At 38.6% G+C, this 1,109,884-nt stretch overlaps 5 protein-coding genes across 25 annotated transcripts; 2 read left to right on the top strand and 3 right to left on the bottom strand.

Moving 5' to 3' along the window:
* Positions 1-36,443: 36,443 nt before the first annotated feature.
* Dnajc15 (DnaJ heat shock protein family (Hsp40) member C15) lies at positions 36,444-89,596 on the top strand. Its single transcript, XM_047552943.1, has 6 exons — positions 36,444-36,586; positions 62,903-62,954; positions 65,780-65,853; positions 75,734-75,810; positions 81,200-81,270; positions 89,353-89,596. The coding sequence occupies exons 1-6, from the start codon at positions 36,488-36,490 to the stop codon at positions 89,421-89,423; spliced, it is 444 nt and encodes a 147-aa protein (XP_047408899.1). The 5' UTR covers positions 36,444-36,487; the 3' UTR covers positions 89,424-89,596.
* An 89,112-nt stretch (positions 89,597-178,708) lies between these two features.
* Enox1 (ecto-NOX disulfide-thiol exchanger 1) lies at positions 178,709-710,404 on the bottom strand. 12 transcript variants are annotated; one of them, XM_047554186.1, is made up of 19 exons: positions 710,160-710,280; positions 607,063-607,188; positions 591,629-591,694; positions 506,416-506,521; positions 443,559-443,701; positions 381,096-381,239; positions 380,112-380,249; positions 335,667-335,840; positions 334,248-334,454; positions 330,490-330,723; positions 320,257-320,469; positions 302,668-302,774; positions 298,728-298,845; positions 275,666-275,850; positions 249,242-249,349; positions 245,092-245,148; positions 218,529-218,631; positions 209,114-209,199; positions 178,709-179,361 (listed from the first exon to the last, which is right to left on the bottom strand). In XM_047554186.1, the coding sequence occupies exons 6-19, from the start codon at positions 381,163-381,165 to the stop codon at positions 179,230-179,232; spliced, it is 1,932 nt and encodes a 643-aa protein (XP_047410142.1). In that variant the 5' UTR covers positions 381,166-381,239; positions 443,559-443,701; positions 506,416-506,521; positions 591,629-591,694; positions 607,063-607,188; positions 710,160-710,280; the 3' UTR covers positions 178,709-179,229. The 12 variants fall into 12 exon arrangements, with proteins under 12 accessions (XP_047410142.1, XP_047410143.1, XP_047410144.1 ...); XM_047554187.1 differs by having other exon boundaries at positions 443,559-443,698; XM_047554188.1 differs by lacking the exon at positions 607,063-607,188 and having other exon boundaries at positions 710,160-710,282.
* A 51,914-nt stretch (positions 710,405-762,318) lies between these two features.
* On the bottom strand, positions 762,319-799,348 carry Ccdc122 (coiled-coil domain containing 122). Of its 5 annotated transcripts, none has more exons than XM_047553633.1 (6): positions 798,741-799,348; positions 788,927-789,019; positions 788,299-788,414; positions 780,281-780,679; positions 779,406-779,522; positions 762,319-763,266 (listed from the first exon to the last, which is right to left on the bottom strand). In XM_047553633.1, exons 1-6 carry the CDS (start codon positions 799,273-799,275, stop codon positions 763,117-763,119), a joined length of 1,410 nt encoding a protein of 469 aa, XP_047409589.1. In that variant the 5' UTR covers positions 799,276-799,348; the 3' UTR covers positions 762,319-763,116. The 5 variants fall into 5 exon arrangements, with proteins under 5 accessions (XP_047409589.1, XP_047409591.1, XP_047409590.1 ...); XM_047553635.1 differs by having other exon boundaries at positions 798,737-798,871; XM_047553634.1 differs by lacking the exon at positions 779,406-779,522.
* Lacc1 (laccase domain containing 1) lies at positions 798,663-809,974 on the top strand. 6 transcript variants are annotated; one of them, XM_047553639.1, is made up of 7 exons: positions 798,663-798,932; positions 799,960-800,575; positions 801,175-801,353; positions 802,156-802,321; positions 807,215-807,440; positions 808,541-808,701; positions 809,714-809,974. In XM_047553639.1, the coding sequence occupies exons 2-6, from the start codon at positions 800,014-800,016 to the stop codon at positions 808,698-808,700; spliced, it is 1,293 nt and encodes a 430-aa protein (XP_047409595.1). In that variant the 5' UTR covers positions 798,663-798,932; positions 799,960-800,013; the 3' UTR covers position 808,701; positions 809,714-809,974. The 6 variants fall into 6 exon arrangements, with proteins under 6 accessions (XP_047409595.1, XP_047409594.1, XP_047409598.1 ...); XM_047553638.1 differs by lacking the exon at positions 798,663-798,932 and adding an exon at positions 798,963-799,225; XM_047553643.1 differs by lacking the exon at positions 798,663-798,932 and adding an exon at positions 799,015-799,035.
* A 260,178-nt stretch (positions 809,975-1,070,152) lies between these two features.
* Smim2 (small integral membrane protein 2) lies at positions 1,070,153-1,071,080 on the bottom strand. Its single transcript, XM_053743406.1, is given in 3 exon segments — positions 1,070,153-1,070,163; positions 1,070,850-1,070,918; positions 1,070,921-1,071,080. Coding segments are annotated over 3 exon segments (240 nt in total).
* Positions 1,071,081-1,109,884: the final 38,804 nt, after the last annotated feature.

Raw genomic sequence — 1,109,884 nt, 5'->3', positions numbered from 1 at the left:
GACCTATGAAACATTTTTAAAGATGCCCAGATGATTCAAATTTCTGCCAGACTGCTCACCATGGTCACAATGCTGGCTATACAAAGATGCTATAAGGCTTTTTCTGTATTCCAGGACACTGATAAACAAATACTAATGCCACCCTGGGATAAATGAAATTACAGGTAGAAGTGTTAGGTAGACAGAGGAAAAACCTAGGGACTAGTCGCCTAATTCAGGAAAAGGTACATTTAACAGTGAGCCACAAAAGGCATGGAAGTTCACAGGGGGTCATTATGATAGGGAGACAGCTTTTCCAGTCCTTTGAGACCAACTCTACCACATATTGTCCACATGACCAAGTATGATTCTCTTAATTCTTCAGAGTTCCGGTTTTCTCATCTGTACAATGTGACATGAAGTTATAGTACTCTCACTTTATGGTATATTGTGAACAATAAAGAAATAATTCACATCAGTGGTTCTTGGAGCTGATTTTGCCAGGAGCAGACACTGAGCACTGCCTGGAGTCATATTTTATTGTGAAGCCTGCAAGGAGGTGGGACTACTGGCAGCTAATGGGTTGATGCCAGGGATCCTGCCAAACATCCTAGAATGTACAGGACAGCTCCCCCACAGCATATGTTACTTATCCCCAAATGTCAACACTGCTAAGGTTGAGAAATACTGACCTACTATCAGTGATGTAGCTATCTTAGAATGGTGGTCATTTTTATGGTGACTGTGGTTTTAGCTATGTGACAGAGTCGGTGGCCAAATCATTTAACCATTAACCCAGAAAAGGGACAAGCTGTGGGAAGATGAAAGAATTTGTTTAGGGGCTGTTGGTTTTCAAGGTACACTGAGGAGTGAGAAGTACACATCTAAAGCCCAATAAAAAGAGGGCCAGTGTGGTCTTTCTGGAGGCCATCTTCTTCAAAATCATTTCTGCTGGGGAAATACCTTTGGAACATTTGCTTCAGAGGAGAAAAAATTAATTTTGGTGGTTGGATTAAATTTGACATTTGAATAAGGGAAAAGCCAAGTTAGGGAAAAACCAATTCTTCCAAAGGAGCCTATAGTAGCTGATTTCAAGAATACACGTAGCTGACCATATTTATCCTATAACACAACCATGTTCGACGCTGAAATTCCAAACATGAAATACAAGCAGAGGATAAGAGGAAGAATCTAAATTTTTAACTCTATTCACTCCTTGTTTTACCACATTCTCAGTGTTTAAGAGAGAAACACATAACCGGGTGCCATGGCACATGCCTATAATCCCAGCTGCTCTGGAGGCTGAGGCAAAAGGATGGCAAGCTCAAAGGCAGCCTCAGCAACTAGTAAGGCCCTGTCTCTAAATAAAATACAAAAAAGGGCTAGGGATGTGGCTCAGTGGTTAAGTGTCCACCAACAAAAAAAAACAGATGCATGTGATTCATTATTGCAATAGACATCTACAGGTTCCTTTAGGATACTCTATTTGTGTGGTGCCCATTCTCTTGCCTTACATGTGTGCATTTGTGTGAATTTGGGCTGACTTTCTCTTTTTTGTACTGGGTATTGAAACCAGGGGCTTTACCACTGATCTACATGCCCAGTCCTTTTTTATTTTGAGACGGGATCTCACTAAGTTGCTGAGGCTGCCCTAGAACTTACAATCGTCCTGCCTTAGCCTCCTGAGCTGCTGGGATTAAGTTTTGTGCCACTACTCTTGGCTTTGGCTGGCTTTTTACCAGGGCTATTCAAGGATATGTACTTCCGCAGAGATGTCTGCTGGAGGGAAGTAGGGGTGAGTGGGAAAGGTTTAGGGTTCCTTCCCTGCTTCAACCACTCACTTAAACCTCTTATATCTTCTACACATGGGGCTGCTAATTTTCCTTTATGTAAGAGTTCTGTGACTTTTAAGGTTTGAAAAACCACTGTACCAGACAATTACCTAGGAATATGCTTTAAGGGACATGAAAAAGATCTGAAATCTAGTGAGATTGTTATATTGCCTGAAATTTGGCCAATTAGAGATTTGTTTAGGAAATGGTTTTCATTTAAAACTTAACTGCTTTTAGGAAATAATTATTTATTCCTTTAGGTAAATGAGCAAAAGATATTTGATTGGGGAAGAGGGAAGCTGTGTGAAAAGAAAAGAAGGATGCAAAAACCCATGCAAAGGAAAATGTAAAATGAGGTATTGTTGGGGGAGTAAAGATTCAGGAATAAGATGAGCAATTTTAGTCAGCTCAATGTGCTTTAAGAGATAAGATCAAATCAAAAAAGAAAAAAAAAAACATTCCACCAGTTTGGTCTACTGCTAACCTATCTTTACTTTCCAAGGATATAAATGGAAACATATCTTATTTTAAATCAGTTACCTTAAATTTCTTTTTCATTAGTCTATGTGAATATAAATAGAAAATTGATAAAGATGCATAATCTCTGAGCCTTTTCTTTTCATAAAGTGTCTCAATGAAAAATCTGTTTCTGAAAATTCTAAGTCATTCTTTCCTAAATTTTATTATTCATTGAGAAATTAAATTAATCCAATAAATGTAGGATAGTAATTATCTTAAAGTATTTTTTTCCTCTTCTACCAAAGGAATTCTGTAAAACTCACCTAATACTGTGGATCTCTTCATTGCGTGTATGTGTGCGGTGTGTGTTTGCTTGTGTGCACATTCACACACATACATATTTATATTGTGATAATTTCCAACTTTTTAGAAAATTGTCAAACTCTTCTACCACAGAACTGTGGGATGCTGGAATGGTAAGTCACCATAAGTTCATGCAAGAAATATTTATAGAATTATAAGCATACACCACTTACTGTGTGAGCCCTTGGAGCTATTGTGAATAGGTGGAACCTGGCTATCCTGGCTTCATGTTTAAGATCATCTAACTACTTCATTTTAAACACACAAAAAACAGGAACTAGAGAAGCCTAGTGACTTTCCAGGTCATGTACAACTTAGTGGCTGAGACACAACTTGAATTTAGGCCTCTCAAGTCTAGCTTTTTTTACATTTTGGAAGAAAATAACAAAATATATTTTGGCAAAATTCGGAATTTGAAATATTTTCACTTATAATTTTCCCAATGAGCATCTGTGTGTTATGTTCCAAAACAGTATTTGTCAAAGTTCCTAAACCTATCATAATCAACACTAATAAAAACCTTAACATTCTCATTGGTCAACCCTGTGATCACATGATCAAATGATCTCTACAATGATCCTGTTTTCTAAAACTTGTCAAAATTTCGTGAGTATGGGGTTCTGGCTCAGTGGTAGAGCATTTACCTAGCATATGTGAGGCACTGGGTTCAGTTCTCAGCACCACATGAAAAAATAAATGAAATAAAGGTCTATCAACATCTGAAATTTTTTTAAAAATTTTTTGACTAGCAAAAGTATTAGATTTGAGTTAAAATGCCTTTTCCTGTTTTGTTTTGGTTTGGTTTTAGTTTTGGTTTTTTGTTTGTTTGTTTGTTTGTTTGTTTATTTTACAGTACTGGAGACTGAACCTAGGGAAACTATACCACTGTGCTTCATCCCACTCCCTTCACCCTATTTTTTGAGACAGGGTCTCACTCAATTACCCAGCCTGGCATTGAATTTGAGATCCTCCTGCTTCAGAATCCCAGGTCACTAGAATCAGAGACATGTGCCACCACACATGGCTTAAAATGTCTGTTCTTTCACAGTTAAAATAGTTATCTTTAGAATATATTACAGAGTTCTGCTTACGAACGTAACCATATACATTTTTTTCTGTGTTTCAGATCATACTGAATACTGTCACTTGGGTGAAATGTGAAATGTAGAATGTGCATTAAATAATATTTCCTATCTTCTGGTGGAAATTTCCTTTCTTGTAGGGGGAAGAATTTGTTTGTAAATTTAGATCTAAAGAATAGGAAGCACCTGCCATCTCTGGGTTCCCACGCTGTGGCTGTGTAGTAGCTGTCATGAGCTCTCTGCTGGCTGCTGTGATGGAAGGAATTTCCCTTAACTTTGGGGAAACTTCTGTAGACTCTGTCAGTCACATTGGCAGGGAGATTCCCTGAAGGATTTCTTTTACTGTGATAAATGAATCAAACAGAAACTCCCCAAAGGACTGTCCATTTATTACCCAACACCTCTGGCCTTTTCCAAAAAATTCCCCTTCTTAGGGAAGGCCTCACTTTTCTGATGTTTTAATTCTAAGCCAACAGTTTGGTGAACTTCACAGTCCCTTGTAAATATCACCAGGCATTTCATAGAATGTGTGGTCCAGGGGAATGAGTGGTGGACACAGATACAGAAGACCTGAACTTGAGACCTGTCAAAGACATTTGACTTTGTGACCTCAGGCAATCACTGCACACACTGCACTTTGGTTGTATCATTTGTAGAATGGGAATATTGATCATAATCACTCCAGTTGTCTTATATATCTCTTAGGGGTTTTTAAGGGCCAAACAAGTTAAATTATGTGAAAATGACTCATAAATTGCACTTTGGTGCAGTACAATTGGACATTATTATTTTAAAGCTGTCAGTGAAAGAGCTTTATATTCGTTTACCAACAATACTTAAATTTGTTCTCAAAGAGTTCTTAATTTTAGTTGCCATGTCTTTTTGACTTTTAATTTATAAAATATTACAAATCTATGTCTATAGTATGTTTTATCTTGAAACCCCTTTCAGAATAAAAATAAAATAGTATTTATAGTTTTATCTACCAATACCTGATACAGTAGTATAGTTTCCAGTAAAAGTCAAAAATCTTGTCATAACTGGAAGGCATTGAATCCTCCATAAACACTTGGTGACAGTGTCAAAGCCTAACATCTCTGGACACTGATCATAGTTCCATTGCTATGGATAATACCCAGGTTCTGCTTGACTTGACTTACAGGAGTCATGCAGGGAATCCCCAAGACCTATGAATGCTTCTGCATTTGTGAAATGCATAGGAAAATGAAGTAACATATAGTCTGAAGAAAGTGAATGACTCCTAGCTTCTCTACCAATGAGGGACAGTTCTCTGGGTGACTTTGCACCTAACCAGTTCTCCCCCATTTCTTATGTATAGTTCTCAAAAATAACTGTATAATGAGCTGGGAATGCAATATCTTGAATTACATGCAATATCCTTAACCAGCCTAGGCCTTGTTCCTGTCCCTCCTAAGGAAGGTAACATCTTGAGTCAGGGAAAAACTGTCTGTGACAGCCCAGGACTTGTTCCTCTCTGTCCTAGAATTATGATGTTCTTGAAAGCTTTGTCCAATGCATCATATAGATTGGAAATATATACCCCAGGACACGTTGTCTTTTGTGGTCCCTCAGCTATGGTGCAAATTGGGGCATGCACAGTCAAGATGCCATCCACCATGGGCAGGTTTCTTGAGCTTTGAAGAACCAGTTCACAAGGGAGCTGAGATTTCTGTCCTTTGCTACCCATCTGTGAGTATTAAAGTCACCTTGTATCACACTTAGGAGTGCATTCACCAGACTCAGGCAAATTACATGGTGGACCTAGGCAGTAGTCCAGGATACAGTGGGTGCAAGTATATAATGGTTGGCATAGTAATGATTTTGGTAGTCTCCACACTGTGGAGTCCTCTTTGGGGATTAGTAATTAGAGAACCCGATTCACAACCAAGACCTTCTCCCTCAAGCTTCTGGCTTTGCCAGATTAGTCCAATGTTTACATCTTGACTCAACTACTCGCAAATGAGAGATTTGGGAAAAATACTGAACATCTCAGGTCATCAGTTTCTTCAACTATAAAATGGGAATATAGACAGCTCTCAGCTTACAATGGTTTTCCATTTAATGATGGTGCAAAAGCCATGCACATCTGAAGAAACCAACTTCAAATGTTGATCTTTTCCCAGGCTATCCATAATGCAGTATGATAGTCTCTTTTGATGTCAGCAGTAACAGCAGTGAGCTGAGGGGTAACAATTGTACTCTACAGTGTGCAGTGATTTGGTAGGTTAGGTATAATAAATGCATTTTCACAGAATGTTTTCAACTTATGATGGGTTTATTGGGATGTAATCCCATCCAAAGTTGAGAAGCATCTATAATGGTCACAAACTCTACTGAATGGTGTTATTTGACATATAAGTATAAAGTGCTTCATACCATTTATCCAACAATGTATACTCAATATATATAATGATCATTATTATTGAAACTCAAAAAATCAAATGAGCTGCACAAAATACTTGAACTAAGCACTTTACACACACACACATACGAGATAACAAAATGGCTAATAAATATATTAAAAGGAATTCTACTTCATTTGCCATGGGGAAAATACAAATTAACATTATGATGAGGGATAGGGGTATAGCTCAGTAATAGAGCTCCTCCCTAGTATTCACAAATTGTTGCGTGAGAGAGTAAGGTGATTCAAGCTAGTATGATAGCAGTAGAGGTAGTGAAATGTGGCAAGATTCTGAATATCTTTTAAGAGTACAATGAACAGAATTTTGAAAGTGGGATGAACAGGAGCAGACTGGATATGAGTTTTAAAGAGAGGAATTGAGGATGATATCAAAATGGTGAGCCTCAAGAGCTAGGAAGATGGAGTTGCCATCAACCAAGTTGAGGGAGGCTATGAAGGTTATTACTGGTAGCATTGATAAGAAAAGGTGCTGTTATGAGCTCACTTTTGAAAGTGTCTCAAAGACCTGCTAAATAGACATTCAAGTGCAATATGTTGATGAGGTACAAGCATGAGTACAGAGAAGACATCCAAATTGAAGATAGAAAGTTGGATCTCATCACAGAATATATTTAAAGCCAGAGGATAGGATGAGCTTACCTAGGTTGTGAGATTAGATTGAAAAGAGAGTTTGGGTGACCTTGTCCCTAACTTTAGATTGTAGAAGCAACATTTTCTCTAAGAAGTAGAGAAGCACAGAGACTAGGGGTTTAGCACTTACAGCTCATAGGGAACTCAACAAACAAGCATGAGGTCCTGAGTTTGAACTTAAAAAGGAAGGGAAGGAGGAGGATGAGAATTAAAGATATGATAGACATATTCCAGTTCTAGAATTCTCTTCCTGCTCCAGGCTGGTCAGTTAGTAAAAATGCATGTTTCCATGAGTGGTGCGCGTTAGGGAGCCAGGCCAACGTTCCAAACACACACATGTGGACATGCAAATCTCAGGTCGAATCAAGAACATTGTCATAGCCAGGGAGGAGAAACTGGAAAACCAGATTTTTATATTTTAGCTCAGTGGTTATTCATCTTGATGAAGCTTTGGAATCATATAAGGAGTTATTTTGGCACCACTGAGGCTTGAATCTCACCCAGGGTTTAATTGATCTGGGATGTAGCCTTGATATCTGGGAGTCTACAATATTCTCCCAGTGGATTCCATGTCAGTCAAGATTGAAAACCATTGCTGTGCTTGAAGAACCTATAGTTAATAAGTCATCACTATCACTATTTTTAGACCAACTCTTTGCTTTTTATTCAGAAAGACATTACATCAAAGTTACTAAACTGGAACAGAAGGACAACTCAGAAGACTAAGAAATAGACAAAGTATAGAAAGGAGGATTGAACTACTATTTTAAATTGACTTTTGGCAGATCATTGCTTATCCCACCAAACCCAAGGCTGCCGGCACCCCTAAAAAACAACAGGGAATTTCCATGAGGGAGCACCCCAAACCATCGGTAGATGGACCAGTTGGGATTTCAAAGACAGAAGCTCTAAATGCCAGGATGACCAGTCCCAACCATTTTTTACAGGAACTTACAGAATCCTGCAGTGTATCCTCTGGAAAGACAATGAAAAAAGGGATGTTCTACCTAAATGTTTATGGTGAAGGGATTAAGATATGGAGTTTATCTGAGGGTTTAGGGTTTAACAAATTCGGAAAATTTAGTGTTTTGGAGAACCACCTAGATACTTTTATCAGTATCTGGGAATATTCAAGACCCTGACTTGAGCTCAAGCCTGTAGGAAAACCCTACATTTGGCTGGGTGATAGTACAGTCAAGACATACTGATTTTCAGTCAGAATTTAGAAAGAAAGCAGGGAGGACTGGGGAACCTGCTGTTACATCCTAAAACAGTTGGCTGAAACCACAAAGACGTATGCAAGCAGAACACCAAGTTGGACTTCTGTTGTAGTTTGTGTTAGTGTAGGTGGTGTACAGTATCATCAGTGTCATCAGCTGGTCTACAAGGGAAGGATAAGATATATGTGTGCAGAGTGTACTAAAATGTAGGCTATGGGAGTGAATGCTTGACATTTTTCAGAAGAATGTGAAAAAGTAAAAACATAAAGATTATTTGTTGATGTAAAAACTTTCTAGCTTTGGGCAGTGCTTTCATAACTCCTTCAGCGTATTTCTGGTATGTTCGTTTGCCAGAATGTAGTTCCATTTGAATTCCATGCAGTTGACCTTCCAAAGTTCACGTTGTTCTTGTGGCCAGAGAACAAGGACATAGCATTGATGAGATGGGTTTTGTGGTACAGTGTTGTGAAAAAATAAAAGCATGTTGAAGAACAAATTCACATCACCCTATAATGTAGGATGTACAAGTAAGATGCTAGAAAAGTGGTACAGTTTGTACTATGTCAGTCTTAAGTAGTGGTTTTGGTCTTTAATTTAGATTAAGACAATCCAGCAGACTTTGTCTCCAAACCTCACATATTCCTGAAGAATCTGGCCACAAAAGCAGGGTCAAGACCCAAACAAAAACACAATGTTTTCTCTTTCCTAGTTGTGTTTGTCAGCAATGCTTTTTCTGAGACAAAACCCCCTGGATCATCATGCTGTTTTTCCTTTTTGAGAGTGTATTTATCCAAGAAAAACATGCTTCTGGGTTATAGAATGCTAAGGTGGACTTTTAAACCCACTTGGAAAACAAATGGAGTAATTCAATGTATCCTGTTATAAACAGTAATAGATTGATTAGATCTTGGGTATCATCAAAAATCTGTGCTTCAAACCAGATGTTTAATTCTGGCTGAGTGCTAAGCTGTGTTCTGAAGAGATGACTGGCATCAGTATTTTAGGAATTTCAAACAAGAAATCTGCCATATTGTCTCTTCGTAAAAGTTATATGAACCTGAGCAAATTACTCTTTGGAATCTTGGTTTCCTTCTCCTACCCGTTTGCTTCTACATGATTTGGGGGTGAGATGTGATCATTCCATGTGGAAAATTATGAAGTGCTTTTTACAGTTGTTATTCAACAGTTGAAATGGCATACTGATCAACCTGAATCTATAATTAGTAACAGCATGCACTAGTGATAGAGAAGTCGTCACATGGGGGTGTGAGGAGTTCCCCAGGAGCAGAGATCTCTACACAGACTTCCAGATTCTTGATCAAATGGAAGAAAATAACTTAATGTCATATCAGGTATGAATAACAGCAAGAGATTCATTAATAAAGGAGAAAGTACACCCTTGAAAATGATAGTGCAGGTGATCTGAGATAGAGAAAAAGTGAGAGAGAGGCGCCTATTCTTGGTCTGAGGTTTTAATATTTATAGAGAGATAGTAACTGGGCAATGAACTAGAGGTGGAGCCAGGGTGGAGCTATACAACTTCACTTCAGTTTTCTTTGCACTTATTCATTGCCCTTGCATGTTCCAATCATGCTATTTCCTACATCACATCTATTAGCATCTTCAATCTCCCCCAGTAATGTGTGTCTTACCATTATAACCAGGCTAGGGTCATGTCTCTAATGCACATGCTCTCTAAAGGATTGGTGACTCCAGATGTATTGTGGTTATCTTGTGGCTTTGCTGCTTCTCCATCAGCCAATCAATGAGTTGTAGGCAAGGACACAAGCACAAGGACACAGACTGAGTTGCTCCAAATTGTTTGTTCTATATTTCAGTTGTTTATGGGCATTTCTATTTGGAGACACAGTCTTCACTCATATTCCCCAAATTCCTATTTCAGTAACATTTTTAGAGCTAATGTGTATGTTCTCAACAGGAGAGTCTAGAGATTAAAGAGAAATTTTGTATTTATCATCTTATTATTTATACTGATATAAGCTGTAAAGAATGTTATTTTCTCAATTTTAATGATAAAGAAACAACTCAGAATTATTGTGTAATAATTGATATGCAAGCACCTGTCTATATACGCATTTACTGGGCTACTTCTGTGCGTCAGACATTGTGAGGCATTTTTACTCATGTTGTGTCAGTTCCAAATCCAGGCATTGAACATAGTCCACTAAACTCCCTACTGCTCTCTGCACCTCTCTGTGTTATCATATTGGGCATTATAAAGGTGAGTAAGGAAATGAGACTTAAAAGATGTAGCAATATCATATATAAGGCTCCTATAGGTATGTAGATTAAAGATATGTGCATATAAAAATAAGAAAATATTTCTTATAATTTCATGGCAGTACATTCTCATAAATTTGATAGTTGATCTTGTAGAATTATGAAGTTCAGAAAACCATACACATAAGAAGTTAATGTTAATACAAACAAGAGTTTGTATTAGTTTCTAAGGACCACATAGCAAAGTACCCTAAACTGGATAGCTTAAAACAACAGAAATTTATTCTCTGGCAGCTCTGGAGGCTAGAATTTCAAAATAATGATGTTTGGTGGGGTTGGTTCCTTCTGGGGTGGTCTAGACTCTGCTGTTCAACAGAAATCCTTTGGCATTCCTTGGTTACCAGCTGCATCACTACAATCTCTGCCTTTACCAGCGCATGGCCTTCTTTCCTGTGTCTGTCTCCAAATCTTTGTCTCCTTATAAAAACACAAGTCCAATGGAAAATGAAGAGATTCAAGATGCAAAGTTAGAGTAACTCTGCATAAGCAGTTACTCCATGGTTTGGGATTCAAAGAGAAGGAATATTGCTTCTCATATTCTCAAATTCTCATGAGAATCTTCTGGGAAAATACAAGTTCACAGGTTAGGGATTCTGCTACTGAGCTAAACCATACAAGAGACTGTGCACCTAATTCCACACACAAACCCACCATGCTCAAACTTCAACAATACTTTAATACAAAGAATGGAAGAGACAAAACCCCACACTATCAGGTCCCACATAGGAAGAGCTGGGGTGGGGTGCCCCTCAGGTTCCACTCATGGACATCTATTCCTGCACGAAAAACAGAGAATTAACATGAAGAATGTGGACACTATACCAATAAAGTGTCTCAATCTAGATCACTTCCATACCCTGCAGAAAATACAGAGTTGTTAAGTAAAGAAGAACAATCATAGAGGGGTACCCCATATACCTGTGTATATAACACAACTGCCAAATCTCCAAGATGGACCCCACATTTTTGAGAACAACAGGGAAAATGGAACCCTCAAGCCTTGAAACAATATATACTGGATCGAAATAACTAATCATCACCAAAGTATAGGCAAGTAAACTATACTACAAAACCCACTTGGAAATATATTGAAAAAATTACAACCTGAGATTCAAGAGTGCTTTGGCAAGAGAAGGATGAACCCTAAAAATGCCCACACGTAGGAGTAGAAAAGAAATTCCAACACATGCATAAAACCCCAACACAGGACTACAAGAAATGTGAAAGAACAAGGTTACAAGATGCCTTTTAATGTTGATAATTTAACAGCAATTGACTCTAAAGTCATTGAAGTGGAAGAAATTCCAGATAAAGAATTCAAAAGAATGATTATAAAAATGATCAATGAATACCAAGAGAATGCAGAAAAACAAGTGAGTGAATTAAGGAAGTCAGAAGAGCATATGAATGAGAAATTCAGTAAGGAGATAGAGATACTAAAAAAAGAGCCAAATAGAATCTTGGAAATTAAAGACACAGTAAATCAAATAAAATGTTCAGTTAATTGCCTCTCTAAGCCAGGCATAGTGGCCCATGCCTGTAATCCCAGCAACTCAGAAGGCTGAGACAGGAGGATTGCAAGTTCAGGACCAGTCTCACCAACTTAGCAAGACCTTAAGTAACTTAGTGAGACTCTGTCTCAAAATGAAAAATAAAAAGAGCTGGTTATGTAGCTCAGTGATAAAGCATCTCTGAGTTCAATCCCCAGTACCAAAAGAAGAAAAAATGTCTCTCTAATATGGTACAGCATGCTGAAAACAGAATCTCAGAGCTGGAAAACAAAGTGACCAGCCTAAAACATTCATGCAGGATTAAAGAAAATAAGTAACCATGACCAGAATATACAAGAACTCTGGGTAGGACAACATTAAGAAACTAAATTGAAGACTCAGTGGGATTGAAGAGGGTTGTGAGACTCAGGCTTATGGCATGGAAAACCTTTTCAGGGAAATAATAACACAAAAATTTCCAAATCTTGTAAATGAGATGGACACTCAAATGCAGAATGCATTCAGAACTCCAAATAGGATCAAATAAGAATCTTGTCTCCACACATTACAATTAAAATGCCTAGCATACAGAACAAGGATAGAATTTTTAAAGCTTCAAACCAAACTGTCAGGTCACATTTGGAGTCAAGTCTATCAGAAATACTACCAATTTCTCAGCACAAATTCAAAAATTCAGGAGGGCTTGCAACACATCACTCCAAAGAATGAAAGAAAATAATTATCGAACAAGATTGCTATATCAACAAAGTCATCCTTCAGAACTGAATAAGAAATAAAAGTCTTTTGACATATGCAGAAACTGAAAGAATTCATGACTACTAGGCTGGCACTAGAAGAAAATACTTAAAGAAATGCTACATACAGAAGAACTCAAAAACAATTCCAGAACATACAAAGGTAAAAATCTTGTTTGAAGAGTAGCTAAGTAAATGAGGAACAGGGTCAAATTAAACATTAGAAATAAATTAAAATGGCAGGAATTAATAATCATCTCACTATGATAAATCACATTAAATATAAATGGTCTCAACTCTCCAATTAAAAGGCATAAGCTGGTCAGATGTATTAAAAAACAAGACTCAACCATATGTTGTTGCAAGCAACTCACAAGCAAAGACAGTCACAGGTTGAAAGTGAAAGGATAGAAATGGACATACCATGCAAATTGAGTTCCCAAACAACTAGGTGTAGCTACTCTGACCCAACAAAGCTGACTTCAAGCCAAAATTAAAAGGGACAAAGGAGGTCACTTCATACTAGTAAAAGGAACAATTCAATAAGAAAACATAATGATAGTAAATATTTATGCCCAATATGTTAATGCACCAAATTACATAAAACAGACACAATTCAACTTTAAGAGTCAGACGGAACACAGTACAATAATACTGGGTGATTTCAAAACACCTCTTTCACCAATAGATAGGTCATCCAAACATAAACTCAGTAGACACTTCACATCCAAAATGGGCTTAGCAGACATCTGTGGAATATTTCATTCAATAGCAGTCAAATTCACTTTCATCTCAGCTGCTCAAGGAATGATCTCCAAAACAGACCATATTTTAGGCCACAAAGCAACTCTTAGAAAATACGAAAAATTGGTAAAATTCCTTACATCTTATTGATCATAATGGAATGAAATTAGAAATCAACACATAAATAAAAAACAACAACAGAAACTGGGTGAAGTGGTGCATGCCTGTAATTCCAGCAGCACAGGAGGCTGAGTCAGGATGATCATGAGTTCAAAGCCAACCTCAACAACAGAAAGGCACCAAGCAACTCAGTAAGTTAAAGATCTTGTCTTTAAACAAAATACAAAATAGGACTGCAGATGTGACTCAGTGGTTGAGTGCCCCTGAGTTCAATCCCTAGTACCAAAAAATAAACTATATAAACACATGAAAATTGAACAATACACTTAGAACAATGAATTGGGGATAGAAGAAATCAGAGGAAAAAACTTTAAAATGCTTAGAATCAATCTAGAATAGTGATGCAACATATCGGAACATCTGTTACACTATGAAGATAATTCTTAGGGAAAAACTTATAGCTAAGAGTGCCTAAATAAGAAAATCACAAAGATCCCAAACAAATATACTAATGATGCATCTCAAGGCACTTGAAAAGCAAGAACAAGTTCCAAAACCAGTAGAAGGTAGGCTATAATTAAGATCAGTGGCAAAATCAGTGAAATAGAGAATAAAAAAATACAAAAGATCAACAAAGAGTTGGTTCTTTGAAAATATAAACAAAAACAAGATTGCTAGATCCTTAACCAGACTAATCAAAAGAAAAAGAAGACACAAATTAACAAAATCAGAAAGGAGAAAGGAGAAATCACTATAGACATCACAGAAATCCAGAGGGTCATTAGACACTATTTTGAAACTTATACTGCAACAAATTGGCAAACCTATAAAAAATGGATACATTTCTAGACATATATGACCTGTTTAAATTAAAAGGACAGAAAACCTAAGCAGACAAATAACTAACAGTGAGACAGAAGCATTAATAAAAAATTAAAAATAAAAAAATAAACTTCCAACAAAGAAAAACCCAGGACCAAATGGATTCTGAACTGAATTCTAACAGAACTTTAGAGAATAACTAATACCATTGCTCCTCAATTTATACCATGAAATAGAAAGAGGCAGAACACTTCCAGATTCATTCTATGAAGCCAATATCATCCTGAAACCAAAACTAGTAAGGACACAAATTTTCTTTCAAAGAAAGAAAATTAAAGACCAATATTCCTCTTGAATTTATATGCAAAAATCCTTCATAAAATATTAGCAAATCATACTCAACAACATATTGAGAAGATTGTATGTTGTGACAAAGTTGGTTTCATTCCAGGGTTTCAAGGATGGTTTAACATATGCAAATCAATAAATGTAATTCAATATAAATAGAACAAAATCACATAGTCATCTTGATAGATACAGAGAAAGACTTCAACAAAATCAGCACCCATTCATGATAAAAATACTTATGAAACAAGGGATAGAAGGAACCTAGCTCAACATCAAAAGTCTATATATGACAAACTCAAAGCCAACATCATAGTGAATAGGGAAAAACTGAAAGCATTCCCTTAAAATCCAACACAAGAAAAGGATGTCCACTCTCACCACTCCTATTTAACATAGTACTGGAAATTCTAGCCAGAGAAATTAGGCAAGAGAATGTAATAAGAGGGATAAAATTAGGAAAATAAGAAGTCAAACTATTACTGTTTGTAGAAGATATGATCCTATACTTAAAAGATCCAAAGAGCTCCACCAGAAGACCACTACAGCTAATAAGCAAATTACAGCAGGACTCAGTGACACATGCCTGTAATCCCAGCAACTCAAGAGACTGAGGCAGGAAAATCATAAGTTCAAGGCCAGTCTCAGCAACTTAATAAGACCCTGTCTCAACAAAAGGGGGAGACTAGAGATATAGGTCAGTAGTAAAGCACTCCAGATTCAATCCCTAGCACCAAACAAACAAATAAACAAGGAAAGTAGCAGCTTACTAAATCAACATACAAAAATTAATAGCTTCCCTCTACATTAATAATTAATCTGCTGAGAAAGAAATTAGGAAAACCATCCTACTCACAATAGACTCAAAACAAAACAAAAACAAAAACAAAAACAACAACAACAAAAAAAACCTCTTAGGTATAAATTAACCAAGAAGGTGAAAGAGCTCTATAATAAAAACCATGAACACTGAAGAAAGAAATTAAAGAAGACACTAAAAGATAGAAAGACCTCCCATGTTCTTGGATAGGCAGAACTAATATTGCTAAAAGAACAATTGTTAAAAGAAACAGATTAGATGCAATCCTCATCAAAATTCTAATGACATTCTTAAAGAACTAGGAAAAAATTTCTAAAATTCATTTGGAAGAACAAAAGATGCTGAAGCTAAAAAATCAATATTGGAGGGATCACATTACCCAACTTAAAATTATGCTACGGAGATATAGAAACAAACTGCATGGTACACAGATACATAGAAAAATGGTACAGAATAGAAGATGCAAGGACAAACACACAGAGATATAGTCATCTGATCCTTGACAAAGGTACCAAAAATATATACTGGGGAAAAGGCAACCTTTTTAAACAAATGGTGCTGGAAAAACTGGTTATCTGTATGTAGAACAACAAGATTGGATCCTTATATCTTCTCATCTTGCACAAAAGTCAGCTTAAAATATATCAAAGACCTAGGAATTAGACCAGAAACTATTAAACTCCTGGAAGAAAACTTAGGGTCAACATTTCAACATATAGGCACAGGAAATGACTTTCCCTGTAGTACTTCTAAAGCTTGGGATATAATACTAAGAATTAATAAATGGGACAGCATCAAATTAACAAGCTTCTGCATAGAAAAGGAAACAAAAATGTAAAGAGGGGACTTACAGAATGGGAGAAAATCTTTGCTAGTTACTCCTCTGACAGAGGATTAATATCTAGAATATATAAAGAACTCAGAAAACTTAACACCAAAAACACAACCCAAACATTAAATGGGCAAATGAATTAAGCAGGCAGTTCTCAAAAGAAGAAATACAAATGGACAACAAATGCATGAAAAAATGTTCAATATCTTTAACAATTAGGGAAATGCAACTCAAAACTACACTAAGAGTTCATCTCACTCAAGTTATATAGTAGTCATTGTTTTAGTCAGCTTTTTGCAGCTGTGACCAAAATCCCTGATAGGAACAATTAGAGGGAAAGTTTATTTGGCTCACTGTTTCAGCTGTCTCAGACTGTAGACAGCCAACTCCATAGCTCTGAACCTGAGATGAAGGAGAAAATCATGGCAGAAGAGTATGGCAAAGGAAAGCAGCTCAGGACATAGCAATCAGAAAGCAGAGAGAGCTCCGTCAACCAAAGACAAAATATAAACCTTGAAGGCACACACCCAGTGACCTAGTTCTTTCAGCCAATCTCTACCTGCCTGTGGTTACTGTTCAGTTAATTTCTATCAAGGAAGTAAAGCACTGGTTAGGTTAAGATGCTCATAACTCAGTCATTTCACATCTGAACTTTCTTTCTTTGTCTCACATGTGAGCTTTCAGGGGACACCTCATATCTAAACCATAATAACCACCAAGAATACAAAACAATAATAAATACCAGAGAGGATACAAAGAATAGGAACACTTTTACACAGTTGTTGGGGTTGTCAATTAGTAATACTATTATGAAAATCAATATGGAGGTTCCCCCAAAAGACTAGGCCTGGAACCACCATATGACCAGCTATAGTGCTCCTCAGTATTTATTCTAAAGAATTAAAGTCATCATACTATAGTGGTACATGCATACCCATGTTTATAGCAGTAAAATTCATATTTAGCAAAACTATGGAACCAGCTTAGGTGTCCATTAAAGGATGAATGAACATTAAAAAATGTGGTATATATACACAATGGAGTTTTATTCAACCATAAAGAAGAATAGAATAATGTCATCTGAAGGAAAATGAATGGAACTTGAGAACATTATGTTAAGTGAAATAAGCCATACACAGATCAAGGATTGTGTGTTTTCTCTCAATGTGGAAGCTAGAGAGGAAAAAGGAAAAGAACCTTGGCTGGGGGGAATCTATAAATATGGAAGGGAAATCAGTACAGTAGAGTACAAGCAGGAAGGAGGAGAGGGAAAAGGGAAATATTGGGAAGTGATATTGGTCAAATTATATTGTTGATTGTGTGCATGTATGAATATGTAACAACAAATCCCACCATTATGTATAATTATAATGCACCAATAAAAATATGCAAAAATAAATAAAAGGATAGAAAAAGAAAAACACACATGTAGGTTATTGGATATTGATTTCACCCTCCATCTGACCTCAACTGAACTTGATTATATCTACCAAGGCACCATTTCCTCCCCATCCCAACTCCCACTCAGTGGTCCCATTTATAACCAGGCACCATGGCACAGCCTGTAATCCTAGCTACTCAGGGGACCTAAGCAGGAGGAAGGCAAGTTTGAGGCAAACCTGGGCAAGTTAACAAGACCTGTCTCAAAATTAAAAAAAAAAAAAAAAATGGCTGGCGACATTGTACAGCATGCTTGAGTTCACTTCCCAGTAGCACAAAAACAAAATAAAACAAAAAATCATAAATAATCTGCCATTCACAGGTACCAAGGTTAGGTCTCCAACACATCTTCAGGGGAGGCACAATTCAACCCATTGGAGTATAAGTTGTAGATACCTTGCCCATTACTCCTAAAAATACTTCAGTGTATAGTTTCTATACATCAGGACACTCTTCCACATAATCACCATAAAAAAAAAACAAAAAAAAACAACATTGATACATATTACCATCTACTTCCATGGGCTCCATTCAAATGTTGCAAATTGTCCTAAAAATCCTTCATAATATAAAACCAAAAGCAAAGTCTTCCTTTTTCTGCCTATCATAAATATTCTCAGACCAATCTAGGACTATTTGGTTTCTGTGTTTCTTTGATTCTTTCAAGCTGGAAGAGTCCCCAGTTTTCCCTTATCTCTAAGAGAACATCTTTTGATGTTTTTTAAAGAGTAAAGTCCAGTAACTTTGCAGAGTGTCCTTTAATTTGTGTTTGTTTGTTGTTTCCTCAAGACTCAAATAAAGCAAAAGCAATACATTTTGGCAGGAATTCCACAGAAGAGATGCTGTTTTTTTCTCCGTACATCACATCAGGAAACTCCCGATGATGTTTGTCCCATTATTGGCTGTGTCTACTATCATCACTTGGTTAAGATGGTACATGCTGGGTTTCTTCACTGTGTGGTTATTGAATAATTAATAAGCAGTTGGTATGCAATTTGCCAGTAGATACTTTAAGGCTATGTAAATATCCAGCCCCTCATCAAACTTTTACCCACTGATTTTAGCATCCATGGGTGTTGTGTGCCTGAATAATTTATGAGTATGAAATAGTAATTTCTAACTCTATCAGTCCTTGAACACCTATTAACTGGAATTCTGCTAAAAGGAAGAGATTTCCATTCCTTTTGTATACATTTATACAAATAGGGACTTATGAATATTTATTTTATTCAATGGACTATAATCCATTACTAACATCATTTATTTATTTTTTATTTTTATTTTTTGGTACCAGAGATTTAAACCAGGGGCACTTAACCACTGAGCCACATTCCCAGTCCTGTTTTCATTTTTTATTTTGAGAAAGGGCCTCTCAAAGTTGCTTAGGGCCTCAAACGTATGATTCTTCTGCCTCAGCCTCCTGAGTCGCTGGGTTACAGGCATACACCACTATCCCTGTGAACATCATTTTATTTTGATGATCACATTTGGCCTGTGAAAGTCTTTTCATGCAATCCCTCATATCCTTTTAATATGTCTTTATCATTCTTTGAGGATTACCCTACTTTCTGGTACAAGATACTCCAGACTTACCTTATACTTTCCCTGCCTCTGACATGTAATTATTCATTTCTCCTAATAGCCTTGTTTTCTTTCAGTGAGGAACAATATCTAGAAAACAAGATTTGGAAGCAAGGTATATTCATTTGTACTGGGATGTATTTATTTTTCAGGACCTTTTCAGAAGACATACCTAGGAAATATGTATATGTATAAACACATACATGTATGATACATATGTCTCTAATACCGTATCCATGTAGATATCTATTGATCCATAAATGGCAGACATAATATTATAGACATAATTTTAAAAGTGGCTTCCCTAAAATTCTTGTCTCCTGGTTATTCAATCAAACATTAATGTAAGTACTACTGCAAAGGCATTTTTGCAAATATAATTAAACCCCAAAGTCATTTGAATTTAAGGTTATTTAGGTAAGCCTAACTTATTTAAGACCTTTTAAAACAGAGTTTTCTCCAGCTGAGAGTGTCACCAGAAGAGGTCCAAAGAGGTCCCAGAGAGGAGGACCTGAACTCAGGATGAAAGGGCCCTTGACAGCAATGCAAAAAGGAATTTCAAGATGTGTAAATTAGAAGCACAAACAGAGATTTATTCAGGAGAGCAAAGAGCATATAGTCAAGGGAGAATGCAGTCTATCTCAAGCAAAAGAGTCACTTTGGGCATCTCAGGCTCTTTCAAAGGAAATTTTGTGAGGAGTGGGCCTGGAAAGTTATGTGGGGATATCAGTCTGGTGATCACAAGATGGTTTTTGGTTGTCTGGCAATCTCAGGATCCTTAGGTTGACATTCCCATTATCTGACCAATGAATAACATTGGGAAAATACTTTATATTTTAAGTTTTATATCTTCTCTCACTTCATCTGTTCTAAAACTACATGTTCTAGAGGGCTAATTACCAGTGCACAGGGCAATTTTCATAAGCGGGTGAATTTCCAGTAACTTTAAACTTGTGAATGAAGATTTGTAGATTTCTCAGATATTCTGGATTGACAGACCTGGGAGAAGTGTTGGTTTGAGGAACGACAGTTCTGGAAGGAAAACTGTCTTGGGGAGAAGAGGTATGAGGAACTTTAGCACAGTCTTTCAGATTAAAGTATAGTCTCCATTTTCTTCCTTCTGTTTACTCTGTGTGTGTGTGTGTGTGTGTGTGCACGCACACATGAGGAGAAGGGAAGTCATAGAGATTTGACACCTAAGTGGTTTGACACTTTGCTGCTGGCTTGAAAGTGAGCAGGGTCAATGTGACAAGGAAAGCAAGGGTAACAAGTAATTTAAAATGGTCCCAACTGATAGCCAAAAAGAAAACAGAGAACTGAGTCCTACAGCTTTGAGGAACTGAATTTTGCCAGCAACCTGGATGAAATTGGAGCAGATTTTTTCCTCAGGGGCTCCACTTAAGAGACCATCCTGAAAGACACCTTGATTTTGCCTCCCTTGGATTTTGAACCTATAAAACTATGAGCTAATAAATGGAGGCTGTTTTAAGCCATTAAATTTTAATTTGTTATGGCAGCAATAGAAAATTAATAGACATTTATAAAATTATATTGAAATTTGGAATTTTCTGAATGATACCAAGAAGCATCTTTTATTATTCTTAATAAGCCCCTTTCAACAATACCTTAGTTTATGATAAAGAGGTTCTTGGAGAATAGGGGCTGGTTGCCAAAGGAACCAACTAAGTGATTGTGATTAGGGGATCTGAATTTGCAACCCCACCTCCTGACCTCTAGGAGAGGAGATGAAGATGGAGTTCATTGCCAAGGGCCAATGATTTAATCAGCCATGCTTATGTAATGAAACCGCCACAAAAATCCTAACAAAGGGGGTCTGGAGAACTTCCAGACTGGTGCACACAATGAGATTCTGGGTGTACCTCAATCCCCAACTCTTACCCTGTGCATCTCTTCCATTTGGCTATTCCTGAGTTATCCTCTATGACAAACTAGTAATAGTAAAACATTTCACTTAGCTTTGTGTGTCATTATAACAAATTATTAAACCTGAAGGTGGGGGATGTCAGGGAACCCCTGATTTATAGCATCAACCAGAAGAAGAGGTGAAAATGCAAAACTTGCAATTGAGGTCTGAACTGGCCACAATCTTGTGGGACTAAACCCTTAATGTGTGCAGTCTGCACTAATTCTGTAGTAATTAGTATCTGAATTGAATTATAAGACACAATGTCTTGAGAGTTGGAAAATCAGTTGGTATGAGAAAACCTCTCACGCATGTGGTGTCAGGAGTGTCATATGTTAGAGAGAGGACATTTTTCCTTTTATAATCATTGTGTTTAATCAGAAACATATCTCCCACACATTTCCTTTCCTTTTAGGTCAGAGAAAAGGAAAAAGTTGAATTTGGGGAAATGCAAAACATATCACGTTTTAATTATAACAGGCAAAATACATAAAGAATTTGATGTGCAGTCTTGTAGAAAAAGGCCTCCTCCCTCAACTATAAATTTGGCCGAGAGACAAGGACAAAATAATTATATATTCACCTCTGTCTTTCAATGAAGATAGAAAGAGCTTTCCATTTCAAATGTGTTTTGTTTTGTACCGCATGTGGGTTAATTAGATAAAACCATGTCATGTGCCAGATTCAATCAGCCTGAAAATAATCAGAAAACCAGGTTTGGCATTGTTTGTGCTGTTTTGGCTCCAATAGACAAAAGCACAAAATGCAAATTGGCCTCAGAAAACAACATACGTGTATTGGTGCCAGCTCTTCTTTCATGGGATTATCTCTAGCTGGCACCTGAGCAGCAAATGCTGCTCTGGGTGACCATTACACAAATCTACATGATGTATATGCCCATTTCCCTCCGTTAGACAGTGGACACCTCCATGAAGGACACTTATTTTATTGCCTTTGACATAGGCTAAAACTAGCTTGATAGTTGGCTGTCAGTCAACTGAAATTACATGTTGAAGGAAGTTCAAAAATGAATGCGTGTTTTTGTTCAGCATATACCCTCATGACTTCCATTAGGTTCATTTCTTATATTTTTTCATTGCCTGAAAGATTAAAAATAAAGCCCTGAAACCACCTCTCAGCTGTATCCTGTTCTTGTAGGTAGTTCAGTGAAATATTAAAGGAAGAAGGCAGGGAGTATTACCATTTTCCTACTTTAAGGTGGTATCAGTAGTGTTCCAACAAACAAACTAGCTCAAATTTTAGCAGATATCCAAGTAATTATAAGATGAAAAATTATTTTTAAAAATATCAAATCATCTGAATGATGATAAAGTCCAGATGAACTATTTTTTTTTCTTTTTGATATATAAACTGTCTGACCTCAATACACAGAGGAATAGGATTACACATAATTCTTCTTGTACTTTTTTTTAAAAGAATATTTTCTGGAATATTCTAGAATGGGGAATGAGTGGTGATCGTCATCTCTCTAGTGTGAGTGAAACTCCTCTTGTTCAGATCTCCAGTGACAACTTAGTTGATAAACCTAAGGGGAGCATTTTATCCTGATCTTACTTGATTCCCCTGTGGATACCTGACATTCATTACTATTGCATCCTTTTTGGAACTTGCTTGGTTTCTGAGATACCCCCCAACTCCTAGTTTCTTTTATTTTTCTGGATTCATATTTGTAGTTTCTGTTGCCCTGACTTCCACTGTTTACTCCTTTAGTCTTGGGGTCCTGATATCCATATGGTCTAATCTTCACTGCTTTAGGATTCGACTCTTATTGTTACTAGCTCAATAGTTACCAATGAAAAACCTTTAAGAATCACTTTGGAGTCTCCTCTTTTCCTTGTCCTCCTAGCTGTCCAATCCTGTCTTTTTTTATTATTATTTTTTATTTAGCTTTTAATTTTTTACAGACTGCATTTTGATTCATTGTACACAAATGGGGTACAACATTTTGTTTCTATGGTTGTACACAATGTAGATTAATACCATTCATGTAATCATACATGTACATGGGGTAATAATGTCTGTCTCATTCCACCATTTTTCATACCCCCTCCCTCTCATTTCCTTCTACATATTCTAAAGTTTCCCCATTATTCTCTGATGCCATTTTTCTATGTGTGTGTGTGTGTGTGTGTGTGTGTGTACTGGGGATTGAACCCAGAGGTGCTTTACATTGAGCTATATCTCTGGTTCTTTTTATTAAGAAAACAGGGTCTTAATAAGTTGCTTAGGTCTTTGCTGAAGCTATCTTCAAACTGGTAATCCTCCTGCCTCATCCTCCCAAGCCGCTGGAATTACAGGTGTGTACCACATCACCTAGCTTGATGCTATCTAGTTCACCTGTGTTGGACAGCTTTCCATCACTATGACAAAATAACAGAGAATGAACTTAAAAGGAAGAAAAGTTTATTTCACTTCATGTTTTCAAAAGTTTTGATTCATGGTTGCTTGGCCCCGTTGCTTTGTGCCTGTGGTAGCATAGTATATCAAAGGTGGAAGTACATGGTGGAAGAAATTGTTCACCTCACTGCAGCCCAGAAGCAAAGAAAGGAGGATGGGTCAGGGTCTCCATGTCTCCTTTGGAGGCATCTCCCAGTGACCTCACTTCTTTCTACTTGGCCGCAGCTCTTAAAGGTTCCACCATCTCCTGATAGCACTGTGGACTGGGAACAGATTTTCAATTCGTTGGCCTTTGAGGGACATTTAAGACACAAACTATAGCAATCTATTTGGATAACTTACTACACTTTGTTTGCAAATACAGAAAACACAACTAACATGTGACTTTAAAATATGGTAAGAGTTTTCTTAGCAATTTATTGGCATTTCAAAAGGTCACAAGGGATTTTTCTTGGTTAAATGAGACATGACATAATCATCTACAGCTAGGTGTGAACCTTATTTAGATCTGAACATGAACAAATTCGCTATTCACAAGTTTTAGTAGCAATCAAGGAAATCTGAATATGAACTGGGTATTAGATAATACAACAGGTTATCAATGATTTAGTTAAGTGTAACAATGAGTGTGGAAAATGTCCACATATAGCAGGAACTCACACTGAAATATTCAGAGTGAAAGTCTTTAAATTTATTAGGAAAAAAATAGATGAAGCATTGTGGCATAAAATCAACAACTGCCAAATCTGGATTTTTGGAATGTAAAGATTCATTATGTTATTTGTTGTATATTTTAAATGCTTAAACCTTTAAATACAAAATTAAAATAAAGGGAATTTTTACTCTCATAACTAAAATGTTCAGAGATGGGGGTCAACCTCATGTGATGCTTTACGTAATAATAAATAATATCATCAAGGATCTGGTTTCTTTTTAATTTATTGCTGTATTTCAATGTTTGCTTTATCATAAAACCATCTCTTTTGAATGGTAGGGGATCATATATGATGGCTTGCTGAGCAGTCCTTGTTACATCTATTTTCCTAAAAGAATTATAGTATGATTTTTTTCTTTCAAATGTGACCTGGTTTTTGATGATAAATGAATCTGTCACTCTAGTTCATGGTTGTCCAACAACTGCCAACCACAGTTAGGACTTCATGCTTCTTTGTTCGTGTCCAGCTAAAGAGAGAAGAAACTGCTTCTCCAGAAGCATTCAGTAAACCTTTCCAATACTTCCACCACCAGCACACCCAAACTCTTGAGGGATTAGAAAATAAAGATTCCCACACACAGATTTTGCAGATTAAGCTGGGATCAGGTGGAGCTCTGCTCTCTGATGGAGATGCAGATCTAAAGGGTTAGCCAGCAATCTTTATTTATATATGTCTCATTATCAGGTTAAAGACTGTGCAACTATTATTCTTTGTATTCAGGAAAGTTACAGAAACTAGGACATCCTATGTAGTTTTTCTGTATTTGCAATCCACAGTTGCAAAGTGCAATGTTAGGAACTTTGTGTAGTTCTCAAGAAAGTCCATTGTTAAAAGTTACTATAAGGCAGGCAGGAACTGGAGAAGCACAGCTGGTGAAACACTGTGGTTGTCTAGCATAAGAATTCCTCTTTTCCCAGGAGTAGTGTGCTTGATAGGTCAGAGCTTGATAGGTCAGGACTCTTGCACAGAAACTCCTCATGCAGGGCATTGCCACAGCAGCTAAGCATCCTGTGCCCTTGCACAGAAACATTCCCAGGCACGGGGCATGCACAGCCATGAAGTCATCAGAGACACCCCCCACCCCATCTCAGTCACTGCTCTCCCATCTTCTGTCACTGCTTTCCACTCTATACTCCCCAGGTCTCAGAAGGGCAAAGTGTCCATTCATGAGACAAGCATCATGGCTTGAGTGATGGCATGTATTGGTTGGGTTAGGTCAATCAGAGTCTACCCAGAAGGTAGGCAGAGAATCAATGCTAGATCCAGGTTGGGGACAGCCAAGAGGAACTGAATGTGGGGGAGAAATGAATAAAAGTCACTACACTCCTCCTTTGGTTCAGGCCTCAACATCTCTTACTCAGACTATCATGGTAACTTTCTTGTGATCTTCCTCCTTAGTTTGAGCCATCACTACAGTACTACCATAATGATCTTATAGTATATAGATCTGATCATGTCACTACTGGAGTCAACATCTTTTTGATGTCCTACCTTCACTTATAAAATAAAATTCTGAGTGCCTTTGCTTATTATATAAAGTCATTCAATATCTGGCCTTTGGTTATCTGTCCACCCTCATCCATCTTGATTCTCTTCTTTACAATCTAAGCTTTGGGAAAACAGAAAGACATGTAGTGCTGTTTGCACATGATGCCTTCTAGTACCTCCCTCCAAGTCATCCTGATTCCTGTCAAGGCAGCAAACCTGCATAATCCTTCCATTGTCCTCTAGAGAGCCAGTTTTTCTCACTCCTTCTCAGAACATCCCAGATTCCTTCTCCTTTGTGTTCACTGCAGTCTAGCCTCTTTCCTGACCAGACCAGAACAGTGGTTGGTGAGTTAACTGAAAAAAAAATTAAAAAGTTAAATCTGTATTCATAATACTAATACTACATCAAATATTACTTTTATCATTATATGTAAATAAATTTTTCAACTTTATTTTCATTCTCTTTTCCAAGGAGTTTTTAGACTTTTTCCCCCTAATATTAGTCTTCCTACTTCAGTGACATGTTAATACATAAAACACTGTGTATTACTGTAACAGATGCATTGTCTGTCTATTCATGTACTCTATATTTTCAGAGCCAAAGACTTTTATGTGGCTGTGGGTCCTTTGATTCAGTTTTGCCTTAAATTTCTTCTACAATGAAGATCCTTCCTGTAGGAGTCCTAATTGAGGTTTATTTAAAATGAAGAAGTAACAAGATATTTTAAGGGTAAACTGAGTACAGAATCACATTCAATTTTTGTGATTTTCTTTCTATGCTCACTACTCCACAGCTTTCTGTTTTAATAACTCGATTTTATCAGGTCTTTCCAAGATATTTGATCTCATTTTCATACTACCTCCCATGTGTATGCTTTATCACTACTTAATGTATAATTCAGACAACACAACTGCTGGTGGGAGTTGGGTGATAAGAAGAAAAATAGGGGGGAGAATCCAAGATGACCGACTAGAGGGAGGCTGCATTCCTTGTTGCTCCATAACTCGGGTTTCAAGCAGAGGATATCTGTTTCTTGGTGAGGCAGTTTTTGCTTCTTATCAGTCCCCTGCTGTTTACCCCATTTGTCTACTGTGATCACCTGCACTCTGCCAGCATATTGACACCTTTTTGAGTGCAGATTGCTCACTGTCAGGCGCCTATCATCTGCCATTTGCCTGCCTCTTGCCTATCCATCACCTACCTTCCACCTATCCATCACCCACCGCCCGAGGTTCACCTCCCAATCATCCAAAAGCAGTCAGCAAACTGACCACAGACAATCAGTGGAGCACCAGCTGCCTGCTACTGCCTGGAAGTTCACTGTCACAGTACCTGCAGGTTTGGTTACACGTGGCTGCCACCATTTTGAGATAACAGCCAGGTCCCATAGGACCCCTGGCCGGACTGATTGAGCCCTGTTTCCAGGATCCCTCAGCCCGAATGACCACACTCCACCTCCAGGACCCCTGCATGGCCAACCACACCCTATCTCCAGGATCTCCAGTCGACCATGCCCACACCCCAAGCTGTAGCTCCCCATTTGCCAACCCATTTGGAAGTCACAGCAGCCATCTTGGATAATCCTGGAAGCTGTATCTTCCATCTTTAGGTGGGGCAAATCCCATCCTAAGACGCCTGCTGGACATTGGAAGCTCATTGTCAGGTACCTCTCATACATCAGGCTACAGAAGACTGGGAGGTTTGAATACTATATGACTGTTATAGTGTAGATTTTCTTTTTTCTCCTTATTGAAAAAATTTTAAGTTTTTATTTCTTTACTTTTCTCGCTCTCTTTTCCTTTTGTTTACCTATTCCCTCAGAGTCTCTTTCTCCCTTTTCCCATGCTAACAACCAACTTCTTTTGATTACACTCTCACTCTTTCTATTATCTAGAACTTCTATATATTCTTGTCTTATCCCATTAACAGTTACATCCTACGTCCCTCCGCATCCTCTTTGTCCTCCATTAGAAACTGCAGACCTTATTGCAAATATATTTGTTATACTGAAGATAATAATTGAACTCATTCTGTTTATTATGACAATATTGTTAATGTCCTCATAGGGGCTATTTGGTTTTGAGTTGTATACTGTCTGAACTGGGCACTGCTAATATTGCTGTCCCCCTTAAAGAAAAGTTTTTGGAAACGTATAGGGTCACTATAAGCCTATAGGGGGGAAACTGCAATACCCCAGATATGCAGTGCTAGAGGGAAAGATACATAAACAACATGAAAAAAAAGGGGAGAAAATGACCCAAACAAATCTAGATTCTATATTAATAGAATCCAGTGACGGTATGGTAGAAGAAATGTCAGAAAAGAACTTCAGATTATGCATGATTTATGAAGCAAAGAATGAGTTAAGAGAGCACATGCAGGCAATGAATGATCATACCAATAAGAAGTTGAAAGAGCAACTGCAGGAAGAAAAAGATCATTTCAACAAAGAAATAGAGATTCTCAAAAAGAAAAAAAAGGAAATCCTTGAAATGAAGGAAACAATAAACCAAATAAAAAACTCAATGGAAAGCATCACCAACAGATAAGACCACTTGGAAGACAGACCCTCAGACAATGAAGACAAAATATTTAATCTTGAAAATAAAGTTGCCCAAACAGAGAAGATGGTAAGAAATCATGAACAGAATCTCCAAGAACTATGGGACATCATGAAAAGACCAAATTTAAGAATTACCAGGACTGAGGAAGGCACAGAGATACAAACCAAAGGAATGAACAAACTATTCAATGAAATAATATCAGAAATTTTCCAAAGCTGAAGAATAAAATGGAAAATCAAATGCAAGAGGCTTACAGAACACCAAATGCACAAAATCACAACAGATCCACACCAAGGCACATTATAACGAAAATGCTTAACATACAAAATAAGAATAGGATTTTGAAGACTGTGAGAGAAGAGCATCAGATTACATATAGGGGGAAACCAATACAAATAGCAGCAGACTTCTCAACCCAGACTCTAAAAGCTAGAAGGGCCTGGAACAACATATTTCAAGCTCTGAAAGAACATGGTTGCCAACCAAGAATCCTATACCCAGCAAAAGTAATCTTCAGAATTTAGAAATAGAAAGCCTGCACTATAGAATATTCTCAACAAAATATTCCCTGAGGAGGAAATAAAAAACAACAATGTAGGTCAGCAAAGGGAGTAACTACCTTAAAGAAAAATCCATTCAAAGGAGAACCAAGCCAAGTTAAAAACCAAAAATAAGCCCAAATGACTGGGAATACAAATCATATCTCAATAATAACCCTGAACATTAATGACCTAAACTCATCAATCAAAAGACATAGACTGGCAGAATGGATTAAAAAAAAAGACCCAACAATATGCTGCCTTCAAGAAACTCATCTCATAGAAAAAGACATCCACAGACTAAAGGTGAAAGGATGGGAAAAAACCTACCCCACACACGGACTCAGTAAAAAAGCAGGGGTTTCCATCCTTATTTCAGCTAAAGTAGACTTCAAGCCAAAGTTAGTCAGAAGGGATAAAGAAGGACATTTCATACTGCTTAAGGGAACCATAAATCAGGAAGACAAAAATGATAAAAAATATTTATGCCCCAAACAATGGTGCATCCTTGTACATCAAACAAATCCTTCTCAATTCCAGGAATCAAATAGATCACAACACAATAATTCTGGATGACTTTAACACACCGCTGTCACCACTGGATAGATCTTCCAAACAAAAACTAAACAAAGAAACCACAGAACTCAATAACACAATCAATAACCTAGACTTAATAGACATATATAGAATATTTCATCCATCCACGAGTGAATTCACTTTCTTCTCAGCAGCACATGGAACCTTCTCAAAAATAGACCATATATTATGCCACAAAGCAGCCCTTAGAAAATGCAAAAAAATAGAGATACTGCCTTGTGTTCTATCAGATCATAATGGAATGAAATTAGAAATCAATGACAAAATAAAAAACAGAAATTACTCCAATCCTGGAGATTAAATAATATACTTTTGAATGAGGCACAGATAACAGAAAACATGAGGGAGGAGATAAAAAAAAATTCTTAGAGGTCAATGAGAATGATACAACATATCAAAATCTCTGGGACAATAAAAAAGCAGTACTAACAGGAAAACTCGTTGCATGGAGCACATTCAAGAAAAGAATAAAAAGTCAACAACTAAATGACCTAACATCACAGCTCAAAGCCCTAGAAAAAGAAGAACAGAACAACACCAAAAGTAGTATAAGTCAGGAAATAATTAAAATCAGAGCTGAAATCAATGAAAATGAAACAAAAGAAACAATTCAAAAAATTGACAAAACAAAAAGTTGGTTCTTTGAAAAAGTAAACAAAATAGACAAATTCTTAACCACACTAACAAAGAGAAAGAGAGAGAAAACTCAAGTTACTAAAATTCGTGATGAAAACGGAAATATCACAAGAGACACCAGTGAGATACATAACATAGTGAGAAGTTACTTTGAAAATCTATATTCCAACAAAATAGAAAATACCGAAGACATCGACAAATTTCTAGAGACATATGCTCCTCCCAAACTGAACCAGGAGGACATACACAATTTAAACAGATCAACATCAAGCAATGAAATAGAAGAAGACATCAAAAGCCTACCATCCAAGAAAAGCCCAGGACCAGACGAATTCTCAGTCAAGTTCTACAAGACCTTCAAAGAAGAACTCAGTTCAATACTTCTCAAAGTATTCCAGGAAATAGAAAAAGAGGGTACCCCACCAAACTCATTCTGTGAAGCTAATATCACCCTCATACCCGAACCAGGCAAAGACACATCAAGAAAAGAAAATTTTAGACCAATGTCCTTGATGAATATAGATGCAAAGATCCTTAACAAAATACTGGCAAACTGTATCCAAAAACATATTAAGAAAATTGTGCACCACGATCAAGTGGGGTTCATCCCTGGAATGCAAGGATGGTTTAACATCTCTAAATCAATAAATGAAATCAATCATGTCAATAGATCTAAGGATAAGAATCATTTGGTTATTTCAATTGACACAGAAAAAGCTTTTGACAAGATACAACACCACTTCATGCTCAAAACACTAGAAAAAATAGGGATAGTAGGAACATACCTAAACATTGTGAAGGCCATTCATTTATGCTAAGCCCATGGCCAACATCATTCTTAATGGAGAAAAACTGAAAGCATTCCCTTTAAAAATGGGAACAAGACAGGGATGTCCTCTTTCAGCACTTCTATTCAACATTGTACTTGAAATATTAGCCAGAGCAGTTAGACAGACTAAAGAAATTAAAGGAATACGAATAGGAAAAGAGGAACTTAAGCTGCCACTATTTGCTGATGACATGATTCTCTATTTAGAGGATCCAAAAAACTCCTCCAGAAAACTTCTAGACCTCATCAATGAATTCAGCAAGATAGCAGGTTATAAAATCAACATGCATAAATCTAAAGCATTTTTATACAAAAGCGATGAAACATCTGAAAAAAAAATAAAATACTTGGGAATCGATCTAACCAAAGAGGTAAAAGATCTTTACAATGAAAACTCAAAACATTGAAGCAAGAAATGGAGGAAGACCTTAGAAGATGGAAAGATCTCCCATTTTCTTGGATAGGCAGAATTAATATTATCAAAATGGCCATACTTCCAAAAGCGCTATACAGATTTAACTCAATTCCAATTAAAATCCCTATGACATTTCTCATAGAAACAGAAAAAGCAATCATGAAATTTATCTGGAAAAACAAAAGACCCAGAATAGCCAAAGCAATCCTGGGTAGAAGAGTGATGAAGTCACTATACCAGACCTTAAACTCTACTATAGGGCAATAGGAACAAAAATGGCTTGGTACTGGCACCAAACTAGACAGGTAGATCAATGACACAGGATAGAAGACACACAGACACACCCACATAAGTACAGTAATCTCATACTAGACAAGGGTGCCAAAAACTTACAATGGAGAAAAGATAGTCTCTTCAACAAATGGTGCTGGGAAAACTGGAAATTCATATGCAGTAAAATGAAACTAAATCCCTATCTCTCACCCTGTACAAAACTCAACTGAAAATGGATCAAGGATCTAGGAATTAGACCTGAGACTCTTCACCAAATAGAAGAAAAAGTAGGCCGGAATCTCCATCATGTTGGCTTAGGACAAGACTTTCTTAAGAAGACCCCCATAGCGCAAGAAATAAAAGCAAGAATCAATAAATGCAATAGATTCAAACTAAAAAGTTTTTTCTCAGCACAGGAAACAATCAACAATGTGAAAAGAAAGCCTGCAGAGTGGGAGAAAATCCTTTCCACATACACTTCAGACAGAGCACTCATCTCCAAAGTTTATAAAGAACTTAAAAAACTTCACACCCCAAATACAAAGAACCCAATCAATAAATGAGCTAAGGAAATGGGCAGACACTTCACAGAAGAAGATACACAGGTGATCAACAAATATATGAAAAAGTGCTCATCTCCCCTAGTAATTAGAGAAATGCAAATTAAAACCACCCTAAGATTTCATCTAACTCCAATTAGAATGGTTATTATCAAGAACACAAGCAATAATAAGTGTTGGCATGGATGTGGGGAAAAAGGCACACTCATACATTGCTGGTGGAGTTGCAAACTGGTACAGCCACTCTGGAAAGCAGTATGGAGATTCCTCAGAAAGCTTGGAATGGACCCACCATTTGACCCAGCTATCCCACTCCTAAGTTTATACCCAAATGACTTAAAATCAGCATACTACAGTGATGCAGCCACATCAATGTTCATAGCAGTTTAATTCACAATAGCTAGGTTGTGGAACCAACCTAGATGCCCTTCAGTTGATGAATAGATAAAGAAACTATGGTATATATACACAATGGAATATTACACAGCCATAAAGAAGAATAAAATTATGGCATTTGCTGGTAAATGGATGAAGCTGGAAAATATCATGCTAATTGAAATAGGCCAAGCCCAAAAAACCAAAGGCTGAATGTTTTCTCTGACATGTGCATGACAATATATAACAATGGGAGGGGGGGGGGGAAGAGAAGAATGAAGGAACTTTGGATGATGTAGAGGAAAAAGGGGGGTGAGGGGTGGGAATGGAAAAACAGTAGAGTGAAACAGACAGTATTACCCTATATATATATGTATGATTACATAAATGGCATGAATATACATTGTGTACAACAATAGAAATGAAAAGCTGTACCCCATTTGTGTACAATGAATCAAAATGTGTAAAAATAAAAAATATTTTAATTAAAAAAAAAGAATTGGAAAATGCAGAGATATTCAAATTGCAAATTACCATTACCACTCTTTGAGATTATACCCAGGACTGTGCTAAGCACCTTGTATGCCTTAAGTCATTTTGTTTTGTGGTACATGTACACAGTAGAATATTACTCAGCGATAAAGAAGAATGAAATTATGGCATTTGCAGGTAAATTAATGGAACTGGAGATTATCATGCTAAGTGAAATAAACCAATTCTGAAAAACCAAAAATATAAAAATATAAAAAATAAAATAGGTGAAAAAGACAATATAAAGAAAATAGTAACTATCACCTTAGTAGAATTACTGAGATCCGGCACTATTCTAACAGTTTACAAATTTGACTCATTAAACCCTCACAAGGGAGGTTCTATTGTTACCCCCTTGACTGATAAGGAATCTGAGGCTCAGAGAGGTCCAGTTGTTGTTGTTGTTATGTTTATTTGCTATAAGTCCTTTAAAATCACAAAATATTAAAACACTTTTTAATCCCAGTGACTCGGGAAACTGAGGCAAGAGCCAAAAAGTTGAGAAACTGATTTGTATATGATGTTAAAAAATAATGTCCAATGTATTATTAATATTATGAATCCTCACAAGTTCAAAGTCAGTCTTGGCAACTTAGTGAGACCCTGTCTCAAAATAAAAATAAAAAAGGGCTGGGAGTATAGAAGAGTCAGAATATTTTTTTAAATTTATTTTTATTGTAAACAAATGGGAGTCAGTGGTAGAGCACCTCTGGGTTTAAGTCATAGTACAAAAATAAATAATAAATAAATAAATAAACTTTTAAAAAACTTTTTCTTCTTTAACAACGTCTATTGAACATACAGTAATCTGTCTTTGAGATGGTACAAATTTGAAATGGTACAACTAATAAAAATAACCCAATGAAAATTTAATATGGCCTCCCCTTTGAATTTTACAAAAAGCATTTGTCCTTGTTCTAGAGGAAGCCAGAAAAGTGAGTGTAGCTAAATTAGAAAGAGATCCTTGGGGATTTCGGTGCTCTTGTCTATCTTTTCTTTGCTTATGAGGGTGAGTCTATCAAAGAACCAAAGCCTGAGGGGTAAATAGTCTCTGTGGAAATTTTTCTTTAAAATGGGCTGCTTCTGTAGGAGTAGATATGCAAGGCAGCAGTAGAATGGGATCAGTCAAGTTGATAAGCAGAGAATAATGACTCAGGTTGGAGGCTGACCTGAGATACAACCCTGCCCCATTACCCACCTTGCTGTTCTCTCCCTAGCTTAGTTCTCCCTTTCCCCATATTCTTGGTTTCTGTTCTGGAAACTTCCAATCCTTGAGCAAGAACAACTGTCCTAAAAAAGGCTGTAGCTTACCTGGGTCTGACTCTAATTGCTTATTTGCTCTAGAACAGCAGCCTGTGACTGCTAGGACCTGGCTGCTACGGTATGTCATAAACCTGTGATAAACTGTAAACTCCAAGGACCCAAAGACCTTATTTGTTTGCCTTGATGTTAAAGGCCCCACACCCAGCACATTGCCTGAGACCTAACAGATGTTCAATAAATATTTATTGACTGAATAAATAAATGCCCTGGAGGCCCCAATATAATTCATTTGATTTATTTACTAGTATCCTTCATAGTTGTGGATTGGTTTAATAAAAATTAATTTCTGCAATAAGATCAGGTCTCTGAAGAGTCAGAATATTTTTAAAATTTATTTTTATTGTAAACAAATGGGATACATCTTGTTTCTCTGTTTGGAGTCAGAATATTTTTATCCCAGTCTTACATGACACCTGTTTCATTTCTTTGTGTTTGCTTCTAGTTGAAATTTTTGAAATTCTTACTCATCATTTCAGTGACTGAATGTTTACCAAATCTTCTCTGACAACCCCTCTAAAAATAGCCATTTACACCTGTAAACTCCAACTCTGTGGTTGTTGCTTCCATTCTCTCATTTCCTTCTTTTCTTTTTTTGAGGGGGAGGAAGATACTGGGATTGAAACCAAGGGTGCTCTACTACTGAGCTACATTCCCAGTCTTCTTCTTGTTGTTGTTCTAATTAGTTATACATGACAGCAGAATGCATTTTGACTCATTGTACACAAATGGAGCACAATTTCTCATTCCTCTGGTTGTACATGATGCAGAGTCACACCGGTAGTGCAATCATACATGTACACAGGGTAATAATGTCCATCTCGTTCCACCATCCTTCCCATCCCCTGGGTCCTTTCTGTTTTTATTTTGCGACAGGGTCTCACTAAGTTACCCAGGCTGGCATTGAACTTATGATCCTCCTGCCTCAGCCCAAGTAGCCCTTTTCTTTTTTTAGCCTTACAATTTCTCTGAGTCAGAATGTCGGACAAATGTTCTTCCCCTCCTACACTTAAGAAGAGATTTGAGGAGGTCAGTGAGCACTTCCAGGAACGCAAAACTGAAAGAAGAGGAAGTACAAGCTAGAACTCAGCTTTCTTCCTTTCTCCCTCTCCAGGTCTCTGTATTGCTGAACGATGCACGTGCTCAGGGCATTATCGCGGTGTCAATGTTACCTTCCCTACTAGATTGTGAAATCCTCCACGCCCTAATCTCTCAGGAATTCTAATATGAACTACACAGAGAAATGAATGACACTTAAAATCTTTAATTAAAAAATAGGGGACAAAACAAAACAAAAACAAGACTTCTCTTTGCTGATTTTACAATGGGCATAAAGGGCAAAAAAGTTGCCAAGTTGGTATAGCAGCTGGAAAACCCTATACAAGCGTCAAGTGTTGGCTAATTTTTGATCCAAAAAGCTTGACTTTAAAATTAATAATACAGTGGGTTTTTCTGCATCCAAGTTAGCACAAAAGCGGTGGGGAGTGAGATTTATGTACTCGCTTACCAGTTTCTCCTCTGTAATTTCACCATAAATGCAGCCATTCATTTATGGGGGTGGAGTAAGCAAACGGCCTCCTCCTGGGTGGGAGAACTGTGGCATTAAAGAGAAGTGTGACCAGTTGTGGGTAGGAAGAAGGGCAGGGCCCACCCTCAGGCAGCTGGCCTTCCTGTCTCCTGGCCCAGGTATCCCACCAGACCCACCTCAGACCACAAGGTTGAAGCCCAGGCCCTGGGGTGGCCTGGGATCCCCACCAAGCAATGTCCCAGAAGCCCCAGCGTTGGCTTTGGTCCTGAGGATCTGAAACAAAAAAGCCCACACGTTCCAGAACCATTGGCTTAGGGTTGACCCCTGTCTTTGATAGGGGCAAGTTGCCCCAAAAGGAAGTGAGAACTTGATTTACCATTCCTTTCATTCCATTCACCAACCTGGCCAATGAGGCAGCCACTAAAATCGCGAAATTAACCAGTCCCGACAAGTTTGTCCCTGCGGCCGCCTCGTAGAAGGCGGGGCAGCGCGGGTCCTCGGGCCACATTGCGATGGCTGCGGGTGGTGGCGTCGCTTCTACCGAGAGGCTGCGTTACGCCGAGTACTCGCCTTCCGGGAAACGGCCGGACGCCGACCTCGACTACGGACTGGTGAGCCCGACCTCGCCCGCGCCGCTCTGTACCCCCTGCGCCCTCGTCCTCCCCGCGTTCTTTCACTTTCCCTCTCTGGCAGCGCATCTGCTGGGCGGAGAGCCTGCTCCGCGTAGCTTCGACGACTGGGCGTGGAAGACAGCCCGGTGAGGGTCGCTGTCTCCTCAAGGAGCTTCCAGTCTCGTGGCACACACTGACCTGCAGCCGGCGACTGCAGAGCCAGGATGCTGAGTGCTGAGTGCTGAGTGCTGGATTATCTTGTCGCCTAGGAGACGCGAGTCGGGTCTTGCGGGGATATGATAGGGTCATAGGACTCTCCTTGGGGAACGCGGTGGTTAAAAACCACCGTCTGAAGAATGAGCAAAAACAGCCACTCCGGGAAAAGAAGAGGGAAGAGTGCTTTAAGTTAGCGGCTCCAAAGTCTGGGGCAGACAAACTGGGTTTAGTCAGAAATGGCAAGTAGTTTATTCAGGTTTCAGGTTAGAGTTGGGAAAGGGGAGTGTCCCATAGAAGCAATACAAACCACATATGTATTTTTAAGTTTTTTTGAGACATTTATTTTTTGCTCTTTTTAAACTCATGCATAAAAAATGTAAAATATTAAACATATTTATGGAGTACCGTATGATGTTTCGATACGTGTGTACATTGTGTAATGTTTAAATCAGGGTAAGCAAATCTGTCTCCTCAAACATTTATGATTTATTTACGGAAAAAACATTCAAAATTCTTTCTTTCATTCTATCGTGCAGTAGCACATCAGAACTTCTATCTAGATCTAACCTGTTACTTAGTATCCATTGACCTCTGCCCATCCCTCTCTATTCTCCTCTCTCCCCAGCTTCCGGTAACCAGCATTCTTCTTTCAACCTCTCTGAGATCATGCTATTTATATTTTCCACATATGATTGAGATCTTATAACTCTCTTGTGCTTGCCTTATTTCATTTAACATAATGATCTCCTTTTCCATCCGTATTGTGGCCAATGACAGGATTTTATTTTTTTATAGCTGAATAGTATTCCATTGTGTTTATGTACCATATATTCTTTATCCATTCATCAACTGATGGACACTCAGGTTATTTCCATTTCTTGCCTATTTTACATAATACTGCAGTGAACATGGGAGTGCAGATGTCTCATTGGCTTTTTTATTTATTTTGGTACTGGGGATTGAACCCAGGGTTACTTAACCACTGATCCACATCCCCAGCCCTTTTTATTTTTTATTTTGAGACTGGGTCTCACTGAGTTTCTGAGGCTGGCAGGATTGCTGGATTATAGGTAGTTTTATTTTCAATTGTTGAAGAACTTCCATACTGTTTTCCACAATTGCTATACTAATTCACATTTCTCCCAATAGCATGCAAGGATACCCTTTCTTGAAAACCTTGCCAGCACTCATTTACCTTTGTCTTTTTTGATTATAGCCATTATTACTGGAGTTTGGTGATATCTTTGTGATTTTGATTCACATTTCCCTGATGACAATGATGTTGACCATTTTTTAATATACCTGTTGATCACTGAGATTTTGTTTTTTGAGAAATGTCTATTTAGATTATCAATAATATTTTAAATCTGGTTATTGACTTTTTGGTATTGAGTTTTTTGAGTTCTTTATGTATCCTGTATAACTCTCTTGTCAGATATATAATTTACAAATATTTTATCTTTTCCATTGTCCCTTCACTAAGATGATTGTTTCCTCTGTTTTGAAGAAGCTTTTTAGTTTGATATAGTCCCATTTGTCAGTATTTGCTTTTGCTTTCTGTGCTTGCAGGGTCTTGTGCCCCAAATTCTGGTGGATTCCAATGCCCTGAAGCATTTCCCTGTGTTTTATTCTAGCATTTTTGTTGTTCCAGGTCCCACATTTAAGTCTTTAAGCTAGCAGGTCCTGGTGGCACCCATCTGTAATCCCAGCAACTTGGGCAGCCAATTTAGCCAGGCCCTAAGCAACTTAGTGAGACCCTATCTTAAAATAAAAAATAAAAAGAACTGGGGATGTGACTCAGTAGTAAAGCATCCCTGGGTTCTATCTCCAGTACAAAAAAAAAAAAAAAAAGAAGCTATTTGAAGTTAATTTTTTTAACTTGTAAGAGGTAGTTTAGTTTCATTCTTCTGCAGTGTATGTGTAACCATATTTAAAAAGTAAAAGAAACAGGTGGATTTAATTTTAACACTGTATTCTATTTAATCTGATACTTTTATAATATGTAATCATTATAAAACAGATATTTTATATTCTTATTTTACACTTATACAGCACATCTTATTTTGAATTAACCACATTTTTAATACTCAGTAATCCCATGTGCTAGTGGTTTTCTTATTGATCAGTGGAGTTCTCAGAGATAAAGGGGCAGGTACTAGAACATAGGAAGCATTTTATATACTATTCTATGTCCTTAGATCACAGTACCATTTTAATACCTAGAACAGCAGATGAATGACAAGTTGGGCTATTAGAGAGCCGTCTCTCAGACAGGTATGGTGTTGCACACCTGTAATCCCAGGAACTTTGTAGATTAAGGATCACAAGTTTAAGGCCAGCCTCAGCAACTTAGTGAAGCCCTAAGCAATTTAGCAAGGCCCTGTCTCAAAAATAAAAATAAAAAGATATGCTTGATATAGCTCAATGGTAAATTGCCCCTAAATTCAATCCCCAGTACAAAAAAGAAAAAAAAAAAAGTTCTCACAGACCATGTGTAAGAACAGATTAAATGGATAAAGTCTGTAAATGTGATTGTTTTATCCTTTTCCACCCCATCTTCCCTGCTACTCCAACACACAGTGATATATCTTGCCTTTAAATGCACTACTTGTTTACTAAACAAATAGTAAACTATGGTCACATTGTCTTGTGATATCTTTTATGTTCACTTGTCATTTTCCAGCATTTTTCTTAGTTTTCTAAGAGCAGAGATCCAATGTTGACTATCTATTAAGTACTCAATTTGTAAGGACTCAATTATCATTACTTGATACATTACTGATATATTCCTGGATCAGTTAGGTGGACTTACGTAATAAGATTGCAGAAAACAAGTAAATCAAGTTTACTTTCATTCAACACACCATTTCTTGAGTACTGCTAGGTGTCAGGTACCATCCTAGGGCCTTAATACATAAGTAAACAAAAAATAAAAGTTTAAAGCAGTAAACTCTTTGATTTCCTGTTCTGTGATTCATTCCTTCCACAATCCTGTGAAGAAGTTCCTCACTTAATAAACAAGAAAACAATTCTTCAGAAAGTTATAAATAAGTCACCCAAGATTATTCCCCTAATGAGTGGCAGACTTATGATTCCAAGTCCTACATTTTTCCCACTATAACTTACTGACTTCTTAGAGGTAAGACTTTCTGGATAAGGTATTCAGTCTTTGATGTAACTGCATAAGATTAGGTAGAAGGAATTTCTTTATAGAGAGTTGTGAAAAATTCTGTCAGTCTGATTTGCTAGTTTGTTGAAAGCTCTAATATTTTTATATTTTTTAGGTATTTTTACCTGGAAGGGGAGAGAACATACAGAATCAGATATTAGTTAGGAGGACTTTTTAGTAGTCTAGGCATTCGAAGGCTAAAATTTTGGGCCAGTGATACTCAACCTCTCCATCACAGTGTCCCTTTTATAGCAAATATTTTGTAAACTGTCCTATAATATCCTGAAATGAGATTTTTAAAAAATTAATATAGTATTCTAATGGAAGCATAAAAGTGAGGGGTGAGGATGTAGCTTGGCGGTAGAGTGCTTCTCTAGCAAGTGTGAGGCCCCAGGTTCAATTTCCAGTGTTGTTAAAAAAAGAAAGAAACATACATAAAGGTGAAATAAGTATTTTATTAGAAAATAATATATGACTTTAACTATGTAAATACTCAGCATGGCTATGTTAGGAGACACAATGAAGTTAAGTTTGTTGCTTATATACTGCAACAATACAAAGAATAATGTGTATGCCACAATTATAAATGCAGACTATTAGATATATTGGTATTTCAAATATCATAGGGCTGTTTTCATCAAGTTGAATTTTCCCCCCAAAGGGTATTGAACAAAATTGATTTCTTTCCCTCAAATCATATGGCATTTGTACTTAGGGAATAGTTAGTCTATAAAAACAGTGCAAAAATGATATAATTTATATATATCAAAGTTCTGGACTAAGATGATCATATACAGGCTTTTACCTACTTACGTCCAGAGGAATCTTTTAAAATCTTCAGCAATGCAGAAAGTTCTTTGTGATGTTATGTCCTCCTTCACATTTTAGGACTTCTGGAATCAGTAGTACCCTTTCCACAAAGTACTTTTCCTCCTATCCAGATTATCCTGCAACCAAGAAAGGCCTCTTGGATTTTCAGATGCTCCTGTTCTGCTTCTGGTAGGAATCACTAATCTAGTCAGTGACCAATGAGTTAGAAGATAAAATTGTTGATATCAAGTTTGGGGGAACTTGGAAGTGCTGAAAGCAATGGGAAGCTGCCAGAGTTGCGTTAGGAAAGGGAGAAAAGGCCTTGAAAATAATAGAAATTAATGTTTGTCAAGGAGCTAAAGAAAAATCTTTCATACTTTTGTGTGTGTCATCCTAAGTGCAGCTTCTTTACGTTGTTTTATTTGATCAAGTTTCTGAACTTGCTTTTAGACAAACTGTATGTATGTTTTGGAGATATATGTGAGTTTTAAAAGGGAAATAACTGAATATGGGTTCTAGTGGACAAGGACTGAGCCAATTTAAGTGTGCATCTTTAGGTTGAAGCTAGATAAAATGAGAGTAAGAGTCTAAATGCTTATTGACTGAACCTTTAAAGGCATAGAAGGCCATATTAATTAATAAGCATGGGTAATGGCTTGTAAATATCACTAACATCAGAGGTCACCTCACAAAAGGTTTAAGAGTCTCTAGGACTTCTGCACAGTAAATGGAGCCACCTCTGCAAGTTTTTCACACTCCATAAGAAGCTTCATACCATTTTTAAAATTCAAATTTATTTATTTATTATTTTAAATTTATTTACAATGAGAGGATTGAACCCAGAAGTGCTGTACCACTGAGGTACGTACCCAGTCCTTTTTAATTTTTTTTTTTTTATTTTGAGGCAGAATCTTGTTAAATTACTGAAACTGACCTCAAACTTGTGATCCTCCTGCCTCAGCCTCCAAGTCTCTGGGATTATAGGATTGTGTAATGGTGCCTTTCAGAATTTATTTGAATGTCCATAAAATATGTCTCTATTGCTGTACTTTTTGAAATAGTTTTTTTTCCTTGGGTAAGTTAACCTTAAGAGACCAAGAATTAATATTCATTGGTCCATTTAGGAGATTTAAAAGATTAAAAACGTAAGCAAAATGACTGTGTAGTACCTTGGATAAAACCACGTTTTACAGTGGTTTAATAGTCTGAGGTCATGGTCAAACTTGGCTCCAGCAGAGCTGATTCTTATAGAAAAGTAGGAAATAAGCTTTAGTTAAGAAGATAATATTAACAAATTTTAAAGCAGTTTGAACAAAACTCAATTTGTATGAGGTGGTAGCTATTTAGTTTCTAGTTTTTAGTTTCCTAAAAAGTGCAATTCCTGGTGTTATCAGGATAGACATAAGAAAATTAGCCACAACTAGACACAGTGGCTTTTGCCTGTAACCTCAGCCAATTGGGAGACGGAGGCAGGAGGATTACAAGTTCTGAACTAGCCTTGGCAACTTATTGAGAACCTGCCTCAAAATAAAAATAAAAAGCACTGAGGTGGTAGCTCAGTGTCCCTGTGAACCCAATCCTCACTACTGAAAAAAAGAAACCAAAAAATGAGCCATGTGTTTCATTATAAGCAAACATGATACTTGAAAGCTAAAAACTTGTCAGACATATTAATTATCAAACATTAATTCATTACCAAAAAATAAAAAGAAAACATTTCAAAGCTTCGCTTGGCAATCACATGGATTACATATTATACATCCATATTTTAGTTTTGATTCTTTCCTCTCCATAATACCTTATACCATAATCGGAGGCTAGAATGTAAGCTTAATGGACAGGGACTTTATTTGCTTTCTAGTATTTATTTCCAGCTTTTATATTGGTGCCCAGTATGTGATAAGTATTGGAAACAAATTGTTGAATGAATGAATATTATTTTGGAATGGGAAGAAATGAGAAAAAAATGTTCTCAATGAATGGAGGTAAGAATTTCTGGTTGCCTCATGAGTCTCACAAACAAAAGTACAAAATTCAGCTCATCTAGAATGTAGCTCAGTATGTCTCTTCCAGATATGCTTATTCTCTTTCTTCCTCTGTCTGGAATAATGCCATCATCAATTCCACTTTCTCCTTTACTCCCAACATTCTTTCAGCTAGATTGGACTCTTGGTCTTTATCATCTCTCTTCTGACCTGTAGTATTAGCCTTTAAAACCAGGTCTTTTTGCTTTAGGTCTATTTCCCTTTCCAAACATCATACGCCATCAGTTAGTTTTCCATAATACAGACTTAATAATGTTGTCATTCCTGTTCATCAGGTTACCAAGGCCCAAGCTTTTCTTGGGATGGTATACAGTTTTCTTCATGTATTGACCTCCAAATGGTTTCCCTAGCTGCATTTTCCATCCCCATAGACTGCATAGTAACTATATTGAAGCTACCTTGGGCTTCCACTGTTTCCCTCATGAAATTTCACACTTCTATCATTTTACTTTAGCTTTCTCTTCTGACTAAAATTCTTTGCCAGACAAACTTCTTCCTTTTTTAAGATTCAGTTTATGTGATTGAGGCCTTCCCTGATCCCATTTTCTCTTCCCTAGTAGAAGAAAGTTGTTTCATATTATGTATTTCCTCAGAAAGTCATACATCCTTTTATTATCATTATTTACATCCATATTTGTGGAAGGCACTTAGAATTTGAAGTCCTCAGGGCAAAAACTTTTTCTGTGGTGGGCTTTATAATTGGCACACGGATTTCACTTAGTTGTTTTTGAAACAGTTACTAACTTCGATGTGTGACTTAATGCAGATGTTTGATTCTGCTATCATATTGATATTTTTCCTCAAGGGTTCTCTTACATTTTAACCTTTAAGGGAGAACAGAAATAAGAGTTTGTAGGCACAAACTTACTGCTCTGTCTCCAGAGTTTAGCAAAAGGCCTGGCATATGGTAAATAAATCTTTGTATGTTTATATGGTACATGTTAAATAAGTATTTGTTGAATGAGTGAATAGTGTCTGTCATTCCTCTTATCATGACTACCACTCCCCTTTTAAGGAAGGAGAATAGTTTTTTCTTTTTTAATTTCCCTGTGATATGACTATTGTCTGTTTTGAACTGAAATGTTACAGTCTCAAGATAGATACTTTAGCATTTTATAACACTTTCAGGCAGTTTGTATTTATGAAGAAGGTTATTTACTGCTTATGCTGTTTTGAGAGAATAAAATGCCTTTGGGGAATTTGTAAACAATTTTCATGCCTTTTTTTCTTTTTTTCCAATAGTAACAACTATGATGGAATGGGCTGTTTTCCCAGTTTCAGAAATTTTTTGATTCATAGGAGTGGAACATTTATTTACTTTTTCTTTTTTCTTTTTTTTTTTCTGGTGTATATTTAAAACTACTAGGTGGTGGTAAGAGATATTTGACCTGACCCACTTGTTGATTCACTGGCATTATTCAAAATAATACTCTCTTTTTTGAAATATTTGTATTTTAACTGAAATTATATAATCTCTACAGGCAGGGATCAAGTTTTGAGGATCTTCATTCTCTCAGCTCCCAAAATGATGTCAGGCACATTGTTGCTGCTCCCTAAATCTTTGTTGAATATTTGTATTAACAAATGAAACTACTTTGGAGAAAAATAGAAGTTAGGAAAATGTTTAATAGAATAATGAATGGTCAGCCTTAAGGAATAAAAAACACAGTAATATAAATTAGAACCCAGGGGTGCTTAATCACTGAACCACATCCCCAGCCCTTTTTATTTTTTATATAGTGACAGGATCTCATTAAGTTGCTTAGGACCTCACTGAGTTGCTGAGGCTTCCTTGAACTTGATGTCCTCCTGCTTCAGCCTTTTGAGTCATTGTCTTTTTAACACTTCATGACGAAGAGAGACCTAAAATCTAAGCATCTAATAAATATGTGTGACTTACGGTCATAGTACTCTGACTTCTGATTTGCTTTTCATTTTATTGCTTATTGATGCTTTCAATAACACAATCTCCAGCTTAGAAACAGTTTCTGTGTTTAAAGTTTAATTTAATTTGGATTAATAAATTTTGGGGGAAAAAGTCAAATTCGTGGAAGCTATAAGCTAGGTGTTTATCTAGAGGAAATAAGTATGCAAGGATTGCTACCCCTAAGGACTGAGGACAGCAAACCTAAAGGGGTTAGTTAGTAAGCATTTTAGACTCTAGCCTATATAGCCTCTTTTATGACTACTGTGCCATACACAATACATAAACGTGGCTATGTTCCAGTAAACCTTTATTTACAAGAACAGGTGCTTTAGAATGCACATTTAGATCAAATTTGAATACCCAAGTAAAGACAGACTTTAGTAAGTGTTGTTATTTTGTTGTTGTTGTTCATTCTTTTACAGAGTTCCATTTTATTTGTTACAGTACTGGGGCTAAGTGCTGTAGTGGATACAAAGATGAATCAAACATGGATTTAGTCCTCAAGGGACGTGTCCAGTCCTCTTGACTGAGAACTCTGCAGTAGCAAGAATCATGTCTGATTCACTTTGATAAGTTCCCCTAGGGCTAAGCACAACACAGAGCAGGTTGTAGATACTTAGTAAATGTCTTTTCAAAGACAAGTGAATGAAGGAGTAAGCCATAGGTGTCACAGAAAGATATATGGATAAAATGCTTGAGTTCAGAGGAGTGATCCATTGTTTCTAGTTTGAGAAATTAAAGATTTTTGAGGGAAAGTTAGTGAATGAACTGAACCTTGAGAAAGGGGAAGAATATGAGCAAATTGGATAACCCATTTCAGCCTTTCCTTCCATTCTATAAAACTTGCTATCTCCTGTTTAGAAACAATTGGAATATCATGTAGTTCAGAATTACTCATATTCATTCTCATTTTTAAATTCCAACAGACCTCTTCCAAACAGTATGGTTATTACCTTATTTTCTCAATATAAGGATTTTTTTTTTTTCCTTTAGTATTGGGAATTGAATGCAGGACCTTGTGCTTGCTATGCAAGTGCTCTACTACTAAGCTACATCCCTAGCCTTTTTAAAATTTCATGTTGTGAGTTAGGGTCTTGCATAACTGCCCAGACTGACCTTGAACTTGCAATCCTCCTTCCTCAGCCTCTCAAGTAGCTGGGATTATAGGTGTGCACCACCTTGCTTTGCTATGGTAAGGATTTTTGACTGACATTTTATAGAACATTGTTTTAGGATCATAAAATGTTTTATTTTTCTCCTCTGGTTTGTTTGCCCTTAAACAGTTCTACCCAATTTGAAAAATTTCACATTTCTGTCCTGCTCCCATGCTATTTGTGGTCTTTTCTATTTTCATTCGTTGAAGATACAATTTGTTGAATTAATTACGTACAAGCAAATAGTGAAGGAGTAAGGAGGGGCTGTAGTTGTAATTCAGTGGTAGAGAGCTTACTTAGCATGTGTGAGGCATTGGGTTTGATCCTCAGTACCACATAAAAATAAGTAAACTAAATAAAGGTATTATGTCCATCTACAACTAAAAAATTTTTTAAAAATAGTTAAGGATTAAGTAAACTGACTTTTAGTGAATGTCTGCTGTGTACCAGTTATGTGATAGTTTCTCATAATCTGTGAAGTTAGATGCTACTTTTCACCATTTTACACATGAGAAACTTGAGGCTCAAAGAGATTAATTGTCTCAAGGTCATACTGCTAATAACTGGTAGGACTAAGATATGAAACCAGTTTTGACTCCAAAAGTCCTTGACCTTTTACTATACCACATTGCCACTTCATCTTTTAGATATCAGAAATCTGTGAAATCCAATTTCAAGAAAATGATGTACTGTCTTAATTTTTGTAGTAATTTTCAGTGTCTTCAGATGCTTCAAGATGTGCTTAAAAATTCTTCATCTTTAAAGTAGACTTAATTTTATATCATTTTAACGCAAAAAGGAAGGAATGAATAATGTGTAATAAAAATTTAAGCTGCATTACCAAACTAAGACATTTCTGCTTAAAAGGAAAATAGGCTACTGAAGAGAGTAAAAGTAGCTTTCAAAGAAAGGGATGAATTTCCAAGCATGAAGAAATAAGAAAACCTACAAAATGTTGCAGGTCAGATATATAACAGACAAAAGCCAAGAAGGAGCATTTCAGAACTTCTTGTCAGAGACTTCAAAGTCGGTATAATAAAAGCTTGTAGAAGGCCTTGATAGGAAGGAGGCTAGCCAGAGACACAGCAGGATTCTTTTTTTATGACCAGGGTGCAAATTTAAGTGCAAGGATAAAACTGAAGATACCAAAGATCAGGGCACTTGTTTTTATTGAAGAAAGAAGCATTCATTTCTAAAATGTATTTTAAAGTAGACAGGTCAGAACATTTTCTGATTTAAGAAGTTAAAAGTTGTTAAATCTTCCCTACCAGGTGGGATCTTTCTAAGATTTTTCTTCTTTCATAACTTATATCTCCTGCCCCTGATTTAAAAATAACAATTACGTAATACTATCATATAGTAATTGTAATAACTGCCATTTATTGAGTGTTCACGTGTCATGTTGTGATGTATATATATGCCCTAATTCATAAAAATTTATGCCAACCCAAGAGATTAGTTGTAATTATTATCCTCATTTTAGATTACCCTTATGAGGACCAGTGAGGAAACAGGACAAATAACTTGACTAAGGTTGTGGAGCTGACAATAGAGAGCTGAAACTCAAACTATATTTCTTTGATTCCAAAGCCTGTGACCCTACAACTTTGTTTTATTGAAAATAGGTAGGTACTAGGAATATATTAGTACTGTTAATGTTTTGGTTAACATCATTCTGGCTTCTTTTTTCTTTTTTTGCCATGCTGGGGATTGAACCCAGGGCATCATGCGTGCTGGGAAACCATTTACCCTTGAGCTATACCCCGCATCCTCTTTTGTTGCTTTTTTATATGTATAAATGCTATACATTCTTTTTTTAATGACCTACTTTTATTCTCTACTTCATATATAATCTCTAACCATTGTTCAATATAATATTTAAATTATTTAGTTGATGTATATTTTTGATTGCCTTAATTTGTTTTAATTATTCCCCTATTATTGAGTATTCATATGTTTCCAGTTTTTATATTATAAATAACACAGTGATGAACATTCTTATATACGTTTTATGCATCTTTCTGATTATTTTCTTAAAATTTTTGAATTGTAGTTACACATTGTGACAATTACCAATATCAGTTCAAGAGATTGTTCATTGAACCACTCTCCTGAAAACTTATAAGACTGAATTGCTGGTTAAAATGTAAGCTTCTCATTATTTGTAGTTTCTGTATTGGAGATATGACAGATTGCCTCATGGTACATCCAGAAGAAAGGTTGAAGAAGGAACTAGTAATTCCACTTGTATACTTATCAAACTGTTTGATTTTTTTAATCAAATATAAGAATATTAAAAATACACCTCGGGTGAGGGAGGGAGAGAGAAGATAAAACATTGTGAATGATATAGAGAATTATCACCTATAATCCCAGTGACTTGGGAGGCTAAGGTGGGGGGATCACAAGTTCAAAGCCAGCCTCAGCAATGACAAGGCACTAAGCAATTCAGTGAGACGCTGTCTCTAAATAAAATACAAAATAGGGCTGGGAATCTAGCTCAGTGGTTGAGTGCCCCTGAGTTCAATCCCCAGTACCAAAAAAAAAAAAAAAGGAAATAGAGAATTATAAAGGACTAAGGACAACAATGACCTGTGCTAGTGTCTAGTTTAACTTTAGGTAATTAGATGATACTGTGTTCTCGAGGTAATATAAAAAATGACCTAGTAATAAGCACAGGACTTTATAAGGTTTTTGTAAATGGGCATTAAAGTAGAATAGGGAGCCAGGCACAGTGGCATACACTTGTAATCCCAGTGGCTGGGGACACTGAGGCAGGAGGACTGAAAGTTCAAGGCCAGCCTTGGCAAGTTAGACCCTGTCTCAAAATTTAAAAATTAAAAAGAACTGGGGTTGTAACTCAGTGTTTGAATACCCCTGGATTTGATCCCCAGTACCACATTTTCTGGAGGCTGAGAGTGTAGCTCAGTGGTAGAGCATTTGCCTAGCACATGTGAAGCCCTCAGTTCAATCCCTAGTGCAGCCAAAAAAACAACAACAAAAAACTTTCTCAATCTAAAATACAGGAGAAATCTGCACAGTCAGGGATCTCTACAGAAGCAGAACCAAGTAATATGTATGTATGTATCTATTTCAAGGAATTGATTTATATGATTGTGTGACAACAAGTTTAAAATCTATTTGGTGGACCCCCACAGCCTGAAAACTTTCAGGTAGAAGCTGAATCTTTGTGTGTGTGTGTACACGCATACATGCATGCACATGATGCTGGGGACCATTAGAACTCAAAATCAAATGTGCAACTTGGTTTGATAAACCTTTGATATGCCCAGGAACTTCAGGTCTCTCCAAGGTATCCAGAACTAGTTTGATCATTAGGGCAAGCTTTTCTAGCCACTCACATTTGTTCACATTGTAGCTTAACGTGGCCTAAGAAAGCTTCTTCCATTGTTAAAATAAAGAGACAAGACTCACATCATTATTTTGAATAAACCCAAAGAATACTTAGATTATTCTTAAAAAAATCATTATGTACAGTGAGGATTTGAGTTAGGGGGATATTTGTTAATTATATTGCTTAGTGGAATAATATTCTTTTGAGGTAAGCCCAAGAGTTGTTTCTTGTCTTTGGATTCTGTTATATTGTTTTGCCTTTTATTTATTTATTTATTTATTTTTAATTTATTTTATTGTAAACAAATGGGATACATGTTGTTTCTGTTTGTACATGGAGTAACAGCATACCATTTGCATATTCACACATTTACATAGAGTAATGATGTTTGATTCATTCTGTTATTTGTTTCCTTCCCCCCACCCCTCTTTTCCCTCTATACAGTCCCTCCTTCCTCCATTCTTGTCCCCCTCCCACCCCCATTACGTGTCATCATCCGCTTATCAGTGAGATCATTCGTCTTTTGGATTTTTGAGATTGGCTTATCTCTCTTAACATGATATTCTCCAATTTCATCCATTTGCCTGCAAATGCCATAATTTTATTATTCTTTATAGCTGAGTAATATTCCATTGTATATATATACCACAGTTTCTTTGTCCATTCATCAATTGAAGGGCATCTAGGTTGGTTCCATAGTCTGGCTATTGTGAATTGAGCAGCTGTGAACATTGATGTGGCTGTATCTCTGTAGTATGCTGATTTTTAAATTGTGTGATTGAACCCAGGGACAGTCTAGCCATATCTCTAGTTCTTTTTACTTTCAATTTTGAGACAGGGACTAACTAAATTGCTGAGGCTGCCTTAAATTTGTTATATTCCTGCCTCAGCCTCCTTAGTAGCTGGGATTACAGGTCTATGTCACCATGCACAGCTATTTATTATTTTTTAATTTTTGTGGTGTTGTGTGTCAATCAGGACTTGCACATACTAGGCAAGTGCTCTACCACTGAGCTGCAACACCAGTCCTCTTCCCCTCCTTGTTTTTATCTGCATGTATAATGCATATCTTTCCCAAATTCTGCTGACTTACTAGTAGTTTTTTTTGTTTCCTTCCCCCCCGCCCCCTTCTACTTGCTGCTGTTTAAATTCAAGAGCTTTCTTTGTGGAAATTGAACCAAATAATAAGACAACATAGAACACTGAGTTCAGCAGAAAGTGATTTGCTTGTGATTAACCCTTGAGAATTGAGTCACTGCAAAATAACAAAGACAGAATATTTTTGAGATATCCTGCTCATTCTTCTTTTCCATTATTGAATGAAACATCCCCCATCACAGGTGTTATGAATTCCCATACTGCTTTGTTTAGGCTTTATCATATTTATCATGACCTGTTTTTAGAAAAATACATCCAAAATAGAGCTTCTTCCTCCCAAGCACTTTGTCTTTCCTGGCAGCAAAAGGCAATTTCCTTCTGCCAATTGTTCAAGACAATAACCTTGGCATCCTATATTATTCTTTCATACACCACATGTAGTCTCAGAAAATTCTGTTGGTTTTATCTTCACAATACACATCTCTGGAATCTCACCACTTTCATTTCCATCACTATCATTCTGGTCCAAGTTACCAGCATCTTTTTCTTGGATTATTTTTGTAGACATCTAACTCATCTCTGTGTCTCTGCTTTTGACCCTGAGCCATCTTTTCTCAACATGACAACTAGAGTGATTCTTAGAATTCAAGTAAGATCATCTTAGGTTTCTGCTCGAAACAATGATATCTCCTCTCACTCAGAGAAAAGCTGAAGTCCTTATGTTGATCCATAAGACCTCAGATGAACTGCTCCCTTGCGACTTCTCTGGCCTCATTTGCTGTTCCTCTTTCCCTCTAACTTTTGCTCTGTTCACACTGGCAAGCACTTGAGGCATCACCCTTCTCCTCTTCAAATTTGTTCCCTTTACCTATGGTGACCTTTCTTCAGATGTTGGCATGGCTTCTTCACTTTCTTGTTTATTTTTTAAAAGTCTCTTTTGCTAGATGCAGAGGTGTGTGCCTGTAATCCCAGCTGCTCGGGAGGCTGAGACAGGAGGATTTCAAGTTCGACAACAACTGTGGCAATTTAGTGAGACCCTGTCTTAAAACAAAAAATAAAAAGTGCCAATGATAGAGTGCTCCTGGATTCAATCCCCAGTACCAGAGGCGGGGGAAAAAGTCACTTTTCATTTTAGCTTTCTCTACTCATTCTACCTAAATTTGTTACTTTCACCTTAAAAACACACACCTACTTCTTTACCTGCATTATTTTAACCTATGGCACATATTACTATGTAAATATTATTTTCCTTTTTTCTATTGTTTGTTGTCTGTCTCTCATGATAAAATGTAGCTTTGCAAGGCAGGGATTTTGTCTGATAGTTCCCTAGAACTTAGAATCATGATTGGTACATCATAAACACTTGCTGAGTAGTTCTTTAATGAACTAATAAATAATCAGTCAATTAGTCAGAGATGGGAGGTGATCTTCAAATGGTTACTTGATTACAAACTGAGAGTCTCTTTAATGTTATTCCTTCTTGTTTTCCTAAGTGACCTGTAGATTGTTTTCATTTCACTGTTGTAAGAAAATTGACATAAGGCCCTTATCTTTATTTTCTTTGTCTTCCATGAAACATTTAGATATATTCATCCAGTCCAGGATATTTTGACTAATATTGTTCATTGTATTTTCCCATTTCAAAATATAATTTAAGTCACCCATAAGATTGTTTTATCTTATGGACATAGATAATACAAACCAAAAGGACATCTGGTTGGTCAGGAGGCTTCTTAAGATCCTTTTCATCTCATTATACAAACCTTTTGAAAACACATGATGTGCAAGGATTTTGGAAATCCATAGAGATAATATAGTTCCTACCTCCAGAAACTCACTTGCTAGAAGAGATTCAAAACAGACAGGCAAGCTGCTACGTATCTGTTCTAGTAAAGAGATCTTCTGAGTATATGGAAGCACTGAAGGGTTTTGCTCGGGTGATGAGGTGAGCAGGGAAAACTTCACTGAAAAGACTTTGAAGTTGTTTTTGAAGAATAAGAATTTCCAGCAGTGGACCAGGGAAGAACAGAAGGAGTGAGAATAAAGGTGTGAGGGTAAAGAAAGAACTAATGGAGTATCTGCCATGTTCATACAGTGTCGTGTCATTTTTCATAACCTTGTGTCAAATCATTATGAGTGTTTTATAATATAGTTATTTGTATCCCTATTTTATAGATGAGGAAATGGGTCCAGGCAGAATAGCTTAGGGTCATCAACTGATAAATGTTGAGTTAGAATTGGTGCTCAGTCCTGATTTACTTTGAAGCTCTGTAGACTTCTGGTTAGCATACCTCTCTTTCCTACCCTGCCACTCACACCCCATTCAAAGGTAAGGTGGTGGAAAATCAAGGGGCAGGTATTCATGCTTGCTACATGGATTAAAAACATGAAGGCTTATGAAAAACATGAAAGTTTAGAATTAAGAGATCCATAAAGAATGGAAGGAGTACTAATTTAAAGAATGAAGAAGATGATCCTGAGTAGCACTGAAAGATTGGCAAACCTCAGAAACCATCATTGTGTAATGATGTTTCTATAGTATGGACATTAGACTTTTTGCCAGGCAGGCTTAGCAGCTTAGGAAAAGGATTCTCTGTGGCTACTATCCTACCACCTTTAAACCAATCAATGATTTCATTGAGAATTTACCATCTGTTGGTTTCTGCAGTGCTATTATACATATACCTGGAAAATTTCGAATCCTAAATATTCATGCATTGTGTGTGGTCAGAGGAAATACAGTGAAAACTGCTTTTGGGAATTTTTTTAAAATTTCTTTTTATTTGCTCTAATTAGTTATACATGACAGTAGAATACATTTTGACACATACATAGAGTATAACTTTTCATTCTTCTGGTTATACATGATGTAGAAACATTCCGGTAGGTGTCTTACATACACCTAGGGTAATAATGTCCAATTCATTCTACAATCCTTCCTACCCCCAGGCCCCTTCCCTCCCTTCACTCCTCTCTGCTTAGTCCAGAGTACCTCTATTCTTCCCTAGCCTCCCCCCTTATTGTGTGTTAGCATCCGCATATCAGAGAAAACATTCGGCCTTTGGTTTTTTGGGATTGGCTTATTTCACTTAGCATGATATTCTCCAGCTCCATCCATTTACCCAGCAAATACCATACTTTTATTCTTCCTTAAGGCCAAGTAATACTCCACTCTGTGTGTGTGTATACCATATTTTCTTTATCCATTCATCTGTTGAAGGGCACCTAGGTTGGTTCCATAGTATAGCTCTTGTGAGTTGAACTGCTATAAACATTGATGTGGCTGCATCACTGTAATATGTTGATTTAAGTTCTTTGGGTAGAGCATTTCTCCAACATATATAAAGAACTCAAAACACTTAACACCAAAATAAATGAATAAATAAATAACCCAATCAATAAGTGGGCTAAGGAACTGAATAAACACTTCAGGCAATCAACAAATATTGAAAAAATGTTCAACATCTCTAGCAATTAGAGAAATGCAAATCAAAACTACTGTAAGAATTCATCTCACTCCAGTCAGAATGGCAATGATGAAGAATATAAACAACAATAAATGCTAGTGAGGATGTGGGGCAAAATGTACAGTCATACATTGCTGGTGAGACTGCAAATTGGTGCAACCATTATGGAAAGCAGTCTGGAGATTTCTCAGAAAAATTTTTGGCATTTTTGACAAGTGTAATTTAAAGGCATGAATTTTAAAAACTTAAATACAATTGACCAATATCACATAACATTAGCCTTGCAAGCACACTGCATCTTTGTTTTCTTTGGTGGTCCTGAGAAGATTTTTAAAAACTGAAGTTCTAAATTTGGCTTAAGTAGAAGCTTAGTTTTTTTTTTTTTTTTTCCATATGTAGAACACTGTTCCCAAACACCCATCTGCACCAGTTATAAAATAAATTTTTAAAGAAATGTGTATCTGATTTATATTTTAGTTATGTATACCCTCATATTTATAGAAAGATCAGCTTGTGCTACCAGGGGAAGAAGTGCTAACCTAGTTTTGTGTAATTGTTGTGGTTTTGAGACTCAAACCTCAAACATGTTATCCAGGTATTCTGTCACTGAACTATGTCCCCAGCTCTTAGAAGTTATTTAGATCCTCTGCATGCCTAGAAAATGTTGTTAATTTTCTGAACTATATCAATCTTCAGAGAAAATGTTCTAAACTAAAACTTGCCTGCTAAGGTTTGAGTACTGCTTGTCCCCTTCCCCCAAAACTCCATATTGAAGTTTAATCCTCATTGTGAGATGTTAAGAAGGTAGGAATGTAATATGACTATGACATGTAAGTGTAGGGTCTTGGGAGGTGGTTAGGATTAGATCAGGTAATCAAGTTGGAGCCCCATATTTGAATACTGGTAGATTTATTAGAAGATAGAGAGAGACCAGGACACACACACACAAACACACACCCTGTGCCTTGCCATTTGATGCTCTGGTGCACATCAGGGGTCTGCAAGCCAGCAGGTCATCACCAGAAATGACTCTTCACTCTTGGGGCAGAACTGTGAACCAAAATAAACATCTTTAATAACTTATCCAAACTGTGGTACTATGTTATTACATGTAGAAGAAGGACTAAAACATTACCCAAGGCAGCCTTGTGCATATTAAAGTGGGAATTTTAAAAAATCCTTACCAGGAAGCCCACCTGTAATCCCAGGGACTAGGGAGGCTGAGGCAGGAGAATCTCAAGTTTGAGACCAGTCTCAGCAATTTAGTGAGACCCTGTCTCAAACATTAAAAGAGCTGGGGATGTAGCTTGAGTTTAAATGCACTTAGATTAAATCCCCAGTATAAAAAGACAACAGCAAGAACAACAAAAACCTCAGATGGCATCCATGTTTATCACATACCAACTCCTCCACATGCTTCTGCCTGAGTATCGGAAAATATCTACCTTTCTTTATAAATCACACTACCTGATTTCTTTTATATTTTCAGCACATATCCTAATTTTCCTGAGTCAAACAAATAGCAACCTTTCTGTATTTTGTTGAATTCTCAAATGCACTATGATGTGTATCTAATCGAATGAGCAATTTTAGACACTTAACCTGTTTATTGCCTCGTTGTTAGAAAATGACTATACTTGTGGTACTAACACTATGCCTGATTCACCATTTTGCTTTTATATTGTCTTTTCAATGTCATTTTTCTCATTTTGTTACTGGCAATTTAGTTTTAAAGCATCATTGTTTGAAAAAACATTTAAAATAAAAATTTGAAGTACATCTTCATGCTTGCAACTGGGTCAGAGAACATGTTGGGTCTATCAAAGAAACAAAATAGATCTTCTTAGCCTGAGGACCAATACTGAAGTTTAAATAAAAAATAGCATCGTGATAATGAACATGTGAATTTTTTCCAATAGTAGTAAAATAGGGAAAATGTTGATGGAATTCTCTGTTTATACGGTTATGCCAAATGAACCATGAGTGTTCCAAAAACCCTATTATATGTTAGATTTTATTTTGTTTTTTAAAAATAAGGCAAAATAAAGTATGATTCTGTATGAGGTACTCGCTCAGACTTCAAATTTCTCTCCTTCTCTGTACCTATTTTGAAATTAGAAATGCAGCTTTTCCCTGTCTGGATCATTCACATATGTGGAGGTTTGGGAGGAACTGTTACTGTTTTTCGGCTCACAAATTTGTGTCTGAAAAGAAATGTCAGTGACTTTTTAGAAGATGAAAAAATGTTATGTAACATAAATATTTTTTGCTAAGAAACAAATCATGTTATTCTAGACCAATTAAAGTTTTAACTTGTTAATAGATCTAACATCTTAATATTTCAATATAAAACTTGATGAAAAGGACTTTTATTTTTATTTCAGAGTACAAAATCTAGTTGTGTGGCTTATGTGATTTTTTTTTTAATTTCAGATTAGCTTCAAAATATATTTTTGTTTGCTATCAATTGTTTATGCTCAAAAAGTATAAACTACTCTAATGTAAATTAATTAAAATATATTTCAAGAGATAATTTTAAATTCAACTCCCAATGAGGAATTTTGGTTGTAGTGAAGTGAATTTTTGATTAGCTATAGCTATGCTATACTTCATGCTTTTAGTGTGAATAAGTAAGAGTTGATTGCATAATAATTTTGGTCTTTATTAAACATCCTTATTTACTCCAATGATTACCTAATTTGCTTTAAAAGTATTTTTTTAGTTGTAGATGGACAGCATGCCTTTATTTATATGCAGTGCTAATGATCAAACCCAGTGCTTCACTCAGGTGCTCTGCCACTGAGCTACAGCCCCAGCCCCTTCAATTTGCTTTTGTTTTATTGTTATTTTTAATGGTTACAATGCCTTTTGTGTTTTTCTTTCTCTCGAATTAGTGTTTAGAAATAGAGGTTTATTTTTACTAATTTTTTAAGCAACTTATTTTTTTCGTACTGCATTGTTGAATGAATGGAAATGAAATATAACAGTTCTGCTGATGTGTATAGGAACTCAAAGATAGAGACGACCTTCTTGACTTTAGTAAGTTCTTTTTTCTGCTCTACCGGAAGTTCTTATGTTGGGGCATGTGAATTGAAGGACTTCAGGCAAACTCATGAATCCCCTCAAATTATGTATCAAAAGATTTTTGGTGTGTGTATGTTCCTGGTCCATATATTTCATTGGATTTTTTTAAGACTTGATACCTAGGAAAGCTAAAGGAGACAGAACACATCTAACTACAATTTAGTACAATAAATACAATATTATATTTTATCCTAATGATAAAATATTACGAGTATTACAGTAAGGATAAGAAAAAGATCTGTGAGAGATATAGCATAAACATTGGATGTTCAAGGACCCTCATAGGACTCATTTGATACAGACCCTAGGTTCAAATTTGCCTTCTTCCATGCAAAATCTCTTATATACAATATAATAACTGGCAGGTAATAACATTTATATGTAAAGATACTTATTGTGGTGGATGGATGACTTTTTTGAAGACAGTTCAATGAAGGGACTATTTGCAGTGATGTGGGCATGGTTTAAGGGACCCAGTAAAGAATAATGTATCACTTAGGGAAAAACAAGGGGTTGGGAACAGTTATCCACTCAGTTGAATGGGTAAGAATAGAGCTTGTGTCCTAGAACTCATTAAGAATTGTAGGCATAGAGGGGTCATTCAACAGGAACTATGGCCAAAGAAGAAACAAAGCAGGGAAAAAACACTGACTACCTTGGGTGGTTATTTCTCTCTCCTTTGTTTCTCTTGCTGGCGAAACAGAAGCTAGAGGGCAAGTAAGTACTGGATAAAAGTCTTTAGAGATAAGGGCAAAGGGAAATATAAAGCTAAGCAGAGAAGGATGGTGAATGGATCTGGGGGGATTAAACAGGAGCTTATCAACAGAGTGCTCAATACTTACTTGAATTAAATTGAATTTTTATTGTTAAATATAACTTAGCTTTACATATTGTTAGAATAAAATGAAAATGAGCAAATGCATAATGGTTTAATTTTTTTTTTTTTAATTTAAGTGCCTTTAAACCTTGAAATCAAAATCTCTGGAATTGTAGAGGCAACTATTTGTCTCATGTATTTTGAGTAGTTGAATTAGTAAAATGGTGCAATAATTATTCTATAAAATTTGAAATAAGAAAAACTCATCTTTTCTAAGACTATATATTTTAATATGCATTTTTCAGAATGTGAGTAGTTGGGGTATTTAACCTAGGAAAGACCAATTCATTTTCTAGAGCCTGCCTCAAAAAATCTTCTCTGAACATCTATAGACAGTATATATAGAAAACCTTTGCTAGTTACTCTGTTGATACAATAGTAATATCCAGAATATATAAAGAACTAAAAAAAACTTAACACCAAACAGTTAGCCCAGTGAAAAAATGGGCAGTTAGCTCAACAGGCACTTCTCAAAAGAAGAAATGCAAAAGACCAAAAAATAAATAAAAAGAAAAAGTGTTTAACATCTTTAGCATTTAGGGAAATGAAAATCAAAACTGCACTGAGATTTTATTTCACTCCAGTTAGAATGGCAGCCATCAAGAATACAAACAATAATGATAAATGTTGGAGAGTATGTGGAGGAAAAGGAAGACTTGTACAATATTGGATTGTAAATTAGTACGATCACTATTGAAGTCAGTATGTAACAGTGGTCTACTTTATGCTTTGCATGTAGCCCTTGATCCTCTGCCACTACTACTTATTTTTAAAACAGACATGCTTCTTTCTCTTCTTTTCTCCTTTCTCCTCTATAATCTCACCCCCTCCTTAATCTCAGGGGAAACCAGATTACCTTTCTTCCTCATCCTAGGACAAAATATCTGGCCTTGAGCATACACCCACCACAGGAATGAAGTAATTCAGACTTCAGGGATGATAACAAGAATATCTAAGAAATCTCCCAGATTATCAAGTGAATTGAATTATTTCTTTAAAAACCTAAAGACCCTCTGTTTCCCCTGATGGACCGAATCACAGCCTCTGGGACTGGAGTTCCCTGTTTCTCCTTTGCTAGCAAAGCAATAAAACTTTTTTCCTTTTTCTCAAAACTGTTTCCTCATTATGGGATTGGCATCAGGGACCAAGCATCAAGCTTTTGATAATGAGGAGAGGAAAGAGGAAATATTGGGAAATGATATTGACCAAATTATGTTGCTATAGCTTGTGCATGCATGATTATGTAACAATGCATCCCATTATATTGCATCAATAAAAAATCAATCTAAAAAGAAAAAAATTTCCTACACTTGAAAATATTCTTTGTTATCTTCTACAGGTTTTGTTATTTTACCATCTTACTTTTGATGTACAGTCACCTGGAATTGACTTTTGCATACAGTGAGAGAGGTCAATATTAGTATTTTCCATTTTGATATTCAGTTGACTAAATATTATTTATTAAGGGAAAAAAGCTCCTGTGTCTGGCTTGCAGTGCTACTTTCTTCATAAATCAAGTCAGTTAATAAAAAAAAAATTGAATAATCTTGTACTCAAATTTAAGAATTATAGAACTTAGTTGTACTTGTTATACCACTTTTGTTCAAAAGTACTTAGTTCATTTTTACTGATAATATTGAAAACAGTTGACATTTACTGACTAATGTGAAGGCCATGGTGTTAAGCCCATTGTGCGTATTCTTACATTTTATGTTCACAATAATCTTAGGAGATATAGGTACCATTGCTAGGTGCTTGGTATTAAGGGACAAAATAAGTTCACAAAGGGCATAGTTGTTTACATCCTGATATTTATAGTTTTACATCATTTTTATTGTTGTTGCTAGTATTCTCTGGTTGCTTTTGAAGCTGAGCACCTTTTATGAACCTCTTGTGCTAGGTAAGCTCCACCAGAGCTAGATGTCTAGCCCCTAAACATTTTTTTTTTAAATGAAATCCTTGACTTAGTCTTCTGTCCACTCTTCTAGTGTGTTTCTGTCATTTTATTTTTACTTTGGAGGAATTCTATGTGTATATTTGGATATGTGTCCATTGGTCTGTGTTGTAAATGACCTCTGCCATTCTGAGATCAGTTGAACTGGGACTAGTTCCTGTAGTTTGTTTTGTTTTGGTTTTGGGTGGCACTGAGCATTGAATCCAGTGCCTCTAGCATGCTAAGCAAATGCTCTAGTTCTTTAAATAGACATTACTTTTCTGAAAGGTAAACCACACAGCATTTTACATGCTTTGTGTTAATTGGTACACAGGACTGAAGGATGAGGGGCCTTATACCTTCTAATATTATCTAAAGGTCACCAAACGTTCTAGGTTTTATTGTCATAGGAAAGCCAGAAACTCCAAACCTTGTTTGTTGTGTTCTGACAAAAGAAATTTTAAAGTCAGACACCAAAAGCTATGCCAGAGAACTTTATTACAATCTTTATTACAAATGAAAGCAAAGTGAAAGTAAAGAAAACGCAAAGTGAGGCTTAAGCACAGAGAATGAGAGAGAGAGAGAGAGAGAGAGAGAGAGTTATTCTCCAATCAGAGAATAACAAAGGAAACAATGCTGTCTTCAAAATTTATTACCGTTTGATGTTAACCAAGATTACTGGAACTACCTTCTGTACTCTGACAATCAGTTGTCAACTCCTCCTTCACATCAGTCAGTATTCTTGACCTTAGTTGGTCCTCTCCAGAACTGTCATGGTGGTGATCCTATTTAGGGGTCTTCATCTGTAAGTCAATCCCATGTTAATGTGGGCATTGGGGTCAGTAGCCAGTCAAAAGTTATCTTAGTGCACCTGTGCAACTAAAGAAATCTTCCCTCCCAGACAAATGGAGACACCTATAGCCATAATTCCTAGCTTCATACCAACTCAATGGACCCTGTTAAGAGTTAGTCCCATTAATCCTTTTCCTCTGACGTATTTTCCCCTTAGCTCTTTTGCTTCTGTTTGTTTTCTACAAATTACTATTACCCTTTGCTTTCTTGTTCACTTTGAAAGTAGTTTAAAGAAGACCCTAAAGTAATTTAGAGAACAATTGTGACCTTACCATATATTTCACCACTCATTGCTAGCTACTATTTTATACTCTGAATCTATACTTAGTAGTAATCTCTCCTTAGAATTTAGAATGCCTAGTAAAAGGCAGGAGATGGGATGGCTGTAACCTTGCAAAAGACAACTCCCAGAGGAGCAGCCTTCATCTGCCTACCAAGACTGTAGATTTCTTAGAGAATTATTGGATATTAAAGTTAGAGCACATTTGTGCAGCTGCCCTCTCTGACCTGTTGTTTCTCATTATAGAGTCATCCCTGGAAGGTTTGGGCTTTGATTTCCTAAAAGTTGATGTGTATTTCATTACAGTACTCGAAGACAGAGCTGAAGGGCTTTTAGGTTTTAACCTCTCAAGTCTCAGCCTCCTTCTTAACATTGTCTGCACCAGTGTGAAATGTGTCCATTCTGTTCTCTAGTGAGATTATTCAAGCTTTTAAAAGAATCTTTGTTGAAGCTTATGAATTTGTCTCGCCACAAGTTAGACAAAAACGTTTCTGTGGTTTCACTTCTTAATTCTATATCCGCCAGAATTTGCTTTGGCTGCCAGTGCCTAAGAACTGAAGATAAAACTTTTATCTCATGTAAATAGAGGCAGTCCAGGGGTGCTAGGACAACTCCATGGTGGTGGGGAATAGGCTCTTTTCCTCTCTGTTTTTGTTTTTCCTTCTCTGTCCAGAGGGCTGCTCCAGGTGTAATGTGTGTGCTCCGGTCAGCAGGAGGGAAGAATAGAAAAGGACATTTCTCTCTCCCTTCCCTAGGACTTCTTAACGGTTGCACACACCACTCTGCTTAGGTCCTATAGACCAACATTTAGTTAAACATAGGCATCAAACTTCCAAGGGAGGCTTGGAATACATGTCCAACTAAAAATAGAAATTCCTGGTTTTATGAATAGATATTGGGGACAACAATTTAATTCTGCCACATAAATCATTTTTCTGTTGTGACTGAAGGTTTTTTAATCAGAATTAGTTTATGATATTTTAGATTGTGACATTCTGAACTTGGCTCTTATTTTTAAAATTTTACCTTGTCCAGAAGAGTAGGAAATTAACTAATTTTTAAATTATCATTTTTAGTAATGTTTGAAGTCTGACTTCTTTCCTAAAGATGCATCAAAGTTTTTATTAAAACTCTAAATACAGCAAATGCAGTTGAGCATTGCAAATATAAAATATGAAGGAGGAAATATACACCTTTTATCCTTATTTAATATAATAAATATATTAAACCCACTATTAAGAATTATCTGTAGTTTTTTTAACAATAGGTAATATAAAAGCTCTTGGTTAGAATGAATTCAACTATATGAAAATTAAATGCAAATATAGAATTATTTTAGTTCACCAAAAATTAGATGAGGCAAGCAGCAGATATAATCCCTTAGACACTGCAGATTTTAAGTTCTGTTCTTCACAGTAGAATATGAAGAAAATCTAGTATTTAATGTAATTATCCTCATTATTTAAGGCGATTTACTTTTAAAACAGTGTGGTGACAGAAAGTTCAATTGTCCATTATCAAAATACAGGATTTAGCCTTAAATATAAAATTGGAATGTAAGAAAAGCAGCAGGAAGGAAGAGCAGAGTAGAAAATTACAAGTAGGTAACACTGGAGTGTGAAAAATTCAAAGCCCCTTGACAAACAGGAGGTGAAGGGGAAGTGATGATCTGACCAGCTGCCTACCTGCCAGAAGGTGCTCCATCCCAGAAGACTGTGTCACAAGAAAATAAAGGGAGATGGAACAACCAGAGGCATGTTTCTTTAAACAACTCAGTAGGAGACAGTAAAATCTAAACAGCATTTGGGAAGATTGTGTACCCAATAGTACTAAGCCAATGAGGAACCAGAGGGAGGGACCTTGCCCTCTTGGGAATAAAGTGCTAATTATAACTGCTTTGGGTGTGTCTGAGAATCAGACACTTGATCTTGCAAGACTGTCACTAAAGCCTCACTTTCTTTGTACCTTCTCAGTTCATTTTTTGGCTTTGGACAGGTGTGTTTCTCACAGTATGTAACTCTACAAGTGATCATATTTCTTTCTCCACAGGCAAGAAGTTTGATAGCTGTAGGTCTGGGTGTTGCAGCTCTTGCATTTGCAGGTAAGATAAATGAAGAATATATGTCAATATTTGTTGTAGGAACAGGATTTTCAATTAGCTGTTATTTTGATTGATGAGTAGGACCTTTGTATTCTGACACTTTTGGTTTTCAGACATACATTCTCATTCTTTCCACCATCTATAGTTGCTGAACATTAGTCAGTAAAGCAAAATCTAGGTAAACTTTGTAGTGAAGAAAATTGATGAAATATGAGCTAAGAATGCTAGCCCCCATAATAGTTGGTATTCTTGGCTTTTCTTTTTTTTCTTTTTCTTTTTTTAAAAATTGAGCTATAGTGTATAATAAGAAATCTTTGATATTTTGCTATCACTCAGATAGCAGTGGTCTGTACAGAGGTCTGAGGAAATTTCTCCAGATGCAGAGGAGACCTCCCCTGGAATCTTCCACATCTTTGATTCCATGGCAGAAAAGAATTTAAGGAAGAGTCACCTTGTAGAACAAGAAGGGAGAGCTTTATTGGAAAGCAAAATGTGCATACTCAAAAAAGAGGGAGTGCAGACAAATTTCAGAGTGAGAGAGTAGAGGGTGGGTCAAGTCTTGCTCTGGGTTTTTAATATTTATAGAGTAGCTAGGGAGTTAGACTAGAGGTGGAGTCAGGACAGAATTACTTTGTTGTGCTCTAAAGTGCCCGCATCTTTTAAGCGTGCTGCTTGGTTCTTCCCAATGCCCTGTGGTTGTCTTGCAGTTTGGTTACTTTTTCATCAGCCAGGCTGCAAGCTGTAGGCAAGGATGGGTTGCTTGCTAGTTGTTTGTTTTATATTCCAGTGACTTATAGACATTTCCTTTATGAACCTCAGTGTTCTTGTTCTCTGTGTCCCTGAATTCCTGTCTCATTGAAATCTAAGGATCTCAATGACAGGGAATTCCTTTATAATCCCATGCTCACTTTTTCTTGCAAATGGGTTTATACTCTTCAACTTGTCATTTACTTCCGATTAACATAGTTATTCACTGATTTATTACTTCATCTTTTAACATATTGGTATAATTTCTTTAATAAAACCCAGGAGAATTTCTTTCACTGCCAAAATTATCTTTTTAGAAAAAAGTTATGAATATTAAAAGTAAAATAAAATTGCTAATTTAATCACTAACTTAGAGTTGTAAATTGCATAGCTATTCCCTAATTAAATGTTAATCTAAGAGTGTTTCTTCGTTGATATTTACGGTTCTAATTGTATGGATTTGATCTTGTTAATTGGATGTTTTAAGGTAAGCCTATTCCATTGTGCTTCAGTGGAGTTAAATTCCAATAGAAAAATGACAAATAAGGTCCTGTTTTGTTTTATGTGGACTTAATTTCATACAATCCTCATTTGAAATTAGAACCTTAAAAACTAGAAGTTCACCGGAGGCTAGGGATGAGTGTGAGGCTATGCGTTCAATCCTCAGTACTGCAGGGGAAAAAAAAAAGTTCAGTGGTTCAGATTCTCTTGACCTTTTTTGCCTGTACAGCCTTGTGTTGGTTATATAACTAAAGTGAACTAATTCTGAGGAGAATCATATCTCAAAAGGAATTCTGACAAACTTGTCCATAAGCCTAAGACTGTTTTAGTAGTAATATAGTAGAATAGGCATAGTTATAAAATGTAAGATTTTCATTTTAAATTAGAAAAAGATACACTTTTTCCAGGTCTTTTTTCAAAAAACTGACAAGAATTAATGTACAGACTGTACTGTTGCCAAATTCATGTTACTAATTAGAATACCAGATCTCTTCCAGAGCCAAGTAAAACTGAATAGTAGAATTTAGGAGAATATACATTTCAGTTTTTTTGGACATAGATCATCTAGTTTATGGTTAAAGGAAACCTTCAGATATCATTTCTTAAAGCCTTTATCTGCTTTTTCACTGAGAAAGGAATTCAATCATTGTGCCTGATTGTGGTTTTAAAGAATTTCAGGGTAATTTAAAAACTACAGTTTATACTATTATGTAATCAAATGATAAACTCTTCTGAAAGATCTAGGTTGTTGAGGTTTCCCAGTGGAACTCTTGATTTGCAAATAAGTGTATGGTTAGAATTTGAATTTATGTTCACAGTGTCATACAGTTTTCTGGCAAGACTTTTAAAGAAAGACACACTAGTAGAAGCCACATGTTCTCAATAGGATGCCAAAGATAAATTAGCTAAATGATATTTTATTTTGTTTTAGGTCCTTAAAATAATTTAGGACCTGTTTTATTATAGATTCTTAGTTTTCAAAACTCAGGGGAATTTTGAATATTTGCATGTCTATGAAAGGGAAATCTGAAATGGGTTTTTAGAGAATAACTATCTTCAGTAATAAATCAATAATTAACATCTTTATTAAATGTTTCACATATAATTGCTTTTTAACTTTAGAGATAACTCCATTAAAAATATCACTATGTCATGTATGTCATAAATAGTATTTGTTTTCTATGTATTTCAAAATGATTACTGTCAAAAAGCAATATTGTTAATCATTTTACTATCATAAGTATGTTTGATACTTAAAGGGACTTCTGTAGAAAGAGTACTAGGGTGTTCATTTTTTTCAATCTTACAACATGATATTATGTAAGCATTGAAAACATCTGTGATCATGAATTCAACTTGATAAATTTATTGGCTATCATAATGATATTAAAATGAAATTCTGTCCTCAGTAAATTGGAAATTTCAGAAAATATGGGTTTTCTTGTAAATTTTAAAATATTTATTGAAATAGCATATACAAAGTAAACTATCAATAAATAATATGGTAATCACCTAGAAAGTATTGATTGATATTGATTATAAAAATCATATTTACATTTCTTCCTTATATCATTTAGGTCGATATGCAGTTCAGATCTGGAAACCTCTAGAACAAGCAGTCACAGACACTGCAAGGAAGATTTCATCTCCTGTAAGTTAAATGTGACTTTACAACTAATTATTACAACTAATTATTGTGACTTTACAACTAATTATTATGCTCCAGTTAGTAGTATTACATTAATTTTTGGGTAACTTATTTTCCCTTTCTAACTACTTTTTATTTATTCCTAAACATTTAGTGAATGTCCACCATACATCAGTCTCTGTGCCAGGAGCAAGGGATAGGGGTGAAACAAAACAGACACAGTCCCTGCCTTACCCAAGAGTTTATTTCGTCTTGAAATTGAAACTCCTCTGCTTGTACCACTGTACCTGACCATCTCAAATACAAAAGTACAAGATTCCAAACTGAAATCCTGTAGGGTTTATCCATTCATGTACCAGCATCATATGGACTCTGGTGAGCTGGATATAAGGGAAGAATGAATGATAATAGTTATCTAAAAAGCTACACTTTGAACTCTGGTTTGTGACCAGTGAAGACAATTCAAAGAAAACTCATTGAAGCACTGGAGCATGAACATAGAGTTCTGGGAAATTTAAGCAGAACTGGAATAGATCGATTTGGCTTGCAGCAATTTGAGAATGAATGACTTGTTTTAGCAAAGACATTACAGGCATTTTGGGGCTTAGTTAGCCAAGAACAATGACAGCCTTTCCAAAGGATGACATGCTGACGAATAATTAAATCCAGGTTCAAAGAACTTTTAAGAGATTTTGCAACCCTGTAAATGTATGCCTGTGATTAAAGGGAGTATATGTCTATTTTGCGTTCCTATTTATATTTTGTTTGGTTAAAGTATTGCTAGGGTATTCAACATTCATTAAGTAAATACTCATTGAGCACCTACCACATGCCAGACATTGTAGGCCACAGGATCCAGTCATGAACCAGACAAAGACATTTTCCTCTAGGTGTTTATGTTTTACATTTTGTTGGCGATAAATCATAAACAAGTGAAATAGGATACACATTATCTAGAAGTGTTAAGTGCTTATAATTAGTTAAAAACGTTCCCAGAATACTGGGATTGAATCCAGGAGTGTTCTACCACTGAACTACAATCCCAGCATTTTTTAATTTTTAATTTTGAATTAAGGTCTCACTAAGTTATCAAGGCTGGCCTCCTACTTGCAATCCTCCTGCCTCAGCTTCCAGAGTAATTAGGATTACAGTTATGCACCACTGTACCCAGCTGATAAGTATTTCCCCACCCCACCCAATACTGGGGATTGAACCTTGGGCTTCACACAAATAGTCTACCACATCCCCAGCCATGTTAAGTGTTTTTAAGGAAAACCAAATGAGGGTAAGAAGTTAAAGAAGAACAACAGAAGAAACTTACATTAGATAGGCCAGGCAAACCTGAGAAGACATGGAACAGGCATGCAAGCATCTGAAGAGCTTTCTAGGCAGTGGGAACATTACGAAAGTCCTGAGGTGGAAGTGAGCTTAGCAAAAGGACTTTTTGGTTAGCTTTTCATTGCTGTAACAAATGCCAGAGAAAAACAACTTAGAGGACAAAAGATTTATTTTGGCTCGTGATTTCAGAGGTTTCAGTCCCTGATTGGCTGGCTCCATGACAGAATCATCATGGTGAAAGAGTATGGCAGGGGAAATCTGCTCTGTTCATGGCAGCCAGAAAGCACAGAAAGAAAGGAAGGGGCTAGGGATAAGACATGGTCCCTGTGGGCATGCACCTAGTGAACTGTTTCCTCCAAACATTCCATACCTGCCTGTAGTTTCCACCACCTCCCTGTAGTCATTCAGCTATCAATGGATTAATCCACTGATGACTTCAGAGACCTCATGATCCAATCACTTCCCAAAAGTCCCACCTTTAAAGTTACTGCCAAGCCTTCAATACATGAGTCTTTGGTGGACAATTAATATCCAAATCATAACAATGGGTAACTTCAGTGGAGTCTTTGAAAGGAAGAGTGGTAGATTGGGCTCAGATCCCTAGGGCCTATTGGACTATGAAAAAAAAAAAAAGTTCAAATTTTACTCTTATGGTAGAAATCCCTTGGGAGATTTTAAGCACAGTGCAATTTGCATTTTGATTATCACTGTGCCTGTGACATAGAATATTGTCTATAGTGACCCAGAGTAGAATCTGTGAAACAAGTTAGGAGTTAATGGTAATAGATGATGGTGATTCAAGATAGAGTAATGGTAATAGAAATAGTGAAATTGTTCTCTAAATGGATATTAGTTATATCCTTCCATGTTTACCAATAATAAATGAAGAGAATTTCAGGAATTATTTAATTATAAAGAAAGAGAGCAAGAAAATGAGAAAATTTTCACTGCTCAATAAGAAGCTCATAGATAAGGTAGGGTAGATTGTAGTGGTATACTTACCCTGGAACCTGCATTTTTTAAGGAGAAGAAAATGATAGCAAGTTCCCTTCCTTCTGTTTTTGGGGATTATAGGTAAGCAGTCTTGGCTTCTGACAAATCTGGCTCCTCCTCCTTTTTCACAAAGTACCACTCAAACAGTTTGCAGTGAAACATCTTAGAAAATCTTAATCATCATCATCATTTTAATTATACCTCAGTGAAGATACAAGTTTTTCAAAAGCAATTCTTTAAATATTAATCACTCCAGGGAAACTGAAAAATGAGATATGTGCATGCTTTCTCTTCACACTAATGAATCCCAAATGTCAAACTTCATAAATACAGCATTTACGGTGTTTTGATTTTGTAAATATTAATTTTTTTTAACCAAATGAGGTTACTTAAAAAAGAATAACTATAATTGTATGTCAGTCTGTCATTCCAAGGGGAATGTCCATCCCAAACTCAAGTTCCAGTGGATTGTCTTTTCATTATTGTTTTATACTTCATGTACTTCCTCTAAGCTTTAACATCTTGTTTTTAAATCTGATCTTTCTCTTTTTTTTTTCCCCATTTTGCTGGAATTTGTAATTTGTAATTTGTTTCTATGGTATGCATGGATAATAAATGTTTTAAGTTCTTCTCTGTTAAACAGTGTGTTTCTTTTGTTTTCACTGTTAATTATCACTACTAGCTCCTTGAAATTTAGTGGAGCCACCATGAGAGAACTGCAGAACTCTCTGCTGAGACTTAACCTCAGTGCCTACCCTCTGCATTCCTGCATACTCACAGCCAGATTTTCTGCTGCTCTTCTTTTCCTCTTACTCATTGTAGATTGCCTGTTGTCTTGGTTTTCTTTTGTTTGTTGTGGAGTTTTAGTTTTTTTAGTACATTTGTTTTTTAGCTCCCAAATTTTTTAGGATTTTCTCTTTATTATTGATGTTCTGAAATTTCTTAGGAATGCTTAGTGAACTGTAACTTATTTGAAAATTGTCTTTTGTTCTGTAATGTTTTCTAATATTTAAAAAAAATTTTTTCCTTCCTCCATTACCTTTCTTTTCTGCTTCTAGAACTATTATGATGATGTTGGACTTTTGAGTCTATTCTCTATGTCTCTTAACATTTTATCCCTAATTCTTTATTCCTTGTCTTTTTTGTTATACATTATTTTGACAGCTTATTTTCCAAATCACTAGGTTGGTTTTCATCAATGACCATTCTGTTACTCAGTTCATCTCAATTATATATATTGGTAATTTTTTTTTTTTTTTGATTTCTAAGAACTCTTTCTTGTTTCCTTTTTTAGCAACCCACTTTTTAAAATGAATGTGATATCCTTTTGAATAACTTTTGAGATTCTAATTAGAATTTTATCATTCTCTCTCTCTCTCTCTCTCTCTCTCTCTCTCTCTCTCTCTCTCTCTCTCTCTCTCTCTCTCTTTTAGTACTGGGAATTGTAATAACCCCACACACTTTTTTATTTTTGAGACAGGGTCTCATTAAATTGCCATCTTGAACTTGGAAACCCCCTGTCTCAGCCTCCCTAGTAGGTGGGATTATAGGTGTGTCCCACCACACCAGCTTCTCCCTGTTTTTATCTCCTTCTTCTAGAGCCAATTGTTACCAGTTCCTCTTGGCTCTTTTAGTTGTTTTTGCCTACCATGATACTGGGTGTGTTCAAAATATCTGATGATCCTTGGCTGTGGGTTTATATTTGTGAGGACTAAATTGATTAATATAAGTAATGCTCCTGGCTTTTTCCAGCAGTTTGGTAGGCTTACTTCAGTGGCTTAACTGAGTGAAAGGGTTGACAGTAGGCTATGAATACATAGGTGGATTCATCAGTAGGCCCGTCTTCCAAAACAAGAAGACCAGGGGCAGGCTTGGGATCTTCAGAGTCCAAGAGAGTCTGAGCACTTTATATATTTCTCTCCTTGCCATGGATAGCCCACTCCCTCTTCTTCTGGGTTCCAAAACAGGATCTGCTGACACTCTTCTTTCTTTATTTTTTAGGATTTACCACCCAGAGTTAGATACATTTTCTGCTTTCCTTTCGTAGCCTGAAGGTGAAAGTGTCATCTGCCAGGCCCTGTGTTCTCTGTATTAGTATAGTATTGATGGTCTATCTCTGCTGTTCTTTTTGTTTGTTCGTTTTGTTTTGTATCTTTGAATTTTTAAACTCTGAACTTAGTATTTTCTCTCTTGCTTTCCTGAGAAGAATTTCTTTCCTTCCTGGTATTCCCCCATCCCTGGTGTTTAGGACTACTGTGATTTTTCTTTTTATTTTAAATGTTTGTAGTTGTAAATTGACTGATGCCTTTATTTTAATTGTTTATTTTCATGTAGTGCTAAGGATCGAACCCAGTGCCCCACACATGCTAGGCAAGTGCTCTGCCACTGAGCTACAGTCCCAGCCCCATGAATTTTCTTTGTATGTGATCTTACCTGTTTTTCAGTCTTCCAGGATTTGTTTAAACTTTCTGGTTTGCTACTTGCCCCATTTCTTGTTTTGTAGCCCTCATACTGATTTTTTTTTTGTTTATTGAAAATATTTCTTTTCCTATTTCAAAGGCACTTTGGAAAACAAAAAGAACTTGTGATTCAGTCTGCTCTTTTGCACTATGCTCTTTTGCCTGCTTTTTAATGTATTAATGTATATTAAGCTAATGTCTATTTATCCCCAACCTTTTCTGAAAAGGGTATACCTAAGACACTTATCTTATTTAAGACTTTTAACTTTCTACATGTAAATTTGTCTTTTTGTTTGAATATAGCTTTCAATAATTAGACTTATATTGTCTTATGGTCAAGTGAAAGTCATAGGGAAAATAGATTAATTAAAATCACCCTTCTGTGGTTCTATAAATCAAATAAATTATTATAAGTAATAAAACTATATAGCTTGTGGAAAATGTATTTCTTCTCAATACTATGATGATAAAGTTCTTACCTGTTTGGAGGACTTTTTTGTTTCATGTTACTGAGTGAAATAGCTAATGATGACTGGTTTTATTTAGGTTATTTCATATCTTCTTTGGCAAAAATATGGTACTGAAGCATTTAATTCTAATTTTAGGAAGAAATTATTTTGATTTCTGTTGTTTATACTTCATCAATGTTTAAAAATCAAATAATAACTTGTTAGGACCAGTATATGTTTCCAATAGACACTATCATAAAACTAGTAGAGTCTCACCATTTTTGTTCTTGGAAATCATATTAGACAAATATAACCACTTACCTCATTTATTTGATGGTATAGTTATTTCTTATAGTAATCTAATTTTTATAGATCTGAACATTTCCTTTGACCCACCAAAGCATTGTCAGAAGTGGTTCTACAGTGCCTTAAGATGTTTATAATCTAAATAATGCAATATTGGCATATTATTATAACACTTAAAAGAACCTTTTAGTTATACTTCGTTATAAGGGAGGAGAGATACAGTGTAATAATTTTGTGCCTGCTCATAACACAGATACTAATTTAAACATAACAGATTAAAAATTATGATAATCCTATTTAAAATAGTGTGATAAAATATCTGGATTTCATGGCGTTAGAAGGCATGATTTTTCAGTGAAGAAATGGGCAACTATTTTAGGTGTTGACCTTTTGTTTTTATTTTATTTTCTCTTTGTATACTTTTCTGTATACGGCTCCCACATAATTAAGTTTCTGTCCTCAAAATGATGTTTCTTTTAGAAGGACTGTGAGAACTATGGATGTAACGATTGACTTCCTCCTAATAAGGTGTACAACTTCTTGACACTCGATTTTAAAGAACCTTTTCTGAGACTAAATTTCCACTTGGGCAAAGCTAAAAATTAAAAGAAAACATTGCACAAATACCAATACTTGCATTTAAGGTTAATGAATTTTATGACAGTAGTGAGAATAACTGGAAACATCATCAATTTTTCTTGTTATGCTGATTCAAAATTTTAGAGCTCCCTAAGGTGAAGACTCATAGAAATTTTTTTTCCTGAATAATTACCCTATGCATTAGTCTCAAACATGACATAAAAACAAAAGTAGAACACATGTGCTTCTGTAGAAATGACTGCTGTGGATCAAGTTGGTGATACTGCTATTTTGCCACAACTAAATTAGATAATCAGCTTTTATTTAGGGAGTGTTTTAGTCAGCTTTTTCTCTGCTGTAACTAAAAAACCTGACAAGAACCATTTTAGGAGACTAAAAGTTTATTTGGGGGCTCATGGTTTCAGAGGGCTCAGTTCATAGACAACTGGCTCCATTCCTTGGGACATCATGGCAGAAAAGTGTGGCAGAGTGAAGGTGCTCACCATGATGATCAGAAGGCAGAGAGAGAGACTCCACTCACCAGATACAAAATATATATCCCAAAAGCATGCCCCCTATGACCCACCTCCTCCAGTCACACCCTACCTGCCTTCAGTTACCACTCAGTTAATCCCATCAAAGGACTAATTCACTGGTAGGATTAAGGTTCTCATAACCCAGTCGTTTCTTCTCCAAACCTTCATATATTGTCTCACACATGAGCTTTTGTGAGACACCTCACATCCAGACCATAACAGAGAGTAAGGTTTGCATCCAGTTGAGATTTGGGTTTCCTAAGAGAGACATTGAAACTAGGTGTTCTTCCTCTGTTCAGTCCCCTGTTGCTTTCCACCTCTAACTTTAGCTCTACTATGTATTCTTATCTATTTATATATTCTCTCTGTATATTTAGAAAGTTATAGAACTTATCTAAGGTAGTAACCAATTCAACTTTGTTCCTCCCTCAAAACTTGGGTCAGGAGTGAAGGAATATTTGTTTTCATACTATATCTTAAATTACTTTAAAAATTTGGAATAGTAAGCAATCATATTCCTTATGATAGACTGATAGATCAATATGCCACAGACCTTGACCTATCTCACTTGAAAAATGCCTGGTACATAGTAGTTGCCAGAGTGCTTGTTGAATGAATTAATTGCCAGGAATTATTACTTAGTGGAAATTTATAACAAACTGTTCAAAGAGAAGAGTTTATGTAAATGGCTTGATCAGACTCTGGGACTCAATTAAGCTCTAATCATTTTCTTGGTTACTCTTAATTATTCCACTCTTTTGAAAATTGTATAAGTAACATGTTCATTGTAAAAATTCAGAAAGTTAAAAAGAAGAAAATTATTCATAATTCCACCACCCCAAAATAACATTTTTGTGTAAACTTTTTGTTATATATACCTTCAGATTTTATTTTATGCAAATATGCAGTAAGGCCTCTATATCCAAGGGTTCCACGTTTGTGGATTCTAACCAACTGCAGACGGAAAATATTTGGGAAAAACTGCATCTTTACTGAATGTGTATAGACTTTTTTCTCTTGTCATTATCCCCTAGATAATGTAGTATTATAATTATTTATACATAGCATTTGTATTGTACTTGGTATTTATGTCATACTAAGTAATTTAGAGATGATTTGAAGTGTACAGGAAGGTATGTGTAGGTCATATGCAAACACTATGCCATTTTCTTTAAGGAACTTGAGCATCTAAGCATTTTGGTATCATTGGGAGTGGAGGTCCTAGAGCTAATTCCTCATGAATACTATACTTAATTGTGTTTCAATACAGAAATATAGCCTTATGTTTTAGAAACATGTATATTTTCAATCATATGTGCCTGGTTGTACTTCTAATAGCTGGGTTCATACATCCTGTATCTGTTTAGACCTAGTGAAAATATTTTTACTTGCTGCCTTTATTCCTCTCCTCTTTTTGGTCTTTAATTCACCCCAACCCTCTGCATCTCTTGTCGAATTTGACCTCCTGTTTCCTAAATCTGGAGGTCAGTTCTAAGCTCACATTTTACCTTAATGATGTCTGAAGCATTTGAAACCGTTTTTCACTTCCTTACTTTGCTTACTTTGGGCTTCTTGTTTTCCTCCTCCCTTACTTCTGGGTCTTCTCAGATACCTTGACTAATTCCTCTCCAGTTCCATGTTGCTAAATAAGCATATTGTCTCTTAGGGTTCAGTTCTTATACTTCTTATCCTTAGGTGATCTGATTCAATTTTAGTGGCTTTAAATACTGTCTGTATACTGATGACTGGAATGTTATCTCTGGGTTGAGTTTCTCCATTTAGATATTTAATAGATGTTTCAAAGTTAATATATTTGAAACCATCCTCCTCATATATGTTACCATAACAAACAACTTATTCCTTCTCTAACTCATTAAATGGTAATTTGGCAGTTTTAAGCCAGGAACCTTGAAGTCATTTGTATAGTTTGGTTTAAGTCATTTTATACAGTTTGTGTTCTCTGAAAAGCAGACTGAGACAAAGATTAGTAGCTTTAAGTTTATTAGGGAGTGCTTTTAGGATCAGCAGCGCCAGAAAGAAAGAAAAAGGATGGAGGCATAAGTTAGGCTGTAGTTCGGTCCTAGCAGAGCCCACAGAAAGCTAGGATGGCTCATTGTGATTATCCCAAGTTGAGAAAGGTTCATGAGATTAAATGACATTACCTGGTAAATGAGTGTAAGTAAGGCCAAGGACTGAACCTTAGAGAACTACAATGCTTTTATCCTCTTCTCAGCCAGTGATTAGATACAGCCTACCCTAGGAAGAGGGCATGAGATTGACTGTTTTCAAGTAAGGAACTCCTCACGAGTCTGAGAGCTAAAACTTCTCTGCCAGCTGCAGCTGCAGCATCTAAGGACTTAAATCCTTCACTCCTGAATGGGGTTCTGGACAGCACACAATGGTGTCCTGTACATCATTCATAATTCTCTTTTTGTCATATCCTATATTCAGTCCACCAAGCAAATTTTAGTTCTGCTTTTAGAATATATTCAGAATCTGTCTGCTTTTCACCACCTCCTCTGTTATACCATTTTGTTGGTCTGTACCACTATCATCTCTTGCCTGTATTATTGTTATGTTCTGTTAACTGAGCTCCTGCTTCCCCCATTGCTGCTTACTATTGGCCACACAGTGAGCCTTTCAAAACAAAGTCACACTGTTACTCTTGTGTTCTGGCTTCTTCCACTTAAAAAGAAATCCTGTCTTCTCATTGCTTCACAATTGGTCCCTACTGCTTTTCTAGTCCTCTCTCCATCCTAGTTTGCACCTCTTCAGCCATGTTAACCATTCAATTCAGTTTCTCAATGTCTCATGGTTTGCTTATCTGCTATTTTGATGTACTCCCCCCTTTTTTTTTTCAGCCAGAAAAATGTCTGCCATATCAACATAAATGACTTGCTCAAGGTTATCCAAAGAGAAAGTATACTGCAGAACTTAGAAAAAGTTGAGGCATTTTGCTTCTGCAGATTTCTTGCCTCCAGTTATGTCTCAGTACAAAAAAAAAAATTAATGTGTTTTAAAGTGAAAAATTTGTGTTAACATTTCTTAGTGTTCCTTTTGGTTAGAGTTTCTTGAAAAGGATCATTGTTTAGTGCTTTCCCCCACAATTTCAAGTTGATTTCTAGAAAAATGCATTGCTCTGACTACAGCTATGTGATGGGATTGAGGTTATGCTACTTCATGCATGGAACTAATTATTTCTTGCTCTTTCTTTCCTGTACAGAGACTTTCATCCTACTATAAAGGAGGATTTGAACAGAAAATGAGCAGGCGAGAAGCTAGTCTCATTTTAGGTGTAAGGTAGGTATGCTGCGTATGTATTTTTGTTTTATGAGTAAGATTGTCTTTAAAAACGGGAAAATGTTACAATAAGGTTAAACTTAGATTTAAAATTACAAGTAGAAGAAAGAGGAGAAAACCAAATTTTTATAGTTTAAAATTTCAGTTCTAGGAAAACACACTGGTGCAGGCTTATAATCTCATCAACTCTGGAGACCGAGGCAAGAGGATCATAAGTTCTAGGCCAACTTAGCAAGACCCTGTCTCAAAATAAAAATGAATAAATAAAAAGCTCTGGGGATGTAACTTAGTGGTAGAGCACCCCTGGGTTTGTTAGGTAGCAGTTAGACATGAGCAATGGGATGTTAATCAATAATCCAAGAGTGATCAATGTGATTGTTTCTACATCTATAGGATGGATGACTATAACCAGCTTCAAGGTTTCCTTTCCTTCACTAGGTTTGATATATGTACAAAAAGACTCTGCATCCAGAGGTAAACGTGTAGGAATAATGTCTGCAAATGCCACATGCATCACAAGGGAAAGATTGATGCCTTTGTTGGAAAAGACCATGGCAGCCACTGGCTGGTCAGCAAAACCAAACTAGTTTCAACTGGACTGAGACTGAAAGTTAACTTCGCTTCATTATAATATCATTTACATTTTATTGTAATTGTGCTTTTGACCCTCCCCACCCTGTGAGTTTCTACTTCCTTATGGGTAATGGGCATATGCATGGAGATAGTTTTTATCACCTATACAAGTGTCAGTCATAGGGAGTAGGAGGAATAAATTACACAGTCCTATTTGAGTAATGATAAATTCTAGAGAACAAAGGTGCCACTATATCTCCTTAGAGACAGCCTATTTGCCTTCTATCTCTTGAGAATGTACTGTCTTTCAATAAACTTTGACTGTTTCTGCTACACTTTATCAGAACCAGGGGGCAGGGGGAGGATACTCTGAACCATTAAATAGTAGGTTCATTCATGCAAAATTAATAAATGAATGAAAGAAGTAACTTCAGTTCTCAGAGTATCCCCCTGTCCCCCATAAAAAATAATTACCTAAAATTGTGGTGTTCCTTGTTTTGTTTTGTTTTTTAACAAGAAACTATTATATATTATATAAAATTTCAAATCAATTCATCAAAATATCCCTAATTATAACACTGAATTCTCTCTGGACTCAGTGTTATAATTTTGATATTTACATATTTTTAATTATAATGCAGGTTCTTTTTCACAATTCTTTTTGTATTTCTGCAGTTTGATATCTTGCATATTTTTTTGTACTTGTTTCACCTTCGTATCCATTTAATATCTAATTTTGGACAGTATAGGAGAAAGTTAATGATTTTGTGTGTGATTATAATTTAATGTTTAAGAATATTTCCCCTCACATAAATTTATAAGCAACCATATTTGTTTGTCTTCCTTATATTCCATTACAGCCCACTCTCCAGTTTTTGTGGGAGCTGGTTATTGTATATAATCTACAAAAAAAAAATTTTGGTGATTTAATCAATATGATTAAGTAGAACAGATGATTAAAGGCCTATATTGACAAAAAATTTTAATCTTTTGTAGATCAGTACAGTTTTTAAGCCAAAACATTTTATATTTTATGAACTCGCAAGAAAAAAAGAGGGCTCCTCAATTTAGATTGGTGCTTTATTTAAATCTAAGAGATGAGAACTTTCTTACCAGAGAATTAAAAATAAGGAATAATATTAACCAGGGGAGCCAGATTAGAAAGTTAGATTTATATCCCTAACTATTCCTTGCTTAGTATTTTTCACAAGGGCATTGTTATTTTTCCTAAACTTTTTGGTCTCTCATAACATCCCATTCCTAGTTTTGAGATATGATTACAAAACACATTGTAAACCCAAGCATAAAGATTTTTAAGGGTAATCATTTAATGTTATTCAAGGCATCTCTGTTTTTAGGAGAGTCGCTTATATTATTGAATTTGCTTAATGTGCATTGAACTGAAAACTGTATGAAATATATAAGGAAAAATCAGTGATTCAAAGAACAGACTCTAATATCAGGTGGATCTGGGTGTCAATTTTACCACCTTCTAAATTCATGACCTCAGTTTATTCATCTCTAAAATAGATTAGTTTCTACTGAATAGATTTGTTGTGAAGATTAAATTATGGAATGCATATGAAATTAGTTTTATCTTTTCTGTACTTTATTTTCTTATTTTTTAAATTGGAATTAATATTTTATTCTGTTAAAATACGAACGATACTTGATATCTTGCAACTATCAGGTACTGAGTAAATGTTGACCCATCTCGTCTTATCTCTGTCATGAATGCAGAAGCTAATGTTTATTCCTAACACAGTAAATGAAAAGTTGAGGCTTATCTGCTTTCTTCTGACTGTCTTTGGTTCAGGCAGTGTTGATTATGACAAGGTACTTCAAGATGTGAATACATTGATGCCTTTTCGTTTTCTGTGGTCATTGACTCTAAACTATGTAGACTGCATAACAAATAAAGGCAAAATGGAGCGGATCCTGTTGGTGTGCTATTAAATGTATTCTGTGTGCTACTGAAAGATTTTTCACATTCTTACCTATTATATTTAATTGTGATTCCTTGATGAAATGTGTATTTGAGTCCTTGCTTTGTTTTTCCTTTCAAAAGTTTTTTGCACTAAAACTCTTACCTATAAACAAAAAGCCTAAAATATATTACTGAGCTTCCCAGAAAACTATTATTATACTTGATATTATCTAAAATCATACACATCTGTGATTTTCAAACTTTGTAAAAACATCTGTAAGACTGTTTAAACTAAATGTTAAGTCAGCTACAGTGACTGTAATCCAAATGACTCTGAAGTCTGAGACAAGAAGATTGCAAGTTTGAGGCCAACCTCAGCAACTTAGGGAGACCCTGTCTCAAAATAAAAAATAAAATTATCAGCCATTCTGAATAATATTAAGCAAATGGTAGACGACCCCTGAGTTCAATCTCTAGTACCACCCCCCAGAAAAACCCTAAATGCTAATTAAAATCCCAGTGTTTAAAAAAAAAAAAAAAAAAAAAAAAAAAGAAGAACTGCTTTATTTGCCACAAGGTAGGAAAACACCACTCAGTTTGATGCATTTCCCCACTATCAGCCAAATGTATTCTAGGGAGCAGAGTTTGAAATTCCTGATCTAAGTAGCACGGTATTGAAAAGTATACTTTCAATTTCATAGTGAAATTATATAGCAGAGGTATATCACAACTAACTATATTTAACTTTTTATACTGTTTAAAATCGAGGATTCTTCCATCTTTAATCATTACAGCAACAAACATACGTATTAAAATGTGGTAAGGTTCTAGAGATTTAAGATAGCTATAATAAAGGGAATATACCCTGTGGGCAAATGAGAATATTTTCCTCATCCTCAAAGCTCACCACTAAGAGTCTGATAATTATTATCTTAAAGACAGACTGTTTTGAATTGCCATACTTGTGCACATAAATTTTCCTTTCTATTGTTTTTTAACTTTAATCTAGTTTGGTGATTGACAGATCTGAATGTATATAAATACTTTATGGTATGGCCTCTCAAGTTGCTGGGATTACAGGCATGTGTCACCACACCCCATGCCTAGCATATTTTTATTTCTTAGTAATTGTCAGTTGAACAATATAGTGTTTATAGCCATGGTACAATGTCTACTGGTTACTTTCTCAAAATTCAGTATTCTTTGAAATCAAGCAATATCTGTTTGTCTCTCTGGGATGTACCAACAAGCCAAAAAGTAAATTTGAAATGGTCCCCCAGAAGATTTCTGTAAATAGATGTAAGGAATATCCTTAAGTCCTTATATGAAAAGACTTACTCATTTTATGCATGAAAGAATATTTTATGTGAAATTTAGCCATTAATAGCATATTTTAACATGCTTGTCCATCTGCTATTTATTATCAGGAAGTTAGAGGTAGTAAGAAACTGCTAGAGACTCCTTAACAGAATCAAGAATAGACAGCTGATAGCACAGTGGGGGAGGCATTGTTCAAAATAGACTGAAGATCTTAAGCAGCATTCTAGGGCAATTTTGAAGAAGAGCAAGCCAACCTCTGCAGATCTTGAGATTTTTTTGCATTTAGTTGATACTGATGATAATGCTCTGAATCATTCAAGAAATGTTAAATTCGAATATTTATACTGTTTTAAAAGTATGAAATGTGTATTTTATAAGCATCTTTATATCCATAATACAACTACTATTTAAACACTGTGTGCTAGGTTTTTCTAATCTTTTTACTTATATTACCTAATTTATCTTTAATTTTGGAAGGCAAGTTTTATTATGTGCATTTTACATATGAGAAAATTATAACTCAGTGTAAGTGGGCAAGATAAATTTCATAGCTAATAAGTAGTTGGAATTAGGATTGTGAATTTGTATCTGGATAACTCTAAAAGTACATGCTTTTAGCCACCTTGGTGTGGTTCATCCGTACAAATTAAATTATTTTGAGCTTCACAACTATCCTATACTTTAAGTAAGCTATTATTGGCCCCATTTGAGACCCAGAGAAGTTAAGTAGCTTAAATAAGATAGTATAGCTATTAAGTAGCAATAATAGGATTTTGTTGTTAGTGTTAATTTTTTTCCATGCCTAGAAATGTACTAATGAGAAACGTTTTCAATAATGGATAAATTAGGTTTTACTAAAATAATTTTAGGTTTATTTGACTTTCTCCTGTAACTTTATTTACAGTATTGGCTCTAATAGCAAGTTTTCCCTACAGGTTTCTCGCAGAACTAAATGAACTATGAAATAAAAGCAGTTTTGAGATCCTCTGTTGAAAGATAATAAAAGCTATTACAGATCACACACTTTGTGCCAGGCACTGTTTTAGCACTATGTAGGCATGAATTCATTTAATTTTTACAGTTGCTTTGTGAGGAATATGTTGTTACTAGTCTTATTTTCAATGAGAAAACTGAGCACAAACGTATTCCTTTGGGCTATTTTCAGAAGTCTTCTTTGAAACTGAACACAAAAATTTGACCAAGAAAATTCAGCATTTTGGCTGTGGAATCCAGATACCTTGTCCTCCACACAATGTATGATGCCTTCCTGAAAAATAAATTTAAGAGTATAGTCCGCATACTATGACTCTCCTAATCCCTAGTCAATATGTGTTTAATTTTTTTAACTGAGAATAAGGACTGACATTACAAAGGACTGAAGAAAAACTTGTGGGATTGAGTCAGTGATTTATTTTGGTTTGTGTAATTAAGTGAAAAGCTGTAATTTTGTATTTGTCCACAAGATGGTGAAATTCTCATTAGTTTTTAATTTTCTGAAATTTATATAAATCATTAATTTATAATCTGCATTTGGCATTATTTATTATGAACACTTTAATTCCTTTATAGTCCATCTGCTGGCAAGGCCAAGATTAGAATGGCTCATAGGAGAATCATGATTTTGAATCACCCAGACAAAGGTAGGTAGGATTTCCATTTGTCATAATTTGTGGATCAGAATGTGCCGTGAATTCCTTTCAGTTTAGTCAAACTCATTACAAATGACATATACTTGAGTTAGAAGTTTTTGTGCCACATGTATTGAGATTATCCTGATAAAGACTTTTAGTGTGTCATTGACTTCCAGTAGTGGATTCATATGATCAACTTTTAAGACCTTCCTTACTGGCATTTACAAACGAGTACCTGAACCTGGTTGATACTTCACCATTTTGATCAAGAAAGAAAACATGAGTTGTGAACTCTGAGGGAATAAACTGATTCGGGCACTGTGCCTTATATTTATTAAATCTTACACAAAACACAAGATTTAGAGGATTTCTTATACATCACTGAATAAAATATATTATAGAAGATTCTGAATTTTTAAATTTTATTCTGGAATGCTCTGAGGCTGAGCCATTTGTTTTTAACTGGCCAGGTTTTTAATGTAAATTTATCTTACAGAAAGACAATTATTATAACTTTAACTACACTACAGCTGCTTGATAGTTAAAGCCCATATGTTCATTACTGTTTCTGCTTTAAAATAACAGATGGTAGAAAGTTGCACTGTATTTCAGAAGTCAAAGGGTGGAGGGGAAGAGTGAAGGGTTTCTTGTATTTACAGACTTTCAGTTTTGTAATTATTTAGAAAAAAAATAAAAAACAAATTTTGGATTCCTACTCATTGTGACACCAAAATAAGGCATTCTTTTTCAGCTTTCTCCACTTAATTACTTACTATAAAAATTCTTTTCACTGAACATCATTTCTGCTGGTTTTTGCACTTGTTGTTCTTTAGTGTGAATAAATAAGAGTGTAAACTTTGAAAAGAGGTTTTGCTTAAAATTTTTAAACAGCTTCAACAGTTACTGAAAGATCCACTCAACTAATTTACTTTGCTTTGTGTGGTTTCAGAGTAATTGAGAAAGAAGTGTGTTTAAGTGCCTCCTTGAAGCCCTCTGTCTCCTAAATATCCTCTGTCCCTTCCAGGTCAAGTGAATGCCCTTGGCTCTGATTGATTGCTATAGGATCAAGCACTCATGTCTTTCAGCTGATTGACAAGTTGTTGATTGTGCCTCTTGGCAAGGAAGCAAGTTCTAAAATGTATCTGAGAGAACATGTGTCTGAGAGAACATGTATTTAGGAGCCAGTGGTGTTTAAAGAATTATTTGATTTTTTTTTCTGAGATAGTGTATTTATTAGAGGTGGCATTGTTGACTCTGGAGTACATACTGATATCCTCTTGTCTGACCCTGCGTGGGTAGCTGGGTATGGTGAATGGTCCTACAGGCAGGAAGCCAGCATTTGTCTCTAGCTTCGTCTTCCAGCTAGCATTATGACCTTGAACACTCTCTTAACCTCTCCAAATGTGAGTTTTATTACCTATAAAATAAAGTCCTTTTTGTTTGCATGATTTAATGTAATAATCTTTATAGCTACTCAATTAATGAAGAACCTGTACCATATGTTTCTGTTGAGATCACATTTTTAATTTAAGAAAGACACTCAATCCTTCCAGGTTATTATACCCTCTAGGAATGTGTTGAGGGCTGGGGATATAGCTCAGTTGGTAGAGTGCTTGCCTCGCATGTACAAAGCCCTGGGTTCAATCCCTAGCACCGCAGGAAAAAAAAAAAAAAAAGAATGTGTTGACATTATGGATATTTTTTTCTGGGTAATTGTCCATTCATCCAAAATTTAAAATATTGGAGTTTCAGTGATTTCATGGACTTCCTAAATCCCATCCATATACTCAGGAACTCAAACTTTAGTGGAAATATACTGAATTGAGGGATATTGGACTCTAACTGTGTATGATGCAGTTGGAATGGTATGCTCATAAATCTGAAAATTGTCTTTTGAGGAGAAAGATTATTTTGTTTTGAATGGGAAGAAGATAACAGATTTTAAGCAAAAACGTGTCACTGCCCTTGGATAGAGAAAGCCTAGGAGTACTAGGGGGAAAACAAGAATGGGCAACTCTTAATTTTGCCCCCTTTTAATAATTATTCACCATTTTTGCTTTGCCGGGTCACCACTAAGTCTTACAGGTAGTTAAATCCTTTACCCAGTGCTTCTGAAATTTAAAAAAGTATTTCTCCATCCCATCCTCAATAACTTTTCGGTTGGTTTTGCTACCAGCTGGTAGAATAAATTTGGAACTTCGAATGTGTGATCAACTATAATTTGTTACACATTTCATTATCAGGTTGCACAAAGAATGTGACACCAGAAAATTAAGTGTGGGAAATGGCTGAAAATAAATTCTTTGCAACTAGTTTTAAATGAGCATTCAGATGTGTTTTGGTAAAAAGTACAATTTTTGTTTTAACTTAGATAAAAAATTAGATTGCTACTTTCCTTACATTGCCAAAGAAAGAGGTTAGTTGTTATAAAAATCAATGATTTAATATTAATGCCCAATGAGGGGAGGACAAAGTAGGTAAATTTGAAAAACTATAGAATCTTAAGAGATGTCTTACATGCTGATTAATCTAGTGCTACTCAAAGTATAGTTTTTCTATTGGGCCAGCCTGTAGTTTGTCACCCTATGTGCGACAAGTTAAAAACAAATCAAAAATAAACATTTAGAAACCTTTATAACAATTTGACATAGCTGTGATGTTCAGATGTGTGATATATGTGTTGATTCACTACAGATTGAAAATTAAAGGAAAAAAAGTACTTCTTCACCATAATTTGAGAGACACTGATCTAATCAATGCTGCCTCCTGAATCAGGCCTTTGTGCTCCATCATGGGGAAAATGGTCTGTTAGCTCTTTTTAAAGATTTAGTACAGGACTTCCTAGTCCACAAGGCAAGCCCACTTCACTGGTAGCAGCTCTGCCTAACAGAAAGATGTTTTTTATATTTAGATAAAATCTGCCTGCCTGCAGTGTAGAGATTCTCCGTCTTTTTCCATTTTTACCTTTTCCAGTAAATATTCAGTATTTTCATTCTTCAGTAGCACTTGAATCAAAATTAAATTTTGATTTAATATATTTTTGAATGGATTTTTTCCTCTAATTACTCTCATTGAGGAAGCCAATTTTCACATGAAAACCTAATAGAAATATACTATAGTTTTTTATAGTATATTACATTTTAAAGCTCATATCATAAATGTTTAGAAAAAGAAGAATGTGATCACCAGGAGTCAACATGGAATCACTAAGAAAAAGTGCCTAATTAGTTTGATTTTATTTTTTAGTAAATGTACTAGACTATTCTTTTTTCCAGGTGGCCCTTCATTTTAACATCCTAGATCTACTGAATCAGAAGGTCTCTGGTTGGAGCACAGCAAATTGTATTTTACCAAGCCCTCTTATGTGGACTAAATGTTTGAGAACTGGTGCTCTTGGAATTCCAACTGAGGTCCTAGAGTGTTTGTTGGGACAGGTTCTGTTCTCTAATCACTTTCTTAGTATTTTGAAATTTCCAGAAACTTGTCTTTGCTTATCAGAAGCTTCCTGCTTTTTTCAGAAACATTCTCTTGTTTCTTAGCATTCTGCCCTATTCTAGTTTAGATTTTAGTACCTAGAGGGAAAACTCAGCCATATGTCAGGCTCCATTTTCAAGCCTGCCTTTGACAATCCTAAACAATTAAATCTACAGCTTTAGCTAACTCTCGAGATTGTAAAAAATCCCTGCTCTTGAACAAGCCAGCCTTCCTGGGTTCTTGCTTTTAATCTCTTCCCCATACCAAAAATCAGCAAGAACCCTACTTCCCCAGTTTCTTCTTCTTCCCCAAATCCTTGAACCTTCGAGTCCTTATTTCCTTATTAGTTTTTTTATAGCACTAATAAATAAGTGAGGTGTGTGTGTGTGTGTGTGTGTGTGTGTGCGCGCGCGCACGCGCTCATGTGTGGTGGTTTTATTTTTTTTAATTTGGTCTGTTTTTTGGTTGTTCAGTGTGGGCATTGATCTCTGACAAGCTACTCCATGATCTGTTTCAAAAAATAGAAGTGAAGAAGGTCACTTTTGAAAGAATGTCACAAAGTAATTGCATAGATTATTTAGATGGCTAGTACAATAATTTTAGTGAGAAACAATGGCGACCTAGTTCAGGATGGAGAGAAGCAAGTGAATTTGAAATGTATTTTGGAAACAGAATCAACAGTTATTGCTGGTTGATTTGATATAGGAAATTTACTATTTCTCCTTGATTTCCAAATCAAAGAATTGGTTTGATGTGGAGCAGTTTACTAAAATAAGAATGATTTAGAGAGGGCAAATAGATTGTAAACAGGATTGGGAGAAAAATAAAGAATATCATCTTAATGTTAAATGAAATACACAGGAGAGAATCCAAGTGGAAATGGAAAGTAGGAAGTTGAATAAATGAGTCTATACTACAGATGTGGGGTCTAGACTTAGTAATTTGGGAGTCATCAACTTAAGATGGTGCTAAAACTATTCTTAAGAGGTCATGGAAAGTGAAGTATGTATAAGGAGGAAGAAAAGTAGGGGACCAGATGTAAGAAACCCGAACATTTATAGATCAAGTTAGAAAAGGAGTAATAAGCAAAGATAAAAAGAAAAATATATAAGTAAAAATTGGTACAAAAGAAGCAAAGACATTAATATTTTTAAGGAAACTAAATGATTAACTGCACTGAATGCTGCAGAAACATTTAGATGAGGATGGAGATGGTCCATGGTATTTACAACATAGGAAGACTTCAGAGACCTTTTAAAAAAGACAGTTTCAATTGGTAGTGGATTGAGAAGTTAAAAGGATGAAGTTGAGTTAATTTATATAGACAACTTTTTTGAAAAGTTTTACAAGGAAGGAGAGAAAGGGAGTAGATTGATTGTAGGAGAGAGATGAGGCATTAAGGGCAGAATGCTGTTTTTTCTTTTGCTTTTTATTTTTCAAATATAGAAGCTTATTGCATAATTTTGAGCAGGTTTGTGTCATTGGAAATGATCAACTATAGAGATTGATGATTTAGAAAAGCTCTTAATTCAACAGGGATAAACGTAATGTTCTTTTAAGTCTCAAAAGTCAATTGTATATAAATCAGGACAGACATTTGGCAGTTTCATGTGAAAAAGAGCCATGAGTGTATGTTGATATTTCAAAGCCTATAGCAATGTAAAAGCTGCTAAAAAGTTCAGGCAATCTTAATCTGCATTAAAGGATTCTAAAGACCAGATATTGGCACAATCTTCTGCACTTGTCCTTCTTTCATTCACTCAGTTAACATTTATTTACCCAACTGTATTGAGCGAGGAGGCAGTTACATCTCACTTAGAATTCTGTGTCTATTTCCGGATGCCAGATTTTGAATACCTCCAAAATAAGTTTTAAATAGAAGCAAGGATAGGTATTTTCTTGTTGCTGATCTCAGAGCCTATATTTTCATCATTTTACTGCTAAGTATGCTATTTGCAATATTTTTTGATAACTTTTTCACATCAAAGAAGTTCCCTTCTGTTTGTAATTATTGAAAAATTTTATTATAAATGTTTTGAATTTTTACATCTGTTGATATGATTAGTTGATATTTATCTTTTCATCTATTAATGTGATGAATTACATTGATTAATTTTTGAATGTTAAAGCCAATCTTTCATTTCTGATATAAACCTAACTTGGTCATGATATTTAGTCTGATTTAATAGTGAACATTTTGATTTTGAATCTGTGCTCGTGAGTGATATGCACCTGTGGTTTCCTTTTTTGTGCTCTCTTAATTGGGATTATCAAAGATACGCTAGCCACATAAAAAAGAGTTAAAATTTATTTTCCTTTTTGAAAAATTCACCAATATATTTCTGGCTAGGATTTTATTTGTGGGAAGGTTTTTAATTACATATTCAATTTCTTTCAAGTAGACAGGATGCTTTCAATTTCCCATTTATACTAGTATCCCTTTTGATAGATTATGTTTTTCCTGTAATTTATTTTTCGTTTAAATTTTTCAGTGCTCTGGCATGAAGTTGATTAGGGGTTTTTATATGTTTGTTTTTAGAGACTAACTTTTGACTTGTTGATTCTCTCTTGAATAATTCTCTTGGCTAATTTCTTTTGTGATATCTTCCTTGATACATTAATTATTTAGAAGTATATTAAATAATTTTCAAAATCAGGGTTCCCTAGATGTGTTTGTTATTGATTTCTAGCATAATTCCTAAATGAGCAGAACTATTCAGACTCTCTGTGGTAGAAGACATGTTTCTTCAATCTCTGGTGGAATAAAAAGCTTTGGTAAAATGCAATAAAAATGAATTTATGGGAAATGAAGTTTTATAGATAGATAGATAGATTATTATATATGTATATATCTTATTAGATTCTACCAAAAGATACTACTATATCAAAAGGCTATATTTTCTAAACACTCAGTTTCTGAACACACCTGGTTGTGATTCAGTAAGAGTGTAATTCAGTCCAAACTTTCTACCATACACATAAAGACTGTTGTCATTCTGTATTAAAGAGAATTCAGCATTATTCTGAATAAACTGTCATGCTTTTCTCTAACATTGTCATCAATAAATATAATATTTAATAAGATTTTCAGTCTTCTGTGCCTTTGATTTTTTTTTTCCAGCTACTAAATGAGCACATTATGGCCTGTGATTTAAATATCCAAAATGCATATCAATCAATTAGAGGTTATGTTTAAGTTTAGTTAATGTTTTAATATTTTTTGAGGACACACATGATTCCTGACATCTCCTTGATAACTCTAAAATTGCAATCAGCTTACCAAGATTGAAATTACCTATTCCAAGGTCATTTTCAGAGATAATCATGAAATCAACTTATTTCATAATCAAGTAGGTTATAAACTGCCTTTGTAATTCTTATCATACATTCAAGGACATTGTGTGTTATATTCTATAAGTGTTTTATAGCAATTCAGATCTTACTATGAAAATGTCAGTGGTATCCTCAAGGGCAAAAAGCTAAATATAGCTTCCTCCAGCATTGCCCTTTCTAATGCAGCCTCATGTTTGTTGATCTGCTTTCTCTGCTTTCTTTTTCCTTCATAAGGTGGTATCATATCAGTAAAAGGCCTGAATAAAATCAGAACAACTTACACCTACACTGCTAGATGTAATATTGTTTGTTATGTAAAGCCTACGGAGGCTTTACGATGTTTTCAACATCTATATAGATGGTTTGCACTTAAGGGGAGAATACAAAATAAAAACCAACAGACTAGTGAACTGTAATGTGATTGTTAGCTCACACATTAAGCAATGACAGTATTCAGGACTAAAAGTTAGAGTAAGATGTTTAAATAGCTTTAATGTGACAGTTTGGGGTTAGTATTTTTGTATGTCAAATAGGCACTGTTCGTGACTTATAATGATTCTACATTTGAAATTCACCTCAGTTTTCCTCTTGCTATTTGCATTAGAAACAATTCATTGCAAAGAACTCTGAAAAAGAACTGACTTAATTTTATTTTAGGATACTCTGAATCCAAGACTACTTCTCATATTCTACTAAGATCATTTCAGAGAACAAGGAGAATTTCTTTTAATATTTTTATTATCACTCACTTATTAGTTCATTCATCTGTATTAGCAAATATGATTTTTAGGCTGTGGATGTTGCCTTTTTCACATGTATTTAATTGTTCTGGAATCATAAGACTTGACAAGACTTTAAAAATATTCTTTGGATTGATTTACTTCTTTCTTAAAGGTAATGAATATTCACTGCTTTAAAAAAAAATCATGGGAAAAGTCTTTTTTCTTTTGTTTACCTAACCATCCACTTAAGTTTAGAAAATTCTCTGGTCAGGTGTATGATTGGTAGATGTCTGAACAGTGAATGTTTGAGTGATTTTCATATTATACCTGATCATAACTCTCATTGTTTTTCTCAGAAGTTTGTTTTTTGATTGTTGCACATCTGTATACTTCATTAAACAAGTTTAATTTGTGCTGTTTGATTTCTATGCATATAAAATAATCTGTCAAAGAATGTTTGGGGAGATATGAGAATTATAATTGAATGTTTTTTCTATATCAAGGATGATTAAAAATGTCAATAATGAAGTTTGTTTTAATCTAGTTATTTTTGTCTTCTCAGGTGGATCTCCTTACTTAGCAACCAAAATCAATGAAGCAAAAGACTTGCTAGAAGCAACCACCAAACATTAATTGGTATTCAAGAGCCATGCTGAAGGAAAAATAGGGGTCTTAAAACAATAGTCCTGCAAATTAATCTAAAATATGGTCTTGATTTTCATACACATATTGACCATAACCTTTTCTTCCATCCTTAAACTACATAATAATAAAAGAGTAATAGACTTGCTTTTTATTTTCTTAAAGGAATCCTGTGAATTCTGTAGCTAGTATTTAGCCTTATTATTTTCTTTGTAATATTCATACTTTTAAAGATTTTTTTTGTTATATCAGTCCTAAACTTCCTTCTCTTCCTTCACACACATACACACACACACATTTTCACACAAAATGTACAAAAGCACTACCATCATCTCAAGTGCAGTTGGAATTTGTGAGCAAGAGTAGAAGTGTACTTTCTGCTATTATTTGTACCTTCTTTGTCCCTTGATTCTTCAGAGAAATTTGAGACTCTGCCTAGGTAATGTGCTTTGAATTTTTTTTTTTCTTTTTTTTTTGCGGTGCTGGGGATTGAACCCAGGGCCTTGTGCTTGCAAGGCAAGCACTCTACCAACTAAGCTATATCCCCAGCCCACTTTGAGTATTTTGAGACCAACATTGGCTGCCACCTCATGGGGAAATGATCTGAAATGTAATGGAATTTACTAAGTGGTGATTTGTAAAGTAGTGGTTGGGACTTTTTAAAGAACTGTGCTCTCTCAGAGACCCTATAACTGAAGCATGAGAACTTGGAGAGCCACTAAAATGATTAAAGATTTATATAATGAGCCCTCTGAGGAACAACTGAAAAGAGCTGGGAGGAAACTGAAGAGTTTATATTTAATTATAATCTTCCTCTACTGTTTGTTTATTCAATTATTCATTCTACAAATATTTATTGACCGTCTCTGACGTGTAAGGCACTGTAGTGGGTCCTCTGAGAGTTACAACTATGAACCAGCCATGGATCCTGACCCAGAGGAACTTCTCTATAGAGAATTCTGGTAGAGAGGTGCAGATGATATGTTAATGAAGTTTAAAAGAAGAAAAGAATATTTTAAACTCAGTACATGGTGGGGAGGGGCTTTGTGGGATAAGTGGCATAGAACTGGGCATTTAAAGAGATAATAACACATTCCATGTGATTGGTAAGTCAGTATTGTTTCATCTGAGATTAGAATTAGCAGAAATAGATTTATTAGTTAGCTGCAATTAGAGTGAAGAGTTTCTCAAAAGCAAGGAATGGACCAAATAGTCATGAATGGCCAGCCCTGTAGTATTGAGAATTTGAGTCACTCCAGCATGAAATTGCCTTCATTCTCATTTTCCTGCTAAACATGTGCCCGAGAGTCAAATCTGGTTTTGAATACTGTCTTCCTAAGTGATCTAGGGCGGCTACTTAATTTGCAAGTCTATAACCCTCATTATAAAATAGAGAAAAAAAAATCCTAGTAAGTTGTTGTAGGGAATAAATATGTGTAAATCATTCAGTCACGTAGCAAACATCCAAAAACCAAACTTTTATTTCACTTCTTATTACTTTGATCTTTTAGAACACCTTGGATTAAAGTTTGAGGGTATGTTCTAATAATTGTTCATTTTACTCTTGAATCTTTAATTTGCTGAGGACACATTAGAGGTAGCTCATCTCTAGTCCATGCAATGTCAACTGAGGTTGGAGGAGACTTTGTGTGGCTGCAAATTGGAACTGGTTGTTGACTGGGTTCCTCTCTGCATAGGCTTCGCCACAGGACTGCTAGAGCCTGTCACACCATAGTAGTTATACTATAGATGATAGTTGTCCAAGAGAGAGGAAGTGGAAGCTGCCAAACTTGTCTTGAGTCAGGCATCCCTTCTGTCATATTCAGTTGGCCTGAAAGTTACATAGTCTGTCTAGACAAGAAAGAGGATAGAGAGGATGGTGAAAGAATCAGTGGTCATTTTTAATATGTAACCAGGGCATGTTTGAGAATTTTTTCCCTTAATCAAGTTGGGTAAGGCATTCTTTTAAAAATAAATTAGTCAGGTACAACTACTTGGAGTATAAGCCTAGAAAGTTTCAGACAATACAGCTACAATTTTAGGCAGATATTAATTCAGTAGTAACTCTCTAAATGGCAGTGTAGTTATAAATTGGATTTTGACCAGCTACCCACCCTCAATTCCTTATTATCTATAAAAAGCTTATTTGAATGGTTACCTAGCTTCAGCAAAGATTGCTTTTATATATCTGCTGTCACTGCATATTCTGCTTAATTACACTTTTTGTTGATACTGCAGTTTTTCTTTATTTTTACATCTTAGATGCAGTCTGAGGGAACAGGGAAGACCATTTAAAAAACAACAATTACTTGACAAAATGTAAGATGGACAGTTAAAGGGGAGAATAGAGGGCCACGTAGATTATAGTCAGTGAGGCCAATCTAGACCATGAAGTCAAAAATGGAAGTCAAAAATGGAAAGAAGTTTAGTAAGGAAAAAAGAGTGTTGAGTGTAGCAGACATTGTTTTATTTAGTCTACAAAGCATTTCCTTTATTTCCTTTGAAAGGCATTTTAGTCATTTAGGATATACTGAACATTTATGTCAGGCAGTAAAAACACAAAATGATTTCATTCTTAAAATGTTTAATGTGTTAAAACTAAACAAAAAAATATATTCTTAAACATAGGTAACTTTTTTGCCTCATACTTTTTAATTAACAAGAATTATTCAGAGTTGTGTTACTTATAATTACACAGCAGGACCATAAGAGAGAACATATTTTATCTGTGTGGAAAGCTTTTGGTTGTCATAGGGAACCTTGAACACAGAAAAGAACTTCCAATGACTTATCTTTAACATGTTTCACAATTAGCTTAAGATAGTTTAATAACACATTGTAAGAGAAGATAAATCAGCCAGACCCTTAAATATATATTTTTTTAAAAAATGTTTCTTTGACTCAACTGATTCAGGATGAGCTACAGAGACTTCAATGGAAGTCAAATATCCAAGTAGACTGGCTTATTTTTGCTCAATGGGAACCCTGCTATCCACAAGCACTCTGCACCTTGCCCGGCAGTTGTCTCTGGGACACAAATCTCTGACCACAAAGATGATTTGATGGGAGTGAGTAAGTGTGTTACATCATCCCTAGGATAGAAACACAAAGATCCCTTTGTTTGGATCCTTTATATCCCACATTTTACACCTGACTCTGAATCGCTCCCCCCACCTCCTTACCTTGAGGATTTTTTAGCTTATATGGTTCACCTCATTGATGTGTCCCCTCTTGTAATGACTGAAAAAGTTCCCCTATGTCTGGATCCATATGGGCCACCAACTTCCTCGTCCAGCAGTTCTGGTGAGGGGTGAAAGGGAATTAGAAAAATAAATACTGACAGTTTGTCGATAAAGCTGGGATCAGGTGGAATGCTGCCCTCTGATGGAGAAGCAGATCTAAAGAGTTACACCAGCCATCTTTATTTATATACGTCTCATTATCAGGTTAAAGACTGTGCAAGCATTATTCTTTGTATTCAAGAAAGTTACAGTTTGTTAAGTTTGTTATTCAAGAAAGTCTGTAGCTTTTCTAAAGTTGCAATCCACAGTTGCAAAGTGCAACGTTAGAAGCTTTGCATAGCTCTCCAGAAAGCCCATTGTTAAAAGTTACTGTAAAGGGGGCAAGCTCAGTAGTTACAGAACTGGTGAAACATGGTGGTTGTCTAGCTTAAGAATTCCTCTATTCCCAGGAGCTGTGTGCCTGAGATCAAGGTCAGAACTGATAGAACTCTTGCAAGGCCTCCTCATGCAGGGCATTGCCATAGCAGCTAAGCATCCTGTGCCCTTGCACAGAAACAATCCCAGGCACCAGGCATGCTGCAGCCCTGAGGTCATCAGAGACTCCCTATCTCAGTCACTGCTCTCCCATCCTGCCATGGCTCTCCACAGCCAGACCCTTACATATCAAAAAATGTGTTTTTTTGACTCAACTATTTTGGGGCAAGCTACAGAGACTTCTGTGAGAAGTCAAATATCCAAGTAGGCTGCCTTATTTTGCACAGTGGGAACCCTGTTGTCCATAAGCACTCTGCACCTTGCCCAGCAGTCAAGCATCTGGCTACAAAGATTTGACCAGAGTAAATGTGTCACATTATCCCTCCCTTCTGATGGAAAAGCAACCCAAAGAGCATATCCCATTAACGCTAGATCAGTATCATTTATTTGTCAAAAACATTTCATGAATTATGAGCCAAAATTTTATTTATGGTGGATTGATATGCATTAAGAAATTAGAATTTTTGTTAGTATAATATATTAGCTTTGAAAGTTGAGAAGGTTCTCTGGACTCATTTTTATAGGTGGAATCTAAGTGATCTGGATCACTGCCCACCAACAAAATTGCTAGGCACAGTAGACAAAGAAAATGTTCCTCCTAATGATTTTTTATGAGCTGAGTAGCTATTGTTCCCAGCTGAGTGCTCTTTTCCTCTTTTTATTGTTGCTGAGCAAAAGAATTTATAAAAAGCTCTTTTTTTTTTTTTTTCATTAAAAACCCTGCTCAATTGAAATTCAAGTTCATTAAGTTGTGTTCATCTCTCTTCCTGCCATACTAACCCTTTCCCCCTCTGGTCTGTTCAACAATGCCTAGCAGCAGTGGTCAACATTTTAAGCCTGAACAGATTATTACATAGACATCAGTATATAGATATGCAGTCTTCAACATTAAGTGGAAGTTTAATTCCACATTGGCAGAATAGAGTCACTCAGGATGGATGTTGATCAAAAATTTCATATTAGTACCTCAACTTTCAAAGGGAAAATGACCCCTGGAAAATTAAAATGTCTGTAGCAAACTTCAGTTGTGAAGTATGGTGATAAGGTATTGGTTCTTTCTTGACATCTTCTAAGCTATAATGCCAAAGGCCAAGAAATTGAAGTTGGTTAATTTTTATAAACCCAATGTTTTAATAATAGCTAATATTTGCAGAATAGCTGTGCCATTCTACCTATGTTATCTTTTTTTTTTAAAATTTTCATAGCTATCCTGCGGTAGGAACTATATTATTCCCATTTTACAGGTGGAAAACCAAAGGCTCAGAAGAGTTTAGGAACTTTTTCAATATAGCAGCTTTTTACAGTAGTGGGACTGGGATATAAATACCATTTTGCTTGACCCTGAAGCATGTGCTCTATGAAAATAGGTTATGGAAGGATCCCGTGTCTTTGGACATCACAAGCAAGGGGTTGCATCTTTAATTCTATCCTGGAAGCTTGTGATATCTCTCCAACTGCACATAGCAAAATTTCAGTTACATAGTTATGCAGCATGGACTTCCCTGACTCAGAGGGGATAGAGGAAGCTTTGATGAGATTTTACTTGAAACATTCATGGGCAAGAGCTCTCAAGGAGAACATCCAAGGCAAGGTTCAGAAGACAGCTCATGAAATTGAAGCAGCAGACCTTGGGAAAGAAATGAAGACATAGCTCAATATATTAACGATGAGAACAAGAAGACCGAATTTATTGAAAGGAACAGAGAGGCAATGAAAAATACGGTTATGGAGTAAGACAACTGAATCGAGATAACTTGCAGCAATTGAAAGGGAATTATGGGGCTTTAGTAGAATTTTTTAAATTGTTTTTCACTATTCTCAGTTGTGGACTGAGTTATTTGTCCATGTTATGCTTTTATGCCAAAGTCAAAATTGTATTTGCAATTATAGGGTTGTCTAGTAAAATCAGTAGAACTTTCTCTGAATGTGTCTTGAGATTTTCACTTGACCATTTCCAGTGTCTGTATTTAAATGGTGAAGAGGTTTGTAACTCTTCATGACTACTATTCATAGCAGACTTGTGTGCTCCCTGAATATTAGGTACACCTGTGTTTGAAAAGAAGCACATTCCAAAATCAACTTGGTGATTTTCCATTTATCTGTTCTTGGATCATCAATGCATCTGCTCTTTCCTTCTGTGAATGTGGATGATCAAGAGTTGACTTTCCAAGTGTTCACGTTTTGGCCTCCATTCCTGTAAAGGAGGATGAGATTATCTAATGATGTTTGTCCTCTGTGGTGAGATAGGAGACTGAATTCGCATAGTCTGCATCCTAGGACGATGTATTGTGTGGTGTTGCAGAGAGCAGCGCATGCCAGGGATGCAGCTCTCCCTCATTAACCCCACTTGGATCTGAGTTACGCACTGTTCCTCAGCTTCTCAGTACTCAGGTATTCACTTTGCTGTCTTACTGTATTCCACTTGGTACTCACTGATGTACAATATTGTTTGGGCTTTTTCTCTTTCTTGTTAACAGGTAAATAAATATGTAAAGCCAATATATGAAAGTGTGGATATACTAAACTTTAAAGAAGTGAAATATTGGTGGGTTTGCTTTGTTTGAAATCATAAAGGATAAACCAAAATACTTTTATTTATATAGTTTTCCCAATATGGTTAAAATAAATTTTGACTTGCCAAAATTGAATTTACACTTTTTCTATTATAGAACTCTTGAAGATCGCCTTGTGTGTTATATAATTTCATCTACATTGTGAGCTCTTTATTAAAAGACTGAATCTTTTATATCTTTTAGACCTCTTTTGCTTCTTTATGAGATGCTGAACTTCCGTTGTCCCTCAGGACAGGGTATTGACTGGTTCACTCCTAAAGGCAGCTTAGAAACCAAAATCATTGATGTGTGGGTTTTCTCAGAAACCATATTGAAACTTGGTTTTTCACATTTCATACCAAAGTCAGTAAGGGAAAAAGTAGAAATTAGCCCCATAGTACTTTAAAACTGATTTTTAAATTTGTTTTGTGATACAAATACCGAAGAAAAGAGCCTGATTCCTTTGTTTGTTTACTTATTTCTTGCCCCAGGTATCTTCATTTCAGTTTTTGGCCTTCAGCACTTTTGGCTGCATAAAGAATTCCAAACACAGGTATTGCTGGGAGAAATGCTGACACAACCGAGTTGTCACCCCCAGAATATATTATTGAACAGGTTTGCAGAAGTGCCTCCATCCCAAACTTATGAGTAGGTGAAGAATAAGGCCATCATTTGGTTTTCAGCTTTCAAGAGGAGGAGCATACAGATGGGTGGGCGTGTCCTATTTCTCTCTGAACCTTTGATCATATTTCCCCCCTTCTCATATATGTGTGCATGGAAAAACAGACACATGCCTGTGTGCACACCCGCCCCATAAATGGATTATATCTTAATAATCGTATCTATCAAGGCTAGACGGTCAGTGTATGCTGCCATCTCTTACTTGGCCTGGGAGGGTTTCATGTCATGGGTGCTGTTGTGTGATCTGAGAACGGGGGACCAGCAGTGTTGAGGTAATATAATACAAATGGTCGGTCTACCATAAAATGGGAACTTGAATTTGTTTTGTCAGAGGAGGAATGTTTTTCACAGCCATATGGTGAGTTAAGAACAATAAACAGAATCACACGGTGAGCATGTTGTATTTGACTCTGTTGATGGGATTTAGGTTTGGAACATCAATTTTCTGTACAGACATAATTGAGTACATGCTACCATGATATGAAACCAGGCAAGAATACGTATGGTGTGTGGGATGTTAAATTTTAAGAAATTTAATGAAGGGGAAAGTCAGAAAACCTGGAAACAGATGCAAAGGGTGAAATTTGTTCATTTGAATTTTTTGCTCAAAGTCTATATGAAGCAGCTCTTCCCCACCTGCACTCATGTAAAAATGCAAAGGCAAATATGTGATTTTCATGTGTTGCCATCTTCCCTCCGGGGCTGATTTTGTAATCGAGCAGTAACACCTAAAGGACAGGCGGAGCCTCAGATCTGGGGTGAGGGTCTTGGTTCATTCCGGTTTAGTCCCTTAGGTCTCTGAGTGTCTGTTGTCAGCATGTCCCAGGGCCTCTTGTATTTAATTCCATCAAGAGAGAAGAGGGTTTTTCCCTCATAGCCTGGCCGACAGTTACTCCTGGGAAAAGAAGAACAGTCTGGTTGACAAATTTGTTCCCAGTCTAAACTGACCAGAAATAGCTGGCATGGTGAACACCTAGTTAGTGGAGGTCAGCAGTAGGTCAGGCAGTAATTGTTCAGTGCCTCATTCACTGGCGGCAGTGGGAATTGCTGTGGTATAAATTGGCTTTAGGGGACAAATTGATCAACCAAAAGAGGTTTAAAGATTTTTAGTGTTCAGGTTACTGACAAGGGTTCCAACTCTGGACTAAATGATGAAATGCGCAGCAGTTGGCTCTTTACTTTCCTTTAGGTCTGAGGGCTTCTCACCAACCCCCAACAGAAACCTGTTTTTGTTCTCCAGGCTGCTTAGCCTAAGACAGAGCTTTTGATCTTGACTGTCTAGATGTTGTAATTCACAGTGGCATTGAAACTTTTTCTCCTAATAAGCCCTTCCACCTTTGTCCTCTCCTACTCTGGGCCTTTTGTCACATTGCATCAGTTACATCTGCACCCACCAGTTACACCCCCACAGCATGGGGATCCCAGTGTGTGGCTCCTGCTGGCGCTTGTGAGCTCTGGACTCACAGCCCTGCTCCCCTGACCTCCTTGCCTCATCACTTCCTCCTGGGATCCCACTCACCCACCTACCCAGAGTGAGGCAGTGAGACTAATGAGAAAGCCTGGGGAGTAATGAGGAGATTACATGGCATGTTCTGGATTCCTTGAGGTATTTGTTCAAAGCATTTTTAATATCTTTGTGAGTCATAGCAGCTTTGATTTCTCATCCAAGATCAGTTCTGCATTTCAGGAGCCACTAGGGTCGAACAGTTCTCTTTTGTACATGGGGAAAGTGCTTCACCTACAGCCTAACAGCACAGAATTCAAAACTTTCGTAGGGGGGAGGTGTGTTTTTTTATTTGCCCGTTTGTTGTTTTTTGTTTGTTTCAAGCCCCAGTCTTGAATCTTTGCTCCATTGTGCTGAGAAATCTTCTGTTTAAATCTGCTTTGGGTAATGCTGCATTGCTTTTAAGATTTCTACTTGGAGCCCCTTGTCGTTAACCAATGTCGCAAGCACATACTCCATGGTGCATAGCATGCTCTGTGTAGCTGCTGTGCTGCAAACCTACCACACCGATGGATTTAAATTTTCTTTTGCAACCTGCCCAATCAGGTGTCCAAATATACCTTGAAACCAATTAGTATTTTCTGCAGAGCCAGGTGCAAAGCTGCCAGGTAACATCTGCAAGTGACTTGGGTTGCTCTAATGGGAACTGCACATGTTCAGCTCGATGTGAAGATGTTCTTTTGCTTGACACAGTCATCTTTGGTCTTGTTCTCCCCACTACTCCATTAGGTAGACATGTGCACACATGTGGCTGATTTGATCTGCTTTCAGAGGGGGGTGGAGCCTAGTCTTTCTCTTCTAATCAGCAGCGTCTTTCTGCTAATATTTATGCTGGTGTCTCTTGGGAAACTGTCCATCCACCCAAAGTGCTTTGGAAGGGGAGTTAGGCAACAATTCTTTATGTTTTTGTCTGGGCATTTTCTGATAATACTGTATTGTCTAATTTAAATTATCCAATAGAGACTTATCTAAGGATTTCATGTTTCCTTCCTTTTTTAAAAAAGTCCAAAGATGACAATTTTTCTCAAAGAACATACCTGAGTTCCTATAACTTTGAGGGCTGAGGACTTGGGTTCTAGTTACCTAGCTCTCTAGTTAATGCACTGTGTGACTGTGGGCAGGACACAGACTTCTGTGAAGTTTTTGAATTAGATATTTACTAACCTGCAATCTGTAGGAGTCCCACTAACCTAAGTTTAAATCCCTGATCCACTCTCTATTAGCACAGTGATCTTGGGGTAGTTTTGTAAGCTGTCTTTTGATTTCCTAACCCACAATAACATGCACCTGAGAGGGTTATTTGGAGAGTTTAAATAGATGTGCCTGTGTAGTATTTGTACACAGTAGCTCTCCCAAAATGTTCCTTTTTACTGCCTATTGTTTTTATTCCATTGGCTTTTTACTTCAAGTTCCTTCCAGGGACCCTTGGATAGGAAGGTGAGTGGGATCCCAGAGGAGGAGATGAGGCAAGGAATATAAAGTAGAATCAATATAATACTTTGTAATATAAATATTATGATAATAAGTGATATTTTAAATAATAAGTGAAAATTATCAATGATTTCAACATTCTTATTTCAACCAATTTCTTTTTTTCTGGAGTTCCTTCCAGTACCTTTTTATAGAGAGCCTTGGGAATTTGTCTTATAGAAAATGCCTGAGGACAAATGCGCAAATCCTGGGACCAAAATCAGGCAATAGCATGTTATAATGATATTGTGATGAAATTTGAACAGCTTTACCAAATAGGTAACTGTTCACCATACTATGGCTAAGGGAGAATACTTTTTTAGCAGCTGAAAACCATCCAAGAGCATTTTTTTAAAAAGAGTGCTTCTGCCAGATTTATAGCAATGCAAGATGATAATCATAGCTGTCAAATATTGGTGTTAGTGTCATTTTTTATATTACCTCTTTAAGCCTAATGACCCAATTAGCTATTTATTTTTATCCTAATTTTACACAAGGAGAGGGTTCAAGAGCTCCAGTACCTTTGACAGAGTCACACAATCAGGAGTGGGAGATCAGGATCTGCTCCAGGGTGTCTAAACCCAAAAGTCTGTCCTCTTTCTCCTTTTCTGTGGAGCATTTCCTGGGGAGCATTTCTCAGGTGACTACCAAACTTGCCCTTAAGTTTGTTTGTTTGTTTGGGGTATTTTTTTGCTCCAGGGATTAAATCCCCAGCCTTTTAAAATTTTGAGACAGTGTCTCACTTAGTTGCTTAGGGTCTTACTAAGTTGCTGAGGTTGGCCTCCAATTTGTGATTCTCCTGCCCCAGCCTCCTGAGTTGCTGGGATTGTAGGCATGCACCACTTTCCTGGTGCCCTCAAGCTTTTTAGCCTAAATTCCTGGAAACTTTGCTCCCCCACAGGAAGGCACCCATGAAACATCCAAGAGGCACTTTTGTGACAAGTAGACTCAAGTAGCCTGATCTGGAACTGGAAGAGACCTTGTAGATCTCCAAGCCTCCTTTAAACATGGCCTCATGGGACTTCCAGATCCATGGTGCTTGATCACAGCAAAGATGATCGACACTGGAAATTAAAAGAATCAGATCTTGGTGCAAGAGCAAATGTTTCCACTTTCATGTCATCTCCATTGGGAAATGGCAGAAATCTAAGAATTTAGGCTTTGGAGATAGACTAATGTGGATTTCAGTTCTGGGTCATATACATACTTGTGTGGCTTTGAACAAGTTACTTAACCACCATGAGCCTCATCTTCCTTTTCTGTAAAGTAGAGGTAAGATTATCTGCTTCACAGGATTGCTGTGAAGTGCAATAAGTTGATGGGTATAAACTGTCCATCGTGGTACCTGGTTCATGGCTGGTACTCCAGAATCATGAGTGCAGTTGATGTCCTTTCATTAGACCAGAGACTCTCCACTTGGACTGTTTCTTAGAATCACCTGGTAGCTTTTAAAAATCCCAGTGCCTAGGAAGAATGTCCACCTTTCTTGGGTGGAGCCAGCCAACAATATTTTTCAAAGTTCCTCTGTGGTTTCCCTTTCCTGCTATGGTTGAGCATCCCTGGACTAGACTTGGGCACAGTGAGGCCTGGGCATGGAGCTGGGCCTGTCTGCAAGGGCTCTGCAGGAACAGAGCTCAAGAAGGCACCAAGGGTTGGGGTGGGCTGGGGGTGGGCAGCCTGGGAAGGAGTGTAGGCGGGACTAGCCCAACCTGAATGAAGCAAATACCTTGGGACCTTTCCTTTCCTTGCAGCATTTTTATCCATGTGAAACCAGCTTGAAATGGAATTATAGAGGATCTTGAAGAAGTTTCAGGTAGGCAAGGAGGAAGGAATCAGCGGAAGGAGACTACAACTGCAGGTCTGACCATGAAGTCAGTCGGACTTTCAGTACAAGGTGACCAAAGTGATTATTTCTCTCTCCCCACCAGGGGTCAAGGACTGGCAGATTCATTTCCTTGAACAGGGTCTCCCCAAATCACCACTGGAAGGTGTGATATGGTCCTGGGGGGTTGGTCAGATATGCAGAATCCCACTCCCCACTGCAGACTACTGAATCATAATCTCTAGTGGTGGGGTCTTATGCCCTGTAATGTGATTCCACATGATTAGCAAGGAAGCTCTGCTACGGTGAAAATAGAACAAGCTTTAGGGGCAAACAGTGTGTCTGAGTTTGAGCCCTGGCTCTTTCTCATTAGCTGTGTGATCATTGAAAGGTTACTTAAGTTCTCTGAACTCCTGTTTCCTCATCCATAAGTCAGGGACAAAATGATTTACTTTAATAATGAACACTAATGAAATTGTGAGTGGAATAAAGAGGGGTCTATGGTTTGGAATAGGAAAATAATTGTCTTTATTTTCACTGACCTCTAACTGAAATTCAACATTTTCTTTGATTATGATTGTAAACATTTGGTATTGACCAGTAATTGTTACCAACAGAGCTTGTGGACATTTTCATATTACAGTTGTTGCAGATATCTCTAAGTAGCATTTGTATTCATCTACTTCAAAATTATAGTCATTTTTAGACTTGCCTCTAGATCTTGATATTTAATGCATTAATAATGAGGCACATACACTGTTACACTGTTATGAAGGTTTTTTAATTTTATGAAAATTGTATTTCAAACTAATTGGTTTCCTTTGTAATTATTTTTATTTTGAGTGTGCATTGGAAAACATTATTCTGAAAAGGGATCAATAGGCTCATGGTACAAAAAATGAAAACGTAAAAAACCCTTCTCTGCCTCATAAGTTGTTGCAATGATTAAATGATGGAATCATATGTGTCTAAAATTTGGCAGGCACTCAAATAGTAGTACCCTGATTGTCCTTCTTAACATTGTCATAGCTTGCTTTGTTCAGTCTAGTCCAAAACTTCCTCTGGGTTTTCCTGGGGGTTAGGTCAGAATGTGCACCCTGTTCACTCTGGCCTGTCACCTTTCCTGCATTTTCTGGCTAATTCTGGTTTTATTAAATAAGATTTGAGTACCCACTCTGTGCTAGAGAGGGGGAGCTAATAATTATTTATTTTTCAGAACTGGAAATCAGACCCAGAACTTCATGCATGCTGGGCAAATGCTATCACTGATCGATATCTCCATCTGTTATGGTTTGGATGTGAGGTGTCCCCCAAAAGCTCAGGTGTGAGACAATGTAAGAACACTCAGAAGTGAAATGTTTGGATTATGAGAGCCTTCACCCAATCTGTGAGTTAATCCCCTGATGGGATTAACTGAGTGGTAACAAGGCAGGTGGGGTGTGGCTGGAGGAGGTGGGTCATTTTGGGCATGACTTTGGGGTATATATTTTGTATCTGGCAGTGGAGTCTCTTTGCTTCCTGATCATCATGTGAGGTGCTTTCCTGTTCCACACTTTTCCACCATGATGTTCAGCCTCACCTTGAGCCCCAAGGAATGGAGTTGGCTGTTTATGGACTGAAACTTCTGAACTGAGCTCCCAAATAAAATTTTCCTCCACCAATTGTTCTTGTCAGGTCTTTTATTCACAGAAGAAAAACAAAACTGACTAAAGCACCATTCCAAAGAAGCTATCTAGAATCACACAACCAGTTAGTGGGAAAACTGGCATTTGACCTCCATGCAGCTGTGTATATTCCTGGTGGACCTAAGAAATTCAGATGGAGAGGGAGAGAGTGGGAACTCTTGCATCTTCCTAGCTCAAGAAGATGACAGAAGGGTACTTGTATATTCAAATGAGCATTATTAAGCACTGACTATGTACCAGGCCCATGTGAGTCACCAGGATGACCCAGCAAGGTTGCTCTTGAATCCTGCCTTTGAGAAGACCCTGTGTGCCCTGGGAGCACCGAGAACCACAAATAACCCAGAGCAAATAGTGAAGACTGAAACAAAGGTCCCCTGAGCACTTGGTGCAGTGTGCATTCTGTGATGGTGAATTTTACGTGTCAACTGGGTTGAGCCACAGCACCTGGACAGTTTGTCAAACATTATTCTGGATGTTTCTGTGAGGATGTTTTTTTGAATGAGATTAACATTTAAATTGGAGGTTGGTGCTGGAATCAAACCCTTGTGCCTGCTAAGCACACACTACCTCTGAGGTACACCCGCAATCCCTAAATTGAAGGACTTCTAAGTTGAGTGCCTCCTTTGTGTGAGCAGGAGCCAATCAGTTAACAACCTTAACAGAACAAAGACTGACCTCCTCCAAACAAAGGGAATTCTGCCCACAGATGGCCTTCGGATTTCCCATACAACATTGGCTCTTCCCTGGGAATTCAGCCTGCCAACCCACACTGCAGAGTTTGGCCTTGCCAGTTCATGACCTCATGAGTAATTCCTTAAAGTGAATTCCTGTCTGTCTATGTACATGCACATCATATTGATTCGGTTTCTCTGGAGAACTCTGACTAATGCAAAGTCCAATTGGCTACATCCATTAGTAATTATGCTCCTGTGTGCTTTACTTTTGGTTTGATTATGTCTCACATTATGCATCTCCTTTCCTGGCACTCTGGAACCCTGAGAGATTCATTTCATCTTGGATCCCTTGCAATTGTGATGCATTTCTGGGCTAACATAACCAATGCTGATTCACTGGGCACAAAACACCTGGGAGCATTGGGAAGCCTGGGGTTGGGAGGAAAAATAGCTGGCATTTATTGGGTGCCTACTGACTTCCAGACATTGAGCATGTTACATTCGTCCTAACTTCTCATTGCTCGGTGTGCAACAAGGTAAGCAGAATTGTGCCCATTGCACAGACAAAGAAACTGAGGTCTGGGGAGGGTAAGTGACTTGCCTGAATTTAATCAGCTAATAAGAATCAGAGCTGGTATCCAAACCTGAATCTCTCTTGTTTCCGAGACACCTAAAACCAAACCTGTAAAACACAAGGTGCAGTTTCCCACAAAAGTTGCCAGGCCTGTGGAAGAGGAGCAACCCAAGAGCTTCCCCCAAACAAAGGGCCCCGTAGCCACACTACCACCTAACATGAAGGATTTCTCTGTACTCACTTGAAGCCTATCAGGAAAATCACCAAACTCTCAAATAGAGGAGCCCTTCAGTCTCTAGGGAATCTTTCTATCTCAATTCTGAGCCCCAAAGCTTGGGTTCCTCCCAGGACTCTGGAACATAGACTGTCAAGGGCCACTTGATGCTCTCCATATTTCATTCCACTCTGACCCTGCCATTTTGCCTGGCTGATGAGAACATCACATGGGGCAGAGTGGAAAGCTGCCTGCAGCCCCAGGAGATTGCATCTATCTCTTGTATCCTTATCTGCGTGCTCTCTCACTCCATCAGACAAGGAAAGGAAATTGGTCTAGCGCAGTTTGCTCTCCAGAAAGCAACTTTGGCTGCTAATTCCACCAAAGAGGATGGATTTATTTGGGTGTTTCTTTCCAAAGTGAATGAACAGACCTCTTCAGAGCTGCCCAGGATTAACTGAAAGACCTGAGTTGCCATGCCAGGCCCACCTGTTGTGGGGACAGAAGCCAAATGGGGCAGATGGAATCAAAGCAGAGCCAGTGGAGAGTCTCTTAATTTAGCACCAGAGTCCTCTCTCACCCTGCCCGGGCCCTCCTGGAAATTGGAAGGACGTAAAAGGCCAAAATATGAGTGTCAGAGGAAACCATCCAGGAGCCTGTGTATGAAAAACTCACCTCCAAACTGCAGCAGTGAATTTAGAGCAAAAGAGATGAAAAACAAAACAAACGTTGGTTGTACTTATTTGCCTGGAAGGGTCTGACTTGCCTTGTCCTTTTCCTGAATGAATAGCTACCTTCTTCCTTCCAAGGACGTCCATCAGGAGCCCCACAGTGCTCCTCCCTGGCCCACCTCCCAAGGAAGACGGGGCCTTTCCTGTGCATCCTCAGCACATTGGAAACAACCTCCCTACACAGTTCTAAGCCAGTATTATGGAGTGTTTTTATTCTGACCTCACAAAAGGAGTAAAGGTGGATTACAAACCTACCATATTAAAAGGTAAAATAAACGCTTTATGTATTAAATACATATTAAAAGGTAAAATAAACCATTAAAACTGGAGATAAAATTAAGGCAAAAGGAAATAAGGGTTAGAAAAGTAAGAAAAGCTGGCAATGTTGCCTAGTGGTCAAGCGTGTGCTTTATATGCATGAGATCCTGGGTTCAGTCTCCAACACTGCAGACAAGAGAGGAACTGGAGGGGAGGGGAGGGGAGGGGAGGGGAGGGGAGGGGAGGGGAGGGAAGGGGAGGGAAGGGAAGGGAAGGGAAGGGGAGGGGAGGGAAAGGGAAGGGAAGGGGAGGCAGAAGGAGAAATAGTATAGAGGAGGCTTAGGTATAAAATACATACTCTGAGGTCTTCTCCTCAGACTTCAGGTGGGCCGTGCATGGCCTGTCCCCAAGCTCTCTGGCAGCCACCAGTTCCTTGATTCGCTCTGCTCACCATTGGTTGGGAGAGGCACAGCTTTTCCAGTTTCTGACACCTAAGATGAACTTCTGCCATGATTTCTCATAAATAGGACCCTGCCAGGGGTCATGAGCAATGTCTTCCACAATGTCCTTGGGGTGGATACTGTGGCTGTGTCATATACATCACATCACAATGCCCTTTAGAGAAAGCAGTTCTGCAGAATGGCCAATGTGAGATTTGGCTGAATGGTTTCCTGAAGCCTGGCTGGATTCACAGCTAAGCTTTACTGAATCTAGGGGAACTCAGATCTCACTTGCCTCAGTGGAGATTTGGATAAGTGTTCTGCCCTTATTCACAAATGAACATTCTTGTCATCCCTGGGTATCTGAGCACTTTCCTGGCTTTGTGGAATTCCCTAAGCTAAGTCAGAGCCTGCTTCCCTTTATAGAAGCTGTAAGAGGCAGTTACTTGCTTCCCCAGGCTTCGCTGCAGCTGGCAGGTTGGCGGATGACTGAGGTACCACCAACTAGACACACTGCCCCAGACTTATGATGATACCGGGGTGCTGAGAGTGACTGCAGAAAGATGGCCTTTTTTAGGGCAGCACCGGCAGCCACCCTGCTGGTGACATCCTGTGATAAGAGCTCTCCGTAATGAAACTGTGCTTCCCCACTCAACCTGAGTCATCATTCTGGCTGCAGGAGCCCTGAACCTGGTTTTCCCGCCCTCCTGGTGCTTCTGTGCACCTCTAAATATCTTTGTAATGAGTTTGTTTTCTGTTTAAATCAGCCTGGGTTGGTTTCAGTTGCAAGAAAGAGCCTGCCTAATGGACGCTGCTGTCTTTTTTTCAGCCTTTCACCCACCTAACATGCAGAGCATAGAAAAGTCAGACTGCTGTGAAAACCAAGGATGCATAAAGATGTTAGGACACAGCCAGGTCTGCCCACAGAGTCCCTGGGAGGCCTGGACAGAAACTCCACGAACCCTAACAAAGAGAAAACAACTTACAGATCTGTAGCACAGGCCCACATGGAGGCAGCTCAGTGCTAGACCAGGTGGAAGCCCAAAGCTTGGATCTGTACTGTCCAACATGGTAGCTAATACCCACAGGTGGCTGTTGAAATATGAATTTAAATAAGTTGACATTAAATAAAATTAAAAATTAATTTCCTCAGGGACACTAACCACATATCAAGTGCTCAGTAGCAACATGCACCTCCTGGCTACCATTTTGCAGAGCACAGATATGGAACATCTCCATCAATGCAAGAAGTTTCATAGGTAAGCACTGATCCAGAACCTTAGAATCCCAGGCAGGATTACTGCCTTATGGGGTTGATATGTCATTTCCAGTGGTTGACAAGGCTGGCAGTAGAAAGGTAGTAAGGCAGCAGTTCTATCCTGCTTCCTGGCAGGCCTCAAGTTCATCCCAGGTGTTAGGACCACAACAAACTAGGTCTGCCGAGAGAAAAGCACAGGCATGGACAGCCCCATTTACACTGCTGGGCGTTCATCATAGGTCCTTTGTACTGCTTGTGGTTGACTTGAGGGAAACAAAAGCAGAGGCAGCCTTGATGTGTCCTCACCATCAGGCTTCCCATCCTTCGCCCTGGTCCAGGCTCTACAGTCTGGGCCAACACAGAAGCTATCTCCTGTGCAGGTGTCTTCGTTCATTTTATGTTGTAATAACAAACTATAATGTACAGTTAATTCATAAAGAATAGAAGTATATTTAGCTCATGGTTCTGGAGGCTGGGAAGTCTGCATCTGCTTGGCATCTGGTGAGGATCTTCTTGGTGCATCGTAATATGGCAGAAGGCATCACATTGCAAGACAGAGCAAGCCCAGGTCAGCCCAGATCTTTCTTACTCTTCTTATACTGTCATCAATATCATCATGGAGGGCTTCATTTGATGACCTTATCTAATTATAATTACTGCCCAAAGATCCCCACCTCAAAACACCACCAATGTATGGATTTGGGGACTAAGTTTCAACTTGAACTTTAGAGGAGACACTTGAACCATAGCAATGGGGAAGTTCATTTATGTTCTCTGTCTCAACCTAGGCAGGGACTTTCTACCAATCCTAGCACAGTGTTGTACACATCAAAGTACTCAGTAAACAATCATTGGGTTGACATGGACCTGGCACAGATCCAGAAGGATTTGAAGTAGGATGGTCAGATAATTTTCATTCTGAATGTCTTCCTCTCAGATCAAGGAAAGGAGGGAAATGCTGTAATAATGATACTAATGACAATGGCACATTGATGGAAAAATGGGAATATAAAATATGCATTCATTATCATTAGAACATGCAAAAGATAGGTTACATGTGTGAAGATTTGTGGCATTATGGTAATTATTTTCTTTTCAGATTCCTGAAATATTGTTATTACCTATATCAGAGTGGTTAGGAATATGTGCAGACAGATATGGTCCTCCTCGTGAACTGGGAGAAGTAACAGTACCTACATCACTGGGCTAAGGACTAAATGAAAATGTGCAAGAAAGATTTAGCATGGCCTTTGGCACATGAAAAATGCTAGGTACAAGGTAGCAGTTCTTACTGCACTAGAAATCTGGGTGGAAAAAAGAGTAGGACATGGAATCTTCATTTTGCTGGGGCTGCTCCCGTCTCCTGTGGGTGGAGATGGGAAGTCTCTGGGCCTGGGGATGGGATTCTGGGTCCTGTCAGTTCTCCCCACAGGGCAGCCCAGTCTAGTCTCTGAACTTTCCAGCAAGGGGATGCTGCCAACCATCTCTTACCTTTTTATGCTTCTTGGTTTAAGTCCAAGGGGGTTTAGAAGGATTTTTTTTCTTTTTTTTTTTAATTTCAGGTTTGTCATATTTGCAAATGAGCTTGCCCTTTGAAGCATATCTGAACAAAGTAGGGACACTGTCCAGTTTTCTTTCTGGTGTCTGCTCTGCTCCCTTCTGTTCAAGTCCTGCAGCTGCTAATGAAGGCCTCAGCTAGCTCCCCGGGAGGGCAGAGAGCCTTCACTTTCATCTCTCTCCCTCCCTCCCTCCCTCCCTCTCACAAACACACACCCACATTCTGAGACTCTGGGGGGCTGCCCTTCTTGTCTGATCTTCCTTTTCTTCCTTTCCCCCTTCCCTTCTCCATCTTGCTGTTTTCTCCATCTTTCCCGATGACTCTTTCTCTGCATAACACTGACTCTTCTATTTCCTTTCTCTCATAGTAAGTGTGGTGCAAGTATTTGTCATTATTATGATGGTCTCTCCCTTTTTCTCTCTCTTCCTTGTCTGTCATCGTCCTATCTCTCCTGCTAACTGGCTATTTCTCTCAAAAGTTCGCTGCTCTCTCTCTCCATCTCCTGTTTTCTGTATTTCTCTCCCTTCCTCTTTCTGTGCATCTGTTTCTGATCTTCTCTTCTCCCTTGACTGTCTCTCTCTAGTTCTTTGTTTTCCTTAAATTTTCAAGGTCACACTGGGAGCTGTGGTCTAGAGAGCTGGTGGTATTAACAAGGAGCATGACCCCATGATCGCCACCTCACTTCCAGCAGGCATTGGAGAGGCTCTGCAGAAACCTGCCTGTCCTGGAGAGGATCCTCCTTCCCTAAGCCAACTGCACCTGGAAGACTTCAGCGTGCCAAGCAAGCCCTCCACCTCTGAGCTGCACCTCAACCCCTGCGTTTCCTTCTTTCTTCTTTTCTAAAGTCCTTTTTCAGGGCTGGGGAGATAGCTCAGTCGGTAGAGTACTTGCCTTACAAGCACAAGACCTTGGGTTTGAACCCCAGCACTGCGAAAAAAATAAATAAATAAAATAAAGTCCTTTTTCCTAAAGAGAAAACACTGTGAATGGGGCCCCACCTACAAAAACTTTTGGGTAAGGAAATCATGGCACAATGCTTGCAAATCAAACTTTCCAATACCCAAAGTATGGAGGCAAAAATCTTTGTAACTGTTGATTTAGTCTACATGGAGACATGCAGAATAATTGAGTAAGATATTTATAATTGAAGTATTGCACTTTATCTTCACCCTTTCACAGTCAACATTTCTATACTTCATCCCACTCTTTGTTTCTCAGAATAATTACTACTACTATTATTGTTATTATTATTATTATTATTTTGGTACTAGGGATTGAACCCAGGGGCACTCTACCACTGAGCTACATCCCTAGCACTTTATTTTTATTTTGGAATGGGTATTGCTAGTTGCAGAAACTTGTGACCCTCCTGCCCCAGTCTCCCCAGTCGCCGGGATTACAGGTGTACAATACCATGCCTGGCCAGGATGACCGTTTTTATAGTAGGACAGATGGTGCTATTATTATCTCCATTTTCTAAAATGGGAACTGAGGCTCAGCACGACGCAATGATTTGCTCACCCTCACATGCCTATTGCCCCAGGGTCCAGTATATTCATCTGCTAGAGATCACAAGCCCTCTCCTGACCCTTGGTGTCCCTGTCAGCTCTAGGACTCTGATTCCTGCCACGAATCCTCAAACAGACCAAACATGCCCAAGAGAACCTGTGTGGCTTTAACCACATCGTGCCCTTTTGAAATCATGGTCAGCAGGCCCCATGTGCTCCAGCCCATGTGCTCCAGGCTGAAGAGCAGCTCAAAGATCTAATCATGTTCTCCATCTCAGTCCCCAGCAGTGAATCTTACAGCCACACAGCAAGTGCTAAAGCAGAAACCCTGATGACAAAAGGAGCTCTCTGAGGGTTTGGTGGAATAAATTACTCAAACACTTGGGTTTCTACAAAAGCAGCAAAACTTAATTCCTGCGATGATACTGGAATAAACAAAATGTAATCTACACTATTGTCCCTGCTCATCCAAGTCTTATCATCTTTTTCCATGTAAGTAATTGAAAAAAAATTGCAGCGACCTTTAGGAGCATTATCGTATTTGGATCCAATTTGAACCACAACGTCGAATATTTCATATTGAAGGCAAGTGCGGAGCGGCTGTGAATGCAGGCAGGCTTCAAGGTGAAGCCACTTCCCTGTGCAATCGCAAATGCAAATGTTTAAAGCTACTCAACAATTTTCCCCTTGCAGCTGCCCATTTTATCTCTTGCAAAACTAGTAATGATACAAGCAGTTGATTATGGTTTACAATAGCAATAAACCTCTCAGAATTGGTTGTTTCCAAAATAAATAGCCATTCTGTTAAATGTTAAATAACAAGTCATAAACTGCTGAAAACAACCAATTTCTTGTGGATTATTGCCTGAATAAATTTTAGCCGGAATGGCAGATCATTAAGCTATGAGCACCACGGATCAAAACCATCGAATTTTTTTTTTAAATCAATCAATCAACTAATCCATCAAAGGAACTCCCAATTTATGAACTAAATCGCACCTCAAATTCTAACATATTCCTTGGAGTTTTTCCTTTGCTGGTCATAGTTAGCTTTATCCTTGCCAAAATCCTTCTTTACTTTTTCAGATATTAAAGACTACCCAGCCCAAGTTGTTAAATTGGCTCCTTCTGAGAGCATTCAGAGAAAGCCCAGCTGTATTTCTTAGGTACCACGTTTAAATTCTATAGAATTCCAATTGATAAAACACAGACCTGTCTGCTAAGCTAAATATTCGAGTCGAAGCTCAGTGGCAAATATATTTCAACTGCGGCTCTAATAGAGGCCGTTCTTGTAAGAGGAGCCAACTTCATTGGGATGATTGACAGAAGATTCCTCACCATGGCAACCAGGGTTATCTCTCTGGAATAACAACATTAACCTCCTTCATAACCAGTTTTTCATCCTTAAGTATAAAAGGCAGCTGTGTGCATCTTGTATGATCCTTTATTTTTATTTTTGAATGAACAGTTAGCACTTATATAAAAATAGGACAAGATGCTGGGAAACCAAATTAATTTTGAATTCCCCCTGAAAAAAAAAAAAAGCATGACAATGAATCTTGTAGACAGAACAGTTAAAGGGCAGGAAGGGTCCCTGTCTCTTCTGAGCACAGGGTGATGGCAGAGAGATTTCTATTCATCTGCTGCCTCTGAAATAGCCTATTGCATCGATTTGCTTTGTGTTGTTGGTAGGGGTGGTGGAGGCAACAATTTTTTTTTTTTTAAGATTTTATTCCTGCCTCATTTCTTGACCTTACAACTCCTAATACATATGTGCATGCACACCCACAAGCATGCACACACACCCTCAGCAGTGCTAAAGTGAAGAGCAATGAATGGTCTATAGGAAAATGCATATTCTTTCTGGAAAAAATATGCATATTCTATCATCTTTTTGAAAGAAATTGCTAAATGGACCCTGAACCAGTTTCAATGTTTTGTGGAGTTATAGACCTCCATGACTAGATATGTCACTGAAGCATCTCATCAGTCCCTTGCAGGAACTCGGTGCTTAATGCTGTGCACCTGACCCTCTACAGTGAGAAGTGTGGCACTTAGACCATGGGACAAAGACCGGGACGAAGAAATCCAGCCTGGAAGCCTGGCTGGGCCACTGCCAGCCCAGTCATGTTCTTTCCTTTTTTTTCCCATCTCGGATCCGTTTCTCACAGGAGTCAACCTTGTTCCATCTGCCACCTTGAAACCTTGAGTGATCTTTCTAGAGGGCTCTATATCACTTAAGGTCAGAGTCTTGAGACCTAAGGCCCTAACTTCAGTCTTAGGCTGAGGAGGGAGGAAGAAAATAGGTGCCACCTGGGCTAAAGCAAGCAGCATCAGAAATAGGGTATTTAAGAGAACAGAATGTCTCAGCCTTGAAAGGGGAGTTGGCATCCAGCAGAACTGTTCCAAGTGAATCTGTGAACTGATTTGAATTTAAGCAAAAAAAAAAAAAAAAAAAAAAAAAAAACTAGCCAAAAGGCATGACCGCTGATTTTCTAATGATGTTCTATGAAGTAATTTTGCATTAAGTTTGGATTAGGAAGAACTCTTTGTGAAACCTACTGTGCTGGACACAACTATAGAGGGTGGCTGCAGGTTCACTTCCTTTCCACCTTGATTTCACCCCACGCATCCTTCCTGCCCAGCAATAGCATCACTGCCTTTGCCCAAGTTGTGGCCCTGAGTCTCTGGGACCCACACCCCACTGCTGAGCACACTCATTCTAGTGGTCCTTCCACTCACTGATTTGGATATTATGCCTTAGGCACTGACAAGGAACCTGAGTATCACCTGAAGGACCTGATCCTGGCAAATCTGTTAAATTGCACAAGTCAAGGGGACACACCCACAGGGCAGCCTATGTCCTGGCTGCTTACCAAGAAGCCAGAATCCAGGACAGCAGCATTGTACCACATTGCTTTTCTGTCCTTCCAACCTTTCTTCCTCTCTCCCTCCTCACCCACCTCGCTAGGGTATCACCTCCCAAATAAGTACTGCATCTTAATCCTTGCCTCAGGCTTTGTATGTTGGTTGGGTTGGGGGAGGGGGGCATGTGACTGAGAAAACTACCCAGATCAGTCACACCCAGGGATGTGTGTTCTGAGGGATGCTGTGGCAACTTCTCAAAATAGCTTTTTAGGCAAAGGAGTGGGCCTTCACTTTGAAGCAACCCTAAGAGTCCCCTCTTTATTTGCTAAATGATCCCTGATTTTAGAGCCACCTGTAGAAGCTGCAAATTTCCTGAAAGCTGAGGATTTATGAAAGATTGGTTCATTGCTTTTTTTTTTTATTCCTGCCTCATATTTGAACTTACAACTCCTAATACATACATGCACACACACACACACACACACACACACAAAAAAAAAAAAAAAAAAGCATGCACACACACCCTCTGTGGTGCTAAGGTGCAGAGCAAAGAAGGCCAAACGGGCCTTTTTTCTTAATTGACAAAGAGTTTGAACTGGTTGAAAATTAAACCTAACTCACATGGAAGACATTTGCAATTAATTGCCTTAAAACAAAAAAATTTCTTTGAATAGTTAAAATAATAATAGCCACAGTAGCAACACTCACAAATTACTGGTTCTGTCTAACTGGGGAGAACTAATGCCTACTTAAAAACACATGGAGGTGACTTTGGTCTCCCTGGATCAGAGGAAAGAAAGCTGATGCTCTCCTTCTCCACTCAGCACCCCCCTCACAGCCTTGCTAAACCCTCTGCTGCATTTTAATATTTCATTGTTTACAGGTGTGTTGATTAATTCATGCACCAGTCCAGCCATCCTGTGATCTCTGGTTGGTTGCATCTGGTGCTAATAAGACAAAGTCTGAGGTCAATCCCTGAGGGAGCCAGTTAGTGTCCTTCTGCTCCCCAACCAGAGGCTGCACCCAGCTGCTCTGGTTAGAACTTGTGCTGTGCTTCATCAGGCAAAGGGCCCTAGCGGGGCAGAAGGAAGGGCATCCACAGTCTACACCATGCATCTCCCTTGGACGGGAGAAATAATGAAGGGGAAAGACAAAGACCAGCACCGGAGTTTTCCAGACTGACCTATTTAATAACCTCTAAGGTATGTGTGCATACCTTAAATTTGTCCTGCAAATTTGTGTGCATTCCTCAAATTTGTCTTTTTTCATTCAGCCAGTAGTATTTACCACACACCTAGGGTGCTTAAGGACTATGACACTTCTTGTCCCTCAATTCCCTTGAACCTTTATTTTTGATTCACTAGGACACACAATCTCCTAAAGAGGCTTGTCTGTGAACATCAGAAAATAAGTTAGGTATAATTGTAGATTTGGGTATAATGTTTTACAAAAAATACAAGAAGAAATCAGCTATTCACTCAAGTGTTTATTGACTGCCTGTCTTGGAGAAGTATAGTGAACAAAACAGATTTTTAAATTCCTTCTCTGTGGAATTTATATTCCAGTGGTGGGGCGGGGTGTGGCACAATACACAGTTTATAAGAAAAGTTAGGAAAAGTTATGTATGTTACATGCTGATAAGTGTGAAGGAAGAAGCAGGGCAGAGGTTGCTGACAAGCGATCTGAGTGGTCCAGGTAGACTTCCATGAGAAGTGACATTAGGGCAAAGACCTAAAGGGGGAGATTTCCTGAGCCATGTGGACAGCCCAGGGAAGGATCTTCAAGTCAGAGGGACCAGCCAAGGTAAGGACTGGGAATGAAACCAAGGAAAATACTGGGTATAAGCCAAGAAAAAAGGCCAGAAGGAGCATCAGGGAAGTCTCCAGGCCCTTGTAAGACTTGGGCCTTTTTTCTTGAAGGAGCTGGGAAAGGCTTCATCAAAGACATTGCTTTTGAGCTGGATCTCAAAGGCTGAGTCCTGTTCGTCTGTTCTTCTATACGGCCATTCAAGCAGGTGCACATCATTTGGGAGACAACGTGTGTGTACTGGGTGTTTGCAGACTGAGCACAGTGAGCATCTGCCTGCCCTACTCCTCTCCCACCTGTCCCTATCCACCAGCACACACCACAATCCTGGGCCTCATCCACTGCTATGGTGGAGGCCAGGCAGTGATGGAGATTACTTTGCCCACCAGCCATAGGCGGGGTGCTCAGAACAGATGCAGAAAAATAACGTATCATTTCTTGTACCAGAGAGGGATCTGTTCATGCTTGCCAAAGAAACATAAAATTACCTGACCAGGTCAACCTCACGAGGGCAAACGAGCGAGGGAGAAAGGAGATACTTCCTTGGCTCCACGCAGGAAGGTCACGTGGAGGCTAATGAAGAGCATGGGGAGGGGTAATTACGGAATAGAGAAGAGGGTGAGAGCTGAGCAGGTCTTGAAGCACAGGTGAGTGCAAGTCTGTGAACAGGAGAGTAAGATGAAACTACGTCCCTGTGTGAGCAACTGTAGAGATTTTTGCACCTGTTCAGGTTTGAGGACGAGGACTGTCTGGGCTAGAAAGGAGGGGTTGTGTTTAAAAAGAGTAGGAAAAGAGCCAGCAAAGAGAGGGGCAGATGGTGGAAGTCCTGGAACGACTCAGCAGAGAAGTTTGGACTTCGATTGAGGGCAGTTCTCTGCTTTGAATGGCAGGGTGGGAGTGGAAGAATCATGCTTGTTTCTCTTATGCATACATCTGAGTGTGGTCACCTTGCCAGATAGAAAATGCAGGAGGCCCCGTCAAATTTGAGTTTCAGATAAGCAACAGATCATATCTCAGTATAAGAATATCCCATGAAATATCTGAGACATAAATACAGGATGCCTACCTAAATTTGAATTTCAGATCAAGTATAATAATTAGTATAATTACATCCCATGCAATATTTGGGACATGGTTAAACTGAAAAAAATTGTATATGAAATTCAAATTTAACTAGACATCCTGTATTTTTGTTTGCTGACCCTGGCAACTCTAGTAGATGGTGCTGAATAAATACTGCTTACTGATGCTGCAGACTCCAAGACACAGCTCCCCACTGTTACACTAACTAACCTGAGCAGCTCTACTACCCAGGAGCTCATTTCCAGGCCCCCCTTAGCTGCTGGCCCAGCTCTCTGATGGCCCCAGTTTGTGGGTGACTTGTGAGAACTGCTGAGCCCCCAACTCTCCAAAGCTGTGGCTCTGGAACCTAGCATAGGAATCCTGACCTTTTTCTAGTAAAGCACTGGAAGTTTTGAGAATCCACAAGCGCTCCTGGTGTGTGGGTGGGCAGGAAGGCAATCCACCACCCAAGCGACGCTGACGGCGCAGGCACTGTCAGTAAGCCAAAGCAGCATGCTGCTGAAAGGGATGCCACAGGCAGCCTTCCCTCACGTGGGTGGACTCCAGCTTCCTCTCAAAACATGCTGGGCACAACGGAAAAAGCAGCAAGTTCATTCCTTTTGCTAACCTAAAGGTTTGGGGAACTGCATTATTTTCTTCTTCTTTTTTAATGCAAAGTTGGGATTGAAGCTAGTGAAATCACACCAATATGCTCTCCTTTGGGACTCTGTTAAATGTGCTCAGCATCCAACTTAAGAACTGAGTACAAAATATAAGAAGTAACAGAAGTTGCTTTTTTTTTTTTTTTCTTTCAGAAGGCTAAAAATAGTGGGCACTATCTATCATGAGTGCGGTGTATGTCCCATGGTGTTTTATCCTTATAATAAATCTGTGAGATGGCTATGATTATCCCTATTTTGCAGATTTGGAAAGGAGGCCCACCAGGCTAAGTAACATGGGCCTGATTTCAGAGCTTGGTTTCCAACCCAGGACCATATTGTCTGCTAGGTAAACCCAATACATTGCATATACTGCTGGTTGTCATCCTAGTTTGTCCTTTAAAATCTCTGAGGGAAGAAAATTCTTTGAGAAGCCATCCCTGGTTGCTCTGAAAAGACTAAACACCTTCCTCTGCTCTCGGCTGCATTCCCTCATACCTGTGCTGTAGGAAAAAAAAAAAAAAAATCACTTTTCTGTGTCCTCCAGGGTCCTGTCCAGAGGTCTACAAGAGTTGTGTGAAAGCCTTTGTCTACTTATCTGTTCCTCTTTAGTTGTAGGGCCTAGAATATTGATTAGCTCAAATACCTACTCTTTGATAGCACAGGTTAAGTATCCCATATCGGAAATGTTGGGACCAGAGTTCTCTCAGATTTTGAATTTTTTTCAGATTTTGGAATATTTGCATACACAAAACATGATATCTTAGGATGGGACCCAGGTCTAAACATAAAACTTGTTCATTTCATATGCACCTCAAATGCATAGACCATAATTTTAGTGCCCCTGCATTTTGACTACAACCTGTCACATGAGATCAGGTGTAGAACTTTCTATGGTAACGTGATGGTGCTCAGAAAGTTTCAGATTTTAGAGGAGTTCAGCTATCAGATGTTCGGATGAGGGATGTATTGTTTCTAATTCTTTTACCATGGAGTTTTAAGAGAAAAAGAAGATGCTAGTGAAAGAGGGTGAGAGATGTCAGAAGGGTTCTTGAGTCTACCTTCTCACAAAACTTCTTAGAAATGTCTACCTGTTTTTGAGAAGCTCACATGTAACCCTAAACCCCTTGCAGGAAGTAGATGGGCAAATTTCCCGCAAGATTCTGCTTCTAGGAAGAAACAAGTGCTCCTTTGTGTCCCCTGGCCTTTCGGGTGAAGAGGCATTGAAGTTGATCCTCAGGTGCCGCTTGGCTGGGACAACTGAGTGAGCCATCCCTGCCCAAAGCTCCAGTGCTACAGAAGTCTATCAGTAAAGATTACATCATTTAAACATTTTCCATCTCTGTGTTCCTCTGCAGGTCTCAGGTCCTTCGGGGGTTTTATGACTCATAGTTATTGCTCTGTCACATTAATTCTTCTCACATAGGCCATTTTTCTTATCGGGTTCTATCTGGGGTGAAGATGACTGTGACAGAAATCAGGGCTTGTTCTTGCTGACAGAGTTAAATTGGGCCCATGTTTCCTCTTCACAAGAAGAAAGTGCGAACTGCACTGAACAGCTATCTTGAGGGCACATCCAGAGCCGAGTTTGTCTCTTATGTTCATCCTTTTATTGTTTTTGTTACCATACATATTTTAGTGATGTCAGGATTTTTTTAAGGCTTTACTTGGGGGAAGCTGAAGAGAGGGTCTGTTAGCATTGGTGAGGTCAGGACAGGTTTATGCATATAAGCCTGGCTGCTTATTGATCCCATGGAGTGAGAAACCAATTGGAATATCTTGGCTGAAAGAAATATAACCCTTGACCAGCAGAAGCCATTTGTCTGCTTTCCCTGTGAAAGAAGCACATTTAAAATTCCTCACCTGGGAGGAACTTCTTGAAAAGAATATTTCATGCAAATGAATATAGTTCTTAGACTGGAATTGCAATTTAGACTTGATAAAATGATCTCGTTATGTCTGAGCATACATTTTGTTAGAAGTCACTTTAAGAACAAGCGTGGATTATTCTAGGTGTTCTTACATAGCTTGTATATGATCTATAACTTGCAGTAGGTTTTAGATGTATTTTGCTCCATATCCCTAATAAAGATTTGAAGCTTAGACCACTGAGACATTGATTTAATGCTACATTTTGCTAGGGAGGAGGCCCCAGTAAAGTTCAGAATTTTAAAATAAAGTGTTAAAATATGGTGGGAGGAAGTATAGAACAGTGCTCAGGTCCCATCCTGAAAGCTCTGTGGATAGTTGCTGGAAGACCAAATAAAACCTCCAAAAATTAAACTGAGATTTATATTTTGTACACATTTTGAATTTTAGAAAATGTTTCATCTTCCTCCAGAGGCTTGACTTTGTTTTGCTTTTTAAATCAGCTAGGTTCTGTGAAATGCATCCTCTGAGGAATGTTGAAGAAACTTTCAATCAAGATTTTCAGTTTCTAGTGCTTCAGAGGCACCAGGGGTACCCCAAACTCTCTTACAACCTGCCACTTCCGGAGGCCTGTAACTGGAGGGCAGCTGAACACATGGCATTTGATTACCTTGCTCCAGAGCCATTTCAAAAGCCAACTCTGAGGTTATGTGGGTTGTCCCTGCGAGGGACTTAGCTGCAAATCTGCTGTAGCCATACATTTTGTCAAGGATGGATAAGAGAGCATGACTTTAGAAACCTTAGAAGTTAATTTTTAAAATTATACACACACACCCCATCATCATCATCAGATTTTTTCATATTTACTTTTTAAAATTAGTTTTAATTATACATAGTAATTGGGTTCATCCTGACAAACTCATACATGCATAGAAAACAATTTCAGTTAATGACCCCAATTTTCCTCCTGTCCTCCCCCATCTCCTTCTTCCTCTACAAGACTTCCATTTGCTCCTCTATTAATTTGTATTTGATCGGTTCTCTGTTATCCTATCCTTCCCTCCCTTTTTCCTTTATTTTACTTCTAGCTTCCACTTATGAGGGAAAATCTTTTCTGAGTTTGTCTGATTTCACTTTGCATGATATTCTCCATTTCCATCCATTTACCAGCAAATGCCATGTTTTCATTCTTCCTAATGACTGAGTAGAACTCCATTGTATATATGCCACAATTTCTTAATCTATTCGTCTATTGACAGGCACATCAGATTTTGAGACACTGCCATTCAAAAAATGACTGAGACAGGGAACCTAGGCTCATAGGCAGCATATGGGATGTAGGGAGTGGTGTCTGCCCAATGTCCTTTTTCTCCTAATGTCATTAACATCAGCAAGGGTACTTTGCTAAAGCCAGATGTCATCACCTTTAGGACATCTACTGAAGACAAAGAAGTGTTTCTCAAATTCTTAAGTGCGTGTGAATCACTCTAAGAGAATCTCCTCAAAATGTAGGTTTGGTCCAGTAGACTTTGGTGGGGCCAAAATGCCTGTTCTCAAAGCTCCCAGGTAACATTCTGGCTAAGGTGCACTGGGAAGAGAATACCCAACTCTTTCTGGTGTCAACAGAACTGAGCTGACAACCTCCTTAGAGCCTGGCTATCCAAGTTTACAACACAAGGAAAGGAACCAAGGGGCGGAAACCTCCCTTTGGAGGAATGGTGTTTTGGAGATGGAATGGAGGAGGGGTAGAGACTGGGCAACCTGAGGGCATTTGCTTTATGGGAGATATGGCAGGTGCATTTGCTAGAAAGGAGGAAGACAGGAAGAACATTTCCATGGAAAGCGCTTCACCGCCACTTGTCAAACTCAAGTGTGGGAGCCAGTCCTTCTGTGACAGAATTCAGTGGTTAACTCACTTAGGGCTTCTATTTCTCCCTCATAGTTCTGCTAGCTTAAGCTGCACCTGACCCTTCAATAAATAGCTTCTACAGGTTCTACCACAGCCTGCTCATTAGCATACATTTTTCAGTTGAACACGCTATGGCACCAGCAGAAATTTCTCTCACCATTGTCTCTTAGTCCAGCCCTTTCCTGACCTTGGACAATATTCAGGGGAGGGCACATGGCTTTTCTGGTTACTTCCATGTAATGTACATTCTTATTATCAGATAGTAAAAATTCCAAAACAATCTGATATCAAAACTGAAGTCTGGCATCCTGTTTATAGCTTCTCCCTTCTCTCTGGCTCAGGCCAGACTTGGCTTCAGAGGTATGTGGGAAAGGAGGGTGAGCCATGCCATACCTTTCCCACCTGGGCAGCTGCTTCAGGATCAGGTTGGATTGGAAGGGGCAGCAAGCAGCCGGAGTAGGAGTTTTCAGTTGAGTTATGGGGACCTGCCCTCTGTGTCCAGAGCTGTCCATGAGTTCCCAGAGGGTGACTCCAACAGAAGCCCTTCCTAAGCAATGGTGGTAGCACTGGGCTGGATGTTATAGGAAATGAAGCTCCTCAAAATAACTCTCCTTGAGAGTTATTCAGTTTGCAAAGTACTTTTTTCTTTCTTGATCTCAAGTTGACCTCCCACAAGGGAAGTTGTAAGTTCTAAGTTCGGCCCTGGCCTGCAAGATGAGCTCCTGGGCCCTGAGCTATTTCCCTGGGTGACCGTGTGCAGTCAGCACATTAGCTCGCCCCAATCCAAGGAGCCTGCCCATGACAGGCTTTCCTGCAGTCTTTTGCTGAAGATCTGTAGATGAATTTTCACTTACCAAAGCCACTAAAAGTTCTGAGACCCCCTAGTAAGAACTGGTTTGATCATGTCTAAGAAGGACATGCTAGCATGCAGAAGATGATACCGGGAGAAACGAAGGAAGGAAAAGAGGAGGGGCACACCCTTCCCAGAGGTCAGACCTCAGAGGTTCTGGGTTTTGTCTGACAGGGTACATTGTGATGCTGACCCTGTGGCCGGATTGTAATCACATTTTGAGTCTTGCTGTAGAATAGGAACACAATCTTAATGCTTTGCTCTCCTTCACAAGAGGGCATCAAATTATAAAGATTGCCAGGTTATAGATGACATTGTGTCCCCTTTGACACCCCCACCCAAAAGATATGCGGATGCCCTAACCCCCAAACCTCATGTGAACTTATTTGGAAATAGGGTCAGTGTAGATAACACTCAGTTAAATGAGGTCATGCTGGAGTAGGGTGGGTCCCTAATCCAGTCTGACCAGTGCCTTTTAAGAAGACCTTGGATGGACAGAGGCACACTGGAAGAGAGCTGTGAGGGTGAGGGAAGAGCCAAAGAAAGCCAAGGATTGCTGACAATATCTAGGAAGAGACGAGAAGGAACCTTCCCTAGAGCCTTCTGAGGGAGCACAGTCCAGCCAACACCTTGCTTTCAGACTTCCGGCCTCCAGAACTTACAGATTTGTGTTGGTTTAAGCCACCCAGTTTGTGGTACTTCATTATGGCAGCCCTAGGAAACTAATACCCCCTCTGATGGCCCCTGCAGCAGGATGTAATTGCATTTCCTCGTAAGCGTATCTGATCTCACTCAATAGACTAGAAGCTTTGAAGATTCCCTAGAGCCTACGGCCTAACACAACACAGAGCATGCCAGTAAATTCTGGTTGAATGAACAAATTTTAGGACTTTAGATCTTAATGGTGTATTAAATACAAACAAAATATAAGAATTAACAAGGGAGAAATGCCCGCCTAGATTGGTGTATGTATTTTAGTCAGAACAACATTATATAAGCTGGTTTATGATTTGCATAAATGAACCATTAGGCCATAATTTGAAACTCAAACCAGTGACTCCTCTCTGCCACGTGAATGAAACAAAACAGAAGCCTTCGTCTCTGTCCTGTGTGTTAAAGATAATTGTGTTGTGTCAGTCAAATGACAGGCCCGGTCTTCACCGCCCCATAACTTCTCAGCTTCTTTTCAGGTTCTTCACTGGAGCTGGAATGACTGCCAAGGGACTTTTTCTGCCTGTGAGATTTACATTATTTGAGATTTAAAGCAAACACTATTTCAAAACGAGCAGTAACTTCAATAATTGACTGAAGTTAATGCCCCAAGGCGGAATCTCAGGTCATCAATTTAACCTACCTGGCTTTTAGTCTCCAAGAAATGACTGGCCTCTGGATCCACTGCCGTACACCTCAGAGGCCACAGCAGGGGGGTCCCGGTGCCTTGGAAAAGATTTGTGATGATAGCCTCATTGGGTCTTTATTTTTTCCTGGATTTGTTCTGAATGGCAAGTTAGCACACATGAATTGAGAGAGGGACAAGCATGTACATTCATGCATGGATCTGAACCAGCAGAGGTAAAGGGTGAGGGAAGAGGAGCCACAGTGTAATTAAAGGAGAAGATATAAGAAAAGGTATAGCAAGCAAGGTGTGGTGGCACACACCTGTAATCCAGTGACTTGGGAGGCTGAAACAGGAGGATCATGAGCTCAAAGCCGCCTCAGTAACTTCATATAGGCCCTAAGCAACTTAGTGAGACCCTGACTCTAAATATAAAAAAGGGATGGGGATATTGCTCAGTAGTTAAGCACTCCTGGGTCCAATCCTTGGTATCAAACAAAAAAGAAAACGCATAATAGAAAACCCAAATAATCAGGAAGTTTCCCAATTCCTGTCTCTTAATAATCCTTCATTCTTTGTGTTAAAGAATCTGGTCCCATTGAGCGCTGTCATTTACTTCTCAGGCAGAGGAAACTGCAAGCACAGAGACCTGGCCTGTGTTTATATTCAGGAAAAAGGAGTCACCTTTGGCTGAGGTGTGGGAAATAGAGAGGGGAGATGGGCAAGCCAAAGGAGATGAGAGCCAGGCTGTGGGCTTTGTGCTGCACAGGGGTATCCTGTTGGAGGGGTCTGAGAGGAGACAGTTGATCACAGCCCTTTAGGAAGACTAATCCCACCACGGTGTATAGGAGGGACAGGAAGAGAGGAAGGAATAGGGTGAGGAAGAAAATAAATATCAGAAGACAAGAATGGCAGCCAGGGGGTAAGTGTTAATGGCATTCACTGTTATACGCACTTTGTGTCTCTTATTCTCATGAAATCCCCACACCCTACTAGGAGAGGAGGTAAGACTCCTGTTTCTACCATTTTTTAATAGATAATGAAACCAAGGAATGGAGACATTAAGTAACGTGCCCAGGGTCATCCATCTAATCAATTCATTCAGGCAACATGGAAATCCAATGAGGGCCTGAGTTAAAGTAGGGTAGTGGCAATGGACTTGGACATCATGGAATCAGGGCCACCTGATCATGCATGATGGCAGGAGAGAAGGGGACTATTGGGAGAAGAAAAAGTAAAAAGGGTCACCCAATTTATTGCCACGGTTCTGAGGAAATAGTGGTAATGCCAATTAAAATAGGGACACCCGGAAGATGAGCTGGTTTTTGAAATGAGATGGCACATTAGTGTCGACCTCCAGCATTCTGCATTGCTCTAATCCTCCTTGTTTCCATGTGGCCCTTAAAATCCATTCTTTGTATGACAAAAAATCTCTACGTACTATAAAGCAGATCATGTTATTCCCTGCTAAAATCCTTCAATGTCTTTCCAACTAACAAATCTAAAATCTAGCTTCCTTACTACAGTTGACCAACCCTGTGTGGTCCCCAGCCCTTCTTTCTAATACCATCTCATACACTTGACCTTGGTATGCTTGCTTCAAGCTCCCTGACTTTCGTTTGTTCCCTGCATTCATGGAACCCTGCCCATCTGTGGGCTGCTGTGAGCCAGCCATTCCTTTGAATGGATCCTGTTCCAGGTTCACAGAGGCCCACTGAAATACCCCCAGGGACACCCACCTGTGCTATTTCCTTTGAAGTGTCCCCCTCCATCACCACTCATCACATTTCCCTGTTTTACCAATGACTACGGATGGAATCACGTTGATTTGTGTGTGTATTGTTTCTTATTGCCTTTATAACAGATGACCATAAACTGGTGACTTAAAACAAAAGAAATTTATCCCTCTACAGTCTTAAGGCCACAAATCCAAAATCGGCACCACTGGGGTGAAATCAAGGTGTCTGCACAGGCATGATGTTTTCAGAGACTCTCAGGAAGTATCTGTCCCTTGCCTCTTCCACATTCTGGTGACCGTTAGCATTCCTTGGCCTGTGTCCCCATTGCTTCAATCTTTGAGGTCAGAACTGTCAAATCTCTTCTGCCTCCATCTTCACATCCCCTTCTTCATATGCTTGTGTTGAAATCTTTGTCTGCCTTCCTCTTAGATGGATATATGACTACATTTAGGGCCATGATAGGCTAACAGAATCTCTCAGTGTTGACTCTTAACTTAATCACATCTGAAAAGACCCCCTTTCCATATAAGGTGACATTTATAGACTGTAAGGTTTAGGATCTGGCATCTTATGTAGCCACCTACAATTTCTGCCTCCAACCGCTTACTCTATCGAGGGAATCCACTTCATCTCAGGCACTTAGACTCATACCCCAAACAGGGCAGATACTCACTTATTATTTTTGAAATGGGCAAGTGAATTAATATAACCCAGTATATTTTCATCTGAAAAATATCTGCCCTTATATGTTATAATTTAATAAAAATACACCATGCTATTCAAACTTCTTAAAGAATAAAATAGCTTCACTACAACAGTCATTTTACATAAATGGAAACATGATTTAATGACATTTTATGAGCATTAGGCAAATCATACATTTGAATTGTTTAGATTAAATGGCTCCTTTGTGTTTGGTAGTAAGCGTCACTAAGTGTGTCTATCTCACTATTACAGTGCATCGTTCTAAATTATACAATTTTAATTATACATAATTTGAAATTTATGCTGAAATTTGGTTGAGGTACAAATACGACCTTTACATTAGCTCATTAAAGTTTTTCCAACTGATGTGACACACATAAAAATTTAGCAAAATGCTATGTTTTCAATTGGTTAAATAAAGAGAAAGAATTGAAAGACCTGGTTCTAACCCTTGTTCTTCCACTTACTGCATAATCCTGGGCAAGATATTTGATCAGTTCAAGATATGCCAGCCCCACTCTGTAAAATAGAGTTTTTGAGAAGGGGGAGATAAGATAACGCTCCTAAAATGTTCCTCTCAGTCGTGAGTCAATATTGGCTTCCTCTTCCTCCTCCTTTTCCACAAATATGTGAACATATTTTCCTAAACTAAATCACAGGGAGCATAGCATGACGTGCTAACCTATATGAACAGGGCTTGTTCCTGAGATGCTGCCCCCAGGTGCACGCTTGCATTTGGTGCCTCTGCCTGAGACAGGAGGGTAGAGGAATAAGGGGGTAGGTTGAGCCCCTGTCAGACAGGACACTCTCCTTTGGGCATCTGGGTCTCCTCTCCACAACTCAGGCTGTGTGCGAAGGCAGAGGAAAAGGAGGGGTTGCCACGATAAATGTCGAAAGAGTGGAGAGACGGAGAAGGGGACTGGTGTGTGGTGAGGACCAGGTTTTCCATAAGGGGAAGCAGGCTACATATGGATGAGTCTTTTGAAACATGAAAAAAGGGCCAGTTTACCTTCAGGCTGAGCAGGCAGCAGAGTCCGGAGTCAGAATATATGTCAAAGCAGAGTGGAAAGTGGAGTGCTTCCTGTTACCATCTTTTCTTCTGTACTTCCTTTTGTTACAGCTCACTTTATTTCATAGAATCTGAGGTCGGGAGGTGTCCTGAGAGAGAATTGGACTCGATTTCCTTCTCCATATGGAAATGTCCTTTGCAACATTCAAAACATGGCCGTCCTTTGGAGCGTTACCTGTGCTAGAATTTAGTTTCTTTAGTAATCGGTTTTTATAAAACAGAATGAAAGTAGAGTTTAGTTTTCAAGTCCCACAGAGATGGCCCTCCTTACTATGTGTGCACACATGCTGGTCTCATCTCAGATTAGACCCCTGGATCTTCTGTCCCCTGGTGGTTCCAACTATGAGAGGGGGAAGAAGAAGGAAAAGGACAACTCAGTCATGACTCCTAGGCAGGATTCAGTGCCGAAGAATAGGGAGAGGAAAGGAAGTGCTGGTTAGAAGACGACTACTGGCTTGAGAAAAGCCTTTCTGACCTTTAATGTTGTTCTTGTAAAAATAATACTAAACAAAATATTTTGTTCATGTAAGTAACCCACATGCACAGAACAACTTTAGAATTATTCCAAAAGCACTTGCACAAAAATAATAAACATGGTGGGCAGGGAGTGCTGGAGTTAAACTGTTCTGTTGACATTTGTTTTTCTCATGTTGAGGTATAAGCATTGTCCCTCTTGTTATGGTGGCTTCCATAATGCAGTCTCCAGTTGCACATCACGTTCTATGGTACAGCTCTGGAGTTGTTTAACTGGCCCCTTCCAGTTTCCTCTTTCCTCCTCGTGCTGGTCAGGGAAGCTGCCTCTGGGTATAAGTGTTTCTTAATCTGCTTTGACTTTCATCCAGCACATAAATGCTTGTCCCGATGCATTTGGAAGGGACGATGCAATTACAGTGGGTTTCCTGGGAGTAATCACAGTGGTGCTGCGGACTCTGTCTTCCGGCTTTGTGTAGAGGATATGTTAATTACACTCTGTCAAGCCACAAACTTCTATTCCCCAAGCCTCTCCTAGTAAGCACAAGCATTTGTGTTTCATGCTGCAAGGAGGTAAGTGTAAATGGTGGCTTTACATCAGCCTCAGCTGCCGATTTTGGCTCCATTGAGTTGCTGCAGTCAAGTCCCAGGGCTTGTATTGGACCAGAATGGGCTGCAGCAGACTACCAGCCTCACATCCTATGACAGCCCACCCAGGCCAGAGGGTGAACCCCGAACTCCCACTCCAGGAGGGTCAGTCCTGCTCATGCATCAACACTTCTGCCCCATCGACTCTCTGCTGGCCCTGATCCAAATGGAGCATCATGCTGCTCTGTTGTTGCCCATGAAAAATGGCAGCAGGATCTGGAAGTAGAAGGCAAACAAAGCAAAGGGATTCTAGGGGAGCCTCTATGACTTGATGCTTTCAGGAGGACAGAAAGAACTGGAGATTTAGTCTTGTTACGGAATTTTGAATCTGTTTGGATCCAGCTGGCTTGACATGGGTTATTCTGCTCTGTAAGGGACACACACACATCCTTCTAGCCCTTTAATATAAATCTTAGGTCAATAAGACTCCACCTGCTGGTTTGACTTCTGAGTCTCCAATTCTTCATCTTATGTGATCCCGACTGAACTGGGAACTATAAAACCAACCTTAGTACTTTGTCCTTAAACTTGATTCTAATAATCTTCCCTTTCTTCCCATGTGCATCCACACCCTGGACATTTTCAATCTCTTCCTTCGTCTTGTTCCCTCTAGTGTTTGGTAGAAATGATTGCTGATTTCTCTGTGGCAGATGACTTAGAGTCGACATGTGGAAGAATGCCTTTCTTCTCTTCTTGGTGAAGCTCTTATGACTTGGGCTTACACAGTGCTGCTTGTGCTCGGGGTTTCATGATGGCAGTGACAAAGTTTTACCCTGTGACTTTGGAGGCAGTGGATGGGGACACACAGGAGCCAGAGCAGGAAGGGAAGATGAAGTCAGACACACATGTGGTGACCGATAACATCTATTGATTTCCCGGTTCGTTCTTTCTCCCTCCTAGGAACAGATCTCATCTCCTAACTGCGGAGATGTGCGCCTGACCCAGGCCTAGTTAATCATCTGCCCTTTCCCTGGACAGAGCCATCAGCTGGGGCTGGGTGTGAAACCCATACAGAGTTAATCAGAGGCTATCCCTGGGATTGATTTATAGATGTCAGAAGAGAAAAGTTCTTCCTTTCTATTGGGTTTGCTAAGCAAGTGCTGCTGGCAGACATGTTGTGTTTTCTGTGAAAAACCAATCAAAGACAACCAGGAGTGAAGGACAGGAGGAAAGAGAGAGGCACTGTGGAGGCACCAAGCACTAGCATTGTCCTTGAAACCAGGATCCTTTTCATTGCTACTTCATTTAAGTGAAAATCCTTAGCATCTTTCCCAACAATGGGAGCCAGTTATTCTCCTATCTTTCATAAGCCAGTTTATGATGGGTTCTGACATACATGGCCAAAAGGGCCCTGACTAATGTACTTTCTAATGCCAGTAGGTGCCAACTTGATTTGTGAATACAGAAGAGACATTCCTTTAGGGAGTTCAGGAAATAAATAGCACAAGGACACTTTGAGGAAGATGCATGTCCTATAGGCAAGTAGAGAACATCTTCTGCCATAATAATTTGAATTCTAAAAGGGAAGTATGACCTTGTTTTATAATCAGACTGGTGAAGCCAGAAACATATGGATTCTACTCTAAAAATCTCTTACCCAAATTGGCTCCTGGTTGGATCTTCTGTACCCACCCCATGACCCAGGCCACCAGACACTGCTCAAACACACATGTAAAACAGCCTCAGAGATCACTTGAGCTGGACACGCCTGTATCTCCCCTACACTCTTCAAAGAGAAGTTTCTGAAAGAAGATTGTGAGGCTTTAATGTCAGATAAGGGTAGAGGAGAACGGGAGATAAAGGACAATGTCAAGATTTGAGATTGTGGAGGCAGGTGTTCTATGAGGCCATGAAGCTAGATAAAAAAATTATTGAGCCAGACACAGTGGTACATGCCTGTGACCCTAGCAACTCAAGAGGCTGAAGCAGAAGGATCACAAGTTTAAGGCCATCCTCAGCAACTTAGTGAGGTCTTATCTCAAAATAAAAAATAAAAAGGGCTGGGGATGTGGCTCAGTGTTTAAGTGCCCCTGGGTTCAATCCCAAGTACAAAAAAAAAAAAAAATATTGAGAAAGAGAAAGTATGTGGAAGAGAAAAATACATATTGCATAGATGGTGCATGAAGAACATTGGGATCCTTTGTTCCTGCCATATTGAGATGTGCTTGGAAATATATCTAGAACTCAGGGAAGAGTTTGAGGTCAGGACTTAAGAACCGGATGTCACAGGTATATACATGGAATTGAAGCCACAAGAGTCAAATAACCTTACCTGAGTAGATGGTCACATTTAGATTCCCATAGAAATTGCCACAGCCCAGCTGGCATAAAACAAGAGCAGTTTATTATCTCACAACTCAGAAGGCTAGAAGTCCAAAATGAAGGCGTTGCCTCCATCTCTCTGAAAGCGCTAAGGAAATCTTCTTCCTTGACCTCCTTTCTAGTTTCCAGTAGTTGTTGGGCATCCTTGGCATTCCTTGGTTTCCACCAGTATCCCTCCAATCTGCTTCCATAGACCCCTGGCTTTTTTCCTGCAAGTCTGTCTGTTTGAGGACTCTTTCTTCTTGTATAAGCACCAGTCATTTTGGATTTAGGACCCACCCTGGTCCAGTGTGACCCTACCTTAACTAATTACATCCGCCAAGACTCTGGTTCCAGATAAGGTCAAGTCCTGAGTGGACATGAATTTGGGGGTGGTATGCTTCAGTAAAATGGTGAAGAACCAAAGCCAATGGGCAGCATCATAAGAAGCACCAGCATTCTGGTGCTTAGAAGGGGAGTGTCCACCAAGAAATGAAAGGGGGAGAGAGAGAAAGAGAAAGAGGTAGTGCCTGCAAGGAGATGGAGTTGCTGTGAAGGAGTATGGAATGCATATGGGTCACTGCATGTGTCCATCAGAGTCCTGGTAATCACAGCAGGGTGATCAACCATAGAAATTTGTTCATGACCAGAAGGGCAGCCCAGAAGGTAGGACTTTCAGTGCTGCAACTGGACAGTCCCAAGGTGCAATAAGATGGTTGGCAAGGTCAGCTCAGTCCTTAGCCCTCTGATATCATGGAACAACTGAATTGTTGGAGTCTGAGGGGTCCCTCCAACACTGTGAAAGCCCCTCCAACCCTCCTTTTCTGGCAGGTACTTGAGGGCATGCTACTTAAATGAACTCAGTTTTGAGAGTTCACCTGTCTCTACCGAATGCAATAGCTGTCTTGTGCAACCTTCAGAGCACTTATCTTCAAAGCATTCAGCACGAGGCAAATGCCTCGATTTTTTTTTCCTTAAAAAGAAGCCATCAGGATGTCTGCCTCCATACAGACCTTTGGATGTATGATTTCATTATTCATGGTTGGCGCTCCTCTTCGGCTTTTGATCTGCAGTTTACAGCATGTGTGCAGAAGGAGGTTCTCTTTTCCATAAACTGATCTCTTTACCCTCTCAGCCCAGAATAACTTTCCATTTATTCCTCTGATAAAGTGTTGATGCATGAGCCGGCATATATTAAATCTGTCATGATACAAACAGTGCTAGACTTGCCCAGTCCAGAGAGCAGCAGGACCCCTGTCAGGGTGTCCCCAGGGTTCGCTACAGATGAACAGCAAAGGCGATCTGTGGAATTTTCACAGACATCCAATTCTGGAGAAGGAGGTCTTCTGAGAACAATTTGCAGGGACTATCACCAGCCCCCCACTCCATTATTAGCTTGGCAAGGTAGTTTCATAATCTCAGCCTTGACTTACGAATAAGTACTTTTACATACACATCGAAGAAACCATTCAATTAAAGTTCTTCAGTGGTTCCCCACTTTCTTCTGTGAAGAGCAGTGCCATGAACTTGGTTTCTGGCCTTCTAGCCTCTCCTTGGCTCAGGTCCCCTGTTCCACCTGCTTTCAGTTTTGCCATTGCTTTCAGTGCCTCATCTCTTGCTTCTCTCTTCACTTCATTGATCATGTTCTCAGGAAATGTGAATGTTTCTGACCTCCTGTTTCTACCTACCTGCTTACCCTGTTGCCTGGGTTAGGTCAGGGTCCTTTATTTGCTTACATAGAGCTTCTACCAGGTCCAGATGGGCAGGAGACATGACCAGAGCAAGCACCACCAATCTCTGGGTAGGTGACGAGGATCCACTGAGCCTGTGACACTCACCCTCCAAGGCTCAACTCCAAGTTCATGAACTACCTTCCCTCTCCCTGGAATTCACTTATGTGATTGTTTATGAACCAGTATGCTTCTTATAAAACAATTATTTATGAGATGTAGACAACTATCCCTTATCTATATATCTAGGTTGTTGAAGTGCTTTTGGACCAGCAAAATATTGTATTTATTTTACCTTTGAGTTTCCCCACATTGCTTAATCCTACATTCACAGATAGGCATGCTCAATAAAATGTGTTCAATTAATTTAATAAGTCATGTACAAATTACCTTTAAAGCATTTCTTATGCATTTCTGAGAAATATGTGAATCTTCATCTCTTCCCATCAATAATAATTTTAGAAAACCTAATTTCCAATGGCTTTGTTAATAATGTAATTGCAAAGCAAAGGCATTTGTCTAAATATGTGTAAGACTGTGATACTTTTGATCCCATAGAGACTCAATTCCATTCAGTTAATTCAGCAAGTGTTAATTAAGTGCCTATGATGTCCAAGGCCCCTACTGTGGCAGTAGAAAGCTTCATTTCAGTGGGATACTTTGGGATGTAAAGTCTAAAGTTTGGACTCTCAAATCTGACTTTGGTAATGACAAAAGTAAATTCTCCCATTTTTATACTACAGTCATTCATTCATTCAATAAAACTTTATTGGACACTTATTAGATATGGTTATGATCATTCTGGATTAAGTATTTTGGAAGGAGTAGTACAAAAAAAGAGAGTGTGCTTGTCCTTGACCAGTTGAAAGGAAAGCTCAGCATACGAGGTGCTTTACAGCAAAAGACCTGGGTTTGGTTTTCTGCCCTGCTCTGTCACTGAGTAGCAGAGTGAACTTAGTGAGTCACCCGATAGTTCTGGACCTCAATGTTTTGTCTGTATAGTGAGGATATTAGACTGGAGAGTGCCAAAGTAATATTTGGAATTAGAGGCCTGTTCACTTCATGGCAGAAGCAAAGAGAGTGAAGGAAGAGGGGCCAGGGTCTACATATCTCTTTTGAGGATATGCCCCTAATGACCTAACTTCCTTCCACTAAGCCCCACCTTCTAAAGGTTCTACCATGTCCCAACCTTTAACACGTAGGCCTTTGGGGGATACTGGAGATGCCAACTAGCAGAGGTAATACTTCTACAGTTAAAAGGAGGGTTGAACAGGAAGTCTTCAGACTATGATGTAGATTACATACCTGTGAAATGAAATGGGAAAGGAAACGAGATTGGAAACTTCAGAGAAAAGACAGCTCATTAGAGATGCTCTACGTTGGACAGATAAAGCCAGGTTCTTCTGTGCCTGTTGTACTCACTGTTGAGTACAACACAATCTTATAGAATATGACCTCAGCTCCAAAGCTGAGGGAGCCACTCTTCTCACAAATTCTTTCTTGAAGGGAGACCTGCCTGGGGTACCTGTGGTGGTCAAGGATCTGGTTCAGTTGTTTTCTTCTCCCCCCCTTTTTTAAATAGTTTTATATTGGCCATCCTGAGGTGACTCATAATAGGAGTTTGGTTGGGGAGGCCCCCTGTGTATCAGGCCTTTGCCACAGGCTTGCCCATTTTGCCTGACAAAGAATGCTGAATGCCAGGAGTTTGAGAACTTGGGTTCTAGACAGTCTATCCACACTTCTTTGCTTTTCAATCCAGCAAGTCTCCAAACTATGGAACTCTGTCAACTCAGATCTTGGACTGCCAACAGAGAACAACTCAGAAAAACTCATCTCCTTCCTTCCCTTCTGACAGATCTTCTCTGACTTATGTTCATCTTGTTTTCTTATAGTATCTTGCCAAAAGATGCAAGAAGTAAACCATATAACTCAACATCCTAAATTCTGAGTTTCCCTCAACACTACAGCTCTAGTAGACATGAGATTTGAATCTGAAGGCATGACAAGCAAGAGTCTGAAAACAATGTCTTGCCACCACCTAGCAATGCTACTAATACACCAGTCTATAATAGTTGGGTTCTCACTGTCCTCTGCCCTGCCACCTTAACTCAATCATTCTGTATTTTTCTTACTAGCTATGTTGTTGTATTACAACTGGATTTGAAAAGAATGTGTTTAGCTACAAGTTGCAAGGGTTTAAAATATAAAAATGTTTTTATTTACTCAAGAAGAGTCTAGATGTAGGTGGTTTCGGGGTAACTTTAGCATTTCCACGACAATTAGATTTTATCTGTCAGTTTTTTTTACTTTCTCCTCATGGTTACAAGATGGTTGCCACAACTCCAGGCACCATATTTCATGTAACCATGTCCAAAGAGCTTCACATAAGAGTATTCTCTTTGTGTGCCTCCTTACTTTGATCAAAGAGCATAAATCCTTCCCAGAGGCCTACAAACATAGTTCTATTACACTACCTTCTCTTGTAAAGGAACATGAGCCTCTAGCATTTTCACTCTTAATAGTGGGAGGAGGGAAAATAAGGAGGGGGATTTGGAGCACAGCCAGACAGCAGTGTTTGCCATGGGATCATGCCTATTGATCTCAGTCCTTCAACCTCCAACTTGAAAATAGATAAACCATCTGTTTTCTCTTCCTGGGGAGTAGCAGGTTATGAATAAATTATGCTGTCAGGGCCCAGAGAGTCCTTAAAACAAAGTACTGTCAATCCCAGGCCCTCATTTCATTAAAGCCATATTAGTTTCTATTGCTCATTTGATGGCATTTGATTGTTCCCTAGAATGGGAAGCATGGGCAGGATGGGAGAAAGGAAGAATATTACCTCAAACCTACCTTGCTACCCACTCCTTTCCCCAGTGCTGAATAATCACAAGACCCCCAGGTCCTCTAGTTATTTGGGGGGAACCAATGAGCTGAGTGCACAAATCCAGGGCAGGAGGATAGATATTTTCCAGAAATCTCTGTGCTGGAATATTGGAGAATGCCTTTGGGAGAAGATGCATTACTGATGGAGTAAATTTAGCTACCAGTGAGGAAGTTGGTGTCCCAGGAAGCATTGTGCTTCCACATGCCCCTGAAACCATTCCCTTTTAAAGGTTTCTGCCTATAACATGATTATCTCAGTATAATTTCATCTTCCTATTTTTCTTAATCTCAGAATTCTTAAGAGCATTTTAAGAAAATTTCCTTTTATTTCCAGAAGAGTCTTCCTCTAGAAGCAGCCCTGACTGGCGGCTGACCGTAGTTTAAACCAGAAAGCTTGTCAGAGTGCCTTAAAGAATCAAAGGCAGACATGTAATCATTATTGCTGTTTCTGACCTGAGTCCTGTAAATTGGCTCAGCTTTCCTTTGCCGAAGGGTTGGGGATGCAAATGCAACCAACAGCTTGTACCTCTGTGACCCTCTGGATTTCTCTCTCAATTCTTATTTTCATCTTGCCTCCTTGACTTCTCATTGCCTGCCAAACTCGTTCTATTCCATCTCTCAAACAATTTTTTGCTGTTAGCTGGTGTTTGGGGTCACTCACAGAGGACATCACTGACCACCCTAGACTCTGAACAACACTTAGTGCTTGGCTCAGATTTCCCAAGTCCACCATTCTAAGACAAGGAGATGGATTCTAACCGTTGTCCCTACACTAAACTAAAACAGGTCTTCCTCAGGAGTTTTCTGGATCTGTCTTGCACCTTTTCAGGAGCATGGCCATTTCCTCTGCTCCCCCTCCACTCTCAAGGTCTGGCCCCAGAGGTAGGAATGATGTCTGCCCTACATTCCAGGGCCCTGTCCTTGAACTCTCAACAATGCATATTGCTGGGGCTCCCATACCATCCAAACTCAGCTGAACTGGTCCATTAGCTTGAAACTGTTAATCACAAGGTATTTGTAAATCAGATGTCCAGCTGGAAGATTCAAATGCACTGACTTCAAAGCATTGTGAACCGAATTATGGACCCCAGAGCCCATCTGCCTGATCCCACATCCAGGTACTCATCCTACCCCCTGCATGATCTTGCACAAGTGACTTAATCTTTTTGTTTCTTTGTTTGCAAATGAGCATTATAATTCCTTTACAAACTTGGGGCAATGATTCAGTGAACACATAAAGCATTAAGAACATGGTGAGCAGGAAAGACCCTGTAAGAAAGATGACTTTATACTTTTGTAATATCTTCTGGCTTTGGTTTTCTGCTGCAGCAAAAAGAGGCCAGTTCCAGGGACCCTCTTGTCATCGCTATGCTCTCTGATCCCTTTCTGCATGGCCACCCCATGCTCATTGCCACCCTGATTTCATGGTTCCCCTAAATACTCTGATCTATTAAGTTGGGTATGCAGAAGATCTCTTGAAGCAATGAGGGGAATTTATAATGCAACATTACATAGCAAAGATTTAAATTCAAGATATTGATTTAAATTTAAGATGTTTTAAAGTGGTTTGGACTCCACAGTCCCCAGCCTCTTGCCTTCCCCATGTCTCTTTTCTAATTGCCTTTTCCCTGACCTTTGCTTTTCCTCTGTCTCCTTAGGGCAAAGTCCTTGGGACTTCACCTTCAGCACCAAAAATTGCAAGTACGATATTTTCTTAAAGACAGTTCTAGTTCTAAAAGAAATTCAACTTGCAGCTTTTTAAATAGCAAAAATCCACATATATGTGTTGTTGATGATAACCAGTGGTGACAATGATTTAAATGGGCACTAATCACAAAAGAGCAACTTGCAATTGTCATTAGCATGTGCTTTACAGTTTTCAAAGCACTTTCAAATTCCTTGATTTTCTTTTTTTTTCATTTAAATGAATTTCCTTTTCTGTTTATATCTGGAGGGTTTTCAAATCAGGGCCTGGTACCTCAGGACTGTCTGGGGACAAGTGCACGCAGCTCCCTGCTTTGTGTGGCTCTGCGATGCTCGTGTAACTTCCAGGAGAGACAAGGCACCATATCAATCCATAATAGACAAAGTCACTGGGGCAGTGTCTATTGATCCCAGGTCTAGGCTGGAGACCTCCGACAAAAGGGGCCACCGTGACGAGACATCACCGTTTTACTCTCTTAGTGGATACACGTATTGGGTTTCTGAAAATTCAGAGAACGGATGGGCTCATCTTCCTCTGGGATTATTGGGTCATTTCTCAGCATGTCTGAAGCCCAAATAGGAGCGAGGCCCTGATGAATCACACTCAGCATCCATGGTTCAAGCAGCAGAAATCTGAAATTTGAACAAAGATTTAAGTACTCCAAGCATACAGGCTTTCCATCTTTAAGGACTAATTCACAGTGTGCATTTTGCACATCTTTATAGGGTCATGTTGCCTTCCCTGGACCCTTACATCTTAGCAAATGAGGGGTGGAGTGACACTTATAAGTGAATGCATTCAGTGGAAAAGCTTGCCCTGACACGTATTTCATTGGGAGAGGCCATAAATATTTCCTGCACACGTCTGTATATCCATGTGATGCTTCATTTTGGAAAGCAACAATAACAACTGCGTCATTAAGCAACACAGAGGCTAATGTGTCAGCCAGCCTAGTGAGGAAGACAAACAGGGATCATCCTGTCGAGTCATGAAAAGGATGGTACTTGGGCATCAGCTGCCTGCGTGCTTGTAGGTCCTGTGGTTCAAGGTAGCTTAGGGTATATCTCTGGCAGCTCACTAGTATTGGGCCTCGCTGCTTTCCAGGGTCCCTGCCTCGACTAAAATACGAAGTTTCTGGAAGTTCACAACTTGGACCGGTCATTACCCAGGTCTTTTCAAACTCCCTGAACGACTGTTAAAAAATGGAACATACTCAGGGTGTCCCCAAGACTCTTTGCCACTGTCATAGCTTTTAAAATACTGCACTATTATTATCTCATAGAGGAGGAAAAATATCTTTTCCTTTCTCCCTCTTAGCTTTATGGCTGTGGCCTCTATCACAAAATACAGATCAATAAAGGGGAAAAAAATACACATTTAATATAAATCTTATATGGCACCAAAGCCTTCATAAGGAAACGAAGATCCAAAGAAATAGTTAAGCCTGAGTATATTTTAATAGGTCTGATGAAGAGTGAAGAGTTGTGGGGAAATACAAATAATAAACCAGAAGGCATGTAGCAAGGTCTGTTTGTCCAGATTCTTCTTTGTGTCCCTCTGTCTTCAGAGATGAGGATGCTCCTTTCCCACAGGTACAAGAAAAGCACCTCTCAGATAAGGTTCTTATAACCTGCCCCAGAGGACAGTCAGGAAGGCTTGTCTAGGTTTTATGAACTGCTTCAGGGAAGGACAGGGCAAAGTGGTAGTGACCACCCTGCTTTGGCAGTTTCCTTAAATTCCTCAGCTTAAAATACTTTGGAGTAGCACGCCTAAATCCCATCAGATGGATCACTTCTCAGTCTCCATCATTAGATCACAAACACCATGAAGACAGGCACCATGTCCTAAATATACCCAGAATCTAACACAATGCCTGGTGTATAATAACTAAGAGTTTTGCTGATTGAATAAATGAATGGCCCTGTCTCCTCAGGCCAAAGGAATCAGTTTTTGTTTTGTTTTCTTGTGCTGAGTGGTTCCCTTATGATAATGTTCATCTCCTCTAATTTCCTTCAGATCATTTTATGTCTCTTGCATTGCATGTAGGTAATGAATATTGAGATCATTTACACTTTATTTAGCCATTCTCTCCCTAAGCAGACATGACAATGAATAATTCAATCACAAAATCAAATAAAATCTAAAACGGATGTAGCATGGTTGGGAGCATGAGAGAAAGGACAATCGAGCTTGTCCTGAGGCCAGGTTTGATGGGGATGTATTAACATCCTCAGCTGAGAGAGGGTCTCAGCTGCCTGCTAGGGTGGTGTGAAATGTGAGTAACTGTGTTGTCATGACTAGAAGAAACTTGTGGCAGGTAAGGCAGGATGCTGAACATTCTAAAATGCTTGAGTCAATCCTGTGATGAAGAATTTTCAGCCCAAATGCCATTACTGCCTAAGATGAGCACCATATTTTATGTTGTAAGTTGGTTCAATTTCTGGTTATATTCTTTCCTCCTTCCACATTCTTCATTTTTCTTTCCCTTTCATCTTATTTGCTTCTTTCCTTCCCTTCTTCCATCCAATACTTACTGAATGTCCACTATAGAAAACGTATGGTGAGGTTTATGGAGATGAATCAAACATGGACTTGGCCTGGGGGATCAAAGTCATGCAGGGAAAGATATAACATGTTCTTAAAAATCAGGAGAACCAGGCAGAAAGTAATAAGTGGAAGAGAAGTAAAGGTAAAATGTTATAGGAGATTAGAGGTAGGAGAGAGATCCCTGATGTTTTCCATGAAATGCATTTTATAAATCAATACCAGGCCATGTTTTATAGTGCTCTACAGTTTATAAAGACCTTTCCTATGTATTTTCTGGTTTATTTTAATCCTCACAGTAACCTATAAAGGTACTTTTTTGCCCTGAGACTTATTCCTGATCTACTATGTACTGTGAGGGACTTGACCCTGTAGGCCACATCCCCGCCTTCTTATTAGCTGACTGACAACTGGGTTTGGCCAATAGGAAGCAGTGGTGGGAGCTTCTCCATTAAGGAACAAGTAGCTGCTTCTCTGGGGTTCTGTCTCCCCGGAGACAGCTCTATGCCTGGACTCCAGAACTCTGCCTCCTCCACCCACCAGCGTCCACTCTGCGGGGAGGTTTCCCACTGGTAAAATCTCTACTTTACCTCCTCACCTGCTTTCTACTGTCTCCATCACCTGAGCAAACAGTCCTTTGCATTATATTCCCTGTGTTGTAAATATTTAAAGGGGATTTTATTTTCCTACTTAGATTCTAAGTAGAAGGAAATTATTATTTGTAGCACTTTATAGATAAGGAGAGACTTAAATGACATTCCCAAGGTCTACCAGATATAAGAGGCAGAGCCCTGGACAGTTTCCTGACTCCAGATCCAGGCTTTTATCCATTGCCTTGTGCTGCCTCCCATAGAGATAATAGGAATGAAAAAGTCATATGGTCATGTGCCACATAATGTTTTGGTCAGTGTGGGTCCACAATACAACAGTGGTCCCATAGATCACAATGGAGGTGAAAAGTTCCTATCACCTAGGTTGCACTATGAGATCACTATCATTTACACGTTTGTGGCAATGCTGGTGTAAACAAATCTGTGTGATTCCAGTCTCTAGAAGGACAGCAATACAATTATGTACAATGTACACTTCATAATGTTAACAAATGACTGTTACTGATTTATTATATACTTACTATATTGTTTTGGTTAGCTTTTCTTTTTCACTCTGACCAAAATACCCAACAAGAACAATTTATAGAAGGAAAAGTTTATTTGGGGCTCATAGTTTCAGAGGTTTCAGTCCATAGACTGCTAACTCTATTGCTCTGGGTCTTAGGTGAGGCAGTAGGGGGAAGGGCTCAGATGAGGAAAGCTGCTCAACTCCTGGCAGGGTCAGGAAGCAGAGTAAGAGAGAAAGGGGAAGGGGCCACAAGGAGGATGTACCTTTCCAGGTCATGCCTCTAGTGGCCCACCTCTTCTAGCCATGTCCCACCTGCCTATAATTACCACCCAGTAATTCAAAGTAGGATGAGCCTATTGGGTTACAGTTCTCACAATGTAATCACTTTACCTCTGAACATTCATGTGTTAACACACAAGATTTTGGTGACAAATCATAGCACATTACACTTTTATATTATTTTAGAGTATCCTTTTACTTATAAAACAAAGGCTTACTAAGAAACTATATGCTGTGTTATTCCAGCAGCAGCCCCCACATCTCATATTTACTGGGTCTCTTGAGCTTAATTTAATCTCATGTTTCATTCATCAGGAACTGTAGGAGCAATAGGCTACATCACATATGTGCCATATAGCCTAGGAGGGTAGTAGGCTGTTTACACCATTTAAGTTTGTGTTAGCAGACTGACTCCTGTTTATCCACAAGGAAATCACCTAATGTTGCATCTCTCAGATCAGATCTCTGTGGCTTAGCAATTCAAGACTATAAAGACTTTTCCAAGGTCATATGAAAGCTCTATCTGGTTGTATTTTTTCATGTGCCTTTAAATTTGAAAGAGCTTTAAGATTTTGTGATATGACTTCTGTTGTGATTGTTTTTGGGTAAGTTAATTTATGAGCTAGATTAGGAGAATGTCACATAAGTGTGTGTGGATATTAGCCTAACATTTGACAGTTGTTCATCGTAACCTGGTAGAAAAACACATGTTGGTGTAGTCACATGCATTAGTAAGTGATTGACACAAGATAAAAAGTGGGCCTTTATGCTGTCATATTTCAAAATATTGCTGTGATTATCATGATGATCTCACCTAGGAATGAGACTTGAAAGTCATAATGAAAATGCTTTGGTTCTACAAGTTTTATAAGTACATGAATCAGAAGCACATTTATCTGGGCTACCATACCTTGCCTGCAAGAATGTTTCAATTCCTAAATGTTACCAAAGTCTTTACTAAATGTTACCAATCACTAAATTGGTTGATTTAATAATAAAATATGGAGCCCCATTCTCTGAAAAGGACTTATGAGGATGGGCTACAACTAATATTAGGGTCTTGGGGACATGGACCAGAGAGGAGTTGACTTAGGAGAGACAGACAGGAAGGGGGTTCTGTGAGCAGGCTCAATTTGAGGGGCTGCTTGTTCAAAAATCTCATTCTTACAGGCATACAGCAGGGGTTGCTTGTTCATATGATGGGCCAGACTCCTATTATTTTTCCTGGAGAAGCAACTAAATAAAAATGGGAGTACAGAAGCATCAAGTTACCCTCCAAGATGCCACATCTGTCTATAGGTAAACATATTCTACCTTAAAAGCAGAGGGGTAAAACAGGAAAAAGGGCATTTTGTGGTGGTATTTCCTTCTTTTCACACAAAACCCAATAAATAGCTTTGTTTTCTTTTTAAAGTGCATGATACTGAATACTAAATTATCTGTTTTTCTGAAGGGTTGAGTTTAGATGAGTCTATATAGAAGTCCCAATGATTCTCAATTGACATTTGGAAAATTGTGGGGTCATTTTTATTGGGCACAGTATCTTTGGGTCCTTTAGTACAAGCTAGTCATTAGGACAGTTCCATACAAAAATAACTATCCTAGAATTGCCCCACCTACCTAGAGGTGGAACATATAGTATTCTGCTGTGACTGTCTTGTTACCACCATAAAGGTCCACACTCCTTCTGAGGTTAGGGGTAGAATGGGGTCACCACTGCAAAAGAAGGGCTAGTGTATTGATCATCAAGAGAAGAGGTGATTTATCAGGGTGAAACTCACATAGTTTTGTGGGGGCAGAACATCCAAGAATACTTTTTGGAACAATGTAGGACCACCTACAAGAGAGGGTCAACATGAGATCATATTAACTTCTTTGTTGTGCTTGGAGGGGTCAACAGTCCTCAGAAGAGGGAAGCTAATTTCTTTCAGTAAATTTCTTTGAGTGGGAAAGAGCTGGCCTATTTCATTTAACTTCGCTGGAAAACAGCATTTCTCACATTGTTCCTTGCAGGTTGGTAGATGTGAGTCTCCTCAGTGGGTACATTGAAGAGGTTACTGAAGCCCTGGTGTCTGTGTGGTATAAATGAAGTGCTCCAAAGGCAGGCAGATCCTGAGAGGAAAGGAGTAACTGTGAAAAGCTCATCCACTGCTTCCCACCTGGGAGTCTGCCATTGCGACTCTGAAAGATTGAGGTATTGTGTACGGGAGGTATGGCAAGAAACTCATTAGTATTGTTTTAACTTTCTGGGTACATAGGAAGACTACTTCCCAGAACTTAGTGTAGGGCCACATGACTTGTATGGCACATAGGATGTGGGCAGAAGTGATATATGTCAATTTGAGACCTTGCCCCTAAAATCTCCTATGATATTTTTAACTCATTCTCTCTGTTATCTGACCTCATATACAGTATTGCCACTATAAGGGAACAACCAGTTCCTTGGGTTCTGCTTAAAACTGCTGAGAATAATCACCTAACCTAGATTAACTAAACTGAGGCATGAATCAGAAAGTCCTATTGATTTGAGGGTTTGTTATAATAGTGTAACCTACTTTGAAAGGGCTCCAATTAATAAATTGTTACTGATTACCTTAAGAAAGGGGTATAATGGCATATGAATAGGATCTTCTTTCTACTTGTTCATGACCTTAAAGTTCTAGAACACTGGTAGTATGTCATTCAAATTAGAAACTGATAGGAAACAGGAAAGAATACCTCATGAATCTACTAACATGGTGTTCCAGAACAATTTGGTCCTAGTGTATGAGGACCAGCCCCAGGGTTCTGTGAGACTGGAGAAGGAGAAGCAGGCAGTCAGGCCTATGATAGCCAGAGTGAGATTAATTTACTTACTGACAGACACCTGTTGCTGAAAAGCAGCAAGATCAGTTAGATACCACATTTTGGGTCAGAAAGAGGGATATATGTATAGACAAAAGTGATTTCGTTGTGGATTATCTGAAACTAATATCAAAGAGTTAGAGAGCCAGGGTCTGTTGGTAAAACTTCACATAATGATTTTTCCTATTTGTATTTTGTTGGGGATTTATGCAGGAAAAATTGACTGGATTACTCTGTGGCAATCATGGTAGTTAAGACGAATGCAGTCATGCCAAGCTGAATCTAAACACTTGGGAACATAAACACAACTAGAAAATTTGGAATAATGGACCAACAAAGATGAACTTCTAGAGGACTAAATGGAAACATCTAAGTTGTATGTTCAAAAAACCTGTCTTGCAAGTCTAGAATGCATGAGATGTATGAAATATGACTTCAAGATTTAACATTACAATAAGGTAAATATGAGTTAAAATGATGCATTTATGCAATATAATTATTCAGCGACATTTGTAGAAGTACAGAGTCTGAAACTGTAGATACCAGTTCCATTCAATTCCACAGTGATTAGAACAGTACTATATTTGCTGGTTGCTTTATTTTTGATTTTAGGTACATCCCCATAGAAAAATAGTCACCATTATGTAGGGATTTGGATTAATGGTATGAGGAGTGATTGAAAGGAACAGGTTATGATTACTCTAGAGAACATTTAAAGGGTTCTTAAAATATATACTTTTGAGACATAATTCACATACCATAAAGACTTACTCTTTTAACTTGTACAGTTCAGTGAATTTTAGTATATTCACAAGGTATTGCAATAATCACCATTATTTAATTTCAGAATATTTGCCTACCCTCCCCCACAAAAAAGCTCATACACGTTAGCAGTCACTTCTTCTTTCCTCTTCCCCAGAGTTCCTGGTAATCACTAATTTACTTTATGCATCTATGTATTTGTCCACTCTGGACATTTCATATGAATAGAATCATATAATATGTGGCATTATGTATCTGTTTTCCCTCAGTATAGTGCTTTCAATCCACTTTTTATAATGTATTGGTACTTAATTCATTTTATGACTGAATAATATTGCATAGTATGGACATACCACATTTTGTTTATCCGTTCATCAGTAGATGGATATTTAGGTTGTGTCTACTTTTTGATCATTCACAATCATGCTTCTGTGAACATTGTGCACAGTTTTTTGCATGACATTTGATTTTAGTTCTTTTCGGTATATACTTAGGAAAGGAAATGCTGGGTCACGTGACAATTTTAACTTTTTGAGGAACTGTCAAACTATTTTCGAGAGTAGCTACACTATTTTAATTCCTACCAGACATGATAAGGGTTCCAATTTCTCCACAATACTTGTTCTTGTTTATGGTTTTATAATAGTCATCCTAGTGGATGTGAACTGGAATCTCACTTTTACTTAATTTTCATTTCTTTAAAGAATTCATGCATCGTGTCCTATGCCTGTTGGCTCTTTGTATGCCTTCACTGGGGAAATATCTATTCAGATGGTTTCCTGTTTACAACATGGTGGGAGTAGAAAGGGAAAGAGCCCTGTGCAGAGGAGCCAAGTGTATGGGGTAGCCTCACTATAATACTTTTATCAGCCCGTTGAGCATTACTCTCTTTAGAGGGCAGGACCCCCAGGGTCCTAATTACTTACAATTAGGTGTCCTACTGCTGAAAGATTCCACTTCTTAAAGGTTTCACTGTCTCCCACATTGCTACTTACTCAGGGAACTAAGCTTCCAACACACGAAACTTTGGAAGTCAAATCACATCTGTACTAAAGCAGTGTCTTTTCATGAACAAAGATTTTATGAAGTCCAACATTTTTTTTACTGGGTTGCTTGTGCTTTAAGTATAATATTGGGGAAATTATTGCTCAATTGAAGGCCATGAATATTTAACCTGAATTTTCTTCATTATCTATTATATTAGTGTTTGATCCATTTTGAGTAAATATATATTGAGGAAAAAACGTGGCATGGAGGTCCAACTGGGTCTTTTTGCACATGCAGATTGTTTGCCACTTGTCGAAAAGACTGTTGTCTTTCTCACCCCCCACCATACTGGGGATTAAACCCATAGCCTCACACATGCTAGGCAAATATACTACCACTGAATCACTTCCCCACTCTTATTGAATTTGATTTTGAGACAAGGTCTTATTAAATTGCCCAGGCTGGCCTTGAACTTGCAATTCTCCCCAGCCTCCCTAGTTTCTGGGATTACAGATATGCACCACCACATCCAGCTTGAAAAGACTATTCTTTCCCCACTAAGTTGGTTCATTTCATTTATTTACACTCTAATTTCTTGTTTCCTTCTATTTGCTTTGGGTTTAATCTGCTTTGCTTTGTCTAGTTTCTAAAGGAAAAAGTGTTGGTTATTCATTTGTAATCTTCTTTCTTGTTTTTTTTATAAATATTTTTGAGTTAATTCTCTAATAGTTGCCTTATGGATTAGAATAACACTTTAATTTATTATATCTGGTTTAGATAAATGCGACTTAATTGTAGTATACAAAATCTTTGCCCCTATGTAGGGTCATTTCCTTCCCCCCTCCATTATGCTACTATTGTTATAAAAATTATAACTTTTTACATGTGTTCCAATCAATACAGAATCGTAAATGTTGCTTTATGAAGTTGTCTTTTGATAAAAATGGATTGCAATCAAAATGTTAATTTATGCTATTTTTAATATTTCTCTGTGATGTTACCTTTGTCTCTGCTCTTTAATTATCTGTGTGGATTCGAGTTACTGTCTGGTGTCCTTTCTTTTCAGTCTGGAGGCCTTCCTTTGGTATTTCTCTTAGGGTAAGTTTGCTAGCATCAGTTCTCCTAATTTTTGTTTATTCGTGCATTTTTCAGTTTCTTCATGTCTGAAGAAGAGTCTCTGGAAACAGAATCGTTGATTGACAGTCTTTTTATTTCAGCACTTTGAGCATGCGGTACTACTGCCTTCTGTCCTCTGTGGTTTCTGATGAGAAATCAGCTGTTAATTTCACTGTGGATTTCTTGCATTCTTAGTCTTACAATGGCTTAATTGTTATACGTCTATATTTGCATCTCTTTGAGTTCATCCTATTTGAAATTCATTGAGCTTCTTTGACGCATAGGTTAGTTTTTCATCAAATTTAAGAAATTTTTATCATTATTTCAATCACTATTTCACTTCCTTTCTTTCCTATTGGGTCTCTCATATGGATGGATAGATAGAAACGATAAGAGAGTTGTGTTCTTTATGGTCTCATATTTCTGAGGTGCTATTCATTTCACCTTATTTTTTTCCTAGTTCTTAAACTGGATAATCTCAATTGATTGATCTTCAACTTTGGTGGTTCTTAGTCTTCCTATTCAAATCTGCTATTGAGTCCTGCTACTGAAATCTCAATTTAGTTGTACTTTTTTTGTTACCAGAGATTGAACTCAGGGCACTCAACCACTGAGCCACATTCCCAGCCCTAATTTTTGTATTTTATTTAGAGACAAGGTCTCACTGAGTTGCTTAGTGCCTTGCTTTGCTTGAGGCTGGCTTTGAACACTCAATCCTCCTTCCTCCACCTCTGGAGCCACTGGGATTACAGGCATGTGCCACCATGCCTGGCAAGTTATTATACCTCTTGAGTTTTGATCTCTTTTATAATTTATTTCTTTAATTGAACCCAGGGATGCTCTACCACTGAGCTACATTTCTAGCCCTTTTTATTTTTTATTTCAAGATAAGTTCTTGCTAATTTGCCAGGCTGGCCTCAGACTTGCAAACTACTGCCTCAGTCTCCCAGATTATTACCTATAATCCTAGCAATTGCCTACTTCTTTTATAATTTTTGTCCTTACTAATAGCCTCTATTTGAGATATCATCTTACATTACTTTAGCTTTTTTTTTTTTTTTTTTTTTTTTTTTACACATAGTTTACTTTAGTTCTTTGGATACATTTACCTGATGTAAAGATTTTTTTTTATTTTTATTTTTTCCTTACTAGGACAACATCTGGGTTTCCTCAGGGTCAGTTTCTACTGATTGCTTTTTTAAAAAAAATTCTGTTTATTGACCATACTTTCATATTTCTTTGCATGTTTCATCACTTTATTTTGAAAACTGGATGCCTTAAAAAATATAAAGTGGCAACCTTGGAAATCAACTTCTCTCTCCTTCACCTAGGCTTACTTATTCTTGCTGCTTTCATTATTTATGTTGTTTGTGAATTTGTTTCATGAATTTTCTGAACTAATTTTATAAAGTCAGTCTGCATTTTTTGTTGTGTGTAGCCACTCAAGATTATGTTTAGTTTATTGATCAATTCAATGAACTGGGATAGCAGCCTTGTCAGAAAAAAACAAAAAAACAAAACAAAAACCTGACTCCTACTTACTCCTCATGCAAACGTTAATTTCCTATGGTTTATAGATGTGTTAAAGACAAGATCTTCTGTTCTATTGTGTTGGTTTGTCTACTTTAGCTCCAATGCTATCTCTTAATTTTAAAATAAAATTCGATACTGAGTATAGAGTATAAACTCATTATAGACTCTTTATTTTTTATTTTTTGCTCTACAGGATTGTATTGACTTGTCATCTTTTGCATTTCCATATTACTTTCCGAATCACCTTGTCAGCTCCCACAATGACATCAGCAAAATCCTGCCAGAATTTTGTTCTGAAATACATTGACTTAATAAATCAATTTAGAGAAATTGTTGTCTTGACAACATGGACTCTCTTAATATACATACAGTCACCCCTCTGTAGTCACAGGTTCCAAATTCATGATTCAACCAACTGTGGATCAAAACTTTGAAAAAGAATGCATCTGTCTGTACTAAATATGCACAGACTTTTTCTCTAAACAATAGTGTAACAGCAATTTACAATTACATTATATTCAGTATTTTAATTAATTTAGAGGTTATTTAAAGTATATGGGAAGATGTGCATAGGCTATAGGCAAATAATGCACCATTTTATGCTAAACTTCTGTTGGAAGAGTAGCTAGCAAAGATTTTATCCCATTCTGTACGTTCTTTCTTCACATCATTGTTTCCTTTGCTGTGCAGAATTGTCTTTTTTTTTTTTAATTTGATGACATCCCATTTATTAATTCTTGGTATTATTTCCTGAGCTTTAGGAGTTCTATTGAGAAAGTCCTTGCATGAGTGCCTCTATGTTGGAATATTGACCCTATAGTTGCATGGTTTCTGGTCTAATTCCTAGGTCTTTAATCCATTTTGAGTTGACTTTTGTGCAAGGTGAGAGATAAAGATCTAGTCTCATACTTCTATGTACACATAACCAGTTTTCCCAGCACCATTTGTTAAAAATGTCTTTTCTCCAATGTATGTTTTTGGCACCAATGTCAAGGATCAGATGACTATCTCTGTGTACACTTGTCTCTATGTCTTCTATTCTGTACCACATGACTCTGTTTTTATGCCAGTATCACAGTTTTTTTGCTGTAGCCCTGTAGTATACTTCGAAGCCAGATTTTGTGATACCTCCAGCATTGCTTTTTTGGCTTAGAATTGCTTTGGTTTCTCTGGGTCTCTTATTCTTTAAAATGAATTAAGACTGTTTTTTTTTTTTTTTTCTTGGACATTCTCTTGAAGAATGTCCTTGGTATTTTGATGTAATTATATTGAATTTTTTTGTTTATTTTGATAGCTTGACCATTTCAATAACATTAATTCTGCCTATCCATGAACATAGGAGGTCTTTCCATCTTCTTATGTCTTCTTCAATGTTCTGTAGTTTTCACTGTAGAGGTCTTTCACCTCTTTGATTAGATTTATTCATAGGTTTTTTTTTGTTTTGTTTTGTTTTGTTTTGTTTTTAAGGCTATTGTGAATGAGATTATTTTCCAGATTCCTTATTGGTATATAGGAAAGCTTTTGATATCTGTGTGTTGATTTTGTAACTTGTTACTTTGCTGAATTTGTTTATTTGCTCTAGCATTCTTCTGGTGGAGCTTTTGGGATCATATCAAACAGTGATAATTTAACTTCTTCCTTTCCTACTTTATCCCTTTTATTTCCTTCTCTTGCCTAATTGCTCTGGTGACAATTTAATAGGAGTGCTCAGAGTAGACATCCTTATCTTATGCCAGATTTTTAAGAAAATGCTTTCGGTTCCCCATTCAGTATGATGTTGACTGGGTTTGTTGTATATTGCCTTTATGATGTTGAGGTAAATCCCTTCTATCCCTAATTTCTTCAGCATTTTTATCATGAACAGTGCTGAATTTTGTCAAAGACTCTTTTTGCATCTATTGAGATGACTGTGATTTTTGGTTTTAATTCTATTTATGTGGCTAATTACATTTATTGATTTGCATATGTTTAGCCAACCCTGGAATAAAACCAACTTGGTCATAATGTATAATCTTCTTAATATGTTGCTGAATATGATTTGCTAATATTTTATTAAGAACTTTTGTATCTAAATTCTTCAGAGATATTGATCTTTAGTTTTCTTTCCTTGTGTTCTTATCTGGTTTTTGGTATGAGTGTGATACTGGCTTCACTGAATTAATTTGGAAAAGTTCTACCTCTTTTTCATGAAATAATTTGAGCAGCATTAACATTAGTTCTTCTTTAAAGGTCTGTTAGAATTCAGCTGAAATCTTTCTTGTCCTGTGGTTTTCTTTGTTGGAAGCCTTTTAATTATTATATCTCATTGTTGGTTATTGGTCTGTTTCTGTTTTCTTTGTCCTCTTGATTCAATTTTGGCAGGTGTATATGTTTAGAAATATATCCATTTTTTTTTTTTAAGTTTTCCAATTTATCAGAGTATAAGTTTCCAAATAGTCCCTAATGATCTTCTGGGTTTCTATGACATCTATGGTGCTTCTTCTTTCATCTCTAATTTTATTACTTTGGGTCTTCTCTTTTTCTTTTTGTTAGTTTAGCTAAAGGTTTATTAATGTTTATCTTTTCAAAGAATTATCTCTTTGTTTTATTAATTCTTTGTATGGTTTTTGGTTCTGATCTTAATTATTTCCTTTAAGTGTGGTTATTTCTAAGAGTGGTTTCCTACTATATATCTTTTTTGTGGCTAATGGAAAATTTTGAATATGTGACATATTATCCTTTGACTTTTTGAAAATTTATGGTCATTATTTCTTCAGTTGTTACCTTTGCTCTATTTTCTGCCTCTGGAACTCCAGTTATAGGTAAATTAGAGTATCAATCATGCCATCATGTTCCATATAGTTCCTAAAAGTTTTCTTCTTTCTTTTCCACATTTTGTTCCCTTTGTGTTCAGTCAATACATTTTATCTTGACTTGTTGTGTAGTTTATTAAACAACTTTTAAACTGCACTTAATTAACCTTTAAACTTACCTATTTGAGGCTTTTTATTAACAGCTTAATTTGAAATAATTCACATTTCACAGAATGTACTAATTTAAAATGTACAATTCAATGACTTTCAGTATATTTACAGTTTTGTGTCCATCACCACAATTATTTTTAGAATTTTTTGATTGCCTTCTTTGTCAGCTTTTCAAAACTGTAACAAATACCTGTGATAATTAACATAAAAAGGAAAGTTTATTTTGACTCACAATTTTGGAGGCTTTAATCCATGGGCAAGTGGCCCTGTTGCTTTGGGCCTGTGCAAGGCAGTGCATCATGGAAGGAGCACATAGCAAAGGAAACCTCTTACCTTACAGTGGTCAAGAAGTGAAAAAGGAGAGGAGGAGCTTGGTCTTTTTGCTTTCCCTAAGGATTCTACCATCTCCCAGTAATATTGTGGGCTAAGGACCAAGTCTTTAACCCATAGACTTTTGAGAGACGATCAAGATCCAAATGACAACACCCATAAAAGAAACACAGTACCCTTTACCCATACCTGTGAAATTTCCATCACACCCACCCCCAGGCAACCAGAGGTCTACTTTCTGTCTCCATAGATTTGCCTGTTCTGGATTTCACACAAATGGTAGCACAACATGTGATCTTTAGTGACTGACTTCTTTCACATAGCACAATGTTTTCAAGGTTGATCCATTTTGTATCACATATCAGTACTTCATTTCCTTATATTTATGAATAATGTTACATTGTATAAACATATCATATTGTATTCATCCATTCCTCTATAAATGGGCATTTGGGTTATTTCCAGCTCTTCAGTTTTAAATATCACAGTTTTTAGTTTTAGAATCTTAATTTGATTCCTATTATGTCTTCTAGTTTTAACTCTTCATCTGTGAATTAACTTCTTGAACATATCCATTTTCTACTTACAATAGTCAGATATTTTTTGTTCTTGTTTATGTTTCTATTATCTACTTCTCTCTGGTATTATTTTCTTGTATACCTACTTATTTGTATTGAATGTCAGAGATTTGAAATGAAAAATGGTAGAGACGCTATGACTCTGGATTGGGGCTCTGAATGATTTTCCTCCAAAGAGAATTACTTGGCTTCTGGAAATCCTTTAGGCTTGGGAGCAGATCACATCAGTCCAACTAATTTGACTTAAGTTTTGTGAGATCAAGTCCAAAAACTTGACTCAAGTTTTGGGAGATGTGGCATATTTCTGGTTAACCCTAAAATGTTAGGGTCCCAGTCCCCAAAGCACAAATGTTTACCAGGGTATTCTTCCAGTGCTGACCTCTCAGCCTGAGATTCCTGACAGCTCTTCTATATTTTTCAGATTCTTAGCTGCTATTTTTACTTTCATAAGCAGGCAAAAATTTCAAAGTGGCTCTAAATGCTCTATTTACACTTTGGGGAGTTTTTTTCCCACTTATAAGTCTTGACCCTACAAGTTTTATTTTTTTTGTAGGTTTTATGTCTTTAAAAATACTTCTTTTCATATATTTTATCCATACTTTCTGATTATTTTCAGTTGGAAGTTTTTTCCAAAACAACCTATTTAACCAATGCTGGGAGCAGAAGTTTCCCTACAAATTTGTTAAGAATCCATTTTCTCAGCTATGTGCTGAAGCAAACATTCTTACACATGGCCGATTAAAATGCAATTTAGTATACCTCTTTAAACAGTGGTGTGTCCATTAGCCCTTGGCCTTAAAGACTTTATGCTCTTTGACCCAGCAACTCCAATTCTGGGAAGAAATTAGAAAGAAATTACCAGAGTGAAGAAAGTTTTTTTTTTTTTTTTTTTTTTTTTTATTTACAAGGATATTCAATACAACATTTAATAGAGAAAATTGGCTATAAATTAAATATTCAATATTATGGACAATAAAATTATGGTACAATTATATAGACTAGGATGAGGTGAATCAAAATTATGTGTTGACAAATATTTACTGATAAAGAAAAATAAGATATAAATAAAGGGAAATAGTATTTCTTCACATATAGAATGCTAGAAAGATATAAAACAGTTTTTAATGTGCTTTAGATGGTGAGATTAAGGTTTTAAAAATGTCTTTCTATATTTTTGTATTTTCAAAAATGTTTAATATTCAGCATGTACCAATTTCATTATCAAGAAAAAAAGTCATGAAAAATATACCTAAACTTGTAATTTTATCCAATGGATTATATAAACCATTACTTTAGTACAAAGTCTTTGGCAAGCTAGAGATTCTTCACATTTTTAAAGACTTATTTTCTGTATATCACACTAAGATATTGAAAAGACACTTGCACGAAACTCTATAGGAGGATGCTGGAGAGATCCCAGTGAGCATCTTCTTTAGGTTCCATGGAGCAGTTGACTCCAGGACTCCAGTTCTCTTTTTGATAGTTGACAAAGATTTCAGCCCTTGCATCCTTGGCAGTTTTCAGACTTTTATTTATTGAAACCATAATTCTTTTTTAAAAATCATTTTATTAACATGTTTAAATTATGCATATTATTGGGGTTCAGGGTGATATTTCTTTACATGCATATAACATGCTCTGATCAAACCCAACCTCCCTTTTCCACTAGCCTTCCTCCTTTCCCACCCTCCAGTAATCACTATTCTATATTCCAGTTGCCTTTTTTTTTTTTTTTAACTTTCATATATGAGAGAGAACATGTGATACTTGTGTTTCTGTGTGTGGCTTATTTCACTTTATATAATGTCCTCTAGTTTCATCCATTTTGTTACAAATGACAGAATTTCATTCTTTATGGCTGAATAATAGTCCATTGTGCATACATACCACATTTTCTTTATCCATTTTTCCATTGATGGGCACGTAGCTCATTTCCATATCTTAACTTGAAGCAATACTTCTTTACGCAAATACAATAGATTTTTAAAAGTCTCATTTGTGAAAGGAATATTATCTAACCAGATTTTATTAATCAAGACTTTTGTTTTAAAAGTATCTGGATAATATTTGAATTTTCTTTTTGAAATTTCTAATTGTCTTTCTTAAGAACCATCTTTTTTAAAATTTATTTTTATTGTAAACAAATGGGATACATGTTGTTTCTGTTTGTACATGGAGTAACAGCATACCATTTGCATAATCATTCATTTACATAGGGTAATGATGTTTGAATCATTCTGTTATTTTTTCCTTCCCCTCCCACCCCACTTTTCCCACTATACAGTCCCTCCTTCCTCCATTCTTGCACCCCTCCCACCCTCCATTATGTGTCATCATCTGCTTATCAGTGAGATCATTCGTCCTTTGGATTTTTGAGATTGGCTTATCTCATTTAATATGATGTTCTCCAATTTCATCCATTTACCTGAAAATACCATAATTTTATTATTCTTTATAGCTGATTAATATTCCATTGTGTGTGTGTGTATATATGTGTATATATATATATATATATATATATATATGTATATATATATATATATATATATACACACCACAGTTTCTTTATCCATTCATCAGTTGAAGGGCATCTAGGTTGGTTCCACAATCTGGCTATTGTGAATTGAGCAGCTATGAACATTGATGTGGCTGTATCTCTGAAGTATGCTGATTTTAAGTCCTTTGGGTATAGGCCGAGGAGTGGGATAGCTGGGTCAAATGGTGGGTCCATTCCAAGTTTTCTAAGGAATCTCCACACTGCTTTCCAGAGTGGCTGCACTAATTTGCAGCCCCACCAAGAACCATCTTATCCTAGTATCCTTTATAAAGAAGGACACTTAAAGAGGGAGCTTATCTTCCCTGTGTGACTGAAGGGTGCAATTTGGATAATTGATTACTTGGCATCTCCATATGGGATATTTTATTTTACTTTCTTGAATTAATCTGATTTGCATGTGTAACCTTTTTTCTTTGAAATGTCGATGAACTATTCTTTTCCTCCCTGTACCCCATCATTTTACTTTCTTCCTTAGCTTGGTTTCAGAAAACTGCAATTTTATTTTATTTTATTATTATTATTTTTCCTTTAGATATAGATGGTTTGGGAACTTTCCAAAGTTTTTTATTGCTCTTCTAGGCCAACACTTTCCTCCATGTCCCTGGGACCCTAAATTCTACTCTAATTCAGTGAAATGATCTGTTTTCATATTTAAACTTTGGCCTGCAAAAGTAAGCCTTCTTAATACAGCTAGGGGGTCTACAACCCTGAAATGTTCTTCAAAACCACATTTCAATTTTATTTGAAAGCTTTTTTTATGTGTATTCCCCCAAAGCACCTTAGCTGAAAATCAAATTTTATTTTAGAGTCTTATACAGACCAATGTCTCTTTCTTGCTTCCTGCACACCAATAAAATTGTGTATTTCAATTTAACCTCAATCTGCCTGTGTTTAAAATATAAAGCTAAGGTTAAGAGCTTTCACTGCTAGCAACTCTACCTGGACATCTCAATTTCTAGACAAAACCTTTTTACAGAGAAGGTTCTTTTTATTGGTCCTACATCAATACTGCCATATATGTCAGCTTATTTTATTAATCCTGAGCTGCAGAAATATCAGCATCATTTATGAGTTAAAGTTGGTTTTAGCCTTTTAATTTTCTGAGCCTTTGTGGTATCATTTGGGTTAGCTTAGTTTCTAGGATTCCTTCTTCCTTGTGTCTCTAGTGGTGGTAGAGAGTCTCAGGACAATGAGGACTCAGCTATACACCTGGTATAGCTGACTCTCTGCTCTTGGGCCTTTGGCTTGCCTCGGCCTCTATCAGAGGAAAAGGAGAGCAGGGGAGCCCATGGGGAAGGACAGCATCTCCCTGGCCATTCCTGGTGGGGCTCTAATTGATCTGCTTTGTTGTCAGAGGATGTCTGGTCTGGTTGGGGAGAATAACTAGGCAGCCTGCAGCTGCTGGGTTGGGATCTCTGGATCTGGATGGCCCTCTATTGGGTGAGGACACAGATGCCTCACCCCTTTCCTTTTGCGTTGTTCTTCAAATGCTGGGATCCCATCCCAACTCACTTACTCCTCTTTGCGATCCTTTGGTGCCTGTTGCACTATTTGCAGATTTTATTGCGAGTTTAGCAGGAGAAGCATGAGAAATGGCTCAGCGCCATCTTGTCCAGACTGGCTGTTTTTGTTTTTGTTTTTCTTTGCTATACAATATAAAAGGTTTCTGTTACTGAGACTTCTTATTTATAAAATGACACCCTACATTCAGAAACCATATGTAATTTTCATGCCAGAATAATTCTGGGACTTGTATTCTGCTTATACAGAAAGTCAATGATGGGTTGAAACAGTGCAGAATCCATGAAATGCTGCCTGGACCAGCTCTCCAGCTGGGACTCCAGGTCTCTTACAACTCAATTTCAGGCTTCATACTAAATTTCAACATCATATGCAAATGAGCTGGACCAAAACTTATAAGTCTTTTGGAGCTAGGGTCCCGGGGACCAAGGCCATGCTGCCTTCTACCTTTTCATACTAAACAAGGAGACAGATTGGCCACGTCCGGGAACCTTCTTGCTTGGAGGGTTCAGCCCTTTCCAGGGTTGCCTCCCTCCGGAAATCTGGCTGTGTCCAGAATCTTACTCATCAAAGCAGTGGTCTCAAGTTAAGCTTACACATCACTGTTTGGCTTTAGAAATGTCTGGTGGCTCCTGGAGAACCAAGCAGAAAGGAACTGGCAGCCTGAGGTGTCTCCTGGAGAACTTGAGCCACCACTGTTAAAGTTCAGACAGAGGCGTTTGTTGTTCTTGGCTCTTCTCTTTCTTGCATATTCCACATTTTAACCATCCACAAATCCTGTCAACACCACTAATATATCCAGAATCCAGAAGCTCCTCATTGTCTCCATCACCTCTCCAGTGAGTCATTATCAACTCTCAGTGGTCAATAGCACCAGCCCACTAACTGATCTCCCCTCCTCTTGTCACTTCTCTGACACAGAAATGCAAATCAGATCATAGAATGCTTCTGATTAAATCCCTTCAATGTTTTCCATCACCTTCAGGGTCAATTTCAAAGTTCTTTAGCAGCCTACAGGGCCCTGTATATGATCTAGTCCTGACACTTCACTGGGCTCTTTTGCTTTTCTCTTCTTGCTTATTCCTTTCCAGCAACATCAGTACTGATGTCATGGCCAAATGCTCTCCACCTTTTGCCCTTTACCCTTGGATCTCCTCTGGTTGCAATGCTCTTCCCCCACATATTTGCATGGCTCACTCTTAAATGGTACAAATGATCCCCTGTCAAGCAGGTCATCACTGGTCAGTGCAGATGCTACTGATTTAATTGGGTGAGGTCCTCAAGATTATTCAATATGACCCTTCTATGGCCTCATCTTTTTAATTCCAAGATCGTAAACCTGGTAAAGAACTAAACCAGAATTCAACCATGGGTTGTCAAGTTCAAAAGCCCATGAGTTCTCTTAAGTGTTCTGCCAGGGATGGTAGGCATGTGGCATAATCGCTGTGACTCCTCACACCCATGTCCATCACTGTCTATATACCTCCTTCCTGCAGACACCTGGGCAACCCAAGAATCATCAGCACAAATGATTTTTGACCCCCAATTATTGCCAATTAAGCAGAGTTTAAGGAAATTCTTTCCCGTCCCTGGAGACTACAGTGTACCTCAAATTCCAGCACTCCCAGAAACAGAAAGATTTCCACCTATTTCTTACTCTAGCTGCAAAAGTACTTATTGAAAATGTTAGAGGAACACCTCAGTTCCCTCTATTGTGTGCCATCAGTTGAATTTGACTAGGGGAAGGGAAATGAAAAGGACTGAAATCTTTTAATACACTTTTAGGACCATTACTCAAACTTATAATAATTCTGAGATTCTCCTCTTCTAGCATTCCTTTTTTTTCCCCTTAGCATTTCGTTGATTAAAATGAATAGGAAAGGCATTAAAATGATTAAATGGCAGGCATATAGACCCAAAGAGGATCTATGAAAGCCATTTATGCTATTTAACCTTCTTAGAAGGAACTGATGGTGTTCACATTAAGAGGTTGCGCTTTGTTCCCACGGAGAAGCAGGGCTGCCCTAAGCGAGCTGTCGGGAAGCTCAAGCTAATGGTAGTTACTGGAAGCTCTGCAATCCATTGCCAAGAGAGGGCGAGGGGTCTCTTGGGTTGTGCAGCAGCTCTATTTGGATCTGGGAAGGCAGAAAAGAGGCTACCGGTAGTCCTATGGCTTGAAATGCAGCAATTAACTTCTTTACCTTGGGGTCTGTAGGTTGGATCCATGTGGTGCAGCCATCTCACACCAAAGAATAAGGTATTTCTTTTTAGGCATTTTCTCTGGCAGACAACTGAGACAAGGAGAAAAATCGTGACTTAATCTAAAAGACAACAAACAGAAGTTACCCTTAACTTGGCCTTCCATCGCCCAGGGATCTAACCTCCACCTCCTCCACCATCACTTCTCATGGCCTGGGTAGAAGCCACCCTAGCTCCAGCTTTCTGTCTGGTTCTTCTCTCTTTGTGTTCTTCTCTTTCCCACCTCTTTGTCTGGTTCGCTTCTTTTCAGGTTTCAAATCTCAATTAATTGTGAAATTTTAATTTTAATTTTATTTTTGCTGTACTGAGGATTGAACCCCAGAGTGCTCAACCACTGAGCTATATCCCCAGTCCTTTGTATTTTTTATTTTGAGATGGGGTCTTGCTAAATTGCCAAGTCTGGCCTTGAACTCCAGATCCTCCTGCTTTAGTCTCCTAAATAACTGGGTTTGCAGGCATGCAATCCCAGTGTGTAGTTCTTTTTTAAAAATGGGATTGAAAGGTCCTTGAGGACAGGGATTGTCTCCTCCTTGCCCACTGCTAAATCTGCAAAGCTTGGCTCAGCATCCAATGGCACTGGTTATGACAGCAGCATGTAGCAGGTTTGTTTTAGTTTTAGTATATCTTCTCCTTGTATCATTTTGGAAACATCCACACATTTTGGACTCATGCTTAGGTCTTAGCTCTTAATTGGATGTTGGGGATTTCCTCAGTTAAGGAACCGAATTAACAATGACCACAGCTGTTTTGAGCTATTTTTGAAAAATCTGAAAGCAACAGAGATGTTTCTAAGTTCCAGCTGCTCAGATTTTAAATCGGTAACCAACATGCTGATCTAGGAAATACCATATGCTCCAAGAAGATTCTCCCCTAGAGTATTAAAGGAATCTCCAAAACCAGGCCACGTGGCAAATGGGGGTAGGTGGGAAGCATTTTTTTGTGGTAGTGTTCATATAAAGAGAACGGATTGGATCAGCTGTTTTGGGTTTTAACAGAATTCTGTGGTGACTGAAAATGTCTGAAAAAACATCTGGCATTTTTATTAAACTCACAGCAACTATACACTTCACTAATATGTCTTGAAGGAAAGGGGCATTGCTTGGCTGGTCGATGGTGGGTTAGTTATTGTTGGGTTGGTTGCTTATTCTGGCCAGGTTTGACTTTCTAAATGCCTAACAGAGTCATAAGACTTCCATTACCTTGCCTGAAATGGGTCTTTCATGTGTACCTTGGTGCTTCCAGAGTGGGTGGCAGACCTTGCATTTCACTGTTTTTCCCAACAAGTAGTCGGCCTCGAAAAGAAAGCCATCACCCATCCCACTCAGTGCCTCACCACTGTCCTTAAGAAGTACTGATTTAAACTCAGTGGAACATTTAAGTAGTCATGAGGTCTGGCCTCACCTCACATCACTACCAAGCATTATGCACCATGGAAAAATAAGTCTAAAGCATTTGCTCTTTTTATTTCCATTTATTTTATTTTATTATTATTATTATTAATTAATTTATTTTTTTTGGTGATGTGGTACCGGGGATTGAACTCAGGGGCACTCGACCACTGAGCCACATCCCCAGTCCTAGTTTGTATTTATGTAGAGACAGGATCTCACTGAGTTGCTTAGCATCCTGCTTTTGCTGAGGTTGGCTTTGAACTTGGGATCCTCTTGCCTCAGCCTCCTGAACTGCTGGGATTATAGGCATGTGCCACCACACCTGGCTCCTTTTTATTTTAAAAAAAAAAAAAAAAAAAAAAGAATACTTTTCCTTTCTTCCCTCCTGCCTTTCTTTCTCTTTTATTCCTCCTTGCTCAGTCTGTCTCTGTTCCTGTTTCCCTCTGAGGACTGTTTTTAATCCCTCTTTGTTTCTCTCTTCCTCCCTTCTTTGTGCCACCTACATGTTTGTAGGTTGTTAACAGCACAAGGACTCCTTGCCAAGAGGAGAAACCCGGGCAGAAATCCGGGCTGCTTGCTGAGACATGAATGCTGGTGTGGGGTTTTGTCGGCCAGAGGAGGCATCTTTTTCTAATTTACACAAAAACATTTGGGGGACCTAGCAATGGTACTATTATTCCCCAGAAGGCTCCCAGAGAAAGCAGTCATTTTCTATTTTTCTCTCCACCTGTGTTTCCTCTGAATCTCAACCATTGCCCTCCTCCTCCCACCTGCTGACCAAGCCTGTGCAGGTAGGAATTGCATTTGTATTAGAAATACAGCATTAAAAAAAGGATTGCTGCAATATTCTAGGGCTTTCATCTCTTTTCTGCTGATTTTATTTTTTGTTGGGGCTCTTTTGAGTAGAAGAGCTAACCTTTCAGTTATTTCTCTTAGATGTTGAACTCTTATGTTCTCTTCTCAGTTATCTATCTAACTAAACCCTCCTAAGCTGTTGTTGATCCACTGGCAATGAAGGTAGTATTTATTTAACAATGGTGTTTGTTCCCTAATCTCTGATGGAAAATACTGAGGATGGGCTATCTTGGTATCTGCAAGCTGCCTGACAATCAGAGAACTGTGGACTGGGAAGTTCAAGTTCTGGGAATGTTCTTGAGATTGCGGTCCATTTCTAATTTTCCTTTGTGTCTGTTCCTGACATATGGTTTGACACATAACAGGAATTCATAAAGACCACTGAGTGCCTGGATGAAGAGGTGAATAAATACATTCTCTTCTCATGGCGGGTTGTATGAAGACTCACCTTATGGCTAAAAGTAGCTATTACAAATCCACTTCAAGGCAGGTGCTGACCCTTACATTCACCCGGCCAGGCCACAGGAAGATGATACCTGTTGTATTAGGTTCTTGGGAGAGTGAGAAACTGGAGCATGCTAAGGCTTGACCCAGATAAAAAACAAAGTAAATGGGGGAAGCCAGGGAGACTGGAAACCAGCTCAATAGCCACACAGCAAGGCCTCGTGCAAGCCCACACAGATCAGGAGAGCAGGAGGTATTGTTTCCTCACCATTGTTCCACCATCCTGGTGGCAGCCACTTCAGTCTTCCTCTGCTGTTCCCATTGACTGACTTGCTTTCCTCCAACCTCTCACCTCTGAGTGGTGTGTGGTCTTGGAGTATCTCTCGGTTTCTAGAAATTCTCCTTTCTGGTGACATTCAGGAGGGGATATTTCTAGGTTGGCTGGCCATATCCAGCAGAGTCCTATCGCAAAGGGCAGAGACCTAGTATTAGCTGCTTTATTGACAGTGTCCTGGATACGAGGAACCCCTCATCCAGGGACTGGAGGGGACAGGTATTTGAGTCTTCCTGGGAGGTGGTCAGAGAGCACTATCTGCATGCCTCATGAGGATTGTCTCAAACAAGCCAGATGGTTAAGGTACAATCATGTCTCATTAAGTAATGACTCAATGCTGTTTGTATTGGGAATAAACACTTTGATTACACACACACCCTTCATTCTGGTACTGGACCTTTGTTTTACATTGTCAATAAAAGGACAATGGAACAGGCAGACCAGTAGAGGGCGCACCATGGAAGCTCTCAGACAATGGCACTCACAGGTCAGATCTAGTTTTCCTTGGCTGATGGTCACATTTACTTAGCTGTGATCTCTTTCCGTCATTGACTCACAGTAGCTGAGAAAAGGTGCTAGAGGTGCCTCAAAAGGGCCAAGGAAAGTATCATACCGGAGTGTTTTATCAAAGTCAGTTGCCTTCAAGAAAATAGTTGAGAACACAGAGTCAGGCTGTTAGGGATTGGTGAAATCCTTTGACACCATGAAAGGAGGATATTGTGAAACTCGGTGCAGCCTGGCAGGACCGACCGATAATTTTATAAAATTAGACAAAATAATGACTGGAGCACGTCAGACTTTGGGGATTTGATGAGGAGTGTCGCCATCTCTTTAAGGATCGGAATGACAGCGCACATGGCGCTTTCACATGGGACTCTCATTTTGGGGAATGCACTCTTTCCACCCCCAGGCTATTTCGCAAGGCAATCACCAGAAGGAAAGCCCTGATCTTGCCTCTGTCCTCACACAGCTGGCACTCGCTGACATTTTCTCTGCCAATGTGAAGAACAAATGGGGCCGAATCTGTTCTCTGGTTCCACAGTGAGTGTCGCCATGAGTTCAGATACTGTTTTCCTTTTGGGGACTTGGCAGCTAGCCGGAGCCTCCTGCCTGGGATTGACAGGAGTGGGGAAGCATGGGGAGGCTGCCCAGGTCATTGTCCTTGTCCCCCTTGATCTTTCTCTTTAAGCGGCAGATTCAGTCACTGGTGTCATCAATCTAACATGTTACATAAACAGTAAATTCATTTTAAAAACCTGCTGCTGAGTGGCCATCTGTCTCCATTTTTGTCAATCTGCTATTTTAACTCTGCTGCTGTACTGTGAGGTTGTCTTTCACGAAAGACTCCTTGATCTGAAGGCGAACGTGTTAAACATGGAGACAAGAGCTACGGGCCAGCTGACAGCGTTTCCACCCACTAGCCTTTCATCACCAGAGCCTGGAATTTAAATCTTGTTTTGACCCAAGGTGATGATATTGATGGTTTCTATATTTTGCTGTGCTTGATTTATAGACTTTGAGATTACAGAGTGTTCCAATGTCCTGATTTATTACTTATTAGGCATGAAGAGGGCAGAGAAGTGTTATTACCACTTAAGTATTCCTGATTGGATAAACTGAGTCACAGAGTAAGCACTCAAGGACAGTCAGTGAGGAGAACTAGGAATGTGTCTCAGAGTTAGGATCTCTCTCCTGAGTTATCTCCCTTTATTTTTTTTTTTTCTTTTAACCACATAACATTTCACAGAATCTTTACACAGGGGCATTTTGCTCCCAAGGGCCAGTGTGAACACCGCAAAAAGAATTAGAACCAGCTCTGAGTTAAGTTGTGAAGAGAAGCTGGCGCCTGAACCCGGAGCCAGTTTTTAATACATAACATCCTACACTGCGTTCTCCTTGTGGTACACAGGACTTCTCTCTACTAGTCATTTTTATTAGGAGAAAAACATATTAAACAAAACCAAAAAAACCTCAACAACATAAAATCTCTGAAAGCAAGCCGAGGATGCAGACAGCAGAGAAGAGATCGTAGACGTGGAAACACTCCCTTGTGAGGGAAGCAGTTACATTATGCTCAGGCCCCGCCTGCTTGTGTCTGGATAGAACCATTTGCAAGAGCTTGGAGTGTGTTTCCCTGTACCAGTGGAGACCTTGGAAGCCATTTTGGATGACAGAAGAAGGGTCAAGGTGGAAGCAGTTTTCAGAGCCCTTCAAAATTCCCTGGTGTACATGATTGCAGCATGTCTTTTCTGTTAACATGGAAACTTCCTAAGATGAGTCAGTTCCAGTCTGCAAGTGTGGATATCAAGGAGAAAGCCGCCCTGTTGTGTCCATTCCTACAGCATCCTGGGTCATCCCCATCTGTATGCACCCCAACCCCCATCCCGCCATCTTTCTTCCAGGAAAGTGCTCAACTTGGAATGTTCTCTCTCTTGCTTTGTTCTTGTATTTGATACCATGAGCACAGCACATCTTTCTCATTGGGACTGAAAGGATCAGCTTCCCTTTGAGTAATATTTCCACCTAGTCTTGTTCCTTGGGGTGATGATTAATTTTATGTATCAATTTGGCTAGGCCGTGGTACCCAGTTGTTTGGCCCAACACTAGTCTAGATGTTGCTGTGAAGGTATTTCTCATTTAAAAAAAATTTTTTTTTCAGCCTTAAGGATTGAAATCAGGGTGCTCTACCACTGAGTTGCAACCCTAGACCTTTTTATATTTTACCTTGAGACCAAGTCTCACTAAGTTGCCCAGGCTGATCTTGAACTTGTGATCTCCTGCCTCAGCCTCCCAAGTAGCTGGGAATACAGGCATATACCACTGTGCCTGTGGGAATACCTTGAAGGTATTTCTAAGATGTGATTAATGTTTAAAGCAGAACTTGAATATAGAGATTACCCTCCATAATGTGGATGGACTTCATTGAATCTGTTGAAGGACTTAAGAGTAAAGACAGGTTTCTTTTTACCCCATTTTTTATTGGTGCTTTATAGTTGTACATAATGATGGGCATTGTTGTTACATATTAGTATATACATACAATATAACAAGATAATTTGGCTAATTTGGCTCAGCAGCACTAACCCCCACCCCCTGGTTCCTTTCCTCTAGTCTACTGATCTCCTTTTGATTTTCATGAGATCTGCCCCCCATCTTTATTTTCCTTTTTTGCCTGTTAACTTCCATATGTGAGAGAAAATGTATGACCCTTGACCTTCTGAATTTGGCTTATTTCATTTAACATAATGGTTTCAAGTTCCATCCATTTTCCTGAAAATGACATAATTTCATTCTTTATGGGTGCATATATACCACGTTTTCTTTATCCACTAATCCATTGATAGACCCCTAGGTTGGTTCCATAGTATGACTGTTGTGAATTGTGCTGCTATAAATGTGGATATGCATGCATCACCGTAGTAGATGACTTTAATTCTTTAGGATAAATAGTAAGGAGTGTTGTAGCTGGGTCATATGATGGTTCCATGCCTATGCTTTTGAGGAACCTCCATACAGATTTCCATAGTGGTTTTACTAATTTATTATCTCACCAACAGTGTAAAAAGTGTTCCTGTTTCTTCATATCCTCTCCAGCATTTATTATTATGTGTATTCTTGATAACTGTCATTCTGATTGCTGGGAGATGGAATCTCAGTGTAGTTTTGATTTGTATTTCCCTCATTGCTAATGCTATTGAAACTTTTTTCATGTATTGGTCATTTGTATTTCTTCTTTTGAGAAATGTTTAATTCATTTGGCAACTGGTTAATTGAGTTATTTTGGTTTTTCTTGGTATTAAGTTTTTTGAATTCTTTATATATTGTAGATATAATATTTCCTCTCATTCTGTAGGTTCTTTCTTCATATTCCTAATTATTTCTTTGCTGTGCAGAAAATTTTTAATTTGATGCCATCCATTTATTAACTCTTGGCATTCCTGAGCTTTAGGAGCCTGTTAGAAAGTCATTGCCTATGCCTATGTGCTGGAGTATTGATCATTTTCTTCTAGGGATTGCATAGTTTCTGGTCCAATCCTAGGGCTTTGATCCATTTTGGCTTGATTTTTTTGTGCAGGATGAAAGACAAGGTTCCAGTCTCATTCTTCTACACATGGATAACTGGTTTTCCCAGCACCATTTGTTAAAAAGGCTGAAAGTCAAGTTTCTTAATTTTGCCTGAAGACTGCAACATAGAGATTCTGCCTGAGTTTCCAGCTTGTGGACCTGCTCAGATTCAAAACTGCAACATCAACTCATACCTGAACTTCCAGCCTACTTGTCTGCCCCATAGATTTGGGTCTTGTGAGCCCCTATAATTGCCCAATCCATGCCTTAAATATAATCTATTAAATATTCATTTAACTATTTAGCCCCGTCTATATATACAAACATACTATTGGTTCTTTTTCTCTAGAAAATGCTGACTTATATACTTATTAATGCTAAACTCTGTTCTCTCTTCTCCACAGGATTGGAAGGTAATTAAAGCATTCAGGAGCTGCCCCAGCCCTGCCTCTTACTAGCTGTGTGGTTTTGAGCAAGTTGCAAACATCTCTGTGCCTCTCTTTACTCAACTGTTAAATAGGAATGAAGAGTATTTGATGCTTGGTGGTTAAGGGGGTTCATTGAGAATGTGCCTGCCACATAGTAAACACTGAGCTTATTAAACAGGCATCACAGTCTATTGAGTAGACACATAACAATGTCTATGTGTGCATTATGATGTGAGAAGAGTTGAGGAAGAGTTTGGGATGCTCTTCCCAGTTCCTGAATCATGGTTCCCAGTTTTTCAGAAGCTCTGTGTTGTAATGATAAAGGAAAGTGCCTGGGCACCTTCAAACCCTTCTTCTCCCATCTTACTGCTTCATGGTTTAAAGTAAACGAATCCTTTCAAGGGTCAGGACTTGACCCTTGAAAACTAAGACCCTTGGTGTGAACTAGTTCTATAGGGGTGGAGGTCTTGGGAAATGTGATTATATGGGTCCACAGAGAATTCATGCTGATGGGGGAAGGAACCAGAGGACATGTGCTTTGGCGATTGATCACCACTGGGAAGCAAGACTTGTGGATGTAGCACCACCTCACACCACTGGTTTCTTCCCTTATTTTGCTATTGAGTAGCCTTAAAAACTTGGCAATGGGCTCCTTATTGGAAGCCTAATGAAGAGCTATAAAACCTGGTGATGGGTTGGGGATATAGCTCAGTTGGTAGAGTGGTTGCCTTGTAAGCACAAGGCCCTGGGTTCAAATCCCCAGCACTGCAAAAAAAAAAAAAAAAAAAAAAAAAAAAAATCTGGTGAGGACAGCAGTAAAAGGTGGACAAGAGGAAACCAGAGAAAAGAGCAGCTGTAAAGGAAATCTGTAAACTGAGCAGCCATTGAAAACTCCCAGATGCCCAGCAGGGAAGGGGATTGGAGGGAAGCTGGGTATCCCATGGACATTACCTGGTGGTGGTAGGGGTGGGATCAATTTTTAACAACAGCAAAAGAATTCTTTCTTTTCTCTGATACCTTTAAATTGTTCTTAGCTAGTGGAGATATTTTGTCCCCACCCCTACCCCCCCCCCAGGGACATTTGGCAATGTCTGGATTTTTTTTTTTTTCTGATGGTCATGATGGGGTAAGGAGTACTCTTGTCATCGAGTGGGCATTTAGAACTGCACAACCTCCTACAGTGCACAAGATAGCACCATAGGAAAGTATTCAGCTCAAAATGCCAACAATGCCAAGGCTAAGGCACCTGCTCTAGAGTCCTCCCTATGCACCATTTAGCTGGTGGCGAGAAAAGTGCAGGAGTCACTGCTTGTAGGAGAACAGGAGGCCCAAATGTGTTTCTGATGTTTCCTTCAAGGTACCCGATTTCCTTGAATGCCCCCATGTGGTGCCGAGCGCCCTACCTCGCCAAAACCACACACTAGACCAGTGATTTGGGAACGAGTTTGAAATCAGTTTACCTCCTTGCCTTGGCATGATGGTGACGTGAAGCCAAGACAGATCCCAGTGACTCAGTGGCTTTGCCACTGCTATTCAGCCTCCAGGGCTTCATTTTTCTGCTTAGTGTGCGTGCAAGGTCAGAGTGGGTGAGGGCTATGGATTCTCACCTCACTGAGCCTCTTGCCATCCTTAACAAAGGCCAGATCCTCCAGAAGGAAATGTTCATGGAGGAAAGTCCCCATCTAGCTTAACGTGGTTTACAGGTGACAACCCTGCGGGGAGGGGGAAAGAACCGGAAGAAGCACACCATCTTGGTGATGAATGTTCTAAAATGAGAGTCCATGGACAAGCATTGTATTTCCTCAGAATATTAATACAGCCTTCCTGAAATGCATCACTGGGATTTCACTGAAAAATTAGAAAGGGTAAGAGAAGAGTCTCAGCTTGAAGGGTATTTTGAATATCTTAAGAGATTGAAATAAACAGATTAACAAATGAAATTGTTCAGGATCAGATTTATGACAAGGCAGTAAGTTTTAGGTCATTTTTATCTTGGCAGATGGGAAGTCTTGGAGAGTTCCTGTGCCCTTAGAGCTGTTCCCTAAAATATTTCCCAGCTTCTTCGAGCTGCAAGGGAGCTAAAGAATGGTGTTTCCACTCCTCCAAGACAAGACGTGTGCTGCTCAAGATCACTTAGGGTCTAAGCCAGGACCCAACCAGTCTCCCAACTACCAGACTGTCAATGTATTGCTCTGCTGCCATCTGGTAGGGTGTCTGGCGCACACCATTGACAGGCAGAGAGATACAAGGTGGCAGTGTTTGGAATCTGGATGAGAGACAGCATCTTCGCTTTGCCTCTCTCTCTCTTTGTGGCTTGCTTAGCTTCTTTGACACTTGGTTTTCTCAGCTGGAGCTTGAGGAAATAATTACTTTTGGGGGCTTATTTATCTGTGCCATGAAAGCTGCTAGGCTTCTCGCAGCTCCTTGTTGTGATGTAATTATTACAAGTCTTCATAACTTAGACTGGTGTTTCTCAGACTGTGATTTAGGGAACACTTGTTCTCAAGATGTGCTCACAGTTTCCTATAATTAATGTGTTTCATGGTTAAGCAAGTGCAAGAGACACCAATTAAACCCAGGTACAGGAGTTCTTGGAGCCTTTAGCAAGTTAATGGGTACTATGCACTGTGGCTCACCAGAAGATATAAGCAGTCTTATACGCATTTGTATGATCACAGAAACTTTTTTTTTAATGGAACATCTGATATCTTGTGGGATTCTAGTTTCCATATTTTAGAAATTGTGGTAGGTTGATGGTAATAATATGTCCACCCTTGTTTCTGGGCTCAGACATGGGACTTTTAGCAAATGTGAGCCAGCACAGGTTTGGGAAAGCCTTCAGCATCGAGGCTTGTGTTCTTGCTGCTCTTCATAATCATGAGTCTTCATCACAATGTTCTCTTGCTGCTTCATCATAACCATGAGTATGTGCTAGGTTTATGTGAGATGTATTATCTACTGAAAAACACTGCCTCTCCTCCCAAGATCCTTAAAGTTCTCATGTGATCATAGCATCAGGTTCAAGGGCTGGGCTCTCAGGAGGAAAACAGGTTCTAATGTGGCTCCTCGGATGCAGCTCCTTTGAGTGCAACCGTCTTAGCTGAGGTCATTAGAGACCAAGTGGACTCAAGTCTACCACCAGAAATGAGCCCCAGCCAAAAGCCAGCTGACCTAGAGAACAGGCAAGTGAGCTCACCAAGAATAGAATAGGAGGAATCCCCAACTTAAATCACTGACTTATGGATCCATGAGCCAAAAACACAATGGTGGTCTTTAAGCCACTGGTTTTGGGGTGGGTGGCTTGGATTAGCATCATTATATGTGGCAATAGAAAACTGACAAAGAATTGGAATGGAAACAGATAGAAAATTGGGATGAGCCAGGTGTGGTGGCACATGCCTGTAATCCCAGGGGCTCAGGAGGCTGAGGCAGAAGAATTGCAAGTTCAAAGCCAGCCTCAGCAATGGTGAGGAACTAAGCAACGCAATGAGACCCTGTCTCTAAAATACAAAATAGGGCTGGGGATGTGGTTCAGTGGTTGAGTACCTCTGAGTTCAATCCCTGGTAACCCCCTCTCCTCCAAAAACCAGAAAATTGGAATGTCTGCATTCTAGTTCTGACAATTCTGTTTATTGCCTGTTGCAAAATATGCTGCCAAGGTCCTGGAAGGTCTCATCTGATGATAGCATTAGGTTCAAGGGCCAAATGAGAAACAATTTGCTTTGCCAACCAAGCAGTCCTGGTCCCTCTACAGTCTCTCAGAATTTGCTTACATACTGGCCAGTTATTTCTTTAAAATTTCTCTTTCTAGTAGAATCTTATCAACATGTAGCTATATGGTTCCTGGGATGTAGATCCTGTGAGTTGAGGATGTATGAATGAAAAAGCAGCCGATTTGACCACCAAACATAATAGGGTAATAAAGAACAAAATAACTGGTAGAAAATCCCATTCAAAAAGAGGAAGAATGGAAAGCACATAAGAGGCAGTGGCTCACAGCAGTTCTGAAATCCAGCTGTGGAAAATGTTGCCGGGATCCTTTTTTTTTTTTTCTAATTTTTATTTTTATAGACTACATTTTGATTCATTGTATATAAAAGGGGTACAACTTTTCATTTCTATGGTTGTGCACAATGTAGATTCACACCATTCATGTAATCATACATGTACATAGGGTAATGATGTCTGTCTCAGTCCACTGTCTTTCCTTCCCCACCACCTCTTGCCCCATTTTCCTCTACACCATCCAGTTTCTCCATTCTTCTCTTGCCCCTGCTGCCAACCCCCATTATGTATCATCATCCACTTATCAGAGAAAACATTTGGCCTTTGGTTTTTTTGGACTTTGTTGCCAAGATCTTTGATTTCATCCTTGATCAGGCCTCAGTTCTGAAATTGACTTCCCAGTCCATTTTCTATGAATCTGTGCTGTCCCATCTGAGATGTCTTAGCTTTTCTTCCCATGTTAGCTACTTCTGTGTGTTTTATACAACTTTGTTAGCCTGCTTCCTGCCTGTGGATGTTGGGGAATTAGACATTTTTCTTGCCTTTTGAACAGTCTATTTCTTTTAGTATAAACTGGTGATCTTTCTGTCAATATATTACCCTGAACGCTTCTGTGAATTTCTTATAAATCTGATGAACCAAAAGCAACACCACTATTCTTTCAGAGAGAGCACCCTCAAGACCTAATCATTGTTATTTAGGCAAATCAGGTGTTGTGGGACAATGCTCTTAAGTCTCTTAGTGGCCTTTTTCTCTAGTTCAGATTGTTTGCTAGGCTCTGTTTTCTTTCTTTCAGGAGTCTTAATAGAAGGTTGTAAATATTTGGTTGGATCCTTGTCCCAGGATATATTTTATTTGAGAATCTTCAGGTGGAGCGGCCAAAGATGAAAAACAATTTACTTTTCCAACCAAGCAGTCCTGATCCTTCCATAGTCTCTCTGGCTGGTACTCTGGTGAGTTATTTCTCCAACTTTTCTCTTTTTAGTACAATCATATCAACATTTAGCTTATTAAAACCATGGACACTTTCAACATTCTGCCTGGAAATGTTATTGCTCAAATTGTGGTATTGCTTAGGTACTTTTTTCTGTCTTCTGAATGACTAAATTTTTCTGCCACTGCATAACCCATGTTGTCAATTTTCCATCTTCTTGTAGCTGTTGGCTCTTTTCTAGCCTTTGCCTCACTGCTTGGTCTGAAAGCCAATGTCATTTTTATTTTTGTTGTTGTTATAGCAGCACCCCAATTCTAAACCACAAATAACGTTGCGAAAAGGTTACTTCAAAATTCAGTGATCTAAATTCAGTAGCTCACAAGGCCACAGATAACCACTAAGACTGAGTTGTTCTTTTTGTCTCTGAGGTGTTCTCTTGAGGGATCAACCCATCCTTAGCTGGTCTAGGGTGACATGGTTGAATCACTTGGTTTAGCTGTATGACTATGTTCTCATAGCTGTGTCAGGGTGCATGAGTGTATACCTAATCATGCCAGAAGGAAGCATAAAAGCTAAGGTACCTGTTAAGCTTCTGTTACCACCTCATTAACCAGAGCTGGGCAAATGACTAAGTCCAGAGAGGGGAGTGGGATGAGACTACAAAGTTAGAGAGCAAGATATGTGACTGAGGATCGAACATCAAAGGGGAATTTTAACCTCCATCTACCAGAGCAATTGTTTCCACAGAGTTAAGATTTCCTGTGTAAGAAACTTGCTTCCCTGTTTCCCTGAGCAGGGCTCACTGATGTCCCTAGGGGTTAACTGTCTTAGTTTGTTTACCCTTTCTGCTTTTTTCACAAGTTTGTTTGGAATAGATTCAATATTTCTACATTTCCTGCCAGAACCATCTCTTTTTTTTGGTGTGTGTGTGTGGGGGGGGTGAAGGGGGGGGTACCAGGGATTGAACTCAGGGACACACTACCACTAAGCCACATCCCCAGCCCTATCTTGTATTTTATTAGAGACAGGGTCTCACTGAGTTGCTTAGCACCTCGCTGTTGCTGAGGCTGGCTTTGAACTTGAGATCCTCCTGCCTCAGCCTCCTGAGCTGCTGGGATTACAGGTGTGTACCACTGCTTCTGGCCAGACCATCTTTTCGAGGTAAAATTCCATACATTTATAACCTACAGGATCGAGCAGCACTCTCTTATTTGCCCTAAGTTAACCTTTCTACTAAGAAGAGTGAGTCGCTAAAAGAAATTGAGGGATGAGAGGGAAGAACCTGAAGGGACAAAAGTGATTGCTGAAAGCCGAGGGGTTTGGAAATCAAGGCAGCCGTGAACATGTGTCAGTGTGACTACCTGTGTACGTTTGCATGTTCTGTGTACCTAAGCATATGTACATTTTTATTAGTGTATGTGTGGATGTCTATGTATCTTTGTACATGGGTATTAGTGAATGCTAGGGAGCTTCTTCCCAGTTTATTAAAAAATACTACTACATTCGACCTGATAGATGAATGTATCCATTAGATGAGTGCTTGTATGGCAAAGCCCCATGGAAAAAGAAAGAAAGAAAAAACAAGAGTCGAAGGGGTCAGAAGAACAGAGGAATTGGAGGGCTTCTATATCCCATCCTACACTTTCGAAATTTCCCACAGGAATTGATGAGCATCTCTTCGCCTGTTCTCTCTCTGTATAATTCCTTAGGTCTGGATACAAGGCAAATGTAGGCAAAACATCCAAGTTGCCTTTCCATAAGTAAATATGAAACAGACATACAGGTAGAGTTTATCTCTGTAATTCTCCCATCAATATGTCCCATCCTTATTGGAGGTAGAGGGACCAGGAGAAGCTATCTAGTTTTCTCTCTCCAATATGGAGCCAGGAGATATCTAATTCCATCTGTTTTAAGAATGGGATGCTGTTCCATTTCCTCTGAAATACTTTGTTTGAAAAAAAAAAAAACATACTAGATTTCTTTGCCAAGACTCTCCTCCAAGAAGCCTGGTTTGTGTTAGGAACTTGACTGGTCATTCATCTGCATCATGAGTCCCTAAAACCTCCCAGTGAGGTTATGGGAATCTGGGGTTCTTCAGAATTCCTAATTCTAGTTCCACACAGTTCACAAAGCTCTTGGGACTGGTGGGAGAATTCCTGTTTTGTTGTATTTAAGCATTTGTTGTTTCAGAAAGGAATCAGGAAGCTGATTCTACTTGGCACCTTAGTGGTGACCTCTGGGGGGAAATACTTCACAATTGGCAGGGAACTGTGAGGCCATGATATTGAGAACTTTTGCTAGAAGAATTCTAAATCTCAGTTGACCTGGTAAGACACAGTCAATGGATATATAATTACAGAATGATTCTGTATGATAAGTATTAGTATCATCCATTTTAGGATTAAGTCTCAAAGAGATTAAATCACATGTCCATATAGCTCAGTTGGGATGATTCCAGAAGAATGCTCTTGAGCACTTCACTTGATTACCTCTGTGATTTACCCCTTCCAAAGCAGAAGGCTGTATGTTTGACTTACCAGCCCTTGGTCACAGAGCAGTAATACAGAGTGCTGGATCGCACATTGGCTCAGCCTAGATTTTCCAGGTCCCACCCCATAATGCCTTTTCTTTGGCATACATGGGACCAAAGTTTCCTTATCTGCTTAAGGAACAGACCCAGACCATGAGGTATAAAATCCTACCCAGTTGCTGTTTAACCTTAGGAAGTGACAATTATTTTCACTAAAAATTCACAGTGCTTCATTCTTGAAACTTGATTTACTGTGATTGCAAGTCATAAAAATGATGCACGATATGTTGATTTGATATAACAATTGATGTCTGTTTAATAAACGACCCACAAAGGTTTTCTAACATTATCTCCCTCTGAAGATGTTTGACTTCCCAGCCTATACTTCACAACAAATACTAGAGAAGGAAATTCTCACTTATGCATAAACATATTCAAAGGCAAAAGGTTTATTTATTGATGAGAGCCTCAAATTGACCAATTTTTAGCTTTTTCTTCTGAAAAGAAAAATGCTTTCCAAAGTGAGATTGCTACCAGATGTAGTGGATTACATAGCACTTGCACAGATATGAGAAGCAGATGAGATAGAATATTCTGGTTTCTGATTCTGTCCTGTTCTTATCTACACATTGCTCTTCTTAAGTGAACTTGACAGTGTTGTGGGCTGATATTATGATAGACTACTTTAGTAAACAAGGAAAGGGGTTTCACTCCTCACAATAGCAAATGAGCTTTATAATAGAACTTTCTTTGTGCAGGGGAAGATATTACAATTTTCAACACACAATAAATATATTTGCTAGACCAAAAAAAATGCATTTCATTACATGCAATGCACTTTCTATTGTATATTAACCACTTTTTTTTTGCTTTGTATAGTAAAGTACCATTTTCTACTGTAAAATGTCTGCAATTTATTTTTATGAGTCTGTTTTTCCTATGAAGTAGGAACATTCCATTACATATCCTGGTACCAATAAATGTACATTATTTAGGAAGTAAAATGTACAGTGTAAACATAGAGCTTCACTGTTTGGGTATCTGTGTAGAGTAGCAGCAGTTAAGATTTTGGACCAGAAGAGCTAATTTTATTAACACAATCAGTCTGTAATTACTAGATTTACTGGAGTCCTTTACTTTGATACTCTCAGCAACTATAATAAGTGTGTATGTTCTCTAAAATAATACTATTGCGTGCTCTAGCTACAGCTATAATTTTTCCTGACAATGCCTCTGCTGGGTTAAAAAAAACATAATTAATACTTTATTTAATCTTTGCATACTGAATACCTCGTTGACCATCATTCAAAATGGCAGTTGCCCAGAGCATATAGTTTCTTCACAGTGGAATGTATTTGACCCTAATTACTGTTTATGGAAATATACCAAGTAAGTAAAAAGGGAGTCATAACAGAATTCAGGCTCTACCTTTTCTTCATGATGAGGGACTGTGACTGTGTCTGCTCATTTGCCTGTGAAGAGTTGAGAGAGTCTTTGTAGGTTAGAGAATTACGGTTATCTTGCTGATATTCATTTTACACCTGAATATGTTTAGTTGACTCCTTGTAAGGTTTATGCTTGTCTTGTTTTATTATTGCATTTAGAAACATGGTATTTACAGTTTGTCAAAGGCCAGGATAGAACTATAGAGAGCAGAAAAGGCCTAGGCTACTTTGCTGGGGATGATATAAAGTATTATTGTTGTTTTTATTATTATTATTATTATGACGATGATGGTGCTAGGGATTGAACCCAGGGCCTTGCCACTGAGCTATATCCCTAGTCCTAAAGTATTATTTTTGAAGAAACAATGCCTTCAGTGTGTCTGGGTCCCTGCTGGTGTTTTTTCCTATGTTATCTTATTTAATTATCACAATAATCCTATGAAGTAGGTGTTAATATTCTCATGTGGTAAATCTGGAACCAGCCTCTCAGTGTGGTTTAGGAACATGCAGTGGTCACAAGGTGAGTGAGTGCTGGGGCTGGGGCTTCACCCTAACAACCTGAATGCTCTCCTACATAGGATTAGAAATTCTCAAATGTTGGAGCCCAGGCATAGTAAATAAATAAGTAAATAAATAAATGTGAAAATGGAAGAGGGATATGAGGTAGTGGAACCAGGCACAAGATTTCTAGTGCCCTAATAATATACATACATATTCACTATAAACTTTTTTAAACTCTGAAATGCTTATGTTTGGTGTGCTACACATAAAAGTATGTTTGTTCAACCACCAATGACAAACTGATGAAAGCTAGATGTGAACCTTTTATCATTTTGATATAAAATGAGCCAAACTGTAAGATTTTAGTACTCTGATGTCTCTTTATTTTTTTAGTTTATGAGAAGAAACTATGAGTAGTATGGTAAAATGTTCTTATGTTTGGGGGATAAACTATCTTTTATTGGGTCCAACAAATAAACACAATAGCCATTTTAAGAAAAGGGATACAAAAAACAAAACAAACAAAACAAAACAAAACAAAAAAACCAACCCAAATAAAAACCAACCTCAAAGAAAAATAGCCCCAATCCTTATCAAGAATAAATGCGATGTCCCATATATTTCATTGCACGGACATTTCTTTGAATCAGTCTCGCGTTCTGCTGTCACTACCAACTTTTTCTCCTTTGCTTGTCTGTTTTTACCACCCTTGATGAAACCAAAAAGTTGATGCAGATTGAAACAAATTCCTCTAACTTTGGAATGTTGTTTTGATGTGATATTTAAGTGTTTTCACACAGATCAATGGCTTTCTCTTTATGTAATAGGTCAAGGCTCCCTAAGCCAACACGATTTCTGGGACAAAGGAATCTTGGCCTGATGAAGGAATGATGTTCCTGTATTCATGCTACAGTGTGGATGGACCTTTAAGACAGTTTGTCAACTCAGAAAAGGCAGACACAGAAGAAGAAATGCTGTAAGATTCCACTTAGGAGATATCTAGGGGAGGGAGATTCAGGGAGATGCAAAACAGAAGTTACCAGAGACTGCAGGAGAGATGGATAGGGAGTTATTGTTTGAGTAAAGAATTTTTGATAGGAATGAAGAAAAGTTTTGGGTATAGATAGTGATGATCGATTACATAACATTGTGAATGTATTTAATGTCATGAAATTATACACTTATGAACCATTAAAATAAGTATTATATTTACCATAAGAAAAAAAAGTAAGAATTATGACAAGATATTATAACTGTGGGGCAGAAAGTTCTAGTTTTTCTTACTAGATGCAAAACCTGAATATGTTCTGATTCAACTACTTCAGAAATTTCCTTTGTAGTCTCTTCTTTCATTCCTTTGGTTCAACCACTTGATAAATAGTATTTAAAAGCAATGATACACCAAGTCACACTCTGAGGGACTGGAGTGATGAGGAAGAGCGGTCTCTTGCCCAGGGCACTGGGAGAGACAGCCACATTCACAAATGATTCAAATATACTTATGAGGGCTATAGGAGAAACACAGTGAACCCTAGTGGGAGCACAGGACAGAAGAATTGGGAATCGAGACCCCACTGGAGAGTTGATAATAGATCTGGGTTTGAAGTTCGAGTAGGAACTGGGCTGCTTATTTTGTATTTCAGTATCAGGCAGCACATCCTCACTCACATTTTCTGCCTTGGATCTGAGATATCTGCAGCCTTTTCAACTGTGATATTTTCCCCTCGTGTATTTGTAAGTAAAATGGTCCCTAGAGGCAGAAAACATCTTAGTTCATTCTTTGTCCTCTTCCTAAGTAATTATGAGTAAAACAACTTCTAAAAATAATTCAGAGTCAAAGAGATGTGCTTGGATCCCTCAAAGAGCTTGTGATGTTGTAGGGCGTGAGGTGAGGGCAGCTGGATGGTGCCTTAGGAAGCAGTCAGTGTGTGGCCACCACGCAGAGGTGGCGGACATGACCTCTGCTAGGCATGGAGAAGCTCCCTGGGGGGTGGGGTCTTTGCATTTTCCCATTTAAGGCTATGATTCTGAACATTTGGACATAGAAAGATGTACAACAGCGGAAAAGCAAAATACATTTGCTGTATTCGGGGAAGCTGAAGGGTCCTTCAGGGCCACAGGGGTCTTGAGCTTTCAATCTTCCACTTATTTTTGGAACCAAGAACACTACTTTGTTATTAATTAGATTTAGGAGGGAAAGGACTCAAGAGTCTTTGCTCCTCTACCCATGTACAAGGGGTGGTGCGGGGGCGGGGGGGAGACAGTAAAAGTTGCCATCAGAAGTCACCGGATGGGCGTTGGGCTCATGGGTGGGGTGAGAATAGATTGAGCCAGAAGCATAACCAGTGAAATGAGTATGTTTTGGAGTCGGCCCTGGGTTCCAATCTTGGACTCAAACATTACTAACTTAAAACTTCCAAATCTTATTTTCCTTATGTGACAAATGGGGATGATTCTACTGTCTTCACAGAAGGTTACCAAAAGGACTAAAGAGGATGGGAAGCAGCCATGCTTAGATTCCAGGGTACTTCACAGGACACTGTGAGACCCTTCCCCAGGTCATCTTTAAAGTCCCATCTGAACCTGAGGGTCTGTAAAATATTTTGGAGATTTTTTTTCCCTCCAAAATAAGTTATTCATATAATCAAACTTAAAATATATGACTGATATATTTCTGGACAAGTAAGATAAATAATTTCAAGTGTAAACAGATATATCACAAAGTAGATTCTCCTAGTATAGAAGCTAATCTCTAGGAATGACTTAAATGTTTTTGGAAGGTGAATCAACCATTCCATTCCTTTGAGTTGCAATTTGGGCTCAGAACCATGTGTTTTAGAAATGGTATCATCTTGTTAGATCTAATCTGAGGGCCTTTCAAGTGGCTTTTTATTATTTATTTATTTATTTATTTATTATTTTTGTAGTTGTAGATATACAGAATGCCTTTATTTTATCTATTTTTATGCAGTGCTGAGGATCAAACTCAGTGCCTCACACATGCCAGGCAAGAGCTCTGCCACTGAACTACAGCCCCAACCCTCAAGTGGCTTTGTTTATTGAGAGCTCTTAGTTAGGGTTTTACTTTCTGCATTGTGTCTTACTGCTGAAGTGACTCCCAGCAATGGCTGAGACTGTGAATTCAGGTTCAGAAACATCTAGTTAGAAAGAGCCTAGTTTGTGGTCCTTCTCTTTTATGTCCCTATAAACTTTGTCTACATAACAGGTCATTTTACTGAATCCCCCCCACCTTGTTTTTTTTTTTCAATTTTTCAGTGAACCTCTTAGTTTTTTAATTTTACAATGACATTTTTTATGAATGATGTTTTCTGCTTTGTGACTTCTGTAGCCTTGTTTGTGTTTCCTGATGAGAGAAATCTGTTAGAATGGTGTTGGCTAGGGGCATTGACAGAGGTAAGGAAGACCTCCAGTGTTTAATATGATACCGGCATTTAATCTGAATCCCAGAGCACTATTATGTCTTTCTTGTCACTCAGATCACACCATAGAGGAACTTTTGATAAAATGTCTTTTCCCAGTGAACTCTGAACACATTAGGGAAAGGATCTCTTCTTATTCATCTCTATACTTAGTGTTTACATCAATTCCAAACCAGAACACATGAAGATATTTGGGGGAATTATGAGTAAGTATCTTAAAATGTCAAGGTTTGATAAAAAGTACCCTAGGATAACAATGTCCAACAGGAAATTATGGGTACCTTTTCATATAGTGTTGAAGAATATTCACTACTTAGCTACTTTCTAAAAAAATGCTTTATTTAAATTAGTATCTTGAGTACTTGTCTTTTTTTGTGATTTTTTTTTATGTGAGAAATCAAGGGAGAAAATTTAAAGCTATAACCTACTTATCATTAAAGACACAGGGAAAGCCCAAATTCTGTCTAAACTGTTGATCCATGTATGAATTCCTTAATTCCTTTTCTAATTTATATGCTTTCTAGCAAACATCCAAATCATTCCCAAACTGAATAAATTAACTGGATACTTTATTATGCATCCATGAGGACAAAAAGATAAAATTTATGTTGATTATATTTGCTACATTTTAGCATTTTAAACAGAATCTACTCTAATACTATATAATCTCATTTGTTGATACCGTCCATGTTATAATTTTTATATTTTCCTATTTGAAAAAATGTTTTATTTCCTAATGTCACTTACGTATTTTAAATGATAGGATTTTTGATGGGACTGAGCAATGAGAAGAATGATTTCTTAAGGAAGGATTGAAATATATCAAAGAATGATTTGCCAAGCCCATATGGTAGAAGTCATATTTATTGAAAAAAATTAATATCTTTGCTATAAAATTTGTAACAGGAATATTTACTGAATGTTTATTTTGATGCATAAACCTGAATGTTACATACCAAGTACAAGACAGTAGCACTAGTTTTCCCTTTATTTACATTTTATGAAAATTGTTACGCAGCCCATGTTAAAAGAACTTATGATGGAGAATTGTTACATTAGAAAAATAATATTCTTGATAAAGCATTCTCAATGAGTCCAATCATCATTTCTGCCTCTTCAATAAGGCAAAAGTCCCTGGAACAGCATATAACTTAATTTATAAAATACAATAACCGCTCAGACACATATTCAAGTTTCTTTTGGTATGATTTTTTTTTTCCTCACTGTAAAAGTACTTTTTTCTTGTTTTTTTTTTTTTGTTTTTGTTTTTGTTTTTTATTTTGTTTTGTTTGTTTTTAAACTAAAACAGGAAGATAGACTTTCAGGAAAATGTCATTTAATGATTTCAGCTATACATTACATACACAACTCTGTAGCCTAGCAACCACCATCGCTACACCATCATTAACTTTAAATATTTTGCTTGGTGAGCTATTCTCAAATGTAGCCTATTTTAAGATCTTGCCATCATTATGATTGTGGAATCACTGGTTTTCAGAGGAAACAGATCTGTCACAGTATGAAGCTTTGTTTAGTTTAAGAACTGGTACACGATTACATTTCCACTCACAAGAGAAGCCACAGGTGTAACTGAAGTCAGGCTTTGATGGCTCCGCACAGGTCCCGTGCTGGACGGACCCAACCCTCCTGCTCTCAGGCTGCACAGCCTGGCCGCATTTGGTGTGGGTTTCCTTTCCAAGACTTCCTGCTCCTCACAGTTAGGTAGTTTTAATTCCTTCAAAGGCACACAACTTCCATCTCTTCTCCAGAGTTGCTCCCACGCCTGTGAATTCCTGTTTGAACATGCGCGGCAGCCTCATCAAAAGCATTTCGATCTCGTTGGCGGATATCTAGAAAGGAAGAGAAGTCGCTTGTGGGAAAGGAGTGCATCTTAAAGCAGGTGACAGGCTGGGTAAGCCCCCGCCCCATTCCCAGGGAGACGGACAACGTTGAGTTGTCTGTGGCTGAACAGTCTTCCTGGTAGGAGTGTGTGTAAAGCATCTAATGTAATTATCCTGGCTTCTGAGCAGCGGTTGGGCCTGGCATGAGATGAATGGACAGAAGGTTCTGGGTTTGCTCTTCCTGGCTGCTTTATTGGCAAGGCCAAGCCAAGCTTGAATAGCCATTCCTCACCATGGGTATCCTATCCTCATCTAAGGACAGAAATATTCTTTACGTCAGTGAGGAGCAGGGGCCATTACAGTGGATTTCTTGCCACCTAAACTTCTTTCTCAGATGTGAAATGCAACTACATCATGGGTGTGTGTGTGCCAGAGCCTTGCACAAGCTAGGTAAGTGCTCTATCACTGAGCCACATCCCAAGCCCTGGTGAGCTGCATCCTATCCCACACATCTTCTAGGACTGTTGGGAGAAGGCAGTGAGAATATGGGTCAAGATGCTCTGCACAGTACCCACAAAAGGAAAAGGCACTTTTCAAAGTCACACAAACCTTTTTATAATCTCTTATTAACGTGGACCAGAGAGCACAAAGCTTTATGAATGGAAACTAAACCCCAAACTTACAGCGATAAATGTCTTAGATGTAGCCATAAGATCCAGGTAGAATCTTTAGTGCAATTTTTTTTTTCTTCTCAGGTATTTTTTTAGAGTAATTTTTACACCAGCAATTCATTTTATTTTAAATGAAGTACAAATGAACCATAATCCTTCTGTCCTAATACAGTGGTTGCTCTTGTGTTCCTGTGTTTACATCCAATCCGGGTGTGTGCCTGGGGATCTCATGAAGCAAGGTGGCTAATTAGGGGTCTGATATTCTGTTTCAATCCTCTATCTACTATTGTTATGAGTTAAATGACCCTTACAAGATAATTAGTCCCTTTAAGCCTCAGCAAATGGGACTAACATTTAGAAGGATGTTGTGAAAGCTACTGATTTAGCACAGAGTTGGGCACATAGAAATGCTCCATGAATCAGAGCTATTATAATTTCTCATGGCATAATCACCATAGAGATATCATTTCAGAGGCTACACTTTCCATTTAACAATATTAAGATTCATTTAAAATAGAGACCAAATAGACCAGAAAGTCAAATCAACTGTATTTAATATTCACATGAAAAACATTTCATATGTTTTCAATACACAAAACTTGAAATAGAGGCAGTTCAGGAAAAACTGAAATAAACTGTATTCTAAAATTTTTGTATGAATTATTTTGAAATCTGAATGCATTTGGCCATAAACCGTGTTAGAAGGATGATTAGATTCCCAGTCAACCCACAGATGGCTAGTGAACAGATTATTAAGAGGTTCATAGTGGTGGTGAAGAGCACCTCTCCTTTCCATGGGTACCATGCAGAACCCCCGGGGCCCTGGTCTCACTGCCTCTCCCAACAGTCGTGTGAGGTGCAGCTCCACTTCACAGCTGAGAAAGGTGAGCGACTACAGAGGGCTGAGGGTTTTGTCAAAGGCAGATTGGGAAAGAACCAGCTCTAGACTGGGGCCTGGGCACTGGTCTGCTGGAAGTGCCCCGAGGACTGTCAGTCACTGCAGGTGAACAGCCAGGGGTGCCCTGGGGTGCATTCTTTCGAACACCAAGCACCTGGGCCGCTTGTTAGAAGAATAGCTCCTCCAGCCTCTCCTCTGGGGTCTCTGTTAGGCAGTCTGGGATGTAGCCCAGCTCACCTATTTTCAACCACCACCCCCAGTAATTCTTATGACCAGGAACCTTTCGGTCAAGAATGGGGACTTAATTCAGACAGTTACCAAGAGGACTTCCCTAGCCAGACTGTTCTCAAAACACTTGCTTTCTTTCTCACCACACTCTAATGAGATACAAAATCATTCACAAATGCAGAAACAGGCCTGGAGAGTGTAGGTGACTTGTGCAGAGTAACCAAGGCCATGTGTGTGGGGCTGGGAGCAGGTTCAGGCAGGGTCTTAATCACAGAGGCCAAGCTCCACAGGGCTAGGACTGTGCAGGGAGGACCAGAAGTAAGGTTCTCTGTCACACCTCTGTGCTCAGGGTGAATGCCAGCAGGGAGGGGACTGTGTATGGAGGGCGGGGCTCTTCTGCAGTGACTCCTGTTAGACATCTACCCACATCAGCAGCAGAAACCTGAAAGTTCCCGACTCGACTGGCTCATGCACACTTACATCCTGATGCTTGGGCACCTCTACATGAGCCATCCAGCAAAAACAGCAAGCAATCATGGGGAGCCTGGCTGGCATGTACTGAAATACAGCTAAGTCTTGTATACCATGGTATATTTTGACCTGAGCCCAGACTTCAGCCACAAAGGAAGCAGAAAGGCAGCCTCCACCACCGGCTTACTGTGTAAGGCACAGGGTGTGTGGTAAAATGCCTTATGAGATAAGGTATCATAACAACTTATGTCACAAGCAAGCTCATTAAACAAGCAAAGACACTCCTCACTTGCTGGAAGAAAAGAAGCATTGTTGCAAAAGGTTTGGGGTCCTAGTTCTGGAATGGCCACTAATCATCTTCCCATTAAATAACCAGTCTCTCAGTCTCTTTGGATCTGTTTTCTCATTTGCAACACAAGGGAATTGGAAAACAAAACAAAACAAAACAAAACAACCACTGAAGACCCTAAGGAGTTAAGACAGAGTGCTGGCCACACGTGTAGCAGGCCAGTCTAGGGAGAGACATTCAAATCTACCTGTCCACCAGGCTATGGCAAAGATCTTAAACCAGGAGAACTTGATAGGTCTTTCATGCACTTTAAAGCACAAAACAAGGGGCAATCAACACTTAGGTAGGATTTACTAGGTGCCGTGTACTGTTCTGAATCCTTTTCATATATATAGTCATGAATACAAAAAATTACACAAAAAACCTATTTTACAGAGGGTGAAACTGAGGCATAGAGATGTTAGATAAGTTGCCAAGATCACACAGGGAGTAAGTAGTGAAACTGGGATTTGAAATCCTCACGATTACTCATTTGGATAGCAATTAAACATACCTCATATGTGGACAGACCTAGAAATTAGTGTAGTGGAAACTAATCTCCTCAAATGTACTTAACTGTATGTTTCTGTTGATAGTATAACAGCCTGATTCTGCCATGAAGATATAAACATTGTGGACAGAGATGTGTCATAATTATGGAAAACACCACTTGAAGTGAAATACTATCTAAAATATCCAGTTAATAAGGCTCTCAGCTAAGTCTGGACAATTTCCTTAAATACGCTTATAATGCATGCCAGGAGAAAGATACAAGAGAAATGCTTTCGGGGTCAGTTTGATTTTTTTATTTTTGTTTTTTTAGGTCTTTCCCCTATCCTGACAAATAAACTCATGACATTGTACAATTTGGAATTTTCAAGAGAAATTTCAACCCTCTTCCTCATTTTCATCCTATGGCCAAATAATTTTTTGCCTTATAAATATCTTCATTTATCCCTTACCTTCCTATCTTTCCTATCAGTGCATTCTTGATCTGAGAACTTAGGGAATCGAAGAGTCATCACATAAAGCACACTGGCCTCACAGGCTGAGCTGCGTGGGACTGGACCCATTCAATGTCTTGTGCAGGATTTGCTTGGAATCACGTCTGAAGTCAAGGGTTCTCTCTCAAACTCTTGTTTTTCTAGGAGGGGCCCTGGGGTTCAGGGAAGGGCTGCCCCTGGTGAGTGGAGGGGCTAGATCTTGGAGCAGGGCTGTTGCTGCTGAATCAGTCCTGCTCTCAGAGGAAAGCATTTCCCTCCCACACCTCCTATGAGGAGTCAGATCTGCATGGCCAGGGAAGCCCGGGCAGCAAGGCACAGGACTGAGTTAGAGACGGGTGCTGTGGTTGTAGTCTCGCTTTCTGTGCCCCATGTGTGTGGTGCTCCACAGAGTGTGGAAGACCGCCATAGCCGGACACCTTTTCTACACTCTTACTCAGCTGGCTTTTGTTCCAAGAAATTGGTGTGGCCCATGTATTTTTACTCCTTAATATTGTCCTTGGATTCTTCCACCTGTTTAAAAATTTCTAAGTTATTCTTAAAAAAGTATTTTTTTCAATTATGGTGATTTATGCAGATTACTTACACAAATTGAATGGTGTCAGGGAACATTTTCATACAAGGATATTGTGCTTTTTGTCACCCCTCCTTTCTACCCTCTCTTCTACTTTCAGGTTCATCTTTATTTTCTTTAAGTTTCCACATATGAAAGGAAATACGATGCCTCTCTTTCTGTGCCTGGCTTGTTTCACTTAACAGGATGTTCTCCAGTTTCATTCATTTTATTGCAAATTTCATTCTTTTTTATAACATTCTGTTGTGTATATATATCAAGTTTTCCTTATCCATTCATCTGTTGATGGATGCCTAGGCTGATTCCATCTCTTTGGCTACTGTGAATAGTGCCATGATGGACGTGGGTATGTACATGTCTGTTTTATGCTAACTTCACTTCCTTTGAATTGGTATCCAGGAGTGGGATAGTGAAAACATATGGTAGTTCTATTTTTAGGATACTTTTTAGTTTTCCTGGTACTGGGATTGTACCCGAGGGCACTTTACCACTGAGCTACATCCTAGGCCCTTTTGTTTTGAGGGCAGGGTCTTTGCTAAGTTGCTGAGGCTGGTAACAAACTTGTGATCCTCCTGTATCAGCCTCCCAGTTGCTGAGATGATAGGTATGCATCTGGCCCCATTTCAGTTTTGAGGAAACTCCATACTGTTCTCCATAGTGGACTATACTAATTTACATCCTCCCAAATAGTATGTGAAAACTACTCCTTTTCCACTCCTCACCAGAATTTGTTAATTATTTGTATTTGGATAATAGCCATTCTAACTGGGGTGGGGTTGTATCTCAGTGTTGTTTTGATTTGCATTTCCCTGAGGACAAAGATGTCAAGCATTTTTTTTTTTTTTCATGTGTGCACTGGACATTTGTACTACTTCTTTTAAGACATTCTGTTCAGATCATTTGCCTGGTTTTGATGGATTAGTTGCTTGGTTAACTTTTGAGTTCTTTATATTATGGATATTAATCCTCTGTCAGATGAATAGTTGGCAAATATTTTCTCCCATTCCTTAGGATGCCTCTTCACTCTGTTGTCTCCTTTGCTATGGGGAAGCTTTTAAATTTGATCCAATCCCATTTGTCAATTCCTGCTTTTATTCTGGAACTATCAGAATCTGATTCACAAAATCACTGCCTTCATGTGACAATATCTTGCAGTGTTTGTTATCCTCTAGTTGGTTAAAAGCTTTAGATCTTACGTTAGGGTCTCTGATCCGTTTTGAGTTGTGTTCCAATGCGGACAGTCAGTCTTTTCAGCACCATTTGGTGGAGACTGTCCTTTCTTCGTCACCGTTTTTGACACATTTGGATAGTTGGATATAGATGTTAAGTTTACTTCTGGGTCCTTTATTCTATCTCATTGGTTTACAATGTATGATTTTATGCCATACCATGCTTTTTTGTTCCTATAGCTCATAGTGTATTTTGAATCAGGTATTGTGATGCCACCCAGCATTACTTTTTCTCAGGATTGCTTTGGTATTCAGGGTCTTTTGTGCCTCCCATATAAATTTTATGATTTTTTTCAGTTCCATTGAAAAATGACCAATATTTTCATGGAGACTGCAAACAATCTTCAGATTACTTTGGGCTAGTAGGTCCCTGTAACATTTGCTCCCACTCCATGAACATGGGAGATATTTCCATATTTCGTGTCTTCTTTTTTTGTTCAGGTTTTATAATTTCATGTAAAGGTCCTTTTCATTTCATTTAGGTTTTTTCCTAGGTTTTTTTTTTTTTGAAGCTATCGTGAATGGGATTTTTTTCCTGATTTCTTTCTCAGTGAGTACTGGTATATAGAAAAGTTACTAATTTTTATATGTTGATTTTTGTATCCTGAAACTTGAATTTTTCAGTTCTAAGAGGCTTTTTATGGAGTCTTAAGGTGTTTCTACTTGTAGAATTATATAATATATAAATAGGGATAATTTGCCGTCCTCCTTTCCTATTTGGATCCCTTTTCTTTCTTTCTTTAGCCTAATTGTTCTGGCTTCAACTTTCAAGTACTTATTGATAAGACCAGTCAGAGTGGACACTATTGTGTTGTTCTCGATTTCAGAGGAAATGCTTCCATTTTTTCCCATGTCGTATGGTGTTGGTGTGGGTTTGTCATATATAACTTTATTATGTGAGATATGATCCTTCTATACTAAGTTATTTAAGGATTTTATTGTGAAGGGATATGAATTTTGTTCAAATGATTAGTCAAAGATTCTGCCTGTTGAGATGATTATGTGATTTTTTAAAACTTAATTCTATTTATGTGCTGTATTAAATTGATTGGCATATGATGAATCATTCTTGCAAAACTGGAATAAAACCAACTTGATCATGGTGTATGATCTTTTAGTGTGCTACTGAATTCAATTTGCAAGGATTATGTTGAGGGTTTTTGCAACTATTCATCAAGAGTAGGGACCTACAGTTTCTTTGTTGTATCCTTATTAGGTTTTCATAGCATGATAACATTGGCTTTGTAGCACGAATTTGGAAGGGTTCCTTTCCTTTCCATCTTATGGAATAGTTTGAGGATCATTGGTATTACTTCTTCAAATGTTTGTCAAAAATTTAGCAGTGAATTCATCGATCCTGGTCCTTTATCAGGTGACTTTAAAAAATGTTTTTATTGATGCATAATAATTATACACAATAGTGGGAATCCTTATGTCATATTCTTACATGCACATACTTTGAACTATCTCATTCAACTGGGTGACTTTATTACTGCTTCAGTTTTATTACTTGCTATCTTAGAGTTTTCATATCCTTTGGTTCAATTTTGGAGAGTCATTTGTCCATAAATTTGCTATTTCTTCAAGATTTTCTAATTTATAGCATATAGTTTAACAAATTATTCCCTGAAATTCCTATGGATTCCATCAACATCTGTTATAGTATCCCCTTTTTTGTCTCTAAATTATTTGAGTTTCCTCTCTTTCTTTGGTTTAGCTAAGGCTTTGTCCGTTTGTTTATCTTTTCATAAACCAACTTTGTTTTGTTGATCCTTTGAATTGTTCTTTTAGTCACTATTTCAATCGTTTATGCTCTGAACTTTATTTCTACTGATTTGGGGTATTTTGGTTCTTGTTTTTCTAAGATACATTTTCTTGAGATGCATTGAGATTATTTAAGTTCTCTCTTTTTTTTGAAGTGAAGGCATCTGTAGCTATAAACTTGCCTCTTAGTACTGCTTTTTCTGTATCACACAATTTCTGTTATTTGTGTTTCCTTATTTCATTCTAGGAATTTTAAAATTTCTCCCCAAATTTCTTCAATGACCCAGCTTAATCATTCAAAAGTATACTGTTCAATCTCTGTGTTGGTATAATTTCTGTAGTTTCTCTTGCTATTGATTTCTAGTTTCATTCCATTATGATCTGATACAAGAAATTACCTCAGTTTTTCTTTGTATTTATTAATAATTGCCTAATATGTGACCTATTCTGGAAAAAGCCCCATGTACTGATGAAAGAGTATATATTCTGCAGCCATTTGGAATATTCTGTAGATGCCTATTAAGTCCATTTGATCTCTACTGCAATTTAACTCAGTTTCTTAACTTTTGTGTCTGGATTATCTATTGGTGAGAGTGGAGTAGTGAAGTCACTTGCTATTATGGTATTGGGACCCATTTCCTACTTTATGTCTAATAGTGTTTGTTTAATGTAATTGGGTGCTCCTGCATTCAATGAATGACCAATTTTTAGGAGCACATGGTTCTATGCCGATCAGGTATATTTAGTCTGGAGGTTTCCAGTCTGTGAGCCCAGAGCGTGGTGAATGTCCAAGTCACTGTGTCTGAGGCTGCAGCAGGGGTGCTGGTGAGGGAGGAACAATTAAACCGTCAGGTTCTGTGTTTGCGGGGGGGGAAGCTGCCAACCGAGCAATTTACCAGGCTCAATTCTGGTACCTTCAGAATTGGTCCCTGCTCAAAACCACCCATAGCTGGTGACTCGTCTTGTCAGAGCAGGTGGGATCACTGACAGCTATCACTCCTTTCCCCACTACAGCCTGTGCTCCCCTCTGTATGATCCTCCCAGCAGGTTTGTGAGAGACACTCCCCCAAGCCATAGCCATCTGGCATGACTGTCTCCTACCCATTCTATGCAGCAGGGTGATCATGGGGGTGCTGAATTGTGTTTTCTTCTGGGTTTTATGACCCCAAAGCAGTTGAGTCCTTATGATAGCACCCTTCTCAAGATGAGTTCTGGTTAAAGAGCTGTGCATTTGCTCTGCATTTGTAATGAATTTCTTCTCTAAAACCAGCTGGCTGTGCCAGAGGAGACACTGTCAGACCAAATCCCTGACCTGGACTTAAAGCTCATAGAGCCGTGGGCTTCTCCTGCAGTTAGGACTGCCAGAATGCTGTTATTACGGGCCTTTTTGTACTCTCCAGCTTCCCCTATGCTGGCAGCATTGGGTCTCCTGCCCCCGGTCGAGGAGCCAGGGATGAAGTTGCAGATTGCTTTGTACTTTTCTCAGGGTTGCCTTTCCTGATCCTCCATGCTGTTTAGTTTCTCCTCATTTCATTATTGGTTCCCAGCATTCTCTCTCTCTCCTTGGAATATGGTCTTTCCTTTGTTGCTATGAATCTCTTCTTTCACAGAGTCATATGAAAGGTACTTTCTATTTTGTCATGTGGATCTTCCTCTTCCTAACACATTCAATTTAGGAAGAACTGATTGGCTATTATATCTTTATCCGAAATGTCGAGATTAAATTCAGGGCCTCATGCATGCTAGGCAAAGGCAGTACCCCAAGCCTGATTTTCTAAAATTTAAAAGACAAAGAATAGATGAGATGTCTCTGTACAACCGAGGGTGCTTATGTGGTATTAACACCACAGAGGTCATTTATAAGATCTGCTTGGTTTATTTTCTGATCCGCTGACTTGAGCCCAAGCCCACTGCCTCCCTGCCAGGCCTCTAAGCACGTGTACCAATTGACACAAGCAGACATAAATCGATGTGGTTATTGTGACGGTCGGCTCCATATTCCCTAATATCAGGCAAGGGAAGCTGAATGTGGGGCACTGGGAAAGATGCCCACGGAAGCTGTGTCAAGGCTGTGGAGTCAGGGAAGCCAAGTGTGAAACCAGAGTTCCTCCTATAGCGTAAGCTTTTAGCCCTCAGCGCACCTTCAATCTTGTTCATTCTTGCTGTCCCTGGGCAGTGCATGGTGTCAGTACAGGCAGACACCTCGCAGTAAACATTCTCCAAACCAGACAGTGCAGACGGGGAAAGGAGAGAGGGGAGCGAGGAGGAAAACCAAGGAGATAAATGGAAGTGAGGAATTAGAAGCAGGGAAGGAGGAGAAAGAGGATAAAGAGAAAGGAAGGGGAGAATGGGAAGAAATGTGGTCCACTGGATAAACATCCCAGAGGGAAGACGCTAGAGTGAGCACAGACTCAGGGACACCTACCTGTAATCCTGGTTAACAGACTTGTTAACAGATTTAACCCTTCTCTGGCACCTACTTCACTACCTACCTTCCCTGCCCAATTTTGGGACTTTCATAGTTCATGCCTGATTATTTCATATCCATTATACCATTTTCTCAACTAGACTACTTGCTTGTTGAGAAGAGGGTTATATTTTAGGTTTCTTCTATGTCCCATCAGCCCCTGTTCCTCTGTGGCCCTAGGACAGGGAAGTGCATGAAAAGCAGTGAATTATTAGCATTCACTGGGGCCCTGGTAACCCCCTCAACTTCTTTCACTTGGGTAAGCAAATTCCTTTAAGTTCTTTGTGTAGTCAAATGGAGAGTATTAGGAGAGTATTATTACCTTGACTGTAATATGCTTTCTAGGGATGCTAAACTACCTAAAAATGTTGATTAGCCTGTCTAAGCAACCACTCATTAACATACTATAACAGGTAGCTATTAAGAACACCAGAGTGAGCTGGGTGTGTGGTGCACACCTGTAATCCCAGAGATTTGGGAGGCTGAAACAGGAGGACTTCAAGGCTAGTCTCAGCGACTTAGGGAGACTGAATCTAAGTTTAAAAAATGTGGGGGCGGGGGGGAGGGGAGACAATTCAAGATGATGGATAGAGGAAGGCTATGTTCCTGGTTGCTCTGACCAGCGTTCAAATCGTAGGACTACTGCTTCTCAATGAGGTCAATAAAGGGGATTTCACTAAAATTCAACATTGGACAGTCAGAGCATCTTAGAAACTCAGAAATTTGGGTACATTCAACAAAGAAGAAAAAGTACATTAGAGCTGAGACTGCTGAGGCAGCAGCACTGGTTTACCATGGAGGGAAACAACAGAAACCCTATAGAAAGATTTGGTATGGAAAAACTAAGATCAGAAAAGTAGCCTGCACTTAGCTGAGTCACAGGCTGCATTGTGAACTGGTGTTTGTAAAGTCCTCTGTTTCTCAACTGGAAGCTGCTGTGGGAATCAGGAGACCACAGCAAACACTGTCATCCTGTCCTGGAAAGTACCTACTGTGTGGCCCAGGGTGTTCCTAGAAGAATGTGAGTGTAACAGGCACAGAAAAGATTGTACACAGGGGAATTCAAGTCAGAAAAACAAAGGGGAACCCAACTTGCTTTCTCTTTGAATCAGATGGCTCACGTGACGAGCTGAAGTGGGCTGAGTATTCTCAGGGACTAAGCCCTGGAGGGCTGTGTTAGTGGGCACCAGAGTCTGTGGAAGATTGGTTCCCCTGCCTGGAGAGTAGAATTCTTGAGAGGCTCCTGGGATCCAGATTTCTGATAAATCAGCAACTGTTAGGTCTTAAGGGTGTGTTGATCTAATCTCTCCAGAGCAGACACCACCCAACAAAGCCCTTATGGCCTGATTAGACCTAAAACCCATTGGCTGGAATTCATCCCACAGAACTCTGCAGCAGCCCCACCCCGGGACTGCATCCATCTGGTCTGTGCAGACAAAACTCCGCCTGATAGTACTTCCCTTCCATCCTACCTTATACTGGTGAGAAGCTATTTCAACCAGCTTCAGTCTTGGGCCATGACAGCTGGCAGCTCAGTGAGGAACACAAAGGGAGGAAGGGGCTAACAACCCCAGATTTTGTGCTCCATCGCACAACCTCTCTCCCCTCCCTTCCCCTTCTCTCCTCTCCTCTCTGTATATAGCTCCAGAAAAAATGGAAAGAAAGAAGTTGGACACAGTGACCATCAATTCTCATCAACTATTTTGAACACCTTGGTAGATACAATTTTTTCATTTTTCATTAAGAATCTTTTTTTTTCCCCTTTGTGGCTGTGTGTGTTCTTAACATGCAGTTTGGTTCATGGACACACACACACAAACAAACACATACACAATACATATTTTTTCCCCTCATTTTAAAAATGTATGCATTTTTGTCTTATATTTTGAGGGTCATGGTTTTTTTCAGTTTTGTTTTTGCTTTCATGTTTCTAGTTTTCTTTTTGCCAATAGCCAAATTCTCTTCCTTTACTTTGTTTCTCCATTTTTTTTCTCTGTCCTTATAACCATCACCAGCTATAACTCTTATGCATTCTTTGTTCACTTTCTGAAATTGCAAACTCTTTTCTGCTTTCCTATCAAATTTTCTTAAAGAACTGTATTTTTACCATCTTTTAGAACTTATTGGCTTATATAACTTCTGGGTGTGGTGGCTCACACCTGCAAACTCAGTGACTCAGAAGGCTAAGGCAGGAAGATTTCAAGTTCAGAGCCAGTCTCAGCAACTTAGTGAGATTCTCTCAAAATAAGAAAGTTCTAGGGACGTGTAGTTCAGTGGGTAAGCACTCCTGGATCCAATCCTCAGTACCCCCAAACAAAATCAAAACTGCCCCTACTATTCATGCTGTGGTAATTATTACTGATGTGGATGACATAGCTGACACCTGTCCTTTGCTTTAATGCCAGATCTAGTTCATGGTTACTTATTGTGTTTGTTGTTGGCAACTGCTGACCCCACCATTTCCTGAGGTAATTAATGTCATAGTAGGACCAGGTATTTATTTTAATGCCATACATTGTTTGCATTGGTTGGTCCTATTGTTTGTTTCCCTCTATTCTATGAGGTGCTGAAGAACTACAGGGACACTATAAGTTCACAGGGTAGAGACTTCTGTGGAAGTAAACTCAATAAAAAGACAGTACACCTTGCTCTACACACAAATTGAGGACCCTCTAACCTCAGCTATATTTTAATACTAAGAACAGAAAAGACAAAAATCCAAACTAACAGTCCCAAGTAGAAATGCCTAGGAGTAGGCATTCAGTTCCCTCTCACAGATATCCACTGCTGCAGCAAACTGAGAGTGAATTAACACAAAGTCTGTGGATTCCACACCTATGAGGGTGTCTCAGCCTGGATCACTTGAGGACATTTTGGCAAGTGAAGGGTGTACCCTCAAAGGGTCATCACAGAAGAGTGGAAGAGATATCTACTCTAACAGATGCATAAAACCCAACACAGGAACACAAGAATCATGAAAAAAAAAAGGTAACATGACAGCTCCTAAAATTCATAATTAACCAACTACTGATCCACAAATATTGAAGTGGATGAAATACCAGATAAAGAATTCAAATGAATGATTATAAAAATGATCAATAAATTCCAAGAACACAAAAAAATATGCTGAATGAATTAAGGAAGTCAGTATAGGATATGAATGAGAAATTCAACAAGGGGATAGGGACACTGAAAAAGAACCCAACAGAAATCTTAGACATGAATGACAATAAATAAAATGTTCAGTTGAAAGACTCTTTAATAGAGTAGACCATGCTGAAGACAGAATTTCAGAGCTGGATGATAAAGGGGGCAGCCTTGAACATTCATACCATATTAAAAGAACCATCATCAGAACATACAAAAACTCTGGGACAACATTAAGAGACCAGAATTGAGGAGGGTTTGGAGATGAAAGTTTTCCAAACCTTGAGAATGCGATGAACATCTGGTTGCAGGAGACGTTCAGAACCCCAAATAGACAAGATCAAAAAGAAAATCTCTTCACAACACATTATAATTAAAATGCCTAACAGAGAATAAGGATAAATTTTAAAAGCCTCAGGAGAAAAATGTCAGGTCACATTTAGAGGTAAGCCAGTCAGAATCACTTCTGATTTCTCAGCACAAACTCTAAAAGCCAGGAGGGCTTAGAATGACGTGTTCCAAGTCCTAAAAGAAAATAACTGTCAACTAAGATTGCTGTATCCAGCAAAGCTATCCTTTAAAATTGAAGAGGAAATAAAAAACCTTCCAAGATAAGAATTCATGACAGCTGACAGTACATAGGAAGATGGTGGAGTAGAGGCAGTGGCTTTCCAAATTGCTCTGTGTCCTGAGACCAACATAGCACATACACAGCTTATCAGTGAGGTGGGTGATACAGGGATTTCCTACTGGACAGTCAGAGCTGCTTGGGGTCTCAGAAGGTTAGATACAATAAAATGAAGAAAACTACTTGCAGGAGTTGCCAGAGCCAACCCACTACAGGCAAAGGAAAGGGGAGTAGACAAAACTGAAGTGTGTCTTGGTACACGGAAGTCTGAGATCAAAAACACTGCCTTAACTTATCTGAACTAAGAGGTGGCAAATCATGGAGGTCCTTGATAATCACATTTGTGTGTTAAATAAATCACACTGTATTCCAACTGGCCATGGAGAACTGAGGCAGTAGTCACCTTGGGGAGAGAGTGCCCAGTGTGACATCAGTGATACTTGGGAGATCAGGGAAAAAAACAAAAAATGACCCACATACAGCCACTGTATCCTGGTGCCTAGCATGGGACATCAGTGGTGTCTGGTGGAATGTGAGAGAAATGGGCATGGAGTGGACTATACCTAGGGGGACTCCAGCTGGAAGGGCAAAGGAGAGCCTTTGTGTCTGGTGGCTCACTTGACCAGTCAAAGCAGTGTGGGCGTTGGAGCTGGTGGGTTGAATACACTTAGAAATTACACCTGGGAAGGCAGAGCACCGGGGCAAAAGTGAGTGCAGGATCAGCCCCCATACCCCATGAATGGATTTCTTGTGAGGCATCTGAAAACCAATCCCACAGAACTGATTGGCCAAAGTCTAGCTCTCAGGGCAAATCAACCTAGTCTCTCCAAAGAAGGCATCTTTCAACCTAGCCCCCAAAGACCCGATAGACCTCAGTGCCACCCGCCAGATCAGCCCCTCACAGAATATGCTGCTGGAGCAGTGCCCTTGGGGGTACATGGATCTGGTACCAAGGGTCAAAATGCAAACTGACTGTACATCTTAACCCACCCTCCCATACTGGTGAGAAGGGAAACTGAGCCTTATACCAAACAACTGCAATCTTAGGCCATTCCAACTCGCAACTCAGCAACACAACAACAGGGAGGGGTTAACATCCACCAGCCCTGCACAAGAATAACTGGTAAGAAAGATTACTGGACACTGACCACCCATTCCAAATAATTTGAACACTTCAGTGCAGAAGATTCCTTCAGTCTACACTAAGATATTGGATATCTATCTATAGAGAGACATACACACTCACACACATATAAATTTTTTTAATTCTTTCATGTGTGTGATCTGGCTATCCTTAATCTTTCATGGACATAGATGCACACATCTATCTATGTCTTATTTTCTCTTACATTCAGCATTTTAAAACCTAAATTATCTTTTCCTAGCATTATCTTGTGAGGGTTTGTGTTCATTGGATTATATATCTTAGTTTGGTTTTAGATTACTTTCATGTGTTTATTTCCCTTATTTCTCTTTCAACTTTATCTTCTCCTGCTATTGGCCTAATTCTATTGTATTTTTCTCTCCCTCGCCCAATACTGCACTTTTTCTATTTCTTCCCTTCCATCTATATAAACATCACCTGCTACTGCTCTTCTACGTTCTCTGTTTACTTTCTGAAATTGTAAAGTTCTAACTTCCTAATGTGTTTCCTCTTCCCCAAATTAACTGTACTTTTACAATAGTTCAGAACTAAATGGTTTAATAACCCTGCCCCAACTATTAATGCTAACACAATCATTGCTGCTGTGGTTGATGTAGCTGACACCTGCTACTTGCTTTAAAGTCAGAGCTAGTTCATGGTTATTGTTTTCACTGCTGACGATTGATGAACCCACCATTCCTGTTTACTGATGGCAATTAACGTTGAAGATGTCAGAGTAGGATCTGGGTATTTAATACTGTTTACTGTTTGTTGTTTGCAACAGCCGTTACTATTGTTCAGTTTGCCCCCATTCTGTGAGGTACTGAGAACCTATAGGGACACTAAAAGTTCATAGGTTAGAGATTTTGCTGTAGAACTAAATATTCCCTTACATCACTTCTAATTATGGGAGGAGACAAAAAGCCCCAATCAACAAGTACTCAAGGAGAAACAACCAGACAGGGAACTTAGGTCTCACTCGTTGACATCTACTCATTCATCAAAAATAGAAGCCCCCAGAACAAATAAATACACACAAAAGGACACACACAAAACAAGAGAAAGGGGAATCTACTTCAATTGATGCACAAGACCAAGACTTCTAAAAGTATGAGAAAACAGGCAAGGAAATCTCCCCACAAATCCACAATTCCCCAATAAAGGAACCCACTGAAAGATAGATGAGAACCCAAAGAAAGATTATAAAAACTGATATCAATGTTCAGGGAACTAAAAGAAGATCTAAGGAAGAAATTAAAAGAGCAATTACAAGAGATGACAGATCATTTTAATAAATAGAAACAACAGGGAAAAAATAACAGGGAGAACTTCTAGAAATGAAAGACAAGATCAATCAGATTACAAACTCACTTGAAAGCATCAGTAACAGATTAGGTGGTGTAGAAAATAGAACCTCAGCCCTTGAAGACAGAACTTCAGACAACTGAAGCCAGGCTGTATGATCTTGAATACACAGAAGGCAGAAAAAGGGAAAAAATATAGAGCATGACCAGAAAATACAATAACTCTGGAGAAGAGAACATGGAGATACAAATAAAGGCATAAAGAACCATTTTCAATGACATAGTTACAGAAAACTTCTCCCATATCAGAAATAAGATAGACAGCCACACAGAGGAAGCTTACAGGACACCAAATGACCCAGCCAATAGCTCCACCAAGACACATCATTAATAAAATGCCTAACATAGGAAACAAGGAAAGCATATTAAATGACACAAGAGAGGGACAGCAGGTCACATTTAGAGACAAGCAAGGCTCATTTCTGATTTCTCTTCCTTGATGCTAAAATAAAGGAGGGCCTGGAATGAGAAATTCCAAACCCTAAAAGAAAACAACTGCCAGCCAAGGTTATTATACCTAGCAAAAATTGGTTTTACATTATAAGGGGAAATAAAAATATTCCACAACAAGAATAAACTAAAAGAATTCATGAGCATCAAACCAGCACTACAAAGAATACTCAAAGAAAAACTTCACACAGAGGAACTAAAAACAATTCACACACAAAACCCCACAGGGGAGTTCAGTAGAAGAATAATCTACTAAATGAGAATTAAGTGATAAAATACAGACAGAAACCAAGATGACAGAAAAGCACAATCACATGTATATCCTAATGCTGAATGTTAATTATCTCAATTCTCCAATTAAAAGACAGATACCAGAATGGATCAAATAACAAAATCAAAGTACATGCTATTTATAAGAGACCAATCTTATAATCAAAGAGACCCAAAGGCTGAAAGTAAAAGGATGGCAAAAAACATTCTGGGCATGTGGTCCAAGAAAACAAGCAAGAATAGCTATTGCCATATTTGACAAAGTAGGTTTCAGAAAAAATTAGAAGAGACAAAGAAGGTCATATATCCTAGGGAAAAATCCAACAAGAAGATATAATTGTAGTAAACATTTATACCCCAAATGTCAATGCACCCAATTACATGGAAAAAATACTCCATGACATTAAATACCACAAAGACCCCAACATAATAACACTGAGGACTTCAATACACTCTATCAAAAATAATAAGGCAAAATGAAAAATCAAGTATCTCCAATATAAAAAACACCATAAATCAAATGGACCCTATACACATCTACAGACTACTCCACCCCCAAACAGTTGAATTTACTTTCTTTTCAGCTGTGCATGTAAATTTTTTCCAAATCATACTTTAGACCATGAAGCAAATCTTAGCAAATATTAAAAAAACGGATATAATCCTGTGTATCCTATAAGATCATAATGGAACACAGGTAGAAAGAAACAACAAGAAAAACAGAAACCACATAAACTGTATGGAGATTAAAAGGCACTCTTCATGGAGCCACCATTTGACCCAGTTTTCCCACTCCTTGGTATATACCTAAAGGACTTAAAATCAGCATACTATAGTGACTTGGCCACATCAATGTTTATAGCAGTTCAATTCACAATAGGTAAGCTATGGAACCAACCTAGGTGTCCTTCAACAAATGAATGGATAAAGAAAATGTGGTACATGTACACAACAGAATATTACTCAGCTATTAAGAAAAATGAAATTATGGCATTTGCTGGTAAATGGAACCGGAGAATATCATCCCCCCAAAACAAAGGTCAAATGTTTTCTCTGATATGTGGATGCTCACTCACAATAGGTGGAGGCAGGGGTTGGGCAGTAGAGGTTCATGGGGTTGAACAGATGGGAACCAGACATAACATTCCATATGCATATAGCACCAGTGTAACTCCACATCATGTACAATCACAAAAATGGGAAGTTGTACTTCATATAGATATGTCAAAATGCATTCTATCATGTATAACTAAATTTAAAAATTTAAAAATACTCTTAAATGAAGAATGGATCAAAGAACAGAAATCAAATGAGAAATTCTTATCAAATGAGAACAAAGACACAATACATCAAAATCTCTAAGACACTATTGAAACAAAGAGGCAAATTTATAGCACTGAAGGTCTACAAAAAAATTAGATCCCAAATAAATAAGCTTATGTTCCACCTCAAGGCCTTAGAAAAAGAACAAACTAACCCCAAAGCCAATAGAAGGAAGGAAACAAAACCAGATCTGAAATCAATGAAATTGAGAATAAAAATACAAAGCATCAGTGAAAAAAAAAAGTTGATCCTTTGAAAAATAAGATTGATAAGCCCTTAGCCAAACTAACCAAAAAAGAGAAGACCCATATTAATAAAATTAGAAATGAAATAGGAGAAATCATCAAAGACATCACAGAAATCCAGGGCATCATTAAGGACTATTTTGAAAACTTATATTCTGATAAACTGGAAAACCTAGAAGAAATGAATGCGTTTCTAGATACATACAATCTGCTCAAATTGAATTAATGAAGAAGACATAGAAAACCTAAGTAGACGAATAACTTGTAGTGAGATAGAAACAGTTATAGAAAGTCTTCAAACAAAGAAAAGTCCAGGACCAGATAGATTCTCAGATGAGTTCAACCAAACCTTTAAAGAAGAACTAATCCTAATATTCCTCAAATTATTCCATGAAATAGAAAGGGATGGAACACTTCCAAATTCGTTCTACGAAGCCTGTATCACATTCATACCCAAACCAGATAAGGATACATCAAGGAAAGAAAACCACAGTCCAATACCACTGATGAACATAGATGCAAAAATTTTAATAAGTTTGGCATGATTTGCCCATTTTTTATTAGGATCATACTGACCAAATTGGTTTTATCCCAGAGATGCAAGACTGGTTTAACATATGCAAATAAACTGGTGTAATTCACCACATAAATAAAATTCGGGACAAAAAAATCACTCATTTCAATAGATGGCAGAGAAGGCCTTCAAGAAGATTTAGCACCCATTCATGATAAAAACACTGAAAAAACTAAAACAGAAGAATTCTAACTCAATTTCATAAATGCTATATGTGAAACCCAAAACCCACCTCATAGTAAATTGGGAAAAACTAAACCATTTCCTTTAAAATCTGGAACAAGACACCATTCCTATTTAATATAGAGCTAGAAATTCTAGTCAAAGCAATTAGACGAATGGGGTAAAAACAGGAAAAGTCAAATTCTTAGTGTTTGCAAGAAGCTCCACCCAAAACTGGTAGAATTAATAAACAAGAATGGTAAAGTAATAGGTTATGAAATCAGGAAAACAATTTCATTCAAAATAGCCTAAAAAAAAAACAAACTACACTGAGATTCTATCTCACTCCAGTCAGAATGGCAATTATCAAGCATACAAGTAACAATAAATGTTGGCAAGGATGTGGGAAAAAGGTACACTCATACAATGCTTTGTGGGACTGCTAATTGGTGCAACCACTCTGGAAAGCAGTATGGAGATTCCTCAGAAAACTTGGAATGGAAGAACCATTTGACCCAGTTATCACACTTGTTTTATACCCAAAGGACTTAAAATTAGCACACTACAGTGACACAGTCGCATCAATGTTGCTAGCAGTTCAATTCACAATAGCTAAGCTATGGAACCAACCTAGGTGCCTTTCAACAGATGAATGGATAAAGGAAATGTGGTGTATATGTACACAATGGAATATTACTTGGTGATAAAGAAGAATGAAATTATGGCATTTACCAGTAAATGGCTGAAACTCGAGACTATCATGCTGTGTGAAATAAGCCAGTCCCAAAAAACCAAAGGCTTAATGTTCTTTCTTATATGTGGATGCTAACACAAAATAAGGGTGGAGGTTGTGGGGGTGCTGGGAGAATAGAAGTTCACTGGATTAGACAAAGGGAGTTGAAGGGAAGGGAGAAGGGATGGGAAATACAGAATGAACTGGACATAACTTTCCTATGTTTACACATGTATATGCAACCAGGGGAAACTCCATATCATGTACAACCACAAGAATGTGATCCTAATTAAAATAAGTTATACTTCATGTATGTATAATATGTACATTCTATTGTAATATATGTCTAAAAAGAATTTTAAAAAAGATATGTGAATGGCAAATAAAAAAGTGACCAATGTTTGACCTCATTAGCCATCAGATAGACCTATTATTATTTACCTCTAGCAGCACTTACCCCAGTTCTTCAGCTAACTTATTTTAGTAAAGAGATAAAACACTGATGGTTTTAGTGATATGCTTCACTAGTGGAATGTAGTGAAAGTAAGAAAAACAAAAAAGCAAAAAACCAAAACAAACAAACAAACAAACAACCTTCAGAATATATCTAACCAGGAAGGTAAAAGACCTCTACAATGAAACCTATAGCCTCAGAAACTATGCAAGGCCCTAAGCACTTAGGGAAACCCTGTCCTCAAAATGAAAAGGACTGGGAATGTTGCTCAGTGGGTAAGTGCCCCTGGGTTTACTCCTTGGTACCAAAACAAAAACTATAGAACATCAAAGAAGATCTCAGAAGATGGAAAGATCTCCCATGTTCATGGATAGACAGAATTTATGTTAAAATGACCATACTACCAAAAGTAATATACAGTTTCACTGCAATCCCCATCAAAATACCAATGACATTCTTCACAGAACTAGAAAAAAAAACAGTCCTGAAATTCACTTGGAAGAGTAAAAGACCTAAGCAAAGCAATTCTAAGCCAAAAAAGCAACGCTGTAGGCATCACAGCACCTGACCTCAAATAATACTACAGAGCTATAGTAACAAAAACTGGTACCAGCATAAAAATAGACACATAGACCAATGACACAGATAGAAGATGCAGAGACAAACCCACACATCCATAGTCATCTGATCCTTGTCAAAGGTGCCAAAAAACATATATTGAAAAAAAGACAACCTTTTCAAAAGATGGTGCTAGGAAAACTGGTTATGCATATAGAGAAGAATGAGACTAGGCCCTAATCTCTCACCCTGCACAAAAATCAACTTGAAATTGATCAAAACCCTAGGGAGTGAACCAGAAACTATGCAACTCCTAGAAGAAATGTACATTCAACACTCCAGCATTTAGACACAGGCTACAGCTTTCTCAATAGGATCCCTAAAGCTCAGGAATAGTTAATAAATGGGATGGCATCAAATTAAAAGCTTCTGAACAGCAAAGAAAAAAATTAAGAATGGGAGGAGAGAACCTACAGAATGGGAGAAAATCTTTGCTAGCTATTCTTCTGATAGAGGATTAATATCTGGAATATATAAATAGCTCAAAAAACAAAACCCCCAAATAACCCAATTAAAAAAAGCCCATAAATTAAACAGGCACTTCTCAAAAGAAGAATTATGAATGGCCAACAAATATGTGAAAAAATTTCCAGCATCATTAGCAATTAGGGAAATGCAAATCATAAGTACAATGGGATTCCATCTCCCAGCAGTCAGAATGACAGTCATCAAGAATACAAATAATAATAAATGCTGGAGAGGATGTGGAGAAACAGGAAAACTTTTACAGGTGGGATTGTAAGTTAGTACAACCATTATGGAAATCAGTATGGAGGTTCCTCAAAGGCCTAGGCAGGGAACCACCACAGGACACAGCTATAACACTCATTATTTATCCTAAAGAATTAAAGTCATACTATAGTGATAAATGTCTACCCATATTTATAGCAGCACAATTCACAGTAGCCAAATTATGGACCCAGCCTAGGTGTCCATCATTGGACGAATAGATAAGGAAAATGTAGTATATATGCACAATGGAGTTTCATTCAGCCATAAAGAATGAAATTACATCATTTTCAGATGGATGGAACCTTAAACCATTAGGTTAAGTGAAATAAGACAAACTCAGAAGAGCTAGGGTCATGCATTTTCTCTATGTAGAAGTTAGGAAATGAAAGATGGCAGGGGAGGGGGGGTTGGGGATATAATGAAAATCAAAGGGAGATCAGTAGAGGAAAGGGATCAGGTGGTGGGAAGAGCAGAGAGAGGGGAGTGATATTGGCCAAATTATATCGTGTGCGTGTATGAGTATATAGTGACAAATCTCATCATTATGTACAACTATAATGCACCAATAAAAAAATGTGGAGCTGAAAAAAAAAGTCCTGACCCCTTATGCTTCAAAGACTTTAACAAAATACATTTTTTGAAACAATAAAAATGTTCAGATCACCAGGGGGGAAAAAAAGGGACTGGGGCTATGGCTCAGTGGAGTATACATAATATTAAAGATTATTTGGGAGAGCAATTTTTACAAACTCCACTGACAACAATTTTACAAATGCTGACATCACCATTCGGTGATTGTCCAGGAAAGAATGCTGGATAATTAAGGCAGGATTTGAGGATTCCGGGAAGTGGAGTGTTGTGTAAAATCTGAATTTCTAGAGGTACACTTCAGTACAGAAATGCAAATGGTTTCTCCTGTGCTGGGAGATGCACACATGCCCGTGAGCACCTAATCTGCTCTCCAAACAGTGGTGCCAACCCCCAGGAAGGTCTTCCCATATCCTCCAGCATCTGTGGCCACATTTTACAGAGTCTGATTTTCAGAACCAAATTTTCCACTCTATGGGCCTTGGGAAGAGGCTGTAGGTATGTTGAGAGCCAGCAAGACACACTTGGCGAACTAACTCATAACCCCCTAAAAGCATACCCAAGTTGAGGAAGAACAGGAACCCCCTGCCTTGACCTTAGGGCAGGAAGTGTTCAACTGCCAATGCTCTGCTCCAATGCAGTAAGGGGTGGGCTTGCCGGGCAGTTCTATGCCGCAACTGGAAACTGATCAAAATAGTGTTTTTCTGTTCTGAGGAGCTACTGCCTGTGCCCATGCACAAGTTTTGTCTCAGCAAAGGTTCAGGAAGCCATTGCCCCTGGCCCTGTCCTATCTCTCTGTATGAATCTTTCTGACTTTGTCACATGATTGCGATATGAGAGAGTTGGGTGAATGAGAGTGGGTAGTTTAGAAAGGACCAAGAAGGGGAAAAGATGCAAATACCATTATCAGAAGCAGGAATAATATTTAACTGGAAAATGGCCCATTACTGGTTTTAGGGAGCTATGTGCAATTTACATGCCCAGCATAATTTAAATGAATCCCTGCCTCTCCTTCCATTCTTAATCATTCCCATCCCCATATGTGGCCTTTGGGGAAATTGTAATAAAAATAGCTACATTACAGTTCTGGGCTGAGCCTGCTTTCCTGTTCTCATCCCTACTAGGTGGGCAGAATCTAAATGTTATCTTAGAAAAATTGTGGCAATTGTGATGCTGTCAGGTCTCAAGGAAACTGTATTGTTCTTTGTGGAATTTTTACAAAGCTATTTTGTTAATCAGCGAACGCCCTGTGTTGTGGTGTCTGACAGAGCCCACTGGCTTAATACAACATTAACCAAACTCTGGGGGGACCGTGACATGCAGTTCATTCTGATTAACCAGAGGCAGGTGGACCAGGCTGCCACACCGAGAACCTCAGCATCAACAGGCTGCCAGCAGCAGCTCCAGGATTATGAGCCTTTTGGCAGTTGATGCGGATACAGGGCCCTGGTGAATACTTGGAGGGCAAACCTCTCATTATTTTGCTTTCTGCTTAAATGCCCCAAGGATATGAAATTCCAGTCTACAGTAATAATTTGCTCTCTGGATTAAAAAGTCTAAAAATCCTCTCAGCCTCACTGGGATAGAAAGAATACGTGATCCAAACCCTGGCACCCAGCAGTTTTAGAGACAGTTTTTTTTTAAAAAAAGTTGTTTTTTTTTTTTTTTTTTAACTTCAGGCCACAAGGAAAAGACCTGACAGTATTACTAGGCGTTTCAGTAAGGTGACCGAGGGTGTGGAGGGTAAAAGCGAAGAGACATTATGCGTTTCCTTTGTGAGGGAAATACTTCATCATCTTCTAAAGAAGAAGTACCAGTCTGCCCTGAGATGGAATTCCCCTTACTGAACCCTTTCCGGAAGGGTTCATCTAATGGTCCATGTGTGTGAATTCTCTTCTCTTAGAAACAACAACAAAAATCATCTGAGCTCTGTGTGGTGGTACAAATGGAATAAGAGCTTCCACCTTACCAAAATACACAGATCTGTTATTCACCAATCCCTCCCCAGGTGATTTTGCACGTGTATGTGTGTGCGTGCACACACATACACACACACACCCACTTCATGGAGGTGCAGATCATCAGCTTGCTGTGGGAAGAGAGAAGTCCACAGTCCTTGTTCTTAAATAACCACTGGATTCTGTAGCCATCTCAGTTTGTACCCAGGCAACTGCTTCTCTGCAAGTCTTCCCACTCAGAGATTTCAGAAAAGGGAGGAAAGACATGTCAACTATGCCAGGGCAAGAATCATTTCTTGAGGGCTTATTCCATGTCAGCATGTATTGGTGCAAACCATGTTCTATTTAATCCTCCAGGCAAAGGGCAATCCAGTATTAGGAAGAATGATACTGGTGATGGAAAACAAAGCAACAACAGACCCATCCTCCCAAGCTGTAAAGTGACAAAGGATCATTGTATAGCACATTCCTCTTCACTTCATCTGATTTAAACACGAGCATTTTCTGTACTTCCCTATCTATTTGAAGGGAACCCACAGAGAAAACAGTAATATGACTCCAGACTTCAAGAATTTTATGACATCATTACCTAGCTCTCATTGATAAGGGACCTATTTCTGATTTTGGATAGCTCTAGGGGTCAGAACCCCCACATATTCCCTGGGACCCCACAGGCATTCCACTGCACTGGCTCTGTGATACCTGCTTTGTAGACCCCACTTGGCACAGCAGAGTGACTCTGACTCAGACATGCTGGGTGCCTTGCCCTGCAGGGGTCAGGTGTTGCCACGTGAAGGGGAGCCAAGTGCGTGCTCTTCAGGACTGGCAGATCAGGGAGTTTGCCTTCTGATCTCCTGTCAAGGGATGGCCAGTCCCAGGGGATTTGTGGCACTGCAAGGACAAGGCAGGTGCCCTGGGATTCCTGTCACCACTCCCCGTGTGCCATGCTCAGGCACATTACTAACAGGGGGGAGGGCATTAGGGAACACCAAGGTTCCGCTGTTGCCCCACGTACAGGGCATGCTGAGGGGGCCTTGTAAACATGGGCGGCTTGCTTGTCACAGTCCACAGTCAGTGGAGGTCAGGAGAGGAACTTAGTGAGGCTTTGGCCAAGTCCTGGCTCCTTCTTCTTCCTGCGCTACAGTGGAAGGAGTGAGGAGGAGGGTAAGTCCAGTCGTGCTCTGTCTGCAGGTACGTACAGTGAGGGGTGCTGAGGTCCCCCTCCTGGGTGGGCTCTCCTGCAGTAGCAGCAGAAAGGAACACCACAGTCCCTGCTGCCACAGCTGCATCTTGTTGGACCTCGTGCTGCTGTCAGGACTGGGTGTGAGGACCACGGAGGGTGCTGCAGTTCCTGCCACCTCCCATCCCCTCACAGTGTCTAGGCCCATTCCACTGGTCAGGGGACAGATGCTTCAGGCCCCTCATCGCTCCTTGTGACAATCAGAAGCCCTCGCTAGAAACAGATCTAACAACAAAGGCACGTGAGGAAACCTCCATCACCAGAGAGGCCACCACTCCCCTTGTAGGTAGAGCATGCAGTGATAAGCCACACTCACTACTACCTGCACCACACCTGCCTGAACTACCAGAGTGTCTTGGGTAGCCTCTAATCCACCACAGTGTGCGCTGTGGCCAGATTCACTAAGAAGCTACAGGAAGACTACACTAGAGTGCCCAGCTAGAATCAGAGCCAACACTGCATAGCAAACGGACATCTGAGACACATCCTCAGGAGAAAGCTGCTTACCAAGAAGGCCACCCATAAAAGTGGTGGTGATACCTCAACTACCGGATGCACAAATCCCAATGTAGGAACATGAGAAATGTGAAAAGACAAGTAATAACAATACCTCCAAAAGTTCATACCTCTCCAGCAACGGATTCCAAAGAAACTGAAGTAGATGACATGCCTCATTAAAAATTCAAAAGGGTGATTATAAAAAAGTTCATGATCCAAGAGAAAATAGATAAAAGTTAAATGAAATTAGGGAGACAACGAACATCTATGATTTACCTAAAATTGAACCAAGGGGACATAAAAAACTTGAATAGAGTAATAAGATTACCAAATAAGTAATGTGATTAAATCAGTAATAAAAAGTCTCCCCAAAAGAAAAGGTGACTGAAGGGATTCACTGGTGAATTTTACCAAACTTTTAAAAGAACTAACCCCAATTCTTCTAAACTAGTCCACAAAATTGAAGGGGAGAAGACCCTTCCAAACTCCTTCTATGAGACCAGCATTAACCTGTTACCAAAATCTGACAAGAACACAACAATAACAACAAACTATATCCCTAAACATAGAGGCAAATATCCTCAATAAAATATTAGCAAACTGAAATTAATGATACATTAAAAAATCCTATACCAGGATCAAGCTGCTTTCATTCCAGGGATGCAAGGATGGTTTGACACATGAAGATCAATAAACATAATCCATCAGATTAATAGAATGATGGGAAAAATCACATAAAGCATCTCAGTAGATCAGTAAAAACACTTGATAAAATTCAACACCTCTTCATATTAAATGCCCTGAACAAATTAGGTTCAGGATGATCTTTCCTGAGTATAATAAAGGCTATTTGTGAGAAAGTTACAGCCAACATCATAATGGGGAACTAGAAGCATTGCCTCTGAAATCAGGTTCCAGATAAGGGTGTCTACTCTAATCACTCTTATTCAATATAGTACCAGAAATTTTAGCAAGAACAATTAGGCAAGAGAAAGGTCAAGCATACAGAGGGAGAAAATCAAATTATTCTTGTTTGCAGATGATATGAACCTGCACATAGAAAAACCTAAAGTCTTCACTAAAAGACTATTAAGTGATAAATGAATTCAATGAATTAGCAAGGTACAAAATCAACACACAAAAATCAGTAGCTTTTCTACATACCAATGTCAAATTTGCTGAGATGGAAATCATGAAAGCAATCCCATTCACAATAGCCTCAAAAATTAAGATAAAATAAAAAATACCTAGGAACAAACTTAACCAAGGAGTTGAAAGACCTCTACAATGAAAATCATAAAACACTGATAGTGCAGAAGAAAACAAAAAAAGATGGCAAGACCTCCTGTGTTCATGAATTAGAAGATTTAGTATTGTTAAAATGTTCACATTACCCAAAGCAACCTATAGATTCAAGACAATCCACATCAAAATACCAATGTCATTCTTCACAGAAATAGAAAAAAAATATTAAAATTCATATGAAAGCACAAAGGTCCTGCATAGCCAAAGCAATATTGAGCAAAAAGAACAAAGCTAGAGGTATCACAATACCCAATTTCAAGGCATACTCTAGACCCACAGTAACAAAAACAGCATGGTATTGGCATAAAAACAGACAGACACCAAATGGAACAGCATGGAGATCCCAGAAATAAATCCATACATCCACAGCCAACTGATTCTCAACAAAGGAGCCAAAAACATATGTTGGAGAAAGCACAGCCTCTTCAACAAATGGTACTGGGAAAACCAGATATCCATGTGCAAAAGACTGAAACTTGGCCCTTAATTCTTACCCTGTAAAAAAATCAACTCAAAACGAACTAGACCTACATGTAAGACCTGAAATTCTGAAATGACTATAAGAAAACATAGTAGAAACACTGATAGAAGAAATTATTTTCTGTGTAGAACTCCAAAAGTGCAGGAAGCAAAACCAGAAACTGACAAATGGGATCACATCAAATTAAAATCTTCTGCACAGCAAAAGAATCAACAGAGTGACGAGAACCTACAGAATGGGAGAAAATGTTTATTAGCTATACTGAGGATTAATATTCAGAATATATTAAGAACTCAAAAAACTTATCAACCTGATTTAAAACCTGATTTAAAAAAAAAAAAAAACAGGCAAGCAATCTGAACAGACACTTCTTCAAGAAGTAGAAATTATATATAAACATATGAAAAATTGTTCAACATCTCTATCAGAGAATGCAAATCAAAACTATGCCTTACCCCAGGTAAATCAGCTATTATTCAGAAAAACAAAATGAAGCAAAAAAAACAAAACAAAACGCTGGTGAGTATGCGGAAAAAAGGAGCTTTTATACACTGTTGGTAGAACTATAATTAGTACAGCCATTATGGAAAACTAAAAATAGAACTACCATATGATTCAACTATTCTTTTCTTGGATATATATCCAAAGGAAATGATGTCAGTATACAAAAGAGATATCTGCATATCCATGTTTACTGTGGCCCTATTCAAAATATACAACATATGGAATCAACCTAGGTGCCTGTCAATTGACAAATGGATTAAATACACACACACACACACACACACACTAGCACACAGTGGAGTATTATTCAACCATAAAGAAGGATAAAATCTGTCATTTGCAGCTAATTAGATGGAACTGGAAGATAACATGTTAAGTGAAATAAACCAAGCATAGAAAGACAACTACTGCATGTTCTCTCTCACATATGGAAGCTACAAATGTCAGCATAAAAGTAGATCAGTGATTTACTAGGTTTTGGCAGGCGGGGAGCGTGGTTGTATATGGTCAATCCATGCTGCATCCATGTGTGGAAATATCACAACAAACCCCATTGATATGTATAATTACTATGTGTTAATAAAACTTTTTAAAAAGTATTTTATATTCCCCTTTTTCACCCTGTTTTGGTTTATCATAAAAAGTCATGAACCTCGATGACTGAAAAATACTTGCAGTTCCAGATGATCTTTCTCAAAGGGGAAGTATCAGGTCCTTTTAAAGGTCAAGCAGTTCTGATCATGCATTATTACAGTTATTTGAGTTGAATAAGAACACAGGTAGCAATTTCCCTCATGCTAATCCTTGAACATTTAAAATGATTTTCGTGTGCCCATGCAGGGCCAGAGAACTGCAGTCTATGGATCTCGTCACACAAGTTCCATGAATTTTGCTCTGCCTAATTATTTCCACTTTCCTTCCAGCAGAAAGTTTCAGAGGCTTCGCTGGTGGCTCTGGTGTGCTACTCTGCGTCCCCATCCTGGACTCCCCAGGTGGCCCTGGTTAAGGATCCCACTTCATTTCAATAGTGGCCCCTCTCACGGTTCACTTGAATTCAATACATGAATCAAGCTCTTTCTGCCCCTTCTCTTTTAGCACACAAACACTGCAGTGGAATAGGAATACAGCTAATTTGCATGTGAGAAAAGCTGCCTGTCAGAGAAATGGGGGTGATGTCTAACTTTGGATGTGACCTTCGAGAGTCACAGCTGAGGATAACTTTGCAGTAATTTTTTCCACTTAGAGAATAATGCTCAAAACCAGTCATTAATATGGTTGGGAGTCATGTCAGAGCTTAGTTGAGGTGATTTTTCCTATACTGTGTGAAGTCCCCAGCATGGGGTCCCCAGAGAATATGGCCTGGGGATGCTGCCCTCTTAGGCACCCTAACTTGCTTTCTCCCCTGTTTTGGCAACTTTTAGACCAAAACTGTCATTTAAAACTGTCATTTTAAATCTCTCATTAGCTTTTCAAAAAACTTTGGCATTTGCTGAAAGTCACTGTCATGTTAGATAACTGCTTTTGTTTTTCTTTCTACAAAACCATAAACAAGTGAGAAGAAGACAACTATCTGCCAGAACCTGAAAGGAAAAGCACTGAGGATCTTCTGTGGGCTCTTCTATTTGAATGCAGCTCATGCAGACTCCACCTGCAGCCAGCAATCAACACGCAAAATTTCAGCAATGAAAGTTCAATTGAGAAAAATCATTTACCTTGGAGTCCAGCTGCTGCATGTATGACCAAAGATATTCTATATTGGCTCCAAAAGGATGGACGTGGAGAAATGTTGATATGATGCCTGAATTAAAAAAGACAAACATCGGAAATTATGTGGAGGCAAGTGAGTATCTCCGTTAAATAATGTCATCTAACCTCGATGACTTTTGTCAGACCGAGTTATGATCTTGCCATTTCTAACAGTACTCAACAAGCATTCAATAACCGCACATTCTGGAAACTGTACAGAGTGACATGGCAAACAAAATACTCCGTCCCCTGGAATGACAGTAGTTAGCAAAGCTAGACTCTGAGATAATATTTAGATGAAAAAAGGTATTTCTAAACAAAGACTCCTGGAAGCAGTTCAACTACCAATTTTATGCTTGATTTACCAATATAAAATTATAGTTATTGGAAGGATAAAATTATCTCTTTTCTTTCTCTCAATAGACTTTGCAGTGTGAAAATGGCTAATATGGCTGTGTCCAAAATCCCCCTGCCTCGAGTTTTCCTGATAATTACAGTTCTGGTTCTGAAAAGTACATAATCTATATCCTCCTAACTGCCATTGGAAGAAGTACACAGTCTCACTGTAACAACTGCTGCTTTCCCCTGGCTGTTGTTGTTGTTGAAAGGAAGGCAGCTTGCTCTCTCCTCCTCTGCTGTAATTTACAAGATCCAGGAGGAATTTAGGAACTTTAGATTATGTAGAGGGAAATGAGGAGGAGGTGGGGGTATGAAAGATGGTGGACTGAGACAGACATCATGACCCTATGTACATGTATGATTACATGAATGGTGTGAATCTACATCGTGCACAACCATAGAAACAAAAAGTTGTACCCCATTTGTGTACAATGAATCGAAATGCAGTCTGTAAATAAATAAATAAATAAAAAGGTAATTTCTAATGGGAAAAAAAAAGGGTCTGGGAATGGATGCTTTGGCTGGAGTCTGAATATAAATCAGAAGGCCTTTCCATCGTGAAAACAACTGTTAGTATAGTACTAACAAATAGACAGCGGGATGTTGGTGTCAGTGCTGAAGCAGAAAATATTACCCTCCCATCCTCCCTGTTCCTATACCCCAAATCAAAACAGTGGAGTCGACTCCACGGACTGATTTTATCATGCTTTTCGTTAAGAAGTGTTTACGCTGACTCTTTTGAGTGGAGTGGGTACCAGGGATTGAACCCAGGGGTACATAATCACTGAGCCACATCCCCAGTGCACCCCCTGCCCCCCACCCCCGCTTTTTCTAAAATTATTTTTAATTTGAATCAGGGTCTTGGTTGCTCAGGACCTCGTTAAAGTGCTGAGGCTGGCTTTGAATCTACGATCCTCCTGCCTTAGCCTCTCGAGCTGCCAGGATTACAGGCGAGCGCCATCTTGCCCAGCTTACACTGACATTTTAAAAAATTTGTTCTAATTAGTTGTACATGACAGTAGAATGCATTTTGGCACATCATACGTAAATGGAGTATAACTTCTCATTCTGACATTTTTAAGTGTTCTTTTAAACAGGTTTCAAGATGCATTAAGTCTCTTGTTCTGTTGTTGTGAACCTTGATGCTTGGGAGCCAGAGGTTAAAGGGAAGACTGTCACTTCCATAACATGCACTCAGAGAGAGCACTAGGCAAGACAAAGCCATCCTATATGTGCAGGTGCCCTTGGACTGATCTGGGATAGGGCTGCATGGTCCCCTGTTCTGTGTGCTGCTCAGGATGCTCTGGGGCGAGTGTCCACTTTTAAAGAAAAGTTCCCAGACTATCTTCAGGCTGAGGATAAAGAACAGAGCATCTAGACTGATCTTTTAAAAGCTGCATTTATAAGATTGTGAATGAAGAAGGTAGAAACAATTACGTTATCTCCCTTGCAGCTAAAAATCTCAATTTTCAGATACTGGCCTGAATTATAAAAAAAAAACTACCATTTTATTCTGAGGTGATGTTCTTTTTTTTTTTTCTTTTCTTTTTTTGATTAAAATGTCCTAATGAAATAATGGTGACCGTAAATGATAATGGATAATGATGGTAGTTTTAATATTTTTAAATGGCAACCCCCCCAAAAACATTTTCTATGCTTGTTTAAATTTTTTTTCTTTTTTTGGATCCGATTCATGTTGGTAGAGCTTCCTAGATGAACAAACAAAGCCTTTTTCAGCTCCTTTAAAGGAACTGGACTATTCCCTGAGAATGGGGAAAAGATAGCTATTACTCAAAAGCTAATGAAAATGCCCCAGCCTTTCTAACTGTAGACATCTTATGGTCCTCTGGGAGTGACCTCGAGGCTGGTGAGGGGAACACTAGGAACCAGGATGCAGAATTCAGCTGATACTGAGCTGGAGGATTTGCAAAGGGATAGACTCAACAATGGTGCTGGCTATTTCCAGGGAGCGGCAGGGGGCTCCACACATAAGAATGAGTTTCCCAGCAGTGGAAAATACAATTGTAAGTAGCTAGTTTGGGGAAGGAGAAAGAAAAGCAGGGGAAATTGTCAGTACTACTGGGCTTTTTCGAATATCTCAGAGCCTTAAAAGCTACTTTAGAAAAATATACAAACCAGCTCCGTACAACTAGTGGCAAATCTCATTAGGAAAAGCCCACTTGAATAGGCTACAGAAAAGCATTTCATCAAAACCATCTAGTTTATTCTCATTTTGAACCTCATTAACATCAAGGGAGCAGCTTTCAATTAACCAAATAGTACAAGTTTTGTTGTTGTTGCTTCATTCACTTCCTTTAAACACTTGCTTAGCTGCAAGGAGGTTCCAAGTGCTAGGGGAACGGCACTGTGTAAGACAGGGTACCTGTGCTCACAGAACGCTGATTCTAGGGGAACAACACAGAAGATGATAAACACAGAGATTAAAAATGGAGGAAATATTTCCAGATAGTGGTAAGCATAATGAAGAAAACAAACCAGTGTGAGATAGGAAGGAAACATCCATAGAAAGGCTAGGGGATGGTAAGGTATAGGCTACGGGTAGTGCAAAGGCCCTGAGACAGAAATGAGCAGGCAAGAATACACTGTGCTGAAGAATGGTACTGCATACAAGTAGAGGTAGGCGAGGCAGATCATGTAGGGTCTTATGGCCAGAGTGAGGGGTTTGGATTAATTCTAAATATAGCAGGGAACCCAAAGAGGGGCTCAAGACTGAACCCTGAAGTCTAAAATTTAAAGTTTAAATTGAAGAAAACTCAGCAAAGAAATGTGAAAGCTTGTGATCACAAGAAAGAGTGGCATCATAACGGACAAAAGAAAGCATGTCCAGAAGATTCACATCTGAATTCAACCATGCAAAGTGCAGCTGACAGAGAGGTTGTTGAGGAATTGGCAATACGGAAGTTCTCCGGTCACCTGGTGTGAGGATGCAAGCCAGGCTGGAGAGGGAGGGGCAGAAAGGGAATGGAGACTGTGAGTGCAGACACTGCTTTGCAGAGGTGATGCTTTGATGGGGAGCAGGGAAGTGGGCTGTTGGTTGAAAGAGGTTATGGGGTTCAGATAGGTTTTCCCTCTCTTTTCTTTTAAAGGTACAAGATAAGAGAGCTCAGAGGTATATGTGCTGATGCATGTGATCCTGTGCTTGCATACAAAGTCACTGTCTAAAGGGCGCAGCAGCTTTCATGATGGTCCTCATGGATTACAGAGGACTGAAGCGAAAGGACCATCTAGTCAGACCTCTGAACTGTACAGTGTGAGAACTCAGGTCAGGGTGGATAAATGCGTTGCCCTAGATCACTCGGTGGGTCAAATGCTTCAGTCCACAGATACTCAGAATGCCCTCCCGCCCCACCTGGCTTGGGACTGTTTAGAAATCAGGTACTGTGGTCGGTCGGTCACAGGGCCAATCTACTCCACTTCCATCATTTGCTCCTATGAACTCCTATGTTAAAAATTATTTCTGGGTGGGGTGGCGTACACCTGTGAATTCTGGCAACTCAAGAGGCTGAGGCAGGAGGACCACAAGTTCAAAGCCAGCTTCAGCAATTTAGCAAGGCCTTAAGCAACTTAGCAAGACTCTGTTTTAAAAACTAGAAAGGGCTAGGGATATGGCTTGGGAGTTAAGTGCCCCTATATTCAACTCTGGTTATAAAAAAATAAATTATCTCCGTTTGAACCATTCCATTTGGTAGGCACATTACTCTCTGCATAGAATAAAAAATGGAATTCTACCAGAATATACTCCCCTTCCTCAGGCCACTTGTAGTTTTCATTCCCACTTCTTTGTGTCAAGTTTAAAGTTCTGAGATTAGACTTTCCTATATCCATACTGGTTGATAGGTCTCCTGGGAAACTTCAAAACAGCCTTGACCTGTCAGCATCCCAGGGATCTCAGCTCTGCAGGTGAACAGCTGTGTCTGTATCTGGCAGGGACCAGCGGAGGCCTGACCGTGACCCAGATCAAAGGAGTCTTGCTTCATGGTGAAGCCCAGGTAAAGGCTCTGTGGACATGGAACTGCAGTGCCAGTAGGAAGGAAGCCCTGTGAAATCTGGATCTCCTGCTGAGCCACGAGGGGACAGTGGCCTGTGAACAGCTAAAGATCAATGAGATGCTTATGAACAGAAGCAAGCCCGAGAGGTAGAAAACATGGTGGTTTGGGCTGATGCTTCTCGGTGCCTTGGGATTTTGAAGTTGATTTTCTTTAAAAAGCAGTGTGTTCTGCCTATTTGGTGGGGATACAACCTGGTCTTGTATGTTGGTTGGTTTTTGTTTCATTTTTTTCTCTGTCCATCTGTCTTACTGGTCAACCAAACCCTCAGGTCATGTTTGGGTCTTTCAGTGAATTCTTCCTTGTATCTGAAATGCCTTTAACAAACTCTTATCCAATCAATCATCCTTTAGGTAGACTCCTTTCTCCTGACAAGGCATCTTGAACATACGCAGTTCTTGCTGTTTCTTATTTTAGTTCAAACCACATTCATTCAACTGCTTCCTTTCTCACTGTGAACCTTTTGAGGGATGAGATCCTCTTACCATCAACAGTTAGCATGGGTCTTGGAATGAACATATGACAGTTAGTAGTCTTCCAAACATGGTTCCAGAAGTGACGGCTGCAGTGTCACCATGGATGCAGTGTTCTTGGGAACAGAATCTGTGTGGGGCCCAAGGCAGTGCCTTTTCAACAGGCTGCCTGGGCGATTCTTCCCCACAATGAAGGCTGATCATTCTTATAGTAGGCTCTTGAAGAAGGTTTGCTGATTTATTGATATGGACATTTGCGCCTCAGAAATAAGATTTAGGTCAATGACTCGTTCTTTATGGTCAGTAGCTTTCCAAGAGGAACACACTCTCCAGATTACTTTTCTCAGGCACAGCCTAAAAATGACCTCAGTGGTAATCAATGAAAACACCAAAAAGTCACTGCTAAACTTTCTGTAAATCTTCTCTGCATTCATCTGCTCCCCGATACCTGAGTATTAGGGGAATATTCCAATTTTGACATGACTGCACATGTGTGAGACAGTGAGAGAGACGAGAACAGTGGTGTGAGGGAGTCCTGAGCGAAGACACATCTTGGGGATACACAGTATGGGTTCCTATCTGCCTAGGAGTCAGGATGTACCAAAGTCTGTCTGATCATTAGGAATTTATGGAGGGTTCTCAGAGGACCCAGGGAGGTTTGGAGGAAAAGTTAGTTTGTCAACAGTTGAAGTTGTTGGATGGTTTTGATTTTACCTGGAAGGGATTCAGTGCTGAAGAGCATTGATAGGATGCCAATCAGAGCTGCTGGCGTGGGAACTCTATTGGGTTAGTATTCAAAAGCACGAGAAGATAGGGGTATAAACCCAGTTATATTGTCAACATCTCCTCAGAGCTATTAGCTTATCAGTAAAATTCTGATTCATTCTCCTTCATAACAATTACCTAGGGGTTTCCAGTCAGCCACAGCTCCAGAGCTTCAGTCCTAAATCAGAAGTACTGACTCATTCTATCTCCAACGACTTCAGCATATGCCAGATCCAAAGTGCAGACTGTATGTGAAATGAACTAGGAGTTCTGGCACAGACACCCAGTAATGTCAAGCTGACTGAGCAAGAGGCTACTGCAGAGCTCTGAGACATCAAATGCCACCCCGCAATGCCCCAGAAAAACCTCATTCTTTAAGGTCCAGTTATATGTCAACCTATCTTCACAAGGATTGATTACAGAATAAATAGTCCCCAAATCACAATAACCAAGTGCTTCCTGAGGGTCTATTTTTAGTTGAGTTGAAACTGAGTATCTGATTCCCAGTAATTGTCAAGGAGAAAGTTTGGCAGAATGGCTGAACTCTCAGAAGATTTAGGATCCAGATCTGCAAAGCTCTAAATGTTACCAACAAAATCCCACGAATGCTCTCACAAATACCAACTCATATCCCTTGAAATGAAGACTCCAGGTTAAAAAAAAGTGCTCATGTGAATATCCGGTTGGGATATAAGCTTTTGCACAGATAAATCAGTGTCACAAATAATCAAAAATAACTGGGATTGCTTATTGCTTATGAAGTTTGGGCCTCAGTTCTATAGTCTTTGTAGGTAAAATCCATTTGAAATCATTATTGTTCACACTCCCTTTCTCTCAGGCAGTCGAGATTGGTGCCAATGTGCATTTCTTATATAACATTAATGTGTCCCAACAGAGGATTGGGTTATGTGAATTTACTGGCACACAACGTATACTATGGACTCCCATATGTGACGAAGATTTTGTCAGTTAATATTGAGGGAGATTTTCTGCTGTGCTCCTGGGATTCTAGACTGGCTCAGGGTGTCCTCTCTACATGTTTAGTTATTCCAGGGGAATTGCAGAAAGTATTTTTTTTATTTTTATTTTTGCAGAGACTATTTTTAACCCCTCCAGTTGCACCAGAAGTCTGAGGACTCTCAGAATCATTCTACCTGTGAGAATCTTCAAAACAGCTCAGCCCCAGCACCAGGAACTTCCCTTTCTCTCTTGCCTGGTCCATAGCGGTTTTGTCCCCACCATTGTCTCTATCTAGATTCCAAAAGCTGCAGGGGAGGTCTGAATGTTCCCAACATTCATGTATCTACAAAGTAGAAATGGCCAAGCTAAATTAGCAAGGTTAATGGCAGAGGGCAACTTTGTCTTTTAACAGGATCTACTGCCATTCTTAGAAACTTCTCAATTGGAGTGGGTTTTTTAAATAGGATTGTTTTCTCTTTGATTACAAAAAGGTTTAAAAACATAGATGTTGATGGATTTGAATAGGAAGAAACATCTTTTTGTCCAACTACCCTTATGTAAAGTAAAATAAAATATCAAGAAAGGTAGGGAGGAAATAGAAAATGGAGAGGGGGAAACTCCTAAGTGTAGTTAAATCAAACGCTTAAGTCTCCAGCCTTCCTTTTACCTCACCATTCTCAGGTGTTGATTCAAGATGAGTGAACTCTCGGGTTCTCTTCTGCTCAACCCCAAACTTTAAGTGGTAATAATATAGACAGGCTAGATCAAGGGACCAACAGTGAGGGGGAAAGTCCTGGAAAAGTTAGAGTTTGTTGTGCATACTTTCTACTGACGACTAATAGTACTTGACTTACTAATATTTTTGTTTCCAATACCCTTGAATTAACTAATTTCTATTTTTTCTAGCACTAAAGACATTAGCAGAGAAGGTGTGTTATCTACTCCTATTATTATATGGTATATAAAGCATTCTTTTTAAATTCAGAGGGAGGTGATTTTAAAATGTGTGTGTGTATGTGTGTGTATGTGTGTGTGTGTGTGTGTGTGTGTGTGTGTATCTCATAGATCCTAGTAAATATGTAGATTTTGACAGGAAGAAAATAAATAGATCTGTTCTCAATTTTTTTTTTAACCTTCCAGTGGTCAGAATTATTAACACTTCAACAAAAAGGAAAGTTTTCTGCAGATCATTTTGTGCTCTGTTCATATCCTAAAAGCATTATGGGTGAAATCACATGTTTGTCACACTGAGTGAAAGAGAAACAATTTTCAGAGTTGCACAGCTTTTCCAATAGGAGAGAAATCCAGTTACCAACTATATGTGGGTTCACTTGGGGTTCCTGGGACTGATGGCACATCAGCATGTCTTCTGAGATGTGCACATGGCATGTCATTACAGCTGTATATCATCAGAACAAAAAAAAAAATTGGTTTTCCTTGGAGTATCTCTAAGTTGATATCATATTCAATAACCCCGTAGTTGAAAAATCTATATATGATGGATGAAGTTTGGACTATCTTCTGAATTTAATTCCTCCTGTGCCAGCTTCTGCAGGCCCTGGTGTACCTGTCATTTTGAAGTGTTTAACTGCAACCAAGAGCTACTTTCGCCAGATAACGAACTCCAGGAGAAAAATTTTTCTCATGTGTACAACAATCTCATTCTTCACTCTTAACTGTGCCATGGAGGAGCCAGTGAATTTGGAGCCTTAGCCTGGGTTGGGTGCCAAGTCACAGCTTGAATCAAGGCTGTGGATCACAGGGTGAGGACAATGCTTCCTTCATCTGGGTTTGAGGGTTTCCGGGGCATGCAGGCTTCTAAGGTGGAGTCCCAGTCATTATAACACGTTTCCACCAAGCCTCCTCCCTGCAAGAGGAAGTACTGCTTCTGCATCCATCAATGATGGCTCTCAGAAGAAAACATCTAGAGCTTTGTCTGGCTCAGACAAAGAAAAAGTCAACCTAGAAGTGTTTTGTGGGGGCAACTGTATGGTTTAGGTAGACAGCAAATTTCTTCTCCTCCCTTAGTGGCCAGCATCTTTTATTCACTTGAGTAAATGGATTCAGAGTTGGCAGGGAATTCTGGATTAGAATACTCCGGTTTAGCCTAGTACCATAAGTCTGGATGCACCTGTCTCATGCATATTTTGGGTCTGGTCTGGGGACTGCCCTCAGGATATGGACACTGCTGAGGGTGTTCAAGGTTAAACTTCCAGGTTCAAAGCCTAGACATGTGACTTGGTTTGGAACTTTTAGACTAGAACCAACCTGGACTCCAGGTGGAAGTATGATGTTCAAATTCAGATTTGTGATATGTGAGCTGTAATCTGTTTACCTGAACTTGGTTTTATGTCTGACAACCAACTAATACATGTGGTTACAGAAGAGCAAAACCTCCATTAGTTTGTATGTCACTAATTTGGAATGTATGTAATATAGTCTTTTTTAATGTGTCTTTTAGTTGGCAATGGATCTTTATTTATTTATATGTGTTGCTGAGAATTGAACCCAGTGCCTCACACATGCTAGGCAAGTGCTCTGCCACTGAGCCCCAACCCCAGCCCTGTAATATATTATTGATGAGATTAATCTCACCTTCGACCAGAAGGCAAAGTTTAAATTGCTAACAAGCTGGAGTTGAATTAATAAAATATTATTTAAACTAATTATTCAAGACTTATTTAAGAGAATAGTTAAAGAAAACAGAATTTCCTTACCTATTAGAAGAGCTTCTTTCTCTGATTTTAAGCCTTGGCTTCTTTTCTCAATATTGTTCTCCCGGTCTTGGTTGACTAATGCAACTGTCAACACATTGATTTCCTATAGAGTTAAAAAAACAAAAGCCATATATATGTTTATGTAGATTCTATGAATTCCAATAAAAACCACCAGCTATCTTAAGCTCTATAAAAGAGGTCATCACTTCCATTTGTAAATGAATATCAAATCTTATAAATAATTGATCTATTTGTCCAACAGTAGAAAATTCTAAAACCTAGACTCCTAACTTCTTTAAGCAAACCAAGAAACTGTGTAAGTAGAAAATTTGACACAAATTATCTTAGATTTTTGTCCATGTTTTGATTAAACTCTGTTCACTATAGCTGTATTTGACTGAAGCTAATTTAACATGTTTTATTTCAAATATGAAAAATTTTCTGGGAAAGTTTATAGCACATCACATTGATTTATAATGCTATGCTAGTATCTTGAGTGAGTACATGGGGAAACAGAACCTATTGGGAATCACAGAATTGTTGGTAGGAGTATTTAAATTGAGTAGGTGTGATGTGGATCCCGATACACTATCAGAAAAGGTAGATAAAGCACAGACTGGGAAATTCTTCTCTTTGGAAACTAAGACTGAAAAATTGTACAATAACCGATTAACACATGAAACATTGACGCTGGACTATTTTTAGTTCTTTCTATGGTCTTCTTAATTTGAAGACAGAGATAAAGAATCGACTCATATCTTCCCAGTCTTGATATGAAGACTCAAAAGAGAGAGTGATTTAATAGGAATTTAAAGATCTGCATGTATGGGATAATAGAATCATTAGGGAAGTTGAGTTTTCTAGAGGGAAGATGTTCACTGAAAGATGGTTCTCCAGTGAGATCCAAGATAAAGATAGAGGTTTCCTATACAAAGTTATGTGATAGGGAAATAAAGGAAACACTATTTCCAGGAGAGTGGCTGAGGGAGAACTCTGGAAATCAGCAGAAAATGATGGGAACCTTAAAAAATCTGGAGAGTTGGAAAGGCAATCTAGAGAAAAGAGCAAGACAATTTGCAATTTCAACCCCAGCTCATGGCTGGTGAGTGGGCAGTGTGTGTAGAGGATGCAATGACTCCACAATGCCAGGGAAGGTAAGTGGCAAAGTACCAGCAACACCATCAGAGCAGCAGATGGGTGGGCCTAACTGCAGGAGAAGTCCACAGTCCTTACAGGCTTAAATCCAGTTTGGGAATTGGCTGGTCAGAGAACAACTGCTCTGCTCCAAAGAATAAACTCTCATTGGGCCTCCCCCAACCCCCAGAACACAAGCTGCTACAACAGATGCCACTGCTAGATGCCATCTTGCCTTAGGGGATGGCAGCTGGTTTCCTGAGTTGACGGCAGCTTTGAGCCTGTGTGTGCCTCACAGAGCAGAGAGAGCTTTCCTCAGCATCTTGCACCTTCAGGACCAGTGGCTGCCAGAGCCAAAAGCTCAAGTTCCAGTGGCACTTGTCCCATAGGAATGAGGGAAGGTCTCCTCACCAGTCTGCAGTCTTGAGATTGCAGTTGCCGGTATGAAAGTCCCCATATCACCTGTGCATCTGTGGGGATCTGTGAAAGGTTCAAGCTGCATCCGGTAGTCCCAGAATCATGGCCCAAAACCAAGCACTACCTATACTTGCTCTGAGGGAACTAAGGAAGTTCTCTTTCCTAGCTCATGGCCTTGTACTGAAACATTGGCATGAAAAGTCCTGATGTCACTCACACCTGTCTAGAAGACCCTGGGAAAGATTAAATTCACATTCTTTGGCTCCAAAAATTTACCTACCAGTGACCTAAATCTTGTACCACCTGCTGTATCACCTGCAGGACTTAGGAAAGGTCTCATCCTCAGCCCACAGCCTTGGAACTGCAATTGCTAGTATAAAAATCCCCAGCATCAATCATGCCCATCTCTGGAGAACAAGGGAAGTTCCCATAGTGCCCTGCAGTTTCAGGACCATCACTACCAATGCCACAAGTCTTGTCCCATCAACACTTGACCTGCATGAGCTAGGGACATTCCTATCCACATCTGACATCTCCAGACTATAGATACCCAAATACCAAGCCTTGACACAACCTGTGTTTGGACTAGGGAAGGTCTCCTCCATCTTCTTTGCTTCCAGTTTCATGGGTAACACCACAAGCCCAAATGTCACCTATGTATGCTCCAGGAGACCTAGAGGAGGTCTCCTCCACAGCTAGAGTCCTGGAACCATATCTACTATTGCCCTAGCCTCACCTGTATTTGTCTCTTAAGAATTGGAGAAGGTCCCATCTAGGTACTGCAGCTCTAGGAAGTGGTTACCTGCACTACAAGGACCAGAGCTACCCACAATAAATCCACAAAACCCAGGGAAGGTCCCCTTTACATTCCAACCTTGAGTCCATGGTTCCCAGTGCCACCAGCCCCATCATCACCTGTGCTCACATAGGGGGAAGGTTCTATTCCATCCTATGGCTCCAGAATTGAGGCTGCTGGTACCACAAGCCCTGGATATCACATTCATCCTGAGGAACCTGGAGAAAGTCTCCTTCATATCCTATGGCTCAAGGTCCATGACTGCTGACATCCTTGGGGTCACCTATGCTGCCTGCAGAATCTGGGGATGGTCCTCTTGACATTTCACACCACCAAGACTGTAACGGTTGCTACTGCAAGCCCAAGTGCCATCAGTACTTGACTCTATGGGGCCTGAGGATTTACACCTTTGAAAGCCTATGTCCACTGCAATGTTTTACAACTATTTTCATGTTCTGCTGCAGTCTAGAGAACTGAGGCATTAATGTTCTGATGTTCATCACAGTCAAAGAAATTAAACACTTTTGAACTCACCTATAATCAAAGCAAAAGTAGCCACACAGTTGACATCACACATCCCATCTAAATGGAAAGATGTTTTCCTATAAAAGCTATTACATAAAATTGGAAGAGGTGAATAGTTCACTAGATGTACATCAACATTAGGGATACAAAACACATGAACAAAAAAGACACCTCCAAAGGAACACAATAGTTCCCCAGAAACATAACATTTTTGAGGAAAAATATAAAATGCTGGAAAAAAATCAAAATAATGACCTTAATGAAATTGAGTGAGATGCAAGAGAATATAGATAGAAAAGGCACAGAAATGAGAAAAAAATTCAGGATCTGAATAAGAAGTTCACCAAAGAGGAAGAAACATGAAAAGTACCAATAAGAAATCTTGAAGCTAAAAAATCAAGCCATGAAATAAAAAATACAATTGAGAGGGTCTATACTAGATTAGAATAAGCGGAAGAGTGAATTTTTGAACTTGAGTTCAAATCTTTTGAGGTAACCCATTAGACAAAAAGAAAAAGAAAGAATTAAAAAGGATGAAGCAAGCACATGAGATTTTGTGGGACACTATTATTCACATCATGGGAATTTCAGGAGGAGAAAAGGAAAAAGGAATTGAAAACCTATTTCACAAAATAATAATTTATAAAAACTTTACAAATATTCAAAGAGATATGGACATCCAGATTTAAGTTCAAAGGAGTCCCAGACAGATTCACCAAAAACAACTTTCACCAAAGCACATTCTAGTCAAAATGCCAGAAGTACAGGATAAAGTGAGAATCCTAAAAATAGCAAGATAAAAGCATCATGTTACATATATGGGAATGCCCATTAGAATTTTAGCAAATCTGAAAGCCAGAAGAGAATTGGATGATATAATCAAAATCCTAAAAGAGGAAAACCTGTCAACTAAGAATACTATACCCAGTAAAACTATCTTTCAGAAATGATCAAATAGGATTTGTTCCAGTGTTGCAAGAATGGTTCAGCATATGCAAATTAATGAATGTGAAACAACATATCAAAGGAATGAATTCAATGAAAACCATTTGAATATCTTAACAGAGGCAGTAAAAAGCATTTGAAAAAAATTCAACATCTCAAAATAAAAACTCTCAAGAAATTAAATACAGAAGGAACATACCACACACACAAAAAAACTATAGACTATTTATGAATAACCCATAGCTAGTATCATACTGAATAGGGAAAAGCTGGAAATATTTCCTCAAAGATTTGAAACAAGACAAGTATATTCACTTTCTTTTAATATAGCACTTGAAGTCGTAGCAAGAGCATTAGTCGAGAGGAATAAGGGGCATCTGGATTGGCAATTTTGCATGTTTGCAAATTATACAATTTTATACACACACAAATCTATGCCATCAAAAGCTGTTAGAACTAATAAACTAATTCAGTAAAGTTGTAGGACACAATATCAGCATACAAAAAGTAACATTTTTATATACCAAAGATAAATTTGCCAAAAAAGAAATCAAGAGAACAATCCCCTTCACAAAAGAAAAAAAAAAAAAAAAAAAAAAAAAAGAATACATTTAACAAAGAAGTGAAAGATCTTTACAATAAAATTTGTAAAACGCTGGTGAAAAAATTATAGCAGATAAAAATGGCAAGATACTGTGGGTTCATGGATTAGTAGAACTGATGTTAAAATGAATATACTAGCTAAAATAATCTATAGGTTCAATGAAATTCTCATCAAAATACCAATGATTTTCTTCCTAAAAATAGATTAAACAATCCTAAAGTTCATGTGGCACCACAAAAGATCCAGAATAGTCTAACTGATCCTGAACAAGAAAGAAAAAAAAAAAGAAACCAAAAAATAACAAAAACAGGAAAACAAAGCTGGCGGCATCATAATACCTGACTTCCAAACATAACTGCAAAGTTATAGTAACCAAATGAGCAAGGTACTAGCATGAACAGACACACAGACCAATGGAGCAGAATAGAGAACCCAAAAGTTAATCCATGTTCACCCAGTCAACTAACTTTTTTCCGCATTTTTTCTTTTGTGATGCTGAAGGTAGAACCCAGGGGTTCCTGCAAACTAAGACAGTGCTCCACCGCTGAGGTATATTGTTTGTCCAACTAATTTTTGACAAAGGTGCCAAGAACATGCAGTGGAGAAAGAAGAGTCTCTTCAGTAAATGGCACAAGCAAAATTGAATATACAGATGCAGAAAAATGAAACCAGATCCCTTTTTCTCACTGTACACAAAAGAGAGCCAAGACCCAAATGTAAATCCTGAAATTGAATTTGCTACACAGAAATATAAAGGAGACACTTCAAGACATTGGTGTGAGCAATGATTTTTTAGATAGGACCCCAAAGGCAGACAACAAAAGTAAAAAAGAAAAGACAGTTGGGATTATATCAAACTAAGAAGATTCTGCATAGCAAATAATCAACAGAGTGAAGAGATAACCTACAGAATAGGATAAAGTATTTTCAAACTATTAATTTGACAAGAGATTAATATCCAGAATATGAGGAACTCAGAAAGTTGAATATGCATTGTCGCCGCCCATGGCAATTTGTCACCGCCTGCAGCAACACTTTGCACGGGTATAGAGGATAGAGGAACTGAGATTTGATTGCTTTGAAAGGAGAGAGAGAGAGAGAGAGAGAGAGAGAGAGAGAGAGAGAGGAAGACTTTGCTTAAGAGAGAGAGACACTTTCAGAAATCCATGTCTTCTCAGTTTTGCTGCTGCTTCTTAAAGGTGCGTCCTGCATCCTGTGAACTAAGGGTCCGTCTACCTAAGGTGCTTTAGGGATGTGTTCTGCATACTGCAATCTGTGATCTGCAACCTAAAGATGTGTTCTCAGTTCTCCGCTCTCTGCTCTATCTTCCGCCGCTGCCCCTACTCGCTGTTTCTATCTGCTTGCCGCTTCTTCTTCCTTTCTGCTAATGGCTTCTCTGTTTCTTTCTGCTAGCTGCTCCTCTTACTGTCGCTCCTTACTCCTTGTCACTTTTCTCTGCATGCTGCTGCTCCTTACTCCTTATCACTTTTCTCTGCCTGCTGCTGCTCTTTGTCACTTTTCTCTGCATGCTGCTGCTACTCTTTCTCTACTACCTACTGTCCACTTATATTCCCTCCAAGAGGCGGAGGGTGGAGCCACGCCAGTTGAGATCAGGCCAGGAGCCAGCTGCCCAATCATGAGCAGGCGCAAGCAGAAGCACTTGAGAACACCTGTGCACGAGTACCTTCAATGTGATCAAAACAGCTTCTGGCTAGCTGCCAGGCGCCATCTTCGGCGAGTTCGCATGGCATAGCCCCCAACAATGCATAAAAAACCAAACAATCCATTTAAAAATAGGCTTCAGATATGAATTGGTGTTTCTCAAAGGGAGACTTACAAATGGCAACCAGTACATGAAAAAATGTACAATTCGTCAGGCAACTGGAAATCAAAGCAAAAATGAGATATCATCCTACCCTAGTTAGAATGAGTATCATCAAAAGACAAAAAATAACAAATGCTAGTGAGATGTGAAGAAAGGGGGACTCTTATACACTGTTGGTGGTAATGTGTATTAGTGCAGCTATTATGGAAGACAGTGTGAATGCTCCTTTAAAAACTAACAACAGTACTATCACATAATCCAGAGATTTCACTCCTGGGTATATCACCAAAAAACAATGAAATCATTGCACTAAAGAGATACATGCACTCCCACGTTTACTGCAGCACTATTTGCAATAGATAAAATACAGAATCAACCTAGTTGCCCATCTGTGGGTAAATGGATAAATCAAATGTGGAATATATACACAACAGAATATTATTCAGACATCAAAAAGAAAGAAATGCTGTTATTTGCAGCAAGATGCACAGAACAGAACTGAACGTTACTGTTAAATGAAATAAGAATGACAAAGAAAGACAAGCACCATGTGTCCTCAATCATTTGTAGAAATTTAAAAACAATCCCATAGAATGGAGTGGGTTAATGGTCACTAGGGCCTGGGAAGTGGAAGGAGCGGGGGAAGGAAAGAAGTTAGATAAGGGACACCAAAAAATTCACTAGCACACAAAAATGATTTACCGCTTGAAGTGATGGAAGAGTTTATTACCCTGATTTATTACACAGTGTCTACTTGTATCCAATTACCATAAAATACCTAATAAAGATGTACAGATATTATGTCTCAATTTAAAAAAAAAAAAAAGATGATTGCCAAAGAAGGGCTAGCACATTGAGTAGGAGTTAAAAAGACCTTTCCATAAAATGGTGAGAAATCTGCTGGGGTAAGATAGTCATTAGATATGGCAAAAGAACTTGGATGGTCTGAATAAATGGTTTGGCAAGTTTTTACAGAATTGGAAATGGGTACAAGAGAGGTATTTAGCTAGTTAATAAAATTAACCAAACTTGTCACATACAAGAATTAGAAATTGCTGGGAGTATGCTGAACATGCAAAGAGTACAAACTACATCTGAAAGCATTCAAATAAAAAATAAACTCAGCACATGCCCATCAAAATAGATCTGTGAGCTTAATTTAACATGAGTTACTACTCTGTAAATCAAGAGTGATTAGAAATTGCTGGGGAGAAAAGACTACTGAGAAATTGTGGTTGGTAATATTTGGTGAGCATTTTTGAGGTTTCTTTTAAGGTCACACTTACCTACTGATGACTGAGTAATCAAGACTGAGTAAGCAGTGAAGACAGGTGAGGTAAAGAATTGAAGGAATCACAGTGATGTGATGACAGATCAGAGGGAGGATCTTGGTTGGCTAGAAGGTGTCAACTGAGACTGTCCCCATGAGAAGAGGGGTCAGAAAGAGAAATGGTCTAAGGCGAGCCTTGAATAGCTGTACATAAAATGTCATTAGAGATGAAAGGGGCTCTTATGCTTCATAAAGGGGATCTTGGGAGAGGCCCAGTGGAAACACAATTAAGAATTTTAAAATAGAACAAATCTTAAAGGTTTATGGAGATGCAATTAAAACATTTTATAAAGAGTTACAAGGATGGGAATAGGAATTCCTTTTGAGATGAAACAACACATGGTTTCTTGATGAGGTTGTCTCGATTACAGCGGAGAAGGGCTGTGTGTACACTTTATCTCCTGGGCCAGTGAGGCCAAGGAACCTGCTGAGCTTTGTTCATCGTATGCCTTAAGGACAAACAGGGCCATGCACTGGGCTTCCAGGTCTTTGAAGGTAGGATGCTAAGCGGACTGCAGGCTGAGGTTCCATAAAGATCTCACAAGGGAGGTTTAGGAAGAAAGAGGTTGGAAGAACATTAACTAGGATAATGACTCCATCATTAAAATACACAAATAATGAAATTCAGAGCTGAGTGGAAATAATATCTCTAAGAGCGGGTGATCTGTTCACAGCCTGGATGATAATTGAGGCCAAATGAAATTAACCAAAAGACTTTAGTAGACAACAGGCCCACATTAATTGCCAAGACTGAGTGGTGTCCTGGGGCCAGTACATAGTTAAGGATTCAGGTTTAGGAGGGAAATAGACTGCAGAGAACAGGCAGTATGTGGGGAGACACCAGGAGATGGGAAGGGCAGAAAAGAAAGAGTCCACCCAAAGATGCTGTTAGGCACCTGTCTTAATGTCCAAATCTGGAGTCATAAAGGGGGACTGTGAACAGGGCCCCTACAAATGCTACTGAATCAACAGCGTCTACAAGGAACTAGATAGAGCTTACCAGTAACTCTTAGATGATGTTCTAGAGTTGGGCAAATGAGGATGAAAATTCTAGAACCACCACTCTGTGAAAATATCTTGTTATTAGATACTGTGGTCTGTGTTTTGTTGACCACAAACAGTGTGCTATTGCATGGTCTTCTGCAGAGACCATGGAGTAAACACACCTCTCTGCCTGGATCCCATACTAGTCAGCAGGCTTGGTTGTGCTAGAGTCCTGAGGCTTGGTAAATACTCCAATTTGGGGGTATTTCTGAAAGTTCTGTACAGGAGGAAATGGAACTATTTTTCTGACTCCTTTAGGATGGAGAACTATCTGGGAAGTAGTACAGGCCAATGAAGCTGATCAGGTGGGCTTTAAGGAGTGTATGCACCTTATAATAAACTGACCTTAAAACAGAATTTTCATCATATAGCAATGACATGTCCAAGTATAGTAACTAGAGACTTAGGTCAATAATTCATTTAGTGAAGTGGATCAACTTGTGACTACTCAAGAATTTCTACCGTCTAAGTGTCCTGAAGTCTAAGTCTGCTGTGGACAGGGTAAAATCTCAGACTCTGGCTGACAGAATGACAGAGTTAACTGTCATTAACTCTGGATGAGTGAATGCTCAAGTCATATATTTTGCCAAAGACAAATGTTAACATTAATATGAATATATCTTTAGGGTTAGAAGATAGAATAGTGATTTTAGATAGCTACATTGTATGCTGTGCTTTTTGTTGATAAAAAAGAAGGTCTTTATTCTAAGGACTTGTGCATCATTGGTTATTTAGAAAAATAAAACTAATCTTATTTGTTTGTGTTTATAATATTGTTCACTTGAACAAGATAATTGTAATTATTGGTAATCTACAAATTTGGGGTAGTTTATGAAGGACAAAGTAGATAAGCAATATCTGTTCCTCCCCTCCATGTTTTTACTTAGTGTCTAAAAATCTAAATTACCATCTACTGTTTGTCAAAACAGCTCCATCATCATGAATGGATAAAGAGGACTGAATACACAGAATATGGAACTAAGTTATTCTCTAAACCCTTGTTGCATTTAAACTACAACTATTTTTACTTTTGGCTACCCCCAAAATATTTATTTTACATATGTATATATATATATAAATATGTTATATATATAAATATATATTATATGTATATATCACATAGATATCACATGACTATTATCTGCCAGGGAATTTGAAGTGTTTAGGGATATGGAGTCCAGAGTGTCAAGGAGTGCATTCTTACTCAGGGGCCAGCAAACAATTTTTCTAAAAGGTCTATAAGAAGGTAAAGTCAGTGGATAAAGCTAGAGAAGCAGGTATCTCAGGATGAGGGGTTTAGATTACATCTGGAAGTCTTCACAAATGAAAAATTTTCAGCAGAGAAGGTTTGTAAATAACTACATTTGAGGACGTTGGTTTGAAGGCAATGAAAGTGGAGTCAGGCACAAGAGGTTGGAGCCTACTGAAAGAGTCTAGTCAGGAGTGCAGACTGCCAACAGGAGAAATATGCAAGAGGTAGAATTTTTTAAAGAATCTGGTGACCTGGTGAATGAGACAGTGTGAGTAGGAAAACAGAGAAATCAGGAAGTATGGAAACAAGGTTGCTTAGGTTTATAAGTTTTGAACTTACTGTGTCTATGGTATCTTGTCAAAGAATGGAAGAGGTAGTAGGATATATAGGTTTTTGAACTTAGAAACAAGGTCCTCCTAGCTCTTTTAAAGGACCTTTCTCAGGTTTGTGTTTACAGCAAACACCCATGATTCTCCTGCAAAGAGCAAGCTTGATCACATTTGACATAAATAAAGTTGATTTCCCAAGTTCAGTGTTTTTTTCCTGAACACAACCCCATACATATGCAGGCATCCCTCTGGGCCCCTCTGCGGGAGATGTTCAGGTTGTAAGATCCATGAGGATAAGCCCAATGAAGGCAGGATGGCTAGTAGCACGTGATAAAACCGGAAAGGGACACTTATCAAAGTGCTTCTGGGAACAACTCCTCATAACAGAGACAGATTGGCCATGCTATTGAAGAGAAAGGGAGATAATTTTCAAGGATATCAGAGGATATATAATTTATGCTATGTCAACATACAGTTTTAAAAAGCTCTCTTCTCTCCTTCCCATTTTTACTTTCATTATCACATAGCACAAGTCCTGTATTTCTCAAAGGCATTTGTTCCAGTCCTCTTGAAAACCTTCTTCATCTGGACACATTTTCTATGCTAGTGATGGGGCAAGTGATCATTATGCACTTGGGGAGAACTGACTTTCACATCTGCTTTCTCAAAACCACTGACCCCTTTGAAGTGTTGACCCCATCTAAGCAAGTGAGGCTACATGGTCAAGTGGAAGCCAGGCTCTAATTTTGTCACAACCAACATATACATATTGGATAACATTAGGCAGAACATTTTCTTAAACCTTAATTTTCTCTTACTATTCTATGGCTATCACCTATGTGGCTGTGAGGACCAAATTTAAAACCCAAAAAAAAAAAAAAAAAACTATAAACTTCTAGGAATACATTGTAATGCCATCATTATTCACTCTTATTATTGATGGAACTGCCTGGATATAAAACAGGTCCCTAACATAGACTTGAGGTTATGAATTCAAGCAAGAAATCTGTGTAAGACTTTGACTGCAGTCATGTAAAAATAGGTATGCAAAAAATGATAACTGTGGTTCTATTTGAATAGTGGATATTTTTTCTTTTCTAAATTTCCTGTGGACATTTTGTTACACTGTTATCCCTATAATCCCAGCACATATAAGTACCATTTTGAAGAGCTGTATGTTAAGCAGAGCCCGTAGCTGAACATTTTATTAAGTAACATACTGAGTGACACCCTCCCCACAGTTACACCCTGAAAACAGACCAATACCATGTGACTTCCTCTATGGTCCTCCAAGGGTTGGTGGCTTCTATAGCTACTACTGCAAGATAAATGGGACGGTCAACAAGATCTACATGGTACAGGTTGACCATGTCACCTCCCACTAAGCCACTGGTTCCATGGCTTTGTTTTGCAGTTTGCTTGTATGCCCTACTCCTAATGTCACACCTTCATGAAAACAGGGGCCCTGCAGACAATAGTCAAGATGCCAATCAGCTAGTTTCTTATCCTTTACTCACATTTTTGTAAAATACCAAAAGTAGTCTGCTAAGTGATGTACCAGTCTCCATTAACCTTCAAGCTATTCTTCACAGGATTAGAACTGTGGGAGGAAGGAGAATGGAGACATCCCTCATACTTTTCTTTATGAGCCAGTTACTAGCATATAGCAGGCACCCAGTGGCTGATAAATGATGGAGTGGACTGCAATAGTGACAAAATGATGGATCTGGACACAGAAGATTCTGGCTGTAATTGCCAATGACCTGCTGTGTACCCTTGTTTCATTTTTTCTCTTTGTAAAAAGATCTGAAGCAGATGATCTCTACAGAGTTTTCCTGCTCCAAAGTTCTGTGCCTGTTCTGTGCCCTTTCCCTCCAGAATCAGGCCGACTTGGTACAGATAATATATACTCATCCTGGATTTCTGATGTCATTAAGAATCAGAGAAGACAGACAAAGGAAAGGGAGAAAAACAGTAAGAAACCAAATGGGTAAGAAAAGGATTAATGGGAATGAGTGACTAAACTTTAGAATGTCTCATGGTTCAAGGGAAGTAAGAATGTATCCATGTCCAAGGGTGAGCAGAATCTCAGGCATTTCCTGTGCCTTAGAAACCCCAAAGCATCATCAGACTCTCTAGCAGCCTTTGATGTTCAGGCAAACCTTAGATGCCCATCAGGCATTAGTGTCAGAGAAAGAATTTGAAAACAGACATTTGGAGTCCTGCCCTAAGCCAAGATGCAGCAATTCATCACGATGTGGCCACATTTTACATTCTGAGATGTTCCACCTCATTGGTGTTCAGGACCCAAAACACATGCATCATGGCCTTAGACAACTTTGAGAACTGTTTTCTAAGATTTTCAATTGCAAAGATTAAAATAGGTGGCGGCTGGTTACAAGTCATAAAAAATAACTTTTTAAATAAATATAGGCCAAAACTCAGTGTGGTTTAGGTGCCAGAGATTTCCAGATATTGCATTTTTCTGGTGACCATCTTCATTTATATTCATTTAACAAGCCCTGACGTGGGGCTTACTATCTGTAGATTGTATTATAAATACTTTAGAAATATGAACTCATTTAATCCTTATAACAATCCTATGAAGTCTTTTTTTTTTTTAACATATGAGGAAAACTAGGCATAGAAAGGCTAATAACTTGCCTAAGGTCATACAAGTCATAAGAAGTAGACTGAGGATTTGAACTAATTTGTCTCATTCCAGAGCCTTAACCACAGTTCCCAGTTGCCTCCTGAATGCTCCCCTGGCACCCCATTACCATCTCTGTCAACCGAAAAATATTTGGAGCATTAATGTTGAGCAGCTGCAGAGTACGGGGACAGAACCCCCTTCTGAGGGCTGCCTAGAGTCCCAGCTCACTCAGGAGTCAGCAGGGGCTCCAGGCAGGCCCAGCAAGCAGTAGTTTCTGCACAGCCACAGGAACAAAGTGGGACAAGACAGGAGGCCACTCAGCAGCCTGGTCAAGGAGCAGCATTAGCAGGGTCTGCCTGGCTGCTGCTGTTTGGTGATGACAGACTTCCCGTGGACTAGTGTGACATGTAACTGTGGTCTGTGTGACAGTAAGGGACTGCACGGGCAGAGTGCTAGGGTCAATGAAGAAAAAGATTGACACAACTGATCTCTTGGTTTGGAAGAAGTGGGTAGAGGAAGGCTGAGGTCAAAGTACACTCTGAGAAACTACTATGGGCCATGTGTAGCACTGGCCGGACAGGCAGGGGGAGAAGCAGAGAACTATGGGGCAGTCCCAGCCACACCCCACATATGTGGCATTAAGGCAGAACTGCTAATGGGAAGAGAGGGGAAAAGGGGCAACAGCAGCATAAAATATGCGTCTGTAAATGCAATGATTTTAGACATTATCTAACAATGCAAAGGAAGGATAACACAGTCCAAGTGCAAACCACAACAAAGAGGGACAGGTTAAAAAGATCTAAACAAGTTAAGTCTGGATAGGTAGCAGAGTGATGATAGCGGAAACTGAGAATGCAGAAAATCAGAAGCACTGGCTCTAATTTTAGAAATGTTGGATTTGAGGTCTTAGAAAGACAGCTGGAAATATGGGAGCCAAGCTCAGGAGACCTCCCAGCCCAGCTCTGGCTCACTCTCAGAGTCCCAGCACACACCTGTTGTCCCAGCAGAGCAGGACCATACCTAGCAGGACCCTCAAATAGCCCAAGGGGACTTTTTGTGCTCACTTGATCAATCATTCTCTGCATTGCAAGAACCCCTCCAGTACCTAGCATGGTGTCCTCCACGTAGCCCCACCAGTACTTTTTGGAATAATTACATCTGAGCTGCTTAGTAATATTTGTTGAATTAATATTATCAAACGAATCTGATACTATATACATAGAGAGATAAACTTCATGGGTGACATTGACTGGCAATCATAAGGATTTTGTCAGAACCCTTGGCCTGGAGTGATGGACAAGAAGACTATGAGAAGTACGTAGAGTGGAGAGTCAAAACAAAACAAAAAACAAGACACTGCAGTAACTTTGGGTATTTTGCATCCTTTTGGTTCCCTAAATGCATCTATTATGACATTAAAGTAATTTTTTTTACTCTCAGATTGAAGGAAGAAGTTAAATTTTGAGTTTGGATCCATTTTTGATGCTCTCAATGTTTTAAATTTAATTTTTTTAAGAAAGCAAACAGTAAACATAAAACTTTTCCTTTCCAAAGCATAAGACATTTCTTTAGTTCACAGTATTAGGAATAACTGTTAATGATTTTCTCCTTACAAATATTAAATATATAGTCCACTGAAGAGAAGTTCTAAAATATAGAAAGAAAATAAAAATGAAATTCTACTACACAGATATGAGCACTATTAATTTCAGATAATTACCTTTTATATTTTATATATAATCCTCCTTCCATATATATATAAAAATGTGTGTATGTATATGTTATTGATGTTTAGTGCTTACTTGAAAAACAGGATTATCCTGCCTATGCAATATGTAAGTAGAATATCCCACAAAAAGAACAAAGATTTTGATAGAAAAGAGTAATTTAAATTTCTTAATCTTTCTCATTAAATACTAGGAGTATCACTGCTGCTTGGGTCAGAGCTTAATTATGGCTATCAGAATTTACACCATGCTTAAACAGTGGTCTCAAGCTGGCAATTAAATGACTTTCTTTTGGCATAGTTTTGTGACAGTCATGTTAAATAAAAATGATCTAAAAATAAGGGAAAAAATCCTTTGTTTTCCAGTGACTCCACTATTTAAACTACAACGTGCAGCATTTTTAGTTTTACTGTATGCCACTGTAGACATTACCAAATGAAAAAAAAAATACTTGATTTAAAAAATGCCCCTGCATTTCTCAACATGTAAAAAATGTAACATGTAAAAAAAATGCTGTATCTATATGAGTCCATATGCTTCATAGCCTGAAAAACTGACATGAAAAATCTTAGCCAATAAAATGGAGCAGCAAACAGAAGAAACTAAAGTAAAATACTTTTTTAAAATGTATGTATGTGCAACCAGAATTAGTTGGCTTGATTTATCTTACATGATACTGACTCTATTGCTGGTAAAGATTAATTGTATTATGGTGCTCTTGGCATGTTATTTTCTCAGTTCATTTCTCAGTATGACATTTCTTATTTTTCTCTGCGACAAAGCACTCACTATCATAATTTTCACCTGCTGAGTTTACATTACTAATGATAATATTAAAATTTAGAGGGTTGTTTTGACCTTTACAGTGGTAAATTAGGTCACAAGAATGGATGGGATGAAATCTGACAAGTGGGAAAGACAGACATTTGATTATCATTAAAGTAAATCAAATTTCACAATGCCTGTTTGGCATACAGTAAGATCTTATTAGTAAACATAAAATAGCCCCCTTCCCAATATACCCACAACAAATTCTCTCTCCTTATTGCCTTCTTACATATGCCAAACATAAGAAATGGAATTCCAAGAACTAAGCATTCTGGTTTGCTGTGTATGGTGTGTGAGGGATATAGAATTTGATGTCCCATAAGTAAAAAATGAATATAAATAATGGTGATGATAATACTCATAACCCTTTCTGAAGGCTTGGTAGATGACAGGTGCTGGTACTATTGTTGTTTCCATTTTACAGACAGAAAAACTGAGACACAAATCAGGTACGTAGTTCCCTTCAATTCACACACCTGGAAAGAAGTGATATTGAGACTGGGTCCGGAGAGTTAAGACTCCAGAGCCCTTAATCTACACTGCCTTGCGCCTAAGTCACCTTCGAGGGAACCACAGCTTCTCCACCTTATCCCTTAGTCCATCTTCAAATCCTCTTGGGCAAGTTCCCTTTTCTGTCACACATTGTCTTCTTAATAGTCCATGTGCTTCGGGAGCACAGTGATTGTATGGTGAAGGAGTATACTCCCCGTGGACAGAACCGTGCCTGCTACATTGTACTGCTTGCTCGACCTATAGACCTGGATGGACCCAATTAGGTAGGACCAGTTGTGGGTCCACCAATCTTTTGTATACTCTCTAAATTGATGTGATTTCTTAGGAACAAGGGCCAAGCAATTACTAATTATGTAATTAGTAATTATATAATTATTTATTAGCCATTGGGACATCTTAGTTCTCTACAATTTGATTAGAATTTATAAAGTCTCCACCACTCTTTCATTCAACAAATATTCATTGACTATCTACTAGAATGGTAGACTTTGTGAGACAAGAATATACAAAAATGAATAATAGTGGTTTCTGCTCCCAAAGAGTGCAAGATTCAAGAGGCATAAAAAAAATATCAAAATAAAGTGCAACATAAGCTATATTAAAGGTCTGAATGCTAAAGAAGCCCAGAGTGGCACCTAACCTGGTCTGAAGAGTAGGCAGTATATTTCTTAAAGTGTGGTCTGCAGACTAGTTGCACAGGTTTTACCTGAGTACTTATTAAAAATGAAATTTCTCAGACCCCAGCCTAGTTCTACCCAATCAGAAATCATTGCGGGGGGAAGGGGTCACTACTTTGTGCTTTAAAAAGCTCTGATTCTGTTACTTACTAAAGTTGAGAAGTATTACCTTGGATGACATAAGATTCATATGCACAAAATAATTGAACAAGAAAATTTGCCAAGTTACAATCTGTAAAACAAGGAAGTTGGAGGAGGTGATACCAACCACCTCAATTCTAACTTTTAGTCTACAAACTTCTGTGCACACCTTAATGCTAACTAGAATGAAACGTGCTTGTCTCACCTAACCAGGACAAACAGATTCACAGTCCCGCCTGAGGTTGCTGGAATTCCACACAGTTCCATCATCCATCCAAGAGGAGCAGAATTTACCTGCCTATACGGGCTCCTTGCTGTGTTAGGTTCTGTGAGGGATACATACAAATTCCCTGAGGAACTTATACCTGAGTTGGGGATAAGCCTCTCAAAACTGAGGTGCTCAAAATAATTGGAAAGGTGATGAATGCAGTGGGAATGTGGAGATGATGGTAATTGATTTGGTTTGATCATACAGTAAGACCCTCCAAGCAACAGGAATTGAGCTGGGCTTAAAAACAGGTGGAAGTTGCATTGCAGGCAAAAAAGGATGACATGACAGATGAAGGAAGGTGAATTATCAATAACAAATCTAATTATTTAGAATTTTTAATGAATGGTTCACCTCACTGAATTTGAACTGTTGACTAAAGTCATTTATCCAGAAAACCAGGCCAATAGTTAATTTCAATACCAGGTCAATAGTTATTCTGTTTTTACCAAGAGGATCAATTTGAATACTGTCATATAAAATGATCAGGAATAACATCTAAGAGAATGTGTGTGTCGGGGGGTGGTGGTAGGTGTGCGGTGTAGGAATTATACCTATATGGGTATTGGGGCCTTATACATAGTGTGCACTCGCAGATCTTTCATAGTTTCATCTTTCTCAAAGATGGCATGGAAAAGAATTGCCTGAGCAAATTAGATTCCGCAAGTCTCATAAACATAAGTAGCTCATCAGCATACACTGAACAGTCTGGAAATTGTCCAGACAGAGAAAGCCACTCTGTAATCTCATGGGGAAGCTGACATAATAGAAATGACGTGATGCCGAATATCACAGCCACAAATCTTCCTACAAGGGCAATTTCGAGGCTGGGAAGGCAGAGGCATGGATGATTTGCTTGGAGGGAGTGGGGCGGGGGGGCAGTGACTAAATGAACAAAAATTTGAAAAATCAATCAATCAAATACATCAAAACTGGTGAATCTTTTCAGGGGAAACTGCAGCGTTTCAGAGAACAGCCACCTGGCAAGAGGCTACTTGCAAGTCTCCCAGTGATTTTTTTGGTATGTTTATAAGGTGCTGCTGCTGAAAGAGATGGTGACAGGCACCTAGAACCTCCCTGGCTCTGACATCTGCCTACGCAGTTCAGAATGGCAGACTCATCATTTGGGAAAGTTTCACTGTCTTTCTATAAAGAATACAACTTAAAAACATATCAGAACAGGTGATTGCCTCTTCTTTTAGTCAACAGCTTTCCTTCTAAATTCAACTTTTGCTCTCCCAAATTAGGAACACCTGGAGGGGATTTCATTGACATTGAGGCGCAGTTTGCTGATGTTCTGGAATTTTGCTATATTTAAGTTAGATTTAGAGCCACTGGTGTAAGGGTTGCAACCTTCTTGGAGGTTTGAGTAAAGTGTCCAGAAGGCTGGAAAGACCAAGAAGGAAGGCATGTGAAGCCTCAGCTGGTGGCCATGCACTTACACCTGGGCTAAGAGGAGGGTCAGGTCCTGGAGAGGGGAGTCTCCAGCCAAGCTGGAGAAGTTTTAAGGCTAGAGGGATTAGGATGTACTTCATTTAGCTGTGCACAAATTTAGGTATGTTTATTTCCAATTCCAAGTTGTGCAGTTTCATCCAGGAAACCCACCAATAATTTTACTTGCAGACTGACGCCCAAGCTTTGTGACTTGCATTTAAGAGTCTAACTTTTGTTTCAACTTTTTGTGAAGTGTGGCTATACATTCAGCCACAAACACACTCTCTTGCTAGAGTTGGCAGGGGGTCATTTGATGGTGGAAGTCACTGCTATGATGCTTGCCAGGGCTGATCCAGAAGGGCTAGTGGGCAGCAGAGAGTGACATGATAGGCAATTCTTCCTGTCCTGGTCTTCCCTGCCCTTTTTTCTTTCTATCTTTGCATCTTTTTTTTTCCCTATGTAATTTCCCTACATATTTTCTCAAGCAAATCCCACAGTCCAGTGAGTTATGGGCAGTGTGATGAATGAAGTATGGAGATGTGTATTGAAAAACAGAAGACCACCCTCTGTGGCATTACATAGCCATCTTAGGAAAGCTGGGCAGTGCTGAGCAGCGAGTCCTTGGAGAACACAGTCAGGGTGGCAAGTGGAGCCAGCTCCAGATCCAGCATGGCTGGTACATTTCACACCTCTCTTCCTGGTTTCCTGTGGTTAGCAGAAACTGAGGGGTATGAAAATCACTATGAAGCATTTAATATTCTAAACAATACAAACAGACTTCTAGGAAGCCCTTTGCCTCCTGAGTTACATACAGAGCTGAAAAGAAATGATGTTTACCTGCTGGTCATCAACCCCTTGCTATTTCAGACTGCTGGTCCTGGCACTATATTGGAGGGACTGAAGATGCTGGAGTAAAGGTAGCCCCCACAGTCTCTGCAAGGCACTAGAGCAAACTTCTGCTTCTGTCCATCTTGTGCGCTCCCGTCCCTATTCATAAATACTACTGAACAATCCTCCACTCAGTTCTGGTCAGGTGTCAGCTGCTGTCAATGCACGAGAGGCAGGAATGCTGTGAGGGAGCGCTCTAGGTTAATTCGACTTTAGAATGGTTTTTCTTACATTCACGTCCCAGTTGTACGTTTGGAGCTTACAGGTTACTGATATGTAACTTTTTTTTTTCAGTCGCTCTTCTCAATCTTACTTATTCTGGAGAGGGTGGACAAATCTCACCGGGGTGGTGGCCTGATTCCATTAGTTTTGGTCTGAGATCCACACAGAAGGCTCTATGTCCCTAGGCTATAAAGAAGACTGACAGATAGTTCACAGCACAAGACCCCCAAATATCACATCTGAGTAACCTTCATCTAAATTATTTATGAAGTATCTACCATTTTCCTTTCTCTTTAAAGTGCAAATATGCTTGAGAGATATTTTCCTCTCATGTTGAGGCACTCAGCATGCCTCTTTGAGGTAATATACAGACATTATTATGGGCTATTTATTTCATCACTTACCATGTAGGAGCTGAGCTTTAATCTTTTTAAAGAATCAGCAGATTTCCCTCTATCCCTAAATTCCAACCAAGCACAAAAGCTTCTCCATTTATAAAGTGCTTAAATGATGAATGAATTAACCAATACATTGTTACAGCACATTCGCTGCACACTATCCATGACAGCAAAAACAAATAGTATTTTAAAGTCTCACAGCAGAGATGATAAAATAAAGTAGAGCACATCTGTAGCATGAAATATTAGGCAGTCATTAAAAATCATATTAAGAAAACATATTTAATACCATGGGGGAATGCTCATGATTTTTAAAGAAAAAATATAGGCTGTAAAATTGTCCATATGATATGCTGTAAATCTGGTAAAAAATGAATATGCATGTATAGAGACAAAAAGGAAGAAAATACAAAGGAATATAAACACTAATTTCTGAGAAGATTGCAGGTGATTTTTTTTTCTTTTTTTTTCCTCTGTACTTTCAAATTTTCCCCCAAAAGAAAACAACACTTTGAAGATAAGAGTATTTGGTATTTATATGTATGTGTACTGATTCTATAAAAGTGCCAACCTTCCATTCTAAATGGCTGTATTTGCTTTATCAGGCAGGATGACCATGAACCTATCTGGGGAAGTACATTCTGTCTTCAAAATGGATAACTTTAGTTCAGATCTTGGTCTTACCTATACAGGCATCCATGTCCATGTCTGACTCTTTCACATGGTGCTGAAATTGATATTTCCTTCTCTGTTATTTTCTAACCTGGCCTGGGGGAAAAAGGAATTTTCGCTCCTCTAAACTAATTGGTCAGTGTCATTAAACATGGGCTAATCCTGTTTCCATGCCCCAGATCCAGTCTCAGCCCAGCAGGTACACCAACTCCCATCCTGACGGAAAGGTCAAACCCCAGCCTGGCTGAGGTATTTGGGCAAGAAATTTCTCTTGAGTGCTGACTGGAAGGGTGCTCCTTGGGGAGCCAGCTCTGCCCAGCCTTGACCGTTCCCTCTCTCATCCCTCCTTGGAGCTCTGTATGTGCTGGGAGTGGGGTGTACCATGGGGTCCCTTCTAGTTACCAATTTACTCAAGGGTACTGGGTTGGGATGTGTGTGTGTGTGTGTGTGTGTGTGTGTGTGTGTGTGGTTTCTTGGGTGAAATTACTGGTTTCACAACAACAGCAGAAAATGTGATGAAGCAGCTGAAAGAAGACAGCTATGGGGGGTAAAGGTGGTGGTGAAGGGGTAGGAAGGCAGCATTGTCCAGAGGAAATCAGTGATATTACAGGAGCTGCTTCAAGAGGGAGAGGTTAATTCTGGGTGTGAGCATTTGACATGTGAACAGGAGCATAAATTACAGGGTAGAAGAAATACTAGTCCACGAGAAGTCCATCTTCTTGATTTCAGGTACCTAGAGAACAAGGGTGACCTCAGCCATCTATATCTGTGGGTCCATCTCTCCCTGAAGGAGGGACAGAGTGGCTAATGATTTACCAGTTGAGTTTTCCAAGGGTCGTAAAGCTCCCTATGTAGCATTCATTGTGCCCCACGCTCATCAGGCGCCCCCCTCCCCCAGGGAGCCAATCTTCCAAGAAAGGTTTTGCTTCCAGAGTTACCTTGAACACATCATTGCCACAGTGATACTAATCTGAAAAAAAGATAACGAATGGACAATTGCATTTGTTAAGGGCAGGGCATGAAGACAAGGAGTTGGCTCCATGGTGGGGGGCAGGGACCACATGTTTAACACTCACTGAATAGGTCTCCCAAACTGAATCAGTGTCCAGTGTACAAGGCTTGAGTAATAATACCCAGTACAATGGTCACGTCTGCACCGTGAGGCAGTGCTCACAATAACCCTAGGAGGGAGTTCTGATTTTATCTTCACCTGGGAGGTGAAGGGAACAGCGATGCAGGAGTTTGGTGTATTGCTCAGGGTCACTGGGACAAGAGGTGGCAGAGCCAGTCAGGACTGCAACTGCTTAGTGCCCAGATTTGTGCTTCACCCCTGCACTCTTCTGCCTCCCTCCATGAGTATTTGTGGGTTTAATGAATAAGAGAGGGATGGCAGGTAGCATGGGAATAGACTAAGGGTTCTGTAAAGCTGGGTCAGTGTGAGACGATGAGAAGGCTCTGAGGAGAGAGTTGAGTGGAAGATGAAGGACTGTGGCATATCCGGCCCCAGGGAATGATGTCTGCTGGTCAGTCCTCACTGGGACTTTGTTGGTGCTGGTGGGATGGGTAGGGTGCACTATCGTTAAGTGTCTTATTATTCTTCCAGTTCAAGACTGGGGCCCCTCAGGCCAGGCAGCAAGTGGTTATGGAAGGAAGGATGGAGCCGGAGTTGCTCTCTCGCTTTGAGAATGCGGTCCCACTTCCCATTGGAGGTGTTCAGTGTCCCCTTGCTTAACACGCAGTACGCGTTCTCACCTCTTGCCTTGCCTGACTCAAAGATGAAAGCTGCTCTGAAATTGGGCAAAGGGCACCTGCGGAGGCTTCCTCATATACATCATTAAAATACACGGTTAACGGTGGCTTTTGGCCATGGTGTGCTAAACTTGAAGAATGTTCCTCACACAGTATCTCTTCCACACGATCCTAACACCTTTACTCTGACAGATTTAAAGACAGCGCTGAGGATTTACCTTCTTAAGGAGACAACGTGAAAAACTGAGAAGTCTTTTTCCTTTTGTGCTTTTGTTTTATTGTTGGGTGGGAGGGTGTTCTGTTTGACAGTGGAAACCGTTGGTGTCACCCATTAAACAGATTGCAAATGATTTCTTCACCTCGCTCCACCGTGTGGGAACCTAGATCCTGTAAATGAGGGATGTGGGGTGGCAGCTTTCCTATCCCAGCAACAAGGGTGCAGGAGGGATGTGCACAGAAACCTTTGAGACCCAGGGGTTCTGTACACTGTAGGCTTCAGCTGACCCTTTCTTTCACACCTGCTACTTCCCATTCCCTGTCCCCCCATTTAATCTCTTAACATGCACATTAGAGTCATGGATAGTACTGCTGCTGGGAAGGTCATTTAAAAAGATGCAAGATGAGAACAGATTTTTTTTTTAATTTAAAAGTTTGGTATCTATTACACATAATTGACATGGACCAGGCTAGTTATTTGGGGGTCCTAGGGATTAGGAGATAGCTCCAGAGAGAAATCAAAAGGAAATTTACAGTTTTGCTTTCTAGAAGAGAAACTGGGGTGTTGACTAACTGACATAGCTAAAGAAGTCATGTTGAAGGCTAGTTTTAAATGTGGGTATGTGTAAAAGTTTGGACTGATCATCTGTTATTAATATAGCCATTTCTAAATAAAAAGAAAAATAACTATTGAAAATCAGTGTCAGTCTGAACTGTGCAAATCCTCTTGGAGAACCAGGCCTTTGCAGGTGCCTTTGGTTTCTGGCAGTAAGGGTTTTAAATTAGCTTCTAGAACACCTTCCACCTGGGTAGGACCTAATAGAAAGTCTTATAACATGGAAGGGAGTGCTTTCTAAGGGTGGATCTACTTTGAAACCTCAAGAATGCAGAGCCAGGCATTGGTCAGATTCAGTAGTGCCCAGTAAATGCCTAATACATAGGCACAGGGTTCCATTATTCCATATCTACATTATACAGCCATTAAGAATCACATCTTCAAGGAACCTTTGGTGGGAAGAATAATATTTATGATACAATGAGAAATCAAAAAGGTACAAAATAGATGATATAATAACATTTAATTATTCATTTGTTTATAGATTTTTCCCATGATGTACACATCCATGACCAGAGGGAAAAATCTAAAATGATATGTGAGTGGTTATCTCTGAATCATATACAAAATTATTTTTCTTTGCCTCTGCAATTCTTCTCTATAATATGCAAACTTCAAATATATTTTTTTTAAAAAAGAAATAAGATATACTGTTTTTAAAAAGCAACTGTCAACTCTCACAAGAATACCCAGCTTAGCTGGCACCAGTCCACTGTTTAATTATTATTAATAAATGATAATGTGTAAAATTCCTGCCTCTAGATGTGAATAATTATAGTAAAAAAAAATCCATATGTCTTAGTAAACAGCCTCTGGGCTAGAGGCTTTAAACCTCATGAGCTGCATTAAAATTCGCCCTGCCTGCTACATTAAATACCACTGAGGCATGAAGAGGGAATCCACACCAGTTGGTGCACGCTCCAGGCCAGGTGTTTATGTCCACGCTTCCCTTCACACAAAAGGAAGGTGAAGTTCAGAAGGGTCAAATAGCTAGTCAGTGATCACATGGATGCAAACCCTTATTCTGATTTGAAAGCTTTGTTTTTTCAATCACCATAGGCCTGGTGGAAACTCCAGATGAAATGGAGACTTCATTTCAGACATTAAAAAATGTCTTCACAAAGTGTTTTGCTAAAACCTCTGATGCGTGACCCAAATAACTGATTTTCTTTTTTCTTATTACTTCTCTGTTCTCACATAATCTTAGAGGAAGTACTAGGGAAAATTCCAAAAGGAGACAAAATTACAGGAAAGAAAGAAAAGGAAAATTGCATGATCCAACTACTGGGAAACCACTTGACAATCTAGAAAAATTAGCCTGTTCTCTGCCCAGTGGGGAAGGGACGGCAATAGTGACTGGCAAGGACTGTCAGGCTCTGACACCTCCCTTGGTCAGGGGCCACTCCTCCACATCCCTGGCTGGAACCTCATCTCTTGATGGTCATTTCTTCTATCCTAGAGAAGTATTATTAAAATGTGGAAACTTTCCTCTAAGATCTTAAAGATGATCTCCCTTCCCTCCACCCTTATTATTTAATAATAAATGACTTTTGACATTTCTCAAGAAAAGGGCCTTCTTACTCAGAAGCTCGTGGTTACAAAGCACTCCCACATCTGTTACCTCATTTGCTTCTCACAAGATGCCTTAGAAAAGGAAAGGCAGGAAATAGGCCCATTTTATACAGATGAGGAAACTGATGCACACTGCCACTTTGTCTGGGTTACTGGTTAGATAGCAATTTCCTTGAGCGGCACAGAGGGACTGGCCCTAAGTGGAGTGGATATAAAAGTTTAGGATGTGAATGTGACAGCAGCATGTTCCTGGAACACAGAATAGTAGAGAGGGATTCTAGGGCAGGGAGGTGGGTGAAGAACTATGGCAGTAGGAAGGCAGACTCTACATATGCTACAATGTTGTAAGTGGGGAGAGCTATGTGAACAGGGTTCCTGTCACTTGTCATTCTGTCTGTCAGTCAAGTCCAAACCAGGTCCCACAGACTCTGGAAGCTTTTCTTGATTATCCAGCACAAAGAAACAGTCATGACACCTTAAGACTTTCACTGATTTAGCTCTTAGCTCATTACACATCATGATAAGTTCTTTTAGGGAAGCTTTGTCACTCTTTTTACAAATGAGGAAAATGGAGCTCAGAGAGGTTAATTGGGAAACTAATGCAATTAATTAATAAGCAGCAAAGTCTGGATTTCAAATCACACCCTGTCACAGCTGCCTCACCTTCCTGGATACGTCACCTCCCGTACATTGTCAAGTGTTCCTTGACTCCTTAGCTTGAGTTTAAGTTTCTTGAGGGCAGACAACATACTTAATGCCTCTTTGGACTCCCTGCCCCTTCCCAGGGAACTCAGCAAGGGGACCAGGAGCACAGTGGTCCTCATTAAGCATCCTGGAGTACACATCCATTGGGCTGGAACAGCACTTACAAAGAGGGATTTTTTTTTTTTTTTGATGCTCTGGTTATTAGGTTCTCTGCCGTATATAATTAAAACAAGAGAGAACATGAAATATATAATTTCTCCAAGCTGTAGCTTAATCAGGCATTCATTACCATGTCTGATTCTGTGTTATGTGAAAAGAACTGCTTAGTAAGCATTTTCTGTGATGAGGCTCATCAAATACATACAGATATCTGAGAGATCTGAAAAAAGACAAAAACCAAATGACCGAGTATGTGGAGAGACAATGATCTACAAGGTGTAATTCTCCATCTGAGACTAAAGAGTTTCCAAGGTGTGAAGAATACAATTCTCTTTTCTGGCCATCAGATACTCAGGGAACACTAAGGAAGAAAGTAATGGTGCTAACTGGGATCTTGCACCATTATACCTCATGTTCTATTAAAAAGATGGATGCATCCTGTTACTGTTTTGGATCAGAAACAGAAGAGAAGTACAATTTCAAGGGTTATTCTGGGGGAAGGAGGGTGTTCCGAGACCGCTTCAGCATGTCAATCATTTAATTACCATCTTCATTGGCAGGCAAACTTAGTAACTCTACATGATATGCGCAACTTATTACCCAATTGGGACACATTCCATTTTCCCTCCCAACACATCATCACTTTATAGCTTTGGAAAAATAAAGGGCTCAAACAAATTCAGATAGATTAGAATTTTTGATGGTGGGGATTAGTTCAAGTACTTTTAAATTGGCATGTGGTACACTAAGCAAACAACAACAGTGCCTATCTCCCACACTTCATTGCCAAAGCCTATATGATAATGTTAAGCTACTGAGAGGCAGAGCTTCTGATTTCCTTTATGTAATAAATAAAGGACCATATCTCTATGGGTTCAACTGACATCCAGTGAAAAGAGCAAATACCAGAACTGTGGTACTTACATTTGCATCCTCATGGCTGTGGCCATTGGTCTCTACCAATTCCTTCGTACCTTTTAACTGCAAATTTTTAAAGAAGAACAAAAAATGAATATGCAAGCATAACGGTTAAGTACATATATCATCTTGTTAACTCTGATTTATCTGAGGTTGCATTGTATAAAGAAAGAGGAGAAACAGATGGAGCACATAATTCTAATGAGTCTTATAGAAACCAGTTTGAGACCAATATTTTATGAAACTTGAGGGCTGGCAAAAAAGTAAATGGGACTTGGTCCTTATTTTTTTAAATAATAAGATTAGAAAGCAGTTCCATAGGCATAAAATGTATAAAATTGGTTCTTAAGAATAATAAATGATTTCATTTCCTAGTTGGATTGCTATTAATTTAAACCCTGCAGTGTTTGCAAGTTGCCACCAGCTAAATGATGTTATACTAACGATTATTTGTGAATGATGGATTTCTCAGTCATTTGAACATGCTGCAGTGCGACTGTACATGTCTTCCTCGAGTACATATTTGAATGAATGACATCACCTCTGGAGGCCTAACTGGAGAAGACAGTTTGCTTCTTTTAGTAGAGGAAGAATTGGGAAGACATCTCCTTGGCCACTGGAGCATTCAAAGAAAAGCTATTTCTTAAATGAGATTTTTAACTTGTGAACATTTGAAAATACTCCTCTCTCTCAGAAGGCTTAAGAGTAATCAGTTATCAGGAGACTTCAGGAAACCTGTAATTGGCATTTTATCCTATTCTGACACGAAGCGGGCCTTTGGAGGCAGAGAGCAAAGAAAAAGAGTAAGTGAGCCTTGCGACTGTTTGCCATCACTTCCTCCTGACCTATTCATGGTGGGAAATAAATACTTAAAATCTGAAAGAGGACTGGGAAGATAGCTCAGTTGGTAGAGTGAGTGCTTGTCTTGCAAGCACAAGGCCCTGGGTTCAATCCCCAGCACCACAAAAAGAAAAAAAAAAAAACTGAAAGAAAATAAATTTGCATATACCACCAATGTGTTTGATTCAGAACATAGGTTCTTTCTGGCTATTTGTGTGTATTAAAATGAAGGCATCTTTATTTATTTATTTTTTTTTCAAGGCAATCTTAAACTCTCAGCAAGAAAGCCACATGCCCTCCAGGCCAACAGAGGGGTTTTGCCAAAGTGGCATGAAGAATTTGTCATGCAGAATTTGAGGATGGGGCAGCTGATTATGGGGCCAAGGCTCTTTGGCTCATTGGCACACCAATTGGCTTAAGGGAAAAAAGAATTTGCCCACTCATCTTTAGGGCTACATCTTGGATGTTCTATGCATAACAAATACAACCCATACACAGGAATTAGAAAAGGGTGCTCCACACTATTCCTATAATGCACAAAAGGACTTTAAAAATTAGCTCTGCTTGCTTGGTGCTGTGGTGCATGCCTATAATTTCAGTGGCTTGGGAGGCTGAGGCAAGAGGATCGCAAGTTCAAAGCCAGCCTCAGCAACTTAGTGAGAGCCTGTCTCAAACTAAAAAAATTTAAAGGGCTGGGGAATGTGGCTCAGTGGTTAAGTGTCTATGGATTCAATCCCTGGTTTCAAAAACAAACAAAAAACCTAGTTCTTCTAGCTTAAGGTTTCCTCATCTTCTTCCTCTTTAACATTCCTCTGCTCATTTCACATTTGGTCCCAAATCTTGTGTTTTTGTGAGTTGGAGTGGGGATTGCTCAGAAGGTGGTTCTGTTCGTCTGCAGCAGAAATAAATGACTATTTGTTAAAGTCTGTTCCACCTTTCCACCTTCTACATGTTTATTTACCTGCAAAAAAATGCTAGTTGGTCTCTTTCTCCCTTTTAAAAAAACTCCTTCTTCCCTAGTCCATGTTATCCTCCAACTGTCCTCCCTTTGGATGCCACCCACTCTCTCTTCTACTTCCTGTCCACTGCTATCAGTCACTCTGCTGCTCTCTTTAGCTGAACATCTTACCCGATAGGTTTTAGGTTAATGAACAAACTCTGGATGTAGAATGTGTCCATCATTGTCAAGGAGAAGAAAGGCAGGAGTCTGTGGGGCTAGAGGGGCCTAAGCAACCTGCATTTCAGCACACAGTAAGGTCTAGGGCACAGAGAGTGATCTGACTTTCCCTGACGGGTGAGGAGTCAGCAGTGGGAGGGTCTGCCCTCAAGATCTTGTCTTTCTGGTCAGGATTCCCAACAAGTAGCAGTTGCATCAAATAGAAAAATCCAGTCTTCAGGTGGGGTTTATCTTTTTCTGTGTATGTGCCCATTTATAAAGCCATACCTAAACTCACAGTGAACTTACACAGATCCAAAGCAAGCCTCATAAAGCAATGCTGGTGGAGGTGAGGGGTGCATTTCTCAGCCTGTAGGTGGGTGGCTGGTTGCAGGGGGATTCCATGTACATTGCATGCCACCTTCTGAAAGGCAGAGAAGGGGCAGTAGGCGAGGGACTCTCAGGCAAATAGCTTGGTATTGGCAATAATGTTCAAATGCCTTTGGATTCTGTGTCTCACTGGCTCCTGAGACTTAGGTATTCTTGGTGACTTTGCTTGAAAAGGGCCCTTGCATTTAAATTAATACTGCAGATGTAAAACGCTTTCTTCTCAGTTGCATTTTCTAGGTCTTTCAGGAGTTTAGTTGTTCTGAATTCTCTTAACATTCTCTTTTTTTAAATTTAAGTCATGGAAAGTGAGATGTGATATTCCACCAATGCCTGGTAGGCACTTTGCTCTTTGAAAATGCATGCCCTAACAAGACTACATTGATAATTTCTGCACAACTCAGAATCTATTTTCATAACTGGGGTTTGGACTTCAAATCAAAATAAAGGATTTCAGACATTGAGAGAAAAGAGAAATTCACCCCTCCCCATCTCAGTTAAAACTATCTTTTAAAAAAACAAAATTAGTAGAGAAAGCAGAAAATAATGAAAGCCTAAAGTTATGACTATCTGTCCTGGAGCAAATTTGGACCAAATCAGTTCCGTTTTGCCAGAGTCTTATAGTAATATCAAGGTGGGGTAGACATTGATTTGAATTTAGACCATGTCATTATGAATTTAGTTGACTAGAGTAAAATTTTTAGTTCAGTCTAACATATCTGAAATTATATAGATTCAGACTCAGTATAAGTTATTGAGTCTTTATTATTCAATAAAGATAACCACTACTTTTATAAAACACTTTCCTCCATAGCTCTAAAAGTTTATAAACTATCTAATATCTTTGCTTTCTTGAAAAAAAATATATACCCCAAATCATTGAAAATATAAAAATCTCTTCAAAAATGACAGAGTCCCAGCTGACTAGGGCCATACTCTCTCTGCTTCATATTTTCTAAAATAATCTTCTCATAAACCACTATGTGTGAATGAAAAATTTAAAGCAACCTACATTTGACTATGGAGAGTTGAGGTTAATACTGTCTGTTAATTTTTTTTTCCCTCCTAATTACCAATCATTACTCTGTTGGCAGCAAGTGAAGGCCAGAAATCAGAAAGCATCTCAAGGACTCTCCTGGCTCCTCCAGTACAGACAGTGAGACTTAGATTTCACTCTGCTGCCTGTGGTGTGATCCATCTTAACCTGTAGTAAGACAATATTTTCCATCCACCTATCAATGTTAGGCCACACTTTCATATCAAGGAAAGCCAGAATGAAAGGATCGGATTTACAAACTTCATATGAAAGATTTGTTGCTTGTCGTGGTCAGATAAGTGCCCTGATGCAGACGGGGAAGAAACTTTTTTAATGTTGCTATGAATCAGTTCTTCTTACTCATAAGTCTGCAGAAATATCATGGGTTATGCTAAATACATTTTCCTCACTATTAGACTTACGAGGAAGCTAGCTGCTTACTTTGAAATGTATCTGCACTGCCATTATTTTAAAACTTCATCAAAATTCATTTGTCTTCTGGAAGAAATATTTACACAATGAGGGTGGGCTTGGGGAAGCTAAGTAAATGCAGGGTGGGGACAGAGAAGTTGAGAGTGACAAATTCCACAAAGCGAAGTTGCCAGTAGGATTGACAGGGTATAGCTAATTACTCCACAGATGACCTCAGTCATGCCTGTGGAAGTGGTGTGCTAGGGTGTTTGTGCCGGGGATGTTTGATTTGATGTGTCAATCAGAGCATGTTCTTGTTCACTTACTTGTTCCTGGAGGACTTTTAGTAATGCTTGTGTGTGGGACTGCTCTTCCTTTGCTTGTTCCAGTTCTGACTTTTTGTTGTTTAACTCTTCCTGGATGGTCAGCAGTTGCTGTAAAGTTAAAGAATATTTAGCATAATTAGGATAGAAGACTGAGTGAATGCAAGATACTCAAAATATCCTCAGAATGACAAGGAGATTTGTACATGTCTTAGATATTCATCCAGACATTGGTTGACTTTTTGGACATGTGTTTCCCCCCACTTTATGTTAGGACTATCTCCATCTTGGATGCACTATTAGGCTGTTTGTGTTATTCATGCATGAAACTCATTTTAGAATTTGTGAAGGTACCACTATATTTCTCTGAACAAATGCATATTTGTAAAAATATGTTGAGTTGTGTTAGTAAGCAACATGCTGGTGGATGAAGAAACTAAAGACCAGTAAAAATGTAATCGGTCAACTGGTCCAATTTTTCTTCATTTTACATAAAACAGTACAGCTAGGTACATAGTAGCTTTGGAGAGCTACTTCACCAAGTGGCAGGGACCACAAAAGATCCTTTTATTTTCTCTGTTATGATGGTGATGTTTTATTAGATCAGCAGGACTGAAGTCCAAACTGCAATCAATATATCAGCCAAGAAAACTGCTGATATAAGCTGTCAAAACACTAAGCTATGGCCTACACTGCTATTTTTAAGCAGGCCACAGAAGGGATTTTTGTAAGCCTTGAGCTCTTCTTGCCCTATCAACTGTAACTCATATGAAGGCTTGCCCTGTCTGCCAAAAGCCCAGTGCTGTCCTGCACTGACTCTCTGGGACATGGCTCTATGTTAAAATACACATAGGCAGAAGAATATATTCAAAAGCTTCAAAACAGGCCCCAGAAAACAGCTATGTCTGTTCAAAGTTTCAAGACAACAAAGGACCCATTTGAAAAGACAAAGAGCACTTTTCCTGCTGCCATACATAACAAATGCTGCATTGATGATGTGTGAACGTGTTGGTGTATTCCTGCCACCCAGGGACCTGTCTCCCACATCCAGGCTGCTTCTCCAGGGTCTTGACAAGCTGGCTGTGGAGTTGCCTGGCCAGTTCCTAACTATAAGAGCCTGAAGAAACACTGGCACTGGATTTCTCATGTTTAAGCCTACCAACTGGAAGGATTAAATTAAATCTTCAAAACTACTGGGTTTGGGGAATTTGTGGGGTAGCAAGTGCTCAGAAGACACACTGTGCTTTCCGTGGGGCTTGCTGGTGCTGATCATTACTTGGGTACTGTGTATAGGTTTGATAACATACTTTGGTTTCTTTGTCATAAACAGTTATTTCCATACAATCTCTCCAAAGCCCAGCACCTCCCATTCTACCACCCGTCCATACCATCATCACATGAGGGGATCACAGTGCCCACAGTGGATCCCTTAAGAGTCTGTGTGATTTAATTCATGCATCAAAGATTAAAGTACAGCAGCTAGGGAGCCCCTGTTGTCCTTTGGCACAGTGACAAGTGCCTACAACCACTGTGTCTGCACCGTGGGGGATGACCCTGTTCCTTCATTCTCATTCACGACTCATCCCAGAACAGCCCAAGAGGGTTGGGTGCTCTGATTTTAGCTGATGCTGAATTAATTTTTACTTTATGGTAGAGAATTTAAAATCCAATCTTTAATCCTCCTTTCAAAATGAGGGAAATGAAGGCTGGTAAATTGTCTGTAAAGGTAGACAGAGCTTCTGTTTGCTCACTGCAGCGCTTGAAGTGGTCAAATTTAGAAACGGCTGATGTCTAGTGGTGGGGGGGCTCACCACACTTATGTCCCTGTGTCTGCACAACAGAACACTGGGAAGACATTAAAAATGAGGCTGCACAAACTCGGGACACAGAAGTAGCTCACGATATTTCCATTTACAAAAAGGCTTCCATTTAATTTGGCAACTGTACCCTAAAACAGGATTCTGACACTGTCTCTGGGTGAGTAGGTTTTTGGATCTTTCTTTTAGTTTTACTTGTCAGTTTCCAAGCATATCTGTAATGAGCAAGCACTACTTTAGTAATGAGAAAAAAACCCAAATGAACTTCAGGTTGGGGACAAGACAAAGAAAGGAACACTGCTTGGATATAAATCCACTGGAGTCTTCCATTTCAACCACTCATTCACGACTCTTCACACTGTTAAAGAATACACTCCCTCCTCTCCCTGACTTCCTGTCTTAGCTTCTATCCTGTCTCATTCTTCCTTGGAAACACACTTTGATTCTTTAAAGCACTTTGACTGTATTAGTCAGCTAGGGTTAATATAAGGAAACATGACAGGCTGAGTGGTTCAAAAAACAGAAACTTTCTTTCTCATGGTTCTAGAGGCCAGAGGTTCAAGACTACCCTGGGTTTCTGGTTAGGGCTCTCCCCTTGGTTACCTTCTCTATGGCCTTTCTCCAGTATATTCTCTCTCTCTCTCTCTCTCTCTCTTTTTTTTAATCTATAGTTTTTTTTTTTAATTTTTATTTTTAGATATACAGGACAGTAGAGTATATTTTGACATATTAAACAGATATGGAGTATAACTTATTCTAATTAAGTTCCATTCTTTTTTTTTTTTTTTTTTTTTGCAGTGCTGGGGATTGAACCCGGGCCTTGTGCTTACGAGGCAAGCACTCTACCAACTGAGCTATATCCCCAGTCCAAGGACTCTATTCTTGTGGTTGCACATGATGTGGAGTTTCCCTGGTTCTGTATTCATATGTGAACAAAGGAAAGTTATGTCTGGGAATCATACTTTTCAAAAACCCAGCTTCTCTGTCATCATGACTCACATGTAGGCAATCACTTTCACGGTTTAGAACATTTAGGTTTTCATTGGGATGTATTTTTCTTATTTATATATACACTGTTGTTTTGCATGTATTTTATGGGTTTGCCATATTTCTTATTATTTACTATGTTATTAGGAAGCGTCATGTATTTAGGATCCATCATGTTAATATTCTATTGATCTAATCTATTCTTTTTAATGGCTGAATAGTATATTAAATGGGGTATAATGACCTGATTTTACCAAATCCACTGTCTCAGTGAAGGACATTCAGGTTATCTCCAATTCTCCCCTCTCTACACTGGCTGCCATGGAACATGCTGGTGTGTGTTCCTTTAGATCCTGTGGGAGAATTTTCCTGACACACATCCAGAGGTGTAACTGCTGGGTCACAGGACTGCCCTACAGAGGCCCTGTACCCACACTGCCCCACAGTGTGGCTGCAGCAGTGCCCTTACCCACCAGTGTTCCCTGAGAGCTGCTATGTGCCACAACTGCAGGAAAAACTTATTCAAGCTTTCCCATTTTTGCCAGTATTAAAATATAAAGATTCTTCACCTTTAAAAAAATTCTATTCTTCTCTGATCCCCTGTGATTATAAGCATCTTATCATGTGCTTGCAAGCTTTGGCTTTTTATTTACACTTCTCAAAAAATAATCAAGGCCAGTGGTTCTTGATTCTGGCTATCCTCTAATATTATCTAGGAAGTTTTCTTTTACTTTCTTTTTTTTTTCTTCCAATACTGATTTCTGGGCCCCAGTGGAGACCAATTAACTCCAAATATCTAAAGGTGGGATGCAGGCATTGATTGTTTTTCTAAAACCTTCCCAGATAATGCTAATGTGTAAGTAGCTGATGAGAACCTCTGTCTCTTTTCAGTGCTCATTTAATACTCAGTCTGCTGCAAGGTGACCTCCATCCCTCACCCTCTATTTAAACTCTTCTTACTAGCATCAAGAATGCTTTGGTAACTGTCAGCTCACTCTGAGGCAGGGTCTTTTCTTCTTGCCATACACTCTTTTCAGTGATCCTATTCATGCCCATGGCTTCAGCCCCAGACCTCAGAGGTTGGCGCTTTACAGAGCTCACATTATAACTCTGCCCCTCTCTTCCTACCCACCAGATGCTTAACTGACTGTTTCAAACTATGGCTGTCAGCACATTCTCCCGCCCCTCACATACCCCAAACTTCCTTACCCAGGATTCTGCCAGGCAGATTCTGACTCAATCTTTGTGTAGCTGAAAAGAGCCCATCCTCTAGGCACATGTGACCACTCAGCAGGGCGCATGCTCAGACTGTACAGCAGGAACTTGGTTTCATTCTCACTTACCCCTCTGGGGCAGTGCCCTCATCCAGGGCAGAACCTCTACAATTATACACAGTAGCCTTGAGCTCTTCCTCAATAAAGACGCCCTCAATCACTCAAGTACAGTTAGTTATCCACCTTCGATGCTCCCAAAGCATGGGATATGTCACATTTCATACCTATCTCTCCAACTAGACCATACCCACCAACAGGAAGATTAAAATCCAACACACAGTAGGTAGCAAAATAATGAATGAAAGTAGGGATGGATGAATGTCTTGGGTTTCCCTAATTTATGGGATTAAATCATGATTTAGCAAACAACAACAAAACTACCTGAGGTAGTATCACTGGGTAACTTATTGTTCTAGACATATGGATACATAAAACTTTCAAAGGAAAATAGAAGCTCCACTGAAGACATTTTGATTCATTACTCTGGTATCCTTAATCTGAATAGGAATATTCCTGTAAAGGTTAAATAATTCCAATCAATGAGTTTATAACTATGTAATTTATTCTCCATAACCTACCAAAAAGAGAACAAAACCACCAGTAGAGGGAAAAATAAAATCAACACCCTTGGATTGCTCTTTGCAGTGAACAAAATTAATGCTTTCTTTTGTTTACGAAGTATAAACTCATGAATCTAATATTTACATATTCAAAACAGTGGTGATTCAAAACTGCTATTCTTCATTTGACTAGATACCCTATAAAAACAGTGAGATAGTTCACAACCAGATAATTTAAGTCAGGCTTTTGGTCCTTTTCATTGAAATTTATGAGACTGTATAATATTCTTTCTGGCTGGAATTTTTAAGTACCAACGTGTCTCAATTATAGAAGTTCACAAGCAGCTAGAACTTAATCGGAAGTGTCTCCTGGCTGGATTGGCTGACTGCAGCATAATTTTAATTTAACATTTGAGAGTATGGCATTAAACAGATGCACTATTACATTCTTTGGTGGTTACAACTGAGTGTGTTCCAATTAGACAATTATCCATATGCCAATCAAGTGGAAACACTCTGGTGGACAATAAACAGGTAAATAAATGCCGTACCTGACACATCTTGGTATTTCCAGGTGACTGATTTAATAGGATCATTTGTAAAACTCTTTGGGGATGTAGGCTTCCATGTGTAATGGGTCTTTCTTTCTGACAAATTCGAAGAGCATTACAAATGTTATTTGGAGCCCCAGAATAAGTGAGGTCACATTTCCATTTTTTACAGATGGGAGAATCATAGGCACACAGAGGCTGAGTCATATACCTGAGGTCACAGTCTGGGAGAGACCTACCACTTGCACAGTTTCATTTTCCTCCCTCAAATTGTGCTTTCTACCTTGGCAACCACACTGCACTGTCAATTTTAAATGGAAATCAGGACATGCCAAACTTAAAACACCCCTAGCAACAATTTCCACCTAGGCATGTATCACTCCCACTTGTTAGCGAGGCTGTTGGAGACATGCTATTGTGTGTACCTCATGTGCCATGCAGTGGATTTAACTTTCCTTTAGAAATTGTGACCCCAGGCTGGGGATGTGACTCAGTGGCCTAGCAGGCATGTGGTTTTGGGGTTTGAGCCCAGTACCAAAAAGAAAGGCCAAAAAAAACTGCAACCCCTTCCTGTGTTTTTTTTGTTTTTTGTTTTTTGTTTTTTTTCCTTAAATCTTATAGTTTTGTTACCAGGGTGAAGTTTTTATACAGTTAACAGATTACATAAAGTTAGAGTCCAAGAAAGTTATAGATGGCAGTGTAAACACTCTGTATGAAATACACCAGCAACATGGCATTATAAGCTGACACTCCCAGGAATCTTTGGCAGGATGATGTGTGGCTGGGGACAGAAGCAGTGGTTGGCACAAAGTAGAGAAGACCCTAAAATAGAGCACTGATTTTGTGTTTTCCAAGGTGGCAGAGGACTAAGTGCCCTCTCTAAATTTATGCTGCTGGCAGGTCAGGAAACTCTTTTTTGTTAGGTCAGGTAACTCTTGACACCAACACACACACACACACACACACACACACACACACACACACACACATTCTCTCTCTCTCTTTCCTCAGTAGTGCTTGGCTCTCTGTTCAGTTCTAAAGCAATCTGCTAATATTCATTCATCCTTTCAATCAGCTCTGAGTTTCCTATGTGCAGAGTCCTGGGCTGGGTATCATGGAAGCCACAGAGGAAACCACCTTAAGGACCCTGTCCTCAAGATGCTGGATCATGAAGATGCTAATTAATTTAGGGAAGCAAGAAATACTCTTAATAATAGCTACAACCAATGTTGTTTTCACAAGAATCCAGGAGGTTTGGGGGAATCAGATTCAAGTTCAGGAGAACAGGCACAGGGGGATCCATTGTGAATCACAACCTGTTCTACTTATGGGAAGTAAGCCACTGAATAGTCATGATAGAAACCTGGAAACCTGTGAACTCACGGAAGGTCATCCGCTTATATTCTACATATTTTTGCTCTTTTGACTCAGTTTTAACAGATACTATTCCATTTCCATAGCTGCTGTAAATCAGATGCCCTACTCAGAAGGACATGCCTTTAAAGCTAGTAAAATGTCACTTAAGGAAAGGAGGCCAGGGACTTCCAAAGGGAATTTCCACCAAATGCCATGTGGGTATGACTGTGTCTGGATGGCTTGGTCCCAGGAGCACCTGCATCATCTGGTCTCTGTGCTGATGCCTACAAGCAACCTGCAGCGTACTGTCTGTGCACCCTGTCTCCAGCCCCATTTCTCCAATTTTTCAACCTGCAATCTGAATCACACCTGTGGCCAGCTCTGCCAGTTCCACAACCTGCCAGTCTTGAGTAGCAAGAAAACCCTCTGAACCTCTTCCCCCTTGGTATCATCCTTCACCCGACGCCTCCCCTGCCCTCCAGACCCTCCAACCCTCCATCCTGCTTCCATTCTGACTTCAGACTGTTGAGGAATGTCAGCCAGGAGCCCTCCTGATGAAGTCTCCCACCTGTGCCTGTTTTACATCTAATGCTCAGAATCCTGAGCCAATCCCCAATTGTTAGGGAATGCCTGAGGTGTGAAAAAATCAAGTGCACATCAGAACAGCCTAGGAGGAAGGCTTTGCCTAAAGGCAAACACATCAAATGGTATTTCTGAGAAAGGAGAGAAACCTGGCTCAGGGGAAGGACCATCATTTACCACCCAGTTCCTGCAAAGTTCACGCTTCTCCTTGGGAAAAAAAAAGAGAAGATTGAACAAGCTTGAATTTTCTCATCACAGGGGGTGGTAAGACTACTCAAGATCTATTCTAGTTGAAAACGTCATCTGCTTCCACCTGGGGATGAAGCTGCACTTCAATTTATGCCAAGGTATGAAAGTAACTACGCCTATGGCCTCCCTCGCTCAGGCGCGCGACCCCTGGGGGAGGAACATGGCTTGGAGAGAACTCCACCATTCCGATGACTGATACCAGAACCCTGGATCACAGAAATGAAATTGTGTTCAGAGCTAATATCCTATTACACCAGGCTATACATATTTAATTCCTTGGGTCTTTCCTCATAAATCAATTCCTCCGGGCCTTTAATCTCGTCAATATCTTTTCTGATATTGAATTTTAAATGCCATTCTCATTGCTAGGCAGAAAGGCAATCTCTTGTTCTTGATGGGATCAGCCTTCATTTACAGCCAAGGGACACCTGGAGCGTGGTCCTAGCCCCTGACCCTGCTGCCAAGATCTGAATGTCAGCCAGAGGCAAACAACCCAGGTTTAGGCCTGCTGGCTGAGAAAGGAGGTGGGAGGGTGAGGAGGGTAAAGGTGGGCAGGAAGGTGGGGGTTGCCCTTCCGGAGGTCAAGCCATTAACCATGGGGTCGTGTCTAGCAGTATGTTGGGTGCCTGAGACAGCTAATGAGAAAGCAGAAATAAGTGTCTTCAATGGTCTGGGCCCACAGGATGCCTAAGACATGAAGTGCCCTTCTCCCTCCATGGGCTGTACACGGTCAGGGACTCCATTTCCCGGGCCTGAACTGAAGGGGATGCACAGTGTATGTACTCTGAGCAAGCTCTCCTAGGATGTGCAAGATGAGAGGAAAGCAATTCTAGGGAGGAACCCCAGAGAACAGGGACTGACAGCTCAAATATATTTTCAGGTTCGCCAGGGCTGGTCTATGATGCAGTAGCACTTTCCCTGCTGTAGAGAAAGGGGAGAAAATCTGAGAATCCTTTAAGTCATGCAATTTTCCAAATAGAGGCAAGAGTGATTCTTATCAGTCTGCAAGAGCCACAGGGAGGTTGTAGAAGCACAAGAAGCTATGGAGATGCAGATCTGAGGGTCTAAGACTGTAGGAAGTGGTGTGGTCCCAAGGGCAGGGCCCTGGGGACTGTCTGTCTGGAGGAACAGTGGTACTGAATTTTGAAACAATATCAAATCTAACTGAAGGTCCATCCATTTATTATCACAGTGCATCAGCAATTTTAAGTCAAGTCAGTGATGAAATATTCCTTCCTCATACAAATCTTCAGCTGATCTAAATTTTAAACAACTGCGACCAGTACTGTTGAAATTTAGCAACACATACATCATCTTCAAATTAGCCTATTCCATTGTTTACTCTTTCACAAACATATTTTAGGTTGAAACTGATTTACCTCATTTCTCAACCTTCTCCCCTCCCTCACATTAGGACTCACCTACACTCATTCTTTTTTTAAACTCAGAATCTTTTGAGCTTGCTTCGGACACAGCATTTCCAGAGTCCCTGGAGCACTACATAGATTCTGAATTTCAGCAGTAGGTTAAAAATAAACAATGAGAGCACACTTACTACAAAGACAACAGTCTCGAACTTAAGCTACTTGGATTCATTCCACAGGTCTGCTTCAAGAATGTTTATATTTAAATTTAAAACACTAAGACAGAAAACTTTGTATTAAGTGCTAACTTTAGTTCCTATATGAAACATCTTAACTGGATTTTAACATCTAAAATATTGAATGTATTGTTAATCGCTAACTTTAAAGAAAATGTTATATTTGTGGCATAATTAGTAGTTGCCTAAACTGTGCCTTTTGCATTAGGTTTTATTAAGATTTACTTACTACCCAGGGGGCAATGATTTACATACAGTATTGTGTTAGTTGTAATCAAGGATCAAAGTTCAAACTCTTAGGTGGATCAATGAAAACTATTGAATGGATACTTTTTTTCATTATACTATAATATTTTGTTCTGGCTTGAATACATATGAAGTTCCATACGTGAAAATTTCAGTCTGCATTTCTTTCCTGGTCATTATCATCATTCATATCACTACATGATTATCACGGAAAGCAATGTCATTTAGAGGAGGGGAAGGTTTTAAAAAGGATTCTCTCATAGTGCTAAACTGCACTAGGTGAAAAATTATTGACTATGTATAGGGCAACCAGGTGCCCAAGAGAGGGAGATCATGACCTTGGGCTGGGAGCTGGAGAAATCTTTCATCAAACATGGATTTAAAGACCATTGCCTTTGCTTGAATATACCCCTAGGAGAGACTTATGTGAAAGACAGATGCTTCCTGGTATTCACATAAACCACTAAAATTACCAGTGATGATATGCTATATCCCACTAAGGCAACAACCTAAAAGAAATATAGCCAAGAATTGACAAAAAGGTTAAAAAAAAAAATCCAAATGTCAGTATTTCAGAAGTCAGCCTGATTAGCTCTACTGTGAATTTGCTGTGCAACCTTGAACAAGTAAGTTTACTGCCCTGGTCTCCTCTTTTTCCTAAAATTTCTACCCTCACAACTGCTCATAAGGATTAACTTCTCATCTGCAAAGCAATGCACCAATTTTTTTTTTTTTTTTTTTTTTCAGTGCTGGGGATTGAACCCAGGCCCTTGTGCTTGCAAGGCAAGCACTCTACCAACTGAGCTATATCCCAAGCCCCAATTAATTTCTTGAACACTGAACACAGGAAAAAACAGATGCAAAAGTAGTTCAGAAGGCTCTAAAACCCATTTTCTCTTTTTTCAGATGATTTTTCTTTATAGTGTAATTTGCAGGGTCATCTTAGCTTCCTCATTTTCACTTTCTTCACATATTAAATAAACAATACTTACCCTTGGGATATTGTGAAATTGAAGAACATCCATTACGTGTGTGAGGCTCCTTGAATGGCAAAAGATACTGAGTGAAATCAAAGTGCTGTCATTATTCTCTTTGCAAAAATGGAGAGGGAAATCCAGCAAGGTCAAGTGAGTTTTAGCTAACCTGAGTGGGCAGTGCCAGGGATTAATATTCACAGAGAAAGGCATGTTGTTTGCCCCACTCTAGCCATGCTGGTTACCCTCCTTCAGCCAATTTTGAAACACACACCAGCCAACTTGAATTAACATCATTCAAGCAATTCATAAGAGAAGATGTCAAATGCCTTGCTGAAGTAGGAATAGATATCAGTGCCATTCTCTCCATTGCCTTTCCTGGCAATTCTGCTGCAAATGATAATCCAATTTGCTGGGATTTATTTATTTTCATCACTCTTTTTGCAATGATATGAGGTGGTTATTACCCCCAACCTCTGGGCACATGTACAGTTGTTAATGTAGAAATTTAAAACATTAACATGTTTTCCAGCTGGGGTTGGCCCATTTACCTCAATCAAACAAGAACCTGATTGAACAGCTGGGTCTTGCAGTGTGCCCCAAAGGCCAACAGAGACTGGTTCTTTGTAGGGGTTACAACTCAGTCATGATCAGAGATGGCAGCTAGAAAACTCTGTCTGGGTGACTTGTGACCCAAATCTTGTGGCCATTCTTGGATGTGTCTTTCTCTAGCAATCAGGATCTCATCAAGTTTAGCCACTGGAGACTCAACACATAATTCATTTCCACATCACTGGCAACATATATTAACACCATCACTAGCCTCTTTGGTTGTAGCTTGAAGAAAGCAGCTTTTGACTTAGGTATAGAATAAGGATCTGTGTGGGCACCTTGAGAGCTTTTAGTTGAATCTTACTGGTATTACAAAGACTGAGCATGTTCTGCAGATAAATGAAGAGAGGAAATACAGCTGAAGGTCTTATCTAAGGATGGAACCTTTCTTTATTCTGGATCTAGACAGTCCTTATCGCCTAACACTTAACTCCAGATAATGGCAGAACTTTAGTAAAGATAATTCAATGATTACAATATTTCCAATTTTTCTTGGTTAACACAAGTTGACATTTTAAAGATTTGGAGAATCAAATATCTAGGGGCAGGATAAAGAGAGGAACATAGTCCCTGAACTTTTTGAATCTTTAGGTGACTCTAGGACCAACTTCATAAGTAAATGGGCATATTCATCTATCATAGAAGTGAGAGGCAAAGAGTCTGCTCCTTCCCCAAAGTTTCCAAGGTATTTTAGTATATTCATGCTGGCCTGGAACCCCACTAGGATTCTTTGAGTAGCAGTACCCTTGGAGATCTCAAAGTTTCACTTGTTGTCAGCTCCAGGGTCAGGTGAGGGCTGTAGTGGACAAGACTCCTTTCCCTGGGTGCTTTGTAACAATCTGCAGGTGGCCTTGTTGCAGTTACTTAGCCTCTGAACTATATGGATTTGTCCTGCTTTGAACTGCAGACACGTTTAAAGGAGAAATAACGATAATGACAGCAGTAACAGAAAACCTTAACAAACACTACCATTGTGAAATGTGTCACATATTCTTAATAGCTGGGGCTGAGGTTTAACTGGTAAAAATACAATACAGCATTGCCATCTTGCATAGATTGCAAAAGCACAGACAGAAAATTGCTATCTTAAACCAAAAACAGAAAATTACCATCTTAATCTAAATTTCTCTACTTTTTTTTTATAAAGACATGCATTTATTCTTTTTTTCCAATTAACTATGTACCTTTATTTTAATTTTTTTTCATTTTTTTATCATAAACAAATGGGATACATGTTGTTTCTTTGTACATGGAGTCAAGGCATACCATTTGTGTAATCATAAATTTACATAGGGTAATGTTGTTTGATTCATTCTGTTATTTTTTTCCTTCCCCCCACCACTCCCACCCCTCTTTTCCCTCTATACAGTCCTTCCTTCCTCCATTCTTGCCACCCTCCCTAACCCTAACCCTAAACCTAAACTCTAACCCTAATGCTAACCCCTCCCACCCCCCATTATATGTCCTCATCCGTTTATCAGCGAGATCATTCGTCCTTTAGTTTTTTGAGATTGGCTTATTCACTTAGCATGATATTCTCCAATTTCATCCATTTGCCTGCAAATGCCATAATTTTATCATTCTTTATGGCAGAGTAATATTCCATTGTATATATATATGCCACAGTTTCTTTATCCATTCATCAACTGAAGGACATCTAGGTTGGTTCCACAATCTGGCTATGGTGAATTGAGCAGCAATGAACATTGATGTGGCTGTATCTCTGTAGTATGCTGATTTTAAGTCCTTTGGATATAGGCCAAGGAGTGGGATAGCTGGGTCAAATGGTGTTTCCATTCCAAGCTTTCTGAGGAATCTCCATACTGCTTTCCAGAGTGGCTGCACTAATTTGCAACCCCACCAGCAATGTATGAGTGTACCTTTCTCCCCACATCCTCGCCAACACCTGTTGTTGCTTGTGTTCTTGATAATCGCCATTCTAATTGGGGTGAGATGGAATCTTAGGGTAGTTTTGATTTGCATTTCTCTTATTACTAGAGATGTTGAACATTTTTTCTACTTCTTAAACATTAGACACAGGAAACACTAAGGAAGTAAGCTGAGTTCCTCAGACCCTTTGCAATGAATGGTGTTGGTATGGCCATGAATGATAACAGCAAAAAAAAGGTTCTCAGGTTACAAAAATGAAGAGAAACTTAAGTTGTAGCTTCACAATTCCTATCGCTATCTCACACACTATAATAAAGAGCTACTCCAGCCTTAGCCACCCCTGTTCTCAATCTGCAACTACATGCAGTTTCTTATCACATGTGGGATGTCTACACGTGTCCTTCAGGTGACAATTTCAAGCACAAGTTTTGCTGAAGGCAGCTCAGATTTTGGTTCCTAACAATAATGGTGCAGAAAAGACAATCATCTATGCAATATGGATACTTAAGTTTGCATTACAAAAACAAGAGCTAGAATAGCAAAGTTATTGTTGATGTCTTCTCAAAAGGAAAGAACAGGGAAACCACATTTTTAGGGTCTGCTAGCAGACTTGGTGCACCCATTGTTTTTTTTTTTTTTGCTTCCAGGTGACAACTTGAAAATGTAAATCAGGATATAGAGCCCAAGATAATAAGCAGTTGTTTTCTAGTCCCAGTAATTAAAAATAATTATATTTGTATTAATCAGGAAGGTTTTAAAAATCACATTTTGTCACTAAGTTCACTGTGGAGACCCTTTATCATGATAAGAAAGTTCTCTTCTCTTCCATGTTGTTAAAAAGTTCATTTTTCTTTGGTTGTTTTAGTTGAAAATCATGAATTGATATTCTTTAGCTACTAAAATGATTATATTACTCCAGTTTAATCTGTTAATGAGATAAATTCCATTAATAGACTTTTCTAATGTTGAACCAACCTTGAATTCCTGGAGTAAGTCCAATTTTGTAGTTTATAAAATACCAGATTAAAATTTTCTTTTTTGAAGGATTTTAAGTCTGTATTCATAAAAGCTATTGGTCTGCAATTTCCTCCCTGTTTACATGGTCCTTGTCTTGAATGGTATCAAACCTTCTGAATTAGTTGGGAAGTCCTTCTCTGAACGAGTTTGTAAAAGATTGGCAGATTACCCTTGTATGAGGGTAGAACTTGCCCCAAGAAGCAATTTTTATCTACTGTTACTCATTTAAAGTTTTAAGTTTTTCCTCTAAGTTCTATATTAAACATATCCCACAAGCTCTGATATATTGTATTTCAATTATCAATTGCCTCTAAACATTTTAAGTTCAAAGTTTAATTTCTTTTTGGATCCAAGGATTTGGAAGTATGCTTTTAACTTCCAAATATATAGGATTTAGCCATCCTTTTTTGGCTTTGGTTTTTCTTAGTTTTACTATGGTTAGAAAATTACACCACTCCTTTGAAATTTGTTGAGATTTGTTTAAAGGCCTAGTAGAGGATCAATTTTTGTAAATTATTTCAATTATATTTGAAAAAGACAGTTTTTTGTATATGTCTTGGAGGTTTTACCTACAGTGGCTGAGTTCCATGAGAATGCTTTATTGGTACAAACACAGGTGGTCACAACAGGAGGAACTAGGAACAGTAGAGCTGCTTAGAAAAATGTTCAGATTTCCTGATATATTCTAGGTCTTTCACCTAAAGACTGGAGTTGTGTCTTCATGTTCTTAAAGTGTACATCTGTGATACAACCTTGCTTTTTAATATTAGGCAAAACAATTAGGAGAAATTTTAAGCACTGTGCTGCCTGGTCTGGAGGCTTCTCAGCTATCTTTTCTAAACCTCCCTTCCTTGATATGAATGGTACAAATAAAAATGTCATCTCCCAGGACTTACCAGTTCTTCAAGCATTTGGATAGAAAGAACCTTGCTGGATCAGAAATATCTAGAATCAGGCACACACACATGACATCAATGCTAATGCAGTGGCCTATTTTATTAGGTTCTGGCTGCTGGGTGACACAGGTTGTGCTGAAAAAGACCAGTGAGTGACAGAATTCCCAGCATCTTCACTCCAGCAGAGCCTGTTAATAACTTCTGTGGAAAGGATGACTTGATCTGTCCTTACACTTCAACAGACTTCTCAGAAATCCAGTTCGGTCCATGAGAGGACATTGTTTATGTGGGGACAAGTGGGGAAAGCAGCAGAGCCTGAGAACCAGGAGACGGTTCAGAGTGTTCACTGACTGAGGGTAAATGTGTGCTGACTCAAGGAGCCATTCATTCATTCACTCATTTATTCATATAGTTGCTGGATCTGAACCACTGAATTAACCATAAAAGACTGGTTTCAGATATCAGGTTTAGTTTCAGTTCCATTCAGTATCAGAAGAAAACAAGAAACACCTAACATATAGAAAAATCATAGTCCCTATGTCCTAACTCACAGAGTCAGATATAAATAAATGCAAAAGAAAAAGATTCTCAGAATGCAGACAGGCATGAGGGGCTAAGAGTCAGGGGCCCTGGGGAGTGGGAGGGGAGACAAGAGTGAGGGGCTGGGCTTAGCTCAGTGATCTGACTTCTCAATTTGATTGAAACAATACAATAAATGGGTGGAATTAGGGGCTCACTAAGGCCCTTCCTTGTCCTAACATTCTGTATTTTGCATTGCTCTTGTTGTAACCATAATGGTAAAAATATCCTTTCTAAATTTTATATCTAAAGCAGAATTCCCATTATGATCATATTCTACTTTCTCTTCCTTTTTTTTTTTTTTTTTTTAACTGTGAATGGGTTGTGTAGTTAAAGAAAAGCATAGGTTTCATAAGAGAAATGGCTAGCAAATCGTGGACTTAAGATCAGGCAAGTCATTCTCCAGCTTGGCTAAAGACTGGTCTCATCATGAAGGACCCAAGGGCCCAAAAGGAAAAAAGACCAAAGTTAGAGGCTCTCCTTAACATCTTCTTCTGAATTCAGTCAGTTCATATTACCAAAGGTAGAGTGATAAAACTCTATCTCGAACACCCCCTTTTCTTTTCCCCCAAGTAATAAAAAGGAGGACTGCTGGGGAAAAATGGTAAAGAGAAGTTCAGAAGGACAAATCTCTATGGAGTCTACATTTAGGCCATTACTAAAACCTTCCTGACATAAATTGTGAGTAGCACTGAAGAGGTAAGCAGACGTAGGGAAGAAATATAGAGGAGAGAGAAAAGAGAACAAGGTGTACAGACAATGAACGAAGGACAAAATCGCAGTGTACCGTTGTGTTTAAATGTCTGGAAGTGTGTAATGCACCATCTTGGTAAATCACTTGCTCAGGATAAAATGTAAATCATGGGTGGAAACATACATACCCTGACGTGGAAATGAGAGTTTCCCTCCTCACAAGTGAAACTCCCTCTGACTGAACATCTGATTAATATCTGGCTTTAAATAAATGAAGGTGGTGTTGATGGTGAAGGTCTAAGAAAAAGACTTGTGGATATGTGGCAGGACCGTAGGGCAAATTAAGAAAACAAAAGGAAGACTAAGATAAAGCTCTGAAAAGTCACCATGTTGGTCTTTCATTTTAAAACCTTCATGATGCAGGTGTTTTCACTGATCAGATGAGAGAAGTGGGTGGTCTACAAAGTGAAGACCAGATTGGGCACTAACTTTTAAGTTTCCCCTGATGACTATTCAGGGTGCTTTGTTAAACAGAGGAGAAAACATAGTCTTTAACTAACCATCGAACATCTTGGAAGCTATTTCCCATTCCACACTTTGGTTACAGTTCCAGAAACTTTAACTATGTTTGGCTATCCCACTGCTCAATTCTTAGAAGTGATCGGACACTGTTATGTTTTTATGTACCTAGAGAAAAGGACTGGAAGGAGACATGCGGATGTTAACAGATCTGGGTAGTGGTGGCTCTATGCATGCTTTTTGTTTCCTATTATGTTTCTTTTATGTTTCCAAGTTTTCTGCATTGGGCATGTGTTCTTTAGCAAAATGGAAAATAAAACAAAAAACTGAAATGACAAAACTGGCTCAGGAAAATTATAATCCCACCTATGTTTCTCTCCCTTTGTGTATTCTCTTATCCAGATAAAGAGGAGTTTTTTCTGACTCGTTCTTTGTTTCCAAGTTGTGTTCCTTTGCCCACACCACATTACTCCCTGCTTCCTCTTCACAGCCTTCATTTCTGATGAGAAAGAAATTGGCCCGTCTTTCTAATCCCCCAGTGGCCTCTCCTAACCAGCTGCATACAGAAGGCCCTGGAGCTCAATGCCCTCCCAACTGCAGCCCAATTGGAGAGGCTGATAATTGCAAGACTCTGGCTGGGAGCAGGACACCTGCTGTATGCAGGCAGCCATGGTGCTGGCAGGGTTCAGGGCTTCCCTGTGAAGGAGTAGGCTTCTGTGCACTGGCAGGCTAAGAAGAGAGAAAGTCAAGGCCAGACCATCAGGATTCGTTTTAGCATCTATGGCTGGAAGGAGAGAGACAGCAGTGGTCAAGCAGAGTAGAAGGCTAGAATGTGTCTGAGGCAGAAGTCTGTCTTGATTTACTACATTTAAGAAAAGATCCATTTCTCTATAAATCTGTACTCATAGTGTGATATGGCCTATAAGTCAGGAGGCAATTTCCAAAAGAGGTGGTGAAAGGGAAGGTCATTCAAAGGTTATCCAACCACTGCTGCTGGGGGAGTCGGGAAAAGCAGTTCCTCAAGCCCAGGAATGGCTGCAAGTTGACTAGAGATTCAGGGTTTCCCCTGCAGATGTCAGAGAAAGCCACAGAAGGCAGAAGCCAGATGATTGTAATGGTCTGCAGGGCAATGCCATTATTTCTACTCCTGGCTCCCACATTGATTTGTCTGCTGGCCTCATTATTTTTAGAAGGAATGATTACTAATGAGGATGCATTTGATGATCAGATTAATTAATGGCAGAGTGGGATAACTAATGATGAGATGAAACCTCCCATAGTTAAATTTTATTAGGCTTCTTTTTCCCTTCCCAGAAAATGAAGAGATTTATTTTTGCAGTTCGAATTTAATAGCTAAAAGCTACATGTATGTTATTTTCCTTTGGCTAGCTCTTACTCTGCTAATGCAAAGACCAAATTAAGGGCTGTGACACTGAGTCAGAAAACTGGCCATGGGCTTTTGCCATAGTATTGTTATAATGAACAAACACTTGAAGGATAGAACTTCCCAGGTTTTGGGAGCTGGGGGTGTAGCTTGCCTACATGCTCTAGGCCCTGGGTTCAATTCTCAGCACCACAAACCAACCAAAAACATCAAAAAGGAAACTTCCCAGGCTTCTGCTATCATGGTTACTGTAGTTCTAAGGCACTATTTTCAGAGAAGGTCTCAGAAAGTTCTGGGACAACACAAGGAGCATAGGAGCTGTGGCCAGACAGTTCTGAGCTGGAGTTCAGTCTCTGCCCCGTGTACCTGCACACTGGGCCAGTTGCTTGACACCTGTAAGTCTGTTTCTTTCTGGACAAACTGGCCTGGGCTCATGCTGAGCTGTTGTAAAGATTGAGTAAAATAGTCTATAGGTGCTTCTGAAGGGAGTAGCCTTCCTCCTATAAGTGGCACAAGAGCAATAGCACGGGCCATATAGGATCATGGAACTATTGGTCTGGACTCATCCACACTTACTCTGTGAATCCTGAGTCTTCTCTTAACTTTCTGCAGCTCTTCATATTTTTAGCTGCAATATGGCAGTTGTAGTCTGCATCTGCATAGAAACTTTTCGAATTGGGTTTGCAGATGTGGATTCACTGTATAACAGCTAAGCCTCAGTGAGGTTGGAAGGACTCATTCTCCAGGTGAAGAAACTAGGCTCAGACATCCTGATGGCACCAAAGTAGAACAAAAACAGTGAAGCCAGAGCCACCTTTTCCTCCCACTAGGTCAGTGTTTTCATCTTATTATTCATGCCCTCAATGGTGTGAACACAGCTCCCTTCTTCCCTCAGAGAAGATAGCAAGGTACCCCATGGTCCATCCTTGCTTGAAATTGCTTAAAAAAAAAATAAAAACCTTAGGGAGGTTCCCCTCTCCATTACCTTCACTTTTAGTCTTTCTGTCTAGTTCAGAATCAAACAGGAAAGTGCTTTGAAAACTCCCAAGCCCCTAACAGATGTCAGGTGCAATCATTTCAAACAGGCAGGACTTTGTAATGTAAAGCCCTGGGCCAAGAATTAGAGAATTGGTTTCTATTCCTGGTTCCAAGTATAGCCAACAGTCTCTGTAAGAGTCTCCTGCTGAACTGGGATACCTACCTTCTTCTCCAGGTGTAAGGGGGAAGGCATGCTGCAAATGTCAGAGCATGCGCATGCTGCCAGCAGAAACTCTACAAATGACCTTGAGGAAGCTAATGAATTTTCATCATGTGAGCTGCTATTATAATGCACCAACCCTAGGTAGGTGCCTGAAGAATGGCAAGAAAATGAAATGACAAACTCTGGGATAATGAAAAGGGAGGTCACGGTGGACTCAAAATTTGGTGGCTCATGTGAGCCCTGATGTTTAGACACTGGACCCTTTTAAAGCCCCATCATCTGAGAGATGTCTGTGCTATGTGATTTTTCTGATTCAAGTAAAAGGCCAGTGGATTTTAATGTGAATGTGGGAAATGTCTTGCAAATTATTTTCCATGCAAAAAAAAAAAAAAAAAAAAAAGGAACTGCATCTGCATCTGGGTAGTTGAAATGGAATCAGATAAATGTGGGGTATGTCTGCAGTCACAGCTTATAAAGACTCCAGGTTTTTATATGTGTGTGTCTATTTATACATGCACATATTTTTGAACTTTTTAGAGCTGAAGGCTTTACTCACAGAAGTCCTGTGGCTCTGCACTATAATGATGATATTTTTTTGCCCTGCCCAGTGGTACTGAATTCTTAAGTGCATGGATGTATAATGCTTTCATATATTAAAGACATTATGATAACATTGCTAAAAGCTTCTTCCTGGATGAGTCAACTATGAGATCATCACAGATATATTATTATTCTTTCCAACTGGTCATTTCTGATAGTCATAGACTCTACTTAGAAAGTAGATTTTTTTTTAGTTTTTCATATGCCACATCTAGCATTGAGATATTACATAAGAGTCCTTAAGATATAATTTATTATAAAAAATACTGAATTTCTTCTTTTAGAGGGATTTCTCCTTTTTGATTGTCCTTCTGTGTTTGTGCCAGCTTATTGTTTTAAAGTGTTAACAATAGATGAAGAACTAATGGTTCTTCCACAGCATCTTCCCATATCTCTGCATGTCCTTCTCAACCTGATTTGGACATTTTCTACTCTTCTACTTTCTGCACAGTCACTGGGCGCTTAGTTTCCTCTGTACTATCAGTTTTGGTTTTTCTCTCTCTCTCTCTCTTTTTTTTTTCTTCTTCAGTTCCCTGCCCCCTTTGTCTTCTAGGACCATGGAACAGAGCCTGGGTGGCTAGCAGAGTAAGCCATTCCTCTATCTTCCAGCCCATTTCAGCCCCTTCATGTCTCCTTTTCCTGAATGCTTGTCTGCCTTCCTTTTCCTCCAACTCCATTTTAATTTGTGCCTTTGCCTTCTTTACTCCAAAACATGCTGCTTTAAGTTCCCTTCATGAAACCTGCTTGCTGTTCTTTCTTTCCTTCTATTTCTGGATGGCCAGAATAATTTGTAACACTGTCCCCACCTCTCCACCCGGGCCACGGGCTAATCAAGAATTTATTCAAAGACTGGGTTAAAGTTAAAAGCCCCAAAACAGGTTCCTGTTCAAGACATCAGATGCCGTGTGTGTGTGTGTGTGTGTGTGTGTGTGTGTGTGTGTGTTTTCCCGTCCTCTAGGAATTTGATTCAAATATCTGTCAGTGAAAAAAATTATATGAGCAAGCAGAAAAGAAAGGGAATTCCAGGGAGTTCATACTACATGACAGGTTTTGCACTTGTAGCATCCTCTGCTTGCCTAAAAATGGAGCCTGCTGGTCAGTGAGCCCCCAGCTACCATGTGGGAGAAAGACTCAGTCAGGCAGGAGCGCTGGATGCAGCAATGAGCAGACTGCCTGTTTAAACAGACAGATGGCCAATCACCACCTCACTCATGAAGAAGCCTGAGTATGAAAGAGACTAAAATTCAAAAACCAAACAGCCAATACTGGAATTAATGGAAATGACTCGGGAATAAAAGGAATTTAAAAAATTCTAATTAGTATTCTCAAAAAGAGTTGAGAAGATACTTCAACCATTAAAAAAAAAAAAAAGAATATGACTACATGAAAAGAGAATAATCACAGAACAAAATAAACTTTTGGAAATAACATAATTATCAAACAGAAACTTCAATGGAAAGGATAAAAGAAAAAGTTAAAACAGAAAATGTTAGAAAATGGGTAAAGAACATCATCCTTGTAGGTCCATTTCTGAATGGTGGTTATTTCAGAAAAAAAATGAAAACCTGAAAGGAGCCCATTGTGGTGGTGCATGCCCATAATCCCAGCCGCTCAGGAGGCTGAGGCAGGAGGATCATGAGTTCAAAGCCACCTCAGCAACTTAGCAAGGCCCTAAGCAACTCAGTGGGACCCCGTGTCTAAATAAAACACAAAAAAGGGCTGGGGATGTGGCTCAGTGGTTAAGTGCCCCTGAGTTCAATCCCTGGTACCAAAAAAACAAAACAAAACAAAACAAACAAACAACAACAACAAAAAACAAATAAAACCTGAAATGGAAGATCTGGAGACTATCATGCCAAGTTAAATAAGCCAATCCCCCAAAACCAAAAGCCGAATGGTCTCTCTGATATGTAGATGCTAAGCCACAACGGGCAGGCGGTGGGGGCAGAAGTTCAATGGATTAGACCAAGGGGAATAAAGGGCAAGGAGAGGGGATGAGAACAGGAAAGACAGTGGAATGAATTTTGACGTAACTTTCCTAGGTACAGTATATGAATACACCACAGTGAAACTCTACATCGTGTACATCCATAAAACGGAGATCCTCATTAGAGTAAGACATACTCCATGCTATATGTCAAAACTCTACTGTCATGGATAACTAAAAGGAACAAACAAATGAAAAAAAAATGAAAACCTGAAAACAAAAGTGAAAAAATGATCAAGAAAATGGAAAGATTTCTGCTGCAAACAAGCGCCTGTGGTGTGCGGTCGCCCATCTCTGCTAGCACACCTTCTCAAGTGGGCTGGAAGAACTGGGTCTGCTGCACGTTTAAGGATTTCCATGGCTTTCATGAGATTTGTTTTTTAAAAACATGATCTATTCCTGTAAAATTTTTTAATCATCAGGAGCAGCAATATCTGTGCCCCAGTCACCTTCACTGCATCAAGATGCCACCTTCACCTCCACATTCAGTCTCCCCACCACGGCCATCTTCACCTCCACAGCTACCACTGACACCCTGGGTTGACACTCCTGGTGTCATTATTACCATCTTGATTTGGACATATCCACTTCATACTTCATTACATGTGAGTGTAGGGGAGCAACTGAGTGTGAGCTTTTCTCTATCCCTAAAATAAAAAAGTACTTATTAAGCAATTAAATGTTGACTACACAATCTGCAGTCGGCCTGACTGACTTACTCCAGGGATGCACTCACTCACGCTCTACTTTGAAAACACTTACTGATTCCTTACTATGTACCCCAAAGACCTACTCTTGCCTGACATTTGACAAACTAACTGGGGTTGCTTCATACTTGGGGAAAGCAAGTGATACAATTCTCCAGGTTCCATGAAGTCAGTCTGAATTAGTGAGACTCTGTAATGCAAATACAGAAAATCACACATATGTTCTTTGATTATAAGGCAAAAAATACTTGCTATTTCCCACCCCGCCCCCAGATCCTCCCCTGCTGAAGGTTTTTAAAGACAGCTGACAAGCACTGGGCCTTACTAATGTCGAGCTAAGAGCGTTAGAGAGACATTGCTCCACACAGGCCAGTGGTTTGCGGGCCTAAGACAACTGGTCTTCAGACTGGATTTGCTAACATTACTGAAAAAGCATCAGATTGAAGTATTTATGAAGGAGTCTTCCCACAATCATCATTAGTCATACATGGTTTTATGATCAGCAGTTTTTAATGACATCCTGTTGTTATCTGAATATCTAGCAGTCATGTCAATATGATTTACAGAGGCTTTGAAAGGAGTTCTGATTTTAAAATTTATTATTTAAAAATATGATATTTGACCTATCCTCATGAATGAAAGCAAAAATATTATTTAAACTTAGGTGTGGATACCACTATGGACTTACTTCTAGGGCTAAAAATGATAAAATCAACTGATGAGGATGCAGGACAACTGGAATGCCTGAGCAGACCCATGAGAACACACAATGGTACGAGAGCTGTGGGAAGCAGCTTGACAGTTTCTTAAAAAGTTAAACTTGCTTATAAATGACCCAGCAATCCTACTTCTCCATATTTACACAAGTGAAATGAAACGTATCTAAATAAAAAGCCTGTCACTGAATAGTTATAGTAGATTTATTCACATTTGCCCCAAACTGGAAACCACGCGAATGGCAACCAGGTAAACAAACTAAAGTTCTTCCCTGCAATGGAATACTACCAAACATAAAAAGGAGTAAATTTCTTTTTTTTTTTTTTTATTATTTAACTTTTTTTTTTAAATTTGTTCTAATTATTTGTTATATGCTCAGCAAGCAATATGGATGAATCTCAAATTCAACATGCTAAGTGAAGGGAGTCAGGCTCAACAGGTTGCATATTGTGAGATTCCTCCAATGGGACATTCTGGAAGTGGCAAGACCAAAAGGCTGGAACACAGAGCAGGAGTTGCTAGGAGTGAGGATGACTAACAGGTGGTATGAGAGAATGGTGATGGATATGACTTACAATGATTGTGGCAGTGATGGCTATGTCACTGTATATATTTGTCAAAATTTCACATGACTAAACACCTAAAAAGAGTAAATTTTATCACATATAATTTTACCTCAATAATCTTAACAATTCAGTGTAACCTGAAGATTTGAAACAAGAGTTTAAAATATGTTCATTCTTATCACCTAAAGAAACAAATGAAAATAAAAATAATGGTGCTATCCCCACAGCAGAGACGTGGGGATAACTTCACTGCCATCTTATGATGTGGTAAAGGCTCCCACGTTATCATGGCTATGAGTTATTGTTCCCTTTTGTATGAACCTCAAATCTTATTTAATCGTGACTCATATGCAGTGCAAGGGGAACTCAGTCGCCCAAAAGTCTTTCATTTTTAGGAATCTTACCCAAGTTTTCTTGTTGAACTTGTGAGAAATTATAAGTGAACTATCCTTAAGGGATTAAAAGAAGAAAAGTTCAAAACTTTGTGGCTAAACTTGAAGGAAATTCTAAAAAATGTCTTCTAGTTCTTAGGTCACTGAGGTTCTTTATTCTGTTTTTTGTTTGTTTTTGTTCAGAAATAATTTCCCAAATGTAGATGGATTGAGGAACCAAGGACATATAGAAGGTTTATGGTTAGAATCTTAATTGTCCCCCTCAGGTCCACATGCACATGTGGTGTTATTGGGAGGTGGTGGATCCATTAAGAGGCGGGCTTAGCTGGAGGAAGTTAGGTCATTGGGAGTGGGCCCTTGAAGGGGATATTGGACTCCTGCCCCTCTCTCTCTTTCTCTTTGCTTCCTGGTTGCCAAGAGTCAGCAGCTCAGGAGCTCCTACCATGATGTTCTGCCTTAAAACAGGCCCAAAAGCAACAGAGCCAACTGACCATGTACTGAAACCTCTGAAACTGAGACAAAATAAATTTTTCCTCCTTATAAGATGATTTATCTCAGGTAGTTTTTACAGCCAAAGAAAACTAACACAGGAGGCTAGCCCCTCCTCCTCCTCTCCTTGCTGGTTGTGGGGGAGACCCTGGTTTCCTAAGTGGATAGTGGGCAGATTGAGAGGTTTTAAAATCAGGAGAATCCTTAGTGCTAGAATTCAAATGAGCAAGCTGTGGTCATTCATTCTCATGTGACAAGATAGGATAGAAACAGGACTCTTAAAAAAGCACCCATCAGAGCTGTATTAGAGATGTGCTGCCAGATATAGTCATGCATCCACCTAACAGCCAGTACAAACTAAGGCAGCGGCAGATGCTGTGGCTTGAGAGCTTCCGTGTGCTAAGGAAGTCCCACACGCAGCCCTAGGTCACATCTTATCCCTCGCCTTCTCTGACTTCTTTCAGATTTAAATCTTCGGCAGCCTTAAAGGTTTTACCTCTCTTAATCTTTTCTGGAGGAAAAGAGTGCCTGGTGCTTGAAGTGTGTCAGTAGTTTGCAGGCTATGTCAAGGCGTCATGTTCTTTGGAGAAATCTCCAGATTCTCATCCTGGCAACTCCCTCTTCCCCCCACCCCAACCCATGTTGGGGCATATGGACAACCCTGGGGCCTCACACAGCAGCTGTTACATCGATTTCCAAGTGCAGGGACCTGAGCAACGACTATAATGACATTTTCCTGGCTGGCTCTGACCTCTGAATCTCACTGATTAGTCTAACACACACTGTGAACATCAACCAGTTAGGACTCAAAGCCAAGTCTCAAAAATTGCTTTAAAATGGCAAGAGATGTTTAAGACATAATTTCTGTGACCTGGCCATTAACGTGCTCACTTCCCAATCCGTGATTCTTTTTTATATCTTTCCCTCTCAATTATTTTTCCCTGCGTGGCTCATGTTTCTGTGGTAGTTATCCCTAATCACTGGAACACTTTTCTAGGCAATTCAAGTTCCTGGGCTTAGAGAGCAGTCAATATGGGTGGGAGAAATTGAAAACAAAGGATCCTACTTACTAAATATTTCAAAATTTCTCTTGTTTAAATAAAAACAATCATTTTTTCCCCCAGAAAATATTGGTGGGATTTGAATATTCAGAGGGGTCATTAAAAAATACCCAGGTGGAATGATGATAATTTATGCTCTATTATTCTAAGATGACTCAAAGGCCCAAACATCTTAAGAACATAATTATCAATTAATGTATTCAGATACAAATCCAGTTACGAATCTTGGATTTGATTCCACTACTTCCATCACTCAAGCTTTCGTCTCTCTTCCACCTCTTATTTTCCACAACATATGCTCACATTTTATACTCCAAAGTCCACAGTCTTCCTCTCCTTTGTCACAATTCCCATAAATACATAGCCTTAGATTCGGTTTGCCAGGTTCAAATCTGGCACTCTAAAGTCACCCAGCTTCACCCCCAGGGCATTCTCCATTCCATCAACAAGCAAGTCTTACAAATGACCAGACCCTAAGTGTGACCCAGAGTCAGAAACAAAAGAGCTTATATTTATATCGATCTTACAAACAAAACAACCTGCTTTCATAAACATCACTGGTCATGCTTTGAATGTGAAGTTCAGTGATTATGGACACCTTGCTCTATGATCAGCCAGGATTTGCTGACCATTTCCCATGAGGCCATGCTTCACATACAACCTTTTACCCCCCTAAATTCTTTCCCTTTATTTCCTACCTCCAGGGCAAATTTTTTCAACTTATTTCTTAAGCTTGGTTTCTCTCCAGATTCAACCCTTCCATAAAGTGCCACAGGCACTTTCCTTTCCTGTGAACTTAGCTTTCTGGTTGTTGTTTTTTCTACTTCATCTTTTCTGGTAAATGGCTGCCAATGTGCTCCCACTGAATACACATATCCTTTCCTCTTAAAAAAAAAAAAAAAAAAATGCCGGGCCTGGTACCTGCTGCATGCCTTGCATGGTTTGCTGCAGGAACTGCAGCTGCTGGTCCTTAGTGAGGTTTTCTTCTGTTCGAAAAAGCTGCTCTTTCTCTTGTTTCAGCAGCTCCACCTCATTCCTGTAGGCGTCCAGCTGCCAACGGAGACTGTCATTCTCTTCTTTCAGAGCATAGGCCTGAGCAGCCAGGGCTGAGGGACAAACAGAAAGAGTTCAAATGAGTTACATTCTTACTTAGATTGAGGTCTTTAGTGGGAAAGGGAGTCTCTCGCCTAACTCGTAACATTCACACTGTACCAGCTCAGAAAGAAGACCCAAATGTCTTCCCTTGGGGCTCTTTATTTTGCATTTGGTAAGCATCACTTCTGTTGGATTTTTTTAAATTTTATTTTTGTAGCACTGGGGATGGAACTCAGGGCTTTGCACATGGTAGGCAAGCACTCTACCACCGAGTTACACTCTCAACCCCTCTTATGGACTTTTAATCTCCAATATTTGCCCTGTCTTATGTATGAATGCTTCTTGTAGGCACAGATCCATTCTTTCCAATTCTTGTCTCTTGACCTCTTCCCCAACCCCAGATGCCCTCACAGAAACTGGCCCTTGTTGCTCAGTGATGAGGATTTTCAGAATTTCAGGCAACAATCACATCTACCACACTGTTGTCAGCTCTCAGTTTGCAGAATTGCTCTGCTCCTTGGAGTGCTGCTTTCTTTCAGATAATCAGCTGTTCCCTTCCACAGGTTGAGGCATGCAGCAGCCTCCCAGGGGAAAGGAATTTATATGCACACCACTCCTTCCTGCTCTACTGCTGGGACAAATTGCACAAATTGTTTTCTCTAACTCCTATCAGAATGGTAACCTAGTTCCATCTGTTTCACCAACAGATTAAAACTCTTTTCCCTGCAAGGCTGAGTGGTTCCTCTCCTTCTCCTCCTCCTCCTCCCTGAAACCTGAAATTCCCTATGTGTAAACTCAGACTTCATTCACATCTCCATCTCACTGAGAAACCAAGACAGTTCACTCAGGGTCTTACACATCCCAAGGCTTCAGAAAGGGCTGAAGCTCAATAGAAGACAGAGTGGTACAAAACAAAGATAGAAGAGGGGAATCCATCTCCATAGTTTCTATCCTCTTCCCTCAGGGTCTCTCCAGTGATAATAATGGCCTGCTGAACAGTGACAGCGCACCAGGCACTGGACCAAGACCTTCATCTGAACTGACACACTTAACCCTACTCCCCACTCAAGTCTAGGATGAAGGTGTTCTGATCCCCATTTTTACAGATGGCAGAAATGAGGCTCAGAGAAGGCAGATACTTCTTTGATCACACAAAGTGAGTAGCCGACAGAGTCTGCAAATCCAGACGGTCAGCACAGGAGTCCTTGCTCTCCATCACTGTGCCTCGTTGGTCCCCAAGGGTTTAATTTACCCACTGCTCAAAAACAGTTTCCTGTTCTCCCTTCTATTCTCCCATGGGTGTCCCATCATTCCTCTCCCCTCACAGAATTCTACTTTTGACAGCAAGAGAAAAGTGGATGAAAATCTGAAAAGCTTGTTATGAGAAACGTCTTCGTAGATGTGACCTCTGGTATGTAAGGACGTGCCACTGAGCATCAGGCTCTCAGCACCTGCTCATTTCAAACTCCGCCCCAATTTCCTGCGTCCAAGGGCCACATGGAGATCAGCCTCCCAGATGTTCCACCTGCACACTGTGGTAAAACGATCATAGGGCTTTACTGAGGTGCTCTGAGACCTCAGTGAATTCTCTCCACAAATATCAAACATCAAATTATGTTAATGATAGTTTTACAGTTAAGTGTTTTATGGTATTCCACTCTGCAAAATGATAATCTATGTATAGAGTACACACTGAAATACTAATCAAACAGAACGTGCAATTAACCAGGAAAGTCCCCACCTCAAGCCATTAGGCATCAATTAGTCAGCAAGCATTCACTGTATACTTCCCTGTGCCCAGGTCTGCCTGGGAATCTGGGATCACAAGATGTGGGGACAGGATATGTCTCTTCTATCAAATAACTTAAAATCAAATCGGAACTGACACATTTAAAAGGAAATGAATGCATTCACAGGAAGAGCAGCGTGACCACTGGTATAGAGTGGAATATGACAAAGGAAAACTCTCTATAGGAGTTTAGAGAAGACAAAGAAAAATGCAGACTGGAAGAACAGAAAGAGGACTTTGGAGGGCAGAAACTCCAGGACTGGGGAAGGATGGCTCAGCCAGGAACAAGATCATAAGCAAAAACCCTGAGATGAGACTCGAGGGCAGAATATTCAGGGCAGGAAGGAGAGAAGCTTGACCAAAAAGGCAAGTGTCCGCCTGGAAGCTGGGAGAGAACAATGAGCCACATCCGGGGCTGGCAGGAAGGTCAGGCTCAGTGGGGCGGCCAATTGCCAGCTAAAGGTGCCTGGGATAGCGGAAGGACACAATGAAATTGGTGATTTAGGAAGATTCGTTTGGCAATGGTGCGTGGAATGAACTGGAGGCTGAAGAGAATGAATAAAGGAAATTTTATTTGGTGTAAATGGGTGTGCAAAACCAAGGAGCAGCCAATTTTACAGTTCTCAGGGACATATAAAATCAGAAATGACCTAGGGCATACCCAGGAGCACAAGCTATTGCTTTTTTTTTTTTTTTTAAACATTGTGCAGCCTAACTTCAAAACTCTTCCACACCCCAAGATACCAACTCCTGACAACTCAGTTTACCAATCCACAAGGAAATGGTTATGAGGCATCGTTTGAAAGAAGGATGTTGTAATAGGGCAAAATCACAGAAAATGCAAATGATAAAAAAAGTGTTGGCACTACACAAGCACATTACTACATTTAGTGGCATTCAAAGACACTTAAGTCATTTCCTTAGGAAGCTCTATTTGGCCCCTTTTCAATTCAGAGTGGCATTTTTATTATCATAACTGATAGCAGGTGTTTGTGAAGAAATCGATTAGTATGCAGGGATGGAAATTACATTTTCCAAATGAATTGCATAGTCTGCAAGATATGCTGAAATCTGTGTAGCAAAATGCAGGCAGCTATAAAGCATGTGCCAGCAACATTATTTAAATAAATTATCTGAACATAAATACATATAGGAAAGCTCACCATCCATTATTTTAGGGACTCTCTTATAGGCCTATGGAATGGTACTGCTGAGAGTTCTTATTTTTGGCTAAGCCAAATGACCACTGTGCCTGCCAAGCAGGATACAATGCTGTTTGCATTCCAGGAATAGGAATGTGATGTAATTATGTTTAAAAGAGAAGGAAGGAAAGAAAGCTGTAATGCTCGCCCCATCAAAAAATTAAAAAAAAAAAAATCAATACTGTAGCCAATCCCATCATCGTTTTTATAATTGGGGCATTAACTGATTTATATTCCTGATTAAATGATTTCAAGCTTGATATTTACAAAAAAGTCTTGGTCATTCATGTGGCAGCAAAGTGGCTATCTTTCAAAGGGTGAGAAATCACATATTGACTCTACTTGACTTCAGGTCACCTGTTGTAAACATTATTCAGGATGGTGCTGCCAACCTGGATCTATCTCAGACAAGGCCACTTACAAGAGGTTACGTTATATTTTTAGGGACCAGTTCTTAAAGAAATAAAATCCCAATTTCTGACCCCATGTGGTTTCTCAGTGTGTTTAAAATTCAGAAATTTGAAGGGTCAACTCTTAATCCTTTCTCTTTAGTTCTGTGACACTCTACTAAAGTTTTGATAAATGTGTCATCAAGCTTCCATGATAAAATTTACCTTTAAGAGAATGCACAAGAAATCCACTCTTCAAATAAGTATTAGGATTAAAAATAACCACACTGTGCATCTTTGGATAAGAATCTCCAAGGAGTACACTATGTTCTCATGAATGGAATATTTAGCTGAGACACATTCCATATGGATTACCAATTTTTAATTTTAAAAGGGATACAATAAGACACCCTAACTATAAACTATACCGAACATAATTAAATCTTCCTTCAGTGATTTTTAAAAGCACTGCTGAATCTAGTGCCTCTAGTTAACAATTAATTCACCAACTTTATTAAAAAAACATGGCAAGAACTGTAGCATATATAAGAATGGTGAGGCCAATATGGTCATACTTTTATACTTGATCAATGCTTTAGAAAAAATTTGGAATATTAGAATTTTCTAATGAAGAGTAAAAACAATTAGAAAACTTTTGCTACACAAACTTGTTACATTTCAAAACTTAGCTAGCAAAACTCCCAAAGTGACACTAGTATATGAAAATTTATCGATCAATTAAATTGCACTGTTGAAGAAAAGTTGCAAAAGTATTACATAGTATCCTGTTGTATCCTTTTCTAGACTCTCTGCAAACCATTATTCTTTATATTAATTATGGTCAATGTGACCTCCTCCTCCATCTACTGTATTACTTACGGTGTTTCCATGGGAACAGATAATGGCATGCTTAACTTCTTTAAGTAAATAATCTGGTGAAAGCCTTGAAATCTCTCTCTTACCATCCTGAGCCAGTCTCAGAAAAATAATTAGCAATATAAGAAAAACGTAAGTTATTTTGGGTTAGGTCCCTGTAAGCTGACAGTATGTTAATATCTTTTTCATGCTCAGGCAAGATGTAATTAAATAATAAAACACTTTAACATATTGTTGCTAGCACTATCTGGATTTCTCCAGAACCATTAGTCTTTGTGTCTTTGGGGAATGCTGTGTTTTACATTCTGCCTCTACTTTGCCAGATGTCTTCCTGGAATGCTGAGAGGACACTGCTGAACTGTGAATTTCTTTCCCACATTCAAATAGTCTTTTCCAAAGAATTCCACTGGCTGTTTCCCAGGTAGGAAACTGTACTGGTAGATCTAGAACACAGGAGGATGGGATGGGTTCAGAGTCTGGAAGATGTCTCCACATCTGTGTGCTTCCAGGGCTCCCTTCTTTGTCACCATGGTGCCTTCTGGTCCCCTATGAAACAGAGCTGCAGCTATGGCCCAGTGACCTGGGGACTCTCTTGAGGGTGCATCTGCTCTTCTTCATTCTCAGTTTTTCAGTGGGGTGCCTGAGGTCTCCAGGCACTATTCTGTGGCAAACACATCATGCTGTGTACCCAAACTCATGCTTCCCTTTGCACCAAGTGGTACTGCCTCCTAAGAGGTGACTGCCCTGGCAGGTTGCTGGTGAGTTGTCATCAGCAGAGTGTGAGGGAGTGATGTGAGCCTTCTATGTAGTGCCTCCTCCTCTTCCTGCTGCTGGAACAGCTTGGGTCTCGGAGTTAGTCCAAGAAAGGTGCCTTGGACTGTTCTGGGATCCAGAAATAAAATGCTTTTTTTGGTTAAGCCACTTAAAATTTGGGACTTAAAATAGCCACTGGTGTTACTCTAACCTGCTGTTCTTCAAGGGCCTCCTAGCAGACAGATTAAGACACACACATTCCTGGGCCCTACCACCAGGGTTTCCAGTTCCATGTGCCTGGGATGAAGTTCCAGCATCTTCAAAGGTTCCTCCAACTCCCCAGGTGGTGCCAATGCTGCTAAGACCACATTCGATACCCATTGCTCTTTCCAGACCCTGTTTCCTAACTGGGTCTTGTTTGGACAGATCCTTCTCAAGGAACCACACATGCCACTTTGTCATGCCATTTTATTACTTGGTGTCTTTCTTGTGTAACCCCGTTCTCTGCTGTGCGCCTGTGAAAGCAATCCTGCCTCCCTGCTGTGCTCAGGCCCCAGATGCCCTCAGCACCTCCTTCTGGAGTCAGGGGAAGACCTGGACAAAAGGGACAGTTGCCACTTTGTTTTCCTTCCCCTATTTCCCCCAAATAACAGTGTCATAGCAGTCCTGGTGGTAACAGCTAGCGAGTTCCACGTGCCAGGTGCTGTGATAAGCATGTCACTTGCACAATCTCCATCTCCTTCCATCCTCACCAAAATATGGCACCATAAATATGATTATTATTTCTATTTTACAGGTAGTGGAGCTACATTTTAGGGAGACTGAGATAACTCAGCTGATTGGAGGTACAGATTGTGGTTCTAGAACTATATTCCATGACGTCAAATGATCAAGGTTCACCTATGTGCTGCAACCTGAGAAAGGGGGAAGCCAGGGACCCTGATGTGGTGACTGGTTTGTTCCTAACACAGGTGAACATTCCACTTCTGGCTCTGCTTGGGGAGTGTTCTGCTGGAAAGAGGCTCTGCTAGGGAAGTGGAGGGGGGCCAATCTATTTCAAAATAAACACATAGTCTTTCTGTAGGACAAATTTGTGGATGATTAAGGCAGAAGTTAAACTTCTAGAAGTCTGCAGGCCTGACTTGAGCCACATCAGTATCCCTTCTTTTGACCTCTCTCCTGGCGGAGGGCCACAGTGATACCCACTAGTCCCTATGCTCATGAGCCTCAGTTGTTAATTAAATCTTCATTAAGAGAGCTGTGTCCAGAGACTCATGCTGACCTCAGGATTCCTGAAGAGCCAAGGCAGAGTACTGTCCATCCCTCTGAACTCAGTTATGCATTGCTTTTGTAGGTATCCGTGCCTTCAGTTAAGAGTAAAGGTGGCAGAGACTCCTCTCCCATTAATTCTGACCTCCTGTAGAGGTGTCCCCTCGTTCTACTCTCAGTGGGCTGATGTGGAACAGGGACAAGGGCCAGCCCCACCTTAGATGACTGAATGAAGGATCTGGGTCCTCGGGCTGCTTTTGCCATCGGTGCCTCCCAGTGTCTGGGCAGAGCTGGAGGGCACTGTGGGATGTCTGCTGAACAGTCGGTCTTCTCCTTACAGAGCCTCTTCTGGTGCCAACAAAGTGCAATCGATCTGTTTTTCAGTAACACCTGTATCACCACTGAAGCAGCAATCTTCTTCAAATTGCTCATGGAAATTCCTTCTGCTACATTTTTGCAGGATTATTATTATTACAACTTAGCATTGACATAACATTTTATGTTTGCAGTGTGTATTATAGTCTGTGCATTAGCTATTATTAGGGAGAGTTAAACAGACGCATAAGGCAGTGTCTATTTCCATCTTTGTATGAGGCCAGTGGAATAAGGGTAATTTTGAGAGTACAGGTAAGCTAGAGCCTGTTATTATAATGGCTTCAGTGTGAGTCTGGAGGCACAACCAGCAGCAGGTGACTCAGAGAAAAAAAAAAAAAAACCCTCTGTCCCTCCCCGACATGGCTCTTCCTAATGAAGCAGTCTGCACAGTGGCAGCCCTGTCAGGTGCTGCGGGGCTCCTGACATGATTGAGATTCACATCATGCCTTATCACTTTTCCACTTGGATTGTTATCCTCGGATACCTCCCCCAACCAGCCCCATTTTCCTCAGAGGAAAATAAGCAAAATAAAGAGGCAAGCTCACTTCTTCTGGTAGCTGGTGAAGTCTGTCATTTCAAATGTTGAATGATGCTCCACTGGGTGCAGGATGGCTTTCGAGTCCTCATGGAAACCCAGAGCGGGTGGCTGGGGTGGGATAGGACAGGGCAGGGAAGCGGGGCTCTTGACTTCTGCCTAACCTGCCCTCGGGAGCTCCAGCCCAGCCGCAGGGAGAACCACAGGTGCTGTGGAGTCTGGTGAAAGCCATGAGGATGGGCTCTCCCGACACTGGGAGAAGAGGAGAAGGCTGCTGGCCGTGGAAGAGCAGGGGAGGGCTCCTTCCTGAAGCAGGTGGGACTGGGCCTCCACACCAGGCCTCCCATACCCAGAAGCTGAAGGGAAGTAGGAGTGGGGTCTCAGCACAGCAGGAAGTGCTTAAACAAGCACACAACAAGCTCCAGGAGAAGGTGCGAGCCAATGAGGTGAGGTCAGCCAGGCGCCTGGGAGGCCAGCTCCTCACAGAACCCCTCAGGAGCTCTGTATGAGGTGCCTCCGGAGGGCCGGTCTCCCTGCTCTCGCTCTTCTTTTGATCAGATTTCAGTTTTCTTTTTCACTTTCAATCTCTATTTTGACTTCCAAGGCCTAGCACTACTTTTTTTCCCTAACCTTTAAGGCATTTAAGGATTATTTTGTAGGGCAGTCAGCCTTTGCTAGACAATATGTCACAGAATGACACTGGTTTCTGGAAGTGGGGAACCTCCCTCATGATGTGTCCCTCCCTCAGTGCCAGGTTCCACCCATGGATTTTGCTTTAGTGACTTCTGAAATGAGTTGGTCTCGTCTGTCTACTGCTTACAGAAGACTGGAAGACCCAGTAAGAGAGAAGCTTTACACCGCATTCTTCCTCCCAGCCCCCAGTGACTCCTCACCTCCTCCTGAGCCTGCAGCCTAGGAGTAGTCAGTCCTTTGTCCTCCTGGCCTACTAATTTCCTTCCCTGTTAACAAAGGAGGACTTCTCATTTCCTTCACAAATCCTTCCCCTCAATAAGCAGGATTTCCCTCCTTCTTCTCCCCAGACCCCTACATAATTATAATTTGAAAAGTAATATGACCCTTTTCCAAACAAGCAGCCCTGCCTGCCCAGGTGATCTGTTAGCCCCTCTCTGTGTGTTGGGAGTTTGACCTCAGAGCCCGGTTCAACCCCACAATCTTCAACAGAGAACCAGCCCTGCCCAGGGCTCCCCTCACAGCCAGAGGCCCCCCTCCTTTCTCACTGCCACAACTGTGGGAAGAGCCCTCCTCGCATGATGGCCTTTCAGACCCGCTGCCTCAGTCTTTAGGGACTGGCACCCCATTTCCAAAGGCTTCTTCATAACTTCCTGCAGTTTGTACTTTTGTTATATCTTTGGCACCAGCTTGCTTTCATTCTTTCCCAAATAGCTTCTGTTAGAGAAAGGACCTTCTCCTCTCCAGCCGTTACCATCCAACATGGCCTGCTCGGCTTCTCTGCCTTCTGCCACGTCTCCTCACATTTCATCCATCTACCTGCTCCACTCTGAATGCTACTTACTGCCTCTCCTGTGATGATATTGTGACTGAATGCTTTCATAAATCCTCCAGGCTCCATCTCCAGAATACATTGTTCTGATCTACTAGATGTTGTCATGTATTACTTTTCTTGCAGTCATATTTTTGCAGCCATGACAGGCTTGTGGCTTGCAACCAGGAGAGGCCTGGTGGAGCTTCTGGAACTGATCGCCCTTGGCCAGGGGTCCTCAGACCAGCCTCTTGCTGTAGGAGAGGAGGCCCCTCCTGTGCACCTTAGACTCTGTCACTGCTTCCTTCTCTCACTACTGACAGGTGAGAAAACCAGTCCTTGGTGGTTCTTCAGGAGTCAGAGGGACATTTGTCCCTGCTTCACATCACATTCCCCTTATCAGGCCACCCTGCTTCCCCACAAACACCCGCTTTTCAGTGAACCAGAGGATACTGCACATGCTCCTGGCAGAGACTTGGTGAGGGGAATTCCCTGCCTGGCTCAAGCTAGACTTGAACTCCCTCCTTCTCATTTCTCCTTCCTCTGATCCTTTGTTATTGCCTTTGTCAGTCATTTCTTGTCTATGGCACAATTTTATCTTCGTTTTTATTCTCAGTCTCACATTTCACGACTATTGGGTTCCTTCCTTATTGACAGCCATCATTCCTCACATTACAGATTAGTTTTCAATCCTTTGTGCATTAGAACCACCTGGGGGAGGGATGTGTTTTATTAAGATACCGGGGCATTAACCCCCTGGCACTGGTATTTGTAGACAGTGCCCTAGGTGATTTCCATGTGCAGCCAGGAATGTGACCCACTCATTTATACCTCTTATTACTGCTCACCAGTATCAATTCTCCACGTTACCATCGTACCTGGTATTTGCAAAATGCCACCAAGTCCCTTAATTGGTTATTTCTCACAGACTCATCATGGAAATTTTAGCATAAGCTTTGTTTATACATTACTACTAAGAAAGATGAGCCTTGGAGAAGCAACATCATTTGCCAAGCTAAGCCAGAAACAACCCTGAGACACTTGGAGGAGCTTCTGACTTTGTTTGTCTATTTTTTTTTTTTAAATCAGACATTAAACTCTCCTGCCAGGGACACCAGTTCTCAGGCTCACAGGCTCCTTTCTCAGAACCCTACTGATGATGCTTTGACCACCCAAATGACCCTCTCCTCAAAAGACAGTGTAAGATGAGCTCACTGTCCTCAGCAGGCCCAGAAAGTGGGAGAGTACAGAAGGCTCCAAAGACATATTGAAGAACGCTTGATATTTCATCCATGCAGACTGCTCCAGATCACATTCTTCCATCAGGCAATCTCATTACTTCTTTTTATCCCTGTAGTTTGAGTGTTACAAAAATCCCACTTTGGCAAACTCCACATCTGTCTTCTCTGAGTCCTTGGGCAGGGGAGTATGTGAATTTCATAAACCATCCGGATGGCTAAATTATAGCAATTTTTCCCTGGGAGAAAGCTGTTCAGACATTAAAACCCTCTTTTATATTAAGCAAGATAACCTTTCTCACTTTCCCACACAAAAAAAACCAAAAAACAGTTTTTGCTTTGCTCATTAAAATGATTTGTTTTGAGTTTCTGATGAGTCTAATTTTTCAGGTAGCAATGTTTTATTCTTAGCAGCAACTCCTTACAAAGCCCCTGCAAGTGCTGAAGCACCAGTTAAGCATTATTAATCAGACACTAAATGCTTTTAAACGGCTTTGCCTCTTTTTCTAATTGAGAAATAGAGCTGTTTGGGCAAGTTTATGAGGTGACCTTGATTAAATTAAAGAGGTCAGGGATGGAACCAACTTCAAACCCATATTCAATGATTTTTTAAAAATGACTTCCTTCCAATTAAGCAGGAATTAGCATGAAATATTTTGTTTCTGAAAGGTTAAAGGAATTCCTCTGAGAAAGCAGCTCTCTTGTTACTAGCTTTTTATTGAACATGAGAGAGAAAGTGCTACTGATAGTTTTATAGAAAGTGCTTTGTTAACATGATGCTGATGATCCAGCATCAATTATAATATTCCTTAGGAGCCTAAATGTCACATAGAAGGGGCAAAAAGTCCAATTTAAATGTTAATTTCTATTTCAAAAGCCCAAGGACGTAACAACTTTCAATTACAAAAAAAAAAAAAAAAAAAAATCAAGATATATTTTTCCTCTGTAATAATTTCAACCTAGTTCTACTTTTCAAGTGTTACCTTACTTATTTCTGTAATCTTCTTCCTCTTAGTTTCATCTTTTACCTGCCATACTTTCCTGGGTTTTAAGGACCTGAAAGGTCATTTTATTCTTCCTGCCCTAGAGTCTGATATGTAATTAGGGAAGAACAATTCCACAGAAAAGCGGGACCAGACACATGCAGCAGTCTGGGGGCTCTTGGGTATCTCTGAGGAGCAGTGGTCCTCTGCTACTCTGCACCCCACATTTCTGCTCCCATCAACATCGGCATCAAATAGACATGGATTCTAAATAGAAGGGAGGCAGAAGGGTGGTAGAGAGAGAAGGGGCTTTGAGGCCATAAACCAGTTATGAGACTTGGGGCAAACTTCCATGAGACCTCAGGGTCCTTATCTCAAAAATGTGGTCAGTACTATAATGATTATCTATTTAGTATTATCTAAATATTATCTATTAATATTTATTATCTATTAATATTTATTATCAGTAGTATCTATTTAGATAAGAAATGTTCCCCCCACCTTTATGGTCCAAAATGAAACACAAAATGTTCCCCAAGACATGAAAAATTATTTTTGTTTTGACTCCCTTTTTATTCATCTAACAAATCCTTATCCATCTATGTGTACAAGGAAATGGGCTGTGTATGGAGAAAGAAGGGTCTCGAACTGACCTATGAGAGCGTATGTGGAGGAAGATTGCTCACCTCAGCACCTGTTCACTATTTTTGCTTAAAATAAACACAAAAGCTTCTCTAGGGCTGAGAGTCCAGGTGAACAGATTTACACTTCTCAGATACTCTCAGCTATCACGGTCCTTCATATCAGCATTTTTCTGTCAGCCTTTGGCCGTGACTTTGAGAGCATAGAAAAGCAGAGACTGTATGGATCCATGATCTTGTGCTATTTCAGGAAAAGGAGAATTGATGACATGCCGCTAGGATTTTTTAAAGAGGAAAGCAAGACTCTCGGCATCACAGACTGAGTCCCAATTAGTCTAAGGCCACATTTGCTAAATTTTCCCTTAATGTGGCACTGCAAGACAAAGAATACTGCATCAAACACGTGGTAAAGAATTTGCTGAATATTTGCTTTAATTTCATCCTTGTTTTGTATTATGACATCACTTAAGACAATTCATGGAGGTGAAGAAATGAATGGCTTTAGGATGCTCAGAGTATATAAACTCCACTGAAGATTCTGGTATGCAGTAGAGATATTTTATGAAGTGACTGTTAAATCACTGATAGATGAAAACTCTCATCCTCCCTGCAAAAGATCTGCCAAATATACCTTGTAGATCAAGTTGCACCTGAAAACTTGTGATCACAAACACTCCACAAACATCCAATATAAACTTTTTGTATTTATTCAGCAACTCACCTGATTATTAGGGGTGCCCAAACTCATTTTTTTTTCTTATTACATTTAGAACATTAGGGGAAAGGAGAAGATATATTACTTCCAAGACCTCTTCCAGATCAAACCTTCCCTGAGTGTGTGAAACTCAATAAGATTGATAATATTGTAGACACTCTTCCTCAGACTTCTATTTTTAAGATATACTGAGAGGTACATCTCATAAAGCAAAGTCTCAGGAAAAGGAAAACAAGGAGAGGCACTTCAATAAGTCTTGAAATTAGATGGTGAGTGAATAAACTGATGATCTTGGTAGGCTCTCCCAGGCCCTGGGATGCTGAGAGAACAGGGGAAGAGAGGGGAAATTCAAGGGCTGACACTGAAGCTCAGATCATTTCAGATCAACCACCAAGAGCATGCCTGTATTCTGAGAGGTATCCTTGCTTTTCTCTTTATGATTTTAGGGGGCTAGGAGGCAGAGAATGTGGCTGAGACGGTGTGTGGTTTATCCGAGGAGACATGTGACATAGTGCTGCGCCTTCTGTGTGCATCACCTCTTCAAAGCATTTCTTCTCTTGCCCGAAGCCATGCAGCAGGCTCTGCTTTGTGGAAATAAATATCACTCAACTAGAAAAGGGATTGTGTCAATTTCCTGAAATTTTTTTTAAAGCTGCCATTTCTGTTGGAATGGGCTTAAAAACAATTTGCTGGGTACACTATGTTGAAGAAAATCTCTTTCTAGATAGCAGAAAATACAGAAAATTAAGACTAAGCATAAACCTCATTCAGCTCTGTCTGGATTAACATTTCAAGGTAATAAATGTCTCCGGTCGCCTTTGCCTCCAAATGGCATCATGGCTTCCTGTACAGAGCAGGCATCCAAAGCCCTTGGTTGATTTTACCTGATTACTGGTGCTCCTGTGACCCTGCTTAAGGCAGTTGAGAGAGATTCTGGAGTCTTTTTCCCACAAAATTCAGGGGCACCATTGTAAGGCCATTAGCCTGAAAAGAAGGAAGCTAATATTGATTCTAGACTTTCCACTTACTCTCTTGAGCAAATAACATAACTTCTAGACATGGTACTGCACTTTCCTATTTGTAAAGAAGAGAAGAAATTGCAGAACATTTCTAAGGTCTCTCAAGAGTCACATTGTCACCCATCTCCAAGCAGGTAAGAACATTTTCTACCCAGTTCAGAACTTGAATTGTTTCTTGGATCTTTCATTTAAAAGTTATGCAAATGTGATCATCCCTTGAAATAGAAAATTCTAAGATGATGTGATCTGGGATGGTAAGCAAATTATTATGATATGTTAAATGTGGAAGTTCTCTAATTTAAAACAAGAGATGATAATTCAATAACCTAATATTAGTTGTCACTACTTTTGACTTGTTAAAATGATTGGAAATGGAGAGGAGGTAATCCTCAACCAACATTAGTTTTCCACAGTCTTCTAGGTAATTTCAAAATTAATATTTATTACAGTTTTGTTAAAAGAACACATGTACCTATTGTGGACATTCTGGAAATGCACAAAGAAGAAACAATAAAAATCACCTGTAATCATACCTTCCATAGACAATCACTGAATATTTTAGTCCATATCCTTTCAGATTTTTCCCTAACATATGAATTGTGAAAACAACACATACATAAACACGTTTGGAATTATTTTACACATGATGATTTCTAACTGCTTTCATCACTTAGCAGTGTATTGAGAACATTCTCTCATGCCATTATATAGTCTTCTAAAACAAGATTCTTTGTCAAGGCCGTTCATGGATGTGCCATTAACCAACCAATATCCTAGTGTTAAGTATTTACATGATTAATCTGGGTATGGTCATGTGTGCCTGTAGTTCCAGCTCCTTAGGAAGCTGAGGCAGGAACTCAGAAGTTCGAGGCTAGCCTGGACAATATAGAAAGACCCCATCTTGAAAATAATAAATATAAATATTTACTAGTTTCTAAAATAATTCTGAGAACTGAAAATTTAGGCATCTACTTCAAGCTATAATGACCCAACATGTCCCAAGTAGAAAGCCAGGGCCTCTGGGACATAGGAGCTCTAATAAGACTCAGGGTGGGCTCATCGCAGAATCTGCAACACCTGCCTGAAGCACTATACTTGGCAGACTCTGCCTTATGACTTTTCCCCAGAAATGTTTCTCTCTCTTTTCTTTAGTGATGAAGAATCTAAATAAAATTCTTCTCTAGCAACTTCCCAGAAGGCTTCACCCTTTGTGTCCTGACACTGGGGAGAATAGTTGGTACTGAGTACCTCCCTGGAATCGAGGGCATTCAACTCTGTACAAGAGAAGAGTCTCTAAGACATTTCTACATGAACAAGCTTACTATAATAATGTTTTATATTGCTAAGCACTTCAATTTCCAGGGCTTCTAAATACGAGATAAGTATCATATAATGACAAGTGGAATTTCTGAGAAAAGGAAGAAAGTAAGTACTTCTTTCAATATTCTTTTTCATTAGTTGTATGGCTACTGGGAATTCTACAAGACGTCCATCCTCTGGTGAAGGTCAGACACCTTTATGTCGTATACTGTGTTTAGATGAACAATGAGGCATATAAGCAGAGGAGATTACAACGACAATGTTCATCAGCAGCACATCACAGTCCTGAGAGGCTGGTAAGAGAATATGTTTTAATAAGGCCTGGTATTGATTCTTTGGGCTAATGTTCCATTTTACCAGCATTATAGTCATACTTCAAATTTTTAGATGGGGAGGGAAAGAAAATCAATAGACACTACCTTCCCCCTACCAACTGGCCTACATATCTAAAATTTCTCAGCCATGTTCACAGCTAAGGGACATAAAATTATGCTCTTGGAAGGACTGGTCCAGTTATCAAAACTTTAATAACCTCAGGTATCTGCTATAACTACTTCAAAGATTTAAGCTTCATCTTCTAGACTTGTTGCACAGGAGGTCTGTCTGAAACCAAAAATCATGTAGAATTATTGTTACTGAGCTTTAAAAAATACAAAGAAAAATATTCGTAGAGTTAATTTGTTCAGAAAAAAAAATTAGAAATCAAAACATGTAACTGTCTTATTTTCTTTTCCTTCATAATTCTTAATCATTAGATTTTTTTAAATGATAAAATTTTATTTAATGTGATATATAATGTTTTAAATATAAAAAAAATGTTCCCTACTGCCAGAGAGCAATGGGTTGACCTGCTTACAGTATTTTCTATAAGCATAGCAGAATCGCAGGTGAGCACTTAACAAAATACATCAACACTAAAAAGGATGATTCCTTTTTGCAACCAGGAATGGCTAGTTACTGTTTAAAAACGAAAATAAAAAATTAGGAATAAATGCTACTAAGGAATTTGTTACCGTGTTTTGGGAGTGGGGAAGCTTACAAACTTACCCAGATTCTGTCATCTAAACTTCAAAAATGTCTTGATTTTTTCCAGAAGTTGTGCAAACCACACTTAAATTCCAACAACACTTTGTTAATTTTGCTCAAATGCAAGCTGAAAACATATTTTAACATCCTGTCAGAATAAGACACTAAGAGTGTCGATAAAATGACACTAAAATAAATGTAAATTTAGATTGCTGTTACAAGTGGCTGCTTGGCTCTGGGAGATGTTAGGTTGCTATAGTATTTTCCATAGCAACTTTGCATCTTATTACATAAATATTCCCTCAGTGTCCTTAAAGCCTACTAAGGAAATGGGATTAAATCTACTCGCCTATGTAATGGTCCTGCATCAAGCTTTACCAGAACGAAATGCCTGGAAAACATAATTGACTGTAATCTAGAGAATGGTTCTCCTGGAGGTTGAGAGGCATTAGGCCACTGCGGGCTATACACAGTGGCCATGCTGTGACCCCATGTTGATCGCTGGCCATTGGCCTGAACCCTTCCCAGGTCGAGGTCTCTTCAGCTCTCCCTTTCAAAAGATTGGTTGTTAACTTCCTCACACTCCTCCTCTGCCTGCCAACTGCCCATTAGCCCAAGCCTTCTACCAGGCTCACGGGGCTCATGGCATGAAGCAAGAAGCCAGGGTCTCACAGATCCAGAATCTGCTCTGCAAATGCAGCTGGGAAAATGGGCCATTTGAAGAATCCACCCAACTCCACACTGGTAGCAACCAGGTATGGATTGTTTAAGAACCTCAGCTAGGGCTCAGCTGAGTTTTATGGAGGGTAGCACAGTAGTTAGAATACTGGGGAGACACAATGGCATTTCAGCAACATGGGTCAATGGGACAATTTTACATGAAGTATGTGATTGTGGGAAGTTTTTGCAAGTATGACAGGTGTCAGGAATGATAGCATAGTTAGGTGCAATATAAAAATAAGATCATGAAGGTTACACTGGAAATGTGAATATATAAAGCAGATGAACACAGTCTGGTTGGGCAGCAGGAGGGCTTCCATTTAAAAGGAAACCTGTGCTGCAGTATCAATTTAATAGCATCTGTCTCTTTGCATTTAAAAGGTAAAGCAATTTGAAAAAAGAAATGACTTTCTACAGTTTTCAGAACCACATTCATTATGAAAAGCAAATTGTAACTATATCAGAAAACTGCAAAATTGATCCCAAATAAACATTTGTTTGAATTCCTTTGGCAAGATTGAAAAAAAAAAAAAAAAAAAAGGAAAGAAGGAAGCAGCTACTCAATCACCTTAGAAGATTTCTACCACCATCTTTCAGTCATGTTAGTGCAATTAATCACTTTTCCTTGTTTGGCACTTAGGTTCCCAAAAGATGTTTGGTTGTGGTTGAAAAGAAAATGCTTGCCTTTAATTTGGTGGTTGCTGCTGGACATGAACCACTGTTCTATTTCTCTTTGAGGAGATAGTGTCCCAGGCTGTCACTGTTTGGGAAAATGTCTTATCCTTCCAGGCTTCCATTCAACAATGATGCACGCCCCTGCTTTCTGCATCTGCTGCTGGTGCAGGAGCTTAGACCCCAGCCTGTGGTCTCTCACTGAGCTATCCTGCTTTCCATGTGTCAATGCTCTTGACCCTCTGCCAAGTTCGGAGCAGCTTCAGAGTCAGCTGCTTTAGACCACAGTCAATGCTTCCTAAAAGGAAGCCTGTAGCAGCTGCCAGTGACATGGCCTTCTGCAGTCAGCCCTATCAGTTGGCAGCAAGAGCCTGGTCTGGCACTTAGGAACTCTCTTTTGTAGCTGCCTGGTGTAAGGGGCCAATGAGTCTCTTCCTAGGCTTGTGCCTAATGATAATATCCCTGTTGGGTGTCTTTTAGGATCTTTCAGAAGCATGACCATGCAGGAAATGAACTAAATCAGAAAACTAAAGATAGTCCTGGTATTCAAAGAAATCAAGGGGATGACCAGAGAAAGCCTTATATACAGTAATTGTTTAACCTAACATTTCCAGCTACATATAAAGGTATAAAGACTGATACTGCTAATTCCAATTGAACTTAATTGAGTTCCTAACTCAACTTTGTTGGCTGAAAGATTTGGAAAATTTTTGACTTCTTAGTGAAATCTAAAAAACAAAACAAACCAAAAAAACCTCTGTTCCTATGTTGTGAATTTCCATGGAGAACTGATAACCCAGAAAACACTCTTCATGATTAAAAGAGTGTTTGCTCTCTCAAAGAGTTTGAGAGTTTAAATGAGGTATAGTGAAAATCCAAGAGCATTCACTTGTACATTATGGAATGGTTTAAGGATTTTCTATTAAGCAAGGGTTGTTTTAGTTTCACTCTTCTAAAATTTGTGTTCAGTGTACACTCATCAAATATTGGTTGGGGCATGTACATTGGGTAGTGATGTTCATTTGGGTTTATACTAAATTTAATTTTCTGACATTAGGATATACGTGTTTTGGGGCATTGAACCTTTATTAACTAAAATGTTCTTTTCAAAAGGCATCTTACACCCTGGAGAGCAGGACTGCCACATCTAACTCTGCCTGGGTCCACCGTGCTTTTATTATGAGAAGGTGTTCCATGAATGTCATCAGTAATTAAAAGGATGCATATTCAACATGCAGCACAGTGTTTCGTACAAAGTTCTGCACATTTGGGGGAAAGAAATCATCCATATTTGAACATGCTTCGTAACATTTGCCATTTGAATTTAATCAGAGTAAATGTTCTTAGGGTTACCATCCTCCTCATGATGTTTGGGGCAAAGGCATCAAAAACATTAAGAGCAGATGAAGGGGAATAGGCAAGTGAAGTCAACAACCTTTCACTGAGCTACCTGGGGAGAGGCCCAGGGCTAGGTGCTGGAGAAGAGGGAGATAACAAGCGGAGTGAACACTCACTGGGCACCTATTTTGTGCTGGGCATTATCTCTAAAACCAGAAATGCCTGACATGCATTGGCTCATCCCACTCTCACAACACTAAAACTAATCAGGTTCTGCCCTGCTGGGTCTTACAGCCTAGGACAGACTTCCTCTGCCTCTTCTCCTTTTCCTTCCTTGTATACATCTGCCCCACCCCCACCGTCAACCTGAAGGGAGGGAGGAGTGAGTGATGGAGGTGAGGGGGAAGAAAGAGAGAGGCAGGAGAAGACACAGGAGATCGGATCAAGAGAGGGAGGAACAGGGAAGTGAATGGACCTCCTGACTATCATCCATTTGAATTTGTCTAAAAAATTATCTTTACAGGCTTCAGAGCAGGACACCAGTCTCCTTGAATGGCTGCTTTCATAAATCCATCATGATTTTCAAATTTGTTAATGAATCCATTTCCATTTTTATCAGCATCTTAGTTTTGTACCAACAAACTCCTTTCTCCCCTTGAGATCAGAGGATAAGGAAGTAGGACCCGCCCACCCAGAATCACACTGTAGTTACTGCAGTGCCCGGAACTCCAGTCCAAGATGTCCTGAATTATTTTTTGTAGTTAAGAGTAAGACTACATTGAAATAGTCTTCATAATAAGAAAAGGATATTTCGAAATATTTTTATTACCATTTTAAATATATTTAATATGTTAGTATTTAATATATAAACTATTTTTTGAATATCATTTTTTGTTTATTTTTTTTAAGGTGTTGGGGATTGAACCCAGGGCCTTGCCGATCCCCAGCCTTTTAATAATTTTATTTTGAGACAGGGTCTCTATAAGTTGCAGAGGCTGACTTTAAACTTGCTATCCGCCAACTTCAGCCTCCCTGTCACTGGGACAACAGGTGTGTGTCACTGCGCCCAGCTTGATTATTTAAAAAAAATATCAAACCCAAGGTATCATCAGGTCCTTACAAAATAAACTGTGCCTTTTCTAGAAGCAAAGTCAGTTCTCTCCATTTCCCTTAGAAATAAATCCCTGCAGGGGGTTTCTGTTCTAGAGAACAAGCTAAGTGGGGCCCTGGGATGCCCAGGCCTGAGCACCCTGCAGCACTATGGGCCCCTGACAGCCACCAAGGATTTTCTTCCCTAGAGATTCCAAGAATTCCTGGTCTAGTTACTTCCCAAAGAGAACTGAGGTAAAATCCCCACTGTTTTAGCAGAGAGGACATGAACAAGGGATTCCTTAAAAAACAGAGAATTTCACACCTATTTCCACATCTGGCAATTCCTACTGGTGAATCACACCACTATATGTTGAGGCCAGCTTCTATGCAGTTTAATGGCAGTTGCAAGTCTGTACCTAAAAATGAGTGGTGTGTCACCTAACAAGACACACTGGCAGGTGCTTTGCTCTGGCTCCCAGGTCTCTGTCTCCTCATGCCTTGCTTCAAGCAGTAGTTAGCAGGATTTGTCTGTGGTTTAGTCAAAATACCAGAAAGGATTCTTGCTGTCAGGCCATGTCCCCGAATACCCAGGTCTGAAAGAAAAACAACTGCCTGCCTTTGGGCAGATCTTCAGGGCCCAGCGGAATAAAAAAAGGTTAGTTGCTTTCCCTTCTCTTTAATCAGTCCTGTGCTTTCTCCAGAAACCACATGCCACGTCCTCTGGTCCATTTTGAAAAGCACAGAAAAGACTTTGAACTGCTCGGGGCCTGGCATTTGAACTCCAGTTCTTTCATCTCTTCCCTCAGTACGTGGCAGAGAACACGCGCTGCATTTGTTCATTAATTCTGCTGACCAAGTAACAAGCCTGGTGAAAGTTTTTCAAAGTTCAATTTGGACTTCATGCTCTCATCAGATGCCGGGGAATAAACCAAGAGAGGTCTGGGAAGAGTGCTCTGCAGGCAAACCTCCAGAGGACCTCTGGTCCCTGGCAGTGGGGAGAAGTCCTTGACATCTCCAGGGACACTTCAACAGCGGAGGTCAGGAGCCAGTCCTGGAGGTGGATGCCTGCTGTCATGGCTAGCTGGGACCTCTCATTGAGTGTACTGTTCAGATTCATTCTTATTCTAGTCCTTTCCTAAGCAGACTCTGAAATTATACACATTTCCTCTTTGGACAATTGACAGGTTGTTTAAAAAGAAATGTCACCAAAAAAGAGGGGGGAAAAAGCCACAAGTTCAAATCAAAATTTCTGATTGATTCAATTCTTTTCTTCTACACCTACCTTGTAAGGATATTAAGAATCAAGGCTGCATGTCAGCTTGCCCCTCATCTACAAACTTCAAAAACAATAAAAGTTGTTTTTTTTTTTTTTTTTTTTAGAAAAAAATGTTTTATTTATCTCAAGATCTCATTGAATTTAAGAGAATCACACCAATGCTCCCTTCTTTTGACACATGAAGGCTGGTAGAAGAGAAATGCTGGGAGAAAGGTGGTTCCCTCAAATAAACAAATCCAAACCCGATAGTAAAACAGTCCTGAGAAATGTGAGATCGGCTTAATGAGAGACATACATTGACACACAGATGCTGGGTTTATTTATCAGACAAAGGATATATGGCTTCAGAAAGTGGTGGCATGGTGCCTACTGGTATGCTAAGCTTCTGAAAGATTTACGTGTCTGGAATTTGAGGATGAAAGCTGTACTTTGCTAAGGCAGTAGTTCTCAAACTTCGGCTAACATCAATCAGGATCCCCTGCAGGGCTTAAATCACAGTTTGCTGGATCTCATTTCCTCTCCCGCTAGAGTCTCTGATTCAGTAGGTCATGGGTGGGGCCTGAGAACTCACATTTCTGATACATTCCTAGAGGATGCAGATGTTACTAGACTGGGGACCGCGCTTTTGAGAAGGACTATTTTAAGGAAATTAAAATCCCTTCCACATGGCCTGGATGCAGGAGCTTGCTCATGACCATCCTAACCACTTTGCCATCCCAATGACCTGCTCTTTTTGCAATCCTGGTTTTGACTTCTGAAGGAAGTCCACCCTAAAATATGGGCCCTGGAATGCTGATTATTTTATGTTACAGGAACCTAAAGAGCAGCAGGTTCAGGGAGAGGCTTGGCCTTGAGTCCAGACCCTCCAAGGAAGAGAACAATTCCCTCTGGTCCTTGCCTGAGCTTTCATTAGCTGAACTCTGCAGGAAGAGAGGCTGACATCTGTCAACTCACCTGGACAGACTTGTGTCATACTCCACTGCTTCTATTTGGTTCTAGTCAACATTCCAAAGAGAACCATTTAAAATTCATTGTCCCAGGCCACTGTGTTTCTCCAAGCCCACTGAGTAGCCCTAGAAACAAATTGCTATTCCTCTGAAAACTGTCTATAATCCCCATCCTGCCCCTCTATGGAAAAGGGGTACGCAAGCTTCTGAGCTCTCGGGGGTGGTTACACATGTGATTGCCTCCGTGTGTCAGAAGTTTGTGTCTCTTTTTCTCCTGCTTAGTCTGTTTACTTTCAGTTCATTTCAGTGAACTATCAGAGGGTGAAGGAAAGCCTTTTGCTTCTACGCTTCTACCGACAAATTAGCAAAGATCCTCCTTCTAGTCTCCTGCAATCTTTCTGTTAAGAAGCCTGAGACAGGTGTGTACTTTATTCACTGGTACCTACAAGGAGACAAAGCAAATCTATGCCATCTCTCTAATTTTCTTCTCTGCTAATGGTGGCAACTGTGGGTCTTCTCAGATCCTTTAGATAACACCCTTCTCCTCAGACAAGCTGTCTCCTTTGGTGTCTCGGGTTTGAATGAGCATTTAACTTGCCTGCTCTTACAATATCAAAGAATTTATATACAATTCCAGGAGAGAGTTTTAATCAGCGTCTCAGATTAGACAGAACATACAAAGCAAGGCTCTCTCCAAATTTCTCCTTTTTATAATCTAAGGAGTGACGCCCCTCGCTTGGTACCAAATGGGGCCATCCTTGATTACAGGTTAGGTGAACTAAAATTTATTGGGGGAAAAAGTCTAATTTTCCAGCATGTTGGCTCAGAGGCTAAAGAGAGTCTTTCGGGATTAAACAATTCCCAAGTAACAAGTACACTGACTGAAACCAAATTTTATCTGTATTTCAGCTTCAGCTGTGGCTGCCACCCTCTGGAAAAGGATTTTTATGGGAACAGGCAAATATCCCTGAAAAAAAAAAAAGTAATAATGGCCCCAGATCTACATATGGAGAAATAACTATAGCAACTTAAATCACTCTGTTCCTAAGAAGGAATTTAAAGTTTTATTAATAAAAGGCAGAGTCAGTCAAATACGCAAGTTCAGTATAACTCAAAAGTGAGTTATGAGGTCATTCCCAGTGCTCATTCCCCATGTGCAGATTCGGATGCTCACGATGGGACCCTGGGGTGTGTGGTGGTGGTCAGCATTACCTGACTCGTCGACTCTCAGTTTTTTAGTAGGGCTGTCACAGTTCTCATCGTCAGACATTTCCATTTCTTCTTCACGGCGGATGCCCATGAGCTGCTCACTTTGAGCGTTCCGGAGCTCCTGAAAGCAGAAGATACAGGACTGTCAGAGTCATGGACACAGCCGTCCTACCTCTTCCCAGTGGTCTTTGGGTTTATTAGGACTGACATATCAATGTTTAGAATCTGAAGCTTGGACCCAAACATCATTCCACCTCATCCGCAATGAAGTTCTAAGGGGGTTAGGGTAAAAGAAAGGTTAAAAGCTTTGGTGTCAGAATTGAGATAAATCCCTGCTCGCCAATGCCTAGATAAAGGCCCTTTGGTAAATTTTTAAATCTCTCTTCAATCTCTAGTTCATCATTTGTTAGAAAGGGAGCAGGGATTAATAACCTAGCAGGGCTCTGGCAAAGTTTATGTAGAAATTCCTATTACTTAGCTGACTCAGCTACTGGTAAGGAACATGAGCAACAGAAGTTTAAGAAGAGCCTAGTCTACCACTGGCCCATGGTGTAATTCTAGGAACATTTCTTCTTATTATCATAGCCTCAATTTGTTTCCTGGAATAATGTGATGCTAAGGGTTTTGAGGATGAAATGAGGAAATGCATGTTAGAGGCTTAGCATCACTCTAGACACCTTGTGTGCTAAGCTGATGATACTGACCACTGCTATTTTCACACGAACATAGCGCTTTGCATGTATGTATGTGCCTGTGTGTGATCACACATGCACACTCACAACATTCAGTTTAAAATTCAAAAGATGGTAGGAAACAAAATAAAAGTAGATGTTTCTCATTCTGGGTCTCACATTATCATGTTGGGGCTACGGTTTCTGTGGTGATGGCTAGTTGCTTCAGCATCACTTTTAGAGCCAGAGATCCTACTTTCTCTACTAATGAGGAGGGGTGGCTGCAATCACGTCATTCAATTTCTTTGAGCCTTTGTTCTCTCATCTATAAGCAGGGAATCATAATAATACAAGACTGTTTGAATGCAATTGTATACATGAAAACTCATTGTATAAAGAATTACACATTAAATTTTTTACTACTATGCCTAAAATCAAGCCACTATAATCATTTGCTTTGAATAATGATATCATTATTTTTTTCCAAGTTACATATTATATATTGTGACTCCTCATTCATTCTGTTCTCTTACATGTATTGTCCTCAGAAAGTCTTAATAGGGAAAAGTCTCCATTATTCTATTTTCCTCCTTTAAACTGGAGTCTCAATGAAAGCAAAATTGTTAAAACAACAAATTAAATTACTACACCTAATTTATTAGTGGCATGACTTTAAACATCATTCTGTTGCCCATCACCCCAGGTGGTTGGTTCTCTCAATTTTCTGTTCTCTTTAGCTCTTAGAATTCAACTACACATGAGGGAAAGGAAATTATTGCTAACAGTATTTGGTCACTTCTGCACCCTGGGAATCACCCTTGCAGAGGAAATGGAAGAGGGAAGACAGAGAGGCAAAGTCCAGGGAGGGGCCATCACAATGCTGCCCTGAGAGGCCCTGGGATGACAGAAAGCACCTCCTTATGGGACCATGCCACCTAGAAGAAAGAGGTGCCAATTCTGCTTTAAATAACATCATCAGGTCTTGGAGGCAGTGTCCCTATGATTAGTGGGGATATATTTAGGTAGTGGACAGTTAATTTTTCTATTGATAAAGAGTCCAATTCCCAGAAGCGTGGTTTAAAAATACTTGAAACAGAAAAAAAAAAAAAAAAAGTCAGGTGGAAAGAATAACGAGGTTGAAAGGGTCTGTTGTTCAGTCCCTACAATTAATGACAAACTGTCACACGACAGCTGTTTTTGCGGGGAAGGGTGGCAGAATGGGAAAACACTGGGGGTTGGTGCTGAGGGTGTTTCCACAGGGTGCCTCTGGTTCAGCAGTAAATCACTAGTACACTCTAATAAATCCATAGAGGTGCTGCAGATAATTAACAGATGCTGTACATACATGCGAATGTGGAAAAAAATCAAGCCAATTATCAAGCTTATATGCAACTGAGAAATCATCCACAATGTCAAATTACCAAGTGGTATTTAATCAATTAGGCAACATGTAGGAGAGAAAATCAAAGGTAATTTAGAGTTCCATGTCTTAATGTATACCTAAAGAGGTGGCAGAGTGGCAGGAGGCACAAAGACCCTTTACAGGTAGACTTTTTGGACTGCATTCCACCTATCCCTCTGGAACATACATTTCCACCCCCAGGACCAAGCAAAACAAGCAGACTTCTTAGACCAGGGCTGGAAGTCCTGTATGTCCTGCCTCTGGACAGCCCTGGTCTGCGGAAGGCAAAGATAAGGAATGGTCGTGGGTAGAGTCAGACATGGCAGGAGGCACGATTTAGACCAATATCTCTATCTGCTGACCTCACATGCCAATGACAGCCTTTTCATGCCCAACTTTATTCAGCATCATGCCACCTGCCTTTCTCTTATCATTTCTTTTAATCACATTTGGCTTTTATGTGAAGAAAAAAAAATTTTACATACTGATCAATCCCAAATCTGAATCATAGTTTATAGACTCCAATTCTGTGTTTTTATCATCCTCAGTGTTTATATGCATCAAAAATAGAGGACTCCTTTCCCACCTGAAAATAACCCTTGACTTGGGTCTTAATTCAGTTTTGGGGAGAACAGCAGGCAAGTGCTCTCATTTTGGGGACCCTGAAAAATTTAAGAGAAATTCCATCTCCTTCTTGCTCATAATCCTGAATAGAGGAACGGAATTGTATCAGTCACCAACCACCTTCTTAGGCACTAGTGAACAAAATTTTTAAATGCCCTTAACAATAAATTGCACTAGCATTTTAAGCGTCCCATTATTGTGAAGTCATTCAGTATTCACTATAATAATGGTGATAATAAAGAATTCATTTGGTATTCATGTGGATGCTACATCCAGTGCCATTGGTATTCAAATGTAGTTTAGCATTAGTTAATGGGCACTTAAAATGCTACCCAGATGATTGATATCACAATACTTTGTGGTTCCTCAAACTCTTTATAAAACACTTATTGTACAAGTGTGAGCCAAGATCATTAAATAAATACACCTTACCTTCTATAAGTTTGTGATTTTTGAAAGAGGGGAGTATCATTTAGAGAACTTTAATATTAACATGCTAGAGATGAAGAGGCATCCAAATGAAAAACATTCTCTCACTTACAAGAAAAAAAAAAAAAGAAGCAACAAAAGACAGTATACTTACTTTGAAATTACAGGTTCAAAGCGTACACTACACTGTGGAGTTAAAAATAACAGCTGGATGACCGATGACTAATGAGACATTTCAGTCTGTCTAGGTGGTAACAAAGGTCAAAGTTGTGGGTGCCTTCCTGGAGGTAGATACTCACACTTCACACCTGCACTGATGCTGAAGGGCAGACTTCACACCCTTGTGATGTTTGCTCTGGGGAGATGTGTGATAGTACCTGATGGCTCGCACAGGGGACTGACACTGCTTTGATGAGAAGACATGGATGGAGAGGCATACTTGCCATTTCTAGCCCAAACAGCAAACTGTCATCTTGAAGAACACTGGAGAAAAATCTGTATTTTTAAAAACTAGTTTCCTGTTGTTAAGTTACACTGTTCTTCAGACTAGTTCATTAGGCAAAATATCTTGGCTTACTTCTGAGCTCTGTACTATGAATGGAAAAGATTCTTTTCTCCCTTTTTCAGGGGTGAAGAGTGTTCTAAGTGTTAAGTCAGTTGCTCTTCCTGGGGAGGAACACGTCTGAGCTGACAACAAGACAGGACAACAGCAGGAGGACCGCCCACTGTAACAAAAACTGTAGTGGCTGCAGCCACACTACTCTCTGCCAATCCAGCTGTGTGATGGTGGTTAAAAAGTAATAATAAAATCACCAACCTCAGAATGCTTTCGCCAAATGTCTATGTTCTTGCGCTGAGCTTTCGAGAAATGGTCCCAAGCTTTTTGTCTGGTGGAAGCGTTGAAAACGGCCACAATCTGCTCAACTTTGGTGAACAAGGAAGTCAAACAAGACAAGTAATTTATGTTGTGATCACTATAGGGAAGCAAAGCAAAGACACTAGGAGTCTATGGATGATGTCACAGTAGTTACAACATCATCAATATCCATCCAATTCGTGCCTTTTTGTACTTACATTTTAGCAATGTTGGGGATGTCTCCCTTCAAGTCTGTCTCCATAACTTTAGGTTAAAACAAATTCCAAATATGACTGGCAAAAGGTCATGGGGATCTACTTTCAGGCATTCTTTGGCTCTTGTTTAAAATGTGATTTAGCAGATCTATATACCTAGGTCTATAGGTATATAGACTCTGGTACTGGCATACAAATAAAGATAAGTAACGCCTGATTAGGAGCTTAGAAGTGAAGCCAGGGTGGAGTGACTGAATGAGAAGAGCCAAACATACATCATTTCCTCTTTTGGTCCCATCTTAAGGATTCCATTGCAGCCCTCTGAAGACATTACCGTGTCCAGGTTCCAAGGTGGGACAATGAATAGTTGTGTCACGGCTTTCCTCAACCACAGGGACTATTTTCCTCCTTGTTCTCGTTTCTCCCCACACTGCATCCACTGCAGCCAGCCCTCCATCCCTCTGGCTGCCACAGGAGCCATTGCCTCCATGTTAAGAGAGACCAAGGCTCACCCAACTAGCAGCACTACCATGCAGGTCTAATTTCAACACCATATGGTGCCCTCCATAGTTCTTCATCATGATCATATACTAATATTTCATTATCATGTTAATAAGGCTCCCCACAATCTGGCTCTCAAACCTCTTGACATTCTAATTGTATTACCTTGACTTCATCTGGCACTTGTGTTGCTTCCAGGCATGGTGCTATTGGAATGATACATGTGGAGGGGTTGTGAAGAGAATTATGTGTAGGAGAAGATGGAGCTTTGTAGTAGGTGTTGGGGGTGGGGCCAAACAACTATAGACACAATATTGCTTAAATAGGTATTAATCTAGTAAGCATGGGACTAAGGAAACTAGAGTACTGAACTAATCACATGATTAAATCAGAACTTCTAAATATTTAGTTAGGAAGGCACAGTTCAAACTAAGTTGTCATGGATGCTAACATCCTATACACATAAATCTTTTATAAGTGATTCCCAAGGCTCTATTACAAAAAAAAAAGGACATCAAAGCTGTTCCAGACCTTCTGGTGTCCAAGGAATGTCAAGAGTAAATAATAATCCTCACAGAAGCACAATACTCAATGCCTTAGTTTAAAAAATTAGCACATGAAATAAACAGAAAAGGAAATAAACACCTCTGACACTGTGAATTTCTTACAATGCCAACAACTACTTCTAAATGTATGGGTAATTTTCATGGGGCATGTTCACGTTTACTGTTTTCTACTTCAGGAGAATCTCAACAGCAGACCTTTTCACTTAATAAACTGTCATCATTTCACACAATGAATTTGTTTCACTCAATTTTAATGTGAGAATTTGTCACTGACTGGGCTTACACATGTCCCCAAGCTCATCTGGCTTCCCTTCCAAACCTTACCTGGAGGAACTGGCACTGCCAGATGAGCTGCTCTAAGTTCAGACCTTCGCCTGACCACCACCCAGTGTGCAGCATGACTGGTGGGCAAGAGAACCACTCAGCTGGACTACCTGGACCTTCTGTTTGTTTTGTCTGCATGTAGGCTGGGGACATTGGGGATTTCAGCTGCCTTTTGTAGGGGCAACAGTTGCAGCAGTCAACTGGGATGAGATCATCTGGCAGGGGTTGATCATGAGATTACTAAAGAGTAATGGGCTCCACTGATTTAATAGCAGAATTCTTTGAGTGACATCATTTAGAAGAGGAAGAAATATGGTGTCCTGACAGTGGGGTTGGAGCAGGAGCAGCAACAAAGGTTGAGGTTGATTATTTCGGTGGTGGGATAGTCAAAATTCTGCTATTATTCAGGGAAGGTTCTTAATAAAGAAGATGCAGCTGGGTGCAGTGGATGTCTCAATTAAAACACACGCCTATAATCCCAGCAGCTCAGGAGGCATAGGTGGGAGGATTGTGAGTTCAAAACCAGCCTGAGTAATTTAGCAAGGCCCTAAGCAACTGAGCAAGACCCTGTCTCAAAATAAAATATTTTTAAAAATGGCTGAGGATGAGGATGTGGTCCATGGTTAAGCACCCCTGGGTTCAATCCCTGTTACAAAAAAAACAAAACAAAACAAAACACACACACACACACACACACACACACACACAGTAAAAAGAAAAAATTATGTATTGTTAAAAATGTGTGTGGTAAGTGTGGGGGAGGTGAAGGCAAGAGAAACCAATAATGCACACAGAGGAGTACAGAAGAGCACAACAGAGGAGCACTTACGAAAAAGACCTTGTGAGTTCAAGCTGCACAGGTTTAAGGTAAAAACAGACCAACTCAAGCATGTAGATATATAGTGATGTCTCAATTAAAACACATGATTACCCATTTATGTGTCATATACATCTTGTGTACACAATCTGGAAGTAGTTTTATGCAATATTTTAGACAATTATGTGCATGAAATAAAGTTTCATTGTGTAGAATTTTGCACTTGTAGCGTCATGTTGGCACTCAAAAGTTATGGGTTTCGGAGCATTTTGGACTCCAAATTTTCAGATTTGGGATGCTCAACCTGTTCTGTATTTCTCTGGTTTGCTGGAAGTTGACTGACTGACGTACTATTTTGCAACATCAACTCATACCTGGTAGAATTATAAAGGAATCTTGGCAATACAAAGGTAGTGAGGATAATGGGAAATTCCCTGGATCTCCATAGGTATAGGATTTGGTTCTCAGGTTTGTTAGTGAAGTAATTCACTGCATCTAAAGTCCTTGTTTTAAAATTCAGTCTCACTATTGCTACTTTTTATACAATAACAGAAAAAAATAAGAAAAAAGAAGGGATTCATGTTGAACCTAATAGTAGTAATCATTATACTTTTTATTTCCCTAAATAAAATATTTTAACATAATAATATTATTAACAACAAATACTAGGTTTCAAAATAATATGTCAAGAGGGATCATATTTTGTAAAAACTATAAATAAAATCATGATGTAATTTCAAAAAACCCCACAAGATTACTCTATTCTAAGGCATAAGTTCTATCTATCTATCCATCCATTCATCCATCCATCCATTCATTCAACAAACATCTGGGATCTTACCAGGTACCAGGCACGTGACTGTTAGAAACATATGATTAAGATGTAGTTCTTACCCTTGATGAGATCTTAGTCCCTGGGCAGAAAGAAAGGGAAGCAGATAATTACTCTATAAAAAAGAGGTCTGCATGACTGCTTTGGGGACACAGAGGAAAGAGTAACTAAGTAGATGGGTGGAATCAGGGATCACTCCACTAAGAAGGCAGCATTTTTGCCAGGCCATAACTAGTGACCCAATGCCTGCTCAGCAGAGAAGCAGAGGTGGCCTATCTAAGGCTGGAGTTAAGAAAGGACTTCATATGAAAGCCCCTAGTAGGGATGGGGCTGATGCTAGGGGAGAACGAATCAGTAAGGAGCACGCATGCTGACTGAGACTGTGAGCTTAACGCTGTAGGTCAGGGGAGATGCATGCCAGGAGGATCTGCTTGGGAGAAATGATGAAGGCTTGCATTAAGGCAGAGGCTCTGAATGGAGGGCAGAGCAAATAGTTATTGGACAGGGAGCAGTGACAGGACAAGGGGGTTGGCTGGCTCTGGAGGAGGAAGGGGGAAGGCAGATCAGGATGACTCCAGCTTGGGAAGAACATCAGAAACCAAGAGAACAAGCACAGAAGAGGGCTGTGAAAGGTGTGGAATTTGCTTTCCAATCTGTTTGAGCTTGAGAATGCCTGAAGGCCACCCACATGGGGCTGAAATATGGATGGGGTTTCAGAAAGAAGTCAGAATTCAGAGAGATATGTCTGCAATTCTCTGGGCCATTCTCAAGTTCCGGTAATTGTATTCTTTTCAATGGGATAACTGAACGCAAAACTAAGTGTGATTTAACTTCATATTTTTCTTATGAATTTTTACACCTTTTCTTCACATAGTCACAAATCCAAAAGACAGAAAAATAAAAATGGTGCAACTCAGCATAGGTTTGAAGATGCTCTCACTATATTTACATGGCCCAGCTTTCTTCTCTCATTTCTGCAGAGTGAACCTAAACCGCCATTTGTCTTGCAAATGAAAGTGCATGGGTACACACAAAGACTCTGGAAGAGTGCTTGGATCAGCATGAATTTATCATCATTAGGGGAAAACCACCCCAAACCGTATGCCCTAATGAATGTGATTCAAAGACATATTTTTAAAGCCATATATCAGGAAGACTGCTACTGTTGATGTCACAGGAAAAGATCATACACTGTTCATTGTCGACCGCAGGGAACACCAAAGAGGAAGTCCATGAATTAAACTACAATTTACTACTTCTCTCGTATAACTCATATTGCTTGCTCTATGCACAATAAAGTCACAAGTAGTTACTGTTATCTTCAAAACTCGACTTCTCAGAAAAGAGATAAATGGCAAACCAGATGGCATTGGCATTTGTTCAAAAAAAAAAAAAAAAAGAGGCTTTTAGAAAGTTGTGCTATAGGCATACAAATTCAGATCACCCCTTGCCCAGTTCCTTCACCACCCTAGTGGTCTACAGAGAGGTGGCCGGAGGGCTCCACACAAGCCTGTATCAGATAAAAAGCATAAATCCTGTTCTGACTGCTGCTTATTTATTCAATAAAGTATACTCCAAAGTCTTGAAATATTATCAACAGAAAGAGCTCTCAGTCAGAAAATTTAAATTTACCCTTCATACCTTGCAAATCTTTCCTCACAAATTCAGTTTAAGTGTTTAGCTTAAATTAGGCTGTTTGAGGAGCATAAGAAAAGCAAGTGATCAGTTCTTCAAAAGTGTGCATGAATGTTAGCCTTACTGCCTTACTAGGGTCCCTAGTACACCCAGCAGGTTAAAATGAGCATTAGGGAAGGGTAAGGAGATCCTAATCACTCTGCACAGCTGTAAATCCCTACTAGAGAGTGTTCATTAACTTGTGCATGTGTATGTGTAGAAACACAGCTACCCACATACCACACACACATACACATCATAGGTACACATTACTGCACACATCTTACTTGATGGAGTAATGACTAACTCCCTTGAGAAGCACTTGCTTTTAGTCTTCTCAAGGAAGGGAAGATCAGAACAGGACATCCACTTGTGCAGGTGTGCAGAAACAGACCACATTTAAAACAAGCTCCTGGGAAAGAGCAGGGCACTCAGGAAAATCTCCGATTTCTGGGCTATACAAGGTCCCTGAATTTTCAGCAATATGCAGAGAAGCATTGGAAGTGTTCAGAGAGAAACGTTAGGATCCTCCTAAGACACAAACACAGCCCTTGCTCTTTTACCACCCTCTTCCTCACAGTCCCTGAGCCTCCTGCATCCCTTATTCCAGCTAAATAGCTGTGAAAGAGCCTTAAATCCATTCAGTGTCCCAAATATCTGGAGCAACTGATTACATTCTTCTAGGCAGTAGGCTTGCCTTTATAAAGCACCTCAAACAAATCTTCCACGCCTAATTTTTTGTTTTGAATGCTATCTGGGCTCATGATAAGAGCCTTCACTCTGTATGGTTCAGAGGAACTTTATTTTTCTTTTAAGAGATGACATTTTTCCAAATCCTCCATGAATAGTTCAGAAGAGATTTTCAAAGGCATTTAACAAATGAAACAGTTGGCCTCCCCCACCCAAGCTTGGTATTGTTTTTAAATTCGAAAGTTGGGGTGGAATTCTTTTTCAGGGACAAGGGACAGAAGATAAGACTCTAGATGTAGCCGCTGGAACAGATGTCCCAGGCTGGGGAAATTGTGTCCCTAGATTGGAAAAATGTCCTAAAGGGATTCTGGCTCTTGGGACACCCAGAAAGGCAGGACAGAGGCAACGGAGGAACAGCATGAAGAGGAGGCCACTGTGAAAGTGACCTCCAGGTGGACTCCTGCACCTTCACTTGGGTGCCTAGGCTTAAGCACAGGAACCTGCCAGTTACCTGGCCAGAAGCCCAGGAAACAGGAGGCATGGACTAGAATTCCAAGCTGAGGAGGAAAAAAAGCAATGGGGTTCTGTCTTGAGATGGGTAAAAAGAGCATCTTGTGACACCGTGAATCCATTTCAGCCTTTAAGCCAGAGTCTGCAACACCAAGTTCATATGTTGTAATTCTGAACTTCCTGGCTAGATGAGACCGGACATTTAATTCTTTTAGGGAATAGGTACCTACAGCAGGAAGAAAAACATGCTGATTAAATTATAACAATGGAAAGAGGACGTTTTTAGCAAATTTCCAGCAAGTAGGAAATGGTCAAATTACCCAAATAGATGAAAAGATTAGGCAGAGACTGACTTTTAAAGACATGTATAAATCCCCATTTCAGGGAACTGTAGGGACACCTTATTAATGCACAGGCTAAAATATTTTGGAAAGTAACAAAGCAAAAATCCAGGAGATTCTAATTCCAATGGTTCTTTATGATGATATAAAGCTTTTAAAATCCAACAGTCTGTCTAGTCTACCCCTATTGACTCAATGAAAGTAGTGTGTATATATATATATATATATATATACACACACACACACACACATACACACACACGCGCGTACACACACACACACACACACACACACACACACACACAGAAAAAGGAACAAAAGGAAAAGGAAAAATCTTCCTCTCCTCCCCCAATTCCTCTCACCAGTTTCTCTCGTTAAGGAAAACTGGCATTAACAGATTCTGGCAGATGCTTCTAGAGAAGCAGCTCTGCGTATTGTATATATCATGTACATTTTTCTGTTACCTTTTTTACTTACATGATGGTGCTAATATTATTCATACTGCTTTGTACCTTGTTTTTATTTATTTAACATATTTTAGCAATTATTCATATTATTATTAAGGTTGCAATGTACATCCTCAGTCACATTGTCTGATATTTTTACATAAATGTCTTTATGGGAAGTTCTCAGGAGAGGATAGATAAAAAAGAGTATCTGAAATTTTGAGACCTATTGCCAAATTGTACTCTGATGTACGACTACCAAGTATTTTTCAGATTGTTTGCCTTTCCCTGGCCAAAAGTGGGTACTCACACTTAATTTTTGCCATTCTTAATAGATGAGAGAAGGCACAAATTAAATGGCAACCAAATTCATGCTCCAGCAATATCTATATTTGTAGTTTCCATTATAACTGATAGACACAAGTCCAGGTTTATCAAGCCCGTCCTTTTTTTCAGTAGCTGATTCATTGTTAAGCTTGGTCATCCAGCAGGAGGAGGAAAGACTTGGTTTCCAGATCTTTTATTCCTCAAAATAGTGACCCTGCTTCCCCTGATTAACTCTAGTAATGGTACTATGAAAATTATCCAATGGTAATAAGCTATTTGCAATTACTGGGAACAATGCTTGATGATTTTAAATAGTAGTTTCCAAAGCATGTTTCCTGAACCGACATCATCAACATTACTTGGGATCTCACTAGAAGTGCAAATACTCAGACCCCAGACCCACTGAATTGGGAAGTGGGGGTGGGGTTTAAGGGTCTGCCTTTTACAAGCTCTCCAGGTGGTTCCAATACACACTGACATTTGAGGACCTCTGACTTAAAACATTATCTCACCTCAACATCCCAACAACCCTCTGAAGTAGTTGCCATTATGATGCCCATTCCACTGATGAAGAAACTGAGATTCAAGGAGAGAGAGAATTACTCATCCAAGGTCATATACTCAGCAAGTGGCAAAGTAAGAAATGTAAATTACATTTGCCAAACTTCAATTCATGAATTTATGTCCACATGGGCCAAAGTCTTATGAGCACTGTGGAATGCAATGTGCCAGATATTGTACTAGATGCTGGGGATGAAAAAAGCCAAAGATGTGGCCGGTCCTTGAACTGCTCAAAGCTGGGGAAAAGACAGCTACATACTTGACTGGCTTGCCCCATGAGAACTACGGTAAGGGAGTTCCAAGGGAGAGTGCTAGGGGAGGCCAGAAAGGCTTAAAAACCTGTAGGCTGATGCTTGTAGGTAAGTAGAATTTTCCAAGGCAAAGAAGCCAAACATTTGAGGTTGTGGTGGGGCAGGAAGCCATGTTTATCTCTCTTTAAAAGTTTATTGAGGAATCTGAACCACCATGTGGATGAATCAAAGCATCTGGAAAAAGGATCTCTGCTTCTTTTGTGTCTATCAGCTGCCACCGTCTGCTCTCACACTGTCTTCAGCTTCCTCTCCTTTGTCTAACATGCATTTTCTCTTTTGGTTGAAATATACCTTGTTGAGTACTGAGTTTCAGCAGGGGAAACTTAAGGAGGTGGGGTTGTGGGGCTGCTGTTGTGTGAGGAGGAGGTGGAGCTGGGAAACCACAGAGGTCACGTCTGAGCCCTGTGGTTGACTAACTGTGTGACCTGAAGACAGCCTCTGTCCTGGATGGCAAGGCAAAGGGGGCTTCACTAGACAATCCCAGAGTCCTGGAGTCTCTGGGACAGGGGTCAGCACACTTTTTCTGCATGGGAACAGACAGTAATCATTTTGGGCTGTGTGGGTCATATACCTGCCCTGCTACAGAAGGTGTCCACACACCTCAATGGCTTGTTTCCTTCAATAGAAACCTACTCACTTTCTGGATAGTTTTCTTCTCATGGAGATCCAACACACTAAGCTGAACGCCTGGAGTTTTGCAGATGCACAGACTCAAGAGCAGGTTATTTCTGCCTGGTGGTAACTTTGCCACATTTCACTTTTCCTCTAAATGTCTTAACTTTCAACCACTTTTGTGGAAAAAAAAAAATTGTGAATTCTATCCCATGTAATTCAGGGACTGTTTTTCCATGATCTCCCACCCCAACAACACACATACCTCCCACCTCTCCTGAAGCTTGGCAGTGGCTTCTTTTCCAGTTCCTAGAACTGGATTCATATCAAGGTACCAGGATTTTCATAGCAAAGTCATATCTTTCCTGTGTTACTGTGCTTTCATAAATGACCATCTACTGACTTAAATCTTGAGGTCGTGCCTTCTGTAATTCTTCACTGTTTCAGAGTGTAAGACTTCATTTCTCTTTCACATTTTGGTTATCATTAAAAAACATTTTTAATGCTAACATCATTATTCCACTCAGAGTTTTGTTTTTGGTGAGACTGAAAGCAAGGCTACTAAAAAAGGCTCAGCTCAGTGAGGCAGGCTTCTAGCCTCCTCTACTATTGGTGAAATAGAACATTCTGAGCTCATCCTTGATTTGGGAGCTTTTGTAAAAATCATTTCCTCTGGACATTTATTCCCTGAGAACAAAGAAGTTTTTTTTTTTTTTTTTTTTTTAATGGAAATAAGGTTTCCAGCATTTAATACATTGACATATATAGTTATCAGCATGATTTTGAGAGAAATAAAAAAACCTGTCGAGTTGCTAAAGCAGTTATGGTGATTTTTCCTTCCCATGGATGAACTATAGCAATGACTTCTACAGACATGCGAAAACATTTTAGCACTTCATAAAATTCTTTTTCGACAGCAAGGGACATAGGAACCAAATTTCCCTTGGCAGAAATAAAAAATGTTTAGCTGAGATGTTTCTGAGAAGTAAATGATTTCAGAGAGCTTTTTAGGCAGAAGAAATGTGGACAAGGACACCAATCTGCCTAAAAGGGGGATTGTGGTACACAGAGGTCAGAAACCTGCACATTTCACTACAGCACTTAGCAGATGACCGGCACTTAACCAGGCCCCAATAAATATTTGTGGAATGAATTTAATCATTCATTCAAACAGCTGAGGCTTTTACGATTTCAGTGAAGACAGATGAGGACAGAACAGAGGGGGGTGTCATTGTGTGGCACAGCCTTCTCTGACGATAACTCTGACAGGCCTTCAGCTTCTGCAGGGTGTCAGGCACACGTGCTCTGGGTCAAAATGTAGCTTCAAATTCACAGTGCAGTCCAGCAGGGGTAACTCCACAGCACGGCACAGATGGGACAGGCACACGGAGGATGTCTCGTCCTCTGCTGTGTGGTCCCCTTGGGAGCTTTGGACATCACGGCGAGGCCTTGGCAGTCATGTTGCACTTAGATACCCAGACTTGTTCAAGAATCCACACCGTCGACAGGGTAGGGATTGTGGGATTTTGAGAACCTTGGGGGTACTCTGATCAAGCCCTTTCACCACAGAGATGAGGAAACAGATTCAAGGAGCTGAGAAGACTGTCCTAAAGAGAAATGGCTAAGTAATGCATGAGCTGGAATTAGAACCAGGATCTCTTTAGACTTAGTCAAAAGTACTGTTACCATTTGCTCTTTTCAGAACCAAAGAGGAGGCTGATGCCATTTCATATCATAAGTGTATAAAAGCAAAGTTACCTGTTAGTTCTAACCTTTCCGATCTGGAAGTTGAAATAAGATTAATAAGGGTACTATAAAGCTACTACTGCAAAATTCACAACTAAAGTATATTCTGTGTGTTCTACTTTAAAGAGAATGGATATTCGAGCTAAGTTAGCTAAGACCATCATGGCTCATGCTAGAAAAAATTTATAAAGCCACTTTTGAGTATTGCCTGCGGTGTTTTTGTTCTAGCCCAATTTCCAGTACCTCCTCCATTTCATCTGTGATTGCTCAACAACCACTATTTGCACTGAAGTCTTCTGTGTCTTTATATGAATTATGCCAAGCCCAGAAGTGGTGCAATGAGGTAAGAAAAGAGAATAGTATATGGCTATGTCTCTAGCAAGATCTTGCTAGAAGAAAGCAAACAAATCTGATGCACATAAAATTAGGTACTGAAGTAGATAGTATGGAGGGCTGCAGAGGCGGGAGGAAGAGAGATGGCTATGATGGCTATGAGAGGGTTCATGAAGGAAGCATGACAGCAGGGGCCTTCAATGCTGGCTCAGGGAGAGGCGAAATATTTCAGGTAAGACAAGCAGCATAAGCCAATGTGTGGAGGTGGGAAAGAGGCAAGTGCTAGAAACAAATACTCCATTTTCTAACCAGGTAGCAGCATATATGTTCAGTGTGATACCAGCATACCTCTTTAAAGTTACCTAAATTATAAATTTATACTTATAATATCCTTTTCTGATCATTTTCATTTTGCATTAAAAAATACAAGGTGTTTGAAAGCAAACTGTACAAGCTAAAGAGTCTTGGTTCTAATTTTCCCATAAATTGCTAAATGACCAACGTGTCTCACTTCTGCTCCCTGAGCCTCAGTTTCCTCCTTTGTAAAATGAGAGAGTTTGGCCCAATAGGTCTCTAAGGTACCTTCTGGCTCTGTCATTCATACTCATTATATTTATGGCATGCAATCTTCAATTAATATTAATAGATCCTTTTCCACTTTCCCATTCCTTGTCTCCATTTGCATCCTTCTCTCTCTTTTACTAGGAAGCTTGCTGGGAAAGTACCAAAGTGGGAATATCATGGAGTGCTGCATTTTTTATTAGATGCATATGTGTCATAACAAGGCATGCACAACTGATCATGTTGGCATGCATATTTATAAGTGAATGCAGTAGTCCATGCTTCCTGGACTTAAAAACAGCTCCTGTCGGAGCTTTGAAATGACAAGCTTTGCTCAGAACTGAAAAACTAAAAGTGGGCAGGCCAATGGGGAGTTGCTATGAAGTACCAATGTTTAAAAAGCAAAGAAGATCAAAACCCAAAAGCAAAGGAGAGCAAATCCCAAGAGTTTCTGAGTAGGGGAAGTTTCTGCCAAATGAACAGATTAAGAAATGACATAAAGGTGAGACAAGGATGATATGAGGATAAGGTGACATGGGAATAAGATGACTCACTGTGCTGCCACTTTTTTTTTTCTTTCTTTTATATGTAGCAAATGAGATCTATCCAGTCAGCCCAGAAGGGAAGAGAAAGCCCCAAGTGTCATACCAGGATGGACCATATCCTTATTTAACATCTTCCATAACTGCATATCCGTGGTCATAAGTGAAAAATTGCCCCAAATGCAAGAGAATGGATACTGTACTCCCCAAGCCACTGGCTGGGTTCAGCTACTGCCCTTTAAACCAAAGCTTAAATGAAAACAGTGCCTATTTGTCATGAGTGTGGGTAACGGCTGGTCCTGTGGTGAAGACTAGAGATATGAAAAGGGCTAGAATTTATGCAGATGTTGGCAGAGCTTATCACCATCAAAGTTAGAAGATAACTGCTGGATTTTGATGTAGAACTTGACATTACTTTTTCTTCTTGTTGTTGCTGTTGATTGCTCCTGTCTTTTTGAGAAAATTTTGTAAAGCACTTAAATTCAGGAATAGCAACTCTGCTTTCTTTCTCCTGAATGGCTGGAGAGCAATCCAGGTGGATCCTTATTTTGCTTTTCAAAATGAGCAAAGACGAACCTGACAAGTGAGACAAGGAGGAAGTGCACCTTGTCCAGCTCCATGGACAACTGCACACCTAAAGCTGCCTTTCTTTGTTCAGTCAACTGGCTACTTCAAGCAAAACATATAAAGGAGTCCACCATGCTTTGAGCTTTGCAGTGTACTGGTCTTTCTGGGAAGGTGGTAAATAAGCCCTCCTTCAGGACACCAGCTGAGTCTGCTTGCTATAACAAGCTACTTTGTCAACACCCCTCCTTCCAGGATGCACCAGAACAACTTCCCAGCAGTCTTGGCTGCTTGATGGACAGGCTGCCATTGGATGCTGTGAAGAATAGCACTGGGTGGGAGGCTCAGGGATACTGCTGAATAATCGGGAGCTTTCCTACCATCTAAGAGAAAGTGAGCCAAGTGGCCATTTCTTGAATATGAGTGCCAAATAGTCCTAATCTCATTTTAAATGAGAAAGTCAAATGTGATTCCTGTGGTGTTTGCCTGGAATATTAATGCAGACGAAGAGTGGGTATGATGGTTTCTGCTTTTGGAAAATGCAGCAAGGGTGTCCATCACTGTGAACTTGACCAGTTCTTGTTTTCAAAGCAGCCCCAGAAAGCTGGCACCAAACCCATCTCACCACAAGGAACTGAGCATGGGAAAGCAGAAAATGCAATTGAGATACACAAAACAATTCCACCAGAAGGACACTCATCCTGGAAATGAGACACATTTAAAATTCACAGGATGATGAAATGTATATGTACCTAACATATTAGTCAGGCTACTGCTGATATTTTTATGGTAAATGTGAGGATTTGGTTTTCTTCATATCCAGGAAGTAGTCATCTGTGTTTAAAAAAAAAAAAACCGAAAAAGAAGAAGAAGAGACTGGAAAATTCTGAAGTTGCTCAAGGAGATGCACAATCTTCCTGTTCTGCTTCAGGGCAACTCAGGCTACATTTAAGGTATCTCTTCAAGTCATCCTTAAAAAGCTGGGCTAGCAAGGATGCAAGGGAAGGCCCCTGGACACTCCACAGCTGGGATGTTCCCCTAGGCCAGCACTGCTGAAGGTCAGGATCAGCTGTGGTTTCCACAATCTTCTTATGTATCTGTTGACTGTTGAAATATTTCCTGGGATCAAATTACAGGGCCAAGAGGGATCTCCCAAATAGTAATGGGTAAATGGAAAGGCTCGTGGAAGGGCACAAGTGGGAATACAACAGCCTGAATTTCTCTGTTGGGTCTTCCACCACAACTGTCCTCAGATCCCCTAGTCTATTACCAGTGGTCTGGTAAACTGCAATTTCTAAGAACAACACAGCTACTGAAATCTGTCTTTGATTTGATTCATTACACATGCAAGTAAAACCCTCTTGCCTGTGGATGATGCTAATACCAAAGCCAAACTGCCCAGTGAGGTCACCAGAAACTTTGAACTCACTTTTCAGGCTTCCTTCTTGTCTGCCTTCTGATTTGCTCATCGCTCATTCATTTACTCACTGCATCATCCAGCCAGGATTTGTTGTATAGGTCTATGTTCTAGGCACTTGAGATTTCATATATATATACACATATATATTTATAGTTATATATATATAAATATAAATACACACAATGACTGAAAAAGACTTGTTTCTTCTCTTCCTGGTACAATGATTAAAAGCAGACAAACCATAAAATCATCATCCCTTTGGATAAGGGCAACAAAGGACCTGGGGATAAGATGTAGTGGTGGTAATTCGACTAGAAAAAAGTGGACCAGAAAGCACTCTCTGAAGTGGGCAGTCCTTCAGTCAAGACCTAACGGGTGAGAAAGACTCAAGCATGCAGAAAGGAGGGGAGAGCCCATCAGGCAGAGCGAACAGCATGTGTGAAGTCCTGCAGGCGGGAGGTAGCTCTGGGGGGCTCAGGAGGAAGGCTGCCAGTGGATGATACACAGCAGCACTTAACTCAGAAGAGGAAGGCACAGAAAGTTTTGTGGATTGGAAAGTTAGTAGTATTTTAAGTGCAACAGAAAGCTATCCAAGGGATCTATGTGCATAAGATAAGCTGATTTATTACCAGATGGTGAGTGAAAAACAAACTGAAGCAGAGTAAAGGTATAAAGGGAGGGACTATGTATGGTGGCACCTCAAAAGACTTCCTTTGTAGCCCACTCTCCCCTTCTTCCTAAATATGGGAACTGAGTTTAATTCAGGAGAACAACAGGTCTGGTTAAAGCTGTTTATTTCTCACTTTCCCTGGAGTTAGGAGTGGCTATGAGTAATTATCCTGCCTAATGAGATATATACAGAAGGCAAAGGGGATCTTTGGGCAAGTTTTGCTTTCTTACTCGAATGATGTAACTCCTTCTGCTGACTTTTTCTTTTGTGAAAAAGGAAAAAAAAAAAAAAAAAAAAGTCATAATGGCAGGAGCACCAGCAGTCATCCTAGACAGCAATCTAGGAAAAACTAACAGCATCACAGAAACCTTAGCCCACACAGACCTGAACCACTGAACCAGTGCCACTAAGACCTGTATCCAGATTTTACTTTGTACAACAAAAGAAGAAGAAGAAGAAGAAGAGGAAGAAGAAGAAGAAGAAGAAGAAGAAGAAGAAGAAGAAGAAGAAGAAGAAGAAGAAGAAGAAGGATGTACATCAATCCTATTTGTTTAAGATACAGTTTGGTGGCGAGAGAGGGGTGTAGCTCAGTGGTAGAGCACTTGCCCGGTATAACCAACGCCCTAGGTCTAGCACTGCAAAGAAAAAAGAAAGAAGCAGTATGGTGGAGATTTCTATACTCACGGTGGACACTGTATCTAAACGACACACTAGGCAGTTACAGTTGCCCAGGCAGCATGGACTCAAGCAGTGGCCATCACAATGGCCAAGGAGGGGTATGTTTTTCAAGGCAGAAACAAAAGGACTTCCTGATGCTGGGATGTGGGATCTTATAATGGGGGAGGGAGGGTGTAAAAAATCTTATAAGATTTCAGCCTGAGAATTCATTAAAATGGGCAGAGGAATGGTTTGAAGAAGAAAAGGAAGAATTCAGTTTTTGTTATTTAATTTGAGGTACCTAAGAGGTACCCGTGATGGTGATCACTGCTGTGGTTCCCTGCCATGCTCCAGCCCTTCCCTCCTTAAGAGTGAAGGCTCCTCCTGGTCAGTTCCTCTCATGTTCAGGTGTCCAGGCAGATGTCTCAGGGAATGAGGCCTCTGGTCCCCAGTGTTTTCTGCTCAGTCCTAAGATTCATCATCAGGAAACCCAGTATTGCTGCACATCCAACTTCCTTTCCCAATTGGGCTTCACCGGTAATAAAAATGCTGACATTTGGGGTTCCACATGTTACACTTTCATGTGTTTCGTGTCAGACTCTCGGTTGTTTCAAAGTCGGGCTACCAAACGCCTGCATGATGACAGGTCAGCGTGCTGCATTCTTTCAGTCAGGTCACAAGGGCCTCGTTTTTACTGATGCCTCTTTCAATAGCTATTGCCAAAAACACTGAAATTCTCCTCTATTCTACTCCACAGCTGCCCTCCTATCTTCATGGTTAAAGCTGAGGGCTGAGTCTTCCCTGTCCAGTGAGACTATAAAAAACTGCATGAATGGCAAGCTATTCAAAAGTGATGTGAGTGAGCACAAGGTAACAGTGCAACAACCACTCCACCGCTAGGGTATGTGGCTTCCTGTCCTGACTCTGCAGAAACTGTAAAATGGCAATGTTTTGCCTTGTCCTCTCTTCATTTCTCTCTTACCAGGCCACCTTTACCTTCCCCCTGGCCATTAATTCATTACTTTTTCCCCTCCTCTAAAAGCTGAAGACAATACTAGCTTCCTTTATTCTCTCCCTAGTAACCCTAACTTTAGAACTGCTGGCCATGCACCACTGGATCAAGGGCCAATCGTCAGGGCCGGCGAATGTAGGTTAGATGGTGTGATACCAGTCTGAGACAGGGCTGTTTTATTTTTCTTATTCTTTTTTTTTTTTTTTTTTTAAGGACAGGTTATTCTCATGTTGGATATCTGGTTGCTTACCAGAGTTTATGTTTGAGACTCCATGACATTACACTGTATGCTGCTATAAAAACTGTCTTTTGACAATAGAGTCATGTAAGATACTCTTACAAATATTTAAGATCCGGGTTTTTCCTGCCCCTCTTATCACCCATCCTAACAGCTACATTATCTTTTGGGTTTACACTGATGGAAGAGGAGATAGGCATTTTAGCACATTGTATCACTGCAAATAATACTTATCCTGAGAATGAATATGTAAATCGTACATGCTGCTATTGCATGCGGGCCCCTGCACCTGGTGTGGAATGGAGCCCGGCATTGTTACAGTGTCACTCAATGGCTTTTTACCAAGCAAGAGAACGTGGGCAGCTGTGATGCATTATGCTGCTGTGACGTTGACTACAGACACAGACAGAGTGCCCACAGAAAAGTAGACGCCCTTTTTTTGAATAGAGCCCTGGGTAATTACCTTGACTATTGTTCTATGAGAAAGCCCCATTTATACCCCTTCATCAATTTAGCATCTAGACATGAAAAATCACCGACATTAAGTAGTTAAGGCAATTTGCTTTCCAAATGAAGAAAGGACAAAAAAAAAAAAAAAAAAAAACCCTACTCCTGAGTTACCCACGCAGACAGCCGAAGCTCACCTCAAATAAAGGATCCTGAGGAGTTTATCTGCAGAGCCCCAAGACAATGTGTTCAGGGTCTGCTTTCTATCGACAGCCCTAGGAGGACACATGAGTGTGTGGACAGCCTGCAGATAGAGGATGGCACCTCGGGGTGGTGTGAGTAGTGAGTCCAGCAAACACAGGTATGTGTGGCAAGCCCTGCCCTGGGATCCAGGCCTGGTGTTCCGAGGAAAAGCTACAGAAACTTTGCTCACCTTGATAAGTAAGCTCTCAGGGCAGGGTCCGTGTTCCTCCAAGTTGCCACAGAACATGAAATAGGTCATGAGGTTTGTTATTCAATGTGGAGTAAAATGGGAGATTATTGAACTACTTACCCCCAAATGAGAACATAAAATGAATACAAAAGAAAAGGCAAAATCACAGTGAAAGAGATGGCCCCCAAAATTTTACTTACATTGGGTGAGGATCCCAGTTAAGGCATTTTTAAAATTCTCCTTGGCCTCCTCCATCTCTTGCTCATGGGTGGCTTTTTCATTCATTAGCCTGCGGACGTGGCTGTTGGCCGACTGTACCATGGAATAGAACTGGTTTGCAGAACGCCGATTCACTTCCCCCCTTTCAATCCAGGAAAGCAGTACTGTGATAGCCTCGGAGAACTTGCTATCATCTGGAAATAGAAAACCGCCAGGTACAAATCATGCCAAGGTGAGAAAAGACACTATTCTGGTTCCACTCAAAAGGCAACATGTGAGGGACTTGGTGGTGCACACCTGTGATCACAGTAACTCAGGAGTCTGAGGAGGGAGGATCCTAAATTTGAGGCCAGACTGGGCAATGTAGTGAGGCCCTGTCTCAAAATTAAAAATAAAAAGGAATTGGGATGTGGCTTAATGGTAGAATGCCCCTGGATCCTATCCCCAGTACTGAAAGAACAAAACAAAACATACAACAACAACAACAATAAAAACAGTCCACTCTGATGGATAAATTTTCAGAACTTGACAAATTATCCTTCCTGCGACTGACTGCTTCTCTTTACTTCTCTTTTCCAGTTAACTCATGGTACCATGAAACCATCCCTGAAGGTTCTCACTCTCACCTACCAACTCCAAGGACTCAATCGCAGGACATTTACTCTGGGCATTCTTAGCAATAAGTTACAGCCCCATTCTTATGCCAAATCTTGATTACTCTTTCTTAAAACTGACTTGAAAAACAGTTATTAGCCTATTTGGCCCCTGCTTCACTTCTTTATTCTCTTTCAGAAATATTACATGAAGGTACCAGTTTTCTGACTTATGAAATTAGCTGAGTGAGTGTCACAATGCAAATGACACATTATTTTAAAACTAGTTGTAATGCAAGATATTATTCCCAAGGTAGTAGTAGGAATAAGTCACTTCTGTTCTGCAGTCCAAAACTAAGTTCATTTTAAGGTTAATATAAAGATATTTAATTAGGCTGAAAAGTATTTCCTTGTTTTTTTGCAACAGAGAACATGCTCCCTGAGGTGGCTGATGTTTTCTTGGATGGCTACTACAAAGTCTCTTTGAACCTGGTGTGAGACCTGGGCAGTGGGATAGAAAGTAGGGAATGAGGTTCTGCTGTAAATAAATAATAAAGTTTATTTCAAAGAAAACAATAGACTTGCCTGTTTGGGACTGGTTGCTGGAACAGACCTGTGTTGTATGGCTTGGAGGTGGAGAAAAAGCAAGTGTGAAGGTGATTAAGTTAACGAGAACTGGAAGTTGTGTGTCAGTTATTACATTAATCGATCCGACAACTGCTGAAGGCTCTTTGCATATTTTCTAGGCAGACTTGAGGGCAGAAGCCTTTCACATGTATTTTTCTACCTTTGCAAACCAAGACTTAGGAAAAATACCCTACATTTATTCAAGTGAAGGTAGACCCGGAATTCTAAAAATCAGGAAAAACTAGACTGCCAGATTCAGATTCTTATTCATTCATTTGACAAATACGGAGTGCTACCCTGTGCCCAGCACTGCTTGCTCCCCTGGAGGACTAGCAAGAGTCCTCCTGTGCTGTGCACATCTATGCACGTGTATACACTCCAGATGGATGGACAGAAGGTGATTCATGTCTGATGAAGGGATTCAGTTTTTACTCAACAGATCTTTAAAAGTCAACCATTATATTGTTATTTGTATTCCATCTGTAGAACTTCGTCAATTTTGTGGGAGGCTGTACAAATATCTTCAGTACTAAGGTCCTAAAGACATCAGCCCAAACTGAGGCATGGCACAGTATGTTTGCTGCTTACCCAGGGGGTGCAAGCACAGCATGAAGGCAGGACTCAGCCCAACTCAAGGCCGTGCAGAGTGAGCTCTGACTTCTCCAGATGCGATGTCACTTCTGAAGACGTGCTGCTGACCAGACACAATTCCAGGCTCTCTCTTGTTCAGCAGCTGCCCTCTGGGTCTGGGGATCAAAGCTTTTTTTTTTTTTTTTCCCTTTCCTGAGCAAATGGAATTCTTGGCCCTTACACTTGAATCAGAGGAGATAACTGCCTGGGGATGCCCACAGAATACCCTGCAAGTGAAAGACTTGAGTTTCCTTGAAAATCTCAACCCACAGGCACACAGCACACCCAGTAGTACTGCTGGCTCATGCAATTGTGTTAACTCTGGAATTTCAGTCTAAGTTCAACCCTCAGTGAACTCTGGCTGCAGTGGTTTCTTATCTCATTTCATGGACCGAAGCGGCTTGTGTAAGATAAAATCCATCATACAACTTAACATTACGCTCAGCCCATGGAGAGGCCCATAATTTAGCATTATGTTTGTGAGAGGCCCACTGCGACCGTTACAGTCAGAATAAATTCTGCCTCTCTCCACACTCTCTACCGCTCCCCCTGCCAATATATGTTAGGAGAATGGACCTCGGAACAGACAGCAGAAATAAACCTAATGCTTATAAGAAATCTTTTTTTTTTCCTCTTAAAAAATAACAACAAAAAAGAACACTGACTTCGTGTACTATTTTTCACCTTTGCTGAGACTTTGCTGGTACAAAGCACCAAGAAAGAAAAACCCTTAACGTTCCTGAGACTTGCAGGGGAAGAGAGAGAGGGGTGGGGGGAGGCGCCTCATCTTTCTTTCTCTTGCACATGGGTAGTTTTTCCTTTTCTTGCTCATGGTGGCTCAGTTCATAAATATACTAAGTTACTGTCAGGAAGAACACACTTAAATTTTAAAAATGTATGTTTGCTCAAGTGGTCCGAAAAACACATTTTATTGCTCTTCACTCCTAGACCTAAGCTAAGCACAAGTTACAGGCAGCAGATTATAGTTAACTGATAGCTTCCAGAAAGGAAACAACACCCTTAGGATTCAGCAACTGAAAATCCACTATTTAAAAGTGAGTAGCCAAGAGGTTTTCTAACATTTTAACTCATACCAGTAGGCAAAATTCCATTAGCCTAAGAGAAGTGTAGAGTTTTGAAAACTCTCAACTTCGTCTTCATTTTTGAACTTTCTGATGACAGCAGAATGATGTATGACTGATGTACTGATGTTCAGTTTAAATTTAAAACACATCAGTTAAGGCATGCTTGGTAACTCTGGTCAATATTTGTTGCCATATAAGAAGTGATTTTAATTTATATTAATTAAGATGAAGTCAGTAACTCCCTGTGGATGGCTACAGGAGCACATTGAGAGCAGTCATTTTCAATACCCATCTGTAAATTCAATTTTGTATTCAGTGGAAAGATCACTGAGAAAGCAGAAAACAATATAAACTAATTTAAACAGGATTTAGATTGCAGCATTATTAAAGCTATTCATGCAGAAAGAAATTAACACTGCTCATAAAAATCACATCAAAGACGCACTTATAAAAATTCCAAGCACTTTCCATGAACATGCTTAGGCATAACTCTGAACATGGGTGAGTTAAGAAATTAGAATGTGCAGATGTGCTTTTTCCACAGTAAGAATTGGGGAAATTGCCATATTATGGAATGAATATGGACCATTTGCTCAGTAAAACTTGCCCAGCGTAGTCTAAGCAGAGCCTTCACCATGTCACACCTGGGTGACTGGAAATGTTTGCTTTCTGGTCTTCCTTCCTGTCTGGGTGGAATGGTCCCCCCCATTCCTTTGTCACAGCCCTGGCTAAGCACTACGGCCATGGCTCTGCTTTTGCACTTGCTGTGCTCTTCTCAGAGGGACCCTCAAGTTCCTGTCCCCTGGCCAGGGTCATACTTCCCTTAAGATTCAGCTGCCCTTTTACAAAGGAAACTTCAGCAACTTGGCTTGCATGGGGAGCCTCCTTCCTATGTCCCACTCCTCCCCACGTGCCCCACTGACTGTCACCTTGCATAGAAACTGTTGGTTCATACCTCCTCATTCTCCTGTTCTGAGGGTCTAGTATGAGAATAAAACTTTCCAGACATATTTCAATTTTTCGGTTGCTTGGAATTTTTTTCTTTGTAATTTAAACCTTATTATGCTCTGTTTCTCATAGACTTCTAGTGATTAGTACTAGAAAGCTACAAATTCAACAAATGAGAGTCCAAAAGGATCATAGTTGATAATAAAAATTTTAATTCCATGTTAAGGAGTATTTTCCCACATTTCATTGTCTACCACAGAAAAATGTTCTCAGGGCATTCAAGCTGATTGCTCCTTTTATGCTTCAAGCCTCTGAGGTCATTATCATTGGCTATGAAAGTCAGGAATGATGTCAGATAATGGCACAGAGGCAAAGCTTGGTTTTACTCACCAGATTATCAATTGATTCCAAAAAATTTTTGAAAGCATTTGTAATCCTGGAATGGTGGTAAGCACTGCTTAGCCTTTTGAGGAACAAGTAGTATGATAATGATTATCTATCATCCCCCTATGTTCCCGCCTGCATCCACGCCCATCTCATTTCATTTCGGCTTATTTCAGACTTTGTTGTATTCCTTCCTTCTCCCTGTCTTCCATGTTTATGAGTATCCACCACACGGTAGGCATTTAAAAATTGCATGTAGGATAATTTCTGCTATTCAAAGACCACACACATGAGCATTCTTTGGGAGCTTGTTAAAAACGCAGGTTCAGCCTTTCTCAGACCTCCCAACTGTGAATCTGCGTTTTCCCCAAGTGACTGACAGGTACACCGAGGTTTGAGGAACACTGGAAGAAATGTTCAATGAAGGCCAGATAAGTTAGCTAGGCACTAATCTAAGTTAAGACATAATGAAAATCTTAAGTGCAAAGCAGTAGCTGAGATACTAGAGAATATTGAAAGGATCTGATGTGATTTTGAGGAGCTTTGGGGATCCCTGTCCCTAAATCCCCAATCCCAATGAAAGAGTAACTGACCAGGAAAGAAAGAAGTATCCAAGACTTGGAAATGAGCATAGTGATTAGCAAATCCTTTCAGTGGAATGCCTGGCATGGACTAAGATCCCCACCCCGCCACCCCAATTAATATTAGCTGGTTCTGTGTGGTATGAACTTTTACTTGTCTTTAGGCTATTTTATAATGCTGTAGGAATAGAATATAAATTGTGGAAAATTCGATGTGATGTAAACAATTCCTCTCTGTAACAATGCAAATGTAGAAAAATTTATATCTTCATAAAATGCATTTTCCTCTAAGTCCATTTTAAAGTCTTACAGCTTCCTCTTTAATTAATGAGTTAAATAAAATCATCAGCACCTGCTCATTTTATATTTGTAAGACAGATTTTAATTTAAATTTGTATGACTTCACTGACAGGCCCTTTAACAACCATGGGAGTTCACACTCCTCAAAGGCAGGGTTCCTGCTACAGTCATATCTGAACCCCAAGGTGTGGCAGAGAGGGGTGGGCACTTGATGAATTTTAATCAAAATGATATGTGGAAAATGATGGGGGAAAAAACCAAACTGGAAGTAGTTTTTTCCTACTTTTTTGTGTGCTCAGGGAGATACAGGCTTGGATTTCAGAACAGTGATAGACTCTAAGCCATATCAGGAACATGGAAAATTAAACTTAAGTGGGCCATAGTGTTTTTATTTATAGTTCTATACAGGAGCAAAAGGAGGGTGGTTCCATGTTTGAACAGAAAGAGAAAGAGAGAAAATAAAAAGACACTTTATAAAACTTTTCAAAGAAATGAGGATATAGACGCTTAGTAAAAGGTATATCTATACATCTATCAGTGATTCCTGGCCTTGGTGACAGCTGGACATTGCTTACAGAGTACAGTTACACGTTGATCTAAGTAGATTTGGAATTTCAGCATGGTCAACACATTGCTACTACCACATTCCCAAAATTCCACTGTGTGTCCCTGTTATGGTTTGAATAACCTATCCAAAACTTGTGGAGAAATTTAATTGCCATTGTGATGGTATTTAGAGATGGGACCCCTCATGAATGAATCATGCCATTATCCTGGTAGCATGCTCCTGGTGAAAGGACAGTCCCCATCTTCTGTCTTGTGTACTCACTTGCTCTTCCTCCTTTGGTCATGGGGTATTGTGACAGAAATGCCCTGCCAGATGCAGGGGTTATACACTTGAATTTGAGAACCATGAACCAAACCAACTTTTATTGTTTATAAATAATCCGGACTCAAGTATTCTATTATAGCACTGGAAAACTAAGACAATTCTCAAATGTGGCTCCCTTTCTGGCTGCTCGATTAACCATGCATCAATTAACCAAATCAGATAGCATAAAAGGATATATAAGTGGCTACTGCTCCCCCATATAGCCAACACACACACACACACACACAATCTCCCCAATTATTTAGTATCTGTAAAAATGAGAAAATTAAGGGGGTAATATGAAAATGTGCTGGTTATTTCTGCTTCAGGACCAAACAAAATGTTTCTAAATGAAATGGCCTACCTTGCCTCTATGAAGGTCAATAACAACCAAGCAAGTGATTCTCAAAACAGGCTCCTGTGTTTCATATTCCTCTTGCCCAAAGAAGGAGTTCCAGCTTTTAGCTAATGGGATGCCCACTTGGCTCATAGCATTATCGATTTTTACTTTCATGGAACCATAAATATTGACAACCATCTCAGTATAATGCCAGTACCTCCCCACCCTGCCCGCCTCCCTCTGGCAGGCTGATGCTGGGTCACTCTGTATGTAAATCTCAGTCCTCTGGAAATGATGAGTGTGATCCCAGGAGGACTGGATTCTGGATGACACTCAAGAGAATCCCAAGGGCACTGCTTGCCGAGTCTTCTCGGAACTTCACCTGACACAGAGAGAAACTCTTCATTTCAACACATAATGAAAGATTATGTGCAGCTTTCCAAAGGGGAAAAAGTACACAAAAACTTTTTAATGTTCTTGCCCAGAGAAATCCCCAGTGAATTAGGATATAATCCTTCCGCTGGTCTAATCAATCTTCTTCCTCGCACAGCCCAAACACAGGGCTCCTCCAGGGCTGGATGGTCTGGGCTAGACACACTGAAATTCATTATCTCATCTGCCTGGTGCCACTGTTTCCAATAAAGTGTAATTATGGTGCTATTGAGCTCCTTCTCACTTTCTCAAAGCCATGCCATAAACTTTGGGTCCGTGCGCCGTTACTTCCCTGTCAGTCTTCATTAGGTTGAATTGTCTCAGAACAATGTCTATTTAATCAGCAGGGTGCCCACTGATTTTCTTTTTTAGAATTTATATTACTGTAATAGATGCTGGGTGACTTCGTGCCTTAGACACTATGCAATTACAACTCAGTGTTTCCCCTGGCTTCCTAAGGCCCAGCAGTCAGTGAATGGGAGTGACCTGGTCCCAGAAGATGCCCCCTCTCTCAGCCCTACACTGCCCCGATGAGTAGGCTATCTCTCTGGGGGAGAACACTTGCATTTGCCAACTTAAAATAGTACACCAGTATCATAGTATAACAGTCCCAGTATAGTAAGTGGCAAGTTCAGAGTGATTTGTTATTGCCCCTAAACTCTGTGAGGCAGGGGCTTATAGGGTACCAAGACATGATAAAATGCTCAGCCAGTGCCTCCTGAGTGACTGGAGCAATGGCTGAGCATGCATTCCTTCCCTACATTTTCTTCCACAGGAAGCAGCACTAGTGGCCAGGAAAGTGCCATGTCCATACATCTTAGAGATGAAGAGAGAAAGGAATTCATTTCCTGAACACCTACTATGTATAGTTGTAGCACTGGTAGGACATGGAGAGTCTTGTGAGCCACAATAAAGACTTGGCTTGTACAGGTTTTGCTGAATGAAGCTGATCTTCAAAAAGAAAATTGTAAGAATAAATAAGTACGATGTGAAATGGGAAAAAAATGTCTGTAATAAACGGAAGATAGCAAGATTTCTCTGGGGAGGAAAAAAAAAATCAAATCCAATTAGGTATCTTTAGATTGCTTTTTCACTGCCTTTCTGACACAGGTTTCTGTACCTTATGTCTTGACGGCATTTTATATCCCCACATCAGTGAAATCATCTTCAGGGAAACAGTTTCGTTGGCTCCTCCTGTCTGGCTTTGCAGTGTTACAAGGAGCATGGAGTGGATTTCCTCTCTGAGGCAGCCAATTTCCTAAGCAATTAAATGCTGTTTATATTCCAAACTCTGTGCTTGGGTTGAAATTGTCAAGCTTGATATTACCTGACTCTTGCCTAAGATGTATCCTCAGCTAGTTCATTCTACTGTAACAGCCATCTATTAAAATTTCCAATCTGTTCTCTCCTCAAGGGATCACACAGTACTTGGCAAAGGTACAGCTTCCGAATTTTGCAAATTATACTCATCTATATAAATATATATTTTTGAAATGGCAAAGCTTGCAAATTACTTTACCAAATTGACATCCCAATCTGCTATCCTCTAAAAGGAGAGGCAAATGCCATGTACTGGGCTGGTTTCTTAAAAATAACATAATATAGACTTCCAAACTTTCATGAAATTCCTCCAGGAGAGTACACCACCAAGGGGGTTAGTTTTTGTCACTTCTAGGGATGGACATGACTGAATACAGTTTAGTCCAGGAGTTGAGACCACATAATGCACTGAATATTAAAGAAAAAATTATTTGTTTCAATGAATGTTCCCGGCTAAGAATGCTGCTCTTTCTCATTTTGGACACTATTGGTGGTTTCTAGGCTGACTGGAGGAGTGAGGTGATGTCTGTATTTACATCAAGTGTGATTTTTATTTAGGGGGCAGACACTGCCTACGTATTTATGCCTGACAGGCCTTCACAGAGCAACAAAACATGCACCAAAAGTGGTGGTAAGAAGTGCTCCATGGTGACAAAGGGGCACTGCAGGGGCAGCTACGGCTGATTAGGAATTCCCTGGGGTTAGAAGCACAGGCCTTTTATTTTAAAGCACAGAATGTCATTTTTTTATCTTTCTAAAATAGGTGTCAGGCAACTCTTCAGGTATTTTCTTTGGTGAAAACATCCCATCCATTAAGACACTGCCAGCAACACAGCAGCTAGGCTCTGAAACACTCAGGACTGGCCACACCCCTCCTCTCTGAAACTGGTAATGGCCTCTCCACTGTTTATGAAATAAAACCTAAATCCAGCAATAGCCTTCCAGGCTCCACTGTCTGGCCCCAGACTGCTTTTCCAGCTTCACCTTTTTCTGAAAATGCAGCACCTGGGCCAAATTCCTCCCCACTTCCCAAGTGTCTTTATTCCTAGGGCTCCAACCTCTGGCTAGAATGCCTTTATGCCTTCCACTTTTTATAATTTTTGGAAGAAAATCTTGTTTATTCTGTCAAGTTCCAATTCTGCCTGCTCTGTGAAGACTTTCTTGACACGAAACCTTCATCAACTTTGTTGCACTCCCGGAGTTCCCAAATACTGCACAGCCCTTGGCTGACAGCCACGCCATTTGCTTCATTTCACAGTTATTCATTTATTTACCTGTGGACACTTGCCTATGGCAACTGCGACCTATGCTATTCCTGACAGTACCTAATGACCCGAGGATGGTCTGACCGTTGTTTGCCTATAAAACGTCCAGATGTTGCTTGGTTCACACAACATTGGTCAAAAAGAGAACTGAATTCACACACACATCATCCAAACATCAAAACCTAGCCTCTTCTCAATCATCACAAAGTTCAGCGGGGCAGGTGAAGGAGCCCATGTGTGCTTAAGCCCAGGGGAAGCCTCAGCAAACATCAGAGGAAATGAAAGAGCTCTCTTCTACAGCTACTCCTCTGTAGGTGTCAGGAGGGTTCCTTCACCTCCAACTCTGAAGACAGGGCTCCATGGAAAAATAGGGATGCTCCTCTATCCTGCACGGACCCTACCTAGCACAGTGTCTGACACGTCTCAAGAAGGCATCAAAAGGAGGGTCTTGTGGATGCAAACTCCACAGAGCTCTGGGAACACCAGCAACTGCCAGCCCACAGGAGAAGCTGCTTCCCAGGCTCATCGACACTGGGCCAGAGGACAAGGGCCTGCTCTTGGATCTGGTGCTGTCTGCCATTCTGCCCCCTCATTCAGTGAGTTCTGTCATATGATGGTACACACACGTTGATGGAGAACACAGGAGAGAGCCATGGGAAGGGCAGGGCTCTGTCCCGAGCAGAACGATGAAGCCCAGGTGTCGACACTTCTGCTCACATGAAATGAACAGGAAAGGGGCAACAGGAGCAGACCGGGCTCTGGCGTTTGAGGATCACTGCTTTCTCTTTCTGCAGGCAGTGGCTGTGGTGCAAGAAGAGCCAGCGCGCTGGCTTCCTACCTTTCAGCTTCTCCGCCAGCAGCGCAGCTTCGTGCTCCGAGTAGTGCATTATCGCTGGCGGCGAGGGCGGCCGGAGCCGGTCCTCCTCCAGCTTGCGCCGGTGCCGCTCCTCTCGGGCGCGCATCCTCTGCTTGCATTCCCACTCATAGAAGTCGTCCCTGGCCTGGGCGAAGTCTACGTGAAGGCGGCCTGAATCCTTTTTGTCCGTGCTAGACCCTAATCGCATCCGGTAACCTGAAACCAGTGGAAAGTCTGGTCATATCAGGGTCACAATGGGCTCACCCTTGGTCCAGGTCCTCACTGGTGCTAGGGGAACTACTTACTCCTTCGCCCTCAGGACAGGACATCTTTCCCAAAAGAGATGGAAAGCACTTCTTCCCAGAGACCCTGGAGCCCTACTAAATTAATTAAGCCTATTACACATATGAGGATAAAGATAATTCTGGGAAGTATCTCAGAGGGTGTCTTAACCATGTTACAACCTAGTGTCACCAACAGAGAATGATCTCAAGAAGCACGGGTCTAATGCTGGTAACTCCTTCTTCCTTCTGGCTTCCAGGAAGCTCAAAATCAAATTTGGCATGTGGTGTATTTTTTTCTGCCCTTTTATGGCTTTGATTTTTTTATTTCAATTTACTATAACTCTATTGCATAAGCACTCCTAAAGTCTTCATAGAAGGGGGGTGGGAGGTATGAGTAAATAAAGAGCATCTATGATATTTAAAAAGATCTCCAAAGTAAATTCCAGAACACCTCACTCAGGCTGTTGCTTCATTCCCCTAGAAAATGCTGCTGCTCAGTTTTCTCTCAGCAGCTGCAAAAGCCACAATTACCAAGGCAATTTTGCAATGCTGTTTTATTTCCACTTATCCTCTGGGGCACGCAGGAGAATATTTTACCTTCAATCAAGAGGCCTCAATGCTGCCTCCCTCGCAGCCCTGCAGCACCTCATCTTGCATGCAGCACCACACAAATTGTCCACACAATCTTTGAAGGCCGCAGGCGCCCCATGCAAGAGCCCAGAGCTAGGCCAAAAAAAGAAAAAAAAAAAAAAAAAAAAAAAAAAAGGCAGGGGGGTGGTGGGTCTGGAAATCTTTGGGGGGTTTACTGTGAGCTACCAAACTTATAAAGATTATGAGCGAAAACTTGATCTGAGAAATCAACACAGGACTGAAACCAGCCAGCCAGCCCAACTTCAAATGAAGAAGAGTTGACTTTGAGGCTTTTCTTCAGTTTGGGCTACTCAGATTTTCAGAACATAAATTCAGGTCCCAGCAGGAACACGGCTGCCAGGGGCTGCCAGAGGAGAGAGCAAAATAAGCACTTTTGCTGTGCAGGGGCTTTGCAAATGAGATACGACTACAGAATGCTAGGCTATGCTGTGCTGATGTTCAAGATCTCATGGTAGGTTTCAATAGATTATTGTAGCACTTTGGGTTAAAACGCAGCTGAAAATCCCTGTAGAGGTTGACTTCCCCTCAGTAGAGCACTTCACACCTTTGAAAAGTTACAAATAAGATACAGATCTCACATTTGATGCCTGCATGCCCCTGGACTTTTCTCCTTCCTAGGTTTCAAAAGTGTTATCTAAAAATGGGAAGATATCACAATACCAATCAAAAATGCAGTCAGTCATTCCCAGATGAGCAGAGTTAATGCTAGAGTAAAATGTGTCTTGGTTGTGGGCCATAGAAAGTTAACAAGTCAGCAGGCCATGGTGATACATACATAACAGCTGAGCTGGCTGGATTGCCTGGGACTGGACAGCTGCCCCAATTGGCCCAGCAACTTTCCCCCGCTTATGTCCAGACAAATCACTTGTCGCATGCTTCTGGTTCCAGCATCCTCTCTTTCACCAAAACATCATCATTAAGGCCTTAAAAGAGACCCTGATGAGGATGAGACTAAAATTAGCTTGGTCCTCAAATGCCAGCACAGAACTAAAATTAGATAGGACTTCCAGCTGGGCTGGGCTTGCAGGAGCTCACATGCAGGGGTCAGGGTGCAGCCTGCCTGCCTTCCTACCCTTCCAATTAGCCAGCCTTTCAGATCATCCTGGCTCTGATGTTGCAGTCTCCAGAGAGAAGCCAAGGCAGGCTAGAGACCTCTGCACCCAGGCAGGGAGGCTGCAGGTGAACCCTGTGCTGGGGCTTCATCCTGTTGCAAAGTGTTGGACCAAGGAGTCATCAGGAGCTTGCTAAGACAGGAAAAGCAAGGACCAAAGACTAAGTAAAGGGAATACCTGTAAGATGCTTAAATTTGAGACTATTCATCCTTGTTAGTGTCCTTATGGGGCTTCTGATTAGGTCTAAGTATTGGGTTGGGTCTACACTAGTGTTGTAAAGGACTATGATCTATTCTAACCCTCTTATTGAATCAGGAAGGATAAAGTAATACTATTATTAATAGAGCCATGATTAGAGCCCAGGTCTCCAGGGCAGGGGTTGCTGAGAAATAAGCAGCAGTTCTTTATCCTGATCAGGGTACCTTACCTATGATAAAAACAACCATGTACTGCATGGTTCCTGTGTCACAGGTACCTGCTAAGCACTTAACACCATTACTTCATTTAGTCCTTGTGGTCGTGGTTGGTAAACTGCAACTATCACTATTTTGCAGATGAAGTGGAAGGTGGGAGAGGGGTCATCCAGGTCAGGGCATGTGAAACCCAGTGCCCTACACTCTTCAAAGTCCCTAGTGACCTAATATCTATGAGTGTGTTGCCAAATGTCTTCCAGGTTTGTTTTCATCTCCATTGTGGAATGCCTTCAGATTTTATTTTTCACTTTCTAAGCATTCACTAGAATAAGGGTTATAAAGTTCTCTGTATCATTCTCTGGTTCAGGAAAATCTCTGAGGCACTGATATAACCTCAAAGCTTCTGGGGTTTCCACACAATGTCCCTGTAGTAGGGGCTGATTACAGAAATTAAGTAAAACCTGGCAGTAATATTCACATGGTTTTCCCCACCTGCTGTTTTCCTACCTTCCCCCATTAGCTTTGCCTTAGGAATACAGAGGTGGTATGCAGAGTGGCAGACTGGAAAACGTCACTGAGAGTGTGAGGGAAGGGCAATCAAGTTGAATCTAAAAAATAAGTCCTCTGAAAGCCATATATTAATAACAGTCCCATTGTTTTTAGATTTGGTAAAAGCCTGTCGACAGACTCCATAACACTTGCTCTAACACCAACACAGTGGAAGGCAGCATTAGGCTTCATTTCAACATCTGTAAAAATCTCCTATAAAAACTGCCACTAAAGACTAAGGATGGTTGGTTAGGCTTAAGGAACTATCAAGTGGGCTATGATATTGAGCTTTACCATCGGACCCCTAAACCACTTTCCTACAAAGAACTGATCTTGCTTTGGTACCCTAGTGTCAAGAAAGTGAATCCACTTCTAAAAAAACTAAAATTATTCTGAGAGTACTTTACTCCCCCAGTGGATTACATCCAATAATAATAATGGTCCTCGGTACTCATAATATTGCTTTTCATCTAATAAAGCACTTGAGAGCATTCATTAGAAACTCTATGGAATTCCTAAAGACTGAAGGGTAGGAAATCATTCCTGCAGTGAGGTACATTCACAGGCTTAACAGAGCGCTTCTGGGAGCCAAGGAAAAAGGCGGAATTCCTCCTTCTCCAGCCCCAAAGTATTTAGGCTTTATTGTGCATCAAGGCAAAAGGGAATAAGCTCATATTAACATCACAAAACATGACAAATGCCTAGAAAACCCCTTATGTAATGCAAAGTACCAGAAAGGTAAATGGCTTTATCAACCATGAATTCCTCTGCAAAACGAATGTGACAAAAATTCTTCTTGCTCTTTCGGATGGCTGTAATATCACCGCACTGCTCAAAGACTTCTTGAATAATTTCCTCAGTAGCATTTTCTGGTAATCCTCCGACAAACACAGTCTTACACCCTGGAGGTCGTTCTCTTGTGGAAGGAGGTGGAAGATCTAATATCACAACAAAACAGAAAGTTTTGTCTTTTATTGATTGGCTCTCTTTTCCCGGCTTTACTGGCAAAGGTAAAGCTTGCCCCAGTTATTTTGTCCAGGCTGAGTAATGGTCAACTTCTGTACCAACTTACATTTTTCCTGGGCTGTCTTGATTTAGGTTCCTCTCCCCTCCTCCTACCAACCTTTACTTTCTGTGTTCATTTCTCTACATAGAGTGACTATGCTTGTCCGTGAACAAAGATAACGCACATGTTAGCATAATTTCATTTCTTCTTCATAACACAGAGGCCCAGAAAGGGGCGGGGGAACCTTCACAAAGTACAAAACATGATGAAATAACAACATGATGAGAAACCTCAGCTTGTTATCTGCTTTGTCTCGTTGCTAGGTAGAGGAGAGAAAAGGCAGAACATAGGAAGCACAGCCCAGGGAAGCTCACACAATACTTACTTGGCTGTGAAACATCATGCCTGAAAAAAAATACTTTGTTATTATTCACATTTAAATGAGCAAACTATTAAATTTTGGGAGGCTGTATAAAAAGATAAAAATGTACACTGTCACACATTTTACCTAGTTTATATGTAGATTACTAAAGCAATCTTCTGAAAAGTCCACTTAAAAAAGGCAACACTGATTAATATGAATAAAAAAAAATCCTAGCTATTTAAGTCCATAAACTTAGTATCTGAGGCTAAATTAAAAAAAAAAAAAATCCTGGCCCATTTACTCCATCAAATGTATGGATCCTTTGAACAAATGCAATCTGGACCAGAAATTCTGAGATGCAGGCTCCCCCTGCCCCCAAATTGCTAACTGCCAAATTAATTCAAATTTCCATCTAGCAAAACACATTTCAGAGTTTTTCTCCTACATTTGCGAAGATAGATGGAAGTGCTTATATATTTCACATTATGTTTTCCAGGAAATGCTAGGCTTCGCTGCATGCAAAAAGATTCTTAATGCTGGATATAAATCCCCAAATCCCAGGTACTGGCTCTGTAGTGTCATGTCAGCTCCCTGGACAGACACACAGACATATCCTTGCATATCTGTTCCAATCTAGAGACAAAAGTCTTCATTAGAAAGGCTCCTCATTTTATATCTGCACGTAGGAGTCACATCAGAAAATTAATGCAATACTATTTCAAATTTAAAACAAAAGAAATTTAGAATGATGAGCAAATATTTCTCACAGGTGTTACTTACTTGGATTTTGAGGAAAAAGAGTACAACTTTTGCAGTGGATTATTTCTTTTACAACTGCCACTTCTGTTGGTGGTGGGGGTGGGACCAGTCCCAGGCCTGGTATCATTGGGTTAATGGGGGTTATTCCAGTCATCATATTGAGGCTTGGATCAAAGCCTGGGACACAGATTGAGTCTGTAAAGCACACAAGATAACATTTTGGTGGCAGAATCTTAAATCCATTTTCAAGACTGTTTTTGTTAGTTTCCTCAAAGATTATTTGACTTTATACTTTGTTTTTCAGGAATTTCTCATGGCATAGATGCAGCACTATAGAAAGCTATTTTAGAAGGGTAAACAGAGAGGAAAAAGAAAAGATGAACCTGAAACTACATGAAAAGGAAATTATATTACTTAAAATATTAACATGGCAGAACAGAACATAGCCTATTCAAGTGTAAAACCATGCACCATGAAGCTCTGCTATTACTGTGAATCAGTTTTCTGTTTCTTAACATCAGTGTACTGTTTATACTGCCTTATGACCTAGAATGTAGGAAGAATATCATTTAACATTGAAGTGCCCTGTGAATCTAATTGTCAGCTGGTTATATCAAAAGAGCCTTCCTGCCCAAGTGACCTAGATTTGCGAAAGTTCAATTTATATGTGCAGACTTTATAATGATCACTCAGCTCCCATCTAACTCAGCTCTCCCAGGAAAGCAGGAAGGGGGGACGGGGACAAAGAGAGTTTATAATTACTATGGTTGGGTTACAGACATACAAGAATAAAATGAGTTATATACATTGCAGAATTCTATTGGGTAATCACATTTTATTCCTTTAATTCAATCAAATAGAAATCTTTATACCCTATACAAAAACAAAACAAACAAAACCCCCTCAAAAACAGGAAAGGGACAAAAAGTATGGGTTTTCCATATAAAACTATTTAAATGGGATAATAAAGCAATTAGTTTTCAAGGTGATATATAGGAACCTTTTTTTTTTTTCAGTACGACCTCTATTATCAAAAAGACAAAAGATAAGTTTTGGTAGGCATATGGAGAGAAGGGAACCCTTATATATTATTGGTGGGAATGTAAATTACTACAGTCATTATGGAAAGCAGTAAAAATAGAACTGACATATGATCTAGCAATCCCACTACCAGGTGCACATCCAAAGGAAATGATATCAGTGTGTCAAAGAGACATCTGCACTCCCAAGTTTCCTACAGCTCTATTCAGAATAGGCAATGTACAGAATCAACCTAAATGTCCATTAACCAATGAATGGATAAAGAAACTGTAGTGTACAAATACTTTCTCTGGTGATAACATGAATGAACCTGGGGAAAGTATGTTAAGTGAAAAAAGCCAGACCCAGAGTGACAAATAGTGCCTCATCTCCAAATGTAAAAAGTTGATTTTATGAAGTAGAAAGTAGAATGGTAGTTACCAGGGGCTGGAGTGGTTGAAGAGGTAGGTTGGGAAGATGTTAGTCAAAGGATGCAGCATTATAGGTTGATAGGGGGACTAAGTTCATGTTGTGCAGCATGGAAACTGTTCTTAATGATGATATATTGTATTCTTGGAAAATGCAAAGAGTGGATATTAAGTGTTTTCACCACAAAAAATGGTAACCATGTGAGGCAATGCCTTTGTTAATTAGCTAGATTTCACCATCTTACGATGTGTATATATGCTTCAAAACATTTTCACCATAAATAAGTACAACTTTATCTGCCAATTTTAAAAAGAAAAAAAGGAAGCCTTTTCTAAGAGCAGGGGTTATTAAAATACTGCACTGCTTTTGTAAGACTTATATGCAAGGGGATCCCGCTCCTGAGGGTGTTTCTGTTTGCAGAAAACAATACTATCTCTGATGTTCCCAGGTAAACAGATGGTAGCACAGATCCCACTGAGAGAGGGCATGGTGACCCTGTGCCATTCTGCAAGAATGACACTTCTCCTCATCTCCTACTCTTCTGTCTCCTTCTCTCCCTCATTTTAGATCCTTTCCATTCTTTCTTTCTGTCCCCCATCTCCTTTTGGGCTCTTATGTCCAGCCTGTCCCTAGCCCTCTGCATGGCCCTACTCCTTGCTTACCTGTGCCGAAAGGCTGGATGAGCCCAGAGGCAGATGTGATGACAATTATCCCCTCTGTTGACTAAGATGTTCCAGGAGGAATATAGGAGGCCAGGAAAAAGCTTTTTCTTTCTGGGAAAAGGTACCTAGTATTCTTCCAGCTGCCTTGGATGGGCCCATTCCTCCTCTGGGCAGACCAGAATAAAGAGTGTGACCCTGATCTGTAACCCCAGGAGAAAACATGTCTCATTTTTTTAGAAACTCCGTTTAATTTCATAGTGTACCAGAGTGGTTTCAGTAAAATGAGGGCTTTTAATGTGTGTGTGTGTGTATGTGTGTGTACGTGCGTAAGCTCCAAATTTAAATGCTAAAAAGCGTTTTCTTTCAAAGAAGTCACTTTGATATTCCAGGCACGTCCTTTGTTCTCATGGTTCTGTTTTCTCACCTGTGACATGGGACCCTTTGATTGAATTTATTATCCCCTAGAGCACTAGCACTCCCAGGACTCCAGGACTGTCTTATGTCACAAGTGACATAAGATTTGGAAGTGACAAGAACAAGATTCAAACTCCGACTATTCATTTACTCCTCACAAAATTCCACAAGTATCATTTCCACTTTATGGATAAAGAAATTGAGCTTAAAGCAGCTAAGTAAAATTTTGGACCTCATAAAGCAAACAAATGATAGTCAGAACTATGGTCCAAGTCTCTGCTCCATATTTAAACATATTTAAATATCACTATTTCATAGTTTCCACTTAGAATGATCCAATTTGATTAGTCAGCTAATACATGCTAGGACTTTTAAAAATGTACTTTACCCCTAAAGAAAATCAAGATTTTCCCTGCTGATCCAGACGCTAATTCTAAAGAAGGTCCAGAGGAGAATGGTTTTCAACATTTTGATCACTGCAATGATATATTGGCTTCCAAGGTGAATATATTAGACACAGAAATACGGGCCATGGGAATATGGGCATGCTTGTGCTTTTAATTTAATCTCATTCCATACATAGGCTTCATCTGTTTCTTTCCTGGCCTGGTCCTCCCTATTGTTTGCCAAAGCAGGATGATTTAAGGCTGAAACCACTCAGGACTGCAAACCCTGAAATGTGAGTCCTGTGAATTATAATAAGCAGATGTTTCCCACAAATGAGATGAGAAGCCCAGTGCCTGCATTCTCCTTTAGTTTGAACAGACTTCTGTTTTCTTTCCGGAGGCCAAATAAATAAATATTCAGAAATGGGGACAAAAGGCCCTACTCCTGAGCAAAATGTTTTAATATACAGCAGGAGTTACTTTGCCTTTTCTGAGACATCAATATGAAGAAGACTGTGAGGTTTAATAAAATCTGCATGGTGAGTGCAGTAGCTTGAAAAGAGCTTAGAAAGGAATTAACACTTAAATTATGTTGGACCTCAAAGGATGTGAGATTCAGTCTTTGAGCGGAGGAAGTAGGGAGGGATTAGGCTTTTTTTTTTTTTAAAGAAGAAACCATTACTTTTTAACAATATATGAACAGATGGAAATTGTTTTCTCAAATGGCACAAAAGCATATTACATACTAACTCATTAAATTCATTGCACACACTTGGAAAATTTGAGAAAGACACGTACACAGGAAGATGAAGGCGAAGGCAACACAAGATCCCAGAGTCAGCCCTGGGCTCTGTTGAAAAACTGTGAACTGCAGAGATGATGAGCTACAGTTCCACTCCGGGTGAAGAAGAGGCTGGCGTTAAGCCACACGATGAAAAGTCCCAAGTGTGTAGCAGAACTTTCCTTTAGAAACTGTTCTTACCCGAGGCAGGACTTTCCACTTTAGACTGTGGTCCTATCTGGCTCCTCTCTGTACTGCTGGCTCCCAGTACAGAGCTGGGAGGCTGCAGTTCAGCAATGTTTCCTTTTAGCTGTCTATTCTTAATTGGTGAAGACAAAAACTATAACAAAAGTCTGGTGTACTAATTCATAGTCCAAGGTTTTATAAACAAGATGAACATTTTTCCAAGTGTGGTTGGAGAGGTTTGTGTTTGGGATTGTAGAGGGATGGCAACTGAATTAGTTATTAGCTCATTCATTCATTCATTCATTCAGCATTTCTTGGACACTTGCTGCTGCCAGGATCTGGAGTTGTTAGGGTAACTGTAATCAACTCGCCACTTGGGAAATCATGGGGTTCAAGGACAGAATAGACAACGGGCCTCAGACCCATCAAAATGGTGGAAGACCTGAGCTGAGACTCAGAGAGCTGTCCAGGAATGGAACTGCTGGTGGAGAGTTCCATAGCCTGGGGATCCCAAATACTTTCCATGGCTCTGTCATGGTGTGTGTGTGTGACAGGGTGACCATGACATGCTGAAAGGCTCTTACAAAGCAGAAGGGACCTTGCCCTTCAACCTGGTGAGTTTCTACTTTCTTCTCACTGGCAGCTCCTGCAGGTCAGACCCTGCATGGCTGGCAGGGCTGTGCAGCCCTCGTCCCTCTTTTCTGCTGTGCCCTAGCAGTGGCTTGATCTTTTCTGCTGTTTCTGGTGGACATCCTAGTGAAGAGTTTTGCATTTGAGGTGAGAACAGGATTCCAAGGAAAAGAAAGGCGGAGGGCCTCTTGCCAGTCAAGGCTGGACGTAATTAGGTTAGGTGTGAGCTGGGAAACCAGATGGGGGCTGGGGCTGAGGGGACAGAGACAAGATGTCAGTGCCAGGAAAAAGTCTAGCCCAGAAGGCAGAACACAGTGTTCTAAGAGAATAAGAGGAAAGAGATCAATCAGGGCAAATAGGAGCACTGTGGGCCTCATCTTGGACTGAGGGTGCCCTAACAGAGTGGCTGAGCACATGGATGCTTACAGCAGGCAAAACACTGTCCAGGCAGAGCTGCTGTCTAGGGCAGTCTGTGAAAGTCACAGGGCCTGCAATGTCCTGGACTGGGGTTCTACCTCAGGCCAGTGGGTATGGTATCACCACCACTGGGTCAGTGGTCAAAAAATGCTATGACATCTGGCAGGTTACCTATGTGGGGCCTCAAGCAGAAGACAGGCAGAATCCAGACACCAGAAATGAAGACAGGGATTTGGGCGGATACCCAAGTTGTCAGACACAGAACCCAGGTCAGAGCTTGAAGGCTGCATGGGTGCTGAGTCCCAGAAGGCAGGGCTCTAGGGTCCTTCCTCCTGTCTGAGGCGGATGCACCCACAAGTCCAGGGAGATGAGCAAGGGTCAGGTCCCAGGGCAGAGAGAAAGACCGGAGGGCTATGGCAAACATGCAGCAGCACCTCTTCTTTGTCCAGAAGAACCACTGACATAAAAATAGAACCAATCCTTACAGAAAAACCATGTGGCACCTGAAGGTACTACTTCCTGGAAGTTTACGATGAAGAGACTTTTTCATAGTAGTCCCAAGCTACAAGTGACCAATGCTGCTCTTCTATAATGTTGTGAGCTAGTCCATAAACTTTTAAAATAACACTTTTTAAAATTCAATTTCATGTTCTCCTTTGTTCTTTAAAAAGCATTTTGTGAATAACAAAGGAAAAGTTCTTTTTAAAAAGCTGGTCCTAAAGTCATGGGATCAGACTGGGGGACCTAAAGCTGATTGGCTTCTTAACCTCTCTGGGTTTCAGTATGGATGCAAACATGAATAACACACATAGTATGACCACAAAGCAGAAGCAACCAAGACCACCTGGGTGAAAGCATAGCAAAGTGCAAAGAGCCCACATCTGCAAACAGACCTGAGACCAAGTCCTGGGTCTTCCATGCACTGGCTGCCTGACCTTAGGAAACTTAATTAATCTTTCTAAGCCTCACCTACAATACCTGTAAAAAAAAAAAAAAAAAAAAATTATTCTATTTATCTTTTTTTATGTTCTTTTAAGAACTAATGGAATTTAAAAGGACAATGTTCGGTGTGTCCAGCACATGGTAAGTACTCAATAAATGGTAGTAATTACATAAAACATTAACAAATATATTTATAAGTGTAATAAGTATTTAACCTTATATGGATGTTGTATTGTTAATACTGAATACACATAAATGGTCATAGTGATGATAATGAAGAGTTTGACTTGACAAACAAGTGAGCACCTGCTAGCTGTTGGATGTTTTGCTAGGTACTTTGCAAGCAAAGGCATTGTAAGATACGAGTCCTGTCTCTTCATAGATGCGACAGTCCAGTGATTGAGAAGAACTTAATAGAAAATGACAATACAGTATGACTACGTGAAACATTAAAATAACAGGGGCTATGGAAACACAGAAAGCAGGGACATCTAAACCAGTCTGCAAGAGGGAGTGTTATAAGAGTTACATTGTGGTCACCCCAAAAGAAAAGATTTTAAAGTCCTAAGCCCCATACTAGTGGATATGACCTCATTTGGAAACACAGTATTTGCAGATATAATCAAGTTAAATTGAGGTTACACTGGATTAGAGTGGGTCCTAACTAATATGCTTATGTCCTTATAAGATAAGAAGTGACAGAGACACACAGGGAGAATTCCCTGTGCTGACAAAGGTAGTGATTGGAGACATGTAGCTGCAAGTCCAGAATCATGAAGGATAGTCAGTGACATCAGAAGCATAGACAGGCATGCGACAAAATCTTCCCTATGTCCTACAAAATTAGTACAGCCTTGCAGATACCTTAATTTCAGACCTCTGGCCTCTAGAATTGTGAGAGAATATGTTTCTATTATTTTAAGCCACCAGTTTTGTTACAGCAACCTTTGGAAACCAATACAAAGGATAGTGTCAGGAAAGGGATCCTGGAGGGGCAGGAGCCAACCCCATTCTTTAAAAAGATGACTTCTGTATGTCCAGTGAACAGGTAAAAAAAGTGTCCCTGATATATACTTATTGGGATCATAAATACAAAGATTTCTAAATGTTCTCACAGAGGAAATGTTCAAACCCCATTCACCGGAGGCAGACTTGCTCTTAGGTTTTCCTGTTGTGGAAAAACAAACCCTGAAGATTGCTATGTATTTGTTGAGAACAAATCAACGACACAGATTATACGTGAGCATAATAGTGTACTTAGTAAGCAAATGATCACAAGCAGGATCTTGAAGGAAGTGAAATTAAAAATGCATTCACGATTTTTCCAAAGGGATCCAAAGGCAGAAGAGCATGTTTCTCCACTTAAATCCAAGCTGTATATCCAGAGCGGGCTTCTGGAGCCCTATTGTGCACACTTTATAAACAAAGACCTCATTCTATCAATAAAACCCTCTGTCTCCTTGACCAGGGGGGCACTATGCTAGCAGCATGGTGCAATGCAGCTGTCAATAGCTATTTTAAGTACTGTTGACTTGGGTGAGGAGATTTGTGTGCATGTTTGAAACTATGCCATGACATGAAATGAAGAACATTTCCAAACTTCTGACCAAAACTGGAACAGAGAAGTGACTGCTCAAGGAAGTCTGTCAGATCTTGCCAGCGACCTGTGAGAGGAGGCTACATTCATAAAACCAAACGTGTTTTGAGTGAGCAGCAGGTAAGGGCCCATCCAAGGTGCTGTGAAATTCACCCACATGGAGGGGAGGTATGGTGATTGACACCATCCGTGCTGAACAATTTCTGTTCAGAGACCTGGGCTGTCACACTCAGAACCAGCTGGTCCATGTTTCCTAGACCTGCTGGAACATAATCTTAAGACAGAGTAGGCCTTTAGTGGAGGCCAGAAACCATGCTGAAGCATGCTGGTCAGGTGTGGAGGGGTCCCCTAGGCAAGGAAGCCATGTACACTGGACCTAACTAAAGATACCAAGATTTCCAAGCTGAAAGAGACAGGGATAGGCATGACCTAGTTCTATCCTCTGGATTTAGAGATGAGAAAACAATGCACAGAGGTAGTAAAGCAACCTTCCCAAAGTTTCAGCCAATCATATCATGCTAAGGGTGGAGCTGGAATGAGAACAGAGAGCCATAGTGCTGCTTCATCGTGCAATCGGATTCTTCAGTGACTCTCCAGCCTGCCTGCCTTTGGAGACTTCTAGAGATGGCTCATTCACAGCCCAATTCTATTCCTAATGGCGTCATGGTAAGAAATGTATCCTCACATGTTAACTCAGGACACAGAAAACTATAGCCAAAGTCTTCTTTATTTCCTTTTTTGGTCCTAGGAACAGAACCCAGGGGCACTCTACCACTAAGCTACATCCCCAGTGCCTGCCTCCCACCACACACACACACACACACACACACAAAAAAAAAAAAAAAAAAAAAAAAAAAAAAGAAAGTGAGACAGGGTCTCCAAACTGCAAAGGCTGGTCTCAATCTCACAACCCCTGCCTTAGCCTCTTGAGTCGCTGGGATTACAGGTGTGCACACTGCATCCAGCCTAAATCTGTAGTTCTTATTCTAAGTTCCAGGACTACTGCAACAGGTCTGAAGTCTCTTTCTTACCATTACCAGTCACATGCCTGAAGGAAGCTCACGCCAGTCTCAGTACCCTGCTTCCCTCAGTCCCTCCACATGTATGTGACTGCCCTTCTCTAAAAGTTCACCTTTTCTGAGCTCTAGCCACAAAGAAGCTGACCGACTGATTAGCAGCCATCTCTCCATTTCTGAATTCTGATCTATCTATCTATCTATCTATCTATCTTAACCACTTGGAAAGCATTGGTCATGTTTGATGCTGGCCTTGTGCGAGGCCTACACTGAGTGCTTTGCGACTTATCAGGTGATCCTTTGGCAGTCTGCATTGTGGAGCTGACACTGTTGAACGACCTCATTCAATGGAAATGCACCATCTTGTCTCTGCAGGATGATGTCCTTCGGCAAGTTGGCAGTTGACATGTTGAAACTAAATGAAGGATTTTGCATTTTCCACCGAATTTTCCAAATCTGTCTCCTTAGGTCTCCCTCCTGTCTCTAATTTTCCTTCCCTGGCCCTCAAGATCTATAAAATGGCAGGCACAACTCTCTAGCAAAGTTCTAGCCATTTCTCATCACCAGCAAACTCCTTGCTGGTCAGACTCAGCCACAGAGATGAAGCAGATCCACCTATCAACATATTTGGGAGGGGAACTGTTACCTCCCCGCCCCCCCTCCCCCCCCCCCGAGGGCCAGGGCTTGGGCCAGGTGTCTGCAGCCTGTCCTCATCCACTGCCACCCTCTGCCAGGCATTTGGTCCCTTTCTCCCACCAGGATGTTGCTTCTACTCTTCCCTGTCTTTACCTTTATCCAGAATGTTCTCCACAATCCCTGTACCCTCAGGTCTGTGAATTCTAGCATGTGTTTATAGAAACATTTTCCCAGGCAAATCCACTAGGACTCCTTTCATGCAACATTAGTTTCTGTTGAACCCTCTGTTGTTATTTCCAGATTTGAGGGTCATTGCTAAGTCTCAGGGATGGACACGGAGTTACTCAATTCCTTGTGCTGATATCTCATGTGTGCCAAGCTATTTCCCTGCTCTGTGGCCTACAGGTGTCCTCTCCCTTGTTCCTGTGTCTTGTCTTATGTGGTCTACAGAAAACTGTTCATGGGACCCTGGGCATCTGTCCCACTCCATCCCTACTACCAGGTCTTGTCTGTTTCTTGAAAGGTCATCGTCTTTTCTCTGGATTCCTAGATTAAAGCCTCTGTGGGTGAACATATCCAGTCATGTGCTAAAACCTCTTAGGTAGACCTGCCTTTGAAATGATTTCTATATCATCTTGTCTGTTCCTGTTGCTAATTGAGGTTCTCATTAGCTCTCCTCTGGAACAATGCAAAGGCCTCATTTTGTCCCACAACTGTGGCTTCTGTATCTGGCTCCCTGTCTTTCTTATTTCCCTCTACCCTCTCCCGTTCTTCTTTCCTCCACTCCTCCCCGCATGCCCTTCTCAGACCCTGGACCTGTGATCAGCCCATAATGCCCATGGGAGACCCATGAGAATAGCCCTAATTGGGGCCTCTAAATTACTTCTTTCGAACTTTTTTTCACATCCCTAGTTCATTAGTTGATGATTAATTTTCTCTCTGTATGATATTATGTGACTTTGTGCAGTAGGGCTGTTACATAATGATGTGGGGGTTGTGAAAAAGGACTGACTAGGTCCTTGGTGTTCTCTGCTTTGTCTAAACTGACAAGATGATGGAGCAGATGGCAGAGGCAAAAGACGATATCTTGAGAAATATGTTTGCATATGCAAACACAAGAAGTGCTTTTTATTTTTCACAAATCTATACATTGATCTACCTTCCCAAGGAGTGTGGACACTCCACGTATATGTTGAAAGACTAAGTAATTTTTGCCAACAACTTTCTTTCTGATGTCCAATGTCTCCCAGCTCCACAGAACTCTTCCCTTTCTTGAAGTCAGGAGAACAGGCTGGTGACATCTTACTGATATTGTGCCCAATGTAGTCATCTGGTCATGTCAGCAGAGATAATATTTCACAGCAAAGACAAGGATCTTCCCTATGAAACTTGATTCTTTTCAAGGGACTGTGCAGGGGCTAACCTTTGTATTTTATTTATCAACCTCAATTTCAGTTTACAAAAGCATCTGACAAGTTAACATCTCATAAATTTAAAAAAGAACAAAGGAAAACTTATTTAATATTTAACTTCAAAGAAAACACATCATATTATTTTAAACAATTTATATAGGGTTCAATTTAAATTTACTGTTAGAGGTGGTTGAAACAACACAGAATTGGTCTCTTTAAATAAAATCAGCATACAGCTGTGGACCTGGAGGGAAAAGAAAGACGGTTTTATAGGTAAATACATCAGATGTGCTCCTAAGGGGAACCAAAACACATATAGATTTCAAATATTAAATTAAGGTCATATTAACTTAATTTCACTGCTAGACTAAATGGGCTAGGAGAGCTGGGTAGCTCAACTGTCATCTCAGGGTCCAACACTATCTTGGCACATAGCAACACTTTTAAAGATCACTGGTTAAGTAAATGAAATAAATGATAAGACATACTGAATTTAGAGTTCGCACTAAAGGAACAAGAGAAAGTAATATATGGTTGTTCAATCCACAGTGTCACTGCATCAATTCATATATGATTCTAAGCAAATAATCTCTGGCATTCTTTATGTTTACCTTAACTGAACAATGAGAGCCATGAGGGTTTCTGGCAGTTATTCCTTTTAATGCAATTGGGAAATAATGGTGGTTGCTACTACATTATAGGTGATATAACTGAGGCACAAAGAGAGAACTGTGCTCAGCATTACAGACCACATGGGCAGAACCTCTCTGGAGGGTTGCTTAACAAGACATGTAAGTCTAACCTCCTCCTCCCCTTCCCTCCTGCTCAGGGATACAGGGAAACAGGCCTGCCCTTAATGGCGGGAGCCAGAGGACAGGGGTGTGGCATATGCGCTACAAAACTCCTTTCATGTCCTTTCTTCAAAAAAAAAAAAAAAAAAAATTCTCTATTGCTTTTTTTAAGTCCATGTTTTATTTTGTCTCCTAATTCCAAAGAAATAACTGGCTGGGAATCAGAGGGTCTTCTAGGAAAACAATGGAAGAGGCAGGTGCCACACAGCTTCCCTAAATGAAAAATTTCTCTAAGGGTGTAGAGTACTAGAAAAATCCTCCTCCAGGACTCAGAACTCAGAACTATTTCCTCTCTACTTTATCTACCAGAAAAAAATTCGATATTACCCCCAAACACTCCAGCTGTGCTCATTCCTATGTTTGGCATATCTGCTTTTTCCTTAAACTTACTTTTTTCTTTTGTAATCCTATTTTATTTGTCTAAATGAATATGTCTATCTAATGCACACACATCTTTTTAATTCATTAAAATTGAGCAGCACTGGACTTTGAAAACATTTCACTGCATCTGGGGATTGGACAGATTTAATATTTATGTGACGTGCATGTTGGTTTAGAAAGCACCCGTGGCAACTCATGGACTCCCACAGCCCATGGTTTCTGGCAACGCTGCAGTAGCTAATTTTTCAGAGACGTAAATGAAGGGTGGAATAATTTAACTAACAAATTGTCATTTGAAACTAACTTAGCCTTGGGGCTGAGGGCAGTGTACAACAAGCAAGCATTTCTCCCTAACTGGTTTGGCAGTGCCTCTGTTCCTCAACTTAAAAAACACAGAGAACTCTTTCCTGCATGAAAGACAAACATTGAACATCTCTTACCTGGAAAATCTGAGGTAAAGGCAGAGATTATCACCCAGACTTTCATTTAAAATTATTTTCCACCTCTGTTGTAAATTCAATTATTTTTGTGTATGGTGTTGTGGATTAAAACCAGGCCCTCACACATCCTAGGCAAATGTTTTACCATTTAGCTACACCCCTACATCTCAAATAAGATTTTTGTTCTTCACTTATGGGTCTTTATCTTATTCTCTATTTCCAAAATTTTGAATTGTTCCTAAGCCTTATGCAATGCTATATTTTCAAAACTCCTTTTCAGTTATTTACCAAGCTGGTCCTCAATACATCCCCCCTACAGATGAACAAGGAAATCAAAGTTTGGAAGACTGAAGACATTTGCCCTCAGCATCCTGGAATCACAAAAGCAGCAGAATGTGGTCCACACTATCCTGACCACAGTCGGAGTCTATTTGCCTCCAGGGAGGCAGGAGGCAAGAGAGCAGAGGGGAGGTAGGATGCACAGTACTGGAATTCAGTCCCATATCCACCTTACGTTGCCCATCTCAGATATAAAGGGAAAAGCTGCCTTGCCTGCTTCAGTGTTTTTCTGAGTGCCAAACTGTGTGATGGACATTTATGTGCCAGAAATTTACAAATAAGTAATCAATACACAAATGTAAATTATAGTTAGGAGTTTTTTTCTGTTTTAATGGCCTCTGGGGACCCACAGTGGTACTAAGTGCCTGTCTTGAGCAGAAAGAAAATTCAATATATTATTCAATACATTACCCTGCTTTAAAAAGTATATAGAAGCATGACAGGTGAGGGGGGAGGGAAGCGGATGTGAGCCTGAGAGTGAGTGAGCATGTGTGTGGGTATGTGAATGTTTGTGAACTACATTCTCTCTTCTCACTATAATCCATGGTTCTCAGCAGAACTGTGCCTTCTCCACATCAGGGTTGGCTAGTAGGTTTTATAGCTGGAAAAACTGAAGAGCAATTTTATTTTATTGCCCATAGGTCCCTCTGAGATATTTATCCATTAACATTTATTAATCACCTACAAAGTTGTTAGGCAATGTGCTAGCTGCTGGGGATGCAGGGGCAAGTCAGGATCCTTGGCCTAAGGTGCTTCCTGTTGATGTGATGCAGATGCACTGGCACAAGTCAACTAGAAAGCAGCAGCATAAACAGGGACACAAACATAGTGCCCCACCCTGAGAAGAGCCCCACCATTCTGTAGCTACAGGTGGCCTTCCTCAATGAAAGGATCTGTCTAGTTGAGCCACTGTGTCCCAAAGTCAAGCACACAGCACTTTGTGAATACATACCCAAGTCAAAGAGCCCCTTGGGCTCCAGTCATTTTCGAATGCAGCCGTTCTCAATGGATTTATCAAGTGACTTCTGGGGGCAGGAGACGATTGGATGCTTTGTTATTTATCTTTCTTTATCTATATTATTACTTACCATTCTCCTCTTCTTAACACAGGGGCATTCTGGATCAGCAGGCTCCTTCAGGCTGAGCTTACATCAAACGTGCCCGCGATGAGAAGGACTGAGGTTGTAAAGGGTAGATTTGTTGCCGAGACAGAGAACAAGGGCCAGCTAATCTATATCTGTTTGTTGCAACTGAACGGGGAATTTCCATTTGCCAGAAAAGCCGGAATAGAAATGTTAGCTTGGGCATTCATGCCCTTATTCAATTATGTTTTCTTGACTGTAACAAAAACAGATCTTCACATTTTTTTCAAACACGTTTGGTCAGTCAGTCAAAAGAATTTGAAAACCATATCACAAGTATTTAACTTCCTTCCATCACAGAGTGATGGGGCAGAGACTGAGGGAAGTGAATCGTTTCAGTATAAAGTTTTTGTTAAACAGAGTTAAGTTAAACTAAAATAAAAATAAAACAGAGAACTCAGGAGGATGGATCAAGTCAGTGTTGAAGAATTTACTCTGGGCCTTCTCTGCTCGGTATCTTTTCCTGATGTCTGAACAAGGAGCCCTGTGACACACTCATTACTCACTGTCACCAACAGGCACTTGTGGCCAAGGCACTTGGGTGCTAGGAACAAAAGGGAGAGACAAGTGTTTGGGCTTCATGCCTCAAGATGGACAGAGACTTTCAGAGCAAATAAAAGTAAGAAATAAAAAAAATATCTGAATTTATTGAAAACATCCTGACATTAAATGCAAGAGCTGCCATTATACCCAGAGTTACATGACTAACCCAGTCAGAGTGGATTATGAAAAGAAAGCCCTATGTGTAAGGGGTAAATCAGAATCCCAGAGGGAAGTTCCACAGAAGTCAGGTCCTGCAAGGTCTCCCTACCATAGGACTCTCTGCCACTGTCTGTCAAGCAGCACAGCCAGGCCAGCTCTGAATTGCTATTACCCCATGAAGCAGAGAGGTCTGAGTTGGGAGGATCCAGGCCAGACACATTTTGTCCAGCTTTCTTAACTGAGTTCTGGGCACTTTGCCACTTTGCCCTGGCCTTCCCTCCACACCTGCTGGGTTGGCCTGTCCACTCCAGCCTCTCCTATTGCTGGGGACACCACCCCAGTCTGACCAGCCTCACTAGAAAGATAGCTCTTTGCTAGAAGTTTCATTGCCCTGGTTTCCCTGCCTCACACTTGTGATTCTTTTGGATTCTCCCCCCATAAACAGTACTCCTGGGTATGGTCTCTTTTTTTCTTTTTGGGTGAATTGCCCTCTGAGTAAAAATCTGCCACTCGCAGAACACTGTGGTTGGCTCACGTGACTCCAGATGAACCACCGAGGAAGGCAGAGAGGGACCGGGTTCTCATTTCGATTAGGTATTCTAGGTGCCAGGCAAGCTGCAAGGCACTTTCACATCCCATCTAGTTTTCAGGACCGCAGTTCAGGGCAAGTTAAAAGAGTGGAGAAAATCCAAGTCAAGTGTCCTACATGGCAGACTCAAGACTCAAATCCAGGTCAGTCCTATTACAAAGCTCTTTTTGTCTCACCAGGGCTTTCAATGACAAACCCTAAATTGGATGGATTATGGGGTTTGGCCACAACACAGGACAGAATTGATCTTTAACTCGTAAACACCAGGACAGCCATATCACTGTTTTAGGCCAGCATCTGTTCTGGTTGGTCAGCGCCCAAGACAGATCAGTTGTTAAATATTTGGGTGTCATTGTCGCCCTTATCAAAATGAAATATGTGGCAAATAACAAGTGTTTGACTTCTACTTCTGGCAAAGAGAGAGTAACCATGACTGGATATGCTCTCCACCTGAAATAACTAAAAAGCCAGATAAAAATACAAGGGACTGGTTTTTCAGATGTCAGATACAAGGCAGTGCAAGATAATGATTCCTGAGAGGAGGTGAACAAGAGAAGCCATGTGATTGCCCCAACCTGCTGCCTGGAGTTTCCTGGCTATAGTCCAGGAAGAAGGAGTCCTGGGGTCTGGCAGTTTCTCCAAGTACAGACACTGCAGGTAGTTTGGAGAAACTAAGGTGACTAGAGTCCAAGGGGCAGGGTGTCAGAGAGAACTAAACACACATTTACATGTGCACACACACACACACACACACACACACACACACACAAAGTGCACACCCCTCAGAGATCTAAAGAGGGCTCACCCTAAATGCTGAGTTGAGAACTGATCAGTATGTGTGTGAGGGAAACTATATAATATTTGGGAAGAGAACCACACAAAAGGATTGGAGAGAACAATCCATGGAGAGCATAAAAGGCTAGGAGGAGTTTGCCCTCAGTGGCCAGTATAGAAAAGCCTCATCACTCCCGTGGTGTCAGGCAGAATACTCAAAAAGGCGTTGCCTAAGTAGTACAGTAAAAATAGCCCTAGACTCAAAGCTGCTCTGATCTTTCAAAGCAAAGTTTCACGCAAGACTCAAAAGGTTCAAATTGTTTCCCAGTATCTTAAACGTGTCCCACAGTAGACTTCAAGGATATTGAGAGGAATACAAAAATATCCAGTACCTAATAAAGGTAAAATTTAAGTTTGGCAACCAATGAAAAATTACCAGGTGTGACGGGCTAATCCCCAAACGTTTGAATATCTTATTTTGTATGCAAAAGAGAAATAAGGATAAAGAGAATATCAGGATTGGTAATCAACTTGCCTTGTGAAAGATTATTCTAGATTATTCCAGGGGACCCCATATCATTACAAGGGTCATTAAAAGAGGAAGACAGAAGAGAAGGCTTGAATGATTTGGTGGGAGAAGGAAGGATTCAGTCCACCATTGCTGGCTTTAAAGATGACAGGGCTAACCGGCACAGTGGCAAGAAGCTAAAATCCCAGTAAATCAGGAGGCAAAGGCAGGAGGATGGCAAGTTTGAAGCCAGCCTTAGCAACTTAGCAAGAGTCTTTCTCAAAATAAAAAATAAAAAAGGTTGGGGACTTAGTTCAGTGGTAGAGCTTCACTAAATTCAAGCCCTAGTACTGCCAAAGGAAAAGACAGAAGAAAACAAACAAACAAACAAACAAAAGCCAGGACTGTGACCCAGTGATGGCAGCCTTCAGAAGCTGGAGAAGACACAGAAACAGATTTCCCCTCTGGAGCCTCCAGAAAGGAATCAGCCCTGATGATACCTTGACTTTACTGCAGTGCAGTCAGCAGACTTCTAACCCACAGAACTGTAAGATAAAAAATCTGTATTGTTTTAAGCCACAAATTTTTGCTTACTTGTTACAGCAACAGTGAAAAATAAAAGTAATAATATGACACATTTACAAAAAGGAAAAACATGATCCATAATAAAGAGAAAAATAAATCAATAAAACAAAAAAATATAAGTAACAGATGACAGAAACAGGGGACAAGGATATTAAATGGTCATAACTGTGTTCCATATGTTTAAGAAGGCAGAAGAGTGAACATGTTAAAGAGAGAAATGGAAAATTTAAAAAAGAAAGTGAACCTGTAGAGATGAGAAGTACAATCTATGAGATGAAAACACACTGCATGAAATTAAATACAGATTAGATGTTTTATGAAAAAGCTAGTGAACTTAAAAGATAGCAATAAAACTATCCAAAATGAAATAGAAGAAGAAAAACAAGAGCAACAAAATGAAGAGAACATGAAAGAACTGTGGGATAACTTCAAGAAGCTTAATATGTTTGTAATTACATTACCCGAAGGAAGAGGGTGGGCCAAAAATACTTGAAGAAATAATGGCAGATTACCCACAGAAACAATAACTCAGAGATCTGAGAAGTTCAAGAACAGAAGGCACAAGAAACATGAATAAAAGTATATGAAGGTGCATCACAGTCAAGTTACTTCAATCAAATGATAAAGACGAACTTGTAAGAGCATCCTGAGAAGAAAGACAAAGTACATACAGAGGAACAAAGATGGAAATGAAAGCATATTGCTTGTTGGAAACAATGAAAAGGATACACTGGAAACAATGAAAGGATATACTGGAGTAGCACCTTTAAAGAACTGAAAGAAAAAACAATTCAGGCAATCTGGGTTCTATACCCAGTGAAAATAGCTTTTTAAAAATGAAAGCAACAGAAAAAACTTTTTCAGGTATAATAAATGGAAAGAATCCATCACCAGTACCATATATTATGGAAAATATTAGAAAGAAACTCCCTTAGGCAGAGGCAAAATATGAGATGTAAATCTTGATCCACAAGAAGGAATAAAGACTAGCAGAAATAGCAAATATGCAGTTGAGTATAAAATACTTTTTCTCTTATTCTAAAATGTTTTAAAAGATAATTTACTTTTAAAAAACAACACCAAAAAAACCCTAATGATTTATTTTGGGCTTATAACATCTGCAGAAGTAAAATGTACAATAGCAAATAGCACACAGGACAGGTTTATACATTACCTATGAGGTAGTAAACCTACAAACGAGGTAAAATCGTAATCAGAAAGATACTCAAGCTGAAGGAAGGCAGAAAATCAGAAAAAATAGCATACAGAATAGGACAGACAAAATCAAGTAGTAAGATTGATTTAACCAATTATACGAATAATTATGTTAAAAGTAAATGGTTTAAATATTCCAATTAAAAAACAGAGATTATCAGATTGGATTAAAAAATAAGACCCAACTATATGTCACCTATAAGAAACCCACTTCAAATATGAAGTCATATACAGGTTAAAAAATAAAAAAACTGGGGCTGGGGATACAGCTCAACTGGTAGAGTGCCTGCCTTGAAAGCACTTTGCACAAGGCCCTGGGTTCAATCCCCAGTACCCTGAAAATAAATAAATAAATAAATTAATTAATTAATTAAAAGGACTGAAAAAAAACATCACACTAACATTAATTGAAAGAAGGTTAGGTAAGATCAAATTCCACCATTATGTACAGCTATGATACACCAATAAAAAAGCAGAAAAACATATATATTTAAGTCATACAAATATGATATAAGATATGTGGTGAAAGGAATATCACTATTGAAATTCTCCACTGCATTTCCAGTTCTGCCATTGTATTCTTCAGCTTTGGAATTTGTTTTGTTCTTTGATTATTTTTATTTTTTTATTAAACTTCCATTTTGTTCATGGTGGGGGTGGAGAAGGTCAAAGAGGGGAACTAATTTATAGCAGGCACAGTAAGATTTTGACCAAAAAAATAGTTCTAGGGGTAAAGGATCATAGTACCATAATAAAGAGGAAAGTCATCAAGAAAACATAATAATCCCAAACACTTATGTACTGAATAAAAGAACTTCAAATATGTGCAGTAAAAACTAATAGAAGGGAAGGTGAAGTAGACAACTCCAAAGTAATAGAAATTTCAACAACTCTCAATAATTGCTAGAGCAGATCAACAGAAAATCAGTAAGGATATAGAAAAGTTAAATAACACTATCAACCAATTCAAACTAATTACATTTACAGAAATGGATCAAACAAAACCAGAAAACATTTCTTCAAATATATATAGTGCATTTACCAAGATAGGCCATATTCTAGGCATAAATGAAACCTTGATAAAATTACAAAGACACAAATCATACAAAACATGTTCTTGGATCACAAAGGAATTAAATTAGAAATTAATGACAGAAAAAGATCTGGAGAATCAGGGAGTAATTGGAAACTAAATAACACATTTCCGAATAACCTGTAGGTCAAAAAGAAAACCAAAGGGAAATTAAAAAGCATTTTGAATTAAATGAAAATACAACATAACAAAAACTCATGGGATGCAGCTAAAGAAGTACTTACAGAGAAATATATGGCACTAAATGTTTACATTAGAAAAGTGGTTTCAAATCACTGACCATAGTTTCTACCTTAAAAATAGCAAGAGAAGAGCAAATTAAACCTGATATAAGGGGGGATAATAAAGGTGAGAATAGGAATCAGTGAAATATAAAACAGGAAAACTAAAGAGCATAATCAGTGAAAGCAAATGCAGTTCTTTGTGAAGACCAGTGAAATTAATAAGCTTCCAGTCAGCCTTGGGAAGGAAAAAAGGTACAAACTACTGATATTAGGACTAAGAAAAAAAAAAAAAAAAAGGACTAAGAAAGGTGAAATAACTACAAATCCTATACATAAAATGTATAAAGAAATATGAAAATTTACATGAATAAATTTGACAACTTAGATAAAACAGATTCCTTGAAATATACAAACTGCCAAAGCTCATTAAAGAATAATAAATCTATATAGCCCTAAATTGAATTTGCAATTACAATTATTCCTAAAAGGAAAGCCTAAGCCCAGATGACATCACTAGGATATTTTCCCTTGTAGAAATTAAATATTAAAGAAAAATAAGTACTAATTCTATAAACAAACTTTCCCTGGAATTTGAAGAAAAGGGAATACTTCCTTATTCACTCTAGGATTCTAGCATTACCCTGAAGCCAGACAAAAACAAAAGAAAATTGTAGACAATATCCACCATGAACTTGGATGCAAAATTTTAAACATAAGTTTAGCAAAGTGAATCTAGTGATACATCCAAAGGATAATACATCACACAACCACATAAGGATGTGATATTGGTTAAACATCGAAACAATCAATGTAATATACCAACATAGTAGAGTAAAAAATTTTAAAAAAATACATCATGTCAAGAGATGCAGAAAAAGCATCTGCCAAAACCCCATGTCCACTCTCTTGGCAAACTAAAATTGAAGGCAACTTCTTCAACGTGATAAAGGCAATGCACTTTAATTAAATATGCACATATTTAATGGTGTTTCCTCATAAGGTAAGAAATAAGGCAAGGATATCCTCTCTGTCTCTTTAATCATCAACCTATGTGACAACATGGATGACTTTCAGAATAACTATACTGAATGAAAGAAACCAGCCATTAACTCCATTCTGTAGTGTTTTTGCTTATATAAAATGCTGGAAAATGCCAAATAATTTATAGAGATGGATAGATGATCAGAGGTTTCTTTGGTGGCAGGTGGGAGAGGGGGTCTGAGTAGGTAGCAGGGAAAGATTATGGAGGGAACAGGGAACTTGCTGGTGTGACTTAATACATTCATTATTTTGACTGATGATAATTTCACAAGTATATATCAAAACTTAAGAATTGTACCATTTCAATAGGTACGGTTTGTTGTATGTCATTATACTTCATTAAAGTTATAAACTATAACAGATACCTTAGGTCATCTACAAAAAATGAAAGCACTACTACAGGGACCCATGTAAAACCCACCGTGGTTTTTGTCCACAGCAGGGAATGCATGGGAAGCAGGCATGACCAGCCTCCTGACATCAACTTAAAGGCACTGGATGTGTACATATAACGCTTTTCAGTTTCCCAACAAGATATACCTAATAGACCTCAATTTTAAACAAAAACAGTCAGCTACATGCCAATTCTACAATTTAGACAAGTCAACAAGAAACATAGTGGGGATTATAGATGAAATGAACAAAAAGTGGCATGAAACATGGCCCCAGACCTCAAAAGGTTTTGAAAACTGCAGCTGATTTGGTAGGGTGAGATTAATTCTCACTTTCAACTCAATCCAAGAAAGAAAATGTCTCCAAAGTAACATAAAAACTTGCAGGGTTTTAGATGTCACTGTGTATCTGAATTTACTCTGCAGAAATTCTTCTCCCAACTTGTTAAATTTCAAGACTCTTCCTGGGAGCCATGAGCAGAATGAGAAAAACACAGATGGCTCAACCTCACAGTAATAATGATTCAAGGCAAGAAAACCTTAAACTGTTTGTATTTCAGATTAAAATAGAGTTGAGGAGAGAAACATCATCATCCTGGGTGTTAAAATGAATAATAAGATAAAGCTAGTTTTAGATATTGTTAATATTGCAATATTATTATTTTTGGTTTGGAACCCATGGGAAACTCATGGATCCTTCGATTGCTTCCCTTGGAATTGGTATTTTAAATAAATTCTACATGCCTAATAAATAGGGTCTATTTATTTATTTCAAGGCGACAGACCCCATGGTACTATCCACAAAGGCTTCCCTCGTGGTTTCCTGCTGCTGCTGTTTATAGGGCTGCAATTACAGAAAGGGTTCTGGGCAAAGCAAGAAATGACACCATTACCATCGACAGGAATTCTCCTAGTACTGTGGAGATTCTTTATTGAAAGAAATACAAAGCCAGTTTGTTGTTCGCAGTACATGGATTTGTTTGGCAATGGCTTTGCTCCTTTTGGACACCCCCCTGCAGGTTAATGACACTCAATTCTGAGCATCCTTCTTCTCTCCTTCCCGCAGGTGTTTTCGCACCTTTCTAAATTAAGTGTCCCAGGATGTAAAGGCTGCCACTACAGGGAGGCAATGGAACAAAATGCTTGAGCCTGATGGGCTATGGAGACAGACTGCCTGTGTTCATGTCCTGGTTGGGCCACTCACTGGCAGTGTGACTCCCAACAGATTACTGAGCCTCTCTGTGCCTTTGTGTGCTTACTTGCAAAATACAGGCCACAATAGCACCTATTTCATTGGGTGAAAATTAGATAACATCTATAAGATGCTTAGAAAAACATCTGGTACATACACAATACATGTAAGCAATACTTATTATTAACACAGCTCTGTGGGCACAAATAGCATTTGTGGAGCATGGGTGATGGACGGCAGCACTTGTAAGCTGCCTCCTTACAGCAAGCACTGTAGGAATAAAAAGTAGAAGGGCATCATCTGATGATGCAGCAAAACCTTCTGGAAAAGAGGACCAGACAAGACCACTCTCTTAAATAACAATAACAGACTAACACCAACAATTACTGAGTACCTCTGCACACACTGCAGCATATGAAGGACTTCATACATGTTGTCTTGTTAACTCCTGCAACAACCCCATGAAGCAGATGACAGAACTCCCACTTTCTAGATAAAGGAGCTGAAACCTAGAGAAGACAGACAATTTGCCTCAGACCTAATGGCTGGTAAGATGAAATTGCTGGCTCCCAGCCCATGGATTTTCCACTATGCCACACAGCTTTTGGATCTAAAAGGTAGTGCTATGTTCTGAGCAAAGGCAGTCAGGAGGAAGACAAATCTGTAAAGAGGTGGGGCTTCCAACAGTGCATGGTCTTTGAAACCATGACAAGAAGGGCAGTCTTAAATACTGCTGGGTGAAACACAGTTTCTTTGTCACACATGAACACAGGACAGTTATCACTGTCGGGTCATCTATGTGTGGCAGGATAACACAAGTGAATGGACATCACTTGTCTCCTGGTTTTCTGCTGGACTATGGCTGATCTGGGAATTCACACCAGGATGTTCAGTGTTAACTTCCTCAAGATAGCTCAGAAAAGACTGTGCAGCCTGCTGGCATCAGGGCATCTTTGGAAACACTGTGGCATCAAGACCAGACTGAGGTTCCCTGCTTCCCAGACAGAGCGGGAAGGGGGTGTCTCAGGTTTCCAATGGTTACTAAAATGGGTCCATTTGGAATATTTCATGATTATATACTAAAAAGTATTGATATCTAGGAGAAAGTTTTATCTTATAAGGTTAGTAAACTCATAACTACCTGAAAATTTTCAAGACTGACTTATAATGATTATTTTTTATGTTTATTAATGTACATTCTATGAAAACATGATAGCTTAAAGAAATTCAAACTTCTAATTACTAAAGATGCCTGCAATGTACATGACATGCTGTAAAGGAATAAAATCCCAACTTACAAAGAAACCTAACAAGAAACAAGGAGAAACAAGCCAACAAAAAAAAGGGGATATTTTAATAGAAAGTTTTAAAAAAACTGGGGGATTTACAAGAGAAGAAACAGTCAATATTTTAAAAATTTCAAATAAAAGCAAGAGACTTTTCACCCATCTCATTTGCAAATATTTGAAAAGTAATTTTAACTGATTTTAACACATTTAGTTTATTCTTTGCATCTTATCCTAGCAGTTTTACCAAGGATTTGAGGACTGGATTAAAAATATATGTGGCTAAATCAATTTTTACATACTTAAAGAATATTCATGGACATGAGAAAATTAGGTCTTCCCCCTTACACTAGTAAGAAAAAGTAGCAACTGTATGTTTGAAATAATACCAAATTTTAGGAATTATGCACATTTGCTTACACGTTTGTAGACAAAACAGCAGGAAGAAAATACATCAAGATGTATTTTCCTACTTTACATATTCATGCATTCAAAATATTTATAATAAAATCATGTTATCAAAATGTTCCTTGTATATTTCAAGTTCCTTTAAAGCAAGACAAAACCAAACCCTCTATCTTTGAAGGGATACAGATGAGACAAGATTAGTGTCACTCCTCTCTCTGATATGACCGACAAAGACTGATGTATGAAATTTCTTTGCAACAATGTTGTTTCCCCATAGAGATTATTTAAGATGAGATGGGTAGGCCTTCTGGAAAATTTATCTTTGTTTAAAATAATTTTTAGAACTAGAAGTCTAGTTCTACATGGGCAAACTTCTCCATGATAAAGGAAAGAAAATAACATGAATTACAATACCATATTAAGGTTATTTTCCCAAGCAAATGATGTGTTTAATAGCTGCTTCCCATTTGATGGGTTTGTAAATAGGGAAAAAGTGGATTGAAATTAATGTTTACCACGGACCATTTTTGACTACCCTTTGTTAATTTGAATGTAAAAGTGTTTAACTTTATGTTTGGGCAATTAAAAGATTAGAAATAAAATTACTTTTTGGGATTAGAAGTCAAAAGACACAAGCTCACGGTATCTTGAGGATTCCTTTTGGGAAATTAACTTTGAAATGATACTTGCTTTATAAACGGAAATTGCCCCTTAGTTGTTCTTTTAAAATGTGGAGAACTGATTTTAACACATTTTAGTTTATTCCTTATAGTGGCCTTTGACACAAGCTTTCAAATTCACGCTAGGAACTGAGTTCAACTACGAAAACTTGACCTGACAATACCAACAGAAGAAAGCTTGTGAAATCACTTTTAAAAAATAAACATCAATGAATTTAAAAATGGGAAAAGAAAATCATATGAAAAAAATTTAGTCTTCCTTCCCCCAACAAGTATTAACAAGCACCTACTATATGCCAGGCATGGCTTTAGGAACTGGAGACACAGGACAGGACAGACTTGCTCCCTACTCTCTGGGAGGCTACCTTCTAGTGGGGACTGATGAAACAGAAATAAAAATAAAGCAGTTACTTTCATGTGGTGAGGAGTGCCAGTTACAGAGATGGAACAGAGTTACCCGGGGGTGGAAGAAGAGGGAGAAGCCATTTGCTTAGTTAAGGACAGTTTGGTAACATGACTTTTGAGTTGGATACTAATAACAAGGAGCCGGCTTCTAGTGGGCAGATAAGGATGAGGAGACTGTGAGCAGGGAGGGGGACAAACAAAGGTCTGAGGGCAAGAACAACCTCGGCATGTTCTGGAACTAAAAGGAGGCCAATACGGATGACGCCTGGTGGACCAGGGGTGCAAGTGAAGAGACATGAGATTCAACAAAGTGCACCCAAAGGAAGCCTCACTCCCACTGCTGAATTGGATAATCGCCATCTTTTGCACACATACACAGTATATATATATATATATATATATATATGTATATATATATATATATGTACACACACACACACATATATAAACACATACTACAAAATATCAATGCACAAACATGCATATACAAATGTATAAAATATGTACAGATGTGTATACATAAACATAGACACACATACAGGTTATTTTGAACAGTGGACCAGAATCCACAGGAGACAATCAGTGACTCTGAAATTGTGGTAAAGGAGGTAAAACTGAACATTACGATTTAGAAGTACTTTAGCTGCTGAGGCAAAGTTAGCCATAGGTGGGTGATAGATTTTCCACAGCTGGAGAAGCTCAAGAAACCAAAGGTTACTAATAAAAGACACATGAATGACATGGACAGGCATATTCTGAAAATAGCAGACCTGGAAAATGCTAACATTAGTGACAGAGTCAATAACAACAATGAAGGCTGCCAGAATTCAGTGGATCGGTGCCATGGAAGAGACATGATCTAAAGAGAAAGAGAGACTCAGCGCTCTGTGGGAGAAGGTGCAAGGTGTTTTGTTTGAAGAGAAACTAATCATGCACACTGGAATAAGCTGAAAGACCAAACGGGGAAAAAATTAAGGGAAGAAAAAGCAAATCAGAATAATATGAAAACAATAGTAGCTGACAGCCGAGTATAATTAAAAAAAAAAAAAAAAATCACTTTGTTTGCTCAGAATTGTAGAAATGACCTAACTGGGGAGACTGCCCTGCTTCTTGTACTCTATTACCTGGTGGGGTAAAATCTGTTTCATACAGAGATCTGGTCTGATGTGACTGACAGTATTAATTACGCATCTGTGTGTGGCTAGCACTGTGCTGTGCTCCTGCAGAGTAAAACCTACTCAAGAGAAAAGGCAGGATGGGAACAGTGCCTGGCACGTGGAGTATATTCCTTCACAGAAGCCTCTCAACACAGGAATAATGGGAACAACTGACTACAGCCCAGAGTCACACCCTATGGCAACAGCAACAAGTGCCTGAGGGTGGGTAGGAAAGAGCATCACCAAAATTGGGCAGAGCTACTGGGAAAGGGTACTGAAATGAAGGGGGACTCGAGGTTGTCCTCACAGTGCCACTGGAATTTAGATATGTGGTGGAGAGGCAGGGGAAGGTGTTTCTGAATCATTAACAGCTCAACAAGAGCAGTTCAGTCTGATCCAACTGTGAGTCTGGAAATACTGCCTAATTATTAACTAGCAGGTGAGAGAACGGGGACAAACCACTGGTGTCACTGCCAGGCTTCCATCTGGCAGCAACAGCATCAGGAGGCCCTTTACATCCTAGTCCCTGGGCAATACCAGGAAGGGGGAACCTTGTGCTCATTAAACCAGCAAAATTAATTTTAATAATTCCCAGATTTAGCAAGGGCACTACAAAGGAAACATCCAGGCATCTCTGATGAGACTATAAATAGAGACTCCTTTTGGAAAAATTTTGGGACATTTCAAGATTCACCAAAATGACCCTGTCCTCTGTTGGCCTGGAAAATGGTCTTAAAGAAACAGTCCAAATGGGAAATAAAAATCCAAAGATACTACTTGCAGAATGATTCATACGATCTGAAAATGGGGAGCAGCTTAAAGACTACCAACAGGGCTGCTGAAGTAATGGAAATGAATGAAGGTGATCATTCAGCCATGGAGCGTGAAAGGCTAAAATGATTTTAAATACTCACTACAGGTGGAAGTGCAAAGTGGGTTGACTTTTTTTTTTGAAGGCAACTTGGGCAATATCAAAATTAAAAAGGTCAGTTCCAGGAACATAGAGTAGGTATCACATAGTCAAAATGCTTACAGTATGTAAGGGATTTTCCTGTGATTCCAAGGCATCTTCTAATTTTTTTTTTTAAATCAGATTACCCATAATACACTTTATCCATTAAAGAAAGGATAGTGAGATATTACTGATAGACCCAATTTTTTTTAATGAGATACTTAAATTTATACGCCTAACAAGTAAAAGACAAATCTTTCACGGATGTTCCAAGATACAGCAGGTGGAAACTTCACAAGGTTAAAGGCAGACATCTTATTTAGGTGAAAGTATGTCTTTGTTTAGGAATAGGACCCCATCTCACAGGGCAAACAATGGCTTTCCTATTCTCGCCTGGGAATGACAACACTGTTTCCATTATTCTTGGGAGAGGGAGGTAGGAGAGGGGGAGGAGGATGATTTGTTGGTCCTCTGACCTAGCCTGTGTGAAAGAACAAATAAAAATAACTTATATGCAAATATAAGACACTGTGTGAATGTTTAAAGGAAGGTGCGGCTGTGGGAGCTCTCCCTCCCCAGGGCTGTGCATACTTAGCAGCAGGTCAAAGGCCAGGTGAGGTGTGATTATTTCACAGCAGGAGATGTGATAAATCTCATCGTTTTTAAAAGCCATGTGAGTTTCACAATAATCAATTAATTAATGAAATAAAAGCTTAGCCCGAGTTACAGCACAAAGACATGAAATCAGGGCAGAGAAAGGAGCGTCAGATATGAAAACCGACTCTACAGAAGGCGAGGTTGCTTAAGAAGGAGAAGGTGGCATGGTACCAGGTGTCTGTGTCCAACAGCAACTTCAGAGGATGCATATCATATTCATTCAATTATTTATCAAGGACAATGCCGGGGGACATTCAGTGAGTAGATGGAATTTTTGGCGAGTGCAAGACTGTGTCAGCTGATAATGTATTCCATTTTGAGTTTTAAAATATCCCCTTCTCAGTGGCTCATTATTTGATTCTAGACCATTCACTATTTTCTGTGTCTCAATTTCACCATCTGCATTTTGAACAGGAAAAGCTTTGCCCCAGATCAGAAGTTTGGGACTCCTTCCTCTCAAGAACTTTACTTTTTATCTTACCCTCTTTGTCCTAAATCAAATATTTTTTTCCTATCTAAAAGTTCATTTCCAAAAGTTCATCATCTTAATCTTAGTTTATCTTAATTCTCTCTTAGTCTCCCCCTCCCCCTGCCCAGTACTAGGGACTGAATCCATATCCCCAAGCCTTTTTATCTTTTATTTTGACAAAGGGACTTGCTAAGTTGCTGAGGCTGGCCTTTAACTTGTGATCCTCCTGCCTCAGCCTCCCAAGTCACTGGGATTACAGGCGTGCATTACTGTGCCTGGCCATCTTAATTTTCTCTTGATATCATATTCCCCTCAAGTTATCCCCCAACATATCTGCCTGACTTCTAGACAAGCATTGTCACAGAGCTGTCTATACAAGGTGTTCCTAGTTTACATTTCTCATCATGCTTTCTTTCTCCTGTTGTCATTTTTTTAAAGAGGTTTAATAGTTGGTCCAAATTTAAATATGAAGGAAAAATGAAAGAGAGTGAACCCATTAGTATCATGAAGGTACTGCTGGTACTAATCCTTTTGTGTGTGTGTGTAGACCCTTTTGACTTTTTACAGGGCCTCCTCTGGTACCATCTCAATCTTGAGCCCCCACAACTCTGCCCCAATGGCTCCTGTTAAGGTGGTCAGTGCCCCCATCACCCACTGCCATCTTTTGACTTACTTCTCAGAAAAAAAAAATCAATCCTGCCAGCAGCTACGTGGCTGAGATACATGGCGTGGCTCCCACAACCTTTGCACACTTCTGTTTCCCTTATAGTTTTCTGGCCACCTGCTTCTTCTCAACCCCGTTGGCCAGCTTATCATCTTCTTCTGAAGATGTAACTGTGGGAAGTTTTCAAAGCCAACGCCCACGCTTCTCCTTCCTCTGTTCGCATCACGCCCTCTACCCCAGGTCCACCCGGCCAATTACGTTCTTTTGCTGATGAACACGGATATCTCTGTCCATGACTATCTGTGGCTCCCTTGGTTCTTACTCCAGGTCCATGTATCCCTCGGCCCACCCAGGTACTTAGACTTCTCAATGGAGCCCAAACCTGGGGGACACAGCTCAATTGCTTGATTTCCATCAAATTTGTTTCTTATTTCATGAAATGACAGCACTGCACAGTTGCTCAAGCTAGGAAGGCGGGGTCTATCTTGATTTCCGCCACCTGTCTCATTCTCCTCTCACTGAATCCACCCTGAATCACAAATCCTCTACCCCGAAGATGAATCTTGAATTTGCCTCATCTCTCCAACTCACTTCCATCCCTTCAGTGAGAGCCATATGCACCTCCCCATGGACACCTGCAGCTCCTGACTGACTTCATTGCTTCTGTCTCCCTACCCGGAGTCCCTTCTCTTCTAACATTTAAACTTGATCACAGAATCAGTCTGTTAAGGGAATTAATAAGTCACTTTCAATTAATCTTAAAATTAAGTCCAAGCTCTTTCTCAGGACCTACAGAACCTCTTCTCCTAACAGCATCCGCCTCATCTGCCAAAAGGACCCAACAGGATTCCTTCAAGCAAGTCTACCTCCTTCCACCTCAGGCATCTTCTCACACACTCTTCTTCCCACTTTTCTCCAGAGTTGGGTCCTTACCATTCTCTGGATCCCAACTTACATTTAGTCTTCACAGAGAAGCTTTTCCTGGTCTCCTGAAAATCCATGTTAGATTCTTTCTTTTATGCTCTGTCACAGCGACATTACATTATTTTCTCCATAATTATTATTAAATTTGTTCACTTGTTGACTGTATCCACCATTGTTTTTCACAGTGAGAACTGGTTGGTAAATGTGGGACAGAGTGAAGGGAGGATAGATGCTGTCAAGCCACAAAATTAGAAATTATATGAATCCCTAAAATTGGGGTTGGGGAATGTAATATTAATTCAAAAAATCTATTTGTATTTGTGTTTGATAATAAAACTTGTTTCAATATTTTCTGTATAATTTGGATTTATTTTATAGATACACTAAAATCATAATATTTTCTTCTAAAAATGACAAAGTTCTTTGAAAAAAAATTTTCGAAGTATAAAATGAATGGCTCTCCTTAGAAGTATTTTAAGGAAATCTTTTTTCTGTTTTTTCATCTGCCCTCAGCCAAAGGCAATGTGTGAGGCAATGAGTGTGGAATAGATCCCTTTGTTCTTGACCACTCGAAGTCAGTGCCAAAAAGTCTGAGGCAAAATCAGGCATGGCTCTGCAGGCATTTCTGCTATTTTACACTAGTCATTATAAATAATTCACATAAAAAAGATGAACCACAAATAAGAGACAATAATGTGAAGCATTATATGTTTTTGAATTACTGCTGGAAGGAAATCCATTTTCAGCCAAAACACAATAGTACTTCACCCCTTTGACATGTAGTTGGCTGCAAGCACCAGTAACTGGCTCCAAGAAGATCATATATAAAATCTTAGAGTTACCTGCTATGGGTACTTAGGCCTAAAACCCTGATAAAAGATAATCATGAGCCTTAAAGGAAGGTACTTTCTAATTTCTTCTCTTCATATTGGAAAGGGGGAAAATGGCTTATATGGTTCTAATAAAAAGAGAATGGGTGAAAGGGGCCAGAAATCAGAGGCAAAAGATTATTTTCTTGAATACACATTATGGAGTACCAATTCATAGGCAATAACTATGTCAGGAGGCATAAAGGGCACAAAGAATAAATAAGCTTATCATCAAGCAGAGAGAGACTGGATGGATGGATGGATGGATGAATGGATGGATGGATGGACAGATGGACAGATGGACAGATGGACAGATGGATGGACAGATATATGGATGGATAAATAGATACTGCATAAAGAAAGGAAGAATGACTGAGCATGGTCTTACAAGAGGAATAATGCAAAATGAAACTAGGACGAGCTAGGAAGGCTCTGGTCATGAGTGTGAAGAAATGGGCAAGGTCTATTACTTTGGTCCATTTTTCAGTTGCTTTGTAAAATCTCAATAAGGCTTTTCCTTGGCATTAATATACAAAATTCTTATAGTGAATGAATAAAAAATGCAGCCTGCTCTTGTTCATGTCTTGCTTAAGCAGTCAAGGTAAAGATTTAGTGGTTCCTTTCTGACAAGTCAATTTCATTCAGTGGAAAATACAGTAGCACTCCCAAACCCAGCACGTTCTTCATCAGGCACTAAAAGGAAGATCACTAGTACTTCTCCAAACCTACCAGAAATGGAGAAAATGGGCAAGACACATTGTTCTTCAGGACTTACCCAGACCCTCCCCAGACCTCTGTGTCCTCATTCATGAAATGAAAGGGCAGGCAGCCACTGTAGAGCAGCTGCCACCACTCTGTGCTACCCTGTGGCCCTGGATCTCGACAAGGGTTTACAAGGTGACCAAGAGCATGAGCAAGTGAAGGTGCAGCTATGGCCACAGTTTCTTACCAATTCCACGAAGTGCATGGGAGAACATCCAAGAGGTGTGTGGCTTTGCCCCCTGGGGCCTGCTGCAGAGCTGCTAAAGGTCACCAAGGACAAAGAGGCCCTCAAATTCATCACAAAAGGGTAAATCCCACACCTCACCAAGAGGAGGGGAGAAGATGTCCCAGACACCATGAGGAAAGCTCCACTCCCCATTATAATAAAACCTTTAAAGGAAACACACACAAAAAATCAAAGGGCTGAACCCAATGGATTCATATACACTACTGGTGGCAACTACTTGGAGTTCCCTGTGGTGACATGACACATCCTACTTCAGCAGAAAAAAAGGCCCTTCGACAGACTAGAGCAGTCTGCCACACACACAGGAATAGTGAAGAGGTATTCGCCACTGTGGAGCAGATCACTAAAGCTTCAACGGAACATTGCCTCTCAAATCTCTCTGCAACTGATGAACACACTGGACCCCAGGGTGAGATATTACACCCTAAAGTCCTCTCTAGCTCTCCTGCTTCGTGATTCTACTAACACTGGGTCGGAGCTGTCATCACCCCACACAGTGAGAGCCACATTACAACAAATTTCTTTCTTGTGCATGGTACAACACAAGGCCTCATGCATGCTAGACAAGCACTCTACCACTGACCTATACCCCAAACCCCAACAACAAATTTTTTATCTATCCATACTTCCATTATTTTTGCCCCACATCTTGCTTTTAGGCTCCCATTTACATGAGCAGAAGCAGCAAGGCTTCGTCCACTGTTACCTCCTGGGAATTATGGCAGTGGGAGGCTGTTTAGAGTGAGTCCTTAGTTTACACACCACGAAGGAAGGGCGTAGGCCCTGCACCCACATTGCTTGGGTTCCAGCATGGGCTCAACAATGGCAAGAGCTTTGCCAGGGAAGTGGGTGAGAAAACGTACATTTCTGGTTCTTTCCTTCTCGTATTTTCACAAAGTTCCTCATTTTCTTCAAAGAATATAAATTCAGAAGAAATCAGATCAAAGCAAGATGAAAAGCTATAACGAAAACAAACATGGCCACTGATGTGGGATTTTAGGTGGTCTGCACCTAGCAAGCAGTAAGAAAAGAAGAGCAGTGCACACTTTTCCTCCGAGTGCTAGAACTTCGACCATTTAATTTCAAGCATCTGAACTCTTATGTCTTCAAGTTCGTGCATCTTCCCATTGTCCTCCAGGACTGGTTGCTCGGCAGATGCCACTGCCAAGCCAAAGGCCCTGAAAGAGCAGGGACCTGTCCTCCCCTCTCTTGCAACTTGTTTCTTGAAAGCCTGGAGAGATTAGATTCTCCCGTATCACTCACGAGGCTGTGCGTGTGATTAACACTGCAGGGGCTCCCCGGATCCATTAGCGAACAAATACACAAACAAACAAGAAACGCCATCACTACCAAAAAGATTACCTTAATTATAGAGATACTCTTCCTGTGGTTCTTGTTAGAAGTTACTAGGTTGCTTTATTTCCTGATGGTATTAACCAGATGCTAGTCATTTTACCGCTGGGTATCATATATCCTAGAGTTTTAGGATTTTCCCTCTAAGTCATACAGTGTGAGAGCGCTAGGGAGCTGAACACCCTCCTATGGCCACCCCGTGCCAGAATGGAGTAGGAGTTAACAAGGCCTGTTGCCAGGGTCTTTAGTGCTCTGCTTTCCCCTTCTTATTCCAACTGACTTGTTCTGCACTTCCGTGGCCTTCCCAGTCTCTTCTGGCCAGTCAGGGCCTGCTGTGCAGTGGGGCCCCACTGCCCCTGTACCACCTTGGCTCTGCCCCACTCCGGGTCAAGTCCCAGCAAGGACGACATAGGAATTCTGCACAAAGATGAAATCATCGTTTTCCTCTATTATTCTGCTAAACTGCCTTTTTCCTACCCATGACTAGGCAGTATTTTCTCACAGCTGGGGATGAACAAATTCAAAAAGATGTTCTCAAATACATGGTTTCCAAGAGAGAGGCCACTAAGTCTTGAAAATATAAAATGAGCATTTTTTGAGTGATTGCATAGCTCATAAAAATGTCTCTGGTTAGACCCTCATCAGCAGTGATTCACTCGGGGCGAGGGGTCCCCTGTGGAGACTTTAGTTGCCTCACATTAGGGCACCAAGGCCTATTTTTCCTGCTGAGATGGAATAAGTGGTGAGGATGCATTAACTGATGGAGGTCACAAGGGTCCCATCCAGCAAAGTGAGGAATATTTCTTTAAAGATGCCCTTGTGGGCAGGGAGACTTAGTGGACTTGAAGACTACAGTATTTCTCCTTCCCTTAAGGAGAAAGTGTCCTTTTGCTCTGTAGGTTTTCACTTTCAGAAGTAAACCCTCAAGGTCAAAACTGTATTTTTTTACGGTAGCATGAAAATGTCCCTGATGAGGAAGAATATAATTTTACTATAGTTCAAAGATATGTGTCTTGACACAAAAGACATCTTTTTCTTCAAGATAAAAACAGATTAACAGAGATTACACAGAGTGTGTCTTAGGTTTTTTTGGTTTGTGGGTTTGGCTGCGATAGTGAAATTACCATAGTCTGGGTGGCTTATCAACAGCAGAAGTTTCTCACATTCCTGGAGGCTGAAAAGTCCAAGAGTGGTGATGGATTTGAAAACTGGTGATGTCACTTCCTGTTTCATAAGAGGGCTCTTCTCCTTGCATCCTCCCATGATAGGAGGGGGTGAGGAAACTCTCCTAAATCTCTTTGCTGATCCCAATCACTCTGGCTTCATGACTTAATCACCACCCAACATACAAATTTTGGGGGGGGACACAGACATTCAGACTGGGTGGTAACTATATAGGCAGGTAGGACAAGGCTGGAGGAGGTGGGTCAGTGGGGGTGTTCCCTGGAATGGTGTACTTTCCCTGTGCTCGCCCTCCGCTTCCTAAATCCTCCATTATCTAAGCAGCTTTCTCCACTGTGCCCTTCCCCATGATTTGCTCCCTCACCCTTGGCCCTCAAAAATAACGTTGGCCTTCTATGGACTGAGACTTCTGAAGCTGTGAACCCCAAATAAACTTTTCTTCCTCTAACTTTTTTTCTGGTTGGGTATTTTGGTCACAGGGATGAAAAACCTGACTAAAACACAAGGATAGAATTTATCCTCCCAAGTCAATTAAGACACAAGAAAAAATATGCCAAATGACAGTTTTTAAGACGTGGGACAATACAAGGTACAGGACAATGACCATTTACAGAAGGGAAACAGATGAAACGAAACCTATGCTTGTCTAGTCTAGAAAGTGTCCAGGACTTAACACAAGGAAGAGAAACCCAAACAGAGTCCGAGGCCTAACTGAGTTCAGCATTTGTGGGGCCAAGATCCCTGGAAATTACACAGCAGAGCATAAGGAAGAAAGAACAAATCAGAGAGTGATGCTCTGGAGATCTTCTGAGGGGCACCCCCAGAGTCCTTGGCTGAGTGTCAATCAGGAAATACCAATGGGGGGGCAAAGTCAGGGCAAAGGAGCACTAGAACCACTTCTGAAGCTTGTCAAGGGCTGGAAAGAGGTCCAGTTCCCAACAGGCAGAGAGGAGAAACCTTGCAATATGCTGAGGAATTCCTGGACATATTTTGCCTCAAAAGTGGACTAAATTATCTCTCGTCTTAAGGCAGTTCTGGACCCACTTACCCAAGCTCAAAAGCAGCCTCAAAAAGAATCAAACTGTTTCCAAGGAACTCCAATCAAATCTCCAAAAATAGTTAATGGAATTTAAAAAGAACCCAGCTCTTGATGACATGAAATTCACACTGTTCAGTAACCAATGAAATATTACTAGGCATGTGAAAAAACAGAAAAATGGGACCCACCACAAGGAGAGAAATCAATCAAGAGAGAGACTCAAATGTCACAGATAATAGAATTAGCAGATAAGTACACTAAAGCAGCTCTTAAAAATACACTCCAGATGCACAAGAAGGGGGATGAAAGCTTAAACATGATAAGAAAAGACAGTGGAGAAACATTTTTAAAACAGAAGTAATCTGGAAAGATAATGCTCAATTATGAGCAAAATACATCACAGATGTCAGATAAGGGGGTTAGTGGTTGAGGCTACCTTGACATCTACACACGACTAAAGACATAAAGGCTATACTTTAGAATTGCCCAAGTACCAAGAATAAAAGTTACTCTTCCAAATCTTATATATCTTTATATAATTATTTATATAAATGATTAAATAGTACACTTATTTAATTGTATAGTACTGAGTGCCGAACTTTGTTTGATGAGAGAAGAAAACAGAGATGAATTAGGTATGTTCTCGCCCAAAGAAACCAGTACGGTCTATTAGGTGACAGTTAGGTGCATAATATGATGTATCCACAACTTGAGAACAGAATATGGAATGCACACTAAATGATAAGGCAACAGAATATGAAAGGAAATAAAGAGCAACAAAGGATATAGAAGTCACTAGACAATTACTCCACAGTTATAAATAAAAGGCTTTGACATTAACCCAAAACAAAAATCTAATACATACTATTGTGTATGCATACATGAACACAGACACATAGCCTTGTATCAGGAGAGGAACATCCAAATTAATTTTAATATGGGAATTTAACCATTTGGTTTTTCCTCCTGTTCTCTGCTGAATTAGAATGGCCCATCTGAGGGGAGAATGCACATTACAAGTGTGAAATGTAAATATTTCCCCTCAGCTCAAGGAGCTAGTAAAGATATCAAAGTTTCTCTACTCTGGAGGAGACCAGGAAAATTAGGGGATGTGTATGAAACATATTCATACACAAATATACAAGAAATTTTTAAAAAATGCTTTCTCTAATTATCATCTAGCTGATAAGAAAGTGACTAGCATAGTCTGAAAGGTGAATGATTAGTGCATATACCAGAGTATGACTGAACAAATAAAGATTAAACTAATCAAGAGGTATAAACTAGTGTAAAATTTTTTAAATATTGTAGTGTATACAGGAAAAGCAAAATTATACATTGATAAATGAGAAGAAGTCAATCTTACACAAAGCAAGTAAATTTATCTTTTTGATAGCATGGATGATAAAATTATTATATTAAGCATTTGACAAGCAATTTCATTTGATAATATTCCTAGCCAGCAAGGATGCAGGCTATTTTCATTTGTGAACAGCTATTTGAAAACATTTCTTGATTTGCTTTAAGTGAGGTCAATTACCTTGAATAGGATCATGATACGGGGCAGAAGCAAGTATTTTTTTGGAAACAATTTTCTATGAATTCTCTTATCTCAAGAAATTCTGTAGACACACATATCACAAGCATAGCGTTAGAATGAAACTTCCAAGAGAGTGTGTATGTCCCCAGCACCCATGGCATGGCCATACATATTAGTCACACATGGATATAACTGGGTTATCTACTTCCACCATCCCTTTGTGGACCTGCAGCTGCCTTTTAGATGCAAAACCCAACTCCCCTTGTGACACAATTCAATTCAATCCCTAGAAAAAAATTTAGATAGCTTTGAAAACACACACACACACACACACACACACACACACACTCACACATACTTTTGGAGGTCATCTCTATGCCTAAAATCCTTCAATAATTTACACTTCAATAAAATCTCCACTCTTACTTTGGTAGGAAGATCTGACCTCAATCAACCCCTGCAGATTCATGAAAAGTGCCAACCTGCCAAATGCACTCCACTCCAAACACCACCTCTTGCCCACACATGACCACCTTTCATTTCCTTGAAAGAGCCAGATGCCTATCGCCTCAGGACTTTGCATAGGGCATTTTTTGTTTTTAGAATTTTATTATCTGCCCAAGTTCCCCTTTTCCTCATGCTCTTCCCTCCTGATACATGGGTAACTTATCCTTCAGGGCTTAGCCTGAATATTACTTGTTCAGAGAAGCCTTTCTGAACCCCAACCCAATATCACCAAGCAAAGGTGGGTCCCCATAGAGAGCCACAATACTCCACAACTGTAATTACTCATTTGCAGTTATTTAGATGACATCTACATTTTTAGAAATACATATGCTCCATAAGAGCATCATCTATCTGTCAAATAAATTGCTGTTTCTCTACTTTCTTTAAAATACACTGTACACTGTGAACCTTCAGTAATATCATGGTGAATGAATACATATGCCAATGTACTGTCCTAATGTCTTGGGGAGAAGAAGGTAAATAACTGTGCAGAGTGTAAGAGAACTGTCAAAAATACATGAAATCAGGTACACAGAATGTGAAACATAAGCCAAACGCCTATTTGCTATCTGACACTGGATAATGAGAAATCGTTCAACAAGATAGAAAATAAAAACAAAAGAGAATTCTGGGCATTATCTGTGAAAGAGCCCCACCACTGTGTACCAGGCTGTCTGTCTGCCCTTAATCAGGCCTGGGTCAGGGAGTGTCACCATTAATATCTGGAGAAACTGGAGATAGGAAGTGTGCTGATATGAGTATAATTTTTATTTTAAAAAGCAAGCACATGGGCTGGTTTATCGACAGGCCTTCCTCCTGAGTGTCTCTGCAGCCTGAAATGATTATTTCAGGCAGATTTCCAAATTGAATTTGTTATCTCTGACCACTTCTCTCAATTCAAACATTGGAGTCCAGGAATGGACTGGAACCCAGTGGGTCACAAAGGGTAGAAAGAGATGAAGGGAGAGATTTGGGAACATGACTGGAGATTAGACTGACACTGGGTGAACAGTTGAGGGCCCATCTAATTTCACAGCAGAAGCTTGGCTAGGGAAGAAAGATCCCCAGGGTTTCCACAACGATTTGTGTGTTGTCACTGCCAAAGCCACATCTCCATCTGTGCTTCCTTCCTGGCTCTAGAATCATAGAGTGGACCACTCACCACATTTCCACCTAATAGGTTCTTCATACTTTCCTTCAAGTCCAAAGGAGACCAGTCATCTTGTCCCACCCTTCTTCTCTTTCTGCCATCCCCTCCTTCTCCTCTTAGTAAATGACCCTCCTATTTATTCAGTTATAAAGCTACATACCACCCAGGAGCCTTGGTGATTCCTTACTTTCCTTATGTTCCACGTGGACTCAATCAACCGTTCCCATTGTCTCTACATTTAAATGGCTCATGAGTACTTCACGTTGCTCCATCTCCACTGCCAGGATTATGACTGGCACTGTCTTTATGATCTCTTGTCTGGGCAGCTCCTACAGCCCAATCTGACCTTCCTGTTGCCAACCTTCCTACACTGCCACTGCTGCTCTGCAGAACTTACTAAAGTCCTCTGCAGAAACACAGTGTTAAGGCCATGACTGTCCTGCTTGAGGCCCCGCAGTGACGTCCTACAGCACCCTTTATCTGTTATAACAAAGCCACTCACCATGTTGATTTGTATCTGCCTATTTACCCTTTTCTGTTTCTCCCACTAGACTCTAAATCATGACAGCAAGGTCTATGTCTTGTATTCCCAGTATTCAGCACAACATCTGGCTCAGTAAATCCAGTTAAAAGGGTGATGCTTGAGGAGATGAAAGGATTTAACAAATGCCTCTTCATATCTGGGCACATTAAAGAGGATAAAGGTGTTCCTGGGAGGATTAAATAACCCCCGAAGGAAAGTAAGGGAAAAATATCCTGAGGAAGCAGGATAGAATTAAAATGAGTGAAAACATCTGCGAAGGGGAGAGGGTGAGGAAGAGGACAGAGGGGAGAGTGGCAGGAAGCAAGCAGCAAGGGGAACACTGGCTTCTGAGGAAGAGACAGCCAGTGTGAGGCCAGGTTACCTGGAGTGTTGACAGACATGTGCAAGTAAGGAGTCTCTCACTGCCTCCAGTTTGTCATGATGAAGATGTGGTGCTCTCTTGTAGGCCAGCCCTTCCATCATGGCTGACGGGGTGGCACAGTGACTTCCAGAAGAGTATGCTAAAAAATGGCATGCTAAAAAATATGGGGTCAAAGATGTATGTCAACTTAAATTCAGTAGCAGTTAAGGAAGAGTGTTGGTACTTGGAAAGGAGATTTCAGGAAGTTTAGAGAAGAGCAAGGTAGCATCTCATGGCCAGAGGACATCCATGATGTACCACTGGTTCCCATGTGGGCTGGGGCCAGAAACCTAAAACCCAAGGACTCAACTCCTGCTCTTCAACTCTCCTTCCAGTTGATGATGATAATTTGGAGAAAGAAACAAGGGCAAGTAGTAAGGGAGCAGCTGATCACACAGATGGTGTCAAAGCTCAAAGTTCACGATTTGATACCCAGATTTTAGCTTATGATGCCAGAAGTGTGTATGTATGGGAGGGGGTGGGAGTCCCTGGAAAGGGACAATGCATGTCACAGAAAACTCAGAAGAAGCTTTTAGGCAACACCTGTCCACAAAAGTTATTCTGAAACTTTACATTAGGGAATTAGGGAGTGATACTGTTCAGCACGAACACAAAATTGTAAACTAGAACATAGGAAGGATGTCACATATGGCCAACAAGAGGAGGAGCCCCTTCAGTTGACAGGAAAAATCTGGTGTAGATGGTTGTATTCTAGTGTCTCATGAGATGCTAGTGGGTATTTTTTAAAGGCTCAATTAGGTTTGAGGAATCCTAGGTACTAGTTCTTACTCTTTGAAATGTGCCTACTGCACATTAGCATAGTAAAGACTTTGAGAAAACCCAAAAGAAGTAATTTACTGTGTTTAACTCAGAGTTTGCCATGATTGCTAGGCCACCTAAATTCTTAAGTGACATCCACCCTACCTAACAACAACTGTGGGACACTAATGCTCCAACAGACCAATACAGAAAACCTGGATTTATAACAATGCACAAAATATTAATAACAAAACACATCAACAACAACAACATCACAAAACTGGGACAAACTATGGATACAGAACAAACATGAAAAAAATAACAGGTGGGGATAAACACTACCTAATAGAGAAGGCAAGACTTTGGAGCACGGGACGTAGAACTGAGATATAACAACATAATGCAGTATTTTGGACAAAAGGTATGAGTTCAATGTAATGGTCTCAAGTAGCCCTTTACACGAGGAAGGCAAATGGAAGTTTGTAAAGTCGGAATGGAATCATAATGATAAAAGGAGAGGCAGATGCAAGAGGCGTGTTTGTGGGAGCACACAACAGCACATCAGAAAGGGGCCACATGGTGGTAAATGTGATGTGATTTCCTGGGAAAGCCTTTGGATAAAATCAGAGGGTATGAAGAACAGACACCTTGCTTTGCTGATAATTTTAATCTCTCAATAAACTGGAGAAGCATCAAGGAAGGGGATTTAGTGTCAGTTTAATTTTAACAAATATGGGAAGAGTGCTTGGTCATTTAGAAATATCAGAAACTTTGGGAGAAAGCCAAGTGCTCATAAAATCCAGCCTACTCCATAATCCTGTCAGAGATATTTTACAGGGGATTTGGGGGAAGGAATGTTACACTAAATAATCTTTAAGCCCCTTTTTTGAAACATTAAAAGACTGCCTCTAACATTCTACAGTCACACTGAAGAACTCCAGAGGTGGCCAACAGGAACAAAGAGGGAAAAGCAGCTTTCCAGGGTTCCAGGGCTATTTGAAAAGAAACAAAGAGTACTATACAATAGGTACAGCACCCGAGCAGAACAGGCTTCCTATAAATACATTATAGAACTGTCATAAACAAAACTATGTGGTGCTAGAATTAAAAATAGAAAAGATCAGTAGTATAGGATAGATATGTCAGAAATAGGCAAAAACATGAATAAGAGTTTAATTTCTGATAAAAGACAGGAAAGTCAATGGAGGCATGGAAAATTGGAAATATCACCAACCTCTGGAGCAGGCAAATCATTAGAAATGGAATATTTAGAAATGGAATGAGGAACTTATGAAGGGAAAATTAAACAAAAAAATTAAATACCAATATTAAAAGGCAAAAAGCAAGCCAGATAATTTGAAGAAATGTGAAGTCAAAGGATCAAAATAAATAACACATGACCAATTTAAAAAGTTACCAAGAACCCTATCTGATAAATGGATATGGTATGAGAGAACTCTATTTACAAAGAGGAAAAATGCACAGTAAATAAAGGGTTAAAAAGAGATAAACAAGGTATAAGGGCTTTCTGTCACTGTGTCAAAAAACAACTAACTGAAAGGGAGGAAAAATGGGCTATGGTTTCAGAGGTTTCAGTTCAGGGTCACTTGGCCCCCTTGTTTTGGACCCATGGGGAGGTAGAACCATCATGGTGGGGGCCTGTGGTGGACCAAAGTTACTCACTTCATAGACGCTGGGAAGTGAAAAGAGAGGAAGGGGCAGGGTCTCAATATCTCCTCCGGGTCAGACCCCTAATCACTTAACTTCCTTCCATTAGGTCCCACCTCCTATAGGTTCCAGCACCTCCCAATAGTGCCACAGGAGGCCTATTAGCATAGAGGCCTTTGGGGGACATTTAAAATCCAAATCATAAAAGAATGAAAGCACATGATCTGCATCCTAAAATAATTCAGGGTAAAATAATCAGGTGTCACCTTTGCATAACAAATTTGTAAATACTAAATACATCTGCATATTTGAAAAATCAGTTGCCCAGTACATAAAAAGAATCTTTGAAACATTCACTTCTTTTGACCTACTAGTTCTACATGTGGGAATTTATATGAGGAAATAATTCTAACTGCTGAAAAGTGCTATGTTTAAAAATATCCACTGTAATATTATTAGTTTAAAAAAAAGAAGAAAAAGGGAGACAGCTAACATTTAGTGAATGCTTACTACATACAGGTACAAGTTACTTTTCACAAGTTATCACATTTAAGTTTCATAATGATTCCATAAAATAGATATGATCACCATATCTTGGCTAGTAAGAGTAGAAAAGTGGAAACATTTAGAATGGTTAAGAAGTGAAGATGAACTGTCTGATGTATTATTTAAATTTTTAATATGAAAGCATGAAATGGAAAAACAGTTTGAGATGTTAACAAACGTGCATAAAAGAAAATTTTGTATTCAATATGATTGCAATATTTGCATTGAAAAAGACAGGAACAAAATACATGGACAATAACCATACACAAAAGAACATTTTTCACTCTTACTAGCCTGAGGTCAGGTCAATAAAAGCAGTTAGCTAGTAAACATGAGAACAAAGCCAAGTGCGTTTCCATTGTCAGGCTGCAGAAAGGAAGAAGAGAAGCCCAGGAAGACCCTGGAAGGCTCAAAACCTGTTTAAGCAGTTTGGCTAATACAGGAGATAGAGAACGTAATTCAGGGCAGATACGGTAAATCTTCTATAACGAGTAAGGCTATAATTCCTTTCATGGTAAGTTGCTGGGAAAATCATAAATTGGTCATGGTTAAAATGCCACAAGACTCAAAATCATACAAAAAAATAATGAGTAACTGTGATTCTGGCTTCCTCTAGAAATGGGAGGTGAGACAAGAATAAAGTAATTTCTGCTATATGAATATCTCAGGCAGGTGGGAAAATCTGTGTAGAAGATTACCAATCTCTACTCTTGTGTTATCAGAGGAAGTATCTGTTGAGATCAACTTTTGAGAAAAGGGGACTTTTCTCCAACCCACAGACAATGTCATTTATGTATGCACACTCAGACGCCCACAGCAGAGAACTCTTTAAGTGTATGGATTTTATAACATCTCCAGGAATTTTATAAATATCCTAAGTATAAGGTTTTATTATTCAATCTTTATCTTTCCTTTCTCTCTTATTTTCCCATGTCCTATCTATCCTTATGTTCTTTCTTATTATTTAAAAAATATATATTTAAATACATATATACATATGTATACATGTGTATATATTCATATATACATATACATTCATGTATGTATATATGCACACCTATAATTTAATATAGCTAATTTAGACATTTATTGACTTTTTTTTTTTTAAAGAAAGAAGAAAAAGAAACCAAATGCTTGGACAACTCAGCACCAAGTCCATGTTTGCGGGCCTGACTTAGCATTCCAAAGGAACTGTTTCCTACTTAGGACACACCATCCGCCCTCATCTAACCCAATGACCCAAACTGAAGTGTTCATTTGCTATTACAACAACCATCTTAGCATAATAACTAACTGTCCCCTTTCCACGGCACAGACTGAGAGGGTGTGGACCATGCCTGTTTTGTTTACTGCTGGAAGGGCAGTGCCTTTCTCAGTGAGTGTGCGTTGGGTGAGTGAGTGAGGTGGGAACATGCAAATCCAGTGTGTCTCTCCAGAGACAGTCATCTTACCTTCCTGATGACATTGCCCTCAGAGCCCCAGTGACTGATATGGAAATTACGACATTACTGGTCTGTACCACCATTTAACACCTGATTCCACACATGATGTTTTATTCTTATTTTTCATTGCTAGTTTTTTTTTTCCAATCTAGAGAGCTATGCTTTTCAAAAACACTTATACATGCATATGCTTATTCTATTTCCCCAAACATTTTTTACAAAACACATATAAAATCCTCCATAGATAGGTGTTGAATTAAATGATGAAATCTTTAAAGAACCTTTGACTCGGTGACATTTCTAAGCATGTTATCTATCCATTTCATTGAATTACTATTCAAAAGTGTAGCAGACAAAAAAATGTAGACTTTGGGGTCAGTTAAGCTGAGTTTCCAGCTCTGTCACTTCAATGCTGGAAAAGTCACCTAAACCCTAGTCTTCTATTTTCCTACCTGTAAAATGGGAACACTGACAGAAGCAACAACAAAAATATGTATCTACCTATTTCAGAGGGAAGACTGCAACCAAAGGGATCATATATATAAATAAATTTTGCAAATCAGAGGGCAAGCCTTAGCCATTCTATTTACCAATTTGAAAAATGCAATCGTTGCAGTGAAGCAACAGAGCAGAGACACTGCATGCAGCAGTAACAGTGTGCATGGCTGCTTCAGAGAATGGTTATCAGATATAAGATCAAGGCAATGAGGAAAAGAATCTACAAAACAATCTGACAAACATGCCCCACTCATATATCAAAGACCATGTTTAACACCCGCCATGGGGAGAGATTATGGACACCTGTCACCCAAATCCTTTGGCAACCCTGCAAGCATCTTCGAAACCAGGAGAAAGCTTACCAGACACAAGCTGCTGTCCGGGCAACCCCACGGGAACCATGCCCAAGTTGTTCATGGCTGTGGCCCAGGCTGTGGGATCTGTCACAGACATGTTGAGCTGGGTTGTATCTATTGCTATGCTCCCCAAACCATCAGCTGCTGCGGGAAAAACAAACTTTGGCTTAGGGTCAATAGGCAAGGGTTTTCACTTTAAAGAAAAATCACATTTCTAGAGATATGATTCTTCATCTAGCACATTTCCAACCCACCCTCCCCACCACACAGAGACACAAAAGTATGATAACACTACAATCCACAACAATGTTTTCTGCAGAAAACATTAAAGCGTTCTCAAATACTTCCTGGGAGGAAATTTAATGACGTGTAGTTTGCATTATACATAGCATGTCATTTAGGAGGTAGGTACCCTTGGAAAAAAAGCAAAGAAGAACTTCCTCCTCCCAGTGAAACATTAATTAAATTCAAGATCAAGAAGCAGAGCAGTAATACTATGTTGGTAAAGCAAGTCAACTGGCTTAATGGACTAAGGATAAATAAATGTATCTGTTTTCAAGTGTAATTCTGGACCAGGCTCTCCCAACAGAAGAGCAGCTGTCAATGAGCAGTACTGGTCCTGATTGAATTTTTCAGTGTTACCTGGAAACACATATCCCCCTTCATACACTTATATTACACTAAGGAAATTAAGGAATCATTACATAAAGCAAATGCAGATGTCTACCTAAAGTGACTTTTCCAAAGTATTCCCTATAAGCACTGACTTTTATAAAATAAATAAATAAAATTAAAACACAATGAGCACAGAACTAAAAAAAAAAATTACAAAATGTGTTAAATTTGACTTAAATGCTCTTTGATTTTCATGAGTTTCATGGTTTGATTTTTTTTTAGGTCCTTAGCTCCTGGTTTAATTCCCATTTTCATGACCCAGAAAGCTTTTCCAGTGAGGACTCAAAATGTCTTGTTTGTGTCCTGTGGCTTTACCTGCAGCCATCATCTGAGGAAGCTCCTGGGGACACTGAGTGATGCTCTCAATTCCACCTGCATCTACCATTGAATTACAAGCATCCTGGGGGACAGAAGCACTTTGATAGCTGAGTGGAGGGTCCTCTTGGAGATCATCAGATTCTGTAAAAGGGGAGAGGAGTGTGGTGAGAAACTATAATAGTTAACTGAGTGAGAACATCATGGGACAAACTGTTGTGTATTCAAAACAAATAATGAAGAACAACTTCTAGACAGGCATAGAAGAAAAGCTGCTTCCTCTTGATCCCTCAGTGGCTGTCTCATGGTTCAGTTTCTTAGAGCTTGGTGAGATATATGGGTCAACTCATCAACTCACCTAGCACCAGGCTGGCTCAACAAACAGCACAGTCTGTGCATGCGTCAGTGCTTCACCTCCACTGAAGAGCCTTCACAAATGGGGCTTATCAGCCCCTGTGCAGCCTCTTCCACACACTGCACATCAATGGAGAGGGCAGACTCAGGGCAAAATGTGATTTTTTTTTTTGAAGTTAAAAAAAATTAATTGATGTTGTTATTTTGGAAGACGGTCGTCTGTGAAATATATTCAGAGAGCAAAAAATGTCAGGAGGAAGAAAAAAGCAAGAACCCTTTCACTATAAGGTTAGAAAAGGACAGAGCCTAAGTTACGAAAGTCAGGAAAAGCAAGAGGGGAGAATAGCAGGACGTCCAATCTGGAGAGCAAGAAAACATTTTTTTTTTTTCAGTTCTGTGGAATGGTTAACTTTACAGGTCAAAATTTGTTTGGTCTGAATTTTCCTTAGAATTGCAGTTTAAACATAGGTATTTTTTAATACTCTCACAGCATTGTTGTAATAACAATAAAACTTTAAATATCATTACAAAGGTTCCCTCTATATCATGCTATTTATAAAATTCTATGCTTTCTCTCTACCCTTAAAAATGCAAAAACCCAGAGCACTCACAACCCTACATGTTAAGTGTTCTTTCACCTGTTCTCAATCTAGATGAGCAACCTGACAAGTCTGATCTTAAGCCGATTTGATACAGCACATGAGTTTAAGTATAAATTTTCATTTGGATGTCAATTTATAAATTTTTCTAAACACGTTTGTGGTAATGAGAATTTTAGAATTAAATGTCCTAGTTTGTCAGTGTATCTCTTGTGGAGTTTGATACTTTCAGGGTATATTCTCTTATTTCTTTGATTCTTAGGTGCAAGAATCAGTAGTCCCTGGAATACTATAATGTCAAAAAGAACTTTTTGCACTACACCAGAGACACTATGCCTAATAGAAGAAAAAGTAGGCCCAAATCTTTACCATATTGGCCTAGGATCTGACTCCCTTAACATGACTCCTAAAGTACAAGAAGTACAATCAAGAATCAATAAAAGTAAAACGTTTCTTCTTTAGCAAAGGAAACAATCAATAATGTGAAGAGAGAGCCTAGAGAATTGGAGAAAATATTTACCACATACACCTCAGATAGAGCATTAATCTCCAGGATATCTAAAGAACTCAAAAAACACCAAAAAAAAAAAAAAAAAAAAAACCCCAAAAAATACACACACATGAAAAACCCAGAAAACACAATCAATAAATGGGCTAAGGAACTGAACAGACATTTCACAGAAGAAGAAATGCAATCCATCAACAAATATAAAAAAAAATGTTCAACATCTTTAGCAATTAGAGACATGCAAATCAAAACTACTAAGATTTCATCTCACCCCAATCAGAAAGGCAATTAACAAAAGTACAAACAACAATAAATATTGGCGAGGATGTGGGGGGAAAGTTACACTCAACATTGCTGGTGGGAATGCAAACTGGTGCAACCATCATGGAAAGCAGTATGGAGATTCCTTAGAAAACTCGGAGTGGACCCACCATTTGACCTAGTTATCCTATTCCTCAGTTTATACCCAAAAGACTTAAAATCAGCCTATTACAGTGATGCAGCCACATCAGTGTTTATAGCAGCTCAATGCACAATAGCTAAACTATGGAACCAACCTAGGTGCCCTTCAACAGATAAATGGATTAAAAATGTGATACACACACACACACACACACACACATGATAGAATATTAAAGAAGAATGAAATTACGGCATTTGCAGGTAAATGGATGGAACTGGAGAATATCATGGTAAGTGAAATAAACCAATTCCCCCAAACCAAAAGCTGAATGTTTTCTCTAATATGGAGATACTAATTTACAATGGGGGGGAGCTAAGGAAGAATAGAGTTACTTTAGATTAAGTAGAGGGGATTGAAGGGAGGGGAAAGGTATGGGGATAGGAAGGATAGTAAAATAAATCAGACGTTATTATGCTGTGTACATATATAACCATGTGCCCGGTGGGATTCTACATCATGTATAACCAGAAGAATGAGAAATTACCAAAGTGCATTCTACTGTTATGTATAACTAATTAAAACAAATAAAAATTTTAAAAATGTTATTATTTGAGATTAGTAGGAAAATCAAAATGAAAAAACTGGTGATTAGGTAAAATTATACGTACATTGGTTTTACTGTAGAGCCAAAACTTGACTTTAACTCCAAACAGAAAAACAGACAGTATGTGATCCAAGTGTTAGGCCTCAGCCCTCAAGATCTAGTCACCTAAAGGCACCACCTCTGGATATTGCCACATTGGGGTTTAGGTCGCCACATTCAAATTCAAGGAGGGGAGACAGTCATTCAGATCATAGTAATTATTAACTATATAAAATTAGCAAGTGTTTAGGTTTTTGCTTTGTAGAGAATGTTTATTAAATTATAGCTTTTTTTTTTTATAAATTTGCAAAATGTCTCATACATTTTAATAAAATCTGAAGTTGCCAAAAAAAAAGAGCTTCTTGCTAGTTGAACAGAAGTTTAATTCATATGGAAGTTCGGGTTTCAATATCTCAAGGACAGGTAAATAATGAACAAATGGTTTCTATGGTCTCAATAAATCTCTAGCTTTCAACTAAAGGGCCATATGAAACAGGATTTTTTTTTTCTATTGTCTCTCAAAACAGCACTGAGGGATTCTAACTTTGAGAGTACACAACGCTCAGCATACGTATGTGCCCTTGCCCACTCTACTACCCAAATGGGTTCAGAACATGCTCCTGTATGGTACATCAGTTTATCTTAGGCAATGAATGCCATCAGATAGAGAGATTCTCATATAAAATAAGTTAATGGTACTAAAAAATACTTAGCTATCCTCAATGCCTTCCCTGCAGTAGTTCATCCACTAGAATATTTCTATGATGAAACCTCAAAGCACTTCTCTTTCTCTACTTTCAACCATTTCAGGCCACCAAGACAGAGCCAGGTTAGTGTGTGCTCAATCTTCTCAGGAATGGCCCTGCAGTAAAGCAGTCTCAGATCACTGCAAGGTCACTATTTGTCTATCTTATCTCCCCAAATGTAGTTTAGTTGGCTGGTTTCCTTCTAGCTCAGATTCTTCCCAAATGGCCATCAATCACACACACACACACACACACATATATATATTTTTTTTTTTTGGCTGTCTAATGAGTCTGCAGTCCTGGAACACTGTAACAGAGAACATCCCTTTACTTCGTAGGCTTTATGACTTGTGCCTTGCTGGCCATGTTTTCCTTGACTTTCTGCTATGGTGTTTCAGGGACAGCATTTTCTTTCTTCAGTTCTACTCCTGTCTGCTCCAGTGCTCCAGTCCTAAGTAAGGGTATCCAGTGTGCTAGAGGCCCACCAATTCTACCTGTGCTTTGCATGGCCATCTTAATAAACTATTGTTTATTTGGGGGGGAATTTAAAAAAAAAAAGCCTTGTTCCATTGACAAGAAACAAGATTGGCAGATGTAATTTGTAGAGCTTGATTTATCCCCTAATTGAACTGAGACATCTAATTCATTACATCTTGCCAATCTACCTCCAATGCTTTTTATGATATACAATGTCATGAGGTGACCAGGTACCTAAGATTGTGACTCTAAAGTAAGTTCTATCATATCCTAGACATTTTCAATGGTCTAAGGCTGCCATGACATTGTTTACAAAATTTAAGCTGATTTGATCACATGGTTTGGAAGAAAGGCGATGCTTTTAATTAATTACTACCCGGTAATTTATGACTAGTGGCAAGAGCTATTTTTGTACACTACTAACATCTATTGTTCCTATTGAATATCTATCTCTTCAAATGACTCAAGACCATAATACCTAATTTATCATTCAAATGAATTTCCCTGCCTTAGTTTTCTTTTTCCTAAACTATAGAAAAGAGTAATATTCTTAATGGTGTTTATTTACACACAGAGATGTGGGAAGTTAAAAATTATAGCTAATAAAGCATTTTGAATATAGTAGGTGATAATTATTATTATTATTTTATTTGGAAGTGTTTCTATTAAGGTACCCTGGGATCTTTGTGTTCTGGTGGATAATTATGTAATTAATTATAAAACAGTGAATAACACTTGATATTTCTAAAAGTAAATGTTGCCCTGGTTTTCTATGCCACACCTAAATTGAAGCAGGATATTTTATTTTCCACAATTCCTTCATAAAAATAATACAATGCACTTAAAAGATATATGAATTTTTTTCTAAGTTTTTTCTTTTCATGCACTACAAAAGCTTTTAGGATATTCATGACCAATTATGAAATTGGCAGTTTTTACTTACAGGTTCTACTGATGTCTGACCATCACAAAATAATCAGATGCACAAAATGTCAAGGATAACAGTAGAGTTTTGTTTAGAGTTAATGGGTATGTAACCTGCTCTTTATAAAGATCTACTGAAGTACAAAATCTCATGCCCAATTTCATAATTCTTCAACAACATCTATTTATGCTCAGTATTTCACTGGATTATATCAATGGAGAAAATAGCTTGAAAATCACAAGCCTAGAAAATTATTATTTGGCGTAAAATGGGGCATGGGCTCCTCCCATTCTTAAAAATATAATCCTTTCTAATTTTTGCAGGTATTAGGGCACACATATTTTGAATTTAAAAACTCCATAATTGTCCATGATGTACAGATTTCTACTAAAAGTGGGTAGCTATTGAAAATTATTTTTATTAAAAAATTGGTTTTGTTTGATCTAATTCCTTAGGTTCATTACCTAGTTTAATAGCAAAAATAATTATAGTGAGAGGAGCAGGTTTATTAATATCTTGAAAATAGCTGATACCAAATGAAGCATTTCATATAATATTTGAGCCCTTCTTATTTCATAGGAACCCTTCATTAGCATCACCATGGTTTATATTTGTAATACAAAGAAAAATACATTTCCATCCAAATTTCACTCTTCTGTCACTAAAAAACTATGTAACTTTGGTCTTCATGAACTCAGTAGGACACTCTCTTAAGATTATGGAAATGTTCCATAGATTAAACAGTAGAAAATATTATTAAATCGGTGTTTCTTACGGACTGAGACTGTGATTCTTAGGCAACTGTTTATGAGTAATAAAGGAGACATTTCTGCTTCCTATGATGGTAAACTAAGTAACTGCAGACCAATCTTCCGACTGAGGAACAACTAGGAAAGCCTAATGTATTTTCATCTATTTTTAAAAGTTCTATTGTCTCTGCAGAAACAAAAGAACTCCAAAGGAAATGCTCTATCTACTTACTATAGTGGGTTATCAAACAGGCTTCCAAGTGTAATGGAAGCCATCAGCTGCTGGGTATTTTGTTTTACTGTTCAGGGAGATGAGTGGAGTCTGCAAGTCTAGAGGCAGAGTGGAATTGCTCTGCAAAATGCGGCCAAGCTGAACCCAAAAGCTGAATGTTCTGCAGGGAACACTGGCCACCCATGAAAAGGAGGGGCTATGGGGAAGATCAGTGGCAAAATCAGGATTTCAGGGGTGTTCACTGGAAAGCAAACCAAGTAAATCTTTCCCCAGCCCCCCTACAGAAACGTCAGCAAAGTCTATATTGCTTCTTAATTCTTAAGAGCAATTTGTGTGTGTTGGGGGCACTTTGGAGGAGAGTGTACAAATGATAATGAAGAGGTAGTTGACAATGGAGACAACATAATATCCTACATGATAAAGTTTCCAAGACTGTTACACATACAGGATGCTGATTAATTATTAATGCTAACTACCTTCTGATTAGTGGGAAATAATAGGATTTAAGTTTTGAAGAAGAGATTTAGATTAGGTTCTTCATGGGGAATTTCTGATCAGAGGGTTGTAAAGTAGAAATATGCTCTCAAATTAAACAGGAAAGCTCCTTCAAAGTGGCGTAGTAGAAAGACACTCTTGGAAATGAGATGGGCAGAGGACCGAGCTCAGCAGAGATGAATTTAAGAAGGGGTGAATCCTGTTGCACTTCCTATCAAATCATGAAATCAAAAGGTCTTCTTTAATATCTAACCTCTTTCTCGTGTATTTACAAAATCTCTGCACTCGTCACAAGTATCACAATTCGGCACGCATCCCATCACAATGCTCCTGAGGAGAGATGTCCTTCCTATTCTAAGTATTTTTTCAGTTTTCTCTTTAAGGAAAGAAGACAGAGGTGGCGATATGAACTCCCTCCTCCGTGTTCCCACAGAGCTCTGTGCCTCTCTCTACACCAGCACTGGTCACTTCATATTCTAATTAGTTTTTTATCTCTATCTCCCTAATAAACTATGAGCTTAGGAAGATTAAGGAAGTGCAGGCCATATAGCACATCTCGTAGAGTGCCAGCCTCTCATGCTGGCAGCCAGGGTTTGAGTCCCCAGTACTCTGGGTTTCTGGAAGATTAAGGAAATTAGTCATCTTTGCATACCCTACAGCTAGCAAGTACAGTACATGGAATGTGGCAGGCTTTCCCTACCCCTTCCCCTCTTTATCTACTTACCTATATTTATAAATTGATAAAAAATATTTACAAATTCTATGCAAGTGTTATTTATTTCCAAATTAATTTATGCATGGAAGGAAGAAAGGAAAGGAATAGTTAAGAAAAAGAAAGAAGTAATAAAGGAATAGGAAAAAAAAAACAAAAAACAAAAAAAAAAACCAAAAAAAAAAAAAAAAACCAAGAAATTCAGTTGTAGGGTTCAATCCCAGAACTTGGAAGTTTGAATGTTAAAGAACACAAAGGGGCGAATGTCTCTTGGAAGCTAGAATGCAGATGAATTTAGTGTCAAAGAAAAATAATTTTTAAAAGATCTGTCAGAGATTACAGGATAAGCTTTTGGTGCACTTAAGAAGTCATCCGCTATGATTTAAGATTCCATACCTCCCTGGCAACCCTACAGGGTCAAAAGCAGGTTGTAGGATGCTCTCCTTCTGTGAGACTTCCTGCAGCTGCTCTTTGAATGAGCCGAAATCTATAAATAACCTCATCACCAGACCCATTAAGCAGTACATTAGTGTGACAGAGGCCTAGATGTATAGTGCTGAAGAAGTGAAATCATTGGAAGAAAGGGAAAGTTTCAACGTAATGTGTACCTCAGAGAATAAATGTGGATCTGGCCATTTCTCACACACACAATCCCATTATGGGTCTGTGATTATCTCCTCCATTTTTTTTTACTTTGTCTGCCTGCCAGTTTTAAACTACATGCATCTTCCTTCTCTTTTAGGGAGGGCATGGTTACTGAATGGAACAGGTTTTACCCATGACACGTCTGTTTTCAAGGAATGAGAAAGAGAAAGAAGAGGAGGAGGAGGAAGAGGAGGAGGTCGGTACGGGGTGGGGGTGGGAGACAGGAGAGCAGCAGCAGTTCTCCCTTTGAAATCATGCAATCGAACACAATGAAAAATTTGCCCAAGAGACCCATTCATGTAAGTAAACTCACACAGGTAGAATAATTAAACCAATTAAGACAAATACCAGTCAGCATGACACATGCAAGTATAGAGAAATGGCAGAAATAAAATTTTCCCCCAGGAAATCTTTACTTTTTAAAAATTTTTCTTTTAGTGCAGATGGACACATTATCTTTATTTTATTTATTTATTTTTATGTGGTGCTGAGGAATGAACCCAGTGTCTCATGCATGCTAGGCAAGTGCTCTACCACTGAGCCACAACCCCAGACCAGGAAAACTTTACTTTTGAAAAAGACTACACTTTATATGTCTAGATTAAATGAATAATAAAAGAGCAACATCAATACCTTAAAGGATAAAGTTCTCTTTCCTTTAAAAACAGAAAACAGGACTAAATGCTCCTTTGGTCATGTGTAACTTTAAAAGTCTTTGTATTGATTTTAAAATCCTGAACCTTCCATATTCTGACTACTTCAGATTTTCTGGAAAGGACACTATTATAGATGAAAACTGTTTATGAACTGTGTCATGATTCCGCTCATTACCCTCATTAATGGATGTCAGTCAACCACCACTGTTGTCTTATGTTGTTGTTTCCTACTTTCAAAATACACCTATCTTTGAAAAAGTTATCACTGCTTGACTACTGGTGAGTGAATCAGTAAAGGGAGCAACATCACTGGTGAGCTGAAACCTAGATCCACCCCAAGTAAAGCTTTTCTGAGCCCCTGGGATTCAGGACAAGAATACCAGAGTCACAGAGCTTCAAGGCTTGAAGAACATGATAAAACTTAAGACCTCATCAATTCCAGCTTCTCCCAGATACTGAAGTCTCCAAAAATGTTTCTGACAGGCAACTATCCAGCTTCAACCATGACGGATGGCTATGGCCACCCACTGTTTCAACAGCTGTAAGAGTTTCAGAGTTCTCCTTCCACCTTATCGGGAGAAGAGGCAATCTAAATGTGAATTCTGTCCCAAATGCTACTTTTACAGTGACTCATGGCCTTGAGAAAGTGGCTCTTCTACCCCTGAGGGGGTTATTGAGACTCAAGTACCATTTAAATAAGTCACAGACAAATTTGTGGAAATAAGAACATAGATAACTCTTGCCTTCCTTTCACTGCTAAGTCTTTTCTGAGTTTGTACTTTCTCTGTTCTTTTCCTTTTCACATTCAGAAAATTCTATAGAATGAACAAAATAAACAGAAGGTTGCAATTAAATAAAAGTTTCACCTGAAGCAAAAAGCTATGGATTGCTGAGAAAGAAGAGAGACCCAGGAAAGAGTCCTTTAGAGAAAGCGGTAGCACCTCTGGAACAACACTGCAGGCAGATTCCATGTCCCAAACACCCAAGCGTAAAGGGAGGTGAATGCACACCACGGGCACAACCCCAAATCAAAGAATAAGTATGAATGCACAGTATAGAAAGGCAATACTGTCCACATATTGGTCTTGTAGGTCACACTGATATGAAGAAACCAATTTCTGTAAACATTATTACCTTCTTATACAAAGGCAACCAGACAATATATCATTCTATAATTTGTGTTTTGTGTTGTTTTAATTATGCACTCACTTTACACCTTGACCCAAACATGGGAAACATATTAAGCTACAAAGTAAGATATTTTAATTGTCATAGGTAAATAACTGACTCCTAAATGGTTGAAAGTTATGGTAAATGAGTTATCTATTTTCCAAAAAGCCCTTTAACTCTATGGAAATCTACCTGCAGTAAAATCCAGATCGGTCCCTGACCAGCCTGAACTGGTGGCTCATCCTGTTTAACATTTCTTTTAGTAGAGTCACAAAGAACATGTTAGTTACTCTTTAAGCTAATGTGCTCTTAATGAGGCCATTGCCACCCAATGAATAAAGCATTAGCCCTGCAGTCATGATGCCCCAGAACTTAGGGCCTCAGCAGGCTATCCCCACCTTCCGCCTCCCAGACACCCCATTTTTTCTTTCTCCAAATGACTACTTAGGGTCCTCATTCTGCAAGGACAGTGGAGCCCCAGCTCCCAGGGATGTCCATTTTTAATCCTCTGGACCTCACAAGCACTGCATTTTTTTTATGGGGTGAACCAGAAGACTTGGTGGGTAGCTAAGTAAGGTGCCTGGGACACAAGAGCCTGGTGTGAATACATGTGCAGTTGGACATCCAACTGGAAAGTTCTAGTTTAGCAAAGAACATTCTGGTCCACGGGTTGTGGTAAGATTCAAATGCAGTTGCTTGGAGGGAAGGAAGGCCCGCAATGACTCATGGGTTTTCAGATTTCCAAGGGCATGGAAAGGTGCTTCTATCCTCCAAGAACATGTGTGACTCAGAAGAATATAAAGACTGTCCAGAATTTCTATGGACAAAATCATATTGTCTGATTGTCAGATGTGAATGCATTTTCAGTGCTTGACATGATGCAGGTGGAGATCCACTGCCCACACAGGTTTCATGGGTATAAAGGCACTCTTTCTCCACCTGCCTGCTGCCTGGGAGATACACAATGTTCCACTTCCTCTCTATTTGCCAAACTCAGCTCAAGGTCAAGTGCCACTCCCACTTACTCAGAGATTACTTAAATGTGTCGGGGAAGGTGGAGAGGTAGGAGCAGACCAACACTGAACTTCAGAAACACAAACATGAGTGAAAAACATCTAGTCCACAATACTGAATATAATTTCATGTTAGCTTAGAGTAATCGTATTTATTTATGGTTTTATTATTTATATAAAAGAAGTTATGCTGAATGTGCTTTGTGGGAATTACAGTATATTGCTACTGCTACCACAGTTTATTATTTTCACAGCTAGATGGCTTAAACCCAACCTAAACAAATATTTTAAAAGAATTTCCACTAGCATTATCACATTTTTTTTCTTTCTAGTCTTAATGCAAAAGATCCTCTGCTCTTCAAGTCCTCTGATATCCTCATTCTTGAGAAATTCTAAATATTGTGGTTTATTATGCAGTAATGCTTATTATAAAATAAAGACTTCAGAAAATAACCAGCAACTAGTGGTTGTGTATGAAGTGGTTGCATCTGGGAACTGCAGTGGCTATGAACTCCAAATATTCACCAGGACTTGACTGTTATGACAATTAGAATAATGATTTTATTACTTTGTACAATAAAGTGGACAAATGCTTGTTCACTTATCCAACATATCAAGTTGATACAGTCTCCACACAAAGAGTTTTACTAACAGGTAAATGTAACAGCAAGATACATGGTTAACATAAAACAAAATACACCAGGATTCCAGGTTTCCCACAGTACAATCTCCTGACACCAAACCGCACTGCAATTGGGGCCACTGTCTTCATTCGAATACACCCAGGCTTTTGTTGCCATTTCTAACTACTGCCTAATTCAACCATCTTTTTCTCTGGAGGTAAGATTTGCCCAGAAATGCAATGACACAATTCTCTTCAATCTGAGAATTAACATCAATGTACATTAGGGAGATGGGAGCTAATACTTTTAAAAAGAATTTTTTACTTTAAGCTAATATATGTAATGAGTTCAAAAAAGCTAAAGTCTATAAAATAAAAAGGGAAAAGTCATTCCTTTATCCCCCACCCATTCCCTAGCTAGCCACACTCTCCAGAGATACCCACCATGAATATAGCTTACTACCTAATAGATCCCAGAGTAAGGAGCTCATACACTGATCTCACAGGAGAAAAATCCTATGAGACATATTTGTAACTCTGTAAAAAATAAAGCTTCAGAAGGTTAAGATGTGAATCATTTCCTCAAGGTTGTTACAGATTTGGGAAAATGAGGTTTCCTCCAAGGAAGAGACTGGCTAGGAAGTTCCTCTGGGTTTTACTGACTCTAAAGATGGAGGAGCCTGGAAAGAAGGTTACTTCCATCCCCTGGAAATGAGTTCACTCAATGGATCTTTATTAAACACTTACTGTATGTAGGTCACTGTGCTTGGTACTACAAATGGAATGGTGAGCAAGACACAGATTCTGTCATCAAAGGTATCTGCAGTAATATAGCCAGAGAAATGAACAAATCAAAAAGCATTAGCAGACTTGGGCTTGTTACAGTGTGGCAAGCTGGATACTCTCAGGAGCCTGCCTGTTTGTACTGGATTCTGTACAAAAACTACTTATTCATGTATTGCCAGGCTCCTGGAAGAAATGCTCTAAAACTCCCTGCTTCCCCCACTAAAGAAAAAGAAAGAAATAGCCTGAAACCAAAAGGAAGGGCCATGAGAAGTAGGTAAAATGAAGCCAGGATAAACTGGGAGGGAAAAAACATGACATCATCAGCTGGGAGAGAGCCTGTGGGTCCCAGGGCCCATGGCAATCAGTCCCTGAAGCCTGTATCCCTACACGACCCTCACCTGTTAGTCTTCTCCAACCTTCTATTCCAGTCATAGAAGCATCCAAGGAAAGAACCTGAGCAAACTAGCAGAAATTACTGCCACAAATTAACTCCACAATCTCCTGACATCAAACCCTACTGCAATTGGGGTTACATTGAGAAGCACATTTGTCTTAAAATCAGGGTAATACTTTTTTCTTTAGAGGAAAAGAGGGAGAACAAACACACAAGGTGTATGCTAGGGTTGATGTGTATCCCAGAGTGGGCTTAATTTTGTACAAATATGTACACTGATGGTAAATCGGGGGTTTGAGCTGAAAGTTTGATAGAAAGGAGGTAGAAGCATCGCCACCACCAGTAACTGCCTAGAACTGTTCTCTCTGGGCTGGGTTGGTAAAACCAGGTGACTGTCACTTTTCCTTACCTCATTCCCATCTGCCAGAACCCGTTTCCTTCCTACTTCTCTTCCCGTGCAGTGTCACCAACAGGAGCTATGTCATTACATTTGCAGTCAGCTACAAGGGCCTGGAATTCACTTCTGCTTTTAAGCTGCGCCATGAACAAACGTTAAAAAGCAAGAAAGACTGTATAGAGGGAAAAGAGGGGTGGGAGGGGTAGGGGGAAGGAAAAAAAAAAAAGCAAGGAAGGCCAGGTTGTGTGGCATTCATGGGAAACCAGACACCCCAAATTCTGACTCTTGCTCCAAGGGACCACCAACATCTTGAGGCTCAGGAAGCACCAGAGGGTGTGTTGGTTATTGTGTGACATGCTTGAATCAAAGACCCACTGTGGGCTTGCTAGGATCACTGCCCACTGTGCAGCTATGTTTCCATTCCCAGCAAAGATGAACTTGGGTCCTGAGAGCTGATCAGGGCACATGGCTCTCTCTGCTCCCCTATGACGTATGCAAAGAAGTTTGGTAGCACACTTTGCATACCAGAGGAGGGCTCCTGTCACAGGCTCTCTGTGGGCTCATTCCCTGAGCACTTTCACTCTATGCTTTTAATCCTCACCTCACCAGTCATGGGAGGGACAATACCTTGTGGAGGAGCTGAAAGAAATGAGCTATTACTTACAAAGTTGTCAGATACTTTGGTAGTGAAATCCACATCCCTTTAGGAGGCCCCTCATATGAGGAATACTGGCCATGACAACTGCAGAAAACTCACCAAGGGCAGTTTCCTGAGTACATCTCTACCAGGTACACATTCCCACCTGTTTTTTCTGCAGGAACTGCTGCTGGTACACATGAGAACAGAACAATGAGTTAGGTGGTTTGAGTCAATGTGTGGCAAAGGTTTGGCAGCAGCATCACTGTTTTGGTTTATCAGTTTCTTTGTCCAGGAGATCACACGGGGTCAGACTTGCAATCTTTCATCTTAATCTAGCCCTCAGAATTCAGACTAAAAGACAGCCATGGCAGGGGCCTTTTATAACGTCATCTGCCATTAGATCACATATGAGGGAACCAAGGAGATGAGCAGGCCATGTTAGGAAGAGTAACAAATTAAAGAGAAAATGTGAGTTAATGTCAAAAATGTGACGCAGAATAAAATGGAGGTTATAGTTGTATCCTTCCAATCAGAGTTGTATTGAGCTGAAATTGCTTCCAAATTTGCAAGTTCCCTGCTGAGCTAAACTGCAAAAATAGGTTTATATGAGAAGAAAAGGTTATTTCTGAAATACATTAAACATAGTAGAATTGCTTCAAGTTTATACATCAAATCCGGAAGAGTGTATTTTCGCCATTCCATGTGATCACAATTTTATTATATGGAGTTAAAGTCTTATTTTATGTAACCTTTTATGTAACCTACTACTTTTCTTTTCTACTTTTCAGTACTAGGGATTGAACCCTGGGATGTTTTGCCACTGAGCTACATCCCCAAGTCTTTGAATTTTTTTTTAATTTTAAGACAGAGTCTTGCTAAGTTGCTGAGGGTCTCACTAAGTTGCTGAAGCTGGTCCTGAAATCACAACCCTCCTGCCTCAGCCTCCTGCATAGTTGGGATTACAGGCATGTGCTACTGTGCCTGGGTATCTACCACTTTTCTCATATGGTCATGTGTTGCTTACCAACAGGAATGATTTCTGAGAAATGCATTGTTAATGCAATTTCAGCATATGAAAATCACGGAGTGAACTTCAGGAACCTAGATTGCGTAGGTTGATCATTTAATATGGCTTCATAAAGTAATCAAGAAATACTTGAGGAAATATATGAGATGCATGAGGCTGCTGCCAACATACATGGTACACTGTTTTATAGTAAACTTTAAAAAAAAAAATTCAACCATCAAAGCTGTATGTGCTATACTTTTATACAATAGTTTGTTTACACTAGCATCACCACAATAGACTTAAAATGTCTTGTACATCACCAGGAGATAGGAATTTTCAGCTCTGTTAAAATAATATAGAACCATCCTAGTGTGGGCAGTCTGTTGTTGACTGAAATGCTATTAAGTGGTACATGACTATACTTGCATATTCTCAATGCAAATCAATAAACATATATAAATTATAAGGAAGAGGGTCTCAACATGGAGTTAACCTTAAGTCTTTGGCATTGCTTGCCTTGTTCACTGCAGCAAATGGCATGATCAGTGTTAAAGGAGGCATGTTACTTAGGTCTGACTAATGTGGGCACAGAAGTAGCAGAGCTAGGACAATGGCCTACACTTCAGTTTCTTCCCTTTACCTGAAACAAAACAAAATAACCATTCCCTTACCTGAAACAAAACAAAATAACCAATCTGCTACTAGTTCATAACACATTTAAACACTGTTGAGAGAAAGAAGTAAATAGCAATAACTAGCAATAACAACAGGTAGCGGGCCGGGAGGTGCACCCCTGTAATCTCAGTAACTCTAGAGGTTGAGGCAGGAGGATTCCAAGTTTAAGGCCAGCTTCGGCAAGTTCAAGGCCAGTCTGGGGGGCTTAGCAAGATCCTGATTCAAAATGAAAAATAAAAAAGGCTGAGGATTTAGCTCAGTGGTAAAGAGTGCCTGGGTTCAATTCCTCATACACCCCTACCACTGTCAAAAAAAAGAAAGAAAGAAAGAAAAAAAATATGTGAAGGATAATGAAGGCTGTTTGCCCTGTCCATTTTTCTATATATACTGAAACAAAATTGGGAAAACTGCAGTATGTTTGTTCGGTGGGTCTTTCCACTTAAATTCATTACTTATTTCCCTTCTTTCTTTTCTCCTCCTCCTCCTCCTGCTTTTGGTGTTGTTATTATTTTTCTTTCTAGACCACCTTTCTAAATATGGGTGCTCAAAATTTTTAATCAGAACTGGTAGTGAGAAAAGAACTGGGGAAGAAAGAGAGAGACCAATACTTACATGATACATTCACAAACCCTATGAATTTTTAATGAGGGAACAATGTCCACGTTTGGATTTGAAATGGGGTTTTCTTTGTGAGCAGTCTTATGATAAGTGGAGTGTGGGGAGATTTTACTTTATATTCAGTAAACGATACCAAATGCAAAACACTACTATTTAATAGAAAATAAAAGCAAATTGTTGATTGTTCACAGCTCTTTTCTCGTCTCCTAGATTTACAGAAGTGTGGCAGCGTTTAAAATTGTATTCCATTTTATTTAAATGCCACATATATACCAGAGCATTCAGTAGTACAGAAAGTCATTTTCAGTCATGACCCAAAGCTGTCCTTTCATACTGTGGGGAGAAGTTTTTATTTGTTTTAAACTGTAAAAATGACTTCTAAATGTAGACCTCTGGGGAGAAAGATATGAAACTTCTTCATCTACAAACTACAGTATCTCAAATGACTATACAAAGAATTTAATAGTGGAGAAAATAAGAAAATAGAGTGGGGTGATGTGTGCTTCATTTGCATTTTGAGGATCAAGCTTAACTCTTGTCTTCAGATGGCTTCAGTTTCCAGCATCACAGAAACATACCTAAACAGCCTCTCCCATTCTCAGGTGGTCTCCAGAGTTATTCAGAATGAGGCTCCTGGTCACCTCTGCCACCTCTGCCACCTCTTTTCCTATGGTTTCCTCTTCTCATGGAGCGAGGGCTTGCTCCTGGAGTTTGCGCCTGCCAAGCACGGTCTTCCCTTAGTAACTGCACTGTGGCCTCTCCAGACACCTGCACGACAGCCCCACGGCCCCACCTTAGCCTCCCTCTGCTGAGTCACCTTCCTACAGAGGACCTCTACCTAACATGGCAACTTCAGTTACCTTTTATCCTTAGAATTTCTCAGTATCTAAGGTTATATTACATAGCTATTTCTTTGATATGCTAGTTTTCCATGAGGGAAGACTTATTTTTAAACATTTTCAAATGTTTTTCCTGGCTAAATCACCATCATCCAAAACAGTGCCTGATACTCAGTATGTACACAAGCCCTGCCCCCCCCCACACACTCAAATTGACTAGTAATTATTAATGCATATATGTATATGCATGCACACACGATATTAATCCTACCTTTGTATTTCCTGTAACCCTGATGCTCTGGCCTTTGGGGACTTGCAGAAACTGGAGGCACTGACTTTCCCAGGGCCAACCCTTTCCTGGAGACAGTATAACAACCTCCTGGGAGGGCATTCTTCAAAGGCAAACCAGCCAGCCCAGAGCCCCTGCACTACCTTCACTGTGCTGAGCCACTGCTTCTGCCTTGACCACCCCAGGGCCAGGCACCAGACAACTAGAGATAGCCCTTTATCCCAGAGCTTGCTTAAATCACTGGAACCAACCAATCCTAAGCCTACCTTCTCTCCTGTAGAAACCACGATAAATGCCCTTGCCTAAGGATTCCCCCCACTTCCTCTCCCTTGGGATGGAGCCCATGTTTCCCCATGTCCTGTCACACTCCCTGGTATAGCATGGCATGCCCACTCCTCTTGGGAACTGTGAGAAACATACTGATCTGTTGGACTCGCCATCCCTAAATAATAATAGCATGATAATAAAAAAGGCATTTGAAAATCAAACACACAAATATGTTGGATGACTCATACATATAAATTTCACTGCATCATCAAGGAAAATGATATACAATCATCATCAGGAAGCTGGGACTTCCTTGGACTCACAAGAAACAAAATGACTTTGGCAGTCTAAGGATCTGTATGTTATTCAGCCTCCATCTCAGTCCTGAGATTAATTAATGGATTGTTTTGGGGGTTATTATGTTGATTTCTACTTTGACCCTCAACCCTCAAGCTTCTTTTTTTTTTTAATTCAGATACCATTATCAAGGGAGCAGCTCTGCCTTATTCCTTCTGCCAGATAGAAATAATTAATGCTATACACCTAATACCAATAAATTATCATTAAAATATATACACACTATGGACTTCAGATGATTATCTATCTATGTAAGTTTGTCAATCATAGCAAATACACCCTTCTGGTGGAAAATGTTGACAGGGTAGGCTGTGCATGTGTGGGATGGGAGGTATAAGAAAAACTTCTGCACCTTTTGCTCAATATTGCTAGGAACTTAAAACTGCTATAAAAAATAAGATCACTTAAAAAAACACATCTAGCTGTTTATTCTCTTTAAATATAAGAAAATAATAAATCCTGCCCACAATTTCCTAAATTATAACTACTAGTTCTAAAGGTAGTGAGGACACATTTCTACAACTTGGAGCACCCAGTATGTTTTTCAACACATAACACAGTTGTTCTCTTTTCATTCCAAAAGACAGAGTTCATGCTGCTCCACGGCCCATTGGTCAGATGCCTTGCTGTTCTCTGTTGGAACACACCTCCAGCAGGGCTAAGCCAGGGTCTGATAGGGCCTGGCAGTCACAGAAACTGATCTTGGGAGACTGACCTTTAATATACTCTCAGAAGTAAGCCCAGAGGAATGTGCTAGGTGGTTACCCATTACTTGCACCAGGTAAGGACAAAGGCCTGAGGCTGGAATCTTAGCACAGCAGGAAAGGGTGAGAAAGATATAAAGATGTCTGCAGGAATGGCCAAGGGAACTTCTAGAATGAACTGGAGTAGTCTCAACCCAGTCAGTTGCTGACCTTGGCAGAGGAGCCTTCACTGGGATTTGATAGCCCATGCAGCTGTCTCCATGTAGTCAGATCTAGGCCTCCTGACTGACATCACAGAGATGTTGCCAACATGGTCACCCCAGTGACAACCACATACTCTCTAATAGAAATGCCTGGCCCTGCTCAGGGTATTAGTAACAATAAGAGAATAATTTCTCAGGAGAACTGAAATGGCTTAATCTGTGCTCCTATACTTTGAAAACATGCTGTTCAGATAGATGCAGAGATTGAGAATTTACACCAAAGGACGGAGGAGCTGTCCCTCTGGTCCTTGAGCTTTCCCTTCTGACTGGCAGTGTGCACTGCCTCCTACACACCACTGCCCACAGCTGCTCCCCAGGGAGCTTCACTCTTCCTTCTCTCCCCACACTTCCCTCATTTTAGCCCAACACCAAGACCCACCTCCACTAAGGCACCTTACAAGACCAGTTCTTGTTCCCCCAAACTCAAGAGTAACCCAGGGGGGTTAATGTGAAACTCCAAACCATTGTTTTAATTTCTTACAGTTAGATTTTCTTTGAGCCATGAGAAGTTGAGTGTCTGAGGATTTAAAAAATGGCCAAACACTGGTAGTTTCATATAGTTCAACCAAATACATGTTAGGAAGAAATATCTTAGAAGAAAACTCTAGGATTTCACTGATATTATTAGTTAGGATGAGAAAAAATACTGAGTTGTGTATAAATAAATAAATGTTTTGGTGGTATGAGACAGCAAATATTTTGATGCTCTTACCACTGCCTCACTGAACGACTGCATTCTGAAAACCAGTGTTCTATACAGTCCCTTAACATTTCCTATTTTTTATGTGCACAGTCATTTTTTTTTTCCTTTTGGATATCTATTTATTTGTGTTTTCCTTCAACTAGTTTGCTAAGTGTTTAGAGGCCAGAGGCGATCTGAAGTTAGTAACCTCTTCACATAATACCCTGTGCCCAGAAAAAGACTCGTGACAAGGGTTTTTCTGGTCACTGGTGATGATGATATCTCACCAGGAAGTACCATTTGCTTTCCTCCATGGTCATTCTAAAATGAAACAGATGTGCCATGCGATGGAGCATGCTGCTGTAGCCTGGAATTCTAGGACCTGGAGCAATGTGAACCACAGGACTCTGTGGCACTGTCTGCTGGGAACCCACCTCACCACTGCAGGGTGTTTAGGGATACTGTGGTCTGTGGGGCAGAACATAGGTTGGCCATTTGGACTCATTCTATTTTGTAGCATAATGTGCATGGTCCCTTCTACTTCCTGACCTCAACCGACAAAGCCACCAACAGGTGAGAAAAAAGAGACCTCAGGGAGCCAGCTCCTCCTCTCAACTCCTGTTGGAATCTACACTCTTGGCCCAGTCACTGAACAACACTGTCACTGACTCTTACAGTTTAGATATGAGCTGTGTCCCTCCAAAAGCTCATGTGTGAGACAGTGCAAGAAGTTTAGAGGTGAAATGATTGGGTTATGAGAATTTTAACCTAATCAGTGCATTAGTTCCCTGAAAGGATTAACTGGGTGGTAACTATAGGCAGACAGGGTGTGGATGGAGGAGGTGGGTCACTAGGGCATGTCTTTGGGGTATACATTTTATCTCTGGTGAGCCAGAGTAGGCTCGTTCTGCTTCCTGGTAGTCTGTCCTGAGCTATTTTCCTCCTCCACACTCTTCCACCATGATATTCTGAATCACCTTGGGCCCAGAGCCCAAGGGAGTTAACTGTCTGTAGACTGAAACCTCTGAAACCGTGATCCCCAAATAAACTCTTCCTCGGCTAAAATTGTTCTTGTCAGGTCTTTTGGTCACAGCAGTGAAAAAGCTGACTAAAGTACCAGCTTTAGGTTCTTTTAAATAAGATCCTCCAAAAATGATGCCTGAGACTTTGGAGATGTATAGGGACAATTATGATTCAAATACTTTCAAAAATAAAACTAATGGTACGCGTACCACCTACATATTTCATTTCTGTTTTAAAAACAGGAAATACTCACAGGCTGTTGGGATTGTGAAAACTTGTGTCATGAATGCTTTTTTTATATGGTGGTTAAGAAACAAATTTCTGCTACTCACCAGTCTCTATTTCCACTCATAAAAGAATGGGTCTCCAGAAGACTGAAGAGATCAGCAATTGGATGTTGAAACAAATGGTATTCAAGAGAAGTATTTATCATAGAAGTGTGGTAAGGGAGAGGAAAGTTGTTATTGCAGTCTGAGGTATCAGGAGATACCACAAGCAGCAGAATACAGGCTGAGTGTCACAGGATAAAAAAGTCCCTGCCGGGAAAAGTGGGGGAGAGTGGGCAGGAAGCTCAGGCAGGGATGGGGACACAAGTGTGTGAAATGGGGAGTGTCGGAGGCTGCGGAGGGGGCAGAGCTCCCTCTGCTATCTTAACGTTTCACTGAAGTTATGCAGATTATATTGGTCTCTGTTTGTACATAATGATAATGGTAGAAAATGGTAGTTTTATTCTTTAAAATGCTGCTTTGAGAAAATGTCAAGGGATTTAAATTTGCGCTTCCTAAGTACAATGTTTTCCGACATAAAGATGCTGGTTTATCAACTAGAAAACCAAAGTGAGCCTCTTTATAAAAGATAGCCTGAAAAGATTAGGAAAGTCTTGACAATATAAACACGCACTTACCAACTTGTGAAATGCTAAAACTGGGGTTTACTGTTCAATGCATAAGGAGAGCATTTCAGTAGAAAGAAAATAAAATGTATTTTTATAGCACAGAAAGGAATCTTAGAATTCATTAACCAAGAGACCAAAACAATATACAAGATACTGTATATTTTAAGAGAGCTTTAAATAAAGTCACAGAGAGCAGATTTACAATATTTTAATTAAACCAGGATAGGAAGGGCAAGAGTCTGTTCACAACCTCTGATGACAAGGAAGAACTACATAACAGCCTTCATATTGACTAGCTGCAGAAACAGTCAATAACATCAGGAATATAACAGTGCTCTTAGAAGCAACTTATAATACAGTCTGGAGTTCACAAAAGTGAGGGCAGAGAACATAAACTCTAATCAGATCCATACCACCAACGGATGGAAAACATTTTTAAAAGTTCAGAAAAATGTAAGTATGATAATGAGCATATAAGTAATAGCTCTAACAAGCATAAGAGAGATTTAGAAAAATAAAATTTTGATTATATAACTAAGTAGTCATACCTCTAGTGAAAGGGAAGGAGATGACACTACAGAAATCTCTGCCTTTATAAGGCAGATAAATTCTGATTCTAAAAGAATACACAATAAATGGAAGTGCAGACAAAAGAGTTAAGACGATCACAAATATATGGGGGAAATTCTTAAGTACATTAGTTTGACAGACTTAAATTCAGAAGGACGAGGATCGCATATATTGAAACAAATACCAAAGGCAGTACATGGAACATATTCTTAAAAATCTGAAGAGGAAGAACAGAGAGAAGTAGTAATACTTTTGGGGAAATCCATTAACAATAAACAGAGCAAAGATGTCAGAATTGTTCAAGTTTCATTTTGTGTCATTCCTTGGAGGCAAAATCATCCATAAACTTAGAGGGGCAGAATAAACAACAATGTAAATGTGGAATTTCAGCAGAGGTGGTGGCAGAAGTGGGGACAGGGAGACCCTAGAGTCAGCATTATATATTCTCAGAATGAGCCAAGGATAAGCCTGATCCTGAGCCCAACATGATTTGACACTGGGACTGATGTTTCCCACTTTCCTCTCGAAAACCTGAGATGGTAGCATGTTTACCAGGATCCCATCATTTGAACTTGAGAACTGGGTACAACTTTGGAAACTATTTACAATGGTACTAGAATTCTAAAGAGTTGATGCTGGTTTTAGAATGACAACTTAACTGGTTGGAGAAAAAGACAAAGGAGAAGGATGATCTTCACATATAAGAAGGAAAGCAGATACAAAGGATGGACGACATCAGTTAAGTAACATTCCAAAGAGCAGAATGAGGGCAGATGGGTAAGGAAGGGTTCCAAAATGTTCACTCATTCCTCTCCCCCTCCATTAGGTGACCATTTAGTGTCTACTCTGTGTGCTTCATTTTAAGTTCTAGGCAAACAAATTCACTCCAAAGAAAGGAGGCCCAGATAGCTAGGTCACTGTATAGGCAGGTACGTAGATAAGTGGGTAAATTAATTAAAACACAGGTTAATAGAAACAACGCAGAGGAAAACCAATTAACTCTGCCAGTGACGGTGATTTTAGATTTTCTTGAAGGATGAATAAAGGTGAAAGTTGGTGGGGAGGGAAACTGCAAAAGAATGAAAAGGTGTTTTAGGCATTGACAATACTATGACCAAAAGCACTTGGGGTGAAAAGTATGTGCGTGGTTGAGAAAGGGAATATTCTTGTTTGGCTGAAGTTCGTGGGACAAATGGTGAAACGGTGGGGAATGATGCTGGAAATACAGGCCATGCTAAGAAGTCTGATTCCCACAGGCAATGGGGACCTAATAGAGTATTTTAAATTGGCAGTGACAGGATGAAATTTGGAATTTAGAATAATTTTTACAGTGAAGTGGAGGGGGAGCACCACAGAGAGAGTTCTAGGATGGCTCACCTGTGCTGGGGCAGTAGCTTTGGGGCAGATTTCTGGAGCTAGAAGAGGTGGGCTTGCTGAGGAACTGGAAGGTGGAGGTGACCAGGAGTGAGGGGCAAGTGTGATGGTGCCAAGTAGGTTCTGCATATGTGACTGAATATGACACAACAAAAGACACTACATGATTACTAGGCATGGACTGAAAAAGAAAACAATGAAAAAGAGAGTATACAACACTACCACCACCATCAACAGAAATCCAAAAACTGTTCTCAGGTTTCTTCTTCAGGGGACTTGATAGGAGAAAAACAGGAACTTTCCAAAGGCATGAGAACAGTTGAAAGGCTAGTGTAGCAGGAGAAAAATGTAAACTTTCTGTAGAGCAATTAAACACTTTGATACTGAACTTACATAACCAACACGAGCACATGTCCCCAGTGGCTACTGGCTTCTCTTGGTATCCACGAAGCTGGCCTGTGTGCTTGGCACACAGCGGTTCTCAACCTTTGAGGGTTGCTGGAATCCCTTAGTAGGTCTTAACAAACACATGTGCCTGATCTCACGTGAGGCACAGGCATTTTTGAAAACAGCTCTAATGGAGGTTCTGATGTGCCTCAAAATTTGACAGCCACTGTAGTACAGTAAATAATCACTCCATAAATTAGTTAAAAGGAAAGGAGAGAGAGGGGCTGCTTGAAGCATTTGAAGAATAAGCTGTCTGACTTCCTATGCTCAACAGTGTAGTACTGGGCAGGAAATTTGCAATTGACTTTTCAGGGCCCCAATCTTCAGGGTCCACAAATGTCATGTGGCAGCATTTCTAGTTTTGACTCTTGTAGACAGAGCATTGCCTGAGATATCACTGGTTTGACCAAATGCATCTTTTCTCACATTTTTTAAAACTTTTGATGACTATATGCTCTTATACCAATTAGTACTTTAAATTCATACTTTTTGTGCATTTATAAATACATACTTTTCTCCATTTACTTTTTCTTAATATTTATTTCTCCTGATAGACTGAAGTCTCAAGCAGGTAGGCATTCTGATTCTTTGGTTCACTCACTATTTTGTATTCAGCACTGGCCCAGAAAAGTACAGGTATTTCATGAATACATGAGCCAGATTTTCCTTGTGAAAAACTTCAGTCCCTGATTACAGACAAGCTTACAGACCTGTCCATGAGTGTATATGAGACCCAGAAATGGGGCTCAGAAATAACAAAAATATATACAGCAACAAGCAAGAAATTTTTAGAGAGGTTTGAGGTGTATTTTTTTTTTAACCTTGAGGAAATAAACACTTTGGCCCCTGGAACTTTGATGGTATGTAAGATAGCCCATTACATCAAAATATCAAATTGAAAATGTGGACTAGAGAGCTAAAAAAACAAAAACAGGTGTTTAAACTGAGAGACATAATTTAAACCCTGTTGCTGTCCCTTATTTAGATCTAAGAAACCTCAGTCTTGGAGCCTGATGAATCTGGGACATTCCTATCATTTGTCTAATGGCCAAGTCTAACAATTTGATACAGAACAACTAAATGAGCGAAAAGGTGAACTAGTGGGAAATCCAAAGTGCATACTAGTCAGGTAATGAAAGAAGTGAAACAGGTAACTAAGAGCCAGAAATATTAATAATCTCTGTACTAACTGTGATTATAAATGTTTTTATTGTTGTTGCAAAAGTTAAATATTGCTGCCAGTGCTTATTAGAATATTTGACTAACAAATTTTTTGGATATTTTCTGTCTTGAGATTGAATGTGAGGTTTTATTTATTCATAGTTACCAAAATCAGAATTGTACTTTACCTAAAATTTACCAAATACTTATTATCTGCTACTATACTCGTATGGTATATATCTGTGTGTGTGTGTGTGTGTGTGTGTGTGTGTGTGTATTCTCATCTAATTCTCACAAGAACTATACTCTATCAGGGCACTAAAGATCAGAGCAACCAATGTATGACTAAAACTGAAAATAGGTCTTGATAATAATGAAAATCCAGGTGAAAATGACTTATATTTTTAAAAGCACTTTTTCTTTAAAATATTAAACATGAACCTCAATCATCAGAAGAATAGAATACTATGTTCTGTCTAATGATAACTAAGAAGAAATTGTTTCAAGTAATATCAAACAGATGTCAAAGCAGCAATAAGATCATAATGAAATAAGTGCCTTTGGATACAATATACAAAAGTTATATACCGCTGTGATATATAATAATTATATTATTATATTTTCTCAAGATTGAATTGAGATTATATCAGACAAACCCAAATCAAGGACATTTTACAAAATAACTGGTACGCTTCAAAAATGTCATAGTCATGAAAGACAAAGACAGATTGAAGAACTATGCTACTGGTTTCTGCTAATTCTGATTTATTCAGATCATCATTCTGAAGATTAGTGGTCATTACATGATACTGGATTTCTAAATGTAGGCTTAAGAAATCAAAATGAGGGCTGGGGCTATAGCTCAATGGCAGAGCACTTGCCTAGCACTGGATTCAATCCTTAGCACCACATAAAAATAAATAAATAAAATAAAGGCATGCTGTCCATCTACAACTCCAAAAAAGAAAGAAAAAGAAAAAGAAAATCAGAATAATTTCATATTGCATCCAGGATATTCACTAAATTCTACACAGTAAGCTTGTTTTTGTATTATTTTCAATTTCCTCCTAACAGTTATAGTCACAAAAAGATTCCCTATTAAGTAATACTCCAGTTATATGAGAATTTAACGCTAAGCTAAATTTACAAATGTCATTTCTTACAAGGGCTGTATATTTTTCTAAGTCAGTGCATTAGCTTGGATTATGAGAATTATCATGGTTACTTCAATTGTCCAAACAAGAAAGACCACGGAAGTAAGGAAAAGAGATATGAAGGAAACGGAACTACATTCAGGCACACTGACTAACCCAGGCTGACTACTACAGGCTCCACGCTAGAAAGGAGCTGCCTGGTTTTAAGCAGATTTAAATTTTAAGCTGGGGAACAGGTCAGATGTAGTTTGTTTTTACCTGTTTTTTTTTTTTTTTTTTTTAACATGGTTACCTTTAGGTACATTTAATCTTTAGTCTACTACTTGACTCTACAAGGTTGTGATCCCAAGGACCAGCAATAAAAGTTAGAGGAGTTCTTATAATGAGGTGGAGGTGTTCTCCTTAGTTATTTTTAGGAGTGAGAAGAGACACAGCCAATAAAAACATTTTTTAAGGTAGAGGTAAAAGGGGGCATATCTGTTTAAAATAAGTTTCTAATACATAAAGATCAGCTTTAGTACTTAATTAAAATTGGGTGGAGGTGTATATGTTGGTCCAAATGTGTTGCTCCTGATACAAATGCTCAGACACGAGAAAGATCTCCTGGGAAATTAAAATGCCTGTATGAGGGGAGAATTGAACAGACCAGGGACAAGAGAGCTTCTGCACATGGAGTTAAAATAAGCATAGATGCACCGAGTTTGACTGATTCTCAAGCTCTTCCCAGACCTCAGATTAGCTGGGTATTAGTGCAGGCAGGTCTCAGCTGTCCATGAAAATGAGAACACATTTTAAAAGCTGCATTTGAATTTTAAAGGTACTCAACATTTCTAGTATTGTTTACCGAAAAAGGTCAACACTGGAGTGTTTTATTTATGCGCGACAGAACCTCAGTCTAACAGCACTAGGCTTCCCACGTGACATATGCTGAGGATGTGTTAAATGCGTAGTTCCAGAGCCAAGATTATTATTTTTCAACTCAGTGAATGCATTATTAAAAGAACTCGGCAGTGCCCAACACCAGAATATAGGGCAGTAGTAACCCCTTTCAGAAGGAAGGGGACACCAACCTTTTGACTTACTGCCTGTGAACTCTAACGATCACATCCCCAAACCCACATGCTATTCCATACCTCTCTCCTATTCTCCTTTGGTCAATCTAGGATAAAAAAGAAAAATGGAAATATTTAAATAAAGTCCATATAAATCTTCAGTTTCAAACACAAAATTTTGGGTCCTTTGGGCAATTTTTCTGAGAGTAATGCTTGGTTTCCTTTTCCATATCCTGGTTCTGGACAAGCATTCACATCAACCCCAAATCAAGACTACAGACTACTGATTCCTTCAAATAAGATTTGTGTTAAAATCACTAAATGCCAATGAAAGTGATTTTTTTTTAATTAACTGAACCAGAAATAATACATAATACATACAAATTTTATGATAGGGAGGGGAGTTATTAACTCTAGTAAGCCAAGAATATCTGTAATATAAATTAAAAATCTTCTTAGAAATAAGTTCAGAGTTTTAAATATACTATGGACAAACATAAAACTAATGCCAGGAGAATACAGGAGTTTCTTTATCATTTAAACCCTATTCTATAAAAGGCAAATCTTCTGATAACTCCAGAAATTATCCATTTTTATATAAGTATTCTTTGCTTGGAAAAATGTTCTCTTTTAAGCAACTCCCTTAGTGCATCTTACTATATAATTTGATTTATAGATGTTAAGATTTACATATGACTTTTCCTATATACTCTCTTGCATAAAGCAAAGTAAATTTGTGACAAAATACCCTTACTTAAATATGGGAAATAAACAAATGACCAGAACACCCATAGACATGGAAATATATGCTGAGTTTTATCTAATGCTTTCATTTAAAAATAAGAATACAGAATTTTAATTCTTCAGGATATTTCAGAAAACTATGATTTTTACACTTGATATACCTTCTGAAAGCTCAGAATCCTTGTATTAAAAGAGCTGATGCTGACATAATTTGATTCAATCCATAAATATATACAGAGTTCCCATGCCACAGCATCCACTATGCTCCACACAGATGATGCAAGACTCATCAGGCACCATCCACTGTCCCTGTGGTCCACAACAGGGCTGGGAGGACAGACACGTATGTATAACTTGGTTGTGATATACTGCAGATCAGTGCTATATTCTAGTCAGATGAATAAGAGCCTCTGGCAGCACAGGATGAAGAGTGAGGATTCTGGAAGGGGATGTGGGCACAAGGAGGGTAATGGCTCAGCCGAGGAGGTGACATCTGAACAGAGTCTTCAAGGATGAATGGGATTAGACGAGGCATTCCAAGTAGAGAAAAAAAAAATCAGTTGGTACATGCCAACTTTTTCAAATAAGACTTTTTGAAAAAAGTGTTGTCCTTCAACAAGGTTTAAGTTTGCAATGCTGAACACTGAAAAATCTCAATCAAGATGATTTCTTCCTGACTGGCTGTTCTCCCAAGGGCTCTGGAGGTTTGGGAAAATGCATGTAATAAGTGCAGGGGAGGACTTGACCTCTGTAGACACACAGCAAGTGAGAATGCTGCAATACTGAAATGCAGAGGGGCAGCAGCCTAGTGGCCTGGGAGAGAGGAGTGCTGTGGCAGCATGGAGGCATGAAGAGGAAAAGCCCTCGGCAACCGCATCTTCTTTCAGTTTGCTTAAAACACAAGTTACATTAATCTTCTTGTAAAAGAGCAGTTGCCTTAAAAAGAAGTCTGCAAAGGGCGATCAACTGCAGGTTCTACAAGGGCTGTGCTCTGTGCTGGGACCTGCTGGCAGAAGGAAGGAGAGAGGGAGCCCCATCTTTCTCTCCAGCTGTTTAATCACACTAGTGTGGTAAGAGGAGAGGACAGTTGGCTGCAGACTTGGTGTTTGTGTTATGTTCCTCTTCTACCATGTGGGGAGTGACGGGACAGCAAGGACTCCTGGAGGGAGAAAGGAGAGCTGCCTAGGTGAAAACGGGGGTGACAGGACTAGAAGCCCCTGGGACTCTAATGCTCTGTGAAGGTGGCTGGGGTACAGCTGCAGAGAGCAGGAAGAGGACAAGACGGAGCTGCATTACAGGGCCTAGGAGCTATTAGACTGCAGTTAAAAACCTAAGGGAAATTTAAGTTAGCTAAATATTTCCATTTTGCTTACTTGCATATAATAAAATTAAATTCATTCATTCATAGTGGCATTTTAAAATGTGTGTGTTCATAAGAGAGATATAGAAAATAAAGCACCTGGTTGTGTTCTTTGTTTACTTCCCTAGGAATCTCCTCCATGTAACCCTGAGTTGTGGGAGGAATGTATTCAGGAGGCATGCCTTGGAGATTTGACTCTTGCATTATTCTCCATCCTACAGAAGATGGCCCCTTAGTCACCTGACCTCTTCCCTGGGTGTGAGGGCCTAAAGCCGGGGTGGGGACTGATGCCCTGGGCTCAGGAAACATGGCTCCTGGTTTTCAGTATGGGTCTGCTGCCCCCTCACTATATCAACTTGGGCTGTTTACCGTTTTCTTATGTAAGAATGGAAAAACAGGGTTTGAGATCAGACATTTTTCACAGCTGTTTCCTGCTGCAATGTTCTCTGATTCTACGGAACAATATAATGTTCAATATAAATGTTTTCCTCCTTCTGGGTTTTGTATATTTAGTTTTTTAGAGCGGCTGTCATAACAACAATGCCCCATCTAGTGTCAAAACAGGGAACATGGTCCAGGAGTGCAGAGTGAGGAATGGCACTCAGGAGGGTCGCGGCTTTGGGGCTCAGAATGGTGGCTGGCATAAATGTGACCCACTGGTCTTTGTTATGCCCCACTAACCCCACTTGGAGAAGTAGGGCATGTTTTAAAAGACTGTGTTTTACAACTTTTATGTGTGATGTACAATGCCAGCACAGCAGGACTTTTATCAAGGTTGCACCGGAAAATCTTCCCTATCATTTTTACTGACATCTGTCACCATGAACACAGAAGAGCCTCTTAGTGATGAGGATGGCTGTCAGAGGGCAGCACCTTCCTCAGAAGAGATCCTGGGTGATCAGGTACTGCGGCCATGGAGCATCGCACTGAGCCTCTGGGAGTCGAGCAGGGTTTTAATCACGGCACCCTCTCCTCAGCACCTTCTTCTCCAATACTCCCACAAGGGTAATGACTCCAATTGGTTTAACCACACGCTTTCCAGATTTTATGCCAGCCTGGCCCTCTTCTCACTCACTGCCATCCCAGAAGGGAAGAGACCAAGGGGGAAGCAGATGTAAATACTGGGACAACAGAGGTATTCATGAAGCAAATGAGCATCTTTCTCCTTCAGCATTTGGTCCTACGCATTTTATTTTTCCTTTTCATTAACTGCCAGGGCAATTTAATTAAAAATTTTTACACAGCCATATAAAAATCACCTCAGTTTGGAACCTGCCTCCCTCTCGAAACCCAGGCCAGCTCAGTGGAGTATTTGTGGAGTGTCTACTGTGTGCCAGACGCTGTCTTAATGATGTCTGGGCTGAAAGAACAAAATGAGCCCAAACTCAGAAGCTCTCCATCATGCTGCCAACCCTGCTCAGAGCCTTGTGGCCTAGATTACCTGAAGCACACTGTGCTGCCTGTGACCCAGGATCTCAGTAGCCAGGGATCTTCTGTTTTCTGTCCTTCCAACTGAGTCTTGTGAGGGTTGAACCCCTCCTCACAGCTTCTTATCTTTGAGAATGCTTCTAGACTATGGGGGCTCTAACAATTCACCTGCTTGCTAACCGACATTGATATTTTTTTTTAACTGGCTGCCTCTGTGACCTCCTTACTAGTCCTCTTTCTAATCAATCACAGAACTCTGCTATTTACAAGTCCCATCCAATGTCACCACCCTTTAGGTGCTGACCAGTGTCATCTGCCTCTACTGTGACTCCACATCCCTAGTGAAGCTTAGTTCTCACATATCCCAAAGTTTCCTTAACTCCTGCATCCCACAGTCCCACGTTCCTGCTCCACAATATGCAGGCCTGTCCTAGGGTAATGCACTTGGATTAGAGTGATGGTCTCTGCTCACTCCTCATGGTCAAACCCCAATCTCAATTCAGGTCTGGCAACTATGATAATCTTGAGCATAACTATTAAATAACTTTTAAATAACAAAAGGAAAATGTTGAGAAATATAATTGGATAATAAAAACTCCTTCATGGTAGAGAAATGATCCAGTTCTAACAAAGCTATGAGATGGTTTGCATCTCTCAATTTAAATGCTATGGAATTCTTGAGGCACTAGAGCATGGGAGTCTATCCCAGGGGTATGGACCATAATAGGCCGTATGTTCCCACCCACCTCAACCTCCTCATTCTCCTTCTGCTGGCATCCTCTAGACTTTTTGGGTTGGCATCTGGATGTGAGAGACCCTTGTAGATAGCTAATCACTCATACATAAAAGCAGGAATCTGGTCTGGCATGTCTAATGTGTGTTTACACGTGCATAAAACAGACAGCTATTGGCCCTGTAATGTGGCACAGCATAGCTGCCATCACAACTGTAAGAATGTAAGGCTGTCAGTGAATGGTGTAAGACTAGATGTTTAGAACATTTATTTATTTATTTTAGTAGTTGAAGCTGTCAGAGATGTACAGAACACTAAGGTCAATCAAGGGTATATGGTTTTCAAAGTGAATTATTAAAATGTAGGTGTGTAACTTTCATACAAAACTTTTTAAGCATCCATCTATAAAACAGTCACAACCATCAATCAGTGTTTTTAATTGAGCTGAAAACCATATGCAAATGCAGAAATGCTTAGTCCTGGCTGTAGTTCCTGACAGTCATCCTCAGAGATAAATTTCCACAATAGGTGTTTCAATTAAGACAGTAATATTTATCGAAAGGTAAACCATAAACATATAGCTCCTTGAAACACTATTGAACAAGTGTAATTTATGCTGTAGTTGGTGCACTGCATTTTAGCACTGATTTGATTTTATCAGCATTTGTCAATTAATCAACGTGAACCTTGTAAAACATGTTCTCTTATTAGTGGGAACAGGCAATTGCTTGCAGACTTTGAAGGAAAGGTCATTTAATAAGTTGCTAATTGTTCAAAGATAGATTTAAATTAAAAAAAAAAAAAAGGTAAACATTATTACTGTACCTAAACAGGACTCCGTTTATGCTTAGCCTTGCCAATTTAAATATGGTCAATGGTTTCTTTTCTTTCTGTTTTACTAAACAGCAGAGAAAGATTAAGACATAAATTAATCTAACTTCGGGGTTTTAAATTTTATTTTAAGAGCCTCTTATTGTCATTTTTGCCAGCTCAGAGTTACGAGCCTTGAGGCTATGATTATAAACTAACGAACTATATTTCACCAGCAGAAGAGTGAGAAGAAAAAAGAAAAAGCAGAAAAAAAGAAGAAATGCAGCAGCACAAAAGGGCTATGCAGTGACAATATTCTACATTTTTGTATTTCCCTCTATTCATTCTTCATTCCTCAAGATGAGATGTCAAGTCCCTACTTCTGATTGCTGGTTCATTTTCCGGTCAGTAAGTGAGACAGAAGCTGCATCAAGGCCTCTCTTTGGGTAATGGGTGCATCAGCACGCTTGTCAACTCTCCTGGCAACCAAGAAAGCATTTGAACTCAGTTGCATCACCACCAGCAAGCACTCTGAAGCCATCTAAGGGAAGCAACTGAGTTTAAAACATGCAACATACCTTGGAGAACAATTTCTACAACGGTGTCTGCAGGGCTGAATCGAGAAATCCGCACCATCTTAGAAGAGTCACGGGGACTTAGGATGATATGGCCTGCCTTCAGGCGTTTGTTAGAGTAAGAATTCTGCACAGTTTACAGAGACAATTTGTTGAATGGCGATGGGTCTTGCTGGATCCCAACCTGACAAACTGCTTTGCTGCAGAGTCCCTTTTATAAGAGTTAGGAGACCCAGGTTTCTCTCTGCCTGTTCAAACTGGCTCATCTCTCGATCCCATTCCATTCTGTTTTCAGTTCCAAATAAGTCACTATTTCAGGCGCATTTCCCTAAGTAGATGCAAACAATCTTTTCAGTGCAAGACTCCCTTGGGCAAATTAGGTTTCTTGGAAAAGGATCAAGGAGCAATCAGACACCTACTAGAAACAAGCCTGTGGTTTCAGGTGACGTTGTCATTCATGTAGACTACAACTCAAATTTTAGACACTGGGCAATAATGTTGAATGTGAAAGGGCCAGGTATGGGGAGCAAAATCCCGATATCTGCAAAGTTTCCTTTCATTGTCGTAACAAATAGGCCTATTTTTTAAATGGGAACTAAACTGATGGTCAAAGAGAATGGGAAATTTCCTTTTCTAATATTTCTAATTCAAAACTGCTAAACAAATCTTAATTTCTTAATAAAGTTATCATAAAAGAACTTTTTTCATATAAGGGGAAAACCATCATACCTAACAAACATGGAGTGTTTCTGAAATAGATACTCCTTATTGGGTTTTTTTTTTTTTGTTGTTGTTGTTGAATCATAAGGAGAAAGCCTATTTTACATTCTTTTAATATTTGTCTGTAAGCCAGGCACAGTGGCACATGCCTGTAAACCCGGCAGCTTGGGAGGCTAGGCAGGGGGATCATGAATTCAAAGCCAGCCTCAGCAAAAGCGAGGTGCTAAGCAACTCAGTGAAACCCTGTCTGTAAATAAAATACAAAATAGGGCTGGGGATGTGGCTCAGGGATTGAGTGCTCCGGAGTTCAATCCCTGGTACCAAAAAAAAAAAAAAAAAAAAAATTGCCTATATTAACATCAGCCTCAGTTAACTTTCTTCCACACATTCAGATTCTCTCCAAAAAGAGAAGAGACAAGAGGTAAATGCAAATGGGGGAAGGAAAGCTGCTTGGTAGCATAATACCTGCTTCCTGGCAGGAGTTATTTCTATCTAAAACATATGTACTATGTTAAGTCACAGGGAAAAATGAATGGATGTGGATGGCAGGTTTTCATTTGTTTCTCTGACATCTTAGAATACTGTAAATAAGTTTGTGTGTTTCAATTCAAATGGTTCCATTATCTTGGAGGTCTTAATCATTTGTAATAGCAGTTTCTGAAGTGTTCAAAGCATGTGCTTAAGTAGTATTATTGGCATTCAACATAGTCATACTACATTAAGCAGATTTATAGCCTTAAACGCGGTTATCCTTGATCATCTTCATTTAAAACTAAGTTTAGGCTGATGGGGTGGCTTAGCATTCTCCTAGTGTTTCAGCCTGTTAGTTTTGCATTACCAGAACATCTGGCTCTGTTGGGCACCCTCATTCTGCTCCAAATGAACTTACCCTTCACAAGATGAAGTGGGGGAAGGGGAGATGGCAGGAAAATTCAAGTAAGAAGTGTAAAAGGGCAGCCTTATTTTAAAAATAGGCCTGGGACTTGGGTTGTATTCAGGTATGGTAGAGCTAAAAGATTAGGAGATGATAGTTATTAAGAAGGGAGTTTGTAACCCATGGCTCCCAAGAGGTGGGAAGCACATCACGTCATTTGGGTCCACATGGGGAGGGGCCAGTGTTGGTCAGGAGGTGGAGAGAGTTGGGGAGGGAGATGTGGACAAGAGTCTTCATTGTGGATTCCCTGGAAAAGAATGGGTGAGGCAGTAACCAGGCTTAGGATTGGCTAGTTTGAATAATTTCAGTAGGTACCAAGGTACAAGCTAGTTCCTGGTTGTCCAGTACCTGGCCCTGGTGACCTCTGGCAAAGAGATAGTGTTCCAGACTGCAGGGGGCTGACACAAAGAGGCATGTGGGATACCACCAGGATTTGCTAGTTTTGAACATCAACGGCCAGCTCAAAGGCAAGTTGTTTGCCACCTCCAGCAAATAGCTAGGCCTGGAAGGGCCAGTCCCTCCTCACGTCCAAGTCTATAAGGCCTCCAGAGGTGAAAACATTAAAGAATAGAGAAAAAAAAATTAAATATGATTCACACAAGTCTGTTTGAAACACCACAGGTAAAGATAGAGTTTCTCAAACTTACAGTTCATAGGAAACATTTGGGAATGTTGCTAGATATAGGTTCTGATTTATCAGATTGGCTGGGGGTTGAGACTGCATTTCTAATAAAATTCCAGGTGATGTTAAAACTACCCTCTGAATAGTTAGGGATAAAACTATTGTCAGGAGTCTTCTCTCTGGGCCAATTTCTACCACAAAAGGACCTAGCATTTATTAAGCTCTGCTTGAGCCAGCCACTGAGAGGCACTGAGGAGACATACTTGAGCTTGTTTTCTTTGGATAACAGCCTTTGTTGGTAAGAAAATTTACCCCAATTTTCATAGATATAGGAATGGAGTTTCAAGGCAGTTAAGTGACCTGTCAAGGTCACTTAGCTATAAGTTAGAAGATATAAATGTATCTGGCCTAAAAACCCATTTTCCCCATTGCAACTTAAGTGCAGATGGCCCTGCTTTGATGGAAAACAAAAAGCATCTGTTGGTAAAAAATTCATAAAATAATAAGTTCACAGACCTGAATAGTGGCCCATTTATAACCTGGAAAAGAGAAATTCAGAACAGTATTCATTGTCTCAGGATCAAAAATAAACTGGTGAGGATTAAATAACTGATAAAGTTTACCACAGAAATTCCCAAAACACTTGCAATGGGATTCCCTATCAAATGAGTGTTTTATTTTTTAAAAGTGATATATGATATATGTATGCAGTGAAATATATACAATAAAAAGTTAGACTTCCTCCTACATAGGCCTAATCTGAGTTCTGCTCAGTAAGTCTTCTAAAATCATTCTGTGCAAATAAGGATGTTTTTTCATACAAATTAATTAATTCAGGCATTCCAAGGAGCTAGAAGGTGGGGGAGAGGAGCAGTAAATAAAAGTCCCTTATGCACCTTACATTCCAGTAAGGCAATTATACATTGTATCAGATGGAGAGGAGAAGTCAGAGAGAGGAGATGTTTGCCATTTTAAATTCAGTAGTTAAGGAAGGCCTCTTGAAAAGGTGATACCTACTCCACTCCTCCTTTTTCCTTTAGAAATACATCAGCACTTGTAGATTCACCGTGTTCTTTTTAAAGGCTCTAGTGTACTACACTGTTTGTAAGTACACAATAGTGCTGGGCATTTTGTTATTTCCATAATAGATGTTGGAGATTAATCCCATTATAATTTGTTAGATGGTAATTTTAGTGGTTACACAGAGATTTGGGGTTTGCAGTATAAAGCCCAATTAAATAGAAAGGGCTCTAATGAGGTGTAAGAGGGCATAGCTCCAAGTCTTGTCTGTGCTACTCCCTACCTAGGTGGCCTTGCCATAGCCCTGAGAATCTGTGGACTTCCCTTCACTATGTTAGCATTCTGGCCTCAAGAGAGGTTTCCCTCTTCCTTTCACTTCTTAGGCAGTGCTACTGTCACCAGGCCTAGGGTGCTGTCTAAGGGCTTCTCCACCTGGAGGCCTAGGTGACATCCTGCTTGCAACATTTTCCTCAGCACCAGGTTACCTGTCCCACTGACACGGTTAAACACAAATGTTAACCATCAAACTGACAAGCTTCCCACATTCCCCGTGAAGGAAGCATAAGCAGAAATTTCAGGGAACAGTTTACCCTCTGGGCACAGTGCCTGATCTCCCTCAGACAGAAAACACAGAGGCGTCCTTAAAACAAAAACAAAATCTTTACTTTCCAGTAAGGTTTATTTATGCAGATGCAGATGTTTAGTGCTGGACCATATGACTGAACAGATTTTAAATTTAATGGAAGATTAGATTATTCATTTAATTAATGCCTGAGGTAGTCTCTGGAATATGTCAGCACTCTGTCAGGCACCACAGGAAGAACAAACATCAGTGCGTTGTTGTTCCTGCCCTTGTCACCCTTCTGGATCTTCACAAAGCCAGGACACGTGAGAAAACAACCATGATTCACAGCAGCTTGTGGTTAGTCATACCAGAGGCAATACAATAAGAACTCAAGGAAAGGGGTGGACACTGTTACTTGGAAACCCTTGCTGAAATGTAAACAGGTAAACTGTTCAAGGGATGAGGTAACACAAGGGGACTTGTGAGTGTGAGTGTGTTTTGGGAATGTGTGTACATGGAAGGTGAGTAATAATCATACGTGAAAAAGATGAAGAGAGGGGGAAATACAGACTTAAAAAAGGGAACGCGGGGCTGCCCTTATGGCTTCAGTAGAGAACGTGGGGAGTGAATGTGGATGATAGGGAAAGGTTGGAGTAAGACTGGCAGAGGGTCCTGAGTCCCCTACTTCATTACTGTAAAGGAATAAATAAGAGTTCTGAAAGACATCAAGAAAAACCCATCACCTTCTTCTGCCTTTTTTTTACACTTCCAGGGGAATGGGAAGTTGTGCACTTTGGAAATAAAATTTATCCACTTCTGAATCTACTAATTTTTGAAGCCAGCTTATTATTTATCGAAGTATTCTTTGTCAATAGTTTAAAAAGGTAAATATAAGGCCTGTAAGCCAAGTCAATAATCTCTTCCCTACCACCCTTCCCTGCTCTTCAGAGAAAGTCATTTCTTTTTCTTTCTTCATGAAAAATACTTAAATGCCCAGAGAGTAACTTCCTACACAAGAATGATTTTTGCCCCAAACAATTGTCCTCAGTTTCGTTAATCCACAGTCTTGCCCAAGTGCTGCTGGAAGACTCTTGGACCAGTACTTTTACCCACCCAACTTCAAAGAGGCAAAACCCCACAAGAGAGGAATCCACTCTTAACTTTTGGTTCTGATATTTGCTTCCCCAGATTTAAGTACTGTGTGCATATCATTTCTTAAATTATAATTTTTAGAGATTTCCTCATGTCTTACTATCATGCAAAACAAGAGGGATTTAGCACTCATACCATCATCATCTCCCAACAAACTTTCCTCCCCCATTTTTCTTGTGACTTAAAAACCAATTTGGAATTAAATCAATGTTTACATTATTTTGACCATGTAATCTTATTCACTGTTGAGTCAAGTAATGTAAGCGTACACTTTAAATCTTGTTCAACAATTTGTTTTTCCTTTTACTATCTTTTATTCTATTCTTTTTATTTTTACTTCTTTTACTAATTGTTGCTGAACAATTCAAAGGAACTACAAAACTCCTATTAAAATTATTTTTTTAAACATGATCAACCCAAATAATCAATCTATCAGATCTACTGTTCTCATAGAGCCTTACACACAGTCTGTTTGGTCTGGTGGGATTCCAGGTCAGCTGCTCACCTGTTGCAAAATCCATGTGTGTGTCTCCTGTGTTGGACCCCCCCCATTTTCTGGGTCCCACAGTTTTCTCTTTATTTATAGCCTCATTTCTAGAGAGAACATTCTCTAGTAGCCTCCTGAGAAAAGGTCACGGTTGGCACATTTGTGGAGACCTTGCACATCTGACAAATGTCTTCACACACACAGGTGTTTGACAACTAAGTTTGTAACTGATTTCTAAGAAAATGGAATTTCCTCCCAGATTTCCTAGCTGTACTTGGCTATCTTCTGGTTTCCAGTACTGAAGCATCAAAGTCTCCTGACACTGGTTATCCCTAGTCTTCTACATGTTATTTGTTTTCTTTCTTGGAAGGGTTTTGGGAATATCTCTTTAATCCTATGGTTCTGAAATCTCACAATAGAGAACCAGAATGAGGACCTTTTCTTATCCATTGTTCTGAGCACTTTCTGGTTCATTTAAATCTGAAAATTCCTGCAGCTCTCTTTTAAATTTCATCTGTTATTTTATTTTTTATTTTTTTTTTTGATACTTGTCTCTCTACATTTTTTTTTCTTCTTTCTGAAACACCTTTGGTAAAATACTGATTGATCCACCTCTCTTCTTAACTCTACCCTACCTCATTTTCATCTCTGCCTATTAATATGCTTTCTAGAAAGTATACTTGACTTTATCTTCTATACTCTGATTTTTAAAAAATATAAATTTGAAACCTCTTGTTTTTTATCATGATTTAAATGAAGCCAGCTATTTCCAGTAGAGCTTCATATCTCATCTTAAATATCTTATTTTCGGATTGTTCCTTTTCTATAGAATGCTCTTTTTGCTTCATGAATAAAATAGTTTCTCTCCTCTTTCTGAAGATATAATAGGTTTTTTAAAGCCTTTCTTGTGCTTCATGAATTATCTACCTCTTTTCTGAGCCCCCTTGACACCTCACCTTCTTGCTGCTGCCCTCTATTTTGGCCTATATATTTTACGTTGAGGACTATCATCAAATAATTTGTGACCCCTTGCTTTTCACTTACATTTAAGACATTTATGTGCCTGTGGATAGAAAATAAAAATTTAAATATAAAAGTATAAAAATTCATTTATATTTAGATACTATGATTTCTGGTGCCAACTTTGAAATGGGCAGAGTATCATTTGGTAGGCATCCCTATGAGGTAACTGGAGTAGGAACCTAGCCATTTCAGTGAGGATTTCAGATTCTAGTGAGGTCATTTCTTTGGGCCATGTAGTTTCTCCAGACAAGAATCTTCTGACTCCTGCCTAGAGTCATTCCTGGCTGTGGGCAACCTGGGAACAATGTGAGGAGTAGTCCAGGATGGTCTCACCTGTTCACTCTGGAGTTTCACCTCTCCCTTGGGCCTAATCCCCGAGTCCAGAGTATCTCTAATCAATTCAGCCCAGACTGCCCCTAGAATCCCAAGAACAGATGGGAACTGGTAGTGGCAGTGTGAGATGGACAGAGGAACAGGGCTAACTATTTCATGAATCGTGCTATGATTAGCAGCTGCTCTGTAACTACCTGCAACCCATCCTGCCTTTTCCTGTCTCATCCCTCACACCTCTCTAATCCTCCAGTTCCTGTAGGACAAAGCAGTAGGCTTCTCTCCAGGTACCTCATGATGCTGACCTCCTTCCATAAGTTCATCTCTATAGCAACTCACTGTTATCTTGGATTCAGACTTTGAGGTGGATGTCACGTGAGTTTCTCAAGATATGGGAGGAAGAGGAGATTGTCGCTTCCATTTTCATACCTGGTAAGCTGATCACCTGGAAGCCACTTGCAGTCAGTCACTGAAGAGTGGTGGGAAGAACAATATGAAAGTGGGAAAAAGGAGACCTTGACAGAGAATGAAGGAAAATATTTGATTCTGGATCAGTTTCTTCACCTTTCTGGATCCATTTTGTTTAACTACAAAATTAAAAGGCTGGATGAAGTATCTCCAAGTATTCATGATAAAGTTTTGACATTGATCATTTTGAAACATGCCCTCCCCCTCTGCTGTTCTTGAAGCTCCACATACACATTACTATATCCAAGGCTCCTGATTGATTTTACTTTACTGGTCATTATGCAAACTTATTTGACTGCAGACCCTCCTTCTTTTTTTTTTCCCCTTTCAGGCAATGCTTCATAATGTATTATGAAAAAGACTGCCCTAGTTGTTCTGTAACTTTTCATTCTAACTTGTTTTTGTGAGCTTTACAACTTTAGCTAAATGTTTTCATTAAGGAAGAAAGGGAAAACATAATATTTTACAATTTTTATTTAGTGATGCTTTCTCCCATCACACCATATAAATTTTAGAGTGGGAGAAAAAAATCTATCATGATTTAAATGAAGCTAGATATTTCCAGTAGAGCTTAATATCTCATCTCTGTAGCACCATCAATATCTAGGACAGCTGAACACCAAACCATTGGCTGAATTGTTGCATAGTTGATTTGATTTGGTCAGGAACACAGTCACATTGCTGGGACACATCTGGCAATTTTGGCAATCAATGAATGAAATGAATCAACCATGTAGTGATCAGACTGACTGCTCAGTGATCAATGTGACCAAAACAGAAAACAACTATGGGATAACTTAATCCTTCAGTTGCAAGACTATACTATGGTATTAGAATATAACTCGTATGGACATTCGTGATGGAATACTGTTTAATGCTAGTGTTATACATTAAGCTGTAAGAATTACTTCTGTAAGTGAAATACTTTCACTTTTTATATCAATCTACCGACATTTAACTGAAAGGAAGGAAACTGTGCTAAATGTTGCTAGGAAAAAAAGGATGTGTAGCAGAAAATAGGATTCAAAAACCCTACCAGAAAAAGAGCTAGGCGTCAGATGTCAGTTGTCAGTAACTTTCCATGTAGCCTCCAATAAGTCTTTGTTTTCTCATTTATAAACAAAAGTATCCTCAAAGATTTGTAGTTTAGTTGATTACATATACAAATTTGGAATTTTTCTCTTAATGCCTACTTCCATTACAAAATGAATAAATATTTTGATGTTCCTTAATTAATTAATTACATGCTGTAAAGCCCTCTCCTCTTTAACTCAGGAACTCCATAAGAACCTGGTGCAGTGTTTTCTTCTTCTAGATAGTTTTTGGATACTACGGAATGATTTTTTTAACAGGTTTCCATTTTCCCTTCACTCTGCCAAGTTTTTAAAATATTCTAAGTATGTGCATCTTTTCATTTAAAAAGTCTACCCAAGAAACACACTTTCCCTTTTTCTCAAATGGAAATTTGTCAAAAATAAATTCTGTAGTATCCAAAAACTGTGTGTTGGCAATAGAGGGACCAATAGTCCTAGCTTTCCCAGCACCAAGGGATGCCCAACTATGTGGGACTATCATGTTAAAATGGGGACAGTCCCCAACACAACAAGTCGGTGGGTCACCTTGGGTGACAGCCTGAGAGAAGGACTGGATGTGGCATGGATACACTATCACTGAGTTGCAATTTCAATCCCCTTATCAGAAGTACTCTTCTTTCATTGCTAAACAGCTGTAGAAAGCAAGCAAACACCAGATGGATGAATGGATTTAATGACCTTTAAATTTCCTTTATACCAGTGGATCTCAGCTCTGGTTGCTTAGTAGAATCATATGGTTAGTTTTTTAAAAAAATTTACTGCTCCCTGATTCAGTAGATCTGAAAGTAAGTCCCTGTCAATGGCAAAAATGTTTGAAGTGTCCTAACTGAATCTCATGTAAGCCCCTGAAACAATATTTTGGACACAAAGAGATTCAAAAGATAGGTCTAGTAAGAGCTATTCATAGCAAAGAGAAATCTACTTACAACCTATGACTTTTTAAATACTGCATGCAAATTTCTACTATACATATATAAAAGAATTAGAATCCACAAACTGACATTAAGTTATATTTATTCACATAGGATTTGTGCTATATCATTTTCTCCCCTGTCATCATGTTTGCATCCTGAGTGCCAATCATCACCATCCATTGACATCATTTTTTTTTTATAAGAAACTGTAAGGTTGAAGATGCAGTTCAGTAGTACAGTACTTGCCTAGCATGTATGAGAACCTGGGTTCAATTCTTAGCACCATGGGTGGTTTAAAAATAGAAACAGGAAAAGAAAAATTTTGAAATTGTTTAGCCATCATGGGACCACAAAGATTTAATATTCAATATCTCCAACTTCAAGGAGCTAGTGTAAAATATATGAAAGGTGACTAAATGACTGAGGTGAATGTACTCAGTAGGTAGGATTTCAAGAGGGCCAGGAGGACTGTGTAGAATTCTAATTAGAGAGACAGACAAGGCATTCCAAATAGGGAAAAAAGCATTGGGGGTGGGTAAGAAGCAATCAGACTACCAAATTTAAATACTGCATATCCAAGTAATAAAGTTCATATCTGAGCAAAGCACATATATTTCCCTGTGCAAGGGAAATATTTTACCTAATCACTTTTTTGGTAATAATCATTTAAAATATTGAAAAGGAGAATTAGGCTGGTCAATGATACATAGTTCAGCATAAGCAAAATGACTAATGTGGTTTTTAACACAGAGAATAAGTCACTCAACAGCAACAATATATCCCCAATGCTTTTCATGCTGGGTGCAAGGAGGGGACTATGTCACCCAGACATAGAGGCAGATGCTATATAGAGCCATGCCAAATCCCTGAGACCTCCACTTTATCTGAGCCATGAGGATTTCATGTTGAAAGAACAGATTTAGAACAAAAATCATGCAAGAGATTCATGCTATCTTAAATGTCATGTTATATGATTAATCAATCATTGATTTTTAAATTATTTTTATAATGCAATGGTCTTTTCTTTGGATTTCAGAATTAAAGTACCACTGCTCCATTTGTCTTTGCCTCCTAAAATAGTCATATTTTTCACATTTTTTTCCAATATATGGTCTCTGTGCAAGATATTAACTAATGCCAATAAATGATCTGGGTATGTGTCTACGCAGGAAGTCAGTTGACAAAATTAACATTTAGAAGTAGGCACCACTGGTTATTTCACACATTATTAACTTATATTACAATTCAAATAAGCTTACAGCTGGCAAAAAAATCTCTTCTGTAAAGTGATCTCAAACATAATAGGCTTAATCAGAGATAAATTAAATTAGGCAGCCATGCTCACTACAGCATATTAATTCTGAGTAGTTATTAAATACATTTTCTCTTATCAGTGGTGTGAACAACATTATATGCAAACAAATTCTTTAAGAGGCTAGCAAATAAAGTTTGTTTGAGATGCTGTGGGCCTGACATTTCCCCATGCCTTCTTAAAAATGATAAATAATCTTTTCTGCTAATAATGGCACTAGGTTAAGTCCCCATAAATGAGTCAACTTCACTCCCAGGCAATTAAGCAGAAGAACAGCAGACAAAACTGCCATGTGTGGTGTTGGATTTTTCCAAAGGGAACTTTTCTATGGCGATTTTTAAAAGAAGGCCTTAGGGAGTAATAGCTGGAATAAGATTGTCCAGAAGAGAAGACAGTGAATATTCATTATGTTAAAAAATTGGTGTAACCTGTTTTATGTTTTGGTTGACCTATATTGCCTTAGAATAATCAAAGAAGGAAAGTATTAAGGTTGAGAGCTATTTTATAAACATGATTGTACCATACTCTCTTTCTTTCCTTAAATGGCAGTAGTCTAAACCGGCAAGCTAGCACATATTCCACTGGCTTCAAATACTTCTTTTGTAAAAGAAAGTTAAAAGCTATACCTCCGATTTTATACACCACAACCCACACACTCATGTTACCCACTTGATGCACTTTTGCAATATTATCTTGTTGTATTATTAATCAACTAGTCCCTTAATTTCTGTATCCAGAAGTAATTCACGACACTAGGCATGACCCCCACCCCTGCAAGTCTGAGAAACATGTCTGACATTCTTTGTGCTTTGCACATTTAAAATGCAATGTAAGGTGACAAGAACATTAAGCTGCCCAGTGAGCAAAATGTGAAACTAATCATTATCTGTTCCTAGCCGTGGGTACAATAATTGGCAAATTAAAATGCCTGAGAATGGCTGGGCCACCTGAATCAGAAACCGTGACCTTGGAGTGGCTAATGAAGATAAATGTATGCAACTAGCTTTACTGACAACTCCTTCAAATACCAGCAGACTGAAAAAGCAACATCACAGTACCTTCTTCCTTACTTAAAGTACGAACCGTGTAAAATTTTGGTTATTTAAAGGAAAAAAACTTAATCAGGTTCCGTATCTCATATATGCATATTGGCTGAATTCAGACTTCTACTTACTTCTGAAAAGTCAATGCTTTTATGGAATTTGTTGGTTTGTGACACTCAGATTCAAATAAATGTAAAGGTTACTAAAAAGAAAATAACTTTGTTTTAAAATGAATTTGTTTGCAGACACGTGCTACCATCCTTTCATTCATTCATGCATCCATTTGTCGATTTATTTGACGCTTACTGAATATCAAGCCAGGCGCAGGGCTTGATATTTGGAAGAATGATATCTCCCTGAGGAGCAAGTGAACCCTGCACACCATGCAGGCAACTCAGGATGATGCTGCACGAGTGTGGAGATTTTAAACTTGAATCCGTGTCCCTCCCCTGGACAGCCTTTCAAGAGATGACTCCTGAGCTCAACTCTAAGATGATTTCTTAAGAGATTTGGAGGGTGAATGTGCTTGAGAATGACCTTCCCAGCTGAAAGGATGGGACATGTAAAATCAACAAGAAGGTCATGGTCTGCTTGAAGCAAAGAAATTGCCTTCAGAATCTATGGAAGGAAATAAATACAGAGCAACAGGCCAACTGACGGTGATGATGGAAGCTGGGCCAGGGTGAGACTATGAAGGCCCCACAAGGCATGTCAAGGAGTCTGGATTTGGTCCTCGGGGCAGTATTTTTCAGAACACATGCTGGAGAAGCCTGAGGTTCTGGGAGGAAGGAGTGAAAAGGACAAGGGGAGGCGGGGCGGTGGGGACTCAGGCCTCAAGCCCCTACTCCAGCCACAGGAGTTTTGCTGATATCTGTTGTGCCACCTGGGCCATCCTCTCTTCATTCCTATTTTGATTACTTTTTACTTTGGAACAATTTTAGATAAGCAGAAAAGTTAAAAAGATAAAACAGAGAATTCCTACACACCCCTCCCTCAACGGCCCCTTTTGTGAACAGCTTATTGTTGCCTGTCACTTCCAAGAAAACAACGCTGATGCGTGACTGTTAACCAAACTCCAGACCTCGTTTGAATTCCACCAGTTTTTCCACTAATGTCCTTTTTCGTTCCAGGATCCAATCCAGGATGCCCCAGTGCATGAGTCATCGGGTCTCTTCAGGTCTGTGACAGTTCCTCAGTCTTCCCTTGTTTCTCGTGACACTGACAGTCTAGAGGAGGGTTACGTATTTTACAGAACGTTCCTCTCTTTGGGGCTGTAGATGCTTTCCTCATGCCTGGCTTATGTTTATTGGGAAGAATATCAGAGAGACAGGGTAAGCTTTTCATCATGCCATACCAGGGGTGGGCAAATGATACCAACAAGGCTTATCCCTGGTGATATGAACCTTGACCATAGGCTAAGGTACTGTTTCCCAGGCTTCTCCACTGAAACATTACTCTCTTCCCTCTTTTGAAACCTGTCAATCACACAGCCCCATATTTATCAGAGAGTCACCTTCGTTTTGTAGAAGGGAAATACTGCCTTTACTATTTGGAATTCTTCTATAAGCAAGATTTGTTCCTTATAGTCCATTTATTTATTTGTTTGGTCATTTATTTATATCAGGATGAACTCAGGTATATCTTTTCTTTGGGGTTGTAATCAAATGCCATGTTATTATTTTGTTGCTCAAATTGTTCCAGTTTTGTTCACTGGGAACTTTTATGGATTAGTTCCTGTATCCATTTGACATGCCTGCATCCTTTTGTTTTAAGTATTTTAATTTTTTTAGGACATACCAATTGCTCCAGGCTCATCTTGTATTTTTACTGCCCTAGCCATCAAACCAGCCATTTCTTCAAAGATATCTAGTTACTATTATTGAGGATGATATTAAGAAATCAAGATCTTGGCACTGAGCATTCTCAATGCTACTGGGTTATCATTGCTCTCAGGCCCTCTCAGCAAAAAGAGCTAAGAAATGTAATACAGATTTAAGTCACTAGAAATTTTAAATTTAAAATTCTATGTACAATATTTTAAAAAGCAAAATTCCATCATAGTCATGTAAGATCTGTACACTGTAAGGTACAAAATATTGCTGAGTTATATTAAAGAAGACCCACTATAGTAGAAAGAGAGTTTGTGTAGAGGGAGTGGAGCTCAATATTAAGATACAGATTCTCCCTAAACTGAGCTGGACTATCAATATATTCCTGGTTATAATCACACCTACCTGATTTTTTAGAAACACAGAAGCTAATTATATAACATAGATAAGTTTCATGGGAACTAGACTATCTAAACTAATTTTGTAAGGACAACTAAGATAGACAGCTGAAACCATCTGACTTGAAGACTTACTGTAAAGTTACAGTGATCTTATAGTATAATACTGACATAAAGAGCTGGAGAATCAATGGAATTGGGTAGAGTCCAGAAATAGATACACACTTAAGTAGTCCTTTGATTTTTGAGAATAGCTATGAGGCATTTCAGGGAAAGTAAAATCTCTTCAACAAATAGTGCTGGAAAAATTAAATGCCTATATAGAAAATAATTAACCCTACCCTGACCTCACAAGATAAATAAAAATTAATTCAATATGGATCATAAATCTAAACACAAAAGCTGAAATTATAAATCTTAAGCCAAAAAAGTTTTTTTTCTTTTTTTCACTTATTTTCTTTTTTGACAAGACAGAGAGAAAAAAAAAATACATGAAAGAAAAAAAAACCTGATAAATTAGACCTCAAAATTTAAAACTTATGCTCATCAAAAGACATCACTGAAAGAATATAAATATATGCCAGCCACATATGCTTGGAAAAAATATTTGATGATATACTGGTGATATATGTGAAGAACTTCTATACTTTAGCAATAAAAATATGAATAACTCAAATAACCCAATCAACAAATGGGCTAAGAAAATGAACAGACACTTCACAGAAGAAGATCTACAAGCAATCAACAGATATATGAAAAAATGTTCAACATCTCTAGTAATAAGAGAAATGGAAATCAGAACTACCCTAAGATTCCATCTCACCCCAATTAGAATGGCAATTATCAAGAACACAAGCAACAATAGGTGTTGGCGAGGATGTGGGGAAAAAGGTACACTCATACATTGCTGGTGGGGTTGCGAATTAGTGCAGCCACTCTGGAAGACAGTGTGGAGATTCCTTAGAAAACTTGGAATGGAACCACCATTTGACCAGCTATCCCACTCCTTGGCCTATACCCAAAGGACTTAAAATCAGCATACTACAGTGATGCAGCCACATCAATATTCATAGCTGCTCAATTCACAATAGCCAGATTGTGGAACCAACCTAGATGTCCTTCAATTGATGAATGGATAAAGAAACTGTGATATATATATATATATATATATATATATATATATATATAATATATATATTATATTATATTATATATTATATATATATATTATATTATATTATATATATTATATATATATTATATTATATTATATATATATACACAATGGAATATTACTCAGTCATAAAGAATAATAAAATTATTCTGCAGTTGCATTTGCAGGCAACTGGATGAAACTGGAGAATATCATGCTAAGTGAGATAAGTCAATCTCAAAAAACCAAAGAATGAATGATCTCACTGATAAGTGAATGATGATACATAATGGGGGGTGGGAGGGAGGCAAGAATGGAGGAAGGAGGGACTGTATAGAGGGAAAAGAGGGGTGGGGGGGAAAGAAAAAAATAACAGAATGAATCAAACACCATTACCCTGTGTAAATGTATGATTACACAAATGGTATGCCTCTACTTCATGTACAGAGAAACAAGATGTATCCCACTTGTTTACAATAAAAATAAATAAATAAAATTTTAAAAATGAATAACCCAATATATATATATGGGAAAGTTATTTTAATAGGCACTTTACAAAGGAAGACAAATGAATGACATTAAGCACATGAAAATAATTCCAACACCTTGGTCAAGAATAATGAATTTTAAATCATGAGGAAATATATCACTACAAATACACCAAATGGTTAAAAAGCACTAACCATACCAAATGCTGTTGAAAACCTGGAGAAAATAAAACTATCATAAATTATTGGTGGGAATGTGAACAGTTACTTTGGAAAAATTTTGTCAATTTCTTCTGAAACTTATACACCTATCTATGACCTGACATAAAGTCTATGTCCACAAAAAAACTTGTACAAGAATGTTCACAGTTCATTCATGCCAGTCAAAACCTGGAGACAATTCATGTATATCAATAGAAGAATGAATAAACAAACTAATGAAATGGAAAATTACTCAGCAAGAAATAGAAAAGAACTACAAATAAACTCAAGAAGAGATGAACCTGAAACACATTATGCTTTGTGAAAGACTGACACAAAAGAGCTTATAAAGTGTGATTTCATTTATATGAAGTTCTAGAACAAGAACTGATATACTCTGGAGGTAGGAGTAGGGATTTACTGGGAAGGGTCATGAGGGAACTTTCCAGAATGATCTCAATGTAGGTGGCACAGGTGGACACATTTGTCAGACTCCAGGTAAATCACATGTAACAACTGTATATTTTATCATAAGTAAATTTTACCTCAAAAGAAAAAAAATCATAAATAAATTTTGAATGCTAATATGATACACATGCCAAAGAATTTGGGGGGGATATTCACAACTTACTTTGGAAATGTGTCTAAAAATAAGATGAATTCATGGATGGACAGAAAGATGCATCATGGCGAATATAAGTGTTCACTATAGATTTCTGATTCAGTTTTTCTGCATGGTTAAACATTTTCTTCATATAGTATGGAAAAAAAGTTCTTAAAATTTGAGTATTTTATAATTTTTTTTAAAAAGGAAAAAATTTAAAGAACAGAAAGGAGAAAGCAGTGTCAGCTTCGCAAATTCCTAGCCATGTTTTTTTTAAAACGTCTGAGGCTAAATTTCCCCATTTATAAAATAAAATAAGAAATAATATCTAGTATCCAGGATCATTAAAGGTTATACTTGTTTATATGTGTAAAGAGAAGTTCCTGGTAGAAACAAGAAATAAGTAAATGTTTTAGCTACTAATTTTAGGAAACACAGTGCCTGTGGCCATAAACCAACAAAAACAAAGCAGTGTTTACATACTTTGTTCAAACAATTGTCCTGTTATAAAATCAGATTCCTGGATTTTTTTTTGCATTTGTGAATGTCATTTATTAGGATCTCTAAGTGAATGAACTAGTGAAAAGGAAATGTTACATTTTTAAAAACTCATAAAGCATATTTTTAGAAACAGTATTTCCTTACTTTCATTCCAGGAAAATGCTAACACACGGCATGAAGCATGCAGGGCCCAGAAAAGAAAGCCTGCCAGATGCCGCAGCAATAAATAGAGCAGGGCCTTGGAGACAACACATAAAAGGAGAACGTGGAGCATTATGTCTCCAACACCTTCCCAGCTGGTACTCTGCCCATTGAGGTTACAGGATTTTTGGACATTCACCTTTGTAGGCTACCTTCAATTTATCTTCTTGCTTATTTGTTCAGCAATCATTTAAATCACAGCCAACTATGAGCCAATTTCTCTACATGTCTCCTAGGACCTCGGCAAAGTAAATTTAAGCAAATTTTAGGAAAAAAATAATGTTCCAAGTGTAGTATAATGAAAGGTTAAAACTATTACATCCTGCCACCTCCTACTGCAATATTCATTTCAAAAATACAATTTTAGCATTTTCAATCAATAGATTAAGCAATAGCATATTTTCACAAATGATGGAAATTCTCAGGAAAAAAATGACAGCAGAATTTCTTATGTGGATGGATTATGTCTCACTTTGCTAACAAGTGTAAGTGAAAATAAGATTGTGAATTATATTTTCTATGAGGTTTGTAAATATTACCATTTTTATAAATAGACATTTTTAATGTCTGTGGAATTTCTTAACATGAAATCTATTACTTTCAAGTTGTTTCTGATGAAAACACCGAGCTTGAGAATCCAGAATCTTGAATCCTGAAAATTGCTTCCTCCTATGACTACTGTCCTTTGAGTTGTCACACACACACACACATGCATACAAACATGTGAACTGTAAGAAATTATGATTAATGAATTTTACCCAGGATTTTTAAACAATAAATAAAATTCTTCCAAATTCAAAAGTACATTCTGTTCCCTCAGCTCATCTTTGAATTTGGATGGGGAGGATAATACCACTTCCTGCTGAAATTTAGGGTAATTTCTAACAGTGATGACATTGTTCAGTAAAGGGTAGTCTTTGTGTGTGAAAATTTTCAAATAAATGAAAATAGTCTCAGAATATTTATTTGGAAATTTTTCACTTATTATGTATTCAAGTGTTATCAGTATTTGGGGAAACCTAGAAAAAGATGTTCTGTAAAAATATGTAGTTCCCTGTGTCTTTTTTGAAAAAGGAACTTCCTCTCCTACCTCCAGCCAAACTAACTTTGTACTCACAATAGAAGTTAAAAATTAAAAGAAATGCTGGCTGCGTGCCAAGTCCTGGGATACTAGGGAAGAGAAAGCTGGCTAGCAATCACCCCCTCCCTCCCCTTCTCTCCCCCAGGCTAGGGGTGCTGGTGTGTCTGCACTCTGTCACCTCTGAGTGGAGATACAAGCAGGTGAGCCAGATGCCCTGCACATTAATGTCTTATTATTTTTCCCCTTGAGTGAAACCTTGCTGGTAAGAAGAAATAAAATGTTGTATGTAAATGAAAATAGTCACTTAGAAGTCATCTTCCTGTGTTACAATGCCAATATACCTGTATTCTTAAAACATCTTTTCAATTTAAATAGTAATGAATTTGTCAAGGTAGTATATTAGGATACCTATGTTCAAATTAAGTTTGCCTTTAGGTGACTTCACTGATTTCTAAATGAATACAAGTTGCTTAGGTTTGTAAAAAGGCCAAACTTTTGTATTTCCTCCTAGTGTGGATCACCTTAGAGTAAAAACTCTTAGGGGGCAATTAGGGATTCATGAGGCAGGACAGGGAAGGTATTTGTTGTTATCATGGTGGTTTCCGTCAGACATGAGCCTCCATTACTGTATTTACTTGAGATAGTACATCTGCCCTTGAAATGAAACATCACCTAATTCCAACAAGTGTGCTTGCCCTCATTCATCCAAATTAGGGAGGCTTCCCCATAGCAATTCTGTCTCTAACACAAGCATCCTTGAGACTCTTTGTCCTTAATTATTTATGTCGATGTCTCAAGTATTAAGAGCACACTTGAAATTGAAGATTTTCCTAAGTCTCTAATACTTACCAGTTTTGTTTTCTGTCTAGACCTGATCATCTAATTTCGCCTTCTCAACACTTTTGAGGCAAATGCATTATCTTTAAATTTGGCATAGCTCTTTCTATATAAAAAATCCAAATTCATGCTTCAGTATTTTCTAAACAAAGCTCTTGGTCTTTGAATTAAGACCCACACTTTTTTCTATTCTCCATTCCATTTCAAATTTTAATGGGTTATTTTCTCAAATTTTATTTGAAAAATTTATAATCCAACATCATGACTTTCTAAGCTATTTAAGTGATCTAATTATTACTTTAAAAATTTATGTGGTTCCTGAAATTAAAAAGGGAAAAATATGTAGAAAAATAACAGCAGGCCTATTACTAGACATCTCTCCTCTTATTTCTCTGTAGCTTGATCTTGGCTGGTATCAAAACCCAGCAGCTATACTCCAGAGCCAAGGGGAGAGAATGGGCTTCCCTAGGAAAGGAGAGGAAGGCAGGGTCTGGTGGTGGTCTGATTAGAGTTCAGTGTAACCACTGGGAGGCAGAGATGGACGGCACAATCATTTGGTTTTCTAAAGTAAAATTTACCAGAAACAGAACTTTGAATTTATTGGAATGCTACTACATTTATCATGTATTTGTAAACATATCAAAAAAGAACCCAAGGCCATCAGCAGATCTATCATTATGAAAGATACTGGTAAGTATCATAAATTTACTGTTAAGAAAATAGCACTAATGATCTCATATTGGGAATACAGTACTACCCTAGAACAAATTCTACTTAAAAACATATGGGGAGCAAAGACCAAGAAGCATTCCCCCGCTGATTCCACTCAGCCACACCGCGCCTAAGCAGCGTGGTGACAGCCAGCACAGCAGCAACAGGGAATGCATGTCAGAATTTCTGACAGAAACCCTATTTTCTGAGGACTTATACTCAGTTACAAAAGTCTACTGCAAACTAAACTTGGCACAAATCTTAGCTTAGTAGAATTCCATCAAATATAACAAAAATAAAGATTAAGGAGGAAGGCCCTACAAAGTTGTCTTTAAAAAATCCAGAGCATTGCTAAGGAAGTTCTCACTACTTATTAATTAACCTTTTTATGTAAAAAATAACATTTGGACAGTGGTAAGATCATTTATAGTCTGATCATTTCCAGTATTTGAAGAGAATAAAATAATTGCAAAAAAGCGGTAAGTGGACTCAGGAAAGGCTATGTCAGTTCTAGAAATAATTGCTTGTACTCTTGAATTTTGTAAGGTATGTGAGGTATGTGTGTGTGTGTGTCTGTGTGTGTGTGTGTGTGTGTGTGTATGGTTTAGTGGTGGCAATTGGCTCTGCCTACAAATATATACAAAAACTATAATTGGCAAAAAAGTTTTAATTTCTTAGAGTCAAAATCACAAATTTTGAAAGTAGTCTAAAATCTAAGAAATACAACTCTTAAAACTGTAATGCAGAGAATACTTTTAAAAACTCTTAAGTAAGTTGGGAACTGTAAATATGCTTTAATTTTAATCTCTTGGAAATTAATGTTCTCAGTTAACTCTTACCTCCCATTTGTTTTTAGATCTCAGTTTTCAAGCACAGGTGATCTAAGTGTGGAAGTTCTGTGTTCCACCACATAAAACAAGATTAATAAGAATTCTAAAATACCTCTAAGTCAAATGACCATGGAGCAGTTACAAATATTTATTACTCTAACATCTATTAATATTATTTTGCTTCTTCATTTGATCATTTGAAGATTTATCACATGCTAGGCAAAATGCTCTATAAAACAAATGTATAATCTACCAAAATATACAACTATATATTCATTTGAGAATTTTTGATAGCTCCCCTTCTGTGACAGCATGAGACACTAAAAAAATTTTACAGTAGATATATCTGAAATCTTTAACAAGGTACCAAACTTTTTAAAAATGATGTACATTTCTCTAATGTCATTATGAAACAAAGAGATGAAAGGAAATTTTCTCTTGATCTAAGGGAAGAGAAAATGCCTCTAAAAACAGCTGACCTCTAAGACAAGAGGTGTAGAAGAATGTACAAATACACTTCAAAAAGTATCCCTCAGGTCCACCAGCTGAACGTCAGAAGCACAAGACTGGAAATAACCCCTTTTTCTTCTTCTACTCTCTCTCTCTCTCTCTCTCTCGTTTGTCTTTGCTCTGTTTTCTTTGTCACTGTTCACTCTTCAGACACAATTATACTTGATTGAGATGGAACTGGTAAAGCACATTAGAAACTACTCATAAAAAAAAATCAATAGAAAAGGATAGACACATCTAACAGTAACAATGAAACAAAGCAGAAACTTTGTGGAGCAGAAGGAAATAAAAGGTTTTGTGGCAGAATGTAAAGAAGGGTATTTCTGATGTGCCTACTCTCTGGAAGGTAGAATACAGCACTGTTGTGTAGTAAAATCATATATCTAACTTGTAAAAATGAGATGGGCGCAGACAGGTGATTACCCAGAAAAAGCAAAAGAGGTAAATATTCTGTTTTGAGAAGATGGCCATAGAGGACTTCATTTGTGAAGAACTGTTTAACTATTAACTGTTTTGAAAGAAATGGACATTCATATATTAACAGAGATAATTCTAAAAATAAGTGTTGTTAAAAAATCACAAAGATTATGAATTGATTCGATATGCAATTCATGTAACTTAAAAAATAATATCTTATGGCTTAGAAAGGAGGGGTACCCTAAAAGCTTGTGTTAGATAATGCAAAAATCTTCATAGGTGAAATGATTATGAGAGTTGTGACCTAATAAGTGAATTAATCCACTCATATGGATTACTGGAAATTAACTGTAGGCAGGTAGGGTGTAACTGGCGAGATAGGTTACGAGGTATGTGCCTTTGGGGTTTGTATTTTGTCCCTGCTAGGCAGAGCTCTCTCTCTCTTTGTGCTTCCTCATGGTCATATTTTGAGCTGTTTTCCTCCACTATGCCCTTCTATCATTATGTTCTGCCTCACACGGGACCCAGGGCTATGGAGCTGGCTGACCATGAACTGAACCTCTGAAACCATGAGTCAAAATAAACTTTTTCTCCTCTAAGCTGTTCTTGCCAGGTCTTTTGGTCACAGAGATGATTTAGCTAATTAAAATAGTGCATGTATGAATATGCATAGACACAGACATCTCAATTCATCAATTATATATGCATATACACACATATATGCAGAGGAAAAAAGTTTATATATGTATATATGTATGCATATATATGTGTGTGTGTGTGTGTGTGTATGCATATATAGACAATAGAATTGTATGATTTAAGATGAGGTGTCCCACAAAAGCTCATGTGTAAGAAAAAGCAAGTTCAGAGTGAAATGATTGGATTATGAGAATTTTAACCTAATCAGTATGTGAATTACCTGATAGGGATTAGCTGGATGGTAACTATATGCGGGCAGGGTGTGGCTGGAGGAGGTGGGTCACTGAGAACATGCCTTTGAGGTTTATATTTTGTCCTTGGTAAAAGAAGTCATGCTCTCTCTCTGCTTCCTAGTTATAAGTCCTGAGCTGCTTTCCTCTACCACACCCTTCTGCCATGATATTCTGCCTCATTTCAGAACCAGAGCAACAGAGTCAGCCATCTATGGGCTGAGATCTCTGAAATCATGGGCCCTAAGATAAACTTTTCTTCCTCTGATTGTTCTTGTGAAATATTTTGGTCACAGTAGCAAAAACAACAACAATCAAAAAAAACCTGACTAAAACAGGAATAATATACAATCTTTTTATGGCGATATTACCTTAGTGGAGAGAAGATTAGGAAGCATGCTGATTTTTTTTTTAAATGTACAAAACAGAGATCTGAAGCAAATACGGTAGTGCCAACATTTTAAGATATGGGGGTGGACACATAGGCTTTATTCTTTTATGTAAGCTTAAACTTCTTCATATTTAAAATGAATATTTTAAAAAATTGTATGTAAAAGAAAAAGCTGTAGTAATTCAGACAATTAGAAGCAACTATTCCTATAAGTCTAATTTTCTTATTTCTGAGCCAGGAATGTACAAGGTTGATTATTTTCTATCTTCAGAAAGAGGAACAATGGAGAGTTAGTGTAGAAGAAAAGCTGTCCTTGATATGAGAAGTCAGTAGCACTTTTGGCAAATGGATGGTCATTTCTAGATGAAGTGAATTATGCGAACATAATTGTATTGCATTCTCTCACTTTAGAAGAGTGTTTCACCTCATACACTATTCATGTGAGTTACTCCTTTTCTTCCTTACGGGGTGTGACTATGAGGTTTAAGGGCCACAGTTAATGGATGACACAGTTTCATTGCTTCTACAAATGTACAGAGTCTGAATTTTGGAATAACAATTTGCACACTATTAAGCATTGATTAGCTATGCAAGACTGACAACTGACTTTAAAGTCCCTCACAAAGATGTCCTTTTCTTTCAAAATTGGTAATAACATTTTCTAATATAATTCCCAAGGAGTTCATTCATGTAGTACTAGGGGCTCCAGCAGGAAAGGGACCTACAAACATTTTATTAACTTTGGATAGTGTTTAATTCTGAGAATTAAGAGTGAGAAGCCAAAGAGCATTTTTTTTAAAGTCATGGTGGAAAATAAGCCCGCAACATTTCACAGTGTGGCAAGAGTCACTTGAGATATATTGTTAAGCATGAGGGATGGAAATATATCACAGACACAAGTGGTATTACACAGCATGCATTTTTTTTTCTGAAAAAGCAGACTTCCTGCATGAGGATTAGATATACACCCACGATAAGAGGGCATATTGATCTATAATTTTCAATATTACATCCTTGTATTTTTTATAATATGCTATTTTTCAACAAGTAAAGGAATGTGTTCTCATAAAGCTAATATTTATTTGTCCATGTTTATAGAGCTAGTAGTGCATCTCAGGAAATGAGAAACTGAGAAGTCAAATATAACTTGGTATTCTAGGCGTAACAGAAGACAGGGCAGGAAAACCACTGTTTTAACAACCTGACTCAGGAACTTAGTCACAGAGTTTTAAATAATTAAATAACATAAGATAATAGAAGTTCTTTGTATTTTTTTCTCATTCCACAAATGTAGACTTTTATACTTGATAAATCTCATCAGGGGGGACTCTTCATTTTACTAGAAAGTAAAGGACATGCCCCTTCTGTCCAGATCTCATTTTCATCCCTGGAAGTTAAGGCAGAAACTGAGTGTAATCCCACCATAAAAATGAGGTGCCCTTATTCAGAACTGTGTCCTTAAGTCATGAATTCTTATTTAGTAACCTCTGGACTAGGGAACTCAATGATTTCTTACATTAAACCCAAAGAAAATAGCAGTGAAAGAGAATCTGTTTTTCCCTGGAGAGGCTGTACCCATATTACGGTAAGAGTGAGATGTGATTAGAACTTTAACGAAGTTTTGGAAGGAGAAAATTCCCAAGGATCAATTGTTTCTTAATTCTCTCCTTTTAATTGATAACTTTACTTGATCTCTTGGAAGACTCAGGAGGGACCAAAGTGGTCATTTGTCCACACTGTGCAAGCATGAAGAATGAAAGGGGGCTGGTAACAAATAACAGAGGGAGGAGGCAGAGAGGTGAGTGGGGACAGCAGGTGGCTGAGGCAGCAGATGTTGGGCCTGAAGGGAGGGAGAGGGAGACTGAGCTGAAACCTAGGGCCCCTCAGCCTCCTCACAACATCATCTTTGAATTTCTGAGAAGGGTTATGCCCTGGAGTAGACTGTTGTCCAAAACTAGGGCACGTAGTAGAAAGTGAGTGAAAAACAGTGCGTCATTACTTCTCCTTTTCTTGGTCTTCCCTAGATTTCATATTTTCTACCCCCTCCTCTTGCTCTCAATAACTGACCTGCTATCAGTCCCAGCATTTCTCCTGAGGTCCAGGCCAAGTGGTTTCCCTCCACCCCAGAGCTGTCCTCTTTCAGTCCTTTACCTAAATTAAGTTCTCATATCATCACCCCCTTACCCACATTCTTGTATCAAAAATGATCACCCTTAAACATCAAATCAGAATTCCTGGTCCTCTAAAAAAAGCATCCATACATGCATGACAGAGTGTTTCTCAACAGTGGAAAAAGTGATGTAATCTCAGAGTTGAGGTATGACAAGTGGAAAAAGAATTTTATCCAGAGTCAGAGAGGGATGTCTATGCCTCGCTCCACCCTGCACTCAACTCTACCCACTTCCTTACCGTCAACTCTAAGTGAGGGCTTTGTAGTTGGGCATTTGCAGACCTCCTCTGCAGGTACATTGCAAAGTAGGTTTGAATCTGGTTATCACAATGACTGGGGTATGGAGTTGCTGTTGGCTTTTAGCTTCTGAGAACCAGGATTATTAAAAATTCCAAAATGCATGATGCAGCCTGTATTACACAGAATTGTCCCACTTGAAATGCCCATACTGCCTCAATTGAAAAACATCAATAGATAATTTTTAATATTCCTTCCAACCCATCTGAACTCTTAAAGTTAAGCAAAATGTGGGGAACTTAAGAGTATTAGAAAAGAAACTATAACGATAAGTAAAATTCTGAATTATACAATTTGAGAGGAATGTTTGTTTGTTTGTTTTTAAATGGACTTGCATCTATCAAAGAGGAAAACGGACAATTTGAAAATTGAAACACTGATGGTATGGAGGAACTCTAATAAAAATTTTTATCTACAGAAGAAGAAATAAATTAACATAAAAACGGATCAGGAAATAGCCAGGTGTGGTGGCACACGCCTGTGGCTACTTGGGTGACTGCAGGAGGAGCTTCCTGAGTTTGAGACTAAACTGTGCAACTTAGTGAGATTCTGTCTCAAAATAAAAAATAAAAAGGATTAAGGATGTAGCTCAGTGGTAAAGTGACCCTGCATTCAATTACCAATACCACCAAAAAATTATGAAGAAAAAAATAAGTCAGGAAATACACTGGTTTTCTTGAGATTCAAATAAGAAAATCAGAAATGAAAGAAGACATTACAACTGACAACACAGACATAAAAATCATTAAAAGAGACCACAATTAACAGTTAGATACTTAAAAAATGGATAACATAAATGAAATAGAAATATACAACCTACCAAGATTGAATGTAGAAAGTCTGAACAGACCTATAAGTACGAAAGAGATTGAATTTGCAATAAAAAATCTCCCAATCAAGAAAAGTTTTAGATCAGATAGTTTTACTAGAAAATTCTACCAAACATTTAGAGAAAAATTAACTTTTCAAAAAATTGAAGATTTAACACTTCCAAACTAATATGAGGCTAGCATAACTGGATGTCTAAGCCAGACATAAACACTACTGGTAAAGAAAAGTCAGGACAGTAGTCCTGATGAATACAGCAACAAATATCCTCAAGGATGCTAGCTGACCAAATTCAATAGCACAATAACAGGATCATACACCCATGAGCAAATGGGACTTATCCCTGGGATGCAAGGATAGTTCAACATATAAAAACCATTCAGTGTAATACACCATATAAACTAAAAAAAAAAAGGATTAAAATCGTAAGATCATTTCAACAGATACAGAGAAGTACTTGACAAAATTTTAACACTCTTTCATGATTAAAAAACAAAAGTCAGCAAATTATATACAGGATGAAATTATCTTAACATAATAAAAGTAATATATTACAAGATCTGAGCAGGTATCATACGTAATGGTGAAAATCTAAACATTTCCCTTTAAGATCAAAAACAAGGCAAGGCTGCCACTCTTGCAACTTCTAGTCAACATAGTATTAGAAGTCCTAGTCAGAAAAATTAAGCAAGAAAAGGAATTAAAAAACATCAAAATCAGAAAGGAAGAAGCAAAATCACTTCTTTTTCCTAATGATTTAATCTTATATGTAGATAAATCTAGAGATTCCATGTAATAATAATAAAGATAACTGTTAGAATAAATTCAGCAAAGTTACAGATAAAAATGTCATGAAAAATAGTTGTATTTCTATATACTAACAATGAATAGTCTAAAAAGGTTATTAAGAAAATAATTCCATCTACCATAATGTAAAAAATAAAATATTTAGGAATAAACTTAACCAAAAAGACAAAATTCTTATTTATTGGAGACTGTAAAACATTGCTTACAAAAAAACTAAAGAAGATGTAAATAAAATAAAAGACCTCTCATGTTCATGGATTGAGACTTAATTTTGCAAAAATGGCTAAAATGTCCACATTAATCAAAGTGATCCATAAATTCAATGCAACCTTTATCAAACCCCAATGGCATTTTTCACAGAAATAGAAAAATAAAAACAACATTAAAATTCATACAGAACTACAAAGAACCCTGAATAGTCAAAATATCCTGAGTAAAACATAACTACACCGGAGGCCTCATACCTCCTGACTTTAAAACATACTACAAAGCTACAGTAATCAAAATCGTATGCTAGTAACATAGAGGCAGACATGTAGATCAGCAGAATAGAACAGGGAGTGTAGAAATCAACTCATGCATATTCAATCAAATGGTTTTGGCAAGGGTACCATGGCCACACAATAAGGTAAGCACACAATCTCTTCAACACATTGTGCCAGGAAAAGTGGATATCCATAGGCAAAGGAATGAAATGAGTCATTATCTTTCATCATATGTGAAACCAATTCAAAATTAATCAAAGAATTACACATAAGACCTGAGACAATAAAACTACTAGTGGAAAACATGAAAAACGCTCTGTAGCATTGTTTATGGCTATGATTTCTTAGATGTGACGACAAAAGCAAAACAGAGAAGTCAGTTTACATCAAACTAGAAAATTTTTAGCTGGGCACAGTGGTGCACACCAGTTATCCCAGTGGCTCAGTAGGCTGAGGCAGGAGAATCGCTAGTTCAAAGCCTGCCCTATCAACTTAGCAAGACCTGTCTCTGAATGAAATAATAAAAGGGCTTGAGATGTGGCTCAGTGGTTAAGTGCCCTTGGGTTCATTCCCTGGTACAAACAAAACAAAAAGCTAAAAAGCTTTTGTGCAGCAAAGGAAGCAATCAACAGAGAGAAAAGACAACTTACAAAATGGGAGCAAATGTTTGCTAACCATGTATGTGATACAGGGTTGGTATCTTAAAAAATAAAAGGCACTCCTACAATTTAATAGCAAAAAAGCAAATAATGTAATTAAAAGTTGGACAATGAACTTGAATAGACATTTCCCCCAAGAAAACATCCAAATGTTCAAGAGATACATAAAATAATGTTCAGCATCATTAATCATTAGAGAAATGCAAATCAAACTAAAATGAGCCTGTCAGGATGACTATTATCAAAGTAACAAGAAAGGACAAGTGCTGGGAGGATACAGAGAAACTGAAACTCTTGCACACTGTTGGTGTGAATACAAAATGGTACAGCTGCTGCGGAAAACAGTATGGAGAGTCTTCCAAAAACTTAAAATAGAATTGACAGATGATCCAGCAATCCTACTACTGGGTATATTTTCAAAAAAATTTTAAAAAGGACTTTGTAGAAATACTTGCACACGATATTCATTAAGGCATATTCACAAAGGTCAAGTTCACCTCTGTGCACAATCTAAATGTCCACCAACAGATGAATAAAGAGAAGGTGGCATATACCTAGAAAGGAATGTTATTCAGACTTAGAAACAAAGAAAATCTTGCCATATGTGACAATGTGGATGAATTGAGGTCATTATGCTAAGTGATACAATTAGTCACAAAAGGACAAACTGCATGATTCCACCATATGAGTATCTAAAGTAGTGAAACTTATACAAGAAGAAAGTAGAATAGCAGTTGCCCAGGACCGGAGTTAGGAGATATGGGGAACTGCTATTCAACAGGTATAAAGTTTCAGTCAAGCAACATAATAAGTAACAAGGATTTGCTTGATTACAATGTGCATATAATTAATAATGCTCTTAAATTTTTGTTAAAGAGTAGGTTTCATATTTTGAGTGAGTTTAGCACAATTAAAAAAAAAAAAAAGAGAACTAAGTCCCTGGGTATGAAAATTTAAAAACAAATAGACTCTTCTATGTTTCATATAGTTCAAGCAGATTCTTGCCTATAGACTAGGCGAGAGCATTTGGGTAACTTCTCAAGTCCTTTCCAATGCTTCTGTTTCCATGGATACAGTTATTAGGTTTCAACAGACTGTACATCCTACCAAACTGACAGACTGGAGGGTGGAAGATGGGGGCACAATTTCCCATCCTCCAGATCTGTCAATAAACACTGGCCGCCTCACTCTTCAGTGTGAGTTAATTGTGAGGCCCAACAGTGCACTGGGAAAACTGGAATGTAGCTCAGTGCTGCAGTAAAATCAACTTTTATTTCTCAGTAGAAATAAAAGAAATAAAAAAAAATAAAACAGTAAAGGTCTATTAAGGAAGAAAACATCTGTCACTTTGGACAGAATAAAAGTCTCACCAAATGAAATAAATGCCTGTGGGAAAGTGACGTGTCATAGTACTAGAAAGTACAATGATCCTTCTCGCTTGCTCTTCATTTAGTTTCCATCCACTCAAAGCACTGGGCCTCACCCTATGCCCTGTTTCTTTCTCTGACTATGGAAAGATGCATGAACTGAATTTAGCCTTGGTTAGGTCTTTGTCAGAAAGTGTCTTCAAAACAGAAGTGTTTTATCTCAATGGCAAATATGTACTTCCAAATGAAATGCTTGTTTTACTAGCAAGCTTTTCCTTGAGTGAGCAACAATACTGTTAATTTTTCAAACTTTTAAAACACACACACATATAGACACATACAAACACAAATCCCAAACTAACCCTGTTCTATCATTCATGAAACCAAGATGAATATTTCCTGGTAGGATTAAAACACTGAGATTTTGTAATTTGAAAATAATAATAATAATAATAATAATAATAATAATAATAAATATTGATATTGACAAATGCAGTTTTGGTTTTTGAGGTTTCAAAATATAAATTCTCCACAAGATATTAATTATTTCAAAGTACTTAAAATCGGATAAAGGTGCTTGATATAAACCTTACTGGCTATTCAGTTAGAATTTATGAACCTAAAAATAAAAATTTGTTTTCAGTCAATGTGGAATATATTTCATGTCGAATATCCTTGTAGAATCCCAGAGTATACAATAAGTATGAAAACTAGCAGAGCCTATTTCTTTTCATTTATAGCCATCTCTCAATGAAATAAAAGAATTACAATTTGTGCATTTCTATTTGTAGAGTTCTTATTGAAATGGAACATGATTATTACACATTTTAAAAACATTCCTTAAAATTAACAATATCTTCAGTAAGAAAAATGGAAAAAATAACACAAACCTTAAAACTGCCAGCAGATCAGAAGACAAATGTGTTCTTTGGGATTTGACTGAGGCAATGTATTCATAAAAGTCTTTTCAATGGAAGCTATTCACAAAAGAAGTTCCATGGAAGACAGTATGGCTCTGACATGCCAGAAACTTCTGGAAGCAAAGAAATGCACCATTAGGGAAGGTTCAAAGTACCATTACTGCTAGTCCTATCCCTGGTGGTCAGGAAGGACTATATTAGCACCTGCAGGAATTATCAGCATGATGTTATTAATGTTTATTAATTGTGTATCCCAAATCTTTTTTCTCACAAATGGCAAGGTAGGACATCACCTTTTCAGCCCTGTATTTCGAGACAGCTAAAGGCCAGCAGTATTTTGTAACTAAGTACACTTCTGCATCTTCCCTTAGTGAGCAGGGTAGGGTTGGAGAACTGTGGACAAGGTTTGATCACAGAGGCAGCAAGGCTGATTCCTGAGTGCATGCCAAGCGTGAGGCTCTGTGCCTGGGGTTTTAGACACAGGGGCTCTTTGACCTGAGCAACAGCCCTGCAACTGACTCCATTCTAGAGATGAGAAAACCTACACACAGAAAGCTGAGCTCAAACTTAATAGTAGAAGGTCCACTAAAGCCCCAAAACCTGGCTCTTTCCCGCATTTAACTCTGTAGCCTAGGTGATTTAGGAAAATCTTTCACAAACGGAATTGATGAGAAGACAGATACCACCACTACAATAGGCTAAATTAATTCAAATATTACTAAGTTAATTATGAAATTGTCCTTCCTAATCTGATTTAGTTATATACTAAATTTTGTTCTCTTTGGTCAGGCCCACAGAAATACACCCAGCTTTAAGTGATGCACCTTTTCTTACAGAGATGGTGCTCCTTGGAAACAGAGGTCCTGGTGTGAGGGTGATGATTCTGTGTGCTGCTATACCAGGGACACAGCACAAACTGCTCATCTTCCTCTGGTCCCTCCTAATGACTCACAGCTCCTTCGCTGTCCTGTTACTTGGTTTTTCTGATGCAATTAAGAACCAAGCCCACATCCTCCGCTGAAATGTCCTGAGTATTTTGGCTGTTTCTCCCTGTGGCTACATTCATCTCAATAGCTAAGGGTGACTGAACAAGGCTTGGCAGGCTCTCTCTGGATTTCTATTCTGATTTTTAGTCAATTATCTACATGTTTCTGATAGATCCAGCGCCAGCTCAGCCCCACAGCTTACCCTCTGCCAACTGTCCCCATACCCACTCTCACAAGCATTTCAGGGTCAGTGCCCACCAACTAAACAATTCAAAATTTCCCTCCAAGTGTCAACTTTTAAAGCCATGGACTTTTGTCTGAGTTTTAGAACTTTTAGCTCGCTTCTACATTGCACTTGTGAAGCCTCAGAAAGGTTAGAAAATGATGGGGTCAGGAAGGTCACACATTAATGTTTCTCAATTCTATTTTTGTCAACTTGAGCCTAAGTTATGAATAAAGAAATAAGGAAATGATTTTTAGTATTTTCAAGTTCTGCAAAACTAAAGCCAAGGATCCTAATGTGGGACAAAAGAGGAAAAAGAGAAGTGAAAAAACTGGATCATCTTTGCATGAAAGAAGGAAGAAAAGCTGGGCAAAGAAAGGAGGAGGGCAGTTTGGAATAAAGAATTCAACCTAAATGACAGGAACGCAAAATAAACAAACTCCTCTTCAAACCTCATACACTAACATTCTTTTTTTCCTCATACCTCTCCAAAACAAAACTTTCAGGTTGTATTCATAAACCAGCATGCCTGTTTGCCAGAAAGTCCCACTTCAATTTTCAAGCATTCGCTCAACTACCATTCATTGAATATTTATGAGTCAATCAATAAGATGGAAAATTCTAGAAACACTGAAATGAACAAGACTGCCTTTGTCTACCCCAACCCCCAAGCATTACCTTGTAGAAGGATATAGCTAGGATGTCAAAACAATACGAAGGTTGTGCTAATAGGAGCAAGAATAGGTCTGGAGCCAGGCTGGCTGGGGTTCTCCTGCTTCGTCACTTATAGCCTTGGCCATGGTACTTGAACCCTCTTACCTCAGCTTCCTCATCTGCATGATGTATTTTGAGGATTAAGTAAGGCAGCCCATATGAAGTGTTTGGTGCACTGAGGGGCACATAGTAGGAACTCAGGAATGCTAGCAAACACACTTAAGTGCTGCTGCATAACATCATGATGATGTCAGCTCAGGGGAGGGGCTGCTCTGAGCTTCAGAGGAGCTGGAGGGGCTCTCTGCTGGGGATGTAGGGAATTGGGAATGCTTCAGTGAGGAAAGTAGCATGTAAGATAAACTATTACTAAACAAACATGATAAGTCTTTTACACATGATAAGGTTCTTCAGAAGCCCCCTGATGAGAACTGAAAAGTCAGAAAATTAGCCATCTTTTTGTAAAAAGAGTAGGTCCATGAACTTCGACAATATTTTCTAGTATTTGGCGTAAAAGTAGATATTTACCCTAACAACACAGCCAAGGAGTGATACAAAGGAGAAAAATCTATGTATTGCTACTAACAAAGGTACAATATCCCATAGGATCCTGTTCTATTCAATGGTAATCCAAAACGACACCACGGCTTTTAGTGGAACTTGGCAAGCTCTAGACATACCATTTTTAAACTTAGCATCAAATTTAAATCACAGGGCTTGTGACTTAAATCCCCAATGTGACCTTTACCAGGTATTGTTCAAGAAAACATGTCTGTTCCCGTGGAGAGAAACCACACGCCCTTTCTCTCCGGAAAGTATAATGAAAGATGTGCTGTATTGTTAAAGCACAGGGTGGCACAATGATTGTGGCTGTGATTCTCCAGAAGCAGTGGAAACAGACTCTATTTGATTTTCTATCACTCATTCAGAAATGTTGTCTTATCGTATTAATGGCCATTCCTACTCCTTCCATATTTTGGACTTTAATTCAAAAGAAGCTTGGCAAGAATCCCCTTACTTATAGATTTAAAGTATAATCCCTCTGAATATATCCCTTTTCCAAGGACATACTGAGCCACCATTTGGTCCTTGCCAGGCTCTTACAATAATTAAACTGAATAGAAGAGCAAGGAGCACAGAGTGGCCTGAATTCTCCCCCACCCTCTGGCTTCTAGCCCTGGTCACCTTCTCTATGAGTGTATGGTTCAGACGTGTCCTTTGCCAATACAATAGTATTAAGAGATGGGCCTTTAGGAGGTAACGGACCATGCGGGCTCCCCCTTGTTAAGAGGGTTAAGGCCCTTATAAAAGAGGCTTCACCTACAACCGGGTGGCCTCTTCTTCTGCCCTGTGAGGATGCAGCATTCTTTCCCTCTGAAGAAACCATCATGTAAGCAGAGGGAACACTCACCAGAAAACCAGGCCTGTTGATGCCTTGACCTTGGACTTCCCAGCCTCCAGAACTGTGAGAAAATAAATCTCTATTCTTCATAAATTATCCACTCTATGGTATTCTGTTACAGTAGCATCATATTGAAGAAGACAGAAAATGAGGTGTTGTTATAATGAATACCTTATGATGTGGAAGCAGCTTTGGAACCAGATGATAGAGGCTGGGAGAGGTTTGAAGGGAATCCTAGGAAAGGCCTATATTGCTGTGAATGGAACATTCAGGGTGATTCTGGTGAGGGCTCAAGAGAAGAGAAGAGCAGTAGGGAAAGCCTCAGTATATTTAGCAGTTATCCATGACGGTGGCAAGAATTCTGGTAGAAATGTGGACAGTAAAGACCCTTCTAATGAGGTCTCAGATGATAATGAGGAACAAGGGATTGGAAACTGCAGGAAGGGCCACCATTGTTGTAAAGCTGCAAAGGATTTGAATGAATTAGGTCTGTCCTAGGACTCCATGGAAGGCAGAACTCTAGAGCAATGAGCTAGGATATTTGGTGGAAGAAATCTCTAAGCAGCAAAACATTCAGGGGGCTAATGGCTTCTCTTAAATGTGAGAAGATAGAAACAATTTAAAGCTGGATTCTGTAATTAGAAGAGAAGCAGAACGTAAAATTTGAAAAATTCTCAGCCTGTCATGTGAAGAAAAAATCATGTTTAAGAGAGCAAACCAAGGGTGTGACCAAGTGGCCTTGCAATAAGAGACTAATATGAACAGAAGGAAGTCTGGTGCTATTCATCAAGACATGGGAAAATGACCTCAAAGGCATTTCAGACATTTTCAAGGCCGCCATGCCCATTGCAAGCCCAGAGGGCCTCAGTTCAAATAATGCCTTCAGTCTTACCCATATCTGATTTAGATGAGACTCTGGGGACTATAGACTTTTGGGTAGGTGCTGGGTCAAACTGAGAATTTGTGACTATTGAGACAGGAATGGTTGTGTTTTGCATGGAAGAACATGAATTTTATTGGAGGTCAGAAGCAGAAAGTTGTGGTTTGAAGGTGCTACCAAGACATGCACTAAGAGGTGGAACCTAGAAGAGGTAGGTGATAAGGTCATGAGAGCTCCCCCCTCTTGAGTGGGATTAAGGCCTTGAAAGAGGCTTACCCCAGCATTCAGATGTCTAGTCCTTTGGCATTCTACCACGTGAGGGCCCAGCATTCCTACCAGGAAGCAAAGAGCAGTCCTCATCAGACAACGGAACCCATCAGGGCCTTGATCTTGGACTTCCCAGATTCCAGAACTAGAAAATAAATTCCTATTCTGATTTTGTTATCTAGTGGTTATTCTACATAACTTGGTTATAATATCACAAATGGACTGACAGATAGTGAACCTGAAGAGCCAATGTCACCATCCCCTTTTCTCACCATCTTCATCCCTCTGACTGAATTATGAAATGCCATCAACTCTTCTTTCCATTCATTCTCACTCAAGACACCACATTTCATGTACTAGCACAAACTTCTAGTAGGCTTTCCTTCTTGTAGTTTATCCTGAAAAAAGTCCAAGATTTGTCATCCCTCAGAATAATCTACAACAATGATAAATATTTGAAAAGAAAGCTAACAAGTAATTCTTAAGTGTAACTTTTTGTACACCCTGTACTCAAGAAACTTCAAGGGCTCCCTGATTTCCCAAGGATCAGATCTAAGTTCCTTGCCAAGAATATCTGTTGCCACAAACCTCTCCAATCCCCAAAATGACTATTGTTAACTTAAACTCTTGGATCAAACAGAAATCAACTGCTCATTATATTGCAATGAATCTCAAATAGGGGTGCATCATGGTCATCCTGATCTACTGAACAGAATCTTTAGAGGAGAGGTGTCATATGCTTTAGAAAAACATTCCACAGGTGGTTCAGATGAATATTGCTTGTTAAGAAATGCTGAGTCTTCTCCAAGTGCATCCACCCCACCTGGCAGACACACTAGAAGACTCGCCTTCTTAACTGAACCTTCCAAAAGCACAACAATATTTTATGTCTTCTCTAGTTTCTCATTGTAGAGTACAAATACTTTAACTGTAAGGGAATTCCAGGGATTCTCAATGAGTCTGGAACAAACACAGCCATTAGGCATGTTCTGTTTTAACTATACAGAGTTATAAGAACAACTGAATTAACTGGTAACATTTAAAATATGAGCCTGGAGCAGTGTACATGTCTGTAATCCCAGTTGCTGGGGAGGCTGAGACAGAAGGACTGCAAGTTCAAAGCCAGCCTCAGCAACTTAGCAAGACCCTGACTCAAAATAAAAAATAACAAGGGTTAGGAACATGTCTCAGTGGTTGTGTGCCTCTGGGTTAAATTCCTGGTACCAAAAAAGTAAAAAGTAAATAAAATTATAAAAAAAAGATCTGAGAACACTGGGACCTAATTTCCTCATGTTAGTGTCTGGTTAGAGCTGAGAGGTTGGTGTGTGAATGGACTGAGGGCCTGAGCTACCCAGCTGCCAGCACCTCACCACTCCGAGCTACTCTCTCAGTGAGATTCTGCTTGGCCCCTACAGGTATCTGCATGTGCAATGCATTATCTTGCCTGACCATTACAGATACCAGCAGCAAAATTTGAAAGTCAAATGATTTTTCTTACTCTCTTACTTTACAGACCATGCTAGAATTATTACTTGAGGTTCCAAAGTTAGACACAGGGCTTGTGACTCATAAGCAAGCTTTGATTATCTTCTCTCTTGCCTTTTTTGTCTAAATGTTTCATGGTAAGCCAAAATTAAATATAGATGGGTGAGTAAGAAGCCTGATCTCTACTTTGTCTTTGCTTTGTAGTTTCCCACTTCCCACTTCAGATCCTTCAGTATGATATTTACTCCTGCTCTTCATTTCTTCCTTTATTGAATCCCAATGCTTCCTAGAATCACCTACAAACTAACAGAATTTTGAAGCTCTCTGCAGCCTCAGCCATAAGGAATTTTAGTTCCTTCCAGCAGCCTTACCCTGTTTCCACACCAGGCCTATGGCATGTTATTCTTTGTGTTTGGAAAGATTTCCCTTTTCCTGTTCACTTGGAAACCTAAGGCAGTGCCCTCCAGGAAGCCTAAGTCACATATGACTCATTTATTGACACTATACTACATTCACATGCCTGCGTATATCTCTTCTTCCCTTCACCCACTTTGAGCGTGGGCTGGATCTAGTGACTTCTATAGAATTAGAATATGACAAAAGTAATGAGAAGTGACATCTCTCTTGCTCTCTCACTTGTTGACATTCACCACCATATTGTGAACCACCCTTAGGGAGAGGCTCCTTTGGAAAAATAAAAAAATGGAGGGAAGTTTCTAAACAAGAGTCAATCAGGAATTGAGGGCCTCAGTCCACTAGCCCTGGAGGAACTTAATTCCTCCAACAACTTGTGAGCGAGACTGGGGCAGCCTGATCATTCTAATCAAGTTCCAAATCACATAAGTCTCCCTTTCATCGGATAAGGGATGGGTTCAGTGATTACTGCAACACTGAAAATAACTAAAGCTTTATCAGTTAGCTAGGTATCCCTTAATCCAGCCAAGTTGACACCCAAAGTCAACCATCACAATAGTCACGAATGACTAACACACTGACTGCACAAAGGTAAAATTAGGATGATACACTCCCGTCACACTTTTCTCACTGAATTGTAAGTACTTTCATAATTTCTAACAAGTAGCCTTCCAGGTGTGTTAAGGTAGGGCCATTTTCATCGGGCTTGCAAACAAGTCCACAGCTCGAGTACTGTGGCTGGCCTATGGTAGATGCTCAGTATATATTTGATTTTAAAAATGTGTTTGAGTTTTTAAGGAACCCTAGTTTTCCACAAAGGGCTGTATTATGTGACAGACTCATCAGCACTGTATGAGTTTCTGTATTGCCACATCCTAATCACTACTTCGTGTCCCCAGCCTTTTTACCTTTAACTATTCTAGTGGGTGTGAACTGGTACTTAGTCTGCATTTCCCTCATGACTAGTGACGTCATTATTCCAACTTCAAATGTGTACTGAACATCCTTGTATCTTCTGTGAAAGTTCTGTTTAAGTAATTTGCACATTTTGGGAAGGATTTTCTTTGTACTTTTAAAATGAGCTACAAACATTCTTTGTATATTCTAGATTCAAGTACTCTGTTGTATATACATATACATATATATAGCAAATTATATATAACCATATCTTTTAATAAGGGTTTTTAATTTTTGGGAAGTCTAATTTACTGATTTTTTCTTATAATGCTAATAGTTCTCCTATCCCAAGAAATAGTTTCCATCGTTCTAAAACACTGTACTAATTTTTTTCTAGAAGGTTTATAGCTCTTACTTTTATGTAAATGTCTATTATTCACATGAATTAATTTGGGTGTATGATGTGAGGTATGTTCTAACATTTATTTTGTTTCAAAACAGTTCAGGAATTGTTCCAGCAATTTCCTACAGTTTTAAACAAGCACTTCTTTTATCCCATGAAATTGCTTTGGTGCCTGTGTTGAAAAATCAATCGACTATATAAGAGTGTCTATTTTCCTGACAATCCATTTTGTTCCACTGATTTATCTGTCTATACTTACTTATATCATATTTTCTTAATTATTGATTTTCTAGTAAAAAGAGTCACAGCATTAGTCCCCCAACCTACAGTTTCTACCACCACTTGATAGTCCATCCATAAACCCATGAATGGATTAATTCATTGATTAAATCAGAGTCTTCATGACCCAATCACTCCCAAAATCTCCACCTTGATGTATTAGGGACAAAGCCTTCAACACACAAACCTTTGGGGGGACATTCGGGATCCAAATTATAACAAACATCATATAATCCAGGGGGAAAAAAATTCACAAGTCTAACATGATGTAAATAAATTATTGAATAAATAGGAAAATGGATAGAAGAGACATGTGACTTCTTTCTAAAATACTAATTTTTAAGGAAATGTGGAAGGAATGAAGTAAAGAGATGATGAGAAAATACAGAAATATTTGCTATAGGCATGATCCAATAATGAATACAAAAATAATACTAAAATGAATGACCAAACTTTAATGAAGATCAAGATAGTTAAACAGCCATAAAGTAGCCCCCTTAAAATATTTATTAGTTTATAAATGTTAATAAATATGTTGATTTAACATGTCTGTTTTTTAAAAATAGTCTTCCATCTAATATATGGAACTTATTTTTTCTCCCCATGACTATGTGCTAGATTTAATGACTTGCCTGAAACAAATATAATTGAGGAGAAACCTATACAACACTACCGTAATCAAGTGATCGAATTTTACATTACCAATTGACATAATGTGAATAATATGTGCATTTGATATGATGAGAAATGTACTTAACCTCTGTGGTATTCTTCCTAAGAACTAATAAACCTTGTCTAACTCTGACAGTGCATCAGGGGAAAAAATTGAGGAATATACTATAAAATATCTGACCAGTACTCTTAAAAACTGTCAAGACAATGAAAGTCAAAGAAAAAAACTATTGAACTGTCACAAGTTAGTGAAGGTTAAAGAAATATGATCCCTGCATTGGATCCTGGAACAGAAAAAGAAAAGAGCTGAAAATCAGATAAAGCAGAATAAAACCAGACTAAAATTTATTATATTAATATTAATTTCTTAGTTTTGATAAATGTACCACGATAAGGGATAAGCAAGAACAATTTAGTAGTCACCACTAGTAATATCCATAACAATTATTTCCAAGAAGATACAGGGTGCTATTAGAGAAATAAAGGATATTTCCACACACAGATCTCACAGGAATACCTATCAACTCACAGACCCCAATAGTGGGCCCACCCATAGACCTCATCAGTTGGCCTACCCACAGGTCACACCAACTAGCCTGCTCAGAACCAGTATGCTCAGACTCACTGGATGGGCCAAATGATGCAGGACTTTCCCTGCTAAAGTCAGACTATAAAGAGTGGACACAGAAACTGCTTCTTCAAATGCACAGACATCAAGAAAAGCTACAAGGACCACAAATTATCAGGAAAACATGACACCACACAAAGGATAGAATAAAATCCCAGGAACCAGGCCTAAAGAAATGGAGATCTATGAAACACTGAAGGGAGAATTCAAAATGATCATCTTTAAAAAAATTCTGTGAACCACAAGGGAGCATAAACAATTAAAATAAATCAGCAGACCAATATCCTTAATGAACATCGATGCAAAAATTCACAACAAAATATTAGCAAATCGCATACAAATATATATTAAAAAGATAGTGCACCACGATCAAGTGGGTTTTATCCCAGGGATGCAAGGTTGGTTCAACATTCGGAAATCAATAAATGTCATTCACCATATCAACAGACTTAAAGTTAAGAATCACATGATTATTTCAATAGATGCAGAAAAAGCATTCGATAAAATACAGCATCCCTTCATGCTCAAAACACTAGAAAAAATTGGGGTAGTGGGAACATTCCTAAACATTATAAAGGCAATCTACGCTAAGCCCATGGCTAATATCATTCTAAATGGTGAAAAACTGAAAGCGTTCCCCCTAAAAACTGGAACAAGGCAGGGATGCCCTCTTTCACCACTTCTATTCAACATCGTCCTTGAGACTCTAGCCAGAGCAATCAGACAAACCAAAGAAATTAAAGGGATACGAATAGGAAAAGAAGAACTCAAACTATCCCTGTTCGCTGATGACATGATTATATATTTAGAGGAACCTGGAAATTCCACCAGAAAACTTTTAGAACTCATAAGTGAATTCAGTAAAGTAGCAGGTTACAAGATCAATGCTCATAAATCCAATGCATTTTTATACATAAGTGATGAATCTTCAGAAAGAGAAATTAGGAAAACTACCCCATTCACAATAGCATCGAAAAAAATAAAATACTTGGGAATCAATCTCACAAAAGAGGTGAAAGACCGCTACAATGAGAACTACAGAACACTAAAGAAAGAAATTCAAGAAAACCTTAGAAGATGGAAAGATCTCCCATGTTCCTGGATAGGCAGAATTAATATTGTCAAAATGGCTATACTACCTAAAGTGCTATACAGATTCAATGCAATTCCAATTAAAATCCCAATGATGTACCTTGCAGAAATAGAGCAAGCAATTATGAAATTCATCTGGAAGAATAAAAAACCTAGAATAGCTAAAGCAATCCTCAGTAGCAAGAGCGAAGCAGGGGGTATTGCAATACCAGATCTTCAACTCTACTACAAAGCAATAGTAACAAAAACGGCATGGTATTGGTACCAAAATAGATAGGTAGATCAATGGTACACAATAGAGGACATGGACACAAACCCAAATAAATACAATTTTCTCATACTAGACAAAGGTTCCAACAATATGCAATGGAGAAAAGATAGCCTCTTCAACAAATGGTGCTGGGAAAACTGGAAAACCATATGCAATAGAATGAAATTAAACCCCTATCTCTCACCCTACACAAAACTCAACTCAAAATGGATCAAGGACCTTGGAATCAGACCAGAGACCCTGCATCTTATAGAAGAAAAAGTAGGTACAAATCTTCAACTTGTTGGCTTAGGATCAGACTTCCTTAACAGGACTCCCATAGCACAAGAAATAAAAGCAAGAATCAACAACTGGGATAGATTCAAACTAAAAAGCTTTCTCTCAGCAAAGGAAACTATCAGAAATGTGAAGAGAGAGCTACAGAGTGGGAGAATATTTTTGCCAACCATACCTCAGATAGAGCGCTAATTTCCAGAATCTATAAAGAACTCAAAAAACTCTACACGAAGAATACAAATAATCCAATCAACAAATGGGCTAAGGAAATGAACAGACACTTCACAGAAGAAGATATACAAGTAATCAACAGATATATGAAAAAATGTTCAACATCCCTAGTAATAAGAGAAATGCAAATCAAAACTACCCTAAGATTTCATCTCACCCCAATTAGAATGGCGATTATCAAGAACACAAGCAACAATAGGTGTTGGCGAGGATGTGGTGAAAAAGGAACACTCATACATTGCTGGTGGGGTTTGCAAATTAGTGCAGCCACTCTGGAAAGCAGTGTGGAGATTCCTCAGAAAGCTTGGAATGGAAACACCATTTGACCCAGCTATCCCACTCCTTGGTCTATACCCAAAGGACTTAAAATCAGCATACTACAGAGATACAGCCACATCAATGTTCATTGCTGCTCAATTCACCATAGCCAGATTGTGGAACCAACCTAGATGCCCTTCAGTTGATGAATGGATAAAGAAACTGTGGCATATTTATACAATGGAATATTACTCCGCAATGAAGAATGATAAAATTATGGCATTTGCAAGCAAATGGTCGAAATTGGAGAATATCATGCTAAGTGAGATAAGCCAATCTCAAAAAACTAAAGGACGAATGATCTCGCTGATAAGCGGATGAGGACATATAATGGGGGTGGGAGGGGTTAGCATTAGGTTTAGGGTTAGGTTTAGAGTTAGGCTAAGGAGAGCGGTAAGAATGAAGGAAAGAAGGACTGTATAAAGGGAAAAGGGTGGGAGGGGTGGGGGGGAACGGAAAAAAAAAAAAGAAACATCATTACCCTATGTAAACGTAAAAAAATAAATTAAAAAAAATAATAAATAAATAAAATAAATCAGGAAAACACTGAATGAACAAAATTTCAAGTTTGACAAAGAGATAAAAGCCATAAAAAAAGAATCAAATGGAAATTCTGAAACTTAAATTATAATGATTAAAAAGACAAATCAAATTGCTTCAACAGAGTAGATAAAACAGAAATATCGATAACTCAAAGATTAGTCATTTTACTATCAGAATGGCAGAAAGAAAAAGTAATGAAAAAGAGTAAAGAAAGTTGACTAGATTTAATGGGAGAATATCAAGCACAGCCATATGCATTATGGAAAATTCAAAACAAAAAGGCTAAAAGCTTATTTAAACAAATAATGGTTGGACACTTCTCCAACTGGCAAGGAAAATGAAAAATTAGATTCACAAAAAGAACTAAAATTGTCAAAAGCCAAAAAACAAAAAAGTTATTTTGAAAGAAGAAAGAGAAAAGCAACTCATCATTCGTAAGTGAGCCTACACAAGACTATCAACAGACTTCTTATCAGAAATATCACAGGTTGGAAAAGGGTGGGGTGATAGACTCAATGTGCTAAAAGAAAAAAACCTGCCATCCAGAAATACTATACCTGAAAAATGCCATTAAAATTGAATGAGAGTTAAAGATGTTCTAAGATGAACAAACTGAGGGAGTTTGTCACTATCACCTCTATCTTAGAAGAAATGCTAAAGGAAGTTCTTCAAATTAAAAATGAAAGAACACTAAATTGCAATAACAAAGCATATCTAAGTGGAAATCTTACTGATACCTTTAGGTATGTACAGAATAATAAGCATTGTAATAGTGGCATATAAATCATTATTAATCATAAGGCAAAAGTGAAAAGGCAAAAGTATTAAGAATATAAGAATTTACTATTAAATTTACAATATAAAAAGTAAATTCAGATATCAGTAACAGTGTAAGCCTGGGTAATAACAGTTTATCTTTTGTTGAAGATCATTTGTGATGAGAAGTTTCATTCACGACTCATGGTAATTACAAAGAAAACAAACTATAGACGGATCAATATATATCACCATAAAAAAATCATCAAATCACAAAAGAAGACAGCAAGTGAAGAGAGGAACAAAAGAACCATAAAACAGATGGAAGACAACTACCAAAATAGTAATAAGTCCTTACGTATAATTACTTTAAGTGCAAATTGATTAAATTTGATCAAAAGATATAAAGAGGTTGAATATACACAAATTAGATCCAACTACATGCAGTCTACAAAAGAAACACTTTAAATTTAATGACACACATATGTAAAATAAAAGGATGGGAAAAAAGTCCCATGCAAATTGTAATTGAAAAAGAGCAGGCATGGTTATCCTAGTATGGGACAATGATGAAAGGTCACTATCCCGAGAGACTAACATCATCATATAATGAAAAAAGGATCAATTCAACAGGATAAAATAATTGTAAATATGTAAGAATTCCACATCAGAACCCCTAAATATATAAAACAAACATTAATAGATCTGGAGAAAAAAACAGACAGCAATAAAATATTAGTAGGAAACTTCAATATCCTACTTCCGATAATGGATATATCATACACACAGAAAATCAATGAGGATACAGCCAGCTTGAACAACACTATATAACAAATGGACATAACAGATATAATATACAGTATTCCACCCAAGAGCAGAATACACATTGCTCCCAAATGCATGTGGAACATTCTCCAGGATAGATTACAATTTTAAGAAGACTGAAATCATACTAATTATCTTTTCTGTCCACAATGGATCCAATCAGAATATCAAGAATAAAAGGGAAATGGGAAAATTACCATGTATGTGAAAACTAAAAACACACTCAAACAACTGCTGGGTCAAAGAAGAAATGAAAATGAAATTAGAAAATATCTTCAGAACAATAAAAACAACATACCAAAATTTATTAGCTGCAACAAAAGAAGTACTAAGAGAAGTGTTAATAGTTATAAACATCCAAATTAATAATCAAAGAAAAATTCAAATGAACAATATAATTTTACACCTCAAGGAACTAGAAATGAGCAAACCAGATAAAAAAATTAGCAATGAGAAGGAAATACTGAAGGTTAGAGCATAGAGAATAGGAAAACATTAGAATAAAATCAACAAAACTAAGAGTTGTTTTCTTTTTAAATACAAAATTGACAAAGTCCTAGCATGACTAACCCAAGAAGAGAACAAACTCAAAAAGTAAAATCTGAAACAAAAGGGGGAACATTACAACTGATGCCAAAGAAATGAAATATATCAAAAGGGACCATTAAGAACAATTACATACCACAATCTGGATGACCTACAGAAAAAGGGGACATTTCTAGAAACATACAACCTGTCAGACTGAATCCTAAAGAAACAGCAAGCCTAAACAGATTAATAAAAAAAAAAAAAAAAAAAACCCAGGAGATTGAATCAATAATTTAAAAACCACCCAACAAAGAAAATCCAGAATGAGACGGTTTCATAGGTGAATTCTACCAAACATTTAAATACTTAATACCAGTTTTTGTGAACTCTTCCAGAGAAACAAAAGTCGGGAAATTTCCAAACACATTTTATGAGGTCAGTCACCCTGATACAAACCAAGACTAAAACATCACAAGAAAAGAAAATGAGTCGGGGGTGTTGGCACATGCCTGTAATCCCAGTGACTCTTGAGGCTGAGGGAGGAGTTCAAGGTCAGATTCAGCAACTTATGGAGACCCAGTCTCAAAAATAAAAAATGAGAAAGAGCTGGGTATGTGGTTCAGTTGTAAAGTGCCCCTGGGTTAAATCCCTAGTTCCAGATAGATAGATAGATAGATAGATAGATAGATAGATAGATAGAGATATATAAACAATAAAATAAAATGTAGACCTAGACCAATATTCCTGCTGTACATTGATGCAAAACATCCTCAAAAAAATTGCAGCAAACTAAGTTCAACAATATATTAATGGGGTCATACACCAAGACCAAATGGATCCCTGAGATGCATGGATGGTTTGACATAAGAAAATCAATCAATGTGATATACCACATAAATATAATGAAGGGTAAATAAATCACATGATCATTCTCAATAGATGCAGAAAAAGCACTTGCGAAAACTCATCACCTTTGCATGACAAAAGCAGTTAATGGACTTAACACAATAAAGGCTTTATATGAAAAGCACACAAGTAACATCCCATTCAATAGTGAAAAACTGAAAGCTTCTCCTCTAATTAGGAGCAGGCAAGGATGCCCACTCTCAGTCCTTCAATTCAATAGAGTTCTGGAATTTTTGCTATAACATTAGAAATGAAAAAGAAATAAAAGACATCCAAATTGGAAAACAAGAAACAAAATCACTTCTGTTTGCTAATGACATGATTTTATATATAGAAAACTCTAAAGAGTCCATAAAATGTTAGAAATAACAACTTTAATAAAATTGTGGGAACCAAAACAACATATAAAGATCAGTTCTCTTCCTATACACTAACAATGAGCTATTCAAGAAAACAACCCCATTTATAACAACATTGAAAAGAATAAAATATTTGGGAAGAAACTTAACCACAGAGGTGAAAGACTTCTAGACAAAAAGTACAAAACACTGATGAAAGTCATTAAAGCACACACAAATAAATGGGAAAACATACCATGTTCATAGATTAAAACACTCAACATGATGTCCATACAACCCAAATCTACAAATTCCCTGTCAAAATCCCATTGTCATGATTTATAGAATTAGAAAAACAATTCATGTAGAGACTGAATAACCAAAACACTTTTAATTAAGACAAAAAGTTATAGGCATCACAATTCCTGACCTCAAAACATATTATAAAGCTATAATAATCCAAAGAGAATGATCTGGCATAAAAACAGACATATGGACAGAAAGGGAGCTAAGAAATGTACCCATGCACATAAGATCAAATGATCTTTAACAAGAGTGCTAAGATAACACAATGGGGAAAAAGCCTCTTCAATATGTGGGGCTGGGAAAACTGTATGTCTATATGCAACAGAATAAATTGAATGCTTCTTTCATAATTCATACAAAAATCAATTCAAATGAATTGAAGACTTATAAGAAAACCGAAATCCATAAAATTTTGAGAAGAAATCTGAAGGGGGAAGTTCCAGAATATTAACTATGGCAATGATTTCTTAGCTATGACACAAAATTGCAGGCAATAAAAACAAAAGTAGATGAGTGGAATTACATCAATCTTCAAAGCATCTATGTAGCAAAGGAAACAACAAAATGAGAAGGTAACTTATGGAAAGAAAGAATATTTGCAATCTTTATCTGATAAATGTTTAATATCCAAAACATATAAGGATGTCCAATTATTCAAGAACAGACAAAACATTCAATTAAAAACAGGGCAAAAGAACTAAACAGACATTTCTACAAAGAAGACATACAAAGGGCCAATAAGTATAGTTAAGGTACTCAACATCACTAATCATCAGGGAAATGTGAATCAAAATGACAAGATATCACCTCACATGTGTTAGGCTGGGTATTATAAAACATCATCATCAACAACAAAAATAACAAAAACCAAGGATAACCAAATGTGGGTGGGTACAGCTACTAAGGGAAACAGTGTGGAGATCCTCCTGGAAAATAAAAATAAAAATAGAACTATCCATCACTTGATAATAGTAATCCCACCTCTGAGTACAGACCCAAAGGAAGTGAAATCCAAATTTCTAAGAGGTATCTGCATTCCCAAGTTTATAATAGTCAAGAAGTAGAAACAATGTAAATATCCATCAATAGATGAATGGATAAAGAAAACGTGGTATATACATAAAATGGAACATTCTTCTCCCTTAAGAAATCCTGCCATTTGTTAATTTCATGCATGGGCCTGGACGATATTATGCTAAGTAAAGTTTACCAGACATAGAATGACAAATGCTACATGAGGCCACTTAAGTGAGGAATCTAAACTAGCCAAACTCACAGAAGCAGATAGTAGAATGGGGGTTGCCAAGGGCTAGAGGGAACATGAGTAGAAAGTTTCAGGTACAAAAAGATGGGTAAGTCCTAGAGATCTACAGTACAGTACAATGCCAATATTGGCAGTATTTTATTATGTGAGGTATATATGAGAAGAAAGGATAATCAAAAGGATGCAGAAACATGGGAGAATCTCTTAGTAAAGATTCCAGGTTTCCAACGAACACCTGAAAAAGCAGGATGCCAGGCTATAATAATCTCAGATGACAAAGACTTCCTAGTCTGATGCTCTTAAATATAACTGGATAACAATTATTGACAAATATTTGAAGGAAGAAGTCTACAATAAATAAAGAAAAAATGCCTCTGAGGAAGCCTGAGTAATTCAGGGAAATAAGAATATTTAAGATTTGAAAAAAAAAATGGTTCTATAAAAAAGAGACATCAAATAAATAAGATTATTAGAAAAATGGAAAGTTAATAGTAAACATTTTTTTTAAATCAGTGTAAGATAAGAAAATGGTATTGAATAAATCTTCTAGAAAGTGTTTAAAAATTCAGGGAGAAATGGAAAACAGAAAAATGACAAAAGATGTAGAGAATCCAACCATAAGAACCAACTACTAAGAATACCAAAGGAAACCCCAAGAAGCAAAACACAGTAGAAGAATAATAAATGAGATAATTGAAAAGAAATTCCCACAACTAAAGAACAAAGTTTTCAAAATAAAGGGCACATTAGGAGATAAAAATAATCAATGAAGAAAAAAAGAACCATAAGTAGCAGTATTTTGGTAAGAGATTCAATAGGTAAGTTTCTAAAAACTGAGGAGGAACAAAAAGTAGCCTACTAAGAGACAAAAATCAGATTTATTATTAGCAATCTAGATGCTAAAAAGTATAACAGTGCTTTCAAAGTTCCAAAGGGAAATTATTTTTAACTTAAAATCATTCATCTAGATAAAACATGAAACCCATTAAGTCCCAAGCTTTAATTCTGCAAATATTTCAATGATGTTGACAGAGACATGTTGAAATAGGATGAAAATCATACTCTAGAGTTTATATAATTACATTAGTCAGATAATTTATATATTGTTATAATTGTATGATTATTTTCTTATCATTGTAATATAATTATATTTATGTTTTTATTGGTAGTGCTCATCTGAGATGACGGCACAAAATGGGCTTAATCAAGTCACTTTCAGATATAAATAAATCTAGAATATTCACCTTTACATTTCCTCTTTAGGAACATTCTTGAACATGTACTTGAGCAGGACCTGAGAGTAAAATGAAAAAAGGGAAGGCATGGGTCCAGGGAAGAGCAGCACAAGATAAGATGCCTAGAGCCAGGCACGGTGGCGCACACATGTGATCCCAGCAGCTCCGGAGGTTGAGGCAGGAGAATCTTGAGTTCAAAGCCACCTCAGCAAAAGTGAGGTGCTAAGCAACTCAGTAGGCTGGGGAGTGGCTCAGTGGCCGAGTGTCCCTGAGATCAATTCCTGGTTCCTCTCCTTCAAAAATATATGCCTAGGTATCAATTTCTTCAGTCCACGATATGAGGAAGTAGCCAGGAAAGAGAGTTCTAAAGATTTAATTCCATTTCCAAAGAAGATAAATATATGTAAGGATGCCATACAGGCAGAAAAAATATATATATATATATTCATATTTTTATGGACTTCTAATTTTTAGAATCATCTTTCAAATAAAATACAAAAGTCTCCATATAACTAAAGAAAGAATATAAATGATATCAACCTTCATAATGTAAAATTAAAATCATATATAAGAAACACTGGAAGGTATTAAAGGGAGAAAAGGTTATGGAAAGAGTAACTGCAGTGATCTGAATGTGTCCACCACAATTCATGTGTTCAAACAGTCCCCACAGTGGTATTAAGAAGTAGAGCCTTTTAGGAATTGCCTATACATCATAAAGGTTTCAACATCACTAATGAATTAGTGCCTTATGAAAGGGCTGGAGGGAACCAGCTTAGGTCATTTGTTGCTCTTCTGTCATGTGAAAATATACAGTCATTCCTTTTGTCTTTCCTTCTCATCCACATAGGGTTCTACTCTGGAAAGATGCCATTGATGGAACAGTCTCTCACCAGACACTGAACATGAAGGCATCTCATTCTTAGATTTTCCAGTCTCCAGAATTGTGAAAACAAATTTCTGTTTATAATATACCAGGTATTTTGCTATAGCAGGTAATATTCTCATCTTGCAATGAAATCAGTATTTTTAATAGTTGATAAGATAGAAGTTAAGGACAAAGTTGTTTAGCTCTCTGTTCTTGTAACAAAATACTTGAGAAAATCAACTTATAATGAGGAAAAGTTTATTCTGGCTCACAGCTTCACAGGTTTCAATCCACAGCTGCTTGACCCCACTGCTTTTTTTGATAGGGTTGGGGGGTTATTCTGCAGCAAGGTAGTACATACTGGCAGGGAGTGTGTGGTAGAGCAAACAGCTCAGTTCATGGTGGCTGGGAAGTGAAAACAAACAAACATTAAAAAGCTGGGCTTCTAATATCCTCTTCAAGGGCAGACCTTCAACGACCTAATTTCCCTCCACTAGGGCCCGCCTCTTAAAGGTTCCACCACTTCCCAGTAGTGCAAAGGTGAGGACCAAGCCTTCAACACATGGGCTAATGAGGGACAGTACAGGTCTAAATGATAGCACAAGTATATTATTTGGAGGTACATAGGTGACAAGAACTAAAAAAAGTGTACATTGGAAATGAGCTGCTGGTGATACAAATAAGCTAGATCCTTACTATTACCGTGCTGTCACTGATAATATTTAACTTTGATAAATCAAGAAATTATGATTACATACACCCATATACTATATTTGATTCAGCCAATATTATAAGTATATTTAGATTTATAAAGGAACTAACAAGTCTAGTGCAGTGGCACATGCCTATGATCCCACCAGCTTGGGAGGCTGAGGCAGGAGCATTGAAGTTCAAAGCCAGTCTCAACAACTTTAGGGACTCTATAAGTCCCTAAATAACTCAGTTTTTTGAGACAGTCTCTAAATAAAATATAAAATAGGGCTGGGTATGTGGCTCAGTGGTTAAGTGCCCTTGGATTCAATTCATGGCACCAAAAAAAAAAAAAAAAAAAGAACTAACAAAATTATAAACATAGAAACAGAGAAACAGATAAAGAACTATAAGTTTTTCTCTGGGTAAATAAGTTGAGGTGGGATCCAAGACTAGTTTTTCATTATAAGTCTCCTGTATTTTTTTTTTAATTTCTAAGAGCATGTACATATGTTTTAGTGATAAAAAATAAATGTGAAACATTTATCAACATTAAAAAAATCCATCAGGAAATCATCCAACTAGACTTCTGCTTCACAATGCAGGTCTTAGCATTTAAATGTGGACCTGCTGGAAATTCAAAAATTAAAACACTACATTTTAAAGTCTCAAACAGAAATGTCTTCTATGTATTCTACCCTGTGGCAGATAATATCACAACAACACTTTAGAATATGTGACAAAATAGCCTACTTCAGGTATATTAGGTGTAGAAATAAGCTGGTTAAAATATTTATGAAAAATACATGAGCTAAGTACATACCTGGCCTAATAACTCTCCATGATGTACCTAACACATGTCAGAGAAAGAGGAGCATTGGTCTCCTGGCTCAATAATGCAACAATGGAAGACAGCTTAAATTGGTGCCATCCCGAAATATCCTAAGTCTGTCATTTATTCCCACTGTGATTTCCAATGAGTAAGATGACAAAATGCTCATCAGAAACAAGAGTCTGAGAACTGCATCCCAAGCTTTCCTCTCTAGGACACGATACCTCCACCACTAAAAATGACATAGCTCAGAGGACATCAGGCATAGTAAGATACCACAGAAATATGTCACTTCAAAAACGGAATATGTCTGATGTGGTATATGTGGATATATCTGGATGTGATGACTATTCTGCAATACAGATTTAGAGAAAATGAAAAATGAGTAAAAAAGCTTAAAAAGAGACATCAAAATAAGAAAGAGTGTAGAGTATTTGTATGGTACTCTCATTCATCCTTAAATTTCCTTTTCTGTGTGTTTCAACATTTCAAAGGAAGAGTTTTTCCAATGTCATTTGATATAGACAAATATCTGAAGTTCCACAGCATACTTTAAATACTCCCCGTCTTCCCATCTTGCAGGAGCTTTACAAATGAATGCTTGGATTGCTTTTCCTAAAGAGAGAAAGCAGAAAATATATATGGGCTCTTCCCCTAACCCCTTCCCTGAATTAGAATTTTCCAGCAACTGGAAGCCTCCAGACAAGTTCGTAGGGTTGGGCAGGTCTATATCTAACTGCCCATTTTTTCTCTTTTGTAAAAATTAAGGTTCAGAAAGTTTCACAAGTAGTAACAGATTTCAGACCTCTGTTGGAAGTCATTATGGACAAGGTCTATCTGTACATATACAGGCCTAAGTAGAAAAGTTACCAGACTGTTTTTGCAATAAAACAATAACCACAAAAATAAATAATATCTAAGTGATATTGAGTTATCTTGCTGTGGATGAAACTGAAGCTTACAGAACCTGCAGATACTCCACGTGAGCCTTTATGGGCCTCTGGCACTGGTAAAGGACAAGATTCTGTTCCCCTGCCAGCCCTGTGCACCCATTTCCACACATTCACATGCAGTGATGGTTGTTACCAGCATAATGATATGATCCTTCTAAGAAAAGAAGTTCCGTGAGAGCAAGGATAATGTCTTTCACCACTGTATCCAAAAATCTAGAAAAGTGTCTGACATATAATGAGGATTCTATAGTTTTTTTAAATGAATGACATCCTCATACTTTCATTATAAATAGCAAAAGAACAAGTTCAGGTGAAAATACTTTGCAAATTCAAATCTTTTGACAAGGAAGGCATCATTGTTCTTCTGTTTAATCTAATCCCTATTGGGGCCAACTCCTAAAGGTTTTGACAAAGTCCTATGATTTGAACTCTAATGTTGGGCCATAATTAGATTCAACTACAGGTGAGATGCAGAATAAAGCAGTTTTTGGAATATGAACATAGAAACCAGACTGCCCAGGTTCAAATGCCACCTTTACCACTGACTTACCACCTGTATTTTCTTGAGAAAATAATGTAGCCTCTTTATGCTTAGTTACCTTGTCTATAAATTGAAAGATAATAATAGTGCCCAGTTCACTGGGTTGTTGTGAGAATTCAATGGATGACTTTACCTCATTCATTGAAAACAGGCCTGGCACAAAGGAAGCACCAGGCATGGTGTTAATGTGGATGCTACTGCTTCTAATGCACAAAAGGTATCAAGAAATTCAGCAATGTCCAGTGCCAGCATCTTCCTCTTCTTCCCCTCTTTTTTTTTTTTTTAACTAGTGCCATGCAAGTTTGAGGCTATATTTTACATTCCTGGATTTCTCTGAAGTTTCACCTTGATGTACTATTCTCCGTATTTGTTCCTTAAAAAGACCAGTGGAGTTACAGCTCAATAAAGTACGTGTTTGGGATAAAGTAAGGATATGAGCTGAGGCATTTAATCACAGAAGCAGCCTCAGGGTCACTATTCATTTTTTGCCTGTTTTTCAGAGCACATTGCTAAATGTGTTTTCTCTTTCATGAAGTCCCTTTTGAAAAGTTACTTAGACATGACAAACTTATTTAAACATAAAATAATTTTAGTCCTCATTGAGATTTGCTTTAGGAATATCCTTGGAGTTGGTAACTGATGTTTCAGCCAGTGATATAAGTCAGAGGAGGTTAGTTTATGGGTTATTGTATACATGACAGAGTTTGTACAGTTATATTCACATTGCCTCTTTGCTCCATTAGTACTGAAACCCAAATATCAGATTACTTTAATACAAGCAAATCAGATTAACCTGAATTACTCTGGAACCTTTAAAAGAAAAAGCCCAAAACAGAAGAACGCACTGTATCTTGTGCTGTGACCAAGACCATTTGGTTAGAACTTGCTAAATCAGGTCAAGGGGTTCTCTTGGGGAAAAGTGGTTTGCCAAAGAGATTCTAAAATTTCAAAACTAAGACATAAAATAATATGCCATTCACTGATTCTGATTCTGTCTTTGATGGTGCTTTGGGAAATGTTGGACCACTGGTCTGCATCACTTCACCTTGTAGGGGAAAAACTGTCACCAGCAGCTAGTGCTCCCAACTGTAATAATCTTCCAGGTTGGTTCTAGGGGATCCAAGAATAGAGAACCAAACATTTCCTTTCCCCAGAGCAAAGCTCAGAAGTATAATCTGTGTAATCAGCATACACAGCTTATGTATATATAATATATGCATATTATATATATATTAATTTAGTTTGTATACTATGTAGATAACATATTTGTATACTTCCTGTATACATACTTTCTTAGATCTTGTATATGTATCTAACCTATGTACACACACATGTACTGATTGACTGGTTAACTATTTTATAAGATCAGGTTGACTTTTTCTATCATAGGCAGTTCACAAACACTGATCAAATGATAAACGATTACACACACACACAAATCCTCCCAGAAGGCTGGGGATGCAGCCCAGTGATAGGGTACCTGCTAAGCATAAACAAGGCCCTGGGGTCAATTCCAAGCAAACATCCTCTCAAGGTCATAGAGCCCAGAAAGTTCTCCTAACCTGCTTTCCTTCTCACTGCCCCACATGCTTGTAATTTCACAAGATGGTTGGCTCTCGTTCCATTTTGCATATTTTCATCTAAAAATTCAAACCTACTCCATTCTGAGAACAAAAGCTGGCAAGAAGCACTCAAGTGATGAGTGAACAAAATGCAACAAAAAAAGCAGCACGCTGACATGGAAATGTCATGTGAGCTGCCGAATGGCATGCAGCTCCGAAGTTTACCACAATATTTTGAATCACTTTGCCAATGAGCGTACAGTTGACTGAAAGACTTGCCAGCACTGTGCTAGAGATTTCTAACATATACATAATAAAGAGAACCATTTACAAAAAAAAAAAAAAACCTCCTAAATGTTACAAATGCACTTTTAGATAGCTTCTAAAACCAATGTTTTAATTTTTAAATTTTTTTTTTAATTTGGGGCCAACGAAATACTTTGATATTTAATCAGTTTTCATACTTTGATTTCCATATTTTGTTTGCTGCCTCTCACTTACATTTTTGAATAATAGTCAAATAATTCAGTCAATCAGCCTGTATTTATTATTGAGAAGCTAAGAAGAATAAATTTCCTGGCTAAATTGCTACTGGTAAGATCCTGCTTTGTGAGGTCAGCATCTGCTCTCTTTATGAATGTTACATTTTCCTATTTATCCACTCATCCATTCTTCCAGTCATCTATCCATCCATCCCCTTTTCTAACAAATATTAATCAAATACCTAGGATGCATTGCTCATTGTGCAGAAAGCTAGAAATAATGTCAGACAAGACAGTCATGGCCGAAATGGAGTTTCTTGCCTCCTTGGAAAGACTCATGGTTAAAGGAATAAAAACAATGATTTGTGCCAAATGCTGGTATAAAGAAAATAGCTACAAGGGGAAGTGCGCAGAAAGGTCATAAATGGTTCCTGAAAGTCCTGAGGCTTTAAGAAGTAGCAGGAGGTCAGGAGAAAAATCACGGGAGTTGAAGGCTAGAAGGAACTGTGTAAGTTAATAACCAGGGGAAGGAGAATTTGAAATATCCAAAACACTTGAGAGAAATGGCTAGTGTGCAGAGAACAGGGGAGAAGTTTTAAGAAAAGACTGGAGAGCAGGCTGGAACCTGTCCTGCTTTCCTAACAGACATCCTATGTCCTTGATCCCTCATCTATTAACATTCATAGTTTTAATAAATTCTGGACAGGGTAACTAATAACACATCCTGAAGTGGTAATAAATAATAAAAGTATTATTCCATCATTCTTAACACAGCCCTCTCCTTGTAACTCAGAGAACTGGCCATAACAAAATACAAAGTAAGTACCCATCTGTTCCACCAGGAAGTTTTAGGAAGTTTGTTTTAAATGACAGAGCAAGCATTATAACCACAGCTACGTTTGGTATTTACATTTCCTTTAGGAAATTTATCATAATGGGAAGAAAAATCACAGAAAATAATGAATACATTTCAAATTAGAAAAAGAAAAACATAACTTTTATCCTTAAAAACTCACCCTTAGCTATTGATCACATTGTCTGAGAAATAATACAGTTTTCAAAGGAAAAGAAAGATCTCTAAATCATGATTTTTTATTAACTTATTGTATAAGTAATGTTTTTACAGAAAACATGAAGTTATTTAAAATAAAGTGCATATAGTCCCACAATGTTTGTTTATGCTGAAATACATTTACATACACTTTGAGTGTGTGTCTATTTCTCTCTTCATAGGCAATTGCAGAAGCAGAAGTAATTAGCCTTTACCTTTGCAAGTTAAGTAGAGAAATAATATCTATGACACGTTTACCTCCAGAGACAAAGGCACTTTTGGACTTTAGCTCCTCTTCTTGTTGGAGTCCATTAAAATTAAAGTAGAACGAAGTGCAATTTGAGTCAGTTTTACATGTCCTAAAGTTCCAGTGGAAAGATATTTTCATTTTAAGTCCTAAATACTTGGCTCCATCACAGTAAGTTCCTATGGAGTAGGTACTAAATTCCTAAGTCAGAGCAGCTTTATTTCAGGAAAGAATTATTTAAATGTTTACATCTAGCACCAAATATATGTTTACTTTAATAAATTATAAAATGTCTCTTCTACCCACCCTCCAACCTCTCTTGTTTCTCTTTCCACGTGGCCTGTGAACTTGCTCTTGTAGCCCACACGATTGCTGCAACAGGACTGTGACCTCACAGGCTGGAAAGGAGAGAGGAAGGTGCTTAGTCAGCCCATCAGCCTTCCTCTGCGTTCTCCTCACCCAGTCCCACCAGTATCTTCTAATTAACCCTTTTGTTTTCTAAAGTGACATGATAAAACTCACAAGCAGTCCCATTTTGACTTAATTTACAGAACTTTCTTAGAGCAAAAGCCATCTAACGATTGTTCCCTCTGCCTTTTTAAGTAGTAACTGCCACCACGTATGTTGGTGGAGCATTGGAGCATTGGAAATGTTAGCTGGATAACCAATCAAGGCCCATAGACAAGAGAGGTAGAACAGGCAAGTGTGGATCGCAGCAGCCGAGGTCTAGCTTCAATAGCAATCTCCCTTCCTAAAATAACCCTGTCACCAGAACTGACATGGATTGGCTTTCTGTGTGCCAGAGTAGGTTGAAGCACCCACAGATTCAATAACAAGCTCCTTCCCTCCCTGAAAACAACCCTGTGTACACCACTCCTTTCTTCGCATGGTTAATTATTTTTCCTCCAACAAACCTGGGCATTCTCCCTGGATGTCCCGGATGAGGCAGACGCCCCTCATCTGGGCTCCAGTGCATGGTACACACAAGCCTCGTGGTAATTACACTGTGCTATACCTGAAGCCCTAACTCCATCCTCTGCAGGAAACTCTAAACCCCCGAGGGACTCACATGGAGACTGATTTATTTTCTGTCCTAGGTGTCTAGTAGTGAGCAGGAAATTCACAGGTGTTTGAGGAATAAATAAATGGCTGAATATAAAGTGAGGAGTAGTTATTCCCTTTATGACAGAATTTACCTAAGGTTTTTAAACCCCTGTGTTCACTGACATATCATTAATTTCCTTACAGAAAGCCTGGAAGGCAGAAAGTTAAAGCCACTGCCAACTTGAGATCAATCCAATTTCAATATAACATCTCTGAAATTATAATGGAAGTCAGTAGGAAAAATTCCATGGGATCTGTGAAATTGGGATTGAACACAGGTTTTCAAGGACACTCCTGTGACATACAAGGGAGTGTGGACACACAGAGTGTGTTGGGTCCAGTGCTATAAATGTGTTAGCAGGTGGGGAAGCTTGGCCTGTGAATCAGACCTTTCCTCTCCAGCTGGCAGAAGCAAGCTCTGCTCTCCTGGCTACCCGAGGGTCATGTTTCCCTGCTCTGAAATGACCACTGAAACCATCTGGGGAATCAGTATTCTTTTGCACAAGAAGAACATAGGGAACATAGAAAAGAACAGAGCTATGGGACTTTGGTTCTTTAACTCCTGCTTCCAGAAAGCTCTTGTTAGTGTTTTATCTAACTTGTTCTCTCAGTGGCCTAGTAAATCAAAATGTTCTACCATCTTAGAATAAACTTACTTAGATATCTAGAAAGCAAGCCAACTTATAATTAAATCCCTCAAACAAAGCAGGCTCAAACATACATTCCCCTTCTTGTGCACTTACTAAATTTTTGAGATTGTGTACATGTTAAATAGACACACTGACATCTTTCATCCTTTAAAAGAAATTTAAAGTTTCCCTCAGATCAAAGAATCTCTATCAAGGAAATACAAAATGCAATTTGTGATTAGTAGAAACAGACCATATTAATTTTTCCTTCTCAACAATATGCTAAGATGAAAACAGGCTAAAGTCACCAGGCTGATCCAATGATGGAGAGCTCAGATTACCACACAAATAAACAAGGCATTTCAGATAACAGGGACCACAGTGTACTTTACAAGTATATTTCATGGTGGAATATATGTTAAGCTGTTGGCCTGGTCCAACAAGTGGCCTCAAGTTTTCAGGTCTCTACGAATTTCTTGTGAAATATGCAGATCAGTTAAATACAAATCTCATAAAATAAATCCCAGTCAGTGTCTTTGACTAGAAGCTCAGGAACAATCCTCCATACTCAACCTTTTCTATACAAGCTATCTCTGTTCTCTTTGACTTAGACTAAGCAGCTGGATTTGAACTCCCAATGGGTACAGTGTCCTTCCTAATTCTCCATTGACATGTATAACAGTTCCCTCCATCACTTACATTTAAATTGCTTTTTAAATGTGTACTAATGTGTCTCACTCCCCACTGGGCCATAGGCCTCATGCATCTTAGGGTTTCCCAGAACCCAGAAGTGTGCTTAGCTCATGGTAAATGCTTTTAAAAATGTTTATCCAATAAATGAACAAGTAAGTGTACTCTAGTTTAGAAATGTGACCCACCGCTGGCAGGTTTGGTGCTCTAGATTACCATCACCATGACCCCGGATGATACCCATTTTCTAACTCTTCCATACTGTGCCAGAAATAAGCCCTTAAGTCCTTAAGCCTTTACCCAGCAAACTCTGCATGAACATTCTTCACTTGTATCGTCCCTAGTTGCTCATTATAATTTCTTCAAGTACAAAAGTCACCTTAAAAACACACAAGGCATCTCCATGTTCTTATTTTCTTACTAATAAGTTCTCTAAAGCAAAAAGCAATTTGTTGTTGTTTTTTAATTTAGTGGATATGTTTTATTTGAATTCTTAAAAATTCTCCAACATCACTAATAAATTACTGTGTGCAAGAAACCAGGCTAGCTGGGTGAGGTTCCAAAGTCAATCTTTCTCTTCACAGAGCTTTCCATCTAGATAAGGAGATAGGATGTCTACCTATGAACAAAACCACCATCAAAGGAGCAACAGGGATGGTGGACTAGGGAGGCTGTCCCAGGTGATCAGTCAGTTAGAAGAGAGGGTACTTGAGGATTTGAGAAGGCAGCACTGAGATAGAAGACATAATGGGATCACTTATGGTCTAGACCCCAAAAATGCTTTGTAGCAACCCCAACAATAGGTGAGGAGAGACCAAGCTCAGGCTTCATGGAAGGGCAGAGATAAGGCAGGTTTTAAGTTAGAAGCCACAATGATCACAAGACAGACTTACTCTGGGCACCAGCCACCACCTGCATTAGCCATTACTCTTTCAATGCAAGTCTCTAGTGAACTTTCTCTTCCTCTTTAGATACCAGGATAAAAATAAAAGTATTAACTTATAATAGCTAATAAATTGCTGAAAACTTTTCAATGTGCCACATTAGTACTGGATAAAAATGGCCTGGCAAAAGCAGTGTTGTTAAAGTGACTACCCGTGCACCCCCGATGGTAACAACATCTCGAGTGGCTAAAATGGGTCAAATGCAAAGGTGAAGGGGCACGATGATGTGACATGGCAGAGTTTCACGCTTCCGCAGAGCTAACCTGTAACCACGTTTAACTGCACAAGATCAAGAGAGACCTGGCATACCAATTCTAAACTACATTCCCCTTTTCATAGACACATTTTAAGACTTTAGCATGATTCATGAATTTTGACCAAAATTAAGCTAAAGTGACTTTCTCCAATGCAGGAATCTACACTTCTCGTTCTTTATTATCTACAAAGGGTTGTACCACTAGCTCTGTAAATTCAACAGTCATCTTTTATACTCAGAAAAAAAAATGTGGTATTACTTCAGAGAGCTGAAATATAAAGATTGTACCTACCAATTACACCAGAAAGAATGCTCAGTAATTCTCTTTTCCTCTCACACAGAATCCTACCAGGTGAGAGAAAAGGAGGGAAAACTGATGTCTACTAGCTGCCCTACTTAATTTCTGCAACCCTGTGCCACAGGTTTTATCTTCATTTTAAGAGACAACTGAAGTGATGCTACATGAGGATGAATGGTTTGTCCAAGGCCTGACGATAATGAGGTGTGAAGTCAGGACCTAAACACTGACCTGAGTCCTAAGGCTCTTGTGTCCTTCTTCACAAGACTCCAGGATGACACAGGAGAGAAGACGTGGAAGGCGGAGCACCGTGTAAAGAGCTGCTCAGTCCTGCAGCCTCCCCTCAGTCCCACCACTGAGCAGCACGAACTGGGATGTAACACTCGTGCCTCCTGGGGAAACCCAGCAGAGGCAGAATAGGGCTCAACAGTGATGTTTTTGCAGACACTTGGAGTCCAAAGAAGCAAAAACCAGTGATTAGCCATGGTCTATAATTAAGCCTATCTGCTGCTATGTTTTTACAAAGAGGATTTTATGTCAAACAACTCATTGTAAGGAAATATGAGCATCTATCTAGATGATTTGGCTGTCTGAAATTACCCTGGGCTGGTGAATGGGGGAGGCACAATTCACTCTGTCACCCATTGTTGACCCCAACTGCAGCACAACACTATTCTGTTTGACATGGGAGAGGCAGTTAGATAGGATTCCTGTCCTTAAAGAAACATAGTACTGTGGGGGTCACTGACAACTAACAGGAAGTCATTCTGAGGTACAAATGGCAAACATAACAACCAGTAACATTTACCTTAGGAGTCTAGGTAAGGGAGGGACCTGACCTCTCAGGTCCAGACACAAACAGAAAGAAACAGACCAGGAGGGCCATGTTCTAAACCCTTGTCTTTCACCACATCTAAATAATACGAGTTCTTCCAACTTAGCTAAAGGGAAGGAACGAAGGAGGAGCAGCAGTGTGAGGGAGGAAAATTCATATGTAGTAATTTCTAGAAGTAGATAAATAGATGGATTTTTTCCCCTGAAAACAGTTTACCTTTCATAGGGATGCAAGAGGTCATATCACTATTTTCCAAACCAAACTCCAAAAAGTGTGCTTTGGCCCACTCTTATTTGGAGCTATGTGAAAAACTAACATAATTTGAGTTTTGTCTGGATCTTTTGCATGAAGTACACAGATTCCCTTGTGTCTAGAAACAGATATTTCTTATAAGAGAATAATTAAATTCTATATTTTATAGGTACATTATGAAAGACACAAATCAAACTCCAAGGGACATGTTCAATTTTAGAACAATGAGATAGCCACCATAAGAAGAGATATTTGGGTTCAACCTGACATGATGACATGTCTCCTGCAGGGTATTATGGCCTCTAGAGAGAAGCAGTCAGGATTGTCCAATACCTGATTCTGGAGGCTCACACCAGGTTGCTGAATAACAAGTGATCTGGGGCTGAGCTCCCTCTCTCTCAACAGTGGAGCTGCATCCAAATTCTCTTTCCCATGAGACCATAGACTACCCTCATTCCCAAGAGAAGGGCTGCAAAGACTCCTCTGTACCATACTCAGCTTGCTCACAAGTCAAGATCTTCATGCCAAGTAGTCCTTTGTCCCTAATTTCTACAAGGCCATTCTCAGGTCCTTCCCCCTAAAAAGGAAGAGATGTAAAATAAAATCTGACCTAGAAGGCCCTTGTTTAGAGTGACTATACAGAGAAGTTTGAGTGCAAAGACTTACTGAAGATACAAACGTTCCTAGATTATAATTACACTATATTATGATGCCCTGATCATAGGCTAACTCCTCTATCAGATCAGGAGCTCCCTGAGGTGCTCTGAACCTCACTCAGTGCTCAGCAGATAGAGTGGACTCATGTCATGCCTTTTGAGTACATGAGAATATAAATGCTGAAGGGAGGAGAGTGGCCTTAAAGGAAAACAAAGAGTTTTAAAGCTGATGTGGCATTCAAGTATTTAAGACACAAGAGAGATGGATTTATGCATAACTATGGGCAGAATCACATCCTAAGTATGTGACCATTTATTTGTAAAGATCATTGGAGGAGCACCATGGATAGTAATGCCTTTCCAAGAAGGAAAAGGACGATGTTCATTGGCAAATAGCTCTCTGTGATATCCAGTTCCTGAGGAAGGATGGGGGCATGTAAAAATAGATTAAAATAAAATCTTTGACTAAGTAAATTCAGCTAATTCAATATTTTGCTAGTAAACCACAAAAATCTGGATTACTAGGGAATAGCAATTGCCTTGAATAAAATACCACTCTGAGTAAGCCAGTATTGGCTTAATGAGCTTTTTGTGTACTGGGCTTAATAAAAAAAATTATATTAGTCATTGCATGTACATATGCTAGAGCTGATGAATTACTCATAATGAAGGAAAATAACCCCTCATCCATTTTAATGATCTCCATATTTCAAAATATAAAAACTTATCCTTAAACACACAGAACCCTAGATGATGATATAAGCCCAGAGAAATGAAGTGATTTTCCAAATTCACACAGCTGATTAATGAAGGAGATGATGAGAATTTTGGTCTCACAATTCTCTGGTGTACTTTCCATCACATCAGTGTTTTTGCAAAGAGTGTCCTACAGAACTCCTATAGGAACAGGGTGCAGGAGCTGGATGGCCCCAGCAGCAGAGTTCCATGGTTTGTATCATGCTGTCTTCATGGAGCTCACTACACTTCAGGATTCTGGTACCCATTTTGTGGGTTGCCCACCGTTAAAAAGAAAAGCATACACTACAACATACAATCATCATTAAATAATAAAAAGGAGTATTTTAATACTCAAAACATTTAGAGGGACAGAATCTGAGAATAAGTCAAGATTCTTCATAAAACATAGCACTGTTCCATGTTTCTCATTTCACTGAGGATCACAGAAAAAAAATCCCAATGTGGAAAGTCACTGCTCTGTAGACCTGTATTTGGGAAGCAATGGTTTTGCGGCAGGAGCAAAGAACTTAGCTCTCAAATACACCACAGCAGCAGTGTATCCTCAAGTAAGTTATTTTGATCTCTAAGTATTTTTTTTAAATCTATAAAGTTCAATAATAATTTCTGATCTACCCTCATTCCTACCCACTGCAAGAGTTATTCCATTAAAAATCAATCTCCTTTGGTTGTTCTCAAAATGTGGCCTTAGAACTACCCGTATCAGAATCACCTATGGTGCATATTGAAAAGTAAGTTCCTTGACTCTGCCCCATAGGAGGTTCTAAGGAAATGGGGTCTAGTTTTAAAAGGTCTGGGTTAGAAGACAAGAAACCCCAGTGCTTGTTTTTTAAATGATGGTTTATAATACCTGACCTAATCACCAAAGAGAATGATGGTAAAATTCTAAGGATTAAATTCCTTTGAAACATTATAATAACTATAAAAGTGAATAACAGAAGGACCAGAGAAAGGAGGACAAGAGCAAGAAGGACTAGAACAAGGAGAACATTTGAAGGAGGTGATTCCTTATTCTCACAGCTGTTTTCTTATCAGAAGTAGTGACAGGGAACCCTGTCCTTTTAGCTTCCAAAATAAAAGGATCCTCTGAGGCCCCTATGCTAGAAGATAACAGAACTGCCTGATCTCTGAGTTCTCCCTCTTGCTCCAAACAGGGCAAGTCTAACCATCGCCCATCAACCAGCACCATGGATCTGCCTATAATCAGCATAGGAAATGTAGCTGCTCTCTCACTAAAGATTCCTTGACAGGTGACTCCTGTGAGACATCTCAGCAGCCCAGCACACCACAGCTGAGAAGGTACTTCCCGTCTAGTCCACTCTGTTATTCACTTAACAGAGAAGCTCTTGCCACGTATCTTGCACTTTCTTTCCTCAGGCTTCCTAAGGAATCTGTCTCTTCCTTTCCATCCTCCACGGCTACTGGTGTGGTACAAGTTTCGGGAAACTATGTGGGCCACTCAGCTGCCTTCCTCACATCACCCTGGCCTGCAGTTCCCTTTACTCACCACAAGCCTGCTTACCCAACTTCTTGTTTTGAAAATGGCATCTGAAAATCCAACAATGATCAGGTTTAAATTCGCACCCCACAGTCTTCACAAAGATACTCTTGCACTCCCAGTTACCCACATTTCCAAGCTCTTTGCATTACCAAGCATTTTTGCTTACTGGTCTTTTTGATCCACCCCAGTCCAAGCCTTTATTCTCCACCCTGTTCCTATCTAGGTTCCCATTATGGTAGATAATTGCCACCATTCACACAGGTGTTGATATCAAATCCTCATGGTCATTCTTTTTTTTTTTTTTTTTTTTGCGGTGCTGGGGATTGAACCCAGGGCCTTGTGCTTGCAAGGCAGGCACTCTACCAACTGAGCTACATCCCCAGCCCATCCCCAGCCCCTCATGGTCATTCTTGATGCGCTAACTTCTCTTGCATTCTCACCCAACCCCTTGTGTATGAAATGCTCCCCCTACCCAACCACCATGGTGCCTCCCTGGCTCTCTCCTAGTGCCTAGCTCCTGGTGCTTTCCTGCAACTCGGCTCTAGCTCCCTGGCCTTCAGGCTGTTCTCTGATACACCAAGCACATTCGGCTTCTCATCCTCTGAATATGCTAGTTCCTCTGCCTGTAATACTCTTCCCCAAGATATCTGCATGGGATGTCCCTCTTCTCATTCTTCTTTCTGTTTAAATATTACTTATTCACAAAGTTCTTCCACAACTACCTTATTCAATGGAGTACTCATTATCCTATCTTTATCCTGCTTGCTTTTTTTCATAGCATTACCACTTGAAATTCAATTATATATGCACTAGTTGATGTTTATTGTCTGTTTCCACTCTCATCAGTTCCTCAGCAGCATGAACTGTAACTTTGTTTTTGACCTAGCATCCCTACTGTCTAAAGTAATAAGGACACTTAGAAGACGTTTGACAAATATTACAAATAAATAAGTCTCCAAAAGGTGACCTATCTTTAAAGCCCCCATTTCATAAACTATCCTGTATTTTTAAAATTTTGTTAAAATGTACATAAAATTTACCATCTTAACCATTACCACCACCCATTCACAGACCTCTTTTCATCTTGCAAAACTGAACTTCTGGATTCATTACACAACAACTCCCTATTCTCCTTTTCTCAAGCCCCTTGAAATTACCATTCTGCTTTCTGAATTCATGAATTTACTTCTAGATACCTGATATAAATGGACTCATACTTTGATTTGCTTATTTCACTCAGCATAACTCAAGTTTTGTGGCATGTACCAGAATTTTCTTCCTTTTTTAAAAAATTTTCTTTATTTGATCTAATTAGTTGTACATGACAGTAGATTGTATTTATACATTCTGATAGATCATACATAAATGGAGTATAATCTCTCATTTTTCTGATTATACATAGTGCAGGATCACATCAATCATGTATACATGTACATGAAGTAATAATGTTTGTTTCAATCTACTATCATTCCTTACATGCACACACACACACATGGACACACACACACCCCACATTTAGTTTGCCCATACATTCATTGGTACACATTTGGGTTGCTTTTATCTTTTAGCTCTTGTGAATAAAGTTATGAAGACAGGTGTATAATATTTCTCTGAGATCCAGTTTTTAATTATTTGGGGTATATACCCAGAAATGTAATTTCTGTACTACATGGTAATTTTACTTTTGCTTTTTTGAGGAACCACCATTCTGTTCTCCATAGCAGCTGCACCATTTCATATCCATACCAACAGTGCACAAGGATTCTAATTTCTCCGTGTACTTGCCAATAGTTACTTTCTGGATTCTTTCATTGCTTCAACAGTCAACCTAACAGATATGACATGGAATCTCACTGTATTTCTGATTTGCATTTCCCTAATGATTAGTGATGCTGAGCATCTTTTCATGTACTTATTGGTCATTTGTATATCTTCTTCAGAAAACTGTCTATTCAAGTCCTTTGGCCTTTTTTTTTTTAAATCAAGGCATTTGTTGTTGAGTTGTAGGAATTTTTCTATATTCTGGAAATTAACATAAACATAACATAAAAATCTGTTTAAAATATAAAAAAATCTGATAAATATAAATAAAATAACATAAACAGGAAAGATAAATTCAGGTGTCTTTATGTTTTAATCATACAAATAATAATTCTGGTGTTGAAGGTAAACCAGTTCTTTTATTGTTTTCCATCAGTCAGATTCTTCGTCACATATGTTAATATCAGATATTGTCATATATTGTTAATATCAGTTTATTTATATTTTATCAGATATATTATTTGAGAACATTTCTCTCATTCAGTGGGTTGCTAAATAATGTACATTTTTAATTTCTCCAATCAGTTGGCATCCTTTTAATCTTTCCATAATGGTATTACTGATCTTGGACAGTATACTCCTAGAGAACAGAGATGGTATCTGTGATTTGATACATGCCAGGTTTAATGAATAATGCTCTTTGCACACTTGATGCCTTAAGTTTTTTGAGGATGACTCTAAAACAATGGAGTGTATTATTTGGTATCACTTTTCTTTCAATAGTGGCCGACAAATCGAAGTACAACTGTTAATTAAAAGCACATAATGTTGCCTGCTTATGAATAAAATGTCCTAACTCACTAGAGCATAATTCCTACAGCATTAATGGAGAATTAACTAGCTTTATTAAAGATTTGGAGGACTAGTCACTTTTTCATCATCCTTTAATTAAAACCTCTACATCTTGCACTTGAAAGCCATTGTTTCGTACCCATTATTTTCATTCTTTATTCTACCCTTGAAAAACCAGGATGAGAAATAGTAAAAGCACAAAAGTTCCTAAATGAGCTTTTCATGCTATCATAATAGAAAGGCATAGTTTTCTAAAATATTGAAAAAATAAGATTTTAATGTTCTTTGAACTAAAAGGCTAAGGGGAAAAAGCTCTGTTTAGCAGAACATTTTGGATTTAAAGTTTCTTTTATATTCTAAAATGAATTTACATTAATAAATAATTTATTTCTACCACCCTACTCATGCTAAAGATATCATACTTCAAGGGTACCAGCTCAGAGTTCTAACGGGAAAAGTCATTCAGTTATGTGACAGCCTACGTTCCTTTCCTCTTAATTGGAACAGCCGTTTGCTCTGCAGAAAATGGCCTGGAAGGACATAACCTTCCTCAGCCTCAGTTCCCTCCTCCCAAAGTCCTACACATAAGAGACAGCACAGTCCCTTACATAGAGCAGACACTGAATAAAAGCTTGATAAATATATCTATAACTTAAATAATAATATATAATATTTGCTGGTATTACAGGAAGCCCTCAGGTTGTGTGCTTCACATTCATGATGTCATAACCCTCCAGGAGCAGCTGTGGCCATGAAGTGACCACTAGACTACTCCATTCTCTTCTGTATTTCTCCCCATAACTTTCACCCACCCAAGCTACCAACTATCTCTCATCTAAAAATTCAAGTTACTGAAGGAGGATTTACTTAATTTTTTAAAAATGTTATTGATTGTGAGCCATACATTTGTAAATCATTTCATAGGACTAGAATTCATAACCTGGCTAATTTTAGCCCAGCTGAGAAGAAATCTAAAAATAACAATTTTTTTTGGTTTCATCCTCTATACTGAATTTACCCCATGCACCTTACAAGAGAAATCTGATATTAACATATGTGACAAAGAATCTGACTGATGGAAAACAATAAAAGAACTGGTTTACCTTCAACACCAGAATTATTATTTGTATGATTAAAACATAAAGACACCTGAATTTATCTTTCCTGTTTATGTTATTTGATTCTCATTAAGACTATGTTTCTGCCTTCTTCTAAATATTGTTTTCCATATTTCAAACATCTAATTAGGTAAACATAATGCAAAGTGAGATGATATACTGTTTGGAAAACCATAAAATTATAGAGTACACAGACTTCCATTATAATCCAATTTTCACTCTGTCATAATTTTCCAAAAGGGTTTCCTTTGAGGTTGAAATTTTCTAAGCTTCATTTAAGCTCAAAACTGAATGTTTGATTCACTTGAACTTGGAGAAAATTTAACTCAACCTTTCCTTTGTTGATCATATCACTGTTTCCTGTAAAAGTAGTTCAGGCTTAATTTCATTTTTGTTGATGAAGCTTCTCACAGACTTCAGGGCCCATCCTATGTCTGAATTCTTAGGCACTTAGAATACTGACTTAAGTAATGTAATAGGGCAGAAGAATATGGAGGTTTGTGTCCCCCTATTCAATGAACCTCCTAGGACACTCTATGATAAATACATCTATACTATCAAATGATAGAAAAGTACAACCAGAATGGTTGGATTGATGGAATATGAATTTTAAACAGTGCTAAACTATCTTCCAAAAGAGCTATACTGAACTATTATAATCTCACTGGTTTAGTCAGCTTTTTTGCTGCTATGACCAAAAGACCTGACAAGAACAATTTTAGAGGAGGATAAGTTTATTTAGGGGCTCACAGTTTCAGAGGTCTCTGTCCACAGATGGTCAACTCCATTTCCTGGGGTGAGGCAGAGCATCATGGTGGAAGAGTGTGGTAGAGGAAAGCAGGTTAGATGTGGCCACCAAGAAGCAGAGAGAGAGCTCTGCTCAACAAAGACAAAATATATACCCTAAAAGCAAGTACCCAGGGATCCACCTCCTCTAGCCACACCCTACCTGCCTACAGTTACCACTCAGTCAGTACCTAGCAGGGGATTAATTCACTGATTGGGTTAAGGCTCTCATAATCCAATCATTTGACCTCTAAATATTTTTAAAACTATTTTTTAGTTGTCAATGGACTTTTATTTTATTTATTTATATGTGGTGCTGAGAATCGAACCCAGTGCCTCACACATGCTAGGCAAGCACTCTGCCACTGAGCCACAACCCCAGCCCAAATAACACTTTTTCTTTTTTTCTTTTTTTTTTTTTTTTTGTGGTGCTGGGGATTGAACCCAGGGGCCTGTGCATGCCAGGCAAGCACTCTACCAACTGAACTATATCCCCAGCCCTAAATATTTTTTCATTGTCTCATACATGAGCTTTTGGGGGACACATATCTAAACCATATTACTCACCGTAATATGTGTGTGCACAGTCCATTTAAAAAATTATCTTACCTTTGAATATTTATTATTCATTCTATGCCCTTAGGTCTATAAGGTTTTTTTTTTTTTTTTGTATATCTAAAAATATTTTAAGAATCCTACATTCAAAATTATTTTCCCTGAGAATTTTAAAGGCTGATGCTTCACTGTATTGCAGAATTCAGGGTGGCCCAAAAGAACTGTCCTTTATTAACATAGTTCTCCCACCCCTATTTAGAAACAGTCAGGATTTTCTCTTTACCCTAAGAGTTCTTAAGTTTTGTCAAGATGCACTTAGGTATAGGTGATTTTTCTTTCATTGTGTTGGGAAACTGGTTGACCATTTAATCTGAAGACACAGATTTATCTTCAATTTAGAGAGATTATCTTCCATTATTTCTCTGATAATATCTTCGATAATTGTCTTATCTATTTTCCCTGTTCCTTTCTTCTACAATTCCTAGTCAATAAATATCAGACCTCTTGGATTGATTTTCCACCCCACTCCTCACTCCCGTTTTCAATCTTCTGCCTTGTTGCTCTGTATTCTGGGAGTGCCTCAGCCTTCCAAATCTCTATTTTGGCACTTAGTATTACCCATCCTATTGTTTAGCTACTCAGCTGATTGTTTTTTACTATTTTAGTTTGGGATAGTTCATGTGTACTTTCCAGAATCTCTTTCTTGTTCTCTAACATTTTTCCTTCCCCTATTTCTTAAGTTTGAGCAGAATAATGTTTTCTTACACTTGAAGTATACTTCAATAAGGCCACAGGATATAAAACTTGATTCCAAACCTACATGTACTCTAACATAGATCTGAATTTAGGCTGCAGAATTATAGTGCATTGCTTAAACTTGTGTATTAATACTGTGTGCTTACCTAAACAAAGAATTTAAGCAATATCAGTAACTAACATATGCTGAAATTTCTGCTTGCCTTGAATATTTTATATATATATATATATTATCTCATAGTCCTGTAGAAACTATGTTACTCCTATTTTACAGATAAAGACATTAACAGAAAAAGGTCAAGCTGCTTCCCCAAATGATGCTACTAGAAGTGGAAGAGCTCAGATTTATCCCAGGCCAACTCTCACCAGGGCCAAGTCAACAGCTATGAAAACAACAAATGGAGCTGCCACACTAGCCTGTTCAACCTACAGTAAGTAGTCTCAGTTTCAATGACAAGAATGCCTTGAACACAGGATCTCTCTGTATTGGAGATTAAAGTAAGGATGGCTCTCCTGTATACATGTAACGTTTCAAAATTCATCTACTACTTCATATGGTGTGTGAGCACAGGCTATCTTGGGGCAGACAGGAAGTAACTAAACAAAGCAACCAGTATTCACAGCATCTCCAACAATACCTATCAGTTTTCATAAATCATCTGATTCTATGGAGATAGCAATCTTGACATAGATATTGTTGAGAACTGAAGTATGTAATCAGAGTAGACAAGGTGTTCTGAGGATTTAGTTTGTGATAGATGAAGCAAAATTTCTCCAAAAGAATGAAAGCTGTACAAAGGAAAGGTACAGCCATTTAATTATTTCCAACTTATCGCCTCTGATAGGAATCCATGTGGGAGTGAGCCTGCAGAGTATACCTGTTAAAATTCCCATGCCCACAGCTCATCATGCAGGTGATGCCACAAAATGAAAACTATATGGCTTAGAAAATAGTTGTAGAAGAATGTTGAAAAGCAGGGTTCTCTCATGTGCAGACTTAATGCAAGGCCATATTTGAAAAGTTACTTTTACCCATTAGCCCAAAGTTGTGGAATAAACCAGGTTAAGTATGATTAAAAGTTTAAAGAGTACAGTTACAGCAACAATAATATTAAACAAAACTGTGCCTAAATTGAAAGTACCTCTGGCTATTTTTAAATCTTTAAGAACAAACAGGAATTTGCTAAATCATTAAAATCAAATTAGCATAATTAAGGATCTAAAATTGTTAGTGTATTAATGTGATGATTATATTTCTTTAAATTCTGTTAATGAAAAATCACTGTTACTCCCTTTTAGGACAAAATTACATTAATTAATATCATTAGTTACTATTTAAATTAGCCAGTTATCTCAACATAAGCCAAAATTTGTACCAGTAATTAGAGTTACTAATACTTTATATGTAACTAGGGAAAAGAGTCCTTGCCATGTACAATCCAGGAAAGTTCTTAGGAAGTAATAAGTGAAAAAACAAATTGTACTACTCTATGAAAATCACCATGCAAAATGTAAACACAAAGGAATAAGAACCAAAATGATCAATTAAACAGTGCTACTAGGTTTATGGGCCTACATAAGGTTTTGTATTTTCCTTAAGTTTTCAAAACACTTCATATTTAAAATGTTATAGACAAATTAATAATTACTTTGTTCTGTTAATTTTCTATAAGAAATTTATTAAAATACAAATTAAATAATGAATGATTTTCCCATCCAGTTTAACATTTTGATACACACTTTCCCAGTTTTTCTCTTTATTATAGTTTTAATTAAAAATATATAATTTTAAAGTTATAACATTAATAGCAATTCTGTCCCTTTATCACTTGACAATACATTGTGAACTTCTCCCACATTTTATAATGTTCTTCTATACCTGAGGTTCTCTAAATATGGTCTGGAGACCTCTAGACATTCCTGAGATTCTTTCTTGGGGCCTGGGTGGTCAAATCCTCTTTCATGGTAAAACTGAAACATTATTTGCCTTTTTTGCTTACTGATATCTACATGGATGTTACAAAAGCAAGGGTAGGCCAAAATGTGGTAGACTTCAAAACAGAGGGTGGTTTTGAGTGCCGCATCAAATAACAGTATCTGCAACCATCAAAAAAACAAAAAACAAAAAAAAAACTTTATGACTACATATATTTGTAAAGCTTCTTTATATTCTTTAACCGATACATATCATAAAAGGTTGAAAAGTGACACAGGTAAGAGAATCCAGATGTTTTCTTATAAACCAGTCAAATAAGTTATGAAAGAGATCTTCAAAAATGTAAAAAAAAACCACTAACCATCTTGGTACTTTTTTTTGTATTGAAAAATAATTACTTTCCAAAAATTCTTACTTATGTTAATAGGTAGAATGTTTACATGTTTACTGTTATTTCTAAATTTATAAATACACAGATATATTAAAATTCTGTTTTAATTTCTAATTAAATTATTTAATTTCTAATTAAAATTATTTAATTTCTAATTAAATATTGATGGACATAAATTGCCTGAACAAAAGTTCTTTGGAATTACGAATAATTTTTAAGAGTATAAAACAAGTTCCAAAACCAAAAATTGAGGGAAATGCTCTTTTGTAATAGTATTTTTATTGATAATGTGGTCTTTTTTTTTTTATAGACATACTTTAATCTATTTTATTCCAGAATACACATTCCTGAAAGTGAGGACTACTGTGTAGATCCTGAAGGGCCCTCCACAAGGTGTGCACCCCATGAGTCACCAGCTGATCTGGAGATGGAGTCACAGTTCAGGGTCCTCAGATCCTCCAGGAGCTCCCTCCACCACTACAATTATATTCATTCACCTGTTGCTTATTATTCTCCCTTCTTAATAATCTGATTTTTTAAGAATTTTCACAGAAAATGTTTTGTATTATTATAATACAAACTTATTTCACTAATTCCATTGACATTTTCCTTTAGCTCATCTGGGTTTTGGATATATTTTTCTCTGTTTCTGGTTGATATTCTAACAGTCTGAACATGACACCTTAGTTTTGTTTCTTTGTTCCCTTCCCATCCTAGAAGACCCAGCTCAGGTACATTTACCTTTTTCCATCCGTATGTAACAGCATCACTGTCTTCACTCTCTAAGAGCTAGGGGATGTATTAGAACAATATTTTTTTTTTCTTGTCTTTTCCTTTTGTTATAGGAGTGAAAGAAGGCAGAAATATCATCCCTAGAAATGACCAGAATTGATAAGCAATATGGAAATCACTTTCCTATTCCAACAGAGGCAACAAAAAGATATTTAGAAGTAGAGTAGGGAGGAGAGGCATTGTATTAGTGGGAAGAGTTTCAACTTGGTGGTTGCCAGCAATACTAGGTCCACTCTTGGGAATACAAGCCTGTGGTCCACATGTACTCATTCTAGACCCAAAGGAATGTGGGTGAGGAATCAAGTGGACTGTTACATATTCCACTGGTATGTTTACTTGAGAATCTGCTGACACTCCAGTCTTTTTGGGTTTGATGCATAAAATAGACAGAATATGTTAGACCAAGAAGGTAGGGTTTTATTTATAATAGAAGGGCCAATGCATATTTTTGGAGGACAAATTCAACTTTTGATTTGAAAATTTCTAATGAAGATTCCCATACTCATTTTGCACTATCATTAGATCTATAGCACCAGTGTTTGCAGTGTAAGAACCTTATGTGGCCCAGTCTCCTTTAGTTCTATTCTATGCACTCTGGCATGGGTGCTCTGAACTACTTAAATAGTGCTCAAGTGACTATATAACAGTGAAAATTCCTAAGTACTTCAGAATACATTTCTGAAATGTATTCTGAGAAATAGACTGGTTTAAGATACTTAGGTAGGATCCCCAGAGACCATTTGAGTTTAATGAGGCTAACTCTGTGTATATTTAATTGGTTAAAACAGTAATATTAATCCATGAAAGAAGAGCATTTTACAGAATTTGTATGCTTTAGAATTCTGGGAAGACTTTAAAAAAATCTGATTACTCAAAAGGATCAATTAAGGTCAGTAATCTGGCTGAAGAAAATTTTGATGTATGAAACATAAACTTGGGGCTATGAGTTCTTAGTACTATAAATATATTTTTAGACTGTTTAAAATTAAAGACTGATTTAAATAATATTCTGGTGGACTACTAGTTATCTGATTCAGAGGCAATAAGGATGAGAAGGGAGAAGGGTTAAATAAGGTGCCTGGGACTCAACTTGAAAACATGAAGAAAAATATATCCAAAACCTAAGGTGAATTAAAGGAAAATGTCACTGGACTTACAGAAATAAATTTCCATTTCAACCTCTTTTCAACACATTTCTGTGGAAATCCTTGAAAAAAAAAATTTTTTTAATTGAGAAGGAAGGAAAAAATGGAGCATGGGAATGAATATATAATGGTCTGGTTATGAGATGAACCCAAGAGCTCCCATTTATGCAAGAATATTCAGAGGTGAAATGGCTGGATTATGAGAGCTGTAATGAAATCAGTCCACTCTATTTTGAATGATGGGGTGCTAACTGTAGAGAGATGGAATGTGACTGGAGAAGGTGAGTCACTGGGGGCATGCCCCAGAAGGGTGCATCTTCCCTACAGTCTTCCCTTTCTCCCTCCCTCTGCTTCCTGACCCAACCATGGCTGAGAAGCATTCCTCTGCTGGGCCCTTCCCCCATGATGTACTGCCTCACCTTGGGCACAGAGCAATGGAGTTAGCCACTTATGGATTAAAATCTCTGAAACCATGAGCCCCAAATAAACTTTAGGTTCTCTAAGTTGTTCTTGTTGGCTATTTTGTTCACAGAGGCATAAAAAGCTGACTCAACCAGAAATTGGTACCAATAAAGAGAGCCATTGCTGTGACTAAACTGATCATGTAGTTCAGAAACCCTTGGAGCTAGTTTATGGGAGGAACTTTTAAGTATTTAAAGATGCAAACTGGAAAAGTTCAGTATGTTATAAGTGAAGTTTAACAGGCAAGCGTAGTGGGAGCTCAGAAGACCAGAATGCTTACAGGAATATGGACCATGCTTCTGAGGTTTCAGAGAGAAATGGAGATTTTATTGGGAATTTGACTAGAAGCTACTCTCCTATTCCAGCAAAGAACATGGCTACATTTTTCCCATGTCCTGAGACTTTATATCAGTCTGAATTTAAAAGTTATGGATTAATTAACCTGGCATAGGAAATTTCAAGATAGTACAGGATAATGATGGCATTTTTTAGCCAGGCTTACTGTGAAAACAGAACTAAAGAGCTAAAGAATTTTTAAAACTTGAAGTATGGCCATAAAAGTGCATGTAAAGCTGGGGGTCAAAGAAATGTTTGTTGAAAAGATTATAGCTCCTAAAGAGATGCTAAGTGCTTTGTACAAAGATGCTAGGAAACATGCCTCAATGACATCCCAGGAATTTGAAAGATCATACCCACTACAGACTCCAGGGTATAAAAAAGAAAATTCCTTTGAGAAGAGAGCATGGAAGTGCCCTACTTGCACAAGGGGGTCTATGAAACTATTCACCATGTTAAGCCACGCAGGCACTCAGAAGTCACTACAGCAATGATTCTAGGGGCATGCATGTGTAAGCTGGCAGTAGACCTTGGCATCCACATGGTTCCAATTCTGCAGGAATGCAGTATGCTGGAGGTAAGGGGTCATGGAGACTTCCACCTGGATTTCAAAGGAAGGCCTGAGAGACCAGACAAAGTGTAGTAGCATCAGAGTTCCTGCAAATTGCCCCTGAGAGGGCAATGTGTGAAGCTGTGAAGGTGAAGTCAAAGTACAAATGGAGACCTCAGAAATTAAGAGATGTCAGTAGTGTGAACTGTCTGTGAAGAGAAGGTGCTGGCTATGACTAAAAGAGAGCACATTTGCACTGCAACTGGCAAGGCCAAAGGGGTGGGGCTGCCCAAACCTTCTGGAGAGCACATTTCATACCTACATGTCCTAGATGCTGTATACAGAGTTCTAGAACTTCTTTATTGGGCTGGGTTTTGATCTTGCTTTGGCATCATCCCTTCTATCTATGCCTCCATCCCTCCCTTTTGGAACATGTTTGCTCTGTGCCAACGTATATATGGATATATGTAACTTGTTGGGTTTTTTAATTATTTTTTTCAGGGGCACACAGTCAAGAATTTGCCTTGAGTCATAGTAGACTCTGAACTTGGACTTTTGAGTAATACTATCACTGTTAAGACTATGGGACTCTGGGAAATGAGTCCATTCTAGTTTGAATGGACTAACCAGGTGGTAACTTTAGGCAAGTGGGACATGGCTGAAAAAGATGGTTCACTGGGGGTGTGCCCTGGAGGGATGAATCTTCCCTGGGTCCCAACCTAAGTCCTCTCTGCTATCTGACCCCACCATGAGTTGAACAACTTTCCTCTGCTGGGTCCTTCCCTCAAGATGTGCTGCCTCATCTTGGACCCAGAGCAATGGGGTCAGCCATCTATTGACTGAGACTCCTGAAACCATGAGTCCCAAATAAAATTTTCCTCCTCTCAGTTGTTTTTGTCAGATATTTTGGTCACACCCATGGAAAAGCTGACTAAAACATAATAAATGTAGAAGTGGAGGAAGTCGTAGCATTGCGTCTTTTCCCCCTAATCTTCCATACTCGAGGTATGGTTCCAACTCCAAATGAGCTCATAACTTACTAGATGCACACACTGTCCTGGGCCCTTTAGGATTTACACAGTAGTATCATTTTCAAGAAATGTATATTCTGGAGTTACATCAAGAGCTATGAAAGTGATGCTTTTAATCTCTTGGCAAATTAAAATATTTCCAGATGACCATAGCACGAGTTGTTGCTCCTAAACTACAGATGCCTAAGGTGGTCTTCTCAGTCCATTACTTCTCAACCAGTAAGAATTTTTCCCTGTAGGAAATATTTGGCAATTTCTGGAGAATTTTTTGGCTCAAGATTATCACTGACAACTAGTGGCTCAAAGTTAGGGAGGAATGCTGCTAAACAGCCTACCATGCTCAGGTTGGCTCCCACATCAAAGTATCATCCAGTCCAAAATGTCAACAGATCAAGCAACCCTGAACTGGTCTAATGCAAAACACATGCTTCTGAACCTGTGTATGTAAATGGACACTCTTGAGCATCACTCAAGAGTCCATCCAACTACTTGTATTTGTAAGCTGTTTTCATTATTTGGAATCTGATTTGGCTTTAACTCTTATCAGATGTGTAACCTTAAGCAAGAAGCTTAAACTCTCCTTACCTTATCTATGACTATAAATAATACATACAAAATGTTTAGTGGATAAATGTTAGTTGCTACTCCTCATCAAGCATTTAATAACTACTAGGTACCTAGTGCTGTGTTTGAACCTGGAAGTACAAAAATGAATAAAGACTTGGAACCTATCATTCAGGAGCTCATAGATACACTTAGATAAGCAAAAGTACAATCAGAAGACCTAACCAACTAATCAGTGAGACACACCTTTTCATTTGCCAATAGTACCACAGGAAGGGCTGCTGGTTCTGAATGGGTCTTCTCATATTCTACTTCCCTGCTGCCTCTCCCTCCCATCACAACCCTTGATACTCTAGTTTGGTACCTCAGGCATTTTTGTGGCAAAGACTGGTCCTTATCCCAAAGACTTTCCAGGGACACCAGAAAGGGGGCAGAGCTGAAAACATCATCATGTTCGACTCGGGGACTAATATTTCAGCTTATGAGAAGTGAGTGTACTGTAGGCATATCCATCTTGCTACTTTTTTTGTTCTCCATGTCATTATCGACATTTGTCAACTAGAAACTCCTAATTTAGCAGAACTAATAAGCATTTTTCTAGGAAAAAAAATTCTCCCATTAAAAAATTCTTTACAATTTATTTTCCTTTTTATATCAAGTGACTTTTACTTATCCTTCTTATATCACCTGATACAGCTCTGTACCTTCCTCTGTAAAAAAAAAAAGTTATAATTTGCACATACACATTATAATTTGTGACTGTAAGAATGACTGTGGTGTCACATTCACTAGAATTATGACCTGCAGCATAAATAAATAGAGGTTGTAAGAAAGGTATATGCCTTAGGAGAATATCCTTTAAGCTTTGCAGTTCAGAAATGAGGTTCTGTCTTACACTATTTTACACATTCAGCAGTACAAAAAAAAAAATTACTTAAAAGGTAAATGCTCCATTTAGATGGTTGTACATTTTTTTCTTGATTTGGATTAAACCCAAATGATTGTTTTTAAGTTAATGTAGAAACACTGTGGAAAAATGAATCATATTTTAAATTGCTATAATGCTGCATCATTTACTTAAACTAGAAATGATTGGTGAATCTGGTTTGATGGTATGTCCTAAACAAGCCAATTAGTACACACATTAACCTCTGTAATCACTCTCTAGCCAATTGTTTTCCATAATTTTTTCATAAAATGTGTTTGCACTCATGTTTCTTAATGAAGCAGGTAACTAGTCTTGCATTTTAGGAACTTAGTCCTCTTGCATGGAAAAGTTTATAGCATTTGCTTCAGAGAAAGTTATTACTGATTTACTTGCATGTAATACAAAAATCCCATACTTTGCTGAGAAGCTTCAAACCATAAGAGGATACGAGATAATTAGTTTTTGGAGTATTTAGAAAGCAGAGAGTTTCATTTTGTTTTAAACCCACTCCATGGTTTCTCAACTCTATAAACCCTTCTTCAAGAAAAAATATACTTTTCAAACCAGAATGATAAAGGAGGCACTGAAGTGTCTGCATGACAGCCTTCCTCCTTCAAAATATATCATCATGTTCCATAACATTTGCTGTTTTTCTGGTCACTCAGAACCTTATATGTTTGAGAAGGAATACTTTTAAGAACAAACTTTAAAAAACAGGAAACTGCCCACCCTTTGTGGGGCAGTCCTGGGGGCACACTTCCTGCATCAGGACCACTGCACCCCTCAGACTCAGGTTTATCAGATTCAAATGGAGGACTGTGTGTGGGTGCTGGGGAGTGAGGGTTCTCTTTGGACACATTTACATGAGAACCAAGGACAGAAATGGAAGCAGGAGCAACAAGGAAGCTATGCTTTTCTTGGACAAAGGACTAGAGATGCCCCCAAAAGAAGTAATGCTGAGAAAAACATATAAACTCTTTGAATACTGACAGGCTACTGTGATGGGCATGCCAGAGCCCTAGGCAGAGAAATTATAATAAATGTAGAGCTAAGATATGAGAGCAGTTTATCTGAAGTCTTGTGAGCGCCAGAAATGCAAGACATTTACAGTAACATCGGTCAACTTATGGAGAGAGGTGTGCCCTGGATGTGCGGTTCTATCACCATGGATGAGTACCAGAAGTTACAATTCCTACTTGTGAATGATACCAGGACCACATGTGGAGGTGCAGCAGCTGGAACCTTCCCCAGGGTGGGGAATAACCTTGCTGGTGATCAGCAGTAATCAAGAAGACCAACTCCCAGAATACATGCAAGACTCTCCCTGAAGACTCCAGAGTTATTTGGAAGGAATCCGAGACAGCTAGCTGGAGCCAAAGAAATGTTGTTTTTTTGAAACTACTATTGTGATATGTTTTCATCCCCAGGAAGAAGTGGCATGGGAAATACTGGAAACATGCAGAAGTAATAATGATGACTGTGATAATAGCTACTTTGTTTTTTCTATGTACTTCCCTGTATTGTTTCTGTAAAGTAGGACAGCTATATTGAAATATTTCACTGAAAATTAATAAGCTCTCAAGTTAAATTATAAAAGACCTCATGATATAAGACATAACATCCCAAAGTATTAAACTAGGTAGAGAAAACTGCTGAAAATCAATGTTTCCTCTATTTTCTCATGATCATAAACTACAGTCAAAACAACATTTCTTGGCTTATTACTGATTGGAGACAAGAGAAATAAATACTATCTCATCTGCCTGAAGTCTAAGGCCTTTGTGGGGCAATCCCAGCATCTTCCCAGTCTCTTACTCAGGGGCAGGGTTCTGGGAGCCAAACACCTGAAAGCAGAGACATCCTACAACATACTTGCCTCTGACTTTCAGTGAACTTGCATCTCGTGGGCTCTAGACCCAGCCTGCTCAATGTAAAAGACACTAATCCTCTCAGCACCAGCTTGTCTCCATCAGCATGTCCTAGGGTTGAGCCACCTGATCATGTTGCCCTCCAAGCCTGGCCCTCCCTGCCAGTTCTACACGCATGTGCATACATGACTATGCTCTATCATGAAAGGCCTAACCTAAAATCAAGGGACTGGTTTAATTCTACCATTTTTTAGGCACTCTGTATAATTTCAAAAAGTAAATGAAGTATTTCCTTCATTTTTCTATGTCATACTTCTTTTTAAACTGTGGAGAAGATGAGTGACTAAATGCTGAGCAGCACGGAACATGTGTGAAAAAGGCCAGATGGACTCATGTCTCAGGCTGTAGATTTGGTGTATACATGTATGAAACATGCTGTGGATTTTGGGGTGGATGGGCTTTTCAGAATAAGAAAACTTCCTTTTATTCCTTGTGTAAGAATTACTATCATGGACTAATATTGAATTATAATAATGTTTTGTTGGTAATCATGATTTCTCCTTTATAAAATTAACATGGAAAGTTACATTAAGCCAGTCTTGTTTCCCAGGTTTAAACCCAATTTATTCACTTATTAACATTTTAGTATATTACTAGACTTAACTTGCTATTATTTCTTCAGGAAGGTTGTACTTGTTTGACAATGTTGGTGGTAATACCCTCTTATTATTCTCTCAATGTCTATAAAGAACTATAATGATGTCCCTTTCTTTTCATCCCTAACACCTGCTTAGGCATTGCTTTAATCTCTTTTTCTTTGTGAGCATTTGCTAATTTTAGTAGATTTTTCAAAGAAGAAACTTTTGGCTTTGGTAATGGTTTCTGCTATGTATTTCTTTGTTTTTAAATTTTCATTGTTCTCTGTTTTCCTTTTTTTGTTCTTTCCAATTACTTCCAGTTTATTTTTCCCTTTTTAAAAACATTTTTGGAGACAGATGTTTAGTTTATTAATTTTGAGACTTGTTTTTGACCTTCATTTAAGGCTATACATTTCCCTCAAAGATGGTGTTGGCTGCATGGTATACATTTTAGTATGTCAAAGTTTTTTTGTTTGTTTGCTTGTTTTTGTTTGTTTGTTTGTTTTTGTGGTACTGAGGATTGAACCCAGGGCCTTTTGCTTGCAAGGCAAGCGCTCTACCAACTGAGCTATCTCCCCAGCCCAGTATGTCAAAGTTTTGATATCATTCAGGTCAAAATATATTGTAATTTCCATTGTGACTTCTTTTTGAACCATTCCTATGTAGAAGTGAACCTTTTCATTTTAAAATGAAGGAACATTCAAGATTTTATTGTTGTTGCCCAGTGCAGAGGTGCACAACTGTAATCTCAGAGGCTTGGGAGGCTAAGGCAGAAGGATCACAAGTTCAAAGACAGCCTCAGCAACTTAGCAAAACTCTAAGAAACTTAGCAAGACTTTGTCTTTAAATAAAGTATACAAACGGCTGGAGATGTTCCTCAGTGGTTCAATTCCTGGTATGAAAAAAAGAAGATTTTAGTATCATTTTTAGAATTAGTGTTTCTAATTTGTAATTTAAATTAATTATGATCAAATTTTAATCCTTTGTAAGTTTTATTCCTTTGAAATAATTTTAGGGTTGTTTTGGGCTAACTATCTAGCCAGATTTTTCATATGTTCCATGTACATTAGAAAAAAAGGATTTTCTGTACATATGTGTTCAATGTCTTTATGTGTCCATATGTAAAGTATATTATCAGGTTATATAAACCTGCTATTATGCTTGGAATTTGTCTGCCCTTTCAACTACTAAAAGATATATATCACAATCTCTTACTATCTGTGTTTCTGCCTCTTCTGTCAATCTTTGCTTTAATTTGTTTATGTTAAGTGACTAAAACTTGGGGATTATTTTTCCTCAAGGTGAATTAAAAACTTTCACACTTGAAAATATCCTCTTTGTATCTGGTAATTTTCTTTGTTTATTTTAAAGCTTTACTAGTGTTCATGTTGCTATTGTAACCCCTTTTTGGGAAGGGCATTGATGTTTGCATTTTAGACTTTATTCTCCATCTTTTTAACCTTTCTACATTCTTATATTTTAGATATATCTCTTGACAGTAGCATTAAGTTGTACCTTATCTATTTATTCCAACAATCTTTGACTTTTAACTGGAATATTTTGCCTGTTTACAATTAATATCATTGCTAACATATTTGGATTTAGGCCTACAATTTTTACTATCTATTCAACTTTTCCCAATATAAATATCAACTTCAAACAGGTCTTTTGAGGATTATACAAAATTTAAAGGTGATTTGTATAAGTGCTTTGAAAACTAAAGTGTCCTCAATCAACCTTGTTTTCCTTCTTTTTCAAAAAATGGTAGCATTATAATATACATACAGTAATAGCACTATAATAAATGTAGTTTCCCAAGGTGTGTCTTTTCAAATAAATTAAGCTCATGATATTTGTTGCAGGACAAATGCATGTTGAAGGACAGACTCAGAGAGTTAAAGGAATGGAAAGGAGGCCAAAGAAGCAAAAAGGGAAGAGAAATGGGCATAAACTGGGTCCTGCAGAGTTTTGTGGGGTTGTTGACTTTGTTAGAAATGTACTTCCCAGTGCATAAGGCAATGCCACATTTGAATTTGAGTTGTTTTTGTTTTGTTTTGCTATGCTGCATGCTAGACAAGTGCTCTAACACTAATCCTGTGTTTTTAACTGTTTATTTGGGTGCATGAAAAAATTGATTATAGGAAGCAAAGATGGAGTGATAAGACAACCATTTCAGTATTCTAAAGACCCTCCTCCCCCAAAATAAGGTAGTACCTTTGATTTGAGAAATAGAAGCAGGTAGGAAATGAGGTGTTGCTAAGGGATAATCAACAGGATGTGATGGCTTTTTTCTTTATTCTTTTGTGATATTGGGGATTGAACATAGGGTTGCTCTACAACCAAGTTATATTCCCACCTCTTTTCATTTTGTATTTTGAGACAGATTCTCACTAAGTTGCCCAGGCTGACCTCAAACTTGTGATCCTCCTGCTTCAGCCTCCTGAGCAGCTGGGATTACAGGCATATGCCACTGTGCCTGGCTCAATAGGGCACAGTGATGCCTCCCATGAGGAGTAAGGGAGAGGGCGGTATAGAGGATGACATCCATGATTTATATCAAGTAACACGCTAATGGAAGTGTTTGTAGTGAATTTATATCTACAGTGAAGTCTAATATTTATAGACCATTTATCAAATTCACTGCCTATTATTTTATCTTATTTCCGTTATTTACTATACTTAAAAAATGGCAAGCTATGGAAACCTCTCACAGTTTCAAGTTGTGCATCTCTGAACTCTGTTAGGTGGTTGGGGGAGGGTCCTGGTGAAAGGGAGAGTGCTTTCCAAAGACCCTACCTCCTAATGACATCATTTTATTCCTGCAGTTTTTGTGCTAAAAGTGATTTCAAATAAAACTAAGCAGTGCACCACATACTATTTTCCTTACAAAAGATACAATACAGTTCAGAGAGAAAACTTCAGAAGTGCGGCCAGGTTGACGCAGCCTCTAAAAAAAATTAATACACAAAAGTTTCATTGTATTCTGGTTTTTGAAAGAAAATAAAATCAAAATAGACAATCCTGGAAAAAGATAATTTGTTTTTCCCTAACACAAAACTCCAGTACCACTGCTTTCAAAAGCAGCATTTCCATTACACAACCATGCTTGTAATTGAAATGATAACCCTCCAATCATTTACCGGGCCTGGATTTCATTTAGGTTTTCAAGTTTTGAGTTCTTTCTAAAGTGAAAAAGATAGAATTTCTAATGGAATTTTAAGACTGTTGAATCTGACAAACTTTTTCTTCTCTTTCCCGTTGTAAAAAGTAGGTCAAAAAACATCCCCTCCCCACCTCACACACACAAAAGAAAGTTTTTTGAACATCACAAAACTTCCATTTACTGGGGGAAACTCCCCTCAGCAGTCAAAACCTGCAGAGTGCCAGTAACAAAGGACCTACATTCCTCATCTGCAAAGAGGAAAAAGTGGTAGCAATGGCGGAGTTCCTCAGAATTTGAAGCACAGGTGCTGTAGTCCACTCTGGCTGCTATAATAGAATGCCACAGGCCTGTGAGCAGCAGACATGTGACGTCCTGGAGGCAGAGGTCTCAGAGCAGGGTGCTAACAGATTTGGTGTCTGGTGAAGGTCTGATGAAGTTCATGGACAGCTGTCTTCCTGCTGAGTTCCCACATGGCAGAGGATGAAGGAGCTATCTAGGATCTCATAATTATAAGGGCAGTTTCCCATTTATAACCTAATAACATCCCAAAGACCCCACCTCCTAATGATGTCACCTTGGGGGTTAGGATGGCAGCATAGACCTTTGGGGGGCACACAGCATGCAGTGTCCAGCAACAGGTATGTGTGGTGGGGAGCAGGGGAAACATATGCATGGAATGCGGGATGGGGAAGAGCCTGAAAGGAAGTGCGGTGTTATCATGGCAGCTGTTGGCTCCAATGATATTTTTCTTGGGCTTGAGAAACAAAGAGAGGAGAGAAAGAAACTGGGGATTAGATAGAGTCTTGTTCTTCAAACAGCAATGTTATAAGCTATTAATGGATGAATCCTAAACAAAATTTGTCTCTGTCAGCTAAAAATGATGTCAGACTATACCATTTGCAACTGAGGTAATACTTCATGGAACTTTGGTTTCACACACACATGAATATATTGTGTAGGAATGTTTATCTACTGATTTCTCATTTGCGCTATGGTTTATAGTAAAAAATGAGCCACTAAGCTATAGTATTTAAGGTCCCCTGCCTCCTTCCAACAGTAAAAACTGGTATGTTAAAGAACTTTTGTTGTTTTTTACTTGTGTTTTATACCTTCAGAACAAAACACTGAGTTTTGTTTCTGTTTCCAAAAATGGAGCAGAGAAGAAAACCTTACTTCTAACTCCTCAGAAATTCTTGATTACTTCATTCTATGCCACATGTTGACTCTCTGTTAAACAATTCTAAATCCTTGAGCTATCCCAGATCACTGAGCTTTTAAAAACTATGAAGATCATTTCTCTCCTTTGTCTCTTTTGTAGATGGCCTTAACTAGCATATGATGTAGCTTTATTTAAAAGTCCCTTCATATCTAAATTATCATCCAACAGAAAAATAAAACACACAAGGAATCAGAAGATCCTCCCAGTTGCATAAGCTTGGGAGTTCCTCACTCTCTCTGAGACTCTGTTTCTTAGACTATAACATCAGTATTATCCCCTGAACCAGACTGCTATAAGGAGTGGAGGTGATTCATGCAAAGTGCCTGATACAAGTTAGGCATTTGATAAATAAGCATTTTTGAATCATAATAAAATGAGAGCCTCAGCCCACAACTGTTTTTGCCTCCTCACACAGAAGCCGGCATCTCGTTTCCCACTGTTGGGAAGAGCATATTTCATCCCTTCTCCTCCCCTGAGGGCCGACACATGGCCTGACACACAGTTGATGCTTAATAAAAGTTGACAGAATTGAATGCAGGAAGGGTGCTGTTGTGTTTTCTTGATAAGAGAGTATGCTCACTGCCAAAATAACTATAAAAACCAATTATTATGCCCACATTAGCTTGTTAATTTTTTGGACTGGAAACATAGGCACAATAGGAACCACCTACTTTCCAAATAATCCAACTAACAAGGGGACAGAAGTCAAGCTTCATCAAGCAAGCTTCTCCTTACCTGGCAGGAATTTAACACATCTCTGCTTGGGCAGAAGCCAGTAATTGAAAGCACCCGCTGGTCAAGACCAATGGAGCTCTCAGGCTGAGGAGGGAGTCAGATTTCTGCTTATCTTCAAAAGAAATAAATGAGTTGATAAGAGAGAATAGTCAGTTCACTCTGAAGCAAGCCTACAACCAACCATCTTGAACAGAAGCCAGTAGTTATTTTCTGCAAAAATCTTTCTTTTTTCTGCATAAGCACCACCCCACACCCCTAAACCTTTTCCCAGTGTCCTGTCCTCTAAATCCTTAGTGTCTTTAGGGAACAGGTACACCTGTGAACAGACCTCACAGGCAACCCCATGCTCTGGGGACCCCAGTGCTGCATCAAAGGGCCATGGGAGCACAGAGTTTAATATTGTCTCTTTTCTATCTCAAATGAATTCCAGATATCATTAAAACAAAGTGTGTGTGCCACCACATGAAACAGGCTGTGTGCATTTCAGTGAGCTGACAGCATCTCTAAAGGACCTGAGGTGTATGAAGCTACTGAGTTTTCTCATCCTTTCATCTTCAAAATCATAATGAAAATGCAATTTTTGTGCAACTAGCCTTTCCAGCTTACCCTAGGGTGGCATTTGTTGTCTATTCTGCTATTTAACTGCCTCACAAAAAATCTTTTTGTCAAGTTCCTTTCTCTTTCCTCTCTCACACACATAAATAAGAGGCCCCAGGGATGGAGCAAATGCTAGGGAGGGATGGAATGGGATCCCATGACCAGTCTCAGCTGGAGGCCTGGTCTGTGGGCCCTGGTCATTGTGAGGTCACCTGGATGCTAAACTTTCTGGGAGCCTGCTTCTACTTTTCTTCCAAGTGGCTGGAACACATGGTTCATAAAGCAAAGTTGAAGGTCAAAGTTGGAGAGATAACAAGGAACTTTTAGGGAGCTGTCAATTTTTTAAATTAATGTTCATGCTGTGTAGGAATATGCATGCTCCCTGGTGTGAGAAGATGGCTATTCATGTGACAGGCGGGTGTCACCTCCATGCAAGAATTTGATATGTGTCTAATTATTGGTGTCAACTATTCTCATCCCACTTTCCCTCAGTAAAACCAATCACTTTATCTGAGCGACAGGGACTCCAACAAGTATTAGGTGGGGGATATAGTATGTGTGGGGTGCTCTGTGAATAGGGTGACATTTTCCCCATATCGGAAAAGGACAATAGGACTGCTTATTTGTATGAAATATAAAATAATGGATCAGAACTCAAACAGGTGTGCGAAGTTTGTATGTTCACTGTTAAATGAGACCCTATGTTGTGCTGGATAATACTGAAGTGCTGGGAATACAGTGGTGAATAAGATCCTTGCCTTCATGAAACAGGTATTCTAGTAGGAGGAGACAAAAATAGGCAAGCAAAAAATTAAGAAGAAGAATTTCAAACAGTGGTAAGTGCCACGAAGAAGTTAAAATGTGGTCACTGGATATGGCATGGAGGGAGTTTTAGGTAGATTTAGAGAAGGTCCCTCAGAGGAGCTGGCATTCCAGCTGAAAGCTAAAGGGTCAGAAGGAGCTGCCAAGCCCTGGTTCTGATCAAGAGTAACCCCGGCAGAAGATGTAAAAGTCCCATGGTGTCAGTGGAGAATATGCTCCATCTGCATGCCTGAAGCATGGTAAACAGTGGGCACAGTCATGATGAAAGTCACAGGTAGGCAGCAGGGTCATATCCCACAGGGGCTTGTGAGTTGCAGGAACCTCCTGTTACTCTCATTGCAAAGGGAAACAAGTGGAAGGAACCTACATCAAAATAAATACCCTTTGCCACTTCACTGCCATGTCCCTGGCTTACCACCTTCTAGGATCCATTCCTTCTAGGCCTCCACTGATGTTGACAGCACAGAGATAAGTTCCCTGCAGCCTCAATTTCTGCTTTTCCATTATCTGCAGTTCAATTGAGACTGAACTTCAATGACGATTTGTGTCTAACAACAAAATAGTAAGATCTCTCGCCTACTACCCACTTCTCACTTAACAATTCTCATTCTTCTCAGTAGCTTGAACAGAAACACACAAAACCAGAAAATAGTCAAAACAGTACAAATTAATCTGAACTATCCTTCTCACAGCATCTCGGGGGCTGACTTGCCAAGTCCCCTTGTCAGACTGGTTCCCTGGAAGTGAGTGCCTTCCACGAAGTGCCTCCACTGGATGTGCAGGCAGAGTAAACTGCTTTTCTTCCCATCAGAACTGTCAACGTCTCCCTTTAGGCCAGGTGAGGATTTCTGTTTCAACAGTGCCTGCAAGTTCATTGTTGGTGAAGCTGGCTCAGCCAGCCACACAATCATGGGGGAGTTGGGCCTGGCCCATCTTCCTGGCTCTCAGAAGATCTCTGGGAGTCCCCGTCCTGGTCCACAGACCAACTGGGCAATAAGGCTTTTTAATAAAGTTTGAATTTTGCTTCCAGGAGGAAAGATTTTCCCCAATACAATCAACTCTTTCTTGTCAAGTTTTTGTTCTTAAGTCTACATCTTCTTTGGTTTCCTTAAATGCAGATAAACCAGTACAAAAAAGCATGGAAGAAAACGGTTTCAAATAGCCAGGGAGCCTTGTGGAAGACCACATTAACTTCCTATGGGCTGCCAGGTAAATCAGAGGATAAGTTCAAGAGAGAAGCAAAATTCTTTGAAAAATCATTAATGACTTGTGAAGACTTGATGACTTGATTGACAGAGGTAACTGATTAAAGACATCAAAGAGAAAGATCTGAAAGGGAACTTCCTAAGTAATCACCAGGTAAGATCAATGCAGGTACAATTTTGGTTAGTTTTATTCATATTGGTCTAAAGGGAATGCTTTTGTTTCAGAAAAGCTGGTCAGCAACAAAGTCAAGAAATTTGAAATGACTAGTTTAACAACAGTAATCAGACATTATCAGAACATGGTCCTCATATGCTTACAAAACCTGTACTAGAACTGAATAAGAGATGATCTCCTGAGAGGAAACTCCACAAAGTGAGGGTCTCTGGTACTAAGGAGACTTCCTGTGAACCCCAGAAGAGAGACACCTCTGGCCCTCAGTGCTGTTGGATGAGGCAGGTGCAACCGTAACCTGGTTTGCAGGCTTGACTTCCCCACTGCTGGGGGCATCCATGTCCAGAAACCTAACAAGAGAGTGGCTGGAGAATATATAAAAACACAATAAAACTAATGCAGGAAAGCAATAACTTTCTATGTTTCTATGGTTTGTGTAACTGATACATAAAATTCTGCTCTGAAATGAGATAATGGTTTTAAAACTGAACTAAATTTCTGATTTTGGGGGGATATTAGAAAAAAGGGCTCTCTCTTTCAGAGGAAATATATTTATGTGGAAACTCCCAATTTCTTTTTAAGCCAAAATAACCAAAATTTTTTTAAATGCAAAACAATTTCTAAACCCTCCCTGCAAAAAAAAAAAAGAAAGAAAGAAACAACAACTTTGTTAATGCTATTCCAGTTGCCAGTGACAGAAAGCCAACTCCAAGTGGCTAAAGTGAAAGGGGGATTAGAGGCAGACTTAACTGCAAAGCCCAAGGGACAATGGATTCAGATATGGGTGGACCTAGGTGGGTACACCATGAGAACCTTTCTCCATCTCTTAACTCTGTTGCTCCTGCATTGACTTAATTTTAAGTAGGATATTTTAACTGAAAACAAAATAACTCCAGAAGCTCCAGATTTACAATGAATCATGTAACAATCTCACTGTTAAAACAAAACAAAACTTCCTCCAAGAGTTCAACAAATGTCTTCGGATTGGGTTTCAGAAGCCTGGCTTGGATCACAGAGCCTCCCTGGGGGCCTGCTCCTGCAGCTGCATCACTTGGATTCCACCACAAAGACGGGGGTGTGATCTGGCTTTCACAGGAAAACTTGATATGCTATTACCAGGCAAGGGAAGCAAACTGACCTCTAAGATGGAATGTTTTGGTGACATCCATCTGTTCCCTCCACTTACCTATTTCCTCCTCTTTTCCTCAAAAGCCTTTCAAGACAAATCCACCTACTGCCTCCTGCGGACCTGCTCTCCAAATTCCACTGAATTGTTCACTTAGAAATGGTTAATTAAAAAGCCAAAGAGGTCACCCAAACCCTCCTTTGGGTGAGTGCCCCACAACACACTCATGCTCCCCTCAATTGTGAATTTACCACACATTTTGTAACATTTTTTTTAATCATTCATACCTAGGACAGTATTTGCCACAAAAGAGTGAAGATTTACAAAACCGAACTGCTGTTGATGGGGACGATTCTTTCTCAGGGTTTATCAATCAGCCTACTATAATATCGGCCACACTGAATTTATTCTGAAATAATTCTGAAACATTCTCCAGCAAAACTTCAATCTTTGATGGCGTCATCTTGTAGATGAAAACTTGAAAATTCAGTAACTAGGAAATGCATTTTTACCTAGTCATAAAGGCCCAAACTCAGACAAGAATGGCAAAATATTAACTGCTAAAGTAACTTAAAATAATTCATTAGGAAGTGCTAGCTTGTCTATTCAACACCAAAACCAGTAAAATAACCATGATTCATCTCTGACTTCATTTATACCCTCAGTTCATCTCTGACTTCACAAAAATATAAGTTTTGTAGTCCATTATGATCAAAGATACTTCATGTAAAAATAGCTATGGAACAGCAATGCATGACTGTTTGGATGATGTTATTTTTAACACTGCTGAAATTTACCACTACTTAAAATATACTAACTACATAAGTGGAGTCTAGAGAATACTCCTTTGCATTTTGCAAATTATATATCCTCTGAGCCTAATGTTTGTAGGTCTCCTCCTCAGTCTCTGATGGGAATGAGCACTATTCTACAATAACCCACTTCCAGCATCTTAGGTTTCAGAACTTGAACCCTAGTGGTAAAGACATTTAAAGGTGTACTGAATATCACATTCGGGGCCTACAGTTTCAGGAGAGACTTATACCAATGTTTGAGCATCAAGGGGAAGACTGACTATGGTAAACCGCTCAAGGGATGAAGGGTGTGCCACACACACACAAGTGGAGTCACCCAAATGTAACTTATCTTTCCATTTGGTATCTACGTCCGGTGCTTGGCTGTGACATCTGGTCTCACAATGGAGAGACTATGGAGTATGCTAGAATTCTCGATGGGTGGCACAAAAAGGCAGAGAACCATGTGTGCTACTCTTTATGGGAAATTTAGGAGAGTTTCAAGAGTAGTCCATCTACATAGTTTTCTTCTAACTGATTCTGGATAAGGTGCATCTAATCCCTGCCTGAGATGAGATATGACTGCACATCTTAAGGTTGCTCAGTGCCTCAGTTAACACCACACAAACTCTGAGAAGGTTAAATTATTACTGGTCTCTTTAATATACAAGAAATGAGAGCCTCAGAGAGGTTAAGCAAGTTTTTGACAATTATATGCCAAAAATCCTACTATAATTCTTTTCCTTACAATGATTCTAAGAGTTATTTTTGGGATACTTGTACATGGCAAAGGAGTTGCATTTTGTACTATCTTGAAGGGAGCATTAATCATCTTAAGACCAATGAACCTTTTGAGGTCTTAGAACAGTAATTTAAATCATCGGTTTGTGCTAGGCAAGGGTTTCATATCACAAAACAAGCCTATTAATTGTTTAAGAGTTAAACCATAAACAATCCACATTTAGAGTTACAATCCTAGTATAATTGTGCTTCATCCTAGTAATATCCCCAAATACTCTTATCACCTAAGATGTGGTTTCTTTTTCTATAAAAAACTTCAGATAACACTTTAAAAGATCCTAAATTTAATTTTTTCTTGGTTTTTAAAAATAAAACTGAAAATTGCAGATGTGATATCTTTAAGAAATACCTTCTCAAATCTTCCTCCAAGCATAACACACCTAACAGAACAGAGCTGACATTTGTCCATGGCGAACCTTCAAAATAGAGCAATTAAATCAGGTTTGGGGGATTATTTATCTTCTAAAAATTACATGGTATATTTCTGCTCCAGGAAGTTACTGACCTTTTAAAGCTGAAACACATTTTTATACAACAAAAACATTTTTATCTTAAAAGGTACATTACCATTTAGTCAAATTTGATAGTTCTGGGTTTAATAGGCTGCAACTGTCAATGATTACATTTGATAATATGATGACTGCAAAGCAAAAAAAAAAAAAAAAAAAGTTGGTATCCTAATACCAAGTTAAAGTGTACCCAATATCCTGATGGCAAAATTGCCCATGAAGCTATTTCAGCTTTCTGGGAAGTCCCTGTTGCATCCTCTTCTCTGGTCACGCTAAGGGCAGGCAAGGATGGATCAACACAGCCACGTCAGGGCACTGACTCAGATAGATAAAGTGGTTTCGACTTGAAGTTCATGCCGTAAGCTTATTGTATTTAAATTTTTTTCACACACATTTAATTTTACCCACTTGCTGCTTCTGTTTAGGAATCATTCATTTTAGAAGGGACTGGGTTTTGTCCTTAGCCTCTCTGAATTTCAGAGACCTGCTGGCCTGTCCCAGTCTTCCTCTGATGCCCTGGTGCCCGAATTGTCTGCAACCTCAGCAGGAAAAGGCAGGGACCTTTACTCCTACCCCTCTGAGAGATTTTTGATCTCTTACCAACCCTCTCTAGGCATTCTGAGTTAGGGCAGCAAATTATTAAAAAGAAAATGTCGAAGTATTTATTGATAGCCTCAACCTCACTGTGGGAGACGTCTTCTGATGTCCCAAGAGAGGCATGCCAGGGGGGCCACAAGCCAACTGATTTTTGAAATTCCTAGCCACAGAAAAGAGCTAACCTCTGCTCCAGGAGGTAAACAATGCATCATAATATATTTATTAACCTGGAGGCTTTTAACTAAAAAATGTGGCCCTTACTGTATTCCTTGAACCTTTCCCCTTTCCCTTTCATACTACCTCTTATTCTGCTCTTTTTCTTTCTCAATTACCCGAAAATTCAGGGTAAGAAGAAACCTTGAAGGCTAAATCGCTCAACTCCTCCAGCTTGCTCTCCTCCACTGCCTTGTTCTCCCCTGCATCTCCATGCCGGGTTTGCTTCCCTTCATCTTTGTAATTATTATTCTTTTTCCCATTTGTTGTGAAATTGTTGCTGCCTACAGGGCAGGTACAGGTAGAGCATGGCCACTTGGTCCTAAATGGCAGAACAATGACATCAGAAAGTTCCTTTGTCATAAGGGGAGGTCTTGGACGAACCCACCCAGAAGGATTTACACAGCCTCACAGTCTTGCACCTGTCTTACTATATCCAGGTAAGACCAGGCACAAATGTTGAGCTAGTGAATGAAAAAATTATTTCTTTGCCATGTAAGTAGCATATCTGAAGACCATCTTTCTCCTTTAAAGTAAAAATTAAGGGAGAATTGAGAATTAAGGGAGAAGCATCATTGGTTAGAGACACTTCATAATAAATTAGGAATGTTGTTTTGTCCTAATTTTGCCAGTTAAAACAAGAAAAGCGGGGGATAGTTTTTAATAAAACCAAGGAAGAGAAGGCAATTTTGGAGGCTGAGATATTTTACAGGGGGAAACAGAAAGGACAGAAAAAGGGGTTGAAAAGTCCCGAAAAAAATTGGGAAATTTAGACTGTCAGGGGCAATCTAAAAACACCACTAGCACCTAAACATGAGTGTGAGGGAAGACATGAAAATGACTGACAGCAACAAAACTGAATATAGGTAATTGTGTTTGGCTTAGAATTGTGTACCTAGAGTAATAACATCTATGTGCTGAAATGTGGAAACTCACATTGAGTGGTCTATAAAGCAGTCATGATGAAAATTAACAGTGAACATACGACTACCAGCAGTTTTGTTTTGCTCCCTCCCAGAAAAACAAAAGTTACCCATTAGACAGACAGCACTGGAGGCCTGGCAGCCCTTGATGACAAGGCTGGAAAGAAAATCCACATCTCATTCGTGTACAGGTACTCACCACTTCTTTAAAGCTGGCTCACTTAAACACGCCTGCCTTCTCCCCTTTTGAGGTCATGGGTGGGTTCAATTTTGCCTTGGCATCTGGTTTTGCAAATTGTTAGTTCCTGCGGATGATGACAGGTGGGGGGATTAAAGGAAGCACAGGATAATGAACAAACAAAAGCAGGCGTAAATCAGATGCAAAGGGACATTCACTTGGGGCAGACATACTGAGGTATTGCTGGTCTGTGGCCCGCTTTGTTTCCCATTCTAGGCCTAGAACACTGTGAGAAAGCAAAAAAGGATCTTTCCAGATGCATTACTGCTACTTGGGGGAAACAGCAATCATTACAAATGGGTCCTAGGTAATGAGACATTCCTTGTTATTGCCAAAGAAATCCCATGATCTCCATTGGAGATTTCAAAGAGATTTTGAATCCTGTCTAAAATGTACATGGGGCACAAAAGGCAGGTTACGTGAAGATCTAACTGTAGGTCAGATCACTGGTAAAAACAGGGAGCAACATTACAAAGTTAACAGCAGTCTGGGCTGCAATCCTATTTCTGCCTACATTTATCTTGAAAGGAATCTTTCACTGGCCCTTATGTAACTGCAAATGAGTTTTTAAAATATTTCATCTCTACAGTGCTGTACAATTTACAAAGTAATTGGATATTCATTACCCCCTTTGATTTTTATAATATTTTATATCTCTAGTTTCAAAATGCGGAAACTGGTACACAAAGGGCTTGTGTGGCCAGCACGAGGAAGTGCAGTGACTGTTTACAAAGCTGAGACCCAAACCAGGTTTTCTGACTCCTAGCCCAAAACTCTCGTTACACCAGCAGTGTTTTTCTTATTTTCAAAGTCAAGCTAATTATATCGTGGACAGGAATTAATACTTTTAAAGTTGTTTCAAAAGTACAACATAGCTTTATAGACAACAAAATGATTCTTGCATGCTTGTCATGTCTTTCTACCCAAGAGCTCAAATGTTAAATGGTACCAAAGACACCTGTTAGTATCCTGAGATAGTAAACTCGAAAACACCAAATCTGAAATAAAATCAGACCTCACTAATATTCCAAAGTTTTCATAAATAAAAAGACTTGAGGAGCAAGGGGAGGAAGCTACAGAGCCAGTGTGCTGTTATCAGAGCATGGCCTTGGCCGTGTGCTGCCACTCATACCATAGCCAGCTGCCACCGCAGCACATGGCCTCCACCATTGGTGATCTTAGCCCTTGCTTTCTTGAGCCTCATCCCAAACTTTGCTAATTTCACATACTGTGCCATACTTCTTGGCGTCATGTAAAGTACCCTACGCAGGCATGTTGACTTCACTAATTAGTCTATAAATACTTGACTTTTACCCACTGCTTTGGTAAGTGAGATAATTACTGAGGAAAGGCCAAAGCATTTATAGTCAATCAGATGAGGAGAAAGGGAATATGGTCTTTTAGCTGAGTAAAATGTAAAACATTATGTGGCAAGGCAGAAGCTATTAGCAGGATCAATATCTCTCCTAGTACCTTCATAAATCATTACATCAAAGGCTGGACACAGGATGGAGAAAACCTCAGTCTACCTCCATGCAAGCTTCCAAACTGGTAAATAAAATTCCATTTAAATGACAAAGACCTAATTGGTTGTACAAAGGATATGACAAGCTACAAAACCAGTCTCCTGGTTCTGGGTGTATAAAGAGTTTTGAATCATTAGCGAAGGAAGAAAAGCAGAAAGACAAAGAACACTGTTACTCTCTGGGCTGCACATTTATAATTTGCAACTAGTAAATATGTATGAATCTGTTCCACTGCAGCGAGGGATGACATACTGCTTTCTAGAGATAGCATAGGGCAGAGAAATCAAAGTAGAGGACGGATCAGCGGTTACAATCTCCCTCCTCCCTCCCCCCACATTTAGCAGTTCTCAATCTTCCAAATCTTCCCCTACTTAAATTACTCAGTTGGGTACAGTTTCCTAAAATGAAAAGAACTTTGATAGCAATGGATGTTCAATGTATAGCAAAAAGCATCCTGTGGTGAGCTCTCACTGTATCATGAGACATAAATAATAGTAATTTTTTCTAAACCCTTAATCATTCCCATCCCCTTTGATGCTTCCAGGAAAATAAGTGAGCAATTAAAAGAAGTTTCTAGGCTTACTGGGCCAGTTTTCTTTTTTAACTCGAGAACTATTTTTCTTTTCTATTATGGAACAAAAAGACAAAAGGAACATTTTACAGAGATTAATACCATATATGGTTAGGTTTTCCCTTAAGGCTGCTGTATTTTCTTATTCATTGAGAGGATCGTGAATACAGACACATTTTGACTCTACTACAACTTTTACCTTATACTTGTAAAGTTTAATTAAAAATAATTTTTTTGATGAGTTCAAACCACTTTACTAGAGATCTCTCAAACTTCATGGTAAGTTAGAACTAAGAGCTTGCATCAGAAAATTTGTTTAAAAAGGTCATAGCTGGCAAATTAGGCAACAAAAGAAAGCAAAGTTCTCCAACATCTTGAAACATTCATTCATGATTGATTAATTCTTTTGTTCAACAAATATTTTCAGGCACTTAAATGTAAGGCTTAGGCGTGATGATAATCATATTAAAATTCCCCAAAGGCTCTATCCTCAAAAAAGTTGACAATCTAAGCGTGTATGTTAGTCACACAACACATAAAACATTCAATATTAGAAAATGGAAATTACAATTCAAAGTAAAAGTCGACTGTCATAAGTACCATATGTGATTATGTGTCAAAGAATGAATACCTTAAAAGAAATTTCTAGTCGCAGGAGTTACTGAGAAGGGATGCAGGGGTGGGGCAAAAGGACTAGCTAGCTAGATGGGATTCGAGTAGGTTGGGTAAAGAACTTATTCCCATGGATGGAGAAAGCTTGAAAGAACAGGTGGAAGCAGACAGTGCCATATGAAGATACAGGGAGAGGACATGTTACAGATCAGGGTCAGGTCCTCTCCAACCACCAGGAAAACTGTGTGAGCCTCAAGGTAGGAAAGTTTTTCCTTAAGATGGGAGAAACACAGAGAACCAGGAGAATGTGCATTCTATCCCTGCATCCAGGACGAAGGACTGAGGGAGTTGAAATAGAAAAGGAAGGAATGTGACCAAATTGTAGTGGAGGTGAGGGCTTGGGTAAAGAAACCTGAGGCTACCGGGAAGCCTGGCTACCACAGCAAAGAAGTTTCAGAAGATGAGTAACTCACATCTCCAAGGAGGGGGCATGCGGAGGATGGTTCTTTTAGTAGCAACTCCCTGACAGGTGCAGGAATGAGTATGGGAGGGAGGATGTCCTATCTGGGAGGGGCAAGGATGACAGAGATGAGAAGCAGGTGACTTTGATCTTCCCCTTCTAAGTGAAATCCAAGGTCCTGCTGATTCAGGAGCTGCATAGGGTGCTGGTGCTAGGAACGGTACCCCACCCACCTCTTCCATCTCTGTAAGAGTAATACCCTAAGATACCTTAGAGTCAAACCTGACAGGTTCCAGCAACTTAAGGAGTTGAGCTGAAAACAAGAGATTCACTTTGGGACTGGAAGCAGGAAAAACAGGAACGGTGAGAAACCAGGCAGAGAGGGATTTGTCATTTAGGAGGCCACAGGTTACACCAAGTACTAAAATGGATATTCTTCCAACCTCACACCATCTCCTGCCTTCTGAAGTTTAAGCGAATTTATATCTAGTGTCCCACTGTGGGAAATCACAAGGGGAAAAAAAAGAGCTGGCGTTGACGGGAGAAGAGCCCCTCTGGGAGAGCCCTGCCAGGAAGGATGCTGAGTGGAAGGCTGTCCCGAGGTGCCCTCCAGGAGCTGGAAAATCAACTCAGTGCAGAACTGTCCAGAAGGCAGGATCCACAGACTTGGGGAACCTCTGGGGAGAAGAGGAAATGTCTCTGCCAGGCAAAGGGTGTCTAGCTGGCAGCTGCTTTTCCTGCCCCCAAGAAGTACCTTTCTGCCGACAGTCGGTTTTCAGCGGTGAGACTATCAGCTATCATGTTGATGATGGGCTCCCCTGGCTGGAAGGATTCTGCAGTCTCCAGTCTGAACTATTCCTCTGGGTGTGCTTGTTCAAGCAGCAGTTAATTTGAAAACAATTAGCCGGCCGCTCACTTCCTTGAAGCAAGGCAAGGTTGGACAGGCTGTCAAGCTGGACGGACATCCCAGCACAACAATCTGAAGGAGTCAGGGTGTTTCCAGGATGGATCTGGTTTGTACTGGTGTCAGGAGAAAATCCTGCATGTCTTCCCTGATGACAGCGACTCAGTCAGCTGATTTGCCTTAGTTGCTGGGGCAGACTTTATTTTGCCCGTGACAGAGAGATCCTTCTCCCTTTCAAACCAGATAGACCAGATGATTCATTATTATTCTTTTTGTTATTTTCCACTCTTCCAGGTCAAGGGCAAAAATGGATCACTATGCCAAATTACAGATAGGAAATCAACAGAAGATAGAGATTAAGGAGAAGTAGATTTTTATAATAAAACTCTTGGGTTTATGTTTCAAAGCAGCAGATTTCCATTTACTAGCTGACCAACAGTCTTTGGAGCTAGGATTCCTTCCTGATAAAAAAGCATTTTCTTCCACATACATCCTTTCCCATACTTGGTCCCTTTAAGGAAGATGAAAACAACATAAGAAAACTCTTCTTTTTCTCACCCTTCTGAACACTTGTCCTCTTCTCTGAGAACTATTTGGCTTCCATAACCAAGAATGCTACAAACAGGGCAAAAATATGTTACTAGAGACTCTCCCCGCTCATCGCAGTACTCCTTCAGCTAATTCCAGCAAATTCACACACATCTGGCCTGTTGGCATGTCTCTCTGCAGAATTTAGCTGTGCTGGAACATGGATGAGGGAACAGCTCTGAGAGAGACACACCCCTGCCCTGCTGACCCCACAAATGTACAAAGGACATGGGTCACAAAAACAGCCCCTGCAAACACAGGCCCCCAAATTTAATGCCTTTGTACTTCTTTTTCATTTCCAGTGCTCAATTCTCTTCTTAGAACTGTTTTTGTACCTTGGCTTTTTATAAACTGCACTGGAATCCAGTACTTGGTTCACAACGTTATTGTGCAGGACACGGAATATAAGATTCAGATGAATGTGGAACTAAGTCTATGGCCCCAAACTGTAGACTTAGGCTTCAATGTCTCTCAGAAAGCTAAGATAACTTCTGAAAATGGGTATTCACTTAAATATGCTTCCTCTAATGTTTTGAGGTCTATACATATGATGCTAAATCATAACAATCCACAGTTGTGAACATGAGAACAAGGATCATGACTTCAAGAACTTGTGGGTTTCTTCCCTTTAAGTACATTGCCAGAAGTACTACAGCAGAAAGGAACCACACAGAGCAAGGGTGGGAGCAGTGGAATGCAGGAGCTGAGCAAACGTATGGTAGTTTATAACAAAGAAAACTTTAATTTCCAAAGGAAATTACAACATGCTAGAGGCATGGACCACAAGAAAAAAAAAATGCCTAATATGTCAGGTTAAGTAACATTTTAGAAATACTAAAACAATCTCCTTTAGTAAAATGCTTTATGTATACCCTATGATCCTTCTCTAAAAGTAACATACAATTAAATCCCAAGTTTCAACTAGTTAAGAAAAAACTAAGCAAGAAATGTCAGCGCTCCTCTCACCACAGTCCCACTTTCTTTTTTAAGCTTTTTAAAAATATTTTTTAGATGTTCATAAACCTTTATTCATTTACTTATATGTGGTGCTGAGAATCAAACCCAGTGCCCCACACATGCTAGGCAAGCACTCTATCACTGAGCCATAACTCCAGTCCATGGATTATTACTTTTTTAATGGATTGATACATATGTTCCCCTTGTTTAGCAAGGAAATCAGCACATCATCTTTCATGTACCCTGCAAATACTTTTCCTAACTTTCCATTTGTCCACTGGTGTTATAGTTTAGATATGAGGTATCCCCCAAAAGCTCATGTGTGAGACAATGCAAGAAAGTTTATAGATGAAATGATTGGGTTATGAGAGCCTTAACCTAACTGGTGCATTAATCTGCTGATAGGGATTAACTGGGAAGTAACTGCAGGCAGGTGGAGTGTGGCTTGGGGAGGTAGATCATTGCAGGATATGACTTTGGGGTATCCATTTTGTTCTTGGTGAGCAGAGCTCTCTGCTTCCTCATGTGATGCTCTACGCTGCTTTCCTCTGCCATACTCTTCCGCCATGACATTCTGCTTCACCTTGGGCCCAGAGCAAGGAGCTGGCTATCTATGGACTGAGACCTCTGAAACCGTGAGCCCCCAAATAAACTTTATTCCTCCTCTAATTGTTCTTATCAGGCCTTTGGCAGTAAAAATGCTGACTAAAACAACTGGCTTTGCTTTGTTCAGGAGTAGGACAGTCTCTAGAAGAGAAGGCATTTTAAACGACGCATCAGTAACTATAAAACAGGCTGCATGCTGCCAGCCAGGATGTGTTCTGATCAGGTGTTCACACTTACCTTAGGTAACAAGGTCACAGGACTAATTAGTGAAAACTCCCTGAAGTTTCACACAGCCACAGAGGACCTCTGTAATGCCTTCATCTCTCCTGGCAGCAGCTTCTTTTATTCTCAGTAGGGATCTCCACCCCAGAGTACTTACACCTTTTTCTAGAAGTCACTCAAAAGTCAGTAAACAAAATTTCTTTACTCGTTTTGATTTGTTGCCTGCTTTCTGACTAACAATTCTTGGAGGTGTGGGAGACAGAACAAAGTATGTAACCAAAAGCAGATCTAGAGGATTATTTTATTGTTAAAAAAAAAAATTCAGTGACTTCCTGGGATCCTTTTGCATCTTCACAGTCAATACCCTAGATCTTGCATGCTCCCTGTTATCCTCATTAACTACTGTGGTGGACTCTGTGTAGGCCACTGACTGTACTTGCCACTGGCGTGCACAGAGAGCCAAGGCACCAGCCCAGCCAACAAAGAGCTAGCCTGTGCTTGTGCAGATGAGCAGATGAGGAGGCAGAGCATGTCCTGGAACTGGGTCCCAATGAACAAATCCTGACCCTCCATGTGGGTGACCTTATTGCCCAGGGTTGGATAATCTCTCTGGCCTCAGATTTCTTACCTGTAAGATGTGGACAGATATAGTATATTGGAATAATAAATACAGCAGTATCAGAGGACTACTATAGGTTAAAGAAGTTATTATATAGAGTAGTGCCTGCATACATGTGGCATTTTATTAAATGTGGCCTGTGAGTATAATAGTAATTAATATGGACAACAATATAAATTAGAGTGTGATTAAGTCCACTAAGTCTTACAGTGAATAAGCAAGTTCTACCACTCATAGAAAAGGGAGTCCCCAAGGAGCAGTCAAGAAATGCAGCAAAGGGTAGACAGGATCTGAGTAGGAGACCTAAAATAAGGAAGTGTTGTGTACCTTCGAAAGGTCGGGGAGAACCTTAACAGAAACACGGTGGACCTCGGGGACGATGAGGGCACTGGTGTGTGCACATCTAGGTAGATGGGAATACTTAAAAACACAGATTGCCAAGGAGTTAGCCTCTCAAACATCTCAGACTCTTTCTGTTTATTTAAATAAGAGAGTGTTTACTTCTTTGCTCTCAATTAGAAAACTGAATCAGCTGTTACCAGAGAAGTAGCATTAATCTTTAAGAAAGTTATGTTCCAGAAGTTTATTGCCAAGGCAAATATTTGAAAAGAAAAGCTGCTCTAGAGGATGGACAACTGTCCGGGCTGGTCCCTGCAGCCCCTGACCACATGTGCTATGAAGGGGAGTAGCAATGCTGATGTCCATCATATCCTGTTACTCAGTATGCGTCTGATGGACACCACCACCAGTCCCTTCCCTGAAGCCAGGTTTCTCCTCGCACAGGGCTTCTGGTTAGTGTGGGGAAGTGGGGTGGTGATGAACATAGCATAAAAAGAAACAGTGCAGGAGATGACTGCAGGAAAGGAAAAGTGGGTACTGTCACAGGGCAGGCTGCTCTGAGGAAGTGACATCTGGACTGAGAGCTGATAGAAGGTATGTGGCAGGACATCCCCAGCAAACGGCCAAGCAAGAGCAAGAGCAAGAGGCAAAGGCTGGGAAGAGCCTGCTTGGCAGTTTCATAGAATGAGAGGAAGGCCAGCTAGACAGATACAGGGAAGAGCGAAGGAGCAAGCCAGGGAATCAGGTTCTAGGCCAAAAGGAATTCTGAAGTTCAGATTTGAACGTGAAACATACATCTCCCCCTTCTTTCAGTGGGCTGAGAGGTATAGTAGCACCTTAGTTCATGAGACAAAATGTGGGGGTCGGGAGCCCAGAATCTCCATTGGCCTGGAGCTCATCCTTATGGATCCAGGATGGGGCCTTGGGATCCCAAGAGCTACATGGGGAGAAAGTGAAAGGCTTGGGTATGCAGTCGCCAAAGGGTTCACAGCTCCAGTACCCACAAATACATACTTTGGGGACTGGGGGATTTCCATCCATTGTCAGCAGAATCTTCTTTGTCTGTGAGCTTCCAAATTAGCACACTAGTCAAAATCACATGGGGATGGCAAAAAAAAAAAAAAAAAAAAAAAAAAATCCATGGACAGGCTAGTCACATCAAGACAAGGAGAACTAGAAGCTGCTGGTACAACACCAAGGTTTATGCTAGAAAGCAAGCGGATAAATGAAAACATGACATCCCAGTAAATGTCCCTTAGGATCACTGAGAAGTAAAACCACCAACTGATAGAAAATAATTCTCACCTGTTATAGCAATTTTTAATGAGATTTTCTGTTTTATTGGTTGGTCTTATTTTTAAATGCTTGATCTTTATAGCTACCATACATACTACAGTAGCAAAATAATTTGTGACTGTTGAAATTAAGAATAGGAAGTTTAAGAAATGCCTTTTTTCCTGAGTCAAGTTTTAAATAAATTTTGTGCTATGAAAATTATATTTTCTTATACAAATTCCAGATAAAAGTAAGTTGCTCTGGGGAAGTTAGAGTTTACATTTTTTCCCCATTTGTTATTTATTAGCATGATTTAATATGACAGTTTGTATTTGACACTATATTTTCAAAAATTTCTCAATGAGGTCATATTGCTTTCTGAAAAAGAAAATTTATTCCATGGTTGTGAGGGATAAAACTCAATGAAGTTGGCCACTCAAATGAACCTAACAAATTCTAGGCATTTTGAAGATTTCAAATATAGCCATCTTAAGGCAAACCATCAATGAATGCATAGGCCAATAAATTTTATACTCACTATATCACATGAATTCTATTATACTGGCACTTCTAAGGAAATGGACCCCCAGGGTGAATAATGTATTTTATTTCTGGATTTGGACTATACAAAGTGTTACTTTCTCAATGTTAACACTGTGTCTATCTTTTGATAGAATTTTTTAAATACATTTGCAACAATACAGAAAGAACAGGCTAGAAGCTAAGATCATGGAATTACCTGGACTAATATCAACAAAGAAAAGAAAATTATAAGATACTGTTGCCACTCTAAGAAGGTCAAAAACAATGGGACCAAGTGATCATTGACTAGAATCTCCAAAACCATGAACCAAAACATACAACCTTTCTCTTTATAAACTAATTTATCCCAGACATTTCATTATAGTGATGGAAAGCCAACAGTATAGGTCTTTAGCAAGTTTAATATTTTACTGATCGACACTTGTATTTTAAATGTTCCTGGATGTGAAAGTGCTTTGCAAATTATAAACTACTGTAAAATGTAAAGGCATATGATTATTATTTTTGGAGTCAGTTTATTTTGGCAATTCTGTGGTTGAAGTCCTGCCTATCATTATTTTTTCAGTGATCAGGTTCAGAGCATCTATGATAAGAATAAGCAGAATCTGCCCTTCTAAAAGGAGAGATAGGCAATGGAAAATGTCACTTCATCCAATGAATCAATTTGTTTACTCATAATTAGAATAAAAAGCCTCCATGCCAATTTCTGACTGGTCCCTCCAAGAACTTTTCAAAACTCACTAAAACTGATAGAGGGAAAAACAATACAAAAAAAAACCTGGTAGCACAATTAGTGGCCTGGAAGCTTGGAATAAAAACCAGGTCACAAAATGCTTAACAGGAAGGTATCAGAACATATTCATTACACTTTAAAGAGGTAGCAAAACAACATATTTTTATACAATGTCAGCATCAAGCACCTTTTCTCTGCATCAGCATTTATTTTTTAACCTCATTTTACCTCTATCATTGTTTTTCTAAAAATGTGATCTTCAGCCCAATAAATTCTATCACTCTCCCTTTTATCTAGTCTTTCTATAGTGGTTTTAAATATTTAATACGTTTTAAAATGAACAAAAGCATATCTAATAAATACAGTGCTTGCCAAGAGGCATTTAAAAATTTTTTTAATTACTTGAAATGATTAATATAACTCTCAAAGATCATTTTACCTCCATCTTGATGTGGTCAAATAATTAATTAATTAATCTTACACAAAGCAGGAGAATGAGAATCACAAACATTCATAATTTAAAGGAAAGGAGCCAAGGTAGAGAGAGGGGTCCTTGCAGAGGAGGGACCCTTGCTGAGTCTATGCCTACTCTGCTTCCTCCCCACTGTCTGCAAGCAAGAGAAACAGAATGTATTAAGTAGATTTCTAAATCATGATAACCTGAGTCAGGGTATGATCATATAACTTCGAATATCTTTGCGTTCAACAAGCTAGAAACCCAGAGCTTGATAGTTATTGAATTGCACACATGCCTTTTCCTTGCATTTTGTTTACAATAAACTTTATGGTAGGATATTTCAATTTGTGAATTCTAGCCAGACTGCTCTCTAATGAGACTACAGCCTATTTGGGTTTTAAAGCTTTCTGACATTTAAAGAGGTTTACAGTGGGTCTCTAAAAACCACAGAAAATGTGCCCTGCTATAAAAATGCAGATCTATTATACTTTCAAATCATAATATGAAAAATCCCTAAGCGATGAATCTTTCTTTGTGATAGAATAACATTCTTTTTTCAATTCTTTGACAAGGGGTACTGTTATTTATAAACTTGAGTTACATAGGATGGTATATAACTAGTGCCACAATATTTTGATAAAAGATGTCAGATAAATGATTTGTGCCCAAAGGCTAATCCAGAAGCCATTTTCCCTTCCCAATATAAGAGACCTTCTAGAGCAGTCAGCTGGAAGTGACAACATTTGTTAAGAACATGCAACATTTGACTTAAAATTTCGGCTATTCCAAAGAGGAACTGTCTTCAGCCATCATGTCAGGTGCTCTCAGAAGAAAGTCAGAGAGTACCCAGGCCATTTCTGTCACTAAGTGAGAGAAAATCATACATTAACCAAAACAATGTCAGGCTGACAATCTCCTCCAGAAACACTTCATTAGGTAGGCCCACTCCACTTGAACTTCTAAGGTCAAATCAGATCACAAGGTGAGAGAAGAGAGCAACACAAATCAGAAAGAACCAAGCTCCAAAAAATTACACATCCTCAACACAGTCACCAATCTAGACTCAGTCATTCTTCCATCTAGAGCAGGTCCTAGAACTCCAGTGTTGTGTTTCTCTCGGTCTGCTAAAATTTAAAATTCGAGTTATTATACCAATTTGTTGGTTTTGTCTATTAGTATAATTATTATTTTCATTTCCTCAATCAGTAAGTTTTTTTTTTTTTTTTTTTTTTTTTTAGTTCACTCTACTGATGCTAGATAGAAGAAGGCAAACAGATTTCATTTCGAAAGTCAATGCTTACCTATCAGTACTGGCAGCCAGAGGCCTAAGGAGAACGGAGGCTGGGCATAGTGGGAAAGCACCATCTAATGACTTCGTGGCATCCATAAGCCATGGGTGCAGGCCTTTCAAATTCCCAGGGTTTACAGTACACAAATATTTGTGTTTCAATATACCATTCAATAAATGATTTTATGTAATATGGCTGAGGTCTCTTTGGAAAAGAAACTTTAAAAAAACAGATAACAGATACCAAACAGCTGTATGTCCTTAAATATGAATGTATTCCTTATTCATGCACCCACTCACCTTTCATCTGAAATACTTCAACAGCCTTTATTAAAAGGTTTTCCTGCCTATAGCCTTCCCTGTTTCCAAGTCACACTGCTATGAAAACAGAGATTTAAAAAAAAAAAAAACAAGGCTTCCAATTCCTCATTTGAAAGATGAAGGAGTTGAAGTGGATAATCCCTAAAGTCCCTTCCAGCAATCTCTAAACGTTTGTTTGCTTTGTGTACATGTGCATATCAGACAAGTAGGAGGAGCAAGAGTCAGACATATCTCAGAAGCAGAAGGAAGAGATGATTCAGAGCAGGAGTGGGTGATTGACAGTCAACAGTCTAGTAAGGAGAAAGTTCTCCTAGAAAGACAAAGAGACCCTGGGCTTATCAAGAGTATATCCTGACAGATAAACAAAGTTTGCTATATATAAACGAAAGCATATAAATGCACATGTATACAATACACATGAATACAATAACAAAATAGAAAATCAGACTTTAAAAAAAAAAAAAAACTGTAACATTCCACCAGCCCTTCAGCACTTACCCAAGCTCCCCTTCCCCACTAGGTTATAAGATTTTGTTCCTTTGAACTTACATTTTCCTGGGGGTGGTGGGGAGCGGGGAACTGAATAACCAGAATATGATTAAAACCAATGCTAAAAATTGTTTGGCTCAGAGGACAAAACTGAGACTTAACCAGTTGACAGTAGTATATTATTTTTTATTTTGCCCTCTTGCCCCCTGGACAGCAATAAGACCATTCCATACACCTTGGGGCTTAGGTGAGGAGGGTTCCAGGCTCTAGTGCAATGATAACAAAGATGATCCAGGACAGTTATGGCACTCCTGGCTCAAAGACTAATGGATTTCATCTGATTATCAGTGAGCATCTCTGGGATCAGAGTGGAAAAAGCAAGTTTTTTTGTTGTTGTTTTTTTTTGGTTTTTTGTTTTTGTTTTTGGTTTTTCTGTTTTGTTTTGTTTTGCTATTGTAAACAAACATCTCACTCAGCCTTGCCCTGGATTCTTTCACAGGAAATCTCTGCTCACCTGCCTTTTGAGACACACAGGGTCTCCAACAGCACTCTCCAGAGGGAGGGGCAGGATGTGCTCTGTGCAGTGCATCTGTTGCCATGTGCTCCGTTGTGGCAACCGTGATCCACAAGGGCAAAGCTGATCTACCACAGCTCTCAGCTTCAATCCCCCTGGAATCTATCTCTGATGTTAGAGGGATAATTATCTGGTTATCCCTGAGGCCAGTTCTCACAGTTTTCACATAAAAATCACCTCTTGCATAAGACATGAAATTTAAAATCATCCCTTCATAGATATCATTGAGTCACTCTGTTACCTCTGGGACAGATATAAATTATGCATTCTTTGATTCTCTTTAAATTTTTAGAGGCACATGGGGACAAAGAAGTATCTCATTGGTAATAAAAATATAAGGCTTTCTAAAAAGAAACAATATCATATGTGATATTAACTGCTACTATTCCTCCAAAGGCTCCCTGCTTGGTCAAGAAAATCACACAAACTATGGGAAAACTAATAGCAAGCTTGCATGCTAACCACTGTTGGTGACAAGGACTTACTAAATGTCACAGCTTCATGTCATCATACTGCCCACTCTTCTTATCTTAGTGACTTCTCCTCTTGTAGGACTGATGTTCCTCTATGAATTAGCACCCCAAATGCCTATATTAGAACCCCTAGTACCTTGTTCCCCTCCTTCTTCTGATTCCATGCCTTAGCATCAAAAGAGTTGTTTGTACCAAGGAGACAGTGCTTTATAAATCCTCTGGAGCTAGTTTGATTTTACCTCTAGATGTTTACAAGGCTCACTATCATACATGTATTCATATTTCTGAGAGGGTGTGACATTGTCAAAATTAGCATGGATAAAATGCAATGACTGTCACTGCAAGAATAAAGAAATGTGTGCATTCCCATGCCCTGCCATGATGACGACCTACTTCAGGCAGCATCTGTTCAGTAGTAATGAACTATTCAGGATGTAAGCTGGCAATACAGCACCCTAAGTATGTCACCCAGACACCCGCTGAAGGCGACAGATATTCCTCCCGTTGTCCATGTCCGATATGAACATGATCAGTTTATTTTTTTCCATTATCATTCTCATAAAGGAATAGTCCTTAAGGATTTAAACCCATAGTAGTATTTTGTTTGACTCAGATGCCTGGTAACTTCAGGATAAATTAAAGATTAATGAACAGCACCCAAAACTCCAGACCTGCCACAGAAGTTGGTTCAATTTGCTGACCTTCACAGCGGCTGGAAGAAGTCTAAGAAAGGCCCAGACTTACAAAAGAAGTGAGATGAACTTCAGTATCCAGCTGTAAGGCCTCCAGAGGCAAACTACATGGCACAGTATTAATTTCTCAAGCTAAAAATCAGAAGCATTTGAAAACGACTGCTCCCCCAAACAAGAGTGAATATCACTGTTCAGAGGCTAAACTGTGTGCCACTGTCACCAAAACATATGCCAATTCTGTACAAAATGCCTCTAAGCCCTTGACCTAATGAGGTTAGTGACAGGGATATGGATGACTAAAACAGAAAATGAAACTCAGAAAGAATTTTGTTCATGAACTGCCATATTTCTTCTGTCATTTAACCAATTTCCCCCTTGAAATTACAACATAGACTGCAAATCTTCAAGGCTAATGCTCCATATGACAGACTAAGTGCTGTTTAAAATGTAATAATATATGTGTCAATCTGATGGGGAAAAACAAGAGGCCATGGAAGGACTTTTCAGGTAGGTAGGGGTCCTAAAAGGTTATAAAAATGACAGTTCAGAAAGAGAACCACTAAACAGCTTTTCCAATCCAATTAGTGAAAGTGCAGTATTGTCAGCAAGTTCTACAAATGAAAGGATCCTTCCAGCCCCTGAGCTAGATGGTATATACCCATTCAATTAGCTGACCTTCAATGTACAATACATTAGTTTCCACTAAAATTAATGTTTTGGGATAAAATCAATGCTTAGAGGACATTAGTAGACATGATTTAACATGTGCGTCACGCATACTTTTTCTAGAGTTTTCAATCTTTGTAATCCACTATACACCGAAAGTGTGAGAGGCTTAAGAACATGTAGAGTTTGAAAACTCCTACTGCTAACTTAAACACACATTTTATTTTCAACTTTAATCCCAGTGAGGGCATCTGTGCTATTTAAACACCTACTATGCTTGAGTGGTCAGTAGAAAGAAACTGCTGGTCTCATACATTCTTGATCATAGAAGGGGAACATCCTCAGGAACCTCTGCAGGGATGTTTACATGGATTTACTACAGAGATGGGTGCAATTGATGGAAGTTATCAACCTCTCCTGCAGTGACTGACAGCTATATTCAGAGAATCCAAACTGCCCTCTGCCTGTGCCTGCTAAAGGCTCTAGAAACTGTTATCATGTTGAAATGTAATGGAAAGGGGAAGGGGTTGGCAAAAGCTGTATGTTCTCTTTCCTTCCCTTGTGGAAGTTTCTTCAAAGTAGGGCCTAAAACAGAGACAAGACTAAGAAAATAAAGAGTATCAGGGAACACAAACAGTAGCTGGGATCCAGAAGACCCAAGAGAAGCCTCTTCTAGGCCAGTTCAGAGTCGAGCAAAGAGGGAAGGGACAGTAGCAAAAGGACCAAGAGTTTCCTGGAGAGATGCCAAAGAAAAAGACCCAAATGCTCCTCAGAGGTAACTGGACTAAAGTCCATCTAAGACTGAATTTAAAATCCATTTGAAGCACTTATAATAAAAGAACATTTTAAGTTTTGAGCAAAAAAAAAAAAAAAAAAAAAAAAAAAATACAAGTGCCCAGTATGGAGTGAATTGCTTGTCCCTTTAACATTTAAACTTAGGAAAATAGATCTGCACTGCCTCCTGAAGGAGGCAAGACCTGGGCTTCATCCAGTACCTTAAGTCTCAGTTCTCTTTGAAAAAGAAAGCACTACCTGCTCATCAGATGAGAGATTGGAGAAAGGTTTGCCAAAGGTAGACAGTTTTCATATAACAAACCAGGTAAAATCTCAGGAAACTACACTACGGCTCCTTTCCTGGTCCTCCAGGCCCAGCCCCTGACACAGAGAAAAGAGGTCAGCCATGCTCTGGACAGTGGTAAGTGACACAGCACATTTCACTGGGAGCATTCCCTTATACCTTCCAGTTACCCGAAGTCAGCTGCATTAAACTGCTCCTAAGATGTACCCCTGGCCTTGCTGCTGCCCTATCCATCCTTACACTCTTCTGGAGTGGATCGTATTCCACGATGCTCTTATATGGTAAAAGCTGCTATCTACCCCAGTGACTCAAAACAGCAGGAGGAGGACTAACACCAGTGGAACAAATAAAGAATCCTCAAAATTTGGCAAATTCCCAGATGTAGTTCTCCTCACCCAATAAACTGCCTGTCTGGTCATTTGAAATTTGACTCCAGGTTCCTCCTCCATAAAGTGGACCCCACAGTGGCATGACAGTCACCTTGGTGGTGAGGGATGAAGGTGCATACTGTGCCTATGAGGTTAGCCAGGAGAGAATTCATGAAAGCACAACCTAGGAATATTCTGTAACATATGTTTCTAAAAAATAAAAAGAGAAGAAAAGAATTATAATTTACATTCTGTTGCAATGTACCGACCCTATTGTCTAAGGTCAAACTTGTGACAAAAAATAACGTACCAAAAATATTTTCTTCAGTTACAAACAAAACAGATGGAGAAATGTTAAGAATTAAGAAAATAGGATCTTGTAAACATGCAGAGTAATTGTCTAAGAAATGCATACTCAATCCCATCACTTCACTGCTTATATGGGTAAGAAAATCCTTAAAGTGGACTTTTGCCAAAGGGCAACAGAAGCTATTTAAGGGTGTTAAACAGGAAGGGGAGGGGAGCATGTAATCACTCCCTCTGCTTTTAAGACTCAATCCACTTGTCACTCAGGTTTCTGCTTTCTCTAGGAAACCGTCCTATACCTCACAATAAGGTCAGATTCCCTTGAATGCAATCTTGTAGGGCCCTGTGGTTTTTCTTGACATATATCACACTAGTAATTATTTTTTCAATCTCTCTCTCTATCCTCCCAGATCTATGCTGACCAATATGGAAGACAGGAGCCACGGGTGCACTGAAAATATGTCTAGTTCAAACTGAGATGTGCTTTTGTGTAAACCACATCAGATGTGGCAAGACCTCGTAGGTTATCACTACAGAAGAAATGTAGCCTTGTTGGCACGATGGTTTTAGCCCATTGAGGCCAATGTGAGCCTTTTGACTTTCAGAACCATGAGAGAAAAAAATTAGGTTACCATGAGAGAAAAAAATTAGTCATTTGTTGGAGATAATTTTGATTGCAGCAATAGGAAGCCAACACATGTGGCTATTAGAAAGTTTAAATTGCATGTGTGGATCACATAATGTATCTATCAGCCAGCTCTGGGATGGAGTATAAACTCCATGAGGTCAGAGGCAAATCTGTTTTGTTCATTACTCCCTGCCCTGCACCCAGCACACTGGCTGGTACTTGGAGTCAGTCCAAAATAGTATGAATGAATAAGGCAATTTAAATAAAGAGGTCTTCTCCCTGCAGAACTTTAATTCATTCATTATTCCAGTAAAAAAAAAAAAATTAAAAAAAATTAAGCATTTACTTTGAACCAGGTACTATTCAAGGTACCAAGGAAACAAATACAACAAGAAGTGGTTGCCAGAGACTGTGGGGAGAAGGGAGTAGGGAATGACTGCCAGATGGGTATAGGGTTTCCTTTCAGGAATATGAGAATATTCTGGATCTAGATAGGAATGGTGGTTGCACAACACTGTGAATGTATTAAATGTCACTGAATTGTTTACTTTAAATTGGTTAATTTTATGTTCTGTGAATTTCACCTCAATGAAAATAAAATAATAAAATAAACAAAAATATGGCATGGTCTCTGGCCCCTGACCTCATGGAGCTCAGTGCAGCCAAGAGAAGTATGTGGGAAATAGTATGCCATAAAGCACCAGCGATCTTATGCCAGGGTGCTGTATCCAGATCATAGCTGCTTATGCAAAGGCCCAGGGGAAGGAAGATTCCAGAATGAGGGTAGGTTTAAAAAAAAAAAAAAAAAAAAGGCTTGAAAGGATAAAATGGCAGCTGTTTTAGCCAAATCTTGAAGATAAGCAGGGTTTTTTTTTGTTTGTTTGTTTCTTATTTTAACCATGCAAACTATTGGAGAAGGAATATTCCAGACAGAAAGCTCATTTACAGCATCCCTAGCTGACTTTCCAGACTTTTGGCATTCTCAATTAATTGACAACTGTCTGCTTCCTTGTCTCTATCCTAATTGACAGTCCTCACAGAGAAATCTTTGCAGCCACAGTTACTGTAGTCATCCACAATTACAAAGCCCATGGAACAAAGAGCTGTTTACAATGAGAAACTTCAGAGGAAGGGAATGGGAACCAGAGACTTGACTGATTCTACCAGCGATCCAACAAAAGATGCGTGTGATATGTAATTAGAGGAAGGGAAGAAAAAAACTAGATCTGGGTTTGTTTGCACTTTATCTGACTGCACAGGACCACCCTTTGAAACCATCAGGCTTCTGATTCAAGTAAGATGCATAGATCTGAAGACAATCTGGAAAGAACAAGAGGTCATGAAACTCATACCACAGACATGAAGGTAGATTGAGACCAACTGTTTTCTCTTATGGTTGGGAATTTCAATAAAATTCATGTCAACTAAGAGGTAGCTCAAATTCAACTGTATACTCAATTAAAAAAAAAAAAAAAGGGAACTTGGGGAAATTTTTTTTGGTGGGGCAGGTACTGGGGATTAAACTCAGAGGCCCTCACCCACTGAGCCACATCCCCAGTCCTATTCTGTATTTTATTTAGAGACAGGGTCTCATTGAGTTGTTTAGTGCCTTGCTTTGGCTGAGGCTGGCTTTGAACTCACAATCATTCTGTCTTGGCCTCTCGAGACACTGGGGTTACAGGCATGCACCCCTGCACCCAGCAGGAAAATGTATTTGTGCTCCAAGAAGATTGTGTTTATTAAATTTTTAAAACATTTGCAAACTTTTATTTCTAATTCTTAATAATAATGAATGAAATTCCAAATATTGGTTCTCAGTTCAAATATTACTAAGAAAAGGTCTTATTATCAAAAGAAGCATCATTTAAGAAATATAATCAAATCACCTTGCATTAGCAACTCCTGATGATAATATCTGTTTTCTTCCTCATTATCTGTGTGTTTTTCTGTCTGCCTCCTCCCTCAAGGATGTAAGCTCCATTAAGCACACCTGGTATGTCTTGTTCACTGCTTAAACTGCTACCTCTGTAAGAGTGCCAAACCCTTAGTAGGTACCTTTGTTGAAATTAATGATGAATAAGATATGGAAGTATTATTGTCTAACTTTATCCCATCTCCTATCTCCTCCAGCAATGGTTTACAGTATTATGTAACTTGAAAATTTGTTTGTTTCATATTGCTTCCAGATGTCTTACTAGATGTAATGGGTATTCTAGTGTTAATTAAGAACATGGGTCCAGTAATCCTATTACCTGGGTAGAAATTCTAATTCCTTGTTTTCTTGTAGTTATGCAGCCTTGGCAGAGCTACTTAACCATTCTATGACTTGGTTCCTGTTATGATTTGGATCTGGACTTTCCCCCTAAATCCCCATGCTTTGAAAGCCTGGTCCCCAATGTGGCAAAGTTCAGAGGTAGGCCTTAAGGAAATGATTGACTTGTTAGGGCTATAATCTCATCAGTGGATTAATTCATTTAATGGATTAATAATTTGAATAGACTCTTGGGTGGTAACTGTAGGCAGGGAGGGTGTGGCTGGAGAAAGTAGGTCACTGGTCATGACCTTGGGTACTAAGTGTGTCCCTATGTTCTTCCTGTCTTTTGTGCACTCTCTCTCGCTCTGTCTCCCTCCCTCCTTCCCTTCCTCTCTCTCTCCCTCCCTCCCTTCTTCCCTCCTTCCTTCCCTCCTTCTCTCTCTCTCTCTCTCTCTCTCTCTCTCTTTCTCTCTCTCTCCTCTTTCTCTCTCTCTCTCTCTCATTCTTGATTGCCATGAATTAAGCAGCTTTCTCCCACCATGCCCTTTCTCTATAATGTTTCTACCTTGGAGTCAGCTGGCTATGGACTGAATCCTTTGAAATAACCAAAATAAATCCTTCCTCCTCTGAGTTGCTCTTGTCAGGTATTTTGGTCATAGTGATGCAAAGCTGACTAACATAGTTCCTTATCGCTAAAATCAAATCATGAACATTTACTTAAAGACTAAAAGAGTACAGAATAATGTCGAGGACCTACTAAAAACTCATTAAATGCAAATTCCATAATAGGTTGAAGTCATGGAGGAAGATTGGTGGCTTAATAAAATGTAAGATTTTCTGCCCTCAAAAAGGAACAATTGGTTTTAGGAGTAAGTTATCTGTACCCAAAGGTGCTTAGAGACTTAATTTCCTACTTTGCTGGAGATATGGGAAAGAGGATTCATGTATTGGTAAGTCATTTACATTAGATAACATTCAATATTGCCCTTCCTAAATTTCCAACTCTAAGATCCTAAGATCATACTAATACTGTAAACTGAGGCTAAGAACTACACACTACAACTCCCAGGTCCAAAAACAAAGATTATTACAGCATCCAATACCCAGCAGATATATTTATACTATTTTCACAATAGAGCCAGTGTCTTCTCTATGCAGAGGATCTTCCTGTTGACCTCTTACCACTGCTGCCTCTGCTCCTGATCTCCAATAAGATCACAAGGAATCAGGAGTAGATGAACATGGAACATGAAACAGGTGTTCATGGAGCCAAAAACATAAAGAGTTTATGCTTGCTGAGGTGGCTTATGATAAGAGAAGCAAGAACAAGCAAAAAGGGCAGAAACTGCTAAGAACTTGAGATCTTCAAATAATCTTAAAAAAAAAATAAAATAAGCTGCTATAGTTCTTAATTAGAAAATAAAAATTTAAATTTATGCAAATTCAAAAAGCCCTACTTAGAAGAAACTGGGAACCAGTTGACCTCAACCAAAGAAGTCCTAGAGTAGAGAGGAGTTCAAGGTGCTCTTCAAAATGACCACAAATGTGACCAGCAAGGAGCACAGGGATAGGGCCGTGAGGGCTCTGTGCAGGGGTGCACCTAGGTGTAAGCAGCTAGTGATCCTGCCTCTTCAGAAGGAAAGGAGACCTGAGAAAACTAAGTCCAGGTTTAGACTGAGAGAATGAGTCAGCGGGCTTCTCCCGCTGTAAGTCTACAGTCTAAGGACATAACCTGGAACACTCAGGTCCTTGAGATATACAAAAATCCCATTTCACCTGCTTTACCTGAAAATATCAATTAAACATCATCCTATGTTCATTTTTATGTTAATAAAATCTATCACATTCTAATTCTCAAAAAACCAGCAATACACATGGTCAGTAGACCTTCAGTATTTCTTTTTTTCTAAACAATAATGAACCCTTTTATCACCAACAAATAATGTTATGCAGTATTCACAGACATAGTACGACTTAATTCTCACCAGTGGTAGATTTGGAGCAGCTTCTCTGTGAGGTGTTTTCAACCGCTGACCAGAATAGCTGCACTAAGAACAGTTCTTGTATGCTCAGGTGAATACCTAAAAATACACACTTATTCTCCTTTCTATAGCAGGGAAAGTCATTTTCAACCACCCCACAAAAGACTTTGATGTCAGTATGTGTTAGCCTCAGTTAAGCTGTTTCAAATCCTATACATACATCTGGGGGGATTCTTTCAAATTCTGATGAGCTAGCCAAAAGTTGCTTCAAAATTGTTATATTTCTTCTGCCGTATTTGCACACAATTTTAGTAAGCTCATTTTGAGTTCAAAGAACTTCAAAGTTTATTTTTACGATTAAGGGTCTACTCTCTTTCAACATATTTCCATTTGTTTTCCTGCTATATGTACAGAAACTTGAGTTTTTAAGTGTTTATTTTAGAACCTTACGAAGTCTTAAATTTACATGTATATATGCTATTTAGTAAACTGTATTTACACATTCAAGAACTTGTCAATTTAATATAGCTTGCCCTTTGAGAGATTAATTGCAGCAGGTGGTAATAAAAGTTAGGACTCTGTGTTGAAATATGAGATATGTATTTATTTTAAGGCTTCTGGTAGAGTTAGCTTATCTGTATCCCTTATAGTCTCTTGGACCTGAACATGGGACATAAAAGAAGATGGGGGGACCCGAGTTAAACAATTTTAGCTCTCCATGATTGTTAATTGTTCCTTCTGGCATCAATATTTCATTGGTTTTGTTCCATTACCAGAGGTGAAAAAAAATCACTTTTTCATTCACAATTAAAGACAATTTTTAATTTTAGAATACACACACACAGAATATACAGACAGAATGTGAATGAGAGAAAAAACACTTAAAGCACATATTTTCCAAATATCAGTGGTTCTCAGTTATAAATGACATGGTTCCTAAGACACTGGTGTGGGTGTTTGTGATTGTCAAAATAAACTGGAGAACTCCACTGGCTGTTACTGTGTAGAAGGCAGGGATGCTAAATCTTCCACAGTGCACGTGGCAGCATACAGAATGAAGAACCTTCTCTCCTGAAATGTCCTTGGAAACTTGGGAGAGAATACAGAAACCAATTAAGAGAAAGAAATGATCTATCTCTTTCTATTCACAAAAAAATCAATGGACAAAAAAAGTAATGGTACAAAACATCTAAATAATGTAATTAAAATGGCAGATCATGTCTTGTGTGTGTGTGCATATATGTGTAAGGGGAGTAGAGATGCACATATGTCTATCTAGACATACACACAAAATCTGCACCTGGAAATAGAAAATACTTTCTTTATTAGTAGCCATCAGATGGTCACAATATTTGAAAATGTGTTATGCCATAAATAAAACAGGAGTAAATTCCCCAAAATAAGAAAGTACACAAAATTTCATTCATATCACAATGCAATAAACTGTCAATTACTAACAAAACCAGAAAAAACAGTATTCCTACCTTCTGAAAATTTTAAAGTTCCCTCATAATTTTGGGGTCAAAGAAGAAAAAATTAATAATACCTAGAAAACAAGTATATTTAAAAATCTATGAATAGCTAAAGTCATGCTGAAAGGTAAACTGATAGACTTCATTTGTTAACCAACCTGGAACAATAGAATATAAAGCAAGCATCCAACTTAGGCAATTAAAAGAAACAAAAACTATAGAAAGCAGAAAAAGGAATTAGTATTCGTAAGTACAAATTAAGTGGAAGAAACACAGAGAATAAATAAATTGACAATCCAGTTCTTAAACAGCTTACTAAGGGAATACTTAACAGCTGAATCAGGAAGGTTAATACAATTACATAAAATAAGAAATGAATAATGCCAAAATAGAAGAAATTTTAAAAATCACAACAGACCTATTTTTTCATCTTGATGCAAATCAGTATCAAAACTTAAATGAAAGAGATAATTTTCTAAAATTATGGTATGCAAGATACTTCCAGTAGAGAGAAAAATCTATCAGAACAATTACCACACAAATAAAGGGAATTATGAGAGTTATCCTCATACCTGGACACATACAAGTCCAAAATGGTTCTGCATAATTTGTTAAACCTTTAAAATAACAGATAATTCTCATACCATTAAACTCTTCCAGCATAAGGGAAATAAGACTAGGACAGTTGCCAAGTTCTTTTTGCAAAATAATAGTAATATTGATACCCACAAACCGGACAGACTACACTTTAAAAAGAAAAAAAAAAAAAAAAAAAAGAGCAAATTCGCTTAGGAATAGCAATGCTAAAATGTGAAATTAAATATTAAATATTGACAAACAGACAAAAGTAATTCAAGTAATACACCATGACTAGATGAAATTTAGTTCATTCAGGAATGTAAAAAGGAAAAAAAAATAAACAATTTAGAAATAAATCTATGAACACCAAATTCCTCACAATGGCACTCAAAGCCTTATATAGTACTACACAGAGCCTTTAAAATGCAAATATCTGTAATATAGGGTTAAATAATTCCTTTCCCAATTACTCCCGCTGCTCCAACAGAGGCAAAACAATGTCATTCACTATTTTACACTGTTTCCTATCTTTTGCTGATTTTGGATCTGTGTTCAGAATGCCATCTGCCTAAACTTCTTCCCAGTTCTAAATGTCCTCTCCACTCACGAAAACCTAATTTAAATATTAACTCACAAGAACAAAAAATTTCTGGATTTAGTCTCTACCATCAGGAACCTCTTTCCTGCTGAACAACCATATCTCTCTCTCTCTCTCTCTCTCCTCCCTCTCTCTCTAGCACTTCTACATGTAACTCTGTTATTATATATATTTGCATAAAGGTTCTGCCTCTCCTATTGTACTAGTTACTTTTCTTCAGAGTAAGGGCTATGTCTTATGTATTCCAATCACCCCAACCCTTAATCCTTACACACTTTGCTGCATGAACACACAAAAATTCAGACTGGAAAGAGCAAAAGCATACTGAAGACTTGTGAGTAGTGGTTTTCCTTAAAATGTTACTGCACGTGCGCAGAATGAAAAGGTAGAATCTGAAAATCAGCAGGGCGGCAGCCATGCCAGCCCCACTAGCATCCCGCAGCCAGAGTCAAGGCAGCATGAAGCAAGCTCAAGCTCCAGACTGAGAAACTCTAATTATCCTCAGCCAGTGAGTAGCTGACAGCAACAGCTACTGCCGAAGCCAAAAAGCAGCCACTACCATCAATTCCAGGCACAGAAGTGGGGTGAGTGAAGGAGTCAGGATGAAACTGCTGGCTGTGTTAGACTGCTATTTGGGAAGGAAGGACTTCACACACACACTCCCTAACACTCTCATCCTCCTCGCATTTTCACTTTCCGTATTCACCTGTGCTCTAAACTTTCATTGAAAATATATAAGCTTGTGAGAGAGTCATAATATTGAATTTCAAAATGTACATATAATTTGTTATGGGCAGCAGGGTCAAGAGTCCCATCAGAACTGTATCTTTAGCTTTGTGAAGAACAGATGATTAACAGAGGAGAGATTACGGAACTTACCATGAGACACAGACATGAGATTAGAACAGTACAAAAAGGCCATATTCCAACCATCACTGATACAGTTCTTGGGAACCAAACTTTCAACATAAATCTGTTATTCTGGGTTTAATTTCAAAAGCAAAGAAATCTAATGAAATGACACGCTTATGGTTCATTCAGAATACAAGAGTTAACCCTTTAAGACCAGGTGAACCAATGAAATACCTAACACTTTGCTGGTAAGAAAAACTAGTAGTTACTTTTTTTAAAAAATTCATTTTTAGATGTTGATAGACCTTTATTTTTATTCATTTATTTATATTTGGTGTTGAGAATTGAACTCAATGCCTCACACATGCTAGGCAAGTGCTCTACCACTGAACCACAATCCCAGTCCTTGTAGTTACTTTTTATTTTCTGCTCCCCTATTGACCCATTTCTCTTTGGTGTCATCAACAACCTAACTACAGTCAAAGTCTTCTGTCATCAAAATATTTGCAGACAGGAATCAGAGAACCAACTTGTCAAAAGTTTTTCAGCATGATTACATATATTAACTGGGCCCACTTTCCCCATCTCAACTGTGGTAGGCTGAATAAAGATCTGCCAGCCCCCCACACAAACGATGTCCATTATCCTAAGCTCCAGAACCTTTGGATATGTTACCTTAGAATACAAAGGAAATTTTTGCAAATGTGATTAGGTTAAGAATCTTGAGACGGGAGATGGTACTGGATCATTTGGGTGGGCTCATTTAATCAAGAGGGGCCTTATGAGAGAGGCAGGAAAATCAGTGTGAGTGTGATTTGATGGAAGGGAGACTTGATTGATCATTGCTAGTTTAGAAGATAGAAGGGGTTCCATGAAGCAAAGAATAGCCTCAAGAGCTGGAAGAGACAAGGAAACCAATCTCATAGAAACCAATCTCAGACTTCTGGCTTCCAGAATTATAAGATAACAAATTTTTATTGTTTTAAGTCATTAAATTTGTGGTATTTTGTTATAGCAATAATAGGAAATTAATAGACCAACCAATTTTCTTCCTGGTTTGTGGTATCACTTCAAAGCATTCTTATTTATTGATCACTTTTAATTTTTCTCAATGACTCATCAAGACTTATTGATTCTGCCTTCTAAATTCTTTATGTTCCTTCCTGGGTACTCCCTGAGACAAATCTTGATCCTGTGACTCCTTTTAAGTCTCCCTGCATTTTCTCAGACCACTGCTTCCTCCAGTCTCAACTTAGGCAAGGTCATTCTCCAAATGCCCCAGAATTTCTTAATGCAACACAAACTGGATAATGTCTCAAAACCAACAGCTCACTGTAGACAGCAGAATAGCAATTTCACTTCTTACCCCTGAAGCAAAGTTCTTTCATAGTTTGACACTCTGCCCTTTTCCCCTGTATATTCAATGAGCAAGTACTAGATTTCAGAAGTAATACAAGAATAGCCAGTCATGGTATCACGATCCTTTTCTCTAGTGCTAAAAATTCCACCTTAAAAGATAGATTTAGGGTCAGGCATGGTGGTACACGCCTGTAATCCCAGTGGCTTGGGAGGCTGAGGCAGGAGGATTGCAAATTCAAAGCCAGCATCAACAACTTAGGCACTAAGAAACTCAGTAAAACCTTCTCTCTAAATAAAATATTTTCAAAAAGGGGCTGAGGATGTGGCTCAGTGGTTAAGTGCCCCTGGGTTCAATCCCTAGTACAAAAAAAAAAGAAGAAAGAAAGAAAGAAAAAGAAAAGATAGATTAAGGGGGAAAAAAAAAACAAAAAACACTTATCAGTCTCATTCCCTCTATATTTGGTGACCCACTCGAAGCAACTTTTACACCACCCCATAGTTTTCCACTCTTGGTTATAAAGAAGTCTACTTTCTTTCAGTTCTCAGCATAGATAATTTTTTATGCTTTCAAATTACTTTCATTTCTTTTCCGTGGCCCATCTCCAATTTCCTAATATTGTGTATAAAATATGGAGCTGAAAATTAGACTTTTATATGGGTCTTGCCCATGTTGAACACAGTGAGTAGCTTCTTTTTATTTCTGTGTGCCATTTCTGGTTAGTGCAATCCCAGATCGTGTTTGCCTGTTTGATAACAGCCCTATACTGCTGACTCATCCCCAAATGACAGGTGAGAATGGCTTTTTACCTGCAGAATACTTACAAGTCAATTCCACTCTTTGTGATGGCTAGAACAGTCTCTCAATATTTTTTTTCCTAGAATAATAAAAACCTCATGCTTTTGGCAAAGAGCTGTCTCATGTACTGACAGTACAACTCATCTTGACTTGATGTTCCAATCTATAATTAGAACCATTAGAGTCAAATCAGCTTCACAAAGTTCTCTATCAGTTTTATTTTTAAACGTTACATATTTATGTGGGCGAATAATAATTTAATTCAAGGCAAAAAATAAACACACTTATTCTTCACCTATCAGTTTATACAACTTGCTTTTAGAAGCCATAAACACCAGAAATAACAATTTAGACCATGTGAAAATAATTTTAGGGGTTATCCACAGATTCCACTAACCTCTTTATTTATTTACATTTGAAAAATACTAAAATGAGAAAGACATAATAAAGGCAGAGTGCTTTTTAAGTTATCTGCCTTTCCGACCAAGTAATGGAAATAAGAGACCCAAATTATGATTTTGATGTGAAATAGACAAAATGTACAAAAAAATTTATCTCTTGCTCTTGGGGAAGAAAAGCCAAATACAGATTATATTTCCATTAATTCATGAAAATTAATTGCACTTTCTTATACTGACCCAGTAAGAAGAAAGCATACAAATATTTTTAAATTGTTGACATAGTTTAAAAATAATTTCAATATGATCTTATTAAATATAAATGAGTGATTTTGAAGTGAAAAACTTCTGGTTCACAGTTATCACTCACTATCAGATCAAAAATGTCATATTATCCCTCTAGATCTCCTTTTCCTTAGCTGATAAATAACTACACTAATGCTCACACTCTGCCTTCTTTGCTCTATTGTAATCACAACTGAGAAATCCATAACAATTCTTTAAGGTTGAAAAATAATATGAAAATACAATCTTGTAATGTGGATCAGTACAATCTGTAGCATAGAGACTGGCACCCCAGAGTCAGGAAAATCAGGCTGGAATTTGAAGCTAAAAGTTCTGCTTGAGCCCCATTTCCCATACCTCTAGAGAAGTAGTTCTAAGTGTCAGTCTCCTCCTTAGTCCATGAGATTACAGTACCAATTTCAAGTTCTTGTTCTTAAAGGTGACATTTTGCTCAGAATCTCCATAAATAAATGATGGAAACAGGGCTGCTCTGGTGATGCAGGTGATGCAGATGCTGAAGATGCAGGGAGCTTCCCCAACCCTCCATTCTATAAGCCCAGGCACAGCTCCAGAAAACAAAACTGAAAACCAATGGAACAAATTTGGATATGTTCCTGTCCAAGTGTAATCTGTAATGTCTCCATGTCTCTTAACTATAATGCACCTGCCAGAGGTGGGGTGAGGAACAAGTTGTATTTTAATAGCAAAGAGCCCTGGGTCAGATTTGAACTTCCAATCACTGATGGTCTAAATATTAAGGAGAGCTGTTCCATCACAAACACCTATACACTGCATAAATAACAAGTTACTTACATATGTACACATTCATAAGCTTTCCTGAAAACAAGGGAAGCTCACGAAAGATGGAACCTACAAACCTCACACTCGCAGAAAGTGAGCACTAGACACCAACAGCCTATTGCAAAGGAAACAAACAGTAATCCTACCTGTCCTTGCAGGGTCTTGGGATAAAAATTAATAGTAGGGAAGATAATAACAGTCTCCCCTTTGACTCTACCACCTATGACCAGCTCTCATTTGGTATGGAGTTCAAATTTGTACTACTTGGGCTGTTAGAAAAAAACCCAGGCCAAATTATTAAATCAAAGTTGTCCTAATCATCCTTGACAGCACTCCCTGATGCCCACAGAAGCACAGGCAAGCCTATTCTGGAGAAAATGGCATCCTCGATACAGGTTTTTCATCATTCTCACAGTCAGTGGGGGAGAGACAAGAGAAGGGACAGACTGGAGAAGACTGTGTACAAGTGTAAATTAGGTGATGGCCTACTTCTTCAGCTAGGTGGCACGTACTCAGGTGTTTGCTTAATTGGTCTTACAATGCAAATACATGTTAGGTACTTCCTTATATATGCTTGAAATATTTAAGTAATAAATAAGTAATTTATAATAAATGAGTAAGCAGCAACACTCAGGCAAGACTGGGTACTTGGCCAGGTTTGTCTGGCTCCCTCTCATCTGTGTCTTTTTTTGGCCTGAAAGGCACTTCTTATAGTCATCCATGAAAGCTGCCAATGGATTATGTGATAATCAGGACTTTTCCTAATACAATTTCTAGGTAACTCTTCTGCGGTACTTCCAAAATCACAAAGTCAGCTTTGGCTTTGAAGCCTCCCAGACATCACACACCAGATATCACCTCCTCACGTCAGTCCCCACACCAATGGAGGTGACTAGAGAACTAACCTTTAGACCACTTTAAAAGGCTTGGTAGGGACTCTTCTAGACAACTACTTGCTCCTAATTGTCATAATTATCTGTATATATTTTGCATGGTGTATGGTCAGGAAGTTCCTAATCACTTACCTCATCTGAACATATTTCAATTGAAAATGTGAAAGGGATCTGACAATGTATACATGTTACAGTTTATGTGATTGTAGGTTTAAGATTTGCATACTCTATGTCACTTAATCAATGCTACTGAAATATTCTTATTAGTGCATATTGCAGTAATTTAAAAATCTAAAGCATTTGGGACAGGTAAAAAACTGTGAATAAGTAACGTAAGGAAATATTCATGTGATTTTAATCATAGATGATTTAAAATACTATCATTGCAATTTTTAAGTAAAAACAAATTAACCACGGAATGGAAATAAAACTCCAGAAAAAAAAATAAGGGTAAAGACTAGGCCATTTGAGACTAACAGCATGATTTATTCTTGTCAATAACAGAATATCAATATCTATTAGTATATGATTTAAATTCATTTCTCAAAATTAGTTTGGTTTTTCAATGTTTTTGCATTGCTATGCAAAGATTATAGCTATACATTTCTCTACGCTGAAAATGCAATCTTAATGAAATATATTATGGAAGGAAGGAAGAAAAGAAGGAAGCAGGAATCAATGTTTTTCTAAAGATAGCCTATATGACCCAACTAAACCAATTTAATGTAATGCATTGCTATTTATCAGGTTGCTATCCCTTCTCTGCAGAGGAAGGCCCCTGAACACATTAATGCTTATTGCAAACTCTCCTACAGTTAAATTTGGATCTGATGCAATCAACAATTCTTTAACAAACTAAAAATCTACCTCAAGTATAAGTTACTTTATCATTATTTCTTTGGCAGATACCCAATCAAAGAGACTTTCGGAAACTGTTGAAGTTTTACTTGGTAATCTACATCTTCCAAGCTTTTAAAAAATATCAGTAACTATCTTAATAGTTGTTTGGCAGCAATGTTTGGCTAATGTTTCATATATTAACAGAATAAATGTCAATTAATCCCAAGACCTGCAGAGGAGAACAATGATCTAGGGTCTGATAAAAACTGCATCCTGGTTTGGCTTCCTCCTCTGTTTCCTCTAGGTTGCACTAATAACCTGTTCCGCTAGTAAACAAGAGATTCTACTGTTTTACCTAAAGGGCATCCTCTAGCCTACATACTCCCAGGGAGAAGGACCAAAGTGAAGATAATGAGTCGATATCTTTACCCATTGATGAAATTGGGATCAGAAATAAAATTGTTTGAGGATGAGTTTGAGCAGATGGTGTGGGTCTGAGAGACACTGTAGTACTTGGTCAGGTTTGTCTGGTCCTTCTAAGTCTCTGAGGCAGCTGCAACTTGCCCAAATTGGCTTTCTTGGTTACTATGTCTGCAGTGGAACCACTAAAACAAACATACAAAAAGTTCTTCCAAGTTCACCTGGACGGTAAGGGAATGAAAGGGGAGCTATGGAGAACAGGAGTCAGAAAGCAAGAATCAGAAAGAATGGGGACAGCCAAAAAGGGTCTCCTGATCCCAAAGACCGAATTTGGATTCATAGTTTTATTGCCCCCCAGCCACACACCTGTTCCTTTTTGAAACAATTCATCAGGGAAGGTACTGGAATATTTAAAAATTCAATCCCTAGTGAGAAGGCTCAGTAAATATTAGTGTCAAACTCCTCCTTCTCCTCCTATTGTCAGATCTATAACCTGTTTTACACAGAAGTTACTGAGCAATGGAGTTGAAAAGCATGCTAAAATGGGAAGGTCGCCAGTTGACTCCTAACAGAGTTTGGTTAGAGGGATGCGCCCCACCTGAGGGAACTCTTACTGAGCCCACCAACACCAAGGTCATCATGCATGGGTCAGGGAAGAGTCTGGAATTGCAAGGAAAGAAGGCAGAAGAAATTCTTCCAAGATACACAGATACGCCCCCACAAATATTTCTGCTCCTTCTGCAATCTGGAATGCAAAATCCAGGAATGTGGTGCAATTCTTCGAATAGAGGATTTAGATTGTCAGCAAGTGTGAATGTCAGTGATGAAAATAGCAACTGGCTTGGATCTACTAACTGAGGTCAAGTACATCTTTTCATATACATTGTTAGTTAGGGCTTGCCTGGTGTAAGTGTGAATAAAGATTAGTCTGTATATTCACACACATGCAATCTCTCAAAATAGCATCTTCATATAAGGAGAGTCACATTTAAAAAAAAAAACAATGTGTTTGAAAATTATGCAGCAACAATTCCTGGATTATTCTTTTGTTTATTTAGTACTCTAGTTCAAAAGGCTAATTAGCATTTTGTTTAAGTTGTAGGAAGAGGGGACTGGAACTGACACAGTACCCACAGCATCTAATCATCAGCTTACACAGTAGGTGGTTAGGATATGTCAGGCCCTGTGTTGCCCTCCATTTATCATCTCACTGAATTTTCATGACAACCCTGGGGAAGCAGCACTATCTCCATTTTATCAGTGAAAGAAAAGAGGTTAAGAGAACTAACCCAACTGCCTCTGGTCCAGAGCAAAATACTAGCAGAGTCAATATCAAACCCAGGACTGACTCCAAATCCCATACTCACAATATTTACTGGGAGACAGTGCATGTGCTGGCCAGGGAGGTGCTGGCTTTGGTCTCCCATCAAGAGAAGCCACTGCAAGGAGCACAGTTGACTGACAACCTCCAGTTGCTATGGTTTTGAGTCTGCCATGGCTTTCATGCCAACTCCAAGATCAGTTGATCTGGGCATGCTGGGGCACTAGAACTGGCCTGCTGTCACCAGATCTGAGATTCCCCTGAAGCTGCACAGTGGGACCCTGTCTCCACCTATCACTTGTGGCTACCATGCACCTGAATCTTTAATTCCATTTTTAAGTTCTATTTCTAATTACATAAAAATTATACATCTTTTATGGGGTGTGGTGTGATATTTTGACACATGGATATACAGTGTGATGATCAAATCAAGGTAATTTATATAGCCATCACTTAAACATTTATTATTTCTTTGTGGTGGGGACATTCAAAATCCTCTCTTCTAGCTATTTTGAAATGTATATTATGCTGAATTATAGTCACCCGTATGTATAAAAGAACACCAGACCATATCCCACCTATCTAACTGTAACATTGTACTCACTGGACAACCCTTCCCCACTACCTCTCCCCTCCCACTCTGGTCACTATTCTACTCTCAACTTCTATGAGATCCACTTCTCTAGATTGCACATGTAAGTGAGATCATGAAGTATTTACCCTTTTGTACCTGGTTTATTTAACATAACATAATGAATTTTACTGCATTTTCATTCATTTAAATCTAAGTAGCTACATGTGGTTACGTGTGGCTACTTAGATTTGTACACCATATTGAACAGAAAGTCCACTACAGTTAAATGACCTTACTTTAAAAGGTCAACTTTTGCTCAAGAGAGTTCACTGGGTTGAACTCTGCATAGGTCCAAAGGGAGGTTACACAAGACTTACTTAAGAGATGCTTCCCTTGGAGACAGGAGTCTCCAGGGACCTTCAGACACTGTGAAGGCTGTCAGAGGTAAACATCCAGGTGGTTCAGCATGAGGTGGGCAGAGTGGTGGGCAGAGTGAAGGGCAGCTGCCTGGGCCTCACAAGCCTTCATGGGGTTGGACACACAGCTGGGGAAAGACAAGGAGCCTCCTAGGTCAGAAAGGAACTCAGTGCCCAGATTTTATGTGGCTTTGGAGTGAAAAGGGACAGTAGGACCTAGGAGAGGCCAAGGCCTTAGAAACACAGAATTTTATCTGACTCTCTGGTCTTATTTAAAAAAACAAACAACTGATTCTGGTTGGGTTTTTGTTTTTCCACCCTGTAGTCTCCAGGCAAAATAAAAACACAGCTGTAATAAATATTTTATTTCTTTTGTGCCAGACTTATGTTCATTGTTCTTCATATACATTAATTAGACATTAAATGTATCCTTCTCAAGAAGAGTTCACTGCTCTTGTAGCATGAATCACAGCCTCTGTCAACATTCTTTCACAAGGTCATAAGGTCAAGGGCAAGGAAAGATTATGCTCTTTACCTTCATAAGAGGTATTTTCACAGGAAAAATTGGCTAATATTAAAATTATTGTATAAAATAAAACACAAGAAAATCAAATGTTCTTATAAAAAGATACAATTTGTATCTTATAAAAAGATACAATTTTACTCACTAGAAAAGGTATTATCAGGGCAAAGTCCTTTCTTAAAGCAAAAGACGTTAGGAGCCACCTGCAAATTAAAGTCTGTTATTTACTAGTCATTAGCTTGAATGGGTATGTAAGCCATGATATGAGAAAATGAAGGACTTCCATAGAAATTTCCAAACTCTATAGTCTCAGTGACCAGATAGATACTCTCCTGTTAACTGGTTCTATGCACCTTTGCAAAATGTGCAGAATTAATACATTCATCTGGAAAGGTAATCGAATTTTTACATGTGGCTCAAAAATACAAACTTCAGAAACATAGACGTACTAACAAATTCTCACTCCCAGCTAAGCTCAATCTCTGAGCCTTAAAAAGATTTTCTAAACTGTTGGGAACAAAAATAAATAAGTAGCATTATACATCCACATCTGGCTCCACCACCATTCAGGGCATGTTAGTATAGACACTGAACATCTGGACAGGAGAGAAAGGACCTATCTGGGAGCTTCTGCCCTTCATGACAGCTGAAGTGCACTGTCTCCCAAACAGTTGTCTCTGCTCATCTGCTTTTCCCACTATACAGTCCTTCCATTTTCAACAATTTTAAAACAACAATCAACATAGCAAGTAATATTTATGGGTAGAAAGTTAAGTTCCTCAGGGATGTTTCTCCTGCTACTGTCCTACTTTAACCCTATAAGTAGGACAAATTCTTTCCATTTGCAGGGATGCAATTAACTGGTTTGGATTTTTCTGGCTTTTAGACATGGAAGTCCTTCCTATTTTCTGAGTCAGTGAAGAGATGGTTCTTGATGACAAAGTCTTAATGAAAATCATGAAAATAACCCACCATTACTTTTCCTATGAAAAGCATCCTTTGAGTGTTCAAAATTTTATCAAAGTGCTAAAGTGCATATGATGTGGGTGATGATAATTTGTAGCTTCTGTGTAGAAATGCTTTCTGTATGTTGGTTGTCCATTGCACTTTAGACACCATATTTTTCACTTATTCTTCATAATCACCTGTAAAGTTGGAATTATGATTTTAATCATATAGATATTAAAGTATGAAAAGAGGTATGATAACATCCTCTCAGCAAACATGGACTCTGCCTATGTGCAGGCACTGTGCAGGACACCAGGAATGCAAGGGTAAGATTTACTGCACATCCCTCTCCTCATGGAGCTCACCAGCCATTGAGAAGAAAGGAAAACATATAGCCAACGAGAGACAGAGATGGGAATGTGACCCAAGTCTGTTTTGAGGCCTGACCGCAAAACAAAAACTAAGATCTCAGGTCTGACTGACTTTACCTTGAACTCAGCTGGCCCCATGGCATGAAGTATTGTTCAACCCACCCCAAAAAAAAACCTCATTGGTTCTAGTACCAAATAAACCCAGAATATCACCACATCTACCAGCCCTGGTCCAAATATCAACCTTCTCTCACTTGGATTATTACGTCAACTCCAAATCCGTCTCCCACTTTTCGCCTCCTCTGTTTGTTAAGAGGGAAGTCAACTGGGTTCCATGTGATCAGAGCCAGGCACAATGGCACACACCAGTAATCCCTGCAGATTGGGAGCTGAGGCAAGAGTTCAAAGCCAGCCTCAGCAATTTAGTGAGGCCCTAAGCAATTCAGTGAGACTCTGTCTCTTAATAAAATAAAAAAAGGGCTGGGGATGTGCTCAGTGGTTAAGCGACCCTGAGTTCAATCCCTGGGCCAAAAAAAAAAAGAAAAAAGTTTGATCAGACCATGGTGCTCTTCTGCTCAAAACCCTCCAAAGTCTCCCATTTCATGTGGAGAAGCAGCTAAGCCCTCACAGGGTCCTTCTGGTCCTACACAAAGTGCTGCTCACTTTCTTCCTTCCTCTTCTCTGGTCTCACTAGCTCCTTGCTGCCTGGCACCTTCCCTCCTCCTCAAGATTATGTACTTGCTGTTATCTGTTCCCAGAGCGCTCGCTTCCTCTGGTCTCACCCAAGCATTACCAGGTCTGCAGGACCCACCCCATCACTGTATTGATGGCAGCTTCCCTCCTCTAACGTCCCCATTCTTCCCTCCCTGCTGCCTCATCCTCCACAGCACCTATCACCACCGGACCTGTTACATATTTACTTATTTTGTAAGTAGCTGCCTCTCCCCAGTTTCGCAGAGCTGACTGCTTCCCACTCTCATTCACCAACTTTACATTGCTATTCTGAACTCGACTGTGATGAGCAAACATTACAAATTAGGTTTTTGTTTTGTTTTGTTTTACCTGGGAGTCAAATTACCAGCTCAGCACTTTCTTTTAAGAATATATGGTCCTCCCCCACAACACACACACAAAAATAAATTTCACAAAGGCTGAGCCCAGTGCTTTCTCCACAGAACCTATGATGTTTGGTACATTGTAGGAGTAAGCTAAGAATTAGTTAAATGAGTTAATATTTTATTGCATCTTCTGTACTCGGACTGACAATAAGAGCTCCACAACCCCAGGCTTGTGTTTTTAGAACTGTCCTAAGGTTTATTCTCGGGTTGAGAAAGGTGAGCCATTCCCAAGGGGTGCTCCTCTCCACCTGTGTGGTTCATGCACTGAAGGTACAAGCATTTCAGAACAGCTCAGTTTCTTCATGTAACTCCAGGTGACAAAAGGCAAAAGGGCAAATTGGGAGAAGCACAGCGAAGCCAGTTTTTACTTTCACTGTACATTTTAAATACTAAACTGCAGTTGATGTGGTATGCTACGTATAAAGTCAAAGGAAATGTTAGTTAAAATTGAGGGAAATGTTTAACAAGACTTCTTTAAAACATGGTGTTTGGAATGCAAAACCATTTATGTATTTATTTTTAGGATTCAAGGAGCAGTTTGAGAGGCTCTGAAGGAAACAGCAAGCTAACGAGGATCTGCAGAGGAGACATTCCTTCAGACACACAGTGCATAACTCAGTGGTGAGTAAAATGTCTCTATCAGACAGAACACTGCTGACCCACTTTAAAGGGTTAATGGGGCCTTAACTAGTTTTAAGTAGAAATACTAAAGTGTTAGTGAGCTTGGGAACACCCTGGAGGTTGGAATTCTATGGGGAATGTGGGGAGAGCTTGTGACAAAGATAACAGAATCAAAGCACCGGACTAAGTGGGCCAAGAGCAGGCATACCGTCTGTGCTCAATGTGCAGAGATGTTCCTTCTCTGTAAACAAAGCTGTTTTTCTTTACCTTAATCAACACACCTTTAATAATTTGTAACTGTGTATCTTATTGGTTAAAAAAAATCTCCTTATATTTTTTCCTATTTTTCTCCCACTACCAGTGGAAGCAAAGTAATGCACTGTTGAGAACAAAACTACCAAAGGTTGTGGGCACTGGGCGGACCCTGACCTGATTCCTGTGTGAGGCTTAGAAAATCCCCAGTGCATCAGGCACATTGTTTCATATAATCTGACCAATAATTCTGTAGATCAGCTATTATAAAACTCATTTGCTAACTAGGGAAACCAAAGTACACGGCAGCTGCTGCTCACCACTGAAGGGTGAATATGGTCCCTGACATCCCGTCCTCAGATTCAAGCCCTTCTGCTCCTTCTAGCAGGTGATGCTGGTTTTCGTGGACAGAAGTCCAGCCTCTTCAAGGGTGGTGACAGATGTGGGGAGATGTGAGGATGCCCTGGCCAAGGCAGGGGCATCGTGTGGAAGGTCTACTGACCTCATCCTAGGTGTTACCTGGCCAAGTCTCACCTGAGCTCAGCTGGTTGCATAAGGCTATGACTATGGCACCAACTTATGTGCAGAATCATCTAAGAAAAAGGTACATATGACACACAATGTCAGGGAATGATTATACATGTGACACCACCTTTATATATCTTCCCTCATTAAATGTCCCTGAAAATCTTAAAATATATCCTCTTCACTATTAAAGACACCTTTGTAACTGAATTCATTTTATTAATACTATTATTATTATTGTGTGTGTGTGTGGTGTGTTGGAAACTGAACCCAGGGCCTTGCCCCTATTCAATCCTAGACAAGCGCTCTACCACTGAACTACATCCCCAGTCAAGTAATTAAATTTTTAATTCAATACATGAAAATATCATGTCATTTTGAGTGTTGAGAATGGATTAGAGCATGGGCATGGTGATGTGACATTTCTGGTTGAGTTTTCTGATAACAGGAGTACTGGACATTTAACAGTGCAATTTTTCCCCAAAACTTACAATTATTCCTATTCTGATCTGTGTCACAAATATTTTACCTACTAACTAAAAAACATTGTGCTATGTGTCAAAGGATATAAAGATGCATAATAGATGATTCCTTCCCTCAAGATATTACCAATTTAATGAAAAGATGAAAATCTAGAATACATTACCAGAGTATACCTTCTGAAAAAGCATATACTGAATAATATGCCATGCTTCCTTGGAGACTTCGGGTCATCATTATGAACATGCTGTGCAGGATCACAACAATAAGCACAGGTGCAGTCAGAAATGAGTGCAGCACAGAAGCTAAGGGCTACTGATCACAGGAGTTATATGAGAATTGCCTTCTGCCTTCTCAGAAAGCAGGATGGGGGATGGATGGACAAATGCTCAGATACTTGGTTTATGCCTAATAGTGTGAGCCATCACTGAGGCCCAGGAAGCAGAGACCCAATCCTGCTGAGACTCTGTAGATTCCAGAGCTGACTCCTTGTTGCTGGGCCTTTTCTCCAAAATCAGCATCGACCCCCCCACCTTCCTTTTATCACTGAATTTCTGCACCACCCATTCTAATCCAATCTCTGCCAATTATTCTGCTATCCATCACTGTTCTTAAATTTCAAAGTGTAAAAAATGCTCCCCCCACGGAACCTGTCACAGAGCAATCAACACTAGAGCCCCTTCCTCTTTACTGCATAGTCCAATCCACCTGACATTTTCCCCGTCTCTCCTTTCAATGACCAGGCTGGTACATACAGATACTCCTCCTCTTTGGGGTCAGCAAAAGTGCAAGTTGTGACCCATTACCTTCCATTTATGCATATCTGTAAATAAAGTTCTTTTTTTCTTTCACCCCTGCATGAGGTACTTACTCATTGTGCTTGACTATGTTGAAATAACTCATTTGCTTACTGAATAGTTTGATAGTTTATAAGTTTCTTATTATTTTCATAAATGTTCTCTACCCAGTGGTTCTAATTTAATAAAAATACTCACTTAGGCTTTATTTATATTTTCATAAGTAGCTTATGTTTTGATAGAATAAATAGTGCCAGGTCTAAGATGTGTTGTGGACATACAATTCAAGCTTTCTAGAGGCTGGATCATCACTATCCTGATGCTGCCTACTCTCATCTCGTGACCACAACCCCACAGATGAGATGAAAACCTAAGACGCAAATCTAAAAGGCAAAAGAATGATAAATTAAGGCACATGCAGCATCTGATTTTTTTTTCCACGTAACTTCACACTTGCAATTGAAAAAAATATTTTCTTATGTGTAACAAATCATGTCATTTTATTTTATTTTAATCTCCTTGCAGACTCTCATTAACACTTGCACACATAATTGCACTGAAAAGTGATAACTTTTACATTATTTTGGCATAAGAATTAATGTAAGGTGCTACACAAATATTAAAAATGACATTTACAAAAATAGGAAAGAACATTAGTCCTCTATACTCTTGGGGACTTCATTTAAGAATTTTCCCTATCACATGTTCATCCAGAGAAGAGCTAGATAATTTAGTGGTGGGTTCCAAACATATCTTTGTAGAGTTGCTTTATCAGAAAATAAATTCCTATTTAACCCCTGCCCCCAGTTTTGAAATAATTACATGAAAATCCCAGTATTTCATTTTCATCCATTTCAAATTTACGTGGAAGACTCTCAAAGGCTGAGAACTGCAAAGTACCTATTCTTAGCACATGATATTAACCATCTGCCTTGGCCACTGGGACAGGGTCTAAATGTTTCTTCAATGTAATATTATTAAGTCAAAGTGTTCTTGGCATTTATGTAATACTTCTGAAACATTTTGTAAGTGATAAATCAATTCTAGTTTTCCTAAACTGGGAAAACATCAACTCTCACAAGTGATACTTTTCTAGTGCTCTATCTTCAACGATATATGTTTATACTTGCTCACTTGCCACCTCTCCCTGTTCCCATGTTGCTCACAATTGTGGTGTGTGTGTGAGAGATACACACATGCACACACATACACAAAAACCTCGGAATTGATCTTGAATCATGTGGGTGCCCAGAAAGACAAAAGGTTTGGAATCCATTCCAACTAGTAATTTAAGGAATTTACTAAATAGAGTTTACTAAGCAGAGTCAGGAAAAACTTATTTTCTGTTAAGAAGTGTGTGTGTCTTTATGCTTGGTTACCAGTATTAGTTCACACACTAGACAAATATACCATTTCACATGGTTTCACAGATTTTTGGTTACTCATTGCTCATACCCAGTAGAGGTAACTCATAATGACAGTTACAAAGTTACAGAACAAATTCCAAAGTTCTTTAGCTTCTTGACTTCCAAGTTAAGACATTTCCCATTTTTTCACAGTCCTGTTTCTCAATTCAGTTTTCTTTTATGCTTTATTAGACCAAACAAATTCTTGCAAAGCAGAACAACTTTTAAATTTGGATGTTAAAAAGTAACTCATTGCCAATAAACAAGCTTATACAAAATACTACTTGTAAGGATTTCGACTGAGAGTGAGCTGTCAAATTCAGGTGATTCTAAATTACAATGGTAGTGAGGTTTACTGTTACATTGTGCAAAATACTCAATAGAGTTCAACAATGCCAGTGATTTTTCAATATTGTTATAAAAACATTCAACATAGTTCAACAATAGCAACAATTATTATTATCTCCTTCCCTTGAGAGTTATAAATTTTACTTGCCAACTGCCCAAGTGTTGCCTGTAGAAACCCCAGTTAGCAGGTGCCTCGTTTCCCATTTTCATCAATGAAACTCCAATTCAAAATGACCAGGGAAACTGCTATTCCTTAATCCAGCGCTGTTCTCCCAGACACACACCTGCACCCTTAGATCCATCTGTCCAGCAAGAAGAATCACCATCTTAGAAAAACCCTTCAGTGTAAGTATTTAAATGTTGAATGCCAGATACACACTGAAGGATTTGAAGCAAGAAATTTGCAAACATGACTTTATCATACATCTGGATGTCTGAATACATCAGTCATTTTGGATTTATTTTACAATGAGAGAAATCAAGTCGAGACCTGTGTAGTCTCAAAGGGCCACTGAGACCATGATGAAGACCTATGATACTCCCTCAAGTGTGACTGACGCCGACCTTATTAAGAACACATGTTTCTGGCATTTGATACATCTTAAGTCAGTGATTTCAGCCACCTGGGAAAAAACATGTTGCACCATGTAATTTAGGTCACTTCAACAGGGCCACTAGAATCTACTGTCACCATTTCTAGGGCACTTTAGAAATGCTTCTTTGGTAGAGCCAAGTTGCACAACAGTGCCAGAAACCACAGAATGTGACTTAACAATCAATTACTTGTACAGTTTGCAAAACAAGTAAGCTTCTCAACAGTTGGGAGCTTTGCCCAGAGGCCAGGCTTGCCCCTGGCATGGTACCTTGCTCTTCTTCATGAGTTCCAGCAATGTCACATTGCTTTCCAGCCTGCTAATGCACTGGCCTCATAAACACAGATTCCCCACATGCTCTCCAAGAGTCTGATATCACATTCAGGACACTCTCTTTTCCTTTTTGCCAATTCTGCAGTTTTTTTTTTTTTAATCACTTATCGAATCATGGCCAATAGTCATCTTCAGATATGAATGTTCATACTGTATTATTAAAGAGGTCTTGGTAATTTGTTTTGTGGGCAGAACTGACTAACATGGGGTGAACACATAAAAGGAAGCCAAAGAAAAAAACATTTCAACTCCTCTGGAAGCTTAGCTCTGGAATGAACTCAGAGAAAACAGGCTGAGCACTTTTGAACAGAATGGTGCATGCTAAAGATAGGAAGGGATCTAAGTGTTGGCGAGGATGTGGGGAAAAAGGTACACTCATACACTGCTGGTGGGACTGCAGATTGGTGCAACCACTATGGAAGGCAATATAGAGATTCCTCAGAAAATTCTGAATGAAACTGCCATTGAACCCAGCTATCCCACTCCTTGGTTTATACCCAAAGGACTTATAATCAGCATACTACAGTGATACAGCCACATCAATGTTAATAGCAGCTCAATTCACAATAGCTAAACTATGGAACCAGCCTATATGCCCTTCAACAGATGAATAGATAAAGAAAATGTGGTACATATACACAATGGAATATTACTCAGTCTTAAAGAAGAATGAAATTATGGCATTTGCAGAATGGAACTAGAGAATATCATGCTAAGTGAAATAAGCCAATCCCTAAAAACCAAAGACTGAATGTTTTCTCTGATAAGTAAATGCTGATCCATAGTGGGGGTGGGTAGGGAGCAATGAAGGAACTTTGGATTATGCACAGGGGAATGATGGGAGGGGTGGGGTATTAGGGATGGGAAGGACAGTAGAATGAGATGGACATTATTACCCTATACAGGCATGATTACACTACCAATGTGACTCAGCACCATGTACAGCCAGAGGAATGAGAAGTTGTGCTCCATTTATGTACAATGTATCAAAATGCATTCTACAGTCATGTATAACCAAATAGAATAAAAATAAATACACTAAGGAAGATAGGAAGGGCTCACAGCAGATCTGTGACCAGCCCCATTGATGATATTTGAACACATTAGCAATGAAATGCAGGTTTACCCTGAATAGATCACTCATCTTCTTGTGAATCACTAGCTCTGGAACCATACATGAGAGAGAGTTTTCTTGATGATTGAGAAAGACTGGGAGAAAATTTGTGTTCTCGTTGATAAATAGCTCTAAATGAACAGGAAAAAAAAAAAAAAACATATTTCTCAGTGCCCCAACTGTCATAAAGCTATAAAGGGATGATTTTTTTTCTTTTTTCACTAAATGCTTAGGAATAGAACTTTGGGTACTTTCCAAAAATGTAAAGCAAAAACAGATTTCATGGCTCCTAGAAAGTTTTTACTCAAGAATTCTTTGCACTATAGACTTGAAAATTAATGCTTTTACCTCCAGGGCAACTTGCATAAAAACTTAATCTGGTAACCAATTCATTTTCATAAATTCTCCACAGTGTTTTCCTCACTGTGACTTTTGTGACATGATTCCCAAGATATGTCAGCTATACTGACTTAAGTCTGTGTCTTTACCACAGCTCAGGACTTGGCCCTATTAACACAACACAAAGAACATTTATTTAATTTCATCTACTGCTATTACTCACCTCTTCAATATCATCAGTGAAAGTTACTTACTGCAAATAAATGTTAAGTGTTAAACCTGACATTTGGTATTAATTTTTTTCAGTACTGGGGATCAAACCCAAGACCTCAGGCATGCTAAGCAAGTGCTCTATTACTGAGTTATAACTATAGTCCTTTATTAAGTAGTTCTGAGTGATAAAACATATTGAGAAATATTTGACTGATAAGTATGTATGGTAATACATATGTTAATTAGCTCATACACATAAATACAATTTCAAAACATGTTGTACATGTTAAATAGACAGTTTTTATCAATTAAAATTGTTGAATGATAAAAATTTGCTCAGTTGACAACAATACATACCTTAATAAATTTAATCAATTGCTAATCTGTCTTCAAAAGTTCATATGTTTTAGTTAAACACAGGTTCTCACCAAGTGGTGGTACATGCCTGTAATCCCAGCAATTTGGGAAGCTAAGGCAAAGGATTGCAAGTTTGAGGTCAGCCTCAGCAACTAATGGTTATAAAACTCATACTCAATGGTCAAAAAATTGGGAGATTATTGTCTAAGATTTAGAATAAGGCAAGAATGCTCATTCATGCCACTTTTATTCCACAGACCACTGGAAATTCTAGCTAGGACAATTAAGAAAGACAATAAAAGTTGCCCTACGCAACTGAGCAAGACCTTATCTCAAAATGAATATTAAAAAAGGGCTCGGGACGAAGTTCAGTGGTAAAGTACCTCTGGGTTTAATTCCCAATACCCAAAGGAAAAAAAAAAGTTCTCAAGAGTTCATCATTTATGCATTTAAAAATGGCTCAATTTGCCAGGCGAGGTGGCACACACCTGTAATCCCAGCGGCTCAGGAGTCTGAGACAGGAGGATGGCGAGTTCAAAGCCAGCCTCAACAAAAGCAAGGTGCTAAGCAACTCAGTGAGACCCTGTCTCTAAGTAAAATACAAAATAGGGCCAGGGAAGTGGCTCAGTGGGCCAAAAAAAGGCTCAGTCTGCTAATAAGTAGAAGGTTCTTTTAGGATATGAAAATTAAAATATTATAATGGTTGCACAACTCTGTATACACTAAAAACCATTAAATTGTATAATCTGAATTTTATGTTATGTAAATTATATCTCAACAAAGGTATTTTTAAATGGATCAATCAACATTAAGAGTTTGTTGAAAAGTTCAGAAAAATTGATTAACTTCAGCTAGATTAAGGAAAAAAAGAGAGAAGACTCAAACCAAATATAAAGGAGAAATACATTACGACTGAAGGCTGAAACATTTAAAGGATAAGAGATCACTACGTGTCAACTAGTTAGATAACCTGAAAGAAACTGATACATCTTTGAATCATATATCCTGTGAAGAATATTTCATGAAGAGACAGAAAATCTAAGCAAACCTACAACTAGCAAAAAGATTGAATCGGTAATTAAAAATCCTCCTGAGAAAGAGAAACTCAGGACAAAAGGACTCTTCTGGTAAACTTTAACAAAAATTTAAAGAATTAATGGCCATCCTTCTTAAACTCTTCCAAAAAATTGAAGGGGATGGAACACTTCCAAACTCATTTTTTTGAGGTCAGTATAACTCTTATCCCAAATCCAGACAAGGTAACAAAAGAAAAGAAAACTACAGGACAATATCACTGACAAATACAGCTGCAAAACTCTTGGATAAAATGATTGCAAGCCCAATTCAACAGCACATTAACAGGATCATGCACCATGACCAAGTTGGATTTATCCCTGGGATAGAAGGATGGCTCAAGATAGAAAAACCATTCAACTGATAGACAACGTTAACTGAACAAAAGATAAAAATCACATGATCATTTCAATAGATTAAAAAAAGATTTGACAAAATTCAACAACTTTTCATTATTTAAAAAAAGACATCAAATTCAGTGTAGAAGGAAATTACTTGTATGGAAGAAAATTACTTCAACATAACAACACCCATGTATAAAAAGACCACAGATGACATCATCCCAATGGTTAAAAAACTCGAAGATTATTGTCTAAGATTTAGAATAAGGCAAGAATGCTCATTCATGCCACTTTTATTCAACAGACCACTTGAAATCCTAGCTAGGACAATTAAGACAATAAGTAACATCCAAATGTAAAAGAAACTTTAAAATTACCTGTGTTCTCAGATAATACAGAGTTTATATTAAGAAAACCCTAAATCACACAATTACACACACACACAAACCCACCAACACCCAGGATAAATGAATTCAGTAATTTCAGGATATAAAATCAACATTTAAAAATCATTTGTTTACATACATTAATAATGAACAATCCAAAAATGAAATTAACAATCTCATTTAAAAGATCATCAGAAAGAATAAAATACTTGGGAATAAACAAATGATAAGTGAAAGACATACATGGAAAACTGAAAAATATCACTGAAAGAAATTAAAGAAACAAAACAGTAGAAAGACTTCCTGTGCTCATGGAACACAGTACTTAATATTGTTATAATGCTCATATCACCTGAAACTATATACAGATTGAATGCAATCCCTATCAAAATGTCAATAGCATTATGCATTAAAAATAAAAACTCTAATATTTATATGGAATCATAAAGGTCCTTGGATATCTATAACAGTATTGAAAAAGAACAGCAAAGTGGGAGGAGGCCTCAAACTTCCTGACTTCAATACATCATACAAGGCTACCATAATCAATACACTATGATATTGGCATAAAATGAATGGATAGACAATGAAACAGAATAAAGAACTCAGAATTTCAACAGGGTACCAAGATTTCACATGAGACAGGATATTCTCCTCAACAAATGATGTTAAGGAAACTGGATAGCCATATGCAATAAAATGAAATTGGACTTTTATATTATACAAAAACACAATCTAAGATGCATTAAAGACTTAAACAAAAGATCTGAAACTATGAAACTCCTAGAGGAAAACATGGGAGGGAAATCTTCATAACATTGGTCTCAGAAATAATTTCTTAAGCATGATACAAAAGTACTGGCAATGAACACAAAAATAGACCCAATGCAACTAAATCAAAGTAAAAAAATTCTGTGCCATTAACAGAGTAAACAGTCAACTTTACAGAATGAAAGAAAATATCTGCAAACTATACATATCTGTTTTCATTTTTTCCATTTGTAACTACTCCATTTGGAATTTATTAGGGTGCAAAGACTATGTATATATAATTTGAATAGCCCCATAATCATTAAGAAAGTTAGATTGACAAATTGAAAAAGAAAGAAAGAAATTTCCAGGCTCAGTTGGTTTTCCTTTCAATATATCTAATTTTAAGGGACTTTCTTCTAGACAACATAAGTTGGTTCATGAATTTTAATCCACTCCATCTATCTTTCACCAAATACTTTAGATTATATGCATTTAATGTAATCACTGATGTATTAGGAATTAAGTCTGCCATCTTAAAACGTCCTTCTATTTTTCATTTCCGTTTCGTGTGTGTGTGTGTGTGTGTGTGTGTGTGTGTGTGTGTATTTAGTGAGACAGAAATTTAGAATTCTATTTTATTACAGTATTTTTTAATTTTTTTTTTTTTTAGTGATTCTTCTGGATATTAGAGACCTTGTACAGTCTACTAGTGTCATAATTTAACAAGTCCTAGAAAGTATAGAAACCCTACCCATTTTAACGTATCTGCCTTCCCCATTTAAAACATAACCATCAGCAGGGTGAGGTGGTACAATCCTGTGATCCCAGTGGTTTGGGAGGTTGAGGCATGAGGATCAAAGCCAGTCTCAGCAAAAGAAAGGTGCTAAGCAACACATTGAGACCCTGTCTTTAAATAAAATACAAAATAGGGCTGGGGATGTGACTCAGTGGCTGAGTGTCCCTAAGTTCAATTCCTGGTACCAAAAAAAATTAAAAAAAAAAAAAAACCAACTAAATAAATAAATAAAATATGACTGCCTTAAATATTTCCTTTATGTTGAGAATCTATATCAATGTTATCATTTTCATTCAATCACCAAGCATGATTTATAAAATTCAAAAGAAGGAAAGCCTAACATATTTAGTCATGTTTTTGATTACTGTGTTCCTTCTTCCTTCTTGATTTCCCAAAGTCCCTTCTTTTATTGTTTCCTTCCCATTTGAAGAACTCACTCAAGCTATAATCTGGGGATAGATCTAATGAATAAAGTTCTATTTTCCTATTATGAGAATTTCTTCAGTTCCCATTTATTCCTGATGGATCTATTCACAGAATTTGGGATTAGTCCTTAGCTCTTTTCTTTCAGCACTTGAAAAATACTGTGCCACTTCCTTCTAACTTCCATTGCTCTTGAAGAAAAATATGCTGTACTTCCGTTATTTCCCATAGGTAAAGTTTTGCTTTCCTCTTGCTCTTTCAAGAATTTTTCTAGAACATAGTTTTTCTAAGTTTAATTATAATGTCTTGGTGTAGATTTATTTATTGTTTGGAGATTAACTGGTTCCTTGAATCTGTAGTTTACATGTCTTGTCAAATTTGGGAAGTTTATAGCCATGACTTCTTTAGGTACTTCCAGCATTGCCCTTTTGCTCCTTCCTTCTAGGACTTCAAAATCATAAATGTTAGATCCTTTCTTATAATCTCATAGGTCCTGAAGGCTCTATTTATTTTTTTATTACAATTCCACTTTTTCTCATTGTTCACATGAAGTGAAATTCTGTCATTATGTCTTCCAAATTGTTGATTCTTTCCTGTCTCTCCACTCCATTGTGCTGCTGAGCCATTCGCTGAGCATTTGATTTCAGTGATTTTATTTCCATTTCTAAATTTTTAACTTGGTTCTTTAGATTTTATGTTTCCAGGCTGAGACTTTCTAATTCTTTACTTGGAGTTTTTTTTTTGTTGTTGTTGTTGTTGTTGTTTTTTCTTTTTTCCAGTTATTCATGTGTTTGTAATTATGAACTGAGGCATTTTTTCTCATTTTTCTCAAGATTGCTTTAAACTATCTATTGTTTAGATAATTCTGACAGTCTTTTCAATATTAGAATTTATTGGTTGCCTTTTTTATACAATTTGAGGCTTCCTGGTTCTTGGCTTTGAGTGCTTTTTCATTTGAAACCTAGACATTTTTATATTATTCTCTGAGACTTTGCATTTTATTTAAATCTTCTGTTCTTACTGGCTTTTCCTAACCCTACTCCAACAGGAGAAGAAAGGATACCACCTTATTCCTTTCAGGTGGAGACAGAAGTCCAGGTTCCCCACTCAGCCTCCCTGGCATGGGTGTGGTCAGGTCACAGGGTTTTGTTCCTGTGTTGTCCCTTTCCTATTTTTCTGGCTAGATATAGTAGGATTCATCGGGGGCTTTGTTATCTGTATGCACTTGCATTCCCAGGTTGCTGGCTTCTTTGGTATCAAATCTTAGATACATGCAGCAAGAAGAAAATGTAAGATTACTGGTTTGATGTCCCTAATCACCTTTCCTCCTTTGCTCCACCATTCAGGATCTTCTTGTGTTTACTCTATATATAATGTCTAGAGGTTTTAGATATACTTAATGGAAGAAAATAGGGACAGTCTGTCTACTTCAATGACTGGGAAGCTTGTGTTTTTAATTTAAATAACTATCACTGAATTTCTTTCCATAGATGTACCAATTTACATTTACATTTCAGTCACACCAATGATATTTCTGCAGTTGACATTACTCTATGCCATTGGTTTTCATTGCAGAAATCACCTTTTGCCATTTATTTTTACCCTTACAAATTTGTCTAGGTTATTCGGGTTCCATGTCTGCCACTTCAGAGTCAACTTAATGATTTCTTATAGGAAATCGTAGGATAGAAAATAAATAATGACATACAGAAATGACCTTCTAGTAGATGCCTCCTTTCATCTGCTTGCCTCCTACCCAGCCTCTGCAGATCTGATCTGAAGTCTACTAGTGGAGCTTTATTAATTCTCCTCTACTTATAGAAATAAATAGTACAGAGTCCTAAGAAGGATAATTTTTTAAAAATTTTATTTTATTGGTTCTTCTTAGTTATATATGACAGTAGAATCCATTTTGATAAAATTATACAAGCATAGGATATATCTTATTCTAATTAGGACCCCTGGTCCTAATTTCCTTTAATTTGTTCCACATTGGACTGTGTTAGATAAAACTTCCTTGAAGTTTGTAGCATTTTATTGAGGCTCTTTCCCATTCTAACCATTTTCCTCACCATCTACGCTCTTTTTGCCTGGCCTAGTATTTTGGAGAATAATATTTGTATCAGGGGATGGAGGGTATACTCCCAACATTCAAAGAAACATTAAATGAACATATTATATAATAACAGCTCCTTCTCAGAGGCATCTAAAGGGCAACATACATGAAACAATTAAGGACAGGTAATAGTAACCTTGCTGGATGAATATCCATTTTTATTTTTCTAGCCCTCCCACTTGATTATACCATATCTTTATTTTCTAGACATGTTTGTCTGATAATTATTAAATACTACTTTCAACCCTGGTGTGAACAAAGAATAAGACAGCAGTATGGGCCAGGTGTGGTGGTGTATGCCTGTAAGCCCTGTGGCTCAGGAGGTTGAGGCAGGAGGATTATGAGTTCAAAGCCAGCCTCAGAAATTAGTGAGGCTCTAAGCAACTCAGTGAGTCCCTGTCTCTAAATAAAATCCAAAAAAGGATGAGGATGTGACTCAGCGGTTAAGTACCCCTAGATTCAATACCTGGTCCCCCCCCCAAAAGAAACAAAAGAACAGTATGACTAAAAAATTTTACCATCATAAACAGGAATACAATTAAAACACTATCAGTCAAAGAATATCACCACTATTTCACAATCTCTAGAAAAGTTTGGTTTTGGTTTTATTTCAAAATCTGAAGCTTCTCTTCTACTTTTCTCTACAAAGAAACACACACATAAAGTAAAAGAATTATCTCCTTTGAACCTCAAGTAGCATAAAAGGATGTGTGAAGAGATATGTAAAAGCTTCTGATGAAATAACTATTCACTGTAGAATATTTGTGGGGAAAAGAAATGTGTAAGATGTAAATCTACAACACTACAATAGCTATAAACTACTATAATTTGGGGAGAGGGTATATTTTTCTGAACACCTTTCATTCTTTGTGTAAAATGAGCTTATATTGTAAATACCATTTGACTCCTGCTTTATTTACATAACACAATAATGTGTTTTCTCATTTGATAAAACGGTCTTAAAAAACCATGTCTTTAAGGAATGTAATAATATTCTATCTCATGAAGATGCCATAATTTGTTTAAATATTCTCTTACATGAGAATATTTAGATGTCTACATTTCTGCCATTTTTGATAACAGTTCAATGCATATCTTTTTACATAATCCTTTATATTTTCTTAGGGTGGACTAACTAGAAGCTAGATTACCACAGCTCCTTGCCAGCACAAGGCTCCCTCCAAAGTTGGACCACTGTGGGTCAAGTTTCCTCCTGGCCCTTTCACTGAAAAGAGGGTGGAGATTCTGCACACCTCTGGCAAGACACTGTGGAACTTCTCTTTAGAGTAGGTCTTTCCTGTGCAATGGTGAGGCAAGGATTGCCTGGGGTGCTTCTAGCTTGTAAGAGGGTGTATTTGCCTCCCCAGCTCCTGAGAAGGGCTGCCAGGAACCAGAGACACTGAGTGGCTGAAGTGTGCCTCCTCTGGTTTGTATTCTGCCTGTGCTCACCACAAGGGTAATGAGGACAAAACTGAGAGGAAGAGCCAGCACAAGGTGAGGAATGGGAAGTCCTACCCGCTGAATGATTTCAGGACAAACAGAGTAACCTCCTTACTGTAATGGAGTAGTACCTTTAGAACGAAGTTGTTTTATGCTTTCTTTTTCTAAAATTTAGGTACTACATAATTTAATTACATTATCTGATCATAATAGTACTTCATCTCTGGCCACATGTTGCTGTCACTAAGGCACTTTTGAAGTTGTTTTCTATTCCTTAATAAATATTACAAGTTAATGCTAAAAATGTGGCTTGTTATATACTACCTTCTAATACTATAGTCTTTAAAAAAATGTTTCCCATTGCCACAAGGACAAACAACAGTATCTTTGTACAAAAGAAGTGCTCATCTGTCAACATACTTTGAAACACCCACTTTTTATCAGTTGTTTGCTTTTCTTAGAGCAGCCTTAGCAGGGAAGGATTTATATTTTATTTATTCATGCCCGTCACTAAATTTTCTATTGAGGTGTTAGTAATTTTTTTTCTTGTGGATTTGAGAAAGTCCTTTACTCAATCCTGTATCTGTCATATTTGCTGCAAATGTTTTTTCCCAGTTTTCAGTGCCATCTGTTTTATATATGGTAGACTTCTATCATTCAGAAAAATTTAAATTTAGTACATTTAAAAATGCCTTTTACTTTAGCATTCATTTTCATAACACAAGTTCCTAACCCCAAACGCATATATATACCTAAGTGTGAATATATATTTTATATTTACACACACACACACACACACACACACACACGCACACATTCTTTATTTTCTTCTTCTAGTTTTATTATGGTATATTTTAATGAATTTAACTGAGCTTTATTATTATTTTAAACAGCTACTCTGTTTGAGAAATGATTTAGTTCATCAAATTGATTGAGATGCCACGTTTCTCACTAAATTATCTAATATACTGGGCTTTTCTAACCCTCCTAGTTGTACCACTGTGTACCTACTGATCCTTTGGATTATTAGAGATGTATCATATATCTAATATCTTGTAAAAAACTGCTCTCTTGTGAGAGTTTACTTTTTATTCCTTCAACATTTTAAGTGGCCCACCCATTGATTCTTCTAAATAAATTTTGGAATAATTTAAGTTTCAAAATAGAAATTCTTTCATCTTAAAAACAAGTTTAAAACAAACATTATACTAGTAAATACATTAAAAGGCACTGAACATTGCTACTAACCACAGAACTCCAATATGCAATCTGATAAGTAAAAATTTTAAAGACTGATAATGTCCAGTATGGTATTAATATGGGGAATATGGGCATTTCACAAACGACTGATAAAAAAGAAAACTGGTAGGACTGTTTTAGTTAATATCTGTCAGTATCTATCAAATGCAAAGTACGGGCACCATTTGATCCAACAATGTCCCTTCAAGGACTATCCCACAGACATCCTTACACATGTTTGCTGTCGCACTGTTTATAAAGATCCTGTATTGAATTCCATTCACAGTCTACTTATAAGGGAATGATAAAGTAGAATGTGAAGGATTCACACAATGGAATGCTGAGCAGCTATTTAAAAATTAAATAAATCTTCACATAATATGGAAAAATCTCTAAGACCCATAAAATAAAAAGATAAGTTTTAAAACAATATGACCAAGATAATGCTCTTTATATCTTAAAATATCTGTGTGTGTGTGAGTATATGTGTGTTGTACGTAACTTGTATATGTGACAGACACAAAGAAAGTAATAGTATTTCCTTTTAGGAAGGTAAGTGAAGTTAATAAAAAGAAATTTACATACCCATATACAATTTTATTTATCCACCATAAGTTCAGCTTCCCTTAAACCCCTATATTTTAAAGTAAAAAATTTTAAATCCATCCCCATTTACTATTAACATCACCTATTCCTGGATCACCATTTTGGGCATATTTATTCATTACTGAACGGGGAGTGAACACATGGATTAACTGGTAGAGAATCATTCACACACAGATTGTCCCCAGTGGGTAACATGTGGTTCTCCTGGCTGACAGCATTCTTGGGTGATAGTTTCTGAATCCCAACCAGGATGCTCCCTGTAGTGCACTCAAAAGCCAGTCAATCGGAATACTTCTTTACATCCTAGATCAACCTAAGCTACTGGGGCAAGAAGTTTTTCCCGTTGTTACATGTTTCTCTTTTCCAAACCCTCATCCAACACAGAGTACAAGAGAAGTCACAATCCCTGCACTCAATGCAGATGAGCTCTTCCTGCCTCTGCTTGCTGACTTTGATGGGGTCTTGAAGGGGTGAGGGAGCCTCACCACATGGGATGGATTCTACTCTTCCCTTCCAGCACTAAGGCCAGTCAATTTCTGGGAGTCACAGTCTATGAAGACTTTTTTTTTTTTTTAATATTTTTTAGTTGTAGATGGATATGATAACTTTAATTATTTACTTTTTTATGTGGTGCCGAGAATCAAACCCAGTGCCTCTCACGTGCTAGGCAAGTGCTCTACCACTGAGCCACAACCCCAGCCCCAAGATTTTTTTTTTTAAAGTTGTTGTAGAGAAGATGTACAACAGTATTCTTAACATGTCACAAAGCACTATCACAGGAGATGGCTGCTCTGGCTTTCTGACTAGTACAGAAAACCCTGTTGGCCAATGATAATTATTCTCAATTCAACTTCATCAGTCTTGTAATCAGTATAAATTCCTCTAGGAATCCTGTGAAAGTTTATCAGTCGTATTCTCCACCAGTATATTGCTTTTACCACTTCCCCTATCATTGGTATTTAAGTGGAAAGATGGGAGAGGCTGCATCAGGGTCTATCAGTCAGATGGTACTAAAAATGTGTTCTTAAGGAGCCAAATAACACAATAATGCTTTTGGGTCAAAGAGACCATGAACACAGAAGACACACACGTACATGGGCACACACAACTCCCAGAACATTTCTGTACTGTGGTGGTGTTTCACTTACTCATCAAACATGGTGACTCTTCTGGGTGTTAATCCCCCCAAGGACCAAGAACCTGTTTACCATGTTTGTGTGCAGACAAGACGGACATGTGTCTGTGGCAACTGCTCTGAAGATCAGAAGCAAGGGGAGAGAAAGGAATGAAGGGAAGCACTAAGGAATATGGAGAGGCTGAAATCTTGGTAGAAATAAAGGTAGACAGTAGGGGATAAAAGGGGGATTAATTCCTGGGAAGTGATGATGACAGGCAAGAGTCCAAGAACAGGTGTTAGAGAAAAACTCTACAAATAATCAGTGGGAAATGGAAGATTTGCTGGAAAGACATTTAGCTTAGTTTTGTTCAGATTTAAAACTAGGATTTAGTGCCACCCGAAAATAGTAGGTAAACATGGAAGCTGAGGCAATTTATCACAGTTATCCTTTCCACTGGTAAGCATTTGTTTGAACAAATGCCCATCATAAGAAACAAAGCCACAATTGTATTAACATTTCAGCATCTAGTGATGTTCCCTGTAAAAGAAAAACCATTAACACAAAGAACATGGGGTTTTTAAATTTTTGTTTCCATTTTTGTTTTGGATGGTGGTGGGGGTGGGAGGGGTCTTTTGACAGAGAAAGGCAATAAAAGGATATCTTTCATTCTTTAAGTGTTAGAAGTAGATGTTAAGTTTATATATTTCCTATAATTTCCACATGTGAGAAGTAAGAAATAATGTTTAAAATTATCCAGTATCAGTAAAATATGATAAATATCAGGAGTCTATTGGATTCTGGAAGCTACTTATAGAAAGATAAGGCAGTAAAGGAAGGGCTTAAGCCTTGCATTAACCTTACTGTGAGAGTAAATGTATACTTGTGTGCATGTGTATGTATGTGTACACACTAGAGTGAACAAACATTATACTCACTCCGACCTCAATTTAGCAGCAAAGAAAGATAAAGAGTTGAAGGAACCAGGGCAAGCTGCAGAAGCAGGCCAGCAGTCCCTGGAAGCCCTCCTGTGGTGGTCAGTGCACAATTAATCCATCAATGGGGAAACAGCAGGGCCCTATCAGGACTGTATTTCTAGAGCAGCACAGCCTCAGAACAGACAGAAGTGTGTAGCAGAACAACGCTTGCCTCATTCCAAGAACAGAGACACAGTGACTGAGTAAGACTGAGTTCTGACCTGTACCACCTGACCTGCCAGCATCTTGGGAATTTAGGCACAGAAGTTTTGCTCTGAACAGCGGACATCAAGAAGAATGAATGCCAAATGAACAGAGCTGATGAGAGACTATGAATGTTTGGTACATGCCCAGTGTGATACAAATAATAGTGACACATGACAAGTACTATGTAAAATTCTTCTTACTAGTAGTCGCATAATATCACATCCAATTTCAAATGTTAGTCTTCTTAAAGGTGAACTTTTTGCATTTAAACCTGTGAAATCATGGGAAGTTGACTCTGGAAGAGTCAGCAGATCATCCAGCATCTGCCCATGGTCTCGATTTTCTTATGCCTGCAGTCTCTAGGATCCCTCTGAAGACTTACGAGGCCCATGAATTTTTATTACAAAATTCTTATTACAAATATGGGTTGAGTTTCCTCGTCTGAAAGGCTTGGAACCAGAAGTACTTCAGATTTCTGATTTTTTCAGAATTTGAATGTTTGCATATACTTAATGAGATGTCTCGGGGATGAAGCCCAAGTCTAAATGCAAAATTCATTGACGTTTCATATACGTCTTGCACACATAGCCTAGAGGTAATTTTATACAATATTTTTAGTGTACCTGCATTTGACTGTGACCCATCACGTGGAGATCAGGTATGGAATTTTCTACTTGTGGCATCATGTCAGCATTCAGAAGTTTTGGGTTTTGGAGCATTTGGGGTTTCTGAATTAGGGATATTCAACCTGTATTTTCTTAAAAAAAGGTACCATATATTTTGATACTCTCAATTATTCTATAAGTCTAACAGAAACAATCACACTCCAAAATAGATGTTCAAATGTTCCAGTTAGCTTCACAGAAGTCCTTTGAAAAACAGTCACAACAGGAGCATAACAAAGCCTTGGGGTGGCAGAGATCCAAGAGACAAGAAGGAAATAAGAGGAGGAGGGAAACCAAACAATGAAGAAATGCTAAGACATGAGGAAATCACTAGGAAAGAAGTTACAGCTTAGAAAATAAACAGAGAGGGAGGATGGTGGAGGCACACAACAAGGTATTTCACCTTACAGGAAGCCCTAGAGAAAACAGAGCTACAGAGAAAGTCCTGCCATAGGCCAATTTTAAACTTTGATCAAGTTACAACTTTGAGTTTGTTGATTAGGCAGTTAAGAAAAATGGACTTCACACACAATGAGACAAATATAGCTGAGCCACCTACCCCATGGACCTAATTTCATGGAAAAAAGCATAACTTTCTAGTAGCACTGCTATGTAAAACCTAGGGAATGCAGCTCTGGGCTCCTCCTGTTTCATGGAATTTGAAACCTGACATGACACACATACTTTAGCTTTATGCAGAACCAACTTCCTAGGAGCTCAAAATATTCCACAGAAGTATTTGTTTTCATTAATCTATTGAATTTTACAAAGTTCCTTTCCCTTTAGTTAGAAAAGAACAAAAGCGGGGTTAGTCTCCTATGTTTTGTTGGACTGGTGAACCATGATTTAAAGAGGACAGGTGATTGCAGGACATTCGGGAGGAGACTCAGAGATACTCATCTTTAAATAAGGGAGAAAAATGAATGACACGTCCACAAGGCTTTGCCCACCAATATCCAGGTTTCTGTTGGCTTTTCTATTCTCAGATACTGGAAGAGCAGGGAACAAATTCAGAGCAGATATAGGTTGGCTATTTCATCTCCACGGGTAGTGGCCACATTTGAATTCAAGATCTCTAAGAACAGCTCTCTTGCAAATGTTTATGATTGTCTCTGCATTAGCTACAGAGATTTCCAAATCACTTTCTCTTCTCTCATTGCTCCCCAGTCTTCATAACAGCTGCTTCCAAAATTTATAGTATAATAAATCTCCAATGGTTTCTTAATGGACAATTTGAAAATGACAAGCGTACTTCACCTTTGTCCTACCAGGAATTCACAGCATTGAGAACTTGACTTTAGTTGCAACCCATCATTACGAAGCCATCATCATGGGCAAAGAGGAAAACCTCATTTTCGGAAAAGTCATTAAAAAAGCTGAAGTAACTGGGCAAGGTGGCACATGCCTGTGATCCCAGTGGTTTGGAAGACTGAGGCAGGAGGAATGAGAGTTCCAAGCCAGACTCAGCAACTTAGCAAAGTCCTAAGCAACTCAGCAAGACACTGTCTCAAAATTAAAAGAAAACTAAAAATGCACTATGGATGTGGTTCAGTGGTTAAGCATCCCTGGGTTCAATCCCTGGTACCAAAAAAAAAAAAAAAAAAAAAAAGCTGAGGCAACAGCAGGGTAATGGGGACAGGGAGCAACTCTAACTTACAAAATGCACAGCCCACTTTGTTGAACTTGTAAAATCAAGGCTTGTTTTGTTCAACTTGTCCTCTGAGGAGGATATATGGATCAGGAGACTTTTATTGCCACAGTCTCATTTTATAAAACAGGACGACATTTACTCAACCTTCTGGATGACCAAGAAATAATGGTACATCCTCTACATGTGGGTTCGTTGCTTCAGGGAAGTGGCTAGGAATTAATTTCAAATCTATCACATAGTTTTGCAGCTATTTCCCATGAGATTTCATACCAGGCCACTGCACTAGAAGCCATAATTTCCATATTTATTGAAAACAGCATCTCAGCCAAAGTGCTGCACCATGTCCTCACCATGACACCTCCTCACTCGGAAAGAGAATTCACTCACACTATAAGCACAAGTGTCTGGGATCTCCTTCAGAGCCTGAAATATTTGATCCTCCAATTTAAAGAGAGTTTCTTTAAATGCATTGAGCTTAGCATTTAATGAACTGATTTCTAACCTAATAACTTCCTTGCCAGATAAACCAAAAAGTTTAAATCTGTGCAGTGCATAATCAGTGAAAATAGAAACAAATGGTGATTATTTTAAAAAATCCACATGTCTCCCAGCAACAATACTGGGTCTTTATTTATTTATGGCAATGCATTTTATTCTCCAAGGTTGTTTCACGACCTATTTATATACTATATATAAACTCTGTGTGTAGATGTACAGACTTATCTAAATTTAGACTGTGATAAAACAACTGATGTGAAGGATGCTATGCCTATGTGAGACCTCTCAGTACTGGGACTTGGAAACCTCCACTGATGGACAGCATTATGTAACTAATTCACCGGGGCTTCAGGCTCATATCTAACTTTCTACCAATCAGGATTTTTCTGGTTTTAGTTCTCCTTTGTTCTAGGAATATTAGTACCTCTTTAGAAACTATAGACATCACAGAATTGGCAGGAAAATTAGTACATTTGCAGGGGGCAGGGGAATGTGATATATACAAACTCTTTGACTAAGAGACAAAGTTGGGGAAATTAGGCAAAATCAACAATTGATGACAATAAACTGGCTATTGTACAAAAGTGTTAAGAACTCCAATATTTTCTCAAAAAGTTTTGCATTGGTCTTAGATGTTGACATTAGTCAATCCATATTTATTAACAGAACTGAAAATAAAGGGCATTGACTGGGAGTGAGTCAGGGGTATATCAACCACTAAGCTAATGATCACACCCTGCCATGACCTTCCTGCAGTGCTACCAGAAAGACCATGTGTTCAACCAGCATGGTATTTATGTTTTAAAAAAACATACTTCATATCTATAAGTGATTTATTTAGAATTCTCAATACTATTTTAAAGAAATAAAAATCTTCTTCTGTTATTCTTATTATATAAAAACATGTATTCCACCAACTTACAAAATTAATCTTAAAATATTTTCCCAAAGTTATTGCATTAAAAGTAGATGTGGTTGTAGCTCAATGGTAGAACACTTGCCTAGCACGTGTGAGGCACTGGGTTTCATTCTCAGCACTGTACATTAATTAATTAATTAATTAAAGGTCCATCAGCTACTAAAATTTTTTTTTAAAAAGTAGATATGATCTCTAAAAAAAGCATCTGTTTTTAATCTGAGTAGTTACAACCATGTAATAAATTTATGTTCTATTAAAAATGTCATCTAAGGGAAAAAATACATTTTAAGTTGACCATAATCACACCTACTTTGGTACAATTCCAAGATGGTTGCTTTTTTCATATTTTAACATTTAAAAAAATAAGATACACCTTATAATAGTGTGATATATATGTATATATATATATATTAAATGTGTTGTTTATATCTCTTAATACATTGTTATTATATGGTGTATGGACATAAGAAAATATGCTAGTTTTCTATATGCCTACTACTTAACAGTTTCTTGAAGCTTGATACATAGAAATCCCTAATACACAGGCTCAGAGCAGCAGACCAATTCCTCAGGAGCCACATTTTTTAGTGAGCTAAAATATTACTCAAGTAAAAATGCCCCCAAAACTAAAATTCCATGAGGTAATTCTTTATATAACAAAATACAAACACAGCACTCTCAAGTAGAAAAAAACCTGTGTTCCTTAACCCCACCCACCTAGTAGAAGAAAACCTGCCAGTATTCATTCTTATTCTTTCTCTTTCCTTCCCTCCCTCCCTCCCCATCCCTCCCTCCCTCCACACCTCTCCCTCTCATTTGCTTGCTATAGTAACCCCTTACTGCCTGCTAAAATTATGAAATCAAATAAGCATGGCTTTTACTCTTTGACTGAACCCAGTAAGATATTTTGTTAACAAAGATTTAAACCTTTTAATATACCTCCTAATCACTGTTGATTTAGAAAACATACACATACACACAAATACCCTACAGCAAAATCAATAATAACACTGATCCTGCCTCGGCAAGAGACAACAAATGAGTTAGTGACTTTGAGTATATTACATTTTTATTAACTAAAAATAATTTCCCCCATGCCTCTATTAGATAAACATTGAACAAATATTTTTAAGCTATACATTTAGATGGTGTCAAAATATAAGCCTAAGCAAGAAATTCTACTTAGCTTGGACCCACACTCAGCTGAGGCAGAACCCTCTGGTCTTTGAGTTCACAAACAGGCCTTCTCTGGAAGGTGACCTGAGAAACCTCATAGCTAATAAGAAATCTTTGAATCCAGGTCTCACAATTCCACCTACCTGAGTTTTGTCCAGATTTGTAAAGCACCTACTCTGAAAAAAGTACTATCCTAGAGATGATGTACACAAGAGTAAGACATGGTCCTGCCTTCAAGTTCCTTGAGTCCCAATAACAGACTGTAGGATTTAAATCAATTCAACTGAAATCAGACATGGAGGTCACTCAGAGCAGTAGAAAATTTTTTTCAAAAGAGTCTCACATGTCTCTTAAGTTATTACAAATGAAATGAGATTTTTTTCAGTTTGGCAAAGTCCTAAAACACAAATAATGAAGATAAGAATGAACCACAATGATAACTACCACAATGTTAATATTAATTGAACATTTACTACATGCCAGGCACATTGCTAAGTGCTTTTCATCATTTAATCCACAACAAGATCATTAGATATTATCAACCTAATTTTATAAAAAAAGAAATAAAAAACCCTAGGGAGTTACTTAATAACTTACCCTAATTAACATGCATTAATAATAATCATTACACAATTCAGGAACTTTAAACACAATTCTAGTTTCAAAAGATCTAACCACTATACTATATACAGTTCTTTAAAAGGGGATAACAACTTCCCTACACACAAACATGCACACATACAAAGACACAGGTCCCATTTTGGCTGTCCCTATGGTCTTCTTACATTGAATACATCAAAATTTAAACAATTATAGGAAAGAAATCTGGGATCTGAGAAAAAATACTTCCCATACTAAGTTGGTCATTTGTTGATAAATAAATACATCAATAAGGTAAAGAACACAGAGTTTAAAGAAAAAAGTTTCCAATACATCATGCTTTAATTACTTGTGAACTGAAGTAATTATTGGGGGGAAATGGTATTTTTTTTTTAGAAAGGCAATTAAATTTAGCCAATGGGCATCACTGACACTAAGGTCACTTCAACAAAAAGGATTTTCAAAGTAATAGAAGCAGAACTCAGGGCACAAGCGCCCAGGAGATGGCTACAATAGAATCAAAGACCAATTTGCCCCAATGTTCCAGGAGAAGACAGCAAAGACTCATTTCCCCAAGATTCCACTGGGACTGGATTCCTTTACTTAATTAACTACTCATCCAAGATGCTATCTAAAAACCGCTGACCCTGCAGCTGTGTGCTGATAACTTGCTGTGGCCTCAACAACTCTGTTTATTGGAATATCCATTTTCCTGTCTCACGAAGCCCAGAGTTTGAACTGCCTTCACTTGAGCTGATATTCTACTTCCTTGTTTATGCTACAACTGTTTTTCTAAAAGGTGTGGAATATTTGTGCAATCATGCAGAGTCCAAGATAAAGAAAAATACAAGTAGAAAATGAAGAGGAAGGAATACAAATTTCATCATCTTTTGAAGTAAAACAATCACAATTATGCGAGGAGGAGGGTAGTAGCTGTAATTCATACCACTTCTTATACATAAAGAAGATCTGTTCTGATACACTGAGTCACATCTTTTCGGAGGTCCTGCTCCTCCAGCATGCATGCGCCCCCACCACATCATAAGATTCCTGAGGGCAAGGGTTTGATTCAGAAACCTCCTCAGTTACTTGGGATGCCAATGACTGGGGATGGACTATAGTGTTTGTGTTCCCCCTGTTAGAAACACACTCACCTTCCCAAACCCAAAACATGGACTTGGATACTGCTCAAACGTTACAAAAGGAAAAGGAAAGTAATTAATGAGTCTTGCAAGATCTGGTGTCTGGGTAAGCAGGCACACAGGGCAGTGACAATCAGCATTTTATTCCCTAGTATGCAAGGTCCCTCCCCCAGTTCTTCCTTGGCTGAGTACTACAAGGTGCACTATCCTTCCAGACATTGCCTAGGCAGAACTGTCTCCCACTGGGTTATTTAAGGAAATGCACCTTCAGTTGTCTCTACCTCTCTTTGTTCTCTTGTGGTGGGAAGGCCTTCTTGGGGTATTCTCCTGGCTCCTTTGCAGTTTGTCTCTGTTGGTCAGGCTGGCTCCTTCCTCCACTTATGGACTTTGAATCTGCTGCACTCAGGTGTTAACTGCTGGTAATCACTATTTCCCCTCTGCTGTTTTGTTTCCTTCTTAACATACCCAGTAATTCTACATTTAAGACCAAATCCTGTATGTTGAAAATGGACTACTGGACTTCCTATTTCTCACAACCCCATCTACTCTCTGGCTGTGAATGAACTGAGAAGATGTGCTAATGATCATGATCAGTTTAGTGACTACAAATTCAACACAGCACTCTGCCCATTGATAGCACACGCCTATTAAATATGTGCTGGATTACACTTATTATATCAGCATTACCCAAGATAGCTCCATTAACAATCAGTTAAAGATAGCTTTGGCATATCTTCCAAATTGTTTGGTTTGTTTTCTCTCTTTGGAATAGCTACTATTTTTAAAGTTTAGGCATATGATAATACTTAGCAAGAAGTAAATGTTTAATCAATCTCTACTAAGTAAAGCTCCTAACATTTTATGTATAATCTGAAGACATCCTGTGTGTGTGTGTGTACACATGCACATGTATGGTATGAACATATATATCAATATGTGTGTGTTTATATACATATACCCCCATACATAAATGTGGAATCAATATGCATTATATATAAACACACATTTATATATACAGAATAAAAGCTGGCACGATGATATAGGACTGTTTTCTACATGGAGCAGCAAATAGAGATTTACATCGTGAGGAGAAGGTAGGCATCTCACTATTTATCTTCCATCACACCATTAACTTTCTTCTCCCTCTCTCTTTAGTTCTTCAGCCATGTCTGGCTTTATGTTCAGAATGAAGTAGCTGCCTATTTCAAAGAGTGTGTGATTTCGCCAAGTTGTCCTCTACTCACTGTGCTTTCTCATTCCATTCCCATTAAAAGCCTTTCAAGTTGCGTGTCAAATCTAAAATCTCTCCTACTTTTCATTGGAGAGATAGATTAAATTGATAAAAATAGAATCCCAAAGTGTCACAGTTCTTTTTAGTCATCTTAATTAATTGTAATTAGTTTTTAAATATTCAATTCCTTATTTCCCATAAAACTAAGGGCATCACGCACATGTGAGCTGTCATTATTTCTTAATACAGCTCTCGTAATAGAAAGGTAACCGTCCATTCTTCCCTGTGGTATTTCATACTTTCAACCCTGATTAGTATGTGTGTAGCTAGTAAATAATTGAATTAATTTTATAGTGAGTGACATATTTTAAAATCTGCAAAGCATTTTATTCTGGGAATTTAAGACAACCCTTGCTTGTCCCTAGACAGCTCTGCGTATGCCTACAATAATAAGTTGGAGCAGATTCTTGACTTTCCCATTAGCATCTAACAATTTATGAGCTTTTGATATCCATGGGATGATTTTTAAATGATGATTTTAATTCCCCAATGCACCTAGATAACTAGAAAAATAATAGACAATAAATGAGTACTTTAGAGAAGGAATTTAGCTAAGAATTTAAAGCTTCACCCAAGCTGAAAGAAGAAAAAAAAAAAAAAACTTACAATGGTTCTGAATTCAATATTCTCTTGACATTATTAAAGGAATGTAACAGCTTCAAATAACTTATTTCATATAGAATGTACAACTACTCTGTAATGCACTAATCCTTATATACAATTTATAGGTGAGAAAACCGAGACTCAGTTATTTTAGAAGAATTAGGAATTGATAGAGCTGGAAGTGAGTTCAGACTTGGCTGCTTTACAGCAATATTCACAGAACGGTGCCCCGTAAAATATGGGTCCTCGAACTTCTGGACATTTTACAGAACCTCATGGGTCTGTATCAACTTCAAACCTAAAAAATATATTCAGAGATTAATTGTCTTATGGACCATCTGGTTCATTTGGGTTCTAGTTCATTTGGGTTCCTTTGAATTCGATCTATAATTTTGAAGCATAACTACAAATAAAAACAATGTACTTTAAGAATTTAAAAATCAAGTATAAAGAAACTCATGCATTAAACAATAATTTTCCTACTAAGATATGCCAAGAAAATTATTAAGGAAATCAAAGAAAAAATTATGTTTTTCTAAGCAAAATCAGTATCTTCAACTGTCAAAGCACAAAATTCATTATTTCACTTATTCTTGTAACTCAAGATGATCACCCAGACAACTGGCCATATGCCCCTTGCACATTTCACGTAAACAACCTTTCATTAGAATACATTTAATTATCGATTCATTGGAAGTTCTAAACTCCATGGAAATTGTGTATTTTAGCAACAAGTTTGACTGAATCCCCAAACTGCAAACTTAGACCCACTAAGTAAAGGGAATTAGAAAGAGATTTTTCCTTCTCAAATAGAATTCAGTTTATAGCAATTCACTGCTACAATTCTGTATATTTAAAGAAAAGTAGTTTTCACAGTCATTATTAGAAATTTAATTAATTATGTATTAGTTTCTTTTGGGAAGTCATTCTCATTCTACAACATCTTTTGGTCTGGAGAACCTTTTGAAGGATATTTGAAAGGCCAACAGCAGGAAGATAAAAATCCTATCTCAGTGTTCCCTCCCACCCCCTCCAGCCCCAGGACAGAGGATAGTTCTGTGTTCTGGCCAGGACAATAAAGACAATGTCTTCCTCCAGGGCAAAGGTTGGGCAAGTTTGCCAGCAGTCTTAAATAGGACTGGTGATTTCTTACTCTGTTCTCCTCAGATGTGACACAACCCACCATGTGTGAAGGATCCCCTTGAGACCACAATGCACTGCCCCTTCCCCCCGCCCCCACCTCGCAGAGATGGGGACAGGGAAAATGATGAGAGTGTGAAGCTAAGTTGCCTGCTGTACCAGGAGCGATAACATCCTTTGTGTCTGATCCAAGAGCCCTGTGTCTTCTGCCCACGTGTATGAAACTGGCAGGCTAACTTGTTGGCTTCTGGGCAGGGTAAAATCTCAAACCCTTCACTGATCTTGCCACTTATGACTGATTAAGTATTTTCAGATGCTCACTAAGTTCAAGATCAGGTATTTGCTCCTCCCTTTGAAGCCTAAAACTTACAGGTGCCACTTGTGTTCATGCAATTTGGACCAAACTCTCTAAATACCATCTCATGCAAGAAATGGGATTGCCTAGCTATCCCTCAGTTACTGAAATAAGGGGAGCAGAGAAAACCCAATCCACAGTTGGGATATTAGAGCCCTCATCTGTACACCAAAGACAAGCTATCCTTCTCGAGTCCTGATTGATTACATGCTTTCACAGACTGACCTGTAAATCCCCACCATCAATCAGCCTCTCTCATGGAGGCTATGGGAAGATGACTTCCCGTCTCAATCAGACTCTCTGGCTTACCCCGGGGTGACAGAAGCCAGACAGCTTCCTGGGGCACAGAGGCGATTGCACTTGCTTCCCTTCCTCACCTGTCATACAGGCACACGGACAGTAATAACTAACAGAGCTTCTCAATATTCATTTGATCTTTCTCCTGCCCTGCATATGTAGACAAATGGCATGTGGATTCTCAATGAACTGAAGTGGCTTGACCCAGCTCCCAATCCTGTAAACCAGAGAGGGGTTTCCCTCCACTACACAAAAACCTAGGACCCCAACAGATGGGTCAGCAAACTGCATAGTACACAGTGTTTCCCCCAACAACCCCTCAGAGAATGCCCATGGGCTGCATGGTTCTGCAGGCTCCAGAGCACAGAGAACATTTTTTACATCTCTGGGCTCACGCAGCAAATACCTGAAGTACAATGGGATCTACTCTATGTTCTGGGGGGTCCCTGAGGCAGAAAACCATGAGGTTCTAATAACCTAAGGTACTCATATGCACAGAAATTGAAACTCTGCTCTTTAGTATCCCTCTGGCCCTCAAAGGCTACTTTCACCATTCTCCTCTTGCTCTCCTTGGCTCCATAAGACACAGAGGAGTACATTGATAGGGAGCCGGGCCAAGAGCCAGAATGCCTGGGATTACAGATCCTGGTTCAGTCATTCATTAGTTGCATGATATTAGGCAATTCAGTTCCTACTTGTGTCTTAGTTTTATTATTTGTGAAATGAAGTTTAAAAGTAGTGCTTCTGATTACAGGATTATTTTAAATATTGCATGATTAAATAAATTACTCCAAATAGGCCTATACTCAATAATTATTGTCTCTCACCACAGTAACCACCACTACAGTTGCTTTTAGTCCTCTTTGAACACACTGATCCCATTTTGTTTAGCAATCTGGTCCCCGTGCAATCTTGGTCCGTTCTGCCATTAGTAACAAAATTGTCAAGGGGACTGCCACAAGCTCCACCAATATTTCTTGTTGAATGAATAAATAACTTAGGAAGACTCTCTCACAATATTTATTCTGGAAGAGAAATGAGCCTTTGGCTTGCCCATTGCTATACCTCTTTTATGAGTACATCCATTTGAAAGGCAGAATAATAATCTTCCCCCACACACAAGATGCCCAGAATATTTCCCCTGATACTTTATATGGTAAAAAGAATTTTGCAGATGGAATTAAGTTTAAAGACCTTGAGATGCAAGATTATCCTGGATAATCCAAGTAAACTCAATCTAATCACATCAGTACTTAAAGGCAGAGCACTTTTTCCAACTGTAAAGAACCAGAGACGGCAGCATAAGAAAGTCTTGACTCAACATTGCTGGCTTTGAAGACAGAAAGGTCCACAGACCAGGGAATATGTGAGGCCTTCAGGAGCTGGAGAAAGCAAGAGAATGGATTTCCCCTCCAGTCCCCATGAAGGAAATGCAGCCCTGCAGACACCTCAGTTTTAACTGTGTTGGACTTTTGACCTCCAGAACTCTGACATGATAAATTTGTATTGCATAACCTCTAAGTTTGTGGTAATTTGTCATTGCAACAATAGAAAACTAATTATAGTCCTTTTGGATTCTTCCACTAGGGAAAGACTACAACTTAGGACTGTGGGATTAAGCAACCAGAAAGCACATGTTTTCTCACTGATTTATTCATTCATCAATTCACTCCGTGGATTTACTGAGCACCTGCCACAGGACAGGCATTATGTTTGGTGCCACAGAAAGTAACAATGCACCAGAGAATCACTGTTGGCTTCTGCACCCATGGAGTTCACGATGGAGCTGAGAGAAAGAGACACTAAACAAACTTAAAAATAAATTAAAGTTGCAAACCGTGGTAAAAACTGTGAAGAAAATCAAAAGGACGGTAAGAGAACACAGGGGGAAGAGCCAAGGGGACAGAATCCCCAGATTGGGCAGATGAAAAGCTCTCTAAGAAACGACATTTGAGCTGAGATCTAACAGGTACAAGGAGCCAGACAGGCAAAGCTCCAAGTGAGCTCATAAGCCACTAAACCAGGGCCGACCTGGCCTTCTTAAGGATACTACAAGAGATGAAACACCCATTTTAAGAAATTGACACCACTTCTCGCTCCAAGGAAAAGTGTACTGTGTGAATTGCTATTCTCATTTTCCTGTCCTCACTCTTCACAAGCATGACTTTTAAGGCTTTATTTTTTAACATATTTTATGAACAGTGTAAAGGTGGCATTATCCCAGAGTCCCTGGATATCATTCTCAGCGAGCACACTCCTTATCTGAATATGGATGTGGTTAGATTCCCCGAGACAGTCCGCTGCTGTTACTGTGATGGATTTCCCTGTGGCTGCTGCAGCACTTATCAGTGACACTGGCTCCATGACCAAATCCACGACTCAGGGCAGACCCCGACAGCACTAGAGTCTGTGTGAATCCCCGCTGGCTCCACTGCACATTAATTATGACACAAATATCAAAGTGTGGAGGCAGCAAGTAGGTGTATAAAATTTCCTCTCCTGTCACATCATGTAGCAAATGACAGTCTTTGGTAACCAAACCATACACACACAAAACAGGCCATTCAACTCATGTATTGCATAGTCTTGGTCTAATGTCTCTGGTGACGTAATAAAAACAGCTCTGATTTTGATTAAGGTGTCACAGCATGAATAAATTGCTTCTCACGATTTCTCCTTTCATAGGTTCTTTAAGCAAGACTAGAACCTCCAAGGTACCTGTCTCCACCCAGCATTCCCAGACATACATAAAAAATCCCAGAATGCAAATTACCTCTTGTATATGGTCAGTTTGTTCCGAGTGGGAAGGGAACTAAGCTGAGATACACCACGTTGTTCCAGTGCTGTAGCTATCCTACCCATTCCTGGTTTTTTATGTGTGAACATTATCAACTTACAAATACACTTAAACTATATCAAGTGGAAAGGCTTCTGTGTTGAGGGTGCAGGGTTAACACTTTGAGCAGTGAGAATTCACTGCCTCTAAAGTTTTGGAGACAGAATATCTGGATTTGATTTCCAAGTCCACCATATAATAACTATATGACCTTGAAGAAGACACTTCCCTAACCCAGGATCAATTCTTTTTTTCTCTATAAATTGGGGTCAATGGTAACAATCATTCTGCCCACCTCAAAGGGTTTTCACAATTACAAAATGGGAAAGACTTTGTGAACTGCACAAGTGTAAACTCAAAATTCCCCAGCTCCCCACTCACACTGCCTCAGATACAGCTATGTTGAAGCAACTGACTCTGAGAATTATCTGAGTGCCATCACGGTTGGCAGTTTCAAATCCAGGCCTTCCTCCCTGTTCTCCTAGTGTTTCCTCTGCTTTACTGACCTGAGTCACTCTACCATCCTCAAGTCACCATTGACACCACCGACAGCACTGTATAGGCAAATAATTCCATCTGGGATACCAACTCACTGCTCGGTCATCAAGGAAGCCAGTTCCACTCTTGGGCCTTGCTCTTTCAAGACAAAAATCTCTCGATTTGGTATCACTAACTAGTTTTTTGCAGGAGTCTGCAAACTTCATTTGTAAATAGTCAGTTAATACTTTAAATTTTGCAGAGCACATATGTCTTTCTAGCACATATTTATTTGTTATGTTTATCCAACCTTCAAAAAAGTAAAAAAGAAAAAAAAAAAAAAAAAAACCTTCTGGTTTTGGGCCTTATATAAGAAGGCCACAGGCTGGACTTTCTCAAGGGCCTTAAGCTTCCCATTCCTGGTTTCTCCTTTGACCCTCATTTATGTGAAAGTGTACTTGGTTTGTTGTGAGAAGTTTGTTGTTGGTAGGGTCCATGAAAGGAAGCTCTTAGATCAGGGGAGGTACCTGGACCCAGGGTTCCCTTGGACATCCAGACCATGGGGCTCAGTTTGGCCTCTCTGGCAGATTTCTTCACTTGTGGCTTTCTCCTGGGGACCTGGTACTTCACTTTGATCCAGCCTCTTCCGGGAATCGTAAGCCATGGGAGAGATCAGTAGGTGTCTAAACTCTGAAAGGGAGTCACACTCAAGTTCTCACACTTAGGGATCCTGGGCTCTGTGCGAATTGTGTGACTTCTAGGGTCCTAACATTCTATGGCAGTTAGAAGGCTGCTCTGCCCATAGTACATGGGACCTCTTGGTTGAAGTTATCTATGATACCATCAAGTCATAAAAATGTATCTCTGAGTCAGTCAGAATATTTTATACATTTATTAACTACTCCAATTACTATCAAAAAAGGAAGAAGGGAAAGGGGGAAAGAGGACAGAGAAAGGGGAGTAGAAAAGAGGCAGGAGGAATGAAGGGGATGAAAAGGGAAGTGGAAGGAGTAGAGGAGAAACCACTGCAGAAAATTTTGCCTGGATGTCATTATTATCACAAAACTAAATTATCTTCATATCAAGTTCAACAAAAACTGCCATTTAAATTCAAAAGTAAGATTCTGTACCATTCATGGTGTCTAAAGGAGAAGTAGTAGATTTGGTGTCCCTTTTGATGTTGTACCATTTTAATAGAAGACTTCACTTTGATTTTTGTTGATTTTCACATATATCCCATAAGTCAAGGCCTATAGCTGCAAATTAGTAATTGATGCCTCCTCAGCCCAAAACTGAATTAGAAAACTGTACCCCTGGTGCTCTGAATCTTAGCACCACTGGGATTACTCTAATTGGCTTTGTTGGAGGGGGAAGAGTGAGAAGTAGAAGTTACTTCTTAACCCTGGCAGACCTAGCTATCCCCAAGGACACATGTGATGATCAGAGCCCAGAAGTACTCTTGATGGGACTGTGCCTTTGGTCAGGCTTCAAAAGCACACATGGAGTCCTTCACCTAGGTTTTGAGTCAGTGTCCACAGGGCAGCTGAAATTGGCCCATTTTGTTCAGCCACTAGTAGTACACTCCCACACAGCCACGGTTTACGGTGACAGGGCAGTGGTGGTAGTGACAGTGTGCCAGCAGCTGGACCTGGCTGGCAGCCTGGAGCCTTTGCTCAAGTCCCCTTAGATAGGGCTGTTTTGAAAAAAGGATGAGGCAACTCAGAGACAGAATGTAAAGTGGTCCTTGGGGTTCATAAGGTGGAGGAGACTGACTGTCATGAAAGATGTCCAGCTCAGAGAGAAGAATGGTTAAGAACTGATTCCAGTGTGCAGAAGCAGACTGCCTAAGTGGAGGACAAATGTCTGCACCCTGGAAAGAATGGTGTGTCCTGGAGTCTATGCCAAAAGATGATTTAACTTTCACCCTGAACAGGAATATTTGGGTGGCCTTGCTTTGGACTGATGGAAGTGTCAAGCAGCTGAGAAGCCAGGAGCCAATGCTGAGGTTTTGATGGTCCAGGAGGAAAGAGCAAAACCTGGTGCTGAGCTAAAGAAAGCCTGAAGTTGCCTGGGAGATGCATGGCAGAACTTCCAAACAGATTGGAAGTGGGAGGGGAAAAGGTCATGGTGGAACCAAGGATGACTGACACTCCCTGCCTAGGGAAAGGATGGATGGCTATGTTTTTAGTTGTCAAGACAACAAGCCTAAAAGGCAGCCTTGGAGGCTTCGGAAGTCCTCTATGGGATGTTCTCACTCTCCATGATGCTGTAAACAGATCTTCCACTGAGAAGTATAATATTCTACTCTGTTACTCCATGTGTGTTTACCACTGTAGAGACTCACCCCTGATTGTACCAGAATACTGCAGGTTGCAATCATCCTTCAGAAAAACATATTTCTCAGCATTGTTAATAGAAACAAACTTCTGCAGCACCTAATCCAAACTCATTCATAAGGAAGATAAATAAAAGCATTCTAACCTTCACTATTATACAGGACTTTTTTACACACAAGAGAATGTTATAGCAGAGGTCTACCTTTCTGGTGGAGAATGTACTACATATTTTTCTCTGGGAACTAAAGATACTACAAATAAATTTGAAAACATATATTTCTTCAAAGTATTAATTTTTAAAGCAGCCAAAATTGCTAACAACCAGGGAAAGTACCAATTTATAAATTATGTTCTCAGCATATAGTATACATTGTGAATTTGCATGCATATTAAATGCAAATAACCAGAAGAGCATAACATTAAGCCTTCAAATTTATATGTGCAAAAGACAGTAAATTCTAACATTAAAATTCTTCCCAGAAAATATTAACTCCCCACATCCCATGTGACTATCATACAGTCAGCTGAGTAGGCTCACTGTAGAACTTGAGAAGTCCATACTCTAGCTCCATCGAAATCTGCACAACACATGCCGACCCCACTCACCAAGCAAAGCAGAGAAGGCCAGATGGGGCCATGTGGGGCAGAGGTAAAGTGTAACATTGCCCAGGTTTTGGGACAAATTATTTTATTTAATAATTCCAAAGAAAAATAAAAGTACCACTAAAACTGCCACCACTAAATCACTCACAGAATCTTTGTTATTAAGATCTTGACAGAGGAAATGGAACCAAATAAAGTTGACTCTGATCTTTTGCTACATAAATAAGAGATTTGAGATGGTAAAACTTTGCATCATATAGGCTAGACTGTGAGCTCAGTTGTTGGTTGGGTCCAACAAGAGGTCAGATGTTGCTAAGTACTTTTTTAGATGTCTTTAACATCTATAATCAGTTGACTTTAGCTAAAGGACATGACCCTTGATAATGTGGATGGGACTTGTCTAAGAAACTGAAAGTCTTAAGAACAAATACTGTTTCTGGGAAAAGAAGAAATTCTGCCCAGAAGATTTAAGATCCAAGGGTACAATATCAACTCCTGCCTGAGTTCCCAGAGCACTTTGAAAACCAGATTCAAAGGAATTTCCAGTTTAGAATTTTTAAAATGCACAGTATTATAATCACTTCTGATAGGTGGGTGAGAACTGGTTGATTTTGATTGCAAGGTGAAAATTAATATATTCTATCTTTAAATAACTCTTTTACTTTGTATTGAAGGTTTCCTTCCTAATACTCATTTTAAATATTTCACAGCTCTAAGAAGATAAAGATGAACTGTATTTGTACAACAGAAGAAGATCTGAAACCTCTCTGGTGGTTCCATAGATGCTCAGACATGCCAGTTTGGGGGCTCACCCTGCTACGTTTAAATTGTGAATTTTCTATGTGCTAGTCTTGAGGGATGGAACTGTGCCCTGTTTATAACCTAAAAACACAAATCAGTCCATCTACTTTAATGAAGCAAATATCCTATTTCAAGTTTAGATCAGTTTCATGGGTTTAATGCCATTCCAACCATTCCTTCTCCATCTCTTGTCCCTGGTCTTTCCATGAAGCAGCTCATATTTCCTTCCAAGTCTCTGCTCCTCCCCCTCCTCAGTGGTGATGGATGCTTATCCACACACCAGGATCCCATTCCTGTGTTTACACAGATGCTCCCAGACAAGGCTTCCTTCCCTGACCTCTCTTATCACACTTCTTTATTTATTGTTGTCAGGAGGATCTTCTGGGAGCAAGTGAAACGACAGGAAGGGTGGTAGCATATATAGGACAGATTTATCAGTGTAGCAAATTTCTTTTTTTCTTTATAAAACTTTTTTGGTACCGGGGATTGAACTCAGGGGCACTGGATCACTAAACCACATCCCCAGTCTTATTCTGTATTTTATTTAGAGTCAGGGTCTCTCCGAGTTGCTTAGTGCATCACCATTGCTGAGACTGGCTTTGAACTCGTGATCTTCCTGTCGCAGCATGCTGAGCCACTGGGATTACAGGTTTTATAGACTGTTCCATTGCCTCAGTTCCAAAACTTGTGAGCTAGAAAGGAACTGGCCTTTTCCAGAAAGCATCTGGATATTTGCTGCATAATCTACTAGACATATTGCTTTTGTTTTAGTTTTTCTTTACTTTTTTTTTTTTTTTTTTTGGACTGGTAGAGATTGCTCCAAGGCAACAATCCAGCCGTAACTTCTTCTATCTCTGTCTTCTCTATCAATCCTGTCACCAAGTCAAACCCTTCTTCTCCTTCTTTGGCAGTCCTTCTTATCATGTGCCAGCCATCTTCCTACTCTCTGAGCTATTTTACAGTCCAAACCAAGAATCATTTCCCTAAATGTCATTTTGATCATGTTACTTATTGCCAAATGTTCCAAATGTTTCTCCTTAAATTAAATTTCTAGAAATCCAACAGCTAACCTCCTTGACTCTCCTTCCAAATACCACCCCCTACTCCTTTGCTCTCCTGGGCTTAGAGTTTGGTAAGCCCTCAGCTCCCATTAATTCTCTGAGAGTATATTCCTGCTCTCCTTTGATTCTCCACTCAGAAAATATATCTCTTATCATTAAAAATGGCACCTATTCATTTTCATTGGAAAAGTTCAAGGGCCAATTGGTTTTCTTGGTCCCACCCTGGAAATAACTAGCTTATCACATTTTTTCCACCATTCCTAATTCAGATCATAAGATTTGGGCTTACATCCAGAAAATCCTGGAGCAAAATGATAGTAACTACCTGAATAATTGCTATCTTGACTTCATATGAAAGCACCCCTATTTTTACCTTTTCTCATAATGATGTCTCAAATAAGAAACCTCTCAAAAACTTGAATTTCCTCTTGGCAAATTCTCTTAGAATATAAACCTATCTAAGCAAGTATTATTATGCATGCATATCAGAATACATTTCCCATTATGAGTTATGCACATGTTATATATAGTTAAGGATATATTTTTGGAAAATAGTTTTTTAAATATTTAATAGCCATTAAATGGGTAAAATAATACTCAGATCCTTATGGAACAGTGAGAAACCATTGGAGCACTTTTTGTAGGTATTTGCAATTGTAATCAGTAATGTGGGTAGAAAGAATACCAATGTTTTTTCAATCATCATGGAAAAATGTAAATTTTTTAAAAATTAAGACTTTATAAAGTTCACCTGCATTAATCTTCTGCTAATGCAAGCTGGAACCGTTTCCTAGGACTTTGAGTAGTTTAACATCATCAAGACATGTCATAAGCTTCATCCAAATTATTCAGTGCACACCATATATTATTCTGAACCTCTCAGAACATGAAACAGAGTGAGGTGATGTAAGTGTCTGAAGAACAAAGGGAAATGTGAAGCATAGAGACCTCAGGCTAAAAGCATAAAGCCCCTGTAAAGGTTTTAAGGATATATTAGAAGCCTGAAAAATGAGAGCAAACCAGCAGGCCCATTAGCTGAGCAGTGAATTAAAGTGCCATGTTTCCAATTCCAGCCTTGAACATGGAGAGCACCAATAATGTGCAGATTCTTGGTCTCTGCCACAGAGGCGCAGGTTCTCCTCTATGGATCCTCAAGTGCCTTCCTTTTCTTCCAGCTAATTTGGTGGAAGAATGGCTCTCAGTTTCCAAACTCATCTTTTAAAACCTCATTACTAACTTCCCTAGGAGCATGTTAAAGAGACAGCAGGAAAATAATCTAGTGAGGTTTCAAAACACAAGTGCTATTTTTCATTAATTTCAACCTCTTCGTTCCTTTATTAAAAAATGAAGTTTGCTATCTTTAGATTTGCTCTTATTTTCTTTATCTTAATCTTTAAGGTATAAGATGCCATGTAGATAATCCACAAAGTGACTAGTCTCTAATACTTAAGAAGTAGACCATATTCCACAATTATATATATTCACATTTTATCTTATGAAAACAGTTGAAAGCAATTGAAAGGCAAAATGTCTAGAAGACCTAATAAACCTGAGAGATATTTTTTTAACAATTAGTTTGTATTTAAATGAACATTAATAATGTAGTCTTGACTATTAAATAGTATGAGGCACAGAGGTGACTGCCTTCAATTTTTAAGGAATTATTTTGGAATTTGTTTCTTCATCTGAAAGTCAGTGTTTCCCAACTAATAGGTCTGCTACTACATTACGGTGCTAAAAATTGGTTTCAAACATGCTATGGGATACGGATGGCCTCAGCCTTGACAAACCAGGTAGGGCCTGGGATACCTAGTGTCTCTAGGTCTTTCTTACCTAGCTATTGGCTGCCCCAAGACCAGTAGGCATGGTTCTCACAGCTCTGCTGAGAGGCACAGAAACCAGGGCACCTAGCTCCACAGGCTTCTGCAGAAAGCTCCACTGCACTGGTGAGAAGCAGCCCACGCAGTTGCTGCAGGAGTTCTAGCTCCAGGTGTATAAGATGCATGTGGCTGAAGATAAGACTCTGGAAAGGTGAGAGAAGAGGATAGTCTCCCAAATCATGGCTGTATCAGTATCATATATTTCTTTCCATTTGTGAGAAACAGAAGTCCAGTGGTCCATTTTAAGAATATAGTCTTAATTGAATCCAGTTGTATCATTTGAATTACAGTCTTTTGTATAATCCTTCCCTTTGCTCACCCCAATGTTAAAACTAGTCAATCATGTAGACTATAACCCCGAACTCCTCCAGTCCAGGTGATGGGCAGCACTGCATTAGGGATATAAACAGGCAGACTGCCCACCCAGGCTCACTTGCTAGCCATATTCTGGTAGCATGCGCTCTGGCCGTCATAAAGTTTGCCATGCCCACCCACTTGTGAGCATGTGTTTGATTCCTTGCATCACCTCAGTATTTCTAACCCACTTGAGTTTAACATGTTTTATTTTTAATCCTTTGACAAGAAAAAATCTAATTGGATTTGAAACCTATTGGAATTGTCAGAGAACTTGATTTTTCTAGCAAAGGAAAAGGCTAAAACTACTATTAAGATTTTTTGTACCAGGGAGTGAACTCAGAGATGCTTAACCACTGAGGCACATCCCTAGCCCTTTTTATATTTTATTAGAGACAGGGTGTCACTAAGTTGATTAAGACCTCACTAAGTTGTTGAGGCTGGCTTTGAACTCGTGATCCTTCTGCCTCAGCCTCCCAAGCCACTGGGATGACTGGCATGCATGACTGTGCCTGGCTAAAACTACTAAATTTTTAAAATATAATTTTAACTGTTGTAGACCTTGGAATTTTTTGAAATGGCTTAAATTTTTATTTGTTTAATCACTACCTCTATAGTACCTTGATGTCACTGTGTTAGTCAGGTTTGTGTTACAATAACATAATATCTGAGATAATAAACACAAAGAAAGGATGGCTTTAGGTTGGTTCATGGTTTCACAATCACTCAGCCCAGGCACTCTGAGCCTATGGTAGCACAGTGGAACAAGTAGCAGAGGAAGCCTAGTCACCACATGGTGGCCAGGAAGCAAACAAAAACAGAAGGGTCCAGGGTCCCAATCCCCTTCAAGAACACATACCCCTCAATGAACTAACCTCCTTCAACTAGGTCCCACCACCTCAAATAGCACCATAGATTGGGGACCAAGCCTTTGGGGGACATTTAAAATCCAAACCATAGCAGTGGCCAATAAGAATTCAAAGAGAAAAAGCACTGAAATTTTGATCAAGAATATATTTAGCCACTTCAGGTATATAAACAATATTTTAAAAGATTTATTCATAAAAGCAAGTTCAGGTTTCTAATTAAAAATTTGAAAAGATTTTATTTGGAAATTTTATGTCTATTTAATATTTTCTAAATAGGTGTTTTCAGCTTCCTGCATTATTTAGTCTATGTGTTAGAGACAAATCTGAGATGCACTGAATCAAATAACATGTTGATATGATGACTTCTTGATTTTCCAATGTTAAGTATATTGACCTTCCAATGAGGAAGATGAGGGTTAGGTTTTCCTTCATGCTTAGGTATATGACCCATGTTCCCATCTTCATAGAATTGTGCTATTATCTTGTAATATATATCCACATTTACATCATGAGAGCTTTGGAGAAACTACTAGTGCTAAATATGTAACACTCTGATTGCATTCCCTTTTGGCATGATTTGTGGGTCCCTCCAGAGTTACTCAATGTTAAATTCAGTTTAGGTTAGTTTCCCATGTACTTATCATGTTATCCCCAAAGTTTCCCCAAGATTTCAAAATCACCTCTTAGCATATACACACACTAGGTCTTCTACCATCTGCATGGTCTTGAAGTCTCCTAAGTCCCTCTGCCTACTCCAGTTTAGATCACTAGAGCTACTGCACAGCTGGTATCTCTTTTACCTCCACTTGGGGAATCTTTTCACCTCTCATCGTGGGTCTGGCTCTAGGGTCCTGGGTCTCTATATATTAATTTACCCTGTCATTTATTGAAGCACATCCTAGAGTTGGAAAGTTTTGTGATGATGTGTTTTTCTCTTCTGACTAGGAAACTTCTATATTTGGTGGTGGGAAGTTTTGTTGCACTACTCCTTTGATGGTTTTCTGTCCTGTATTTTACATATTTTCTCCATCTGGTATTACTATTTTTGGATGTTGGACTTCATGAACAAATCCTCTTAGTTTCTTATATTTTTCATATTATTTGCTGTTCTTTCTCTTTTTATTCCACTTTCTGGGAAATTTCCTTAACTTTTTCTTCTAATTATTATAAATTCTGTTGTGTCCCACAATTGCCATATCTTGCCTTAGTTCTCTGGAAATACTTATGATTTCTTTCTGAAAGATTTCTCCTTTCTACAAAGTTTCTGTTTGCACCCTTTAGTTTCAGCCTCGTGTGATAGACGATTTCCTGAAATGTCTGAAGATCCCTGGTTCTGTTGATATTTAAAGGCTGGAGACCAGAAAGTCACCAAGAAGGTTGGGGTGTTGTTGCTATGGGATTTATTTTAGGATTCTTTGGCTACGCCATTCCTTTGAGAAACACCAATGTCAGCCTCCTTGAATTTTACTTTCAGGTTGATTCCCTGGGAAGACTCCTGCAGCCTCCTACAGGTGAGATTTCAACCTGGCTGCTGAGGAGCAGGCAAAAGGCACTGTGGTATCTGGAGTTTGGTAAATCAACATAATCCACCAGATTTCAAGACTTTTTGCTTTCCTTTGATATCTTCCAAGCAGAAGTTGGAAAGCAGATCTGAACTTCTAATGAATACTTCTGCTCTTAACCCTATCTTTACCTTTCCTTCAAGAGGTTCTTGTTCCTGAGCTTTTGCTGAGTTCATCAATTCAAACTGGACTACTCCTTCCTTTCTTCCTTGCCAGATTTAAACTCTACCTTCTCAGGCTTCTAAGTAAGCTACCACCCATCCATCTGCATCCTACCTTCTTCAAGACTATGGCTGCGGATATGTTTCACTGTTCTTTAAGGTATGTGCCTTTAGGAAAAAAACTCATTTGTCATTTTAATAGAGTTTTAGGAGGTGTCAGGAACTAACACATGAATTCATCTTTAACCTGAAACCTCTCAATCATTCTTCATCCTTTTACACTGGCAATTTTGTTTTTGACATTAAGACAAGACCCAATGCTCAGGAGGAAGTGAGGAAAATAGCAGCTTGAGGATTTGAGTGAAAGTGGATTTAATACCTGCCTGTTCTGACACATAGTACAACTCATTGCCTAGTAATGTGCATTTCCCACACTGAACTTTGTGGGAAATAAAAAACATGCCCCTATTTCAATACAGACTTTAAAAATTCTTAAAAGGTGACCTAGCAAAGAAGATTTGGGGCTGATAATTAACCTAAACATGGGTATTCAGAGGGAGAAAACCATCAGGCAAGGGAGTGAAATAGTCAGAGGATACTCAATGGAGACAAAAAAATCTCAGGTTTGAAAAAAATAAGTGTTACAGATATTTCTTTGCAAAGGTGGTGTAATACCTAGTAGATGCAGTGATCAACTGGGGTTAAGATTTCTTTCATGCACACTTGGACTCTTGGTGTTTAAGATAATAAAAGCTCTTCTGCTTTAAGTGTCTTTATCCTGTTTCTCATAATAAGTAGATCATTAATATCCAGAAATCATTGTTTACCTGATTTCACTACATTCTTATGAAAAGAGATATAGTAAAAAGCATTTTGTAATGAAGCTCAAGTTTTAAAGTTATACATTTACAGAGATTGAAGACACCATTATTACTGAAATAACTGCAGGTAAAACAACTTTGGTATTATGCACCTGAGATTCTCTAGACCCTAACACTATTTATCCCACTGAAGTAACCATCTTTATAACACAGCTTTTGATTTAAAAAAAAATTATTGCCTGAAGCTGAACTGATTTAGATAAAGAAATGAGTAGAAGGATTCCAAGTAGAACATTGTATATATTCAAAAGTAGAATGATACCATAAAGAGGCAGAGTAAGATCTGGGTGAGGACTGGGGGAAGTTAGTATGATAGGTAGCAGAAGCCTGAACACAGAAACTCTGCAAAGCAATACAGTAGGGAATGAACTCCATAACTTGGTCGACCAAATGGAAAGACTGAAGTTTTCTGAATAGGGAGTTTTTTCATCAACGTGCTATTTCAAAAATTAAAACTGACACTTGTTGCATAAGGCAGAATATCCAATTACAAAAACAAATAAAGTAAAACAATAAGAAGAGGAAAAGAATAACAGTTAAAACACTAAATAATCCAAAGATCCAAGGTCACACAAAGTTGGCCTGGCCTGGCTGGCAGTACAAATGTGAGAGAATTCACTTCAGAGAGAATCAATGAAATTGAGCAACCTACATTTACAGTACTGTAGATAGGGGCAGTCAGGTAAAAAGAACAGGACAAATTAGTACTAACAAAAGAACATATGCTGATATAGTTTTAAAACTAAATCCATGATATCCTTTGGTCTTCCATTCCAGAAACACTTACCAAGTATCTATGACGAGCAAGGCATGAAGTCTCATCTCATCATTTGTTTCATTATTTTACAAGTCAAATGTAAAAAATTCCAGTTAATTGACTTCACAGACTGATTGATGCTCTTCCTTAAGAACAACAGATTGATTTCTTTATAGACAGCAATACTAATTCTTCCATCATGTCCTTCTCTTGCAGTGCACAGTCCAATCGACTTTAGAACCAACTCAATACAAAAGCAGAAGGAAAGCATTAAGAGAACAAGGTCCATTAGGCCCAATATTGCCTCAATTACTTTAATTCCATTATTCCTGTTCATATTACTTCTTTAATCAATATCTCTTTCCAGTTACTTATGTTTACCCTTTTCAAAACCACAAGTAATAGAATTATGGTCTTTTGAGTTCAGTAGCAACAGAGTTTCATAAATATATTTCTGAATTTGTGATTGTCTCCAGATCTATAACTGAGAAGTCTTAAATTGAATCACGTTTCCCAGAGATCATTTTGTATAATGATGCAGAGCATCTTAATGCAATATAGGTGCTTTTACCTGTTGGGTCATTCATCACTCACTGTCAAAGTCAATCACATGTGATTCACTGGCTTTCTAAGAGTCTTCTTTCAATACCTAAATCTGAGGGTAGCTACACTGATTTTCAATTAAAATGGACCTCTTTTTTTTTTTAAACTTATGTCTGTCTTTTGTTTAACACCATCCTTCACTGATAATTTTTCTATTCCACAAGTTTCATCTGCATGTTACATTATCCACTGCCTCTTCCATATGACAATTAATCAATCCCTCAGTTCCATCTCTGTTACGGCCTTACGAATTGCAGGAACTCTGTTTCCTCCATTCTTTTAACAAATGCCAATGCAGTATCAACTACACATGAGAAGCTGCACTTTCAGCATAGATAGTCTACAAAAAAGATATGCAGCCCTTCCCTTCAATGTGTGGATCTCCTTCTGAGATCCACATGATTTATAACATGATATAAAGAAGCATGTGAAACCTGTTGAGTCCATTGAAAGTCCTCCTGGGGTTCCAAAGGGGTAAAATCATTTATGAATAGAGACATTTTCATAAAGAATATGAATTTCAGGGAGGTCCTGAAGAATAAGAGGATTTTGAAAATGAAAAGAGAGAGAAAACTAACTAATTTTGTGTAAGAAGCAAAACAGGTTAATCTAGTAGCATAAATTATTTAATGGTATAAATAAAAGGGGGGAAATGCCTAATTTCCCTTTGGAAGCAGTGAAACCAGAGTAAGGGTCATAAAGGAAAAGTCTGGCAGGAGATAGGCACTACTTTAACTCAGCCATTCTTACAATGTGCAGGATTAACTGAAAGCAACCATTGTTTGTAGGCATGAGATAGGAAGGCTTGGTAATGTATGAAAGGATCTTCAATACCTGATTTCCATGTTCCTAAAGAGCCTTACCTAGCCCCGCCTCCCTCTTCCACTTAACACACCCTGCTCCCTCAAACCTCCCTACCAATCCACCCTGTCTCCCTTGGAATGATCTCTCTCCACCTTGCTGATCCACTTAGCAATCTCTTTCCTGTTCTTTCCAATCTCCACTCTAATCCAATCTTCGCTATGAAGCACCTCTTAACTCCCTCAAGCCAATTCAGTTGCTCTGCTTCCTATATGGAAGTTATATATAGTATATAGGTAGCTCCATCACAGTGATGATGTTTGCATAACTATCTTCTACCTAAATTACAATATAATCGACATCTTCCTTAGAGCAATTCTAGGCACAGGGTAGAAGGGCAATATGTGAATAAGTGAACGCTGGTCTATCAGGTTACAACTCTGTGCAGCACTAGTCCAGCGGCTTAACAGAATTCACAGGGCTCCTAAACTAATGAATAATCAAATTAATGAATTAATAAAAGGAAAAGGGGCAAAGTCTGAAAAAAGGAGAGTCACAGATACAAAGGAAAAGGAGAGTAAAGGTATGAAAGAAACTTGACAGAGTTTAGTGATAAGTAAATGTAGAAATAGCAAAAGATGGAGGAGAATGCCAGGCTCCTGAGCTCCCTATCAGGAGCCCACTGGTCCTCTTCATCATTTTATATCAGCTCAGGATCACTCAACATAAACTCATGGATTTTAAATGAAACCAAGAATGAATCATCACAGAGACACAGAGGAAGAAACCAAAGAAAGCAAACACTTAGATTCATATTTTAACTTATTCATTGCAAAAATTTCCTAAGGAAGTTTGATAGGATCTTGATTCAAAGTAGAATTTGTTTAATTTAAATACTTTCCATAATGTCATAAATACACTCTGAGATTTTTAAAACCTACCACATTAATTCTTAACTAGATGAATATAAAAATTATTTCCCACTTTTTAAAATCAGAGTTTGACAATGAATCCATTATGACTGGTTCCATGAAAGTCTTAGAGCTGACTTCTCAGAAATCTACAATTGGCGAGGCTGAAGAAATGCAAAATGGTAGGCAAAAAAGACTGAGCAACAACAATAAGTTAAGCTTTCAGTGATCAGGTCTTGAAGTACAATTCCTGGGTTATTTCCATTTTAACAACATACACATGAAATAATTTAATTATTAAAGTAAGATTTATCACTGCAGTCAAGACCACTGTGGAGTATTTTGCTAGCTAGTTCAATTAGCAGAAGCTCACTGGGCTCCACCTGCAGACAATGGAGAACAATCCCACCATCATTCTGATTTGATCACTGTGTGACCAAAACAATTTTATGATTTTAATTTTAATGAAGCCCAGCGGACATCCTCACAAACCAAACAAGAAGAGTGCAATGAAAAGTTATAGAAGGCCTCTAATCGACAGTAGTAAGTCCTTGAATAAAATGGAAAAGAAAATTAAGCAGTGGAGGCACCAGGATGAAGTTATACATCCTTACGTGGCATTTGGTGGAACCGTGCCTACATGCATCACACACACCATAAATACTTGCTGCTTGATTTACCAATTTTCTTAGGACTAATGTCAGTGTAGAAAATGCTAAAATGAATTTTTATTTTCATTTTCATGTTCTACTGCCTGTCATCGTCTTCTAAATCCAGTGCTGTCAGAGGCAATGTTATCACTTGGCCATGGGACAGCCTGGAGCCCCACCCTGGAGCACAGACACTCCCGTGGGGCTGAGGCAGCCTGTACATAAATGTTTCCAACCTGCCTGCAGCACAGGATTGAAAGAGACCCAGGCCTAGACGCTGGCCTGTCAGGTTACAACTCTGCGCAGCACTAGTCCAGCGGCTTAACAGAATTTGCAGGGCTCCTGAACTGTCCACTTATTCCCAGGAGGGTATTTGCCCCTGGCCTTTGCCTCCTCTCATCAGGACACTTCTTGCTATTAAAAAGGTCATCCTTTTGTGGAAGTAACCATAGGTAGGGACAGACTGAGCTAACCCAACAGGACACGAAGGTTTCCCCAATAAACATCTCTAAAGAATAGATCAGTTAAGTACTACCTTGAGATCAGTATCTTAAAATTTTATCAACACCCAAATCTGAACCCTCAATAGATAATGTCTAATAATTCTGAGCTAAAGAAGCCTAGAAACAGGAGAAGATGCTACAAGGGCAGATCTGTTTCAGGATAGCACTTACGGATTGAAGGTAGGGAACAGAACATTAAATTTAATAAGTGCAAAGTGATGCAGCCAGAAAGAAAGAATAGGCCAGCTAAGTACGATTTAAATGGCACTGAATTAGCTGGAAAGATATCCTGATGTACTGATAAAGGACTCATGTAAATTGGCAGTTCAGCCTGTGATGCCAGCAGAGAAGGCAGGACTGTTCCTACAGAGGGTTGGGTGGTGGGTGTTGTTTGTTTGGCTTTTGTTTTTTTAAACCCACTTTCTATTATTTTTAAAGGAAAAGTCATATCCCTGTTATAATGTTACTTAATTTGGACCATCCTGAAACTAAGAGTTCACTGAGGGCAGTAAGCGTCAGCATGTTGCCTGCCCACCTCTGGTAACTACACTTTGCTTATTCAAATTAGTGACCATGGCTATCGTGCTCTTGGTCATTCACACATTCAGCAAATATTAAGCAGCAAGCACTAGGCTAGATTTTAAGGGGCTACCAAGAGGAAATAAATTCCCTTCCCTTAGACAGTATTCTAGTTGAGCTGTATGCCCCAAAAGATGCTGACATCCTAACCTCCAATACTTGCGAATGTGATTTTATTTGGAAACAGGGTGATGATGAAGATGATGAAGTTAAGATTAGATCATTATGGTGGGCCTCAATCCAATATGAATGGTACTCTTATAAAACGGGAAAATTTGGACATAGAGACAGACACACCAGAGGGAAGGCAACGTAAAAATAGATGCCATCTACAAGCCAAGGAATGCCTGAGGCAACCAGAAGGTGGCCTGGAACAGACTTCTCCTCACAGCTCTGAATAGCAAACCTGCCAACACCCTGATTTTGGACTTCCAGCCTCCAGAACTGTAAGACAACACATTTCTATTACTTAAGCCAATCAGTCTGTAATACTTTGTTAAAGTAGTCTGAAGACACTAATACCAATTGGCTCAGAAAAGAAATAAGCCCAATAACAAAATTGCCAAGGGTAAGAGAAGTCCCAATGTAGGTCTATCTACAGGTATTTTTGCTCAATAAATGGAGTCAGGTTTGTTCACGAGACCACTGATCACCACCATTTACACCAGTTCTATAAAGGCCATCAAGAGGAAAAGATGGTTTCTTTCCTAAGGAGCAAACTGACCCAATGGAGACTGTTTAATCCTCTAAAAAGATGACTAGAAAGCAATAAAAGTTAATGGAAAATTAATGATGGTGACCTATTTGAGCAAATCAAAGTTGTGAGACAGGCATTTATTTTAAAAGAAAAAGCAAAGGAAATGTAGAAGGATAACTTCAGATAAGGAGACAGAGATAAGACTTTAATTAGAAGCCTTCAGTATTCACATATTTACATAAATTTGAAAAAAGATTTCTGATAAGGGAATAAAGATGAACAATAGTATTTGTTCATATTAACTCTGCAGAAGTTGCCAAGAGATTTCATGTGACTGGTCATGTTTCTTTACTGGTTATTTATAAAGGCCCTGTTTTCAGTACTTTGCAGATGCTCCCCAAACGCATGCTAGTTCACTGAGGTGTTCGACCAGGGGCTCTCTGAAGCACAGGCATAATCTGAGTAAGGGAATTACGTCAGTAGTATAATTAAGCCCAATCAGTTCTGATACAGTGACAACCTGCCATTAGTCCTGCTTGTCATTTGTGCCACGCACACAATCCCTTTACCTGAGCATGGTGAGCAATCTCTCCTCCATGTGTTATAAATATGATATCATGCTGGCTGCAAAGGACCTGTAAAATAAAGGCCATCTTGTTAGAAGAAACTTCAAACATCAATTTCAGAGAGCTGATTGAACATATGTAAGCAGATGCAAGGTTCACTTGCAGAATTTGAGCTGAACATTGCCCTTTCCATTTCTAGCCATTCCAATTGAATGCCCTTGCAGAAGGTCTCTGCATGGTGCTAACCTGGTAACAATCAATAAATGTGAAGGTCTCATCATAAACATAGCCTTTGAACTATCAATCTTCCATAGAATATTCCTGCTTTAAAAGTAGTCCTTGTTGCTAAGGTAGTTACACTGGGGCTAGCACTGGGTAGCCTTCCAATCTGAGAAAGACTGAAGAAATAAAGTTGTAAGTTAATTAGGGCAGTATAACTCACAGTGTCACTCAAAAGCAATTTTGGGGGCTGACCAAGATCAGATGTACTATTTTTCAGTGTGGGGAAATTCTTGTAAATTTCCAAGTAGAAATGAGTTAGCTATTTATATTTTTGTTCAGAAAAATCTATTGTTCTGAAAACCATAAAACACACCTAGATATTTTCAAATTAGAAAAAATTCCAACTTAATTTCCTAGAAACCCTTTCAAAGTCTTGCTACTCAAGTGTGGTCCACGGACAGTATCATTAGCCTCATCAAAGAGCTTGAAGTGTAGAGTCTGAGAATCCACCTGAGACCTATGCACCATAATCTGCATCTTAACAAGATTCGTAGATGGTTCCCAGTGCATTAAAGTCTGAGAAGCCTGGTTTGAAAGTGCACTATATATCAGGCCTGTGGTTGCTAGGATCACAAGTAACAGATTGCTCAAAACTTCAAGATCATCCTCTGGCATCTAGAAGTTACTAGAATCACATTCCTTTCATTATAACTGTGTGAATCTGGGGCAAATATTCTACTAAACTCTCCAGAAGTCCCTTACTACTGGATAAATCCCTTTTTTTCCCCATAACATGCAGACTAATTGTAAATGCGTATCTGAAAGCATAGTCAATTCTGGAAGAATTTATTTTATAGTCAAAAGGCAGAATCATGGACATTGATGACAGATATCATTCATTCTACAAATAAGATCTCAATAATAACCAATACTGTGCAAAGACTTCAAAGTAGACAAACACAAATTGTAACATGGCTAGTAGCTTTAGCCATGGAAAGGTCTGCATAGGAAACCAGGAATAAGGAAGGGCACTGTTGTCCACTTAGAAAGCACGTGACCCATACCTGGCATACTCGGAAGGCTTTCTGAGCTAAGTCTTGAAAAAAAGGATAAGGAAATATCTTTGAAGAAGCAGTCCACTTACAGGTACAGCACTGGGTTAGCTAGGGCAAGTAACCAGACCAGCAAAGAAAAAGAGTCAACTACCTCACTTCAAAAAGAATACTGGATTGTGATTTTATAGAACTTTTTTTCAACTGCTCTGGATATTTGTACTCATGAGCTATAAACGTGGCAGTCCTTAAGAAAGCTCCCTCCCCCTCACTTTCCTTTTAACTTGCCTACCTGTAGACAAGGAGGAATGGCAAACATCAAACGCAAGAAGCATTGCCCGGGAAGTCAGCTGCACATGCCAAGGGGGCAGGCATAACAGAACTGTGCCTCCACACTGGCTATGTGATCACGCAGAGTGTCAATGATACTGCAACCAGCAATACAGGGACCATAAAGAGACTCACATTAAAGTTAATACAAAAGTCAGGAAAATGTCTTCAGCAAGGGACACTGGCTATTTGGCAGATGCACCGCTGGGAGCAATTGAAGGCTCTCAGTGTGACCAAAGTGTGCACACCCCTCTCTGTGCCTCTCTTTTCCCTGCATTTAAATAGTTTTTATCCTGCTTCCTTCCCCCTCACTTATCCCTGTGATTTCTCTGACTCATTTTCCTTTTCCCTTACAGTCTCCAGTGCCCTCCGATCTCCAATCCAGCACTCTCCTTCCCTGCTTTGTCATACTCTACTCTCAGGAGGAGGAGATAAGGGAGAGGAGGAAGGACCACCCACATCTTCCTGCCCTTCCATCTTTACCCTTTTCTTCACTAACATTCTCAAATTTTTATTGCTCTCCTTGATGTACTCTTGCCTCTCCCAGAGTGGAATCTCCGTATTAGCATCGAGTCAGTCCTCCTAAGCACAGAGTTTGGAAACCACAGGACATTGCTGGACTCCTCTACATTTCCATTAAAATACTGGAGTCCTCAGATTCTCCTATCTATGTCAGGTCACTTAGGAAGATGCTTTCAAAAAATGCAGTAATCTGCCTGTTTGGGCACCAAAACCATGCTGTTTTTGTTATTACAGCTCTGTACTATAGTTGAAGACCAATGGAATAGAATAGAAGATACAGAGACATACCCACATAAACATAGTAATGTCATACTGGACAAAGGCATCATAAACATACACTGGAGAAGAGATAGTGTCTTCAACAAACAGTGCTGGGAAAACTGGAAATCCATATGTAGCAGAATGAAATTGAACCCCTATTTCTCACCCCGCACAAAACTCAACTTAAAATGAATCAAAGACCTAAGAATTGGACCAGAAATCCTGAAACTGCTAGAAGAAAATGAAGGCCTCATACTCCAACATTTCGGCTCAGGAACCAACTTCCTTAACAAAACTCCTAAGGCACAGAAATAAAATAAAAAACCAGTAAACAAAATGACATGAAATTAAAAAGTTTCCTCATGGCAAAGGAAACAAACAAGAGTGTGAAGAGAGAACCTACACAATGGGAAAAAAAAATCTCTTCCCACTCCTTAGAAGAGAAACCTGCACCTAGGGAAAGGCATTAATTTCAAGGATATACAAAAAAACTCAAAAAAGCTTAATACCAAAAGAAAAATTTTAAAAAAACCCAATCAATAAATGGGCAAAAGAATTAAGCAGACACTTCTTAAAAGAAGAAATATAATACAGACAATGAATGAAAATGTTCAACATCCCTAGCAATTAGAGAAATGCAAATTAAAACTACACAGAGATTTCATCTCATTCCTGTCAGAATGGAAATTATCAAGAATACAAGTAACAATAAATGTTGGTGAGGATGTGGGGAAAAGAGTACACTCATACATTGTCAGTGGAACTGCATATTGGTGCAGTTACTCTGGTAAGCAGCATAGAGATTCCTCAAAAAACTAGGAATGGAACCATGACTTGACCCAGTCATCCCACTCCTCAGCATACATCCAAAGGATTTAAAATCAGCATACTACAGTGATGCAACCAAATCAATGTTTATAGCAGCACAATTCGCAACAGCTAAGCTATGGAGCCAACCTACATGCCCTTCAACAGATGAATGGATAAAGAAAATGTGGTATATACAAATAACAGAGTATTACTCAGCAATAAAGAGCGACTTAATGACATTTGCCAGTAAATGGATGGATTTGGAGACTATCATGCTAAGTGAAATAAGTCAATCCCAAAAAATGAAGGGTCAGACGTTTTCTCTGATATGTGGAAGGTAACTCACAATAAGGGAGTGCGGGGCATGAAATTCAGTGGAGTAGACACAGTGGAATGAAGAGAAGGAAGGAGATGGGATAAGGAAAGATAGTGGAATGAATCTGACATAACTATACCATGTACATACATGAATACACCACAATGAATCTCACCATTGAGTACATCCACAAGAAATTAATATAAAAAGTACTATGGATAAATGGCAGAAAAATCAATATAGGGAAGGGAGAAGGCTGTGGAGAGAGGGAAGGGAAAGTAGAGGTAATGGGGTCTGAATCAGAACAAGATACATTCCATGCTTTTATAATTATGTCAAAATGGATCCTACTGTCATGTATAATTAAAAAGAACAACTAAAAAAACACATATTCTTTGAATTCCATAAAAGCAATTTGGCTTTCTTCGGGTATTTCATTCTTTTACAGTCAATCTATGAGCTATCAGTAAAATATTGTAGGTAAATCTGGTTTACCACCTTTTTATCGTAGTCCCTCAATATAGTACATGCTCCTTGAATTAACATTTTCTTAGCATTTTTTAAAAGGCAAAACAACTCTGGAGTATTCAGTAGCCTTGCTGAAAAGGAATAAAGATGTAAAATACACTAGGCAAAGGGTTTCATTCTCTCCCTTGTTTTCCCTAAGTACCCCAAGTGCATTCCCTCCAACCCACCATGAAACCAATCCTTTCGTTAGTCTTATCCCTCTTTGTGCAGATCCCAAAACCCTCATGGAATGATTGAAAAATGCTTCATTACTGGCATAAGCCAGATGAATGACACAGGCAGGAATTACCAGAGAGCTTCTTGACAAATACACAACACAGCACACAAAAAGCCTCATTCGATGCCCTATCAGGAATCCTTACAAGCTACAGCTTAATAAATATATGGAGATTATATAGAAAATGTCTGAGACCACTTCCCACATCAAATACACTCAGGGAGAATTTATGGAGCAGGCTGTGACCTGGCAACCTCACACATATTCTTTGAATTCCATAAAAGCAATTTGGCTTTCTTCGGGTATTTCATTCTTTTACAGTCAATCTATGAGCTATCAGTAAAATATTGTAGGTAAATCTGGTTTACCACCTTTTTATCGTAGTCCCTCAATATAGTACATGCTCCTTGTCATATAGCATATATTCCCCAAATATCTGATGATTAAATGAGTTAATTGAACAACCAATCAACCAAAGTTAAATCTAAGAAAAGGTAAGTCCTAGCTGGAGGAAAATACTATCACACTCTGAGGCACTCTGAAAACTTCACCTAGGTTTCTGACACTGTCACCTAATCCTACAGTCAACATAGAATCTCAGATGTAACTTGTCTCCAAGCACTAGAATGAGAAGAGGGGCTGCTTTAGGCAGGAATCCTGAACAGTCAGATGTGACAACCACCATAGGAGGAGTAAGAAAAACAGTTTTCCTCCCCTGCACTACTTTTGAGCAATCCCTAGATATTACTCCTACTTCTATGTCTGTATGTCCCAAGATCTAGTTTTTTAACAATCAACAAACAGAGTTTTCTAATAAGGAATTAGAGAAAAGGAAGTATGTTTTAATCTTTTTTCCTTAAATTTCATTTTGAACTTTCCAGCAACAAGGTTTCCATAAAAATAGCAGCTTCATAATTTTGGTGTTATCCAAACATCATTATAAGTCATTTCCAGAAAGAAAAAAAGATTGCATTTGCCGTCTGTATTCACTACCTAAAGTTCTACAGCTGTTTTTGCAATGCAGCACTGAGAGCTGGCATGAGTAGGGTGGACATCTGTTATCTCCTAAAGCCAGCTCTCTGAGTACCATTCATTTGCAATAGCTTTTCTAGATCGATTCTCTGTTCAGTTTCACCAGCACTTTAGCATCTTTGGATTTCTTCTATCCTCATCTCATAAACTGCATTTATGTAAAGGACAGAAGATAAGAAAACACTTCCTTCCGCAACATGTGTGTGCATGTGTGTAAATGATTTCCAAATGAGAACTCAGATCAAATAGTCAAATACCTCTTGCAAAAGAATGTGAACAGACTATGGAGGGCCCCTCTCCACCACTTCCACTGCTCGCCAGAAAGAGAGGGCCCCGAGGAACCACTCACTCCTCCATCCCTAGATCCAGCCAAGCCCTCTTAAACAAAGCTCCTCCTGACCCAGGGACTGGGTGGAAGCCTCCAGAGAGATCACCTCGTATTTTCATAGTTTACAAGGATAAAGCAATTACAGCTTCAGTCGTTCATGAATAAAGCCTCTTTAACATTTTAATGAGAACATTAACTCAGCTTCACTTGGTTTGGCCTTCCTAGAAAGACTGTTAGCCTTAGAGAAAGTTTCTTTAAAAACCAATAATGAAATTGCAGGCCTCTCTGTGCCCTACAGGGCATGACTGTGCCACAAGCACTGGCTGCACCATCTCCCTCCTGAATGAGCCCATAATTTTTGATAAGACTATAGTCTGGCCAATGAGCAAAGACATCTGTAGCAATACCTTCCTCTGGGTGGCGTTTGTATGCTTGTGTGTGCTCACTCATTTTATATCAGCCTCGTCTCCTAATTCCCCTTTTATGTTATACGCAGCTTTGAGTGCAATGTGTGACTCAATAAATGTTAAATCATACTTTTCTGTTATTTTCCCTTAATCATTTTCTACTGCCTCTGTTCTCTCTTACAATGTGACTGATTTCACCAAGGCTACCACCCTGCCATTCGCCTGGAGGCCCATTAAATTCAGTAGGCAACCAACAGAGCTTCAGAAGCCAAAGGTGAACAAGAAATAATTCCCAGACTCAGTGACTTAACATGAATTTCTGCCTCATCCTCTGAACAAAATCCAGAGCACAGGGAATGAAAGAGTTTGTCACCTTGAAAACCATGTAGGAGAGAAGAGTAAAACTCAAGGGAATTAATATTCAAGACATGCATGCATTCAACTCTTCAAACATTTGCTGAGCCTACTATGCAGCAGATACTGTTCTAGGTACAGGAAGAAGAGCCAAACAGATCAGACCCCCCCCCCCAAACTTATGTTGTAGTTGGTGAGAGAGGTGATGAACAGGAAAAAAAAAAATGTGAGAGGGCAATAAGTGCTATGAAGAAAATACAACAGCTATGATCAGAGAAACTCATTAAATTGGCTGGAAATTTAAAGCAAAGCAAAGCAAAAAACTACAGAAGAATCCTTAAGGTCATGAAAAGACAAAGAAACTCGAATGCATATTTCTAAGCAAAAGAAGCTGGTCACAAAAGACTCCATTATGCTAAGATTTCAACTACATGGCATTCAGGAAATGGAAAAACTATAGAGACAGTAAAAGAATCAGGGGTTTTCAGGGGTTTGAGGAAAGGGAGAGATGAACAGGTGGAACACAGAGGTTTTTTAGGTCAGCAGTTATTTTTATATGACACTACAGTATTGGGTACATGGCATTATGCATTTGTCCAAACCCACAGAATGCACAACACCAAGAGTGCATCCACACATGAGCTATGGACATTGGATGATAATGAGGTATCAATGTAGGTTCCTCAGTTCTAACAAATGGACCATTCTGCTTGGAATGCTAATTGTGGGGGAGGTTTATACAATGGTGGAGGGACCTGGGGAATATTTGGAAAATCTCTGTACTTTCCATTAAATTTTGCTGTGAACCTATAACTGTGCTAAAAAAAAAAAAAAAAAAAAAAAGTCTATTTTTTAAATGTTTAAGGCAAGAAGAAACGTGGCAACTCTGCCAGAGTCTAAAGGTATAACCATGAGGAAGTCTAACTTTCAGTTTAAAAGCTCCAAGAAGGCATTGGAAAGTTTTAAACGGGGTTAGTCTTAATGTTTTTACATTTTTGAATCATTCTGGCTATTGGGTAGAAAGGATATTAAGGACAGATAGACCATAGAGGCTGCTGATTGTGGTCTGGGTCTAAGGAGACTACATTAGAGTAGAAGTGGAAGAATTTGAAATATGTTTTTAAAGAAGAGCTGAAAGAATTGGTGATGGATAAATCAAATGTGGAGGATGAGGGGAAAAGAGGAATCAAAGATATTTCTGAATGGGAGGAGACACCATGCACTGATAGGAAGATAATCCTTCTTGAAGACAAGCTATGAAGACGAAAAAGGTGGCATGTGCCATGTTGTAGACCTAGAGAAGTGACAGGCATATTCAAGTCCACCAAAAGAACTCAAGTTCAGCTTGCTTAATTTCCTCCCCAATGTGAACAGCAAACACATGTGTGTATACCCATGAATGTAAGGGTAAGCATATACGTAAACATATGTCATTTTTAACACACCATTTTTGCAATTCAGAGAAAAGTTTAAATCATCGCAACAATCTTTAAAGGAACAGAGAGAAAGACTTGTTATTGTTATTGATGTCCTGATTAATACCCAACAAAGATGAGGGCAAATGAGGTGACCAGTCCTACTGACACAGCAAGTCATCAACAGAATCAGAGCTAGAAGCCAACCTTGCAGTCGATCACAGCATCCATCACAGCCTCTGTGCACCTCCCAGAGCATGCAGTAGGCCTGTAAGCAGTGCTTGGACCTCAGAACACACATTCCTGAGGAGGTAAGGGTTTTGAGGTGCTGCTGCTACTTTTCCCTTGTCCCTGTCCTTTGTCTGATCCCATCACAGATGCCAGTTAAATAATCCACAAAATGGATTATTTAAAACAAAAAAATCAATAGCACCAAAGCAAATCTTACAGAGAACAAATCAAATATTAAAGTGCAATGTAACACAGATTTTTAAACAGACATTTTAATCATGAACAACACTGCACAAGCACATCAGAAACCCTCCCGAGGGCCACAGAAGCAGGATCCCTTACAACGGAAAGGATTCACTAGCCTAAGAGTACGTTTGTATATGACCTCCTCTGGAATTCCTCATCTATTCTTTTCTCAAAGAATAGCAAAAGCACTGAACAAATTTTAGGAAAAGGAAAAACAAAACCACTAGAACCAAAGAGTCACAGGTCTGGTCTTTGTAACATTATTTAAAGGAGTAAAATGGAATTGGATGGGATTAACTCTGAAATAACTCAGATCCTACTTAAAGAAGACAAACTTCAAGGGCAAGCCTCGGGGTCCTGGACACATTGTCTAGTCTGCACACCACCTGTCCACATTTTAAAAACAGGCTTCCAGTTCTCACCTGCCAGGCGCTTCCTCGAGCATCTTGCCCCCCCTACCTCACCACAGTTTGCAGATTGAAAGAGAAACAGTGAGGGGGTGTCAGCCTCTGTGTTTGGCCCTGTGAGTCATACATTTTTGTTCCCACTAAATGTGGGTTGTTTGTTTTCTTGTTGATTTGCAGACTTCCTCTCTGCTGTTTTTCTCTAATATTTTCCCAAAGGCCCCCTCCACTGTAAGCACAGTCCCACTAATGGGCAACTGGTGATTTCATACAATGACAGCTGCTGGTTCCCTCAGGAAATGAACTGAGAACATCCAAAGAGGGTCCAGGGAAAAGGAGTTTGAAATGCCTCAGGAGCTGCACCCTAGCCTCCAGCCTAGAGATTAGAACGGGTGCTTTCAGGACTAAGCACCTAATGGACATGTGTATTAAAATGGAATGATTTTCATCCACTACTGACTGTCCTGCTTTCACAAAGGCATGTCAGTGATGCACTCCCAAAGCATACAAAAACAGAGCTGATGAACAGGTGGGGCACCCTCTGAAACTGCTCACAGGACCTCACACCAGGCCCTTCATTCAGGCCCTGTCTCTCTGCCCTTTCTACTGCTTGGACCCTTCGTAGTCTTAACTTTCTTTCCCCATATCATTAGCATGTTCTTCCCTTTTGGGTAGTGTAGTGATTGCAGTTTGCAAAGGGAGTACAGGAAAGAAAGATGGCAAGAGGAGAAGCAAATTGGGACTGACTCAGAGGGGACTTGTCCCAGAGAAGATGATGATGGGCTGAGGCTGGAGGCCTGGAGAGCAGACAAGTGAGAGAGGGAGCAGGGAGCATCCCAAAAGAAGCAGGTGGACAGAAACCAGGGAGGACCAAGGAAGGGGCCTCCAGCACCACTGCAAGACATCTCAGGGCCAGTCCAGAGGCTGGCAGCAGAAGGCTACAGGACGTCAGGGGCATGAACCAGCCACTGGAAGAGCAAACATTGAGTAGTCAAAAATAAGGCAAGCGCTGACACACTTTTCCCTTTATTCTCAAAACAACTTCTCTCTAGAGCCCTATTTCTCCTCTTCCCTTCACAGCTTGAGCCCATGTCAAACGTCCTATTATCCTCACTTGACACCTGACATTATGAGGTACCAATAATCACAGTGAAGATCCTGAAAAAATGTTTATAAAATTACGCACCATAAATCTCTCTCCAGAGTACTTTTCACATCTATCATGTCTTTTAATTCTGACAACAATGTGACATAAGCACTATTAAATAAATCCAGGTCCCAAAGAGATTTGAGAATCCTGCACAATTCCACATGAGTGAGAGAATCTGCATTCAGACCCTGATCTTCTGACCTGAGGTCCTGTGCTCTCTAAAATATGCTGTTAGACTATTTCTTCTCTTACTGTACATACAGATGATCCCTGAGTTACAGTGATTCAACTTAACAATTTTTGACTTTACAGTGGTGTCATAGTGACCAACCTTGTAGAATTCATACTTGGAATCTTGAATTTTGATCTTTTCTTGGGCTGGTGATATGTGGTACAATCCTCTCTTGTGAGCCACAGCTACCAGTAAGTCACACAATCACTCAAGTGAGCCATTGTTCCTCTGTAAGGTATCATGTCACCTAGCTATGATGTTCAGTAGGTGAGTGCACTAAATGCATTTTTGACTTAGATGAATTTTCAACTTACCATAGGTATATAGTGACACAACCTTGTTACATTCAAGGACTATCTTTACTGCAAATGTCACTAATCTAGACTTCTCTAATTCAGAACTGATGAGGCAATAAAACATCATTTGGCACACCATTTCCTTGGAAATCTGCAAGGTGCTACAGTAAATGTTGCATATACAACATACCTGGGAAGCTGGACAAGGAAAGCTACCATCTTGTACGGAGTAGGGGGAAGAAAGCTTACCTTCAGTTCATCATCAGGACCAACATTACCAACACAGCACCAATATGCAATAACCTAAAAAATTAGCTTTCTAATTACTAATGATTCAATTTTGTTCTTAAGACTAATCAATACTTTTAAAAATTTAAAATAAATTATCTCCATCTAAAGTAACTGTATTGAGCCCATAGGCTGAAATAAAACAAGTTATATGGTTTATCACGTATCTGTTATGTATTGTATTATCCTATCAGTCATATTTTTATTAATTCAGATTTGCCTCTCCTTATAATAGACTGTGGCATTAAGTTGGTTTTCAAATATTTGTTGGATAGATGGATTCATAAATGAATGAATCTGTGTGTGCATAAACTAACAATACCAGTCAATGTGAGAGTCAAATGCCACTTGCATCAGGTAGAATGGGGCAGTCCTGAGCTTAAGAACCTCCCAGACACAGATTCAGGTCTAGCTGTTTACCAGTCATGTTACCTCTTGATTCCAAGGTTTCTCCATGAATGAAATGAGGATAATACTGAGTACCACTCAGGCCCAAATATGTTATGCTATCTAGATTACAGATGTTAATGTAGGTTATTTATCTCCCCTCACTTGCTAGTTCACATTTACCATGACCCCTTACAAAACAACCACCTTAATAAAGGTGTCTCAGTATACAAAACCCTGCTGTAAAAAGTAATGGCTGAACATCAGGTTTATTTACAAAGACACTCCATTTCCCCCTCTACTAGCATCAAACTTATCTATTTACAGCCTAGAGATAAAGTTGTTATGCACAGCAGGTGTTCAATAAATTTTGATGACTCTCTGGAATAAATATTCCAGAGAGCTGAAGCTCAGTCTTTTAGGCACCAATACTCTTTATATTTGAAAGCTTTCAAAAATATATTATACCATTACTCTATAACAGGAGGTGGAAAAAAACTTTTCTTTTCATGACTTTCAACATAAAATTAGACTTTACACTGGAATAAAAAACAACAGTTTCCAGAATTTTGTTTTTTAATCACTAGATTTGCCCATAGTAAATGTTCCCAGATTGCTATGCTATGGTCCTTCCTTTCATTTCTTCCTGGGGTGAGTACCTTCATCCCCAGAGAGATGGGAGATGCTGGGGAATGAACAAGATCAAGCCCCCGTCATCTTCAAAGAATCCACCAAAAACACTTCTCAGACATTCCTCATCTGTGGCCTCATGACACACACACACTGGTGCAAGTTATGAGGACAGCCTCTAGTCCACTGAAGACTGCTTTCTCCCTTAAGTCTCATACATAACAGCTTCCCCTCCAAAAAAATTTACAAAGTGAATTAACAGAGTAAACAGTATGCAAATTTTGTAATTACTCTTTCCTATTTGTAGACTTTTGCCTAATCCATGGCTAGGATTTGGGGTTATACTTCATCTGCTCAGTATGGCATATGGGTTAAATCATCCTGAAGATCCTTTCCAAAAGTAATCTTCTATAGCCTGTGTTTGTAAAACTTATACATATGTTTCAGATGATAGAGCTGCTGGGAATATGACCACCAGATAGGTGAGGTACTGGCGACTACAATGAAACAACAATGCATCCTGTGTCCTCTAATACAGATATCCCAACAAGAAGGTATTATCTCTATTCCGCAGCAATGAACAGAAAAAGAAACAGCTCTCTTATTTCTTTCTCTCAGTACTAATACCATATATAAGGTAGAAATATTGAACTTAAGAGTATAAACATATTGATCTTTTTTTCCTGTGTCAAATGCTCTTAATAAGTGAAAAACTCCTATTATCTCAAAAGAAGTCAACTATGTTCAAGTAAATAAAATCTTAAAGGAAATTTTTTCTAAAACCTAAATACAGTTTTTCATTGACCTTTTGTGTTCCTATTTCTTCAAGTGCCACTTGATTCATATATTAACTCATTAGCACATTTGTTTAAATAATACTATAGTTTCAATCCTTGCACAGAAATTCAATCTGGCTTTCTTACTAGTCTAAATTTATTAAACTGAAACTTCTAAGTTAAGAATTCATGAGTTTTACACTGAAAGAAGTGTATACTTCCTCCCCTGGTCCCTCTCCCTCTCTCAACAGATCTGGGGATTGAACCCAAGGGAACTCTACCACTGGGGCACACCCTGGCCCTTTTTAAATTTGATTTTGAGACAGAGAGACAGAGTCTCCCTAAATGGCCCTGGTTGGCCTCAGGAAGTGAGGTGGTGGAGTGGTCTTCCTGCCTCAGACTCCCAAATAGCTGGGATTACAGGCATGTACCACCATGCTAGCTGGAAACAGATACTTTCAAATAACAAGTCAATTATTTGTTAACCACACACCTGGGAGGACATCATAAGACTGCTCACCAGAGACCAGAGTCAAGCGAACCCATGGACAGCTGTCTTCCAGATAAAAGGGAGTTTCTTTAATTCAATTCTACACAAATTCAAAGTATACTTTCCTCAGACACTATACCTATTCTAATGGTGATATGAACATAAATAAAATGTGACAGATCTGCTTGGAGGAAATGCAGCAAGACCAGCTATGTAAGAGCAGTAACATTAGAAAATGATTGTTCAGGTCTGAACCCCAACTTCACCCTAATTAGCTGTAAAATCTGGGTAAGTTACTTAAGCTTCCTGATTCAATGTCCTTATGTGAATAATGGTGAGGGTTACAGTGTCAACCTCACAGCATTGTCATGAGTATTAGGTAAGTTACTACTCCTAAAGCATTCAAAGTGGTTCCTGGCACACTGTAAGTATCCATGTTAGTATCATCATGGTTATCTTCATCGTGCACATACAACCCATGGCCTAAAAAAAATCATTTTTTTTCTTTTTAATAAACTTGAAACTGTAACAGATCCTAGGAAATAAAAGGAGAAAAACATACTCAAAAATATTTTTTCAGGTTTCATCAATATTCTTGCATCTTCCTGACAAATCCTAACTATATCCATCCCTCGGAGAGGTGAAGATAGAGGTGAGTGAAAGTATAGAGAGAGTTGATGTAAAGAAACAAACACATGAGAGAGGAGGGATGGAGGGAGGGAGGGAGAGAGGGAAGGAAGGAAGGAAGGAAAGAAAGAAGGAAGGAAGGAAGGAAGGAAGGGAGGGAAGGAGGGAGGGAGGGAGGGGAAGGGAAGGGAAGGGAGGGAAAGAAGGGGAGGAAGGAAGGAGGGAGGAAGGAAGGGAAGGAAGGAGCACTTCTGGGTTGTCCCGAGCCATCGGAAAGGCAGAAAAGGACTGGAGCTGGGAGGGAACACCTATTCTGATCCTCTCCCTTCTCTCCTAGTAAGCCCTTCCTCAACCACTGAGCTTCCATGCTCATCTTCTGCCAACTATTTCTGTGCATCTCTTTCTACTCTTTATAATTATTTTTGTTAGAATATTAGACGTAGAAAGGGCCTTAGAAGTCACCTAATCCAATTCTTAGTTTATACATGAGAAAAACTAAGAACCAGGGAGACATACTTGCCCGCAGTTGTACAACTCTATAATAGCACACACAAAATTAAAACTGGACTCCCTGAGTCTGTGCTGTCTCCCTTAGGACAACAAAATGAATATATTTACCCAAATGTAGTCTGGCTGGCCCTTATCCCATTTGGCAGATATATAAATTTTTCCCTTGGGAAGAGAATCTTGGAGAAATATTTTTAAATGAATTAGCAAGAATATTACTGTTTTTAATTCAATAAACATGTTTTATTATTAACTTCATTGCCTGCTAAGCCTGAAATTAGGTTTTTCTATGCTTGGGCAGGTCCTGCCTAACCAATAACAGGACAACCAGATTGCAATTAAACAGATATTCCCACTTGGGCCATAACACACACACACACACACACACACACAATCAAGAGGCACTTAATCAAAACAAAGTTTGAGCCCATTCTTATAGTCACTAGTCTAGCTTATAAAGTTTAGGAGAAAGAGGTAGTACACATTTTAAGGTAAGGCTACCCTAATACAAAGACTTCATTTATTATCCAGCGGATGAACAAGTTTTCTTGCCAGTGTCCCTGTGCTATTTCTACCCCAACAGCATAAGGCAGCTGATGAAGTACATTCAACAAGCCTTCGCATCTGGCTTCTGAATGTCTAGAGCATGCTTTGTCCAAACCAGGTGCCTAGCATTCTAAATGGACATCATTCCTTCCTTCCAGCCTTCAACTGCACAGCAGAAGACTGGTGCTCTATAAAGCTAGAGCCTTAATAATGTATCAAAAAATAGTCTGTTCTTCTGTTAATATGTCTCAGATCCTTAAGGATCTAACTAAAACATTTTGAAAGGCGGGGGTGGAGTCCCTGGGTTGCTTCTGCTCTCCCTGTCCTCATCCCTGGCCTCAGGGGAGCATCCTTTCTCTCCTCTCATTCACCTCACCATGCCGGATTTGGCGGCATGAACTCACTGTGATGAAAGGAAAGGTTTGGGCAGTCTCCTCACATTTGTTTAGACTACAGGAACTTCTGAACTTGGACCACTTAAAATAATTCCCTTCCATTGTCTAAAAAGGTGTTTACTTTTTGTGGATGAGCCTTGCATAAAGCCAGTTTATTAGAACTGGGCTTGGTAAATAGTATTTGTGTGGCTCTGTCCTTGACTACTATTATGTGTTTTGTTTTTCCTTTTTTCTCACAGCAGATGCAGGCTGGCCACCATGGATAGTGGCAGTAGTGGATGACATTCTTACTCACAAGAAAATCAATAATACGAAAGGCAGTACCCAACGTTACTAAAAAAAAAAAAAGCAAAAATCAAGTGTTCAAAGCTTGAGAAGAGTTGAGCCAAGATTTGAAAGTTTCTATGGAAGGAAAAAAAAATTGCTGCATCCTCCTACCCTGCATGCCAGCCAGCAGCAGCAGCTCAGTCTCTCCAGATGCCTCTCAGAAAAGAGAAACGCCACAAATGTAACAGGAGTTGAGATCCTGGGGGAGCCAATTAGATTTAAGCTGCTTTCAAAATTCTGTTTAAAAAAAAAAAAAAAAAAAAAAAGCATTAGAAAAAACCTGGCACTTGCAATGACATTTTACATGTTCTGCTTAGGGCCTGTGGAATACTACTCATATAATGGCTAGTTGTCATGCTTATAAAATAAACCTTGGGTTTTTAATAGAATTGAATTACTAGCTAGTAAAACAAACAGCTTCAGCAGGAGAATGTGGCACATCAAATCTAATAGGTATCTCAACCTTTATCTTTGGAATTGTCCGCCAAAGCATGACAAATTAGGTCAAGGTCAATGGCAGCTGCTTGCTGAGAAACCCTCCTCCTGCGGCTGGCTGCTGTGCACTGCTCTGAGGTTCCTACAATTATCTAGCAAAGCCTTAGAGAAGGGGGGCTGCATGGTGTGAGGAGTTTCCAGGCATCCCACTACCCCCACCAGTCACAGGAGCTCCTCAGTGTCTTGGGATAAACCTGTGACAGGAGAGGCTGGGGTTGCAGAAGGCGACATTGTAGTGTCTCCACAGTTGCAGAAGCAGGCCCAGGGTTTCAGCTGATGGTGGGAAGAGAGGACTGGTGTCCCTGACTCCTGGATCTCTCCAGGCTCACTACACTAACACAATGGTGATTTCTGAGTTCAGTAGATCCTCTCCTAATTAAAAACAAAGCACTGTGTCAAAGACAATAGAACGAAGCAAAAGACAGATTTAAAAACAGGCCAACTCCAGTTGGATTTCTGAGATGGTTTCTCTTCATCCCAGGATGAAACAGCCACATTTCCATCTCCAAAGATGACTGGGGGCTCAGACAGTCCCCTTAAGTCTTCCATTCACTCCTTCATCATCGCTTTAATATGGCATAAAAATAATCAGGTCTAGGAAGCTAACAAAGAGGTAAAGTAAACACGGTGTCTTAAAAAGCATTCCAGGGTTACCAGGCAAAGAAAATCTTCTATTCTACCATGTAGATGAATATTTTGGCTGTTTCACCTCAACTTCTACTTCCCAGTAGAAAGGATGGTTATTTTGCTGCTTCTGGCAGGATTTCAAGTTTACAAATATGATACCTTTTGTCTCAACCATTGAACCATCTGTCATGAAGGACAAAGAAGACAATTCATATTCTGCCTCTAGAGATAAATCACCCCATAAACTAATGAAAATGAATACATCTGTGCAGGAAATAACCTTACCCGCCCAAACTGGATTATCTATGGGGTTCATCTTAAATGTCCACCAACTCCATGAGGTTGTCCCAGCCAAAAAAAATATCAACCTCTCTCGAACACCTCAGTTTTAGGCATTGATGAATTCGTCATACAGTCCCTTTAAATTCTTGGAGCAATGTTATTTCAATGACTGGTAAAAGTAATATATGTCAGAATATGTCAAGTTCTTTATTCTTGTGTAGTAGAGACAAGTATCTCTGTTATCAATGAACCAAAGTAATCTTCTGAAGAACTTCCCCCAGCAATATTTGATGGGACACTATAAATGGATTATCAAAGGAAAGGAAGAAAAGCATGCTAAACTAAGTAAGACGAACAAAGCAAAGCAAAGCACATTTAAAGTAAAGATGCAGATGAGCCAAAGTCTGATGTCCCAGGATGATGACACTGATATTTAAAATAGAGTATATTTGATAAACTTGTGTGTGGTCATGAAAGGCAATCAGAACTCTTTTTAAAACATCATCATCAATCCCTGCAACAGCACCTCTAATACACACTAGTGGTTATAATGCCTGGGAGATAATAATATCTTTGTTTTTGAGGCCCTGGAACTCCTTTGAGGACTACCACCCTACAGAGAACAGGTAATCTTCAGAAGCAATTGAACTCCCATGTTTGCATTCATCACACTGGATGATATGACCTCTTTGGAGAGAAGGGGGCAGAAAAAAAAAAAAAGCTCAACTAAGCCATTGCTCCTCCATTCATAGTAGCTATAGTCAATCACAGATGCTGACAAGCTATGTCTTTCCATGGATTTTTTTGAACAATATTTTTTCCTAGATAATTACAAAAAAGGAATGTGCATACTATACTCAAACTAAATATATATATGATATATAAAATAAACATATATGAAATATATACATATCATGATCATAGCTAAATAATATCAAAGAAATAGTATTTAGGCTCTCTTTAGAGCAGATAGTTTTTAGATATTGCTACTCCTTAAGCATTTGCTTTCCTTTTGGCCTCATTGTGTAAATCATGCTGCTCTTCCTCAATTTCCCAGGATCCCCAAGGTCATTCTCCACGGTGTGGTGTTTGCTTTAAATACAACTTGGTGCCAGAGAGTCTGCCTCAGCTTTCAAGTTCACTCAGATGATACTTTCCCACACTGTCTCTCTTCATATTTCCCTACATCCAGATCTAGTCTATCTGCATTTTCTGCAAGAAGTTTCACTTCCCAGTAATTGCAAACTGCCTCTTGCATAGTTTCCTTCTCCCCTGGGTAGGTTGCTGCCAGGAAGGCAGAGGAGAGGAGGAGCTTTTTGATGCTAATGAGGCCCCAGTGCAGGACTCAGAGCTAATGGTGAGGAGCTGACTGTGGTTTCTCTGGGGAGCCCAGGTGAGTGAAAGTGTAAGGGCACAGCTGAGAGTCATTTGGGGACCTTGCTGTTAGCCTCCAGCAGGTATTCCAAGACCTGAGCAGTAACCTATTAATGACTTACATAATAAAGAAATGAGTCAGTGTACTTGGCAATTCAGACTCTTGAGCTACGTAAGGCCTTAATTCAATAGGAAATTCTGGAAGAAAAGCATTACATGGTGACAGATTTATTTTCATTATGGTGCTCGTGGTGGGATTAAAGGCTAATGAATCATAGACATCTGTATTCCTCTGCTGTTTTCATCTTTCTGGACTTTGAGATGACCATGAGCTCAACTGGAGCTCAGCCAGGGGTTGCCTCCAGGGCATTCTGGGGAGAGAGAGCACCCTGGCCTGAGGAGAGGCATACCCATTACTTACCAGAACAGCCTAGATCAGGATTTGCAGAAAACTGCCATAGCCTTTTAGAAAACCCAGGGGGAAAACACAGCAAAAATGTATATATATGTGTGTGTGTGTGTGTGGTCTGTGGCTTAACCTCAGAAATCTCCAATTGTAAGTGAAGTCTCAGCCATCATACATCAATCAAGTGTAGCAGGGAGGGTGGATGGGTGGGTTCTTTGTCTCACAAATTCGAAGAAAGAAATCCACAGACACAAGGGTGAGAGCAAAGTAACAGGATTTATTAGAGTAATAGAAAGCAGAGCTTCTGAAGAGTGAGGCGTCCCAACAGGAAGATGCCAACAGGTGTCTGTTGTCTAGGGGTTTCTAAGGGCTTGATCTGTGTCTATAATAGATGATGGGTGGGATATAGGATTTAGAATCAACCCTATTTTGCCTTCTTCAGCAAATCTGGAGAAAGTGATTTCTAAAACTTACTCAGCACAAGAGTTGGGGTGAGGGTCTGTTGGTGCAAGAGGAAGTACCTTTTGGGGTTGGTCATGTCTAGGGGCTGTTAAGGAACTCTCCTTGTAGCTAGGAATAGCTGAGGTCATAAGTTTGAATTCCCAATTCTCTCTTCCTCCTTTTCTTCTCGGAGACCCTCTTCCTGGTTGCCTATGGGTAATCTATCTTTCTGTCTCATAAGGAGTCAAAAGTCATGTGAATCCTGCTAGGTGTGGTGGCGGGCACCTATAATCCCAGCAACTTGAGAGGCTGAAGCTGGAGGATAGAAAGTTCAAGGTCAGTCTGGGCAAGTTAGCAAGACCCTCAGCAACTTAGTGAGAACCTATCTCCAAATAAAAAACAAAAAGGGCTGGGGAAGTAGCTCAGTGGTACAGCAACCCTGGTCAACCCCCAGTATAAAAGGAAAAGGTGCCTGAAGTGGTGAGGCACACCTGTAATCCCAACAACTAGAGGCTGAGACAGGAGGATGGTGAGTTCAAAGCCAGCCTCAGCAATGGCAAGGCCCTAATCAACTCAGTGAGACCCTGTCTCTAAATAAAATATAAAACAGGGCTGGGGATATGCTCAGTGGTTGAGCACCCCTGAGTTCAATCCACCCCTCCCAAAAGATTTCTGCTCCCATTGTGATTGGAATGGCAAAGGAAACACACAAGAAAAGTAAGCAAGACTTAGAAACTGGAATTTAACAACAAAAGAAAACTTTAAGGAGCTATTGGAATATATGGATTTTATTTGTGTTATTTCATTCAATCCTCAAAATAATCTTTTGATATTAAGTAAATAAATTTACTAATAAATTTAGTAAATAATAGTATTAACAGTCTAACTTTTAAGATGAGGAAACCAAAACATAGTGAGCTTTATTAACTCATTCAAGTGTACTCAGGTAGGTGACAGAGATGGGATATGAATACATGCTATCAATTTCTTGTGTTTATCAATGATTGGCAAAATTTTTCATCAGGATTAACCTATTTTCAAGAAATTCTGGAGGATGAAAGAAAAATCAGAGTTAAAAAAAAAAAAAAAAAGACCTGAATTAAAGAGAAAGAAACTGGGGGTGGATTTCTCTCTAAATTCATTGTTGGCTCATTTCTATTCTCTTGTTTAAGGAAGAAAAAGAGGTTCTAAAATTGGATATTTGCCCACAAAGACTGCAGTTTGTTCTTAGCTAAGTTAGTAAGTTCTTAGCTTAACTTTTCTGTTAAAGTTTCTCTTGTAAGCGTGGACCACACTCACATGGTATCATGCTATTTCAAGTGGGATTTGTCCCCATTTGGCTATTTCAAGTGGTCAACGCCCAGGAGCTGAGTTTTCCTACCACATCTCCTGGGGAGTTTGGGGAGGAGTGGTGACGTCATGGGAACAACATCTGCCTTCTCTCCTGTGACTCAACCAAGAATGTGGAAGAAATGCTGCTACTGCTGGTCCAGCAGCAATGCATTATTCCATCTGCCAAGCAAATTCTCATGGAAAGAAGCATCTTCATCCCAGCCCCAAAGAGAAGTGAGGAAGGCAGCAACAAGAAATTACTGAAGCACAAGGGAAGTGAACTTTACCCACATCCTCTGCTCCTCACAAAACACATACACATAACAGTTCCATTTTCATCTCACCAGAAACAGGTGAAAACATAATTTGCTTCCTCCTCTGTGCTCTCATACTACTTTGTACAAATTGCTAAATTACAGTGCTTACCATATTGTCCTATAATTAGATTTTAGGTGTCTGCCTTCTAACTAGTGTAATAGCTCCTTTTCCCCCTTAACATTTGTATTCCAAGCATCTGGTAGTCATGCTTAACAAATATTTGTTAAACAAACAAATGAAAGATTGAATGGAACAATGAATAAATGATAGTTTGCTTCAGGATTCTCTCTATCTAGGGCAAAAAGAAAGGTTATTTTTCTTCTTTTTATGACTGAAGATGGTTGATACAGGTACACTCAGATGGGGAGGTGGGTCATGTCTGGAGGATTAGGTGTCTAGGATATTTTGGTACTTGTGTAAGTGCTGTGCATGGTTACATGTGTATGTCTGTCTCAGTTTCCTTTGCTCCTTATTCTGTATATCTCCTACTCTTTTGCATCCACCAAGTCAGGCTATTTCATGAATACTTTTCTTGGAAAAGTATTATACTAAAGTGTTATTCTAAAAAAAAAATTCTTCTTATTGTAATATTCTCGAGGGAAGAGAGGGAAGGAAATCTGACTTTGATATTATCTCTCCAGCACTGACCACAGCCTACCAACTATGTTCCAAGTATGCTGGATGCTAGATATTCTGCAAGACCCAGTAGAGACAAGGTACCTCCTTTTGCAGAAGTTATGGTCAGTGGGAAGAAAGATAAATAAACCAATGAAGTGTAGTAAGTATAGTGACCAGAAGCTCAGGATACTGTGAGGCACATGTGAAGGAGGACAAATCTAATCTGAAGATCAGTGAAGACCTCCTAGCCCAAGTTTGACCTGAGAAATAAATGATATTTACCCAGGTGAACAGACTATGGGAAATGGGAGAGGACTCAAAGACAACAAAAAACATGATACAAACATAGCACCTAGAAGTTAAGAAGGGTTAGTTTAAGTAAAGAGGTAAGCTCAAGTCTCAGTTGAGAAAATAGAAAGCTGGAAAATGAAAAGCCACTGAAGGATTTTAACCCAGGTGGTGACATTTCAGTCTGTTTCTGGAGAAAAACTTGGGTTGTAAATAAAGACATACAGATTTAGAAGTTGTATCATTAGAGTAGGCTAACTGTAAAAACAAGCAGACCCTCAACATTTTCCTTTTTTAGCAAGATTGCTTTGGCTGCTCTATCTCTGAGAATGGATTATGAGGTTGTGAGATCAGGTGTAGAAACCACTTAGGATGCTATTTCAGTATCCAAATGAAGATGATAATGGTGACACTGGAAGTGCAGTGGATCGGTTTAAGAGAATACAAAGAAGACAAAATTAACAGGCTTTGGCAACTGACTAGATCAGGGATTGGTTTTTTTTTTTTTTTTTTTGTTAAAGACCAAATAAGAACTATCTAAACTTTACCAACCATATGGTTTCTGTCACTAGTACTCAACTCTTCTGTGGTAGTGAGAAAATGGACACAGACAATATGCAAATGAATGGATGCACTGTGTTCCAAAAAAATGTACTAAAAAAAAAAATCTGGCCAACAGACTGAATTTGGCTTAAGGCTGAAACATACTGATTTCTGAACTGGAGGGAAGATGAAGCAATGGCAAGAGAGGCCGGGAAACACAGCATTCACTGTGTTTCTAGGATCAAGGGTAGAGAGGTTGGAGAGTTACTAGGATTCACCACCAGAGTCCAAAAGGAATCTGTGAAGCTTGAGACCAAGTCAGAGCTCCAATGAACGTCAATGTCAGAGATTTACTCAAATAAGGGGATCCAGCCAAGTAGAACAACAACAGAATGAAAATAAAATTAAGAGGTTGTGTTATATACTTAATGACTGGACATAGTAATAATCATTAAGCATTGAGCCCATCTCCAATAAGTTGAAACTTATTTGGTACCTCAGATATTTAGATAAAAAATGAGCAAAATTGCAGTTAAGAGGAAATGGCAATATCGGCTCCTTTAAAAAACCCAGTTTTCATTACCCTGCAGATTGACTGCTTTAGGGCTACAATATTCATTGTTTCCATTAACTTTTGTGGACACCTACAAAGATCAACCTACACAGGTAAATTGTATGTTTCGCATCAAAAATTTTATATAATCGTATTCATATAAGCATATTGATATAAATATGAATATATACCTGTCTTTATACATACACACACTCCACAATCACAGGATTCATTACCAAAATGCATTATTTTTTACTTCCATTTTTGGCAATGCTCCATGCTCTCTGCTTTGCTCAAGGCATCTCCTTCACCTCCCACCCTACCCCGTTCATGGTTTTAGGTGAGAAAAATCAAAGAAAAGATACCAGCTTCCCTGACATTTTAAGCCCTGCTCCCATTATTACAAAATATAACCAAGTATGTAGCCTTAATAAAATATTCAGGCAGGAACACCCATATGCCCTTCCTCTGCTCTTACATCCAAGAGACCTCAGCTAGAAAGGAACTGAGATTTTGGCATGCTACCAAATAGCAGAGCAGGGTCCATAAATCTACCCTTTTCTCTCTCTTTAGAATGTGAGGATGGTTCTGAGGGGTTTGTATATATAATCAAAAAAAAATTTCTTTTTTAGCAGAAGAATGGTCAGTCTTGCTCACGAATAAGTTTTAAAAGATGATCTGCCCAAAAGGTACGCAGATTACAGATAGTAAAGAGAACAAATTAGTAACATCTTCTAGTTACCCTGCATAAATTATTAGTGTGTTCAGTTTGACCAAGTAACTATTTATAAGCCTGACCTTGAACATCATGGTATTCAATAAATATAAATTGAAGATAGTAACAATGCTACCATATATCCTTACTTAATGACAGCTGGCAGTTCACAAACACAAATTACGCACATTTTCTCCTTCTTTTACGCCTCACATTATAACTCATATCAGGTGTGAGTTGAGCTACTGGAAATAGCCTTCCTATTAGCAAAACTAATTCTTTATTGGAGAGATCAATGAGTGTATCTAAACTGAAAAACTTTGCAAGAAGCATTTCAGCTCAGGCTTCTATGATGAGATTTTCTGTCAGTTCCAACAAGTCTTTCCTATTGCTACTTTTATAGAGTCATCATTATTCAAAGTCTGCTAACTTCAAATATCATCAGCAAAGCACATCTAGAAATTTATCTGCTGATACAGATAATGTATGAAACTGAAAAACTAATTTGTTCCCTACTGGCTAAGTTAAACATGTAGCTTAAAAAAAAATTCTAGAATCTCTCAGTTAGTCTGAAGGGGTGGGTAGGGTGTGGAGATGGGTAAGAGATGTTGACATAGCTTGGGAAAAGTTGCAGGCATTTGTTCAAAAGAATATGTAAACACTATATCCAATGCCTTCAATGGCAACTGGGTTGAAAGTTCATCGATTCTATTTGGTTAGATCCTTCTCTTATCCCTGTCATTCTCCTTAAGTGGACAAATCAACCCTGCCATCTCTTTCTCTTCACAAGACACTTTTGTCTCTTCCATGTCTAGAGAATTGAGGATATTCACCAATGCTGAGAGACATGGGACCATCCTTCATTCATCCATCAGCATCATCTGTTGTTCCTCATAAGTAATGACCAACAGGTATTTTGTCTTGCTCTGTTCTCTCCTCCTGCAGTCCCCACCTTAGTTCAGGTCCTGGTCATCCCTTATCTGGATTACTACAGAAACCTGTGGAGATTTCCTTGGTTACAAGTCAATTTCTCTACAATGCATCCTACTCACCTTCCATGAAAAGGAAAAAAAAAAAAATCGACCTACAACACACATCAGAGAGTGCTTAAAACACTATAACAATACATGCCATCTGAGATCAGTGTACATATATGATGTGACAGAAGGAACCCTCCAAACATTAGCTGCCTGATCACGGTCACAACCTCACTTCACATGAATTGTGCCTCATATTTCATACCACACACACACACACACCTGCTGGTTCTTACTCCCAAGACTTTGTTCACACTCAAGTCTGCAATTTCTCTTTACCGCACCAGACTCTCCCTTGACTCACTCCTACCATATCCTAAGGTTCACTCAGGGGTCACCTCCTGGAAGCCTTGAGACTGATTCTCAGTACTCTCCAAGCACTCTCTACCTAACTGAGTGAATTAATACTTCTACATAATGATCTATTTTTGTATCTCTGAGGTAGCAAATGTAACAGATCTATGGAACCCAACAGAGGAAACAGAATTAGATCCAAAGACCCATGGGAACTTCATGTACAATGAAAGTGGCAAAGCAGCAGATTCTGAAATAATGGTGTTAGGAGAATGAGTTAAATATGTAGAAAAAATAATTTCCAATCCTTACCAATTATCTTCTCCCACAATGAACTCTAAAAGGATTAAATAATTAAATGTTTTTAAAAATCATAAAACCAGAATAAAATTGAAGAAACAATTTCTATAATCCAAGAGGAAGATTTTTTCCAAGCATGTTTTTAAAAGCCATAGACTACAAAGATTGATACATTTGACTAAATAAGTAGTTCTTCAATTGGGAAAAAAATACTCTTAAGTCCAAGTGAAAAAACAATCATTAAATAACAACAACAACAAAAATGTGTATTTAGCACATTGCCTAGAACCTAATCTATTTTGAGTAAATCGATTTATATAGCCAATGACTAATCTCCTTAATGTATAAAGAACTCTTGTGAACGAATACAAAGACAAACGTTCTATCAGAAAAATCAGAATAAATGACATGAACAAGCATACACATTGCCTCCAAATTTACATCAAGTTTTCAAACTTTAAAATCAAGGAAATTCACATTTTACATGGTATTTTATGTGAGACAGTAGCAAAGATTAAAAAAATAAAGTATTAAAGGTGTGAGAAAATGGGCACTATAAAATACTACTGATAAAAGTAAACTTACAAAAATTTTTGGAAAATAGTTTAACATATTAAAAATTATGACCTAAAATGTTCACTAGCATTTATCCTACCAAATAACCTAAACATCCATCAAAAGAGAGCTCCTTCACCATTATATCTAGTCATGTAATAGTAGTATCATGTACCCATCAAAATCAATGATATGCATATTTACACTGAAAGCCAAGCAAATATTACATTTTTTTCAAAATTTAGGTTAAAAACAATGCATAATATAGTTTTATTTGAATATAGGTATGTTTATAAGCCCAGAAAAAGAAGCAAACAAGGAAACAAAAAACCCTTGGAAGGGTATTTACTAAAATGTACACTATATAAGATATAATGAATGAATTCCTTCTTTAACCCTTCTTTCTTTCATCACACCTTTTTTTATTTTCTGATTTTTTTAAAGAGCATAATATACTTTTTTAATTAAAAATAATTATTAGGTATATAATTATTTCCACTATTTAAAAAGAATACAGCAGACAAAAAATAGTGTTCATATGAATGGAGAGAGGAATCACATATCTGAAAAAGTTGCTATTTTAATTAAATTATACCAATCCTCAAGATGGACCTCTCAAGTCTATCTTCAACAGCTGTGTCATAGCCAATTAACATAAAGCCATAATAGTGAAGACCACCAAAGTACTTCCTATACAATCAACACTATCAATTTCCTTTTCTGAATCTTTCTTATACACAAGACAGTCAGCTGTCACTCTGATTTCAGTGAGCACAAAACGAGAATGAACTGTTTCCTATTCAAAGACTCTGACCCTTGTTATAATGGAGGAGGTAGAGCTAATCCTCCTTCCCCTTCAGACAATTTGCTGTTTAAAAACAAGAGTTGGAAGAACTTTGGTGCTAAGGATAAATCCATGAATAGGTTACCAAGACATGTAAACCTAGAAATATGTTCCTTATTTATTTATTTATTTATTCTCTTAATGTCTATAATTAGCTAATAGTTCTCACAAAAGCAGATGGGTATCAGAATATGGCTAGGAAAAATGCAACAAGCAAAACGTCACCTAAATAAGCTTTAAATTCTGAAGATTTTATTATCCAATATCAGTTTAAGATCACCATTTTAAAATAGGGTTTTCTAAACCATGGGGAGTGGGGGGAAGCTAGGAATTAGTGACTGGTCTTTCTGAGAACAAAAGAAGTAAAAGTTATTTATAGTGACCTTTTAATGTATACCTTAGAGCTGCTAATCAGATGTAAATTGTCACCCCATGGATATGCATAATCAACTTTATTCCCTTTGCTAATTGAGAAATAGAGCTGTTAATGTCAAGAAACATTTGAAAAATGAACCCAGCTTGCTCAATGGAGCAAGTTCTTTTTAAAAGTCAGAGTTTCCATATGGTGAAATCATGGAAATTAGGCTTAGGAAAAAAATAAAAATGAAAAAGACTAATTTGTTATGGAGCTATTCTATGCTGGAACAAAATCAGTCCTGACAACCCCAAGTCTGGGAATTCTGACCACTTCTTATATTCAAAAATAACTCCCTCAGTTCTTACGAAAAATCATTCCATCAGCTCCCTCCAAAGTTACTCCCTGGCTGAGTTCATGCTTCCTACCTGCCAGTGGCTCTGGCTCAGCAGTCACTTTGCCAGGACACGTTACCTTGTTTTGACAAGTTAGTCCTTCTTTCATGAATTCTTTGGTTAGTCTTCTTCTGAGTTTCCTTCAACACTTGCCATCAGAGAGTAAATAAATCTCACCACAACTGTATAAAAAGGGGGCAATACATTGCCTTGAGTGATATTACTAGATGGCTGTCCTCTTTATAATACCAGGCATGGAAGTATGCATAATTTCAATGTATTGTTAATTTTAGAGAAGATGCAGCTGAAGCAACAGGTGATGGCAAAGGACTACTCTGTCCTCTCCTATTACAAGACCCACTTCCACCTTTCTTCAATGACTCCCTTATTGGATGAAACCCAAGATTTCTCCCTTCTCTTTGAGACTATCATTATTATTAATGAACATTCTCCCCCTTGAAGTAGCTTGATTAAAATCTTCTCCTTTATTCTCTGGTGCATTTTGTCTTCCCCATTGTGAGCGTAAGAAATCAGAGCCACCCCTAAGTACAACTTAACCATTCTCCTCTCACAGGCAATGACTCTGTTTCTACTGAGAATACAAAACACAAGTAACAGAATGAGAAGAGTGCACACACTAATAAGCACACGTCTACTGCGCCCTTCAAGGCACTGAGGGCAATGGGTAGGGCTTAATCCCAAGCTAATCCAGACCTGAGATATATGCTGCCCTCAGACCCTGCAGAGATGGGTATGTCCACAAAGTTACACCTGACATGAGGTGTGTGTTCCCCAGAAAAGGCAACATGATTAGCAGAACAAGCATGTGTTTTGAAAAAGAGTTCCTTCCTCCATCCCCACCACCCACTGCAGGAGCCTGAGTAGGGTCACTTACCTCTCTGAACCGCAATCCCGCTCATCTGTAAAAGTGTTTTAAGTGACCTAACTGCAGTCAAAGGGCCCACCCTGGTTCAACAAAACATCAAACACTGTCTCCATTTACTTTAGATTTTCTTCACTTTTCAAAAACAATAGCCTTAATGAGATAACTGTTGCATACATTAAAAATTCACTTTTTTCCAAATGCAGAATTTAGTACAGTCCTAGAGTTGGGTTACAATCACCACTATCTGGTTCCAGAACATTTTCATCAACTTAAGGAAACCCCATATCTATTAACAGTCTCTCCCCTCCCCCAACACCCGCTGCAATGCATAGTAACCACTACTCTATTTTCTATAGATTTGCCTATTCTGGACATTTTATATAAGTGGAATTAGCAAAATATGTGGCCTTTTTTGATTCTTTCACTTAGCTTATGTCTCCAAGGTTCTCCCACACCACAACATGTATCAGTGATTTATTCCTTTATGCAACTGAATAAAATTCTATTGCATGGTTATACCATATTTTGTTCATACACTGATCATACACTGGAGATGGGCATTGGGGCTGTTTTCACTTTTTAGTTCTATGAATAATGCTGTTAACCTTTGTGCACAGGTATTTATGAGGACATATATTTTCCATTCTCTTGGATATATACCTAGGAGAAAAACCACTGAATCATGGGATAACTCTATGTTTAACCCTTTGGGAAACTCAAACTGTTTTCCATAATGGTTGCACAACTGTTTTGGCTACTGGACTTCTTTTGATTCCTTTCTCCAACTGCTTTGTGGTTGTGTGGGTCAACTCAGCTGGAGGTGTGGGGAATTGGTGTTTGCAAAAGCATTTCCTACAAAAATTGTCCTTGTGGGTCAATACAAACAGCAAAATGATTGGTGTAAATCTGGGAACCACAGAAGGTGACGCTGTAGTCCTCACTTTGAGGTTACCCATGCCAGGCAGCAATGATGCCTGGAGTTCAGGGATCAATTTAGGACTATCTGAGTGGACTTTGATGTAACAGTAATCCACACATATGCACAGTACCTCTACCTCAGGTAGCTTTCACTACTACAGGACAATTCGACAGGCACACAGATAATAACAAAATAAATTTTGGGTGCTGTTTGTTTTGATTTCGTTTTTTAAAAACAATTTTCGAGATGGTATTTCCAGCTGGAAAGATAATTTGGGGGAACAGAAAACACCTTTAATGACTCTTAATGGATAATAAAGTTTTAAACAGGCAAAAATAAGGAGGAATTGCTTCCCACAGCGGGAACTGTATAAACAAAGGCAGAAGTGAAAAAATGAAAAGTTAGAAAAAAGATATAACAGAAGCAGGGATGAACTAAAATTCAACCAGTGCTGAATATGAAAAGTGAGGGAGAAGGTGGAAGAACAGACAACTCCGGGGTTCAGGCTTGGGAGAGGGATGGATGATGGTGTCATCAACAAAAATAAAAGGAAAGCCTAGAGGAACAGCTGGTAGGAGAGAGGCGGCAATGAGTTCAATCTTAGACATAAACCGAGTTTAAGATGCCAGGCAAACATATGCACTTGGGGTCCATTAGGCAGAAAAAAAAATAGAATATATTTCCTAATGGAGGTCATTAATAAAGCCTTCAGATGGTGAAGAGGGAGAAGAAAAGCAATCTGTTATAACTCCTACCCAAAGGGGGCACTCGGGCCACTGGGGAAGACAAGGAGGTCAGGACAAGGCAGGATCATGGTTTGGGGAACTGACCCAACTTTAGGGTAGAACCTTGAGAAGGGAGCGGGCTGTCCAGCTGCAATGTTCTGAGGGGGGCACATCAAACTGACATTAGTGCCAATACGTGGGAGGTTTAATCCAGCAGATCAGACACAGGGGCGGGAATTTCAAGTCAGAGAGGAAAATCATCTCAAAAATCAGCTGACACTGACCCAGGAGCTGAAGAGCAGTCTCCCCAGGACTAGCATGAGCTGGGTGGGAAAGCCAAGTTCTGGCTCCAGGAAGGTTCTGGGTCACTTGGATTGGGCAGATCCAGTGGGCTTTGGGAAGGGATACTGTTTGCTGAGGATGTATGCAACCAGGACCTACCCTCCCAACCCTCTTTCCACATTTAGCCCGGGGAAGCAAGGCTGACTTAGCCATCATGCTCCTACAGAGGAAGCACCTCTTGTTCTTTCTGCCCTACTCAGGAAAGGCTCAGAAACTGAGTGAAGCTGAGCCTATCTATGCTCCATTCCTCCAGAATTAGGGTTGAGGAAGGTAAGGACAGAGGCTTACAAAATATCCATACCTGTCAGGCCAACGAAGCGAGAGGGGAAGAAGACAAGGTAGAGAATTCAGCAAACACTGTGCTTCAGGAGGGAGTGGCAGTGGAGCTGGAGAAGAGCAGATCTTAGCAGCAAAGGAGAGGACCCAGGAGGAAGGGGCGAGTTGCTAGGCAATCTTTCAGATCTCCCTGGTTTTCACCAAAAGTTTCTCCTCGCTGTATCCAACAGTGATGATCCATTACAAAGAATGCTTTGTTTGTCGGCCCACTTTAAAAAGTCCTCCTTTTAAATTTTTGGCAACATGAATGGTAACTCCTACATAAACACCTTTTGAAAATTATATTCAACTTGGATCTAGAAGCTTTATGAAAAAAGTTTAATTACATGAAACTGGAAATACAGATGGTCAAATGCCCTAATTCTTAAAGTAGCCATCAAAATATCAGAAATTCCACAGGACACTAAATCATGGTATATATAAGAAAATGTCAAACTCAGGGGTTATAAAATGGATGGTGATTAAAATTTAAACAATTAAATTATCACAGAAAAGGCATTTTTGAAAACTTAAAGCATTATAATTTTCATAGAAACAAAACCTCATAAAAATAAATGGCTTTTCTTTCATGTTATATTGAGGCAAAAAGTAAAACAAAACAAAAACCATTTTAACACCATGAGCGAAAACAGAATTTCAATCAGTACTACACTTTTCACAAAATTATAACAGGTCAGACACTGCGAGGAGAGCAAGTCACATCCTTACACACTTCACGAAATATATGTTTATTCAAAACAAAATGTCTCCCAACGATCTTGCTCTAGAAAGAACCTTGAGTCATATATGCTGAGAAACTCTCCTCACAGTTTCAACTTTTGGGGGAAAAATGTGTAGCTTCCAGCCCACGCACTAGTAAAGAGCCTGTGAAAAAACAATTTCACAGTTTAAAAAGCAAGGCTCGCTTTGACACTTTGAGGCCTGATATCCAAAATTTCTGATAAAGAAGCAAAAAATAGAAAAAAAATCATCCTAGGTGTTGACTGCCTTACAATTTGGGAAGCAACTACATAATGACTCTTCCTAGAACTTATGTAGGCCCTGGACAAACTCCACAAACTCTATAAAGGTTACCATATCTCAGTAGATAACCAATCAGCATGGCTGCTCAGGCGTCCTACAAAATCTTGTGGAAAAAGATGAGTAGCCCTTTATGCCACACTGGTTCATCAGTTTAGAAAATGACTTGAGGGAAGGTGGTCACCTATGGAATGCTCCACAAGCCAAACAGATCATTTCACATGTACCTACACAGCAACTTCCAGTTCAGGGGGTCTGTGAGGGGTCATCTGGGGTTAAGTCACATCCCATGTTAGGAAAAAGGAGCAGGGACAATTGTTTTCTCATTCTAGGATGGAGAAAGCGCCCCAGTACAACCACAATTGCCAGAGAAGAGAGATGCTCCAGACTGCTCTTAAAGTTACCCCTTTTCTGAATGCTAACGAACTTTTCTTAGCCTTTTTGAATGAGTTAAAAACCAGTTTTGAAAGATAAGATATTAAACCGTTTCTATAGGGAATATGAACACTGGAGATTATTTACTTTGCTGTAATTACTCTGGCACATAGGGAGATTAGCTTTCATATGCTACTAGGTTTGCATACAGAAATTTCAATAATGAAGAAAAATTAGTTCATGTTTTGAATAGTTAGGGCCTGAAGTACATATTACTACTAAAGAGTGAATACTGTTCATGCCTGTGCAGAGAAGAATAATTACCAAAACCATTAATTGTTTCTAAGTCTGCTCTTCTTTCCCCCACAATCATTTGTACTTTTGAAAGTTTTAATTAAGCTAATAGTAAATGAAAATGCATTCGTACCATTCACAAGTGAATTTGTATTTCATACATCTTGGAATTCAACCAGGTAGCAAGACATTCAACAATCCCATCTAAAGGGCATAAATAAAACACTTTTGAGTTAAACTAAAAATCTTCAAGATGAGATAAATGGAATTTTGGAAATTCATTATTTACTAGGAGTTTTCCTGGGTTTTCAAGATTATTTGTGTCATGACTGTAGCTGAGACAAAATTTGTTATTGAAAAGACTCTCCTATTCCAAACAGCTTTATAAACTCCTGTTCAACCCCTTGCTTGTTATCTTTTATGGGAGGGAATCAGAATGACAATGTTTGCACGCTTTTTAAAACTTTTTGTCTTGAAATTATTACAAACTCACAGGAAGGTGCAAAAATGGTAGAGTTCTGTGTACCCTTTGTGCAACTTCCTCCAGTGATAAAATCTTAGTACCAAGTCCTGAAAACTACATTGCAATACCACTCTTAAACAGACCATGGGCCTCATTCAGATTTTACTAGCTTAGGCATACACTATTTTATTTGTACATGTATGTGTATAGTTCTACATAATTTTATCCCCAGAATATATTCATATAACTACTACTAAAATCAAGGTATTGAGTCCTCCAATCTGCACCAAACAGCTCCCTTATACTGCTCCATCCACTTGGTCTCCGTTCTTTGGCCACTGCTACTGTGTTCTTCATCCCCATAATTGTCTATTCAAGAATAAATGGAAACATACAGAATGAAACTTCTTGAGACTGGCTGTTTCATTCAGCCTAATGAACTTTAGATCCATCCAAGTTGTTGCATATATTAATATTTCATTTGTACCCTTTTTAGGGATCTGAAATACTGCTATCATTTTTGTTTTTTTCTGGTACAAGGGATTGAACCCAGGGGTGCTTAACCACTAAGCCACATCCCCAGCCCAATTTTATATTTTATTTAGAGATAGGGTCTCCCTGAGTTGCTAAGTGCCTCGCTAAGTTACGGAGGTTGTCTTTGAACTCACTATCCTCCTGTCTCAGCCTCGAGTTGCTGGAATTACAGGTGTGCACCCCTGCACACGGCTCTTCTTATTATTTGGAACATCATGATAAAAAGATGCATTGTTTTTTGTTGTTCTTGTTGTTTTCAGTTATACATGACAATAGAATATATTTTGGCATATTATGCATAAATGGAGTATAACTTATTCTAATTAGGATCCTATTCTTGTGGTTATTCGTGATGCAGAGTTACCCTGGTCATGTATTCAAATACTAGGGTAGGAAAGTTATATCCAGTTAATTATACTGTCCTTCCATTCCCCTCCCCTTCCCTTCCCTTCATTTCCCTTTGTTTAATCCAATGAGTTTCTATTCTTCCCCTCCCCACATTCCCTTGTTGTGGGTTAGCATCCACATATCAGAGAGAACATTCAGCCTTTCATGTTTTGGGACTGGCTTATTTCACTTAGCATGATAGTCTCCAATTCCATCCATTTACCAGCAAATGCCATACTTTCATTCTTCTTTATGGCTGAGTAATATTCCATTGTGTATATATACTACATTTTATTTATCCATTCATCAATTGAAGGACACCTAGGTTAGTTCCACAGCTTGGTTGTTGTGAATTGAGCTGTTGTAAACATTGATGTGGCTGCATCACTATAGTGTGCTGATTTTAAGTCCTTTGGGTATAGACAGAGGAGTCAGATAACTGGATCAAATAGTGGCTCCATTTCAAGTTTCTAAGGAATCTCTATGCAGACTTCCAGATTAGTTGCACCAATTTGCAGTCCCACCAGCAACATATGAGACTACTCTTCTCCCCACATTCTTGCCAACATTTATTGTTACTTGTATTCTTGGCAATTGCCATTCTGACTGGAGTGAACATTCCTCTCAGGTTCTGAACCAAATAAGGCAAATGAAATATGGAGATAAAAGTGAAGATATTAGTGTTTGACTATTCCAGCTGATAGAAGAACCTGGTTTATATCTGCTGCCCAAAGGGGTTAGCTGGTTTGCTACTGCAGGTTTAAACTTATCCACTGGGCTAGGCAGGTAGATTTGGAAGTCCAAAGCATGCCAAATTTCTATTCCCTAACTCATCTTTCAAGCATTGCAATGGTCTGAATGTGTTTCCTCAAAATTCATATGTTGAAACTTAATAAGCAGTAAGAGGTAGAGTCTCTAGGAGATGAAGAATCTAATGAATGAGATTAATGGAAGCCTGAGGGAAACACTTTACTCCTCCTGCCATGTGAGGACCCACAGAAGGCACCATTTATGAGAAAGAGGTCTTTACCAGACACGGAATCTGCTGGTGTCTTGATCCTAAGACTCCCTAGTCTCCAGAACTATAAGCTGTTGTTGTAAATTACTCAGTCCTTTGTTATAGAAGCAGAAATAGACTAAGACAGATAACCTCAAACCTGAAGAAGAATGAACAGAAAGAAAGGAAAGTAGGAATGCTCTTTTCACATTCCTCCCTCATTTATAATATAAAATCTCTACAGAAACACAAGGAGTGTGGAATAACTGTTTCATCCAACTATACAGCTCTTTCCCCCCATCTATTCACTTCTTTTCTGTTTATTCCCTTCATTTATAGGAAGCCAGAAGTGTGGCCAAACTCCTGTGTGGACACTTCTTATGAGAGTCATAAATCCAGGCAGTTTCAGATAGTATTTTCAGATATTTCTTTTACGTCTCACTGGGAATATCACCCATCTATCTTCCTTTCTAGTGTCAGAAGTTCCAGTGATGGGCCTATTCCTAACTTAGTCCTATAAATATCGCAATAATATTTCCAACCTGGGCATGGTGGTGTATGCCTGTAGTCCCAGCTACTCAGGAAGCTGAGGCAGAGTTTCGCATGTCCAAGGTCAGCATGGGCAACATGACAAGGCCCCATCTCAAAAAATAAAATTAAATAAACAAAATTAAATTCCTGATAATGGGTTTTACTCAGCAGATGAGAAATTTTAAACCAAAATATATGATAAACAGATAATGTGCTTGGAATTATTATGAGCACTTATCTAAAATTTTAAATGAAGACTTTTGTTTTTCCCTAATGTTTACACAAAAAGAAATCACTGACTGTAAAACACAGTTTACCAGTTTCAGATCAGCCTTCCTTTAGAAGCTATTTTTTTTAGTTTCTCTATTTTACATTTTAAAAATGACTGCATCAAATGGAATATTTTATTAAAAAAGAAACAGCATTCTGCAATTTGTGACAAAATGTTAAGCTAAAACAGGTTCTCTCCCATGTTCAAGACTGAAAAAGAAGTCCTTCGTAACAAAGAATTAAAACCCTAAAATACCAAAATGACAGGGAATGTGAAAGACACCAGGGATAGGTGTACCACAGTGAGTGTCTTGATAAGGAAAACTATGAACAACTATTGATTTAAGACATTGATGTAGAAAAATCATCAACGTCTAAAAAAGACACATGTATTTTACATGTTAGGGAGGGTCACATAAAGAATAAAAAAATGAATGACTGTCTTTTAAATAAAAGATTTTTTTCTATTTATAGGAAATCAAAGGGAAGGAAAAAAATCAGTCAAAAGAAAGTGTGAATAAGATAGTAGAAACAAGTCCTATATAGTGGTACTTAATTATTCTAAATAGTTTAAACCTGCCAATCAAGATCTTAGGAGGAGTTCTGACTTTGACTAAGGGTGGAGTAGCTTACAATGGACTAATCCTCCTGCTGAAAACAAGTACAAACTCTACAGGAAATATACAAACAACTCTTTGAAGTCATTGAACAGAAACCAAATGAAGAGGGAAACTGACCTTTGAAAGAAATAAATCTTACTGGTTAAGATCTACTTTTATACATCTTTTTCCCTAGGGCAGTATAGCTGGATTGCAAGCAGAAGTCCAAAAGTATTGCGGACGTGAAGAGCCTGAGGACAGAGTCTGAGGCTGCTAGAGCGCCATAAAAATCAGCTGGGGCTGGGTGTGAGAATCCAAAGGTGGGGACTAAGAAGGGAAATCTAAAACCTTCAACCTGCATAGAAATCCCTACCTGCTCACTTAATTATGCAGGCATGCATGGGACAAGACTCCAAAGAGCACAGGAGAAAACCAACTCATGAAAGGCTAAAAAACAAATATAAAGTTCAATAGATGCACATCTTAAGGGAATCAGAATATGCATTTCAAGCCCTGCCAACTTAGGTGGGGCTTGGGAGACAACATGGGCTTTCCACTGACTCTACATAAGGACCACGAGCAAGAAATAAAGACTATCTCGTAAGCCTAGTTGACATAGGACTAAAAGCAAAATCAAAACAGACCTACTCCAACTAAGTCTAATACTAAGCCTCTTCAAGTTTAATGAAAACAACTATTAACATAATTGGTTGTTACAACAAATTACAAAAGTATTCAGAAAAAAAAATTAACAGAGGCTATATAACATATTATCTACAGTATCAGCGTGCAATAAAATAAGAAAATATAGTTAAGAGACAACTCAGGCAATAGAAGCAATACTGTGATACTGGAATTTGCAAGCAAGAACTTTAACTATAACAAAGCTGTTACAAAATCTACAAAAGAACTCGAGTCCAAAGGATGACTAGATAGGGAATTTCAGGAAAGATATTAAAACTGTAAAAGGAGAACTAGATTGAAAAGCCCTAAACTGAAAAATACAATATCTAAAATTTTTAATAGATGGAATCAATAGTATTAGTCACAAGAAAAGATATGAAAAATTGAAGGAAGTTCAACAAGAATCATCCAAACTAAAGCACGAAGATCAGAAATAAACAAATTCACTACTTAAAGTCTCCATAAATGGAGTGGCATTACAAATTAACATATTTGCAATTGGAAACTTCAGAGAACAGAGAGATTAGAACAGAAAAACTGTCTGGAAATGATAGTGGCTGAAAATTTTACAAATTTATTCTAAATAATCACAAATCTGAGTATAAAGAAAACTACAGCTAGGGAAACCACAGTAACACTGCTAAAAAGAAAATGAAAAACACCACACACACACACACACACACACACACACACACACACTACAAATGACAATCATGAACTGACATTTTTATAGTGATGAAAAAATATTAACCAAAAATTCGGTATTTGATAATAAAAAAGAAAGCAAAATAGTTATTTTTAAATAAATAAAAAACATTTTAGCAAATCTATATACAAAAAAGGACATTTTTGAGAGAAATGATACTGAGGAAATTGAGATATTGGTCATTGAAATCTGCAGAAAATATATGAAAAAAATTTAAATAATATGTGATAAATAAAGGAAACTCTACTTCCACTTTTAAAAGTCAGGTGACTAATGAAAAGCAATAATAATGTTTGTGTATTTTACAACATGTTGACAAAAGATAAGACATCAATGACACAAAAGCAAGGAAAGATGAAAATAAAGCTATTATTGTGAGACTTCCATTTCATATGCGGTTTTATAATATTAATTAAAAGTCATATGCAATGAGATAAAGCTGCATATTGTAATCTCTGGAGAAAGCATTGAAAATAAATACAAAAGATTTGGTAAAAAGAAAATAGAGCACATAAAACGTGATATTAAGTTTTCAATTCGCCTTTAAAAAGACAAGAGAAGAGAAACACAGAAACATAAAAACGAGGTAAATAGTAACCAAATAGCAAGATTGCATACTTAAACATAAACTTCAATAGCAACATTAAATATACGTAGAAAACACTACAATTATGAGGCAGAAGTTGTTAAACTAGATAACAAAGCAATCAACTGCATATTCTTTGAAAAATAAACTTTAAAAAAAATTTTTTAGTTGTAGATGGATATAATATCACTATTTTATTTATTTATTTTTATGTGGTGGTGAAGATTAAATCCAGTGCCTCACACATGCTAGGCAAGTACTCATCCACTGAGCTATTAGACAGGCTGGGGAAAATAGAGAATACAAAAATACAACACATAAGAAATATATAAAAAATAAATATTTTACATGCAAATACTAAATAAAATAGAAGTTAAACCAATGGATACTACCAGAAACCAATAACTGCTATACTGTAGACAGGTCATTTCATTAAAACAGCAAAATAATCCAAAATATGTCTGTATCTGAGAACTTTAACTTACATGAAACAAAAAACTAGTAAGGGGAAAAATAGAAATATTCACACATCTTTGGAATGATAAAAAGAGACAACAAATAATATGGGTAGAGAAGATTTGAATAACACCATCAGCTAAACGTAAACTGAAAATATATTTAATCTAAGAATATATAGAATACTAAACTCAATAAAGCTGATTTCATATAAGATATATTCTTATCAAGTATACTGAAGAATATTCAACAGGACAAGACCATACATATGAACATAACACAATATTCAATGATTTCTTTAAAAATCATACAAAATAGTCTCTGATTTTTAAAAATCATACAAAATACATTCTCTTACTATAAAGTATTCAAACAAGAAATCAATAATAACGTCTCAAAATTAAATCCCCAGTACCAAATGCTCGAAAAATAAGCAATATCCTTCAAAATAATCAATGGATTCAAAAAAGAAATCATAAGACAGAGTTAAAAATATTTAGAACTGAATAATGATGAAAATAATGTAAAAATTTGTGCAAGTAATTAAAAGTAATGCTTAAAGAAAAATTTATAGTTTTAAAAACTTACATTAAAAAACAAGAGAGGTTTAAAATTAATGATTTAAGCTGCAAGATGCTAGAAAAAGAATAAATTAGTACAATATAACTAGAAGAAGGAATAGTAAACCAGAAAACAATAAAATAGGAAAGAAACAAAAATAATATCAGCAAACTTAAGACTCCTTCTCAAAAAGAAATCTGAAAAAAGGACAGCATATCACAACACATTTTATTATTATAACCCTAATATCAAAACACAACAGCAGCATTTTAAGAAAGGAAAATTATAAACCAGCATTGCTAACAGAAAAAGATGAAAAAAAAAATCCCTAACAAAATATTAGAAAACAAAGTTCAGAAAAATGTAAAGATAATTCATTATGGCCATATGGCATTTATCCCCAAAATGCAAAGTTAGTTCAATACTCAAAACTTAATCTAATTAACAAAGTGTTAACAACATAAAAAGGAAAATAAAAACTAATGGCCATCACCTTAGAAAGGAGACAAAAGCTAATTAAACCTATGATTATGAAAAAAAGACAAATAACAATAACAAAAATACTCCCAGCAATAGAAGGAAATCTATTAAAATCATCTAAGAAAAGCTCAGTCTAGCATCATCATTAATGTTCAAATGTTAAGTACCTTTCCCTTTACTACTTCTACTCAACACTAAACCAGCAATCCTAGACAGTGCAATAAGACAGGAAAGAAATAAAAGATCTAAAGAGAATCTTCACCATGTTGGCCTAGGTCCCGATTTCCTTAACAAGACCTCTAAAGAACAAGAAGTTAAATCAAGAATCAATGAGTGGGATGGAGTCAAACTAAAAAGCTTCTTTTCAGCAAAAGAAACAATCAATAATGTCAAGAGAGAGCCTACAGATTGAGAGAAAATCTTTACCATATGCATCTCAGATAAAGCATTAATCTCTAGGATATATAAAGAACTCAAAAATCTTAACATCAAATAAACAAATAACCCAATCAACAAATGGGCTAAGGAACACGTCACAAAAGAAAATATACACTCAACAAATATATGAAAAAATGTTCAACATCTCTTGCAATGAGAGAAATGCAAATCAAAACTACTCTAACACTTCATCTCACTCCAATCAGAATGGCAATTATCCAGAATACAAGCAACAATAAATGTTGGCGAGGATGTGGGGGAAAAGGTACACTCATACACTGTTAGTGGGAATGCAAATTGGTGCAACCATTATGGAAAGCAGTACAGAGATTCCTCAGAAAAGTTGGAATGGAACCACCTTTGACCAAGTTATCCCATTCCTCTCCCACTCCTCGGTTTATACTCAAAGGACTTAAAATCAACATACTACAGTGACACAGCTACGTCAATGTTTGTAGCAGCTCAATTCACAATAGCTAAACTATGGAACCAACCTAGATGCCCTTTAACAGATGAATGGATAAAATGTGATACATATATATATATATATATATATATATATATACACATACACACACACACACACACATATACATATATACACACATACACATACACACACACACACACAATGGAATATTACTCAGCTTTAAAGAAGAATGAAATTCTGCCATTTACTGGTAAGCAGATGGAGTTAGAGAATATCACGCTAAGTGAAATAAGCCAAACCCAAAAAACCAAAGGTCGAATGTTTTCTCTGATATGCGGATGCTAATTCAGAATAAGTGGGGGCAGGGGATATGGAAGAACAGAGTTACTTTATATTAGGTAGAGGGGAGTGAAGGGAGGGGTAGGAGTATGGGGGTAGGAATGATAGAGTGAAACAGACATTATTACCTTGTGTATATATATTACTGCATGACAGATATGATCCTAAAATTTGTATAATCAGAAAAATGAGGTTACACTTCATTTATGTATGATGTAATCAAAATGTATAAATGCATTCTACTGTCATGTATAACTAATTCGAAACAAAAATATTTAAAAAAAGTTTTTTTTAAATCTAAAGAGTAGAATGGAAGAAGTAAAATTGTTTTTGATTTTTTTTTCTCCCCAGGAAACATAGCTATTCACAGAGGACATTTTAAGGAATCCATGTTAGCATATATACACATGTAACCACATAAGGCTAAATGATACAAATGTCAATATACACAGTACAATTTATAATTGTTTGACTTCATAATGGTACAAAAGTGATAAGCACTCAGTAGAATCTATACTTCAAATTTTGAAGTTGCGTGTTTCCCCACTTGGTGATATGTGATACAACATTCTCCTGTGATACTGGACAGCGTCAGAAAGCAACAGCTTCCAGCAGCCATGCACTCACACAGATGAACAACCAATACTCTATAGTGTACTATGTTGCCAAGTTATGGTTTTCTGTAGGTTAGGTATTATAAATGCATATTTGTTATGGTGTGTATGTAAGGTATCCCCCAAAAAGTTCAGATGTGAGACAATGCAAGAGGGTTCAGAGGGAAAATGAAGTTGTAAGAACCTTAACCCAATCGGTGAATTAATCACCTAATGGGATTGAGGGGTAATTAAAGGCAAGTGGGGTGTGGCTGGAGGAGGAAGGGCATTGGGGGGTGTGGCTTTGGGGTGTATATTTGTATCTGGCAAGTGGAGTCTCTCTGCTGATGAGCATTTGAGATGCTTCCCTCTGCTACACTCTTCCGTCATGATGTTCTGCCTTACCTCTAGCCCCAAGGAATGGAGCCTGCTGTCTGTGGATTGAGACCTCTGAAACTGTGAGCCCCCAAATAAATTTTTCTTCCTCTACCTTTGTTCTGCTCAGGTCCTTTAATCACAGCAGTGAAAAAGCAGACTTGAACAATGTTCAACCTAGGACAGTTTCAACTTAAATTGGGTTTACCAGAATATAACTTCATCATAAGTCAAGAAGCACCTATGTATAAAAGTCAATTTTATTTTTTTATTACTGCATTATAATTGACATTGTTTCTTTATACCAGAAATAATTGGAAATTATATTTAAAACAATAGCATTTGTAATAGGATCATAAAACATCAAACATTTAGGAAAAGAATGACAGACACTAAAACCTGTACGCTAAAACCATAAAACAGTAAAGAAAAAGTAAAGACCTACATTAAATAAAAAGATTTTTGATGTGTACGTTAATGAATTAGAAAAAAAGTATTAATATTAGACTGTCAATTTCTTCAAAGTTGACTTGTACATTCCTGTCATACCAATGAAAACCTCAGCAAGATTTTTATTAAAAAATGACAGGTAATTCTAGAACTTATAGCAAAATATGAAGAATCTGTAGTTATTGACACAATCTTTTAAAAGTATAAATTTTTAAAAAGAGTTAATCTGAAGAATTTTTCAGGACCTGATTTCAAAATTTACAAAAATGCTATAGTAATCAAAATGTAGTATTGGTATAATGACTGTACTATAATATAAATGTATCCCTCAAAATTCATGTATTAGAACCTTAACCCTAATGCAGTGCTGTTACAAAGTGGAGCCTTTTAGGAAGTATTCATGAGGGCACAAACATTGTGAATGGATTAATGCCACTATTACCAAGGCTTCTGGGAGTGGATTCTTTCTCTCTTGTACATCCAACCATCCGCCATGTGAGGATGCAGTGAAAAGTCCTCATCAGAAGCCAGAGCATGATCCTGGACTTCCCAGGCTCTAGAACTGTGAGAAAAAAATTTAGTGATAGTCCAAGAGGCTGTGATAAGAACGGTGGTAGAACTATGGACAGCAAAGACCCTTATGATGAGGTGTCAGGAATGAGGGACAAAGGATTGGAAACTACAAGAAGGTCCACTCTTGCTGTAAAACAGCAAAGAACTTGACTGAGTTATGTCTGTGTCCTAGGACTCTGTTCAAGGCAGACTTTAAAGCAATGAACTAGAATATTTGTCAGAAGAGCTCTCTAAGAGCAAGGCATTCAGGGTGCTGTGTTGCTTCTCTTAATTGCTTACAGTAAAATGTGAGGAAAGAAAAATTATTTAAAGATGGCATTTATAATTAAAGGAAAAGAGAATGTAAAGATTTGGAAAATTCTCTGCCAGGCCATGTAAAAAATGAAAATCCATGTTTAGGAGAAAAATCCTAGTGTGTGACCAAACAACTGCTTGAGAACAAGAATAGTATGGATAGAAGGCAGCCAGATGCTATTCAGGACGACAATGGGAGAATGCCCCAGAAGGCCTTCTGGAGATCTTCACAAGGGCTACCACGCCCACCACAGGCTCAAAAGACCAGGGCCTTGGTGGCAAAATGGTTTCAAGGGAGGAGCACAGGGCACATGTGAGGTCTTGCGTTCTGTCTACAGAGCTGCCTCAGGTCTCTGCTCCTGGCATTCCAGCAAACTGCTCCTTGCCTGCTGCACCTGGAGCTCAAGCAAACCCAGGTGCAGCTTGGCCACTGCTCTACAGGGCATAAGCAGTGAACCCTTGCAGGTTCTGTGTGATGCTCATTTGCAGGCACCCAAGATACAAGCGCCCAAGATACAAGGTGTCTTCCTCCACCTAGATTTCAAAGGATGCATCGGACAACTTTTACAGAGTAGAAGCGTAGGTAGAAACCTGCCAGAGAACTAGAGCTACCACAGAAAGCTGTCGACAAGGACAATGCCTAGTGGAGTCATGGAGACAGAGCGGCCAGCTTGCAATGCCTACCTGGAAAAGTTGCTGACATGCAATTCAGCATGGACTGCACTTAGGGGCTGCCTGAGCCTTGGGGCCTGACCAGGTACATCAGTGTACCTAGAAGGCAACTCATGGAGTCAAAGAAGATTATTTTCAAGACTTCAAGGTATGGAGGAACTCTGGATTATGTAGAGGGAAATGAGGGGAGGGGAAAGGGTATAGGGAAGAAAAGATGGTGGAATGAGACAGACATCATTACCCTATGTACATGTACAATTACACTAATGGTGTGACTCTACATCGTATACACCAGAGAAATGAAAAGTTGTGCTCCATTTGTGTACCATGAATCAAAATGCATTCTGCTGTCACGTATAACTAAATAGAGCAATTTTTTAAAAAAGACTTCACGGTGTTTACCCTACTGGGTGACCTGCTCGTCTTCTTCATTTTCCCTATTTCTCCCTATTGGTATGAGAAAATCTATCCTATGTCTGTCCCACCCATGTATTTGGGAAGCATATAACTTGTTTGATTTCACAGACTCAGAGCTGGAGGGAAATTTGACACTGCAATGAGTTAAGACTTTTGGGAGCTATTGGGATGGAATGACATATGAGATAGAGATGAATTTGGGGGGCCTGGAGTAGAATCTTATGATCTGAATGTGTCTCTCAAAATTCATGTATTGGAAATTAAAAATTCCCAGTACAACCATGTTGGGAAGCAGGGTCTTTGAGGAGGTAAGTATGTAAAGGAGCTCAACCCTTATGAATGGATGAATGCCATTCATTCTTTTGGTTTCCAAAAAGATCCTAAACCTTTTAGAAGTCAGATGTCATTCTGCAATGATAACTACGTCCTTACACTTCCCACTGCAATGCTGTAGCATTTCATTTACCCTCATTAACATACACAGGCATGCACATGCTGTGGCACTTGCATGTGCAAGATTAGGTGTTGGTTTTGGTTTCTGTGACTTGGCCTTGCTCTAGCCCGCCCCTCTGCCTGAGGGCTCAAGCTACTGAATGCTGTTCCCAAGCATTTAAGCTACCCTGGAATCTCCTGCCATTGTGGTTACAATGCAGTGGCTGCAAAGCTGGGAGAGGAGGAGAACACAGGTGAAAGGAGTAGAAAATAGAAATGCACAAAGACATAAGATTCTCACTATAAGCCCTCACCTCCACATAAGGAATCCAAAGAAGCAACCACCAGAGAGCTCTCATGTAGCTTACCAAGAATGGATAGTCCTGGAACATGTACTAGAGCAACCAGAACCCTACAGTGCTGACCAATATCCTAAAGGGCAAGCTACTACCTCTGGTCATGGAGCTTGCCACCTGATGGACTATACTCTTCCCAAAACCCCAGCCTCTCCAAATGAATGAGTCAGTTGTGGTTTTCTGAGGCTGGTTGAGAATGCGTCAGAATTCACACTATTTCTGAGACATGATAAGGGCAACATTTGTGAATTTGCGAATAGTCACATATAAAGAAAAGAACTGACAATATGTGCACCTAATCCTCTTTTCAAGGAGATATATTTGGGAAAATTTAAGATTTATATCTCTAACTGTAATCATTCTAAAGGCAAGACAGAATTAATAGTGTTTCATTTTGGGGGGAAATTGTCTAAAGTTAATATAAATTACTTACATTATTATTAAAAAATCACATATATAAATCTGCTGTTTTCTCTCCAGACTGTGTTTGCAGATTTATGGACCCTATGCAATATAAATGAGAATAAGGAAGCAACGACCTTATTCAGTATTCTCCTGGTTCTCAGAATAAATGTTGTATATACACACCTCATTCTCTTTGCTCAGGTCACCTGGTTCCAGTAGCTGAACCTCCCAGATTCTGAACTTCCATCCCTCAGTGCCCTAGCACACTGCTTCCAAACATGGTTGTACTGGGAATTTTTAATTTCCAATACATGAATTTTGAGAGATACATTCAGATTATAAGATGCCTCACTCAGAAGCACATTCATCTCTCTGTGTCATCTTCTTTCCTAACTGCCTATTCAAAAATCACCCTTTTTTTTTTTTGAAACTTTCCCATTTCTCAGGGACCCTGACCTCAGAATTGTCTCAATCACAGTTCAGCTTCCATTTGCCTTGTTGGCTTTAGTAACCCTACAAAAATGCATGGGACCAGAGGAGTTTCAGATTGTAGAATTTTCAGGTGTTAGAATATTTACGTATACATAATGAGATATCTCAGGGACAGAAGCCAAGTCTAAACATGAAATTCATTTATCTTTCATATATACCTGAGACACAGCCTGAAGATAATCTTATACAATATTTTTAGTGTACCTGCATGTTTGGCTGCAACCTGTCACATGAGATAAGGTGTGGAATTTTCCATTTGTGGCAACAGGTTCACATTCTAATTGTTTTATATTTTGAAACTTTCAAATTTCTGATTTTGGGGTTAGGCATGCTCAACCAGTATTGGACTCAGCTGTTTTTCCATTTAGGCTGATGTTATGGGAGTGTGACTTGTATAATCACGCAGAACCCCACTCTCAGAAAGGCTCATACTTGGTTGAACACTGTGTTGTCATCATCTTGAACATGTATCTTGTAATGGAGGTCTGACGGGGCAAAGGAACATGTGGTTAAGCAAAACAGATTGCATTTCCACCATTCCTTTATGTCTCATTTGCATCTGGTTTGCTCAGTGCTTCATGAAGACAGAATTCCACAACATTTGAGAGTTCAGCAAGACTCAAAGCAAGTGCAGGGTAAATGCATTATATTTGTAGCTAAGCAGCAAGCAAGCAGGGCACTGACTGTCCTAAGAGGAGCTCTTTCTGTCTGAACTTGATCTGCATGCAGAAAACAGTAACCAAGCACTCATCCTGAAACTCACAACCTAGAAGGAAGACAAGGATGGGACAACCTATAGGTCATTTCAGTCCTTCTGCATTTACCAATAGTCAAAAGCTAGAGAGTACTGCATAGAGAGTAAACACATCATGAAGTGGAATGAAAACTGAGTTAGTTTGGTGCAGTGTTTCCACTGTTCTTGTGAGAACAGAATTGTGTAATTTCAAGGCTTCCACACACCAGTTAAGTGCCCTCATACTTCCATTTAAAACCAGCATTGTATAAAAAGAATGATAAATTTCATGCTAATAATTTAAACTTTACTTTGAATGATATTAAGAAGTAAGAAAGCACTGTAAGTGGAGAGACTGCAGAAATAAGGAAAATGCTTTGTATTTTATATCTTTAAATGTACTTTTTTCCTGCATTTTCAATACAGGGCCCGGTGTTTTCATCTGCATTAGACCCTGAATATTAGGTAGACAGCCCTGCCAGACACATAATACCTTGATCACACTGCTTCATTCCTGGTTATATGAGGGCAGCACTTAGGCTATTGTTTTAAGTTCATTCACATTTCAGTGAATTCTTGTAAAATATAGAATGTAGTAGATAAAATGCAGAATGAAGGATCTCAGGGTCCAAAGCCAAGAAGACAATAATTCCACTCTTCATTCAGTGCTGGACAGACTACACCTGGGATATTATGCCCAATACCAGGAGTCACATTTGAAACGGGATGTAAAGAGGAAATCATCAAAAGGCACTGAGTTCAAACTTTTCAGCAGCTTACTAGTTATGTAACTAAATAGAAGTTAATTAACCTTTGTAAGTCCTTGGTTTTCTCTTTTGCAAAATAGGGATAATAGGGTTTTTAAAAAGATAATTTAAGTGGAAAGCATTTTGCAAAATCTCATGCTCTGTACACATTTTAGTTATTACAATGTGAACTAGAAGGTGTCTACGAGAGATTAACCAAAATGGCAAGATGGCCTCACAACCAAGCCTGGGAAAACAGAGAAGAGCTAGGATAACAGAGCTGACAATTATTAACAGTTGAATGTCTACCATGGGGAAAGTAGGAGGAGTTTAAGAATGGCCTATAAGAGTACAGTAGGGACTAATGAGAGCAATTTGTACTAAGTTCAAAAACCATCATGAGGAAGAATTTCCAAGAGGCAAACATGGGCCTGCCTAGAGATACAGTAAGTTTCCTGTCCTTAGGAGAGGACAGGAAGTATTCAACAAGGTCTTAAACACATAACATCAGATTAGACTGGTCATAAAATAATGATAATAATGAGGGTGGTAGACATTGTTTCTTGGCACATCCTAAATACCAGGCACCAGGAGAGACACTTCACATAACATCATCTTTTTATATGGTAACAACAAATTCATGGGGAATATTTCTCCTATTATTTTTATTACTGTGAGGGGAAACAAGAAAGGTTAAATAATGAATTCAAGATCAGAAAGTTGATCCTCTTTCACTGAATTCTCTCCAAAATCTAAAATTCAGAAAAATTGGACATTTACCAAAATGCTAAAAGAAATAAGAATGATTACAAATCCCATGTCTGAATGTGAAAAAGTCCCAAAATGGCATCCTCTATTTCACACAAACATGGCCATATCCATCTGGATCACAAGGAAAACTAAAAGACATGCTAAATCTGTTCAGAAGGATTACATCATTATAAAACAGAGCCTTAATTAACCAAATTATATTGTTATGTTGTATGCACATATAAATACGTAACAATGAATCCCACTATTGTGTATAATTATATTGCATCAATAAATTCATAATATATGTAAAGATATATATTTATGTTTATATCAGGGGGCAGGCCTTCTCCCATCAACCCCTCCATTTGAGGAAACACTCAGGGTTCCAGAGCTCCATCTGTAGTGAAGATCCCTGAACACGGGCCGAGTCTCCACTATGACAAGGCAAGTTGGAGCCGGGCCTGCCAGACAGTGCCTTTGTTCCATCTGAAGGTAAGTCGTATGGTTCTTCATACGCAAACACCTTGAAAATCACTCTGGGAAAGCCATATTTGGGCACTCAGAAGTAGAGCAGGTGTGAAATGACCTTCAGTAGCACACTTTTTGCTTCCCTACCACTTAAGCCCAGAGCACAACTGAAACCTGGATCTGCAAAAGCAAAGCTGCGATGCTCATTTAAATGTTTCCATTATCAAAAAAATTACTCGGGAACCTTGTAAGTGCTCAGTATGCTACCTGTTAGGATTGTTTTGAAATGACATCACCACAAATTTCAACTGAAAATTATGAACTGGAAGACAGCCGACTCTGTCTGCTATTTTGAAAAGCACTTCAAACTCTTAATCTTCTTACATTCATTTCAAGTAGGTAACAAAGTATTCCATGGGTACAAATGCATTTCTAACGCACTTTTTTCAAAAAAAGGGAAAGCCAAGACAAAGAAGTGAGAATCACTGAAGGCACTCAAATTAGAAGTGAGATGCTATCATAGCTATAAATGGGATCTAGGACTGTCCAGCTGTTGGGTCTTCTTCAAATTGGTGGTGGCATGTAAGCACCTATACAAATGCCTTAAAATACACAAACACATGCACACACACACACACACACACACACACACACACAGACACATCAAAAGAATTAGCCCAAACCATCAAGCTAGAAGTAGGAAAAAAGAAATGAGACTCATGAATGTTTCATTAGGATAAAAATGTTCAAATATAAGCTTTGCCACTGAAAACAGTTCTTTTGGACTATCTGATCAGCAGTACAACGCCTTATCTCTTCACATCACCAGAGTAGTTTTTATGTTTGAAACTACATAATATATTACACTTTAACACCTATCTGCTTCAAACACAGTAGAAAAATACCTACATGGCATAAATCATACATGACATCACATTAGGTTTTTAAAATAATGTTGTGAACACCAGGAAAAGATTCTAGGGATTCATTTTTCATGTTCTTTTTGCTACTGCCCACGTGGAAGTTCCTACTTTGCCTCAACACCGGTTCCTTTCAATTAAATAAATCAAATGTATACAAAAAGACTTTTCATGTACAAAAGGTAACACAGGGCTTCCACTCAAATAGGAATAGCCTATGTGTTTTCCCCAGGACACAGGACGCAGAATGCAGTGTTCCAGCAGGCCTGGTCCATCCTCCACAGCCCTCACAGGCTGCTATGCTATGCTATGCTAGCTTCTCTTCCACCTTCCACAGCTGTGTTGTCAATGTTTCCAATACATGAATAAAAAAAAAAAAAAATGGGAGGGGATCTCCTCAGCACCTGCGCACCCTCTCTTCTTGGCAGCACCATCACTCCACCTTGGTGAAATATTCTATTGGCCTGTACCTGAGCACAGGTACTATTTTATTCACTGTGCATCTTCCCTAATTAGTATAGTCATTAAAACCCAACAGATACCAAATATATAACCACAGACTAAACAAAAATCAGTCAAGTTTACCTTTTCATTGTAACCCTGGTAATAGGTGTTGGAAGAAATTCAAATAAAAACTAAAGTGAGGGGGGTTTCAAGATGGCGGACTAGAGGGCGGCTGCATTTCATGTTGCTCCAGGACTCAGGATTCAAAAGAGGAGATAGTGAGTGACTTGGGACCAACTCAAAGCCGCCGGGTGAGTCTCTCCCGTTGGGGAGGCGTCCTGGATGGGGCGGTAGCCCCAAAATGCAGGGAACTTTGTAAAGTAGAGTTGCCCCTCCCCCCACTGGAGCAGTAAACACGGACAGCTGGGAATTTTGCAGAGGAGGCCACGCAGCACACCACTTGGTTTCGGAACAACGTGCCGGGGCTCTGGCAGCTGCCAGAGGAAGAGCTTGGCAGCGAGCTATTTGGACTCAGCAACCTCCTGAACAACAGGGGGGGGGGGGTGGCTGTCCTGAGGAGGTGGAGGTGCGCAGTGAGTGGCTTGGTCTCCAAGCGCCCACACAGATCACTGGGTGGCTGCCTGGAGGAAGAGGCGGCGGGTCACTGGGGCTTGGAACATATGTACGAGGCTCCAGGTGGCTGCTCAGAGGAGGGGTCGCATAGCCAGGCGATTAGGTGCAAAGCATGGTCCGGTCTGGGGACCCAGGCGCCCTTTGTTGAAAGAGCTACACAGAGACAAGCTAAGGGGCAGAGCGAAGGTTCCAGGACTGCGGGCAGCTTCTCTAAGGAGGGAAAACCTAAGGAGACTCGTCTGCAAAGGGTGAGGCTCCCAGGCCCAGGAGGTAGGTCCGGGCCCCTGGGAACGTTGCCTGGGAAGGTTGCCTTGCCCAGGCGGCAAGATACCCTTCTCCCTGCTGGAGCAGTGAACACAGAAAGCGGGGAACTTTGCAGAGGAGGCCGCGCAGCACAACGCTTGGTTTCGGAGCAACCTGCCTGGGCTTCGGAGGCTGCCAGAGGAAGAGCTGGGCAGCGGGTCACTGGGGCTCGGAACATAGGTACGAGGCTCCAGGTGGCTGCTCAGAGGAGGGGTCGCATAGCCAGACGATTAGGTGCAAAGCATGGTCCGGTCTGGGGACCTAGGCGCCTTTTGTTGAAAGAGCTACACAGAGACAAGTTGAGGGGCGGAACGAAGGTTCCAGGACTGCAGGCAGCTTCTCTGAGGAGGGGCTACCTAAGGAGACTCGTCTGCGAAGGGCAGGGCTCCCAGGCCCAGGAGGTAGGTCCGGGCCCCTGGGAACGTTGCCTGGGAAGGCTGCCCTGCCCAGGCGGTAGTTGTGGACTGAGGGGAACCTCTAGGAGGGGAACTGACCAGCGAGACCTCCCCATCGGGTGAGTCTTCCCCGACGGGTGAGGTTTTCCAACAAGGATGGTAAAACCAGAGACACAGGCCCAAACAGGCCTTGCCTCAGCCCGCGGCCTAGTTCCCCTTTGGATGACCATTGGTCAACAAGTGGAGGCACCTCTGGCCACTATCAGGGAATATACCCCACCTGAAGACCACCACCCCTAAAGAGGCAGCTTCCTTGGGGAGCACCGCAGTATCAACTTCCTCTAAGACTTCAGGCTACTGAAGGATAAGAGGGGATACACTAGCAATCTTCAAGGACATTATAAGTCAATAGAGGAAATCTGCAACATCTCTGCAGTCCACTGATACCTGAACGACATGAGAAAACAAGGGAAGAAAATGCCTCAAACAAATCTGGATGTTATATCAATAAAATCCAATGACAGCATGGCAGAAGAAATGTCAGAAAGGGAGTTCAGAATGTACATAATTAACATGATAAGGGAAGCAAACGATGAAATGAAAGAGCAAATGCAGGCATTGAATGAACACACCAAACGACAGTTAAAAGAGCAAATACAGGAAGCAAAAGACCATTTCAATAAAGAGTTAGAGATATTGAAAAAAAACCAAACAGAAATCCTTGAAATGAAGGAAACAATAAACCAAATTAAGAACTCCATAGAAAGCACAACCAATAGGATAGAACACCTGGAAGACAGAACCTCAGATATTGAAGACAAAATATTTAACCTCGAAAACAAAGTCAAAAAAACAGAGAAGATGGTAAGAAATCATGAACAGAATCTCCAAGAACTATGGGATATCATGAAAAGGCCAAATTTGAGAATTATTGGGATTGAGGAAGGCTTAGAGAAACAAACCAAAGGAATGAACAATCTATTCAATGAAATAATATCAGAAAACTTCCCAAATCTGAAGAACGAAATGGAAAATCAAGTTCAAGAGGCTTATAGGACTCCAAATACACAAAATTACAACAGACCCACACCAAGGCACATTATAATGAAAATACCTAACATACAAAATAAAGACAGAATCTTAAAGGCTGTGAGAGAAAAGAACCAAATTACATTCAGGGGGAAACCAATACGGATATCAACAGATTTTTCAATCCAGACCTTAAAAGCTAGAAGGGCCTGGAATAACATTTTTCAAGCCCTGAAAGAAAATGGATGCCAACCAAGAATCTTATACCCAACAAAACTTACCTTCAGATTTGACGATGAAATAAAATCCTTCCATGATAAACAAAAGCTAAAAGAATATACAAAAAGAAAGTCAGCATTACAGAACATTCTCAGCAAAATATTCCATGAGGAAGAGATAAAACACAAAGAAGCAAATCAGCAAAGGGAGGAATTATCCTAAAGGAACTGTCAAATAAAGGAGGAACCAAGATGTGTCAAAAAAATAAATGAATGAATAAAATTTAAAAAATGAACCAAATGACCAGGAATACAAATCATATCTCAATAATAACCCTGAATATTAATGGCCTAAATTCATTAATCAAAAGACATAGACTGGCAGATTGGATAAAAAAGAAAGATCCAACAATATGTTGCCTGCAAGAGACTCATCTCATAGAAAGAGATACCCATAGACTAAAGGTGAAAGGATGGGAAAAAACATACCATGCACATGGACCCAGCAAAAAGGCTGGGGTATCCATCCTCATTTCAGATAATGTGGACTTCAAGCCAAAGTTAGTCAGAAGGGATAAAGAAGGACATTTCATACTGCTTAAGGGAACCATAAATCAGCAAGACATAACAATCATAAATATCTATGCCGCAAACAGTGGCTCACCCATGTATGTCAAACAAATCCTTCTCAATCTCAGAAACCAAATAGACCATAATACAATAATACTAGGTGATTTTAACATGCCTCTCTCACCACTGGACAGATCTTCCAAACAAAAATTGAACAAAGAAACCATAGAACTCAATAACACAATCAATAATTTAGACTTAACAGACATTTATAGAATATACCATCCAACGAAGAGTGAATACACTTTCTTCTCAGCAGCACATGAATCCTTCTCTAAAATAGACCATATATTATGCCACAAAGCTAATGTTAGCAAATACAAGAAGATAGAGACACTTCCTTGTATTTTATCAGATCATAATGGATTGAAATTAGACATAAATGAAAGAGTAAAAAACAGAAATTACTCCAACACCTGGAGATTAAACAATATGCTATTATATGATGAATGGATAACAGAAGATATTAGGAAGGAAATTTAAAAATTCTTAGAGGTAAATGAGAACAAAGAAACATCATATCAAAATCTCTAGGGACACTATGAAAGCAGTACTTAGAGGAAAATTTATTTCATGGAGCGCATTCAATAAAAGAAGTAAAACTCAACAAATAAACGACCTAACACTACAGTACAAAGCCCTAGAAAAAGAAGAACAGACCAGCACCAAAAGTAGTAGAAGACAGGAAATAGTTAAACTCAGAGCTGAAATCAACGAAATTGAAACAAAAGAAACAATACAAAAAACTGACAAAATAAATAGTTGGTTCTTCGAAAAAATAAACAAAATTGATAAACCTTTAGCCACACTAACAAAGAGAAGACAAGAGAAAACCCAAATCACCAAAATTCGGAATGAACAAGGAAATATCACAACTGACACGATTGAAATACAAAACATAATTAGAAGCTATTTTGAAAATCTATATTCCAACAAAATAGAAAATTTTGACGATATCAACAAGTTTCTAGAGACGTATGAATTGTCTAAACTGAACGAGGAGGACATACACAATTTAAATAGACCAATTTCAAGTAATGAAATAGAAGAAGTCATCAAAAGCCTACCAACAAAGAAAAGTCCAGGACCTGATGGTTTCTCAGCTGAGTTCTATAAAACCTTTAAAGAAGAGCTCATTCCAATACTTTTCAAAGTATTCCATGAAATAGAAGAGGAGGGAACTCTCCCAAACTCATTCTACGAAGCCAATATCACCCTGATACCTAAACTAGACAGAGACACATTGAGGAAAGAAAATTTTAGACCAATATCCTTAATGAACATCGACGCAAAAATTCTGAACAAAATTTTAGCAAATCGCATACAAAAACATATTAAAAAGATAGTGCACCATGATCAAGTGGGTTTCATCCCAGGGATGCAAGGTTGGTTCAACATCAGGAAATCAATAAATGTCATTCACCATATCAATAGACTTAAAGTCAAGAATCACATGATTATTTCAATAGATGCAGAAAAAGCATTTGATAAAATACAGCACCCCTTCATGCTCAAAACACTAGAAAAAAGAGGGATAGTGGGAATGTTCCTTAACATTGTAAAGGCCATCTACGCTAAGCCTATGGCTAATATCATTCTTAATGGTGAAAAACTGAAAGCATTCCCCCTAAAATCTGGAACAAAGCAGGGATGCCCTCTCTCACCACTCCTATTCAATATCGTCCTGGAAACTCTAGCCAGAGCAATTAAACAGACCAAAGAAATTAAAGGGATACGAATAGGAAAAGAAGAACTCAAACTATCCCTATTTGCTGATGATATGATTATATACTTAGAGGAACCAGGAAATTCCACCAGAAAATTCTTAGAACTCATAAGTGAATTTCAGTAAAGTAGCGGGATATAAGATCAATGCTCATAAATCTAATGCATTTTTATACATAAGTGATGAATCTTCAGAAAGAGAAGTTAGGAAAACTACCCCATTCACAATAGCCTCGAAAAAAATAAAATACTTGGGAATCAATCTCACAAAAGAGGTCAAAGACCTCTACAATGAGAACTACAGAATACTAAAGAAAGAAATTAAAGAACACCTTAGAAGATGGAAAGATCTCCCATGTTCCTGGATAGGCAGAATTAATATTGTCAAAATGGCCATACTACCAAAAGTGCTATACAGATTCAATGCAATTCCAATTAAAATCCCAATGACGTACCTTACAGAAATAGAACAAGCAATCATGAAATTCATCTGGAAGAATAAGAAACCCAGAATTGCTAAAGCAATCCTTCGCTGGAAAAATGAAGCAGCGGGTATTGCAATACCAGAACTTCAACTATACTACAAAGCAATAGTAACAAAAACGGCATGGTATTGGTACCAAAATAGACAGGTAGATCAATGGTACAGAATAGAGGACACGGACACAAACCCAAATATATATAATTTTCTCATACTAGACAAAGGGGCCAAAAATATGTAATGGAGAAAAGATAGCCTCTTCAACAAATGGTGCTGGGAAAATTGGAAATCCATATGCAACATATGAAACTAAACCCATATCGCTCACCATGCACGAAACTAAACTCAAAATGGATTAAGGACCTCCGAATCAGACCAGAGACCCTGCATCTTATAGAAGAAAAAGTAGGTCCAGATCTTCAACATGTCGGCTTAGGACCAGACTTCCTCAACAGGACTCCCATAGCACAAGAAATAAAAGCAAGAATCAACAACTGGGATAGATTCAAACTAAAAAGCTTTCTCTCAGCAAAGGAAACTATCAGCAATGTGAAGAAAGAGCCTACAGAGTGGGAGAAAATCTTTGCCAATCATACTTCAGATAGAGCACTAATCTCCAGAATCTATAAAGAACTCAAAAAACTCAACACCAAGACTACAAGTAACCCAATCGTCAAATGGGCTAAGGAAATGAACAGACACTTCACAGAAGAAGACCTACAAACAATCAACAAACATATGGAAAAATGTTCAACATCTCTAGTAATAAGAGAAATGCAAATCAAAACCACCCTAAGATTCCATCTCACCCCAATCAGAATGGGATTATCAAGAATACAAGCAACAACAGGTGTTGGCGAGGATGTGGGGAAAAAGGTACACTCATACATTGCTGGTGGGGTTGCAAATTAGTGCAGCCACTCTGGAAGGCAGTGTGGAGATTCCTTAGAAAACCTGGAATGGAACTACCATTTGACCCAGCTATCCCACTCCTTGGCCTATACCGAAAGGACTTATAATCAGCATACTACAGAGATACAGCCACATCAATATTCATTGCTGCTCAATTCACCATAGCCAGATTGTGGAACCAACCTAGATGTCCTTCAGTTGATGAATGGATAAAGAAACTGTGGCATATATATACAATGGAATATTACTCAGCCATAAAGAATGATAAAATTATGGCATTTGCAGGCAAATGGATGAAACTGGAGAATATCATGCTAAGTGAGATAAGCCAATCTCAAAAAACCAAAGGAAGAATGATCTCGCTGATAAGTGGATGATGATATATAATGGGGCGTGGGAGGGGTTAGTTTTAGGGTTAGAGTGAGGGTTAGGGAGGGTGGCAAGAAAGGGGGAAGGAAGGACTGTATAGAGGGAAAAGAGGGATGGGAGGGGTGGGGGGAAGGGAAAAATAACAGAATGAATCAACCAACATCACCCTATGTAAACATATGATTACACAAATGGTATGCCTTTACTCTATGTACAAACAGAGAAAGAACATGTATCCCATTTGTTTACAATAAAAAAAAAGAAAAAAAAAACTAAAATGAACTAAAGGATCTGGATTTTCTTCTCCAAATCATATTCATTTAATTCACCTTTTCTCAAAGGCGTCTCTTTTTCCTTTTCTTATCTCCTCCTCTATCCCCTTCCCCAGCAGGGAGTGCTCACACATGCAATCTTTCCTACTCACTAGTTTCTATTAAAACTAATACAAGAAATACACTTTTACCTTATATAGTTACCATTACCCTGCTTAAACTTGCTATGTATGAATGCAGCCTATATAAGACAATGATTTAGTCAGTCTTCTCACTGCTGTGACCAAAAGATCTGACAAGAAGAATTTTGGAGGAGGTGAAGTTTATCTGGGGCTCACAGTTTCAGAGATCTCAGTCGACAGCCAGTCATTCTATTGCTCTAGTCACAAGGTGAGGCAGAACATCACGGTGGAAGAGGAAAGCAGCTCAGGACATGACAATAAGGAAGCAGAGAGAGCAAGCTCTCTGTTTATTAGGGACAAAATATGTACCCAAAAGTCATGCCCCCCAAGGACCCAGCTCCTCCAGCCATACCCTACCTGCCTACAGTTACCACCCAGTTGATCTGAATCAGTGGATTAATGCACTTGATGGGGAAAGTAGAAATTCTGAATCAGGATTCAGCTCTAAAGGAGGAGACTGGAGAAATGCATTATTTTAGGCAGAAACCTCAAAGTCAAAGTCTGGCACAAGGAACACCCTGTGCTTCTGGGCATTTTTTTCCCTCTTCATGGGAGCTGGCACATATTGTACACCTTCCAGCTCTTTCCTGGAATTCTTCTTGCCATCTCAGACTGCAAAGCAAAGGCAGATGTCCCCCAAATCATTTTAATGGACACGAGTTAGATTCTTTTTTATGACCATTCTGGAGCTAACTCTTCATCACACCTGTGAAACCAGATGGCAGTAAGACAGCAACACCTTCCTCCAGCCCCAGCAATAATGGGTAATTCTCATGCCCCCCACACACACCGAGTTCTGCCTTTGCAAGGATTTCCCGGTTGTACTACTCCTCACAGTGTAGACACAGATAAAAATGAATGCAATCCCCAATGTTCTTTTCTACTTGGCAGACAGCACAGAGACACCATAACCATGACAGTTGCTCTGAAAAGTCAGCTTTAGGGACGGGGTTTCCTGAAATCAGTGGGCTCAGAAAAGGTGAGGAAGGAGAACAGGGAGAGGAAAGGGAGAGGAAAGGTGGAAGAAGTGGGGGCTCTGAATTAGCCACTCCCTGCTGTCCCCAGTGTTAATTAAATGTTAAAACCCATTTGAAAAATATTATTGACTTTGAGAGTTTTTTTAAATGACGTTAGCAGCTAAAATTATCATAATTATTGTGCATTTGCCTGTTGAATCATTTTAAACAAAATTTTCAAAAGGTTAGTTGTAAATTCAAAATAACTGTACTAGTACATCCAGAATAAACACTAATATTGCTGATTCACAATAATAAATCATTTTAAATTGAAAAGAAAAGCTCCCTCCACACCATCTTCTACTACAGAAAATATACGATAGTCTAATATAGTAAAGGCCATGGCACCAGCAGCCAGAATTTTATGTTGTTTGGGCTTTTAAAAATCCCAGTTTGCCCCCTTTTATTTTCCTTTGCTCTTCTCATGTCATCTTTCTTCTCCTTCTCTGAAAAGAGGGGAAGGGACAGAAATGAGGTTAGGCGAGGTCAAGTGACCTATGAATCAAATCAGGTCAAATTTTCACAAGTCAGAGCACATTCTTTTTCTAGGACTCTTCCCAGAATAAAAGGAAAAGGAGAAATCTTAAATACATAAGTTTTAGGTGAATTCTCTTGCTTAATGTGAAATTAAAGACAAACCCCAAGGAGCAGCATGCCTCAGTTTAAAATGTTTGGTGGGGGGATTTGTGTCCTTTTGTTCATAACCGTTGCCCAGGTCTCAGATTACAAGCATTCGTGGGGTGGTGAATGCATGAGTCTACTACCCAGCACTTACCCCTCTGGCACTTGAGCCCTATCCCTCAGTGAACATCTGGAAAGCCCGGGCAAACAGATCATCATTTCCCAAACTGTGTACCAAGACCTGGGATTCTCTGGGATGGTAACCGATTCTGAGTAAATTCAGAGTCTCATAAGTTCATTTGCAAACTCCTGTGTTTAAAAAAATAATAGTTTATTTGTTTACAGCAGAACCTCTTGGAGACTGTAAGATGCATTTGGGAATTTCTAGGAGAGGGAATGGTAAGAATGGCAAGTAGCATTTCCCAAGACTCATCTGACCACTAAATCCTGCGGAGTTACACGTCACTAACATTTGTTCTACAAAACACAGCTGGAGAAAACAACAGACCACATAATTAAAATACAATCATGCGTATTCATGAAGGAATTCATCTGAATTGTTTTAAATGGCAAATGGAGGTGTATTAGTATCATGAATAATCTGAATGACCAGAAAAGGAAGGTAGAAAGAAGTTTGTGTCCTTTAGGCAGTCAAGTTTCTGATGGTTCACTCGGCTTTATTCATTTGATCAAGAAAAATAAAAATGTCAAAGATCTTTTAACAAAGTTACCCCACTGTGCTCTAGAAAACCAGAACTTCATGTTTTAGTGCCCTTTATCTAACTTCTTCCCATTCCCACTCCATAACCCCCTCTGCCCTTTCTAATATCAAATGACTGCTATTCCGCACCACTCTTTTATGAGACTGAATTCTCAGTTTCAACAAATGAGTAAGAACAATTGTCTTTCTAGTTTATTTCACTTAGCATAATGACCTCCACTTCCATTCATATTACTGAAAATGACAAGATTTCATTCTTTTTATGGCTGAGTAATATTCCACTGTGTTTATGTACCATGTGTCCTTTATCCATTCATCCACTGATGATGAGCACTTGATCCTGCTGCAACAAACATGAGAGTACAAGCATCTCTTTGTTAAAGTGATTGCATATATTTGGATATACACCTAGTAGAAGAATTGCAGGATCAGATGGTAGCTAAGGAATTTTCAAACTGTTTTCCATAGGAGCTGTACTGATTTACATTCCCACCAACAGTTCCTCTTTTTCTATATCCTGCATGCTGACGAGGGTTTTGACGAGGGTTTTGGTGATAGCCATTTTGACCACAGTGAGATAGCATCTAATTTCAAAATGACTAGAAAAAGAGTACAAAATTCACAGTTAAAAATAACTAATGCTTAAAGAGATAGAAAGGTTTACTGCCCTGATTTGATTAATACACGTTTATCAATGTATCAAATTATCATAAAATACCCCATAAAAATGTACAAATATGTCTCAAAAAAAAAAGAAAAAAAACACAAAGTCCATCCACTGAGTTCAGTCCCTTTATTTTACACATGAGAAAACTGAGGATCAAAGAAGTTATCTGCTTTGCCTGAGGTCATTCAATGAGAAAGTGGTGAAATATAAAGTAGGAAATCTAATATTCCACAACAGCCAACATTCCCCTAAATTATCTTTACTAAAATATGTACTCTAGATCTATTTATATGCAAAGATAAACTATAAAATCTGAATAAGTGTCTATTTAACTCAGGTTAAAAATACCAATCATCTGATTAAATTATAGTAAAACCTATTAATTCCTATTCTACAAATGTGGCATTTAGTATAATTCAGCTAGGTAGAGGTTAGCATTTCCCTTGCATTATTTATGAGGAAGGAACATGTCTAATGTAAACATAATTATCATAGGACACACTGAATTCATACACAACAGACCAAAAAAATAATTTTCAAGGATCTTAACAGCAGCACACCAATAACTCATTTTTCATCTACTTTTCATCTATTTATCAAAATGTTTGTGTGATGTTTTGTTTTTTACATCTTGAAAAATACACTGACTTTCTAAAATATTGTATAACATTTTGTTGTTATTTATATCTTGAAAAATATATGGGTCTAAAAATATTCTTAGTAAGAGCAGTCTTAGGCTGGGGTACAGCTCAGGTATCACCTACCCTAGAAGCCCGATTAGCATGTGAAAGGCCCTGGGTGCAAACCCCAGCACCAAAAATAAATAAATAAATGTAGTGTGGGTTAGCATTCTATATTCTCTCCAGGATCCTATCCCATCACCCTCCAAAAGCCAATGTTTTATTCCTAATGAAATACAGTTTTAAAGTTAATATATTCAAGTTAACTACATAAGAAAACAAATGACAAGATGGTAGCCCGAAAATAAACATCTATCTTATGGAAGGAGTGAGTAAAACTTTGCCTTTACTGAAAGAAGATAGGGAACTCTGCAAGGGGTCTGTCTCTCTTCCCCTGCACTGGATCCCTTCTTGATTCACTCTCTGGATGGAAACCCCTCTGCCGCTTGTGGGAGAACATCTCCTTTCAGGTGAGATTTTGTTCTCCAGAGGATCCCCTCTTTATCCTCTAGGACACCTCCACCCTGGAGGGGATCTTCAATACACTCTCAGGGTCACTCTCCCTACCCATGGGAAGTGGGCAAATCTCTCCCATTGTCACAATCTTATCTAACCAATGTGTCAATGATCCATCAAGATCACAGTGAAGCAGCAAAGAAAAGAGAAGGAAGGTATTATCTCTAGGACTGGAGTGACTCTTGTATCAAACTAAGTCTGTCTCCATCCACACCCTCAATGTTCTCAGTCTCAGCTGTTAGCACCAGTAATTCACCAGACAGACTCGAACAGTGGGATTCAGAGTGCTCAGTCTTCCCGCCACCCTGTGTGGTCTGGGGCCACTAGTAGCTTCCTGCAATGTCTGTGCTGTTTCTAACCTGAGCATTTTTGCTCCCACTGTTCCTTCACCCTTTCCTCATCCTGCAGGATTTGGCTCAGGTCTCACCTCCTCTGGAAGTTTTCCCTGTCTCCTGGAGGAGTCTAGTTAGTTATCCATTCTCAGGATTCCTCTGAAACCCTGTAACTTCTGCTGTTCTTCAGCATTGCTTCCCAGTTCTTCTTTGCATTATGTTTCATCCTTGAGGGCCGGGACAACGTCTTGCCCATCCACGTGTGCCCAGCTTCTAGCACAGTGCCTACCCAGAATGGGCGCCCGGCAGACACCTGTTGAATGCATAAAGCAAGTGCACAGCCATGAGGACAGGACTCCCAGGCCCCTCCTGTGAGTTCCTCCCCACTCCTGAGACCCCTGCCAAGTTCTAGGTAATGGTGCTGGGTAATCACATCAATTTGCCATACACTTGAGATTACTCTAATTTAAACTTCACTAATTTGGTTGGCCTTTCCAAGTCAGTTTTAATTAAAGAGGTTTCCTCTGTTGAGATATTTCACAGAGTGTTTTCAGGATGGAATTTTTCTTACATGTGCCCTCGGTTCTCTGTCACTTTCCATGGGTAGAGTCTTCTGTGAATGACAGAGTTTTTAATTTTTCGAAAGTTCTTGTTGAAGATATTTCTAAGCAGAATATTACAGCCACCTGTTTCCACTCAGTCATAGCTCCTTTCCTCAGCCAAACTTTTTAAGCTTGGTCCTCGGCCTATTTTTTTTTTTTTTTTCTTTCTTTGGGAATAATTTGAGGGGAAAAAAAAACCACTTAGCCATTCTGGAGTGAAAGAAAATTGGAAATGATTAAAACGTACTTTACATGGAAGGTGTAACTGCTTTTGGCTCAGAATAGTCAACATAATTCAAAAATGCATTCAAACTACATTTCAATTTCATCTCCATCTTAGTCTTCCTTATGAAGTCACTGTCTAGCCAGCTTAAAGCTAAATAAAATATATTCAAGGTTAAAAAAAAAGACTGAAGCTATCACTTCTGAGTAAATGTAATCAGCATAATATTCTAGCAGAACATCACAATTATTATAATACATAATAATAATAAACATTTCTGCCATTGAGGCCCTTAGCACTGCTGAGGAGAAAAATAGAAGCTTGCCCCATGGGCTTGTAATCTAAATTAAACAAGCAATATGAGTCACACAAGTTTCACAGGTGAGAGTTAATTAACATTTTATCCCAAGCAGAGAAGGAAAGGGGAAGGAAAATTAAAATCAATATTAACAGCATCAGAATTCACTTCAAACCTTACAGGAGTCATCTGTAATGTGAATCTAATTTAAGAAGCTTGTAACAATAGCAAGTCCACCTGATACCCTCTTGCTCCCACATCTACTTGGCTAACTCCTTAACAGCATATTTTTGGGGTTGATTCTTATACCTCACACAACCAGTAGGTAGAACGACCTGAAGACACAGAATGGATAAGATGAACTCCAGGGACCCACACCTATTTCATGACTCAATTTCCTTTGAGTTTTCTGTCTTCCCACACTCTTTGTGACTAGGGATGTAATGACAGAAAACACACGATCCTATAGTTATCTCAAACTGTGTTTGTTCCTAAATATGCACTCTCAAATCCTTATTACCAAAGACTAGCATTTGAAATTGATGTATAAACAATTTAAGCCTCTAGAATTGAATTCCCATACAATTAGCTTCATTTTCTAAGGAGTCACTGAAAAATAATATACCAGCTAATAATAAGTGCCCAAGTGGCCCTTTATTTTTAAAAAAGAACTTAAAAGTAACTAGCATTGAAACACTGAAAAACAAGACCAAAAACAATATTCTTAAGACAAAGACAATGTACTATTAGATAAAAGAATAGTAAAACTAAATCTTGCTCCAAAGTTTTTTAATTGAGAATCCTGAGAATTAATTTGGTAGACTTAAAAAGCTCAGAGTAAGGTGTGGGTTCAGATGGTGTTGCCTATTGATGTTTTCTGTTACTGGCCCTCACAATCACTGAATACTCTCTGGCCTTTGGGTCTGTCCCAGGAAAACAAAGTAAGTTCTCCACCTGCCCATCAGACTGCTCTGAATGTGGCAAAGTCAGTGCCCAGGCTGCACACAGTGACAGCTTGCATCACTGACACAAATTGTATCTAATTACACAGCAGCACACATGCAGAGAAAAAGACAGCCCACATCTAATTGGCTGGGCCAGTTGCAAGACAGATCTGACTATTAACTAGTCCCTTCCTGGAACGCTCCCTCCACGGCTAAAGGATATACCTTCATACCTGGATTACCAAACCCCATTCCCCATAAAAAACATGAGTATTATGGGATTGGGGAACAAAAATGTAAGGATTTCATACACTCCAGATGATTTTATCCAATCCACACAAGGGAATACCAACAACAACGAAAAAATACAACAAATGGTATGTAAAATACCTTTTACAGACAGAGAAAAGCAAACACCAAATAGCAACTGCTATATGGAAAAAACAGAAACTGCTATTGAAAAACACCATCAGCTCAGTTATTTTCCACACAAAGAACTGAAAGATAATAACCTCTATGCACAAACGAATCTTGGGCTTTACAAACATGTCAGAAGCATCAAAAGGCATTAGAGTAAGCCACATCCGATGTGGTGATTTATCCTTGACTTTGTCTGAATGCTCCAAAGAAAAACAGAGACCCAGTTTTTCAATACACCAAAAGCACTGTCCTTTAAAAAAGCTTTCTCATCTTTCCTTGTACAGACAATTGTTTTCCAAATATACTGTTTGGATTGCTGAGCTTCTGGTTCAACCACTCACTAAGACTTTCTGCGTCTTTGACATGGGAAAAGCAAAAAACACTTCAGGGTTATTATAGTTTGAATTGTGTTCCCCACAAAGATAAGTTGACGTCCTAACATCCAGTACCTATGAATCTGACTTAATTGGAAATGGAGTCATTCAAACTGGACTCAAGTTAAGATCAGGTCATTTCAATATGACTGGAATCTTTATGAGAAGGAGAACAGACAAAGTCACTTGTGATGGAAGCAGAGACTGAAGTGCTGAGTAAAAGCTAAGAACGGCCAAGGGTTTTGGGCAAACCACCAGAAAGTAGGAAGAAACAAAGGAGGATTCTCCCTTGATACTCCCCTACAAGTGTCAAAAGAGGCATAGCCCAGCCAACACCTTGATTTCAGAATTCTATCACCCAGAAAGGTGACAATATTTTTGTTGTGGTATTTAAATAGTAGCCCTAAGAAATTAATATAAGGGTTGTCTTCTTCATATTTTTACCTGCCAGTAGGACTGCATAAAAAATCCTGATGGATGGTCTATCCCAATGAATACGCAGTCCCACATCAGAAATTCTTATCTACAACCAAAAGAGAAACACTAAGGCATTAGTACAATTCAACATCTTCAAGCCTGAAGGTATCCTTGGAAACTTCTGAGGTCATCTTGCCTTCCTTTCCTGAGGGATTCATCCTGGAGGAGGCAATGAGGCAAATCCCAAAGGACTAGCAACCAACTTCTGACGCTTGTCATTTGTTTCTCAGCACACCCAGATCTAGAGCCCTGAGTGACTTCACATTTTGCCATCTGCAGGTGTGAGCACACAGATGATAACAGCTCTGTGTCATTCAGTGAAATCACAGCATCCACCACTAGCAACTGGTAAAACTGAGTGTTCCTGTTGGAGACACTATAATAAAACACGAGGTAAAGGAGATTCTAGTTTGCTCTGTTTGGAACAAGATATATGGGATATGTTCACAAAGACAGAGGAATGCTATGGAAGACAGCCTCTGAGAACGTGTTGTTGGTTATATTTTTAGAGATTTTATATCATAATTTTACAGATGAGAAAAAATCATACTGAAGATACATCTGTGAGTCACCACTGCCAACCCTGGCCGAGACAGGCTTTCTACCAGACTGCATTCCATATGCTTCTCTATCTCCAAAGGGCGATGATGGTATTTGTTTATAATATGATTCAGACATCCCAGCTAAAACCAGTTTAATTTCAGAAGGAAGGAAGGAAGGGAGAAAAGAAGAAAGAAGGCAGGCAGGCAAGCTCGCTACCATTTTAAAGTGGAAAATGGGGAACACAGTCCTATACTATAAAAAGTAAATCAAAATACTCACTGTTCAAAAGTATCCGAAAGCATGACATTTAAAGGTAACAATCTAGTAACTGGGCCTTTACAGACCACAATTACAAGTTAGTTTTTCTGAACGGACATAAAAAATTCTTCTCTGCTATATATAATGAAACAAGAATATGATCAATAAAACACATTATTTACCAAGCTGAAACAAATGACAAAATTTACTACCACTCATTTTAAACAATACAAGTGCTTGTAGAATCAGGAAGTATAAAAGGAAAAGGCAAATTCAGAACAAAATGAAATGTAAGAGATAAAAGGCCATTAAGAAAATAATTCAAAACCTCCAAGTTGGAAGGACAGTTAAAATGCACACACATACCCTCCACACCAGAAGGTCACTCAAGGTGATAGCCTAAAACAACACAGGTTCTTCCATTTCATACTGACCACAGTACACACCACAATGGGAAGAAGAAAAGCCTCCTTGCTTTCTCAGATTTCCTATAAAAGAGCAGCATTACAGAAGGTAGTGAGCCACCGACGATGATGATCAAAACCCATTTTCAGGACCAACTCCTTCCATTTCCCTCCTTTCATTGATTTTTTTTTTTTTTTTTTTATCCACTTTGCACTCCCTCCGTCAGCTTGGTTGCAGGGAACATCGTTTAATGTGCCTTATTGATTCAATTGTACACATTTATACTTGTGTAGAAACTTTCACTACAGTGCATTTATTGATCTTTTAATTATTAATGTAAGCCACAAAACCTGAAGAGCTTTATTGTATTTTGTTTTATTTTTTTTTCAGATTTTGGCAAGAAAATTATCAAAAACTGTCAGCAAATGAAGCATGGTAGCTTGTTTATTCCCTCTTAAAAGCTAGCCAACAGCTTATAGTTCAAATATACTGTTAAATTTTTTCTTCTAAAGTCAGAAATATACTAGCCTGAACAATAGAATGAATTTTAAAACACTGTTTAAATTCCCAGAAATATTATTACTTATATGCCCTTAATTTGACCCTGGAAATGATAAGCAAGCATTCCATTTCAGTGTAGTAATATTCAGATTATACAGACACACATCAGGTGAGCAAGTTTGTTAGCAAAATTGCCACAAGACTAACATTCTGTGCTAACAGCTATGAGACAAATTATAGTGACGCATATTGTCTGTGGAATTAATTTATCCCACTTACATTAATTCTTAATATTCTGTCTCTAATCTACAGCATTGCCCTCTACTTCTAAGGAAAGCCTCAGTCTCACCCAGATACTCTGTCTTAGATTAACAATAAGAGCTAGAGGGAAACTACAGAACCAGTCACCAGGCTCTGGTGAAAGGCAGGGCCTCGGGTAGAAATGGGAGGGGCAGTGTTGAACCCTTACTGAGGATACAGGAGGTTCAAGGTGGAATAAAGACGAAGCTTTAGTTGACTTTTCCTGCTCAAAGTCCTCCCCCATTTCTTCCCTGAAATACCACTTTAGCTAGCCTTAAATAGTCAGCTGCACTTGGACGAATCAAGGGAACCCATAAGAAGATGCAATCCTAATGCAGGCCAAACTCCACTCTGCCACAACGATTTCCAGTAGAAGCCAATCTTACACTTAGTATTTTTACAATAATTACCAGCAACTATGTTTCCCACTGCATCTGATACTTTGCAATACCAAGGCAATGATGGATGTAACAAAATCAAAACACCTACAGAATCACGGATCAGATTTGGAATAATTTAAATTTGCACAGCTATTTCCTAGAGTCCTTTAGGTTTTCCCATTCCTAAGCAATAATGGGAAGATTGGCCACTTGTGGGCTGAATGATCCCAAGTATGAAGAGAGGCGCTACACATCTTGGAGCACTGATAATCAATGCTACAGAGGCTGTGCACTGGACTAGTGATGGAAATGGACTTCCCCAGGCAAATGTTGCTCTGAATCTCTGAAAAAGCTCTGCATTGCTCAGCAGTGGCAATGAATGCTTGAAAAGTCTGCCAAGTTCTGTGCTCTTCCAAGGTTCACTGTCACTGAGTCCACACGAAACTCCTTCCATTTGGTGCAGCCCTTCACTGAACTATTCCAAATAGATGGGAACCCTTCCCCAGAAGTTACCTCCTGGGTGGAAGACACCATCCACTGGCACAAGATACATGCATAACCTAGAATGCACATTTAACATATTTATATATGATAACATATTGGACAAGGAAGGACATCAGGCTTGACCTTCTAAAAGGATCTACCCAAATAAAGATCTGGTATCCACTAATATAAATGTCATTTAAAAAGTCATAATTTGTGGATATCATAAATACACCTTGGCTTTTATTATTTAAAATTCATATAGCTAATTTTCCTGAACACACAAGGGACTCTTACAGAGCAAACATACCTAATAATGTGAAGTCTAATTCCTGTTTGGCTCCACTTCCCACATAGAAGATAGAAAAACAGGTTATGATTTTTAAACCGCTTTTCTGTCCCTTCTGAAGAACTTTTATTTTAATTTAGACTCAAATTCATCACCACAATTAATTTTCTTGAAAACCCTGTGTATTTTAGCTGAAATGGGAATGAAAATGTTATTTAAAAGGTGGTATTTTCCAAATATGATCATAAAACACTAGAAATGTCACATTCTTTACTTTATGGTTATGAATAACTTCAAAAGCCCTTTTACCCAAGCTCAAAGAGCACACAGCACATGATACCACCTGGAGGAAAATAATTTTTTAAATTAAGCCATAGTGTTTTAAATGTAAGAGTCTTTAATCAGTTTTCCAACATAACTAAGTAGTTATGCAGTCAAGTCTATAGTCAATCAGTAATTCACAGAAAAGCCTTTAACATTAAATGAACACATATAAAATACCTTATACTGAAAACATCTATTCTGATTAACTGCCTTGCTCTCATACCATGTACAGAGTTACAATGGAACTACTTCTTAAGCTTCAATTTAAAAGATTAATTGGTAAAAGGTAATATTAATTGTATTATATAACCCATCTCTCATCCAATTTAAATTGAAACAATATTCTCACTACTTTTCAAAGACAACTGCCTTCCAAACAATAATCCTTTAATTATATATTATTAGAGATGGTCTTTAAAAAAAAAAAAAAAAAACAGGCAAGTTAATGCCCAAAAGGCATACCAAGATGGCAAGTGATTCTTCTTGGGTGGTTTGCTCCATTCTTTTTCAAGATCCTGGCCAGATCAAGTATATATGGATGATTTTCTTGTCTCAAAAACTCTGAAACCATCTCACTTATTCATACTAGTTTTGTTTAACAGTAACTCAATTCTTAAGAAAGGTCAGCACTAATCCTAATTAAAACTTCAAAAGAGGAGGTTCAAGATGGCAGACTAGAGGGCGGCTGCATTTCATGTTGCTCCAGGACTCAAGATTCAAAAGAGGAGATAGTGACTTGGGACCAACTCAAAGCCGCCGGGTGACTTTCTCCCATAGGGGAGGCGTCCTGGATGGGGCAGTAGCCCCGGAACGCAGAGAACTTTGTGAAGTAGAGTGATTCGGCGAGACGCCTCCTCCCCCGCCGGAGCGGTAAAAACGGACAGCGAAAAATGGCGGATTGAAGTTTCCAGGACTGCGGGCAGCTTCTCTAACCTAAGGAGACTCATCTGCGAAGGGTGAGGCTCCCAAGCCCAGGAGGGAGGTCTGGGCCCCTGGGAACGTTGCCTGAGAAGGCTGCCCTGCCCAGGCGGCAAGACATACCTCCCCCGCTGGAGCAGTGAACTTGGAAAGCGGGGAACTTTGCAAAGGAGGTTGCGAGACACACCGCTTGGTTTTGAAGCGATCTGCCAGGGCTCCAGCGGCTGCCAGAGAAAGAGTGGGGCGGCGAGTTGTTTGGATCCAGCAACCACCTGAGCAACGAGGAGGGGGCTGTCCTGAGGAGGTGGAGGTACACAGTGAGTGGCTTGGTCTCCAAGCGCCCACACAGAACACCGGGTGGCTGCCTGGAGGAAGAGACGAGCGACGGGTCACTGGGGCTTGGAGCATATGTATGAGGCTCCAAGTGACTGGTCAGAGGGTGGGTCGCATAGCCAGGCGATTAGGTGCATAGCAAGGTCCGGTCCAGGGACCTAGGCACCTTTTCTTGAATGAACTACACAGATACAAGCTGAGGGGCGAAGTGAAGGTTCCAGGACTGCGGGCAGCTTCTCTAAGAAGGGACAACCTAAGGGGACTCGTCTACGAAGGGTGAGGCTCCCAGGCCCAGGAGGTAGGTCTGGGCCCCTGGGAAGGCTGCCCTGCCCAGGCAGCAAGACACACCTCCCCCCGCTGGAACAGTGAGCTCGGAAAGTGGGGAACCTTGCAGAGGAGGCCGAGCAGCACACCGCTTGGTTTTTTGGTTTTTTGGAGCAATCTGCCAGGGCTCAGGGGGCTGCCAGAGAAAGAGTTGGGTGGCCAGCTATTTGGATTCAGCAACCGCCTGAACAACAGGGAAGGGGCTGTCCTGAGGAGGTGGAGGTGCGCAGTGAGTGGCTTGGTCTCCAAGCGCCCACACAGAACACCAGGTGGCTGCCTGGAGGAAGAGACGAGTGACGGGTCACTGGGGCTTGGAGCATATGTACGAGGCTCCAAGTGACTGGTCAGAGGGTGGGTCGCATAGCCAGGCGATTAGGTGCAAAGCACAGTCCAAGCCGGGGATCTAAGCACCTTTTCTTGAAAGAGCTACACAGAGACCAGCTGAGGGGTGGAGTGAAGGTTCCAGGACTGCGGGCAGCTTCTCTGAGGAGGGGCCACCTAAGGAGACTCGTCTGCGAAGGGCAGGGCTCCCAGGCCAAGGAGGTAGGTCCGGGCCCCTGGGAATGTAGCCTGGGAAGGCTGCCCTGCCCAGGCGGTAGTTGTGGACTGAGGAGAACATCTAGGAGGGGAACTGACCAGTGAGACCTCCCCACCGGGTGTGTCTTCCCCGCCGAGTGAGGTTTTCCCACAAAGACGGTAAAACCAGAGACACAGGCCCAAACAGGCATTGCCTCAGCCCGCAGTCTAGTTCCCCTTTGGATGACCACTGGTCAACAAGTAGAGGCACCTCTGCCCTCTAGCAGGGAATATACCCCACCTGAAGACCACCACCCCTAGAGAGGCAGCTACCTAGGGGAACACCGAAGTATCAACTTCCTTTAAGACTTCAGGCTACTGAAGGATAAGAGGGGATACACTAGCAATCTTCAGGGACATTATAAGTCAATAGAGGAAATCTGCAACATCTCTGCAGTCCACTGATACCTGAACAATATGAGAAAACAAGGGAAGAAAATGTCTCAAACAAATCTGGATGTTATATCAATAAAATCCAATGACAGCATGGCAGAAGAAATGTCAGAAAGGGAGTTCAGAATGTACATAATCAACATGATAAGGAAAGCAAACGATGAAATGAAAGAGCAAATGCAGGCATTGAATGAACGCACCAATAGACAGTTAAAAGAGCAAATACAGGAAGCAAAAGACCATTTCAATAAAGAGTTAGAGATATTGAAAAAAAACCAAACAGAAATCCTTGAAATGAAGGAAACAATAAACCAAATTAAGAACTCCATAGAAAGCACAACCAATAGGATAGAACACCTGGAAGACAGAACCTCAGATATTGAAGACAAAATATTTAACCTCGAAAACAAAGTCGAAAAAACAGAGAAGATGGTAAGAAATCATGAACAGAATCTCCAAGAACTATGGGATATCATGAAAAGGCCAAATTTGAGAATTATTGGGATTGAGGAAGGCTTAGAGAAACAAACCAAAGGAATGAACAACCTATTCAATGAGATAATTTCAGAAAATTTCCCAAACCAAGGCACATTATAATGAAAATACCTAACATACAAAATAAAGACAGAATCTTAAAGGCTGTGAGAGAAAAGAACCAAATTACATTCAGGGGGAAACCAATACGGATATCAGCAGATTTTTCAATCCAGACCTTAAAAGCTAGAAGGGCCTGGAATAACATTTTTCAAGCCCTAAAAGAAAATGGATGCCAACCAAGAATCTTATACCCAGCAAAACTTACCTTCAGATTTGACGATGAAATAAAATCCTTCCATGATAAACAAAAGCTAAAAGAATATACAAAAAGAAAGCCAGCATTACAGAACATTCTCAGCAAAATATTCCATGAAGAAGATATGAAAAACAAAGAAGCAAATCAGCAAAGGGAGGAGATATCCTAAAGGAACTCTCAAATAAAGAGGAACCAAGTCGTGTCAAAAATAAGCAAATAAATGAATAAAATGAGTCAAATGACCGGGAATACAAATCATATCGCAATAATAACCCTGAATAATAATGGCCTGAATTCATCAATCAAAAGACACAGACTGGCAGATTGGAGTAAAAAGAAAGATCCAACAATATGTTGCCTGCAAGAGACTCATCTCTTAGAAAGAGATACCCATAGACTAAAGGTGAAAGGATGGGAAAAAAACTTACCATGCACATGGACCCAGCAAAAAAGCTGGGGTATCCATCCTCATTTCAGATAAAGTGGACTTCAAGCAAAAGTTAATCAGAAGGGATAAAGAAGGACATTTCATAATGCTTAAGGGAACCATAAATCAGCAAGACATAACAATCATAAATATCTGTGCCCCAAACAGTGGCTCACCCATGTATGTCAAACAAATCCTTCTCAATCTCAGAAACCAAATAGACCACAATACAATAATACTAGGTGATTTTAACACGCCTCTTTCACCACTGGACAGATCTTCCAAACAAAAATTGAACAAAGAAACCATAGATCTCAATAACACAATCAATAATTTAGACTTAACAGACATTTATAGAATATACCATCCAACGAAGAGTGAATACACTTTCTTCTCAGCAGCACATGGATCCTTCTCTAAAATAGACCATATATTATGCCACAAAGCTAATGTTAGCAAATACAAGAAGATAGAGACACTTCCTTGTATTTTATCAGACCATAATGGATTGAAACTAGAAATAAATGAAAGAGCAAAAAACAGAAATTACTCCAACACCTGGAGATTAAACAATGTGCTATTATATGAGGAATGGATAACAGAAGATATTAGGAAGGAAATTAAAAAATTCTTAGAGGTAAACCAGAACAAAGAAACATCGTATCAAAATCTCTGGGACACTATGAAAGCGGTACTTAGAGGAAGATTTATTTCATGGAGTGCATTTAATAAAAGAAGTAAAACTCAAAAAATAAATGACCTAACACTACAGCTCAAAGCCCTAGAAAAAGAAGAACAGACCAACACCAAAAGTAGTAGAAGACAGGAAATAGTTAAACTCAGAGCTGATATCAACGAAATTGAAACGAAAGAAACAATACAAAAAATTGACAAAATAAATAGTTGGTTCTTCGAAAAAATAAACAAAATTGATAAACCTTTAGCCACACTAACAAAGAGAAGACGAGAGAAAACCCAAATCACCAAAATTCGGAATGAACAAGGAAATATCACAACAGACACGATTGAAATACAAAACATAATTAGAAGCTATTTTGAAAATCTATATTCCAACAAAATAGAAAATTTTGAAGATATCAACAAGTTTCTAGAGACGTATGAATTGCCTAAACTAAACGAGGAGGACATACACAATTTAAATAGACCAATTTCAAGTAATGAAATAGAAGAAGTCATCAAAAGCCTACCAACAAAGAAAAGTCCAGGACCTGATGGTTTCTCAGCCGAGTTCTACAAAACCTTTAAAGAAGAGCTCATTCCAATACTTTTCAAAGTATTCCATGAAATAGAAGAGGAGGGAACTCTCCCAAACTCATTCTACGAAGCCAATATCACCCTGATACCTAAACCAGACAGAGACACATAGAGGAAAGAAAATTTCAGACCAATGTCCTTAATGAACATCGACGCAAAAATTCTGAACAAAATTTTAGCAAATCTCATACAAAAATGTATTAAAAAGATAGTGCATCATGATCAAGTGGGTTTCATCCCAGGGATGCAAGGTTGGTTCAACATCAGGAAATCAATAAATGTAATTCACCATATCAATAGACTTAAAGTCAAGAATCACATGATTATTTCAATAGATGCAGAAAAAGCATTTGATAAAATACAGCACCCCTTCATGCTCAAAACACTAGAAAAAAGAGGGAGAGTGGGAACGTTCCTTAACATTGTAAAGGCCATCTATGCTAAGCCCATGGCTAATATTATTCTTAATGGTGAAAAACTGAAAGCATTCCCCCTAAAATCTGGAACAAGGCAGGGATGCCCTCTCTCACCACTCCTATTCAATATCGTCCTGGAAACTCTAGCCAGAGCAATTAGACAGACCAAAGAAATTAAAGGGATACGAATTGGAAAAGAAGAACTCAAACTATCCCTATTTGCTGATGATATGATTATATACTTAGAGGAACCAGGAAATTCCACCAGAAAACTCTTAGAACTCATAAGTGAATTCAGTAAAGTAGCAGGTTACAAGATCAATGCTCATAAATCCAATGCATTTTTATACATAAGTGATGAATCTTCAGAAAGAGAAATTAGGAAAACTACCCCATTCACAATAGCCTCGAAAAAAATAAAATACTTGGGAATCAATCTCACAAAAGAGGTGAAAGGCCTCTACAATGAGAACTACAGAACACTAAAGAAAGAAATTAAAGAACACCTTAGAGGATGGAAAGATCTCCCATGTTCCTGGATAGGCAGAATTAATATTGTCAAAATGGCCATACTACCAAAAGTGCTATACAGATTCAATGCAATTCCAATTAAAATCCCAACGATGTACCTTACAGAAGTAGAACAAGCAATCATGAAATTCATCTGGAAGAATAAGAAACCCAGAATTGCTAAAGCAATCCTTCGCAGGAAAAATGAAGCAGAGGGTATTGCAATACCTGAACTTCAACTGTACTACAAAGCAATAGTAACAAAAACGGCATGGTATTGGTACCAAAATAGACAGGTAGATCAATGGTACAGAATAGAGGACACGGACACAAACCCAAATAAATATAATTTCCTCATACTAGACAAAGGGGCCAAAAATATGCAATGGAGAAAAGATAGCCTCTTCAATAAATGGTGCTGGGAAAATTGGAAATCCATATGCAACAAAATGAAAATAAACCCATATCTCTCACCATGCACGAAACTAAACTCAAAATGGATTAAGGACCTCCGAATCAGACCAGAGACCCTGCATCTTATAGAAGAAAAAGTAGGTCCAGATCTTCAACATGTCGGCTTAGGACCAGACTTTCTCAACAGGACTCCCATAGCACAAGAAATAAAAGCAAGAATCAACAACTGGGATAGATTCAAACTAAAAAGCTTTCTCTCAGCAAAGGAAACTATCAGCAATGTGAAGAAAGAGCCTACAGAGTGGGAGAAAATCTTTGCCAATCATACTTCAGATAGAGCACTAATCTCCAGAATCTATAAAGAACTCAAAAAACTCAACACCAAGACTACAAGTAACCCAATCGACAAATGGTCTAAGGAAATGAACAGACACTTCACAGAAGAAGACCTGCAAACAATCAACAAACATATGGAAAAATGTTCAACATCTCTAGTAATAAAAGAAATGCAAATCAAAACCACCCTAAGATTCCATCTCACCCCAATCAGAATGGCGATTATCAACAACACAAGCAACAACAGGTGTTGGCAAGGATGTGGGGAGAAAGGTACACTCATACATTGCTGGTGGGGTTGCGAATTAGTGCAACCACTCTGGAAGGCAGTATGGAGATTCCTTAGAAAACTTGGAATGGAACTACCATTTGATCCAGCTATCCCACTCCTTGGCCTATACCCAAAGGACTTATAATCAGCATACTACAGAGATACAGCCACGTCAATGTTCATTGCTGCTCAATTCACCATAGCCAGATTGTGGAACCAACCTAGATGTCCTTCAGTTGATGAATGGATAAAGAAACTGTGGCATATATATACAATGGAATATTACTCAGCCGTAAAGAATGATAAATTTATGGCATTTGCAAGCAAATGGATGAAATTGGAGAATATCATGCTAAGTGAGATAAGCCAATCTCAAAAAACCAAAGGAAGAATGATCTCACTGATAAGTGGATGATGATACATAATGAGGTGTGGGAGGGGTTAGTTTTAGGGTTAAAGTGAGGGTTAGGGAACGGGGCAAGAATGGGGGAAGGAAGGACTGTATAGAGGGAAAAGAGGGATGGGAGGGGTGGGGGGAAGGGGAAAAATATAACAGAATGAATCAACCAACATCACCCTATGTAAACGTATGATTACACAAATGGTATGCCTTTACTCTATGTACAAACAGAGAAAGAACATGTATCCCATTTGTTCACAATAAAAAAATAAATAAATAAATAAATAAAAAAAAACTTCAAAAGAAAGGTATTGCTTTTAACCTACCCATTTGTTTTGAAGGTCTTTCCATATTACATTTTCTCTGAAATCATCTTCTCAACTAGCACTCAGGACTCCCATCCTCTGTATTCATGGCTTAGAGGTGCTATAGCTTTATAAGCAATCTGCAAAATCACATGTTAAAAAAAATTATCCTATCCCCATCTCTTCTATCACCCACTGTACACAGAGCGTAACTAGCTAAATCAGATTAATTGATACCAATCATTCACTAACCATTTTACAAGATTCACTGATTCAACAAATATCCACTGCATACCTACTACATACCAGCACTCTTCTAGGTACTGGGAATATACCAGTGAACAATACCAGACCAAAATTCTTGTCTTCATCAGAGAGTAACATGTTATATACTCAATCTATTAATAATAAATTTATATACATGTATGTATGTGCACGTACATATATATGTATATGCATATATACATATGTGTGTGTGTGAGTATATACTGTTAGTTGGTTCTAAGACTGATGGAGAAAAACAAAAGAAGAGCTTTTGTAGTGGGGTTGCATTTAAACTTAAGTTCTTAGACAAGATGATACTTGGATAAAGTCTTAAAGAAAGTGAGGGAGAAGCTTGTGATTTTATGGGGAAAGTGTTCCCAACAGAAGTAAAAGCAGATTCATAAGTCTAGAGTTGGAAGATGAACATTTCAGAGGAACAGAACTTTAGTGCTGTATCCATGGTGGGGTAAATGAGACTAAATGTGGTGGGTGTTCAAGTCAGGAGACACAGCCACCATTGTACAGACTTTGCTTTTACTCTCCGTGGGCCGGGAAAGCACTGGAGAATTTTGAGTAAAAGGAGTGACTTCATCTGATACACCTGCTTTTTAAAAACATTTTGCTATGATTTGAATATAGTTTGTTCCCTCAAATTCATGCTCAAATTTAGTCCTCAGTGTGCAGTATTAATGGAAACTAAATCTGACTGTGGTATTTACGGGTGGAGTCTCTGGGAGGTGACTAAGATTGACAAGGTCATTACAGTGGTGCCCCAGATTAAATCTTGCTGCCTTTATAAGAAGAGGGAGAGAGATGAGAAGAAGCTCAAGCACACACTGTCTCTTGCCATGGGATGCCCTGCCATCATCTTGGGACTCTCTCAGAAAGATCATCACCAGATGCAGCCCCTCGACCTTGCACTTCCTGAACTGTGAGTCGAAATAAATCTTTTTTTCTTTACAACTTACCCATTCTGTGGTATTGTGCAATTAGCAACAAAAAATGATGCATATACACCCTTTTTAAGATATAATTAACATGCCATGCAATTAACCCATTTAAAGTATAAAATTCAATGGTTTTTGGAATATTCAGAGTGCAATCATCACAATCAACTTTAGAACATTTTCAACATTCCAGAAAGAAATTCCATATCCATCAGCACCACACCCCACTCTAAAGTCCCACCCTAAGCACCACTAATCTACTCTCTCCATAGATTAGAACATTCTGAATATTTAACATAAAAGGAATCATACAATAAGTATTCCTTATGACTGGATTCTTTCATTTAGCATGTTTTCAAGATTCATCCTAATATTCTATCAGTCCTTATTTATTATTGAATAGTATTTCATAATCACATTTTGTTTATCCATTTCACAGGCATTTTGATTGTTTCCATTTTTTAACTATTGTGAACAGTGCTGCTGTGAACATTTGTGTATTCACTTTTGCTCTAATGTACACTTTCAGTTCTCTTGGGCAAATATTTAGGAGTGGAATTGCTGAGTCATATGGTAACTCACATTTAACCTTTTAAAGAACTATCAAATCATTGTCCAAATTAGCTGAACCTTTTGACATTCTACCGTAAGTGTAGGATAGTTCTGGCTTCTTCATTCCCTTAACAATAGTTGTTATAGTTCTTTTGGAATACAGCCATTTAAGTTTGTATAAAAGAGTAGATCTCATTGTGGTTGATTTGCATGTAACAGATGCCTAATGATATTGAATATACTTTCATGTGCCTATTGATCTTTATGTACCTTCTTTGAAGATATGTCTATTCAGATCCTTTGTTCATTTTTAAAATTTTATGTCTTTTTTTTGGAACTGATAAGAGGTTTTTTATTATATATATATAGCCTAGACAAAGTCCCTTATCAGATAGATATATGATCTGCAAATATTTTCTCCCATTTTATGGTTGTTTTTACACTTTTTTTCTGGTGTGCTTTGAAAGACAGAAGGTTTTAATTTTGATGAAGTTCAATTTATTCTTTTCTTTTGTTGCTTATCCTTTTCGTGTTACATTTAAGAAGCAGTTGCCTAATCCCAGGTCATGAAAGTTTAAACCTATGTTTCTTCTAATCGTTTTATAGCCTGGCTTTAACATTAAGGTCTTTCGCACATTTTAAAATAAATTTTATGCTGGGCATAGTGGCACATGCTTGTAATCGCAGCAGATAGGGAAGTTGAGGTAGGAGGATCACAAGTTCAAAGCCAGCCTCAGCAACTCAGTGAGACTCTGTCTCTAAATAAAACATTTAAAAAGGGCTGGGGATGTGGTTCAGTGGTAAAGCATCCCTGGGTTCAATCCCTGGTAATTAATAAACAAATAAATAAATAAATAAAATTTTGTATATGGTATAAGGGAATAGGGTCCGGATTTATTCTTTTGTATACAGAAATCCAGTGTCCCAGCACCATTTATTGAAAAATATCATGTTCTTTCACCCACTGAATGATCTTGCACCCCTAGTGAACTAAATTACATTTTAAAAGTATTTGTCTAGCTTCTGTATTAAAAATAGAATAACAGGGCAAGAGCAGTAGCTGAAAGACCAGTTAGGATCCTGCTATCATAAATCAGGTATATCAAGATTTTCCAGAGAAAAAGAACCAAAAAGACACACAGAGATATATGGAAAGATATTTATTATGAATGATTGGCACACCTAATTATAGAGACTGAGGAGTCCCATGATCTGCAAGCCGGAAAAAAGCTCATGGCATAGTTTCAATTCAAACCCAAAGGCCTGAGATTTAAGGAAACCAATAGTGTAAACCCTGATCAAAGTCTGGAGGCCCAAGAATCAGAAGCACTGATGTTCAACAGTAGGAGAACATAATGATGGTGTCCACCAGGGAGAATTCACCCATCTACCGCCTTTTTATTCTCTTTGGGTCCTGCATGGATTAGATAATGCCCACCTATGTCTGCAGGTGTCATCTTCCTTACTTACTTATGGATAATTTATGGATCTGAATGCTCATCTCTTCTGGAAGCATCCTCATAGTCACACCCAGAAATGATATCTTACTAGTTAAATGGGCATCCACAGCCTGGTCAGGCTGAAATGTAAGATTAATCATCACACCAGATAAGAGATGATGGTGGCTCAACTGAGAGATAATGGTGCATGTAAAGTAGCAGGATCTGGGGGCTCTGAAAGTGGAACTGATCAGATCAGCTGAGAGACTGAATATGGCTGACTGTAGCTGAAACAAAGGAAGGACTCCAGGTTGAATGTGATGCTTCTGGCTCTAAGGTCAGACACGCTGCAGTTCTGTGGGGAAGAGTGACATGATGATTCAGACTGCTGGGTAAAAATAGATGGGGGGACAGGGACAAAGCAGAGAAACCCATCAGAAGGTTACCTTGATAATCCTGCATCAGGAATTCACTTGAACTGTTATTAGTATTTCTTAGAGATAAACGACAAATGTCAAACAAAAAATTAATCATGAAAACTATAAATTTCACCCTACGTCAATGGAGTAGATATCACAGGGTAGATGGGATTTTAGACACAACTCAAATCACACTTCTCTGGAACAACTTCAGTGGAATAAAAGAGAGCCTCAATTCTTATTAACTCAGCAACTCTTTTGAGCATCTTTTGTGGCAGATTTTCTAACAGGTCTAGCCCAGGGGGTTCTCAGGCATAAATCCTCAAGTTCTATTGAAGGCCCTTGAGGAAATGGCCAAGGCATAACCCCAACAGCTCATCCTACTGTACTGCAAAAACGTCACTGCAGCTAGTGTCCCTTGAAGAGACTTAATCTTCCTTCCCTGACCTCAAGAGAGGCAGGTGAAGTAGGATAAGTACTGCAACACACAGGGAAGAAAGAGATGCACTGAAACTGCATACGAAAGTATTTTTTTTTCCCTTCTGGACATAACTGCTTTCCACTCCCTTCTATCCTTCAAAGATTTCCATCTCAGTGAAAATCCACTGACCACAGGGCATAAGGAATAGCACCAGCTCGAGTTCCTGTCCAGTGAAAGCAGAGACTTCAGTCTCCTCTGAAAGCAGGTTCTGAGAACCTGTTATACAAACAAACAAAAAGAGAGACCCTGAAGTCATTTTTTGCCAGTGAACCAAAGCTAATGAGGAAGCTGTGCCTCAAGGCACTGGAGATGCTCAGAAGAAAGGAGACTAGCATACCATGTGGAGAATTTCCAAAACACACAAAGGAAGACGTGCATCTGTCCTGGGGCATAGAGACAAGACAAAGACCAAGCAGAATCCTAGAATGGGCTATTCAGCAGTTATGTGTAGAAGACTGGAAGACATGTGATGAAACCCTTCAAGAACTGATATTAAAACAAACAACCCAAATGTAAATACGAAGACTATTTGCTTCAATTAAGTCTAAGCTACAGGAGTGTGAACTTTAATATTTCCTCAGTGTACAGCTCTGCTAGTGCTTTCACCATTATTAAAGTATGTTTATACAGGGTTTGGCTTTTCATCTATTATGGAAAAATTACATCTTGCCAACAGCACTACAGAGGCCTAAACAGTAAATCCTCCACTGACCTTGAACCCCAGCTAAAACAAATAGTCACTCTCCTTGGTGCTGAACTGCCTAAATAATACACTGTGTAAATGGCTGTGAATATAAATTACATCCACAATGCATCTTAGCATTATGGATTACCAACAATTCCTCCAGAAGCCCTGTTTGCAGAGGCACTGCAATGTAAAGAAAATTCTGAGGGAAGTAACTGCAAGAATTCACTCACAAACGAGGATCAATGCATTGAGCACCGAGTGTGTTGCGCCTTAAACTCCCCAGAGGAGGTGAGAAGGTGATGGCAGCCTCTGATCAGAAGGTTTTGCAAGAGTGGAGGAAAAGAAGCCACCTGGCAGAGGATATGCACCAAGAGAGGCAAGGGCAACAGAAAGCTTGGAGCAGTGGGAGGAGGGCAGCAGAAAGCAGAAGAGAAGGTAGAAGAAAACAAGTGCCACAGAAAATAAAGTTTCCATTAAGCCAAGAAAATTCACCGACACGTGAAAGTGTTTACAAAATAATGTTCAACGAAAAAAGAAAATACAAAAAGATAAAGACATAAAATCACATGTACAAAAGGCCACCATGTGGAAGGGAATACAGAGAAATCAAAACTACTGGATGAAAGTGATAAAACTGTGAGCACATGAGTTTTCTTTTGAAGTTTCCTTTAATCTTACACTGTAAAATGCCTACACTGTATCTGAAAGGCAATTAGAGCATATGTGAATAGTCGCAACAACTGTTAGTATGGGAAAATAAATGAGATCTAACATGGGCAATAGTTAACTAGTCACACTAAGTTGGGGGTTGACAGGAGTTAGAAAAACGAGCATAAATACAGGAGAAAGTATGTCAAAGAGTACAAAAGACCACTGTGCAGTCATTGAGTTTTGAGAAAAAGTGACAGAGAATTTTAGAGAGAAAAAGGAGATGGCAAAAAATATATTTAAAAAGTAAAGTAAATGGGTAAAAGTGAGTAAAATAGTACAAAAGAAAAACAGGAGAGTATGCTGAATTTATGCAGGGCCTCATAATACATGGCTGATTTGCCAAACCCAGTCAAGCACACAGTAATCTGGTTCGAAATCCATTAACCTGAAATCCACTTTCTTGCTTCCAAATAGCAATCTGAACTTCAAAGTGCAGTTTGTCTGCCCTTAACAAGTTCAGCAAATTTCAGTTGAAAATCACCATCTTTATATAGTTAGTCTATGTCACCATGTCTTAGATGCTGCCTGGCGTCAGGCTAGCTAAATTGTTCAGTTACTGAGCCTGCCCCTCCAGTTTAGCAGACTGGGAATGGTGACATGAATAAGTGGTACCTGTCAGTATAAAATGCAAAGTGACTGGCTCCACCATTTACAACCACTACATGCTTTGGGTTTCTAGTTTGAAAAGTAGGTTTAATTTCAAAGAATTGTGAGATTCAAATGACAGATCAACGACAGCTCAGTTCTTCAGACATAGTAGACATTCCATAAATATATTTGAATGAAAAAATGAACCGATATATTATGGTTCTATATGATATTGTCATTGTGCATGAAAAACGACATGGGAAAGCAAAATATTCTAGTGGATCTTATCAAAGTAGTAAGGTCAAGTAATTTTCCTTCATCACCCCAAGTCCCTCAATTACTGCTTCTATTATTGTTACTGTCCTTCCTAAGCAAGTTCCCAGTCACCTGTTATCCTATCTGTATTCTTGAAAGTATATTTCTGTGCCTTTTGTCATCTCTCTTCACAACTATAAGCCCCATGAGGAAAAGGGCTTTGTCTCCATCATTCATGCGAACAGGCAAATAACCATCAAAGCATACAGAGAGGAAAATATTTCTAAACCTCCCTCAGACCCAGGGAGAACCTGGTACCAACACCTACTTGCTAAAAGTGAAGACAATTCTAGGTCTTCTTATAATGTTGAGGTGAAAATTTTTTGAAATCTAGGTGTGAAAAGCACTCCAAGTTTGGTCATTTTCCAAATTTAGGAATTCCAGATTTAGGAATACTCCCTAGAGTTTGTAATCAGATCTGAAGGAACCTTGGAGAGAATTCATGGAAGTGCTTAAATTCTGATGGGGAAAAGCAATGGACCTTAATTACTGTCATCCATATCTAACTGAAATTTAGCTTTTGCTTCAATTCTGAATTTAGACCTTAAAACCAATTCTGGTCATATCAACAGCATTCATACATTTGTCACCAACAGAAATAATAGATATTTTTGTATCTCATTGCAATTATTGCTGATATCTCAAAATATTATCTAAGTTCATCACCACTTTGAAATTACAGTGGTCATTATATCCACTACTAGATCTAATATAAGTGTTAATGAAGAAGCATGTATATTACTATAATCCCAATTTGTTTTAATAATTTGATAACTCTTTCATATAATTGCTTCCTTGTCATTTTAGGTATTTTATGCACTCAAACACTTTACTCTGAGAAATAGTCCACAGACTCTGGCAGTCTACCAAAGTTGTCCATGGCACTAAACAGCTGAGAACCTGTGTTTTTGATGATCCTGCCCAATACTTCTAAGCTTCATACATATACCACAGTCACCTCTTCAAACATTTTTAAATGTGCAGATGAAAACACTATTTGAAAATCTCCAAGGAGTTATTTACCTTGACTAAAAAGTTCAAAACTAATGGCATGACTCAGCCCATGTATGCAACAGTCCAACTTGAATTCTTTTATTACTTTTTAGCACAGTGTTAAAAGTATAAGAATTTCAGTCAAGTTCTGGGCTCTGAATCCTCTCAAATACACAAAGTGAATTTGTCAGTAATGTCAGAAAACCTCTTTAAGCCTCAGTTTTCTCATCTAAAAATGTGAATGATAATACCTCTCTCAAAGCATTGAGAGTAATAAACGATACACATAAAAACTACAAAATACATGCCAAGAATTTAGCACAGTCCCTGACACAGTGAATGCTCAATAACTTGTAGCAATACTATTGCCTTATTTTATTCATTAATGTAATTTAAATAATAACTTATGAGACTTTAAAATGATTTCATTAAAAGATTCTAAAATTAAGAGGTAATATAGTACATTGCTTCAGAATACAAACTCTTAACAATAGACTGCCTGAGTTTGAATTTTACTCTACCATTTCAAGCTCTGTAACTTTGGGTAACTTTCTCTGAGATATTTCAGATCTGTCAAGTAGGCAAAACAATGGTATCTACCTCATAGGATTGTCATAAGGGTCAAATAAATAACCATATGTAAAGCACATTAAAAGATGTCCAGTACACAACACTTTAATTATCAGGATTATTATCAACAGTTACTCTGTAATAGTTTCTCATTGAGTTAGAACCACTTCTTCCTCCTTTAATCTGAATGCTAGTAAAGATTTCTTATAATGTAATGAGCCAGCCCAATTTAAATGAAACTATTTCCATGAGTATTCTTGATGTTAACGAAGACTAGGAAGAAAGCAAATTCAGTTACAATTATTTCCAAGGAGAGACTAGAAAGACCCCACATCCTTGGCTCTTTTTAGCCAAGTCAAAGACTATGCAAGAAAGACTCTTCTAGAGTATGAAATGCTCCTTTAATGGCAACAGGTCTATGCATTATAGGGATGATTTGCTCTTTTTAAAAATGTTTTTTTAGTCGTAGATGGACACAATATCTTTATTTATTCATTTATTTTTATGTGGTGTTGAGGATCAAACCCAGTGCCCCGCACATGCTCTACCACTGAGCCACAGCCCCTGGCCTAACTGTGCTCTTTTACCTTTAAACAAATGCATAAAGGAGCCTCTGAATTCCTGGCCACAGAGTTCACGTTGGAGAAAGGAGTCAAGGAATTACTGGACTTGGTGACAACAGCAAGGACCATGTCAGCATCACAAGATCAAAGGACATGCCTGTTTTCCAGTTTCCCATCAGGGGACTAGCCTTGCTCCTCACCTGGCAATTAGTAAGGTATGACTTAATCTTAAACCTACGCAAACTACGGAGCTCTATCTGAGAATGCAGCTGGTATTTTCTGAACTGAAAGTAAATATAAAAACAATAATGATAGGGACAAGCACTTCACTTCTCCCCATCTTTTAGGTATTTGAGTAATTAGTAACTGAATGATTAGTCATCACAGCAAAATTATGATGCAATGGATTCTCACCATTATTTTATTTCACTATTTTTTACTTAAAAATTTTAAAGAATTCAAAAATTATTTGATGCACATATTAACTCTCCCAACATGTATGAAAATGAACAGTCAAATCATATGATATATATCACAATAATTCCATTATACTCTCAGATTAATGCTCATCACAATTCCTACTACTCACCAGAAATCGAAATGTTGGGTCTGATTTTTTTCACTATAACAATTTAAAACTAGCATTAAAAAGTCAGAAGCAATAAGTCTTTCGGTTTTTCCCAGGTGTACATAGAGCTATCCCTTTGAGATTCAATTTTCCAACACTATGACTAAAGACCCATTCCCAGGAGGAACTAAAACCAAGATTTTCCTCCTAAAGGGAAAATAAAATTTGGCATATTCTGGATTTAGTGACCAAAGACAATCAGGGGGCAAAAATACTGACAGTGAAGTCAAGGCAGATATGACAACCAGAGGGCTCCACTTTTCAATGCTCTCCTCCTGTTTCTGTTATTTTTTCCAGTGTCCCTCAGTGGTGCCAAGAGTCTAAGATGCAGCTGAAGGATGAAGAGCTGCCCATGAAGTGCTGGCTTTCAACATCACAAGGGACTTGTTAATGCACCCCAGAGAAAAGTGGGCCTGGTCTTTAGTGCTCAGACCTCCGGAGCTCAAGCATACTGAGATGCCTTCCAAACTCCAGGCTGCTAAGCCTGGTTCTCAAGTCCACTCTGATGTGATTCTGCACTGAAGATTAAGGCAAAGGCTCTGATCTGGAAACTTCTGTTAAGAGGCTTAAAGTAAGACAAATGGGCCCTCTATGTCAACAGTAAGAGGAAGACAGGAGGGAACCCAAGAACATACATCCATGTACATGCAGCTTCACAGCTGGCATTCAGTGCATCATTTTCCATGTGACTGAATTTCTCTGGAACCCATTCAAATAAAATAATTTCACAGGAAGTGTTCATATGGAATCTTTACCAATGGAACATTCCACTATTTAAATAAAATCCTACACATCCTTCCTTAATCACCGTAAATATTTATTCGTCAACACAAACATAGCCTGATACTCCCCAAATTAAAGACCTTGAGTGGCTCCCCAGTGCCTATAGGCTAAATTAATACTTCAGCATGACAAACAAGACCTCTGTGGTCTGGTCCCTTCCTACTTGTTTTATTTACCTCCAGGGCTGCCAGGCTACATTCCTCTAGGAGTACTCAATTTTTTTTCTACACTCCTTCCTACCTCTCAGCCCTTCCTCACCCTGCCTCTGTACCTAGAATGTTCCGTCCTTGTAGCGTCCTCAACAAATGCTTACTCACATTTCCCAGTTCAGTTGAAAGGCTTTTTTTTTTTTTTTTTTTTCATTTTCTAAGCCCATGGGTAGAGTCATTTATTCACAGCTGGGTCCATTCCACCAATCAAGTATTCACTCCAGTTGACCTGGGTTTGTTCCCTGTCTCATACTGACAAAATTAAAATAGCATGGATAAAATGATTGAATCAAAATCATTTTCCTACAAATAAAACTCCACTCCCAAATAACTTTACCATTGAGATACATCAAACATCAAACATCCAAAGAAAATACAATTGTAAACATCCACAAATTATTCCAGAGAATATGGAAAGAACCACTCTTTAACTCATTTTAATAGACTACATAACCTTGCTACCAAAATCTGGCAAAGAATCTATAAGGAAAAATGAAAACCACCTAAGTCATGAATCCAGATTAAAATTCCAAAATAAAATACAAGCTAACTGATCATAGCCATGTACAAAGAAGATACTACAAAAATACTATAATAAGCTCATTCAAGGAATGTTAAGGTATTTTTTTTTATTGTAAACAAATGGGATACATGTTGTTTCTCTGTTTGTACATGGCGTAAAGGCATACCATTTGTGTAATCATAAATTTACATAGGGTAATGTTGTTTGATTCATTCTGTTATTTTTTCCCTTCCCCCACCCCTCCCACCCCTCTTTTCCCTCTATACAGTCCTTCCTTCCTCCATTCTTGCCACCCCTCCCTAACGCTAACTCTAACCCTAACACTAACCCCTCCCACCCCCCATTATGTGTCATCATCCACTTATTAGCAATATCATTCGTCCTTTGGTTTTTTGAGATTGGCTTATCTCACTTAGCATGATATTCTCCAATTTCATCCATTTGCCTGCAAATGCCATAATTTTATCATTCTTTATGGCTGAGTAATATTCCATTGTATATATATGCCACAGTTTCTTTATCCATTCATCAATTGAAGGACATCTAGGTTGGTTCCACAATCTGGCTATTATGAACTGAGCAGCTATGAACATTGATGTGGCTGTATCTCTGTAGTATGTTGATTGTAAGTCCTTTGGGTATAGGCCAAGGAGTGGGATAGCTGGGTCAAATGGTGGTTCCATTCCAAGTTTTCTAAGGAGTCTCCACACTGCTTTCCAGAGTGGCTGTACTAATTCGCAACCCCACCAGCAATGTATGAGTGTACCTTTCTCCCCACATCCTTGCCAACACCTGTTGTTGCTTGTATTCTTGATAATCGCCATTCTAATTGGGGTGAGATGGAATCTTAGGGTGGTTTTGATTTGCATTTTTCTTATTACTAGAGATGTTGAACATTTTTCCATATGTTTGTTGATTGCTTGTAGATTTTCTTCTGTGAAGTGTCTATTCATTTCCTTAGCCCATTTGTCGATTGGATTATTTGCCTTCTTGGTGTAGAGTTTTTTGAGTTCTTTATAGATTCTGGAGATTAGTGCTCTATCTGAAGTATGATTGGCAAAGATTTTCTCCCACTCTGTAGGCAATTTCTTTGCATTGCTGATAGTTTCCTTTGCTGAGAGAAAGCTTTTTAGTTTGAATCTATCCCAGTTATTGATTCTTGCTTTTATTTCTTGTGCTATGGGAGTTCTGTTGAGGAAGTCTGGTCCTAAGCCGACATGTTGAAGCTCTGGACCTACTTTGAAAGGCTTTTACTAACCCTCCTCTCCCAGGAAAGACTGACCAGCTGCCTTTGTAAGGAGGAGCAGCCCCACAGTCCCCTGTACCACTCCTGCTCTTCTGGCTGCCCCATCATTTGATGGCACTTTAAATAGCTTAAGGGAGGAATAAATCAAATTTAATACACTGTGCATTTTGAAGTATATAATTTTGTTGTTTTAACATATGTATTTACCTATGAAACCATCACTACAATCAAGATAGGAACATATCCACTACTTTCCAAAGTTCCCCAGGCCCTTTGGTCACACTCCCTTATATTTGTCCCTGGTGGAATGGTTCCAACTTCCTTTCTAATACTATAGATTCAGTAGCACTTTCCAGAGTTTTAAATATATGAAATCTTACAATATGAGTCCTTTTAGTTCTGCTTTTTGTTTTGCATTCAGCATGATTATACTGAGATTCATCCAGTTGCATGAATTGATAGTTCATTAGTTTATTGGTGAGTGGTTGCAGCATGGATGTGGATGTTAGAGAGTCTATCTTTTCACTTGTCAATGGACATTTTGGTTATTTCAAGTTTGCAATTATTATAAATAACACTGCTATGAACATTCATGTGCATGTTTTCATACAGACACACGTTTTCTTTCCTCTTGGGTAAATTCTTAGGAATGGGAGGAGAAAGAGAAAGTGAGAGGTACATGTTTAACTTTTTAAGAAACTGCAAAACTGTATTCCAATGATTGTGCCACACTCCCTCTAACAATGTATGAAAGTTCCATTTCCTCCAAATCCTTGTCAATATATACTTGATCTGGTCTGTTTTAATTACAGTCTACTATATCTATTGTGTTATCTAATTGGGGTTTTAATTTGTATTTCCTCAACAATTAACCCTGTTGAGCACCTTTTCATGTGCTTATTTGGCACCCATATTTCTGTTCAAATCATTTACTCATTTTTTAGTTTTCTAATTTCTTAAGTAATTTGTATATAATGAATTACAAATCAGATATATGATTTACAAGTATTTTTTTCTCAATCTGTGGCTTAGCTTTGCATTCTCAACCCTTTTATGAAGAGAAGTTTTAATTTTGATGATGTCATTTTATCATTTTGTTCCTTAATGGATTTTTTGGTATCATATCTAAGAAATCTTTGCTCAACCCAATATCACAAAAATGTATTCCTGTTTCTTTTATAAGAGGTATAGTTTTAGGTGCTATATACATATCTATAATCTATTTTGTGTTCATTTTTAATACACTATAAAGTATGGTTTGATGTTCATTTTGCCACTTGATGAAGATATTATCCTTTCTCCACCAAAAAGACTTTACACCTTTGTTTAAAATCAGTGGTTTGGATGTGTGTGAATCTATTTCTGGCTCTCTCTTCTGTTCCAGTGACCTATTTGTCTGTTACGACACCAGCACCACACTCCTTTTGATTATAATTGCTTTGTAAGTCTTGAAATCAGACAGAGGTCAACCTTATTCTTCTTTGAAAAAAGTTGTTTTAACTATTCTAGGTTCTCCACATTTCTATGACTTTGTAGAGTCATCTTTTTCATATCAAAAACTTCTGGCATTTTGTTTAGGGGTACACTGAATCTATAAATCAATTTGGGGAAAATAGACATCATAACAATATTCAGACTTCTGACCATGTACAAGTTACAGTTCTCTCAAAAATACTTCATGGTTTTCTATGTATAAGTTTTGCAGTGTGTGTGTGTGTGAGTGTGTGTATGTGTGTGGTGGTTGTTCTGGAGATAAAATCCTGGGCCTTGCACACGCTAAGCACACACACAACAGTAAGTTACATCCCCAACTGCACATCTTTTATTAGATTTATTACTAAATATTTTGACACTAATGCAAATGGCATTTTCAGTTCAGTTTCTGATTGTTCATTGCTAGTATATAGCAACACAATTGATTTTTATACATTGATATTGTATCCTACAACCTAGCCAAAGTTCACTAGAATTAAGAATTAAAATGAATATCTCAATGCCTTGGAGCATACAGGAAAAGGTATGCTGTGGAGACACATTTGTTAGGGGAGAGAGGAAAAGTACATATATCCTCAGCATTTCCACGTCTATGCCTTTGATAATTTGAGTGAGCTCCTAAGCACATCTGTCAAGTGATTTGGGAAAAGTCTGAAGAATTAATACTTACGGTCCTTCCTAAAGAAGTTTTCAAAATATGAAACAGTATAACCACAGAAGAGAAACTCAGGGGAGCATAAACTGCAATGCCTCACCTTTCTTTGTTCTTGATTCTTTTATGAAACAGAGTTTCTGCTTCTTTTCCTGGACCTGGTATGATAAGATTTCCTTCCTAGGAATCTAGTCCTTGTATTTCTGGAGCTTAAGTGGCAGCAATTTCTCAATATGTCTACTTACATGTTGAGTGATTACTCTTGGGTTCCTGATTCAAAATCCTATATATTAATTTATGTTCACTGCCTGTGTAACTAAATCTGCTGGTGCCCTTGTCAACCCTGCATCCATAAACAGATGTGTGTTGACGATGCAGCAGATCCTCTGCTGCATTGATTCTCCACAATAGAAAACTCAGAGGTCACATGTTTCTCCATCCTTCACATCACCAGAACTCTGTCTGCTCAGAACACAAAAGAAAGGAAACTATTGTTGCAAGCCCCAGAACACAAACCACTTCTCTATTCCACATTGCACAGAAAACCTCAAAGCATATTTCTAACTGGAAGGATTTGGGGTTGAATATGAGCATTTTCAACTGCATCTGCATTTCCAGATGACTATCACTGTCAGAAGCATCATCTTTGAATATGAAAGACATGCTTCAGGAAGTGCAGGGAGAAACAGACACTGGGAAAGACATACCAAATTAACATCAGAGAGAGAAATCTTGTCAAAATTCCCCAAACCTGCTCTGTCTCCCCTAGATTGATGTTCCCATTGTTCAGAAGGCCCGGGTCTGCTTCCACCAGGACCTGGCATACCTTGGGAGTTCTGAGGGCTCTCTCCAGTCACAAGTCATTACCTGTGGACCCTAAGTATTTTTCACATATAAATGTATTATTGTCTTCAAAATAATAGTTTTACAGTATAAATTTTAAAACACAATTTATCCTAAATAAGAAAATTACCACCCAGAAACTATCATTTCTAACATTTGATATATATTCCCCCACATTTTTCTCCTGTTGCATTTTCAACAAAATTGAAATTAAGAAGTTATTCTCAGTTGCTTTCTAAGTTGTCAAATAGGTAAAATGGTAGGAAGACAGGTTGATTACCTTTTGGTACAATCTTAGCAACATGAGTACAATGTGACAAAGAATGAGATCTTCGACCAAAGTCATAAAATAATTACAGTGTGAATTGCCTGCAGCCAGCCCATAGTTTATTACTAAAAGAAGCAGAAATCTTCTACTAATCAGAAAAACAGGCCCTGAACACTGTCACTCATCCAGGTGACATGAACAGCCTCCACAGACAAAGCTCTAAGCAGCCCCTATTTACATGGCATGAACACACCTAGGGTGGGAAAATGGAAAAGAGCCAAAATCATGTTCCTGGTAAGAAGAAAAAGTGTCAGAAGTCCAGAAAAAAGACATGCAAGGTAGGAATACAATGCACCATCTGTCACTTGATGTGTGTCCATGTCTCTAATTGACTGGACATCCTCAGCAGGTACCTTAGTCCTCTTTTTAAATCCCTAGTGCCTGGCACTTAGTAAGGATTTGTTCAATTTTGGGGCTACCCCAAAATCAGTTGAGCTGACACTGGACAGGTAGGAATTAGTCTCCATAATGTCTATGTTACTAAAAAGTAAAACATAAACTCTAACTGTTCCATTGTGATTTAGGCAGAAACCATCGTCATATGTTACAGGTAAAAGTTCATGAATGAGCTGGATAATTTTAGGGCTCTAGGCACTCTTAATTCAACTTCTTCACACACACACTCACACACACACACACACACACACACACACACACAAACACACAATTATTTTCCAACTCTCAGTTGAACATTTTTATCACTAAGATATACTGCTTCCAAGATTAATATGCATTGAAGGAGAAAAAAGGAGTGGCAGACAATTATTCTATGTACCTGATGTGGTTGATAAATTGCAAAATGGCCTGAAATTCTCTGTTCCTTTCCATATCCATGCCTCTGACATCTGATTTTGCAGCTTCCTCCATCAAGAAAGAGGCAGTCCATTTCCCCATACCTGAATTGGCCTTGTGACTTAGTTTAAGTAACGGAAGGTAGGGTAAGTGAAGGTATGCCAGTTCCAAAATTTAGGCCTGGAAAGGTCTTCCGAACTTCTAATTTTACTCAGAACCCTGCCCAGCCACCCAGTCAGTCATTTGGATGAGGGGATACATGTGGCCATGTGTCTCAACTACCCTCATCCCTCCAGCTGACAGTGAGTCAACAACCAGACAAGTGAATAAGGACATCCTAGATCAGTCAGCCTTGAGCCACTCTGCCATGTAATACAGATGCATGACATTTTACCAAAGAGGGAAATGCAAACTAAATTGAAAGGAGATATCATTATCAACTCCTATCAGTTGCTAAAATTTCAAAAATGACAACACCAAATATTAGTGAGAATGCAGAGAAACAAGATCATTCGAACACAGTTGGCAGAAATGTAAAGTGGTACAACCACTGTGGAAAACATTTTGGAAGTTTCTTACAAAATTAAAGATGCAACACCCATCAATTGCATTCTTGAGCATTCATCCTACACAAATAAAAACCTACCTTCAGACAAAAACCTGTACAGAAATGTCCCACGGCAACTTTATTCACTGTAATCAAAAACTGGAAACAATGTTGAAGATTTTCAACAGATAAATGGATTAAAACTGGAATTACTCCTCAGCAAAACAAGGGAACCAACTATTAGTACATACAACAATTTAGATGAACCCTCAGGTAGTCATGCTGAGTTGGGGGGAGGGGAAACCAAACCAAAAAAGTCACTCTGTATTTATATAGCATTCGGAAGTTAAAAACTTAAAAAGAAATGGGAAAACAGATTAGGAGTTGCAAGGATCCCAGACTGGGGGAGGGGCAAGAAGAGGAGGTGGGCATGGCTATACATGGGCAACACAGGGATTCTTGCCAGTGATGGAAATGTTGTTGATCTTGACTGTCCTTTCCAGTCAGTTTTGCAAAAATGTTACCACTTGGAGAAACAAAGTAAAGGGTCAAGTGATCTCTCCGAATATAATCTGATAATTGTTTTATGAATCTGTAATTATCTCAAAATGTTTAATTTAAAACTAACTGCTGAATGGCCTTCAGTTGGTTACTGAACCCCTCTAAACCCTGGTTTCCTTATCTGTAAAATGAGGAAATAATAGTACTTAATAGGGCTAAAATTGGATGATTAAATGTTTATAACATTCTTAGAAAATAATAGTATTCAATAAATGTTATTATTTATATTAGTAGCAATGCAAAACATATAAATATGCAAAGTCCAAGTCATAAATTAATTAAAATTTTTAAAATGTGTTTAAAGTCAGGCAGATTAGGGGGTGTAAGAACAAGGAAGACAGGGTTAGCTCATTTTGTCAAGGTGTTGATTAGAAAACTGATCTGAAACAAGGGAAAGGAAGCCCTATTTGTTCCAGAACCAGAGAACTAAGAAAAATTGCTCTATTTTAGAAAAATACAGAAAATGCAACCAAGAAGACACGTGTCAGAAAGTAAATGAAATCCTGGGCTGGGAATTGATTAGTCTCTACAATATGCCAAAAGATATATTATTAAACACACATCTCAAGAGTCATAGAATCCTGGAGGTAAATCAGAATTTAACCCCACAGAACTTTTTCAACCTCTCATGCTATGCTCAAACAATTTCTACCATGCTTCATACCATGCTTCATAGAAAATGTCTTCTGTTATTTTAAACCTTCAGTGATGGAGAAGCCACTATCTTGCTGAGTAAAATCTAACTTACACACTAAATCAGAGGCTATATTCTGAGACAGAGAAACATCTAATAAGCATTTTAAAAATAAAGGGTTAATGGTTTTTAAAGATGTGAACTTTTTTGTCAGCCTGGGAAGGTAAGTGATGCCTCCTCGGTATCTAGGTATAGGAAAAGCCTTAAGGTATTTACTTCTGGGTGGTGTCTTCATCTACCCAAGATACAGACAAGTGAGTTGTACCATATTTAGATACATCTATTCATCTATCCTTCATTCAACAAATGATTATTAGCATCATCTGTGTGTTAGCCACTGCACTGATTACACAGCTGTAAGTAGGAGTGACATAGTCTCTGCCTTCATAAACTTACATTCTATCAAGAGAGTTAAATAATGGTTTAATACCACAAATGAACAATGTTGTGGGCTACAAAGAAGTTATATAGATGCAGAAGCATTTATCCCCTGAAAAGTGATCATCCACGGTCTGACCTCTGCCCTACAATTATACATTAAGAAAACATGGCTCAAATATTTGTTTGACCATCTAAAAATGAAAATAAATCCTTAATTTATCTGCTATCATGCACAGAATATCCTGATCTGGTTAAGTGCACTTTCTAGATAGCTAGAGTGTATCATTCTTTGCTGAAATTCTATTAAAACTTCTAAAAAACAAGTCCTTCTAAAATGAGACCAATTATGCACTGCCCTGCACTGCTATAATAGACAAATGATTGTAATTTACACTATTTGCAGTGGCCCTGGTGATCACTGGAACCACGTATCCATGCCCCAAAAGACCAAATTCTCCTGAGGTACATGAAGGAACTGAGCTGTCTGTGCATGCCATAGCCTGCCATCTGTCCACACCCTCCCCCACCACTCCCTCCCACTCAGGGCACTCAGCAGCAGGTGCCCTCTACCCTCAACACCCCTAGCACTGTTGTCCTGAGGAACCACTGACTCTACTGACATTTGTCCACACTGCCTGCCCCTACCATCATTCCTGCCTTCTAACCCACTCTCTTCTGCTAAGTGTTACATATTTTATAAACTAGGGGGGGAATGAAAATAGTCTCAAGGGAACCCATGCATCAGGCACCACTATATATAAATTTAACATAAAAGACCCTTTGCTTAAATAAATTTCAAGGGCATAGGATTTGTGTAAAATATTTTCAGTGGGCCAAGAGGTACCATGCTTCCTTGACTTTACTTCCAAGTTAATAAATATCTCAAAGTGAAAACAAACACCACCTGTCTGGAAGTGAGCACTGCGTCCGTTATGAATATGCTTATAAAGAACTTTTCCCTAGAAATAGCTCAAACATTTGTACTGATTATTATCGCACTTTTTCCCCAAACTCTGGAGATATAAAAAAAGCAAGTATAATTATTAATATTTTTGAAACAGACTACCAAGATTCTGAGTCACAGAAAGAGACCTGAGGGTCATCCCACCTCTCTGCCTTTTTCTTTCTGGGAAATAACGCTTCCAGAGCAGAGATGCAGATAAGATATTTAATATTCCTCTCACGTACAGAGAAGTTGAGGCAAGAAAATTGAGTTCCTCAGAACTCAGATCTGTAAAAAATTTTAAAGTTGTTTTCAGCCCAATGGAAATGATCTTTATTTTGTGCAAAAACTCAAAAGAAAGTACATGAAATTTACAAGAAAAATACCCTCATCTTTCTACACCACCAGATTGACTGGTCACCTTTCCAACACCTGGAAATTACTTCCAATAAATGCAGAAACTCTCAGAGTACTATTCAAACAGTGAGGAAAACCACTCCATTCCATGAAAGTATACACAACTACTCACCTTCACAAAATGACTGCATTAGCCTGTTTCAAATACCAGCTCCCTGCCCACTGCCTCTGGCCGCCTCCTCACTTTGCTGCATTAGTCTGGATTGTTTTCAGATGGGTTTCATTCTGTTAGACGGCCTCTACTTGCTATTCAGCTACAGGTCCTGTGGCTCTTCTCTCCCCTCATTTCTGACTGCTGAATTACCCAGAATTCTTGGTATAGAGCATTTTAAAATGTTCACAATGTTCTTGCTACTTTAAGCAAAACCTGTTTCGCTTTCCAGTCTCAATTAGTAGACTACCACACACTTTCACAGGCAGGGAATTGGAAACAGCTTTCCAAGCAGGCGCAGTAGAAACAAAAATAATAAAAGAAAGTACAGGCGCGAGTCTCTGCCCTTCTCTAGGTCAACTGCCTCCTCCTGCAAACCTAATTAATGCACATCCTCCTTTTTTACTTTTTCTACACCATATGTCCAATAAGCTGGACTTATTGGTGCAAGTAGAAGGATAACATTTAATGTGCATGGGAGTATCCGAGATGGATACAACTGCTGAGATATGTCTTCAGGGATAGCTCAGTGTTGGCAAAAGTCTGAAGAATTCATCCGGCAACATCTCGATTGAGAAACTCATAAATTAAAGCAGCTCAGGGGCAATTTAAACTTCTTACCAAGTCCATCTCTCCTCCTACAGTATGCTCTCTGTTCAGAGTGCTAGAATAAATAAATATAAGCTACAAATGTAGCCACTTCCATGTCCTCCACACACACCTCCTCTTCCAATTCTTATTACTCCCTAAACTGTCAACAAACTAGGGTTGAGAAGAAAGAGGAAACTGTATGCTGGTTAGGGGCTATTATTTATCCTACAGCTCACTTTATCTGCTTGCTTCACTTTATCAGATTCAAGTTTCCTTCTGATTAACTTCCTCACCTGTTTAATCATGGTACAAAATTTGAATTTAAGATTGTCCCTATATGTCTTTAGAGTAGTAGCAGTAGTAAACATTGACTTGTCAGAACACAATACAGAAAGTACAACATAACTTGGATCTCTTGCCTCCCACACATGTGAGCCAGAAGTATCCACTTTCACCAGATGGAAGCCAGCACTCTGGGACAAGCATCAGGTGGAATCCTGCATTCCTAAAGAGGCACTGTTGATAGCAACGGTGGGAATTGGGCAAGAGGTTTGCTCTTCCTAATTACAATGCAAACAATGCTTATTCTACCTAAAGTCAAAAGATATTTTAAGGGAACAAAAGTTTAACATTATATGAAGCCTGTGAAGTAGGATGTGTAATATTTATGGAATATTTATATTTGTGTTAATTTAATTAGGAAGGGTGTCAAAGTGATTCAGTCAATTCTCAATGATCCCCACTAATGGAACTGATCAACACAACAGATAGCCTAAATGGCTAACTAGTTTAAATACAGCTAATAAATCCCTCTCTTTATTATTGGTACATGTACACTGAATCTTATTCAGGTTTAATAAAATTCATTTCAGAGCAGTTGCTTCTTGTCTAGACCTCTTATTTTTCACCCAAGAAAGTCAGGTTTAAATGTTTAAGGGACAGTTGTTAAATGGAAGAATTGTGTCTTGTCGTTAGTCCATTTGGGCTGCTATAACAGAATAACATAGATTACATGGTTTATAAACAAATCAGAAATTGATTCTACCATCTAGTCCTAGAGGGTAGGAAGTCTAAGATCAAGTTGCCTGTAGATTCAGTGTCTGGCAAGGGTTTGCTTTCTGTCATTGCATCCTCACTTAGTGGAGGGGGAGAGGGAACTCTCCTGGGTCTCTTATAAAAGTACTAACACCAGTCATGAGGCCTCTGCCCTTATGCCCTAACCACCTCTCAAAGGTTTCCACTCCCTAATGCCATAACCTTGAGGATTAGGATTTAAACATGAATTTGGGAAGGACACAAACATTCAACCAATATCATGAAGTGGAGTCTTGACTATTCAAAGAAGTCTGAAAACCAATGAGCCTCCTCAGTGTCTCTCCTCCCCAGACCAATCCTTAGTTCAGCTCTCTATTCTTATCCACTTCCCAAAGTACCAGTAACAAACACCTGTGGAGTGCCTCCAGCATGCAGTCTCAGATGAATTTGATGCTCCAACTTAAACAGAATGTAATGTCTTATCTTTCCAAGGCAGTTGATTGACATCTTCCCTGAGGATGTAAGCAACTAGAAGTTTTGATTTAAAAAAATTATTGAAACTTTTGCTAGCCTAATATAAGCAAATCTTTTTTTAGATCGATAATGTAAGTGGAACAACATAACAAAAATGAAATGTGAACACTATCTAGAAAGTTATATGGATCATCACAGATATGTAAGACTCAGGGTGTATCTTAAACATACATGAATTTGTTCTGTATCTGAGGAATTCCAAAGGAAATTCCACAGCTTTTCACAACATGGTCTGGTGGCACATTTTAATGTGGACCTCCTTCACTGCCACCATAAAAACACCTATTTAAAACCTGCCAACTGCAGCTTAATAGGCATAGTGTTTATTCTAATTTTGCCAAAATGAAGTCATTGAAGATATAAACAGGGAATACAGTGCCTCTTTAGTATCACCCAGTATACAGTTGAGGAAAACATTCTCAATACCTACCTCACTTCATCCCAGCCACAACCCTGAAACAGCTACAAAAACATTTCAAACATAAAAAACTAAAGTGATTGGAAGAGTTAGAAAAATCCGTAAGATGTTCATGAAAGAAAACACTGCTTCAACCGAGGGCCTTATATTCCACAATCAAACATCCTCATAAATGCAGCTGAGAAATGAGCGCACTTGTAACAGCACAACCCAGAGTCAGGATAATTACAATAGAAACACTTTATTTCGAATCATGAAACGAGTTACACTTGATCTTCTTGTTAGCAGGGCTGTGCAGACAGCAACATTTACTGTGAAATGTAAGGGCAGATAACAGCTGATTTGAAAGGGGATTGTGTAAATCTAGTTAAATAGCAACTTTAGAAGATTATTTTCAATTATGGAGATAACATCATGGCTCTCAGAAAAAAAATGGAAAGGTTTGTTCCTTACACCACATACAGTGTACAAAATCTAACAAAACCTGCCTGCTTTTAAGCGAGAGTATCAGCTAACAGTTAACAAGCCTCACCCTCCACTTTACCCTTTTTAAGATGTTTCCAATTATTTCTAGCACTTACTCATATATATGAACAAAAAAAGTCATTTTCAATAGGAGAAATAGCTTAAAGACACCATCTCCTTCAAAATAATTACTAAAACTTACATATTCCCAAGTAACAAAAAGGACATAACCTGTGAGACCTCAAAAGTAGGTAGGTCATGCAGTAAGAATAGACCTTCTTGTGGTTGATCAAAATGGCATTTGCCTCACCTGCCAGAAAACACCTAGCTGAGAACATCAGGGCCTCAGCCCCTAACAAATGCACAGGAACACACACAGCTCTGCACACTGACCAAACCACAAGCTGTACCTCTGGTTAAATGGAATAATCTTGTCAAATGAGATCCCTAGTTGTCACATGCTTCAACATGGCTTATATAGAAGGTACTAATGACATAGGTGGGGGGAACCTAAGTAACAAAGAACCTAGTGTAACGGAGAAACAACAAACTGGGAAGCAGTAAACCCTGTTCCTCCCCAACCTTGTCCTTCACAAGCTTTGTGACCTTCCAAGCCTCATCTCCTTGTACTCGCCACACATTCTCAATGCCACCATCACTGCGTGTTTCTCTCCCCAGATGTACTGTGTTCTTTGTGCCTCTGTGTCTCAGCTTGGAATGATCATCTTTACCTGGAAAGTTCCTCTGCAGCCAAGCTTCATTCTCTTCTCTGAGAAAAGCAGCCCAATTCCCAGGACAGAATTAATCTCCGCCCTTTTGTCACTCCTCAACTACTCTGCAACTTTGCTTCCTGAGATTGATCACTCAGTGTTGGTTATTACTCCATTTCCTTTTGTAGCCCACGTATTCCAAGGGGATGAGATCACCTCAGCTTTGTACATTTGGAGGTGCTGTAACATTAGGAAACACACAGTAAATGAGTATGAAGGATCAATCAATGAAGGAATGAAGGACAAACCAACTCCACCAAATTTCCATGTCACCACCTTTAAAACAGATAATTCACTCAGAAGTCATGTCGATCAAAAGGTGAGATGCAGCTTTTCACATTATTAGGTGTATATTTACACACATAATGATGATGATATGGATAGTGAAGTCAAAAAGTCACACGCCTGTAATCCCAGCAGCTCTGGAGGCTAAGGCAGGAGGATCTCAAGTTCAGAGCAGTGTCAGCAACTTAGTGAGGTCTTAAGAAACTTAGTGAAAACCTGTCTCTAAATAAAATATAAAAAAGGGCTGGGACTGTGGCTCAGAGGTCAATCCCTGATACCACCATAAAAAAAAAAGTCACAATGGAGTCTGATGTCTTCACACATGGCAAAAGAGTCATTATCATCTGCCTACATTTAACTCAATTTCAGTATTTTCTTTTTTCCTTTTTTTGTCAGAAAGATAAATTTAAAATCTGGCAGAAAGGAGGCACTTCACTGTCCAACAGGTGAAGTGACACTAAAACTAGATATCTTAAAAATCAGAAATTCATTAAAGTCACTTTACACATATGCTTCTCTATTAATTAGCTATTTTTTCCTACTTGGCCATGTAGTTATATACAGATTGTATTCTGTGACATACATGGGACCCTGAAACTTCTACCCCCATCTTGCTGCCTCAAAACATACTAAAAGCAAAACTCTTTTCTGGAAGAACAGGCCCATGATGCACTAAATTGTTGAGGCTTCTTTTTGAAAGAAAAAGATAACAGGGATTTTGAAGGCCCACTACGTGGTGATAATGATCTCATATTTCAGCTATAGGTAACACAAGACTACATGTTAATATTTCTCTCCGAATATGTCAGTTCTTTCCAACCAAAAGGTTCTCTTGTTACAGAGAGAGGATCCTCTCATTTGATGAAGACTATCCTATAACAATAAGTCCTAAAGCAGTTTCATTTGCACAGAAGCACAGCATCCTAGCCCTGCCCTAAAGCCAGAGCACTATGACCATCTTAGGTGCTGGGACAAAGGGGCAGTATGCGGCTGTAGCTCATTTGGCACACTGATGTCTGAAAACACACTAATAAGGGAACAGTTGTGAGCTCAAATTTCATGATTATTTTAACTTAAAAAAAATAACTAAATCTGTGTTTCAGTCCCAATGTTCCCATTGCTCAGAAGAACAAAAGAGACTTACTTTATAAACTTGTAGACATAAACAAGTTGTGGCCAAAAACCCTGCAAGAGTTAAACTAACCTGATCAGCAGAAAGGATGGGAACTTAAGAGTTCTCTCTAGGATGAAAAGGATGCCCCAGCTGTGAGTTATCATAGCTAGTTGGCCCGTCATCTGCCCAGTTGCAGCTGTATCCAACTCTCAGCTCACCCAAAGAGTTTCACGCTCTCATGGTGCCAAAATGAATGTCTCTCTTAAAAAAAAAAAAAAAAAAAAGTCCAATTGAAAATAACTCTCTAATCTGCATCCTTTCAATAGAACTGAAGTGCACTTCACCAACAGAGCACAGGCATCTTGAATTAGCAGAGAACTATTTTTAACACATGAAGGATAAGATATGAAATTAGTTTCACAGGGAATGAGAACCTTGGAGATTATTTACTTTGCCTTAATTACTCTGACTCACCATTAATTTAACTTTCCTAAGGTACTAAATATTTCACGCTAAGATTTTGAGACTAAAGAGACATGGGCACAAATTCGGAGCACTGGAAGTTTGCAGCAGCATCTTCAACACTGAGACATGGATGCCCCCGCTGGGTCACCCATGGATACACTGCTCAGTGACATGTCCAGTTCCTGTTTCTGTATTGTTTTTCACCTTGGAACCCAAAGCTCTGTCCTGATGTATGCAGAAAGCCAAACTTTATTCAGCTTCTGTTTTACTCCTCAGTCTATAACATCACCAGTGTTCACAGCTACTGCTAGCAACTGCTAAATAGGACAGGCAGCAACTACCTCAGGCCAAGGTGAGAAAAGTTTAGACGGCACATTAAAAGAAAGTTTCTAATAACCAGTGCAACTGGGCAAGGGTTGATTCCCAATAAAACAGCCTTTGGAGATACTATAGCAAATATTCTGTAACAGGTTCATTAGAGCATCAGTGAGAAAGAATGCACTCAACTCCCACCAAAGCATTCTCAGTGAGTAGGGTCAGCCATGTACAGCTGGGCATTTGCCAAAGCCCTGTACTTTCCCGGGTGGCTCTTCATCAGTTTTCCACTGGCAGACACCACACACACAGCAGTATGAGGCAGCCGACGAGAGCCTGAGGAGAGCAATACACTTGCTGCCAGATGCAATGTGAGACTAAGACCACTCATCTGTCAGTGCCCGCCAGCTCCACCAGGCATTCAGCAATTAGAGAAGGGGAGTAGGGACAAGGACTAAGAGAGCTGGGCCTTTCTGGTCCATGCTCACCAAAAACTCTTCCATGTGCTAAATGTCAGAGGAATGGGACCTGTGTTATGTAACTACACTCTATCTAGTAAGGTTAAATTATTTTTCTCCACTGAGTCCTCTATACCCTAATGTTCTCTTTTTTTAATATACATGTATTTCACTCTGATCAAGTGGTGCTTCTATTTGTAAGTTGTCCTTTTTTCCCCTTTTTGATTAGGTTATGGTTTGACTTAACTGAACCATACCTTTGATTCTGAACTCAAGTAAACACAGCCAACAAGTTCAGACATCTCCAAATATCCACTTACTTCATATTTTATAATCAAACTTTCTTTCATGAACTTACGCTTCCATGATAAACATTTCTTGTTTAATAATAATTATTAGTATTTCTTTAGCATATTTATAGCTTTAGAACATATGCACATATACCATATCATTTATCTTGACTACTTGTACTACTTGGCTTCTTTCCACTTGTCTCATGCTCATGAAAACTCCCAACTTGCCAAGTCATTTCCATGGGAAATCCTGTTCCCTTTGCCACTTTTGATCCAACTTCCTTGTTTTCTAAGTTGCACAATTTTTTCTGAGTCATTTATACTTTAGTAATTTTTATCATTTGCAATGATAAAAGGTAGATTTCTTCAAAGCCATATTTCAATTTCAATACTCAACACTGATTGCTTCTTTTGCATTATCAGTTAAAATAAAGCAAGTTGCTATAATAATTTCTATTTTAAGAGAGGAGCATCATGGAACACAACACAATAGAAAAAAGGATTCAAGATTCTTGCTTAAGTGGACAAATTGTGTTTTCCTCTTATTGGCATAAAGAATTGTCATGAGGATTAAAGAGGATAGTATATGCCACTATGCCTGAAAATACTCAAAAGGTGTTAATAACTTCGACCTTCTTCAGGTTTTCAAATGCACTTATTCACATTAATAAAGGTTACCCTGGCAAAAAGTACCTTTGCATTTGGTCCCTGAAAGTGTATCACCCCAAAAGCATTCCCATTCACTGCCTCAAAAGGATGACCAATGCACCCACTGCCCTGCCATTCCAGAAATCACTGATTTCTAAGTTAATCTTTTTCCAACAAATTCAACTGCAGAAAATATACAGTTGAAAGCACAGAGTAAATGCATGAATGGTCATCAGCTTCCAGGACTTCCAATATGCCTCACTGGTCTTTGCCTCATACATTGCAATGAGGAAAGAGGTAGAGAGTAACACAGCGACTGCAGAACCAGCATGTGCTAATGAGCAGATTCAGATGGTTGACAGTCAGAGGCTCCCAACTAGTTAGGTTCTCAAATAGTCAATCTCTGGGCCATCACTCACCAAGCACTAGGCTTGCAACAGGTAGAGCACATTCCACTCCATCCTTCCCTCCTTGCCTTCCTGGTGAAGCAGTTTAACACCACTGAAGCTTTGATTTACCTCACATGATGTCACTTCAAATTTGTCTTGCTTAGAGAAATTGTGACACCTGAGATTCTGCTTTAATTCTGAAGTCTCCTCTTAAAGAGTCAGAGGCTTAAAAGAAAAACTCCCAACAGGCAGTTGAGGGATATCAATGCATAATTGGCAAAAAACGTGGGGTGATAGCTTAGATGGCTTATGGCTATTAAAATATAAAATGGGTATACCTTTTGATCCAGCAATTTCTCTAATAAGAATTTACCCAAATGAGATAACCACCCAAGTGTAAAATAGTGTACATATGAGTATGCTTAGAGCAGCAATGACTTTTAGAATGAAAAATTGGAAACAAATGTCTATCAGTAAAACTAGAGAGAACTTTTAATAGACACCATTAGCTGCCTACTCAGCAAGGCGTTTCCCCTTTTTTTCTAACAGAACTCTTGAGTTTCCAATTTGTGAAGTCTGGATGGGATTAACATAAATTTGCTCCCAAATCTAAAGCAATCAGAAAATGGCTTTCTCATGGCTGTTGTGTTGGCTTTTTGTCAATGTAACAAATGTCTGAGAAAATCAACTCATAAGGAGGAAAAGTTTATTGTGGCTCATGGTTTAAGAGGGTCAAGTCGATGGTCAATTGGCCCCATTGATTTTGGGCCTGTGATGAGACAGTACATCATGACAGGAGCACAAGGTAGAAGGGATTGCTTACCTCACAGAGGCCAGGAAGTGAAGAGGGAGGAAGAAGAGGGGCCAGCGTCCTAATATCCCCTCCAAGGGCACATCTCAAGGAACTTCCTTTCAGTAGGCCCACCTCCTAAAAGTTCCACCACCTCCCAACAGTGCCATGGGCTGGGGACCCAGTATTCAACACTCTGAGGGCTATTCAAGATCCAAATTATAGCAGCTGTATTTATATATATATAATGCCAGCATGCCCCAGATATTGTTTTTCTTACAATGAAAGGCATCCAATAGAAGTACGCAGTCATTAAATATATATTTTTAACTGACATGAAAAGATGGCTACATGTTATCAGATTAAAGAATTCACTTATTTAGAATTTTATCTGTACTGAGTGCTTATATGTGAATTCACACACACACACACATATACACATGTGTACATATCCATATACACAGAGAGACTCAGAGGTATGCCTAGAAGAATTTCACTACAATATCTCTAGTTATCTCTAGTAGGATATCTGAGGAATGTTACTTTCCTTTTTGTATTTTTCTATAGTGTTTGATCTTTTACAATAACATGAATTTTTGTAGGGTATGAGAAATTAAGCTTAAAAAAACTGGCTAGTTACTGATTCTGCTTTTATTGTAAAATAAGTCGACAGTTTTGCCTGAAAACCCTCTCCAAACTTAAGTGTTCCAGAGAGGAAAAAGTAAAAGAAACTAGCCAGGCTCAAAATATTATTTCATTATAAAATTCCATGATGAAGGAACAAAACCACGTTCAGATCTGAATTTATACATGCTGAAAAAGAAACACAGCCAGGGGTGTCTAAGCATCTTTCTAGAGGAGTGGAAATAACATTAATCAAAATGAAACATCTTACAGAAGCGGAACACTTCGTATCCCAAAAGAGAGAGACTCCACTTTGAGGGAGGGAAAGGCAGTCAGAACAATGACATGGTGGCAGACGGAGGGACTATGGAGGCCACTGAAAGAGTGTCTGGTTTTGAGTCATTATGTCCAGTACAGACAGATGGCTTATTCTGACTGCTGCTGGATATCCACACCCTTCCTTGCATAAATCCCAGGACCTAACTAACCCTCAGTAGCAGTCTTATAAATCTAGGCACTTTAAGCCCTCCCAACGTATTGTTTGAAGCAAACTAGAAGACTAAATGTTCTTTGTGACCTCTTTCAGTTCTAAAATTACCATGCAGTTATATACATTATATAAATTGTTGGGGGAGAGGTGATCACTTAAAGAGATTTCTAAACACTGCTGGGTCAGTGGCATCTGAGTGCTCTGGACTCAGGCTAGAAGTCACAGATCTGAGAGGCAGCACCAAGTTAGGAAAATGGACTAAAGGCAAACAGAAAACAGACGTTAAAGATAAAAATCTTGATTTATTTATTGGTGACTTTTACTCCAGCTTGTAGGATCTCCAAAAAGAATATCTAAGAAACTCTGGCATCTCATATTAGTTTATCAGTATGAACATCTCTGTAGAGTAATAGGAACTTTATAGATCTTCAGGTAACTGAAATTTTTTTTAACTTGCTTCACAAGTTAATTTCCAGCAGTTATTTGTTTCTTTGACAATAAATTATTGTACTGTGCTTACATTATAATTCATGATAATGCCATTATTCACAGTCAGTCACCATTTAATTCTAGGAGAGTCATAGTACTTGAAGAATGAATCAAAAATAAACACCACCTATCAAATTGTCAATACTTTATATTTGGCTTTGGGATCAAGTTAAAGATGCATCCACAATAAGCATCTCTCCCACTCAAGATTCTAAGCATGCATATAGTCATGCACATGTCTATTCTGGGTCTACTAATTCACTTTCACCTAGATGGACTGTTACCAACCTTTGATCTTAAAGGATATCAGAATGCAAAAGAAGACCATAATGAATTTCTCAAACCTCAGTTCCAATGGGAATCCTTTAGAAACCAGGCTCTGTCCTTGTGTATCAGTAGCCTGAGGTAGACCCAAGCAGTTACACTTTCAACAAACATTCTAGACAGATCTGAATTGGGTATTAGATCACGCTTTGGGAAACAGTGACATAGACAATTACAAGGTGACTTAAGTCACTTACAGATAATCAAACTGAATCATATAATTTGGATCATTCTCCTCATCTCCATATCTCCAGTCACTATTCCTGTTGCTTATTTAGGAAGCCACTACCATCTACCCCTGGACTTGACAATAATGTCCAAGTTGGTTCTCTTGCTTCCATTCTTGCCATTGCCAACCCTTTCTCAAGAAACTTTCCACAAAGGTAAGTCACTTAAAATCCTTCAGAGACTCTTAATCAGCATAGCGTTTTAATCTGAGAGAATGAAATGTTTTAGAATAGATACAGATGGTACTTGTACAACCATGTGAATGCACTAAATGCCACTGAATTGTTCATTTAAATGGTTCCTTTTATGTTATATGAATTTCACCTCCATATAAAAAAAGGAAAACAAAAACCTTCCAATAGCTCCCCACAGATCCAAAGTCTACAGCATGGCCTACTAGTTCTGGCATAACCAAGCCCTAACCTACATCTCAACAGTCTTGTTCCCAGCCACTGTCTGCCCTCACTCTCTGCTTTCCAGCAGCACTAGCCAGTTTTCAGTTTCAAAAGCCAAACTCTATCTGGCCATCACACATGGGATTCCCCACCTGGATAACACCATTCTTCATGCACTAATTTGTAAATTACTTTCCCATTCAAGGTCCCTGACCCTCTCACCCTCACTGTGCCCCTTCAGAAAAATGTGTTCTTTTCCAAGTATTTATCATCGGTTTCAATTGTATAATTATTTTTTCACTTATTTGTCTAATGTCCTTTCCAGTAAACTGTGGACTCCCAGTAAGACAGAAATAATGATTATTTTGCTCACCACTGTATTCCCTGCACCTAGTATGAACTTAGCACAATAAATACGTATTCGTTCATCAAATTGAACATTTAGCATGAATTTAGCATCCAAAAAAAAACATTAAATCTCTACTACAAAATAAGTGTTAAGGTAGGTCACAATATTATATGAGACCTAAAATACACATCAAAAATAATCCCTTAATAACTGGATGAGAAAAAAATCCGACAGGCTGTTTATAGAGTCTACCTCAGTGAATGCACAGAAAACAGCTCTTTAACTTTAAAAGCACCTGCTTTGTGTTACTTGACAAAATAAAGTCCCCAATGATCAAGAAAGTTCCACTTAAAAGCTCTCTCCTCATGCCACTGCACATTACTGAGTAATAAGGAAAGAAGCAGTGTACTCTACAGAAAGATGCAATATTGAAAAAGGTAAAAGACCAGGCTTCCAAAGGACCTCACAAGAAACTGTCAGTTGTTCTTACAGACACACAGACAGGACTTTGAAGAAAAGTGCATAGAGTACTACGAGGATAAAGAAGACCCTGAATTCAGTTCTGAGAGATACAGGGGAAAGAGCAGAGAAATGCACGTAAGAGAAAGTGTAATTGGTGTTTTGTTACTAAACAAACTGTTCTTTGGTGATTATAGTTGTGTGATTTATTTTTTTTCCAATCTTGTGTTTGTATTAACTAGAACCCTAATTTTTCCATGAACCTGAAGTGTGTCTTAATTACTTGCCTTGAAGCTTATGCCCATTTAAAATAAGCTTATTTCTTTTCCATTGTCAGCTCACCCAGAGCTGCCTAATCCACAATTCTCCAGTCCGGCACTCACCACTTCTTATCATTATGGAGAGCAAAGACAATCAAGCAGCCCTACAAGCAGGTTCCTAAAAGATCCATTTGTTCATAACTGTGTTCACCAGCCCACAAACAGTCCCCAGCCTTGTTTCCACTGCAAGGATAGGAAAACACATTTATTACCCATGCCACGGGCTATTTTTCAAAACTTAAATTCTTCTTTTGCCAAAGCTTTTAATTTTCCCAGGTGCCAGATCTATAGAGCTGGTGGTGATTTGCATAGCTATTAATTTTAAAAACATCCCCATGTGTGCTACAACACCTAAATGTACTGCTTCTGGCATCGGCATGGAGCACCTCGGCTGGTTCATGGGCTCTTCTGAACATCTCTGTGGAAGATACCTCTTTTTCTTGACAGAGGCTCCAGCTTCCAACTCTCTGGGCTTGGCTAGGAACCCCTGGGAGAAGGGTCAAAGCTGCTACAGAACCAATATGGTAGCAACCAAGAAGACTGCTTTCTAGCAGTAAGAGGAGTCTGAATAGTCATTGTACTATCCCACCACCATGTCGACGAACTCCAAGTTGCTCTTTTGTGGCCCTTTCTTAAAGCCACGTGTGTGACCACCATGGCAGCCCCAGCTTGAGAACTGTTCCCTTCTTATGAGGTGTTCTTGTCAATATTCTTGCTATTGTTTTTGTTATAGAACCACATATACTTTTATAGGAGATGAAGTGGAGGAGTCTAACAATACATATAAAAAGCATGCTGATGCAGAAAAGTGAAGTACCAGCAAAACCGAACCCTCCTGTAGCAGAAGTATGACCTTAAGCTAAAGCACATCTGGGAGAGAGTCCTGACACCATTAGGTTAATATGTTAAGGATGTCACACATAGAGATGAAGTCGGTAAGAACAGCTGGCAGAAAATAAGATAGGGAAGGTTAGCAAATGAGAGGCTGAAGGATAAAATAGTGAAGACATTGGAAGGAGGTTGCCAAAAGGCCAAATAATGTTTGAAAAGGGAAGACTGATGCTAGGGAAAGAAGAGTCAGTAAAGGAAAGGAGATGTAGGTCCATCAGATTTACATCATTTCCATGCTTTGAGGAACTGGAGAATGACTAACTAGGAAAACAGAAATCTCTCTAATTATTTTCCAGGGAGGAAATTTAATCGAGAATTGGTTACTCAGGTGATGAAAGCACCACAAGCCCAACACCAGACAGTGAGGTGATCCAGAGATGGGTGAGAACAAGAAGTTCCACCTCTCCTAAAGAGAGGATAGCCACAGGTACTGCAGCCTTCTGGACCAAGGGCACCAGTGAGCAGCTGGAACCAAAGAAGGTCTGTGGGGCATGAGATATGCTACTGGAGGGATTCCTGCCACCCAAGAATGGCAAAGAAAAAAATATCCTGCTCTGCCCCTCTCCCTACTGTCTCCCACCAAGACCTCCCATGGGCCCAATACAGCAAGCCAAGATTTCCCAAGAAATGTGGGAAAGCAAGCTGCAGGAGTGAGCCCCATCTGATACAGTAGGGAGTGAGAAGGGTAAGGAAGGCTGCACCCAACATAAGAAGGAAGGAGAGAAATGCTGGTTCAAAGAAGAGGAGTTACAGTGAGCTTTCACATCAAGCTACTATTATAAAAGACAAACTTCAAAAGGTCTGTTTATTTCTCTGTAATAGTTACAGAGGAAGAAACAAAGGAGAAGCTCTACCCTGTGGAATAGCCCACTACCCTTCCTGCCATATTCAGGAGGCCCCTGATGCCATTCTGCAGAACCCCAGAATGGGGAAGTGTCAGGGGCTTTCTTCTATATTATTCATTCTTCTAGTTAAATTAGCCAGGACTAATGTAAACAGGTAAATGTTTTTAAATTCCAGAATGAAAACGAGTCTGACTTCTAAAAATTACACACACACACACACACACACACACACACGCACATATATTGCATGAAAGTAAATACATGCACATATAGGAATAAATATGTACAAGTAAAATTGGGGAAGTCTGAACAAGATTGATGGAGTGTATCAATGTCTGCATTCTGGTTAGGATACTGTACTACAGTTTTGCAAGATGTTATCTTTGTGGGAGCTGGAGAAAGCATATCGGATCTGTGTATTATTTTGTATAACTATATGCAAATCCATAATTTTCTCAAATTTATAAGTGTAATTTAAAAATATTGCAGGGTACAGTGGTGAACACCTATAATCCCAGCTACTTGGGAGGCTGAGGAAAGAATCACAAGCTCAAGGCCTCATCATTGGCAACTTGGCAAGAAACTGTCTCAAAATTTTTTTAAAAAGGGCTTGGGATGTAGCTCAGGGGTAGAGTGCCCCTGGGTTCAATCCCCTGGGTTCAATCCCCAGTGCCATGGGGAGTAGGGGGATTCACATATACACGCATAATTTCTGACATTAACAAGGCCTTTTCCTTCCCATTTTATTTCACCCAGAGTGTCCCTGGTCTTTCTTACATCCTCATGCTCAGCATTTTTACTGTCATGACTCTTTGTTCTCCCTGTTAATCACAGCCAAGGAAGTTCTTTGCTGACCCATTTTACAACTTCTTATAATTTGGTCCTTTTTGTCATTGAGTCAATGCTACTTTTCCAAAAATACGATGGTGTCAGGTTGCTTTTGTTTGATTATTCAGCCTTCACATTTCTGACTATAGACAGAATCTGAATATTAGTATTCATAATACTAATTAGAAGGCTGCCTTATCTCATTTCATATCATCTAACAAGCTTTAACTTGCTCATTTCATAATTAAGCGTTTAATTCAAAACAGTTCTCTTTATGGATTTACACTTTCTTTCTCTCACTTTCTTACCTCTTGATCTTCTTTAGGAACTTGTGGCTGAAGAACTGGCAGGAGAAAATGCAGTCCAAAGCCAAGAATTATGTCAGAATAAAAGGAAAAGACCCACCCCACCCCCAGCTACCACTCATTCACTTAGCTAAAACACAGGCTATCAGAGCAGCAGGGAAAACAATAGGCATAAGTGCACAGAGAGTCGTGCGAGGTCTTCCAGAAACTGATGGTGGATGGAAATCACTTCTGGGCCATGAGCAAAGGAGGAAAAATTACTATTCATCACAAAATGGACATGCATCACAGATACCTCTCCAGCTCTCCTATAAACTCCACAAATCCTTCCTGTAAAATGTAACTTTCTTCCTTTAATGATCTAATAGTGAATTATTTATATTCTTCAATTTATTTTTCCTTCTTTTATTTATGCTCCGAACTGTACAACTTAACTCTAGAAAGTCTGACTAAGATCATAGGCAAGAGAGGATTCACAGTCCTTCCAAGGGTGCCAAATCTAATGGGCACAACAAGGCAATGGGGCAGGGTGAAGAACTGGAAGCTCCTCTTGGGAATAGCAGTGAATTACCTGATCATATATCACTGGCCAGTTTTTCTAGACAGCATTCTACCAGAATCCATCTCAAATCCTTTCCTGCATCTCCTTCTCCAAGGATACCTTAGCTTAAGTGCTTACCTGGGCACTGACACTTCCTAGTTGGTCTCCATGCCCGACTCTTCCTCTGTGGATCCCTTCCCCACACATCTGCCAAGGTGATCTTTCTAAGTTCCAAATTCAATATGGAAATGCCCTCGTCCAAACTCTTCAGTAGCTCTCTCTCACCTAAGACTGGGTCTCCCAAACCCGACTCACTGTAAAAAGTAAAAGCAGACTCTGCCATTATCTCATGTTGAATTTCCCCAGAAGCAGACCTTGAGGCAGCATCAGACAGCAAGTTATTTACCTGGGAGGGAATCCTAGAAGCACTGGTAGAGAAGAGGAAAGGGTAACAGCCAGAAAGTACAGTTTGTCTAACAGACTGCCCTTTGGGTTACTAAGGCTGGGTTTCATGAGGGGGTTCTGGAATATGATGTAGATGGTACATCAGAGTTACTGCTCTCAAGAGTTAAGGATGCCAGGGTATTACTGAGCTGACTTCTGTCATGGCTGAGGTCAACTTCTGAGGTCATTATCTGTGTCGCACTACCAAGTGCTCCCACATGTGAGAGAAAAAGTTCTCAGGTAGAGAATAGGAAACGCCTGCAGACAAATTCTGTAGACATGTACTGGCATGTGGAATATCAGAGTTACAACTACAAAACTGACTGTGTTCGCTTCACCAGGCCACATACCTACAGATACAATTGGGTGCAATCTGGAAATCAGCACTGTTATGAGAACCTCATGGGATTCACAAACAAGTGGGTTTGAGAAAAGCTTACCAATTCCATTATTTAGTCCAAAATCTTTTTAGTAGACACTTCCTGGTCCTTCGTGCCTCTGTTCTGCAGGACATCTGACCCCATGCACAGTCACCTATCAAATCACAATGAATGTGTGTATTTCACTTTTATGCACTTTGCCTTCTCTTCTGTGAGCAGGATCTTTGTCTTAAAGAGTCTTTACAATTCCCAGAGTCAAACACACTACCGCTCATATAGGAAGTGCTCAATAAATGTTTGTTGAAGATCAAAAGGTTCCCTACAGGAAACAATCGCCCCTAATAAAATGTACAAATTCTTTCACTGTATATTTTTAAACAAATACCTGTTGAGCACCTATTACGTGCAAGACAATCAGGAATTCCTCCAGAAAAGTATAGGTTGAGTATTCTTTATCCAAATTGCTTGAAACCATCGGTGCTTTGAAATTTGGGTTTTGGAATATTTGTATACACATAATGAGATAACTTAGGGATGAGAACCAAGTATGAACATAAATTCACTTATGTTTCCTATATACCTTATACAATATTTGTTGTGATTTTTGACTGTGACTGTCATATGAGTTCAGGTATGGAATTTTGTACTCCCAGCATAATGTCAATGCTCAAAAAAATTTTTATTTTGTACTTCGCACTTTTGGATTCTCAGTCTGTAATTTAGCCTTTTATCAGTTCACATTTTAACAAAGATTTGCTGATGTTCATTTATGAACAAAGGCCTACAAAGGAGATAAATACCTAAGCAGTGGTGTAATGGTAAGAGGAACTGGAACCTACCTTATGACACCACCACTCTCTACTTACATCACAAATATGCTGCAGCAGGATAAAGATCTGTTTCAATGGCACTGAACACCTAGGATTGTAAACTTTTTCCAGTGACCAGAATTTTTGCACCCACTGTCCAGATATCAACTGCAGGCACTATCCCGTAGGTGCACAATGGCTTCCCAGGCTTTCTAGATGCTCAAGGTGTCCTATGCAAATAAGACCAAAGCAGAAGCTCTAGCCACTTGTGGTCCTTAAAGACTTCATCCGTGGCTTTTCTCCCAGTGTTTGGGATGTTAACCACAGCACCCTGGCCACATTCCAGTCTGGATAATTACACTGGGGCTAGCGAACTTCACCCTCCAGTGCCAGCTAAATAAAGTATTCCTTCAGACTTGATGCCATACCCTTTGTTATGCTGCTGTGGGCTATTAAAGTGCTATTCTATACTTGGGATGGCTGTATTTGTGAAAAATCAATAGCCCTGGTATAACTTTCCACACTGACAAGAAGTATATTCCAAAATACCACTGGCTAAGTTAGCTGTTTTGGCTTTTTTTAATACATTAACAATTAGAAAACTGTAGTAATTTCTTCTTCATTCTCTAAGCTTTATTTTTCACACAGATAAAGACTGAAATATTTGCCTCACTATACGAAAGGGATGGAAGGTGCATTAATTCCATAAAATATGTACTGTCTACCACATATCAGGCTCTACGGCAGGTATTAAAAGCGCTGTTCTAGGTGCCATGGGTTGGTAATACCGTCAGCATAAATGTGAACATTTTTACATAAGGAATAAATTTGATTCTTTGTACCACATTCTTTCCACCGCATTTCTGAAAACCTAACTACATTGTCTTTACTTTGAGTACTACCACATATAGATCTCCCAATAAAATACTATTTCTGTCCACCTCTAAAACAGGAGTCTGCAAGACCTTAAGCTCTATATGTGTTCGTGGGTGTGCACAGAAGCAAATGTATGTCTCAGAATGAGAAAATATAGTTTCCTAGCTAGACTGGAGGGTAGCAAATGGGATGCTGCTTATATATTTATTTGCTGGCGTGTTTTTAGCAATCATCTTATTTGGGATGGTGAGAGTTTACAGGTTATAATAGCTGAAGCTGACATAAAGAAATAGAAAACGTAAATATCTCTTGTTTAAAGCTTCTCTTTACTGCATGAAAAACACAACAAATCAAGTCCAATAGTATTCTATCATAACGATGAAAACAGCCAAAAGAAAAAAGTCTAAGTATTGTGTGTGTTTGTATCTACACATACATTACCTTACACAAGAAAATGGAAGAGGGAAGTTAACTAAATTTCAAGATTCCAGTGGATTAAATATATGAACTATTGAATATTTAACATCACACTATACAAATGAATACAGAAATGATTCTGATTTTTTTTAAATAACCTTGAAATTCACATTTATCTCAAAGGTTCCAAAACAAGTACTTGTCCTCAAGAGATTATACCCAGACAGTAGAAAATGTTTTGTGTTTTTGTTTTATAAAGTACAAAATTCACTTGAAATCTGCCAAATCATTATTCTGTTTGAAAAGCCTTCTAGGTACAGGAAGTTAATAGCAGCCTTCTAAAACTAGTTTAAACATGCTGTAAATCAATTTCTTCCCCTTCACAAATCTGCTAACGTGCATCTTTTCCGGTGAAATTGACTCTTCAATGGTACTGAAAACTGTCACTACATTGTTTCTACAATCAGTCCACTACAGGTTTTTCTACTTAAGGTGTTCTTTAAAGTTAAATGCTTACTTTTGTCATAAATAATAAACAACATAGTGCAGGTTCTTTAAAATAATGTAAGGAACCTCAAACGTATCACACATGCAATACACTATGCAAATGTGATCCAAGTTTGCCACCTAATTATTTGTTATCATTTTAGAGTTCAGAAACAATCTGCATTCTTACCTCTCTCAGAGACAGATGACTGGTTCTCTATCAACAGGCACCAGGCAGCCCCTCTGGCAAGGTGATGTGGACAATATTATGCAGCCACAGAGTCTGTTCCACCCACTTTAAAGAGCCCAAATCACCACACCAACAGTATGTCCTGTGTTACAGAACAGGAAACTACAAAGAGTGATGCATTAATTACCCATAAAATTTAAACTCTTGCAAGTGGACATTCTGACCAATATAATCTTCAATTTCATCTCTGTTAAAAAAATTCACCTAAAGAATAAGAGATTCTTAAAGATTATCCAAAGCTGTAAACAACTACCAAAGCAAGTATCTGGACTTTACTGTTTTGAGAGAGGTGGAAGTCATAAAACTTTCAGACTGAACTCAGAATATACTGTATACAAAGCATCTAAGACCACAATCTAGCCTAGTATGTCATATATCAAAATTGTACTTGCAAATATGACTGTACTTTCTAAGTATTCTTATTGTGATTTTGGTTACAAATTTATGTAAATAGAGAACAAGAAAGAATAATTCGGAGGGTGGGAACTGTCAAGTGTTCCACAGAAGAAGACACCCTGAAACCAGTTCTGTCACCAGGGTTGACTCACTGTGCCTCAGTGTCCTTTAAAATTAAAGGTTTGAGGCAGAGCATCAATCTCCACTTTCCTTTTAGCAGTAAAAGCCTGCTATCCATTTAGATATCACAGATAACTCAAGGTTTTTAAAATATCCTAAGAACACCTGAGGGCAGCAGAAAATGTGCTTATGGATGTCTAATGACTATAAAGGGAAGAATGAGAAGGGTCTAAATAATCCTTGCAATTTTGTATTTTTCAGTTTATACTAGGCTTAAGAGGACAATTGAAATTAGATGCTTCATTTCATCCCACAATAACAACATAATTTCTATTACAATAAAAAATTAATATTCTTCTTAAAACATAAAAAAAAAAGAAATAGCTTCACCTTACTGAAATGAAACTCAGATCTGTCTCATTTGGAGGGCTACAATGCCTGAGCTACAGAGTGAATATCAGGATGTGGAAGCAGCTGTCACTGCTTTGTTTTTCATTCACGGTAGGTGGTTGCCAGGCAACAAAATACTATTGTCTGTTTCCATGATCTATTGGCCAATTCTGGTGATAATGCTTTCTACAGTTTAAAACAGGGCCACCTTTTGGACAAGAAGAAATAAGCAAAAAATATCTAAGGATGACAATAACACGTATGAATACATGGAATGTACCCTAAAATTGTGTGTATAAATATATAACTATGTGCTGATATAAATACATACATTTTGCAGATATGCATATATGTAGGTATGATTATATACATTATTCTCTTATCTATAAACCCATCTAAATTTGTAGGCCCACAACTGGAATCCAAATCCCTGAGGGCAAATCAAGGCAGGAAGTAGAGAAAATACTTTCTCAACAATAGCAATTTTCCAATTTGTCAGATATATCAAATCCTGTTCCTTGAATATGAAGTCCTCCACTCAGAAAAGCAATTCTGCCTATTATATTATCATCATAAATAGAAAGTCTTTACCATCTACTTTGAAACCATCCAACATGTTAAACATCTTGTTTTACTTATGTGCTACCAATGTGTACAAAGATAATTCAAATAATGTTGCTGTTTATACCTAAGAATCTTAAAACTTTATTCATCTTTAAAAAAAAAAAAAAAACTAAATTTATCCCTGGAATAGCCTCATGTGATCCTCCTCCACTAGGTTTTGATATGAGTTCAGGGGGTAATAATAGTCATGCTATGTTACTTTTCCTATTTTACTTTCTTACAAATAAAATAACACACAGTGTACTCAATATAAAGTTGTCAACATTAACTTGTATCGTTGGTGTTTGTTTCGCACTGACAAGGCTTCTAAAGATAAGAATTACAATATTCTTAGATGAACAGACACAACATCAAAACAGCCTGAAGGAATTAAAGCTTGAAAATGCTAGAGGCAATCACACTTTGAAATGAAAAGAAATCGGTATCATTTATATGTATTTCTGCAAAGGCTAGAAATAATGCCAGAACAATCTGTATTTTACACAATGCTCACCCGTCTTCTCTCCCCATATTTCAAAAGCATTTAACTTAACTATTTAATGCATCCCTCTAGAGGGGCCTTTCACTTTATGAAATTCATTACCATTTGCAAATCTGTGTGTTACAAGAAACTGGAATAATCAATATCCCTTAGATGGATATACATTATTACTATAAAGTCGCCTATCAAAAGTGCAACGCTAGTAAAACAAAAGCAAAGAGTGTTAAGGAACGAAGTATTAGCCAGAATTACCACTTTTCCAGACAGCTGTCTTCAGCAGAACACACCCACCTCTTGGGAAACCCACATGGGTTTCTCCTTCAGTCTCACCCTACAAATGACCCACTTGCTTCTTCCTATGCTTCTTAAGCTCGCTCACCTGTGTCTCTCTTACTCCAAAAATCAATTTCCTTTTCCCTTTCTCCACCTCTTCAGATCCCTTAAGCACCCTTCATTACTTTCCCCAAACTATCAGACTCAAATCCGCGACTCAGAGTGCCATGAACCTCTTCATGTGCACTTGTTTGCCCGCATTCTCCTAGATCTGCTTTTAAAAATTGCTACACCGAACAATCTTAGTAAAAAGTAGGGTTACAGGCTAGTTTTTAAAAAAAATTATAGTAATGAAAGATCGAGGAAAAGAGTAAAGGAGAAAAGCTGGAGTGTATTTTGAGAGAAGGAGGCGGTCAAGCGGGTTATATACAGTGGGACTCAGGGATCCTACACAGCTGGGCATCCCCACCTGTGGACCCCACTTTCCCCATGTGCTCGCTGCGGGATGACAACCACAACACTCCAGAACCACCCCCCTAAAAGGAGGCGGGGTTACGCCTTCAACCAATCAGAAAATGCGATCCCCGGGTGTCCAACCTATGGGGTGGCCGTGGCTGTGCAGGGGGAGGACATGGGGTGGTCCGGGAGGGGCCGAGTCCGTGGGAGGCGTGCACGTGTCCAGAAAGGCGGGGAACCTGAGAGCATCCAGCTGCCAAGGTGCGTGCTCTGCACCCTGGGAGCCGCTAAGTCCAGCCGCCCAGTGCTTCCTTTGCCTCCGGCTGGGTCAGGCAGGGAACAGCTCCCTCCAAGGAAGACCTGTCCAAGGTGTCCAGTTCCCCGTGAGAGGGGATAGCCACCAATAACAGCAATAGTACCTAGCGCAGACCAAGCTGAGAGGAAAGTTTCCGGCCCGCACCAGAGCGGAGTCTGCCAAGGCAGGAAGGAGATGGGATGCAGGGAGGGATGGTGACAATCTGGAACGAAGAGGGCAGAGGGAGGGCTGCGGGAGCAGGACAGGGTCCCGGGTGCAGTGCCGGGGGCGGCGAGTGGCGGGGTGCGCTGTCCAAGGTGCAGGGGAGGTGGTTGCCGCGCGGCGGGCGCGAAGCCCGGAGCGGACACCGGCTAGCTGGCGGAGTAAGAAAGCAGAGAACAGCTGTCTGAGGGGCCGGTCACCCTGGTTCATAAAAGTGATGGAGATTGAACTGGGGTACAGCGGAGAAGGACGGGGAGGCGCCCCACAGTAGCCCCACGCTTTCACGCACCGCTCTTTACCAGCCTCACCTCTAGCTCCACTCCCCTCCCCCCTCGCCCACTCCCCTTCCAGCCTCGGCCCCAGCGCCCCGGCGGGGGCGGGACCAGGGAACCCCCGCTCCGAGCCCCGACGCCTCGAGGATGCTGCGGGCCGCGGAGCTTACCTGAGGCCGCGGTACGCGGAGCGAAGGCAGCCTGCCGCGCGAAGCCAAGCGCCGGGCGCGGCGCGGCTCCTCCTAGTCTCGGCGTCCTCCTCCTTCTCCGCTTCTCCCGGACTCTGTCCCGAACACGAAGCTGCCAGACGGGGCCAGGCTGCAGATGCCTTTCCCTCCGCCACCGCCGCTGCTGCTGCAGACAGAGGACGCCCCGTGGCGGCTGGAAGCCTGTGTGAGTAGCGGCGCCCGGGAGAGTGGGATCTGCTCAGGGGCGCTGGAGACTCCGCGGCTCGGGGCGCGCGGGCGTGCGCACGCGCGCCTGCCAGTGTGAGTGTGTGTGCGCGCGCGCGCCCACGGGGTGGGGGAGCCGCAAGGGGAGGGGGAAAGAGGCTGAGAGATGCTCGTAGGGACCGAGGCAAAATTCTTCGCCCCCGGAAATCCGTAAAGCCAGGGAAGGAGGATCGAACGCCCGTCTCGCCTGGAGAAGCTGCCCGCCGGGTGGCGACAGAGGAGGAGGAGAAGGCAGCGCAGCGCTCTGGGCTCGGGATCCGAGCCCGTATAAACCAAGTGGAGCGCGCAGCCACCGATGCGGCAGAAGTGGCGCCTGCAGCCCAAGATCACGTTAGCCCCCTCTAAGGAAGGGCTGAGGCCGCTTCCTCCTGTCACTGTCAAGGTCCGGACTTCTCGGCTGGACTCTGAGGGACAGAGATAGGGACCCCCGCAGTTGCCATGACGACCTTGAAGGCGCCGGGCCTGTTTAGGGATCGAGCCCGGAACCCGGACGCACGTGGCAGCCTCCAGGCTGTAGGCGGCGTGTGCGAGGCTGCAGGTCTGGGGTACGCAGAGGAATTTGGCTAGCGGAGACTACCGTCTGGCCTGGGCACAAAATGCGGGTTGGGGAGCTGAAGTTGGCTGGGTTATGGTTGCAACTACTCCTAAGTGGAATGTTGTCTTTTTGTTCTTCTTGGAGGCCAGTTCTACTGAAAGTTACCTACTTCCCTTATAATACTGCCGGCCTCTTTGTTAGGATTCCGCTGTGTAGGCATCCAGGCGGTGCCTCTTTCAAGTCAGGCTTCTCCAAGCACCCCTATTCCCTGGTCCATACAAGCCACATTGCAATACCTAGAAATAAAGATTGAAAGTATATTTGTCCTTTTTCCTAAAACATATGTCGTTCAGTGCTTGATTTAAAATTCGAGTAGATTTCTCTTCACCTATGTATTTCTTCAAGGGTGAAAAGGTCTGGGTAATACTTGAAATGTCCTTCCCGCCTCGAATCCTGGAGCAGGGATTGTGTTTTACATACTTTTGCATGCCCTCCAGTACTTAGCACAGTACCACTTACATTGTGTGTTTTCTATAACTGTTGAATGAATGGCATTGTTTTCTAGCTTCACATATCCCGAAGGCAAAAACTTGGATGCTGGGAAAGTCATTACCATCCCACTAGGCTTGCTTGATTTTAACTTATGCATTTCCCTGTGTGTGGCTTTTTTCCCCTCTGGCAGCTAGAGCCCCAGTGCAAAGAAAGAAGATAGAGAATATTGACCCATTGTGCACCCTTACCAAAGGATGCATGCAAAAGAACCCAATGGGATACTCTGAATGTGAGAAGGTTCGAGACTACTTTATTTAGGTCCTAGGGGAACAGAGCCTCTCAAAACATCGAAGTCACCATTCATTTGTAGTTTATGCAGTCCCTTCTAGAATAGATGATGGGAAAGGAGTTTTAACAGAAATGCATGTTTCTAATAGCTTGTCAGGTGCAAACTTTTCTTTTGTAAAGAGAACTTCATGGACACTGGTCAATACATACATCATCACCCCAGCTACTAATTCTGGTGTAGCACCAAGTTCACATCCTTCAACCTTGGTGTTTCCACAATCATTCCCTTAGAAGCTGAAGTCCTCAATTTCACATTCCATGCTAAATTTCAGTTTCTTTGAACTCAAATTCTTCTATGAGCTGCTTCTCTCTCCACTCATGATATCACAGCTGTGAAATGTAACTGAAATAAAGTGAAAATTAAAATGGATTTATTTGGGTGCTGCCAGATAAATCCATTTTGTGTTATCTAGTAGGGGTTCCTTTAAATGACTTGGATTGTCACTCAATTTACAATCTTCTCAGAAGACATTTGTTTTGATTTTGAAATTCTTATGCCTTTTTGTTATGTTGAAAATATATTTAAAAATTTTTACTTGAAAGGAATCTCTAAAACCTGTAGAACAAGCAGAAAACTGATACCCAAAATGGACTCTTGACAGGCAACCTAAAAAATGAGTGTTGGTCAAAAATCTTCCAAAATAATTTTAAAGTTTTGTTTTCCTTAGAAAGTTGCCTTCAGGGTTTCAGCAGCTTCCCAAGGGCTTATCTTACTTGCAGAATGTTGGAGATAGCTCAGTTGGTAGAATGCTTGCCTTGCAAGCACAAGGCCCTGGGTTCGATCCCCAGCACTGCAAAAAAAAAAAAAAAAAAAAGAGTACTTGCAGAATGTTAATAAAACTGTACCTGCTCTAAAAAAGAGTACTTGCAGAATGTTAATAAAACTGTACCTGCTCTTTTGGCCATCAAATGAAGCCTCCCCCAGGGGTCCCAGAGTCTTTGTAAAAATAGATATTTATAAGAAGTCAATGTTTTAAGATATTGTAGGCATACAGCAATCGATATAAATTTAAAAGATAAGTCACAAATAGAAGATAATGGAAAGAAAAACAAACTAAGATATATAGTGTTTCTGACATACTTTAAAAGTTTGGAGAAGCAACTATGATTAAAATGTTATTAACTCATAGATCCTCATGCTATATGAGTGCTTGATAATAATAAAATGTATAGCTGAGACATTCATTTTTATACATAATTATCAGTAGGTCTGAGAACCAAAAGCATATTTCTAAAGGTCTATTTTTCTTCCTAAAAATGGAATGTTCCTTGATGTAACTACTTTTTTTTTTTTCAATTTGTAAAAGTGCAATAAACTAGTCAAATATTAACTTCCTCAAAAACACAGGGTTGTGAAGGGGTGGAGTGTGTGGAGAAACACTTTAAGCTGATTTGATCACATCTAACTATTCTGTCAGTCTAGATAAAAAAAAAAAAAAAAAAAAAAGCTTTCCACCTCTGAAGACTGGTAAATTTAGGCTGTGAGAAGTACCATGAATTCCAAAGTCAACTCCTCATGCTGGGCACAGATTGCCCCAAATTCTTTGAAGTGAGAAGGTAGGAACCGTTAGCTGAAGTGCCACCGTGGATTTTAGTGTCTGTGAGCATGCATAAGGAGGCAGGTAATTTCCCCCATGATTAGGTACCAGATCACTTAGTTCATTAGAGTTTTAAATGATAAAAACACCTTGGCCTGCACCTAGTATCAAAGTGCCAACTTAATGCAGAGTGGAACCATGGAATAAGGAGCAGTCTTGAGTTACCCTTTTTGTGTATATGTTGTACATTATATTATTCCAGATACTTCTTAGGACAACTTAATTCTGACCCGATGTCAGACATCTTTAGGAAAGTAAAAAAATCAGGAGCTTATTTTTTATTTTGAATAAAAAATAGATAAGTTTTCTTTTTCAATCATCCGTGCTGAAATTTGGGGTGCAGGTAGTATGTTACATACATGTGGTTCTAATAGTTTATGAAGTTTGGGGGTTTTGTGGACACTGAAGAAAGCTATGGATTCTCTATCCAGGAAAATGAACATACAGATGCACAAAACAATTTTTGAATAAAATTTCAGGGAGTTAAGGAGACATCCTCTGGAGCTCAAGTTAAGAACCCTACCTAATATAGATCCTTCACACACTGATATTTTATGGCTAAAGGAAAATGAATTTGTAGATGTGCCAATATCCTCACTTCTCTTTTAATCTAATTCTTGATTGCCAACACAAAAAGATTCATATACCAATAAGTTAGCTAATCAACTATTTATTAAGTCCCTAGTTCATAATCAGTTTTGCTCTTTGCACTGTTTGTTACTAATATAAAGTGTAAAATATGACCTATCTCTGCCTGTAAGCAGCCTACAGGTTAGCTATCATTATTCTTGAGAAGAAAAAAGTAGACATAGGCAAATTTATCATTTGACCAGATACAATGAACTTCAATTTAAACTACAAATAAGACTGAATGAAGCAATTATTAAATAAGTAAACAGTTTTGGTGAGAACTGATTATTAGTGACGAATGCATATGTGCAAATTTTCATGCTTCCTGTAGTAACAATTTAGATTATCACATGTTATATAATGTAAAAAACTAGTCTAATGTAGTCATCTGAATCTGAGATTGGGGATATGAAGAAAATGACAGACAAGGAAGAATTTGAAAATGGCAGCTATGGATTACCTATCCCTGGGGATCCCTGGGCAGAGTGGAAAGATTAGAATGTGCTATAGCTTGTATTCAACTATCAAAGAATTTGCAGGGCTGCCCATGTAGTGTGAAATTTCTATATCCACAAAGACCCAGCAGTCTATTCTTGGATAATTTTAACATAACATTTTATTATTACTCTTTAGAATTTCTTAATTTTGCCTTCTCAGAGTCTTTTTACTTATTAACACAGAAATATTTTGGTTAACATAACTTTTTAAAATACAACTCCTTCACTCAATTCATGATAAAATTATAAAGAGTAGAAAAGCACTAATCCACAGAAACAAAGTTTTCAGTGGTTAAAAGCAATATTACATGGACTTCCTGCCACTTATAGGGTGGCATTGACACAAAGCCATCTACCTAATTAGAGCTGCTGAAAACCCAGCCATCCATGTGTTAAACACTTTACATAACCTGCCTCCTCCAGGGGTTCCAGAGGCTTCATATGGGAAACAGGAAGTCACACATTTTGAATTTTCCAGGTCTTAGTGCAGGATGAAAATAACACAGGACACTATGGCATAAGATCTGAGTTCAAATCTCAGCCCAGCCAATGGCTTGCTGTGTAACATTGGCCGCCTTACTTAGCTTCAGCCGCTACACATGTGAAATATGGATAACAACCCTACCTCATTGGTTTGTTAAGAAAATTACAAGAAAGGAACATGAGAAAGTGTCCTTACATTGTATAATCTTGAATCTAAATCAAAAGCATGTGGTCGATGTGAATGGAACACAGACATGAATGGGAAGCTCCTACAGAAATTCTGGAAACATTTGTTAGATTGTAAGGTTAAACTGGGTTGATGGTTCCTGGAAGTCCTTTCCAAGGATATTTTAAGAAAACCACATACAACCAAAGTTGGCACAAACTGACACATGCAGGAAATTGCAGATTCCATAATTTTAGAGGTGCTGTAATTCTATAAATTCTGCTACTGTTCCAAGCTTTTGTATCATTTGTTTTTAATTATTCTGGGTTTCTTTTTTTTTCTGTCATACAGATATTGCTTACACAGTGACGTTTTGCTATGCTAATTTGACTATGCAAACATTCATTTTGTGTATTAGTACCAACCATAAGAACTCTTTTCTTTTAAACAAAAATAGTTTACTGTTCTCTGCCATTCCCTTCCCCATACTTAATTGTATAAGTAGTGGGTTTGTTCATTGTGTGTGGGGGGAGGCAATATAAAATGTATAAAGAAGAAAGAAAAGAAGTAGCAGTAACATTATCTCTCAGGGACCAACCATGGGTACTATTTTAGTGTACATCCTTCCAGACATTTCTTTTAATATATATTTGTTTTCTTTAAGTGTCATTCAAGTCAAAGCACAACCATCTAAATGCCCTCACTGTAGCAAAAAGATTTAAAACTTTCACAAAACGTCCATATGTTTTTTTCATTCATACTTTTCTTGCTCTGCAAGTCCTGGGGATTTTAACTGGTCAACCTTGAAATATTCCCACTTTATTTCTCTACTTTCACCATTTCTAACAATTAGAACTTTTTAATGTCACCTTGTGCTGACATGTTCTTGAGTCACAAGCCCTACTCCTTGGCCTCTGGCCATTCTGTGGATGCTTTGCATTACTTAACCTCTACCCCCAAAATGAGGTCCAGCTCTAACAACCTTGGATTTCATACGACAGTCCCTGATGGAACAGAAAAGATTCTTGATTTCAATAAGTAACCACATCGTTCACGAGTGGCCATCTACTGGTTCTGCAGAAGGCTGACCCAGAGGTGGTGAATTGTTTGAATTCATGTTTATGTCAATTGCTGCAGGTAAAATCTGGGGACTTTGTTTTATTTTGCTTTTAAGAGTCTATAAACAATTGTGAACAATGAATGTAAATGACAATTAAAATTCCAATAGAATTTTCTACTTTTGCAGTTGAGTATGCTCACTATTTTACCCATTTATCATTAATGAGAAGCACAGCAGGGTTTATAATTTTGCCAATTCACTAACAGTATAGAAGGCAACAGGTTCCGGGAGTAAAAGAATTTTGAATTAGCCCCTCCCAATCTACAAAGCTAAAGGACCAGGATTTCTGGTGCTACCTTTCTTAAAATGAAAGCTGTAGAATCAGTGGAAGGAAACAAAGGAGCTGAGGAAAAATACAGAAATAAAATAAGGTGGGATTGTCTATTGTTCTCTGTATATATACCCTACATTATAAATTATAATAGTTTTAAGTAAATAATTTATATTCTATATTCCAACCAATACAAAGAAAATAATAAGATAACAAAATGTAACACCTGAGACAAACTATATCTGTAGTTTGGCTGTATGCCCTTTAACTTAATTTTCACAAACCAGGGTCAACAGAATAAATATTAATATTTAATGGTAAGGTAGGAAGTGTGGAAAAGTGAAAATAAAGGAGCGTTTTCATCAAACTGAGCTGGATTTGGATCATGGATGTAAGAACTTGGGTAAATTTCTTAATTTCACTGAGCCTCAGCATCCTCATCTAAAAATAGTGAAAACCTAATGCCTACTTCTCGTGACCTTTGTAAAGGTGAGATGAGACAATACACAGCATTTGTTCCTTCCCTGGTGTTGACATGCCCCTAAGGGATACTGGAGTTTGTCCTCCTTCTCCATCAATTAACCATTGGAATCACTTGCCCAGTTTCTCTGTATTTCTTCAAGGCATAAGCTCTTTTCCTGTTTCATCTGACTTATTGTAGCTGCTTCTCTGCTCAAATGAGAACTTCATTGCATACATTTGGGAGCATCTATTTTTTCATTACGTACTGTCTCTTTTTACTTACTTCCCATGTCTAAGCCGCATTCTGAATAATGAAAGTATTATTGGAATTTACTTTTTTGGTCACATCAATATCTGAAAAAGGACAGCCAAGCAGAAAAGATGCATGTCTTTCCTTCTTCCTTACTATTCTACTGACTAACCCTCCATCACACCATATAATCACCCTTATTTATCAGTTTTCTATGATGTCAGCTAGTATGAATCCATTCCTTAGGGCTGGACCACTCCTCAGTTTATTGAAACTGCAGAACTGTGGACCAAGCCCAGACCATGAAATTCTTCTCATTAAAGGGCTATATGTTGGTAACCCAGCCTGATATGAGTTTCATATCATAAAAATCACACATTTTTGGAAATAAATGAATGTAAGTTCTTTTTCATGTTTAAGACATTCTGAGAGTCAAGTTTTCATAGGTAGTTGGAGATATATTTGGAGGTTTGTATTTCTTAATCTGTAGCATGAGGAATTTAATCAAAGCATAAAGAGTTTCTTGACAATGAAAATGACCAAATCCAAAATGAATTAAAAAGAAAGATGGTGAAATTGTCTTCTCCAAAGCTCTTTATAAATGGGTCTAAAGAAAAGTATTTATGCATAGTACATCCTAAAGCCAGACACTGCTGGTCATGAAAGTACCCTTTCTAGCTGTTGATTCTCTGATACTACAAGATAGAAATTCCAGACCATGATGTTATTTGGACACATTTTGGTAGTGTTATTCTATAAACATTTTGTGCTTTTAGTCCATGAAAGTTATAGAAGGAAAAATGAAAAGGAAAAGGAAATTGACCTTACAGTTGCTTTAGTGAGTTGGTCTACATTTTAGATTTCCAGAATGAAGGCATTAGTCCAGAAGAGAAATAAAATTTTGTTCTTATTGTAGTAAAAAATCTTGCATTAATGTTAAATATCTTATTGTAGTAAAAAAATCTTGCATTAATGTTAACTACCTTCTTTGTATAACATAGAGAAAGGGAAAAGAAATACAGCTGGAGCCCACCAGACTACCTGAGGAACTTTTGTAGTTTTTATTGTCTTTTACCCTCTAACTTTGGCAAAGTGACTACGTAGCAATCTGTTCTTGGACCGAAGGACTTAGATTTCAAGGAAATCATCAAAGTCTTAGTAACAACCATGCTTAATTATGTGGATGTGGATGTGTTTTATTAATCTAGACTTATTAGTACAATTAACTAAAATCCTGTTTAATTCTTGAAATTGAAATGTCAATTATGACTTATTCCTATTTTACTCAATAACCATTTTCATCCCCTTCAAATTTCAGTTACCCATAATTACCTGTAACTAAATGAAAACAAAATAAGCACCTAAACATTGTTAGTGAATATTACATCAAGACTCTCTTTTGAGCATCCTAATAATGCTATGAAAGAAATATGTGCTATACATATACAGAACCACAACCCACAATTAAACCTTCAGGGACATTTCTTAAGGAAGCAGTGTTGACCTGAAAGGACCATTTCATAAAGCCCTCCTAATGACTGCATTGCTCTGGAAACCAATGGAATTAACTTGTAAATTCAAGAAGGAGGTATAAGGAACTATGCTTCAAAATTCAACCCAGGCTTTGAATTTGATTTTAAATATATTTTTCATAGTTCTTCTTCCCCATCCCATGATGATTGTGCTTTATTTAAAACCATTAATTTATTGATGTGATGTGAAGATAGAAAATGCACAAATCCTAAGAGTCAGAAAGCCTGGATTCAATCCACTTACTGTCTTACTTCAATTAAATTACTTTGCCAGCTCCTGTCCCAGCTTTCTCAGCTCTAAATCTGAGTTAATGGTGATGCCCATCCCAATAAGTTATTATGAGACTGAATAAAATGTTTTGTAAAATATGTTATTGTATAAATGCTAATGTATTGGAGGGTATTACTGTAGTTTTTACTCATCTGACCCGTGTCTCACGCTTATTCCCTTCTTTCTACTCAGTTTAATTTCTTTTCAGTCTTCTTGTACTTTTCTTTTCATTCTACATCATGCTCGTTACCATTTTTTTCACAATAAGCAAATATCCCAAGGACTATGAAAACACTGAGAACTTCTATGAACACATTAATGATCACACAATTTTGTCTGCATTGAATATTTTCTCATCTTTTTTATCATGCTTGTCTGCCTGGTTTAAAAATCATAGGGCAGGAACTCTGTCTAATTCTATTTGTAAATCAGAGAGATAGCATTGTTGTTCTATAAATGCCAAGAAGCAACAGTATCCATGTGAGGTGAAGAGGTGAGAGTGATTATTTCTGTCTATAGCAAGGTGAAAAGAAAATGGCTACTTAACAATTTTCAAAGCATTCTCATATCAATTATCATTCATACATCACACCAACACTGTGAGAAAGCTAGATAGTACAGTTTGACAGTCATCCTTCCTGTACCATGGAGGAAAAGTGAGAGTAAGTGGCTACGTGCCTTGTCCAAGGTCCTACAGCAAGTAGCACAGCTAGAGGGGGACCCACACCTGCAGCATCTCAACTCTGTGTGATTCTTAACCAGTGCCACAGAAACTTCGTGACAATAGCTGTGATGGGTTTTGAACATGTAGAAAGTGCATCTGTTTTGGTACCTTTGTATTACAGCACTTAACTGTGCCCCTAACCCACAGCAAGTGCTTTAGAAATCATTCTTTAATCAATTATTAGTATTATGCTGATCAAATCAGCTGATCTTAAGAACAAATTACTGAATCAATGAAAAGATTTGATATCCTTGTCATCTGTTGCTTAATCCATGAAAACTGTTATATATTATTAATCTTTGTTTCAATACTGCATTCCAGTTCTATCATTCTTTCTAACTCAGAGTTGTTACTTCTGTTCAGTAGCTAAGGTTCATAGCCACTTCTCCGATAGACTTAATTATAACCTGCAAAATGCAATAAATGGAAGAGCCCTAGAAAGTGAAAGCCTAGCTTTTTATTTCATTAAGAAAATATATGATGTATTTAACTGTAAAAACCTTCTGAGTTGTTCAGAAGCCCACCACCCCTCAAAGCCAGACTCTATTCAAGAACACACATAATTTACAATAGGGAGTTTGCTATTCATGTTCTCTGTTTATGCTAGTGGCTTAGGAGAGTTCTGAGCCATTTGTAGGTTGCAACAAGCTTCAAAAAGAGGTGGGCATTGAGACTAATGAAGTTCAGAAGGGTGTGAGAATGACTGTGTGCTGCTCAGTGGCTACTTTCTTTGATGTGGAAAGACAGATTTGGGTGAAGGAGATGCTAACATATTGGTTAGAAATCCCTACAACCAGCCAGTCATAGTGGCGAATGCCTGTAATCCCAGTGACTCAGGAGGCTGAGGCAGGAGGATCACGAGTTCAAAGGCAGCCTCAGCAAAAGTGAGGAGCTAAGCAACTCAGGGAGAACCTGTCTCTAAATAAAATACAAAATAGGGCTGGGAATGTGGCTCAGTGTCAAGTATCCCCCCCATCACCAAAAAATAAATTCCTACAACCCTTGATCAGGACAAAATCTAGTCACAGTACATATCTTTAATATATGCAGTTGCTTTGGGATCAAATCAACATCCTCAGCATCCTTTCTATTAATGCAATCACTTTGTAGATGCTTAGTCTTGTTTTATGGGATCATCTTAGTTAAATATCTTTTCAAAAGATTCATCAAGGAATGAGTAGTTGAACTTATTGTCTCGTTTTGCAGAATTAGAATCAATTAAAGACTGACCACCAACTTTTTCTCACCCACAAAGCCTCTCTCCAACACACATATTGTTGTATTACAAAATAAACTGACATCTCTTGTTGCTTTTCATTTTCCAGAAAAACTGACAAGTGAATCATCTATCCACAAATGAATCATCATTTCTCTTAGAAGAAAAGTTTATTTAAAATGGAGACCTTATCACATTTTGAAAAATTATAGAATATACAACCCTGGATTCATTAATTCAGTCAGTATCAACATGTGGCATTTCAATTTTATTATCCCATTAATAAAATCATCTGAGAGTTTTTGTACTTCTCCAACTTTTCATATCAAGTTAAGGCTAAGAGACACGCAGAGAAAATAACAGAAGAAAGTGGGTTTCATCTTCCTACCCTAAACTCTTAATTCTCCTTGATGTTTATTTTTCCTTCCTTTTAATTTTCATATACTGATTAGTCACATATAGACTAACATTTCTGAACAGGGCAAAACATGTAATCATATATATATACATATACACACACACACATATATGTAATATGTATGTATTGTGTGTGTGCGTGCATGTGTGTGTGTGTGTGTGTGTGTGTGTGTAAAGCACACATATTGACACTGGCTAAGCTAGCAAACCTAAGTACCTAAAGATCAGTATAATTTATTTAAAATAAAATGTAGATAAATACTAGTTGGATTTTTTTACCCAAGTGTAAGGGGATTCATTTTCAATAATAAGAATGAACAAATGAATGGCCCAGAACAACGCATTGAGTCCTTTGGTGTTCTGTTAATTCTATAGGTATATTTCACTTTACTTAAAATTTTCACAATACTGTTTTTTAAATTTTGTGAGCATGAATAAATGCTTTTTCAAGTGATTGTCATAAAATAATCTTTGAAAATGATCAACAACTAATTTCTTGTTGAAAAATCTAGATTTTCAGTATCAAGGGCCCACCTATACACTGAGTTAATTCTTTTTTAAATTTTTATTTTTACAGACTGCATTTTGATTCATTGTACACAAATGGGGTGCAACTTTTCATTTCTATGGTTGTACACAATGTAGATTCACACCATTCATGTAATCATACATGTACATAGGGTAATAATGTCTGTCTCAGTCCACTATCTTTCCTTCCCCCACCCCTCCTGCCCCATTTTCCTCTACACAATCCAAAGTTCCTCCATTCTTCTCTTGCCCCCTCAACTGAGTTAATTTTTAATCAGGTATTGAATATCTACATTTTAAGCAATATGATAAAGTACACCAATCACTTCCTGTAGGGCATATGTTATTATTCTCATTTTTTATAGATGACAAAGCTCTGCTTCAGAAAGGTTAAATAAGTTCCCAAGGTAAGAAAACTAATAAATGTTAGAATCTGTCTAGAAATCCAGATCTGTCTTTTTCCAAGTCCTGTGTGTATATACATGTGTGTAATATATGTATATGCATGTGTATATGTTAATTATGGGGTCTCTCAAATTCTAAAACCATCAGGTTTGCACAGATACATGTATTTGCACACCCACTCACACACAGGCAAGAGTAGGGTTTTTTCCTTTTTAAAAATAGTCTTGACATCCAAAAAGCAATTCCATTGTAAAGATATGCAAACCAGTGGTGAGCTTCTGACATTTTGGTATAAACCTGCCTTAGTTTTAACCTTTACAAAGTCTTAATTAGCATTGGACCAACCTTGATGAATCATCATTGCTCTTAGTAAAGTAAATATGATTTGTGAAGGAGACAGTTTCCCATTTTCTGTACCTGTAAAGAGTTGTGTCATCAGCTATAAAAACTAACAGTAGATTTAATAAGCTATTTATTTCTATAATAAGAGAAAGTCTTATTATTCACTAGAAATAGACTGCATTTTGGATACTATAAAAGATGGAAGCAACACCAATTGAAATTCTGAATGCATTAGAACCACAGTATGTTGCAGACCAATTAAAATTGACAGCCAAGCGAAGCAAATACACATGGATAAATATAGAAAACTCCAGCTATTGTTAGAGTGAGCATTTTTTCCCCTTTTCTCTTTACTAGTTGGTATTTTTCTTCCTTCTGTATATTTCAGTTCATTTTAAAAATCTTTTTCTGCATGACTTTTGAATTGTAATTAAATTGAATACTGACAGATAATCAAATTTTAATTCATGCAGAATATGTTGGCACTTTGATGTATTTACTGCCCTGATGTTGGGAAACTATCACTAACTGGAAACACTACCTTTTGTAGACAATATATAATTTTCATAATCTTAAGCCAAGATGGGAAAAATAGATACTGTGCTAAACATTTCAGCCATGTGCTCACCTCTCTGTATTAAATTGGTATTGGCAGCTGAGCAGGAGATTATAAGGTACACTGCTTTAACCTTCAACAGTAAATGATGCTTTCTACATTGCCTCTGTGTGTCTCCAAAGCCCAGGAAGCTCAAAAGTATAGGTTTGATGCTAATGATGAGAAAACACAGTAAATTAGCATTACTCAGGTTGGAGGAAAGCTAGGACTAAATATATTGATAATGGAGATTATAGAACTTATTTTTCTGGAGTTCTTAAAGAAGTCTTTGTGTAAGGCATGTCTGACTCTAGGAGATGAAGCTCAGTATAATATAAACAAAATACCATTTACTGAGTATCATATACCATGTACTGTACTGGATGCCATATTTTACCTAATTTCATTTTCATAATAACCATATGGAGTAGGCATTATTATCACAGCTATAAATGTGATAAGACTGATGTGCAGAAAAGCTAATTACCATTCCACATGATTACAGCTGGGACCAGAACTCCAAAGATACCTGTGCCCTTTCTGATTTCAGTGACCTACCTATACTACTTCTTTTTTTATGTCAAAAGACAATAAAAAGGTATTTATTTATAAATGTGCTACAATATTTGTAAAAAAGCTTTTGAGAACAGCTAGTTGTGATCTCGATATAAACATAATTTTATTTAAACACAAGCATGGTTCTGGCCTGAAATTAATGTTTGAACCCTCATCTTTTTGATGAGATCACATCTGTAGTGCGTGTGGGAGTTAACGGAGGAGAGAAACAGCTGTCCTAGGAACACTGAAAGAGAAGGATCAAGGTAAATGCTTTTTTTCCCTGGAGATTAATAATCCTTCAGTAGTTTTTGATTTACTAAATTGTGGCAGAGTCACTCAGTGTGGGCCTGGAAAAGACATAGCAATTGGACTTCTTGTAAGTAATGCTTTTTAAAAATGGAGGTTCAATTTATACAATTAAAAAAACAAGTAAGTTTAGCGGTATGGTGACTATTTCCTCTTGAGAATGCATTTTTAAAAAGTAGTAAACAGTGCCATCTATTGGACTTTAATTTTCTCTTTGTTATAAGTTTGGCAGATGATCATAATTATATTGTGTATATCGAATATATAAATGAGAAAACATTTGTTACTGTCATAAAGATTTCAAGCTTTTAAAAAATAGTGGTTATGTTAGAATCCTTATGAATATATTCAAAGCTATTTTATTATCAGTATTAAATATTAAATAAAAACAAAGTAATTGCTTTCAAGGAAATCTATCTTGATATTTTAAAATTCTTTTTTTAAATATTATTTTAGTTTTAGACAGACACAGTCCCTTTATTATATTTATTTATTTTTATGTGGTGCTGAGGATCAAACCCAGTAACTCACACAAGCTAGGCAAGCACTCCACCACTGAACTACAATCTCAACCCCTTAAAATTCTTTCTTAAATAAAAAACAAAAAACAAAAAACAATTCCCCTACATAGAAACACCACCAAGTAAGAAAGGAGAGAAACCATCAGGTTTATGAAATAATCCAATTCCTCTGCTCAACTGATGATTCTCCTCTCCATCTTCAGTCTAATCCACCCAGAAGCTGATGCATTTCCCTCTTCATTAAGAACCACTTCCCATAAGAAGGCCATGGCCTGCATAGTATGTAGAAATACTCATTCTATGCTGACTATCTGGTGGAAAAGAAGAAGCTTTTATTAGTCTGTTTTCTGTTGCTATAACAAAATACTTGAGGCTGGATACTTCATAGAGAAAAGAAGTTGATTTAACTCACTATTTTGGGGTCTGAAAGTCCAAGATCTAGCAACCACATTAGTTTGGCCTCTGGTTAGGGTCCCCTTAACTGGGTTATAGTATTGTAGATGGCATCATAGTGGGAGTTTGAAAGAACAGAGAGGGCCCAATCTTTCTCTTTCATAACAAGTCACTCTCACGAGAACTATCTCATTCTGTATGACCAACATCAGTCTCTTTTGAGGGTAATACCACTAGTGGCTTGTTTTAAGCCCTATCTTTTAAAGATTCCACCACCACCACATGGGGGACCAAGCTTCCAATATTTGCATCTTGGGGGACATACTCAAACCATATCCAAACCATAGCAGGGTTAGATGTGTTATCCTCAACCTTTTCCTCAGAGGACTCTGCACTGGATCGTCTGGCTTTCTCTACCAGTTGACACCAACTCACTCATGCACAACACAGTTCATGGTCCACCTTTGGCAGCAGCCAGCACAGTGTTTCTCAAATTGGAGTCTTTGGACCACTAGTATCAAAACCACCTGGAGAGCTTATTTAAGATGCAAGTTCCTGAACTGAACCCACAACATACTAAATTTTAAACTTCAGATCTGTCACCTTATCCTCTTTGGTGTGGATGGTTGAGCATACAGTGATCCATTTTGGGCCTTTCCTGTGAGGTCTCTTCCAGAGCAGTGCATGGCTGCACATCAGCACCAACTTTGGCATTTGGGGCAGTTATGCAGTCTGGGGTCCTGTTTCAGTGATTCCGATCTCCACTAGGTACCTTCTCAGGTATTGCTGATGTATAGCCAATCTTGGCCAGCTGCAATTCTAGGGAAACTCCAGGATCACCCCTGCAAAAGACAGTCCTCAGAAAGACCATGAAGCAGACAGCCTGTGTTGGCTGACTTCCTGCTGAGTGTCCCTCCTTCCTCTTGGCACTTTCGCTGCCTCTGTGGACCTCCCCATCTCTTTTTCTCCCTATTCTCTGATTCCTTTCATTTATCTCATTCTTGATGGGGCTTGTTGGTAAACAGCTGACCTCTTCCAGAACACTAGCTTTTAATTATGCCCACAGCATAGCCATAAAGTCTGTAAACACAAAATATTATTTTGTCATGTATTATAATGTAATATAAATATTCTCTGTCCAACTATGGTTTTAGACTTAGTTCTCCGTCTTTAGATATAATACCCATGGATTTATCCTGGTAAAGCCTTTATGTTATTATGCTGTTGGGCATGTGTGGTTGGATCAGAGCACACTGTGAACACTGTGGAAGTTTGGATAGTCTTTTGTGGCAGTTGACTTGTGTGAAGTGTCATCTGTTCTGAAAATGTTGGTGCATACCATGAAGGTATTGAGGTATTAGCCATCAAACCCATCTCAGGTCTCAGCCTTCTCTGAAGCTCATCCATAGTGATCTCCTTTCTCCAAAACCATAACATGCATAGTCTGAGTCACTGCATGACAACTACTTACAGACTGTTTTGAAGTAGATCTTAAATTGGGTTGAAGATTCTAGGTTGAAAGAAGAACAATTTGGAAGTGAAAATTGAGAATAATGTGTCACAAGAATATTGTTATTCACTTTACAATGATCATTCTAACTAATTGGAAACATGCTCATTAGAGTCAAGGACCATGTCTTTTATTTGTTTGTATCTTCCATAGACTCTCACACAGGAGAAAGTAAACGTTAGTTCATTTCATGCAACTTTTCCTCTCACATGTCTCCTCAAGAATGACATGAATAGCAATTTATTGGTGTGCTCAAAAACTCTTTTCATGCAGGAGTTGTTGTGTCTGTTGCAGAATGGCAATTACAAACTCACAGAGTGGGATATGTCTTTGGTTAAGAGATCCTCCAGAGTCTCAGATTCAGCTCCTTCCCAGACCAATTCCTTCGTTACCAGGTGATCATAGAAGCCTACCTGTTTTGCTATTCTCATTGGTTCTGCATCCCTTTTCCCTGTCTACAGAACTTGCCCCTCAGACAATTCTGGGTTTTTTTTAAGCATAATTTTTGTCCCATTCTCCAGAGTCCTCCATAGCCATAGACACATCCTCTTCTAACTCGTTGATATTTCTGTTTCAGAGGACCTCAATTGTAGCTACACATTAGAAGCATAACTTTGTAAAATGTTTATGCCCAGGCTCCCTAAGCAAGTTTGATTTCATTGTTCTGGAGGCTTGCCAGGAGTCAATGTTTTAAAAATTCTCTGGGGTAAATCCAATATCTGTTAAAATTGAGAACACTTCACTTTTTCTTTTATATTGTGCTCATCTAAGAAGTTCCTATTTTGCCTTTCTCATCAAATTTATACCACAATCCTGGCTTAAGGTTTAGCTATTAAAAATGAATACATACCCCATGTACATGTATGATTACACGAATGGCATGAATCTACATCATGTACAACCATAGAAACAAGATGATGTACCCCATTTGTCTACAGTGAATCAAAATGCAGTCTGTAAATAATAAAAATAAATACATAAATAATTTTAAAAAATGAATATATGCAAGTAGAGATATTTACAGTAAGGAAGCAGACAGGGATGTAGACTAAAATAAAATCAAATAAATTACAGAAACACAATACAGAGACATATTATATTCTACCCTTCATCTTAGGAAAATAACTACTCCTCAAGGTTGGGGTTAGGGTTAGGATTAGGGTTAGGTGAGTTTAAGAACTGCCTAGTTAAGATATGAATTGTAAAGTGGTATGAGACAGAAAGCTCTGCTAAAACAAGATTTTGAGATCCCCTGCCAATGTTCTCCCTCCCCAAGCCTTTCTGCCAACCTCTAATGCTGGAAAAATTAAGGAGTCAAGAGATGTGATTTGTTCCAAGGAGAGGATTGCCTTGGATGGAATGCAGAACTCACGACTCCCACTCAAACACACCGCCTGGCGGACGATGTTGCCAGCGGTCCCATCAGAGTGGGTTTACTGCCCACTCTGTGTTGTTTCCAGGATTTTAGATGTTAATTACTATCAAGTACATTCGCCTGGGTTATTTCTCAGCCCATTACTCTATTTTTCAAAGCACATAAAGTGTCTGGGGGTATATGTGAATGGCTGATAAATATACGTGTGTAATGGGTTTTGTTAAAATAAAACGGTTCACATTAGGACAGAGTGCCCTCCTCTAACTATTCAAAATTGTTTTATTTAATTGTATTCCACGCCACTGGAACCCTAATATTTCTGTCTGTAATCAATGGAAATGATGATGGCATAAATTCTACATGTCTAACATCTAATTTATCAGGAAAAATGAGCTGGCTTGAAATACATAATTTGTTTATAGAATGTGTTTTTGAACACATTTAAAGGATGAGCATTTTTATATGCCAGTTTCACTGAATTGGCCCTTATGAGTGTATAGGGAACTTTGAGAACAACTGTAAAAAAGCTTGTAACCAGTTGAAGAACGAGCCTTGGAAGAGGAGTATGAACTATTGACCTAAAACTGTTAGGAAACCATGTCATCCTTCCAAAAACGTTTTCTTCAAATGGAGAATAGCCCTTTCTCTATTCTGTTCCACCTTCTTTGCGTTTTGTTTCTGTTTTGAGGATTTTAACAGAATTTGCTAAGATTAGGTTTTGATACCTTTTTAAGAATTCAGGTATATGTAATTGAAAAATCAAAAAGATTTGACAAACCAGAAAGGCAAAGTGAGAGACATAATACACAGATGTGTGATTCTTGAGAGACCCCCAACCATGCGACCTTCTTTTCAATTCACAGACCCATTATGTAGGTTTATTTTCTTTGTTCTCTTTTTCCCCATTAACTAAGCATGTCAAAGTTGACCTAGCAGCACTTAATAGCTCTTTAGAGATGAAGTAGAATACAATGGCACAGTAGCATCGTATACTTTTAAGCATGGAATTTTGTTCTATTAGAATTCTTATTAGTGGATAAATGCTCAGGGAACAGATTTTTCCCCCAGAACAGAATAAAGGGCTTTCTTGTTATTTTGAAAATTAACAGAGAAGGTCAACAGAATAAAAAATTGTCAAAACATGATGGTCCCTATGTTCTTATCAAGGACAATGTAAAATCTTGAAAGTAGATGGCAACCAGAAGCCAACTTTGTGCCAATCAACTATCAGCAGTGACTTGAGGAATTTGAAAGGGGGAGAGCTGGGGAAGGCCAGTAGCAGAAGAAATCTCTTTCTCTGTTTTGCTCTATCAAAGGAAACTCTATTCTTCAACACTTGCATGAGAAACCCATACTTTCTGGGTTTGCAAATTGGTTAGAAATAACTCCTTCAACCTCTTGGAGGATAATGACAATTATCTTTCCCTCCTGCACAACTATGGCAAAGAAGTCCAGAGAAATGTATTGAAATGGGAAAAACCTTCCTGGCCTATATGAGCAGGAGATCATGGCCACATGTTACACAATTGCAGGGATGACATGCAATAGGTATGATTTTCAAACCACAGGCATAATTGTGCCAGATGGAGGGTCTGCTTGTTCTGGTTTGATTTTCTGGAAGCCTCTCAAACCCAAAATATGTCATTGATCTAGAATTTTGCATTCCACCAGGTGGACCTAGAAACAAGCCAGGTTTGAGCCATCTCCACAGGCTGCCTGTTGAAATAAAAGGATTGGTGCAGAAAGAGACTGTGGGCACCACCATGAAGCAGCAGCTGACCATGGTAAGAGGTCACCTGGAAGCTATCTAACTGGAGAATGGTAGATTAAAGTTCCCTGGTGGGAAGGTAGTTAAATAATCTAAAAATACAATAGAGAGAGGGAGAGAGAGAGAGAGAGAGAGAGAAAGAGAGAGAGAGAGAGAGAGAGAGAGAGAGAGAGAGACTGACTACATTTTAATGACCTTCAGAATAGAACTACAAACAACAAAAGCTAAGATAATAAGGCATTGGTGGTACTGAGAGCTGGAGTTCAGGAGAAGACAGCAGTAATGATACCGGTGCAGGTCGGAAACAGGTTCTTTATCCTTGGTGTTGAAAAATAAAACACCCAATATACACCAAGGCAAGTGTAGAGAGCAAATTTTATTTAAGAAAGTGATCGAGACAGACTCCTCTGGAGAGGAGGTGACATTGAAGCCGAAAATCCGCGGAAGAAGGTGCAGCTTCCTTCTTTATAGACTCCAGAACCTGACCCCTGCTTTAATATTGTCTTTTCTTTCTTCCCTGTATAAATGACCAAGGGCAGGAGTACAGACGTTAATTGTTAGCACTCAGGAGTACCATCAAGGTGGTTAACCCTTAGTAACCCATTGTTCTCTCTTTGATAACCAGTCATCATCTTCTCTTGACCCCCATCCTTTGTGCCTACACTGACTGCCTGACCTTTGCCTCTGTCAGTTTGCTAAGGAATGTGACCTATCCTGTTCACTTAGGACAGTTGGGGCTGTAGGCAAATTGCTTCTTGGCCAAGAAAGCATGTGGGGGTCAGTACAGTGGGCCCATTTTATAGAATTATTCTTTTATCCTGATGTTCCCACCATTCTCATTTATCTGTTCCCTAAGAGTAAGAACAGGCTGCACTTTCTACTCCTGGCACCCAGAAGCTTTAATTCAAACAAGTAATTAAAGTCATATTTATGCTTTCCTAACAATGAAACTGTAGCTATGGTAAAATGAGCAGGATCTCTCTGAAATTTTGTGAATGCGAATGAGGACAATAGTTTCCTGGTTGTATCCTACAGAGAATGTGATCTCTTTCCACATGCTTGGTCCCTTCAAGTCTGGCTGTCCTCAGATGCTTCCACATCCTCCTTCCTCCCCAGTCATAGCCATTGCTTGAAGCCATTATATGCTAGGCTCTTGCTGAAGAATTCTTGGAAGCTTCGTTTCCTTGCTTCAGAACCTTCACTCCTCGGGAAACCCCTCTCTTCCTCTTACTTTTTTCAAACTCCACATGTTCCCACAAACATTTTCTCCTTTATGCATCCTCTTTAATAACCAGCATACATTTTTTCCACGGGTTGTTTTATTTTTAGACAAAAGCCATAAAGGACCAGTTTACTTTCTACACCTGGAATAAGTAAAGCAAAGATATGGCTATTTGCTTGCATCTAGACAGGATATAAGGGAAAAATATGTGAGAAAAAAAATAAAAATCAAAAATATCATCCAGCTCCACTTTGATCTCTGATAGAACTTAATTTTTGATCTGGTTGAATTTTGTTATCATATGCAGAAAAGAAGTACAATTTAAATTATGCACAAGCATATTTTATACACAGATGTGCTTGCTTCTTCCCTTATACTTTATATTGGCCCTGTTAGAGAGATAGCAAAGAATTTAGCATATTGACAATTAAATAATTAACATTGTCACTCTTTGCCCTATACCTTCCCTGATCAGCTGTAAACTCCATGGCTGCAGGAACCATGTCTGTCTTTTCCCTCTGAATCCTAATGGCCTGAACAAAGTGCCTTCTCCATAGGTATTTTGGTTAAATGAATGACTGTCAAAGTGTTAGGTGTGAAATGAGGTAGAATAAGTCAGGAGGGTGGCCACCTAGGCCAGAATACCCATCTAGCTTCTTTGGAAGAACTTGGGATTCAGTAGGGATATGTAGACCAAACTAAGTCAACTCCTGAGATCCCTCACGGCTAACCAGCTGTCTAGGGACTTTCTGACTCAGGGCCAACCTGGCATTAGACATGAACTGCTGTAGGTTTGAGGGTTAGAGGATATATTCTGGTGAATTTTGTTCAAGAATTTATCAAAACTAAAAAATTACAACTCTGTTTCTTTTTAGTTCCAAGAGGGTTGACAAAATGGCATCAACCCATTGGCTTCATTTAAAACTATAAACAATAAAATCATCGCAATTCAGTTTATGACATTAAAAGAAAAGTTCAAATATTTAAAATGATCTCTCTCTCTATCCTCTCTCTCTCTCTCTCTCTCTCTCTCTCTCTCTCTTTCTCTTTTTCTCAGTCTCTCTTTCCCTCTCTCAATATTTATCTAGTATATTTTAAGGCTTACAAAAGGAAAAAGTACAGGTCTCTTAAAGGTCTTGTGTCTTACTCCAAAGTAAGTAAGTTATCATTTGACTTGGACTAATGGGTTTCTGTTGGTTCCTCTGGGAAGAAGGACTTACTTTAATGATTACAGAGTACACCAATTCTCGAACACTTCATGTTTTGAAAAGCATTAAAATGAAATTATTATTATAGTTTACCCTTAGTAAACTATAGAAAGAAGCATGCCATAGTTATTTCACATCCAAAACAACCTAGAAAAGGTGGAAGGAGCAGTTGAACAAATGGTGCAGATTATCAGAGATATCTCCCTTCCCTTCCATTCCCACCCAGCTGGAGTCTCAGTATAATTGATTCAAAGATTCTCTTTTATTCCTTCCCCTTAGTAGTTTGATCCACACACTGAGTACTGTGGTTGTTGTGGCACACAATAACTCTGGTTGGAAATATTCAATCATTTTCTTTCCTTTTCATCCAAATCATGTCCAATATCTCAAAGGTAACTCATGCTGTTCATTTGTCTAAAAGTTTGTGACACGCATTGGTACATCATTATATTCACCCTTTCTATGTTGTTAAACTATTAAATCTGTTTCGTGTCTTACAAGTGGTTGTAATGTAGAGAGAAAGAACCATGCATTGTGCATTACATAATGTGGCAATGAGATGCACTTAGATGTGTATAAAAGACTCAGAACCTTACCAATTGGAATACTTAATTTAGTCAAGTTACATATTTGTGTGTGCCCTAGCACATATATGGCATTTCTTAGGTGTTCGATAAATACTTACACTCTACTTACAATATGAGATGTTGAATTTGGTTTTAAAATGAGGCAGCAAACCAGACAATCTACTTATCAGATATGTTTTGAGTTCAATCTTATTTTTTACAATTTCTATATTTATGTCTATAATACCACAGGAAAGAATAACTAATATAATGCCTCCATGGTCAGATTTCCCAAGTTCTAGAAAATCCTTCTCTTGACCCTTCCTGCTACCCCATAAGTTGTGATTGTATTTCTGGCCTTTCATTTACCATCTTATTTCTCAATGCACAAACCAACTTCAAAATGTTAACCTCATTACTGATAGGGCTGATTGGAGAACATGTATTTAGGTGTTTGACCAAAAGACTTGTTATAGTGAATTTTTCTCCTACAACAGTACCCCAGAATGAAACTTCTGCACTTTGTGGGCACTTGGCTAGCTTATGGGAAAGTCAGGAGCTAAACCTTCTTCCAAATTTACAAAACAAAAGCCACTCCTTTATTTGAGAAAACAAGAAAGATCAGAGATAAGTTGAAAACATTCCTACCATAATTTTCCATTCGGGGAGAGTAGATTGAACATTTCCTTCCTTTTATGGAAATGTGAGTCATGGGGAATAAATGGTCTCCACTGTCCATTCTCTGCCTTCTTGCTGGGGCTTCTCCTGGTTCTTTGTCTGCCTCAGAGGTCTATCTAATCTTGGCTCCAGCCCATCTGGCCTATACAAGCCCTGATGTTGGTATATACTCACTCATTAACCACACACATCATGGTTTCTGCCCAATAATCAAACACAAAATCTTAATTACCCAATCTGATGACACTGTTTTTCATCCATTTTTCCTTTTTTTATCTTCTTTTCTTTTCATGTTTTTTTTTTTTTTTTTCAGAGACATAGACAGAGGTTTATTTAGGAACCAGAGGCACATTAAAGCATCTCCAGACAGAGGAACTGCCTCAATCCTTTTCTTCTCTGACTTCTCAGCTCTAAAACTTTGAATACTTCCCAGTTGATTATAAGGATGGGTCTGTGCACTTTGCTTTCGAACACTAAATTCCTCATTTAAATACCATTGTTTCCAGTCAGAGAAGAGTTCCCTTAACAAAGTCTGCTTTACTCTAGACATTTCTAAAAATCAGCATTCATGTAAAAATTACTTTCTAATGATGTAAGTGGAAGGAGAAGAGCTTTGGAGTGAAAATAGATTCTGACACATGCTAGTTATATGATGTTATTTGATTTATCATCAGTTTAATAATTTCATTTATAAATTGGGGATTAGCAGTGGCCCACATGTATTTCGTCCTAATTGATAATCCCTAAGGACTTTGTATTCATAGTCTTAGTTAATCTTACAACAAATTCATGAAGTAAATCTGATTTTATTTTCACTTCACAGATTTAAAAACTGAGACTTAAAGAATGTAAGAAACTTGCCCAAAGTCACAACATGTCAGTGACTGAGTTTGGAATCAAATCTAGTATAATAACAATTAGAACTCAGGATTATGTAGCTCTGAAGTTAAAGTTCTTCAAAACTGTGCTTTTCTTCTTTGCCCCTAGTTGGTTTATGCAGAGACCTCCTGCGGTGCTTTGTGCAGTCTCTGAAGTCATTAAATAGCAGCTGTCATCATCATCACCATCATTGCCATCATTACTATAAACAAGAGATGACATCCTAACTTGGCTGGTGTCCTTTTGTAGCCTTTTTCAATTTGGTTTTTTATCATGGATTTACTAAAAGCAGCCAAACTCTCATATTCTGTGAACACTACAGTAGAATTGAATATAATAATTATTAGATGAATTGACATGGTGCTCCTCATGTACTAGAAGGAAACAACAGCATGTTCCTTTATAAGCTGGGTGTAATAAAGAAAAAACATTGATAAATGAAACAAACTTACCTGGCAAAAGTAAGTACTATAAACAAAGTAGAAAAACAAATGACAAACTGAAAAAAAAAAATATTTACCACTTTGGTCACAAACAAAAACTTATTATGGTGCCAAGACTAGTGGAATAAAATAGAGTGCTCAGAAATGAACACACACATTATTGATGAAATGATTCTTTATAAGAGTGTCAAGACCACTTAATAAGGAAAAGACAATGTTTTCCACAAGTAATGCTGGGAAAACTGGATATCTACATGCAAAATAATGAAGTTGGATTCTCCTTATAAATCATAGAAAAAAATTAACTCAAAGTGGAGCAAAGATCTAAATTTAAGAAACAAAACAATACAACTCTAAAGCTTCATGATACTGAATTTGGCAAGGATTTCTTGGATATGACACCAAAAGCACAGACTATGAAAAAAATAAATAAATTGAACTTCATAGAAATTTTAAAATTCTGTGCATCAATGGAAACAGTCAACAAAAATATCACAGAATGTGAAAAAATATTTGCAAATCATATTTCTGATAAATAATTATTAATACCTAGAATATAGTAAGAACAGTTAGAACTCAACAACAATAACAACAGCAGCAATAAACTAGTTTTTAAAATGGGCAAAGAACTTGAATAAACATTTCTTTATAAGAAGCTATACAAATGGCTGATAAACTCATGAAAAGGTGTCCAACATCACTTAGAGAAATGCAAATCAAAACTATGAGATGCTACTTCACTCCGATAAAAATGGTTTTAAAAAAAAAAAAAGCAAGTGTTGATGAGGATGTGAAGAAATTGGAACCATTGTGCTTAATTGGTGGGAATGTGAAATGGTGCAGTAAATATGGGAAAAAGTAGAGTGACTTCTCAAAAACTTAAATTTGGAATTAGCATACATTCTCACAGGTATATGCCGGAACAGAATTACCATACAATACACTGCTAGGTATATGGGTCCTAGTTTGTTTTGTGCTGCTACAACAAAATACCTGAAAATAGATAATTTATAAAGAAAAGAAATTTATTTCATATAGTTCTGAAGGCTGGGAAATCTAAACCAAAAGCCAAAACTAGAAGTTCTTGCTGAGTTCTCACATGGCAGAAGGTAGAAAGGTAAAAGAGAGACAGATTTTGTGTCCTCATATGGCAAAAGAGCAGGTGAACCGACTCTAGCAAGCTCTTTTTTATGATGGCATTAATCTGTTCATAAGGGCAAATCTCGTGACTAAACACCTCCGATTAGGCCCCACCTCCTAACACTGTTGCATTGGGGATTGAGTTTTCAGCAAATGAATTTTAGGGGACAAAGGCAAATCATAATAGTGTATACCCCCCCAAAAAAAGAAAAAGAAAACAGGAATGTAAAAAGATATTTGTAAACCCAACTTCATAATAGCATTATGTACAATAATAAAATGTGGAAGCAACCCATGTGTCCATTGGTAAATAAATGCATAAGCAAAACATGGTACATGCCTACAATGGCATGTCGTTCAATCTTAAAAAGGAGGGAAATTCTGACACGTGCGTTAAACTTGAAGACCTTGTGCTGAGTGAAATAAGCTAGACATAAAAGTGCAAATGTTATACGTTTCTAATTATATGAGGTTCCTAGAGTAATCAGACTCACAGAGACAGAAAGTAGAATGGTGGTTATGGTGGGAAGTTAAGTAGCTATACAGGAGAAATTAGTAAGACTCTCTGTGCTGCTAGACAAGTATCTCCAGGATATCTTTGGTTACTTCCCCCCAATTAAAAAAAAATCACAAATTTTGAAAAAAGAGTATGCTACTTTTCCCCTCATAAAGGGTGTAATACAGTACAGTTCTTATATTTAAAAAGAAACACTGAAATGATGAATCCAAATCTAAATACAATTTCTTGGTATAAGGGAAGGAAGAAAGCAAGGTGAGTACCAGGTATGGAATCTGGACATCTCTAAATTTATTTTATTTTATAGTTTGAATTTGGAATCCTACAAATATCTCACATAAAATGATGAAATCAAGATTTTTTTTTCTTAAATGTACTTTCTGGGGCTGAGGTTGTGGCTCAGCGGTAGAGTGCTTGCCTAGCACATGTGAGGGCCTGGGTTTGATTTTCAGTACCACATGAAAATAAAATAAAGATGTTGTGTTAATCTACAACTAAAAATATTTTTTTTATTTTTTATTTTTTCCTCCCATCCCACCCCTCCCACCCCTCTTTTCCCTCTATACAGTCCCTCCTTCCTCTATTCTTGCCCCCCTCCCACCCCCAATTATGTGTCATCATCCACTCATCAGTAAGATCAATTGTCCTTTGGTTTTTTGAGATTGGCTTATCTCACTTAGCATGATATTCTCCAATGTCATCCATTTGCCTGAAAATGCCATAATTTTATCATTCTTTATAGCTGAGTAATATTCCATTGTATATATATACCACAGTTTCTTTATCCATTCATCAATTGAAGGACATCTAGGTTGGTTCCACAGTCTGGCTACTGTGAATTGAGCAGCTGTGAACATTGATGTGGGTGTATCTCTGTAGTATGCTGATTTTAAGTCCTTTGGGTATAGGCCAAGGAGTGGGATAGCTGGGTCAAATGGTAGGTCCATTCCAAGTTTTCTAAGGAATGTTCTAAGCAGAATCTCCACACTGCTTTCCAGAGTGGCTGCACTAATTTGCAACCTCACCAGCAATGTATGAGTGTACCTTTTTCCCCACATCCTTGCCAACACCTATTGTTGCTTGTATTCTTGATAATCGCCATTCTAATTGGGGTGAGTTGGAATCTTAGGGTGTTTTAATTTGCATTTCTCTTATTATTAGAGATGTTGAACATTTTTTGATATATCTGTTGATCGCTTGTAGATCTTCTTCTGTGAAGTGTCTGTTCATTTCCTTAGCCCATTTGTTGATTGGGTTATTTGTATTCTTGGTGTAGAGTTTTTTGAGTTCTTTATAGATTCTGGAAATTAGTGCTCTATCTGAATTATGAGTGGCAAAGATTTTCTCCCACTCTGTAGGTTCTCTTTTCACATTGCTGATATTCCTTTGCTGAGAGAAAGCTTTTTAGTTTGAATCTATCCCAGTTATTGATTCTTGCTCTTATTTCTTGTGCTATGGGAGTCCTATTAAGGAAGTCTTATGCTAAGCCAACATGTTGAAGATTTGGACCTACTTTTTCTTCTATAAGATGCAGGGTCTCTGGTCTGATTCCGAGGTTCATGGTCCAATTTGAGTTGAGTTATGTGCATGGTGAGAGATAGGGGTTTATTTTCATTCTGTTGCATGTGGATTTCCAGTTTTCCCAGCACCATTTGTTGAAGAAGCTATCTTTTCTCCATTGCATATTGTTGGCACCTTTTTCTAGTATGAGAAAATTGTATTTATTTGGGTTTGTGTCCGTGTCCTCTATTCTGTACCATTGATCTGCCTGTCTACTTTGGTACCAATACCATGCCATTTTTGTTACTATTGCTTTGCAGTATAGTTGAAGTTCTGGTATTGCGATACCCCCTGTTTCACTCTTCCTGCTAAGGATTGCTTTAGCTATTCTGGGTTTCTTATTCTTCCAGATGAATTTCATGATAGTTTGCTCTATTTCTGTAAGGTACATCATTGGGATTTTAATTGGAATTGCACTGAATCTGTATAGCACTTTTGGTAGTATGGCCATTTTGACAATATTAATTCTGCCTATCCAAGAACATGGGAGATCTTTCCATCTTCAAGGGTCTTCCCCAATTTCTTTCTTCAATATTTTGTAGTTTTCATTGTAGAAATCTTTTACCTCTTTGGTTAGATTGATTCCCAAGTATTTTATTTTTTTTTTGAGGCTATTGCAAATGGAGTTGTTTTCCTCAATTCCCTTTCAGATGTTTCATCGCTTGCATATAAAAATGCTTTAGATTTATGCATGCTGATTTTATAGCCTGCTATTTTGCTGAATTCATTGATGAGGTCTAGAAGTTTTTTGGAGGAGTTTTTTTAGATCCTCTAAATATAGAATCATGTCATCAGCAAATAGTGACAACTTAAGTTCCTCTTTTCCTATTCATATCCTTTTAATTTCTTTAGTCTGTCTAATTGTTCTGGCTAGAGTTTCGAGGACAATGTTGAATAGAAGTGGTGAAAGACGGCATCCATGTCTTGTTCCCATTTTTAAAGGGACTGGTTTCAGTTTTTCTATATTAAGAATGATGTTGGCCATGGGCTTAGCATCAATAGACTTTACAATGTTTACGAATGTTCCTACTATCCCTATTTTTTCTAGGGTTTTGAGCATGAACGGGTGTTGTATTTTGTCGAATGCTTTTTCTGCATCAATTGAAATAACCATATGATTCTTATCCTAAAGTCTATTGACATGATGGATAATGTTTATTGATTTACAGATGTTAAACCATCCTTGCATTCCAGGAATGAACCCCACTTGATCATGGTGCACAATTTTCTTAATATGTTTTTGGATAAGGTTTGCCAATATTTTGTTAAGGATCTATGCATCTATATTCATCAAGGATATTGGTCTAAAATTTTCTTTCCTTGATGTGTCTTTTCCTGGTTTGGGTATGAGGGTGATATTAGATTCATAGAATGAGTTTGGTAGGGTACCCTCTTTTTCTATTTCCTGGAATACTTTGAGAAGTATTGGAATGAGTTCTTCTTTGAAGGTCTTATAGAACTTGGCTGAGAATCCATCTGGTCCTGGGCTTTTCTTGGATGGTAGCTTTTTAATGGCTTCTTCTATTTCATTGCTTGATATTGATCTGTTTAAATTGTGTATGTCCTCCTGGTTCAGTTTGGGAGGAGCATATGTCTCTAGAAATTTGTCAATGTCTTTCAGTAATTTCTAATTTGTTGGAATACAGATTTTCAAAGTAACTTCTCATTATGTTAGTATCTCAGTGGTGTCTGTCGTGATATTTCCTTTTTCATCACGAATTTTAGTAATTTGAGTTTTCTCTCTCCTTCTCTTTGTTAGTGTGGCTAAGGGTTTGTCTATTTTGTTTACTTTTTCAAAGAACCAACTTTTTGTTTTGTCAATTTTTTGAATTGTTTCTTTTGTTTCAATTTCATTGATTTCAGCTCTGATTTTAATTATTTCCTGTCTTCTACTACTTTTGGTGTTATTCTTTTCTTCTTTTTCTAGGACTTTGAGCTGTAATGTTAGGTCATTTAGTTGTTGACTTTTCATTCTTTTCTGGAATATGCTCCATGCAATGAATTTTCCTCTTAGTACTGCTTTCATAGTGTCCCAGAGATTTTGATATGTTGTATTGTCATTCTCATTGACCTCTAAGAATTTTTTTATCTCCTCCCTGATGTTTTCTGTTATCCATGTTTCATTCAATAGCATATTATTTAGTCTCCAGGTGTTGGAGTAATTTCTGTTTTTTATTTTGTCATTGATTTCTACTCTCAGTCCATTATGATCTGATAGAACACAAGGCAGTATCTCTATTTTTTTGCATTTCCTAAGGGCTGCTTTGTGGCATAACATATGGTCTTTTTCGAGAAGGTTCCATGTGCTGCTGAGAAGAAAGTGAATCCACTCGTTGATGGATGGAATATTCTATATATGTCTATTAAGTCTAGGTTATTGATTGTGTTATTGAGTTCTATGGTTTCTTTGTTTGGTTTTTGTTTGGAAGATCTATCTAGTGGTGACAGTGGTGTGTTAAAGTCACCCAGAATTATTGTGTTGTGGTCTATTTGATTCCTGAAATTGAGAAGGATTTGTTTGACGTACAGTGATGCACCATTGTTTGGGGCATAAATATTTACGATCATTATGTCTTCCTGATTTATGGTTCCCTTAAGCAGTATGAAATGTCCTTCTTTATCCCTTCTGACTAACTTTGGCTTGAAGTCCACTTTATCTGATATAAGGGTGGAAACCCCTGCTTTTTTACTGAGCCCATGTGCATGGTAGGTTTTTTCCCACCCTTTCACCTTTAGTCTGTGGATGTCTTTTTCTATGAGATGAGTCTCTTGCAGGCAGCATATTGTTGGGTCTTTCTTTTTAATCCATTCTGCCAGTCTATGTCTTTTGATTGATGAGTTTAGGCCATTAACATTCAGGGTTATTATTGAGATAAGATTTGTATTCCCAGTCATTTGGGCTTATTTTTGGTTTTTAAGTTGGCTTGGTTTCTCCTTCGAGTGGTTTTTCTCTAAGGTAGTTCCTCCCTTTGCTGAGCTATGTTGTTGTTTTTCATTTCCTCCTCATGGAATATTTTGTTGAGAACATTCTGTAGCGCAGGCTTTCTATTTGTAAATTCTTTTAACTTTTGTTTATCATGGAAGGATTTTATTTCATCTTCAAATCTGAAGGTTAGTTTTGCTGGGTATAGGATTCTTGGTTGACAACCATGTTCTTTCAGAGCTTGAAATATGTTGGTCCAGGTCCTTCTAGCTTTTAGAGTCTGGGTTGAGAAGTATGCTGCTATCCATATTGGTTTCCCCCTATATGTAATCTGATGCTTTTCTCTTGTGGTCTTCAAAATCCTATCTTTATTTCGAATGTTAGACATTTTCATTATAATGTGCCTTGGTGTGAATCTGTTTTGATTTTGTGCATTTGGTGTTCTGTAAGCCTCTTGTATTTGATTTTCCATTTCCTTCTTCTGATATTTCTGAAGAATTTTCTGATATTATTTCATTGAATAGGTTGTTCATTCCTTTAGTTTGTATCTCTGTGCCTTCGTCAATCCCAATAATTCTTAAATTTGGTCTTTTCATGATGTCCCATAGTTCTTGGAGATTCTGTTCATGATTTCTTACCGTCTTCTGTATTTGGGCAACTTTATTTTCAAGATTAAATATTTTGTCTTCATTGTCTGAGGTTCTGTCTTCCAAGTGGTCTAGTCTTTTGGTGATGCTTTCCATTGAGTTTTTTATTTGGTTTATTGTTTCCTTCATTTCAAGGATTTCTGTTTGTTTTTTTGTTTGTTTGTTTGTTTTTTGAGAATCTCTATCTCTTTGTTGAAATGATCTTTTGCTTCCTGCAGTTGCTCTTTCAACTGCTTATTGGTATTATCATTCATTGCCTGCATTTGCTCTCTTATCTCATCCTGTGCTTCACGAATCATCTTAATCATGTATAATCTGAAGTCTTTTTCTGACATTTCTTCTACCATACTGTCATTGGATTCTATTAATATAGAATCTAGATTTGTTCGGATCATTTTCTTCCCTTTTTTTTCATGTTGTTCATGTATCTTCCCCTCTAGCAGTGCAGATCTGAGGTATTGCAGATTTCCCCCTATAAGCCCTGGAGGTTTCCAAAACCTTTTCTTTAAGGGGAGATCAACATTAGCAGTGCCCAATTCAGACACTATGCAATCCTAAACCAAATAGACCCTATGAGGACAATAACAAAATTGTCATAATAAACAGAATGAGTTCAAATATTATCTTCAGTATAACAAACAGATTTGCAATAAGGCCTGCAGTTTCTAATGGAGGACAAAGCGGATGCAGAGGGTTGTAGAATGTGGCTATTAATGGGATAAGAAAGGAATATAGAGAAGTTCTAGATAATAGAAAGGGTGAGAGTGTAATCAAAAGAAATTGGATGTTAGCATGCAAAAAAGGGAGAAAGAGACTCTGAGGGAACAGGTAAACAGAAGGAAAAGGGAGTCAAAAAAAGTAAAGAAATAAAACTTGAAATTGTTCAATAAGGAGAAGAAAGAAAATCTACACTCTAACAGTCATTTAATATTCAAACCTCCCAGTCTTCAGTAACCTGCTGCATGAGAGGTACCTGACAATGAGCTTCAAGCCTCCAGCAGGCGTCTCAGGATGGGTTTTGCCCACCTAAAGATCGGAGCTAGGGCTTCCAGGACTATCCAAGATGCCCGCTCTGGCTTCGAAATGTGTTGGCAAATGGGGAGCTGCAGTTCAGGGTGTGAACGTGGTCAGCTGGATGTCCTGGAGGCAGAGTGCAGTTGATCAGGCAGGGGTCCTGGAGGTCCGGTGTGTTTGGTTTGGTTGCGGGATCCTGGAGGCTGGGTGCAATCAGTCGGTCTGGGGTCCTGGTGATAGGACACAGTCAGTTGGTCTGGGGGTCCTGGCAGCAGGGAGCAGTCAGTTGATGTGAGGGCCCCAGAGGCAGGGAGTGATCGGTCGAGCTGAGGGATCCTGGAATCAGGGCTCAGTCAGTCTGGCCAGGGGTCCTACAGGGCCTGGCTGTTGTCTCAAAATGGCAGTAGCCACGTTTAACCAACCCTGCAGGTACTGTGACAGAGAACTTCCAGGCAACAGCAGGCAGTTGGCGCTCCACTGGTGGTCTGCAGTCAGTCTGCTGGCAGCTGTCAGATGATCGGGAGGTGAACCTCGGGTGGTGGGTGATGGGTAGGTGAAAGGCAGGCGATAGACAGGCAAGAGGCAGGCAAATGGCGGATGATAGGTGCCTGACAGTGAGCAATCTGCACTCAAGAAAGGTGTCGATATGCTGGCAGACTGCAGGTGATCATAGTAGACAAATGGGGTAAACAGCAGGGGATCGATAAGCAGCAAAAACTGCTTCACCAAGAAATAGATATCCTCTGCTTGAAACTGGAGTTATGGAGCTACAAGGAACGCAGCCTCCCTCTAGTCCTCCATCTTGGATCTCCCAACCACAAATTTTGAAACTATCTTATTGTTAATTGTTATTTTGAAGCAACGAGTATTTATGTTCATGTGATTTAGGAATTAAGATTTTCAGCACAATGGGGGAAATACACCTATAAATTGAAGATGTTAAGTAAAACTTCATTTGATTTTTAATTTGACTTGAAAATACCATGTAAACTGATTTTTTTTTTTGGTCCAAAAATATTGATATCTCCTACTTCTGCCCAATGAAAAGTCCTACAAGACCTAGCAAAAGTGAGAAACTAGTTTTAGTGAACTGTCTTAGTACTTGGCTTGTTGTTTCTAAATACTGTTCTCTAATAAAGAAATAAGAGCTCCGTGCTAGAGTGGCAAGTTTCAGTTCTGAAGCAGAGAATGTGGACAGTAACTCTGTGACAATTTGTCAACTAAAGAGAGTAAGCCTTGGGAACTTGGGGTTATGCCAAAAGGATGGAGATGCTAACCTGAGGAAGCCCCCACTGGTCAAAGATGGGACTATTTGAACATCAATAATAATAAACAGTCACTTATTAAAACACCAACTATATAAAAATTTGAGTACATTATCATGTTTTAAAATAAAATCTGGTTTTTACCTCTGGATGTTATTAGAACATAGGTTTATCATTTAATTTAAAATTAAAGTGAGAGAATCAAACATCAATCCTGTCTTGTATGAACTACATTTCTAGTTAATCAAAGAGTTGATGAACAAACTTTGTTATGTAAGAATCACAGCAAATAAATCAGTTTCTCATCTTTAAAATGAGAACATTTGTGATCTACTTCACAGTGTTACTATAGCTTACAGTAAAGTCTCAATAAATACTAACTCTTAGGATTACTCTTTTTTGTTGATGGTTTTGTTTTGTTGTTGGTTGTAGTACTGAGGATTGAACCCAGGAATGCTCTACCACTGAACTACATCCCCATCTCCATTTTACTTTTTGCTTTGTTCTGGAACAGGGACTCCTACTGATTCAGTCTTCTGAGTATAAGTACTCTTTTTGAAGAATATACTCTCTGTGTTTGATGTTATAGAGAGAACATACATGATAATGAGAATATTCTCAAAATTGATTTTCCCATGTAGAACACTATTCGATTTCAACTTAGAATATTCACTATCCTAAGCCAAATTTTGTTCTTAAATGTCATATTCTATTGACTATTCCATAAGATCCAGGATGAGAAAGTAAGAAAAATGTTATTAAATGACAATAATAGTTCCATGTTCCAGCATATGCTGGAGTTTCATCCTGTGTATGCCAAGGTAATCTGTCACCTTAGGGGAAGGAGTTTAATACGAGTGAATGATACAATATGATACAATAGAAAGCCCTTCTAAACTTAGGCTGCATTATTACAAAACTGCATTCCCAATACAAAACAGATTGGGCCTCTTCTGTAAGTAGCTGATCATACTTCAACTATCATTTGTTATTCTTCATCTTTCATAGGATTACATTAAAGCAGAATATATCCAAAGAGATGTGACTAAGACAGTAAAAGTGCTTGAACTTAAGCCACATAAGTTGTGAGAGAAGAACTGGGAATATTTAGGCCAGAGAAAACAGTGGTTGGTCTGGATATACCTAAATATTTCCAGCTCCTTGAAACACAACCATAGCTACTTTGTAAAAAACATGATTAGAATATATTATTCATAATGTTTTATCTGTACTTTTTCTCTTAACTCATTCAGTGAGTTCATAGTATTTGTTTTACATATGTTTACAAATTCTTTTCCATATATAATAATATTCGGCTTTTCATTTTTTATTTGTGCCACTCCAGTGCCCACCATATTGAATAGTGCTATATTTTAAATTCAGGTTCAAAGAATGTTTATACTTTCAGAGATTCTGGTATTCTTGAATATATATGCCAAAATTATGATGTATGTAGTAGCAATTACATAGTTAATACCATATAATAGACATTTTTTTTATTGGATATGGGATACTAAACCTTATTACTATGGTTGGTTATTTATTGGTTACTTACTGCCTTTCAATTTTTCTGTGTATATTACTTTTCAAATATCCTTGGTTAAAGCAGCATCTGGGAGACATCCTAATGAAAGCTCAAAACTCCCTTTGTACAAGAAAATTAGCATTCGCTAAGGCCTAATAAGCATGGTTAAGGATACCTCTGATGCCAAAACTCAAGAGAAGTACTTAAAACCCCTGTGCCATCAACTAATGAAATATTGTAATTTTAGGAGAAAAGTAAAGAATATTTTAAAGTGACAGAATAGAGGTTATTTTCAGGAGTGCAAAAAATAGTATACCATACACAGAAAGCTGGTTTCCCAAAAATGATTTTGCTACAGGCATAATTAGAAAAGATATAAAGTGTGTCATTGAGAAAAACTATACTAGAATTACAGTAAAATTTCATAATCATTCCCAACCACATAGAAACAATAAAACAAAGTGAAAAATCCACAAATCATCCAAAAATATTCATTAAATTTGTAATTAATTTCTAATATTCTGAAAAAAGTTATGATTTTCCTTATTAATAATGACTTTTCCTGTTTATTCCCATAAAGTCCCATTTGTTTAGCTATATTTTCGTGGAGCTTATTACAACTTTCTCTTTTAAAGGATGGAACATTTTACATAATTTTTCAATATGTGAAATTCTTTAAAAAGCATAGTTCAAAGTGTTTATAATGAAAGAACACAAAAGCATATTTCTTGTGGCTTTGTTAAGCATGTCCCTTTTCATTAGAGCTACCTAGCAGCCTCATTACATATTCCAGAAAAGCATTTTTTTTAAGTCTTTGGTCTTGATAAATGTTCTTAAACTTTGGTTTAAAATTATGAAAGTAGATTTGGGAAGTAGTAAGATTTGGTTTCATCTTATGTTAATGTCAAATGCCAGAGTATCCATAATGAAGCATGATATCTAAAAGCTAAAAATTATTTTAATGTATTCTAAACAAGAAACGACAAAAGTTCTTTAACTTGTAAACCAAATTTTTTAAATCAAGAACTCATGGGATAGGGTTGTGGTTCTGTGGTAGAGCACTTGCCTACCATGTGTGAGGCACTTGTTTTGATTCTCAGCATCGCATGGGAATAATAAAATAAAGTCCACTGACAACTAAAAAACAATTTTTAAAAGAGCATTCATAATATACATTTCCCAGTACTGCTAAACTGTGGCATCAAAGGGAAATTGAGGCATGTTAAATGTTATAGTCGCTGCAACTGGTAAACATGATCCTGAAGGCTAAGTTGGAGTTAACTCCTGGATGTAGGAGAGAAAACTTTCATGCAGGTAGAACAATATATGAAAACACATGCTTATAGAAGAGCTAGAATTCTGTTTTGGCCGAAGCATAGGGATTATTTGCTGGAACAGGAAAATATGAGGATGAACAGGCAGGTTGTCAACAGACCTCTGTTCACTGTTCAGAAATGGGAAGATGGCAGATTAGAGGAAGGGTACAGGTCCCAGCAGTTCCTCAGCACCAGACTTAAGAAGTAGAAAGACTACTCCTGAGCAGGGTGGGTAACAACGGAATTCATTGGAGTGATAAAAAGATATTGGACCATAACTTTATATTGGACCATGTCCCTAGAGACATGGAAAGTCAGAAACTTCAAACAAGAAGTTCTGTGTTAGAGATGGGCCAGCTTGGCTGGTGAGGACTGTTGAGGGGAGGCAGAGTGCAGGCACAGGGAGGACGCTATGGTGGACTAAAACAATTTTAACTTGAGTTTGGGGAACCTGTGGAATAGAAATGGTGGCTGATGTTAATGAACCCAGAGTAGGTGGGGGAAGGAGTTCAATGAAATCCAACCCCAAATGACTCTACCCACGGGTGAATAGTAAAGCAGGAATCAGGGATCACCCCTGTGGAAACTGGTCACCAGCCCGGGAGCTATCTGTAAACTCTGCATGGCAGCGAGCAAACAGGAGACCAGGAACTCATAAAGGAAGTTGCCAGCAGTCATCTCTATGAATCCCAGAGTGTGCCTGAACCACAGTGACTGACTAGGTACAAAGAAAATTGTGCCTGGAACAAACAGCCTCCTAATATCAAGGAGAGAGAGCTCCCTTTGGTCTTAGTGCTCCACAAGAGCTATTGGGAAGATGCTAATAACAGCCACACAGGAACTTCTGCACCCCAGGCTAGGTACCAGGTAATTCATATTAACAGTGGTGGATATGAAACATATGGAGGTAGTCCCTTTAGCTTGAAAGTGGATTTTATTGGAAACCTGAAGATCCAGACATCCACCTGAGATCAGCATCACCCGCAACAATAGGGGACCTCCAGCAAATCTCAAAAATCCACCAGAGTTCCAACGTTCAGCCAGGACTAAACCCCAACTCCTGGAACTTCCAGTTTAGAATTCTGCACCATCCCTGCTTTAGGAATACACTATCTGTCAGCCTCCCCTATGATCCCCACCCTATACTGACAGACAGGAAGCCACAAGGACTGCAGCTAGGTGAGGACACAAAGAAGTGGGTCCTAACAACTCCCAGTCCTTGACTGAAGGTTACAGAGCCAAAAATCAGATATAAAGAATGAAAATTCATCTCTGTCAAAAGTTTGACCACCTCAGTGGAAACAAGCATTTTATTTCTCATTAAGATTTTTTTTGAGGGCTGGAATTGTGACTCAGTAGTAGAATGCTTGCCTCGCACATGCAAGGTACTGGGTTTGATCCTCAATACCACATAAAATGAATTAATAAAATAAAGGTATTGTGTCCATCTACAACTAAAAAAATTTTTTTAAAAAGACTTTTTTTCTTTTTTTATCTCATCCCCTTTTTATCCTTTCTTCTCTGTATTCTCCCCGATTTTTTACTCTTCTTTGTTAAAAAAAAATTTACATGGTTAAAATTTTCAAATATTATTTCATTGCATTTTATTAATTTTTATTTTTTTTTCCATTATGCAAGTTTTGGTATGTGTGTGTATGTGTGTGTTCTCACTGTGTGGATAGGTTTGAAAAATATATATTTATATAATTTTGCTCTATATAATATAATTTTGATTTCTTTTGCATCTGTTCATTATTTAGCCTTGTTTTGACTTAGGTGGGTATAATTATACATAGGTTTGAACTGTTATGATCTTATTTTGCTTGTTTGTTTGTGTATTGGTTTTTGTCCCTCTTAAACCAGTTCTTTACTTCCTTCCCCCACTAATGCCAAATTTTTCTGTTCTCTTCCTCTGTCTTTTGTCTTTTACTTTTAATTTTTTTCTTCCTTCTTGATAGCCAATATCTGCTACCTATCTCCTGACTCTCTTTTGTTCAATTTTTAACATGTGTCAAACTTTTTTTCTTGTCTTCCTACCCTATTTTCTCTTTACTTAAGAAACTTTAATTCCACTAATAGAATTATATAGTTTATGCAATGCAATTCTTACCCCATTCATGTTGTTGTGATTATTAGTACAATGGACAACACAGTAGACACCTGCTATTTAATTCTTGATTGAGTACATAATTTTTTTTTTTTTTTTTTGGTACTGATGTTAAATGCTGACTCCACCATTCCTATACAGGTGGCAGTTATTGTTATAGAAGTCAAAGTAGACACCGGACATTGATTTTAAGGCTTGTACATCTGTTGCTAACATTAGTGCCATTCCTGGCTCCCACTTCCTCTAAGAGGGGCTGGAAAGTGATTGGGACATTTCAAGTTCACAGAGTAGAGATTCTGCTACGGAGCAATACTCACAACTGAGCCAAGTAAGTAACAGCAGTTCTCACCCCACACATGATGATCTACCCCACCTGAACCTACTTCAAGGACATAGAATTGGGGAGACAAAACCCCCTGTAATGGTTAATTTGAATTGTCAACTTGATTGTATTAAGAGATTCTGATGATTAAGAGGCTTCTGGGTGTGTCAATGAGGGCGTGTGTAGGAATGATTGGAATGTGGGATAGTGAACTGAAGTGGAGACCCTCCCTAAGCATGGGCAGCACTGCCCAATAGCATGGTGGCTTAGCTGGAATAAAAGTTGGAAGAACAAGGAAGCAGATGCAGATGCAAGTTCTTGAACAGGGTCTTGATTGCTGCTTCAATCGTCTGAGGATATCGAACTATTACTTCATCACTCTTCCAAAGTGGACTTTGCCAGTGATTCTCTAGGCAGTTTCCAGAAGTCTTGGTCTCAAACTAGGGTAGCACTGCTGATCCCTCTTGTTCTGGGGCTTCTGCCTTGTGGATAACCAACTACTGGTTTCCCCAGTTCTCCAGCCTGCAGACAGCCATTGTGAACTTCCAACTTCTGGTCATGTAGACCAATCTAATAAATCCTGTTTTTATAATCATACTTCCTGTTGATTCTGTTCCTCTAGAAAACCCTGACTAATACACCCCAAAACCAATAACCAGGTCCCAAGGAGGAACAATCAGAGGGGCACCTCACATTGCACTCTTGGATATCTACTCATATATCAAAAAAAGATAACTATGCACAAAGGAACACACATATAAAAAAGGAAGGAGAACCTATCTCAACAGATGCACAAGTCCAAGACCTCTGAAAACATGAGGAAATAGGCAAACAAATCTCCTCCAAAATTCACAATCCCCCACAAAGGATCCCACAGATAAGGATGTAGATGAAATTTCACAGAAAGATTATAAAAATCTGATTATTAGAATGTTCAACAAACTAAAAGAAAATCTAAGGAATTAATTAAGAAAGCAAATATTGGAGATGAAAGACCATTTCAATAAAGAAATAGAGATATTGAAAAGAAACCAATCAGAACTCCTGGAAATGAAAGACACAAAGAATCAAATTAAAAATTCCACTTGAAAGTATCACCAACAAATTACATTGCATAGAAAACAGAATTTCAGTCCTTGAGGACAGAACTCAGGCTTCAAAGACAGGGTAAATTAACTTGAATACTTAGCATGTAGTAAAGGGAAAAATAAAATACCATATTCAGAATGCACAAAAACTCTGGGACAGTATCAAGAGAACAAACCTGAGTGTCATTGGATAGAAAAGAACATGGAAATTCAGGCTGATGGCATTAAGAACATTTTCAATGAGATAATAACAGAAAGATTTCCTTATGTCAGAAATGAGAGAGACATCCACATACAGGAAGCATATAGGACCTCAGATATTTAAGGTCAAAATAGAACCTAAGACACATGATAATCAAAATACCTAACATAGAAAATAAGGAAAGATTACTAAAAACTGCAAGAGAAAGCCATTAGGTCTCATTTAGGAACAAGTCACTAAGGCTCACTTCTGACTTCTCAATTCAGATCCTAAAATCAAGGAGGGCCTGGAATGAAATATTCAAAGTTCTGAAAGAAAAATGTTGTCAGTCAAGATTGCTAAATGCAGCAAAGCTCTTTCAAAATCAATGCAGAAATAAAAGCTTTACATGACAAGGATAAGCTAAAAAAATTCATGACCACCAAAGAAGCACTACAAAGAACACTCGAAGATAAACTGCACACAAATGTACCCAAAAATAAATCCCAAATCTCCCAAATAGATGAAGACCATGAAAAGATCAATCAATTAAATGAAAATCAAGACAATTAAATATAGTAAACAAACCAAAATGTCAGAAAACTACAAATACATATCCATAATAACCATGAATGCAAATGGTCTCAACTCCGTAGTTAAAAGACACAGATTAGTGGAATGGATCAAAAACCAAGATCCAACTAAATGCTATTTGCAAGAGATTGATCTCTCAGGCAAAGACACTCATAGGCTGATGGCAAAAGGATTGGAAAAAAATTTTCCATGCAAATGAAGTCCAAAACAAACAGGAAGAACTATTCTCATATCTGAAAAAGCAGATTTTAAGCAAAAACTTATCAGGAGAGACAAAGGAGGCCACTATGTCCTGGCAAAGGGACCAACGCAACAAGAAGATATAATGATATGAAAAAACCTATGCCCCAAATATCAGTGCAACTAATAACATTAAAACAAAAAACAAATATCTCCTTAACTTTAAATCCCAGATGGACCCCGATATGGTAATACTGGGTGATTTCAATATACCCTTATCACCAGCAGATAGGTCATCCAAACATAAAATCAATAAGGATTTTTCTGATTTTAATACTATAAATCAAATGGACTTAATAGACATCTATAGAATATTTCACCCAAACCAGTGGAATTTACCTTCTTCTCAGGAGTTCACGGAACCTTTTCCAAAACTGACCATATTCTAGGTCACAATATAAGTCTTAGCAAAAAAAAAAAAAAAAAAAAAAAAAAAAAAAAGATATAATGCCATGCATCCTATCAGATCATAATGGAATAAAACTAGAAATAAACAGCAAAAAAGGAAAAAAAAAAAAAAAAAAGAAACCACATAAGCACATGGAGATGGAACAACATTATTTAAAATAAAGCATGATCATAGAAGAAATGAGAAAAGAATTCAAGAAATTTTTAGAAAGAAAATAGAAAAGAGATACAACATATCAAAATCTCTTAGTAGGAAAGCAGTTCTAAGAGGAAAATTTATAGCATTACATACCTACATTAAAAATATGAGAAATTCCAAATAAATAAACTTATGTTCCACCTCAAGGCCTTAGAAAAGGAAGAGCAAATTAATTCCAAAATCATTAGAAGACAGGAAATAATTAAGATAAGAGCCATAATTAATGAAATAGAGAATAAAAAGTATACAGTATCAATGCAATAAAGAGTCAGTTCTATGAAAATATCAATAAGATTGATAAATCCTTAGCAAAATCAACCAAAAGAGAGAGAAGACCCAAATAAACATAGAGACAAAAAGGGAGATACCATCACAGACACTTCTAAAACCCAATCATTAGAAACTATTTTGAAATTTTATACTCCAATAAACTGGAAAATCTAGGAGATATCAACAAATTTCTAGACAAATATGCCTGCCCTTGTTGAACCAGGAAGATATAGAAAACCTAAACAGACCAATATCAAGCAGTGAAATTGAAACAGCAATTAAAAACCTTCCAACAAAGAAAAGCCCAGGACCAGATAGATTCTCAGTCAAGTTGTACCAGATCTTTAAAGAAGAACTAATATCAGTCTTTCTCAAATTCTTTCATGAAATCCAAAAGGAGGGAAGACTCTCAAATACATGGTATGGAGACAGTACAATCCTGATACTAAAACCAGACAAAGACACATCAAGGAAAGAAAACTACAGTCCAATATCACTGCTGAACACAGATGCAAAAATCCTTAATATTAGCAAGTCACATTTGAAATCACATCAAGAAGATAATACACCATGATCAAGTGTGTACTCCCAGAATGCAAGGTTGATTCAATAAATACAAATCAATAAATGTAATTTGCCATTGAAACAAAATTAAGAACAAGAATCATATAATTATCTCAACAGATGTAGAAAAGGCCATTGATAAAGTCTGACACCTTTCATGTTTAAAACTCTGAAGAAACTAGAAAAAGAAGAAACTTACCTCAACATTATAAAGGCCATAGATGACAGACTTCAAGCCAGTATCATACTGAATGGAGAAAAACTGAAAGCATTTTCTCTAAAAACAGGAACAAGACAAGGATGTTCACTCTCACCAACCTATTCAATATAGGTCTTGGAATTCTAACAAGAGCAATCAGATAAGAGAAGGAAATTGCAGGTTTACAAATAGGAAATGAAGACGTTAAGCTATCTCTGTTTGCTGATGACATGAGTCTATACTTACAAGATCCCTAACATTCCACCAGAAGACTTCTAGAGCTGCTAAATAAATTCAACAAAGTAGCAAGATATAAGAGCAACATAGATAGCCTCCCTATATTCCAACAGTGATTTTGCTGAGAAAGAAATCAAGAAAACCATCCCATTCACAATATCCTTAGAAATACTTGGGAATTAATCCAACCAAGGAGGTAAAAGATAACTGTAATAAATATTATAGAATACTGAAGATAGAAATTGAAGAAGACCTTAGAAAATGGAAAGACCTCTCATGCTCTTGGATAGGCAGAATTAATACTGTCAAAATGGCCATACTACCAAAACAGTGTACATATTCATTGCACTCCCCATCAAAATACCAAAGACCTGCTTCACAGGACTAGGAAAAAATGTCCTAAAATTCATTTGTTTAAGAATAAGAGTCCTAGAATAGCCAAAGCAATTCTGAGCAAGAAGAGTGAAGTCAGAGATATCACAATACCTGATCTCAAATTATAGTATAGAGCAATAGTAACAAAACAGCATGGTATTGACATATTAACATAAAAGTAGAAATGAAGACCAGTGGAATAGAATAGAAAACACAGAGACTAATTCACATACTTAAAGCCATATGACACTTGACAAAGGTGCCAAAACTATATGTTGGAGAAAAGATAGCCTTTTTAACAAATGGTGCTGGAAAAACGGGACTATCCATATGTAGAAGAATAAAACTAGATTCCTATCTCTCGCCCTGCACAAAAGTCAAATAAAAATGGATCAATGACTTAGGAATTAGACCATAAACTTTGCAATTGCTAGAAGAATGCATAGGGACAACACTCCATTGTATTGTTGTTAGGCACACACAAAACTCAAGTAATAAAACCAAGAATCAATAAGTGGGATGCCATCAAATTAAAAACTTCTGCACATCAAAGATAATAAGAACATGAAGAAAGCATCTACAGAATGGAAGAAAATATTTGTCAGCTGCTTCTCTGACAGGGTATTAATATCCAGAATATATAAAGAACTCAAAAATCTTAACACCAAAAAAAAAAAAAACCCAATCAATAAATGAGCAAAAGAACAAAATAGACATTTCTTAAAAGAAAATATACAAGTGACCAACAAATGTATAAAAAAATTCAACATCTCTAGCAATCAGGGAAATATATATCAAAACTACATTAAGATTTCATGTCACTGCAATCCGAATGGCAATTATCCACTTCAAATAATAATAAATGCTGACAAGGATGTGGAATAAAAGGTATGCTCAAACTTTGTTGTTGGGGCTGCAAATTAGAACAATCACTCTGAAAAGCAGTATGAAGATTCCTCAAAAATTTAGGAACAGAACTATCATATGATCCAACTATCCTACTCCTTGGTATTCATTCAAAAGAACTAAAATCAGCTTACTATAGGGGTACAGTCACTTTAGTGATTATAGCAGCACAATTCACATAGCCAAATTATGGAAACAGCCCAAATGCCCATCAGATGAATGGATTAAGAAAATGTGGTATACATACAAAATGGAGTTTTACTCAGTCATAAAGAAGAATGAAGTTACAGTATTTGTTGGTAAGTGGATGGAAATGGAGAACATCAAACTAAGTGAAATAAGTAGACTCGGAAAATCAAGGATCAAGTGTTTTCTATGTGAAAGCTAGAGCAAAATAAAAGAAGTGATGGGGGATCTGATATTATAAAAATATAGGGAAGATAAGTGGAGTAGAAGATCAAGAGGGAGGGAAGAGGGATGGAAAAGGGCAGGAAATGAGAAATCAATTTAACAAAATCTGTTATGTGTATATATAAATACAACAAAGGGAATTTCAACTTATGTACATACAGAAAACACCAATCAAAAATAAATGAATAAATGAGTGAAAGGAATATCAGTAGAATAGAGGGAGGGATAAGGGGAGGAAAAGGGAAGGGGAGTGGGGATTGCAATAAAGGAAATCAAATTCCATGCATGTATGATTTTGTCAAAATGAACCCAACTTCTATGTATAACTATAATACTCTAATTAAAAAATAAGTGTTTACTATTCATTTATGAAATTGATTTTGTGCCCAAGGAAAGATTTTTTAAATGTCCTTCTTTTTAGAATAAGCATTACAGGCTCAATTTTTAAAATTATTTTTTATCAAGCAATAATATAACAATAAAATTAGATCTAAGAGAGATTTCAGTTATAAAAGTTGAGAGATTTTCATATTAAGAATGGTGGTTGAATGATTGGTTGGTTATCTTATTCATGAATTCATTCAACATACATCAGAGCACCTATTCTGTGCCAGGTGTCTGTAAGTTGGCAGAGATGCAAAGGGGAATAGGAGCTTTCAGAGTCTAATGAGTGGAAACATCTATGAAAACTTTAACAATGAGAATTTGCTTTGAAGCAAACTTCAAAAGTCATCTCTTCTTTTAACCAACCCCTCCCCAGTTGGAATTAATTGCTCCATATTTTGTGTTTCCAAAATACAATAAGGGCTTGGTTTATGCTTCTGTTACAGGATGTTCGAAGATTTATTTGAGTCTATTATACACATATGTGTGTGTCTCTCTTGGCAACTAAGTTGACCTCCAGAAAGGAGAGAATGGTGTCATACTTATTTTTGCAGATACCTAACCTAGAGAAGTGATAATGTGAAATGTTTAGAGGTTTTCAGTATCAATTTCCTGTTTTCAGCCCTAATTCGTGTTAGTGAACTTTTTTAGGCTATATAACAAAAGTTGATATTAAAAATTTTTTCCTGTGGCTGTCCCCTACTTCTGTAAGTCTGCAACATTGTGTAGCAGTTTAAAAGTATTTATACATAAGCTACAAATTTTGAGGGCTAACAACATCAATGTTTACAAATATTTTCAGGTCAATCCAAAAAAAGCTTATATTGACTTTAACCTAAAATAAAATTATTTTCACAACACTGTTGTTTTTGATAAATTATTACTAATTTTAAGTTTTGACATTATAAAGATTTCAGGAAGGTAGTATGTTGTGATTAACAATAAATACTCTTCCCCCCAAACCCCATGGTACTAAGGATTGAACCCAAGGCCTCACCATGGGAAGCAAGTGCTCTACCACTGAGCTACAGCCCAGCCCAATAATAAATGCTCTTAATGTTACTATAAATTGTCTGTAATGTGATGACAAATGCTGACAAACACATATTCATACTAAGACATTTTATAAAGTTTTGTCCTGTAGTTCTACATTTCCTTGTAATTTTCTGAGCTAATAGCTCTTGATCTGTATCAAACAGCTTTTCTAGTGTTCTTGAGCTGGAACACCAAATGACCAAAGGGGAGAACGGCTAATTTTAAACATAGAAAAGATAGAACAGAATGGTTAGTGAGAACCAGGATGATTAGATGATGACATAAGACCTGTAGATACGCACATGATTTACTCCTGGTGCCTGACCCTGTCTTTGTGTTCTAATTAGAATAGAAAGTAGCCAGAATATTTTCCTCAAATATCACCTTTTTGTCTTGTTGTTTGACTCTTCTAGTAAATCAGTCTAATGTCATTTGACCTTAACACAGTTGAAAAAATATCCTAAACTTTCACCTTGGAGTTATAGAATCAAGGTTTATTTATTAAATTTGTTGTTTATAGAAACCTGGTAGTTCCTAAGGACATTAATATAAAAAAGATTAACAATGCAAAATAGTGATTTTATATTTTGATGGCTAATAGTGTACTTTTAGTGGTGCACTAAATACATGAAATAAAGTTTGTGCCTTTGGCATAATTTTTTTTAAGTGAATAAATCATATCAAATTACACCAGATAGGAGAGGAACGGTGATTAGATTTCAATGGTGCTAAAGTTTTTCCTAACTTATTCCTTCATTCTTTTCTTTTCTTCCTTTTTTCTTTTTCTTTTTAATTTTGTCTGCTACTGTGAGTGGAATTGATCTGGGATGAGGGAGAAACAGGAATAGAATAATAGTCATCTCTTGAAAATTAAGATTTCATTGTGTGATTATTTTCACAAGGTGGCTAAGTTTGGGATTTCCCAAAGTCGACTCAGATCCTGAGTGAGTGGTTTGTTATTAAAGTCTTCCCAGGAGAAACCAGGAAATCAGAAAGGGAAGGAAGACTGGTAAGGAAAAAAAAAAAAAAAAAAAAAGCAAAGCCAAGTTGCAGTATCAGGTAAAGTCCTTTTGAGGGTAGCAAACCTTCCAAAGAAAGTCCCAGAAAAGAGCAATTGGAGGTAAAATTATGCCTCAATAGGGAGAGGGCTGTTTGGAAAGGATAAAACAAGACTGAGAGGATCTGGGCAGAACATTAACGTTTCAGAAAAAGCTTTTCTTTGTGAGGCATTTTGAAGTAAAGGTAGATTCTCTTGCATAAGGCAGTTGGAAATGAAGAAATTGTTTTCATTGTTGGGATCTTACTTTAGAACAGTGGATTAAGTGTTGGAGTTCCAAAAACTGAGAATTGGAGTCTGAAGGCAATGCAATTTATGGATGTTCAAGGACAGAAAAAGGAAAGATCTGAATGAGGAAGTGGCATTTTTGATGCAAATAGATAAAAGAAACATGAAGGAATTACACTAATTATTAAACAGTGCATGGGTAAACTACCTTGACAGATTGAGACTGAAAGGCTTAGATGAATAATCTAAATAAGTGAAAGGTTAGGAAAAAATGGATCTTTTGAGAATTTTATGCAAATTTATATGAACCATAAATTAAAATTAAAGTATCTGTTATCCAGCTCTCCAGCAAAGTCAATAGTACATTTAAGTTATGGAGGTGCACTCAGAGGTCTCACTTTAAGGAATGACAGACACTTGAAGTGGCTGTCAGTCTCTGGAAAAGGTGGATGAGAAAATTGTGTGATATTTGCAGCCAAGTAGATGTACAGACATCTGGCTAGATCTGTGCATGAGGTAGTTAATGTAGGTCATGGAAGACAAAGCAATACATGCAAATTTTTGGCTTGCTACTTTTTTCCATGTCACATACACAAAGAAGGACTATAGATTCAGGTAGAAATGGTTTTGAGAACACCTTAAGGAGATTTCTCTAACACAAGCACAAGGATCACATGGGTCTATTCTATGTAGAGTAATGTCAGGGGAACAATAAATATTAGCAGATGAAGTACATGATGTGTCTTGACTTATTTACTTTAGGAAAAAAATTATTGGAAAGTTTATATCTTAGCCTGACAGTGTATTATCACTGCCTCTAAATTACCTTGGGCTATGTGATTGAGCAATGCTGGCAAATTTCTGTAATTTAAGTGTTTTATTCCAATTTTGACATGATTTTTATGCCAGAGAGCTTTCTGGGTAAGAAGCCTTTTAAAACGATTTCTCTCACGAACTCTGGTTTTTGCTTTTGGAATACATCATCTCATTAATTAAGAGGTTGAAGTCTCATTACTTCATGTCAGTCTTCACTGGATTATGTAAACAGCAACCCTGTCATTACCAATTCATATGCTATTTTTATTTTTCTAAAGATTTAGAGCTCACAGCCATCATTTAAATGGAACATTACAAAAAAGAAAAAGCAATTTGGAGCATCCCGTTCTGAGCTATGTACTGAATAAATCTATTGTACTATTAGTATCTATTTTAAATTATTTTTCTTGGTTTTGGTTATACTTCAGTAATATTCAAGAAACAGTATTATACAGTAGCTAATATCATATAGAAGACCTGTTTCTTACATTGCCAAATTTATCAGCAAAGAAAAACATTTCCCTTAGAAGGATATTATGGATTCAAATAACATAGGTTATTTGTGATAGACATATAACTTCTATCTTCTGATCATTAGCTTTAGTAATCATTAGCTAAGTTAATGAAAAATAAACATAATGGTGAAAATATGAACAAGTAAAATATGAGCAACTAGCAAATCAAAACCACACATTCTTCCAAATTAAGGACTACCACTTCCAATAGTCCCAATTCATTGTAGTATTAATATAGCACTTTAATAAGTTTTATGGATGAACAGTGAATTCCACATTCAGTATAAGATAAGGAACTGAGTTTTCAATTGCAATTTCCTGTGTGAATTTCAAAAGCTTCCAAAGCAGTATTTATAAACGGAATTCTATTTTTTTAACCAAAATTTTTTTCAGATACCAAACTTAATGTAGTATTACCTATGCATTTCAGTGCTGATTATTTTAAACCATAAAATTTCTCTTTGATTAAATCCATTTATGCTTCAAAGTCTATCAAAATGACAGGTGAAAAATAGAAAAAAATTATTTCTAGTTCATAATACAGTTGAAGTTTACCCTTAGAATTATTTTCTTGTAGTGCCATGTAACTAAAGTAGGACTTTGAATTTCAACTCTTCCTGGATGAGCTGTGATTAGATCCTGGGCGAGTTGCATTACCTGTCTAGCTTCATTTCCCCCATCTATAAATCAGGGATAATAACATATACCTTAAACCATTATTTTAGGAATTCAATAAAATAGTGTACAAAATTTGCCAAATATGAAATAGCATAGTTACTGTGCACATTACTGTTGTTTAGTGTTGTTATTTCCTATCAGTAGTGTTTTGGAAAATAGCATGACTAATCAATTGACTAGAAGAAACATGGTCTGAAAGATAACATGTTGGCCATTTATATTCACCATGGAAGTTTCCATGATCGTTAATGTGACTGTTTAATATGTAAAATATCTGGTGCTCTCTAAGGTTTTAAGATATGGCTTAAAAGTAAATATCAATTTCTTAACATTGGCCCATTGATTTTTCCACAGCTTGCATATGTAGTAATATTTTGAGATAGCAGTTCTAATTTGCCTATAGATTTCATGTGTAATATTATGAGGTATTAACTGTGGGTTTTTTCCTCCCTCGGCTTCCTTGCTTTAGTTACATTTTCCTGATCATTTCGGTAATAGCACCTAGCTCGCCAGGGTGAAGATACATACTGTTGAGAATTAAGGAGTTATTCACTATCTTCTAGCTTCATATCAGGACTTTTTAAAGTCTGTGGTAAAAACAATATTCTTAAAGCATAGCTTTAGAAGACTCATAATTGGACAAGGAAGTTGATTGCATTAACTAGAGAAAAGACCTTCAGGTACAACACTGACAGAAGATGATGCTCAAGACCAGGAAGAATGGATTATTTCTGCAGAGGTCAGTAACATCAGTGACTGGCGCTTGGACGAGAGCCTTGCCCCTGATGACAAAGCAATTTAAATCCCCCAGGAACTTACCATTTCTAAGGAGAAGGTAATGAGGATGAGAATGATGAACTGTGTGTTTACCCCAAGGAGAAAGTTTAAAACCAGAAATATGTGAGAAAGACCATGAGATGGTTTGTATATCATTTGTGTACCCAAAGGGTTCATATGTTGAAGGCTTGGTCCTCTGTGTGTAGTCCTGAAGTGGTGGGACCTTTAAGAGATGGGTCCTAGTGGAAGGTCCTTAGGTCCTTGGCGATTGCATAGTTCTCCTAGGATCTCTATTAGTCCCCAGTGGCTCTTTAGATTCCCATCTTGCAATGTTATCTGTCATTCCTACACATACTCCCACCATGATGCCATCTGCCATGAGGTAATGTAGCCAAAAGGGACCATTGCCCTTGCCAGAGCTGGTAGACTTTGGCCTCCCAACCTGTGGGCTAACTAAACTTCTTTTCTTTATCACTGAACAACCTCAGATATGTTGTTATAGTAACAGAAAAGAGAAACAGAACACTAGGCTGAAGATGTCATATTCTAAGCTAGGTTTTACAGAAATAAAAATAAATAACTTCAATTTTCCAACCTTGGGCTTTATGATGGGGCTAAAATATCATATCATTAGGTTTGAGATCACCTCATGCTTTAGTTCTTCTTGATTAATATTAAACTTTCCACTATCTGAAATTGTTTTAAAGATTAGAGAGGAAAGATGCTTTCTTTCAAATAATTTAACTGCCACAAAATTAAAAATAGTTGCATTAATTATAAATGATATTTTTAAAAAATTGTATTATCTGAAGTAGATTAGACCTATTGCTTTTGTGTGGGGGAGGTACTGGGGATTGAACTCAGGGACACTTGACCACTGAGCACCATCCCCAGTCCTATTTTGTATTTTATGTAGAGACAGGTCTCATTGAGTTGCTTAGCACCTCACTTGTGTTGAGGCTGGCTTTGAACTCATGATCCTCCTGCCTCAGGCTCCCAAGCCACTGGGATTACAGACCTGTACCACCGCACCCAATATTACATGCTTTTTATCTTTATTTTAAAATAAACTTTCACACATATGACTGTAAGGAACCAGCTTGACCTGACTGCAACCATCTTGAATTGAAGTCACCATGGTTGCCTCTGAGAAACCCTGGCCTGTTTTCCCTACATAGTTTTCCAGCAGATGATAGGTAAACAAAATCACTAGAGAGGCATGTGAAGTTTTATGACCAGACCCTGGCACTGTCAGTTCCAGGAATATGCCTGACATCTTTGGTATTAGCTTGAGGTAAATCCAGGTATACTTCAACTTGCATGAAAGCTACTCTTCAAGCTCCCCGCCGACCCACGTTGCTATGAATTTACTAGTCTTGTTGTCATCCTTCTGTCAATCCATGCTTCTGTCAATAAGTCTCCAATAACTTGTAATCTGTGTGCACTCTTGGATCTATCTGCCTCTTTTTTTGGTCTTGTCAATATTCACCTAATTTACTCAGTTCTTTCACACTGGATTTTTCTGAAACAATAACTCAAAGTCTTATTTATCATGTGCAAATATTTTGAATCTCATTATAAACTTAAAAAGTTTAGTAAAATTTTCTTTTATAAGCTATAGCTAAAATTATGAAGTATAAATATAAGAACTCTTAACAGAAATTATATTAAAATATACTTATATGATCAGCATCTGGTTCAAACTTATCTCCAGGTAAACATAGAGGATACTCCTTACAATCTGTAGGTTTAACCATTTTCATTTGTAGATGTGTTTCTGAGTCATGGACCAAAGCTGATTATGTTACAGGATAAGCCATTTGAAGTGTTAACCGTAGTAAGCCATGCTAAGCCATGATAAGACTATTAATGTCAGACATAATGAGATTATTTATATCAGGTTTTATATCAACTACACTCTTACTGAATCTAAGACACATAGAAAGGTGAGGAGAAAAAGGATTTGAAATGTCCTTTTGATGTTGCTTTGAAATAATTTAATCCTACAAGTGAATATTTAAAACAGTATCTTCAATAATTAATATTTTGTTTTTGCTTCTAAGTATTTGACTCAATGGAGTCATGAAAGGGAGCATCTTTATTTCAAAAGAACAAGTTAACATCTGATCAATTGCCATGGACATAATATTTACTTTTCTAGGAGAAAAAAAAATGTTTGTCTATACTTATTAACATTTCTTTCAAGAGCTCGCTTGTATGTTTGCCTTACATGATGTTGTAACTTTAGTCACAGTAGTAATAAAGAATTTATAGACAGAAAAATGAACAAAAAATATTATGCATTGCAAAACCCTAAAATATGTTATTTAATAAGAAAGAAAAATGATTGCTACCTTCTGGATAAAAGAGAAATCTGAGTGAAATATCTGAAGCATTAAACATATAACAACATTATTGTGAATATTAATATTTATGAGCTACTATGAAGGCAGCAGTAAAAAGCATGATCTAATAAAAAGTTTGAAAACAACCATTTTTACTATCTCAACAATTTAAATTATTGAAAATTCGATTGTTTCTCTTCTTCTAAATGTTTACTTTGTAGGGTAGTGAATACAACATTGTTAAAATGTAAGCATAATATATTATGCATGCTTGAAATATTCACACAGTTTCTTCCACTATTTTCCTGTAAGCATTACTTTTATCTATCTAGTGCTATCCATTGTATGGTTGGAAGATAATTTAACAACATATAACTGATTCAAAAAAGGGAAAATACATCTGTCATTAAGACAGGCCTCTGCCAGTGGACGCTGGTTGTTAAGCAACCAAAGGGTTTTCTTAAAATTCTGTCCCAAAATTTTTGTTGTCATGGTCTGTGTTCCACGTTGCCAGATGGCAATGTTACTCTTTCATTCCAACACATTTTCTCAGTTCAGCTGCAGTGTTTTCCAGTTGTTGAATGTTCCATTGCCATTGTCTTCTATTTGACTGAAGCTTGTTCACCTGACAATGCAAACGCTTAAGAATTGCATCATATCTCTTATGTTGTACCTGTGATAAGAACAGTACACATCAACAGGGCTTGAGAAGAATAGTCAACAGCCATAAAGGATATTTTGACTACTCTAAGAGGAAAGCATTTGATTAAAAACTATTTGTTGTAAATAATAATGATAATAAATATAAACAGTAATTGTGTGATAACTATTTATTCAATACTTATTACAAGTTAGATGCTGCACTGCAAGCTTTCTACATATAATTAAATTCTCATAACACCTTATGAGGGGGGTATTATTATCCTCATTTTTCATGAAGAAACTAAAGATCAAAGAGTCATTTGATCACACTTTCATAGCTAGCAAGTGCTGATGGTGTTTGAGAACTGAACCCAAGTAAAGCATCCTTGATGGAATACCTTCCTACTTCTCAAGGCAGTTCCTAGCATTAAATTAAACTAAATTTATTCTGAGGCTGCTTCTTTTCTCTAAACAGCACCTTAACTTAGTATATGGAATGGTTTGGATTTGGAATGTGCCTCCCTCCAAAAAAACAAAACAAAACAAAACAAAAAAACCTCATGTGCTGAAAGCCTGGTTCCCAATGCAGCAAGGTTCAGAGGTGAGGCTTTTAGGCAATGATTGGATCCTGAGGGTTCTGGCCTCATCAATGGATTAATCCATTGATAGCTGAATGGAGGTCAGACCTAGTCGAAGGAAGTAGGTTACTGGGGACATGCTCTGGAGGGGTTTATTTTCTCCCTGGCCCCCTCTCCCCTCTTTTCTTCTCCTGCCTGCCTCCTGCCCAGCAGCTTCTTGACTGCCATGAATTGAGAAGGTGTCCTCCACCATGGTTTTCTGCCATGTTTCTACAATGGAGTCAGAGGACAGTAGACAGAGACCTCTGAAACTTGAGCCAAAATAAATTTTTCCTCCTCTAAGTTGTTCTTGCCAGGTATTTTGGTCACAGTGATGAAAAACTGACTAATACAGTGTATAAACTAATAGAGAACCTAACTTAGGAGTATACTTTTGCAACAAATAGCTGAGTCTTAGACAATTACAGTCACCATGCCTCAGTCACAGGCTGCCAACAGATCATGTTCAAATAAGGTCAACCAATCAAGTTTTTCTGCACCTCACTTCCATTTTCTGTCTAGAAATGCTACCTGCTCACATTATGGAAAGGAGCTCCTGAACCTCTGCTGGTTCTGAGAGCTGCCCAATTCACAAATTGTTCTTCATACTATTGAACTGTTAAATTTAATTTGTCTAATTTTTTTCTTGCCACCAGTTAATAGAAATGATTCCATTTCCTGTATCCAGTGGTTCACTGAAATAGAACCATACATTGATCTAAAGATCTAAGAGATAATGTAGTTTGTTTATTTACTATTAAGGGAATCAGTATTTATGCCGAGCCAGACAAATGATAACACCACAAGGCAATAAAGGACAACAGAAATTGGGAAGGTTGTGGTGTACTTCCACAAAAAACTAAAAGGTCAAAGTTCCTGATTTTCAATGTTGGCTATACAAGGAACACACATATTTTGTTTCTTACAACCATAGAATCCATCCTTTAAAGTGTACAATTCAATGAGTTTTAATATGGTCACAGAGTTGAACAACCTTTGCCACAATCAATTTTAGAGCACTTTCATTATACCCTAAAGAACTGAAGTACCCATTAACAGTTTCCCCTTCGCCTACCCTCATCCTATTCACTAGGCAACCACTAATTTACTTTCTCTTTATATAAATTTGCCTACATTTCATTATAATGGAATCATACAATATGTTTTTTTTTGTGACTGAATTCTTTGACTTAGCATAATGTTTTAAGGGTTGTGGTGAGCATGTATCAGTACTTCATTTCTTTATTCTGTTAAATAATAGCCTATTATATAGTCTACCACATTTTATTTATCCACTTCATCAGTTGATGGATGCTTGATTTGTTTCCACTTTTTAGCTATTATGAATCATGTTGCAATGAACATTTACATGCAAGTGTTTTTATGGGTATGTTTTTACCTTTCTTGGGCATATGCCTAGGAGTAGAATCAGTATGTCATATGACATTATCACTTGATAATACCATATAACCAATGTATGTCATGATATGAGGTGTCCCCTGAAAAGCTCATGGTATTCAGCAATTCAGGGATGTTCAGTGGTGAAATGAGTACATTAGGAGAGGTGTAACTTAATCAGTGGATCAATCCATTTGGATGAATAATTTGAATGGATTATTAGGTGGTTAACTGTAGGCAGGTGGGATGTGGCTAGAGAAAGTAGGTCATTGGGGCATGCTCTTGGAGATTAGATTTTGTCCCTGGCTCCCCACTCTTTTTGCTTCCTAGATGCCATGAACTGAGTAGCAGTCCTCTGCCACACCCTTTTGCCATGATGTTCTGCCTCATATTAGACCCACAATACTGGAGTCCGCTGACTATGGATTGAATCTCTGAAACTGAGCCCAAAATAAACTTGTCCTCCTCTAAGTTGTTCTTGTTGGGTATTGTCACAGCATTGAAAAACTGATTGATGCATATGATAACTCCATGTTTAATCATTTGAAGAAATGCCAGAACTATTTTCCAAAATGACTCTACCATTTTACATCCCCACGAATAATGTGTGAAGGTTCCAATTTCTTCACATCTTTGTTACTATTATTTCTTTTTGGTCTTGGCTATCCTCAGGGCTGTGAAGTGATATCTCATTATAGCAAAACACCTATTTTTACATGAACCAGTACAATGAAAGAAATAAAAGACTTAAGAAAGCTCTCTATTTTATATACATTTTAGGGGTGCTCTAGCACATCAGGAAGGTGGTTTTTGGTCAGTTCAAAGAAGAATTAAGTTGTCAAAATGCTAATTCACCAAATGGATTAAAATAGCTGAGTTGACAAAACCATACTTACAGTCTAAGAGGGCTATAGGCAGCCAAGCTTCTTAGTTTCTGAGGCCTTAGGACCACGCCCCTTCTCTCTACCCTCAGGTTTTCTTCCTACCAGGACCCATATCAGGCTATTTGCTGAATCTCCTCTCTGCTTCTCTCTTTTTTTCCCAACTTCTTCCTTAGCCTAGGAGTTCTTTTCCTTGATTTTGCCATGGGTTCTTTTGACAATATAATGAAGACTATGGATTCCTTCACAGAATGTTTGTTAAATGCATAAAATAAAATATACAGAATTGCAAAGGAAACTAATTATGTTGAAATACATTTCTGCAGCAGCAACAGAGAAACCGGAAGAGAAACAATCTAAGCATTTAAAAATACTGCAGTAAAAACAAAGTGAGAATCTGTCAACTAACATTTCACATAAATTGCTATAAACTTTTATATATCATTTTAAGTTTTCAGTTTTTGTTATTTCTGAAAATTTAGATAATTTATTCCAACTGGTGAACTAGGCTTGTTGATCTATTGACTAAAAAATTAAACAACCTTAAAATATTAGAAATAAATTAGTATAATTTGAAATATATGAAATAATGGAACTATATCCAAAAGAAGTTTCAAATACATTGAATATATTCAAGAGGATATGTATCCATTGATACATATTATATCCAGTCTCTCTCTTTCTCTATGTATACATATATATAAAATCTAATAAAATATTTTAATAAAATATGGTTACCAAATAGGCTTAAATTCATGTTTATCAGATGTATTAATAGTAATAAAATAACTAAAACAAATTTTTGGTTAGTAAATTTGGTCAGCTGCAAATTGGCCCACTTCTAAAATTATCCTCCAATAATTAAGCTATGAAATTAATACACAATGGTTCAGAACAAAGATGTGCAGAGTCCCATTAGTAGAACTAGATTACTAACCATACTTAGACTTCAGGAAGGCATTAATACATCTAAAGGAAGAAAATATCTTTGGGAGGGTTTTATAAAGAGAGTATTAAAAAAATAGGCAAGTGAAGAAGGAAGCATGTTTTGGGAGTTCTATCTTGGAACTATCTGGCAAGTATAGCTTTGTTTTGGAGATTGGCAACTTGAGCACCCAGAGCCAAAGGTTAAGAACACTCACACTCAGATGACTGACACAAGTGCCATGATCACTAATCAACCTTGTGATAATGTGGCTTCCAAAGCAATATTTTCCCTACAGGAAGAAGCAGCATTGATGACTGCCTTAGGTTACCTGGTTTCCTTGAAAGATTTATTATTTTAATAAATGGGCATTTGAGTTTTATATATCAGTTACTTGTAAATGATACCAGCATCTTTCCACGATTACCTGATGGAGACACTAACAAGTTAATGTTTCTAAGTTCACAAAGCTAAAAAGCAGTTTTGACTCAGAGGTGACTCCATGAAGGCAAAAGTCACCTTATGAGCTTTCTTAGAGGCCAGTCATTTGTTGAGCCTCTACAGGTAGCATTCTGATTTTGATATGTGTCTTAAAATTAAAACTTGATTACCATTAATGAGCTAAGGATGTAGTGGTTCTATAGAGAAAAAAGCTTTATGGGGACTGGGGTTGTAGCTCAGTGGTAGAAGGCTTGCTTGCCTAGCACATGTGAGGCATTGGGTTTGATCCTCAGCATCACATATAAATAAATAGGGGGGAAAAAAGGTATATGTCCATCTACAATTAAAAAAAAAATTTTAAAAAAAGCTTTTTGACCCTAGAACATGATTACTTTTACTTAGTTATTATTGCCACCCAAGCAAAAATAAAACCAATAAAAATATGTGTGGTACTCACAAATCACACTGAAAAAAAGTGAACAAGGACCTATATAATAAGAATAATACCCTGATCTCATTTCCTACTAATTTTGTCTTCATTTGCTTTACTCTGGACACCCCGTGTTTCTATTCCTTGAGCCTAGGCATGTTCCTATTTTAAATCTTTGCACTTGCATTTCCTTTTGCCTAGAAAGTTCTTCCTTAGATATTTATATAGCTATCTCCTTCACATATTTCAGGGTGTTCCCCAAAAGAGACTGTCTCCATTGTTTTGTTCTTAATCCTATTCTTACCTAACATGCTGTGTACATCTTGTTTTTGCCTGTCTCTCCAATTATAATGCAATTTCCATGAGAAACAGATTTTTATTCATTTATTTTTTCACTACTCTATCATCAGAATCTAAGAGAGTAATTGACATGTGATAAGAACTCAACACATGTGTTGAATGAACTAATGAATAAATGAATAAAACAAGGCAGTTCTTGTAAACCAAGAATTACACTACATTAAGACCTACAAGTTAATTGAATTGTTGCCCTATCTTCAGCAGAATGTTATGTGAAATATATGGCTAACGTCTATATTGTTCAGAATTTCTCCATATATGTAGCACACAGTATCATTATTTACAATGGAGAAAATACTGTACTTTAAACTCTTGTAGCTCATTTGCTATATCATTCAACATCTCTGCCTCAGAAGTCAAATCAAAAAAGGACAACTAAATGTTTTTATGGGGATATAAACACAGAGATGTTTAAGTGTGAAGTTCAATGATTTCTTATAAATTTAAACACCCATAATGTGTGTATCCGTAGCTCATTGTTGTATAATATATATAGCATATATAGTATTCCATTTGTGAATATACCACAATTTATTTATTCAGTCTCCTTTTTAGGAGCATTTTGAATGTTTCTATTTGAGAGCTATTAAGAATAAAGCTGCTAGAAGACCACAAAAAAAGTTTAAGGTATGTTTTCATTTTTTTCTTAAGAAAACATCTAGAAGGGGAATCACTGCAATGTAATGTAGATACATGCTAACTTTTTAATATTTAAGTATAATTCTTAATTTTTACTAACTTTGCTTATTAGTTTCTAATAGTCATTTTGCAGATTCTTTAAGATTTTCTTCGTAATCCATTATGGTATCTGTGAATAATGACATTTTACTTCTCTTATTCCAGTCTTCATGACTTTATAATTTTTCTTGCCTTGTAACACTGATTAGGACTCCAGTATAATGTTAAATAGGTGAGGTGAGAAAGATTCCTTCTATTCTTAATTTTCTGAGAGTCATTACTATAAATGAGTTGAATTTTGATTATTGCTATTTCTGAAACTAAGTTGATTATATCTCTTTTAACTCTGTCATGAGTATGTAGTAAATTACAGTGTTTGATTTTGAAAGTTGAACCATCCTTGCATTCCTGGGATACTTCCAGTTTTGTTATAATATATTAGTCTTTTTACATATTGATAACTCAATTTGCAGAATTTTGTTAGGGATTTTTGCCTATGTACATGAGGGACATTGGTCTATAATTTCCTTTCTAGTAAGGTTCCTGTTATTTTTTTTGTATAAAGTTTATTCTGAGTTAGGAAAAACTCCATCTTCCATTTTCTGCAAGAGTTCATATAAGTTGAGTATTTTTTCTTCCTTAAATGTATGACTAGAATTCACCAGTGAAGTAGTGTCAGTCTGGAGTTTTCCATAATGGGTGGGTTTTAATTTATGAATTAAATTTCATTGATTCCTACCTCACACCATTTATAAAACTTAATTTGAAGTAGATCATAGGTGTAAACATAAAAGCAATTTCTTCTTATGTTAGGGTATGTGGTTTTATTCCCAAGGAATTTGTTTCATTTAAGTTGTCATGTTTATTGACAAAGTTGATCAGAATAGGTTTTTGCCTGTATATTTTGAAGCTCTATTTTTCTGTTTACTTTGAGTTAATGAAGTATTTTTTATTGTTCTACCTGATTTATTCCTTTATCTGTTTTACTATATCTATACCCATGTATGTTTTTAAAAATAAGTTGCACAATTTACAATAGCTGAGATATGGAATCAACATAAATATCCATCATTGTATGAACTGATAAAGAAAATTGGTGAATTGGCCAACTTCATATATATCCAATTAAGTTCTATTCTGCCACAAAAAGGACAAAATCCTGTCATTTGCAACCACGTGGATGAATCCAAAGGACATTAAGTGAAATGAACCAGGCATAGAGAGACAAATATATGATCTCCCTTGTGGAATCTGAAAGAATTATCTTGTAGAATTTGAGAGTACAATAGTGGGGTGACTGGAGGTTGGGTAGGGGAAGGTTAGTCAGTGTGTATAACATTATAGTTAGGAGGAATAAGTTCTGGGTTCTATCACATAGTAAGAGTAGGATGACTATAGTTAACAATATATACTGTTTAAAAATAGCTAGAAGAGAGTTTTGAATGTTCTCATCATGAATAAATGTTAAATGTGTAATCACCATGATTTGATCATTAAAAATATATGCACGAAATAAAACATCATTTTGTGTCCTATAAATAGTTGTAATTATGTTGTGTCAATTAAAAGTAAAAATAAAACAAAAAAGTCATTTTAAAAAGTCACTATAGGAATTTTAATGTGAACACTTAACATATCATAATCTGTCTTTAATGAAAATTATATCAGTTCATATAAATGTAAGAACTCCATAATGAAAAGATATTGAGATGTAGCTTACTGTATGTATGTTATAAAACCCAAAATACATTATTGTTTTGAAGTGTCTATTGACTTTTAAATAATTCAAGGAAAGAAAAATACTCATTTTGATGTATTATTTCTATTTTTTCTTTTATCTGATTAAAATCTCTCTTTTTACACATGATATCCACCTTTACCTGTAGAATATATTTTCGGTCTTTATCTAACAATTTCTAGGTCAAATAGTGCTCTAGTGGTTATTTAATTATTTTCTTAGCTATGGGTAATATATTTCAGTTTCTTCACATATCTAGTACTATTGTATTACTAATTGAACCTTGTATATAACCAGAGTTGTAAATGCTGGATTTTGTTATTTTTCTCTGAAAGTGGTGTGTTTTGTTCTAACAGTTAAATTACTGGTGGATCATCCTGAACTTTGAGACTTTTTAAACACTTAGAGTGTCTTTATTTGAATTTGTCCTTAGATCTAGCCCTTATCATTAGTCCAGTTATTGTCTTAGATTTTAGTTCTGGATGTGGTCTTTATTTCTAAGGTTTGCAGAAGTGGGAAACAGGCAGATTCTGTAGTGGGCACATGCTAAAATCTCTCCTCAGCTCATCAGCATCCTATTGTTTCCTAACTATGTTCCTTGAAGTTTTATCCCCCATGCACATGCAGTTCAAGTTACAGGCAAGGATTTGAAGGGAATTAATATGGCGATTTGAGGTTCCCAATAGTGTCAATTTTGATATTTATCCAATTCCATGAGGAAGGACTAAGAAACCATAAAACAGTATAAAATTAATTCAAATGTAAGGTATTATTTTTGTTTTCATTAAGAGAAAGTATTAACTCATTGACTCCAAAATGTCAATTCAGCAAACATAGTAAGTATTCAGATATTATTTCAGAGTTATCATAAGTGGTATTATTGCTGCTCAATGTAAGTTTTTATAGGTATTCCATGTCTGGGATGTTGTAATGAAATGGTTTAAGTAACAGAAAGAGCTTGGACCATATGACTATTATGACTATAATTCTAATTTTTGGTGAAAAGGGTGTGTACACTTTGGTATCACTCAACATTAATAATGAGAAACTAACTCTTAATAATGAAAAACTGAAAACTGTTTAAATGTTCATCAGTGGTAGTATGGTTATATAAATTAAGCTAAACTATACTGTGGATTATTTTTTTATTGTTTGTTCTATTGAGTTATACAGAATGCATTTTGATTCATGGTACACAAATGGAGTACAGCTTTTCATTTCTCTGGTTGTACATGATGTAGAGTCACACCATTCGTGTAATCATACATGTACACAGGGTAATGTTTGTCTCATTACACCATCTTTCTTTTTTCCTCCCCCCTCCCCTCCCCTCATTTTCCTCTATTCAATTCAGAGTTCCTCAATTCTTCCCTTACCCACTGCTTGATAAATACTCCCCCGCACCCTATTATGAATCAGCATCCACTTATCAGAGAAAACATTTGGCCTTTGGTTTTTTTGGATAGGTGTATCTCACTTAGCGTGATAATTTCCGACTCCATCCATTTACCTGCAAATGCCATAATTTCATTCTTCTTTATGGCTGAGTAATATTCCATTGTGTATATATATCACAGTTTCTTTATCCATTCATCTATTGAAGGGCATCTAGTTTGGTTCTATGATCTAGCTATTGTGAATTGAGCTGCTATAAACATTGATGTGTCTGTGTCACTGTAGTATGCTGATTTTAAGTCCTTTGCATATAGGACAAGGAGTAGGGTATCTGGTTCAAATGGTGGTTCCATTTCAAGTTTTCTAAGGAGCCTCCATACTGCTTTCCAGAGTGACTGTACCAATTTTCAATCTATGGATTATTTTGTAACAGTTAAAAAGAGTATAGTGGGTCAATATGTACTACTAGAAAAAAATCTACAAGAGAAATTCTTAAGTATATCAGTGGCAAACATATATAGGTACATTTATATAATCTCCTACCTATAGGGGCATGGGGTGGTGGTGGTGTGGTAGTTTATATGTGTGTGTGTAGCACTAATAAGAGGGGAGGGTGATGAAAAAAAGACTAATGGGATAGGAAGTGGTTTTGAAGGAACTATAGCCTTACCTTTAATATTTTAATTTTTATCAAGGAGAAGGTCTTCCTAGATATAAAAAATATTTTAAATAAACTTGGAAGAAACAGAATCCAAACAGACTTGAATTCGTATCTTGCTCTGTCACTTATCTTTAGCTGTATAACTTTGTATGCATTATATAATTTTCTGAAATTCTGTAAGATATGTTATGAGGATTTAAATGAGTTAGCTATATAAAGTGCTTGATAGATACCACAACTCAAATAATAATACTTACCATTTGTTCTTCTACTTGCTACAAAACAGAATAATTTGTTACCATGTTATCTGGCTATCTACTTGAACAATTCTTATGGTGCCTTTAGGTCACCTTTTCCCCCTTGTTTCTCTGGGGTTTTCTCATAGGACTGGCTTCTAGCTATGTAATCATTCTGCAGCTGACATCAGTACATGAATGCATTAGTCAGTTGTACAGCTACATGTTGTATTGTATCAAGTTATACAAGCTTTGTTCATGACCTGTAGTAGCTCTGAAAATGCATCACTTTTTTCCCCCTATCCTTTCAAAATTTGAGATCAGATTTGTACAAAATTTAGGCAAGAGTAAACCATTAATGCTTTGCACAATGTCTGTTATCACAAAATACTGCTTGCAGCACTCATCATTTGCTAAAAATGTCTGAACTGCTCCAGTCTCCTCCTGGATTTGGCAAATAACACTTTCCTTTTCTTTTTTTTTTTTTTTTAACTTTGAACTAAAAATCACTGATTGTTGCATAATACTTTGTATTTGAATCTTTGTATACTTTGTATTTTTGCTTTCCCAATTTTTCCCTCAATGACTCATAGCTTATCTTTATTCTCCTCTCTTATCTTCAGTTCCCTTCTTCCAAAATATATAAAGACAGACAATGGACAGGAGAATAAAATGATATTTGGGGATAAATATTTGGAAATACTTTTTTCATTCAGTGACCTAGAAATACTAAAAATATTTATTTGACAGAAAAAAAACCCACTAAAATCTAAAAAACATTTTCATTTTTTTCTGAACCAAAAATATAAAAGAAATATTACCATAAAAACTAAAATATGCAATGCACAAAAAATGCATTTGAAAGCATTAAAAATTAGAGCAAAAGAATGTCATAATCCAGGCAAAAGATGACCTTTGAACTTTATACCAAGGCAGTCTGAAAAGATATTCAGAAGGGATAGAAAAAAAGATTCAAAAGAAGAAATAAGTAATAAAAATCTTCTGGTATTTGAATTTATCCTCTTTTTATAAAAAAAATGGTTGTTATGAGAAGTAGGTTACTCAAATCAATGACCAATTCACATCAGGCAGTTATTAAAATTATTGAAAAAATACAGTGTTCTCAAGACAATAATGTGACTATATTTGTCCTTCAGTTTCATAAATTTTTATAGAGAATCTTTACTTCTTTAAATTTTCATTTTTGGCTCTAACACTGTGATGAAATTGAGGACTGCTTTTAAATGTTTTAGAAGTAATAGAACTAAAATTAAAAAGCATAAATGAATCTTAAGAGAGGTGTCCCTATTATTAATGTTTAAAATGTTATTAAATTTCAGGACTAGAAGTTCTATGATAAAAGCATTTAAAAGCAGAAGTCTTAACTTCACTGACAGTTCTCAAGATCTAACATCAGTGGCCACTTACCTCACACTATATCATTTAAAATACTAATTTACATTACCGCTTCTGGCAAAATAGAGATGTATTTCATGTACCTATTCTTCCTGATAAGTATAAAACAAACATCAGAAGCTTCTGAAAGTTGAAGAGAAGAAAGCAAACTGCCTAGGGATTTCAGGACAAAAGGAATAATATGGGTTTTTCCTATATATCCCAGAGAAGATTCTGGAAATGCCAATAAAAGCAGATAATGAAAGTCCCAAGGAAAGCCTGCTTTCTCTAGCCAAAAGATGAGGAAAATGGTAGCCTAGTTAGACAGAAAATTTTTAGGCAGAAACTCCTTAAAGTCAAATACCACAGGAAGGAAAAAAACCCTCTGGCATTTCTATCATCCACACTGGTAAAGACTCAGTGGAATGTCTAAACAACTATCACTGCTAGCTATAACAATGTTCCCAAATTCTGATTCTGGGGTGGAACTGGAGGGCTAATTGGGGAGTCATGAGTTTCAACACCCTCTGGGCAATAGCAAGCCACATCTGGTACTCAGCAGAACTCATCTAAAGATCCTGGGCTTCTGCCCTCATCAAGTAGTAATAATTCCTTTCCTTGCTTGAGTAATGTCAGAGGAGACCCAGTAGAGTCTGAACTTTCATCACTACTCAGTAGTAAAAAGACCATTTCCAGTGTGGTGGAGACTATTTGGGGAATGAGCAGAGGCCTAGAGGCCAGCCAACAGCCCAACTCCAGCAGTAAAAAGCCCTTCCCCTTCTGTGGGTGTCAACAGACACTGATAGGAGGATCTGGACTTAATTACTACCAGGAGTAATGAAGATCCAGAATCTTGAAACATAATATTCAACATGTCCAGATTTAAATAGAAAACCACTCATTCATACCAAAATCCATGAAGATCTCAAACTGACTAAGAAATGACAACATGCACTAACCCCAGAATAACACAGAAGTTACAATTTTCTGATGATCATTTTAGAGCTATCATCGTAAAAACGCTTCAACATACAATTACATGCCTCAAAAATACAGAAAAAAAGAAAGTCTTGGCAGAGGAATAGAAAATAAAAGACCAAAATAAAAATTGAAGAACTAAAGATAAAATAACCAAAATGAAAAATTTTCATGGATTTCAACAATAGCTGGAGGTAACGGAATTTAATAAACTAGAAGAAAAAGCACTGAAAGCACTCAGTTTGAGAAATAGAGAATAGATTGAAAAAGGGAAAGGAACAGAGCCTCAAGGGCCCATGAAACTATAACAAAAGATCTAACTTTTGTGTCATTCAAGTCCTGCAAGGAGAGGGCAAAAAGAAGCTGAAAAAGTGTTCATATAAATAATCGATTAAAAATCCCAAATTTGGCAAAAGGCATAAATTTTCAGAATCCAAAAGGTGAGAGAGCCACCACTAGATAAATTTAAATAAATCTATGTTTGAACATGTCATAGTAAAATTTATGAAAATCAGAGACAAGAAAATCTTGAAGAAACAAAACCAAACACTGGTGTAGGGGAAATGTCTACTGACAGGATATTTCTCATCAGAAATCATGAAAGTCAGAAGGGTTCCTGTAGTGCACTATTTTTCAACTACAGAAAGAACTGTTAACCCACAATTCTATATCCTATATATAGCAGGAACATTCTTCAGGAAAGAAGGGGAAACCAAGACATTCTCAGACAAAAAAATAAATTAAAAAAAAGAATTTGTCACCAGCAGACCTACCCTAGGAGAATGAATTAAGAAATTTTCTAATGAGAGAGGAAATTATAAAAGAAGGAATCTTAGAATATCAGGAAGGGAAAAGAAGCAGCATGGAGCAAACTAAGGCATAAAACAGGGACAGATGGAGAAGTCATAGTGAAAATAATGGGTTTCTTTCTGAGGTGAAGAAAATTTTTAAAATTAATATTAATGATGGTTACATGGATCTGTAAATATATCAAAGCCACTGGAAAATACTTTGAATGGTGAATGGTATGTGAGTTATTTTTCAGTAAATCTGTTTTCAAAAATTGGCTGATGAAATTGAAGTTGCCTATGAAAGGGGCACAAAACAAATTTCTGAACATGCTGGGAAAGTTCTATGGATCTAGATGATGGTAACACAGATGTATATTTACATTAATCAAAATTAAAATCAAGTCAAACAAACTGGAAGTCCATATGTAGTAAAATGAAATTTAACCCCTATCTTTCACCTTGCACAAAACTCAACTCAAAAGTGGATCAAAGACCTAAGTATTAGACCAGAAACACTGCACCTACTAGAAGAAAATGTAGGTCCAACACTCCAAAATGTCATCTTAGAAACTGACTTTCTTAACAAGACTCCTAAAGCACAAGAAGTAAAATTTAAAAAACCAATACATGGGATGGTATCATACTGAAAAAGCTTCTTCACAGCAAAGGAAACAATCAAAAGAGTGAAAAGAAAGCCTACAGAATGGGAGAAAATCTTTGCCACTTACACCTCAGATAAGGCGTTAATTTCCAAGATAGACAAAGAACTAAAAAAGCTTAACACCAAAACAACAACAAAAGCAACAACCACAAAACCACCCAAATAATCCAATCAGTAAATAGGCAAAGGAAAATTTAAAAATACACAAGTAATTAAAAAAATCAAAGATTCAAAGCATGGCAATGCCATAAGCTTTTATTATTAACCAAACCATCAGAGTTATAATAAAATATAGTATTTATATAATTTTTAAAAAAGTGTAAGAAAAAATGTTCAACATCTCTAGCAATTAGAGAAATGCAAACTAAAACTACACTGAGATTTCACCTCACTCCAACCAGAATGGCAATTATCGAGAACACAAGTCACAATAAATGTTGGCAGGATGTGGGGAAAAGGGTACACTCATACATTGTTGGTGGGACTACAAATTAGTGCAACCACTCTGGAAAGCAGTATGAAGATTCCTCAAAAAACTAGGCATGGAACCACTATTTAATCCAGTTATCCACTCTCCATTTTATACCCAAAGGAGTTAAAATGCGCATACTACAATGACACAGTTACTTTAATGTTTATAGCAGCACAATTCACTATACTTAAGCTATGGAACCAACTTAGATGACCATTAACAGATGAATAGATAAAAAAAAAATTGTGGTAATATTATTGGAATGAAATGGAATATTATTCAGCAATAAAGAATTACTTTATGACATTCACCAGTAAATGGATAGATCTGGAGACTATCATGCTAAGTGAAATAAACCAACTCCCCAACACCAAAGGTTGAATGTTCTCTCTGATATGTGGATGCCAATCCACAATAAGGGGTTGGGGAAAACACAAGTTCAGTGGATTAGACAAAGGGGAATGAAGGGAAGGGAGGGGAATGGGAATGGGAAAGACAGTGGAATGAATCTCACATAATTTTCCTGTGTACATGTATGAACACACCATAGTGAATTTCATCATCTTGTACATCCACAAGACTGGGATCCTAATTAGAATAAGATATATTCCAAGTTTGTATAAATATATCAGAATGAATTCTATTGTTATGTATAACTAAAAAGAACATAAAAATAAAAAAAAAGTCAAACATTTATAATTTGTGTCCTTATGACAATTGTGCCTTGATAAAACATGTCAGCATAAGAAAATTTCCAGGTAATCTCAAATTTCTTTCCAAAATGCTTTTAACAATGTATACTCACACTAATAGTGTTTTAAAATTCAGGTGTTCTACATCTTACCAGCTTCAATACTGATAATTTAGTGGCTAAATATGGGAACTTGTTGTATTTTTGAATCTTCAATCTCTTATTATTAATGGGATTGGTCATATTTTCCATTATTTTTGGATATTTGTGTTTCAAAAAATAATTCTTGCCATATTATTTATCCATTGCTTAGCTGGTTTGACAGTTTCTTTTTCTTATCATTTTATATGTGTTAGAAATATATTCGAGTTGAGTCTTGTCTTCTCTATTGTTAAGGTGTATTTCCTCAATCTAAAATCTCATGATATATTTGAAGTGAAAGTATTTAATCTTAGAGTTTGTATGTTTGTCTTTTAAAAGAAATGCTTCTTTCTGACACAGATAATTAAGTTTTCCCCTATATTTATTTAATATTCTTTAGAAAAGAAAGTATTATGATGTTGAAATCCAATTTTATTTTAACATTCGCATTATTTTTTCTAGATAGCCTTTTGTATATTCCATTTATACATGAGTTATTTTTAAATTTTTTTGTTTCATTAATCATTTTTTTCTTTTTCTGCCATCTATACACTATCTTACTATTTATAGTGTTAAAATAAATCTTGATGTCTAGAAGGGTGAAAAATAAAATAAAACCAAAAACCAACCAAACAAACAAAAACCTGACTTAAATTTCTAGTAAGCCATAAAATAAAATCATGGGTATTTGTTTATAGAGAATATGTAAAGGTGAGGATTTTATCTTTAATACCTCAGGTGTTTTTTTTTATTGCGTCAAATTAATCATAATCAAGTGAAAATATGTATCTTCTTATTTTCCATATTAATGCTGTAATGATGGAAATTATTTTACTATTAAAAGCATATTCTTTTCCATATTTGTTCCCCATTCACATAAACAATAATTGACTATAAAAGTCTGCAGGTGGTACCACACTACTTGATGAGAATTTAGTCTCATTTTTGATTTTGCACACTGTCTTTTTAAATTTGGCTCTTGATAATTACAAACATGCAATCAGAGAGATTTAGAATAAGGATGATTTCATTGTCTTCCACTTTATTTTGAGGAGATCTGATGTCTAGGAATTGTCATCTACTGTTGTTTGAATGTATTCACGTATCTGAACATCTTTGAATGAGGGGGTCTATCTATCTATTAATAATATCATTTATATTCTGAATTTTATGATTATTTTGCTCTCTAGTTGTTTTGATAAGAGTAAACTATGGAAATATGAATATAGTATAAGCTTAAGAAATGATCTTATAAAACATTGAAATCTCAATAAGACTTACCTCTATATCTTTTCTTAATTTTTCATGTCTCTTCTTTTCTTCCTCAAGAAAACAAGTTTTTTCAATGATAGACTCTTTTACAGTTATAATTTTATTCTTTAGCTTTGAAATATCTTCCTATATATTAATTAAATTTAAAATATACAAGTCAGAAAGGAATGGTCAATATAAATCCACAATGCTTAGTGTTGCCATAATTTAAGAAAACTAGATAAATTAAATTTTAATTTTGATACATAGGATTAGAATACTACTTCTATAGGTATACTGGATAAATGACTGCTATTCAAACAAAGCTACCTTAGTTTGAAAACTCAGAACTAAAAACAAATTAAAATAAGACAAAGGAAAGTGGTATTTATAGTGGCATCTGCCTAACAACAATGCAAAGGATGCTTAATTGTCTAGCAAGAAATGGCATTTTTAAGTTTGTACTTTTTATGGTCTTCAAAGAATAGTGAGAGAAATACAAAGATGCTTAAGGTGCAATTATTAATTCAGATTGTTTGCAGAACAGCATTAATCACACTAAATTGATTTGAATTGGTCTGGATGCATTAGCATAGAAACTAAAGCCTCAACCTTTTTCTGAATTATGCTTTCTGCAACAAATGGATTAATTGTTCACTGTGATTTTGTTTGACCATATATTTTTAGAAAAGCACAGTGAATTTGTAAATATTTCCTTTGTGCATTTGTACATTTGAGATACTTGTTATATAACTCATGTACTTATCCAAGTTTTTAAAAATTGTGAAGTTTCTGAATGTAGTAGAATAGATATGGACGTATTATTAACTTAATGAAAATTTATTATTTAATATATACTTATAAAAAGAATAATAGAAAAAGTTTTGATAAGTAATAATTCAAACCTGTACTTGTGTTATTTGGTTCCCTCCTGGATTTTGGAGATCTTGCATCAGTTCCTCTTTCATTGTCTTTAGTTTTTTAACTAGATCTCGTTTTTCACAGAGTTCAATCATAAATGACCATTTGCTTTCTATCTGTCCCAAACTATCTTTATGTGCTTTCATTTTTGCATAATAAGTCTTGTATTTTATCATATGTTCCTCAAAATCTTGTTGGGCTGCTTCTATATCAAACTTAAGCTTCACATTTTCTGTATATAAGGACTTGATTTGAGATTCCAGGCTTTCACATTGAAGTTTGGAATCCTTTATGGCAGCATCCTCCTGATAAATTTGCCTCTCTGTTTCTTTAGTTTCTGCAGAGACATCTGCTATTTGTTTTTCAAGCTCATGAAGTTCATTCTGTAATATATTTCAACATTATCATTATTAATTCATGGTATTCAGCATGAGAGGAAAGTAATTGTTTTGATCCATAATGCATGCAGGAAAATCACTTAACATAAAAATATACATTTATCAGAAATAGAAAAAAACTGATGCATAATAGAAGGAAATAAGCAATAATGTAACAATTGTTTTATTACCTCAGAAAGGTCCCAGAGTTACATATTTCTTACTTTTTAATATTCATCTCATTCTAAACACTAAAATTTTATCATTTTATTTTAACATTTTATGTGTAAAAATATTCAAATCATTTAACTATTTAATTAATTAATTGATTAATTATTAATTATTTTGGGGGGGTATCAGGGATTGAACTCAGGGACACTCAACCACTGAGCCACATCCCAGTCCTATTTTGTACTTTATTTACAGGCAGGGTCTCACTGAGTTGTTTAGCGCCTTGCTTTTGCTGAGGCTGGCTTTGAATTCATGATCCTCCCCCCTCAGCCTCCCAAGTTGCTGGGAGTACAGTCTTGTGTCACCAAAAGTGGCATATATTTAAATATTATATTTATGTGTGTCAAGGAAGACAATATAATAAAAATGATAAAACCCTGGCTTAAAAATTAAGACATAGGTCCTGCAAAACTTACTGCTGTTCACTAGTTTGTGTGATCATGCAAAACACAATTACCCATCTTGCCTTGCTTTCTTCATTTATAAAATGAGTATAAAGGTATCTACTTTACCTCTCTAGGGCATTTGGCATGGCTAACTGTTGCCTGCTTAAAAGGAGTATTCCTCGTATCCATACCACTACCCTTCTCTGGTTCTCCTTAGCTATCTCTGAGCATGTCTCCTTAATCTCAGTGATTTCTTCAAATATAGGTCTTCCTCAGAGTTCAGTAATTCATCATTTCCTCTTCTCACTCTCTACATAACCCTTGGGTTATCTTGTTCATATTTATATTTGCAGCTATGCATCTACTGATGACTCACAGAATAAAAGTGACTGTTGAGGGACTGGGGTTGTAGCTCAGTGGTAGAGCACTTGCCTACCATGTGTGAGGCACTGGGTTCAATCCTAAGCACCACAAAAAAAAAAAAAAAAATTAATTAAAAAATAAAAGTAAAGGCATTGTGTCCATATACAACTAAGAAAAATATATTTAAAAAATGACTGTTGAATTCTATATCCAGATGCCACTGGCCATCTCAAATTCATCATGTGCAAAAAGACTAATTCTTCCTCCCTCCCTAGCCTATTTTCCCCTTGTATTAGTTATCTATTGCCAGAACCACAAAACCTCAGTGACAGAACAATAAATAGGTGTTTGTTACTGACATTACTGGGAAAAGAAGGAATTGGCTGGGTGATTCACATGGTTGGAAGCTGTGGGGATTGGCTAGGTGGTTCCACACAAATCTCAAACACCTGAGTTGTGTGTGTGTGTGTGTGTGTGTGTGTGTGTGTGTGTGTGTGTTGCTGGGGATCAAATTCAGGGTTTTGCATGCTCGGCAAGTGCTCTGCCACTGAGTCACATTCTTGCCCCTGGGCTGATTTTCAAAACTGCTTTTAGGCAGAAACCTTTAAGTCCTCTTACACAGGAAACATTCATTTAGTTCCTTCTCTTGGCATTTTTGAAAAAGGAAAGAACCATATTGTTCCATGTGAAATTAGTCACAGAGTTTTGGATCCAGTTTCCCATGTAAAAGGTAAAAAGTGGGGAGGAAGTGTGTGAGTACTACAGCCCTCCACAGTTGTCATTATTATCCCCATTGTACAGATAATGAAACTGAGGTTCTGAGATGTTGAATAACAAAGGTAATTCATCATTTGACCAATAAGTGTCAAATCTTGGTTTTGAATTTAGGAATGCTACTCCTGCAGTTTGTAATTTTTATTTTTCTCTACTAGATCAGTGTATATAGGTGTACTGTGTCTTTTAAAAATATAGGTACATCTGAAATTTAAATATTTATATATTTAATAAAGAAAAAGAAATGTCTGCGGTTTGACTTGCTGTAAGACAATTTAGACTGGCTTTAAACTAGGCTGGCAGGGGTATCTTGATTTTACTTCATGTGTCCCGTATGCTCTAGTAGGACATACCAGGTATGTCTTTCTCATGATGATAGCAGATGCAGAAGAGTCAAAGCTCAACTATTTAAGAGCTTTTTAAAAGCTTTTGCTGGAATCATATCTGCTAATACCCCAGCAAGTCACATGATCAAAATCAGAGACATGGGGTGAAAGTATGTCCACCCATGATGGGAAAGCATTGTAATCATGTGAGGAAGGGTGTGGATATATTAAGGGATTAAAAATTGGTACAAAAATGCAAATTAACATAATCCTGTATTCCCCAAAGTACTTTGAGATACATCCTTAATTATTCCATTTCTTTGTAGCTAACTGTTCATTAAATTCTATAGATCCTCCCATCATCCTTCATTCTTTTTTCTATCTAGATGGTCATTCTCTTTAAATACATTTTTAAGTTTGGGAGGAAGGCATTGTATTAAAAAGGAGAATCGACTTTCAGGTTTTGGTGGGAAGTAGGTTGTGGGATAAGGGACAGGGAAAAGTTAAGAATGATTTTTTGGCTTTTGGGTATACAGGTGGAAAATGGTGCAGTGTATTGGAATCAGAAGGATCAGGGAGGGAACATGTTTGGTGTGTGTTGTGGTTTTTATATTAGGTGTTCCCTAAAAGCTCCTGTGTTAGTGCAGGAATGTTCTAAGGTAAAATGATTGGATTGTGAGAGCTTTAACCTTCTAATCAGTCCATCCTGTGTGAATGGACTGAATGGTAGACTATAGGCAGGTGGGGCTTGGCTGGAGGAGGTAGGTCACTGAGGTAGGTACTGGGAGGTGCCCTGGAAGTGTTCACCTTCCCTGTAACTCCTTTCCCACTTCCCTCTCTCTACTTCTTTGCCTCCATGTTTTCCACCATCCCCTTCCATTATTGATGTGGTGCCTCACCTTGGGCCCAAGACAATGGACTAAACCTCTGAGACGGTGGGGAAAATAAACTTTTCCTCCTCTAAACTGTTCTTGTTGAGTATGTTGGTCACAACAATGAAGACTAACACAGTGTGTAAAATATATCTAGCTGAGGTGTCTATTAGACACCCAAACAGAAATGTTGAGTGGGCATTTTAAATATTAGCACTGAAGACAAAAATTCAGGTTCACCAGCATATTGTATTTTTCAGTGTACTTACCTTTTTTGTCTCTGTCAGGAAAAGAACTGAAGAACTTTGCCTTTTAAATACAATGTACCACATTTAAAAAAAGACCCCTGCTGGGTCTTTGTCACAATTCAGCTTTATTATTATTCTCCGAACAGTCCTCCCTGATTCAACATCTAAATTAGCCACCCTTTTCCTTCCCCCAGTTACTCTCTAGACATTACCCTGTTTTATTTTATTTGTAACCCATCAATCTCTGAAATTATACCTGAAAAAAAAAATCTTCTTTATTGTTTACCTCCCCTAACTATAAAGTAGCTCTATGGCTGCAGGAATCTTTTCTGTCTTCATCACCACGTTCCCAATGCTTAAGATAGTACTTGCATGAAGTAGGTACTCAGTAAATGTTTATTAAATGAGTGATACACGTAGAATGGTCAGGAAAGGGATAGATATTCTGTCAGTTACTTTAGGATGTCGACTCTATTGATCAATATAGGGAGAGAAGAACACTACTTTGGTCATCTTCTCTTTTCTTAACTAATGTAATAGGCTGTTAAATTTTACTACTGGCTTTAATATCTTTTCCCTTCAATTCATTTCCATCGATACATTACTATCACTACTTTTCCCTCTTCTTCCTCCTCTTAATCAGTGTCTTCTTTTTCACCCTTCTCCTACTCCTCTTTTTCTTCCTCTTCTCCCATTTCTCACTCTCCCCCTTCTTCTCTCTTTTCTTTTCTTTTCAGCTTTTTGAGGTAAAATAGATGTAAAGAATGTGCACATATTTCAACTCTGCAATTTGATGAGTTTTGACATTTTTTATGTTCACAAAGTTGTCACAATTAAGATAATAAACATATCCATTACCCACAAATATTTTCTCCCTTTTATTTATTTTCCTTTCTCCTTCCTTCCTTCCTTCCTTCCTTCCTTCCTTCCTTCCTTCCTTCCTTCTTCCTTCCTTCCTTGGCACAAGGATATTCAATTGTTCCTCTACTATCTGATGAAAAAATTCTTCTTTTTTTTGGAATGAGGTAACTTTCAATGGACCTCTAGAAAGCTTCAGGATGGGGATTGGCTGTCAGAAAGGCTGAGACTTGATTGAAGTCCTGGACTTTCAGTCCTATCTACACTGCCCCAACCTCCTGGGAGAGGAGAACGGCTAGAAGTTGAGCTAATAATCAACCATGCTTACTTGATGCAACCTCCATAAAAAACTCTTAGATGATGAATTTTGGAGACCTTCCAGGTTGGTGAACACATCCAGGTTTTGGGAAGGTGGTGTGCTCCATAGGGAAGCTCTATGTACATCCCTTCCTCCACACCTTGTCCTGTGCATCTTCTCCATTTGGATGTTTTTTGAATTGTACCCTTATAATAAACTAGTAATAGTAAGTAAAGTGCTTTCCTTAGTTCTGTGATTCACTCTATAAAATTATTAAACCTTGGGTATGTATGGGGAGTAGCCACGGGAAACCCTTGTTATGGTCTGGATCTGGAATGTTCCCTAAAGTCTCATTCATTGAAGGTCTGGTCTCTAGTACAGCAAGGTTCAGAGGTGGGACTTTTGGGAAATGGTTGATCCTGAGGGCTCTGATGTCATCAGGGGAATAATCCACAGATAGCTGAATGGACTACTGCGAGGTAGTAAAAACTACGGGAAGATGGGGCATTTTGGAGGATATAGATCACTAGAGGCATGCCCTGAGAACTATCTGTCCCAGGCCCCCTCTTTTCTCTATGCTTTCCAACTGCCATGGGCTGAGTGCCTTTCCTCTATCACACCTTCTTCCTTGATGTTCCTGCCTTGGAGCCAAGTGACCATGAACTGAAACCTCTGAAACCATGAGCCAAAACAAACCTTTCCTATTCTAAGTTATCTTTCTCAGGTATTTATGACAGTGATGAAAAGCTGACTAACATACCCCTGATTTATAGTCAGTTGGTCAGACGTATGAGTGGCCTAGGCTTGTAATTGACATTGGAAATGAGCAAATCTTGTGGATATAATTCCTTTAACTTGTGAGATCAGATGCTAACCTCAGCTTATATCAGAGTTGAATTGAACTGTTCAATATCCAGTTTGCATTGGGAGAATCAGAAAATTGGTTGTTGGTGTTGGAAAATATCCAAGGTAGTTTAAGACTTCCGATGTGGTTCTTCAAAATTATTTTGGCTGTTCCAGGTCCTCCTTTGTATTTCCATACCACTTTTAGAATTGGCCTGTCAATTACTTAAAAAACGACAACAACAATAACAACAACAACAAAACCCTCTGGGATTCTGACTCGTATTACTTTTAATCTATAGATAAAACTGGAGAAACTGACATAGTAATACAGTGTTTTCTGATTTATAACATAGTGTGTGTCTTCATTTATTTAAGTGTTCTTTAATTTTTCTCATTATTTTGCATTTTTCAACATATAGATTTTATAAACCTTATTTCAAAATTATCCCTAAATATTGAATAGTTTTGGAACTATGGTAAGTGGTATTATTTCAAAATTTATAATTTCTCAAAATTGTATAGACTTTCTGAAAATTATAGAATTCTATACATTTCTGCCAATACATAGAAATACAGCGTTTTTTTAGTATATCAAACTTATATCCTGCAACATACTTTTTTATTCCTAATAGCTTTATTGTAGATTATATGGGATTTTCTAAAGATAATCATGCTACCTGTGAATAGAAACAATTTAATTCTTTCTTTCTCATCTATATACATTTATTTCTTTTTCTTTCATGATTGTACTCCCAGTACCATCTTGATCTTGAATAGAAATAAAAGCAAATCTTAGGAGAGAAACTTTCAGTCTTTCCACATTAAGTATATGGTTGTCTTTAGGATTTTTGTAGATGCTCTTTTTTTTTTTTTTTTTTAGATTGACAAAGTTCCCTTTGAATCCTAATTTCCTGAGACTTTTTGTCATGAATGGATGTTAGATTATAGCAAGTATTTTATATATATTTAGAATTCTCTTTCTATAAAATAAATTTTTAACTTGTTCCATGTTTAAAACCAAAGGCTTCCTATCCCTTTTAGAATGAAGTCCAAGTGTCTTATCATGATATATGTCTTCCACCACTTCTCAAAATGTATTCTATGCTACACCATTACCAAACTACTTAGAGTTCCATGAATGTGCCAATGCTGTTTCAGGCTTCTGTGAATTTTCTCAGATTCTATTTATTTGGAATATTATCTTCCTTGTCCCAGTTGCCTTAACCTTAAACCTGCCCCAGATTCCTAATCAATCGGTGAACTCCAACTGTTCTTTAAAACTGAACTTTGAAACATCACTTCTTTTGCAATCACTCCTTCAGTGTGAAATGTGTTGGGCTCATGCCTCACACTAAGTGCAATTATTTGTTTACTTCTTTGTCTCCCTCCCCAATAAGTGATGAGCAATGTTTAGAGAAATGCTTAGCAAAATGCTCAATAGAAAGTGGGCCCTAAAGAAATAAATGTCTGTGAAACTCTTCTGATAAGTTTTGCAGAAAATCTCTTTATAGACATCCAATACATTATTCTTGCATTATATCCTATTGTATAAATGTACTGCTTTTTAGAAGGGTTCTAACATACAAATACTTATAAGAAATCATATTATATTAATGTAATTATTTTCAACATATGTCTTAATATTTCTGTTTAAAGCCAATGTCAAGATCAGGCCCTGTACTATCTACCAGCACCCCTCCAATGATACCATACAGATATTTATAAGGGCATTCCTTTATTCCTCACCAAAACCTGGAGGAAGGTCCTATTATCTCCATTTTAAAAATGAGGAAACAGAGGCACAAATTCAATTGCAGAGCTAAAAATAGCAAATCTGGCCTTTCAAATAAGACAGTTCAGCTGCAGCGCTTATTCTTTTCATTTCTATGATATATTAAATAACATCATTTACAAGTGAAGATACTGTTTTAATATTCACTTCTTTAGTTGTATTCACAGAATGTAGTTATATTTAGTTGTGCTGCATGAAAAGACCAAGAATGGCTTCCATGTTCCTGATAATGAGATTATGAATACATTACAAAAGGCAAGGGACAGAGGGATGCTACTTGAAATGTTCACTGACAACTAGTTTTTCACAAACCATATCTTTAAAAACACTGACTTACAATGCAACCCTCACTGAATTCAGTATTTTAGGAAAAACTATCCAATAAAGTAAATTTAAAATGATTCTATGTGACATGTTAGATTTTATACACTTATTCTATAGTTACAATGACATTAGTGAATCTTTAGACTGTATTGGGAATGTAAAATTTCTATAAACTTAACTTAGAACAGAAAAATTGAGAGAATGATTAGGAATTTAAAATTGATTCCCAATATAAAGTCCTTTTAATAACTTCCCTGTCACTAATAAAAGTTTTAAGACATTTAAAAGATTATATAAAATAAATTACCTGCAAGTGACACAGAACTTTTTTGTTCCTTTCTATTTCTGATGTTTGAGATTGTTGTTGTTTTGCAACTTGTTCTACAACCTCAGTTAAGGACGATGTATCTTGTTTACCCACAGCTAGACAAATAAATACATATAAAAACTAAATGCAGGCATTTTAAGAAATTTATGTTTCTTTACTCAAAAATAAAAAATTAGATGTTATTTTTCTGATTAAAAATAAACCCTACATTTAGGATTGGTAATCCTCCCTTTCTGATTCTAGACAAAATCAACATCAATGGTAGTAACGGTAGGCAATTCAAAGTTGCCTACTATACCTGTTCCTTTATGGAAGAGTATAAATATTTTGATTGTCCTAATTTTTTTTTATCTGAACCACTTGCACATATACTATAATTATACTGCTACCACAACAACTCAATAGCAATTATAGTTGATGGATTTTCAATATAGGCCTGTATTTTCAGGTTGTTATGCCTTTTCTAAATACTGACTATGTTTCTTCCTGGTGAAATGTAACTGCTTCCTTCTATTTTAATTTATTATTCATTTTAACATAATTATCCTTTTGTACTATTTTTGTTGTTGATCTTTTAATTATTTATTTCTTAAGATTGATTCATTACCTTCTTTAGGAACTCCTTCATTCTTCCTTTCTTTGTTGCCTGACATTCTCCTTTGTAATCTCTTTTCTGCTGTCTGGCTCACCTTCTTTATGCCTACAAAAAAAAAATCTGCGTTGATAATCCTATACTTTTCCTTGTTTTTTCCTGTCATGTATTTGTGATCCTGAAAAATTATCAAACATGTCACAGGAATGCAATGACATTTCATCATTAGTACAAATAATTAAAGTACAATGAACAAGTGAGAGATTTTAGAAGAAAAGTTGAACTGTATTTTGAATGTTGGCTCTCCTTTGATCCTGTATTTGAATCTTGGTTCTTCTTTGATCCACAATGTCCTCATCTATAAAACCTCATAGGGCTGTTGTAATAATTACAACACACACACACACACACACACACACACACACACAAATTGGTGAGATTCAGTTCTAAGAATGCTTTAGCAATCTCTACCACGAGAATAGAATGTGGGGAATATAGCATTCCTGTCCAGTGTTATTTTGGCTGGGGTAAGACCTAAGCAGGTTTAAAATCATATGTCAGTGTACTTTATTTGGGAGTAACTGATAAGATAAAAGAATATATATTTTTCTCCATTGAAAGATGAAGAGAAAGGTGTCCCAACACAAAATGCTGAGTTGGCAGAAAGGGCATTATCAGCTTTAGGAAAGAAGGTATTCAAATCTGCCTCTCCATTCCTCCACAAAGAAAATGGTTCAAGGTTTTTGATACATAAAAGAAATCCAATGTCAATAAGTACTTTTGAAATTGGAAGTTGCTATCTCCAGTTAAACATAGGATTTTTCTATTCGGATGACTGAGCCTTTAAAAAAATTCTTAATTGGCATATATCAAAACTGTGAATCTTCCCAAATTGTACTCAAGTGATTACAGGCTTTGCAAGTCAAAAAAAAGAGTGAAATGTCATAAAGTAAAGCACATGCTAGGAAGTGTTCAAAATCACTAAGTATTTTCCTAAAGATTATAGGCAAAATACTCATGTATTAGTTATACATGTTTTAAAGGATTGAAACATAGTGTATAAACAAAAAGAGAGAAAAACAAAGTTAAATTGCTTCCTACCTAAGGAGACTTAAGTCTATCCGGAAATACCTTACCATGCAAAAGAAATCCTGAGAGCTTAATTAGCAGATTGTCATAATCACCCCTGAAAATTTATTATTCTTTCCTGTCTCTTCATGTCACTTCCTTCCAACCTCACTTCAAATTCACCCCTTTCCTGAAGTCCTCCCAGATGCTGAGCCCATTTACTCTGTTCATGTCATTAGTTTATGTCCTTTCCTTATAGCACACAGAATTGTCCCAGATCAGTGCTAACAAATCCAAATCTAATTTTCTCTCGAGCTCTTTAGTTTGCCTTTCATGATCACAGACTACATCCTTAATTCTGCCCACCTAACTTGAAAAGGCATGCCTTTATACTTTTACTCAGTTCTCTCAATAAGCACTTTACTGTGCTTACTTTATGCTGGACATTGTTATAAGTGGTTTAGATTAAACAACAACAACACTAACAACAAAAACTATATTATATAGTGTTTATGTTGTACCAGGCAGTATCCTAAGAACTTTACAAATACTAACTCATTTGGTTGTATGAGATAAATATTATTATTATAATTTTCATTATACAGAAAAGTACAGTGAGGCACCAATAGATCAAGAAACTTTAAGTGAAACCAGGTGGCTATTGAGATGTGACTTAAATTCAGGTATTTTGGCTCCAAATTTTATGCTCTTGAACTAAACTACCAAGATTATACTTTAAGGGCAGAGTTATATCTTTATCCCTCCAGAATCAAACTATTTTCAATTACTATTGAACTACTCTTTTATAGTCACTTTGTTGCTTTAATCAACTTCCTTTTTTTTTTTTTTTTTTTTTTTTCTTTTTTCTTTTTGGTAGTGCTAGGGATTGTTTGTCTACTAAGAACATAACTTCACCACTGAACTACATCCCTAGCCCCCAACTTCCTTCTTTCTATTCCCTTTCATACTATTCCCTTTTTTTTCTTTGGGGAACTATTTCAGTAAAGTACATTGATGGAGCTGCTGTAGCTCCTACAGACTTCCCGTGGCCTCAGTATCACAATTTGCATGACTGAAGAGAGAACCCAGAGAGTTCTTCCTGCTCCTCTTAAGTTCCTGCTAGCTCGGTTGCCTTCCTGGTGAGTCCCTGGTGAGTCCTGCTTCTCTTTCCTCTAAATTGGAGTCATTTCCTATACTGTTCCCTAGGGAACATTATACTGTTTCCCTAGGGGTCACTTATCATGAAAACCCATCTGTATTCACTTGCTAAGTCCCTTAATTTGATGTTGTGATACCCACTCCTCAACACTTTTATAATCCTTCCATTGTGGTTGCTGAATTAAGGTCCATCTACAGCAAAAATTCTATCTTTCATGACTTCAGTGAACTTTTCCTTCACCTTTTGACTTGAACTGAAATCCAGAGATATTGCTTCTTCATCCTCAAGTCATTACTATACGTGGAGGTGAGGCATTATTCCTGTTCCCTGTCAGCACTGCCAAACTAGTATCCTTCTCTTCTGTTTAAAACCTCTGATTTCTTTGAAGTTCATGCCATCAAACTAAGTTTTACCTGTCCTGGTTGTTATTAACTTATCTTTAGTTCTCTCCTCTTCACAGATTATAACATCTGATTTACCGTTTCTGCATCATTTCCCCCCTTACTTTTCTCTGGAATTTCTATATCCACACAGATGGTACATCTTATACCCTGGCCTCTCGGTTCCTTGATATCTTCTTTCATCCACTCTCCCCAGTCACCCACAGATTATAAAAGTATTTCATACATTATCAAAGATGAAAACTACATTTTAATTTTCTAGCTAATTCCATCCAGTATTTCGATGATAGTTGTTGAATCACACCCAAGACTTCCAATCTATTAACACTTCTACCTTTATGTGATCCTTCAGCTCTTCATGTATTCTTACCTCCTTATCTGGCCTACATTCCTTTGCCTTCACCCCCACTTCCCTTAGAGTTCTTTCCCTGACCTACTTCCCTGGAAAAATCCAACCAGTTGCTTCACTTATGCTCAAGTAGCTGAACATGCTTTAAAAAAAGACACACACAAATGTGGTCTCATTTTAAATTCAAGGCAATTTTGTCAAGTGGGCCCTTGATTATAGGCCCTTAGAACTTATAAAGTTTTATGGATGATTATTTCACTCCTCTTCTCTCTTCAAACCTCCCACATCTATTTTCCCTTTTTAGCTAATAACCTATTTTCTTATTTAACTGAATAGTAGAAAATATCAGAGGTTAGTAAATTATTCATCTACTAGTCTTTCTGGACCTTCCTATATACTAGTCTATCCTTTTCTTACAACGAATAAAGTCTCCTTTAAGGTCAATCCTCTGCTCTTAGATGTTCTCATTTATTCAAGGACATTACTTAATGTTCTCTCAACATAATTCCCCTCTTTATTTGGTCATATGTATCATCCTAAATTACTCATCATACATCTCCAACTACCACCACCACCATCCTTGCCTTGACTCTATAATCCTTATCAACTACTAACACATTTCTTGCTCCCATTTATAGCCAAGAATACATGCTGTTCACTTCTGTTCTCCTCATTCTTCTTGAAAACAAAAGAATCAAGATTTGCCACACTATCCCTAAAGCTCTTATCTGACCTCCATGTTGTCACATTCAATGGCCAAGTTCAGGCTCCCTTTTACTTAACCTAATGACACATTTGGTCACCTTCTCTGAAAAACCACACTTGATTTCTTTTGCTGATTCCTTCTCATCTTTCTCACATGTTGGAATGTTTCAGAGTTCAGTCCTTATCTATTTTTCTCATATGCATATTACTGGTCATCCAGCCAATCCAGTTCTATGGCTTTAAAATCCATTTATAGACTAACAACTCCCAAAGTTATATTCTAGCCTGAATATCCTTCTTGAAGTACAGACTCAGGCCAAACTACTTGGTACCTCCATTTGGATTTTAAACAGGCATTTCAACTTAATATGTTCCAAATTGAACTCTGGTTTCTTTTTCCACTCAATCACTACCACTAAACCTGCTCTTTCATAGTTTTTTTCCATCTCAGTAAGTTACAAGTTCATTTTTTATTGTTGTTCAGGCCAAACCTCCAGAATAATTAGCAGAGAGGTCTCTAGAAAGGTGTAGAGCCCAGGGCAATTCAACTACATATACCCAGATAATCAAAAAGGAGAGCTCACTGTCATCACTTCATAGGCCTCTTGAGAAATATCTGAAGATACCCCACAGGTAGGCTGCCCAAGGCTGTTGCCCCAAATCTTACCTGAGACAATTTAGTATCTTGATTCTTTTAGTTATCATACATGCTACATGCAATTTTTTTCATTAATTGGTTCTAACTTTAAATTCTATCAATCTTTCCTTACCTAATCCCAAATAACTGTCTTAGCAGAGAAGCCTTTCCTGACAACTCTTTTAAAAACATGACCCTATTCTTTCATCTTCTGTTTCCTTGCTTTGCTTAATAGCATTTATTATCACTGACATTTATTACCACTGACATCTTTTACATTTACATCTTTTTTGTATCCTTCAACTAATGTAAACTCCATGAAAGTAGAGACCCACAAGTGCTGGCACATAATAAGTGTCTAACTGTGGTCTATTTCTTCTCCAATTTATCCTGTTCTGACAGAATATTGCTTTTACAATACTGTCTGGTCATGTCAACATCACAACCAATCATCAAACTGTACCTTGGGTGGCATTTTCTTTAAGAAATCTTTTTGGGCCTCTGTGATCTCTCTCTTTTAATACAATTGTTTCTCTGTCTCTATTACTATGATAGATAACATTATAGGTTCTAGAGTAAGATAAAGCTAGTTTTGAATCCAGGTTGTACCACTTTACAGCTTATACCTGCCTCATTAGTGTTATTGTAAGGACAATGCATGAAATTAAATAATGCATATAAAGCACTCAGCAAATTCCCACCACATAGTAAATATTCAATACATTTACTCTTAATTTCATTATTTTGTACCATCTTTCCCCTTAGACTTTAAGCTGCAAAAAGGCTAATACAATGTCTTACTCATTTTTGTATTCCCTAAAATATTTGATGAAGTAACTTGAAGAAAGAAGCAAATTAGATTTATACAATAAAAATAATAAAATAAAATTACTGGTACTTCTTGATCTCTATTTCTAAAGCAATATAAGTTGAAGAACACTTGCATGACATTTATTTAAACCAACTAATCATGAAAGGATATCTGCTGTAAAATTGAGTGTTTTGAGCTTTTTCTGGATCTCTATAATAGAAAGGAAAAAAAATGAAAACAATCTACTGCCATCTACTGATAATCCATTGGAATTACATAAATCACCTGAAATTGAACTTCAGAGTCAAGTCTGAAGGATTTTCTTTTCAAAAATTTTTTTCACAATACCTTTATTTTTATTTATTTATTGTAATGTGGTGCAGAGGATTGAACACAGTGCCTCACATGTGCTAGGGAAGCACTCTACCCCTGAGCTACAACTCTAGCCCAGGACTTTCAACCACAGTTTTTAAGAGGTTAGAATATAGCCAGCCACCATCCAAAAGGAATTAATAAATCAAATCATGAAAATTTTATTATATAACATATTATATTATATAGGTCTTATATATAAGGTCTTAGAATCTACTAAAACTAGTGATTTTTCCCTTTTCTGACCAGGCAATGAGACTAAAATTTTAGGATACTGAAAACAGTGAAAACAGAAAGAAGCAGAAAAGGTTTGTTTTGCTCTTTAACTTTCTAAGATAATATAGACAGTATTCATGTATTATCCACATTGCTTCAAGTTTTCTACCAAAGGTGGTGTCTCTCTGAATATATAGACATGTTTTGTTAGTGCCTATCAAAACATCTCATTTGGAGTATAGGCATAAAGGGATTGGTCTGAAGCTCCAATTCAAGCTTTAAAGAATGCCCAGGCAACCATTTCAAAATGTCCCTGCCGTTGTGACAGAAAATGATATGCCTTCAGTGAAGTCTAGTCCTAACCTACCTGCCTGTCTCAATTAGGACACTAAGTGAAAAGATTTTTGTTTCGTTCTGTTTTATTCCTCTGAACAAGCAAGCATCATTTCTAAACCAAGAAGTGCTTTTCAGTGGGTCCAATGGTGGCTTCCAAGATACATCCATCTCCTAAAGCCCCAAACCTATGAATGTGACCTAATGTGGGGGAAAAGAAGGGATCATTGCAGATGTGATTTGGTTAAGGCCCTAAATTCAATGGCATATAAAAGAATAAATATGTAAATAGACAATGGCAACCTGACACAACCTGCAGCAAACAACCCAGAAAACCAACTCACTATCTACAGTAAGCAGTCCAGGAAGCCAATTTGTTATCTATAAATCAGAAATGTAGAAAGTTGGAACACAATGTCTAATAACAACTCAGGAAGCCAACTATAACAACTGCCTCAAAATGGTCACTACCAGATGATATTTTCCCTAATTCTTATCGCTGCTTCCAACTTAGGACCAACCAGAAAATGCCAAATATATACCCATGATCAATCACATAGGATGCCTCACTTCTAATTAGCTTGCCTGTAGCTTCCCCATGTCTACACCTCTAAACAAGTCATACCCACTCCATTGCCTGCCTCTGACTCAGCAAAATGCAGATGGTAGCGGACTTCCTTGCAACCTCTGAACAAATAGCCTTTGCTTGTTCTCATTTGGTTGATATTCATTTATTTTCAAACTGTCCTTATAAGAGAAATGTAGAGAGAGACTTGAGACTCAGACATACAGAAAGACCACAGGAAGATGGAGGCATGGACCCCCAAAATATGTAGTCACCAGGTCAGGCATGTCTGGAGCCATCAAAAACTGGAAGAGACAAGGAAACCTCAAAGGATACAAAGTCCTGTCAACATCTCAATTTTATAATCTGGCCTTCATAACTGTGAAGGAACAAGTTTTTGTTATTTTAAACCATCCACTCCGTGGAAATTTATTATGGCAGCCCCAGGAAACTAGTACAAGCTTTTAACGAGGAAAATTTTATCTGTTACATGACCTTTTCATTAAAGATCCATAAACTGTAGTGTAAATGACTTAAAAGCAACTGTTAACAATTTTTAAAAATTCCACTTGTTCTCATAAGATTTACATGTTTGGGTAAGAATGCCTGGGGATTTCCCCAGTAGTTCCCCTTAAAAGACAAGGTCCAATTTCTGCCTTCAGAATAAATGTTCTAAATTTCTATGAGGAAGAAAGATTTATAGTCAAATAATTAAAATGGAGAGACACAGTAGATGCTCTCCTATCCTAACTACATTTGACCTCTAACCAATTAACCCATTTCTTTTATAAATCATGTGATTAATTCCCATATCATGCTAAATACTCATGGCTAAGAAAGTAGTCTCCAATGAGTCTGTTTCTGCACTACCAGATGTACTGTTCTATGAGTTACTTGTATTTGTTCCAAATCTGTTTATGCTACTTGTACTTGATATTGTGCTTTTATAACTTAATATTATGTAAATAGATAAAATAGCATGGAAATAAAGTTTGTTATTTCTTTAAAACCTATGTTTAATATTTCAGAAAGAGCCAATAAAACTGGGTGAGATAACTAGAAAAGATTATAAATTGCAATCAGGTTGCTTCACAAGGGTTTTAAAATTATTTTCCTCTTAAAGGAACAAAATCTTGGGAAATCTTACTAGTGGTTTAGCTGTATGGTTTATGCAAGAGATAAAATGCAGAACTCCCATCAGAAGACCATGTGCAAAGAAAAGGCCCTGGACTTTCTCAATAGATTGGCAAATGAGCATACAGTTGTTTTAGATTAAAATAAAAGTTTATTATGTTACATTCTTTCATGATTCTGTTTTAACTGCTGTTTTCTCTTTTAAAAAAGTTTCACTTATGGGGCTGGAGTTGTGGCTCAGTGGTAGAGCGCTTGCCCAGCACGCGTGAGGCTCTGGGTTCAATCCTCAGCATCCCATAAAAGTAAAATAAAGGTATTGTGTCTACCTACAACCAATATATATATATATATTTTTTTTTTTAAAGCTTTGCTTAGATATAATTTATATGACACAAAGTTCATCCTTATAAAGTATACAATTCAATGTTTGATCAACTTTTTCAATTTATTGTCTATATATGGGTCTGGACTGTATATATGACAGGGCTTCTTGTATGTGAACAAAATGCTAAAGAAACTATTCTGCTTCTGGAATGGGATTCAAGGAAGGCTATGTTTGAGCCTGGAGACTTGAATAAAGAGCAGTTAAACAGGCATACAAAAAGAAGGGTGTTCTAAGTAGAACAAATAGCAAATGTAAAGATGAAATTCAAAGAACAGCCTTTATATGAATGGCATGGGAAGAAGGCAGTTATTTTTTCAAACCTAATTATGCATCTGAATCATCTATAAAGATTAAAACAAAAAGAAAAACAAAACGTGCTAGGCCTGATTCTAGGAGATTTTGATTCAATGTATATCTGGGGTGTAGTTCCCTGCATTATTATTTTTTAAAAGTTCCACTTTAATTCTGATGCGTAGCCAGGACTGAAAACCACTGGGGTAGGATGAATAAGAGTGGGATGACAGATGAAGTAAGTACCAGATGGTGAAAAGGGAATGGCTGTAAACACAATATAACAAATTCTCTTCCCTAACAACTATTTTTGAAATATTTTCTTTTTGTTTCTTACTGCCACTTCTGTTGCATGAAAGAATCTGAATTCTCAACACTGACTGTAAAAGCAGGAATAAATATATTAAACTTGCTTAATAACTAAAAGACCTGTATTTTGCTAGAGGTAACAGTTAACACAAAACAAACTCAAGGTAGAGGGGATCTTCTAATTAGGTTTACCACTTGCCACTCAGGGTTCTTAACAAACATCCAAAGAAAATATAAATTTGACAAATACAGTTGCCAGGGATAATGGAGAATGGGTTCCTATTCTGGGCTGGTGCGTCCAGTCTCTGGTCAAGAAGAAACAGATGCTCACATCCAAGAGCTCTTCTAAACTCCCATACATGGAGATTCTGGATCATTCAGGCAAAGCTTCTTCAGCACTTAACATGAGCAACAATAAAGGGACCTCTTCTTCCATCATAGCAGTTCTACAGAGAGCACCTATCTCTTATTCTGTGGAGATTGAATTTTTTCCCCCTTTACCATAGCACACACCTTCCATACATTAGCTGCTCAATATTTTTAAGATTATACTCCTGGAAGATAAGTAACGGATGCTTAATTGTACCTTTAACACGATTGTAATACTTGGTGCTTTCCTGTTCAATTAGAGGCACATATTTTTTAAAAAGGGCAAAAAGAGGGGAGCAAAAGGGGCATTTATGTTGTAAATAAACGTAAGGAGCTGCTTTTCACAAGAAAAGCAGAATCAGCAAAAAGGCAAAGAAAAACTACACTAAAAAAAAATCTGCCCCCAGAGGCCCATTCCTTGAACCCTGGGAGTTGCTAAGGGCTAACGTGACAGGCTCAGGCCTGGGCTGATTAAACCTAGTGTCCTGACCACACTGCTGGGTCAGCGGATTGTCGGGAAGCGCCAGCTGCTGGGACTTCCAGCCCATTCAGAGGACTTGCCTGCAGTCCCGGCTCCTTCCCGCCCGGCCCGCGCTCCAGACCAGGCGGCCGCCATTCCCGCCCACCCGGCCCTCACAGGACCCACGGTTCCCATATCCCGCCCTCACGGCTCCCGCCGCCCCCATTCCGGGCCCGGCCTGCCCGCCTCAGGCCCGCTGACCCGCCTGGGTCGGCCAGAGGGTCCTTCGCGGCTACGGCTCCTGCGCCTCCGGCCTCGGCAGCCGCCCTGACCCGGAACTGCTGAGCGGCGGCGAAAGCGCGACGCCGACCGGTCCCGGGAATCCCCGGCCCCCGAGCCCCAGCCGTCGGGTTTCCACCCGGAGCCGGCGCGGAGGCCGCTGGGACGCGCGGTCGCGGTGAGTGGCAAAGGTGGGTGGGGCTCGCGGCTTCCCGGTTTCTTGCGGGCGGGAGGCTGCGGATCGTGGCCGCGCTGCCCGCAGACAGGCCGAGCAGCCGAGGGTGAGGCGCGAGGAGGGGGATCCGCGCGTGGTGTGCTTCTGTCCGCAGGTCCCCAAGTCCCAAATGGGCGGGGAGCGGTCCGTGGAGCAGCCGGGAGGGTGCAGAGCTGCAGTCCGCGCCTCTGAGCCGAGCGCCAGACGGCGGACGGGAACCGCGAGGTGACAGACGCGCGAGGTGACAGACGCGCGAGGTGGGCATCCACAGCGCCCAGCGAAGGCGGGCGGCCACCCTCTCACACATGGCGAAATGAACCTCGGCGGGAGCGGAGAGGACGAGGGGCGGCGGGAGAACAGGGTCTGGGCAGAGGGGTCACCCAGAGGGTCACCAATGAGAAATTATTAACCCGGGTGGGCTGAAGGTGAGGAATTCGGCGCCAGTCAGTAACCAGGTAGGTAGGAAGAGCCTTGGATCCGATCGCAGCCGCTTATGTGATCCTTGCCAGGAGTGTGTGTACTGAGAGGAAACCGGTTAGTCTCTCAGCTTTCATCACCACAAAAATTGAATTTTCAGGTTAACCTTTTGAACTTAAAGCCTCTGTATTTCATATGAGGGGAACGTGACCTAATTTAACAATCATGCAGGACTAATGATAGAGCACATAGATTGGCACCCTGTAATTAAAAAAGCAGGACTTTAAGTCAACAAGTAATTTCCTACTTAAATTTGTTATATAAAGAAAATAAAGCAAATGAATTATTCTGGAAAGATGTACCCATACGTTCACAAAAATAATTAAAAGATGACTTTGTCATGTTTCTGTTATGATTAATAGTGGACTATCTTTTCTGGAAGGGGTATAGATGTACTATTTTGGTTTCTTTTTTAGGTCAATGCAATTCTTTTTTATTCACCATAAATTTCTGTTGTAACTGTAAGAAAATGATATAATTTTGTATTCTTACTTGCTCTACTTTTTCTTTTCAGGTAATTTATTTGGCACAGAACTCTTCTTTGAAGAACTTTCTATTTTATTGAAAGATGGCAGATGCAGTTTTGATTGATCTCTTTGATTTGAAATTGAACTGTCAGAAAAACTGCTATCAGACACTATTGAAGACATTGAATGCCATCCAATACCACCATGCTGCCAAGCCCAAGTTCCTTTGCATAATGGGTTACAGTAACATCAGCTGTGAAAGGGATGGTGAACATGATAATTGTGAACTGGAAACAAGCAATGGATTATTACCTCTCTTGAGAGAATTTGAGACTGTTAGTAATCCCAGCATGGCTGCCTCTTTGTATACCATTAAACAAAAAATAGATGAAAAAAATCTGAGCAGCATTAAGGTAATTGTACCTGCACACAGGAAAACCTTAATGAAGGCTTTTATTGATCAACTCTTCACTGAGGTTTACAATTTTGAGTTTGAAGATTTACAGGTGACTTTGAGGGATGGCCTTTTGAAACAGTCCACTGAGATAAACACAATCACAACTCATAAACTAGAAGAAATCCAGAGAGAAATAGAAACATATTTGAGAAGTCTGCCAACACTGAAAGGAGAATTAAGTATTATCACATCTCCTTTGATCCCAGGTATATTCAACAGTATCTGTTGTTTTTCTGTATACATAATAATCCATTCTTTCTTCAGAGGTTGCTCACCTTGCCCCACCTTTTCTTTCATTTACTTATTGTTCATTAGCATCTTTTGCAATGTGTTATGGATGGGTCTTGTGGGTCAGGGGTGACAAGGGAAGACTCCTTGACAACCATCCTAAATAAACAAATTTGACTTTAAGCAAATTTCCCAGCCTTTCTTTACAGTGAGATTTGTAACACTGAAAAAGTTTTATTTAGAAATTCTGAAACATCAACTCATTGAAACTTTCACAGAATAGTGAAATTTAAAATAATCTATCTTCTTTCTTGGTTAGACAGTATTTACTGTGAGCTATAAGCTATTGGTACAAAAAAGACAGATGAGACAAAAGGTACTCTTTGAAGAGCAATAAGAGCATATGAAAGTATGTAATAAGAACATATGGAGGTACAAGTGCTGTCAGAATTAGAAGCCAAAGAAATAAGAGCTGGTTGAAGTAATCAGGGAAGGTTTGCTGGAGAGACTGGTTTTTGTTGTGCTTTGTAGTCTTTTGGAGAGCATCTTTTTATTCTTCATTACTTATCTTTAACAGGTATTTTCACACATGGATTTACTACAAGAACAGGTGGGATATCTTATATACCAACTCTTAGCTCATTCAATCTCTTCAGTAGTTCCAAAAGAAGAGATCCCAAGGTAGTTGTTCAAGAAAATCTACGTAGGTTGGCAAATACTGCTGGATTTAACGTGGAGAAATTTTATCGAATAAAGGTAAATTTTTTATTTGTATTTTGGGCTGTATTTTTAGACCATAGATAAAGTATATTTTTGGCTGTACCAGTAACTACATGGATTTTAATTAAGCTATTTCACTTTTGCTTCTGGTGTTTTATCTACATTTTTAGTAGTTATTTTTCTTAGATTTATATGTTATAGCCTAAAGATCAATTTTATGAGATATATAAATCTCATAAATATATATATTTATATAAATTTCATATTTATATAAATCTCATGTATTCTAAATATATATGTACACACACACACACACACACACATATATATATATATATATCAATACTAAAAGTATGGTTTTCTTAGTATAGTAACACTGCCCTTTTTGATATAGAAGAAAGATTCCTGAATGGTAGGAAAAAAAGGCCATTATTTTCTAAACACTAGCATCATAATTAAGGAACTGATGTTTTGTTTCTTACAAATTTCTAGCTTTATTTGGGTCTAGGAAAAGTAAATATGACATTAATTTGATAATTTATTTAAATTATTTATTAAAACATTAAATTTCTACTTTTTGGAAAAGTAGTACTCATTTCTAATATGATGTTCACAATGAACTTTATTGAATTTTTAAGTGTTAAAACCCACTTTTCCTTTGAATAAAACATGCAGAGATACTGCATTTAGTATTTTATATTGAAGTGATAGACTTACTGAATACTAGTAACCTTATACTGGTTATATAATTTTGTGCTGAAATAAGTACTTTCAGAAAAGCTTATGTTATGAGAAACCCCATTTTCAAGACTTCTTTGTCATGTATCTTTGGTATTAGACTGATCATGCCAATGAAGTCTGGATTATGGGAAAGAAGGAGCCAGAATCTTATGATGGAATAACCACAAACGAGAGAGGAGTCACAGTAGCAGCTCTTGGTGCTGACTGCATACCTCTAGTTTTTGCAGATCCTGTCAAAAAAGCATGTGGAGTTGCTCACTCTGGTAAGTATACTTAATTAAGCATTTAGGATTTTACTAAATTTTTAATACAGGATATTTTTTTTCTACTGAGCATAACAGACAGTTCATTATATTACTTTGTGATAAGTACAATGATGGAGGTGGGGCCTGCATACTCTTATTATAGGAGCAGATAAAGGGAGTATATAAGTCAATTTATATGAATCAGAATAGAATTCCCAAAGGAGGTGGTACCCAGGTAGATTTCTGAGCAATTTTTATATTTTGGCTAAGTGTCAGTATTTCAAGCAAGGATGTTATTAACATTTTGGGGCAAGCTAATCCTATTGTGCCCTTGAGAGTATCATTGGCCCTTGAAATTCTTAAGGCCAGTAGCACCTCTAGTCATTGCAATAATCAAACAACCCTCCATACTTGTCAAAGCACTGCCTAGGGACATGGTGCTGCCACTGGTTGGGGGCTCTTTATATCCAAGTACCAGGGAATAGCAATGTGTCAGGCATGTTATAGAAAGAGAGTTCACACAGATGCAGCAGCACATGTAAAGAGAGTTAAGAAAAGCAAGATGTGTTTGGAAAACTGCATTTAGTTTAAATGACTGAATGTATTTAACTGAACTGTTTGCTGAAGATAAGAGCAAATATGTACTTTTAGATGCTATACTAAGGTAACAATTTTGTTTTCTGAAAGTATTTTTAGATAATATTTAGATTATCTAGTGGTTGTGATTCTATGTGAAATGAGGAGTGATCTTTTGAATTCCTTTTACTTGTAAATCTGTGACTACTTTGATATTTAAATCATAGATAAAGGAGAAAGTGTCATATTTTTCTTTTGACCTAGTTAAATTAATGAAATTGGTTGAGAAGTCAGGTTTACAATATGACATTGTCAAAGTTAGTTTTTGAATCTCAGTTCCTGGTTTTGAAAAGGAGATATTATTTACTTCTAATTATTTGAAATGTTTGGTTTTAAGACAGCTAATATTGGGTAAGAGAAGAATGGAGGAACTTTGGATTGTGTAGAGGAAAATGAGGTGGGTGGGAGAAGGAAAGATCGTGGAATGAGACAGACATCATTACCCTATGTACGTGTATGATTACACGAATGGTGTGAATCTATGTTATGTACAACCATAGAAATGAAAAGTTGTGCCCCATTTGTGTACAATGAATCAAAATGCATTCTGTAAAATTAAAAAAAGAATAAAAGAATAAATTGAACCTCAAAAAAAAAAAAGATTAAGTAGAAAAATCAAGGCAAACTTAGTGAACTCTGCTTACTGACATCTGCAACACCATACACAGATTGCTAGACAATTCAGTTACTTTACATTGGCTAAATATTTAATGTAGGAATTCACAAAATTTTTTGCTCATTAATACTAATAGTTACAACAATCTTCTGAAATTAATAATATAACAAGTTTCATACAATAAATAAATGTTCATGTTATTCAGTTACGTAAAAGAGTTCGCATTGAATATCAGAGATTGTGTTAAAAATTTTCTGGACCTTTTTTTTTCCTTTACCAAAATCCCATTTGAAATGACTAATTCCATATGTTTAAAGGACTATGCAGGGATTGATTTGCTTTGATAAATTACTTTTTTTCTAGACATCTGTTCATTTTTAAATTTTTTAAAATTTAGTGTCATGAAAATTTTCTCTAAATTCTTTATAACCACTAATCCTCCTTGGGTTATGTCCCATTATTATTCGCTATATAGTGTTGAAACATGTTTTGGCTTTGTTGATCCTTTTTTATCTTTGTCCCCCCCGCCATTGATTTCTACTCTAGTCTCTATAATTTCTACACTTGCACTATTTCTGGGTTTATTCTGTTGTTCCTTTATAACTTTAATTTGCTACTACTCTCATTGACTTTTGGTCTTTTATCTTTTCTATTATCCATTTAAGACTTTAAGTTTCCTTTGTTGTACACCATGGGACTATCAATGCATTTTGTTTGTTTTGAATAGTATGTGAGATAATGCATATGTTAATTAGCTTGATTTAGTGATTACATGATGTATACATATTTCAATACACCATGTTGCACACAATAAACATAAAATTTTTGTCAATAAAAAAAGATAGCTAATATTAAGCTGTCAAAATGAAGTTATAAAAGTAAACTTTTAGGATATTATTAAATTAACCTTGAAATAGGATACAATTAGATGTGTTACATACTTAAATTTTTTATCAGATATCAGAAAGTAAAAATCCTATATGATTAATTTAATAAAAATTCTTTAGCCAGATGTATTATATTTGCATATGCGTGTCCTTTAGGAAAGAAACAAATAGAGAGGGGGTGAATAAATTACAGGTATGTAAATAATTAAAGAAGGCCTCCAAGGCAGAGAGATGCTCTTGTCTGTATAAAAGCCTTGACAATATCTCTTTTTAGCTCAAAATGCTTTTATGTAGTTGCTTTCTTCTGAAATCACTGCCTGCATTTTCAGAGGTAGCTCAAAATCATCATGTTAAAAATGTAACATGTTTTTCCTAAAGCCTTCTCTACCACATAGGTCTCCTATTTTGGTTACTGATAGCACATTCATACACTTACAGAATCTGATATTTCATTCTGTTCTTCCCATGACCACATATCCAGTGGGTTACCAGCAGAACTTGACTCTATCATCTAAATATTTCTTACTTTCTTTATTATCTTCCTTTATCTGGAAAGAGTGATCACTTCACCTGAGTGCTTAGCTTTAGATATACATATGGATATATATATGGAGTGCTGAAGGAAGGAGTAAGGGAATGCCTTGTTAACCAGTTAAATCAACTGAATCGAACTCCCCATATAGGGAATAAAGGAAAAAAGCAGTATTCTTAGATTTTTGTCTTCGGAAAGTAGATGGGAGCAGGAGTGAAGGAAATGGTTTAAACTTAGAATCCACAGGATCCAACAAAGAGGAAGAAAAGTAAAACTGGGAAGTGTGTAAAAGGAGAAGTTAATTGAAAGAGACTTATTTTCAGTGTAGAAAGTGAGGTAGAGATGAAAACTACAAAATACTGCTGAAAGAAATTAAAGAAGAAACAAACAAATGATTAAGAAAGCCCATGTTCATGGATTGGAAGACTTAATATTTTTGTCAATATGACCCAAAGTGATCTACAGATTTAATACAATCTCTACAAAATCCCAAAAGCACTTTTCTCTAAATAAATCCATCCTAAAATTTGCTTGGAATATCAAGGGACTCTGGATAATTACAACAATCTCAGGGAAAAAAAAAAGAACAATGTTGAATGACTCATGCTTCCCAATTTAAAAACTTATTGGCGAGTTATGGTAATGAAAACAGTGTGGTACTAGTATAAAGACATACCTATAAACCAGTGCAATAGAGTACAGAGCCCCCAAATAAATCCTTAAATACAGTCACATGTTTTTCAACAAAGGTGCCAAGATCATCCAGTGGGGAAAGGACAGTCACTTCAACAAATGGTGCTAGGAGAATTGGATATATGTATATATGCGAAAGAATGTTAGACTCTTACCTTACATCATATTCAAAATAAGTCAAATGAATAAAGGACCTAAACGTAAGAATTAAACTATAAAACTCTTAGGAATAAACTTAAATTTTCATGACTGAATTGAGCAATGGTTTCTTAAATATTCAAGGTACAAATAACAAATGTAAAAATAGATAAATTGTACTATTTAAATTAAAATGTGCATCAGAAGACAATTCATAAAAATACAGAATGGAAGAAAATACTTATACATTATATATCTGATAAGGTATTATTATTCAGAATAAAGAACTCCTACTAAACAACAATAACAACAAAAAACAACTAGATTAAAAAATAGGCAAAGGAATAGATATTTTTCTAAAAATGATATACAAATAGCCAACAAACATATGGAGATATTTACTATAACTCATAGTTAGGGAAGTGCAAATAAAAAAACAGGATCTTATCTCATATCCATCAGGATGGCTAATATTAAAATAACAAAACACAAACAAACCTAAAAGCCCTCAGAAAATAATAAGTGTTAAAGATCTGAGAAATTTAACCTAGTTATACTGTTGCTGGGAATGTAAAATGGTACAGTTGCTGTAGAAAACAGTATGGCAATTCCTCAAAAATTTAAAAATAAAATTGCCATTTGATTTATCAACTTTATTTCTGGATATATATCTAAAAGAATTGAAAGCAGAGTCTAAAAGAGATATCCCCCCATGTTTATAGCAGCATTTCTCACAATAGCTAAGAGGTGGAAGCAACCTAAACATCCAATGACAGGTGAATGAATAAGAAAATTGTGGTATACTTCAGTGGAATAATATTCGTTCTTAAAAAGGTAGGAAAATTTGACATATATACTACATCATGGATGACCCTTGAGATCTATGCTAAATAAAATAAGCCAGTCACAAAAAGATAAATACTATGTGATTTCACTTATATGAGTATCTAGAGTAATACAATTTGTAGAAGCAAAGAAAAATTGTGATACCAGGGACTGAGGGAAGGGAGAATTAGTTATTTAATGGATATAGAAATTCAGATTTACATGAAAAAGTTCTGGAGATTGGTTGTACAACAGTGTAAATTCACTTAATACTACTGAATTATACACTTAAAATGGTACATTTTATATGTTTCTTAACATAATTAGCATTTTAAAAAGATGTATATAACCCTGGTGGAAACTAAGCATATAGAACAGTTTTTAAAGGAAGAGGACAGTGACTCCATTAAATATCTATTCTGTGTCTTGTATTTTGTAATAGTACATCTCATTTTTTAAAAAAGTACTATAATGTAATAATTTGTGATTCACAAACCGAATCTATTCATTTTTAACTTAGACATAAATTTAGTTGAAATTTTATGTTTTAATCTTCCTTATCTCTTTTTCTTTCTATTTACCAGGCTGGAAAGGTACTTTATTAGGTGTCGCTATGGCTACTGTGAATGCTATGATAGCAGAATATGGCTCTAGCTTGGAAGACATTATTGTTGTACTGGGACCTTCAGTAGGACCTTGCTGTTTTACTCTTCCCAGGGAATCAGCAAACGCATTTTATAATCTTCATCCTGCCTGCGTACGACTTTTTAACTCACCAAATCCCTATATTGACATCCGTAAAGCCACCAGGTATGTTTGATTTCACTGTGGAATTGCAAGTTTGATGATTGTTTATTGCTCCTGAAATGAAAGTATTTTTAGAGAACAAAGCTAACTCCAAGAAGTCAGGTGGCAGATATTTAAGTAACTGCAATATAACTACCCAAAAACTCATTTTAAATGTAGAGTCTATTCTCAACAGGTTCAAATAACATAAAATTTTTTGTATGGTATCTCTCATTGATTTAAAAGTGAAGGAAGAAACAGTTGGCCTTGAAAAAGACCAAACTTCTACTTAAACTTCATATAGAAAAACTGGCATTTACTTTACTTTATGGTCATTCCTCAGGTAAATTCTCCAGAATATAAAAACATTTAGGAAGCTAATATTTTTAAATTGTTCATATTTTCTAATTAATTGGAAGGATCTTAGAAAAATATTAGGTAATATAAATACATAGCCTCTTTCAATTTTTTTGTGGTCCCATGCATTTTGAATTCAGGAAATTTTTCTTTTAATATCTATTGAAAAATATTTGTCATTTCTACAGAGGAAAATTGATAGCTGATTTGAATTGTGTTTCTTTTCCAGTCAGCAAAACCTTATCCAGATTCTGCCTCATTTAACACTTAAGTATAAAAGATTGAAATTGATTCTTAAATGTGACTTGTTGAATAAGTATCACTAATATTCATTCATAGTTCATGTCATAAAGTTGTATGGAGAAACAAGTTTTTATGAAAAATATGGTTAATAAAGAGGAAAGAAGACAGGAGGGTTAGATGACTAAAGAGCATACTCTGTCTAAACCAAATGAATCTTGGTTAAAAATACTCTTGTAGTTTGAGAAATTTCTTCTTAAATAAGCACTTGCTTTTGATTATAAAATTCTGTAACTAGATCATGTCTAAAGGACAGAATGAAAGTTTGTATAGTTTGTTTATAAACTTAAGTGATAAAAATCTACCATTTCTTGGCTAGTCCATGTTGTGTACATAAATAACAATTATCATTATTCCAAGCAGATCTTTCTTAGACTTCTTTTACATCAATATACATACTGTTTTCTTATTTCTTTGACATTTGGTAAAATAAATGCTTGCTATCTTTTAAAAATCTTTATCCTAAGGATTCTTCTAGAACAAGGAGGAATTCTTCCACATAATATTCAAGACCTGAACCAGGATCTCAACCTCTGTACATCTTGTCATCCTGACAAGTTTTTCTCCCATGTCCGAGATGGCCTTAATTTTGGTACACAGATTGGCTTCATATCAATTAGAGAATGAGGTACTGGGTTTTCCCTCCTCTCTGCAGTCTCTCTTCTCTCTGATCTCTTTCTGTGACTGGCTCCCTCCCTCCTCCTTTCCTGTCCTCTCTTCTTCCTCTTTCAGCCTTTTCCTCCCTTTATTTAAAAAATAATGAACTATACTTAATTCTACTCCTTTATTCCTATAAAAAGAATTATTTCTACTTTTTCATTGAGACCATAGTAGTAGAAACATACTCTATTACAAAAAGGAGCCATTCCTTTTCCTAGTTAATGAATAATCAGGCAGCCTTATGTTTAAAGTATTAAAATAAAGTGATTTAGTCTTTAAAAAATCCTGTATGTAAGTTCTTTATGTTTACTATGTACTTGACATCTGTACATTTCTATCATATCATCTTTATACCTTTTAAAAAATGTTTTACAATGACATCTTTGCATAAAGATTCTAAATTCTAGAATAAAAAGAAATCCACGGTTATACAAATCGGGTTAGTTTTTAGCTAGTTTTCCAACTTCTATCTGTGGTAGAATTGACCAGATTTTTCTTTAAAGAGGCAGATAGTAAATATTTTGTGCTTTGTGTGACATTCAGTCTCTGTCTTAACTACTCATCTCTGCCACTGTGGAGCAAAAGCAGACACTGACGACAGAAGTGAGTGTGTCTGTGTGCCAGTTAAACTTTTTTTTTTTTTTTTTAAACAAAAAACAGGTAAGGAGACCCATTTTTGCCCACAGGATATAGTTTGCTGACACCTCACACACAGTCATAGAAGATAATTTCATTAAAATACTATTTAGTAGATTTTTTAAATAATTAAAAAATATCTCATGATATTGATTTAACACTACCTCTTTAGCATATATGTAATTTTCCCTAAGGCTAGTTTTCACTGAATTAATATTATTTTTAGACTTCACAATGTCTTTAACTCTGTACTATACAAAAAAGTAATAGACATTATGATTCTTACCTTGGTATTCTAATGGTGCTAGTAAAGATCTTATATTTTATTTCTGTGTATTTTGCAGATACTTGACTGGATTTTTGAATAACTTTCCTGCCTCCTTCCAAACTGACTGCAAGTGAGAAATTTAGCTATTTGATTTACATAAAACCAAGAGGATTATAATGGATAATTCATTTTTAGGGTACATTTTCCCTATTATTACCAAAACCAAATGATTTTCATTTAACTCTAATGATAACTTCAGTGACTCAGGAGGCTGAAGCAGCAGGATCACAAGTTCAGAGTCAGCCTTAGCAATTAATTGAGGCCCTAAGCAACTCAGTGAGACCCTGTATCAAATTAAAAAACAAAAAGGGCTGGAGATGTAGTTCAGTGGTAAAGCTCCTCTGGGTTCAATCCTCAGTACAAAAAAGAAAAAAAATTCTAATGATAACTGACAAAAAAAATCAGTGTGATGTTTTACAGATGAGAGTGATTCTTAGTATAGCCTATTTATTTAAATGAGGAATAGGTCTGCTCTGTTTAGTATTTAGTGTATACTGTCTTTGTCAGGTATTGTGCAACCTGTAAGTGAATCAAAATGAGTAAGACTTTTCCCTTTGGACCAAAATTTACTTTTAATAACTGTAGAAGGGTATAGTAGAAGGCAAGATACAGAAGGTATTACAGAGAAAATGACACTATATAGACCCAAAAGACATAGTTTTTTGAATTGAAGAACAACCATAACAGGTAGAGGGAACACCATGATCCAGGGCATGAAACTGATACTTTATAACATACTCTAGAGAGAGAACAGTGTGGGCAGATAAGTTAGTACTGGAAAAACAGGTTGGAAATAGATTATTAGTACAGTCATGAATGCTATGTCAAAGAGTTAAGAGTCTGTTTTCCAGACAATATGTATGAACATCAGAAGTAGAGGAGTGTTTTAATTTCCCTGGCATCCATTCACAGGATGAATTCAAATTTTGAGACATCAAAACCAGAGATTAGATAAGAGGGAGAGAAAATAGTTCCAAAAAGAAATAATTAAGCCCCAATGAAAACAGTGGAAATTAAAATGGAGAAGAGAGTAGATGCATTAGACTCTTCAGAGTTGAAATCAGTAGATTCTGTTAATAGATCATAGAAATGAGAAGGGTAGAAGAGTGGAGAAGTCTAGAATTTCTGCTCAGCTAACTACCATGAGTGATAACCAAGGAAGGGAAGAGGTTTTGAATAAGGAAGAAAGATAGTGAGTTTCACTTCAGACAGAATGAAGACAATGCAGATGGAAACATTTGGCCCATAACTAGAAATATAAGCTTGACCTTAGAAGGTACTTTGAGACAAACACGTGGATTTAGAAGTTGGCTAAGCAGAGATGATGCCTTAGTCTATTGGAGCAGGTTGATCATCTAAGAAGAAAATGGGTAAGCAAAAAGAAGGTGCAAGGATGGAACCTCATCCAACACCTGCATTTGAAGAACAAGAAGCTGAACCAGTTGAAAAAATTAATCATGGAAATAAATAGGGTATTGCTGTTTTGAAGAGGCCAACATAATTATGAGAGGTGCTCAAAAAAGAAATCTTCAGGGATCAAATAAAGCAGAAGCCAAGAAGAAAAATGAATGGATTGACTGTATTAAAGCTGTTCTGCAGGTAGTGGTGGCCGGGTCCGATTTTGGTACATTGAGGAAGGGGAGGCATAGGTGTCCACTCTTTAACAGTATTTGCTTGAGAAGAGAAAAAACTGGGAGCTATATCTTGAAGGAAGGGATTTTTTTTTTTTTTTGGTTGCATATATTTGTAGGCTACAGAGAAATATTAAGCTAAGCTACCTTTAATTTGGGGAAATATTTTAAATGTAAGTTGTCATGTTACATCTTAAAAAGATTTTTAAAATTTCACGCATATATTTCTTGCATGTATATATAGTAAAATAACAGCAGGTATCATTTTTAATATTTCCAAAGGACTTTCATGTTTATTACCTCATTTTGCCTTTACAGCTACTATGAAATACATAGGTCAGGTATTAGCCCTTTCATTCAGGTGGGAAATTCCACTGAGGTAGAGTACAAAAATTGTGTAATTTATGATTTTTTCTTCTTCTTCTTTTTTTTTTTTTGGTACTAGAAATTGAACCTAGAGGAACTTTTACCACTAAGCCACATTACTAGCCTTTTTAAAATTTTTATTTTATTTGTTAAATTTTGAGATAGGGTCTCACTAAGTTGCTTAGGGCCTTACTAAGTTGCTGAGGCTGACCTTGAACTTGTAACCCTCCTGCTTCAACCCCCAAGCCACTGGATTACAGAGGTGTGCCACTTCCCCTAAGAAAAGATTTGAACACATATTTTAGGTCTCCAAGTCTCCATTCAGATTTTATTATTAATTAAAGAGATCTAAATTTTATATTCAACTTTCAGTTAATATCATTTATTCATACATTCAGTCAAAATTTTGTTGAGGTACTAGGATAGGTTAAAAACATACAGTTGTAGCCCCCAAGATGTTTAATATAGTGAAAACTGATGGTCAATAGACGAGCAGTTCTAATACTGTGATATGTGTTTGGAGGTTGCCACAACTGGGTACCTTGTTCTGTTTAATTTTTCTGTGCATCCCATAGCCCATTGTGAAGTTTAAATAAAATACCTCATTTCTTTCCAATTCAGGAAAGGCATTGAACATAAAGCATAGGATAGAAATTTGAAACTCATGCAAAATACTCTTTTGTTTAATGGTAACAGTATAGAGCAAGAAATATTACTGTTTGAGAAAGGCTGATAATTTCTAATTCTTCCCTGTGTTTATTTGAAGTTTGCAAATTCAGAGTATTAACCACATTTCACTATGTACCACAACATTAAAATAACAAATAAAATTATTTTTGTTATTGTGATTTTGGATTATCTGTGCCAAATTGTGTCCTTATTGCTTTTACTGAGTAAGAAGAATTGATTCAGTAACTCAGAAAGAGAACTACTAGGTTATTATCTTATTGCCTCTACAAAACCCTGTAATTCTCAAGCATTTATGTATAGGTTTCTTGGACTTTTAGGATACAAAACAATGGTGATTCCTAGTAAATGTTTTTAATTTAAGCACTGCTACTAGCTGCACATAGGTGACATTGGTTGACATTTTATTAGTAAGAGGAATGTAAGAGGAATTAAATTTGTAAATCAAATGAGTTCATGGCATGACTTTTATGTAAGTACTAATTATCAAACTGAAGTTTAATAGGTCATATAAGACGACCTTGGCCTCTTTATCTAATTGTGATTTCAAATTGGAAGAATAGCATAGTGACTAACTGGGCTGTACTCCAGTGCTTTATAAAACAAATGAGAGGACTTGACCACGAGGTGGCAGTATTTCTACAAATACCTCTGCTATTTCTTGGCATAACATTGAGCCCATCTTATTTAATCTATAATTTTCTTGTAGAAAAACAAAGTGGGGGGGGGTGTGGTATTTAAAATGACTGAATGCATTGTTCTTTATTTAGACACAACAAATTGTAGTTGAAGTTAGTAAAAAGCATTTAGGAACCCTTAATCTTCTGCAGAATCGTTGGCAACAACTTTTCTGTGAGTTGACTTTTTGGGGGAAATTCAGAAGCTTACACTGTGTCGCATAACAAAAATAGAAACAGTACTGATGAATTCAAAAGCTGGAATATAAGAGGACAGTGATACATGAATTACATTATTTTAATCTCAAAGTGGGATTTAAAATATTTTCACATGGTTGTCCTAAATTAATTAATGAAATTTTTTCAGCATATACTTTTTTTTCTTTTATTATTGAGAACATTCACACTTTCACTTATGGGAAGTAATTTATAACTTCTTTTTGGCATTTCTAAACTCTCAGCATTACTGTTCTTGTACTGAAGAGTCATTATTAGGTAAAATAATAAACATGAGGTTAATTGAGCACAAATGACAGTTGAGCAAATAATCAAGAAGGCTACTAAGTGAAATGTCGTAAATTTATACTTACAATGTATCCATCATAATTTTTTTGTGAACTCTTCTAGAATGCTACTGATCTATGGAATTCCAGCACTTTTAAAGAAAGCATTGTTTGGTTATCTGTGTTTTTGTGTGTGTTATGCATGGGTCTCTGTGTTTGCAGTTATAAACAAGAAATGTGCCTGTGTTAAGTGGGTGTGTAGTCTCATTGCTGTACCTAATGTTAATTCATATGCACAAACACATTGGCTACAGTGGAATCATAGTTTTCTCTATAAAATTTTTTAAGATAAGTTGTACAACAAAGAATGGGATGCATGACAGGTATACTTACTGAATGTGTTTATGGGAACCTGTCTGGGGCATGTACATTTCCATTATAGGCAGTGTTTTTAAACTTTGCTTGTGATTTCAAATGAGGCGGCTGCTGTAAGCAGTGCATTGTTCTATGCTAGGTCATTGCTTAATGAAGGAAAAAGAAATCTGCCAGTACAGCTTTTTCCAGATTAGCACATTTATTTTGAACTCACAATGATTACATGTCAACTGTGTTGAGACAAACTTTTCATACTTTCCTTAGATGCATTTTCTTTGCAGAGAAAGAAATGCTTACATCACATTCCTTGTACCTTGTGCCAGATGTCTGAGGTGAACTATGTCCCTTCTGTATCTGGAGCAGGATTTTTGTTTTTTATCAAATTCTCAGAGGCTGGAGTGTCCAGTTACCATGTTTTATTAAATGATTAAATTTTCCAACAGACTCTATAGCTTCAAATACCACATTCCTTTCCAATCTGCCACTCTCCCCCACCAAATAAGTATTGTCATTTCTTGAGAAATATTTGTAGAAAACAGATTTGTTCATGGTGGCACTTGAGTTTATAACAGCCTTCATTTTCTTAATGAAGATATTGCATCATACATTGCTTCAGTTATATGTTACCATGTGTTCCCACTCCTTTACTTTCCCGAATCACATGTTTTAAGGTTGTGTTTCTTTATCCCCATCACCTTGTTTTCTTACTTGATATTTCTTAGTCACAGGTAACTTCGTTCTACTTTTCTACTTTTATTTATTTATTTTTGGGGGCAGGGGTACCAGGGATTGAATTTAGGGGCACTCAACCACTGAGCCACATCCCCAACCCTATTTTATATTTTATTTAGACACAGGGTCTCACTGAGTTGCTTAGCCACCTCCCTTTTGCTGAGGCTGGCTTTGAACTCCTGCCTCAGCCTCCTGAGCCACTGGCATTACAGGCATGCACCACTGTGCCCGGCTTGAGTTTTCTACTTTTAAATACATATCCACACTTGGCTACGTTGCTTCTTGGCCATATCTTATGGCCCCTCAAATACAACATCGTCCAAACTTATCTCACTGAATCCTGCTTCCCTCTGGTGCTCTATCTTATCTTAGAAAGTTAAACCATTATTTATTAGGTTGTCCAGCCAGAAGACCTGGAGTGCTTCTGAATGTCTGCCTTTTCTTTCCCCCTTCCCTTCCCACACTACTGATTTGGTATATCTACCATCTGTTTTTGTGTTCCTATCTTAACCACCAGACATTCAGGTCATCATTACTAATATATATAATATAAATATTAGTTATCAATGGACCTTTTAATTTATTTATTTATATATGGTGCTGAGTATCGAATCCAGGGCCTCACACGTGCCAGGCAAGTGCTATACCACTGAGCCACAACTCCAGCCTTTTAGCTAGTTGTTTTTTTCCTTTTCATTGCATCTCATCCTGCTATTATTATTTTAAAATCCAAATATGGTCCTTCTACATTTTTCAAAATTATTTTATGGTTTTTCCACCATCTCCAAAATGAACCACGCTCACTAGAGTGTATAAATGTAGTCATGATCTCAGCTTTGCTTACTTCTCCACTTTCCACCACCCCCTTGTCTACACCATATACTCTAGCCATTCTGTACTTTTCCACTTCCTAGAATATGCCAGTAAGCTAGGTCAGACCACAGAAGTTGGTTTGCATTCAAAGACCAAGTAGAACTCAAGACCTTTTTCAAGATTACTTTCACTTAGGTTTTCTACCAAGTTAGGAAAACAGTCCCAATGACATACATGCAATATAAACATCTAAGTGATGAATAAAACAGTGTCTCCCTAGTTTCTCATGGAAATAAGGCCAACATTCAGTTGTCAATGCAGTGTATGCACATCTACAAATGACAAGATTTCATTTTTCTTTATGGTTGAATGAAACTCCATTGTATATATGCCACATTTTCTTTATCCATTCATCCATTGGTGGACATCTAACCTGGTTCCATAGTTTGGCTATTGTGAATTGTGATGGTATCAATGTTGGTGTGCATGTACTGCTATAGTATGTGACTTTAATTCTTCGGGATAAATACCAAGAAGTGTTATAGCTGGGTCATATAGTGGTTCCATTTTCACTCCTTTGCAGAATCTCCATACTGATTTCCAAGGTGGTTGTACCAATTTAGAATTATAACAATAATGTAAAAGTGTTCTATTTCTCAATGTCCTCTCCAACGGTTATTGTTGTTTGTATTCTTGATGACTGTCATTCTGACTGGTGTAAGATGAAATCTCAGTATTGTTTTAATTTATATTTCCCTAATGACTAACAATGTTGAACATTTTAAAATTTATTTATTGGTCATTTGTACTTCTTCTTCAGAGACATGTCTGTTTAATTCATTTGTCCATTTATTAATTGGGGTTTTTTTGGTGGTTAGTTTTTTTAGTTCTTCATATATTCTAGATATTAATCCTGTATCAGAGGAGTAGCTAGCAAAGATTTTCTCCCATTCAGTAGGTTCTCTTTACATTCCTAATTGTTTCCTTTGCTGTACAGAAGCTTTTAAATTCAATGCTGTCCTGTTTGTTAACTCTTGGCATTATTTCCTGAGCTTTAGTGGTTCAACTGAGAAAGTCATTCCCTGCACCTCTGTGTTGCAGTATTAACCCTGTGTTTTCTCATAGGAGTTGCATAGTGTCTGGTTTAATTTCTAGGTCTTTGATTCATTTTGAGTTAATTTTTGTGCAGGTGAAAGATAAGGATCTAGTCTTATTCTTCTACATATGGATAACCAGTTTCCCAGCATCATTTGTTTACAAAGCTATCTTCTCTCCAGTGTATTTTTTTTTTTTTTTTTTGGTGCCTTTGTCAAGGATCAGATGGTGATAGATGTGTGGTTTGTCTCTGTGTTTTCTATTCTGTACCACTGGTCTGTGTCTGTTTTCATGCCAGTACCATACAAGTTTTTGTTACTATAGCTCTGTAGTATAATTTGAAGTCAGGTATTGTGATGCCATCAGCATTGCTTCTTTGGCTTAGAATTGCTTTGGCTATTCTGGGTCTTTTATTTTTCCAAATGAATTTTAGAACTTTTCTAGTTCCATGAAGACTATCATTGGTATTTTGATGGAATTATATTGAATCTGTATATTGCTTTTGATAGTATGGCCATTTTGACAATATTAATTCTGCCTATCCAAGAATTTGGGATGTCTTTCCATCATCTTGTGTCTTATTCAGATTCTTCAGTGTTTTGTAGTTTTCATTGTATAAGTTTTTCACCTCCTTGGTCTTAGTTAGATTTAGTCCTAGATATTTCGGTTTTCTTTTCTCTTCCATGTTTCTTTCTCTCTCTCTCTCTTTCTTTCTTTTCTATTTTTTTTTTTTTTTGAAACTCTTGTGAATGGGATTATTTCCCTGATTTCTTTCTCAGAGGACTCATTTTTTTATGCATAGGAAAGCTATTGATTTTTATATATTGATTTGGTAACCTGCTACTTTGCTGAATTGGTTTATTAACTCTCTCTCTCTTTCTTTTTTTTTTTTTTTTTTTTTTTTTGCAGTGCTGGGGTTTGAACCCAACCGAGCTATATCCCCAGCCCTGGTTTATTAACTCTCATGGTCTTCTTATGGAACTTTTTGTATCTTCTAAATATAGGATCCTATCATTTACAAACAGTGATAATTTTGGCTTCTTCATTTTCCATTTTTACTTCTTGTATTTCCTTCTCTTGCCTAATTGCTCTGGCTGGAATTTCTAGTACTATATTGTATAGGAGCTATTAGAGTGACATCCTTGTATTATTCTGGATTTTAAAGGAAACACTTTCAGTTTTTCACTGCTCACTATGAGGTTGGCTTTGGGTTTGTTGTATATAGCCTTTATGATGTTGAGGTAGGTTCCTTCTATTCCTAATTTCTTCAGTGTTTTTGTCATGAATGGATGCTGAATTTTGTCAAAGCCCTTCTCTGGATGTATTGAGTTTTATCATGTGGGAACCCAGAAACAGAGAAAGAGAGAGAGAGAGAGAGAGAGAGAGAGAGAGAGAGAGAGAGAGAGAGAGAGAGAGAGAGAGAGAGAGAGAGAGAGCGCTCTCTGCTCACTGGGGCCAAAGAGAGAGAGAGAGAGAGAGAGAGAGAGAGAGAGAGAGCTCTGCTCACTGGGGCCAAAATGAATGTAAACTCCAAAGGCATGCCCCTATGATCTATTTCTCCAACCATACCCTACCTTCCTACAGTTCTCATCCAGTTAATCTATTCAAGTGGATTAATCAGTCGATTAGGTTATAACTCTCATAATCTAATCATTTTACCTCTAAAAAAATCTTTCATTTTCTCACATATGAACTTTTTGGGATACCATATATCTAAACCATAACACCTGTGTTGGATTTTATGTATATGTTGGAATGAATTCCTGTTCCATTCTGTATGGGCTGTTTTGGGGCATAGACTTTGCTTGCCAGTGTCCTAGATTGATCTAGATTGAGATCCTTCATAGGTGTGGTATCCACAGGCTTTGTGTTAATTCTCTGTTTTTGATATGTGAGTGGATGTCTGTAAGTGGGGCTCATCCCCCCGCCCCCCACCAGCCATTCCTACTTGGGGCCTGGTCATTAGTTTTGGGGTTTTGCCTCTTCTATTCTTTGTATTAAAATGTCCCTGAAGTTTGAGTGTAGTTAATTGTGTGTGGATCAAGGAGAATTGCTTCTTGACTGGGTCTAATTCAGTAGCAGTCTCTACTCTGTGAACTTGTCATAGTGTTCCTGTAGATTCCCAGCATCTCACAGAAATGGGGGAAACATAAAATAGCAAAAACCAAAGCAAATAATATACAGCATCAAAATAAAGGCCTCGTGCCTATTATGACATCTACAACACTAATTACTACAAAAACAGGACAGATGAGTCAGCAGTTGCCAAAAGCAAAAATAATAAATAGCCATGAATTAGATATGGCATTACAGTAAACAGTAGGTGTCAACTATGCCATCCACAGTACTAATCATTGCAACAACATGAATGGTGGGAGCAGTAGTTATATAAACCAAATAGCTCTCAAAGATAGTAAAAATACACTTCATTTAAAGGAAAAAAAAATGTAAGTTTTTTAAAAAGTAAAAGTTTAGAATGTTTGGAATGTGAAAGAATACCAAAGACATGCAGCAAGTGATGGCTATAAAGAAGGAGGATAAAAAATAAAGTGAGAAAAAATAAGAGAATTTGGCTGTTAAGTGGGAGAAGAAGAAGAAAAGCAAATAAGAAAACAAAAACAAAACAACAAAATAAATAACTATCAAAAGACAATAAAATTAACTCTTGTAAAAAGTGCTGAAAATGAGAAAGAAATTTGTAGACCTGTATGTCCACAAACCAATCAGCACAGCAAGAACACACACACACACACACACACACACGCACGGAAGAAGGAGACAGAAGAAAAAGAAAGATTCATAATGAAAAATGAAAGAATTGCTTCCACTGAGGTAGTCAAAACTATCAACATGAATGAATGGTCACTGCCTCTTGACTGTTCTTTCCATTTCTTCTTGGTTTACATTAAGAGACAGAGAAAGAGGTGGTGGCGGGGGCACCAAGCGGGCTGGGGGTTGTGGACCCCTTCCTGTTTTTGTGTTGCTCACTGAGCTGCCAGTAGGTGTGGCCTAAACTTGAAGTAGCTCTCAGCTTCTTTCCTCACCAGTATAACTTAGGTTGGAATGGGAAGCACTGTTGATTGAACTTTTGTCTGCACAGACCAGATCAATGCATTCCAGGATGGGGCTGCTGCAGAGTTCTAGGAGGGAAGTTCTGCAGGTGAGGTGTAGATCTAATCAGGCCCTGCGGGCTTTGTTGGGTGGTAACTCCTTTGGAGAGTTTAGATCAACACACCCTAGGACCTGGCAGATACCAATTCCTGCTGGAAGTCTGGATCTCAGGTGCCTCCCAAGAATTCTACGGGTGGGACAGGTCTCACACCCTCTGCCTCCCAAAAGGACTTGCCTTTGAAGGCTTAGTTCCTGAGTGTATTAACACCCACCTGTTCAGTTTCCTTGACCATCTTTGGCTGGTCATGTGTGCTGCCAGACTTAAAGGGAAGGTGAGTTGCATTCTTCTCTGTATTTCTGACTTGAATCCCCTTAGATACAATCTTCTCTGCCCATTAGGGGCTTGCTGAGACAGTATGGCAATGTTTTCTTTGATCTCCCAGGTTCCTGCAGCAGCCAGCAGCAGTGTGGCCTCCTTGAGATGCCTCAGGCCTCAGCTTTCTTTCCACTTTCCAAATACCAGTTTGCTGTGCAGCCTCTGGATTAACTAAACTCAGGCTACTTTTCTAATCCACGGTTTTTTTGTGTGCCAAATTTGTCCACTGTGTTTCTCTGTGTATTACCCCTCCTCTCTGTGGTGAACCACCTCCAATGTGCTCGCTCTTTCTTTGTTCAATGCACCCAAATTTCTAAGTCTCTAAGAGGCTCTGTCCAATATTGAATTAATACCCTCTTTCACCACTTTGCTCTGAAGTAGTACTTCCACTGCTTGAATTCCAAGCCATGAACCAACTGGAAATGCAACTTTCCTCTAATCTGCCATCTGGAATCCTCACTCTCCTGAATAACTCATAACTACCCTTTTATGACTCAGATGAGAGCTGGAGATTTAACTCAGTGATAGAGTGCTTGCCTAGAATGTGCAAGGCCTGGATTCAATCCCCAGTACAAATAAAAAGAGAGTCAGATCAGAGGTCACCTCTTCCAGAACGTTTTCTTTGGCTATTTCCCTTATTATTGCCCATTCTGAGCATCGTTTTTTATAGTCCCTAATAAGTTGATTTGTAAACGTTGTTCCGTTTCCTTGTCTACTACTAAGTATAAGCTCTATAGAGTAAGGACCATGTCTTACTTAATATTTTTATTATCTAGCAAAGATTATCACATTGCAATCATCTTATATGTATGGAAAGAAAAAGGGAAGGAGGGAGGGAAAAGTATCCTTTGATGATGTAAGGTAAGGTCTGGAATGGTAAAAAAATAAAAATAAAACTTATCTTGGAGTATGTGTTTTATCAGTTTTCACCAGGTACTATCATGTTCTCTATATTTAGTTGAATTTATTCAAATGATAGTGAAAAATTAAGGTCACAGGTCAGGAAAGAATACTTATAATGAATGCAGGACATGCAGCCATGTTTCTTTATGAATCGTTAGACTTCCCTATTTCCAACTTGTATATCAATATAAACTTTAAAATACTACTTTAAGATATATGCTTTTGGACTGAGGTTGTGGCTCAGTGGTGGAGCACTTGCCCAGCATGTGTGAGGTACTGGGTTTGTTTTTTATAGCACAGCATATAAATGAGTAAAAGTAAAGGTCCATCAACAACTAAAAGTATACATAAAAATAATTTTTAAAAAGATATTTGCTTCCTATAGAATCCTGTACTTTAGAAACCAATATGAATTTTTACAGAACTGTTTTTTCCTACTCCTATATATACTCAAAATATATATTTCTACTACTATATATTTCGAGTATATATATTATATCACACCCTGTCCTTGGCACTCATTTATATGCCTTTAATGAAATGAATACAAAATATTTAATCAAATCTCTAGGACAGTGCCCAGAGAAAAAACAAACGTAGATCTTTTCCATGAAAATCCCAGCTTTTTAATAATTTCTCTTGATAGTTGAGGGTGATGTATGTATGTATGTATATGTATACTTTTTCATGGACTATTTTTAGAGTCATTCCTGACTTTGACTTCATGATAGAATCATCTGGTAAGCTTTAGAAAACCCTGATGTCCAGTTAAATCAAAATCTGGGGTAGGACAAGTATCAACTTTTTTTTTTAAAGTTCTTGGATGAATCTAATGTGTAGCCAATTTTGAGACCACTGTTAACCTAGTGCTTTTGTATCTTCAATGTTTAGTTGAATTCATTTAAGTAACAATAACATGCTAAAAGTACTCGAAAGAAAGAATATTTCCAAAGGAAATCTATTTTAAGGCAATTGGTCATATGTTTCTTTACCAATCATTAGACTAAATTCTTTCCAATTTGTGGTAAAGTTTGGAATATTAATAAGTCTAATCTGATCTCAATTTAAAGCTTCTCTCCTTCCCAGCTGGGACTGGACAAACATTGGGGAATAAGGTATAATATATTTGTTTTCCTTATGATGCTATTTTTTTTCTACCCACTGATGCCAGAGTTTTGATACTGGGGAAAGATGAGAGATAGCCTGGGTTAGTGGGAGACTTCCCCAATTACCCCGCTTCGCACACATTTTCAGACAAGGTGTTCGGCTGACCATTTTCAGTCCCCTCTTAGCTCTTATTTTGATAATACACTCTACACAGCCTCTTTCACTGTTCTTTGGCAAAGTCTTTCAAGGATAGGTCTAGCCTCACTATGGTTTCTTAGCCTACAGGAAAGCTGGCAGTTTTGCCCCCAAGAAATTCTGAATGTGCAGCAGACTATTCCTCACATGTAGCCCTTGTTCTTTTCATTGTTACTGCAGATAGCTCTAACCATCAGTCAACCTCTTTTCTTTAGACTTAAACAGGAGAGAGTAAACATAGGTCACACCCCAAACTTGGGAAGCACAGGTAAAGTTTAATAAAGTTTCTTTAATTATTGGCTTTAGTTCCATTTAGCATCTGGCTCTGCTGGGGGTGCTCTTTTGAGGAGGGAAGGAAAATGCACAACACCCTGACAATACCCTTTAAGAAAAACCCCACCAATTCCCCCAGCCCAAACCTTAACCTCTTCAGGTAGATGATGCTTTAGGGGTCTTGGGTGTTATTTGGGGACCCACCTCTTAGCAAATTCTTTTTATACTTGTTTATTTATTTATTTTTAAAAATAGAATATGGAGCTGCTACTCTCAGCTTTGGCCCTTCAACAAGAGTGGCACAGCAGGAAAACATTCTCATGTTACATTCTGTTATAACTTCATAGAAAGTCACATCTTTTATTTTCTGATCTAGATGAAGTTTTATAAAAAGATTTATGTGAAGTAAATCTGTACCAGCTTTATCTTTTCTCCTCCTCCCCCTTTTTAGTCATATTATTTGTGTACATTTTAATTCATAACCCTCTAAAGAGCACATCTATTTAAAGACTATGAAGAAAATTTGACCTTGATAATACTTGGTGATTAATTGCAGATCTTACTCATTTGAAGGTCTAAGTAGTCATCATTTTCTCCCTGACTTTACACTTCCCTTCTAAAGCTGTGGACTTGAAAATATAATTGGAGTATTATATGCTCCAGGTTTCATTTGTTAAAATTCTAGTTTTATACTTTCCATATTGTAAGTTTTGAGCTTCTCATTGCTAATGTGATTCATGTGCTTGGTCTTGAAATTGCAGGCTCTTCAACTGCTGGCAAAGGAAATAAAAGAAATCACAGGTGAAGGGAAAATTCCATCTTCACTTCTAGATGCATAAAAAGAAATGATTCTGGGTTATAAACTATCCTTGTAAAAGTCGTTTCTAACAAAGAACTTCCCTGTAAAGGCACCCAGATTCTGTGATCGTTAGTACATTCTGTGACAGTACCCTTTAGTCTCTTAAAAATATCTATAATTCTCACTGGTTTTCTTATTGAGAGATCTTCCAGATTCGTGATCATAGTAGCAATCTTGAATCATCACTTCAAAACTCCTTCTGTGAAAACCAGACAGATTAACAAGATAGCAGAGTATAAAAACATGGATAGCACCTTCAAGAAAAGTTAGTGACTTGAAATCCCTCCAAACCCCAGACTAAGGGTGGATATGACCAAATCACCAAAAAGAGCAGGACTTAAGATAAAGACCAACAGCTATATTGTAAGAATTGCTGTAAGTAAAAATAAAATGAAAATACAGAGTTTCTAGAAAATAACAACAATGAAAGAAACATCGAAACCCATGGATACTGCTGAAGCAGTGTTCCAAGGAACATTTATAATAAATAAATTTATTTATTTATTTTTAAATTATTTTAGTTGTAAATGGATATAATACCTTAATTTAATTAGTTAATTGATATGTGGTGCTGAGGATCAAACCCAGTGCCTCACACATGCTAGGCAAGTGCTCTGCCACTGAGCCACAACCCCAGCCCCAAGAAACATTTATTGCATTAAAATCCTTTATCTACAAGATGGAAATAAGTGAATAAATATTCAACTCAAAAGAATACAAAAATGCAGAAATGAAAAAAAAATTAAGCATAAGGAATTGAGAAAAAAGGCAGAAATTGACAATTTAGAGTTAAAACATTTTAAAAAGCTGATTGAGACTCAAGAGAAATAAGCTGTTAGTCATCCTAATTGGCGAAAATACAAATTCAAAAAATACAAAATGACACAGGGAAAATAATGTTTGAAACAGATAATAGTAAAAGTCTGCTTTGAATAATATGGAATGCAAAAGTACTTAGAAACCTTGAAATATTGCCAAAGTCTGCTACTGGCTGTCCTCCACCCATGATAATCTTTCTAGACCTAATGGACTTTACCAAGAAATTCAGTTAGACTTCGGATGATCTGATAAACCCTATGGTACTTAAATTGTTCCAGAGTGTAGAAATGAAAGACAACTTCCTAAGTCTTTTTATAAAGTATATATCAGTTCTAAGACCTGATAAATATTACTCAAAAATCATAGGTCTGTCTAATTATGATATCAATGCAAAATCTTTTAAAAATATTTTTAAATAGAATATATAATATTAGAATGCAAAACATTAAAAGTATATCATAAGCACATGGCATTCATTATGGAAATGACACATGAATTCAATATTAGAAAATCCATTAGTATAATTCATCAACTCATTATACGTAGTCATAAGAAGAAAAATCATGTGACTAGCTTCATAGGTGTCTAGCAGTCTTAACAAAATTCAACATACATTCTTGATAAAAGGAAGGAAGGGAAGGAGAAAGGGAGGAAGGAAGGAAAAAGGGAGGCAAATAAGGAGAGAAGAAGGCTAGCTCAATAAAATGAGTCAATCAATAATTCCTTAACATGATTTCCCAGATGTGAGGCAAGCAGACATTGCTGCTTCTCAACTGCTGGAATAAATATGTAGCAACACCTTGACGTAATTCCACAAATGTTGAATCTGAATCTAATCATGCTTTACAGATAACTATCAGTTTGTAAAAAAATACGGGGCAGAGAGGATTAAGTTAAAGTATATCAGAAATTTAGAGTGTGGGTTAACAGATTCACTTTTTGCAGATGGTCAAAGGCAAGAAATTATAAAACAAATGACAGAGATTAAAAGATTTATGAAGCATGACAATCACATACAGTGAGTGAATCTAAACTCTTAATGACTTATTTATTAAGACAATTGAGAAAATTTGAGTAGATGTTAGCTATTTAAATGATACCAAGGAATTATTGTCAATCTTGTTAGATGCTAGTGGCATGGCAATTATATAAAAAATAATCCATGTTGGTACATATGGAACTATTTAGGGATAAACAGGTTATAACTAAGAGTTGCTACTACATGCTTAAATATTAATAATAACAAGAAAGAGAGGTGCTAAGCAACTCAGCAATATGCTAAGCAACTTGTGAGACCCTGTCTCTAAATAAAAATACTATACAGGATGTGGCTCAGTGGTTAAGTGCCCCTGAGTTCAATCCTGGTACTCCCCAACCCCAAATAATAATAATAATAATAACAACAACAAGAAAGAAAAAAGGGACAGATGATACAAATCTGACAAAATCTTGATAGTTGTGGAATCCAAGTGATGGATATCTGGGGGTCCATTGTACTATTTTCTCAACATTTCTGTGTTTTGTAGTTGTGATTTTATTTTAAAAATTAAACTTACAGTCCTAGTAGTAATAGTTAAAGAAACATCTCTCTCTTTAATAAAAAAAAAAAAAGAAGCATAAGTACATGTCAATTTTCTTTCTTTAAGCAAAAACTGCACATTGTCAATACTCTATTCTCCTATGTGCATGGTGGAGGCAGGCAAAAGCATCTGACTGTTGGACACCTATTTAAACAAAGAGTATGAGAGTCATATGCCATTTAGATGAACACAAAGAACAGTTTATATAGGAGAGTTTCAAAATTCACAAAGTAAAGACAATAGTAGTTATACTTTCCTGCTAGAAATACTAAATGATGACTAAAGAAGGAACTTACTCTTATACTTTCTATTGTAATAAATGGAATCTCTTTAGCATAATTCCTTTAATGAAGTTTCCATCCTCTGGCATAATAATAGAGAAGTATATGACTTAGTGGCAGTTTATGATTAAAAAAAAAAAAAAAAAAAAACCACCAGAACTTTGCTTTGGGAACTAACAGAACTGCCAAAAAAGCTCATGGAAGCTTAGTTTGCTAAACAAGTATATTTCTAAAATAAGTAAAGTGCTTTTTCCAGTCTTCTCTGAAGTTATTGCACCATAGTTGGAAGTATCCTAGTCCATTTGGGGAAGTAACTCTTAAATAAGTTCAGAGGAAAGCAATTTGAATGGTGAGGGGACCCAGAATCAGATGTGATCAATGGAGGAATGGGGTTAGAGATGATTACCTGGAGAAAAGGAGTTTCAGTGGCAATAGGAGAGTATACGGCACATATGTGAAGTAGAAAATGCTAAAGGGTTAGGAAAATAACCAAAACTCATGGAAATTATCACAATGCTGATTTTGACTTAGTAAAAATATCGGGGAAGGAAATCACCAATGAGGCTTAAGCATCCTAGCACATTTTTACTGGGTATACCAAAAATGCAAAACCCTGACTGTTCTTTATCCAGTCTATTTTTTAACAATCAACCTTGAGGTATATTAGGTCTTACATTGGAAAAGTGAGCTAGCTTGCTTCCCATTTGTTATAAAAGTGGTGGATTCTCCAGATTCAGTATTCTCAACCTAGGAAACAAATCAATTATGTGCACAGGATATAGGTGGGCTCCTCCACAGTGCTGCTATAGGACTTGGAGGATTATGGGAACCAACTCAAACATGGTGTTTATGCTGTTCTCTACTGGTGAATAATGAAGACTAACACAGATATCTCATGTCTTCGGCCAATATCCATGAAGCTGTGATAGGCTAATTTATTAACTTGTAAGTAGGGTAAAGTCAATAAATATCAGGCCCAACAATGAATAAATATACCAGTTAGTGAGTTCCCTATCTAGAAGTTAATAGGTAAACATTTTTGTGAGGATACTGAATGATAGCAAAAAACAAAGTCTCAGACAAGATGATTTCTTTCAACCTTCAATGTAATTCCAATCTCATATATTCTGTCATTCTTTTTTATATAACATGAATAGGTTGGGACTTATCTACAGAATACCAGAGGACTCTTGTGGAGTTATCTCCAAAAGAAAAATATTTCTGTGCCTCTCAAAGTTGAACCATCAGGAAATCCCTAGGTAAACATGGCCTCACTACTTATTTAAATGATCCAGCGTCTATCCATTGTCTTTATATGTCCCCACTGTAAATCTTTATTTTGCATTTAGGTGAAGGGAAATTTATAGGATTATACCAAGAATGTAATTCATCTCAGACTTCATGTCAGAGCTCTCAGTACCTGGGGAATTATGACTTGGAAATTCATGGGCATAATTTTCATTGGCATCAACGAGATTTTAGTATTTAGTGTTGTGGTTAACACATATCCCATAATATTTATCTTCCATTGTCAAAGCCTCTCATAATGTTTATCAGAATACTTTGAAAGTTTATAGTAATCTAGCCTAGCACTCTGCGTGGCATAATCAGTTTTGGATCACGTGGTGTGCTCACCCATTCACTGAATACAAGGCTTCAACCTTACATCAGGGTGGTAACCCCCTACTGTCTTCCTTTGTCTTTTCCATTGCAAATGCTTTTTGCATCATGCATGTTCATCCACTGGGTGGCAATATGTGCTCAAGAATGTTTACTTTTTCTGGTCTCAATCTAACTGAATTTAAGACGTCAAACTTTTTGAATTGGAAAACAGCCATTGAATCAAATCTTAAGAAAAAGTATTGTCTTGAATGTAAGCTCCTACCTAGAGGAGACTACTGGAATTTTAATAGTGTTAACACTGCTTGCCATTTACTCTCAACACATTTTCCCTTCTGTCAACAGGTTCACACACCAAACTTGTGCAAAATAGATTTCCCCTCATGCCCTTCAGCTTTGTCACCATTTTATAGTTTTTTACATCTGAAACACACACATGCCCTTTCCAATTCCTCAAGCCCTCTTTTCATCTTCAGTGGTCTCAGTACCCTAATTCTTATTTCTGTGACTCTTGCCTGTCAAAGGACTTTCCCTCATTTCAGTTTTGTTTCTTAACTATCATACCACCTCCACAGTGAAATCAAGAGATAGACAAGAGAGTTCCCCTATAATACCGTGTGCATCCTGTCTGATTCTGCACTGTATCCAAGATAAGTAGAACAGATTCTGGGTTTTGTAACCTGTAGTCTTGGGAAGTCATATGGTTCCTTTTCACTTAAATCAATTCTGTTCATAATGCAGAATGAGGCCAGGCCATGACTTGCTCTATGTAGGATTTATCTTCAATTAAGAAAGGCAAAAATGTCCAAGAGATTTAAATTGCATATCAAGTGTGATGAAAACTCCACAAAAATATGGACATATTTTTAAAAATGAAATTAAAATCCTAATAATAGTTGTTCTAGATGGAATTGTGAATGCTTTTGTTTCCCCTTTCTGCTATCTTGTAGTTTTCCCTATATTTTCTTTAATGAAAAATATATACAATTACTCTTAAACTATCTTTAATCTTTCTCTTCCCTAGATCAAAAAAGTCTGTTTCTTCTGTATATTCTGCTAATATTCCAGTAGCTCCTTAGCTATATTTTGACATTTCCTTAAATATCCACATAGTACTGGTTACTGCTCAATGTAATAGGCTTGACTTATTTTTTTTTTCAAAAAATAAATTCCTTATTATTGAATAGCTTTATATTTACAGAGAATTGCAAAGACAGTACAATTTCCATAGATCCCAAACCCAGTTTCCCCTATTACAAGCCTCTAACATTAGTTTGACTCCTTTGTCACAATTAATGAACCAGTATTGATACCTTATCGTTAACTAAAGTATATTCTTCATTCAGACTTCCTTCGTTTCCACCTAATGGCCATCTCCCCCGACCCCCAATGTCCACTCCTTTTTTCTTTTCCAGAATGCCATCCAGGATACTGCACTGAATTCAGTCAGCATGTATCCTTAGGCTTTCTTGGTTGGGGCAGTTTCTCAGACTTTATTTGTCAAGATCTTGGCAGCTTTGAGGAGTACTGGTCAGGTATTTTGTTGAATGTTCCTCATTTAGGATTGGTCTAATATTTTCCTCATAATTAACCTGGAATCATAGATTTTGGAGAGAAGATCACAAAAGTAAAGTGTTATTCTCGTAACGTTTTATCAAGAGTATGTCCTGCCAATAGGACCCAGCTTTGTTGGTCACCTGCCTGAGATAGTGTTCCTCAGGTTCCTCCATTGGAAAGTTACTCTTTTATTCCCCTTTTATTCCTTACTTTTTTGAAAGTATGTACATAGCTCACACGTGCTAAGTGGAGAGTTATGTTTCACCTCAGTGAGGAGTGTGATGTCTACATAAATTATTTGAAATTCTTCTGTATGGGAGAGTTTATTTAATCATTTATATTAGTATGGACTTATGGATATGTATTTTTTACTTTGAATTATAATCCAATGTTACTTTATTTTTGTTGCTCAGATTATACATTTGAAGCTTTTCCAGTTGGGTTCCTATTTATCTTTGGCATACCCTTTGTTTTAAGCTTCTTCCTTCCTTTCCTCCTTCCTCCCTGTCCCCCACCAACCCTCTCCACCTTTTCTCTCGGGGATTGATCCCAGGGCCTCAGGCATACGAGGCAAGCACTTTGTCAGCAATCTACTCCCCAGTCCTTTTTATTTTGAAACAGTGACTTGCTAAATTGCCCAGTCTGGCCTTGGATTTGTAGTCCTTCTGTCTCAGACCCTTGAGTAGCCAGTATTACAGGCATGCTCATCAAACCCAGCATTCCATTACTTTCTGGCACTGCAAATCTTCCTTCTGGGACTACCAGAATATAAATCATCTTATCTAGTCCTACCCAAGTCCTAGAATTAGCTGATTACTTAATTTATTATTATTATTATTGGTGCTGAAGATTGAATTCAGTGTCTTGCCCAGTGTAGGCAAGTTCTCTACTTGCTGAGAGGATGATGATCATAATAAAGATCAAATTTTAAAAAGAACTGTTGGCCAGGCATAGTGGTGCATGCCTGTAATACCAACTACTAGGGAGGTCAAGACAGGAGAATAGCAAGTTTAAGATCAGATTTAGCAATTTAGCAAGATCCTGTCTCAAAAATAAATAAATGCAAAAGGGCTATGGATGTAGCTCCTTGGTAGAGTACCCCTGGGTTCAGTGCTCAACGGAGCATTGAACAATAAAAGGGGGAAAAAGTACTGTGTGTCTATTGTAAGAACTTGTATTAGGAATAACATTTTAAAAAACCAATTTATCTGCATTTGTTTTATGCTAAATTTATTCCTGAGTCATAGTTTTTCTTTCTTCAGTTTCTTCTTGGATAATCTGTTTATTCTGTTCAACCTACTCTTCTAGTTTAGGAACAATTTGCTTCTTTTCAGTAAGGAGCATCTCAGTGTGATAGGAGAGCTCATGTATGGATTAATCCAACCAGGAGCTCTGTAAATAGGCTGATGCTGGATCTTGGGTGCTTTGTTCACCTGGATATGTTTAGTGAACAGAGGCTCACATTTAAACCTTTGAGTTCAATGTTACTCTCTGCATTTTTAAGCATATGTAGGAAAAGTTGAGTACTCTTTGGGCCACCAACCCCACTGTTGGGTCAACTCCATTATTGTAATGATGGAATGGCACACGTTGCTTTTTTAAAGTGATATCTCTCCAATAATTGTGGTTTTTTGGAAATGCATATCTTTGATGGCCTGGGCAGTTTCATATGTGTTTTTAATATGAACATTAAGAGTTGAACCTCTTGATTTGCATGATTTTGTGGGGTTCTCTGGGTCAAATGAATGGCAAGCCATTTCATAGAGCACTTCAGGCCTCTTACAGGAAGAACCAGAATACAATTTTTAAAGAAGTCTCTTTTCAGTTACATCTTGTATTTTAACCGAAAAAAATTACACAAATGTATATCACAGTCCCCACTTATTAAGCCTACTATTAGCCTAAAAAATCTTGTAGTATTTGTTCACCCTTCAATTCAACTCTATGAGTGAAGCCTGCTTTTGGAGGAGGGGTCAACTGTGTTATAGGAGAGGATTCTGGGGTTGGGTCAAGCCAGAAGGAATAGCATCTAGAAAGCCTTTTTTTTTTCTTAGAATCTTCTTGCTGAGGACGAAAGATGATGACATAATCAGCAGGGAACTAGACTGGAACCTGAAAGATTTATTTTTCCAGCTGTGAGTTCAAATTCAGTTGCCACAAGTTGTCATCTCTGTCAGATATTCTTATGCTGTGACTTTCTAAGAAACTTTGAATTCAGCTAATAATTTTCAAGGAAAACCATGGTTTGTGTGTAATTATCAAACACTAGCATAACTATAAGGGATTGTTGCCTATCATTTTTTTCAAATTAAAGTCCCAATATAAAATCAAGAACATTAGAGGTGGACATGACCTTAGGGATAATTTACATAATGATTCTCTATATACCAGGATGAGACCCAGAGAGGTCTTGGTGAATTCCTTTGGGTCACTCCAGAGTCAGTAGTGTGGAATTAAATACCAACTCTCTTGACCTTCAAATCAGAGCTTATTTTTCAACAGAGTTGTGCTTTGTTCAACATTTATTTGTACATCTGACTCATTCATTTATTCCACAATTTATTTCTGAATAGCTGTTTCATGTCTAACACTATGCTAGGATTTACAAGTACAAATTTTGAGTTTCTAACACTTTTAGTAATTAAATAGAATTATGGGTAAACTACCACCAGGTGGCATAAGCCTTCAGGTTGGTAATGACATTCATAGGTAGTTTGTAGGTGACCTCTCAATTTTTCCTTGTAGATGTCATTTCACGTTCAGATAATAAGAACAAGTCTGAATGTGCAATTGAGGCTTATCATTTTCTATCAAGATATCACTATTCTTCCAGCTTCTCAGGCAAAATTCTTTGAGTTATTTTTGTTTTATTTCATCTTTTATTTAATGAGTCATTACTAGTACAGACTGGCTCCTTTTCTCATCTTTAGCCCTTTTGTACAAGCCCTCCAATTTAGCTATATCAGGAAGAAAAAAGGAAAAAAAAAGACACTTTGTGCCATTCTCAGCATATTTCATACTTACTGCTTCTGAACTTTTGCTCTTGCGGTTGTCTTTCCCTGAAATCCCTTCTCTTTGAAACTCTTCTATCATCACCTCACCAATGTTCAGAGAGCACTTGAGTAGTTTAGGGATGGGTGATAGTAATACATAAATGCTCAACTATATTTTCTACCCTCACATAGAATCTATCTCCTTCCCACCCTCCCTGCTTGAGAAAGTATAGCAGGTCAAATGGCTATGTTTCATTTTATAGGCATTTACCAGACATAGTAGTGGTCAATCCTGCAGAGGTGGTCAAGAAAAAAATTGGTCCTTGTTTTGAGTCTGAAGGTAACTCAGGTAGTTTAAATGGATATAGGGTTAAAAATGGTTCTACAGAGGGAGGTGAAATGATTTGGTACTTTAAATCCTGACGGTGTTAGCACAGGTAGAAGGTATCATGTACATAGGCAAGTGGGAAAAGGCAATGTTGAAAAAGAAAGGCAGGGCTGGGTGTGGGGGTGCCCACCTGTAATCCCAGCAACTTGGGAGGCTGAGGCAGGAGGATCACAAGTTCAAGGCCAGCTTCAGCAACTTAGGGAGACACTAACTCACTTAGCAAGACCCTATCTCAAAAAAAATTTAAAAAAATTAAAAAGGCTGGGGATATGGCTCAGTGGTTAAGCAACCCTTAGTTCAATTTTCAGTACCAAAAAAGAAAGAATTACAGAGATACAGAGACCAGATTATGAGGACCCTTGGGGGACTTGCAAAAAAGTTAGGACGTTATCCTGTAGGCATTAGAAGTTATTACAAGAATTAAAAAGGGGGATAACATGAACAGATTTGCCTTTCAGAAAGATTCTTTTTGATTGTGGATTAGACAGAGGTAAGACCAATTAGGCAACCAATTAGGAAATGACCATAGAGCCTGGGTGGGTGGGGATAGTAAGGCCTGAACAAAGGTAAAAGCTGTGCTGAAGGAAAGACAAGAATGGATATGAGAGGTTGAACCGAATTTGGTGAATAATCAGATATGGGAGTGAGAGAGAGGATTGGGTGAACCCCAGGTTCCTGGCTGATGTCACTAATTAGAGAGAAGATACAGAAACTAAGCAATTATTACAGATGGTGGTGGTGAATGTCTTGAGTTTATTTTGGGACATTTTGGTCTGATTATTTGTGCTCATTAAGTTCATACTTTAATATATAGGTTAGAATGAAAGTGCTCAGTAACAAAAAACTTCCTTTGTGCTGTTCTTCAATTTGACAAAAATATTCAAATATATCCATTATTTCTTATAGGAGTTAGGTACAGTGGGTATTATAGATCATAAATCCCCAAATTTCTAAAACAGTGTCATTCTCCTACATTTTTATTCTTTCTAATGTAATATATTAACTATTTAATTGATATGACTTAGTTTTTGTATCTTTTAAGACTTTTGTTCACAAGTAAATTCAGAAATCATCAAAAGGTTTAAGATATGAATTCCAGAACTCAATACCCATTAAAGAACCATTTAGGTGTAAACTGTGATGTTTTTGTGGGACATCTAGGAAGTGGGTCTCCTGTTGAGCAGGAGAGGGCTGTAATGGGGATAGCCGGAACTGAGTAAGGCTCTAAAGAATGAACAGTTTCTGAAAAGCCAGGCAGTGGGCGAGGAGGACAGCATGAGGAGAGACACCAGATTGGAATCTGTGTCTGTGAGTACAAGGAGGATAAAAGGCCTTGGCCCATCTTGATTAGCCTTTGGACTTAGTCACAGAATGACTTAATTAATTTGACAGGTTATCTGACTCCTACTACTGCTCTTCTGCATCCATATTCTCTTCAGCATTCATTTTGTGATAATTTTCCTAAGGTGTAATGAAAATTTCTAGTTGTATGTTTTCCAGGTTGTTTTTCCATCCCTTTCCAGGCTTTTCTAAATTTGCATCTCATTTTGCATTTTAGCATTTCTGACCTTAGTCCTAAAAGCATTTAATAAAGTTTAGTATTCCCTAACCTCCCTAGTTTCTATTTTTGGTTACATTCCATTTGCCTATGAGTTCCACATGCAGCCTTTTGAGGCAATATAATTAAAACTCCCATTAGAGTTAACTGTGTAATAATGAGGTACTTATATAACATATCCTGAAGAGCAGCAGATGAAATAAACACTTAGTAAGTAAACATAATAGCAAGTCCTGCAAGCAGGCATTCAATAAATCTGAATGAGTGAATTTCACATTATAACCTGTAAATAAAGAAGACTGCATCTTGTTCATTGAATATCTTCATTATATGTCTTTTACTGCCAGAGCAAGAAATATAAGAGGAGGTTTAGAGGATAATTTACTAGGCCATGGTGCTTCTGCAGATGATTTCTTCTGGCTTCTCCTTCTATCACAACAAGCTCTGGTTTCCTGGTCCTCTGAGGGTCAGGAACCCTTCTCTCTAGGGGATCCTCCCTGAGGATCTCTCTGAAGTACATCAGAACATCACTTTGTGTTTTCCAAGTGGCTGACCTCTATTTGTGTTATTTGTTTACAAACAGGAGTTCCAAATGTTTTGAAACTAGTTTATTCTTTAAAGCTGGTAAGCCTTCCTTTTATGATTTGTTTATATTGTTTCTGAACAAGCTACTAATGTCACTGATAGAGCAAGATTGTAACTTATAACTAACCTCACTTTGATGTTTGATCATAAATTCTCAAATTAACAAAGTCCTAATCAAGGACATTTTATTATCTGTATCCATGTCTGTATCTACATAGGGTTACATGTATGTGAATTAAGAATCAGTAACTTAGAATTGGAAGGAAACATAAAAATGAATTCTGTCTAAATCCTGCTTTGTGCAGATGAAGAGATACGTGGCTGGTAAATTGTTCTTTTTCTTGTACCCAAGAGACTTGTTCTATATTTAAACACAATCCATAAATAGCCTCCTTTCCAGATATAATTTGCTATGATTCTATGCTCTGCTGAGCACATTACATGTTATATAATGCTCTTACATCTATTGGCTGTGTCTTATCTCCTAAAAGTCTACAGACACTTTGAAGGTAGAGATTATGTTTTATTTGTCTTTTCATTTCCAATTGTACTTGCCCCCATTCCATCCTAGTAGCAGATATGAAATTGAACATGAATCTTGCAGGTAACCCTGATCCTGCACTGAAATCAAGGAAACAGGCATCAGGGTGATAGGTCTCCTTCAGGCTTGGCAGATTTTCTTCTGTTCCAGGACACCTGTAGTTTCAGTGTTTGGAGCCCTTTTGTCTCTATTCATCACCTGAGAGTTATAAAGCTGTGTCCATGTGCTGAAGCACACCTTTCCCATTGTTTTCCCAGTCCCAGTCTCAACTGCTTTGAGCTAGATGGAATATGTTAATCCCTGGTTTGGACCCAAATTAGAGTTACTGCCATTTCTCCAACCCTTCAACATTGTGCTCCTCAGCTCAGCTCTCCCTCCTCTTGGCATGCCCTGTGGGAAACAACTCAGGCAGTGGGCCGGCCATAATTCCACTGAGAGCTCTTCCTTGTCTAACACTTTTACATAAAATAAGTGGGGAGTGTGTTAAATTATTTAAAAAGATAAATTTGGACATTAATTATTCATTTGACAAATATTTATTAAGTATCTAACATCTATCATACCAGATCCTGTTCTGGATGCTGGGGATATAGCTGGGAATAAAACCCTTCCTCCATGAGGTTTATTTACGTTCTAGTCAGGGAGAGACCCAAGAAATGAATACATGGATAGATAAATATTCTATAATCACTGATAAAATTTAGTGAATAGTGTGATGAAACATAAAGCGGCAAGGAAAGGGGATAGAAAGTGACAGCAGGGGTTGCTAACTTAGATAGGATGGCCAGGCAAGGCCTAGACAGAGAGGCATTTTGGAATCCTCTGCAGGAGAATGCAGTTATTCTGGAAGACAAACTGAGAAAGCATTATAAAATGGAGAATAATTGACAAAGAGTTGACCTTTGGATTGGCAGTGTGGAAATTAATGGTTATCAAGGCAACAGCAGTTCAACTGACTTGGAGGAGACCTGGTTGGAATCAACTCCAGAAAGAATGAGAGAAGAAATGCAAGTGCATCGTGCTTTGAGGTACATTGCTGCAAAGGAAGCAGAATGTGGGCAGTACCTGTGGAGAGCTGTGGGACCAAGAGAAGCTTTTATTTTTTCTAAGAATGGAGAAATCACAGCATTTTTATGTGCAGAGAACAAAGATGCAGTTAATAAGGAAAACATGATGCAAAAAGCAGAGAGGTTATAGTATGGAGAAGAGACAGTGGGATTCAGGGTGTATGTGAATCACATTTCCACCTGTAAAAATGTCAGCCTTATGACAGTTCAAAGAAGGCAGATTGTCAATGGTAAAGTCAGTAGTAAACTAACAGTTTTGGCAAGTGCACATTTTGTTTCTGGTCTGTTTTGCTTTCTCATCATTATAATTTGAAATTATACCAATAATAAGATAGTTGTTATGCAGCATTTTTAATGGCCTTCCAGTGAAGTCAGTGGTCTCTTAATGAATTATTTGCAGTTTCTAATCCTAGAATAACTTGAAACTCCTACTCCTTAGTATATGATAAGTAATCTATCACATTATTATATTTAGACCTATATAATTTAAAAAATAACAGCTTTCTTTCTGTTTCTGTGGCACCTCTGCTAAATAGGAATTTAGTTCTCTCAAATAAAACCTCAGAGAAAACCCAAATGGGAAAAGTATGACCCTAATAGACAGAAAATTCACCCTTTCCTGTTTGGGTTTTTCTCTTTATAGTACCTCAGTTCTGTGTTCCCAGGAATAAATAGAGGTAGAAACTGACCTAAAAGTTCAATCTACTTTTTACTTTTTTCCATGAGATGAAAACTTTAGATAAGATAAATAAGAAACAAGATTTTCAGGACATCAGAGCTATGGTCATCAAGAGCTTCTATACTCTCAGTGAATGTAAAACTTAGAATAGGGTAGTTGTGATACATTCCAATTGATGTAAAACTAGAGATTTTTAAATTTAGAAAAAAATATTAAAGATCACCTATTATTTTACACTTTATTTTACAGATGAACAAACTCAGTTACCAAGTGGTTAAATAACAGACAAAGATGCAGAAGTGATATTGGCTGTGTTGGTTGAGTTTTTAAGTTAATAAAGAGAAAACTAAAACGGTAATGCTAATAATGATATTCCCTTATTTATGGAGAGATTCCATATACTGGGTACTTTGCTGGTCACTTTAAATTCATGATCTCATTTAACATTTACAGCATCTATATGTGGTGGAAAGGTGGATCTCTAAACCAATTGTCACTGAACCAAGTTCACCACTTGCCTCCATTTCATTCTCTATGAGGGACCAATAATGCGTAATGCAGAATGCTTGAGGCTCTAAATTCCTTTAAAAATGTATTTCCATTTATCTAATATGCAATCCTCAGGCACAGTCTACTTTGGTATCATTATTATCTGTGAATTTGTGAAAAGTGAAAATTCTCAAACCTTCCTAGGTCTACTGAACCAGAAATTCTTGGGGTCGGATTCAACAATTTCTATTGTAAAGCCCTCCTACCAAATGATTATGATGTACACACAAATTTGAGAACCACTGCTTTAGAGCAAAGGCTATTATAGGCACCAGTAGAAGCTTCTTGATCTTCTTCTTCATACTAATAAATAAATAAATAAATAAACAAACAAACAAACCAAAGCAAACCTATATCCCTGAGTAGTGATCATAGAGATAATTGCTACCATTATGACTTAGAGGCTATGTTTGTTTGGAAAAGTTGCTATGGTTTGGAAGTGTTCCCAAAATGTATGTGTTAGGAACTTAAATCCCCAATGCCACAGTGTTGAAAGGTGGGACTCTACCTTCATGAATTAACTTATTCAGATTATAAAAGGACTTGAGACTGCAAATTCAGTCTCCTACTTTGTCACCTTCCTACCTTCTGCCAAAAGAAGATCCTTGCCAAATGCTGACAACTTGATATTGGACTTCCCAGCCTCTGGTGCTGTAAAAAATAAATTTATTTTCTTAGTTACTCAGTATGTGATATTTTTAAAAATTGTTCTTATTAGTTATACATGACAGTATAATGTACATTGACATATTGTACATATATGGAGTATAGCTTCTTATTCTTCTGGTTGTACATAATGTAGAATCACACTGGTTGTGGGATTGGGTTATTTCACTTAGCATGATAGTCTCCAGTTCCATCCATTTACCAGCAATTACCATAATTTCATTTTTCTTTATGACTGAGTGCTATTCCACTGTGTATATATGCTACATTTTCTTTATCCGTTCATCTGTTGAAGGGTACCTAGGCTGGTTCCATAGTTTAGCTATTGTGAATTGAGCTGCTATAAACATTGGTGTGGCTGCATCACTGTAGAATAATGATTTTAAGTCCTTTGGGTATAAACAGAGGAGTGGTATAATTGGGCCAAATGGTGGTTCCATTCCAAGTGTTCTAAGGAATCTCTGTACTGCTTTCCACAGTGGTTGCACCAATTAGCAATGTATGAGTGTACCTTTTGCCCCACATCCTCATCAACATTTATTGTTCCTTGTATTTTTGATAATTGCCATTCTAAATGGAATGAGATGAAATCTCAGTGTAGTTTTAATTTGCATTTCTCTAACTGCTAGAGATGTTGAACATTTATTTTTCATATATTCATTGACCATGTTTCTTCTGTGAAGTGCTTCTTCAGTTCCTCAGTATATGGTATTCTGTTATAGCAACAGAAAATTAACTCAGACAGAAGCAATTGCTATTATATTCTCATTTAACCCACTAGTTTGACTGTATTTTAGTGAATGACAGTGAATTATTAAAACTCAATTCAGTCGAAGCTGCTGATTTCAGATAGTGAGATGTAGTTTTTTGTTTTGTTGTTACTTTTTCTGATGCAAACTGCCAAAGTTCCTGACACACCTAGTCATTAAATTGGGGCATTTTCCAACTATTCAAAAACCAATCTTGTCTAAGGCTTATATCAACTCTGTCTCTTTCCTGTAAGACAATGCATTTGTGCACTACATCTGTGATATCATACTGGCAAGACCTGGTAGCTGTAAATAATAGACACCCTAAGATGTGTGTGTCAGTAGTTGAGAGAAAAAAATTATGAAAATTTAGGTACCTACTATCTCAGTCAAGTTTCTAGAGTCAAGTTGTTTGCATCTAGTTGGGATACTCTGTCCAGGGGAAGTGATTGTTCACCTTTGCATCCCTCCCAGTAAGAAAGAGGAGCAATGTTTAGCAGGCATCTTGGGATTTTTGAAGCAAGATAAACTACATTTGATCTTCTCTGACTTGTTTAATCATCTACCAAAATATTTCCAGTGGAGCCCAGTGAAAGACAAATGAACATAAACTCCACGGTTGGTCAGACTTCAGTGTAAGAGGCTGTGCAACTTAAGCTTTTCTAAACCAGTGGATGTCGAGGTGCTTTGAATGTCTAGAGTAGATGAGGAGTCTAAATGGAGCCTGCAGCAAGTCCAGATAAGAGAATCAGTGTGGGCCTCTAGAATTTTAGAACAAGACTCAGACCTCTTTATAAAGTCACTGCTTTTCTTTTGAAAAACAGATCCTGGCTTACTACTGGGTTCTAGTAAAAGTAAATGTCTGCTATAGGTCTGCAAGAGACTTTGTGACCTAAACTTTCCAATATGGATTGGTGGTCTCACCTCTGGCTGATCATAAATGAGATGTACCTAGAGGTGCTACATTATCAAGTTAAAGATTTTGTTTTTGTTTTTTGTTTTTCTTTTTGTATTGGGAATTGAACCCAGGGAGTGATTTATTACTAACATTCCCAGCCCTTTTTGTTTTATTTTGAGTTAGGGTATAACTAATTTGTTGAGCCTGGACTTGAACTTGTGATCCTCCTGTCTCAGCCTCCAAAGTTGCTGGGACTACAGGTGTACATCACAATGCCTGGCTAAGTGAAATTGTTATATATGGAATTGGGCCTTAGTGGATCCTAAAAGGAGCGGTAAAACATTATAGAGTGGGTTAGCTTCCACTTCCATGAGAAGGCCTCTCATTGCCTTCTCTCCTTCAACTCATATCTGTGGCCACCTGGGGAGTTCCCTGTGACCTATAGCCTGAGGAGGGAAAAAAAAAAAAAAATGTGGTCCTGGTTTATAGATGGTTCTGCTCCAAATACTGACATCAGGGTTTCAGTGGTGGCAGTAGAAAAGGGAAATCTTACCACTAGATAAAGTTAAGCAGTACATGCCATGGTAAACTTTGCCTGGGGAAAAATAGCTTGTTTCAGGAATTACTCTTAGATCTTCAGTTTTAAACATTAGACTACTTGAAACATCAGGTATGAATAACACATTTATATTACTTAGGTAATCTACTGAGTTCAATCGAAAAATAGACCTATTAGCTTAAAAGTGTAGTCTAATTTTAGAACTAATACTATAGCAAATGGTGCACATTCTTTAATCAAACCATCTGTATTAATCAACTATACTATAGTAATGCTGTCTAGCAAACCACCCAAAACAGTGACATAGAGTAATATTTCTGGCTGACACATCTAAGTCAGTTGAAGTTTGGCTGAATCAATCTGGCTGCAGGAAGGCCTTACTCCTGGTGTCTCTCATTCTCCAGGACTAGTGGCCACCTGTAGCAGGCTCCTCCCATGGTGGAGGGCAAGAATTTAAGAGTGCAATCCCAAAACAAGCCTCTACTCTTGGCCACTAAAATCCTGTTATCCAAAGTAAGGCACATAGCCATGCCTATATTCAAGGAATAGGAGAATTTCTCATTGAGGAGGTTATGGGTGAAGATTTACTGGGCAGTAATTTAATCTGCCATAACATCTGAATTTAAAACTGGAATTTTTATCTTTAGAAAAATATTATGCAGTATATTGTTATCAAAGAGCAGGAATAGTAAAAATAGTTGATTCAATATAATTTAGCAAGAGTATTTTTATTTGTTGGGCATTATGTTAGGTATTCAAGATATAGAAATGAATAAGACATAGCCCCTACTTTAAAGAAACTCAGAGGCAGAACTATAAATAAGTGAATACTTGATTTGATGAATGCAACAAAAGCATTTTTATTCCCATTTTATACATAAAAAACAGACTCGTAGAGATTAAATAATTGGTTCAATATTATATAACAGACAAAACTTAAATTTAACTTTTTTGAGGGAGTTTAAATTCTAAAATTCTTCTTGTCATTCCTCTAGCTGTCTCCATAAGGTGAGATCAGAGGTGACCCAATCCCATACCTCACTTATGCTGAGATTCTTGTATTTTTAAGGCAACAAAAGCCCAATAACTTGGTGAATTGAGCCCCAAGATAATGAATGAAAAATGGATTAAATACACTTTCCACTTCTCCATAATTCTTCCCTTTTTAAAAATAATTTATTTATTTTGATTGATTATACACACATGGGGTAAAACTTATTTCTCTGGTTGTACATGAAGTAGAGTCACACCATTTGTGTAATCATATATGTACATAGGGAAATGATGTTGGTCTCAATCTGTTATTTTTCCTGCCCCCACCCCTCCCACCCCTCTTTCCTCTATACAATCCATTCTTCCTCCATTCTTGCCTCCCTCCCACCCCCCATTATGTATCATCATTTGCTTATCAGAGAAATCATTTGTCCTTTGGTTTTTTGGGATTGGCTTATCTCACTTAGAATGAAATTCTCCAACTTCATCCATTTGCCTGCAAATGCCATAATTTTATTATTCTTTATGACTGAGTAATATTCCATTGTGTATATATACCACAGTTTCTTTATCCATTCATCAATTGAAGGACATCTAGGTTGGTTCCACAATCTGGCTATTGTGTACTGAGCAGCTATGAACATTGATGTGGCTGCATCACTGTAGTATGCTGATTTTAAGTCCTTTGAGTATAGGCCAAGGAGTGGGATAGCTGGTCAAATGGTGGTTCCATTCCAAGTTTTCTAAGGAATCTCCACACTGCTTTCCAGAGTGGCTGCACTAATTTGCATCCCCACCAACAATATATGAGTGTATCTTTTTCCCCACATCCTCACCAACACCTATTGATGCTTGTATTCTTGATAATTGCCATTCTAATTGGGGTGAGGTGAAATCTTAGGATAGATTTGATTTGCATTTCTCTTATTACTAGAGATGGTGAACATTTTTTCATATATCTGTTGATTGCTTGTAGATCTTCTTCTGTGAAGTGTCTGTTCATTTCCTTAGCCCATTTGTTGATTGGGTTGTTGCCGCTCGCAGCAACAATCCCACAGGAAGGAATCGGAGGCAGACTGGGAATGAACTACTTCTTTATCTTTTTCTGGGCTACTTTCTTGCTTGCTTGCTTGTTCGCTAGTTTATAAGGAAGAGAGCTTGCTACACTTTCAGAGAGGCTACTATTTCAGAGAGGCTACGATTTCAGAGGAGCTATTTCTTAGAGTTCTGCTGCTTCTTCTTAGAGGTGCATCCTGCATCCTGCGTCCTAGAGGTGCATGCTAGAGGTGCTTTCTATCAGAGGTGCTTCTTAGTGGTACGTCCCACGTACTGCGTCCTTCATTCTGTGATCTAGGGGTGTGTTCTCAGTCCCGCATTCTTCGATCTTCTTTCAGGCCAAGAGAATGTCTTATATACACTAAGGCAGCCAATCAGCTTAGGATTAGTAGCACAATTGGAGCATGCGCCACGGTACCAATCAAGAAAGAATGAGGAACATCTGTTGACCACTAGCGCAGAAGAGACATCAACCAATTAGGCAAAAGGTCATGAGAGATCACGCCATATTAACACTAATTATGTGCCACCTCTTGGCCCAATGCCAGCTGCCATCCTAGAGCCACTTAAACATGTCTCCACATTGGGTTATTTGTATTCTTGTTGTAAAGTTTTTTGAATTCTGTATAGATTCTGGAGATTAGTGCTCTATTTGAAGTATGTGTGGCAAAGATTTTCTCCTACACTGTAGGCTCTCTCTTCACATTGCTGATAGTTTCCTTTGCTGAGAAAAAGCTTTTTAGTTTGAATCTATCCCAATTATTGATTCCTGCTTTTATTTCTTGTGCCTTGGGAGTCATGTTAAGGAAGTCTGATCCTAAGCTGACATGGTGAAAATTTGGACCTACTTTTTCTTCTATAAGGTGCAGGATCTCTGGTCTGATTCCAAGGTCCTTGCTCCATTTTGAGTTGAGTTTTGTGCAGGGTAAGAGATAGGATTTAGTTTCATTCTGTTGCATATGGATTTCCAGTTTTCCCAGCACCATTTGTTGAATAGGCTATCTTTTCTCCATTCTATGTTTTTGGCATCTTTGTCTAGTATGAGAAAACTGTATTTTTGGGGGTTTGTCTCTGTGTCCTCTATTTTGTACCATTGATCTACCTGTCTGTTTTGGTGCCAATACCATGCCGTTTTTGTTACTACTGCTCTGTAGTGTATTTGGAGTTCTGGTATTGTGATACCCCCTGTTTCACTCTTCCTGCTAAGTTTTGCTTTAGCTATTTTGGGTCTTGTATTTTTCCAAATGAATTTCATGATTGCTTGCTGTATTTCTGAGGTACATCATTGGGATTTTAATTGGAATTGCATTGAATTTGTATAGCACTTTTGGTAGTATGGCCATTTTGACAATATTAATTCTGCCTATCCAAGAACATGGGAGATTTTTCCATCTTCTAAGGTTTTCTTTAATTTCTTTCTTTAGTGTTCTGTAGTTCTCATTGTAGAGGTCTTTCACCTCTTTTGTTAAATTGATTCCCAAGTAGAAATTAAAGGGATATGAATAGGAAAAGAAGAACTCAAACTATCCCTATTTGCTGATGACATGATTCTGTATTTAGAGGAACTGAAAAATTCCACCAGAAAACTTCTAGAACTCCTAAATGAATTCGGTAAAGTAGCAGGATATAAAGTCAATGCTCATAAATCTAATGCATTTTTGTTCATAAGTGATGAATCCTCTGAAAGAGAACTTAGGAAAACTACCCCATTCATAATAGCCTCAATTCTTCCCATCAAACTAACCATTATAATAATAAGTAGCAAATCTGATTTATATACCTATCTATGGCTAATAGAGATCTTAGGTGGTAGAGGATACTTTGGTCAGTTTTTCAAATATCTGAGTCACAGGCAATCGCCTTTTAGTGGAATATAAAATATTTTGATGACTAAGGAATAAATTGAATGGACCATTTACTCCTCCATTCCAAAGTAGAAAAAGAACTGTGGGCAATAATAAGGTATCCTGAGGGCTGAAGTGTATGTAGATTCATGACTATCACCTCTGTTAACTAATGCCATGGAGCTATTACTTTAATGTTTTATTTCAATATTGTATTAGTGTGTGTCATAACAGTTCCAATATGAAATGGCTCTTCATATTTGTTCAGAAGAATATCCATGAGTTTGAAGAACATTTACCATGACCCTGTTAAGTCAAATTATAGGTATTATATTATCATTCCTATGTTAAGAAAAAAAAAACAAAGATTTAAATAAAAAATATACACTCAACTGGGTAAAGTAACAAGTTAATGGAGAAGTCAAAGATAGGGCAGGTTTCTAATGATTACTAGCCTGGGGAGCAGACTTTTGGCATTTGAAACAAAACTCTTGGGAAATGTTAAAGGCACAAAAACAAATCCAAACCCTAAGGCTTAATTTTGTGTGGTTTGTCAGGAAGAGAGATTTAATGAACACATTCAATGCTGGGATAAGAACCTGGATAATTACTAATGTTAGAGAGGGCTCAGAAGCTTGGTGAATAACAATTTTCCTGTGCCATCATTTTACATGAGAGGTTATTTATGTTCTGTTTATTTTCTACAGTGAGTTTTATGTTGGTTGTTTGGGTTCTGGATTTTGGTTCACTCCAGATATGGTTAGGGTAATACTGAATGCCAGTATCTTCTCACTTCAGTTTCTCCCTCTTTCCCCCACTAGTTCCTAAGCTTGTCAGAAATGGAAGGACCATTTTCAGGGATGCTCCATATTAAAGGTCAGTCTCAGTGTAAGAGGGCTGAGTTTCTTATACAAACAGAAGTCCAGTCAAAAATGCAGATATTGCTTCCCCTCCTTGGTGCCTGAGTCCTGGAGCTGTGTTGGGCCTGATGAATAACTGTATTTGTGCCTATTATGCAACCTCCCTTTGTCCCTGCTTTCCCCTATCCTTCCTAATCTCTGGTAATCACTATTCTACTCTCTTCTTGGAGGTCAATTTTTTTAGCTTCCACTTATGAGTGAGAACATGCAGTATCTATCCTTGTATGCCTGGTTTATTTCACTTTGCATAATGTCCTCCAGTTTAATCCTTTTTGCTGCAAATGACAGAATTCATTCGTTTTATGGCTGAATAATATTTCATTATATATATATAACAGATTTTCTATATCCATTTATCTGCTGATGGACACACATTGGTTGATTCTGTATCTTGGCAATTGTGAGGAATGCTGCAATAGCAGGGGAGTTCAAGTATCTATTGATTTCATTTCCTTTGGATGTATAGAAGAGGTGATGGCATGAGGTTTTAGAATGACTTACTTGTTTATGAACATGTGTGAGAAGGCTACCAGCAAAAGGAACTAGATATATTAAGAATTGATATGTTTTTATTATTTTTCTTTTTTTCTGATTTTGAAAGAAATGAGTAAATGGAAACACTTATTGGCCCTCTTTCTTTGAATTAGAAGGTAAACTTTTTTGTTATCAGAAAAGTTTTGAAAAAGTGTTGGAAAAGGGTAAAGAGCAAGAGCAATTTCAGATGGAAACATGTTCAGCTTATTTCTGTGCTCATTATGGATCCTACCTCATGGCTATGTTTGAAAATTTCTTCAGCCTGCTTAGAGTGCTGGAATTTATTAATTCAAGTTACTGTAATAGTCAATTGCTAAATGATCTCTTCTGATTAAATAATTATTTTCTTAATTATTGTCATGATTTTAGGATTATTATTATTTTTAATTAAGTCCTAGAGAAAACTCATATAACTTACACTGTTGTTCTTTGGAAATTAGATGTTTTCTTCTTTAAACATCCTGTCATGTTTCTCTTCCATATAAACTGAATTACTTGCATATGCTTTTTATTTGAAGGCATACAACTCAGTTTCTTTCAGGTACTTGATTCAATCATTTATATCCTGAATTAGAAGTATGATTCAAACAAACTTATTACTGTGACTTTTTTCTCTTTCTTTCTTTTATTTTGTGGAATTGAATTAGTATGGTAATGCCTTTTTTTTTTTTTTTTTTTTCTGTGAAGGACCCTGATTGTTCTATGGGGAAAGTTTCTAATTTATTTGGACATCTCTAGATATAATTTAATTGTTATCCTTCTCATGGATAAACACTTGTTTTGTGAAAGAGTTCTGTACTTCTTTCTCTTCATGGTTCAGATGGTATTTCTTGTCTGTCTTAAGGAGAATTCAAACTTGTTTTTGGTATGATTGAGGCTTCTTTTGTCCTGTCACAGGGAAAGCATAAGTGATTACTGTAAGAAAAGTTTGTGCAAATGAAAACTAGAACTTGAGATGGATGAGCTGATTTTTCTAAGTATCTCCACAGAACAGTATTTGGACCAGAACCCAACTGCTTTCCCTTTGATCTCAGATCCTAGATTTGTTTATTGACTCCATTGTCTCCTTGTGTTGACTAGATTAATTTTCTTCTGAGGAAGAACAGTGGCTGAGGAACAAAAGGAAGCTATTTTATAATCTATTATGCCATTGCTGAGTGTACAGATAAATACAAATAGCAACTTCTGTTTATTTAGCAAACTCTTTTTTAGGAACTTTCCATATCCTGTTTCTAACTCTCACAACAATCTTTCAAGAGGGGTATTGTTATCCTCATTTTACAGATCAATAAACAGGCTCAGAGGGTCAAATGACTTGCCCAAAGTTATACAACTAGTAAAGAACTGAATTGTTATTTGTAACTCAGACCTGTCTAACTCAAAACACATTCTCTTTCTGTTATATCACATATCCTGCTCATTAACTCCTCCTTCCACAAATAGGTCTTGGTTTCTGCCTTTAAAAGATTATGTATACACAAAATATCACATATTGGATAATTCAGTCTACATGGAACATTTAGATAGGAAATTCTGTGTAGAAAGTAGATTCGCAGTTGCTCAGGTCTGGGTGGGGGGAAGGGAGTGACTGCAAGTGAGCATGGGATTCCCAATGGAGTGATAAAATGTTCTGAAATTGTGATGATGGTCATACGACTTTGTGACAGTACTATAAATCATTTAGTTATATACTTTAAATGGGTGATTTGTATACTATATGAATTATATTTTAATAAATTTGTATTTTTTCATAGTTAACAGTGTAGTAAGGAAAACAGACCCATAAATAGTTAACATAATAGCAGATGATGTGAATAGATACAATATGGAGCAATATACTCTAGAAACTTGGTAGGGAAGTGGGGTGAGGTTTTTAAATTCTGGGGGTGGAGATGGTTTCATGAAATAGATGCCTTTGGAGATGAACCTGAGAGGAAAATGAGAGTGCTGGTAGACTGAGAAGAGTGGAGGCTGAGAGGGCAGTGCTGATAAAGAACACCGGTACAGGCAAGGTTTGGGCTTTTCTGGAAAATGGCAAATTATCCATTTGGAAGTCTGAAGGGTGAGCAGGGGATATAGAGGGAAATGGGGTTGGAAGAGGTCTGACTATAAAGAGGGCATAGAACACCAACTATACCATGGAGATTCTTTCTCATGGATAAAAAAGAGCCGATATTAGTTTATGTTTTTCTGTTTCAGAGACAGAGTTTTAAAAAACCAATGCCATCCATTAAATCAAATTAATGTTGCAAAGTTGAATTTTCCTAATTTTTGTTTTAATGTGTTTATTGTATGAGGTTATAAATTTCTTTTGGTTTCATAATCATGTAAGTGATTAAAGGGTAAGGAGTTTAAACATAGTTTTATGCTTTTATTAAAATAAAATGTGATATGATATAGATTATTTTAAAAACTTTCCACTTAAGGGAATTCATAATTTACATAAGTGAGAAGTAATTATTTAAAACTAGATTACTAATCAGTGTCTCTTCAAACTTGTCCTAGGGAACCCTAGTCTATGGTAGGGTGTGCGCGGGGTGTCTTATTCAGCAGAGCTGGAAATTTGCACCTAAAATCTCAGCACCACATGGAACTTATGTAGATTTTTATACAGCAATGAAGTATGAATTTCACAGTTTGTTAGTACAAACATAAGAGCAGAAAATTTGGCCTAATGAGAAATGGAAATGTAAGTAGTTGAGCTGTTTCAAATATGCACTAGGCATGATCTTAGAATAGGATGGGATCTTTGCTATAATTTTATTTGAGGATTTCAGACTTTCTTTGGAGTTATAATATTGCTCTGGTCACTGCTATAGTAGCATAGGGAATAATGGCCACAATATTCAGTGGCTCTGCCCAATGTCTACTCACTCGATTTAATATTTTGAGACTTATTTAACAGAAATAAATTGGAGGTGTTGGTTGACCATTTAGCCTTATTTCTGACCCCCCAACCCAAAAAGGAGTGCCATTATATTTTAACATAACAAGCACTGAAAAGCAGTGATTTTTTCTCCTTCCTTTCTTTTCAGAAAAACTACTGACGGACCTTTGAATACAAGCTCAGAGTCCATTTTCTGATAAAAGATGTAAGAATTGTATTTCAACTCTGTAAGCTGTTGTATTGAAATTTAAATTTAAAGATCATTACCAATTTGATAAATGAAGGAGGTAAAAGGAATGGGAGAGAGAGGCATTTTTTAATTAATTCAGTTTTTACCAAAAAATTTAAATTTGTTTTTAGTACTCATTCCACTTATTCCTTTTCTATTTTTATTGGTATATTTGACTTCCTTTTTGTTATTCTGTACCTCCCCCATTGTCTCTCTTCCATTTTCTTTATTTATTAATTTTTCTCCTTTCTTTCTTCCCTTTTTCCTTTCTTTTTCTCTCTTTCCCCCCTTAATGGACTATTCTTGGGACTAAGGAATAATTTGTAGAACTGGTGCTGTATATTGAGTATATTGAGTGTGATTTAATCTAATTTGTTATTCACTTAAAATGTGATGGATTAATCTTTACTTATGTTTTTCTTCCTTAGAAAACAAAGAATGAAGTCATTTTCTTTTTTGTATAACCATTTATGAGGACAGTGGAATGAGGACTGATAGATTTAGGTGTACGGAGGAGTAAGATCTGCATGAACTCACTTTACTCTTCTTTAAGACAATTATTTGAGGTTATCAATACTTGTACAAGGGGTCTGGAGTTGTGGCTCAGTGGTAGAGTACTTGCCTGGCATGTGCAAGGTCCTGAGTTTGATCCTCAGCACCACATATAAATAAATAAAATAAAAGACCCATTGACAACTAAAAAATATTTTTTAAAAATACTTGTACAAGGAGCCTTTCCTCCCCTTCCTTCCCTTTCCTTTTTTCTTTTCTCCTTATTTCCTGCTGAGGTCCTGACATGTAGCACTGATCTACTGTTGAGATTATATGCATTTGATGTGATTTCTACTTGTATATATATACATTTATTGTCTCCAATTCCAATTCTAAAAGCAAAACCATTCGGCATGATTTGGCCTAACTGCTCAGTGGTGAAATAATTAGGGATGAATAGCAATGTTTGGACACTCCTTTCTGGAAGTTGAACAACACTGGTATTGATAAGCAGAAGCAGAGATTCCTCAATTTCTCAAAATAATACTTATAATATTCATAGCTTGACTTTTATGATCATGTAACACCTCAAATTTCCTTACCAACACATTCATATTAAAACTCTTGACCATAAAGGAAGTAGATTTAATTGTTTATTGAGACTGAAGAACAGGAAGTGAAACCATTCTTGTGGTCACTGAGCAAATCAACCTGGGACGAGGAATGATCCTTAGCAGCGCTATCAGATACTTCATTACTCATTGTTCATGGGGGGATAAAAGGAGCATGTGTGATTATTATATTTCCTGTAAATTTTCTGAGTGAGATTATCTAACATCTTCTTTTCTAGTCAGACACTTATAACACTGAAGTTACTAGGATATATCTGAGACTTTCCAGGGGCATTTATGCTGAAATATGGAGCCAGATTTTGATATAAAAATATAATGAATAGGACTGATAAAAGAACTAATAGGAAACTAATCATTTTAATAGTGGATGAGTTATAAGAAATTAAAAACATTGTGGGACTGTGTATAGGTTTTGAGTAATTTTGTGGAAATCTATGAAGCTGGAAATTTTTTATTAAAAAGAAATTTTGTTTTGGAAAAGCCAATTTATGGCAGTGGAAAAGTCAGAGTCCAGATAATCACAGATAGCTTTGTCTTATAAACATGAATGTTAGTGTCATGGAGAAAGGATGTCAAGCCCTCTGAGCCATTCTCCACTTTCTGCTGCAACATCAATAAAAGAGCAGAACTGACAAAAGTATACCAGATGCTAATGATAGTTAATTTTTTAACAATATCTGGTGAAAATTCCTTTAAAAACAAGATCTTTGGCACTGATTTTAGAATTCAAATTGATAATCAACACATTTTGTGCTACAAAAACATGGTAAACCTACTATACTGAAATAAAGTAAAAATTTTCTTAATGTCTCTCCCAGTGTCAGACTCAAAGATTCAAGGCCAATGACTGGAAAAGTGGAGTGCTGTAGGGTTGCTGATTTTTCTCATAAAACCCTCATGCCCTAACTTAAGTAAACTGGATGGTGTTCAAATCCTGTAGAAGCTAATCTTTTTAGGAAGAAAGTGTCAATTTTGAGGGTGTAACTAGTTGGTGTTTTTGGTCTTTGTCATAGCACTTCCTTCAAAGTCCTTTGTTACATTTGTTTTGGTTTATGTCTCTTCTTTCCTTATATAAACTGACTTAGACCTATGTGTCCTTATTCTGAAATTCTAAGAAAGGGAACTCAGTTTGAACTGGGCACTGTCTTTGTTTCAATTTGCTTAATTAAGGGAGAAGAGATAATATAGTGCAAATACAGCAGGAAAGGGTGAGATGAAAGAGTAATTACAAAGAAGAGCCATGCACTCAGCAGATAGTCCAAATGTCTCTACTTTAGTGTTTGCAAATTAAATTTAGAGATAGAGCATTGATGACATATAGAAGGAATCTATCTAAATACAGAAGCGTTATAATAATGGAGTGTCTACAAGAACTGATATTTCAGCTAGATAGATCTGTGTGTCTAAATATGTTCTGTAGCTGCAGACAAAAAGTGAACCTAACACTGAGTAAATAAAGATTGAGTGTCACTTCTAGAAGTTTGAGAATTTTCTGGAATTGATGAAAATCATTAATTCTTAGATTTAGGGAACACAAGGAATCTCATGCCAAAAGCTGTGTTAGACATGCAGTGAGACTACAAAACAGAAAAGACAAGGAAAAGATTTTAAAGGCAACTGAAAAATTAGAATATGTAAGTCAGCATTAAAAATAACTTCAAAAGATGTATGTGTTTGAAAATTTAGCTATGAATTCAATTTCTTTAAAAGATATAGGGGTTTTCTACTTAAATTTTCTTAAGTGAACTTCAGTTATTTGTATCTTTCAAGGAATTTTTTTTTTATTTTATCAAGTTGTAGAATTGAGTGGCACAAATTGTTCTTAATTTTCCTTTTAATGACAACAGGATCTATAGTGATATCTCCTCTTTCATCCCTGAGCTTGATAATTTATGTGTTTTCTCTTTACTAATCATTCTGACTAAAATTTGTTAATGTTTCTTATTATTTTTAAAGACCTGATTTTAAAATGATGTATTATATTTGTACATAATGGTGGGATTTGTTGTGATGTATTTGTATGTGGAAAAGAACTGGTTTTCTGTTTCACTGATTTTTCTCTATTGCATTTTTGTGTTCTGTTTTATTGATTTCTGTTCTTATCTATTTTAATTCCTTTTTTATGCATATATAGACTTAATTGGTTCTTATTATGTAGGTTCTTAAGATATAAACATAAATCATTCATTTTAAACCCTTCTACCTCCCTAATACAAGTATATTATATATACTACAAGCACTTAAACCTATGATACCCCTACGAACACTTAGGTTTGAGTTAATAAATTTTATTTTATTTATTTATTAGCACTTTATAGTTATATATAGTAGTTGATTCATCCTGACAAAGTCATACATGGAAACCAATTTCAGTTCGTGATCCCCCACTTTTCCCTTTCCGTCCTCCCTCCCTTCTCCCATCTACTCTATTTTACTCCTTCATCTACTCTACTAAACTTCCTTTCACTTCTGTTAATTTGTATTTCGTTGGTTCTTTATGTTATCCTATCTTTCCCTCCTCCTTTCCTTTATTTTACTCTAGCTTTCACACATGAAAGAAACATTAGACCTTTGAGTTTCTGAGTTTGGTTCATTTAATTTAGCATGATACTTTCCATTTCCATTTATTTACTGGCAACTGCCATAGTTTCATTATTTTTTTAATGACTGAGTAGAACTCCATTTTGTATCTCACTATTTCTTAGTCCATTCATCTATTGAGTTAAAAGATTTTAATATGTTGTGTTTTCATTTTTGTTCAGCTCAGTTTCTAATCTTGCTCATGATTCACCTTAGACTCCTGGGTAATTTTAAATTGCTATTTAGTTTCCAAATATTTGGAGATTTTCAGAATATTTTTGTGGTTGATTTTAATTTAATTTGATTGTGGATAGAGAATATACATTATATTATTTCATTCACTTAAAATTTATGGTGATGTGGGTTGAATTGTTTCCCCCCTAAAATATATATGTTTAAGCCCTAACCTCTAGTTCCTGTGAATATGACTTGATTTAGAAATAGTCTTGTCAGATATAATCAAGATAAGATGAAGTCATATGAGATTAGGCTGGGTCCTAATCCAAAGACTACAAGAGGTAAATCTGGACACAGAGACACATGGGAGAATTCCATGTAATAACATATGAAAGAATTCCATATAGGGATGTGTCTACAAGTCAAGGAACATCAGGGATTATTGGTAACCACCAAAAACTAGAAGAGAGGCATGGTACAGATTTTCCCTTAGAGCCTCCAGAAGGAACCAACCTTGAGAATACCTTTATTTCAGACTTCAAACCTCCAAAATTATGAGAGAATAGGTTTCTGTCGTTTTGAGTCAGTGTATTGGTCAGCTTTTTGTTACTAGAGTTAAATACTTGACACAGGATAGTTGTGAAAAAAAGAAGTTTATTTAGCTCATGATATTGGAGATTCAAGGCCCAAATGACATGGCACATGTTCTGTTTCTGTCAAGGAACCTGTGGCAGATAGCAGATAGTGGAGTGTGTTTGAAGAAAGAATCATATGGTGAGCCAGAAAGCAGAGAGAGTGGTAGAGGCCAGGCTTGCTCCTTTTATAGCAACCTTCTTGTGAGAACTACTAAAGGGTTGCAAAAGAACTACCTCAAACTTCCAATGACTTAAGGACCTGCCCCTAGGCCCCACCTCTTAAAGATTCCATAGCACTTCTCCGTACTGACACCCTGAGCACCAGTTCGTCAATTACATAAAACTTTGGGGATACATATCCAAACCATAGAAATCAGTTTGTGATATTTTGTTATGAAAGCCCCAAGAAACTAGCATACATGGTAAATGTATTATGTATATTTGTTAAAAATGCATATTCTGTTGATGTTGGATCGAATCTTTTATAAGATTAATTAGGTCAGGTGTTAGTGATGTTCAAATCTTTCATATATTTAACAATTTTCTGTCTACTGTCAATTACTGAGAAAAGGGTGTTGAAATTTCCAGCTTTCAGTGCATTTGTCTATTTATTTTTCCAATAGTATCGTTTTTGCTTCATAATTTTGAAGCTCTGTTAGTAGGTACTTTAAAAAATACATGAGAAAGCATATCTTTTGCATATTTAAAGTGTATTTCTTATAGAAATCATGTTAAATTGTTTTTGATATCTGACTTGACAATCTCTGACTCTTGTTTGGTTTAGTAGGAACAATTACATTTAACTAGTGATATTAGTAAATTTAAATCTATTTTTTATATTTTTAATTCAAGATCACAATAAATTAGACATTTTAAAAAAACTGGTAAATGTCAAGAATTTCAGAAAAAGTTGCATTTTTAAAATTAGCTGTCAAGTATTTTTGGCTGCATATTCTTTTACCCTTTAATTGTTCATATGACAGTCACTGTTCTGATATTTCTGTAGCAATAATACAGAAACAGTTCTATCTTCTAATATGGCCAATAAAAAACTGTTTTCATTATTGATAATGTTTTAAACTGCTCTTTCAGTTTCACAGTTCATTTTAGGAACGGTCATATGCATTGTAAAGATTCTTGTCAAATTTTGGGAAACCTCAGTCATATTTTTTCACACATGATTTGTAAGATTTAGAGGAATTTTTCAAAGACCAGAATTTGGTTCCAGATATTTCATATCTTCTTTCTTTGCAACCTGTGTATTCACAGTGCCAAGTGCAATGTTAATGTCAGTACATGTCCTTGTCACAGTTTTGAGAGAATTGCCATGGTGAGTGATAGGAACATTCTGGAATCCATTGCTAAACCAGAGCAGTCAGAAATAACTTAAACATATGAGAGTGACTTAAAAACTATGTAAACAGATCCCACTAAACCTAAACTAAATGAATCCCCAACTCAGAGTCCCCTTAGAAAAATTTAAAAACCTTATCATTCTACCAAATTTTTAAAGAAAAATATGATGAAGAGAATTTGGAGTATTCCTAATAGTTTTATTTAAAGTGTAGGCATACCTCATTTTTTGTGCTTCACTTTATTCCACTTTGCAGACACTGCATTTTTTTACACATTGAACGTTTGTGGCAAACTCACATAGAAGAAGTCTCTGAGCCATTTTTCCAAAAGTGTATACTCACTTTGTATTTCTGTGTCATATTTTGGTAATTCTTGCAGTACTTCAAAATTTTTTATTATTATTAAATCTGTTATAGTGATCTGTGATCAGTGAGTTATCTTTGATGCTACTATTGTAATTGTTCTGGAGTACCACAAACTTTGCCTATATTAGATGGTGAACTTAATAAATGTTGTCTGTGTTCTATCTGCTTCACCAACTGACTGTTTCCCCATATCTTTCCTTCACTTCAGGACTCTCTATTCTCTGAGACATAATGAAATTGAAATTAGGACAATGAATAACCCTACAATGACTTGCCTTTCACTTTGCACCCAAAACTAGAAATGAGTAAGCTTAGTAAGGAAGGAACGTCAAAAGCCAAAACAGACCAAAACCTAGGCCTCTTTTTTGCACCAGCTGGCCAGTTGTGAATACAAAACAAAAGTTCTTAAAGGAAAATTAAAAAGTGCTATTCCAGTGAACACATGAATGATAAAAAAAAAAAAAAAAAAAAAGGTAAATCACCCTTATTGCTGATATGGACAAAGTTTTAGTGGTCTGAATGCAGGATCAAACCAGCCACAACATTCTCTTAAACCAAAACCTAATTCAGAGCAAGGTCCTAACCCTCTTTAAGTTTTTGAGGGCCAAGAGAGGTGAGGAAGCTGCAATACCTTGAACATTGCAGAGGTTGGCATGAGGTTTAAGGACAGAAGCCATCTCTACAACCTAAAAGTATAGGGTGAAGCAGCAAGTGCTGATGTAGTGGCTGCAGCAAGTTATCCAGAAGATCAAGCTAAGATAATTGATGAAGGTGGCTACACTAAATAACAAAATTTCAATGTGGATGAAACAGCCTTATATTGCAAGAAAATGCCATCTAAGACTTTCATAACTAGAAAGAAGTCAATGCCTAGCTTCAAAGCTAATGCAATTGGTTACTTTACATTGAAGGCAATCAATGCTCATTTTCCATTCCGAAAATCCTAGGGCCCTTAAGAATTATACTAAATTTACTCAGCCTGTGCTCTATAAATGAAACAACAAAGCTTGGATGACAGTACATCTGTTTACAACATGGCTGGCTGAATGTCATAAGCCCACTATTGAGACCTACTACTTAGAAAAAAATATTCCTTTCAAAATATTACTGCTCATTGAAAATGCCCAAGAGCTGTGATGGAGACCTACATTGAGGTTAATGTTGTTTTTAGCCCTGCTAACATGACATTCACTCTGTAGCCCATGGATCAGGGAGTAATTTCAAATTTCAGGATTTAAGAGATAAATTTTATAAGTCTGTAGCTTCCTTAGATAGTGATTCTGCTGATGACTCTGGGTAAAGTAAATTGAAAACATTCTGGAAAGTATTCATCATTCTAAATGCCATTAAAAACATCCATGATTGATGGATGGAGGTCAAAATATCAACATTAACAGAGATTTGGAAGAAGTTGATTCCAATCCCCATGGATGACTTTGAGGGGTTCAGGACTTTAGTGGAGAAAGTAACTGGTGGAAATAATAAGAAATACAGTTAGATGTGAACCCTGAAGATATGCTGCTATCTCATGATAAAACATTGGTTGAGGAATGGCTTCTTATGGATGAGAACAGGAAGTTGTTTCTTGAGATGAAATCTATTCCTGGGGAAGATGCTGTGAATATTGTTGAAATGGTATGAGAGGATGTAGAATATTTCAAAAATTTAGTTGACAAAAACAGTGGCAGGGTTTGAGGAAACTGACTTCTATTTTGAAAGAAGTTCTACTGTGGGTAAACTATTACAAACAGCATTTTGTGCTACAGAGAAGTATTTCATGAGAGGAAAAGTCAACTGATGCAGCAAATTTCATTGTTGTCTTATTTTAAAAAATTACTGTATGTACCCCAATATTCACCACCCTGATCTGAAGCTATCAACATCCAGGTAACACCCTCCACTAGCATAAAGATTAGGACTCACTGAAGGCCCAGAAGATTGATCATTAGCCTTTTATTTTTTTAACAAAAAAGTATTTCCAAATTAAGATATGTGCATTGTTTTTCAGACTTAATGCTATTGCACACTTATTAGACTATTATAGTGTAAACATAAGTTTTATATGCACTGGGAAACTAAAATATCATGTGATATTTTTTGCTATATTTGTTTTATGCAGTGATCTGGAACCAAACATGCAATAGCACAGAGATATACCTGTATTTTACTTTTGCAAACTTAATAAAAACATTTGACTTGTTAATATATGATTAAGTCCCTACCAAATGCTTCTAAAGAGACCAGTGCAAGTGAGGGACCCTAAAGTTTAAAGCCTTATTAGTTTCATGGTAGATCTACTTCAGGAAGATTGTTGTATGAACAAATCTAAAATTCTTAGTAAACCCCAGTGGGAATATTTGAGAAAAATTACTGGCAGTCATCTTTAGGAGGCTGAGCACTTAGAAACAATAGTTATCAGTTATAAGTTTAAGTTCCAGTTCTGATTCAATAAGAAAAGTCACTAATATCTCTGTTTTTCAGTATTTTGCTCTAGATCTTTGTCCCTCTCAGGCTATACATATCTTCCCTGGAACCTCATCTACTCTGAATAATCACTCAGTTGCCACCCATATGTAGATGATTCCCAAATCTAAATATCTAGCTCAGTACTTCTCCTGACCTTTCAAAATGTGTATCCCACTGTTCTGTGATACTCCTACCTCAAGTAGAAACTTCGTTCCTTTTCAACATGGCCTTACCTCCTGTCCTATGACCAAACCCTGTGGACTATAGAGCTCAATGCCAGGCACATAGTATATGAGTGCTGGATATTAGATATTGTGTTATAATATCATAATCACATCAGTTACTAAATCTTGTTGGAGTTTATGCTGAATATTTCTAATACAACACTCTCTGTTTACCACTTCCATCCAGACTACTGCGTTCTCTCATGTGGATAATTGCAATACTTTTCACTTATCTTGGTTTTCATCTCACCCCTTCTTCCAATTCCTTGTTCACACTGTGGTCTGAATGAGCTCTTTGGAAATGGAGCTCTGATCTAGGACACTCTGCTCATCACTCTTCACATTGTCCTGGGAATGAAGTTCTAACTCTTCTACCCCTCTTTCATGGATCTGCACCAGGCTCAGTCCTACCTTGAGTGTTACTTCTTGCCTCTTCTCTGAAATAAACTCTGTTCTAGACACTCCGAGCATCTTTAAGTTACTCAGATTGCCCCAGCACTTGATTCCCAGAAATCCGCCCCCCCAAATTTATAGTTATAGTGATTCTGCCTCCTGAGTACTTGTCCTTTCTTCCATTCCCACACTGTTGCCACTCTGCTTTTCACCACTTCTCTCTCTGTGATAGCCTCCTAATTGTCCTTTCTTGATCCTAGCTTGCTCCTTTCAATTCTTTTTCTACCCTGCCAGAAGAATGACATTTCAGAAACAAAAATTTGATACTATTCTTTTCCTTCAACACAATAATGACATGTATCCCTATAACTTTTGGGACAGAAATAAATGTCTTTGCTTTGCTGGTAAGGTCCTCCCTGCCCCACTAGATCTCTAGTTCCATCTTTTCTCACTCCCTCAAATGACCCATTTGCCAAATTGAACTCCCACAGTTCTCCAAGAAGCATGTACCTTTTCCTACCTCTGAGTTATGGCATAAGATCTCTTTTCTTCATGGAGCATCTTCTGTGGCCAGACTTCTCTTATTCCTCTGCTCTTCTATCATCAGTCAGCTCAATGTCATTTTCACCCAGTTTTATTCAAACAGCTACTTCTTTTTGTGCTCCTGATATTGTCTATGTCACACATTCATTTTTCCAGCTAGACCACACTTCTAGGGTTGTATTTTATATATCGTTTGGATTTTCTATAATAGTAACTGATTATTTTATAGTCTAATAAAATAAAAGGATTGTGAGGAGACACCTATTAGAGGAAGTGGTGGTGTCTAGCTGCATAAAAGCAAGGCGTAAAGGGATAAATTGGGCAACAAGATGGGAGGTTTTGTACCTGTTCAAACATCTGAGGGCTTTCATGGGGAAGGGCCAAGATATCCATATGATGGATGTCATGGGGAAGCAGATTTCCTTTGCTGTAGGAAAGTTGAACAGAGTTACTGGAAGAATCAATGGACTGCTGCATCAGGAAGAAATAAATGAATCGCTTCTGGACCTCTGGATCTGTTCAGAGACAGGACTATTCTCCAGATAGAACAGAATTTTTTATTGAAAGGCAGAAGGATTTTGCTTGACTGGGCCAGATGGCCTGTGAGGACCCTCTACTCTGGCTTCCACCATTCTTTTCTGGTATAAAGTAAGGGCTTCTCCACACTTACACCCTAAAAACAGATTGACATAGTACTACTCAGAGTGTTCCAGTGTAACTGGAAGAGCATAAACCTCAGAATTCAGGTTTAGGCTTATCTTTTGTCAGGAGTGACTCATAGAACACTTTGTGTGTGTGTGTGTGTGTGTGTGTGTGTGTGTGTGTGTGTTTACCTATTTTCTCATCAGGATTCCATTCCTGGTACAATACATTTAACACTGTAGTAGTAAATGAATAATTTTTTGTTTCCTATGATACCTGTATCTCTATCCTGTATTAAATTCTTTGTTGAATTTGGTGATCCATCCATTTAGAATGTGAGCTGTGTCGTCTTAACTTTTTATGTAACCTCTGCAACTTTTACATCTATTTTAAGCAAGGATTTCATATTGATTATTAAACTGAGTTAAATTTAGGCAACAGAACTTACTAAACTACTCTACAGTCAGTAATCTATTAGAGGAATTAAGACAGATAAAACAAAAAGCCATGAACATGGAACCTTAGTATATTCTGGCTTACATTAAAGAAGTTTCTAAATGTGACAAATTAGCAGTACTAGGAAGTTGGGAAGGTAGGTATGCCCATTACAGGGTGAGAAGATGGATAGTGCTTCTCTTTATGGAGTATCTTCTGTGGCCAGACTTCTCTTATTCCTCTGCTCTTCTAACACAGGTTGAGCTCCTATATCCTGAGTGAGCCTCAAGTGATCCTCAGAAAAATCTGACAGGCAGACTTTCTGGGATGGAGGGAATATAGCAAAAATATCTTGAGAATTCAGCCCATTTTAATGTTGGCCAGAAATGGCACACAGTATGAGTTAGGAAATACCAGAATTTACAAAGCAAGAATGTTTCTGTCTCTTTTGTAGGTTCCTTAAAATGGAATTATCTGACAAAGGGAAAGAAAGCAGCAACTAGATTTCTTAAGAGGAGTGGGAGAGGGATTGGTTTCTCTTGACTTCCAGATTTTTCTTTCTGTGGCTAGAAAAACTGCTCATCTGTCCCTTGGACTTCACAAGTATCTATCAGGGATCTGTTGATCTGTAAATCATCCACCTTCTACAAGACTTACTGTATTTGGAGGCTCCTAAGGAGCAGCATCCTGTTTGAAGTAAAAAAAAAAAAAAAAAAAAAAAAAAAAAAAAAAAAAAACCAAAACAACAATTGCCTATCTTTTTAGAGATAGAAGAAGGCCAGAGGGAGAGAATAGTGAAAATAGAGACTGGTGGAAATAGGAGAAGGGAAAAGGGTTTGGGATAGGGAGGGAGATACCTTGCAGGCTCGGAGCAAATTGGCCAGTTTGCAAAGGAAGCTTTCCCTCAAAAATCCAATGGAAACCCCTGACAAGTCTGCATCCAGCCCCATTGGCTGGCCTTCTGCAGCAGCTGAGATGGGAGATGATGACAAGACTGTGCAGATCCTGGGTAGAGGAAAGGCATTCCTGTGGTGTGTCCCATGGGACTTTTTGCTTTCCAGCTGGCAGCATCATCTGTGTTTCAGGATGTGTCCAATCAAGGCTGAAGCTGGAAGATTTCCCTGATAGGGGTGGGGTGGGGTGTTGTAGCACACACAACCTGTTCATTTACTTTCTTTGTTCTGTGAGAGGTAAGTCACTACTTCATCAACAAATTAGAATACTTAGGATGTTCTTTCTCTCTCCTTCATTCTCTCATTCACACCTGTCCACAACCCTACTCCATGTATATGCATGCAAACCTGCACTTCCAACTTACTGTTTTAGAATCAGATCTAATAGCTATAGATGTAATCTATAATCGAATCTTCTTTGTTTCTTTATCTCCAACATTTCTTAGACTAATGGCTACCTTTCCTCATAAGATTTGGTGGTTTAAATTTAGGGTCTCCTGATAGAACAAAAATGTTTTACCATTAAGGATATTTGCGGGGGAAGATGTACCACTAGCCTAAAGGAAATTCCAAAAGGTCATTCCAAACAATTTTTGGGCAGTGGTTCATTACTGAAATAAATGAAATAACTGACTGTTTCCCACTATGGCTAATTTGAAGGGAACAGGAGGCACCTAGAAGTATAGTTTGCTAAAAACAAAACCAGCCTCCTCCTTTATAATTGCAGCTTGTGTTATAGGTTTCTTCCTAATGTGGAGATGTTACCAAGGCAATAACTTGGCAGTCTTCTACATGGCTGCTTTTCACATTAATCTACACAGACTTCACTGATGTTGATCTTTATAACATACCTATGCAGTCCAAAAGAGCAAAATACATATTTTTTAGTCTTTTTTCATGATAAAGAAAAAAACATTAGAAAATAAGTCTTTCTGGGCTCCTCTTTCCCTTCCAGGACACACTGTCACAACCAGCATGGATTTTGAAATGGAATCAGGACCTCAGCCCAGGACTGTGGGGGAGAAGCAGAAGATGTAAAGGGAATGCATACAACAAATTAGGTCAAGGACCCAGCTGATGATCAGAATAGAAAGTCTTGCTATTGAGAGAAGGTAGAAGCCAGGTGACAGAAGCCCAGAAGAAGCCGGAGCCAAAAGTCACAACAAAGTTAAGGGACAGAGCAAAGGACGGGAACCAAGAAAATATTCAATATTGAGCAAAAATGTGCAGTGTTAACATTCATAAGTGGCTCTGTGACTGCTCTTTGTGCAATAGTGTCTCCTTGTCCCCAACATGGGGGCAGTGTCTTTGGAAAGCATACTTACGGCTGGGCTTTGGGGATGGAGTCAAGGGGAGATATTTAAATTTTCACCAGTCTTACACTTGCAGGAGAGAATAAAGAAGCATGCCCTAGATGTCTCTGGAGTCATATAGCAGCGTTGAGGCAGGGCCAGGATGAGAGTGGGCAAGTAAGGAGCCTAAGGGTGCAACATGTAAGCAGGCATTCACTCTTAGGATCATAAAAATGCAGGGACTCTGAGGTTCAGAGAGTGGAAGATCCCCTTCCCACCTAGGCCAGACAGTACCATATCCAGCACCAGTGGTCTGCTGCCTTGACATTGGGCCTTACATCCATTCAGAATCAGGGAGTCTGTGGGGTTCATGATGTTTCTTAAGACAAAATGCTTTGTAATATTTAACTATTCCCTGGCATTTACTTATTTAGGATGGATGAAAATAAACTCCTAAACTGACAAAAAAGAAAAAAATTTTGTTAACCCCATCTCAAAGACTTTTTTTTTTTCTTATCCTGTTGCTGGCTAGAAAATTCTAAGTATTATCCCAGAAGTATTTGCTTCAAAAAGAACATACAGGAAGTGACTGTGAGACTCCAGAAAGGGTTTGCCACATGAATAGATAATGAATTACAACTGGCAACAGGAATATGAACACATAAACTCATGCTAATAGTCTAACATTCAGTATTCTTTATTTCAGTTCCATCTGATAAAGAAGCAAGTTTGTTTTTATTTTGTGTGCTTTTTTTTTTTTTTTACAACTTTTGCAGAAGATGTAGGATGTATCTACATTAATTAACCACAAAATTTTCCTCTGCAACATCATTTAAATTACTTTGGATGATTCTAATCTCAACTAGGTAAGATGTTAAAGAAAGAACAAGACCAAAGGGAATAGTGTAAAACTTTATCCAACCATTTGCAAAAGGATTTATTGTTCATTTTTTATTTGAGTTGACTGTGAAGATCAAAATCCACATTCAAAATCTAAATAGGAATTTGTTCAGTTTTTCATTGAAAAACTGATTTTCTTTCTTTTTTTTATACTGAGTTCTACAGACTGGGTCATATCTCCCTGCTTCTGAGGCTGTCATCTATTATCAAGATTTATAGTTGCTGACAACTTGCTTTAATAATTCACGAGGAATAGAATCCATTTTGTGCTCTCCCTTTTCACAGTTGGTTCAGTGACGCAGACAGATGAAAAAACATGCTTTCTGCCAGTGAAATAAATCAAGAGAACTCAGAGACACCCTAGGAGGAATAAGATTGAATGAGTTATCACCGCTACCCATGTCCCCACCAATGCACAGCTAGATCAAGCCAGAAGCAGAGCCTGCTCTGTGGTGTAGTCTGGGCTGTAGGCTGGGCTCTCTGCAGACTTGGTCTTTCATTTTAAGGATAAAACAAAATTTTGAATTTGTGTATTCACAATTTATAACCTGTGGCATTTGTTTGCTAATTATGGTAGCAACTGTTGCACATTATTTATACAATGCTGCAAAAGAAGATGCCCTTTATTTCCCAGTAACATCTGACAACAAGGCAGGAAAGAGCAGGCTGAGTGAAGCTTGCAATCCTTAGTATCTAGGAGAAATGGCCTCCTGAGGACAAGCTTCAGGTTTCTTTAATAGTAAATGCGACAAGGTCTGTGTCAGACTCCAGTCCCCAGTTGGAGAGGCTGGGAAACTGTCAGTACTTACAGTGTCCTGACTTTGTTGATAGATTCTACTCATTAAAATTCAGCAGCAGAGGCAAATGCCTCCTCCGTGTAGCCAGCTCCTCTCCCTGAGCAAACACTGCGGCTTAAGGCCACACAGGCCACCACGTCCACAGCCAATTTCAACACTTGGTTCCTTCCTGTAGCCAATAACTGGGCCCACACCATATGCTGGACACATCCCTCTAGATACAGAATGTATTTATTTAGGTTCATGCACAAGTCAAAGAAGAAAGAACAGGTTAGATGAGAAAATCTTATAGTGGACCTTGAACCTGAGCGGAGCCTGTTCCTTCTGGCTCACCGAGTAAGCCCGCTCCTGTGCCCATAAATCTCCCTTCCAGAGTTTGACCTTCCTTGAGTTTCCAGTTTGAATTTAGAACTAGCTGTTTTACCAGATTTTCCTTCCATGTTATTTTAGTCAGCTTTTTCATCACCATGGCCAAAAAGACCAGAGAAGAACAACATAGAGGAGGAAAGTTTGTTTTGGTTCAGAGTTTCAGAGGTTCAGTCCGTGCTTGACTGACTACATAGCTCTGAGCTCAAGGTGAGGCAGAACATTATGGCAGAAGGGCATGACAGAGGAAAGCAGCTCAAGACATGGCAACAAAGAAGCAGAGAAGAAAGCTCTGCTCACAAGGGACAAAATATAAACCCCAGAGACATGACCCCAGTGACCTATCTCCTGCAGCAACACATACTTGCTTTTAGTTACCACTCAGTTAATCCATATCAGTTGATTAATCCACTGATTAGGTCACAACTCTCATAATCTAATCATTTCACTCTAATTATTTTTGCATTGTCTTACACATGAGCTTTTGGGGGACACCTCCTGTCAAAACTATAACATTAGTATTTTCCACATACCTCATGCCATTTTTAAAAGCACGTTTTGAAAAGGCTGCTCCTAGCAGTGGAGTGGTAGAAGTGATGCCTTTGAAGAGTGTTATTTCTAATAGAATATTAAAAACTTCACTATCTGTAAATCAGCTGACATCTGATTATGTTCTTTGATGTCTATATGTAGTAAATATATAGATTTATTGGCTTGGCTTTTGATAACAAGTTGGCATCTGTTTTTTCACATAATCAGTAAATATGCATAATAAACTTAAAAAGGAGCTTAAAGAATATGATTTTCCTTTGTTTTATTTAAAGTATAATATGAGATTGGAGTAAAATAGAGTCAATTTCATTGAAAGCCTAGGACCATCCATAAGTTTTAATATGCTAAGGTTTAGGTGTTCGGAACCATAGCCTTATAGTCTACACTGCTGCAGAAATTCCAGTCACCCAAATCTGATTTTTCCCTATTCTTCCATCCCATTTTAATGGTTGTACTGTACCTGAAAAGGTTACCAGTTCATTCTTGCACCTTTTCCCCTGAAGAATTAATTTATTTTAAAATGTATTTTCTCTAGCCCTTTCTTCGCAAAGGTGAATTCTCCTAGTATTTAGACTATCATGGCTCCAAAGTAAGGGGTAGTCTAGGCCCCATTGCAGGGGCTACAGGAGGCAACTTAGCTCCCCAGGCTTTTGCCACACAAACATACATCGAAGTACTCCAACCCTGCGTACATTTCCCCACACCATGACCCCAAACACTAATCCTCCAGTGGTGGGAAAACCAATATCCAAGACCGTTTCCCCTCTCTCCTTCTCTCCCTCCCTCCCTTCTTTCCTTCCTTCCTTCTCTCTTTCCTTCCTTCCTATATACTGTTCTCTAGATGGTATTTAAAAATAAATGACTGAATCTGTGGCCTCTTTAGACCTTTATTCTACCTTTCAGCTACAAAAACACAGACAGGAAGAAAGAAATACATTGTTGGGTCAGACAGACATAGCTTTGAATTATTTTTCAACCAATGAATAGTTGTGTAATAATGAACATGTCTAAATCTTCTATGAGCTTTAGTTTCTTATAAAAATAGGAATAATTTAGCCACCTCATAAAGTTACTAGGAGAGGGGATTGGGGGCATAGCTTAGCAATAGAGCACATACTTAGCCTGAGCAAGGCCCTTGATTAGATACCTAACACCAAAACAAAAACAAAACAAAAAAAGTTATTGGGAGAATTAAATAAATGATGTCATGTCTCTAAGCATAAAGCAAATAACCCAGCTACTTTCACAGGGCTCACTAATTCTCACAAATTTAGTCTCCTTTCCTCCCTCTCTTGAAAAGGCTGTATATTTGCAGATTATATTAGAATCTTTAAAAAAAATCATTATAAGACCTTGGACATATAGAGAATTTACATGTGCAGTTTTGATCACTTTTAAGTAATGGTCCACATAATGTAATAATTTAAATTTTGTCAATGTACACATGGTTTGCAGAGTGAGTCACTTACCTGGGCTGGAGCCTATTCAGAGGCAAGCATCCTCGTCTCAGGCTGACTATAGTTCTTAGCTCACATTTCCATCCATGTACCTTTTGTGAAAGAAGAAAGTCTATACCTTTTGGAAAATGCTCCCTACTAAACAAAGAAACGAACAGGGAAAAAGCAAAACAAAATAACAACAAAAACATTCTAAAATCATCCTGCAAATAGTATTAGCACAGAATTGAGCAAAAAGTGAAGAAATCTGTACTTTTACATAAAAATAGAAGTTTGGGACAAAATATGGAATTGGAATGCCACATGGACAGTGACTTAGATTCATATGATGAATTTTGTCATGCACTCTGTGAGGAGGTAAAGAAAGGCAACTCACAACTGTTTCACTAAATTTTCCAGACAGAATTTGTATTATTAGCTTTATTAATGAGTCTAGCTCTCTATTTATAGAATTATAAAAGTCTTAAGGGGTTAATTAAAAGGTTTTATTAATACTTTATTGCCCTTTATTAGAGAAATTCTGTGCTATAAGGGTATTTCTTATTTGGAGAATTTGTAAATGTCTCAGGACCTATATCTTAAGATTGCCTGCTACATAGTCTGACTCTCAAGAACATTCAGGATCTGTCGTAAATATTTTTAAAACTACTACTACAAAAAAAAAAAACTACTACATATTTGTTGTTGTATAGCAAATCATAAAATGCAAATTATTAAGTCATTGGGTAAGTATTCACATTGTAAAGAGAAAATTTGCATCTTTAGTTTCCTGTTTTACAGTGAGACTATGACATTTGTCATTAGATATTCAGTACCTCTGTACACGGGCTCCCTTCTACAAAGTACATGGACACAAAAGACATGGGGCCTCCCTCTTTTGAGGGAGGAAAAATACTGGTTCCATGATGCAAATATAACCCTGAGAATTGAGAAGGGTAAATTATTGTGGGGAAAGAATATTGTTATCTGTGGTTAGCAGAAGGTCATAATCTTGGTGCATTTAAGCAGCTGTTAATCCCCTGGTAGGCATCTAGGGAGACAAAAGGGAGAAATCATTTATTTAGAAACTAAAAGCACAGGGCTAGCTGTCAAATGTCTGACACATCTTAGATGTGATCAGCAAGTCTCAGCCTTTTGCTTGCTGTGAAGTTACTTAACTTTGACTGGATACTCCCTGTGGTAGGTAGGGTTAATACATCTAAAGATAGATGTATTTCCATGGAAAATTATTTTTACACTCTCATCCATAAAAAACAGAAGTCTCATTTTCACAAGGCTCCAAGCAGTCTCAACACTGTGTTCCTTTCATTTGAACCTTGTAGTCCTTGAAGGAGTGAGTGTCCCACATTCCATTGTAGTTGAAGTATTTGAATTCTGTGGACAATCCTCAGAAGACTTAGGCCATGTTGCACAGAAGACTGGTAATTCCTGGAGCGGGTTAAGGGGAGTTAACTATGGGATTGATTAAAATTCAGCTGGATGCTAATTCCTTTGTATTATCTTCTGGGATCCTCATTTAAAATGCAAATACCCCAAGGAAGGCAATGTATTAAAGAGCATTAAGAAGTAAGGCCTTCAGAAGAGTGCCAAGGGATATTTTCATCCTACTCCTAATGACTTCCATAGACTGTTACTGATTCTCGGAGGTCTTTTCAAGACTTTTCAAGAATTACTTGGAAGTCTTCTCGGAGATTTCCTGATCTCCAGAGAGGAGGTTCCCATTCATTGGTGTTGCTCCAAGTGAAGTGGGAGGGAAAATGTAGTATGGTATTCAAGTCCTCAATCAAAGAAAGGAAGTGAACCTTTGTAGAGTTTTTACCAGGTGCCTGACTCTGTCCTATATGTTTTGCATATCATCTCTTCCAGTCTTCCCCTCAATGCCATGCCATCCCTATTATCACCATTTGACTTTGATGGGAAATAAGCTATGAGAGGTTCGTAATTGTGGAGAAGAGGTAGAAAGTAGAAGATCTCAGATTCAAGCTTGACTTCCCTTCCTTCAAAGCTCATTAGTCCAAGAAAAAGTATGGGGACTTCACATAGGGAATTTTGCTGAAGGCTAATTCCCTCACCACCCAGGTTTATTTGGTGCACATTTGTTGTACAAAGGAACTCAGAAGCTTCTTCGTGAACAGATATGTAGAGAATAAAATGGTAAGTATTATAAGACTTACCATTGAACAGAACTGGAATAACAACAGAATAAAGGCTATTTCCGATGTCCTATTCTGAAGAAGTATCTCATCTTTATTTTTAGAATCTTAAAAAAATCATTCTATGACAAAGCTAAACATAGTCTTACCATATGATCCAACAATTGTGCTCCCAGGTAGCACAACTGAGCTGAAAACTTATGGCCACATAAAAACCTGCACACGAATGTTTATAGCAGCTGAAGGGAATCAGAATATGCCACCCCCAAAATGCCACTTTGGCGTAAGGGTTATTTTGAGCTGAAGGCAATTAAATAGCAGACATAGGAAGAATTCTCTGCCCTCCTCCTCTCTGCCGAAAAGCAGGACATAAACTTTCCTTTGTGAAGGTGTCCCTTCTCCTGAGCTAGGAGGAGACTATCCTTTATCACAGGAGACAAAGTCGACACTGAGTCTGTATAAATAAACGTTATGAAAATAACACTTATCTTCATTATTTCCCCCCATATATTTACCTTTCCCTTGTTGACCATCATTGGAAGCCAAACTCCTTGCCTTTGTTTTGTCACACTGCCACATGTTAAACAGGTAGCTAAGCCCCAGGTCTTGCTGCCTCTGTGGGTTTTCACTTAGTTTCTGAGAAGCTCCTGTGTAGATACAAAATATGGGAGGTCCTTGACTTATGATGCTTTGACTTATTTTTTGACTTGACAATGGTGCAAAAGTGATATGCAGTCAACAGAAATGTTGTTTGAAGTTTGATTTTTCCCCTCAGGCTAGCTACATGCAGTGTGACAAACTCTCGTGGTGCTGAGCAGTGGTAGTGAGTTGAATTCATGCCCCCGTTGCTTTGCCGAACCATCCCCATTGTTCAACAATTAATTTTAACTCAGTGCTTCAGTCATTTTTAATGCCCAGTGTGCTTTCAACAGTGTATTTTAATGGTGAATACCTATGGAATTCAGTATAGTATTCAATAAATTACATGAAATACTCAACACTTTATTATAAAATAGGTTTTCTGTTAGATCATTTTGTTCAACTGTAGGTTAATGCAAGTGTTCTAAGCAAGTTTAAGGTAGGCTAAACTAAGCAATGATGTTTTGGAGTTTCTGGATTAAAATGCATTTACAATTTACAATATTTTCAATTTACAATGGATTTATTCAGACATAACCCATAGAGTTGAGAAGCACTTGTAATTCTTTTCTCCTGTTAATCTCTTTTGTTAGTTTAATTTTTGCAGCCTCATTCACTGAACCTAAGAGGGTAGAGAAAAATTTTTTTCCAAATCTATATAGATTATTTGTAATTGCTCAAATCAAAGCAACAAAGATATCCTTTAGGTGAATGGATAAGCAAACTGTGGTGCATCTATAAAATGAAATATTATTCAGTGAATAAAAAGAAATGAGCAAGCAAGCCATGAAAAGGTATGGAGGAAACTTAGTTCATATTGCAATATTTTTTAAAAATGTCCCACAGATTATACATAATTCCAACTGTATGACATTTTGGAATCAAAGGTTGTCAAAGGTTGTCCAGGGTTTGTGTGGGTTGCAAGGGGGAGAAGGAAGATAAATACCCAAAATGCACAGGTCATTTTGGGTCAGGGAACCTATTCTATATGATTTTGTAATGGTGGATACATGTCATTACTCTTATGTTAAAACCCATAAACTGTACAGCACAAAGAATGAAACTTCACATAAACTATGGACTTTAATAATAACAATGTGTCAATATTGGTTCATCAATTGTACCCACAAATGTAAGATGTTAAAATAGGGAGATGAAGGCAGAAGAGGATGTGGATAAGAGAGAGAGTATATGGGAGTACTGTATATTTTTTGCTCAATTTTTCTGTAACCTAAAACTACTCAAAATTATATATATACTAATACCTTTATTTTATTTATTCATCTCCATGTTGTGCTGAGGATCAAACCCCATGCTTCATACATGCAAGGCAAGTACCCTACCACTGAACCACAACCCTCAACCCCTCTAAAATTATATTAATTTTAAAAATCATTTAGAGTCACCTCATTTTTATATATCCTATTACAGTGAAAAGATATCAATAGAGAGAAAAGAAGACATAAGAATATTTTAAAACAAAGGGAAAGGCAGAAAAAAAGGAGAATTATAAAAAGATACCAATATTTAGGTATTCAGAAAAGTATTGGAAATTTATAAAGCCATCTTTTCCACCCTTTATTTTTGTTTTTGGGGGTGAGAGTGAATATGAGAAGATGATAGCATGGAGTTCTATGTGCTTTCCCTGAGAACATGCATTTTACTTAGTGATGATGGAAGGCCAGGATGTCTCAGATGGTATATATTTATGAAATCATTAAGCATGAGATGGTTAGACTCTAACCTCTGGGAGGTTCAGGGGATGAGGTTTGATGTGACACTGGAGGAGTCATAGGGCTGAACAACTGGGGACCTGCTCTTGGCTTGAACTCTTAAGAGTTCAATACCACATTGGGGGTATTGGCAATCAGAGGTGATGGTGGTGTGCAAGCCCAGAGCGAGGTGAGAGCATAAAGAGGATGAGGATGTCCCCCAAGACACTTTTTTTAATATTGAGGAATAACATGGAATTCATGAATCTTAAGTACAAAGCTTGTTGAATTTTTATTTATGCTCAAGAAACAGAATATTTCCAGGATTTCAAAAGATTCCTTTTGCTCCTTCCCAGTCAATAGCCCCATCCACAGATGTAATCACTCTGATTTCAATCACTAAAAATTAGGCTCAAGTGTTCCTGCAGTTTGGATATGTATCCCCGAAAGGCCAATGTTTTAAAAACTTGTTCGCCAGCTCCAGGTGCTGTAGGCCAGCCCTTAGGAGGAGGGCCTAATGGAAGTTAGGTCATTTGGGGTTTGCTCTTGAAAAGAGCTTTTGGGACTCCAACACCTCTTTTTTCCCCCTCTCTCTTGCTCCCTCCCTCTCTCTCTCTTTTTCCTATCTCTCTCCCTGCTTCTTTCTCTACTTCCTGGCTGCCATGTGAATAGGCCTCTTCTATCACACTCTCTCATTGTGCCACCACAGGCCCAAAGCAACAGGACCCATGGACTGAAATCTTTGAAACTTTGAGCCATAATAAACTTTCCCTACTCATAAGTTGTATATATCAGGTATTTTGCTACAGTAATGCAAAGTTGGCAGACACATCTGTAAGCCTTATGTAAATAAAATCATGCATATGTACTCTCTTGTGTCTCAGCATTATGTCCATGAGATTCATTCACATAATTTCATATAATAGTATTTTTTTAAAAAAAATTGGTTCTCAATGTTTTATTATATGATAGTACCAAAGTTCATTCATCCATTCTTTTTCTGGTGAACATTTGGGTTATTTCAGTGTTTTTGCTTAAATGAATAAATTTGCTATGAACATTCTTATATACTTCCTTTGGTGAATTATACATCCATTTCTCTGTGTATATAACAAGGAGCTGAAATACTGGGTCATAAGATAGGCACATAGACACAGTCAAACACTTTTTTTTCCAAAGTAGTTATACATTTTAAATTTCCACTTGCAATACATGAGGATTACAGTTGCCACACATCTTCATCAATTTTGCTATTACCTATCTTAAATTTTAGTCATTCTGGTGAGTGTAGATTTATATCTATTCTGGTTTTAATTTGCATTTGCTGAATAAGTAGTAAAATATTTTTCCATAAAACTGTTGCCCATTTGATGGCTATTCTTATGAAGTTCTTAGTCAAGCCTTTTGGCAGTTATTCAGATTGCATTGTCTAATTTTTTATTATTGATTTGTAGGGTTTTTAAATAGAGTTTGAATGCAAGTCCTTTTCTTTATCTTAATAGTATCTTTTGATTAATAGAAGTTTTTTAACTTTGAAGAAAATTAATTAATTTTTTGTTCTTGTTGTTTGTTTATTTGTTACTAGGGACTGAACCCAGAGGTGCTTTCCCTCTGAGCTGTATCCCCAGACCTTTTTATTTATTTAAAAAATTTTTATGACAGGGTTTACTAAGTTGCTTAGGGCCTTGACAAATTACTGAGGCTGTCCTTGAACTTGAGATTTTTTTGCCTCAGCACCCTGAATTGCTAGGATTACAGATGTATACATTGAGCCCAGCTTTTGTTTTCTGTTTTGTAATTAGTGCTCATATTACATTAATTAGATATCTTTTTTTATCCAAAATTTCTAAATATATAATTCCCTTCTATTCTAGAAGCTTCAATTTTAACTTTTGGATCTATAATCCATGTCTAATTCACTCTTGTGCATAGTATGAGGTAAGAGTCAATGTTCCTCCCCCCACAACAAATACATTTTCAGTTAGTTCAGCACTTTTATTGAAAAGTCTAATCATTTCTACCTAAATTAAATTGGAACTTTTGTTGTAAATCAGATGACCATTTATGCATAGGTATTTTTCTTCATTCTGATTTGTTTTATTACTCTGTTTTTATGTTAGTACCACACTGTCTTAATCACAAAACTTTATAAAATTATCTGAATCTTATGCCGGTAATTCCAGCATTTTGAATTATCATTTAAATTTTAGAAACAGTTCTAAATAAACTCTTCTTTACATTTTGTACCAGTAAGTTATAACCAGCACATTTTCTAATTTTTAAATCTTATGTTGCTTTTAAATGGTCAAAAAGTTTTATAAACCTTTGAATGAAAAATAGTGGTCTCTTACTCTACTCTTTTCTATCCCTAAACTCTTGCAAGAAGCAAAGAAGCAACCTATTTCAAGTCTTTTAGCTTTCTTCTAATATTTCATAGTTTTTAATAATATAATTTTATTTAGTTTTAATTTCCCACTAGGTATTAATTACTAACTTAGGTTTTACATTTTCTTTCTTTTTTTCTATGGTACTGGGGATTGAACCCAGGGGTGCTAAACCACTGAACCACAGCTCCAGTCATTTTTAAAAATTTTATTTGAGACAATCTCTCTAAGTTGCTTAGGGCCTTGCTAAGTTGCTGATGCTGACTTTGAACTCCCCATCCTCCTACCTCAGCCTCCTGAGTTGCTGGGATTACAGGTGTGTGTAACAGTACCCGGTATGGTTTTACATTTTCTCAGCACATATAACTTTTCTTAAAGTAAAAAATTCGTTAACATTATTAAAGTAACTCATTAGTTACATTATTATTTCCTTTTAAATATTATTCATAGAATTCTTTAATTCCTTTTTTCTTCCTTAGAGTTAATAATCACCTTCTTTTCTTCATTTGTATAGCTTCTGGTTTTCAGCCTTCCTTGAAACTCACTTTTGGAAGTAACTGATAGCCCAGTTACTGAGGCTTCCTATGGTTTTGTAAGGTTTTGTAATGTGCATCTGATTGTTTCTGAACTTAACTTTGGAGGCTTCCCCGTCTTAAACTTCTTCTAAGCTTTTTCTGTGTCCTAACTTAGTAACTTCTCATCTTTCTTATTTCTGCCTATTAAAATTATATTGTCATTTATTTTCCTGTTTTCTTTGTACTTGTGGACTTATAAAATGTTTTGCCTTTATTGCCTTCCTAATGAGGTTTCTGGAGGAAAAATAGTAAATACTATTGTTTGATCTGCATTTTAATCATAAGCTAATTAGCTTTTTCTTAAGAATTTCAGGTCAATTATTGCCTAAAAATGGAGTGACCAGCTCTTGGAAAGATGTTTCTGAATCAGAAGGAGTTGCTACTTTCTCTGCTGTTGTTCTAATGTCCAACTGATGAAGAAAATACCCCTTATTGGCATACCCCTTGAGGGGAGTGTAATAGAATGGAAGAGGAGAGTGTAATAGAATGGACTCAAGAAGTGAGTCTTGCCAAAGAAACATTTTGGGTCTGACTTTCTGGTCATATTTAAGGTCAAATATCCACAAAAAGGAGATCATATTATAATATAAAACTGTTATTCTGGATTTGTTGGCTTGGTTATTATAGGGCAGTTTGAAAGAATTAACAGAGTTTACTCATTGAACATGTGCTATTTTTTTAGAAGGGATTTTTTTTTTTTATTCATTTGATGGAAAGATTGTAGAACTAATTTGTAATGTCAATGAAACATTGATTTTATTTACTGGATTTCCTTAAGTATATGAGCCTATTCTCTACTTACACTTTTAGTGTTCATGGAATTATTCCTATATTTTAATGACAAATGTCACTTGGGTTATAACCAGTGGTAGTGTTGATTCTTGATATTTCAAAAAACACACAATTGTTAAGAAACCTGCCAATAATTTGCAATTTTTTTTTTCATTTTGTTTTCTCTATCTAATAAGCTACTGTAATTTTTTAAGGAGTTTTGAAATAAATCCTGGTCGGAGGGAGTTTGGTGACACATTGTTGATATGCCATTCATCGTTAGTGACTTCCATGGCCTTATCTGAAATAACTGCTTTATTAACTTCTGTTATTCTGAATGAAGATTTAGTTAGCACTGATAAGGGTTAGTGTGCCAAAGGTAGATGTAGATACTGTTATGATCAATATTACATAGCCAGAAAAACTATCAGGAAGATAATGTAAAAAAGTATGTTTAAGAGTAGAAAAGTAAGAGGGGCAGATATAAAACTCTTCTAAGGAAGCTTCAGAAATTTTGAGGTTTTGTTTTTCAGACTCAAACACATAGATATTCAAAAGTTGGGAAAGTGGATAGTAGCGGAATATAAGTTATTTCAGACATGTAAGGCTCTACACAGTTTTTAGGGAGAATAGGGAATGAAGTTTGCATATTTAATTCGAGGTAATTAAGGAGACATGAAGAGTGTTGTGTGAGATGGCAAAGAGACCACACACCCAAGAATATTTCAAGTAACACATAAACACACATTGTGAGCTTTTTAGTGAATGGTAGCTGAAGTTATAGCAAAAGAACTGAGAAAGTATTGAGTTTGGAGCTGATGTAATACTTACAAAGCTATGATCCATGTGGTCCAGGGCTACTGCTTAGGAATGCAGTGTCACATTTACAAAAAAACATAGCACTCCAAGGCTCAATATGGTTTTCAGAAATATCTGAGGAGGTTCTAATAGGTGGTCCTAAGCATTTCTTACTGAAGTCCTCTTTCTTTCAAATCCACAACATCTAGCTTCTGGATTGTTACATATACTTACCTACAGACTCACCTGCCTTTATTGAGAAAACAGTATACTGACAAAGGTTAGGAAATGTTTTTGAATATTATTGGTAGCCTTTTCCATAGAGAAATTGGTACAAATGTTGTTAAGGCAGCTTCTAGATATTAGAAGACTTCCTGGAGATAATATCCTTTTCTTTGCATTAACTAAGTACAAGGGAAAGGGGGGGCCACTGTGCTTCCTGGCCTTCACATAAATAGTTCAGAATTCCATTGGTTGCCACAATATGACATGGCATATCTTGTATCTGTGACAGAAACTTTACTGACGTTACTAGAATTGTGACAGAGAGAACTATGCTGCCCCAAGACTTCTCCTGAAATTATTATCTGCCTAGAGAGGAGACTGGATAGAGGGCTTAAAGAAAAATACTCTTAAGAGGAACCCAAAGTCCCTGCTATATATATCCACATGAACACAAATCCAATGGAAACGAAAATTACCATGTTGCACTTTTTAGCAATATGATGCCTATTATTGTTAATTAAATTAAAATCTATACTAAAAGTACATGATTGGATAAAGTCCCTGCAAACATTAATATAGTCAAAGAAAACCAAGTGATTTAATAATTTAACTAAGAAAATTTTATTATTTATAAGTTATACTTATGAACAAAGTTTAAGTTTGTTTTTCACAATGGACTAAAGGACAGATCCATTTTATTTTTATATTTAAACATGTTTTCTGAAACCCAGTTCCATAAACTTATACATGCTTAAAATGTGAAATTTGCTGAAGAGTTCACATCGAAAATTATTCTTTGTTTTAATTTCTCATCCTTGAGAAACCCTGGAGTAGGTTTATGACTCAATAAAATCAAATCAAAAGAATAAATACTCATTAAGAACATCTGATATGCCAAGCTTTGCCTTAAGTCCTGTAAGGTGAACAAAGAAGGTTTCTGACTTCTTAAAATCTAGTAGAGGAAATAAACTTAAGAACTAAAAAGTGAAATAACATCATAGGGTAAACTTTAAGGACAATTATGAGAATAAATCAAACTCCTATCAGACCTTGGAAATCTGTAGATCAGCTATTTGGCCAAAGAACAGGTTTCTTTGAAAAATGGTAGGAAAAAGTCTGGAAACATAAACTGGGTTAAAATTATGAACTTTAGATACAAGATTAAGGTTTCAGAACTTGAGTTTGTCAAATATGTTTTATTTTAACCTCAAGTAGAGAAATGGCAAAATCAGAGCAGCATGTTGGGAAGACAGCTATGTGCGGACAGGATGGAGAAACTGCAGACACTGAGATGGGTTGAAAGGTCATTGCCACTTTGCAGATGGTTTAGTTCACTCTATAGACGTGGCATGGACGCCTTCCACCCCAAGTCTGGTCCCTGTGCCCAGACTGATGATGCTACACACGCACTAAGAGGTTATGAAAAGGTTTACTGCTCACACAATGAGGCTTTCTAGGGAGAGCAGGGCAAGCTTCCAAGAAGGATAAATGGTTAGAGAAAGCAGCGGGGAGTGACTGGTTGGATTTGTGGTGATTAGGGGATAGGACTAGGGTGAGAGTTCCCTCACATGTGTTGGGCTGCATGATTTGAACTACCTGTTGGTGCAAAGGAGAGAGCACCCAGGCTTTCTTATCAGTTTGCCCAGAAGTGGGGCAGCAGAAGGGGAACGATATGGCTTGAAAACTCTCAGCAATCAAACATCAGAAAAAGGAGCCAGACTCTTTCATTACACAGATACAGACTAAGAGTGATAAAATGCTGAATGAGAGGGTACATTAATATTTTAAATGAGCTACAAGCCCTTGCCTGATAGAAACTTTGTTATGGGAGACCGCTCAGAAAAATGAATTTTGGTGAGGATGGGGATATAGAATATTCAATTTACAGGCCCACTAAGGACCTCTGAAAGGTCAGAAGAGATCTCCAGTGTTTTAAAATAAATATCCCAGCAACCCTTGACCTTTTGTTCACTGCATGTCTTTTAAAAAAGATTCCGACATATTTCTTAGGTTTTGGAGAAAGATTTTTTAAAGACACAAAGCTAAAATGGAGATCATTTGCATTTGGAGCCAGAATGGTACATTTTAATTTTTTTTTTTTTTTTTTTTTTTTTTTGCTTAAACAGTTTTGTTTTGAGACTGTTACATGCTCTCAACTTCTGGGACTCATCCAAGGAACTTGTTGAAAATGCCCATGCTTGCCCTCAACCCCAAATGCTCTGGATGGAAGTCTTGGGCAGATCTCAGGAACATGCCTCATGACAGGTGTTTCTAATAAACATTGCCCCATTGTGTACCCAGTACAGTGCCAAGAACTGCAAAGGCTTTGGGTAAAGTCTAAGACAATCACAATCAACAAGAAGTTGACTGCTTTGCTGGCTCTTACCTGCACACCCAATCTTTTAACTTTGGCACCTATGGAATTTGTGAAAGTAAAACTAAACTGCAAGGCTACATTTCCCTGTAGCTATTGCACAGAATTTAGCAGTGCTTAAGTTCTTGCTTTAAGAAAGGACTTATATACTTTTGTTAATTAAATATCACAAAGTCAAATTATTGCTCTTATGGGGTGCAACTTAAGAACAGACTGATCACCACTGAGAAGTCCAAATTTGAGAGTCTTTATTAAGCCGGCCAGCTGACTGTCTCACACAATGTCCCAAAAAAATGGCTATTGGGAGAACAGCCCCGACTACAGGGTTGTAGGGGTTCTTATGCCAAAAATTACATTAATCATAAGTGTCTGTTGCTATGATTCGAAATTACATATTAACGTCATGAGATCATCGACAGAGGGGGAAGTGGGTCAAAATGACCCTTACCTAGGTACAAACTAAAGAATGGCTGCTAACACCCACACAATCACTGTTCACATGGTACATTGTTTAGGAGCAATAGGAATCAGAAGAGAGCAATTTTTTACTACATAGGAGTTGCCATTGCATATTATTAAACATGTAACACCAAGTAACTGATGATGGGCACAGAGGTGGGGTGTTCCCATGGGAGAAGCTTATTTCCTACATAACATGGAGTCTCAGAGCAAAATGGAGTCTGTTTAGTCATTTCCCTTAGAGTCTGGCCTATAACATTCTCATGGAGTCAGATCTGTCAGCCCATCACAATTGCCACATTACATTGCAGAAAGTTGAGGCTTAGTAAGATTGACTTGCCCAAGTAAAACAGCCACAGAGTGGGAAAGCCAGGTTTCAAACCTGGTTCTGTCTAAATCAAACTTCCATTATTAACCATGACACTCTGTTTACTGCCAGGAGCTTGATGCTAGCCTTCCAATCTCATGTGAGTGATGGTGGGGTCCCATGGCACTCTGTGCAGGGGAAATTAAGACAGTTGCCCACTTAGGTTTCTCATATTTTGACAGTAGAATAACAGACGTTGATCTGCTGTCACAAGGGTCTGCGTCTCCCAGGATAGGACCTTCCTTACTGACTGGCATCTCAGTGCTTTCCTAGGCTTTTGCAAGACCTGAGCCCTGTCAGTTGCTTTCATGTAAGTATAGTTTGTCTGGTTTATAATAATGCCTTTTGAACAAGGTACTTTCTATAGATTAAGAGGACCGAGGATGGCTGGAAGACTGTGAGTGAGGGACAGTGACATTCCTTGGAACCAGGGAGGTATGCAGGACCCAGATCATAAAAGAATTATGGAGTCTTAGTCAGAAATGTGATGTTGATTCTAAGTATGAAGGGAAACAAATGGAATGTTTTAGACAGGGAAAGTGTTGGTTTCATTTTATGTCTTCAAATTAATCTTTTGGTTAGTATATAAAGAATGAATGAAAGGAAGAAAAATTGTTGTGGAAAGTTAAGTAAGAATTTTCTTTTACTTTCCAAATAACTTTGGTTTATAAAAGTTCCTCATGTAGGCAAAACAAACAAAAGAAGTGCTATAGACTGAATGTTTGCAGAATTTCATATGTTCAAATCCTAACTCTAGATGTGATGGTTATTAGGAGATGGGACCTTTGGGAGGTAATAAATGATCCATGAGGGTAGAACCCTGGAAAATGGGATTAGTGTCTTACAAAAGGCACTTCAGGGAAATTTCTGTGCTCTCCATCTTTTGAGTATAGGATTAAAAGTTGGCCATATGCAGGAAATGAGCCCTACCAGTCACTATGCAAGAAGTGAGTCCTTACCAGACACTAGATCTGTCAGCCCCCTGATTTTGAACTTCCCAGTCTCCAGAACTGTAATAAATATTTGTTGCCCAAGCCATTCAGTCTATATTTACTATAGTAATCTAAGAAGAAAAACATCTTTTTTCACTTAGATGTAGCAGAAACTCAGAAAAATATCTTGAAGTTCTCATCTTTTTCCAAAAGTTTACAGAGAAGATAAGAAGTAGTAGGAGACATAGTTAACATTTTTACTTTTAATGTTCATTTCCATTATTCTAAAATTCCCCAATAGCCCTGCCATTAGCAGTGTTAACTGTGAAATAACAGGTGTTGAAGATGATGATGAAATCTATAGGAAAAGACACATGTAAATGTATTTTCCCATTGAGTTGAAAAAAATTTGTTTTTGCTTGTGGATAAGAACCCAGATCTGGAGTTGTACTCCATCTCACAAAACACCTGTGGAGTAGCTTGAGGCTGGCACACTCTGTGTCAGGGGACAAGTTTCTACTCATGATTCAAGATGCCTTGAGACTAGAAGAGAGTGCTGGTTTCATAGATGCTGTGTTTTTCCTCACATGTAATTTTGTACTCCTTTGATTGAAACCCAATGTGGATTACCATAATGGAAGGAAGTATGTATCGTGAGGATAGAAGCATGTCATGGAAACTAAGATGGGAAAGATGGCTGATCCTCTAGTAGAACTGGAAATAAGTTCCTGGAAACCCTCTTTAAGTCCTCACATTCACTTTTGAACAGCTTTAGCTATGTGACAGAAAATATGGCTGCTGATATCTCTGAGAGCTCTAGCCTCTTTAAAGAGGTAGATAGTGTGATTCTCTCCATCCCAAGTCTAAAGCTCCAAGAGAAAGATCTTGTTGGCCTTGCTTGAATTAGGGTCTTACTCCAGGGAATCATTTGTGTCAGAGGAGGGCAGCAACTCTCCTAGGAGAATTTAAGAAACACTATTTTCTTCTTCAATAATAGAAGGCTATGAGATAAAAAGTCCCATAGATGTCCACTACATGAGAGACTTTATGTGAAAATTGATGAAAAGTAGGTCAATTAATTAATTACCAGTCTAAACAGCCAAAAAGCAAGAAAACATTCCATCAAAAGGGATATGTGAAATACAAGAAAATCCAATGAATAATGAACAAAGATAGACATTGTATTATTCTGTTAACTGTATTTGGGTAAACCATTTCAGAGAAGGATTGGTCCTTTGCCTTTAATTAAATGGTATGCTAATCCCCACAAACAGGATTTTCCCACAATGAATTAAAATACTTGTTTACATTCATGGAGCAAAGACCCTCTTAACCACTCCCCACCCTCTGCCTACTTCCCAATCTGCTGTGTGTGAATTGAGGTAAGCCCATTGGAGGGCCTAGGGCAATGGTGTATATAATACCATATGATTAATGTGGACCCTTATGGTTTACTCTGGGAAAAGGATTCATTTGTCAAGGTTCTCTAAGAAACAGAAATAATGAGATGTATAATGAGATGTGTGTGTGTGTGTGTGTGTGTGTGTGTGTGTGTGTGTGTATATAGAGAGAGACAGACAGACAGACAAACAGTTCAGACAGTTTTATTTTAAGAAATTGGCTCATACAATTATGGAGACTTGGTAAACCCCAAATCTGCAGGGTAAACAAGTAGTCTGGAGACTCAGAAAGGTTGCAGTTTGAATCTGAAAACAGTCTGCTGAGAGAATCCTTCTTCTTGTGGAGACATCAGTCTTTGTTCTATCACAGCCTTCAATAGATTGAATGAGGCCCATCAATATTATGGAGAGTAATCTGTTTTATTCAGTCAATTGATTTAAATATTAATCTCATCCAAAAAAACACCTTCACAGAAATATCCAGAATGTTTGACTAAATATCTGGGTATCAAGACCCATCCAAGTTGAGGCATAAGATTAACTCACACAAAGGGGAAGTAGTGGATTATCAGGCATGGCATGGAAGGGAAATGGAAAGTAGATATCCATGAAGACAGTCTAACATTAGCCTGACAAGCAGGAGCAGTGGTTCCTTAGACTTCTGGTGCCTATAAATATTTATAGCTATCCTGGAAGAAGGAAAGAAACTGTGAGAAGGAGTTGGGGAGAGAAGATCCTCCTAGAGAATGTAGTAGGGTCATTTCCCAGCATGGTGTGGGTTCTGGTGGTTTTGGAGCTGAGGACTATGTGGTCACATGTGGAGAAATGGCAAAAACCTTAAGGCAGGAGTGATAATGGTGATGGGGACACCATTTTTCTTCCTGTGGCACAAAGTGGGGCCAACCTCTTGTAACTCCTCCCTTGGCTGTTCCATGTCTGGGCAGAGCGGGTCCACCGGAGGAGCAGGGGCATGCAGGCAGACCTTGCCCTTTCTAGGCCATGCAGCAGTACACCAGGAAAATCTTCAAGATGATTCTCATAGGCCATGCAAAAACAGGAAAATGTAAGCTAATCTAGGAGCATTCTGCTCCCAGGGGTAGATGGATACAAGCAAGAAGGCCAACAACTTATTATTCTTTCAAACCAACATTTGAATGAAACTATCTCTAACACATTTTTGTTATGGTTGGCCTGGGGAGAAACTGACTTTCCATGAAAAATTATACAGCCTAGTTTTTTGTGTTTGCTGTCATCTTATCCTCTTCTTAAAAATAAACCCCATTTGCATAAGACCTTTTGTAAACAAGATGGTGTTGACTGAGGATTTTTGATCTGGGAGTCTAAGAGGAATAAAAGGTGATTTCTCCTGCATACCCACAAGAAAATTTCTTATTAAATATCTCTAGAAGACATATTTCTTTTCTCCCATTTTTGTGGTCTTGGTTGCCTCTCTCTTTTTCTCTCTGGTGCTTGACTGGCCTTCTTGCCTCCTGCTTGACCTTTCCTAACCATTTGCTTTCTTCTACTTCTATCTATCCCCCATCTTACAAAGAGTAGTGTCAAGCCCTGACAGCTTTACCTGCATCCCAGTTAGATCCTGTGCAATTGATTTTGTGAATGGACTGGACTCTAGGGTATAACACAGAAACAATTTCTACTCTCACCACTTTCTTCAAATGTTGTACACCTTCCTTCCCTTCCCCTTTAGTGACAATCACAGATTCCTGGGTTAGTCAACTTTTTGTCACTGTGACAAATACCTGAAAAAAAGACAAGAGAGAAAAGATTTATTTGGACACATGGTTTCAATCCATGATCAGCTGACTCTATTGCCCTAGGCTTGAGGTGAGGCACATCCCGGTGGAAGGGCATGGCAGAAGAAATCGGCTCAGCTCATGGCAACTGGGAAACAGAGCAGAAAGGTCTGGGGACAAAATAAACCCTCCCAGGACATACTCTTAGTGATCTACCTCCTCCAACTAGATTCCACCTGCCAATAATTCACTCAAATTATTAACCCATCCAATGGATTACTCCACTGATGAGATTAGAGCCTTCATGATAAAATCACTTCCCAAAAGTCCCACCTCTGGACATTACTGCAGTGAGGACCAAGTCCTTAACACATGAACTTTTGGGGGATAGCCCAGACCCAAACACTAACAAAGGAGCAGGATGTCGATTCCCTCAGCAGCAATACAGATCTGTCATGGCTAATGAAAACTCACAATATGAATAGAGAAAGCTAGAGACAAAGGCTACTGAAAGCCAAGCAAAACGAGAAATGGTGGGATATGCAAAAGACACAATTCCTTCTGCAAACTGTGCTTATATGTGACTCAGCAGATGAGATACCTATAAAACTAGGCACCAGCTGCACAGCTCTAGTTTCCACAGTTAGAATTCAAGATGCATGTGTTTCCTTATTGAGGTTAACCTTTACTGAACATGTGAGGGTATTGATCTGCTCATGAGTTTTGATTTGGGAAAAAGTAATTTAATCATTTACTCTGCTTAAGAGATTTTAATTTCTTTTGCTTTCTGTGGCCTCTCATTTTCTCCACTGTCCATGGGTTCCAGGCTTCTTTCTGGGGAATAATGAATGAAGATGAGAGGCTGTGGTGAACAGGATGCCTGCAGATTTCTCTCTCTCTGAAGTGGATTCAGAACATAGGCCAGGCACTAATCATGACAAACAAGTTGACTGCCTGGTCAGTGATTCAGGGTGAAAAGAGTAAGAACTGTTTTTAAAAATGTCTGAATTTATCCCTGCTCCTCCCCGTCCTTGCTAATACACTCTCCTGAGCTTTATCAAGTGAGAGAAGGCCTGTGCTAGCTCCTGTCTCATGTGGTGGAGAGGTCTGGAGTGAGGCTTAACAGTACCAGGCAAACAATGCGATTCTGAAGAGTTAATGAAACAACTTTGTTATTATAAAATGTTATATAAATGTCACTAAATTTAGTTTTAATTTTCTGAGTTCCTGGTTTAAAGGGTTAGGACTACTAATGTAATCAAGTACTTAATGGTATACTTGAGTGCATATAATGACAACCTTAGGTCATTTCTTTAGAATTAATGAAATGTCTACTTTAGAACATTTATGTCCATATATCTATGTATTTCCTAAGTGTTGAGTAGCTTATATGCATGAGTTTATTTGTAGGCATAGTATAATTTTAGTCCTGCCATTTGTGAAAAACAAAAGGACTTGAGAAGCATTACAAATAAGAAGTTGGAATTATAGAGGTTTAAAATCTGGCTTCAAAATGGAAATACTTCTATTTTACTCTGATTAGAAAAAAATAAAAAGCTCATAAAAATGTCCAAGAATTCAGAAAAAATATGAGGAAATTGTTAGTAATTACCTTTAGTTATCTGGCCAGAGATTACCTCTGTTAATATATAAATGTATGGGAATATTCTGATTTCATGGACATTTTTGCATTTCAATAAACATAAATCCTATAGCATCATATTTTACAATTCAATTTGAAATAATTTCAGACTTAAAGAACACCATATTTCTTCCATGTAGAGCCTCCAATATCAATATTTTACAGCATTTTTTCCTTCTCTCTCTCTCATTTTCTTTCTCTTTCTCTGTGTGTGCACATGCATGCATGTTTAATCTCCATTGTCATTATTCTTTTTTTAAATCATTTATGGGAAAGGTTCAAACATGTTGCCCTATCATCTCTAGATCATCCCCTGTTTGTTTTCTACCCCTATCTCCAAGCAAGGACACTTTCTCCATTTCCACCAAGCAAGAAATCATCAGAATAATTCCAAGTCACAGATCGCATTCAGATTTACTAAGCTATCTCCAAAATGTCTCTTTTCCCTTTCTGAACCAGAACTTTGATCACCCCATGTGGCAGGCAGACTGCTGGCTCTGAAAGATGTCCAAACCCAGCAACCTGAAAACATATTGCTTTAAAGGACAAAAAGATCTCTGTACATGTATTTAAGATGGGGAGATTATCTTGGTGTTTCCAGAGGGTTCTAAGCTAATCACGGGACCATTTACAAAGAACAGAGCCTTTATGAAAACCATAGGGAACCAGAGAGATAGTGATATGACAAGGACTCAATTCACCAAGGCTGGCTTTGAAAATGGGAGAGTGGCCAGGACCAAGGAATGAGGACAAACTTTAGGCACTGGAAAAGGCAAAGAAACTGAGCTTCAAGAATGGAACACAGCCATGGTCGCACCTTAATGTTAACCTAGTGAGGCCTGAGTTGGACTTCTGACCTATGGAAGTGTAAAAAAATGAATTTATATTGTTTAAATAACCAGGTGTGTGGTAATTTGTTATAGCAGCAGTTGAAAACTAATGCACTTGGTCAAAATAGTGTTCTTAGTTGAAAGCCTCTGAAACTGGTTTCAACTGGACATAAGAAATTATTAGAAGAACATTATGGTTTTCACAAATCTGATCATAGACTTAAGAACAAAGGCTTAGCAATTGTCAGAAACCAAGGAAGCTCTGACATGCCAAGAAATGGAAAACACAGTCACAGTTTCATCCTTGGACTTTACCCCCACTAAGCCTACGTAAAATGAGGAATGGCAATTTTCCAAAGAATGAGGAAGGGGAGATAAGATACTAGAATACAAAACATAACAAAACAAAACAAAAACAGATAAATACTTCACTGAAGAAAAGTTTCAATTTTATCCTACAGACTTCAGAGATATTCTGGAGGGTCTTAAGAATTTTATAATTTTATAAAATTCCTACCCAACTTTTCTCAAAATCTGTACACTGCTTTCCCATTTCCAAATCTTGCTCCTAATTTTTCTCTTGGAGCCCAATTTAATACTAAAACTCCAGAGACCAGTAGCAACCCTGATTCCTTTTTGGGCCCCTTCCTTTTTTATTTTCTTACTTCCTTTCTCTACCTCCATCTCTTTTTTTTTTTTGCTCCTTCTCTCAAGCCCTTCCTCTTTTTCTTTGTATCTCTCAGTTTTTATGAAAAATAACACGTGTTCCTGGGAAGTCCTCCAAGAGTGCATTCCTAACTTTCCTGCCACTCTTTGCATTACTACCTTCTCTGCCTGAGTGTGCCACTCCCACCACCCATGCCTGGTGAACTACTATTTATCTTGGTGTTTCCAGAGCGTTCTAGGCTAATCATAGGGTCATTAATAAAGAACAGAGCCTTTATGAAAACCATAGGGAACCAGAGAGATAGTGATATGACAAGGACTCAATTCACCAAGCCTGGCTTTGAAAATGGCCACCAGCATGGGGCAGAATTCTCTGTCCTTTTTCTCAGTTCCCCAGGGTACATCACTTTCTTTTTTAGGACACTACCACATCTTTCCTATTCCTCAATCATAGCACCATGTTAACATTTCTTTCTCTGCTTGTGCTTCTATCAGACTCTAAAACCTTTCTCAGAAGATACCCTCAGTGGCTTTAGCATTATGTCTGGCTCAGAATCATTATGGATTGAGTTAATGAACAGACTTCCAAAAACCCTTTGTGAAATCTGCTGAGGTTTTATATCCTACACATAGGGCTCATCATGTGAAACATAGGTTGCAAGTCACCTGTCTAATGTAGTGACCCATCATCCAGGGTGGGACAGACAGTCATTCTCTGCAGAGTACAGTGTGAGACACAGTAGCTCTACTTCAGCTCCTCTCATGCTGGAGCCAGAGACCAAAGGGCAGCAGCCATCTCTGGGAAGGATCAAGAAGAGGAAGAGGGGAGACTGGGCAGTCTCAGGTAAGAGAAGTAAGTGGCAGGACATGAGGGCTTCTAAGAGCTGAGACTCCAAGCCACTAGCAGATGCTCTATTGTCTCATTAGACTTCATTTGAAGCACAAAAAAGATAAATGAAGACTTTCGAGATGACAGCAACAGAGCATTAAATCCCACCATGCACAGGGCCCTTGTGCTTATGGGGTGTTGAGTAATGGCAGGCTCATACAGTTAGCCCTGGCTGGAAATAGTCCACAGAAAGGGTAAAATAAATGTGTTGTTAATTTTCAGGGAGAGCACATTGATATTCTTAATTTAAACAAACAAACAAAAAAAAAAACCATACTATTTCATTGACTTTCACTGGGTGGTTTTATCTTTGTAATTCCCCACCCTTTCTTTGTTTTGATCATCAAAGACACTATTTAATTCTCAAAGGACTCTCTTCAGACATACTGGTTTATTTTGAATGTAAAATTAGAAATCTCATATTGGTTTGCAAGTCTGGGACTGATGAATAAGAATATTGTGGGTTGAAGTTCTACTTAGAAAAATACATTTTGGAGTCCCAAAGCAGTGGATATATTTTTTGTTAGTTCTTTTTATTTTACTTTTTAAGATTTTTGGTAAATAGTGGAGCCCAAAACCAAATAATCCTACTAAAACACTTTGGTCTAAGATTGACTAGTTCAGGTCTAGCCTCCTTTATAGAAACATAGATGATCTTTTCTCTCACTTGGGCAATCAAAACAGGATTTTGAAATGATACCTTTTCATGGCACAGTGGGTACACTTTGTTTCCTGGCTCCAGAGGAAAAAAATACAATCTGAACATGTGTCCAATACTTCTTAAAATATACTCTGACTCATCTTCCAGACTCCAGGCTCCATGTTTCTGCTGTAAATTTGATATCTAAATATACATGTTGAAGCCTCCGGGGATGTGAACTTGGTTAAAGTTGAACCCTACTTATAATATGCAATCTCCTTTTGTTTTCTTCATCTTCTTGAGTGATTTCTGGCTCATTTGACAAAACTTGGTTGGAAGTATTGCTGAAGAACTTGGCAACTCAGTCAATACAAAAAGGATAAGATGTCTTTGGGGAAAAGGAATAGATACCTTGAAAGCCAGTAAGCAGACAGAAAACATCTTCATCTGAATAGAAGAGTGTTCTATGTACCTACTCACTTATATTGTTTGAATTTTCAAGTACATATTATTTTATATTCAAAATATCTAAGGAAAAATGAAAAAAATTGTTATGGTAACATAAATTCAAGGATGCATGATGAGGCATGAGACCACAGTGAGAACAGAGATTGTGTCTGATTCTGTAGATAATGAGAATCACATGGAGATATTTAACTTGAAGGGTGATATAATTGAATCTGTATTTCTGGAAGATAGTAGATAGGATCGAGAACTGCAGGCTGTACTGGTGGGAGGTAGACCCAGCTTAAAGGACTTGTAATTATTTGGTCTCCATTTGTATAACAAAATTCCTCTGCTTGGTTCTGGGTGGTTTAATTCACACCAGAAGTTCCTAGCCTGTGGCACAGAATCTTTACAGGGCTAGAGAGATGGTTGCAAACTCCAGCCTCTCCTTTGTTCAGCTCTCATCTCATCCTCATCTTGCCTCATGGCATCACTTGTGTTGTCAAGGGGGAAGTTCATTTTGCTTGAGTTATCTAGAGGGACAATGGCGGTAAAGGGGAGAAAGCTCCTGGTGGAGCATGGCCCTACTGGAAATATAGAGATGAAGTTCCCTGTCACAAAGGTAGTCAAGGGTGACAGGGTGTAGTCTGGAAATTATCATTTGAGGGTGGTGTGGGTTGCTCTCAGTGACACTAGCTTCCATCCAACTGACCAGGAGTTATAAGGATATCAATTTCTTTGCTTGGTGACTTTCATAGGTTGCTGATCACCATAGGGTGATTTTCAGGTGAAAAATTGCTGTATGACTAGAAGGTAGGTAAGAGCCCAAAGAGGTTCCAATCACTGGATTCAAAACACACCAGGTAGAGTGAGGTGACCCAGAAATCTGCTAGCTTCTCTTCAGCAGAAGGGGATGGCAGCAAAGGTATTCATTGATTTGACTCCAGCTTATGCCCACTATTACTGGAAAACATTGCTTACTGTCTAAGAACATGAAACTGGGGCTCTTTGCTTTGACAGAATACTTTTCTAACTTGTACAATCCTTTAAGGTAAGGTCACTTCCTGTCCATTGTTCAGGTGAGAGAGTTTCAGATCAAAATATGCCTGAGACCCTTGTTATTGTTAATAGAGAGTCTTTCATTATATACTCAGTCAGTTCTTAGGATAGGTCTTCTCAAGAAGGATGGGTCAAGACCAGTTCTAATGTCTACCACATCATAGAAGTTAAACAACAATCCCATTTTCTATTTCTCATTCAAATCCATGGCACTGGCCCCATCTCTTCCTCCCTTCATGATAACTCTTTTGGACATTATGTTATTCTTTCTGCCCTTAGACCTTGATTGATACCCTAAAGAGATCCACCCAACACATCCATTCATTCATTTGTCTTTTCAACAGTAGTGTGTTTATCAATTGCTAATGAGGGTCAGACACTCTGTGAGACATGAGGAATATAAGAGTGAACAAAGAAAGTCTTGGTCCTCATGCTCTTTGCCATAATGTTGCTTAAACCTGAGAGTAGGGCTGAGATATCTAAAAAACAACAATATGTAAATGCAAGGCCACAGCTGCAGTAAGGCAGTGACAGAGAGATACAAGGCAAGATTACATAGGAGCAGGAGCAGAAGTATCTAGAGAGGAAAGTCAGGGAGATTTCCCAGAGGAGATGATGACTCCACTGAGCTTTTCCTTCAGGGGTGGAAGAACCTGGGCTGTGAGGCAAGTTGATCTACTTCTTACCAGAAGGTGAAGCAGTACTACCTGGTAGTCTAAAGAATCAGAAATCAAAGGGACTTGTTAAACAATAGTTGAGGTTTAATGGAACTTATTCACCCAGATTTACATGCTGAAGGCTACTCAGAAAGAGTAAGCAAACAGAGGTACCCTGCTATATTTATTACAGTGCTGCTTAATATTTCTATAATTTCACTGAAGAGTAGTCTTTTCCTGACTATTGTGGGCCCCAAAGTGAGTGATTTTCTCCTTACCTTGGCACTCTCCCCCTCAGACTTTCTGTTCTGTAGCCAGCCCATTAAAGCCTGTTTCCAAACACTTTTCCAGTTTTTTTAAGGTCCTTTAGGATTTTAAGCAGCTGTTATTTCTTTACTCTTCACAAAGGGACTTGCTTTAAGGTGCTTATAACTAGAACTGATTTGGTTATTTAATTATAATTTTGAAGGAACATTGAGGTGTAGATATAGTTGTGAGGTGACAAGTTCTGCTTTCTGGAACTCCCAGGATGGAATTTCCAGTTAGTAGTGAAGGAGCCATTTGACACTTGTGGATGGGTAGTCTGACTAACAAGCTCCCTTCTACGAAACCAAGAGTGCCAGGTGCCAGGCAGCAGTAATTGAAGTTCTGTGACTGGGCCTCACGGGAGATGTGTTGCAAACTTCTCTTTAAGTTCCCTGCTAAGAGAAGACTTGTGAGTCAGAAGACTGGGAACTGCACAGGCAAGCACCTTGATTTTGAGAGAAATTTGTCTGGCTCACCATTCGTAAAAATAAATAAATGCTATATGTTTAGGCAGGGGTGCAGGGATGTGAATGTGGAAAGATTGAAATGGATACGAAATGTACATATGATAACTCCCTATTCACCAGAGAGGCCCCTGAAAGAAACAGTTTCCAAGGGGATCACAATTAGTTTGACATGTTTAACATTTCTTGTAACTCATTAGATGCAATTCAAGTCACACTTCAGTGGATTCACAAATTAAACAAGGTTGATTGGTAGTAAAATAAATGAAGCAACTTGACAAACCTAATATGGTAGGAGTAATCAAAATACTTCCAAAATAATGAAGCTTGTTAATGGTGAAAACAGAGACAGTTTAAATGTATTTACTTAAAAAAAAGTATATATATATATATATATATATATATATATATACACACATATATATATATACATATATATATATATATACACACACACAGTGTGTGTGTGTGTGTGTGTGTGTGCTTAAATTGTTTTTTCACATTCATTATTTCCTGAGACATCATTACAATCTCTCTTTACAGTTGATATGAATTAATTTCTTATTTCTGGTTCAAGCAGAATATGTTTATCATGAATAATCAAAAAGTATAAGGAAATATATAAAGTTAAAAGCAAAAATCACAGGGAAATCCAGATTGAGGTAATTATGAAGAATTTTGTCAACACCCTTGCAGATACTTCTTGGTGTCTATATGGTGGCTATCAGTCTAATAATTTTGCACTTGTCAGGAGGCTAAGACTTTGTAATATATGCATAGACAATTTCTTTTCTTTTTACTCCCTGGGAAGGAATTTTTGTTTGCTTAGCATTTCCTTCTTTCCCCCACCTTTACATTCAGATTGTGCTAATCGATGAAGAAAGAACCATGGGAAGAACAGGGAGCAAGAGAAGTGACTGATCAATTAGGGTGTCATGGTGAAGTCTTTGGATGAGATTGAAGGGATTTTGAGAGACGGAGCCTTCAGGAGCTATTGCAATGTGAGAGTCAGAGGACAAGATGAAAAAAAAACAAAATGGGACACAGAGGCTGTTTTAAGATGTGGTGCTGTGGGTTAAGAATTATATTCTTTAATGTTTTCTGAAAATTGAGAGCAAAGACTGAAATTGCTTTGTAATGCCTGACGGTTGTTGCGCTGTTTCTGTTAATATGACTCTTGTGCTGAGATTGGACCACAGTGGGATATGGGATTTATTTGATTTACACATAAATGGGATTGTATCAACTGTACTGCTTTTTATTCTTTTTGTTTCTAAAACATTTCATGGAACTTCTACTGAAATCAACAAATGCAAATCCACATGATTCTTTTTAGTGGATGCACAGATTCTCTTGTATGAATACCTCATATCTTTTTAAAGTAGTCTCATGTTGGTGGGCATTTTGGCTGGTTCCAATAGTGCTGAACATCTTTGTAAATCTTTGAATATTTATGCAACTTTCTCAATGAATGTATACATTTTAAATTATATTGCATGGTGTCGACAAAAAGTAATGTTCGTTTATATTCCTATCACTGTGTTTATCTATCCTGTATTCATGCAGTCTCGTTCTGATCATATTAGTTGGTGAGAATTACCACAATTTTGACAATATATCAAGAGCATACATCTGAAGAAGCTGAAACCCAGGGGGGTTGAGGAACTCTAGCCTAAGGTGTTAGAACTGAGGAAGTTCTAATCCATTGGCCAATCTAGAGGTGTCATGTGCATAGAAGAACCAAATGGTGATGTTTGTCAGGCCACACAGAAACTAATGCAGCCCAGCAGGGAAAGAAAGTTACTTCAAACTGGCAAACAAAATTATGTCAGTCCAATCCACTGTAACAAGGGCACACACACTGTCATGATGAGATGACTTGCATAAAAGTACTTTGTAAATCGCCAGAGATTAGGGCACCAGTGGGGAAAACAATTACTTCTTTCATCTGGATAATTAGAATTGTGCGTTTTAGCTAATAGAAGCAGGGGAGGGGGTTTGACCTTGCATTTGAGTGTTATTTTTATAATCCACAACCTGATAGCTAAATTCCTAGTAAATGAAACATTTATTATAAAAAGTGCTGACACAGACAGTACTAATCAGGACCACTTTTCCTTGTGATAGAGCCTGATAACTAAAGACCAGAATGTCCAAGTCTGTGCTGTCTCATAGAAGATATACTGTACACAGTGCTATTCCAAAGTCCATGTCCCTGGACTGCCTCTGACCTTGGCCCAGGACACTGTTGATTTCTTGCTCGTTTATTCTCACTTTGTCTCTAGAATCACTGGGCTGTTCCAGACAGCCCTTTCTGAGTTTATTTTACTAAGTTAGGTCCTGCTGGATTCTTAAGGGTTTCAGGCACCAGAACAGCTGTGTTTAAACTTGTGCATTAAGTCCATGCCCAAGAAACCCATCTGACTTGGCAATGTTTCTGAAAACACAACTGGGACTAAATTACAAATGGAGAAAGCCTTGGGTCTAAAATAAACTGTCACTCAACAAAAGCAATCTCCATCCAGTTTCTTCCTTTCTTTCTTCCTTCCTTCCTACTTTTCTTTCTTTCTTTCTTTCTTTCTTTCTTTCTTTCTTTCTTTCTTTCTTTCTTTCTTCCTTTCTTTCTTTCCCTTCCTTCCTTCCTTCCTTCCTTCCTTCCTTCCTTCCTTCCTTCCTTCCTTCCTTCCTTCCTTCCTTCCTTCCTTCCTTCCCCTCCCTCCCTCCCCTCCCTCCCTTCCTTCCTTCCTTCCTTCCTTCCTTCCTTCCTTCCTTCCTTCCTTCCTTCCTTTCTTTCCCTTCCTTCCTTCCTTCCTTCCTTTCTTTCCCTTCCTTCCTTCCTTCCTTCCTTCCTTCCTTCCTTCCTTCCTTCCTTCCTTCCTTCCTTCCCTTAAAAACAAAACAAAACAGGTTACTGGCTTTGATCTTATTCTTAAATGCAATGTGTATGTGTGAAAAAGTACTTATCTCAGAGTTCCTAATCAGCAATAAGAGGAGGATACAGGCCCAGTTATCTGCTTATAGTAATAAAGATCCACATCTAATTTCTGAAGCTCTTCCTTTAGTAGTCTCATTTTGAAGTAGAATAGCATGGTAAAGGAGATGGAGGACCTCACAACTGGAGCATGACGGGTGTTGCCTGGCTACTTGGACTCTCTGGAGATTAGGTTGTCAGGATATTCAGATGCACAGAAAAGCAAATGAGCAAAGCTCCTGCCTTTCTTTTAATTCTTCTGTGAGGATAGGGCAGCTTCCAAGATGGGAATCCTAGGTGTGGGGAGAAAAGAGTTTCTGTTAGCAGAAGATTAGGAATAGTAATCGTTTTCAGGTGTGTCTTCCCCCAAGAGGCGTTCTCACCATCTGAGAGACATGGTCAGTGGGAAAAGGCCACATGTGATATGACAAGTTTTGTATTGCTCCGTTCTTGGGTGCCCTCACGATTCTACAAGGACTGCTTACCTGCAAAATCTGCCTTGTGCAATGTGCAACATAAGAGCCGAAGTCTTCTGATTCACTAATTTAGAATGAAACAAAGGAGAAGCAGATTGCCAGTTATCCCTAAGGAGGGTACCATAGGTTTTTGTTGGAAATGGATCTGAAGAGGTCAGGGAGACTAGAAGATCAGAGATGCACACAGGCTGATTCTCTTCCACCAGGTATCTGTGTTTAGCTCAGTCATCACTTTATACATTCTTCCCTAGACCACAGAATACAAATCCAGAATGGCTTTTTCTTGAATTACTTCCCAGTAGGATTCAGGGTTAAATTTTCTAATAAGACAAACTTGCTTCTTATGTGAAATTTATAAGGCCAAAGAGGAGATGATACAACTGAGGCAAAAGTCTATGAAACTTGCTCAAAGTCTGCCTTCAACCTCAGTTTTCTATCCGTTTGTGACCTGATATACTGTGAGAGTTTTAAAAATCAGGTTTTCCTAACTATCTTTTTTTCATTTTTTCCTGTTTATAGACAAATAGAAATAAACTTTGCATAAACATAGATACGAGGAATCAGTTCAAGCTAATTTGTCATCTCAGACATTACTTAAGAAATGTCAAACTCTCCAGTGAAAAGATCTATGGGGAGCACTGGTAATGGATGTGCCAACCATGCCAAGCTATTTAGCACTGAGGAGTAGGAAGCAGAAGAGCTACTTCAACAATAGGCCATTGTGAACTAGATGTACCTCTAAATCAAGCAAAGAACACATTATACAATGTCACCAAGAATGGTAAATTGGATATTCTTAAAAACTCACATGTATTTTGTATTTTGTCCATTTGTCCATTTCTCAGAGCTTCTGCTACCATGGAGCCACTTATATAGAAATCTGTTAAGACTTGAATTCCTCAGGCCTAATAGAATCATTGACTCAATATTACGTTGCAGGCTGCTGTTCTCCAGAGAATATGGGCTGACTTGTAAGTGCCTTTCACGTGAATCTTACTTCACAGGGCGTTCCATCAAAGGAGGGTGACTTCTGAAAAAGCTGTGGGTTTTATAATTAGTCAAGAACAAAATGGTTCTTTCTTCAGAATTCTCTCTGTTCCCCCTGTCCCCGCTACTAGGGCCCAAAACTTAATATATTCTAAGATAGTCTAGGTGCATTATAACAAACGTGATTTTGTGACCTTTTAATTTATTATTTTCAAGGGTCATAAATAGTGTGTGCTTTTGATCTTCTTGGATTTTTCTAAACTTGCATTTGGCATAATTCAGAAAGACGATGCCACGGTTTGAATATGGTTTATCCCCACCACAGCTTGTTGAGGCTGTCCCCAGTGTGGCAGTGTTAGGAGGTGAGGCACAGTGGGAGGTGTGGGCCCTGAGGACAGAAGTCTCATGAATAGACTGCCTTTCCCCAGTGAGGGCGTTCTGGCTGGATTAGGTACAGTGAGAGCAGACTGTTAAAAATTGAGGCTTCCCCAGCACCGCCAAAAAAAAAAAAATTGAGGCTGCTTGTTTTGCCTCTGCTGCACATACCCGCTTGCCCTTCCACATTCCACCATAAGTTGAAGTGGCAAGAGGCCTCATCAGTAGCTGAGCAAATGCCTGTGACATATTCTTGGACTTACCAGTCTCTAGAACTGGAGCCCAAGTAAACCTCTTTTCTTTATGAATTATCCAATCTCAAGTAATCTGTTGTAACAACAGAAAGTGAGCCAAGAAAGAAGACTTTTCATGATCAATTCATTGAGCATTTATTTATTGGCCTTCTACTACATGCCTGGCAGTGGGCTAGATGCTGAGGACACATAATGAATATAATGAATAAGATAGTCTCTGTCTCCAAGAATTCATGATTGGTTACAAAACAGTCATACAAAATAATAGTTTAGTTACAGGAATGAATTTTGGTGCTGTCGAAAGCATATCATTTAAGTTCTAACTATAAGTTTTAAAATTCTGTTTTCTTGATAGTCTTTACTGGTGACCTTCCAATATAATGCTCACTGCTATTTTGGATAAAAGGATTTTTTTTTTTTTTTTTGAGCATTCATCCTGCTTGACTTCATTGAAATGTACCAAACTTGGGAATAGTTTGTGAGCATTACAAGTTCAGATGATGAGAAGAAAGTACATATAGGAAGTAGGCTGAAATTTCTTGATGAATTCGATACTGATTAGAAGTCCTAGGACTAGGCAATTTTATGGAAAAAAAATACTCCAATAATAGTGACTTTCAAACTAAATTTGGGAAAGTTCTAAGAGACATATAGATATTATGTTGAAAAGAGAGGTCAAAGATAATGTAGAATATGTTTAATTGCCACATGTCTACCATCAGACGATACTGGGAGCATAAAAATTTAAGAGCAGCTTCTCTAATCTGAGTTTTTATTTCCTCCCAGGTCAGGGAAATTCTATCCCACTTTCAATTATTTCTGATTTGTTGTGGGACAAATATATTATCTGTCAATAGTGATCAGAGACTTGAACAAGAACAGATTATCAGTCACTCAAGACATTTTGACCTAAGTGTTATTGCCCATAGGTTTAAATGGGTCAGAATTTGGTTAAAAACCCTGCTACATATGGAATCTCAAAGGACTCTAAGTAGCTAAAACAATCTTGAAAAAGAACAAAACTGGCATATTCACTCTTCCTAATTTCAAAACTTAGCACAATGTTATAGTAATCAAAACAGTATGGTACTGGTAAAAAAGACATGGAACAATGGAATAGAATAGAGAACCCAGAAATAAACCCTTGATATATGGTCTAATGATTTTTGACAAGATGGCCAAGACCATTCAATGGAGAGAACAAAACAAAACAAAACAAAAAAGCAATAACAACAATCTTTTCAAAACATGGTGCCAAGAAAACTGAACAATCAAATGGAAGAGAATGTAGTCAAACTCTAAAATCATATACAAAAATTCACTCAAAATGGTTCAGAGACTTGAATGAGAGACCTAATAAGATTATTGGAAGAAAAGATAGGACAAAACTTTACAACATTGCATTTGACAATGATTTCTTGAATATCACACCATGTTTGACTTCATGAAAATAAAGATATTTTATACATCAAAAGCTGTCAAGAGAGTAAAAAGATAAACCACAGAATGTGAGAACACATTTGCAAATCATGTGTCTGAAAAACATTAGTATCCAGAATATATAAAGAGAATATCAAACTCAACAACAGAAAAGCAACTATATAAATATAAGTAAAGGACTTGAATAGACATTTCTCCAAAGAATACATATAAATGATCAATAAGTATATGAAAAGATGGTCAACATCACTAATCATTAGGGAAATGCAAATCAAAACTACAATGAGATACTACTTTACATCTATTAGAGTGGCTACTAAACAAAACAAAACCAGAAACCAAACAAAACCAAAAACAAATGTAAGGTAAGAATGTGGAGAAATTGTAACCCTTATACACTGTTGGTGGGAATGTAAAATGGTATAGCTGATGTGGAAAAAATATATGGCAGTTTCTCAAAAAGTTAAAAATAGAATTACCATAGGATCCACTTCTTGGTATGTACCAAAAAGAATTGAAAGCTGGATCTTGAAGAGATATCTATACATTGATCTTCATGACAATATTATTCACAATAGCTAAAGCAAGGAAGCAACCCAAGTTTCTGTTGACAGGTAAACAAAAGGTGATATGTACACACAATGGAATATTATTTAGCCTTAAAAAGGAAGGAAATTCTGCCATATGTTACAAGATGGATGAACCTCAAGGACATTATGGTAAATTAAAAAAAAAAAAAAAAAAAGCCAGGCCCAAAAGGACAAATGCTGTATGATTCCTTTTATGAGTTTCTTAGAGTAGTCAAGATCACAATGCTTAACTGCTTCACATCCATGAGGATGACTAGAATAAAATTTGGACTATAACAAGTATTGATAAGGATGTGGAGAAATTGGAAGACTCATACTGCTGGTGGGAATGTAAGATGCTACGGCCACTTTGGGAAAAGTTTAGTAATTCCATAAATAATTAAACATAGAATTACCACATTGTTACTCACAGCCAAGCTAGGGAACCTGCCTGAATCCTGGCTGGCTGGATTTTGTCACCTGCCCGCATAAGAAATAGGCAAATGATATAAAAAGTAAAAATAAATTTAATGAAGTTTTGTCAAAACAGAGGAGAAGCAACTGATTTGTCTCTGTAGGTCCTATGGATGTGGTTATAGTTCATATAAACAGAAGTCAGGAAACATACATATGTGGACTCAGCTGGGCAGTGCTACACAGAGAGTATGTCACAATTCTGCTTTTCAGCCTCTGCTGGCACCACCTGACTTTGGGGGTAGTTTCTTAGCTTCCATTGAGACAGGAAGTTGCGGGGGAAAGACATGTTTTAGGGCTTATTCAAAGGGGCTCTGTTCCAATATGATCAAGCAATTTACTTAAGTATATACTCAAGGGAAATTAAATATGCTTGCAAAAAATTTTACATAAATGTAGGTGACAGCATTATTTACAATAGCAAAAAATAGATTTGTAATAATTCGAATGTTTATCGATTGGTAAATGGATTGCAAAATATGATATAGTCTTATAATAAAATATTAATTGGTCATGAAAAGGAATGAAGTACTAATATATGCCACAGAGAGGATAAACTTTGAAAATGTTACATTAACTGAAAGAAACCAGTCACAAAAGAACACGTATTACATATATTCCATTTATATGCAACATGCAGAATAAGTAAAGCTATAGAGATAGAAAGTAGATTGGTGGTTTCTTGGCACTGGGGAAGAGGGGATAGAGCATGACAGCTGAAGGGTTTAGGGTTCTTCTTGAAGTGACAAAAAGTTCTAAAAGCGATGGCTACATATATCTGTGAATATCTTAAAATTTATTGCATTGTACACTTTAAATGGGTAAGTTGTATGGCATATGAATTATGTCTCAATAAAGCTGCTAAATTTTTGAAAAAATAAATACCAAAAACACCATTGCAGGACTCTGTCAGCCTAATGGAGAAATCTGATGACCAAGAATCAAGGTATTGTGACTTGTGCTGGGCAATGGGTGTGGAAGGTTTGAGTTGAAGTCAGGGTGCCCACGTGGAGTAAAGGGGCAGCTACTGCTTAGCTACTGCTTAGCAGGAAATATGTACATTTCTTTGTTTTTTCGGATTTTAATTATTGTCAAATAATTAAAAAAAACATAAAAAAGGAAAACACTTTCTTACAGCTAAAATATAGAAGGAACATGAAAGTCCTTTATTCTCATGGTAAGGAAAAGAAACACCCATGCAAAATTTAAGCCATACCTTTTCTGTAGGGCTAGCAAAGAACCGTGGGCTCAAGGAAGCCTTGATGAACAGAATTATCTCCACAATTCTCCCTCCACTTTCTAAACCCAAGTTTTTCTTAGAATGTAACAATAGAGGGGATGTAATGTCACTGGAGGAGGTCTGAGGAGATCTGAGAGAGGGGGACCATAAATCAAGAGAACAAAGTCAGACGTGCTCCTGGACAAAAATTTCAGAAGGGAATTTTAAGACATATCAGATAGAGGAACAAACCAAGATTTCTTAGGAAAGCAAGAAGGGAAAATATGGACTATCTCAAAAATGAGATACATTTTGGGGACCTTAGTCTTATTTATTTATTAATGATTTTTGGTGCATTATAATTCTATATAATTGTGGGGTTCCTTTAGACACATTCATAAATACGTATAATTTACTCCATTTTCAATCCTCAGTTCTTCCTCCTTTCTTTCCTTCCTCCCTCCCCCGATCCCTTTCCTCTACTCTATTGATCTTCCTTCTATTAATTAATTAATTGGTGCTCTGTAGTTATATTTAAAAGTAGAATTCATTGTGATATATTGATTCATGCACATAGCAAAATTTGCTTAATTTCATTCTGCAGTTTCTCCCCTTCCCATACTCCCCCATCTCCTCTGTCCCCTTCCTCTACTTTGCTGTTTTGTCTTTCACTGTCATGAGATTTCCTTTTAAAATACTCTTTATTTCTCTCTAGTTTCTGCATATGAGATGAAACATTCAGTCCTTGACTTTCTGAGTCTGGTTTATTTCACTTAAAATGATGTTCTCCAGTTCCATTCATTAACCTGCAAATGACATAATTTCATTCTTTGTGACTGAGGAAAATTCCATTGCGTATATATACCACATTTTCTATTTGTCTATTAAGAAATGCCTAGGCTGGATCCATAATTTGGATATTGTGAATTGTAATTGCTGTAAGCATTGGTGTGCATGTATCACTGTAATATGCTGATTTTAGTTTCCGAGGAGTGGGATAGCTGGGTTATATGGTATAACCTAGTCTTTTGAGGAATCTCCATACTGCTTTCCAAAGTAGTTGTACTAATTTGCAGTTCCACCAACAATGCATTGAGTCTAACTTTAGCCCCGTATCTTGCCAACATTTACTGTTATTTGTATTCTCAATGATTGCCATTCTAATTGGAATGAGATGAAATCTCAGTGTAGTTCTGATTTGCATTTCCTTATTGCTAAGGATGTTGATTTTTTTTTTTCTTCTTTCTCTCTCTCTCTCACTTTTTTTTTTTTTTTTTTTGGTACCAGGGGTTGAATCCAGGGCACTAATTACTGAGCAACATTCTCAGACCTTTTTTTATATCTTATTTTGAAACAGAGTCTCACTAAGTTCTTAGGGCCTCACTAAGTTGCTGAGACTGGCTTTGAACTCATGATTCTCCTGCCTCAGCCTCCTGAGCCACTGGGATGATAGGTGTATGCCACCGCATCCAGTTTGAATATTTCTTCATGTATTTGTTATTGCATTCCTTCTTTTGAGAAATATGTTTAATTAATTTGCCCACTTATTAATTGGGTTATTTGGTTTTATTTATTTAGTGTTTTTTTTAGTACTTTATATATTCTGAATATTCATCTGTCAAAAAAGTAGCTGGCAAAGATTTTCTCCAATTCTGTAGGCTTTCTATTCACACTCTTAATTGGTTTCTTTGCTGTGCAGAAACTTAAATTTGAAGCCATCCCAATTAATGATTCTCGGTTTTATCTTTTGAGCTTTAAAAGCCTTATTAAGAAAGTTGGTACTTATACCAATATGTTGGAGTGTTACCCCTATGTTTTCTTCTAGAGTTTCATCATTTCTGCTTTAATTCCTAAGTCTTTGCTCTACTTTGAGTTGATGTTTGTGCGGGGTGAGAAACAAGGATCTAGTTTCATTCTGTTACATATGGATATCCAGTTTTCCAGTTCCATTTGTTAAAAAGCTTTTTCTCCAATGTATATTTTGGCACCATTGTCAAGGATCAGATGGTGATTGTACCTACATGGATTTGTCTCTGCGTCTTCTATTCATTACATTGGTCTTCGTGTATATTTTTATAATAGTACCATGCTATTTTTGTTACTATAGTTCTGTAATTTAATTTAAGATCAGGTATTGTAATACCTCCAGCATTACTCTTATTGCTCAGAATTGCTTTGGCTTATCTGGGAATTTTATTCTTCCATATGAATTTTAGGACTTTTTTTTTCTAGTTTCATGAAGAATGTCATTGTATTTTGATGGGGATCACACTGAACCCATATATCACTTTTGGTAATATGGTCATTTCATCAGTGTTAATTCCACGTATCCAAGAACATGGGAGCTCTTTCCATCTTCTGAAATTTCCTTCAGTTTCTTTCTTCAGTGTGCTATGATTTCCATAGTAGATGTCTATCACCTACTTGATTAGATTTATTCCCATGTTTTGTTTTGAGGCTATTGTGAATGGAATTGTTTTTATAATTTTTTCTCAGCACACTCATTATGGGAATATAGGAAAGCTATTGATATTGTATCCTACTACTTCACTGACTTTATCAGCTCTAGTAATCTTCTGGTGGAGTTTTTTGGGTCTTCTAAGTATAGGATCATGTCATCAACCTATAGTTATATTTTGATTTCTTCTATTCTTATTTGTATCTCTTTAATTTTCTTCTCTTGCCTGATTGCTTTGGCTAGACTTTCAAGAACTATATTGAATAGGAGGGGTGAGGACGGGCCACTGATTATAGAGGAAATGCTTTCAGTTTTTCCATTCAGTATGATGTTGGCTTTGGGTTTGTTACATATATAATTTTTATGATGTTGAGGTAAGTTCCTGCTATCCCTAGTTTCTTCAGTGTTTATTTTCATCATGAATGCAGTCTCTTCTTTTAAAAGGAAACTTTGTAAGGGGTAGGCATGGGAAGATAGATGGGGATGACAATAGTCTGGTGATCACAAGATGGTTTATGGTGGTCTGGCTATTTTCAACAGCCTTGATGGTTGACTCTGCTATCTAATCAATAGATAACATTTGGAATGTACCTTATCTTGTAGGTTTCTTAAAATATATCTCCCTTTGCTTAATCTATTCTAAAAGCAATACAGTGCACTGGTAAATTTTGGCAAATATGTGAAAATAGAAAATTAAAGTTATAATCTCCTTTTCCTTCCCTTTTTCTCCTTTCTCCTCTCTTTTGTATCTCTTCTCTCTTACCTCAGTTCTCACCCCCAATTCATTTTTTTTTTTTATTAGTAGTACTGGGGATCAAACTCAGGGTTCCTCTACCACTGAGCTACATACCCAATCTCCCCAGAATAGTAAGTTATTAATTTGTGTTGTTTTTAAGACACTAATTTGTGGTAATTTCTTATAGAATAACAGAAAACTAATACAGATTTCTTCTTAGGATATTTGTAAATGCATAAATAAAAGCATAACATTATAGTGAAAATTTAGTTATCAAATGTTTTTCAAATACAATATATCCACTCCTTTATTAATTCACTAAATAAGATAATTTCATATCAGCCATAATAATTACCATAATTTTGAAATAGTGATGGTCATAAACACATTTTGAGATACCTGTCACAGCTATGACATGATATAAAATCATTTGTAATTTGTAATTATGATGATCATAGTTACTGTTAATTTTATTGTAGTTTGTTGCTTACATTCATGCTTGAAGGAAATGTCAAATTTTCATCAGAGGTTAGTAAAAATAAAGATATAATTGTCCCATTCAAGTTCATAGACTACCAAATTCTATCCAGAGAGCCAGTAGGGATCAGACCCAGGTTGAGATCTGATGATTTAAGGAGGAGCTTGGCTCTGGGTGAAGCAAACTTTTCAGAACAAGTATTTTGGACTTTGGGCAGCATCCTAGAAGGACTGAACACAGGAACAGAGAGCCCAAGAGAGCATCACGACCCAGGAACAGAGCCAAGGGGATGGGAGTAACAGAGCCTTATCCTCAATCCTGGGCCACACTGTGGAGATATGATATGCCCAGCCTGGGGATAGAGAGGGACCCAGCAGGTGTGATCACTCCTACACAGGCTCTTACTAGAAAATTCTTGGCATATCTTAGCAGCTCCCACAGAAGAGACAGAATCTCTGTGAGAAGCACATCCATTCTCCTGCTTTTCACCTGACCAACTCCATCTGCAGACCTCAGCTCCTCATCCCCCTTTCTTTGCCTCATTGTTCATCTGCCTGACATAAGTGCCCCTCCTAAAAATGCCTCCAGATCATGAGCCATCCTCCACGGAGGCCTTATTTCTGCTTTTGAATAATTTATTTTTCATTTCTTCAATTAGATCATGAGCTTCTTGAGGGAATGCCTGTATCTTTTTCATTGTATATTTCTAGCTTGTGGCTAACTGTATACAATTTATATTTTGTGGCATCAATAAAAGAAACAGAATTCCTTAAAAAGAGAAATAGAAGTAAGTGGAATTAAAAAAAAATTCTAGAGCTAAAACTGAAATTTGAAAATAAATGTATAAATATGTTCCTATTTTTGGGATGCCTTCCAAATATGTTTCATCATGAACTGTCCTAAGGCCAAGAATCTGCTCTCCAACACCATCTAGACCCAGCCTGGGGGATACAGGGTCTGATAGAGAAATCACAGGGACTTTAATCCAATGGGTCCCAGTCACAGTGAGTATGCTTCCTCCAGTGGCCTACAATAATCTGCATTCTCCTCTTGAGATGCCTGTGAGCTCTCAAAGTCCCAGAAGGAACAAGACGCTGGAGGTCCGAAGCAGGGTAGGCTGGATTTCTTAACTTGTTACTGGGCTGTGAAGCCTTGACTATTGTACTCTGGTGTTTTGTATCCTAAACTGCACAGAGAGATAGCCTTGTTTTGTCAAAAACTTATGAAGTCGAAAATAGGTATTAAAATTAGAAGGACAACATATGGTCTTCCAAACAAGATCCTTAAATGTCTCAGAAATACTCTTAAGTTCCATGTAAATATAAACTTCATGTAAATATAGCTGCCTCAAAGATATACCTGCCTGCATTTCTTTGCCTGATGACTTTAATTACTATTTTTTCCCCAATAAAATTGGATGCTGCACAGCATTGTCAATATTGTTGTTCTAAAAGTTAAAGAAAAACAAAAAACAAAACAAAAATACCCCTGGATTAACCCTGGTTTTAACCAAGAGCTTCTTAAAAATTCAGGTGCCTGGGGCTCCAGACTCACACTGTTTGAATATGAGATGTCACAGAAGAGTTCTGGTGATCTGTATTAATAAGTACTGGGGTGATTCTAACCATCAAGAAACTGCTGACTCTACATCTACATTTGCTAACGGATGTGTTCTCCTTTCTAAAGAAAAGCACCAGAGATCTTTTGCTTTTAAAATAACAGGGTACCTATGGGTCAAGTAGTGGACTTTGCTTCCAGTGGTTAACATTTGGGTAGTACAAACAGCATTTTTTTTTTTTTTTTTTTTTTTTTGCAACAATCTCTTCAGTAAGTGGTAATTTATTTTTCTGGCAGTCAACACTGGGGATTAGTTTGTTTTCTATCTCATGGAATTGGAGTAAAAACAAGTTTAAAGTCCTCTTCCATGAAAACCAGTTTACCAGATGCCAATCCTTTCAGCAAACCATTGAAATTGAACTTTAATATTGTTCTTTCATCTTCTAAGCAGTTTGACTGCAAGATTTTTGTAGGAATAAAAATTTGAAACCCAGAGGGGGTGGGGGAGTCAATTTCACAGTGTCTAGTGGATAAGAACTGGCACGTAAACCCACATTTGCAGTGTTTCTTCCTATTTGCTGAGGTTAAACTGGAAAAAAAGTATTACTTCCCCATGCCTTTCTCTGACAATTTTTATGTGATTGCCATTTATTCATCTAGTGCTGAATCTGAACCCAAAGGATAGACTTCATGTGCTGGAAACTGAAAAAGAAAAACTGCACTGGGAACCATAGGAGCTTCCATTTATGGTAATGATAATATCCATTTTTTTTCTGCTGAAGACAGTTTTGTTGCTGGTGATGGTGGTAGTAGGGATTAAACCCAGGGGCGTTTAACCACTGAGTCACATCCCCAATCCTTTTTATATTTTGTTTAGCAATTGGGCCTTGCTAAGTTGCTGAGGCTGGTTTGAACTCTACATCCTCCTATCTCAGCCTCTCAAGCCCTTGGGATTACAGGCCTGCACTACTGCACATGGCTGCTGAAGACATTTTTAAAGAAGAAAACAAGAGAAATATGTAAGATAAATTCTTTTAAAATCATGTCTCATGTGCACACATGGCTACATATCTGTGTTGTGTGTGCATGTGTGTGTGGACAACCCCCTGAACTTATCTGAGATTAGCAACCTCCATGTTACAGAGTGCCCTGTTTACCCTGAAAAGTGAGTGCCTAAGGATGCAGGACAATGCCTGGCAAATTGCTGTCTGTTCTTTTCCTTGATATTAGCCTGGCTGGTGTGCTGAGGCCCTAAGGAAATGTTGTTATAGGTATTGAAGTCTAGTTCTGTGATGCCTGTCGGGTTGATGGATGGAAATGCATCTCAAATGTCTATCGGCCTGCCTGTCAGAAGCCTGCCAAATGGAAGACATGCCAGGCTGATTCACCTAAAATCTCCACATCACCCAGTGGGAATGGCTGCTGGAGGAAGTGAAGGAAACAGAATTGGTGGGAAGAGGGACTAGCACTGGTTTTACGTGGGAAGAACCTGTTTGACTTGTTAGTTCTGATTTATGTGAACAAAGTAGTTTTTGTTAGTGTCATCTTAATTACTTTAGTGCAAAGAACAAAAAAAGCTAGCAAGTGGCAACAATTAATTTGCATTGTCAATTATTTTTTCTTCTTTCTAGGAATTTTTCTCTGTCATAAAGCATATTAAAACCATCTGTTTCCTCCTAAATATGAATTCTGTTAGGTCTATTCATTTCTGTTCCTTCAAAAGATAACTAACATTGCCAATATTGAATGTGTGGGTGTGGGGCCAGGGAGGGTCAATTTGGTGGTTTCTCTTTTTCACACAGTTAAGTTCGTATTCCTTGATATGACTTGTTTTGCTGTGTGGTCTCCAAACTCTAGTGCTCATTCTTATTTAGGATCAGATGCTATGCAGACATCAGAGCTCAAATTTGTATTACTCTGGGTCTTAGATGGAGAAGAACCATTCTCAATGTGAAGATGAGGAATTCAGACAAGTCAAAATTTCAAAGGATGTCTGGGTTCTATCCTCATATGGCACTGCCTTAGAAAGCACATCATTTTTCTACTCAGTTTAGATTTATTTTCTTAATGAAAAGAGTTGTACATCGTCCCTCTTTTTGGAAAGAGAAAAGGGCAGGAACAAAGGAACACAATCTTTTTCTGATTTTATACTTTTCTGACTTCTCCCTTTTGCTTATTTCACACTCTAACAAAGGACCAGCATTCTTACCTCCTTTATCCATTTACTCAACAGTTTCAATTACTATCTGAGTAGGCGAAGAAAGTGTGTGTGTATGTGCAGCTGGGGTATTGGCGTGTCCCAGGAGGGTTCAGTTCAGCCTGGTCAGCTTGAAGGCCGTCTTCTGGAGCAAGGTCTGTCTGAGGTTAGGAGGAGGATATTTGCTTGGGCAGTGGTATAAAAAGTGGCTTGAAACTTACTTTCCCAAGCTCCCCTTTCAGTCCCTCCATCCTTTAGTTTTGGTCTTCAGCATCTCCCTGGGCCTGAGTCAATGAATACAGGAGGTGGAGGAGCTGCTGTAGTATCCATCACAAGGCAGTCGCACATGCCCCAGTAAAACTAGCAGTTTCCTGTGCAGAGTAAGACTCAAAAGTGTTTATTAAGTCAGTGAAAAGGGGAATTCACTTCTTGGAGTTGCTCTGCTGCTTTTTGACTGGTGAAGATAAGCCAGGAGAACACACGCTCCAACAGTAAATGCAAACTGTATTTTTTTAATGCCCTAGAAAACAAGCCAGGAGATCTGAGATGAAACCCTCTGGCAAAGCCCAGGAGTGCATCGGGTGGCTGATCATGAGATGAGGTTTAGAAAGAAGTTCAGTGGTTTAGATCCTGAGCAAGGAGGCCCCTTGGGGGAAGATCCTAGGGCTTTCTGCCTTACTGAATTCTTGAACAGCAGGATTGGGGTGCTGCAAAGGAGAGGAAAGTCTAGGTCCTCTTAGAGTTTGGCTGATCAGATCCTTACTGAGATAGATCTTCAGAGCTTGTTGTGGTACAGAAGAGATTTTTACTGAATGTTAAAGAAAGGTCGTCACTATGCATTGGCCTGGAGTATTTAGAGGACTTGCTCTGAGGAATGGATTTGTGCTCTCCCAGGGAGATTGCAATGCCAGGGCTGCATGGAGACATTGTCCCCAGAAGCATGGGGATTCTATCTGTAATAGCAGGAAGTGTTCTTCTCATATCTGACCTTTGGACACTGTAGCTAGGATCTTTACTGACCTGCTCTGTTCTTGCTTACAGCATCATCTTTGGACTTCATCTCTGTAGTAGCTCTTTGCTCACTCACAAACTTCTAGGTTGTCACTTCTGTGGTTCCTTTAATATGCAAGTGATATGATGACAATTAACGACTCCTGGATATTTGAGGTTAGCAATATGAAAGTGTTATCTATTATCATTCAAGTCAGAAGAGATGCCTGAGGATCTGTTATGTGTGACAATAAAGAGAAATTCATCTATGAAGGATGTATTTGTTTATCAACTTCCTGGAGAGGCTCTGGGTAAAGTATAACTCCTTCTACTGAGCAAATTGTTGCAAGCACACACTAGCTTTCTTATACTTCTGTCCTTCTCACTGAGTCAATCTCTATAAATTTGCACATTGAAAACATGCCCTAAGAGCCTCTGACCTCCTCAAAACCTTTCCAGAAAGGCCCTTTCTAAGGTCTTTAGATTTGGTTGGCTCAGTAGGAGCTTGTTTGCAACCAGAACTAGGGATACATGTGATTTCTGCTTCTTATTTGCACATTGTCACATCTTTAATTTAAGTTGAGCTTTGTATCTGTCCCAGGTGTGCAGAGAAGTTCCTATCGTAGCGGTGATGTTGAGAAGCATGTTCTATTTCTCAACATCACAAATGATGGTAGACAATGTTAACAGAGTTTGATAGGCAAGCTGGGGGGTCAGAGTTAACTTGGTAGAGAGGAAATGAGGCGTGAATGTCTGAAGGGTGACTGAAGAAAAAGCATGCAGTTACCTGAATAGGCTATAGTCCATTTTAAAGTTCTTGTTAAATGTAATAGAGAACAGCCGTGGCTCAAAGCCCCAGTGACATCATCTAACGGATATTTGGCCATTTCCTGCTTTGAGCTCAGAGTCCATTTCCTAAAGGACATATGTCCTGCAGACCTCAAGTTACATTCAGAGAGGAATTATATTTAAAAAAAAAGTCTCCAAAAATATAATGAAATAAAATCCAATACTGAAGGCAGGAAGAAAGACCAATCCCTTAATGCTTAGCTGAAGTAGCTCCTGTAGCACGTGGGACAATTTGTTCATTTCTTTTATTGAAGACAGACAGGAGAAATGAGAAACAGTTGGATTTGGGAAGTTAATTATTGGATCATTTTTGTCAAATCCCGTAATACTTTAAATGTAGGAATGGATGACCATCTTTTGGGAACTAGGAGCTGAGGAGAGATGAGGAAAAGCAAAATGTTCTTGAGTCTGTACTTTAATAAGTTTTCATGGACAAAAGAGAACCTTGTGTTATAAGCATTCGGGTTACAGAGTGAAAGATGGATTCTACAGTCTCATGTACACGAGGGGCATAATCTGACCCAGGTGTAACCCAATCCATGAATAAAATGGTGCCTTCTAACAGGATTGAATTGTATTCATCTGGAATTTTGCTCCTTGTTCCAGTCGTGGGATTTAATTAATTTTTTACCCAGAGGTCAGTCACTTCAAGGCAAATGCCATAGAAGGGCAAAGAATTATCTCAGTGTGGTTTCCAGCTAGACGTAGTCAGTTTTCATTTTATTACTATTATTAATCGTTTAAAGAACACAGCTGAATGATTTCATTGTATTTGTGCCTTGAGGCTTTTCTAGAGCAATTAGGAAAATACATTATAGAATAAACCAGAAGATTATTAAAATGACTTTTAAAAAGTATGAATCCAATTTTTAAAGGAGGTTGTAATACCCGCATTCACTCACATTTCATCCCTTTATATAATTATCCATGCTCCATATTTTGAGGGTAAAATTTATACGAATGTGTGGCTGTCTGGTTATTCCACCCCTTCTCCCCTTACTCCCCCACCTTTTCTTTCTGTCTGTGAAGCAGCTCTGGCCTCTTGCAAGCACTCTTGGTGGAACTGAGGAACAAGAGGCTGGGTGATCTACATGAAAACACCAGAAGCTCTCTTATATGGACTTTTCTTCCTACATATCCAAGTTTTTCCCTAACAAGGAGTACTTTCTGAACCTCATAGAATGGGTTTGTCCTCAACTACAGTGGCAGAGACTTATATTAAAGATTTCTTACCAGTTTCTGCCCCTTCTCCCTTAGGTGTTGGGCATTGGGCTATGATGTCCCTAACTGCCACTGAGCAAGACTGGGAAGGGACCAGGTGAGTAACAGCTGCCCGTGAATATCAGCAGTCCTAACGCACCACAATCCTAGGGGATACAGGGTAGATTTGAAGTGCTTTGCCTAAAGAAGTTGCCTGTTAACCTTTTTTGGACAAAACATACTGAAGTGTTAATTGAAAAAGAAAGGAAATTAAAGATAAAGCCTACCTTTCAATTATCTGCAAAAATATTTTTTTTCTTCTTCCTCTTTTCTAATTCACCTTGTTTCTTGTCTCTCTTGTATAAATCTGTCAAAGGTATATTTCAACCATATGTTTATCACCATTTCTTCTTTATATCTAGACAAAATCTTGGATGTAGAAGAATGGTTTGTCATGAAAACATTAAAATAATTGGCCTGGGTAAGTTGCTGGAGTAGAAAGAGCACTGGACTTTTGTCAGACCACTAGTGTTCAAGCTCCAGCTTAGCTAATAACTGCTGCAAAGGGCCTTACCACACAGTGCCTCAGTTTTGTCCATTGCAAAATGAACCCAATATGATGCTCAAAATCTTTCCCAAGGATTTTGTAAGGTTGAAATGAGATAAATACCATACAAAACTTAAAATAGGAAATATGTAATAGAGAAACAATAGTGTATATTAAAAGAGCAGTATTTTAACTTGACCTTGTATTTGGTTTTTATTTGTTTTGTTTCTTCCACTATACCAAGCAAATGATAATAACTAATATTTGTGTTTCAAGTCCTATGCCTAGTGACTTGCCTGCATTATTTATTTATACAATTATTGGATACTTTTACTATCTCTATATTATAGCAGAGGGAACAAAATCAAAAAGAAGTTAAAATAAGTTGCCCAATGTCACACGGCTGGCAATGGGGACCCATGGGGTTTGATTTTGTCTATCTCCACCCCCCCATTCCCACAAAGATATCCAAATCCTAACTTCTGGCACTAGTGAATTTGACCTTTGGGAAAGGTCTTTGCATCTAATTTAACTCAATATCTTGAAGTGAGATCATTACTGGATTAGGATGTGCCCTAAATCCACTGTGTGTCTCTATAAGAGACAGAAACGAATACACAGGAACACAGAGGGAAGAGGACTATGTAAAAATAGAGTAATGCTGCCACTAGCTTAAAGTCCTTTGGGGCCCCCAGAAGCTAGAAGATGCAAGGAAAGGCTCTGCCAGTACTTTCTTTTAGGGGTGGCCACCTCCAGAACAAGAAGAATATACATTTGTGTTATTTCAGGCCAGGTTTTGGTAATTTGTTAGGGTAGCTACAGGAAACCAATATAGAGCCTGGGGGATTCAAACACAGAGAGTTCTGTAAACTATCCTATCCACACTGATTTATAAATATACTCTAAATATAATCTCCTTGCAGCTGTGGAGGGCTCTAGGTGCAGACTGCTTCTGCTCTTGGGCTCATGGGCTTTGCCTGGTGCAGTCCAACTGGATGGCTTAGGAACCACACTGGTTTATGTACATCACTTGTCTTTCTCTAAGGTCCAAGAAGGACCAAAAAGACTTGGAAATGAAGAAGCAGGATCCCAGTACAGCTATGAAAGCACCTGGAACAGCTGCTAGGCCCATCTCTTTAAGCTCAGTAAAAATTTGAGGCCATTGAGCCAGTTCGTTATTTCCATCTCTGACTTCTCTCTGAAGCTCTGAGCCCACAGTTCCAGGAGTTTATTGCAACTTTCCCCTTGAATTACCTCCTTTGTTTGTCCAACTCAAATGCCCCTGTTGGACCCTCCAACCTGGACCTTCTCTGAATTACTTGTTTCTGTTTAGGGCACTGCCATTCTCCCTGGAATGAAGGCTCACAGCTTTGTCAGGCTCTTTGACTCTGACAGCCCCTCTGCCCCTGCTCCTATTATATGTGTTGCCAATCAGTTACCAGGGCTGCTAATTATACTCTAATGTCCTTCACTTCTACACCATCCTTTCCATTTCTACTGTCTAGTTAGGCCTCTAGTGCTTCCTGGCTGGATTCTTGAAGTAATTCCCTAATGGGTCCTATGCTTGAACTCTTCCACATCCATTGTGATGGGTCAGACATTGCCATTCTATTTATTAATTATTTCAAATATCCTTCCTTCCTGTTTCATCAACACCACATGAAAGCTTGAGATTGACTGTGCTGGTGAAGGAAAAGAATGATCAGAACTTCACTCAACTCTTCCCAGATTGAGTTGCTTTCTCAAGATTGATACTAGCGTCTAAAACCACAGGAAACCTGTGTTGACATTCTTTTCCCTTAAAAATATTTCTCATCTGTGAAACAAATTATTTCCATTATTCTGCTCTTTATTCTAAGATATTATCTCACCCCAATTAGAATGGCTATTATCAAGAACACAAGCAATAATAAGTGTTGGTGTGGATGTGGGGAAAAGACACATTAATATATTGCTGGTGGAGTTGCAAATTGGTATAGCCACTCTGGAAAACAGTATGGAGATTCCTCAGAAGACCTGGAATGGAAGCATCATTTGACCCAGTTATTCCACTCCTTTTTTCTTATATATTCCACACTCTGCTCTAGGCTTCAAATTCTTGGACAGATAACTAATGAAGGTAGTGTAGTAATTGGGTCCTACAGATTCAACCCAGAATTCAATTATGTCTTCAGAAGGAGGGCACTCACCCACAGATGCCACCTTTCTTTCAGAAAGGAGAGTTTATTCCAATGCCACATCTTGGCTCCATTTGTTGCCATTCTTCCTCAGTGTCCTTTCTGCCAAGTCTGGGTTCCTGACATCCAAGCAAATTCAGAGACCTTTTCAGAATCACTAAAAGACTTACTGTTTTGCTTGACACTGTTGTCTCCTGAAATTTTACCAGTAAGTTCAAGTAATAGTGGGAGGATATAGCAGAGAAAAGGTTTTCATTATCAGAGGCCTTAGTGATGTGTACTCATTATTAAGCTTTGGAGGGGCTAGAAACTCAAATAGGTTGGGTGTTGGTGAAGCCAAACATGAAATGATTCTCCCACATGTTGTTAACTCCAGGAGGCTATCAATGTCTTGTACCAAATGCTATTTTCCTTAAAGGAGTTTATGTGCCCAACAGTAAAGCTGAGGCTTGCTCACAATTGACTTTCAGACATTCCTCTTTGGTGGGAGTTTGACCTGTGTAATCCACAGAGGCCTGGACTGCTTGCTTGGGCACAGTCTTTTCATTGGCTATAGCTTTCAGTATTGGGCAGGTTGGACCAGTTCCCATGGCCCTTCAACTGACTTTGCACTGTAGTAATTAGTTGCTTTGTTCACGACCTCCCACTGCCTTGTCCCCTTCCCTACCCCTCTTGGGAGGGAGACTGCAAGGTTGGTCCTGCTGGAACTGCAGGGTACTGGCACCTGCAACCAGTAGGTGCCTTATCAGTTCTGAACATTTTCTACTAATCAAAAGCAAGTAAATCAATTGCTACACCAAAACTCAAGGAAACAGGATAAAATGATGCTTCTGTGTAATCAAAAAAGCAGTCCCCAGGTCTTAAGGGTGTTGCAAATTGAGCTTCTACCATATTTTCTTTTTATTCTTGAACAGTTGTGCTACAATCTGTATTAACGTTGTTCTGCTCCCTCCTAAGGTTGGTACTTAAGCTCCTAGCTCTGACTGTGAGCTGTTCTGGAGACATTGCTCCTTCTTGATCTGTATTTTTTAGTCCTGAACAGACTAGTTCTAAAGGGACTTTTTCATCCCTTCCTGGTTATCTCTCTTCATTGACTTGATAATTATCACATATTTTCCATTTTGACTAATAATGTTTCTGACTAGTCTGCACCAAAACCAGAAGCATCAGAGTTATCAATTATCTTTAATTTATCATTTTTGTCTTTAACCTACTCTGCCCCATTCATTGCTTTTAACACATCTGCATGTTGGGTCCACTTTTCCATGCCCATGCTGGGGTCCAGGCCTTCTTGCCTTTTCCCTGGACTAGGGGAGTCACTTCCTGGTGACATCCTTGCCTCCAGTCTCCCAGCTTCACTCTGCCTGGTCTTCTCTGCCCCAAAGCACTTCTCTACTTGGAACATCCCAACTCAAATTTGCTTCAAATCCTTCTTGGAACATGGTAAAATATGAAAACCCAAAATATACAACACAAACAACCCAAGAACAAAGTCTACTTGTTCTTCAGAATTAAGTTCAAAAGACTCATTTGCAGAGCCCTGATTCCCAGGCAGCCCGGTGGGTGGCTTGTTCCTAATGCCCCCACAGGACTCTGATCGGATAAGAGCTGCTACTCAAATGGGCTGTTTGTCCTCTATGGGAGGGCAGAGAACATGAATTGCTCATCCTCTGATTCCCCTTTCCAAAGAGTCTGTATCTAGAGGTCCTATTGTGTCCAGGCCAATTTCTACAGGAGTCTGCTTCCCCAGCACTGCCCTTCTCAACTTTGTGCCTGGAAGACAAAGGTTTTTCTGTTGGATCCACGGATTCTTCCTCACCTGGCTCAGAGCCATGCACTTTTGTTGACATCTTTGTCTTTCCTAGAAATTACCATGATTCCTGGCTACAATACCTTTATTTTCTCCAGAATTTAGACTATGTCTGATATAAGCTTAGGTTCTTGTGCTGTCTACTGTAGGGATTTACAAACTTTCTGGGTAACCTGGTTGAACATGTGGGTTTCTGGGGCTTTCCCCCAATGATTGTGGTTGATACCCTGGTAAACATGGTTATGTTTCCATGTTCACATTGGGGTGGAGGAAAAACACCCTTTTCCTTGCCAGAGAAAACAAACCATTAGCTTTTCTCTGACTGACACCCTCTACCCCCCAACTAATCTGATGGCATGTTCTATCCAAGCTATCGATTTGTTTGCATAACTCAGAACAAAGGACTTAACATCTTTAACCAAATTGATAGAATTTACCTTGGTTTTTGTGAGCATGGTCATGAAGTAAATATACCTGAGCCCCTAAACATTTAGGAAAAAAAAGAAATAAAATCAGAATCATGGTTCAAGAACAGCAACAATACATTTCTATGGTAGGGGCAAATATTGCCAGAATTAGTCTGCTAGCCAGCACAACTTATAGGTCTTGTTACAGAGGAAAAACCTAAATAAGCCCTTTAGCCCCATTTGTTCTCAATTGACTTGAGAATCACTAATTTCGGAGGTCACACAGCTGGGCAATATGTTACTAGTCCCCCACTGGTTTTGCTGTAGATCACACCTCTGATATGAGGGTTCTATGATAACAGCTGCCTAGGCTACTCTTCAGGGCCCTGAAGGCCCATTGTGCTGGAAACAGTGACTCTTTACTTAGGCCTACAGATGTCTCCTGGGTGACTGGAATGGGATGAAAAGGCTTGGCATCTCTGCCTTCATATAGTGTCTCCTTTGTTGTCTTAACTTTGGGTCAGGTTATACTCAGCACTGCATGTAGACATGTGGATCATCTGAGAAATGTTTTTCCCAAAACTATAACATACAATTTCCTTGACCTTGACTTGACTAGTATCCCCCACACCCATCCACCCCTAGTCTAAAGAAACCTACAAGCCATCATGACCAGAAACACCAGACCAAGAAATGAATGACAAGAGGTGACACCAGAGTTCCTGGAAGATCCCCACCTATTCCTGGAAAAGACATGAGTATTCCTCCTCCCCATTTGCCTTTCCCTCTGCCTCATTATTCCTATCCTGTGTCTACAACCTTTCAGCCTCTTGAAGTTGAGAAGCTGACTTGTGAGCAAAGCCCCTCTCCCCCATTCTTTGTCCACTGAATAAAGCATTTTTTCTTCCAACAACTTTTCTTTTGGACCTTGGTTTTTCTGTGAGATGAGCCTCTGAACCAGGATTCAGTAACAGTCTCAGGGGATTGTATTTAACATATTGAAGCTAAGCTAAAATCTAGAGCAAAACTTATCAGATGGATCACAGGAGCCACTGGCAGTGTTTATAAAAAGTACAGATTCCCAGATCCTCCCTTAGGGATTTTAATTCAGTAGGTCTGGTGTGTCTGTATATAAAATGTAAGAATTTGTATGTTTAATAAATTATCATAGTGGTTCTTATGTTCAGAAAAGTCTGGGGAACAGCACTCCAGAGGAAAAAAATCAAATCACTCTGTGGTAGAAAGAGTAAGTAAACATCAAGGCCTAGGTGGGGATATTTAGTGCAGACACTGGTTAATAGGGTACAAAGTCCTCAGAGGCTCTAATTGACTGGGTGGTACCCCCTCACTCTTCACTAATTTCAGTCCAATATGGTCTGAAACTTAAATTATCTTCTTAGTGTTAAATCCGTTGTTTGGGATAATTTTTTTGACTTTCAAAATTTCTCCTCTCTTGGAACTTTCACTAAGGTGACGTCTGGGTAGTGGGGAAAAGGGTTCCATAACCTCAGGACAGGGGGAAGGGGACCTGACCTGGTGCTGGACCTTCGGTGAGGCCTGGTTGTCACCTGCTAGGGTTAGCTGGGCTCATTTTGCTCTTGGTATCTGTGACTAACTGCCTCATGATTTTCTTTCGTGACCTGTCTTGATCCAGAGTGCTCTCTGCCAAAAATTTTGTTCTTGGGTTCCCCTGACATATAAAGTGTTTGGTGTCTCTCCACATCTGCCACATGCCTATTGCCCTATAGCATCTACAGGGTTATCTGGACTGTGTCCTACCTGGCTTAATCATGTCGGACCCTATAGTCTACAACCTACTGTCCATGCCACACAGAAACTGAAGGAAATTTAGCAGAGAAACAAAACACTTGATCCTGCTTGTGTGCTCTATCCTCTCCTAACCATGTTGGACCCGACCCTCCAGGGAGCAGCCAGGCAGGAGCCCTGCTGCCCCAGGTATTCCCCTCTGCCTGTCCGGGGACCCATCTAACTCTGCACAAATTCCCAGCGTGGGAATCACTGTCTTGCTCCTACAGCCCTGCACCCTGCTCATCCCCCAAGATTCCTCATGGATTTCCTTTGAATTTCTGCTCCTGTTCCCAGGCCTTTTCTCACATGAATCCATGATTTTATCCTCCTGACCAACTTCTTGATTAAATGGAGTAAAGGTAATAGCAGATGCTTTCTCTTTGACAATGCTAGCTACTCCAGCTTATTGTCTAGCTGCAAATGCCTAACTAGAATATCTAGTTTCATGGTTTGAAAGCATTGAGACCATGGGTGCAGGTAATAATATTTCTGGGAGTCACCCTGTGCCTTTGTTTTCCACTGCTCCTTACTACCTCCCTGGTGCCAAACCACAGGCACCTTCACAGACCTTATAGTTGTCTTCAGCTGCCTGGAATACCCCCACTGGGGAGGCCCCTGATTCTGAGCTCTTTTAGATCTCTTCTCTTAAATAATACTTTTTCATATATCTTTTCTTAGCCCCAAATAGGTTCATCTTATAGACTAGCTGTTACAGGGGTCTTTTGTTTATAAATGACAGAAACTCCATTCAAATGTGCTTTGGCAGGAAGACAGGAAGTACAGCTCACGCAGCCTGCTCCCACCCATAGTGCCTTATGAATCTCCCCATGCTTCTCTGGTTCACTCAGGGTCTGACATTGCCACTGTGGTCAATCCATGGGCTCCAGACTTATAGGCCCTAGCCTAGCCTTGCAACCACAGGTGAGAGAGATTCTCACTCCTGGTAGCTACAAAGAAGGTCCCTGTTTCCCTGACTTGTGTCTCCTATCCAACTCTAAACCCACTGTTGGAGTCAAGATGGCAGAATGGAAGGTGCTGACTTGACTGCCCTGGGCAACAGCAAACATGCTGTGACAGCAGTTCCTGCAAGGAAACCAAGGTGGTGTTCCCAGACATAAGGGCTGAACACACAGCAGGCTCAAAATAACAGATGCCACCACACTGACTGACACATAAAACAATAGGGCCAGTGCTCTGCCTTTTCCAGAGTGTTCTGCTGTTTCACCCCATGGAAGTGCATGGGTCTCCACAGGCAGTTTCTGTTCATTGGAGATGGATAGCAGAAATAGTTTGAGGTCCACGAGCCCAGGTTCCCCAGATGTACAAATAGAAATGTTTTGTAGCTAAGCGTGGAAGGGATTTGAACCCACTGAGATTAAAAAGGAACAAGGTTTTCTTCTCAGAAACTGCTAGGGCTTGAATGTAGCTCCTCCAACATCCAGGAGTTGCTAATGTAGCTTACTCTTCTGCTGTATAAGGACACAGTATTCCTCCTCTTTGGAGACTGCAGACCTCACCAAACATTTAAACTCACCAGTGCCTTGATCTTAGGCTTCTCAGTCTTCAACACCATGAGAAATACATTTCTGATGTTTATAAATTACCACACCTCAGGTAGTATGTCATAGTGTCATAAAATAGACTAGGAAGTCATTGTTATTCATTGTTATGCAGAGCACCTTATTTTATCTTTATGTTTAGCTAGTAGCAGATATTCAGCACATGGTTAAAGTTCATTATATGTTTGGTGAGTGAATGGGTTAATAGATGAGAATATCTTTGTTGTTATTATTTGAGATGTGCTGTAATAAATTTATCATGTCCTCTAGTGTTTCATTTACTTGTGAGGTTTTGTGCTGATGCCTTCTGTCCCATGATGAACATCTTTATGATTATGCAATCACAATTCTCTCCATGTAATCTAATGTTCCAGAGAAGTAAAACCATTAAAACAGTGCATCATGGAGAGAGATGCAATTGAAGGCAAACATCAAAGGTAACAAGATTCCCAGGTTAGTAAGAATATTATTTTAATTGGCCACAAGTGCTGTTTTCATTATTAATATAATTTCTAATTTTATGCCCGCAAGATATTGATTTAACAGTTTTTTGCAAAACACCAAACTCAAGTTTATGTTTGCTGTAAAAGTACTTCCTCTTTTAACTGAATCTGCTTTCCTAGATTTCAAAATTGATACTGGATTAAGGAGTAATCACTCTTAATCATTGGATTGCCCAAAAATATCCTGTGGTAAGGTGACTATCAGTTATTTATTGCTGCACAATAATCCACTCTAAAATGTAGACACTAAAATCAGCACTTCTTTTGTCCATGAATCTATAATGTTTTCGGGTTTACTGAGGTCAACTCATTTACACAACATGGAGGTCAGCAGGGGCAGCTTGATTTGGGGCTGGTGAATCCACTTTAATACCTGGTGAGTTGGTGCTAATATCAGCTGGTAGTCAGTGAAGCTGTGAGCTGAGGGCCTTGTGCCTTTGCCTGATGGGTCCTTCATAAGCTACTGGGCCTCCCTTAATCCATGATTGTTGGGCTTCAAGTTTGAACATCCCAGGAGAGTGGAAGCAAAGGCTCAGTGTCTTGAGAGGCATCTTATCTCTTTCTTTGACTTTGATTAGTCAAATAGTCATTAAAGCCCAGATATATGGGGAGGGGACAGCAACTTCTCAATAGGAGTGTCAACAAATGTGGGGTCCATGTTTTAAAAATGCCTTTGATCTCAATCTTAAAATTTGCCCATGTAAGTGAAGTTTCACTGACACATTGAATTGAAAAAATATCAATTTTGTGAGACCATCAAAAGTAGTTAAATGCTTTTTACTAGACTTCTCCTTTTGATTCAAGTATTCTGACTCCAATTCTTCATTGATGCTATTCCTGAGCTGTGTAAATTCCCCTGGGCACCTGGTCGACTCAGTCTTGCAGACCCAGATGGCTCTGATCACAGGACTCAGCTGGAATGTGGTTCATGGCCACAAAACCCTTCACGGCAGCTAAAGAAGTAAGAGTTGTGCTTGTTGAAAGGCTGTCAGTCAGGAGATGCCTGCTCCTCTTGTGTGAGAATTAGCCTCTTACTTGGAACCCTTCAATTCTTGCCAAAAAATTGTCCAAAACAATTTGAATGTGAACTCTTAATGGTGCCTCTTTGCTTGAGTTATTTGGGGGTGTGGTTGATTAAGCACCAAGTGAACACTAAAGTGTCTTCCTGGGAAAACAGTGGGGCTATTCAGTGCCTGCCTAGGAAACACAACTCTTTTTGTAAGGTCAAGTCTCCTCCTGGGACAAGCCTTCAGAGACCATACAATTGGTGTGTCTCCTCTGCCAGGGAAGTATGCCAAAGTTGGGAGTACCACACAGACTTAAGAATGGGGATGGGGAAGTGGGAGAACAGGGGTGTGCTTCTTTGTAAGAACAGGAACAGTTTAACATGCCCTGCTGGTATAGAATATATTTATGTACCATGCAATACTGTGGAATGGATTTGGGAAAGTCTTTCCAGGGACCCTTCATGACCCAGGACATAACAAGAAGGAAAGCACCTTTTTGATTTACTCTTCTTGTGGTTCCTTCACTGCTAGGCAGTGCTGCTCACTGTTCTGTGTTAACACCTGACATCCCGTCACTGGAAATTCTAGAATCTTATTTGGGGGTGTAAAGGAGGACAAAGAACAGTGTGGGTATTGTCACTGGCTTTTGTCTATTCCAAGAAACCAAGATTTGTGTGACCTGGGAGGGGTAAAATTTTGCAACTCATATGTTTTCCAAGGGGGAACCTTTTGTTTGTGAAAAAATCTTACATTTGCTTTGAACATTGACTAGGAAGGCTTTTTAATCACAAGTTAAAAAAAAAAAAAAAAAAAAAACACTCTAAGCCTGTGTGAAATGCCACTCTGCCTCCAAATTTGGCCAAGATAAGATGATGCCAATTTCAATTTCCAACCTTACCTTTTTCTCATGGACTGACACTCCCCTGGGATGTTCTATTCTCTGAGCACAAATTATGCCAACATTAGTAGAAAAACCTGTTTGCTACCTTGTGTGTTGGTGGCAGAATGTCAGACCCTCTGAAAAGGTAGAGCACTACTGTGTTACAGTTCCCTTTCAAGTAACACCCACAAGCAGTTTTTCAAGGGAACTGGAAAAGAAATCCAGGTTGAGACTATTGTTAATTAGTTTGGAATTAGTGATTCTCAAAGACTTATGGTTCTTGGAGTCAGACCAGAGTTATTCATAATAAGAAGTAAATATTCTTACTGTCTTTGAAATGTATTGTTCCTGTATCCTCAAACTTGAATATACTTTGAATCTACCTCCAAATAATTCTCATATAAATGAATTTATTAAGTGTTCCCTTTTTAACTTTATGCATCTCTTGTGCTAATGCACTTCTATTTTAGTCTAACTATTCTTTTAAATATCAGATCTTAAAATGCAGCAAAGAAGAGCCAGACAGTTCAAAACTTTTTTTTTAATCAAGTTATAAAAGTAATCTGCCCACAGCTCCTGCTGTCTGGGTGATTGGGTTTTCTTCTTCATTGTGTTCCAATAAGGACCCCTAAGCTCAGAAGTTGCGTTCTTAGTTCAGTGGTCCTTTCTTTTCAGACAGAGGGGAGCATTTCTCTTGCTGCTAGAACATAAACTTCTAAATTTTCCTTAATTTGCCTATTGTTTTAGTATCTGTCCTATGGTTCAAGGCGTTAGATTGATTTTTCAATTTGCTCTAAAAAAATCTTCCATGACTTTGTTTTCTAAAATCTTCATTTTTTGATTTGATCTAGAGCATTTCGAATGGGAATTCTGCCTTCTTCATGGCTAATTTCTTCTGTTTATTCTATCTTACAATTATTTTGATTGACTTCTTAAACTGGTTATCCAGTACTTCTTTTTGACATGTGAGTCTTTGGTTGCAAGTCTCTCTCCTCTCTCAGAGCAAGGGAGTGTAGGGTTGATGAGTGGCCTGTAGACAGAAGTTTGGAGATGCCAGTTTTATATTTACTTGAAAGTCACCTGACAGGATCGGAGGATGGGGGGGCAAGTCGATTAAGTTCCAGCAGCTACATGTCAGAGAAATGTGATTTCCAGGAAATTTGTATGTAATGTCTATAGAGCATGGAGATGCCAACCAAGGGCCCAATGAAGAAGCCAGATGAACATCAGCAAAGGAAAATGAAGTCCATCTCTATGTTATGAAATGTAGAGGAAGACAAAAACAAGGAAACAACAACAACAAAGCAGAATAACAACAGCAAAGCGAACTAGTCAACAAAGAAACAAAGAACCTGAATGAGAGCGGAGGTCTAGGGGAGGGTGAGATCATAAGGCTGTGGTCATAAAATCCGGAGACATTTGCAAATTGGGTTATAATGGTTCAGAAAGTGATTAATATTAGCCTCAACTAAGGAGAGTGTATCTGGACTCCTTCAGAAAAGAATGTCTCTAGAAGAGAAGCAAGAGGGGGGTTTGAAACTGAAAAAAGCCAGACTTGGGTGTATTCTCTGCAGACTCAGCAAGGGGCTAATGTCCTATAGCTCTGGGTGGATTTGTCACCTAAACTAGCAAGGCCTCTGAGACAAAGTAAAGGAATTGATGATGCCTGAAAAATGAGATTTAAAGCCCTGACTCTGATCCTACATGCTGGATAGTCTCTGAAAAAAAGGGAATTGGGAAGTCCACTGTTTCAAGGGGTCCTAGGCAGATAATTTTCATTGCTAGCCTTTAATTTCTTCTTTATTTTACTGCACTTCAAACTCTGAGTCATCCATTTTAAGAATCCCTGCATTTCTTTCCTTTGATCTGTCGCTCAATTGTTCTGAGCTGAGAGTATTGTAAAAGACAAATGAAAGTCATATGTGGAAGCACTAAATGAGCAGAGGAGCTCATAACCTGAACACAGTGGGGTTGAATTGGGGTTGTTTTCCAGGATGCCCTAATGTCTTAAGTTCTCACCCTCTCATTGCATTAAGATAAAGTAAACCCTGTGTCACATCATAAGATTTCAATGATGATGTATTTTTTGAAAAACATTTATTGATCATATACTATGTATGCCTCTGGGACTATGCTAATCAATGTGGCTGCAAGATGAAGAAATGAGACTGATTTCTGGGCAACAAGGGAGGGGAGATTTCAGGAAGCTGGAGGCATCAGGTTTGTCAAACCTGACATTAACGTGACTTGTGGGGGCTCTATTTAAGAGAAATATTACAAAGCCATAAATATAAATTTAAGTGTAAATTATTAATTTTATTTATAGTAAGAAAACTACAGTAAATTAAAAATCTGACAAATACCACAAATATCAAAAAATTTAAGAGGGGCAGAAACAACACAGTATTTATATTAACTGCCTCCCAAACTCCAACTACATTTTCCCCATTTATAATGACTATATATTATTTGATCACTTTTTCATGTAACAGTCACTTTTAAATATCACTTTCTATAGAAAGAACAAACATAATTCAGTTTTCCTCTAACATAGTTCGTAGAACTTTTTTTTTTTTTTCTGATAATTTTGACTAGGTGTGATTGAAGACCATATCATTCCCAATCTTGCATATTTAAAGATTGAAAAGTGGTTCAGTATCTTCCAACCTTGTTTTACCTAACTACCCTCATAGTCCCAGTGCCAGACCATTTTTACTGTGATGCAGCCTTACCTGCCCGCAAGTGTCACAGGACAGTGTGATTCAATCTCATGGGCAATGACGAGTATTCCAGGAAGTCATTCCTACACCTGACAGCTAGTATCACTTAATATAATGAAGTGATAATGAACCATATAAATATATTCCACGGAATCTAACTAAATATTCCTCTCACTCAACTCTCTCTGAGTTGGATGTCCAAAGTGTACTCCACCACCCCAAGTTACCCGCCATGAGGAAATGTGTACAAAGGCGAGTGGGAGTGATCAGAGGAGACAGAGAAGTAGACTTAATCCACCACAATTGGAGTAGATTACATGTGCAAGGTCTATCAAGTGCAAGATCTATGACCTCACGAACATAGAGACACAGGACCCTGAAAAGAGCCTTTGAAAATGAAGGGCCCTAATGCTTAAGATTTTAAACTTCCATATAAGTCCACCTCTGGGGAGACAGTGAGGTAACTTGAGAGGGTAGACAAAGACTTCACAGGAATATCACACTTTGATCTGAGTCTTGAAAAATAAAGAGATATTTTTCAGGAGTCCATGGAAATGGCCAGACCTGGTAGGAGGTGAATCAAGCAATCGTAAGAGTGAAGAAGTGTTTGTTAAATGCTGTTAAGTATTATAACAGGTCCAAGCAGATGAAAACATGAAGGAATCTCTTGGATTTGGTGTTTAAGAAGCCACAAAGTGATCTTTGCCAAGAGAGTCTCAGTGATGTGGTGGGGATTGAAACCTGATCTCAATGGGCTGAGAGGTGAATAGATATGAAATGACAGTGGAATGATTTTGACCACAGTGAATCTCAACATCATGTACATCCATAAGACTGGGATCCTCATTAGAATAAGATATAGTCCATACTTGTATAAATGTATCAAAATAGATTCTACTGTCATGTATAACTAAAAACAAATAAAAAGAAAAAAAAGTTTATTCTGATTCTATTTCTTCAAGAAATATGTCTGAGAGGGGAATAAAAGGATATTGCTGTGGTTATAAGAAAACTTAGAGATAAAGAAACCTTCATTATTATTTTTAAATTAAAGATTAGTTGGTCAAGCCTGTTAAGAAAGCCTTATAAGACTGGGCAGAGTGCTTCCCAGTTACTCTGGTGACTGAGGCAGGAGTATTACAAGTTTGAGACCAGCCTGGGCAATTTAGTGAGACCCTATCTCAAAATAAAATATAAAGGACTGAGGACATTGTTCAGTGGAAGAATGTTTGCCTAGCATGTGAGAGGCTCTGGGTTCAATCCCCAGTAGCACAGAAAATTCAAATACATAAATAAATATAGAGAGAGAGAGAGAGAGAGAGAGAGAGAGAGAGAGAGAGCGAGAGAGCGCCCTACATGGTATTGGTAAGTGGAGAGGTTCTCCTGGTCTGAGCAGAGGGCATGTGGTCTTCATTTGCTCTGAATTTCACCCAGTCCTGCTCCTTACCATCCTAAAATTCTCCAGAATAGCTCACCAACACCAACCAATTTAGCAAATGGGCAAGTCTTCAAAAGATTTGTAATGCTTATCTTGCCATTCAGCAGAACCTTGGCCTCTGCCCTGTGATCCCAATATCAAAAGTACTGCTGTTCACACTCTTCCATCTTCCAATCTTGCCTTTTGCCCAACCCTTCTCTCTCTTTCTCTCTACCCAGTTTTTTCTTTTTGTAATATGGAGTATCCCCATATAGTTAACTGTGCTTCAAGAAAAAATAGTGTTAAATGACTGCACCATATTCTGTGACATGGATTAACTCTTCCTTATCCTAAATCTTCTCTTGTTTGACAGTTGATCTGTTCTCACATGATTTGAGTTATCTAAATTTTTGTGTCCAATAATTATTTCCTGAAGATAAGTTTCAAAAATATCAAGAAATGGAACCATTTGCATAAAGATAGGCAAGGTTTTTTCATGACTTTTGACACATATTGCCAAATTGTTTTTGTGATAAGTCAAATGTTGGGATGATAACGAAGTACCAAGAGAACATAATCATTGGCCTTGGGTTGAAGCACATTTCCACAACTCAAGAAAATGGAAAACATGAAGCAATCACAGGTTGAGAACCAGATTTGATTATTTTTGTTCATATTTTGAATTTATTAAGTAATGCAGAACTGGCTTCCACATTTTTCACTAACTGTGAAAATTCATAAAGATAAATTGAATTGCTTCAGACCTGCAGTTAGAGTTCAGATTCCCAGACTGGTTACTGCCCTGACTGGTCAGCCTGGGATGGAAAACAGTTCCCAGCAGTCAGCAGCTTATGTTGTGCCAGGATCTAGAAACATGAGAACCAGCAAGAGGAAGTTTTAATCCACCAAATAAACACCAGCATGGTGGATGCACAAGGGGAGCCTGCCCAGCTCAGACCCTACTTCTGAGGGAGACTGAAAGAGCTGCCCTCTGCCCAGCACCCCCGGGTTCTGGTCTGACCCTTCCCTGGTCATTCCTTGGTTTCAACGTTCTGGGGTCTTACTGAATAACTTACTGAATCACAAATGTGATCCTAAAGACAGAAGCGGAACTTTCCAGAAGCTTCCCCTCAGCCATTTGGCCAACTTTCTGGGAATACACACAAAGTTTGGGCCACAGAAAGCCTGCGTGACCCATGAATATAAACAAATCACTAGGGGAAGTCCAGCTTTATATTTTTAACAAAAGCCCTTTATAAAAGTGTCTTGGTTTTCAAAATGCTACCTTTTCCAAATTACTTCTATATAGTAGTATCAAATAAGAAGGCTCTTTGATAAAACCCTGTCTATTTCTGTAAGGGTAGAGATGGGAAAGATGTGGGCGGGAGCCAAGTTTGGTCACAGCCTCTTAGCTATCACTCTTTGATCGTTCTGCAGAGAGGGGCAAGATCACTGTGCCACCAATTCATAGCCTCAGACGGAATCTTGTTAATAAGTCATGTCTCACCCACTCTATTAATGATCAGCAAATGACTGGAACTCTGGCCAGGAGGCCCAGACATCAGGAACAGAGTCCAATAACAGCTGACACTGTCAAACTAAAAATAGTACTTTGGATTTAAATGAGTGAGTCAGACTTGGTTTCCTATGCTTGCCTGGTATAATACTGTACACAGGAGGGTGGTTTTAGGTTTTTTTTTTTTTTAATTTTATGCAAAAGGAGGGTTTTATTGCTACCATCTGAACAGTGAGTGCAGACACAGCTCTGTGAGTTGGGTGCACCCACACTTCCACCTCCAAGGCCCTGGGGGCACCTGCCATGCTTGACTTCCTAAGCACATCTATGCACCTGACCCTCCAGTCCAGGTCAGTAACAAATGACAGGATGGTTGAGGACGTTATGTCAAAGTTTTACATCATTTCCAGAAACTTCTCCCTTTGTACTCTTCCCATCATTCCCCTTCTCCAGAAGATGGGCATAATTAAAAGGCTAACCAATGAAGTATGACATAAGTTAAACCACCCAGGGTGCCCTGTGTCAGAGGTGGCAAACTGAAGAAACAACTGTACCTTTCCAGGATATGACCTCATGCATGGTGCATTATAGAACGTTGGTCAGATTGACCAGATAACATTTTTATAAAGTCTTCAATAAAATACACATATGTAAGCCCGGCACAGGAGCTTACACCTTGTAATCCCAGCAACTTGGGAGACTGAGGCAGGACGACTGCAAATTCAAGGCCAACCTTGAATTTAAGGAGACCCTGTTTCAAAATTAAAAATAAAAAGAACTGGAAATGCAGCTCAGGGGTAAAGCACTCCTGTATTCAATACTCAGTCCTCCCCCGCCAATACACAGATATTGCTCATTTGAATTAGATATTTTTTTTTCCCACTGACTTCATTAATCTGTACTTGCTAATCAGATTGGTCAGTGTGGTTTCCCTAATTCCAATCAATAGTCACTACGTGTCAGAACAGTGAAGGATGATTACACTATGCATTCTCAAGACCCTGGCTCCTATCAAATATGTGCAGCCCTTGGATTTAGATGAGTTTCTGTTATATATATGTGTTAGCCAGCTCTCCATTACTGAAACAGATGCTTGAGACAAATCAACTTATAGAGAGAAAAAGTTTATTTTGACTCAGAGTTTCAGAGATCTTTTGGACCATTGCTTTTGGACCTGTGGTGAGGCAGCACATTGTGGTGAGGAGCATGTAGTGGAGCAGAGCTATTCACCTGAAGGCTGGGATGAGAGAGAGAGTTGGGAAGGGACCGGAGCCTCACTATCTCCTTTGAGGACATGCCCTTAATGACCCACATCCTCTCCCTAGGCCCTACCTCTTAAAGATTCCATCATCTCCCAATATCACTAAGCCAGGGGCCAAGTCTTTAACACATGGGTGTTGGGAGGACATTTCAGATCTGTACAGGGATGTATAAGCTTATTCCTGCCTCAGACATTTCCCCTCTCCATAGACAATTGCCAGATCCCATTAAGCTTAGGGAACATACTGCCCATTCACATTCCCTATTGCTGTTTCAGGCCCCTCCTACTCAAGAAGGAGAAAATGGAGGCTGGAGAAAATTCAGCTGCAGTTTTTTTCACTTTTCTGCAGGGATGATAGGCCAATAAATCTGTTTTGAATTCAATTACCAATTGAATTCAATTGTTTTGAATTCAATTGTCCTAAGTGGGACAGTACAGGAAGAGGATGTCAGAATGTGAAACCTTCTTGGTAGGAGCTGAGTGAAGCCTTCAGAGTGTAGACTATAAGGCTTTGAGGGAATTCCCTGAGCTGGGGATTCACAGCATATTTACTGCGGCCTCTTAGACCTCAGACAATGTGGGAGGGGCACTTAGCATTGGTGCAAAGCAGATATAGTCAGCTAGCTGGTGGCATCAGAATTCAGCATCAGAACTCCTAACAGAAATTAAAGAATCACAACCTATGGACCCCGGCTCAACATAGACACTTCACACAATGGTGCCGGCCTTTTCCCTAAGCCCAAGTATTTTAAAGATGCTTTTGCAATGTCAACACCATCCGTTCCTGATCTCATGGATAGACTAAAGGTTAGACAGGCCTGTGAGCTTTGAAAAACCTTTGTGAGGACCCAAGTTCCTTTGTATGGTGGCCAGAAGAGGGAAGAGAACCTCCGGTTTTATTTCTGTCCCAAACCTCCTTCTCTTCTCTCCTTCTCTCCAAGCCCTTTCCTCTCTCCATTAGTGCCTCTGAACTATGGCCATCTTTCAGCTCCTTAACCCCAATGTTAAGACCTTGTAGTCCCCTTGGGTGTGTCTATGGAATGGTCAGTTTCTGGAAGTGGCCTGCCCATTTATTTGATGGGTCTAGGACTATTCTTATCCTGTCTATTCTCCTCAGTCTTTGGATGAGGATCATATTGTTGACCCATCTTGTTCCAATGCTGGCTTTGAATTTGGACCACCATAGGAGTCAGAGCTCACGTTGTATGCAGTGAGCAGAGCTCCTCTCTGGAGCCTGGCTCTCTCCTTCTGAAAGGAAGAAGAGTGAACAGTTTAGTGAACAAGAATGGAGAATTGATTATATGCATCACGAAGGGCAGTATCCTTAAAAGGGAGACATGGCACTCACTTTTTAAGAGGGAGACAATGTCTATCTTTCTGGATCTAATTCTAGTTCTGTCTAAATGCAGGTTACATAATATTTTCTTGTGTAGGGGAGAGAGAAGGGAGGGATGTAGGGAGAGAAATGCAAGCAAGGGGATAGCAGAGTAAATGCTACAGGAAACAACAATGCCTAGAAAAAAGCAAAGAAAGTACACTTTGGCCCAAGTGGTGGGGGCCTGATGTGAGAATGAACATTCATTTAACAACCGAGGAAACGAAACATGTGTTACATGGATTTGTGGCCATGCAATCTTCCCACAAGTTGGAGAGTGGATGGGTTACTTCCAATAAATTTCTCCCAGTGTTTTTACTTATTCCTTGAATTCTTTTCTTAGTGGTTCTGTGATACACTACTGAATTATAGCACCAGCCAGGAGCTGCAAAGGCAGTGTAGTCTAAGAAGTGAATAAATGCAAGAGAAATCCAGCAAAAGGTAGATCAGAGTTTCCTGGCACCAAAAGAACAGCTTATAACCCCAATTCTATTCTGTCAGTTTATACAAAACCACAGTTACCTTGCCTCCTAGTATACATCTTGGGATTGCCCTTTATTATAAACTTTTGAATCATTCAAATGTACATAAAATTAGTTCCTGGTTTGTTAAACCCATTGTGGAAAATACTGATAATACAGAGTTAGGTAGACAAATATGCTATCATAAAGATTTACAAGTGACTTGATAAATTCTAGTCAAACTACAGTTCTTTTGGATATATGATCCCCACATGAAGCTGCCTTTTTTTAGACATAGCTCAGAATACCTAGACGTTGATAAGGTAAGGATAACTATGAGATTTTAAACACAATTGGCCAAGGAAATAGTTATTAATGGAAATACAAATGACCTCAGTAATTACTGGCTTCAGAGAAAGCTGATGTTTTGTGTACTGAATGCAAGATGTTGGTAAGACACCAAGCTAGAAACAGTCCTTGGAGGCAGGGTAACTTGAAAAAACTTTGGGAATCAGTTACATACTAGAACCCAAGGAAGTAGGTGTGATCAAAAAGGGAGGGATAGAGAGGGAGCAGAGGAGGAGAAAAGAGCATTTGGGAAACTCAGCTATGAGAAGACTGGCCAAGGACAAGTAACTTTGGAGGAGGAAACAAGGGACGAAACTAAGGAGAGAACCAGCACAGAGCATCCTTCAGGCAGTAAGGGCAAGTGTGAGCCACAGGCTCACCAAGTTTTAGACGACTCCTTCCTGCACCCTCCCTCAACTCCCTCTTTCTAGCACCGCCCTTGCTGTTCCTTGAACACGCAAACACATTCCCACCTTAGCACTGGCTGTCCCTTCTCCCTAGTTCCTCAGAGGTCCCCAAGGCTTCCTCTTTCCCCTCCTTCAGGTCTGCTCCATGGCCACCTTTACAACACCGACACTTCTCACTGTGGGCAGATCCCTGACTCCCTTACCTTGCTTTACCTTTCCTTTTTTTTTCTATCACCTTTATGACTAGCACCTCCATTAATACTAGATAATCTATTAATTGCATATAGTTAATTAATAATTATTTATTAATAATTCATATAACTGTATGTCGCTTTTTTAAAATTTATTTTTATTGTAAACAAATGGGATACATGTTGATTCTCTGTTTGTACATGGAGTAAAGGCATACCATTTGTGTAATCATACATCTACATAGGGTAATGTTGTTTGATTCATTCTGTTATTTTTTTCCTTCCCCCCCACCCCTCCCATAACTCTTTTCCCTCTATACAGTCCCTCCTTCCTCCATTCTTGCCCCTCTCCCCCATTATGTGTCATCATCCACTTATCAGCAAGATCATTTGTCCTTTGGTTTTTTGAGATTGGCTTATCTCACTTAGAATGATATTCTCCACTTTCATCCATTTGCCTGCAAATGCCATAATTTTATTATTCTTTATGACTGAGTAATATTCCATTGTATAAATATACCACAGTTTCTCTATCCATTCATCAATTGAAGGGCATCTAGGTTGGTTCCACAATCTGGCTATTGTGAATTGAGCAGCTATGAACATTGATGTGGCTATATCTTTGTAGTATTGTGCTTTTAAGTCCTTTGGGTATAGGCCGAGGAGTGGGATAGCTGGGTCGAAGGGTGGTTCCATTCCAAGCTTTCTGAGGAATCTCCACATTGCTTTCCGGATTGGCTGCACTAATTTGCAACCCCACCAGCAATGTATGAGTGTATCTTTTTCCCCACATCCTCGCCAACACCTATTGTTGCTTGTATTCTTGATAATCGCCATTCTAATTGGGGTGAGATGGAATCTTAGTGTAGTTTTGATGTGCATTTCTCTTATTACTAGAGAAGTTGAACATTTTTTCATATGTCTGTTGATTGCTTGTAGATCTTCTTCTGTGAAGTGTCTGTTCATATCCTTAGCCCATTTGTTGATTGGATTATTTGTATTCTTGGTGTAGAGTTTTTTGAATTCTTTATAGATTCTGGAGATCAGTGCTCTATCTGAAGTATGGGTGGCAAAGATTTTCTCCCACTCTGTAGGCTCTCTCTTCGCATTGCTGATAGTTTCCTTTGCTGAGAGAAAGCTTTTTAGTTTGAATCTATCCCAGTTATTGAATATTGCTTTTATTTCTTGTTGATGTTTGCCTCCCTACTCTAATAAAACAGAATCTTCATGAGTGTGGAGATCTATGTTTTATTAGCCTGTCTTAAGTGCCTAGGACAATACTCAGTGCAGAGAAAACACAATGACTTTGTTGATGAGAAGGGAAGGAGAATGGGACCGTAGGGGACCATTAATGTTTCAGGTGATCCTTAGCAACTCCCCTGAGAGCATTTGCATGGAGTATTCCAGGCTTGGGGGGAAATTGGGGCAGGGAAGAGGAAGTAGGAGCAACAGCGATTAAAATGCCTAAATCACAGAAAAGATTAATGTCGGCATCATATTTAAAACTCCAGAAGTGGAAGTAACTGTATCAGGTCTTTTTGATGCTGGTATGGGAAGACAAATATAGGGGACACACCTCATGGTCCATCACAGTGGGCTGCACGGAGCTGCAATTGTAGAGGACAGGATGTGATCTGCTGTGGATCCAAATTCATGCAATATCACGCTGTTCTATAAGGGAGGTTGCAGAGGGTTCAAGTACAAACTATTTTAAAACAATCCTATTTTTGCAAATACAGAACTACACCTCTCATAATTCAAGGGTGATGGATGTCAGATGAAGATAAGAGAGGAAGGGGAAGTGGGAAACTGAGAACGCAAGTAAACTAAAAGCACAGGAAGAAAACTGCAGGATGAAGACGACACCCTGCTGTGGGAAGGCGACAGGCTGGGCCTGCCCCAGAGGAAACAACCCAGGTCCCAGGGCAGCAGGGGAGAAAAGGGCACAGTGAGGAGGCCAGACAGCCAGAGAACAACAAGCACAATTATAGAAAAATCTGCAGGAAGGGGATCTACCGGAGGAGGGAGGAGTTGGAACTTGAGACAGTGAATAAGCCAGAAATCAAAGAGTCAAAGAGGAGAGGGGAAGAGAAAGCCCTGAGGGCAGTCAAAGGCAGAATTAAATCTGTTTCAAGAGCATGCTCCCAGAGTAGAAAAAGATGCAAGGCCCCTGAAAGAGCTAAAGGAGAAACTGGAGAAACATACCAGAAACACAAAAGAACGGAATTGGAGCATACCCTTTGTATGAGGAACTGGGAAGCGTTCAGGTGTGCGTGGAATTTGTTTAATGAGGGGTCATTAATTCATTCCATGCACCATACTCTTGCATGTGTAATAAAATCACCTTGTGAAGGTCAAATGCAGGGAGGTGGGGCCCATGACTGGCAAGGGGCGTCTGTGTTAGATCCACATGATGTTCCCCTAGAGATTCAGTAGTGTGTGACCCTAACCTGAAAAGGGGGCTCTCCAGGAGTTCATTGCTGGTGGCATGTGACACCTCCTTGGAAAGACTCAGCACTTTTTCTATCTGGGATGCAAGGCTTGATCAATGGGCTTAGCCAGCCTACTGTTTATCTTAGAAAACCTCCTGTGATTGACATCAGGGTAGGCAACACGAGGGGCCCCACCAATAGTGAGAGGAGCCTCAGCAAGGGGCTTCTCCTAGCAATAGCCACACCAGAGCAACGGTTAACATCCACTGGGGAGTTTTATGACATGTGCTGAGCTAAGCTCTTTGTGTATGGTTGATCCTCATTGTTTGTGGACTCTGCATTTACCTACTGGTTAAAACTTTTCTGTGACCCCCTGAATCAATACTAGTAGCATTCATGGATAAGCAGAGAAGAGGAAAATTGGAGTCCCCTGATGTGTGAGTTTCTGGCTGAGTTGGAACAAGGTGTCTTTCTTGCTTTCTTGTTTCCTCTCTCAGATTTTAACCAGTGGTCTTTGGGGTGGCCTATTTGACACTTTATTTTGCTTTTTATGTTTGTGTGTGTGATTTCACTATTTAAAATAGCCCTTAAGCATACTACTAAAATGCTTTCTAATGTTCCCAAATGCAAGAAGATTATGATCTGTCTTATATTTGTCAGAGAAGCTTCCTTTGGGTATAAGTTATGGCACTTTTGACCATAGTTTAATGCTAATGACTCAATAGTATATATTAAAGAAGATATTTTAAACAGAAATACATATAAAATAGGTAACATATTGATCGGCTGACAAAAATACTGTGACCAAGGCTCACTGGAACCTAATTCTAATCCTGTATTTTTCCAGGAGTGATGGTTCAGTATTGGCTAATTCAGTGTTTGTGGTAACTGTATGGAACAGAACTACTACAAACACTGAGAACTGACCGTGCATTGTTTCATTTAATAGTCATGGTTCTATAAGGTAATTCTAAAATGACTCATTAGTCGTATTAGACCTAAGAGAGGTTAAATATTGTGTTCAAAGTCATGGTACTGGCAGTGACTGGACCCTGCTCCAACTCTGGATCTCTAGCTCACGGTGTTTACACCGCCATCACATGGAGGGTGAGGAGGGACTGAACATGAGCTGACCTCAGAAGACTCCTAGGAATTGTTCAGTGAGAATTTAAAGTACAACTGGAATTTCTGAAATTACAGGTAGAGAAAGAACCAGGAAAATACTGTTTGTTATTGTTGTTATGACCTTAGTTTTTATTCCCGGATGATGTGGCCTGGGGAAACTTGGGGGCAGGTTGTGACCTTGAAGAGAATAAAATGCTATACAAATATGTGGCGCTTTAGAAAAACACTGAGCTGGGAGCAGGAGATTCTCATCTGAGTCCTAATTCTGCCAATAAATTGCTGTTGGACTTCGAAAAAGTCCCTTTATAGCTCTACACCTTGACTGCCTGATTTGGAAATTATTCCCTCTGCTCTCAGTTTTTCTTATGTGAAAACTCTGTAGTTCTAGTTGGTTCCTAACTGAGTGACTATAAGTTCTATGTTGCCTTGAAATAGGGTTGGCTTACACTTATTATCGTGGCATAATTAGTATCTTCTCATAATCTCAAAAGTGTGCTAATTTAAACAATAAATTGTATGATCACTCTGAGCTTTACCAATATTTGTTCCTTGTGTCTTGCCTGGGTCAGATTTCAAGAAAACCCTTACCTTAGCCATAGTGGGAGAGACCAGCTGGGGTTATTTCTTCCAGACAGTGGGTTGTTGGTATCTGTTGTCGGAGCTGGCTGGCTCTCATTTGCTGACAAGTTCTCAGCCCATCTAACCTGGCTCTTGCCTCATACATTGGTCCTTGAATACGAAGTTTCCTGCTGCTTAGACTGAAAAGCCATTCTGTTTTGCCTCTTGGCTCTTCAAATTCTATCAGTCAGACTTAGCAAAGAAGAAAATCTTTAATATAAAAGAAAAAAGTATTTTGATTTAGTACTGGGTAATACAAGGACATAGGATGTCATAATAAAGTCATTCCTAATCACATTAGATTTGATGCTTTCTTCCATCAAATTACCTACAATCATAATATAATTATATCAGTACTGATTGAATATAGCAAAATTAATTAAAAATATAGAACTAAAAAGGCTGAATCAAGAAGTGAGATGTTAAAACAAGAACTTCTGGCAGTCAATTTGAAGTTATTCTAACTACTCTTTCATCCTCTTGTGATCACATAAGAAAGTTACATCAATCACTACCTGAAAAAAAATCAAGTCTTCACTATTAAAACATTATAGCTTCCTTCATTGATTCAAGACCTACAGAAATGAAGCATAAAAGATCAAATAGTTCCACATATTGTTATTCTTTTTAGTAGGTTAAGTATATTATATCATTTTATTATACTCTTAATTTGCTTAGCAAGACATTTTTACTCTGATAATAAAAGACAAATTTTAGTCCAGACCAGATGAAATAATCCTAATTTTTCTAAATGGCATTTAGAAAACTAAATAATTAGTCTAATTCTCTAATCTGTGTTTTGGTTTAAACTCCTTTCCCTGTCTTTCTGGGTAACCTTCACCTGTGCAACCCAGGAAATAGAATTCAGGTATGTTAATAATTGAACAAACATGGCCAAACTGTTGTTCGAACCCAAGTACTGTTTCTGCACGCTGTTCACAGGTGTGAAATAAACAACTTCTCAGTAGTAATTACTGCTTTCAGGAATGAGCTGTGCTTTAGGAAGATGGGCGGGGGAAGAACTTACACTAGTTGCAAATTCAAGTGACTGACTTTGTTTTAGAATCCTTTGGAATGATATTGAGATGGGTGATTAGCTAGAAGATCATATTACGTGAAACTTGCCAACTAGAAACTCAAATGGAGGCCTGCAGCCTTGATGCTATAAACAAAGATGTCTAAGTGGCCCTGTGTCTCTCCAGATGAAATAATCCTGCTCCATGCCTGCTCCATGGTCAGGAAATGACCTGGGAAGACCCAAGGCCCTGGCAGGAACTCAGTTGGTCTACACCCTAAAGAGGAAGAAACCCCCAGCTTTTATTTTGTTCGTTGCGGAACTTAAAATACCATATCCTGCCTTTGCCAAAATTAAAAAGGGGGCAATTTAATCTTATGAGCAAAGAGCAAAAGGCATTTTGCATTAAAACAACAACAACAATAAAAGCAAACTGTTCATTGGTTTCTTACAAGTTTCACAATTGTTTTAATTTGAAAGATTAAAAGTTATTGGGGCACTTTTGTTGAGACGTGTTAAGTAAAAATCTTCATCATATTGGCGTTTATGTTCAATCTGTTTTCTGTGAACAATTCCTCTTATTTGATTATTTAAAAATTCAGTACCCATGCTATCTGATTTAAGATACTTGACTCTCAAGTGTTAACCTAGAGTAAAGAGAAAGTGGTTGTTATTTGCTGATCCTAGAACTATGAAATTTGCTGTAGTTTGTTTAACTCATTAGTACCTCTCCCTTACCTGCCACCCATTGTCCTGCTCAGTCACTTTCTCATTCTTCAAAAGTGGTCAGTTTTTGTTGCTATAACTAAAGTACCTTATAAGAACAATTTAGAAGAGGAAAAGTTCATTTTAGGTTCATGGGTCAGAGACTCAGTTCATGGTTAGCCAACTTCATTATTCTGGGCTTTAGGTAAGGCAGAACATCATGGTGGAAAGGTGTGGTGCAGGAAAGTTGCTCAGTTCATGAGAGAGAGAGAGAGAGAGAGAAGCAGCCAGGGACAAGATATAGTCCAAGGGCACACCCCCAGTGGCCTAATTCCTCCAGCCGTGCTGTACCTGCCTACAGTTACCATCTAGTTGTTCATTGAAATCATTAATCCATCTAATGGATTAATCCACTGATGAGGTCACAACCCTCACAATCTAACCATCTCATCTCTGAACATTCCTGCATTGCCTCATTCATGAACTTTTGGGGGGGCATTAAAGATCCAAACCATAATAAAAAGTTTCTCTAACATGAACCTCACTTGTGAGCATCAGATTATGATTATGTATAGTTTCACTTTCTTTTATTCCACATCTTTCCCATATCTATCTTTCATTCAAAATGAAAGTTATGTAGTAGCTTGTTCATATCTTGAACTATTGGACATTGGCCAGGTCAATCACAGAGACACACAAAACCATGTTTCAGAATGAGACACAAATCCAGGTAGTGAAGATGCAAGCTCAGGACACAGCAAACCACAGGCTTGAGGGATGATGGGAGTGATCAGCAAACACCCTGGGGACTCTGCTCTTGGGTTAGGGATGCTTTACTGCCCTCTTCTTGGATTTTCTACTATAAACACCCCCAGCGGCCTACTTGATTATTTAAAAAATCAGTACTCATGCTACTCATGTTTGGCCCCACCTTAGGTGAGCAATCCTGGTAGGAGTGGAGGACCATAGGTGTTCCCTGTCATTGACTAGAATAGCAACATTGGTGCTAGGAATCTAGGAGAGTTTTTGCTTTTATAAATTTTTCTTATATATTTTATGGTTAGAAATAAAACTAAACAATTTTAGAAATTGTGATAAAAAATAAGGAAAGAAAAGAAGGTGACTATCAAAAGGTCTAGACAGCACCTGGACCATGATATTCACTTAAATGAGGTGATGCTAGGGACTGAGAACACTGTACAAGGAAATAATGAAAGCAAGTTCTTCCAGATATTTTTTCCAGTCCCAATTATATTGAAAGTGACAAAAACAAAAAGAGTGCTCTTTTTTAGTCACAATATTGTTATTAAGCAAAGAACTGATTCTATACTTACTATGAGGTATTGTTAAAGAAGTGAGGAGGGATCTATTGAATGAGTGTCATGAATTGGAGAAGAAACTTTTTCTGAATTGAAGGAAATTATCAACGGTGAGAAACCCAGGAGGAAAGAGGCATATTTTGAACTGGTCTCCTTTTTCTATCCCTGTGGTCTGACCATTAAAGATTATATAGTAAGAAAAAAAAATTTCCCCAAGTTGGGTAAATAGCTCATCTTCCGGGAGGGATGAGTTATTTCTGAGACTGAGCAGTGACACCATGAAACCCTCAATGACTTTGCAGTAGAAGGGACAGGAGAGGAAGTAGGGGAGGGAATTTCCTTCCTAGCTTTGGGAGAAATCATAGAAAGGACGAGAGCCTATGATCAGAAAGTACAGGTGATAAATCAAAAGTGCTCCTTCAGGAGGGGAAAGAAGGCAGATGTTTTCCTTGAAATATGTTAAAAAGATCGCATTACGGTTAAACATGTTCCTTCAAACCTTATTCTATATTATATTGTACCTTATACATGTGACATAATTTATTACAAAAATGAAATTGTTTTGATAACTTTTATTTTAAAAAGCAAAATTAACTGTTTTCCTGAGTCTTTCAGTTTTTCCTAATTCATTGCTCATAGCAGATACCTCTGTTTATGTGGTGACATGCACATAATTTCAGAATTAGTGCACTTTAACTAATTAGCCTCTGCACGATTGACCTGAAAATACACACACACACACACACACACACACACACACACACAAACACACATACCTAGTAAGTGATGGAAATTGCTAAAACCTAGGAATAATAAATACACTCAGATCATTAAGGGAGAATGTATTTTGCAGCAAGGGGGATGTGGGTTCAGATTCCACCTGTAGAGTAAATAGCTGTGTTGCCTGCAAACCTCTGTGTGAGCTTACTTTTACCATCTATACTAACTAGTAAGCTGTGATGTTGTAGGAGGTACGTATGCTATAGGCAAAGTGTTAACAGTTCCACACATAACTTTAGGATATTGGAGAACACTTATTACTGTCATGACAAGATACTATGAGACCTTTCATATTTTTTTTATAAATATAGAAGCTAGATATATGCAGTATCTTAAACCTGGTGGTTTTAAAGTCCCATTGATAATCTAGACATAAAGTCATAATATTGCATCCTTGAAAAATGTTTTTCAGAAATATGTAGAATGGCAAAATTTCCACTTAAACCAGAAATGTCTTTGGTCTTGCATCAGATGACCAACTGTTCAGGTTTGCTTTGGACAGTTTCTAGAATGTGGAACTTTCTATTCTAAGCAGGGAAGTCCCAGCAAACCAGAATAAGTTAGTCACCCCTACCTCACAGGTATCTGGGCCTTAATTACACCTGAAATTCCCAAGGTGGAGTTCTCAGACAAGCAGTATCAGCTTTACCTGTAAACTTGTAGGAAATTCAATTCTTTGGGCGTCAACCCCAACCTACTGAGTCACACACTCTGGGGACTGGGCCCAGAAGTTTTAATAAATTCTCCAGGTGATTTTGATGCATGTGGCATGTTGTCATCTGAGAAATGCTAGTGTGTAACATGTCACTTATGCAAGGCAAATATATTTTACAAAGGAGAATAGAAAAAAGTAATGTAATTAGGCTGTTTCAAGTTCTTCAAGACACAAAAGTTAGTACTTTTATAACCCATTATTTCCCATCATTAAAATCCCCCAAGTTCTGTATCATTTTATCACTGAACTCTGAGTATGAGGAATGAGAAAAAAAGACAAATTCTACAACCAATGCAATAGTTTAAATCAGGAAGGAAGTTGTTTCTTTTGAAGTTTTGAAGAAAAGAGAGTGGAATTATAAAAATTAAGATGCAGGTGATAGTCTAAGAGTTCCCCTATCTTTTTGCAAGATGTCACACTGACACTGACAGGGCAGGAAGTACATGGGTAGGCCAGATAATCCCTCTGGAAGGAAACACCCAGGAGCCTCCCAAGTTAATGCCTTTTATTCCGTCCAGCAACCACACCAGTCTGTTCATCAGGAAAGCTCTGGTTATTTCACAGAGCAAACCAGGAAAAATTGTATAATACCTGATCATTATGTAAAACTTTGAGTATTTGAATTTCTGACACTAGATTGTGCAAGAATTTGTTTTATCCCATAACATTGTAATCTCTACACAAACCTCTCAGCACCTCATGGGGTTTTCCCAGTGAGGGGTTTCCCTTTTGTGGAGGATGTAGAAAGGCAAAGGAAACAACCAAATAATACAATAATGAAGAGTATAAATGATTGGTAGAATAGGTGGGAGGCCTTTAAAATCTGATAGTCACCACTGTTCCAGTGGGAGTAGTGGGAATGTTAACAGATGACCAAGATCTTTTTCATCTTGGTCATTGACTTGATCTTTTTCATCAGTGGCTTTGATTTTTAGATAAAGTATGACCCAAGTACATAGCATCATTAGATTTGCCATAATCCAATTTTATCCAAATGAGGGCTAACTGTGACTTTCTTTTCCTAGGAAGAATGACATTTCCTTATCCAGGGACAAAATCAATTTCCTTAGGTTGCACCTTTCTTTTTCATCCCACTACAAGGTTCTAGAGAACAAGTTCTTTTCTTGCTAAACTTAAGAAACACAAATGCCAAAGTTACTGCCAGTGTGTGCTGAACTCTATCACTGTTGAAAGCAGAATCTTTTCTGCTACACACTTGAGGTGTTGGAAATGCTATTCAATGTTTTTATACTATTGAAATCTTAGAAAAACATAACTCTAAAAGAAATATGACCTCAACAGCTTTGTACCCATTTACATCTTGTAGGTGTTTATGTCTGATTCTAGCAAGCTAAGCAGGCAACACTCAATTGTATTTCAATGGTATTACTTGCTTTGGCAAGTTGGTTCAATTAGTCATCTCAAAGGTAGCCATTATATAAATGGTGGGTAACCTTCCAGAGGTCGTGTATTATTTTCCATTATAGATATTGTTTCTTCACAATGGAATAAGTTAAACCACAATTCAATACTTCGTGTTGAAAATACCCACTACTTGTTACGCTCTTTAAAAGGAAAAAAGAAGTAAAGGAGGAAAGAAAAGCATTTTTATTTTGTTTCAAATCCCCAATTATGACAGCAACGCAAAAATTACAGCAATTGTACCCCCATAAGCCATTATAGGGAGGATTGGTTCTATTAGTTAGCTTTCTGTCACTATAACAAATGCCTGAGATAAATACACTGAAAAGATGAAAGGTTTATTTTGGCTTACAGTTTTGAAGGTTTCAGTATATGTCATCCAACTGACCCCATTGCTTTGGGCTTGTGGCAGGACAATACAACATGATGTGGGAGCTCATAGCAAAGCAACCTGTTTACCTCACAGTAGCAGGGAAATGAAAAGAAAGAGGAAGAGGAAGAGACTAGAGTCCTACAATTGCCTCTGAGGGCACTTCCCCCTATCCCCAAAGATCTAACTTCCTCCCACTAGGAAGATCTAACTTCCTCCCACCTCTCAAGGATCCACTACCTGTCAATGGTGCCATTGGCTATGAACCAAGCCTTTAACCACATGGGCCTTTCAGGAACATTTATCCAAACCATAGTATGACTTAGTGACCTTTAAAGCTAGGAGTGTGACTACAGAGGGGTGAAATTTGGACTTCATGTCCGCAACTTTCTTTTGTTCTATTCCACATTTTTTCCCCCTCTAAGACAATGGGAAGGAAGGAAGGGTTACATGTTTGTGACTCTCCCTAAAGAACAGATTTGAGACTGCAAACGAAGATGAGCTTCTGATAGGGTGATTGAGGATAGACAGAAGGCATAGAAGAAACCTACTGGTAACCCTTTCCCAACTAGAAGACTCCACTCCTTCATTGGTTCAAGGTGCACAATCCCCAAGAATTCAGAGAAACATCTAGAGTTGTTTTCTATTATTTCTCTTTTCTTTGATTTGGGGCCAACACAAAAAGTAATCTCTGGTTGAAGAAAAGACAGAGAGTTTGATACTGAGAAAATTCATGCTGGAAAAGTGTAGTAGTACCAAAACGTGTACCCAAGAGAAGGGAGCAGAGTGTTATGGGAAATGCTCAGGGACAGGATTATTCCCTGTCATTGTTAGCATTACTGAGCTCAAGTTTTGAGTAGGGAATCAAGCAGAAATCTCCATGGATCTAACTTACAGAATCTACCTCTAAGAAGCTCCCTGTGACACCTCATCATGTCCTAAGGTACAGTTTCTGTAAATCTTGTGTTTGGGGACCCTTGTCAAGGAGTGTTTTCTTGACCCAGAAAATCACTTAAGCATAGAGCCTAGAGTCAGAGCTGTCATGATCCACTCAAGGGGATTCACTAGTTATTGACTGCAATGTCACACACCTGTTTGTCACTTTTACTTTCAGAAAGAAAGAGACTCCTGCTGCACAATAGTGAGGAATGTTCAGCTCTCATCTGTCAGCTGTCTGTTTGTTTTTGCTATCTTTCTACATGAGGAGACAAAGAATCATGCACCCTCTGGGCAAACAGCATGTCTGACCTCTGAAGGTTGAGCTTTTAACCCTCTCATCTGTACAGATGAGAAAGAAATAATGAAATTTGGAAGAAATCAAGTTGTTTCAAGTCTAAAGTTATTTTAGCCTTTTCTCACCTTCTTTAAATGACATAGATTAAAACTAAAATAATAACTCAAATTCTAAAAATTTTAATTTTCTTTTCACATTCAAATTCCTATTTTGTGGCTCCTTTGAAGAGTCTAATTCTTACAACCAAAATCATGCAATTAAAAATATTGCATGCTTTTGGAAACAATGACAGATTAGTTTGAAGATTTAAGTGATGAAGACCAGACCTACAGAAGACACCAACCCAGTGTCTTATTTACATAAATTTAGTTTTATTGCTACAAGGAATTATGGAATGGAAAATGCATATTTCTTTAACAAAAATAATGCATAAATTTGGATTATGAGGAAGATAAGAGGGAAAACACTAACAATTGTTAAATGCTTACTAGGTGCAAAGAGATTTTTTTATTTTTTATCTCATTTAACTGTCAGAAGAGTCTCACCAGGTGATTATTGCTATTTCCACTTTGAAGTTGAAGAAACCAAAGCCCAGAGAATGTGAGAAACGGAACCCAAATTATATAGTTACTAAGTGAAGAAACTGGGATTCAAAACCAGATTTATATGTTTCTAAAATTCACTCTCATTCTTTTTGGGTATGAAGGAAGCTAATTAAAAATACCTCCTACTTCCCCTCCTGAGTTTGAACCCAACTGAGAAATGAGACTTAAGAGACAGGAGATGGAGACCAAAGCACCTGTTTTCATACTTACAAAAAATGGCTGGAAACTATGGCTTTAGATTTCTGGCCAAATAGGCTTCCTATAATTCACAGGTACTTAGAAATTCATGCACAACTGGCTCGGCAGGACTCCTGCAAGGCCTGCCCTTCTCTGGGACAGAGACTGCCCTGGAAGGTTTACCACAGGAGTAAAGATAAAGTGAGTGAGGGGGAATGAGCTGGGGATGGAGCAATGGAGGGCTGGAACCCAGTGTACCCTGCTCTTCTTCCAATGTCATTCATTGGACTCTTTGTTCCTGTTCCCCTAAGGAGGAGTAAGCAAGGAAAAGAGAGTGATCAGAAGTGTTCCTCCTCTCCTTTCCTCTTAGGATATCTCTTCCCATCTCAGAAAGCTTGAATAATAAAAAAAAAAAATGCTGCTTTTTCCAGTAAACCACCTCACCACACTGTCCAGTAACTGAAGCCCACTCGATGTTGCTAAAGGGTGGCAGGAGAGACCTTCTGATCTTTCTCTCCCATTGTAAGTAGTTAGTTAGTAACCTGGACATAATTTCTCCTAAGTGAAAGGATGAACTATTCACAGGGCCAGATTTGGCTCTGGAAAGTCTTCAGTTGTCTTGTTTCATTCCACAGTAGACACAAAGAAATGAGGTGAAGAGTCTGGATCAGAGAAGACATACGAAAGAAAACCCATCTTTGTCAAACAACTTGTTAGGGGATGTGTTATGTTCCCCAAATTCATGTATTGAAATTTTAATCCCAACTACCTGAGAATGTGACTGTATTTGGGTATATGATCCTTAAGAGGTGATGTAGTGGAAATGAAGTCATTAGAATGAACCATAATTCAGTATGACTGATGTCCTTATTAGAAGAGGAAGACACCAAGGAGGTGCATGACCAGAGAAAGAGCTGTGTGAGTTCACAGCAAGAAGGCAGACATCTTTAAGCAAAGAAGAGAGGCTTGGAGAGGAAATCAATCCTGCTTACACCTTGATCATGGGTGTGTGATCATCAGAACTGTAAGAAAATACATTTTTGTTGTTTCAACACCCTATTTGTTTTGGTAACCTTAGCAAACCAACACATAACTCAAAAGGAAGGCTTCCGCATCCTCCCTTTCCCACATTATGGTTGCCCTCTCCTCTCCTTTCTTTCCCTTCTCTCCCCTCCTCTCTTCTCATCTCTTTTCTTTCCCTTTTCTTCCCTTTCTCCTTTTCCTTCATTTGTAAAAATTTTCCCTTCCTGAATCTTCCTTTGTCTTTCTTGGAAACTGAAATCCAGACTTGACTAACAATTCAGCAAAACAAGTGTCCTCAATTGTTCCTTTAATGATTTAATTATTGTAAAATCTGAATGTAATTTATTTTTCTGGGAAAAATGAAGTAAAACAAAAATCAGAAAAAGGTTCTGAATAAGTTTCATTAGTTTTCAGAGAGAAAAAGGAGGAGACTAATGTAGTGTGATGTTAGAAAACTACCATGTAGTTGGCCTGACAGGTCTCCAGGCTTTAGGCCTTGGTTTGAATCCAGACTAGACCATCATTACTCTCTAAAAGTCTTAAAGGTTTATATCTGGAAAAGTCTATGTGAAGATATATTAGCTCGGGAAGAATTTGTGATTTTACAGACCTGGATAAAAGTTTGAACTGCTACCTTTTTTGTCCTAATGTAGAACATTTTTGTCCATCCATGCCTTGGGTCAATCCAAGCTGTGAAGAAGAATAGCCATCCATAATTTCTCACTGGCCAACAACAGAGTTCCTTAGAAAAGGAGCTCAATGCAGCCCTAGCAGAATCACACTATCATGGTAGCAATATAGCTCCTCACTGTAACATGATTGGGATCTGCTTCTCACTGAAATTCATGTCTTCTGGAAGAACACTTGTAAATAAATCTTACACTTGACCATTAAAAAGTAATTTATCTTTGACCATCATAAGGGAAACAGTGTATCAACTTCATGATCACGCTAGCATCAACGACCAACACAGCCTCCTTGTTTTTTAAGACATTATACCTTGACTGGTTTCTTAGTCATGAGTGTGACCAGAGGAAGAAAGAAATTCCTGCTTATTTCCCTGAGTACTAGGGATAGAAGGGACAGAACTAACATTTAATGAGTACCTGCTGTGTGCCAGGTGCTTTGCATATGTTATCTCAGTTGATTATTTTAACCACTTGAAAAGTGAGACATTTTTAGCCTCCTTTAAAAATGATAGCACTAAGGCTCATAGCATTTCATTAAAATATTGCAGTCAAGCATCCAGGAAGTGATGGATCCAGGAACAGAAGATGTCTCACCAAGACATAGTCAAAACCCAGGTATTCCCCAGGATAAACTGGTGCTCCTCAAAACAGTGGAGTCTTGACTCAAGTTGGGGATATACTCAAGTGTATATCCCCAACGAACACCTTCCTATAATTGATGCTCAAAAGCTTGCCACTGATTGTGGGTGAACTATTTGCCAAATTGTCAGGCTGGGCTCTGAGGTCCAATGTTGATGTGTGCTGGTGTAGCTGAGAAGGTAACATGGTTCTGAAGTTCTTCCCTCTCAATCTACCCATGAAATCTGTTCTCAATTTGCAGCTCTAACTATGCACTCCAAGGCTCACATCAAGCTTGCATTTTCCTCGCTCCTGTGGTATCTGTGCTTCCTCCTAAAGTGAGCTGATCCATCTCTGGTCACTGTCCACTGACATTCTTCTTACACGTGGCCCATGGTTTAGTGCTTAGAGTCCCGAGTATTTGAACAGTCTGTGACTGTGCTCACTCTTCTTCAGTGACCTCAATTTAATTTGCTTGAACAAATTGCCCCAAATGGAGCAGCCTAAAACAATACAAGTTCATCCTCTCAGTGTTCTGGAGGCAAGAAATCTGAAATCAATTGTTAACAGGGCCACATTGTCTCTGGAGATTTTAGGGGAGAATCCTTCTTTTCTCATTCTTAGTTTTGGTGGGTTGGGCATTTCTTGTAGCTACATCACTTCAATCCCTGCCTCCATCATTCCTTCATATCACATGCTTCTCCTCCCTGGGCTTCTCTCTGTGTTTCCTCTTAAAATGATACCAGCCAGCTGATTTTGGGCCCACCTTCCAGGATGACCCCTTCCTTACCTAATTACACCCGCAAAGACCCTCTTTCGAAATAAGGTCATATTCTGAGGTTCTGGGTGGGAGTGGACTGTTTAGCCCAGTATGTTCAGACACCTGTCTGACTCTCTCTAAGCCCAAGTATACCATCCAGGATCACGTGGGGATGAAGGTGCTGAAGGCAACAAATTCCTGTTTGTCCTTGGTTCCAGGCTATTTCAGATGGACACTGGTTGCTACGTGAATACAAAATATTATTTCTCTCTGAGGAAATAACATTTACTGGGCTCCTTGATTGTTATGAGACAGGTAATGGACTTAACTAACTTTGAAAGGTAGAACATATTTTATAATATCTAATATATAAGGTTCATTGTACTTTAAAGCAATAGAAAAAAATCCCCTGAAAATTTTGAAAATAAGGCATAAAATTGGTATGGCAGACAAAAACACATCAGTTTAAAAGATGATAGAAATAGCTTTTTAAAAACTGCCTTCACAAAAAAGATAATGAATTATAAATTGTGCTTGCCAAAATAAAGCTCTCGTAGTCCATCGTGTTCCTGATAATTTTTTTCTGAGTTGAAAATGAATCATGGGGTTGAAGTCACTTGAAAGAAAGAATTTTTAAAAATACAGTTACATCTGAATTTGAACAGTTCCGCCCACCCTCAAATACAATGCCACCTGAAGTTCTGACAAGCTGGTCAATACATGTCTAACGTCAGAACCAAGATTTTGTACTATGATATATAATAGCTGAGTTTTATTGTAGAGAAAGCAAGGACACTGCTTATTAGTCAAACTAAATTTACAGCTTAAAGTGGCAGTCACAATAACTGGGGAGCAGATAAGGAACTTGAATTGATGAAAATTATTTCCATTTAAATGAACCCAAAGAGGCTTGCTGGATGTAATTGTTATAATAGCTTCAGAAAGTGTACCTCACCAAATATTTCCATCTGAAAAGAAGTAAGTTAGATTGAAAACATCTGGAAAACTTGACTTTTCCAATATTTCCCTTTCTCATGAAGGTGGGAGGGCTCAGGTTGCAGAGGGCATTACAACCCATCCCTTTCTGCATCTAGAGGTTAGAAAAGAGGTGGAAGAGGCATCTAACCAGCATAGAATATAAAAAAAAAATTTGAAAACTACTTTAAAATCATGCAAACTCTTGGACTATTTGAGCTTGTCAAGCAAGCTTGCTAAGGCCTTGAACAATGTTTTTCAGAAAGTACCATTGAAGATTAGTTAGCTTAGAACCAGAGAGACTTGTGAGTGCCTGCTACATGTCCATGAGTGAAGAAGTTAATTTCCTTATATTTCGTAATAACCAAATAGGGGTTTATAAGAGTATCTATTACACAAAATTGTTATAAAGCTTAGACAGTGGAATGAGTCTGACTTTACTTGAGTAAAGTCCTATGTAAACATATAAATACACCACAGTGAATCTCTATATCATGTACAACTGTAAGACTAGGATTCTAATCAGAATAAGATGTATTCCATGTTTGTATAAATGTGCCAAATTATACTCTACTATCATGAAAATTATACTCTACTATAATGAAAAAGAACAAATAAAAATAAAACAGATTGTTACAAGATTTGAAGATAAAATGCAAAATGAATGGCAGATACTAAGTTTTCAGAGAATGCTAGAAATGGCTAAAAGACTTTTTGACTTTGGTTTCTTTGCCTTTGGAATATACAAAGACTACTTCCTAAAGACTTAGTTGACTCAAACGCAGTGTAAAAAAAGTCTACTTTAGCACAGCACAGTGTTATGCATAATGTTGAGGGGTTTGTGTCCTTGGCTTTGTCTCTCCTCAACTGTTGTGCAATGGGAAGAGCAATGAATCCAGAGCTGCTCAGACTGAGTTGGAGTCTGGCTGCTGCCACTAACATCTTAGCCCAATCCCTCTGGGCCCCCATTACTCACTTGTAAATGGAAAACTTTCAGCTCTGGGATTCTAGGCCTCTAGCTGTAGCTAAGATGACAGGCAAGCCTATGGAGAGAACGGGTGGAGAGGCTATGGAATTGATATGGGGACAGAGGGTCAGTAGAGAAGAAGAGATGAGAAAGATAAAAGAGGAAAACGAGGGAGAAGCAGGAAGGAAAGTGGGAAGAAGGAAGAAAAAAGAAGGTGGATGAGAATTCAGGCTCTGCCTGGTTATATAAGCAACAGGTAATAGCTGGATCCTTGTAACCTACAGCAAGTTCAGAGCTGTGGTTGACTGTGCCTGACTGGCCTGTGTGAGGGGGGCTAAGAGGTCACTACTGCTGTGTCCTTCCTTTTTAGGAATTAGGTTTGTAGTTACCAAGTAAGCACTGAGAAATCAGTTTGGGAGTCAATTGAATGAAAACAAGAGGACTGTCAAAATGTTCTTAGAAAAAGGAATAGAAAATAGAAGGGGGGAAATTATCTCAGAAATAATGAAAGAAAATCTTCCCCAAATGAAGGAAAGAATTCAGATGAAAGGGCTCCTCGTGTACATAGCAGCTCAATAAAATGAAAAGACAACGAAGCTCACAAGATTCTGGAATTTCATAATATTAATGAACAATAAAACATATTACAGTGAGAGAAAGAGAGAGACTGAGACAGGGCGAGAGAGAACAGGTCACACATTATAGATTCAAGATTAGAATGGCATCTGTCCTTTTCAAGGATGACACTGAAAACTTCAGGACAACAGAACAACGTCTTCTCTTCTGCAAGAAAATACTTTCTGACTTAGAATTCTATAGCCAGCTAAACTTTCAATTAAGAATGAGACATTTTCAGATATAGGCAGTCTTAAATAAAATTTACTGTCCACACAGAATTTGTTAGGAAGCAACAAGATTGTTTACTCTACTAAATTGAGAAATAAGAAAGAAAGAAATTTGGGAAAGAGGGACTCTTTTGGAGGAAAGAGTTAAAGGAGTTACCAGCCTGTTGTTGAGGTGAATCCTTAAAAGCTGATAGGAACAGTGAAAATAGGAGCAGGAAGACAAAGAACTACAGGAAGGTTGTGGAAAAGAAGCTGAAACTGAAGTGACCTGAGGCACATGATCATGTTGAGAGGATGCTTATAATTCAGGTAGAGATTGGGAAAATAGTAAAAACCAAAATAAAAATAAAACATAAAAATGACATGGGAGGAGACAAGTTGCCCAGGAAAGGAAGGTAATCGCAGTAGGTCACATGGTTCAGCTCTAAACATTTTTATTGCCATAATAATGTAAGCACTGAGCACTAATTGAATCACAAATTATAATAAAAATTAGTCGGGAGGATGGATGAGGGAAAAGCATGTCCTGAGAGTGGTGTCAGAAAAGTAAGTCCTCAGACAGATGTGGTGGTGCACACCTGTAATCCCAACAGCTTGGGAGGCTGAGGCAGGAGGATTACTAGTTCAAAGCCAGCCTCAGCAACTTAGCGAGGCCATAAGCAACTCAGTGAGACCATCTCTAAATAAATATAAAAAGGGCTGGGGATGTGGCTCAGTGGTTGAATGCCCCCAGGTTCAATCCCCAGTATAAAAAAAAAAATGTTAAACAAGAAAAGTAAGTCCTCATCTTTCAATCTTGGTCTATATACAATATGTGGGAGAACATTCATAAATAGATATTACATATCAATTCTCTATTATAGAAATGAATATAAAAGACAAAACCATGTGGTTGCCCTAGGGAACAGGAATTAAAGGGGCAACCTCTAATTTTGGATCTTGTTTTGGATTCAGAAGTAATATTTCAATTTTTAAATTATATATATTGATACTATAGATAATTAAAAAATTAAGTGGAAATGTATTAAAAATGTAAAGAAAACCATACCTCACTATGAAGACTGGTGTAAAACCCCAGAAAAGGTAAATATTCACTTTACATGTGAGTTGAGGCCCAGAGTTGACAATTATTAAAGTGACAGAACCCAGGATCAAACTCAGTCTTTTGGATTTCCTTTCTTATTTGTCTTGTTACTTTAAATAATATTTAATTAATGAAATATTATTTTAAAATATTAAATAATATTATCCACATGTGAATACTTTAAAAATCTGGATGTACAAATAAAATTCTTCACTTGGAGATCCGAACTCAATGAACAGAATCTCATGTGATCTTAGGTCTTCTTTGTACCCTTGGTTTGGTGACAACTGAGAAACCAAGATGAACATTCAGGTGAGTAGGCAGTACAGCTTTAAAATCTAATACTTTTTCTAATGGATAAATACTTCTCATTAGATCATCCCAAGACACAAGGAACTGATCTTATTACTTAATAAATGTTCTCAATTTGATTCAGTACACCTGGGAAATAAGATTTCTATTTGCTGCCAAGACGTGATTGCATTAAACCTTAATGATGTACCTGTCATGGGGTTAGACAAGAATGTTTTAATTGAGTATCAACTATACCACTGGAGCACTCTTCTACTTTTTCAGAAAGCTAGATATGCTGATGAGCTCGTAGTTCTCTGCTCATCCTTTATGTAGCCATTGATAAATATTGCCCCCTTCCACAAGCCCACGGCATGTCTGATTTCTCCCTGGTAACCAGATGTTCTCTGAGCCCTTGAGCACTAATTCCTGGAAGCATCATTATGATGTCTGCAATTTTTAGAATTCAATGGCAGCTCCAGTGAAATAAACAAAATGTAATTCTGTCAAAATTGGACCTTGCCTAAAGGAAGATAATCGGTTTTCATTCAACCTAATATGTGAGCACCTTTAAACATGGTAAATATCAAGGTGTTTCTTAGAAAATCTTTAAAAAGAATTGATAGGGAAAATTTCGATTGAGTTGCTACACATTCTATCAACCTAATTTTTCCAATCTAGATCCTTGTGTTTTAGATTTGTGAACTTGACTTTCATACAAAATGATATGTGAATATGCATTTTGAAAAAAGTGGTTCATAACGTTCACGAAATTTTTAGAGAAGCTCATAAACCCTAAATTATAAAGGACAATTGCTCTACATCAAGAAATGAGGTCCATACAAAGCTTTCATTTGATTCTTTTTAGTACAGACAAGGATATTTGTAATAGGTACTCAGAAATATCTGAGAAAGAATATTATATATGCCCTCTTTCATTATTTTCAATTCATTTTCTATTTCTGAAACCATGAATATCAAAGTTCATTTAAGACAAATTTTGTCTCCCCTTTCACATAACTCTAAATTTATTTTTTCTGCCTTTGAAAATTCATGTGGGATTATCAATAGATAAGACTTTTTATCATGGCTTCCTAACTGAATCTCCTACTTCTCTTTCTGGATCATATACTGAACATATTTAAATAGAAAAGTGAAAACCTCAGGCATTTATATTATTCAGTGATTCCAAGAAGAGTAAACTTGCTCATCTTTGTTCTTTCTTTCATTGATTAGAAGCAGTTTTTGTGTCCTTTTAGAGTTCTCAGAAGACATATTCCATTAAGTAATTAGAGAGAAAATCAAGGGTCAACTCAAAGATGGGTATGTACCCTGGCTTTATGACCTTTTTCTTTTTAAAATACTTTTATTTTGATACTTAAATTCATATCCAAGAGATTTAAAGATTGTTAAATTTAATCTCTAGCAACCTGGACACATCCCATGAAACTTCTAAGAAGGAAATTTGATTATCTTGGTTAATATTAATTAACCTTTATTAATTTTCCTTTATTTTAAAGATTACATTGAATTTTATGTTAATACAAAACACGAAACATATTCTCAGAATCTGCTGAGAGCAATTTGTGGATAGGCTGGGTTTTCAGGTATAGTAAAGCCTATGAGTCACTAAATTGAGAAACCACTTTGTTACCTTTCTGTGTCCAGAAACTAAATTTTGACAATGCATCTAGGCTTATTAGTTTCTTAGATACCAAATCATGCTAATCAAATACTGAATTGGTTGTGTGTAAATTAGAGAGAAATGCGTGCATTTCTAGAAAGCAGAATATATGTATCCATGTCTGTTACACTTGAATCTTCTACTTTCAATATTCCCTGGACTCTGGACACCCTGGAAACTAAAACAATTGACAGTGGATAGCTAAGCATAGACTTGTAACAGGAAAAAAAAATGACTATGGGAAAATTCCTAATGAATGATCTTGACTCTACCCAAGTACACACTCCAGAGATGGAGGGATCTTAGAACTTCCTGGTGACTTGTTCCAGGTTACCCACATTTGTAAAATGGCTTTGTCATTTCTAGCAGTGAAACCTTGGGGGATATGTTGAGCCCTTTTGAGACTCATTTGCCTCAACTTTGAGCAAGGAAAATAATAGCATCTACCTGGTGAGTGGTTATAAGTTTGAAGTATCCAGTGAGTGTATTAGCATTGTATTGGTCATGGTTAATATGTTGTATCCATAAACAACTCTTTTTCCTCCTTCCTGGTTCTCTTTTCCTTTTCCTTCATTCTTAATCAACTTTCTTTATTTTCTCCTTAAAAATGAGAAACAAACATGTATCTTGAGAAATACTTAGCACTGTTTTTATGTTTATGGATTGAAAGTTTTTCAGAAAAGACACTATATTCTAGATCCCCTTCTGTTTCATATCTATTTTATGTTACTACATAATAATTTAATTTATTAAGTTCAACCCATACATAGTATTCTGCCATATGTGCACGCCATTATTTATGCACCTGTTCACTTGACGATGGACACCCTACTCTTCCATGGACAACTATGATGAGCAATCACATGCACAGCACCTTGTGAATCTGTACAAGTCTTTCTCCTAGGGGCAAAATTGCTTATCATAATGTGTACATATGGTAGACCCCAAAGACACACATACTTTACATGTTTTTCCAGTAGAGTAGGGAGGAGAATGGGCAAGGGATTGGAGATGAATGGAAAAATATTAAAACAGATCAAGAAACTCTCTCAAATGCAAAGTATGGTATGCCTTTGATTAATGAATATGATCAACTCAGAGCCCTGTCCTTAAAAATGAAATAAGGGCTGAGGTATATGTAGCTCAATGGTCAAGTGGAAGGACCATTGGTTTGATCTTTAGTAAAACAAACATAAAATAAAATTATAACTAAAAATAAAGAACATGGCTTAATGCGTGAATACCACACCTCCCACAGTGGCTTGGTAGGGCTTAGCATCCTCATCTGTAGCAGTACACCCGCCCTCTACTATACTACCAAGATTCTGTAGAAAATCTTTAGGTGATGCCTGTGAGGCCCTTAAAATTCCTGAGGCTCAAGCTCTATGAGAGCTATGCAAAGTTGTTACTTTGCATAGATTGCTTACAAAATTTTAACTACAGATCTGTCTGTTAACCAGTCCTGGAGATTGTTGGGACTTAAATGATCTCCTCAGGCCTGACTTGCTGATTCCCAGTTAGCCTGTAAAGATTTCTTATAAGGGGACTATTTCGACTTTTGCTCATTTCATCTGGTCAAAGAACACAAGGGTTATCACACTCAGGAAGTATAGTGTCTCTTAATAAGTTATTTGTTCACAAATGTTAGCAAAGGATATAGTTTTTAAGGAAGTAGTTCAAAAAGAAAGGTAAAACCAGGATTCAGTGAGCGTTTGAATGTACTCCTACTGATGGACATGATTTCCCTCTCTCTCTCTTTTATTTTTTTTTAGTACTGGGGATGGGACCCAGGAGCATTCTACTACCGAGCTACACCCCAACCCTTTTTTATTTTAACTTTTGAAACAGGGTCTTATTAAGTTACTGTAGTTAAGTTGTTACCCTAATGACCTCGAACTTGCAATCCTCTTGCCTCAGCCTCCCAAGTCACCTCATAGCTACTGCATCTGGCTATGAATTTCCTTTTTTAGAGAAAATTCATGTAACTTTTGTCTATGTCAAAATAACTAAATCTTTCATATTCAATAGCACTTTTTTTGGGGTGGGCAATAATAAATGTCAAGAATAGCAATTTTCAGGACTGGGGTTGTGGTTCAGTGGTAAGCGCTTGCCTAGCATGTGAGGAACTGGGTTCAATTCTCAGCACCACATACAATAAACAAAGTAAAGCTTCACTGACAACTAAAAAATTTTTTTAAAAAAAGAATGGCAATTTTCAAAGCTGCATAAAGTGACAATATCTTCAGAAACTGAGAAGGTAGAGATTTGTGAAAGTTGAATGATTTCCTTCAGAATAATAAGAGAAGTAATGTGACAGAGAGGGATCTTCTCTGAGACCTGTCCAGAGGCAGCTCCATCCTTTAATTCAGAGCAGGATTATTTTTAATTTTAATTGTTTAGGATATAGTAGGTAAGCTAATTAAATTAGTTGATCTTGCTTAAGTCATTATATACAATTAGTCCATCTAATCCATTGCTTTTTTTGATACTACACAGCACTCTAATTCCTCTACTGCTTAGAAAAGCCTGGATTACCCAATGGAAGGACACATTTAGAAGTAACTTATACCACTAATTAAAAAAAAAAAATCTTTCCATTTTACTGAATTGGGTTTTATTTAAAATTTTTTTGTTTCTCTCCTTTTTAATCAATGTTGTAATTGTGTCTAATATATTTTCATTCCTCAAGTCTGACTTATGCATGTTCTGTTCATAGTGTTTAAACATACCAATTTTATCTCAAATGCTATACCAAACAGAAATTATCTCAATGTATTCTAGATAACAGAAAATTTAAAAGATAGGTTACAAAGGATTTATTTTATGTGTAAATGCCTTCTTAATCAGTTATCTTTAACTATTAAAAATGGCTCATCATTTGTGAAATCTTTATGAAAGTTAACTCTACCTATACTGGAGTTAAAGGAGGAGATTTGGGATCATAATTTGTGACTAACTTTTTTTATTTGTTGTTTTTATATATACATGACAGTAGGGTGTATTTTGACATATACATACTTGGAGTACAACCTATTCCAATTAGGACCCATTCTTGCTGTTGTACAGAATGTGGAGTTACACTGGTTGTATATTCATGTATGAACATAGGAAAGTTATGTCCAATACATTCTATTGTCTTTCTTATTCCTATCTCTCCTCCTTCCCTTTATTACCCTAATCCAATGAACTTCTATTCTTCCTTTCCCACCCGTTCCCCGCCTCCCTTGTTGTGGGTTGGCATCCAAATATCAGAGAGAACATTTGGCCTTTGGTTTTTGGGGACTGACTTATTTCACTTAGCATGATATTCTTCAGTTCTATTCTTTTACCTTCAAATGCCATAATTTCATTCTTCTTTGTGGCTGAATAATATTTCATTGTGCATTTTCCTATCTAGTCATCTGTCGAAGAGCACCTAGGTTGATTGCATAGCTTGGCTACTGTGAGTTGAGCTGCTATAAACATTGATATGGCTGTGTCACTGTAGCATGCTGATTTTAAGTCCTTTGGGTATATGCTGAGGAGTGGGATAACTGGGTCAAATGGTGGGTCCATTTCAAGTCTGACTTATGCATAAGTCATACTGCTTTCCATAGTGGTTGCATCAATTTGCAGTCCCACCAGCAATGAATGAGAGAACCTTTTTCCCCATGTCCTTGCCAGCACTTAGTTTTGCTTGTATTCTTTATAATTGCCATTCTGACTGGAGTGAGATGAAATCTCAGTGTAGTTTTAATTTGCATTTCTCTGATTACTAGAGATATTGAACATTTTTCATATATTTTTTGACCATTTGCATTTCCTCTTCTGTGAAATGCCTGTTCAGTTTCTTTGCCCATTTATTGATTGGGTTATTCATTTTTTGGTGTTAAGGTTTTTGAGTTCTTTGAATATTCTGGAGATTGATGCTCTGAGGTGCAGATGGTAAAGGTTTTCTCCCATTCTGTAGGCTCTCTCTTCATATTCTTGATTGTTTCCTTTGCTGTGAAGAAGCTTTTTAGTTTGAATCCATCCCATTTATTGATTCTTGATTTTACTTCTTGCACTTTAGGAGTCTTATTGAGGAAGTCTGTTTCTGGGCTGACATGATGGAGAGTTGGGTCTGCTTTTTCTTCTATTAGGTGCAGGGTCTCTGGTCTAATACCTTGGTCCTTGATTCACTTTGAGTTGAGTTTTTAAACTCAACTTTTAATTCAGTCGTTGGAGTTGCCTGAGAAACCTGTCTTTAGAACTTTAACTCTAACCCATTAACTCTAATTAGTTATGTACTCATTGATTTAGGGAGTTTAAAGGTTTGCCTCCTGAAATAGGGAACTTCCCAAATTGGAATCCTTTTAAAAGAGTGTTTGACATATAACATAGATGCAACCCTTTTAGCTAGAGTTAATTGTTGGTAGGAGATTGCCAGTTAAAACTCACACTCTGTTCTTTGTGTTCACCCAATCCTATATTTCTATGGAATAGTTTCTTTTTCCAGATTGAATCTAGCCTGATTCCCTTTGCTAAAGCAGGAAAAGCAACTGGTACAAGAATCTGCCATACAATGAAGTAGTATCTTTTGGGCTGGAAGGGATTCTCCAGGCCCTGCGTGTTAGCTCCTTCTGCCCAATAGGAGGGCTGAACTGAACTCCCCTCTCTGTCCCCTGTCACAACAAGAAACATGCCCAAGAACGTTCTCCAAGTTTTCTTAATTCACCTGTCTCCTTCTCTTAGGACTGTCTTCTTTTTAATCCTAATAGAAGAGATTGCACTGTTAGTATTCAAGTAACCTCAAAGTTATAGTTAAAAAATTGGAATGTTCATACAAAAATCCACTTTTAGCTCTAACAGTTCCAGTGAATATTAAGAGAAGGAACAGGTTTTCATTTGTTTATTGTTTAAAACATGATTCTGCAATTCCCTATCTTCATCTTTAGAAGCAAATCATTGCCAGTCAGCACTTGCTGGCCACTGTTCCGTGTTGGGTCATCTGAAGCAGATTATTGCTGTCCTTGGAGGATGGTCTTGAATGCCGGTTAAATTGTGAACTAATTCAATGACATGCTCATTGTTCCACTTATTTAGGCAACTGCTTTTCTGCACAGGGAAGCATTTCACATACTCCTAACAGTACTAAATTAACTCCAAAATTTAAGGATTAGACCCTTTGCTGGTTATCTCTACTTCTTGGCTCACCTCCTGGGGTGCAAGATCCCCCAAATCTTTTCCATCATGAGAGGGCCGTGAACATTCAGAAAAGACTAATTCTTGTGAAGTCACGGGGTTTGATAGCTTGAGCACATTCTTCAGCATTTGTGGTATCGCTGCTGTAGAATTGATATCCTTAATTATAGGCAGATGGCACAGTGAATGAGTGAATGGCCTTCCAGGGTCCCTTCCCCAAATAGGCTTAGTGCTGTCAGTTCAGAAGCAATCACTGTCCTTCACTTGGGGTCAGCCTGTCATGCTGGTCAGAGGCCTGTTCTAGCAGAAAGATACTCTCTGGGATTAGAAACCTAACATAATATCCCCACTCCCAAGCACAGATAAATGAGAGGCTCAGGGCCTTCTAGAACTTCAGTGTTTAAGGACTTCAGGAAGCTACCATTCCTTACATTTTGGCTCTAGAATATAAGACATCCGAGATAAGAGCTGATGAAGCGATGGAACAGTCGGACCAGGTTTGTCAACATTTATTTAGCAGATTATAGAACCCAGGAGTCCTAATCGATGTCGGTCAAAAGCATGACTCAGGCAAGAACAAACAATTTTAAAAAATGGCTGCACTGTTCAGAGTAATTCGCGGCCTTCAGAGAACCCTGGATACCTCTTTAGACCACAACCCTGTGGTGAAACACTCTTCTCATCTACAGAACTGTGTGGCTCAGTTTACCTGAAGCCTGTTATGGTTTTCCCATCTAATAACCCACATCTACAATTTGTTCTGGAAGAGACACATAGAAGGAGATGGAGTGCAACACCTGAAATAATAGGATTTTACAGGAAATAATGTAAATGAAGCCTTTTGCCCTTAATGACCCATAATAAAATGCTCTTGTTACCAAGCTCCGCTGCAACCCAGTGCAGGTTGCCATGGTAACACCCAGCTGCTCCCCAGCACAGTTGCTTAATGATCAGTGTGATGTCAGGCTCTTGAGATAACCACAAGCTCAGACAAATCTTTACAGCCATGGTGACAGTCCACTTGGGACTTCAGTTATGTCTGAGTGAAAGCTCCTGTGTCCAGGTATAATTAAAATACACTCAGCCCTAGACTGCAAATGCTTTCAGCAGAGAATTAGGTCACCTTTTAAATTTCTCTATTCACTTTCATGTCTCCAAATGACTTCCCAGTTGGAAGTGAGCCAGACATGGCAGCCATAGCACATTACTGCAGATGGCGCTTCACAAACCTGTGACCGGGCTCACCCTTGGCATGGTTGGGACTTTTGACTTGATTATCATGGCCCACATCAAGAAGGGACACCTTTCCCCCCTATGTTCCTTGTATCTACCTTCCACTGTGACTTCAGATCAATCCTTACTTGATTTAGACAAAAAAAAAAAAAAAAAAAAGCAGGAGATTTTACCCGGAATATAATTTTCAAAACGTATTTATTATCTGGGAGACGAGCCCTAGGGACCCATTCTTTTCTTCCTTCCTATTCTTTTCTCTTTTTGTTCCTTTTATTCCCTCTTTAAAGGGTTTATGATGTGCCTTCAGATATGAAGACAATCACCAGAAACACAAATAAGGATAAATAAGGTTTCATCTCTGTCCTCTAGGAGCCATGGGGTCATTAGAAGGGGACTGGTGTGTGAACAAATGTCTGTGCTAAGACAGGTGTGTACAGGGCACAAGTGGGCACAGTGTACCTGAAGGAGTGCAGGGAAGGCTGTCTAGAGGAGGTGGTGCTGGGTGAACTCTTGGGAGTAAATTATTAGGCTTGGGAGCAGGACAGGGAAGAAGGGACAAGGTGAGATGAAGGCATGCAGTGGTCTTGAATGTTTGGGAAACTACAAGCAATCCAAGATGGCTGGGGCTTGGGCCACGAGAACTGCCTCAGGAGAAGTAAAAGTGAGAGGTAGACAGGGGTCAGAATTGAATGAATTTTTATTTTGGTAGGAGCTATTTAAGGGTTATAAGGAGGGAAAGCAGAGAATTATAATTGTCATTTAGGGAGAACCCTCTTTCAGCAATGAAGAGCATGAACTGAGGAAGTAGAAGACACCCAGCCATTAGGAAGTTATGAAAGAGTGTGACTATAGCTTTTGTCCAGCATTTGTTTTGTGTTTTGGGAAAGAGTCACCCTTCTCTCAGTAAATGGCCCACCCATACAAGGGTGGACATATGACCCAAACCCCGGCCATTAGAGTACCCCAATCCTGGTCACTGTGATTGATGCAGGTAGGCACATATCTAAATAGAACCAACCAAAAATTTCCAGTGAAATTTCCTATATGGTACCTAGACAAAGGATTCCTTTTTTTCTTCAAGGAGAGAGGATACATCTTTGTGGCTTCTGAAGTCTATCTTTACTCCTTTGTGGAGAGGCCTCTCTGAACATTAAGCCCATACTTGGAGGAAAATGAATTGAAAGATAGGGGAACCATTATTAATATTGTTTGAGCCCCTGTAATATAAAACCTATATCCAGCTGTATTTAAACCAGTACACCAATGAACTTTACAGTAGCACGTACTGATACATTCATTTTTGCTTGAGCAAGTTTTATTTTTTTTGTTACTTGTCACAGATTCCTGACTCAGAAACCAAGAAAAACAGAGTGCTTGAGCTGAAGCAGCAGAGAATAATTTCAGTGAACGTAATGAAACTTCTCAGAAATTAAGAGAGTGATGTAATAGAGTGGGCGGGAAATTCAAATAGGATGACACTCAGCTCCCTGGATTACATGGATAATGATGACACCTTATAAGATGTTGAATATAATACAAGGAACAATTATTTTGGGAAAAGAGTCATATATATTTATTTATTGATGTTTTAGATATTTGAGGTATATCCAACTAGAATTTTCTAGTAAGCAGTTGAAACCCACTTCCTGAAATACATGCAAACTATAAAACCATGTAATGGTAACTATCTTAAAGATCTTAAAGACCTGAAACTCATCTCATACTTTAATTCCTTCCATTGAATATTTATTAAGTGCTTGTTAGTGTCATAAGCTATCTGGGAGTAGGGGAACCATATTGTATTCCCAGTCTCTACTCTTCTGAAGTTTATAGTCTAGTCAAGAGAGTGGCATTTTGATGGGCTGGGTGAGAAGAGCTAATAGAGTCTGACGCAGTGCTGGGAACACAGGTTGAACTGGACCTATAGCTCCTGCACAAGTGGGTTTTGCAGTTTCTGCTTAATTGGTGAAGAGCATAACTTTTTCTGACATAGCCTTGATTTCCTTTGGGATGACTAGATTTATAGGCAGTCTGAGTGTTGAGTCAATTTCGTCTTCATATCTTTCACTGACTTTAGTTATAGTCACTAGGTCCTTACAGAATATATTTAGTTTTTCTCCTACATAAAATCCTTCCTGTGTTTAATAAGGCATTGTGTGTTCCTTTCAGGCACCTTGTCTGTCTGGTCCATCATTTATCCCCAGCACCAAAATCAGCCGCTGAAACAAACATACTCAATAAACATTTGCTGGTAGTTTCTGGTTCCTAGTCCATCCCCATCTCGGGGGTCTCTTGTGAATGCATTAGTTTGTCCATAACTTGACTGAAGTGCACTGTCCAGTAGAGAACACTAACACTCTTATCAGTAGAACAACAAAAGGCAAGGGATGGTTGCCAATTTGTTCTGGGTTTGTATATCCAAGGGTGACAGTGTTTTGTTGTTGTTTTGAGTTATATCACATTGTCATCCCGTATTGGTTACCTCAAATCACTATATCTTTTGCATGAAATGCTTACTGAGACATATTTTTCCCTTCTGTATCAGCATTGCTATATACATATATACATACATATGAGTGTACATATATGTATGTACACATTAATGCATATATATATGTATACACACACACACACACACACACACACACACTGGGAATTAAATCCATGGGCACTTTAACCCCTGAGCTACATCCCCACCACTTTTTATTTTTTAAGAAAGGGTCTTCCTAATTGCTTAGGGCCTTACCAGATTCTTATATTTTTTGATCCTGAGTTCAGAATGTCACGTATATCCTTGATAAATTTAGTTTAGTGCATGCCTGCATGGTTTTTATTCGTGATTCTGTTGTCCAGTGGATTTTTCTTCTGACTTTCCATGATCAGCATAGTCAGTGAGCTGCCTCTCAGCTCCCAGAGATCCTGCATCATCTGTGCTGGATCCTCAGTCCTTGCCTGTGGCCTGGCATCTAGAGTATACTCAGTTGACTGTTTATTGGACAAATTTCTAAAGGTATCCTTTCTATATTTCTCAAGTTATTAGTTAAAATATGAAAAGGGACAGAATACTTCAGTTTTTCTGTAGAAATATCCATTCCCCTTTTTGTATCTATCTCTCAATGTATGCTAATCCATATAATGAATTCAGCTCATTTTTCTCCTTCATCTTTTAAAATATTTTGCTGTCATTTAGACAAACTACAATTACTCTACAGGTACCAATTTCAATGAAAGAAATGGGTTTAGGCCAACATAACTTGATATTAAGAGACCCATACTGACTCCAGGTGATCACCAGTGACTCTTTCGTAGGTTCTAAACTCCACACTGTGTGTCACATGAATGCCCCTCTGAGCACACTGGTGGGGACAGAATTTATAAGAGTCATTTGTGAAATTGACTTTTGTGTTGCCAGAGTGGATAACGACATGTTGGAGTGGGGAAGCTGGCATAGCAAAGCAGCTACAAAGAAGCCCTAGAGGGTGTAATTTTAAAGCTATTTTGGGACTACAGAAATTTTCATGTTGTTTAGAACAGTGTCCCATATCTAGGGTATAGTCAAAATATACCCATTGATGATTATAATCAACAATGTTCAAGATGGAACCCCCACCCCCTCTTTCAGCCTGAGGGTTATTTCTGGTAGACTGTTCACCCCAGGTTAGACTGTGAAGGTGCTGAGTGCAGGAGGCAGGAAGTGGGGTGTGCATTCAAGGGCCCAGTTTGAGTTTAGAAAGCATTGGCTACATCAGCACCACCTTTTCTTTACTTCTGCCATGGTAATGATTTTGGAACACCATGAAGGATTTAGATTTCAGTGTCCCTGTAAAACCAAAGAGCATGTGGCAAGGGACCAAGTCTTGAGCTACTTTCAACAGGAACAGCATGTCCTTTGGTCTTGATGGTCTTCAGCCAGAATTTATCAGCATGAGGGGCCACATTTCCATAAAAATTTGGGATATTTTTTAACAACCATGGTGTCTTCTATGTGACTCTGACTGCTTCTTTTCTGTGAGTTTTAGTAAGAAGATGGGAATTCAGATTTGGTTATCCACAGGGCAATTCAACAGGCTCTTATTGTCATTTTGTTCCCTCTAATTTGAGAGAGCTTTTACTTTTCTCAAATGTGTGACAGGATGTTTGTTATCCCACCATAATACATTTGATAAAAGTGCAGATGCTCACAGGGATGTTATTTTCTTCTAAAGAGATCTTTCAGGTACTCTTAAATGGTTTAAGAAAAAAATATGCCTGGAACTTCAATTTTTTTTTTTTTCTTTTTAGAGCTGAAAGAGAATCTTTTCCCCTTGCTCTTTTTCCTTCTCCCTTTCTACTTTCTCTTTAGAAGTCCTTAGAAAAACAAGAGCATCCTGAGGTCAGAATATCATTAGAAAGTACACTGTTATAAAAAGACCGAAATGGTATCCTCACAGTCTAAGGAGTTCTTGCCTTGCCCTGTGTATTGAACTGGTTGCTGAAAAACAACTCTGCTGTAGGGGAGCTTTCCATTATGTAACATTTCATAGTCCTTCAGGGGACAGAGACTGAATTTGGCTAATTCACGGAATATGGTGCTTAATGGTGCCAAGTGCCTGAATGAGCAGTGTTTGGTGGATAATAATAATGAATAATAATATGCCCATTAACCCTTCCCACTGCATGCATTATGGAGTCCATGAAGAAAAGTCTTGGAATATTACTAAATTTTACTGCTTCCTCTTTTCTCCAGCAGATGGCAGAAGAAGGGCCAGGAAATGGACCCTGAAATATTTTTTGATGCATAGATACTAAGTATGAGATATCAAAGGTAGGTTAATCAAACAGTTACATAACTCCTATGATTTTATTTGTACTGCCTACATGGAAATATCTTGAAATAGAGAAAGAATTGTTGGAAGTTTAGGTGCTAGATTGGAGTTTCAAAGTTAAACCAGGGGCTATATTAATATCGTTTTTGGTACACTTGTGAACTGGACAGTAGAAACAAGGAATTACTTAATCAAGGTTTTCCATCCATCCTTCCTCTGAACTTGGAAATGTAATTAGCAAAAGTATAAGGAAAAGAAGTGTGTTCTTTTATCCATGGCTGTGATTGTGATAGGCCTTGCAAGAATTACATTTCTTACTCTTATTCAATGTTACTTTTCAGCAAAAATCCTTAAAATTCTTCACATAGTATAGTTAAGGTGCATAAGGAAACAAAAAGAGGTAGTCAGGGACCTAAGGCCATCAGGCAACAGAAAGAAAAGTCCAAATTCTTACAGCTGGTCAATGTTTAACATTTTGGCATTGTTAAACGTTACCCAAGTGTATTTAGCAAGTTCTTAAACAAACAGGGAGGGGTATTATTCTCATATAAATGGGTTTAAAAGAGAAATTTCAAAACAGTTTGTCAGAAACAGCTTAATTCATATTTGCATTCACATATCTTATACATTTCTAAAAACCAAAGCATTTGTCAGTCTATCTTATGAGACAAATGGCCACTAAATTATAGTTTAGAGAGAAAAACAGTGAATTGAAAGAGATTGTTTGGAGAATATTCTTTTTAGATAATAACCTGCATACTAGACATGAAAAATTAATTTTAGCACAATAATTTGAAGGTCTTAAAATCCACATTTGAGAAACAAATTTTAAGAAGTCCTCGCACACACTTATGATATTTTATTTGCATAGCCACTCCATTTTCTGAGGCCCTGGCTTTAACCTTTCCTGGTCACCATGGCAACGAGGACACAAACACAATATCCATACCATGAGCTGGATACACATACTGTGTATATCTGACCTAAGCATTGCAGAAAGAATTTAGTGTAATTTTAAACACAATAAATTGTCTGAGTGAGTCATAAAATGGAAATAGTGAACATGGCTAGGAAAATGGAATCTCATAAATAAGCCAAGGGAAAATAGTGCTGAATCTCCCTTCTTGCTACAAACTCCATCTTGCCTTCCCTCATCTCTCTTCCTGGCATAAAGAATGTTATGGAAAACCTAAAGAAAATCATTTAAGCCTTTATTTTTCCTTCTTTCTAAAGTCTGAGCTTAAAATAAATGATTTATTTTTAGGCAAATTGTAAACCTGTAATCTAAGACATGGGTCTTGCAAAAACAATTTAGCACTTCCAATTACTGGCTGTAAATTGCTTTCCTAAAAACCCTCCTAAGTGTTCGCTCTGCATTCTGAAAGAAGAAACCACACTGATACGTCATTGCTATTTGCTCTGATTCCTGGATGAGATACTCCTCACACCAAATCTGGAGAAAGCCGGGAAGGAGGCACAGTTTCCACAACAGCATGAAGGCCAGATCCATCCCCAAAGTTCTGTCCTGGACATGGGATAACATCTTGGGAGGAAGCACAAAGGGATCCCACTCTGATAGAAATAGGGATAACAAGACAGTGAGAGTCCTGTGGATAGAGGAGCGTGCTTGGCAGGGGCGAAGAGCCACATAGGAGAAGCAGAAAATGTGACCTCTAGATACAAAGGAAGCCCCACAGGGAGTCTCATGCTGATGCTTAATAAATGCTTCTTGATTTGACCGAATGATCAAAGTGTGGTGTTACTGTTAAGCAGTCCTAGCGCCACTGCCTGTGATTGCCTTTGGCTATCCCCTGTGTCCTTGTGCTTGATGTGAATGGGCAGCCGTGCCAGCCATGGGAAGGGACTGAATGGTGGAATTCTGTAGTTGTGAGTTCCATTCTCCATCTGAAGCCGGTATTGAGTGCTTGCCCCGTGTAAAGCACACCCTGGGTGTGTTTTGCAACCAAGTCCCCCAGTTTGCTGACATCTAAAATGAGCATGCTAGTAAATGAATGATAAATAATAATCTTTACATACATAATCTAACTCATAAAACTGTGTGATTCTAAAATATGTTTTAAGCAGCAGATGTAAAAATATCAGGTTCTTTTCATCAGAATGTTCTTCTGCTGGCATCCTTCAAGGAGGCAGCAAAGCTGAGTGGAAAGAATGTTGCCCTGAGAGGCCAGAGAAACAAATTCATGTCCCAGCTGGGCACAGGCCAGCTGTGAGGCTGAACCTCCCAGCCTCTCAGTTCAGTTTTCTCATCTGTAAAATTAAGATGCTGGTCTAGATAATCTTTCATCTAGTAATATTTTATTATCCTACAGAGGATTAAGACAGGAACGGAGGGCTTCCTTTCTCTGGGAAGGTCAGACTTTCTGACTTTCTCAGATAACCCTTTCGCTATCTTGGGAAATTTCGCTATATTAAAATTTCCCAGTTGAGTTTTGGAAATCAGAGTAAAAGCTAATACATTTTGTATGACCAGAAACATGGCCTAGGTTGGGAATGAGAGCAGAGCAATTGTTCTATGGCAAAAATATGCTTTATTTTTACACTAGATCTCCCCTGGGCACACATCCCTCTCCAAATGAATCATTTGGAATAATCAGTCAAACAGACATTTGCAAAAAGTGTGGGGGATTCAAGAGTAGGGAAGAGGGAAAAGACAGAAAAGACTTCCCTGTGTCCATAACAAATAGGATTTCCTTGGTATTTGTCTTAGTCCATTTTTTTGTTGTTATAACAAAATACCAAGGCTGGGTACTTTATACAGTAAAGAGGTTTATTTTGGCTCATGATTTGGGCACAAGGGAAGTTCAAGAGCATGGAGCCAGTTTCTGGTAAGGGCCTCATATTGCATTGCAACACAGGAAGAAGCAGAAGGGGAAGAGAGTGTGTGCCCATATGTGAGACAGGGAGTGAGAGGGGTGTCCTTGGTTTGTAACAGCTCATCCTTGCCGTAACTAACCCAGTCCTGAGAGACCCAACTCACTCCCACAAGACCTAATCCAGTCTATGAAGAAAGACATTAATTTATTCATGAAGGCAGTGCCCCCATAAACTAATTACCTTTAAGGTTCCCTTCCAACCTCTCAATACTCTTACATTTGCAATTAAAAGTCAACAGGAGTTTTGGTGGGGAAAAACTGCAGTCAAATCATAGCAATAGCAGTAATGAATCGAAAGTAGGCATGATTTTTGATCACTTAAATCTACCTCTCAGGACTTTCAAAACTTTTTGATGAGAAAATTGTATGCACACATGTGTAGATAAGTGTACACACATTCACATACACAAATGCACACACACACACACACATATTCTAAAGAAACATCCAGGAAAGGTCTCCCTCTCTAACCAGCACACCAGTGGTCTCTGTGTCTGGATCTTGCTCTTCACCTCTCCGTACAAAGTACACACCAGGGAAACACAGACTGAAACTTGGAGTGCATACAACTCTCTCCTCAACATTCTCCTTCCTATGAGGATTCCCCCATCCTAGCCCCTGACCTGGTGTCTCTACCTCGATTATAATAAACAAGGACAGAAAACTTCAGACGACTTGGAACCCATGCTTTTTTTTTTTTTTTTTTTTTTTTTTTTTTTTTTTTTTTGCTACTGTTTCCATGACAGATTTTTCTTTTCAGAACAAAAGAACATTTGTAAATATCAAAATTAAATCCCTTTGAAGATGCTAAAGAGGGCGTCTTCTGGGAAAATATTAAAGCGGAATAACACTGTGTGTCTAAAGTCATTTGTGTGTGTCTAAAGTCATTTATGATATTCATGAAATTCCCCAAGCACTTCAAATTCGCTCCGTTTAAAGTTCGGTCCCCTTGCGGGTTTCTCTCTGTTGGCACAGAACACAGAAGGCCAATAGCTTTTGAACTCTGGTGATGCAACAGAATCTGGTTTCCTTGATGAGGGTCATCAGGGAGTAGAGTGCTTTATGCTGAGGAAGTGGTCACTGTTTGGGGACAGAGCTGAGAAACCATGTCTACATCTATATGTGTGCATAAAAAGAAACTGTGAAATTGTGTGTGTGTGTGTATGTGTGTGTGTGTGTGAAGCCTCATTAGGGCAAAACTCTGCCTTCCCCATTTTATTCTTCATTCGCTCCCATAAGGATCTCACTGCCATTAATCTCTGCCAATTCTTTTTTCTCTTTCATCATCAGTTTTGGTTCTCCTCCTAGAAACTGTTGAGAAACGATAGATAATGGGTGCTGATTTACACCCCAAGTGGATGTTGCTCCTCAGCCTAGACAGACAGGATTGGATACTTTTGAAAGAGCTGGTTGGGCATACACAGGTAGCGCCACCAGCCACACACACATGCCGTAGTATCAGCTACAACCAAATGACTCTTGGCTCCTCAGTCCCTGGTACTCGTGTTTGCGTGTGAGGGCTCGTGCTCATAGCAGCCTGCCTTATGAGAGTCAGAAGCTGGCAATGATCCAAATTCCTATCAGCAGGTGAATGCATGAGTAATATGTAGTAAGTCCTTAAAATGGAATACTACATAGCAATAAAAATTAACTGATACATGAGACAGATAAATGCTAAGTGGAATAATATATATCACAATATTTATGATATGTGATAATTACATCTACATAGAATTTCCCCAAATGCCAAAATTATACTGGTTGCCAGAGCCAGGACTGGGAGCAAGGAGAACAGTGCTAAAAAGGAATTGTTTATGAATGTTTATAACAATAACCCCAAATTAGAAGCAACCAAGATATCCTTCATAGGTGAATGAATGAACAAACTATAGTAACCCCATATAACAGGGTATTATTCAACCATAATGAGAAATGTGTTATCTCAAAAGGCACAGATGCATCTTAAATGCACACTGCTATGCAAGTAAAGTCAGTGTGGAAGAGTTATATACTAAATTATGCAAATAATATGATATTCTGGAAATGGAAAAATTATAGAGACAGTAGTTAAATGATCGGTGGGACGGTAGTGGGGGTGAAGGTAGGGTAGCTACTGAATAGGTGAGGCACCAGGGGTGTTTAGGGTGGTGAGACTATTTCACATGACTCTGTAATTGTGAGTAGGCAAAAACTGGCAATGATCCAAATCTCATCAGCAGGTGAATGCATGAATAATATGTAGTAAATCCTTATAATGGAATACAAATATAAAACGGAATATAAGTGTAACTTATATGCACTATGCATTTGTTAAGACTCACAGAACCCACTGAGATAGCACAAAGAGTAAAATTTAGTCTATGTAAGTTTCAAAAAAATTGTTTAGGGGATTAGGAGATATCAGGAAGGAATGTCTAGAACAGAATCTAACTGTATTACAGATAGATGGAGCAGCCTCACCAAGGGAGGTGGAAGAAAGTGCTGATTGAAGTAATTTAGGAAATGCACAGAGTCTGTAAGAATAAAGATGAAGCTGCACATACGTACTTTAATAGTTATAGTTGTTTCCATAAGGACATGGGTAACAAATCTGAAATCACTAAACACATACACTGGAATTGAACAATGGATTACATGGGTGGCAGATGGTGAGAGCCAGGCTTCCCACTGTGGGAGCAAAAGTTTAGATAAACAGGGAGAAGTCTAAAGTGACCTCCATGACAGTGAATTAGGGTTGGAGACAACAGTGTGAGCTCTGTTTAGTTTAAAATTATTCCAGAAAAGAGGAATAATTTTCATTTAAAAAAAATAAACTTCATTTTTAGAACAGTTTTAGATTCACATAAACTTGTGAAGACAGTTCAGAGAGCTCTTATACACTCCAAACCCTGTTGCCTGCTACTAACATCTTACATTGGTAAGGCATCTTACATTGGTAAGGTATTGCTGCCAATAAGGAGCCAATATTGGCACATTATTATTAATCAAAGTACTTACTTTTTCAGATTCCAACACCCCATCCAGCACACCACATTATCCTCGGTAGTTATATCTTTTCAGGTTCCTCTTGGCTGTGACAATTTCCTTCCTTCCTTGTTTTCCATGACCCTGACAGTTTTGAGGAATGTTGTAGAATGTCCCTTAGTTGCAATTCGTCTGATGTTTTCCTCATGATTAATCTGGAGTTATGGGTTTTGGAGAAGATCACAGAGGCAAAGTGACATTTTCGTCACATCTTCTCAGAGATATGTGCCATCAACACGACCTGTCACTGTTGTTGACTTTGATCACCTGGCCGAGGTAGTGCTCTGCAGGCTTCCACACTGCAAAGTTGTATTTTTATTCCCCTTTCCATGCTGAACTCCTCCAAAGGACATCACTGTGTGCGGACTGCACTGCCACACTTACAGAGTGGGGAGTTATGCTCCACTTCCTTAAAGATGAAGAATCTACATAGTCTAGGAGGGGTTGAACTGGCATCATGAAGGAAAGTTCTGGAAAAAGACACACCATGAGGTTCTGTGGAGCTCAAATGTGATTTAGCTTAGTGCTAAAGAGGCAGTCAGAAAGGGTTAGAATTAGCATCATTATTAATACATATCTGGCAGGAATTTCCATTATTAGCAGCTGTAAAAACATGACACAGGACACTTGAACAGAACTGTACAGGAAAACACAAACGCTCCCAACTTTGCTTTCTTTATGCAGCTGACCTCTCCTAAGGAACACAAGGCTGAACTTTCCAGAATCTGCAATATTTATTTATTTGAGGAAAGCTTAACTTTCCAAAAATTACTACAAAAATTAAAATGATTATACATACAATCATTACATATATAAAAAATACTGTAGACCTCTCTTCAACACTTGAAGACACTTAAACTCATTCTCTGCCTTTATTTACTGTTTTGTTGCTATTATTTAGAAGAAGAAGCAGGTTCAGAGTGGGCAAGTGAGTTGTTCAAACGCGTATCTAGTAAATAAATTGGAACTTGAACCCTGGTCTTCCAAATAAATATCTAATGTCTTTTCTATACCTAAACATAACTTGAGAAAACTTTTGTTCTACTGTATGGCACATGCTGGCAGACAGCAGGCAGCTAGAATAAGCATGTCACCTTCTGATGAGTGAGCACACCCAAGTGGCCTTCCAAATGGACACCACTACCAACACACCAAGAAAGTCTTCTGAGCAACTCTGTCTTCATTTTAGTTATTTAGTTTCTTCTTTAAATTTGTCCCTCAAATATCATGCTAATTGAAATAAGCCAATCCCCCAAACCAAAGGCCAAATATTTTCTCTAATAAGTGGATGATGATACATAATGGGGTTGCGAGGTGGGGGAGTGAGAGAAGAATGGAGGAACTTTAGATTACGTAGAGGGAAATGAGAAGGAGGAAGCAGTGGGGGTATGAAAGATGGTGGATTCAGACACATTATTACCTTATGTACATGTATGATTACATAAAGGGTATGAATCTATATCACGTACAACCATAGAAATGAAAAGTTGTACCCCATTTGTGTGCAATGAATTAAAATGAAGTCTGTAAAAATAAAAAATGAATAAATAAAAAGTCTGTATGTATAAAAAAAAAAAATGTCCCTCAAATGCTTCCCCTGTCTGCTTATATGAATCTGATCAATGTTTTACAGCCCTGATTCCTGCTGCGCTCGTGAGCGGGCCTCTCCACCTTGACTCCATTCTGCTTCCACTTTGCAATTCAACTTTAACCTCCTCTCTCACCTGCCCAATGCTGAGACCCAGCCCTTGTCCCTCTTTTGCCTTGGTTCTAACCACATACAAAGAGTTTTAGACTATTAGGGAAGACTCAAATGCCAATATGAATAGAAAAATCTGAACTATTTTTAAAGCTTCACTGGGGAAATGGAGTACTTGAGAACTCACATAGTTATTATGCATATCTAATTCTACCTTATCCCTCTTCTGAGGGAGATAAGTCTTAATATGCATCCCTTCTACTGAAGGATAGGAGGAACTGGGTCATTATTTTCAATTTTACAGTAATATTTCACTGATCTGTAAAAATATCTCCTGAGAAAATGGTATAGAAACCAATTCTTGAGCAGAACTCAGACTTGAATAGAAACAAAGAATAATCCTGTACATTAGAACCAGCAATCCTTTAGAAGAAGATCTTAGGCTTAAACAAACCAACCAGCTCAAGAACAATGGGGTACTTTGAGATGAACCAAGTTCTTTGTGGGTAGATTTTCCAAAGAACATTAGGGTCACTCTTGTTGGGGATGTTGTCCAAGGGATTTCTATTTTGGATATTGAAATGAAGAGCTTGAGAAAATGGTATTAATGACTCGACATCAATTTTATAAGCATATATCTAAAATGAAATTTTACATGTGGTCACTTAAGCCAATTAAAACTCATCTCAATATGGGGTGCCAACTTTTTCCCTGTGCTTTGCTCTGCTAATTCTCAATGCCCTCTGCTAATAATTCTGAATTTAATTCAATGTCCTTCTAGAGAGATCAAGATCCTTAAATGTCTAAAGATTGCAGAGCAAGGGATTTTGCCTCTAGGTGACTGTGCACTGTTTGGTAGCATTCCCTTGCCTCAAGGGGTAGCTGGGTGAACTTGGGAATGAGCAGTGGCAGAAGCATATTGGGAGGGACAAGACCTAGAGAAAGCAGTGAGAAAAGTCCAGTGACAGGTGCCAAATATTGTCCAGCAGACGATGCTGTATCAGAAGGCATGGAAATAAATAGATTGCAGATACAGGGAAGGGGAATGGGAGGTAGGGGGAAGGTTGGGACTCAGAATCAAAGCAAGCACAACAGGGAAATTACAAGACAGAGAAAGGAAGGGAAGACTGAGGGATGAAGTGATACTCAGAAGTTGAGTCAGGAGGGAAATACGAAAATTTTGTAAGCGAGTAATGAACTTCACTCCCTATATTAAGGTTTGAAAATAAAATTCCAATACTTCCCTCAGCCCTGCAGCCAGAGAATAAAACAGTGGGCAAGCAGGAGCTAGGCAAAACTCAGTACAAGAGACCATGACAATGACCAGAAAGTAGAATAGGGGCTACAGGAGACTGGCGAGTTCCTGTTTCATGGGCACAGGGTTCCAGTATGGTATGACGAACACATTCTGGAGATGGAAAGAAGTGATGGATGTGAATGCACTTAAGGCCATGGTACTGCACATTTAAAAATTACTACACTGGGAAATTTTATATTTTGCAAATTTATCACAATAAAAACAATTTTAAAGGAAAAAAATGTTTAAAACAATTTAAAATGGTTTCCAATGCAGAAAGTCGGGCCCTAGGAATGAAGGAGAAGTCTGATTCTCAGAACTGGAACATGAGGTAGAGACTAGAACTTGGATTTCTGTCTGAAAGGCCTATGTACCATGTTCAGCTCAAGGTTAGGGCTGGACTGGAGGTATACATGACTGTGTAGAGAATTAGGGTGAGTGCTGGGAAAATCTTACTGCTGCTCGAATATGGGAAATAGCTGAGCCTGCAAGTGAGCTTAAGTAGCCTCAGCTCTGAAGGCCAAGGAAGTCCAAAGAGGCTGAGGACCAGGCAAGACCAACACATGTGGGTTCTCTGTGAGGTATGAGTCCTCCCTGCCCCCCAAGAACTCATGTGGAGAATGACAAGAAGAAACATCAACCTGAGGAAAACCAGCTCCCACCGAAGGAAGTAATTTGACTGGGAACAGAGTGGAAACAGGATATAGAACTCCAAGTACTTTCTGTTAACTCATTAACTGGTAGACAATTCTTCCTTTTAAAGAACTCTGCCTTTTCACTAATGAATTCATGTCCCCATAGAGCCATAAAGGATGAGAATTTGGCCCAAATGTATACTTAAATTGGATCGCCTTGTGAGACTGCTTTAAAAAAATAAAAGGCAGCCACCTGTGACATATTAAGACTGTTAATGTATTCCTTGACATAAATACCTGAAGGGTTTCCACAACAGCTGGAACACAGCTTAGAGATCCTTTGTATCTGCTTTTTAATGTACTTCCAAAGTGACTTCATAAAAATTGCAACCACTCCCAGCAGTGGGATGGGTTTTGTCTGCCTCCCAGAGTCCTCATTGTCTACCACTAGATGCAGTGATTACCAGATTGTCTACTCTGAATGTCGAGAAGATAAAAATCAAACTCCAAATAAGTTACCAATTGAGAGACTAAACCTAATAGACTTAGGCAATAAAAACAAAAAACAAAAACAAAAACAAAAAAAGAAAAAGAAAAACACAAAACAAAAAAACACGTTCCTGGCTACTCCTCTCACAAAAAGACATTCTTCTGGCTCCATCCTCATATACACTGTAGAATCTTTAGACCCTTTCAAATTCTTCCCATATGGGTTCTAGCAAGGCCCAAATTCCTCCCATGTGGCACCTGAGGGTTCAAACAAATAATCTTCTTGGTCATGTAGGACCTTGGCCTCTCCAGACTCAAAGACACTGCTTTGGCCTCTGCTATGCATGAGAGTTTGGCCACCACTGCCCACCAGACAGGCATATAGCTGCAGATGTCCACACTGAAGCTGTTGTGACCAAGGTAGAGAAAAATGAGGTCTGAGTGGCCACACTCAGGTATGATAGGCCCTGTACCTGCCCTGGAATCACTCTTCCATCTCATCTCCTCCCCATTGTTCTTGAGTTTTGTTCAATCGTTTGTTCTTTCAGTCAACGGTGTTGATTAAACAGCTATTATATGCCAAGCATGAAAATGGGCTCATGCTATACATTTATGTGCAAAAGAAGCTTCATGGAGCTCACATTTCAGGGTGCAGACTCACAGTAACAGGAGAGCAAATGAATAAATGCATAACTGCTTCTACGAAATACTAAGATGTTTTAGTCAGCTTTTTTTGCTGCCGTGACTAAAAAGATCTGACCAGAACAATTGTAGAGGAGGAAAAGTTTATTGGGGCTCACAGTTTCAGAAATCTCAGCTCATAGATAACTGAATCCATTCCTCAGAGCTTGAGGTAGGCAGAACATCATGGCAGAGGAGTGTGACAAAGGGAAGCAGCTCACATGATGATCATAAAGAGAGAGAGAAAGAGAGAGAGAGAGAGAGAGAGAGAGAGAGAGAGAGAGAGAGAGAGAGAGAGAGAGAAATCTCCACTTGCAAAATACAAATATTCCCCAAAGCCATGCCCCCAATGTCCCACCTCCTCCAGTCACACCCTACCTGCCTTTAATTACCACTCAATTAATCCCATCAGGTGTTTATTCACTGATTGTGTTAAGACTCTCCAACTCAATCGTTTCTCTTCTAAACCGTCTTGCACTGTCTTGCACATAAGCTTTTGGGGGACACCTCATATCCAAACCAAACAAAGTTAAGGTGCAGAGATCAGAAACCAAAGCTGATGCAGTGGTTCAGAAAATATTATTTAAATTGAGACCAAAAAGGTGAGAAGGAAGCAACCTGTTTAAAAGCTGGGTGAAGAGTTTTACGACAAAGGCAATAGACTTAAAGAAGAAAAAAGCACAGCACATGCAATGACCTGAAATGAGGCTGGAGTGAGTGCAGCTAGAGCTGAGTGAAGGACAGGCAGATGGCAGGAGGTGGAGTGGGCACCGTAAGGAGGAGCCAGGGTATGACCGAGTTCTGTGGGTTGTGTCTGAGAAGAGTAGATGAGGGCATTGTTTTCTTTATGTTTTGCAAAGAACATTTTGACTGATATATGGAAAATGGATTATAGGGAACCAAGAGGAGAGAGAGAATAATCAGGAAGTTCTCTGCAGCCATCCAAATGATGGTGGTTTAAAGTGGGACAGTGATAATGGAGAAGGATATAATAAAAGGGAGATGCATTTTGGAATAGGAAAAATTTGCTGATAGATTCAATATGGAGGTGTGGTCAGGGACAAGAATCAACTACCAAGCTTCTGACTTGAGCAACTGAATGGATGATGATGTATGTATTAGGATCATGAAGATTCAAAACAGGCTTCAGAGGGGAAATCACAAACTTGCAACATGTTTAAATTGATACGCTTTTGTGGCACTGAAGAAGAGCATTGAGTAGACAGTTATGTATGTTTATTTGTTCCTTTAAATATATTTGAAACTCTACTATGTGTAGGAACTGAACCTAATGTGGGGGTAAACATAACAGAGATGGAACTTGACCTTATGAAGTTTAGAATCAAGCAGATGAGACAAACGTTGAACAAGTAGCTAAGCATGATGCAGGTATTGGTAGAAATTAGGGGACTTGGGGTAGAAAGAACAGTGGATGGTTAACAGTATATGCAGCTTGTGAAGGCTTCCTAGGGAAGTGATTTTTGAACTCAACTCTGAAATATAATGAAATTAGCTCAGTAAAAAAGCGGAGGTAGAGTTTTAGGCAGGACATGTGCAGCACATGTGTAGAGACCTGGAGGCTAGAGAGACTAAGCCTTTCCAGGAATGAGCTCTATTGCACTAATTCATCCCAGGAAGTTCTGGGTTCTCCAAAATCCCCTGTTAGTGACTTAATCCACTAGTCCTCTAGACATGCTGAAGTGGCCAGAGGGTCTGCTGGCCTTGCTCTCCAGCCAGGAGTCCTGGTAGTCTAAAAGATTCAAGGTCATTCTTTCAACCAACAATCCCTAGAGCAGCTAACTATGCATCATGGAACTCTATCTGAACTTCTTACCTTCAAGAAAGAACTTGTCACTAATGAAAGAGTGAAGAGTACAATATTAAATTTCTGTATAAAAAAACTATTGGGGTAATTGAACAAGGACAGTAGCCTACCCTGGTGCCACAGAGGAGACATCATAAAGGAAGAGGACAGAGAAAGAAATGATAACACTAATGCTAGGCAAACACATGGTACACATATGTGTTTGGGACATGGCGAGCAATTTGGGGGGACAAACTGTTCTTATGAACTGGGTTTATCCAATGAACATAAATAATGTCCTTTCTTGAGTACATGATCTTCCTTAGCACTGAGAAGACTTGTCTGCATTTGGCAATAGGTTTTTATAACTAACAGGTTTTTTTTTTTTTTTTTTTTTTTAAGGGGATGTCCTAGGCTCGAAGGCTCATGAAACTATCTATGGCTTGGTGGTCATAAGGAAGGAGTCATGTGTAAGGCCACAGAGATTGACTTCCACCTGCCATGTTTCCATCACCTTTCCAGGTAGTGCAGAGGTAATAACTAGAACAGAGAGCCCTTCCTTGCCAGCAAAGACAAGTCAGCCATATAGCAGTTTCTCTGCCCCATCCCCAAAGGAAGTTCTCCACATTCCTCACTCCCTCACCCCAAGTCCAATACTAGAATATCTACCTGAGACTGAAGCACAGCCTTGCAAAATCAATTTGCTTTTGACTATTTCTTAATTAAACTGGCATTGCATAAAAACAGACTGAAAAAATCTCAATAACTCAATCCTGCTAGAAAATGAAGATAAGGAGAGAAAGCGGCAGTGGAGAGAACCCTAGAAAGAGGAAATGAATCTACGTGAGAACCATTTCCCAGTGAGCCCCAGCATTAATCACAGTTTTCAGACGTCAGTAACAGAGGCCACAGCTGAGTGATAATTAGGCGCCAAGCAATCGTTCTGAAAGCAGTACAGGATGGAACATTATTAGGTGAAGTCATTTTTCCTTCTTCTTCTGTTTTTTTTCTTTTTTAAATGCAAGAAGTATACTGCTATTTCTTAGTAGCATTGAAAAGTAAGAACATTGAACGTGAGGGCAGTGTGTCGAGAGCAACAGGAAACTAGAGCAAGGACTTGGTCTCTTCTGTCCTGGAAGAAGTCTAATCATATGGTCAGAGAGAATTAAAACAGTCAGTGGTTGCCAGGGATTGGAGGAAAGGGGAGAGAGGTGAATAGGGGAAGCACAGGGAATTTAGGGCAGTCAAACCATTCTGTATGATACTGCAATTGTGGACACATGTCATTTTGTACAACACAAAGAGTGAATTGGACTCTAGCTAATAATCATGTATGGACCTGAGTTCCTCAATTGTAGCAAATATGCCACACTAATGCAAAATATTAATAAAGAAAGCTGGGAGGAGGAGAGGGAGTGTATGGGAACTCTGTCTTTTCTGATCGATTTTTCTGGAAATAAAGAAATAAAGTCTACTAATTAAGAAAAACTTCTCAAAGTTAATTACTTAACTTGGTGTCTTCTTCATTCAATATTCTAGGACATTTTTTATTGAATTTCTACCATGTGCCATTCCCTGTTTTAGGGACTGAAGAGTCAACACTGAATGAGGAAAAACAAAATCCTGCTCTCCTGGAGTTTTATTATGTCTGGGAAACAGATGATAAATACATTCACAAAAAGGTAAATAACATCAGGCAGTAAATGGTATGGATGAAAATGAGCCACCATCCTGTAGTGGCAGAGGAGGTTGAAGCAGTGCTGTTTTAGGTGGGACAGTCAGGAAGTCTTGTCAGAAGGGACCCTGTGAGTTCAGCCCTAAGGAATGTGAAGGAGGAGCCACTCGGACCAATCCCAGAGGAGTCCTGGAGCCCTGGGGAAGGGGAAAACAGCACAGGATTGCTGAAGGGCAGTGTGGTTGGTGTGAAGTGAGGAGAGGCTTAATAAGAAAGGAGGCCAAGATGGTGACCAGGGTCAGGCCATGGAGGGCTTTGTAAGCCACTGTAAGGATTTCAGACTTTATCTCAACCACAATGAAAAGCCGTGGGAGAAGAAACCCAAGTGTCAATGGAAGAATAGATAAAAAAATATAATATATAGACACAATGGAGCATCCCTCCGCCTTAAAAAGGGAAGAAATCTGGACAAAACCAGAGGATGATGCTACATGAAATAAACCAAAAATCAAATGCTGCATGATCCCACCCTGCCTAGAGAAGTCAGATTCATTCAAGCAGAAGGGTAGTTACCAGGGGAGAGGGGAGGAAGGGGCAAAGGGGAATTGTTTAAAAGGGTGTGAAATTCCCATTTTACAAAATGGGTGAAAAGAGTTCTGGAGATGGGTTGCGCGTCAATGTGAAGATACTTAACGGTATTGAACTGTATACTTAAAAATGGTTAAAAGGGTAAATTATGTGTATTTTACCACAATTAACAATGATGAGAAGCCATGGGAATGTTTTAAGGAGCAAGAGACACAGTCTTGCTTCTACTTTCCCACAACCACCCTGTCTGGTACTGAAACAGCTGAGTGCAGGGTGGCCTCCTGAGACCAGAGTGTTGGTGACTAGGCCTGGGTAGCAGTGAAGACAGTGAGATGGGTCAGACCTAGGGAAATGTTTTTGATAGACTCAACAGAATTTGCTTATGGAATAAGAGTATAAGAAAGAGAGAAAAGGTTAATTTCAAGGTCTGGACCTAAAGAACTGGGTGACTGCAGTTTCCTTTGGCTGAGATGGGGTTGGGGGAGGAGCAGAAGAAATCAGTGAGAAATGAAGACCTGGTTATGGATGTATTTAATCCGAGATGTTCATGGGGCATTCTACTGAAGATATTGGTAGGCTCTTACTCATTCAAACCTAGAATTCAGTGGAATTTGGGGCTTCAGAGATTAAATTTTGGAGTCATGAGTATGAATTTTCTAAATTTTAAATTTTACTAGCTAAACTAGCATTATGCTTTCTTATTACTTACAGTTATTTAAAATGTACTAGAAGAATTCCTTTTGATGTTTAGATATAGATCTTTATCATATAACTCTGATGTATAACTAAAAGGCAAACTCCAGATATGCACGAGATTGGTTAAGATAGTTTTTTTTTTTTTTTTTTTTTTTTTTTTTTGGCAGTGCTAGGTATTGAACCCAGAACCTTGTGCTTGCAAGGAAAGCACTCTACTGACTGAGCTATCTCCCCTGCCCCTGGTTAAGGTAGTTTTAAAACTTCTTAATCCAAACTTTTCTAGACTTCCTTTCCTTTCCTTTTCTTTTCTACAGCAGTAGGGATTGAACCCAGAGCCTTATACATGTTAGAAAATCACTCTACCACTGAAATACATCGGCAGCCCTCTGATTTACTGAAAAAAAAAAGTATTTTTAAGTGTATAGTTCAATACTATTATGCATATTCACATTGATGTCCATCCAATCTGCAGAAGTCTTTCCATTTCACAAGCCTGAAACTCTATACCTATAAATAACAGCTCTTTCATGCTCTGGCAAACCATCCTTCTACTTTCTATGAATCTGCCTACTCTAGGTATCCGTGGGATTATGCAGCATTTCTTTTTTCATAACTATCTTGTTTCACATAGCATTGTGTCCTCCAGGTTCATCCATGTTGTAGTATGTGGCAAGATTTCTTCCTTTTTAAGGCTGGTTAATAGGTTTGTATGTGCATCCCCACATTTTCTTATTTATTCATCCATCAGTGGACATTTAGGTTGCTTTTCCTTCTTGTCTTTTATTAAAATGCTGCAGTGAGTATTTGGGTATGCCCTTATCTCTTCATGATTATCTTCTCAATTCTTTTGGTTATATACCCAGAAGTAGGATTGCTAGATCATATGATAATTCTATTTTTAAACAGTATGGAGAAACCTCTATACTGTTTTCCATAGAAGTAGCACCATTACACATTTCCACCACCTGTACACAAGAATTTCAGTCTCTCTCTACAACTTTGCCAAGACTTGTTATTTTCTATTTTTTTCATTGTGGTCATTTTCTTGGCGGTGATGTAATATTTCACTATGGTTTTAACTTGAGATTCCCTGATAATTAGTGATGTTGAATGTTTTCATTTGCTTATTGATGATTTACTTTTTAACTCATAGTCACTGTGTCTTATGTTTTTCCAGTTAGCAGGCTCCTCTGAGTCATCAAAATCATTGGTGATGCACCATTTATTTCAAAAAATGCTTCCCTGCTTTCTCCAGGATTTATTTGAAGTTGTTGACATTCATTCTGCAACTGAAATTTTATGAACTAGAACTCTTATTCCTTTCCTGAATAGTCTTCAAGCAGTTTGTTTACTGAAATACCAAGGGGTTGCATTACATAGTTAGGTCACCAGGAATAGCCCCTCACTTTTAATCATTCACAGGCAACAACTAGGTCACAATTTCCATCTGGCTGACAGAAATTCTAGAGTATTATGATTGTTTGATGCATCCTGACCTTAGAGATATTAAAATGTGAAGAAAAATGTGTCATATCGGTTACCTGTGGCTGCTGTAACAAATTGCCACAAACTTGGTAGGTTAAACCACACAGATTTATTCTCTTACAGTTCTGGAGACCAGACTTCCAAACGGTTTCAATGGTGACAACCAAAACCACACTCCCTTCAGAGGCTCTGGAGGAGAATCCATTTTCCTTGCCTTTTCAAACTCTTAGTTCTGAAATTCTTGCAGTCCTTGGCTTGTGTCTGCTTCCTGTATCTTCAAAGCCAACAGCAAATAGCATCTTTTTTTAGCCACTACACTGCCACCTGTCCCCGCAGTCAAATCTTCCTTTGCCTCCTTTTCATGAGGACACTTACAATTACGTTAGGGTCCACCTGACTATCCCAGATAGTCTTCCTATTTCAAGTTCCTAAACTTAATCATGTTTGCAAAAGTATCTTTTCCATATATATATTAATAGGGATTTCAAGGGTAAGGATCTGGATATCTTTGGAGCCTGTTATTCAGCCTATTGCAGCATCTTAGACATGATGAAATAAGATGTTATGTAAGACCCTGTTTGCGTGAATTATCAGAGGAGTGAATCTAGCTAAGAGCGTCTGAGGACTTGTCCCAGTGCACTCTCATATTCAGAAACTAAGAAAAGGAGAGGAGCCCTTGGAGGAGACGGAGCAGTAGCAGCCTGAGAAATCAAAGACGATGTAAGCCCTTATGTGTCTCCAAAGGGAGGAGGGTAATGAGCAAGAATCCTGGAATCATGGTGATTGGAGTTCAAAGTCCCAGGTTCTGTCATTTCTTAATTATGTGTTCTTAGTAATGTGGTCTAAGTCTCTGCTTCTTCACTTGTAAAATGAATAATACTTACCTCATAATGCTGTTGTCCAGATTAGAAATTTCCTAGTAAAATGACAGACATAAATAGATTATCAACAGATAATTGATATTCTTGTTCTTTCTCAAAACTTCCAGGATCATACTGTGTGTTTAGTTGCTTATTGTCATGTAATAATTTATGCAGAAGACAATTTGCCTCATTCTTTCAGAATGAACTTTCAATTTTTGTAGAAGAGTCATGTGAAACCAGCAAAGAGTGAGATAATGATTTCATTAAAAGAATTCATAATAATCATACCAAGAGTTATTAGTAATTTCTCACAGGGAAATGAAACAATTAAAAATGGTAAGGCTGAGAAAGAAGGAAATTGAACTGGGGGTAGTCTTTGTAATTATGATTTGTATTCCATTTACCATTTGAACAATGAAATTTCAATGTAGGCTTAGTTCTTAGTTCTGTCATCAGTGATTAGAAGCACAAAAATTAATTAATTCATGCTGCCCTGTTTCTCACCATAACTGATGTTCCTCTGATTTTTCAATAACTGAGAATAAGGTGCTACTCCATTTTGCCACTTTATTTTCAAACTTCAGTGGACACAGAATGACTCATATCACTTGACTCTCAATCAACAATTCATCTTACCAAATTACACTGAAACATCATAGCGCTATCTGATAAATGGTCATAAGTTTAGAATGACAGATATTTTCTAAAAATAAATGATCTCCCAAAGCTTCTTTTTGTCCTACACACACCCACACTGACATTTCAGAACTTTTTCTCCAGTACTTTTGTTTTTTGGTTTCAACTAACAGCTTATTGGTAGTGTGACCTCTTGGTTTGTCCTTTCCTCTTATTACTTGGTTTCTAGCATGACTACATTGTAGTCATCTATCAAAACTATGGTTGTCAAGTACGAGTTGTCCTAACTTTAGATTGATATTTTGCTTGGCATAAATATAATGGTTCTTTGCTATTTAAAGAAGCTTTTCATGAAAGTTATATTAAAATTTAAGAGAACTTTAAAAGTACAATTCATCTACATTTTTATGAATCAGAGAGTAACATATAGCAAATCAATTCTCCCTCTGATAACATCAGCAAAATATGAATAAACACTAAAATGCAGCAATTTGAAGGTGTTTAAGAACAATCAAGTGAGGAAGGAGTTAAGGGATAAATATCATGGAGAAAAAGAAAACACAGTGAAGCAAATTGACATTCTATGTTGCTTTCCCCCTTAGAGACATTTTGCTATTGCTAAACTGCACAGTAAAAGGATTAGGAAACAAATGAAAAAATACCCAAGCGGTGAAAAAGCCTAGCAAACCATTTGGATATCATGGTCCTAGGGGATACAAATTAGAGTCCAAAACTCAACCAAGTAGCAGAGGCAATGGTAAACATTCTGCTTTCTAAGATGATACCCACAAAGAGCTGCATGCTAAGGGTAAAGATAAACAGAAAATACGTAAGCCCTCACAAATATGAACACTCAGCTGTAACTTCTCTCAATTTCCCACTGAATCAGAATTATCTGCCCCTACTCTAATTGTCAGCAAGAAAAAGGATAAATTTTACAGAAGAAGGTATATTACCAGAGCTACTATGATTTTTTCATAGGTAATACTCATTATTCAGTTATAAATTACTGAACATGATGGAGACAGGACCAAATGATTGAAAATCAAGAAATAAAATGCAAATAATATAAATAAATTCATAGATAACTCTGATTTGGGGGTTATCAGAAAGACACGTGATATCAACTATGATCAACATTCTTTAGAAAAGTGATTTTCCTGGAGAATTTTACCAGAAAACTGGAATTTTTAAGTAAAGAATCTAATAGAAATTTTACAACTGAATAATAGTCTCTTAGATTAATAACTAGCACATTGAAGAGAAGATTAGACAGAGAAGAAGAGAGAATTAATGAACTGGAAGATAAGCAAAGTGAAAGAAAATTCAGACTGAAATATGGGGGAAAAAGGATGAAAAATACAGGAGCGTATATAAAATACAAAAAAAAGAGCTTTTGTGATCAGGCTTATAGAAATAAAAAATGAGAATACGGGATGGGAGCAATGTTTGAAGGGATAATGAGTGAGAATTTCCAAAAATCCCATAAAACATGGCAACTCAAACATTCAAGAAGCTCTAAGAACTCAACAAAGATTTAATACAAAGCAAACCATCACAGGTACAGTATGTCCAAACTGCTGTAAGATAAAACAAAACCAAACAAAAAAATCAGAAAGCAGTTGAAAGTAAAAGATCCATTATTTTCAAAGTAACAATTAAAAATTGACTAATTCTCAACATACATAATGGCAATCGAAAGATAATAGAATAGTATCTGAAAAGTGCTGAAATAAAATAAATGCCAATCTAAAATTCTACATTGGTTGAAAATACTCTTTAAGAATCAAGGGGGGAAAAAACAAAATAATACAAAAAAAGAATCAAGGGGGGAAATAAAGATGTTTTCATAAAAACAGAAATGTAAAGAATTAATTAACCAGTAAAACTGCTATAATAAATATTTAAAACAAAATTTCATGAAGTAAAAATATAATTTTAATAGAAATCAGATATGCACAAAGATGGGAAGATTTCTGGAAAGGGTAAACATGTGAGTGAATACATTAAGTCTATAAAACAAAAAAATATAATCATCATGTCTTATGCAGTTTATAATATATGTAGAATTTAAATACATGGTAACAATAACACAGAAGGACATAAGTAAATGGATTTAAAATATTCAAAGATCCTTGCATTCTCTGGGAGGTGTTAAAATACTAATTTATTATAGACAGTGGTAAGTCTAGTGTATGTATTATTATATCTAAATTGATCACTGAGATGGTAACTGATATGCTAATAATTGAAAAAACTTGACTATTCCCCAAAAATGTAAGAAATGAAAAATAGAGGACCAATAGATTAATAAAAACAAATAATAGAATGGAAAAAGAAAATCATGAACCTGTTGCTAAGTGCTACTCTTAGTCTTTTTGATGTAAGAATTCTGACTATAGTTTCTATATAAAATACAACATTGTGTGGAGACCCAGTATCTTCCAATCTTGTAAAACATCCCAGTCTTCATATGAACAACAATAATAACAACAAAATTCTACTTGAGAAATTTACCCAACTATTAAAGGTTGTTCCTGGTGTTCAATTCCTCTTGTTTTATCATAGCCATTCTTCTTTTACCTTTCTGAGTTGAGTTTACTGAGCAGCAAAAGTGAAATCCTTTAATCTTCCATTCTGGGGCCTATGTTTGAAAAAGATTAAAGAGTCAAACAAAATTAGTTTCCAAACCTTCAATTTTCCAGGCCCACAAGGCAGTCTCCCTCTCACTCAGAAATGAAGGTGGCTTGGAGCCATCTGTTCCTTCCTGTGAAACATTTCCTGTGGATGTCACTGCTGATTGCTGTACTTCTTTTTGTATATAAGAAAAAAGAAACAAACAAACAAAAAGAGGAACAACAAAAAAAAAAAGGATAAAGAAAAAGAATAAAAATAAAAATAAGAAAAAGATATATCCTGGCCACCCGCATGCACAGTTTTGTTTACTGGTCCTCGGACTTCCTTGGTAAACCCTGCCAAGAAGCTCCACTTAGCTGACAACAGCCATTTCTCATTAAACCCCCAAATTCAACAAGACCCTAAGTGGAAAATTGCAAAACAGGAAGTTTGCAAATTGCATCAAAGCAATGTTATTAAACATGGAAGTAAGGCCTTTTATAATGCAGGCTTTGGAGATGAGACCTAAAATCTATAGGAGAAATTTAGGGCTTTGTGCACAGGCTTCCATGGGAACTGATTCTTCTTCATTGAGTTACCCAGGGTCATTGATAAAAATACCTACTTTCTCTCTCCAAGAGTCCTGGTTTGGATAATGCATTCTATGGACATCCTAACTAAAGATCAGAGTGACTGACAAAGCAATTAAAAAACTCATGTTGTCATCTGTGATGCACTGCAGATTTGTTTGGATAACAAAAATGAAACTTACCAATCTGGGGTCACGTGCAGCTAAGCTCATCCATTGATTGGCTGGAATCTTGGGTAACCCATCGCAGACTGTTTGAAACCAAATTCCCCAGCTCTGGTATTGCAAAAACTAAAGGCTACCAATCCTAGAGAAGTGTTTACAATTTGCCCAATGAACCAAGAGGAATGAACTTAGACTCTCTTACGTGTTTAGTTTCAAATCCTGTTCTGTTCAGTGCTGTGGCCATTAGCCTTTATGTGGCTATTGAGCACTTAAAATGTGACTAGTTCAATTTGAGCTGTACTTTGCATATAAAATGTACACTGAATTTTAAAATTTAAACATAAATTATCTAATGAATTTTTCTCTACTGATTATATATTAAGATAATGATACTTTGGATACATGGATTTAAATAAATATTTTAATGATTAAAATTAATTTCACTTCTCTTTCTTTTTTATACTTGTTACTTTTTAATTGTGTCTATTAGAAATTAAAGATTACCCAGTGTGGTTTGCATTAATTTTTATTAGTACTAATCTAGTCCTTTAAATTTCCACCCAGGGAGACCAACTGAGCTGGAATTAAACAAAAGATTCAGTTTTATTACAGACTGTTCTTTGGCAACCTTTGTTTGTTTTCTTTTTATCACAAATCTACTAACACTTCCAGACTTAAGTAAGATAACAAATATTAATTATCTACCACACAGGAACTCAATGAATGTTAAAGGAGTTCTCCTCCCCTAGAGCAATTGATTTCATTTCTCTTAAACAAATAGGGTTTTTTTTTCGTTTTGTTTTTTTGCCACTAAAGCACCCTCCTTATGTACAATCAGTAAGGAAAAACACTGATGTACGTGGTGAATTCATCTTGTCAATCATTCATTTGTATATTCCTACCTCATAGGATATTATTAGCAGCATTTTCAGGTGATTTGTTTTATTGGCACCTATATTTATGTGGGTGGGTGAAGTATCCACACGACCTATTAGCAAAAGTTGATGAAATGATCCAATTAAGTAAGATGTGAGTGTGAAATATGATTTAGATGTAATTCAGCAGAAACAGATTTTAAGTTGTTTTTCAGGACGATGAGGAACTTTAGAAGAAATGAGGCTTGGGAGGATCCAAGATGGCGGACTAGAGGGAGGCTGCGTTCCTTGTCTCTCCATAACTCCGGTTTCATGCAGAGGATATCTGTTTCTTGGTGAGGCAGTTTTTGCTGCTTATCGATTCCCTGGTGTTTGCTCCATTTGTCTGTTGTGATCACCTGCAGTCTGCCAGCATATCGATGCCTTTTTTGAGTGCAGATTGCTCACTGTAAGGTGCCTATCATCCACCATTTGCCTGCCTCTGGCCGGTCCATCACCTGCCTTACACCTTTCCATCACCCAACGCACGAGGTTCACCTCCTGATCATCCGACAACAGTCAGCAAACTGATGGCTGACCGCCAGTGGAGCACCAGCTGCCTGCTGTTGCCTGGAAATTCTCTGTCACAGTACCTGCAGGTTTGATTAAACGTGGCTGCTGCCATTTTGAGACAACAGCCAGGCCCCATAGGACCCCTGGCCGGACTGACTGAGCCCCATCTCCAGGATCCCTCAGACTGACCGATCACTCCCTGCCTCTGGGACCCTCACATCGACTGACTACTCCCTGCTGCCAGGACCCCCAGATCAACTGACTGCGCCCTATCACCGGGACCCCAGACTGACTGATTGCACCCAACCTCCAGGATCCCACAACCACACCAAACACACCCAACCTCCAGGACCCCTGCCTGACCAACCGCATCCTGCCTCCAGGACCTCCAGCTGACCACAACCTGAGCTGCAGCTCCCCATTTGCCAACACATTTTGAAGCCAGAGTGGCCATCTTGGATAATCCTGGAAGCCATAGCTCCGATCTTTAGGTGGGCAAAACCCATCCTGAGACGCCTGCTGGAGGCTTGAAGCTCATTGTCAGGTACCTCTTGTGCATCAGGCTACTGAACTCTGGGAGGTTTCATTAGTATATGAATGTTATACTGTAGATTTTCTTTTTTCTCCTTAGAGAAAAAATTTAAGTTTTTATTTCTTTACTTTGCTTGTTCTCTTTTCCTTTTGTTTACCTGTTCCCTCAGAGTCTCTTTCTCCCTTTTTTGCATGCTAACATCCAATTTCTTTTGATTACACTCTCACCCTTTCTATTTTCTAGAACTTCTGTATATTCTTTTCTTATCCCATTAACAGCTACATTCTACATCCCTCTGCATCCTTTGTCCTCCATTAGAAACTGCAGACCTTATTGCAAATCTGTTTGTTTTATTGAAGATAATATTTTAACTCATTCTGTTTATTATGACAATTTTGTTATTGTCCTCATAGGGGCTATTTGGTCTAGGATTGCATAGTGTCTGAATTGAGCACTGCTAATATTGATCTCCCCTTAAAGAAAGGGTTTTGGAAACCTATAGGGCCACTATAAGCCTATAGGGGGAAATCCGCAATACCCCAGATCTGCACTGCTAGAGGGGAAGATACATGAACAACATGAGAAAACAAGGGAAGAAAATGATCCAAACAAATCTAGATTCTATATTAATAGAATCCAATGACAGTATGTTAGAAGAAATGTCAGAAAAGAACTTCAGATTATACATGATTAAGATGATTCGTGAAGCAAAGGATGAGATAAGAGAGCAAATGCAGGCAATGAATGATAATACCAATAAGCTGAAAGAGCAACTGCAGGAAGTAAAAGATCATTTCAACAAAGAGATAAAGATTCTCAAAAAAACCAAACGGAAATCCTTGAAATGAAGGAAACAATAAACCAAATAAAAAACTCAATGGAAAGCATCATCAAAAGACTAGACAACTTGGAAGACAGAACCTCAGACAATGAAGACAAAATATTTAATCTAGAAGAAATGAGAAGTGACTTTAAATGTGTACCTCCAAAATGTAGAACCTATATAATAGATCTGATCAAGGAAGATATTGTCAATCAATTAAGGGTTTGGGGTTTTATTGTATTTGCAATAGGAAGTCAACTTAATAAGAAGAGTCCAACTTATCTAATTTAAAGATCCCTCTCTAAATATTTAGATATCAAATATTTAAATATCAAAAGCCACATATTGGTAAAAGTAGAAGGATCCATTAAGGGGCTGTTTCAGTGGTCCAGAACAGAGATAATGGCAGTTTGAAATATAGACTATGATATAAAGAATGTAGGGGAACAAAATTCAAAAGAAAAATCCCATGATTATAACACCACCACACAACCGTAGATAACACCAAGTTATATTTCTTTCCAGTAAATGTTCTATATCTAAATTTTAGTCTAGTTGTATTTATTTTGTACATGTAACTTTAAAAAGTGCTTTTAAACTTAATATTATAATTTTTTTCATGTTATGAAATTATTTATAAGCATGGTTTTAAATATCTGCATTATATTTTGTCAATAGCTGCCACTGGCTACTTAAGTGCCTTCTGTTGATCATTTTATGTTGCATGAAACATTTTGCTATTTTAAATTACATTAAGTTTTTATTACTACATTCTCAGGGTTGAATGCCAGAAGTGTAATTACTGGGTTAAAGATTATGAACCTTTAAATTCTTCGAATATGTGGCCAAAGAGTTCCAAATTCAAGGGATAGTTTTAAAGACAAGCATTTTTATTACCTTCCAATTCAGGCAATAGTAAGACTACGCTAACAAACTGTATTACAGTCAAATGCTCTTTGGGGGCCTTCTTGATTAAATAAATTAGTTATTTTATTCATTCAACTAGTATCTATAGAACACCCATTTTGTTCTAGGAATTCTCTAGACGTGAGATTACAAAGAGAAATAAATGATCTCCTTGCTCTCAGGAAGGGATTTAAATCAATAATTCCAAAGAAGTAGAACATTTTTGAAAATTATTTATTTTCACAAATACTTTATTTACTTGACTTTCTACTTAATAAATTATTTCAATATAAATAATTGTTAGGTGTATTTTAGCCCCTGAGAATTTTACTAAATATTACAATTTAGCAGTGAAAATTCATACATTTTTACTTTTGTTGTAAGTGAAAGTACCTAAGTTATAGATTAGTCTAAGATGGAGCTAGTGTAGTTTAATGGGCTATCTAGAGAGAAAATTAAGCTTCCGTGAACTCTGAGTACCTACAATCTGAGTTAAGAGCCAGTAGCTTGTGCTCATTGGATGGTTTAGGACATTAATTGACATTGTATAAGGGCCACTAGATTCAAACATGAGGTGCTAAATCAACACAAGGAGGAAGAAGTTTTCTCCCTACACCTCTTACACTTTCTGCTTCTTTTCTTCATTTCTTTCACTTTAATTCTTCTTAAGAGAAAAAAAGGAATTTCAAGGAAATTGTTAAGAGAGACTATATAATTCAAAAAACCAAAATGTCTTGTTTTTCTGTCATAACTTGCATTTTAAAATCAGTCAAGGTCTAACTTACAAAGGATTATGATCTAGAAGATTTCAAATGTGTTATTTGGGGAAGCAAATGAGATTGATTACTCCCCATAACCCACCTTCCAGAAAAGTTGAGATAGGGAAGTTTCCTATGCATACTAGAGTAGGGAGGACATAAATACCTTACAGTATGAGTGTGTGTGTGTGTGTGTGTGTGTGTGTGTGTGTGTGTGTATGTATGTATGGCAAGATTTTAAAATTATGCTTATAGAAAGAATATGGAGATTATGCTGGATACTATGCAAAAAAGACTTATCCAACCCTAACTTTTAATAGTGCCGTATCTGCAGTATTGTAGGAGAGGTTGAGTCAAAGTGTGTGAAGGAGAACCTCTCTGTTCTTTACTGCATTTCTAACAAGACCAGAATTCAACCTTCACTCACTTGTTCATTGAATAATACCTTTAGAATGCTTACTATGTAGCAGGGAACATTCTAGATGATGCCTTGTTGAACAAAACAGACAAAGGCAAGATATAATAAATATATAATGTCTTAGTTCATTTCCTCTTGCTATATATAATGAAATACCACAGGCTGTGTAATTTATAAAGAAGAAAAGTTTATGTGACTCACTGCTCTGGAAGCTGGGAAGTCCAAGAGCATGACTCCAGCATCTGGTGAGGGATTTTTTGCCACACCATAAAATGAAGGAGGCATCATCTAGTGGAATAGAGCAAGTGTTTGAGAGAGAGGTCTCATAATGAAGCTATTCCTGCAAAAAACAACTCACCCATTAATCCACTAATCCACAAATGTCAGAGGTCTCATGGCCCAATCAACTTCCAAAGGTCTTAGCTCTGAACACTGCTATGTTGGGGACCAAATTTCCTCACGAGTTTTGGAGGGGACAAACCACATCTAAACGTAACATATAATAGATAAGTAATATGTGAAGGCTGTTTGTAAATGTGTAAATGCTGTGAGAAGTAAGAGGAGAGGGCATAAGGCAGCCTGGGAAAGTTCTGGCAACGAAAGGAAGGTGTGATGATCTTAACTAGGATGAGAATGGTGTTCACGGAGAAGTTAACATTGGATCGGAGCAGAGACCCAAAGGAGGTGAGTGAGGCAGCAACTCAGATGAGCATCAGAGCATTCCTGCTGTGTCCAGGAAACACCAGGAGTTTTGTGTTGTTGAAGCAGAGAGTGGAAGAGCAAAGTCCTAGGAGTTGAGATCAGAGGCGAACACACGGACCGGATGGTGCAGGACACTCAGGCTATCGCAGGAATGTTGGTTTTTATTCTGAGCAAAATGAAGAGTCTTTGGGGGTTTCAAGCAGAGGAGTGGCATGATGTGATTCAAGTTTAAAAAGGGTCCACCTGACTTCTGACTGATAACAGGTGGTGGATTGGCTACAAAGGCAGAAGCAAGGAGACCAGTAGCCATTTAGTGCATTGAACCAGGCAAGAGGTAAAGGTGGCTTGCTAAGTAGCATCAGTGAATAAGGTAAGAGGTGGTCAGGTCCTTTCCCCTGCCCCCTTCCCTCCCTCAGGTCTATAAACACTCAGGAATGAATTCCCTTCTCCACTCCGCAGAGCCAATAGAAACAGAATGGAGCATGGCCTTGATGTTCTTGTGCAGTGGAAGCCATAAAATTGGTAAGTTAAGAGTGGACTTGGGAATCGATCACATTTTAGGATTGAACATTATATCCAAGGCTATAGGGAAAGTAAGGATGCCAAGAAAGGAGAGTGATCAAAATAAAACTTCAGAAAGAGAGATTGGGGACTTGGAAAGGAAAAAGGAGGAATCCACATGGAAAATCCCTAAATTTCCAGGCCTCCTTGTGTGGTGCAAAGAAGTTGCAAAACATCCAACCCCTCTCCTGATTCTTTAACCTTTAGATCAATAGTTCTGACTGAGTGAGTTTGTCCCTCCAGATATATTTGGTAATTATAACTAGGGAGGAATACTACTGCACTTAGTGGGTGGTAGAGGCCAGAGGTGCTACTAACATTCTCCAGGACAGCCCTCCACAGCAAAGAGCCATCTGGCCTGAGAAGCTTTGCATCTGTCAGCTGAACCCTCCAGTAGAATGATTTTACTCTTCTCAGTATCTCATCTCATCTCATCTCATCTCATCTCATCTCATCTCATCTCATCTCATCTCATCTCATCTCATCTCATTTTCAGGGTAAGGAATATGAATGGAAAGGCAAGGCTGAGATCTCTTATCCATAGTTATTGGTACTTCCAGTTGGAAAATAGGTTTGATTTCCTGATTGCCTCACACTGTATCTCACCCCTCCATTCAGGGCCTGACTAAAGAGGTGGCTAGACAGTGCTCAAAGTTGTACCAAAGAAGCACAGTAAAATAAGTAAGAAAATAAGACATTATACTTTTGTGACACTCAAAAATCACCCTGATTCTTGAAATTTAACTCATAAAAACTACTTAATTTATTATTTGACCAAAATATTATTTTATTTACTTTAGGTTGTGGATTAAGAGTTAAAGTATAGACTTAAAAATAAATCTAAACAACTTGGGAGGCAGGAGGATTGCAGACTCAAGGACAAACCTCAGCACTCAGTGAGGTCCTAAGCAACTCCTCAAGACCCAGTCTCAAAATAAAAAATAAAAAGGGCTAGGGATGTGGCTCAGTGGTAAAGCACCCCTGGAGTTCAATTCCTGGTACTAAATAAATAAATAAATCTGAGGAATAACTGAAGACCTCAAGCATCATGACATGGGTGCTATGAAGAACTGAATTATAAGGTAAGAATGGCAGAAGTTCCACATAGTTTGAAATTGAAGACGCCTTTGGGTAATGGTAATCACAATTCCTCCTCAAAGACTCATTTCACATGCACCTTGAAGTCAATGGGCAGGAATCCCAGGAGGTGAACACAACAGGCTTCTATTTATTTATCTTAAATAATAAATCAGGGACTAAAATTCATCATTTACATATGGATTGACGTTGGTTTCCTCTCTTGGTCCAAGGGTCAGAGGTATGTAAACAGAGGTCAGGGGTGCACAGGGCAAAGGTGCTAAAGGTAGCCCCTTCCACTGTCAGTTTATTTTCAAGAATTCTGACATTTTGCAATTTACATGTGCCTGTGCCCATGGAGAGGTTCCCTGCCAAGGTACTTCAAACAACTGCTAAATTTTAAAATAAGTCACTTTCTTTTATAAAAACATGAGTAGTGCAAATTACTTATCATTTCCACCATGAAAAGTGGCTGGCAGTAAGTTAGCTCATATTTTTAACATCCCAGGGCTGGGGATGTAGCTCAGTAGTAGAGAACTTGCCTATCATATGGGAGGCTATGGGTTCAATCCCTAGTATCTGAAAAAATAATTATTAACATATTTATTTTAATGGTAAGAAATTATTTTGAAAAAAATGTATTATAAAGAGGATTCTTTAAAAATATTTGAAAATGCTTCCTCTTGTTATGTGATCTTTATGTTGAAAATAACATAACCTATTTAAAAATCTTATCTGTATCTTTGTAAAAACTGGAGAAAACTTTTACTATGCTAAAAAATCTTTCACAGAGAGTTTTGGTGGATTTTTAAAGATATTTTTGAATGAAAAAACATAGTACCTTCTAAATTGTGAGAAAAATGGATTGGTACTAGGGAAACTGAATAGACAAATTTCAACAAAAGGAAACTTCACATAATTGTGATCAAGATGCAAAGAATCAGACTAATGTATTATAAACTCAGTCAACAACTTCCAATTAGATCTTTGTGATATAGATTTTAGCTGGATGGTCATTAAAAACTAAGCAACAAATTCAACTGCATAGAATCCAGAATATGGAATCACTATATCACAAACTACAAAACCAAAATATGAAACAACTACAAGCAACTGAACCCTTGAGTAAAGAACTGCTTTCGTTATTCTCAGCATCTCATATGTTTATTGCCTTTTGTTTGTTTGTTTTGCAGTGCTGAGGTTCAAACCAAGAGTCTAGCAGATGCTAGGCAAGTGCCCTACCACTGAGCTACACCCCCAACCCTACCATTTTCAAGGAAAGATAGATGAATGGTTTCAGGAAAAGGAGGACCTAGGACTCATCTTATTGATGATAATCATCATCATCATCAATAAGAACAACAATAACAACAGTGAGAACAATCACACAATACATGGTAGATTGTCATAACATTTCTGCCTGATTCCCTCTGGGTGATCTTTGTGTATTTCACCAACACTGATATGGTCCTTGGCTGTAAGACTTTCTTTGGCAAAAAGATCCTTATCAAATATGATGCAAATAGCTTGAAAATATGCTTATGTACATTCCAACAATAATGAGATATAACACACCTGTTAAAATGACAAAATCCAACATACTAACAATATAAAATACTGACAAGAATGTGGAGCAACAGGAACTCATCCTTTGCTGCTGGGGATGTAAAATGGTCCATCACTTGGGAAGAGTTTGGCAGTTTCTTCTAAAACTAAACACACTCTTACCAGATGATCTAGCAATCACACTCTGCTATTTATCCAAATGAGTTGAAAATTTAGGTTGACACAAAAATCTGCACATGAATGTTTATGGTAACTTTACTTCAACAGATGAATGGATAAACAAACTGCTGTAAGTTATAGGATGGACTATTGGTCAGCCATGAAAAGATTGGTCAGTCATGAAAAAACATGGAAGAACCTTAAATATATATTGCTAAGCAAAAGCCAATTTGAAAATGTTACATACTGTATGATTTCAACTAACTGACATTCTAGAAAAAACAAAACTCTAGAGACAGTAAGATTAGTGGTTGTGGGAGAGGGAGAGTAGGATGAATAAATGGAACTCAGTGTATTTTTAGGGCAACAGATCTAGTGTGTATAATAACATAATGATGAACATGGACATCATGCATTGGACAAAACTGGTAGAACTGCACAACACAGAGTGAACCCCACAATGTGAACAATAAACTTCAGTTAATGATAAAATACTGATATTGGTTCATCAGTGGTAAAAATGTACATGAATGCGAGATGTTGATGTAGAGGAAATTGTATGTATGAGGGGACAGCAGTGGGTACATAGTGGGTATTTGGCAACTCTGCTTTTGGCTCAATTTTTTATGTAAAATGAAAGTCTCTAAAAATTAAATTTTATTAATTTTTAGAAAGGGTAAATACATTTGGACTTGCCTCTCCTGCTATGGCCATGGGCATCCAAGCAGTCAGTTTCTATCTTAGATCATCCTGGACCATCTAGACCCAGCTGGGTTCTAACTGCCTGGAATCACATGGAGGGGGATGAGAACAGCATATGAACCACACAGATGAGCCCAGTCCAAGTTGCCAACTCACAGAATTGAGAACCAATAAATGGTAATTTTTTTAAGTCAGTACATAGCAAAGGTTAACCGAGACAGAGGTATATTCAGTGTCTACAATGAGAGCAAATGGATTATTTTCCATTAAGAAAATATGCATTTATTATAAAAGTATGATTTAGTTTCCTATATTTCACTTTTCAGAATCATTTTATTTGAACATAATAGATACAAATTATATTAATTCACAATATATAACAATAAATTAATATACATATTACATGTCTATAGGCGTGAATAATCAAAACATTTGTAGGAATACTCCATGATGGAGATAAGGGACTCTGGAGAACCAGGGAATTCTTGCCACTCTGTGGGTCTTGGGAATATCTCTCCTCCCTACTGACAATCTGATTGTCAAGTCATTTCTTAATTTTGAGATAGGAAGACAGGTGTGTATAATTTTGAGTGGTCTGCAATTATTTTATGACAAACAGGACTTTAGCTAATAAATAAAATCTGTAAGTGATTACTTCAATTTGCATTTTTAAAAAAACTCCTTGAACTGTTATTGTCTTTGTATTTTAAAATCTGTTATTGATTCTCAGTACAATAATTAGTATGAAGTCCTCAAACTCAGTCCCCAAAGCAGCAAGATGCTTTGATGTCCAGTAATACCAATTTTCATATCCAATTAATATCACTATACTTCTAAAATTTTAGCTTGTATGTACTTGACTGTCTCTCCTCTTCCAGAAATGCATTGAATTTAAAAAATCAATCTCTGCATAGTAAAGTTAATGTTAATTCTAATTGTTAGATAAGCTATAAACATCATCTTCCAACATCAGTCATAAGTTGACCTAATCTTTTCAAGCAAAAACATGTTTATTTTGCTATAATTAAGACTACTGGATTATTATTGCTTTCATCTCAATGTGCTTCATTTTTTTGTATAGGAATCTTCCTCACCTATTTTTATTTACAGCTTAGAATACAGAGCACACTAAATGATAATGGATTTATGTGAACCTCCCAATGACTGGAAAGCAGATTTCACAAACAGAACCTGAGTTGGTATGCCATTTAAAATTCCCTCAGATATAATGCCTCCCACATCCTGCATTAGAGCAATAAAGAATTTCAGTATATTATTTTATTTGATTTTTAAATTTGTTTTCTATATAGAAGGTAGACTGTTGCTTTAGAATGCAGGTATAACAAAACCCAGCAATTAAATAGCTTCTGTCTCTTGATAATCTTGGTTCAATATGTAACAAATATTGCAATGGAAGTTATGCTAATTTCATTATATTTCATATGTGGGAATTACAAATTAGATAGTTTATTTACAGCCATTTATTACAACTAGGAAGTACCATTATCAGATTTGATTTAGATGGATTTTATTGAGCAGAAGGTAATGAGTTTAATTGAAAACGTTTATACTTTAAAACATACCAGTTCTCTAATTCTGGATTTGAACATGTAAGGCCAATCTCTTTTACTCCTTTGCTATTTCCTGCAGGTACTTGATTTAGTTAAATTGAGTAGTGAAATCTGTATACAGAACAAAAATTTCAAATTAGAAAGGTACAGGCATACCACAATTATTTGGAAAGATGTAATTGCAGCAGTTATACTTCAACCTATCCTCAGACAATATAATCTTCAACACCAAGTGATTTCATGTCTTCAGGTAAAGACTAACGTCTTCCACCACCTCAAGGGGGCCAAAAGAACACATTTGTATTAGAAAGACTGTGATCTTGATTTCATGGAAGTGTGTCAAGTCACATATAGCTTTATTGTACACTGAGTGTGCAACTCTGTGTATTCAATAACAATTTGTTCAACACAAGATTCCTAAAAATATACTGTGTCCTGTGCAGAAAGCACCAGAGAATGGAGGGGAAAATTTTGTCTAGACATCAGTTTTCAATGAGGCACAGAAACAGACTCCTAGGACCTACACAAGGTCAAGAAGTCTCTGAGTTTCCAGAGTCCCTCATCTCCCAAGAGTCAGAAAGAGAGTCAAATTCAATACAAAACAAATTCCCAAAACTTCTTTACTACACATTTATTTTTCAAAGAAATACTTTTCATGGCATCAAAGATCCCAAATCTGGGCATCTTACTGCTCCAGTTGAAGCCAGAAGGGAACTCCAAACTGCTTGCCCCTCACTGCCCACTTCCAGCTTCGAAGCAGCCAGAACGGTCAGTGCCCCCTTTCCTTACAGCAGTAAGGAGTTCCCAAAGCAAAAGCGGGGAATGAAGCCAGAATTAAGGACATGCAGTTAGTGTAGAAATAGGGGATCAGGTCAAATTGAGGAAATGAAGCCATGAAAGCCACCTGCCTCTGGAAGTTGGAGACTGCCCCTGGAAGAATGGAATGTCAAGGATCTCCAGAGCCCATTGATTACCAAATGTACCTGCCTTTATCAAGGACAGCAAGCATGGAGCTGCTAATTAATGCCCTCTGGGCCCTTGCCTGGCTGAATCACTTTGGCCCTCCCCCTGCCCATGGCTTCTCACTTTTTACTCTCACCTGCAAAACCAGGCCTAGTCACAGAGGCAGGAAGGAGAGATAAGCGGGGAGAGAACTGGAGAACAAAAGAGACCTTAACCTATAAAAGATGTAGGGTGCGCTCACTTCTTGGGATTTTAGAACATCAGCCATAGCCCCCTTCTCCCTCCCAGGAGAGATCTATATTATTACTTTTCAATAAAACCTGCTTAATATGCTTGCCTTGCTGTGCTTCTCTAGTGTTCAAACTTCAACATTAAAGGGAGCAGAACTCATCACTAGTAAATGGCGGTATCACAGTCTCTTCTCTCAGAGTATCTTATTTCAAAACCTATGTTCTGCTCTAGTGCTTTACCAAGCCATGCCACATGATATGAATGTTTGTGTCCCCTAAACTGTGTGTTGAAATCTAATCCTCAATGTGGTGGCATCTGGAAGTTTCCTAATTGATGACTTTAAGCAGTGATTAAATGATGAGGTCTCCTCATGGGATTAGTTCCCTTATAAAAGGAAACACCTCTTCCCTTCTGTCCTATGAGGACACAATGAGAAAATGGCTGCTGATAAACCAGGAAGTGAGCCCTCACCAGATACCAGATATACCAGTGCCTTGACCTAGAACTTCCCAGTCTAGAACCGTGAGAAATAAATTTATGTGGTTTCTAAGCCATCCTGTCTATGGTATTCTTTGATAGTAGTGCAAACAGAACAAGAATGCAAGCTTTATCTCACTTCTGAGTTTCTGTTCATAATCTCCTTTGGATTGTAATTCTTATTATCTCCTCCTTGAACTCTGCCTGGGGAATATCTACTCATTCTATAATTCAACCATCAGAGAATCAGTAAAGACTTTTAGGAGACATTTTCACTATTTGTGTCTCCAGGTGAATTTACCACTTTCTCTGTATTAAATCAATAGGACTTCCACAACAAAGTCCATGGACTGTGGTTGTCTCACAGTTCTGGAGTCTACAAGTCCAAAATCGAGTGTCAACAGGTTGTTTCCTTTTGAGAGAAGTGAGGAAGGGAATCTTCTTGGTTTGTAAATAACCCTCTCCTTCCTATCTCTTTATGCTGCATTACCTCTATGCATGTCTGGGTCCAAATTTCCCAGGCATATTGGATTAGGGCTCAATCTAATGACTAATTTTAACTACCTTATCTTTGTAAAGACCCTATTGCCAAATAATGTTACACCCTGAGGTTCTGGGGATTACAAATTTAATGAACGAGTTATAGAAGTTGGAACACAACCCATAATATTCTCTTTTATTTATTTTCCTCTTTGTTATGATCACTTCTTGCACTAGTGTTTTCCTTTGTGCCCGATGGCTTCCACATGGTCATAAGCCTTTGCAGAGTGGGAACCACATATGATTCTTCTTACTACTCCTGACTTGGTATAATTCCTAGCACGAGACAACTTCTTGAAGTTAGTTTGTTGGTTTACTGATTGAGTAATGAATCAACAAAGACCCCAAATGATAATAGTAAAACTTCTTCATTTAGTTTATAGGATGATCTATAGGAACATGTGCCTGGAATTCTACATTTAACTTTTTTAAGGGTCTGTTTCTCACACTAGACTATGATTACTTTGATGACAGAGACCATGATTTTTAATTGATTGTGACAGAAATAATTAATTGTAGCTTATCTGCTATTCAACCTATTTTTTTTTTCTTTTCTTTCTTTCTTTCTTTCTTTTTTTTTTTTGAACAAACAGAAACCAAATTTTGTTGGGGGCTGGGTGGCAATGTGTCTCAGATTTCTGTGCAAAGAAGTGAGCTATGTAATAAAGTTCTGGCCAATATTTTAAGTGGGAGTGTAAAGGAGACTTTCAGGAAAAGAGGATCAGACCTAACTGTATGTTTTGTCGCACTTCACCATTTCTCTTTCTCCTACTTAGAATAGAGTCTAGCCTGTGATAAGGTAAGTAATACATAGTAAAGATGGCTAAGCTAAAGTGTAGCAAATAACTTTATATCGACCTCATTCTTGAAAGATATTTTCTTAGTGTAAGATTCTAAATGGACATTTATATTCTCTCAGCATAAAGAAATTATTAAAGCCATTGTTATTTGGACTTAATTATTGTGAAGGAAATTAGCCACCACTTGAATTATCTTTTCTTTAGAGTTGTGTCTTCTCACTATTTTTTTTTTAAACGTCTTTTTATTTGGTATTTTGACTTAACTGTGATATGTTTAGGTGTTATTTCTCTTGTTTATCACACTTTTGACTTGCTGGCTTTCTTGAACAAGAAATTTCTTGGAGTATTAGGGTTTTTCAACAATTGGGGGGAAAAAGTCTCAGCCATTCTCTCTTTAAATATTGTCTTTCCTCCATTATTTTATTTCTAAGACTTTCATTAATGCATATCAGCATTAATATATATCAGACATCCCTACTCTATCCTCCATTTCTTTAACCCCTTTTTGATGTTTTCTATCTCTTAATCTCTCTGGACTGCATTCTGTATAACTTCTTTAGCTATATCTTCCAACTGATTAATTCTCTATTTAGCTATATCTGTCTTGTTTGCTGTTTATAATGACTTATTAATTTCAATTTGCATATTTATAACTTCTAGAAGTTTTAAGAGTTTTATAGTAATTCTTTTACAAATACATTTATTTCTTCTTTTACAATTACCTCTTCTTGTCCAGATTATTAAGCTTTTGCTTTATGTCTCAAAACATTAAATATACTTGTTTTATCTTTAGTGTCTGGTAATTCCAATATATAAAGTCTTTGTATGTCTGATCCTCCTGATTCTTGTTCCTTCTGGTTGTCACTCATGGTGTCTTAGTTCTTTATGTGTTTTATAAATTTTTGACTGTTGGTTGATTATTTTTCTCACAACATTATTGGTGGATATTCTGTGGGGCCTGATTTAAAATTCTAAAAAAACTTGGATTTGATTTGTTTATACAATACACCTAGAGATACCACTAACTTAGGGCCACTTTACATTCTTTACTTGATATTCTTGAGACACAAAAACAGTGGATTAGTTTGAAAACACATAAGAAGTTGGGTTCGTGGTTTTGAATTCTCAGCATACAAGTCTAATAAAGAAAATGTATTTGCTTTCCCTCTGGATGGTGGTTTTATTTCTTTTTACTCTTATATTGAAGGTGTAGCCCTTTGGTGGAACTTTATATTGGGTGTTTTCTTTTGGCTTCAGTGCTTCATGTGGAATTTAAGTTTTGCTTCCTGAATCCTGTTTCACCAAACATTAGCTCCAATCTTTCAGGGTTCAGCAAAAAACCTCAGAAAGAAGGAAAACTTTTATAATGTCTTGCTCCACAAGGTCTCTGCTTTCACTTTGCTACTGATCTCTGATGCTTCCTACTTTTACACCAGTTGATCCTGTTCTCCAGGATTCTGATTATTTCAATTAAGACATCATTTGATGTTCTCTATAAACCAATTGACAGAAACAAATAATAAATTTGCTTACCTTGATGAGAATTTTGAAAATAAGCTGAACATCTACCAATAAAATTTTTCTGATATGTATACACCATAAAATGTCATGAAGTCATGAAAAGAAATATGGTAGATATAAACGTACTGACCCAGAAATATATTTAAAACTACTTGTAAATTTAAAAAGCTAGTTTCACAAGAGTATACAAATATAATTTTGTTTATGTAAAAAAATGTGTATAATTTTGCAAATTATGCACAGAAAAAGATCTACAGGCTTATATACCTAAATTAAAGAATTTTGGGTATTTTTGTTTACTTTTTGCAATGAGAATATGTTACAGCTTTACTTGAGCTTGTTTAAAAATAATTACAAGTTTGAAGGAATCAATGAAACAAGTCATGTAAAATGTTTAGTATAGTGCCTGACCTATCATTAAAACTTCATCAATTTTCACCAGCTTCACTATTTTGTTTAAAAGAGGAAGTTATTGATACATAGTAGAGTACAGAATGATGTGATAGTGGTTTACAATATGCTAAAAATCAGTAGCTGACTGAAAACTTTTTAAAAAATTATTATTAAAAATACTGATCTCCCAAACTGTTATTCATAGATCTCTTGTTTCACTTGTTACTGTCAGTTAAGGACAGCAATTATTCCGCAAAAGGGTCTATGATCAAACAAGTTATTAAAATTTGTATTGTTTTATTTTTACAAATAGAATATTATATTTTATTGTTTTGTTTTTTTTCATAGTTAAGATTGTCAGAATGGTACAATTTAATTAGGCATTATGAGCCTCAAACAGGGAAATCTTGTATGGACGACTCCTGAAACTTACTGAACTTCATAATCCTTTCTCTCAACCATCCCCAGAGATTTCTCTTCCGTGAAACACCTTTTAAAAAATACTTGCCTAGACCATAATACATCTAACAGACACCACAACATCCATTTACGGACTCTGAACAAATGGTGAGTTTTTATAGCCAGGTTGTCATGTTGCCTAATGGATAGTGCATTCTCTTTTGTCCTTTAATTTGTCTGGAACAGATTCTATATATAAACACTGACTTGTTTTGTAAGTGAAGGCAAAAGACCTTCCCTGTGGATGTCTCAGTATACAGAATACTTCTTTGGATTAGAATTGATTAATGGGTGGAAAATATGATGTGTCTAGAGCTGTTTCCTGGCATCAAATAATCTAAAGTCAAACAACAAAGGGCAGCCATGGAAAATAAGAGGAGAAAAGAACAAAATCCCTGATGTCCTTGTTCCTGCTGTTACCATCCAACCAAGGACCCTGCTGATCAGGAAAAAATGCACCACCATCCGTAATTGGACGAAAACGTATTTGTTGCACATGCTTGGCCTGCACCAAGGAAAACTCAATGAGGTCAGAAGATATCAAAACGAAATATGCAATTCATTAGCTCTATGCTATTATATAATGAGTGTAAACACCATGCTAAATATCCCCTTCCTTCATCTTTTACTCTGCCGATTGCACCAAGTTTGTAGAGATCTGTCATCTTAGCACTCTTTATCCTTTTGAAAATAACACCATTCAAATTTGTAAGCTTGCTCTCTTAGCATCAATTAAACAAAGGGCAGGCCAACATTCCTGATGTCCTTGTTGCTGCTGACCATTAGCACCCTCAGACACCATCATCCCCAGGACATTTTTGCTATAGATAGCAAATAAGGAAGAGAAAAAAAAAATTAAAAGCTAAAGAAGTAGAATGAGGCTTTGGAATTTAGACAGAAGGAATAACTTCCTTTGTAAGAGTTTGACTTCTACTACAGCATAACTTACCCAACTTAACAAGGTTTGACTTGGAATTTTTTGACTTTGTGATGGTGCTAAAATGGCACCCATTCAGTTGAAAGTGTACTTTTAGTTTTAATCTTTTCCTGGGCTAGCAATATGCAATATTCTTTTGTGAAGCTTAGTAACAGCAATAAGTGGCAACATCTAGTTGGCCACATGATCATGATGGTAAACAGCAGGTACTCTACGTAGGCTGTGTTGCTAGGCTGTGATGGTAGGTTAGGTATGTTACATGCATTTTCAGCTTAGAATATTTTCTACTGACAACAGAAATTAACACCCTCATAAATCAAGGAGCTTCTGTATGTGCAACTGGGCTTGATTTAAATTATTCTAGATTATAATAGAGTAGGTTTAAGGGTTATCTGCCAAACAGAGAACATTATGAGACATGATTTTTAAAAATATTCTTGAAGGCAAAGACATTTAAAGGGCTGCCTCATTCTAATTCATAAAAGTTGGATTAAAGTGGACAGAAGCCCCTCCTACTGCCTGAGATGCTAACACCTATTTTTTTCCTTTGTTCTTAATTACATAGAGAAAGCAAGAGTGATGATTTGGATTCTTTAATTTCCTAGGCATGAAAATGCTAACTTAATAGTGTTTCCTGGCCCTTGATTCTGAGTAGGTGTGATACAGTGACAGCATCGGTGAGAGGGAGGTATACAGGTTACTCACTATGCCCAGAAAATTCTTGCTTCTAATAAGATTGAATTTGATCATTCAATTAATAATAAGTGACAGTGCCTTCTACTGTCCTATATTTGTTAAGTTTTTCATATGTGTTCTCTTGTTATTCATGAAAATGACAGTGAAATATAGCTGTCCATTAACCAAAAGCAAAATGTAATGCAGTAATGATGCCTGCAGCTTCTCTAATGCTGGAGTTTTTAGAAATCATTAATAATAAATTACCAGCAATGCCATGAGTGTCTGATAGGTAGGTCAAATTCTCCATTATAAAACAATAATACACTAAGTCATATGTCATAGCCTTTAGCAATTTGCTTAAAGCTGTTTTCCTTTAAAAGCAGTGTTGCCAACATTAAGTTCATTTTTCAGACAGGAAAACTGAGGCTATTTTACCAAATGATTGTGTCAACTGAATCAGAGTATTGAAACTGAGATGACAGGTTTAGTTCCAACTTTAAATTAAGGCCTTTGTCTTATTTGTTAGTATGTGCGGCACAGATAGACATCATGGGTTAATGCATTGGAGTGGAGCTGGGGATCTGCTAATCACAAACGCGAGGACTGTTGTTGGTCTCCGTCAAAGTCAAGATCAAGAAACAACATGATAAATGTTCAAAGATATATTTGCACCATATTTCCCAATGTAGGTGTGGTGCCACATGGAGGAATAGGCACCTCTCTTAGAGGAGAAGAAACACAGAGTTTATAAGCACACTCAAGTCCAAGCCCCTTGTTTGTCAGCTCAAGGATGGAGTGCTCAGTTATCAGCATGTGACAGGGGTCCAAGGCAAGGAGCAAGTTCAGCATCCTCCAAGATGTTTCCCTCCTCTCATTTCCCATAATTCCACACAGCAATTGGCCAAGAACCTGATCACTCCCTCTGATTATACATATTGTAGGATCACACCTGTCATGCAATCATATATGTACATGAGGTAATGTCTGTTTCACTCTACTATCAGACAGAGTCTGCAGAAATCCAAAATGGAAATAAAAATGGGCAAAGCATGCCCAAAGCCAGGAGCCCATGAGGAGGTCTTCATGCAGGATGGTTCTTCCCAGGTCTATCATCTGAGACCTTCTGTTTGTAATATGCCAAATCAGGCTGTTAAAATGAAGATGTGCTCTCCATCTTGGTACTTGTATCTGAAGAAAACTCAAAGGAAGACGAATTCTGAGATCTAAATTGTGTAGTTAGAGCAGAACACACTTCCCTCTAGGCTCTTGTTTCTTTATAGATAATGGATGGGGGAGGATTAAAATAGGTCAAGATCTCCAGTCACTGAGGCATGACAGTATGATGGCTTAAGGACATCCTCACTGCAGAATTTGGTGTTGCCTTTGTATGGACCAGCACTGGTATTAGAGTTACTTTATGTTAGGTAGAGGGGAGTGAAGAGAGGGGAAGGGGCATGGGGGTAGAAATGATAGTAGACTGAAATGGACATTATTACCTCATGTACATATATGACTATATGACCTATGTGATCCTACAATATGTATAATCAAAAAAATGAGAGATTATACTCCATTTATGTATGATCTATCAAAATGTATAAATGCATTCTACTGTCATGTACAATGAATTAGAACAAATAAAAATTTAAATTAAAAAAAAGGCAAAGTCAAGTTTCATTGACCTACTTGGTTCCAGGTTAAGCAGTGTAGTTTGTGATTTGATACATTTCTAACATGATGATCTTCAGACATATCAGAAGAAAACAGAAGACCCTATAAATGAGAAGTTCCTGAACATCTATCTCCTTTTCTCCTTCAACAACTGAATTATGGGTAATAGTTTATAAAATTATTGTAAATCATTTGTCTCCATCTATCTTTTTTATATACTCACAAAACTCAGGATTCTATTCCAAGTAAGGGAGCAGATCTTTTTGGTTCCCCAACTGTTGAAACTTTAGCCATACTCAGTAACAACAATTTAAAATTCATGCTCTCTCAGAGAAGAACACATAATTTAAAGCATGTATAGTAATATTATGATCTTCATTTAAATCAGATACCACAGCCAAATTTTCTATCAGACCTTATCTTGATAGGTAGAAATTAAGTTTCTTCTAAGTTAACCCACAAAAGAATTAAAGGTTACACAAGACAGAGGAAGGGGAAATGTGCTCTCAAGGGAGCCTCATACTTTCTCAGAAGGTTATAGGGCAATATCTGCCCCCCAAAATAGAGAAATTGCCTTGAATATATGATCCAGAAATACATGTTACCCTTTTCCTGAATGTGAATTGACCCTGCACCAGTTTTCATCTTCACTGTGTTCTTTCTCATGACAAGAATTTCAAAATTATCTGCTAACAGGAATTCACCCACCCTGGAACAGAGGAAATAGTATCTCCCCATCCTGAAGTTCTAACAGGAAATTGCTGTGGAAGAGTGGATTGGTCTCTCCTCTCAGATGACATCTGATTCATATCCTTGACAGATTTAATTTTCAATGAAGGAAGAGCTCATTAGTGCTTTTCTGAAATGGCATATGTATAAGAGCCAATTTTCCTGAATTTGGCTGCTCGTTCTCATGCAGCACCTTCCAGAAAAGCAATCTGTCACCTTACATGGCCTTTGACAACCAGAGCCAGGAAAGTGCCTAACTGCATTTGGACTCTGACAGGGGTTGGTGTCCAGCATCCTGCAAGCACTCCTGGGGATATCAACAAATTTTCCATCTTCTCTCCTGTTTGCATTACTCCCCGGGAAGGCTCAAATTAGGCAAGCATCAATATTTTGATATGGCAACATGATAAATGTCCACAGTCAGGGCTTGCAATTGCATTTTTGAAGTGTTAGACTTGAGAGGGTAAAACAATAAAATAAAACCAACCAAACACTACAAAAAGGAAGTCCATTAAGAGCTTTGTGGAGTTGTCCTGTAGAACATTCTCCAACAGAACAACCCTCAAACTCAACAGGTCTAAAACTGAATTTATGATATTCCTTCCAAAACCTGCTCTGGGTTTCCTATCTCAGAGAAAAGCATCACTGTCAAACCCATTTGCACAAGAAAGGAACTAAAAAGACATCCTTGCTTATCCCCCTTGCCCTCCCTCAGCCACATGTGGAATCCTTTACCAACTCCTGTTGATTTAACATCTCCTGAATATCTTCATACTGTAGATATCAACAGCTATCTTAAGTCTGACTCCTCTCTGATTCCACAGTCACCACCATTTTCCTTCATCTCTGAACACACCAGAAAAACTGCTGGGTTATTTAATCTCCCCTGTTGACTCTGACCCTCTACCATCCATTCTCACGCTACAGCTGGAATAATCTCTTCCAATCATAAACCCAAATGACAATAAAAACCTGCTTCACCATCTTTTGTTGGCTTCCCATTGATCTCCAGACAAAGTCCAGGACCCATAACATAGCTTACACTTTTCCGAATGTTTTGGCTTTGCCCACCTCTCTGGTTTGGTTTTGAATCATTTTCCTTCATACACTGTGCTTCCATCCCTTGGACCACCTTCCAGTTCTTCAAATTCATGTGCTCCTTCCTACCAAAGGATCTCCACAGATGCCTTGTTGCCCCTTGTCTAATGCTCATTGGTGTACCTGTCCCCCTCCACTAACCGAATTCATTCCTATTAATCCTTTAGAGGTGAGAGCAAGGGTCACTCTCTCAGAAAAGACTTTCTTGATTCCCTCAGCCCAGGTCATGCTCATTGTCAGAAAACTGTCTTCTTTTCCTCCAGAATGCACAGTTAACTCGTCACATTCATTCAGATGCTTATTTAATTACTACTTGTGTCCTTTATTGACACAAGTAGTATATTGATCTTCGCCTAATTTGAGTCTTTCCAGGGAGTAATGCAAGTTCAGTAGAAGCAGAGACCATATCTGACTTTTCTCATCATTGTATTTATTTATTTACTTCTTGCTTGTTCTAAGTTTCAGTGAGAAACATATTTCATGCTTCCACTGTGATTGTGGATTTACCTATTTCTCCCTTAATTCTACCACTTTTTCTTTATACATATATGTAGTTTGCATTATCACACCCCACAGACTTAAGACACTCTATTGTTCTAGTGGATTGATTCTTTTATCATTGTAAAGGGTCCCTTCTCAACCCATTATTGCTTCAATGTTAGAGTCACTCCGACAGCATTCTTCTGCTTAGATTTTGTAAGGTGTATCTGTCTCCTTTCACTTCTTATTCTTTCTGTGTTCTTGAATTTAAACTAATTCTCTTATAAGAATTTTATTGTTTATAGACATTATATTACGGCATCTTGTGTATTTTAATACAGTCTGACAATATAAATTCTAAAAATTTCTTACACTTAATATAACTGCTCAAACACTTGGGTTTTTCAAATTTTTTTTCTCTCCAATGTGTTTGATCATCCCATGTTCCTTTCCTACTTCTTACTTTCTTTTGAGTTTATCAAGTATATTTTACTAGACCATTTTTTTTTTTTGCACCTTGTCAGCTATAACAACTTTTGGTATTCTTTCAGAGACAGCTTTAGAGATTCAGCATGCATCCTGGATTTAGTAAAGTATAATATAAATTATTATTTTTTCTATCTTTATTAATTCCTGTACAATGAAAGAACATTTAAACATGCTTATTTTATCTTCTTTCTGATATTTTCTATTGCCATCATGTATTTTAATTCTACATGTATTCAAAATACAATAAAATATTAATATTGATTTATGCAGCTGACATCCATTTAGATTTACCTACACCTGTCTTTCCTTTGCAGTTCATTCTTTCCTACAATATCTTCCTGTCCCTAGCATTACTTTTCTTCTGCTTGAAGATCTCTCTTGTGTATTTCATTTAATGCACAGTGGTAATAAATTCTTTCAGAAAATACAGTGTTTAAAGCTCTGGGTCCAACTGAAAATTTGCAAGAAACACAGAGAAGAGAGGACTTGTTGAGCCCCGCCACAATTATGAAATTAAGAAAATCCAGACTTTTGAAATTTGACAGGTTAAACAACCCAGAATCTTCAACCAATAAAACCTAAGGAGAAGTAAGGAATGGGAGCTGTTGTAGGTTAAAGGAAACTTACATAACATAACAACATTTTTAATGGGCAAGACTAGACTACAGTGTCTGGGGATATATATCTGGGTAATAAAAGTATAAACACAGGAAAGATATTATAATAAATGCACAATAAAAAGTAATGGTTACCTTTGGATAGGGCAGCATATTATGATCTGGATAGGACTTGAGGAAAGATTTCAGAGTGGCTGAAGAAGTTCTATTTCTTCATGGTAATTTTGTGTTAACCTTAAAGTAATTTGTTAAGCTATATATTTGTTTTGGGTAGTTTAAGTACCTGTGTTTTATTTTATAATAAAAAGACAAAAAAAGAAAAATTTAAAATTAGCAAATTGTAACTTGAATATTTTTTTTTGACTTTTTAAAATGTTTGGTTTATTTTTTGGCAGTAAACATTTTTTGTAACCATGTTTTTTCTCAGACTCAAAATTATGCCATATTTCATCATCAAATTTTTTTTTTTTTTTTTTTTTTTTTTTTTGTAAACCCATATCTCTCACCATGCACGAAACTAAACTCAAAATGGATTAAGGATCTCGGAATCAGACCAGAGACCTTGCATCTTATAGAAGAAAAAGTAGGTCCAGAGCTTCAACATGTCGGCTTAGGACCAGACTTCCTCAACAGGACTCCCATAGCACAAGAAATAAAAGCAAGAATTAATAACTGGGATAGATTCAAACTAAAAAGCTTTCTCTCAGCAAAGGAAACTATCAGCAATGCGAAGAAAGAGCCTACAGAGTGGGAGAAAATCTTTGCCAATCATACTTCAGATAGAGCGCTAATCTCCAGAATCTATAAAGAACTCAAAAAACTCTACACCAAGAATGTAAATAATCCAACTGACAAATGGGCTAAGGAAATGAATAGACACTTCACAGAAGAAGATCTACAAGCAATCAACAAACATATGGAAAAATGTTTAACTTCAATATTGAAGCACATTTTTTATAGTCTTCAATTGACAGGGCTGTTTTTCAGCTTAGGATGCTATATCACTATCTTTGGTGTCTATAATTTTGTTAAGAACTCAGCTATCAACATTATTGTTCTCTTAGAAGATAATATATGTATGTTTTCTTCCATCTGCTTGTAACATTGTCTTTGTCTTTAGTTCATATCAGTTTTGTAATTGTGTGTTTGCTGAAGTTCACTTCAACTATCATTAGATTCACAGGGTTTCTTGTATCTGTGGTTTGATGTCTTTCAGTACTGTAGGGAAAGTCTCTTAAACTACTGTTTCTGTTATTTATTCTCTTTCTCCTCCTTCTGAAGTTATAAGTATACATATAATATTTAACATATAGTACACATAATTCTTATACAATGAAAGAACATGGGGATACTTTGACTATGTTTTATTTATTATATATAATTTATTATATACTTTTATTTGTTATACATAATTATATAAATTTAATTTATTATATTCTTTTTCTCTCTATGGTTCATTCTGGATCTTTCTAACAACCTACATTCTGGTCCATTGTTGAATTTGAAGTTTTATTTATTGTATGTTTCAGTTCTAGAATTTCCTTTTTATTCTTTTTTGTGGAATTCAGTCCTCCATTTCAGTCTTGCTATCAACTTTGGTTATTTAATATAGTATTTAAAGTCTGTGATAAATCCTTTATCTATATACTATCAATAACCTCCATGGATCAGCTTTTATTGTTTTTAAGTGATCTGGGATCCTTTTTCTTGTGTCTTTATAGACTATGTTTTTTAATTGAATGCTGGACCTTATTCTTTGAAAAATTAAAGATTATTGGAGTGCTACTTTATCTTTCTTCATAAATATAATGCCAGACAGTTAAGATAGGCAAATCACCCTAATCCAATGAAACTTGAACTGTTTAGTTTGTTTGAGAGCTGAACTACACTCAGTTTTCCTTTATACTTAGAGGGTTTTCCCGTAGGGACCCCACTTGAAAGCCTGGGTTATTTCTCAATGCTTCTTCTCCTTATCAATCCATGAGCTCCAATTTTGTCCCATGATGTCTGAAAACCATCTCCTGCCATTTATGAGCTAGCAAATACATCAAGGAGAAAGTAGAATTACATTTTGATCTTATCTCTTTGTATTTATTTTCTCTTGGAATCTTGTCTACAAATGCCCTTGTTGGTCTTATGTAGCTCTTAGGTTCCTTCAGACATTTATTTTTTTAATTCAGACTATCCATTTTTTCTCAATTGCTCTTTGTGGAAGGATTTGTCTGATGTAAACTAATTGATCAAAGTTTCAAAGAAATGTCTATCTTTGAACAAATACTATTTATCAATCATTTACTTGGAGGCCCTGCTATTTTTCTCATAGTACTCTGATTTTTCCCTTTCTAGAATTCTTCAGTTTGTAATTAATTATTTTTACATTTCTTTGTTTACATTTCCTTATTTTTACCCCTGTCTGTTCCTTAGATTTTAAGCTCAGTGAGCTAGCAGGGATTTGTTTTATTTACCATTGAGTCCTTGGTAACTAGCACATATTAGTCACTCAATAAATATTTTAGTGAATGAATGTAGGCTCTTAGTCTAACAATTTTATATGCAAAATGTAATCTAATCACTATATGGGGCAGATATTGCTATCCCACTTTTAGAGAAGAGATAACAGAATATGAGAGATGTGAGTAATGCCCAGGGACACGGTATATTAAATGTTCCATAAACTTCTTCCTAGACATGTAATCATTATGCCTTTGCAAACTGTACATGGAACCAGCTTCCTATTTTTCAATATGTTGTCTACTAAAATATCCTTCCATTCCTCCTTTTTATTTCCTCTTCCTGCATTCCATGTCTTGCTTCTCAAGGCCTTCAGTGTTCATGAGCATTTAATTAGTGAGTGAACTGAAAAAATAAAAGATAAGGAAATGCATTAGCTGAGCAGGGTGTCTATGCTCCAAGACACCAAGAGGGGGTAATGCATTCCTCTTTTCACATGCCACAGGGGTCAGTTTCAGCACCTGGACTCATTTGTTTAAATTTTTGTAAAATTTATTTAATTTGTTTAATTTAAACCTAAACCTTATATTTTAAATCTGTTGTAGATTCACAGCAAAATAGGGTAGAAAGTACAGAGCCTTCCCACGTGTCCCCTCCCCGCCGTGGTACATTTGTTACCATCGATGAACACACATTGGCTCATTCATTTTTATCTCCCTGTGTGAAACCATCTGGGATTGTGTGTTTGCCCAGTTTCAGCTACCTTGGGTGAGGAGTCCTCTTTTGACCTGCAGTTAATATATAAATTCTCTGCTTCTCAGTCAGCATTTATTCTGTTCTCAACCTGCTGCCATAAAGTTCACTTACCTCTGAACTTTGATCATTCTAGCACATTTCAGTGTTTGCATGCTCAAAACTAGGCAATTAACTTTAATACTGCATTCTTAAAGGAAATCAGGGACAATCTCTGGAAGCCATAAATGCTCACATTGTCACGTTGAGTCTGAAATCTTTGTGATGCTGCTCACACGCAGTGCTCTCTCGTCTCCTCCTGCCCACCCAGCCAAGGTCTGGCTCACAGCCACTGCATCTGTGAAGCCTGTTCTAACAAGCTCCATCCCACAACAATTTTTTTTCTCTCTTTGGCACCATATCTGGCATCAAACTATCCCAGGGAAAGTCATTAACCCTCTCTGAGCTTCAGTTCCTTCATTTGAAAGTATGGACCAAAACATTTCAAGGGGCTTGCAGATGAATTTCAGTATGTCCAAATGTGCCCACATGAGGAGCTTGGTAGATATGCGGTAAACTTCAGTTTACCCTATCTCCTGGCTTGCTCAGGGAAGTCGGTTTGGAAGATAGGTGCACAAAGTGGGAGACAAAATCCACACAGATTATTGCAAAGAGAACAGTGTCTCAGTGAGAGCAAGTCTTGCCTGGGTTTGTGAAGAAAGGGAGCCAAAAAGTAGCTGGAGCAGAGCAGCTGAAAGATGGTGGAGCTGCCCATGAAAAGTAGAAGAAACTGTGGAGATGGGTATTCTATCTTGCCTAGGAATACATTAATCTCTGTTCACGTATGGGTACATGGAAATGGAGCACAAAATTATTGCTCACCAAGCTAGATTAGACAAGTGCAGAGCCAAGCAGAGACTGTGCTTTCAGATGCAGTGGAAAGAGGACATGGGTTGGATTTGGATAGACACCAGGAGGAGGGGAATGATTTCTGAGAGGGAGCCATACTCTAGGCATGAAGTGAAGGTATTTTGGTATTATCGCTGGGCAATGAGACAATGAGTAAGCCCATCTGGAAAGTCAGGAGGAGTCTGATGGTAGGGCATGTTGAATGTCTGGTTGAGGAGGATGAATTTATCCTGCCATTAGTGAGGAGGTATTGGGAAACCGAACGGGCACATCACATGATGACTGAGATATTTGGACAGCACAGGCTTCAGAGGAAAGTAGTCTGAGGCTGGAGATCAAGTCCCAAGTTCTTACAGCTTGTCCTGGAATGAACTGATAAGGCCTCACCTCAACTGGCCGCAGCAGAACAGAACAGAGGGTTTTGTGTTTGACCTGTCTCCTAAAATATTTCTGTGACGTCTATTTCTTCCGGATTCTTTCCCGGCATCATTACATGAAAGACCAGGAGTGTTTAAATATGCTTTTTTTTTTTTTTTTTTTTTTTAACTTGATGAACATTTGAAAATCTATTTAAAAGTGAAAGGAGATAATAACATGGTTTTAATTTTGAGGGTTTATTTAAAAATCATTGTAAGGGAATGAATTGGCAAACCTACTCCACCACCCACCATCAGAGATCCAGAATATAATATAATTAATTATAAAGAATATAAGATAACATCAAAACTGGTCCTATTCAACTCAGGAAGCAAAGGGCATAACTATGACAACTAGTGTGATTTCTCTTGTGAAGTAAACAGGTTTAGCACAGGCAGAACAAAGCCAAATGTTCTTATCATTACTGAATGTATTGTTCCAAAGTGGGCAATGTGAAGGTTGTGGTCACAGAGACATAAAGTGACATGGTAAGAGCACTGGCCATGGCTTTGTCTGGACAGAAGTGAAGATGGAAGACCTGCCTCCTTCATCATTACTCATGGAACTAAATCCCAGATTCCCCACTGGGTTACAAATGGAACCAAGAAATGGCATCCAGTCGAAGTGCTTCAGGTTGGCTCTGTTGGACTGTTTCAGATGCAGGAAAGCATCCGAAGGTGGAGCACCCGCTTTGGGAGAAGGTAGACATTTCTGAGGGCAAGGAATAGGTTACTGGACTGAAAGACTTGAAGGGGGTCTCTGGTCCAGGCGTGGAAACAGGAAGGTCAGGTCAGAAGAACAGGAAATTCCCATATGGACCCTCTCCCCAAAAGTTTGTTTTTGGAAAGCTCCATTCCTTGTGATTTCATGGAAGCAGCTTGTATAGCTAGCCTTCCCCTTTGCCTCCCAGAGATGGTCCTGAGGGCCATAGCAACCCAGATCTCATGCTCTCTGGCCATATCTTTGAGCTAGAAGGAGAGTGCTGGAGGACAGTTAGGACACACTGACTGTGGTGGGTTGAGTTGTGTCCTAAAAAAGGGATAAACTGATGTCCTAAATCCAGGCACCTGTAAATGTGACTTTATTTGGATTAATAACTCTAGTCTCATTAAGATGAGACCATATTAGATGCAGAGGCATCCTAATCCAATGACAGGTACCCTTATAACACAAGAAGGTCATGTGAAGATGGAAGCAGGAATTGGAGTGATACATCTACAAGCCAAGGGACATCACAGGTTGTCAGCAGCACCAGGAACTGGGAGGAGGCAGGAAGGCTTCTCCCCGCCTCTGCCCTTGCCTGACCCCCACCTGCTCAGTCTTTAGAGAAAGCATGACTCTGCTGACACCTAGATCTTGGGCTTTTAGCCTCCAGAACTGTGAGACAATAGGTTTGTTTTTCAAAGCTACCCTGATTGTGGTTACAGCAGTCCTAGGAAGACTACACCTCAACACTACACCCCATCACACAGAGACAGCTGTGAGGTCAGGGAGGCACTGAGAAGACCCGGCCTGATGGTGACCCATGCTGTCCTGGATGGAGACAGTCTCCCTATGAGACCTCAATGCAAATGTATGTGTCATCAGATTTACAATCCTATCAATCAGTACTTTCTGCTGGTTAAAGATAGCCATTCTTGAACCCTTGTCCAGGACTGTTCTGAGAGCTCCTCAAACATTGGCCCAGGACAGTGATGGAATAAAGGGAGGAGTAGAAGGGACATTAAGTATTAGATGACTAGAAGCCAGGTTCCCATATTCCAGACACACACATGCAGTAAAGATGAGAGGGAAATAATGAAATCCCCAACGCGAAGAAAATGTAGGGAAACTACAGAGTGGTTCATGCTGATATATCTGAGGTTTCCTTTATTCTTGTGGTTTCTGCTCTTTGCAAAAATTGCCAAGGAAGAGATGGAATTGCTTTGATCCCAAATAGAAGTCACATTTTGGAATTATGTCACAGAATGGGTCTCAGTACAGCATGTGATTGGAGGGATTTTATTTTGTTTTGTTTTTAGTACTGGGAATTGAAGCCAGGGGTACTTTACCACCGAGCCATATCCGCAGCTCTTTTTATTTATTTATTTTTTATTCTGCAACAGGGTCTCACTAAATTGCTTAGGGCCTCACTAAGTTGCTGAGACTGGCCTTGAACTTGCGATCCTCCTGTCCCAGCCTCTCGAGTCACTGGGAAGTGTGCACCACCTTGCCCCCTGGAGCTGTTTTTTGAGTAGAGGTATCGGGTTTCTGCTGACTCGCTCTGCAGACTCCCCAGCACGGAGGCTCATCACAGACATTTCTGAGAAGACTAAGGGAGGGGTCACTTATTAACTGGCCCACTTGGGGACTGAGCCCTTACTTTATTCTCTTTAGACCAAGAACCAGTTCTCAAGAGAACCATGAAGCTCAGCTACCATTTGCTGAAACCCTTTCTGTGCCAAGCTTTAAGTGCCGATCGGCTATTATCTCACCTAATTGTCACCAAAGTGGATTTGGGGATATGCTCAGTCCTATTTTATAGATGGAAACTGTGAAACTAAGAAATCTGCAGTAAGTGGTCTAAGATCTTAAATGGTAGATCCAGGGCTGAAATCCAGCTGTGCCTCCCTCCAAAGTCTACTTGTTTGCCCTGTTAGGACATTTAATATTATAAAACACAATGCTCACCAAGTGGAAAAGACACTTTATGCAGCACCTGTGCTTTGTGCATTGTTGGCCTCGTTCGACTCTTGTTTTCTGGTTCAAAACCCCACTCTCCTCCCACTCTGCAGCTGCCTCTACCAGGCTCATGCCTTCTTGGGAAAAGCTCTTTGATGTGGTTGGCAGGACTTCAGAATCGCATGCTACTGCTGAAAAAAAAAAAAAAAAAAAAAATCTGAGTTAGGAATTCAATTATGCTCAGCATGAGCCCTTCGGCCTGCATGTAGAGAAGGAAGTCCCAGCCTCTGACATGGAGAGAAGGAAGAGTTTCTGGAGCTCCGCCAGGGTAACCTTTCGACAAGGAACGCCCTTTGTTGAGGCCAGGGACTGAATCTCTACTCCTTTGCTGAGGTTGCCCCCTGCACCTGGAAAACCATTGCCCCCACCATCCACTTCACTCCTGCGACAGCTAGGGATTTGGTGAGTCTCAGGTCAGGTACCGCCCCTCCAGGAAATCTACCTCCCACTTCCTGCCGGGTCCTGGGTGCCTCCCTGTGCTCCTATGCACCAGCACTGTCCTCCTTTGTTTTGTTTACCCTGTGGACACTTCTCACCTGCTGACCTTACTTCTCCAAGATTCCCCAGTGCTATAAACCCCTTACAAGTGTTGAGTAAATGAATGAATGAATAGAGGTGACCTGTCCAAGCCTTCATGGGGAATATGAGCATGGAGAGGACCAGACACCTCTACCCCAAATTCCAGAAACTTCTCCTCTCTCCTCACCCCTCAGGGATTGATTTTTTCACAGCCACTGGCGGCAATGATTCCAGAACTACTTTGGGAGATTCACCTATGAAGCAGGAGACTTGGAAGGAGGTCAGTTCCTTGACTTGTCAGTTCCATGCTTTTTCTAGGAGGCTGAGAGCCGGGGGCGCTGTGCTGGAGGGTTCCCAGCAGAGAGGGAAGGAAGCCCTGCTTCAGAATCCCACTGCATGTTGATTTCCAACATGAGGATGCTTCCTTCACATCCCATACTATATTGACTTGTGAGACCTTTTTGAGTTAATCCTAATATTTCAGAAGTAGGGTTCAGAGGTAGCTTGGGAAACCGGGTGTCAGCACTGAGTTGACACAGTTCAGTGAGAGACAGCAGAAACAGTGCAGGAAGTTCATCTCTCTGCAGCCACATGACAACACAGAGGGTTGTGAGCTGCCTGCCCTTGCCTGGCCCTGCCCTATTCAACTTTCTGCCAGGTATCTCTTCTGTGCCAGCCCCTGGGGCTTGGACGGAGTCCAGGAAATGCTGCAACCATGAAGCCAGTTATTTGCCCCTCAGGCTATTCTCCTTTGGGACCTTTCTCCTGCAGCCACCTCCACCCTGCTCGGCTGTGCCAGGGGGGTGATGAAGCTTTTTTCTCACAGTTTCCAGGCCCCCATCGAGTGCTGCTGCTGCTGCCCTGGGTCCCCTTGTCTTCTCTGTGAGTTCTCCCTGTTTGCGCTTTATTCAAGAATTCACTAAATAATTTGCGCAGCAACTTGGGAGCAGTTTGGTGACCAAACAAACTGAAGGTCAAAGTCCTTGGTCTTGCTCTTAGGCAAGTTGTTTGCTCTCTCTGGGCCCTATTTTCCTCAGCCAGAGTCCCCTGCATTGCAGGCTGTTGTGGTAATGAAAGCTATGGCTCTCAGCCCAGGCTGCACATCAGAAGTCCCTTTGGATCCTTAAAATGCCAATGTCTAGGCCCCACCCAGATCAATTAAATCAGAGTCTTTGGAGGGTGGCCCCCACATCAGTTTTTAAAGATCCCCAGTGACTCATAAGTACACCCTAAGTTGTGACTTAAGAGATAATGTACATAACCTGGAAGTCATACTGCTTTCAGAACATAATGTTCTGCTAATAAATGATACCAATGTTATTATTATATTACTGAGGCCCTTAATCTAACTTCTTCCAAGAAAGGAATTCCTCTTGTGTGGTTGAGATATCCAAATTGTAAATAAAAGTTCACATAATTGACGACCACTAGTCTCTAGGCTGCTCAGTGAGATGATATTAAGAGTGACTTGGAACAGTCAGCTCTGAGGACCTCAGTTTTTTAAGGGATGTACACACCCTCAGTTGTGTCCTCTTGGAGTGAGGTCTCATCTGCACACTTCAGCCAGCCCGGATCTGCACCCGTGGAAACAGCTCAGTGCCCTTAGTGCTGATGGCCTGGTGGGAGGCAGCGCTCGGCTTTTGCATCCCCAGTTACCTTTGCTCCACAGGACGTAGATGAGTCATACTTGGTCCCGGCAGGTCAACTAACAAGCAGTCTGGGCAATTGAGTCTGGTAGTTAGGCCAAGGAGGCAATGGCCTTGGTGCCAAGGAGAGTCATAAAGCTGGGCTTGACACTCTTTAAAGTTATCTTTGTTTGCTGATTGTTTGGCTAAAGGGACTGGTGTTGAGCTATTCCTGGCCACTTTGGGGCCCTTCGATGATAAGCTTAATTAGGGTGAAAGGAGGTCAAACAGTCCTTCAGTTTGGGAGGCCATGGGCTGAGGAGATTAGTGCAGATAAGTGACATCAGTTGACAACCCCCACGCTCCACTTCAGATATGACTTCACTTCTCTTTCCAAACTACATATGTTCTGCGTGTGGTTTGCAGAAGGACAGGCTACTGGTTAATGTTTCTATCTATCCTGATTTAGTGGGTAGGGAGGTCCAGCTTTAGTTTTAAGCCAAATAGTTAAATATTTCTCATCTGTGAACTTCTTTGCATCCAAACCACCCAAGACTGGTGCTGAATCTCTAGGAGACAATGCATGAACACCTGTGTGGAGACCACCACCTCTTACTAGGAGCCCCACAGAACTGTCAGAATAATCCTTCCTAATATCACTTTGGATGGTTCCACTCCCCAGCTTGAAACCCTTCTGTGACTCCCTGTTACCTTGTGATGTGACCTTCAAGCCTGGATCATCCTGGCTGCTATTCACCTTTCCTCCTCATCTTGCTACAAAGAGGTAGCATGCGTCCCTCTCCTTAGCTCCAGCCTTCTGGTCTCTTCAGCTCTTGGGACCACATCTACCACCTGCCTGAGCATTTTCTCCAGTGAAGCTCACACTCAGAAACCTTCAACTTTGACCTTACTCCCTAGAGAAGCCTTTCTTTCTTCTCCCTAACGGCTCCTGATTCCCAAGCTCCTCCTATTTGAACTCTTCTCAGTTGTGGTTGTTGCCCTTTGCCTAACCAGAATTTAAGTTCTGTGAAGGAGAGACCCCCTCAGCGACCACCGTCCATCTATATATGCAGTGAGTGCATTTAAAATGAATCCTAAAAGTATTTACCAAAGACAAGGAAGTCATGGACTTCACCAAGGAAGAGAATATCACTCAGAGATGAAGCATAGTGTGCCTGCTGCCTCTTCACATAGCAATCAGGAATTGCAGAATTGTCCATATTATGTGAGGCCCACCATCATGGGTAAAGTCCCTATAATGTGCAAAGTACAATATTAGATATTTTATCTGTATAAAATGTTCAGTTTTTGGTAATCGTCATTTTTTTTCAAATAATTTTTGCTAGACTATTGAAGAGTTGAATGACTCAGAATGGGCATGACAGCTGACAATTATTTAGCACCTACAGCATGCCACACATGATAACTCTATGAAGTAGACACTGTTATTATTCCCACTTTGTGAATAGGGAAACTGAGAGATTTAGGAACAGGAATGTGCTCAGCACCATTTTGGAGCTGGTGTATTGAAACCATATTTAAAATTAGGCAGCTATCCAGGCACAGATCACAGTATAAGGTCTCCCTATGGAACTGTCTACCACCTTCCCCAAATTTAGGTTCTCTCACATTTGCAAGAAAGTACTACAGACTGATGATGTGCAATAGATTTTACTCACTCTCTCAAGAGGTGGGGTCCTTGTTAATATTTCAGAACATAAAAGAGTGGGGCTTATTTATCACCTTCATGAATTATTTCTAAAAAGTTTATTGCATCTTCAGTGTTGTGTCTAACTTCTAAGTTCTTCCCACCAGATTTGCCACCCAGAATTGTGCTGATTTGATAAAGCTCTGTGACTTTGGGGAAGTTGTTATCAATGCACTCAGCCACAGGTTCTCTTGGTTAATGGATCCAAGAGGGCTCACAGCATCTGGATGTTTCCACTTCAGCCTACTGGCCTGTAGAATTTACACAATTCTCTGACTCTCCAATCTAAGTGAAGAGCACAATGGAAACATTATTATAGGACTTCCCACTTACATTACATTTCTTTTACAAGGGATATCTGCTGTTTTTTTATTTAATTTTGCTTATGTGTCTTCTATGATTAATGCAGAGCCACTGAGCAGGATCTTAAGCCTAATCATTATTAAAAGGACATAGATGCTCTAAAGATCAGGTGTCAACTGTATTGCAATTACTATTTATTGGTTAGATGTCCTTTCCCCATGCTTTGTATGCCTTATTTTCCTTAGTTATTGGGGTCACTCTGACTTCCATTTATTAAATTATTTTCTTTATCTTTAAACTTGATGACAATTCTATTGTGATTAATTCTTTCCCAACTTTTTGAACCTAAGAAATAAATTATCCTATTACCAGGAGCTAAAAAATGCTACAGATATTTCATGCCTTGATATCAACACTCTTTTATGAAGTGTTGGGCACTTCATGTGTACTTTTTCATTTAATCTTCACAACAGCCTTATCATTCTTGCTATTATCATGCCCATTTCATAGATTGGAATACAGAACACAAAAGTGTGTGGGTCAGCTTTCTGTTGCTGACAAATATACCTGAGAAAAACAACTTCAAAGGAGGAAAGACTTATTTTGGCTCATGACTTCAGAGGTTTCAGCCCATGGTCACTTGGATCCACTGTTTCTGGGCCCATGGTGAAGCAGAAAATCATGGTAGAAAGGGTGTGGCTGAGCAAAACTGCTCACATCATGGCAGCTAAAAGCAGGGAGGAAGGGGACAGGGACAAAATATACCCTTCAAACACGTCTCCAGTGACTTACATCCTCCAACTAGACCCTACTTCCTGAAGTTTTCACCACCTCCCAATAATCCATTAAGCTATGAACCAATCAGTGGATTAATCCACTAAGGAGGTCAGAGCCCTCATGAGCCAATCACTTCCCCAGGACCTCACCTCTGAACATTGCTGCATTGTACACCAAACCTTCAACACATGAGCTTTTGGGGGACGTTTTAGAGCCAAACCACAACGTTAAGGGTTACTTGTTTGTTTTGTTTGTCTTTAAGTGACCAACCAAACAAATGTCTCATAGCTAACCATGGTTAACAGGACTGGGCTATCAACTCAGGCAACTAACTATAAGCTTAACTAGTATGATATGCTATTCTGCTTTACTCCCTTGAACCTTTTTAAATTTAAATCATTTTGTTTATTATGGTTGTAGCCATGACTACTTGTTTGTTTACCAAAATTATGTTCCTGATTAATTAAGAATGTATATTTTCAACATTAATTAGTTTCTGTTACACATACTCTCCCCAGCCCCAACATACACAACTATGCAAATGTGTGCACTGAATTCAACATGGGGACTTGGTGCATTTCCTTTTTTGTAGGATCAGATCATTCTCTTTCTTATACATGATCACTCTACTAGTTCTTCCAAGGTGATTTAGAACTTATTACTCATAAGCTTCTCTAAATTAGGGGGAGGTTCGAGAAGAATGCAGTGTCCCTGATCAATATGGAACAGGGTCTGGACAGCTGGATTGACAGTGCTTGTCTCTTCAAATAGCTTAGAGTAATGCCTGACACTTCTTTGGACTGATTTCATTTTGCCCTGGAAATTAACCACTTGACATATCGGGTTGGAACAACACATCCTATGCATCTCTTAAAGCAGAAAGAGTGCAGAATTTCCCTTCTAAGGTGATGGCAGGCTGTGGCAATACCCAGACAATGACAAGTGGTAAGCAGTGGAGGCAAGAGACCCAGGCAAACTGTGGCCTCACCCTTTGCTAGTCTTGTGATCCTGGGCAACTTAAATCTCCTTGAGTTTTGCTCTTTATTCCTTCTAAATGAGCCCAACAATACCTGATCTCCCATCTGGACTCTTCTAAGGGTTGAACAGGATACCATAGGAATGCTACATGTGGCTAGCACGCAGTAGGCTACATAGTTTCCACCAAGTGTGGATTCTAGACCAACCAGTTATGGAGGCTGACTTAAGAATACTCCAGAAAGGTCTAAGTATTTTTCCTATAAAATAATTTGTTAACAGAAGTTTATCACTAGATCTCCAATCCCCAAATTTCCAGAGGTAGAGCAGAAAGAAAGTTTCAGTCACTCCACAATAAAACAGCAAAGAACCCAAGTGGAAAATAAGTGATCTGAAGACTGTCAGAGACACAGGAGGATATTTCTAAGAATAATTTTCTTCTCTATCCTGGACTTAGAGAGTAAGTTACTTAGACTCTTCTTAAAAGTTAATTTAGCTAACTTTTAAAAGGTTAGAAGGAACCAGGAGAGATAAAGACTAACAATTTATGATGACAAGACAAAAAATAAATCATAGTAATGATAACAAAATAAAATCTATTTCTCCCCCTTAGGACTATTAGGTGGATTGAACCCAGAGAAAACACTTTAACAGTATTGTTTGCTGAATAGAATTCCTATAACCAAATCAAAGACATTATTTTTTTGGGCCTTCTACCAAGCCATAGAAATTATTTTGTTATTACAGATTCTATTTTCTAGAGATGGTTTTTGAAAGGATTTCATGGATAATCCTTTTTGTCTTTAAGGGTAAAAGTTGGTGAGTAGACTGAGGAATCAACAGTAGTCTTCACAGTGTGTGTTAGTCATACATGACCTACATGATCTATTTCTGTTTGCTCTGAGAAAAGGAATCTCTCCTATGTGTCTGTGCTAATGTACAGAAATGAACATTTACTTTCTGTCATGCTAGGGAGTGTGGTTGGCAGGGTTGGAGCCTCACACTTGGTCTTCTGGCCCTTGGCCTCCTCTTTTCCCTGGAAGCATCTAGGCTCCCTGAAGAAGCCCGTCAGCAGAATCCCTGCTCCTATCCTTCCCAGCTTCCGAAGAGGTTGCTTTTGTTCTTGGAACCTTACAATTCTCAAGGAAGATGTGAAAGATGATTCTGTGTCTCCTCAACTCTTCAGCTTCTTAAGAATTATTTGCTTATGAAATAAAACAAAACTGGGGTGGGGATGCTCTGTGACAGTGACAAGCCTCGGGATCAGTTATTTTAACTGGCAGAACTTTGCTGATTTGTACCCTAGGGGCCACTTGAGACCAATAAAACTCCCTTTACTCTTACCTGTCTAAACACTGTGGGACTTGCTGGGTTCTGTGTTAGGTGTCGTTTTACCTTTAGAAAAAAGAAAGTATCTAAAATCTCTGCTGGCATTCGTTCATTCATTCCACGAAGTATTAGTTGAGTCTATAGTGATGGGCAAAGTCCCAAGCTAGTTGCTATGGTAATCAGAGCCAGGCCCAGGGTGAGGTACTCATATCAGGGACATCATTTAAGGGGATGCAAAAAACACTCTGGAATTAAGGTAATACCTCAATGCAGTATTGGAAGAAATCAAAATTAGTGCAAAACAAAATCTGTGATGAAAAAATGTCAAAATTTCTCATAAAAATACAATCAATAACTATGCCAGGCCATGTTGGAAACTGAGAAAAAAGGAAAAAAACAATAAAAACTAAAATGAAAGTAAAAGAAAAAAATGCTCACTCTATCTTTATTGAAAACGTTCATGTTTTGTTCATAATTTTTTTGCATTTATTTTTTAAGAATCATATTAAAATGTTATTTATTTTGACTGGATTTTTTTTTTTTTTTTTTTTTTTTAAATTTTGTGTGTGAGGCAAGCATCTGGATGGCCTCAAGCTAGTCCTTGCCCTGATGGGAATAAGGAGATTTATGGAGTTTATATTAGCACAGTTGAGTATCCCTTATTTGAAATGCTCAGAACCTAAAGTGTTTCAGATTTCAGATTTTTTTGGATTTTGAACTATTTGCATACACATAATGAGATAACTTGGGAATGGAATCCAAGTCTAACATGACATTCATTTATGTTTCATATGCCCCTCATACATATAGTGCAAAGATAATCTTATACAATTTTTCTAATAATTTTCTGTATGAAACAGTTTCGGAGTGTGGAATTTTCTACTTGTAATGTCACATCAGCATTTAAAGAATTTCAGATCTTGAAACACTTCAAATTTCAGAGTTTTGTCTTAGGGATGCTTGACCTATAATAGCACTGAGTAATAAAAATTACTGTATCACAAGGTAAAAAGTGGTAAATGCAAGAAAGAGGTTGTGGATAAATGCCGAAGGCACTAACAGGAAGGAATGTGTATTTCTACAAGGGGGGTCAGTGCAGGCTTTGGAACAGGTTGTGTTTAAACACAACCTGACCACACCCAGCTGGAGATTAATAGAAGATTCCAGAAACCCAATCAAGTTTTTAAGTGAAGAAACATTAGTAGGTTCCAACAAGGGAAGAGAATTTGCAGGCTATCAATGGAGAAGGTATGCCAGGTACTGATGAAAGTGTGGGTTTATATGCTGCAGAGCGTGCCCAGGAGTTCTTCCCATTGCAAAGCAGAGGCCTTGTAGGAGCGGATTCATTTTACAACCACCTTATATAAACAAGACCCTTCTTTCCAGTTCTGTGGGTGGAGAAAGAAGCCAATGTGTGCAAAGGACTGAATAAATCACACCTGTGAATGGTGAAGGAGGTACCTTGTACCTAAAAGTGATCTTCGTACACCAAGACAGTCCTACCTCCAGGACAGGCCTCTGAGCAAGCAGGATTCTGTAATGGCGAAGATCCAGGCTAACAATAAAAATCTTAATGTAGAAAGTCGAACTGCAATAAGTCACAGTTACACAAAAACAGAGGAGAAATCACAATTCGGATTCTCCTAAAAATTAATATCTGAGATGGAATCACTGCTGAGCAAAAAGGTTTGTCTCTGGATCTTGTGATCCACTCAGAGTTCACCTGCTTTATTTACTACTATTTGCTTTCTGTTGCTCAGATTCCATTTGTCAGACTGAGGAAGAGATTTCAGGAGGTTCTTTTGACCCAGTTCTCTGTCTTAAATAAGTGGAGTCATTTATGAATCCACACCAACCCAACTTGGAGGAGCAGAGTGAAGGTGCTCCATACGCAGAACGAAAAAGAGGGTTAAAATGATTAGTAGAGATCATATTACCCATGAAAGTCTAATCTGGACTGTTTGTTAGCAAGCAGTATTATGGTTACCATAAGCAACTATTTGCTGAGTTGAAAAATGAATGGCACCAACGCTACATATTTTATCTTTTCTAAAATTAGCTCACAGTCATACATTAATCAAGAGGGGGAGTAATTAGCCACCTGCAGGTGACATCCATGGCATTTCATGCCCTGAAGACGTTCATGTTCCTTTTCTAGGAGGAGTCATAGTATGTGTCTTCAATTGCATGAATTTAGCACTCACGTCATGAAAGTTTTTACTTTAACCAGAGCCTGTATTTTCTCAGAAAAACCAAATGATCAAGTTACCAGGCCAGAAAAACAGTCTATTTTAAGAATGAAAAAGTTTTGGCCTAAAGTGTACTAATTTACTCACTTTCCACAGAGTGATGGAAAACAGTTTTTCATAGACTTGAGGAAGTGAGCATTGAAATGAAGCATGGATGTCACTTAGTGGCTTTCAGATGCCTCCAGACACTTGACAGAGGTGGAATTCTGTCCCAGGGTAGGCCTATCTGGTCCCCTCTAAGGAGAGGAGACTAAAGGGAGCTGCCTTGGCCAAAGTATAGGAAGAGGCTAGGAACCTCGAACCATAGCTTTCCCCTTGCTCCAAATGAAGTCAACTAAAAAAAAAAAAAAAAAAAATCACCAGTGGGAAAAAAATTCCTGGAGGAAACAGAAGCTGAGAAAGTTTCAATATTTGCTCCAAGTTATACAGATATGAAGGATGAGTTTGGGATACAGCATCTGACTCTAGGTTCCTGGTTTTCCTTGCTGTGTCCATAGATAGAATATTGAATTCAAATGGAGCATTTCCTGTTCCTGTGTGTGTGCCCATGTTTGTGGATCTGCCTCAAATTTGATTGAAATCAGTGATTCCCAACCTTTTTTCATAACAGGACTCACATATGGTATCTATAAGGCACACCTGGGTAACAGCCAGAGACCTGTGGTCCTGGGGGTTTGGATGGCTGGCCTGGCCCATCCACCTTGAGTCATGAGAGGAATCTTTCTTTATCCCTGTGGGGACCATGAACTGGGAAGTTCTAGGCTATGCAGCCTGGCTCATTGCTCTTCCAGGGAAAGACCTTGGCCTGATCCTGTTATAACCATGCCCTAAGTGTCTATCCTGACTGTTTTCTAGTACTTACTTGGGAGTAAGATCTACACACATGGGACAGAACTGTGTGCTCAGCAAAGTCAGCAAAGCCCTAGAGTAGTAAGGCACTCTACAAAATTTTCTTAGCACTTCTCTGGCCAACTCCCCATTCCAAAGCCTGCAGTAGAAATGAAATTGAATAAGGTCATGAAATACTATCCAGCCAATGCTGTTTAACAAAGATCAGGTGTTACCAGAACATGGGCAGCCTTCACGGAGGAAGGATGTCTGGATTGTCTCCATAAACATGAGTGGGATTTCAACAAGCAGAGAAAGAGGAAGGGCCATCTAGATGGAAGCAACAGACTTGAAAGAGTCATTAAGGTGGAAAAATTCAAGAATTGTGAAGGAACAGGTTTGTCTTATGGCTTATAAGAGAATAACAGCCATGAAGAGACATACTGGAGAAAGTCAAGATTATGGAAGTTCTAGAATGTTTTACCAAGGAGGCTGGACTTTATCCCATTTTAATACCAAAAAACAGATATTAGACACTTACTGGTTAGGCGGCACAATAGACTTCAGGGTTGCAAATGTAAATTACAGTCTTACATGTGGGGAAGAGATTTAAAGAGGTAAGGTAAAGTACTACCGTTGAAATCTAAGTGTGATCAACTGTATATGGAGTTAAGGAGGGCCTTCAGGAAAGAGGTGGGTGGAGGTATTGGAGGTTTAAGAAGGTAGGACAATTGGTCCAGGAACCTGATTAGAGATGCATTTTTAGCAAGATTACCCTCAGTGCTTTGTGTGGCTTGGCTTGATCAGGAGAGCAACGGTAAGGGCAGTAGCAATGGAAAGAAAGACATTGGTGGATTTGCCTGGTCCATGTGCCAAGTCAGGTAATGAATGCATTTCATAGTTACTGCACTCTACAAAGTCTAATTCACATAATTAATCTATGAGACCAAAAGCAGGTTTAGGAGTAGCACTACAGACTGGCATATTCCAGATGTTCTGAGTAACTTCTCCTAACCTGATAATAATGAACTGTCATAATATCCCCTCAGTTTTTAAAACATATATGATGCCTCTTTCTAAATACATCTCTTTAAGCCCATCTCCTGGTCTTTCAATTAAGAACCTTTGCCAATCCCCCAGTCTTGTTTCCAAAGTAACTAAACATTTCAAAAAAAAAAAAAAAGATTTAAGAGAAATAGGGCAGAAATCATAAAGTATTTGAAGATTTAATCATGAGACTTAGACACATTCCTCTTGTGGATGGAAAATGAGTCTGTCTGTCTCTGACCCTCAGGGGTTTGCTATACAGAATGATAACAAATCCCATAAATCTTTCAATGACCCTTTTATACCCTACACCCATATATCTTATAACCCAGAAAGGAATGGGGAAAGACACTTTGAAATAATTAATCTGGGGAGAAGTGCTGAACATATAGCTGAAAGAAGCTTGGAGAAGGTGCTAAGTGTGGATAAGATCAGCAAAGGCCTTTTCCTTCTCAGTATGTGAGACAAAGTTGATTCCTCTGATGTAGTCGGGAAGGCAGGCATGGTGGGCTATAAGCACTTTGCTCCTAAAATGATACAATTTGCAGGTAGTAGTCACTCAATAATCTTCTAGGGAGTGACTTTCAAGGGAGCAGATTTCAGATGAATTTAGGGAGAAGCTTTCTAATAACTATAGCCGGCCAACCATGACAAGTGGAGAAGCCAAAAGCTCTCCAGCCCTCTTTTCCTCCTTTTTCTCTTTTTTCACCATTGTCCTTAACATTGTCAAGATCACTTCAGCAGAGAGACTATACTTAAAATGCATAAGACCCAAGGTCTCAAGAGACAAGGAAATTATAGTCTCCGAATTACCATATCGTCTCCGAATTACCATAGTCTCCCACTTTACCATGATGAGGAAGTGATTGCACTCAGTAGAAACCATATTTTGAATGTTGAATTTGGGTCTTTTCCTGGGTGAGTGAAATACAATCCCATTCTTTTGCCAGATGCTGGGCAGCCTCAGGAGCCACAGTTCCCAGTCAGCCACAAGATCAGCTGGGGAACAACTGAGCCCCTACAATGTGCTGTGTGACCAAGCTTGGATGTTGGAAGTTCAGGTGTACTCAATGCATTCTCAACTTACAGTATTCTTAACATTTGATGGGTCTATCTGGACATCCTCCATCCTAAGTCAAGAAGCATTTGTATAATTGTGTGTACATGTGTCTACACTTGAGTGTGGTGGGGGGAGGGGAGAAGCAAAAGACCAGAGAACTAGAGGTAATGATAGAAATTAGAATATGAAAGGTACTTCTGATTTAGAGAATTGAGAGAGAGGTTTTGGGAGGTGAGGGATGGATAGGATAGAACCTTGAAGAATAAACAGCATTTTAATAAGATGAGTTTGGGTGAGCAAAGCGACTCACAGGTACCAATCATCTATTGTATTTTGGCTGGGCCATAGGACACAGGTAGTAGAAAAGATTGGGACATTTTTTGGGATCAGATGGCAAAGCTTATTAAGGGTGAGGAGTTTGCATTGGGTCTATGTGTCTATTTAAGGTTTTGTTACATAATGGAATTTGTACTATATTTCATGGAGACTCATCTGGCAGTGATGAAATGGAAAGATTATAAAGGAAAGAGAAAAGATTCAGAAAAAGAGGTTAACACAGAATCATCCAGAAGTAATGGAATGACTACTTGAACTAAGGATGGAGAAAAAGCAACTAGAGAAACAGTGAAGTATGCCAGAGAGGAAAGAGCCAGCCTGCATAACTTGGGGTGTGTTCCTTCTGATGAAATGGACTACAAGAAACAATCATCACTAAATAAAAGATGAAGAAAAAGATGCAGGACTTCTGTTTTGTGAGTATATGGAAATATATACCCACCATACTTGCTTCATCTAGGTTTTCCACACACTGCAGCTCTTTGGTATATTGCAGGGAGTTTATTATTCATAATGGTGGAAGTACTGAAGTTAGCAGATAATGTACTATTTTATATAAATGAGTATGAATTCAAAGTTATGACTCCAGTAACCACTCAGCATCCATGAGTATTCTGATAGATCTTTTTAAGTGAGAGAGAAAGGAGTACAGGTACATTTATCATAGCTTTGAGTACATCCTTGGGAGTGTATCATGCATTGGCACAAAGCAGGCCCTTTATTTCACATGGGAAAAGTAAGCGAATCGCTGGTTTAAGAAATTAGGGCCTGTGAACTTCTTTGACTAAGATCAAAGAGTTTTGAGTCAATCCATAAGAAATTGTCTGATTTTATTGCAGGTCCTGCTTGACTGTTGAGGCCAATCTTTTCTATTCCCTCTGCCCTGTCCCCAGAGGGGTTGAAGTTGCAGTATCTCTAAATAATTGCCAGAGCAACTAATAGTCTCTCTTTTTTTTTTTTTTTTTAATATGCACATGTGAATGAATGAGTGGAGTCTTATAACAATTCAACCTGACCTGACCTGGAATTTTATTTAATCTGGGTTCATCTTCAACCACCAAACAGAAAAATATATTTTGGAGTTAAACAGTCCTAAGGTTGAAGGTTGGAGCACACTTAAACAGTTTGGAGACCATGAACAAGTGAATAACCTCTCTCTTCCTCAGTTTCCTGATCTCCAAAAATAGAATGGGAGTACCACCCTCAGAAGTTGATTGTGGGAACTGGAAGGGTTAATGGAGGCCAAGCATCTAGCTGACAACCCGGATATTCAGGGAAGAAGGATTCTCTTAACCTCAGCCTACTCCTAGAACTGTGATCAATAACAGGCTCTAAGCTACAGAAGGGGCATGAAAGCTGACTTTCAATAAACCTGGCTTGCCGGACTGCTTCACAGGAGAAAAGGAACTTGCTTTAGACATAGCTTTAAGGAGAAAAGAATATTCTCTTCAACAAATTGATTCTATCTAATATTTGAGATGTTGGCTAAATCCATTCTTAAATTGCCTCAAAATTCAAGCAGCAGCAGAACAAAAACTGAGAGGAACAGGCTTCTGTAGACATGCTTGTTGAGCCATACCACTTAGCACATGCACTTTCTGCTCAGAGATGAATTATAACCATTTCATTTTATTTTACACTTTCCCGTTTAAAATGATGTGTGTGGTTGAGCTAATGCAGTTCACGTAACTGTTTTCTGTATGGTTTTTCATTTCTATTTAAATGCTATACAAGATGTTGCACTATTCCCTGCATGAGATCTAAACAGTACTTAACAATTTTGTAATGTAAACTTATATAACCGATGACCCACAAAGGCATCTGCTTCTAGCCAGTTGTGTGACCTTAAGCAATTTAATTATTTTCCTTGGTCTTCAGTAGACAAAATAAGTTTAATAATTGCTATGAAAATTAATTTTTGGGAGGATCACACACAAATTAACTAATTAAAGTTCATTGTTGGGAGGATGATGTACACAGATTTCCTAGCGTAACCTCCTTCCCAGTTTCTTGTAGTGAGGCAACACCATAATAATTCAGGGTCTGAACATGCCAGAGCTTTTCTATGTGCTTTCTGCACACTAACTCAGTCTCCTCAAGGACCTAATGAGCTAGCAACTGTGATTATTCCCATATGACAGAAAAGGAAACTGAGGCATGGAGAGGTTAAGAAACTTACACAAGTTTACTTATAAATCAGAGGGGTCAAATTCTTGGAGTTGGTTTCAGAGCTGGATTCATGTGCTCTATGGCTTTTGTCACATTTGGGCTCACGACATTAATATTTTTGGATGATCCCATTTGTCTATGATTCATAGATTTTTGTGAAAGAGACCAACATCTCTTTCAATACAGTCAAGTGCAGGGCAGAAGTTTAAAGATTCTTTTTTTTTTTTTTTTTTTGGTGTCTTTGCCCAGGTCATTATAGTAGACACAAACCAAGTCAGATAAATGGCTGCCAGTCACCTTCCTAACTTCACTACATGTGCTCTTTAATTTAATCAAGGTATTTGAGAAAAACAAAACCTGTCCTTTGAGTTGCAAATGAACTGCTTCACATTTCCATGTGTGGGAAGCTTGTATCCATCCTGTTTGCCTCCAGGTTTCTGGGTGGAGAAGGAAGGTGCGCCTTTCAATATTCGTAGTGAAATTTCAATTCTTTCCACTGAAATATTGACTCTGTGTATAAATATGTGTATCACCTCATGTTCACTGTGGACTGTCTCTAAAATGTGGATCTGCGGGTCAAAAATCAATTCCTTCCCTTGATTCATTCTCTCTCTTTCACACACACACACACAAACACACAAACACACACAAGTCTTTGTATTTATTTTTTATAATTTATATGTATTTTATTTCCTTTGCTGAAGACTTGAATAAATAAAGGGGTTTGCATCATACCAGTGCCAACAAATTATAACAATTTAATGCCATATAATTTTGCTTTTTCAGCAACTGAACTTTGTACCTGGTAGTTCACACTCCCCACAACCCTGCTACACCAGTCCTTACTAATGAAAAGTATTACACTTTCATTTTCTTAGGCAGAGCAAATTCAATACTGTGCTTTCTTTCCTTAACTTTCCTGAGGCTTTGCTTCTCTACTCTTCATATCAGGATGGTTCATCAAGTGGGGAGAAATTCTGAATCCAGCTGTTTAGTCTATTTTCACTTCATTTTTATTGCATTAAAATTGTCTACCACACAAATGAGTGATGTGAACAACTAACCTGAACAATTAGGTACAGGTTCTAACGCAGCACCTGTTATGGTTTGGATCTGAAATAGTCATGTTGAAAGCATGGTCCCCAGTGTAGCAAGGGTCAGAGGTGGGTCTTCTAAGCAATGATTGGATCATGATTGCTCTGACATCATCAGGATTAATCAGTCTATTAAGCAAAGGGATGAATCCATTGGTAGTGGAATAGACTACTGGAGGCGAGACCTAGTTAGAGGAAGGAGTTCACTGGGGGTGTGTCCGGGAAAGATTTATCTTCTCCAAGGCCCCTTCCCCGCCCCTCCCTGCTTCTAGGCTGCCATGAGCTGAACAGTTGTTCTCTGCTGTACCCTTTTGCCATGATGTTATTCTACCTCACCTCAGGCCCAAACCAGTGGAGTCAGCCGACCATGAACTGAGACCTCTTTAACTGTGAGCCCAAATAAACCTTTCCCCCTCTAAGTTGTTGTGTCAGGCATTTCGTTCACAGTGGTGGAAAGCAGACTAATACACCTTAATTCTCCCACTTACACTCAAAGGCAGCAGTCTCTGGTCTTTTGTTCAGAAACCCAGAGTACAGAATTCATTAACTCTTAACTGACATTTCATCTCAGAGATGACCTGATTCTTGGTGAGGAAACATTTAAAATTTTCATTACTCTTGAGGCCATTTGCTGGAGGTGAAGAGAGAAGAAGTGAGGCAAGAGAAGTGGTTACCTGAGAAAGGTCTCAGCCCTGTGGGGTGGGAAAGAAAAGGTACAGATCTTGGAGGGATGAGTAGGTAGAGCTTAGGTGGTACCATTGGAGGGATCTTGACAGAGCTTGAAGAACTGCAAGAATAACTCACAGAGTTATTGAAAATTAACTTAGAGAATTTTTGAAGATTAGTTTCAGGTTTATTCGATGATCACCCCTGTTTTATCCTTGTTGATGTACAGTAAGCTGCCATTTTTCTCTCCTCTTCTCCATTTCTTTTATCTATGATCAGCACATATAATGAATATTTGTTTCACATCAAGAATGGGGGAAGTATTTGAAAGGACTAGGGATGGAGCTCAATGGTAGAGCCTGTGCTTAGTTTGCATGAGCCTCTGGATATAATCCCCAGCAGCTCATGCACACACATGCACGAGAATAGATGCAGAAGGAAAAGTCTGAATCCAGCCCTGGAAACTTTGGGACTCTTTCCCAAAGATGCCAGGTTGATCCTGGAACTGCAGTGCTTGATAACTTTAAAGCAAGGGTGGAAACCATGTAGACCAAATGCAGTCCCAACTAGGGGAACACAGAACATGAGAGAATGAGCGAAGTTTCCAATTTTACCAAATATATGGACTTTGGTGCACACTAGGAATGTAAAAGTTCAAAGCACCTTAGGAGGATGCATATGCTCAAAGAAGAAAGTCATTCAACCCCAGCACTGTGGGGCCAGGGAATGTGCATAGCCTAGGTCTGAGGACCATGCCTGGCTGTGCTGTCAAGTCCTCCAGCGACACCTCAGCGGAGAAGCCATCAGCCAGTCTCTCCTCATGGAAACCATTCTTCCATCAAAGAAAAATTATGTTTTCCTCTCATTTAATTATGTGGATTTTTGCTAAATTAAATGCACTAAGAGGCTGGGAGCCAACATCTACAAAGGAGAAATCTCAGACTCCTCTGTTTTATGCTGGTCTGTGCTTCCTTGAAAACAGACACTGGGCAATGGAAAATGTGGTAAAAGTTTTAATGTTCATGCTGAAAGGAAAAACACCTTTCCTTTACATTGGCCAACACACCTGGCGAGGAAAAGACCAGCTGAGTGAAAAGTCACTTGTGCAAAAGCCAGCTGAGTTGTCATTTGAGCTTAGCAAGCAGTGATTTGGAAACAGAAACAAGGGGAAAGAACCTCAGCTTAACATATATTTTGTTTCTGGTGTTAGAATAGATGGATTCAGTTTTTTGTTTTTTTGTTTTTGTTTTTTTTTGATTGATAAGAAGTAGGTCAGGGCTGGGGTTGTGGCTCAGTGGTAGAGTGCTTACCTAGCATGTGTGAGGAACTGGGTTGGATTCTCAGCACTGCAAATAAATAAATAAATAAATAAATAAATAAATAAATAAAAGGTCCATCAACAACTAAAAGACATTTTTAAAAAAGAAGTAGGTCATTCCCCTTCAAAGAAATGTTCTCAAGAAAATATCCCAAAGCATAAAATTTTATTTTACATGATATTAATGCCTGACACACATTGCGGAAAAATGTAAAGTTAGGGAAACCATTCTTCTTCACAAAGTACAAAATATTTGCTCTAAAATTTCCAAAGGGATGCCAGTCCTTTGTGAAGTTAAGTAGAGAAAGAGGGAGGAAAAAGGGATGCTGGGTTTTTTTAAGTCTTTGCTCAGTCAGAAAGGAATTTGCATGTTGTTCTTCCCTTGATCTTGGAACCTGCTTCTCCAGGTGGTAAAAGAAATGTGATTGTCGATGAAGGAGAAAATTCTGCATGTATTTTTTCTACTCATCTCTATTTAAAAATTGTGTAACTTTGGGGAAAATGATTTCTGTACTTGAAAAATAGAAACACAGATGATGCTTCCAAACAGACCCTGCTTGGCACATGTCCTGAGGTTGCATTTGGAAAGGTAAATAAAGTAGAGATGTTTCTGTGAGTGTTTCTGTGTGGTACCACACAGTCGCTATCCCAGCACACTCCCCGCCACATCATAATGCCCAGGCCAACGCGACATGCTTTGGAGTTTGTACAAAACTTTAATGAAGTCTGCAAAAGGCTTTCCTAAAGTTAAATTCCCTCGTCAACTCTTAGGCCCCTTTAAATTGTGAACAAGACGACCCTTGTTCTGGAAAATCTACCGGCTCTTGCCAACACATACACATATACAAAAACACAACTGTTGGGCAAATAAATCTTTCCAGAGAAAATAGATTCCTTTCCAATTCAGTCAACTGTACTGAGTTGGAAAGGGAGAGATGTTTTTTCCAGGATGAAGGGAAAACAAGATCTCTCCTTGTTTACCCTGTCTAGCCCATTTCAAAAGAAAGTCAGTTTAATGCCTTCATTAAAAAAAAAAAAAAAAAAAAAAAAATTCTCAAGTGTTGTTTATCAGAAGACACTTGGTTCTTTTCGGGCTGAGAATCACAAGTTGGAGTCTGCTTTTTCCCTTGACCTAAGAAGCCCATAGCAGAGATGAATTCCCTGCTCTCTAGAGATGTCCGAATGTCCAGGAGAAGGAAGGATAGAGGGTGGGGCCAGAGCCTGCTGATGTGGGGTTCTTTGCTATTGATCAGACTCCCTGTTGCCAGCTTGTGTCCCTGCTAAGTCACTGAGCATGAGAGATACAGCTTACAAATTGACCTTCACTGCATTCAAGGCTATACACATTTTCTGAGCTTCCTTTCTCCATGGTCCCTATAATTTGAGGACCTGCGTCATTCTCCTGGAGAGTGAGAAAACAAGAGTAATGAAGTACTTGGTCGAGGAGACAGGATAGACTCTAAATTGGGTACTATGTTTGTCTACCCCTGCACCTTCTTTAGTGCAGATCAGAGTAAGTCTCCAGGAAGTCCAAACTCCAGCTACAATAGCTAGGTTGTGAGGATCCCAACTTCCTAGTTCCTCAGTATCAAAATGGGCTTCACGTGTATCACGTGTATAGTTGTTGCCCAGTAAAAATCTGGTGGGAAAAAAAATCAAAATGTATTTCAAAAATGGCAAATCTAGGTAACTTTGAAAAAATAAAACTTATAAAAATTTTTTCCAAGAGATTCATAGATGAAGTAGATCTGAGAGCAGTCATTTGGTCACTCTCCTGAGACCAAAGAAGGAATCCCCTATCACGGTGTGCAAACTTGGGGGTGGGGGGTGGGCACGGCTAGTGGCCAAATAAAATCAGACAGAAAGCGCCAAAGAAAGCTTTATTGGAATTTGACTCTCTGGCGAAATTCCCAGCCCCGACCCGGGTACAGGTAAGGGTAGAGAGCCGGAGAAAATCGCACGTGGCCCCGGCTGCCCAGGGTCTTTTAGGCCGCAATGGGTGGGGGTCCTGCTGAGTGACAGGAGGATGTAATGGTCAGTGGAGTTTTCCTGCCAGTTTGATTGGTCGCCGTGTGGCGCACTACCCTGTACCTCAGTTGCTCCGCTCTCCCTCCTATAGTCGCCCAAATTCCGACCTAACAACGTGGGCAGGATATTCCATTAGATATTGCACAGAAAAATAATCATTTCATATATTTCCATTTGTTCCAAGTACTGATTATCTTACCCAAAATGTGGCTTATATCATCCAATACGTATTTTTTTTTCTTTCTCCTCTGCCCCATTCCAAACCCAATTCCAAAAAGAACAGTTTAATATTTAGTTGCTGGGTCTTAATGGCATGTGAGCAAGAGCAAATGGAAAAAACTGACTTCCTCTTCCCCATCTCTTACCTGAACGAGTGTAGTTTGACTGTTCCCAGGTGCCTAGGGGTTTGTTTTAGGATTAATATTTTTAATCCTCAATGGGAAGAGGCAGAAAACTTGTAGGTCCCTCAATTTGTGGTTTAAATTGTTGTTTGGACTCCTGGTTCAAGGGACACTCTGAGGCCCCATTCAGCCTATCTCCAGTCTTTTCAAAGTAAGAGACGGGATTGAAAAGGAGGAATCATTTGCTTCTACCCTATTGGTCTCCCTGTTATGTTCATGAGATCCTTTAAATTTTTTCCTTTTTTTTTTTTTTTTTTCTCTCTCTCTCTCTCTTTCCCCTCTCTTTCTCTCCATCTTCCACATTGGAGAGAAAACATTTTGACCCTTGACTTTCTGAATCTGGCTTATTTCATAGCACAATATTGTCCATTTCCATCCATTTACCTGCAAGTGACATAATTTCATTCTTCTTTATGGCTTAGTAAAAACTCCATTGTATGTATAAACCCCATTTTGTTTATCCATTAATAGGCACCTAATCTGGTTCCATAACTTGACTATTGTAAAATGTGCTGCTGTAAACATTGGTATGCATGGATCACCATAGGATGCAGATTTTTGGATTTTTTGGATTTTTAGGAATAGGGTAGGTGGGTCACATGGTAGTTCCAGTCCCAGTTTTTCCAGGAATTTCCATACAGCTTTCCAAACTGATTATACTGATTTGTAGTCCCCCCAGCAATGTATAAGTGTACTCCCCCCACCACTGCCTCACCAGTAATTATTGCTATTTGTATTCTTGATGATTGCCATTCTAACTGGAATGCATGAAATCTCAGTGCAGTTTTGATTTGCATTTCCCTGAATGCTAAGGATGTTGAACATTTTTTTTCGCATATTTGTTGGTCATTTGTATTTCTTCTTTTGAGAAAATCTCTAGATCTTTTGCTCATTTATTGATTGGGTTATTCGTTTCTTCTGTGTTAAGCTTTTGAGTTCTTTATTCTGGACATTAGCCCCCTGTTGGAAGAGTAACTGGCAAAGATCTTCTCCCATTCTATAGGACCTCTTTTCATGCTTTTAGTTGTTTCCTTTGCAGTGTAGAAACTTTAATTAGAAGCTATCCAACTTATTGATTCTTGATTCTATATTTTGGGTTTTAGGGGTCTTATTAAGGAAGTTGATGCCTGAACCAATATGTTGGAGTGTTGCCCTTATGTTTTCTTCTAGAAATTTCAGTGTTTCTGGTCTAATTCTTGGGTCATTGATCCACTTTGAATTGATTTTTGCACAGGATGAGAGATAGGAATCTAATTTCATTCTTCTACATGTGGAAATCTGGGTTTCTCAGCACCATATTAAAAGGCTATCTTTTCCCCAATGTATGTTCTTGGCACCTTTGTCAAGGATCAGATGACTGTATGTATGTGAATTTATCTCTGTGTCTTGTATTCTATTCCATTGGTCTTCATATCTATTTTAATGCCAATACCATACTCTTTTTTTGTTGTTACTATAACTCTGTAATGTAATTTGAGATTGGATATTGTGATGCCTCCAACATAACTCTTATTGCTCAGCATTGCTATAGCTATTCTGGGTCTTTCAATCTTCTGTATAAATTTTAGGACTTTTTTTTTCTAGTCTCTGAAAAATACCATTGGTATTGGTGGTTGCATTGAATCTGAAGATTGCTTTTGCTAATATGGCCATTTTTGACAATATTAATTCTACCTAGCCAAAAACATGGGAGTTCCTTTCATCTTCTAAGGTTTTTAATTTCTTTCTTTGGTGTTCTATAATTTTCATTGTAGAGATCTTTCACCTTCTTAGATTTATTCCCAAATAATTTTGAGCTATTGTGAATATAGTAGTTTTCTTGATTTCCTTCTCAGCATATTCATTATTGGAGTATAGAAAAGTTGATTCTAGTAGGTTGCCCTTGTATCCTGTTACTTTGATGAATTTGTTTCTCAGATCTAGAAATCTTCTGGTGGAGTGTTTGAGGTCTTCTAAGTATAGACTCATGTCATCAGCCAACATAGATAACTTGACTTCTTCTTTTTCTATTTGTATCCCTTTAATTTCCTTTTCTTACCTGATTGCTCTCTCTAGTGTTTCAACAATTATATTGAATAGGAGTGGTGAGAGCAGAGTTCCTGATTGTAAAGGAAATGCTTTCAGTATTTCTCCATTCAGTATTTGTTGACTTTAAGTTTGTAGTATATAGTCCTTATGATGTTGAGATAAATTCCTTCTATACCTCTTTTCTTCAGTGGTTTAAGCACTAATTTTGTCAGAGGCTTTTTCTGCATTTATTGAGAGGATCATGTGATTTTTGTCTTTGATTCTATTTATGTGATGAATTGCATTTATTGATTTACATATGTTGAACCAACCTTACATCCTTGGGATGAATCCAACTTACTCATGGTGTACAGTCTTCATATGTTCTTAATGTGGATTGTTAATATTTTGCTAAGGACTTTTACTAATATTTTACTATGTTCATCAGGGATATTCATCTGTAGGTTTCTTTCCTTGATGTGTCTTTATCTGCTTTTGGTATTAGGGCGATACTGGCTTCACAGAATTAACTTGAGAGTGTTTCTTATCTTTATATTTCATGGAATAGTGTGAGGAGGATTGGCATTAGTTCTTTGAAGTTCTGGTAGAGCTCACCTGAGAATCCATCTGGACCTGGGCTTTTCTTTTTTGGAAGGTTTTTACTACTGCTTCAATTTCATTGTTTGATGTTGGTCTGTTAAAGTCAATTTGACTTATTTCTTTTTGGTTTTTATAGATGGTTACTAGAAATTTTAAATCACATTTGGGGCTTGCATCACATTTCCATCAGTGCTGATGCTGACTATTCTGTGAAATTTAGAATTTATAAGGTAAGAATTGAAAGGAAGAGCTGTGACGAAAATAAGAAAAAGCTTTATGGCATATCTACTGTGTCTGAACCTTAACCTATATTTTATTTAATCCTAATAACATGACCAAAAAGTAATTACTTTTTTTCCCAAATTGCATTGCATGCTAGCAGTAGATCCTGTATCTAAACTCAGTGTTTATGGCACCAAACACACGTGCTTTTCAGTCTAAAATACTTTCCTTATATATTCTTCTCCTCACTTTAAAAAATATGCCAAAGAATATTGACCTCAGATTACCTGGGAAAAGTAGGTGACTACATTACCTACTCCTTTAGTTCTTTACTATAGCTTAGGGGTTGTGATGATCTGAAAATCAGTGTTATCTATTTATTCTTTTTTTATTGAAAAAGAAATAATAGAGACATTGGTCTTCAAACTAAATGAACAAAATTTAAGTTGGAAAAAATTGCAAATTAAGATTTAGTTTTCCCAAACTCAGAAGAAAAGGGGAACTTATTTGATGGGGGAGAAGATAATATTCATTGAATACCTAGTATTTCCATCAGCACATCCCATAATGCCATTATTGTCAACAGGCTAAAAATAGAAAATATTTTTTCTATTCCTAAACTGGCTCTTCCTCCTCAATTTTCTATCTTGGGTACTGTCATGTCTACACAGTTGCCTCTGCTGGAAACCTCATTCTTTTTCACATTCTCATTCCTTACTTTTCTTTCAATCTTCCCACCTTATAGGACAGAGGTTTGCTTACTTAACTAGAATAGTGCAGATGGTGTTTCCCAGTGGCAGAACCATCTCATCTTTATCACAGGACATATCCCCATATTCTGCCAATATGTTATTCAGCTTACTGCTTTTTTCCTATTCAAATAGATATAAAATATATCCTATGTTGCTATGTTGATCCACTGAAATACTTATGACTTATTAGCTTTTTAGGTTTATTGCCTTGTAAATTGTTCACATATTTTGCCCATTTTTCTATTAAAGTTGCTGTTTTTCTCTTGATTTTATTTTTTGTTGATTTTATTTCTTCTTGTATATTCCCCCTTGTCTGTTTGAAGTTTTGTAAATCTCCTCTCCTATTTTTAAATGAATTTCTAACTTTATCCACTGTCCTTCTTATAACAGAAATCCTTAATTCTAACATACTTCGATAATTGACTTTATACCCCCCATATTCATTTGAAGTTTTCATTTAAGAAATCCTCTACTGTCCCAATGTTACATACATTTTAGAATAAATTTATCACGAATCTCAACGTGGAGTTTTGATGGGATTACATTCTACATATTGATAAATGTGGGAGCATTGATGTCTTTGCAATATTAAATTTTCTCAGACAAGAACAAGGCATGTTTCTCATCCATTCAGACACTCTTCTGTGTCCTTTCTTAGAATCATTGGTTTTTTTCAAGGGTGCCCTGTGTATTCTTGTTGAAGTTAATTACCAGATATTTTTACTTGTTTTTTGTTAATTACCAGATATTTTACTTGTTTTGCTAATTACCAGATGATTTTACTTGTTATTGCTATTACGAATGGTATCTTGCTTTTTCATAACACTTTATAGTTGTTGGTTACTGGAAGAGCCCTTATAATTTAATCTTATGTCTATCAATTTCAGTTTATCCCTTGAATTGTTTATTCTATATAAATGGGCATATTATCTACAAAAATTGATGGCCTTTTTCTTCCTGTCTGATCATCTCAATTCCCTTTCTTGCCTTCAATGTGAGCCAGGATTTTCAGCACTACACAAGTGGTTATAATATTCAGTGGCTAATGACAGTGAGCATACTTGCCTCGCTTACCATCTTAATAGAAATGCACTTAAAGTTTCTCCATTAAGTATAATGTTTGCTGAGGGAATTGAAATATAACCCTCATCCATTCAAGGGAATTAAAAGAAATTTTTTTTTCTACTCAGTTTGCAAAGATTTTTTTAAAATCACAAATAAGCATCAAATGTATCAAATACTTTTTCTGCATCAATTTAAGGTTTAAAAAATTAATTTACTAATGTTCTGAATTATGTTGGCAGAAACCTTAGTGATGAATCATTCATTAATCAAGCTGTATTATTTTATATCATATTGTTAGATTCAATTAGCTAATATTTTAAAAGATTTCTTCATCTACTTATGTAAAAGAAAGAGGGTTTTAATTTTTATTCTTTTTAAAATACTAGGTTCATCTGATTGCATCAGTATCATAAAACGAGCTTGGCAGATTTTGCTCTTCAGCTCTTTTTTAATAGCTTAGAACCCAGATAAGAATTTGTTATTCCTCAATGTTTTGTTGCAACTCACCTGGAAAATCATTTGGGCCAATAATTTTTTGACAGCCAAAATGACTGATTGCATTATAATCTCTTTAAAACATATTGGTCTAGTTGAGCTCCCTAATTTTTGTGCCAATTTTAACATTTAGTGTTTTTCCATTTTGTCTAACCTTCCAAAATGTTTTGTTTGGCTGGATGTGGTAGTGCAGCCTGCAATACCAACTAGTTGAGAAGCTGAGGCAGAAGATCACAAGTTCAAGGCCAGACTCAATAACTTAGTGAGATACTCTGTCAAAATACAAAATGTAAAAATCAGAAAGACTGGGAATGTGACTCACTCTAGTGTAAAAGCCCTAGGTTCAATTCCCACTAGCAAAAAAAAAAAAAAAAAAAAAAATTAGTTCATAAAACTCTTCTAGTATTTCAAACCTTTTGAAAAAGGTTTTTGCTCCTATAGAAAACTTTAAAGAAAAATTTAAAACCTTCTTCAAATCTTATGCCTCAGAAATAGTCATAATGTAAATATTTGTATACATGTATATTGTTTTAATTTTTATGCCAGGCATCTTTGTAAGGAATGATAGTTTTATTAAGATTAATAGCAAACATATACTTATGTGTAGATACTAATTTAGGAATTAAATACCTATATTTAATTCCTAAAGAAGCATGGCTGTTCCAATATTTCAGTGATAGATAAATAACACTGAATATATTTCTTTTATAATACCCATAACAATTTATTTTTTAACTTTAATGATTATAAGAATTCTGTACTCAGAGAGTGGGAACCCTGTTCTATGGTCACTGTGGCATGACTGGTTTCTGGCAATTGTTTTGAGCTAATAGAATGTTTACCAAAAGAGTGATTAAATGAACGAATATGCGATGCTGTGTGCAAACACTGTTCTGAAGCTAGCTTGGGTTTGGATATGAGGTGTTCCCCCAAAAGCTCCTCTGCCTTTGCTCTTTTTTAGAGGCAAAACCCAGGTGGGACACGGCCAGAGGGATAGTCATAGGGAGCATGCCCAGAGGGTCTATCTTCTCTGTAGCCCCTTCTCTGCTTCTCTTTCCCTTTCTGCTTCTAGGCCACCATGAACTGAGCAGCTTTCCTCGCCGACCACCCTTCTGCCACCATATTCTGTCCTATCTTGGGCCCAGAGCAATAAAACCAGTCAAATATGAAACTGTGAATCCAAAATGAACATCTCCTCCTCTAAGTTGTTCCCATCAGATATTTTGGTCACAGTGATAAAAAGTTGACTAATGCAAGCTACATATATTTTGTTTACATAACCTTCCATTGTCCCTTGCAAGAAAGATAATATTGTCTCCACTTTACAATCAAGAAAACTGAAACGGGAGTTAAGTAGTTTGCTCAGGGCCTGAAGAGCAACCTGCTGGATTCTGAACAACAATAATAATCCGAACAAATAATAATCTGAACAAATATCCCAGCACAAGGGAATAAAAAAATGCAGAAGGTCCAAAAGTAGCACCAAGACCAGTCATCGAACATTTATTAAACTCCTTCTTGACACCATGCACAGCAATGGGAACTGAGTTTCAATGATTCCTAAGCAGGGCTCCTGGCTTTTACCCTAACCATACAAACAAAAGGCCTTTGTGTTCTGCTTTACTCTGGAGTTGGGACGGGAAAGAAGGGAGGATGGTTTCCAGAAGCTTCCTGTGCCAAGGCAGGAAAAGAGAAGACAGGAGGGAACAGTGGAAGAAGGAGGGACAGCACTTCACTTGAACAGAGACCCAGCAGTGGAAGTAATGAATAGGAGGAGAGTCTGTAGTGACAGAAGCAACCTTCTTAGCCCAGCTTAGAAAATGGCACCCACCTTGGGCCTACCGATTTCAAAAAAGGCCCTGCCTAGGCTGACAGATTAGAAGCAGGGTCCCTTCTTCCCACCCACTTGGCTCTGTGCTTTGTGCATTGCAGGGGAGCAGAGCAGGAGCACAGTCAGGCCCCACTGCACCAACTAGGCTGGGTACCCTTGTCAGAGCAAACCCCACTTCATCCCACCTCCTGGGCAGAAGATCCCCCTAGGGAAATCCTCAGAAGAGCTCCCATTCTTTAAGGTCACTTTAACAAGTCATTAGAACAGATCCTTATTGGTTTTAGGACAACTGTCCCTTAAGATTAACAAATATGTCAATCAAAAGGATTATAGTCCTATGAGGAAAGGGAGGCAGGATAGGTTATTTTCTGGTGGCTTGCATGTTACCAGAAACCCCAATTAAGAATTTCAGATTTCTTAATATCATTTCCAAATTCCAACAATTAACTAAGATTGCATGTACTCTGGAGAAGGGTGTGTTAAAAAACAAAAGCCACAAACATTTTGATATTCTCTTTGTGTATATCATTGTTATTATTATTATTACTTTATATTTTTGTGGAAGTCTAGCATACACACAGAAAAGTATACAAATTTTAAGTGTACAGTTCTGTAAAATTTCCCCAAATGAAAATACCAGAGCAACCAATACCCAAGTGAAAAAACAGAATTATTACTGCAGCCTAGAAACTCCTCTCATCTTCTTCCAACCACTTCTCTTTATCCACAGGAAGACTACTCAAATTTCTAACAGTACAGGTTCACTTTGCCTATGTGCGAACTCTACAAAAATGAAATCATTCAGTGAATACTTTCTTCCCTCAACCTTCTATTTGTAAGATTGGCCCATGTTCTTGTCAGTAGCAATAGCTCCTCATTCTCCTTGCAGTGTAGTAGATCTTTGTAGGAATGCACAATGAATTATGTTGATGGACAGCTGGGTCATTTCCAGTTTGGGGTTGATATGAGTAGTTTCCAGTCTGTTTGATTATTATTAATATATGTCTGCAGAAAGACACACCAAATGTGAATGAGAAATTCAAGGACCAATAAATTGTTGTGGTTATCGGGAACAAAAGTAACTGTAAGGGTTATTTGTTTGTTCTTGTTTGGGAAACTACATATACTATACAAGACAATAACATGCTATATAAGGCAATTATATACAATTTGCTGTATAGTGCCAGTAGTCACTAGCCAGTGAGAAGCAAACATGATTGATGAATGGGTAAAGAATATGGGTCTACGTGATTCCAACAGCTGGTTAATTTTACACTCTGCCTTTAGCAAAGCTTAGTAACTTTTTTTTTTTTTTGACATGACAAGGAATACTCCTAGGATTTAACTGATTGACTTCAAACTGTGGTGTAGGTGGCAAGTGGCATGGCTCTCATTTTCCAGAAAAGGGAATTCAGGCAAATTTCTTTCCCTTCCTCTTGCTGGATGCAGGACAGTGCGTGGGTGTGGTGTCACAGCTACAGAACACGTGGTGCTCCTGACTGTGAGCTGAGACTGTCTCCAACCGTCCTCCCCACACAGCCTCGCAGAATGTCCAACATGTGACCAGGAAGGCAGTGGGAGGAACTGCAGCCTAGAGGTGGGAGGAATTCTATTAATAGCTTCAATTTTTAAAGTACTCTGTCTCTTGAGTACTTTGAGCATCCTTTCGGAAGAGCCAGCCAAAGTTGGTGATTCATATGCTGGCATGCAGAGAAATGGCATTTTGGAGATGGGCTTTCACATGGCTCTTGTAACTTCCGGGGTTCCTTATAGGGGCTGGTTTCTCCTCTCTGGTTATTATGTTCAAGAAACTGATGAATAGTCAAGGCGTAATCCTCTTTTCTCACTCACTGAGTTCCAGAGATGAAGCTTTCTGGCATCTCCCAACAGGCTCCCTCCACCCCAGGGACTCTCTCCCTTTTGTGCCATGGATTTCCTTGGCCATCTGGTGACGCCTATGGACTCCTTCTTAGAGTCCATTTAGAGTTTGTCTCATTGCTTTATACACACATAAATCAGGGATGTGCTTCATTTCTTACATTCTACAGATATAATGCACAGCCAGAAGCATAGAAGGTCTACGAAATGTATAAGAGTTCATATCTGATAAAAAATATTCTCAATTTGATAAACTTAGATTTTACCATTTTAAAACATGTCAAATAAAATACATGGGGTGACAAAGGAAATCAATCATATCACAATACATTTATCCGAATTGCAAAAACAAAAGTACATTTGTGCCATGGTAGTAATTTGTGTGCTTTTTTACCCAGACACTCCATAACTAGATCTAGGGGTGGGTCAAGGGTAATGTAATTTCAAAATAATGATCTGTATTCATAATAATTGAGGATATCAGCAACAATGTAATGGGATATTAATATATTTTCATTTCTACTGGTGACAGTCACAGATACTGTTGCTACTTCTGTAGTTTGCTGCCTAAATTCATAGCTGAAAGAGACTGAGAACTTCTAGTAGAGGTTAGTAACACTTAGATGTGCCTGCTTTTCCCCATCTAAATTTGTAGGCCTCCAGAATTCCTTCACAAACTCTTTAAATCTATTTCTGCTTTGATGCCCCAAAGATGGCTCCTATGCTAGGTACGCTCACACACATGATCATCATCTATTTCTTGATTCCCTGAAATCATCACTATTTCTTGGTTCCCTGAAATTCTATTTATCTTCTGCTTAGCATTATCACTTGGTACTAAATTATCTCTGATGTATGTTTTTATAAATATACTTGGGAATCTTCTTTGTATCTTTGTGCCAGTAAAATACCTGGCATGTATTCAGAGCTAAGCGCTTATTGAATGACTCTTTGATTAAAAGACAACTTCATGATTTAGTAACAAGATGGATCTCTGACTCAGCAGAATCGAGTTTCATCCGTTGTCAAAGTGTTGATGGCAGTTGAGTTCCTACCTTTTAGTGCCTCCCTGTCCCATTCAGGCAATGCCTGGGCTTCAGTTGGGATGAAGTAGTCCTGTGATGTCCCACACTTCGATATACAACACTCCTCCGTAGGCTGCACTTCTGGCTGAGGAGGAGGTATGGACAAACTGGTGCAGGCATGTCCTGTCCCTGGGCCTGGCAAGTGAGCTCAGCTGCAATGCCTGATATAAGGGTCAATTATCCCCAAGAGCAGCAGTGGCTCTGTGAGTAAGCTGAGTGGGCAGGTGTGGCCTCTGAGTCATTGGGTGAGTGCCCAGCAGTTCACCGTCCCTGGAGCCCCCTACATTCAGCTTCCCTTTTCCTGTCACAGAGTCCAAAATTCCACCATCATTTGCTATTTGTGCTCTTGGGTCTTTCAGAGATCCCAACAAGTGAGTAATCTCTTAATTTGGTATCTGTGTGGGCTTCTGAAATGGGGGCTGGGGATAGAGGAGGAAGAGAGAGAGAAAAAGAAATAGGATGGAGATACAGACCAACTTTGCCCCTTCTGTGGTTCCTTGTGTGGGACAGTACTTTCTAGAAAAATTTCTTTAGCCCAGAGCTCCCCAGATAGCACTGAGAAGCTCCATAGTCAGGACTCACAGCCTCTATATCCTTTGTTCAAGTGTTGTGGGAGGCACAGAAAGGGTTATTACAGTGAAGCAAACTAACATGTCAATCATGTGGTCACACATTTCTTTTTGTTTTTTTGCTATCACACATATTCTTAAATGCATATTTTTCTCTTCCAGTCACACAACACCCGAGAACCCAAGAACATGAGAGAGACAAAAGATCAGCCACAGTGCACTGTGCCTTGTGGACACTGCTGCTACCTTGGCCCTAAGCTCTGGGCCAAACTGCCAGGCTCCCTTCTCCATCCAGGAAGGACCCGGGATCTGTGGGTCATCCTTCTCTAGAAAAAAAAAGTTAAGAACTTAAAAGGAAAGTCCAAATTGTATTTGCCTAACCCCAAATTAGAATACAGGCTCAGATAGATCTGTAAATTTTTTAATTTGTGAAGTCTTTTAAAAAAGACCAATTAAATTGCTCTAGCTCCCATGCAATAAATATTTACTGGTTAAAGGCTATAACTGAACTGACTCCTGGTTTAGGAGAGGGTGGTCAAGACCCCTCCCAGAGTTGCTGCTTTCTCTTTTCATGCTAAATATTCACTTTTTTTTATCTGCTATGGATTGGACTTGTGTCCCCTCATGGATTTATGTATTGGAAGCTTGGTCCTCAGTGGGGTGATGTTGGGAGGCAGTGGAACCTTTAAGAGGTGGATCCTACTGGAAGGTAGTTAGGTTATTAGGGGCATTGTCCTCAAAAGGAATTAAGTTCTTATGGAATCACAGTTAGTTCCCCTGAAAGCAGGTTGTAATAAATGAGCAAGACTGACCCCTCCCTGCTCTCTGACTTCCTGTCTCATGATATGTTACCACTATTGTGATGCCATCCACAGTGTCATCAGAGCCAACCAAAGGCTGGCATAATGCTCTTGGAACTCCAGGACTACGAGCTAAGTAAACCTCTTTTCTTTACAAATTTCCCAGCATTGTGTATACTGTGACAGCAACAGTAAGTGGAATAATACACTAACTTTGCATTTGTGATTTTGTGCTCCTTTTTATCAAGAGGGCCCCACGTTATATGTTTTATTCCCACAAAATTAGATCCACATGTTCTTTCTCTCCCAGCCTCAAAACACCTAAAAGTGCAAGAACAGTAGAGAGATGTGTGCATAATTTATGTAGAAAAATCTCAATTCATGGGTGTCCTCATAACCATGATTTTTAATTAACCAGAATGTTCTCTGCATAATGCTTTTAGATGCAAGCAATAAAATTAGAAGAAAGAACACAAAGAGTAGGAACTCAAATTTCATAAATGTAGTGATTTATCTGGTCCCCAGTCTTTTCTCTGGCCATATGCATAAAATGTATGCTGTTAGCTAACACGTTCACAGAGTTGTTTGTGAGTTCCACCTGTTTACTGTCCACAGGCACCTGTTGAGGTAGGTACATAATTCATTTTGCAGATTTTTTAAAAAATGAGGTATAGGGAAATTAGGCAAATTCCCAAGGTTACACCTAATATAAGGTATAGCTGGTTGCTGACCCAGGCCATTTGGATCAACATCTCTGACTGTATGCTGTATCGCCTGTGTAGGATCATTGTTAATGCTTTCAATGGTGATCTGGCAGCACAGAAAGAGATATTTACTTTGTTCTCTATTACCAAATACTACCCATGACCTTCAGCATTTTGATTAAATGCAATCATGGTCACTTTTTTTACAGTTTTTTCCTTAAAATAGAAATGAGATATGTCCCTGAAGACCCAGGGGAATCTGTCATATCGTAAGGGATGTTGGGGGCCTGAGTGGTGCCCCCAAAGATACCATTTTCAAATTCCTAAACTCGTATTATTTTATATGGTAAACATTTCACAGATGTGACTTAAATTAAGGCTCTTGAGGTAAGGAGCCTGAATTAACTGGGTGAACCTTAAATACCATCCAAAGCATCCTTGTAAGAGAAGGAGGGGCAGGGGGAGCTCAGATGCAGACAGAGGAGAAAGCAATGTGGAGACGAGGCCAAGACTGGATGGATGCAGCCCCAAGACAGGCACACCAAGAATGCTGGTCGCCTCCCGAAGCTGGGAGAGGTGCAGAGCCCATTCTCCCCCAGAGCCTCTGCAGAGCACAGCCCTGTGGACACTTTCATTTCAGATGGTGCCCATTCTCTAAATGAAGAAACTGAGGCATAGAGAGGTGAAGTCTTGCCATCCTGCAGAGCCCGGCCCCAGAAAGTGCACGTTCACGATTCTCTGATCCCCTGCAAAATCTCAGTCTGGGTCGGTAAGAAATAGTTGGCGACTCTGTTTTTTAAGTGTCTTTTAGTTCATGCAGTTGGTGTACCTTTTTTTTTTTTTTTTTTTTTTTTGTGCATAGTCAAAGGTTAATTAAACCACTTCAAAATGCAGAGACAGCCAAGGTTTTATTTCTGAGGTAATAAAGGAGTAAATCATAAATGATTCCTGTTCAAGATGAAACTTACAATATTCTGTTGCCAGTGGGTTGGGTGCATCTTCCTGTTTTAACAACATGTACTCCTCTCTTCATCAGAAACATTAGGTCACAAAAGCCAATCTCATCTGCATCTTTACAACGTTGTTTATCATCTTTCTGTATGCAGGAGATGGAATTCGTAATGAAGCAGCCAAATTGGATTCCAGCGAGGATTTGCCTGACTTAGAATCTTTTCCATCCATTCAGAATGCCTCTGATTTGTCATTAAGCCCTCTGAATCCATTTATTTGGGGGCAGCTTTTCAGGGATAGGACATCCATTGTGTGCTAGTTATTGGGAATTGTAACACAGCTGATGAAGTGTGACAACACCGAGACCATTGGATTTGCAGGAGATTATAGGAGGGTGTTACAAAAATCAGCAGCTATTATGCTGAAAATGTCTGTGAGCAAAGAGAGAGAAGGAAAATAAGGAAATAGATTCCATCCTGCCACCTGACCTGTCTTCCATAGTCTCTAGGTTCAGAGTACCTTAGTTCCCACAATTCCTTTTACCTACCCCTGCAGGTTTTTAGCATCTACTCCCACCCACTCTCTCCCTCAAGGAGGTATCATACAAAACTGGGAGCAGGGGTGGAGAGTGAATGGATCCTTGTGGCTGTGCAGGGGTGGGCGGTTAATTCAGCCACATAATAGACACAATTACGTTAAACAGAGGGCAGACAGCATGTTATCTAATGAGGTTTTAGCTGACCCATAAAATCCAAAGTACTTCCTAAACCACGAATCACAGTCTTGTCCTACTCACAGCTGCATCCACTTGAAGGTGTTCTAGGTCAGCCTGCTCCCTTCCCACAGTATGCATAATATGCCCGGGGTAACGGACGGGGCGGAGGGGCAGTGATGGGTTGTTTCAATGTCTTTAGCAATATTTTCAAAAATAACCAAGGTGTACACCTTGTGAGCTACCCATTACACTTTGATGACTCTAGCCTGAGAAGAAAGTAAAAAGTATTCTAGTGTGTAGGAAAACATGTGCAAGGGTGTTTATAGCAACACTATAAACATGGTACCCCATAGTTAAAAAAAAATCTGGTAGGAAACAATCTGCATTCTGAGCAATAAGGAGTGTAAAGTGTTATGGTTTGGACCTGGAATGTCTGTCAAGGGTCATGTGTTCAAGGCTTAGTCACTAATGCAGCAATGTCTGATGGTGGGGCTTTGGGAAGTGATCCAATCATGAGGGCTCTGATTTTATTAATGGATAACTCCACGGATGGATTCATAGCAGAATGGACTATCGGAAGGTGGTGGAAACTGTAGGAGGTGGAATGTAGTTGAAGGTCCTTGGGGGTGTACCTTGGGGACTATATTTTTTCCCCACCCCCCTTTTCCTTCCCAGCTGCCATGAGTTGAGAAGCTTTCCTTCACCATGCCCTACCGCCATGATGTTCTGCCTCACCTCAGGCCCAAAGCAATGGAGCTGCACAACCATGTACTGAAAACTCTAAAACTGTGAACCCAAATAAATCTTCCTTTAGGTGATTGTTGTTGTTGTTGTTGTTGTTGTTTTCACATATTTGTTACGGCACTGAAGAGTTGACTAATACTGGAAGTATGAAAAATATATACTATGAAATATTATGCAGTTTTTAAAAAGAATGAGTTAGAGTCATGAACCTGGAAGGATGATCACACAGATTATTAGGTGAAAAAAGTGGGTTTCAGAGTAATGCATGCAATACTATATGATCAAATTTTAAATTTCTAGGGCTTAGTGTTCTCAGAGAAAGCACCATTATGATAACGTCATCAGTAAGTCTGAGGTAGCTCATCAGAATATCTATAATGCAAAGGGAAGTTTGAACCATAAACTGGGCTGGTTTCAGTCTAGCTCTTGGAGAGAAGGGATGAACTTCATAAGATGTACATGCCCTGCTGAAGCTTCTACTACCCTGATAATTCTTCTTGAAGTAAAATACCTTTAGTCTCCAGAAAAATCCCTGAAAGTTGAAGCTCCCGTGGGGTGTTAGGTTGAGGGGCAGGATGAAGGAAAGCACTTCAAACTTGCCTTTTCAAAATACATATGTTTATGTCTCACCCTAGACATACAGAATCTTAATTTCCAAAAGGCTGGGGATGGAAGATGGGGAGGAAAGTCAGAACATATAAAAGCACTTCGGGAGAATTGGGCACACTTTCTTCCTTTAAAAAAGAAAAAAGAAAAACGTTGAAAATAACTGTCTTAAAAGTATATGTCCTACTTCAATGACCAAAAGGCAGTTGTAAGGATGACAGTGACTGGAACATTTACAACACTGTAGCACCAGACACCGATTTAAGGGTATGCACATAAACTAATCCATTTAATTTTTACAACACAAGAGAGGCATTATTACTATTACCATTTCATGAACTGAGAATGAACTGAGTCAAGGTTAAAAACCATTATGGAGCTAGTTAATGGTTAAGCCAGGGATCAAAACCTAGAAAGTCTAACTTTATGGTCCATATGGAAAGATATGAGACAGAGCTAGCAAAACATGTCAGGTTCAAGACTCAAGAAAACGTCTGCATGCCCAAGTTTCTCATTTATCCTGTCCCTTAGAAGTGATCTAAGAAGTTGTTCTGTTTCTCAGAGGTCACCCGTGTACACTCCTGGTCACTGAATTGCCCTTGCCCTTTCAATTTCTCCAGTGTGCCTGGAGAAAATGATCCTGAGAAAATATGCTTTATTATTTCTTTGGAAATTTCCTCCCTCAGTTTCTCCCTTGTGTAGAAATAGGATTGTTTCCTAAGCAGATAACTGTGCTGACTTTTCCATTAGAAGATTTTACAAAACTGAGCTGAAACCTCATGATGTCTACTTTTTCTTGACCATGTTTCCAACAGGTGTCATGTTCCAGACCTGTCTGTAAAATTGTCCTCTGAGAACGGCTTTCTTCTGAAACTACTCTCCTAGGGAGTAAAGAGGCACGTAAATGTTCTTTTTTCTAAAGAAGACTTGTTCGCAACCTAAAACACATGATTAAGTCTTTCTTGCCTTCAGGAACTATAATACTATGGGAGGAAAAGTATCTTAAGTGTTAAAGGACAGTTTTGCCATTTTGTAAATAGTGCCTTCAACTAAGTCATTTAACTTTCTGAATCTGAGTCTCATCATTTGCAAAATGGGATCATTAATTGCTACCCTATTTGTTTCACAAGGTGGATGTGCTGATCCAAATAAGAACCCAGATCTTTTGGCTTCACAGCCATGGTAGCCATCTGCCCATCCACCTATCATCACTCATCATTAATTCAAACATGTATCTTTCAAGAGTAAGCTAAATGGAGACGTAGATGGATAGAGAAAAGCACTTTACAAATTTAAAATAAAAGCAACATGTGATGGTTTACACAGTAAAATCAGCAGCTGAGCAAAGAATAGACTCCACATTTCCTGGATTCCAAGGCAAACTTGTCTTCCCCATCCAGCGATTACTGAGCACACAAGTTTTCATTGTCATTCAGATTATGGAGCCTTTCTTCTATTCATATAATATTGCTGGTAATTCTAGAAATAACTCATTCCTAATGTGTTACTCTCACACATTACGCTGGAGAAAGAAAATGGAAAAGACCCAGAGATGAGACTGAAACAGTTAGCAGAAGACCAGAAACTCTTTTCTGTGGCTTTGAAAGCCAAGCTCAGGGTCAGGCTTTCTTTATCCTGAAGTCCAAGGGAAACCCTCTAAATGGTTTAAAGTAGGGGAATACGGCTAGACTCGCACTTCCGCAACAATCGCTCTGGTCCCTACAAGAACAGGCACATCTTGGAGCAGAGCTCCAATCTGAAGAGCACAGCCATAGAGCCGTGAAAGATGGCGGCAGCCATGAGCAGCAAGGTCAAAGGATCCTATCAGGATGTGACAATGGCAATGGCATTCTTTCCCACACCCCAGCAAGTGTCTCTTTTCTGCTGTGTCTGTAAGAAAGCCCTTGCCTAGGCTTCTCTTGTTCTTGGTCCGGCCCAGAGCCTGTTCCATTCAGGAATCTGAGAGGAAGCAGAAGGCATGTCCCCGGGGCCTATTTGAAGTGAGTGATCATTCCGACGCCCGAATTCCAGAGTCTGCGGGCCCGCTGGGGCCGGAGAGGGCCAGGTCGCTGGCAGCACGTCGTGACTTCGCCAGCAGTCTGCTGTCCTCGCTAAAGAGATTTCACCAGGCTCCTTGGACCAAGGCCAGGTGCCTGCGTGCCCGCCATCAGAGCTCTGGAACTTGACAAGGTGGGGCAGGGCAGAGAGGGGCGCGGCCAGGCAGGCTGCCGCTCGCTCTCCCACTGGCCGGCGCGGAGCACGCCCCGCCTTCTCCCGCAAGCCTATTGGCCAAAGTGCTTGCCACTCAGCCGAGTGCCCGCCGCAAGGGTGGGGCCCATAGTCTGGATCCTGAGCTCCGCCCCGCGTCTGCCTGACCAGAGCTCCACACGCTGTTTCAGGTGCTTTTCTATGCATGCAATCGGTACCAACGCCAGTTGCCATTTAGCGACCTACAGAGGACTTGAATTGAGTCTTTCTCTTTGGAATCTGATCCTTGAAGCAGCCAGGGCAGGGATATGCCAGTTTTACAGGAGGGAGAAATGAATCAGAGAGGTTGATCGGTTTTCCAGAAGATCCATGTGCTGGGATTTGAAAAGAGGATGTTAATAGTGGCTCCAAAGTGACACGTGCTTTCTGTCGCTCCCCAGCATTAATTCGGTTACACCGTCTGTATTTACTTCCCCATTTGTGGAATGGGTCAGCGAGCGTAGCTGCAAATATTCCCAGAACTTCTGATGCCAAATATGGGACTCTCCACGGAAGTCTCAGAGGCCCAGAGACTACTAAGGATCCAACGACATACTCCCAGACTTTTCACAAAGAGGAAAGCAGGAAAACCTACTTCTCTATGGCAATGGTAGACATTACTTCCACTAAGGCTACTATGGATAGTATAGTATATTTTTTGTCAACTATTTGCCCGGAATTGTTTCAAGTGCGTTATAGACGATAGGTTTTTTATTCTTCACAGTGACCTGTGCAATACATCCTATTATATAATTCTCGTTTTCAGATGGAGAAACTGAGGCATAGAGAGGTTAAAGAACCTATCCAATTTTAAACAACTAAAAAGGGTAAGAACTGAAATTTATACCCAAGCAATCTAGCTGATAAAGCTGCACACATTAAAATTTATGTTGTATCCTATAACAAAAATGTGCTTTGTGTAAAAACTCTCTTTGAGAATGATGCTTGTATCACATTCTACATGATGCCTCTGATATTTTTCAAGTCCCAAAGGGCAGGAGAATAAAGAAATAAAAACAAAACTAGCAAGAGCAACCCAAGCCCTAAATTGTAGACAGGCTACATACAGACTGATTATTAGAAACCGAACTTGTGGCTGCTATGTTTGGAATTCGTTTGAGCTGAGTGCTTTGGACCATCACTCCTGTGACTCCATAAAGCTGCCCACACTGAAAGAATGACATGATTGGCATGGAATGTAGCTTTCCACTTATACGACCACACAGACACTTCCCAGGGGACTCGCCTCCTCATGATAAGTTTAACGACCTTTTGGGAAAGTGATAATATTATCCAATTACCTCACAATCACAAGGAGCACAGTGACTGCAAACTCTGTGTGCCTTATGCAACAAGTGTCACAGAACAAGGAAAAAGAGAGGCGGGAGCCCATAGACCAGAGGTGACCAGGACTTCAACTGAAGGTTAAACAACGTGAAATGCACACAGGACTTACATATGCCTGGAGGGTGAAAGGGGATTGTGGGAAGCCATTCTTGTTTAACAGAATCAGACTAGGTCAAGCCTCATGACACAGAGGCCTAACTCCACCCTCTCCTGTTCATCACAGAAGCAGCTCCTCCTGCTCCAGACCCCTTTACCTGTGTGTCTATAAATAAAAGAGGTTGAGCTACTCCATGTTGTTAGAGGCCAGAGTTGATATGGCCAGACCCATCATGCCCCCTCTCATTTAAAAGGAGTATTGACTCTTGTGTGTTTTTGATTAAATACATTTATGGGTAATTAATTGATTTACAGCCAACATCATCCTCTGGCAGTTAACTCTTCTCATCCACTCGGGATGTGGCTGAGAGACCCGCACAGGAGATAATACCCACCGATGAAAAGTGGAAGCAGTTCTGCCTCAGAGCTGGGTTAGAGTTCCTGCTAAGGCCCCGTTGGCCTCTGTAGCAGTGGTGGCCTCAACACAGTTTCTGTTTGCCAAGAACAGTCCTGACAATTGCCTAAGAAAAATGCCCAGATTCTTGGGTTTTATCCCTCCCTTCTCCTTCTCTGCCTTTGCAGAGACCTGGGAAACACGTTGTGTAAGAAAGAGTGGAGTCTGAATTTCAACCAGTGTTACATGACATTTGAATGTGACTGGTGGCAAAAGGAGAAGCTTTGGGGAGCAATCCTGCGTTCCTACCCCTTTTCTCTGCTCCTTTGATTAGGTTAGCTCTTTGGAGGTGGTGGGAGAATACTTGTCTCTGGGGCCAGGAAAGAGCCAAGAGGGGCAGAAGACAACAGAAGACAAATAGAAGCAGTGCTAGGAAGCATGTCCCAAGTGCTCTGTCAGCATCCTGAGATGGTATTTTCAGTGACAGGAGAAAAACGCAGCCTTTAGTAAGGAGGGAAAAATCTAGGGTGATTCCTATAGACAATTATTGGTTGTGAGATTTAAGGGGTAAAAGTACAGACCTAGACAGGAGATGGGGCAAAGGACTGGAAGCCAGCGGTACCCCTTGCTTTGGAAATGGGGCGAAGTTGCTGGTGTAGGCTGCGGAGTAGGCAGTTCACAAAATCTTGCTCCTTGGGTGTTGACTACGTGGGATATGAGCAGGGTGGGAGAGTTAAGGTACAAGCAGTCAAAAAATGTGAACTTCTTTGCATAGAGAATGGGATTTCACCCAATTACTGTTCCATGAGCCCCTCCATCCCACCAATGGGATAATCTTCTCATGGTATAAACAATAGCTGTGGTGCTGCTTGGTATTCGGAGACATTTATTGTACATGTACTTTGTGCTGGGCCTTTACTACGTAGCTATAATGTCAACCTTTCAGAGTGACCCTAAAAAGGATAATTTCTGTAAAACACTTCAGGCATTCACAGGTCCAGGCAGAAAAAGTGAGAAAAGCAGTTGACTTAACAGACTCTTCTGATTTGCCAGGGACATCTAGAAAGAGATAAGGAAACCAATCTTCCTTTTGGGACCTGAGTCCTTGAATACAGACACTCAGATATTCTACCTTAGCACCATTATCAGCAGATTTTTTGATTATTACATTAAGCCATATGTGCTTATATTCAACTATTTTCATGCTCAAAAATGGCAATTTCACATGGTTACATTTAATGGAATCCTAAGATAAATAAGACATAGAAGGGGGTGTTTAACTTAGTTGATTGGTGGGAGAGAACCGATCAACTTTGGGGGCCTAGGTTGCTAGCAATGTGGGTTCCAAACGCCAACATTCCATTAAAATGCCTTGCAGAGACCCCAGTTAAAAACTCTACTTAATTTATCTATTCATTGTAACAGCAAAAAAATTAATTAATTAATTTAATTTAAAAAAAATCATCGAGTGTCTCTTACATGTTAGTGTCTGCTGGAGACCGAGTGAAACATGGTTCCCAACTGAATGAGCACATGGAACAGGGGAAAAGGAGTGAGAAGGTGCAGTGGGAGGGTCACAGGGAGGGGCCCTGGGAGAACTGAGAAGACGTGGCTAGTGGGGTAGGGGAGGGAGAGGAAGGGAAGGAGACTGGGAGGGAGGAGGGTGTGGTCTTAGTCAAAGAAGGTTTTGATGTGGGAAAGAGAAGTAAGAATTAACCACACGGTCAAAGCCAGAAGGAAAGTTCTAGACCAAAACCAGGAAGAGATGACCTTATGATTTAAAGAAACAACTCATGTTTAGTGAAAGGTAGGTTTATTAGTCTGCAGAAAGGCATCTGTCACAGGGCTTTAAAGTGTCTCAAAGCCAGAGACCAAGTCAGGCTCCTGTTCATGCTGCCAGTGTCCTGCCTGGCACATAGTAAGTGCTCAGTAATGTTGAACTAAATTGACCTGGGGTAGGCGAGCCTGAAATTGAAATACAGTGCAAATTTAAAAGAACCCTTTTCTCCCCTACTCCCATTAGTCAGGGGTATGAGGTTTCAACATATTGCTTGAAACATTATGCTGGAAAACAAAACTCCCAACCTACCTCTGAAAGAAATGTTGTAATGGGTGTCTAAGTAGATGTCGAAAGTATACGTTGCCTTGGGGAATTTTTCGGTTCCTTATTTTGAATATTTATTTTGTATTCCCTGCAGGCCAGGTGATATAACAACCCTGGCATGCAGTGATAAATAAGATATATATATAACCCCTGCCTTCATGTTTAACACCTCTCTTCAGTTATTATCTATTGATTTGTTACATAAGTGTGTATATTTTCTAGATATAATAAAAATAAATGAAATGTTAAAGCAGTGTAGATACCATTGGAACTTCTATGGGGAGAGGTTCTTTCCCATCTGATGGGGGTGGTAAGGGAGTTCATAAGAGCATCTTTAAGGATACCCATGTATGCTGAAATTGTGGAAGAGGAAGGAAGAGTGTTCCAAGAAGAGGGGACAGCACATGTGGGGATCTCGAGAAAAGGAAGCTGGGCTGCTAACAGGAGTGACTATGGACTGTGACTGTAGGTTCTTTAAAGATATTTCTTTTGACTCTCATAAAGTGTGATTGACTTATCTGTCATTGCACTCCAGAAGATCCTACCACACGAGTCGGAAGCTCCTTCCTTCATTTTTTTCAACACATATTAAGCGATTGTCACATACTTGACACTTTGCCAGGTCCTGGAAATTAGAGAGAGAAGAACCTCCTGAACTCCTCAGAGTGAGTCTACAAGCAAGCAGATGAGGTCCGGTAACATTATCCTCGAGTGCAGTAGTTTTTACACTGAAGGTGGTACATGCTGTGCACAGGAGGAACGTGGTCACACAGGTGACATGCTCTCTGAAAGGTGAGGGTGTTTCCTGAAGGAAGAGGGGTGTAGGTAAAGGCTTGGAGGTAAGGAGAGGACTACATGTGCTTGGAAAAGAGCAGGTAAGGACATCCACAGGAGGAACGAGACAGAAATGGATGGTGTTTAAAAGGTGGGAAAGGGTTAGATGTCCAAGCGTCTTGAAAAGAAGTTTATATTTATTCTAGTTGATGCAGTCATTGGAGAATATTAAATAAGGAGGGGACATGATCAGTGGATTGGAAAAGTGTGAAAATAGAGGCACAGAGAATAGTAAGGTGGTAGTTGAAAATCAGTCATCTAGGGAAGAGATGCCTGCATAGGACCACAGAGCAGGCAGCACACAAGAGATGCCATGGTTACAGGCTTTAAGAGGGACTTGAGGTAGAGTCCAGGAGAATAAGTAAGATGGAGAGGTCTTTTTTTATTATTATTTGTTCTTTTTAGATATACATGACAAGTAGAGTGTATTTGACATAATATAGATATATGGAGTATAACTCATTCTAATTAGAATCCCATTCTTGTGGTTGTACGTGATATGGAGTTTCATGGTCGTTTATTCACATATGAATATAAGAAAGTCAGGTCTGATTCATTCTATTGTCTTTCCTATTCCTATCCCTCCTCCTTTCCCTTTATTCCCCTTTGTCTAATCCAATGAATTTCTATTCAACCTCTTGTTGTGTGTTAGCATCCACATATCAGAGAGGACCTTCAGTCTTTGGTTTTATTGGGACTGACTTATTTCATGTAGTATGATAGTCTCAGTTCCATCCATTTACTGGCAATACCATAATTTCATTCTTCTTTATGGCTGAGTAATATTCCCTTGTGTATATATAACACATTTTCTTTATCCATTCCTTTGTTGAAAGGCACTTAGGTTGGTTCCATAGCTTAGCTATTGTAAATTGAGCTAGGTGTTGATTGGCTCCAAGGACTACAACTCAGGAAGTGAGTGGCAGGTGACATTTTCAGAGCAGGAGTATGCTCCTTATCATTCAGATCCCAGCACATAATCACTAACAGAGCTGACTTATGAGTAAGACCTTGGGCTTCTTAAATCACCAGATCACTGATGCTTCTATGATTTTGCATACTTATATCCCAAGAGAACTTTCTGCAAGGAAAAAATAAATCTCAAGAAAAATAAAGTGTTTATCAGATCCAGTCTCTCTCGAACACCTCCTCCTTTCTGACTCCTCCCAATGGTGTAGTCGAAGAAATATTAGCTGCCATGTATTAAGTCATTATCATCTATAGCCAAGTAACTACATAACCACAAGAGGGTAATGAAAATGGCCATAAAGGCACAGGGTAGTAATTATTTTCCCATTAGCACCAGCTCCCCTAATATCAACACAGAACAATTAAACATTCCTACATTCAAGGTTAGGCTATAGCCTCTGCATGCCTTGCAGGAGTATGTTGATGCATGACATGAGAGGAATAAGCCATGAGAAGGCACCGCACAGTGAGCCCGTTGCATCCTGAGCATGTGTCTGGGCCATCAGCCATGCTGGCGGGTGGGGGTGCGGGCTGGGGAAGGCTCTGGGAGAACTGGGTTTGGGTTGCCATTGAGCTAACCAGTCCCCAACCAAACACCACTTAATTCAGCTGTTCTTTCTTTGGGTCCCCAGGAAGTGTTCATTTGAGTGGGAGAAAAGCTACATCTGTAATAACACAGCAGGCACAGTCCCTTGCATTTATATCTCTTTATTCTGCCCATCGCTAGGCAACCATTCTTTGTGCTTAAACCTCCACATCTTTGCACATTGAAACACCTTATTCTTTGAAGTAACAGCTCTGGTTTGCAGGATGCTAGGGGATGTCTTTTTTATTTGTTTCTGTTTAGGTCGACCACAATAGAGAACAAGTTGTTTTGACCTCCAGCCTGGTTTAGGGGGCTCTCCTCCGTGTTCTCATAGCATAGCATCACATAGATCTCAAACTCCATTGCAATTGTCTACTGCCTGACCATTTCTCCCTTCAGACAGTGAGTTCCTGGGAGGGCAGGTTCTGTGTTTTATCTACATTTGTAGCCCTATCCCAAGCACCTAGCGCAATACCTGCTATAGGGGCAGTACTCCCTAATGGTAGAATGCATGAATAAATGAATGAGGAGTGAATGTTTTCCCTGAAATGCAAGCCATGGTGGTTGAAAGTGTGATTATGTAGGTTTAGAGAACAGACCAGGCAGAAAAACAACATGGAAGATGAAGACTCGGTGTCCTAGTGTCTGCAGGAGGAGGCCTGCTATGGATGAGCCTGCTGCCTGGTGCCAGCTGCAGACCAAGAGCACTTTCCTCTCCTAGCGAGGAGCAGAATGTGGCTAGACTCACTCAGTCGTCTGAATGTCAGCATCACACTAAGCAAAAATGGCTCACGACTGCATGAGTGAAAAAGAAGAGCTCTCTCCAAGTAATGGTTTGTGTCTTACTACCTTGGAAGCAGAGCCTGAAAGGAGGACTCTTGTTCGAGTGATTTATTGAGGGCATGCTCTCAGGAGAGAGTAAGAGGGCCTGAATAGGCATGAGGAAAGCCAGATGGGAGCTCAGCTGGAGACTAGCTGCAACTAACCAGCCTGAGCTGTAAAACTGGTCCCAACTTGGGGCAAGGAGGCCAGTCCTGGAATTCTAACCTTCTAGTGAACACAGCTCTTACTTCAGTGGAGGGAAATCTCTGGAGAAGTGGGCAGCTGAGAGTGGTGTTCGTACCCAATACCCAGAGCTGGGGAAGGTGCATGGCTGGTAATAGTGCTTCAGGCATGGCACCAACAGCTTCTATAGATTTGGATAGTGTGAGATGATGTGTATTATAGCAACTGCTACCATTTATTGAACACCTACTATATCTGCTAAATTGTGTATGTGTGTGTGTTTGCTCATAGACTCCTTAGGATACACCTAATAGAGAGGTAATATACCATCATTTCCATTGGACAGGTGAAGAAACTCATAAAACTCCATATTTCATGCTTATGCTGTTTCCTTTCTGTGTCTGCATTCCTTTGATAAAATCAAGAGATTACACATCCATCTGGCCTGAATTTCCTGCATTCATTCAGTTTGTGAAGTTCACTGATGTTTTGTACACCTACAGCAGGCCATGACTAGGTTAGGCCCTAGGGACATATCAGTGAACCCTTGCCTCAAAGAACAGACCGAGTCTCAGGACCAATGTGACCCAATTGAAAAATACTGGTTGTTTACCTGTGATGTACATTGAGATCTATCAGGCCTTCACCAAGAAGTAATCCAGATCCCATACCTCTGTAAAAATCCTCTTGAATTCTTCACATAAAATGTGCCACTTGGCTGGTAAAACCCGTTTTGAGATCTTATACAAACCAAGCACCGCAGGTGCCTTCCCTGTGCATGGAGGAGATTGAACTTGCTAATCTCTAAATTCCTTCCAGTGATCACACATGAGGATACCTGCTTCTCACCATCCACAGAGCTAATGGTTCCACCTTGATCACGTACTATGATGCCAGTCAACTTGGCAAGGTCAGAGCCAATTATTCCATCAAACGCTAATCTAGGTGGTACTGTGGATATTTCATAGGTCCCTTGACTTGAAGCGTGCTTGTCCTTGATAATCTGGGTTGACCTCATCCCATCAGTGAAAAGCCTTAGGAGCGAGACTGAGGTTTCTCTAAGGAAGAAGAGATTCTACCTCTGGCAGCAGCTTCAGCTTCAGCCTGGGAGGTTTTAGCCTGCCAGCCTGCCCTTCTCGTTTCAGACTTGCCAGCCACCTCCACAATCACTTAAGACTGTTTCTTAAAATAAATAAATCTCTCTTGAAAAAAAAGTATATATAAAAAAGAATATGAGCAAATATGTGACTATGTATAAATATATGACTACATGACTACATATATGACTATATATACATATATATGACTGTGTGTGTGTGTGTGTGTGTGTGTGTGTGTTTACCTCCTACCATCTCCTGCTAATTCTTTCTCTCTGAGAAGCCCTGAATGATACAGGTCTCACCATGTACCTTTCTTCTTATGATATCACCTGGAAGGTCTAGTTATGTCTCGTCTGCCCTACTAATAAGCAGACGAAGCCCATGCTTAAAGCCCCAATAAGACAAGGGCATCGAAATGTAGATGAGAAATACAATTTCACTTAACTTACCTGGAATTTTGCCATCAGATTATCTATGACTTTTACTTTCCATGACTTTTACATACACCTATGTTTTGTGCTTTTTATTTTGATCTGTGTCTGGGTGAGAAGGGCCCTAATCCTCTCAGGTTAGGTCCTGTAAAGGTACTAATCCAGTCCTGTGTGTGCCCCAGGAGAATGTAAGCTCAATGAGATTGAGGAAATCTTGGTTTTTTTGTGGCTTTCCAGTGCCCAGTATGATGCTTAATAGAGAATCACAGGTACAGGAGATGCTGAATCAATTCACTATTGTCCTTCATTTTTTTCTCCAGAATATGCTACCTTTGAGAAATGGGAAACAGACTCTGAGAAATGCAGGTTTGCAGGTTTGGGGGCAAGTGGGCTTACTGTTTCCAAGGGAGAAGCTGCTTCCTCATGGTGGCTGGAGATTTATTATCTGGAAAGCATTCTTGAGACTAGCCCTTCTCTCGTTTGTGTTCACTGGTAGGTTGCTGGGAGTCCAGAGGACTGATGTGCATCACACTTTGCAAACACACTAAGAGATTCATTTTCACAATGGCATTGTAGGCAACGGGAGGGGCTCAAGAGGACTCTTACCGAGACTCGGAATCCAGACTCTTTCTTAAACACCACCTGAAACCGTCATGTGATTTGTCAAGAACAGGTGTCTGATAAATCTGTGCTCATAGGGGTCCTGACCCTCTCCCCTGGATTATCAAGATCCTTGATGCAGAAAGTGAGGAGTTGTTCAGGTCCCCAAGCAAATAACTTCAGCTTCAGGTAAGATCTGTCAACTTGCAAAGGGAAGCCATAGTGGATTGTTCAGGTCATACAGGAGGAACTTTGGGGTTGAGTGCAGCCCGCAATGTGAAACTTTCTTTAACCTGGGGTCCCTCATTCCCAACCAAGGATACAAGAGGCTGTACAATCTGACACCTCAGAGATGAAGGATAGCACCCAGGAGAGAAGCGCATGGAGAGCCTTCCACAATAAGATTAGTAGAACCAAATCATAAAAACAACCCTGTAGAGTAGAACATTAAAGGCATCCGAGAAAAGAAACGTGAGGGTGCAGTAGACTCCATCTCCCACACATCTCTTTGAGGCCCTCTTCTAGCCCTGCTCACACTGCCTCAAGTCCCTCCTCCTTCCATCAATACCCTCCACATTGCCAGAGCGAGTCTCTCTCCACCTCAAGTCATTGATATAAAAGCTTACATCCTTCACAGGATGCTCCGCACATCCAGAAATAGCCTCTGTCCCTCTTTGGTGGCTTCCCCTCACTGGGTCTCCCTCCCCATGTTCTTTGATCAAACGGAACTATTTTGCATTCTTTTAACTGCTCCGTATGTTTCCCATCTCCAGACTGGAAATGCCTTCAGCAAATCTTTCAAAGCTCACATGACAAGCCTTCCCAGCCTGGCTCATCTGGGTCCTGTCTCCTTGGGCTGAGTCCTCAGTCTCCTGAGGCTTTCCCAATGCTCCCTACCCTTGATGGGCCTGAAGGACCTTGTATTCTCGTGGCTGGTGTAATCCAGTCACACTTCCATTCTCACCAGAGTGTGCTCCTCAAAACCACAAACAGTAGCTTATTACTTTTAAAACTCTCAGTGCCTGGCTTGGTACTGGCCGCCTTGGTAGGTCCTCAATAAATAGAGGATTCAGATAATCAGTCCTGGTTTGTATCTCCAAGGCTGGCCTTCAACTCAGCAAAGAGCAGGTATTGCTCTTGCATTTGATGCCACCTGAAAATTCATACTAGTAAGGATGCCCCACGCCAGTGCTTCACAGCTCCATGCAGGTGCTGTGCCTTTCACAGGGAATCAGTCCTCATGTTGCAAGAAATGGGCTTCTCAAAGATTGCACCAAGCACCAAGGCATGAATGTAGGGCATCTAATAGGCACTATTTAATCTCTAAGTAATGACTGATGGTACTTATCTGCCATTCAAGTCTGTGTGGCACCTGGGGTCTAAGACTAGTGTGATTTCCAGGGAAATCCACTTTTTAGTATCTGGGATCTTGGATCCACTCACTCCTTTGTTCAATCTCTCCAGCCACTGCGGGCAGGTGGCCTTTCATTGCACAAGGGCCCTGCTATGGTGCTCTGTTTGGGGAGAGATTGATTAGTGACAACCCCTCAGGCCCAGAGAGAAACAAGACATATGCTGTGACACCCCCTCCCAGGTCTCTGAAGATTGCCTCCCTGGGGGAAACGCGGGCCGGTGCGGGGACCTGCCCTTCAGAACAGACTCATGCGTACAACTGAGGCAGAACTCCGCGTGATCAGCATTCCGAAGAAAACGGTAACAGACGACAGCTTTTCCTTGTGGCTGTAGCTCCATAAGCAAGATTGCCTACACAATTAGAGGGTAATTATTGTCTGCAATCAGAAGGGGAGAAGTGTCAGAATGAGGCCCGCAGAAGCGGTGACCTGGGGGATCATTTATTACACGTTGAGCGGCTGTTTTTCTCTCTCCAGGCCTTGGTGAGAAAAACACAGAAATGCTACAAGTACATCCCCAGGGAGCCGCAGGGTGTCAGGAACCCAGGATGCGGGAACATAATTGCCTTTTTCTCCTCTGATTCATGCATTATCAAATCTTTTGCTCCCACAGCATTTTTGCAGCAGGAGTGTGCACAGTGTCCCAGCACTGGGGCCCGGAGCTGCTGGCACTCCTTGGCCCAGAGCCGGAAGATGCACAGGCCCTCCCAGCTCTCGCCTGCCTCCCCTCCAGGCCTCAGAGCCTGCGATGGCAGCTTGTCTCTGCACCTCCCAAAGTTCTCTCCGGCTCCGACCTCATCTCTTTCTATTCCCCGCTGAGGTTTTTTTGTTGTTGCTGTTGGTGGTGGGGGGCTGTGCTCTTGTGGGAGACTGGCAAGATAAGATAAACAAGGAGTACTCCTGGTAAAAATGAATTTTTTTCCTCTTAGGAGAGAACAATGGGGCTTATGGGCTTTTGTAGGACTCGGAATATCCATCCATCAATCTAAGTCCTCTTGTGCCCCCTCTGCTCAAACAACAGGAAGGCTTTGCCCTGAGGCAGCTCACAGCAGAGAGGAATACAGAATAGAAACCCAGTAAGAAGGCTGTCTGTCCCCTCCTGCTTCAGTTGGGAGCCCTAAGGAGACGTGGAGATACCCACACACTCCCCACTGACAAAGCAACAGCCTATACTTGGGAATTCATTTTCCTAGGAAGGTTTTAAAGTGTCCAACCTTCTGCTGCCTGCATTTGGTCATGTGGAAGGCGTCCAAATACCTATGGCGGCCCAGTGCCGTGGCACATGTCTACAATCCCAGCGACTTGGGAGGCTGAGGCAGGAGGATCGTGAGTTCAGAACCAGCCTCAGCAACTTAGCGAGGCTTTAAGCAACCGATGGAGACCCTGTCTCAAAATAAAACATCTTTAAAAAGGGATGGGGATGTGGCTCAGTGGTTAAGCAACCTGGGTTCCATCCCTGGTACAAACACCAAAAACACCACCAAAAAAAGCCCCTATGGTAACCAGCAATGACTGGGGACCACAGAGGTCCCCACCTTCCTTCCAGATCCAGCGTTCAACACACATAACCCAGCTCCTTCCGTGTGTCCCAGCCATGCCACAGATATCACAGCTCCCAGACACAAAAGGCGATTTCATTCCTTCATTGTCCTCAAGCTCTGTCTCCTGGGGCCTCTTCTGCCTATGTGACCTCCTCAACAGTCAGAACCCACTTCTCTAGAGACCTCTGAGCAGCTTAGACCCCTTCTGTCACTGGGCCTCATCCACTCTTTCCTTGCACTTAGTACTCAGATACATGCATGTCATCACTGGTCAACCAGTGAGACATGCTGAGAGCTTACTCACCCCCGCAACTTCAGCATCCAGAACAAAAGCAATGAAATATGAAAAGTTATCAGTATTGAATGATGTAGCATCTTCTTGTTAATATATTCTTCTTCCTCTCATATTCATTTATTCACTTGATCTGTTTCGGACATTTATTGAGCAACTACTAGGTGTCAATCATTAAGCTCAACCCAACTGTGATGTATCTTCCCTTCAGAATCTTCTAAATCAGCATCTTAAAATTGCCCTTCAGGATTCTTTGTATTTATGTCTTGGAGTGAATAGAAGGGAAAAATTCATACACACACCCACACACACACACACACGTGTGTATGTATGTGTGTGTATATATATATATATGTAAAAATATATACATATATATATACATATATATATATATATAATTTTCTTCTTAATAAAGCTTTTTAAAGCCCTTTGGTTGAGTAGGTAGTTCTTGTTTCTAGTCTGGGGAGGCAACCTGAGCTGTGAGTCTCCTCTGAGCTAGCGCATACATTCAGCAGCTCCTGACCCCACTTTGAAACAGGGATGGGTAACAAATGGCATCGGTGCTTCCCAAAGAGTCGTAGGTGGCAGTCAACCACTTCCTTGCCTAACCATCCTGTGGTGTATGTATTTTCCTCCTTTCCCTTTTTCCTCTCTTCTTTTGCTAACTTTCCCTCCCTTCCCCCCCCCTTTTTTTTTTCTGGTACCAGGGATTGAATTCAGAGAAACCTAACCACTGAGCCACATCCCCAGTCCTTTTTATATATATATATATATATTTTAGAGACAGGGTCTCACCAAATTGCTGAGGCTGGCTTTGAACTATCGCTACTCCTGTCTCAGTCTCGCAAGCTGCTGGGATTACAGGCATGGGCCAAGGTGCCAACTCCCTTTCCCCTTTCCTACTTTCTGTTGACTTTACCCTCCCTACAAACAAAACCTCAGGTAGTTCTAAGGATTTGCCTTTGGGCTCTGGAGAGATTTGCACCCTGCCCCCTTAGCTCCAAGGCCCCATCGAACCCAGAATCCACCTGCTTGAAGCAGAAAAACCGATACACTGAGTTTTGCACAGGTCCCACAAGAGGCCCAGGAATGGAGGCTGGGCTCCTAGCGGGTTTCCTCCCCACCTCTGCAGAGCCGGGAAGTGGAACAGAAGGTAGTGCCTGCTCTTCACCAGTACACACAGTAAAACCTCCTCACGCCAACCTCAGCTTCCCCCAATCCTTCCCAGAAAACGTGTGGCCTGGCCAGAAGGGGAGCCGAGAGAGATTCTCTGGGTGGGGCGCAAGGCTGGGATTCTCAGGCCTCCAGGGGCCAGGAGCCAGCTCAAGTGGGAGGTGTCGGAAATGCAAAGCCAGCTGTATACGCATCACCACATTAAAAATGTCAAGAATAAGGCAGGGGAGAAGGCGAGGGGAAGAGTGCCTTCTGGTTTGTGGGAGGTAGGTTATGAAATGTTAGAGGCGCACGTTTGCTTTCATGTGTCTGCTTGTTGCAAATTCAATTGGCTGCCTTCTGGGACTCAGGAGAACAGACAAGAATGCAGAACCCAGGAGCCTGGTCCCACCCCAGGGACTTCTGACCTCCACCCCACTGTGCTCCAGAGGACTCTCCTGCTGTGGCACCAAGAGAAATATACAGAACAAGTCAGTCCAAACATGTCCCATGCAAGAGCTCTCAAAGACACGGCTCCTGTGACTGAAAGGTGACAAGGAGTCACAGGGGCTGCACCTGCTCAGGAGCCCTGAGTGCACAGCACGAAAACTCCAAGCTTGCTTCAACTTGGCACTGTTTAGAAAGGCACAGAGCCCCATTCACCACTCCTTACCATGCGCTCTGCTGCAGGGGCCCTCCTGGATTTACAGGAGGCATGTTCTTCCTACCTGAACAACTCCATGTAATAATTTCTACCAGACCCTCAGTCTGCCTGGACAATGGCCATAAAGCAACAATGCCCAGCATGGAAAGACACACCTGCCAGTCTTAGCAGGAACCTGTTTTGAAAGCCTGCCACCCAAGAGGTGCTCTGGAGAGGTAGGAACTGGGTCACTGCCTTGGTTTTGGTTCCTGAAATGGTGATCTGGATGCATGTTTCCTGGGGATATTATCCCAGGAAACACAGTGAGGGATTGGGGAAGCAAGACAGAAGACAGGAAAGGCAATAAAGGGCCTATGAATGAGCAGAATCCTGCTGACAGCAATTGAGGCTCACTCCCAATTAAAGACTCTGGTGAATACACCTCAAGTGTCCTGTTGACCTGAAGAAGCTGAGACATTCTTTTATCAGCTCCAACCCTCATAGGTTAGCAATTGCTCCAGGAACTCTGGAGTCTCTTCTGGGCTGTCCCCTGCAGGGGCTCAGCAACTTGAGAGAGCTACCAGACTGAGGTGTATGCATGTAAGAAACTTCCATGCATCTATGAAGCTGCAGAGGACCTTCAAGGGGATTGACTCCACCTGTCTGTGACAGCCGTAGTGACCCTAACAGCTCCTTGCCCACATGACTAGGCATGCTCTCCTCTCATCATGGCCTTATAAATGGTGAGCCCCAGACATCTCCAACCACGTGGAGCCATGCAGCCTTGCCCTACCACACCAGCACGTGAAACAGCTCAGGCAACCTCCCAGTGTCTGGCCGCTCCACTGTTAAGTCCATACCAGCTCCAGACTTGTGCCCAGCTGGAAGGGCGGAACATTCTTTAACTGTTTTGCTTAAGCCCTGCTGATGAGCCACATGGGGTAATGGAAAACCCTGGATAGATGATAGGAATTTGAGGTTTCTTGTCTCAAGCCCACCAGTAATTTCCTTAGTTGACTCTAAGGAGATCAACTCAACTTTCTGGAGCTTAGCCTCCCCCTTGGTAAAATTAGAGTAACAACAGATGCTCAATTTATCTCAAAGAGTTGTAGAAAGATTCAAAGGATCCAATTCATGTGCCCAGAGGCATCTTCACACATAAGGGATGCTTCCTGCAAAGCCTTATCCAGCTTAGCCTTGCCCTAATTACATTGGCTTTAGGCCTCTTAAAGCCTCCCTTTCCCTCTCCATTCTGTCCTGGGAGTGTAGAATGTCCTCCGGGCTGGAGGAAACGAGGCCTTTGTTTGCAATGTTTCCAACAGACCAAGTCTGGGACTAGGCCACTCCTAGAGGCAGGTAGGAAGTCCTCCTGGGACAACAGAACAGGCTTGCTTGCTGCCTGTGGTGTGCAGGCCCCTCTCTCCTCTTCTTTGTTTGCTCTATGGCAAACTGCAGATTCCTAAATCACTATACAAGATGGCGGGTGGGGCAACGCAACTTCTCCCCAAAATGAATAGGGACCATGAGGGCACCAGTTATGTGCTTAGTATGTGTCAATGAGCCTTATGTGATGTCCACAGAGAAGCAAGCATTGGCTCCGGCTAAACCCAGGCATGCTTATCAGTGACTCGGGGAGGGCTGAAGAGTGACCACAGAGCCCACAGGTTGGAAAAAAACTATCTGTTCTGCAATAGAACCCAAGGTTTATCTCGCACAATCTGCTCCTGGGGGATGCTCAAGTCTATAACCATGGAAACAGTGCCCATTGTAGAACTCACTGGGCCGCCAAGGCCCTTGGGGAGTGATGATTGGGGGAGGGGCACCAAGCTCTTCTACATGGGCTCAGCAAGAAAAGCTCTTATCACCATCCAGTTAAATACAATGAAAGCAAAGTGACTCTCTGGGACAGGAACACATGGGAGGTGGGGGAGAGGCCTGAGGGAGATGCTGAACAGTTCCCAGAATAAATTCCCACCTAATCCCAAAGCACTCTAGTGCAGAGAAGCCACTGCTCCCTCCTTCCTTTTTAAGTCAAATACTATCCTCCTGCTGGAATAAGAGTTGTTCTTGGCACTTGGAAGTCCATGCGAGGAGGGAACCAAACACGATGCCTGGGAAAGGAATCCACACGAAATCTGGAGGCTGGAACATGGTGAGAAACAACAAAGAGAAATGGATCAGAGGCAGGAACAAAGATTAACTGTACCCGAGGAGGTGGCACTTTGGCTCTTAAAATAGGGATGAGTGGAAGCTGCAAGTGGGGATGAGTCCACCAGCTGCAGAGATATGTGTGTCCTTTACCTCTGCTCTGAGGGCTCAAAGGAAGGTCCCTGAGCTGTGTGGTGGCCTCAGGATGGGCTTCTAGAAGCTGAGGCCCCAGGTCTGTTGTCTCCTTACATGAATCCCGAAAGGACCCTCTGTCCAAATCAGCAAGGCTTCATCTTGGGATGCAAAAGCTCTTCCCTTGTGAACAGCCAGAATGGAAAGTACTGGACTCCTCTCTCTACCTTTCATTACTCTGAAACTGCCTCTGGGGGACTTCAGCAATTTTGGCAAATGGCAGAATTTGGAGGAGTTTCTTCACTGGCAAAGGGGCACTGATGATTAGGCACAAATGTGTTGCCACAGTTCTCTGTATGGTGGAACTCCAGGATAAGGGCTGAAAGGTCAGGTTCCTTTTGACTCTTCAGATCTAATCCCCTACTTCAAGCTGCTCAATCTACAGCACTTGCATAAAGACGACGGAGTTCTCTGCCGTGGCAGGAACAGAGTCATCACACACGTCACATGTTCCAGCCAAAGGCATCATGGTGACCGCATTAGTCACTGGGCAGAGACAGCCCAACTCTGAAATCCTTGACTCACAGACGACTCAGGAGGACTCATCCATACTACCCCACCGTTTAAGCAAGCACCTTTCTCCTGGTGGCCCAGGGCAGTTTATAAGCTGCTGGCTCATCTCTCATGACATCGCTTAGAGGGAGAACGAAAGGTGTGGAGAGGGGAAGGGCAGACATAATCATCTGCATTTATATAGAGAAACTGAGGCTCAGCCAGGCCCTGAAGCGAAATGTGTAGATATTTATGAGTCAGACACGTTCCACAGAAGAACCCACATGGGCTCTCCTGAATCCCACAATTTCACATAGCTGTTCTGATACAGCCCTTTGGATAGGGCTGCCCCGACACAGGTGAGGCCAAATGCACGCTCAGTGTATTTTTGTGTGCATGACTGGTTTTCTGCCTCATTGAGTATCTAACTCTTGTCCTACCTATGAATTTGACCCCTTCTTTTGACTTCAGGGGCTCCCAACCCACTCCTAGTTCTGGCGATCCCCTGTTCCTGACACTCCATTGTTGACCATTGCCTGGCTCCTGATGGTTCTCCACTTTGAGTCTCTGCCAACTCTTTCTTTCATGTGTCTGCAATCCATACACCCTTGATGGCTGGACATGGGGTTTGACATGGGTGAAAGATCAGGGTTGGGTGAAACTCACAGAAGGGGTTTAAAAATGCCCATCTTACCAAATCAGGTTTTAAAAGCTGAACATTCACTAAGTTTTGGGGGCAAATCAAAATATCCATATGTCCAAATAGCTGCAGTAAAATGGCTCTATTAAAATAGCTTCCTCCAAAGGACAGAGAATTAAGATGTCACCTGCTGCTGGCACCTGACTTGGATCCTCTTTGGTGTGGCCTTGCCTTCTGTTCTGCTGTATTCTGGTGTGGGCTCATCAGAAGAGACGCTCGCACCAGAGCTGCTTTCTCCCCTGCTGTTTCAATCAAGGACCATGTAGGTGTCACAGATGACACTCATGCAGAAGCTGAACAGGATGCTAAGGGTATAGCCACGTGCCTCCCCCTCCCCATGAGGCAGCCCAGCTGACATGGGTCCTTTCCCCAACCTTCTTCCCACCCCCACCTATCCACAAGCTTTTGTTGGGTCAGAAATGTAGTTTTCGATGGTGCCAGACTGCCAGATGATGCTGGAAAGAAGAAAGAAAAAGCAAAAGCAGATTCTATATTAAGCTCAAGTCTTGTTTATAAAAATAAATAGCCACAGCCTAGCAACATGCTCATGGCTCAGCTTCCCTCCGTGACGAAACCTCTGTGGCTGGAGCCCAGGATGACACAGCCTTCAGAGGGCCTCACCCTGGGCCCCTCCTTATGCATAGAGAGCACTGACTGTGGCCCTTGAGGACCTGGCTCCTCATTCGAAGCCAATCAAAAGCCAGGCTCCACAGAACAGAATGGAGCCAAGGTTTTCCAAACGTTATGGAGTCCCTGGAGCCCCTACAGACTCTTAGCAGTAACTAATACCCTGAAATTCCTGAACTCCTCTATTGAGACAGAAGCCCCTCCTTGAGAACATGCCTTCACCTCTGCATGCTCAGTACCCAGCTTAGTTCATGGCACACACTGGGCACAAGATAACTATGTGAGGGAAGACTGGATGGAGGTATAAATGAATGAATGAATGGATGGATAGATGGATGGATGGATGATGACTAGATAAATGATGGGCATTGTCAATGTCACCCAAACTCACCACCCAATGGAATGCAAAGAGAGACACACTTTTCCTAGTTACGGCATGCACCTAAAAGGCAATGTCCCCTAGGCTGGATGTTTAAATCTGAGTCCAAATCTGGAGTGAGCACCTACAATTAATTAGAAGGAAGGGACTCCTATTGCCCAGGGATAGGTGGTGTGGTTTTCACAATGGGAAGGGCAGCGAGCACGGGATATACAACTGTAACAATTGTTAGTGTTCCTGAACTTTTTGTTGTTCTGTAGGCAGCTGCATCTCAATATGAAGTGTTGTTAAACAGAAACATTCTAAGAAAAACTAACATACAAGCTTTTGATCTTAGTCCTGTTGGAGCACAAGAAGAGGAGCCTACAATGTCCTTGGCATTTCAACAGGTCAAATAATCAGGAATGGGCCAGAGTATGGAAGATTCAATCCTGCCATCAGTCATACCAAGTTTTGAAATGATTATGTCATGTCAGGGTAATCCTGAGACAGCGTAGAATATGTAACCATTCTGAATCCCGTTAGGATCCTAGTGAGGTTGGAGGGAACAATATGACTGCACCTTGACTACTGGGAGCGATTGCTTCTGTGAGGTTCCATGTGTTCCCTCGACAAGGACATCTTGCCAAAGTCTTAAATCACCGTCTCAGAGCAGGGTCCCTTGATTGTAGCATCAAAAAGATCAAAGAAACTGGCCTACAGCATCATTCAGAAAACTGTCTTCAGGCATCCTCATCCTAGCCAGGAACAATAAAACCACATCCATGGCAGTGAGAAGAAGTCTCTTGATTAAAGTCAAATGGGCTAAAATATAGTACAGTCTATTCTTGGAACAATAATGGATAAGGGACAAAAACTTGAAAAAGCAGCAAAAACAAATGGTACAACGTCAACCAGCCTGACGTAACAGCACACAACAGAGAAGTGTGTTTCCTTCCAGATGCCTTGATCACTTCCATGCCACCGCCTTCCAGAACACCAGAGTCTGGCACTGAAACATTTAGAAGATATCTGATTAGAACACGGCCCCAGCAGAGTCAGCACCCAGACTAGGGAGGCTCCCTCCAAATCTATAGTAACATCTCTTTGGTAAAGCCTTTTTAGAGCAGGCCAACCATGTCCACAACTGCAGGTCTCTGCTCCAACCTGGTGAGAGCATGGTATATTATGCAGGTCCCTACACCTCCTCTCCAGGGCTCCTGCTTCTGACACAGCCACTTGGTGATAAGACTCCACTGACCTCTATTCTCTTTAGAAGTTACAGAAATCCATGGGAGTAGAGTCCAAGACTCTACTCTGTGACCTTAACTGTGATCTTCCTTGGAAACACAGTTTACTTATCTATAAAATGGGAACAACAGAAACTCTGCATTCTACCTCTCAAGGTTGTGTTAAGATCCAAAGCTGCAATAGTATGTTCAAGTGCTTCTCAGTCTGTAAGCTATTTCTCTGTGTGATGACAGTTTGCAAATTGTAAAGGTATGCAGGGAGAAGTTGGCATCTGACATGAGGAGTAAGACTTCCTTCACTGCAAACTTTTAGGGTGCTTTCTGGTCTCTTTGGTATTGTAGGATTTGTTCCATCCTGGTCATAATCTTTTTTTTTTTTTTGGCAATTCCCCTGGCTAATTCCTTGGTTTGACATACCAGAACTTCAAACATTTATTAAGAGTGTTTCTATAATTGTTTGTCTACTCTTATAATCCTCCAAAAAGGGCTAGAATTCTAGAATGCATAAGGAAGATCCAAGCTCTCATAGCTCCCCACCACCCTACTCTCTGGGAAGAGGGACGCACAGAGACAAGAAAGGTTAAGTCCAAGGTCACCTGCTGAGTTTCACTCTTTCCGTCCTCTGTTCCTCTTACAGCCTGGCAGTGTTTGTTCTCCATTGCGTCTTTGAAGCCACAGTTCAAATTTTACTCTTCCAGAGCTGGGACATTCTTCTGCTGGACATCAAAGCTCCAGGTGCTCAGGTCTTTGGACTCCAGGGACTAGACCAGCAGCCGCCAGCTTCTCAGTTTTTGATCTCAGACTGAATTATACCACCAGCTTCCTGATTCTCCAGCTTGCAGACAGATTACTGTGTGACTTCTCAGCCTTCACAATTGCATGAGCCAATTCCCATAATGATTCCTTTACCTAACTATATATTTATGTATCAGTCAATTGGTTGATCGATCAATCAATTGGTAGGTAGATAGATGGATGAATGGATAACACTCTATTGGTTTTCTTTGTTTATAAAATTCCAACTAATGCAGATTTGGGTGCTTTCTCCCTCTCTAACGGCCACATTTTCCCACTTTTGAATAGTAGCCATTGCTTAAGCTAGGTACGTTATTTTGGATGTAGGGGGTAGGAAGCAGCAAGATAGATGGTAGATGGTTGAGGGCAAGTGATTATTAAAGAAGGACAGTTATGGGAACAGGTGCCCCAGTGATTAAGATGCCTCAAATTAGGAGATTATAACATTGGGATTTGCCTTTTAGTTTTGCAAAATAAATACATAACTACTTAATTTTTTGTAGTTATTTCTATTAATTTGCATTCTTTGAGAAATGACAGATTTCACTCAGGTGCAACCTGGATGCACCTAATAAAAGTTGTTGTCAACTTCTTTTTGAAGAATAGGCTAAGAAGGAAACTAGGATTCCTTGAGTGATACAATTCTTTCACCAGTCACTCACCTTCCATTCAGCAGATGACATTACTTTTATCTAATAAAAACACTGAAGTAATTTTATATGAAAATCTCCCTGTTGCCATCTCCACACTGCCTACCCACATGAAGAAGGGTCTTCCATTCTGCTGGTGATAACCTTGCTGTGCTGGGCCTAGGGTGACCAAATACCCTGGTTGGCTCAGGATGCAAGAATTCAAGTGCTAAAATAGGAATGTCCCAAGCCCACTGAGAAAAATTGGTCACCCTAGTAGGCCCCATGCCATGTCTTGTCCCCAGGGACCTTTCCAAACAAATCGTGATAGAATAAATCAAAACCAAAATAGTACTAAAGTGCTTTGTGAAATTGGAAGATGGAAAGAGAACTGGGATGGATGAATGGTGGAGAGCAGTGGTTTGTCTTTAGTGAAAAGATCCATGAGTAAGGTGGGAAAACCCAGGGAAAGGATATCCTACTATCAGATCGGGAGAAGAGCAGAAAAGCTACCAGCAGAGATTCATGGAAAGATATAGATCCCACTCACCAAAAAGAGGAAAGCTTTATTGGAAGTTGGGGCAGGTCATATTACATAAGAAACAGACCACAGTAGTGCTTCCCAACTGTTTTAAACTCCAACACACACACACACACACACACACACACACACACACACACACACCCTGCAACATGGATTAAACAGAAGGGAGAAGTTACCTATGGCCAGAAAACCACCGGGTCCCCTGAAGACTGAGAGGGTCAGTATCTCAGTTCAGTGATCGCATACCACACTATATGATTGGTTGAGAATCTTTGAACTCCAGCATTGGAGCACTCTGGCCTGAATTCACACATCCGAAATTGTGGTCCACGTTATCTCTTGGTTTCTGATAAAATTAGCAAAACGAAGGACCCAATATTGCAAAATTTCTCCAAAGGGCATCCTCCAAAACCGGTGTGAATTCCTGTCTACACTTCTACTTCCTTGGTCCAGGTTTACCCCCACATATGCCCAGAATTGCAGATTGACTAATAACTTATGGTTTTGGTTAATAAGGAAACAATCCTTGACTATACTCAACCCACATGCAATTATTGACCTGAAATGAGGTTTTAAACAAAAATTTTAAAAGATATTGCTAACAACTTAAAATTTCAGAAATTCCCCCATTAAATTTTTTAATTAAACTGGGTACCTTCAAGAAAGGGAAAGAACTCTGACAACTTGGGACCATAGGTCCTCATGGTTACAATCATGAATGGGGCATGAACAGTACTGTGGATAGGTGTATTGGATGCCAAGCTTCAAGTCCCATCCCTGCTACTTACAAGTCATAGTATTCATGCACTTAACCTCTAAGAAGCTTGACTTCTCATTTTCGAAGACAGTGTTCAACTAACGGTATTTATTTTTGTGTACACACACACACACACAAATACTTTGACACAGTGACTAGCACATAATAGTTATTTAATAAATGACAATGATTGCCCACCCCTTACACAGGTGGCTTTGCTGTTTGCTTACCTTCATGGTCCCATGAATATAACTGCTGATCCAGATTGTTCAACTTAATGATTTGGGCAATGTTGAGTCACTAGGTAATGGCTCCAGTCTACATCCTTTCCTAAGTTGAGTGGTGCCCATCCCTAACAGGACACAGGTCTCCCTTCTCCTCTCAGAGTTTCTCCCTTGTCTTACTGAAGTTCATCTTGAAATCCAACAGCAGGGAAAAGGACAAAGAGCCAAACTGAGCCTCCAATTTTCTAATTAGAGATTTCTGGACAGAAGAGTCACAGAACATGGTTCCCCTGTTGCTTAAGAGTGCCTTATTAGCCGGGCACGTGGTGCCTGCCTATAAGCCCAGCAGCTTGGGAGGCTGAGGCAGGAGGATTCAAGTTCAAAACCAAACTCAGTAATAGTAAGGTGCTAAGTAATTCAGTGAGAACCTGTCTCTAAATAAAATACAAAATAGGGCTGGGATGTGGCTCAGTGACTGAGTGCCCCTGAGTTCAAACCCCACTAAACCCCCCCAAAAAGAGTGCCTTATCCACTTTCTAGGATCAAGTCTTCCCTGTTGTTTTGCTGTCCCTGTCTCCCACAGGTATAAAGAGAAAATCTTTTGGGTAATTCAGACAGTAAGTCAATCAACCAGACGATACACATCTTAGAAAAATAAGGGTGCTTTCCCCACAGAAAGTTGTTTCCAATAAACCAATTTCTGCTGCCAAGCAACCTCGATGATGCCTCTTCCACAATTACGGCCAAACAGAATCCTTGATTGTCTACAGGGGATTAAGGGGATGCTCTTGTGAGTCAGAAGAAGACACCAGAGAAAGTTTTCCTCAGGCTTAGGTGAGTGTTAACTATTGCAAAAGGAGCAAAAAGGGAGGCAAACCCAGGTTGTGTTATGATGCGCATAGTATTTTTTTCATGCTTTGGTTGTGACACTTGTTTGGGAACAAGCTGTAAAGGGCTGGATTGTTCATTCATCGCTGAGTGGATGGAGTCATGGAGTCATGGTGTGGGAGACTGTCTCCCTGGCTCTCTTGAGAAGACTAGTAATTAAGTTGTGGTTAGATCTTACACGGAACTAAGGAGGTACAGTGGAATTCCCTGGAAGCAAGAAAGAGCTTTTGAGGCAGATTAGATGTTGCAACTGTCAAATCCCACAGCATAGTCATTATGCTAAGGAGATGAGGTGAACTGTCAGCTAGCCAATAAGAACAGCTGGAGAGTGGGACCATTTCCGGTCACCCTTGTCTCCTGACTCTGTCTGCAGAGGTGGGGTGGGGTGAACCCACCCCACAATTCCACTTGCCAAGTTTAACATCCTGGACTGAGCCTCCTATTGCTGAAAGCATGGAAAATCCTTTGGCATAATTTTCTAAACCTCAAAATACGTATTTCCCATAGTAAATAAGCGTGGTTATTTCTACCAAGCCAATCAGAGAAGTTAGAGGACAACCTTTGGAGGGAGGAAGGGGGATTTCCCAGAACATTCAATGTTTTTACTCAAACTTTCATCGCTCTCCTTTGGATACAGAAAAGGGTTGAATTTAAAATGTTGACCTATATTTAAATGAAACTTCTAAGTTGCTAAAGCTAAAACTGCAAGAAGTGTGAAGGAGAAACTGTAAGAAGCAGGAAGTGCTGCTGTTGACATAATGTTATGGTCACCTTTGGTCCTTTGCTCTCTACTCTTACTTCTGTGTCCAAAAACATCACCAAGACCCCAAGCGTCTCATGTCAAATCTGCCAGTATCTCTTCCTGGTGCGGTCACTCTCATGCCCTCATCTTTGCTTCTTTGTGTCTGGACCATGGACTAGACTCATAAGTAGGGTGAGAACTCAAAACACAAGGTAAGTGCCTCCTCTAGCTCCACCACGTTCTCATTCTGCTATGAGGAAAAGAAACCCTTCAAACTCGTAACACAAACTTCGTCCTGTCATTTGTGTTGGTCTCAAAGTCATTGTCCAGGAAACCACTGAGCTTCACGTTGCTTCTAGGTTTCCATCCCTAAAAGCAAAGCGCATGCTTTCTTCTCCACTCAGGATTGGGCAAAGAAGGTATTGGACAAAGGTTTCTGGAGAGTTCCCAGCAGACGTGGAGGAATCTGAGCACTGTGTTTGTTCTTTGCGAGGAAGGAGCATTTGAACTTGGTAAACCAACAAGGAAAAGGTGGAAATGGCCGCTGTCTAGGACAATGAAAGAAATTGCCTGCACTCTGGTAAAAGCTGTGTGGTGGGATCTGCAGAAGAAAGGAGAGCAATGAGCAGCATGAAGGTCTCTAGAAGCCGTGGTGCCTGCCCAGGACCCAGCAGCCAAGGAGCCTCTTAGGGAGCTGAGCACTCTGGGAAAGTCAGAAATTCAAATGAGTTTCCCCACGTAATACTCGCTTTGGGAATGTTCTGTTTTGAACAATATATTAGTTACAGGGGTCTATACAATTTTCAATCCAGTATTTTGTACACCTAATGTAGTTAGTGTGTGTAAATTTTATCTTAATTTAATTCTTTTTCTCTATCTAATCCCATTCTAATCAACGAGTTCCCTGCTGTGCTCATGAGCAGCTATACTCCAATTACCAATTTTCATAACAGTTCTCATATTTATACTCAATAAGATTAATGTATGCAAATATGGATATTCATTACATCATAATCACAGATACAGCCAGATTCAAACTGACTTTAACTGTCAATCTCTAGTAACTCTTCTCTCTGCACATTTATAATGCATGAATAATTACTCAAATGCCAAATGTCTTTGAAATTACCAAAAATAAAATTAAATTGTGTGCATCAGACTTTTAGTGTTAAATACGTTTTACTATTTTCAGATTTATTAAAGATTGGTAGAACATTATTGAAATGTGCCAACTCTACCAGAACATTGCTTTGCCCAAATAATCCTATATTCTTACTAAAACTAATAAGAGAGTTGATGATATATATGATTTAGACTTTGAGAAGAAACAGGCTGTAACAGTTATTACTGAATTCCTGAATTAATTGATTTGCGGTTGTGGCTTAAAAATTTAATATCTCCTGACCCAGACTTCATTCCTTACTAAGAACAGTGTCTGAAAGTAGGCAAAATCTGTGTCTTTTACTTAAGAAATAATAGACTTTTGTAATTCACCCACACTGGTGAAATCCAAGTTTGTGTTTTCTCTTCCTAAAAGTAACCTCAAATAAACAAGAATTAACATATTTGAGAATAGGCAGACAATGTAATCCAATTGATTTATTTGTCACTGGTTCAATATTCTTGCCATTATTAGTTCAGGCTGATCTTTCAAGACAGTGCGGTGTAATTGCCACACCATCTTCCTCATCATGGTTATAGTGGATGCTGGAGTTTCTGAGATTAGCATACAGGAAGTATAGTGGTAATTGCCCCAGTGAATTAAACCCCCAGGAGTGGTAGCAGTGGTCTTACCCACCCAGGGGCCAGACTTTGTATTTTCACATCAACTCATCTTTAACGGAAGCGGCCTTGGAAAAGGGAACTATTGGAAGTCAGAAGAATGAATGTCTCAGATTGGAAGGGGAGTTCATCATCGCACCCCAACATCTGCTACAGTCTTCTTCATATTGACCAAGTCTTTACTAAACGCCTGGCTGTTTGCTAAGTTCTTGACTTACATTTTCTAATTCTTGCTGGAGTCTTATGAAGGAAGGATATTTTTAACCCTGCTTTTTTGTTTGTTTTTTGTTTTGTTTTGTTTTGCTCTTTTGTTTTTAAGGGAAGGAAAAGTTTATTTGAGGTTCATGGTTTCGAAGGTCTTGGTTCACAGGTGGCCAGCTCCATTGCTCTGGGCCCAAAGTGATGCAGGACGTCCTGACAGAAGAGGAAAACAGCTCAAGACATGGAACTAGGAAGGAGTGAGTGTGTGTGTGTGTGTGTGTGTGTGTGTGTGAGAGAGAGAGAGAGAGAGAGAGAGAGAGAGAGAGAGAGAGAGAGAGAGAGAGCCCTATTTTAAAGTAGGAGAAACTGAGGTTTAGGAAAGCTAAGTAACTTACCAAGACCAGCCCACTACTACTTGGTAATACAATCTGCATTCAGACCCAAACTATCTGTCTCCAAAGCCCTTGCACTTGGCCACTGTGCTATTGCAGAGAAAACCCTGCAGGAGAGAAACAGAGGCTATTATTGTGTATTTCAGTTCACAGTTCCAGAGGCAGGAAATCCCAAGAGCACGAGCACCAACTTGGCTTCTGCTGGGGGCCTAGTGTTGAGACACAGCATAGCAGAGAAGCAGAGGGGGAGCAAGAGCATGCCAAGAGGTGCAATGGCCAGGATAACCTGCTTAATGACAACTGCGCAAGTCCCAGGAACCCAACTCACTCCTGAGAGACCTGACTCAGTCTCTGGAGAAAGAAAATCTGTTCTCAAGGTGGAGCCCCCATGACCTCATCATTTCTTAAAGGCCCCACCACCTCCCAACACTATTACATGGAAAATCAAATTTCAGCATCAGTTTTCGTGGAGGCAAAACAACACAATGCATAGCAATGACCATCCTGTCTTCTCCCAGAGCAGCAGGTGTTGGAAAGATTACACAATGAAGGCACATAATAAGCACTCTAAGAACAGTGGATACCATTAATATTACTCCTCCTTGAGAGCAGACGTCATTCTGAATTGGACACCATGCCTGCTCTACCTGGGCCTTTTCTGGCACATTGAAGAGGAAACCCTAGATGCCTGATAAACATTTGTTGACGTAATAAAAACCTCAGTCACACAACTCGGTAAACATGGGTGGGTCAGCCTGGGGAGGGGGCAGGGGAAGAGAGTGGCAGGGGTTTGCCAGAAATAGACCCACAAAACCAACACCAGTCTCCATCAGAAGCTGGTGCTAAGCCCCTGCCTGTATTGGCTGGTGTGCCAAGATGGCATAAGTAATGGGGAAAAATCAAACCTGCTGACAGAAGACTCTTGAAACCTGTAACTGGGAGGACCTGGGACTGGCAGGGACACTCCTGTGGACAGAACTACTGTTCACAGTGTGATCCCACCTTTTGTGTGTTTGACTGTGGCTTATGGATTTGGGGTCAGACATACCTGAATTTAAATTCTTATTCTTTAAGCAAAAGCTATGGGGTGGAGGTTAAGGGTAGGATCTTTCAGGCAAGACTTCCTGGACTTGCATCCCAGCATTTCCACTTCCTGCATGTGTGACCTTAGGTGTGTTACATAACCTCTCCAGTGCCTCAATTTTCTCAAATGTAGAGATAATGATTTCTGTTCCACAGGGCTCCTATGAGGATTAATGAGTTAAAAATAGCAAAGTTCTCAGAACAAAGCTTGGCATATAGTAAGGACTATATATAGGTTTACTGAATCATTCTGAATCTTAATTTTCTTATCAGAGAAAACACATAAAATCTCTTGATACAACATTTCACACATGGAACACTGTCAGTAATTATTATTATTATTTCTATTACTGTTACTTCTCTGGTAGGTGAATGATACTTTGGGGGGATAATAGAGACCTGCCTGTGGATGCTTATAGTCTGAACTGGCAATTTTGGAAGAACAGGAGCTATTTCTGGGTGGCTGTCGCCCTGCCACTTCCCTCATACCTTGCCTTTTCAGAAATGCTTCTTTGCAGACCCAAACATTCCATTGCATCCCCATTTCTCTAGCAGACGAGCAGAGGAGGGATGCATTAGTTTCCTCAGGCCACCATGACAAAGTATCACCAACTTGCTGACTTGACATAGCAGAAATGTGTTATTTCACAGCCCTGGATACACAAGTCTGAAATCAAGGTTCTGCAAGACCACATTCCCACTGGATGCACTAAGGAGCAACGTTGCTTATCTCTTAGGTTCTTGTGGCTCTAGACATTCTTTGACTTTGGGTAGCATAACTCCAATCTCCATTTCTGTCTTAACATGGCCTTTTCTTTCCCTCTATGTGTCTCTGTCCCAAATCTCCCTCTGCCTTTTTTTCATAAGTGACACCTGTCACTGGATTTAGAACCCATTGTATTAGACAAGGGGGAATGAAGGGAAGGGAGGGTAGGGAAATAGGAAGGACAGTAGAATGAATCTGATATAACTTTCCTATCCTTGTATTTGAATACCTGACCAGGGTAACTCTGCTTCATGTACAACCACGAGAATAGGATCCTAATTAGAGTAAGTTATACTTCTTGTACTTATAATATGTCAAAATACAATCTACTGTCATGTATATCTAAAAAGAACAAGTAAATTTTTTTTAAAAAAAGAATCCACTATAAATTCTGGATGCTCCTACCTCGAGATTTTTAGCTTAATTATACCTGCAAAGACACTATTTCCAAATAGGATCACATAGCTAGCAGATATTAATACATGGGATACCATTTGGAGTCAAATATTCAACTCACTTTAAGGGGTAATGGAACCCTAATGGAGTATATCTAGAAGGTGTCCCTTTACCTTGTTTGGACCTACCTATGCCTCCTTTTCCATTTTCTTTTCCTTGAACACTTGTTCTAGTCTTGCCTATGCTCCTGAGATGCATGGTCAAGACATCAAGACCAAGAAAGTTTCTGTGTGGGCTCCCACTCTGGCCCACGTCTGCACCTGCTTCTAGTCTGGGGACTTGCTGTGGGCAGCATGTTGGATACTTGATCCTATACTGCTCTGAATTCTTATTTTGCTTGACCTTCCCAGTTGCCTTGGAGGCAGCCAGGAGAACTGGATGTTACCCTGGGGCCTGGCAGTGCCAGCTAGCCCTGTCTGGCTCTTCACCAGTGTTGCTTTGGGCACACATCAGGTTTCACAATGGAACCAAAACAGGAGACCCTGGTAAGCTGGAAGCAGCAGAGACAGTGGATCTGGGTCAGAGCAGGAATTATGTTTACAGTTGGGCCAGGCAAATAGGCTCAGAGAAGGAATCTGGGTCAAAAGTGTGGCAGCCTGGCAGAGAACATGGGGCCTGAAGTACAAATGAAAATGGAGACCAGCTTTGCCTCTGCACAGGCCAGTTCTTGGTTCTTGCAAGTCAGACTGAGGTGGATCTGTGACATGTAGCATAGCATAGATTGCAAGGGTCAACTATGTTTAGCAAATGTTTATTGAGAATTTGCCGAATACCAGGATCCAGGGACACAGAGACAAAACAATACTGTCTTTGAGTAGTTGGAAATATAGCAAGGGAGATGTGCATATAAAGAAGTAATTGTCATAAGTGTGATAGATATGTGTGCACAGCAAAAAGGAAAATCCAAAGACAGCATAGCACATTCTGCCTTGGGCTGGGGAATAGGATCTGATGGGCAACCAGAGAAGGTAGCATCTGAACTGAATTTTAAAAACTCAGTAAGGGAAGGTGGGAAGAGCAGCCCAGGGTGTGCATTGTCCAGCTGACTTTTTGGTGCCTCTGCTTCCCCTCCTTTTTTCTTTGTATCTTTCTTTCTTTCTTTTTTTTTTTTTTTTTTTGCATTTATCTCATCCATAACCAAGAACTTAGATGAAGAACACATTTGTGGAGAGTCTTTTTCCAGATCAGCACCATAGAGATAGACATTAAACATATCTGACAGATAGGTCATGACCCAGGGAAAACCAAATAGAAATGACTCCATTTGTAAGGAACTTGTTTGGTGGTATGGACTGCATGTGATGAATCACACTGAGCATAGCACGTGACCAATTTGGATATATTTATTATTAAAAATGTTTTCCATTTATTTTATATATAATATATCTCAAATCCAAAGAAGACATGCATGATTTCAATCTATGGTAGAGGTAAGAGGGCTGCTGCTCATCATTCCTCATTTCAAATTTTTCAGTTCTCAGTGACTATCTCTTTGACTTTTCTTGGAAGTATCTTCCAAGCCAACACCTTCATAATTAGTAGTAATGTGTTTAAATTTGAAAACAGTGCATCTTCATGCAGTATGAATTTTATCTATTACTAGGTTGTATTTAAGTAATTGAGCTGGATGAGGTTTACATGTAAGGTTTAACTATGTCACAATATTAAAATAAATAGTGTTATATTGTTCAACATTTGACATATATAGCATATGTGTCAGTGCTGAATATAACATTCAAATAATTTTCAGAGTCAAAACACAGACTTCAAAAAGTATGAAATAAACAAGACACAAAGAGCTACATATTGTCTGAGTCCATTTATATTCTGAAAAAAGTAAAATCATAGGGATCAATATTAGATCAGCCAGGCATGGTAGTGCATACCTATAATCCCAGGCGACTTGGGAGGCTGAGACAGGAGGATCACGAGTTCAAACCCAGCCTTAGCAACTTAGTGAGGCCCTAAGCAACTCAGCAAGACACTATCTCTGAATAAAATACAAAAAAAGGACTGGGGATGTGGCTCAGTAGTTGAGTGCCTCTGGGTTCAATCCCAGTACCAATGTCAATTGAAACATGAGTACTACCCACAGCACAGGTAGCCTTGTACTCTCGGCTACCATATTGATGAAAGGGTAAGGAATGGTTACATAGCAAATGTGCAGCAAGGTAACAACTGTCCAAATTTTACCTGAGCTTCTGTAGTCACCATGAATAATTAATGGTATGTCAGATCCTTACAATAATTTATCTCTGAGCAACATAATCATTTCAAGCTGAAAATTGTACCTTCCTGCTGAAAGGCAGTGGGTTTACTGAACTTCTGGCAAAGGGAGCATGGGTTGGCCCTGCATCCTCTACCACAAGATAGCATTCCCAGGGAGAGCTGGAGGAATCAGAAGCAAGCCTTTCCTCCAGTATTTGCATGGTCTCATAGAGCAGCAAATGGAAACACAAATAGCTCAGACTATATGTACAAAAACGGTCACAGGCTTTACTTTTATGTTCAACTTAATGAAATGCAGAGAACTCATTGCAATGGATACTAGGCCTATGAAATGAAGAACCAGTCAAGGTTGCATGGAAGGCCTGGATGAGGATCAGTGACTGACAAGATCAGCATGGTAACAAATGAAGGTGTCTAGAGGAGAAGGATAGGACCATTTCAGGTTAGGGCAAAAGGAAGGGAAGAGACCAACAATCACAGTGCTGGCCACCCACCCCGTACTGAGTGTTTCTGACCGTACAAGTCTTGTACTGATACTCTGCAGATCACGGGTGTAACTCACAAAGAGCACTGCCATTTGCCTCTCATGATCCATGTTTTAGTCAGCTTTTTTACTGCTGTGACCAAAAGACCTGACAAGAACAATTAGTGGAGTAAAAGTTTATTTGGGGACTTATGGTTTCCGAGACCTCTGTCCACAGATGGCCGACTCTGTTCCTCAGGGACCGAGGCAAGGCAGACCATCATGGCAGAAGAGTGTGGTGAAGGAAAGTAGCTGAGAGCAGGGCACCATGAAGCAGAGATAGAGAGAGAGAGAGAGAGAGAGAGAGAGAGAGAGAGAGAAAGTTCGCCTCAGGGACAAAATATAAGTCCCAAGGGCAGACCCCCAATAACTCACCTCCTCCAATGACACTCTACCTGCCTATAATCACCACTCAGTTAATACCTATCAGGATTAACACGCTGATTAGGCGCTCATAACCCAATCATTTCACCTCTAAACTTGCTTGCATTGTCTCACACATGAGCTTTTGGGGAACATCTAATATTTAAATCATAACAATCCCTGGTTTGCAGATAAGGATAGAGAAGTGCTATAATATAGAGTAAATGGCAGTTAGAATCCAAGCACCATGATTTTCCTGATCACCGCGCCTATTCTCTTTCACTATCCATTGTGATGGTCCCACACTGAGGTTATAACCGGTGTTTTCATATTTCATCATATTAAGCAAACTGAATGGACTTTAAGTGAACAAAATACAGTTTGTTTCTAAGTGTGGTTTCAATTGTTCCAAGTTATTTATTTTTAATTGTCTTCCAAAAGCTTAAAAAAAAAAATCATGCACATCCTGCTAAGAGAGAGATGCTTCCTGCAGGGAAACACCATTGAGTTTTGCATTCTAGTTTGCATCCTAGGTTCTGTGGGCTGGCGTTATTGAAGACTGTAGTCCTTTATTAAGAAGCGTGGGATGGTATCTACTTCTGTTTAGTTATCAGCAGTGGAGAAAGTTGTTGTCCAATGGGAGACAGGACAGATAGAGCTTTAGAACAAGAAGTGTATGAATACATTTGATTACAATATCCCCAGAGTGATTAGAGATTGCTATATTTTTTAGTAAAAATTGGCAAGGTCAGTAGGTACAACTAGGAAAAATCCAGAAGGGGGAAGGAAGCCCTGTTTAAGGAAGGTGAACAGAAGAGAAGAAGGAGTACCCAGCAGTGGCAATAGTGGCGGTATCCGGTGCTGTGTGACTCTGGCACTGAACACATAGGTACAGACAGGTGCAGCAAAGAGAGCCAGTGACCCCTGGACCAGAGTCCACAGGTTCTAGCCAGGCCTGCCCTAACTTTGATGCCTCAGCTTTTGAGTTCCCACAGCTATGACTCAGACCTGGTGTTTTCTCTGGTAAGGAAGGGATAGGGCGTTATTAGGTCAGAAGGGAAAGGAAGGATGACTGGCAACTCTTGTACCTGCAGCCCTAGAAAAGAGGCTCCTGCCTGCCTGGCTCTGCCTCCCTAACTCACGCCCTTGCTGTCATAGTGCCTCTGACTCATCCAGCCTAGAAACCCTAGAGCCAACCCTGACACCTCCAGCTCCCTCACTCTTCAGACCTGGTGCCCAACACCAAAGGATTTTAGACCCAGATTGTTTCAGAACCAGTTCCTGTTTCCATCCCAGTGCACATGCTTTGGATCTCTTTCATTTGGATCTCTTTCATTTGGACCAGTTGGAACCTCCCAACTGCCCTCTGTGACTTCAGTCCACCTACTCCAGTCCATTCTGAGCTACCAACTGAGTGATCTTTCTGAGAGATAAACCTTATGCATCACTCCTTTGCCTCCTAATGCCAGAGGAATTGTTCTAACTAGGGGTTCCCTAAGAATGGAGGGGCAAAATTACATTTAGGTCACATGGCAGAGATGGATAGAGGTTTACAAATATTCCATGTGTGTCCCCATGTGCTCCTTCCTGCCTCCTTTGCAGTCAGGTCGGGGGCATGTGACAAGTTTTATGCTGTATCTTCTGCTCCTCCACAGCTCTTAACTGGAGCTTGGGCAACTTTCTGAAAGGATAACAAATTAATGACTTAATAAATGCAGTATCAGGTGGATTAAAAAGAAATCTATGAAGTCATGTGGTCCACAGAAAAGAAAGTATTAAAATGGAGTCCTCGAGGGTGAATACTGGGGAACTCTGGCCTACAAGATAAAATCCAAACATGGCACTCACATGAAAGCAGAAGAGACTCAAAAGCCTCCCTGGTTTGTTGAATGACTTCCTGGTGCCTTGTGTTTTGCCAGTGTGAACCTTGATTCATGGTTCCCCAGTCGTACTCTGCATTTCTATGTGGCCTTGCTGTTTTAGTTAACTTTTTCACTGCTGTAACTAGAAGACCTGTAAAGAACAATTTTGGGGGAGGAAAAGTTTATTTGGGGGCTCACAGTTTCAGAGATCCCAGAGGGCTGTCTCCATTCCTAGGGGCCCAAGGTGAGGCAGAACATCATGGCAGAAGAGTGTGGCAGAGGGAAGCAACTCTCAGGATAATCCGAAAGCAGAGAGAGAGACTCCACTCACCAGATCCAAAATATATACTCCAAAGGCACACCCCCAGTGACCCACCTCCACCAGCTACAGCATACCCACCAGGGGAATGTGAATCCCCATCAGGGGATTAATTCACTGATTAGGTTAATGCTCTCCTAATCCAATAATTTCTCCTCTAAACCTTCTTGCATTATCTCACATGTGAGCTTCTGGGGACACCTCACATTCAAAACCCTAACAGTGGGTCTCTGCCCAGGTAGACTCTAAGCTCTGTGAGATCAGAAATTTTGTCCTGTTTTCTGTATAAGACCAGTTTCTGACATATTAGTGAATACTCAAAAAATATTTCCAAGTGAAGAAAAAATAAAATTATCCTACTTTAAGCAATCAAAAGTGAAACCCAGACTCATATTCTCAAGCATTCACATCATGAAGCCATCAAACTTTAGAGGGAGAAAGCAAATTAGAGTTTACTTCATCTCAGTATTCTCATTCCACCCAAGTGGAGACAGAGAGCTCACAGGATGAGACAACGCATGCTTCTCGGGGAAGACTGGACCCCACGCAGAGGCTGGAAGCCAGTGTGATCCCTGGTCTTGACACTTAGTGCAGTCCCTTGTGTACCGTGAGCTTTCGATTTATCAATGAGCATCAAGTTGAATTAAAGCTAGGGAAGTCCAAACAGAGCTTGGTGTCCACATGTGCAACTTTCTGTCCTGACATAAACTTGAAACACATGGGCTTCTCAAATGTTTTTCTCAATCTGAAAAAAGAGAAGTGTAGCACCTGGGAACCCAGGTTCTCATCTCAACACCGTTGACTCTGTTGGTTGGAGTCAGATCCATTAACCACACAACTACTTGACCCTCCAGACCGCTGGCACTGTTTGCCAGTTAAGAATGTTAAGAATTGAAAGCAAAACGAGCCTCTTCTTTGGCCAGGAGCTCTGACTAGGTGACTGCTAAGGAAAAGCAAGAGGACCACGTCACTTTAGTGTGGGAGGTAGTGATGGACAAGCTTAGGACCTGAAGCTCATTCCCTCCTCAGCTTTGCATTCTGGGACAGTTCCTGAAACTGTCTAGACCCTCACTTGTAAAATAATCCCCATAATTAGAAATAGAGCCTTGTCACCAATTCTTGGCAAATATTCCAGGACTATACATCCTAAGTTATATGTGATAGTGGTGCAAATTGCCAATGCTTTGCACATGGGAGGGGCAAACAGAAGGAAAGCCTAGTTTGGTAGATCATAACAAAACTGCTCCCATTACTTCCTCACCTCTGCTTTAGAGGGACAAGCATCGCTTTTTCTGTATATTCTATGTACATTTCAGCTTAGAACTCTTAGCACTATAGGAATCTCTTTGACTGAACAATTGGGAAACTCCATAGCTTGATGTAAGATTCTCCAGTACAAACCTGGGCACCACCTCTCGTCTCTCCTGCAGCCATGGAAGATCTCCATCAGTGACCAGAGGGTCTCAGTCTGAGTCTTGGAGCCCACCTCACAATACCTAATGGACCAGAGTCTCTGACAGTCCACTGGAGTTGGCACTTGAAATTATTTGCGATCCTAAGTTTTACGTTGTGTAAAACCAGGACCAAAATGCATAAACTGTCCCAAATCTTTTATTTATCTCTGGGTCATGTACTTCAAATTGAAATCTGTCTACCTGTCTCACAGAATTTGTTTTTTTTGCTTCCTTCCTTCCTTCCCTCTTTCTCGCATGTTTTCCTCTAAGCATACAACAAATATTGCATTCGAACATTATTTCTCAGAACTAAATATCAAACTATAAATTGTCAACTCTTCCATAATCTGATATCTGTCCCTTTCCTTTTCAAACAAAAGGGACCTCGCAAGCTGTGTCCTAATTGTACATGGTTGTGCAAGATGCAATGTTTTGGCGAGTCACTAGGTGGCATCTAATTGAGGCACTGGGTGAACTCTCCCAGAAAAAGTGCTTTTTAGAGCACACCACAGTTCTCCACTTTGGCTGCCATTGTCTGCTGGGCGTGCTGGAGTTAATCCACCACCATCTGTCTTTATTTTGCTAACTTACTCAGTCGGACGCCACACAATTGAGTTCTGCAAATGTCGGCTCTCCAGTACAGCAATTACCCTGTCTCTTTCTAAACAATATCACTGCACGGCATTCTTCCTGCCTTGCAGAGATCTTGAAACATTCAGACTCCTTTTGACTTACTTCGCTTATAAGGTTTGACATCTTCAAAGATTAAGAAAAACTGGTCTGAACCCAAAGCCACAACAAGGCATGGTTTCTCTTTCCAAACGAAGAACTTGCCAATCGACATGTTCTGGTTATATAAAAACCTCTCACAGCACAGCAGAGGACGTGGGCTGTGTTTGTGCAGCCCATGGAGACACCACTAACTCCTCCAGGATGCACACACTCTGAGTGCATTTTGCTGCTGTTGGTGATCTTATTTTAATAGTTTGAGGGACAAATAGGAGGGGTGGGGGTGAGGCATGTGGTAGTAATAGGAAGGATGAACGGAGAAGTGGGGAGTGATATTTGAATGACCTACCTTCCATTGCTGTTCCAGAAGAGGGATAAGTTAATAATCTAATGACCTGGAGAAGTTTCTTTTCTTCCAACATTTGCTCATTCATTCATTCATTCATTATGTATTGAAGATCTACTGTTCATGACAGGCACTTAAACAAGATGCTCCAGGTACCCATGGGATCCTTCACCAAGAGTCATTTCTCTCTTGGCACTTACAGAGTGTGAGGAGACAGATATTGACCGAGTCAACACAGTTGTGAAAGAGACACACATTGGAGTTTGCCCAAGCACAGAATGGAACCTCCCCCACCCTGGGGGTCTAAGCTGGTGAAGACCAAAGGGGTTTGGGGAAAATCATTCTTCTAACCATATGCTAAATATTCTGCTTTGCAATGAATATTTGGTGAATAGCCAGCAAGTATTTTTTGTAGTGGATCAAGGAAGGTCTTGCAGAATGAGAACACAGCCCAGTCCCTGCTGGAAAGGCAAGAGCTTCTCTCACACAAGTACAGGGTCCAACTTTTGCTGTTTTCACTAGGACTCATTTTCCCTTACAGCCTACTTCTTTCTGTATCACTGGTTTTGCCTTTATTTCCCCACCAACATTATATCAATGATCTCTACCCATTACATTAAGATCTTTATCCACCTTTCATTTTTATTTAAGTTCATTTTGTTCAAAGTGTCAAAACACTGATACACCAAAAGTGAACTGAACGTTAATGTTTGTCGACATTGATATCTAGAGGGGTTCTTTAGATTTGATGATCTGTTTCAATTTTAGAAAATATGAGGCAATTTGGGATCCTCCATTGGATTGTCTCCTCCATTGACTCTCGCTCTTCTTTCAGGTGTGTGTCTGTCTTCAGGGTCTCAGCTACAACATGGAGGGAGCCCCTATGCTGACGGAGTGGCATGAGACTCGAGCAGAGGTGACCCATGTCCATGCCATGTGCAAGAATCATAAGTCTCTAGAGTCTGATCAAAGGCACTGGATGAGATGGATAGGGCAGGGTTTTGATGTGTTCTGGAGAATTCCCCATGCAGTTTTGGATGACTTGGCCTCACAGGACTTTATCCTGACAACTGAGTGTATCTGTCATTAAATATTTGAAGTCTGGGAGCTGTAAGGTCATCTCCTGGGAGAATTGCACCACCAGGTAGTGGGAAGACTGAGACCAACTCTGGACTTTGTTTTGCTTTACTTCTGTCTCACCAAACTCCTCCCTGAGGCTGAATCTGGGGTGTGGGCAACTTTCCTTTAAGACAGTGGGTGACTGTCATTCTACTGCATCAGACTGTGTCCCATAAGAAGGTGCAGGTTGGGTGGGGTGTCTGGGGAACTTTGTGGGGCAGGTTGGGGTGGAGCTGGGTGCCTTCCCCTCTCTGGGATCTGCTGTCACCTGGTGGGTGAGAGGGCAGAGGGCAAGTGGGGATGGGGAAGGGGGATGTTGTAAGAGCTGGACCTGAGAGCCAAGCCCTGCCCTGAGGCCATCACGTTACCTCGGACACACCTGGGGAGAATGCCAGCTGCTGGAAGCAATCCTGGCAAACCTTCTGTTTTTGCCCTCTCATTGCTCTTTTGTTGTTGTTGTTGTTGGGGGGGCAGTGCTGGGGATTGAACCCAGGGTCTTGTGCTTACGTGTCAAGCACTCTACCAACTGAGCTATATCCCCAGTCCCTCTCATTGCTTTTGACTTAACTGACCAAACTAATTCTTGAGGCTTTTCCTTTCTCAGAGCACATGACATGAACCCTCTTGTGACCTTCGTCAACTTCCTGTGCAGCCACTGACTTTACTTTCTGGTCATTTACTCATTAACCTTGGTTATGAAAACCTGGGTCTTTGACGCCTGCTCTCCCCTTCTCATCTCTTCTGAGACATTCCTCCATTTTCTTGGTTTGAGCTACATGCACCCTAAAGAGCTGGAACCTAGTTGAGGTGGGAGAATCCTCGTGTTCCTGACACAGTGCCTGTGGGGCCTCAGTTCATCCCCACCAAGCCCCGCGAGGGAGGTGTGTCATTATCCTTTGTCCTTCATGTCATTCTTTATTCTTTTACTTTTTTTGGTACTGAGGATTGAACCCAGAAGTGCTTAACCACTGAGCCACATCCCCAGCCTATTTCTTATATTTTCTCTAGAAACAGGGTCTCCCTGAGTTGCTAAGTGCCTCACCAAGTTGCTGAGACTGGTTTTGAACTCTCTAGATCTTCCTGCCTCAGCATCTGGAGCCACTGGGATTACAGGCATGTGTGACATTCCTTTTGTCTCAGTCTGTTTTCTTCCTCCCTCCTCCCGCCTCCCAAATTTTGACTCCTTTCAATCTCCAGTTCACTTATCATTTCCTCTGCAGCATCTTCCTCAACTCTCCAAGTCCCACTAATTCTTGTGAATTCCCTGGTGCTAACATCATCTTTCCATTAGCACATTTACTACATTGGATTACACAGCACAGCTTACCAGTTCCCCTGACCCCCAAAGTTGTCTTAGGACACGAGGAGGTCTTACTTGTCTTGGTTTCCTGCATACACAGGTGCTTAAGAAATACTCAGTTATCCTGTAATAGCCAGCTGTTGTTAGCTTGGTGCATTTTCTCAGGCAGTCTTCAAAATAACCTTAGGAGGTCAGTCATTATTCCATGAGAAGAGTGAGGTTTAGAGAAGTTAAATAAATGACCAAGGACCACACAGGCAGAATCGGGATGTGAACCAGTGCAGATAGAATCTGGAGACCACACCGTGCTGCATAGTCACTCTGATTATGGTGTCCCTTGTAGCTGCCGCCTGACAGCTAACAGAGAAGAACATTGACTCTGGGCACTTGTATAAGCCAATGCTAAAGAAAGCATGCCTGACTTTATGGATGGAAGGACAGGGAAGCCAGTGATGAATGGCCTCTATGACTCTTTTGTAGATCCCAGTCTTAATTTCTGCTCATTTGCCCTCCTCCTCATATCCCCTTTATTCTTGTAAATGCTCCTTCAGTCCCTACCTCCCTCGTCTCCTGCTGACCACCTACGACAGCTTCTTAATGAGCCCCTCGCCCACAGCCTCCTTGCTCCTCCCCCTCCTTGCCCACACACAGCTTCTCAAGGCTGATTCTCAGGCTGTGTTGTTGGAACCACACTCAAGGATTGGTTTGAGCTTTTGACCCACTGTTAAGTAAAATCTAAAGCACGCAAGTCTGACCTTCAAGGCATCACCGTCCCAAGAACCATTTCCCTACATTTATCCATCACTTTAAACCAAGTGATTTTGTTTACTACACCTGGCTCACAGTTGGTCTGTGTGTTGCTTCCAGACTTGGCCCAAGCCATTCTTCTGTGTTTTGAATACCTGTCGTAAATCAGGAACTGAGTAGGGTTCTGGGGATACGGAGATTACAGCTTTGGTCTCTGAAGCTCAGAGATTAGTGAGAGATGGCTGCAAGAGCAATTACAAGGTGCTGTAATTGTGCAAGCGATTCAGAGGAACACCTGGGTTGCCATGGAAACACAGAGGATGTTCACCTCCTTTATCTCTAATCATCTCAGCCTTCTCCATGCCTGGCTTGACTCTCTTCTCCTAGGGGTCTTCTATGTCTGCTCCTTCATACAATCAGATTGTTCTAGATTGATCTGTATTTACAGATCCATTCATCTGCCAAAAAAAAAAAGGGGGGGGGTTTCCTTGAACTTTGCCTTCTCACCTGGAGAACTGTAGTCAGGCAGAGGATAAAAGAAGGCAGATGGTTAGGCACTCTAGGATGGAGTACCTGCTCCTGGAGATTACAGCCCAGAGAAAGAGGATAATGTGAAGGAAAGGCATTGCTTTTGTGACAGTCCACTCTAACTGTCCATTTTGGTGGTGGGTAGGTGTGTCCTGAAGAGAAAGAATTATACTTAGCTCCAGGTTGAGCTTCTAAACTTGAATCATCCAAACAATTCTGTATGGAACTCCAAAAAAGAACAGATCACTAAGGCAGGATGCTGATTCCAGATAACTGAGCTGACCACAGAGCATTAGGAGACTCACACTCAAAACTCTCAGAGGTACTAGACAGAACTCAGGCTGAAAGGATTGAGGCCCCCTGTGAGGAGACAGCTGAACAAGCAAAAACTGGTCCTGATGTTGCCAGCCTCATTTGTGTCTTGAGCTAACAAAGTCTGGGGAACATTGGCACATAGTCCAATAGTAGCTCTAATGATTTACCTATTCACTAAGGGGAAACAATCTCCACAAAAGATATTCCCCAGAAAAAAATGAGCAGCTGGCAAGACCCACCTAACTGATCCCATAAGCTTCCTCTCTATCATGTGAGACAAACCCTGTCATCCCAGCACCAGATTCTAAAATATATGTTTCCTTATATCTTCTATACCTCCTTGGCTCAAATTCTGCTTTTGTTAACCTCTAACCTGAGTGACAACCCCCTAGAGGGCTCTGACAGAACCAGTATCTCCACTTCAGTTTTCTTATTCTCAGGTCCAACACGTTCCTCTCTGGCTCCAAGCCCCTTTCACTCCAGTCTTCCTAAACCACTTTTGTCCTCTAAGGTCACCTGTCCTTTGAAGCAGTCAATCCTCGGGCCTGAGGAGGTCTCTACTTTCCTCGTGCTCCCAAGGAGTGGGTACTGGGGGCCTGGTTGGGTATCATTCTGGGGCATGGTCAACACTGGGCAGGGGCTTCAGGGGTGTGCAAACTCTTCAGGGATTTCATTTTATGTTAACAGTTTCACTGGCAGAGATAAGAGAAATATGGAGGGAAAAGAACATGCCACAAATCAATAAAGTCAGCACAGTTTGGGGGTAGAGATGCAGAGATTTGGTAAAAGTCCAGAAATCTAAATGCTGGATATGCTTACTAAATTTGCCCAGGCTTTGAGCTAAGCAAACAGATCTCCTGTCTCCTTGACAACCAGAATACAAGCATGTCTGTAAATACGTCTGTCTTACCTGCATCATCCACTCTCTTCGCCAAAGTCAGTGCATAATCAGCAAGTGGAGGAAGATATAGGCGCCAGGTGAAAGAGTTCACATCTCTTAAACAGTGCTTTTTCTCACTCATTGCTCTCTGGTGGGGTCTTTATCTCCTCAACCTCATTAACATCACACTTGTCTCATTTACCAGTCATGTCCTTGACTTCCTGGTAGAAAGCTTATATAGTCTTACCTCTCCCTCAGTCAATACCATTCAGGGGACTGATAAGAAAATTTTCTAGGAAGGTATTTCTGGAAAGTTCTATTTATAGAGATACACCTACATGGATATAGACACAAACTACAAATAGCCTCCTTTGTGTGAGGGCAAGAACCATGCTGTCACCTCATGGGGAACTGCATGCTCCTACCTGCTCTCTTGGCATGCAAGACAACCACTCGGTTATAGTGTTGAATATGAGCTGAGTTCAGGAAATTGCCTAATAAGTTGGACCACTGCATGGATAATGGAAGGCAGCAGCTTCCAAATACTAAGGGATCCCAGAGGTACAGTCACCTGAGTCAATTAGTCACCCAAATAAAGAATCCAATCCTGGGAAGTTAGAATCTTAGCCTTCCATCTGGAACGTTCCTTTCCCTATGACTATCCTCACCACTACAGCCCATAGCTAGCAGGATGGACTCTCAGAGTGAGAGGACCAAGGACCAGCAAGGTTGCATTTAGAGCAAGTCATCACTGTGAACCCACAGTCACACACTCCGGTCTACTCCTCCCCAGGGTGGAGGAGGAAAGGATGGGGGTCAAGTGGGCGAAAGAAAGAGAGTGAACACCTGTGTAGGACTCCAGGCTCTTCAAAACAAGTGTGAAGCAAACATGAGAGAATTAAAGCAGATTTCTTCCACCCACCACTCCACCCTTCTCTCTATCTTTTCAGGATAAGTTTAGGAATTGTATGATAAAGAGAAGGTGCTTGTGAACATGTGTGGGTGCACGTGGGGCATGCAAACCCCCTTCCCAGATCTGTGTGCATGTGCTAGTGCCTCTCGGCGCACATGTGGAGACCCATATGATGGTGCAAACAATGCAAGCACTCCACATGTTAGCCTAACCACAGAACTATTGCCAAACCCAACTCTGATGGGAAAAGCTCATTATTTTCCAAGCGCCCTGTTCTCATTCCACTTTACCCTCTGGGAATCTCTTAGCAGAGCTAGGGGGAAGAAGAGGGTAAAATAATGAAGTGCAATGGAACAAAGGAGAATGTCTACCAGTTATCATAATCGGCATCCTGATGGGGAGGTCATTTAGTGTGGAAAATAGCAGGACCCATTAGAAATGAGTTGGGACTGGATCCTAGTGGGCTTCTCAGAAAGCATTCTACTGGCTTGTGCTGAGAATCAGAAACCAGAAATAGGCTGGCTATGTGGACGACCTGTAACCCTGACAGACAAGGCTTAGTGTGAGGTGCAGGAGGATTCTCTGACAGAGATATGTTTCATGGAAATGGGAGCAGAGTTATGCCAACTAATTGCACAATAATATCTGGCCTGAACAGAGCTCTTGTGCAATTACCAGAACCCTGTACTACTCCTATTAATTTACATAACAAACACTTTACACTTACTTAATGAGAATAGCTAACATTTATTGAAGGTCAAGTACTGTTCTGAGCTCTTCATATCTACTAACTTAATCTGCACAAAAAAACCTTTGAAGTGGGCCCTTTCGTTACCATTTTACAGAGGAGAAAACTGAGATATGGTGAACTTGCAAGAAATTTCTTATTGTATTCAAGGACCAGGATTTGAACACAGGAAATTTTACTCCAAATCCCATGTTTAATTGCTGAACATACCTGCATCCTATATTTACTTTTTTTTTTTTCCTTGTACCAAGGATCGAAGCCCAAGGGCACTTAACCACTGAGCCACATTCCCATTCATTTTTCTTTTTTATTTTGAGACAGGGCCTTGCTAAGTTGCTGAGGCTGGCCTCGAGCTTGTGATCCTCCTGCATCGTTATTTACTTTTGTGCAAAGCACTGTATTAGGCATTCAAAAGAGACTAACAAAAATATCACAGCCCCTACACTTAGAGGAGTTCTTAGTATGAGAGAGAGACAGAGGATATTGCCTTTTGCCTTCCTTCCTTTTTATTTACAGTGCTGGGGATCAAACCCAGGTTCTCAGGCATGCTAGACAAGTGTCCCACCATTGAGCTACATGTCCAGTCAAATGCTGCCTTCTGATTTAAGCAAACTTGGCCATTCAGAAAATAGAAGTTTCTTTTGTGAACTTTTGAGGTAGGATGCACATGGGAAACTATAAATCCTCCCCCATGACTGAAAAATTGTTGAACTGAACCACCCCCACAACACACACACACAAGGAGATGTGTTTTGACAAGGAAGCACCAAAACAATCCTTTAACTTGTCCAGCAGTTCAGGAAAGAGCCACCCTAACCAGGCAGTCCAACAAAGGTCATGTGCATGAAGGACTTGAGCTAGAGCAGAAGTTAGAATATTCCTAGGAGAGTGCTGGGCAGTTCTGGGTCAGACCAGGCAACAGGGTCCTCTGTGAAGGGACGGACGGAATTATCAAGGGCTGGTGGTAGGCCTTCACCTGTCACCTTCTAACGCTGTGCTCAGGAGGGGAGTAGAGTCTGTACACCATTCCTAACCAATCAACAATCTTGATGCTATTCTCTTTCCCAAAGAAATGATTTCAGAGAGAGTTGGATAATGCACTGGGCAAATGTTGGCTAACAAGCTGGCATGTTGCTTCCTGAGTCAGTACTCAGATCTCCCACCTCAGGCATCCAGAAGCAGCCTCTGTCAAGTTTTTTTGGCCTGGTGTGTTTTTCCCAAATGGTACTTTGTTGTTCAAAATTATAATAACTGAGATAACACTCTATCATATAAAAAAACATTATAAGTACCTAAATGTAATGCCATGCTAAAATAGGCCTTATATTTGTTCATTTGCTATCATATAAGAGCACCTGGTTCATATTTGTACATAGCAGATGCTCAAATAATGTGAATTCCCTTCCCTATCTTCCTATCTCATTTAATTCTCATAAAAACACTATGAGGAAGTTGTGATGTTTATACTACAAACGAGGAAACAAAAGTTTAGAGTTTAAGTAGTTTGTCAATTCCTGTGACTACAAGGTGGCCACTCTGTGTTCAAACTGGAATGCCCACCCTCCTCCCAGATAATCACAGCTGAGCTTGATAGAAAATTTCATTTACAAAGTCCTTCCACATTTCTCATATCACCAAAACCTCAGAACACTCCTATTATATGAGGATTATTATTTTCCTCAATTTTAAGAGAATGAAGCAGCTCAGATAATTATAGGAATTTGCCCAAGGTAGAAAACGGATTCTTCTGAACCCATGTTCTATGGGTTCAAATCTTTGCTCTGGATACCACATTGCATGACATCTTAGCATGGATCCCAAGGAAGGACAAAAGTGAATGTGAATGTGTACTGAGGCCAGAATTTATGTTGCATGCATGGGCAGCTGGGATCCATTGTCCCGTTGTTGGTGCTCCAGAGCTGACCTTAAATCCGACCTCAGCAGCTACACAGAGACCACTTTTATATTGCTTTTTTCCTTATTTTTAATTGGTGTGTTATAGTTAGACATAATAGTGGGATTTGTTGTCATGTATTCCCACTTGCACACAATATAACAATATAATTGGTCAATATCATTCCATCAATATCATTCCCCAGTATTTCCCCTTTCCCTCCCCTACCCTCCCCCAGTCTTTTTCCTTGACTCTACTGATCTTCCTTTGATTTTCATGAGATCTCCCCCCTCACCTTTCTTTTCCTTTTTTCTCTCTAGTGTTTACACATGAGAGCAAACACATGACCCTTGACCTTCTGAGTTTGGCTTATTTTGCTTAATATAGTGGTCTCTAGTTCCATTGATTTTCCTGCAAATGACATAATTTCATTTTTCTTTAAGGTTGAAAAATACTCCATTGTGTATATATACCACATTTTCCTTATCCATTTATCCATTGATGGACACCTAGACTGGTTCCATAGTTTGTCTATTGTGAATTGTGCTGCTATAAACATGGGCATGCATATAGTACATTAACTTTAATTCTGTAAGATAAATACAGAGGAGTGGTATAGCTGGGTCATATGGTGGTTCCATGTCTAGTCTTTTGAGAAACTTCCACAGTGATTTCCATAGTGGTTGTATTAATTTATAAGACTACCAAAAATCTTAAAGTATCTTCTTCCTGCCCTCTCCAGCATTTATTATTGTTTGTATTCTTGGTGGTTGCCATTCTAACTGGAATGAGATGAAATCTCAGGGCAGTTTTAATTTGCATTTTCCTAATTGCTACAATGTTGAACATTTTTTTCAGATATTTTTTGACAACTTGTATTTCTTTTTTTGAGAAATGCCTGTTTAGTTCATTTGCCCATTTACTGTTTTTGTGTGTGTATGTGTGTTAAATTTTTTGAGTTCTTTATGTATTCTAGATATTAATTCTCTATCAGAAGAGGATTTACATATCTAGAATACATTTTCTCACGCTGCAGATTCTCTCTTCATATTCTTTCACACTTGTTTCCTTTGCTTTACAGAAAATATTTAATTTGATTCCATCCCATTTATTAGCTCTTGGCATTATTTCCTGAACTTTAGGAGTCCTATTGATAAAGTTATTGCTTGTGCCTATATGCTGGAATATTGACCCTATGTTTTCTTCCAGGAATTGCATAGTTTCTGGTCTAATTACTAGGTCTTTGGTCCATTCTGAGATGATTTTTGGTGCAGGGTGAGATAAAGAGCCTAGTCTCATTCTTCTACACATGGATATCCAGGTTTCCCAGCACCATTTGTTTAAAAGGCTGTCTTTTGGGCTGGGGAGATAGCTTAGCAGGTAGAGTGCTTGCCTCGCAAGTACAAGGCCCTGAGTTCGATCCCCGGTACCAGAAAAAAATAAATAAATAAATAAATAAAAAATAAAAGGCTGTCTTTTGTCTAATGTTAAGTTTTTGGCAACTTTGTCAAAGATCAGATGACTGTATCTTTGACTCAGTACCATTGGTCTATGTATCTGTTTTTACGCCAGTACCATGCAGTTTTTGTTACTATAGCTCTGTAGTATAATATCAAGTAAGGTTTTGTGATGCTTCCAGCATTGCTTTTTTTGGCTTAGAATTGCTGTGCCTATGGTGGGTCTTTGATTCTTTCAAATGAATTTTAGAACTGTTTTTTCTTGTTTTCTGAAGAATGTCATTGGTATTTTGGTGGGGGATTGCATTGAATCCATATATTGCTTTTGGTAGTATGGCCCTTTAACAATATTAGTTCTGCCATACATTTAGTTCATGAACATAAGAGGTCTTTTCACCTTCCTGTGTCTTCTTCAATTTATTTCTTCAAATGTTCTGTAGTTTTCATTGGAGAGGTCTTTGATCTCCTTGGTTAGATTTATTCCTACGGTTTAGTTTTGCTGTGTTTTGTTTTGTTTTAGCTGTTGTGAATGGTATTGTTTTCCTAATTTCATTCTCAACAGATTTATTATTGGCATATAGGAAATATATTGATTTTTTTGATGTTGATTTTGGAACCTGCTACTTGATGGAATTTTTTTATTAGCTCAAGCAGTCTTTTGGTGGGTCTATTGAATCTTCTAAGTATAGGATCTTATCATCTGCAAATAGTGATAATTTGACTCTTCCCTTTCTATTTTTATCCCTTTTATTTCCTTCTCTTGCCTAATTGCTCTGGCCAGTTGCCACTTTAAATAAGCATTATAACTAACATTTTTATATTTTATAGTTTATAAAATACACATCTCGTATGTCCTAATTAGAATGTGGCCACTGTATAAACAGAGTAGCAAGGTGACTGAATTTTTCAGGCTGGTTGGGCACAGCCCTCATGATATTCCTGTGCTGGAATAAATACCCACATCCTGTCAAGGTCACTTTCCTAAGTGACATACTGCATTCCCTTGCTTTACTTCATTTCCTTGAGTTTACCTTGATCTTCTTGGTATAATTTTCTCCAGGTCCTTTTAAAATATATTTGCTGTGTTATGATTCCATCCAATAGCATATGCATCATGAAAATAGTCTAGAAAACACAGAATAATATAAAGAAGAAAATAAACATTATCAGTTATCTAACTTACCAAGATATGCTCATATTAGTATCTCATAGTATGTACTTCCTACACACATATGGACCTATGTATAGATACATATATAATGGTTTCATAATATTTTATCAAATGTACAAGTATGTATGTACCATTATTTATGTCTGCATTCCATCCCACTTATTTCTGATTAAAAGACATTTGCTGTTCAGTATGTCTTCAACATTTATAAAACAGTGAAAATCAATGATGATTCATCTTTGTATATATGCCTCATTTTCTAGAAGTGGAATTGCTGTTCATGGAGATACACTTTTGTATATGCATTGATAAATTACCCTCTGGAAAAGGTGAGTCAAGTCATACTCTCATCAGCAGGAAACAAGAGCATTTCCATATCTTTGCCAACACTGAGAATCAGCAAACATTTATACTTTAACCAGATAATAGAAGAAAAGAATAACTTGTTTTTTCATCACTTCTGAAGAGGAACATCTTTGTATCAGCTTATTAGTAAGATGACCATATAACTAATTTTCCAATCTAGTGTATTTCAAGAATGAAAGGGGGCATTAAATGGAGGGTAATCCAAGGGGCTCCTGGTTGCACTACTTCCTGACCATTTGCTTTTATTAGTTTGAGAATTACCTGTTTGTAGCTTTTACTTATTTTCCTATTGAGTTGTTAGTTCTTCTCTTAATTATTACAAAAGATTATATTACAATAATATTAACTATATGTTAAATATATCTCTATATGCCATAAATATGCAAAGGTTTTGTATATAGGTTATTTTAATTTTAAAAGTAATAAAACATGATTTTTTAAGTTTGTTTCAGATGTCTTAAACTTTTCTGATACAACTATAGATTCACTTGCAATTATAGGAACTAAGGTAGGCAGATCCACTTTACTCTTTACCTGGTTTGTAGTACACCACAATCAGAGCCTAGTTCCTCCTGTTGCTCTCCCTTTTTAACCCCCACATTATTTTATTGGTGTATTATAGTTGTACACAATGATGGGATTTGTTGTTACGCATTTGTACCTGTAATTTGGCCTATATCACTCACAGCACTTCCCCTTCCTCTCCTCCCCCTATCCTTGGCCCTTTCCTCTGTTCTACCCATCTCCCTTGATTTTCCTGAGATTCCTATGGCCCTTTTAAAACCACACCCACCTCTCTTCTTGCCTCCCCTCCCCTGGCATGTGACCCCAGCAACACTATTTAGTCCCCATTTCTACAACGTTATCATTTCAAGAATGCTGCAGGAATGGAGTCTTACGGTGTGCAGTCTTCTGATTTGGTTCTACATGTTTGTATATTTCGTTTTGTTTTGACTCAGCATCAAGCTCTGGAGTCTCCTGCATGTTGTTGCTGTGTCAATAGTTTGTTCCTCTTTACTGTCGGTTTGGATGTATCACAGTTTGTTTAACCTTTCACCCTTTATTTTAGTCATTTATCACTTTAATTTTGTCATTCAGATAGGTGTGTAGTAACATTATTTTATTGTGTTTTTTCAATTTGCATTTCCCTAATCATTTTTAATGGTCGTCATCTTTTTATATACCTATTGCCATTTGTATATTCTTGATGAAATATCTCTTTATATCTTTTGCCCATTTTCTCATTGGGTTGTTAGTTTTTGTACTGTTCACTTTTGAGATTTCTTGGTAGATTCATATATTAACCCTTTGTCAGATGTGCAATTTGCAAACAGTTTCTTTCTTTTTTCTTTTCTTATTTGTTTATTTTAGACCAGTGATTGAACCCAGAGTCACCTTACTACTTCACCTCTGAGCTATATCTTCAGTCCTTTTTATTTCGTTTTAATTTTGAGACAGTTTCACTAAGTTATCATGCTGGCCTTGAACTTGTGATCCTCCTGCCTCACCCTCCCAAATTGCTGGGATCATGGGCATGCTCCACCAGGCCTGGTGATTTGAAAGTATGTTCTCATTACGTGGCCTATCTTTTGTTTCTCTGACGAGGGTCTTTCAGAGAGTAGTTTTTACATTTGTAACATATCAACTTTGCCTTCTATGGATTGTGACTTTGGTGTCAAGTCTATTAACTCTTTGCCCTGGAACCTGAAGATAGTCTATAGTATAGCTCTGTGGAACAGCCACTCAATACGGCAGCTGGCTCCCTTCAAAGCAAGGGATCCAAGAAAGAGAAAGACAGTAATACCCATGATGGAGGCCACCTCATCTCAGAAGTGATATTTCATCCCATTTCTGCAATATTACAGTGGTTACACGGACCAACTCTGGCATGTTGTGGGAGAGTACAACACAAGGGTTCTCAGAGGCAAGAATTACTGGAACCTCTTGGGGGCTGGCTACTACAGTCACAGACACAAGATCTGAACAAAAAAATAAACTATTATCTTAAAATTTTTTCATTGTTTATTGCCTCATTGTAGCCTATCATAAGCTAACTAATACACCTATGTATTTTTCTTCATAAACTTTTTAGCAGCTTTTTGTTTTTGACTCGCTGCTCTAAAAGATGAGGAATCCCCCTTGCACTCTCTCTGGTTTTCTTTTACTACTTACTATGTCTTGAGTTTGGTTAGTTTTATTATTTTTTAAAAGTTTTTCTGTTAACTATCTGTAGAATGCTCAGTTATGTATTTGGAGCTTCTTCCATCATCTCTAGACAGCATTGGTTTACACTCTAGTATATAATATCAAGGAATAGTGTTTTAACACTCATCCAACATCCTCCTCCTCCAGATGTCTGTTTGTGTTACCATTATTTTATATTTTCAAGGTTCTTTTTCCTTTATCTTTAATCCATGTTGTTGTGCTAAGAACCCTGAAGCTCCATATCCAGAGAGCAGAACTGTGAATGGTCCCTGTGTGTAGACCAAGAGTGACCACCAGGGAAACAAGGGGAATAATGGATCTGATGCTGCAGCCTTGACTCTGACCTGGAGGGCTGACTGGAACCAAGAAAAATGCCTCACCTGTAGTCACATGCGATTTCATTTGAATCCTTAGCCAGGCAGGCAACATCTCTCTCTCAGGCCAAAATCCCAAAGCTACCACGGTCTAGGACATCTGTCTTAGTGTTTATGCTGGGAGGGTTCCTGATCCCTAGAGGAGGCCTGAGTCAATCTAGTCACAACCAATTTCTCTTTTCCAAGATGCCAGTGTGGAGCATAATGCTGGGTCCTATTTCTTGCCTCTTAGATGCTGGGATGACAGGAGGAAGGTGGTCAAACATAATACAGGACAGTTAAATTTCAATGCCCTGTGTAGAGTCACCCACATGAAAATTCCCCAGTGCTGACTTACATAGCTTTATCTGCTGTTTCCAAATCACCTCAAACCCAGACAATTCCACTCCCATCTCTCAGCCTGTATATATATACATTCTGCATTCAGTGTATTTGAACTTGTCAAAGACTTTGTGCATCTTGTCTCTTTCACTAACTGATCCATATTCCACATTTCCTAAATGCCAACCATGTGCCAGAAAATCACTTTGTTTTATCTTGTGCCCTCTCTCCTTTCTTCGCAACAAACCCCTAAAGGAAGTGTCATTTACTATTGTTATTGTTCCTACCTTCCAGATGAAGAAACTGAGTTTCCAAGAGTTCCTAAGGGCTAAGGGACTCAACAAGAGGGTGTTGCCTAAGACCCCTTTGGCTTATGTTGGCTAAGATTTAAGTCCCTTTCTGAAGATGAACCATGCCCTGAATGTCTTGGAAGCCTCTCTGCTTTTCCATCCCCACCCAAATCACCTGCCACTCACCCCTCCTGTCAATGGCCATGTACCACATTCTCACTCCCACTGAAACTCTAAAGAAAGCAGAGTCCATATGGAAGGAGAGAGGAAATGAACATTCCCTCCAGTAGGATGGTGCCATGGAGCCTCTGGAGTTTGCTATGAGAACCATAGGGATCGCATCTATGTGTAGAGATGAAGTTATAAAATGCGGACAAATCCCACACTGTCAGAAGAAAATGGGTTGTGGTTTGCCAGCCCAAGAATTTTTTTCTCTGCTTCTATAATTTATATTGGCAGATGCAATTTGAGTTCAAACCACTGACTTGGAAATGAACTTGCACAATGCACACATTGGAGTCTGTGCCTATTTTTCACCGTGAGCCCATGAGTGCAACCATGCATACCTTGCTCTTGCACTAGGTGGCAAGAACAGTAGGGGCAGGGGTTAGTTCTTTTGGTGACTCACCATTTCCCTGCAGCATTAGAGCCAAGTTTAATCCATGCCTTCTGGTGATGGAGAAAGCAAGAGAGCCCTCACTTACTTCTCTGTAGCATTTCTTGTAGTGTGTGAGATTTTCAATCACTTGCCATCATTATTATCTACTAGCTAACGACCACCATCATTTTTCTTAGTCATCTAACTACCTCATAAACTTTCAGCTTTCTCTTTGAGAAAACTGAGGCTTACTTCACATCTTTCCAATTCCCTGGAAGAATCCAGAAAATAATCCATTTAAGCAGACATGAGCCCAGGGCCGAAAAATATCAGCTAGCTTGGGTCAAGCTTCAAGACTCAGTTTCTGCTGTAAATTACAGTAATAGTACAGGTACTGTGGCCCTTGGCCTAAGGTGATCTTCAGTTTCAGTCTGGTGGTTAGGAAAGAGGAATATCTTAATCTGAAATCTTACTTATTAAAAGATGAAATGAGTCCTTCCAAATTAAAATGTGTATTGTTTAGGCAAAAGATGACATGTGCAAGGGAGTCTGCTCTGCCTCATGCCCTTGTTTCCCATTCTGGAGGATGAAATCAGCCCTCGCATCCCATGGGTTCAGAAGAAAGCTCCCCTTTGCAGGCTGAGATGTCATTTTCAGCTTTGGAAGAGAAACAAATCATGTTGTTGTCGAGGCTGTTACTGAGAACATCGTGCTGTCAGCCCTACTGGCTTGGCCACAGTCAAAAGAATCAAACAAAGCTGTTTGCCATGAATCTCATCATTCTGGCTTGCCCAGCTGGGTCCTCCCCCCACCCTAGCCCAATGGCACTCGCAATTCCAATACCCTAGAATTTGTTCCAGGAACAAGTTAAAATTCTTGCTAATTTCAGGCATCAGGACTGCAAGTCTTATCTTTTCTTTCCTTTTCAATTTTTTCAGAAAGGAAATTCTGGTTGCTGGAAGATTCTAGGTAGACAACTCCAGAGTCCAAAGCCCCCAGGAGAAGAGGGAAATGGGCTGATCAATTTGCAGGATTGGAGGATATACATGAAATGTAGGCCACTGAGCAAATAGCTAATTGTCTCTCAGGGCACAGAGGCTCTGGGGCCCCAGGCTTGGCTCTGACACCTGTCACCATTCATGAGTGGACCCAAGGGAGTAGGTCTTCTCAATAAAGGCATTAGGGTCCTCCCTGTTAATCTCTTACCTTAGGGCCTGCACCAAGTCCCATATTCATTATACTGTCAACTTCTTCACCTTTGAGGCAGAATAGGAATGCAATAATTGTCCCATGGAATTGAAAAAACACAAAAGCTAATGCATGTAAACAATGTTATTTAACAGTCCATTGGATGGGGGAAAATGCACTGGCACTTTTATTATATTTGTTTTGAGCAGGTGTGTGTATATGTGTTTGCATTTGAGTATGTGAGAGGAAAGAGTTATTTCTTTTTTCTCTTTTTGAAGTTTGTTTTGTTACTAACTTTAAAAAATATTTCATTTGCTAGAATGTTCTTTCAAGAAACTGCCAGAAGAAAATACTAAAGTCAGTACAAGGTAAGAGAAGTTATTTAAAAAGTAATGCCTTTGGAGGCAGAAATAATGAGATTCGAATTCTTGTTCACTCTTAGACTGTGATTTGAAGAAAGTGACTTTATATCTCTGAACACTTGGTACTAACCCACCTTTAGGGAGTGGGTTAGAAACTGTAATAAAGCCTACTTGACAGAATGGATGTGAGCATAAAATAAACTACACTATATAAAGTGTATGGCAAAGAACCTGGTATGTAGTATTAGCTCAAGAACTATAATGGCCGACATCTATTTAGCTTTTATATGACAAAGGCCGTCTTCAGTACTTAACCTAAATGACATTATTTAATCTGAAATGTAGGTAATAAAATTATCCGCATTATGTGGAAAAAGTGAAGCTTAGAAGGGCTGGAACTAAGGACCACCGCTGGTAGAGGCAGAAGCAGGATTTGAATCCAGCTCCTACTCTACCTACTATGTGCAGTATGGAAGCTGCAGGCTGAGTCCCATGAACCAGATCCAACCTAGAGTGTGTTTCCTTTACCTGTATATAGATATAGTTTTATAGGTATATAGTTTTAACTTAGTTTTCAAAACTTAAAAATTGGGGAATATTTCACAATTTTGGATCTTCTCCTTCTAAGAGTCTGCAGGTCTGCTCTCCAGCCCTTGTTTGTGTTCTTACAAGGCCAAGATGGGCTAAAACTGTGCAGTGACCATCGCCTTTGGACAATTAGTGTTCATGAAGTCCCCTCACTTCTCAAGGATTCACGTCTTCATTGGGCCCCCAGATGCATCTGAGGGTGACCTCTCTCCCTTGCCTTTCCATCCATCTCTCTCACCAAAGTTGTAGAGTTGTTGAGCAAACAACCTAATACCTACCCATGTGATTCCTTTGTGGAGTAAAAATGCCTGCGTTCACTCCCATCCCTGTTGAATTCTACTTATTCCTGTTCGATGCAATTCCCAGTACAAAATCAATGACATACACGATGCTACTGCATTCTGCAAGGGCTTCCCTGATGATTTTTCCTGCACAAGATCCAGAAACATCCCTGACTCTGGGAACATATCATCAGTTAGGTTTGCCTTTTTCTTCCTTTTGCATTTCCATGAAGCTATTTTAGACCAAGATAGTTGGTCTCCTCATTCCATCTTCCTGAATTAATCCCACCTTGTCCCCCTGATAGAACCCCCTCACTCCCATCTCCAACCCATTCAACACATCTCACAACAATCTTATATCCATCTTTAGCAAATCTTCCTTCATAGTCTGGGGCAGCTTCTTGGATGTGAGACCTGTGCAATTACAGAAAAATCCTTGCTATCAAGTCCCCTTACCTGGCTTAATGCTCTGCTATTGCATCTTGAAATTCCTAATGATTTCTGAATCTCTTGGTTCAGAAAATAAAAACCCACGTCTTTATTCTGTACTCAGGCTAGCAAGTACATAGCTGATCTTACCCATGTTTTAATTCAAGAAGTTTTAATCACTCCTAACCTGAGCAGTATTTCCCAGTCTAATTTGAACCATGGCACACAAAGAAATGATAATATTTTTATGCTGCAGTAGATTGCACTGAAGCCCTAGACCTAGGCCAGCCTTGCTGGAGAAAATAGATGTCATGGCAAACTCTGACCCTTGAGCCTCATAGAAGCTGCTGAGTACACCTGTGAGAAAGTTCTGGCCTGCAGGGAGAAAGTCCCAGGAGTTCACCTTAGTGCTCATCCAGGTTTGTTTCAGAACTTTCTCCTGCAGTTAGGCTGATCTCATGTTATTCCCATTCTCATTTTCAGGCCTTCACTAATGTGGTTCCAATTTCTGGGAATAATCACTCTCTTCTCTCTTTTTTTTTTTTTTTTTAATTACCCAAATCCTGCCCATTGTATTAGAGTAGCTCAAATCCATCTTCCCCAAAGCTTGTGCTGTGTGTATCAGCCAATAACACTACATTCTTGCATCAAAGGACACTGTACCAGGTACTGGGCCACTGAAGGCACAATTGGAAGCAACACATGCATGCCCCTGTCCTCATGAAGCTAACTGAACTTAGGCACACAAACAAGAGGCCACTTTAGTGCAGTGTGATCAGAGGTGTCCTAGAAGTAAAGAGAGAATGCTTTTGATTCTGAAGGTTTCTGTAACAAATTACCACAAGTGTGGTGGCTTATAATAACAGAAATGTATTTTCTTATAGTTCAGGAGAATGAAAGTCCAAACTCAAGGTGTCAACAGGACCACATGCCCTCTGGCTCCAGGGATGAGTCCTTCCTTGCCTCTTCTAATATCTGGTGACTCCTGGTGTTTCTTGATTTGTTAGAGTTTATTCCAACCTTTATCTTCTTCACATGTCCTTTTCCTCTTCTCTCTGTTTCTCTTCTATATGTTTCTTATAAAGGCTCTTGTCATTGTGTTTAAGGTCTACCTGGGTATTCCTGGATGAGCTAACATCAAGATTTTTGACTTATTTACATCTGCAAAAATGCCTTTTCCAACTAAGTAGACATTTACATGTCCCAGGGATTAGGATGGGGACATTTCCTTTGGGGCCCACTATTTAACCCACTTACCTACTCCTTTGTGGCAGGGGCAGCTAACCTTGTACAGGGGAATTAGGGGAAGTCTTTTGGGATAAAATAACATCTAAACTGTGCAAGTCAGACAAAGAGGATGGGGATGTGAAAATGTTTCTGGAAACAGCATGTGGAAAGAAACCAATACAAAGTTAAGCATGCTAGATTCCTGGAACTAAATGAAGCTAAGTGTGTCTGGAGAATAATAAAGGTAGAAAGGATAGGAAAAGCAGCTAGAGAGCTAATCAGAGCCAAATCAAGAAGAGCGTTGTAACCACAGATAATCAGTTGGACCACTGTAATGGGGGTAGTGACGAGTATTACAATTGGAAAGGCATTATCCGATTTGAGATGATTGCATAGTTGGAGTGCAAGGGATAGATGGGGAAAGGCTGAGACTGGAACTAAAGAAACTGGTTAGGAAATACTTACATAATCCAGGCTGTGCATTTTAAATTAGGATAGTATGGACGGGAAGGGGAGAGGGTCAATAAATTCAAGATGCTATT

This window comes from Sciurus carolinensis, chromosome 5 (assembly GCF_902686445.1).
Source record: "Sciurus carolinensis chromosome 5, mSciCar1.2, whole genome shotgun sequence".
Lineage (NCBI taxonomy): Eukaryota > Metazoa > Chordata > Mammalia > Rodentia > Sciuridae > Sciurus > Sciurus carolinensis.
The sequence above is the reverse complement of the archived record's forward strand: the minus strand, read 5'-3'. Positions and strand labels throughout refer to the sequence as shown.

Coding starts and splice junctions, on each gene's coding strand:
- Dnajc15 (XM_047552943.1), top strand. CDS start 36,488: ATGGCTGCGGGTGGTGGCGTCGCTTCTACCGAGAGGCTGCGTTACGCC. Junction 36,587..62,902: donor CCGACCTCGACTACGGACTG/GTGAGCCCGACC, acceptor CTTTCTCCACAG/GCAAGAAGTTTGATAGCTGT. Junction 65,854..75,733: donor CAAGGAAGATTTCATCTCCT/GTAAGTTAAATG, acceptor TTTCCTGTACAG/AGACTTTCATCCTACTATAA.
- Ccdc122 (XM_047553633.1), bottom strand. CDS start 799,275: ATGTGTGAGAGGGTGGCCGCCCGCCTTCGCTGGGCGCTGTGGATGCCC. Junction 788,415..788,926: donor TGAAGGAGTTCCTAAAGAAG/GTAATGAATCAA, acceptor TTATTTGTCTAG/CTGTGGGTAAACAAGATACA. Junction 779,523..780,280: donor ACCAAATAACACAAGTACAG/GTTTGAATTATT, acceptor ATTAATATATAG/GAAGATATTTCAAAGCTAAA.
- Lacc1 (XM_047553639.1), top strand. CDS start 800,014: ATGGCAGATGCAGTTTTGATTGATCTCTTTGATTTGAAATTGAACTGT. Junction 800,576..801,174: donor CACATCTCCTTTGATCCCAG/GTATATTCAACA, acceptor TATCTTTAACAG/GTATTTTCACACATGGATTT. Junction 801,354..802,155: donor AGAAATTTTATCGAATAAAG/GTAAATTTTTTA, acceptor CTTTGGTATTAG/ACTGATCATGCCAATGAAGT.
- Enox1 (XM_047554184.1), bottom strand. CDS start 413,351: ATGGTGCGGATTTCTCGATTCAGCCCTGCAGACACCGTTGTAGAAATT. Junction 381,240..413,293: donor TGTAGAAATTGTTCTCCAAG/GTATGTTGCATG, acceptor CCCCTTTTACAG/AATCTGATGATCTCCAAGAG. Junction 218,632..245,091: donor ACAGCCATGAGGATGCAAAT/GTAAGTACCACA, acceptor TTAACTCTATAG/GAAATCAATGTGTTGACAGT.